This window comes from Monodelphis domestica, chromosome 2, assembly GCF_027887165.1.
Source record: "Monodelphis domestica isolate mMonDom1 chromosome 2, mMonDom1.pri, whole genome shotgun sequence".
Classification (NCBI taxonomy): Eukaryota; Metazoa; Chordata; class Mammalia; order Didelphimorphia; family Didelphidae; genus Monodelphis; species Monodelphis domestica.
In genome coordinates this window covers 243,970,273-245,123,705 of record NC_077228.1, presented here as the reverse complement: position 1 = coordinate 245,123,705, position 1,153,433 = coordinate 243,970,273, and the positions used below count along the sequence as shown (strand labels likewise).

The window sequence follows — 1,153,433 nt, the reverse complement described above, 5'->3', positions numbered from 1 at the left end:
GAATACAAAAAGAGCCTCTATATAGTGCCAAAGAAGCACAAAACTACCTGCCTAGTACCTATAGAGCACAAGGTCAAAGAGACAAATCCCAGTGGGACTGATGTAATTTTGAGCCAAGACAAGAGGACTTGAACTTGAACTTGGGATTAAAGGTTGTGGCTGTTTTGACATATGTCAGAGGCAGGACTTCCTCTGACCCCTAAGAAGGACCTCACTTTGGCTATCATTCTGGCTCCTATAATCTAGTCTCTCTTCTATCTGTTATAGTGTTGCAAACTTTCTGTTTGGGTAAGTATACAATTGCATATATCATTTTAATTGGTCCCTCATTCAAGGACCTGTTATAGATTTGTTTTTCCTTTACTTAGATTTTTTAGACATAAGATTTTGACATTTTGTATTTCATTCCACAAGTTTTTTCTCCTTTATTTGAAATTTTTTGGATATTTTGAATTTCTTTTGCAAATTGATTCATATACCTCATAACTCAGCCATGCATCCCTGAGTGATCCCTATGTTTGTTATTATCTCCCTCAGGGGGGACTATGTTATTGTTCTGAACTTTGATTTGAAATTGAGCAATTGTAGGATAAGAAATTTGATACCTCCCAGAATTTAGAAGGCACCATGAAAATGCCTGCAGAGACCACATGCTGCACCAGATGATCCAGAGCACTTTCATATATGAATTGAACTTTGGGGGGTAGAAATGCTTTTGTTTTGAATGTATGCTCTTATGTCAAAAAAAAGCCCCCAAACTGGCCTTTTGTCAACCCAGTAATCATTGGTTTTGTTCTCTTTTCCTTTTATCCACAAATTACTGCAATTTATGTTAGTTATGTTTCCATGATCCTTTTGGGGAGACTGGTCTCCTAACAGTATCACAGGGGAAAATGTTTAGTTGGAAATTCTTGAACCCCTAAAAACTACATTACCCAAAATTCCTTTCTGTGTTACCGAGGATTCTTTCCCTTTTCCTGCATCTTTAAATTTAAGTTTACTGTGACTCCTCCCTCTCTCTCTTCTCTTGTAACCCCAGCTGAGTTAAGTGTAAGTCTTATTTTAGTTATTATTAGTAAATCTTATAAACATAATAATTGAGTTATTGTATATTAACTTTTATTAATATTGTATATTAATTTAAAAACCCATACCTCTGAGCTCCTTGAGAACAGGACTGTATTTTGCCTTTCTTTGTATCTTGGGCATTTAGCATAGTACTTGGCATTTAGTAGGAACTTAATAGATACTACTTGACTTTTAATAGCATGCTAAAAAAACAAGTCTGGCCCTAAGGTTCATAAAACTGGCCCTAAAATTCCTAGAAACCTATAAACTACTTGGTACCCATGGGTTTTTTTTAAAACACTTCTCTCTAGAGGAGTTATGATGGAATATATTAGCTCCTCACATATAGGCAATAGACTCAAGGTACAGAGAGAAATACATTTTTGCATACAGTCATTTTGTGGATTTGGTATGCTGATTTGTTTCAAGAAATTTTTTATTGTTTTCTTTCTCTCATTTACTAATTGGAACAGTTTTTGGGGTAGTGTTATCCTTATTGATGGAAAAAAGAAGTCTATTGAAAGAGAGACATTTTAAGAAAACATAAGGAAATTCAGAAGACAGAGGCAAGGGAAAACAGACATACATTCAAAGTAGCATCTTGAAAGGGAATACTGTTATTACAATGTTATTGCTTTTGTTGATAACAAACACATCTGGAAATCTTTGACAGTCACTTCCAGGGCCTGTTTACCAACCATATATATTTTCCTTCCCCATTCTCTCTTATACTTCTCATAAAAGTCCAATGCAATCTTTTCTAACTTGATCCTCCACCTAATTTACAAATTTATTTATGCATAACTTTTGGGTATATCCAAAAGTTAAGTTCTTCTAATAAAGGACAGAAACTTACCAACATTGAGGATATTCCAAAGATTTTTAGGCTATTATATATAGGCTATTTTATAGTTCCACTTCAACAAATGTTTATTAAGTAACTACTGTGAGAAAGTTTAGATAGTTAGGTGGTGCCATGGATAAAGTGTTTAAATTTGGCCTCAGACATGTACTAGCTCTGTGACCCTAAGCAAGTCATTTAACTCTACTAACTTCAGTTTGTCATCTGTAAAATGGGCTGGAGAAGGAAATGGCAAACTACTCCAGTATCTTTTCCAAGAAAACCAAATGAGGTCCCAAAGAATCGGACATGACTGAAAATAACTGAAATGAGAAAGACACTGAATCAAGTAGTGGCAACACAAAAATGGCACAATCTAAGGAGTTAACAAAATGTTAAGTACAAAAATATAATTTATATTATTATGCAAAGACAACAATTAGGATATTGGTAACTCAGGTGAGAGGTGATGATAACCTGGAGCAAGATGGCTATAGTAAATGGAAAAGAAGGAGTAGATTTCAACTAATTGGATAGGGAGGAGGGAGGAGATACAAGAAAGAATAATGAAAGTTCTTCTCAAGCCTGAGGAAAAAAAGGAAAATTATCATCAACAGAAATAGAGTAGTTAAGAGAAAAAGCAAGTTTTAGAGTGAACATAATACATTCAGTTTGGGACATAGATCTATAACCAGAAAGGACCTCAGAGGTCATCTAGCCCAATCTCCTCATTTTACAGATGGATCAAGATCAAAGCTGGGTCAAGGTCACTTGGATTCTAAACATCTGGAATTAGTATCCAAGTCCTCTAACTCCAAAGAGTTGATCCTTCCTTCCTCCCTCCCTCCCTCCCTTCCTACTTTCCTTCCTTCCTTCTCTCCCTCATTCCCTCCCTTTCTTCCACCCTTCCTCCATCTCTTCTCCCCTTTTCTCCCTCCCTTCCTTCCTTCCTCCCTCCCTCCCTCCCTTCCTTCCTTCCTTCCTTCCTTCCTTCCTTCCTTCCTTCCTTCCTTCCTTCCTTCCTTCCTTCCTTCCTTCCCTCCTTCCTTCCTTCCTTCCCTCTTTCCCACTCCCTGCCATTTTCTTTCTCTTTCTTAAAAACCCTTACTTTCTCTCCTACTAATAACTATTGGCTGGAAGTACAAGGCAAATGGGGTTAAATTACTTGCCCTTGGTCACATATCTAAGAGTTGTCTGAGGTCACATTTGAACACAGATCCTCCCAACTCCAGGCCTGTCTACTGTGCTATCTACCTGCCCCAAGTGTTCTTTTACTTATACTGTACATTCTTTCTTAATTCTACTAATTCACTTTAATTTCAATCACCAAGGAGAGTTTTTAAAAATTGAAATTAGAAGGCAAGGTCACCAAGGGATAGCTTTGAGGGTTCTACCATTACCTGAAAGGAGCTTCTTTGTGGAACTGATCTTGGAATATATTCTGTTCAATAGCAAAAATGGCACATTTTTGACGGAGAGCTGTTACTTCATCTTCCTGCAGGGGAGCTACATGCTGTTTTACAATGACTGCCATCTTCTTTATGTTGCTCCATTTTTCTGGCAATTCCTGTCAGAAATACATCCATGTGATTCTCCCCCTGCCTTCTCATATAAGATCTCAGAGCAGGAAACTACCCATCTTTCTACTCTACCAGAAAGTATTACCTTACAGGGATGATAATTATAATGATGCCCTTGTCCTCAATGATTCCTCTACCTTTCTTGCCACACCTTTTTTCCCCTTTTAATTCCCCTGATACTTTCCTTTCTTGCTCCCTTTACCTCTAAGTTTTTAATGTATTTACCAATATTTTACATGTTCAACAATTTATCTACTTCTCTCCACACATCTTAATATTTGATTATAAATTTTCTACTCTTCTGATTACTTGTTTCCATTTTTATTTTTGGCATTCATTTTATCCTAGTAGTAAAAAGTTTTGTCCATTCCAGTTGAACAGCTCTCAAGTATATAGTCTTGAATTAACCCTCAAAACAGTTTCTCTTCCACACCAAATCACTTCATTATTAAATATTACAACATCTATCTTCCTAATCACATTTTTTCCTGAATTTGTCTTTCATGATTAGAAAGATTTTGTACTCACCTCTAGCTGTTTAAATACTGAATCAGGTAATTCTTGTTCATAGATCTTCAGTAAATCAATTGTGTGTTTCAGTGGCTCAAACATCTCATCAGTGCTGCTCTGTCGTTCTTTAAGAGCCATTAGAGTTCTCATAATTTCAACCAAACCAGCAAAATCACCTTTTTCTATCTTCTTGTTTAAACCACTCTCACCATTTCTTATAAAGACTTCAAGGTCTGCCAAACTAAGCAGAATAAATAGTAAGTGAGATAGTCTCTATTCATCATTTATGATATTATGCTTCAAGGAGTCTATCATATAGTTTCTATTTAATAAATGTTTGATTACCTGATTCACAATCAATGTAAATGTAACATAGATGACATGCTTCCAGTACAGCAAAATATCAGTACAAACCTTTTGTTTTACAAAGGAGGAAATCAAGGTCCAGAAAAAATAAAGAACTTGCTCAAAGTAAACAGGTAGCTACTGACATAGGTCTCCTGATTCTAGTTGAAATTTCTTTCCACTACAACAGTTAACTATCTTCAATTTAGGAATTTGAATGCTTAAATATGAACCATTTTGTTATTAATCAATAAGTATGTTACAGAGATCCTCAACTGGTAAAAAATGATTGATAGATTTAAAAACTTAGCCTCACAGATTTCTCAACTATTTGGAGAACTGAGTCAAATTTATGAGAATAGAAGTCTTTCTCTAATCTATAAATGTTCAAAGAATATGGATATGTAGTTTTTAGACAAAGAAATCATAATTATCTATATGACAGAAAAAGAAAATGATAAATGTTGGAGAAGATAAGAGAAAATTGGGACACTAATATGCTATTTGTGGGATTGAGAACTGATCTAACCATTCTCAAGAGCAATTTGGAACTATGTCCAAAGGACTCTAGCAATATCACTACCAGATCTGTATCACAAAATAGATTTTGGAAAAAGGTACAAAATTATGCATAACAACATTTTTTGTGGTGGCAAATAATTGAAAATTAAGAGGATATTCATCAGTTGGGGAATGGCTTAATAAGTTGTGGTTTATGATTTTAATGATATAAAAGAAAAGATGAACAGCTCAATTTCAGAAAAACCTAGAAACACTTATATGAACTGATGCAAAGTGAAGTTAACAGAACCAGGAGTGAAAATTGCATACAAAATAGCAATATTGTACAATGATCAACTGAATGGTTTAACTTTTCTCAAGCAATACAATGATCTAAGAGAGTTCTGATGAATTTATGATGAAAAATGTCCACTTCCAGAGAAAGAACTAATGGAGTCAGAATGATAAAAGCATACTATTTTCATTTTATTTTCTTCCTGGTTTCTTTTTATATGAATCTTCTTCCACAACATGACCAATGTGGAAATTTGTTTTGCATGATTGCACAAGTGTAACCTAGTTTAATTAACTTACCATCTTGAAGTGGGGAGCATGTGTGGAGGAGAGGAAGGGAGAGAATATGGAACTCAAAATTTTAGAAAATGGATGTTAAATTATTTTTACATAGAATTGAGAAAAACATTATTTTTTGTTTATCTTTTTAACATTAAATATTTTAAGTGATTCTATTCTAGAACTGCCTGAAAAGACATCCAAGAAGCAAAAAGAAAATAGCAAAGGGAGTCATCAGCAAAGTCAGTATAAGTGTATGTGTATGCACTTCACATTACCTGATACTTTTGTTTCCTATAAGGTTCTGCATACAGAAGTAACAAGAAGAGAGGCTTCCCTTGAGGAAGCCCTTCATTGGAGATCTGGGAATCCTGGAAGAGCTATAGCAGACAGAAACAGAGGCATTGCAATAGCACAAATCAGTATATTCTAGGTGTTGGGGCTCTAGAATGACTGGCATTAAATGTCAGAGAAGGCCTTACATATCCAGCCCTACAAAACTCAAAGGAATCCAGGAAGTTTTGGAATTTTCCCAGAAGGTAGAGGGCAGTGAAGGAATCCAGAGAACAGAGAATGAAACTAAGTTGGGTTGACCATGTCATCCAGCAGGAAGAGGAATGTAGATTTAGGAACTAATGGTATAAAGATAGATAAGTAAATCAGAGAAAATCTTGACCAGCATGAAAAATTATTGTAGAGAAATATCATTATGTATGATGATGTGGTGCTAACATTCTAATAGAAGAAGAGTAAACAGAGTGGCCTTTAAAAACCATAATGTTCTCAAAAGTTAATGAGAGATCTATTGATTTAGTTCTAAGGGTTCGAAGAGGGAAGGGATATAATGGTGTTAAAAAGGAATGAAACCTGTTATTTTTCAATTGTAGTATATGAGAAGAATACCCAGACATAAGGAAGGGATGGAGAGAGAATCTCATTACTCTCTGAAACAGTAAAATAAATGTTGAATATACACATTATAGATATGTCAAACTCAACAGGAAAATAAACTGAGATGAGAAGGGGGGAAAGAGAAGGTTAAGAAGGACTGTACTATCAGGGAGGGAAGAGACACAGGTAAAACAAATTTTTTGATCCTAAAAGGGAGATTAAAAAGTGGAAAAGCAAAAAAGCAGGTGGAGTTGTGAATTGATCCAGCCATTCTGGAGGGCAATTTGGAACTATGCCCAAAGGGTGATAAAAGACTGTCTGCCCTTTGATCCAGCTATAGCACTGCTGGGTTTGTACCCCAAAGAGATAATAAGGAAAAAGACTTGTACAAGAATATTCATAGCTGTACTCTTTGTGGTGGCCAAAAATTGGAAAACGAGGGGATGCCCATCAATTGGGGAATGGCTGAACAAATTGTGGTATATGTTGGTGATGGAATATTATTGTGCTAAAAGGAATAATAAAGAAGAGGAATTCCATGGAGACTGGAACAACCTCCAGGAAGTGATGCAGAGCGAAAGGAGCAGAACCAAAAAAACATTGTACACAGAGACTGATACATTGTGGTACAATCGAAGGTGATGGACTTCTCCATTACTATCAATGCAATTTCCCTGAACAATCTGCAGGGATCTAAAAAATACTATCCACAAGCAGAGGATAAACTGTGGGAGTAAAAACACCGATGAAAAGCAACTGCTTGACTACAGCGGTGGAGGGGATATGACTGAGGAGAGACTCTAAATGAACACTCTAATGTAAATTCCAATAACAGGGAAATGGGTTCGAGTCAAGAACACATGTGATAACCAGTGGAATCGTGCGTAGGCTATGGGAGAGGGAAAGGTGGTGGGAGGGGGCGAGGGGAGGAAAAGAAAATGATCTTTGTTTCCAGTGAATAATGTTTGGAAATGACCAAATAAAATAATGTTTAAAATTAAAAAAAATGGAAAAGCAAAAAAGCAAAGAAGTGGAAATGTAAGGGAGTTTATTAGGTTGCTTCTTGAACAACTAGAAAATGGCCAAACAATCATTGTATATGAATATAATGGGAATTGTAAGAGGTGAGATGATTTCAGAGAATAGTAGGTATGAACTGCTTTAGGATGAAGTAAACAGAATTATGAAAACAATTCAAAGACAACAACATTGCAAGGAAAACTAATTTTGGAAGATTTAAGGTTTTTGATTAGTGAAATGAGCAACAAACCCATAATCATGTCTCTGGGGTTCATGAGGCATGTTACCTACTTTCTGACAGGTAGGTCATAGACTCAAGATGTGGTCAGACTTACATCTTTAGATATGTCCACTCAGTGGGTTTGATTCACTTTAGTCTTTGTTACCAGGTATTTTTTCCTCCTGGTTCTTAAGCAGGGAAGGGTAAATGATTTGGAGAAAGGAGAAGTATTACAGAGGAAGGATTAGCCATAATGATATTAAAAAAGGTTATTGCAAGATTTTAAAAATGTGTAGAAGAGAACAGAAGTTCAGAAAGGTGTACAAACAAGGTAATTTTACAACTAATGAGTAGAATTTATCATATATGTTTTCTTTTTAAAAAAACTTTTTTTTAAAACCCTTACCTTCCATCTTGGAGTCACTACTATGTATTGACTCCAAGGCAGAAGAGTGGTAAGGGCTAGGCAATGGGGGTAAAGTGACTTGCCCAGGGTCACACAGCTGAGGTCACATTTGAACCCAGGACCTCCCATCTCTAGGCTTGACTCTCAATCCACTGAACCACCCAGCTGCCCCCTTAAAAAAACTTTTGTATTCTATTTATAATCAATATTGTGTGTTGTTTCTCAGGCAGATCAAGTGTAAGGGCTAGGAAATGAAGGTTAAATGGCTTGCCCAAGGTTACATTGATATGAAGTGTCTAAGGTCAGAAGCTCCCATCTCTAGGCCAGGCTCTCAATCCATAGAGACACCTAGCTGTCCCCCAATATACACTTTTCTTAAAGCAAGCAGTATGAAATAAAGATCTTTCAATTCATTCACATAGTTTCAGACATAATCTTTGTGTGTGTGTGTGTGTGTGTGTGTGTGTGTGTGTATGTACTGCTGACTGTATGAAAGTGTTTTGCATGTGTGTTTAATTCAGAATAAAGAAAAGTTTAAGCCATATAGGAACTCATTTGATATCTCATTTCACAGCTGGGGAAGCTAAGATATAGAGAAAACAGTAGAAATAAAACTTAAGAGCCTAATTAGCCACCCTTTGCTTTTCCAGCCTTAAAAGGTTTTCATAGTAAAGGAAGGTTGATTGCTATTAATACCTCTAAAATTACTTAATATTGCCCTGCATATCTTGGGTATCAAAGAAATCATAAAAAATGAACATGATATAGTCATAGTTATGAGTAAATTTGAAGGAGAATCCTCAGACTATTGAACCTACTTATGTTAAACAATTTTTTATCTGTTAAATAACTAAAATGGTCATGGTAAAAATCAGATTAATAAATATTATTAAATCTTATTTCAGGGCTTCAATGGATCTATGTTCTGCTGGATATCTATATTCCCTTTCCATCAGTGTAGATTAAACTATCCATTATGCCTTCTGATTCTGCATTAATTCTCATGCATATTTCTCTATAAATCTTCCACAGAGTACTGAATCATCATGCTGAGATTCTTTCTTTAGGTCCTTTTACATTACATGGATACTAAAGAAGTCCTCAGACTATCTATCTGCTAACTCATTTTCTCACCATATGACTGGCCCATCTCCTTTCATATTATATATCTACTCAATAAAAAACCTTTATATATTGGAAGGTTATCACTGGAAGGATGCTATATTCTACTTTCCTATCATGGATCATGTTTTATTTTTTTAAAATTGTGGAATTGAAAGATTCAAAACCACACGTTATTTCTGGGAGAACGTTAAATTGTGTTAAATATATTTTTTAACAACCTAACAGGTTCTACATTAAGGGATAAGAAGGCATGAAATATGTTATTCAGGAAGGTAAAAGATCCATGTTTACAATCCAGAGTCCTCTATCTCACAAAACTGAATATATTCTTCCAGAGGAAAAATTGAACAATCAATAAGATAGAAGATTTCCAAGCATTCCAAGGAATAAGCCAGACCTAAACAAAAAAATTCGAAGTCCAAGCACAAGACCCAAGGAAAGCCTAAAAAGGCAAATAAGAAAGAGAAAATTTAAAGGATTCATTAAGGTCAAATTGTTTCTTTTCTATATGGAAAAAAGATTCCTGTAATTCTCAAAAATTACTCTTAGTAGAGAAAAAAATTACTCTTAGTAGAAAAGAAGATAGAAGGAATATACTTAGAAAGAGAGTAGGGAAGTAAGCTGATTATGATGATATAATGTATATGTGTATGTATATATGAAGATATGAAATGATATGTATGATATATATGCATATATAAAAATCAATGGGTGAGAAAAGGATTGCACTCAGAAACAGGAAGAGAAGGGAAAGATAGAAAGGGATAAATTACATAACATAAAGAGGAGTGGAAAAATATTATCAAGAAAGGATTATAAGGGTGGTGATGGGCAATGCTTAAGCTATACTCTCATTGTAACTGCCTCAGAGATAAAAAAAATATACTCAGTGGGATGTATATATATTACTCTACAGAGAAGTAGAAGGGGAATAAGATAAGGAAGGGAGGCAGTAATTGGAGGAAGGGGAAGTGAGGAGTTATAAAAAGCAAAACACTGGTGAGGAGTGAAAGGGAATAGGGCAGTATCAAAAAGGGAAAATAAGATGCAGGGCAACAGTTAGTAATCATATCTCTGAATGTGAATGGGATATTCCATAAAATGGAAGCAGAGAGCAGAGTGGATTAAAACCAGAACAGTACTAAATGTTGTTTACAAGAAACACATTTGAGGCAGGGGAACACACAGATTAAAGGTAAAAGGCTGGAAAGGGATTTATTATGCATCACCCAAAGTCAAAACAGGAGTAGCAATCATGATATCAGATAAAGTCAAAGTAGAAATTGAACTGATTAAAAGAGATAAGGAAGGAAATTATATTTTGCAAAAGGGTACTGTAAACAATGACATAATATCAATACTAAACATTTATTCACCAAATGGTATAGCATCTAGATTTCTAAAGGACAAATTGAAGAAGCTCAAGGAAATAGATAGTAAGATCATACTAGTGGGGGATCTTAACCTTCCCCTTTCAGAATTAGATAAATTGAACCAAAAAATAAATAAGAAAGAAGTAAGGGATGTTAATAAAATGTTTAAAAAATAGTAAATTGACATCTGGAGAAAAATTAATAGTGATAAAAAGGAATATACCTTCTTTTCAGCAGTACAGGGTACATACACAAAGATCAACCAAGTATTAGGGCATACAATCATTGCAAACAAAATCAGAAATAATAAATGCAATTTTTTTCAGGTCAGACTACAATAAAAATAATTAATAAAGTTTCACAAAGAGGGAAATTTAAGATTGATTTGAAACTATATAATTTAATTCTTCAAAAGTGGTGAGTCAAAAACAAGTCATAGAAACAATTACTGATTTCATTAAAGAGAATGACAATGAGGAGACAGCATACCAAAATCTATGGGATACAGTCAAAGAAGTACTGAGGGGAAAATTTATATCCCTGAGTGCATATATCAACAAAATCAAGAGGGAGGAGATCAATGAATTGGACTTACAACTGAAATAGAATGCCTCTTCCACATAACATAAAAAATTAGAAAGAGAACAAATGAAAAATCCCCAGAAAAAAAACTAAATTGGAAATCCTAAAATTAAAGAAATTAATAAAATGGAAAATAAAGAACTATTAAACTAATAAATAAGACCAGAAGCTTTTACCTTGAAAAAAATAAATAAAATAGGTAAAGTATTGGTAAATCTAATTAAAAAATAGAAAGAAGAGAATCAAATTAACAGTATCAAAGATGAAAAGGGCAACCTCACCTCTAATGAAGAGGAAATTAAGATAATTATTAAGAACTACTTTACCCAACTATATCACAATAAGTATGACAATATAGATAAAATGAGTGAATATTTACAAAAATATAAACTGCCTAGACTAACAAAAGAGGAAATAGAATACTAAACAATCTCACCTCAGAAAAAGAAATTGAATAAGCTATCAAGGAACTCTCTAAGAAAAAATCACCAGGACCAGATGGATTCAAAAGTGAATTCTATCAAACATTTAAAGAACAGCTAATCCCAATATTGTACAAACTATTTGGCAAAATAAGCAAAGAAGGAATTTTATCAAATTCCTTTTATAACACAAATATGGTATTGATTCTAGAGCCAGGCAAACCAAAAGAGAGAAATAAAACTATAGACCAATTTCCTTAATGAACAAAGATACAAGAATCTTAAATGAAATACTTGCAAAGAGACTATAGCAATTTGCCACAAGAATTATTCACTATGACCAGGTGGGATTTATACCAGATATGCAAGACTGGCTTAACATTAGGAAAACCATCCACATACTTGACAATATCAATAACCAAACTAACAGAAAACACATGGTTATCTCAATGGATGCAGAAAAAGCCATCGACAAATTACAACATCCATTCCTATTAAAAACACTAGAAAGTATAGAAACAGAAAGACATTTCCTCAAAATGATAAACAGTATCTATTAAAAATTATCAACAAATATCTTCTTCAATGAGGATGCTAGAAGCCCTGCCAATAAGATTAGTAGTGAAGCATGGATGCCCATTATCACCACTATTATATAAGATTTTATTAGAAATACTAGAGATAGCAATTAGAGAAGAAAAAGAAATTGAAAGGCTTAAAGAAGGCAGTGAGGAAACTATACTATCACTCTTTGCAGATGATATGGTATACCTAGGGAATCCAAGAAAATCACCTAAAATGCTATTGGAAAGAATTAATAACTTTAGCAAAGTTGTAAGGTACAAAATAAACCCACATAAACCATCAGCATTTCTATATAATTCCAACAAAACTAAGCAGCAAGAGTTAGAAAGAGAAACTCCATTTAAAACCACTTTAGACAGCATAAACTACCTGGGAATCTATTTGGCAAGACAAATTCAGAAATTATATGAACATAATTAAAAAAACACTTTTCACTCAAATAAAACTAGGTCTAAATAAAAGGAAAAGCATTAATCGCTCAGGGATAGGACAAGATAATGTAATAGAAATGACAATCCTACCTAAACTAATTTACTTATTTAGTGCTATATCTATCAAACTACCAAAAACTTTTTTTATAGAATCAGAATGAAATATAACAACGTTCATCTGGAAAAACAAAAGACCAGGAATATTAAGGTAACTAATTAAAAAAATGTGAAGGATAGGAGCATACCAGTACCAGATCTTAAACTGTACTATAAAGCAATAATCATAAAAACAATCTTGTACTGGCTAAGAGATAGAAGGGTGGATCAATGGAACCTCAGCAAGCTAATGTTCAATAAACTTAAAAATCCTAACTTTTGGAACAAGAACCCACCATTTGACAAAACCTACTGTAAAAATTGGAAAACAGTCTTGGAAAAATTAGGTTAAGATCAACATCTCACACTCTATGCCAAGATAAAATCAAAATGGGTAAATAACTTAAATATAAAGAGAGAAATCATAAACAATTTAGGAGAACATAAAATAATATACCTGTCAGATATATGAGAAAGGAAAGAATTTAAGAACAAGGAAGAGATAGAGAACATTTAAAAAAATAAGTAAGAGATAGAGAACAGAGACTTCCGGGTAATCATGGCTGCAATCTAGACGCTGCACGCTTTCTCTCCCCAGCACCGAATGAAATAGACTACATCAAAGGAGCATAAAATCACCTTTGGAGGAACAGAAGGACTCCCCAGTACCCCACAGAGGCAAAGGTACGTGGGGCTTGAACATTTCCACACTAAAATAAGAAGGAAAAGCTTGCACAGAAAAGTGAACTGAGCCGCCCTTCCCCCACCCCACCTCCCCCACTAAACCAGAGTGAGCTACCTGAGCGCTCACCGGGACAGCGAGTGAGTGGGGAGCGTCTCTGTCTGGGGGGGCACTCCAGGGTCCTTGGGATCTGGGGACTGCCAGGAAAAAATGTCTCAGGGCGCTTTCACTTGAGAAGCCAGCGGACCTGGACTTGGGGCGGGCTGCGCTGAACAACGCGGACCAGCTCTGATTATCTGGGCGGAGCTGAATACCTGGGCTCAGAGGCTGGGAAGAACTAGTCTGAAGCAACCTAAATTCACAGAAAAACCGCTCTTATAACCCAGACCCCAGACCAAAAAGGAAAGGGAAATAAAACCACCAAAGGGATGGCTCACATGGCCCAAAATCAAGCCTCCAGGAAGAAAGGGAAAAAAGTGACTATTGAAAACTTTTATGGTGGAAGTACCCAAGGAAAAGAGGAGAATGAGGAGGAAATCCAAAAAAATTCAGAACACGCCTCCCAAAATGGAAACTATCAACAAGCTCTGGAAGATCTCAAACTGGAACTTATCCAAAAGATGGAAACCTTCTGGAAAGAAAAATGGGAGAAAGAGATCAGCTGTCTGACAGATAAGAATGCTCAATTGGAAAAAGAACTCGAAAGATCCAATAGAAGGGCAGACAAGGCTGAAAAGCAAATCCAGTCCCTAATGACCAGAATTAAGCACCTCGAAGAAAGTGAGATGATAAAACAGCAAGAATCAATAAAGCAAACCCAAACAATTAATGAATTGGAAGAAAACATAAAATATCTCACTGAGAAGGTCACGGACCTGGAGAACAGAGGAAGACGAGAAAATCTCCGTATCATCAGTCTCCCAGAAAAACCAGAGGTAAACAACAAATTGGATTTTATTCTAGAGGAGATTATAAAAGAAAATTGCCCCCACGTTCTGGAGCAAGGGGGCAAAATAGAAATAGAAAGGATTCATAGAACACCTTCTATACTAAATCCCCAAAAGACAACGCCTAGGAATGTAATTGCCAAATTCAAGAGCTTCCAAGTAAAGGAGAAAATCCTACAAGAAGCCAAGAAGAAGAGCTTCAGATATAAGGGGGCTCCCATAAGGATCACACATGACTTAGCGGCTAACACACTAAGAGACCGCAAAGCATGGAACACGATATTTAGAAAGGCAAGAGAGCTGGGTCTCCAACCAAGAATCAACTACCCAGCAAAACTGACTATATACTTCCAGGGGAAAGTATGGGCATTCAACAAAATAGAAGATTTCCAAGCATTTGCTAAGAAAAGACCAGAGCTCTGTGGAAAGTTCGATATCCAAGCACAGAAAGCAAGAGAAACATGAAAAGGTAAATATGAAAGAAAGGGAAAAGGAGATAAATCTTATCTTTCTCTTTAAGTCAAACTCTCTTCTATAAGGACTACATTTACATCTAATTATATATATTAATATGTGGGGAAAATGTTTTGTGTAACTCTCATAAATTGTATCATCATAAGAGTAGTTAGAAGAAACATGCATAGGGAAAGATTGGGGAATCAAGAAGATTTGGGGAAAGTTGGGGCAAAAAAAGGAAAAGGGAGGGGGGAACCGTGATAATACTAAGATTAACTTCAAGAAATAGGGGGGGAATCAATAGAATAAACTTTCCCATATAAAGATACACATGGGAAGGGGAGGGGAAGAACTCTCATATGAGAAGGAGAGGAAGAGAGCGTGAAGTGGAATTACTTAAACCTTACTCTCAGTGAAATCAAATCTGAGAGGGAAGAACATCTAGATCCAGTGGGATACTGAATTCTATCTTATCCATTAGGGCAAGAAAGAAAGGAAAATTAAGGAGGGGGAGGGGGGAGGGAGTACAAAAAGGGAGGGAAGGAGAGGGGGGAGGGGAAGGGAGCATAAAAAGGGAGGGGCTAGAAAGGGAAGCATCTCAAGGGAGGGGACTAGGGGGACTGACCTAAAGTAAATCACTGGTTCAAAAGGAGAAAGCTAAAGAAGAAAGGTCAGAACTAGGGGAAGACATCAAAATGCCAGCGAATCCACAAATAACAATCATAACTTTGAACATGAATGGGATGAACTCACCCATAAAACGCAGACAAATAGCAGATTGGATTAGAACACAAAACCCTACCATATGTTGTCTTCAAGAAACACATATGAGACGGGTTGACACTCACAAGGTTAGAATTAAAGGTTGGAGTAAGACCTTTTGGGCCTCAACCGATAGAAAGAAGGCAGGAGTTGCAATCATGATATCTGACAAAGCCAAAGTACAAATAGACCTGATCAAAAGGGACAGGGAAGGTAAATATATTCTGCTAAAAGGAAGTATAGACAATGAGGAAATATCACTAATCAACATGTATGCACCAAATGGTATAGCATCCAAATTTTTAATAGAGAAACTAGGAGAATTGAAGGAGGAATTAGACAGTAAAACCATATTAGTGGGAGACTTGAAACAACCACTATCAAATTTAGATAAATCAAATCAAAAAATAAATAAGAAAGAGGTAAAAGAGGTGAATGAAATCTTAGAAAAATTAGAATTAATAGACATATGGAGAAAAATAAATAGGGACAAAAAAGAATACACCTTCTTTTCAGCACCACATGGCACATTCACAAAAATAGATCATACACTAGGTCATAGAAACATGGCACTTAAATGCAGAAAAGCAGAAATATTAACTGCAGCCTTTTCAGATCACAAGGCAATTAAAATATTGATCGGCAAGGGTACATGGAGACCCAAATCAAAAATTAATTGGAAATTAAATAACATGATACTCCAAAATCGGATAGTTAGAGAAGAAATCATAGAAACAATTAACAATTTCGTTGAAGAAAATGACAACGGCGAAACATCCTTTCAAACCTTATGGGATGCAGCCAAGGCAGTACTTAGAGGAAAATTCATATCCCTGAGTGCATATATTAACAAATTAGGGAGGACAGAGACCAAGGAATTGGAAATGCAAATCAAAAAAACTTGAGAATGAACAAATTAAAAACCCCCAGAAGAAAACCATACTAGAGATCCTAAAAATTAAGGGAAAAATTAATAAAATAGAAAGTGACAGAACTATTGAGCTAATAAACAAGACTAGAAGCTGGTACTTTGAAAAAACAGACAAAATACACAAAGTACTGGTTAATTTAATTAAAAAAAGGAAAGAAGAAAGGCAAATTAATAGCATCAAGGATGAAAAGGGGGATCTCACCTCAAATGAAGAGGAAATTAAGGCAATCATTAAAAACTACTTTGCCCAACTATATGGCAATAAATATACCAACCTAGGTGATATGGATGAATATTTACAAAAATATAAATTGCCTAGACTAACAGAAGAAGAAATAGTTTTCTTAAATAATCCCATATCAGAAATTGAAATCCATCAAGCCATCAAAAAACTGCCTAAGAAAAAATCCCCAGGGCCTGATGGATTCACCAGTGAATTCTATCAAACATTCAGAGAACAGTTAACCCCAATATTATACAAACTATTCGACATAATAAGCAAAGAGGGAGTCCTACCAAACTCCTTTTATGACACAAGCATGGTACTGATTCCAAAGCCAGGCAGGCCAAAAACAGAGAAAGAAAACTATAGGCCAATCTCCCTAATGAATATAGATGCAAAAATCTTAAATAGGATACTAGCAAAAAGACTCCAGCAAGTGATTAGAAGGGTCATCCACCATGATCAAGTAGGATTCATACCAGGGATGCAGGGCTGGTTCAACATTAGGAAAACTATCCACATAATTGACCACATCAACAAGGAAACCAACAAGAACCACATGATTATCTCAATAGATGCAGAAAAAGCCTTTGATAAAATACAACACCCATTCCTACTAAAAACACTAGAAAGCATAGGAATAGAAGGGTCATTCCTAAAAATAATAAACAGTATATATCTAAAACCATCAGCTAATATCATCTGCAATGGGGATAAACTAACTCCATTCCCATTAAGATCAGGAGTGAAACTAGGATGCCCATTATCACCTCTATTATTTGACATTGTATTAGAAACACTAGCAGTAGCAATTAGAGAAGAAAAAGAAATTGAAGGCATCAAAATAGGCAAGGAGGAGACCAAATTATCACTCTTTGCAGATGACATGATGGTCTACTTAAAGAATCCTAGAGACTCAACCAAAAAGCTAATTGAAATAATCAACAACTTTAGCAAAGTTGCAGGATACAAAATAAACCCACATAAGTCATCAGCATTTCTATATAATTCCAACACAGCTCAGCAGCAAGAACTAGAAAGAGAAATCCCATTCAAAATCACTTTAGACAAAATAAAATACTTAGGAATCTATCTCCCGAAACAAACACAGGATCTATATGAACACAACTACAAAACACTTTCCACACAACTAAAACTAGACTTGAACAATTGGAAGAACATTAACTGCTCATGGGTAGGACGAGCCAATATAATAAAAATGACCATCCTACCCAAACTCATCTATCTATTTAGTGCCATACCCATGGAACTTCCAAAAATTTTTTTTACTGATTTAGAAAAAAACATAACAAAGTTCATTTGGAAGAACAAAAGATCAAGGATACCCAGGGAATTAATGAAAAAAAAAATACAAAGGAAGGGGGTCTTGCAGTCCCAGATCTCAGACTATATTACAAAGCAGCGGTCATCAAAACAATTTGGTACTGGCTAAGAGACAGAAAGGAGGATCAGTGGAATAGACTGGGGGCAAGCAACCTCAGCAAGACAGTATATGACAAACCCAAAGATCCCAGCTTTTGGGACAAAAATCCACTATTTCATAAAAACTGCTGGGAAAATTGGAGGACAGTGTGGGAAAGATTAGGCTTAGATCAACACCTCACACCCTACACCATGATAAATTCAAAATGGATGAATGACTTGAACATAAAGAAGGAAACTATAAGAAAATTAGGCGAACACAGAATAGTATACATGTCAGACCTTTGGGAAGGGAAATACTTCAAAACCAAGCAAGAATTAGAAAGAATTACAAAATGCAAAATAAATAATCTGGATTACATCAAATTAAAAAGTTTTTGTACAAACAAAACCAATGTAACCAAAATCAGAAGGGTAGCAACAAATTGGGAAGCAATCTTCATAAAAACCTCTGACAAGGGTTTAATTACTAAAATTTATAAAGAACTAAATCAATTGTACAAAAAATCAAGCCATTCTCCAATTGACAAATGGGCAAGGGACATGAACAGGCAATTCTCAGCCAAAGAAATCAAAACTATTAATAAGCACATGAAAAAGTGCTCTACATCTCTTATAATCAGAGAGATGCAAATGAAAACAACTCTGAGGTATCATCTCACACCTAGCAGATTGGCTAACATGACAGCTATGCAAAGTAATGAATGCTGGAGGGGATGTGGCAAAGTGGGGACATTAATTCATTGCTGGTGGAGTTGTGAATTGATCCAACCATTCTGGAGGGCAATTTGGAACTATGTCCAAAGGGCGATAAAAGACTGTCTGCCCTTTGATCCAGCCATAGCACTGCTGGGCTTGTACCCCAAAGAGATAATGGACAAAAAGACTTCTACAAGAATATTCATAGCTGCGCTCTTTGTGGTGGCCAAAAATTGGAAAATGAGGGGATGCCCCTCAATTGGGGAATGGCTGAACAAATTGTGGTATATGTTGGTGATGGAATACTATTGTGCTAAAAGGAATAATAAAGTGGAGGAATTCCATGGAGACTGGAACAACCTCCAGGAAGTAATGCAGAGCGAGAGGAGCAGAACCAGGAAAACATTGTACACAGAGACTGATACATTGTGGTACAATCGAAGGTGATGGACTTCTCCATTAGTATCAATGCAATCCCTGAACAATCTGCAGGGATCTAAAAAAAAATACTACCCACAAGCAGAGGATAAACTGTGGGAATAAAAACATCGCTGAAAAGCAACTGCTTGACTACAGGGTTGGAGGAGATAAGACTGAGGAGAGACTCTAAATGAACACTATAATGCAAACTCCAACAACAGGGAAATGGGTTCGAGTCAAGAACACATGTGATAACCAGTGGAATCATGCGTCGGCTATGGGAGAGGGAAAGGCGGGGGTGGGGGGGGAGGGGAGGGGAGGAAAAGAAAACGATCTTTGTTTCCAGTGAATAATGTATGAAAATGACCAAATAAAATAATATTAAAATTAAAAAAAAGAGAGATAGAGAACATTTCAAAATGTAAAATGAATAATTTTGATTACATTAAATTAAAAAGGTTTATATAAACAAAAATTAGAAGAGAAGCAACAAACGGGAAAATTTTATAACAAAATTCTCTGACAAAGGTATATTTTCTCAAAATTATGAGTAATTGATACAATTGTACAAGAAATTAAACTATTCCCCAGTTGACAAATGGTCAAGGGCCATGAATAGGCAGTTTTCAGATGAAGAAACCATGACTATTAATAATCACATGAAAAAAGTGTTCTAAATCCCTCCCGATTAGAGAAATGCAAATCAAAACAACTCTGAGATACCACCTCACACCTTGCAGATCGGCCAATATGACAGTAAAGAAAAATATAAATGTTGGAGGAGATGTGGCAAAATTGAGACACTAATGCATGGTGGAATCATGAATTAATCCCACCATTCTGCAAGTCAATTTGGAATTATATTCAAAGGACTGTAAAAGAATGCATTCCTTTTGATCAAGCAATACCAGTATTAGGTTTGTACCCCAAAGAGATAATAAAAAAAGGATTGTACAAAACTATTCATTTCACAGCCACACTCTTTGTGGTGGCAAAAAGAAAAATAGAAAATGAGAGGCCGTTCCTCAGTTGGGGAATGGATAAATGAATTTTGGTATATGATGGCAATGGAATACTAGAAGAATGATGAACTGGAAGATTTATATTTGAACTGTAAGAACCTCCATGAATTGATGCAAATTGAAATGAATAGTGTACACAGAAAGTGAAACATTAGACTTTGCTGCTAGTAGCAATGCAATGATTTAGGACAATCCCCTGGGACTTATGAGAAAGAATTCTCATATATATTATATATATAAATATGAAAAGAAAGAGAATGAATTGTAGGAGTAGAAATGCAGAAGAAATACATATGACTTCATCACTTGTACATGATTAGGGGTTCTGGTTTTAAAAGATTGCTCTATTTAAAAAATGAATAACATGGAAATAGGCATAAAGTGATAACATTTGTATACACCAGTGGAATTGTTTATTGGCTCCAGAATGGGGGAGGGAAAGAAAATGAATCTGTAAACATAAAAAAAAAATTTAAACAAATAAAAAAAATTAAAAAGATTCTTCTTAAAAAAAAAAAAAAGTTACTTCCTGTCAAGATGGTGGCTTAGAGAAAGCTAAAGTTCAGATTTCCGGAAAACCCTTCCCGACCAATCTCAAACTATAAGCTCCTAAGGTGCCGAAATTCAAAACGATCAACAGCATAGACCCTGGGAATCCTCCTCCTGGACCTGGACCTGGATCAAAAGGTACAGCCCCCGTCAAAAGCCAGAACCCGAGATCACTCGGACCTAAGGGGTAGGAGCGCAGAGTCCAAGGCTCCGGGAAGCCGCGGCCCTGCCCCGCTCAGAGAGCAGGGTAGTCTGAAACAACAGCAACCCTCAGGGCGGGCAAGACAGCCTCAGCAGCTGGATCCTGCTATCCAAGTCTCAGTGAAAGTCACTGCCCTCGGAGCTCCGGGAAGCTGCTACTCCCTACCCCGCAGAGAGCAGGGTCGTCTGAAACAACAGGAACCCTCAGGGCCGACAAAACAGCCTCAAGGCCAGCTATTCTGAAGGCAACTTCCGGAGAGCAACCTGAGCCAGTCCAGTCGAGGGGGCACCTTAGCAGCAGGGAAGCAGATAGAGCCAGGGGAGAGTGTGGCCCCCTGGTCCAACCCTTCCATTCCAGTTCTAGTAAAAGTCATTGCTGGAAGGCATACTAAGTTTAACCCAGGGAAAGCTCATAGAACTGACAATCTGCCCAGGACTAAAGCATCTGAACACCAGAAAGAGATAAGAAAAGCTAATCCTCCCCATTCAGAGATGGCAAATACCACAGAAGCACAGAAGCCCCAAAATCCCAAGAAAAATAAGAAGGGGCGACTTTGGACACATTCTATGGAACGAAAATACAAAATACAGAGGAGATAGAATACGATGCACAAGAAAATGCTCCTAAACCTTCCAAAGGAAATGGAAACTCTCCACAAACCCAGGAAGAATTTGAATCAGAAATGACCAAAAAGATGGAAGCCTTCTGGGAGGAAAAGGGGGAAATAATGCAAAAGAAATTCACGCATCTACAAAACCAGTTTGACCAAAGTGAAAAGGAAAACCAGGCTTTAAAGGCCAGAATCAGGCAGCTGGGAGACAACAATCATGTAAAAGAGCAAGAATTAATAAAGCAAAGCCAAAATACCAAGAAATTAGAAGAGAACATAAAATATCTCACCGAAAAGGTGACAGATCTGGAAAATAGAGGGAGAAGAGATAATTTAAGAATAATTGGACTTCCAGAAAAGCCAGAAATAAACACCAAACTCGACATCGTGATACAAGATATAATCAAAGAAAATTGCCCAAGAGATTCTAGAAAAAGGGGGCAATACAGCCACTGACAGAGCTCACAGAACACCTTCTACACTAAACCCCCAAAAGACAACTCCCAGGAATGTAATTGCCAAATTCCAAAGCTATCAAACAAAAGAAAAAATCCTACAGGAAGCCAGAAAAAGACAATTTAGATATAAAGGAATGCCAATCAGGGTCACACAAGACCTTGCAAGTTCTACTCTGAATGATTATAAGGCATGGAACATGATCTTCAGAAAGGCAAGAGAGCTGGGTCTTCAACCAAGAATCAGCTACCCAGCAAAACTGACTACACACTTCCAAGGGAAAGTATGGGCATTCAACAAAATAGAAGACTTCCAACTTTTTGCAAAGAAAAGACCAGAGCTCTGTGGAAAGTTTGATACGGAAAAACAAAGAGCAAGGAATACCTGAAAAGGTAAATATTAAGGAAAGGGGAAAATGTTATCTTCTTCTTTTACTCAAACTCTCTTCTATAAGGACTACATTTATATCAATCTATGTATACTAATATGTGGGGGAAATGTAATGTATAAATAGGGGGAAAAGAAAGACCAAATAGAATAATCTTTCTCACACAAAGATTCATATGGGAAGGGGAGGGGAAGAAAACTCCTATAAGAAGGAGAGGAAGAGAGGGTTTTTTACTTAAACCTTAATCTCAGGGAAATCAACTCTGAGAGGGAAAAACATCCAGATCCATTGGGATCTTGAATTCTATCTTACCCAACAAGGGTAGGGAGAAGGGAAAACCAAGGGGGGCAGGGGGAGAGGGAAAAAAAAGGGGAGGGAAAGAGAGGGGGCAGAAGGAAGGGAACAAAAAGGGAGGGACTAAAAAGGGAAACATCAAGGGAGGGGACAAGGGGGACTGATTCAAAGTAAATCACTGGACTAAAAGGTAGAGCCTAGAAGAAAAGGTTAGAATTAGGGAAGGCTATCAAAATGCCAGGGAGTCCACAAATGACAATCATAACTTTGAACGTGAATGGGATGAACTCATCCATAAAATGTAGATGAATAGCAGAATGGATTAGAATCCAAAACCCTACCATATGTTGTCTTCAAGAAACACACATGAGGCGGGTTGACACCCACAAGGTCAGAATTAAAGGATGGAGTAAGACCTTCTGGGCCTCAACTGACAGAAAGAATGCAGGAGTGGTAATCATGATATCTGATAAAGCCAAAGCAAAAATAGACCTGATCAAAAGGGATAGGGAAGGTAATTATATTTTGTTAAAAGGGACTTTAGACAATGAGGAAATATCATTAATCAACATGTATGCACCAAATAATATAGCACCCAAATTTCTAAAGGAGAAACTAGGAGAATTGAAGGAAGAAATAGACAGTAAAACCATATTAGTGGGAGACTTAAACCAACCATTATCAAATTTAGATAAATCAAATCAAAAAATAAATAAGAAAGAGTTAAAAGAAGTGAATGAAATCTTAGACAAATTAGAATTAATAGACATGTGGAGAAAAATAAATAGGGATAAAAAGGAATACACCTTCTTCTCAGCACCACATGGCACATTCACAAAAATTGACCATATATTAGGTCACAGAAACATAGCACACAAATGAAGAAAAGCAGAAATCAATCAATTGGAAATGCAAATGAAAAAACTCGAAAGCAATCAAATTAAAACCCCCCAGCAGAAAACCAAACTAGAAATCCTAAAAATTAAGGGAGAAATTAATAAAATAGAAAGTGATAGAACTATTGATTTAATAAATAAGACAAAAACTGGTAATTTAAAAAAACAAACAAAATAGACAAAGTACTGGTCAATCTAATTAAAAAAAGGAATGAAGAAAAGCAAATTAACAGCATTAAAGATGAAAAGGGGGACAGCACCTTCGATGAAGAGGAAATTAAGGCAATCATTAGAAATTGTTTTGCCCAATTATATGGCAATAAATACACCAATTTAGGAGATATGGATGAATATATACAAAAATACAAACTGCCTAGACTAACAGAAGAGGAAATAGAATTCTTAAATAATCCCATATCAGAAAATGAAATTCAACAAGCCATCAAAGAATTTCCTAAGAAAAAATCCCCAGGGCCTGATGGACTCACCAGTGAATTCTATCAAACATTCAGAGAACAGTTAATCCAAATATTATATAAACTATTTGACATAATAAGCAAAGAGGGAGTTCTACCAAACTCCTTTTACGACACAAACATGGTACTGATTCCAAAACCAGGTAGGTCAAAAACAGAGAAAGAAAACTATAGACCAATCTCCCTACTGAATATAGATGCAAAAATCTTAAATAGGATACTAGCAAAAAGACTCCAGCAAGTGATCAGAAGGATCATTCACCATGATCAAGTGGGATTTATACCAGGGATGCAGGGCTGGTTCAACATTAGGAAAACCATCCACATAATTGACCACATCAACAAGCAAACCAGCAAGAACCACATGATTATCTCAATAGATGCAGAAAAAGCATTTGATAAAATACAACACCCATTCCTATTAAAAACACTAGAAAGCATAGGAATAGAAGGGTCATTCCTAAAAATGATAAACAGTATATATCTAAAACCATCAGCTAATATCATCTGCAATGGGGATAAACTAGAGATCAGGAGTTCAACAAGGATGCCCATTATCACCTCTATTATTTGACATTGTACTAGAAACACTAGCAGTAGCAATTAGAGAAGAAAAAGAAATTGAAGGCATCAAAATAGGCAAGGAGGAGACCAAGTTATCACTCTTTGCAGATGACATGATGGTCTACTTAAAGAATCCTAGAGATTCAACCAAAAAGCTAATTGAAATAATCAACAACTTTAGCGAAGTTGCAGGATACAAAATAAATCCACATAAATCATCAGCTTTTCTATATATCTCCAACACAGCTCAGCAGCAAAAACTAGAAAGAGAAATCCCATTCGAAATCACCTTAGACAAAATAAAATATCTAGGAATCTACCTCCCGAGACAAACACAGCAACTATATGAATACAACTACAAAACACTCTCCACACAACTAAAACTAGACTTGAGCAATTGGAAAAACATTAACTGCTCATGGATAGGACGAGCCAATATAATAAAAATGACCATCCTACCCAAACTTATTTATCTAATTAGTGCCATACCCATTGAACTCCCAAAATACTTCTTCACTGATTTAGAAAAAACCATAACAAAGTTCATTTGGAAGAACCAAAGATCAAGGATATCCAGGGAAATAATGAAAAAAAAAACACATAGGATGGGGGCCTTGCAGTCCCTGACCTTAAACTATATTACAAAGCAGCAGTCATCAAAACAATTTGGTACTGGCTAAGAAACAGAAAGGAAAATCAGTGGAATAGACTGGGGGAAAGAGACCTCAGCAAGACAGTATACGATAAACCCAAAGATCCCAGCTTTTGGAACAAAAATCCACTATTCGATAAAAACTGCTGGGAAAATTTGAAGACAGTGTGGGAGAGACTAGGAATAGATCAACACCTCACACCCTACACCATGATAAATTCAAAATGCGTGAATGACTTAAACATAAAGAAGGAAACCATAAGCAAATTGGGTAAACACAGAATAGTATACATGTCAGACCTTTGGGAGGGGAAAGGCTTTAAAACCAAGCAAGACATAGAAAGAATCACAAAATGTAAAATAAATAATTTTGACTACATCAAACTAAAAAGCCTTTGTACAAACAAAACCAATGTAACTAAAATCAGAAGGGAAACAACAAATTGGGAAAAAATCTTCATAGAAACCTCTGACAAAGGTTTAATTACTCATATTTATAAAGAGCTAAATCAATTGTACAAAAAATCAAACCATTCTCCAATTGATAAATGGGCAAGGGACATGGATAGGCAGTTCTCAGATAACAAAATCAAAACTATTAATAAGCACATGAAGATGTGTTCTAAATCTCTTATAATCAGAGAGATGCAAATAAAAACAACTCTGAGGTATCACCTCACACCTAGCAGATTGGCTAACATAACAGCTATGGAAAGTAATGAATGCTGGAGGGGATGTGGCAAAGTAGGGACATTAATTCATTGCTGGTGGAGTTGTGAACTGATCCAACCATTCTGGAGGGCAATTTGGAACTATGCCCACAGGACGACAAAAGAATATCTACCCTTTGATCCACCCATAGCACTGCTGGGTCTGTACCCCAAAGAGATAATGGACACAAAGACTTGTACAAAAATATTCATAGCTGCGCTCTTTGTGGTGGCCAAAAACTGGAAAAAGAGGGGATGCCCATCAATTGGGGAATGGCTGAAGAAATTGTGGTATATGTTGTTGATGGAATACTATTGTGCTAAAAGGAATAATAAAGTGGAGGAATTCCATGGAGACTGGAACAACCTCCAGGAAGTGATGCAGAGCGAGAGGAGCAGAACCAGGAGAACATTGTACACAGAGACATAATCGAACGTAATGGACTTCTCCATTAGTGGCGGTTTAATGTCCCTGAACAATTTGCAGGGATCTAGGAGAAAAAAACACTATTCATAAGCAAAGGATAAACTATGGGAGTGGAAACACAGAGGAAAAGCAACTGCCTGAATACAGCGGTTGAGGGGACATGACAGAGGAGAGACTCTAAATGAACACTCTAATGCAAATATTATCAACATAGCAATGGGTTCAAATCAAGAAAACATGTAATGCCCAGTGGATTTACACGTCGGCTATGGGGGTGGGGGGGAGGAAAAGAAAATGATCTATGTCTTTAATGAATAATGCTTGGAAATGATCAAATAAAATATAATTAAAAAAAGTTGATTCTATATACCAAGTATCAGTTTGAGATTGTTGAAAGCATGATGTAATTTCCCAAATAGGATGCAATCTACTTTCTTCTTCATACTTAATTCTGTGCCTAACTCACTATCCTACCTGCAGGGCCATATGTCAAAGATATAACATAATGATGTACCAATTCAATTAACTGAATGTTATATCAGTCTGGATTTGGAAAAAAGAGTAGACACTATTCATTGGAACCTTCCCTTTTCCTTGCTTCTCATTATTCATAATCTTCCGCCATTATCTCTTCCTTGGTCTCAAATGAGGAAGTACTTTTTAAAATTTTAAAATTTTTTTTGCCAAGGAAAATACAATTGTCCCTCACTATATTGTGGTTCACTTATGACAGCTTCACTTTTTAGGGTTTAAAAAAAATTTAATTCTGTGTCAAGGACACTTATTGCAGCTCACTATTGGCTGATGGAATGAACAATCACAGCATCACAGCGCTGAGATATCCTGGGTGCTGATTGGCTCTGTGACTATATGTTAATAAGAGTATGGAAAAGGTTTATAAGAGAGAGGGAAGGGTTTATAAAGCCATAAAATATATATAAATAATACAATAAATATAATGTGCTTCACAGATTTTCACCTATCATGCAGGTCTCTGGAATATAACTCCCATTATAGGTGAAGAATCACTGTACCTCTATATATGTATCTTTGATACCATCCCTTCCCAATTCCTCCAATATATTGCCCACATCCTCTTTCCTATACATTATCTTATCTTCAATCCTCCATCTTCTACTGGCTTTTTTTTTTCTTGCTAATATATTTGTCTCTCTTATCCTTAGAAAAACCCTCACTTGATCCTACTATAATACCTATAGTCCTATATTGTCTCAAGCAAATTTGATAAAACTGTATTCTGTGCCTTTGCTTCCTCTTCTACTCTTCCAAATCTCTGCAATCTGACTTCTAACTTCATTATTCAACTTAATCAATTCTCTCTAAAATTATCTCTAAAATAATCTCTTAATTGCTAAATGTAACAGTCTTTTCCCACTACTTGATCCTCCTTGACCTCTTTGCAGCATATGGCACTGTCTCTTCCTGGAAATTGACTGTCCTAAGTTCTGTGATAAAGCTCTCTCAGAAATCTCCTATATGTCTACTCTTTTGCAGTCTCCTTTGCAGGTTTTTTATCCATGTCATGCCCTCAAGGCTTGTTTTAGTGAAAATATCACCTTTAAAGATTGCTATGATATTAAAACTATGGTTGCCAAGGAATTTACTTATGAAATTCCTAAAATGAAACACTCAAGTCAGAATGGAGTTTATGGTGGTTTAATCACAGTGGGAGTAAGAAAGGAGAGAGGGAGAGAAGGAGAAAGGAGAAAAGGGGAAAGGTTAACTCAACCTTCTGGCCAGAGCCAGAGGGAGAATAGGCCCTAAGGCTAAGGTAGAAAGGAAAATCAGTCCTTGACTCACGTGACTGAACTGAAGGGAAGCTATCTGCCGGCCTCCTCCCTCCTCAAGCTCCTAGCACGAACTGGCTTCTAGCCCTGTCCACAGGAAGTCAGCGAATTCCAGAGGCTGTTCCCTACCTCACTTCCTGTGCCTCACAAGTGCCAATGGTGGCTCAAGCTTGGCTTAAGACAGCCCAGGTGGGCAGTTAGTTATTTCTCATTTGACATTGACTAGCACATGTCCATGTAGTGTGGGTGTACACAATTTTTGGTGCAAGACCAAGCAAGATGGAGATTTTAAAATTCACAGGCTCTGTCCTTGATCTCCTCTTTTTATTTCACATGATATCTTATTTGGTGACCTAATTATCTCCTATTGGTTTAAATATCATAACTATGGAGGTGATTTCTGGATCTACATATCCAGACTGTAATTTTGGTAAGTTATAGTTACACATTTACAACTATCTTTTGGATGTCCTCACTTGGCTTAGATCCTGCCCTCTATAGAAGGCTCTGAGATGCTAGCACCTTCCCCTTACATCATCTATTCTATTCATATCTTGGGTATACCTAGCTATTTATATGCTGTCTCCCTCTTTAGAATATATTCTCCTTGAAGGTAAGAACTTTTATTTTGCTTTGTTATTTTGCTTTTTTTTTTTTTGGTATCATTTTAGAACTTTGCCTAGTGCCTTTCATATAGTTAGTGCTTAAAAAAATGCTTTTTGACTAACTAAAATTTTCTTGTATGTATTTTTGGCCAATCTTTTTTTGATTAGTTGGGGATCTCAGTGAGGAAGCTCTGTAATATTTTGAGGCTTGATGCATGATCACCAAATAAGATCCATAAATAAGATCATCTGGAATGACCTCATCCCTCTTCTCTGTAGACTTTGCAAAATATATCATCTGTTTCATAAAAATGGTAAACATACAACTCTAGGTTTTTTGATTCATTGAATATTAATAAGTGATTCACTGAATAATTATCATTATTGCTGCATTTATCAAGGAGTCTTATATAATCTGATTTACATGTGTGATTCTTTGCTCTATGAATCAAATGCTTTTTGAAAACAATATACAAACATAGACCTATTCTCTGTTCTTTTCAATCAGGTGTGTGACTATAAATGTGATGTATTTTAGAGAAGTCTTTCCAAATGCCTTTCTGTTTTTAAACAGCTAGGTTTCCAGGAGCCACAGACAAAGAAAAATATGGAAAAAAGGAAAAGGGAAAAAGATAAAGACAGCATTACCTGTGAGTGACATGATCAATGAGATACTGTTTAAGCATGAAGCTCCATCTCTTAATTACATTTAGTAGAGTCATCTTAAATGGACGAATATCAATTTTCATCCAGTTGTCAAAAATTCTGAAAGGCTCTAGCTGGTTCACCTCTTCATAAATCTTTTCATAGGAATCAATCTGCAATTTAAATTGCTGAAGAGTGGGAGGATTTTCAGGGATCTCATCTTCTCCATGGGCTTCTAAATCCTCTGGTGTGAGCATATGTCCATATAAAAGAAATTGTCGCATAAATTCCTTTCGGTCATCCATGTAAAGGAAAGAGTAATGGTCAAAGGAGTTCCGATAGTCACAGCAGATGGTCATCATATTCTTGACTCTCTCCATTAATATATTCCTCAGGTTTGACAGATCTTCTGTGTCCTCCATGTCAGCCTATAAAGAGATGAAATTATAAATTGAAAATTATGAATACACTTGGAATATTACTCCAAATATGGAAGGTGAAATAATAGTTTCAGTCAGTACCTGATAATGAGGGGAACTTTTCTGTGCAAGTCGTGGGACCATAGAAGATATTTTGAAAATGTCATTGATAAGTCCCTCCACAATGCTTTGAAAACCACCATTAGCAAAAGGGTCCAGAGAGGGACAAAAGATCAGTTCTGGTATAACTAGATCCAATTGTGTTTCAAAAAAGGGAGGAAGTCTGTTCTTAGAATCTGATAAAAGCAAAAGGAGCCAAGGTAAATGAATAAAAAAGGAAAAATATAATATTGTTCAAAAGCTAATAAAGTATATATTAAAGTAGTATTATAATATACCTTCAAAGAGATGATGCACAATTTCAAGGGGATTCCCTTTATTCCTCCCGTGAATGAAGAAGAACCATAAACCATATATAAACACAAAGTCTTGAACAGCATTTGCTGAACGAGAGAAAACTTATCAATAGAAAGGAATTTCTTAGTAAGAAAAGTTGTGTAGTAAAGGTGAGTTTGTAGCTAGTTAAAGTGAGTCCACAGCTGGGTAATAGCAACAATTTCCAGAATAAAGCCAGAAATTTCTTGAGTATCAATAAAGTAGTGGTGTCATGTGAGTTCCACAGTGTAACAGGGCAGATAAAGACCAAGGGAAGTGATAACATCAAAAGAGATCCTAGATCACTGTATTAGGTGGTTGTTCTTAAGAATTATGGTAATGCAGAATCAGATGTGCCACCCTCCTCCCTTTCTCCCCCTCCTGCCTTCTCCTTCCCCCTTCAGTTAGTCTCTTCAGTTGGTGACAACTGGAAGTCACTTCTGAGTAAGTTTCCTGATATATCTAATAGATAACTCACTCTTTGAATGGTTGGAACAAGGGGTTTATTTAAGGAAAACGGGGAGGAAAAGGAAATTGTATGGGAGAGAGGGGTTAGGGTTTCCCTGATCTTAAAATAATCCTAAATTGAGAATAATATCATAAAGTCTTGAATGAGGATGTGACCAACAGGGTTGAGGATCTTTGAGTCACTTTCTGATACAAAAGAGAAAGTCAGTAAGAAGAGGATCTTCTCAGTCCTTACTCCTTCTTGTCTCAGGAGAAAGAGAGACCTCCAACAGCTTGGATGTTTCCTTTTAACAGTCACATTCTTTTCCCGAATGCTCCTTGATTGACAACTTCTGCAAATCTTCATCCATTGCTTCTGTTTGCAGGTTTTCTTCAATTTACTTATCCACAGAAAAAAAGATTAAACTTTTGCTAATACTTAATAAGAGCAGTGGTGATTGTGAAGGAGTTTGGGTAGGAGAATGGCAGAGAAAGGAGGAAATGACACTCCCTGGAAAGTATGCTGAAACTATTCCCATGCTAACCAGGCTTGGATGTGAAGTGAGTTCATTTTTTTGGTCTACATGAAGGACAACAGAAAACCTCTAAGAGAGAGCTAGAAGTAGGTCACATTCAGATGTTCCCTGGGTTAGTGCTGAGTTATTATTGAATATTGTTATAAAGCCCATCAATATTGAACCTGGCCTATGTGAGCCACGAATTAGTGTGTAATATATAAACTATTTCTACCCCCTGGTAAACATAAATGTATTATTTGCTGCAACACTAATAATTGTGGGTGAGATTTTATGGACCATTTAGGTTTAATTTTAGAAGACCAAATTTATGGAAGCTTGTAATAGAGTGTAGTAGGCTGATATCAGGACACCTGAGTCCTCTTTCTAACTCTGCCATTAAGTAGCTTGGACTTGTCACTTGGACAAGTCACTACCTATCTAGACTCAATTTACTCATCTAGAAGTTGAGAGTTTAGATAAAATTATCTTAAAGAGTTTTTTCAGATTTAATATTCTATATACTGCTCAGCTAATTATTTTCTCCTGCTATTCCATGTTTACAATTCCACTAAAAACCAACTTGTGAAATGTGCTTTGAATTAAAATATGTGTAGGTCCAAAGGCAGAATCTTGTCAGGTGTGGAAAACTAACAATAACCAAAAATAGGACATAATCTGACTAGTTAGAGATGTCAAACATGAGGTAAACTCCTTAGTGAAGTATGAAGTAGATTAAAATGTAATTGGGAAATATTTAACAATTTAAATAAAAATACAATATAATACACAGCCTAAGGGGATTGCAAATGTACATTTCAGTGGTCTTTCTATTTAACCAGTTTAAATTAATATTCAATTTGTAATTATTATTTTACTTTATAAACTTAAAAAAGAAATGCCATTAAGATTTAAAGAAATATAGTCATTCAAGAATACCTTAATTCATTCACTAATAAATAATTTTTGAATGCAGAAATAAAGCTAGGCCTATAGGGGGAATACAGAGATATTTAACACACAGTCCCTCATTATGCATGAATAATTACAAGGTAAGACAGTATGATTTAAATGTCACAGTTATGTATACAAAAAAACCCTGTATGAGTTTAGAGGAAAGAGAATTCACTTCTGCCTATTATGATCAAGGAAGGATTTTCCTGAAGGAGGTAACATTTACAATAGGCCTTAAAAAATAGTTGTAATTTAAACAGATGAAGTAAAGAAAATGCTGAGAGACAGAGATAGAATGAGCAAGATCAAAGAGGCAGAAATAGACAAAATAAGGAACAATACGTAGTCATTACATTTGGCTGGGAATATATATTATTAATTCAGATTTTCCTTTTATCAGGGAGTATGTGGTTCCCTCTTCTTTTGTTTTTTTCTTCACATATATATAAAGATTCATCCCAATCACCTATGGGAATTACATAATAATTATATATAGGGAATATATTTTTAATAACATGGGGGTTATATAATATATATAATTCTGCCCATGGGCTAACTTTAGCTTAGAGGAGTGAAGGATCCCCTTCTTCAAAAAAGACAGTATCACAAGCCTAAATTTTCACTTTGGATTTAAAAAACCTTCATAATCCAGCCTTACTACTTGTTATTCCTCTTATGCAATATGCATTTCCCATGTCCATACCTTTATATGGATTCTGACATCTGGATGTTTTTACTTCCTTAGCACCACATTTTTTCATTTTTAATTAACAAATTTTTATTTAGAATATTTTCCCATGGTTACATAATGCATGATTACCCTCGCCTTATCTCTTACCTTACCTCCCCATCCTGAAGCTGACAAGCAATTCCACTGAGTTATCCAGTTATCCATATATTGTTCCAGTTCCCATGGATATACAATAGTATTCTGTCACCATCAGATACCACAATTTATTCAGCCATTCCCCAACTAATGGACACCCCCTCATCTTTCAATTTTTCCACCACAAAGAGCGCTACCACTACATTTTTTAATAACTCAAGGATTGAAACATATGTCATATCCTATGGGAACCCTTTCCTGACTCTCCTAGCTAAGTATTCCACCTCTTCAAATATAGTTTATTTTTAAGAACACATTATAATAATATGTTAGTATTATTATATATTTATTAATGATGATAATACTACTGTATTATAGTTATATAGTGGCCTTCTATGTGAAAAGATACTGTGCTAAATGTTTTATAAATGTTATCTCATTTGATTCTCACAACAACCTTGTGAGGTAGATACTATTATAATCCTTATTTTACAGATAAGGAAACTGAGGCAAAGGTTAAATGACTTGCATAGAACCACTCAGTTAATAATTGTCCAAGTCTGGATTTGAAACCTATAAAAGTAAATTAATGATGAGCTACATAAAATAAAATATTTAGATGGAAAAACTGTTCCGATATAGGTTCAAAACCATTTAACTGGCCAATCAGGTTCAAACTGTTCAGATACTTTTGATAGAGGTAATCAAAAGTATCCTCAGTAATGAAATGAAGCTCAGATGTGAACTTCCCTTCAGGGCCAGGCACAAGGATGCTAAAGAGACTCTTATTATAAAAATAAAATGTTTACTGAAATATATAAGGATAAATAAAGGATTCCTAATTCTAAGGGATTCTAAATCCACCCAAATAAACTCCCAGATTCCACAAGGAACTGCTTCTCCTGTACTTCACAGGCTACACTAATCCTCCCTGATATGACAACCCAAATTTATACTATCTAAATAAAACTACCACTAATATCTTTATAAATCAATGGCTAGCGGGTTGAGTCTCAACAAGAATCAAGTTAGAACTTAAGACTCAGAGTCCAAACCAAAGACCAGGTTTTTCTTTGGTCTTCTCAGATATAAACCAATCTATAAAACACTACAGTGTTTCCCAAGTTGGGAAAGGAAAACACTGAGCACCTTCAGATCTTTCCCTCAGACAGAGAGGCAAAGATGTTACCTCCTCCAGCCCTGAGAGAGAGTCTCTGAGTGTGTGTCTCTGCCAACTGCCAGAGAGCAACTCCCAACTGCCAGAGAGAGTAAATGACATGGAAAAAACAGTTATAACTGTCAGCAGTTGAAATTAACATGCTCTCTCAGCTCTGCTTCAAACTCCAGTTCTTTTCTCAAGCAACCACTTTACTTCTTATCTCTAAACTAATAAAACAATACTTATTTTCTAATATCATCCTTACAAACCAGATCTTCCTGATTCCAGGCTTAGCATTCTACATGCTGTGCCAGCTACCTGCTTATAAGTTGCACTTCCAGGAGAATGTAACCTTCTTGAAAACAGCATAATGAGTTGCACTTTAAAGACAGTTAAAAAATGCTAGCTGATTGAGTCAGGTCCCTAAGCTTGTAGTACTCCTGGACCAAACTTCTACCTGAGCTGGAACTCTGGAGATTAGTTTCTGTACACTGTCTGTGTTCCTTTCTGCTATGGCCATTCACTCCAGGGCATAATCTCAGGTTTTCTAGGTGGGTAATGCTCCTTATTTTTCTTGACCTAATTTGACCTCTTCTGTTTTATGGATATATCCTATCTAAATCTAAGTACTGATATGTTTCAGGTTTCATTAAAAATTCTTGTCATATAAAAGGTGAAGTCTCGCTGTGGTTTCCCATAAGTTCATTGGTTCTATCATTAAAGTTTATAACTATCTATTTATAGCTTTAGTTGCCTTCTTAATTTAACTTTCCATTTGTTTAAAAAATTTAATGTTTTTATTAAGGTTTATTTTTTAATCACATTTTCCTCCAGTATTTATCCCTTTCCTCCTCTGAGAGCCATCTTGTATGATATTTTATAAGAAAAAATGAAAAAATAATCCATTAATACATAAGTCTGAAAATATGTACAATTTACCACACTTAGAGACTGCCTATTTCTGTAAAGGATATTTCTGTAAGGGTATTTTCTCAGATCTCCTATTTAGAACAATACTTATTCATTGTAATTTCACATTAACTTTTGATTTTTTAGGGTAATAGTTTTGTGATAGTATTTACACTGTTGGGGTTGCTATTATATTTTTTTCTTGGATCAGCTTAATTCTCCCTACATCACTTCATGTATTTTCCATGCTTCTCTGTTATGTACCACATACTCAATAATGCTATATTACTTTTATATATCACAATATGTTTAGTCATTCCTAGCCAAGTGGTGCCTATCTTGTTTTCAGTCCTTTGCTATCAAAAAAAGTACAGCAGACCAAGACATTCTATATCTCATTTTCTTTTGTTTGAGTTCTCTTTCACAAGAGGACTAATGTGGAAAAGTTTTGTGCTATAATACATGTAAAATCTGTATTATATTGCGTGTTCTCTCAGGAAAGGGGAAAGCAAGAGGAGGGCAAGGAGAGAAGGATGGTGAGAACTTGGCTCAAATTTTTTTAAATGAAGGTTAAAATTGTTTTCTCATGGAATTGAGGGGAAAAGTATTAAAGAAAAAAGGATAATTATGTGTCTTTGGTTTTAGATACAATTAATTTTTCTATTACTGGAACATTTTGAATCACTGGTAAAGTTGGTTTTGATGAATAACTTCTTGAATAAAATTCTATATTCTGCTCGATAGGAGTTTGTTCAAATTTTATGAATATTCATTCAAAATAAAAAATATTAATAAAATGTATAATTCTTTAATATTCTGATAATACTTTTTATTTTGGGGTTTTGTTGTTATATCAGCGTGTTCATTTGTCATTTGATTTGATTTTCTGCCTTCTTTAAATCATATTGTCTAGCAGTGAACAAATTTTATTAATCTTTTGAAAGAATCAATTTTTAGTTTGATTTATTCTTTCTAGAGCTTTTTTGTTCTCATTTTTTTCACCTATCATTTAAAATCTTTTTTTGTGCTTATTTTAAGTTTGTCTCTGATGGGTTTGGAATTTTTTTTTACATTATTTTATTTGGTCATTTCCGAACATTATTCATTGGAGACAAAAATCATTTGCTTTTCTTCCCTCCAACCTCCCACCTACCCATATCCAATGTGTGATTCCACTGGGTATCACATGTGTTCTTGATTCGAACCAATTTCCATGTTGTGGGTATTTGCATTAGAGTGTTCATTTAGAGTCTTTCCTCAGACATGTCTCCTCAACCCATATAGTCAAGCAGTTGAATTTCTTCGGTGTTTTTACTCCCACAGTTTGTCCTCTGCTTGTGGATAGTGTTTTTTCTCCTAGATCCCTGCATATTGTTCAGGGACATTGCATTGACACTAATGGAGAAGTCCATTATGTTCGATTGTACCACAGTGTACAGTCTCTGTGTACAATGTTCTCCTGGTTCTGCTCCTTTCTCTCTTCACCACTTCCTGGAGGGCATTCCAGTCTCCATGGAATTCCTCCACTATATTATTCCTTTTAGCACAATAGTATTCCATCAAAAAAATATACCACAATTTGTTCAGCCATTCTCCAAATGAAGTGCATCCCCATATTTTTAAATTTATAGCAATCACAAAAAGAGAAGATATGAATATTCTCCTACAAGTCTTTTCCCTTATTGTCGCTTTGGGGTACAAACCCAGCAGTGCTATGGGTGGATCAAAGGGTAGATATTCTTTTGTCACCCTTTGGGCATAGTTCCAAATTGCCCTCCAGAATGGTTGGATCAGTTCACAACCCCACCAGCAGTGAATTAATGTCCCGACTTTTCCACATCCCCTCCAGCATTCATTACTTTGCTTTGCTGTCATGTTAGCCAATCTGCTAGGTGTGAGGTGACACCTCAGAGTTGTTTTGATTTGCATCTCTCTGGTTAAAAGAGATTTAAAACACTTTTTCATGTGCCTATTAATAGTTTTGATTTCTTTATCTGAAAACTGCCTATGCATGTCCCTTGCCCATTTATCAATTGGAGAATGGCTTGATTTTTTGTACAATTGATTTAGCTCTTTATAAATTTGAGTAATTAAACCTTTGTCAGTGGTTTTTTTTTTTTAAACATTATTTTATTTGGTCGTTTTCGTACATTATTCACTGGAAACAAAGATCGTTTTCTTTTCCTCCCCTCTCCTTCCCCCCCCCCCCACCCCGCCTTTCCCTCTCCCATAGCCGACGCATGATTCCACTGGTTATCACATGTGTTCTTGACTCAAACCCATTTCCCTATTGTTGGAATTTCCATTCTAGTGTTCATTTAGAGTCTCTCCTCAGTCTTATCTCCTCCAACCCTGTAGTCAAGCAGTTGCTTTTCATCGGTGTTTTTACTCCCACAGTTTATCCTCTGCTTCTGGGTAGCATTTTTTTTAGCTCCCTGCAGATTGTTCAGGGAAATTGCATTGATACTAATGGAGAAGTCCATCACTTTCAATTGTACCACAATGTATCAGTCTCTGTGTATAATGTTTTCCTGGTTCTGCTCCTTTCACTCTGCATCACTTCCTGGAGGTTGTTCCAGTCTCCATGGAATTCCTCCACTTTATTATTCTTTTTAGCACAATAGTATTCCACCACCAACATATACCACAATTTGTTCAGCCATTCCCCAATTGAAGGGCATCCCCTCGTTTTCCAGTTTTTGGCCACCACAAAGAGCGCAGCTATGAATATTCTTGTACAAGTCTTTTTGTCCATTATCTCTTTGGGGTACAAGCCCAGCAGTGCTATGGCTGGATCAAAGGGCAGACAGTCTTTTATCACCCTTTGGACATAGTTCCAAATTGCCCTCCAGAATGGTTGGATCAATTCACAACTCCACCAGCAATGAATTAATGTCCCCACTTTGCCACATCCCCTCCAGCATTCATTACTTTGCATAGCTGTCATGTTAGCCAATCTGCTAGGTGTGAGGTGATACCTCAGAGTTGTTTTGATTTGTATCTCTCTGATTATAAGAGATGTAGAGCACTTTTTCATGTGCTTATTAATAGTTTTGATTTCTTTGGCTGAGAATTGCCTGTTCATGTCCCTTGCCCATTTGTCAATTGGAGAATGGCTTGATTTTTTGTACAATTGATTTAGTTCTTTATAAATTTTAGTAATTAAACCTTTGTCAGAGGTTTTTATGAAGATTGTTTCCCAATTTGTTGCTACCCTTCTGATTTTGGTTACATTGGTTTTGTTTGTACAAAAACTTTTTAATTTGATGTAATCCAGATTATTTATTTTGCATTTTGTAACTCTTTCTAATTCTTGCTTGGTTTTGAAGTATTTCCCTTCCCAAAGGTCTGACATGTATTCTATTCTGTGTTCGCCTAATTTTCTTATAGTTTCCTTCTTTATGTTCAAGTCATTCATCCATTTTGAATTTATCATGGTGTAGGGTGTGAGGTGTTGATCTAAGCCTAATCTTTCCCACACTGTCCTCCAATTTTCCCAGCAGTTTTTATGAAATAGTGGATTTTTGTCCCAAAAGCTGGGATCTTTGGGTTTGTCATATACTGTATTGCTGAGGTTGCTTGCCCCCAGTCTATTCCACTGATCCTCCTTTCTGTCTCTTAGCCAGTACCAAATTGTTTTGATGACCGCTGCTTTGTAATATAGTCTGAGATCTGGGACTGCAAGACCCCCTTCCTTTGTATTTTTTTTTTCATTATTTCCCTGGATATCCTTGATCTTTTGTTCTTCCAAATGAACTTTGTTATGTTTTTTTCTAAATCAGTAAAAAAATTTTTTGAAAGTTCCATGGGTATGGCACTAAATAGATAGATGAGTTTGGGTAGGATGGTCATTTTTATTATATTGGCTCGTCCTACCCATGAGCAGTTAATGTTCTTCCAATTGTTCAAGTCTAGTTTTAGTTGTGTGGAAAGTGTTTTGTAGCTGTGTTCATATAGATCCTGTGTTTGTCTCGGGAGATAGATTCCTAAGTATTTTATTTTGTCTTGGGTAATTTTGAATGGGATTTCTCTTTCTAGTTCTTGCTGCTGAGCTGTGTTGGAATTATATAGAAATGCTGATGACTTATGTGGGTTTATTTTGTATCCTGCAACTTTGCTAAAGTTGTTGATTATTTCGATTAGCTTTTTGGTTGAATCTCTAGGATTCTTTAAGTAGACCATCATGTCATCTGCAAAGAGTGATAACTTGGTCTCCTCCTTGCCTATTTTGATGCCTTCAATTTCTTTTTCTTCTCTAATTGCTACTGCTAGTGTTTCTAGTACAATGTCAAATAGTAGAGGTGATAATGGGCATCCTTGTTGAACTCCTGATCTTATTGGGAATGCATCTAGTTTATCCCCATTGCAGATGATATTAGCTGATGGTTTTAGATATATATACTGTTTATCATTTTTAGGAATGACCCTTCTATTCCTATGCTTTCTAGTGTTTTTAGTAGGAATGGGTGTTGTATTTTATCAAATGCTTTTTCTGCATCTATTGAGATAATCATGTGGTTCTTGTTGGTTTCCTTGTTGATGTGGTCAATTATGTGGATAGTTTTCCTAATGTTGAACCAGCCCTGCATCCCTGGTATAAATCCTACTTGATCATGGTGGATGACCCTTCTAATCCCTTACTGGAGTCTTTTTGCTAGTATCCTATTTAAGATTTTTGCATCTATATTCAGTAGGGAGATTGGTCTATAATTTTCTTTCTCTGTATTTGGCCTGCCTGGTTTTGGAATCAGTACCATGCTTGTGTCATAAAAGGAGTTTGGTAGAACTCCCTCTTTGCTTATTATGTCAAATAGTTTGTATAGTATTGGGATTAACTGTTCTCTGAATGTTTGATAGAATTCGCTGGTGAATCCATCAGGCCCTGGGGATTTTTTCTTAGGAAGTTCTGTGATGGCCTGTTGGATTTCTTTTTCTGATATGGGATTATTTAAGAAAACTATTTCTTCTTCTGTTAGTCTAGGCAATTTATATTTTTGTAAATATTCATCCATATCACCTAGGTTGCTATATTTATTGCCATATAGTTGGGCAAAGTAGTTTTTAATGATTGCCTTAATTTCCTCTTCATTGGAGGTGAGATCCCCCTTTTCATCCTTGATGCTATTAATTTGCCTTTCTTCTTTCCTTTTTTTAATTAAATTAACCAGTACTTTGTCTATTTTGTCTGTTTTTTCAAAGTACCAGCTTCTAGTCTTGTTTATTAGCTTAATAGTTCTGTCAATTTCTATTTTATTAATTTCTCCCTTAATTTTTAGGATCTCTAGTATGGTTTTCTTCTGGGGGTTTTTAATTTGTTCATTCTCAAGTTTTTTGATTTGCATTCCAATTCCTTGGTCTCTGTCCTCCCTAATTTGTTAATATATGCACTCAGGGATATGAATTTTCCTCTAAGTACTGCCTTGGCTGCATCCCATAAGGTTTGAAAGGATGTTTCGCCGTTGTCATTTTCTTCAACGAAATTGTTAATTGTTTCTATGATTTCTTCTCTAACTATCCGATTTTGGAGTATCATGTTATTTAATTTCCAATTAATTTTTGATTTGGGTCTCCATGTACCCTTGCCGATCAATATTTTAATTGCCTTGTGATCTGAAAAGGCTGCAGTTAATATTTCTGCTTTTCTGCATTTGAGTGCCATGTTTCTATGACCTAGTGTATGATCTATTTTTGTGAATGTGCCATGTGGTGCTGAAAAGAAGGTGTATTCTTTTTTGTCCCTATTTATTTTTCTCCATATGTCTATTAACTCTAATTTTTCTAAGATTTCATTCACCTCTTTTACCTCTTTGTTGTTTATTTTTTGGTTTGATTTATCTAAATTTGATAGTGGTTGGTTCAAGTCTCCCATTAATATGATTCTACTGTCTATTTCCTCCTTCAATTCTCCTAGTTTCTCTATTAAAAATTTGGATGCTATACCATTTGGTGCATACATGTTGATTAGTGATATTTCCTCATTGTCTATACTTCCTTTTTTCTCGTCTCCCTCTGTTTTCCAGGTCTGTGACCTTCTCAGTGAGATATTTTATGTTTTCTTCCAATTCATTAATTATTTGGGTTTGCTTTATTGATTCTTGCTGTTTTATCATCTCACTTTCTTCGAGGTGCTTTATTCTGGTCATTAGGGACTGGTTTTGCTTTTCAGCCTTGTCTGCCCTTCTATTGGATGCTTCGAGTTCTTTTTCCAATTGAGCATTCTTATCTGTCAGACAGCTGATCTCTTTCTCCCATTTTTCTTTCCAGGTTTCCATCTTTTGGATAAGTTCCAGTTTGAGATCTTCCAGAGCTTGTTGATAGTTTCCATTTTGGGAGGCGTGTTCTGAATTTTTTTGGATTTCCTCCTCATTCTCCCTTTTCCTTGGGTACTTCCACCATAAAAGTTTTCAATAATCACTTTTTTCCCTTTCTTCCTGGAGGCTTGATTTTGGGCCATGTGAGCCATCCCTTTGGTGGTTTTATTCCCCTTTCCTTTTTGGTCTGAGATCTGGGTTATATGGGCGGTTTTTCTGTGAATTTAGGTTGCTTCAGACTAGTTCTTCCCAGCCTCCGAGGTTTCTTAGAGAGCTGGTTCCCTGATCACAGCCACACTGCCCAGGTTTTCAGCTCCGCCCAGATAATCAGTGCCTGATCTGCTCCTGGTGCTCAGCACCCCTGGGATGTTCCGCGCAGCCTGCCCCAAGTACAGCTCCGCCCTGGATTCTCCAGTGAAACCGCCCTGAGACGCCTTATCCTGGCAGTCCCCAGATCCCAAGGACCCTGGAGTGCCCCCCCCAGACAGAGACGCTCCCCACTCACTTGCTGTCCCGGTGAGCGCCCAGGTAGCTCACTCTGGTTTACTGGGGGAAGTGGGGTGGGGGAAGGGCGGCTCAGTTCACTTTTCTGTGCGAGCTTTTCCTTCTTATTTTAGTGTGGAAATGTTCAAGCCCCACGTACCTTTGCCTCTGTGGGGTACTGGGGAGTCCTTCTGTTCCTCCAAAGGTGACTTTATGCTCCTTTGATGTAGTCTATTTCGTTCGGTGCCGGGGAGAGGAAGCGTGTGGCGTCTAGATTGCAGCAATGATTACCCGGAAGTCTTGTCAGTGGTTTTTATGACGAATGTTTCCCAATTTGTTGCTTCCCTTCTGATTTTGGTTACATTGGTTTTGTTTGTACAAAAGTTTTTTAATTTGATGTAGTCAAAATTATTTATTTTACATTTTGTGACTCTTTGTAAGTCTTGCTTGGTTTTAAAATCTTTCCTTTCCCAAAGGTCTGACATATATACTATTCTGTTTTTCCTAATTTATTTATAGTTTCCTTCTTTATGTTCAAGTCATTTACCCATTTTGAATTTATCTTGGTGTAGGGTGTAAGGTGTTGATCTAAGCCTAATCTCTCCCACACTGTCTTCAAATTTTCCCAGCAGTTTTTATCAAATAATGGATTTTTGTCCCAAAAGCTGGGATCTCTGGGTTTATCATATACTGTCTTGCTGAGGTCACTTACCCTGATCTACTCCACTGATCCTCCTTTCTGTCTCTTAGCCAGTACCAAATTGTTTTGATGACCACTGCTGTATAGTATAGTTTGAGATCTGCGACTGCAAGGCCCCCTTCCTTTGTATTTTTTTTTCGTTATTTCCCTGGATATCTTTGTTTGTTCTTCCAAATGAACTTTGTTATGGTTTTTTTAAGTCAGTAAAAAAAAATTTTGGAAGTTCAATAGGTATGGCACTAAATAGATAAATAAGTTTGGGTAGGATGGTCATTTTTATTATATTGGCTCATCCTACCCATGAGGAGTTAATGTTTTTCAATTGCTCAAGTCTAGTTTTAGTTGTGTGGAGAGTGTTTTGTAGTTGTGTTCATATAGTTTCTGTGTTTGTCTCGGGAGATGGATTCCTAAGTATTTTATTTTGTCTTAGGTGATTTTGAATGGGATTTCCTTTCTAGTTCTTGCTGCTGAGCTGTGTTGGAAATATATAGAAATGCTGATGACTTATGCGGGTTTATTTTGTATCCTGCAAATTCGCTAAAGTTAATTATTTAGATTAGTTTTTGGTTGAATCTCTAGGATTCTTTAAGTAGACCATCATGTCATCTGCAAAGAGCAATAACTTGGTTTCCTCCTTCCTTATTTTAATGCCTTCAATTTCTTTTTCTTCTCTAATTGCTACTGCTAATGTTTCTAGTACAATGTCAAATAATAGAGGTGATCATGGGAATCCTTGTTTCACTCGTGATCTTATTGGGAATGCATCTAGTTTATCCCCATTGCAGATGATATTAGCTGATGGTTTTAGATATATACTGCTTATTCATACTGTTTATTATTTTTAGTAATGATCCTTCTATTCCTATGCTTTCTAGTGTTTTTAATAGGAATGGGTGTTTTATTTTATGAAAGGCTTTTTCTGCATCTATTGAAATAATCATGTGATTTTTGTTGGTTTGCTTGTTGTTATGGTCAATTATGTGAATGGTTTTCCTAATATTGAACCAGCCCTGCATCCCTGGTATAAATCCTACTTGATCATGGTGAATGACCCTTCTGATCACTTGCTAGAGTCTTTTTGCTAGTATCCTAGTTAAGATTTTTGCATCTATATTCATTAGGGAGATTGGCCTATAATTTTCTTTCTCATTGTCTATACTCTTTTATAACAAAATATATTTACCTTCCCTATCCCTTTTGATATGGTCTATTTTTGCTCTTTGGCTTTGTCAGATATCATGATTGCAACTCCTGCCTTCTTTCTATCAGTTGAGGTCCAGAAGGTTAATCCATCCATCCTTTAATTTGGACCTTGTGTCTACCCACCTCATGTGTGTTTCTTGAAGACATCATTTGGTAGGGTTTTGGATTCTAATCCATTCTGCTATTAATCTACATTTTATGGGTGAGTTCATCCCATTCACATTCCAAGTTATGATTGTCACTTGTGGATTCCCTGGCATTTTGATATCTTCCCCTAATTCTGACCTTTCTTCTTTAGCTATAACCTTTTAAGCCAGTGATTTACTTTAAATCAGTCCCCCTTGTCCCCTACCTTTTTTTTCCCTTCCCCTCCCCCCCTCTCCTTCTCTCCCTTTTTGTGTTTCCTCCCCGCTATCCCCCTTGGTTTTCCCTTCTTCCTTACCCTGTTGGATAAGATCAAATTCAAGATCCCAATGGATCTGGATGTTCTTCCCTCTCAGAGTTGATTTCAATGAGAGTAAGGTTCAAGTAAAAACTCTCTTCCTCCCCTTCTTATAGGAGAATTCTTCCCCTACTCTTCCCATGTGTATCTTTGTGTGAGAAAGAATATTAATTTAGTTTTTTTTTTCTATTTCTTGGAGTATATCTTAATACCATCAAACATTCCCCCCTCCCTATTTCTTTCTATCCCCCCCTTTCTTCACATCATATTGATGCCCCAGACCTTCCCTATGCATGATTCTTCTTACTACTCTAATGATGCATATAATTTTGAGAGTTATACTTTACATTTGCCTCACATATTAATATACATAATTTGATACAAATTCTTCCTCATAGAAGAGAGTTTGAATAAAAGAAAAAGATAACATTTTTCTCCTTTTTCCTTTCCTTCATGTTTCTCTTGATCTTTGTGTTTGGATACCAAACTTTCCACAGAGCTCTGGTCTTTTCTTTTTTTTTTTAATTTTATAATACTTTATTTGATCATTTCCAAGTATTATTAATTAAAGACAAAGATCATTTTCTTTTCCTCCCCCCAGCCCCCATAGCCGACGTGTGATTACACTGGGTATCACATGTGTTCTTGATTCGAACCCATTGCTATGTTGTTAATATTTGCATTAGGGTTTCCTTTAGAGTCTCTCCTCTGTCATGTCCCCTCAACCACTGTAGTCAGGCAGTTGCTTTTCCTCGGTGTTTCTACTCCCACAGTTTATCCTCTGCTTATGAATGGTGTTTTTTCTGCTGAATCACTGCAGATTGTTCAGGGACATTACACTGCCACTAATGGAGAAGTCTATTACGTTCGATTATACCACAGTGTATTAGTCTCTGTGTACAATGTTCTCCTGGTTTTGCTCCTCTCGCTCTGCATCACTTCCTGGAGGTCGTTCCAGTCTCCATGGAATTCCTCCACTTTATTATTCCTTTTAGCACAATAGTATTCCATCACCAACATATACCACAATTTGCTCAGCCATTCTCTAATTGATGGGCATCCCCTCGTTTTCCAGTTTTTGGCCACCACAAAGAGCGCAGCTATGAATATTTTTGTACTGGTCTTTTGTCCATTATCTCTTTGGGGTATAGACCTAGCAGTGCTAACGCTGGATCAAAGGGTAGATATTCTTTTATCGCCCTTTGGGCATAGTTCCAAATTGCCCTCCAGAATGGTTCACAACTCCACCAGCAATGAATTAATGTCCCTACTTTGCCACAACCCCTCCAGCATTCATTACTTTCCATAGCTGTCGTGTTAGCTAATCTGCTAGGTGTGAGGAGATACCTCAGAGTTGTTTTGATTTGCATCTCTCTGATTATAAGAGATTTACAACACATCTTCATGTGCTTATTAATAGTTTTTATTTCTTTATCTGAGAACTGCCTATGCATGTCCCTTGCCCATTTATCAATTGGAGAATGGCTTGATTTTTTGTACAATTGATTTAGCTCTTTATAAATTTGAGTAATTAAACCTTTGTCAGAGGTTTTTATGACAAATGTTTCCCAATTTGTTGTTTTCCTTCTGATTTTAGTTACATTGGTTTTGTTTGTACTAAAGCTTTTTAATTTGATGTAGTCAAAATTATTTATTTTACATTTTGTGATTCTTTCTATGTCTTGCTTGGTTTTAAAGTCTTTCCCCTCCCAAAGGTCTGAAATGTATACTATTCTGTGTTAACCCAATTTACTTATAGTTTCCTTCTTTATGTTTAAGTCATTCACCCATTTTGAATTTACTTTGGTGTAGGGTGTGAAGTGTTGATCCAAGCTTAATCTCTCCCACACTGTCTTCCAATTTTCCCAACAGTTTTTATCGAATTGTGGATTTTTGTCCCAAAAGCTGGGCTCTTTGGGTTTTTTGTATACTGTCTTGCTGAGGTTGCTTTCCCCCAGTCTATTCCACTGATCTTCCTTTCTGTCTCTTACTGCTTTGTAATATAGTTTAAGGTCTGGGACTGCAAGGCCCCCATCGTATGTGGTTTTTTTTTTCATTATTTCCCTGGATATCCTTGATCTTTTGTTCTTCCAAATGAACTTTCTTTATGGTTTTTTTCTAAATCAGTAAAGAAATATTTTGGGAGTCCAATGGGTATGGCACTAAATAGATAAATAAGTTTGGGTAGGATGGTCATTTTTATTATATTGGCTTGTCCTATCCATGAGCAGTTAATGTTTTTCCAATTGCTCAAGTCTAGTTTTAGTTGTGTGGAGAGTGTTTTGTAGTTGTGTTCATATAGTTCCTTTGTTTGTCTCGGGAGATAGATTCCTAGGTATTTTATTTTATCTAAGGTGATTTTGAATGGGATTTCTCTTTCTAGTTCTTGCTGCTGAGCTGTGTTGGAGATGTATAGAAAAGCTGATGACTTATGTGGGTTTATTTGGTATCCTGTAACTTTGCTAAAGTTGTTGATTATTTCAATTAGCTTTTTGGTTGAATATCTAGGATTCTTTAAGTAGACCATCATGTCATCTGCAAAGAGTGATAACTTGGTCTCCTCCTTGCCTATTTTGATGCCTTCAATTTCTTTTTCTTCTCTAATGTTTCTAGTACAATGTCAAATAGTAGAGGTGATAATGGGCATTCTTGTTTCACTCCTGATCTTATTGGGAATGCATCTAGTTTATCCCCATTGCAGATGATATTAGCTGATGGTTTTAGATATATATTGTTTATTATTTTTAGGAACGACCCTTCTATTCCTTTGCTTTCTAGTGTTTTTAATAGGAATGGATGTTGTATTTTATCTGGGTTGGGGGGATGGGTCCTGGGACCTTCCCTTTGCCTTCCCCTTAGATCCGAGTGATCTAGGATTCTGGCTTTTGAGGGGGGGGGCTACCTTTTGATTTGAGTCCAGAAGGAGGGTTCCCTGGCTCTGTCCGAGTGATCTCAAGCTCCGACTCTTGGGGGGGGGGCAGTTCCTTTTCATCCAGGTTCAGGAGAAGTGTTTCCGGGGGTCTATTCTGCTGTTTGTTTTGAATTTCGATGCCCTAGGAGCATTCTGTTTGAGATCAGTAAGGAAGGGTTTTTTGGAGCTCCGATCTTTAGCTTTCTCTAAGCTGCCATCTTGACCAGACGTCTCGCTCTGGTCTTTTCTTTACAAACACTTGGAAATCTTGTATTTTGTTGAATGCCCATACTTTCCCTTGGAAGTATATAGTCAGTTTTGCTGGGTAGCTGATTCTTGGTTGAAGACCCAGCTCTCTTGCTTTTCTGAATATCATGTTCCATGCCTTATGGTCTTTCAGAGTGGAATTTACTAGGTCCTGTGTGACCCTGATTGGTGTTCCTTTATATCTAAATTGTCTTTTTCTGGCTTCTTGTAAGATTTTTTCTTTTGATTGGAAGCTTTGGAATTTGGCAATTAAATTCCTGGGAGTTGTCTTTTGGGGATTTTGTGTAAAGGGTGTTCTGTGAAATCTTTCAATGCATATTTTGTCCCCTTTTTCTAGAATCTCTGGGCAGTTTTCTTTGATGATATCATGTATCATGATATCAAGATTACTGTTTATTTCTGGCTTCTTGGTAGACCAATGATTGTCAGATTGTCTCTCCTTCTGCTGTTTTCCAGGTCTGTCACCTTGTCAGTGAGATATTTTATGTTATCTTCTAATTCTTTAGTCTTTTGACTTTGCTTTATTACTTATTGCTCTTTTGCAAGATCATTGTCTTCCAGTTACCTGATTCTGACCTTTAAAGACTGGTTTTCCTTTTCAATTTGGTGTGACCTGTTTTTTGAGGCTTCAAGCTGTTTCTGCATTTGCATATTTTGGTCTCTCAGATTGCTGAGTTCCTTTTGCATTGTTTCCCATTTTTCCTGCCAGAAGGCTTCCATCTTTTTGATAATTTCCGACTTGAATTCTTCAAGAGTTTGTGGAGAATTTCCATTTCCTTTGGAAGGTTTTGGAGCATTTTTTTGTGTTTCCTCTTCTATCTCATCTATATTTTTTTAACTCTATAAAATGTGTTCAAAGTCACCCCCTTCTTCTTGCTTTTCTTGGTGTTTGGAGGCACTTCTGTACTTTTTGCCATCTCTATGGTTTTTCTTCCCCTTTCCAGTCAGAAATCTGAGTGAGGAGGACTGGCTTTTAGTGTATCTGTCTGATGGTCTGAGGCTTTAGCCCCAGGCAAATTGTCCGTTCTCCTCAGCTGCACTGTCTTCCTGGGGAAGCCCAGGGTCTGCCCTCCCCTGCCTGCTGGCGTTTCAGGTGTTACTGCTCTCAGTTCCCTCCAGTTGCTTCTCTGCTGCCTTACTTCCACGCTCCAAGCCTGGCACAGTACTGTCCTTTGCCGGTCCTGAGGTTCCTGTCTTTTCAGAGGGCCCTGCACTCTGGGGGGGGGGGGGTGTGGGGGAGGGAGGGGTCCTGGTCTCCTTGAGCTCTGAGGGCTCCTGATGGGATTAGGTTTAGTTGTGTTGGTCTGGATGTGCCCCGTGGCAAAAACCTCCAGTGAGACTCTGATGGAAGGACCCAGCCAGGGGGCTACAGGCTCCCCCCGACTCTCTCAGGCTGCTTCCCTGCTGTCTGTATTGGACCCGAGACTGGCCCAGGTTGCTTTCAAGGGAAGCCCTTCAAAGCAACACCTTTTCAGGCCCTGAGGTTCCCACTGCTGCTGCGGGCTCAGTGCTCTGGGTTGGGGGGGGGGGGAAGGGTCCTAGGACCTTCCTTCTGCCTTCCCCTTAGACCTGAGTGATCTAGGATTCTGGCTTTTGAGGGGGGGCCTACCTTTTGATTTGAGTCCAGAAGGAGGGTTCCCTGTCTCTGTCCTGTTGTTAAGTTTGAATTGCAGTCCCCTAGGAGCATTCAGTTTGTGATCGGTAAGGAAGGGTTTTCAGAGGTCTGAACTTTTGCTGCTTCTAAGCTGCCATCTTGACCAGAAGTCTCGATTTGGAATTTTTAAAATATATATTTAATCAATACTGTCCTGTTTTATTTGGTTAATTTATGTTTGTTGGGGTATGTTTTTTCCCATAAAGATTACTATAGCAACATGCAAGACATTTTGGCCTTTTGTTTAATTGTTATCAACTTCTTTCATGTAACTAATCATAAATTATTTCTATAATTTATTCTTTGACTCACTTGCTATTTAGGATTTCATTGTTAAGTCTCCATTTGGGTTTATATCATTTGTTTGTGTTCCCTAAATTGATTACTATTTTAAATTGTAGTATGGTCTATAAAGGAAATGTTTATTACTTCTGAATTTTTCCAGTTGTTTGCAATATCTGTTTTCTAATACATAGCCAGTTTTTGTAGATGTAGTACTCTAAAATACCAATATTCTTTTTTTTTACTCTTTACCTTCCCTCTTAGAATCAATACTGTATATTGGTTCTGAGGCAGAAGAGTGATAAGGCCTAGGCAATGGGAATTAAACTCTTGCCAGGATCACACAATTAGGAAATGTCTGAGGTCAAATTTGAACCCAGTACCTCCTTTCTCTAGACTTGGCTCTCAATCCATTGAGCCACCTTGTTGCCCGGAAAATACTTGTGTTTTTAGAGATAATTGTTTAAAAGATTGTCAAAGTCTTTTAGTGCTGATTACTTTAGCAATTTGATTAAAAATAATCAAATATTTTCTCTTTTGCTTATCTTTTTGTTAAACTTACCTAAAACTGAGAGACATTAAATTGTCCTGCCACTATTGTGTAATGGTATCTTCTTAAAATTTAGTTAGTTTTTCCTTAATGAACTTTGGTTACTAATGCATTTGTAGCATTTAAGTTTAATACTGATATTAGTTGTTTGAGCATATGATTTATTTTAGTATAATGCAGTTTCCTTATTTAGCCTTTTCATGCATATAAATTTTATTTCAGCATTTAATGTTTCTTCTGTTTATATCTTTTTAGAAGTATTTCTTATAAACAACATCTTCTGGAGTTTTGTTTTCTTATCTGACATTAACTGAAAAGACTGAACAGTGGGGAAATCCTAATTTAGAAAAACATATTAGAGAGAAATGGAAGTGAATAGAAACATAATTTAAATGTCAGTTATTTTAACTTAATCTACATTAAAGTTTTCTTCTCTTTATCACAAGTTAGCCTACTTCTTTTTGATATTCTTTTCCCTTGGAATGGAGTTTGATTAATTTATTTCTTTAAAGTTCTATTTACATAATAATTTCATTCTTTCCCTTTTTTCTCTGTTAAATAAATCTCTTTCCTTCCCTTCAACTTGTTTTCTTTATTTTTATTTAATTTTCCATGTTTTTAAAAAAGATTTCTTTCCCTAATTCTCTTTACTATTCATTTTCCCTTTTGTCTTTTCTATCTTTATTCTTCAATTTGTGGCTTTATACTTATTTCATTCTTTAGCTTTTGTATTCCTCATAGAATTACAGTTTCTAATGGACCTACTTTGGATTTTTCTTCAAAACATTTTCTGTGTAGATCTTGACCCTTGCATTCTTTTCCTGTTATGCTTTACTTTTAGAAATACTATTTCCTAGAGATGGTAGAAAGGATATTGCCTCCTTAAAAAAATTTTATATCTCTGCTTGATTGTACAGTTCATTATTAACCTTTGTCCTCCATATAGTCATTTTTCCCTATTTGCCTTGGAATCTCCTCCATGGGTCCTTGTAATCCTATTTTCCTCTAGAAGTTCTGTTTGCCCTTCTTCTAAGTGGTTACTCTAGGTACAAATCCTTGCAAATCATACCCATCATAAAGTCCCCATCTCCTTTTACAGAATCTTTCTTTTTCACCAAAGGAGTTGTTATCAATGATATACCTTCCCAATACTGAGTTCCTCTCTTTTCTTATCCCTCCCTTTATCTCCTCACTTATATGGAAGAAACTAGGGAACTTATTTCCGAAAGATTTGATGAGGTAGGTATAATGGAAAGGCCATATAAAGATACAGAGTATACATTCTACAACTTGTTTTGATCTGATAACCACAAGATGCATATTTTTTTGGTTGGCTATGGATAAATTATTGCTATATTCTGAAAAAGGCACAAAACAGCTGGTCCTCATTATCTTGTGGGCTCTTTCTAGACTTGTCATTGAAGAAAGAAAAAAAAAACTGCTGAGCGAGGGTGTCTTAGGTAGGCCTAAGTTCCTCTCACCTGAAGCCAGCATGAAAATGAGTATGCAGGACCTCAGTATTGTTTATTTCTGTTTTCCCATACCTTCTTGCTTTTAAGGATACTGGAGATGGTAATGATCTTGTGAGCTTCAGAAGCTCAGAAGAGCAAGCCAGTAGCAGGTCTGGGTTAATTAATATTAAACTAGCTAACTCTAAAACCTAGTATGTTCTATGTTCCCAGACACAATTCATGACTCAGTCCAAAAGTAGCTATGATAAGGCTGTCATATTTGGACATAAACTTATGTTTATGTAGAAATTTGCATCAAGTTGGAGTCCACTCACTTAAAGGACTAAGACAGTATTGAGGAGAGGTATTAAAAGCTAACTGATGTTAATTAGTTAAATATAAGTGGGGCATGAATTTGGTGCAAATAGTAGGAGGAATACACTTGAAGTCACATGGGGTAGTGAAATAGGAATACATTGAAATTAAATGATGATTCCCCTGAACTGACTATGTAACCATCCTTGCTATAAGTGGAACCTCTAGGATAAAAATCAGACCCTTTGAATTTGTGGGTACTCTTAGATAGATTCTCTATCTCTAATTAATCACTATGTCTATCTAGATTCTACATCTCTAAAAAATTGATTATTTGATAAACTAGTTTTCAGGATGCAGATTTGCTATCCTTTTCCACCTAGAGAATTTCATCAGCATTCATATTCCACAATAATCATCACACAGTCCAAAGCCATTTACCAGTATTTTCCAGGAGATAATTTAGAGAAGATTCAATAGCAATGAAGAATCCATGAAGAACCATGTTATCAAGGTAGTCAATGTATGCCTTCCACATACTGGATGCTGGATCTGCAAGGAAGAGTTTCATGTTTTCCTGGAAAGAAAGAAAGCATGGAAGCACTGGCTCATGTGTCAGGACTTAAATATACAAGTACTCATGAAAACTGACTGCTCAGGCATGAAGGAGTTGAGGTCTGTATCATTGCAGGGAATGTACATGCCAGTGAAATAAGAGGTCTTTTGAGCATTTGGAATATTTGTTGTTCAGTTGTTTTAGTTGTATCTGACTCTTCTTGGACACATTTGGAGTTTGACTGGCTCTTTGCCAATCAAAAAGAAAAGCTGTTTGCCATTTACTTTTACAGATCATTTTATAGATGAGGAAACTGAGGCAAACAGGGTTAAGTCTTTTGTTCAGGATAACGCAGCTAGTAAGTGTCTGAGGTCAGATTTAAACTCAGGAAGATGAGCCTTCTTGACTCTAGACCTGGCACTCTCTCTACTCTGACACTTAGAGGACATATCTGAAATATTATCCTCATATTGAATCTCTAGCAGAGTAGGTAGCAACAATCAAGTATAGAGTTATAAGGTCCAACAAGTGTATTATCCTTTAACAGGTTCCTTGTTAACAAGAGATTTTACTCTCTTTGAACACCAGCCTAACTTTGTTAGCCTGAAACATATGCAGAGAAGAACCCGTGGTCTGTGCCTAATGTCTTCTGGGCCTTTTTTCTACTTATAGCTGATTCTCTTAATTTTATGAATAAGATTACTTAAAAGGAATCCTCAGGCTTTGATGGTACATACTATATTGATTTCCTGCCAGTTAATGGATATTTTCTACTACTTGTGGCTCATTATAATGTTCTGCAATTTCATTTCCTTCCCATTCAAAGGCAGCTATTCCTTAGAAATCATATCCTTATCTCTTCTCTTTAGTTTGTCTAATCAGTTTTAGGTTATCAAGAGGTTTATGGAGATGGGGTAGTTTAATGTGTCTTAAAATTCTGTGGTTACTGACACTGTCATTTAATTTACTTTTCTTTGGGTTATTTCATATGTGGGTTGACCCATGTCACTAACATGAAGACTGTTTGACCATTTACTTTTGAAATGTGTTTTAGTCCTTTTTAAAAAACATATAAAGCTTTAACAATTGACTATGAAAATTATAAAATTCAGTGATGCATTTAATTTCTGAATTCCTTTACATTACTTACGTATACACACATATAAATATATATACATACACATAAATACACATACACACATGTATACATATATATGTATATATCATATATATATATATATATATATATATATATATATATATATAGAGAGAGAGAGAGAGAGAGAGAGAGAGAGAGAGAGAGAGAGAGAGAGAGATGCACATACACATGGATGGTGTAGTGGATAGAGTACGGAGCCTGGAGTCAGGAAGACATCAGTTCAATCTAACCTTAGACACTTACTAGTTGAATAAACCTAGACAAGTCACTCAATTCTTTGCTTCAGTTTTCTCATTTGTAAAATGAACTAGAGAAGGAATAGAAATCCAATATAGTATCTTTGCTAAGAAAACTCCAAATGGGGTCACAAAGAGTTGTCCATGACTGAATGACAGTAATAGACACAATCACACACTCTCAGAGAAGTTTTTGTGTGTAATGCACAGGTCTCATTCTCTAGAGTTTCTTATTTTATTTTTTTCATAAGCCCTTACCTTCCATCTTAGATTCAATATCATATATCCAAGGCAGAAGAACAATAAGGGTTAGGCAGTGGGTGTGAAGTGACTTGCACAGGGTCTCACAGCTAGGAAGTATCTGAGGCCATATTTGAAATCTGGACCTCCCGTCTCTGAGCCTGGCTCTCAATTCACTGAGCCACCTAGCTGCCCCCATCTAGAATTTCTTAACACTACTAATCTCCCCACCCCAAACCCCATCCCCCTGGCCATTTCTTTGTAGGCTATATTTGTTACCTGAACAAGGGCATGGATCTTAAGGCCACACTCTTTGATAAAAGCATAATATTTCTCCAGTTGTTCTTGATGGTCTTCTAGATAAAGAAGAGATTCTTTTTTTCCATCTTTCCTCTTAAAAATAGGAGATTCCCAAGTTTTCATGATATTCTGAATCTCATCTACATTATCTTTTGTCTTCTGAATCCTTTGCTCAAGATCATGTACACTAGTAGTGATTTTTATAATATAATCCCAAACACCTGTTCTCCCCCCCAAAAAAAGAAAGTCCATTAAAGTAACTCAGATTTATATAGATATTTAGCTATCATGAAGATAATACAAGTTAAGTGTCTGTAATATTTTTCTGACATTTTCTACAGAGGTGAACACTTTTCATTTCCAGCCACCCCAAGAAAACAACTCAAAAACCTCAAAGAATAATTAGAGGGCAATTAGGAGATGAATCTTTATTCCAAGACTCCAGACTAATTACCATTTAAAAGTTAATCAATTGGTATTTAAATAATCAAGTAAGTACCCAGTCCTACAAATGTGCAATGGGTGGGAGGGGAAAAAAAGAGAAAATAAGTCATTGATATTTTATTTTTATTTATTTTGTTAAAATTTCCCAATTATATTTTATATGGTTCAGGTTGCACTTAGGATTTTTGCTGACATGACCAGTTTAGTCAAACTTCCTCATTTAATTGTTGAGGAAAGGGAAATCTAAAGAAAGGAAGTGGCATGCCCAAAGTCACACAAGGAACATGAGGTATAACCAAATTTTGAACCCAGATTTTCTGACTCTGAATGCAGTACTCTGGCATTTACTAATCACCTTCCTACTTATTGCTTCAAAGATAAAATATAAAATCCTTAGTTTATTATTTAATGCTCTTTATTGTAAGATCCTTTGATCTTGGATCATTCTTCTTGATGCTATATTTCAGTCAAACCAGTGCCAATCATTTCAATACCTTTGTACTAGTTCTAGCCTTCGTAGAGGAAAAGATGTATACCAGGACTATGGAGACAAATAGGGTAGGTTTGGACCAAGGGAAAATCTTGAAAGAAAACATTTTGGATTTGGTCAGAACAGAGAACCACTGTAAATTCTTGAGTAAAGTATTAATGCTACTTACTGATCCTTATATACACATATATACATATGTGTGTGTGTTCTTGATTCCAAATGCTGCCTTGCAGGACCTCATCACTTCACACTCAGATTACTACAACAACCATATAACTTGCTTTTCTTTACTCTGTTCTAAAAAATACTGATGGATATCTTCCTAAAACATGGCTTTTGGGGAGGTGGAGTCAAGATGGTGGCATAGAGGCAGAGAAAGTTCAGACCTCTTAAGGCTCTTCCTTACCAATTTAAAAATCAAATGCTCATAGGGGACTGAAAACCAGACCTAACAACAGGACAGAGCCAAGAAACCCTCCTGCTGGACTCAACTTAAAAGGTATGCCCCCTCAAAAAGCCTGAATTAGAGAACACTAGGGTTAAAGGAGAAGGAAGAAGGAAGGTCCCAGGACCCCTCCCCCACTTAGAGACCTGAGCCTCCAGTGGTTCCTGGAATGTTTGCATGGGCAAGAGTGCAGGTCTGGATTTTTTTTTTTTGTATGTGCTAAATTTGATGCATTTATGGTATAGCTTAGTGGTGATGCCCTATAAAAAGTTGAAAATATTTTGCTGTAGTACAGTTGAAAAGTCAGGATTAAAGATATAGATTTGAGAGTTAAAATTAATGATGATTGATCTCTTTTGGCAAGACCTTGATTTGAAGGTTGATTCTTCAGGTAAGATTCCCATATGGAACTGATTAGTGTTTCATTTCCATCACCAAATTTTTAAACAAATTGTTCTGAAAACAGCAACACACTAAGACAGAGATTCATTTCAAATCCTAAACCAGATTACTTGGTAGAGAAAAAGGAAATAGTTAACAAGGTTCTCCTAGCCTCATTACTTTCCCTCAGACTTCCATCTGAATGAGCTGTTACCTTCTGTCTTCCACGTCAGTTTCTCCTCTGCTGTTCTTAGTTGGAGGTCAATAATCAGCAGCTGCTCTTCTACCAATGGAAACTCCACTTCTAGCATAGTTTTCAAAATCTTGTTGTACCAATTTTTCATCAGTTCTAAATTGGCAATTAGTTGCCTATAATACTCCCTTGAGGAAAAGATTTCTGCTGCTGTCTCAGGAATGTGTCTTTTCTGTCTCATTTTGAGATAATTCACTTCTCTCAACACAGAAATCAGCTGAAGAAAAGAACCAACACAAGTGAGGTCAGTTTCATCTGTAATTTTTGGGCCAGTGAAGTATTTTCTGGAGGGTTTTCTTTGTCATCATTAATATGAAGAGGTCTTGGCACTGGTTAAGTTACACAACAGACTATGACTGAAGAGTCTCAAAGTTGTTTTGATTCTGCTCCTAAATTTGGAGCCCTAATCATTTTATGATGATGTGAATTATGTAGCAACAAGTAAGAAACCCAAAAGATCATAAAATTCTTCTCCTATCTCTAAAAATCTCTTAAATTCAGCTTTATATTTAGCAAAGGCATTTAATGGTATAAGACCATTCGATTTACTTGGCAAACTGTTAATAAATTCCCACAATGTCTCAATCATTGAACTAGATTCCAAGGAAATAAAAAAAATTGTCATCTTTTCTCAATAAGCTTAAAAATTTTTTGGATAGATAAGATATGAACAAAAACAAATATAAGAAAATAAATGCAAATGAGAGTTCACATAAAGTAGTAGGAGAAATATGAGGAGGAAAGGAGCATTTCCAGCTGGTGTAAAATCAAGGAAAGCTTTAAGGAAAAGGGAAGCCCTGAGTTGGGCCTTTAAAGGAAGGATTATGAAATCCTTATGAAATGGGAATGGAAGAGCAGCTAAAATTAAAGAGAGTCAATTACAGTGTAAGCAAAAGGTATGGCAAACAGAATAATGAAGTTGGCTAGATAACAGAATATATAAAGATTATTTTGAGATAAGATGGGAAATACCCGTTGGATCCAAATATAGAAAATCTAAGTAAAAATCTATCTAGGGCCTCTCCTACTTTCATTTTCTACTTCTATGAATCATATTTGCAAAGTAGAAGGAAGAAGAGGGACAGAAAAAAACCATTAAAACAGCAATAATAGCAGAAGAAGCACTTTATCACTTGGGGCTGTGCCTTATGTTAATATTTAACATTGGCTGAGAAACAATGTAAGAAGAAGGGGATTATTTGACGGTCGGGGCTTGGATGTTTTTGAGGTGATTATTATAGCAATAGTGATGCCCCATGTATAATTCCTGGGGCTTACTCTTTCTATGTTCTAAGCTCCCATGAAAGAATGACCAACTAACAACGAATGAATTTTAAAAAGCATTTATTAAGAACTGAAATGTCAAGCAATTATCTTTTACTTTCTAAGATTTTCATGCTGCTATCTTCATTACCACAAGGAATGTGCTTAGCAAAGGCTTGGTTGGAAAAGGGGGAAAGTGAGAGATTTTGGAAAGGGAATAGGCCAATTTAGCTATATAATAGAGGATGTAGACAGAGGATGTGAAGCAATGTACCTTTTTTGGGAAGTAAAGTTGAAACTCAATTCTTTACAGGATGGCAGCTATCAGATCTGCATTAATAATGAATATGCTTGGTAGACAAGAATTTTCTCAGTGCAAGTTAATATAGCATTAACATCTCCAATATCAAGCCCTTTAGAGATTTTTCCATCTTGTGAAGTTGTGTCTTAATGTCTGTGCCATTTCTCTGGAATTTGCCAAATGGTACCTTTATTGTTAGTTACCTTCTTAAGTACGCAATCTCAATATTGTGGAAGAGAATTTACATGCATGCAATACAGAAAGCTGAGGACAGAAGATCTGTCAATCAAAATGTTCCTGGGGAAAGACAGTGGGAGCCAAGCCAGCAGCTGAATTGGGCTGAACTTACTTCTGACCTAGGCTAAGAGACTCTTTTGGCTTCTGGAGCTTGGGGAGAAACTTTTGGACTAAGTTTTAGGCTGATGGTGAAGACCCTAATGCTTTTGCTAGTCAGCAAATTGATATTTATCTGGCTGGTTAAAAGAAGAAAGAAGAAAAATATTTGTCCTCCAGACTTTCTGACTCTCCCTGCTAGTGACTGATTGCCATTTCCACAATATCCTCCTAACCCTCCTTGTATAGATTAGGGAAAACCCCCATTCCTCTTACCTCATCCTCTATCCTTGTCCTGTCTTCCCCAATAAACCTACTTACATGAGAAATTAAGAGGAAAGAGTATCTTCTCTTAAACCTCATAGTATAGGAAACCTTTCCCTCTGGGAAAGAGGGGGAAGGAGAATCAAAGGCTTCAGAAGAGGGGAGGAAACTGGGAGGCATTGAAGGGAGGAGGGTAGGCAAAAACCTTGATCCATTAGTCATCCAGTATTGATCAATAGACACCCTCAGGAATATTTCCTATTACAATTTATCCCTCTATTACAATATACACTCCTTACCTTATATAATATTACACATAGCAGGCACTTAAATGCTGGATGAATTAAATTGTCATTGTATCCCTTACTACCTGGCACATAGCAGGAATTCAATCAATTATTTTTTGAATTATTATATATTTTATATTAAAAAAAAAAACCCTAGATGTGTGATTTCATTTATGTGGGGAATTCCTGGTGAGGTAGTACTCTTTACCAACTTGCCTAGGGAATTGAGAGGTAAAATGACTTGCCAAGAATCTTAGTCACCCTGTATTAAAGAAAGGACTTGAATCAAGGTCTTCTGAACTCTGAGGCCTGCTCTCAATACACTATGACATACTGATACAGATTTTTAAATAGTCATAACTTTTTTATGATTTTTTTTCTGAACTTAAAACATTAATGAAAAGCCCATGTAAAAACATGGAAGCTCTACAAACCAATCAATTTATTAACATATTGTACTTTCTAAGGTATAAAAGGTATAATATTATATTATAAGGCCGACAGGAAACAAGGCCGACCAAAGAAAAGATTCAAGGATCAGCTAAAGTTAAACTTGAAGTGGGCTGGCATTACACCAAAGCAACTAGAACTTGCTGCCTCTGACAGAAGCAGCTGGCGAACCCACATTAACCATGCCACCACCACCTTTGAAGATGAACGATATCGACGTCTTGCTGCTGCGCGTGAACGCCGACACCAGGCCACAACCGCACCTCCCGTAACAACTGGCATCCCATGCCCCATGTGCCACAAACTTTGTGCCTCAGTCTTTGGACTCCAAAGCCACATGAGGGTACACCGTAGATGAAACTGCACAAAGACAATAGTCATTCTCGATCACCGAGAGACTACCATGACATAAAGTATAAAAACTAAGGCCTCTGCCTTCAAAGATAACATTCTTTCAGTGAAACAAAAGTTTTTTTTATAGAAGGCAAGCCAGAGAACATACTTTGCTTACTATCCCTCATTCATTCTTATTTATTTTGCCAAAGATTAAACAAGTGGCTTTAGAGTCTCACAGTGGATTCTTACCAAAATTTTCTATAGTTTGCTTACCTGTGGGTTAAAGTTGACAATGATCTGCTTAGTTTCTGGATCATGACAGAGGAGTGGCTGAGTGAGATTGTATTGTGACTTCTCTGACACTGTCTGGCACCAGCTATCATAAAGTTTTGTCTCATACCTTCAAGAGGAAAACAAATTCCTTGTTAAAACCCATAGAACTATCCCAGGACACTGGGAGTTGACAGTCAGTTTAATGTGGTATAAACAATAATAATTTCAAAATAAAATTTTCAAAAAAAAATAATTTCAAAATCCTGCCTTTTAATTTGAGTGGTAAATCCAACAAAAAGTTGTGGAACAGAATGGGTAAATAATTCTTCCAGCTTAAGACAACTTAGGAGGTTAGAAAGAAAGGGGTGGAGGCCCAAAGGCCATGTAGATAAATGGAGGAGCTGTTTTTTGGAGCCATTCAAGTCACCTTTGGGGATTTCTGACACTAAAAGAAACCCTATCATGGGTTTCTGTTTAAAACATTGCTGCTCTAATTTCTTCAAAGACTTTCATTCCATGAACTATTGAGATACTGGACTCAAAATCGGTGAGCAGGAATTAGTTTTATTTAGAAAGAGATTTAGGGCAACCTACAAACTCTCTAACCTCTACCCTTTGCCCCAATCAACAGTTAAATCAAATAAGCAGTCAGATAGCAAATTCAAACTCATTTATTTACATCTAGAGAGTAAGCCCATTGCAGACTCCACCTTGTTGCCAGTTTTCAAGAAGACATGAGGCTTGTGAGGGCCCCAAAACAGCGCATATCTGGATTAAGGTCCCACATACCTCTCCTGGTAGAGAAGACCTCCTCACTGCCCTTGAGGGCCGGCATGGCCATCAAAGGTCAAGCCTTCACTGAGTGGAGATCTCTATTTTGTCTGGGAGGGAGGAGCAAAAGAAGCCATTTTCATCAACCCTTTCCTCACTACCTTCAACCCTTATTTCTCCATCTAAGGAGTGAGTCACCCAAAATTACAGTGACTTTTCCTCCACTCCTCACTCAAGGAATGGGGTCCAGTATTAATATAAAGTTCCAAATCAAGGGCATAAAAATGAGCAAATATCAAAAGAACCTGACCATAAAAATTTGCTAAAGTAACAGAGAAGATCAAGACACAAACTCAGAAGAAGATGATGAAGTCAAAACAATTACAAACAAAGCCTCAAAGGGAAAGAAAATTGGGAATTGGGTATATGCCCAAAAAAATTCTTGGAAGAGCTAAAAATTATTTTCATAATCAAAGAATAAAAATAAGCCCATCATGAACAGTTTTCAGATGAAGAAATCAAAGCCACATATAGGTAAATGAAAAAATGCTCTATCAATATTGCTTTAAAAAATGGAAACCAAAACAATGCGGAGGTATCATCTTACATACATAAGATTGGCTAAAGTAACAAAAGGGCAAAATGACAAATGTTGGAGGGAATGTGGAAAAATAGGGATACTAATACACTGTTGGTGGAACTGTAAAATAATCCAATCATTTTGGAGAGCAATTTTAAATTATCCCCAGATAATTTCTAAAACTGTTTTTAACCTTAGACCTACCATGGTATCATTGCTGAATTTGTTTCCCATGGAAATCAGGGGTAAAGGAAAATAATCTATGTGTTCCAAAATATTTACATCAGCTCTCTTTTTGATGTCAAAGAACTGTAAATCAAGGGGATGTTCCTCAAATGGAAAATGGCTAAAAAAATTGTGGTATATAATTGTGATAGAATGGTAGAATACCACTACACCACAAGAAATAAGCATATTAGGTTGAAAAATACATGGAAGGAACTATATGAGTTAATGAAGAGTGAAATGAGTAGAACAAAGAGAACATTATATATAGCTACAGATGTCACATTTGAGGAATTCCAGAGGATGAACTAAAAAATGAAAGCATGAAGATATAATGTATGTACACACATATATATGTATATATGTTTACATATATATATTTGCTGGATGATGCCTTCTGTGGAGCAGAAGGGAGAGACTGAGATATATGGAAATAAATTCCATTAATAAAAATTAAAAAAAAACAAAAAAGAGTAAATTATGCAAGAAAATAAAATAAGAACAGAAGAAAAAAATTAGGTAAAAAATAAAAGCAAAGGAAAATATATGAGAGGACAATTAACAGCTTGGGAAAGATGAACAATAAAACTGAAGAAAATAACATTTAAAAAACCTACCTGGCTAAATGGAAAAAGAAGCAAAAACAAGTTCATTTAAAAAAAACTCTTAAAATTCTTAAAACTTAGAATCATATAAGTGGAAACTAATGACTCCATAAGACATCAAGAAATAATTAAAAAAAATCAAAACAATGAAAAAATAGGAAAAATGTGAAATATCTCATTGGACAAAACTAAACTTGAAGATAGATCATAAATAATTTTTAAAATATTGAAATAAGGAGCATCTAGGTGACTCAGTAGATTGAGAGCCAGGCCTACATAGGATAGATCCTGGTTCCAAATGCAGCCTTAGACTCTTCCTAGTTGTGAGATCCTGGTCGAGTCACTTAACCCCAGTTGCCTAGCCTTTACCACTATTTTGCTTTGGAACCAATACTTAGTATTAATGTAAGATATAAAATAAAGTTTTTAAAAAAAAATAATTATTGAACTAATTGAAAACCATGTTCAAAGAAAGAGCCTATATATCACATCTCAAGAAATTATCAAGGAAAATGCCCCAATATACTACATCCACTGATATAATGAATAAACTGATCACCTCCTGAAAGCGATCATGAAATGAAAATTCCCTGGAATATTATTATTCAAATATTATGTATCAAATTCCAGAGGTACTAGGTCAAAAAGAAAATACTTCAAGCAGATAGAAAGAAACCAATCAAATACCATGGAATAAGAGTTTGGGATCACACAAGATTTAGCAGCACCTTATGGGAGTGGAGGATTTGGAATATGATATTCTGGAAGGGAAAGGAAGAATCACTAGTCCAGCAAAACTAAGTATAATCCTTCAGAAGAAAAATTTTATATTTAATAAAATAGAGGACTTTCAAGTTTTCCTGATGAAAAGACCAGCGCAGAAGAGAATATCTGACTTTCTAATACAAGATTCTAAAAAAGCATAAAAAGGTAAACTTGGAAGAAATATCATAAGGGACTTAATCATAATAAGATTAGCATATTTACTTACCTTTCTATATGGGAAGATGATTCATGTATTTCCTAAGAATTCTTTAATTATTAGGGCAGTTAGAAGTAGGCTACATAGAAATAAAATGTGGGAGTGAGCTAATTATGTTGGGATAATGTAACAATATAGAAAAAGAAAGAGGGATACTGTGGAGATGGAGGAAGAAGAGGAAGGATGGGGGAAATTATCTCACATAGAAGAGGATACAATAAAGACCTTTTACAGTGGAGAGGAAAATAGTGTGTGGGGAGCAATGGTTGGATTTCACTCACATCTAACTAGATTCAAAGAAGGGAAAACACACATACATACATACACAAGCATATTTGTTGCCATTTAGTCATTTCTTATACCTGACTCTTTGTGACTCTATTTGGGTTTTCTTTCTTTTTTTTTAATTAAAAAAAACTCACTTTCCATATGAAAATCAATACTATATACTGGTTACAAAGTAGAAGAGTGGTAAGGGTTAGGCAATGGGGGGTTAAGTGACTTGCCCAGCTAGAAAATGTCTGAGGCCACATTTGAACCCATGCCCTCCCATCTCTGGGCATGGCTCTTAATACACAGAGTCACTTGGCTGTCCCCCATTTAGGGTTTTCTTGGCAAAAGATGTGTTAAAATCTCTAATTAAATACCAAAATAGAAATCTTAAAAAAAAATCAATGAAGAGATTAATAAAATGGGAAGTAAAAAAAATTTATCTAGAAGAATTAAAGTTCAAGAATGTCAAGAAAATCAATTAAAAATATTGAGGAAGGCAACCTAACAGTTCCATATTTTAAACTATAATATAAAGTGTTAATCATAAAAAAAAAAAACTGACACTGGCTAAGAAATAAGTGATAGATTTTAGAAACAGATTGGTAGTAGTCTCTCAGTAACCGAGAATGACAATTGTCTTTGTGCTTTTTCATCTATGCTGAGTGGGGTTAAGATAGATGAGTATGCACAAAGACACTTGTGCCTGAAAGAGATTTAAGTGGAAAAGTCAATGCACAGAGACAGTCCCACTCTCTCGGCATTGGAAGCCTGGGTCCAGTGGCACGAAAAGTCGTTACACCTGAAGACTTCATCAGCTACATTGGATGGCCGTGTTGTCTTTTGTGCTCCAACACGCCCTAAGCACTCCACAGTGCTTTGCTGCGTTGCCATCTCAGCCGTTGAACCTTCTTGGTTTCTTCCACCTGTTCAGTTGAAGCAGTCTTCACATGCTGGGTGAGCAAAGCCCTAGTTCACCAGGGGTTGATGACGACCCGCTGGCTACCCTCACAAGGTTTAGCCGGCCTGTTGAAGCCTTTGCCCGGGGTGTGGCTGCTGCCGCATGCTAGCAGCTACTGGGAGCCACAAGTGAGAGCTGGGGGTCAGGTGGGGGGTCAGAGGCTCCAGGCCCTAGGAGCCCTCCATACCAGAGATACTACCCCTCTCTGAACACCCCATACACCCCAGAAACAGATTAAATACATAATAAACAGCAGTAAATGACCATAGTACTCTAATGTTTGATAAAACCTAAGATCCATGCTTTGGGAGTAAGAACTTAAAATTTGACAAAAATTGCTTGGGAAAACTGAAAAACAATTTGGCATAAACTAAGATAAAGTCAAATGAATGAATGATTTAGGTATAAAGGACTTTTAATATCAGATAAAAGAAGTTGCATTTCATTCTAAAGAAATTCATGATATTATCTTAATGGATAAGGTAATCCAAAGCTTTTCATCTATAACTTTGGTTTCTTAGTAAAGCAGCCAAACTGAGAGATTTTCCTCCTTTCTTTATTAATTTCTGGTAGAAAGATTAGGGTCAGTCAGATAGCCTCGGAAAGGGTTTTAGATAGCATAAGGGGAACAGAAGGCTCTCCTTTTGCAGGAGACTTAGAAGCTGGGTGCAGGTAGTTCATTTATTCATTCATTTATTTATTTTTGTTTTTAAACAGTATTTTATTTGGTCATTTTCAAACATTATTAATTGGAAACAGAAATCATTTTCTTTTCCTCCCCACCTCCTCCCGCCACCCTTCCCCTAGCCAAAACACAATTCCACTGGGTATCGCATGTGTCCTTGCTCCGAACCCATTTCCATGCCAGATACCAAGAGTATCTCCATTAGGGTGCTCATTTAACGTCTCTCCTCAATCATATCCCCTCCACACCTGTAGTCAAGCAGTTGCTTTTCCTTGGTGTTTTTACTCCCACAGTTTGTCCTCTGCTTGAGGATAGAGTTTTTTTTTCTCATAGATCCCTGCAGATTGTTCAGGGACATTGCATTGCCACTAATGGAGAAGTCCATTACGTTTGATTGTACCACAGTGTATCAGTCTCTGTGTACAATGTTTTCCTGGATCTGCTTCTTTCACTCTGCATAACTTCCTGGAGGTCATTCCAGTCTCCGTGAAATTCCTCCACATTATTATTCCTTTTAGCACAATAGTATTCCATCAACAACATATACCACAATTTGTTCAGCCATTCCCCAATTGAAGGACATCCCCTCATTTTCCAATTTTTGGCCACCACAAAGAGCGCAGCTATGAATATTCTCATACAAGTCTTTTTCCTTATTATCTCTTTGGGGTAAAAACCCAGCAGGGCTATGGCGGGATCAAAGGGCAGACTTTTATCGCCCTTTGGGCATAGTTCCAAATTGCCCTCCAGAATGGTTGGATCAATTCACAACTCCACCAGCAATGAATTAATGTCACTACTTTAACACATCTCCTCCAGCATTCATTACTTTCCATAGCTGTCATGTTAGCCAATCTGCTAGGTGTGAGGTGATACCTCAGAGTTGTTTTGATTTGCATCTCTCTGATTATAAGAGATGTAGAGCACGTTTTCATGTGCTTATTAATAGTTTTGATTTCTTTGCCTGAAAACTGCCTGTTCATGTCCCTTGCCCATTTATCAAATGGAGAAGGGCTTGATTTTTTGTACAATTGAGTTAGCTCTTTGTAAGTTTGAGTAATTAAACCTTTGTCAGAGGTTTTTATGAAGATTGCTTCCCAATTTGTTGCTTTCCTTCTGATTGTAGTTATATTGGTTTTGTTTATACAAAAGCTTTTTAATTTGATGTAGTCGAAATTATTTATTTTACATTTTGTGACTCTTTCTATGTCTTGCTTGGTTTTAAAGTGTTTCCCTTCCCAAAGGTCTGACATGTATACTATTCTGTGTTTACCTAATTTACATATAGTTTCCTTCTTTATGTTCATGTCATTCACCCATTTTGAATTTATCTTGGTGTAGGGTATGAGGTGTTGATCTAATCCTAATCTCTCCCACACTGTCTTCCAGTTTCTCAGCAGTTTTTTTCAAATACTGGATTTTTGACCCAAAAGCTGGGATCTTTGGGTTTATCATATATTGTCTTGCTGAGGTCACTTGCCCCAATTCTATTTCACTGATCCTCCTTTCTGTTTCTTAGCCAGTACCAAATTGTTTTGATGACTGCTGCTTTGTAATATAGTTTGAGATCTGGGACTGCAAGGACCCCTTCCTTTGTATTTTTTTTTTCATTATTTCCCTGGATATCCTTGATCCTTTGTTATTCCAAATGGATTTTGTTATGTTTTTTTTCTGGATTTAAAGAAATTTTTTGGAAGTTCTATGGGTATGGAAATAAATAGATAGATGAATTTGGGTAGGATGGTCATTTTTACTATATTGGCTCGTCCTACCCATTAGCAGTTAATGTTTTCCCAATTGCTCAAGTCTAGTGTTAGTTGTGTGGAGAGTGTTTTGTAGTTGTGTTCATATAGTTGCTGTGTTTGTCTCAGGAGATAGATTCCTAGGTATTTTATTTTGTCTAAGGTGATTTTGAATGGGATGTCTCTTTCTAGTTTTTGCTGCTGAATTATGTTGGAGATGTATAGAAATGCTGATGACTTATGCGGGTTTATTTTGTATCCTGCAACTTTGCTAAAGTTGTTGATTATTTCAATTAGCGTTTTGGTTAAATCTCTAGGATTCTTTAAGTAGACCATCATGTCATCTGCAAAGAGCGATAGCTTACTCTCCTCCTTGCCTATTTTGATGCCTTCAATTTCTTTTTCTTCTCTAATTGCTACTGCTAGTGTTTCTAGTACAATGTCAAATAGTATAGGTGATAATGGGCATCCTTGTTGAACTCCTGATCTTATTGTGAATGCGTCTAGTTTATCCCCACTGCAGATGATATTGGCTGATGGTTTTACATATATACGGTTTATTATTTTTAGGAACGACCCTTCTATTCCTATGCTTTCTAGTGTTTTTAATAGGAATGGGTGTTATATTTTATCACAGGCTTTTTCTGCGTCTATTGAAATAATCATGTGATTTTTGTTGGTGTGCTTGTTGATATGGTCGATTATGTGGATGGTTTTCCTAATATTGAACCAGCCCTGCATCCCTGGGATAAATCCTACTTGATCATGGTGGATGACCCTTCTGATCACTTTCTGGAGTCTTTTTGCTAGTAAACTATTTAAGATTTTTGCATCTATATTCATTAGGGAGATTGGTCTATAATTTTCTTTCTCTGTTTTTGATCTGCCTGGTTTTGGAATCAGTACCATGTTTGTGTCATAAAAGGAGTTTGGTAGAATTCCCTCTTGGCTGATTATGTCAAATAGTTTGTATAATATTGGGATTAACTGTTCTCTGAATGTTTGATAGAATTCACTTGTGAATCCATCAGGCACTGGGGATTTTTTCTTAGGGAGTTCTTTGATGGCTGGTTGGATTTCATTTTCTGATATGGGATTATTTAAGAATTCTATTTCTTCTTCTGTTAGTCTAGGCAGTTTGTATTTTTGTATATATTCATCCATATCACCTAGATTGCTGTATTTATTGCCATATAATTGGGCAAAGTAATTTTTAATGATTGCGTTGATTTCCTCTTCATTTTAGGTGCTGTCCCCCTTTTCATCTTTGATGCTGTTAATTTGCACCACTTCTTTCCTTTTTTTAATTAGATATACCAGTACTTTGTCTATTTTGTCTGTTTTTTCAAAGTATCAGCTTCTAGTCTTATTTATTAAATCAATATTTCTATCACTTTCTATTTTATTAATTTCTTCCTTAATTTTTAGGATTTCTAGTTTGGTTATCTGCTGGGGGTTTTTAATTTGATTGCTTTTGAGTTTTGTTATTTGCATTTCCAATTGATTGATTTCTGCTCTCTCTAGTTTGTTAATATATGCACTCAGGGATATGAATTTACCTCTGATTACTGCTTTGGCTGCATCCCAAAAGGTTTGAAAGAATGTCTCGCCATTGTCATTCTCCTCGATGAAATTGTTAATTGTTTCTATGATTTCTTCTCTAACTAAAGGATTTTAGAGTATCATATTGTTTAATTTCCAATTAGTTTTTGATTTGGTTTTCCATGCACCATTACTGAACATTATTGCCTTGTGATCTGAAAAGGCTGCATTTATTATTTCTGCTTTTCTGCATTTGTATGCCATGTTTCTCTGACCTAGTGTATGGTCAATCTTTGTGAATGTGCCATGTGGTGCTGAGAAGAAGGTGTATTCCTTTTTGTCCCTATTTATTTTTCTCCATATGTCTATTAACTCTAATTTTTCTAAGATTTCATTCACTTCTTTTACCTCTTTCTTATTTATTTTTTGATTTGATTTATCTAAATTTGATAATGGTTGGTTTAAGTCTCCCACTAATATGGTTTTACTGTCTATTTCTTCCTTCCATTCTCCTAGTTTCTCCATTAGAAATTTGGGTGCTATGTTATTTGGTGCATACATGTTGATTAGTGATATTTCCTCATTATCTAAAGTCCCTTTTAACAAAATATAATTACCTTCCCTATCCCTTTTGATCAGGTCTATTTTTGCTTTGGCTTTATCAGATATCATGATTGCAACTCCTGCCTTCTTTCAATTAGTTGAGGCCCAGAAGGCCTTACTTCATCCTTTAATTCTAACCTTGTGGGTGTCTAGCCGCCTCATGTGTGTTTCTTGAAGACAATATATGGTAGGGTTTTGGATTCTAACCCATTCTGCGATTCTTCTATGTTTTATAGGTGAGTTCATCCCATTCATGTTCAAAGTTATGATTGTGACTTGTGAATTCTCTGGCATTTTGATATCCTTCCCTAATTCTAACCATTCTTCTTTAGCTCTAACCTTTTAATCCAGTGATTTACTTTAAATCAGTCCCCCTTGTCCAGTCCCTTGATATATTTCCCTTTCTAGCCCCTCCCTTTTTGTTCCCTCCCCCTCCCCCTCTCCTGGCCCTTTTGTTTTCCCTCCCCCCCTTCCCCACCTTGGTTTTCCCTTCTCCCTACCCTTGTTGGGTAAGATAGAATTCAAGATCCCAATGGATCTGGATGTTTTTCCCTCTCAGAGTTGATTTCCCTGAGAGTAAGGTTTAAGTAAAAAGTCTCATCCTCTCCTTCTAATAGGAGTTTTCTTCCCCTCCCCTTCCCATGTGAATCTTTGTGTGAGAAAGATTATTCTATTTGATCTTTCTTTTCCCCCTACTTACACATTACATTTTCCATACATTAATATATATATATATATATATATATATATATATATATATAGATTGATATAAATGTAGTCCTTATAGAAGTGAGTTTGAATAAATGAAAAGATAACAATTTTCTCCTTTTCCCTTTCCATCATATTTACCTTTTCAGGTATTCCATGGTCTTTGTTTTTTGTTATCGAACTTTCCACAGAGCTCTGGTCTTTTCTTTGCAAAAAGTTGGAAATCTTCTATTTTATTGCATGCCCATACTTTCCCTTGGAAGTATTGATGGACAGCAGATTCTTAGTTGAAGGCCCAGCTCTCTTGCCTTTCTGAAGATCATGTTCCATGACTTATGATCATTCAGAGTGGAACTTGCAAGGTCTTGTGTGACCCTGATTGGCTTTCCTTTATATCTAAATTGTCTTTTTCTGGCTTCTTGTAGGATTTTTTCTTTTGCTTGAAAGCTTTGGAATTTGGCAATTACATTCCTGGGGGTTGTCTTTTGGGGATTTAGGGTAGAGGGTGTTCTGTGAGCTCTTTCAGTGGCTGTATTGCCCCCTTGTTCTAGAATCTCTGGGCAATTTTTTTTGATAATATCTTGTATTACGATGTTGCGTTTTCTGTTTATTTCTGGATTTTATGGTAGTCCAATTATTCTTAAATTATTTCTTCTTCCTCTATTTTCTAAGTCTGTCACCTTGTCCGTGAGATATTTTATGTTCTCTTCTAATTTCTTGATCTTTTGGCTTTGCTTTATTGATTCTTCCTCTTTTACCTGCTCGTTGTCTTCCAGTTGCCTAATTCTGACCTTTAAAGCCTGGTTTTTCTTTTCAGTTTGGTCAAACCTGTTTTGTAGTTGCTTGAAATTCTTTTGCATTAATTGACACTTTTCCTGCCAGAAGGCTTCCATTTTTTTGATCATTTTCAATTCAAATTCTTCAAAAGTTTGTGGAGAGTTTCCATTTCCTTTGGAAGGTTTCGGCGCATTTGCTTGTGTTTCCTCTTCTATCTCCTCTGTATTTTGTATTTTTGCTCCATACAATGTGTCCAAAGTTGTCCCCTTCTTGTTTTTCTTGTTCTTTTGAGGCTTTTCTGCTTCTGTGCTGTTTGCCATCTCTATCCGAGTGAGGGGGGGGGGGGGCTGGCTCTTCTGTTATCTGTCTGGTGTTCAGTGGCTTTAGCCCCAGGCAAATTATCTGTCTTCCCCAGGAAACCCGGAGTTGCTGGTGTTTTGGTGTTTCGCTGTTACTACCCTCCTCAGTTCCCTCCCGATGCTTCTCTGTTGCCTTACTTCTATGCTCTGCGCCTGGCTTGACACTTTCAGATGTATTTCAATGCCTTTGCTGGCCAGAGGAGCCTGCACTCTGCTGGTGATAGTATTAACCTCATACTGAGTATGCCCTGAGGTAGGGCTCTTCGGTGAGACTCAGATGGAAGTCTCTGGTCAGGGGGCTACAGGCTCCCCCCATCTGTCTCTGTTTCCCTGCTGTCTGGGTGCCCCCTTGACTGGGTCAGGTTGTTTTGAGGATTCGGCCTTCAGCTCCGAGGCCCTTTTGCCAGCCCTGAGGGTTACTGTTGTTTCTGAGGACCCTGCACTCTGAGGGGGAGGGCCCATGGCTTCCAGGAGCTCTGAGGGCTGGTGATAGGATTAACCTCAGACTGAGTATGCCCTGAGGCAGGGACTTTCAGTGAGACTCAGATGGAAGGATCTGGTCAGGGGGCTACAGGCTCCTCCTGTCTCTCTCTGTTTCCCTGCTGTCTGGGTGCCCCGGCAACTGTCTCAGGTTGTTTTCAGGATGCGGCCTTCAGAATAGCGGCCTTCAGAATAGCTGCCTCCCGAGGCCCTTTTGCCTGCTCTGAGGTTCCTGCTGCTGCCTCGGATTCAGTGCTCTGGGTTGGGGGGATGGGTCCTGGGACCTTCCTTTTGCCTACCTCTTAGATCCAAGTGATCTAGGGTTCCGACTCTTGGGGGGCCGTATCTTTTGATCCAGGTCCAGGAGGAGTGTTTCCGGGGTCTATTCTGTTGTTTGTTTTGAATTTCTGTGCCCTAGGAGCATTCAGTTTGAGATTGGTAAGGAAGGGTTTCTGGAGCTCTGAACTTTAGCTTTCTCTAAGCTGCCATCTTGACCGGAAGTCCCTAGTCTTATTTATTAGTGCAATAGTTCTTTTACTTTCACTTTTATTAATTTCTCCTTTAGTTTTTTAGGATTTTTGATTTAGTTTTTATCTGGGGGGTTTTAATTCGTTCTTTTTCTAATTTTTAAGTTGCAAGGCCAATTCATTGATCTTTGGCCTCTATTTTTGGTTGATACAGGCATTAAAGGATATACATTTTTCTCCCTGAGTACTGCTTAAACTGTATCTCATAGGTTTTGATATGTTGCCTTCTCATTGTCATTCTCTTTAAGGCAGTCTGTAATTGTTTTTATGATTTCTTCTTTGACCCATCAATTTTGAAGAATTAGATTATTTAGTTTCCAAATAATTTTAAATTTGCCTTCCATGGACCCTTGGTAAGTATAGTTTTTATTGTACTAAGATCTGAAAGAGTTGCATTTATTATTTCTGCTTTCCTGTATTTGTTTCCAATAATTCTAAGGCCTAGTACATGGTCAACCTTTGTATATGTACCATGTACTGCTGAGAATAAGATGTATTGCTTTTTATCCCTATTCAGTTTTCTCAAGAAATCTATTAACTCTAAATTTTCTTCCCCCCCCCTTTTTTCCCCCAATTTAAACATTATTTATTTGGTCATTTTCAAACAATATTCCTTGGAAACATAGATCCTTTTCTTTTCCTCTCCCTCCCACCATCCCTCCCTAGCCAATACATGATTCCACTGGGTAGCACATGTGTCCTTGATTCAAACCCATTTCCATGTTGTTGGTATTTGTATTAGGGTGTTCATTTACATGTAGACATGTAAACATTTTGACCCTAATGAATCCTTAAAATTTTGTCTTTCTGGGACTTCCGGGTAAACATGGCTGCAATCTAGACACCACTCGCTTCCCCTCCCCAGCACCGAACAAAATAGACTACCTCAAAAGAGCATAAAAATCACCTTTGGACAAAAGGAGGGACTCTCCAGTACTCCACAGAAATGAAGGTACGTGGGGTTTGAACATTCCCACACTATAAGGAGGAGGAAAAGCTTGCACAAAAACATGAACTGAGCCGCCCCTCCCCCTGACCCCCACCAAACCAGAGTAAGCTATCAGAGAGCTCACTGGGACAGCGAGTGAGTGAGGAGCTTCTCTGTCTGGGGGGGGGGGGCACAACAGGGTCTTTGGGATCTAAAGATTGCAAGGAAATGGCCTCTCAGGTTGTTTTCACAGGAGAATCCTGCGCTGAGCACAAGGGGATGAGGAGCTGAACTCTGGGTGGTTGCAATTAACAGCTGGGAGGAGCTAAACACCTGGGCTGGCTGCCCTGATTGCCTGGGCAGTTGGGCTGAACAAAGGGACCCGTGCTCTAAGAACCCTCGGAGGCTGGGAAGAACTAGTCTGAGGCAACTTAAATTCAAAGAAAACCCGCCCTTATCACCCAGACCCCAGACCAAAAAAAGAAAGTGTCATAAAACCACTAAAGGGATGGCTCACATGTCCCAAAATCAAGCCTCCAAGAAGAAAGGGGGAAAAAAAGTGACTTGATACTGTAAACCTTAAAATTTCTTAGACTTGTGAATGTTGGAAATTTCACCATTGGAAGGTTTCATGCTTATAGGGAATTTCCTACTGATAGTGGGAACTCTATTGGAATGTGAACCCCATTGGCATGGGAGGTTCCTTCTCCTCCCTACTTGGGACTGCTTTAGGACAGAAACCTTTTGCTGAACAATGGAAAGGGCTTTGACCTATGCTTAAGCATAGAACAGGAAGTTCTTTGAGTCATGATTGATTTTAGAATTGATACAATAGAGATACTTGGAATGACAGAACCAGGTCTTAGAACTTCCAATCTCCACCCTACTCAGGGTAACAAGATTTAGGAAGGGCTGCAGCAAAGGATCAAGATTTAATTATTTGAGAGTATGACCTTCAACAGACATGTGCAAAGCCACAGAACTCTGGGTGGTCCTGGGTTAAGCTAGAGCCACCATTAGCACAGGGAAGACATGGACAGTGATTGGTAGATGTGAGAACTGAGGGGAGGCAACTTGGATGGTTTCATTAAAGATAACGGGGTCTGAGGACTGGGAGAGGTTGGAGAGGTTTTGCTCTGAGAGGTTGTGCTCTGTGAAGCTTGCTCTGAAGGAAGCTGGAGGTGGAGGCCCCTGAGACTGTTTCTCCATTTTGGCCAAATGAGTGATAGGGACTAATCTCTTTTCTTTGCCCCAGCTATCTAAGGGCTTGGGCCTTTGGCCCAGCCTAAGCAGAGGGGGTATTTAAGCCCTATTCCCTTCTCTCCCCTTTCTCTCTCTCTCTCTCTCTCTCTCTCTCTCTCTCTCTCTCTCTCTCTCTCTCTCTCTCTAACTCTCTCTCTCTCTAATACCTTTCTTCCTCCTGTTTCTAATTAAAAACTCCATAAAAGGTTGACTGCTAACTTGAGTTTCATTTAGTAATTACATAGCTGAATTCCTTGGCGACCTTAAGTTAATATATATCAGTCTTTTAAAGTAATTTCCTTGTCACAATACTCACAAGGTTAGAATTAAAGAATGGAGTAAGACCTTTTGGGCCTCAACTGATAGAAAGAAGGCAGGAGTTGCAATCATGATAGCTGACAAAGCTAAAGCAAAAATAGACCAGATCAAAAGGTATAGGGAAGGTAAATATATTCTGTTAAAAGGGAGTACACCTACACCAAGATAAATTCAAAATGGATGAATGACTTGAACATAAAGAAGGAAACTCTAAGAAAATTAGGCGAACACAGAATAGTATACATGTCAGACCTTTGGGAAGGGAAATACTTCAAAACCAAGCAAGAATTAGAAAGAATTACAAAATGCAAAATAAATAATCTGGATTACATCAAATTAAAAAGTTTTTGTACAAACAAAACCAATGTAACCAAAATCAGAAGGGTAGCAACAAATTGGGAAACAATCTTCATAAAAACCTCTGACAAAGGTTTAATTACTAAAATTTATAAAGAACTAAATCAATTGTACAAAAAATCAAGCCATTCTCCAATTGACAAATGGGCAAGGGACATGAACAGGCAATTCTCAGCCAAAGAAATCAAAACTATTAATAAGCACATGAAAAAGTGCTCTACATCTCTTATAATCAGAGAGATGCAAATGAAAACAACTCTGAGGTATCATCTCACACCTAGCAGATTGGCTAACATGACAGCTATGCAAAGTAATGAATGCTGGAGGGGATGTGGCAAAGTGGGGACATTAATTCATTGCTGGTGGAGTTGTGAATTGATCCAACCATTCTGGAGGGCAATTTGGAACTATGTCCAAAGGGCGATAAAAGACTGTCTTCCCTTTGATCCAGCCATAGCACTGCTGGGCTTGTACCCCAAAGAGATAATGGACAAAAAGACTTGTACAAAAATATTCATAGCTGCTCTCTTTGTGGTGGCCAAAAATTGGAAAACGAGGGGATGCCCTTCAATTGGGGAATGGCTGAACAAATTGTGGTATATGTTGGTGATGGAATACTATTGTGCTAAAAGGAATAATAAAGTGGAGGAATTCCATGGAGACTGGAACAACCTCCAGGAAGTGATGCAGAGCGAAAGGAGCAGAACCAGGAAAACATTATACACAGAGACTGATACATTGTGGTACAATCGAAGGTGATGGACTTCTCCATTAGTATCAATGCAATTTCCCTGAACAATCTGCAGGGATCTAAAAAAAAATACTACCCACAAGCAGAGGATAAACTGTGGGAGTAAAAACACCGCTGAAAAGCAATTGCTTGACTACAGGGTTGGAGGAGATAAGACTGAGGAGAGACTCTAAATGAACACTATAATGCAAACTCCAACAACAGGGAAATGGGTTCGAGTCAAGAACACATGTGATAACCAGTGGAATCATGCGTCGGCTATGGGAGAGGGAAAGGCGGGGGGGGGGGGGAGGGGAGGGGAGGAAAAGAAAACGATCTTTGTTTCCAGTGAATAATGTATGAAAACGACCAAATAAAATAATATTAAAATAAAAAAAGGGGGGGAGTATAGACAATGAGGATTATCACTAATCAACAAGTATGCACCAAATGGTATAGCACCCAAATTTCTAATGAAGAAACTAGGAGAATTGAAGGAGGAAATAGACAGTAAAACCATATTAGTGGGAGACTTGAACCAACCACTATTAAATTTAGATAAATCAAACCAAAAAATAAATAAGAGAGGTAAAAGATACGAATAAAATCTTAGAAAAATTAGAATAAATAGACATATGGAGAAAAATAAATAGGGAGAAAAAGGAATACACCTTCTTCTCAGCACCACATGGCACATTCACAAAGGTAGATCATACACTAGGTCACAGAAACATGGTACTCAAATGCAGAAAAGCAGAAATAATAAATGCAACCTTTTCAGAACATAAAGCAATAAAAATACTGATCAGAAAGGGTACATGGAGAGCCAAATAAAAAATTAATTGGAAATTAAATAATATGATACTCCAAAATCAGTTAGTTAGAGAAGAAATCATAGAAACAATTAATAATTTCATTGAGGAAAATGAAAATTGTGAGACATCCTTTCAAACCTTACGGGATGCAGCCAAAGTAGTACTCAGAGGAAAATTCATATCCTTGAGTTCATGTATTAACAAATTAGGGAGGGCAGAGATCAAGGAATTAGAAATACAAATCAAAAAACTTGAAAGCGAACAAATTAGAAACCCCAAGAAGAAAGCCAAAATAGAATATTCATTTCATTAAGGGAGAAATTAATAAAATCGAAAGTGATAGAACTATTGCACTAATAAACAAGAAAAGAAGCTGGTACTTTGAAAAAACAGACAAAATAGACAAAGTACTGGTCAATCTAATTAAAAAAAAAGGAAAGAAGAAAGGCAAATTAACAGTATCAAAGATGAGAAGAAGGACCTCACCTCCAAGAATAGGAAATTAAGGCAATCATTAAAAACTACTTTGCCCAACTATATGGCAATAAATATACCAATCTAGGTGATATGGATGAATATTTACAAAAATATGAATTGCCTAGACTAACAGAAGAAGAAATTCTTAAATAATCCCATATCAGAAAAAGAAATCCAAAAGGCCATCAAAGAATTCCCTAAGAAAAAATCCCCAGGGCCTGGTGGATTCACAAGTGAATTCTATCAAACATTCAAAGAACAGCTAATCCCAATACTATACAAACTATTTGACATAATAAGAAAAGAGTGAGTTCTACCAAATTCCTTTTATGTCACAAACATGGTACTGATACCAAAGCCAGGCAGGTCAAAAATGGAGAAAGAAAATTACAGACCAATCTCCCTAATGAATATAGATGCAAAAATCTTAAATATGATACTAGCAAAGACTCCAGCAAGTGATCAGGAGGGTCATTCACTATGATCAAGTAGGATTTACACCAGGAATGCAGAGCTGGTTCAATATTAGGAAAAACATCCACATAATTGACCATATTAACAAACAAACAGACAAAATCACATGATTATCTCAATAGATGCAAAAAAAATCCGTTGATAAAATAAAACACCCATTCCTATTAAAAACACTAGAAAGCATAGGAATAGAAGGGTCGTTCCTAAAAATAATAAACAGTATATATCTAAAACCATCAACTAACATCATCTGTAATGGGGATAAACTAGATGCATTCCCAATAAGATCAGGAGTGAAACAAGGATGCCTATTATCACATTTATTATTTGACATTGTACTAGAAACACTAGCAGTAGCAATTAGAGAAGAAAAAGAAATTGAACGTATTAAAATTGGCAATGAGGAGACCAAGTTATCACTCTTTGCAGATGACATGATGGTCTACTTAAAGAATCTTAGAGATTCAACCAAAACGCTAATTGAAATAATCAACAACTTTAGCAAAGTTACAGGATACCAAATAAACCCACATAAGTCATCAGCTTTTCTATATATCTCCAACACAGCTCAGCAGCAAGAACTAGAAAGAGAAATCCCATTCAAAATTACCTTAGACAAAATAAAATACTTAGGAATATATCTCCCGAGACAAACACAGGAACTTTATGAACACAACTACAAAATAGTCTCTCCACACAACTAAAACTAGAGTTGATCAATTGGAAAATCATTAACTGCTCATGGGTAGGAAGAGCCAATATAACAAAAATGACCATCCTAACCAAGCTTATTTATCTATTTAGTGCTATACCCATTGAACTTCCAAAAATTTTTTTTACTTAGAAAAAATCATAACAAATTTCATTTGGAAGAACAAAGGGTGAAAGATATCCAGGGAAATAATGAAAAAAAAAATACAAAGAAGGTGGCCTTGCAGTCCCAGACCGCAGACTATATTATAAAGCAGCGATCATCAAAACAATTTGGAACTGGCTAAGAGACAGAAAGTAGGATCAGTGGAATAGACTTGGGGCAAATGACCTCAGCAAGACAGTACATGATAAACCCAAAGATACCAGCTCTTGGGACGAAAATCCACTATTCGATAAAAACTGTTGTGAAAATTGGAAGACAGTGTGGGAGAGATTAGGTTTGGATCAACACCTCACACCCTACACCAAGATAAATTCAAAAATGGGTGAATGACTTGAACATAAAGAAGGAAACTATAAGTAAATTAGGCAAACACAGAATAGTATACATGTCAGACCTTTGGGAAGGGAAACACTTTAAAACCAAGCAAGACTTAGAAAGAGGCTCAAAATGTAAAATAAATAATTTTGACTACATCAAATTAAAAAGCTTTAGTACAAACAAAACCAATGTATCTAACATCAGAATGGAAGCAACAAATTGGGAAACAATCTTCATAAAAACCTCTGATAAAGGTTTAATTACTCAAATTTACAAAGAGCTACATCAATCGTATAAAAAACCAAGCCATTCTCCAGTTGATAAATGGGCAAGGGACATGAACAGTCAGTTCTCAGCCAAAGAAATCAAAACTATTAACAAGCACATGAAAATGTGTTCTACATCTCTTATAATCAGAGAGATGCAAATTAAAACAACCCTGACATATCACCTCACATCTAGCAGATTGGCTAACATGACAGCAAAGGAATGTAATGAATACTGGAGGGGATGTGAAAGTGTAGGGACATTAATTCATTGCTGGTGGATTTGCGAATTGATCCAACCATTCTGGAGGGCAATTTGAAACTATGCCCAAAAGTTGATAAGAGACTGTCTGCCCTTTGATCCAGCTATAGCACTGCTGGGTTTTTACCCCAAAGAGACAATAAGTAAAAAGACTTGAACAAGGATATTCATAGCTGCACTCTTTGTGGTGGCCAAAAATTGGAAAATGAGGGGATGCCCTTCAATTGGGGAATGGCTGAACAAATTGTGGTATATATTGTTGATGGAATACTATTGTGCTAAAAGGAATAATAAAGTGGAGGAATTCCACGGAGACTGGAATGACCTCCAACAAGTGATGCAGTGTGAAAGGAGCAGAACCAGGAAAACATTATACACAGAGACTGATACACTGTGGTACAATCAAACGTAATGGACTTCTCCATTAGGGTCAATGCAATGTCCCTGATCATTCTGCAGGGATCTAAAAAACACTATCTACAAGCAGAGGATAAACTATGGGAGTATTAGCACTGAGGAAAAGCAACTGCTTGACTACAGGGGGGAAGGGGATACAACTGAGGACAGACTCCAATTGAACACTCTAATGCAAATACCAACAACATGGAAATGGGTTCGAACCAAGAACACATGTGATACCCAGTGGAATCGTGCACCGGCTGGCAGAGGTGGGGGGAAGCGGGTGGGGGGGAGGAAAAGAACATGGTCTTTGTTTCCACTGAATAATGTTTAGAAATGACCAAATAAAATAATGTTTAAAGTGAAAAAAATTTTCTTTCTTATTTACCTTTTTGGGCTTCCTTGTGTCTCATGTTTTCACTTCAAATTTTTTGTTTAGTTTTGGTTTATTCTTCAGAAGTGCTTGGAAATCTATCTTATTGAATGACCATTCCCCCCTGAAAGAATACACTCAGTTTTGTGTTGGATAGGTGACTCTGTATTGTAAACCCAAATCTTTTGCCTTCCTTTAGATCATATTCCTTGCCTTTTGATCCTTTAATATAAAAGCTGCTAGGTCCTGTGTCATCCTGATTGTAGCTCCATGGTATTTGAGTAGTTTCTTTCTAGTTGACTGAAGGAGTTTTTCCTTGGTTTGGTGGCTTTTGAAGTTGACTATCACATTCCTGGAAGTTGTCAACTGAGGATTTCTTTCTGGAGGCAATCTGAATTCTTTCAATTTCAATTTTATTTTCTTTTTAGAGAATCAATCTTTGATAATTTCTTGTAATATGATGTCCAAGGTTTTTTCTTGATCATGGGTTTCAGGTAGTCCAATAATTCTCAGATTGTCTCTCCAAGATCTGCTTTCTAGGTCAGTTGTTTTTTTAATAAAATATTTCATGTTTTCCTCTGTTTTTTAATTTTTGTAATTCTGCTTTATTTTTTCTTAATTTCTCATGAAATCATTAGTTGCTAAATGGTCAATTCTGATGGTTGAGTCCCATTTTTCCTCTGTCAGTTTTTGTTCTCCTTTTTCAATTGACCTGTTTCATCACTTTCATTTCTCTTTCCCACTTTCCCTCTGCCTCTCTTAATTGTTTTTTGACGTCTTTCAGAATCTGTGTCCAATCCATATTTTTCTTTTGGCCTTTCTCTGTATTTCCTTTGCTTTCATTATCCCCTTCTGTGTCTGCGACTTACTCTTTGTCTCCATAAAAAACTCTATAGAATTAGATGCTTTTTTTTTGGTTTGCTCATTTTTTCTATCTAATTATAGGTAGACTGTTTTCTGGGAAGCTAAGATACCAACTTAAACTTCAGTCCTTCCTTGATGCTATTTTCACCTTATTTTTGGGTTGTTACTAGTTTACCAGATGGTCTGATGGCTGAGAGCTCTGAGAGCCCCCTCAGTTATAAGGGGTATTAACCCTTATTGATTATTGGTATTAGTATGGGTATACCTGTGACACTGGTTTGGACAGGCTCTTGAGGTTGACTTGAGTATGAGGAAAATGGCTGCTTGAGTAGCTAAACAGAAACTACTACTTAGGCCAGTTATATTAAAAAAAAACTATTTTAACTATCAATAATTATAAAAAAGGAAAGTAAGTGCTAATAAGAGATTCCCTACTAACTAATAAATCTACATAAATTTCCCACCAAACCTTTCCCTCATGGGAATGCTTTGTGACCACCAAGAGTGATCCTCCTTATAGTACTCTGCCTAATTAAATTCCCCAAATCTATCTTACTATCCTTACTGTATTTAAAAATGGAATATAAATTTTATAAAAAATGAGAAATGGTTGGATTTCTTTCTGCCACTCAGATGTAGGTTTTCAGGCTGTCAGAAGTCCTTTCACTGACACTCTCACACTGTCTTGCTCTCTATTGCCACCAACTGGTGATAACGGAGGAACTGTACCACAATCTCCTCTTCTTTTTACTTGGATGGTTTTCAAGTAGCAAAATATCACCAAATCTTTTGACTTTCAGAGAAAAACTCCTTGGACCACCTTCCTTGAACCAGGACAGCCCAAAAAGTCAGTCGTTGATCCATCAGTCTTTCCCAAGACTTCTAGGGAATATTCTCTACCTTCCAGAATTCTATTGTGGCTTAAATAAATCCACCTTTGAAATTCATTTCTCTATTTACCTATTGAAAATCTTATCAGGGGCAGCTAGGTAGCTAAGTGGATTGAGAGCCAGGCCTAGAGACGGGAGGTCCTAGGTTCAAATCTGTTCTCAGACACTTCCCAGCTGTCTGACCCTGGGCAAGTCACTTGACCCCATTGCCTTACCACTCTTCTGCCATTGACTCCAAGATGTAAGGTAAGGGTTTAACAAAAAAAAGAAAATCTTATCAAGAAATGTTGTTCATCAACCCTATTTCCTAACTCTTAATTAATGAATATCCTATTATACTTCTCCCTGTTGATTTAATTGACCCTTGAGATGATGATAGCTTAAAGACTTTCCTCAGGCTTGGGTGTAACTTCTTGATCTCAGTCTGAACTTGATCAGGACCAGGCAAGCTCAAGTTTTTGGTCTCCCTGTGTTCTTGATTCAATCAGGCACACCCCTGATTTCTCTGGCTTGGAGTTTTGGTCTTAGTTTGGGGCAAAAAGATCTGAGGGGGCGGGGGAGGTGAAATAGAATAAGTAAACTAAAGGGAACTTTTACTTGTTGAACTAGAGAGAATAAACTGAGGGGAACCTGTTTCCTCTTACAATGACTGCTGTTCTCTGGCTGGCTATGTCTAGAGAGGCCTGCTAATGGGTCCTGAGGCTGCTTATTTGTAATGGAGGTAGGAATAAGAAATGCTGAGGGATGCCACAAAGGGATACTGGCCCACAGGGATGCTGGTACACAGAGGACTGCTCTGGGGTTTACTCTGGGATTTGCCTGCTGATCCCTACCAATAGCTGATAGATCAATCTATTTCTTAACCTCCTTTCTCCCTCACTCCCTCCCTTAACCAACCCTCTCCACCCAGTTCATCTTGAAGCCTTTGGCTCCTTCCCTCCCCACTTGAGTAAACTATAAAGAGTTTCTTTTCCTTTCCTTTTTCAAGTCAAGGGATTTATTGGGATAACAGGATGGGAAACTGAGGTAAGAGGGATGAGGATTTCCCTAATCTAAATGAGGTAAAATTGAGGGTTTGAGAAGACACAAGTGTGACTCTCAGTTAGGGAGATGGAGGACAACAGCCTTTTAAGATCTTTTTTTCTTCTTCACAAGAAATCAGCAAGGTCTCTCAGCTTAACCCCAGAAAGAAAACAAAGTTCAAACTCTCTAAGTTTTCTTCTGGCCAGCTCAACTCTCAAATGCACCACCAACTCAAAAGCCAAGTTTCTTTTTCTTATTAGCTTCAACTTCCCAGAGTCAGAGAGACATAGACCAAGTCCAAAAAGCCAAGTTTCTCGTCTCCATGTGAACTTCAACTGCTCAGAGCCAGAGAAACCCCAAAAACCAAGTCTTTCAGCCAGCTTCAAACCTCCAGGGAGAGAGAGTGACTTCCAGTCAGAGACAAAGTCCCCTCCCCCCTGTCAGCTCAAACTGCCACCAACTGGGAACATTCTGTTGGAACCCTGGTTCTTGCATCTTGGTCCACAATTCCTGCAAAACCTCTCTCTCTTCATGTCTCTATCACAGAGGCCTCCCCCTGAGAACTGTGTTCTCACCCCAAACTGTGGATTATGTCTTCATCCCAAGCCCAGATTGGGATTCCTGGCCCTGGGCCCACACAGATCATCCCCCCTTCAGCCCAGATTGTCCTGGGTTGGAACTTCTCCACATTTGAAATTTCAAGGGGTGTGAGTTGTCTTGGACCACTATTTGCCCAGGAAGATTCTCAGGATCTGAATGTTAGATTGGGCTGAAGTTCAGAAACTGTAACAGCATATGTGGAGAAATGGAGAGAGGGCGGAATTGTGGTTTGCTCTTGGCTAGCTCTTCACTTGCTGCTATGCCTCCTGCTGGCTCTGCTCTCCTTTCTCCTCAGTTCTCCAGATGGTCTCTGCCTACCTTTGTTATTTTTTTAACGTTGTTTCCCTTTATCTCCTTGTTGGTTCTTTCACTCCTGTATTCATTTTGTGGCTATATTTTATTCTTGGTCAGAGAAGATTTTTGTGGTGAAAAGGAGCTCTGGCTCTAGTTACTCTTCCATCTTGACTTCACTGTCAGAAGCCTATACCTCTTCTTCCATTTGTAGCCAAACTCCTTGAAAAGGCTATCTACAATAGGTGCTTCTATGCTTTCTCTTCTCACTCTTAATTCTTTTTAATCTGGCTTTCAATTTCATCATTCTATTCAAAATGTTCTCTCCAAATTTATAAATGATTTGTTAATTGTCAAATCCATGGCTTTTTCTCAGTCCTCATTCTTCATGACCTTCGATACTTTTGAACATCCTCTTCTATTTGATACTGTCTTCTATCTTGGCTCTCCCATCTATTTAACAACTTCATTTCAATCTCCTTGGCTGGATCCTCTAGTAAGTTATACCCTCTAACCCTGGGTGTCCCACAAGATTCTGACCTGGGTTCTCTTCTTTTGCTTCTCTATACTGATTTATTTGGTGATCCCATATGTTCTTATGGATTTAATGAGCACATCTATATTGATGACTCTCAAATCTATTTATCCTGCTCCAATCTTTGTTCTGATTTCCACTCTTACATTTCCAGTATCTAAAACTGTATATTCATTAGACATCTTAAACATATGTACAAACTGAATTCATTATCTTGCCTTCTCAACAGTAACCTCCCAGCTATAATGTAGAAGATAACACCATTCTAGTCTTTCAGACTCACAATCTACTGTCATTCTTGATGCCTCACTATCTCTCATTTTGTATATCCAAATGTTTCTTAGATTTTTTGATTTCCTATTGAGGTCTCCTTTGTAACAGCTCCAAAAACTATCCCTTTCTCTCATACAATATTGTCACTATAGGCCTTCATCACCTCACATGGAATATTGTAATGGCTTGCTGTTGAGTCTTCTGCCTCAAATCTATTCTTATTTTAATTCATCATGGCTGAATGCAGCCACCAAAGTGACATTCCTAAAATACAGGTCTGACCATGTTACCTCTCTACTCCAGTATCTCCCTTTTGCTTTCATGATCAAATACAAAATGCTCTGGCATTTCAAGCCCTTCCACTTTTCCAATCTCTTTATACCTTACTCCTCAACACATACTCTTTGATCCAATGACACTGGCTTGAGTATTCCACAAACAAGACACTTCATGTTTCAGCTCTGGTCATTTTCTCTGACTGTTTTGCCTCCCTGACACTTTTCTTTTTTGTCTCCATTTATTTGCTTCCCTATCTTCTTTTAAGTATTAACTAAAAGAGCATTTTCTAACCATTGTGGAAAGCAATTTGTAACCATGCCAAAAAGACCATAAAACCCTTGACTTATCAATACACTACTAGATGTGTATGCCTAAGAGATCAAAGATAGGGGGAAAGGACCAAATTGTATTTAAAAAATAATTATAGAGGCTCTTTTTGTGGCAGCAACGAATTGGAAACTGAAGGGATGTCTATCAATTGATGAATGGCTGAACAAGTTGTGGTATAGGACTGTAATGGAATACTCTTGTGCCATAAGAAATGACAAAGATAACAATCACACCCAGACACAAAAACTGGAAAGACATATGAAGTGATACAAAATGAAATGAGCAGAACCAGAAGAATGTTGTACGCAGTAATAGCAATAACATACAATCATCAACTGTGAATGACAACTAATAGCAGCAATTTAAGGCTCCAAATGACTTATGAAGGACTTCTTATATAAGCAATGTGTGTTTTCTTTTTCAACATAATGAATATGGAAATGTGTGTTGCATGACAGTACATATATAATATATATCATATTATCTGCCCTCTTGGGGAATGAGGGGAGGGAGTGAGGAAAAGACTTGGATCACAAAATGTCAGAAAGCAATTTTTAAAAATTCTATCTGCATAAAATAAATATAAAATAAAACTTAAAAATATAATTTAAACAAAACAGAAAAATCGTCCTCTTTAGGAAGCCCTTCCCAATCTCTTTTAATTCTAGTGCCTTTGCTTTCCTATTTTTCCACTATACAGAGTATACATATTTGTTTGCTTGTTTGTTGTAAGATTTTGAATCACTTGAGGGCAGGTACTTCCTTTTGTCTCTTTCTTTTTCCTAGCATTTAGAATAACAACTGACACAGTAAATCCTTAATAAATTCTTTCTGAGAGAGAGGGAAGGCGAGAATAATGTCCATATGATTTACTTACTTTTCTAACAATGTAAACATTTCACCATACTTTTGGAACATCTCTTTACTTTCAGTGGACTCCATATAGCTAGTAACAATAAAAAACAAAAAGAAACAATATAGGATTAATGAACTTGAAATAATGTTAGTAGAGGAAATAATTGCTTTAATTATTAATGGATTTAAAAAATGTTCCAAATAAGTTAGCTCCTCATCTGTATATCCAGATGACTACTACAGAAGTTTTGTGGTTTGGTGGTGGTTCAGATTCTTCTAAGTTAACAGTTTACTCTAATTTCAGTTCCCAACAGAAAGTCTAAGGAGGGAAGCAAACCCATGTCTCAGACTAAAATATTTATTACATAGAAAATTTAGTCATGCAGACTTCAATAGACCTATCAATCAACAAATGCATAAAGGAAAATTACAAATATATAGCACTGTAAAGTTTGCTATAGCATTTCATTTAAGACAACCCATGTCAGGTAAGTGCACAAATATTATCCCCATTTTACAGATAAAGAAACTGAAGTTCATGAAAGTTAAAAGAGTTACTCATCTACGTGTCTGAACTGGGCTTTGAATCAGGTCTCTTTTCTATGTTGATGGGAAAATGGAGGGGAAAAAGTAGGGAAAGGAAGGGAAGGTAGCCAGGGGTCCCTTTCTGCTCAGTAGTCCAATAATGAAATTGACCAGGCTTTTCCTTCTGGCCTATAATTATGGTAGGGATTTAAATTAAAATTGAGTCAGACTTCATAGATCTTTAGATAGGTTTATTTTTGCTCTGAAAATAAAGGTCTGGAAAGTTAAGGAAAATTAGATCTCCCACAGGTATACAGAGACCAAAGGCAATCTAACCCAGGGCAAGGATGTTCTCTAAAAAATGCACCAAAACTCCCACTTCTCTCTTCTTTTTATATTGTCTCAGACACCTCCCACAAAGGAAGTGGGAGGTGTCTGAGGAAGCTGAGGTAGAGGGTCCTAGGAGATGTAGTCTCCCAAGGCTCAGAGTCATTTTAAAACATATATCCCCCCCCCCCCCCCGTGATTCTGATTCGTTGGGAGACTAGTCTCCTCAGTGGATCAAAACAAATAAATTTACAATCACAATAAAATATACATCAATACAAGGGGAAAATGGCAACAATTTTGACAACAAAATAAAAATAAATATTTGGCACTTTTTTACAAAGAAATCAGGGGGCAGTCCCCTTTTTCACAACTATATTATGATTTTTTTAACCAAATCAAGTGAATTTTTTAAACAAAAACAAATGAAATTTTTAAACCCCCAAAAGTTCAATATTGTGCATCCAGGATTTTTCTCAGGATCCTCTGGAGTAGTGTGCAGTTTCCATTTGGTCTATCCATATGGATTCTGGGAGGGAGCACATTTTTTTTCCTAAAATGAGTTTTCACTTGAAATAAAACACATTCTCCCCTGAGGAGGATATAAAGAAAAACATAAATCACCCAGGGAAGACATGTCTGAGGCATGAGGCATATGAATCACTGCCAATTAAATTTTTCCTCTGAATGTAAATAGTGGTTTTTCTCATAGATTTCTCCAAGTTGTTCAGGATCACTGCATTGCCACTAATGAAGCAGTCTATTACATTTCATTGTACCATAGTTTGTCAGTCTCTGTGTACAATGTTCTCCTGGTTCTGCTCCTCTCACTCTGCATCAATTCCTGTAGGTTGTTCCAGTCTCCATGGAATTCCTCCATTTCATTATTCTTTTGAGCACAATAGTATTCCCTCACCAACATATACCACAATTTGTTCAGCCATTCCCCAATTGAAGAGCATCTCCTCATTTCCAATTTTTTGCCACCACAAAGAGAGCAGCTATGAATATTCTCGTACAAATCTTTTTCCTTATTATCTCTTTGAGGTACAAACCCAGCACTGCTATGGATGAATCAAAGGGCAGACAGTCTTATAGCGCCCTTTGGGCCTAGTTCCAAATTGCCCTCCAGAATGGTGGATCAATTCACAACTCCACCAGCAATGAATTAATGTCCCAACTTTGCTAAATCCCCTCTAGCATTCATTACTTTCTGTTGCTGTCATGTTAGCCAATCTGCTAGGTGTGAGGTGATACCTCAGTGTTGTTTTGATTTCCATTTCTCTGATTTTAAGAGATTTAGAACACTTTTTTTTTCATGTGCTTATTAATAGTTTTTATTTCTTTAACTGAAAATTGCCTATTCATGTCCCTTGCCCATCTATCAATTGGAGAATGGAGTGATTTTTTTGTATAATTGGTTTAGTTCTTTATAAATTTGAGTAATTAGACCTTTGTCAGAGGTTTTTGTAATGAAGATTGTTTCCCAATTTGTTACTTTCCTTCTAATTTTGGTTGCATTGGTTTTGTTTGTACACAATTTTTTAATTCGATGTAATTTAAATTATTGATTTTGCATTTTGTGACTCTTTCTAAGTCTTGCTTGGTTTTAAAGTCTTTCCCTTCCCAAAAGTCTGACATGTATACTATTCCGTGTTCACTTAATTTGCTTATATCTTTCTTCTTTATATTCAGGTCATTCACCCATTCTGAGTTTATCTTGGTGTAGGGTGTGAGATGTTGATCCAAACCTAATCTCTCCCATAATACTGTATTACAATTTTCCCAGCAGTTTTTATCAAATAGTGGATTTTTGTTCCAAAAGCTGGGATCTTTGGGCTTATCATAGACTATCTTGCTGAGGTCATTTATCCCATCTATCCCACTGATCCTCCTTTCCGTCTCTTAGCCAGTACCAAATTGTTTTGATGGCCACTGCCTTAGAGCATAGTTTCATATCTGGGACTGCAAGTCCTCCTTCCTTTGCATTTTTTCATAATTTCCCTAGATATCTTTGATCTTTTGTTCTTCCAAATGAACTTTGTTATGTGTTTTTTTTTCTAATTCTGTAAAGAAGTTTTTTTGGCAGTTCAATGGGTATGTCACTAAATAAGTAAATTAATTTGGGTAGGATTGTCATTTTTATTATGTTAGCTCATCCTACCTATGAGTAATCAATGTTTTTCCAATTGTTTAGATCTAGTTTTAATTGTGTGGAGAGTGTTTTGTAGTTGCATTCATATAGTTCCTGTGCATGTCTCAACAGATAGATTCCTAAGTATTTTATATTGTCTCAGGTGACTTTAAATGGAATTTCTCTTTCTAATTCTTCCTGCTGAGATGGGTTGGAGATTTATAGAAATGCTGATGACTTATGCAGGTTTATTTTGTATCCTGCAACTTTACTTAAGTTGTTGATTATTTCTACTAGCTTTTTGGTTGATTCTCTAGGACTCTTAAAGTAGACCATCGTATCATTTGCAAAGAGTGATAACTTGGTCTCCTCATTGCATATTTTAATACCTTCAATTTATTTTGCTTTTCTAATCACTAATACTAGCGTGAGGTGATAATGGGCATTCCCCATTGCAGATGATGCTTGCTGATGGTTTTACATATATACTGTTTATTATAATTAGGAAAGGCCCTTCTATTCCTATACTTTCTAGTGATTTCAATTAGGAATGAGTGTTGTATTTTATCAAAGGCTTTATCTGCATCTATTGATATGATCATGTGATTTTTTTTTGTTTACTTGTTAATATGGTCGATTATGTAGATGGTTTTCCTAATATTGAACCATCCTTGAATTCCTGGTATAAATCCTACCTGGTCATGGTGAATAATCCTCATGATGACCTGAGGGAATCTTTTTGCTAGAATCCTGTTGAAGATTTTTGCATCTGTATTTCTTGAGGAAATTAGTCTGTATTTTTTTTCTCTGTTTTTGACCTGCCTGACTTTGGAATCAGAAGCATATTTGTGTCATAAAATGAATTTGGTAGAAATCCTTCTTTGTTTATTCTGTCAAATAGTTTGTATATTGTGATTACTTGTTCTTTGAATGTTTGATAGAATTCATTTGTGAATCCATCTGGACCTGGAAATTTTTCTTAGGCAGTCTTTGATGGCTTGTTCAATTTTTTTTCTGATATGATTCATCCAGATTACCTAGATTGCTCATTTGCTGCCATACAGTTGGGTATAATAGTTTTTAATGATTGCCTTAATTTACTCTTCATTAGAGGTGAGGTCTCCCTTTTCATCTTGGATAATGTCAATTTGGTTTTCTTCTTTCCTTTTAAAAATTAGATTGACCAGTACTTTGTCTATTTTATTTGTTTTTTCAAAGTACCAGCTTCTAGTCTTATTTGTTAAATGAATAGTTTTTTGACTTTCAATTTTATTAATTTCTCCTTTGATTTTTAGGATCCCTAATTTAGTCTTCATCTGAGGATTTTTATTTTGTTAACTACTTTACTGTTTTTTAATTTGCATGCCCAATTCATTGAACTCTGCCCTCTCTAGTTTCTTAATATAGGAACTCAAGGATATAAATTTCCCCGAGTATTACTTTGGGTGCATCCCATAGGTTTTGAAAGGACGTCTTATCATTGTCATTTTTTCAATGAAATTATTGTTTCTATGATTTGCTCTTTAACTAACGAGTTTTGGAAAATAATATTGTTCAATTTCCAATTAATTTTTGACTTGCATCTCCATGTACACTTACTATTATTTTCATTTCATTGTGATCTAAGGTTGCATTTATTATTTCTGCTCTTTTGCACTTGCTTGCAATGCTTTCATGCCCTAATACATGGTCAAGTTTTGTGAATGTACCATGTGCTGCTGAAAAGAAGGCATATTTCTTTTTGTCCCTATTTATTTTTCTTCACATATCTACTACTTCTAATTTTTCTGAAATTTCATTCACTTCTCTCACCTCTTTCTTATTTATTTTTTGGTTTAATTTACCTCATTCAGATAGAGGAAGGTTCAGGTCTCCCACTAGTATAGTTTTTTCTATCTATTTAATCCTTGAGCTCCACTAGTTTCTCCTTTAGAAATTTGGATGCTATGTCATTTGGTGCATACATGTCGAGTACTGATATTTTCTCATTGTCTATATACTGCCTTTTATCAGGATATAATTACCTTCCCTATCTCTTTTAACTAGATTTATTTTTACTTTGGCTTTGTCAGATATCATGATTGCGACTCCTGCCTTCTTTTTATCAGTTGTTGCCCAATAGATTTAGTTCCATCCTCTTACTTTCACCCTATGCATATCTACCTTCCTCATGTGTTTCTTGTAGACAGCATATGGTAGGGTTTTGAATTCTAATCCACTCTGCTATTCGCTTGCATTTTATGGGTGACTTTATTCCATTCACATTCAGAGTTATGATTACCAGCTGTGTATTTCCCAGCATTTTGATTTCTTCTCCTAGTGCTGCCTTTTCTCCTTTCACTATTTCCTTCTAAACCAATGTTTGTTTTTAATCAGTCCCCCTAGTTCTCACCCTTATTGTACTTCCTGTTCTATCCCCCTCCCTTGTTGTTCCCCCCTTATTTTCTTTGCAGTCTTTTTAAACTACCCCCACACTCTCCCTCTCTTATACTGCTTCCCTCCCCACCAGACCGTTTGTTATCCTTCTACTTCCCTATAGGGCACAAATATATTTCTCTGCCCCAATGGCTTGGATTGTTCTTCCCTCTTTGAGCCAATTTCAGTGCACATAAGAGTTGAGTATTTACTATTTCCAACCTCTTTACCCTTCTAGTGTATTGATGTTTCCCCTCCTCCTGCCAGGAGCTTCTTTGTGACATATAAATTTACCCCATTTTGTTTCTTTTCTCATTTCTTCAAGTATTAACCTCTCTTTTAGCTCTCTCTCTCTCTCTCTCTCTCTCTCTCTCTATATATATATATATATATATGCATTTATGCATATGTATGTCTATATACATATTTATGTCTTGTCATTTCATCCTATACAGTTTGTCACTGTTCCCTCTAAGTGTAATTCTTCTAGCTGCCCAGGTGACAATAACAATTTTTAAGAGTCACCAATAACCTCTTTTCTTATAGGGATACATATCATTTTAACTTATTGGGTCTCTTAAAAAAGTTTTTTTGTTTTGTTTTGTTTTTCTTTTTTTCCTCTTTTTAAATTACCTTTTGATGATTCTTTTGAGTTCTGTGCTTGGGCATCAAATTTTCTGTTCAGTTCTGGTCTTTCTTTACAAATGCTTGGAATTCTTCTATTGTATTGAATGACCATACTTTCCCCTATAAGAATATAGTCATTTTTGCTGGGTAGTTGATTCTTGGTTGTAGACCTAGTTCCCTTGCTTTCTGGAATATCATATTCCATGCCTTTTGGTCCTTCAGTGTAGATGTAGCCAGATCCTGTGTTATTCTCACTATGGTTCTATGGTATCTGAATGACTTCTTGGAAGCCTGTAATATTTTTTCCTTGATCTCATAGTTCTTGAATTTGGTTATAACATTCCTGAGTGTTGTCATTTGGGGATTAAGTACAGGAGGTGATCTGTGAATTCTTTCAATCTCTACTTTTTCCTCTTGTTCTAGAATGTTGGGGAAGTTTTCTTGGATAATATCCTGTATTATGGTGTCCAGACTTTTTCTTTTGTCATGGTCTTCTAGTAGACCAATATTCTTAAGTTGTCTCTCCTGGAATGATTTTCTAAATCTTCTGTTTTGTGAATGAGGTGCTTCATATTTTCCTCAGTTTTTTCATTCTTTTGGTTTTGTTTTATTGTGTCCTGCTGCCTTGTGATGTCACTTAATTCTAGTTGTTGTATTCTAGAGCTTTAAGACTGGATTTCATTCCTGGCTTTTTGGTCATCCTTATCCTTCTGGTCTGATTTTCTTTGGAGATCATCTCTTTACCTCATCTCTTATCTCCTTTGCCTCATCTTTCATCCTCTTCATCTTTCATCTCCTTTGCCTTATCTTTCATCTTCTTTGCCTTGTGTTTCATCTCCTTTGCCTCATTTTCAAGCTGGTTGATTTTGGCTTTCAAGACACTATTTTTTTTAATTTCCAGATGACTTATCTTAGTTTTTAATTTCTTTTCCATTTGTCTTCAGCCTCTCTTAATTGTGTTTTGAATTGTATTTTGAGTTCTTTCAAAGCCTGTATCCAATTCGCTAGGTTTTCTGGTTCATTGCTTGCTGTTCCCTCCTCCTCTGTTCCATTTGCTCTTTGTTCATTGCCTGTTTAGAAGCTGTCTTTTTTCTTTTTCTGTTGTTTGCTTTTATTTACCCCTTCTTTACTTCCTGCAGTTGTCTGTGCTCTTGCTCCTCTCATTTTTTTGATTTTGGTGTTTTCTTTCAGTCTCCCCTCTTGAAGCTTTTCCAGGAGATCTCTCAGTGCAGCCTGTGAGGGAGGGTTGTTGGAGTTTGAGCTTCTCTGAGCTCTGAAGACTTTTGATGGGATTAAATCCATCTGGGTTGGCCTGGATGTGCTCTGAGGCTAAAATCTCATGGACAGCAGGAGCAATATGGAAGGTCTCTGCCGCTGTGATCAGGCTGCCCGCTCTGTGCTCCCTCCCCAGCTCCTTCCCCACCAGCTGTGTTTGATGCTCTGAGCCTGGCACAGCCGTGTCCACAGTGTACTCCCTCCAGACCAGTGCCTTTGCCAACCCAGAGCTTCCCACTGATGCTGGAGGCTTAGAGCTCTAGGTGAGGGGGGGTGGGGGGGAAGAGTCCTGGGACCTTCCTTCTGCCTTCAACTTAAACCCTAGTGTTCTCTAATTCCGGCTTTTGCGGGGCTTACCTTTTGAATTGAGTCCAGCAGGAGGGTCCTTGCCTCTGTCTTGTTGTTAGGTTTGATTTTTAGACCCCTAGGAGCATTTAGTTTGTAATTGGTAAGGAAGGGTTTTTAGAGGTCTGAAATTTCGCTATCTCTACACTGCCATCATGACTCCACCTCCAGTCCAATAATATTTAAATACTAATGGTAGTTTTAGTAGTCTAAAACTTTTGGGGCAGGCAGTTATAGTTAGAAATAATGGAAATCAAAACCCTAATTTTCGACTCTTCCAGATCCATTTCTAGCCATTTTGGACAATGTGTTTTAAAATAGTCTTGAACCACCCTGCAAGAATTATTAACAAATTGATGCCAAATTTGTCTGATATCCCTTTCAGTAGAAAGGTCCAGATCCAGGTACTGACCTCCCAACTCAATAAACTGATCCATAAATTGGGAGGGGGTCTCATCATTAGATTGCATAAGGTGGTCAAATTTTGTCCAAACATCTGGTCTTGCAGGACATTCTCGCATTGCCTTGAGAATAGTTTCCCTAGCATTGTTTAATTGTAAGTATTATGCAAGAACATTATATTCCCAAAGAGGATCTTGAGGTGGCCAGTGTACTACATTGTGCCCTTCAGCTTTGTTAACCTCAGAGATGATGTTATTTCTCTCACATTCTGTTAGAAAGACCTGATGTAATTTTCAACATCCTTATAGGAAGGATCATTCTGGAAGAATATATTGGCCATCTTTTTTGTTATAGCTATTGGTTCATCTTCAAAGCTAGCCAGATCTCTTTTAAATTCTTTTATGTCCTGGGGTATGAAAAGAGAATATTGTCTTAAATTTACCACACCCACAGCTTGTTCTATTGTGGGCACTACACTTAAGGGGAAAAGTATTTCATAGGACTCAGTCTGTGTTCTCTGTTTCTTTTGATTTGTTTGACTGTTGATGAGAAGGAACTGGTATGGTCGTTGTTTGAGAGCTTACCAAGGCAGTATGAAGTTTTCTCAGGGCTGATGTTTGTCATGAGATGGGAGAAGGGACAGGGGATGATGAGGCATCAGGAGAGGAAGCAGCTGAGTTGGGAGAAGGAGTAGGGGAGGGAAAGGAGTTTTTACACCTGAAGCATCTGAGAAGAATCCGTCTCTATTTCAGGAGAAATAAGATCTTCTCTCAGTAATTTGGGAACAGGTTTGCTCAAATTTGAATTTGAATTAGACATTTCAGGCTTGCAAAAATTCGAATTAGACTTAGACAGTTCAATAGTTCTTTTCCACTGGACCATGAAAAGAATGTTTAAAATTTTCCAATTGATTTTGTACTGTTGCTTATATTTTTGGCATGCATTTTCCAATTTTCAGCCTTTTGCATCTTGACATTAAGAATTATGAACAGAGGATTTCCTAGCAGCATTGTGAAAAGGAGGTATTCGTAAACCTTAAAGTTTTCTAATTTGGCAAAAGCCAAAAGGCTTTCATATAAGGTAACAACCATGTTGTGTTTATTTATTTGTCTATTTATTTGTGATGGTATAGGAAAAAAGAAATTTTTTTTTGCTATATAGATTTTTATTAGTGCTGCCCTCCAGTGACAGAAAGGCAGACTGCAACTCAGCAGAAAGAGGAATATATATATATATATATATATATATATATATATATATATTTTAGTGCTTAGTTTTGGCCTCTAGTGGCCAGAGGAGCAAATTGCTAATGGGGGATGGGAGTTGGAAAAAGGAGTTGTCGGTAATGGCTGGAGTTGATGCACTGTGCTGGGGAACTAGAATGGAAGAAAGGGGTGGAGTTAGAGCATTCCCAGGTGCCTTGCTTTAAAGATAAATTGGGTTTGGGTTTTGGATTTTGGGGGGTTGAGAGTTGCCTGCTTAAAGCAATTTTGTTCCAGAGGGGAAAACTACAGCTTGGGGAAGTCAAGGATTATTTGAAGCAGGCTGGGGTGGGTAGAAGAGGGAGAGAGAGACTCAGAAACCCCTTCCGTTTGCTTTAATCAGATTCCCTGCTGGGTCTTAGCCTGGCAGGATTGAGGGGGACTCCCTTCTTTTTCTTTCCTCTCAGTCACCTCCCACAAACAAAGTGGGATGTATCAGAGGAAGTTAGGTTAGAGGGTCCTGGGAGATGTAGTCTCCCAGGGTTCAGAGCCATTTTAAAACACACATGACTTCTAAGCACAAGTGCTCTTGTCTGATAATTTTTGAAATATATTGTTTGATGTTAAAGCTATAAGTGACAGAATTCCAGTATGGAGTCCTAATGCCCATAAGTCATATCATAAGTTATGATAGAGAACATATACTTTACTTTTTTATTTTACATTATTTTATTTTTAAAAAATTTTCCATGTTTCCATGATTCATTTTCTTTCTCTCCCTTCTTCCCTCTTTTCCCAGAGCCAACAAGCAATTCCACTGGGTTGTACAAATATTATCACATGGTACCTATTTCTATAAGATTCATTTTTGCACTAGAGTAATCTTTTAAAGCCAAAACCCCAAACCATATATCCATATAAACAAGTGATAAGTCATATATTTTTCTTTTGCATTTCCACTCCCATAGTTCTTTCTATTAATGTGGATAGCATTCTTTCTCATAAGTCCCTCAGAAACGTCCTGGAATATAGTAGTAAAATCCATTACGTTGAATAATTCCACAATATTTCACTTTCTGTGTAAAATATTCTCTTGGTTTGGCTCATTTTACACTGCATCAGTTCATAGAGATTCATCCAAGTTCACATGCAATTACTACAGTTCATTATTCCTTTCAGCTTAATAGTATCCCATCACCAAGAGATACCACAATATGTTTAGCCATTCCCCAATCGAAACCACATTTTCCAGTTTTTTGCTACCACAAAGAGAGTGCCTATGAATATTTTTGTATATGTATTTTCCCCCAATAACCCAATAGTGGTATTGCTGGATCAAAGAGCATGCAATCTTTTAAAGCCCTTTGGGCATAATTGCAAATTGCCTTCCAAAATGGTTGGCTCAATTCACAACTCCACCAGGAATGCATTAGTGTCCCAGTTTTGCCACATCTCCTCCAATATCTATTGTTATTATCCTTTACTGTCATATTGGCCAATCTGCTAGGTGTGAGGTCATACCTCAGAGTTGTTTTGATTTTAATTTCTCTAATCAGGAGGGATTTAGAACACTTTTTCATGTAATTATTAATAGTTTTTATTTCTTCATCTGAAAACTACCTATTCATGGCCCTTGACCATTCATCAATTGGGGGATGGCTTCATTTCTTGTACAATTGACTTAGTTCTTTATAAATTTGAGAAAATAGACCTTTGTCAGAGAATTCCTACCCAGGAACAATATATGTTTTTCCAATTATTTGGATCTAGTTTTAATTGTGTGAAAAGTGTTTTGTAGTTGTGATCATATAATTCCTGTATTTTTCTTGGCAGATACACTCCTAAATATTTTATATAGTCTAGAGTGATTTTTACATGGAGTTTCTCTTTCTAACTCTTGCTGTTGAGTTAATTCTCTAGGATTCTTTAAGTAGACCATCATATCATCTGCAAAGAGTAATAGTTTAGTATACTTGTTGCCTACTTCAATCCCTTCAATTTCTTTTCTAATTGCTACTACTAGCATTTCTAGTACAATATTAAATAAAAATGGTGGTAATGGGGATCCTTGCTTCCCTCCTGATCTTACTGGGAAGGCTTCTCACTTTTCCCCATTGCAGATGATACTTGCTGATGGTTTTAAATATATACTACTTATTATTTTTAGGAATGGGACTTTTATTCTTAAACTTTCTAGTGTTTTCATTAGGAATGGGTGTTTTATTTTGTCAAAGGCTTTTTCTGCATCTATTGAGATAATTTTGATTTGTGCTGGTTTGATTATTGATATAGTTAATTATATGGATGGTTTTCCAAATATTGAACCATCCTTGAATTCCTGGTATAAATCTCACCAGATCAGATCATAGTGGATAATCCTTGTGATCACTTGCTGGAGGCTTTTTGCTAGTATTGTATTTAAGATTTTTGCATCTAAAGTCATTAAGGAGATTGGTCTGTAGGTTTCATTCTTTTTTTTTCTTTTTTCTTTTGGTCTGCCTGGCTTTGGAATCAGTACCATATTTGTGTCATGAAAAGAATTTGGTAAAACTCCTCCTTTGATTATTTTTCCAAATAATTTGTATAGTATTGGAAATAGTTGTTCTTTAAATATTTGACAGAATTCACTTGGGAATGCATCTGGCCCTGGGGATTTTTTCTTAGGAAGTTACTTGATGGCTTGCTCAGTTTCTTTTTCTGAGATGGGATTGATTAAGAATTCTATTTCCAGACTTCCGGGTACACATGGCTGCAATCTAGACACAACTCACTTCCCCTCCCCAGCACCGAACAAAATAGAATACCTCAAAAGAGCATATAAATCACCGTTGGAAGAATGGAGGGACTCTCCAGTACCCCACAGAAACAAAGGTACTTGGGGTTTGAACATTTCCACACCATAAGGAGGAGGAAAAGCTTGCACAAAAACATGAACTGAGCGGCCCCTCCCCCCACCCCTCACCAAACCAGAGTAAGCTATCAGAGTGCTCACTGGGACAGTGAGTGAGTGAGGAACATCTCTTTCTGGGGGGGTACAGCAGGGTCCTTGGGACCTAAAGACTGCAAGGAAACGACCTCTCAGGGTGGTTTCACGGGAGAATCCTGTGCTGAGCACAGGGGGCTGTGGAGATGAACTCCGGGGCGGTTGCGCTGAACACCTGGGCGGGCCTCGCTGATTGCCTGGGCAGTTGGGCTGAACACAGGGGCCTGCCCTCTAAGAAACCTCGGAGGCTGGGAAGAACTAGTCTGAGGCAACCTAAATTCACAGAAAACCCGCCCATATCACCCAGACCCCAGACCAAAAAAGAAAGTGGAATAAAACCACCAAAGGGATGGCTCACATGTCCCAAAATCAAGCCTCCAAGAAGAAAGGGGGGAAAAAGTGACTATTAAAAACTTTTATGGTAGGAGTACCCAAGGAAAAGAAGAGAATGAGGATGAAATCCAAACAAAATCAGAACATGCCTCCCAAAAGGGAAACTATCCACAAGTTCTGGAAGATCTCAAACTGGAGCTTACCCAAAAGATGGAAACCTTTTGGGGAAAAAAATGGGAGAAAGAGATCAGCAGTCTGATAGACAAGACTACACAATTGGAGAAAGAGCTGGAAGAATCTAATAGAAGGGCAGACAAAGCTGAAAAGCAAAACCAGTCCCTAACGACCAGAATTAAGCAACTGGAAGACAGTGAGATTACAAAACAGCAAGAATCAATAAAGTAAACCCCAAAAATTAATGAATTAGAAGAAAACATAAAATATCTCACTGAAAAGGTCACAGACTTGGAAAACAGAGGAAGAAGAGACAACATGAGAATTATTGGTCTACCTGAAAAACCAGAGATAAACAATAAACTCGATGTTATTCTACAGGAGATTATAAAAGAAAATTGTCCACACGTTCTGGAGGAAGGGGGGAAAATAGAAATAGAAAGGGTTCATAGAACACCCTGTATACTAAATGCTCAAAAGGCAACCCCCAGGAATGTAATTGCCAAATTCAAGAGCTTCCAAGAAAAGGAGAAAATCCTACATGAAGCCAAGAAGAGGAGCTTCAGATATAAGGGGGCTCCCATAAGGATCGCACAGGACTTAGCGGCTAACACACTAAGAGACCGCAAAGCATGGAACATTATATTTAGAAAGGCAAGAGAGCTGGATCTACAACCAAGAATCAACTACCAAGCAAAACTGACTATATACTTCCAGGGGAAAGTATGGGCATTCAACAAAATAGAAGATTTCCAAGCATTTGCTAAGAAAAGGACCAGAATTTAGTGGAAAATTTGATATCCAAGCACAGAAAGCAAGAGAAACATGAAAAGGTAAATATGAAAGAAAGGGAAAAGGAGATAAAACTTATCTTTTTCTTTAAGTCAAACTCTCTTCTATAAGGACTACATTTACATCAAATTATATATGTAAATATGTGGGGAAAATGTATTGTGTAACTCACAAATTGAATGCATCATAAGAGTAGTTAGAAGAATCATGCATAGGGAAAGATTGGGGCATCAAGAAGATTTGGTGAAAGGGGGGCAAAGAAAGAAAAAGGGAGGGGGGAATCGTCGATAATACTAACATTTACTTCTAGAAATGGGGGGGTGCTAAATAGAATAATCATTCCCATACAAAGATACACATGGGAAGGGGAGGAGAAGAACTCTCATATGAGGAGAGGAAGAGAGTGTGAAGTGGAATTACTTAAACCTTACTCTCAGTGAAATCAAATCTGATAGGGAAGAACATCTAGATCCATTGGGATCCTGAATTCTATCTTATCCAACAGGGTAAGAAAGAAAGGAAAATCAAGGAAGGGGAGGGGAACGGAGCATTAAAAAGGGAGGAAAGGAGAGGGGGGAGGGGAAGGGAGCATAAAAAGGGAGGGACTAGAAAGGGAAGCATATCAAGGGAGGGGACTAGGGGGACTGACCTAAAGCAAATCACTGGTTAAAAAGGATATAGCTAAAGAAGAAAGGTCAGAACTAGGGAAAGATATCAAAATGCCAGGGAATCCACAAATAACAATCATAACTTTGAACATGAATGGGATGAACTCACCCATAAAACATAGACAAATAGCAGATTGAATTAGAACCCCAAACTCTAACATATGTTGTCTTCAAGAAACACATATGAAGTGGGTTGATACTCACAAGGTTAGAATTAAAGGATGAAGTAAGACCTTTTGGGCCTCAACAGATAGAAAGAAGGCAGGAGTTGCAATCATGATAGCTGACAAAGCTAAAGCAAAAATAGACCAGATCAAAAGGGATAGGGAAGGAAAATATATTCTGTTAAAAGGGAGTATAGACAATGAGGAAATAGCACTAATCAACATGTATGCACCAAATGGTATAGCATCCAAATTTTTAATGGAGAAACTAGGAGAATTGAAGGAGGAAATAGACAGTAAAACCATATTAGTGGGAGACTTTAACCAACCACTATCAAATTTAGATAAATCAAACCAAAAAATAAATAAGAAAGAGGTAAAAGAGGTGAATGAAATCTTAGAAAAAATAGAGTTAATAGACATATGGAGAAAAATAAATAGGGACAAAAAGGAATACACCTTCTTTTCAGCACCACATGGCACATTCACAAAAATAGATCATACACTAGGTCACAGAAACATGGCACTCAAATGCAAAAAAGCAGAAATAATAAATGCAACCTTTTCAGATCATAAAGCAGTAAAAATACTGATCAGAAAGGGTACATGGAGAGCCAAATAAAAAATTAATTGGAAATTAAACAATATGATATTCCAAAATCATTTAGTTAAAGAAGAAATCATAGAAATAATTAGTAATTTCATTGAGGAAAATGACAATGGTGAGACATCCTTTCAAACCTTATGGGATGCAGCCAAAGAAGTACTTAGAGGAAAATTCATATCCATGAGTGCATATATTAACAAGTTAGGGAGGGCAGAGATCAAGGAATTGGAAATGTAAATAAAAAAAACTTCAGAACGAACAAATTAAAACCCCCCAGAAGAAAACCAAAATAGAGATCCTAAAAATTAAGGGAGAAATTAATAAAATCGAAAGTGATAGAACTATTGCACTAATAAACAAGAAAAGAAGCTGGTACTTTGAAAAAAACAGACAAAATAGACAAATTACTGGTCAATCTAATTAAAAAAAGGAAAGAAGAAAGGCAAATTAACAGCATCAAAGTTGAAAAGGGGGACCTCATCTCCAATGAAGAGGAAATTAATGCAACCACTAAAAACTACTTTGCCCAGCTATATGGCAATAAATATACCAACCTAGTGATATGGATGAATATTTACAAAAATATAAATTGCCTAGACCAACAGAAGAAGAAATTCTTAAATAATCCCATGTCAGAAAATGAAATCCAACAGGCCATCAAAGAACTCCCTAAGAAAAATCCCCAGGGCCTGATGGATTCACCAGTGAATTCTATCAAACATTATTTGACTTAATAAGCAAAGAGGGAATTCTACCAAATTCCTTTTATGACACAAACATGGTACTAATTCCAAAGACAGGCAGGCCAAAAACTGAGAAAGATAATTATCGATCAATCTTCCTAATGAATATAGATGCAAAAATCTTAACTAGGATACTAGCAAAAAGATCCCAGCAAGTGATCAGAAGGGTCATCCACCATGATCAAGTAGGATTTATAGCAGGGATGCAGGGCTGGTTCAATATTAAGAAAACCATCCACATAATTGACCATATCAACAAGCAACCCAACAAAAATCACATGATTATTTCAATAGATGCAGAAAAAGCCTTTCATAAAATACAACACTTTTTCCTATTAAAAACACTAGAAAGCATAGGAATAGAAGGGTCATTCCTAAAAATAATACACAGTATATATCTGAAACCATCAACTAATATCATCTGCATTGGGGATAAACTAGATGTATTCCCATTAAGATCAGGAGTGAAACAAGGATGCCCATTATCACCTCTATTATTTGACATTGTACTAGAAACACTAGCAGTAGCAATTAGAGAAGAAAAAGAAATTGAAGGCATCAAAATTGGCAAGGAGGAAACCAAGTTATCACTCTTTGCAGATGACATGTACTTAAAGAATCCTAGAGATTCAACCAAAACGCTAATTGAAATAATCAACAACTTTAGCAAAGTTGCAGGATACAAAATAAACCCACATAAGTCATCAGTATTTCTACAACACACATTTCTACAACACACATTCTCCAACACAGCTCAGCAGCAAAAACTAGAAAGAGAAATCCCATTCAAAATTACCTTAGACAAAATAAAATACTTAGGAATCTATCTCCCGAGACAAACACAAGAACTTTATGAACACAACTACAAAACACTCTCCACACAACTAAAACTAGACTTGAACAATTGGAAAAATATTAACTGCCCATGGGTAGGAAGAGCCAATATAATAAAAATGACCATTCTACTCAAACTCATCTATCTATTTAGTGCCATACCCATGGAACTTCCAAAATTTTTTTTACTGATCTAGAAAAAACCATAACAAAGTTCATTTGGAAGAACAAAGGATCAAGGATATCCAGGGAAATAATGAAAAAAATACAAAGGAATGGGGCCTTGCAATCCCAGATCTCAGTCTATATTATAAAGCAGTGGTCATCAAAACAATTTGGTACTGGCTAAGAGACAGAAAGAAGGATCAGTGGAATAGACTCAGGGTAAGTGACCTCAGCAAGACAGTATATGGCAAACCCAAAGATCCCAGCTCTTGGGACGAAAATCCACTATTTCATAAAAACTGCTGGGAAAATTGGAGGACAGCGTGGGAAAGATTAGGTTTAGATCATCACCTCACACCCTACACCAAGATAAATTCAAAAATGGGTGAATGACTTGAACATAAAAAGAAAACTATAAGTAAATTAGGCAAACACAGAATAGTATACATGTCAGACCTTTGGGAAGGGAAACACTTTAAAACCAAGCAAGACTTAGAAAGAATCACAAAATGCAAAATAAACAATCTGGAATACATCAAATTAAAAAGTTTTTGTACAAACAAAACCAATGTAACTAAAATCAGAAGGGAAGCAACAAATTGGGAAACAATCTTCATAAAAACCTCTGACAAAGGTTTAATTACTCAAATTTACAAAGAGCTACAGCAATTGTACAAAAAATCAAGCCATTCTCCAAGTGATAAATGGGCAAGGGACATGAACAGGCAGTACTTGGCCTAAGAAATCAAATAGTAGCAGATTGGCTAACATGAGAGCAAAGGAAAGTAATGAATGCTGGAGGGGATGTGGAAAAGTAGGGACATTAATTCATTGCTGGTGGAGTTGTGAATTGATCCAGCCATTCTGGAGGGCAATTTGGAACTATGCCCAAAGGGTGATAAGAGACTGTCTGCCCTTTGATCCGTTTGTACCCCAAAGAGACAATAAGTAAAAAGACTTGTACAAGAATATTCATAGCTGCACTCTTTGTGGTGGCCAAAAATTGGAAAATGAGGGGATGCCCTTCAATTGGGGAATGGTTGAACAAATTGTGGTATATGTTGGTGATGGAATACTATTGTGCTAAAAGGAATAGTGAAGTAGAGGAATTCCATGGAGACTGGAACAACCTCTAAGAAGTGATGCAGAGCGTAAGGAGCAGAACCAGGAAAACATTATACACAGAGACTTCTTCTTTAGTGTCAATGTAATGTCCCTGAACAATCTGCAGGGATCTAAAAAACATTATCCACAAGCAGAGGATAAACTATGGGAGTAAAAACACCGAGGAAAAGCAACTGCTTGGCTACAGGGGGGAGGGGATACACCTGAGGAGAGACTCTAAATGAACACTCTAATGCAAACACCAACAACATGGAAATAGGTTCGAATCAAGGACACATGTGATACCCAGTGGAATCGTGCATCGGCTATGGGAGAGGTGGTGGGAAGGAGGGGCGGGGGGTGAGGAAAAGAAAATGATCTTTGTTTCCAATGAATAATGTTTGGAAATGACCAAATTAAATAATGTTTAAAGTGAAAAAAAAAGAATTCTATTTCCTCTTTTCTTAATCTAGGCAATTTATATGTTTGTAGATATTCACCCATTTCACCTCGACTGTCATATTATATTGCCATGTAATTGAGGAAAAGAGTTTTAATAATTGCCCTAATTTCCTCTTCTTTAGACGTGTGATTTCCCCTTAATCTTGATTTTTTAAATTTTATTTTCTTCATTTTTCTTAGTTTGACAAGTACTTTATTCATTTTATTTGTTTTTTCAAAGTATTAGATCCTAAGTCTTATTTATTAATTCAATAGTTCTTTTACTTTCAATTTTGTTCATCTTTCCTTTAATTTTTAGGATGTTTAATTTAGTTTATATCTGGGGATATTAAATTTGTTCTTTTTCTAATTTTTTTAAGTTGCAAACCCAATTCCTTAATCTCTGCCCTCACTCTATTTTCTTGTGTGCCTACACTTAGCTATATAAATTTTCCCCCAGTACTTCTTTGTGTCCTCATTGTCATTCTCTTTAGTGAAGTCAGTAATTATTTCTATTATTTCTTCTTTGATCCTCCTGTTTTGAGGAAGTAGATTATTTAGTTTACAATTAATTTTAAATTTGCCTTTCCATTGACCATAAATTATAATTTTTACCGTATTGTGATCTGAAAAAGTTGTATTCATTATTTCTGCTTTTCTGCATTTGTTTGCAATATTTCTATGGCCTAGTACATGTGACCATGTAATCTTTGTATATGTTCCATGTCCTCCTGAGGACATGGTACATATACATATATTTCTTTTTATCCCTATTCAGTTTTCTCCAGATATTTATTAACTCTAATATTTCTAGCATTTCATTTACTACCCTTACTTTTTTTTTTAAATTTCTTTTTTGGTTTGCTTTATCTAGTTCTGAAAGGGGAAGGTTGAGATCCCCCACTACTCTTATTATGTATTTCCTCCTTGAACTTCTTCAATTTTTCCTTTGGAAATCTAGATGTTATACCATTTGGTGCATGAATGTTTAGTTATGCTATTACTTCATTTTTATAGTACCTTTTAGCAAAGTGTAATTTCCTTCCTTATGTCTTTTAATCAGATCAATTTCTACTTTGGCTTTGTCTGATATCATGACTGCTACTCCTGCTTTTTTTTTTTTACTTTAGAAGTTGCATAATATATTCTGTTCTATACTTTTACCTTGAATCTGCATGTGTCACCTTGCCTCATGTGCGTTTCTTGTAGACAACATATGGTAGGACTTTGGTTTTTAATCCACTCTGCTATCTGCCTCCATTTAATAGGTGAGTTCATCCCATTCTCATTAAGCATTATGATTACTGTGTGTTGTCCTCCATTGGATCCTGCTCTGTTTCCTTTTACACTATTCCACCTCACCAGTATTTTGCTTTTTTCACCATGCCAGTTCCCCTCCCTTCAATTACCCCCTGCTTCAGTTGTCTTGCTTCCCTTTTACTTCTCTGTAGGGTTATATAGAATTCTATGCCTCACTGAGTATACTCATTTTTCCCTCTCTGAACCAGTTACAAAGAGTGTAAAGTTTAAGTATTGCCTGTCACCACCCTTATTTTCCTCTCTCTCTGTCTTAATTTTTCTTTCCTCTTTATGTTATATAATTTACCCCATTCTTTATCTCTCTTCCATTTTCTCTCAGTGCAACCTTCTCTTCTAGCCCTTGATTTATTTTTTACATGTGATTTATATGCATTCATATCATACATACATACATATCATTTCATATCTCACATGAACACATACATTTCATGATCTTATGATAAATTCCTTCTACCTTTTCTAGTACTAAGTGTAATTTTTGAGAATTATTGAAATCCTCCGTGTCAAGGAAGTTCATTCCATCTCCCTCCTGGAGGAATGACCTATCCATCAAAATTCCTCACATAACACAGTTACTCCAGGTTTTGAGTCCATGTATGTGTTGTACATCAATAAAAGGAAAGGGGCAGATCTTTTCTAGGCTTTTGGCTATTGAACTAATGCAGAAACAGAGCAGGCAGTAAGTGGGAAAGAGGAAGGGACTGACAGGCTAGGCAACTCATGATCAGGTTACTTAGAGGAATGATGAGATTTATAACTATAATTGTCTACCCTTTATAATAAACTTTATAAAATATATATCTGGGTAGATATATCAATTCAATACTTACACCTCTTTCCACGTAGACATATAGATGTTTTTACGTTTATCTTTCTGGGCTTCTCTTGTGTCTCATATTTGGCCTTCAAATTTTTTGTTTAGGTTTGGCTTATTCCTCATGAATGCTTGGAAATCTTCTATATTATTGAATGAACATTTTTCCCCTGAAGGAATATATTCAGTTTTGCTGTATAGGTGACTGGTTGTAAATTCAAATCTTTTGCCCTGATGAATATCATATTCCATGCCTTTCAGTCCTTTAATGTAGAGCCTGCTGGGTCTTGAGAGATCCTGATTGTAGCTCCATGATATTTGAATGGTTTCTTTCTGGCTGCTTGAAGGATTTTTTCCTTGGCTTGTTGGTTCTTAAATTTGGCTATTATATTCCTGGATGTTGTTAAATGAGGATTTCTTTCTGGAGATGATCTCTGAAAATTCTTTCAATTTCAATTTTATTTTCTTGTTCAAGGATCTCTGAGCAGTTATCTTTGATAATTTCTTGTAATATTATATCCAAGGTTTTTTTTTTCTTCATCATGGCTTTCTGGTAATTCAATAATTCTCAGATTGTCTCTCCTAGATCTCTTAGGTCAGTTGTTTTTCCATCAAGATATTTCATGTTTTCCTCAGTTTTTTCATTCTTTTGATTCTGCTTTATTGTTTCTTGATTTCTCATGAAATTATTGGTTTCTAGATGGTGAATTCTGATTTTTGAGTCCTGGTTTTCCTCTGTCAGTTTTTGGTTCTCCTTTTTCAATTGGCCCATTTCTTCTTGCATCACTCTCATATCTTCTTGCCTCACTTTATTTTCTCTTCCCCACTTTTCCTCTCTGTCTAATAATTGGATTTTGAAGTCTTTTTTAGGACTTCCAGAATCATGTCCAATTCATATTTTTCTTTGGGACTTTGGGTCCTTTGATTTCCCTATCCCTTTCTGTGTCTACACCTTATTCTTTGTCTCCATAAAAGTCTTTAGAGTTAGGTACTTTTTTCATTGTTTGCTTATTTTTTTCTATCTAATTATAGGTAGGTTCTGTTTTCTGGGAAGTTGAGGTACCAACTTAAACTTCAGTCCTTCCTTGATGCTATTTTTCACCTTATTTTGGAGTTGTTATGAGTTTACCAGATGGTCTGAGGGGCAAGATCTCTGAAAGTCCCCTCCCCCTGTGGATTCAGTTTTCCCTTGAGATGCTGATAGCTTAAAGACTTTCCTCAGGTTTGGGTGTAAGCTTTTGATCTCACTCTGAACTTGATCAGGTCAGGAGCTGATCAGATACTAGCCAAAGGATAAGGCTCAAGTTTTTGGTCTCCAGGTGTTCTTGATTCAATCAGTCACACCCTTGATTACCCTGTCCTGAAGCTTAGTTCTGGGCAAAAAGATCCTGGGGAGGCTCCCCCTGAGTATGATGTTTCAACCCAAATGATGGATTATGTTCTTAACCCGAGGCCAGACTGGGATTCCTGGATTCACTCTAGGCCCACAGGGATTGGCCTCCTTCGGCCCAGATTGCCTTGGGCTGGGCCTCCAGCCTTCTCCACAGGTTTGCCATTTCAAGGGGTGTTAGTTGGCTTGGATCTCTTTTTGCCCAGGTAGGATCTCGGGGTATGACTTATCTTAGTCTTAAGTTTGAAACTTTGAGAGCAGATGTGTGGGGTGGTGGGTGGTGTGGTTTGCTCTTGACTTCACTCGCTACTATGCCTCCTGCTAGCTCTCTCCTCTCACCTCAATTCCCCAGATGGTCTCTGCGTACCTTTGGGTTTTTTTTTCCAAGTTTGTTTTCCTCTGTCTTTTTGTTGGTTCTTTCACTCCTGCATTAGTTTTGTGGCAATATTCTGCTATTGGTCATATTAGATTTTCATTGTGAAACAGCAAGCAGCTGCCTAAGTTATTCCTCCATCTTGGCTTCACTCCCAGAAGTGTCTTTTATAATCTTCAAAATATTATTGACATAGCTTAGTAATCACATCTAATTACTTCATAACTTGAGTATTTAGTTTATCTGGTGCTATTGACTTGAATTCACCAAAGGTTTACATAAATTCATCAAACAATTACGTAAAACAAGGATAAATCCGAGACAAAACCAAATTTGTAAAATGAGTTCCCCTATAGTGTCTATGGTTTAAAAGCCTTGAAATAATCTCCTGAATACTTTTTTAGACAACCCAGACTTAGTTTTATTTACTGATGGTTCTCCTTTCATAAGGAATGGCATACACTACACTGGAGCTGCTGTAGTCACAAAATTTGCCACAGTGTGGTCAGCTTTTTTGCCCTCAAATATAAGTGCTCAAGGTGCAGGACTGATAGCACTAAAACATACCTGTATAATTGCCAAAGATATGAAAGCAACAATTTTCACAGACTATATGCATTTGGAATGTGTTATGCAATGGGTATACTTTGACTCCAAAGGAATTTTTTAACCTCTGCTTGAGAATGCATCTCAAATGCAGAAATCATTAATGAAAGTCTGCTTTCCAACCTCCTGAAGTACTAGTCATAGTTTATTATTCTGCCATACAGGTGGAACTGACCTTGTCTCTAGAGGAAACCACTGGACATATACTGCAGCAAAGCTTACTGCATCTGAAGGACTTGAATTAATTTTAACTTTGATAGTGAATAATAAATGAGATTCATCACTTTCCTATAATGAAAAGGAAGTGGCAAAATGGAAGTTAAAATGTAAGGCTAAACAAAAAAATTGAGTATGGGTGTCCTCTGAAGAAAAACTCCTGCTCCCTAGTAGTTTTTATTACCAAATATGCCAATCCATGCATAAAAACAATCACATTGGCACCCAGGGCATTGTAGATTCGGTTAAAAGAGTATGGCTAACTCCTGGTATAACTATCATAACCCCTAAAGTATGTACAGCCTGTCCTACCTGTCAAGCCTATAACCAACATGCCTTTCATGGCAAAGCATTTAATGGGCACGCTTTGGTTTATACACATCTTCAAATTGACTTTATCACTATGCCAAAGGCTAGATATTATAAATTTTATATAGTCATAGTGGATCAGCTGACAAATGGCTGGAAGTGTTTCCTAGCACTTGAGCCACAGCAGTTTTTGTTTCCAAGGTACTCTTGAAAGAGATTATTCCTCTCTTTGGCCTGCCAGCACATATTGATTAAGGCAGGGAACTCATTTTACTAATTTGGTTATGTCTCAGATTTATACTTGTTTGGGAATCACTACCAAATTCCATGTACTGTATCATCCCTAGAACTCAGGACAAGTTGAGAGAATGAACAGAGATCTTAAGACTATGATTAGAAAATTGTGCACTGAGATTCTCTTAAAATCACCTCAAGTTCTCCCTCTAGCTCTATTTTATCATCAAAGCAGGCCCAGGGGAGATATACACATCTCACCATCTGTGATACTTTTTGGACATTCCCCTATACAAGCTAAACCTTTTTCTCCTGCATACATATCATTATTATGGGGAGGGGGGGCACTTCTGTTGCTTCCTATTATATACAGGACTTGTAGATCAAATTGGGAGAACTCCATGAATCCAGAGGTGCAGTACAAGCAGGACCTATAGACTTCTCATTGCCTGACCTAGACTGTGAACTTTAGATTTACCCCGCCCTTCTTAGTCTAACAAAACATGAATGTCAACACCCCTACTTAAGGATTAAGTATTGAGGAGGATGGTCTATGACAGACATGTGCTAGCAACCCCTGGGCTGTCCTAAGTCAAGCTTAAGCGACCATTGGTACATGTGAAATGCGGGAAAGTGAAGTAAAAATGGTCTATATATTTTGTGTCACTTCCTCTCTCCAGTCTCTTTTCACGGAGAGGTGGCTCTGGTGGCAGCATGCTGAGCGTCTTGGAATCTTGGCATGGTGGCAGCTATTGTCTGAGTTTGGCGGTGAGTTTCCATGATACAATACTGGGAGAAGCTTAGTAACCTAGTTCAGATGAGGAATCTTTACTGATCTCTCTCAGAGTTTAGGCTGATTCTTTTCTCCTTTACCTTCCAAACACCATCCTCTTAGGAAAGCCTCTAATTTTCTAAGGAGACCTCGTGGCGGAGGTCTTTAAACTCCCCCTGGCACAGGCAGATGGGAGAAATCCTATACCCTTTCCCTTTCTCTTCTCCTTAATTCTTTCCCTCTATATTAATTAAACCATCATAAAAATTCCAAACTGACTTGGGCATTTTATTTGGGATATTCTCTGGTGACCATTTTAATTTAGAGTAAGTCACAACCCTAAAATTACCCTTACAACACCCAGAAGACAAGATGTACATAAAGAACTTCCAGCACATTGAAGGAACCCAGCCGGCTGGGGAAGGTCCTTTTCAAGTACTATTAACTACTCCAAAAGCTATCAAAATTGGAGAAAAGGACTCTGGATTCATTGCTCACATATAAGCTGAGTACCTTCTATTGACAATGATTACAATGATTGACTTTATCCTGTCACATGCATTGATTATAAAAGTCCATAGACAATTTGAACACAGTTTTGGCTGACACATTGTCAGGGAATGTAAACTATGAATTTTTGATTTTTAAAAATTTTATTTTTGTTTTTCCTTTTCTTTCCAATAGAATATTTGATTGTTCCTTCCTTACTCCTTTTACTTGAAGTACATGTCATCAGTATTAATGTTTTGAATTTTTAAGGATAAGCTTACAATATCTATTAGCTCTAATATTAACACATACCCAAAAGCTTTAGACTATGGAAACCTGCCATTTTGTTGTTAAATATTGTGGGACTTTGATTAATAATTGTGTCTGATTCTAGAAGAAAGGATCATAAAAGAGCCATTGCACAGTGCCAAGAAACACAAGGTCAAGGAGACCAACAATCCTTGTAGAATTGATAAGATCTGTGTCAAGACAGAGAACTTGTTTTGAGCTTTGAGGAAGTGGCTATTTGACAACATCAGATGCTGGACTCCCTTTGTCAGATTCAGACAAGAACCTAAGTTTGGCTACCATTTTGGTTCCCCTATCCCTAAAATTGAAGATAAAATCAGAACAGGAATCACATTTCTGTTTTACTTCAAAATCTAGTCTCTTTTCTTTCTTTATACTATCGCAATTTTCTGTAGTCCTGGTTACCAATGAGTATATTGTTATAATTGTCCTACAGATCTGTGGGACAGAAATCACTTTAATTGGGTCCTGATTTAAGAACCTGTTATGGGTTTATTCTTGCTTACTCAGAAATTTTACATACATAGATTTTGATTCCCACCCCCCATTTAATTTTTTCTTCTATTTGTTTTTTTTAATGTTTTTTTTTTCTTTTGACAATTGATTCCCTATAACTCAACCATGTATCCTGAGGTGATATGGGTGTTGGTCAACACCCTCCTCAGGGAGGGATTGTATAATTTTCAAAATCCAGGATTTAAAATTTATGAGAGCAAATTTTCAGAAAAAGAAGCTCACTAACTCCTTGATTCAAGAAAGTGAACTGTTTGGAGAAAGTGCCATAAAGAAGCCTATCCTGCATCAAAGATCCATAATGAATGTTGGATATAATTAATTGAACTAAAGGAGGTTGAACACATTTATTCTGAATGTAAACCCTTATGCCAAAGGGTATTGCCCCCTAATTGGCTTTTTGTCAATGTGCCTACAAATCATTAGTTTTGCTCTCTCTCTTTTATTTCCCTCTTATCTCCAACTATTATATTTTCTTCTTAGAAAGTGCAATATTATATGCACCTCTAGCCAAAAGATCTTTAGAGATAAAATCTAGATATGTGAAATGATTCATTGGGGAGACTAGATTTTTAAATCTGGGAAATTTCAACATGCTCATTTCCCAATAGAATCACAGAGGGGATTGTGAAGATAGAATTAACTCTCCCTTTGTCTATTTTTAGTTAATCAAATCAAGAACTCAAAATACCCCTATTTAACAATTAAGTAAGATAATTCACAATTTGCTTACTAGAGAAAATTCTCACCTCCAAAGGGAACTGCCCAGGCAGTGCTAGGCAAATTGAAAGACTGCAATTGGTTTCTGTGAAGAGAGTGAGAGACAGGAAATGATATGGAAAAGGAGGTATAAAAGATGAGAACAGCACGGTCTGATATCTTCCCTTCCTTGGTTTTGGAGAGACTGGTTCCTTGGAGAGATTCTTTCCTTGGATTCTGCTTCAGTGAGTAGAGCTGAAGAGACACACTTTTTCTTGGAGTCATTCTATGTTGGTGGAACTCTGGCTGAAGATACCACCTGGACTTCTGGTGGTGGACTACCAGGAAATCCATGTGGAGATCAGGACTTGGAGAAGCCCTTGTCAGAGGCTGAATTGAATTTCACCAGAACAGCACTTAGGGCTGGCGGGCTAGACCAGGCTTTGCCTCCTTCCTATATTTCCCACTTTCACTATCTCTACCTTATTGTAAATAAAAGCTACTAATAGTCATTTTGACTTAAGGGCCAATATTTTATAAATTGCAACCACTTTTATAATTCTCATATTGAGTCAAAACATAAATTTAATTGTTACATAAAATTCATAGATGCTTTATCACCATCTCCTTATTTGGAACATCAAAACCTTTAGTTAATTTGTTCTCTATTTTTTTTTTTGTGAAAAGACCTTTGTCCTTGGCAGAGAAAAGCAAAGCAAAATAAGATTTGAGTATTTCTGATGGCTCTCATTTATCAATTATCATAGCCCTATGCATTTCAAGCAAGGTCCTTGTCATTCTTTGTTCTTTCTTTTTCTTTTCAATATTTAAAAAATAAAATCCTTTATTAATTTTAGTATTTATGACAATATTTATTTGACCATGAAAAACTCTCATATTCATCTTCTCTTGTCTGGACTCTCTTTGGTAAGTCATTACTTTTAAATATAAATATTTTTTATCTTAAAAGTTGATTTTAATTTGCATTTGACTTTCCTTTGCATATACCTAGTACTTCCAGAAAAATTCTATTTTATTTCTTGTTAGAATTGTTTTCCTTTTTTCTTTTGTATTTTAGTTAGGGGCATTTTTCATCCTCTCTAGCCTGACTTCTCTGAGTAGCATTTTAATGCTGCCTTTCTCTGAGCCCTTTGAAATCTAATTTCCCTAAATCTAGGGTACATGTCAAATTATTGCTAGATTTTCTCTTCTCTATCATAAATCCTTGGACGGAGTGGGTCCTCCCATCCCTTCCTAAAGTTACCATCATATCCACCTTAGAATACATCTTAAGAATAATCAGATCCAATACAAAATTTCCCTTTTTTTGTTACTCTCCATTTTGAAGTATGAAATTATCACTATGAAAAGTCAAGAAATTATTAGCTCCTCTGATTTTGACAGAAAGAAAGCTCCAGTAGATGTCAGGAAAAGAAACACTCTCCTTCCCACTTCAATTGCTAGTATATTATATTGTAAGGGTTAAATTGGGGGTTTGACTAAATAAGAGATTTATAAATTCAATGTTGTGGTTGTAAAATTAAAAAAAAATATTATCCTTAAGTGAGAAAAAAAAACCCTGTTAGCAGCTTTTATTTATAATGAGGAAGAGAAAGAGTTGAAGTATGAAATGTATAAGGGAAAGAGGTAAAGAGTTGCCTACCTACCCTAAGGGCTGATCCAATAAAATTCAGATTTCTCCCTGACAAAGTTTCAATCTCCATGTGTAATTCTGAGTCACTCACCAGCAAGTTGATGCAGGATTGAAGGAAAAGAATCTCTCTACAGAACTTATGCTGAAGGGAGTGTCCCACTGAAGATCCAACAAACAGAGAGGGTCTCCTCACAGAGCCACCAAGGCAGGAATCTCTCCAAGCCAGAAGTCCTGGTGTTGCCTCCTCCAAAGCCAAAGCAGGAAACTCTGTAACCAATCTCTCTAGAAGTCAGGAAAGGAATGCCCAGAACCAATCTTTCCAAACACCAGAAAGAGAATGACTTCCTCAGACCGTGTTGGTCTCTTTTTATACCCCTTTTTTCCACATCACTTCCTGTCACTCCTTCACAGAAACTAATGGCAGTCTTTCACTTTGCCTAGTATTTCCCCAGGGGGGGAGTGGCCTTTGGAGTTGTCATTTAATCTAGTAAGAGACTTATAAAATATCATACTTAATGGTAAGTAGGGGTACTTTAAGTTCTTGATTTGATTAGCTAAAAATAGGCAAGTTAATCCTATCTTCACGATATCTCTATGCTAGGTTTGCAATTTGTTTAGTCATCTATTTCTAATTTCTGCACAGGTAGTATACTCTGAAGATAGATTTGTTTCTATTTTCTTTTCAATCATTGTCACAAAAATTTCTCTCCATCATGCTCTTCCTCTCTGCTTTCTAGATTTCCTTACAAGAGTAAACCTTATTTATAGTGCAATGCTACTCCTTACTACCCCTTAAACCTATACTGAATTCTGAAGAACAAATTCATAGCCATGGTCCAGTCAGGACTTTCATTTTACCATGTGTCAGGAATGCCTATGAATTAAAATTTATTTTCTTGTTTTGGGACAATGAACTCTTATTGTTCATTGCCTAAACTTTGGGCATTTTTGTATAGATTTTTTTAGATTTTGAATAGATTAGATTTGAATATATTTAGATTTGATTAGATTTATAATAGATTTGAATAGAATTTGAATAGATATTTGAGACTATACAACAATAAGCTCCTTGTTTGGATTTTTTTCTACTGCTAATTTCTGCTATTCTTTCATATTGGTAGCCATATTCTAAAGTATCCACCTTAGGAGTGCAAAATTAAAATTAATATCCAATAACTCCAAGCATTATATTTTATAAGATTTATTAATAATCACTTGAGGTAAAGAAAAATAAAAAGCAGGTTCCCAGACCATGAAAGCAGGAGAAGAGAAAAGGAGGCATGGTTACAGAAACTTTATGTACAAAACATAAGGATGTAATGTGGCGACTAAAGAGGAATTCTGGGAAATGAAGTCCTGGGATACAAAATTCTAATTACACAGATTCACAATGGCAATTTTTCCCTTTCCTATCCTTTTTGGTTTAAATTTTAACAATAATGAAAGTCAAATTCCTTGACGGATGAGCTCAAAGATTTCATTTTCTTTCTTTTTCAGATAATTGAGATGTTTTGCTCTTCTCTATTCCCAAGGAACTTCAGTTCTTCATATCTATGAAAGTCCCCTTGTAATAGTAGTAGTTCAGTAATAAAATCCACTTTTTTTCAGTATTAATAAATTTCAGAGGTGGAGTACCTGCACAAGCCAACAGCAAGCCCACTCCTTACCCTATATCTACTGTTCCAGGTTCTAAACCTGACCTCAAGTCAACATCAAGAACCTGTGACCCTTTCCTGGGCCAGCAGCAGTGTAACCTAATGCACACCCCTTAAAGTTCCAAGCAAACCTATGGTAAGGTCTGGAATTCTAGCCCAGGACAATCGATGCTGTTCAACCTGATCTATGTGGTCCCAAAGTGAGGCCAGGAGTCCCAGCATCAGCTTATGATGAGGACCTGAATCCCAGTTTGGGGTGGTTGGTAAACCCAGAACTGGGTCCCCAATCCTTGGCAGTGGCAGCTCCCAGGATGCATGCTTTAAGAGCCTGGCTGGTCCTAGCCAAATCTTAAGGTGAAGCCCCAGGGCAGAGCAGTCTTCAGTATGTGGTGTGCCTGATCTGATCAAGCCTAGAGTGAGACCAAAAGCTTACACTCAAGGCTAAGGCTAGAATTTGAGCAATCATCAGTCTCAGGTGGTGGGTAGATCTCAGAGTTTCTAGCTGACAGGCCATCATACCATCTTGGAATAACTAAAACTTGCAGTAACCCTGAAATAAGGCTAAGGGTAGCATTACAGAAGAAGTGAGGTTTAAGAGAGTGTCCTATCCTCCCAGAAAACAGATCTACCTTTAAAATTAAAACGAAAGTCAAGAAAAAGGCTGGGGAAATTAGCAAACATTAAAAACACCATACATAATGATAGAAAAATTTTATAGAGACAAGGAGCAAGGCACAGACAAAGAAGGGGGCAGCATAAGCAAAGCAAACATTTGCAAGGTCCTAATGAAAAATATGAATTAGGCTCAGATTCTGGAAGAGCTCAAAAAGGATTTAAAAAATCAATTGAGAGACAGGGGAAAATGGGGAAGAGAAATTAAAGCAATGCAAGAATAAATGGGCCAAATGAAAAAAGGGTGCTCAAAAAGTCACAGAAGAAAATCATTCTGTAAAAATTAGAACTGGCCAACTAGAAGCTAAAGACTTCATGAGACATCAAGAAACAATCCCAACAAAATCAAAAGAATGAAAAAAAAGAAGAAAATGTTAACTATGAGAGATAATTTAAGAATTTTTGGACTACATGAAAACCCTGGATATCATAATACAAGAAATTATCAAATAAAACTTCTGAGACATTCCTGAACAATGGAGTAAAATAGAAATTGAAAGAATCCATAGATCTCTCATAGAAAAAAAAAAACCTTCAAATGACAATTCCCAGGAATATAATAGCTAAATTCAATAGTCCCCAAGACAGGGAGAAAGTACTGCAAGCAGCCAGAAAGAATTTAAATACCATGCAATTGTAGTCAGACTTATACAGGACTTAGAAGCCTCCACATTAAAGGATCAAGAAGGCATTGAATATAATATTCTTGGAAGGCAAAAGATTTAGATTCACAACCCAGAATGACTTATTCAGCCAAACTGAGTATTTCAGGGGGGAAATTGGTCATTCATTGAAATAGATTTCCAAGCATTTCTGATGGAAAGATAAGACCTAAACAGAAAATATGAAGTCTAAAAACAAGACCCAAGAGAAGTCTAAAAAGGTAAAGAAGAGAAAATTTAAGGGACTCAATAAGGTCAAACTATATATTCCTACATGGAAAGAGGATATTTAATTCTTAAAAATGTTTATTAGTAGTAAAGCAGTTAGAGGTAGTATACATAGGCAGAGGGTATTGGTGTAAGCTGATTAGGATGATATATGCAAAAAAATCAAGGTGTGAAAAATAGGATTGTACTAAGAGAAAAGAGAGAGCTGGAATGGGGTAAATTATCTAACCTAAAGAGGCATGAAAACCTGTTACATTGGAGGGGAGGATGAGAGTAGTGAAGGGCAATGCTTAATCTTTACTCTCATCATAACTGGCTCAGAGAGGGGTTAACAACCATACCATTTGGTATAGAATCCTATCTTACCTGATAAAGAAATAGGAGGGAATTAAGACAAGGGAAGGGGGTGGTAATAGGAGGGAGGTGGAAGTAGGGAGGTGATAAAAAGCAAAACACTGGTGAAGAGGGACAGTGAAAAGAAAAAGTGGGATAAAAAGAGGAAAATAAGATGGAGGGGAATATACAATTGGTAATCATAACTGTGAACATGAATGGTTTGAATTCACCCATAAAACAGAATTGGATACCGGAATGAATTAAAAACCAGAATCATATTACATGTTATTTACAGGAAACACATTTAAGGTAAGGTGACACAAACAGAAGGTAACAGGCTATAGCAGAATATATTGTGCATCATTTGAAGTAAAACAACAACCAACAGGAGTAGTGATCATGATCTCAGACAAAGCTAAAGCAAAAACAGATATTAAAAGCGAAAAGGAAGGAAATTACATCTTGCTATAAAAGTTCTATAAACAATGAAGTGATATCAATACTAAACATATGCACCAAATGGTATAGACTGTAAATTTTTAAAGTAGAAATTAAATTAACTTCAGAAGGAAATAGTAACTATACTAGTGGGGGACTTCAACTTTTCCCTATCTAGATCTGAAGATCTAGATAAAGCAAACCAAAAATTAAACCAGAAAGAAGTAAATGAAGTGAATGAAATCTTAGAAATGTTAGAAGTAATAGATCTCCGGGGAGAAATTAATGGCAATAGAAAGGAATATAACTTCTTTTCAGCATTACATGACTCCTACCCCAAAACTGATCATGTATTAAGGCATAAAGACTTCATAACCAAATGAAGAAAAACAGATATAATAAATGCATCTTTTCAGATCATAATGCAATAAAATTATAATCCATAAAACTGTGGAAAGATAAATAAAAATTAAATGGAGACTAAATAATCTATTGCTAAAAAAGGGTAGGTCAAAAAACAAATTAGAGAAACAATTTTATTAATGAGAATGATAAGGAGGAGACAACATATCAAAATTAATGGGATATGGCCAAGGCAATACATAAGGGGAAATTTATACTTCTAAAAACTTACTAAAAAAAAAAACGGAAATGCACATAAATGAATTGGACATACAACTAAAACAAATAGTAAAAGAACAAATGAAAAATCCTCATTTAAAGACTAAATTGGAAATCCTAAAAATTATAGGAGAAAGGAATAAAATTGAAAGTAAGAGTACCATTGAACGAATAAATAAGACTATAGGAGTTGGTTTTATGGAAAAACAAGTAAAATAGTGTTGGCTAATTTTATCAAAAAAAGGAAAGAAGAAACTCTAATAATCAGTATCAAAAATGAAAAGGGTTAACTCACCACCCATGAAGATAAAATTAAAGCAATCACTAGGAGCTATTTTGCTCACTTACTTGCAATAAAACTGACAATATAAGTAAAATGGTTGAATATTTATGAAAATACAAATTGCTTAGATTAGCAAAAGAGAAAATAAAATCCTTAAATAATCCCATATCAAAATAAATTGAACAAGCCATCAAAAAACTCCCTAGAAAAAATCCCCAAGACAAGAAAGATTCATAAGAGAATTCTATTAAACATGTAGAGAACAATTAATCTCAATGCTATTGAAACTATTTGGGAAAACAGGCAGAGAAGTAATCTTACCAAATTCTTTTTATGAAACAAAATTGTTCTGTTAGCCAAATCAGGAAAAACAAAAACTGAGAAATAAGATTGTAGGCCAATTTCATTAATTAAATGGTTTAATATTAGGAAAAATAACTGAATAGCCAAACTAACAGAAATCACATGATTATCTCAATAGATACAGAAAAAAAGCCTTTGACAAAATACATCACACATTAAAAAATGCTAGAAAGGATAGGAATAAATGGGTCATTCCTTAAAATGATAAGTATTATCTACCTGAAACCTTCATCAAGTGCCATTTGCAATGAGAATAAGTTAGCTTCCCAATAAGATCAGAAGTGAAGCAAGAATGCCTATTATCACCACTATTACTTAATATTGTATTTGAAATGCTAGCTTTAGCAATAAGGAAAGAAAAAGAAATTGAAGGAATTTAAGCAGGCAATGAGGAAACTAAACTATCATACTTCACAATTGATATGATGGTATACTTAGAGAATCCTAGTGAATCTAGTTGAAATAATTAATAACCAGTAAAGTTGCAGGATACAAAAGAAATCCACGTAAATCATTAACATTTCTATTAATTACCAATCAAGTCCAACATTAAGAGTTAGAAAGAGAAATTCCATTTAAAATCACTCTAAGGAATATAATATGCCCCTGGGAATCTGTTTGTGAAGTCAAACACATGAATTTTATGAATACAGTTACAAAACACTTTTAACACAAATAAAGTCAAATCTAAACAATTGGAAAATATTAATTGCCTATGGGTCCACAAAGCTAATATAATAAAAATGACAATTCTACCTACATTTGTTTATTCAGTGCCATACCAATTAAACTACCAAATAATTATTTTATAGAACTAAAAAAAATAATTAAAAAATTCATCTGGAAGACCATCAAGGAAACTAATGAAAAAAAATAATGTGAAGGAAGGAGGCCAAGCAGTACCAAATCTTAAACTGTACTATAAAGCAACAATCATTAAAATAATCTGGTACTGGTGAAAAATAATGGTAACAACAGAGTAGATTAGATGCATAGTATATAGGAGTAAATGACCTTAGCAACCCAGTGCTTGATAAACCCAAAGATCCCAGCTGTTAGAATAAGAACTATGATTATTTAGCAAAAACTGCTAGGAAAATTGGACAAACACCATGACAGAAGCTAGATATAGACTAATATCTCCCACCCAATACCAAGATAAGGTCAAAATGGATATATGATTTAGATATAAAGAGTGATACCACAATTAATTTGGAGGAACATAGAATAGTTTACCTGGAAGATTTCTGGAGAAGTGGCGAATTTATTACCAAAGAAGAGATAGAGAGTATTATGAGATGTAAAATGAATATTTTTATTATATTAAATTAAAAAAGCTTTTCTACAAATAAAACCAATATAACCAAGATTAGAAGGGAAACAACAAACTGAGAAAACTTTTTTATAATAGATGTCTCTGATAAAGGTTTAATTTCTCAAATTTATAGAGCACGAAGTCAAATTTATAAAACTATAAGCTATTTTCCAGTTCCCAAATGGTCAAAGGATATGAAAAAGCAATTTTTAGATGAAAAAGTCAAAGCCATCAATAATCACATGAAAAATATGTGAAATCATTATTGATTAGAGAAATAAAACAACTCACCTCTCTCAAATTGGGCAATATGGCAGTAAAGGCAAGTGTTAAATGTTGGAGAGGATGTGGCAAAATTGTATAACTAATGCATTATTAATGGAGTTGTGAACTGATCCAACTATTCTGGAGGACAATTTGGCATTATGCCCAAAGGGCTATAAAATGGGTATCCTATGATCCCATAACACCTCTACAGGGTTCTGTATCCCAAAGAGATAATTAATAAAGGGAAAGGAATTACATACTTGTACAAAAATATTAATAGCAGCTCTTTTTTGTAATAACAAAGAATTGGAAATTGAAGGTATGTCCATCAATTGGGGACTATCTGAACAAATTGTGGTACATGTTGGTGGTGGAATACTATTGTGCTATAAGAAATAATAACCAAGATGATTTCAGAAAATCTGGAAAAATCTGCAGGAACGGATGTAGAGTGAAATAAGCAAAACTGGGAGGACATTGTACACAATAAAGCTATATTGTATGATGTTTATCTGGGAAAACTTGTCTACACTTAGTAAATCAGTGATCTGGGACAATCCTGAATGGGGAATGCTATCTACCTCCAGAGAAATTACTGTTAGAGTCATCTTTCACATCAGTGTATTTATGGTTTTATTTTGGGATTTTGGTTATGTATGAGTTTGCTCTAAGAAGAATGACCAATATGGAAGTGATTTGCATGACAATATCTATTGATAGGGAAGAAGTAGCTTTAAAGAATCTGACAGCCCTGTCAGCAGAAGAGAACAAAGCATAGAATTAAAAATACGTTAGCCCTGGCAGTTGGGAGCAGAGATGTGGAGACAAACAGTTCAGAGACCCCAACTGAGTAACCAGTCCAATAGAAGTACAGTACTTAATGAGGGAGGAACTCAGGTTATAAGGATGCCCTTATAACAGAAGAATGGGGCTTTACCATATCAGAGCTCTGAGTTGTCTTGGGCACTTGTTTTCTAAGTATGATTCACTACTAATATACTTTACATTTATTTTTCTTCTACCCATTCTTCTTATTCTTCCCATTGATGCTGTGTGTATTTTGGGAGATAGTGTTTGAGGTTTACAGGGGGAATCAGATGCAACTACTTTTCTAGTAAATGTTTTTGCTCTGAGCTAAATGTATCTACTATCTGACTAATAAAAGTAAGTGCACTAACTGAAGCTTGTTGGCTATACTGTTAGGAATGTAGATCCAGAGAACACATTAAACATGAGAATAATCACCCCTCCCAGTCACCAAATCTCTGAGTGCTGAATTGAGGAGGTAGTTCACAGGAGGAGTTGCATTAAAATTCACAATATTGCTGTGACAGACTAACCTTCATTTTCTTCAACCTCTTCCCTAACTAAGCTGCCATATTAAAATATCATTCATAAGCAGGTATGGGACAGACAGAAATGCTTGTTATACAGAAAAAAAGCAGGGAGACTGAGAAAATCCTCAGGGCTTGGACAAAATTTAACTCATGTTCTCCTTGAAATTGACAATATTATACAGAGAAGATAGACCAGTGCTGGTTGTCTTTCTATATCATCTGGTCTCAAATTAATCTTTATACTTATTAGCATTATTATTTTGCCAAAGGTGAATACTGATGAAAGTGAAATAAGAAAGATGATTTTCATCAGCAAGTGAGTCACTGCCACAAAACGCAAACATTCACAATTTTAAAAAAAAACTTATTTGTAAAAAATGTTTTGTACTAAGGTACTCACGGGTGATTGATATGTCTTAGGTTATTGAATGAAATTTCAATTCGTTCTCTGAGTTCCTGAGCCCAGCGGAGACCCCCAGCTACTGCCGGCATGTTCTTGTGTAATTGGGAAAACCCTGGAGAAACAGAGACAAATATATAGCATAAATTAAGGATCCAGAAGCCTTGCTCTTTCACAACAATGTCTAACCTGAGAACTCAACCATATCATTTTTTTTTACTTCATTTACTTTCAATGATTCAAAATTGCCCCAGAGAAAAAAATGCAATGAGGAAAGGTTGGGATATTCTGCTAAAAAATAATTCAGCTTAAGAAAGACAGACCTGGAGCTATAAACCATTCACTCTTCCATAAATGATAGAGTGGCATCAAATTAAACAGGAACATTACAATAATGACAATGGATGTAATACTAAGCACTTCACATGTTATTTAATATAATCTTCCCTAACAATATTGTATATACTTCCATTTTACAGAAAATTAACTGTGACTCAGAGAGATTGTTACTCTCCCATGGCCAAATTTATTGTTGTTTATCTTTTGTTTTCTTAGGGGATCGATGACATCATGGGATGATGGGATAATGTCATGATTTGTGCATAAATTAGATTTAAGTGAAGCAGAATTGCACGAAGTTATCAGCCTCATTTCGCCTTCCAGAGTCATCAAAGTTCAGTGGCAAGTCAAGAGTCAGGACCCCTGATGATAGCCCAGGATGCAGTGTATGACCTTGGCAGCTTCTAAGTCTGACCAAGCTCTAAGCACTCCAGAGTCAGCTTCAGTGATCTTCAAAACCTTTGGAACAATTGTTCTCATTTGTCCATCCATTGCATGGAATCTTTATATGTTTGGGGTAGACATCTCCCAACTGACTGATGAGTTTGTTCTTATAATTTGTTCCATAGTCAAAAAAAAAAAAAGCAAATGTCAGAGGCAAGATCCTTCCTATTGCACACCCAAAGCAATTTCACCTATTCCATGCTACCAAATCCCAACATGGCTTTACAATGAAGAAGCATAAAATTGCTTGGTGTTTTTGAAGAACTAAGATTGAAGAAACAGGAGAATTAATCATTTAAAATTTTATCCTATAGTACTATAGTATACATTTTTCAGGTTCCTGTTTCTTTCTCCTGGAAGATGATTTGTTAAAAGGCTTCCAGAGCTGAAACAGTATAGAAATATTGCTATATTTCTGAAAGGCAAAGCTTTCATCTTGGGACACATCTTCAGTAGCTTTGAGAGTTTTAGAAAGTAGTATGTAATATTTATCAAAGGTTCACTGCATACCAGCATGCAGTTCAGACACATATACATATCATTTATTCATTCTAAAAAAAACCTTTAAATGCCTACTACCACAAAAAGAATGTAAATTTATGGAAGTCTTCAAAGTTCTCAAAGTACCATTCTCACAAGTTTGGTAAAGTAGCATAGTGCATGTATTTTATGTATTATTTTCAGTTGCATTTTACATATGTGGAAACTGAGGGTTAGAGAGCTAAAATTATTTTCCAAAAGCAAGTGGCAGGGCCAGAATGTGAATTAAAGTCTCCTGACTCAAGTTCTAAATGGTTTCTATTATATTATGATACCCAAGACATGGTTCATACCCTCAAGAACTAAATTAGGTAGTATAAACAAAATGGGGATGTTTATTGAAACATTAATATGCTAAAATTAAAGAAAAATAACAAGTTGTCTAAGTTGTTACTTTTTATATATACATCTAGTTTTATCAATACACTATGAAATGAGAAAAATAAAGCATAATGAAAGAATTGGGGTGAAAGGGTAGTCAGAGGCCCCCCAAAATATCAGAAGGCTTTATAAAGGGAAACTAAGTAGATCTGTCTCTCTCTGTTTCTGTTTCTCTCTCTGTCTCTGTCTCTGTCTTTTTCTCTCTCACACACATACACACACAAATAAATATCTGGGTTAGCTAGCTACAAGATAAGATGTTGGAGTTGGAGTCAGAAAGATGTAGATTCAAATCTGGATTCAGAAACTTAACAGGTGTGTGATCCTAAACAAGTCACTTAGCTTCTATTTTCCTCAGTTTCCTCAAATATAAAATAGGTAGGTATGAGGATCAAATGAGATATTACATGTGAATTTTAAAGTACTTTAAAGATACTAGATATAACTTCTAAATCATAGAAGGGAGTGTTGAAGTTTGCAGAGAGAAGTGGCATGAGACCAGCAGGAAGATTCTGGAACTTTGAAAGAGGGTTAGGCTGGGATCAAGGCTGTTATCTGGCTTTCTGGAGAATCTCTGGAGGTGTTAGCTACAAATGTCCTTGGTGGCTAAACCTGTCCTTTTCTGATTGCTGTTTTGCTTGTTGTATTTCGAGACAGTTCCTGGTGAACCTGATTCATCTACAGAGAATGTGAGATTGAGTCTGGATCCTTTTTGGATTTAAGACCTTCCCTGGCCCTAGCAAAGCCTTATAAAGACTCTTTCCTTAAATGTAACAAAGGGTGGTTTAGTTGAAAGTATTAATTAAGATCAGGGTCTAGAGATTTAGGGAATTAGGGAGGATTAGAGTAGGAAATTCACTAAGAAGAAATCCCTGTGAAGGTATATTTAGATCTGGTGGGTATAGGTAGATTAACATTAGTTTAGATTATCCCTTTTCACCTTCCCGTGCTTATTAAACACAACCAACTGTCCCTGTGTTGTATAGTGGTCTGTGTTTATTAACCCAGGGTCTGGCTCTGCCTGCCCTCAGCTTTGGTAGCCTTCTCAAACCAGATTGCTGGCTTAAATTAACCATCCCTGAAACCCAACAGTTATATCAAGAGAAATAAATAATACATGAGTGGAACAAGTTGGTGAAGAGGTAATGAGAATTTGTTAAATGAATGCTGGTAAAAGTCAAACTAAAGTTAGTACTAGTAATAATAATAATAACTAACATGTAAAAAGGAATTTAAGGCCTATTAATATACTTATGAATTAAATTATCTCATTTTATTTTTATAGAGTTAGGATGATAAAATTGTATGGGAAGCAGGTATTATTTTCCCCCTTAGGAAGTAAGTTTTCAGGTCTTTGCTTTAGCATGGTTAAAATAATTACATACAATCAAAAGCAATAATTTAGGATTCTGAGTTTTCCAATTACATATGTATTTTCATTCTTTTGCCTTATGTTTCTAAAATGTTTCTAAAATGTCTGTTTTTTGAAATGATGACAATGTTAAGTTCTGCTCAAATGAAGTAGCATCTACTTCCTAGGATTTTTGTGCATATTAAATGAGATGATATTTGCAAATCACTTAGGATAGTGCCTGGCATATAAATGTGTGCTATCTAAATGCTAGCTATTACTTTAAATTTTTTTAAAATTTATTGTTATTTCTTCACTTATTTATCTCACTCTAGCATTCTTCTACTATAAGCTTAAAGTATATCTAAGTTTTGTTAACTATATCTTCATAAGAATGGCTAGAAAGGTAGAAAAAACAATGACTTCAAAGTCATTCCAAAGGTTTCATGTTAGATAATGAAGTGGGGGTTGGGGAAGGACTTCAGAAATAAAAATTAGGAGGCATTGAAAATGCCCATTATAAACTAGAACGAGAATTCTGACAGGAAAATCTAAGGATCTGGCCAGGAATTTTAGTTAAAAAATCTGATATTTTACTCTGATTTCCTGGAATCATTAAGGAGATTGGTCTGAAGTTCTCTTTCTCTGTTTTTGGTCTGCCTGGCTTTGGAATCAGTAACATATTTGAGTCATAAAAAAGAATTTGGTAAAACTCCTCCTTTGCTTATTTTGTCAAATAATTTGTACAATATTGGGATTACTTGTTTTTTAAATGTTTGATAGAATTCACTTGGGAATCCATCTGGCTCTGGAGATTTTTTCTTAGAAAGTTCCTTGATGGCTTGCTCAATTTCTTTTTCTGAGATGGGATTGTTTAAGAATTCTAGTTCCTCTTTTGTTAATCTAGGCAATTTATATTTTTTGTAAATATTCACCCATTTCAACTAGATTGTCATATTTATTGCTATATAATTGAGTAAAGAAGTTCTTAATAATTGCCTTAATTTCCTCTTCATTCGACGTGAGATTTTCTCTTTCATCTTTGATACTGTTAATTTGATTTTCTTCCTTTTTTATTAGGTTGACTAGTACTTTATCTATTTTTTGTTTTTTTTTCAAAGTACTAGCTCCTAATCTTATTTATTAGTTCAATAGTTCTTTTACATTCAAATTGACTAATTTCTCCTATTGTTTTTAGCATTTCCAATTAAGTTTGAATCTGGGAATTGTTAATTTGTTCTTTTCCTAATGTTTTAAGTTGTAAGAGTTGATCTCTGCCCTCTCTCTATTTTTTTTTTTGATATAGGTACTCAACTATGTAAATTTTCCCCTGATTACTGCTTTGACTGTATCCCATAGATTTTGGTATGACGTTTCCTCATTGTCATTCTCTTTAAAATCTGTAATTGTTTCTATCATTTCTTCTTTGACCCATCTGTTGTGAAAAAGTAGATTACTTAGTTTCCAATTAATTTAAAATTTTCCTTTCAATGGACCTTTGTTAAGTATAGTTTTTCTTGTAGTATAATCTGAAAAAGTTGCATTTTATTATTTCTGTTTTTCCGCATTTGTTTGCAATATTTCTGTGGCCTAGTATACGGTTGATCTTTGTATATGTACCATGTACTGCAGAGAAGAAGATAAATTCCTTTTTTTATTCTTGTTCAGTTTTCTACAGATATCTATGAACTCTAATTGTTCTAACATTTTATTAACATCCCTTACTTCTTTCTTATTTATTTTTTGGTTTGAGTTATCTAGTTCTAAAAGGGGAAGACTAAGATCCCCCACTATTATGGTCTTACTATCTATTTCCTCCTTGAGCTCCTTCAATGTTTCCTTTAGAAATCTGAATGCAATATCATTTGATGCATAAATGTTTAGTAATAATATTACATTATTTTTTGTAGTACCTTTTCAATTTCTACTTTGGCTTTGTCTGGTATCATGATTGCTACTACTGCTTTTATTACTTTGGATGATGCATAATATTTTCTGCTCCAGCATTTTACCTTGAATCTGTGTATGTCACCCTGCCTCAAATGTGTTTCTTGTAAACAAAATGGTGTAGGATTCTGATTTTTAATCTACTCTGCTATCTGCTTCCATTTAATGGGTGAGTTCATCCCATTCACATTAAGTGTTATGATTACTAACTGTGTTTTGCCCTCCATTATATTATCACCTATAGATCACACTCTATTTCCTTTCTATCTATTCCTCCTCACCAGTATTTTGCTTTTTGTCACCGCCCTCCCATTCCCCCTTCCTTTAATTACTCCCTGCTTTCCTTGGCTTGTTCCCCTTCTACTTCTTTATAGGATAAGATAGAAATCTATGCCCCACTGAGTATACTCATTTTTCCCTCTCTGAGCCAGTAACAAAGAGAGTGAAGTTTAAGTATTGCCCATCACCACCCTTATCCTCCCCTCTCTTTATTGATTTTTCTCACCTCTTTATGTTATATAATTTCTCAGTCTCTTTCTCTTTCTCAGTCTCAGTCTCTTTCCCTTCCCTTTTCTTTCAGTGCAACCTTCTCTTTCAGCCTTTGATTGATTTTTTACATGTCATTCATATGCATACATATCATGTCATATATATATATAGTTCCATATCATTACATTTACATATACATCAGATCATCATATATCATCATATACATCATATTATAATAATCAACTTACTTTTCTACCCTCTGAGTAAATTCTTTCTATCTTCTCAGATAATTTTCTGTAGTATGATGTCCAGGCTTTTTCCTTTGTTGTGGTCTTCTGGTAGACCAGTGATTCTTAAGTTGTCTCTCCCGGAACAATTTTCTAAATCTTCTGTTTTGTGAATGAGATGCCTCATATTTTCCTCAGTTTTTTTCATTCTTTTGATTTTGTTTTATAGTGTCCTGCTGCCTTGTGAAGTCGCTTGTTTCTAATTGTTGTATTCTGGTTCTTAAAGACTGGATTTCGTCCCTCGCTTTTGGTCATCCTTCTCCTTCTGGTCTGATTTTCTTTGGAGGTCATCTTTCATCTCCTTTGCCTCATTTTCAAGCTGATTAATCTTGGCTTTCAAGACACTGTTTTCTGTTTCCAGATGACTTATCTTGCGTTTAAAGCTGTCTTCAGCCTCCCTTAATTGTGTTTGGAATTGTATTTTGAGTTCTTCCAAAGCCTGTATCCAATTTGCTGGGTTTTCTGTTTTTTTTTGCTTGGAGTTCCCTCATCCTGCTCTGTTCTGTATACTCTTTGTTCATTGCCTATATAGAAGCTGTCAATTGTAATTTATTTTTTCTTTTTCTGTTGTTTGCTCATATTTATCTCTTTACTCCCTGCAGTTGTCATTGCTCTTGCTTCTCTCATTTTTTTCTGGTTTTGAGCTTTTCTTTCCACCCTCACCCTTGGACTTTTGTCAGTAAATCTCCCAGTGCAGTCTGTGGGGGAGGGGTGTTGGAGCTTGAGCTTCTCTGCCCTCTGGAAGCTGTGATGGGATTTAGTCCAGCAGTCTGTGGGGGAGGGGTGTTGGAACTTGAGCTTTCCTGTCCTCTGGAGGCTTTGATAGGATTAAGTCTCACTGGGTTTCTGGATGTGCCCTGGGGCCAAAACCTTAGGAAGGAGGTGAGGAAATATGGAGTGTCTCCACTGCTGCAACTATGCCTCCCATTCTGCACTCTGTGTTTCTCCTCTATCTGTTTCCCCACTGCCTGTGTTGGATGCTCTGAGCCTGGCTCAGCTTTGTCCACGAGATACTCCCTCCAGACCAGTGTCTTGTCCATCCAGAGGTTCCCGCTGCTGCTGGAGGCTTAGAGCTCTAGGTGGATGAGGGGTCCCAGGACCTTCCTTCTTCCTTCTCCTTAAACTGGAGTGTTCTCAAATTCTGGCTTTTAAGTTGAGTCCAGCAGGGGGGTTCCTTGGCTCTGTCTTGTTGTTAGATTTGATTTCAGTCCCCTAGGAACATTTAGTTTGCAATCAGTAAGGGAGCTTTTTCAGAGGTTTGAATGTTTGCTGCCTTTTTGCCACCATCTTGACTCCACCTCCACATTCCATCTTCTCTACTACTGAGAGTACTTTTTGAGAATTATAGAAATCCTCTTTCCATGTAGACATACATTTTTACCTCAGAGAGTACCTTAAATTAAATTTTCTCTTTTGCATCGGCTATGGGAGAGGTGGGGGGGGGAGGGAGGAAAAGAAAATGATTGTTGTCTCCAATGAATAATGTTTGAAATGACCAAATAAAAAAAATCCCTTTCTTATTTACCTTTCTGGGCTTCTCTTGTGTCTCATATTTGACCTTCAAATGTTTTGTTTAGGTCTGGCATTCCTCAGGAATGACTGGAAATCTTCTGTCTTATTGAATGATCACTTTTTCCCCTGAAAGAGTATACTCAGTTTTGCTGGATAGGTGACTCTGGGTTGTAAACCCAAATCTTTTGCCTTTCTGAATATCATTATTCCATTCCTTCTAATCCTTTAATATAGAAGCTTCTAGGTCCTGAGTGATCCTGATTGTAGCTCCATGATATTTGAATGGCTTCTTTCTGACTGTTGGAAGTATTTTTTTCTCTTAGCTTGGTGCCTCTTGAATTTAAGTATTACATTCCTGGGAGTTGTCCATTGAGCATTTCTTTCTGGATGTGGTCTATGATTCTTTCAGTTTTATTTTCTTGTTCAATTTCTTGTAACATGATATCCAAAATTTTTTCTTCATTGTGGCTTTCAGGTAATCCAATAATTCTCAGATTGTCTCTCCTCGATCTGTTTTCTAGATTAGTTGTTTGGTTTTTTTAGGTAAGATATTTCATATTTTCCTCTGTTTTTTCATTTTTTTTAAAATTTTGCTTTATTGTTTCCTGATTTCTCATGAAATCATTAGTTTCCAGATTCTGATGTTTAAAGCCCATTTTACCTCTGTCAGTTTTTGGTTCTTTTTCACTTGGGCCATTTCTTCTTGCATTGCTTTTCTTTCTTCTTGCATTGCTTTCCTTTCTTCTTGTATCACTTTCATTTCTCTTCCCACTTTTCCTCTACCTCTAATATATGTTTTAAAGTTTTTTTTAAAGCTCTTCCAGAATCTGTGACCAATCCATATTTTTCTTTTGGATTTAGAGTATGTTTTTTTTGCTTTTGCTCTTCCCTTATATGTCTGCACCTTGCTCTTTGTCTCCATTAAAATTCTTTAGAGCTATGTGATTTTTTTCATTGTTGTTCATTTTTTGCTATCTAATTATAGGTAGATTCTGTTCTCTGGGAATTTGGAGTGCCCTCTTAAACTTGAGTCCTTCCTTGATGTTATTTTCATCTTATTTTCTGGGTTGTTACTAGTTTACCAGATGGTCTGAGAGCTAAGGGCTATGAGAATCCACTCCTCCTGCTATTTCAACTAACCCTTAAGATGCTGATAGCTTAAAGACTTTCCTCAGGCTTGGGTATAAGTTTTTTTTTTAATTATATTTTATTTGATCATTTCCAAGTATTATACATTAAAGACATAGATCATTTTCTTTTCCTCCCCCCACCCCCTCCACCCCCCATAGCCGACACGTAAATCCACTGGGCATTACATGTTTTCTTGGTTTGAACCCATTGCTATGTTGATAATATTTGCATTAGAGTGTTCATTTAGAGTCTCGCCTCTGTCATGTCCCCTCAACCACTGTATTCAGGCAGTTGCTTTTCCTCTGTGTTTCCACTCCCATAGTTTATCCTTTGCTTATGAATAGTGTTTTTTTCTCCTAGATCCCTGCAAATTGTTCAGGGACATTACACCGCCACTAATGGAGAAGTACATTACGTTCGATTATACCACAGTGTATTACTCTCTGTGTACAATGTTCTCCTGGTTCTGCTCCTCTTGCTCTGCATCACTTCCTGGAGGTTGTTCCAGTCTCCATGGAATTCCTCTACTTTATTATTCCTTTTAGCACAATAGTATTCCATCACCAACATATACCACAATTTGTTCAGCCATTCCCCAATTGATGGGCATCCCCTCGTTTTCCAGTTTTTGGCCACCACAAAGAGTGCAGCTATGAATATTTTTGTACAAGTCTTTTTGTCCATTATCTCTTTGGGGTACAGACCCAGCAGTGCTATGGCTGGATCAAAGGGTAGATATTCTTTTGTCGCCCTTTGGGCATAGTTCCAAATTGCCCTCCAGAATGGTTGGATCAGTTCACAACTCCACCAGCAATGAATTAATGTCCCTACTTTGCCACATCCCCTCCAGCATTCATTACTTTCCTTTGCTGTTATGTTAGCCAATCTTCTAGGTGTGAGGTGATACCTCAGAGTTGTTTTTATTTGCATCTCTCTGATTATAAGAGATTTAGAACACTTCTTCATGTGCTTATTAATAGTTTTGATTTCTTTATCTGAGAACTGCCTATCCATGTCCCTTGCCCATTTATCAATTGGAGAATGGCTTGATTTTTTGTACAATTGATTTAGCTCTTTATAAATATGAGTAATTAAACCTTTGTCAGAGGTTTCTATGAAGATTTTTTCCCAATTTGTTGTTTCCCTTCGGATTTTAGTTACATTGGTTTTGTTTGTACAAAAGCTTTTTAGTTTGATATAGTCAAAATTATTTATTTTACATTTTGTGATTCTTTCTATGTCTTGCTTGGTTTTAAAGCCTTTCCCCTCCCAAAGGTCTGACATGTATACTATTCTGTGTTTACCCAATTTACTTATGGTTTCCTTCTTTATGTTTAAGTCATTCATGCATTTTGAATTTATCTTGGTGTAGGGTGTGAGGTGTTGATCTATTCCTAATCTCTCCCACACTGTCTTCCAATTTTCCCCACAGTTTTTATCGAATAGTGGATTTTTGTCCCAAAAGCTGGGATCTTTGGGTTTATCATATACTGTCTTGCTGAGGTCGCTTTCCCCCAGTCTTTTCCACTGATCTTCCTTTCTGTTTCTTAGCCAGTACCAAATTGTTTTGATGACTTCTGCTTTGTAATATAGTTTAAGGTCAGGGACTGCAAGGCCCGCATCATATGTGTTTTTTTTTTTCATTATTTCCCTGGATATCCTTGATCTTTTGTTCTTCCAAATGAACTTTGTTATGGTTTTTTTCTAAATCAGTGAAGAAGTATTTTGGGAGTTCAATGGGTATGGCACTAAATAGATAAATAAGTTTGGGTAGGATGGTCATTTTTATTATATTGGCTCGTCCTATCCATGAGCAGTTAACGTTTTTCCAAATTCTCAAGTCTAGTTTTAGTTGTGTGGAGAGTGTTTTGTAGTTGTATTCATATAGTTCCTGTGTTTGTCTCGGGAGGTAGATTCCTAGGTATTTTATTTTGTCTAAGGTGATTTTGAATGGGATTTCTCTTTCTAGTTTTTGCTTCTGAGCTGTGTTGGAGATATATAGAAAAGCTGATGATTTATGTGGGTTTATTTTGTATCCTGCAACTTTGCTAAAGTTGTTGATTATTTCAAGTAGCTTTTTGGTTGAATCTCTACGATTCTTTAAGTAGACCATCATGTCATCTGCAAAGAGTGATAATTTGGTCTCCTCCTTGCCTATTTTGATGCCTTCAATTTCTTTTTCTTCTCTAATGTCCCTGAACAATTTGCAGGGATCTAGGAGAAAAAAAACACCATTCATAAGCAGAGGATAAACTGTGGGAGTAGAAACACCATGGAAAAGCAACCCCCTCAATACAGCAGTTGAGGGGACATGACAGAGGAGAGACTCTATATGAACACTCTAATTCAAATATTAACAACATAGCAATGGGTTCAAATCAAGAAAACATGTAATGCCCAGTGGATTTCCACGTCGGCTATGGGGGGTTAGGGGGGAGGAAAAGAAAATGATCTATGTCTTTAATGAATAATGCTTGGAAATGATCAAATAAAATATTGAAAAAAATAAGAAGGCCAAACTCTTCATGAAACAAAGTTGAAGAAGGAGGAGATAGTGGATGATGATGTAAGATAATGATGTAAGATAAGAAAAAGGGAGAAAAAGCTCTCAGCAAACTGGCTTTAACTGGCAAAATATATGGACTTACAACAATGTATAACTTATACTGTACTTCAATACTGACTACAATTCTTTTTTTTTTTTTAATGAACCATTACCTTCTGTGTTGGAATCAATACTGTATGTTGGTTCCAATGCAGAAGAGTGGTAAGGCTTAGGTAATGGGAGTTAAGTGACTTGCCCAGGGTCACACCACTGGGAAGTGTCTGAGGCCAGATTTGAACCTAGGACCTCTCATCTCTAGACCTGGTCTTCAAACCACTGAGCTACCCAGTTGCCTCCTGACTATAATTCTGCAGAGGTAATATGGAATCTAGAGGAGCCTCATTAAAAATCAGATTTAAGTAGAAACTCTGAAATGCAAACAAAGAATTAAGAGACAGATGGAAATTTAAATTCTTTGAGTATTCTTTGGAAAGGGCTAATCAATAATGGAATTCTTACATTCTACTAGTTTGGTAATCTTGACAAAAAAGTAATGAGAGTACTCTATCATGACCTGCTCATGAGGAAATCATGCTTTCTCTTTCTATCCACAATTTCCTTATCTAAAATTTTCCAAGACTTCAGTCAAGATTACTAGCCTATAGTTTTTTGATTTTGCTTTCTTCCCTTAAAAAAAAAAGATATTTGCCCTTCTCCTATCTCCATCCTTTTCTATTTTCCATCAACTTTGGCTAAGCAATCACATTTGCCAGTTCTATCAAGAACTGCATTCTTTGGGATTGTGTAATTAGAATTTTGTACCCTTGAACTACATTCCCAACATTCCTCTTTCATCCCCACATTACATCCTTACATTTTGTAGATAAAAATTTCTGTAAGTCTGCCGTCTTACTCTCTTCTCCCACTTTAAAGTTCTAGGAAACTGATCTTTGCTCAGGCTATACTTTTCCTCTACTTCAAGTGATTATTAATAAATCTTATAAAATATAATACTTGGAGTTATCATATATTAATTTTATTCTTACATTTATGGAAAGCCACAAAGGGATAGAATTCTATTTTTCTTTTAAGAAAACCTTTGAGTAATGAATAGAGAGTAGATAAATTTTGCAAAGCCACATTTCTCTCCTGCCACTTCTGCTGCCCCACTCCTGCTATTTTTTGTTTGTTTATCTTTTGGTGGCTGCCCCGTCTGCCTGCCTGCTTTCATTTGAGTGACTATCTGAGGCTCCTTGCCAAAAGGGATAAGCCAAGGTTCCTGCACAGAGGGTGAAGTATAAGTCCCCTCCCCCATCCCAACGTGGGTTTTCAAGCCTGTGGTATCCGCTTTTCAGAAAGGGAACCCATCAATCCCAACCCCAGCCTGTCTAATACAGGAGGGCTTCCATGCTGTGGGAGTGGGGACTGAGGTATCATGGGCCACTGGTTTTACCCCCTATTGGGGGAAGGGACAGAACTCTTCTCCTTGTGATGCTTTTACTTCTAGGCAGTGCATACCAAGGTAGCACTATCTACGGAATAGAAGTAGGGATTGCAAGCACGGCCCAGTTTGCTGTCTATCTCAAACAATTCTTGTTGCTGGAGAACCTTAACTAGCATATGCAGCTTACAGTTTGGGGGTATTTTTTCTTACTGCTCTTCCTGGGTGCACTTGTCCTTGCAATTACCTTGAGTAATCATGAGGTTCAGAGGGGAGATACATCTCCCTATACCTACTTGCATTTTGGCCTGCCTAGTCTCTGCAACACATCCAATATGGGGTTTTTCGACATTATGCCTAGTGCATGTATGGGGAACTCCAGAGTTATGATCAAAGGAATCTAGATGGATGATGATACTGAGGAGGGGACAGAATCTTAATGACATCTGGAGGTGAGCTTTAAGCCTTTTCAGATTCCATTATTTTAGTTTTGTTCCCCTCCAAATAGTGAATAAGTCTCTATTGGAATTGGAGAAAAGGACTTATTGTATTTGCAGAGGTTTGCTTTTAAAATTCAATTTTGTTTCTTTAAGTTTACATATTAATCTAATCTAATATCTTCTGTTACACTAAGTCATTTTAAGTTACTGTTTTTTGGCTATTAACTATATGTTCTGTTACACTGTTTTTATTTGCACTGTCCTGATACCATTGTAAAAGCTCAAAGACAACTTGCACAAACCATTTCCTGTGGCAAAACCATAGGTACTTATGGATGCTGTGTTTGTCACCAGATCCATCGGGATCACATGTTGCCTATATGGCCTTTTGTTTCTTTTTGACTTTATTAATTGCCACATAGATGATGATGGATGGACTCCATCAAACTAGTTACAACCTTTATAAAACCTTTGGAGAATTTAATGATCTAAATATCTCAATTGATCATGATATTTAGATATCTTAGAGCACCAGTACCTCTGACTGATCATTTGCCTGTTTTTGAGTTGTTTGTAACAAAAGGTAAAGTTCCATTTAGTAGTTCAAGTGAAGTTCAATAGCACTGTTGTATTTCCCACCTCCACATTTATTAAAAAGGTAATGGAGAAATATTGTTGAGAGACTTCCGGTCAAGATGGTGGCATAGAAGCAGCGAATGTTCAGACCTTGGAAACCCTTCCTTACTGATCACAAACTGAGTGCTCCTAAGACACCGAAATTCAAGCTGAACAACAGGATAGACCTGGGGAACCCTCCTCCTGGACCTGGATCAAAAGATACAGCCCCCAAAAGCCAGAACCCTAGATCACTCAGTTCTAAGGGCAGAAGGAAGGTCCCAGGACCCATCCTCCCCAACCCAGAGTGCTGAGCCCAAGGCAGCAGCGGGAACCCCAGGGCTCTGAGGACTCACCTTGAAAGCAACCTGAGCCAGTCTCCGGGGCATCCAACTCAGACATCAGGGAAACATAGAAGGGGGAAGCCTGTAGTCCCCTGGCTGGGTCCTTCAATCTGAGTCTCAAGGGAGGTCCCAGCTTTAGGGAACCAGCTGAACCCAATCCCATCAGGAGCCCTAAGAGCTACTGAAAGGACAGAAATACCAGGGCCGGCAAAGGGGTTGCTCTGAAGAGCTTATCAGACAAGGTAAAGTGGATGAAAGAAGATCTTCAAAGAAAATCAGACGAGAAGGAAAAAGACGACCAAAAAGCCAGAGATGAAATCCAATCTTTAAGAACAAGAATAAAACAACTAGAATCAAGCGACCTCACAAAGCAGCAGGACACTATAAAACAAAACAAAAAGAAAGAAAAAATTGAGTAAAATGTGAAGCATCTCATTCACAAAACAGATGATTTAGAAAATTGTTCAATAAGAGACAATTTAAGAATCATTGGACTACCAGAAGACAACGACAAAAGAAAAAGCCTGGACATAATAATAGAGGAAATTATCCAGGAAAACAGTCCCGAGGTCCTAGAACAAGAGGGGAAAGTGGAGATTGAAAGAATCCACAGATCACCCCCTGTATTTAATCCCCAACTGACAACACCAAGAAAGGTTATAGCCAAATTCAAAAACAATCAGATGAAAGAACAGATATTACAAGCTGCCAAGAAGAAGCCATTCAGATACCATGGAAACACGGTGAGGTTAACACAGGATCTGGCTGCATCCACACTGAAAGACCGAAAGGCATGGAATACGATTTTCTGGAAAGCAAGGAAACTAGGTCTACAACCAAGAATAAAATACCCATCAAAACTGACTATATTCTTACAGGGGAAGGTATGGTCATTTAACACAACAGAAGAGTTCCAAGCATTCATAAATAAAAGACCAGACCTGAACAGAAAATTTGATGTCCAACCACAGAACTGAAGAGAATCATCAAAAGGTAATTAAAAAGGAGGGGGGAAATTTTTTTAAGAGACTCAATAAGTTAAAATGATATGCATCCCTATAAGAAAAAAGGTCATTGGTAACTCTTAAAAACTGTTGCTATCACCTGAGCAGATAGAAGAATTACACTCAGAGGGAACAGTGACAAACTGTATAGGATGAAAGGACAAGACATAAATAGGTATATAGATATAGGCATGCATAAATACATATACATGTGTACATGACAAGAAACACACATGAAGAAGGTAGATACACATAGGGTGAAAGTAAGAGGATGGAGCCAAATCTATTGGGCATCAAATGATAAAAAGAAGGCAGGAGTAGCAATCATGATATTGGACAAAGCCAAAGTAAAAATAAATCTAGTTAAAAGAGATAGGGAAGGTAATTATATCCTGATAAAAGGCAGTATAGACAATGAGGAAATATCTGTACTCATATGTATGCACCAAATGGCAGAGCATCCAAATATTTAAAGGAGAAACTAGAGGAGCTCAAGGATGAAAAAGATAGAAAAACTATACTATGGGAGATCTGAACCTTCCTCTAACTGAACTAGATAAATCAAATGAAAAAAATAAATAAGAAAGAGGTGAGAAAAGCAAATGAAATTTTAGAAAAATTAGAATCAGTAGACATATGGAGAAAAATAAATAGGGACAAAAAGGAATACACCTTCTTTTCAGCAGTACATGGTACATTTACAAAAATTGACCATGTACTGGGGCACAAAATCAGTGCAAACAAGTGCAAAAAGGCAGAAATAATAAATGCAAACTTCTCAGACCACAGTGAAATAAAAATAATAATTAGTAAGGGTACATGTATAGATAAATCAAAAATTAATTGGAAATTAAACAATATGCTACTCCAAAACCAGCTAGTTAAAGAACAAATCATAGAAACAATTAATAACTTCATTGAAGAAAATAACAATGGTGAGACATCCTTTCAAAACCTATGGGATGCAGGCAAAGCAGTACTCAGGGGGAAATTTATATCCTTGAGTTCATATATAAACAAATTAAGAAGGACAGAGGTCAATGAATTGGGCATGCAAATTAAAAAACTATAAAGTGAAAAAATTAAAAACCCTCAGATGAAGACTATATTATAGATCCTAAAAATCAAAGGAGAAATCAATAAAATTGAAAGTCAAAGAACTATTTATTTAATAAATAACACTAGAAGCTCCTACTTTGAAAAAAGAAATAAAATTGACAAAGTACTAGTCAGTCTAATTAAAAAAAGAAAAGAAAAAAACCAAATTGACAGTATACAAGATGAAAAGGGAGACCTCACCTCTAATGAAGAGGAAATCAAGGCAATCATTAAAAACTACTATGACTCTTTGCAGATGACATGATGGTCTACTTAAAGAATCCTAGAGATTCAACCAAAAAGCTAATTGAAATAATCAACAACTTTAGCAAAGTTGCAGGATACAAAATAAACCCACATAAATCATCAGCTTTTCTATATATCTCCAACACAGCTCAGAAGCAAAATCTAGAAAGAGAAATCCCATTCAAAATCACTTTAGACAAAATAAAACACCTAGGAATCTATCTCCCAAGACAAACACAGCAACTATATGAACACAACTACAAAACACTCTCCACACAACTAAAACTAGACTTGAGCAATTGGAAAAAACATTAACTGCTCATGGATAGGAAGAGCCAATATAATAAAAATGACCATCCTAACCAAACTTATTTATCTATTTAATGCCATACCCATTGAACTCCCAAAATACTTCTTCACTGATTTAGAAAAAACCATAACAAAGTTCATCTGGAATAACGAAAGACCAAGGATATCCAGGGATATAATGAAAAAAACCACAAATGATGAGGGCCTTGCAGTCCCTGACCTTAAACTATATTACAAAGCAGAAGTCATCAAAACAATTTGGTACTGGCTAAGAAACAGAAAGGAAGATCAGTGGAAAAGACTGGGCGAAAGTGACTTCAGCAAGACAGTATAGGATAAACCCAAAGATCCCAGCTTTTGGGACAAAAATCCACTATTCGATAAAAACTGTGGGGAAAACTGGAAGACAGTGTGGGAGAGATTAGGTTTGAATCAACACCTCACACCCTACACCAAAATAAATTCAAAATGGATGAATGACTTAAACATAAAGAAGGAAACTATAAGTAAATTGGGTAAACACAGAATAGTATACATGTCAGACCTTTGGGAGGGGAAAGGCTTTAAAACCAAGCAAGACAGAAAGAATCACAAAATGTAAAATAAACAATTTTGACTACATCAAATTAAAGAGCTTTAGTACAAACAAAACCAATGTAACTAAAATCAGAAGGGAAACAACAAATTGGGAAAAAATCTTCATAGAAACTTCTGACAAAGGTTTAATTACTCAAATTTATAAAGAGCTAAATCAATTGTACAAAAAATCAAGCCATTCTCCAATTGATAAATGGGCAAGGGACATGGATAGGCAGTTCTCAGATAACGAAATCAAAACTATTAATAAGCACATGAAGATGTGTTCTAAATCTCTTATAATCAGAGAGATGCAAATAAAAACAACTCTGAGGTATCACCTCACCCCAAGTAGACTGGCTAATATGATAGCAGAGGAAAGTAATGAATGCTGGAGGGGATGTGGCGAAGTAGGGACATTAATTCATTGCTGGTGGAGTTGTGAACTGATCCAACCATTCTGGAGGGCAATTTGGAACTATACCCAAAGGGTGACAAAAGAATATCTACCATTTGATCCAGCCATAGAAGTGCTGGGTCTTTCATAGATGTGCTCTTTGTTTTGGCCAAAAATTGGAAAACGAGGGGATGCCCATCAATTGGGGAATGGCTGAGCAAATTGTGGTATATGTTGGTGATGGAATACTATTTTGCTAAAAGGAATAATAAAGTGGAGGAATTCCATGGAGACTGGAACGACCTCCAGGAAGTGATGCAGAGAGAGAGGAACAGAACCCGGAGAACATTGTACCCAGAGACTAATACACTGTGGTATAATCGAATGTGATGGACTTCTCCATTAGTGGCGGTGTAATGTCCCTGAACAATCTGCAGGGATCTAGGAGAAAAAACACTATTCATAAGCAGAGGATAAACTGTGGGAGTAGAAACACCGAATGAGGTTGAGGGGACATGACAGAGGAGAAACTCTAAATGAACACTCTAATGCAAATACTAACAACATGGCAATGGGTTCGAATCAAGACATATGTGATACCCAGTGGAATCACACATCGGCTACTGGGGGTGAGGGGAGGGAGGAAAAGAAAATGATCTTTGTCTTTAATGAATAATGCTTGGAAAAGATCAAATAAAATATTATAAAAGAAATAAAGAAAAAAAAGAAAAAAACTACTATGCCCAATTATATGGCAAAAAATATGGCAATCTAAGTGATATGGATAAATACTTACAAAAATATAAATTGCCTAGGCTAAAAGAAGAAGAAATAAATTACCTAAACAAATACATATCAGAAAAAGAAATTGAACAAGCCATCAAAGAACTCCCTAAGAAAAAATCCCCAGGTCCAGACGGATTCACAAATGAATTCTATCAAACATTCAAAGAACAGCTAACCCCAATACTATACAAACTATTTGACAGAATAAGCCAAGAAGGGGTTCTACCAAATTCTTTTTACTACACAAACATGGTACTGATTCCAAAGCCAGGCAGGTTAAAAACAGAGAAAGAAAACTATAGGACAATCTCCCTAATGAATATAGATGCAAAAATCTTAAATAGGATACTAGCAAAAAGACTCTAGCAATTCATCACACGGGTTATCCACTATGATCAGGTAGGATTCATACCAGGAATGCAAGGATGGTTCAATATTAGGAAAAACAGCCACATAATTGACCATTTAAACAAGCAAACCGACAAAAATCAAATGATTATCTCAATAGTTGCAGAAAAATCCTTTGACAAAATACAACACCATACCTATTGAAAACACTAGAAAGTATAGGAATAGAAGGGCCTTTCCTAAAAATAATAAACAGTATATACCTAAAACTACCAGCAAACATCATCCGCAATGGGGAAAAACTCAAAGCCTTCCCAATAAGATCAGGAGTTAAACAATGATGCCCATTATCACCTTTATTATTTAATATTGTACTAGAAACACTAGCAGTAGCAGTTAGAGAAGAAAAAGAAATTGAAGGTATTAAAATTGGCAATGAGGAGACCAAGCTGTCACTCTTTGCAGATGACATGATGATTTACTTCAAGAATTCTAGGGAATCAACCAAAAAGCTAATCGAAATAATCAACAACTTTAGCAAAGTTGCAGGATACAAAATAAACCCACATTAGTCATCAGCATTTCTCTATATCTCCAACCCAGTTCAAGAGCAACAATTAGAAAGAGAAATTACATTTAAAGTCACCGGAGACAATATAAAATACTTAGAAATCTATCTGCCGAGACAAACACAGGAACTTTATGAACACAACTACAAAACACTTTCTACACAATTAAAACTAGATCTAAACAATTGGAAAAACATTGATTGCTCATGGGTGGGAAGAGCTAACATAATAAAAATGACCATCCTACCCAAACTTATATAACTATTTAGTGCCATACCCATTGAGCTAACAAAAAAGTATTTTACTGAATTAGAGAAAACAATAACAAAGTTCATTTGGAAGAATAAGGGATCAAGGATATCCAGGGAAATAATGAAGAAAAATAAAATACAAAGGAAGGTGGCCTTGCAGTCCCATATCTCAAACTATATTACGTAGCAGCAGTCATCAAAACAATTTGGTACTGGCTAAGAGACAGAAAGGAGGATCAGTGGAATAGACTTGGGGTAAATGACCTCAGCAAAACAGTCTTTGACAAACCCAAAGACACCAGCTTTTGGGACAAAAATCCAGTATTTGATAAAAAGTCCTGGGAAAATTGGAAGAAAGTGTGGGAGAGATTAGGTTTGGATCAATCCCTCACACCCTAAACCAAGATAAACTCAGAATGGGAGAATGACTTGAGTATAAAGAAGGAAACTATAAGTTAATTAGGTGAACACAGAATAGTATACATATCAGACCTTTGGGAAGGGAAAGATTTTAAAACCAAGCAAGACTTAGAAAGAGTCACAAAATTCAAAATAAATAATTTTGACTACGTCAAATTAAAAAAGTTTTTGTACAAACAAAACCAATGTAACTAAAATTAGAAGGAAAGCAATAAATTGGAAAACTATCTTCATAACAAAAACCTCTGACAAAAGTCTAATTACTCAAATCTATAAAGAGCTAAACCAGTTGTACAAAACATCAAGCCATTTTCCAAGAGAAAAATGGGCAGTGGACATGAATAGGCAATTTTCAGTTAAAGAAATCAATACTATTAATAAGCATATGAAAAAATATATCTCTCATAATCAGAGAGATGCAAATCAAAACAACTATGAGGTATCACCTCACACCTAGCAGATTGTTCAACATGACAGCAAAGGAAAGTAACGAATGCTGGAGGAGATGTGGCAAAGTCAGGACATTAATGCATTGCTGGTGGAGTTGTGAATTGATCCAACCATTTTGGAGGGCAATCCAGCCATTAACACTGCTGGGTTTGTACCCCAAAGAGATAATAAGGAAAAAGACTTGTACAAGCATATTCATAGCAGCTCTCATTGTGGTGACCAAAAATTTGAAAATGAGGGGATGCCCCTCAATTGGGGAATGGCTGAACAAATTGTGGTATATGTTGGTGATGGAATACTATTTTGCTAAAAGGAATAATAAAGTGGAGGAATTCAATGGTTACTGGAACGACCTCCAGGAAGTGATGCAGAATGAGAGGTGCAGAACTAGGAGAACATTGTACACAGAGACTGACACATTGTGGTACAATCAAATGTAATGGACTTCTTCAGTAATGGCTTTACAATGTCCCTGAACAACCTGCAGTGATCTACGAGAAACAAAACAAAACAAAACAAAACAAAACAAAACTATCCTCAAGCAGAGGACAAACTGAGGGAGTAAAAACACCGAGGAAAAGCAACTGCCTGACTACAGAGGGTGAGGGGACATGATCAAGGAGAGACACTAAATGAGCGCCCTAATGCAAATACCAACAACAAAGAAATGGGTTCAGATCAAGGACACATGTGATATCCAGATGAATCGAGCCTCAGCCAAGGAAGGGGTGGTAGGGGTTTGGGGTGGGGGGAAGAAAAGAAAATGATCTGTTTAAAATGAACAATATATGAAAATGACCAAATAAAATAATGTTTTTTAAAAAAAGATAATGGATTAGATATCTGAAGTGATTTTCACTATTTACTCCTTGACTCCACATTGAAATGGATGGGACATATTGGAGACAGGTCTTTTATCACTGCTACAGTCTCATACCAAGGGAGGGAGTTTCCCCAGAAGAAGCTTGATAACCCTGTGATAGGTTATAATCTCATCCAGGAGGTGGGAAGGAGTTTCCTAAGGGATTAGTGGCTCCTGAATATCTTTATATTTGTAACTCTTCAGCTTACTCTACCATTCCACCAGAATGATCTAGAGTCTTGGTAACATTTTAGACTCAAAAGGTTTTCATCAGCAGTACAGAGGTTTTTTCAAGTTTCTCCTGCCAAATTTTGGAATGATGACAGTCATGCACTTTGTTAAAAATATCTCAGCCAAGGTTGAAATATTGGTTACATCTGGAGAATTTGTGACAACTATCCATGAGTTCATAGGTTTTTTAAATGTCACATAGCAAGTGGATGTATAGAGACTCAAGTGAATCCTAATGATAGTGGGTTTTTCTGCTATTGGCATTGACTGGACTATTATGATTTTGGGGATTTTGGTACTTCTTGAATGTGCATAACCTATTGTATTACTGTTTTACAAACCTGTTACTTGGTGAAAATCATTTTTACCCACTGTGAATCATGGCCAAGTTAAAAGGAAATGGATCTTATTTATGGGTGAGAAATCTTTGCATTCTACCTCTACTTGGCTGACACAGTGTTGCTGATTATTGTTGCTATGTATTGTTTATTTTAAAATATTTTATTATTGTTTTTCCTTTTATGTGCAACAGAATATTTGAATTTTCTTTTTCTCTGATTTTTTGTACTTGAAGCATGTTACCAGTATTATTGTTTTTTTGATTTTGTACTAGAATAAGTTTAAAATGTCCATTAGCCCTAATGTCAATTCATACTCAAAAGCTTTAGACTATAGAAACAATGCCATTGATTGTTAAATATTATGGGACTTTTTTTAAAGATTGTGTCTAATTCCAGGAGAAGGGATCACAAAAGAGCCTCTTCACAGTGGCAGTGAACACAAAGTTAACCTGCACAGTGTCAGTGAGCACAAGGTCAAGGAGACTAATCAGTCTAGGTGGGATTGATGAGATTCTGTGCCAAGAAAAGGGACTTGAACTTTTTTGAGGTTCAAGGTTGTGGCTGTTTGACATATGTCATATGTAGGTCTTCCCCTGCCATATTCTACCAAGTACTAAAGTTTGGCTACCATCCTGGCACCCCTGTTCCTAAGAGAAAAGGTAAAATCAGACAAGGGAATGCTATTTCTCATTTTCTGCTAAAATCTAGTCCCTTTCTTTCTTTCATAGTGTGACAAATTTTCTGTCGTCCTGGCTACTGATTCGGTAAGTGCATAATTGATACCACAGGCTTCTGAGACATAAATCAGTTTAATAGGGCCCTGATTCAAAGACTTGTTATAAGTTTATTTTTCCTTACTTATAATTTTTACACATGAGACTTTGATATTTTATATTTCATCCAAAAATTACTTTTTTCTCCTTCATTTGGATTTTTTAATGTTTTCTATTTTCTTTTGAATATCATTCATATATCTCATAACTCAGCCATTTTTCACTGAGTGATCCATGAGTTTGTCAACACCCTCCTCAGTGGGGATTGTATTATTATCCTATAATGCAAAGTTTAAATTATTTTGAGAATAATTTTAGGTTAAGAAACTTGCTACCTTCCCAAATCCAGAAAGTGAACTGTTTGGAGAAGGCTCCAATGAAGATGCCTGCAGAAACTACACACTGCATCAAAAAATCCAGAGTGAACTTTGGGGTGTGATTTGAACTGTGTGAGGATTAGAATGCATTTATTTTGAATGGACACTCTTATGCCAAAGGGGACTGCCCCCAAATTGCTTTTTTTGCTAATAATTCAATTATTGTTTTTTTCTCTTTTATCTCTCTCTTATCCTCAAATTATTGTAATTTCCCTTTAGAAACTGCAATATTGTATATTCCTTTAGTTAAAAATCTTTAGAGCTCTAAGCTGGTTATGTTTAAATGATCCATTGAGTAGACTAGTCTCCTAAAGGATCACAGGCAGGATTGTGTAATTAGAATTTTAGATGCTTGAACTAAATTTCCCAGCATTACTCTTTCATCCCCACGTTACATCTTTATGTTTTGTAGATGACAGTTTCTGTAACTCTGCCCTCTCACTCTCTTCTCCCACTTTCACAGTCCAGTAAACAGCTCTTTGCTCAGGCTATGCTTTTCCTCTACTTCAAGGGATGATTCATAAATCTTATAAAATATAATACTTGGAGTTATATATTAATTTTAATCTTATAGGGTCAAGTGACTTGAATTCATTAAAGGAAAGTTGGTGCTCTCTTACTGTTTTCTTATCTTGGGTATGAACACCTTTTAGTAATTTTGGTTGTAATTGCTAATGTAAAAATCATTCTCTTTGGCAGATAAAACATAAAAAAATGAGAATTAAGGACTAAGTTCATGAGTCAATATATTTGAGACCTACTGAGTGTTGTCTTAAGCTCTGGAGAAACAAAGAAAACAAAAAAAAGAATGTCTCCTTTAAAAGAGTTCACAGTCATTTAGGGGAGAAAACATGCAAATGGCTATGTACAAAAAGATCTATAAGTAGGATGAACTGAAGGTAGTCTCAAAGTAAAGGAATTAAAATTAAAGACAGTGAAAGCCTCTTGCAGAAGATGGGATTTTAGATGAGATTTGAAGAAAGCCACAGAAATCAAAAGATGGAGGTGAAGAAGAAGAGAGACTTGGGCAAAGGAAACAGCCAGTGAAAATACTCAGTTTGGAGCAGGAAGAAGGATAATGTCACTGGATTTCAGAGGATATAGAAGGAAGCAAAGTATAATCATGTCTCAAAAGTAGGAAGGGGCCAGATTATGAAGGGTTTTAGAGGCCAAACAGATGCAGCTATGCTTAATCTCTGTTGTGGGTTATCAAAATCCCATCCATCCTGAGCAAAGCTACTAAGCCTGTTTTGAGCTTCCTTTTTCTTTCAATATAGCTTTAAAAAATCCTTTTTTTGGGGACTTCTGTGCTAAGATGGCTGCACTTTAGAAGGAATTTCATGAATCTTCCTATTACCAATCAAAAAGCATCTTAAACGGACAAAAATCAAAATCAGATGAGGGAAGGGACTCTGATGAGGGATGTAGCCTTGGAGTTAGGAAAGGTTTGGGCATTTCCTCACTATAAGAGGGTAAAATTACACCTACCAAAGTGTGAGCTGATCAATTCTCCCCCATATTGCCTACCTCACCAGTCAGAGCAAAGGCCAGGGAAATCTCTAAATTCTTAGGAGCTGGCTGAGGGCATCACAGTATTACCCCTGAGGACAGTGCAAAGCCTTAGCAGAGAGACTTGGGACCTGCAAAGAGGAGGAGCAGAGATAGCACAGAGAAGGCCTGCTCAGAGCAGATGCAGCAGACATTCAAAAATAGCCTCAGGACAAAATGCACCGTGTAGCTCAGACTTCTGGCGAAGAAGGAAAGATAAAACTAACACAGCAATGGCCACCAACACCCAAGAACTACAATCCACAAGTATTAAAAAAAAAGTAAGATAAAACAAAGAAAGCCTCTGACATTGGATAATGTTTTTGGAGAAAAGGAGCAGAATACAGAGGCACAGAAAAGACTGTCAAAAAAGCAAACACATCCAAAATTAAAAAAAAAAAAGGAAATTGGTGACAAGCTCTTGAGCAACTCAAATTGGAGCTCAAGAACCAAGTAAGAAGGATAAAAGAAACTTAGGAAGAAAGGTAGGAAATAGAAATACAAGTAATTAAAATAAAGAAAACTATTTAAAAAGACATAATCTCCCACTTGGAAAAGGAAGCACAGAAATTTCATGAAGTAATAAACAAATTGGAGACCAGAATTGACCTGCTGAAAACCATGAAAAGCAATTTAGACCAAACCAAAAAGGAAAATCAAAAGATCATAGTTTAAAACCAGTCTTTAAAGACTGGAATTGGGCAAGTAGAAGCTAATGATCTCTGAATGTGAATGGATGAACTCACTGCCCAAAATGGAAGGAAATAGAGTGGATTAGAAACCCAAATCCTAACATATGTTGTCTACAAGAAACACATGAGGCAGGTAGATATATACACAGGTTAAAGGTAAGAGGATGGAGCAAAATCTAGTGAGTATCAACTGAGAAAAAGAAGGCAGGATTCACAATCATGATATCTGACAAAGCCTAAGTAAAAATATATCTGATTAAAAGAGATAGGAAAGGTTATTACATCTAGATAAAAGGCAGTATAGATAATGAAGAAATAGTAATGCTCAACATGTATGCACCAAATGGCATAGCATCCAGATTTTTAAAGGAGAAACTATTGGAGTTTAAGGAGGAAATAGATAGTAAAACTAGTGGGAGATCTGAACCTGCCTTTATCAGATCTAGATAAATCAAACCAAAAAATAAATAAGAAAGAAGTAAGATTGTGAATGAAATCTTAGAAAAATTAGAGTTAATAGATATATGGAGAAAGATAAATAGGGAAAAAATAGACCTTTTCAGCAGCACATGGTACATTCACAAAAATTGATCATGTACTAGGGCATAAAAACATTACAAACAAATGCAATAAAGCAGAAATAATAAATGCAACCTTTTAAGATCATAATGTAATAAAATAATAATTAGTAAGGGTACATGGAGAGGCAAATCAAGAAATAATTGGACATTAAATATGATTCTCCAAAATTGGTTGCTTAAAGAACAAATCATGAAACAATTAACAATTTCATTGAAGACAATGACATCATATCAAAATGTATAGGATGCAGCCAAAGCAGTACTCAGGGAGAAATTTATGTCCCTGAGGGCATATATCAACAGATCATAGAGGGAAGAGGTCAACGAATTTAGTATGCAAATTTAAAAAAATAAAAAGAGAACAAATTAAAAATTCCCTGATAAAAACTATATTAGAATTCCTAAAAATCAAAGAAATTAATAAAACCAAAAGTAGAAGAACTATTGAATTAATAAATAAGCTAAGAGCTGGTACTTTGAACAAACAAATAAAATCGATAAAGTACTAGTTAATGTAATAAAAAAAGGAAAGAAGAAACCAAATTAACAGTATCAAAGATGAAAAGGGAGACCTCACCTCTAATGAAGAGGAAATTAAGATAATTTTTAAGAATTATTTTTCCCAATTATATGGCAACAAATACAGCAATCTAAGTGATATGGAAGAATATTTACAAAAATATAAACTGCCTACATTAACAGAAGAGGAAATAGAATACTTAAATAATCTTATATCATAAATAGAAATTGAATAAGCCATCAAAGGACTCCCTAAGAAAAAATCCTCACAGGGGGCAACTGGGTAGTTCAGTGGATTGAGAGCTAGGCCTAGAGATGGGAGGTCCTAGGTTCAAATCTGGCCTCAGACACTTCCCAGCTGTGTGACCCTGGGCAAGTCACTTGACCCCCATTGCTTAGCCCTTACCACTCTTCTTCCTTGGAGCCAATACACAGTATTGACTCCAAGATGCAAGATAAGGGTTTAAAGGGTTTAAAAATAATCCTCACAGCCAGATGGATTCACAAGTGAATTCTATCAAACATTTAAAGATCCTAATACTATACAAAGTAGTTGACAAAATAAGCAAAGGATTGTTAAATTCCTTTTATGACTCAAATATGGTACTGATTCCAAAGCCAGACAGACCAAAAACCAAGAAAGAAAACTACAGAACAATCTCCTTAATGAATACAAAAATCTTAAATACAATACTAGCAAAAAGACTCCAGCAAGTTATCACAAGGATTATTCTCTATGATGAGATGGGATTTATATCAGGAATGCAAGGATAGTTTAATAATAAGAAAAACATCCAGATAATTGACCATAGCAATAACCAAACCAACAGAAATCACATGATTATCTCAATAGATGCAGGAAAAGCCTTTGACAAAATACAAAACTTATTCCTATTGAAAACACTAGAAAGTATAGAAATAAAAGAGCCTTTCCCCAAAACAATAAACAGTATATATTTAAAATCATCAGTAAGCATCATCTGCATTGGGGATAAATTAGAAGCCTTCCCAATCAGATCAGGAGTGAAACAAGGATGTCCATTACATCCGCTATTATTTAACAATATACTAGAAACAGTAGCAGTAGCAATTAGAGAAGAAAAAGAAATTGAAGGAATTAAAATAGGCAACGAGGAGATTAAACTATCACTCTTTGCAGATGATATGATGATCTACTTAAAGAATCCTAGAGATTCTTTAAAAAGTTAGTGGAAATAATCAACAACTTTAGTAAAAGTGCAGGGTACAAAATAAACCCACATCAATCATCAGCATTTCTATATTTCCACCAAAACTCAGCAGCAAGAGCTAGAAAGAGAAATGCCATTTAAAATCATCTTAGAAAATATACAATATTTAAGAATCTATTTGCCAAGACAGACACAGGAATTATCTGAACACAACTACAAAACACTTTCCACACAATTAAAACTAGATCTAAATAACTGGAGAAACATTAATTTCTCATGGGTAGAAAGAGCTAACATAATAAAAATAAAAATCCTACCCAAATTAATTAACTCATTCAGTGCCAAACCTATCAAACTACCAAGAAATGTTTTTACTGAATTAGAAAAAAAAATATAACAAAGTTCTTTTGGAAGAAAAAAGACCAAGAATATCAAGGGAACTAATGAAAAAAATGTGAAGGATGGGATCCTAGAAGTACATTTGGTAAACTGTGCTATAAATCAGTGGTCATCAAAACAATATGGTACTGGCTAAGGGATAGAAGGGAGGATCAATGGAATAGACTTGGGTAAATGAATCTCAGCAAGATAGTGTGCTATAAACCCAAATATCCCAGCTTTTGAAACAAGAACCCACTGTTTGACAAAAACTGCCCATAAAACTAGAAAATAGTATGGGAGAGATTAATATAGATCAACATCTATACCAAGATAAATTCTGAATGGGTAAATGCCTTAAATATAAAGAAGGAAACTATAAGTAAATTAGATGAATATGATATTGTGGGAAGGAAATCACTTTAAAAGACTGATATATATTAATTTAAGGTCGCCAAGGAATTCAGCTATGTAATTCCTAAATGAAAACTCAAGTCAGCAGTCAACCTTTTATGGAATTTAATTACAAACAGGAGGAAGAAAGGTATTAGAGATAGAGAGAGAGAGGGAGAGAGAAAGGGGAGAGAAGGGAATAGGGCTTAAATACCCCTTCTGTTTAGGCTGGGCCAAAAGGCCCAAGCCCTTAGATAGCTAAGGCAAAGAAAGGAGATCAGTCCCTATTACTCACGTGACCAAAATGGAGAAACAGTCTCAGGGGCCTCCACCTCCAGCTTCCTTCAGAGCAAGCTTCTCAGAGCACCTCTCCAACCAACCCCCCAGTGCTCAGACCCCATTATCTTTAAGGAAACCATCCAAGTTCCCTCCCCTCAGTTCTCACATCTACCAATCACTGTCCATGTCTTCCCTGTGCCAATGGTGGCTCTACCTTAACCCAGGACCGCCCAGAGGTCTGTGGCTTTGCACATGTCTGTTGAAGGTCATATTCTCAAATAATTAAATCTTGATCCTTTGCTGCAGCCCTTCCTAAATCCTGTTACCCTGAGTAGGGTGGAGATCGGAATAATTAAATTTTGATCTATGCTGCAGCCCTTCCTAAATCCTGTTACCCTGAGTAGGGTGGAGATTGGAATAATTAAATTTTGATCTATGCTGCAGCCCTTTCCATTGTTCAGCAAAAGGTTTCTGTCCTAAAGTAATCTTAAGAAGGGAGGAGGAGGAATCTCCCTTGCCAAAGGAGTTCACATTCCAATGGTGAAATTTCCAACATTCACAAGTCTATGAAATTTTAAGGTTTACAATATAGTATACCTGTCAGATCTTTGGAAAAGAAAAGAATTTAAGACCAAGTTAGAAATAGAGAATATCACAATATGTAAAATGAATAATTTTGATCACATTAAAGTTCTTATACAAACAAAACCAATGTTTCCTAAATTAAAAAGGAAGAAACAAATTGGGAAAAAATCTTTATAACAAAAACCTCTGACAAAGGTCTAATTTCTCAAATATATAAGAAACTAAGTCAATTGTACAAAAAAATCAAGCCATTCCCCAATTGACAAATGTTCAAGGGACACAAATCGGCAAAGATAAAGAAATCAAAACTATCAATAAGCACATGAAAAAGTGTTCTAAATCTCTCATACTTAGATAAATACAAATTAAAACAACTCTGAGGTACCACCTCACACCTAGCAGATTGGCTAACATGACAGGAAAGGAAAGTATTGAACACTGGAGGGAATATGGCAAAGTTGGGACCCTAACCCTGGTGGGGTTGTGAATTGGTCCAACTATTCTGGAAGGCAATTTCAAACTATGTCCCAAGGTCTTTAAATGCTTGCCTGCCCTTTGATCCAGCCATACCACTGCTGGGTTTGTACCCCAAAGAGATAATAAGGAAAAATACTTTTACAAAAATATTTATAGCCGCACTCTTTGTGATGGCCAAAAATTGAAAAATGAGGCGATGCCCTTTGATTGGGGAATGGCTGAACAAATTGTGATATCTGTTGGTGATGGAATACTATTGTGCTAAAAGGAATAATGAATTTGAGGAATTCCATATGAACTGGAATGACCTCCCGGAATTGATGCAGAAGGAAGAACCTGGAGAATGTTGTACACAGAAATTGAAACATTTTGGCACAATTGAATGTAATGGACTTCTCTATTAGCAGCAAGGGTCCAGAACAGTTCTGAGGGACTTGATGAGAAAGAACACTACCCACATTCAGAGAGAACTGTAGGAGCATAAGCACAGAAGAAAATGCATTTCCTTATCACATGGTTCCATTGGGGATATGACTGGGGATGTAGAATCTAAATGATCAGTCTATTGTAAATGTTAATAATATGGAATTAGGTCTTGATCAATGATACATGTAAAAGACAGTTGAATTGCTTGTTGGCTACAAAAGGAGGAAGAGAAAGACTATGAATCATATAACCATGGAAATATATTCTAAATTAATTAAATAAGTTAATTAATTTAAAAAATTTCTTTTCTGTTGTTTTCTTTACCTTCCCTCATCAGAGTCTGTATCCAGTCTGAGCATAGTGTTCCTATCTGTTAAATTCATTTTCTGTACTTTGGTATCACTTCAATACTCCATACATTTCTTTTTAAAACTCAAAGTTGCTTGGAGAGTTTCCTGTGCATCTTGATATGTCTTACCAGACAAACCTCATTTTTTTTCCTACTGGAATTGTTTCCTCTTAGGACAATCAGAATTTCATTCTCGAATATCTAATATTCCTCCTAGGCTAACTACTCTTGTGTTATTTAATTCCATTGTATCCTTCCTATTTTTTTCTTAGGAGTCACTCAAATTATAAATTAATTGGGGAAATAAATAATCCCTTAATGTCTGAATAAGAAAAACTTTTAAGTGACAACAATATCACAGATGTACTTCAAAAATGTGATATTTTGAAGTCTTATGTATGTAGTACACATCAAAGATCTTGGATCAGAATGGAAATGAGCACTTCCCAATATTTCTGTGTTAACACTGTATACCCAAAGTGCACAACTGGTCCTGTTAGTTAATTTCTTGATTAATTATTTTTATAATCATTTAATCATAAGGAACTTGGATGTGGAAGGAGAGGATGAGTTGAAGGGTCCTACCTGCAAAAGGATAGTCTTCTTCCTAGTCCCAACATTTTTGAAGTTCTAGGTACTGAATTAGAAAAACTTTGAGCAATTAAGGAATAGGCAAAATGGCTGTTATTTTAACACAGAAATCATAAGAATTCAGGATTTGTGGCTACTTTCTCCCACTCTTCTCATAATTTTTGCTGTCCTCAATACACCATTAAAATCTCTATTGACTAGAAACAATGGATTGTTCATTGATCAATATGCTTATCTCAGACACAGATATGGTTCTAAGATGCTTAAGAATTCAAATAGTAACTGTGATTGATTTCCCATGAGGCAAATCATAGTGATCAAGCTAGACAGTTCAGAAGTCTCAGAGGTAGCACAACATTTCTCAGAATTTATTGGCAAATAAAATCATACCAAGTTCTGACTCCTCCTGGACATGCTGACAATAGATTGTCTTAACAGCATCCAAGTCACTGCTGAACATTGTGATCAGTCTTGGGTATTTATCAAATACATCCATGGCTACTACTGGTCTTTCAAGCAGACTCCCAAATATTTCAAGCAACTGTATAAAATGTTTAAATGTAGGAAGGAAATACAAAGGGTTAAAAAAAATCAGTTCCAGGAATTCTAAGACTGAAGCTAAGGATTTGGAGAAGGGAGAATAGATTAAACCTAAGTGAAGGATTCTACCAAGGGTTGGCATAGTTCTAAGACTCAAGAAGAGTTCTGAGGTATTCTAAAGCTTTCATCCAGTGGCTAAAAATCCTCAACAGGTACCTAGACATCACCATTTCCTTCAAGGAGTTTCTGGCATCATCTGGGACAAAACTGTGACAAGTAAATGCTAACTAAAACCAGTCTCTATAAGCTATTTTCATTTAAGTCTACATGTTGGAGTGGTCATAAAAGGTCTCCCAAGGTCCTGCAGATACAGAAGAATGAGTTGGGAGATTCCTTTTCCCCTTTAACCATGGTGCACTAGAACTATTCATGTCCACCTATTGTTCAGCAATATTAGACATGTAGAGCAAATGCCTTATTTTCTAAATGAAGAAACTAAGGTTGCATTAGTAAGTGATTTGTCCAAGGTAACAAAAATGGTAAGTGCATTGCAAATGCAACAATCCTTTCATTGCACCACCTTGTCTCTTTCATTATCATATGATTGGATAGTGACAACAGCTTCATTTGGTTTTAACTTGATGGCAAACACTCTTCCTCAATGTGGGCATTGGACCTACCTAAGAGAGTTTCAGAGAAAACTTTTTTAGGCACACTAATATTTTTAGAATATTTTGATAGGTCCAAAATAGACAGAAATATACTATACTTTCAGCCCAAAGGAGTCCCAATTCTGCCTTCCCCAAGAGCTTCAGGTGATCCTAACATTGTAAGAACACAATAATCACAGAAAGCCTCACTAACAGGGTTGCTCAGGACAGCATTGGGACATGACATTAACCTTACACAATATGAATGTTTCTTAACAACATATACACACCTTAAAAGCATGCTCTAAGCCAGATACATCATTAAAAGCTTGGAGGAAGACCATCCCTAATCTTCGGTCCAAATCTTCTACTTTGTGGTTGAATTCAGCAACATAATTTTCGAATTCCTAGAGTAAAGCATTTTAAAGTTTGCAGTCATTTACATACATTATCTCATTTGATTCCCCCAACAAAGCTTAAGTAGGCCTTATTAATATCCCTACTACAAATGAAGAAGCTGAGGTGGAGATGTTATGTGACTTACCATGGAATGAAGGCCTAATGAGAAACATCTGAATCAAGACTTGAACTTAAGGCTTCCCTAACTACATTCTCAGACTTTAATTTTCTCCAAAGTACTGTATTATGTAGCATGATTTGGTCTTTCTTTTCTTATAAAGCTAAATCATTCCTTTAACATTGGACAAAACTTGAAGGTAGGTGAAATTTATCTTTGGTGTACTCCCATCTCCATTTCTGTGCCCTCTTCTGATATTTCTTTCACAAAGGTATCAGTATCCTTCCCAACCCCTGACTCTTCCACCCCCATATCTCTACACACTATGACATCCAAGTTCTACTCTACATATACTTTCTCATTTTCCAAAAATTAACTTTTGATTCTCTCTCACCAATCAAAATTGCCAATCTTTCACTGAGAATTACTTAAGTTAGACCTCAGGAGGAAACCAATGTGATTAAATTAATTCGCATTTACATGTGAATAGGCAAAAACCTCCATTAACTGTATCTTAAATAAACTTGTATTAGGAAGGATATTTTTTAGTTGAAAATGAGTTTTCTCTCTCTCTGAAAGAGAAAAGTACCTCTAAAAGGAGATAGTTTTAATGGGAAGGATCAAGAAATGAAAAAAAAAAGCAATTAGGAACCTCCCAGGGCCAGTGAAGCACAATCTTTGCAATTAAGGGAAAAAAACAAGTTTATTGAGGTTAGGGAAATGGTAGAGAAGGTCCTAAATCTACACAACTCTAACTTCTCCTGCCAATCTATGCTTCCCCTTATGGTGTTGTTCTTCTGGTCTTCTCAAGCCCTTCTTATTCAATCCCTGATCTTATCAAGACCCTAAAAAACTATCTGACTACCTATATACTACAGATTGTCTTTAAAATGCTGAGAATGCAAGATTCACAGATGTATGGAATCCTTACCCAAAGCTTGGGTTGGTTTCCTAGGTAAACCCAAAGTCCCAGGTGATGAAACCCTTGGGTTTACTTTAACCAAATTGTTTCTGATAGGTTGGAAAAGGCAGGTCTTCTCCAAGGCAGTCCTCTAATTCAGGAATTTCCTAATCTTTCCACAAGATTAGTCTGTTCCCAGGGGATGGTAGAGCAAAGATCCTCCTTATGAGCTCAGAGGAAAGCTAGATCAGGAGTGACTGTTAAACCCAGTAAATTCCCAAGGATCTCCTCTCCTTCCAGAATTTTCTCCCAGGGTTACTATCTAATTCTCTTCCTTTCTTCTCAAAGACAATCCATGCATTTTTCTCTAATCCTTATCACTTATCCATACATCTCTCTCTCTCTCTCTCTCCTTCCCATTTTCTCTATTCTATTGCTACTGCCCCAGGTGAAGCCTGCATTACCTCTCACTTAAACTAATGTGATAGCTTACTAATCGGTCTTTCTTCTTATACTACATTCTTTCTCTTCTCTCCAGTTCATTTCCACCATTGCAGCCAGATTCAATTATTTAATTCAGTAAGCATTCATTAAGTTACCTTATTATTAACCTTGGAAGGTATTGGCCTTACAAAGACCAAAATAATGAATTCCTTACTATGAAAGTGCTTACTTCTCCTAGTTCTACTGGGAGAAAAGAACATGTACTAGGATAAGTTAATACTGTTGTAAAAATTGAGACTCGAATCCAGGACTTCAATCCCCAGAAGTCCTTGCTCCACTTCCCCAGAATGCTTTGTAATATCACTGAATTCTGACCTGGGCTGAGAGAAAATTATTATTTAAAGGGTCTCTGCCTTGATTTTCCTGTTTCCACTTGAAAGCAAACGGGTCTTTTCATGATGTAGGTGAGGTTGTCTAGGCCTTCTCTGGCCTAAACATGTGCTTTTCTTACTTGTATATTCTTAAGTTCTTAATCTTAAATAAACCTCTAAAAATATAATACTCCTTGCAGAGAGAAACTAATTTGTACATGCCTCAGTTTCCCCAAATTTTAATCTTTACACTGTATTGATTTAAAATCTTGAACCCTAGAAACTATATTTCCCACAATCTCCTTTTTCTTTTCCTGTTTGTATGTCTCCTTACATAGATGAAGGTTTTGAGTTTCCATTTCTGCCCACATGGTCTCTCTGGCTTGTACCAGCATGAAGGAAAGGAGCGGTCTCTATTTTTTTCCTTTCTCTGTTGTTTTTTTTAAATTCCTCTTTGCTCTAAGCTGATTTTAATAAATAGTATTAAATTAATACTTGGAGCATTGAATATTAATTTTAATCTTTACATTTTAAAATAGTTTAATAGGCAGGGGAAGGAATGAAGAGTGAGAAAACATTAACATGTGGAGAAACTTAAGAAAGGCTCAAATTTGTAGCCTCTAGTCAAGAACTATACACATTAACTAATTAATATTAATATTATATAATAATCACATAATAATATAAGTAGAGAATGCTGAATAAAATAAATAAAAATACCATACAATCCAGATAATGTTAATTTTTAATTTTCTAGGTCAATGTGACATAGATATCTATTTTTATTTGGGTTTGATATCATTAGACTAATTGACTTTGGAGGTACTTTCTAGCATTACACTTATTATCTACAAACTCATAATTCTTAACTTAGGAACTATTAGTTCATATCCTTTTACCACCTGTTCATTATGGGATGATTCCTGGTCTTATATATTTTTGTTTAATTCCCTTAAAAATTTAAATAAAGGATACAAAGCTTTTTTCTTAATTGAGTTTTAAAACTTATCCTAAATACATTTGATTTATTTTGTGTATAAGCATTTCAATTTTGTGCTTTTGGATTTATCTTTTAGCTTTTGTGATCTCTTCTTTTGGTTAAAAATTCTTCCCTGCTTATCATAATTGAGAAATATTCTTTTCCTTTTCTTTGTTTAATGTGACCCTTTATAGTTAGAAATGAGTTTGCAGGGACTTCCGGTCAAGATGGCACCTTAGACGCGCAAAAGTTCAGACCTATGAAAACCCTTCCTTACCAATCACAAACTGAATGTTCCTAGGGCACCAAAATTCAAATTAAACAACAGGACAGACCCAGGGAACCCTCCTTCTGGACTCGGATCAAAAGGTACATCCCCGAAAATCCAGAATCCTAGATCACTCAGATCTAAGGGGAAGGCAGAAGGAAGGTCCCAGGACCCATCCCCTCCCCCAACCCAGAGCGCTGAGCCTGAGGCAGCAGTGGGAACCTCAGGGCCGACAAAAGGGGCTCAAGGCCAGCTATTTTGAAGGGCGCACCTTGAAAGCAACCTGAGCCAGTCTCAGGAGTGCCCAACACAGATGGCAGGGAAACAGAGAGACACGGGGGGAGCCTGTAAACCCCTGGCTGGTTCCATTCATCTGAGTCTCACAGGAGGTCCCTGCTTCAGGGCACATTCAGTATAACCCAGCTGAACCTAATACCATCAGGAGCCCTCAGAGCTTCTGAAAGGACAGAAACCTCAGGGCCGGCAAAGGGGTTGCTCCAAAGGGCGAAGGGCCTACCTTGAAAGTAACCTGGGCCAGTATCAGGGCATACAACACAGAGTGAAGAGGAGGTTTTTTTTTTTTTTTTTTGCTTTGGGGCTCATTCAACCCAACCCAGCTGAACTTAATCCCCTCAGGAGCCCTCAGAGCTCAGGGAGGCCAGGAGACCTCCTCCCTTAGAGTGCAGGGTCTTCTGAAAGAACAGAAACCTCAGGGCCAGCAAAGGCACTGAGATACCTTGCAGACAGTGCTGAGCCAGGCTCAGAGCGTGGAAGTAAGGCAGTGGAGAAGCAACTGGAGGGAACTGAAAGCATTAACACCTGAAACACTGGCAGACCCTGGGCTTCCTCGGGAAGACAGAGCAGCTGTGGAGAATGGACAATTTTCCTGGGGCTAAAGCCTTGGACCATCAGACAGATACACTAAGAGCCAGTCCTCCTGACTCAGATAGAGATGGCAAACAGTACAGAAGTACAAAAGCCTCCAAACACCAAGAAAAGCAAGAAGAAGGGGGTGACTTTGAACACATTTTCTGGAGGAAAAAATACAAAATACGGAGGAGATAGAAGAGGAAACAAAAGCAAATGCTCTGAAACCTTCCAAAGGAAATGGAAACTCTCCACAAACTCTTGAAGAATTTAAATTGGAAATTATCGAAAAGATGGAAGTCTTTTGGCAGGAAAAGTGGGAAATAATGCAATAGGAACTCAACAATCTGAAGCATGAAAAAACGCAACTACAAAAACAGTTTGACCAAACTAAAAAGAAAAAACAGGCTTTAAAGGTCAGAAACAGGCAACTGGAAGATAATGATCTTGCAAAAGAGCAAGAATTAATAGAGCAAAGCCAAAAGACCAAGAAATTAGAAGACAACATAAAATATCTCACTGACAAGGTGATAGACCTGGAAAATCGAGGAAGGAGAGACAACCTGAGAATAATTGGCTTACCAGAAAAGCCAGAAATAAATAGTAATCTCGGCATCATGATACAAGGTATAATAAAAGAAAACTGCCCAGAGATTCTAGAACAAGGGGGAAATACAGGCATTGAAAGAGTTCACAGAACACCCTCTACACTAAATCCCCAAAAGACAACTCCCAGGAATGTAATTGCCAAATTCCAAAGCTTTCAAGTAAAAGAAAAAAATCTTAGAAGAAGCCAGAAAAAAACAATTTAGATATAAAGGAATGCCAATCAGGGTCACACAAGACCTTGTAATTTCCACTCTGAATGACCTTAAGGCATGGAACATGATTTTCAGAAAGGCAGGAGAGGTGGGTCTCCAACCAAGAATCAGCTATCCATCAAAACTGACTATATACTTGAAGGGGAAAGTATGGGCATTCAACAAAATAGAAGATTTCCAAGTTTTTCCAAAGAAAAGACCAAAGCTCTGTGGAAAGTTCTATATCAAAAAACAAAGAGCATGGAATACCTGAAAAGGTATATATGAAGGAAAGGGAAAAGGAGGAAAATGTTATCTTTTTCTTTTATTCAAACTCTCTTCTATAAGGACTACATTTATATCAATATATATATATATATATATATATATATTAATATGTGGGGAACATGCAATGTTTAAATAGGGGGAAAAACTAAATAGACCAATCTTTCTCACACAAAATTACACCTGGGAAGGGGAAGGGAAGAAAACTCCTATAAGAAGGAGAGGAAGAGAGTTTTTACTTAAACCTTATTCTCAGTGAAATCAACTCTGAGAGGGAAGAGCATCCAAATGACCTCAACAAGACAGTATATGATAAACCCAAAGATCCCAGCTCTTTGGACGAAAATCCACTATTCGATAAAAACTGCTGTGAAAATTGGAAGACAGTGAGGGAGAGATTAGGTTTGGATCAACACCTCACACCCTATAACCAAGATAAATTCAAAATGGGTGAATGACTTGAAGATAAGGAAGGAAACTATAAGTAAATTAGGCAAACACAGAATAGTATACATGTTAGACCCTTGGGAATGGAAACACTTTAAAACCAAGCAAGACTTAGAAAGAGGCACAAAATGTAAAATAAATAATTTTGACTACATCAAATTAAAAAGCTTTAGTACAAACAAAACCAATGTAACTAACACCAGAAGGGCAGCAACAAATTGGGAAACAATCTTCATAAAAACCTCTGATAAAGTTTTAAGTACTCAAATTTACAAAGAGCTAAATCAATTGTACAAAAAATCAAGCCATTCTCCAATTGATAGGTGGGCAAGGGACATGAATAGGCAGTTTTCAGATAAAGAAATCAAAACTATTAATAAGCACATGAAAAAGTCTTCTAAATCTCTTATAATCAGAGAGATGCAAATCAAAACAACTCTGAGGTATCACCTCACACCTAGCAGATTGGCTAACATGACAGCAAAGGAAAGTAGTGAATGCTGGAGGGGATGTGGCAAAGTAGGGACATTAATTTATTGCTGGTGGGGTTGTGAATTGATCCAGCCATTCTGGAGGGCAATTTGGAACTATGTCCAAAGGGCGTTAAAAAACTTTCTGCCCTTTGATCCAGCCATAGCACTGCTGGGTTTATATCCCAAAGAGATAATAAGGAAAAAGACTTGTACAAGAATTTTCATAGCAGCCCTCTTTGTGGTGGCCAAAAATTGGAAAATGAGGGGATACCCTTCAATTGGGGAATGGCTGAACAAATTGTGGTATATGTTGGTGATGGAATACTATTGTGCTAAAAGGAATAATAAAGTGGAGGAATTCCATGGGGACTGGAACAACCTCCAGGAAGTGAGGCAGAGCGAAAGGAGCAGAACTAGGAAAACATTGTACACAGAGACTGATACACTGTGGTATAATCAAACGTAATGGAATTCTCCATTAGTGTCAGTGCAATGTCCCTGAACAATCTGCAGGGATCTAGGAGAAAAAACACTATCCACAAGCAGAGGACAAACCGTGGGAGTAAAAACACCAAGGAAAAGCAGGACATGTCTGAGGAGAGACTCTAAATGAACACTTAATGCAAATACCAACAACATTGAAATGGGTTCGAATCAAGAACACAAGTGAAACCCAGTGGAATTGCGCATCTGCTATGGGTGGGTGGGTGGGGTAGAAAATGATCTTTGTCTCCAATGAACAATGTTTTGAAATGACCAAATAAAATATTTTTTTAAAAAAAGAAATGAGTTTGCAAAACTATTTAAAATTTATTCATCTATGTTGGATAAAGTGTTTATCTAAACTTGATTTCTGCCAAATGACTTTCCAGTTTTCCCAGAAATTTCTAATAAACATTTCTTCCAGAAGTAGGTAATATTCTTTTTTCTTGAATACTGCATTGTTTTTTAAAATTCATACTTTTCTAGTCTATTTACAGATGAACTTTTCTGTTTTTTTAAAATCAGTATAAAATACTCTTAATGAGCCTTGATGCTTTGTCATATATTTTGAATTTTGGAAGTGGTATTCCCTTTTTAAAATTCTACTTATTTTCATTTTTCCTTTGAGATTTCAGACCTTTTGTTCCTTCAAATGATTTTTTTCAATTATTATGTATAGTTCTATAAAGATACCTCTTGGAATTTTGACATAGCACTACATCTGTAATTTGCTTAATGTGGTATTATCATTTTTATTCCTATAGCCTAACCACAAGCAGCAAATATTCATTTGATAATATGTCATTCTTTATTTCTTTTAAAAGTATAATTGTAGTCATATAAATATTAAATGTATCTTGACAAATTGAGTACTAGATATCCTTTTTTAATTTTGTAATCTGAATGGGATTTTGTTTTTACTTTTTCCTTCTTTTTTCCAGTTCACATTAACCTTAATACTTTGCTCCTGAGATTTTCTTCAATTTATCACGAATATATTTTTGGTTATATATACTTTTTTATATGTTGTCTCCTCCATTAGACTGTGAGCTTCTTGAAAGAATGGAGGATTTTTTTTGCCTTTTTTCAGTATCCTTAGCACTAAGCACTGTTGGAATAAGTGGAAACTGAAATATATATATTAAATAATAGGTATAAACTATGAACACTTTAGGTTAAGGGAAGGGAAGGGATTTGGGATGATCTATCTAAAACCCAAAAAACCTAGTTGTTTACACACTCTAAAATTTCCCTACCTACAAATCTACTTCCTATAACTATTAAATTAAACCCCCCCCCTTAATTAATATAAAATTGGGAAGGGCTTGAAAGTAGCAGGAACAAGGGTCAAAGGAAGTCTCCCTGACAGTTGTCCTCTTGAAGTATTGAGCAGCTTTGTTGGAAAACCCTCTCTCTAATTTTGAGAGTAATTTATGTCACAAAGGTATTAATTACTTTTATAATACTTGTTAGAATTCCTGTGTCAATTCATCTAACCAAATTTTTTTCCACAAGTAGTTCCTATAAAGTTTATTCAATTTCAATTTTTCTACTTGGGTTCTTCAAGATTTATATATTTTGTCCTTTTAACTTATTATATGTATTATAATTAATCCTCAATTTCATTTAAATTATTTAATTTTGCTAGCTTAAAATTATATAGTGTGTTTTGATAATTCTTTTTACATTTTTTAAATTTTGGCAATTTTATTTGCCTTTCCTTTAAAAAAAGATTTTTCAAAGAGTAGTCATATTGTAATAGTATTTCTAAATTATCATCTTTTAGTTTAATAATTTAACTTTTCTTATATTTTTTAATTTCCATTTTTCATTTTCATTGAGAATTGCTTCTCAAATTTTAAAGATTTTGTGCCTATTTAAAAGTAATTTTTTAGTCTATTTTATAATGACTTCATTATTTTTTTCTAATTTGTTAATATATGTAATGCTTTATTAGAAATTTTGACATACTGTCTAGTTTTATTATCTTTCATATACTTATTCATTGTTTCCATGATCTGTGCTTTGACTTATCTATTAAGCATTGCCATTATTATGTCTCCCATTTGGTTTTGTATTTTTTACTTGTATTCTCCATATTAGTAACTATTTTTATTGTGTTTAAATACTAAACAAAAAGCAACAACAAAGCAATTAGTATTTGTTAAAGTGGTTCCTATGTACTGAGTACTGTGCTAAACACTGGAGATATGGAAGTAAAGACAGTCCCTTTCTTCAGAGACACACAAAAGGGCTTGAGGATTTCCCCATTCTGATAGTTCTCTATGACTCTCTTCAGTATTTTAATGCCTTTAATAGTCCTGGAAAGTGTTTTTTTTTTCTTCCCAATTTCCTGCAGTGAAGTTTGCAAGAATGTCTTTGTTTAAACTTGGTTCATTTGGGGAACTTATCTTTATTTAATTGTTTATTCCTTCATCTATAAAAATGGAGTAAATAATAGAGTATACCTCCTAGTATTATTATAAGTAGTAAATGAAATTATATTTGTAAAATGTATTGCAAATTCCAATGTGTAACAAAAATTGCAAAAATTAAGTTACTGCTGCACATTATCACCAGGTTCAGTCACTTTGTCGTCCTATAGAATTAATATTTTTTCTTGTCTCTCAAATTATCTTTCAAATCTGTATTTTTTGTTTTAAAAATCTAGCATTTTATCTTTTAGATTCTCTACTTCTTTGGAGAGCACATCTACTTTGAAGTTCTATATTCTGTCTTTTTTTCCTCTGTTCTACAATAAAAGCTGTGATTTCTGACCTATTTTCATCTCTAATTTTTTTTGAAGTTTTATTTCCCATTTGAATCAATCTGATTTTTTTTTTTGCTATTGTTTCATGATCTCTGGAGAAACTTCAGATTTCTCTTTTTAGTTTGAGAGTTAAGGTTCATTTTCCTTCAAACTTGCTGATACTATATTGGACTTTCTTTGGTTTTTATTCATCCTTCCTTCTGACAGTGAAACTGGTTTACCTTTTCTTTCTACAGTAGAATGCAAGCTCCATGGGAATACTAAAAGCAAATAGCTTAGCTATTTGCCAATCCGCTTGGGAGATGAAATTATGAATTCCTTACTTACTGTGTGTTTAGGGTCCAGACAGTCATAGAAGCATTCTGAAAAGGCTTTGTACACATTCTGGAATTCTTCATACATGCCCTGGACTTGTTGACTCAAAGCATTCCCTCTAATTCCACTGAATTCAAGTTTCTCTAGCTTGAGAAAATCCAAGGTTGTCTTCAGAAGATTCTGTGGGTATAGTGAATAGTATAATAATAATTTTAAAAATTAATAGAAATGACTGGACTTGTATTGGCTTTGGGGAAAATTAGGAAACCAGTTGGTTGGGGAAATGATAAGTTTTAGAAAGATTTCAAGACAAATTTAGCATCAGTAATTCCTGATTATGTGTGCTAATGGAGTATCATGAGAGCCTAGAAGAGGGAAATTCACAGAAAATTTCCAAATCAGACTTTATTGGTTTGTTTTAACATCTACTAACATTTTCTATCTACATATTGAAGAAATGTAATTCAGAAGGGAACAGTGAATTTCAGAAGTTAGTAGCTGCTTAAGAAGATTCTTTCTGAAAAATAGGATTTGGATTTCTATAATGAGGCTCCAAATAAATGACAATATCCTGCCTAGTCAAGGAATGCAACTAGCAAGAGGTGGTAAAGATGTCTAAATTCTACAAAACAAAAAAATTTAGTGAAGAGAAATTGCCTACATATGAAATATATAACATAAAAAGTAAATTATAGGGAAAAGATAGCAGTTATATTGATTAATAAGATTACAGAGGGAAAACCCAGTAATAAAACTAATAATAATGCCTCTAGATTCAAATGTAAATTTACAAATGATTAGTGCTAAGTAAAATGAATTATAGTTCTTAAAACATTCAACCCTCTTTCTATTCACAGAACCACAACCTTAATTCAGGCCTTCCTCACCACATATACAAAGGATTCCAAATTGATCTTTCTGTCTCACTCCAATACATCTTCCACACAAGTGTCAAGGTGACTTCTTTAATCACACATCTAATCATGTCAGTCCATAATAAAGTTTAGAAGCTGCTTATTTCCCCTGGATAAAATATAAATTCCTCTATTTGGCTTTTTAAGTAACGATTGGCATGGGACCCTGGGTTTTCCTTTGAACACCCCAAATTCCAGAAGCTTTTCAGGTTAAACAGAGAACAGGAAAATTCCTTTTCTTCCTTGCATTCTTGTAATGCTGAGGAAACAGTGACTCTGGACATCAGAGACTCATGATAAGGAAAGATTGCTGAGAGAAATATTTTCCTTGTATGCTCCCCTAGATTTTGAGAGGGACACAGATATACATCTCCCAGTTATGTTCTCATAATAATTGGGTTGTAATCTAGGATATCTACTCATTCCCTAAACCACACCCAGCCAACCCCTGTGTCTTTGGGACACAAAATATCATTCTAGCCTCAGTCAGGTGACAAACATCCCTCCACTTCTGCCTATCCTCATACAATTGTGATCCTTGCTCTAGTCACATAGTACCTGTTGTCAAAAGGGTCCACTCAACTGACCTTTCTCTTCCTCATGCATGTCTCTGCCTTTGCACTGGTTATTCATCATATCTGAAATTCACTTCTTCCTCATCTCTGTCACATAGAATCAGCAATTGTCCATAACCACTAATTTCTCTGTGAAGCCTATCCTGATTCCCTCAACTGCTAGTACTCTCTCTCCCTACTCTTTTTGAATTTTCAGCTCTCAGAAGTTACCTTATTTTCATTGATAGACCTCAAATTGAACAGCATACACCAAAAACAATCCTCTATACTCCTCCTCTCCCCATTTTCATATACCCCCCCATTTTACAATTGTCTCCTCTCTTCCCAGCCAAATAAATGAAAAAAATTAAACACTGACTTGTAGGTAGAGTGTAGTGAGGTTCTGACCAATGTGTCAAAGGCCCATCTCTCCACCTGACATTCTCTTTCATCTCTACCTCCTTGTGAACATTAAAAGAAGCCTCTTACTAGTTTCTCTAATGTCATTGTGTTACTCTTGCTGTCCTTAGTTGTTGCATTTGTTTACCCCTCCAACATTTCTGTTTCCTGGGGTATTTGAAAAGTAAGTAAACTTTTCAGGTCTAATTTTCTTCCTAAGAGTATTTTGAATACCTCATTAGTATTGAACATTCATATTTTTTCATTTAGGGTTTCATTTATTATCAGATTTTCTGAGTAAGTCAACCTCACCTGTATCATGAGCTCCATTGCACTTTAGAATATATTATTCAATTCCCTCCTGAGTTTTCTGGCGGGTCCTAAATAGTTTTATGTTATTCAAATTTCCTTTCCTTTGTACTTGAAGGTCTTTCACCTTGTTGCTTATGGGATTTTTTAATTTGTGAAATGAATTGTTAGAATTTAACCACTGAGGCCACTCCATGGATACAGAGCTAGGCTTGGAGACAGAAGATGTGGGGTTTAATTCTGGCTTCAGCCATTTCCTAGCTATGTGACCTTAAGCAAGTTACTTAACTCCAATTACCTAGCCATTCTTTTACTTTCTAAAACAGAAGGCAAGGTTTTTTTTTTTTTAAAGTAACTACTGGGTGCCTTGGAATTAGAAGTCTAAGGTTTTTGTTTCTTGTGGGATTTTTTGGGAGGAAATCTATAGATTCTTTCAATCACTGTTTCATTTTCTGTGTTCTGATTCTGGGAAGTTTTCTTGTACTATTTCTTACATATCTGATGTTCCAATGTTTTGACTTGTCATGTTCTTCTGGAAGAAGTTGGGTTGTCTCTATGCATCCCATCTTCAATATCAATATATTTTGCTTGAGAAGACAGCATGTTTTCTTTCAGGATTATTGTTTGTTGCTTCTTTTTTAGATTGTCTTTCACTTCTATGCATTTTCATTCCCATTTGGTTGTTCTCAATTGTTTCTTTGATGAAATATCTTCACATAATCAAGTTTTTTTTACTTATGCCAGTCATTCCTGCTGTTTACTCTACAAATTCTTTGCTTATAATTCTTTTAAAATCACTCAGAAACTTTTGAAATAGAAAAGCAAACTGAAAGGAACTATTTCTCTTGAAATAGAGAGGTAAACTGAGGGGAACCTATTACTTCTAGAAATAGAGAGGTAAACTGAGATGAAACCTATTTCTTCTGCAATGACTGCCATTCTCTGGCTTATGACTAGAGAGAGCTGCTACAGGAACCTAAACCTGCTTATTTGTAATGGAGATAGGAATGAGAAATGCTGAGGGATGCTGCCACACAGGGATACTGGTACACAGCGGATACTGCTCTAGATAGGTACCGGAGGATACTCAGGGTTTTACTCTGTGGTTTTGCCTATTGATCCCTACAGATGGCTGATAGATCAATCTATTTCCTAACCTCCTTCTTCCCTCACCCTCTCCCTTAACTACCCTCTTCTGGAAGCCTTTGGCTTCCTCCCTCCCCCATCCCTAGTGGACTATAAAATACTCTAGTTTTCTTTCTCAGGTAAGGGGTTTATTGTGATAACAGTATGGGAAACTGAGGTAAAAGGGATGAGGATTTCCCTAAACTAAAGGAGGGTTTGATAAAGTAGTCTAGTCACAAACTGTGACTCTAAGACAGTTAGGGAAATGGAGAACAACAGCAGTTCAAAATCTTGTTTCTTCTTCACAAAATCAGCCTGGCTTGTCTCCTTTCTCAGCTTCAACCCCAGAGAGAAACAAAGTTCAAAGTCTCTCAGTTTCTCCTGGCCAGCTCAACTCTCAAATAGACCACCAACTGAAAAGCCAAGTTTCTCTTTCTTGTCCACTTCAACTGTCCAAAGCCAGAGAACCTCAAAAACCAAGTCAGCCCCACCAGGGTCTTTTCAGCCAGCTTCCAAGCTCCAGAGAGAGAGAGAGATTCATATCCTCCTCCTAGCCAATTCAACTCTCAAAGAGAAACCAAAGTCCCAAAGTTTCTCCCTTGATCAGCTTCCACTGCTCAGAGCCAGAGACAAAGTCCAAAGCCTTTTTTTTTTCTGCCTCTTCCCCTCAGTGTGGCCAGAAACCCCCAATGGCCATTCATGGGAACATTCTGTTGCAATCTTCTCTTGATCTAGAGCTAGGTCTCCAGCCTTGGTTCTTGCAAGTTCTCTCTCCCAATGTCTCTACTACACTGTGTGATGTAATTCCATTATTCTCCTTTAAAGCAGCCATATCTTCCGTAATAACATATGTCAAACAATTTTCCTTTTTTTTTTTTTTGCAATATTTCACCTGAATTAATTTATTAGCTATGAAAAGCATATTTCCTTCTGCTGTTAATATTTTCCTTATTGGCTTATCTGCTTATTCTTAAAGTCTTTTAATTTTTTTCTCTTGAGATCTTTGATAATTTCAGTCTTTTTCTCTTCATATACTTCCCTATTTGTCACTTCTTATGAGCCTAGATATCAAAGTATCTGAGCTGGATAATTCCTGTTGAGGAAAGTTAATAATAATTTATACCCTGACCCCTTTCTTTGCCTATGAAAAACAACTATTTTCATATTAAAGCTAAAAAAGGTTAAATTTTAGGGTTGAAGCTAGAGTTGTATCTCCCTGAGGCATGGGTAGATTTTTCTTTGAGACAAATTCTTTGTTTCATCTATAAACTAAGATTCTCTTAGATAATATAATCAGCTAGTCACCATACTGGGAAACAACTGTTCTGGGGCCATTCAAAACACTTTGCATGGGTACTTCTGGAATCTGGATACTGAGAACACAAATTGCTAGAGAAGGCAGGAAGTAGGCTTTTCCCCCTAGTATCACAAACTTAGGAGGTACATGGAATGTTTTGATTTATAGGTCAAAGACTGGTATGTGTTGGGAATGGGAGAATTGACAGGGGAGAGTGGAGTAACCGTGTGTATATATTGACTGCTTGTTGCCTAGTAAAAGTTGGCACTTCTTAACTCATCATTGGAGTGCTCTCTTTCATGAATGTGGAATAAACAACTGCCTCCATTAACTCCTATCTTCTGACTTTGATTTTGTTTATTTGAAGGAGTTAGGCACTGGTGCTTATTTTTGAGTGTCACTTGTAATTTATTTTTATCCCACACAGTAATTATTGTTGTTATAATATATCTCCCCCTTAAGGAAGTAGATGGGACATACAAAATCACTGGTGATAGTAGAAATACACATAGAGGTCATAAAACTAATAGAAATTTGGCTAATTCTTTTGCCATGCTATCCATACTATAATTTCAACAAGTAGGAGGAACATTGTTCTATATTCTATAAGAAAAAAAATAACTTTACTGTTTCATTGAAATATGTAAGTGGTTTGTTAATAGTTTTGCACTTTTTATAAGCTACTCATAATATTAATTACTCTAGGTTTCATAACCTTTACAAGGTACTAAATTACCTAAAATATGAAAGCAGTACACTCTTCATAAGGTAATAATAGAAGACTAGGCCAGAATTTCAAGGAAGGCAATATTTAATGCCTTTTTTTCTCTATCACTTCCTCCTTACATTTTATAATTTCATAAAGTGAGTTGAGAGGAGTCTATTGATTTAGAAACCACTAATCAATCTCAAGTATAGTTTTTCAATAATTTTTTTTCTTCAAAACCCATAATCCTTAGATTATCTCTTTCCTCCTCTCTTCTAGGATTGTTATGATTCTGCTAATATATATTTTTTTATTTTGATTTTCCTTCTGCCTCTCCATGTCTGTAGTCTAATTCTTTCTTTTTTAAAGAATTCACGGTATGGAGAGTCTTTAATTTAAATTCTCTACTCTTTTGTTAAACTTAATGACTTCTTCCTTAAGAGTTCTAAATTTATACTGTTATTTCTTTAATAGTTAATTTTACATTGCTTTTGGAACCTTTCTGGGGTTTCTTAGATTGGTCTAGTATCACATCAGAAAGACATGAAATCTTTTCTAATATTTTACCTTAGATTTTGACTCAAATTTTCTTGTTGTAATATTATTGTTCATTGAGATTTCTCTTTCCTTTGAATATTAGTTGATTTGTCTCAGTCACTTTATTAGTCTTTATCAGTTACTGTACTGTTTTTTCTCTATAAGGGTCTTGATGCAAACATGTTGCTTATCAATACTTTCCTAGGAGAACTATCAAACCATTGGTTTGGATGAGAGATAAGAATGATCATTTGGGACACAAAACAAGAAGATTTGATAGCTAGATTTATTCAACATTTTTCCATTCTATTCTTCTGGGCTCCAACTGATTCCAGCTCCTTCAGGTAATAAATAAGGGAAGGGAGGGATACAAAGGGAAAAGAAAGATGGTGCTGGCCATGATAGTCTACTAAATTGAAAGAGGGTTTGTCAGAACATTACTAAAAGTATATGGGAAAATTTTCAAATGGTTTCCTTATTTCTCTCTCACATTTTCATTTTGCAGCCCATTTCCTCTTTGAGAGTATTAAATGAGAGCCAGAGTGGTATAGTAGAGAATTGACCTCAGAGTCTAGAAGGCATGTTATCCAATTTCACTGCTGACACATATTGGCAGCAATCCTGAATGAATCATTGTCTCAGTGTCAAAGGAACCCCTAAAACTTTAAGGAGCATAGAAGGATCTGATCTTTACCAGCAAAAGGAGTTTTTCATGAAATTACAGTTCTAATAAAAACAAGTTAAAATCAATCTTAAGTCTTACGTACTTATAACCAGCCATACATTTCTGGCTCCTTCCCAGTACCAATAGCAGTGGGTACTACCACAATACTGCCAAGGGGTCAACTCCAAAAAAACATAAAGGGACACTGAAGTACATGGAACTTTTTGGTCTGTCACAACCACTAGAAATGGGAGTTGATAGCATTGGAAAGCAACAGCCATTAAAGCAAGAGGCTAATAACTTTGTTTTCAGTTATTTTTTCCCTTAAGAATTATCTAGTGGGGGGCAGCTGGGTAGCTCAGTGGACTGAGAACCAGACCTAGAGAAGGGAGGTCCTAGGTTCAAATCTGGCCTCAGACACTTCCTAGCTGTGTGACCCTGGGCAAGCCAATACACAGTATTGACTCCAAGACAGAAGGTAAGGGTTTAAAAAAAAAAAAAGAATTATCTAGTGATTGGTTCTTTCTGTCTTCATTTTGTTTTAATTATTGTATAATTAGAAATTTGCTCCCCAGGACTCTAAATCTCAGCATCCCATTTATGTGTTTATCTACATCTTCTCGTAGGGAGGATATATTTTGATGTAACCCTGCCCCTTTCTCACTCTTTTCCTGGGAATGTGGTTTGTGAAGGTTGGGTGACATTGCTTTTCTTAGTCTCTCATACCTTTGTTCTTTTATTTCTTCTACTTGAAGTGATAAATCTAATAAAATATAATATTTGGAGTTATTGGATATTAATTTAAATCTAACATTGTTGGCGAGTTACTAAGAGAGAGAATCCTTAATTTTTTTTTTAAGATAGCCTTTGAGTAAAGATGGGGAGTAGATTATTTTGAAAATTCTGCCTTTCTCACCTGCTGTGGCTCTTTTTGTCCTCCCTCAGGGGAACTGTCTTCAGAGTTTTCCTGGTGGTGGGGCTCCGCCCACAATGGGAGCTGGGTAGTGGAGTTTCCCAGTCCATTTTTGCTTGTAGAGCTCCTGCCCAAAACGCATAAGCCACTTCCTGCCACAGTCTGTGCCCATCCCTCCCTCGTCTTCCTCAATGCTCCGTCACTGCTGCCTCCCACTGCCAATTCCCTGTGTTCCCTATGTGGAAGGTAAGGAGCTAATTCCTTTGGGGTCTCTGTATAGTTGAGTAGCTGAGCTCCTGCCTCCTAGTGTGACTATACCCCCCCCAATCCCCCACATGGATCTCAAGTGAGCAGTAGCTGTTTGAACTTCCAGTTTGCAGCTGAGGTGGCTCTTAGATCACTATGTATTGTGTAATTGAAAATCTTGTGCTTTGTAACTACATTTCCCAGGAGCCCACTGACTTCCTGTTATATGCTGACATAGACAGGAGATAAATTGGGTGGTCTTCCTTGGCTAACCCTCTTTTCCTTCCTGGGTTGGGACATTGGTGGAGTGGGCTGTTTGAGCATGTAAATTAGCTGTGGGTATGTGGTTATATTTTGTTCCTTCTAGTGATTATGAATAAATCCTATAAAATATAATATTTGAAATTATTGTATATCAATTTTAAATTTTACAGCACACCCTGTGCTCCACCACACCTGGAGCAACCAATCCATACTATTCACCTCAACCCCAACCTGGCTAACCCAGGGGGTCTTTCATATTCCTGGCTGTGGGAGTAGGGACTGAGGTGTCACAGGGCCACTGGCTTTACCCCTGGGGAAGGGGGGAGAAGGGACATAACTATTCTCCCAAACATTTCTTGTGAGGTGTTTACTCCTAATCAGTATTACTAGGTGTAGCACCACCTATGGACAGGAAGTAGATTTGCAACCAATTTAATAATTTGATTTAAAAAGCATGGCCCACTCTATGAAAGAGCAATGCATTACCACAGCTTTAGAATGGCTTTTCTTGATTCAGTTCCTGAGGGTACCTATATCAACAGGGCACTTTGCTATTAGCTTGAATAATCTCAAAATTCAGAAGAGAGACTCATCCCTGTTATTATCTAACCATGCCCAGTCTCTGCAATACATCCAATAGGGCACCGATTCTCAACCTCTCAATTTGTAGCAATGAGAATACATAATGCATACCAGGTATTTACATTCCTAATCATAACTGTAGCAAAATTACAGTTTTGAAGTAGCCACCAAAATAATTTTTTGGTTTGGGGTCACTGCAACATGAGGAACTGTATTGGGGGGTCATGCCATCAGAAAGGTTGAGAACCACTGCAATAGGGGGTTCATCCACACTATGCTCAGTGCAGAAATTCCCCTCAGTATGGGGAATTCCAGAGGTGTGACCAAAGAAATCTAGATGGATGATGATACGTGGGAGGGGAAGGAACCTTAAAGAATTTGGAAGTGAATTTTAAGCCTTTTCAGGCTTCATTACTTATTGATAACTGTTTCAGTTTATTTGGAGGGGACTCTAAATAGTGAAGAAGTCTCTGTAACACAACTTTTGGATTTGGGGAAAAGGACTCAAATTCATTGCTCACATCTTGTCACCCTTACTTTATTTGCTGATTGTTTGCTTTAAAATTCAATTTTGTATTTTAATTTCACATATTACTCTATCACATTCCATATCACATGACATATACTGTAAAAAATAGACTCGAATACAGGACTACAATCCCCATGAGCCTTTGCTCCACTTCCCCAGAATGCCTTGTAATCTCACCTGGGCCGAGATCGAGAAGATATTTAAGCAAAGGCTTTTGAAGTCTTGGGCCCTTTTTGGACTTCCGTTTTTGGAGCAGAGGCGTCTCTTCCATGATGTGAGGTTATTTTGTCTAGGCCTCTGGCCTAGGCACATGTTTCTTACTTGTATATTCTTAATCTTTAACCTTTAATAAACCTCTAAAAATATATATATTCCTTGCAGAGAGAAACTAATTTCTACCTGCCTCAGTCTCCCCCTCTCCCCTAAATTTTAATCTTTACAATACTATGTAATTTTCAGCTACTGTGTTTTGGCCATTAGATATATGTTCTGTTACATTGTCTTTATTTGTACCCTGTACCCTTCCCCTATGACTGGACTGTAGGAAATGCCATTATAAAAGTCCATAAACACATTGGACAAACCCTTTTCCATGGCAAAGCCATAGATCCTTACGGATGCTGGGTTTGTCACCAGATTCATCAAGGGCAAAATTTGCCTAGACGCTTTTGTTAATTGTCACATAGATGATGATGGATGGACTCCAGCAAACAACCTGTTTCAGTAACCTTTGGAGAATTTGATGAGCTAAAAATCTCAATTGATTTTAATGGGTTTTCCGAAGTTATTTTCAGATACCTAGTAGCATTGATCATTTGCCTACCTTTGACTTGTATGTAGTAAGAGGTAAGAGTCCATTTAGTAGTTGAAGTGAAGTGAAATAGCACTATTAGATTCTCCACCTCCAATTTATAAAAATGTAATGGAGAAGACATCAGAAGTGATTTTACTATTATATTCTTTGCCTCCACATTGCAATGGATGGGACATAAACAGATGCCTTTTACAGTGGTTACAGTCTCATATCAGAGGAGAGAGGGTTTCCCAAGGGGGTTGGTTACCCCATGAAGGGTTTGTTTTTATATTTGTAACTCTTCAGCTTACTCATAACTCTTCAGTTTACTCTACCCTTCCACCAGAATGATCTAGATTCTTGGTGACATTTTAGACTCAAAAGATTTTCATTAGCAGAACAAAGGTTTTTCTGGGCTCTCTTGCCAAATTTTGGAATGATGCCAGTAAAAGACTTTGTTAGAAATATCTCAGCTAAAGTTGAAAGATTGGCTAGATCTGGAGAACTTGTGACAAATATCCATGATTTTCAAAGGTTTTTAAAAATATCACACAGAAAGTGGCTATAGACTCATGTAAATCCTAATGATAGTGAGTTTGCTTGCTATCGTCACTAAGTGATTTTGGGGTTTTTCTACTTTTTGAATGTGCATTAGCTGCTGTACTACTGTTTTATTTTATTTTTTCCCATTTGAATTAATTTATTTAGTCAATTTAGAACATTATAAATTGGTTACAATAATCACATTATTTCCCTCCCTCCCCTCCACCTACTCTTCCTGTAACCAACACACAATTTCATTGGGTATTACTTGTGTCCTCGAACAGAATCTATTTCCATGTTGTTGTTTACACCAGGATGTTCATTTAGAATCTACATCCCCAACCATATCCCTTTGACCCATGTAATAAAGCAGTTGTTTTTCTTCAGTGTTTTTACTCCCACTGTATTTCCTCTGGATGTGGATAATGGTTTTCCTTGTAGGTTCCTCCAAGTTGTTGAGGGTGTAAAATTTAGATTTGAACTCTGGACTCCATTCCCCAGGAGTCCTTGCTAGCTCCCAGAATGCCCTCTAATCTCACTGAATTCTCACCTGGGACAAGAGCAAAATTTTATTTAAAGGGTCATCCCCGTAGGCGGGCTCTCTTTACTTCCTGTCTCCGCTGGCAAACAGACGTGCCTCATGATGTGAGTGAAATTTTGGGTGGGCCTTATGGCCCACCTGGCATGTGCCTTTTCTCACTTGTATATTCTTAAATTCTCAACCTTTAATAAACCTCATAAAATATAATACTCCTTGCAGAGGGAAACTAATTTCTACCTGCCTCAGTCTCCCCTAAATTTTAATCTTTACAGTTGGCAATGTAATGGGAGAAAATACTCTCAATCTCCTGATTCTTTTCTGATCTTTAGTTCAGCTTTAATAGCTAGTGCCTAGAAATTTTTTTTAAGCCAAGGTGTTTTTTTACCCTTGCAAAGCTGCTGCTCGTTCCAGCCATTAGCTTCTCCCTGCCTGCCTGTTTGCTGTTTGCCTCTCACCTGGTTCCCAGCTGCTTTGTTCTGCCTGCCTGTTTTTTCCTGCAGCCCCCCATCCTGACCTCTCTACATCCTCACCTGGTGCCAGCCCTGCCCACCCCAGCGGTCTTTCTCTCGATCACCTGGCCCACCTGATTCAACCAATATTGCAATCACTTGCCTGATCTCCCGGCCCTGCCTGCCTGTTTCTGCACCCCAGACCCAAGAGCATGACCCCAGCCGGCTCATCACCCAGATCCTCAGAGCAGATGGACCAGCTGGTAACAAACAAATTGGGGTATTGAACCATGTGGGGATCATAGCAGGGGAGAGAGAAAGGGAGAGAAAAGAAATAGACTTTTCAAACATAAACTAAAAAGCAATGGGTTGTTTAAAAGGATACCTTTTGACTGTTCTGATAATTTCACTGATTTCACCTGCGTGCCAGAAAAAAGATTCAGTCCAAAGATTCAACTTTGAAGGGGCAAATGGGTGGTTCAGGGAACTGAGAACCAGGCTGAAAGACATGCGGTCTGGGTTAAAATCTGGCCTCAGATGCTTCCCAGCTATGGAGCCCTGAGCAGATCCCTTAACCCTCATTGCTTAGCCCATACCACTCTGCCTTCTGACACCTATTTAAATGGATAATTAATTTTAAAAAATACATCTAAGGGACTTTAAAGACTGGAGGTTATGATTTTAAGGCATTTCAGACTCCAATGGTTTATACAAATCTCTGTATTCTATTGCACTTTTGTTTAAGGTTTAACTTTGCAATTTTAAGTTCATATATTACTAGATTCAATATTATTCTGTTACACTGAAGGTTGCTTGAATTTATTTTGAATGTACTGAGTTTTAAATTCTATTTTTCCCTTATAACTATGCTGAACAAATATTATTGTAATTAAGTCCATATTAAAAAAAACAGCCTTTCTATTTTGACTTTGTAAATTGTCACATAGAGGATAGATGGACTTCAGGATTGATTATAATTGTATAACAACGTTTGGAAAATTTTATGTGCTAAATATCTCAACTGATTTTAAGGGTTTTTTAAATATGATTTTTGTAATTTTTTTTAACAATCTCTGGTTATTTTTGCCTGTCCCTACCATGAGGTAAGGCCCATAGCTGAAGTAAAATACAATTATAACCCCCAACCTTCCAGCATGTGAATGGAAGTTGGGGAAGTTAATCTCAGGGCATTTGTACCCCTAAAAAGCCTCCAAAAAAGAAGCACCCCTTTATTTATACTCTTCAGCTCACTACTTTACTTGAACCAGATTGATATATAGATTTCTTGATTATGTTCTTAATCCAAGATGAGTTTTACCTTGTTTAAAAATATATATATATATATATATATGTGTGTGTGTGTGTGTGTGTGTGTGTGTGTGTGTGTTTACTACCAAGGTTGAAAGATTTTCTATGTTTGTAAAAACTGTGACAAATATCCATAAATTCATAGATTTTAAAAATGTCATACAGCAACTTATGTGAAATATGATAGTGTGTTTGTTTGCTATTGTGCTTAATTGGGCTATTGAGAATTTTGGGGATATTGGTACCTACATATTTGTACTACTGTTCAATTCATTTGGCTCATACTTACAGTGGAGCATGGCCAGATATTAAGAGGAAATGGATCTCATTTTTGGTGAGAAAGCCTTGCATTTTATATTTTCTTATCTGACACAGAGTGTCAATGATTATAAGCTATATTTTTGAATTTTAAAAGCTCTTTTGTTATTATATTTTTCTTGCATGTGCAATATACTTTTTCAGTTTTTAAATTTTTTTCTCTTTTTATATTTGAATCACATGTCACCAGTATTAAGATTTTCTTTTGATTTTTCAGTACTATAAGTTTAAGATACATTTGCCAATGCATAACCCCAAAATGCTAGAGATTATGAAAATGATGCCACTAATTATTTAAATAAATTATGGGACTTTGCTTAATGATTCTGTCTGATTCCAGGACAAGATATGTACACAAGAGCCATTGCACAGAGCCAAAGAAAACCCAATCCAGAATGGATTGATGCACTTCTAGGCCAATACAAAGATCTTGAACTTAGTGTGAAGACTCGAGGTTACTGTGTTTAACATTGTTAGACATAGGCTTTCCTTGTGTCCACACTCACTCTGAAAATACTCACAGATGAGTCTCACGGAAACCTTGGCTCCTATAATCTGGTCCCCTTTTCTGCCTCTCATAGTGTGGTACCTTTCTGTAGTCCTCACTACTGACTGGGTAAATGCATCATTGCTTAGATCATTTTGATTGGGCCCTGATTGAAGGACCTGTTATAGATTTATTTTTCTTTTCACTTGGAATTTTTACACATAAGACTTTGATAGTCTATATTTTCATCCAATTTTTTCTTTTTTTTATTTGTATTTTTCTGATACCTTTTTAATATCTCTTGCCAATTGATTCATATAACTCATACCTCAGCCATGCATCCCTAAGTGATCCTATTTTTTTAATCACCTCTTAACGGGGGGAATGTAAAAAAAAAAATCATTATTTAAATTGCAAAGTTTAAATTCCTTTGAGAAGAATTTTAGGTAAAAATGATGCTACCTGTCTGAATCCAGAACTGAACTGTTGGGGAAGCCATCATGAAGAAGCCTCCAGACCACAAGCTGCACAAAAATGAACTTTGGGTGTAGTTGATTGAACATTTATTTGTATGTATACTTTCATGCCAAAGGGGACTGCCCTCTAACTGGCTTTCTGTCAATACTTCAAGCAATTATTGGTCTTGTTCTTTTTTTTTCTCTTATCCTCAAATTATTGTAATCTTTAAATTGATTATGTTTTTAAGATCCTTTGGGGAAGGACTTCTTCCCAGAGGATCAAACGGGGGGAATGTAAAATTGAGATTTTAACTCTGGACTCCATTCCCCAGGAGTCCATGCTAGCTCCCAGAATGCCCTCTAATCTCACTGAATTCTCACCTGGGACGAGAGCAAAATTTTATTTAAAAGGTCTTCCCCGTAGGCGGGCTCTCTTTACTTCCTGTCTCCCCTGGCAAACAGACGCCTCATGATGTGAGTGAAATTTTGGGTGGGCTTTATGGCCTACCTGGCACATGCCTTTTCTTACTTGTATATTCTTAAATTCTCAACCTTTAATAAACCTCATAAAATATAATACTCCTTGCAGAGAGAAACTAATTTCTACCTGCCTCAGTCTCCCCTAAATTTTAATCTTTAGAAGAGTCAGTGCATTACCACTAATGGAAAAGTCCATTACCTTCTATTGTACCACAGTGTATCATGAGTCTCTGTGTACAGTGTTTTCCTGGTTCTGGTCCTCTCACTCTGCATCAATTCCTGGAGGTTGTTCAAGTCCCCATGGAATTCCTCCACTTTATTATTCCTTTGAGCACGATAGTATTCCATCACCAACATATACCACAATTTGTTCAGACATTCCCCAGTTGAAGGGCATCCCCTCATTTTCCAATATTTTGCCACCACAAAGAGCACAACTATGAATATTTTTGTACATATCTTTTTCCTTATTATCTCTTTAGGACACAAAACCAGGAGTGCTATGGCTGGATCAAAGGGCAGACAGTCTCTTAGCATCCTTTAGAAATAGTTCCAAATTGTCCTCTAGAATGGTTGGATCAATTCACAACTCCACCAGCAATGAATTAATGTCCTAACATTGCTACATCCCCTCCAGCATTCATTACTTGCCTTCGGTGTCATGTTAGCCAATCTGCTAGGTGTGAGGGGATGCCTCAGAATTGTTATGATTTTCATTTCTCTGATTATAAGAAATTTAGAACACATTTCCATGTGCTTATTAATAGTTTCAATTTCATTAACTGAAAATTGCCTATCCATGTCCCTTGCCCATCTATCAATTGGAGAATGGCTTGATTTTTTTGTACAACTAGTTTAGCACTTTATAAATTTGAGTAATTAGACCTTTGTCAGAGGTTTTTGTAATGAAGATTATTTCCCAATTTGTTGCTTCCCTTCTAATTTTGGATGCATTAGTTTTGTTTGTACAAAATTTTTTTTTAATTTGATGTAAACAAAATTATTGATTTTACATTTTGTGGCTTTTTCTAGCTCTTGCTTGGTTTTAAAGTCTTTCCTTTCCCAAAATTCTGACAAGTATACTATTCTGTGTTCACCTAATTTGCTTATAGTTTCCATTTTTATATTCAGGTCATTCACCCATTCTGAGTTTATCTTGGTGTAGGGTGTGAGATGTTGATGCAAACCTAATCTCTTCCATACTGTCTTCCAATTTTCGCAGCAGTTTTTTTAACATTATTATATTTAGTAATTTCCAAACATTATTCATTGGAAACAAAAACCATTTTCTTTCCTCCCCGACCCCCTCACCTCTTCGATAGCCGATGCATGATTCCACTGGGTATCACATGTGTTCTTGACTTGAACCCATTTCCGTGTTGTTGGTATTTGCTCTAGAGTGTTCATTTAGAGTCTCTCCTCAGTCATATCCCCTCCACCCCTGTAGTCAGGCAGTTGCTTTTCTTAGGTGTTTTTACTCTCACAGTTTATCCTCTGCTTGTGGACAGTGTTTTTTAGATCCCTGAAGATTCTTCAGGGACATTGCATTGTCCCTAATGGAGAAGTACATTACCTTCGATTGTACCACAGTGTATTAGTCTCTGTGTATAATGATTTCCTGTTTCTGCTCCTTTCTCTCTGCATCACTTCCTGGAGGTTGTTCCAAACTCCATGGAAATTCTCCACTTTATTATTCCTTTGAGCACAATAGTATTTCATCACTAACATATACCAAAATTTGTTCAGCCATACACCAATTGAAGGGCATGCCCTCATTTTTCAATTTTTGGCCACCACAAAGAGTGCAGCTATGAATATTCTTGTACAAGTTTTTTTCCTTATTATCTCTTTGGGGTACAAATCCAGCAGGGCTATGGCTGGCTCAAAAGGCAGACAGTCTTTTATCACCCTTTGGGCATAGTTCCAGATAGCCTTCCAGAATGGTTGAATCAATTCACAACTCCAACAGCAATGAATTAGTGTCCCTACTTTGCCGCATCCCCTCCAGCATTCATTATGTTCCATGGCTGTCATGTTAGCCAATCTGCTAGGTGTGAGGTGATACCTCAGAGTTGCTTTGATTTGCATCTTTTTGATTTCCTTGGCTGAGAAGTGCCTGTTCAAGTCCCTTGCCCATTTGTCAATTGGAGAATGGCTTGATTTTTTGTACAATTGATTTAGCTCTGTGTAAATCTGAGTAATTAAACCTTTGTCAGAGGTTTTTATGAAGATTGTTTACCAATTTGTTGCTTCCCTTCTGATTTTAGTTACATTGATTTTGTTTGTACAAAAACTTTTTACTTTGATGTATTACAAATTATTTATTTTGCATTTTGTGACTCTAAGTCTTGCTTGGTTTTAAAATCTTTCCCTTCCCAAAGGTCTGATATGTATACTATTCTGTGTTCACCTAATTTTATTATAGTTTCCTTCTTTATGTTCAAGTCAATCACCCATTTTGAATTTATCTTGGTGTAGTGTGTGAGGTATTGATCTAAACCTAATCTTTCCCACACTGTCCTCCAATTTTCCCAGCAGTTTTTATGAAATAGTGGATTTTTATAGCAAAAGTTGGGTTCTCTGGGTTGGTCATATACTGTCCTGCTGAGGTCACTTACCGTGAGTCTATACCACTGATCCTCCTTTCTGTCTCTTAGCCAGTAACAAATTGTTTTGATGACCATTCCTTTATGATATAGTCTGAGATCTGAGACTGCAAGGCCCCCTTACTTTGTATTATTTTTTTATTGTTTCCCTGGATATCCTTTATCCTTTGTTCTTCCAAATGAACTTTGTTATGTTTTTTTCTAAATTAGTAAAAAAAAATTTGGAAGTTCAATGGGTATGGCATTAAATAGATAAATGAGTTGGGTTAGGATGTTCATTTTTATTATATTGGATCATCCTACCCACGAGCAGTTAATGTTCTTCCAATTGTTCAAGTCTAGTTTTAGTTGTGTGGAGAGTGTTTTGTAGTTGTGTTCATATAGTTCCTGTGTTTGTTTCAGAAGATTGATTCCTATGTACTTTATTTTGTCTAAGGTAATTTTGAATGGGATTTCTCTTTCTAGTTTTTGCAGCTGAGCTGTGTTGGAAATATATAGAAATGCTGATGCCTTACGTGGGTTTATTTTGTCTCCTGCAACTTTGCTAAAGTTGTTGATTATTTCAATTAGCTTTTTGGTTGCATCTCTATGATTCTTTAAGTAGACCATCATGTCATCCACAAAGAGTGATAACTTGGTCTCCTCCTTGCCTATTTTAATGCTTTCAATTTCTTTTTCTTCTCTAATTGCTACTGCTAGTGTTTCTAGTACAATGTCAAATAGTATAGGTGATAATGGGTATCCTTGTTGAACTCCTGATCTTATTGTGAATGCATCTAGTTTATCCCCATTGCAGATGATATTAGTTGATGGTTTTAGATATAGACTGTTTATTATTTTTAGGAATGACCATTCTATTCCTATGCTTTCTAGTGTTTATAATAGGAATGGGTGTTGTATTTTACCAAAAGCTTTTTCTGCATCTATTGAAAAAATAATGTGATTTTTGTTGGTTTGCTTGTTGATATGGTTAATTATGTGGATGGTTTTCCTAATATTGAACCAGCCCTGCATCCCTGGTATAAATCCTACTTGATCATGGTGGATGACCCTTCTGATCACTTGCTGGAGTCTTTTTTGCATCTATATTCATTAGGGAGATTGGTCTATAGTTTTCTTTCTCTGTTTTTGATCTGCCTGGTTTTGGGATCAGAACCATGTTTATGTCATAAAAGGAACTTGGTAGAGCTCCCTCTTTGCTTATTATGTCAAATATATTGTATAGTATTGGGGTTAGCTGTTCTTTGAATGTTTGATAGAATTCACTCATGAATCCATCAGACCCTGGGGATTTTTTCTTAGGAAGTTCTTTGATGGCCTGTTGGATTTCTTTTTTTGATATGGAATTATTTAAGAATTATGTTTCTTTTTCTGTTAGTCTAGGCAGTATATATTTTTGTAGATATTCATCCATATCTCCTAGGTTGGTATATTTATTGCCATATAGTTGAGCAAAGTAGTTTTTAATGATTGCCTTAATTTCCTCTTCATTGGAGGTGAGGTCCCCCTTTTCATCTTTGATGCTGTTAATTTGCCTTTCTTCTTTCCTTTTTTAAATTAGATTGACCAGTACTTTGTCTATTTTGTCTGTTTTTTCAAAGTATCAGCTTCTAGTCTTCTTTATTAGTGCAATAGTTCTATCACTTTCGATTTTATTAATTTCTCCCTTAATTTTTAGAATCTCTAGTTTGGTTTTCTTCTGGGGGTTTTAATTTGTTCGTTCTCAAGTTTTTTTGATTTGCATTTCCAATTCATTGATCTCTGCTCTCCCTAATTTGTTAATATGTGCACTCAAGGTTATGAATTTTCCTCTAAGTACTGCATTGGCTGCATCCCATAAGGCTTGAAAGGATGTCTCACCAATGTCATTTTCCTCAATGAAATTATTAATTGTTTCTATGATTTCTTCTCTAAGATATTTTGGAGTATCATATTATTTAATTTCCAATTAATTTTTGATTAGTTCTCCATGTACCCTTTCTGATCAATATTTTTATTGCTTTATGATCTGAAAAGGTTGCATTTATTATTTTGGATTTTCTGCATTTGTATGCCATGTTTCTGTGACCTAGTGTATGATCTATTTTTGTGAATGTACCATGTGGTGCTGAAAAGAAGGTGTATTCCTTTTTGTCCCTATTTATTTTTCTCCATATGTCTATTAACTCTAATTTTTCTAAGATTTCATTCACCTCTTTTATCTCTTTCTTATTTATTTTTTGGTTTAATTTATCTAAATTTGAGAGTAGTTGGTTCAAGTCTCCCACTAATATGGTTTTACTGTCTATTTCCTCCTTCTCTATTAGAAATTTGTATGCTATTCCGTTTGGTGCATACATGTTGATTAGTGATATTTCCTCATTGTCTATACTCCTTTTTAACAGAATATATTTACCTTCCCTATTGTGCTTTGGCTTTGTCAGATTTCATGATTGCAACTCCTGCCTTCTTTCTATCACTTGAGACCCTAAAGGTGTTACTCCATCCTTTAATTGTAACCTTGTGAGTATCAACCTTCCTCATATGTGTTTCTTGAAGACAACAGATGGTAGGGTTTGGGGTTATAATTCAATCTGCTATTTGTCTACGTTCTATGGGTGAGTTCATCCCATTCATGTTCAAAGTTATGATTGTCACTTGTGGATTACCTGGCATTTTGACATCTTACCCTAGTTCTGACCTTTCTTCTTTAGCTATATCCTTTTGAACCAGTGATTTAATTTAGGTCAGTCCCCCTTGTGACTTCCCTTGTTATGCTTCCCTTTCTAGCCCTTCCCTTTTTATGCTCACTTCCCCTACCCCCTCTCTTTCCCTCCATTTTTATACTCTTTCCCTTTCCCCCTCCTTAATTTCCCTTTCTTTCTTACCCTGTTGAATAAGATAGAATTCAGGATCCCACTGGATCTAGATGTTCTTCCCTCTCAGAGTTGATTTCACTGAGAGTAAGGTTTAAGTAATACCACTTCACACTCTCTTCCTCTCCTTCTCATATGAGAATTCTTCCCCTCCCCTTCCCATTTGTATCATTGTATGGGAAAGGTTATTCTATTTATTCCCCCCCCCATTTCTTGAAGTAAGTCTTAGTATTGTTGATGCTTCCCCCTCCCTTTTCCTTTCTTTGACCCCCTTTCACCAAATCTTCTTGATACCCCAATCTTTCCCTATGCATGATTCTTCTAACTCCTCTTATGGTGCATACAATTTTTGAGTTACAAATTACATTTTCCCCACATATTAATATATATAATTTGATGTAAATGTAGTCCTTATAGAAGAGAGTTTGACTTAAAGGAAAAGATAAGATTTATTTCCTTTTCCCTTTCTTTCATATTTACCTTTTTATGTTTCTCTTGCTTTCTGTGATAGGATATCAAATTTTCCACTAAGTTCTTATCTTTTCTTAGCAAATACTTGGAAATCTTCTATTTTGTTGAATGCCCATACTTTCCTCTGGAAGTAAATAGTCAGTTTTGCTGGGTAGTTGATTCTTGGTTGGAGACCCAGCTCTCTTGCCTTTCTAAATATCGTGTTCCATGCTTTGAGGTTTCTTAGTGTGTTAGTTGCTAAGTCCTGTGTGATCCTTATGGGAGCCCCCCTATATCTGAAGCTCCTCTTCTTGGTTTCTTGTAGGATTTTTTCATTTTCTTGGAAGCTCTTGAATTTGGAGATTACATTCCTGGGGGTTGACTTTTGGGAATTTAGTATAGAGGGTGTTCTATGAATCCTTTCTTTTTCTATTTTGCCCCCTTGTTCCAGAACACGTGGGCAATTTTCTTCTATAATCTCCTGTAGTATATCGTCTATGTTTTTGTTTATCTGTGGTTTTTCAAGCAGACCAATAATTCTCACGTTGTCTCTTCTTCCTCTGTTTTCCAGGTCTGTGACCTTTTCAGTGATATGTTTTGTGGTTTCTTCTAATTCATTAATTTTTTGGCTTTGCTTTATTAATTCTTGCTGTTTTTCATGCTCACTGTCTTCCAGTTGCTTAATTCTGGTCGTTAGGGACTGGTTTTGCTTTTCAGCTTTGTCTGCCCTTTTATTATATAGTTCCAGCTCTTTCTCAAATTGTGAAGTCTTGTCTATCAGACTGCTGATCTTTTTCTTTCATTTTTCTTTCCAGAAGGTTTCCATCTTTTGGGTAAGCTACAATTTGAGTTCTTCCAGAGCATGTGGATAATTTCCATTTTGTGAGGCATGTTTTGGTTTTGTTTGGGTTTCATCCTCTTTCTCTTCTTTTCCTTGGGTACTCCCGCCATAAAAGTTTTCAATAGTCACCTTTTTCCCTTTCTTCCTGGAGGTTTGATTTTGGGCCATGTGAGCCATCCCTTCGGTGGTTTTATTCCCCTTTCCTTTATGGTCTGGGTTCTGGGTGATAGGGGTGGGTTTTCTGTGAGTTTGGGTTGCCTCAGATTAGTTCTTCCCAGCCTCTGAGGTTTCTTAGAGTTCAGGTCCCTGTGCTCAGCACGGCCACCCCTTGCTCTGCGTGGCCACCCCTTTGCTCAGCATGGCCACTCCTTTGCTCAGCTCAGCCTCTCAGCATGGCCGCCCCTTTGCTCAGTGTAGGATTTTCCCATGAAACTGCCCTGAGATGTCGTTTCCTTGTAGTCTTTAGATCCCAAGACCCTGGTGTGCCCTTCCAGACAGAGATGCTCCTAACTCACTTGCTGTTCCAGTGAGAGCTCTGATACCTTACTCTGGTTTGGTGGGGGTGGAGGGTTGGGGGGAGGGGAGGCTCAGTTCACGTCTTTGTGCAAGCTTTTCCTCCTCCTTATAGTGTGGAAATGTTCAAGCCCCACATACCTTCTTTACTGTGGGGGTACTGTAGAGTCCCTCTGTTCTTCCAAAGGTGATTTTTGTGCTATTTTGAGATAGTCTATTTCGTTCGGTGCTGGGGAGAGGAAGCAATTTGCTTCTAGATTGCAGCCATGTTAACCCAGAAGTTTTTCCCAGCAGTTTTTATCAAATAGTGGTTTTTGGTCTCCAAAACTGGGATCTTTGGGTTTATGATAGACCATCTTGCTGAGGTTGTTTACCCAAAGTCTATTCCACTGATCCTCCTTTCTGTCTCTTAGCCAGTATCAAATTGTTTTGGTAACCACTGCTTTATAGCATAGTTTGAGATCTGGGACTGCAAGTCCTCCTTCCTTTGCATATTTTTTCCCATGATTTCGCTGGATATCCTTGATCTTTTATTCTTCCAAATGAACTTTATGTTTTTTTTTTCTAATTCATTAAAAAGTTTTTTGGTAGTTCAATGAGTATGGCACTAAAATAGTAAATTAATTTGGGTAGGATTGTCATTTTTATCGTGTTAGCTCATCCCATCCATGAGCAATCAATGTTTTTCCAATTGTTTAGATCTAGTTTTACTTGTCTAGAGAGTGTTTTGTAGTTATGTTCATATAGTTCTTGTGTTTGTCTCGGCAGATAGATTCCAAAGTATTTTATATTGTCTAAGGTGATTTTAAATGGAATTTCTCTTTCTAATTCTTGCTGATGAAATGGGTTGGAGATATATAGAAATGCTGATGACTTATGGGGGTATATTCTGTATCCTGCAACTTTGCTAAAATTGCTGATTCTTTTGACTAGCTTTTTGGTTGAATCTCTAGAATTCTTTAAGTAAACTATCATATAATCTGCAAAGAGTGATAGCTTGGTCTCCTCATTGCCAATTTTAATGCCTTCAATTTCTTTTTCTTCTCTAATTGCTACTGCTAGTGTTTCCAGTACAATGTTAAATAATAGAGGTGATATTGGGCATCCTTGTTTCACTCCTGATCTTATTGGGAAGTCTTCTAGTTTAGCCCCATTGCAGATGATGTTGGCTGATGGCTTTAGCTATATGCTGTTTATTATTTTTAGGAAAGGCCCTTCTATTCCTATACTTTCTACTGTTTTCAATAGAAATGGGTATTGTATTTTATTTAGCAAAGGCTTTTTATGCATCTGTTGAGATAACAATATGATTTTTGTCGGTTTGTTTGTTAATATGGTCAATTATGTGGATGGTTTCCCTAATATTGGACCATCCTTGCATTCCTGGTATGAATCCTAACTGGTCATAGTGAATAACCCTTGTGATGACTTGCTGGAGTCCTTTTGCTGGTAGCCTATGTAATATTTAAAAGGAGTATTTGCCTAAACTGTTACAGATAAAAGAGTGTTTGCCTTAAATTTTGTGACCGCAGAAATATGGTTTCAAATAAAAAATACAGTGATCCCCATGGGGAAAATTCCCAAATATTAAATATACCCAAATCAGCTGGGTTTTATGGAGATCCTAATTAATACAAATAAGGAATTAATGAAAGAGAGACAGTAAGCCTTAAGGGAGCGATCAGTCCGTCTTTTATCCACTCACCACAAGATTTGTCCCAAGCAAGATTCTAGTGTTCAGAGAGACCTACCAGTTCAGCTTCAGCAAGCTGAACTAAGTTCAGCCACGAAGCCCTTCAAGGCAGCTCTGGCAAGCTGCCTCTCTCCAATTCAGCTTTGGCAAGCTGAATCTCCCAGAGACCTCTTTTGAGCTCCTTTCAAAGAGAATTTTCTCCTATGTCACCTCCCCTAAGTTCTCACATCTACCAATCACACTAGACTTTTCCAAAGGACAGACCATTATTAATTCACACCTGAGTAGACTAAACTTTTGAGTAATTCACACCTGACTAGACTAAACTTTTCTGGAAAGACTAAAACTTCTGAGTAAGTTCATACCTCTTTGCACCTTGCAAGTTTTCAAGTTGCCTGACCTTCATGGGTACCTTCCTAAAAACCTTCCTAAAAACAGACTTAGCTTAAGCACTTGGCCTCACTATAAGTATGGGTTAAGTACTTTTCATTGTTCAGTAAAGAGTTTACAACTTTATCTTCCCCTAAAGTATGCTTAAGTATGGGTGGAGTAGAGTTCTCACATTCCTGACTAAGTCATTGTTTAAAATGGGGAATGGTCTTAACCAAATCTTATGAAGTAGGGTCTGAGAATTTTTGAGATTCACAATCCCCCCTGATGATCATTGGGAGACTTGTCTCCCCATTGATCATTTAACATATTCATCTTGTAGTCCTAAATGCACTTCTAACTACACATGCATACAATATTCAATTTCTAAGAGGAAATTAGAGTAGTGAGGGAGGAAATAGAAAAGAAAGCAAGCAAAACCAATGTTTTGCTAGGCACATTGACAGAAAGCCAATTTGGGGGCAGTCCCTTTTGGCATAAATGTGTACATTTACAATAAATGTTCAATCAAACTTCATTTCAATCAACCACACCCAAAGTTCATTCTTGATCTTCTTGATGTAGTGTGGATTTTCTGGCATCTTTCTGCAACAATTCATTCTCTGGATTTAGTAGTTGGAAAGTTTCATTCTTGAAGATCTTTCTCGAACAAAATCAAAATCTTGGATTTTTATAAAAATACAATCTCAAACAAAAAATCAAAAATCTTGGATTTTAAATTAAAATACAATCCCCCCTGAAGTAGGTGTTAAAAAAAACATCCAGTTCAGCTTAGGATGCAATGTTGAGTTATGGGGGGTGTATGAGTCAATTATCAAAAGAAGAGAAAAAACACAACCAAAAAACATAAGGAAAAAAAATTCAAAATAGACCCTTGTATAGGTCCAATTTAAAGTAATTTCTATCCCACAAGTGTGTAGGACAGAATGCAGTAATATTTCATTTACCCATTTGCAGCCAAGACTACAGGAAGTTGCCATACTATAAGTAGAAAAAGAATTAGAATTCTATTTTGATAGGGAAGTGTCATTTCCTCGTCTGATTTTTGACATTCTCAGGGATATAGGGAGCCAGCATTATAGTCAAATTTTGTACTTGTATGAGTACTTCGCAAAGAGTGTAGATACAAGGAAGTCCTATGGCTTAACATATGTCAAGTGTCGCAACCTGAGTCCACATTAGTAATTTCCTGTGTGCTCTTTTTGGCACTTTTCAGGTTAAGTCTGTGCTCCTTGTTTTTTAATCCCTTTTCCTGAAATCAGATATAAACATTAATCACAGTCCCATAATATTTTATCAACAAATGGCAGGTTCCCATAGTTTAAAGCTTTTGGTATGCATTGATATTGTAGCAAGAATATGTATATTAAACTTATATTACTGCAGAAAAATAATATTAATTGTACATACCTTTAGTACAAGAAATGAGAAAAAAATCAAATATTCTAATCAAAAATGAAAGAAAAGCAATAATAAAAATTAAGGAAAAAAAGCAAGAATTCAATGCGTTCCTGAAAAACAGCATACATTTGTCTATGGATTATTATCTCCAATTCATATGATAGGGTACACTCAATCAGTCTCAAGAGAAGATGCTTTCAAGAGTCCTTTTTCTCCAACCTTTATAGATGTTGGAGTAGTTAATAATATTTGGAATGGTCCTTCCCAGGAAGACTGAGTTGCTCCAATACACCTGAAATTCTTAATATACATTTTGTCTCCTGGGGTCAGGTCATGAAGAGAAAAGTCTAGTGGTCCAGTTTGTACTGCAGCTCCAGATTCATGAAGTTCACGCAGTTTGTGCTGTAATTCCTGTGCTGTAATTGTAATATAGGAAGCAACAGTAGTATCTCCCCCTAATGGCGATGTATATGCAGGGGGAAATGATTTAGCCTGTATAGGCAGATGTCCAAAAAGCATCTCAAATGGTGAGATGTGTAAGTCTCCTTTAGGGCTGCTTCTAAGATAAAATAGGGCCAGAGGGAGAATTTCAGGCCATTTTAAATGTGTCTCAGTGCATAATTTTCCAATCATAGTTTTAAGTTCTCTGTTCATTCTTTTCTACTATTTGGATTTGAGACAAAACTGAAAAAGGTTAATTAATATCAACAAAATCAATACAATCTAAGAAGAACCACCTTTATTATATTTGGGACATTCCTTGGGCACCCCCCTGAAGGGCACCGCCTTGAGGGTCAATAGCACCTCAACTATTTTTTGGACGAGCACCATTTCTTATATATTGTTGGGTGTTATCATTTTCTTCATTTGGAGCATCGGCATCATTTTCCCAATTCCTATTTCTATAATTTTGGTTTCTAAAGTTCTTATTTCTATATTCATTATATTTTTTCCATAGTCATTGTTATAATTTCTAAAAATTTCTAAAATTCTGGTTTCTATGACCATTATCATCATTTCCATAGTTGTTGTTTCTAAAGTTGTTATTAAACTGCGTATTCCTTCCGATCATCTTAAGAAAGGTTCCACATTCCATCATTTTGTGGCCCTTCTTCTCACAGAAGTGGCAGGTTACTGATTTATTCATAAATTCCCGCAAAGGGGCTATGGTCTCTCCGTTGTTTTTCAATTGTCTCTTTAACATTTCAATTTCTTTCTTTAAGTCTTCAACTAAGTTATTGTGTTCCTCAGGTCTTTTTACATGACCCTTATAAACATAGGTTGCTACTCTCCTCAATTCTTCGAGGTCCATAGAGTCCTAATAAGGACAGTTAGTTTTAAAGTAGTCTTTTACCACTGAACAACAATTCTCAATGAATTGCCTATGTATTTACCTAATATCCCTTTCTCTGGATAAATCAAGGTCCATATATGTATTTCCTACATCAATAAGTCTGTCCATAAACTGGGAGGGTGTTTCATCAATATCTTGTCGGGTTCTTTCAAATTTTGACCATTTTTCAGGTCTATCAGAGCATGCTCTCATGGCTGTCAATAATGCTTCTCTGGCCTGGTTTAGTTTTGTGTGATCTAGTTCAACATTGGGGTTCCAATGTGGATCTTCAGTTGGCCAATAATGTCCTTTTCTACCTTGTTTTTGATTAGCCAGAGAGATGATATTTTTTTTCTCTTTTTGTTAAAAATGTCTCTAACAAATTCTCAGTCAAACCAACCAAGTATTCCTTCTATTACTCAACAAAATGCAGAACTAAATACTAGGTTTGAGCTTATAGAGGAAAGTCAGGGAGAAATTGTAGCTTTTATGAGAAGCATTAAAAGAGAGTTAAGAACATTATCAGAATCTCTGTCCTACCCTGCTCTGGACAATAACTCTCCTAGCTAACCCACTGCTCCTCTTGGCAACTCTGCCTTAGAACCCCCTGCTCTTAACCAACTCCCCCCTCTGCCCCATCGGCCTCAGAAAACCCTACTTCTAACCAACCCACTCTAAGTTCACACCTCACCCATGCTTCTGACCCTACACAATCCACTCTAAGTTCACCCCCTACTGATTCCTCCAACCCTAACACCTCTATATTGTAAACCTTAAAATTTCCCAGACCCTACTTTATAAGACTGGATTAAGACCATTCCCCATTTGGGCAGTGAACTCTACTTAAAGCAGGAATGTGAGAATTCTACTTTACCTACTTGGGTCTGCCCTAGGGGAAGATAAAGTTGTAAACTCTTTTCTGAACAATGAAAAGTACTTAAACCCATACTTTTCTTAAGCTAAGTACCTATAAAGGTCAAGCAACTTGTGAATTTACAAGGAACAAAGAACTGGAAAACTTACTCAGAGCTTTCCTGGTGTGAATTACTAAAAAATCCACACCTTCTTAGGTGTGGACTAAGAATGGGTGATCCTTTAGAAACATCCTTTAGAAAAATACAGTTATTGGTAGATGTAAGGACTTAGGGGCGGTGATAGAGGAGATTTTGCCCTTAAAAATAAGAGCTCAGGGAAGAGCTAAGAAGTGATTCTGAAACATTCAGATTGGAGAGACTCATTCTGAGGAGACTGATTCTGAAATTTTCAGATGGAGGAGGGAGCTGGTGAAAGCAGCTGAGTTGCCGCTGGCCTGGTGTCATTAGAAATCCTTACTTAGATCTTATGGTGAGTTATAAAAAACTGACTGATTTCTCTTTTAAGATTCAGGTCTAGGCCATATTGGCTTGAGGCCCTTCATACTTATTCCTTTCTTACTCTCTCTCTCTCTCTTTGATTACTCATTGTATTGTTAATTAAAATCTCTATAAAACCCAATTGACTTGGGTATTTGAATAATTGGGAATATTTCCCTGGCGACCACCTTATATTTGATTTTAAACCCAAGACATTGTAGTGAAACATATTTCTGCGGTCAAATTTACTCACCCTCTCTTATATCTATCACAATTTATATCTTCCACTATTTTAATCACTTCAGTTTAAGACCTCAACCATTTTAAATCTCACAATATCCTTTCACACTTCTTCATTTGCCCCTCCTTCCCACCCTGCCCAATTCAATTCCCATATCCTTCATACTTCTGATCTTTCTGGCACTATGGAAATACAATAAACCCTCTCCCTCAATGTGCCCAACTCTTCTCTTTATCATACCTACCCCATTGAGAATGGAGCAAGAAGCCTAGAAATAGAAACAGGAGTGCCAAATAATTCAGATAGGTTATTTCCTTTAAGGGAAGTACCCACTTTTAATAAAAATGGAAACTTAGAATCTGTAAGACATCATACACCTTTTAGCCCTGAGGATTTAAATAAATTTAAGGAAGATATTCCATCATTTGAGGAAGAACCAATATTAATTATAAAAAAAAAATTAGAGAACATATTCAGAACTTTTGACCCCACTTGGATGGATGTTGAGAATTTTTGATCTCTCTTTGTTCTGCTCACTTGACTGATACACTGTGGTACAATGGAATGGAATGGACTACTCCATTAGTGGCAATGTAGTGATCCTGAACAACTTGAGGAATATACTAGAAAAACTACTATCTGCATTCAGAGGAAAGACTGTAGGAGTAAACACACCGAAGAAAAACAACTGCATGAATACATGGATCGAAGGGATATTGTTTGGAATGTAGACTCTAAATGAACATCCTAGTGTAAACAACAGCATGGAAATAGGTTCTGGTCAAGGACACAAGTAATAGCCAATGAAATTGTGAGTTGGCTGCAGGAAGGGTGGGTAGAGGGGAGGGAGGGAAATAATGTGGTTATTTTAACCAAGGAATAATGTTCTAAATTGACTAAACAAACTAATTTAAATGGGGGAAAAAAGACATTCATATTCATTCTTTACCTTTCTTCTCCTCCAGTATCAAAGGTCTTTTTATCCAGTCCCCAAACAGATCTCTCATCTCTAGCCTTCCTCAGATAAATCTCAGCTATACATTTATATTGTTAAATTATTTAAATAGAAATGAAAATTAATTCTAAATTCCTCATTGCCCTCTTACTGTTATAATTCTCAAACATGCTTCCAATTCACCCTCTCATTTGTTTGTTGCTTTCAAGCCCAAATTCCCAGCTATAAATTTATAGATCTAAAGATCAAAAAGCTCTGTTATGCAAGTTGATTTCAAGGACTTGGATCAGCTATAGGAAAAGTCTCATGGTTTCATACTAGTACTTTAGCTGAAATTAAATTTGTATTATATATCAGTAAGTCAAGAACACGTCATGAATAAAAACAACTTTTCTTTTGCTTATTGTATATTACCCAACTCTTAGAGCTTTCTTTTTTTCCCCTTTAAACTCTTACTTTCTATCTTAGTAACAACTCTAAGACAGAAGGACAAGAGATAGGAAAATGAGGTTAAGTGGCTTGCCCAGGGTCACACAACTAGGAAGTGTCTGAGGCCAGATTTGAAACCAAGTCCTTCCAACTTTAGGCCTGCCACTCTATCCATTGAGCCACCAGTTGCCCCTGAGCTTTCTTCTTAAGTCACTGTGTTTTTAAGGTCATAACTTTTCTGATGAAAAAAAAATCCAAATATTTATTGAGCACCTACTTACATATTTTCCCAAACAGAAGGAAATTTTTCATCAATTCCTTTTAAAAAAAAAAACTTTTTGGATATGTATCCCTTAATTATTTCACCAAGGTCCTGGCTGGTACTCACCTCTACCATCTTGAGTCTTTTGAGGAAGTTATTTAGTCGCACAAAGATCATAGAAGAATTGAAATCCCATTCCTTCACCTCCCGGACCTGTTTGAAGTAAGTCTTGAGATTGTTCCTCCTATTCTCAAACATCTCTTTGGAAAAGTTAAGAATGTCCATCACCACCTGTATTTTCCTCTGACTCTCTTCTATCTCCCCTTTCAGTAGATCTTCTGGGCTAAGATATGTACAGGCCTGGAATGACAAAAGTTAAGCACTAAAACACCAGATTGCAAGGATATGACATTTTATTACATATGTCAGTGCCAACAGTTTCTCAGGCTAAATCATTTTACATTTTATCTTCAATGCCACTGCTCACTGATGAAGTCAGGACTTAAAAGAGGAAGATGACCTAATAAAGGCAAAAGTTGTCTAAATTTTGTCTTTAGTTCTCCCCACAAATAAACCCCACAAAAGGTTCTATTTATCAGCTTAATATTTTAAAATGTCTAAATACAAGGACCCTGAAATTCAGTGTAAGTAGGTCAGTCTTTTTTTGGGGGGAGAGGGGAACTAGAGTATCCATTAGGACAGAAAAGTGGTGAGTGCCACGCCTGGTCAGGAAGATTCATCTTTCTGAATTCAAATCTGGCCTCAGCCACTAACTAGCTATGTGACCCTGGGAAAGTTAACCCCTGTTTGCCTCAGTTTCCTCTTCTGCAAAATAAGCTGGAGTAGGAAATGGAAAACCTCTCCCATATCTTTGTTAAGAAAAGCCCAAGTGGGACTTCAGGTCAAGAGGGGAGCTTAGAGAAAGCTAAAGTTCAGATCTCCTGAAACCCTTCCTTACAGATCTCAAACCGAATGCTCCTCGGACACTGAAATTCAAAACGATCAACAGCATAGACCCCAGGAGTCCTCCTCCTGGACCTGGACCTGGATCAAAAGGTACGCCCCCCCCCAAAAGCCAGAACCCAAGACCACTCAGACCTAAGGGGTAGGCAGAAGGAAAGTCCTAGGACCCATCCCCCCCAACCCAGAACACTGAGTCCGAGTCCGAGGCAGCAGAGGCAACCTCAGAGCCCCATGGCCTGCTATTCTGAAGGCCGCTTCCTGAAAACAACCTGACCCAGTCGAGGGGGCACCCAGACAGCAGGGAAACAGAGAAGGACGGGGGAGCTCATAACCCCATGGGAGGAGCCCTCGGAGCTCCAGGAAGCCACGGCCCATCCCCCTCAGAGAGCAGGGTCTTCTGAAACAACAGCAACCCTCAGGACTGGCAAAAGGGCCTTGGAAGCCTGCTATTCTGAAGGCCACATCCTGAAAACAACCTAACCCAGTCAAGGGGGCACCCAAACAGCAGGGAAACAGAGAGAAGGGGGGAGCTTGTAACCCCCTGGCTGGATCCCTCCATCCAAGTCTTAAGTCCCTGCCTCAGAGCACACTCAATTCAATCCAGGGAAAGCTAATCTTCTTATCAGGAGCCCTCGCCCTGAGCCCAGGGAAGCTGTGGCCAGTCCCCCTCAGAGAGCAGGGTCTTTGGAAACAAGAGTAGCCCGCAGGGCTGACAAAAGGACCCCAGGGCCAGCTATTCTGAAGGCCGCACCCTGAAAACAACCTGACCCAGTAGCGGGGGGACCCAGACAGCAGGGAAACAGAGAAACGGGGGGATATTGTAACCCCCTGGCTGGAACCTTCCATCTGAATCTCAGTTCAACCTAGGGAAAGCTAATCTTCTTATCAGGAGCCCTTGCCCTGAGCCCAGGGAAGCTGCGGCCCATCCCCCTCAGAGAGCAGGGTCTTCTGAAACAACAGCAACCCTCAGGACTGGCAAAAGGGCCTCGGGAGCCGGCTATTCTGAAGGCCACATCCTGAAAACAACCAAACCCAGTTGAGGGGGCACCCAGACAGCAGGGAAACAGAGAGAGAGGGGGGAGCTTGTAACCCCCTGGCTGTATCCTTCCATCGGAATCCCACAAAAAAGGCCCTGCCTCAAGGCATACTAAATTCAACCCAGGGAAAGCTAATCTCATTAGGAGCCCTTAGAGCTCTGGGAAGCCGTGTGGGGGGAACTCCCCCCACAGAGTGCAAGGGCTGGCCAGCTAAGGCACAGGAACAAGGGCCAAGCTAGGCTTAGAGTGTGGAAGTAAGGCAACGGAGAAGAATCAGGAGGGTACTGAGGAGAGGAGGGCAGTAACCGGGACACACCAGCAACTCCTGGCTTCCCGGGAAGACAGAATAAGAACTGCATAGAATGGACAATCTGCCTAGGGCTAAAACCTCTGAACACCAGACAGAGATAAGAAAAGCTAATCCCCCCCCCCCACTCAGATAAAGATGGAAAACTCCACAGAAGCACAAAAGTCCCAAAATTCAAAAAAATACAAGAAGAAGGGGGCGACTTTGGACACATTTTATGGAGCAAAAATACAAAACACAGAGGAGATAGAAGAGGAAACACAAACAAATACTCCAAAAACTTCCAAAGGAAATGGTAACTCTTCACAAACCCAAGAAGAATTTGAATCTGAAATGATCAAAAAGATGGAAGCTTTCTGGGAGGAAAAGTGGAAAATAATGCAAAATAAATTCATGCATCTACAAAACCAGTTTGACCAAACTGAAAAGGAAAACCAGCCTTTAAAGCAAGAACTAATAAAGCAAAACCAAAAGACCAAGAAATTAGAAGAGAACATAAAATATCTCACCGACAAGGTGACAGATTTGGAAAATAGAGGGAGAAGAGATAATTTAAGAATAATTGGACTTCCAGAAAAGCCAGAAATAAACAGCAAACTCGACATCGTAATACAAGAGATAATCAAAGAAAATTGCCCAGAGATTCTAGAACAAGGGGGCAATACAGCCACTGACAGAGCTCACAGAACACCCTCTACACTAAACCCCCAGAAGACAACACCCAGGAATGTAATGGCCAAATTCCAAAACTTTCAAACAAAAGAAAAAATCCTGCAAGAAGCCAGAAAAAGACAATTTAGATATAAAGGAATGCCAATCAGGGTCACACAGGACCTTGCAAGTTCCACTCTGAATGATCGTAAGGCATGGAACATGATCTTCAGAAAGGCAAGAGAGCTGGGTCTTCAACCAAGAATCAGCTACCCAGCAAAACTGACTATATACTTCCAAGGGAAAGTATGGGCATTCAACAAAATAGAAGACTTCCAACTTTTTGCAAAGAAAAGACCAGAGCTCTGTGGAAAGTTTGATATCAAAAATCAAAGAGCGAGACTTCCGGTTAAGATGGCGGCTTAGAGAAAGCTGAAGTTCAGATCTCCGGAAAACCCTTCCCGACCGATCTCAAACTAGAAGCTCCTAAGGCGCCGAAATTCAAAACGATCAACAGCACAGACCCTGGGAACCCTCCTCCTGGACCTGGACCCGGTTCAAAAGGTACGGCTCCCCTTAAAAGCCAGAACCCGAGATCCCTCGGACCTCAGGGGTAGGAGCGCAGAGTCCAAGGCTCCCGGAAGCGGCAGCCGCGCCGGGCTCAGAGAGCAGGGTCTGAGGAACAACAACCCTCAGGGTCTTCTACCCAAGTCCCAGTCCGGGTGAAAGTTACTGCCTGGGGCTTCCGCTGCAAAGAGCCGGTCGGTCAAAGAGCCTGTCGGTCCGGGTGAAAGTAACTGCCTGGGGCCTCCGCTGCAAAGAGCCGGTCGGTCCGGGTGAAAGTTACTGCCTGGGGCCTCCGCTGCAGAGAGCTGGTCAAAACAACAGCAACCCTCAAGGCGGGCAAGACAGCCTCACGGGCTGGATCCTGCTATCCAAGTCTCAGTGAAAGTCTGTGCTCTCGGAGCTTGGGGAAGCGGCAGCCCATCCCCCCCGCAGGCCGACGAAACAGCCTCACGGCCAGGGATTCTGAAGGCAACTTCCGGAAATCGAGCCAGGGGGAGAGTGTGGCCTCGTGGTCCGACCCTTCCATTCCAGTTCCAGTGAGGCATATTCAGTTTAACCCAGGGAACGCTCATAGAACCAACATCTGCCCAGGACTAAAGCCTCTGATCACCAGACAAAGACAAGAAAAGCCAATCCTTCACGTTCAGAGATGACAAACTCCACAGAAGCACAGAAGCCCCAAAATACCAAGAAAAATAAGAAGAAAGGGGCGACTCTGGACACATTCTATGGAGCCAAAATACAAAATACAGAGCAGATAGAAGAAGATATACAAGAAAATTCTCCAAAATCTTCCAAAGGAAATAGAAACTCTCCACAAACCCATGAAGAATTTGAATCAGAAAGGACCAAAAAGATGGAAGCCCTCTGGGAGGAAAAGTGGGAAATGATGCAAAAGAAATTCACGCATCTACAAAACCAGTTTGACCAAACTGTAAAAGAAAACCAGGCTTTAAAGCAAGAACTAATAAAGCAAAGCCAAAACACCAAGAAATTAGAAGAGAACATAAAATATCTCACCGACAAGGTGATAGATCTGGAAAACAGGGGGAGAAGAGAAAATTTAAGAATAATTGGACTCCCAGAAAAGCCAGAAATAAACACCAAACTGGACATGGTGATACAAGATATAATCAAAGAAAATTGCCCAGAGATTCTAGAACAAGGGGGCAATACATCCACTGACAGAGCTCACAGAACACCTTCTACACTAAACCCCCAAAAGACAACTCCCAGGAATGTAATTGCCAAATTCCAAAGCTATCAAACAAAAGAAAAAATCCTACAGGAAGCCAGAAAAAGACAATTTAGATATAAAGGAATGCCAATCAGGGTCACACAAGACCTTGCAAGTTCTACGCTGAATGATCGTAAGGCATGGAACATGATCTTCAGAAAGGCAAGAGAGCTGGGTCTCCAACCAAGAATCAGCTACCCAGCAAAACTGACTATATACTTCCAAGGGAAAGTATGGGCATTCAACAAAATAGAAGACTTCCAACTTTTTGCAAAGAAAAGACCAGAGCTCTGTGGAAAGTTTGATACCGAAAATCAAAGAGCAAGGAATACCTGAAAAGGTAAATATTAAGGAAAGGGGAAAAATGTTATCTTCTTTTACTCAAACTCTCTTCTATAAGGACTACATTTATATCAACCTATGTATACTAATATGTGGGGAAAATTTAATGTATAAATAGGGGGTAAAGAAAGACCAAATAGAATAATGGTTCTCACACAAAGATTCACAGGGGAAGGGGAGGGGAAGAAAACTCCTATAAGAAGGAGAGGAAGAGAGGGGGGGGGTTTACTTAAACCTCAATCTCAGGGAAATCAACTCTGAGAGGGAAAAACATCCAGATCCATTGGGATCTTGAATTCTATCTTACCCAACAAGGGTAAGGAGAAGGGAAAACCAAGGGGGGGAGGGGGAGAGGGAGAACAAAAAGGGAGGGAAAGAGAGGGGGGAGGGGGAGGGAACAAAAAGGGAGGGACTAAAAAGGGAAACATCAAGGGAGGGGACAAGGGGGACTGATTCAAAGTAAATCACTGGACTAAAAGGTAGAGCCAAAGAAGAAAAGGTTAGAATTAGGGAAGGCAATCAAAATGCCAGGGAGTCCACAAATGACAATCATAACTTTGAACGTGAATGGGATGAACTCACCCATAAAACGTAGACGAATAGCTGAATGGATTAGAATCCAAAACCCTACCATATGTTGTCTTCAAGAAACACACATGAGGCGGCTTGACACCCACAAGGTCAGAATTAAAGGATGGAGTAAGACCTTCTGGGCCTCAACTGATAGAAAGAAGGCAGGAGTGGTAATCATGATATCTGATAAAGCCAATGCAAAAATAGACCTGATCAAAAGGGATAGGGAAGGTAATTATATTTTGTTAAAAGGGACTCTAGACAATGAGGAAATATCATTAATCAACATGTATGCACCAAATAATATAGCACCCAAATTTCTAATGGAGAAACTAGGAGAATTGAAGGAAGAAATAGACAATAAAACCATACTAGTGGGAGACTTAAACCAACCATTATCAAATTTAGATAAATCAAATCAAAAAATAAATAAGAAAGAGGTAAAAGAAGTGAATGAAATCTTAGAAAAATTAGAATTAATAGACATATGGAGAAAAATAAATAGGGATAAAAAGGAATACACCTTCTTCTCAGCACCACATGGCACATTCACAAAAATTGACCATACATTAGGTCACAGAAACATAGCACACAAATGCAAAAAAGCAGAAATAATGAATGCAGCCTTCTCAGATCACAAGGCAATAAAAATAATGATTAGTAATGGTACATGGAAAACCAAATCTAAAACCAATTGGAAATTAAACAATATGATACTCCAAAACCGTTTAGCTAAAGAAGAAATCATAGAAACAATTAATAATTTCATCAAGGAAAATGACAATGGCGAAACATCCTTTCAAACCTTTTGGGATGCAGCCAAAGCGGTAATCAGAGGCAAATTCATATCCCTGAAAGCTCATATTAACAAACAAGGGAGAGCAGAGAGCAATCAATTGGAAATGCAATTGAAAAAACTCGAAAGCGATCAAATTAAAAACCCCCAGCAGAAAACCAAATTAGAAATCCTAAAAATTAAGGGAGAAATTAATAAAATCGAAAGTGATAGAACTATTGATTTAATAAATAAGACAAGAAGCTGGTACTTTGAAAAAACAAACAAAATAGACAAAGTACTGGTCAATCTAATTAAAAAAAGGAAGGAAGAAAAGCAAATTCACAGCATTAAAGATGAAAAGGGGGACAGCACCTCCAATGAGGAGGAAATTAAGGCAATCATTAGAAATTACTTTGCCCAATTATATGGCAATAAATACACCAATTTAGGAGAAATGGATGAATATATACAAAAATACAAACTGCCTAGACTAACAGAAGAGGAAATAGAATTCTTAAATAATCCCATATCAGAAATTGAAATCCATCAAGCCATCAAAGAACTTCCTAAGAAAAAATCCCCAGGGCCTGATGGATTCACCTGTGAATTCTATCAAACATTCAGAGAACAGTTAACCCCAATACTATACAAACTATTTGACATAATAAGCAAAGAGGGAGTTCTACCAAACTCCTTTTACGACACAAACATGGTACTGATTCCAAAACCAGGCAGGTCAAAAACAGAGAAAGAAAACTATAGACCAATCTCCCTAATGAATATAGATGCAAAAATTTTAAATAGGATACTAGCAAAAAGACTCCAGCAAGTGATCAGAAGGATCATTCACCATGATCAAGTAGGATTCATACCAGGGATGCAGGGCTGGTTCAACATTAGGAAAACTATCCACATAATTGACCACATCAACAAGCAAACTAGCAAGAACCACATGATTATCTCAATAGATGCAGAAAAAGCCTTTGATAAAATACAACACCCATTCCCATTAAAAACACTAGAAAGCATAGGAATAGAAGGGTCATTCCTAAAAATAATAAACAGTATATATCTAAAACCAACAGCTAATATCATCTGCAATGGGGATAAACTAGATGCATTCCCAATAAGATCAGGAGTGAAACAAGGATGCCCATTATCACCTCTACTATTTGACATTGTACTAGAAACACTAGCAGTAGCAATTAGAGAAGATAAAGAAATTGAAGGCATCAGAATAGGCAAGGAGGAGACCAAGTTATCACTCTTTGCGGATGACATGATGGTCTACTTAAAGAATCCTAGAGATTCAACCAAAAAGCTAATTGAAATAATCAACAACTTTAGCAAAGTTGCAGGATACAAAATAAACCCACATAAATCATCAGCTTTTCTATATATCTCCAACACAGCTCAGCAGCAAGAACTAGAAAGAGAAATCCCATTCAAAATCACTTTAGACAAAATAAAATACCTAGGAATCTATCTCCCAAGACAAACACAGGAACTATATGAACACAACTACAAAACACTCGCCACACAACTAAAACTAGACTTGAACAATTGGAAAAACATTAACTGCTCATGGATAGGACGAGCCAATATAATAAAAATGACCATCCTACCCAAACTTATTTATCTATTTAGTGCCATACCCATTGAACTACCAAAATACTTCTTCACTGATTTAGAAAAAACCATAACAAAGTTCATTTGGAAGAACAAAAGATCAAGGATATCCAGGGAAATAATGAAAAAAAACACATATGATGGGGGCCTTGCAGTCCCAGACCTCAAACTATATTACAAAGCAGCAGTCATCAAAACAATTTGGTACTGGCTAAGAAACAGAAAGGAAGATCAGTGGAATAGACTGGGGGAAAACGACCTCAGCAAGACAGTATACGATAAACCCAAAGATCCCAGCTTTTGGGACAAAAATCCACTATTCGATAAAAACTGCTGGGAAAATTGGAAGACAGTGTGGGAGAGACTAGGAATAGATCAACACCTCACACCCTACACCAAGATAAATTCAAAATGGGTGAGTGACTTAAACATAAAGAAGGAAACCATAAGTAAATTGGGTAAACACAGAATAGTATACATGTCAGACCTTTGGGAGGGGAAAGGCTTTAAAACCAAGCAAGATATAGAAAGAATCACAAAATGTAAAATAAATAATTTTGACTACATCAAACTAAAAAGCTTTTGTACAAACAAAACCAATATAACTAAAATCAGAAGGGAAACAACAAATTGGGAAAAAATCTTCATAGAAACCTCTGACAAAGGTTTAATTACTCATATTTATAATGAGCTAAATCAATTGTACAAAAAATCAAGCCATTCTCCAATTGATAAATGGGCAAGGGAAATGGATAGGCAGTTCTCAGATAAAGAAATCAAAACTATTAACAAGCACATGAAGAAGTGTTCTACATCTCTTATAATCAGAGAGATGCAAATCAAAACAACTCTGAGGTATCACCTCACACCTAGCAGATTGGCTAACATAACAGCAAAGGAAAGTAATGAATGCTGGAGGGGATGTGGCAAAGTAGGGACATTAATTCATTGCTGGTGGAGTTGTGAACTGATCCAACCATTCTGGAGGGCAATTTGGAACTATGCCCAAAGGGCGACAAAAGAATATCTACCCTTTGACCCAGCCATAGCACTGCTGGGTCTGTACCCCAAAGAGATAATGGACACAAAGACTTGTACAAAAATATTCATAGCTGCGCTCTTTGTGGTGGCCCCAAACTGGAAAACGAGGGGATGCCCATCAATTGGGGAATGGCTGAACAAACTGTGGTATATGTTGGTGATGGAATACTATTGTGCTCAAAGGAATAATAAAGTGGAGAAGTTCCATGGAGACTGGAACAACCTCCAGGAAGTGATGCAGAGCGAGAGGAGCAGAACCAGGAGAACATTGTACACAGAGACTAATACACTGTGGTATAATCGAACGTAATGGACTTCTCCATTAGGGGCGGTGTAATGTCCCTGAACAACTTTCAGGGATCCAGGAGAAAAAAAACACCATTCATAAGCAAAGGATAAACTATGGGAGTGGAAACATCGAGAAAAAGCAACTGCCTGAATACAGAGGTTGAGGGGACATGACAGAGGATAGACTTTAAATGAACACTCTAATGCAAATACTATCAACAAAGCAATGGGTTCAAATCAAGAAAACATCTAATGCCCAGTGGACTTACGCGTCGGCTATAGGGGGTGGGGGGGAGGAAAAGAAAATGATCTATGTCTTTAACGAATAATGCTTGGAAATGATCAAATAAAATATATTTAAAAAAAAAATCAAAGAGCATGGAATACCTGAAAAGGTAAATATGAAGGAAAGGGAAAAGGAGAAAAATGTTATCTTCTTCTTATACTCAAACTCTCTTCTATAAGGACTACATTTACATCAATCTATGTATACTAACAGGTGGGAAAAATGTAATGTGTAAATAGGGGGGAAAGAAAGACCAAATAGAATAATCATTATCACACAAAGATTCACATGGGAAGGAGAGGGGAAGAAAACTTCTATAAGAAGGAGAGAAAGAGAGTTTTTACTTAATACCTAGGAATCTATCTCCCGAGACAAAAGCAGGAACTATATGATCACAACTACAAAACACTCTACACACAACTAAAACTAGACTTGAACAATTGGAAAAACATTAACTGATCATGGATAGGACAAGCCAATATAATAATAATGACCATCCTACCCAAACTTATTTATCTATTTAGTGCCATACCCATTGAACTACCAAAATATTTCTTTACTGATTTAGAAAAAAAACATAACAAAATTCATTTGGATTAACAAAAGATCAAGGATATTCTGGGAAATAATGAAAAAAAAAACACATATGATGGGGGCCTTGCAGTCCCTGACCTTAAACTATATTACAAAGCAGCAGTCATCAAAACAATTTGGTACTGGCTAAGAAACAGAAAGGAAGATCAGTGGAATAGACTAGGGGAAAGCAACCTCAGCAAGACAGTATACGGTAAACCCAAAGATCCCAGCTTTTGGGACAAAAATCCACTATTTGATAACAACTGCTGGGAAAATTGGAAGACAGTATGGGAGAAATTAGGAATAGATCAACACCTTACACCCTACACCAAGATAAATTCAAAATGGGTGAGTGACTTAAACATAAAGAAGGAAACCATAAGTAAATTGGGTAAACACAGAATAGTATACATGCCAGACCTTTGGGAGGGGAAAGACTTTAAAACCAAGCAAGACATAGAAAAAATAACAAAATGTAAAATAAATACTTTTGACTACATCAAATTAAAAAGCTTTTGTACAAACAAAACCAATGTAACTAAAATCAGAAGGGAAACAACAAATTGGGAAAAAATCTTCATAGAAACCTCTGACAAAGGTTTAATTACTCAAATTTATAAAAAGCTAAGTCAACTGTACAAAAAATCAAGCCATTCTCCAATTGATAAATGGGCAAGGGACATGGACAGGCAGTTCTCAGATAAAGAAATCAAAAGTATTAATAAGCACATGAAGAAGTTTTCTAAATATCTGATAATCAGAGAGATGCAAATCAAAACAACTCTGAGGTATCACCTCACACCTAGCAGATTGGCTAACATGACAGCTATGGAAAGTAATGAATGCTGGATGGGATGTGGCAAAGTAAGGACACTAATTCATTGCTGGTGGGGTTGTGAATTGATCCAACCATTCTGGAGAGTAATTTGGAACTATGCCCAAAGGGCGACAAAAGAATGTCTACCCTTTGATCCAGCCATAGCACTGCTGGGTCTGTACCCCAAAGAGACAATGGACAAAAAGACTTGTACAAAAATATTCATAGCTGCGATCTTTGTGGTGGCCCAAAACTGGAAAACGAGGGGATGCCCATCAATTGGGGAATGGCTGAGCAAATTGTGGTATATGTTGGTGATGGAATACTATTGTGCTAAAAGGAATAATAAAGTGGAGGAATTCCATGGAGACTGGAACAACCTCCAGGAAGTGATGCAGAGCAAGAGGAGCAGAACCAGGAGAACATTGTACACAGAGACTAATACACTGTGGTATAATTGAATGTAATGGACTTCTCCATTGGTGGTGGTGTAATGGCCCAGAACAATCTGCAGGGATCTAGGAGAAAAAACACTATTCATAAGCAGACAATAAACTATGGGAGTGGAAACACCGAGGAAAAGCAACTGCCTGACTACAGCGGTTGAGGGGACATGGCAGAGAAGAGACTCTAAACGAAACTCTATTTCAAATATTGACAACATAGAAATGGGTTCGAATCAAGAACACATGTGATACTCAGTGGAATCACGCGTCGGCTATGGAGGGTGGGGGGGAGGAAAAGAAAATGATCTTTGTCTTTAATGAATAATGCTTGGAAATAATCAAATAGAATATTATTAAAAAAAACTAATAAAATTATTGATTTAAAAAAAAAAGAAAAGCCCAAGTGGGGTCAAAAAAGGATCAGATATAATAAAAAGGTGACTTGATGACAACAGGCTATCCATTTAGTGGAGACACCAATTACACATAGCCAAGCCTTAGACTTGGGTTCAGTCTCATCATTCACCATCTTTGCTACAAAAATGCTGTGGAACTAATGAAGAAAATATTGTAACTGTTCTGAGTCTACAAATTTATTTTACACACATTTGTGTACATGTATGCACACTACAAAATGCACTTAAATATCTTGGAGTCAAACTACCAAGGCTCACTCATTTATAAAATACAATTATAAAACATTACAAAATTAAATAAAAAATTACATTATACAGTCTCAACTGGGTCCTCATTGATGCTAGGTAATCACTCTGCTTTATTAACCCACCAACTCTCCACATGACTGTTCCAAACATTTTTATCCCTCCCTTAACCTCCCATTGTTTTCCCATCCCCCTACCTTTCAAAGTCTGCAATGACTTGCTTCCTATATGAGGAACAGGAGCCTCCTTAAAACCTTTCTTAAAACTATCAGTAAAATCCTGGGGTCTATACTAAATAAGCTATGCTAATTACTAATCCTCTCAGTTATATAAGTAAGTTTACTGTCTCCTTAGATTTCTTTCAACTTTAAATTAATTCCATTATTTACTCTCTTTGCCCACTGTCATTCTGGGCCTAGCTAGGCTTTTCAGCCCAAGCAGGCCACAAATGGCTTGGCCCTCTCAGCAACCATACAAAGAAAAAACAATCTCTCTCTTTCTCTTTTCTGTTGATTTACCCCACAAACTTATTCCAGAAACTCTAACCTGTTCACCTTCACCTGCTACTGGGTTTTTTAAAGTGTTTTAGGGAACAGAAAACCTCCAGGAGTCCATTAACAGTTGGAAAACCAACTGATTCAGGCTACCCAGAATTCTAATAGGCACCTTTCCCAAGATTATGTCTGGCCTTAAAGAAACCTTACCCACTATTCTTTACCCTGTCCTTAGCTGCTAAGATCCCAATTACTCCAAATAGTCCTCATTAGCCCTATGGCTTAAGTAATCCTAATAGTATGACTTTATTTGGTGATCTCATCAGTTCCCCTGTATTTAATTACCATCTCTTCTCTATTTTTTTGATTCTCAAATCTATCTCTATCCTGCCCTCATATCTCTGCTGTCTCACATCTCCAACTGCCTTTTAGAAATCTAAAAGTGGATATAAAGTAGGTATCTTAAATTTAATTTGTCCAAAACATAATCTGAATCTCTCCCTACCTCCTACATTCTCATTTACTATAGAAGGCAACATCCTTCTCCCAATCCCTCAGACTCACAATCTAGGAGTCGTCTTGGACTCCACATTCTTCTCTGAAACCACCAGACTATTGTAAAAGTAATAGACTATTGTAATAGCCTGCTAGTATATCTGCCTGCCTTAAGTCTCTCCCCACTTATCCATCTTCCTTTCAACCACTAATTTCCTAAATCATAAAGGATGACCATATCACCTGCCTCCCCCAACCCAATAAACTTCAGTGGCTTCCTTTTACCACCAGGATCAAAGAAATAATGTATATGGAATTCAAAACCCTTCATAACCTAGCACCCTCCAACCTTCTTAGTCTTCTTAAACCTTACTCCTTGAAATATACTCCTTGATTCAGTAACATAGGCTTCCATCAGTAAGATACTCCCATTTCTCAACTCTCAGAATTTCTTCTGGTTGCAATCCATGCCTAGACTGCTCACCCTCCTCAACTCTATTTATTGACCTTCCTAGTCTCTTTTTGGTCCCAACTCAAACCCATCTTTTGCAGAAAGCCATTCCCATCCCTTCCTAATTTTAATGCCTTTCCTCTGTTAACTACTTCCTATTTATCCTGTGTTTAGCTTGTTTGCATATATTTGTTTGCATGTTGTCTCCCCATTAGAGTGTGAGCTCCTTTAATGCAAGGACTGTCTTTTGCCTATTTTGATTCTAGTGCCTGGATAAATGTTTATTGATTATTGATTGATATTGCCACATTATGTCTCATGACACATCTGAATTCTTTCTTTATTCCAATTTATGGGAAATCATTAGTTTGTCAAAAAAATTTTATGGGAAATCATTAGTTTGTAAAAAAAAAACACTTTCTATGTGTGCATTTTTATATATTGAATCATTGTCAATGAACCTTTTGGGGGGCTTACTACATTAAAGGCACTATAATTTCCTTTACTCTATATATGAGTATCCCTGTATACATCCTGAAATGTAAGTTCCATAAGAGCAGAAACATTGCTTCCTATAGGAGTCACCTCTAGTAATCAAACATCTGATACTGAATTTCATCCTTAATACTGCCTAGGCCTTAATTATTATTCAGTCTGTCATCAAAACTTAATTCAAGGACAGTAAGAAGGGGTTCAAGACTTCAGAGTTTGATCATAATCTTAGAACATTTTTCTGACTAAACACTGAATCATAATGAAAAGAAGTTCCTATTCACAAGGTACAATGAGAAACAGCATCAGAATCTGTTTTCTATGTATCAGCACCATACCAATGAAATGGAAAATGCAAAGTGCACAATTTTGGACACAAGCAATTTGGTTTGCTTGAATGTGCATATCTGTTAATAAGATTTTGGTTTTATTTTATTTTTTTCAGTATGTGTGTAGCAGTAAAGTATATCAGTAACATATACATGTTATATCTTGCTGTATTTGATATCAGAAAGGGAGGAAAGCAGAGTGTAAGAAAAGCTTAAAGTTAAAGTAAAAGAATATTGATGGTGTGCCCAGTCTAGAGTTGGAAAGACTTGATTTTAAATCTGGTCTCAAACACTTCCTAGCTGTGTGACCCTGAGCAAATAATTTAACCCCAATTGCCTAGCCCCTGCCATTCTTCTGTCTTTGAATTGGTACTCGAATAGTAAGGATTAAAAAAAAAAAGAATATTGTCTTGTAAATTCACCAGACTTGGTCTAGAAGTTCAGCCTTGGCATTTATTTGTTATGTTAGTCTTGTTTAAACTGGTTCAACTTTTAAATTTGCTAATGGATAAATATTGTTCTCTCTCTCTCTCTCTCTCTCTCTCTCTCTCTCTCTCTCTCTCTCTCTCTCTCTCTCTCTTTCTCTCTCATCTTACTGTATTAGTACTTAAGTTCATAGGATCATAAATCTAGGGCTAGAAGGATCTCAATAGCCATCTAGTTTAGTCCCTTCATTTAATAAAGAAAAAAAATGATACCAGGTAGACTGAATGGCTTTTTCAACATCACAAATTATAAGTGTCAGAGCTAGAATTCAGACTCAGTTACTCTTATTCAAAATTCAGTATCCTTTTTACTCCATCATGACAGAATTATGTAATCTGAGAGAAAAATGATATCTTTATCATCATATTTTGGTATTTAATGATTACTATTAATAGTACTTAAGAGGTAATATAATCAAAATAATGACCTTGAATAATATATTCAGAAAACTCCCAACAGAGATCTGGATAAACATACATGCATTCCCAGAGGGCCAGTATGTTGTAATAACAGTCAGGCCTGAGGTGAATTGGGGTAATAACTCAGACATCAACGACAGTGAGAAATAAAGCCACAAGCTAAATACTTTACTAAATTGAGGTTTCAAATATAAAAATCACCCTTCAATTTGTAGGATGTTAAATTAAATGAAAGAAGGGCATGAATCCAGAAGCCACCATCACCAATTTCTATCACAACTCTTTCTATAGAAAGTCTGGTATTATCTAGTCATTCACCTAAAAGGACAACTCTGTAGTGCCTTAGAGGCAAAGCCCAATAAGGAAGACTGAACTGTCTTCAAATCTGCTGCTCAGAAGGTTGTAAAGAGGTAGAAAGTGATACTGAGTCATTGACTATAGAAGGAGTAAAGGGCAAGGCTGGTGAGAAGGGAAAGGGAAAGAAAAGTGAAAGGATAAAAGAGGTACAGGGGTAGGAAATAGGAGACATGATACACAGTGGGGCAACAAGTTAAACCAGGACAAGATCAGAAGCCTTTTCCCAAGGCATGATCTGAAAGGGGGAAAAATAAAAACAATTAGAAGTTGAAGAATAGATGAGGAATATAGGAGTCATAATACAAAGGGGGTAAATATTAAGTAAAATCCATAGGAAGCAGGAATGAAAATGCAAGATTGATATGGCTGACAAGCAGAAAGTATGAGATGTACATAAGAGAAGAAACAGAATAAGAGAGTAGGAATCTGGTAAGGAGTACACAGAAAGATAGCATGATTTTGTAGAGAGGAAGGGAAGTGAGGAATGTAAAAAACAAGTGGCACTACGAGTTTCAAACATTTTTACCAATATTGCCACTAGTGATAATAAATCAGTACAAAAGTTTATGGGCCATTAAGCATTTTACCTGCCTAAAAATGTACATTGCCCTCAATATCATATTTTCCTTTTGTCAAAATAGCAACTGAAAATGAAAATGTATTAAGTGCTTTAAAATATTATCCCATTTGATACTCACAACTGTAGATGGGAGGTGCTATTGTTACCCCCATTTTACAGTTGAAGAAACTGACTGATACAGAGGCTAAGTGACTTGCCCAAGGTCACACAGCTATTAAGTGTCTCAGTCTGGATTTTAACTCAGGTCTTTTCAATTCCTGGCCCATTGTACTTCCTAGCATCTTCTAGGTATTTGGAGATATTGATACCACCCACCTGCTGAATGAGAAGGTTATATATTTCCTGCAGTAGCACAATGATCCGTACTGGACAGCAGTAGTATTTAGATGTGGACCAAATCAAGAAGATTACGTGAAGCAGGGGTCCCACCAGTGGCTTCACTTCACTAAATTCCACATTCTCTATGTTTTCCACATGGCGTTGCAGGGGCTTCAGATGTACATAGATATCCTGGGCCTCTCTTAAAGCTGGAAGGAGAGTCATAGATATAGTGACATCTCCCTACAAAGGACACATGCATACTACTCTGGCAGAGGAAAACAAGGTAATACTTACCCAGGATCTAAAAAGTAGATGATTTGAGATACTTACTGAAATTAAAATACAATATAAAATTAGTTTTAAAGTCCTATTACATGATAAAAATTTTAAAAAAGGTTTAATGTACAAGTTAGATGTGTGTTTATTCTTTCTGTTTCCATTCATCTATGGATCTATTATATTTAACTTCTCTAAAATTTAATTCAGGTCTTCTGTTTTATCTTCTGATTAAATTTGTACAGGTCTAAAAGGAGTACATTGCAATATTTAACTATCATAATTTTACTGTTGTTTTCTTCCTGTAAGTGGATTAACTTTTTCATTAGAGTATTGTTTGGTATGTCTTACATGGATCTACTTGCATGTGTGTATCCACATTTAATTAAGTGCTGATATTAATTTATTTTCATTCTATTTTGTTCCATTAGTCCATTAAGTATAATGCAGTTTCCCTCTTTATTTCTTTTAATCAAGTCTATTTTTACTGTTGTCTGGCTTGAGATCACCTCTGATTTTTAAAAAATTACCTGAAATGAAGATTTTATTCTATTACCTTATTTTAATTGTGTATTTTTCTGTTTCAAGTACATTTCTTGTAACTGAAATGTTGCATTGTGCTTTCTAATAGGTTTTGCTGCCCTTCTCTCTCTTATCAGTCAGTCATCTAGTTCATATTCACAGTTATGATTAGCAATTGTGTATTTCTGTCAATCTTGTTCTCATGTAATTTTCACTCTAATTGATTTCTGTTGTTTGTTGATTCCTTTGTTGCAAAGGAAATTCCAAATGACACAATTCTAAGCACAATTCATTTATTAGGAAGGCTAACAATGACTGTTGCATCTTCTGTAACTAGGAGGCTGGAAAATAAAGCACAGAAGTAGTTTTTGCCTTTTTGCCATGAGAAGGTATACTGTCTCTATAGGCCACTTTTGTTTTAGTATTTAGGCATTCCTTGTACTAGAAATTGAGCAAATATTTCTTAAAGAGTCAGGATTTTAGAAGGATTTTGTTCAGGAATAGACTGAAATTATGTAGTTGGTTTGAGGTATCAAATTTGTGGCATTTCTAAACAAGGATTTCTTCATGAATTTGACAAAGCTTTACTATGTAATTTGTGTATCTATAAAAGCACACCTGTATATGTGTAGTTTTCTGTGTGGTTGGTTCTAGACAGCTGACCTAAGAGTGTATGGCAGTTAAAAATCCTTAAAGAGGAGCTGTAACAGAAGATGAAGGAAAGAGTTAGTGTATATTCCTTGCCATTGGAAGAGCTCTACAGGCCAAGGTGAAAGCAGCAAAATCGGTAAATATGGACATACCGTTATTATGACTGTGACTAAAAAGCATAATCTTATGGTCATTTCTATCTATATAGACAATTGCCTTAAATTTGAAATAATATCCATAATTAATCTCTTTTTAAAATTGTATATATTTTATTTTAGGAGCAAGCAAAAAATAAAAAAGGTAATTGTCACATTGTTTGGTAGGTATGGAAGCCTTGAAATAGTTATCTGAAATCCATTTTCTCTAAAATGCAGTTTAGTTTTGTGGTTCTTTCATCAAGAAGGCCAATTTTCCTTGGCAAAAAATACAAATCTGGAATAGTTTTTAGTAGGCTCATCATTATTTTCTTCTCATATTCATAACTTGGTGGCCAATCATCTGGTAATAAACTGAACCAAATTTAATTATCAAAACCAGCCATTTGACAACACACACAGCCTATCACAAGGCCTATACTTAAATCTTTTTTGGTTGTTAGGACCTTACAGTCCTAACAGAACTCACATCTCATAGGCATATAACCTTTGAGAAACCAGGATTGTTACCTCCACAAACACTAAGACAGAAACTTGATTTATGTAAGAATTATTTTTGGAGACACATTGTGATAACAGCCACAATTTCTAGGCATATCATAACATGTTTTAGATGGTTATTTTCTTTGTGTTAGTAAGAAAAGCAATAGAAAAAAATAGAGTATTCTGGAAAATGCACTTGCTTTTCAGAAATCAGGAAATCTGAGTTAGGTGGCTAACTAGCTAGGTCAGACTCATAGGATCAACTGGAAAATACCTTAAGGGTCAACTAGTCTAACTTTTTCACTTTGAAAGTAAGGAAACTGAGGTTCACAGAAAATAAATTACTTTCCTAAGTTCACAAAGGTTATAAGTGTAAGAAGTGAGATCTAAAGCAAGATTCTGACACCAAATCCAGTGAGCTTCACTGAACAATGCTTGTCACTTGAAATTGGATTTTTATATTATACTATCATGAAATTTATTGCTGAAACTCACCTGCTATTACATCTTTGAACATGGTTTTGAAGGCTGGGAAGTAGCTGCTCTGAAGTCTGTTTAAAAGTGCAGCTATGCCCCTCACTTCTATGGCTCTCAGCTGATTATAAATATATTCCAGATCTTCACACCTAAAATAACACAGCAGAGAGATTCCAAAGATGAAAACCAAAAAATTAGTGACAGATGTACTGCTTATATATATGATATAAATACAGATGATACAAAGATACCTCTGTAGAACCTTCTATCAATGCCTAAGAGAATGATTCATTTCTAGAAGCAATATCATAATTAGTTCACAGTACATTGACAATAAAATCCTGTGTAATGAACTTGATGTCCAAGAGGTAATCGTATCTCCTTAAGGTACTGCTCTGAAGATACCAAACAGGATAAAAAAAAGAAAAAGAAAGAAATGAGAAAGTTGGGGCAAGAGAAGAAATCACAACTCTCTATAATCACTCTCTCCTTGTGGATACTGCCTTCCCTTTAGTTTTCATTACATCACTCTCCTCTGATTCTTCTTCCTTACTGTCTCATAAGTCCTCCATCTCCTTTGCTGGTTCAAAATTCATATCATACCCCTTAATTATGGTTATAGCCCAAGATTCTGTCCTCTGGCCTTGTCCTCTTCTCTATGTTGTATCTCTAGGTAGCTTAATCAGTTCTCATGGATTTCACCATCATCCCCAGGCAAATGATTTACAAATCTACACTCTATAACTACTTGTCCATTGGATATTTAAAATTGGATGTTTTGGAAACATCTCAAATTCATTATATATGAAATTTAATTCATTATCTTCCCTCCTTCAGGATAGCCCTTTCAAACATCCTTATTTCTACTCATATATCACTTCTTCTAGTTTAAAAGATTCATCATCTTGGCATTACTTTTGGTTCTTCACTCTCTCGCCAATCCATTGTGAAATTTTTATTTTTCCATTTCAACATCTCTGTCATTCAAACCCTTCTTGCTACAACAGCTTCCTAAGAGCTTTTCCTACCTCAAAACTTTCACCATTTCAGTCCATCCTCAATATGGTTGCCAATGTGATTTTTTCCCTTTAAATGCAGATCTTTACATTTTTTTCTTTTAACTACTCAGTCAACTCCAGTTATTCTCAGTTGACTTGAGGATAAAATATAAATTATTTACCTTCTTAAGTTCTTTACAACCTAGGATAATCCCATCTTTCCAGACTCACTCAACATTATCTCTCTCACATTCTATAATTCATCGAAATTGATCTTATTCCTGTTTTTCACAGATCTCTCATCTCCATACCTTTGTAATAACCATCTCTCATCCTTCAAGTACATTCTCTCTTCACTTCCACCTTCCTTCCAGAACAAAATTAAGACAAGCACAACTACATAAATGCACCTGGCCTTTCTTCCCTCCAACCTTATATTTAACTTAAAAAATGTATTTGTGCTTATTCTCTTTAATTTATTCAGTATTTACATATATAGTTCTTATCTTCCTCATTAGAATGAAAGCTCCCTTTGAATAACATTGATTGTTTTATATCTGCAGGGTCTAGCATAGTGCATAGCACATAGTACATGTTTAACAAATGCTTATTGATTGATGGGTTCTTGATCATATAGAATTAATGACTTATCTGTCCTTAGTAGAAAAGAGAAAAGGAAAAGTTTAGGATTACATTTGTGTCAGTATGAAAATGTTCAAAGGAAGTGAAAATATACAAATAATGGAATGAATTTTGGAGAAATGTCACAGGACACTTCTGATGGGTGCCAAAAAAACCCCCAAAAACCAATGGTATCTTTTTGAAGAAAGAAGAGTATTCACATTTTAGTATTTCAAAGGATTTAAATCTGGGGAATAATATATATTGATAGGGGTAAATCAACAGAATTCATGCTGGAGAATGATGAAAAACATCAATATGTATTTGCTAATTCCCTCAAATGGACAATAATTCTGTCTCTTCTCCATATATAAGTTCTCTACATTTACCTTCTCTTCCAGAATTCCAGCTCCACTTTTGGGGTGGGATTTCCTCCCTGCAAGAGTGGTTCTGAAGATTCCCTCTTTAATACTATTTGAATCTGGTGGCTCCATTTGATCACTGTGGACTCAATAGCATAGACAATTGATTTATCTGTGAAATCCAAGCTGTAAATAGAAAAAAAAAAAAAAGAACCCTGCAAAACCTGGAGAACCACACATATTTGTTAACTTCAGAAGTAAAGATTTGTTTTTTAATGAGGTACCCACAAGGTACAAGGTGAGGCCTTAAGGAAGAGGAATATAAACCCACAATGTTCTTTTTCTACTCTCCTCCCAAATATGACACTACTTTCCAGGAGTTGACAATCTAGTAAAGGTAACTCTAAGTTGCATAAGGAAACACTCAGCACAGTGGTTTGCACATAAATATTACTTGTTGAAAAAGTAGAAAAAGACAAACTTATCATTGATGACAATATATACATATTAAACTTCATTAATGTGAAATACAAGAGACTAGAATGGGACTATATGGACCCTAAATATCTTTTCAACTCTGGATCTATGATCCATTCAGAATGAAAACTCCTTAATATGGTAGCTGCTTTCAGTGTTGTCTCTTATTTATCCTATGAGCTTCTTGATAGCTGAAACTCTCTTTTGACTTTCTTTGTTATTACTATTGCCTAGTATGGTACCTGGCACATAGTAACTATTAATAAATGCTTATTAAGTAATAGACTGATATGTGGTTTAAAATGTCTATTAAATTGAATGAAGTAATATCTACTGCTATCCAATTAGATATCCTGGCCTCCTCATTATGCAGAGTTTGTCAAATATTAAGAAAATAACAATCAAAATGTATTTGAACTTTGTGTTCATGACTTTTTTCCTTCAAGTCTCTCTAAAACACAGATACTCAAACACAAAAAAAGATGCAATGACATGGGGAGGCAGGAAGATGTAAGAGCTAATTTCAAATTCTTAAATGCTACATGAAAGAAAGAATTCCCTGTAGCTCTAAAGACTAGAACAAAGGTCAATGGTTATAATTTAAAAGGAAGTTATATTTCTATTTAACATTAGGTAGAATTTCCTAGCAGCCAGTGTAATAAGATGCCATAAGAGATGATGATCTTGAGACAAATGAAGACCTGCCAACCACTGCAATAGAAGAAATTCCTGAATCAGTTAGGGGTGAGAGAAGGTTGGATTTAGATGATTGCTCCTACCTTTTAATGCTAAGTTTTTATTAAAGATCTCAAAGAATATTCTGGGTAAGATCAAAGCCAGCATCTACTGCATATCAAGAGGCCAAAACTAACACATCATACTTACTCTTTTTCATTTTCATAATCCGCACATTCCATGTTTTCTGAGCCTACTGGAAGAGGCAGCAATGTTTTTCCTGTCACTTGACCCAGGAAGATAATGAGGTCACTTTGAAGGTGGTGGATGTGTCGTCTTACATCCTGATATAAAGCATTTGGCCAGTCTTGGTGATTCTTTTCATTGGTCAGGACAGGCATCACTACCTGTAACATGAACAGATCAAATGAATAGCTATATCAAGTAAGGGAAACAAAGAACATATAGCAGGATACATAATATCCAATAGCTCAGTTTTAATCCAATATATAATTTTGAATAATGTCATAACTATATCTCAAAATAAGAAAAATTAGTGAAGGATATGAAATAATGTGAAGGATAGATAAGAGAGAGAAGAGAAAGGAAGGGTATAAATTTCTTGGGAGGCTATTTCAATTGTTCAGATCAGTGATAATGAAGGCTCATACAAGTTTAATGCTATGGTAATAGAGATGTTACTCTGATAGCCAATTAGACATGAAAGGGAAAGGAGAGGGAAGACCAAAATAATACCAGTGTTGTAAACATCAATGACAAAAATTAAGTCAGAAAATGAAATATGTTCCAAACTCAGGTTTGCATATGCTAAGTTTGAGGTAGGACATCTAAACAGAGATATCCTGAAAGGGGTTGGAAATGCAGAGTTTGAGAGTAATACCTATAGAAATGATTACCATGGAAGAGAGTGTAGGCAGAAGCAAGCTGAGGGAAGAATCTTGGGGAATTTCCCACTTTAAAGGATTATAAAGAGGATAAAGGGCCAGAAAAAGAGATTTAGAAGCTGTAGGACAGGTAGGTAAAAGAGCCAGGAGAGTGTGTTGTCTAAAGCCAAGAGAGAAGATATTGTCTAGAAATTAGAGAGTGATTAAAAGTGCCATATGTTTCAGAGGACACTGAGGATTGACAAATTGCTTTGGGTATCCTTTGGGAGAAGAGTTTAAGTAGAGTGATGAAGAAGTAGAAGTTATATTGCAATAAGTTGAAAAAAGAGTGGAAAGCTAACCAAATTGGCCTCAGTCAAATACTAGTTCAAATCACACTTTCAATTTTCAACTACTCTAGTCCAATGGGATCTATTTTTTTTTTCTTTTCATTTCTATTTTCTCTCCACCATTCATTTGATATGCACCAAAAATACAGTTATTGTTATTTAACATTTCAGGTCTTTTCAAGTAGATTTCAAAATTGTAGAAGGCAGCACTCTGCCTTCTGCAGGGTAAATAAAGGTTTGTTTAGTGAATAAATAAACACAGATCTCCAAGAGTACATTTATAGAGTAAGAACTGGGGTTCAGGAATTTCTTTTCCCACCCAAAGGAAGGGTGACCTGAAATGCTTAAGGTATTGTACTAACAGGGAAGTTTTGCATCCCTCTCACTTTTGACTTCTAGTGTTGGGTTGATTTCTAGATTATTTAACTAACAAGATGAAGGACTAAACATTTTCTTTTATCTCCAGTCTCTCTGAAATAGAAATTATGTGCCAGAGATAAAGCAATTTCAACTCTCTCCTTCGTAAAGGACACCAAGAACCAAATAAAATAAAAATTCCATGAACTAATGTCTAACTCTTGTTCAATTAGTGTCCCTTCCTCCACCACCTACAACACTCCAGTAGCCTGCTAACCAAATAGCATTTGACTCAAAGGCTTGCAACAGAAAGCAACCCCACATCCTGGTGCCTCTTCTATTTTTCTAGTACCGTGGAGATCTAAACTTCAAAATTTGCAGAACCACATCAGAAGAAAAGGAGTGAGAAAGGGAACAACAGGGAGAAATATGGAAGAAAAGACTGAAATTGCCACAGATACCTGGATTTAGAAAACTCAGAGACCTTGAATATAAACAGATACACCAGCAGAAAAAATGTTACAAGCAAAGAATGAGATCAGGTTTGTATGAATAAATATTACAAAAGAAAGGAAACATCAATACCAGATAAGACTTCTGTCCTATGGATTTTGAAAAAAGCATGGAACCACATGATGTTCCTCATTAGTTTTAATGAGAAGTAAAAATTGTAATAATGGAATTTATGGCCTACATACTAGAAATAATGTGCAGAACAAAAAAACTTGAATCCATGGAGTCAAGTTTCAGTAAAGAAAAAAAAAAGAATGGGGATGCAAATACATAGGAGCGAAGGACAATCTCGAAAAAAAAGAAGCATGAAACAATTACATTAAAAAATGCTGTTCATGTAGTGTTGAATTTAAAATGGCTTCTTTATGTAACTGGGCTTTCAACCAAACCTGGGTCATTTTGCATGCTGCCCTTATGCACAAGGAGATTGCAGAGAGAATGATAAGATGATGCCACATACACATAAGGGTATAGTTGATGTAATACTGCATTGAAGAGAGATATTTTGAGTTTCTTTGTGAAATTCATATGGAGAGAAAGACTTTGGAAGCTGCAAACATATAAAGGAAACTCCTCAGGATATCACTGATCTCTAACTTGCCTCTTCAGAGATTTCAGAAAATTCCCCTTGGGTGAGATCAGGCCCTCTCTCCTAACCTGAGCCAAAATTTCATCTTACTCTGAATTGAAACACCCATTAACACCCAGCACATTTGCTGGTATATACTGATCTCTAGACAGTGTTCTATTTCTGTTTGATTAGATAAATGAGTTTACATTCCATTTGTTATTTATGACAGTCTTTTTTGTAATCAATTTTTAATGGAAATGAGTTACACTATCTGTCTTCTTAAAAACAATAAGGGAATCTTCTTTTGTTCTGAACCTATGGTGTACCAGTAATATGAATGGGAGAGGGAGGGAAAAAGGGAGGATATCCCTAGTCTGATATCCCTCTTGAAGCATCCATGGCCCTTCTTCTCAGTAAGACAGATATTGAAGTCTCCCCTGGAAAGGAATGAATTAGATTCTAGAAATATCTATCCAAAACACTTGGAAGCCACATATGTGTATGCTTAGAGAACTCACATGGATATACTTTTATATATATAGTCATGCTTGGTTTAAATCATGCTGCAACAATTTAAAGGAGATGAATGGCTTTAAACAGCATTTAGACTTATAAGACATCATATATATATATATATATATATATATAATAAAGTTAATTAACATGCCTAGTGAGAAAGAAAGGGGAGAGGCTTGTCAAAAGTATCTATAAGTTTCTAACCTATTATAAGTTTAAAGAAGAGTCAGTGAAGAAGCCAGAAATAATAATAAAACAACATATATATAAATAATAAAACAAAAAAACCAATAAAATCATGAAATTAAGTAAAAAAGTTTTGTTGGCCAAGGTCATAAAGTCATTCTATCTTCCAGATAATCCGGGGTGGGGGGGAATGAATTGTTTTTGTGGTATTAATAACACCTGTTTAATGTAAACTGGGCATTTTCCCCTTTAAGATGACAGGGAAGCCTGATGGGAATTTGGTTGGTTCCAGGGACTAGGGATTGAATTTTTGCTTTGTCTTCCTTTTCCTCTTAGACATCAAAATCCTAATTTAAGGACAATCAATACTTTTCAGATTTTAGGAAATTATTTTAGTGAATGGCCAGTTGGAAGGGAGTGGAATTTTATTTTAATTGTTAGGTCTTTTAAAATTGTATAAGTACAGAGTCTTTTAAATTGCATTTTATGATCCACTAGTATTCCCCTGCATTTTTTCCAAACCCTTATCTTCTGTCTTAGGATTGATTAATATCTATTCCAAAGCAGAGGAGTGGTAAGGGCTAGGCAAATGAGGTTAAGTGACTTTCCCTGGGTCACCCAGCTTGTAAATGTCCCATGCCAGATTTGGACCCAGGATCTCCCTGTCTCCAGGTCTGTGGCTGTGTTCACTAAAACACCCAGATGACCCTCATTCTAATTTGGATTCTAAAACTGTGGAGAAACTCAAGAGAACCAGAATAGTCTTCATGTTTAGTAAGTCACACAAAGTTGGAAGGTGGTTAGAAACTCTATGGGATGAGTAAAAATGATCAATTATTGGCAAGAAGATTCATGCCTCTTAAACTAGAATAGAAAGAGATGAGTTTAAACTAGAAGAGGGAAAAGCAGATCCCATTCATACTTCCACAAAAAACCTGAAAGGAAACCTAGAAGGGGAGGGAGCTGGAGCAGCTGGAGCTCAGTGCACCCTCTGGTGGTTTACGCCCTAAACTACTATTCCAGGACCACTTCATAAAGTGCTCTTGAGTTTGAGCAACACCCTCAGCCCCACATTTCACAGATTTCACTTTAAAGCCTAACTTTCTCTTTACAACCTCTACTCAGTGTGTCTAGATTTCTCTCTAGCATCAAAAGTTCTCTAAAGTCTACTACTTGATGAAAAGCTATAATTTACAATCCATTGGCTACTTCGGCCCAATTATAGCCATGCCTTCCACCCTCCGGGTCTAGGCCACCCAGAGGTTCCTTTCCCACACGCCATTCCTGGACTCTGTGCGAGATTTAAGTGCCCTCACCTCAGCCACCAGCGTGGCCAGATGCTCCAACGGTGCCGGGGCCAGCTCCCCGCAGAGCACTGCGCCTTTGGGACCCAAGGGTCCTGGGGGATTGGGGGAACCGCGCAGGAAGAACAGCGCTTTGGCTCGAGACAAATCGGGGTATGGCCCGGAGCTCAGCTGCAGACCCCCACCCCCAGGACGCACCACCAACATCGGCTCTTGAGGGCAGTAGCCTGTCAGGAAGGCCTGGAGCAGCTGCTCAGATTCGGCCGTGCTCACACAGCGCTTCCAGGCGCCAGCCGCTGGCCGCAAGCACCGAATCACGTAGGTGCCCAGGAGCCGTATTCTAGGATCTGGCCCTTTCTCGCTATCTCCATCCTCAGCCTCGGAGAACACCGCCGCCACTTTCACTGGCATCCTGCTGCTGGTTCTGGCTTGTTGCTGTTCTAGTTTCCATGGAGGCAAAGAAACCTCCCCTTTCTCCTTCCTTGCCTCCGCCTTCTCCTTCTCTTCCTACTCCTCCTTCCAAGTTCTCTTAGTCTACACCCCCCACCCCCACTGTCCTTCCAGTCTACTTCCCTCTGACTCCTTCTTCCAGTTCCTCCTGGTTCAGTTGGCTAAGGGAACGTTGGTAAAAAAGGGAGAAAGGGAAAGGAAGTTGAAGGCATTATGGATTTGGGTACCTTTATAGCCCTCTTACTTTTCAAGGCCCTGAAGCAAAAAAATAGAATAGAAATGCATGCACCTTCTATTCCTTGTGTAGTAACAAAACACAAATATTCACTACCTCTGAGGTAATGGCGACTAGATTGGTTTGTTTTAATGTTAAAATAGGCATCAGCATGGAAAAATCCAGTCCTTTACCAAAGAGGCCACATGGTTGGGCTATTGCTACTTTTAGGAGGCAGGACTTGGAACACCTAATGTTTTCTTAAAGTATTTTGGCATCCTGAGGATGGCTTTACCCCTCCTCAATACCTAACTTCAATATCTGTAGACAGGCAGCATAGGTACTTAAAAATGACCACAGTTAGGATGCCTGGAAATTTACACAAAAAATACTTAATGGCCCAGAGGGCTGAACAGAGCTTCTTTCCTCCACACCAGTTCATGAACTCCATTAATGTGACTAACCCCTAAGGAGGCATCTTTTCTGGGTTAAATTGAATATTTATAATCTGCTTCAAAGAAATTTGAACAGAACAAGCTCATATCAGAGGCAGCCTGGTAAGCAGGGAACCCCCTCAGGAAAACTCTTGTGGCAGGTGGTTTAATTGACCTTATAATAACTGGGACACAAAGGTTGCTCTGATGAGAAAGTCCAGATTCCAAAAAAAAAAAAAATCAGGTTACTAATTAGTGTTTTATCACTAGAACAATCTCACAATTGCATACTTTCATCTAAATGTTCGTTGTAGCAAAATAAGATGTTTATGATGGAAAGATATAATCTCATTACTGGAGTCAAAGTAAATGCATGTGATTATGCAAAAATTTCAAAACTGCATTATAACAAAAAATATAACAACTATAAAAAAGGAAAACAGTTTGGGGGAATTATTTTTTATTTTGAATTTAATTTTATTGATTAATTAAGAAAATTATCCCATGGTACTGTAGTAAATAATAATAATAAGGGACTATATTTGATTGGTAATTGGTAACTAACATTAGACAGTTATCTTCTTTCTTTTGTCTACCCACCCTTCCTCCCATTTCCTCCTGCTCTTCAGCTTCCCTTTTCCTCCCCTCCCCCCTTCCTTCTTCTTCTGATTTTCTTTAAATCAACTGGGGGCGAGTTTATGATGCTTCAAATGAAATACTCTTTCTCTTCTTTATCTTAAGTAAGGGATTTATTTGGGGAAGACAGGAAAGGATAAAGAATGGAAGTAAGAGGGTTGAAGATTTCCATAATACTATAGTGAGTCTTAGATTAGAGGATGTTGGAATATAGTTCAATTGAGAAAAATGGTTGATAGGTCTGGAAGTTCAGTCACTATCATCAGCAGAGCAAGGCAGAGAGATACCTGGACTTTCATCCTTCCTTTTTCTGCCTTCAAAGTCACCAGATCACCTCCTTTTGGTCTTCAAGGTTAAAAGACATAACCCATCAGTTTGTCTCTTCTCTTCTTCCCTCCTTCAGGGTAACCATGTTCCACCAAGCAGTTGGTTTGCCTCTAACTGTTTCTTCTGGTAACATTCCAAATTAGAATGCACTCATTTAACTGACAGGTTAAATGAGTTAAAAAACTCAGCTGTTTCCTGTCTTGCTGCATGCCTTTCCAATATCATTTTTCCATGGTTACATGATTTATGTTCTTTCCCTCCACTCCCTCCACCCTCCTCCCATAGCCAATGCTCTATTCCACTGGGTTTTACATGTGTCATTGATCAAGACCTATTTCCATATTATTTCTATTTGCAGTAGGGCCATTATGGTGAATCTATGACATGTGTCAATGCTGACACGTGAAGCTATTTTCAATGACACGTGGCTGCATGTGGGCTCAGCATGCGCGCATGCCTCAGGTCCCGCCTGGGGAGCCTCGAGCCCACAGCAGTGGCCATAGCCATGCCTTGACCCCACCTGGGGAGGGGCTTCTCCATGTGCTGGCCACAGGGGCAGGGGTGGTGGGGTGAAGATGGCGGTGGTTAGAAGTGGGTGGCCTGGGCCATGTGGCTGGGCAGGGGTGGGGCATGGTTGGGCCAGGGGCAGACTGGGTGGGGCTCCAGTCCACCTGCATTGGAGGAGTGCCTGGAACTAATTACCAGACACTTATAGCACACTGAAAAATATAGCAATGGCTTTACTCACAATTTTCCCCTTTACATAATTTTGTGAGATCTTATTCTCAGCATTAAATAATATCAAAACCAACAAAAGAAACATATTGACAGATGAAGTTAGTAGCTTGGGCTTGAAGTGCACAAAATATCAACCTTCAATTGAACATTTAGCCAGTGAAATTCAGCAACAACAAAAAAAAAATCACTAATAGGCAGGTTAAAGAATCCCCCTCCCTCTCACTTACCTTAGTTTATGGCACCCCACACAAGTTAAATAATATCAAGACCAACAAAAGAAACTGACTGACAGATAAACAAAGAAGTCACTAAGCAGGTAAGTTAAATAATTAGTTTTTGGTTTATTAAATAGTTATATTTAATAATGATACATTTTTGCTATTTAATGATACATTTTGCTATTTAAACTATAAATACCACGGAATTATGGTTTGGTTTTTTTCTTGAAGTGACATACCATCCAAGTTATGCTTGTTATTTTGGTGAATTTTGACACGCCGAGCTCAAAAGGTTGCCCATCACTGCACTAGGATGATCATTTAGAATCTATATCCCTTTCTACCCATGTGATCAAGCAGTTGTTTTTCTTCTCTGTTTCTGCTCCCACAGTTCCTTCTCTGGATGTAGATAACATTCTTTTTTATAAGTCCCTCAGAAATGTTTTGGATCATTGCATTGCTGCTAGTAGAGAAGTCTATTACATTCAATTGTGCCACAGTATATCCATCTCTGTATATAAGGTTCTCCTGGTTCTGCTCCTCTCACTCTGCATCAATTCCTAGAGCTCATTCCAGTTCACATGGAATTCAGTTCCTTATTCCTTTTAGCACAATAGTATTCCATAACCAATAGATACCACAATTTGTTTAGCCATTAGATTGGGGAAAATATGCATAAGAAATACATGAGATGAAACCTGATATTTCCAGTAGACAAGAACTGATAAAAACTTATAACATTCATTTTCTTATAAGAAAGGTCATTAATAGATAATTTATAAAGGAAAACAAAATTTAAGGAACATTTGAAAACCAGTCAATCTCAATAAAAACAAAAAAATTGATTATTAAAACAACTTTTCAGGCTCAGTAGATTGAGACCCAGGCCTATAGAAAGGAAATCTTGGGTTTGAATCTGTCCTCAGATACTTCCTAGACACTGGCCAAATCATTTAACCCCCACTGCCTAGACCTTACCACTCTTCTCCTTTGGAACCAATACACAGTATTGATTTTAAGAAGTAAAGTAAAAGTTAAAAAAAAAACAACAACTTTGCAGTATCATCTTAAAAATGACAAAACTCGTGGTAGCAGAGTAGAGAAACCCATATATTGCTGATGATTTACTACAATCTTTTTGAAGAGCCATCTGGAAACTGGAAAGCTTGCAACATGATTTTAAAAACTGACCATAGTGGGCAGCTGGGTAGCTCAGTGGATTGAGAGCCAAACCTAGAGATGGGAAGTCCTAGGTTCAAATCTGGCCTTATACACTTCCCAGCTATGTGACTCTGGGCAAGTCACTTAACCCCCATTGTCTAGCCATTACCACTCTTCTGCCTTAGAGCCAATACCCAGCATTGACTCCAAGACAGAAGGTAAGGGTTTAAAAAGAAAAAAAAAGTTCTTGTCACTTCCTGTGAGGAGGCCTGGGCAGGAGTTGACCCTGGAACTCGAGCCTGAAGGAGCTCCCTCAGACAGCTTCCTTGAGATGGTCACTTGGTGAGTGATAAGACTGATTCCCCTTTCCCTTGGCTCTCTGGGGAGGACCCCTTAGCCAAGGCCTTGAATTCCTGCCTGGCTCAGCCTGAGCTAGGGCAGTTTAAACTAACTCTTTTCCCTCCCTCTCTTTCTTAATTCCTTCCTCCTATTGTAAAGAAGTCCATAAAATTCCATTCTGATTTGAGTGCTTCATTGGGATTTAAGAAATCAAATCCCTGGTGACCAATTAAAATTATATTCAGTCTCAACCCTAAATTTACCATTTACAGAGGCTGTTCCACTTTAATGGCTCTCTCATACCTCCTTATCCACCATGAGTATTCATTCCCCTGAAATTCAGTAAATACAGAAGAGCATAATGATCATCTGCAATGCGGTGCAAGTCCTCTCTGCCCTCAAATTACAAACACTCAGTAAATTGTAATTCAGAACAGATAAGGACATTATGTAGTTACAGATGATAGGTGCTTAATAAATATTTATTGAATTGATGAGACTTCAGTATTCAACTTTTGTTGAATATTGTGCTATCATTAACATTTTTTCTGTGACATTTTCCCCCAAATGGGGCTTTTAGGGATTATGGGGCTTCAGTGCTACCTTTCAGTTCACAGAAGGACAGCATACTACTATGTTAATTAATGAACAAGAGCATTTAATTAGCAGAGTGTACTATCTTATTACAAATCAAAACTCAGGTAGAGCACTGGGTAGTGCCTCAGGCAGGCTGAACCTCCAACCTTGTCAGTTACTCTGAAGCATGTGTAGGTATATTCCTTTCCTCAGGGGCTATATTATTCCAAAAGGCTACCAAAGAATTCTGACCCTGTGAAAACCAGGGCTATTCTCCACTCTAGCCCTCCCTAACTCCCAGGAAACCAGAACAAAGATAAAGTAGTTTTGATTGATTCTGCCTTGCTGGTTTGCTGCTTGAGACAGCTTTAATACCAGTACTTTATCAAGTTCAAGATTCCATGATGGGACAAAATGTAGCAGTCATAAATCATTAAATATTTAACAGAAAGAGCTTTAGTTTGCTTGAAGACAGAAAGGACACCATCACATTTAACTTCTCTGGATATAGCCCTTTATTCATATGGAAATATTTCTGCTCATCGGGTCAAGATATGATAAAGAGCATGGTGACTTCTGTGATCTTTAGAAATGATCCTACACCAAGGCTTAGAAGCCCCAATTGCCAAGGGCTGAGAATTTTTTATTTAGATAACCAAGAATGTGTGTCAAGGAAGTCAAAGTCAATCAAGTTCAGGGACTATCTTTGTATTTTAGGGAAAGTTAATCCTTAAGGATTAGCGAAGGAGGAAGAGCTGGGGCCTCTCCATCTATTGTAGAGGTGGGGCTGAAGAAGCTACATCAGGGAAATATTGGTAAATATTAGTCTTATCATCATATCACATACACTCCTCAGTTGCATAATTCTAAGGATCTTCTAGTGGTCCTTTTGTCATTTAAATGCTTATAGATCATTTATTGGACAGTCATTCTTACATGTGTAAGTACTAATGGAGAAAAGAAGAAACAAGAAAAAATATATAGTCCTTCTATCCTCTATGAATCACTAGAGTAAAAGGAGGAAAAATAGTGAACAAGAATCAGAAACTCTAGGCTCTTCCTTTCCTATTTGGAAGGATGAGGTCTCAAGTCTTAAGATTTATCCATTTGACTATGCAGATACAGTATCTCACCTCCCAGAAACCATTTTTGTAACAGTCAAGGAAACTTGGAAAAGGAAAGGTGTCATCATCTGTATTATGAATTTCTTTTCATTATGCAATTGTCATATGTAATATGTCATAATTATGACAATGAGCAGGAGCAGTTCTACAAATATCATGGTCATAGCATAAATATTTCTTTTAAAAAATTATTACCAATTACATGTTAAAACAAATTTCCACATGATATTTGTGTGGAATTTCCTAAGTTCCCTTGATTTTCTTGACATCTTTCAGGTGAATTTTGTTGTTATTTTTAAAAAATCTATAAAATATTTTTGGTAGTTTGATATGGCACTGAATAAGTAATTTAATTTAGGTAGGGCTGTCATTTTCATTATATTAGCTCAGCCTAGCCATGAGCAATTAATGTTCGTCCAATTGTTTAGATCTAACTTCATTTGTGTGAAAAATGTTTTGTAATTGTGTTTGTATAATTCCTGTGTTTGTGTTGGCAAGTAGATGCCCAAGTGTTCCAGAGTGATTTTATTTTTATTTTATATTTTATCTTTTACTTTTTATTTTTTTGAAAATTTTATTTAATTAGTCAATTTAGAACCTTTTTCCTTGGTTACAAGAATCATATTCTTTCCCTCTCCTTCCCCAACCCCTTCTTATAGCAGACACACAATTCCACTGGGTTTTACATGTGTCCTTGATCAAAATCTATTTCTATTTTGTTGATGTTTGCAATACAGTGATGATTTAGAGTCTACATCCTCAATCATATCCCATTGTCCCATGTATTCAAGCAGTTATTTTTCTTCTGTGTTTCCACTCCCACAGTTTTCCCTCTGAATGTAGATAGTATTCTTTCTTGTAAATCCCTCTGAGTTGTTCAGGATCACTTCATTGCCACCAATAGAGAAGTACATTCCATTCCATTGTACGACAGTGTATCAGTCTCTGTATATAATGTTCTCCTGGTTCTGTTCCTATCACTCTGCATCAATCCCTGGAGGTCATTCAACATCCAAAGTGATTTAAAATGGAATTTCCCTTTCTAATTCTTGCTGCTGGATTTTTTTTTGAAACATATATAAATCCTCATAATTTATGTGGATTTATTTTGTATCCTGCAACTTTGCTAAAGGTATTAATCATTTCAACTAATTTTCTAGTTGATTCTCTAGGATTTTCTAAGCAAACCATCTGCAAAGAGTGATAGTTTAGTTTCCTCTTTGCCTACTTTAATTCCTCCAATTTCTTTTTTCTTCTCAAATTAGCATAAACTTTTCTGGTACAATTCACAAATCAAGGAAAACATTTTAGTACAAATCACACATCATGATAGTCTGTACTCACATGGCTTAAAGTCTCTTGCATTCATTAAAGGATCCTTGCTTTAAAGAATTCTAAGCTGAGACTTCCGGGTAAACGTGGCAACAGTCTAGATGCAAAATTCTTCCTCTCCTCAGCACCCACCAATATAGACTACCTCAAAAGACCAAAAAAAAAAAAACAAATTCATAAGAATGAAGGGACTCTACAGTAGGGTGCATTGAAGGTACGTGGGATTTAGGCATTTCCATACTATAAGGGGATGAAAAATCTCCCACCAAAATTGCGGGCTGATCTACTATCCTCCACCCCACCAACTAAGCCAGAGTGAGAGCCAGTGTGCACCAGAATCAGCGAGTGAGCAAGGGGCACCTCTAGAGTGAGTAAGGGGCACCTCTAGTTCCTTGGTAGCTAAGACCACCAAATCCCTGAGAGGAGCTAACCCTGAAACCCCAGCAGGCTGAAGAGCACAAACTGTAAGCACTAGTGGGAGGATAGCACAGAGAAGGGCAGCAAACAGCAGAAGCTGTGGAGATTTGAGAGCTTACCTCAGGCAAAATCTTTACTCTTTAACTCCATACACAGAGAGCCTGCCTATCTCACTCAGATTTTGGACTAAAAAGAGAAGGAAAGACCTCCACAGTGATGGCAAATAGTGCCCAGGGACAACAACCTCCCTCCAAGAAGAACAAGAAGAAGAGGTTGACCCTGGAAAACTTTCACAAAGGAAAAACCCAGGCTAAAGAGGAAAAAGAGAAGGAAATACAAATAAATGCACCAAAATTTTCCAAAAAAGTGGAAATTGTCTACAAGCTCTTGAAGAATTTAAATTGGAGCTTATAAAAAAATGGAAGCCATCTGGTAAGAAAAGTGGTAAATAGTTCAAAGAGAAAATAACAGTTTAAAGGACAAGAATTCCCAATTGGAGAAATAGCTGGAAGCCATGAAAAGCAGGATAGACCAAACTGAAAAGGAAAACCAGTTTTTAAAGATCAGAATTAGGCAATTGGAATACAATAATCTCACAAAACAACAAGAATTAATAAAGCAAAGTCAAAAGATTGACAAAATAGAAGAAAACACAAAATATCTCACTGAGAAGATGACAGATCAGGAAAAAAGAGCAAGGAGAGACAATATGAGAATCATTGGTCTACCTGAAAAGCTAGAAATAAAAGGAAATCATTGACATCATACTACAAGAAATCATCCAAGAAAACTACCCTGATGTTCTTGGAAAAGGGGGCAAAATAGACATTGAAAGGGTTCATATAATACCCTCTAAACTAAATCCTCAAAAGACAACTCCGAGGAATGTAATTGCCAAATTCAAGAGCTTTTAAGGTAAGGAGAAAATTTTACAAGAAGTGAAAAAGAGACAATTAAGATATCAAGGAGTGCCAATCAGGATCACACAAGACCTGGCAGCTCCCACACTAAAGGACTGCAAGGCTTGGAATATGATACTAAGAAAGGCAAGAGAATTGAGTCTTCAACCAAGGATTACCTATCAATCAAGACCGACTACTTCCAGAGGAAAGTATGGGCATTCAATAAAATAGAAGGTTTCCAAGTATATGTAAAGAAAAGATCAAAACTAAGTGGAAAGTTTGATATCCAAACACAAAGATCAAGAGAAATATGAAAAGATAAAAAAGAAAGAGAGGGAAAGGGGGAAAAATGTTCTATTTATTCAAACTTTCTACTTTAAGGGCTACAAGAAGATCAAACTATGTATATTAATATATGGGGAAAATGTTATTTCTAATGCTTAAAAATTATATTCACTCTTATAGTAATTAGAAGAATAATTCACAGGAAGAGATTGGGGTAATAAGTGCTATAAAATGATGTGCAAATAAAAGAAAAAGGGAGGGAGGAATTAAATATGGCACCAAAATACACTTGAAGAAATAAAATATATAGGATAATCTTTATCACACAAAGATACATACGGGAAAGGGAGGGGAAGAATACTTTTATAAGGAAAGGAAAAGAGTGCTAATAGGTAATAATTAAACTTTACTCTCAGGGAAATCAATTCTGAGAGGGAAGAGCTTCTAGATCCACTGGATTCTTGAGTTCTATCTTATCCTACAGGGAAAGTGAGAAGGGAAAACTAAGGGGGACAGAGGGAAGGAGTACAAAAGGGGAGGGAAAGAGAAGGGGAAGGTACTTAACAGATCCTAAAAAAAAGAAGGGAACAAAAGGGAAGGGGCCAAAAAAGGAAGCATATTAAGGGAGGGGATAGGGGGATTAATTAAAAGCAAACCACTGGCTTAAAAGGATAGAGCAAGGACTTCCGGTCAAGATGGTGGCTTAGAGAAAGCTAAAGTTCAGATCTCTGGAAAACCCTTCCTGACCAATCTCAAACTATAAGCTCCTAAGGCGCCAAATTCAAAACGATCAACAGCATAGACCCTGGGAATCCTCCTCCTGGACCTGGACCTGGATTAAAAGGTACAGCCCCCCTCAAAAGCCAGAATCCAAGATCACTTGAACCTAAGGGGTAGGAGCTCAGAGTCCAAGGCTCTGGGAAGCCGCAGCCCCGCCCCCCTCAGAGAGCAGGGTCGTCTGAAACAACAGCAACCCTCAGGGCGGGCAAGACAGCCTCACCAGCTGGATCCTGCTATCTAAGTCTCAGTGAAAGTCACTGCCCTCACAGCTCCAGGAAGCTGTGGCCCCTTCCCCCGCAGAGAGCAGGGTCCTCTGAAACAACAGCAACCCTCAGGGCCGACAAAACAGCCTCATGGCCAGCTATTCTGAAGGCAACTTCCAGAAAGCAACCCGACCCAGAGAGCCGGGGGAGAGTATGGTACCCTGGTCCGACTCTTAAATTCCAGTTCCAGTGAAAGTCATTGCCTTAAGGCACACTCAGTTTAACCCAGGGAAAGCTCATAGAACGGACAATATGCCCAGGACTAAAGCCTCTGAACACCAGACAGAGATAAGAAAAGCTAATCCTCCACATTCAGAGATGGCAAACTCCACAGAAGCACAGAAGCCCCAAAATCCCAAGAAAAATAAGGAGAAAGGGGTGAATTTGGACACATTCTATGGAGCCAAAATACAAAACACAGAGGTGATAGAATACGATACACAAGAAAATGCTCTGAGGGGACTTCCGGTCAAGATGGCTGCTTAGAGAAAGCTAAAGTTCAGATCTCCGGAAAACCCTTCCCGACCGATCTCAAACTATAAGCTCCTAAGGCGCCGAAATTCAAAACGATCAACAGCATAGACCCTGGGAACCCTCCTCCTGGACCTGGACCTGGATCAAAAGGTAAGGCCCCCCTCAAAAGCCAGAACCCGAGATCACTCGGACCTAAGGGGTAGGAGCACAGAGTCCAAGGCTCCAGGAAGCCGCAGCCCAGCCCCGCTCAGAGAGCAAGGCAGTCTGAAACAACAACAACCTTCAGGGCCTTCTATCTGAGTCCCAGTGAAAGTCACTGCCCTCGGAGCTCCCCCCGCAGAGAGCAGGGTCTTCTGAAACAACAGCAACCCTCAGGGCGGGCAAGACAGCCTCACAGGCTAGATCCTGCTATCCAAGTCTCAGTGAAAGTCACTGCCCTCAGAACTCTGGGAAGCCGCAACCCATCCCCGCGCAGAGAGCAGGGTCCTCTGAAACAACAACAGCAACCCTCAGGGCCAACAAAACAGCCTCACAGCCAGCTATTCTGAAGGCAACTTCTGGAAAGCAACCCGACCCAGAGGGCTGGGGGAGAGTGTGGCCTCCTGATCTGACCCTTCCATTACAGTTCCAGTGAAAGTCATTGCCAGAAGGCATACTCAATTTAACCCAGGAAAAGCTCATAGAACCGACAATCTGCCCAGGACTAAAGCCTCTGAACACCAGACAGAGGTAAGAAAAGCTAATCCTCACCATTCAGAGATGGAAAACTCCACAGAAGCACAGAAGACCCAAAATATCAAGAAAAATAAGAAGAAGGGGCGACTTTGGACAAATTCTATGGAGCCAAAATACAAAATACAGAGGAGATAGAAGATGATATGCAAGAAAATGCTCCAAAACCTTCCAAAGGAAATGGAAACTCTCCACAAACCCATCAAGAATTTGAATCAGAAATGACCAAAAAGATGGAAGCCTTCTGGGAGGAAAAGTGGGAAATAATGCAAAAGAAATTCACGCATCTACAAAACCAGTGTGATGAAACTGAAAAGGAAAACCTGGCTTTAAAGGCCAGAATCAGGCAGCTGGAAGACAACGATCGTATAAAAGAGCAAGAATTAATAAAGCAAAGCCAAAATACCAAGAAATTAGAAGAGAACATAAAATATCTCACCGACAAGTTGACAGATCTGGAAAATAGAGGGAGAAGAGATAATTTAAGAATAATTGGACTTCCAGAAAAGCCAGAAATAAACAGCAAACTCGACATCGTGATACAAGATATAATCAAAGAAAATTGCCCAGAGATTCTAGAACAAGGGGGTAATACAGCCACTGACAGAGCTCACAGAACACCTTCTACAATAAACCCCCAAAAGACAACTCCCAGGAATGTAATTGCCAAATTCCAAATCTCTCAAACAAAAGAAAAAATCCTACAGGAAGCCAGAAAAAGACAATTTAGATATAAAGGAATGCCAATCAGGGTCACACAAGACCTTGCAAGTTCTACTCTGAATGATCGTAAGGCATGGAACATGATCTTCAGAAAGGCAAGAGAGCAGGGTCTTCAACCAAAAATCAGCTACCCAGCAAAACTGACTATATATTCAACAAAATAGAAGACTTCCAACTTTTTGCAAAGAAAAGACCAGAGCTCTGTGAAAAGTTTGATACCGAAAATCAAAGAGCAATAAATACCTGAAAAGGTAAATATTAAGGAAAGGGGAAAAATGTTATCTTCTTCTTTTATTCAAACTCTCTTCTATAAGGACTACATTTATATCAATCTATGTATACTAATATGTGGGGAAAATGTAATGTATAAATAGGGGGTAAAGAAAGACCAAATAGAATAATCTATCTCACACAAAGATTCACATGGGAAGGGGAGGGGAAGAAAACTCCTATAAGAAGGAGAGGAAGAGAGGGTTTTTTTTTACTTAAACCTTAATCTCAGGGAAATCAACTCTGAGAGGGAAAAACATCCAGATCCATTGGGATCTTGAATTCTATCTTACCCAACAAGGGTAGGGAGAAGGGAAAACCAAGGGGGGGGAGGGGGAGAGGGAGAACAAAAAGGGAGGGAAAGAGAGGGGGGAGGTGGAGGGAACAAAAAGGGAGGGACTAAAAAGGGAAACATCAAGGGAGGGGACAAGGGGGACTGATTCAAAGTAAATCACTGGACGAAAAGGTAGAGCTGAAGAAGAAAAGGTTAGAATTAGGGAAGGATATCAAAATGCCAGGGAGTCCACAAATGACAATCATAACTTTGAACGTGAATGGGATGAACTCACCCATAAAACGTAGACGAATAGCAGAATGGATTAGAATCCAAAACCCTACCATATCTTGTCTTCAAGAAACAAACATGAGGCGGGTTGACACCCACAAGGTCAGAATTAAAGGATGGAGTAAGACCTTCTGGGCCTCAACTGACAGAAAGAAGGCAGGAGTGGTAATCATGGTATCTGATAAAGCCAAAGCAAAAATAGACCTGATCCAAAGGGATAGGGAAGGTAATTATATTTTGTTAAAAGGGACTCTAGACAATGAGGAAATATCACTAATCAACATGTATGCACCAAATAATATAGCACCCAAATTTCTAATGGAGAAACTAGGAGAATTGAAGTAAGAAATAGACAGTAAAACCATATTAGTGGGAGACTTAAACCAACCATTATCAAATTTAGATAAATCAAATCAAAAAATAAATAAGAAAGAGGTAAAAGAAGTGAATGAAATCTTAGAAAAATTAGAATTAATAGACATATGGAGAAAAATAAATAGGGATAAAAAGGAATACACCTTCTTCTCAGCACCACATGGCACATTCACAAAAATTGACCATACATTAGGTCACAGAAACATAGCACACAAATGCAGAAAAGCAGAAATAATGAATGCAGCCTTCTCAGATCACAAGGCAATAAAGATAATGATCAATAATGGTACATGGAAAACCAAATCTAAAACCAATTGGAAATTAAACAATATGATACTCCAAAACCGTTTAGTTAAAGAAGAAATCATAGAAACAATTAATAATTTCATCGAGGAAAATGAGAATGGCGAGACATCCTTTCAAAACTTTTGGGATGCAGCCGAAGCAGTAATCAGAGGTAAATTCATATCCCTGAATGCTTATATTAACAAACAAGGGAGAGCAGAGATCAATCAATTGTAAATGCAAATGGAAAACTCGAAAGAGATCAAATTAAAACCCCCCAGCAGAAAACCAAACTAGAAATCCTAAAAATTAAGGGAGAAATTAATAAAATCGAAAGTGATAGAACTATTGATTTAATAAATAAGTCAAAAAGCTGGTACTTTGAAAAAACAAACAAAATAGACAAAGTACTGGTCAATCTAATTAAAAAAAAGGAAGGAAGAAAAGCAAATTAACAGCATTAAATATGAAAAGGGGGACAGCACCTCCGATGAAGATGAAATTAAGGCAATCATTAGAAATTACTTTGCCCAATTATATGGAAATAAATACACCAATTTAGGAGAAATGGATGAATATATACAAAAATACAAACTGCCTAGACTAACAGAAGAGGAAATAGAATTCTTAAATAATCCCATATCAGAAAATGAAATCCAACAAGCCATCAAAGAACTTCCTAAGAAAAAATCCCCAGGGCCTGATGGATTCACCTGTGAATTCTATCAAACATTCAGAGAACAGTTAATCCCAATACTATTCAAACTATTTGACATAATAAGCAAAGAGGGAGTTCTACCAAACTCCTTTTATGACACAAACATGGTACTGATTCCAAAAACAGGCAGGTCAAAAACAGAGAAAGAAAACTATAGACCAATCTCACTAATGAATATAGATGCAAAAATCTTAAATAGGATACTAGCAAAAAGACTCCAGCAAGTGATCAGAAGGATCATTCACCATGATCAAGTAGGATTTATACCAGGGATGCAGGGCTGGTTCAATATTAGGAAAACCATCCACATAATTGACCACATCAACAAGCAAACTAGCAAGAACCACATGATTATCTCAATAGACGCAGAAAAAGCATTTGATAAAATACAACACCCATTCCTATTAAAAACACTAGAAAGCATAGGAATAGAAGGGTCATTCCTAAAAATAATAAACAGTATATATCTAAAACCATCAGGTAATATCATCTGCAATGGGGATAAACTAGATGCATTCCCAATAAGATCAGGAGTGAAACAAGGATGCCCATTATCACCTCTACTATTTGACATTGTACTAGAAACACTAGCAGTAGCAATTAGAGAAGAAAAAGAAATTGAAGGCATCAAAATAGGCAAGGAGGAGACCAAGTTATCACTCTTTGTGGATGACATGATGGTCTACTTAAAGAATCCTAGAGATTCAATCAAAAAGCTAATTGAAATAATCAACAACTTTAGCAAAGTTGCAGGATACAAAATAAACCCACATAAATCATCAGCTTTTCTATATATCTCCAACACAGCTCAGCAGCAAGAACTAGAAAGAGAAATCCCATTCAAAATCACCTTAGACAAAATAAAATACCTAGGAATCTACCTCCTGAGAGAAACACAGGAACTATATGAACACAACTACACAACACTCTCCACACAACTAAAACTAGACTTGAGCAATTGGAAAAACATTAACTGCTCATGGATAGGATGAGCCAATATAATAAAAATGACCATCCTACCCAAACTTATTTATCTATTTAGTGCCATACCCATTGAACTCCCAAAAAAATTTCTTTACTCTTTTAGAAAAAACCATAACAAAGTTCATTTGGAATAACAAAAGATCAAGGATATCCAGGGAAATAATGAAAAAAACCACATATGATGGGGGCCTTGCAGTCCCTGACCTTAAACTATATTACAAAGCAGCACTCATCAAAACAATTTGGTACTGGCTAAGAAACAGAAAGGAAGATCAGGGGAATAGACTGGGGGAATGCGACCTCAGCAAGACAGTATAGGATAAACCCAAAGATCCCAGCTTTTGGGACAAAAATCCACTATTCGATAAAAACTGCTGGGAAAATTGGAAGACAGTGTGGGAGAGACTAGGAATAGATCAACACCTCACACCCTACACCAAGGTAAATTCAAAATGGGTAGTGACTTAAACATAAAGAAGGAAACCATAAGTAAATTGGGTAAACACAGAATAGTATATATGTCAGACCTTTGGGAGGGGAAAGACTTTAAAACCAAGCAAGACATAAAATGAATCACAAAATGTAAAATAAATAATTTTAACTACATTAAATTAAAAAGCTTTTGCACAAACAAAACCAATGTAACTAAAATCAGAAGGGAAACAACAAACTGGGAAAAAATCTTCATAGAAACCTCTGACAAAGGTTTAATTACTCAAATTTATAAAGAGCTAAATCAACTGTACAAGAAATCAAGCCATTCTCCATTTGATGAATGGGCAAGGTACATGGATAGGCAGTTCTCAGATAAAGAAGTCAAAACTATTAATAAGCACATGAAGAAGTGTTCTAAATCTCTTATAATCAGAGAGATGCAAATAAAAACATCTCTGAGGTATCACCTCACACCTAGAAGATTGGCTAACATAACAGCAAAGGAAAGTATTGAGTGCTGGAGGGGATGTGGCAAAGTAGGGACGTTAATTCATTGCTGGTGGAGTTGTGAACTGATCCAACTATTCTGGCGGCAATTTGGAACTATGCGGAAGGGGCGACAAAAGAATATCTACCCTTTGATCCAGCCATAGCACTGCTGAGTCTGTACCCCAAAGAGATAATGGACAAAAATGTACAAAAATATTCATAGCTGCGCTCTTTCTGGTGGCCAAAAACTGGAAAACGAGGGGTTGCCCATCAATTGGGGAATGGCTGAGCAAATTGTGGTATATGTTGCTGATGGAATATTATTTTGCTAAAAGGAATAATAAAGTGTAGGAGTTCCATGGAGACTGGAACAACCTCCAGGAAGTGATGCAGAGGGAGAGGAGCAGAACCAGGCGAACATTGTACACAGAGACTAATACACTGTGGTATAATCGAATGTAATGGACTTCTCCATTAGTGGTGGTGTAATGTCCCTGAACAATTTGCAGGGATCTAAGAGAAAAAAACACTATTCATAAGCAAAGGATAAACTATGGGAGTAGAAACACCGAGGAAAAGCAACTGCCTGACTACAGTGGTTGAGGGGACATGATAGAGGAGAGACTCTAAACGAAACTCTAATGCAAATATTGACAACATAGCAATGGGTTCAAGTCAAGAAAACATATAATGCCCAGTGGATTTACGTGTCGGCTATGGGGGGTGGGGGGTTGGAAAAGAAAATGATCTATGTCTTTAATGAATAATGCTTGAAAATGATCAAATAAAATATTTTTAAAAAAAGGATATGGCAAAAGGAGAAAGGATAGAACTAGGAGAGGATATCAAAATGCCGGGGAATACACAATTGGCAATCATAACTTTGAATGTGAATGGAATGAACTCACCCATAAAACAAAAACAAATAGGAGAGTGGATTAGAATCCAAAATCCTACCATATGTTGTCTATAAGAAACCCACCCAAGGTGGGTAGATACTCAAAAGGTTAGAATTAAAGGTTGCAGCAAAGCCTATTGGGCCTCAACTGATAGAAAGAAGGCAGGAGTTGCAATCATGATATCTGACAAAGCCAAAGTAAAAATAGATCTGATTAAAAGGAATAGGGAAGGTAAATACATCCTGATGAAAGGGAGTATAGACAATGAGGAAATATCTGTAATTAACATGTATGCACCAAATGGTATAGCATCCAAATTTCTAAAGGGGTAACTAGTGGAATTGAAGTAGGAAATAGATAGTAAAACTATACTAGTGAGAGACCTGAACCTACCACTATCAAATTTAGATAAATCAAATAAAAAAAATAACAAAGAGGTAAAAGATGTGAATGAAATCTTAGAAAAATTAGAGTTAATAGGTATATGGAAAAAAATAAATAGGGACAAAAAGGAATACTCATTCTTTTCAGCAACACATGGTACATTCACAAAGAATGACCTTGTAGTAGGTCATAAAAACATGGCAAACAAATGCAGAAAGCAGAAATAATAAATGCAAACTTTTCAGATCATAACTCAATAAAGATAATGATCAGGGGGCCAACTGGGTGGCTCAGTGGATTGAGAGCCAGGTCTAGAGATGGGAGATTCTAGGTTCAAATCTGGCCTCAGACATGTCCCACCTATGTGACCCTGGGCAAGTCACTTGATCCCCATTGCCTAGCGCTTGCAACTCTTCTGCCTTGGAACCAATATATATATATATATATATATATATATATATATATATATATATATATATATATATATATATATATATAGTATTGATTCTAAGACAAAAGGTAAGGGTTTCTAAAAAATAATGTTAAGTAAGGGTACATGGAGAGCTAAATCAAAAATTAATTGGAAATTAAATAATATTATTCTTCAAAATCGGTTGGGGAACAAATCATAGAAATAATTATTAATTTCATTGAAGAAAATTACAATGATGAGATATCCTTTCATAATCTATGGGATGCAGCCAAAAAAATACTCAGGTGAAAATTTATATCCTTGAGTTCATTTATTAACAAATTAAGGACAATAGAGATCAATGAATTGGACATGGAAATCAAAAAACTTGAAAGCGAACACATTTAAAATCCCCAGAAGAAAACTAAATTAGAATTCCTAAAAATTAAGGGAGAAATTAATAAAATCAAAAGTGAAAGAACTATTGAACTAATATAAATGTGCTCCATTTTGTTTCTTTTCCCATTTCTCTTAGAATTAACCTCTTTTTTTTAGGTCTAGTTGTATCTATCTATCTATCTATCTATCTATCTATCTATCTATCTATCTATCTATACATATATCTATATACATATTTATGTCTTGGCATTTTGTCCTATACAGTTTGTCACTGTTCCTTCTAAGTATATAATTCTTTTAGCTACTCAGGTGATAATAACAATTTTTAAGAGTTACCATTGTCCTCTTTTCTTATAGGGATATATATCATTTTAACTTATTGGGGCTCTTAAAAAAATTGTTTTTTGTTTTTGTTTTTGTTCTGTTTTGTTTTTCTTTTTTCAGCCATTTCTTAATTACCTTTTGATGATTTTCTTGATTTCTTTGTTTGCGTATCAAATTTTCTTTTCAGGTCTTGTTTTTTCTTTACAAATGCTTGGAATTCTTTTATTTTGTTAAATTACCATACTTTCCCCTGTAAGAATTTAGTCAGTTTTGCTGGGTAGTTGATTCTTGGTTGCAGATCTAGTTCCCTTGCTTTTCTGAATATCATATTCTAGGCCTTTCAGACCTTCAGTGTATATGCATCCAGATCCTGTGTTATCCTCACTATAGTTCCTTGGTATCTGAATGACTTCTTAGCAGCTTGTAATTTTTTTTTCCCTTGGTCTTATAGTTCTTGAATTTGGCTATAACATTCCTGGGTGTTTTCAGTTGGGTATTAAGTACAGGAGGTGATCTGTGGATTCTTTCAATCTCCCTTTTCCCTCTTCTTCTAGAATATTGGGCAGTTTTCTTGGATAATTTCTTGTAGGATGATGTCCAGGCGTTTTCTTTTATCATGGTCTTCTGGTAGACCAATGATTCTTCAATTGTCTCTCCTTGAACAATTTTCTAAATCTTCTGTTTTGTGAATGTAATGCTTCATATTTTCTTCAATTTTTTCATTCTTTTGGTTTTGTTTTATAGTGTCTTGCTGCCTTGTGAGGTCACATAATTCTAGTTGTTATATTCTAGTTCTTAATGACTGAATTTCATCCCTGGCTTTTTGGTCATCTTTCTCCTTCTGTTCTGATTTTCTTTGGAGGTCATCTTTCATCTTTTTTGTCTCATTTTCATTTTCTTTGCCTCATCTTTCATCTCCTTTGCCTCATTTTCAAGCTGATTAATTTTGGCTTTTAAGACACTATTTTCTCATTTTAGTTCAAGTGCCTCTGTTTCCAGATTTTTATATTTTGTTTTTTTAAGTTCTTTTCCCAGTATTTTTTAGCCTCTATTAATTGTGTTTTGGATTGTATTTTGAGTTCTTCCAATGCCTGTGTCCAATTCACTGGAATTTCTGTGTTTTTGCTTGGTGTTCCTTAATCCTTCTTTGTTACATTTGCTCTTTGTTCATTGCCTGGATAGAAGCTGTCGATTGTAATTTTTTTTCTTTTCTGTTGTTTGCTCACATTTGTCTCTCCCCCCCCCCCCAGTTGCCTGTAGTCTTGCTCCTCTCATTATGTGTTGGATCTGTGGTTTTGGGATTTTCTGTCAGCCTTCCCCCTTGGAGTTTAGTCAGGAAATCTCTCAGTGCAGTCTGTGGGGGAGGGGTGTTGGAGTTTGAGCTTCCCTGCCCTCTGATGGCTTGATGAGATTAAGCCCAGCTGAGTAGCAGAGCTTGATGTGCCCTGAGGCCAAAACCTCAGGAAGGGAGGGCGTAATATGGAGTGTCTCTTTTGTGACTAGACTACCTGCTTTGTGCTTCTTCTCCAACTGCTTCCCCACCACCTGTGTTTGATGCTCTGAGCCTGGCATAGCTTTGCCGGCAAGGTACTCTCTCCAGACTTGCCCTTGCCCACCCAGAGCTTCCAGCTACCATTGGAGGCTCAGAGCTCTAGGTGGGGGAAGGGTCCTGGGACCTTCCTTCTTCCTTCCCTTAAACCTGAGTGATCTCAAATTCAGGCTTTTGGGGGCTGTACCTTTTAAGTTGAGTCCAGCAGGAGGGTTCCTTGGCTCTGTCCTGTTGTTAGGTTTGATTTTTAGTCACCTAGCAGCATTTAGTTTATAATTGGTAAGAAAGGGCTATCAGAGGTCTGATCTTTTGTTGCTTCTACATTGCCATCTTGACTATACGTCCCAATAAGCAATTCCATTGGGTTTTATATGCATCATTAATCAAGACCTATTTCCCTATTATTAATACCAATTCCAGTTTCTTTCTTTCTTTCTTTCTTTCTTTCTTTCTTTCTTTCTTTCTTTCTTTCTTTCTTTCTTTTCTTTCTTTCTTTCTTTCTTTCTTTCTTTCTTTCTTTCTTTCTTTCTTTCTTTCTTTCTTTCTTTCTTTCTTTCTTTCTTTCTTTCTTTCTTTCTTTCTGTCTTTCCTTTCTTTCTGTCTTTCTTTCTTTCTTTCTTTCTTTCTTTCTTTCTTTCTTTCTTTCTTTCTTTCTTTCTTTCTTTCTTTCTTTCTTTCTTTCTTTCTTTCTTTCTTTCTTTCTTTCTTTCTTTCTGTCTTTCTTTCTTTCTGTCTTTCTTTCTTTCTGTCTTTCCTTCTTTCTTTCTTTCTTTCTTTCTTTCTTTCTTTCTTTCTTTCTTTCTTTCTTTCTTTCTTTCTTTCTTTCTGTCTTTCTTTCTGTCTGTCTTTCCTTTCTTTCTTTCTTTCTTTCTTTCTTTCTTTCTTTCTTTCTTTCTTTCTTTCTTTCTTTCTTTCTTTCTTTCTTTCTTTCTTTCTGTCTTTCTGTCTTTCTTTCTTTCTGTCTTTCCTCTTCCTCCTTCCTTCCTTCCTTCCTTCCTTCCTTCCTTCCTTCCCTTCCTTCCTTCCTTCCTTCCTTCCTTCCTTCCTTCCTTCCTTCCTTCCTTCCTTCCTTCCTTCCTTCTTCCTTTCTTTTCTTTCTTTCTTTCTTTCTTTCTTTCTTTCTTTCTTTCTTTCTTTCTTTCTTTCTTTCTTTCTTTCTTTCTTTCTTTCTTTCTTTCTTTCTTTCTTTCTTTCTTTCTTTCTTTCTTTCTGTCTCTCTCTCTGTCTCTCTGTCTCTCTGTCTCTCTGTCTCTCTGTCTCTCTGTCTCTCTCTCTGTCTCTCTGTCTCTCTGTCTCTCTCTCTGTCTCTCTGTCTCTCTCTCTGTCTCTCTGTCTCTCTGTCTCTCTCTCTGTCTCTCTGTCTCTCTTTCTTTCTTTCTTTCTTTCTTTCTTTCTTTCTTTCTTTCTTTCTTTCTTTCTTTCTTTCTTTCTTTCTTTCTTCTTTCTTTCTTTCTTTCTTTCTTTCTTTCTTTCTTTCTTTCTTTCTTTCTTTCTTTCTTTCTTCTTCTTTCTTTCTTTCTTCTTTCTTTCTTTCTTTCTTTCTTTCTTTCTTTCTTTCTTTCTTTCTTTCTTTCTTTCTTTCTTTCTTCTTTCTTTCTTTCTTTCTTTCCCTACCTTCCATCTTGGAATCAATACTGTATATTGGTTCCAAGGCAGAAGAGTGGTAAGAGCTAGGCAATGTGGGTTAATTGACTTGCCAAAGTCACACAGCTGGGAACTGTCTGGGGTCAGATTTGAAACTAGGACCTCCTGTATCTAGGCCTGGCTCTCAATCCACTGAGCTACACAGCTGTCTCCACCAATTCTAGTTTTTAAAAACTTGTTTCCAGCTATGATCTTTTGATTTCCCTTTTTGCTTTGGTCTAACCTGATTTCCATGGCTTCCAGCAGGTCAATTCTGGTCTCCAATTTGCTTATTATTTTATGTGATTTCTGTGCCTCTTTTTCCAAGTGTGATATTCTGTCTTTTAATCTTTTATTTTCCTTTTGAATTACTTGCATTTCTTTTCCCCACTTTTCTTCCCATTGTTCCTCCATCTTACTGGTATTGAACTCCAATTTTAATTCCTTGTATTGAACTTCAATTTTAGTTCCTTGTGAGCTTGTGACCAATTTCCATTTTTTTTTGATGTGTTTGCTTGTTTGTCACTCTTTGCTGTCACCTCCATACACTGCTCCTTTTCTCCACAGAAGTTATCCAATTTCAGAGGCTTTCCCTGTTGTAGCTTACTTTTTATGGTTTGTAGTTCTTTGGTGTTAGTAGCCATTGCTGTGTTAGTTTTATCTTCCCTTCTCAGCCAGAAGTCTGAGTGAGGAGAGCAGGCAGCACTTGGTGTAGTAAGATACAGAGCTATTTTTGTCCTGTGGCTTTTTTTTGAATCTCCACTGTGTCTGCTGTGGGCAGCCCATCTCTGTGCTATCTCCCAAATGCCACAGGTCTCACAACTAAGGCTTTTCACTGTCCTCAGGGGTAAGACTGTGGTACTCTCAGCCAGCTCCCAAGAATTTCAAAATTACCTTAGCCTTTGCTCTGACTCTGGCATGGTAGGTATTGTGTGTGTAGGGTGATCAGCTCATACTTTGGTAGGTATATTTTACCCCTTATATTGTGGAAATGCCCAAACACTGCCTATCTTCAAGACTGCACCATACAGTAGAGCCCCTTTCCTCATCTTGTTTTTTAATTTTGTCCTTTTGAGACGCCTTGTGGTGACTGGTAGTAGGAAGAGTTGTGACGTTTCTTCCATACTGCAGTCATTCTTCCACACTCCAGCGCTGAAGTCCCTTGTTAATTCTCTTTTCAATTTCTTCCTTAGTTCTCATGTCTTCATCATTTTTTCCTCTGCCCTATCATTTCAATTATAAAATCATTTTAATTCTTTTGTAACACTCATTTCACCCCTTCAAGAAATTCTAGTTTAATTTATGCCCACACTGTATTTTTCCTTGATGCTTGACTTATAAATGTTTTGTAGCCATTCCTGCCCCCATTCCCCACCCCATAATGTTTATGTCATGAGTTTTCTTATAATAATAACATTTCATGTGGAATTATTTTCCCTCATTCTTCTATCAGGTTTTCTGATTTTGGATAACAGGGATAACTCAGGGGAATCTGTGGACTCCATAAAGATTAAAATTTAGGGGAGACTGAGGCAGGTAGAAATTAGTTTCCCTCTGTAAGTAGTATTATATTTTATGAGGTTTATTAAAGTTAAGGATTAAAGAAAATATAGGATAAGAAAAACGTACCTAGGCCAGAGAGGCCTAGACAAGTTAATCTCACATCATGGAAGAGCTGCGTCTGCTCCAAAACGGAAGTCCAAAAAGACCACAAAAGCCTTTGCAATCAGGTTAAATCCCTTCTGGATCTCGGCCCACCTGAGAATTCAGTGAGATTACAAAGCATTTTGGGGAAGTGGAGCAAGGGCTTATGGGGGTTGAAGTCCAGAGTTCGAGTTTATTTTTACAACTCTCAGTGCTCCCAAAGTGCCCTGATAAAGGGCAAAATATTATTAATACCCTTCTGAGTTTTAAATTGTACGGCTGCCTAATCTGAGGTTGAGTCTGATGAATAATCGACAGAAATTTGACTCAATCAGCTGTGGGAAGAGTTGTTGATTCAGATTATCTGAACTGTAGATTCCCTTTGGTTTTCTATTTCTGACCTGATTATTTCTCAGAGGGCTTCAAGATTGGACTAAAATATTACACTGAGACTGCATCACTCTGGAGTCACACAAATGCTGCTTGCTTGCAAACTAGCTCTTCTCTGGGAACACTGCCCAGGTTACCAACTTCTCACTATGGACTGTCACTCATCATGGCAAGTCTCTTCCTCAATTTGCCCTAGGTTCTCTACTTAAAGGAGACCTTGCTCATTGTAGAATCAAAATTCCCAGGGGAAATAAAATAGCAAAGTTTTTGTCTGCTACAGAAAACAGAAAGGCAAAATGAAAGAAATTAAGGCAATACTTATCTGTTCCAGTGATGTCTTGGGGCTCCTTCAGCTTTTTCAGAGATGTCTTCTTTGAGAATCCTTCAGATTCTAGGCTGCAGGAAAATCTTGTATAGGCTTTGGCTCCTTAGAAGTGTCTTGAGATAATAGTTATTGATTCAGTGATTCTAAATAAATTCCTTTTAACAAACTTTAGCAAACTTAAATTTAATAAGTTCTAATCACTTCACCAACACTCCAGAATTGAGATGGTAAAATGCAGGACTTCCTTAGAAAATTCCCAGGTGGGAAAATCTTTTCCCCATTAGTGGTCATGTGCCAATGATTATCTATCAGAAAAATAACGTTCACAAAATAAGTGTAAAATCGGATTAGTTCAGTCCTCTTAAAGAGGAAAAATGAAAGGAAAATCATTATAGAAAAAAATCAGAATTCACTGATCTTTTATTTATTTATTTATTTATTTATTTATTTTGTTTTCATTTATTTCTTTTTTCCATTTGAATTAGTTTATTTAGTCACTTTAGAACATCATTCCTTGGTTACAAAAATCACATTATTTCCCTCCCTCTCATTCACCCACCCATCTTGCAGCCAACAAACAATTTCACTGGGTATTAATTGTGTACTTGTATTTCCATGTTGCTGATGTTTGCACTAGGATGTTCATTTAGAGTCTATATCCCCAACCAGATTCCTTTTTTTTTTTTAAACCCTTACCTTCTGTCTTGGAGCCAATACACAATACTGGGTATTGGCTCCAAGGCAGAAAAGTGGTAAGGACTAGGCAATGGGAGGTCAAGTGACTTGCCCAGGGTCACACAGCTGGGAAGTGTCTGAGGCCAGATTTGAACCTAGGACCTCCCAGCTCTAGGCCTGGCTCTCAATCCACTGAGCTACCCAGCTGCCCCCGCCAACCATATTCCTTTAATCCATGTATTCAAGCAGTTGTTTTCCTTCGATATTTTTACTCCCACAGTGTTTTCTCTGAATGTGGATAGTGGTTTTTCTCATGGATTCCTCCAAGCTGTTCAGGGTCACTGCATTGCTACTAATGGCATTACATTCAATTGAACCACAGTGTATCAGTCTCTGTGTACAATGTTTTCCTTGTTCTGCTCCTCTTACTCTGCATCAATTCCTGGAGGTTGTTCCAGTCCCCATGGAATTCCTCTACTTTTTTATTCCTTTGAGCACAATAATATTCCATCACCAACATATACCACAATTTTTTCAGCCACTCCCCAATTGAGGGGCATCCCCTCATTTTCAAATTTTTGGCCACCACAATGAGAGCTGCTATGAATATGCTTGTACAAGTCTTTTTCCTTATTATCTCTTTGGGGTACAAACCCAGCAGTGTTAATGGCTGGATCAAAGGGCAGCCAGCCTTTTATTGCCCTTTGGGCATAGTTCCAAATTGCCCTCCAGAATGGTTGGATCAATTCACAACTCCACCAGCAATGCATTAATGTCCTGACTTTGCCACATCTCCTCCAGTATTCATTACTTTCCTTTACCAATCTGCTAGGTGTGAGGTGATACCTGAGAGTTGTTTTGATTGGCATTTCTCTGATTATAAGAAATTTAGAATGCATTTTCATGTGCTTATAAATAATTTTTATTTCTTTAATTGAAAACTGCCTATTCATGTGCCTTGCCCATTTATCAATTGAAGAATGATTTGATTTTTAGCTTTTTGAAAATTTGAGTAATTAGACCTTTGTCAGATTTTTGTAATGAAGATTTTTTCCCAATTTGTTGCTTCCCTTCTAATTTTGGATGCATTAATTTGTACAAATCTTTTTAATTTGATGTAATCAAAATTATTGATTTTACATTTTGTGATTTTTTTCTAGCTCTTGATTGGTTTTAAAGTATTTCCGTTCCTAAAGATCTGACAAGTATACTTTTCTGTATTCACCTAATTTACTTATAGTTTCCTTCTTTATATTCAGGTCATTCACCCATTCTGAGTTGATCTTGGTGTAGGGTGTGAGATGTTGATCCAAACCTAATCTCGCCCATACTGTCTTCCAATTTTTGCAGCAGTTTTTATCAAATACTGGGTATTGGTCCCAAATACTGGGTATTGGTCCCAAACACTGGGATCTTTGGGCTTATCATAGACTGTCTTCCTGAGGTTATTTACCCCAAGTCTATTCCACTGATCCTTCTTTCTGTCTCTTAGCCAGTACCAAATTGTTTTGATGACCATTGATTTATAGTATAGTTTCAGATCAGGGACTGCAGTCCTCCTTCCTTTTCATTTTTTTTTCATGATTTTCCTGGATATCCTTGATCTTTTGTTCTTCCAAATGAACGTTGTTATGTTTTTTTTTTCTAATTCAGTAACAAAGTTTTTTTTTTTTTTGTAGTGCAATGGGTATGGCACTAAATAAGTAAATTAATTTGGGTATGATTATAATTTTTATTATGTTACCTCGTCCCACCCATGAGCAATCAATTCTTTTCCAATTTTATTGGAAAATTTCCAATTTTCCAAGTTTAAATCTAGTTTTAATTGTGTCTAGAGGGTTTTTTAGTTGTGTTCATATAATTCCTGTGTTTTTCTTGGCAGATAAATTACTAAGTACTTTGTATTGTCTAGGGTGATTTTAAATGGAATTTCTCTTTCTAATTCTTGCCGTTGAAATGGGTTGGATTTATATATATATAAATTCTGATGACTTATGTGGGTTTATTTTGTGTCCTGCAACTTTGCTTAAGTGGTTTAATATTTTGACTAGCTTTTTGGTTGATTCTCTAAGATTCTTTAAGTAGACCATCATATCATCTGCAAAGAGTGATAGCTTGGTCTCCTCATTGCCAATTTTAATACCTTCCATTTCTTTTTCTTCTCTAAATGCTACTGCTAGTGTTTCTAGTACAATGTTAAATAATAGAGGTGATAATGGGCTTCCTGATCTTATTGGGAAGGCTTCTAGTTTATCCCCATTTCAGATAATGTTTGCTGATGGTTTTAGATATATACTGTTTATTATTCTAAGGAAAAGTCTTTCTTTCCTATACTTTCTAGTGTTTTCAATAGGAATGGGTGTTGTATTTTATCAAATGCTTTTTCTGCATCTATTGAGATAATCATGTGATTTTTGTCAGTTTGCTTTTTAATATGGTCAGTTATGTAGATGATTTTCCTAATATTGAACCATCCTTGCATTCCAGGTATGAATCCTACCTGGTCATAATGAATAACCCTTGTGATGACTTGCTGAAATCTTTTTGCTACTATCCTATTTAAGATTTTTGCATCAATTTTCATTAAGGGGATGGGTTTATAGTTTTCTTTCTCTATGTTTGACCTGCCTGGCTTTGGGGTCACTACCATTTTTGTTTCATAAAATGAATTTGGTAGAACTCCTTCTTTGCTTATTCTGTCAAATAGTTCATATAATATTGGGATTAGTTGTTCTTTGAATATTTGATAGAATTCATTTGTGAATCCATCAGGCCCTGGGGATTTTTTCTTAGGTAGTTCTTTGATGGCTTGTTCAATTTCATTTTCTGAAATGGGGTTGTTAAGGTAATTTATTTCTTCCTCTTTTAGTCTAGGCAATTTATATTTTGTAAGTATTCATCCATATCACCTAGATTGCCATATTTGTTGCCACATAATTGGGCATAATAGTTTTTTAATGATTGACTTTATTTCCTCTTCATTAGAGGTGTGGTCTCCCTTTTCATCTTGGATACTGTCAATTTGGTTTTCTTCTTTCCTTTTTTTAATTAGACTGACCAGTACTTTGGTAATTTTATTTGTTTTTTCAAAGTACCAGCTTTTATTCTTATTTATTAAATCAATTGTTCTTTGACTTTCAATTTTATTAATTTCACCTTTGATTTTTAGGATCTCTAATTTAGTCTTCATCTGAGGATTTTTAATTTGTTCACTTTCTAGTATTTTATTTGCATTCCCAATTCATTGACCTCTGTCTGCCCTCCCTAATTTGTTAATATATGAACTCAAGGATATAAATTTCCCCTTGAATACTGGTTTGGCTGCATCCTATAGGTTTTGAAAGGATGTTTCATCATTGTCATTTTCTTCAATTATTAATTGTTTCTTTGATTTGTTCTTTAACTAACCGGTTTTGGAGAATCATTTTGTTTAATTTCCAAATAATTTTTGATTTTCCTCTCCATGTACCCTTACTAATTATTATTTTCATTGCATTGTGATCTGAGAAGGTTGCATTTATTATTTCTGCTCTTTTGCACTTGTTTCCAATGTTTTTATGGTCTAATACATGGTCAGTTTTTGTGAATGTACCATGTACTGCTGAAAAGAAGGTGTATTCTTTTTCGTCCCTATTTATTTTTCTCCACATATCTACTAATTCTAATTTTTCTTAGATTTCATTCACTTCTCTTACCTCTTTCTTATTTATTATTTGGTTTGATTTATCTTGTTCAGATAGAGATAGGTTCAGGTCCCCCACTAGTACAGTTTTTCTTCTATCTATTTACTCCTTGAGCTACACTAGTTTCTCCTTTAGAAATATGGATGCTATGCCATTTGGTGCATACATATGGAATACTGATATTTCTTCATTGTCTATGCTGCCTTTTATCAGGATGTAATTACATTCCCTATCTCTTTTAACAAGATTTATTTTACTTTGGCTTTGTCAGATATCATGATTGAGACTCCTGCCTTCTTTTAATCAGTCGATGACCAATAGATTTGGCTCCATCCTCTTACTTTTACCCTATGTGTATCTACCTTCCTCAAGTGTTGTAAAGGATAATATTAGTGTTGTGACCTAAACTATATTAATTATTGGTCTCCATGGATATCCCAAATAACAAAAAAAAAAAAAGAACCAATTTACCCAAGTCAGTTTGGAAGTTTATGGTGATTAAATTAATGTAGTGGAAAGAAATTTAAGAAGAAGGGAGAAGGAAAAGGGTGTAGGGTTTCATGCAGTTTGTGCTGTAATTCCTGTATATTGGAAGCAAATAGTAGTATCTCCCCCTAATAGTGATATATATGCGGGGGAGAAAGGCTTAGCCTGTATAGGTAGATGTCCAAAAAGCATCTGAAATGTTGAGATGTTTAGGTCTCCTCTAGGACTGCTTCTAAGATAAAATAGGGCCAGAGGGAGAATTTCAGGCCATTTTAAATGTCTCTCAGTGCTCAATTTGCCAATCATAGTTTTAAGTTCTTTATTCATTCTTTCAAATTGGCCTGAGCTCTGGGGATGATTTGGAACATGGAATTTGGGAGTTATCCCTAAGCAAGAATATATTTGATTTAAGACAGAATCAGTAAAATGACTTCCTCTATCAGAATAAATACATGTTGGCAGGCCAAAGTAAGGAATAATTTCTTTTAAAAGCACCTTAGCAATAAAAGCTGTTGTGGCTCGGGTCACAGGAAATGCTTCTGGTCATCTGATCAGTTGATATACTATGACTAGACAAAATTTATAATGTCTGGCCTTTGGCATTGTTATGAAATCTATCTGTAGGTGCTCAAAAGGTGTGTAAGCCAGAGGATGCCCACCAAAGGCTTTGCCAAGAAAGGCATGTTAGTTATATGCTTGGCAGGTAGAGCAGACTGTACACACTTTTGAGGCTATAGTAGTTATAACAGGGGCTATCCATACTCTCTTTACAGAGTCCATGATGCCCTGGGTGCCAGAGTGACCATTTTTTATGAATAGATTGGCAAATTTGGTGATAGAAACTTCTAGGGAGCAGGGGTTTTCCATCAGATGACTTTGAATTTTTGTTTCCATTTTTCCACTTCCTTTTCATTATAGGAAAGTGATAAATTTAAGTCATCAGTGGTTGTTAATGTTAAAATTAATTCAGGCCCTTCTATGGCTGCTAGCTTTGATGTGGCATCTGCTCCATCATTTCCCCTATGGGCAGAGCAATGAACTACAGCCAGGGCATCAGGCAGCTGGAGAGAAGAAAGAAATTCATTAATAATTTCTGCATTAGCTATAGATTTTCCAGCTGAGGTTAAAAATCCTCTCTGGAGCTATAGCATCCTGACCGAGTGACAAATGCCAAAAGCATATCTAGGATTCGTATAAATTGTTGCCCTTTTATCCTTTGCAATTATACAGGCTTGTTTCAGAGCTATGAGTTCTGCACTTTGAGCGCTAATATTAGAGGGCAGTGAAGCTGACCCCTCAGTGGCAAATTCTTGACTATAACAGTTCCAGTGTAGCATATGCCATCCCTCATAAAAGAGGAACCATCAGTAAATAAGACCAGATCTGGATTGTCTAAAGGAGTGTCCAAGAGATTATCTCGAGGCTTTTCTGTCATGGACACTAGTGTTTCACAACTGTGTAATGGTTCTCCTGAAATTGGTAAATCTGGAAGCAAGGTGGCAGGGTTAAGGGTTGAACAGCATTTCAAGGTAATGTTTTCATTGTTTAACAAGGTCATTTCATACCTTGTAATTCACTGATCATAAAATGCCTGTGTTCTATGCCTTAGCAATAATGCTTCTACCTCATGTGGGAACATAATTGTTAATGGGCATCCCAATACTAGATCAACAGTTTTTGTCACTAGTAAGGCTATAGCAGCTACTCCTCTAAGGCATGGTGGTGCTCCTGATGCTACTGGGTCCAGTTGGGCAGAATAATAAGCAATTAGGCCCTGAGAAGGCCCGAAAGTCTGAGTTAAAACACCTGAAGCTATCCCTCTTCACTCATATACATACAAAGTAAATGGCTTGTTGTAATTTGCAATGCCTAGAGAGGGGGCAGACAAGATAGCCTGTTTTAGATCTGATAGAGCTGACAGGTGTTCTGGCTCCAATTTCAGGGGTTCAGGGACTGAATCCCTTGTTAGTGCTATAAGGGGTTTAGTAATTTCCCCAAAGCAAGGAATTCATTGTCTACAAAATCTTGTTGCTCCTAAAATTGCTCTCAACTGTATCTTAATGGTAGGAGTGCTTAGATTTTGCATATTTTCAATTCGTTTGGGAGAAATAGAGTGGACACCCACAGTCAGAATGAACTCCAAATATTCTACTTTTGGGAGACAGCACTGAACTTTAACCTTTGAGATCTTATATCTTCTTTTGTGGAATTTCAAAAGAAGGTGTTTACTATCTTCCTGACATGATTCTGTGTCCATTGAAGCCAAGAGTAGATCATCTACATATTTGATTAATTTGCTATTTTTAAATGTTATATTATCTGTGTCTTGGCTCAAAATTTGTGCAAATAAACCCAGCCTTTCCATGGAGTTCCATGTATATTGAGAGCCTTTCCAGGTGAAAGCAAAGATATACTTGGAGTTCTCATGCATGGGTATGGAAAAGAAGACTGAGCACAAGACTACTACTGTAAACTATGTAGCTGTGCTAGGGATAGAAGAAATAATCATATGTATGTAGCTGTGCTAGGGATAGAAGAAATAATCATATGTATGTTGGAAACTATGGAATGTCTCCTTATAACATGATTGTTCACAGATCCTATAGGAATCTATAGAGGTACGTGCCATCAGGTCTCCTTTTTGGTTTTTTAATGGGCAGGATGGGCATGTTGTATTCAGATTTACAAGGGATTATTATTCCCTGATGGATTAATGAATTTATTACTGGTGTAATACCCTCAATTGCCTCTTTTGATAGGGGATACTGAGGAATGGAAGGAGGTGGGTTAGATTTAATTTTTATTTGCACAGGAACAGCTGCCTTAAGTAAGCCTACATCAAAAGAAGATGTGGCCCAAAGAGACTCTGGTATATTACATAGGTGGGATGATGCTCTTTACCCTCCTGACTCTTTGAGAGAATTACAGGGAGTAAATTTAAAATTCCTCAGGTACTTCCAATGATAAGGAACCATCTGGGGATAACATCCCCTGCAGGGTCTTGATGACTAAGTTCAGCCAAGATTTGCAAACCATGAGAGAACCAGTCTGTTAGCTGAGCTATAGGGAAGGTGTTTTCCATATCTATTTCAGGGAAGGACATTTCCTCATTTAGAGGTTCAGAAACAGGTCTGTCATGTCCAGACATGTTTCTGGTGGATTGGATGTTTGCCAATTGATCCTGTAAGAAACATTTTAAATTGTCTATTTGGGCTTGCATGTTCTCTTGCATTTTAGCCTCAACTTTTTAAATATTTTCTTTTGTTTTATATTGCATCTTTTTTATATTTTCCTGTGTTTTATTTTCAGATTTTTACATAATTTTTTGTATTTTAGCTTCAGATTTTTGCATAATTTCTTGTATTTTAACTTCGTAATTTTGGGTATTTTTCTGAATTTCAGCTTCAAATAATCTTTTTTATGTTAACATCTCTAAACCAAAAATGACATTACCTAATAATAAAATTTGGAGGTATGCTGAATTCCTCAATGTCCCTAATTCTTCAACTGCCAGATAAATGGCAAAGAATGTAGTATTCATATATATTGTAATTATTTTTCTAGCAGACTTTACAAAACACGTGGGGAGCAGGACAAGGCCAAAACTCTATTTAGGTCCCCTTCACTCCTAATTAAAAGTAATCTAGGCAGTTGTTCCCTGAGGGAAAGGGGATTAGTAGCTAAACCACTTTCCCAGGCCTGCTGCTTTGGATTAAAAAAGAAAAAGAAAGAAAAACCAAATTTACTTACCTCTACAGCTTATCAAAATAAGCTATGAAAAGCTGAACTTAAGGATAGTCACAGTAGAGAAAAGGTTTAGGAAAGTTAAGAAGACTGAGGGTATTTCGTCACAACTGACATTGTCAGCCAAAACTATAAAGGATAATTTTAGTGTTGTGACCTAAACTATATTAATTATTGGCCGCCATGGATATCCCAAATAACAAAAAAAAAATTATCCAAGTCAGTCTGGAAATTTATGGCAATTTAATTAATATAGTGGAAAGAAATTTAAGAAGAAGGGAGAAGGAAAAGGGTGTAGGATTTCTCCCGCCTGGCTTGTGCTGGGTGGGAAGATTGGAGGCTCTAGAAGGTAAGGTTTTGGAGAGAAAAAGAGGAAAAAATCAGCCTGAACTCCAAGAGGACTCAGACAAGATGCCTGAACCTGAATTAGTTCAAGGGCAAACTCACCGCCAAATCCCAGACAAATAGCTGCCACCATGCCAAGATGTTAGACTGCCAGCCAGAGAAACCTCTCAAGGGAAAAAAGAGGCCGAAGAGAGTGAGTGACTTGCCCTATATAGACGGTTTTATGTTACTTTCCTGTGTCTCCTCTGTTCCAATGTTTGCTTAGCTTGACTTAGGACAGCCCAAGGGTCTGTCCGCTGTTTCTGCACATGTCTGTTGAAGGCCATATTCTAAAATATTTAAATCCTTGAGTATGGTGCAGACATACCTGACCTTGTAAAAGTAAGTAGGGTGGTGAAATGTAGAGTTACCAAGACTTGATTCTTTTAAACCAAGTATCTCCATTGTTACTAATCAGGAGATAACTAAATCAGATCTTCTAAAGTGTGGTCTGAGTGGGGTGGAGTAGTTTCAAAATTCACAGTGTGTTTCTTGTAGACAGCATATGGAAGGGTTCTGGATTCTAATACTATTCACTTGCATATTATGGGTGAGTTAATTCCATTCACATTCAGAGTTATGATTACTAGCTGTGTATTTCCCAAAATTATGATTTCTATTCCTGGTTCTGCCTTTTCTTCTTTCACTATTTCCTTCTACACCAATGTTTGTTTTTAATCAGTCCCCCTAGTTCCCACCCTTATTTTACTTCCCTTTCTACCCCCTCCCTTCTTATTTTTCTCCTTATTTTCCCTGCAGTCTTTCTAAAACTACCCCCCAACCCTCTCCCTCCCTTGTGCTGCTTCCCTCCCCACCAGTCAATTTGTTACACTTCTACTCCCCTATAGGGTGCAAATCTATTCTCTGCCCCAATGATTTGGATTGTTCTTCCCTCTTTGAGTCAATTTCAGTGCACATAAGAGTTGAGTATTTCCTATCTCCAACATCTTTACCCTTCCAGTGTATTGATGTTCTCCCCCCTCCCACCATGAGTTTCTTTGTGGCATATTAATTTACCCCATTTTGTTTCTTTTCCCATTTCTTTTAGTATTAACCTCTTTTTTAGCTCTAATTGTATATATATATATAGTATTTATAATTGTATATATATATATATACACACACATGTATATGCATTTATGCATTCATATATCTATATACCTATTTATGTCTTGTCATTTCATCCTATACAGTTTGTCACTGTTCCCTCTAAGTATAATTTTTCTAGCTTCCCAGGTGATATTAACAATTTTTAAGAGTTACCAATGACCTCTTTTCTTATAGGGATACATATCATTTTAACTTATTGAGTCTCTTTAAAAAAAAGGTTTGTTTGTTTGTTTGTATTGTTTTGTTTTGTTTTGTTTTGTTCAGTTTTTCTTTTTTCCCTCTTTGAAAATTACCTATGGATGATTCCTGAATTCTGTGCTTGGGCATCAAAGTTTCCATTCAGGTCTTGTCTTTTCTTTACAGATTCTTGGAATTCTTCTATTTTGTTGAATGACCATACTTTCCCTTGTAAGAATAGAGTGTGTTTTGCTGGGTAGTTGATTCTTGGTTGTAGACCTAGTTCCCTTGTTTTCCAGAATATCATATTACATGCCTTTCGGTGCTTCAGTGTAGATGCAGCCAGATCCTGTGTTATCCTCACTGTGGTTCCATGGTATCTGAATGACTTTTTCTTGGTAGCTTGCAATATTTTTTCCTTGGTCTGATAGTTCTTGAATTTGGTTATAACATCCCTGGGTGTTTTCAGTTGGGAATTAAGTACAGGACGTGATATGTGGATTCTTTCAATCTCCACTTTTACCTCTTGTTCTAGAATATAGGGTCAGTTTTCTTGAATAATTTCCTCTAGTATTATGTCCAGGCTTTTTTCTTTTGTCATGGTTTTCTGGTAGACCAATTTTTTTTTAATTTCATAATATTTTATTTGATCATTTCCAGGTATTATTCATTAATGACAAAGATAATTTTCTTTTCTTCCCCCCGACCCCCCGTAGCCGACGCGTGATTCCACTGGGTATTACATGTGTTCTTGATTCAAACACATTGCTATGTTGTTAATATTTGCATTAGGGTTTCCTTTAGAGTCTCTCCTCTGTCATGTCCCCTCAACCACTGTAGTCAGGCAGTTGCTTTTCCTCGGTGTTTCTACTCCCACAGTTTGTCCTCTGCTTTATGAATAGTGTTTTTTCTCCTAGATCCCTGCAGATTGTTCAGGGACATTACACCACCACTAATGAAGAAGTCCATTACATTCGATTATACCACAGTGTATTAGTTTCTGTGTACAATGTTCTCCTGGTTCTGCTCCTCTCTCTCTGCAACACTTCCTGGAGGTTGTTCCAGTCTCCATGGAAATCCTCCACTTTATTATTCCTTTTTGCACAACAGTATTACATCACCAATATATACCACAATTTGCACAGCCATTCCCCAATTGATGGGCATCCCCTCGTTTTCCAGTTTTTGGCAATCACAAAGAGCACAGCTATGAATATTTTTGTACAAGTCTTTTTGTCCATTATCTCTTTGGGGTACAGACGCAGCAGTGCTATGGCTGGATCAAAGGGTAGATATTCTTTTGTTTCCCTTTGTGCATAGTTCCAAATTGGCCTCCAGAATGGTTGGATCAGTTCACAACTCCACCAGCAATGCATTAATGTCCCAACTTTGCCACACCCCCTCCAGCATTCATTACTTTCCTTTGCTATCATGTTAGCCAATCTGCTTGGTGTGAGGTGATACCTCAGAGTTGTTTTGATTTACATCTCTCTGATTATAAAAGGTTTAGAACACATCTTCATGTGCTTATTAATAGTTTTGATTTCGTTATCTGAGAACTGCCAATCCATGTCCCTTGCCCATTTATCAGTTGGAGAATGGCTTGATGTTTTGTACAATTGATTTAGCTCTTTATAAATTTGAGTAATTAAACCTTTGTCAGAGGTTTCTATGAAGATTTTTTCCCAATTTGTTGTTTTCCTTCTGATTTTAGTTACATTGGTTTTGTTTCTACAAAAGCTTTTTAATTTAATGTAGTCAAAATTATTTATTTTACATTTTGTGATTCTTTCTATGTTTTGCTTGGTTTTAAAGCATTTCCCCTCCCAAAGGTCTGACATGTATACTATTCTGTGTTTACCCAATTTACTTATGGTTTCCTTCTTTATGTTTAAGTCACTCACCCATTTTGAATTTATCTTGGTGTAGAGTGTGAGATGTTGATCTATTCCTAATCTCCCCCACACTGTCTTCCAATTTTCCCAGCAGTTTTTATTGAATAGAGGATTTATGTCCCCAAACCTGGGATCTTTGGGTTTATGGTATACTGTCTTGCTGAGGTCTCTTTCCCCCAGTATATTCCACTGATCTTCCTTTCTGTCTCTTAGCCAGTACCAAATTGTTTTGATGACTGCTGCTTTGTAATATAGTTTAAGGTCTGGGATTGCAAGGCCCCCATCATATGTGTTTTTTTTCATTATTTCCCTGGATATCCTTGATCTTTTGTTATTCCAAATGAACTTTGTTATGGTTTTTTCTAAATGAGTAAAGAAATTTTTGGGGGGAGTTCAATGGGTATGGCACTAAATAGATAAATAAGTTTGGGTAGGATGGTCATTTTTATTTTATTGGCTCATCCTATCCATGAGCAGTTAATGTTTTTCCAATTGTTCAAGTCTAGTTTTAGTTGTGTGGCGAGTGTTTTGTAGTTATGTTCATATAGTTCCTGTGTTTGTCTCGGGAGATAGATTCCTAGGTATTTTATTTTGTCTAAGGTGATTTTGAATGGGATTTATCTTTCTAGTTTTTGCTGCTGAGCTGTGTTGGAGATATATAGAAAAGCTGATGACTTATGTGGGTTTATTTTGTATCCTGCAACTTTGCTAAAGTTGTTGATTATTTCAATTAGCTTTTTGGTTGAATATCTAGGGTTCTTTAAGTAGACCATCATGTCATCTGCAAAGAGCAATAATTTGGTCTCCTCCTTGCCTATTTTAATGCCTTCAATTTCTTTTTCTTCTCTAATTGCTACTGCTAGTGTTTCTAGTACAATGTCAAATAGTAGAGGTGATAATGGGCATCCTTGTTTCACTCCTGTTCTTATTGGGAATGCATCTAGTTTATCCCCATTGCAGATGATATTAGCTGATGGTTTTAGATATATACTGTTTATTATTTTTGGAAATGACCCTTCTATTCCTATGCTTTCTAGTGTTTTCAATAGGAATGGGTGTTGTATTTTATCAAAGGCTTGTTCTGCGTCTATTGAGATAATCATGTGGTTCTTGTTGGTTTGCTTGTTGATGTGGTCAATTATGTGGATGGTTTTCCTAATATTGAACCAGCCCTGCATCCCTGGTATAAATCCTACTTGATCATGGTGGATGACCCTTCTGATCACTTGCTGGAGTCTTTTTGCTAGTATCCTATTTAAGATTTTTGCATCTATATTCATTAGGGAGATTAGTCTATAGTTTTCTTTCTCTGTTTTTGACCTGCCTGGTTTTGGAATCAGTACCATGTTTGTGTCATAAAAGGAGTTTGGTAGAACTCCCTCTTTGCTGATTATGTCAAATAGTTTGTATAGTATTGGGATTAACTGTTCTCTGAATGTTTGGTAGTATTCACTGGTGAATCCATCAGGCCCTGGGGATTTTTTCTTAGGAAGTTCTTTGATGGTTTGTTGGATTTCATTTTCTGATATGGCATTATTTAAGAATTCTATTTCCTCTTCTGTTAGTCTAGGCAGTTTGTATTTTTGTATATATTCATCCATATCCCCTAAATTGGTGTATTTATTTCCATATAATTTTGCAAAGTAATTTCTAATGATTGCCTTAATTTCATCTTCATCAGAGGTGCTGTCCCACTTTTCATCTTTGATGCTGCTAATTTGCTTTTCTTCCTTCCTTTTTTAAATTAGATTGACCAGTACTTTGTCTATTTTGTTTGTTTTTTCAAAGTACCAGCTTCTTGTCTTATTTATTAAATCAATACTTCTATCACTTTCAATTTTATTAATTTCTCCCTTAATTTTTAGGATTTCTAGTTTGGTTTTCTGCAGGGGTTTTTTAATTTGGTCGCTTTCGAGTTTTTTTATTTGCATTTCCAATTGATTGATCTCTGTTCTCCCTAGTTTTTTAATATATGTACTCAGGGATATGAATTTACCTCTGATTACTGCTTTGGCTGCATCCCAAAAGGTTTGAAAGGATGACTCGCCATTGTCATTTTCTTCGATGAAATTATTAATTGTTTCTATGATTTCTGCTCTAACTAAATGATTTTGGAGTATCATATTGTTTAGTTTCCAATTAGTTTTTTATTTGGTTTTCCATGTACCATTATTGATCATTATCTTTATTGCCTTGTGATCTGAGAAGGCTGCATTCATTATTTCTGCTTTTCTGCATTTGTGGGCTATGTTTCTGTGACCTAATGTATGGTCAATTGTTGTGAATGTGCCATGTGGTGCTGAGAAGAAGGTGTATTCCTTTTTATCCATATTTATTTTTCTCCATATATCTATTAATTCTAATTTTTCTAAGATTTCATTCACTTCTTTCACCTCTTATTTATTTTTTGGTTTGATTTATCTAAATTTGATAATGGTTGGTTTAAGTCTCCCACTAATATGGTTTTACTGTCTATTTCTTACTTCAATTCTCCTAGTTTCTCCATTAGAAATTTGGGTGCTATATTATTTGGTGCATACATGTTGATTAGTGATATTTCCTCATTATCTAAAGTCCCTTTTAACAAAATATAATTACCTTCCCTATCCCTTTTGATCAGGTCTATTTTTGCTTTGGCTTTATCAGATACCATGATTACCATTCCTGCCTTCTTTCTGTCAGTTGAGGCCCAGAAGGTCTTACTCCATCCTTTAATTCTGACCTTGTGGGTGTCAACCCACCTCATGTGTGTTTCTTGAAGACAACATATGGTAGGGTTTTGGATTCTAATCCATTCTGCTATTTGTCTATGTTTTATGGGTGAGTCCATCCCATTCACTTTCAAAGTTATGACTGTCATTTGTGGACTCCCTGGCATTTTGATATCCTTCCCTGGTTCTAAACTTTTCTTCTTCAGCTCTACCTTTTAGTCCAGTGATTTACGTTAAATTGGTCCCCCTTGTCCCCTCCCTTGATATGTTTCCCTTTTTCGTCCCTCCCTTTTTGTTCCCTCCCATTCCCCCCCTCTCTTTCCCTCCCCTTTTGTTTTCCCTCTCCCCCTCCCCCCCTTGGTTTTCCCTTCTCCCTACTCTTGTTGGGTAAGATAGAATTCAAGATCCCAATGTATCTGGATGTTTTTCCCTCTCAGAGTTGATTTTCCTGAGAGTAAGGTTTAAGTAAAAACTCTCTTTCTCTCCTTCTTATAGGAGTTTTCTTCCCCTCCCCTTCCCATGTGAATCTTTGTGTGAGAATGATTATTCTATTTGGTCTTTCTTTCTCCCCTATTTACACATTACATTTTCCCCACATGTTAGTATACATAGATTGATGTAAATGTAGTCCTTATAGAAGAGAGTTTGAGTATAAGAAGAAGATAACATTTTTCTCCTTTTCCCTTTCCTTCATATTTACCTTTTCAGGTATTCCATGCTCTTTGATTTTTGATATCAAACTTTCCACAGAGCTCTGGTCTTTTCTTTGCAAAAAGTTGTAAATGTTCTATTTTGTTGAATTCCCATACTTTCCCTTGGAAGTATATAGTCAGTTTTGCTGGATAGCTGATTCTTGGTTGAAGAGCCATCTCTTTTGCCTTTCTGAAGATCATGTTCCATGCCTTACGATCATTCAGAGTGGAACTTGCAAGGTCTTGTGTGACCCTGATTGGCATTCCTTTATATCTAAATTGTCTCTTTCTGGCTTCTTGCAGGATTTTTTCTCTTGTTTGAAAGTTTTGGAATTTGGTAATTACATTCCTGGGAGTTGTCTTTTGGGGGTTTAGTGTAGAGTGTGTTCTGTGAGCTCTGTCAGTGGCTGTATTGCCCCCTTGTTCTAGAATCTCTGGGCAATTTTCTTTGATTATCTCTTGTATTATGATGTCGAGTTTGCTGTTTATTTCTGGCTTTTCTGGAAGTCCAATTATTCTTAAATTATCTCTTCTCCCTCTATTTTCCAAATCTGTCACCTTGTCGGTGAGATATTTTATGTTCTCTTCTAATTTCTTGGTCTTTTGGTTTTGCTTTATTAGTTCTTTCTTTAAAGGCTGGTTTTCGTTTTCAGTTTGGTCAAACTGGTTTTGTAGATGTGTGAATTTCTTTTGCATTATTTCCCATTTTTCCTCCCAGAACGCTTCCATCTTTTTGATCATTTCTGATTCATATTCTTCATGGGTTTCTGGAGAGTTTCCATTTCCTTTCGAAGGTTTTGGTGCATTTGCCTGTGTTTCCTCTTCTATCTCCTCTGTGTTTTGTATTTTTGCTCCATAAAATGTGTCCAAAGTCACCCCTTTCTTCTTGATTTTTTTTGGAATTTTGGGTTTTTTGTGCTTCTGTGGAGTTTGCCTTCTCTATCTGAGTGGGGAGAATTAGTTTTTCTTATCTATGTCTGGCGTTCAGAGGTTTTATCCCTAGGCAGATTGTCTGTTCTATGGCTTGGCCCTTGTTTCTGTGCCTCAGCCGGCCGGAAGTACCAGCACTCTGAGGGTTGAGGGGCCGCGGCTTCCCAGAGCTCTGAGGGCTGGTGATAGGATTAACCTCAGACTGTGTATGCCATCAGGCAAGGACCTCCAGTGAGACTCAGAAGGAAGGATCTGGTCAGGGGGCCACAGGCTCCTCCTGTCTCTCTCTGTTTCCCTGCTGTTTGGGTGCCCCCTCGACTGGTTTATGTTGTTTTCAGGATTCAGCCTTTAGCTCCAAGGCCCTTTTGCCAGCCCTGAGGGTTACTCTTGTTTCAGACGACACTGCACTCTGAGGGGGGATGTGCCGTGGCTTCCTGGAGCTCTGAGGGCTGGTGATAGGTTTAACCTCAGACTGCGTATGCCCTCAGGCAAGGACCTTCAGTGAGACTCAGATGGAAGGATCTGGTCAGCGGGCTACAGGCTCCTCCTGTCTCTTTCTGTTTCCCTGCTCTCTGGGTGCCCTCTCGACTAGGTCAGGTTGTTTTCAGGATTCAACCTTCAGCTCCAAGGCCCTTTTGCCAGCCCTGAGGGTTACTCTTGTTTCAGATGACCCTGCACTCTGTGGGGGGATGTGCCGTGGCTTCCTGGAGCTCTGAGGGCTGGTTTAACCTCAGACTGAGTATGCCCTCAGACAGCGACCTTCAGTGAGACCCAGATGGATGGTTCTGGTTAGGGGGCTACAGGTCCCCCCCTTCTCTCTCTGCCTCCCTGCTGTCTGGCTGCCCCCAGGACTGGCTCAGGTCGTTTTTAGGGGGCGGCCCTCAGAACAGCCGGCTTCTGAGGCCCCCCTGCCTGCCCTGAGGTTCCTGCTGCTGCCTCAGACTCAGCACTCTTGGTTGAGGGGATGGGTCCCGGGATCTTCCTTTTGCCTTCCCCTTAGATCTGAGTGATCTTGGGCTCCAACTCTTGGGGGGCTGTACCTTTTGATCCAGGTCCAGGAGGAGTGTTTCCGGGGTCTATTCTGCTGTTTGTTTTGAATTTCGATGCCCTAGGAGCATTCCGTTTGAGATTGGTAAGGAAGGGTTTCTGGAGCTCAGAACTTTAGCTTTCTTTAAGCTGCCATCTTGACAGGAAGTCTAGACCAATGATTCTTAAATTGTCTCTCCTTGAACAATTTTCTAAATCCTCTGTTTTGTCAATGAGATGCTTCATATTTTCCTCAATTTTTTCATTCTTTTGGTTTTGTTTTATAGTGTCATGCTGCCTTGTGAGGTCACTTAATTCTAGTTGTTGTATTCGGGTTTTTAAAGACTGGATTTCATCCATGGCTTTTTGGTTGTCCTTCTCCTTCTGGTCTGATTTTCTTTGGAGGTCATCTTTCATTCTCTTTACCTCATCTCTCATCTCCTTTGCCTCATCGTTCATCTTCTTTGCCTCATCTTTCATCTCCTTTACCTCATTTTCAAACTGGTTGATTTTGGCTTTCGAGACACTATTTTCTGTTTTCAGATGACTTATGTTAGCTTTTAAAATCTTTTCCCAATTGTCTTCAGCTCTCTTAATTTTGTTTTGAATTACATTTTGAGTTCTTCCAAAGCCTTTATCTAATTCGCTGGGATTTCTGATTCATGGTTTACTGATCCCTCCTCCTCTGTTCCATTTGCTCTTTGTTGCCTGTATAGAAGCTGTCGATTGTAATTTCTTTCTTCTTTTTCTGTTGTTTGCTCATATTTACCCCTTCATTGCTCCCCGTATTTGGGCTTTCTGTCAGTCTCCCCTCTGGGAGCTTTGTCATATCTCTCAGTGCAGTCTGTGGAGGAGGGGTGTTAGAGTTTGAACTTCCCTGTCCTCTGGAGGCTTTTGATTGGATTAAAGTCCAGCAGTCTCTGAGGGAGGGCTGTTGGAGCTAGGGATTCCCTCACCTCTGAAGACTTTTGATGGGATTAAGTTCAGCTGGGTTGGGCTGAATGTGCTCTGAGGCCAAAACCTCCTGGAAGGCTGGATCAATATTAAGGGTCTCTGCAGCTCTGACCAGGCTTCCTGCCCTGCACTCTCTCTCCAAGTCCTTCTCCTCTGCCTGTGTTCGACACTTTGAGCCTGGTACAGTCCTGTCCGCCTGGTACACCCTCCAGACCAGCTCCTTTTCCGCCCATAGGTTCCCGCTGCCATTGGAGGCTTAGCTCTCTAAGTGGGGGAGGGGGAGTCCTAGAACCTTCCTTCTGCCTTCCCCTTAATCCTGAGTGTTTTCTGATTCCTGCTTTTTTTTTGGGGGTGTACCTTTTGGATTGAGTCCAGCTGGAGGGTTCCTTTATTCTGTTTTGTTGTTAGGTTTGACTTTTAGTCCTCTAGGAGCATTCAGTTTGTGATCAGTAAAGAAGGGTTTTCAGAGGTCTGAATTTTTGCTGCTTCTATGCCACCATCTTGACTCCACCTCTCTTCTCACTGATCTTTTAAAACAGAATTTATCTATTGTTATGGTAGCACTCTGGAAAATTTACCTTAAAAACTCCAAAAATCAGGTAATGGTTCATTGCCTTTTTATTTCTCCAGAAGTAAAACCCATTAGAAATAAAAATTCCACCTACACTTCTGGTCAAGATGGTGGCTTAGAAGCAGCGAAAGTTCAGACCTCAGAAACCCTTCCTTACCGATCACAAACACAGTGCTCCTAGGCCACCGAAATTCAAGCTGAACAACAGGATAGACCTGGGGAAATCTCCTCCTGGACCTGGATCAAAAGGTACCTCACCCAAAAAGCCAGAACCCTAGATCACTAGGATCTAAGCGGTAGACAGAAAAAAGGTCCCAGGACCCATCCCCCCCAACCCAGATTGCTGAGCCCATGGCAGCAGTGGGAACCTCAGGGCTCTGAGGACTTACCTTGAAAGCAACCTGAGCCAGTCTCTGGGGCACCCAAAACAGATGGCAGGGAAACATAGAGAAAAGGGGGAAGGCTGTAGCCCCCTGGCTGGGTCCTTCCATCTGAGTCTCAATGGAGGTCCCAGCTTTAGGGTACCAGCTGAACCCAATCCCATCAGGAGCCCTCAGAGCTTCTGAAAGAACAAAAACTTCATGACCAGTGAAGGGCTGACCTTGAAAACAACCTGGGCCAGTCTCCAGGCATTCAACACAGATTGTGGAGGAGAAGGATTTTTGCATCAGGGCTCATTTGGGCCAAACCAGGTGAACCTAATCCCATCAGGAGCCCTCAGAGCCCAGGCAAGCCACAACCCCTCCCCCCTTAGAGAGCAGGATCTTCTGAAAAAACAGAAACCTAGAGGAGAAGTCAAGATGGCAGCCTAGAAGGAGCATAGACCTGGCAGCCTGGCCAGAGCTTTGGAGATCCTCCATAACTGCTCCAGCCATCCAGGAAGTTTAAAACTCAGAGTAAACCCAGCCCAACCAAGCTGAACTCAATCCAATCAAAAGCCTCCAGAAAACAGGGAAGCCCAGGCTCCCCATTTATCCTCATTGACTACTGGACTTTAAGCCAATCAAAAGCCTCCAGAGGACAGGAAAGCTCAAACCCCCAACAACCGTCCCCCAGAGATTGCACCAAGAGATCCTCTGTTAAGGCTCCAAGAGGGGAGACTGATAGAAGTCCCCAAAAAACAAAAAAAATGAGAGGAATAAGAGCACAGACAAATACGGGGAGGAAAGAAGGGGTGAATTTGAACAAACAACACAGCTACTACTCACCAAATGGAACAGAGGGGGAGAGATCAGCAAACGATAAACCAGAAATTCCAGCGAATTGGATACAGGCTGTGGAAGAACTCAAAACACAACTAAGAGAGGCTGAAGACAATTGGGAAAAGAACTTAAAAATTAAGATAAGTCATCTGGAAACAGAGGCACTTGAACTAAAACAAGAAAATAGTGTCCTGAAACCCAAAATCATCCAGCTGGAAAATGAGGCAAAGGAGATGAAAGATGAGGCAAAGGAGATGAAAGATGAGGTAAAGAAGATGAAAGACAATCTTCAAAGAAAATCAGACCAGAAGGAAAAAGATGACCAAAAAGCCAGAGATGAAATCCAATCTTTAAGAACCAGAATAAAACAACTAGAATCAAGTTACCTCACAAAGCAGCAGGACACTATTAAATAAAACAAAAAGAATGAAAAAATTGAGGAAAATGTGAAGCATCTCATTCACAAAACAGATGATTTAGAAAATCATTCAAGAAGAGATAATTTAAAAATAATTGGACTACCAGAAGACCACGACAAAAGAAAAAGCCTGGACATAATACTAGAGGAAATTATCCAGGGAAACTGTCCCGAGATCCTAGAACAAGAGGGGAAAGTGGAGATTGAAAGAATCCACAGATCACCCCCTGTATTTAATCCCCAACTGACAACACCAAGAAATGTTATAGCCAAATTCAAAACCAATCAGATGAAAGAACATATATTACAAGCTGCCAAGAAGAAGCCATTCAGATACCATGGAAACACGGTGAGGATAACACAGGATCTGTCTGCATCCACACTGAAGGACCAAAAGGCATGGAATATGATATTCTGGAAAGCAAGGGAACTAGGCCTACAGCCAAGAAAAAAATACCCATCAAAACTGACTATATTCTTACAGGGGAATGTATGGTCATTTAACACAACAGAAGAGTTCCAAGCATTCATAAATAAAAGACCAGACCTGAACAGAAAATTTGAAGTCCAACCACAGAACTCAAGAGAATCATCAAAAGGTAATTAAAAAAGAGGGGAAAAACAACAACAACAACAACAACAAAATTTTTTTAAGAGACTCAATAAGTTAAACTGATATGTATCCCTATAAGAAAAGAGGTCATTGGCAACTCTTAAAAACTGTTGCTATCACCTAAGCAGCTAGAAGAACTACACTCAAAGAGAACAGTGACAAACTGTATAGGATGAAAGGACAAGACATAAATAGGTATATAGATATATGCATGCATAAATACATATACATGTGTATGTATATATATATATATATATACATGACTAAAGCTAAAAAAGAAAAGGGGTTATGACTAAAAGAAATGGGAAAAGAAACAAATGGGGGTAAATTTATATGTCACAAAAAGCTCATGGCAGGAGGGGGGAGAACATCGATACACTGGAAGGGTAAAGAGGTTGGAGATAGGAAATACTCAACTCTTATGTATTTTGAAACTGACCCAAAGAGGGAAGAACAATCCAATCAATTGGGGAAGAGAATAGATTTGCATCCTATAGGGGAGTAGATGGGTAAAAACCAGAATGGTGGGGAGGGAAGCAGTATAAGGGAGGGAGAGGGTGCGGGGGGGGAATTTTAAAAAGACTACAGGGGAAAATAAGGGAGGGAATAAGAAGGGACGGGGATAGAAAGAGAAGTACAGGGTGGACTGATTTAAATTAAATCACTGGACTAAAAGGTAGAGCTGAAGAAGAAAGGTTAGAATTAGGGAAGGATATCAAAATGCCAGGGAGTCCACCAGTGACAGTCATAACTTTGAACATGAATGGGATGAACTCACCCATAAAACGTAGACAAATAGAAGATTGGATAAGAATCCAAAACCCTACTATATGTTGTCTCCAAGAAACACATATGAGGCGGGTAGACACCCACAAGGTCAGAATTAAAGGATGGAGTAAGACCTTCTGGGCCTCAACTGACAGAAAGAAGGCAGGAGTGGCAATCATGATATCTGATAAAGCCAAAGCAAAAATAGACCTGATCAAAAGGGATAGGGAAGGTAATTATGTTTTGTTAAAAGGGACTTTAGATAATGAGGAAATATCACTAATCAACATGTATGCACCAAATAATATAGCACCCAAATTAATAATGGGGAAACTAGGAGAATTAAGTAAGAAATAGAGAGTAAAACCATATTAGTGGGAGACTTAAACCAACCATTATCAAATTCAGATAAATCAAACCAAAAAATAAATAAGAGGTGAAAGAAGTGAATGAAATCTTAGAAAAATTAGAATTAATAGATATATGGAGAAAAATAAATATGGATAAAAAGGAATACACCTTCTTCTCAGCACCACATGGCACATTCACAACAATTGACCATACATTAGGTCACAGAAACATAGCCCACAAATGCAGAAAAGCAGAAATAATAAATGCAGCCTTCTCAGATCACAAGGCAATAAAGATAATGATCAATAATGGTACATGGAAAACCAAATAAAAAACTAATTGGAAACTAAACAATATGATACTCCAAAATCATTTAGTTAGAGCAGAAATCATAGAAACAATTAATAATTTCATCGAAGAAAATGACAATGGCGAGTCATCCTTTCAAACCTTTTGGGATGCAGCCAAAGCAGTAATCAGAGGTAAATTCATATCCCTGAGTACATATATTAAAAAACTAGGGAGAACAGAGATCAATCAATTGGAAATGCAAATAAAAAAACTCGAAAGCGACCAAATTAAAAAACCCCTGCAGAAAACCAAACTAGAAATCCTAAAAATTAAGGGAGAAATTAATAAAATTGAAAGTGATAGAAGTATTGATTTAATAAATAAGACAAGAAGCTGGTACTTTGAAAAAACAAACAAAATAGACAAAGTACTGGTCAATCTAATTTAAAAAAGGAAGCAAGAAAAGCAAATTAACAGCATCAAAGATGAAAAAGGGGACAGCACCTCTGATGAAGAGGAAATTAAGGCAATCATTAGAAATTACTTTGCCCAATTATATGGCAATATATCACCAATTTAGGTGATATGGATGAATATATACAAAAATACAAACTGCCTAGACTAACAGAAGAGGAAATAGAATTCTTAAATAACCCCATATCAGAAAATGAAATTCAACAAGCCATCAAAGAACTTCCTAAGAAAAAATCCCCAGGGCCTGATGGATTCACCAGTGAATTCTATCAAACATTCAGAGAACAGTTAATCCCAATATTATACAAACTATTTGACATAATCAGCAAAGAGGGAGTTCTACCAAACTCCTTTTAAGACACAAACATGGTACTTATTCCAAAACCAGTCAGGTCAAAAACAGAGAAAGAAAACTATAGGCCAATCTCCCTAATGAATGTAGATGCAAAAATCTTAAATAGGATACTAGCAAAAAGACTCCAGCAAGTGATCAGAAGGGTCATCCACCATGATCAAGTAGGATTTATACCAGGGATGCAGGGCTGGTTCAATATTAGGAAAACCATCCACATAATTGACCACATCAACAAGCAAACCAGCAAGAACCACATGATTATCTTAATAGACGCAGAACAAGCCTTTGATAAAATACAACACCCATTCCTATTGAAAACACTAGAAAGCATAGGAATAGAAGGGTCATTCCTAAAAATAATAAACAGTATATATCTAAAACCATCAGCTAATATCATCTGCAATGGGGATAAACTAGATGCATTCCCAATAAGATCAGGAGTGAAACAAGGATGCCCATTATCACCTCTACTATTTGACATTGTACTAGAAACACTAGCAGTAGCAATTAGAGAAGAAAAAGAAATTGAAGGCATCAAAATATGCAAGGTGGAGACCAAGTTATCACTCTTTGCAGATGACATGATGGTCTACTTAAAGAATCCTAGAGATTCAACCAAAAAGCTAATTGAAATAATCAACAACTTTAGCAAAGTTGCAGGATACAAAATAAACCCACATAAGTCATCAGCTTTTCTATATATCTCCAACACAGCTCAGCAGCAAAAACTAGAAAAAGAAATCCCATTCAAAATCTCCTTAGACAAAATAAAATACCTAGGAATCTATCTCCCGAGACAAACACAGGGATTATATGAACATAACTACAAAACACTCGCCACACAACTAAAATTAGACTTGAGCAACTGGAAAAATATTAACTGCTCATGGATAGGATGAGCCAATATAATAAAAATGACCATCCTACCTAAACTTATTTATCTATTTAGTGCCATACCCATTGAACTCCCAAAAAAATTTCTTTACTCTTTTAGAAAAAACCATAACAAAGTTCATTTGGAATAACAAATGATCAAGGATATCCAGGGAAATAATGAAAAAAAAAAACACAAATGATGGGGGCCTTGCAGTCCCAGACCTCAAAGTATATTACAAAGCAGCAGTCATCGAAACAATTTTGTACTGGCTAAGAGACAGATAGGAGGATCAATGGAATAGACTGGGGGCAAGCGACCTCAGCAAGACAGTATACGATAAACCCAAAGGTCCCAGGTTTGGGGACAAAAATCCACTATTCGATTAAAACTGTTGGGAAAATTGGAAGACAGTGTGGGAGAGATTAGGAATAGATCAACATCTCACACCCTACACCAAGTTAAATTCAAAATGGGTGAATGACTTAAACATAAAGAAGGAAACCATAAGTAAATTGGGTAAACACAGAATAGTATACATGTCAGACCTTTGGGAGGGGAAAGAATTTAAAACCAAGCAAGACATGGAAAGAATCACAAAATGTAAAATAAATAATTTCAACTACATCAAATTAAAAAGCTTTTGTACAAACAAAACCAATATAACTAAAATCAGGAGGAAAACAACAAATTGGGAAAAAATCTTCATAGAAACCTCTGACAAAGGTTTAATTACTCAAATTTATAAAGAGCTAAATCAATTGTACAAAACATCAAGCCATTCTCCAATTGATATATGGACAAGGGACATGGATTGGCAGTTTTCAGATAAAGATATCAAAACTATTAATAAGCACATGAAGAAGTGTTCTAAATCTCTTATAATCAGAGAGATGCAAATCAAAACAACTCTGAGGTATTACCTCACACCTAGCAGATTGGCTAACATAACAGCAAAGGAAAGTAATGAATGCTGGAGGGGATGTGGCAAAGTAGGGACATTAATTCATTGCTGGTGGAGTTGTGAACTGATCCATCCATTCTGGAGGGCAATTTGGAACTATGCCCAAAGTGCGATAAAAGAATGTCTACCCTTTGATCCAGCCATATCACTGCTGGGTCTGTACCCCAAAGAGATAATGGACAAAAAGTCTTGTATAAAAATATTCATAGCTGCGCTCTTTGTGGTGGCCAAAAACTGGAAAACGAGGGGATGCCCATCAATTGGGGAATGACTGAACAAATTGTTGTATATGTTGGTGATGGAATATTATTGTGCAAAAAGGAATAATAAAGTGGAGGAATTCCATGGAGACTGGAACGATCTCCAGGAAGTGATGCAGAGCGAGAGGAGCAGAACCAGGAGAACATTGTACACAGAGACAAACACACTGTGGTATAATGGAACGTAATGGACTTCTCCATTAGTGGCGGTGTAATGTCTCTGAACAATCTGCAGGGATCTAGGAGAAAAAACACTATTCATAAGCAGAGGACCAACTGTGGGAGTAGAAACACCAAGGAAAAGCAACTGCCTGACTACAGCGGTTGAGGGTACATGACAGAGGAGAGACTCTAAACGAACACTCTAATGCAAATATTAATAACATTGCAATGGGTTCGAATCAAGAACACATGTGATACTCAGTGGAATCACGCATCGGGTACGGGGTGTGGGGGAGAGGAAAAGAAAATGATCTTTGTCTTTAATGAATAATGCATGGAAATGATAAAATAAAATAGTATAAAATTAAAAAAAAAGAAATAAAAATTCCTCAGAAAAATCTAGGATTAATAAATAAAAGCTTAAAACTTTAAAAAAATCAGATTAACTATCCAATTACCATCTTTTTACTCTAATATATCTATGGCTTCAAAATTGTCTTTCTCTCAGCTGTGCCCTACACTTTTCTTTGGCATAAATAAAAAAATGGCTTCTTAAGAGGAAATTTCTTGGTCAGTTTAAAGATGCTCAAAGTTGTTTACTTTGTTTACACAAAGTCTTTTTCTCAATATTTCTTGTTCATTTAAAACAACTAATCAGGACTCATTTAACCAAATGGAAATAAATTTTCTGACTCTAGAACACATGTTAACCAGAAAAACCTTTTCTCTAGAAATAAATAACAACTTAGCAGAAATGTGAAATTATAGCACTCAAATAAAAAAAATAATACCTAGAGTAAAATCCGTCTCATTACCAACATTATTAATAATTAACTGCTATCACTATGCAATATTTCACACATTAACCATACAAAACTGGAAAGAAAAGATTAGAATTTAAAGTTATGTATTTGGAACCTCCTTTTGCCTCTTGCTGGATATTCTGATATCCAGATCGCCAGCTCCTGTCTCTTTAGCTTTTGGGAGGGATTAGCTGTTAACACAACTTTTAGATATTTTTTGCTAGCATTTAAATCACAAGCATTTAAAGTTATTAGTTAAACTTCCTTGTAAACACATCACGAATACAATATAGGCAAAACCTTATTGAGAACTGAGATGAAATTGAGAACTTAAGTTATTAAGCTTCTCTGAGAAGCTCTTTTACAAAGATTCACAACCATTTAAACTTTAAATGTGGCATTTCAATTCATTAAGAAATTTTCTCTAATCAATTTAAAACAGTTACCCAGAACTTCAGTTGAACACTTAGGCTCCAACACTCCAGCTCAGCTTCCCATTCAAAGTTTTCAGCCAACCATTCATGTATCTGAACTACACTCTCCTTGCTCTTAGCAGTAGAGGTACTGCTTCACTCACATACATATATAACACACACACACACACACACACACACACACACACACATACACACACACAAAACCTAGCCAAGTGTGGAGCTCATATTCAGGTTGAACTAGACTCCATTTTGGCCAAATTACCTTGGGGTCATATTCTGCTACTGTCAGCCATCTTATCGAAACCATGCACTAGATTCATATCTTGAAAATATATAATTTGTGGTTGTTTTTCTCAGTTCCTTGGGCTTCTAGCTTTCTACATCTTCCATAGTGTTTTAATGAAACCCTGGGTTGGGACCACAGACATGTGGCTTCCCATTTCCACAATAGCTTTAGGAACAAGTTCTTGGTTCCACAGGAACTTATATGAAGTCCTGGGTGTCCTCCCTAATGAAAAAGTGGGTCATTTTCTCAAAAACAGGAGGCTAATCCTTTTCCAAGAGCACCATTTACCTGGCCTCACTGCTAACTGGCCTCCTGACTTAAGCCCAAATGGGTACCTCATGTTTTAGAGTTCTTGTTAGCAGGGTGGCTGAGACAGATGGGGGTATACCTCAGAGGTAGAGCATTTGAGTGCAGATCAAGTGGTCCCTGGTTAAAATCCAGGTGCCCCCTTCAAAATGTTAAACTGGAAAAAACATGGAATTATTAAAATAGAAAAACCACTTTTTAATTAAGAAGGGGTACATGCATTAATAGGTCTTCCACTCAGAACTGTGCACCTCAAAGCCTCACAGAGTCCCCCAACTCTGCACTTCCTCTGGTCACAGACCCCTGGGAGTCTCACCATTTGGATGAAAAACTCCAAAGATCCATTATAGTGGGAAGATTAAATACCTTTCTAGGGGAACATAGGGACTGAGGATGAGAGGGATTGTTGATTGGCTTTACAATGGTAACAAAGGAAACCTAGAAGTCCTAGACTGGAATAACAGTGAGGGACTGATGATTTACAATGAACACAAAAGGGAAAGATCCAGCAGAAGGCTGGGATACCTTGGTAAAGGACTTTGGCCTAAGGGGAGAAACCATTGGGACAAAAGATGCTTAACCCCTGATGGGATTAGCTCTCCTCACCTAAATTACTTTAAGGTCTATTGTTAGTCTGAGACTCCTGAAGCTGTACTTTCACCTCATGGAGAGACTCCCATGTGACATCAAACTTGGGGCTTTTCACCTTTAGGCTAACTAAACTGGGGGTCATTGAATCTTACTGGACTACAAGTTTGGGGACTTCTGGATTCCATGTTGACACCTCACTTTCTGATGCAGAACTGAGTAGTGGGTGTCACAGTTACCATTTAGTACCTGTTTTCCTCAGTACCCCAGGCTGAGGATATGCTGGTATTGATGTGGGGGTGAAGAGGTGCACCCCTTGAGTTCAGGAAGGATAACTTTCTGCAAGAATGCAAGACTCTGAAACTTAGCTTAAAAATAAAAAAAAGAAATTTATTAATTTAGAAAGTAATGTTGAGAATGGTCAGGAGGAGAGTACAGGTGGAACAGCAAGATGGAAGGCTGCTCCTTGGGTGGATGGAAAAGTTGTCCCCCAGACAACATCAATTCTGGGGATTTTATACTCTTTACAACAGATACTGTGTCATGGTGAGGACATGACTCTAGAGTGGCAAACCCACAGACATGTAAGGATAATTTTAGGGTTGTGACCTAATCTAAATTAATTATTGGTCACCAGGGAATATCCCAAATAAAATATCCAAGTCAGTTTGCAAATTTATGGTGGTTTAATTAATCTAGAGGGAAGGAATTAAGGAGAAGGGAGAGGGAAAAGGTGTAGCATTTCTCCCGCCTGGCCTGTGCCAGGGGGAGTTCAAAGTCCTCTGCCACAGGGTCCTTGAAGTATGGTATCAAGGAAAACTCACCGCTAAACCTGGAAAATAGTAACCACCACCCAAGATGCCGAAATGCTCAGCATGCTCTGCCAGCCACCTTCCTGCTGCCAAAGAGAGACAGAGAGAGGAAGTGACTTGAAATATATAGATTGTTTTACCTCACGTTCCTGCATCTCACATGTACCAATGGTAGCTTAAGCTTGACTTAGGACAGCCCAGGGGTCTGTCAGTTTTTTCTGATTTGTCATTTGCTAGCACATGTCTGTCATAGGCCATCCTCCTAAATATTTAATACTTAAGTGTGGGTATAGACATTCCTTTTTTTGTTAGACTAGGTAGGGTGGAGTAATCTAAAGTTCACAGGCATTTGGTGAGAAGTTTGGTCATCTGACTGGGGTCTGGCGAGACCTTCATAAAAGATTCTTTAGTTTTAAGGAACAGACAGATGTCTAAGATACAATAGTATCAAGGTGCAACCTAGAGGTGCATCTTTCTGTCCATCTTAAATCTAAAGGAGGATCAAAGAGGGTAATCTTCTCAGGATTTTATAGGAGTTATTAGCTGTTTTGGGTTAGGAGTCATGAGGATGTAAGGAAGAAAAGGGACTTCCCTGCTAATAGTTTGCCTGAGTTTCTGGGGGTACAATGCCCATGTTGGTATAAGTCTGGGAACTATTTTTGTCCTGACATACTGCCTCTTTCTGCATCAGAGTGTTCGATGAGTAGTGTGTTTCTGGCCAGATCCCATAACCCTTGTTCACAGATCTCTACATATATATACCTTGTGCCAATCTAGGATGGAAAAACAACTCATTCAGTCTTTTTTCTTGAATTTCCCCATCAGGATTTAGTCTGGTGAATTTTCTGGATTCATTTGGAGAATGTTTTTTTCTTTTTTTTTTGAGGGAGTGAGCTTACTGTACTGCTTCCTGTTACTCTGCCTTCTTAACTACTGTGGTGAACTTAGAACTCTAGAAATCTATCAATCACTTATTCTGGCTGCCAGAATAGCCTGAAGAAAGCTCCATTCAGGCAGGTCTATATTGACAAAAGCCTCCAGAAACATGGACCTTTCAGGGTATATGGACTTAAGGGGAGAAACTGCTGGCCTACCTGTTTTATATATTCCAGAACTGTAGCCAATGCTGAACCCCTCTCAAAAGCGACAGACTAGTGAATGACTTGGTAAATGGGAAACATAAGGATACTCATATGAGAAATGTAAGTTCTCTAAAGCCTGAAGAGGGCTTCCTTCTTAGTGTGTAGGGAAATTGTAGGGAAAGCTTATTCTGAATAGTGTGGTTGAAATCCTCTGGGATTATTTTTTACCTATTTCCTAAAACTTGACTGAGTGGATTTAAACCTGGATTTTCTTATGGTCCATTTCTCACTCATTTTCCTTCATAATTGTCACCATGTGATCTAAGACCTCTGACATCTTGGTTTCATCTGACTTGGTCAATATTAGTTATTTGTGTAGTAGTATTGAAGGACCAGCTCCTGAACCTGTTTACCCCTTCCCTCTCCCCCAAGTTGCATTTTATGCCTAATAAAAGTGGGGATTGTGATAGAGATATGAAGAGAGAGAGGTTTTGCAGGACTTGTGGACCAAGATGCAAGAACCAGGATTCCAATGGAATGTTCCCAGGAGTGGCACTTGGAGGCTTTGCTGGCCACACGGAGAGGAGAAATGGGGCTTTTGGGAATTTGTCTCTGACTGGAAGTCACACTTTCTCTCCCTCAAGGTTTGAACCTGGCTGAAAGACCTTTGTGAAGCTGATTTGGTTTTTTGGGTTTCTCTGGTTCTGAGCCGTTGAAGTTGACACTGAAGAAGAGATTTTCTTGGTGAAGAAGAAAGAAGATTCAAACAGTTGTCCTCCATCTCCCTAACTGTCTTAGAGTCACAGTTTGTGACTGGGATACTCTATCAACCTCTTCTTTAGATTAGGGAAATCCTTGTCCCTCTTACCTTAGTTTCCCATCCTGTTATCCCAATAAACCCCTTGACTTGAAAAAGGAAATGAAAAGAATATCTTTATAGTTTACTCAAGTGGGGAGGGAAGGAGCCAAGTCTTCAAGAAGAACTGGATGGAGAGAGTTGGAAAAGGGAGGGAGGGAGGGAGGAAGGAGGTTAGGAAATAGATTGAAGAATCAGCCATCAGTAGGGATCAGCAGGCAAACCCCAGAGCAAACTCCAGAGTAAACCCCAGGGTATTCCCTTGTAGGCAGCTCCCCTGTGTATCAGCATCCCTGTGTGGTGGCATCCCTCAGAATTTCTCATTTCTACCTCCATTACAAATAAACAGCCTCAAGTTCCTGTAGCAGCTCTCTCTAGTCACAGCCAGCCAGAGAACAGTTTATTCTCTCTATTTCAAACAAGTAATAGTTCCCTTTCAGTTTACTTCTTCTATTTCACCTCCTCACCCCTAGAGCTCCTGAAGGCAAGTTACCACACCCTGAAATATGCCAGGAACCGATAACTACCTCAACTGCAGAAGTTCCTGTTCACTCCAGTGTATAAAAGACCTTCAAGCCCCAGAATCAGGGCTTGAGCCATTTGAGTGCCAAGTCCAAGCTGAAGTTTGTTTAATAAACTCCCTCTTGTCTTTGTTCATCCTTGGGATTGATTCACTGGGCACTTCATATGGGGGCTCATCCAGGATCCCACAAAAGAAGCAGAGTCTGACCAACAGAGGGAGGGGACCCCTGTCACTGGGGCGACTCGAGACGACAGGGTCTGGGACATGTCACATCTCAGTGGAGGACAGTAGGGTCCGGTGAATAACCTCTGGAGGTGTTGAATGAATGTATGGAGAATATTGTGTAAGAATGAGGGGTTAGGGTCTCCTGAGTCATCTACATACAGGTAAGTGGCTGACTAATGGTAACTGGCCCCGGGGGTTGTTATTGCCAAGCCAAACTCATTCAAGAGAACTGTCCACCTATTTCTGAGTGTGGACCTGGAAAGTACGCAATTTTATTTCCTGTGAGGGGATAGGTTGGAAATCCTGGGAAGTGTGTGGATGAAGACTGTAACACCCCTCTTAGCTATCTTCACCTAAGTATCCTCGGCTCCCTCTCCCTTGGATGAACTATGGGAAGGATCCGTTGGACTTGACTCCCTTAAAAGGGGTATTCTGGCCAGTCAATTTTAGTCAATTTTATCTGTGGGGTTAGAGTCCCCACTGCAAGGGTTAAAGCCCCTTGCCCAATGTTAGTGGGGTGGTTAGAGGCCCCCCAGTTGGAATTAGAGAACCCAGTGGACACACTGGAGAAAGAGGGTGAAGCCCCAGGGGAAGCCTGGCCACACTGCTCTGTTTTGGAGACCACTCACCCCTTGCCCCTTGGGGTGATTTGAGGAGCAATCCAATCCAATGTTCATATTTGTTGTATCTGTCTTGGCTGTCCAGTCCATCACATATTTCCCTGTCTGCTTTAGTGTTCACCACCTTTGTGTATAGTGTACTAACTCCTTTCATTCTACAGGACATTATGGGACAGGGAGAGTAGTCTACTCTGCCCTACCTCATGACTACCCATTTCTCTGTCTTCAAGGTGGGGCCCACAATCTTTCCATGTCCATCAAAAAGAGTAAACTTGTTACCTTCTGCTCTTTGGAGTGGCTGGAATTTGGTCTGGGATGGCCCAGGGAGGGGGTCCCTTAACTTAGAGGTTATTTCCAAAGTCTTGGCCCAAAGACCCTGGCCCACAAGGCCACCCCAATCAGATTCCTTATATTTTTACCTGGCAAGACCTAGTTCTGGACCCCCCCCCCCTTTGTGGCTCCAATCCTTTCTTCCCTCAGATCCCCATGCTCCCTCAAAGGGAGCCCCTAAGGCCTTGACCTTCTCAGAGGATGTAAGGTGCAGGCATGCTGGAACATCTTGAGTCTTGGCCTTGGCCCCACCTGTATTACCAGAGTTGGCCCCTGAACCTGCCACTGCCATCCCCACCTTATGCCCCCTTATGCCCTCACTTAGAGGCCAAGAACAAGGCAGAAGGTGGGGGACCAGCTCATGGTACTCGTAGCTGGGGCAGACAAGGCACCCCTGAACCTCAGGGGCCCAGTTCCACCACTGCTCTCACCATCAGGATCGTCAGACCCACAGTTCCGGGTGGACTCCGGGTATATCAATATTGGCCATTTTCTTCCAGTGACCTTTATAATTGGAAAACTCAGACACCTCTTTTTCTGAACAACACTCAAAATTAATCTCTTTGCTAGACTCTACTCTTTTTAACTCATAAGCTCACATGGGATGATTGCCAACAGCTCTTGCAGGTTCTCTTTACCACTGAGGAGAAGGAACAGATTTTCCTGGAAGTCAGGAAAAATGTTCCTGGAATTGATGGCAGACCCACAAATCAGACCAACCTCATTGATGATGTGTTCCCCCTGAACCACCCCAATTGGGATTTTGATCAACCTGAAGGTAGGGAGTCTCCAAGTCTATCACCAGACTCTCATGGTCAGTCTCAGTGCCGCAGCTCGTAAGTCCACCAATTTGGCCAAGGTAAATTTAGTTAGACAGGGACTAGAGGGAAGTCCTACCTCCTTTATGGAGAGACTGCAGGAAGCTTTCTGCCTGTATACTCCAATGGATCCCCAAGCAGAAATAAGCCGTGCCACTGTACTCTTGGCCTTTGTTAATCAGTCAGCTCCCAACATTTGTCAGAAGCTCCAAAAAGTTGAAGGACTAGTGGACCAGTCCCTCGGTGACCTCATAAAAATTTCTGAGTGAGTGTTTAACACTCGCTAGACCTCGGATGAACAGGCAGAGTGCCTCTAGCAGGAGGACTGGGGATATGACAGGATGGCAAAAACCAGAAAGACCTCTCCAGAATCCTGGTGGCTGGGCTAATCCAGAACCCTGAGACTCTGCCCCCTCCTTGGGAACCCTCACAAAATTGTGGAGGAAAACGCATTTCCATTGCTTTCATCTTAATGAAAGTCATTTGAAGGTCATTTGAAGAGGCAATGCCCCCAGATGACTAAAGATGACTAAAGACCATCCCTCCAACTGAGACCACTGAGACAAGTCTCGGTGGAAAGGCCCTCTAGTGTCTCCCCATTACCCCTTCATCAACCAGCGCCTGAAGGTCCTATGGGCTCAGAAGAGAGATGACTGAGGGGCATGGGACTCTAAGCCCCTCCTGGAGTCCTGGGAAACTTAAAGGTGGAGCGGAAACCAGTGAACTTTCTGGTAGACACTGGTGCCCAATTTTCAGTTCTTAAAAACTCGACTGGGTCTGTCTCTTCTGAGGCCAGCTGGGTGCAGGCATCCATGGGCACTAAGTGTTACAGTTGGACTACCAACCATTGGGTAGACCTTGGGCACCACCAAGTGACTCACTTTTTCCTTGTGATCCCTGATTGCCTGGGCCCACTTTTAGGACAGGATCTCTTGCACAAAGTGGGTGACCACATTCACTTCACCAATTCAGGAGTGTTGGTCATGGACTCCCGTGGGTCCCCCCTCTGCATCTTCACTCTGTCCCTGAGTGATGAATACCTCCTTCACTCCAACCCTGCTCCAGCAGAAGTCCCTGAGGTCTGCCCTTGGACGAACCTTTTTCAGGTGTTTGGGCAGAGCTGGCTGGTGTAGGATTGACAGTACAACAGCCTCCCTTCATGGTTACTCTGAAACCAGGAGTAACTCTGGTTCGGGTCCACCAATACCCCATGTCCCTTGAATCCAGGAGGGGGATAACCCCACATATCAACAGGCTTAAAGCAGCAAGCATCCTCATTCCCTGCCAAAGCCCTTGGAACTCTCCCCTTCTGCCTGTCCACAAACCCAGCAGCCAGGACTTCTGCCCAGTCCAGGATTTGAGAGAGGTCAACTAGAGGATTGATGACATTTATCCCACAGTCCCTAACCCATATACCCTGCTTAGCTCATTGCCACCAGACTTCCTTTGGTATACCATTCTGGATTTAAAGGACACCTTCTTCACATTGCCCCTGGCCCTATTAGCCAACCCCTATTTGCATGATGAATTGCATCATGAATGGCATGATGACCAAAACATATGACAGTGTCGTGGACATGACTGCCTCAAGGATTCAAGAATAGACCCTCAATATTCAGCAGGCTCTTGCTTCCAGTCTTTGAGAGTTCCTGGTAGAACACCCCCACATCTCCCTCCTCCAATATGTCGATGATCTATTAGCTTCCCCCACTGAGGTCATTTGCAAGGATGCCACTTTGGCCCTTTTAAGAACTTTAGAGCAGCTTGGTTACAGACTCAGCACTAGGAAGGCCATCATAGTGGTGAGAGAAGTCACATATTGGGATACGAACTTCGAGGGGAACAAGGGTGGCTAATTCATGCTATGAAGAAAATGGTCTTGGGAATCCCCACCCCAACTGGACCCCAACAAGTCAGGGAGTTTTTTGGGTCCATTGGATATTGCCACCTATGGATTCCTGGGTTTGCTGAGCCAGTCCAGTCCCTGTATTATGAGGGCTCAAGGGAAAAGACAGGGTGGACATGGTCCCCCTATATGGACACTGCCTTTCAGGCACTGAAAGATGCCATGCTAACCGCCCTGGCACTGGCTCTCCTCAACCCTGAGAAAACGTTCTGATTTTATGTGGACCAGAAGAAGGGGGTTAGATAAAGGGGTTATGACCCAGAGGTTGGGTCTGAGGGATAGACCTGTCAAATATCTTTCCAAATGACTGGACCCAGTAGCCCTGGAGTGGCCTCCTTGTCTGTGGATCCTAGTACTATTGTACTCCTAGTACGAGATGCTGATAAATTAACACTTGGGCAGGCCCTCCACGTGGCTACCTCTCATACATTCGAGAGGGTCCTTAGACAGCCTCCCAACAGGTGGCTATCCAACTGTCTCCTTGCCCACTACCAGAGTCTGCTATTCAGTGCCCCCTGAATCTCTTTCCAAGTGACTTCTTCCCTGAATCCCGCAACCCTGCTACCCAACTCATAACTGGACTGGCCCTTATATGACTGTCAAGAAATCCTAGCCACTGACATCTCCACTCATTTGGATCTCTCCAACATGCCTCTCCCGAATGCAGACCACATGTGGTTTATGGATGGCAGCAGCTTCATCATAAATGGACAATGAAAGGTCTGCGCTATGGTGGTTGATGCTTCTGGTGTCCTCATCTGGGCAGTTGTCCTTCCCAAAGGTATATCAGCTCAAAAGGCAGAACTGATTGCTCTGCAGAAAGCCCTGGAAGAGGCAGAAGGGAAAGGCCTGACAGTATACACCTACAGCAGGTATACCTTTGCCACCCTACATGTTCATGCACCTATCTACTGGGAAAGGGGGTTCTTGAGGGCCAGAGGAAAGGAGGTTAAATATTTAACTGAAATCCAGGGCCTTCTATTGGCAGTACATCTGCCAAAGAAGGTGTTGGTGGTTCACATTCCTGGACACCAGAAGGGGGAATCTTTGGAGGCTAGAGGAAACAGGGCAGCAGACCAGGAAGCACAAGAAGCAGCACTCAATGTCCCCCTTTTAACCCTTCCCATGGTGATTCCATCTCCCCTCAAAGGGGAACCCCAATGCTCTGAGACAGACCTCATCTGAATACAAAAGCAGCAGGGGAAGGAGGATGGTCTCTGGTATAAAAACCTGGTGGGCAATACACTTCTCCCTGAAACTCTGGGGCAGCTGCTGAGCAACCACCTGCACCACCTTACCCATCTTGGGGACAGAAAACTATCCCAACTCCTTGAAAAAGGACAATTGCTCTTCCTGGGGAGAAGGAAATTCCTGGTCCACCTTGTGGAGGCTTGTTGGGCCTGTCAGTTAATGCACTCGGCCAAACCCAGCAATCACATCAGCCATCGCCTACAGGGAGATTACCCCTGTCAGTCCTGGGAAGTGTTCTTTACTGAAGTAAAGCCTGGACAGTTCAGATTCAGGTATCTTCTTGTTTTTACTGACACCTTTTCAGGCTGGTCTGAAGTATTCCCAACTAAAACTGAAACAGCTCAGACAGTAGCCAAAAAGCTCCAGGAAGAAATCATCCCCCAATTTGGATTCCCCACTTCCAGTGGTTTGGATAATGGACTTGCATTTGTGAGTAAAATCATGCAGACAGTCATGGAAACCCCGGGAATAGATTGGAAATTACATTGCGAGTATAATCCCCAGAGCTCCAGACAGGTAGAGAGAGTGAATAGGACAATCAAGGAGACCTTATCTAAATTGGCCCTTGAGACTGGCATAGATTGGGTGACTCTCCTTCCTTTAGCCTTGTTCTGAACCCGGAACACCCCTGGCCCATATTCTCTTTCCCCCTATGAGATTCTTTTTGGCTCCCCCCCCCATCCTACCTAATCCTTCCACCTCCCTGACACCTGACATCCCAAGACACCTTAGGTCTATGCTGTTGGGACTGGCAGCCCTTCATCAAGATATATGTCCCCGATTAAGGGAGTTTTTTCAGGCACCACCACATACTTCCCATGACTTCCATCCTGGGGACTGGGTTTGGGTCAAAAGGAATAGGAAGGGAACTGTCAGCCTCGCTGGAAAGGACCCTATATTGTTCTCTTTGTAACCCCTTGTACTCTTAAGGTAGACAGAATTGGACCTTGGATCCATCATTCTCATGTCTGTCCTGCTTCTCCGCCCTTGCCATTTGTCAGAAAGAAATGGAAAGTAACCCAGCACCTGACTGACCCCCCTTAAGATGTGCATCACTAAGGACAATGACAAATAATGCTGCTTCATATCCTGGTTATTGTGTTAGACCTGACCCAGACTGGCCTTTCCTATCAACCCCACAGAGGATCGGTCCAGAACCATCATCAACCATGGAAATGGATGCTGTTCAGCTGGGATTCGTCATCCATCCTCTCCACCCAGACTGCATAGGGAGCCCCCTCCTAATTTCCCATGCCTGCAACCTGACATGGGGACCCCAAACACAACTGGTACACCTCAAAGGAATGTTGGGATCTTCTATTTTTGACCTGCCTCTAACCCAGGCAAATCCTATTGTACCCAACTCCTTTTTCTGTGCCTACTGTAGCTGTGTGACACTTGTCACTGGGGGAAGCAGGATCAAGGGGTGTTTCCAGTGGAACCCAGCCAGCAGTGACCCATGGCTAACTGTGAGCTGGGGACCCCCAGGATGCAAACACCACTGCTACATAGATGATCAAGGTGGGACCCCCTGTGAGTGAATGATCTTCAAACCACAACAGCCTGAGGACTACACCTGGATCCTTGGAAGAACCTGAGGTATATGGCTTTATCTAGAGGGAGTTGACTGAGGTGGAGTTGACCCAGGCAGACTGTTCCTCATTAAGAAGGAACTGATGCCCCCCCCCCATCCTACTATATGCCCCAATGCAATTCTGAACACCGCCCCTGCAAATCCTTGCCAACCCCAGCAAACCCACCCTGCCCACATAAAATCCTAGCTCCTCAGCAGAGGCATCCCCACTACTCATAGTACCCCTTGGTCCCATCCGAGAACCCCGAGAACCACACCCCTTGTGGTCCCTCTTTCAAGCTTCATATACTTCCTTAAATCAGACTGCATCAAATCTCACTAACTCATGCTGGCTCGGCCTTTACACTCAGCCCCCCTACTATTGTGAACCTTAAAAATTCTCAGACCCTACTTCAGAACACTTGGTTAATACCATTCCCATTTTAATGGGAATGAAGGGACTTAGATCAGGAATGTGAGACCTCTACTCCACCCCTACTTAAGCATACTTTAAGGGAAGATAAAGTTGTAAACTCCTTGCTGAACAGTGAAAAGTACTTAACCTATACTTATAATAAGGCAAAAAACCCTTAAGCTGGGCCTATTTTTAGATCTAATACAAAAGGGTGCTAAGTACCTATAAAGGTCAGGCAACTTGTAGACTTACAAGGGACAAAGAGGTGAGATTTTAGTCTAATCAGGTGTGAATTACTCAAAAGTTTAGCCTACTCAGGTGTGAATTAAGAATGGTTTGTCCTTTGGAAAATGTCTACTGTGATTGGTAGATGTGAGACCTTAGGGGAGGTGACAAAGGAGAAAATTCTCTTTAAAAGGAGATGATAAACTGAGAGCAGGGGACTCTCTCGGGACTCCCTCTCAGAGAACTCTCTCTGGAGATTGAGCTGGCCAAAGATGAACTGGTGTCTCTCTGAACACTAAAATCTTGCTTGGACGAATCTTGTGGTGAGTTGATAAAAGACTGACTAACTCTCTCTTAGGGTTTTCAGCTTAGGCTGGCTCATGCTGGTCTAGCCCTCTTCTCATTATTTCCTTTTTTTCTCTCTCTCCCTTTCATTAATTCCTCATTTGTATTAATTAAAATCTCTATAAAACCCAGCTGACTTGGGTATATTTAATATTTGGGAATTTTCCCCTGGCAACCACCTTATATTTGATTTAAAACAAGACACTGCCTTGAAACCATATTTTCTGCGGTCACAATTTAAGCCAACCACTCTTTTAATCATTACAGTTTATGACTCCACTATTTTAACTCTCCACTATGATGCTATCCCCTTGAATTAAAGTTTTAATACCTCCCAGCAGGAATCCCCACCCGAGTATGATTGAAATGAAAGGAAGTCGGGCCTGACCATGCAGTCTGTTTTAGGCACTGGTCACTGCGTAGGGTATATTTCCCACCCTTAGTCTCACATTTGTGCCCAACACTCTATCCCGGCTACTGGCAAATTCCTTATCCCTCCTGGCCGAGACTGGTGGTTAGGCACGACTAATGGTCTGACCCCTTGTATCGCCCTCACTACCTTACAACAGACACATGAGATGTGCCTCTATCACATCGAGGACGATGTCCGGGAACCCCAGTCAGGTTTTCTTGCTAGAACATGAAAAGAGCCAATAACTGCCATCACCCTCACCACCATTTTGGCCTTGCTCGGGTAGGGACAGGTATTGCCTCTCTCACTCTACACCATCAGAGTCTCTTGGCACTTAGAAAAGCAGTAGATGAAGACCTCGCTAGGACTGAGGCTTCTATCACCCACCTTGAAAAATCCCTAACTTCCCTGTCAGAGGTAGTACTCCAAAACAGGAGAGAGGAGTAGACCTCCTGTTTCTGCAGCAAGGTGGCCTCTGTGCAGCCTTAAAGGAGGAGTGTTGCTTTTATACTGATCATATGGGGCTAGTTAAGGAATCTATATTTAAACTCTGAGAAGGCCTTGCCAAATGCCAAAAGGAGTGGGAGTCACAAGAATCATGGTATAAACAACTCTTTCACTACTCTCCCTGACTGACAACCCTCATATGTACGTTTTTAGGCCCCCTGATCCTCCTCCTTCTCCTTTTAACCTTTGGTCCATTCTTAATCACCTTTTTTTTGTCAAGGATTGCATTAATACTGTCCAACTAATGGTCCTTTGCCAGCATTATCAAACCCTGACTCCTACCAAATCCCCTTATGATGATACGGTCCTCATGTACAGCAAGATTCCTCATGTACAGAAGAAGAAGTGGGGAATGAAGAAACAGCTACCGAACCTGTATACCCTTTCCCTGTCCCCCTCATCCCTATAGTCCCTGCAGGCAAGTTACCACACCCTAAAGTTACCACATCCTGAAATATACCTGGAATAGATAATGACCCCAACTGCAGAAGTTCCTGTTCACTCCAGTGTATAAAAGACCTTTGAGCCCCATAGTTGGGGCTTAAGCCATTTTAGAGTGCCAAGCCCAAGCTGCAGTTTTTTTTTAAATGAACTCTCTCTCTTGTGCTTTACATTGTTGGTCTTTGCTTCATCCTTGGGATCAGTTCACCAGGCACTTCAGTATAACCCTTACAATACCAATTACCTTTATAAGGGAGGACTATTTTATCTTTGCATACCATAATGTGACAGTGTGGGAGAGTTTAGGAATAGTTCATGAAGCCCTGGGGAAGGATAGTGAGGGTATATTGTACTACTCAGATGGAGACAAACTTATGTTGACTAGTCTCAGATACAGAAACAGAAGAAAAAAATATTGACGAGGTTGATAACCTTATAATGTGCTCAGGCTATAAATCTACAACACTGATTAGGTCAGAAACATCTATACAGGGATCAGAATGATGACTTTGTTTAGCTACCTACCTTAAGTCTTAAACTAGACAGAGATATGGAATAGGTCCCACATGTAGCATAATTGTGTCATTGGGTGACATGAAGGGAATGAGAATAGAAATTGCTAGCTGCTTCTTTACTTTTTTTCCAAGAGAAATTGTAATTTCTGCCAGGAGGGGAAACAGGAAGTTAGAACCAGAGTCTGGATCCTCTGCTCTCTGCATGGAAAGGGAATATCCGACTAGGATTATACCTGATTACTTAAATATTGTTAGTTTAAGATTTAAGCTAACTTCTAATCACTGTATCATTTTTGAGGGTAAGGAGGGCCCCAAGCTCCATATCCAAGACTTGACCTGCACAAATATAGCAGGTTTCTAAGAAATCTATTTATCTAAATCAATAATACAGCAATCAGAGAAGTTATACATAGAAGAATATATGTCAAGCAATACAGAGTAAAGGCACTCTTCCACTGGGAGCAAGGTAACTCAACTCAACTAAGAGAGAATCCCAGATCTCACACAAGGAGAAATTCTTTAGTTTCTAATATAGCAACCTGGGATAGTGACATGATAGAGACTTTGAGATCCATTCATATCTTTCAAGACCTTTTCTGAACTGGGAGAAGTCTTGTTCATCTTTCCTTTTGAAGCTACAACCTAAAGTGCCTTTGGTGACTCAGAAAATGTCTCCAGATAGTAAATCCCATGCCTCTCTCATTGTAGGGGCAATACAATGATCACCATAGGGATGGCATGCAATACATATGTGTTTTGGGACTAGTGTTATGCAGAAAATAATATTTTTGTAAGGGAAAACTAGTATAACAAAGTATTCTACCTTCCTTCATTTCCATCACTAGAGAAGAAATATCATTCACTCCCTTAGGTATCCAACATTGTGTGGTGTTTACATAATTCTAAGGGGTTACATTTGGCCCTCCTTCAGTAACATGCCTAGAGTTTGCTGAAAGGACCTGCCCAGATACTGAGGATCCATTATATTCTTTCCCTCCAAAGTCTGTTTTCTTCAGTCTCTTCCATTTTCCATTATCCGTATAGGACAGAAGTTTTGAAAGACTCCTAAGGTGTAGGAGGGGGTGAAAATTCAGCATCCTGATGCTAAATGTCTCTATTCAGTTTTATTAGCACTTCTTTGGTCTGATAGTAATTGTCTAGTCTTAAGAAAATGATGGAGAAAATGTCAATAATGCAGCTTAAACTTAAAAGTGTCTAAAGCAAGCTTTTTTTTTTTAATTTGAGAGCTGGTTGTTATTCATCCCAGATTGCAAGCCATTGATTGATTGGAGTAGAGAAAAAGAGAAAGACGAGAAAAGGACTTGAGCCAAATAAAAAAAAGATGGAAATTGCATAGATGGTTTGTAGTGTTTTGGATCAGTAAAGTTGGTCACAGATAGAATCTAAGGAAGAGAAATTCAAGAGAAACAGAAAAAATGGAAGGAGAACCATCTCCAGTCCTAGACACATTTATAGATTCTATTTCTGAATTGAAAGAGAAGAAGGATCAGGAATATTTGGTGAGTGCATAAAAGTATTAAGGAAGATCAAGAATGACTTACACACAAGGTCTTGAAGACGAAAACCCAAGATGATAAGACAAGGTTAAAAAAGAAAAGATTAAGTGAAACAATTAGAGTATAAACAAATTGATGAAGTGAATTGGTGGGAAGGAAAAATTGCTAAAAATAAAATAATAGTATTAAGTATGAGGTTGGTATAAGAGACAGTATAAAATGGCCACGAAGTCTTTTGGAATAAGGGTAAGTGATATTGTCAAGTTATTAAAAGATGGTAATTGACTGAAAGAGACAGCTAGGTGGCTCAGCAGGGCATTGAACTTGATCTCTAAAAAGTTCACCATCACTGACCTGTGATCTAGTGACCCCGCTATTAGATTTACATTCCAAAGAGACCAAAGAAAGAAGAGAAAGATTCATATGTAGCTTTTTTGGTTGTAGTAATAAACTAGAAATAGATATACACATTAATTGGAGAATGGTTGTCTAAATTATGGAATATGAATGTAATACAGTATTAGAGGCAGCTTCATTTCTCAGTAGATAGAACACCCCACCTAGAGTCAAGAAGGACTGCCAAGTTTCATGTTTGCCTTGTGTAATATCATATTCCTAACTATTCAGTCCTATACAATGGTGTCTGCTAAATTGTAATACTGACAGTGGCTTCTTGGTCCTTGGATTTTTTTTTCTGTATACTTAAAGAGTCTTTTTTCTTTTTTCTTTGATTTAGAAGCTCTGAATTTTGACTATAGTGTTCCTAGATCTAAAAAAGTTTTCATGTATGATTTCTTGAAATAAGATGTTCAGGTGCCTTTTAATTTTCTCTCTTGGTCATGGGTTTTTGGTAATTTAGTGATTCTTAAATGATTTTTCCATTTGTTTTCTATTTAATTTTCTTTCTATGAAATACTTTTTCTTCCTTTTTAAAAAATCAACTCTCAACTGTATTTTACTATTTTTTGTTGTCTCACTGGATCATTAACTTCCATTTGGTTGATTCTATTTTGTACCAAGCTGATAATATTATTTCCAATTTTTTTCTTATATAACTTTCATGTCTTTTTTTTTAAATCCTTACCTTATCCTCTATCTTAGAATCAATAATGGATTAATAAGTGACTTGCCACACAACTAGAACGTGTCTGGGGCTAAATTTGAGCCTAGGCCCTCCTGTCTCTAGGCTCGGTTCTCTATCCACTGAACCACCTGGCTGCCCTAGCTCTCATTTCTTTGTCATTTTTTTCCTTCTAGAACTTTTGTTAATTAAATAATTTACAAAACCCAAACAAACATTTTTGTACTCTTTTAAAAAATCTTGGATCATCCTTTTTTAGAATTCTAGTTGAATTTTTGCCAAAGCTGCATTTTTAAAGACTTTGCTTATAGATGACTAGGAATTATTTTCTTCTTCTGTGTTCATGTATTTAGTGTATCGCTATAATCCCTTTTTTGTTTGCTCATTTTTCTAGCCTGCTTCCTGACTTTGGACATTATAATACCATTGACTTCTTTTGTCCTTCTATTGCTTTCTTGGGATACTGAGTATTGTGTTATTCTAGAATCCCAGGGAAAGCTCAAACTAGGGATCTGAAAGTTTTCAGTACTCACAAAATAGTGTGATCTAGAGCATTGCCTGATCACTGTTCTTCTGTTTTGTAGAGTTCTGGTTTGAACTATTCAAGTTTCTGATCTGTGTGGATTTGTGGACTTGTCATGGGTTGGGGTTCCAATAGAAAAATGCTTGACTTAGTCACAATCAGAAATATGGAAAGCTCTGCTGTCTCAGAGTGACAAAATTTCAAACTGTTTTTGTTCTGGATTCCTGCCATGGTAGGCTTCAAATTGAGGTTGAGGTTGGAACTGAGCCCCATGTTCCATTTTATCCCCAGGGTCAATGTCACATAGCTACAGCTTGCTTTTGAGATTGTTTCTTGTTCAGAACATAGTCCAAGGCCATGATGTTGAAACTATGGCACATGGGCCAGAGTGAGATGGAGGATAATTCTCACATCACCCACTCTTCTGCCCAATAGACCAATGGGAGTACTTCCTCCCTCCCCTGTCTGGGGTAAGGCAGTTGGGCTCACATGTTGCAAGGGGGCTGAAGTTTGGGCACATGGTCTCTAAAAGTTTCATCATCACTGGTCTAGGGGCTAGGGCCACTCATTACCCTGTTCTTAGGTGCAGGTCCTCTCCTCATTCCATATGGAAAACATTTTGGTTACCAGGACAGATTAAGGCAACTTGTATAGGTTTCAGAAAAGCAACAAATGTGAGGGACCTAGATTCGACCTGGCTGGGAATTTTATGTCCAAAGATTACTAGGAAGCTATATCAGGGAAACCAGGGTTGATCAAATTTGAAGGAAAATTTTGTCTTCACCCTACTCCATGCTCCCTGTGCTTTTTGATGCTGTACTTTCCTGGCTATCTTTCAACTTGTCTGACATCTTCTAAGTCTCCTTTGCTGGATTTTCATTCTGAATAATCTATACCTGTTAAAGAAGAGCATGCTTTCAGGGATTTGTCTCCATTGGTAATTTCATTAACTCTCTTGTATTCAAATATTGTCCAACCCTAATTTCCTTTCTAATCTCTAGACTTGCGACTCCAACTGCCTGTTAGACATCTCAAGCTGCATGTCCCATAGACATCTCAAATTCACTATTTCTGAAATTAAACTCATTATTTTCCCCAAAACTTTCCCTAACTTCTTTATTACTTCTGATGGTATTATCATCACCCAGCCTCCTAAACTATCATCCTTGACTCCTTGTTCATTTTCATCTGACCTTATAACAAATCTATTGACAAACCCTATAAACTTTATTTTTGTAACCTCTTTTATCTGCTCTCTTCCTTTCATTGGCTCTTGCTTGATCTTCTCATCCTTGCACTTGTCTATTGGAGAGTGTCCCTGTCTCAAGTCTCTCTCCACTCCAGTGTATCCCTTATTCAACTATAAGGATAATTTTCTGAAAGCATAGATCTAACCATGTTAGGTCCCCATTTAACAAATCCCCTGACCAAATATAAAATCCTCTCTTTTGCATTCAAAACCCTTCACAACTTCCTCTCTCCTACATTTCCAATTTTCTTGCACCTTAGTCAGCCTACACACATATTCTGTGTTATAGTGATTCTGGCCTCCTTGGTTTTCTTTACACATGACACTCCATCTCCTGAATCTCAACTTTTCACTGGCTGTCCCTAATTCTAGAATTCTTTGTCTCCTATTTACTGGGTCTCTTTCAAGCACTATTTAAAATCATATCGTCTATAAGAAATTCTTTAATTCTAGTGCCTTCCCTCTGTTGATTTTTCTCTAATTTTTTGCATTTATATTTTATTTGTACAACTTTGTTTTCATGTTTTTCTTCCCATTAGACTGTGAGCTTTTTTGAGGGTGAGACTATATTTAAAGCTTTTTTATCTTTAGCACTTAGCAGAATGGATATAATAAATGCTTAAAAAATAGTTGTTAACTGACTGACTAAAACACTAGGAGCAGGGACACTGAAGTGCCTGTTGTTGATTGGGGCTGCATAGGAAAATTGACTCCACTCAGAGTCTGTCATGGAGTTTAAGCTGTAATGAATTCCATCTGTGACCAGAGATAGAATAAAAATTCTTTCCCTACCCCCATTCCCTCATGAGCCTTGGATATGTATATGCATGAAAGATCAGAGTGTGAAATAGTTATGAAAGGGAGAGAAAGTTAGCAATTATAATCTTGTTACAGTAAGAGGAGATAGTTTGTATTTCAATTTAATGTTATATATGTTGTAAGTTTAAATCAACTAATATTGCTGGAAAGGGAGAATGATAAATATCCAAAAAAAGGTAAGAGTCAAATAATTACAGTGATTATCATTTTAAAATATCAATATTCTAGCTCCTGGGACTCAGGAAATACAAGGATTAAGCCATCTTTGAACCAAATACAGAGGTGAGCAAAATGAGTATGATAAAGACTTACTGTTGTTCATACTAGTCTATGGTATATATTTGGTTGGAAAGTTCACTGCATTGATTCTTTTATACAAATCCTTGCACAGGATTTCTGTAAGAATAAAACAAGAGAATATTTGTAAAACAAATTTGTAAAATTTGTAAAAACAAAAGTTTACTCTTGCAAACTTTAGAGTTCTATGTAGCTTTTAGTTAACATTATTTTTATTATTTATTCTGACTACCTCATTTTACAAATGAGGAAAATTAAGATCTAAGAGGCTGTGACTTGCCTAGAGTTATATAATTGGGAGGTAGTAAATACAAGATTTGAACCCATAATACATGTATGGTAAAGATAATCTCTTGGACCCAGGTCTAATATTTAAAGAAATTTAGAAATATACAGTAGAAGCAGCTTAGATGACTCAGGTCTGGTGTCAGGATGATCTGAGTTCAAATCCATCCTCAACCTATACTAGCTATGTGACCCTGGGAAAGTCACTTAACCTCAGTTTGCTTTAATTCAATAGAGAAGGACATAGTAAATCACTCCAGCATCTTTGCTATGAAAATTCTATATAGTGTCATCAAGAGTTAGACATGACTGAACAATACCAAAAGATATACTGGAATTCAAGCTTTTCTCCATTTTAGAAGAGGTCTGCATAATGCAATGAATCATACAAAATATGTGAGTCATATTCTTGGTAGAGACAGTATATAATATAGTAGCTAGAAAGTGAACCTTGAAGACAGGTAATTTGGATGCAAGTCCTGCCTCTAAAATATACTGTCTATTTCACATTAGGCAAATAGATTCAATTGGGTGCTCCAGACAACTCTCAAGACAGTAAGTTGCAGAGAAGGTACCAATCTGTATTAATGAAAGAAGTAGTTTCTTTCTTTAGGAGTTTCCTACATTAATGAAATCATAGGTCTAGTTCCTTTCCCTTAGGAGAGGAGTAAAGTATAAAGAACATTCTCAAAAAAAGTGGCATTTACTACTTGAAAAGCTAAAGAGACAATGCTTTTGTTGAAACTGCTTTATTTTTAAATTCATAAATATTTGTTATTGACAAAAGTGGAAAAATCCTTAAGACTAAATCTTACTAAACTTATATTTGTTTACAGTACATACAGAATGTGCTTTTACAGGTAAGTAGAACAATGAGAATTATACAGAGGAAATAGTAGTGTACTGCTCATCTTGAAGCTTAATGATTAATCAAGAATCTGTGCAAAGTTACAGATATAAAGATAATTTTTCATTGGTACCACCATATAATTAACATGAAGTCCATAAACTGAGCTAATGCATAAAAATGTTCTTTAATTCTTCTTAGGAAAGTGTACCCAAATTAAAATGTTAAAGTAAGGACTGCTTTTCTTAAAGAATTTCTTACTACAAAATGTCTAGGTTAGTTATAGAACTAAGGGCATATCCACCATTAACAATGGGGTTAGAAGAGGGTAAGAGAATGGAACAATTGAGAAGTGACATTTTCTCCTTATAAATGTTGACATTAAGGAGACTCATAATGCCATTTCTATCACTAGTAGAGGAATGATGGTACATGTGAAGATTTACGTAATGGTATAGGTTATCTTGTCTCTGTTTCTGTCTTTTTGTCATCTTATAATCCTTCACTGGAGTGTCACCAGGAGGGAATAGAAAGATAAAAGGGTGGCGACAATTTCGTATCAGAACCTTGGTATCCAGAGCTGTTTTCAAGGAGACAAATTTCATTGCTGTTTAAAAAACAAACAAACAAACAAATAAACAAAAAAAACAACCAACAACTTTTATGGCACAAAAACTTGTTCTTCTCAGGAAGCTGCTTATCAAGGAAATTTGAAATGCTTCAGTGCACAAGCTCTGTGACTTTTTCTCAATATTCCCTTATATGTCCAACTGTCCCTCAGATAAGATCTTCCAAAAGCCTGGGCCACATTGCAAAAGGGAAGCAAAAGGAAACTCACAAATTCCTCAGGATGGAAGCCCTGAATAGTTTGAGTATTTCTGATATTAGTGAGTTTCTATGAAAATTAGCCTATGGAATCAAGCTTATTGAATGATAGTTAAACATGCAGCTTCAAGACCTTGACTTAGTGGGCCAAGAATATTGAGCCAACCCTATGCCTTTAGTGGCTGAGAATTTCACTGTGGGTAAGACATAATGAGACATATATAGCTCAGAACACCAGATGGGAGTCAGAAGAGTTGAAAAGGCAAAGCAGGGTCAGGATGTAAGATGAAAATCCAATGAAAGCCCAGAAAGACTTCTCTTAGCTACTAATTTTCCAGGAAGACAATACTTTGCTTATAAAAGTAGCATTTGAACATTGAAAAATATCTCATTAAAACATGAGCTTTCTTGAAATACTTTCAGGACATTTTCAGGCTTGGTAGAAGATAAATGGTTTATTAATATAGTCATGTTTATGTCAAAGGCAGATTCTTAGATAATTTCTTGTGTTCAAGTTTCACTTGTGCTTGACATGAATAATTGTAGAGTTGATGTGAGAAATAAAATGAAGAATTATCTCTTTTCCTTCCATTTTTGATATATCAATTAAGTTTTCAGTGTTTCGAGATAAAGGGTAAATATCACTTGCAAATAGAAGTGATCATATGAGATAATTCATGTAAATTGCTTTTGTAAAATATTAAGTACTACTTAAATGTGAGGTGTTATTATTATTAAGGGCAAAATATGGAGACAACATATGTGATTGAGAGATCCCTGAGGAGCTAAGAGATATGGTCAGAGCTGGGTATGACAAGAAAGAACTTGGAGCCTCAGGGACAGTCTCCATTAAAAGCAGGATTGGTGCAGGGCTGTACTGACATCAGTGACTGCTGGGTTCTAGCGACCCCTCTCCTTCTCTGAAATATAGCCAGAAAAGTTCTGGGTTCTGTATGTTAAGAAATACCTATTAGGTGTGTTGTTAGAGGAATACAAAATGAATGAAAATTAACAAGCTAAGAAAAAGCAAGTGAGATTCCTTTCTAAATTCCAATTCCATTATCTTTATCTAAATGTCTGGTTTATAGAACTAGAGGCAAGAGCAGGGTTAAGGAGAAGGGGACAATGCCAGAGGGAAAATAATAGCTGAAGAGGAGAGAAGATTGAAAGATAAGTTTTTGGAATGGATGGAGGAAAGAAGAGAATATGGCTAAGAAAGGGAAAATGGAGGAGTGAAATTAGGATGAAAGTAGAAGAAAACAGTATTTGGATAATAATAAGAGGAGACTGAAAACTGGTACTTTGGAAGTTTGTTCTATTATCTAAAAGCTTATGAACACAGAGGTCCATCAATGGAAATGTTATTTGGTTAATGACTTCTTGATAAAGCCTTTGGAACCTGTAAGGACTGGGAACCAGAGCAAAACTCAAGAGAATTCACTTTTAACAAAAATCACTTCTTCATTCTAGGTAAAGGAGGACAAAAAGAAGCAATAAAAGAAGAATAACAGGAAGTATTTTCAAAAGTCCATGTCAATACCTAACACACTGCCTTCCACATAGAAAGTCCTTAATAAATATTTGTCAAATTAAATTACATCAATTGGATTTCAGAACAACCTAGAGAGGAACAGAGACCAAAACCAGCTGGAAAATATCTCTTCAAACATCCCTGAAGGAATGCCCTCTCAAGGATTGTGGAAATTTACTAAGAGAGTATACTACTGACTGACTCATTTAAAGGAATAAGAAAAGCAGATTGGTGTATTAGTTGTTGGTTACATATGGTTGTAGAAGTGCATATAGAGAAAATAGAGAACACTTGGCAGGGAGAAAGTCCTTTCTTTCTCTTTTCCCCAATAAGTGAGTAAAGTTGGCTTAATTTCCTGGTATTGTGCTATAGGATTGCAACTAGCTTATGACAGTGGTGCCATCTCTTCTAGTGTGGCCAACCAAATAGTATATGATTCTGTAATAGTTGTATTTGGTTTCATTGAGCCCAATTCTCCCACTTGTGACTTAGAGAACAAGCTCAGATAAACCTATGGGGACCAGCCCTCAGAAGGTTTACATGCTTTGTGGGGAAAAGGGCAGAAAGAAAATCTGTTCATTTCTTAGCTCTTTGAAGCTACGTCCTCAGGTAGGGAAGCTAAGAGACAAGTGTCCCTTGCCAATTATTTGAGGAGTCACTGTTCACAATGGAATGAGACTAGCCTGAGCAGTGAATGAGGAAGGTGTGAGGGAGGAGGTCATAGGATAATAGATTTAGAGCTAGAAAGGACCTCATAAGTCACGTAGTAAAACCTCCTCATTTGACAGAGGAGGAAACTGAAGGCCAGAGTAGGCAGTGTGGCTCTATGGTATTGTAGAAATGGAGTCATTAGAGGACAGGTATTCAAACCCCAGATCTGCCACTTACTGTTTATGTGACCTTGGGCAAGCCACTTAATGTTTTACTGTTTAGTTTCCTTATCTGTAAAAATGAGCGAGTTGAATTCAATGACCTTAAAGTTTGTGGTCTGTGATCCAAATGACTTTTCTGAGGTCACACAGGTGAAAGATACAATATTTGGAGCTAGAACCAACATTTTCCCCCCCCCCACTATACATACCATACTGCTTCTGGTGGTAGTTTGCCCAAGATTCAGACAAAAATTAGAACTTTGGAATTCTTTAAATAAGCCATGTCATCTCTGAACAAGTTGGATGGAAAATTTATAAGACACTCATGGAGGAATTCTTTTGCCTCTGAAGGCAAAAAAAAAACAAAAAAAGTGGGAGATATTTTACCTCTAGGATGAGGTAAAGATATGCTACTTAAAGGTCATTTCATTTGGAACCCAATTTTTTTTTTTATGGTTACTGCCATTCCATTATGTTCCTATGCTCTACTCCAACAGGCTGATGAAAATGCTAGAGTGGCTGGAGCAGTGGAAACAATTAGGACCACTATTTGAGAGTTTTCATTCAGAATGCTCTTTTCGCAAAGGAAGCTAATAGAACTGCAGTGTCACCATAGCCCTAAATATGAGGGAGATGCCCTTCCCTACTAAAATGAAAATAACCTGGCACACCCTCATCTTAGTCAATCTCAGGCTAGTTAATTGCTTGTGCTCTCCAGAGAATGAGACTACACAGTGGCACACATGTGAGCTCCATTTAATTTCTCTGGAGGGGTCAGAGTACAGCAACAGATGATCCAGCAGCAACTCAGGGCAAAAATCTAAGGACTTGACTTGAGTAGAAGTCTGTGCCCTGTGATCAATTAAAGTGGCTGTATAACAAATTGGATTGTTGATCCCCCCAACACACACACACAAATAGCTCCCTTTTATCTCTCTGACCTAAAAAAATTGGAAAGGGTTGCAAAGTAGCCTGGAATAACCAGGTTGGGAAAGGGCCCTGCAATAAAACATTAAATAAAGTAAAACTTCATTGTTGGATATATTTATGTATATATGTATATATTTATGCATATATATGCATATATTTGGATATATGTATATATGCATATACATATAAAATTTTGTCCTGTTTTAATCCAGATCAGAGATAAGTTCTAGAAGCTGCCAGTATGTGAATTGTGACCAAGTTTGGAGCTAACAGAACAGAGAAAGGAAGGCAGACAAAGAAAATAAGTCCTAAAAAGGACAAAAAAGGTGGAGGATACTGGGGCACTGTCTCTGGCCAAAAGAGAAGAGTGGGGCTTGCAAGGGTAAGATCTAAGAGAAAGTTGTATTATGGATAGGGGCAGTGTTGTTGTCATCTAAAGATAATTTTCTGTTTGGTGCCTGAGTTGCCCTCTTAGAGGGCTAAAACACAGACTGTATCTGAAACAGTCCAGTTTGACATGTATGGGATTAAGAAAAGAGAGCCTTGAATGATGGGTATAACTCCAGATCATGGCCATCACAGTGGGTCCCCCCAGAGCCTGACAGGCATTGATAGGAGGTCAGACTGGGTTCTGGGGATAGTAAATAGGCCTGTATGGAGAGCTGTTGCTTGGGTTGAGGGCTCTGATCTTAGGGCTCCTGGAGAAGATGAAGAGACTATCTGGTTCATTGGCATGAATTCTTTTTATACTACAGGCCAAGGTCTCCTTCTTTATGGGAATTCACTTCATTTTCACTTCAGGAAGGCTCTTGAACTCTTGAGTTAGAGGATGATCAGGACTCAGGGCAGGAGCATCCTGTCCAGGTGAAGAAGGCTAGATGTCACAGAGAACAGGCCTGAAGGAAAGGGAAAACCAAGGAGTGAAGAGTATGCTGGAATCAAGGAGGTGTGTTTAAGTAAGCTTCCCTAACTCAGAGTTTTTGTTAAGGAGCAGAAGAAATAATGGAAATCTGCCTGCTCTCAGGCTTATGCGAGAGTAAGAACTGGGAGCACTCTGATGAAGGGCAGGAAAGTTATCTTTGTGCTTATGGACACAGCCTCTCCACTGCTCTCAGAGCAAGTGAGCAGGCAGTTTTTAGGCACTAGAAGATTTCGATGATGTAGTTCTAGTTAAATGAATTGCCAACCTGACCAGCCAACTGAGGACAGATCCAGGTCAACCCATCCTAAGTGGGAAGGGATATTAGTGGGGACAGGGTCTCAAATAGCTGAGCCCCTATTGAGAGAATATGTGGGAACAAGGAGGTGTTGCTGGGGAGGCTTAGGACTATCTCCTTTCCTCACAAATTCTTGAATCTACTTGAAAATGGGAGAGAAATACTATTAGATTTATAAGACAGAGTGACTCAGTGCCAGAAGGTTTGGGCTGTATTTCCAAGAGGGGGTATGGCTTTCTGTTGCAGAAGCAGCCCGTCTGGCCCCCATCTCTCCCTTGAATGTTTTCTAGAGGGTTGAATTACAAAGGCTAGATGATTCTCTATCCTGCCTAGGGCCCAAGGCCCTTTTACAGAAGACAGTTAGGCTTCTCTCCTAGCTACCTCAACCCAGCCTATCCCTGGCTCTGACCCCAGTCACACAGTTACTTCAGTCTTGCTGGCTGTATGGTAGTGGGTGTGTTGTCCAGGAATGTAATGAAGCTGTTCCACTGTGTTGTGTCTTCGAGATGCAAAGGCTTGGCGCTTAGCTGCTGTCTGACTCTGGCCTAGGGTATTGTAGGAGTTATTAGAGGCACTAGGATGGGAGTGCATCTTGGTCATGTGGTAGCGGTCCAGCACAGGTGTAGACACAAAGACATCCATGTTTGACATGGCACGGGACAGAGACTGCTCTGGGAAGGCTGTCCTCTCTGGAGACAGCAGTGGGTCCTGGGAATGAAGACGTTCAGCTGATAACAACTGCTCATTCGACAGGATCCTGTCATAGGACATGCTGAAGTCCTCTGGCATCACCCTTTCAGGAGATAAGACTCTGTCTTGGGACATGGCTCGTATTGGCCGGCGAGGCCTCTCTCGTGTTGGGGGTTTCTGCTGTGACATCTGGATGACATTAAGAGGGAGTGTGCCCCGGGCAGCCAGATCAGGGAGATGGCGCCTCCTCATGTAATACTCATCAGCTTCCTTGTCAGCTGTAAGGAAGGGACAAGAGGAACAAAAGGGGTAAGGAGGGAGAGCCTTGGACTTTCAAATCCTTCAGGGATAAAGTGCTAAATAGAGAGTACTTTATAGAACAATACTACAATATCACTTCTACCCTAATCCCTAAAATAAAGTTCTTAACTGTCAGAGCTGGAAGGGACTTTAGTTTACTTTTCACTGAAAATAAAAAAGAGCTTTGAGGCCCAGAAAAGTGATTAGCTTCCTTTTACTTAGTTACCTAGTACCAAAATTTGGGCTAAGCCTGAGATCTCTTGATTCCGAATCTGATACCGTATCCTGGTTGTGGGATCTTCCTCCTCCTCCTACTTCACAATAAGTACACAAAACTTGGCAGGAAGCTAAACTACAGAATCAATCTCATAATATTGAAATAAAACCCAACATCAATCCGACATTTTCTCAAACTATATGCCACCCTCCAAATACACACATTATTCATGTCCATGCAATTTAAGTTTTTAAAAATCATTTATTAAGTAATCATTTATTAAGAAGTACTGTATGCCAAGAATCAACAGGGAGAGACTGCCATAAAAGGTGAACTTCTGGCACAAAGAGAAGAGACCTTTTTCTCACTTTCTGGGCCTGCACATGTAATGACGAGTAACTAAAATCTTGGAAAGCGAAACCTTGGACAAAGGGAAACTACTAATAGACGAATAAAATCCCTATTTTACTATTGGTATAGAATGTGTATAGGGTATGTGTGTATTGTGTGTGTTGTTGCATGTATCAGATATTTATAAGCATATGATACATGAGCATGTAGATTTTGTATATGTACACAGCAGAAGATTTTTGTATATTGTGTTGATATGTGCATAACAGGAATTTCAATAGGGACTATATAGTTTAATCTGTTATTTGACAGATGAAGAATCTAAAGTCTACAAAAATTAAATAACTTTTGGAGTAATAGAGATAGTAAGAGAAAGAATTAGACCTAAGACCCAAATTCAACATTACTTAAATAAATGAAATAAAATAAGAAGTTATCAATTTTTCAAAAGTTCATAAATCCATGTTAAAAATAAATAAGTTACATTTGGATAACTACATTTAAAAACTGTCAACATGTATCCTGCAGATATCCTTATGTATGGGTTAGTGGCCTTGTTTCTGAGTTCAACAATTTATGCTACCTTTCCCCTCCCATCCTTATTCTTTGCCTAGTTTTGTGGGAGAAGAAATTGGGACAAGTACCCATGTCCTTGTTAAGGGAAGGAAATCTAGCTGTAATCTTAAAGTGAAGCACAACAAAAGAAAACATGACATACTTAGCCTCTTCAAAGATGAGTATTTGCTGGGGTTGGTTTTAATTGCAGATTCATAGGATGGGGGGAGTTGAGCCAAGTTCTGGAAGGATCGAGAGAAAGAAAGGTCATAGGGCTCTGTAGCTGAAGTCAGGATGTTGTTTATCCGTGGCTTTTCTGCAAAAAGGAGAGACAAAGGAACCATTAAAACATTCTTGCTACTGCTTGGGCAGGGCAAAAATACAGAGCAAGAATTTCCTTTAGGATAAGTTGCAGTTATCATTGTGCATTTCTTCTACTATTTTTGGCCACAAGGACAGGTTACCTTAGTGAAGGATTTCAATTTCCAGAATACTGGAATCTTGACTAACCTTCCCTCTAAATAGAGATCCAAAAATCAACCCATCATGAAAGGATGTCAATTCAATCCTCCTGTAATCCCAGAATCATTTTTCTCATCACAGTTTGTCAACCAAGGAGTAATTTGTAAAGCTGGCCTTTACACATCTTAAAGCCAATTTTTCCAAATACATCTTCCAAAACCACTTTTCATTTTTCTCATCCCCTTGTTGAGGGGAAGGGGAAGAGGGCAGGTGGGTGGTGAAGGTGTGAGCAGAGAACACAATTACCCAGTTGAGCTCACCAATCCAATCTCTCAGAGTACAATGCTAAGATTCTCTAGGCCTGAAAAAGACAAAGTCTTAATGTTTTCAACTCCAAACCAGAGGAGATATTTGTCCAAAGGTGGTTTGGAGTCAGTTCTAAAAATATGTTAAGAATGCAGATTAAATATAAAAGTGTGTCAGACATACCCCCCCCCCCCGCCCCGGAGAGATAGTTATTAAGCAATTATTAGCACACCTCATCCTTGTCCTTCTGAAATAAAAACATTAAAAACTGATACTTATATAACATTTTAACATTGCACTTAAAGAAGTTGTTCTTATTATGTGGCAAAAGCATCAAGAATCATCATCCATGAGATAGACACTTGGATATCGTCTTGCTATGATAATGATAAATATGTGGGGGAAGAAGAGTAAAGAGATTTCAATTGCTCATCATTTGGCCATGCCAATGTAATAAAAAGGATAAAACAATTAAATTAATTTACCTATTGAGTATTGTGCCAATTAAACATCTAGATAATTACTTTAAGGAGCAAGAGAAGCAATAATAAAATTAACTAGGGAAACAAAATGTCAAGATTCTCAAAGAAAATAATGAAAAAAGTAAGAAGGAAAGGAATGAGTGGGATGAGATCTTAAACTTTTCTATAAAGCAGCAATCATGAAAACTATTTGATATTCAAAGCAGAAAAATCAATCAATGGAACAGAATGAGTATAAAACTTACAGATGCATGTTAATATAGTAACATAATGCTGATAAATTCAAAGATTCCAATTACAAGAATAAGAACTCAGTGTTTTGAAAAAATTGCTAGGAACACTGAAAAATAGATACTATATTTAGACACTATAATTCTACAATAAGCTTCTAAGGGATGTAGAAATATAAAAGGGAATTCTTAGTTCCCTTTGTCTATTCTGAGTTTATACTTGTGAAAGGGAATGCTTTATGCCCTTTGTTTATTTTGAGTTAACACTTGGTTAACAATAACTTAAGTACTCCTACTTAGTACCTCACTAGATTGTGAAGAAAAGTTTAACTCTCCTTTGTCTACTTTTGAATTGAATCAACAAAAGCTTGAACACTAGGTGGAGGAGCTCTCCACCCTTTCAACTCAGTCAGCCAGGAAATGAGAATTCACACATCAGTCAGTCAGAAATATGTGAACTGTTTTGATGAGTATTCACCTCTCCAGAAGGTGAGAAGTGGTTCCCACAAACACTGCCCCATGAGCAGTGCTGGGAAATTTGGAACTGTGATTGGCCCTTGTAAAAGGGGAAGGGACAAGAAGCCACTATAAAAGGCCCTGAATTTCTGGGGCTAGAGATGTCTACTCCAAGAAGGAAGTCAGCTTCAAGAAGGCGTTGGACTTCAAAAAGGAAGTCAGCCTAAAGAAGATAGCTCAAGGAAGAAAGTTAGCCTTGGGAGTCACCTTCAGCTCAGGGAAGAAAGTTGGCCTTGGGAGTCACCTTCAGCTCAAGTCATCATCTTGACCTGCCTCTTGGAGGGAACTTGGGTGAGTGGATATCTGGCTTTTCCTTCCTGACTTCTGGAGAGAGTTTAATTCTGGTTGAAGGTCAACAAGTCCTGGCTGAGTCTAGCACACTAGCAATATTTAATTAGATAGTCTAATGTCTTCTCTACCCTTTTGTATTTCTCTGCTTTCACTCTTTCCACTTCTTTTGTAAATAAAAACGATTAAAGTCTTTTCAACTTTGAACAATAATACTGTGAATTGGCACCATGACTATGATTTATAATTTTCATATATTTTAGTCAAACCATTAAAATTTAATACCTACCTATATATGTATGTATGCATGTATGTACATATATGTAAGCCAATCTTATCAAATTAAAGGAAGAAAATAACTTTTAAGAATTATGATTACAAGAAGACTCTATGATGAGACAAGAGATAAAAAAATTCACAGGGGATCTCACAGACAATTCTGAATATATAAAATTCAAAAGTTTTTGCACAAATAAAATCAATACATTTATGCCAGAAGGGAAAAAGTTAAATGGGAAATTGAGGCATTAAATAGGGAGATGTATACTCAACAGAATTACTTTCCACAATAATAAAAAAAATGTTCAGTTCAGAGTACAAATTGTGGATGGTGACAAGATGCAAATGTCTCTTCAGAATTATACTGTCATCAAGAGGCACAAAGTCTCACTTTCATCTGAACTGGTCAAAAAAGAAGAGATTGACTTCCAGGTAAACATGGCAGCAATCTAGACATGAATTGCTTTCTCTCCCCAGCACCCAACAAAGGAACATAAAAATCTTTGGAAAAATGGAGGGACTCTACAGTAGGGTCCAGCGCTGAAGCTACGTGGGGTTTGAGCATTTCTACACTATAAGAAGGAGAAAAAGCTCACACCCAAATGTGATATGAACTACCCTCTGCAACCTCACCTACGGAACCAGAGTCGGGACCAGTGTGCCCACCAGAGACAGTGAGTGAGTGAGGGACGTCTATAGTGAGCGGTGGGAGGGGGGCACATCAGGGTCCTTGGGATCTGAGTAGGACTGCCAGGGATCTACTCCTGTGAGAAGTTACACAGGAGATCCATGCTCACTGAAGAGCACAGACTTCAGGTGCTCTAGCAAACTGCAGAGGCTGGGGAGACTCCAGAGCATGCCTGAGGCAAAAGCCCTGAAACATAACTCCACAGAAAACCTGCCTATCTCAATCAGATTTCTGACTAAAAAGAAAAGGGAAAACCACCAAAGGGATAGCTCATTGTGCCCAAGACCAACCCTCCAAGAAAAACAGGAAAAAATTGACTCTTGAAAACTTTTAATGAGGGAAAACCCAGGCTACAGAGGAAAAAGGGGATGAAATTCAAACAAAATCAAAACATTCCCCCCCAAATGGAAATTGTCCACAAACTCTGGAAGAATTCAAATTGGAGCTTATCCAAAAAATGGAAGCCTTCTGGCAAGAAAAATGGGAAAAAATTCAAAGAGAGAACAACAGTCTGAGAGACAAGAACTCCCAATAGGAGAAACAGCTGGAAGCCACAAAAAGCAGGGCAGACCAAACTGAAAAGAAAATTGAGTCTTTAAAGGACAGAATTAAGCAACTGGAAGATAATGATCTCGCAAAACAGTAAGAAGTTAAATAAAGCAAAGTCAAAAAAACTAATGAATTAGAGGAAAACATAAAATATCTCACTGACAAAGTGACAGTCAAAAAAAAAAAACAGAGGAAGGAGAGACAATTTGAGAATCATTGGTCTACTTGAAAATCCAGAAATAAAAAGAAATCTTGATACCATACTACAAGAAATCCTTCAAGAAAACTGCACTGAAGCCCTTGAAAAAGGGGGCAAAATAGAAATTGAAAGGGTTCATAGAACACTCTCTATACTAAATCCCCAAAATACAATTCCCAGGAATGTAATTGCCAAATTCAAGAGCTTCCAAGCTAAGGAAAAAGTCTTACAAGAAGCCAATAAGAGACAATTCAGATACCAAGGAGGGCCAACTAGGATCACACAAGAACTGGCAGCTGCCACATTGAAGGACCACAAGGCCTGGAACACAAAATTCAGAAAGGCAAGAGAACTGGGACTTCAACGAAAGATCACCTATCCATAAAAACTGACGATTGACTTTCAGGGGAAAGTATGGGCATTCAATAAAATAGAAGATTTCCAAGTATTTGTAAAGAAAAGACAAGAACTCAGTGGATAGTTTGACATCCAAACACAAAGAGCAAGAGAAACATGAAAAGGTAAATATGAATAAAAGGAGAAAAATGTTTTTTTTCTTTTATTCAAAATCTCTTCTATAAGGGTTAAAATTAGATCAAATTATATATATTAATATATGGAGGAAATGCTGGGGAATTCACAAGTGACAATCATAACTTTGAATGTGAATGGAATGAACTCACCCATAAAACTTAGATGAATAGCAGAATGGATTAGAAACCAAAACCCTACCATATGTTGTCTTCAAGAATCACAGATGAGGGGGCAACTGGGTAGCTCAGTGGATTGAGAGCCAGGCCTAGAGACAGGAGGTCCTAGGTTCAAATCTGGCCTCAGAGACTTCCTAGCTGTATGACCCTGGGCAAGTCACTTGACCCCCATTGCCTAGCCCTTACCACTTTTCTGCCTTGGAGCCAATATACAGCATCGACTCCCAGATGGAAGGTAAGGGTTTAATAAAAAAAAAAAAAGAAAGAAACACAGATGAGGTGGGTAGATACTCACAAGGTCAGAATTAAAAGTTGGAGTAATACCTATTGGGCCTCAACTGACAGAAAGAAGGCAGGAGTTGCAATCAGGATATCTGACAAAGCCAAAGCAAAAATAGACCTGATTAAAAGGAATAGGGAAGGTAAATGCATCCTGATAAAAGGGAATATAGACAAAGAGGAAATATCACTAATCAACATATATGCACCAAATGATATAGCACCAAAATTTCTAATGCAGAAATTAGTGGAATTGAAGGAGGAACTAGAAAATAAAACTATACTAGTGGGAGACCTGAACCAATCACTAGCAAATTTAGATAAATCAAATAAAAAAATAAATAACAAAGAAATAAAAGATATGAAAGAAATCTTAGAAAAATTAGAGTTAATAGATATAGGGAGAAAAATAAATAGGTAAATAAAAGGACATTGTGAGACATCCTTTCCAACCTTATGGGATGCAGCCAAAGCAGTACTCAGAGGAAAATTCATATCCTTGAGTGCATATTAACCAATTAGGGAGGGTAGAGATCAATGAATTGGACATGCAAATTAAAAAACTTGAAAGTAAACAAATTAAAACTCCCCAGAAGGAATTAGAGATACTAAAAATTAAGAGAGAAATTAATAAAATTGAAAGTGATAGAACTATTGAATGAATAAACAAGACTAGAAGCCGGTACTTTGAAAAAACAAACAAAATAGACAAAGTACTGGTCAATCTAATTAAAAAAAGGAAAGAAGAAAAGCAAATTAACAGTATCATAGATGAAAAGGGGGACCTTACCTCCAATGAAGAGGAAATTAAGGCAATCATTAAAAACTATTTTACCCAATTATACGGCAATGACTATGCCAATCTAGGGGATATAGCTGAATATCGACAAAAATATAAATTGCCTAAACTAACAGAAGAAGAAATAGAATTCTTAAATAAATCCATATCAGAAAAAAAATCGAACAGGACATCAAAGAACTCCCTAAGAAAAAATCCCAAGACTTCCGGTTAAGATGGCGGCTTAGAGAAAGCTAAAGTTCAGATCTCCGGAAAACCCTTCCCGACCGATCTCAAACTATAAGCTCCTAAGGCGCCAAAATTCAAAACGATCAACAGCACAGACCCTGGGAACCCTCCTCCTGGACCTGGACCCGGATCAAAAGGTACGGCTCCCCTCAAAAGACAGAACCCGAGATCACTCGGACCTAAGGGGTAGGAGCGCAGAGTCCAAGGCTCCGGGAAGCCGTAGCCCGGCCCGGCTCAGAGACCAGGGTCCTCGGAACAACAATCCTCAGGGCCTTCTATCCAAGTCCCAATGAAAGTCACTGCCTGGAGCTCCCCCGGCAGAGAGCAGGGTCTAAACAACAGCAACCCTCAGGGCAGGCAAGACAGCCTCATGGGCTGGATCCTGCTATCCAAGTCTCAGTGAAAGTCCCTGCCCTCGGAGCTTGGGGAAGCTGCAGCCCATCCCCCCGCAGGCCGACGAAACAGCCTCACGGCCAGCGATTCTGAAGGCAACTTTCGGAAAGCAACCCGACCCAGAGAGCCGGGGGGAGAGTGTGGCCTCGTGGTCCAACCCTTCCATTCCAGTTCTAGTGAGGCATATTCAGTTTAACCCAGGGAAAGCTCATAGAACCGAAAATCTGCCCAGGACTAAAGCCTCTGAACACCAGACAGAGATAAGAAAAGCTAATCCTCCACATTCAGAGATGGCAAACTCCACAGAAGCACAGAAGCCCCAAAATACCAAGAAAAATAAGAAGAAAGGGGCGACTTTGGACACATTCTATGGAGCCAAAATACAAAATACAGAGCAGATAGAAGAAGATATACAAGAAAATGCTCCAAAATCTTCCAAAGGAAATGGAAACTCTCCACAAACCCATGAAGAATTTGAATCAGAAATGACCAAAAAGATGGAAGCCTTCTGGGAGGAAAAGTGGGAAATAATACAAAAGAAATTCACGCATCTACAAAACCAGTTTGACCAAAATATAAAAGAAAACCAGGCTTTAAAGCAAGAACTAATAAAGCAAAGCCAAAACACCTAGAAACTAGAAGAGAACATAAAATATCTCACCGACAAGGTGATAGATCTGGAAAATAGAGGGAGAAGAGATAATTTAAGAATAATTGGACTCCCAGAAAAGCCAGAAATAAACACCAAACTGGACATGGTGATACAAGATATAATCAAAGAAAATTGCCCAGAGATTCTAGAACAAGGGGGCAACACAGCCACTGACAGAGCTCACAGAACACATTCTACAATAAACGCCCAAAAGACAACTCCCAGGAATGTAATTGCCAAATTCCAAAGCTATCAAACAAAAGAAAAAATCCTACAGGAAGCCAGAAAAAGACAATTTAGATATAAAGGAATGCCAATCAGGGTCACACAAGACCTTGCAAGTTCTACTCTGAATGATCGTAAGGCATGGAACATGATCTTCAGAAAAGCAAGAGAGCTGGGTCTCCAACCAAGAATCAGCTACACAGCAAAACTGACTATATACTTCCAAGGGAAAGTATGGGCATTCAACAAAATAGAAGACTTCCAACTTTTTGCAAAGAAAAGACCAGAGCTCTGTGGAAAGTTTGATACCGAAAATCAAAGAGCAAGGAATACCTGAAAAGGTAAATATTAAGGAAAGGGGAAAAATGTTATCTTCTTCTTTTACTCAAACTCTCTTCTATAAGGACTACATTTATATCAATCTATGTATACCAACATGAGGGGAAAATGTAATGTATAAATAGGGGGTAAAGAAAGACCAAATAGAATAATTGTTCTCACACAAAGGTTCACATGGGAAGGGGAGGGGAAGAAAACTCCTATAAGAAGGAGAGGAAGAGAGGGTTTTTTTTTACTTAAACCTTAATCTCAGGGAAATCAACTCTGAGAGGGAAAAACATCCAGATCCATTGGGATCTTGAATTCTATCTTACCCAACAAGGGTAGGGAGAAGGGAAAACCAAGGGGGGGAGGGGGAGAGGGAGAACAAAAAGGGAGGGAAAGAGAGGGGGGAGGGGGAGGGAAAAAAGGGAGGGACTAAAAAGGGAAACATCAAGGGAGGGGACAAGGGGGACTGATTCAAAGTAAATCACTGGACTAAAAGGTAGAGCCGAAGAAGAAAAGGTTAGAATTAGGGAAGGCAATCAAAATGCCAGGGAGTCCACAAATGACAATCATAACTTTGAACGTGAATGGGATGAACTCACCCATAAAACGTAGACGAATAGCAGAATGGATTAGAATCCAAAACCCTACCATATGTTGTCTTCAAGAAACACACATGAGGCGGATTGACACCCACAAGGTCAGAATTAAAGGATGGAGTAAGACCTTCTGGGCCTCAACTGACAGAAAGAAGGCAGGAGTGGTAATCATGATATCTGATAAAGCCAAAGCAAAAATAGACGTGATCAAAAGGGATAGGGAAGGTAATTATATTTTGTTAAAAGGGACTCTAGACAATGAGGAAATATCACTAATCAACATGTATGCACCAAATAATATAGCACCCAAATTTCTAATGGAGAAACTAGGAGAATTGAAGGAAGAAATAGACAGTAAAACCATACTAGTGGGAGACTTGAACCAACCATTATCAAATTTAGATAAATCAAACCAAAAAATAAATCAGAAAGAGGTGAAAGAAGTGAATGAAATCTTAGAAATATTAGAATTAATAGATATATGGAGAAAAATAAATATGGATAAAAAGGAATACACCTTCTTCTCAGCACCACATGGCACATTCACAAAAATTGACCATACATTAGGTCACAGAAACATAGCACAGAAATGCAGAAAAGCAGAAATAATGAATGCAGCCTTCTCAAATCACAAGGCAATAAAAATAATGATCAGTAAAGGTACATGGAAAACCAAATAAAAAACTAATTGGAAATTAAACAATATGATACTCCAAAATCTTTTAGTTAGAGAAGAAATCATAGAAACAATCAATAATTTTATAGAGGAAAATGACAATGGCAAGAAATCCTTTCAAACCTTTTGGGATGCAGCCAAAGCACTAATCAGAGGTAAATTCATATCCCTGAGTGCATATATCAACAAACTAGGGAGAGCAGAGATCAATCGATTGGAAATGCAAATAAAAAACTCGAAAGCTATCAAATTAAAACCCCCCAGCAGAAAACCAAACTAGAAATCCTAAAAATTAAGGGAGAAATTAATAAAATCGAAAGTGATAGAACTATTGATTTAATAAATAAGACAAGAAGCTGGTACTTTGAAAAAAACAAACAAAATAGACAAAGTACTGGTCAATCTAATTAAGAAAAGGAAGGAAGAAAAGCAAATTCACAGCATTAAAGATGAAAAGGGGGACAGCACCTCCGATGAAGATGAAATTAAGGCAATCATTAGAAATTACTTTGCCCAATTATATGGCAATAAATACACCAATTTAGGAGAAATGGATGAATATATACAAAAATACAAACTGCCTAGACTAACAGAAGAGGAAATAGAATTCTTAAATAATCCCATATCAGAAATTGAAATCCAACAAGCCATCAAAGAACTTCCTAAGAAAAAATCCCCAGGGCCTGATGGATTCACCTGTGAATTCTATCAAACATTCAGAGAACAGTTAATCCCAATACTATACAAACTATTTGACATAATAAGCAAAGAGGGAGTTCTACCAAACTCCTTTTACGACACAAACATGGAACTGATTCCAAAACCAGGCAGGTCAAAAACGGAGAATGAAAACTCTAGGCCAATCTCCCTAATGAATATAGATGCAAAAATCTTAAATAGGATACTAGCAAAAAGACTCCAGCAAGTGATCAGAAGGATCATTCACCATGATCAAGTAGGATTCATACCAGGGATGCAGGGCTGGTTCAACATTAGGAAAACCATCCACATAATTGACCACATCAACAAGCAAGAACCACATGATTATCTCAATAGATGCAGAAAAAGCCTTTGATAAAATACAACACCCATTCCTATTAAAAACACTAGAAAGCATAGGAATAGAAGGGTCATTCCTAAAAATAATAAACAGTATATATCTAAAACCAACAGCTAATATCATCTGCAATGGGGATAAACTAGATGCATCCCCAATAAGATCAGGAGTGAAACAAGAATGCCAATTATCACCTCTACTATTTGACATTGTACTAGAAACACTAGCAGTAGCAATTAGAGAAGATAAAGGAATTGAAGGCATCAAAATAGGCATGGAGGAGACCAAGTTATCACTCTTTGTGGATGACATGATGGTCTACTTAAAGAATCCTAGAGATTCAACCAAAAAGCTAATTGAAATAATCAACAACTTTAGCAAAGTTGCAGGATACAAAATAAACCCACATATATCATCATCTTTTCTATATATCTCCAACACAGCTCAGCAGCAAGAACTAGAAAGAGAAATCCCATTCAAAATCACCTTAGACAAAATAAAATACCTAGGAATCTACCTCCCAAGACAAACACAGGAACTATATGAACACAACTACAAAACACTTGCCACACAACTAAAACTAGACTTGAACAAATGGAAAAACAATAACTGCTCATGGATAGGACGAGCCAATATAATAAAAATGACCATCCTACCCAAACTTATTTATCTATTTAGTGCCATACCCATTGAACTCCCAAAATACTTCTTCACTGATTTAGAAAAAAAACATAACAAAGTTCATTTGGAATAACAAATGATCCAGGATATCCAGGGAAATAATGAAAAAAAAAACACATATGATGGGGGCCTTGCAGTCCCTGACCTTAAACTATATTACAAAGCAGCAGTCATCAAAACAATTTGGTACTGGTTAAGAAACAGAAAGGAAGATCAGTGGAATAGACTGGGGGAAAGCGACCTCAGCAAGACAGTATACGATAAACCCAAAGATCCCAGCTTTTGGGACTAAAATCCACTATTTGATAAAAACTGCTGGGAAAATTGGAAGACAGTGTGGGAGAGACTAGGAATAGATCAACACCTCACACCCTACACCAAGATAAATTCAAAATGGGTGAGTGACTTAAACATAAAGAAGGAAACCATAAGTAAATTGGGTAAACACAGAATAGTATACATGTCAGACCTTTGGGAGGGGAAAGGCTTTAAAACCAAGCAAGATATAGAAAGAATCACAAAATGTAAAATAAATATTTTTGACTACATCAAACTAAAAAGCTTTTGTACAAACAAAACCAATATAACTAAAATCAGAAGGGAAACAACAAATTGGGAAAAAATCTTCATAGAAACCTCTGACAAAGGTTTAATTACTCATATTTATAATGAGCTAAATCAATTGTACAAAAAATCAAGCCATTCTCCAATTGATAAATGGGCAAGGGAAATGGATAGGCAGTTCTCAGATAAAGAAATCAAAACTATTAACAAGCACATGAAGAAGTGTTCTAAATCTCTTATAATCAGAGAGATGCAAATCAAAACAACTCTGAGGTATCACCTCACACCTAGCAGATTGGCTAACATAACAGCAAAGGAAAGTAATGAATGCTGGAGGGGATGCGGCAAAGTAGGGACATTAATTCATTGCTGGTGGAGCTGTGAACTGATCCAACCATTCTGGAGGGCAATTTGGAACTATGCCCAAAGGGCGACAAAAGAATATCTACCCTTTGACCCAGCCATAGCACTGCTGGGTCTGTACCCCAAAGAGATAATGGACACAAATACTTGTACAAAAATATTCATAGCTGCGCTCTTTCTGGTGGCCCAAAACTGGAAAACGAGGGGATGCCCATCAATTGGGGAATGGCTGAACAAACTGTGGTATATGTTGGTGATGGAATACTATTGTGCTAAAAGGAATAATAAAGTGGAGGAGTTCCATGGAGACTGGAACAACCTCCAGGAAGTGATGCAGAGCGAGAGGAGCAGAACCAGGAGAACATTGTACACAGAGACTAATACACTGTGGTATAATTGAATGTAATGGACTTCTCCATTAGTGGCGGTGTAATGTCCTTGAACAACTTGCAGGGATCCAGGAGAAAAAAACACCATTCATAAGCAAAGCATAAACTATGGGTTTGGAAACACCGAGAAAAAGCAACTGCCTGAAATCAGAGGTTGAGGGGACATGACAGAGGATAGACTCTAAATGAACACTCTAATGCAAATACTATCAACAAAGCAATGGGTTCAAATCAAGAAAGCATCTAATGCCCATTGGACTTACGTGTCGGCTATGGGGGTTGGGGGGGAGGAAAAGAAAATGATCTATGTCTTTAACAAATAATTCTTGGAAATTATCAAATAAAATATATTAAAAAAAAAAGAAAAAATCCCCAGGCCCTGATGGATTCACAAGTGAATTCTATCAAACATTCAAAGAACAGCTAATCCCAATACTATATAAACTATTTGACATAATAAGCAAAGAGGGATTTCTACCAAATTCCTTTTATGACAGAAACATGGTACTAATTCCAAAGCCAGGCAGGTCAAAAATGGAGAAAGATCACTACAGACCAATCTCCCTAATGAACATAGATGTAAAATCTTAAACAGGATACTAGCAAAAAGACTCCAACAAGTGATCAGGAGGGTCATTCACTGTAATCAAGTAGGATTTATACCAGGAATTCAAGGATGGTTCAGTATTAGGAAAACCGTCCACATAACTTACTATATCAACAAGCAAACCAACAAAAAGATCACATGATTATCTCAATAGATGCAGAGAAAGCTTTTGATAAAATACAACACCCATTCCTATTAAAAACACCAGAAAGCATAGGAATAGAAGGATCATTCCTAAAAAATAATAAGCAGTATATATCTAAAACCATCAACTAACATCATCTGCAATGGGGATAAACTAGATGCATTCCCAATAAAATCAGGAATGAAACAAGGATGCCGATTATCATCTCTATTATTTAACATTATACTAGAAACACTAGCTATTGTGATTAGAGATGAAAAAGCAATTGAAGGTATTAAGATTGGCATTGAGGAGACCAAGCTATTGCTCTTTGTGTATGATATGATGGTCTACTTAAAGAGTCTTAGAGAATCAACCAAAAAGCTAGTCAAAATAATCAACAAATTTAGCAAAGTTGCAGGATACAAAATAAAGCCACATAAGTCATCAGCATTTCTATATATCTCCAATATATCTCAACAAGCAAGAATTAGAAAGAGAAATCCCATTCAAAATCACCTTAGACAATATAGAATACTTAGGAATCTACCTGCCAAGACAAACACAGGAAATATATGAACACAACTACAAAACATTCTCCACACAACTAAAACTAGACTTGAGCAATTGGAGAAACATTAACTGCTCATGGTTTGGACGAGATAATATAATAAAAATGACCATTCTACCCAAACTTATCTATTTATTTAATGCCATAGCTATTGAGCTTCCAAAAAAACTTTTTTTACAGAATTAGAAAAAACCATAACAAAGTTCATTTTGAAGAATAAGGGATCAAGAATAAATACAAAGGAAGGTGGCCTTGCATCCCAGATTTCAAACTATATTATAAATCAGTGGTCATCAAAACAATTTGGTACTGGCTAAGAGACAGAAAGGAGGATCATTGGAATGGACTTGGGGTAAGTGACCTCACCAAGACAGTCTATGACAAACCCAGAATCCCAACTTTTGGGACAAAAATCCACTATTTGATAAAAACTTCTGGGAAAATTGGAAGACAGTGTGGGATAGATTAGGTTTGGAATATCACCTCATACCATACACCAAGATAAACTCAGAATGGGTGAGTGACTTGAACAAAAAGATGGAAACTATAAGTAAATTATGTGAACACAGAATAGTATATATGTCAGACCTTTGTAAAGGGAAAGATTTTAAAATCAAGCAAGACTTAGAAAGAGTAACGAAATGTAAAATAAATAATTCTGACTACATCAAATTATAAAGTTTTTGTACAAACAAAACCAATGTAACTAAAATCAGAAGGGAAGCAACAAATTGGGAAATAATCTTGATAAAAAAAACCTCTGATAAAAGTTTAATTACTCAAATTTTCAAAGAGCTAAATCAATTGTACAAAATATCAAGCGATTCTCCAGTTGATAAATGGGCTAGGGACATGAATAGGCAGTTTTCAATTAAAGAAATGAAAATTATTAATAAGCACATGAAAAAGTGTTATAAATCTCTTATATTAAGAGAAATGAAAGTCAAAACAACTCTGAGGTATCACCTCACACCTAACAGATTGGCTAACATGACAGCAATGGAATGTAATGAATGCTGGAGGGGATGTGCAAATTTGGGACATTAATTCATTGCTGGTGGTGTTGTGAATTGATTGAAAAATTCTGGAGGGCAATTTGGAACTATGTCCAAAGGGCGACAAAAGACTGTTTGCCCTTTAATTCAGCCATAGCATTGCTAGGTTTGTACCCCAAAGAGATCATAAGGAAAAAGACATGTACAAGAATATTTATAGCAGCGCTCTTTGTGGTGGCAAAAAATGAAAATGAGGGGATGCCCTTCAATTGGGGAATGGTTGAACAAATTGTGGTATATGTTGGCGATGGAATACTATTGTGCTCAAAGGAATAATAAAGTGGAAGAATTCCATGGAGGCTGGAACAACATCAAGGAAGTGATGCAGAGTGAAAGGAGCAGAGCCAGGAGAACATTGTACACAGCGACTGATACCCTGTGGTATAATTCAACATAATGGACTTCTCCGTTAGTAGCAATGTAATGTCCCTGAACAATCTGCAGGAATCTAGGAGAAAAAGCAATATCCACAAGCAGAGGACAAACTGTGGGATTGAAAACACTGAGGAAAGGCAACTGCTTGACTACAGGGGTTGAGGGGATATGATTGAGGAGAGACTCTAAATGAACACCCTAATGCAAATACCAACAACATGGAAATGGGTTAGAATCAAGGACACATGTGATACCCAGTGGAATCGATCGTTGGCTATGGGAGGGTTGGCGGAGGGGGGGGGGGTAAAGAAAATGACCTTTTTTCCCTATGAATAATTTTTGAAAATGACCAAATAAAATAATGTTTAAAAGGGGAAAAAAAGAGGAGAGATTACACAGAACACAAATATACATGCAAAGATTTTGATTTTGAAATACAATAAAAAGTGAAATAGAAGGGGAAAGGAATAATGGAAAGGAGGGACTAAGATAGAAGGTATATTCAGGAATGTGGAAAGGAAATCTAAACCAAGTTCTGGACTTTTTGCCACTGAGTTGGAGCCAACCATAGGTAGAATGTTAGAGAGAGAAGATATTAACAAGACTAACAGTTGGTGAGGGAAGGGACAACTGGGAATTGCAGTTGGTCTTGTGATGAGTACTTCCTTCCAGGACCTGGAACCATAAGGAACTCTTTCCCAGTCTCTGGATAGAAATGGCTATATTCCTGATTTTCCCAACTGTGAGCTTTCCTTGGATTCCTGTGATCATGTTCATTGGATTAAAGGACTTAAGAGAAGCAGTTTGGACTGTAAGGCAGATCTTTAGGCCTTTAACCTGAATAAACAGACCCAACCAGCTCTGAAAGTCAGAACTTTTCTCCATCTTGTTATCTACTGCCAAGATTTTGAACTTAAGAAAAATAGCACAGATTAGCATAGATGGGAATAACAGAAACCCTCCACCAGCCTGTGAGGCCTGGTCTCAGCTCAAAAGCTGAGAGAGACTCAAACCTCATCTAGGGAATCCCTGTTATCTCTCCACTCCAAATTTGTTATTAAAATTTATTTTATTTTGAATATCACAGTCAGATAATAGAACTATCTTTTCAGGGGACATTGAGGGAGCTGAACCTCAGGACAGCCAGTCAACTATAAACAGTCCTTATTGGACACCTGCTAGGTGACTAAGTCTGGGGGGAGGCTTGTCCCTCAGAAGGGTCCATGCTTACCTGCTGTCGGGTATCTGCAACATGAAACTATAAAGAAGACGTGCCCTCAGGCTATCATAAGTGGCCCATTTCTTGGGAACTCCATTTTGCTAAAATAGCCTCTTGGCAGTGGTCATCTCTCTCCTTTTACCGCATCAGCAGCCATATTCTATCTCTCCCTTCAACTCCTCCTTTCCCTGCTACAAAACCTTCCATATCCCCTGTTCAATCAACCCCACCCAGCTTCCCTATAAATATTACAGGAAGTTATCAGTCATGACGGATACAAACCCTAACCTTGAATAAGTTTGTGAAGAGGTAGTTAAAATGAAAGAAAGGATAAGGACCTATATTTAAAGATAGAGTTGGATACAGGAAAAATTATGAAAGAATAGAAGGAAATATTTAAGCTATGATTAGAATTAGAACACAACATTATGTTTGCAAGAAACATTTTTTAAATATACTAGCTCATACAGAGTTGAAATAAAGATATGTAATAAAATCTGTTATGCTTTAATTGAACCAAAAAGAGCAGGGGGGTAGTAATAATGATTTCAGAGAAGGATATAGCAAAAATAGACTTAATTAAAGGAGATTAAAAAGGGAAACTATGTTTCGCTGGTAAAGCACCACAAAACACTAAATACATACCAAATGTAATAGCATCTAAGTGTTTAAAGGAAAAGTTAAATAAGTTATACAGAAATAGTAGAATTATAACTGTTATTAAGTATAACTGTTGGCAAAGATATGAAGTGGTTGGCCATTTCTTTCTCTAGCTTATTTTACAGATGAGGAACTGAGGCAAATAGGATTGAATGACTTTCCTGGGATTACAGAGATAATAAATTTCTGAGGCTGGATTTGAACTTAGGTCTTCCTGATTCTAGGCCTGTGCCACAGAGCTGCCCAGAATGAAAAGAGGGAGGAAACACTAATTTGATACTTTTGAACCTACGCAAATAAAAAAAAATATAATCAAGAAAGTAGTTAAGGGCTCAACTATAATTTTAGAAAAGCTAGCTATGATATATTTTTGGTAATTATGGAATTAGAAAATATTATGTATTTATCAGTTGCTTATGGTACATTTATAAAAAATTGACCATGTTTTATAGAGTATAATCTATAGAGATGAATATAAAGCAGCAATATTAAACACAGACTTTAATGATCATGAGTCAATGAAAATTATATTAAATTAAAATTTGTTGAAGAAGTAATTAGAATCAAATGTAGGCTAAATCTTAAAAAATGAATAAGAAAAAGAGTAAGCCATAGAAAAACATAAAATTGCATTAAAATAATAATGAGAAAAATTAAAAAAATTTAATGAATTCAACATTGTCCTTAGTGGAAAATGTATATCTGTAAACATTTTCCTCAGCAAGAAAAGAAAGAACAGATAAATAATTGAACATCCTACAAAAAAATGAAGAAAAACAACAATTTTTTAAAACTTCAATTAAAATTTAAAAAAGAAATCCAGAAAATCAAGGAAGAATTTAATAAACTAGAAAACAAAAACATTAATTAATAAGTAAAACCAGAGCTTCTTATTTTAAAAAGGTGAACCTTTATCTAAGTTGATTTTTACAAAAAGAGGAAAACCAACTAAACCTTATTAAAAGTGAAAAATAGGCAGACAAAAGCCCAAATATATGCCAACAGAACTGACAAGTTTTTAAATTTTATTTTTTTATTAATAAAATTTATTTCCTTGTATTTCAGCCCCTCCCTTCATTCCCCATACGATAGAAGGCATCATCTGGCAAACAGATACATACATATAATCTTTTTCATGTTTCCACTTTTCAGTTCATTCTCTGGATATCGTGAAAGAGAATTCTCTACTCTATTGTCTACCTTGAGTACCTCACTAGTCTGAATAAAGGATTAACTCACCCTTGTCTACTTTTTAATTGAACCAACCAAAGATTACAACCCTACTTACTACTAAGTGAGAAGCTAGCAAGGTACATAGTGATTCCCACTATTAGAAATTCAATCAGCTGAGAATCTCTGAATCTTTTTGATGAGAACTTACAGAGATGAGAAGTTGATTCCTACAGACATTACCTCCCCTGTTAGGAGGGGAAGTCACCATAAAAAGCAAGCCCCAAACTCTTTCAGGGCAGATTGTCTTTGAGAAAATAGTCTGAAAAGATTGTCTTCTGGAGATACTCTTAGATAGATTTTGAGGGAGCTCTGTTGGAGACTATGGCTTGGATTGTGGGCTCAGAGATTGGCTTCTACTTGGACTCTGACTCTTGCATTACTGCACTGCGTGAGTAAAAGGCTGACCTCTTTCCTAGCTCCTGGAGAGACTAGCTTCTATCTTGGAGGAGGCCAAGTGGTTGTTCACTACCAGCCTTCCTGGTTTAGAGCTAATTAGTCTATGCCTGGATTAAGCAGATCTGAAGCAAAACATTTAGGTTGATAGGATAGATAACTTTTCTATCCACCTCACATGCCTCTTCTTTATTGTTTCCTCTCTATTTGTAAATATTTGTAAATAAATTTCTCACTGAAGATATAATAAACACTGGCAACCACATCATTTCATATAATTGTCCAGTCATTAATTTTATCCTTTACAACATAAATATTCACAAGACATTATTCAAATATTAAGCTGCATGCAGTGTTTTTTTGGCTCTACTTGTTTCACTCTTCATTATCTCATTTGTTCTTTCCAGGTTTAAAAAAATTAATCTATTCATTATTTATTATGGCACAATCATATGCTTACATAATCAAGTACCATACCCCTATTGATGAATATCCCCTCAATTTCCATTTCTTTGCCATTACAATGAAAGCTGTTATAAATATTTTGGAAAATAAAAATACTTTTCATTTTTTCTTGATCTCCTTGGAAAATAGATCCAGTAATGGCATTACTTGGTAAAACTGACAAACTAATGAAGTACATGAAGAATAAAAGAGATCCATAACAAATAGTAAAAGAACAATTACTTTAAATATCACAAAAACTGATTGCAAACAGTATCAAAAGTGATATTAATAAATTCTTTCTGTGATATAAAAAATCTTGACACTTAAATCAGAAATAGTCAAAACAGAGAAAGAAAATTACACACCAATATACTTAATGAAAGTTGATGCAAAAATTTAAAGTGAAATATTAGCAGTCTACAGTAATATATCACAAAAATTATATACTATGACAAACTTGTATGTATGTTAGGAATATATATATGGGGTACTGGCCAATATTAGTAAAACTACAAACACAATTGACCATATTAATAATAAGAGTCACAAACATTATTTCTAGGCACAGAAAAAGTGTTGGCAAAAAAAATAACATTTGTCTATAAGCAAGACTCAGTACTATTTGTAATAGAGATAGATTAGAATCTTTTCAATCAGATCAAGGGTGAATCATGAAGGCTCACTGTCACCACTTCTTTTTAACATGGTGTTAAACATTCTAATTCTATATAGACTAGATAAAAAAATTGAGAGAATTAGCATAGGCAATAAAGAAACAAGATTTTAACTGTTTGAAGATGATATGATAGTGTACTTAGAGAATCTTTGAGTATTAAATAAAATTAATTGAAATAATCATTTCATCAAAGTTGTAGAATACAAATAAATTTAAATAAATTATTAGCATTTCTGAAAAAATAATAATAATAGGAAGAGAGAGGAGAAATTACTTTTTTTATGAAACCTTGCTTTATTTATTTATTTATTTATTTATTTTTAATTTAAAACATTATTTTATTTAGTCATTTCCAAACATTATTCACTGGAAACAAAGATCATTTTCTTTTCCTCCCCTCACCCCCTCCCACCACCTTTCCCTCTCCCATAGCCGACTCACGATTCCACTGGTTATCACATGTGTTCTTGACTCAAACCCATTTCTCTGTTGTTGGTATTTGCATTAGAGCGTTCATTTAGAGTCTCTCCTCAGTCATATCCCCTCAACCCCTGTAGTGAAGCAGTTGCTTTTCATCTGTGTTTTTACTCCCACAGTTTATCCTCTGCTTGTGGGTAGTATTTTTTTAGATCCCTGCAGATTGTTCAGGGACATTGCATTGCCACTAATGGAGAAGTCCATTATCTTCGATTGTACCACAGGGTACAGTCTCTGTGTACAATGTTTTCCTGGTTCTGCTCCTCTCACTCTGCATCAATTCCTGGAGGTTGTTCCAGTCTCCATGGAATTCCTCTACTTTATTATTCCTTTTAGCACAATAGTATTCCATCACCAACATATACCACAGTTTGTTCAGCCATTCCCCAATTGATGGGCATCCCCTCGTTTTCCAATTTTTGGCCACCACAAAGAGTGCAGCTATGAATATTCTTGTACAAGTCTTTTTCCTTATTATCTCTTTGGGGTACAAACACAGCAGTGCTATAGCTGGATCAAAGGGCAGACAGTCTTTTATCACCCTTTGGGCATAGTTCCAAATTGCCCTCCAGAATGGCTGGATCAATTCACAACTCCAACAGCAATGCATTAAAGTCCTACCTTTGCCACATCCTCTTCAGCATTCATTGCTTCCCTTTGCTGTCATGTTAGCCAATCTGCTAGGTGTGAGATGATACCTGAGTGTTATTTTGATTTGCATCTCTCTGATTATAAGAGATTTAGAACACTTCTTCATGTGCTTATTAATAGTTTCAATTTCATTAACTAAAAATTGCCTATCCATGTCCCTTGCCCATCTATCAATTGGAGAATGGCTTGATTTTTTTGTACAACTAGTTTAGCACTTTATAAATTTGAGTAATTAGACCTTTGTCAGAGGTTTTTGTGATGAAGATGGTTTCCCAATTTGTTGATTCCCTTCTAATTTTGGATGCATTAGTTTTGTTTGTACAAAAACTTTTTAATTTGATGTAATCAAAATTATTGATTTTAAATTTTGTGATTTTTTTCTACGTCTTGGTTTTAAAGTCTTTCCCTTCCCAAAGATCTGACAAGTATACTTTTCTGTGTTTGCCTAATTTGCTTATAGTTTCCTTCTTTATATTCAGGTCATTCATACATTCTGAGTTTATCTTGGTGTAGGGTGTGAGATGTTGATCTAAACCTAATTTCTCCATACTGTCTTCCAATTTTCCCAGCAATTTTATCAAATAGTGAGTTTTGGTGCCCAAAACTGGGATCTTTGGTCTTATCATAGACCGTCTTGCTGAAGTAATTTACCCCAAGTCTATTCCACTGATCCTCCTTTCTGTCTCTTAGCCAGTACCAAATTGTTTTGATGACTGCTGTTTGTAATATAATTTGAGGTCTGGGACTGCAAGTCCTCCTTCCTTGGCATTTTTTTCATGATTTCCCTGGATATCCTTGATCTTTTGTTCTTCCAAATGCACTTTGTTGTGTTTTTTTCTAATTCAGTAAAAAGTTTTTTGGTAGTTCAATGGGAATGGCACTAAATAAGTAAATTAATTTGGGTAGAATTGTCATTTTTATTGTTAGCTTGTCCTACCCATGAGCAGTCAATGCTTTTTCAATTGTTTAGATCTAGTTTTAATTGTGTGGAGAGTGTTTTGTAGTTGTGCTCATATAGTTCCTGTGTTTATCTCGGCAGATAGATTTCTATGTATTTTCTATTGTCTAGGGTGATTTTAAATGGGATTTCTCTTTCTAATTATTGCTGCTAAAATGGGGTGGAGATATATAGAGATGCTGATGATTTATGCGGGTTTATTTTGTATCCAGCAATTTTGCTAAATGGTTGGTTGTTTCAACTAGCTTTTTGGTTGATTCTTTAGGACTCTTTAAGTAGACCATCATATCATCTGCAAAGAAGTTTGGTCTCCTCATCGCCAATTTTAACACCTTCAACTTCTTTTTCTTCTCTAATTGCTACTGCTAGTGTTTCTAGTACAATGTTAAATAATAGAGGTGATAATAGGCATCCTTGCTTCCCTCGTGATCTTATTGGGAAGGCTTCTATTTTATCTCCATTGCAGATGATGTTTGCTGATGGCTTTAGATATTTCCTGTTTATTATTTTTAGGAAAGGCCCTTCTATTCCTATACATTCTAGTGTTTTCAATAGGAATGGGTGTTGTATTTTTTCAGAGGCTTTTTCTGCATCTATTTATATATATAATATATAATTATATTATATAAATCACATCAATATAATTATGTGATTTTTGTCAGTTTGTTTATTAATATGGTCAATTATGTAGATGGTTTTCCTAATATTTAACCATCCTTGCATTCTTGGTATGTATCCTATGTGGTCATAGTGAATAACTCTTGTGATAACTTGCTGGAGTCTTTTTGCTAGTATCCTATATAAGATTTTTACAACTATATTCTTTTCTTTTTTTCACTTTAACAATTATTTTATTTGGTCATTTCCAAACATTATTCATTGGAGACAAAGATCATTTTCTTAACCCCCCCCCCTTCCCACCGCCTCTCCCATAGCCGATGCCCGATTCCACTGGGTATCACATGTGTTCTTGGTTCTAACTCATTTCCATTTTGTTGGTATTTGCAGGAGAGTGTTCATTTAGAGTCTCTCCTCAGTCGTATCCCCTCCACCCCTGTAGTCAAGCAGTTGCTTTTCATCTGTGTTTATTACTCCCATAGTTTATCCTCTGCTTGTGGATAGTGTTTTTTAGATCCCTGAAGGTTGTTCAGGGACATTGCATTGCCACTAATGGAGAAGTCCATTACCTTCGATTGTACCACAGTGTATCAGTCTCTGTGTATAATGTTTTCCTGGTTCTGCTGCTTTCGCTCTGCATCACTAATTGGAGGTCGTTCCTAGAAACCTGGAAAGTCTCCATGGAATTCCTCTACTTTATTATTCCTTTGAGCATAATAGTATTCCATCACCAACATATACCACAATTTGTTCAGCCATTCCCCAATTGAAAGGCATCCCTTCATTTTCCAATTTATGGCCACCACAAAGAGTACAGCTATGAATATTCTTGTACAAGTCTTTTTACTTATTGTCTCTTTGGGGTAAAAACCTAGCAGTGCTATAGCTGGATCAAAGGGCAGACATTCTTTTATCGCCCTTTGGGCATAGTTCCAAATTGCTCTTCAGAATGGCTGGATCAGTTCACAACTCTACCAGCAATGAATTAATATCCCTACTTTGCCACATCCTCCAGCATTCACTGCTTTCCTCTGCATGTTGGTCAATCTGCTAGGTGTGAGGTGATACCTCAGAGTTGTTTTGATTTGCATCTCTCTGATTATAAGAGATTTGGAACACTTCTTCATGTGCTTATTAATAGTTTTGATTTCTTTATCTGAAAACTGCCTATCCGTGTCCCTTGCCCATTTATCAATTGGAGAATGGCTTGATTTTTTGTACAATTGATTTAGCTCTTTATAGATCTGAGTGATTAACCTTTTGTCAGAGGTTTCTATGAAGATTTTCCCCCAATTTGTTGCTTCCCTTCTGATTTTAGTTACATTGGTTTTGTTTGTACAAAAGCTTTTTAATTTGATTTATTCGAAATTATTTATTTTACATTTTGTGATTCTTTCTATGTCTTGCTTGGTTTTAAAGCTTCTCCTTTCCCAAAGGTCTGACATGTATACTCTTCTGTGTTTACCTAATTTTCTAAAAGTTTCCTTCTTTATGTTCAAGTCATTCACGCATTTTGAATTTATCTTGCTGTAGGGTGTGAGGTGTTGATCTAAACCTAATCTTTCCCACACTGTCTTCCAATTTTCCCAGCAGTTTTTATCAAATAGTGGATTTTTGTCCCCAAAGCTGGGATCTTTGGGTTTATCCTATACTGTCTTGCTGAGGTCGCTTGCACCCAGTCCATTCCACTGATCCTCCTTTCTGTCTCTTAGCCAGTACAAAATTGTTTTGATGACTGCTGCTTTGTAATATAGTTTGAGGTCTGGGACTGCAAGGCCCCCTTTCTTTGTGATATTTTTCCCCATTATTTCCCTGGATATCCTTGATCCTTTGTTATTCCAAATTAACTTTGTTATGTTTTTTTTTTCCTAAATCAGTAAAGAAGTTTTTTGGCAGTTCCATTGGTATGGCACTAAATAGATAAATAAGTTTGGCTAGGATGGTCATTTTTACTATATTGGCTTATCCTACTCATGAGCAGTTAATGTTCTTCCAATTGATCAAGTCTAGTTTTAGATGCGTAGAGATAGTTTTATAGTTGTGTTCATATAGTTCCTGTATTTGTCTCAGGAGATGGATTCCTAATTATTTTATTTTATCTAAGGTGATTTTGAATGGGATTTCTCTTTCTAGTTTTTGCTGCTGAGTTGTGTTGGAGATATATAGAAAAGCTGATGACTTATGTGGGTTTATTTTGTATCCTGCAACTTTGCTAAAGTTGTTGATTATTTCGATTAGCTTTTTGGTTGAATCTCCTGGATTCTTTAAGTAGACCATCATGTCATCTTCAAAGAGCAATAGCTTAGTCTCCGCCTTGCCTATTTTGATGCCTTCAATTTCTTTTTCTTCTCTAATTGCTACTGCTAGTGTTTCTAGTACAATGTCAAATAGTAGAGGTGATAGTGGGCATCCTTGTTTCACTCCTGATCTTATTGGGAATGCATCTAGTTTATACCCATTGCAGATGATATTAGTTGATGGATTTAGATATATACTGTTTATTATTTTTAGGAATGACCCTCCTATTCCTATGCTTTCTCATGTTTTCAATAGGAATGGATGTTGTATTTTATCAAAGAATTTTTCTGCATCTATTGCAATAATCATGTGATTTTTGTTGGTTTGCTTGATGATATGGTCAATTATGTGGATGGTTTTCCTAATATTGAACCAGCTTTGCATCCCTGGTATAAATCCTACTTGATCATGGTGGATGATCCTTCTGATCACTTGCTTGAGTCTTTTTGCTAGTATCCTATTTAAGATTTTTGCATCTATATTCATTAGAGAGATTGGTCTATAGTTTTCTTTCTCTGTTTTTGACCTGCCTGGTTTTGGAATCAGTACCATTTTTGTGCCATAAAAGGAGTTTGGTAGAACTCCCTCTTTGCTTATTATGTCAAATTGTTTGTATAATATTGGGATTAACTGTTCTCAGAATGTTTGATAGAATTCATTTGTGAATCCGGTCGGCCCTGTGGATTTTTTCTTAGGGAGTTCTTTGATGGCCTGTTGGATTTCATTTTCTGATATGGGATTATTTAATAATTCTATTTCTTGTTCCAGGTAATCATGGCTGCACTCTAGATGCCACATGCTTCCTCTCCCTGGTACCGAACGAAATAGACTACATCAAAGGAGCATAAAAATCACCTTTGGAGGAACAGAAGGACAGCTCAGTACTCCCAGTACTCCACAGAGGCAAATGTACTTGGGGCTTGAATATTTCCACACTAAAATAAGGAGGAAAAGCTTGCAGGGAAAAGTGAATTGAGCCACCCTTCCCCCACCCCACCTCCCCCACTAAACCAGAGTGAGGTACCTGAGTGCTCACCGGGACAGTGAGTGAGTGGGGAACATCTCTGTCTGGGGGCAGCATTCCAGGGTCCTTGGGATCTGGGGACTGCCAGGAAAAAATGTCTCAGGGTGGTTTCACTGGAGAATCCAGTCTTCAGAGGAGCTGTACTTGGGGCGGCTGCTCTGAACAACTCCGCGGAGCTAAACACCAGGGGAGGACCATGTGTTGATTATCTGGGAGGAGCTGAACACCTGGGCAGTGTGGCTGTGATCAGGGACCCAGCTCTCTAAGAAACATTGGAGACTGGGAAGAACTAGTCTGAAGCAACCTAAATTCACAGAAAAACCACCCATATAACCCAGATCCCAGACCAAAAAGGAAAGGGGAATAAAACCAACAAAGGGATGGCTCACATGGCCCAAAATCAAGCCTCCAGGAAGAAAGAGAAAAAAGTGACTTTTGAAAACTTTTATGGTGGAAGTACCCAAGGAAAAGAGGAGAATGAGGAGGAAATCCAAAAAAATTCAGAACACGCCTCCCAAAATGGAAACTATCAACAAGCTCTGGAAGATCTCAAACTGGAACTTATCCAAAAGATGGAAACCTGGAAAGAAAAATGGGAGAAAGAGATCAGCTGTCTGACAGATAAGAATGCTCAATTGGAAAAAGAACTCGAAGCATCCAATAGAAGGGCAGACAAGGCTGAAAAGCAAAACCAGTCCCTAACGACCAGAATAAAGCACCTCGAAGAAAGCTAGATGATAAAACAGCAAGAATCAATAAAGCAAACCCAAAAAATTAATGAATTAGAAGAAAACATAACATGTCTCACTGAGAAGGTCACAGATCTGGAAAACAGAGGGAGAAGAGAAAATCTCCGAATTATCAGTCTCCCAGAAAAACCAGAGATAAACAATAAACTCGATATTATTCTACAGGAGATTATAAAAGAAAATTGCCCTCACGTTCTGGAGCAAGGGGGCAAAATATATATAGAAAGGATTCATAGAACACCTTCTATACTAAATCCCCAAAAGACAACCCCTAGGAATGCAATTGCCAAATTCAAGAGCTTCCAAGTAAAGGAGAAAATCCTACAAGAAGCCAAGAAGAAGAGCTTCAGATATAAGGGGGCTCCCATAAGGATCACACACGACTTAGCGGCTAACACACTAAGAGACCTCAAAGCATGGAACACGATATTTAGAAAGGCAAGAGAGCTGGGTCTCCAACCAAGAATCAACTACCCAGCAAAAGTGACTATATACTTCCAGGGGAAAATATAGGCATTCAACAAAATAGAACATTTCCAAGCATTTGCTAAGAAAATACTAGAGCTCTGTGGAAAGTTCGATATCCAAGCACAGAAAGCAAGAGAAACATGAAAAGGTAAATATGAAAGAAAGGGAAAAGGAGATAAATCTTATCTTTTTCTTTAAGTCAAACTCTTTTCTATAAGGACTACATTGACATCAAATTATATATATATTAATATGTGGAGAAAATATTTTGTGTAACTCTCATAAATTGTATCATCATAAGAGTAGTTAGAAGAAACATGCATAGGGAAAGATTGGGGCATTAAGAAGATTTGGGGAAAGTGGGGACAAAGAAAGGAAAAGGGAGGGGGGAACCGCGATAATACTAAGACTAACTTCAAGAAATAGGGGGGAATCAATAGAATAATCTTTCCCATATAAAGATACACATGGGAAGGGGAGGGGAAGAACTCTCCTATGAGAAGGAGAGGAAGAGAGCCTGAAGTGGAATTACTTAAAGCCTACTCTCAGTGAAATCAAATCTGAGAGGGAAGAATATCTAGATCCAGTGGGATCCTGAATTCTATCTTATCCATTAGGGCAAGAAAGAAAGGAAAATTAAGGAGGGGGAGGGGGAGGGAGTATAAAAAGGGAGGGAAGGAGAAGGGGGAGGGGAAGGGAGCATACAAAGGGAGGGGCTAGAAAGGGAAGCATCTCAAGGGAGGGGAATAGGGGGACTGACCTAAAGTAAATCACTGGTTCAAAAAAAGAAAGCTAAAGAAGAAAGGTCAGAACTATGGAAAGATATCAAAATGTCAGCGAATCCACAAATGACAATCATAACTTTGAACGTGAATGGGAAGAACTCACCCATAAAATGTAGACAAATAGCAGATTGGATTAGAACCCAAATCCCTACCATATGTTGTCTTCAAGAAACACATATGAGACGGGTTGACACTCACAAGGTTAGAATTAAAGGTTGGAGTAAGACCTTTTGGGCCTCAACTGATAGAAAGAAGGCAGGAGTTGCAATCATGATATCTGACAAAGCCAAAGCAAAAATAGACCTGATCAAAAGGGATAGGGAAGGTAAATATATTCTGCTAAAAGGGAGTATAGACAATGAGGAAATATCACTAATCAACATGTATGCACCAAATGGTATAGCATCCAAATTTTTAATGGAGAAACTAGGAGAATTGATGGAGGAAATAGACAGTAAAACCATATTAGTGGGAGACTTGAACCAACCACTATCAAATTTAGATAAATCAAACCAAAAAATAAACAAGATGGAGGTAAAAGAGGTGAATGAAATCTTAGAAAAATTAGAGTTAATAGACATATGGAGAAAAATAAATAGAGACAAAAAAAGAATACACCTTCTTTTCAGCACCACATGGCACATTTACACAAATAGATCATACACTAGGTCATAGAAACATGGCACTCAAATGCAGAAAAGCAGAAATATTAACTTCAGCCTTTTCAGATCACAAGGCAATTAAAATATTGTTCGGCAAGGGTACATGGAGACCTAAATCAAAAATTAATTGGAAATTAAATAACATGATACTCCAAAATCGGATAGTTAGAGAAGAAATCATAGAAACAATTAAGAATTTCGTTGAAGAAAATGACAATGACAAAACATCCTTTCAGACCTTATGGGATGCAGCCAAGGCAGTACTTAGAGGAAAATTCATATCCCTGAGTGCATATATTAACAAATTAGGGAGGACAGAGATCAAGGAATTGGAAATGCAAATCAAAAAACTTGAGAATGAACAAATTAAAACCTCCCAGAAGAAAACCATACTAGAGATCCTAAAAATTAAAGGAGAAATTAATAAAATCGAAAGTGACAGAACTATTAAGCTAATAAACAAGACTAGAAGCTGGTACTTTGAAAAAACAGACAAAATAGACAAAGTACTGGTTAATTTAATTAAAAAAAGGAAAGAAGAAAGGCAAATTAACAGCATCAAGGATGAAAAGGGGGATCTCACCTCCAATGAAGAGGAAATTAAGGCAATCATTAAAAACTACTTTGCCCAACTATATGGCAATAAATATACCAACCTAGGTGATATGGATGAATATTTACAAAAATATAAATTGCCTAGACTAACAGAAGAAGACATAGTTTTCTTAAATAATCCCATATCAGAAAAAGAAATCCAACAGGCCATCACAGAACGTCCTAAGAAAAAATCCCCAGGGCCTGATGGATTCACCTGTGAATTCTATCAAACATTCAGAGAACAGTTAATCCCAATACTATACAAACTATTTGACATAATAAGCAAAGAGGGAGTTCTACCAAACTCCTTTTATGACACAAGCATGGTACTGATTCCAAAACCACGTAGGCCAAAAACAGAAAGAAAATTATAAACTAATCCTGCTAATGAATATAAATGAAAAATCTTAAATAGGATACTAGCAAAAAGACTCCAGCGAGTGATCAGAACCATGATCAAGTAGGATTTATACAAGGGATACAGGGCTGGTTCAATATTAGGAAAACTATCCACATAATTGACCACATGAACAAGCAAACCAACAAGAACCACATGATTATCTCAATAGATGCAGAAAAAGCCTTTGATAAAATACAACATCCATTCCTACTAAAAACACTAGAAAGCATAGGAAAAGAAGGGTTGTTCCTAACAATAATAAAGAGTATATATCTAAATCCATCAGCTAATATCATCTGCAATGGGAATAAACTAAATCCATTCCCATTAAGATCAGGAGTGAAACAAGGATGCCCATTATCACCTCTATTATTTGACATTGTATTAGAAACACTAGCAGTAGCAATTAGAGAAGAAAAAGAAATTGAAGGCATCAAAATAGGCAAGGAGGAGACTAAGCTATTGCTCTTTGCAGATGACATGATGGTCTACTTAAAGAATCCTAGAGATTCAACCAAAAAGCTAATCGAAATAATCAACAACTTTAGCAAAGTTGCAGGATACAAAATAAACCCACATAAGTCATCAGCATTTCTATATAATTCCAACACAGCTCAGCAGCAAGAACTAGAAAGAGAAATCCCATTCAAAATTACCCTAGACAAAATAAAATACTTAGGAATTTATCTCCCGAGACAAACACAGGATCTATATGAACACAAATACAAAACACTTTCCACACAACTAAAACTAGACTTGAACAATTGGAAGAACATTAAGTGCTCATTGGTAGGACGAGCCAATATAATAAAGATGACCATCCTACCAAAACACATCTATCTATTTAGTGCCATACCCATGGAACTCACAAAAAAATTTTTTTACTGATTTAGAAAAAACCATAGCAAAGTTCATTTGGAAGAACAAAAGATCAAGGATATCCAGGGAAATAATGAAAAAAAATACAAAGGAAGGGGGTCTTGCAGTCCCAGATCTCAGACTATATTACAAAGCAGCGGTCATCAAAACAATTTGGTACTGGTTAAGAGACAGAAAGGAGGATTAGTGGAATAGACTGGGGGCAAGCAACCTCAGCAAGACAGTATATGACAAACCCAAAGATCCCAGCTTTTGGGACAAATATCCACTATTTCATAAAAACTGCTGGGAAAACTGGAGGACAGTGTGGGAAATATTTGGCTTAAATCAACACCTCACACACTACACCAAGATAAATTCAAAATGGGTGAATGACTTGAACATAAAGAAGGAAACTATAAGAAAATTAGGCGAACACAGAATAGTATACATGTCAGACCTTTGGGAAGGGAAATACTTCAAAACCAAGCAAGAATTAGAAAGAGTTACAAAATGCAAAATAAATAATCTGGAATACATCAAATTAAGAAGTTTTTGTACAAACAAAACCAATGTAACCAAAATCAGAAGGGTAGCAACAAATTGGGAAACAATCTTCATAAAAACCTCTGACAAAGGTTTAATTACTCAAATTTATAAAGAACTAAATCAATTGTACAAAAAATCAAGCCATTCTCCAATTGACAAATGGGCAAGGGACATGAACAGGCAGTTCTCAGCCAAAGAAATCAAAACTATTAATAAGCACATGAAAAAGTGCTCTACATCTCTTATAATCAGAGAGATGCAAATCAAAACAACTCTGAGGTATCACCTCACACCTAGCAGATTGGCTAACATGACAGCTATGGAAAGTAATGAATGCTAGAGGGGATGTGGTAAAGTGGGGACATTAATTCATTGCTGGTGGAGTTGTGAATTGATCCAACCATTCTGGAGGGCAATTTGGAACTATGCCCAAAGGCTGATAAAAGAATTTCTGCCGTTAATTGGTATTTTTAATACGGATGGAAGTTGCATAGATTACGATGAATCACAAGCTATTAAGCAATTATAAAAATGTTCAACATTTTATGTATTTTTACAAAAAAACCTATGAAAACTTGTATATTAAATTGCTTTAACATGGAGCTTGTATTTTCAACTCGATGTTCATTAATTGTTATATATGTACACAGAAAGATCATATTTTTTTTCTTTTTTACACATTACCAGTCCACTATTTCCAGGTTTTAGATTGCAAACAAGTAAAGCTTTTTGACCTCTCAGCATGGATATAAGTGAATGTTTTAGAGCATTGGCATTACCCAAGGTGCTGGATTTCAAAGTTCTTTTTATGTATTCGGGATAATATTTTTAAAAAAAATCTAGATGAGAGGAAAGTGGATAGAACTTTTAAGATATTTGCTGTCAAATAATAGAAATCTAGTTTACAGTGTCCATTTTAAGGAGTTGCCATCGCCTTTCATCAATACTTTTGCCATTTGCTAATATAAAATTTTGTTTGCTTCTCAAATTGTTTACATTACCTCGCAATAACTTCCCTATTGAGTGCCTTCAACCCTTGATTTGGTATCTTTGTAACCTTATTTAGAGAATCAATGACGTCCCAGGATGGAGTTTTCATGAGGCTTGTAATGTCAAGGCTAATACGTAAAAAATGTCAAATGTTCAAAAAACATGGAACACTTCCAATACTTTATGTGATAACAAATGAAATGTCTTATTAAAACTCAGTCACCATCTAAGAAAAAAATAATAAAATTTTAAAATGTGATTATTTTCAGAGATCAAATTTAGTTTGATACTTAGAAGATGCGAATTATTTTTTGAAAAACCTCCAAAAAACCTTTAGATAAATTCGTGTTGAGTTACAAAATGTATCCAGCATTCAGAGTTGAAATGGCTACTAAAATATGGCTGGAAATGTTTTGAGTTCATACTATCCAACAGCATTACCCCTACTCAATCCTAGAGTTTGTGTAATGATGATAGATAACATCCAAAGGCCTTAAGTTTTTGTTTTCTTTTTAATTTCTTATCCAGATGGTACATTTTACTTATAGTGTTCATTCAATGATGTATAAAGTAGAATAATGTAGTAAATTACTGTGAAGTACATTCCATTCAATATCCATAAGCAAAATACTACACATTTTTATCAAAACAATTGTAGACCTTGGTCATCCTCTGTGTTTTCAAAGTACAACTACTTTGAATTTGATAGTGAGAATAAAAGTTCTTTTTTGGAATGTAGGCAAAAAACTTGTAATATATATTATTCATGTTTTAGAAAGGTTAAGGGCTCCTGTTCTTGGAGTCAATGTTCAAATCAGTTCTTCTCGATTACTTTGATAGACTCCGAGATGGGGGATTATACTCAAGAGATTAAACAGTAATTAGTGCTTTCAAGTCTTTTCTTTGAAATTTTATAGTTGTTGGGTTGAGTTTTAATCTGGTGTTCACCTACAGTATGTATTACCAGTTTTAATATGAAGTGAAATGTTCTATAACCAATGTATATTGCACCTGCATATAAAGAAAATCAAGTGCACAAAGACACTTTATTACTCTGGGAACTGGACTGGAAAGTGTATGAGAATATGTGAAATTGCACCTAAAGTTTTGTTATTAACTGATGATTATAAAAACTGAAAAGCTAAATTTATTGTACTTGAATGAATGTACTTAGTCTGGTCTTAGTTACTTTGATTTAAATGTCTAAATGATGTCTTAAAATGTGTTTGACTGTAATCCATGCTGTTGCTATTGGGGGTTCATTATTGGACTGCAGGGGTTGTTGATATGTAATTTGTGTTCATTTTATAGAATCATCTATACCAATTTTTTAATTGAAGTGTTATTTAGAGAATCCTAATAGCTGTATATTTGGCAAACTATTAAAAATTTCAGTGCTGTTTCCCCCCCTTGAAAAAAAAAAAGAATGTCTGCCCTTTGATCCAGCCATAGCACTGCTGGGTTTGTACCCCAAAGAGATAATGGACAAAAAGACTTGTACAAGAATATTCATAGCTGCGCTCTTTGTGGTGGCCAAAAATTGGAAAATGAGGGGATGCCCTTCAATTGGGGAATGGCTGAACAAATTGTGGTATATGTTGGTGATGGAATAATATTGTGCTAAAAGGAATAATAAAATGGAAGAATTCCATGGAGACTGGAACAACCTCTAGGAAGTGATGCAGAGCAAAAGGAGCAGAACCAGGAAAACATTATACACAGAGACTGACACATTGTGGTACAATCGAAGGTGATGGACTTCTCCATAACTATCAATTCAATTTCCCTGAACAATCTGCAGGGATCTAAAAAAAAATACTACCCACAAGCAGAGGATAAACTGTGGGAGTAAAAACGCTGATGAAAAGCAACTGCTTGACTACAGGGTTGGAGGAGATAAGACTGAGGAGAGACTCTAAATGAACACTATAATGCAAATTCCAACAACAGGGAAATGGGTTCGAGTCAAGAACACATGTGATAACCAGTGGAATCATGAGTCGGCTATGGGAGAGGGAAACGCGGGGTTGGGGGGGAGGGGAGGAAAAGAAAATGATCTTTGTTTCCAGTGAATAATGTATAAAAACGACCAAATAAAATAATGTTAAAAAAAGAAGAATTGTATAGTCAGGGGGAAAGTAGTAAATAAAAGAACTAATAAGTAAAACCTAAAAAAAAAAAAAGAATTCTATTTCTTCTTCTGTTAGTCTAGGCAGTTTGTATTTTTGTATATATTTGTCCATATCACCTAGATTGGTGTATTTATTGCCATATAATTGGGCAACATAATTTTTAATGATTGCCTTGATTTCCTCTTCATTGGAGGTGATGTCCCCCTTTTCATCTTTGATGCTGTTAATTTGGTTTTTTTCTTTTCTTTTTTTAATTAGATTGACCAGTACTTTGTCTATTTTGTTTGTTTTTTTCAAAATACCAGCCTCTACTCTTATTTATTAAATCAATAGTTCTATCACTTTTGATTTTATTAATTTCTCCCTTAAATTTTAGGATTTCTAGTTTGGTTTATTTTGGGTTTTTAAAATTTTTTTGCTTTTGAGTTTTTTTATTTGCATTTCCAATTCATTGATCTCGGCTCTCCCTAGTTTCTTTATGTATGCACTCAGGGATATGAATTTACCTCTGATTACTGCTTTGGCTATATCCCAAAAGGTTTGAAATGATGTCTCGCCATTGTCATTTTCCTTGATGAAATTATTAATTGTTTCTGTGATTTCTTCTTTAACTAAATGATTTTGGAGTGTCATATTGTTTAATTTCAAATTAATTTTTGATTTGGTATTCCACATGCCATTACTGATCATTATTTCTATTGCCTTGTGATCTGAAAACTTTTCATTTTATTTTTGCTTTTCTTCATTTGTATGCCATGTTTCTGTGACCTAGTGTATGGTCAATCTTTGTGAATGTGCCATGTTGTGCTGAAAAGCACATATCTATATATATATCTATCTATATATATATAGATATATAGATATATATATATTAACTCTAATTTTTCTAATATTTCATTCACTTCTTTTATATCTTTATTATTTATTTTTTGATTTGATTTATCTAAATTTGATAATGGTTGGTTCAGTTTCACACTAATATGGTTTTGCTGTCTATTTCTTCCTTCAATTCTCCTAGTTTCTCCATTAGAAATTTGGGTGCTATATTATTTGGTGCATACATGTTGATTTGTGATATTTCCTCATTATCAAAAGTCCCTTTTTTCTTCTTTTTTTATTTAAACATTATTTTATTTGGTCGTTTTCATACATTATTCATTGGAAACAAAGATCTTTTTCTTTTCCTCCCCTCCCCCAAAACCCCACCCCCCGCCTTTCCCTCTCCCATAGCTGACACATGATTCCACTGGTTATCACATGTGTTCTTGACTCGAACCCATTTCCCTGTTGTTGGAATTTGCATTATAGTGTTCATTTAAAGTCTCTCCTCAGTCTTATCTCCTCCAACCCTGTAGTCAAGCAGTTGTTTTTCATAGGTGTTTTTACTCCCACAGTTTATCCTCTGCTTGTGGGTAGTATTTTTTTTTAGATCCCTGCAGATTGTTCAGGGAAATTGAATTGATAGTTATGGAGAAGTCCATCACCTTCGATTGTACCACAATGTATCAGTCTCTGTGTATAATGTTTTCCTGGTTCTGCTCCTTTCGCTCTGCATCACTTCCTGGAGGTTGTTCCAGTCTCCATGGAATTCCTCTACTTTATTATTCCTATTAGCACAATAGTATTCCATCACCAACATATACCACAATTTGTTCAGCCATTCCCCAATTGATGAGCATCCCCTCATTTTCCAATTTTTGGCCACCACAAAGAGCGCAGCTATGAATATTCTTGTACAAGTCTTTTTGTCCATTATCTCTTTGGGGTACAAGCCCAGCAGTGCTATGGCTGGATCAAAGGGCAGACAGTCTTTTATTGCCCTTTGGACATAGTTCCAAATTGCCCTCCAGAATGGCTGGATCAATTCACAACTCCACCAGCAATGAATTAATGTCCCCACTTTGCCACATCCCCTTCAGCATTCATTACTTTCCATAGCTGTCATGTTAGCCAATCTGCTAGGTGTGAGGTGATACCTCAGAGTTCTTTTGATTTGCATCTCACTGATTATAAGAGATGTAGAGCACTTTTTCATGTGCTTATTAATAGTTTTGATTTCTTTGGCTGAGAACTGCCTGTTCATGTCCCTTGCCCATTTGTCAATTGGAGAATGGCTTGATTTTTTGTACAATTGATTTAGTTCTTTATAAATTTGAGTAATTAAACCTTTGTCAGAAGTTTTTATGAAGATTGTTTCCCAATTTGTTGCTACCCTTCTGATTTTAGTTACATTGGTTTTGTTTGTACAAAAACTTTTCAATTTGATGTAATCCAGATTATTTATTTTGCATTTTGTAACTCTTTCTAATTCTTGCTTGATTTTGAAGTATTTCCCTTCCCAAAGGTCTGACATGTATACTATTCTGTGTTCGCCTAATTTTCTTATAGTTTCCTTCTTTATGTTCAAGTCATTCACCCATTTTGAATTTATCTTGGTGTAGGGTGTGAGGTGTTGATCTAAGCCTAATCTTTCCCACACTGTCCTCCAATTTTCCCAGCAGTTTTTATGAAATAGTGGATTTTTGTCCCAAAAGCTGGGATCTCTAAAGTCCCTTTTAACAAAATATCATTACCTCCCCTACCCTTTTTAATCAGGTCTATTTTTCCTTTGGCTTTGTCAGATATCATGATTGCAACTCCTGCCTTCTCTTATATCAGTTGAGGCCCAGAAGGTCTTACTCCATCCTTTAATTCTGACCTTGTGAGTGTCTACCCGCCTCATGTGTGTTTCTTGAAGACAACATATGGTAGGGTTTTGGATTCTAACCCATTCTGCTATTCGTCTATGTTTTATGGGTGAGTTCATCCCATTCACATTCAAAGTTATTCACTCCTGATCTTAATGGGAATGCATCTAGTTTATCCCCATTGCAGATGATATTAGTTGATGGTTTTAGATATATACAGTTTATTATTTTTAGGAATAACCCTTATGTTCCTGTGCTTTCTAGTGTTTTTAATAGGAATGGGTGTTGTATTTTGTCAAAGCCTTTTTCTGCGTCTATTGAAATAATCATGTGATTTTTGTTGGTTTTCTTGTTGATGTGGCATAGTTTTCTTTTTCTGTTTTTGATATTTCTGGCTTTGGGATCAGTATCATGTTTGTGTTATAAAATGAATTTGGTAGAACTCCTTCTTTGTTTATTCTGTCAAATAGTTTGCATAATATTGGAATTAGTTGTTCTTTGAATGTTTGATAGAATTCATTTGTGAATACATCTGACCTTGAGGATTTTTTTGTTAGGGAGTTCTTTGATGGCTTGTTCATTTTTTTTTTTCTGAAAATGGGTTGTTTAGGCAATTTATTTCTTCCTCTGTTAGTCTAGGCAGTTTATATTTTTGTAAGTATTCATCCATATCACTTATATTGCTATATTTGTTGCCATATAGTTGGGCACAGTAGTTTTTATTGCTTGCCTTAATTTCCTCTTCATTAGAGGGGAGGTCTCCCTTTTTATTTTGGGTACTGTCAATTTGATTTTCTTCTTTCCTTTTTTTAATTAGACTGTCTAGTACTTTGTTTATTTTATTTGTTTTTCATTGTACCAGCTTCTAGTCTTATTTATTAAATCCTTACGTGTCTTCTAAAGTAGCTTTTCCTCTAAAAAGAAAAGCACATCTTGAGTTTTTAATTGTGATTATTGTAATCAGTTGGTTGTAGGATTTTCTTTTCTTATCCATTGCATGACTTTTGTGTTATTGAATTGCTTAATTAATTTATATTATGGAAGTCAGGTTTATATTTTCCTCAATAATATCTATCATTCCCACCCCTTGGTTAAGATTCTCCTTCCTACTTTCTTTGTAAAGACAGTATTTTGTCCTCTTTGCTATTTTTGTTTAATATACTTTAAGGCAACCATATTATCACCATTCTACTGCTCAGTCACAGCCTATTGTTCTGAGTCCATTTCTGGGTCCTTTTGTTTTGTTTTTTAAGATAATCCGTGTCCTCAATTATTCACCCATCCAGCTCTTATGGTGCCTTCTGCTCCCCACTGGTTCTGAGGCCAGGACACTGGAGTCTTTCTGCAGGAATTTTAGGGGCTCGGACAAGGCAAAGAGTATAGGAAGGAGGCAGCTAGTGGGCCCTCTTCCCCAACAAATATAGTACATTCTACACTATTTCTGCTATTCTTCAACAAGCCTTCCCCATTCTCTTTCTCTAGTTTTGAAATTTTGATTCCTTTCTCATCTTCCTTTGTCTCATCGAATAATTTTCACTTTTCTTAGCCTGTCCCAGTTAAACAATTTTTTAAAATTTAAACATTATTTTATTTGGTCATTTCCAAACATTATTCACTGGAAACAAAGATCATTTTCCTTTCCTCCCCGCCCCCCGCTCCACCTTTCCCTCTCCCATAGCCGACACATGATTCCACTGGTTATCACATGTGTTCTTGACTCGAACCCATTTCCCTGTTGTTGGTATTTGCATTAGAGTGTTCATTTAGAGTCTCTCCTCAGTCATATCCCCTCAACCCCTGTAGTCAAGTAGTTGCTTTTCATTGGAGTTTTTACTCCCACAGTTTATCCTCTGCTTGGGTATAATGTTTTTTTAAATCCCTGCAGATTGATCAGGGACATTGCATTACCACTAATGGAGAAGTCCATCACCTTCGATTGTACCACAGTGTATCATTCTCTGTGTACAATGTTTTCCTGGTTCTGCTCCTTTCACTCTGCATCACTTCCTAGAGGTTGTTCCAGTCTCCATGGAATTCCTCTACTTTATTATTCCTATTAGCACAATAGTATTCCATCACCAACATATACCACAATTTGTTCAGCCATTCCCCAATTGATGGGCATCCCCTCGTTTTCCAATTTTTGGCCACCACAAAGAGTGCAGCTATGAATATTCTTGTACAAGTCTTTTTCCTTATTATCTCATTGGGGTACAAACACAGCAGTGCTATGGCTGGATCAAAGGGCAGACAGTCTTTTATTGCCCTTTGGACATAGTTCCAAATTGCCCTCCAGAATGGCTGGATCAATTCACAACTCCAACAGCAATGCATTAAAGTCCCACCTTTGCCACATCCCCTTCAGCATTCATTGCTTCCCTTTGCTGTCATGTTAGCCAATCTGCTAGGTATGAGATGATACCTCAGAGTTATTTTGATTTGCATCTCTCTGATTATAAGAGATGTAGAGCACTTTTTCATGTGCTTATTAATAGTTTTGATTTCTTTGGCTGAGAACTGCCTGTTCGTGTCCCTTGCCCATTTATCAATTGGAGAATGGCTTGATTTTTTTGTACAATTGATTCAGTTCTTTGTAAATTTGAGTAATTAAACCTTTGTCAGAGGTTTTTATGAAGATTGTTTCCCAATTTGTTGCTACCCTTCTGATATTGGTTACATTGGTTTTGTTTGTACAAAAACTTTTTAATTTGATGTATTCCAGATTATTTATTTTGCATTTTGTAACTCTTTCTAAGTCTTGCTTGGTTTTGAAGTCTTTCCCTTCCCAAAGGTCTGATATGTATGCTATTCTGTGATCACCTAATTTTCTTATAGTTTCCTTCTTCATGTTCATTCACTCATTTTGAATTTATCTTGGTGTAGGATGTGAGATGTTGATCTAAACCTAATCTTTCCCACACTGTCCTCCAATTTTCCCAGCAGTTTTTATGAAATAGTGGATTTTTGTCCCAAAAGCTGGGATCTTTGGGTTTGTCATATACTGTCTTGCTGAGGTCGCTTGCCCCCAGTCTATTCCACTAATCCTCCTTTCTGTCTCTTAGCCAGTACCAAATTGTTTTGATGACCGCTGCTTTGTAATATAGTCTGAGATCTGGGACTGCAAGACCCCCTTCCTTTGTATTTTTTTTCATTATTTCCCTGGATATCCTTGATCTTTTGTTCTTCCAAATGAACTTTGTTATGTTTTTTTCTAAATCAGTAAAAATTTTTTTTGAAGTTCCATGGGTATGGCACTAAATAGATAGATGAATTTGGGTAGGATGGTCATTTTTATTATATTGGCTCGTCCTACCAATGAGCAGTTAATGTTCTTCCAATTGTTCAAATCTAGTTATAGTTGTGTGGAAAGTGTTTTGTAGTTGTGTTCATATTGTTCCTGTGTTGTCTCAGGAGATAGATTCCTGAGTATTTTATTTTGTCTAAGATGATTTTGAATGGAGTTTCTCTTTCTAGTTCTTGCTGCTGAGCTGTGTTGGAATTATATAGAAATGCTGATGACTTATGTGGGTTTATTTTGTATCCTGCAACTTTGCTAAAGTTGTTGATTATTTCAATTAGCTTTTTGGTTGAATCTCTAGGATTCTTTAAGTAGACCATCATGTCATCTGCAAAGAGCAATAGCTTAGTCTCCTCCTTGCCTATTTTGATGCCTTCAATTTCTTTTTCTTCTCTAATTGCTACTGCTAGTGTTTCTAATACAATGTCAAATAATAGAGGTGATAATGGGCATCCTTGTTTCACTCCTGATCTTAATGGGAATGGATTTAGGTTATCCCCATTGCAGATGATATTAGCTGATGGTTTTAGATATATACTCTTTATTATTGTTAGGAACGACCCTTCTATTCCTATGCTTTCTAGTGTTTTTAGTAGGAATGGATATTGTGTTTTATCAAAGGCTTTTTCTGCATCTATTGAGATAATCATGTGGTTCTTGTTGGTTTGCTTGTTGATGTGGTCAATTATGTGCATAGTTTTCCTAATATTGAACCAGCCCTGTATCCCTTGTATAAATCCTACTTGATCATGGTTCTGATCACTTGCTGGAGTCTTTTTGCTAGTATCCTATTTAATATTTTTCATTTATATTCATTAGAGAGATTAGTTTATAATTTTCTTTCTCTGTTTTTGGCCTGCTTGGTTTTGGAATTAGTACCATGTTTATGTCATAAAAGGAGTTTGGTAGAACTCCCTCTTTCCTTATTATGTCAAATAGTTTGTATAGTATTGGAGTTAGCTGTTCTTTGAATGTTTGATAGAATTTTTCACTGGTGAATCCATCAGGCCCTGGGAATTTTTTCTTAGGAAGTTCTTTGATGGCCTGTTGGATTTCTTTTTCTGATATGGGATTATTTAAGAAATTATTTCTTCTTCTGTTAGTCTAGGCATTTTATATTTTTGTAAATATTCATCCATATCACCTAGGTTGGTATATTTATTGCCATATAGTTGGGCAAAGTAGTTTTTAATGATTGCCTTAATTTCCTCTTCATTGGAGGTGAGATCCCCCTTTTCATCTTTGATGCTGTTAATTTGCCTTTCTTCTTTCCTTTTTTAAATTAGATTGACCAGTACTTTGTCTATTTTGTCTGTTTTTTTCAAAGTACCAGCTTCAAGTCTTGTTTATTAGCTCAATAGTTCTGTCACTTTCAATTTTATTAATTTCTCCCTTAATTTTTAGGATCTCTAGTTTTGTTATCTTCTGGGGTTTTTTTATTTGTTTGTTCTCAAGTTTTTTTATTTGCATTTCCAATTCCTTGATCTCTGTCCTCCCTAATTTGTTAATATATGCACTCAGGCATATGAATTTTCCTCTAAGTACTGCCTTAGCTGCATCCCATGGGGTTTGAAAGTATGTCTCGCTGTTGTCATTTTCCTCAATGAAATTATTAATTGTTTCTATGATTTCTTCTCTAACTAACTGATTTTGGAGTATCATGTTATTTAATTTCCAATTAATTTTTGAATTGGTTCTCCATGTACCCTTACCGATCAATATTTTATTGCCTTGTGATCTGAAAAGGTTGCATTTATTATTTCTGCTTTTCTGCATTTGAGTGCCATGTTTCTGTGACCTAGTGTATGATCTATTTTTGTGAATATGCCATGTGGTGCTGAAAAGAAGGTGTATTCCTTTTTGTCCCTATTTATTTTTCTCCATATGTCTATTAATTCTAATTTTTCTAAGATTTCATTCACTTCTTTTACCTCTTTCTTATTTATTTTTTGGTTTGATTTATCTAAATTTGATAGAGGTTGGTTCAAGTCTCCCACTAATATGGTTTTATTTTCTATTTCCTCCTTCAATTCTCCTTGTTTCTCTATTAAAAATTTGGATGCTACACCATTCGGTGCATACATGTTGATTAGTGTTATTTCCTTATTGTCTATATTCCCTTTTAACAAAATATATTTACCTTCCCTATCCCTTTTGATCAGGTCTATTTTTGCTTTGGCTTTGTCATGATTGCAATTCCTGCCTTCTTTTTATCAGTTGAGGCCCAAAAGGTCTTACTCCAACCTTTAATTCTAACCTTGTGAGTGTCAACCCTCCTCATATGTGTTTCTTGAAGACAACAGATGGTAGGGTTTGGGGTTCTAATTCAATCTGCTATTTGTCTATATTTCATTGGTGAGTTCATCCCATTCACGTTCAAAGTTATGATTGTCATTTGTGGATTAGCTGGCATTTTGATATCTTCCCCCAGTTCTGACCTTTCTTCTTTAGCTTTCTTTTTTTGAACCAGTGATTTACTTTAGGTCAGTCCCCTTAGCCCCCTCCCTTGATATGCTTCCCTTTCTAGCCCCTCCCTTTTTATACTCCCCCCTCCTCCTCCTTAATTTTCCTTTATTTCTTGCCCTAATGGATAAGATAGGATTCAGGATCCCACTGGATCTAGATGTTCTTCCCTCTCAGATTTGATTTCACTGAGAGTAAGTTTTAAGTAATTCCACTTCAGGCTCTCTTCCTCTCCTTCTCATATGAGAGTTCTTCCCCTTTCCTTCCCATGTGTATCTTTATATGGGAAAGTTTATTCTATTAAGTCCCCCTCCCCCTATTTCTTGAAGTAAATCTTATTGTTATCGAAGGTTCCCCCCCTCCCTATTCCTTTCTCTGCCCCCACTTTCCCCAAATCTTCTTAATGCCCCAATATTTCCCTATGCATGTTTCTTCTAACTACTCTTATGATGCTACAATTTTTGAGAGTTACACAAAACATTTTCCCCACAAATCCATATATAAAATTTGATGTAAATGTAGTTCTTATAGAAGAGAGTTTGACTTAAAGAAGTAGATAAGATTCATCTCTTTTTCCATTTCTTTCATATTTACCTTTTCATGTTTCTCTTGCTTTCTGTGCTTGGATATCAAATTTTCCACTAAATTCTGGTCTTTTGTTAGCAAATGCTTGAATATCTTCTATTTTGTTGAATGCCCATACTTTCCCCTGGAAGTATATAGTCAGTTTTGCTGGGTAGTTGATTCTTGGTTGGAGACCCAGGTCTCTTGCCTTTCTAAATATCGTGTTGTATGCTTGGTGGTCTCTTGGTGTGTTAGCCACTAAGTCATGTGTGATCTTTATGGGAGCTCCCCTATCTTTGAAGCTCCTCTTCTTGGCTTCTTGTAGGATTTTCTCCTTTTCTTGGAAACTCTTGAATTTGGCAATTACATTCCTATGGGTTGTCTTTTGGGGATTTAATATAGAGGGTGTTCTATGAACCCTTTCTATATCTATTTTTCCCCCTTGCTCCAGAACGTGTGGGCAATTTTCTTTCATAATCTCCTGTAGTATAACATCGAGTTCATTGTTTATCTCTGGTTTTTCTGGGAGACCGATAATTCAGAGGTTGTCTCTTCTTCCTTTGTTTTCCAAGTCTGTGACCTTTTCAGTGAGGTATTTTATGTTTTCTTCTAATTCATTAATTTTTTTGGCTTTGCTTTATTGATTCTTTTTATGTTTTTAATGTTTCATGATCTCACTTTCCTCGAGTTGCTTAATTCTGGTTGTTAGGGACTGGTTTTGCTTTTCAGCTTTGTCTGCCCTTCTATTGGATGCTTCAAGATCCTTTTCCAATTGAGCAGTCTTATCTGTCAGACTGCTGATCTCTTTCTCCCATTTTTCTTTTCAGGTTTCCATCTTTTGGGTAAATTCCAGTTTGAGATCTTCCAGAGCTTGTTGATAGTTTCCATTTTGGGAGGCATGTTTTGATTTTTTTTTGGATTTCCTCCTCATTTTCCTCTTTTCCTTGGGTACTTCCACCATAAAAGTTTTCAATAGTCACCTTTTTCCCTTTCTTCCTGGAGGCTTGATTTTGGCCCATGTGAGTCATCCCTTTGGTGGTTTTATTCCCCTTTCCTTTTTGTTCTGGGGTCTGGGTGATATGGGCGGGTTTTCTGTGAATTTAGGTTGCCTCAGACTAGTTTTTCCCAGCCTCCGAGGTTTCTTAGATTGCTGGGCCCCTGATCACAGCCAAACTGCCCAGCTGTTCAGCTCCGCCCAGATAATCAGCACGTGGTCCGTCCCTGGTGTTTAGCTCCGCCCAGATGCTCAGCTCAACTGCTCCGATTACAGCTTCCTGGTCCCCCTTTCCCAGTTAAACAATTAAGTAAAATTCTCCCTCATTTCATGTTCTTCAGCTTTTTATGAGTTTCTCCCCCTCTTTTCTGCATCTTTTCTCTAAAAATATTTTTTTTTCTTTAAAGGCTTTTTAGATTCTTTTTAAAAAGATTTTTTTCCTCGTCATCTTCATTAGTTTTATTTCTTTTTCTTTTGTATTTTCTCTCTTTGGCTCATGGCATTGATATAATTTATTCCTTCTTTATTCTCTAGTTCCCATGGAATCAATGTTTCTAAGGCATCTATTTTGAATTTCTTTTTCTAAACAGTTTCTTTGCTATTGCTTTTATATATCTGTCCCTACTCATTTTTATCTCTTATTACTCTAAGAGATAATAATTTCTCTATGAGATGTCAATTTCTCTATCAAAATCTCTGAGATTTCTCTCTAGGAGAAACAGAGGACAGAAATAATTTCTCATGGATGAAACATAATTCATTGTGCAGTTCAATATTATTTCCTTACTTTTCCATGATATTTTCCCTCATTTTCCATGAAATCTTTTCAGATTCATGCCCTCTCACTACTTACTTTCCCAGGAGGTTACTTTTCACCAAAGCTTAAATGCTGTCCATATAGGTATAGATGCTTTCTCACATATAGTGAGTGGTGTTTCTTAATCCCAAATTCCTGCATATTATAATAATTGTATATTGCCCATTTCCAATTATAGAGTATCTTTTCCATATCTCCTCTGAGGGCATTCTTCAGTTAGTTCGGGTTATCCATTTCCTTTGGTCTGTTTTCAATTCCTTTACTTTGCCAACTCTCTAATACTCCTTTAGGCCCTCTCCTTCCTGAAAGACTATAGGAGTTATATTCCCTTTTCTGTTTTCCAGTGACTGAGAGTGAACTTTCCTTGTTCTTTCTCTCCTGTGTCCATTTGTGTATCCTTCCACTCTGTAGTTAGGCTCACAAACAACATTGATTTGCCTATAGACTGGATGTTATAATGTTTAATGCACCATGTTTTAGGTCTGTTTCTCTATTTTTACTTTTTCCACCTAAATTCTTCTTTCACTCTTACCTCTTTTCATACTTTTAGAAAGAAATCATTTCATAGTCCCTCCTTTACTATTTTGTGGTTGTTGTTTTATACTCTCTTTTTTTTTCTTCTGGGGGCTGAACCTTAAAGTTGTCTAGCTTTGCCTCAAACTAATGATTTCCCTTTTTATTGACCTTCTTCCCTGCCCTAAGTGGCCTGGGAGTGGGGGTTGGAGGCAGGGAACAGAATCATCCAGAACTGTATGTATGCCACCTTTTCTTCATGCCTATGAAATCCCAGTTCATCCATCTCTTCCTAGCCAAACCTCCTCTACCTCTTACCAAGGAAAAGAATGCTTATAAATTTTTATTACTTTCCTCTCTTCTGCAAAGGAATGTGTGTCTTAAGTTCTGTTGCTTATTGCCACATAAAAGTTGGATCTAGGTAAGGTCAGAGTGGGATGCTACCAGATGGCAGTGGCAAGCAAGAGAATTACTGAATACATCCCAAAGCACAAATCCCTGCCAGAATTTAAGGGCAAGTAGGTTGGAGGTAGTGAGAGATCAAGTTGGTATTAGAAACTAATTTTCTCTTCTAATTCAACAGATTGTGAACTCATTCACTTCCTTGGTATCAACCTATGGAGACTATTGCATTTGCATAATTTTTATTTAGAAAGTTTTGAGAGTTGTGAGGTTTGGAAAAAAATCTTACTGTTCATGTGATCCATAAGTCAACCCCCTCCCCAACTATATTACTTAAGAATGTTTAATGGTTGTCTTTTATGATCAATTCCTCCATTTCTCCTCATTTCTATTTCAGCAACTAATTCTTTTTTGTTGAGCTACCATCATCCACCATAACACACCCACTCCGTAGCTGGGAAAACATTCTCTTCATATCTCTTAGGTCTCTAAGGAGAGTAGGCTCAAACTTCACTCAGTTTCTACATAGCATTGGTTCCACCAAATTCATATCTAGATGGGCTTTGACTTCCAGCTGAGTCATCTGAACTGTTGCTGAAATGGCTCCCAAAAGTCACTCCTGAAGGTCACTTTTTGCTCCTCAGGGAACTGGTGCTAGAGTGGCTATAAAACTTGGATTCTGGATCACACTTTTCTTTTATCTTTTTCAATTGTATTTAATTGATCAATTTAGAGTATTTTTCCAGGATTATAAAAATTATGTTCTTTTCCTTCCCTCCTTCCCAACTCCCTCCCATAGCCAATGCACATTTCCACTGGGTTTTACATGTGTAAATAGGTCAAGACCTATTTCCATATTATTGATATTTGCACGAGGGTGATCATTTAGGGTTTATAACCCCAATCATATCCCCATTGACCCATGTGGATCACTGCTTTTCTGACCTTTGAGAACTCATAAGAACAGAGTCTCCAGGCTTTCCTCTTTACCTAAAATATTACACAAGAAAGAAAGAAAAGATCTTTTTCTATGGGATCATGTATTGGTCTTATTGGGGAAAATGCTTCAATTTTCTCCCTTTATAGCACTGTCTCTCACTAGGTATTTCTTCTAAAGTAGTCAAACCCAGAATAGTAGTAAAATGAGCAGTAAAAAGGATCAAAGGTCTGGTTGCTGTTCCTTTTTGCATGTTTCTACTGACAGAGAACCACAAGGTTTGTTTTTTGGTTGCTATGACACACTATGGAATCACATTGAGCTTATATTTCACTAAAACACCAATGAACTTTGTCTTTTTTAAAATATAAACAGTTGTCTAGCCTTCCTTCATCCACTCTGTATTTGTGTATTATGCCGTAGGATATGTAGAATGTTCAGAGAAGATTAGTACCTCTGGTGTGAGGACTTGTTAAACCCTTTTTAGGGCTGCTTTACTCCTTTGGTGTACACCTACTACTAAGTTCTCACCTATGGCTCTAAGAAACTGCAGCATGCATAGCATACACCCTAATAAACTGTTTCATCAGGAGAGATAAACCAAGTTGAGGGTAACTGAATGGCTTCAAATCCTTTAGTGAGTTTAGAAGGGTCTCTATTCCAAACATATGAAGACCTCTCCCAGAAGAAGGAGCATATGAGAACAATTTCGTCTAAAGACCATGAAGGTGGCCAAAGCAGGTATTGTAGAGCACTAAGAGCTTGGTCAGGCACTGAAGATACCAAGGATCTACTGCATTCTGGGCTATCATCAATCTTCTTGCCTTTTGCTTTGTCACTGGACTTCAGTGACTGGAAGAAAAGATGAGTCTGACAACTTTGTAAAACTCTGCCTCACTTAAGTCCAATTTTTGTCTGAGTCAGAAGATATCAGTAGAAGGACAACTAACCAACTTATGCATTAGATTTTTAAATTCAGATGAAAGGATAAAGTCTATTCAGTACTGTTACATTTAATCTCACATGATATGACCCATTGTTCTAGCTTCTTAAAACCTCTGGATTTTGACTCTGATATTCAGCATGTTAACTAATTATCCTCACTTTATTTTGTAAACAGTTTTGATAAATAAATCATCTATGCTTTCATGCTGGTAACCAATAAAATAAATATTTGATAGAATTGTATCTTCTTGAACTGCTTTATAGGTAGATTTGTTTTAATAGACACAATCTTGTATTTTCTGATATTTTTCAGACATTTGATTTGGTTCTTAAATTTCTTTATTGTGTCATTGTTCTGTTTAGTGCAATCTAATTTTTAAGGAGGCTATTTCTTTCACAAGCTTTCCCACTTATTTTTCTAAAATGTTTATTACCAAGTCCTTTTCCCACATTTTTATTTCCCTTCCCATTCTTTCCTTTATAACTTTGGTTTCATTCATGTGACCATTTTTAAAAAAACTGTTATTTTACTTCTATCAATTCCAGGAGAATTTGTTATAAATATGGGATTGTAAAAATCTGAGATGTGATAAATCTGAGTGATATTAGTATTTTATTAGTAATTAATTAGTAATTAGTAAGACCCTTTAAGTATGCTTAGTATTTTATTCTTATTATATATATATATATATATACAAGTATATATATATATATTCTATAAGAATCTAATCTTAAATAAATTATAAATTCAGTTACTTTGCTTTGTGGAATATTATATTCCATGTCCTTTGTTCTTTTAATATTGTGGCTGCTAAGTCTTCTGTTACTCTGACCAGCTCCTGAAGCTAGTATTTATTTTTTTTTCCTTTTTGCTTGTACTATTCCCTTCTTAACTTCAGAATTATGGAACTTAGCAATGATCCTGTCCATTTTCATCCTTTTGAGGTGGTGATCAGCAGCTTCTTTCAATTTCTGTTTTACTCTCTCATCTAGAATTTCTGTGCAATTTTCCTTGGTTTCATGGAGCATGCTGTCTAAAATCCTTGTTTTATTATAACTTTCTGGGAGTCCAATTATTCTTATATGGTCTATTTTCTAGTTCAATTGTTTTTTCTGATAATATGTTTCATATTTTCTTCTTTGGTTTTTGTTTTTATTATTTCTTCTTGTCTTAGGAAGTCTCCTTGTCCAATTCTAATTCTAAATAAATTATTTTTGTCTGTGAGTTTGTGGATCTCTTTTTCCATTTGCATGATGTTTCTTGATTTTCTTTTCTTGATGTGCTTGCATTGCCCTCATTTTTTTTCCTAATTTTTCTTCAACCTCCCTAATTTCATTTTTGAGGTTTTTATTTAAAGTTGTATTGAAAGTTCTTTTTTGAGCTTGCAGACATTTATTGCATTTCTCTTCTATTTTATAGGTATTTTTGCCTCACTGTACTTTGAGTTTGATGCAGATCTTCTTTGTCTCCATAACTGATATCAACAGTTGTATTCTTTTTCCTTTGCTTGCTCATCTTAAAAAGATTTCAGTAGCAAGACCAATAGACTTAAGTATTGATTTATGTGGAGTCCTAATGTTTCTAGGGTGCTATGGGGTGATGCATAACTTTTCAGGGAGACTTCTGGGAAAGCATGGCAGCAGTCTAGATGTGGGACACTTCCCCTCTTCATACCCACCGATATAGATAACATAAAAAGACCCCCCAAAATATTCTCATAAGAATAAAGGGACTCTACAGTAAGGTCAGCATTGAAGGTATGTGGGATTTGGGCATTTCCACACTATAAGGGTGTGAAAAAGCTCCCACCCAAACATAAGCTGATCTACCCCTCTCCAGCCCAACTATGCTTGCCAGAATCAACTAGTGAGTGAGGGGCACCTCCCTGTGAAGGTAGCATAGCTGCGGAGATTCGAGAGCTTGCCTCAGGCAAAAGCATTGCTCCTTAGCTCTATACATAGAGAGCCTGCCCTCCTCACTCAGATTTATGACTGGAAATGGAAGGAAAAACAACCATAGTGATGGCAAACAGTACCCAGGAACAACTTTCCAAAACCAAGAAAAACAAGAAGGGTTTGACCTTGGATAATTTTTATGGAGGAAAAATACAGACTACAGAGGAAATAGCAGAAGAGGAAATCCAAAAAAATGCTCCAAAACCTTCCAAAAGAAATGGAAATTGTCCACAAGCTCTGGAAGAATTTAAATTGGAGCTTATCAAAAATCTGGAATCCTTCTGGCAAAATAAGTGGGAAATGGCTCAAAAAGAAAATTTAAAAAATTATAGCATAAAACCAAAAAATTATAACTGAAAATCAAAAAGGTGAAAGCGGAAAACCAGGCCTTAAGGACCAGAATTGAGCAATTAGAAACCAATGATCTTGCAAAACAGCAAGAATTGATATAACAAAGTAAAGAGACTGACAAAATAGAAGAAAATATAAAATATCTCACTGAGAAGATAACAGATCAGGAAAACAGAGCAAGGAGAGACAATTTGAGAATCATTGGTCTACCTGAAAAACCAGAAATGAACAGAAATCTTGACATCATACTACAAGAAATCATCCTAGAAAACTGCCCTGATGTTCTTGAACAAGGGGGCAAAATATTCATTGAAAGAGTTCATAGAACACCCTCTATACTAAATCCCCAAAAGACAACTCTCAGGAATGTAATTGCTAAATTCCAGAGCTTTCAAGCTAAGGAGAAAATTCTACAAGAAGCCAAAAAAGACAATTCAGATACCAAGGAACAACAATCAGAATCACACAAGACCTGGGAGCTTCCACACTAAAGGACCTCAAGGCCTGGAACATGATATTCAGAAAGGCAAGAGAATTGGATCTTCAATCAAGAATCACCTATCCATCAAAACGGACTATATACTTCCAGGGAAAAGAATGGACATTCAACAAAATAGATTTCCAAGTATTTGTAAAGAAAAGACTAAGTGGAAAGTTTGATATCCAAAAACAAAGATCAAGAGAAACATGAAAGACTAAATAAGAGAGGGAAAAGGAGAAAAATGTTTTTTCTTTGTATTCAAACTCTCTTCTTTTTTTAATTAATTAATTAATTTTTTAATTTGGTCATTTTTAAACATCATTCATTGGAAACAAAGATCGTTTTCTTTTATTCTGCCCCCCACCCCTCCCATAGCCGACACATGATTCCACTGGGTATCACATGTGTCCTTTATTCGAACCCATTTCCATGTTGTTGGTATTTGCATTAGGGTGTTCATTTAGAGTCTCTCCTCAATCATATTCCCCTCAACCTGCATAGTCAAGCAGTTGCTTTTCCTTGGTGTTTTTATTCCCATAGTTTGTCCTCTGCTTGTGGATAGTTTTTTTTTTTTCTCTTAGATCCCTGCAGATTTTTCAGGGCCATTGCATTGCCACTAATGGAGAAGTCCATTACATTTGATTGTACCACAGTGTATCAGTCTCTGTGTACAATGTTTTCCTGGTTCTGCTCCTTTCACTCTGCATCACTTCCTTGAGGTTGTTCCACTCTCCGTGGAATTCTTCTACTTATTATTCCTTTTAGCAAAATAGTATTCTATCACCAACATATACCACAATTTGTTCAGCCATTCCCCAATTGAAGGGCATACCCTCATTTTCCATTTTTTTTTTGCCACTACAAAGAGCGCAGCTATGAATATTCTTGTAGAAGTCTTTTTCCTTATTATCTCTTTGGGGTAAAAACCCAACAGTGCTATGGCTGGATCAAAGGACAAAGAGTCTTTTAGCACACTTTGGGCATAGTTCCAAATTGCCCTCCAGAATGGTTGGATCAATTCACACCACCACCAACAATGCATTAATATCCCTACTTTGCCACACCCCCTCCAGCATTCATTACTTTCCTTTGCTGTCATGTTAGCCAGTCTGCTATGTGTGAGGTGATACCTTGGAGTTGTTTTGATTTGCATATCTATGATTATGAGAGATTTAGAACACTTTTTCATCTGATTATTAATAGTTTTGTTTTCTTTATCTGAAAACTACCTATTCATGTCCCTTGCCCATTTATCAATTGGAGAATAGCTTGGTTTTTGTGCAATTGATTTAACTCTTTGTAAATTTGAGTAATTAAACCTTTGTCAGAGGTTTTTGTAATGAAGACTGTTTCCCAATTTGTTACTTCACTTCTAATTTTGGTTACATTGGTTTTGTTTGTACAAAAACTTTTTAATTTGATGTAGTCGAAATTATTCATTTTACATTTTTTGACTCTTTCTAAGTCTTGCTTGGTTTTAAAATCTTTCCCTTCCCAAAGGTCTGACATATATACTATTCTGTGTTTGCCTAATTTACTTATAGTTTCTTTCTTTATGTTCAAGTCATTCACCCATTCTGAGTTTATCTTGGTGTAGGGCAAACTCTTTTCTTTAAGGGCCAAAATTTAATCAAATTATATATATGTATATGTATATGTATATGCATATACATATATATTAATATATGGAGAAAATGTCATTTATAACTCTCAAAAACTATATTCATTATAATAGTAATTAGAAGAATCACTTAGGAAAAGATTGGGGCATTAAGGTATATAAGATGTTATGCAAAAAAAGAAAAAGGGTGAGGGTGAATTGAGGAGAGTACCAAGAGATACTTGAAGAAATAAAATAAATAGAATAATTTTTTTCACACAAAGATAAACATGGGAAGGGGAGGGGAAGAATACTCCTATAAGAAGGAGAGGAAGAGAGTGCTATTAGATAATACTTAAACTTTACTCTCAGTGAAATCAACTCTGAGAGGGAAGAGCATCTAGGTCCATTGGGATCTTGAATTCTATCTTATCCAACAGGGTAAGGGAGAAGGTAAAACTAAGGGAGGAAGAGGGGAGGGAGTACAAAAAGAGAAGAAAGGAGAGGGGGGAGGGAATTTAACAGACCCTAAAATAAAAGTAGGGAACAAAAAGGGAGGGGACAGAAAGGGAAGGATACCAAGGGAGGGGATTAGGGGGATTGATTAAAAGTCAACAACTGGTTTAAAAGGATATAACAAAAGGTCAGAACTAGGGAATTCACAAGTGACAATCATAACTTTGAACGTGAATGGGATGAGCTCACCCATAAAATGTAGACTAATAAGAGAGTGGATTAGAATCCAAAACCCTACTGTAAATATTGAAATTTCTCAGACTTGTGAATGTTAAAAATTTCCCCATCGGGGAATTCTCAATTGGAACAATTCTGTACTAGGATCATTCCCCATTTTGACTGTGATAACTCGCCAGGATCAGAAATGGGAGGACCTCTACTCCACTCGTACTTAAGACAGCTTTAGGGGAGAAAACTCCTTGCTAAACAATGAAAGTACTTGGACCCATGCTTATGATGAGGCAAGGAGTTCTTTGAGCCATGCCTGTTTTTAGAATTGATACAATGGGATGCTAGGTAACTATAAAAGGTTGGGCAACTTGTAAACTTGCCAGGAGCAAAGAGGTGAAAACTTACTTAGAGGTTTTCTCTTGAGGGGATTAGTCGACTCAGCTGTGTTTTCTCTGGTTCAGACTTACTGAGGGGATTAGTCGACCCAGCAGTGTTTTTTCTGATTCAAACTTACTAAAGGGATTAAGTTGACCCAGCAGTGTTTTTAGAATGGGTTGTCCTTTGGAAAACGTCTACAGTGATTGGTAGATGTAAGGACTTAGGGGAGGTGACATAGGAGAAAAACCCCTATATAAGAAAAAGCAGAACCTCTTGAGGAAGAATCCTTTTGGAGGAAGCTCTTATGAAGATCGCTTGGGAAGAATCTCTTGAGAGAGGCTCTGGAGAAGGGAAACTCTTGGAGGACAATCTGTAAGGAGGTCTTGCTGGAGCTCCTCTGAGAGGACTCTGTCCCTCTGGAGGCTCTGGAGAGACGCCATTTGAAATAGTCTCTGGCTGGATCTCTCTTTGAGGAGGACTCTGGCTGGAACTCTCTCTGGTGAAGTCAGCTGAGATGGAGCTGTCCTGGTTTCACTAGAATTCTTGCTTAGACAGATCTTGTGGTGAGTAATAAAAGACTGACTGACTGACTGATCTCTCTCTCTTAAAACTCAGGTCTAGGCCATGTTGGCTTAAGGCCCTTCATACTTATTCCTTTCTTACTCTTTCTCTCTTTCTTTAGTTCCTCATTGTATTATTAATTAAAAATCTCTATAAAACCCAGTTGACTTGGGTATATTCAAAATTGGGAATATATTCCCTGGTGACCACCTTATATTTGATTTAAAAACCAAGACACTGTAGTGAAACATATTTTCTTCAGTCAAATTTACTCACCCACTCTTATATCTATCACAATTTATATCTTCCACTATTTTACTCACTATAGTTTATGTCTCCAACTCTTTTAACTGCCACAGTTTACAACATCAACAATTTTAATTATAATACTACCATACGTTGTCTACAGGAAACACACATGAGGTGTGTAGATACTCACAAGGTAAGAATTAAAGGTTGGAGCAAGACCTATTGGGCCTCAACTGATAGAAAAAAGGCAGGAATTGCAATCATGATATCTGACAAAGGCAAAATAAAATAGACCTGATTAAAAGGGATAGGGAAGTTAAATAAATACTGATAAAAGGGAGTATAGACAAAGAAGAAATATCACTAATCAACATGTATGCACCAAATGCTATAGCACCCAAATTTCTAGTGGAAAATCTAGTAGAATTGAAGGAAGAAATAGATAGTAAATCTATACTAGTGGGAGACCTGAACTTACCACTACCAAATTTAGATAAATCAAATAAAAATAAATAAGAAAGAGGTAAAAGATGCGAATGAAATCTTAGAAAAATTAGAGTTAATAGGTATATGGAGAAAAATAAATAGGGACAAAAAGGAATACACCTTCTTTTCAGCACCACATGGCACATTCACAAAGATTGACCATATACTAGGTCATTAAAAACATGGCATACAACTGCAGAGAAGCAGAAATAACAAATGCAACCTTTTCAGATCATAAGGCAATAAAAATAATGATCAGTAAGGGTACATGGAGAGCCAAATAAGAAATTAATTGGACATTATGATTCTCCAAAATAGGTTTGAGAACAAATTGTAGAAACAATTAATAATTTCACTGAAGAAAATGACAATGATGAGACATCCTTTCAAAATCTATGGGATGCAGCCAAAGCAGTACTCAGGGGAAAATTCATATCCTTGAGTTCATATATTAACAAATTAGGGAGGGCAGAGATCAATGAATTGGACATGCAAATTAAAAAACTTGAAAGTGAACAAATTAAATACCCCCAGAATAAAACCAAATTAGAGATCCTAAAAATTAAGGGAGAAATTAATAAAATCAAAAGTAATAGAGCCATTGAACTAATAAATAAGACTAGAGGCTGGTATTTTGAAAAAACAAACAAAATAGACAAAGTACTGGTCAATCTAATAAAAAAGGAAAGAAAATCAAATTAACAGTATCATAGATGAAAAGGGAGAACTCACCTCCAATTAAGAGAAATTAAAGCAATCATTAAAAATATTTTGCCCAATTATATGGCAATAAATATGAATATTTACAAAAATATAAATTGCCTAGATTAGCAGAAGAAGAAATAGAATTCTTAAATAATCCCATATCAGAAAAAGAAATTGAACAGGCCATTAAAGAACTCCATAAGAAAAAATCCCCAGGGCCTGATGGATTCACAAGTGAATTCTATCAAACATCCAAAGAACAGCTAATCCCAATATCATAAACTATTCGACATAATAAGCAAAGAGGGAGTTCTACCAAATTCCTTTTATGACACAAATATGGTACTGATTCCAAAGCCAGGCAGGTAAAAAATGGAGAAAGAAACTACAGACCAATCTCTTTAATGAACATTTATTATTTAACATTGTACTAGAAACACTAGCAGTAGCAATTATAGAAGAAAAAGTAATTATAGGTATTAAAATTGGCAATGAAGAGCAGTGAGGCTTGAGGTCATGGCTTCATAGATTCTGTGGTGTCTACTCCTTCAACACCATCTAGGGCCAAGCTGGGGTCAGGCAACAAAGCTGTTCCATCTTACTCCATCTGATAACTCTTGTGATATCTTCAAGGATGGAAGCTAGGGGTTTGGAAGATAAGGTGGGTGAAGTTGCTGCTTTGGTGATTCCACACTGCTCACTCTGATCCTGCCCACAGGTTTTACAGCAGTAAGACTGAAGCTAGGGAAATCAGAAATCTTCCTCCGTAGTTGTCCTTGGCTATTTAGCTTCGCTCCTGGCTCCTGTCTGTTTTTGCTGCTTTTAGCATTGACTATGTGGAGTTATTTTTAGTTGTTTGTAGGGATAATCATCAGGGTGAGGAAACTTCATGTCCTACACTGTCATCTTCCCATCCTACAACTTTCTTAGTTGGAGTATTGCCTCTTTGATGCCTTATGGAACTTCTTTACTCAGGATTGTGTATGGATCTCTAACCCCTCTATAAATTCTTCATCATGGTTTTGTTGTCTTCGTTCTTCACTAGTCAGGATCTAAACTCAGGTCTTCATGACTCCAAGCCTGACACCTACATGCCCCAAGAAGAACCAGAGACCAAAAAGTGAGAAACCTGGCTTTACTTGAACTTCCTTTTCTTTATTTCTTAGCCAAATGTTAATATATAGTGTCTATAAAGGAACCAGGGGTGTATGGGGTGCTCAGGGAGGAGTAATATCTTTGGTATGAAGGGCTTGCCATGCCCTCCTAGGGCAGCTCTCTAGCCTCTGACCCTCACCTGACACCCAGCTCTAACTTGTGGCTCCTAGTAGCTGCTAGCATGCGGCAGCGGCCACACCCCTGTAACGGTTTCGACAGGCCGGCTAAACCTTGTGAGGGTAGCCATCGGGTCGTAGACCCCTGGTGAACTAGGGCTTTGCTCACCCAGTATGTGAAGACTGTTTCGGCAGAACAGGTGGAAGAAACCAACAAGAAGGTTCAACGGCTGAGATGGCGATACAGCAAGGCACTGTGGAGTGCTTAGGGCATGTTGGAGCACAAAGGACAACACGAACATCCATTGCAGCTGAAGAAGTATCCAGGTGTAACGATTTTTCGTGCCAATGGACCCAGGCTTCCAAAGCCGAGAGAGTGGGACTGTCTCTGTGCATTGACTTTTCCACTTAAATCTTCATGCACAAGTGTCTTTGTGCACAAAAATGCACAAAGACAATCGTCGTCCTCGGTTACCGAGAGACTACTACTACTAAAGGAACCAAGCAGCATTTATCTGTGCTTGGCTTAATTTATGAACTTTTATTGAAAAATCAAAATAATATATTTAAATCATTCTCACATCTATATATCAGCACTGTACTATGGTTCTCTATCTATCAAACATTATTAATGATAGTATTAGCAATAGTTTTTCTATTAACAAAAACATTGAGATTTAATGCTGACAAGTTCCTACCACTTTCTTTTTTTGTTTGTTTATTGTTGAATTTATTTATTAATTTCTAAATTTTGATTTTTTTGTTACAATATTCACTTTATTTCCCTCCCTCTGCTCCACCCACCCTTTCTGCAGCCGACAGACAATTTCATTGGGTATTACTTGTGTCCTTGATCAGAACCTATTTCCATGTTGTTGTTTGCACTAGGATGTTCATTTAGAGTCTACAACAACAACCATATCCCTTCAACCCATATATTCAAGCAGTTTGGTGTTTTTACTCCCACAGTGTTTCCTCTGAATGTGGATAGTGTTCTTTCTCATAGATCCCTCCAGGTTATTCAGGATCACTGCATTGCCACAAATGGAAAAGTCCATTACATTCAATTGTACCATAGTGTATCAGTTTCTGTGTACAATGTTCTCCTGGCTCTGCTCATTTCACTCAAATAACTTCCTGGAGGTTGTTACAGTTCCCAAGGAACTCCTCCACTTTATTGTTCCCTTGAGCATAATAGTATTCCATTAACAACATATATCACAATTTGCTCAGCCATTCCCCAATTGAAAGGCATCCCCTCATTTTCCAATATTTTGGCCACAACAAAGAGCACAGCTATGAATATTCTTGTACATATCTTTTTCCTTATTATCTCTTTGAGGTACAAACCCAGTAGTGCTGTGGCTGGATCAAAGGACAAAGAGTCTTTTATCACCCATTGGGCATAGTTCCAAATTGCCCTCCAGAATGGTTGGATCAATTCACAACTGCACCAGCAATGCATTAATGTCCCAACTTTGCCACACCCCCTCCAGCATTCATTACTTTCTTTTGCTGTCATGTTAGCCAATCTGCTAGGTGTGAGGTGATACCTCAGAGTTGTTTAGATTTGCATTTCTCTGATTATTAGAGATTTAGAGCACTTTTTCATGTGCTCATTAATAGTTTTGATTTCTTTAACTGAAAATTGCCTATTCATGTCCCTTGTCCATTTATCAATTGTAGAATGGCTTGATTTTTTTGTACAATTGGTTTAGTTTGTAAATTTGAGTAATTAGACTTTTGTCAGAAGTTTTTGTGATGAAGATGGTTTCCCAATTTGTTGATTCCCTTCTAATTTTGGATGCATTAGTTTTGTTTGTACAAAACCTTTTTAATTTGATGTAATCAAAATTATTGATTTTAAATTTTGTGATTTTTTTCTACGTCTTGGTTTTAAAGTCTTTCCTTTCCCAAAGATCTGACAAGTATACTATTCTGTGTTTGCCTAATTTGCTTATAGTTTCCTTCTTTATATTCAGATCATTCACCCATTATGAGTTTATCTTGTTGTAGGGTGTGAGATGTTGATCCAAACCTAATTTCTCCCATAATGTCTTCCAATTTTCCCAGCAGTTTTTATCAAATAGTGGATTTCTGGTCCCCAAAACTGGGATCTTTGGGCTTATCATAGACTGTCTTGCTGAGGTCATTTATCCCAGGTCTATTCCACTGATCCTCCTTTCTGTCTCTTAGCCAGTACCAAATTGTTTTGATGACCACTGCTTTACAGTATAGTTTGAGATCTGGGACTGCAAATCCTCCTTTCTTTGCATTTTTTTTCATGATTTCCCTGTATTTCCTTTATCTTTTGTTTTTTCAAATGAACTTTGTTATGTTTTTTTTTCTAATTCAGTAAAAAAGATTTTGGAAGTTTGATGGGTATGACACTAAATAAGTAAATTAATTTGGGTAGGATTGTCATTTTTATTATGTTATCTTGTCCTACCCATGAGCAATCAATATTTCTCCAATTGTTTAGATCTAGGTTTAATTGTGTGGAGAGTTTTTTGTACTTGTGTTCACATAGTTCCTGTGTTTGTCTTGGCAGATAGATTCCTATGTATTTTCTATTGTCTAGGGTGATTTTAAATGGAATTTCTCTTTCTAATTCTTGCTGCTGAAATGGGTTGGAGATATATATATAAATGCTGATGACTTATGTGGGTTTATTTTGTATCCTGCAACTTTGCTAAAGTTGTTGATTATTTTGACTAGATTTTTGGTTGATTCTCTAGGATTCTTTAAGTAGACCATCATATCATCTGCAAAGAGTGATAGTTTGGTCTCCTCATCGCCAATTTCAATATCTTCAATTTCTTTTTCTTCTCTAAATGCTACTGCTAGTGTTTCTAGTATAATATTAAATAATAGAGGTGATAATGGGCATCCTTATTTCACTCCTGATCTTATTGGGAAGATTTCTAGTTCATCCCCATTGCAGATGATGTTTGCTGATGGTTTTAGATAATTGCTGTTTATTATTTTTAGGAAAGCCCTTTCTATTCCTATACTTTCTAGTGTTTTCAATAGAAATGGGTGTTGTATTTTATCAAAGGCTTTTTCTGCATCTATTGAGATAATCATGTGATTTTTGTCAGTTTGCTTGTTAATATGGCCAATTATGTGAATGATTTTCCCAATATTGAACTATCCTTGTATTCCTGGTATGAATCCTACCTGGTCATAGTGAATAACCCTTGTGATGATTTGCTGGAGTTCTATTTCTTTTTTAATCTTATTCTTTTAGTCTCACATTCTATTTCCTCTGCAGGAACCATAGAGTATTTCTGATGAGAAGGAACTTAGTGCTGATGTTTTCCATGAAATATCTCTGAACAATGAAAAAATGTTAGATTTAAGGTTGTAAAGAACAACAAACTAAAGAATTATGTAGATTCAAAGGTTGTATCACAAAAAGATTGAATAATTACTGTAATAAGTTTATTAAAGTAATAAATTTCTGAAACGTCATACTCTGAGAGATAGTACAGACCTAAAATCTTTACAAATTAAGTATAGAATAATTTATTTATTTATATTTCTGATCAGATATTGTGATTTTACTGATAAAGGAAACTACTGAAGAAGAAGCTTTCTGACCAATGCAAATCATATTTTCTTTGCTCTGTGTGGTCTTAAAGAGTAGTTTGGGATCCTTGAAAGGGTAAGTGAATTAATAATATGAGTGAGAGGTGACTTTTTAACCTACTTCTCCCTGATATCTCCAGGGCATTAATGGTTCTTTCTAGTGTACATCTTAGCAAATTCCAAGATGTTTTAAAACTGTCTTGCAAGTGAAAATAAGCATGCTATTATACAATAAGAGAACATTATCAAACCAAGCATGAGCAAAAGGCAGTATGATATAATGGAAAGTGTACTGGAATTAAAATTACAAAGCCTGTGTTTGAATCCTGGTACTGATACTTCTGAATTATGTAAATCAGACTAAGCCATTTCATCAATTAAGGCTAAATTGTTTTGTAAGATGATAGATCTATAAGGCTTCTTCTTAATTAAAAATTTTAAGTAATATTTTATTCCCCCTTATTAAATGTAAAAACAAATCTTAACATTCCTTCTTTTACATTTTGAGTTTCAAATTCGTTCTTCTTCTGAACCACCCTTCCTTATACCTCCCTCAGACAACAGGTAATCTGATATGAATTTTACATGTGTAATCATGTAAATTATTTTTCATAGTCATCATTTTGTGGAAGAAATATCAAATTTTAAAAAGAGTCATGGAAGTCTTGAGGAGGGAAGAGAAGATAAGGAATAAATTAGGTAGGAATAAAAGGTTTGCCTAGCTATATAGAAGGCCCAGCTGAAGGTGAATAATATGAATGTACCTAGTTAGCAGGGTGGTGTTATTTCTCTTGACTCCTTCAGCAGCAGGAGTTGGAGCAAAGGAAGTGGGTGACAGGAGTACTTAGGATGAGATTTGGCAAGAAATGCGCATTGATTAATAATAGGATAAGGGTTCAAAAGCAGACTATGGATGAAAATTGGCTAACTGTAGGGTAGATATTGGAAAGGGAAAGAGTAAAGTTTGAGCACAGATAATGACTTAGCAAAGTCTGAAGAATAGAAGGGTTTGAGGTCACAATTAAGCAAAGAATAAATTGAGAAGTCGTTGGACATAGTGAGAGATGAAATGATAGGAAGCTATGACCAGATAGAGAAAATCGGTGTTTTGAATTAAGAATGGGGATGCCTAAGGATCTGGGGTATTGGTTGTAAAAGATTACTGCATTACAAAAATGAAAAATATGGTAATAGATATTGAGTGATAATACATTTTTAACCCAGTGGAATTGCTTGTCAGCTCTGAAGTGGGAAGGGAACAGAATAGGGAGAGAACATGAATCAAGTAACCATGGAAAAATACTTAAAAATGAATAAATAATTAAAAAAGAAATGGAATACTTGTGAGTAATAGTGAGATTCAAGGAGTGTCTATGCAAGTAATATTCTGACTGTGAGACCAGTGACTGGGGTTGGGGATGGGTGGGATTAATAAAAGTACAGATAATTACATAGGTATTATAAGGCAAAGTATTGAAAGTATCAAAGGTGTTTGATTTGTAGTGAGAAGACATGGCTTCTCAACCTGATTAAATGTATTGCATGTCTAGGATTTATATGCCCTTGTTCAAATCACTAATTATCTCTGGGCCCCAATTTTCTCACCCAATAAATCAGGGAGTAGGTCTAGATCTCTAAGCAGCGTTGTACTAGATCTAGTTTTAGCTCATGAAAACCAACTTAAATTTTCATTGTTAAGTATTTACCCCACAGAAATCAGAAAATGCTACAAATAAGGTCTTATTTTATTATTTTGTTGATTTCTCCAGATTTTAAAAAGTGATGTAGAAAATGATGATAATGAAGATTCAACTCAAAACTGTGACATGTGTAGATTTTCTGAGTCAATTATAATGGACTATATAGTTTTTATTTTCTGATAAGAGAGCCTATCAAGTTTTTTTGCAAAGACTTTTTTTGAAGCTAAGTACAAATAAGAATGAGTCATGGCATAAAGGATATTGAGTAAAATAGTAGATTATGTATTTAGCTTCAGTATTTAAAAATGGTGAATGTTTTTCAAAAGAATGATTTGGGTCAATCTTCTATAAAGGCCAGTGTTATAGCATAATTTAATACAGATATTTTCTATAGGTGCAGGGTGTGGAGAACTATAGATGGATAGGATATTTTGAGACATATCATGGAAAGTAGCTCCCATGTTATTTCTTAAAACATTGCTTGATATCTGTCAGAATTTATTCTTCAATTATTTTAGTTTGTGTCTTACTCTTCATGACTCCGTTTGGGGTTTTCTTGTCATTGATACTGGAGTGATTTGCCATTTTTTTCAGCTCATTTTTCAGATGAGAAACCTGAAGCAAACAGGACTAAGTGACTTGCCTACAGTCAAGTGACTTGCCTAAGGCCACATAACTAGTAAGTTTCTGAGACCAGAGACTTGAATTAAGGAAGATTACTCTAGGACTGGCATTCTACTGACTATGCCATCTAGCTGCCCTATCTGTCACATAGAATAGAATTCTAGAATTAGAGCAGGATGTGATCTGAGAAATTATCTGGTTCAGTCCCTTCAGTTTTTCAAGTTAAGGAAAATGAAAGTCAGATAAACGAGTTGCCTACAGTCACAAAAGTAGTTAGTAACTGTAAACCTCAAAATTCCGTGTGGCTGACCACACGGGAGTCTAAAGAATCCTCTCAATAAAACTTTTTCCTTGCCTTTTTACTATACTGTTTCACCACTTAGTCCTTTTTAAAAAAAAAAAAAAAACTTGGCTTAAAGACACAGCTGCTAGAACACGTGAGTATAAAAAACTTTTTCTCTTTTCTCCTTAAGTTAAATTGGAATCAGCAGTTTTTTCTTTTTCTTCCCTTTAATCTTAAGGGACAGCTGGGTAGCTCAGCGGACTGAGAGCCAGCCCTAGAGGCAGAAGGTCCTGGGTTCAAATCGGACCTCAGATACTTCCCAGCTGTGTGACTCTGATAGACAGAAAACAGCTGTTTTTAAATCTCAGCAACAGGACTCTAAAGTCCTGGCTGGAAGAACTGTTTCTAAATATCCTTTCCCTTAAGGAACAACTTCCTGGATTAAAAAAAAAAAAAAAACCCTGTGGAAAGTTTGTTGCTTTGCCCTGCTCCCCACGTGTTTTGTGAAATTACAAAATATACATATAAAAATGAGTACTACATTCTTTGACAATTATATGGCAGCTGAAGAAGTAGGGGCATTGAGGAATGAAGGATACCTCCAAATTTTTATATTAATAGGTACTGTCATTTTTGTACTCCTCAATACTATATTTAGAGATGAAAAAATAAAAAATATTGAGGATAAAATAAAACAAAATGAGGATAAAATAAAACAAAATGAGGATAAAATAAAACAAAATGAGGATAAAATAAAACAAAATGAGGATAAAATAGAAAATATTGAGGATAAAATAGAAAATGTTGAGGATAAAATAGAAAAAATTGAGGATACAATAGAAAAAATTGAGGATACAATAGAAAAAATTGAGGATAAAATAGGAAATATTGAGAATAAAATAGAAAAACTTGAGGATAAAATAGGAAATATTGAGAATAAAATAGGAAATATTGAGGATAAAATGGGAGATATGGAAGATAAAATAGGAAAAATTGAGGATAAAATGCAAGCCCAATTAGAAGATCTAAAATGTTTCTTACAGGATCAATGGGCAAACACCCACTCTACCAGAAACAGACCTGTTTCTGAACCTTTGAATGAGGAAATTTCCTTCCCTGAAATAGAGATGGAAAACACCTTCCCTATAGCCCAGTTAACAGACTGCTTCTCTCGTGCAGTGCAAATCTTGTCTGAATTTAATCCCCAAAACCCTTCCCCTGCAATCCCAGCTTCTCATGTTCCTTCTCCTACAGAAAACCAAATTCCAATGCAAGGGAGATCTTGTCCTCCTAGAGAAACCTGTCCTTGTCAAACTGACCCACAGGTGCAAAATCCAACTAGAGGCCTGTTTCCTCTAAGAGAAGTACCTGAAATAGGACGAAATGGGGATGTGGTGACTTTAAGACATAGGATACCGTTTACTCCCCAAGAAATAAATGAATTTACACGAAATATCCCCACATATGAACAAGATCCTTTTCTAGTAACAAAAAAGATGGGAGACATATTTTTTCAGTATAATCCGTCTTACAAGGATGTTGAGAGCTTACTACAGGCTTTTTTAAGTGAACGTGAAAAAAATAAAATAATTGCTCATGTCAACAAAACCCGGGGGCGTAATGCAGCACATTGGCCATCTCAGGATCCCGAATGGGACTATAATAATCCTGAGGACTATCTACAACTATACCGTTGTAGAGAGGCCATCCTCACGGCCATGAAGGAATGTGCGGACAGTACAGATAAGTGGATGGAACTGGAAAAAATTAAGCAAAAGGAAAACGAAACACCCTCCAGATTTATGGACAGAATTATCGAGTTTGGGGACAGATACTTAGATTGGGACTTAAATAAAGAGAATAGTTTAAGACAAGTTAGAAGAATCTTTGTAAACAATTCTTGCAAAGTAATTAAAAATTATTTTAAAACACAATGCCCAAGATGGTCAGATATGGACCTTGAAGAATTGCGAAAAACAGCTATATATGTTTTTAAGGGAAACGAAGAAAAGGAGAAAGAGAATAATGATGACATGGAGGAAATGAAGAAAAAAATGAGATGTGTAATAGATAGGATAACTAAATTAGAAAGTGGGCATGATAATGAACCAACGACAATTGCCCCTCTCCAGAAATCCAATTATCAATCCATTACTTGCCACTTCTGTGAGAAGAAGGGCCACAAAATGATGGAATGTAGAACCTTTCTTAAGATGTTTGGAAGGAATACACAGTTTAATAATGGTTTTAGAAATAACTATAGAAATTATGATAATGGTTATAGAAACCAGAATTCTAGAAATTATAATAATGACTATGGAAATAACTATAATGAATATAGAAATAAGAACTTTAGAAACCAGAATTATAGAAATAGGAATTGGGAATTTAATGACAATGCTCAAATTGAAGAAAATTTTAATGATAATACTCAACAATATATGAGAAATGGCGCTCGTCCAAAAATTACTCGAGGTACTAATGACCCTCAGAGAGGTGCCCTTCAGGGGGGTGCCCAAGGAATATCCCAAACACAATGATGGTGCCCGGGGGGGGCTGGGGCACAGGAATCAGAGGATACAACCTTTGATTTCCCAGACCCTGATGTCCTACTACCCGTTGTCCCTATCCACTGCCCTCCCCATACTAATGAACCCCATGTTACCTTAAAAGTGGGTAACACCTATTATGATTGTCTATTAGACACCGGAGCTTCCTGGTCTGTATTAAAGAGAACACCTGATTTACAATGTTATTCTATTGGCTCAGAGAATGTAATGGGAGTATCAGGAATAACCCAAAGAGTTAAAAAACTTCCTCCTAGAATGGTGTCTGTAGGACCCCTAGAGGTACAACACTCCTTCCTTTTGATGCCTGACTCCCCTTTAAATTTGCTGGGGAGGGACCTTCTATGCAAACTCAGAGCCACAATAACCTGCTCCCCAGATGGCTCATTATCATTAGAAGTACCAGAGGAATCTTTAAATTTACTCCCTGTACTTCTCTCGGAAAACCAGGAGGCAAAAGAACCTTCCATTTTTGAAATACCTAAAGATATACCGGAGTCTCTTTGGGCCACATCTTCTTCTGACGTAGGCTTACTCAAATCTGCTGTTCCTGTGCAGATAAAAACTAAATCTAGCCCACCTCCTTCTATCCCTCAGTATCCCCTCTCAAAGGAGGCAATTGAGGGTATTACACCAGTTATTAACTCATTAATAGAACAGGGAATAATAATCCCTTGCAAATCTGAATACAACACGCCCATCCTGCCAATTAAAAAACCAAAAAAAGGACCCGATGGCAAACACATCTATAGATTCGTACTGGATCTAAGGGCAGTGAATAATCACGTTATAAAGAGACACTCCGTAGTTTCTAACATACATACTATTATTTCATCTATTCCTAGCACAGCTACATACTTTACAGTAGTAGACTTGTGTTCAGCTTTCTTTTCCATACCAATACATGAAAACTCCAGGCATATTTTTGCTTTCACCTGGAAGGGCTCACAATATACCTGGTGTCGGCTGCCACAGGGTTATGTCGAAAGTCCGAGCTTATTTGAGCAAATTTTGAGCCAAGACACAGACAATATAACATTTAAAAATAGCAAATTAATCAAATATGTAGATGATCTACTCTTGGCTTCAACAGATGCAGAAACATGTCAAGAAGATAGCAAACACCTTCTTTTGGAATTGCACAAAAGAGGACATAAAATCTCTAAGGATAAAGTTCAATGGTGTCTCCAAAAAGTAGAATATTTGGGATTCATCTTGACTGCGGGTGCTCGTTATATTTCTCCAAAACGAATTGAGAACATTCAAAAATTGAGTGCTCCTACCACTAAGAAACAGCTGAGAGCAATTTTAGGAGCAACAGGGTTTTGTAGACAATGGATTCCTTGCTATGGGGAAATCACTAAACCCCTTATAGCATTAACAAAGGATTCAGTTCCTGAACCCCTCAAATTAGAGCCTGAACACTTGTCAGCTCTAACAGATCTGAAAAAGGCTATCATGTCTGCCCCTGCTCTAGGCATCCCAGATTACAACAAGCCATTTACTTTATATGTGCATGAGCGAAGAGGAGTAGCCTCTGGTGTGTTAACTCAGACTTTGGGACCTTCTCAGCGCCCAATTGCTTATTATTCTGCCCAACTAGACCCAGTAGCAGCAGGAGCACCACCATGCCTTAGAGGAGTAGCTGCTACAGCCTTACTAGTAACAAAAACCGTTGATTTAGTATTGGGATGTCCATTAACAATAATGTGCCCACATGAGATTGAAGCATTATTGGTAAAACATAGAACACAGGCATTCTCGGATCAGAGAATTACAAGGTATGAAATAACCTTATTAAATAGTGAAAATATTACCTTGAAACGCTGTTCAACTCTTAACCCTGCCACCTTGCTTCCAGATTTACCCACTTCAGGAGAACCATTACATAACTGTGAAACATTAGTGTCCATGGCAGAAAAGCCTCGAGATAATCTCTTGGACACTCCCTTAGACAATGCAGATCTGATTTTATTTACCGATGGTTCCTCTTTTATGAGAGATGGCATACGTTACACTGGAGCTGCCGTAGTCTCAGAATTTGCCACTGAATGGTCAGCTTCACTACCTTCTAACATTAGCGCTCAAGGAGCAGAACTCATAGCTCTAAAACAAGCTTGTATAATTGCCAAGGATAAAAAGGCAACAATTTATACAGATTCTAGATATGCTTTCGGCATTTGTCACTCAGTCGGGATGCTATGGCTCCAAAGAGGATTTTTAACCTCAGCTGGAAAATCCATAGCTAATGCAGAAATTATTAATGAAGTTCTTTCTGCTCTCAAACTGCCTAAAGCCCTAGCTGTAGTTCATTGCTCTGCCCATACAGGTGGCTCTGACCCTGTCTCTAGAGGAAATGACCGAGCAGATGCCGCTGCAAAACTAGCAGCCATAGAAGGACCTGGATTAATTTTAACATTAACAACCACTGATAATTTAAATTTATCACTCTCCTATAATGAAAAGGAAGTGGAAAAATGGAAACAAAAATTTAAAGCAAAACAAATTAATGGAGTATGGGTGTCATCTGAAGGAAAACCCCTGCTCCCTAGAAGTTTCTATAACCAAATTTGCCAATCTATTCATAAAAATGGTCATTTTGGCACCCAGGGCATCGTGGACTCTGTCAAGAGAGTATGGATAGCCCCTGGTATAACTACTGTAGCCTCTAAAGTATGTTCAGCCTGCCCTATTTGCCAGGCATATAACCAACATGCATATCGTGGAAAAGCCTTTGGGGGACGTCCTCTGGCTTACACACCTTTTGAACATCTACAGATAGATTTCATAACAATGCCAAAGGCTGGACGTTATAAATTTTGTCTAGTAATTGTAGATCAACTAACCAGATGGCCGGAAGCATTTCCTACGACCCGAGCCACAGCAGATTTTGTTGCAAAGATACTTTTAAAAGAAATTATTCCTCGTTTTGGCCTACCAGCACGTATTGACTCCGATAGAGGGAGTCATTTTACCGATTCTGTCTTAAATCAAATATATTCTTGCTTGGGGATAACTCCAAAATTCCATGTTCCATATCACCCCCAGAGCTCAGGCCAAGTGGAGAGGATGAATAAAGAACTTAAGACTATGATTGGCAAATTATGCACTGAGACCCATTTAAAATGGCCTGAAATTCTCCCTCTGGCCCTATTTTATCTTAGAAGCAGGCCTAGAGGAGACTTACATATTTCACCATTTGAGATGCTTTTTGGACATCCGCCTATACAGGCTAAGCCTTTCTCCCCAGCTTATACATCGCTATTAGGGGGAGATATTACTATTGCTTCCTATATACAGGAGTTACAGCACAAACTACGTGAACTTCATGAATCCGGAGCTGCAGTACAAGCTGGACCATTAGACTTTTCTCTGCATGACCTGAACCCAGGAGATAAAGTTTATATCAAGAATTTCAAGCGAACTGGAGCAACTGAACCTTCATGGGAAGGACCATTCCAAATATTATTAACTACTCCAACATCTATAAAGATTGGAGAAAGAGACTCTTGGATTCACTGCTCACATGTGAAGAAAGCATCTTCTGCTGAGACTGATTGACTCTATCCTATCATATGAATTGTGACTCTATCTTATCATAAGAATTGGAGATAATAATCCATAGACAAATGGATGCTGGTTTTTTTTCTCTCAAGAATATATTGAATTACTGATTTTTTTTCTTATTTTTTCTTATTTCTTTTCTTTTCTTTTTTATCAGAATATTTGATTTTTTTTCTCATTTTTGTACTGAAGGTACACATAATTAATATTAATATTTTTTTCCCTGCAGTAATACAAGTTAATATATATACTCTTGCTATAATATCAATATATGCCTAAAAGCTTTAAACTATGGGAACCTGCCATTTATTGATAAAATATTATAGGACTGTGATTAATGTTTGTGTCTGATTCCAGGAAAAGGGATAAAAACAAGGAGCACAGACTAAACCTGAATAGTGCCAATAGAGCACACAAGAAATATTAAAGTGAGACTCGAGGTTGCGACGCTTAACTTATGTTTAAGTCGTAGGACTTCCTTGTATCTACACTCCTTTCGAAGTACTCAAACAAGTACAAAGCTTGACTATCATGCTGGCTCCCTATATCTCTGAAGGAAAAAAAATCAGACAAGGGAATGACATTTCCCCATCAAAATAGAATTCTAATTCTTTTCTTCTTATATTATGGCAACTTCCTGTAGTCTTGGCTACAAATGGCTAAGTGAAATATTACTGCATTCTGTCCTACATACTTGTGGGATAGAAATTACTTTAAACTGGACCTATACAAGGTCTATTTTGAGTTTTTCTTATGTTTTTGATTATTTTTTCTATTCTTTTGATAATTGACACATACAACCCCATAACTGAACATTGCATTCTGAGCTAAACTTGATATTTTTTTTTAAATACTTACTTCAGGGGGGATTGTATTTTAATTTAAAATCTAAGAATTTTTGAATTTTTTTTGTTTGAGATTTTATTTTTATAAAAATCCAAGACTTTTGTTTAAGATTTTACTTTTATAAAAAATTCAAAGATTTTGATTTTGTTCAAGAAAAGATCTTCAAGAAAGAAGCTTGAAACTTTTATATCCAGAGAATGAACTGTTGCAGAAAGATGCCAAAAACCTACACTTCATCAAGAAGATTAAGAATGAACTTTCGATGTGATTGATTGGAGGACTGAACTTTTGATTGAACATTTATTGTAACATTTATGCCAAAAGGGACTGCCCCTAATTTGGCTTTCTGTCAATGCGCCTAGCAAACATTGGTTTTGCTTTCTTTTCTTTTCTATTTCCTCTCTCACTATTCTAATTTCTCCTAGAAAATTGAATATTTCTTTAGTTAGAAGTGAATTTAGAACTACAAAATGATTATATTAAATGATCAATGGGGAGACTAGTCTCCCAATGATCATCAGGGGGGATTGTAAACCTCAAAATTCCTTAGACTTATAAATGTTGGAAATTTCACCATTGGGATATTTCATACTTGGAAAATTTCTTACTGATAGTCTATTGGAATGGGAACTCCATTGGCATGGGAGGTTCCTTCTCTTCCCTTCTTAAGATTACTTTAGGACAGAAACCCTTTGCTGAACAATGGAAAGGACTTTGACCTATGCTTAAGCATAGAACAGGAATTTCTTTGAGTCTTGATTGATTTTAGAATTGATACAATGGAGATACTTGGAATAAATCTCCACCCTATTCAGTCCTAACAGGATTGAGTAAGGGCTGCAGCCTAGATCAAAATTTAATTATTCCAATCTCTACCATACTCAAGTTAACAGGATTTAGAAAGGGCTGTAGCAAAGGAGTATAGATTTAATCATTTGAAAATATGACCTTCAACAGACATGTGCAAAAGCCAGAAACCTCTGGGCGGTCCTGGGTTAAGCGAGAGCCTCCATTGACAGGGAAATTGATGAAGAGTGATTGGTAGATGTGAGGACTGAGGGGAGGCAACTTGGATGGTTTCCTTAAAGATAGGAGGGTCTGGAGACTCGAGAGAGGATTGAGTTTTTGGTCGGCGTGGTTCCTGGGCTCTGGGGAAGCTTGCTCTGAAGGAAGCTGAAGGTGGGGGCCTCTGAGACTGTTTCTCCATTTTTGGACACGTGAGTGAAAGGGACTGATCTCTTTTCTTTGCCCCAGCTATCTAAGGGCTTGGGCCTTTTGGCCCAGCCTAAACAGAAGGGGTATTTAAGCCCTATTCCCTTCTCTCCCCTTTCTCTCTCTATATATATCTCTAATTCCTTTCTTGCTCCTATTGTAATTAAACTCCAAAAAAGGCTGACGGCTGACTTGAGTTTTTCATTTAGGAATTACATAGCTGATTCCTTGGCGACCTTAAATTAATATATATCAGTCTTTTAAAGTGATTCCCTTGTAACATAACAAAACAGATTCAAATTTAGGACTTCCACTTCTAAATCCCATGTTATTGGCTGTACAACTTACTGAAAGGCAGATTGTCATCTGGCAGTTTACCTGGTGGCAATTTTTATATTCTTATTCAGGCATATATATGTATGTATCATTGAGCCAGTAGTGCATTTATTTTTAAATCAGCCCTTCAGTGAGAGATCTTGAAAGATCTCCCTTGGTCTGCATATGTTTTAATAGGCAATAATTGGTTCCTGCAATCTAAGTACTCCACTGACTTTTTCTAGGTAGTAATATTATTTCTCAGGTCTGAAATTTTAGACCCTGACATTATTATTTCTGCAAAACAAAGGAAATCAAAGGGAATTCAATCAAATGATTTATTGAAATTTAATATAATCCTCTAGGAAAAAAATCTACAGATAAGACACCAAAAACATGCAAAGTTAGGGTAACTTTCCTCCTTCCTTTTTCTCCTCTTCATGATCAGATCTTTCTTCCTTCCTTGAAAGACCTGGGTCAAGAATGGGAAAATAGAGCAACTATGGGATTGTCCTTCTTGAGAGAAAATGGGGTGAACATAGGACAGATAAATTCAGGGCATTCCTTATTCTTGCAGAAAGCTAAAAAAGTGCTCTGACAAAGGAGATATGCAATAAAGATCTTAGCCTCAGCATTCAGATCTCCTCCCTTGTAATAAGCCTGAGCCAGTGTCCTGAATTTTTCTGAGCAGTGACAAGAAGAATTTCTACTCTGGAGAAATGCACATGGACCCTTGGTCTCCTATATAGAGTCTTAGGGATTTGCTGAAGTTGGGTAGTTCATTAATTACTCAGGCCTAGAGTTCCTAATCCAGACCAAGAAAATCAGTTAGGTTTATGCTTCAGAGATGTTATTATGGTATCTTGTTATGTCAGTGATAGTATCATAATTTTTAAACAATATTTTATTTGATAATTTCCAAACATTATTCATTGGAGACAAAGATCATTTTTTTCCTCCCCCCACCTCTCCCATAGCTGACACACGATTCCACTGGGTATCACATGTGTTCTTGATTCAAACCCATTTTCATGTTGTTGGTAATTGCATGAGTGTTCATTTAGAGTCTCTCCTCAGACATGTCCCCTCAACCCCTGTAGTCAAGCAGTTACTTTTCCTCGGTGTTTTTAATCCCACAGTTTGTCCTCTGCTTGAGGATAGTGTTTTTCTCCTAGATCCCTGCAGATTGTTCAGGGACATTGCATTGCCACTAATGGAGAAGTCCATTACATTTGATTATACCACAATGTGTCAGTCTCTGTGTACAATGTTTTCCTGGTTCTACTCCTCTCACTCTGCATCACTTCCTGGAGATTGTCCCAGTCTCCATGGAATTCCTCCACTTTATTATTCCTTTTAGCACAATAGTATTCCATCACCAACATATACCACAATTTGTTCAGCCAATCTCCAATGGAAGGGCATACCCTCATTTTTCCAATTTTTGGCTACCACAAAGAGCGCAGTTATGAATATTCTTGTACAAGTCTTTTTCCTTATTATCTCTTTGGGGTACAAACCCAGGAGTGCTATGGCTGGATCAAAGGGCAGACAATCTTTTATCGCCCTTTAGGAATAGTTCCAAATTGCCCTCCAGAATGGTTGGATCAATTCACACCACCAACAACAATGCATTAATGTCCCTACTTTGCAACATCACCTCCAGCATTCATTACTTTCCTTTGCTGTCATGTTGAACAATCTGCTAGGTGTGAGGTGATACCTCAAAGTTGTTTTGATTTGCATCTCTCTGATTATAAGAGATCTAGAACACTTTTTCATGTGCTTATTAATAGTCTTGATTTCTTTAACTGAAAATTGCCTATTCATGTCCCTTGCCCATTTTTCAATTGGAGAATGGCTTGATTTTTTTGTACAACTGGTTTAGCTCTTTATAGGTTTGAGTAATTAGACCTTTGTCAGAGATTTTTGTTATGAAGATTGTTTCCCAATTGGTTGCTTTCCTTCTAATTTTAGTTATATTGATTTTGTTTGTACAAAACCTTTTTAATTTGATGTAGTCAAAATTATTTATTTTGCATTTTGTGACTCTTTCTAAGTCTTGCTTGGTTTTAAAATCTTTCCCTTCTCAAACTTCTGACATGTATACTATTCTCTGTTTACCTAATTTACTTATAGTTTCCTTCTTTATATTCAAGTCATTCACCCATTTTGAGTTTATCTTGGTGTAGGGTGTGAGGTGTTGATCCAAACCTAATCTCTCCCACACCGTCTTCCAATTTTCCCAGCAGTTTTTATAAATACTAGATTTTTGTTCCAAAAGCTGCGGTTTGGGGGTTTGTCAAAGACTGTCTTACTGAGGTCATTTACCCTAAGTCAATTCCACTGATCCTCCTTTCTGTCTCTTAGCCAGTACCAAATTGTTTTGATGACCCCTGCTTTGTAATATAGTTTGAGATCTGGGATTACAAGGCCACCTTCCTTTGTATTTTTTTTTTCATTATTTCCCTGGATATCCTTGATCCTTTATTCTTCCAAATGAACTTTGCTATGGTTTTCTCTAATTCAGTAAAATAGTTTTTTGGTAGTTCAATGGGTATGGCACTAAATAGATAGATTAAGTTTGGGTAGGATGGTCATTTTTATTATGTTAGCTCATCCCACCCATGAGCAGTTAATGTTTTTCCAATTGCTCAGATCTAGTTTTAGTTGTGTGGAAAATGTTTTGTAGTTGTGTTCATACAGTTCCTGTGTTTGTCTAGGCAGATAGATTCCTAAGTATTTTATATTGTCTAAGGTGATTTTGAATGGGATTTCTCTTTCTAATTCCTGCTGCTGAACTGGGTTGGAGATATATAGAAATGCTGATGACTTATGTGGATTTATTTTGTATCCTGCAACATTGTTAAAGTTGTTGATTATTTGATTAGCTTTTTGGTTGATTCCCTGGGATTCTTTAAGTAAATCATCATATCATCCACAAAGAGTGACAGCTTGGTCTCCTCATTGCCAATTTTAATACTTTCAATTTCTTTTCCTTCTCTAATTGCTACTGCTAGTGTTTCTAGTACAATATTAAATAATAAATGTGATAATGGGCATCCTTGTTTGACTCCTGATCTTATTGGGAAGGCTTTGAGTTTTTCCCCATTGCAGATGATGTTTGCTGATGGTTTTAGGTATATACTGTTTATTATTTTTAGGAAAGGCCATTCTATTCCTATACTTTCTAGTGTTTTCAATAGGTATGGGTGTTGTATTTTGTCAAAGGCTTTTTCTGCATCTATTGAAATAATCATGTGATTTTTGTCGGTTTGCTTGTTTATATGGTCAATTATGTGTATGGTTTTCCTAATATTGAACCATCCTTGCATTCCTGGAATGAATCCTACCTGATCCTAGTGGATAACCCTTGTGATGACTTGCTGAAGTCTTTTTGCTAGTATCCTATTTAAGATTTTTGCATCTATATTCATTAGGGAGATTGGCCTATAGTTTTCTTTCTCTGTTTTTTACCTGCCTGGCTTTGGGATCAGTACCATGTTTGTGTCATAAAAAGAATTTTGTAGAACCCCTTCTTAGCTTATTCTGTCAAATAGTTTGTATAGTATTGGGGTTAGCTGTTCTTTGAATGTTTGATAGAATTCATTTGTGAATCCGTCTGGACCTGGGGGTTTTTTCTTAGGGAGTTCTTTGATGGCTTGTTCAATTTCTTTTTCTGATATGGGGTTGTTTAGGCAATTTATTTCTTCTTCTTTTAGTCTAGGCATTTTATATTTTTGTAAGTATTCATCCATATCACTTAGATTGCCATATTTTTGCCATATAATTGGGCATAGTAGTTTTTAATGATTGCCTTGATTTCCTCTTCATTAGAGGTGATGTCTCCCTTTTCATCTTGGATACTGCCAATTTGGTTTTTCTCTTTCCTTTTTTTAATTAGACTGACTAGTACTTTGTCAATTTTATTTGTTTTTTTCAAAGTACCAGCTTCTAGTATTATTTATTAAATCAATAGTTCTTTGACTTTCAATGTTTTTAATTTCTCCTTTGATTTTTAGGATCTCTAATTTAGTCTTCATCTGAGGATTTTTAATTTGTTCACTTTCTAGTTTTTTAATTTGCATGCCCAATTCATTGACCTCTGCCCTTCTTAATTTGTTTATATATGAACTCAAGGATATAAATTTTCCCCCGAGTACTGCCTTGGCTCTATCTCATAGGTTTTGAAAAGATGTCTCACCATTGTCATTTTCTTCAATGAAGTTAATTGTTTCTACAATTTGTTCTTTAACTAGCTGGTTTTGGAGAATCATATTGTTTAATTTCCAATTAATTTTTTATCTATCTATCTATGTACCCTTACGAATTATTATTTTTATTGCACTATGGTCTGAGAAGGTTGCATTTATTATTTCTGCCCTTTTGCACTTGTTTGCAATGATTTTGTGCCCTAGTACATGGTCAATTTTTGTGAATGCATCATGTATTGCTGAAAAGAAGGTCTATTCTTTTTTTGTCCCTATTTATTTTTCTCCATATGTCTACTAACTCTAATTTTTCTAAGATTTCATTTGCTTCTCTCACCTCTTTCTTATTTAGTTTTTGATTTGATTTATCTAGTTCAGAAAGGGGAAGGTTCAGATCTCCCACTAGTATAGTTTTTCTATCTATTTAATCCTTGAGCTCCTCTAGTTTCTCCTTGCCATTTGGTGCATACATATTGAGTACAGATATTTCCTCATTGTCTATACTGCATTTTATCAGGATGTAATTACCTTCCCTATCTCTTTTAACTAGATTTATTTTTACTTTGGCTTTGTCCGATATCATGATTGCTACTCCTGCCTTCTTTTTATCATTTGATGCCCAATAGGTTTGGCTCTATCCTCTTACTTTCACCCTATGTGTATCTACCTTCCTCATGTGTCTTTCTTGCAGACAGCATATGGTAGGGTTTTGGATTCTAATCCACTCTGCTATTCACTTGCATTTTATGGGTGAGTTCATTCCATTCACATTCAGAGTTGTGATTATTAGCTGTGTATTTCCCAACATTTTGATTTCTACTCCTGGTCCTGCCTTTTCTTCTTTCACTATTTCCTTCTATACCAATGTTTGTTTATAGTCAGCCCCCCCCCCGTTCCCTCCCTTATTTTACTTCCCTTTCTACCCCTCTCCCTTCTTATTCCCTCCCTTATTTTCCCCTGTAGTCTTTTTTTTTATTCCCCCCCCACCATCTCCCTCCCTTGTACTGATTCCGTCCCCACTAGTCCATTTTTTTTACCCTTCTACTCCCCTATAGGGTGCAAATCTGTTCTCTTCCCTAATGGATTGGGTTGTTCTTCCCTCTTTGGGTCAGTTTCAAAGTACGTAAGAGTTGAGTATTTCCTGTCTCCAACCTCTTTACCCTTCCAGTGTATCGATGTTCTTCCCCCTCCCGCCATGAGCTTCTTTGTGACATATAAATTTACCCCCATTTGTTTCCTTTCCCATTTCTTTTAGTCATAACCTCTTTTCTTTTTTAGCTCTAGTAATGTATATATATATATATATATATATATATACATACACATGTATATGTCTTTAGGTATGCACATATCTATATATCTATTTATGTCTTGTCCTTTCATCCTCTACAGTTTGTCACTGTTCCCTCTGAGTGTAATTCTTCTAGCTGCTTAGGTGATAGCAACAGTTTTTAAGTTACCAATGACCCCTTTTCTTATAGGGATACATATCCTTTTAACTTATTGAGTCTCTTATAAAATTTTTGTTGTTGCTTCATTTGTTTTTTTCCCCTCTTTTTTAATTACCTTTTGATGATGCTCTTGAGTTCTGTGGTTGGACATCAAATTTTCTGTTCAGATCTGGTCTTTTATTTATTAATGCTTGGAACTCTTCTGTTGTGTTGAATTACCATAATTTCCCCTGTAAAAATATAGACAGTCTTGATGGGTATTTTATTCTTGGTTGTAGACCTAGTTCCCTTACTTTCCAGAATATTGTATTCCATGCCTTTCGGTCCTTCAGTGTGGATGCAGCCAGATCCTGTGTTAACCTCACCGTGTTTCCATGGTATCTGAATGGCTTCTTCTTGGCAGCTTGTAATATCTTTTCTTTCATCTGATTGGTTTTGAATTTGGCTATAACATTTCTGGGTGTTGTCAGTTGGGGATTAAATACAGGGGGTGATTGGTGGATTCTTTCAATCTCCACTTTCCCCTCTTGTTCTAGGATCTTGGGACAGTTTCCCTGGATAATTTCCTCTAGTATTATGTCCAGGCTTTTTCTTTTGTCGTGGTCTTCTGGTAGTCCAATTATTCTTAAATTGTCTCTTCTTGAACGATTTTCTAAATCATCTATTTTGTGAATGAGATGCTTCACATTTTCCTCAAGTTTTTCATTCTTTTTGCTTTGTTTTATAGTGTCCTGCTGCCTTGTGAGGTCAGTTAATTCTAGTTTCTGCATTCTTGTTCTTTAAGATTGGATTTCATCTCTGGCTTTTTGGTCATCTTTTTCCTTCTGGTCTGATTTTCTTTGAAGATCGTCTTTCATCCTCTTTACCTCTTCTTTCATCTCCTTTGCCTCATTTTCCAGCTGGTTGATTTTGGCTTTCAAGACACTATTTTCTTGTTTTAGTTCAAGTGCCTCTGTTTCCAGATGACTTAATTTTTAATTAATCTTAATTTTTAAGTTCTTTTCCCAATTGTCTTCAGCCTCTCTTAGTTGTGTTTTGAATTCTTCCATAGCCTGTATCCAATTTGCTGGGATTTCTGGTTTATCATTTGCTGATCTCTCCCCCTCTGTTCCATTTGCTGAGTAGTAGCTGTCTATTGTAGTTTCTTTCTTCTTTTTCTGTTGTTTGCTCAAATTCACCCCTTCTTTACTCCCCATATTTGTCTGTTCTCTTGTTCCTCTCATTTTCTTTGTTTTTTTGGGGACTTCTATCAGTCTCCCCTCTTGGAGCTTTAACAGAAGATCTCTTGGTGTAGTGTCTGGAGGAGGGTTGTAGGTGTTTGAGCTTCCCTGTCCTCTGGAGGCTTTTGATTGGCTTAAAGTCCAGCAGTCAATGAAGATGGGTGGGGAGCCTGGGCTTCCCTGCCCAGTTCTGGAGACTTTGATGTGATTAGATTGAGCTGGTTCTTTCAGAAGACTCTGCTTTCTAAGGGGGTAGGGGTCTTGGCCTCCCTGGGCTCTGAGGGCTCTTGATGGGATTAGGTTCAGCTGGTTCTTTCAGAAGACTCTGCTTTCTAAGGGGGTAGTGGTCTTGGCCTCCCTGGGCTCTGAGGGCTCCTGATGGGATTAGGTTCAGCTGGTTTGGACTGAATGAGCCCTAAAGCAAAAAACCTCCTCCTCCACAATCTGTGTTGAATGCCTGGAGACTGGCTCAGGTTGCTTTCAAGGTAAGCTCTTTGGAGCAACCCCTTTGCCGGCCCTAAGGTTTCTCTCCTTTCAGTAGCTCTGAGGGCTCCTGATGGGATTGGGTTCAACTGGTGCCCTAAAGCTGGGACCTCCCTTGAGACTCAGTTGGAAGGACCCAACCAGGGGGCTACAGGCTTCCCCCTTCTCTCTATGTTTCCGTGCCATCTGTGTTGGGTGTCCCGGAGACTGGTTCAGGTTGCTTTCAAGGTGAGTCCTTCAAAATAGCCAGCCCTGGGGCCCTTTTGCCAGCCGTGAAGTTCCCACTGCTGCCGTGGGCTCAGTACTCTGGGTTGGGGTGGGGGATAGCTCCTGGGACCTTCCTTCTGCCTGCCCCTTAGATCTGAGTGATCTAGGGTTTTGGCTTTTGGGGGTCCATACCTTTTGATCCAGGTCTGGGAGGAGAGTTCCCTGCGTCTATCCTGTTGTTCAGCTTGAATTTCGGTGTCCTAGGAGCACTCAGTTTGCGATCGATAAGGAAGGGTTTCTGAGGTCTGAACTTTCGCAGCTTCTAAGCCGCCATCTTGACCTGAAGCCTCTAAACTCGCCAAGTATTTTTAAGATGGTTAATAGCAGATGTGTAGTCAGCAATGCCTAGTGCCTGTGGATCAAAGTTTCAAGGTATAGATACAGTCCTGATTGGATTTGAAGTCCCTGTACTGTGCTCAGATCCGTCAAAGAGCAAGTCATCAAGTCAATATGCATTTATTAAGCATTTATTTTGCATGAAGTACTGTGCTACATATTGAGGAAATAAAGACAAAAACAGTCACGAACTATTATTAGTGAAAGAATTTTGCTAATTTATCCCTCTGATATACTGAGAAAAAAAGTAGATTTCGAATCTGGAGACCTGGGTTCCCCTCCATGCTCTACTTGTTACTACCTGGGCAACTCTAGCTGTCACATCATCACTCAAAAACTTTATGTTTATCTGTTAGATGCAGACATGCTACAATGATGTTGTGAGGAAAGTACTTTTGTGTAACTTAGAGTGCTTTATCTCAGATATTGCTAATATCTTATTACAATACCTTATTACTGTTTAGGGGAGAACAGGATATTTTGAGAGTAAATCTAATGGAATGGAGTTCAATCCTTACTTTTTGTCTTAAGTCTTATGTTTTCCAGGCATAAGAGGCAGTATGGTATAGTAGAATGAATACTATACTGATCACCAATAAACATCAGAACTAGTCATGTCTTTATTATTTAGGTAATTGTGTGGCTATAAGCATATTGCTTTCTTTCTCTAAGCACCAGCTAATTATCTGTAAAATGAAAAAGTTGGAACACATGATGTTCATACATTCCTTTCAGGTTTAATGTTCTTTTATTTTTTAAATTTTGTTACTAGATCTTTAGAAGATTTTCCTGTTTTTTATTGACATAAGAGCAGAGTTGTTTTTCTGACAAATCTTTCTGGGTTGTAATCAGGCCTACTATCTCCACATTATTTGTTTCAGCTTTCACTGATACCCAAACAATTTTTCATCCTGCTACCCACACTCTGGTTACTAGATTTTCTCACATAGTAAATATACCTTCTTAATGTGTAATGCTAAATGGAATAACTTTGCTGTTTCTTCCACGTGACACTTTTCAAGCATTTTAATGCAGCTATTATGACCACCCCTGACACTATCTTTTCTTCCCTCAGGTTAAACCCCAGATCCTTCAATCACTTGCTCATTTTATTTCCATGTTTTGTAAAACAGTTGAGGTCATTGCTCTTTTCTTAAACCCTGAAGGTACTTAAGATCTGTCATTTACTATGTGATCACATCTGGAGATCTCAGGATGCTATCTATAAAATTAAGGAGTTGGACATGAGAATCCCTAGTCTCCATCATTATTCTAATCAGTGAACTTATCCTAAACTGTCTTTTGAAGATGTCTGAGAGGAATTACTAATAATAGATATGTAATAGACTTTTCTACTAGCAGCAATCCAGTGATCCAGGACAATTCTGAGGGACTTATGAGAAAGAAAACTATCCACATCCAGAGAAAGAACTGTGGGGACAGAAACACAGAAGAAAAAGATATAATTGAGCACATGGTTTGATGGGGATCAGGGTTCTGATGTTAAAAGGTCACTCTATTGCAAATATGAATAGCATGCAAATAGATTTTGAACAATGATACATGTATAAGCCAGCAGAACTGCTCATCTGCTCTGGGAGGGGGTAAGAAAAAGGGGTAGGAAAAAACATGAATCATATAACGATGGAAAATATTCTAAATAAATGACATTGTTGGGAGATTTAAAAAAAGAATCTTAGTTTTAGAGGTAAAATGACAATCAGAGATAATTTTATACTCATACTCCATACTACAGCTTGGGAAACTGGGGCCTAGAAAGGATATGTGGAGGCCATAGCCACAGAGGTAAATGGCAAAACCAGATTTTAATTGTAGGTCTTCTGATTCCAGATCCAATATACTTTGATCTTCCTCTCACTTGGGATAGAATCATGGAATTGTAGGTTTTTAGGGCTAAAAGGAACCCTTAATAAACCAAATCCATCATTATATAGATAAGGAAAGTAAAGACATACCTCTCAAGAATTTACTTTCCTTATCTATATAATGATGAATTTGGTTTATTAAGTGCTAGACAGTCTAGCACTCAAAAAGTATTTTCCAAATTCATAGCAGAGTTAGGACTAGAATACAAGTGTATTCACTATGAAGTCATTACTTTTTCTACTATCACATGCTATCTTCTAGAAATATCCCATAAATGCATACCAAAATGTATTTGTTAATTAGGAACACATGTGATGGTTAAATGAATGTGTATTTCTTTGAGGAATCCTGAAATTTCCTTTAACATATAAGTCATTTTCACAGAATAAAGGGGCATGTTCCCTGAGACCTGGGAAGCAACTGAACTTTTGTAGGGTTGGGAGTAGGGAATAGAACAAGGGTGAGGGGCGGAATAGTATAGATCTAGATTCTCTAAAACTGTTTTGCTTTGGGGATATTTTCTTATCCTGAAGAAAGTTAACTTTTTGCATTTGACATTGACCTAAGCCCCCAGATTCATATCTCAAGTATTGTGAAAGAAAAACAAATTCCAGGAATGACTTAAAACTGTTTTAGAAGGTATTTGCACCTCTGTCCCAAAAAAGAATCTGCCTAAAACTAGGTGCTTCTAGGAATATTTATTACAGATATCTGGCTTAGTTCCTCACCAGTTTTGAATAAGTTCCCCTGGCAGACTTCTTTAGGATTATTAACTTATCTGCATCACAGCATTTTCCTTCACCTGAAATGGTCACACAGGGCAAGGTTCATACCTAACCTCTTAGGATTTGTTGAAGGCTCCTTCTTTTCTAAGAGTATCTATCCCCTTAACCTCATAATATTTCTGACCTAAGTATCTGAGTTTTGTTTGCTTCCAATAGGGAGGGCAGGGAAGGAAAAAGAGATAGTAAACTTCTGATCTGTTCTCACTCATTGCCCTCTTTTCTATTATTTCTGCCATTACTACCAAGCTGACTCTTGAATTCGGTTAGACGTGTATATACCTGATCTTAGTTTTGATGTTGTTTATTTCCCTCCCCTCTATCCCCCACTCTGCTTGGCACTTGTTTAGCATTTAATAACTGCTCACTGATTGATGGGTCTTGGAAGAATTCCTGTGGTCCTGGGAGGAGGGGGTGTGGTGTGGTACTCCGAAGTGATTTGCTAAGACTTCTGCTTCCCAGAACTTGTGTGGATTCACTGACACTATGCCCAGGTCAGAATCCTGGCCAAGCCAAAATCTTTAGTAATGAATTTCCTCGCCTTTTGGCCATCCACTCAGAGAAAAAGAAATAGGACAAATGGGATAGGGATGGCTTCATATTAGGTATTGAATGTCTTTCTTAGGATATTGAAAGTCTAGAAAGAACAAATGACTGATTTTAGCCAATTTTTGGTGCTTGGGACTCATATGAGGGAAATAAATCAGTTAGTAGGTACCTGTTTTCCCATCTTCAATTCACATGAAGCAAATCATGCTGCTTTTGTTTTGCTTTCTCAATTTGATGAATAAATGCCAGTATTTTTGTTTATGCATTTAAATATGTGTGTGTGTGTGTGTGTGTGTGTGTGTGTGTGTGTGTGTTTCTATATTGGGAAGAGCTTCTTCCCAGATGATAGTACCTACTTACCTATCTGAGGCAGAGTGAACAAAGAGTTCCATGGATACTGGACAGGACATTAAAAGGCCTAATCCTTTGCCTAAGATCCCAATTAATCCATATCAGGAAAAATCTCTTCTGTTTTTAAAGACTGAGAAGGAGTGAGTAATTTTTAGTTCTGTTTTATTTTATAGTGAACATTTGTACAAGATTAAATACACAAAGAGACAGACAAGAAGAAAAGCTATACATATTATCATACTTATACATACAAAGTGAATTAGTACATAGAGACTGACAGCATACATACATATAAAATACAGACAAAAACCAAATGAAAGCTATCTACATCCAGAATACATTTTACATAAAACATATGGTACACAAAGTAGACTCAGTTAATTATATAATTATTAATAAAAATTAGTTACAGAATATTTTGCTCAAGAAGTCTTAACAGGAGTTATGAGTCAATATGAATTAATAATATGATTTAGCAGCCAAACTAATACGATCATAGGCTTTGTTAAGGAGGGCATAATGTCCAATAATAAGGTGACAATCTTACTTTATCAGATTCTAGCCAGGCTATATCTGAATTGGTACATCCAATATTAGTTTTTAGGAAGAACATTGGTATGTTGGAAAGCTTCCAGAGGAAAGCAACCAAGATGTTGAATAGTCCCACGTTTGTGCCACATGAAGAACAGCTGAGAAATGGGGAGAGAATTTTAGGCTGGAGAAGAGAAGACTTAGTGACATCATGGTAACTGTTTTCCATTATTTGAAAAGCTGTCACATGAAATAAATTTGTCTTTCTTTAATCCTATGCATAGAACCAAGAAGTTGTAAAGAAGCAAATTCGTGCTGTGAGGAAAAACTTCCAGAAGTAAAATAGACTAACACAAATGAAAGGTTTCCTCTCTGGGTTTTTAAGGAAAGTCTGAATGACCATTTGACAGTTATATAACCCTCTGCCTTTCTAGATATGAAATGAGGGGAGAAGGGAGGAGGATAGGGGGGGTATATGCCCACAGAGAGCATTCTGCATGCCATCTTTGGCATCCATGCCACAGATTTGCCATCACTATCCTAAGGCAATAACAGACCAAGAATTCTCTCCACCACCCAGGACTGGCTGTCTTATCTGATTGTTTGATGTTGCCAGGCAAAGAGATTTGAATATACAAAAGCAAATGGACAGCTTTCTAATACATGGACATAGTAATTCTCCTTCAGAACCAGAGATGCTTCTGCTACAATATTACCTCTTCTGATAAGTATGTAGTTTATTAGCTAGAGTTTTTCATAAACAGTTTGCATATATAATCTCTCCTTGTCAATGGTGATTGCTAGCAAAACACAAACCTAGTAATGGAGCCCTTATACCAGGAATACCTAACAAATCATGGAACTGTAGTAAAACCTTATTATTGGTTGGCCTTGACTCTAGACTGTTCTAAGTGCCCTTATCACATCCAGACAGGGGAAGAAGCAAGAGTTACTCATACTGAATTTTATCAGCTCTTTGGATTCCCTTGTGGGCCTAGTCCTCAAACAAAACATCTCACATTTTATGAATTAAAAACATCTTCTGGCAACCTGGTGCAAAAGGGTCAGGCTTCAAGTTGCACAGAGTATGATACACACCCAGAATCTATGTTATTTGAGATGGGTAGTTATCTTGAGTCACTCATACATAACAATGACAACAGTGAACAGATCAGTCTTTATTCTAACTACTGTCCTTGTAATGAAGCCAACCATTGCTGCATCAGCAAAATGTACAACTTTCTGATGAGATATCCAGACGTCAACCTCAATGTATATTTCTCTCAGCTTTATCATGCGGAGACTAACTTCCCTGTTTCAGCATGGAACTGTGAAGCTTTACAGAGTCTGGCTAGTTTATGGCCTTAGGTCACTCTGAACCCAATTAAGTGGTGGAATCTGGCATTATCTTCTCTATCATTTTGTGAGTGATGTCTCCGGGGCAATTCTTTACCAACCACTTTGGCTTGCAAGAGCACTGGCTGACAGACACAATGCTTATGAAATCAGAGCAATCACAGGAGTGAAACCACACTTCATTGATGTACTTCCCCAGACAACAGTGAACCCAAACACAAAAGCTCAGCTGGATTTACAGAAATGCCCTTTAAGCAATGTATTCCCTCAGGAGTCTTCTCAAGTGATGAACAACCAACTACCACTCATGATGATGACTCCAGAACAGAGGACACCTATAATTTTTATGTTAGTGCCTTTTGGAGAGCAACAACCACTCAGTGTAGGTCAAAACCCATCCAAGCCAAAAAACATTGTAAGGCACTTAAACATGCCTCGGATGTTATTAAAGGAAACCAAAGACCCCAGAGGACCCCGTGCTGGAAAACTAGTGGAGACTGTGGAAATCATAGAACAATTTTCAGACACTAAAGAAGTAAGAAAGAAAAAAGAAAAAAGTAAACACACATTTTAAAAAAGATAATGCTAACAGACATTAGAAGGCTTATGAGACTGTTGGTATATGTTTGATAGCCTTCATCCCTGGACCAGATGGATCTGGACTACCTAGAAAGCAATCACACTAAAAAGAAACCCATTACATTTTTCATCATATCAACAACAAGCAGCCACAGAATTTTTTTTTAACAATGCTTGATATTTTTCTACTAAACTTGACCCCTTCAAATGGTAGCATCAAAGTGGAACTATATAGTCATTCCCCAATAGCTTCAAAGTAATATTGTTTTTCTAGTCAGCCCACATCATCATTGAGCATTTAAAAAAAAGAAAAAAAAACTTAAGTGAGCTAAAGTGAGTCCAAAAATTAGTTTCAGTACAAAGATTTATTTTGAAATTGGAAACCTGCCTGAAGTAACTGACATTAAGTGCTATTTGCAGTAGCAAACCAGTGATTTTCCATTAATCATTTATTGTCAGCAAGATAGACTTTAAGCAGCCCACTTTCTTTAAAGTGATTCAAAATAATTATGAACAAAGAGAAGCCATTCTACTAAATGATTTAATGCATCCATGGAAATAGATTGCTAAGTTCAATCACCCACTCATGATGGATGACTCTTACCTACCCAGGTTCCTCTTCATGAAATTAAGTTACTGGTTAGATACTAGGTGAATGGGGCATTCAGCCCTGTGGAATGAAGTAACTGTTAGCTAAAATACAAAATCTACATTTCTTTATTTGACTTTCAAAGTTTCTTTCCACTCGCTTGTTTCATGGTAGTATGTTTTAATTTCCCCCAATTTACTCATAAGTTTCTAAAGGATATAGACTGTATGTTGTGCCTTAAAAAAACAAAACAAAACAATTCCCTTCAAACCTAGCACAGTGCAATGCTTATGTTTGGTGGTAGCTGAATCTTGTCATAAAGCTTATGCCGGCCATTGTCTTCCCATGTCTGACTTCTGACTTGGGCCTACCATTTCCCTAAATAGAAGGATCTTGATACCTATCTCCTTCTTCTCCACCAATCTACATCCTTTACTTCTTCCAAAAAAAGTCTTAAAACATTCCACTTCTTGATTAACCTGTTCATATCTGTATTTAGACCCTTTTTTTTAATGCCATATTGATTTATTACTCACTTGTATGTTGTCTTCTAAATGACAGTAAGTCTTTTCAAGTATGTGTATTCCCAACTAGAAGTAGAGGGTAAGGATCCATTTTAAAAAAAATCTTTCTGTAGTTCTCAGAACATAATGAATATTCAGTGAATGTCAATGACTGGTTCAAGGACTGACCAGGGCTGGAAGGTTTTATTCTCTAGTAGCATAACAATGGTGATGCAGAACTCATGCATATAAAAAGAGGGAAGGTGTATATGGATATTGTTATATTGTCTCAATTAAGCACCCCTATCAATCATGAATATCCAAACATACACAGTGATTTAAAAAATCACTAAGGGGCAACTAGGTGGCTCAGGGAATTAAGAGCCAGACCTAGAGTCAGAAGGTCCTGGGTTCAAACCTGGCCTCAGACACTTCCTGGCTATGTGACCCTGGGCAAGTCACTTAACTCCCATTGCCTAGCCCTTACTATTCTTCTGCCTTAGAACCAATACACAGTATTAATTCCAAGATGGAAGGTAAGGGTTTAAAAAAAATCAACAAATAACTTGGTTAGCCCTATGACTCCAGTAGATTTGCCCAGGTCACAATCCTGGAAAGTCTCTGGGCTGCTGAAGACAGCTTCAGAACTGTAAAATTGGAGACTTGAATCCAGGACTTCAATCCCCAGAAGTCCTTGCTCCACTTCCCCAGAATGCTTTGTAATATCACTGAATTCTCACTGGGCCAAGATCGAGATGGGGTATTTAACCTGATTGGAAAGGGTTTTGGCTCTTTTCTTTCCTGCTTCTGCTTGCAAGCAGACATGTCTCATGATGTGAGTAAAATTGAATTGGGCCTCTTGGCCCACCTGGCACGTGCCTTTCTTACTGGCTGCATCTACACTGAAGGACCGAAGGCATGGAATATGATATTCTGGATAGCAAGAGAACCAGATCTATAACCAAAAATTAACTACCCAGAAAAACTGACTATATTCTTACAGGGAAAAGTATGGTCATTTAATAAAATAGAAGAATTCCAAGCATTCATAAAGACCAGACCTGAACAGAAAATTTGATCCCAAACACAGAACTCAAGAAAATCATCAAAAGGTAGTTAAGAAAGGGGGAAAAAACAAAAACAAAACAGAACAAAAACTATTTTTAAGGGACCTAATAAGTTAAAATGATATGTATCCCTGTAAGAAAAGAGGGTATTGGTAACTCTTAAAAATTGTTATTATCACCTGGGTAGCTAGAAGAATTATACTTAGCGGGAACAGCGACAAACTGTATAGGATGAAATGCCAAGACATAAATATGTATATAGATATATGTATACATAAATTTATATATGTATGTATGTGTATGACATAGGCACTGTACCCCAGAAACCCAGGCCAACTAATATCAGGGAAACTCCTTTGACCTTGAATCCTTGTGACTCTTAACCTAGAAACACCCAATGACCTCACCCAGGGTACTGAGATGTTTACCCTCTTTTGTTCTCTAGATTTAAGGTGGACAAAGAAATGAATCTTTATGCCTCCAGGCAGACCCCAGTCAGATGACCACCGCACTCCACCAAATGCCTGAGGGACTAACATTCTGGTCACATCCACACCAGGACATAGCATCTAAAGAGTATATAATCCCCAGAACTGATGTCATCTGGGGAACAGGCTCTCCATCCATGCTGTCCCCATGGAGGAACAGCCTTTCCTTTCATGCTGTCCTTCCAGGGAACTAATTCCCATCTTGCTGTTCTACCTTGCTATCCTCCTGGCCACTCTCAACATTACTTTCTAAATTAATAAATCTCTTTTTGTTTTTAAGCTAAAAAATAAAAATAAAAAATAAAAGAAAATGATAAATGTTGGAGGGGATGTGGCAAAATTGGGACACTTACACACTGCTGGAGGAGTTGTGAATTGGTCTAACCATTCTGGAGGACAATATGGAATTATGCGCAAAGGACTCTAAAAGAATGCTTGCCCTTTGATCTAATCATACTAATGCTGGGTTTGTATCCTGTAAAAAATAGACTCGAATACAGGACTACAATCCCCATGAGCCTTTGCTCCACTTCCCCAGAATGCCTTGTAATCTCACCTGGGCCGAGATCAAGAAGGTATTTAAGCTGATTCAAAGGCTTTTGAAGGGGCTTGGTTTTTTTTGGACTTCCGTTTTGGAGCAGAGGCGTCTCTTGCGTGATGTGAGGTTATTTTGTCTAGGCCTCTGGCCTAGGCACATGTTTCTTACTTGTATATTTTTTAATCTTTAACCTTTAATAAACCTCTAAAAAATATAATACTCCTTGCAGAGAGAAACTAATTTCTACCTGCCTCAGACTCCCCATATTCCTAAATTTTAATCTTTACAGTTGGCGACCTAATGGAAAAAAGAACTTTCAGTCTTCTGATTTCTTTTCTGATCTTAAATTCAGTTTTAATATCTAGTACCTAGAAAAAAAAATTTTTTTTTGAGCCATATCTCTCTGGCCAAGGTTTTCTAACCTTGCAAAGCTGCTACAGGCTCCGGACCTGCCCCGCCGCTTCCTGCCTGCAACCTGCAGCCCTGATCGTCCTCACCGGGTACCTGGTCCCGGCCTTGCCCACGCCCGCAGCCACTCCTGCTCCTGGCCTCTCACCAGCCGCTGCCTGCCTATTTCTGCGCCCCAGACCCACAAGCGTGACCCCAGCCGGCTCATCACCCAGATCCTTGGAGCAGATCGCTCAGGACTCATTGCGACCAGCTGGTAACAGTATTGGCCACATGGGTGGAGGGGAGAGACAGAGGGAAAGGAGACTGGGCAATTTTCCCTTAGGCTAAGCCCCCATGTGGCTGGGGGTATTGGCCACAGGGGTATCAGAGAGGGGAAAGAGAGAAAAGACTAGAGAGAAGAAACAGACTTTTCAAACAGAAACCTAAAAAGCAATGGGCTGTTTAAAAGGATTTTTGACTCTTCTGGCAATTTCATTGATTTTACCTGCCTGTCTGGGAGCAGACTCAGCCCAAAGATTCAACTTTGAATTTGAAAATGGGTGGCCCAGCGAATTGGAAGCCAGGCCCAGAGACGGGAAGTCTCTAGTTAAAATCTGGCCTCTGATGCTTCCCAGCTATGGGGCCCTGGACGGATCCCTTGAACCCCATAGCCTAGCCTTTACTACTCTACCTTCGGACAATAGACATTTAAATGGATAATTAAAAACAAACAAACAAACAAAAAAAAAACCCAAGGAACTTTGAAGAGACTAAAGGCTATATTCTAAGGCATTTCAAACTCCAATGGTTTATAAAAATTTCTGTATTCTATTGCATTTTTTGTTATGGTTTAACTTTGTGATTTTAAGTTCATATATTACTGGATTCAATATTATTCTGCTTGAACTGAAGGTTGATTGAATTTATTTTGAATGTACTGAGTTTTGAAATTCTGTTGTTTTTCCCCTATAACTATTGAACAAATATTATTGTGAATAAGCCCATATATGAAAAAACAGCTTTTTTCTATTTTGCTGAGGATAGATGGACTTCAGAACTGGTTATAATTGTATTAATAACCTTTGGAAAATTTAATGTGCTAAATACCTCAAATGATTTGATTTTAAGGGTTTTTTAAATATGATTTTTGGAATTTTTTTAACAATCTGGTTATTTTTGCCTGCCCCTACCACGAGGTAAGGCCAGTAGTAGCTGAAGTGAAATACATTTTATAAACCCCCAACCTTCCCACATGTGAATGGAAGTTGGGCAGTTAATCTCAGGGCATTTGTATCCCTATAAGCCTCCAAGAAAAAGGAGCACTCCTTTATTTATGCTCTTCAGCTCACTATTTTACTTCTACCAGAATGATATATAGATTTCTTGATTATGTTCTTAACCCTAGATGAGTTTTACTTTGTTTAAAAATATATATATATGTTTAAATACCAAGGTTGAAGGATTGCTATGTTTGTAAAAATTGTGACAAATGTCCATCAATTCATAGGTTTTAAAAATGTCATACAGCAACTTATGTGAAATATGAAAGTGTGTTTGTTTGCTATTGTAATTAATTGGGCTATTGAGAATTTTGGGGATTTTGATATCTACATATTTGTACTACTGTATTTTTAAAGATGAAAAAATTGTTAACCTTGTTCAATTCATTTGCCTTCTACTCACAGTGATCATGGCCAGATACAAAGAGGAAACGGATCTCATTTTTTGGTGAGAAAGCCTTGTATTTTATTTTTCTTAATTGACACAGAGTGTCAATGATTATAAGCTATATTTTTGAATTTTTTAAAGCTCTTTTATTATTATATTTTTCTTGCATGTGCAATATACTTTTTCAGTTTTTTTATTATTTTTTCTCTCCTTTTTATATTTGAAGCACATGTCACCAGCATTAAGATTTTCTTTAACCTTTTGATTTTCAGTGCTACAAGTTTAAGATACATTTGCTAATGCATGCCCTAAAAAGCTTGTGACTATAAAAATGATGCCACTAATTATTTAAATAAATTATGGGACTTTGCTTAATGATTCTGTCTGATTCCAGGACAAGAGATACACACAAGAGCCATTTCATAGGGCCAAAGAAAGGCTAATCTAGGATGGATTGATGCACTTCTAGGCCAATACAAAGGTCTTGAACCTAGTGTGAAGACTCGAGGTTACTATGTTTAACATGTGTTAAGACATAGGCTTTCCTTGTATCTACACTCACTCTGAAGATACTCACAGACGAGTATCCCCAAAACCTTGGCTCCTACTTGGCTTCTATAATCTGGTCCCTTTCTTTTCTGCCTCTCATAGTGCGGTACCTTTCTGTAGTCCTGGCACTGATTGGGTAAATGCATCATTACTTAGATCATTTTGATTGGGCCCTGATTGAAGGACCTGTTATAGATTTATTTTTCTTCTACTTGGAATTTTTACACATAAGATTTTAATAGTCTATATTTTCATCCAGAAATTTTTCTTTTGGATTTTCTGATGTCTTTTTAATGTCTCTTGCCAATTGATTCATATACCTCATACCTCAGCCATGCATCCCTAACTGATTCTGAATCTTTCAATCACCCACAACATGGGGGAATATTAAAAAAAAATCATTATTTAAATTGCAAAGTTTAAATTCCTTTTGAGAAGAAGTTTAGGTAAATAAGATGCTACCTCTCTGAATCCAGAACTGAACTGTTGGAGAAGCCACCATGAAGAAGCCTCCAGACCACAAGTTGCACAAAATTGAACTTTGGGTGTGGTTGATTGAACATTTATTTGTATGTATACTTTTATGCCAAAGGGGACTGCCCCCTAACGACTTTTTGTCAATGTTGTGTTCAACAATTATTGGTTTTATTCTTTTTTCTCTTATCCTCACACTATTGTAATCTTTTAAGTTTATTATGTTTTTATGATCCTTTTGGGGAAAAATTAATTTTTCCAAAATGATCACACGGGGGAATGTAAAAAATAGACTCGAATACAGGACTACAATCCCCATGAGCCTTTGCTCCACTTCCCCAGAATGCCTTGTAATCTCACCTGGGCCGAGATCGAGAAGGTATTTAAGTGGATTCAAAGGCTTTTGAAGGGGCTTGGTTTTTTTTGGACTTCCGTTTTGGAGCAGAGGCGTCTCTTGCGTGATGTGAGGTTATTTTGTCTAGGCCTCTGGCCTAGGCACATGTTTCTTACTTGTATATTTTTTAATCTTTAACCTTTAATAAACCTCTAAAAAATATAATACTCCTTGCAGAGAGAAACTAATTTCTACCTGCCTCAGTCTCCCCATATTCCTAAATTTTAATCTTTACAATCCCAAAGAGATAATAAGGAAAAATACTTGAACAAAAATATTTATAACTGTGATCTTTGTGATGGCAAAAAATTGGAAACTGAGGGAATGTCCATCAATTGTGGAATGGCTAAACAAATTGTGGTATCTGATAGTGATGGAATACTATTGTGCTGAAAGGAATGATGAATTGGAGGATCTCTATGTGAATTGAAAAGACCTCCAGGAATTGAAACAGAGTGAAAGGAGCAGAACCAAGAAAACATTGTACACAGAAACTGATGTATTCTGGCACAATCAAATATAATAGACTTTCCTACTAGCAGCAATGCAATGAACCAAGACAATCCACAGGAACTTATGAGAAAGAATGCTATCCACATCCAGAAAAAGAACTATGGGAGCAGAAATGCAGGAGAAAAACATATAATCAATTGATCAACATGATTCAATGGGGATATGATGTTAAAAATTGCTGTATTGCAAATATGAATAACATGTAAATAAGTTTTGAACAATGATACCTGTACAGTAGAATTGCTTGTATCTCTGGGAGGGGGAAGGAAGAGGGGTAGGAAAAATAATGAATCATGTAACCATGGAAAAAATACTAAATAAATAAAAACAAACAACAAAAAAAATCTCTTTATACCTTGATCCCTCCCTACTTTTCAACTTTTCTTATTAGCTCCTTCAAATGATCAGATACTCCATCCTCCCATTCTCATACCTTTGCACCACCTAACACCTAATGTCTAGCTCTCCCTCCTCCCTCTTATTTTCCCTTTTTCTTTCATGACTCAGATCAAATCCTTTCTTCTAGTAGGAAGTTTTTATGGGTCCCCTTTACTGTGAGTGTCTTTAGAGGTCAGCTTTTTCACTCTTTCTAAGGATCTTATATGTATCTAGTTATTCATGAATTTAGCTCCTTAAGAACTGTTTCCTCTTTTAAAAAAAATATCTCTAGGTCTCAGCACAGTGCCCAGGACATTGTAAAGACCTAATAAATGATTGTTGACCAAATGAGTGATAAGATAAGATGGTTAAATGAGAGGTGAAGTGTTGATAGGAAATGCAAGAGTAATTCAACTTTTTGCACAATTTTATCTTGAATTGACCTCATATGAAAGTATTTTTCTAAGTATTCATCCATATCAGCTATATTGCTATATTTGTTGCCACATAATTGGGCAAAATAGTTTTTAATGATTGCTTTAATTTCCTCTTCATTAGAGGTGAGATCTGCCTTTTCATCTTGGATACTGTCAATTTGATTTTCTGATTTCCTTTTGTTAATTAGACTGACCAGTACTTTGTCAATTTTATTTGTTTTTTCAAAGTACCAGCTTATAGTCTTATTTATTAAATCAATAGTTCTTTGACTTTCAATTTTATTAATTTCTCCTTTGATTTTTAGGATCTCTAATTTAGTCTTCATGTGAGGATTTTTAATTTGTTCACTTTCTAGTTTTTTTAATTTGCATGCCCAATTCATTGACCTCTGCCCTTCTTAATTTGTTAATATATGAACTCAAGAATATAAATTTTCCCCCTAAGTACTGCTTTGGCAGCCTCCCATAGATTTTGAAGGGATGTCTCATCATTGTAATTTTCTTCAACGAAGTTATTAATTGTTTCTATGAGTTGTTCTTAACTAACCGGTTTTGGAGAATCGTATTGTTTAATTTCCAATTGATTTTTGATTTACCTCTTCATGTCCCCTTACTAATGATTATTTTCAATGCATTGTGATCTTATAAGGTTGCATTTATTATTTCTGCTCTTTTGCATTTGTTTGCAATGTTTTTATGCCCTCATACATGGTCAATTTTTGTGAATGCACCATGTGCTGCTAAACAAAGGTATATTCTTTTTAGTCCCTATTTATTTTTCTACACATATCTAATAACTAATTTTTTAAGCTTTCATTCACTTATCTTACCTCTTTTGTATTTATTTTTGGGTTTGATTTATCTAGTTCAGATAGAGGAAGGTTGAGGTCTTCCACTAGTATAGTTTTTTCTATCTATTTCATCCTTGAGCTCCACTAATTTTTCCTTTAGAAATTTGGATACTATGCCATTTGGTGCATACATGTTGAGTACTGATATTTCCTCATTGTCTATGATGCCTTTTATCAGGATGTAATTACCTTCCCTATCTCTTTTAACTAGATTTATTTTTACTTTGGCTTTGTCAGATATCATGATTGCGACTCCTGCCTTCTTTTTATCAGTTGATGCCCAATAGATTTGGCTCCATCTGCTTACTTTCACCCTATGCATATCTACCTTCCTCATGCATGTTTCTTACAGACAGCTTATGGTAGGGTTTTGGATTCTAATCCACTCTGTTATTCCCTTGCATTTTATGGGTGAGTTCATTCCTTTCACATTCAGAGTTGTGATTACTAGCTGTGTATTTCCCAGCATTTTGATTTCTACTCCTGGTCCTGCCTTTTCTTCTTTCACTATTTCCTTCTATACCAATGTTTGTTTCTAATCAGTCCCCTTAGTTCCCACCCTTATTTTACTTCCCATTAGACCCCCCTCCCTTCTTGTTCTCCCCTTATTTTCCCTGTAGTCTTTCTAAAACTATGCTCCCACCCTCTCCCTCCCTTATACTGCTTCTCTCCCCACCAGTCCATTTGTTACCCTTCTCCCCTATAAGGCGCAAATCCATTCTCTGCCCCAATGGATTGGATTGTTCTTCTTTGGGTCAATTTCAATGCATGTAAGACTTGAATATTTCCTATCTCCAAACTCTTTACCCTTCCACTGTATTGATTTCCCCCCCTCCTGCCATGAGCTTCTTTGTGATATATAAATTTACCCCATTTGTTTCTTTTCCTATTTCTTTTAGTATTAACCTCTTTTTTAGCTCTAGTTTTGTACATATATATATATACACACACATATATATATATACATATGTATATGTATTTATGCATGCATATATCTATATACCTATTTCTGTCTTGTCCTTTCATCCTCTACAGTTTGTCAGTGTTCCCTCTAAGTGTAATCCTTCTAGCTGCCCATGTGATGAAAACAGTTTTTAAGAGTTATCAATGACCTCTTTTTTTTCATAGGGATATGTAACATTTTAACTTATTGAGTCTCTTAAAAATAAAGGTTTGGTTTGTTTGTTTTGCTTTGTTTTGTTTTTCTTTCCCCCCTCTTTTTAAAATTACCTTTTGATGATTCTATTGATTTCTGTGCTTGGGCATCAAATTTTCTGTTCAGGTTTGGTCTTTTCTTTACAAATTCTTGGAATTCTTCTATTATGAATGACCATATAGTCCCCTGTAAGAATAGAGTCAGTTTTTCTGGGTCATTGATTCTTGGTTGTATACCTAGTTCCCTTGCTTTCCAGAATATCATATTCCATGCCTTTCGGTTCTTCAGTGTGAATGCAGCCAAATCCTGTATTATCCTCACTGTGGTTCCATGGTATCTGATTGCCTTCTTCTTGGCAGCCTGTAATATCTTTTCTTTGGTCTGATAGTTCTTGAGTTTGGCTATAACATTTCTGGGTGTTGTCAGTTGGGGATTAAATACAGGAGGTGATCTGTGGATTCTTTCAATCTCCAATTTTCCCTCTTGTTCCAGAATATTGGGGCAGTTTTACTGAACTCATTTATCAGTTTAATCCAAAAATTTACTCATTCAACTATATATTTAACTCTACCCTTTATTCTCATGCTCCATTTTCTGACCATCTCCCTCAATTTGTCAGTCCTCAACTCTGAATCACAGTCATCATCAATCTATACCATGAAAATGACTCTTAAAATTATGCTGACTGGTTCAACTGTTATTTGGGGAAAACTACCATTCCAAATTTTCTAAATATCTTTTTCAATTCCTTTACTGCTTTACTGAAAAAAAAAAAACAGAAGCCATCTATAATGAACACTTCATCACTTCATTCATTAAAATTGCTTTACATCTTTACAGATGGTTTCCTTCTTTTCTCTAACCACCCAGGAATAGGTGGACATTTTCTTTGCTATGGCAAACCCTTCTATCTGTGGCCTTAATCTCATAACCTCCCAACAATTCTAGCAGCAAAACTTATTCTTTTCATCTGCCCTCAATAGAAATATGGAAATTGAGTGGGTATGAGACCATAAAGAAGTTGTATTATAAGTGAGTTCACTCATTCTTCTAAACTTGTAATATGGCTTCCAATCCCACTACTCAAATAAAACTCATTTCTCCAACTAATGATCTCCAAACTTTGAACCTCCTGATTTTTTCTCAAACCAAATTCTTCCTGAACCCCTTTATGATGCTGTTTTCTTTGAGTTCTTCAATCTCTCATACTTTTCCTAAGCCTCCTCTGCTGAATCATCACTCTTCTCTTAACAGCATACTATGTATAGATTTTCCTCAGGACTCTCTCATGGGTCCTCTTTTCTATTCTATCAATAAATGCTTTCTTGGAAGACTCCTTAACTTAGATGATTTACAAATATATATACCCAATTCTTAAACACGTCATAAATCCCTAATTGACTATTACATATTTCTATTTGGATATCCTGTAAGCATCTTAAATTTAGCATGCCTAAAACACAACTTCTTTTATTTTTTGAAAGTTAAAATGTGAAATTTATTATATACTTTTTAAAATAAGGTATAAATGCATTCTCTTTCTGTGTTAAATAATACTCAACTTTTTGAGATTTAAGTTTAGAACTTTAAAAATGTTCTAAGAACCAGAAAATAAATTTTAAAAAACTTTAAGGAAGTTTACAATTCCCCAGTATAATATTTTTTAAATTTTGCTTGGTCAATTTCAAACATTATTCCTTGGTTACAAAAATCATATTCTATTCCTCTCTCCCCTCCTCCTACCCTTTCTGTAGCAGATGCACAATTCCACTGGGTATTGCATGTGTCCTTGATCAGAAACTATTTCCATGCTATTGATGTTTGCACTAGGATGTTCCTTTAGGGCAGTGGTTCTCAACCTTTCTGATGCCATGATCCCACAATACAGTTCCTCATGTTGTAGTGACCCCAAACCAAAAAAAAAAATATTTTGGTGGCTACTTCAAAACTGTAATTTTGCTATAGTTATGATTTGGAATGTAAATACCTGATATGCATTATGTATTCTCATTGCTACAAATTGAGAGGTTGAGAACCGCTGCTTTAGGGTCTATATCCTCAAGCATATCCCCCTCGACCCATGTAATCAAGCAGGTATTTTCCTTTGGTGTTTTTACTACAACAGTTTTTCTTCTCAATGTGGATTTAGTTTGTAATTGGTAAGGAAGGGTTTTCAGATGTCTGAACTTTGACTTCCTCTATGTTGCCATCTTGACTCCAACTCCTGGAAAGATGCTCTGGAGCCAGACTGAAAGATTTAAATGATAAACAGGAGAATTTGTATTTTATTTTGGAGGAAATGGTCTTTTCCCTTAAAAGGGCAATAATATTTTGGATATGCAACATTTCAATCTCCAGTCCTTCAATACCTCTCTGTTCTCTCATTTATCAGTTTAATCCAAAAATTTACTCATTCAACTATATATTTAACTCTACCCTTTATTCTCATGCTCCATTTTCTGACCATCTCCCTCAATTTGTCAGTTACCTCTGAGTTGTTCATGATCATTTCATTGCCACTAATGGAAAAGTCCATTAGTACCACAGTGTATCAGTCTCTGTATACAATGTACTCCTGGTTCTGCTCCTCTCATTCTGCGTCACTTCCTGGAGGTTGTTCCAGTACACGTGGAATTCCTCCAATTTAATATTCCTTTGAGCACAATAGTATTCCATCACCAACACATACCACATTTGTTCATCCATTCCTCAATTGACAGGTGTCCTCTCATTTTCCATTTTTTTTGCCACCACAAAGAACACAGTTATGAATATTCTTGTACATGTATTTTTCCTTATTATCTCTTTGGGATACAAACCCAGCAATGCTATGACTGGGAAAAAGGCAGACAGTCTTTTAGTGCCCTTTTGGTATAGTTCCAAATTGTCATCCAGAATGGTTGGATCAATTCACAAGTCCACCAGCAATGCATTAATGTCCCAACTTTGCCACATCCCCTCCAGCATTCATTACTTTCCTTTGCTGTCATGTTAGCCAATCTGCTAGTTGTGAGGTGATACCTCGGAGTTGTTTTTATTTGCATCTCTCTGATTATGAGAGGTTTAGAACACTTTTCCATGTGCTTATTAATAGTTTTGATTTCTTTAACTGAAAATTGCCTATTCATGCCCGTTGACCATTTATCAATTGGAGAATGGCTTGATTTTTGTAAAATTTTGTTCTGAAGATTGTTTCCCAATTTCTTACTTCCCTTCAAATTTTGGTTACATTGGTTTTGTTTGTACAAAAATATTTTAATTTCATGTAATCAAAATTATTTATTTTACATTTTGTGATTTCTTCTAAGTCTTGCTTGGTTGCAAAATCTTTCCTTTCCGAAAGGTCTGATATGTATACTATTCTGTGTTTACATAATTTACTTATAGTTTCCTTCTTTATATTCAGGTCATTCACACATTCCGAGTTTATCTTGGTGTAGGGTATGAGATGTTGATCCAAACTTAATCTCTCTAGTACTGTCTTCCAATTTCCCCAGCAGTTTTTATCAAATAGTGCATTTTGGTCCCAAAAGATTGGATCTTTGGGCTTGTCATAGACTGTCTTGCTGAGGTCACTTACCCCAAGTCTATTCCACTGATCCTCCTTTCTGTCTCTTAGCCAGTACCAAATTGTTCTTATGACCACTGCTTTATACTATAGTTTGAGACCTAGAACTGCAAGTCCTTCTTCCTTTGCATTTTTTTTTCATGATTTCCCTGGATATCCTTGATCTTTTGTTCTTCCAAATGAACTTTGTTACAGTTTTTTCTAATTCAGTAAAAAAGTTTTTTGGTAGTTCAATGGGTATAGCACTAAATAATTAAATCAATTTGGGTAGGATTATGTCCAGGCTTTTTCTTTTGTCATCGTCTTTTGGTAGACTAATGATTCTTAAATTGTCTCACCTCGAATGATTTTCTAAATCCTCCATTTTGTGAATGAGATGCTTCATATTTTCCTCAATTTTTTTCATTCTTTTGGTTTTGTATTATAGTGCGCTGCTGCCTTGTGAGGTCACTTAATTCTAGTTGTTGTATTCTGGTTCTTAAAACTGGATTTCATCCTTGGCTTTTTGGTTGTCCTTCTCCTTCTGGTCTGATTTACTTTGGAGGTCATTTTTCATTCTCTTTACCTCATCTCTCATCCTTTGCCTCATCTATCATCTTCTTTGCCTCATTTTCAAGCTGATTGATTTTGACTTTCAAGACATTATTTTTTGTTTCCAGATGACTCATCTCAGTTTTTAAATTCTTTTCCCAATTCTCTTCAGTCACTCTTAATTGTGTTTTCAATTGCATTTTGAGTTCTTCCAAAGCCTGTATCCAATTGGCTGGGATTTCTCTTTTTTTTTGCTTGCCTCCTCTGTTCCATTTGCTTTTAGATCATTGCCTATACAGAAGCTGTCTATTGTAATTTCTTTCTTATTTTTCTATTATTTGCTCATATTTACCCCTTCTTTACTCCCTGTATTTTTCTGTGCTCTTGCTCTTCTCATTTTTTTTGTTTGTTTTGGAGCTTTCTGTCAGTCTCCCCTCTTGGAGCTTTGTCAGGAGATATTTCTGTGCAGTCTGTGGGGGTTGCGTGTTGGAATTTGAGCTTCTCTGTCCTCTGAGGGCTTTTTATTGGATTAAAGTCCAGCAGTCTGTGGGAGAGGGGTGTTGGAGCTTGGACTCCCCTGACCTCTTAAGACTTAATGGGATTAAGTTCAGCTGGGTTGGGCTGGGTGTGCTCTGAGGTCAAAATCTACTGGAAGGCTGGAGCTATATGAAGGGTCTCCTCAGCTCTCACCAGGCTGCCTCCTCTATGTTCCCTCTCCAGTTCCTTCCCTGCCACCTGTGTTCGATGCTCTGAGCCTGGCAGAGCCCTGCCACAAGGTACACCCTCCAGACCAGCAACTTTGCCCGCCTAGAGGTTCCAACTGCTGCTGGAATCTTAGGCCTCTAGGTTTCAACTGCTGCTGGAATCTTAGGCCTCTAGGTGAGGGGAGGGGTCCTGGGACTCCATTCCCCTTAAGCCTGAGTATTCTTGGATTCTGGCTTGGGGGGGTGGCATATCTTTTGGATTGAGTCCCGCAGGAAGGTTCCTTGGCTCTGTCTTGTTGTTAGGTTTGATTTTCAGTCCCCTAGGATCATTCAGTTTGTGATTGATAAGGAAGAGTATTCAGAGGTCTAAACTTCTGCTGCTTCTAGGCCACCATCTTGACTCCGCCTTCACTAGGGTGATTTTAAATGGAATTTTGCTTTCTAATTCTTGCTGCTGAGATGTGTTGGATATATATAGAAATGCTGATGATTTAAGTGGGTTTATTTTGTATCCTGCAACTTTGCTAAAGTTGTTGATTATTTCCACGAGCTTTTTAGTTGAATCTCTAGGATTCTTTAAGTATACCATCATATCATCTGAAAAGAGTGATAGGTTGGTCTCCTCATTGCCAATTTTTATACCTTCAATTTCTTTTTCTTCTCTAATTGCTACTGCTAGTGTTCCTAGTATAATGTTAAATAATAGCAGTGATAATGGGCATCCTTGTTTCACTCCTGATCTTATTGGGAATGCATCTAGTTTATCCCCATTGCAGATAATGTTGCCTGATGGTTTTAGATAAATGCTTTTTATTATTTTTAGGAAAGACCCTTCTATTCCTATGCTTTCTAGTGTTTTCAATAGGAATGGGCATTGTATTTTATCAAAGACTTTTTCTGCATCTATTGAGATAATCATGTGATTTTTTCAGTTTTCTTGTTAATATGGTAAATTATGTGGATGGTTTTCCTAATTTTGAACCATCCTTGCATTCCTGGTATAAATACCACCTGATCATAGTGAATAACCCTCATGATGACTTCCTGAGTTCTTTTTTCTAGTAACCCATTTAAGATTTTTGCATCTTTGTTCATTAAGGAGATTGGTCTATAGTTTTCTTTCTCCATTTTTGACCTGCCTGGCTCTGGAATCAGTACCATATTTGTGTCATAAAAGGAATTTGGTAGAACTCCCTCTTTGCTCATAAGGTTAAATAGTTTGTATCATATTGGGATTAGTTGTTCTTTGAATGTTTGATAGAATTCACTTGTGAATCCATCAGTCCCTGATGATTTTTTCTTAGGGAGTTTTTTGATGGCTTGTTCAATTTCTTTTTCTGATATGGGATTATTTAAGAATTCCATTTCTTTGTCTGTTTATTTAGGTAATTCATATTTTTGTAAATATTCATCCATATTACCTATATTGCCATATTTATTGCCATATAATTGGACAAAATAGTTTATAATGATTGCCTTAATTTCCTCTTTATTGGAGGTGAGGTCTCCCTTTTCATCTATGATACTGTTAATCTTTCCTTTTTTTAAATTAGATTGACCAGTACTTTTTCTATATTGTTTGTTTTTTTTTCAAAATGCCAGATTCTAATCTTATTCATTCATTCAATAGTCCTCCCTCCCTTTTTCTTTTTTTGCATATCATATTATAGAACTTATTACCACATCTCTTTCTGTGAATGATCCTTCTAATTACTATAATAGTGAATATAATTTTTGAGAGTTACAAATGACATTTTTCCTCTATATTAATATAAATAATGATCTAATTGTAGCCCTTAAAGAAGAACGTTTGAATAAAAAACATTTTCCCCCCTCTCCTTTCTTCTTTACATTTTCATGTTTCTCTTGATTTTTGTGTTTGGATATCAAATGTTCCATTTAGTTCTGGTCTTTTCTTTACAAATACTTGGAAATAGTTTATTCTGTTGAATGTCCATACTCTCCCGGAAGTATATATTCAGTTTTGATGGATATAGATCCCAATTCTCCTGTCTTTTCTGAATATCATGTTCCAAGCCTTGCAGTCCTTTAGTGTGGAAGCTGCTAGTTCTTGTGTGATCCTGGTTGGGGCTCCTTGGTATCTGCATTGTCTTTTGGCTTCTTGTAGAATTTTCTCCTTAGCTTGAAAGCTCTGGAATTTGGCAATTACATTACTGGGAGTTGTCTTTTGAGGATTTAGTGTAGAGAGTATTCTATGAACTCTTTTGATGTCTATTTTCCCCCCTTTTTCAAGAACATCAGGGCAGTTTTCTTGAATGATTTCTTGTAGTATGATTTCAAGATTTCTGTTTATTTCTGGCTTTTCAAGTAGACCAATGATTCTCAAATTGTCTCTCCGTGCTCTCTTTTCCTGATCTGTCATCTTCTCAGTAAGATATTTTATGTTTTCTTATATTTTTTCAGTCTTTTGGTTTTGCTTTATTAATTCTTGAAAAATTCTTTTGTAAGATCATTGTCTCCCAGTTGCCTAATTCTGGTATTTAAAGACTGGTTTTCCTTTTCAGTTTTGTCTATCCTGCTTTTTGTGGCTTCCAATTGTTTCTCCAGTTGGGAGTTCTTGTCCTTTAAAATGTTTTCTCTTTTAACTATTCCCACTTTTCTTGCCAGAAGGCTTCCATCTTTTTGATAACCTCCAATTTAAATTCTTCAAGAGCTTGTGGACATTTTCCATTTTGGGTAGTTTTGGGGTTCATTTGAATTTCCATCTCTATTTCCTCTGTAGTCTGTGTTTTTCCTCCACAAAAATGATCCAAGGTCAATCCCTTCTTCTTGTTTTTCTTGTTGTTGGGAAATTGTTCCTGCATACTGTTTGCCATCACTATGGTTGTTTTTCCTTCCTTTTCCAGTCAGAAATCTGAGTGAGGAGGGCAGGCTTTCTGTGTATGGAGCTAAGGAGCAAGGATTTTGCCTGAGGCAAGCTCTCGAATCTTGGTATCTTCTGCCCTTTGCTGCCCTTCTCTGTGCTATCTTCCTGTGGGTGCCCATGATCTGTGCTCTTCATCCTGATGGAGTTTCAGGTGGAGCTGCTCTCAGGGGTAGGTCTTTGGTGGTCTTAGTCAGCACCCAAGGACGTAGAGGTGCCACTTACTCACTCTAGAGGTGCCCCTCATTCACTCTCTGATTCTGGTGCCTGCTGGCTCTGACTCTGGTTTGGTAGGTGGGGTGGAGAAGGGTAGATCAGCTTGTATTTTGGTGGGAGCTTTTTCACCCCCTTATAATGTGGAAATGCCCAAATCCCATGTACCTTCAATGCTACATCCTCCTGTAGAGTCCTTTCATTCTTATGAATTTGTTTTTTTTTTTTTTGGTCTTTTGAGGTAGTCTCTATCGGTGGGTGCTGAGGAGAGGACAAGTCTTGCATCTAGACTGCCGCCATATTTACCCAGAAGTCCACAACTTCTTTATTGCATCATGTTCCTAATTAAATAGGTTCATCACTTTTAATTCTTTCCTTATACCAACTCATTCACCATTTCTTGTTAATTCTATTTACACAATATTTCTCAGATATCCATTATCTTTGCTAACACAGCCAGTGCCTTACCTTCTATCACCTCTTGCCTAAATTACTATAATAACTTCCTAATTTATTTCCCCTCCAGTTTCTTTGTTTTCTAATACATTCTCCTTTATAATTGCCAAAATAAACTTCCTGAATAACAGAACAGATGTCTTCAGTCACCTTCTTGCTAAAAACTTTCATTAACTATAGGTTAATATACCTCTCCTTGCATTTAAAGCTCTTGAAAATCTTTCTCTCAATTCTGCTTTATTTCATGTTATTTCTATTAATCAAATATAGTGTAGCCAAACTGGAGAAATGGTTGCTTCCTGAACTGAATATTTGGTCTCCTACCTCCATGAATTCAGTCTTCCCCATGCCTGTGATTTACCCTAACTTTTTAGATTTTTTTTGTCTTTCATATACCTTCTAGAAGGATAAAAGTTTCTTGAGGGAGAGGACGTTATTATTGCTTTTGATTTTCATTGCACTGAGCTATATTGCCTTGCTAAGAAAGAGTGTAGGAATTCAGAACAAATAGATTATAAGATTTAAAACTGGGTAAAACATTAAAAAGAGATTACCTAGTTCACCGTCATTATTTTTAAAATTAAATTTTATTTTTTCATTGACAAAAATCTAGTTTCTTTCCTTTCCATCCCCACAAAAAGGGAAAAAAATGGTAGTTAGTATTTATACAGTAGTTGAAGGTCTACAAAGCAATTTTTCAAATATCGTCTCCATAATACTCTTGAGGGTAGATGCTGTTATTATCCCCAAATTATAGATAAGAAAACTGAGGCAGATGAGGGCTAGACAGCTTGCTGGTTATCAACTGAGGCTATATTTGAAATAAAGTTTTCCTAAGCATTCTTGCTTACTCTACCACCTGGCTGCCTTGGAGGATGAAAATGAAGTTGAGGATGACACTTAAGTTGTGAACCTGGATGAATGAAAGTATATGTTTCTGACTCTAATAGGGAAGTTAGGGAATGGAAAGTGTTTTAGAGGAATGATGAAGAGGTCATTTTGAACATGTGTTTAAAATATCTATAAGACAAGGTAGACCTCATTACTGCTCTAAGTTAATATACATATACATCACATTCTTCTCTCTTTCACATATGTGTATATCTGTATACATGCACATATATCCCCTCCAATAGGGTGCTAATCCAAATCATTGAATCAATAAACATTTATTAATCACCTACTATATTCAAGATCCTGTGCCAAGTACTGGATATTCAAAGAAGGACAACAAACAGTTCCTGCTCTCAGGGAGTTGACAGACAATTCAGGGAGACAATATGCAAACAACTATGTCGAAACAAATTGCATACAGAATAAATTGCAAATAATCAACAGAGAAAAGGCACTAGAATTAAGAGAGATTGGAAAAATCTTCCTATACAAAGAAAAAATTTAGCTGAAATTTGAAGTAAGTCAGGGAAGCCAAGAGACAGAGATGATAAAAGGTAGGATCCAGGCATAGGGATGACCAGTGAAAATACCTAAGGACAGGATGCTGAGTTTCTTTTTCAGGAGATGGGAAGGAGCTCAGTCATTGGATCACCAAATTTGTGGGAGTAGAAGTGTAAGAAGACTGGAAAAGTGGATGGGCAACAAATTAAGAAGGGCTTTGAATGCCAGGATATTTTATGCTTGATCCTTGAAAAAGATTCTTCTTTTGTCATTGGAGTTTATTGAATAGGAGAGTGACATGATCTGATTTTGGTTTTAGGAAGATCACTTTTATGACTGAATAGAAGACACACTGGAGTGTGTGTGGGGGACTTATGGCACTGAGACCAACAAGCAGACTATTGAATAGTTCAAGCTTGAGTTGATGACAGCTTGTTTCAGGGTGGTGGCAGTGTCTGAGTAGAAAAGGAACATAAGTAAAAGATGTAAAAAAGATAAAATCAATAGGCCTTGGCAGGACATAGGATATTGGGGTGGAGTGGGGAGTGAGGAGTGGCAATGAAGAATGAAGAGTTAAGGATGATATCTAAATTGAAATCCTTGGTTAAATATGAATCTCTTAATATTAATAAGGAAGTTTAGAAGAGGGAAGAATTTTTTGTTCTTAATGTTATTTATACCTTTATAGTTATACCTTATACTTTTTTGAGGGGGTTGAATACATACATATATACATATATAAACAGAGACACATGCATCACGTACACACACAAAATGAATTCAGTTTGGGATATGTTGAATTTAAGTTGTGTATGGGTTGTTCAATTCAGAAGTCCAGGGTTTAAAACCATGTCTACCTAAAGCAGGCATTTATATGTTTCCTAGTGAAAGAGGTACCCAACTATAATAGAGAGCTAAATTTTAGGTAAGGAAGATTTTGTTTGCTTTTGACCCATATTAGTCACAGATCCCAGGATGTGACAAACTCTTAGTTCCCCAAGTATCTTAACAAGATAATCATTTACAGAATATTTGCCGAGCTGTGTTGGTAGAGGGAGATTCCATACAAGGAATTCCACATACCAATAGTTACAAGTTTGACTCCCTTTCCGTCTTCTCAGAGGTATTTATTCTGGACAGAATAGAGAAAAAAGTGAGTTAAGAAGACAGGTAGGGAACAACTAGGTGTCTTAGTAGAGAGAAAGGCCTGGAGATGGAAGATTCTGGGATCAAATCTGGCCTTATATACTTTCTAGCTGTGTCACATAACCACAAATGCCTAGCTGTTACCACTCTTCTACCTTGGAACCAATACTTAGTATCAATTCTAACAGAGGATTTAAAAGAAAAACAAAACAAACAAACAAAAATTAACCACTTGTGTATCTGACACCTAGTGTCAACAAAGAGGGTTTCTGTCAGAATGGGGCCCAGAAGAATCCTAGGTCCCAAAGAATTTCAGTTAGATGATCATAAAGTTTGAGCCAATCAGGAGATTAGAAGAGTGATCTGTTTTCCAGAGCAGTTTCACGAAAAAAGCAGGATGGAAAATGGACAGTAAGGCAGGGAAAGAAAAAGTCTAAGAGTTATATCTACTTTATTGTTATTTATTCCAAGATCCATGTCTTTGAATCACAATTGATACCAAGCAACAGGGCAAGAAGCCTTTACCAAGGAGCAAATAAAAAAGAGTTTTGGAGCTGCCTTAGGCCTGTGGAATGTGGAAACACTTTTTCCATTGAAAATCTTTTTCTGTGTCTTTCTTCTTTCCAGGAATTGTGTCTCTTCTAAGGACTTCCCATGGAAGAGTCCTTAGGGCAATAAGTAGTAACATTAATGACACTAAAGTACTGGTAACTGCCAAGTTTTTCTGTTCCAGGCAGGACAATGACCAAAAATAAAGACTAAACAACTGAGCATGCTCACTGATGATTTTATTTTGAATAGATATTTAATGTTCTTTACCTATAATTGTATAGTTGATAAAGACAGTGTGGTATAATGGGAAGAGTACTGAATTTGGAACCAGAAATCTTGCCTCTGTTACTTATTACCAATAGGATCTTTGACAAAGTATTTCACCTTTCTAGACCTTAGTTTCCTCATCAATTAATCATAAAGAGGTTATTAATACTTGCTATGTGCCAAGAGCTATATTAGTTGCTGAGGATACAGACATTTCAAAAATGAAATAAATAATTCTCAACCTTGAGGAACTCAGGGAAAAAACATGTTCACATATAAATAAAATGAGAGAGAAAGAATTTTAAATTCCCTTACAGCTGCAAATCCTTATTATTATCCTAAATCAATCTTCTTACATGTAATAAAAGTTTGCTGCAGGTCAACCTTAGTGTGATTTTGTATCTAACTCCTTGAATAGAAGGCACATGCCACATTATAACTCACATATATACACATTTGTGTGCTTGCAGATTCTTACATATATGTAGGTATTGGAAATCTCTCTTCTCCTATGTCACACTAAAACATTTTATCATCTGATTTATGATGAGTTGATCCTACAACTTTACCATTTGCCAGGGCACAAAGTTCTATCATTTATTCATTATATGTACTAATATACCAATTTCACTGAAACCCAGTATACTCTTGAATTCCAGGTTATCCTGGGTATAGAGAGTCCAAATATAGTCTTTATTTTCCTTTATACTTTTTATAAAAAAATATTTACAATATATTCCATAGTTACATGATTCATGATTTTTCTCCCTACTCTTGGAGCTGACAAGCAGTTCCTCTGGGTTATATATATGTATCATTGTTCAAAACCTATTTCCATATTACCCATATTTGCAATAGAGTGATCTTTTAACATTAAAAAATCCTAATCACATCTCCATCAAACCATGTGATAGATCATATATTTTTCTTCTGCATTTCTGTTCCCACAGGTCTTCCTATGGATATCAATAGCATTCTTTCTCATAATTTCCTCTGGATTGTCCTGGATCATTGCATTGCTGCTAGCAGAAAAGTCCATTATAATCGATTGGGTCATAATGTACAATATTCATTATGTTTACAATGTTCTTCTGGTTCTGATCCTTTCTCACTGCATCAATTCCTGGAGGTCTTTCCAATTCACATAGAAATACTCCAGTTCATCATTCCTTTGAGCATAATAGTATTCCATCACCACCAGATACCACAATTTGTTCAGCCATTCCCCAATCTAGGGACAATCCATCATTTTCCTTTTTTTTTTGCCACCACAAAAGTGGGACTTATGAATATATGTTAGTACAATTATTCTTCTCTATTATCTCTTTGGGTACAAATCCAGCAGTGTGGATATGACTAGATCAAAGGAAAGACATTCTTTTGAAGCACTTAGGGCATAATTCCAAATTGCCCTCCAGAAAGGTTGAACCAATTCACAACTCCACTAGCAGTGTGTTAGTGTCCCAATTTTCCACATCCTCTCCAACATTTTTCATTTTCCTTTGCTGCCATATTCGTCAGTCTGTTAGGTGTAAGGTGGTACCTCATAGTTGTTTTGATTTGCATTTCACTAATCAGGAGGGATTTAGAACATTTTTATGCACTTGTTGATAGCTTTGATTTCTTCATGTGAAAGCTGCCTATTCATGTCCCTTGACCATTTGTCAATTGAGGAACAGCTTGATTTTTTACAAATTTGACTTAGTTCCTTACATATTTGGGAAATTAAATCTTTGTCAGAGAGTTTTATTACAAAAATGTTCTCCCAGTTTGTTGCTTTCCTTCTAATTTTGGTTGTATTGGTTTGTACAAAATTTTTTTGATTTGTTATAATCAACGTCATCTTTTACATTTTGTAATGTTCTCTAACTCTTGCTTAAATTCCTTCCTTTCCCACAGATCTGACAGGCATACTATTCTATGTTCACCTAATTTATTTATGATTTCTCTCATCATCTATATCATTTATTCATTTTGAATTTATCTTGGGATAAGATGTTTAGCTAAACCAAAAATTTCCCTTATTGCTTTACAATTTCCCCAGGAGTTTGTGTCCAATAGTGAGTTCTTTTCCCAAAACCTGGGATCTTTGGTTTTATTGAACACTAGCTTGCCGAGGTCATTTACCCCTAGGCTATTCCATTGATCCATCCTTCTGTTTCTCAGCCAGTACCATATCGTGTTGATTATTATTCCTTTACAGTACAATTTAAAATCTGGTACTGCTAGGCCCCCATCCTTACTTTTTTTTTTCCATTATTTTCCTTGATAGCCTTGATTTCTTGTTCTTCCAGATTAACTTTGTTATAATTTTTTTCTAATTCAGTAAAAACGTTTCTTGGTAGTTTGATAGGTATGACACTGAATAAGCAAATTAACTTCAGTGGGGTTGTCATTTTTCTTTTCTTAGCTCATCCTACATGAGCAATTAAAGTGTTCCCAATTATTTAGATCTAGCTTATAGTCATAGTAGTAGTCTCCCGGTAACTGAGGATGACGATTGTCTTTGTGCATTTTCATCTATGGTGCATAGATGAGTGTACACAAAGACACTTGTGTGTGAAGGAAATTTAAGTGGAAAAGTCTATGCATAGAGACAGTCCTATTCTCTCGGCCTTGGAAACCTGGGTCCATTGGCACGAAAAATCATTACACCTGGAGACTTCCTCAGCTGCCTTGGATGGCCGTGTTGTCTTTTGTGCTCCAACATGCTCTAAGTACTCCACAGTGATTTGCTGCATCGCCATCTCAGCCGTTGAACCTTCTTATTGGTTTCTTCTGTCTGTTCAGCCGAAGCAGTCTTCATATGCTGGGTGAGCAAAGCCCTGGTTCACCAGGGGTCTACGACCCGATGGCTACCCTCACAAGGTTTAGCCGGCCTGTCGAAACCGTTACAGGGGTGTGGCCGCTGCCGCATGCTAGCAGCAACTAGGAGCCACAAGTGAGAGCTGGGTGTCAGGTGAGGGTCAGAGGCTGGAGAGCTGCCCTACAAGCCCTCTATACCAGAGATACTACCCCTCCAAGAGAAAGTACTAATTCAAATAATCCATAGATCACCATCAGAAAAAGAAAACAAAAGACCAAAACATAATGGTTATCCCATTGACTAACAAAATATTCTGCAAGCAAATAAGACCTACACCTATCAGAAACCAAGAATGGAATAATCTAATCTGAAAAGTAAAGATATTCAAGATGCCACCCAATTTGTACTATATTTAATGAAAAAAAATGGGCATTGGAAGTATTTCTGCCAAAAACAAACCACATGCCAACAATTGAAGCAAAATAAACACAAGAAAGATAAAAAATAGAGCAATCAAGGAAGGCATGGATAATGGGAATAAAGGACCTAAAGGGGGAAATAAAGGGAAAAATAATTAGCAAGAATAAGATGGCTCTACAGTTAAGAATATCAGCAACAAAATAAAAAATGAATCAATGAAAGATTTTTCTTAAAACACACAAGATCTGGATGAAAAAACTTAAATAAAAGAAATAGTGGAGAAATAGTTCTCAAACATCACTGATGAAATTGTAGAATATCAGAGTAGAGAGGAAGGGAATACAGAGAAATTTGTAATGTTTCTTAATCAAGTAAATATTAGATAATCAGATACAAACAAAAGCAGTTCAAAGGAAAATTAACTCTTGTAGTTGCTGGGAGCCATCAGGCCACAATGCCTTGACATGTGGTAGCTAAGGAGGCCACAGAGTGGCCCTTGGCAAGATGTGATTGCCCACTCAGTTCCCCTTGCATGACCTTTCTCATTAATATCCCTTACCAATGGAATTGACATGATTACTATTCCCCCTAGTCTCAGAAGGAATAATGCAAGAGCAAAATACCTGTACCCTAATTCCACAAAACATCACCAAAAATCAGACCTTCAATTCCAACCCCAAAAGACTATCATGGGTTAACTTTTACTTAGGAACAAAATTCTCAGTAAAACCACAGCTACTGGCTGAGCCCAGAACTTTCCCACTCAGAGAAACTTATTCTCATGAAGTCAGCACAGAAATTAATCATAAAGGCCCATACAAAATGTACAGGTACATCAAGCTTCAATATGTCTCAGTGACTCAACTTCACAAACCAGCAACTCACCAGTGGGAAACTTCCTAGTAAACCCTGAGAAATGACCAGTCTAATATTAAATCTGAATTGTGTCCCCAGTACCTCTCAGCCTCAATGATATGATTGCTGAATTGTCTTTTAAGAACTTCTGATTAATTATTCCTTTTTATTTAAAGTAATAATTAATTTTCCTTGATTGTAAGCTCAAAATTTCTCAGAGGGTGATGAAAAAATTAAGCCACCTGTGACAAAATCATTTACCTTGTATGGAACCTTTATGCTGTCAAGAATCTGCAATCACAATACAAGAATATAGAATGTTAAATCAAGTGATTTATTAAAAGTTAATATATCACTTTTCCAATAACCTCCATTTAGACATGTGTTAGGTAATGTATCTGTGTGCCAAGAAAATGGGTATAAAAATAAACATCAAGCCTGGGGATGTCGGAGCAGCTATCAGATGCAAAGAATTCCAGTGGCCTGGATACAGCTGTCTTCTGTTTGTTATTTTCTTGACTGATTGTTCGCCACCTGTCGGGAACCCCTGGAGTCGCGAGAGAGGCTGGACCTTGCCCTTGGCATATAGTATCTTAGGGTGAAGAAGGGCTGTCCAGATAAAAGAGGGATTGAAAAAGGAGGAAAACTGGGCTGCTATGTGGCTCAATTGGTAGAGTCAAGTCTGGAGATGGAGGTCTGGTATTCAAATCTGGCCTCAGATACTTCCCGTGACCTCGGGCAAGTCCCATAACCACAAACGCTTACTGCTTGCTCTTCATCTAGAAACCAACAATTTTAATACAATTTAATACAATTAGTTCTAAAACAGAAGGTATGGATTTTTAAAATCTTTCTCCTGTTCTGCATTAGTTCATGGAAGTCTTTCCATATTTCTCTAAGACAAAAGGTAAGTATTAAACTAAAAAAAGAGGGGGAAAAAAAGAGGACAATCCCGATTCAGTGGACTACTGAATAATATTCCTTTATAAGGGAGCTATATTCTGTATAGCTTAGAGATGAGGATCTTCCAATAATCATAACCTGCAAGGTTTTAATAACCTGAGAAACCATGACCTCACTACCTCTAAGAGAATATAATGCAGTCATGGACAACAACCTGCCTTGATGGAAAGGGGAATAGAAGTCCTGAGGGCAACCAGATTATAGAAGGCTGGAGGGAATGGAAGAGAAATCATCATGGAGAAGGGAAGAGGTTCATTACTAAGTGAACTGTGCAATCAGGGACACATAAATATTTCTACCTAGGGAAATAATTCTATTCTTTCTATTACCAGCAAGAAGTGATATTCCACAGACTGAGGCACAAAAGAAAAAAAGGGGAGAGAGGGCATAGAGCAGGATCTACAATGTTATTATTACAAACTATTTAGAAGAGGAACTCAAAATCCGTACCATAAAAACTTTCATTTGTATCCTTAGACTATTTATCATTTGGAGAATGGGTCTTATTCTGTTCTTTATTTATTGTGGAAGACTTGTATCAAAAATGTCCTCTTCAGACTTTCTTCCCCTCTAGTTGTTTCCCTTTTAATCTTAGTTTTATTGGTTTTACTTATGCAATTTTTTTATCATAAATAATCAAAATTATCCATTTTATCTTCCATGATCCTCTTCTCCCTTATTTGGTCATGAACTTTTCTGTAGATCTAATAGATCTCTCCCCCCATGTCATTTTGCTTTGCTTATGATATGAGTCATTGGACCTTATCTTCATATAAGGTGTGAGGGGTTGTCTTAATTTCTTCTATAATACTGTTCAGTTTTCTAGTTTTTATAAAAAAGTGAGCCCTCATATTAGTAGCTGGGGATCTTTGTGTTTATTGAATTCTAACTACAAGGTTTTTGGCAGATAATTGTATAGAAAAGATAAAAATCCCAGACTTTTGAAGGAAGACTCATGTTCCTGAGTTCAAATCTGATACTAGCTGCATCACACATACATTTCTACTGTATGTCACATACCACACCTGTCCCCTGATTAATCTATTTTTGAACCTCTACCAAATTATTTTGATAATTAACACTTTGTCAGTTATTAAACTGATGAAATACCTACCTTGTGCCAGGCGTTGTGCTAACTACTGGAGGTAGAAAAAGAGGCAAAAGATAATCCCCATCCTCAAGTTTCTCATAATCTAATTAAGATCTCAAACAAACATGTGTATAAACAAGCTATATTCTAGATAAATAAGAAATAAGGAAAAGAAAAGGAAAAAATAAGGAAAGCACAAGAATTAAGATAGGTTAGGAAAGATTTCTTGTAAATGTTGGGATTTTAGATTGCATTTAAAAGAAGCTAGAGAGCTAGGAGGAAAAGATGAAGAAGGAGAACATTCCAGGACTGGGGACCAGCAAGAGAAAATACCCATAGTGTCTTGTATATAAAACAGCAAGGGGACTTTTGTCACTAGATCAGAGATGTGGTGGGGAGTAATATATGAGAAATCTAGAAAAGTGGGAGTGGCCTAGATTATAAAATAAAGTTTAAGATCTAGTAGTGTTAGACCTTCATTCCTACTTTTTATTAAATTGGCTCACCCTACCCAGTAATTTGTTTAATTTGATATTTTCTTTTAATTTATCTTTCTTTTAGATTTGTCTAAAGCTGAAAAACATTAAAGTTTGCTTTTATTGTCTATCCTCTAGTAATAATTTATTCAATTTTTCCTTTATGAAGTAAGATATTAAGGCCTTTGGAACATATAAGCTTAATATTAACATTGGTTTGGTGCCTGTGGTTACTTTCAGCATAATGTAATTAGACTATTTATAGTCTATTTATTAGACTATTTATTACTTTTGATGTTGTGAACATATTTACTTTGACTGATAGAATAATTGTAATTATTTTTTTATTCACCTGATATATAACAAATTATTTTCTAGATCCTCATATATATATTCTGTGGATATCTTTGTTTTTAAAATATATTTCTTGTATATAACAGACTGTAAGCTGTTATCTAATCTTTTATTAAAATATTTTAATATTTTGATCAAATCAAACCTTTAACATTTTAAATTCATTTTAATTCATACATAAAGTTATTAGAGGTAGGTTTATATGTTCCTCCATTTGTCTTTAATGTAATCTTTTTCCAGAATTAGAATTTTTTAAAAATGTATCATCTTCTGTAAAGATTGTCCATTCCCCTTCCTGTCTTCCCTTCAAATTTTTTTTGTGTCTAAAGTTTATTTTTGCTATATTAAAAAAATGTTTAAAATTATTTGTTTAAAAATATTTATTTTTAAAGTTCAGTTGTTTTTAAGTTGGGTCTACCTCTTCATGACCCCATTTAGGTTTTCTTGGCAAAGATCCTATAGTGATTTACCATTTCCTTCCCAGCTTGTTTTATAGATGAGGAAATTGAGGCAAAGTAAAGTGACTTGTTCAGGGTCATGAGACAGGAAAGCCCAGCATTCTATCCACTGGGCCACCACGCAACCCCTGTATTTTTCTGAAAAGGATTTCTTTACCTTATTCTCTTTATTAATTCTCCTCTATTTCTATGTAGTCTAAACTTTTATTCATATCCTTTATTATTCCTACCAAATCCCTGATTTCTATTCCTTGTGGAAATGAAAGATCTAGCTTTAATTGTGTGGAAAGTGTTTTGTAGTTGTGTTTATATAATTCCTGTGGTTGTCTTGGTAGATAGTTTCTTAAATATTTTATACTGTATAGAGTGATTTGAAATGGAGTTTCTCTTTCTAACTCATGCTGCTGAATTTTGTTGGAAATGTATAGAAATATTAATGATTTATATGGGTTTATCTTGTACCCTGAAACTTTGTTTTCCACTTTTTCCTTTTCCAATAGCCTCTGCAAAGAGTTATAGTTTAGTTTCCTTGATGCCTACTTTAGTCCCTTTAATTTCTTTTTCTTCTCTAATTGCTATCACTAGGGTTTCCAGAACAATATTAAATAATAGTGGTGATAATGGACATCCTTGCTTCACTCCTGATCTTATTGTTCCCAATGAAGAGGATATTTGTTGATGATTCAAAATATATACCTTTTATGATTTTGAGGAATAGCCTTTCTATTTCTATACTTTCTGGTGTTTTCATTAGGAATGAGTGCTGTATTTTGTCAAAGGCAAATCTATTGAGACAATCATGTGATTTTTGTTGGTTTGATTATTGATATGGTCAATTATGTGGATGGTTTTCCTATTATGAAACCTCCCTTGCTTTCTTGGTATAAATACCACCTGGTCACAGTGGATAACCCTCGTGATAATTTGCTGGAGTCTTTTTGCTAGTATTCTATTTAAGATGTTTGTATCTATATTCTATATTTGTGGGTGAGTTCATCCCATTCACATTCAGAGTTATGTTTACCACCTGTGTATTCCCCATCATTTTGATTTTCTCTCCTTTCTTCTTTCACTATTTCTTTCTACATCAGTGTTTTTCTTTTAATCTTTCCCCCTAATTCTCACCCTTATTTTACTTCCCTTCTCACTCCCTCCCTTCTTATTCCCCTTTATTTTTTTAGTGTCTTTTAAATTCCGTTCCACCTCTATTTCACTCCCGTTTGGTACTCCTCACAACACTCCCCCCTTGGTTTTTCCCTTTCAACTTCCCTTTTATAGTTGGAAAATCTTGAACACCTAAAACTACATTAACCATAATTCCTTTCTGTATTACCTAGAATCCTTTCCCCTTTTCCTGTGTCCTCAGGTTTACATGATGGTATTTAGGTTTGCTGTGACTTTTTTACTTGTAACCATGCTGAGTTCAGGCTGATTTTTTTTTTTACTTTTGTTATTATTAATAAAACTTTATAGTGGTCAAGATGGCGGCTTAGAGAAAGCTAAAGTTTAGATCTCCTGAAACCCTTCCTTACCGATCTCAAACCGAATGCTCCTAGGGCCCCGAAATTCAAAAAGATCAATAGCATAGACCCCGGGAGTCCTCCTCCTGGACCTGGACCTGGATCAAAAGGTACGCCCCCCCCCCCAAAGCCAGAACCCAAGACCACTCTGACCTAAGGGGTAGGCAGAAGGAAGGCCCTAGGACCCATTCCCCCCCAACCCAGAGCACTGAGTCCGAGTCCAAGGCAGCAGAGGCAACCTCAGAGCCCCATGGCCTGCTATTCTGAAGGCTACTTCCTAACCCAGTGGAGGGGGCACCCAGACAGCAAGGAAAAAGAGAGGGAAGGGGGAGCTCGTAACCCCCTGGGAGGAGCCCTCAGAGCTCCAGGAAGCCTCGGCCCGTCCCCCTCAGAGAGCAGGGGCTTCTGAAACAACAACAACCTTCAGGACTGGCAAAAGGGCCTCGGGAGCCTACTATTCTGAAGGCCACATCCTGAAAACAACCTGACCCAGTTGCGGGGGCACCCAGACAGCAGGGAAACAGAGAAACGGGGGGATATTGTAACCCCCTGGCTGGAACCTTCCATCCGAATCTCAGTTCAAACCAGGGAAAGCTAATCTTCTTATCAGGAGCCCTTGCCCTGAGCCCAGGGAAGCCACGGCCCCTCCCCCTCAGAGAGCAGGGTCTTCTGAAACAACAGCAACCCTCAGGACTGGCAAAAGGGCCTCGGGAGCCGGCTATTCTGAAGTCTACATCCTGAAAACAACCTGACCCAGTCATGGGGGCACCCAGACAGCAGGGAAACAGAGAGTTGGAGGGAGCTTGTAACCCCATGGCTGGATCCCTCCATCTAAGTCTCAAGTCCCTGCCTCAGGGCACACTCAATTAAATCCAGGGAAAGCTAATCTTCTTATCAGGAGCCCTCACCCTGAGCCAAGGGAAGCCCAGGCCCCTCCCCCCACAGAGTGCAAGCACTGGCCAGCTAAGGCACAGGAACAAGGGCCAAGCTAGGCTTAGAGTGTGGAAGTAAGGCAACGGAGAAGCATCAGGAGGGTGCGGAGGAGAGGAGGGCAGTAACAGGGACACACCAGCAACTCCTGGCTTCCCGGGAACACAGAACAACAACTGCATAGAACGGACAATCTGCCTAGGGCTAAAACCTCTGAACACCAGACAGAGATAAGAAAAGCTAATCCCCCCCACCACTCAGATAGAGATGGAAAACTCCACAGAAGCACAAAAGTCCCAAAATTAAAAAATAAAAAAACAAGAAGAAGGGGGCGACTTTGGCTTCTTCTTTTACTCAAACTCTCTTCTATAAGGACTATCAATCTATGTATACTAACAGGTGTGGAAAATGTAATAGGGGGAAAAGAAAGACCAAATAGAATAATCATTCTCACACAAAGATTCACACGGGAAGGGGAGGGGAAGAAAACTCCTATAAGCAGGAGAGGAAGAGAGTTTTTACTTAAACCTTACTCTCAGGGAAATCAACTCTGAGAGGGAAAAACATCCAGATCCATTGGGATCTTGAATTTTATCCTAACCAACAAGGGTAGGGGGAAGGGAAAACCAAGGTGGGGAAGGGGAGAGGGAAAGCAAAAGGGGAGGGGAAAAGAGGGGGGAGGGAGAGGGAACAAAAGGGGAGGGACTAAAAAGGGAAGCATATCAAGGGAGGGGATAAGGGGGACTGATTCAAAGTAAGTCTCTGGACTAAAAGGTAGAGCTGAAGGAAAAAAGGTTAGAATTAGGGAAGGTTATCAAAATGCCAGGGAGTCAACAAATGACAGTCATAACCTTGAACGTGAATGGGATGAACTCACCCATAAAACGTAGACGAATAGTAGAATGGATTAGAATCCAAATCCCTACCATATGTTGTCTTCAAGAAACACACATGAGGTGGGTAGACACCCACAAGGTCAGAATTAAAGGATGGAGTAAGACCTTCTGGGCCTCAACTGACAGAAAGAAGGCAGGAGTGGCAATCATGATATCTGATAAAGCCAAAGCAAAAATAGACGTGATCAAAAGGGATAGGGAAGGTAATTATATTTTGTTAAAAGGGACTTTAGACAATGAGGAAATATCACTAATCAACATGTATGCACCAAATAATATAGCACCCAAATTTCTAATGGAGAAACTAGGAGAATTGAAGGAAGAAATAGACAGTAAAACCATATTAGTGGGAGACTTGAACCAACCATTATCAAATTTAGATAAATAAAACCAAAAAATAAATCAGAAAGAGGTGAAAGAAGTGAATGAAATCTTAGAAAAATTAGAATTAATAGATATATGGAGAAAAATAAATAGGGATAAAAAGGAATACACCTTCTTCTCAGCACCACATGGCACATTCACAAAAATTGACCATACATTAGGTCACAGAAACATAGCACACAAATGCAGAAAAGCAGAAATAATGAATGCAGCCTTCTCAAATCACAAGGCAATAAAAATAATGATCAGTAAAGGTACATGGAAAACCAAATAAAAAACGAATTGGAAATTAAACAATATGATACTCCAAAATCTTTTAGTTAGAGAAGAAATCATAGAAACAATCAATAATTTTATAGAGGAAAATGACAATGGCAAGAAATCCTTTCAAACCTTTTGGGATGCAGCCAAAGCACTAATCAGAGGTAAATTCATATCCCTGAGTGCATATATCAATAAACTAGGGAGAGCAGGAAATGCAAATAAAAAAAACTCGAAAGCTATCAAATTAAAACCCCCCAGCAGAAAACCAAACTAGAAATCCTAAAAATTAAGGGAGAAATTAATAAAATCGAAAGTGATAGAACTATTGATTTAATAAATAAGACAAGAAGCTAAAACAAACAAAATAGACAAAGTACTGGTCAATCTAATTAAAAAAAGGAAGGAAGAAAAGCAAATTAATATCATCAAAGTTGAAAAGGGGGACAGCACCTCTGATGAACAGGAAATTAAGGCAATCATTAGAAATTACTTTGCCCAATTATATGGCAATAAATACACCAATTTAGGTGATATGGATGAATATATACAAAAATACAAACTGCCTAGACTAACAGAAGAGGAAATAGAATTCTTAAATAATCCCATATCAGAAAATGAAATCCAACAAGCCATCAAAGAACTTCCTAAGAAAAAATCCCCAGGGCCTGATGGATTCACCAGTGAATTCTATCAAACATTCAGAGAACAGTTAATCCCAATACTATACAAACTATTTGACATAATAAGCAAAGAGGGAGTTCTACCAAACTCCTTTTATGACACAGACATGGTACTGATTCCAAAACCAGGCAGGTCAAAAACAGAGAAAGAAAACTATAGACCAATCTTCCTAATGAATATAGATGCAAAAATCTTAAATAGGATACTAGCAGAAAGACTCCAGCAAGTGATCAGAAGGGTCATCCACCATGATCAAGTAGGATTTATCCCAGGGATGCAGGGCTGGTTCAATATTAGGAAAACCATCCACATAATTGACCACATCAACAAGCAAACCAGCAAGAACCACATGATTATCTCAATAGACGCAGAACAAGCCTTTGATAAAATACAACACCCATTCCTATTGAAAACACTAGAAAGCATAGGAATAGAAGGGTCATTCCTAAAAATAATAAACAGTATATATCTAAAACCATCAGCTAATATCATCTGCAATGGGGATAAACTAGATGCATTCCCAAATAAGATCAGGAGTGAAACAAGGATGCCCATTATCACCTCTACTATTTGACATTGTACTAGAAATACTAGCAGTAGCAATTAGAGAAGAAAAAGAAATTGAAGGCATCAAAATAGGCAAGGAGGAGACCAAGTTATCACTCTTTGCAGATGACATGATGGTCTACTTAAAGAATCCTAGAGATTCAACCAAAAAGCTAATTGAAATAATCAACCACTTTAGCAAAGTAGTAAGATACAAAATAAACCCACATAAGTCATCAGCTTTTCTATATATCTCCAACACAGCTCAGCAGCAAGAACTAGAAAGAGAAATCCCATTCAAAATCACCTTAGACAAAATAAAATACCTAGGAATCTATCTCCCAAGACAAACACAGGAACTATATGAACCCAACTACAAAACACTCTCCACACAACTAAAACTAGACTTGAACAATTGGAAAAACATTAACTGCTCATGGATAGGAAGAGCCAATATAATAAAAATGACCATCCTACCCAAACTTATTTATCTATTTAGTGCCATACCCATTGAACTCCCAAAATATTTCTTTACTGATTTAGAAAAAAACCATAACAAAATTCATTTGGAATAACAAAAGATCAAGGATATCCAGGGAAATAATGAAAAAAAAAACACATATGAAGGGGGCCTTGCAGTCCCAGACCTTAAACTATATTACAGAGCAGCAGTCATCAAAACAATTTGGTACTGGCTAAGAAACAGAAAGGAAGATCAGTGGAATAGACTGGGGGAAAGAGACCTCAGCAAGACACTATACGATAAACCCAGAGATCCCAGCTTTTGGGACAAAAATCCACTATTCGATAAAAACTGCTGGGAAAATTGGAAGACAGTATGGGAGAGATTAGGAATAAATCAACACCTCACACCCTACACCAAGATAAATTCAAAATGGGTGAACGACTTAAACATAAAGAAGGAAACCATAAGTAAATTGGGTAAACACAGAATAGTATACATGTCAGACCTTTGGGAGGGGAAAGGCTTTAAAACCAAGCAAGACATAGAAAAAATCACAAAATGTAAAATAAATAATTTTGACTACATCAAATTAAAAAGCTTTTGTACAAACAAAACCAATGTAACTAAAATCAGAAGGGAAACAACAAATTGGCAAAAAATCTTCATAGAAACCTCTGACAAAGGTTTAATTACTCATATTTATAATGAGCTAAATCAATTGTACAAAAATCCAAACCATTCTCCAATTGATAAATGGGCAAGGGACATGGATAGGCAGTTCTCAGATAAAGAAATCAAAACTAGTAATAAGCACAAGAAAAAGTGTTCCAAATCTCTTATAATCAGAGAGATGCCAATCAAAACAGCTCTGAGGTATCCCCTCACACCTAGCAGATTGGCTAACATGATAGCAAAGGAAAGTAATGAATGCTGGAGGGGATGTGGCAAAGTAGGGACATTAATTCATTGCTGGTGGAGTTGTGAATTGATCCAACCATTTTGGAGGGCAATTTGGAACTATGCCCAAAGGGTGAAAAAAGAATGTCTACCCTTTGATCCAGCCATAGCACTGCTGGGTCTGTACCCCAAAGAGATAATGGACAAAAAGACTTGTACAAAAATATTCATAGCTGCGCTGTTTGTGGTGGCCAAAAACTGGAAAACGAGGGGATGCCCATCAATTGGGGAATGGCTGAGCAAATTGTGGTATGTGTTGGTGATGGAATACTATTGTGCTAAAAGGAATAATAAAGTGGAGGAATTCCATGGAGAATGGAACAACCTCCAGGAAGTGATACAGAGCGAGAGGAGCAGAACCAGGAGAACATTGTACACAGAGACTAATGCACTGTGGTATAATCGAATGTAATGGACTTCTCCATTGATGGTGGTGTAATGTCCCTGAACAATCTGCAGGAATCTAGGAGAAAAAAACATTATACATAAGCAAAGGATAAACTATGGGAGTGGAAACACCGAGGAAAAGCAACTGCCTGACTACAGAGGTTGAGGGGACATGACAGAGGAGAGACTCTAAATGAAACTCTAATGCAAATATTGACAACATAGAAATTGATTGGAATCAAGAACACATGTGACACCCAGTGGAATCACAGGTCGGCTATGGGGGGTGGGTGGGAGGAAAAGAAAATGATCTATGTCTTTAATGAATAATGCTTGGAAATGATCAAATAAAATATTATTTTAAAAAAACTTTATAAAACATAATACTTAGTTATTGAATATTAATTTTAAAATCCACATTATGGTGAACTGGAGGGACAGAATTCTTAAAAAAAACATTTTAAGATTTTGAGAAAAGAATACATAGCATAGATAATTTTTTCAAGCACCTACTTCTGTTACTTTTGGGTTCCCACCCCACCCTACCACCTGTTTCCTACTCCTGCTGCTGCTTCTCACATCCATCTGCTTGAACCAGTGTTCCTTACCACTACTCACCCAGGTTAAAGCCTCCTCTTGCTGAGACCAGAACTGCCACAAAAGCCTGCCATTCTGAGCCAGGTTTTATTTTGTTTGTTTTCTGGAAGGGTGAGATTCCCCAATCCTTTTGGTCACTCCACCACCCCTCACTCCACATGGGGTTTTCCAGACTGCCCTGGCCATTTTTCAGCATGGAGAAAAGAAATACCACCCCTTCTAGTTTTCAAGCAGATTTTTTTGTTGACCCTGGACTCCTAGTTTAGAAGGCTGTTACTAAAGGTTTTTCACTGGAAGGGCAGTAAATTCCAAATCAGTAGATTTAAAGTCAGTTTGGGGGAATAAGCCTGCTTTTTCCTTCTTTCTCTTGACCCAAAACACTAAGGAGAAATACTTTTTCTCTCATATGCAAATATGTTGTTTTTCCTCAAAGCTTTGCTTCTTTCTGTTTACACGGTAAAGAAACCCCATTCAGTGTCTTTCAGGAAAAATGCTACTGCAAAGCATGCTTAAAATTCTGAAAAAAAAGTGCAGTTTGGAACTGCTTAATTCTTTTCCTGGGAATTTTTATTTTCATTGGAGATTTCCCACTTTATTTCCCTCTCCTCAAGAATATGCCACAATCTTGATTAATGACACATGTAAAACCCAGTGGAATTGAGCATCAGCTATGGGAGGGGATTGGTGGTAGGTGAGGGAAAGATCATAAATCTTATAACCATGGACAAATATTTGAAATTAACTAATTAAATAAAATTGAAAAAAAAAGAATAAGCCACAACCCAGGCTATTTAAACTACAAACCTACCTGAAATATTTTGACAAATTTCTAAAAATTTTAAGTGCTCTCAACATGCAGAGTGGAAATTCTGCCCTGTGCTTCTATGAGGAAAATCAGACCTCTGACAAACAAAATCTAAATGGATAATAAATACTGGGGGAGGAGAAGGAAACTTTAAAATAGGCCTGGAAGTTTATTACTTGCTAACTATTTTGAGTTTATTCTCCTCCTATAATAGAGAGCAAGTCTATTGAATTGGTGAAAAGGATTTTGACTGCACTGCCTGCCTGTACCTTATCATTTGTTTATATTATTGTATTTACTGATTGCCTTAAGGTTTAATTTTTTAAAGTTCATCTGTTTTAATCTAATCAGACCTTTCTGTTATACTACATCATTTTAAACTACTTTGTTTTGTCAATATTAATCTTAAATATGTACCTTTACCTCTGCTGAAGAACAAAATATTGTATAAGCCCATGAACATCTTGCCCAAAAACCCTTGTCACTAAATCCATCAAAGATCACATGTTGCCTTAACTGGATGGACTTCACCAAAACTGGTTACAGCTTGTATACAACCTTTAGAGAACTTAATACACTAAGAATTTAATTTTAATTGTAATGGGTCTTCAGAAATAAACTAGTGGTTTCTGAATGGATAATATATATAAAGAATGTTGTATTAAAGGTAGAGAACCAAATAGAAGTTCCTTCCTATCAAAAGAGGTTTTATTAATAAAGCAGGAAGCAAAAAAAAAAAGCTTCTGCAAAACTCTTCAGTTTAATTTACTTCCACCAAAATAATCTAGATTTCTTGGTGATGTTATAGACCCTAAATAGGCTTTCCTCAGCAATAGAGAGGTTTGGTTTTCTCCTAGATTCGTCTGCCAAATCTTGAAACAATGGTAGTACTATACTTTGTGTAAAATATCTTTGTCAAAGTTAAAAGAATTGCTATACCTTTAAAAATTGTGACAAATGTCCATCAGTTCATAAGTTTTTTAAAAAGTCTTTCAACTCATGTGAAATATGATAGTGGCTTTGTTTGCTATTGTAATTAACTGGGCTATTGTGAATTTTGGGTATTTTGGTACTTTCTTTAAAGGTGCATTATCTACCATACTACTGTATTACTGTTCTAGTTTGAAAAATCATTTGCACTCACACAGCAATTCACCGTCAAGTTTAAAAGGAAATGGATCTCTTTTTTTTGTGAGAAATGTTTGTATTCTACCTCTCCTTGGCTGACAAAGTGTGTCACTTATTTTAAGATATATATATATACATATACATATATATATATATATATATATATTTGATTTTTAAACTGTTTTTTTTTAATTTTTTTCTTGCGTGTGCAGTATAGTATTTGAGTTTTATTCTCTCCATTTTGTATTTGAAGTATATGTTAACAGTACTGAGACTTTCTTTAATTTTTAAAAAAAATTTCTGTAATATAAGTTTAAAATACATTTGTTCTAATAACAATGCACACCCAAAAAGCTTTAGACTATAAAAATGATGCCATCAATTCTTAAAAAAATATAGGACTTTACTAAATGATTCTGTTTGATTCCAGAAGAAGGGAATACAAAAAGAGCCACCATATGTGCTAAAGAAGCACAAAGCTACCTGCATAGTGACAATAGAGCACAAGGTCAAAGAGACAAATCCCAGTGGTATTGATGTAATTTTGAGCCAAGACAAGAAGACTTGAACTTGATTGGGGTTTGAAGTTGCAACTGTTTTGACATATGTCAAAGGCTGAATTTCTTCTGAGCCACATTCTATGAAGCATCTTCTTTTTGCTGTCATTTTGGCTCCCATTTGCTGTTTAAATCTAGTACATTTTCTGTCTTTCACAGTGTGGCAAACTTTCTGTAGTCCTGGCTGCTGATTGCTTAAATCATTTTAATTGGGCCCTGATTCAAAGACCTGCTATAGATTTGTTTTTCCTTTACTTACATTTTTCTAGTAATTAAGACTCTGACATTTTGTATTTTATCCACAAATAATTTTTCTCTTTTATTTTTATTTTTTTGATATTTTGGATTTTCTTTTGCAAATTGATATACTTCATAACTCAGCCATGCATCCCTGAGTGATCCTTGTTTGTTATTATCCACCTTGGGGGGGGTCTATGTTTTTGTTTGAACTTTGATTTGAATTTGAGCAATTTTAGAATAAGAAACTTGCTACCTCCCAGAATCCAGAAGGTGCCATGAAGATATGGGACCACATGCTGCACCAGAAGATCCAGAGTGAACCTTAGGATGTGAATTGAACTATGGGGGTTTGAAATGCTTTTGTTTTGAATGTATACTTTTATGCCAAAGGAGACTGCCTCCAAATTGGCTTTTTGTGAACCTATTATTGGTTTTGTTCTTTTTCCTTTTATCCACAAAGTATTTCAATTTATAAGTTGGGTATGTTTCCATGATCCTTTTGGGGAGACTGGTCTCACAGCAGGGTCACAGGGGGAAATGTATAGTTGGTAAATCTTAACTCCCTAAAACTACATTACCCAAAATTCCTTTCTGTATTACCTAGGATCCTTTTCCCTTTTCTTGCATGCTCATGTTTACATGATGGTATTTAGGTTTGCTGTGACTACTTCCCTCCTCTTTTTTACTTGTGACTAAGCTGAGTTCTTTTCTTTTAGTTATTATTAATAAAACATTATAAAATGTAATTCTTAGTTACTGAATATTAATTTTAAAAGCTCACAACCTATAGGGTAAGAAAGAATTTTTTTTCCCAATGGATCTAGATGTTTTTCCTTCTCAGAACTGATTCCCCTGAGAGTAAAGTTTATTAGCACTTTCTTCCTTTCCTTCTTATAATAATATTCTCCCCCTCCCCTTCCCCCTCCTATGCACCTCTTTATGTGGTCTGAATTATCCTATTTTTTCTCATTCCTTCAAGTTTCTCTTGGTGCCATCTTCTATTACCCCTTTTTCTTGTTTTTATATATCATCTTAAACCACTTGGTACCCCATCTTCTACTTATGAATAATTCTTCTAAATACTATGATAGTGAATACAGTTTTTGAGAGTTACAAATATCATTTTTCCTTATAGGAATATAAACAATTTGACCTTACTGAAGCCCTTAAAATTTTCCCCCTCTTTCTTATTTACCATTTTTCTAGATTTTTGTATTTTGACATCAAATTTTTCATTAGGTCTGGTTTTGTATTTACAAATACTAGGAAATCTTCTATTTTTTTTTAAAATGCCCATACTTTCCCTGGAAGTATGTAGTAAGTTTTGACTGGTAGGTTATCCTTTGTTGTAGACCCAATTCTCTTGTCTTTCTGAATATCATATTCTAAGCCTTGTGGTCCTGTAGTGTGGAGGTTGCCAGATCCTCTGTAAATCTTTATTGGTGCTCCTTGATATCGGAATTGTCTCTTCCTGGCTTTTTGCAATATTATCTCCTTAGTTTGGAAGCTCTTGAATTTGGAAATTACATTTCTGGGGGTTGTCTTTTGAGGATTTAATGTGGAAGGAGATCTATGGACTCTTTCAATGTCTATTTTACCCTCTTATTCAAGAATATCAGGGAAATTTGCTTGGATAATTTCTTGTAGTATGATGTCAACATTTCTGTTTATTTCTAGGTTTTCAGATAGAAATATTATTCTCAAATTGTCCCTCTTGGACCTACTTTTTAGGTCTGTCATCTTCTCAATGAGATATTTCACATTTCCTTCTATTTCATCATTCTGTTGACTTTGGTTTATTAATTCTTGCTGTCTTCTGAGATCATTAGCTTCTACTTTCCAAGTTCTTGTCTTTAAAGAAAGGTTTTCATCTATGATCTTTTGATTTTCCTTTTTGGTTTGGTCTATCCTGTGTTTCATGGCTTCCAGCAGTTCAATTCTGGTCTCTAATTTGCTCATAATTTCATTTGATTTCTGTTCTTCTTTTTCCAAGTGGGAGATTCTATTTTTTAAATGTTTATTTTCTTTTTGGACTATTTCCCATTTTTCTTGACAGCACTCTCCTATCTTTCTTACTTGGTTCTCAAACTCCAATTAGATGTCGTGGAGAGCTTGTGACCAATTTCCATTTTTTTGGAAAGTTTGGATGTGTTTTCTTGTTTGTTGCTTTCTGCTGTCTCCTCTGAAAGACTGTTGCTTTTCCCCATAGAATTTATCCATGGTCAGAGTTTTTTTTTTCTCATTCTTTTTGGTGGTTGTAGACTGTAGTTCTTTGGTGTTGGTGGCCATTGCTGTGTTAGTTTTTTCCTCCCTGCCCAGTCAGAAGTCTGAGTGTGGAAGGTAGGCAGATTTCTGTGTATCCAGCTATAGAGTAGTTTTTGCCTTGAGTCTATTTTTCAGTCTTTGCCATATCTTCTGTGGGCAGACCCTCTATGCCCTATCCTTGCACCCAAGCTCCATGTTCCTCAGTCTCCTGGGGTCCCAAGTCTCACTGCTTTCAGTGGTAAGTGTGTGGTGTCCTCAGCCAGTCCCTACTAGAACCTAGAAATTGTTCTGACTCTAGAGTAGTAGGAGATCAGCTTGTGCTTTGGTAGGAGTAATTTTACCCCCTTATAGCATGGAAATGCCCAAACCCTGCCTACCTTCAAGGCTGTATCCTATAGTAGAGCCCCTTCACTCATCTGATTTTGATTTTTGTCCTTTTGAACTGCTTTATATTAGCTGGTGGTGAGGAGAAGGAGACTCTTGCTTCTACTATGTGGCCATCTTAGTCCAGATGTTCCCCTTTATACTTCTAAAGAGATAGCTTGTTCTAATGGGAACTGCCCTCAGTATCAAGTCTCACATCATTCACATACCTACTGTGTGACTCTGGACAAGTCACTTGACTGTTTAGTGTTCATAACTCTCTAAATAAATTAATTACAAGAGTTACAGAACCATTTGGCAAGGAAGATTTTCCCCTGGGCAGCTAGCTGGTGCTGGTCCTGGAATCAGCTAGACTCATCTCTGAGTTCAAGTCTAGCCTCAAACATTAAGCTGTGTGGCCCACGGCAGGTCACTTAACCTTGTTTGCCTCAGTTCCTCATCTGTAAAATGAGTTAGAGAAGGAAAATAGCAAACTATTCCAGTGTCTTTGCCGAGAAAATCCCAAATTATCCCACAAAGAATCAAATATGATTGAATTGAATTCATATTTTTCTTGCTGATATTTTCTTGAAGTGATAAAATATGTATAGGATTAAAAATAAATAAATGTGCTAGATACTGAAAATAAATAGACAAAAAATATTGTCTTCAAAGAGATTATATTTTACTATTATTCTCAAATATGTGTGGGACAATTTCTACTAGGTTTTTAAGTTCTGAACTTCAGCTTCTCCCACTAGGCTAAAGTTCAGGTGGAAACTAGTTTTTAGAACTTCCTTCTAAATTTCTTCACAATAACCCACTTTTTGCTTAAATCTTAGAATCCAGGCTGTTGCCCTAGAGAATGTCTCTTGATCATATACAGTCACAGCCCATTTACTAAATTTGGCATGTGTGGCTGGTGCGTCTGTATATTGTCTGCCCCTCAATAACCCACTTAGGACAATTAGAGCAGGCAGATATTACCCTAAATGTATGTAAGTTGTGCCCCAGGAAAGTATGGGTGCTGATGGCTAATGTGGTGGTGGTGATAAGGCAGAAAAAGCACACAAATCTACTTCTCCAAATCAGTTAAAATGGGAAACTAAAAGATAAAATTAAATTTTAAAAACAGCTTTCTAAGATATCTTATAATTCGAAAACTGCATTATTCTAGAAAAACTTTTAAGGAGCAAGGGGTGGGGGTAAAATGTTTTTGTTGCTGTTGTTTTTGTTTTCTAAATCCTTACCTTTCATCTTGGAATCAATACTGAATATTGGCTCCAAGGCAGAAGAGTGGTAAGGGCTAGGCAATGAACCTAGGACCTCTCATCTCTAAGCATGACTTTCAATCCACTGAGCTACCCAGCTGCTCCTAAAAAGTAAGTGTTGAATAGATTTGAAAGTTTAAAAAATTTAAAAGCCATATCTGACTGTGGAATATCTGTTGCCCATGAGATAGACCATGGAAAAAAGTATTAGTTCAGACTATTACCTGAATAAAGGCCTATCCAAAGCAAACTCCAAGTTCCAGTATTTATTTTTTATCTACTCTGTCTCATCTCCTTAGTCTTTCTAATGAAGATTATTACTTTTTCTTTATAATTCCAGTGTGATGTAGAAGAGGAAATATTTTAAAGCAAAACATTTTGTCTCTCTACTGAAGACTTTGAGCATTCTTTGCAAAATATTCAACTTGATTTATTGCAAATATATACCTAGAGGTTTATAGTGTAATTTAAAAGTATTACATATTTGTAAAAAATATTAAAAAGGCCTCTTACTGCATCCCCTGTGCCTACATTGCCTACTCCTAGTCTGAGCTCTGCTCAATTGAATTACCATTCCTTAAGAGATGTGGAATCCAGTAACTTTGTAAAAATAACTCTATTTTAGATATGAGATAAGAGAAAGAAATATTTTTCTGATTTGAGGTCCTAAAAAGTCTATGTATTATGACTCACTAGATAAGTATTTATCTAGGAAAAAACTCTACTTCTAAGCTCAACATCTTTTCTCTAATTTTCCTTTTCTTATGCTTGATAATGCAACTTCAATGCAGCTGTCTTACCACTGAGAAATCAAAACAGATCCTAAGAAAGTTCTGTTTAGTCAGTGTCTTATGTTGGACAGGACATCAGAGTAGCAGTGGCTCCTTTTTTATACTTATAATAATGGGTTTCTGACTGAAACTTGCAATTATCTAAAGGGCAATGGATATATAAGAGATATAAATAAGTTATAAACTACTCATAACATATTACAAAGAAGGAATTATGCAGAAGTGGAGAAGTCATCAAAGAAATGTAAGATAAAACCAGATGTATACAATCTGATATGAGCAAGGGGTAATTGGTTGAGAGCTGGAGTGTCCAGTGGCATGTTTGGTGGAGATGCAAAGTTGAAGTTATGGAATAATATGGCCAAAAACTACATGAGATAGGCAAAAATGGGTGAATGGCTTTATGATATGCTTGGGGAAAATAACTCAAATAGGGTTATTGAGGCAGCTAGGTGACATAATAGACAAAGTGCTTGGTTTGGAGTCATGAAGACTCTCCAGGGTAGTTGTGAGGTTCTAATGAGATATATTTGTGAAGTGTTTAGCATAGTGCCTAGCACTTAGTAGGTATTTCATAAATGCTTATTTCTTTCCTTCCTTCACATACATGAACTTTCCACATTACTATGTGGAAAGGGGAAAGAAAATATGGTATAATTCCATCTACAAATAAACATATGAAGTAAAAATGTTTATGTATAACATATGTAGATGTATATGTGTGTTATGTTGGAAAAGGTAGGAATAATATGTAGAAAGCTGGCTTTGAAGCTGGGAAGAAGTGGGTTCATGATCCTTTTCTTACATATACTAGCTGTGTGACTCTAATCTCATACTGTTCCCAAGCAACTCTCTGAGGCTGTCTCCTAGCCTGGAAATTTTGTTAGGATAGGATTTAGGTAAGGGAAATACAAGAGGGAAACATAAATAAATCTTCTTTATTATTTGGGAAGGGAAAGGAAGAAGGGCATAGGGGTATATCTATTTCTATTTGTATTCATAAAACTAACTAAACTATATTAACTATGTTACTTAACTAAAAACTTAACCAAATACCCCAATCCTCACAGCAGGAGTCTAAAATCAAATAGAGCCAGGATCCTTTGTTGTTAGGTGTCCAAGCAAGTCCTGATGTCCAAGTAGGACAAATACTGCCAGCAGCCAGATATAGGGAAAAACTCGTTCCACAGTTTGATCACAGGCAAACTACTCTTAAGGTCTTTAGGAGAGCAGACTTGATCAATCGAGGAGAGCAGACACCCTCAGAAGACAAACTGTCAGTCCATAGAATCTTCCCAGATCCTCAGGCTCAGGCTCCCATGTGACCCTTGGTCACATGCCACTGTCAATCATTCCTAGGTTTGCATTTCTCAATTTTTGCACAGTTTTGCAAATTGCAAACCTTTTCATCCTTTATCACATTCCCACCTATTGTACAAATCAAACATGATTTTTGAATTTGTGCACAATCTAAAATACTTACCAGTTGCCTAAACTAAGAAATCTACCCAAAATAACAAACAACCTACACTCAACTATCTTACTCTAACTTACACTAACCTATTCTAAGGAATTGTAGCAAGGAAAAAGGAAAAGGAAAATAAAATAAATAATGAACAAATACTAAAGTCAAACAGAAGCAAAATCAAAATAGCAAATAACATCAAACAAAAGAGGAATGTAACCTCTCTGCAAACTTCAAACTTAAAATAATCTTATCAGCTAAAACAGAAAACTGTACAACTATTGCAGTATATTAACATTCAACTTAGAGAAAAATTTTGAAAATTACAATAAAAGCAACATCATATAAGTTTTACAATGAACATCAAACCAAACATCAAACTCACTTATACAAATACATGTAACAAGAGATATTAATGAGCTATGTACATAATTTACATATATACACATAGAGTACATATAATATATACATGTACGCTATACACATGTACACATATACACTTATGTACACCTCATATTTATATATAGTTTACATATAAACATACACTATAATACAATTAATTTACAATCCTATTATACACCCTATTTATGTATAATTACATATTTATTTACAATTATGTTTGATATGTAATGCCATATTTTGTTTGTGTTGTATAATTTATGATGTAGTGCAGGTCAATATCTAATTTTCTTATCCTGTCTTACTTAATATTACCCAATTAATCTCTATCTTTAAAATACTTCTCCTAACTAAATTTCTATACCTAAACTAAATCTAAGGATGTAACTACATTTTGTTAGTACATAACATATCTATAGCTAATCATAACATTGTTAGTACCCTAATTATACATTGTTTCACTTATTTGAGTAGTGATTCAATGTAACTGTACCATGTTTGTTTTATCTTTATGTTTTACTATGTTGTTACTTTTGCTATGTCATGTTGTTTTGCTATTAATATGTCAGCGTTACTGTTATATAAGAGTTATGTTACTGTTGTATGCAACATACTTACCCCTACTTCCTCTTGAATATCCTTCTGCCATTCCATAGTAGTAAATATATTCGTGTTTGTATGTGAATAAATGCTATGTTATTATTTACTATAATATATTACCCAAAGTATAAAATCATTAGTCCATTTATCCTGTAATCCTCTGCATTGCAAATTTCACAGTCTTTTAAATTTATAAGTTTTCAGTCTTTTATCAATGTCCATAAATTCCCGAATTCTCTTCATCTGCATTGTCCTCTTCTATCCTCTTCCACAGGAATGGTCCTCTCTGTAGTTGAGGCAGAACCATAAGGGTTAAAGCCCTCCTCTTCCCCCTTTTCCTGATCTGAATTTTTCTCTTTTTCGCTCCTTTGGGGGCCCATCCAAAGGAAGAAAGAGGAAAAAATCATTGAACAGGTATTTGCTTTTGTCCTCTGCTGAGGATTTTTGACAGGCAAGTTCAATCTTGCAACTATCCCATTTTATTTTCTTTCTTTTTGTGAGTGTCCAATTTAAAAATACATAGAGATGAGACTTTGACAAAGACAATGATAAACAGAAACACACAACATTGTGACAAGCATGCTTTGAAAAAAAAATCAGTGTTTTAGGATCCATTCTAAAGAAAAAATATAATTTCCCTCTCACCCTTAGAGTATCTTGTATACTGACCACCGAGGGGATCTCTGTAGCATCGAAACTTTGCATGACCAGTACACAGCGTCGGGGGTTCTCCAAAGAGAACCAAAGGGGGGGGGGTTCCAATAAAAGAACCAGGGGAATGGGGTCCCTAATAGGGGACAGTTTAGAACTATTGGGGGACAGCTTAGAGCTGTCCGAGAAGTTGCAAGAAAGAAAGATTGGAACATTATCAAAGAGGGATAATGAACGTTTTCTCGAGAGATACAACCTATCCTCCCCAATCCTCCCCAGCATTAACAGGGGAGTTAACCCATTCCTAGGAGATCTTGGAACTGTTTGCCAATCTTTGTCCTTTAAAAAGACAGGAATTGGATTACCCATTACTGCTAAAAGATAAACTAAAAACAGAAAGAGAGAGACAAAGTTGGGGAACAGAGGAGGCCCGCCAATGTGGTGCTCTTATCTCTGTTCGATCCCCTGCCCACCCAAGCTGCAGAGGCCCTTAACTCTTCTTCATCCTATGACCAGCAAAGGAATCAGGGTTATGAGGCATATGTCCCTGAATCTGGACGCCATTTTTGTAAGGCTCAGCGCCAGGGTTGGTCAGCCCTGTGTGACCTCACTTGGCGTAAAGAAATGAAGAGTAACGAATGGACGCTATATGAAAATGCATAGCAACAAAGCTTTATTGGGTTCACACAAAGCATATAAAAGTTAAGACACACAGGAAGATATGATGTTACCGCCCAGCAACAGCAGGAATCAGTAATTGGGCAGATTCATAGGAATTCATGACGTTACTTGCCAGGCACAAGGAAGAACCCTGAACATGAATCTGGGCAGGTCGTACACAGTTCAACCCACGACCTTGAGTATGCAGCCCAAGTGGGGAGAAGAGGAGGCCTTTAAGTCTTATGATTCTGCCTCAACTACACCTCTCCTTACTGATCTTTTTGACTGCTGACTCAATTTGACTGATGATTCTATCTTTCTGCAATCTCTTTTTTTTCCTTCTTCTTCCATGATTTGTACATTTCCATTATTTATACCATGTGCTAATTTTATATGTGAATGATACCAAGAATCTCTACCCAAAACTTTTACTGAAGATGGAGAAACCAACACAATAGTATAAGGATCTAACCAACTTTCCTGTGTTGCTGATGTTTTAGCAAAAATTTTTACATATACCATATCTACTGGTTCATAATTATGAAGAGAATAATCCAAAGGAGTAGTTTGAATTAATACTCCCATATCATGTAATTCTTTTAGTCTTTGTTGTAAAGCACTTAAATAAGAAGAAAGTTGACAATCTCTTCCTAAGAGAGATGTATAGACTGTCTTACAAGTTTTCACTTGTCCAAAGAGCATTTCATAAGATAATATATGTAAATCTGCTCTTGGCCTCGTACATAAGTAAAACAAAGCTATGGAAAGAATCTCTGGCCATTTGAGAAGAGTTTCAGCACAGAGCTTCCCCACAATAGACTTTATTTCCTTATTCATGCACTCAACTTGCCCAGAACTTTGGAGATGATAAGGCACATAATATGTTGGTGTTATTCCTAGATTTTCATAGACTCTTTTCAGGATGTCTTGAGTGAAATGGGATCCTTTATCAGAGTCTATTGTTAATGGTACTCCAAATCTAGGCATAATTTCCTTAATCAATACTTTCACCACAAAATTAGCCATATTTGTATTTGATGGAAAAGCTTCAGGCCATTTGGTTAATCTACCAACAATTACCAAGCAAAACTTGTATCTTTCAGCTTTTGGCATGCTGATGTAATCAATCTGCAGACTCAAATGGACAATATGCCAAAGGTCTACCACCTAAACCTTTCTGTCTGAATGCTCCTTAATTGAATTTTTGGCAACAGAACAGTTTGAACAGATCTTATTTCCTATAGTACTTATTCCAGGAGCAACCCATTGTCTCTTTACAATGTCAATTACAGCTTGAGAACCAAAATGACCTTTTGTGTGAATGGCTTGACAAAAAATAGGTATACAGGTCTTTTGGTAACAGCAGCTTTCCTGTATCTGTTAACCATGTGCCATGTTCTTTTCTTGCTCCAAACTTCTCTTTCCATTTTTGTATTTCTGAGTCTATATAAGCTTTTTCTAGATCATCAGATTCTATAGTTGATAAGTTCATAATATATACTGGGGCATTTCTGGCCGCAAATTTTGCAGTTATATCAGCTCTGATTTCCTTTAGAAACTGAATCTCTTTTATTAGTATGATTTCTACAATGGATAGCTAGCTGTTTAGGCTTCTGGATAGCATCCAACAACTCAGTTATTATTCCTGCATGAGCAATTGGTTTTCCCTATGCAGTAATAAAACCTTGTTGTTTCCAGATGTTTCCTATAGCATGACAAACAGAAATAGCATGAGAGATTGTGTAAATGTTTGCACTTTTACCAGCTGCCAGAAGAAATGCTTGCTTTAAAGTGATCAACTCTGTGGTTTGAGCACTAAGGTTACTAGGTAATGATCCATACCACAGTGTCCCAAATTCTGTGACAACTGCAGCACATGTACATTTAATTCCATTACACAAATATGAAGATCCATCTGTGAATAAAACCAAATCTGGATTTTCGATCGGAGTATCTTTTCAATTCATCCTTGGCATATCCACATCTAAACATTCATGTAATGGTTCTCCGTTCTTTGGAAAATCAGGAAGTGAAGCTGGGTTTAATACACTACACCTTTTCAACATGATGTTTTCACTACCTAGAAGAATAATTTCATTCTCATATATTCATTGATCTGAATATGCTTGAGTATGAAATTTCCTCATTTGTGCTTCTATTTGATGTGAACAAAATACTGTCAATGGACATCCCAAAACTAAGTCGGATGACTTTTGAACTAACACAGCTGCAGCAGCTACTCCCCTTAAACAAGGTACTGTACCTGCAGCTATTGGATCTAGTTGATGACTATAGTATCCAATTGGATGATAACTTTGTCCTAAAGTCTGTGTCAGTATACCAGATGCAATACCTTTGGTATCATGCACAAATAATTGAAAAGGTTTAGTATAGTCTGGGATTCCAAGAGCTGGCACAGATAAAATCGCTTCCTTAAGCTTCCTTAAGGCTTGCAGATGTTCAGATTTGAGTTTCAGAGGTTCTGGTTCTATATTCCTGATTAGATCTGTTAAACACGTAGCAATTTCACTATATGCAGGTATCCATTGTCTACTAAAACCAGTTGTCCCAAGAACAGCTCTGAGTTGCTTCTTGGTCTTAGGTGCACTCAGTTTCTGTATATCAGTTATTCTTTTCTTAGTGATACTTCTGGAACCCTCTGACAACACAAAGCCAAGATATTCAGTGCAAGGCAAAACCCACTGAAACTTTGCTTTAGAGATATTATGTCCATGTTTATATAATTCAATCAAAAGAATCTTGCTATCTCTTAAACACACTTTAGCAGATGGAGATGCTAGGAGGATATCATCTACAAAATGTACTATTTTAATTTCCTTGAATGATATTGCTTTAAGGTCTCTGTTCAAAATTTGAGAGAATTGACTCAGGCTATCACAGAACCCTTGTGGAAGATGAGTGAATGTCCACTGGGCACTGTCCCAATTGAAAGCAAAGATCTTTTGAGAATCCTTGTAAATTGGAATTGAGAAAAATATTGAACATAAATCTACCATGGTGAAATATCTTGCTTGACTCGGAATGGATGATATTATAGAAGCTGGACTTGGTACTACAGGATGAGTTTTTATTACATGATCTCATGTAATAATCATGTAATCATTACATGATTACATGTAATAATCATGGAATCATGTAATCATTACATGATTACAGCTCTCAAATCCAGTATGAATCTATAGACAATTCTGCCATCTTGATCAAGTTTTTGTTTCTATATTGGCAGTATGGGAGTATTGTAATTTGAAAAACATGGTATTATGATCCCTTGTTGAATTAGGGACTGAATAATTGGTATATCCCCAGTGTCAGTACATTGAATCATTGCTTGCAATATACAAAGCAAGTCCCTCCCTAGAAGGTTCATTTCACATCTTGCCATACATAGAAATGTGTCCTCCACACTTAATGGACGTAGGATAATCATTTTAGGATGTAATTTTGCTACTCTCTCTAGTTTTCCTGGAGCTCCAATCACTTCCATAGTACCAACAGCTCTACAATCTTTAGGAAGACATTGCAAAACTGATTTACTAGCTCCAGTATCTACCAAAAGATCATATATCTGGTCCCCTATAATTACATAAACATAAGGTTTAGTGATATTTGGGGGTTGGAAAGTTTCAAGAATTCTTGCAAGCACAGTAACATCAGTACAAAGCTCAGTCATTTCCTGTCCAATCAAGTCAACATCTGCTTGAATTACATGACTTTCCCAGGATTTTGCATCATCAGTGTTTATATTACTCTCATTGGTCCTTAAATTCTCTATCTTAGTATCATTGTCATTATTATTATTTAGTTTATATTCTTCATTAATTTTTCTTATTATGCATACATTAGGATTTTCTATTAAATTTATATTACAATATTCTTTCTCTGTACAATTATTTACACAAATTATATCTTTCTTTGATTCAATTAATTCATTTGTATCACCATGTATTTTATTTTTATTACTCCCAATTTTATTTATCCTCAACTCATTTTCAATTATATCACACTCATTTCTTGATTCATTCTTATATGTTCTAAGGGGAAACCTTCATAAGGCACTATTCTTACTCCGATCACCCTTCACAACCTGGCTATATTTAAACCTAGGTCGAGATTTACCCAAGAGTGCATAGTATTTATTTTTTTTTTAATTTTTAAACATTATTTTATTTGGTCATTTCCACACTACTCACTGGAAACAAAGATCACTCTCCCTTCCTCCCCTCCCCTACCCCCACCTTTCCCTCTCCCATAGCCGACAATTGATTCCACTGGTTATCACATGTGTTCCTGATTTGAACCCATCTCTCCGCTGTTGGAATTTGCATAATAGTGTTCATTTAGAGTCTCTCCTCAGTCCTATCTCCTCCAACCCTGTAGTCAAGCAGTTGCTTCTCATCGGTGTTTTTACTCCCACGGTTTATCCTCTGCTTGTGGGTAGTATTTTTTAGATCCCTGCAGATTGTTCAGGGAAATTGCATTGATACTAATGGAGAAGTCCATCAACTTCGATTGTACCACAATGTATCAGTCTCTGTGTACAATGTTTTCCTGGTTCTTCTCCTTTCGCTCTGCATCACTTCCAGGAGGTTGTTCCAGTCTCCATGGAATTCCTCCACTTTATCATTCCTTTTGGCACAATAGTATTCCATTACCAACATATACCACAATTTGTTCAGCCATTCTCCAATTGAAGGGCATCCCCTCATTTTCCAATTTTTGGCCACCACAAAGAGCGCAGCTATGAATATTTTTGTACAAGTCTTTTTGTCCATTATCTCTTTGGAGTACAGACCCAGCAGTGCTATGGCTGGATCAAAGGGCAGACATTCTTTTGTCGCCCTTTGGGCATAGTTCCAAATTGCCCTCCATAATGGTTGGATCAATTCACAACTCCACCAGCAATGAATTAATGTCCCCCCTTTGCCACATCCCCTCCAGCATTCATTACTTTCCATAGCTGTCATGTTAGCCAATCTGCTAGGTGTGAGGTGATACCTCAGAGTTCTTTTGATTTGCATCTCTCTGATTATAAGAGATGTAGAGCACTTTTTCATGTGCTTATTAATGGTTTTGATTTCTTTGGCTGAGAACTGCCTGTTCATGTCCCTTGCCTATTTGTCAATTGGAGAATGGCTTGATTTTTTGTACAATTGATTTAGTTCTTTATAAATTTGAGTAATTAAACCTTTGTCAGAGGTTTTTATGAAGATTGTTTCCCAATTTGTTGCTACCCTTCTGATTTTGGTTACATTGGTTTTGTTTGTACAAAAACCTTTTAATTTGATGTAATCCATATTATTTATTTTGCATTTTGTAACTCTTTCTAATTCTTGCTTGGTTTTGAAGTCTTTCCCTTCCCAAAGGTCTGACATGTATACTATTCTGTGTTCGCCTAATTTTCTTATAGTTTCCTTCTTTATGTACAAGTCATTCACCCATTTTGAATTTATCTTGGTGTAGGGTGTGAGGTGTTGATCTAAGCCTAATCTTTCCCACACTGTCCTCCAATTTTCCCAGCAGTTTTTATGAAATAGTGGATTTTTGTCCCAAAAGCTGGGATCTTTGGGTTTCTCATATACTGTCCTGCTGAGGTTGCTTGCCAGTCTATTCCACTGATCCTCCTTTCTGTCTCTTAGCCAGTACCAAATTGTTTTTATGACAGCTGCTTTGTAATATAGTCTGAGATCTGGGACTGCAAGACCCCCTTCCTTTGTATTTTTTTTTCATGATTTCCCTGGATATCCTTGATCTTTTGTTCTTCCAAATGAACTTTGTTATGGTTTTTTCTAAATCAGTAAAAAAAATTTTTGGAAGTTCCATGGGTATGGCACTAAATAGATAGATGAGTTTGGGTAGGATGGTCATTTTTATTATATTAGCTCGTCCTACCTGTGAGCAGTTAATGTTCTTCCAATTGTTCAAGTCTGTTTTTAGTTGTGTGGAAAGTGTTTTGTAGTTGTGTCCATATAGATCCTGTGTTTGTCTTGGGAGATAGATTCCTAGGTATTTTATTTTGTCTAAGGTGATTTTGAATGGGATTTCTCTTTCTAGTTCTTGCTGCTGAGTTGTGTTGGAGATATATAGAAAAGCTGATGATTTATGTGGGTTTATTTTGTATCCTGCAACTTTGCTAAAGTTGTTGATTATTTCGATTAACTTTTTGGTTGAATCTCTAGGGTTCTTGAAGTAGACCATCATGTCATCTGCAAAGAGCGATAATTTGGTCTCCTCCTTGCTTATTTTGATGCCTTCAATTTCTTTTTCTTCTCTAATTGCTACTGCTAGTGTTTCTAATACAATGTCAAATAATAGAGGTGATAATGGGCATCCTTGTTTCACTCCTGATCTTAATGGAATGGATTTAGTTTATCCCCATTGCAGGTGATATTAGTTTATGGTTTTAGATATATACTGTTTATTATTTTTAGGAATGACCCTTCTATTCCTATACTTTCTAGTGTTTTTAGTAGGAATGGGTGTTGTATTTTATCAAAGGCTTTTTCTGCATCTATTGAGATAATCATGTGGTTCTTGTTGGTTTGCTTGTTGATGTGGTCAATTATGTGGATAGTTTTCCTAATGTTGAACCAGCCCTGCATCCCTGGTATAAATCCTACTTGATCATGGTGGATGACCCTTCTGATCACTTGCTGGAGTCTTTTTGCTACTATCCTATTTAAGATTTTTGCATTTATATTCATTAGGGAGATTGGTCTATAATTTTCTTTCTCTGTTTTTGGCCTGCCTGGAGTAGGAATTAGTACCATGTTTGTGTCATAAAAGGAGTTTGGTAGAACTCCCTCTTTGCTTATTATGTCAAATAGTTTGTATAGTATTGGGATTAACTGTTCTCTGAATGTTTGATAGAATTCACTGGTGAATCCATCAGGCCCTGGGGATTTTTTCTTAGGAAGTTCTTTGATGGCCTGTTGGATTTCTTTTTCTGATATGGGATTATTTAAGAAAACTATTTCTTCTTCTGTTAGTCTAGGCAATTTTTATTTTTGTAAATATTCATCCATATCACCTAGGTTGGTATATTTATTGCCATATAGATGGGCAAAGCAGTTTTTAATGATTGCCTTAATTTCCTCTTCATTGGAGGTGAGATCCCCCTTTTCATCCTTGATGCTGTTAATTTGCCTTTCTTCTTTCCTTTTTTTAATTAGATTAACCAGTACTTTGTCTATTTTGTCTATTTTTTCAAAGTACCAGCTTCTAGTCTTGTTTATTAGCTTACTAGTTCTGTCACTTTCGATTTTATTAATTTCTCCCTTAATTTTTAGGATCTCTAGTATGGTTTTCTTCTGGGGGTTTTTAATTTGTACATTCTCAAGTTTTTTGATTTGCATTTCCAATTCCTTGAACTCTGTCCTCCCTAATTTGTTAATATATGCACTCAGGGATATGAATTTTCCTCTAAGTACTGCCTTGGCTGCATCCCATAAGGTTTGAAAGGATGTTTCACCGTTGTCATTTTCTTCAATTAAATTGTTAATTTTTTCTATGATTTCTTCTCTAACTAAATGATTTTGGAGTATCATGTTATTTAATTTCCAATTAATTTTTGATTTGGGTCTCCATGTACCCTTGCCGATCAATATTTTCATTGCCTTGTGATCTGAAAAGGCTGCAGTTATTATTTCTGCTTTTCTGCATTTGAGTGCCATGTTTCTATGACCTAGTGTATGATCTATTTTTGTGAATGTGCCATGTGATGCTGAAAAGAAGGTGTATTCTTTTTTGTCCCTATTTATTTTTCTCCATATGTCTATTAATTCTAATTTTTCTAAGATTTCATTCACCTCTTTTACCTCTTTCTTGTTTATTTTTTGGTTTGATTTATCTAAATTTGATAGTAGTTGGTTCAAGTCTCTCACTAATATGGTTTTACTGTCTATTTCCTCCTTCAATTCTCCTTGTTTGTCTATTAAAAATTTGGATGCTATACCATTTGGTGCATACATGTTGATTAGTGATATTTCCTCATTGTTTATACTCCCTTTAGCAGAATATATTTACCTTCCATATCCCTTTTGATCAAGTCTATTTGTGCTTTGGCTTTGTCAGATATCATGATTGCAACTCCTGCCTTCTTTCTATCAGTTGGGGCCCAAAAGGTCTTACTCCAACCTTTAATTCTCACCTTGTGAGTGTCAACCCATCTCATATGTGTTTCTTGAAGACAACATATGGTAGGGTTTTGGGTTCTAATCCAATTTGCTATTTGTCTACGTTTTATGGGTGAGTTCATCCCATTCACGTTCAAAGTTATGATTGTCATTTGTGGATTCGCTGGCATTTTGATATCTTCCCCTTGTTCTGACCTTTATTCTTTAGCTATCTCCTTTTGAACCAGTGATTTACTTTAGGTCAGTCCCCCTAGTCCCCTCCCTTGATATGCTTCTCTTTCTAGCCCCTCCCTTTTTATGCTCCCTTCCCCTTCCTCCTCTCCTTCCCTCCCTTTTTATACTCCCTCCCCTCTCCGCCTCCTTAATTTTCCTTTCTTTCTTGCCCTAATGGATAACATAGAATTCAGGATCCCACTGGATCTAGATGTTCTTCCCTCTCAGATTTGCTTTCACTGAGAGTAAGGTTTAAGTAATTCCACTTCCCGCTCTCTTCCTCTCCTTTTCATATGAGAGTTCTTCCCCTCCCCTTCCCATGTGTATCTTTATATGGGAAAGATTATTCTATTGAGTCCCCCCTATTTCTTGAAGTTAATCTTAGTATTATCGATGGTTCCCCCCTCCCTTTTCCTTTCTTTGCCCCAACTTTCCCCAAATCTTCTTAATGCCCCAATCTTTCCCTATGCATGTTTCTTCTAACTACTCTTATGATGATACAATTTATGAGAGTTACACAAAACATTTTCCCCACATATTAATATATATAATTTGATGTAAATGTAGTCCTTATAGAAGAGAGTTTGGCTTAAAGAAAAAGATAAGATTTATCTCCTTTTCCCTTTCTTTCATATTTACCTTTTCATGTTTCTCTTGTTTTCTGTGCTTGGATATCGAACTTTCCACAGAGCTCTGTTCTTTTCTTAGCAAATGCTTGGAAATCTTCTATATTGTTGAATGCCCATACTTTCCCCTGGGAGTATATAGTCAGTTTTGCTGGGTAGTTGATTCTTGGTTGGAGACCCAGCTCTCTTGCCTTTCTAAATATCATGTTCCATGCTTTGTGGTCTCTTAGTGTGTTAGCCGCTAAGTCGTGTGTGATCCTTATGGGAGCCCCCTTATATCTGAAGCTCTTCTTCTTGGCTTTTTGTAGGATTTTCTCCTTTACTTGGAAGCTCTTGAATTTGGCAATTACATTCCTAGGCGTTGTCTTTTGGGGATTTAGTATAGAAGGTGTTCTATGAATCCTTTCTATTTCTATTTTGCCCCCTTGCTCCAGAACGTGAGGGCAATTTCCTTTTATAATCCCCTGTAGAATATTATCGAGTTTATTGTTTATCTCTGGTTTTTCTGGAAGACAGATAATTTGGAGGTTTTCTCTTCTCCCTCTATTTTCGAGATCTGTGACCTTCTCAGTGAGATATTTTATGTTTTCCTCTAATTCATTAATTTTTTTGTTTTGCTTTATTGATTCTTGCTGTTTTATCATCTAGCTTTCTTCGAGGTGCTTAATTCTGGTCGTTAGGGACTGGTTTTGCTTTTCAGCCTTGTCTGCCCTTCTATTGGATGCTTCGAGTTCTTTTTCCAATTGAGCAGTCTTATCTGTCAGACTGCTGATCTGTTTCTCCCATTTTTCTTTCCAGAAGGTTTCCATCTTTTGGATAAGTTCCAGTTTGAGATCTTCCAGAGCTTGTTGATAGTTTCCATTTTGGGAGGCATGTTCTGATTTTTTTTTTTGGATTTCCTCCTCATTCTCCTCTTTTCCTTGGGTACTTCTACCATAAAAGTTTTCAATTGTCACTTTTTTCCTTTTCTTCCTGGAGGCTTGATTTTGGGCCATGTGAGCCATCCCTTTGGTGGTTTTATTCCCCTTTCATTTTTGGTCTGGGGTCTGGGTTATATGGGCGGTTTTTCTGTGAATTTAGGTTGCTTCAGACTAGTTCTTCCCAGCCTCCGAGGTTTCTTAGAGTGCTGGGTCCCTGATCACAGCCAGGTGTTCAGCACTGCCCAGATAATCAACCTGGTTTGGTGGGGGAGGTGGGGTGGGAGAAGGGTGGCTCAGTTCACTTTTCTGCGCAAGCTTTTCCTCCTTATTGTAGTGTGGAAATGTTCAAGCCCCACGTAACTTTGCCTCTGTGCAGTACTGGGAGTACTGGGGTGTCCTTCTGTTCCTCCAAAGGTGATTTTTATGCTCCTTTGATGTAGTCTATTTTGTTCGTTGCCAGGGAGAGGAAGCGTGTGGCGTCTAGATTGCAGCCATGATTACCCGGAAGTCTCAGACTGCATAGTATTTAAATCAGTGCTTGTTTTCTCTGGCAACAGGCATTTTGACATTGATTGTTATACCTAGTTTGAGTATTGTTATTATTAGTATTCCATCTATTATTATTGTAATTATTACTACTCCAATTATTGTTTCTATTATACCCCTTATTTAATTGTCTCCTAATTTGATTTCTAAAGTAGCAATCCCTGTACACGTAGGGCCTGATCTCCTCTCATTTGGTTTATAATTATTATTAGTATACCTTGGCTGTACAAATCTCAATGCAGCCATTGCTTTTATTTATTTATTTATTTATTTCACTGGCTCTGCCCTTCATTTCAGCTTCTTGCAATTTCTGTTTAAGTCCTCAACAACAGTATCTCTCTCATCATTCTTATTCTCCAAATCAGTAATCAAATATGTGGCTTTCCTCCATAGATCCTTGAGGTCTAATTCTTCCCAGTCAGGGTAATTTGTTTAAAAAAAATTGCCTGATCTTTGGGACAGCATTTTTAACAAAGACCCTCTTAATATGTGCAATTGAGTTTTCTTCCAGTGGATCCATCTCCAATAAATTTTCAGCTACCTTGGTTATCCTTTCCAGGAAAACTGCAGGAGCTTCAGAGACTTCTGTTTGATAGCCTCAAATTTTGACCATGAATTGGGCCTTTTGGTATACCTTCCCTTTACCTCCAGGATTGCATCTCTTGCCTCAATTAATGTTTCATAAACTCCGTCATCAGATGTATCTAATTTCAAATCCTCTGGTCAAGATTGCAGTAAAGGATTGGTTCTAGTCTCCTGTATAAATTTGGTTCTTTCTTTCTTTGTCAAGACCTCCTTCATCAGTAGGGCACAATCTTTGAAGTCAGGATTATACAAATCAATTGCCCTACACATCTCCTTAATTACCCTATTAGGTTCATCATTAAAAATAGGGGTTCTCTTCTTGATAATTTCAAGGTCTTCTGGGGGAAAATCTCTTATGCATTTTTACTTTATGGACTTCATTTTGTTTTACCACTGGCATCTCTCTAAGTGGGCATAAAGAAATTATTTCTGCTGCTTCCCCTTTTTCTAGACTATTTAATGGTTTCCCATTAGTGATTAATCTGTTATTATCTTGTGTAAAACCTTGAATCATAGTCATGTTAATAAAGTGCTGAAGGGTATCAAGTTGAATCTTCATTTGCATAACCATTATCTTCATGTAATCCCTTCTGAAGGTCACCAGAATTTTTATATGCTTAACACATAGACACACAGAGGCACAGGATTTATAGACAACACAAGCACAGATTACAATCAGGGGTACATATGCCATAATGTCACATCACTTCAAATCCATTACTGGTTTAAAACAATCCATCACCAAAACAGAATGACAGTAACCAGGGAATACTACAAATAGAAAAATATGGAACATACAGAAAATAATTTAAGAACATGAACAGTAAATTGGTAAACATGTCTACAGACATGCCAGAATCCATTGTAATATTATTAGTACAATGTAACTTGTACATATACCAAAACAAATAAAAATAGGATTCAAAAAGTCAAAGCAGTTTTTTCCCTCAAGATGGCTACTCCAAGATGGCTGCTGGGATCTGTGATGCAGTTTCAGTAACCCCCTTCAGCAAGCCAATCCTTAGAATTCTATGTAACTCCCTAAGTTTTTAGCTTGCTAAATACTGTAGTAGAGGCTGGGGAGAGAGAGAGCGTGTAAATGAAGATGCAAGGCTGGAGACCTAGCTGTAGCTATCAATCAAGAGAGGATTCCAATGGAATGTTCCCAGGAGCAGCAATTGGGTTTTTTTTTGGACAAACTGGGGGGAAGAAGCAGGATCAGAAAAAGCTTTAGGACTTTGTCTCTGGCTCTGGGCAATTGAATTGACCAGAGGGAGGGATCTGGACTTAGAGTCACTCTCTCTCTCTGGAGGTTGGAAGCTGGCTGAAAAGACCCTGGTGGGGCTGACTTAGTTTTTTTGGGTTCTTTGACTTTGGAAAATTGAAGTTGACAAGAAGGAGAAACTTGGCTTTTGATTTGGTGGTCTATTTAAGAGTTGAGCTGGCCAGGAGAAACTGAAAGACTTTGAACTTTGTTTTTCTCTGGGGTTGAAGCTGAGAAAGGAGGAAAGCCAGGCTGAAGAAGAGACTTTTCTTGGTGAAGAAGAAAGAAGATTCAAACAGTTGTCCTCCATCTCCCTAACTCTCATAGTCACAGTTTGTGACTGGAATACTTCCTCAAACCTTCCTAAAATTATCCCCATAGTTTAGGGAAATCCTCATCCCTCTTACCTCAGTTTCCCTTCCTGTTATCACAATAAACCCCTTACCTGAGAAAGAAAACTAGTATCTATTATAGTTCACTCAGGGGGGAGGGAAGAATTGGGAGGAGAGTGACAGGAGAAAGAGGGTTGGTTAAAGGAGAGGGTGAGGGAGGAAGGAGGTTAGGAAATAGATTGGTCCATAAGCCATCAGTAGGGATCAATAGGCAGAACCCCAGAGTAAACCCCAGAGCAGTCCTCTGTGTGGTAGCATCCCTGTGTGGCAGCATCCTTCAGCATTTCTCATTTCTACCTCCATTACAAATAAGCAGCATCAGGTTCCTGTAGCAGCTTTCTTTCTAGTCAAAAGCCAGAGAACAGTTTACCTCTATTTCAATAAGGAAGTTTCCCTTCAGTTTACTTCTTTTATTTCAATACAAAAAAACAATCATACAAGAATCTTAATGTAGCTGGCTCAGCCAAACTGTTAGGATAGGATTTGGGTAAGTGAAATACAAGAGGGAAACATAAATAAATCTGCTTTATTAGTTGGTAAAGGAAAGGAAGAAGGGCATAGGGGTATATCTATTCTTATTCTTATTCTTAAAACTAATTAAACTATGTTAACTATGTTACTTAACTAAACCAAATACCCCAATCCTCATAACAGGAGTCCAAAATCAAATAGAGGCAGGATCCTTTGTTGTTAGATGTCCAAGCAAGTCCTGATGTGCAAGTAAGACTAATGCTACCAGCAGCCAGATACAGGGAAAAACTCCTTCCACAGTTTGATCACAGGCAAACTTCTCTTAAGACGTCTTTAGGAGAGCAAACTCCATCAATCCAGGAGAGCAGACACCCTCAGAAGACAAACTGTTGGTCCATAGAATCTTCCCAGATCCTAAGGCTCGGACTCCCATGTGACCCTTAGTCATATGCCACTGTTAATCATCCCTAGGTTTGCATTTCTCAATTTTTGCACAGTTTTGCAAATTGCAAACCTTTTCATCCTTTATCACAGTTTGAATGAAATTACAGATCCAATTTCTATCACTATCTGTATATTTTGTTGGGGAAAAAAAGGAGGTAAAAGGAATCAATTTTCCAGATAGTAAAAAAAAATCTTATCTGGGAAAATTAATTCATGTACCCAGTGGCTTTACTCTATATCATTCTAAGATGTTTGATTGGGTAGGAGGAGTTATACTTGGTTGATCTCCTCAGGCAATTAATTCTCCCTTCTGGTTGCCATCTTTTTTTCCTCTGTAACTATTGTCCCTTCCCTCAAGCTCTCTGATCTGGGTTCATAAAAACTAATTATGGGGCTATATTTTAGCTAAAAGAAAAATTAGGGATCATGTGCTTTAATTCTTCATTGGGACACAAACAGATAAAGTGATTTTCTGATAAAGTACTTTTAAAGTATTACATATTTGTGTAAAAAAAAGTTAAAGTCCCCTTATTGCATCCTTTATAACTTAGGCAAAGCTATTAGACATCAGGAGAAGGTGTCTTGCCCGACTTCCAATCTATTTCATGTGCCAAGGGTCAAAGATTTAGGTGCCCTGAATCTTCTGATCAACCAAGTTGTACTGAACAAAAAAATTGCATTGAAGTTCATAAGAAATATTACAGCTTCCTCACTTGTAAAGTTAACTGTTATCAAATCCTTTTAACTTATGTGGGCAGAAAAATAAGCATAGTTTGGTTCATCTTCTAATACTTTTATCCCACCCAATGTCTCCTCATTCTTTGTTTTCTTTTTTCCAAAAGTGACACAACAAATAACATTTCAGAGTAAAGGTGTGCCCATATGTATCCCATGTCTGATAGAGATTTTTTCACATCCATACTCATACCTGACAAAGTCATTGGAGGGAAAGTTGATGTGGGTGACAATCCAAGTCTACTGTACTTCTGTACAACCTTTAAAGCACTATTCAAATATCACCTCATTTAGAGGCAATTTGATATAATAGAAATAGCTCTGTCATTAAAGGATCTAGGTTAATATTCTGCCTCTGATGCATACTACCTTGGTGATCTTGGATAAGTTTAGTTCTGGGTGCTATGATTTTAGATTGATATTAAAAAGCTGGAGAGTGCTCTGAGGAGGAAACCAGGATGGTGAAAGATCTTGAGAAGACATCATATGATCATATGAAGATTAATTGAAACATCTGGGCATGTTCAGCTTGGAGAAGTGAAATCTCTGGGGTATGTAATCGTTCACTGTCTTCAAGTATCTGAAGGAGTGTTATGTGCAGAAGGGAGTAGACATTCTATTGATTTTGAGACAGCAGAAATAGGTATAAATGGAAATAGCAGTGAGATAAATTTAGATTTGTTGTCAGAGAAAGAAGAAAATCTTCCTAACAACGAGTTGTCCAAAAGTGGAATAGGCTGCCTAGAGAGGTTGAGGATCTCCTCCTTTGAATAGATTTAAGTAGAATATGGACAGATGCTCCTTGAGTTTGAATAAATTGGAGCTGGAGGGAGGAATGGATTTATTAAATGCTTACTATGTGCAAATAACTGTGTTAAGACTGGGGGATACAAATAAAAAAAGAAGGCAGCCATACAGTTTACATTGTGACTCTAACACATACTAATTAAAGAAGACGACATTTGTTGGAAAATTTAGCTGTAAGATGCTTCAAAAGTATTGGATATCATAAATATGTAGCTCTAGGCCACAGACTCATACACAAATATATGTTTGGGTTTTTTCCTCCCACCTTTCTTTGAGGAGAAAGTATTCAACAGTATTATATTCTGTAAGGTCAAGAAGGATGAAAAAATGAGAAAATGCCATGATTTGGCAATTAAGAGTAACTTTGGAGAAAGCAGTTTCAGCTGAATGACATGTCAGAAACAAAATTGTAGAGGATAAGATAAGAGAAAATTATGACATCAGGATTTTTTTTTTAGGAATTGGGCTAAAAAAGGGAGAAGTATAGAATGATAGGTAGGCAATATAAGGATCTTTAAAGAGTAATTTTTTGATTGAAACTACCCTACCCCATTTTGTCCTAATAATTCTAAATTTTAAATTTTAAAAGTTGAAAATCAGTCAATCAAAAGGCCTTATGCAAAGTGAGGAACAATCTTTGAAAGGCTTTTGATAAAGTAAAATATCACCGGGCAAGAATTTTATTCTAAATGGTTACTAAATTTCATTATACTCTCTGAGTCCTGTAACAAAATCACTAAATTGTCTGGACTAAGAACTTCTTAAGAAATTAGAGCAAGTTTGGGGTTTGTACCCCAAAAGAGATAATAAGAAAAATACTCATACAAAAATATTTATAGCTGTACTCTTTGTGGTGGCAAAAAATTTGAAAATGAGGGGGTGGCCATTGATTGGGGAATGGCAGGACAAATTGTGGTATCTGATAGTGATGAAATATTATTATGCTGAAAGGAATGATGAAGAAGAGGATTTCTATGTGAACTGGAAAAACCTCCAGGAATTGATGCAGTGTGAAATGAGCAGAACCAGGGGAACACTGTACACAGAAACTGAAACATCATGGTACAATTGATTGTAATAGTCTTTTCTACTAGGAACTATGCAATGATGTAGGACAACACCAAAGAACTTATGAGAAAGAATGTTATCTACATCCAGAGAAAGAACTGTGAGAGCAGAAAAGTGGAAGAAAAACTTATGATTAATCATGTGGCTCAATGGGGATATTATTGGGGCTTGGGCCTTAAAAATCACTCTATTGCAAATATTAATAACATGGAAATATATTTTGATCAAGGTATAACCCAGTGGAATTGCTTTTGGTTCTGGGCAGAGGGTGGGGGGAGGAAAGATGAGTGGAAAAAATAATTAATCATGGAACCATGGAAAAATATTCTAAATTAAAAAAAAAATTAGAGCAAGTTTGCCAGAACATTCCTTAGACAGAACTGCTTGGAAAGAAGAAAAGGCCTTTACTTTAGTGTCGGTCAGATTTTTTTCTTTCCATCTTGTACCTTGTGGGGTGCCATCAGGGGGGGGATTTTTCAAGCTTTCAAGGATCTGGAAGGTTTTGAATTTTCCTTATTCTCTTCAGTGTCCTAGAAGTGTCCTTGAATCAGCTGGTGGCAATATCTCTATCAGAAGCAAGGACACATGGTCAAAAACTTATTATGCCTAAGGAAAACTTCTTAAGTAGCCCATGAATTGGAGAAAAAAATTTCCAGCAACCAGGAGATATGTTACCCTTCCTTTAACAAATATGCGCTCTAATTATATTTGATCTTAGCCAAAAGTTCAAGAAGTGGGATATGTGCTCTAATTAAAACTCAATTTCCTCCAGACTCTATGAATTTGTGGAACAGTGTGTCTGAATTTTGGAAGTATGTTTTGTAATAATTGTTCTTACAATTTCTAAAAGTTTACGGCTGCCTCAACTAAATTTATTATTTAAAAAAAAATACTTTCTGACTTAGAATCTAAGGATTGGTTCCAGGGCAGAAAAGCAGTATGGGTAAGGCAATCAGGGTTAAGTAACTTGTCCAGGGTAACATAGTTAGGAAGTGTCTGAGGCAAGATCTGAACCCAGGTCCTCCCATCTCCAGGGTTAGCTCTCTGTGTAGTGAGTCACCTAGCTGTCTTTTGCTAAATCTACTTTTAACTGATAGTCTGGAGGGAAAGCACATTGGTGGTCCTCAAGTTTATGATATTGGAAAATCACTTCTAATCCTAGAATCTTGAATCATCAAAGCTCTGGGGACACAATTTATCTGTGAGAATGAGAATTGAGTTAAGAATGTCACAGAGTTTGCATAGGTTACATGGAGATGGGAGAAACTTGGCCATGTGTATAAGCAGCAGTGAAGGAACTGGTAGATTGGGTGAGATTGAAGATCAGACAGGGAAAGGGAGATGATGGTAGGGAAATTCTAGTGGAGAAGACAGAAGGGGATGGGATAAATGGTATAGAGGTTGGTTAGCTTTAGTAAGAAGGACCATCTCTTCCTCAGAGATTGAATCAAAATAGGGTTGTGAATAGAGAAATGGGAATACAAAGCTTAATGACTTTGAATTTCTAGATAAAATATGAGGCATGATACTCAACTAAGAGGGTGGCAACAAGGGGTGTTCTAGGATACTTGAAATGAGTATTGATCTCAGAATAGGAAGAGGCATCTGTTCAATAATTTTGGAAAGGTACTCTAAAGTCATATTGTGAAGTGATTTATTTATTACCTTTATGCCTTTTGTATTTCAATTAGTTCATTTTCTGAAGGTACATTAAGTTATTCTTTAAATATTAATTCTTTAACTGATTATAATGCTCTTTTGTTCTACTCATTTCATTTTCATTATTTCATGCAGATTTTTCCAAGATTTTTTTTAAACTAACTTGTTCATTGTTCTTACAACATAGTAGATAGTATTCATTACAATTAAATACCACAATTTGTTCAGCCATTTCCAAAGGGTCACTCCCTCAGTTTCTAGTTTTTTTCCACCACAAAGAGGGATACTATGAATATTTTGGAACATATAGGTTCTTTTCCTTGTTCCCTGATCTCCTTGGGAAATAGACCTAGCAATGGTATTTCTTGGATTAAGGATATACCCAGTTTTATTCCAATAATTCCAAATTACTCTCAAAAATGGCTGAATCAATTCACATTTTCATCAATAGTATCTTGTGAAGGGAATTAAATGATAAACTGAAGAGTTTATATTTTATCCTAGAGGGATCTGATTGAATATTTTGATCAGGATCAGGGTAGTGACTTTTTGCAGTTATATGGAAGAAGGAATATGGTAAGTGGAATGGAGAGTAATTAGGAAAGAGTAAAAATTATTTCTATGCTGTTATATGAAATGTAACAGATAAATATATATATAACATATGTAAATGTATTTATCCAGTGCCAATTGAGTCTACAAGTTCAGTTTGAGTAATATCAATTTTTAATATGCCCATTGTGTGACTGTTGTGTTCTTTCCTCCAACTCCATTCAGTAACATGTGAATAACCTTGGAGTACATGTATACATGTGTGAATAATCCAGGGTTGGGGTTTGGCAAGGCAAAGGCAGGAAAGGGAAAAAGTGATGTTCATGAAGTGGATACTTTAGAGTTTAATTAACTCACTAAGCATTGTATCCTGAACTGGGATGGTAGCCTAGGAAATTATTGAGGGACAGAGAGATTACAGATTGCATGGAGGAAAAAATGATAGATTTAAGAGTAATAAGGCATAAAAATAAATGGAATATTTGGAGATTATTATTAGAAAAATTAATCTCAGACTTCCTATCATGGAATAGGAAAACTTTTGAGTGATGAGGAATACTTCATTCCTTGTGTATACCTGAGGTATAGTAAATGCATGGGAACTGGGAAATGAGCCGTTTAAGGAACTGGGAAGTTAGATATTGCTATCTGATTCAGGGCTAAAACTTAATGCTCTTCCTTCTAGTCCAATGCTCCTTTTTATCATTCTATTCTATATCGTAGTTGGTGTCAATTACTTCTCATGTTCTCTAATGCATCTAAAACAATACTGGACATATCATAGCTTCTCAATAAATATCTACTAAATTCTTAGATAAGTAATTCTGGAGCTTATCTTGAAGCATCAGGAAAAAAAGAATGAATTATTGTGAAACTATTCAATTATACTTCCATATCAGAACATTAGTCAGTGGCAGTTGTTAAATAAGAGGAGCAATTTTATAAATATTGTTTGTTGCTTGTTAAAATTTAATAAAATATACACTACAGTGATCTATGAGGATAACCTGTCTATTTATTAGTCTTCTGTTTTCATAGGACATTTCTCACAGGTAGCAGAAGGCAAGAAGACCTCATTTAAACTGATTCCTCAATGTAGAGGCATATTTCCTTGCCACAAATTCTGGGATGCCCTTCTCAAGGACACTGCAATGTGACCCATTTTGAATGTATCCTGGTAATAATCATGAGATAGGTAAGGAGGAAAGGAAAAGCAAATGTTCTCTGTTATAAGGCTCTAGGCAAAAAAAAAAAAAGATTGGAAGTGAGTTGTATAACATAGGTAGAAGGAGATTGGTTGAGAGAAGGGGCTGGTGTTAGCCCTGGAGGAAGAATTGAACAGGAGTTTGATCATCTACTAATATCATGAATGAAAGAGATTAACCAGAAGCTATTATTCCTTTATATTTTTCCCACTACCAAACTCAGGTTTTATTTTTAGTGTCGGATTCAAGTTTAAATTTATATAATTTTTAATGTAAAAATGCTTTGGGTCCTTCTGATAACACTTCTTAAAAGTACTACTAGTATTGCTGTACTAGTGAAGTCAATGATAATTTATTAATCATCTACTATTTGCCAGGTACTATCATCAGTGCTTGAAGGACCAAAAAAGAGATCATAGTCTAAAGGGGACTAATTTAGCCTAATGTCTAAACAATTCTTTATAGACAAGATATATATATATATATATATATATATATATATATATATATATATATATAAGATAAATTAGTGATAGTATTTAAGGGAATGTTTTAGCCATAAAGATTGGGAAAGATTTCCTGCAGAAAGTGGAACTTTAGCTTGACCTGAAGAAAGTCAGAAAAATCTGGAGTGGAGAAAGTTTTAGGAAATGCCTAGGATAGTCAGTGAAAATGTTAGGAGTTGAGAGATAGTATGCTATGAGCAAAGAAAAGCAAAACAGAATAATCATTAGATTGAAGAGTACATGGAGCAGAGTACTATCAAGTGGACAGTTCACTGATAGCCTGTTCAATTACTTTTTTCTAAAATGGGATTACATAAATATTCCATTTCCTCTTTTGTTAATATAGGTAATTCATATTTTTAAAAATATTCATCCATTTCACCTAGATTATCAGGTATATTGTCATATAATTGGACAAAATAAGAATTGTTTTAGGAGGTGGAGTCAAGATGGCGGCATAGAGGCAGTGAAAGTTCAGACCTCTGAAAACCCTTCCTCACCAATTAAAAACAAAATGCTCATAAGGGACTGAAAACCAAATCTAACAATAGGACAATGCTAAGGAACCCTCCTACTTAACTCAAAAGATATGCCCTGTGAACCTTAAAAATTTCCCAGACCCTACTTCATAAGGCTGGGTTAAGACCATTCCCCATTTGGGCAGTGAAGGTACTTGATCAGGAATGTGAGAACTCTACTTCACCATACTTAAGCATGCCATATGGGAAGATAAAGTTGTAAACTCTTTGCTGAACAATGAAAAATACTTAAACCCATACTTATAGTAAGACAAAATATATATAATACAAAGGGGTGCTAAGTACCTAGGCAACTTGTGAACTTACAAGGAGCAAAGAGGTGAAAACTTACTCAGAGATTCTAGTCTACTCAGGTGTGAATTACTCAAAAGATTAGTCTTCTTAGTTGTAAACTAAGAATTGTCTGTCCTTTGAAAAATGTCTACTGTGATTGGTAGATGAGAGAATTTAGGGGAGGTGACATAGGAGAAAATTCCCTTTATGAGGAGAGAAAAAGCTGAGTCTCAGGACAGTCAGAAGAATCCCTATCTGGAAAAGGATGGCTGGCTGAACTGGTGTCTATATTCTTGCGTGGACAGATCTTGTGGTGAGTGATTAAGGACTGACTGATCTCTCTCTTAAGACTCAGGTCTAGTCCATGTTGGCTTAAGACCCTTCATACTTGTTCCTTTCTTATACTTTCTCTCCTTTTCTTTAATTCCTCATTTGTATTAATTAAAATCTCTATAAAACCCAGCTGACTTGAGTATATTTGAATAATTGGGAATGTTTCCCTGGCGACCACCTTAGATATTTATTTAAAAACAAGACACTGTAGTGAAAACATATTTTCTGCGGTCACAATTTACTCATCCACTCTTTTATCTACTACAATTTAAGTCTTCCACTATTTTAACTCTTACAGTTTATGAGGTCAACCACGTTAACTCTTACAGTTTATGGCCTTCAATTCTTTTAAATCTTACAGCCCCCAAAAAGCCTGAATTTGAGAATACTTGGGTTTAAGGGGAAGGAAGAAGGAAGGTCCCAGGACTCCTCCCCCACCTACAGTACTGAGCCTCCAGCAGTGGTTGGAATCTCTAAGCAGGCAAGGGCACTAGTCTAGAGGGAGTACCTTGAGGGGTACCTCCCCTGGAGGGAGATGAGCCAGAGGACCAAGGGGAGGCAGCTGGAGGAGAATCTCAAATAAGGCAGCCCAATCACAGCTGAGACAATACATATTTCCCCCCCCCCCTTCCTGAGGTTTTGACCTCAGGGCACGTCCAGCTCTACAAGTTCAGCTACTCTGGGCTTAATCTTATCAAGCCTTCACAGGGTAGGGGAGCTCAAAATCCAACACTCCTCCTCCACAGACTGCTTTTGCTAAGCTCCAAGGGTGAAGGTTGACAGAAAAGTCCAAACCCACAGATCCAGCACATAATGAGAAGAGCAAGACAACAGGCAACTCCAGGGGGAAAAGAAAGGGCAAATATGAGTGAACAATAGAAAAAGGAAAAAAGAAATTACAATCAACAGCTTCTGTCCGGAAATTAACAAAAAACAAACAGAACAGAGGAAGATCAAGGAACACCAAGCAAAAACACAGAAACTCCAGCAAATTGGGCACAGGCTTTGGAAGAACTCAAAATACAATTAAAAACACAATTAAGAGAGGCTGAAGACAATTGGGAAAAGAACTTAAAAAACAAGATAAGTCATTTGGAAACAGAAAATAGGGTCTTGAAAGCCACAATTAATCAGCTTGAAAATGAGGCAAAGGAGAGGAAAGATCAGAAGGAGAAGGAAGACCAAAACGGCTGGGATGAAATCCAGTATTTAAAAACCAGAATACAACAATTAGAAGCAAGTGACTTCACAAGGCAGCAGGAAACTATAAAACAAAATGAAAAGAATGAAAAAAAATTGAGGAAAATATGAAATACCTCATTCAAAAAACAGAAGATTTAGAAAATTGTTCCAGGAAATTGACCACATCAACAAGCAAACCAACAAGAATCACATGATTATGTCAATAGATGCAGAAAAAGCCTTTGATAAAATACAACACCCATTCCTACTAAAAACACTAGAAAGCATAGGAATAGAAGGGTCATTCCTAAAAATAATAAACTGTATATATCTAAAACCATCAGCTAATATCATCTGCAATGGGGATAAACTAAATTCATTCCCATTAAGATCAGGAGTGAAACAAGGATGCCCATTATCACCTCTATTATTTGACATTGTATTAGAAACACTAGCAGTAGCAATTAGAGAAGAAAAAGAAATTGAAGGCATCAAAATAGGCAAGGAGGAGACCAAATTATCACTCTTTGCAGATGACATGATGGTCTACTTAAAGAATCCTAGAGACTCAACCAAAAAGCTAATTGAAATAATCAACAACTTTAGCAAAGTTGCAGGATACAAAATAAACCCACATAAGTCATCAGCATTTCTATATAATTCCAACACAGCTCAGCAGCAAGAACTAGAAAGAGAAATCCCATTCAAAATTACCCAAGACAAAATAAAATACTTAGGAATCTATCTCCCGAGACAAACACAGGATCTATATGAACACAACTACAAAACACTTTCCACACAACTAAAACTAGACCTGAACAATTGGAAGAACATTAACTGCTCATGGGTAGGACGAGCCAATATAATAAAAATGACCATCCTACCCAAACTCATCTATCTATTTAGTGCCATACCCATGGAACTTCCAAAAATTTTTTTTACTGATTTAGAAAAAAACATAACAAAGTTCATTTGGAAGAACAAAAGATCAAGGATACCCAGGGAATTAATGAAAAAAAAATACAAAGGAAGGGGGTCTTGCAGTCCCAGATCTCAGACTATAATATAAAGCAGCGGTCATCAAAACAATTTGGTACTGGCTAAGAGACAGAAAGGAGGATCAGTGGAATAGACTGGGGGCAAGCAACCTCAGCAAGACAGTATATGACAAACCCAAAGATCCCAGCTTTTGGGACAAAAATCCACTATTTCATAAAAACTGTTGGGAAAATTGGAGGACAGTGTGGGAAAGATTAGGCTTAGATCAACACCTCACACCCTACACCAAGATAAATTCAAAATGGATGAATGACTTGAACATAAAGAAGGAAACTATAAGAAAATTAGGCGAACACAGAATAGTATACATGTCAGACCTTTGGGAAGGGAAATACTTCAAAACCAAGCAAGAATTAGAAAGAATTACAAAATGCAAAATAAATAATCTGGATTACATCAAATTAAAAAGTTTTTGTACAAACAAAACCAATGTAACCAAAATCAGAAGGGTAGCAACAAATTGGGAAACAATCTTCATAAAAACCTCTGACAAGGGTTTAATTACTAAAATTTATAAAGAACTAAATCAATTGTACAAAAAATCAAGCCATTCTCCAATTGACAAATGGGCAAGGGACATGAACAGGCAATTCTCAGCCAAAGAAATCAAAACTATTAATAAGCACATGAAAAAGTGCTCTACATCTCTTATAATCAGAGAGATGCAAATCAAAACAACTCTGAGGTATCACCTCACACCTAGCAGATTGGCTAACATGACAGCTATGGAAAGTAATGAATGCTGGAGGGGATGTGGCAAAGGGGGGACATTAATTCATTGCTGGTGGAGTTGTGAATTGATCCAACCATTATGGAGGGCAATTTGGAACTATGTCCAAAGGGCGATAAAAGACTGTCTGCCCTTTGATCCAGCCATAGCACTGCTGGGCTTGTACCCCAAAGAGATAATGGACAAAAAGACTTGTACAAAAATATTCATAGCTGCGCTCTTTGTGGTGGCCAAAAATTGGAAAATGAGGGGATGCCCCTCAATTGGGGAATGGCTGAACAAATTGTGGTATATGTTGGTGATGGAATACTATTGTGCTAAAAGGAATAATAAAGTGGAGAAGTTCCATGGAGACTGGAACAACCTCCAGGAAGTAATGCAGAGCGAGAGGAGCAGAACCAGGAAAACATTGTACACAGAGACTGATACATTGTGGTACAATCGAAGGTGATGGACTTCTCCATTAGTATCAATGCAATCCCTGAACAATCTGCAGGGATCTAAAAAAAAATACTACCCACAAGCAGAGGATAAACTGTGGGAATAAAAACATCGCTGAAAAGCAACTGCTTGACTACAGGGTTGGAGGAGATAAGACTGAGGAGAGACTCTAAATGAACACTATAATGCAAACTCCAACAACAGGGAAATGGGTTCGAGTCAAGAACACATGTGATAACCAGTGGAATCATGCGTCGGCTATGGGACAGGGAAAGGCGGGGGGGGGTCGGGGGGGGGGAAGGGGAGGGGAGGAAAAGAAAACGATCTTTGTTTCCAGTGAATAATGTATGAAAACGACCAAATAAAATAATATTAAAATTAAAAAAAAAAAAAAAGAAAATTGTTCCAGGAGAGACAACTTAAGAATCATTGGTCTACAGAAAGACCATTACAAAAGAAAAAGGCTGGACGTCATCCTACATGAAATTATCCAAGCAAACTGCCCCGACATTCTAGAAGAAGAAGGAAAAGTGGAGATTGAAAGAATCCACCGATCACCTCCTATACTTAATCCCCAACTGACAACACCTAGGAATGTTATAGCCAAATTCAAGAACTACCAGACCAAGGAAAAAATATTAAAAGATGTTAAGAAGAAGTTATTCATATTCCATGGAACTACAGTGAGGATAACACAGGATCTGGCTGCATCTACACTGAAGTACCAAAAAGCATGGAATATGAAATCCTGGAAAGCAAGGGAACTAGGTCTACAACAAAGAATCAACTACCCAGCAAAACTGACTATATTCTTATAGTGGAAAGTATGGTCATTTAATAAAATAGAAGAATTCCGTGCATTCATGAAGAAAAGACCAGACCTGAACAGAAAATGTGATGCCCAAAAACAGATCACAAAAGAATCATCAAAAGGTAATTAAGAAAGGAGGGAAGGGAAGGATGAGGGTTGAAAACAACATGAATCACATGACCTTGGAAAATTTATGTGTAAATTTGTCACTAGAAAAATTAAAGGAAAAAAATAAAAAATAAATAAAAAAGGGGGAGAGGGGAAAGAGAAACAAAACAAAAAAAAACACTTTTTTTAAAGGGACCAATAAGATAAAATTAATTGCATCCCTACAAAAAAGAGGATATTGGTAATTCTTAAAAATTGTTATTATCAGACTTCCAGTCAAGATGGCGGCTTAGAGAAAGCTAAATTACAGATCTCCTGAAAACCCTTCCCGACCGATCTCAAACTATAAGCTCCTAAGGCGCCAAAATTCAAAACGATCAACAGCATAGACCCTGGGAACCCTCCTCCTGGAACTGGACCTGGATGAAAAGGTACGGCCCCCCTCAAAAGCCAGAAACCAAGATCATTCGGACCTAAGGGGTAGGAGCGCAGAGTCCAAGGCGCCGGGAAGCCGCGGCCCCGCCCTGCTCAGAGAGCAGAGTCCTCTGAAACAACAGCAACCCTCAGGGTGGGCAAGACAGCCTCACGGGCTGGATCCTTCTATTGGAGTCTCAGTGAAAGTCACTGCCCTCGGAGCTCCGGGAAGCTGCGACTCCTTCCCCCACAGAGAGCAGGGTCCTCTGAAACAACAGCAACACTCAGGGCCAACAAAACAGCCTCACGGCCAGCTATTCTAAAGGCAACTTCCGGAAAGCAACCAAACCCAGTCCAGTCGAGGGGGCACCTTAGCAGCAGGGAAGCAGAGAGAACCAAGGGAGAGTGTGGCCCCCTGGTCCGACCCTTCCATTCCAGTTCCAGTGAAAGTCATTGCCTTAAGGCAACACAGGGAAAGCTCATAGAACCGACAATCTGCCCAGAACTAAAGCCTCTGAACACCAGACAGAGATAAGAAAAGCTAATCCTCCCCATTCAGAGATGGAAAACTCCACAGAAGCACAGAAGCCCCAAAATACCAAGAAAAATAAGAAGAAAGGGGCAACTTTGGACACATTCTATGGAACCAAAATACAAAATACAGAGGAGATAGAATACGATGCACAAGAAAATGCTCCTAAAACTTCCAAAGGAAATGGAAACTCTCCACAAACACATGAAGAATTTGAATCAGAAATGACCAAAAAGATGGAAACCTTCTGGGAGGAAAAGTGGGAAATAATGCAAAAGAAATTCACGCATCTACAAAACCGGTGTGATGAAACTGAAAAGGAAAACCAGGTTTAAAGGCCAGAATCAGGCAACTGGAAGACAACGATCGTGTAAAAGAGCAAGAATTAATAAAGTAAAGCCAAAATAGCAAGAAATTAGAAGAGAACATAAAATATCTCACCGACAAAGTGACAGATCTAGAAAATAGAGGGAGAAGAGATAATTTAAGAATAATTGGACTCCCAGAAAAGCCAGAAATAAACACCAAACTCGACATGGTGATACAAGATATAATCAAAGAAAATTGCCCAGAGATTCTAGAACAAGGGGACAATACAGCCAGTGATAGAGCTCACAGAACACCTTCTACACTAAACCCCCAAAAGACAACTCCAAGGAATGTAATTGCCAAATTCCAAAGCTATCAAACAAAAGAAAAAATCCTACAGGAAGCCAGAAAAAGACAATTTAGATATAAAGGAATGCCAATCAGGGTCACACAAGACCTTGCAAGTTCTACTCTGAATGATCATAAGGCATGGAACATGATCTTCAGAAAGGCAAGAGAGCAGGGTCTTCAACCAAGAATCAGCTACCCAGCAAAACTGACTATATACTTCCAAGGGAAAGTATGGGCATTCAACAAAATAGAAGACTTCCAACTTTTTGCAAAGAAAAGACCAGAGCTCTGTGGAAAGTTTGATACCGAAAATCAAAGAGCAATAAATACCTGAAAAGGTAAATATTAAGGAAAGGGGAAAAATGTTATCTTCTTCTTTTACTCAAACTCTCTTCAATAAGGACTACATTTATATCAATCTATGTATACTAATATGTGGAGAAAATGTAATGTATAAATAGGGGGTAAAGAAAGACCAAATCTTTCTCACACAAAGATTCACATGGGAAGGGGAGGGGAAGAAAACTCCTATAAGAAGGAGAAGAAGAGAGGGTTTTTTTTTTTTTTACTTAAACCTTAATCTCAGGTAATTCAACTCTGAGAGGGAAAAACATCCAGATCCATTGGGATCTTGAATTCTATCTTACCCAACAAGGGTAAGGAGAAGGGAAAACCAAGGGGGGTAGGGGGAGAGGGACAACAAAAAGCGAGGGAAAGAGAGGGGGGAGGGGGAGGGAACAAAAAGGGAAGGACTAAAAAGGGAAACATCAAGGGAGGGGACATTGGGGACTGATTCAAAGTAAATCACTGGACTAAAAGGTAGAGCCGAAGAAGAAAAGGTTAGAAATAGGGAAGGATATAAAAATGCCAGGGAGTCCACAAATGAAGATCATAACTTTGAACATGAATGGGATGAACTCACCCATAAAACTTAGACGAATAGCAGAATGGATTAGAATCCAAAACCCTACCATATGTTGTCTTCAAGAAACACACATGAGGCGGATTGACACCCACAAGGTCAGAATTAAAGGATGGAGTAAGACCTTCTGGGCCTCAACTGATAGAAAGAAGGGAGGAGTTGCAATTATGATATCTGATAAAGCCAAAGCAAAAATAGACCTGATTAAAAGGGATAAGGAAGGTAATTATATTCTGTTAAAAGGGACTCTAGACAATGAGCAGAACTACAAAACACACTCCACACAATTAAAACTAGATCTAAACAACTGGAAAAAACATTGATTGCTCATGGATAGCGTGAGATAACATAATAAAAATTATAATCCTACCCAAATTAATTTACTTATTTAGTTCCATACCCATTGACCTCCCAAAAAACTTTTTTACTGAATTAGAAAAAAATAACAAAATTCATTTGGAAGAACAAAAGACCAAGGATATCCAGGGAAATCATGAAAAAAAAATGCGAAGGAAGGAGGCCTTGCAGTCCCAGATCTTAAACTATATTATAATGCAGTGGTCATCAAAGCACAGACAGGAGGACCAGTGGAATAGATTTGGGGTAGGTGACCTCAGCAAGACAGTCTATGATAAGCCCAAAGATGTCAGCTTTAGGAAACAATATTCACTATTTTATAAAAACTGTTGGGAAAATTGGAAGGCAGGAAAGAAGAGATTAGGTTTGGATCAAAATCTTATACCCTACACCAAGATAAACTCAGAATGGGTGAATGACCTGAATATAAAGAAGGAAACTATAAGTAAATTGGGTGAACACAGAATAGTATACATGTCAGGTCTTTGGGAAAGGAAAGACTTTAAAACCAAGCAAGCCTTAATAATCACAAAATGTAAAATAAATAATTTCGATGACAACAAATTAAAAAGATTTAGTACTAAAAAATCCAATGCAACCAAAATTAGAAAGTATAGCAACCAATTAGGAAACAATCTTCATTACAAAAACCTCTGACAAAGGTCTAATTACTCAAATTTATAAAGAGTTAAACCAATTGTACAAAAAATCAAGCCATTCTCCAATTAAAAATGGGCAAAGGACATGAATAGGCAATTTTCAGTTAAAGAAATCAAAACTATTAATAAGCATATGAAAAAATTGTTCTAAATCCCTTATAGTCATAGAAATGCAAATCAAAAAAACTCTGAGGTATTACCTCACACCTAGCATATTGGCTAACATGACAGCAAAGGAAAGTAATGAATGATGGAGGGGATGTGGCAAATTTGGGACATTAATGCATTGCTGGTGGAGCTGTGAATCATCCTGCCATTCTGTAGGGCAATTTGGAACTATGTCCAAAGTGGGCTAAATGACTGTCTGCTCTTTCATCCAGACATAGCACTGCTGAGTTGCTACCCCAAAGAGATAATAAGGAAAAAGTCTTGTACAAGAATATTCATAGCTGCACTCTTTGTGGTGGCAAAAAAATTGGAAAAGGAGGGGATGCCCTTCAATTGGGGAATGGCTGAACAAACTGTGGTATATGTTGGTGATGGAATACTATTGTGCTCAAAGGAATAATAAAGTGGAGGAATTCCATGAGGACTGGAACATCCTCTAGGAATTGATGCAGAGTGAAAAGAGCAGACCCAGGAGAACATTATATACAGACTGATACACAGTGGTACAATCAAATGTAATGGACTTCTCCATTAGTGGCAATGCTGTGATCCTGAATAACTTGGAGCAATGTATGAGAAAAAAAACAGTATCCATATTCAGAGGAAAACTGTGGGAGGAGAAACACAGAAGAAAAAAGAACTGCTTGAATACATGGGTTGAACTGATATGTTTGGGGAAGTAGACTCTAAATGAACTTCCTAATGCAAACACCAACTATATAGAAATAGGTTTTGATCAATGACACATTTAATACACAATGAAATTGCATGTTGGCTGTGGAAGGGTGGGGGGAGAGGAGGGAGGGAAATAATATAATTCTTGTAACCAAGGATATATAGGATGAAACGCCAACACATAAATGTGTATATAGATATATGTATACATAAATATATATGTACATATATATGTATGTTTATATAAATATACAACTACAGTTTTAAAAGTTCTCTTAGTATTAAGAGAAATGGGGAAAGAAACAAAATGGGGTAAATATATATGTCAAAAAGAAGCACATGGGAGAGAGAATGTCAATACAATGGAAAGGTAAAGAGCTTAGAGATAGAAAATATTCAATTCTTACGTGCTTTGCAAAGGGCGATAAAAGAATGTCTACCCTTTGATCCAGCCATAGCACTGCTGGGTCTGTACCCCAAAGAGATAATGGACAAAAAGACTTGTACAAAAATATTCATAGCTGCACTCTTTGTGGTGGCCAAAAATTGGAAAATGAGGGGATGCCCATCAATTGGGGAATGGCTGATCAAATTGTGGTATATGTTGGTGATGGAATATTATTGTGCAAAAAGGAATAATAAAGTGGAGGAATTCCATGGAGACTGGAACGACCTCCAGGAAGTGATGCAGAGTGAGAGGAGCAGAACCAGGAGAACATTGTACACAGAAACTAATACACTGTGGTATAATCGAACGTAATGGACTTCTCCATTAGTGGCAGTGTAATGTCCCTGAACAATCTGCAGGGACCTAGGAGAAAAAACACTATCCATAAGCAGAGGACAAACTGAGGGAGTAGAAACACCGAGGAAAAGCTACTGCCTGACTACAATGGCTGAGGGGACATGACAGAGGAGAGACTCTAAATGAACACTCTAATGCAAATACTAACAACATGGCAATGGGTTCGAATGAAGAACACATGTGATACCCAGTGGAATCACGCGTCGGCTAAGGGGGGGGTGGGAGGGAGGAAAAGAAAATGATCTTTGTCTTTAATGAATAATGCGTGGAAATGATCAAATAAAATACTATTTAAAAAAAATTCTTACGTGCTTTGAAATTTACTCAAAGAGGGAAGAACAATCAACTACATTGGGGAAGAGAATTGTTTTGAGCCATAGTGTAACAAAGTGTAACAAAGGGACTGGTTGGGAGGGAAACAATACAAGAGAGGCTGAGGGTAGGGGGTTGTTTGAAAAGACTGTAAAGGAAATAAGAGGAGAATGAGAAGGGGGTGGGGGTAAGTTTGACAGAGGATGGCACTAGGAAAAAGTGCCAGACTGAAGATTATATGAAACTGATCACCACTATTGGGGGGAAGGGCCTCAGGAGTGGAATCCTGAGGAGAGAAGGCTCTGTCTGGAGGGCAGTAAGGTCTCTCCATCTTGAGATGTTGAAGAGAGTAGGTGGATAAAGACTTCCTCCTGAGGGTTACCCATTTTTCCTGCTGGTGACTAGAAATCTTCCCCCCTAATACTTCCCAATTGAAAGGACTTTCTGAAGAAAAATCTGAGCAAACTTTACCTCAGCTCCTGTTACCCAGGGGTGAGTCAACCTGACTTTCTCTCAAGGGGGTTAAGGCTTCCAAGGCCTGAGTTCCCCCCAAACTTGAGGAGGGAGGGGACAGGGTTTAGATAGAGACAGGAACCCCCTTTCCCCACTTTCCTTTTCCTATTCTTCCCTGCCTGTAATTCTTTTGTATTACCTGATTGAGTTAACATTAAAAGTTATCTGTTCCCCAACCTGAGTGTGAGTGAACCAATCAAAGGGGAGACCCTTTGGTCTCAAGTAGTGGAGAGGGCACAAGAGGGACAAGAGTGGATTAGGGAGAGCAACATTAGCTAAGGAGGGAAGGAAGAAGGGGGAAAATCTTCAAACCCCCTCTCCTTTCTCTGAACCAACCAGAAAACATCTGCTGTCTCCCCTGAACCCTGCTTTTTGGAAGGGGGTTTCTCCTCTCTTTCCCCTTCTCCATACCTCCTTTTGTGGGTACATCCCTTCCTTTCATTTCTTATTTTTTTAAAACAGTTATCACCCCAGATTAATAAGTACCTCCATTTATTTAAAAAAATAATAACCTTTAGTGACTGACTTTAGTTTCTGACTCTGCCTAGCAGTTTCCACACAGGATCAAAAACATCTTGCTTCCTTGTGGGGGGGAGAACAATTCAGTTACCAACTGCCACTCTGGTCAGTTACAAAACTGACAGAGAGAATGTATTATAAAAGGGAGGCTGTACTAGGGCTGTCATCTTATAGGATCTGGCCATCTTGGATCCTCTCTAGCTAGAAGCAAAGCTTGTGGGGACTACAAACATTTTATAACTGTTAACTCCTGGCAATTAGAGCCTAGAAAAGATCTAATTGGGAACGTGTTACAACTAATACTATGGTCAACTGTGCTAGGAATAATTGCCATTTATTGGGGCTACTGTATCATTTATAATACAATGTCAAGGATGATAGATAATGTTCTGGAGACATTAACCAATATGACTATGGGATGGACACAGTTGCCAATTAATTATCTAGATGTAAATTACTTCTGGCAAATCATACTCCAAATTTATGTTGTGTTCTTGGTAATGACTAACATCTTAAGGAATAGCAAAGCTGGTGCCAACCTGATCTTCCCAAAGAAAACTGTACATGCTCTAGTCATTGATAATAGATTAGAGACATTGCTTGGTCAGATCCCTACTTTAAATGAGATATGACAGGATTACATGCAGAGAAAACAAAGCATGGGTAAGGGAACCTAGGGGAAGACTGGGGACATGATGGGACAGACTAATAAGGATGATGTAGTTACTAATACTGGGACACCATTAGGTGCAGTATGGGGAAATAACCCTGCCAATAATATTCAGGCACCAATTAATGCATCTGCTAACAATCTTGCAAATGCATCAAAGGCTCAAAAGATTATGCCTTTGAATGATGTAGCTAAGATCACTGAGAACTCTGGCATTTTACATGCAAAGATTCATAAGTCACTCACCACCCATGACTTAGAGTCTTTATGTACATGTATGCCTAAATTGTTATTAGAGCCTCATCTCGCAATTAAAGAACTAAAGAGAGCATTTCACCTCTATCAACCAGATTTTGAAGATATAGAAATTCTTTTATCTTAACTTTTTACACCCCAGGAACATCAAAATTTTATTGAGCAAACTAGAAAAGATTCCTCACTCATGAGCTGGCCAGAATTTTTGAGGATCTGGATTTTTCTAATCCAAGATCAATGACTTATCTAAGAAAATGATGTGAGGATCTATTGCAGGGAATGAAGCAGTTGTCAGAAAGATCCAACACATGGGGAAAATTTGACAGATTATCCAAAGAAAAAAATGAACATCCAAGCACATTTATTGATCGCCTTATCGAAAAAGCTGAGGGTCTGTAAGGTTTTAGCCTAATTCAAGAGAATCAGAAGTACATGTGAGGAGGCAATTTCTCAAGGACTGTGATAAGCATATGAGGGATTTATTAAGGAATTATTGCTCTAAGTTTGACACCATCTCACTTAATGAACTAAGAGACACTGCCACCTATCTTCATGATAACCAGGTGGATCAAGAAAGACAAAGGAATGATCTAAAGAAAAAGCTCCAAGAGGTCTCTGAAATATTAAGGCAAAAAGAATTATAGGAGGTTAAAAACCTGGCTATAATTAAGACATTTAACAGACAAACCACACAGTATAGACAGACACCCCCAAGTCAACAGAGGGTGCAAAGAGATATCAGGATTTGCTTTTTGTGTTCTCATCAAGGACACATAGTAAGAAACTGTCCAATGAAACATCGTTATGAACAGGGCCAAAATAAGAGAGATGGGAAAGGTCAAAATGTATATTATCAGGGAAAAGTATATGATAAAAACTATGGGAGACAGGATGCTAATAACACACAGTGTTGCCTGCAGACTTAGAGAACAGGAGACCCTAGACCTGAAATCCATGGAAGCAGCAATAGTTTCTGGAGCAAAACACTATTATTCAGAAGTTGTAGCGAGAAATAAGCATTATACCACATGATGCCAGGCTCTAGCATTATCTAGTGAAAAACACGAATTTGGAAGGTACCCCAGGGAGGAAACATGAGGGCATAAGCGTAAAGTGCATAAAGGGAGATGGTAAAAAGAAAAATTTTAAATTTTAGTTGTGGAGAAACAGATAGTTAGGCAAGATGCCAAGGTAAGCAACTTAAGTACAAAACAGAAAGGTATAATTAAGATGGAGAGTGAAATTGCACAGATAATGGCAGGCATGGAACATGACATTTATGATTCATAATACATGGGCACACAAAACTGCATGGAGAAAAGCAAAGAACAGATTAAACCCTTTTTGGAAATTTTTTTAGCTTGCAGAATGGAACTAGACAGTGGAAAATCAAATGGGGCTAGCAAAAATTTCAAACAACTTGAGTATCCAGACCATTCTGACAAGATAGCCAAAGGACACATTGTTACAAGAGACTTTGGAGCTGATACATTTGTACATCTAAGAGGGGAGAGAAAGGAAAATGAGGGGAGAACTAACAAATCCAAAAGCCAAAGACTTTTACCCACAAAATCTCATAAAACTCAAAGGTACCAGTCCTGGGGAATGGGTTTAGTACAGATCAATATCAAACTTCCAAAGACTTTATATTCCCTCAACCAGAGACTACAAAACATTGTAAGAGAGTGGGAACAGAAGAGACTTTGATAGAGAAACATCATCCAAGCAGTTCTCAAACTGAAATTAACACAAATACAAACCTTTCCTCTGAGCAAGCTGTTAGCTCACAGATAGCAATGGTCCAAAGTGATACAGAGCTAGTTAATAATAGTGGATTCAATAAGGGAGGAATAACTAAAGAGGTTATGGTAAATTGCACTATGACATCTACAAAACCTGAAACATCTACTATTTAAACATGTGCATTATAAACCCTGGGGCAAGAAAGTAAAGATGATAATGGGAAACCTGTGCATGCAAGCAACACAATAGCTACTTTGCAATATGAGGCAGAGATACAGGAACCCTATGTATGGATCAAAGTGGGAGATCAAAATTACAAACCTCTCACTGATATAGGGGAAAGTGGATCTGTATTGAAGTCATTCCCAGAAGATACCACCATAGAAGGAATAGTTTCTATGTCAACAGATTCACAAGAGGGAGTAGATACACAAGAACCTGATTCAAAAGATATGGTAGAACCTGTGCACTCCAATAATATAATAGTAGATCTGCAGAAAGCAGTAAACCCACAAGAATCAAATTTGTCACCACGGAACTCAGAATTAGAGCATATTACTGGTCAACAGTTAGAAAAAGAATTGAGAAATACAGAAATCACTGAAATAGGGTCAGACCAAGACACAAAACCTGGGTTAACAACACCTGACACAGAATTACAACAAGTTACTGAATGAATGCTAATGAAAGACCTGGAGAGTATAGAAATCAGTGACCAAGAGTCAGACTCAAACCCAGATGATACAGTACCAAATGGTATAATAATAGTTTAACAGAAAAGTGATGAAGAACTGGAACCCTATGAGTACATTAAACTTTATGATAAAGTTCACAAAGATTTAGATGAGTGGGACAAAAATTGGTATAGTGAACACCTGAATTAAGAACCAACAAGCTTTTCTGATTCTGATTCTGATTCAGCAATTGAAAAAATAGGAAACTCTTTATCAGTAGAGGAAATACTGTATATTACAGGAGTCAGTGGTTTTGAAGAATTCTATAAGAAATATGACTTAGGGGACAGTGACACTGAATTAGAAGTAATATGATAGAGAACTTGGTACCAGGACTTGTTTAAGTTCTATAGGGTAGCAAACAACACAAAACCTTATAAGAACTCAGAATTTTACTAGGCATAAGATCTGACACATGATAGACAAAGAAACCTTATTCAAATCCAGAAAAGCCCTGAGGTCATAGCGACAATCCCTGGCTGAAAAAAAAAAAAACACCAAATGAGACAAATCCATGAACCCCAGTAAATGTAGATGAAAAATATCCAAGGTGCTATTGGAGTATCTTACCCAAAGAAAAGTTATAACAGTGAAACCTAAATAGAATAATGCCCAAGACAGATAGTATAAATTTGGGTTATTGAGATCAGGTAGGATTAGTGTAGCCTGTGAAACACAGGAGAAGTGGTTCCTTGCAGAACCTGGGAGTTTATTTGGGTGGATGTAGAATCCCTTAGAATTATTAAACCTATATATGAATTTCAATCTCAAGCCTAGACTACAATATCATTAACCTCTACCACATAGGAATAGAATAATCACCTTACAATCACACATTATGAAAGTTACCTACTTTCATTACATTAAAAAGTTACCTACTCTCATTACATTAAAAAAAATCTCACTTGCACACATGAGGTTGGCACATATATCCTGTATAAAGTTTCACCCACATGCAACAAAATATTCGCTCTTACATGCACTCACATGTTAATCTTACACACACGCATGATCCTGTAGTTCCAGATACCTGAGACCATCTTTCAAGACCATCTTTCAAGGTGAGACATAAGGCAAGTATGTATCCTGTAAAGGAGTAGGCACCCCAGAACTGTGACAAACTTCAAGCAATACCAAAGGATGGAAGATACATGGACACCTGGAAAGAACTTTGAATCAAAGACATTATGGGGAACAAACTTCAGGAAAATGGGTCATGTAAGATTAATCACCAATCATATTAACTTCATATATAGAGAAGTACATTCATATATACATTTCAATAAATTTGCATCCACCACAACATATTTAGAACACGAATACATTTCACATTGACATTAGGGGCTGTAATGTAAATAAGGACAATACATAAATTATGTGTCTATAAATAAATCTCTACTACCTGAAGATATATATGTATATATGTATTTAAATAATATGTAGCATATGTAAATGTGTAAAAAAGAAGATGTATGCATATATGTATATATACATACAGCATAAAATAATGATCTAATCCAGTAATATAGATAAAGAGGTAAGAGTTAAAATACTAACCATTAATAGACAGGGATAGAGTACTTTAAGGTGGAAAAGGGAATATTGTAACTAGAGAGGTAACATAGGGACAGAATGAATCAGATTTCATTAGATACAAGTTAATATATATATATATATATATACATATATATCTATAAATGTTATGAATTGTTAGATTGGATTATATTGCATAAGGTATAGGATAGTTCAATTTTATTTGATTTAAATTTTATGTTCATTGCTATAAGAATGACTTTTATATTAAGAAATTGTTATATTTTAAAAATTTTGTTGGTACATAATCCTAACCCTCTTCCCACAACTCAGTCTTAGCATAAGATAGGAATTTAGATTAGCAAAGAGACAGATTAGGATAAGATTTATTATTTTGGGAGGGGGGAGGTTAGATGGGAACAATAAGTAGCATAGATATATTAGAATAGACATAGAAGATAATTAACTGGCAGAGGCCAGGGTGGCACCACACGAACAATAGGAAATGGAGGATTTGTGACAGAGGCTGGCACTAGAAAAAGGTGCCAGACTGAAGAGTATATGAAATTGATCACCATGATGGGGGGAGGGGCCCCAGTAGTGGAATCCTGAGGAGAGAAGACTCTGGCTGGAGAGCAGTGACATCTCTCTGTCTTGAGATGTTGAAGAGAGAAGATGGATAAAGACTTCCTCCTGAGGGTTACCCATTTTTCCTGCTGGTGACTGGAAATCTTCCCCCCTAATACTTCCCAACTGAAGGGACTTTCTGAAGAGAAACCTGAGCAAACTTTACCTCAGCTCCTGTTGCCCAGGGGTGAGTCAACCTGACTTTCTCTCAGGGGGGCTCAGGCTGCCAAGGCCTGAGTTCCCCCCAAACTTGAGGAGGGAGGGGACAGGGTTTAGATAGAGACAGAGACTCCCTTTCCCCACTTTCCTTTTTCTTTTCTTCCCTGCCTGTTATTCTTTTTGTATTACCTGATTGAGTTAACATTAAAAGTTATCTGCTCCCTAAGTTGAGTGTGAGTGAATGAATCAAAGGGGAGACTCTATGGTCTCGAATAGTGAAGGGGGAACAAGAGGGACAAGAGTGAATTGGGGAGAGCAATGTTAGCTAAGGAGGGAAGGCAGAAGGGGGAAAATCTTCAAACTCCCTCTCCTCTCTCTGAGCCAACCTGTTATATCTGCTGCATCCCTTAAACCCAGATTTGTGGAAGTAGGGTTCCCCATTCTTTCCACTCTCCATACCAAAAGACCAAGCCTCCTTTTGGGGTCACATCCCTTCTATTGTCTTCCTTTTTAATTTTTTTAAACAGGTAGAAAGGGAAGTAAAATAAGGGTGGGAATTAGAAGGACTGATTAAAAACAAAACACTTGTGTAGAAGGAAATAGTGAAAGAAGAAAGGGCAGGACTAGGAGCGGAAATCAAAATGATGGGAAATAATAGCTGGTAATAATAATAATAATAATAATAATAATAATAATAATAATAATAATAATAATAATAAAATAATGCTGGTAATAATAGCCCTGAATTTGAATGGAACTGACCCATAAAATGCAAGTGAAAATCAGAGTGGATTAGAAACCAATGCCCTACTATATGCTGTCTACAAGAAACCCACATAAGGAAGATAGACACACATAGGGTCAATGTAAGAGGATGGAGCCAAATCTATTAGGCATCAACTGATAAAAATAAGGCAGGATTCACAATAATGATGTCTGACAAAGCCAAAGTGAAAATAGATTTAGTCAAAAAAGTCAGAGAAGGTAATTACAGCCTGATAAAAGGCAATATAGCCAATGAGGAAATAAAAATTCTCAACATGTATGCACCAAATGGAATAGCGTCCAAATTTCTAAAGGAGAAACTAGTGGAGCTCAAGGATGAAATAGATATCAAAACTATACTAGTGGGAGAACTCAACCTTCCTCTATCAGAACTAGATAAATAAAAAAAATAAATAAGAAAGAGGTAAGAGAAGAGGATGAAATCTTAGAGAAATTACAGTTAGTAGATGTGTGGAGAAAAATAAATAGGGACAAAAAGGAATACACCTTCTTTTCAGCATCACATGGTGCATTCACAAAGACTGACCATGTACTATGGCATAAAAGCATGGCAAACAAGTTCAAAAGGGCAGAAAAAATAAATGCAACCTTTTCAGGTCACAATGCAATGAAAATAATAATTAGTAAGGGCATATGGAGAGGCAAATAAAAATTAACTGGAAATTAAACAATATGATTCTTCAAAATCAGTTAAAGAACAAATCATAGAAACAATTAATATTTTTATTGAAGAAAATGACAATGATGAGACATCCTTTCAAAATCTATGGCATGGAGCCAAAGATGGGGGTAATTTATATCCTTGAATTCATATATTAGCAAATTAGGGAGGGCAGAGGTCAATGAATTGGACTTGCAAATTGAAAAAATAGAAAGTGAACAAATTGAAAATCCTCAGATGAAAACTATATTATAAAACTAAATCCTAAAAATCAAAGGAGAAATTAATAAAATTGAAAGTCAAAGAACTATTGATTTAATGAATAAGACTAGAAGCTGGTAATTTAAAAAAAACAAATAAAATAAATAAAGTACTGATCAATTTCATTAAAAAAGGGAAAGAAGAAAACCAAATTGACAGTATCCAAGATGAAAAGGGAAACCTCACATCAAAAAAAGGGGAAATCAAGGCAATCATTAAAAACTATTATGCACAATTATATGGCAATAAATATAGCAATCTAGATGATATGGATGAATATCTACAAAAATATAAATTGACTAGATTAACAGAGGAAGAAATAGAATATCTAAACAACCCCATATCAGAAAAAGAAATTGAACAAGCCATCAAAGAACTCCCTAAGAAAAAATCCCCAAGACCGGATAGATTCATAAATGAATTCTATCAAACATTCAAAGAAAAACTAATCCTAATATTATACAAACTATTTGACAGAATAAGCAAAGAAGGGGTTTTACCAAATTTATTTTACAACACAAATGTGGTACTGATTCCAAAGCCAGGCATGTCAAAAACAGAGAAATAAAACTAGAGACCAAACTCCTTAATGAATATAGATGCAAAAACCTTCAATAGGATACTAGCAAAAAGACTCCAGCAAGTGATCAGGAGGGTTATTCATTATCACCAGATAGGATTTATGCCAGGAATGAAAAGATGGTTCAATATTAGGAAAACCATCCATATAATTGACCATATTAACAAGCAAACTGACAAAAATCACATGATTATTTCAAGAGATGCAGAAAAATCCTTTGAAAAAATACAACACCCATTCCTATTGAAAACACTAGAAAGTATAGGAATAGAAGGGCCATTCCTAAAAATAATAAACAGTATATGCCTAAAACCATAAGTAAACATCATCTGCAATGGGGATAAACTAGAAACCTTCCCAATAAGATCAGGAGTGAAACAAGGATGCCCATTATCACCTCTATTATTTAACATTGTACTAAAAACACGAACTGTAGCAATTAGAGAAGTAACAGAATTTGAAAGTATTAAAATAAGCAATGAGGAGACCACTCTTTGCAGAAAATATGATGGTCTACTTAAAGAATCCTAGGGAATCAACTAAAAAGATAGTAGAAATAATCAACAACTTTAGCAAAGTTGCAAGATACAAAATAAACCCACATAAATAATCAGCATTTCTATATATGTCCAATACATTTCAGCAGCAAGAATTAAAAAGAGAAATTCCATTTAAAATCACCCTCACCAATATAAAATGCTTAGGAATCTATCTATTGAGAGAAACACAGGAAGTATATGAACACAACTATAAAATGCTCGCCACACAATTAAAAGTAGATCTAAACAGTTGGAAAAACATCGATTACTGGTGGATGAGCTAACATAATAAAAACGACAATCCTACACAAATTAATTTACTTATTTAGTGCCATACCCATTGGACTACCAAGAACCTTTTTTACTTAATTAGAAAAAAAACCATAATAAAGTTCATTTGGAAGAACAAAAGATCAAGGATATCCAAGGATATAATGAAAAAAAAATAAGAAGGAAGATGGCCTTGCAGTACCAGATTTCAAAAAGTGGTCATCAAAACAATTTGGTACTGGCTAAGAGACATAAAGGAGGACCAGTGGAATAGATTTGGGGTAAATGACCTCAGCAAGAAAGTCTATGAAAAACTAAAGGTGCCAGCTTTGGGGACCAAAATTCACTATTTGATAAAAACTCTTAGGAAAATTAGAAGACAGTATGGAAGAGATTAGGTTTGGACCAACAGCTCACACCCTACACCAAGATAAACTCAGAATGGGTGAATGACCTGAATATAAAGAAGGAAACTATAAGTAAATTAGGTGAACACAGAATAGTATATATGTCAGATCTTTGGGAAAGGAAAGATTTTAAGACCAAGAAGGAATTAGAGAAAATCACAGAATGTAAAATAAATAATTTTGATAATATTAAATTAAATAGTTTTTGTACCAACAAAACCAATGCAACCAAAATTAGAAGGGAAGTAACCAATTGGGAAACAATGTTCATAACAAAATCTTCAGACAAAGTCTAATTACTCAAATTTATAAAGAGCTAAATCTATTGTACAAAAAAATCAAGACATTGTCCAATTGATAAATGGGCAAAGGACACGAATAGGCAATTTTCAGCTAAAGAAATCAAAGCTATTAATAAGGTAATGAAAAAAGTGTTCTGAATCTCTTATAATAAGAGAGATGCAAATCAAAACAACTCTGAGGTATTACCTCACACCTAGTAGATTGGCTAACATGACAGCAAAGGAAAGTAATGAATGATGGAGGTGATGTGGCAAAGCCAGGCATTAATGCATTGCTGGTGGAGCTGTGGATTGATCCAACCATTTTGGATGGCAATTTGGAACTATGTCCAAAGGGCGATAAAAGACTGTCTGCCCTTTGATCCAGCCATAGCACTGCTGGGTTTGTACCCCAAAGAGATAATAAGGAAAATGTCTTGTACAAGAATATTCATAGCTGCACTCTTTGTGGTGGCCTAAAAATTGGAAAAGGAGGGGATGTCCTTCAATTGTGGAATGGCTGAACAAATTGTGGTATATGTTGGTGATGGAATACTATTGTGCTCAAAGGAATAATAAAGTGGAGTAATTCCATAGGAACTGAAATGACCTCCAGGAATTAATGCAGAGTGAGAGGAGCGAACCAGGAGAACATTATACACAGGGACTGATACATTGTGGTACAATTGAATGGAATGTGACTTCTCCATTAGTGACAATGCTGTGATCCTGAACAACTTTGATAGATCTACTAAAAAGAACACTATCCACATCCAGGGGAAAAGTGTGGGAGCAGTAACATTGAAGTAAAACAATTGCTGAATTACATGGGTTGAGGGTGATATGCTTGGGGATTTAGATTCTAAATGATCATCCTAGTGGAAACATCAACAACATGGAAATAGGTTTTGTTCAAGACTACATGTAAAACCTAGTGAAATTGTGCATTGGCTAAGGGAAGCGGTGGGGTGATGGGAGGGAGGGAAAAATTCCTTGTAACTAAGGAATAGTGTTCTAAATTGACTAAATAAAATAAAAAAAAAAGATTGCTTTTCTTTCGTCTTCATTAGTGGTAGAATCACTCTTTTCATATTTGATACTGATTTTCTTCTTTCTTTTTAAAAATAAATTAAGCAATATCTATTTAATTGTGGTTTTTTTTATAGAATCACCTCCAAGTTTTATTTATTAGTTCAATCCTTTATCAAATACTAGTTTGCGGAGGTCATTTACCCCTAGACTCTTCTATTGGTCCTCCCTTATATCGCTTAGCCAGTCCAATATTGTTTTGATGACCACTGCTTTATAGTACAATTTAAGATCTGTTACTACTAGATTCACCATCCTTCACATTTTTCATTATTTCCCTTGATATTCTTAATTTTTTTCTAGATGAACTTTGTTACACTTTTTTCTAATTCTATAAAAAAAAGTTTTTGGTGGTTTGATAGCTATGGCACTGAATAAGTAGATTAATTTGGGTAGGGTTTTCATTTTTATTTATGTTAGTTTGTCCTACCCATGAGTGATTACTGTTTTTCCAATTATTAGTTTAGTTAGTTAGTTTTTTTTATTGTGTGAAAAGTGTTTTGTTGTTTTGTGTACATAATTCCTGTATTTGTTTTGATAGAAAATACTAAATATTTTATATTGTCCAGAGTGATTTTAAATAAAGTTCTCTTTCTAATTCCTGCTGCTGATTTTTGTTGGAAATATAGAGAAATGCTGATAATTTATATCTTATAGTTTGTAACTTTGCTAAAGTAGTTCTGGTTTTTAATCCACTCTACTATCCACTTCCTATTTATAGATGAGTTCATCCCATTCACATTCAGTGTTATTATTAATAGCTGTGTATTGCCTTCCACCATATTATTCCTTTTAAGTTCTGCTCTGTTTCCTTTCTCTATGTTCCTCTTCACCAGTGTTTTGCTTTTTGGCATCCCCCACTTACCCCTCCTCCAATTACCTCCCTCTTCCCTTTTATTGTTCTACTTCTACTTCTCTGTCATGTAAGATAGAATTCTATACCCCACTCAGTATACTTGTTTTACCCTCCTGAATCCTTTATGATGATAGTAAAGTTTAAGCATTGCCCATGACCACCCTTATCCTCCACTCTATATAATAATTTTCATGCCTCTTTATGTCATATAATTTACTGCATTCTATCTCTCCCTTCTTTTTTCTTTTGGTGTAACCCTCTTTTTAAACCCTTGATTGATTTTTTGCATATCATTCATATGCAAACATATATCACACACACATATCATTCATATCTTCACATTTATATGTGCATTGCAACATCATATATCACCATATACATAATTTTATCAAAATCAGTTTATTTCTCTATCCTCTTTCTGTATAAATCCCTTCTGTCTTCTCAAGAATTACAGAAATTCTCTTTCCATGTAGACAAACATTTTGGTCTTCATGAGTCCCTTAAATTTTCTCTCTCTTATTTACATTTTTGGACTTCTCTTGTATTTCATGTTTGGACTTCACATTTTTTGTTTAGACCTGGCTTATTCCTCAGACATACTTGGAAATCCTCTATCTTATTGAATGTCCATTTTTCCTCAGAAAGTATAAACTTTTGTTGGCTAGGTGACTTTGGGTTATAAACCCAAATCTTTTGCCTTTCTGAATATCATATTCCTTACCTTATGATTAATATAGAAACTGCTAGATACTGTGTGATCTTTATTGTAGCTGTATGGCACTTGAATGATTTCTTTCTGGCTGTTTGAAGTATTTTTTCCTTGGCTTGGTGACTCTAGAATTTAACGATTATATTCCTGGAAGTTGTCTTTTGAGGATTTCCTTCTGCAGGTTATCTTTGAATTCTCTCAATTTCAATTATATTTTCTTGTTTTTGGATTTCTGGGCAGTTATCTTTGATAATTTCTTATAATATGACATCCAAGGTTTTATCTTCATCTTGCTTTATTGTTTCTTTATTTCTCATGAAATCATTAGTTTCTAGATGGTTACTTCTGATTTTTAAGGCTTGATTTTCCTCTGTCAGTTTTAGGTTCTGCTTTTTGGCCCATTTCTTCTTGTGTCATTTTCCTTTCTCATTGCATCACTTTCATTTCTCTTTCCCACTTTTTCTCTTCCTCTATTAATTGTTTTTTGAAGTCCTTTTTGAATTCTTTCAGAATATTTGACCAATTCATATTTTTATTTTGTATTTTGAGTGTGTTTCCTTTGCTTTACTGTCCCTTGATGTGTCCATATCTTTTTTTTTTTAATATATTTTATTTGATCATTTCCAAGCATTATTCGTTAAAGACATAGATCATTTTCTTTTCCTCCCCCCCACCCCCCATAGCCGACGCGTAAGTCCACTGGGCATTAGATGTTTTCTTGATTTGAACCCATTGCTTTGTTGATAGTATTTGCATTAGAGTGTTCATTTAAAGTCTATCCTCTGTCATGTCCCCTCAACCTCTGTATTCAGGCAGTTGCTTTTTCTCGGTGTTTCCACTCCCATAGTTTATCCTTTGCTTATGAATGGTGTTTTTTTTTTCTCCTGGATCCCTGAAAGTTGTTCAGGGACATTACACCGCCCCTAATGGAGAAGTCCATTACGTTCGATTATACCACAGTGTATTAGTCTCTGTGTACAATGTTCTCCTGGTTCTGCTCCTCTCGCTCTGCATCACTTCCTGGAGGTTGTTCCAGTCTCCATGGAATTTCTCCACTTTATTATTCCTTTGAGCACAATAGTACTCCATCACCAACATATACCACAGTTTGTTCAGCCATTCCCCAATTGATGGGCATCCCCTCGTTTTCCAGTTTTGGGCCACCACAAAGAGCGCAGCTATGAATATTTTTGTACAAGTCTTTGTGTCCATTATCTCTTTGGGGTACAGACCCAGCAGTGCTATGGCTGGGTCAAAGGGTAGATATTCTTTTGTTGCCCTATGGGCATAGTTCCAAATTGCCCTCCAGAATGGTTGGATCAGTTCACAACTCCACCAGCAATGAATTAATGTCCCTACTTTGCCACATCCCCTCCAGCATTCATTACTTTCCTTTGCTGTTATGTTAGCCAATCTGCTAGGTGTGAGGTGATACCTCAGAGTTGTTTTGATTTGCATCTCTCTGATTATAAGAGATGTAGAGCACTTCTTCATGTGCTTGTTAATAGTTTTGATTTCTTTATCTGAGAACTGCCTATCCATTTCCCTTGCCCATTTATCAATTGGAGAATGGCTTGATTTTTTGTAAAATTGATTTAGCTCATTATAAATATGAGTAATTAAACCTTTGTCAGAGGTTTCTATGAAGATTTTTTCCCAATTTGTTGTTTCCCTTCTGATTTTAGTTATATTGGTTTTGTTTGTACAAAAGCTTTTTAGTTTGATGTAGTCAAAATTATTTATTTTACATTTTGTGATTCTTTCTATATCTTGCTTGGTTTTAAAGCCTTTCCCCTCCCAAAGGTCTGACATGTATACTATTCTGTGTTTACCCAATTTACTTATGGTTTCCTTCTTTATGTTTAAGTCACTCACCCATTTTGAATTTATCTTGGTGTAGGGTGATGTGTCCATATCTTGCTATTTGTTGCCATAAAAATTCTTTAGTTTTTTTTTTCCCTCATTTTACCTATCTCATTATAGGTAGGCTTGGGGGATGGTCAATAGACCATCAGACATAAAGAGAGGTCTCTCCCCTTGCTCATTCAATTGATCCTTGTGATGCTGATAGCTTAAATACTTGCCTCAGGCTTAGGTGTAAGCTTTAGATGTTACTATGATCTTGATCAGGTCAGGGACTGATCAAATTCTAGAGTCAAGTTTTTTTTTTATCTCACTGTGTACTTGATCCAATCAGGCACACCTTTGATTTTCCTGTCTTAGAGATCCACCCTAAGCTTTAGGCAAAAAGATCAGTATTTAGTACTATTATTGACCCAAAGTATGAATTAATTCCCTGTCCCAAGCTCAGACTAGAATTCCCTGGGATGGGGCTCCAGACTTCTCCAAAAGTTTGAAATTTCAAGGGGTATGTGTTGGCTTGTACCTCTATTTGCTCAGAAAGGCTCTCAGATTCTGGATATTGGCTCAGGCATAAGTTTCTGACCCTTGGACAGCAGATGTGGAGTGGTGGTGTGTGGCTGCTGAGGATTACTCCACCATCTTGGCTCCTCCATTTATCTTCATTAAGGAGATTGTTCTGTAGTTTTCTTTCTCTGTGTTTGGTCTGCCTAGTCTGCCTAGATTTGGAGTCAGTACCATATTTGTGTCATAAAAGAAATCTGGTAAAACTCCTCCTTTGCTTATTTTGTCAAAAAGATTGTGTAGTATTGGAATAAGTTGTTCTTTAAATGTTTGATAGAATTCATTTGGGAATCCATCTGGCCCTGGGGATTTTTTCTTCAGAAGTTACTTGATGGATTGTTCAAGTTCTTTTTCTGCAATGGGGATTGTTTAAGTATTCTCCTCTTTTGTAAGTCTAGGCAATCTATATTTTTGTAAATATTCACTCATTTCACCAAGATTGTCATATTTATTCCTATATAATTGAGCAAAATAGCTCTTAATAATTACCTTAATTTCCTCTTCATTAGAGGTGAGGTTGCCCTTTTCATCTTTGATACTGTTAATTTTTTCTTCTTTCTTTTTTATCAGAATAACCAGTACTTCATCTGTTTTATGTGTTTTTTCAAAGTACCACCTCCTCGTCTTATTAATTAGTCTAAGAGTTTATTTTTATTTTCAATTGTATTAATTTCTCCTTTGATTTTTAGGATTTTCTATTTAGTTTATGTCTAGGGATTTTTAATTTGTTCTCTTTCTAGAGTTTTTTAATTTGCGTGCCCAATTTATTGACCTCTTCTCTCTCTGATTTGTTGATATATAAACTAAGGGATATAAATTTTCTCTTCAGTACTGCTTTGGCTGTATCCCACAGATTTTGAAATGTTGTATCCTCATTGTCATTCTCTTCAATGAAATCAGTAATTGTTTTTTTGATTTGTTCTCTGGTCCACCAGTTTTGAAGAATTAGATTATTTTGTTTCCCATTAATTTTAAGTTTGACTTTCCATAAACCCTTATTAATTATGATTTTTATTGCATTATGATCTGATAAAATTGCATTTATTATTTCTGTTTTCATACATTTGTTTGCAATGTTTTTAATGCCCCAGTACATGCTCAGTCTCTGTATATGTGCAATGTGCTGCTGAAAAGAAGGTATATTCCTTTTTATCCCTATTCATTTTTCTCCAGTTATCTATTAGCTCCAATTTTTCTAACATTTCATTCACTTCCCTTACTTCTTTTTTATTTATTTTTTTGATCGATTTATCTAGTTCTGATAGGGGAAGTTTGAGGTCCCCCACTAGTATGGTTTTACTATCTATTTCCTCTTTAAGCTCCTATAATTTCTCCTTTAGAAATCTGGATGCTATACCATTTGATGCATATATGTTGAGTACTGATATTTCTTCATTATTTATACTGCCTTTCATCAAGATGTAATTACCTTCCTTATCTCTTTTTTTTTAATATATTTTATTTGATCATTTCCAAGCATTATTCATTAAAGACATAGATCATTTTCTTTTCCTCCCCCCCACCCCCCATAGCCGACGCGTAAGTCCACTGGGCATTAGATGTTTTCTTGATTTGAACCCATTGCTTTGTTGATAGTATTTGCATTAGAGTGTTCATTTAAAGTCTATCCTCTGTCATGTCCCCTCAACCTCTGTATTCAGGCAGTTGCTTTTTCTCGGTGTTTCCACTCCCATAGTTTATCCTTTGCTTATGAATGGTGTTTTTTTTTTCTCCTGGATCCCTGAAAGTTGTTCAGGGACATTACACCGCCCCTAATGGAGAAGTCCATTACGTTCGATTATACCACAGTGTATTAGTCTCTGTGTACAATGTTCTCCTGGTTCTGCTCCTCTCGCTCTGCATCACTTCCTGGAGGTTGTTCCAGTCTCCATGGAATTTCTCCACTTTATTATTCCTTTGAGCACAATAGTACTCCATCACCAACATATACCACAGTTTGTTCAGCCATTCCCCAATTGATGGGCATCCCCTCGTTTTCCAGTTTTGGGCCACCACAAAGAGCGCAGCTATGAATATTTTTGTACAAGTCTTTGTGTCCATTATCTCTTTGGGGTACAGACCCAGCAGTGCTATGGCTGGGTCAAAGGGTAGATATTCTTTTGTTGCCCTATGGGCATAGTTCCAAATTGCCCTCCAGAATGGTTGGATCAGTTCACAACTCCACCAGCAATGAATTAATGTCCCTACTTTGCCACATCCCCTCCAGCATTCATTACTTTCCTTTGCTGTTATGTTAGCCAATCTGCTAGGTGTGAGGTGATACCTCAGAGTTGTTTTGATTTGCATCTCTCTGATTATAAGAGATGTAGAGCACTTCTTCATGTGCTTGTTAATAGTTTTGATTTCTTTATCTGAGAACTGCCTATCCATTTCCCTTGCCCATTTATCAATTGGAGAATGGCTTGATTTTTTGTAAAATTGATTTAGCTCATTATAAATATGAGTAATTAAACCTTTGTCAGAGGTTTCTATGAAGATTTTTTCCCAATTTGTTGTTTCCCTTCTGATTTTAGTTATATTGGTTTTGTTTGTACAAAAGCTTTTTAGTTTGATGTAGTCAAAATTATTTATTTTACATTTTGTGATTCTTTCTATATCTTGCTTGGTTTTAAAGCCTTTCCCCTCCCAAAGGTCTGACATGTATACTATTCTGTGTTTACCCAATTTACTTATGGTTTCCTTCTTTATGTTTAAGTCACTCACCCATTTTGAATTTATCTTGGTGTAGGGTGATGTGTCCATATCTTGCTATTTGTTGCCATAAAAATTCTTTAGTTTTTTTTTTCCCTCATTTTACCTATCTCATTATAGGTAGGCTTGGGGGATGGTCAATAGACCATCAGACATAAAGAGAGGTCTCTCCCCTTGCTCATTCAATTGATCCTTGTGATGCTGATAGCTTAAATACTTGCCTCAGGCTTAGGTGTAAGCTTTAGATGTTACTATGATCTTGATCAGGTCAGGGACTGATCAAATTCTAGAGTCAAGTTTTTTTTTTATCTCACTGTGTACTTGATCCAATCAGGCACACCTTTGATTTTCCTGTCTTAGAGATCCACCCTAAGCTTTAGGCAAAAAGATCAGTATTTAGTACTATTATTGACCCAAAGTATGAATTAATTCCCTGTCCCAAGCTCAGACTAGAATTCCCTGGGATGGGGCTCCAGACTTCTCCAAAAGTTTGAAATTTCAAGGGGTATGTGTTGGCTTGTACCTCTATTTGCTCAGAAAGGCTCTCAGATTCTGGATATTGGCTCAGGCATAAGTTTCTGACCCTTGGACAGCAGATGTGGAGTGGTGGTGTGTGGCTGCTGAGGATTACTCCACCATCTTGGCTCCTCCATTTATCTTCATTAAGGAGATTGTTCTGTAGTTTTCTTTCTCTGTGTTTGGTCTGCCTAGTCTGCCTAGATTTGGAGTCAGTACCATATTTGTGTCATAAAAGAAATCTGGTAAAACTCCTCCTTTGCTTATTTTGTCAAAAAGATTGTGTAGTATTGGAATAAGTTGTTCTTTAAATGTTTGATAGAATTCATTTGGGAATCCATCTGGCCCTGGGGATTTTTTCTTCAGAAGTTACTTGATGGATTGTTCAAGTTCTTTTTCTGCAATGGGGATTGTTTAAGTATTCTCCTCTTTTGTAAGTCTAGGCAATCTATATTTTTGTAAATATTCACTCATTTCACCAAGATTGTCATATTTATTCCTATATAATTGAGCAAAATAGCTCTTAATAATTACCTTAATTTCCTCTTCATTAGAGGTGAGGTTGCCCTTTTCATCTTTGATACTGTTAATTTTTTCTTCTTTCTTTTTTATCAGAATAACCAGTACTTCATCTGTTTTATGTGTTTTTTCAAAGTACCACCTCCTCGTCTTATTAATTAGTCTAAGAGTTTATTTTTATTTTCAATTGTATTAATTTCTCCTTTGATTTTTAGGATTTTCTATTTAGTTTATGTCTAGGGATTTTTAATTTGTTCTCTTTCTAGAGTTTTTTAATTTGCGTGCCCAATTTATTGACCTCTTCTCTCTCTGATTTGTTGATATATAAACTAAGGGATATAAATTTTCTCTTCAGTACTGCTTTGGCTGTATCCCACAGATTTTGAAATGTTGTATCCTCATTGTCATTCTCTTCAATGAAATCAGTAATTGTTTTTTTTGATTTGTTCTCTGGTCCACCAGTTTTGAAGAATTAGATTATTTTGTTTCCCATTAATTTTAAGTTTGACTTTCCATAAACCCTTATTAATTATGATTTTTATTGCATTATGATCTGATAAAATTGCATTTATTATTTCTGTTTTCATACATTTGTTTGCAATGTTTTTAATGCCCCAGTACATGCTCAGTCTCTGTATATGTGCAATGTGCTGCTGAAAAGAAGGTATATTCCTTTTTATCCCTATTCATTTTTCTCCAGTTATCTATTAGCTCCAATTTTTCTAACATTTCATTCACTTCCCTTACTTCTTTTTTATTTATTTTTTTGATCGATTTATCTAGTTCTGATAGGGGAAGTTTGAGGTCCCCCACTAGTATGGTTTTACTATCTATTTCCTCTTTAAGCTCCTATAATTTCTCCTTTAGAAATCTGGATGCTATACCATTTGATGCATATATGTTGAGTACTGATATTTCTTCATTATTTATACTGCCTTTCATCAAGATGTAATTACCTTCCTTATCTCTTTTTTTTTAATATATTTTATTTGATCATTTCCAAGCATTATTCATTAAAGACATAGATCATTTTCTTTTCCTCCCCCCCACCCCCCATAGCCGACGCGTAAGTCCACGGGGCATTAGATGTTTTCTTGATTTGAACCCATTGCTTTGTTGATAGTATTTGCATTAGAGTGTTCATTTAGAGTCTCTCCTCTGTCATGTCCCCTCAACCTCTGTATTCAGGCAGTTGCTTTTCCTCGGTGTTTCCACTCCCATAGTTTATCCTTTGCTTATGAATGGTGTTTTTTTTCTCCTGGATCCCTGCAAATTGTTCAGGGACATTACACCACCATTTATGGAGAAGTCCATTACGTTCGATTATACCACAGTGTATTAGTCTCTGTGTACAATGTTCTCCTGGTTCTGCTCCTCTCGCTCTGCATCAATTCCTGGAGGTTGTTCCAGTCTCCATGGAACTCCTCCACTTTATTATTCCTTTTAGCACAATAGTATTCCATCCCTTATCTCTTTTAATAAGATCTATTTTTGCTTTTGCTTTGTCTGAGATCATGATTGCCACTCCTGCTTTCTTTGTCTCAGTTGCAGTCCAGTAAATTCTTCCCCACCTTCTTACTTTTACCTTGTGTATGTCTACCTGCCTCAAGTGTGTTTCTTCTAGACAAGATATGGTAGGGTTCTGGTTTTTAATCTATTTTGCTAATTGCTTCCTTTTTATTGGTGAGTTCATCCTAGTCACATTCACAGTTATAGTTACTGACTGTGTATTCCCCTCCATTTTGTCTTCCTCTTTCAATTCTGCCTTTTCTCTTATCCCTCTTAACCTCCTTCCAATTTTTCACTTTTAGTCAGTCTTTCTATTTTCCCCTCCCTAATGTTACTCATTTCCCACCCCATCCATTCTTAGTATTCCTTTTTTACTATAGTGCCTTTTAAACAACCTCCAACCTCTTCCTGTTTTGTATTGCTCCCCTCTCCATCAGCCTGTTTATTACCCTTCTACTTCTTTATAAGGCATGATACAAATTTCTGCCCCAGTTGATCTGACTGTTCTTCCCTCTTTGAGCTGATTCCAATGGGTGTAAGATTTAAATATTACCTGTCTCCAACTTCTTCCTCATTACCATTGTATTGGTCTCCTCTAGTCACCCCTCACCCTAATCAGCTTCTTTATGAAATATATATTTACCTCATTTTACTTCTTTTCCCATTTCTCTCAGTATTATCCCCTTTTTTTACCCTTACATCTATATATATATATATATATATATATATATATATATATATATATATATATATATATATATATATATATATATATATGTCCTATGGTCCCATAGAGTTTAGCATTGTTCCCTCTTTTTCTGGCACAGCTTTTCCTGCAAGGTATTCCCTCCAGACCAGAGCCTTTGCCAGCCCAGAGGTTCCAGCTGCTGCTGGAAGCTTAGAGTTCCAGATGGGGGAGAGGTCCTGGGACCTTCCTTCTCCCTTCCCCTTAAACTGGAGTGTTCTCAATTTCTGGCTTTTGGAGGGGTGTACCTTTTAAATTGAGTACAGCAGAAGGGTTCCTTGGATCTGTCTTGTTGTTAGGTTTGATTTTCAGCCCCCTAGGGGCATTTAGTTTGTAATTGGTAAGGATATAAAAAAAAAACCTTGAAAACGTTCTCTTTTATTAAATGACTATATTTTCCCCTGTAAGAATATAATCAGTTTTGATGAGTAGATTATTTTTGGTTGTAAACTGGTTTCCCTTGCCTTCCACATAATCACATTCCAAATCTTGTGGTCCTTCAATGTGGAAGCTGCCAGATCATGTGTGATTGTGACTGGAGTTCCATGATGTTCCTTTTTGGCTACTTCCAGTAATTTCTCCTTGACTTGGGAGTTCTTGAACTTGCTTATAACATTCCTGGGATGCCTATAACATTCATTTGGAGATTTAATGCAGGAGGTGATCTGTGGATTCTTTCAATTCCTATTTTACCCTCTTGTTCAAGAATATTGGAGTAGTTTTCTTGGATATTTTCTTGTAACATGACATTTAGGCTTTCTTTTTGGTCATGACTTTCAAGAAGTTCAGTAATTCTTAAGTGATCTCTCCTGGATCCATTTTCCATATCAGTTATTTTTTAATGAGGTATTTCATATTTTTTTCTCTTTTTTCATCATTTTGATTTTGTTTTATTGTTTCTAGATGTCTCATGAAGTCATTAGCTTGCATCTGTCTAATTTTAATTTTTAAAGACTGAATTTCTTCCAGGATCCTCCTTTTTTGTTTGGTTCTTTCTACTTTTCGTGGCACTCTTTTCTTGAGTGGATTTTTCTGCCTCTTCTTCCACTTGACCAATTTTGCTTTTTAAGCTGATATTTTTTTTGCATTACTTTCATTTCTTTTCCCTATTTTAAACATCTCTTTTTTGACCTTTGAATTCCTTTTTGAATTCTTCCCCAAGATTGAGACCAGTTTCCTCATTTTTGAAGTTTTGCATGTGGCTATTTGCATCTCACCATCTCCTGTTGGTTCTTTGCTTTGCTCTTTGTATCCTTAGAAATTTTCAAATTTAAATGTTTCTTCTTCTGTTTAATCATTTGCCCAGTCTTTTTTGCCTGTGGATTGGGAATTCTGAAAGCTGCTTGCTACTTCTGTCTCTTCTACTGCTGGCTTGCAGGGTTGGGACACTATGAGCTATTTTGACCTGGGACTAAGTCTTCAACACAGCCATACAGGCTTGAAAAGGCCCAGTCTTTTGACTTCCAAGCTGGTGTGGTCTGGTGCTAGGGCCTGAGATTTCAAGGGGGTGGGTCTGGGGTGGTCTTTTGTTAGTGTAGGCCAAGTTCAGGGATCCTGAAGTTAGCTTATACCAAGTTATGGAATCTCACCTCAGTAGGTAGGGAGAGGGTCCAGTACTTCTCTGTGCTTAGTTTTGTTTCCAGTTCCCCCTTGTCCCATGAAAATCAACTCTCTCTGCCTCCCTTTCAAGTTGTGTTCAGTGGGAGAAGCCCCTCACTACATTTTGCTGTTTTTTTTTTACTCTTATTATTTTAAGGCACTTTTTAGAGATTGGTTTAGAATGATTGTCAGAGTGGTTTCAGCTTTTGCAGTTACTAAGCTGCCATCTTGGCTCTTCTCCCCTTCATTAGTTTTTATTATCAGCTTCTGCTCATTCTGTGCTTTACAGAATCTTGCTTCTTTTAAATATGTATCCTCTCCCTACCTCCTTCCCTCCCTCCCTCCCCTCCATACATTTTTGGGGGGTAAATTTAGGTTTTTTATAAAATATTTTAAAAGGTTTTTTTACTTCTTGTTACTGTTTATTCTATCGATCATATTCACTAAACCTGTTTCAAATAATCTTTTGTCCATTTGTTGAATTTTTGATTCTCATTAAAAGTCCAAGGATATTAACAATACAAAAAACACCCTACTGATGATATAATTAGCATTTAACTGATGCCTCATTAGTAGCAATTTCCATCCTGCTGACTCAGATGTGAGTTTTCTGACCTAGATGTAAGTGGCAGAAATGGGGCAGTAGAAGAGTATTTTGACAAAGAAATTAAGTCTATATGGGAAATATTAATCTTGGAAAGATAAATTTGCAACAAGTTTTTTTTCCCTTAAAAGTCTCATTTCTAACATGTAAGGAACGGATTAAAATTTTATTGGAATAGGATTTATTTCCCAATTAACAAATAGTCAAATAATATGGAACTGCCAGTTTTTAAAGGAAGAAATCCAAGCTATCAGTTGCCATATGAAAAAAGCACACAATCACAACATCAAGAGAAACATTAATTAAAGCATCTTTGAGGTTCTACCTAAACATATAAGAAAATGACTAATGTTGGAAGGGGTGCAGGGAACTAAAATTTAATGGAATATCTATTGATTGTGGAATGAACAAATTAGAGTTTAATAAGCTAACAGAATATTGTGCTATAAGAAATAAACAAAAGAATGTTTTCAGAGAAACTCAGGAAGATATGTATGAAATGAAGAGTGAAGTGAGAAGTTACAGGACGGTTTATATGGTAACAGCACCATAGAGAAAAATAGTTTGAAAATATAAGAGCTGTAGTCAACACAGTGACTTAATATGAGATTCAGGACAGCATACATTTTTGTTTTGTGAGAAATTGTTTTGCTTGGCCATGCATATTTGTTGAAAAAGAAAAAGGGTGGATTTCTTTCTTGCTTCTCATTGGAGAAAGAAAATAAATGCTTGTTAAATGTATTTTTTTTAAAATTAAAACTTTTACTTCAGTGAAGCATCATGGACTTCATACTGTAGAAACCCACCTTTCCAAAGGAAGAAGCTATAGTCAGCCAGTAGGCTGTCAGTTTCCAGCAGAGCTATCAAGTTTAAGCTATCCTGTCTCAGAGACAGCTCAGTTTCTCAGAAAATGTCTGAAGTTTCTAGAGGGTCATGGGAAAGATACAGAGGCTCTCTGCAGACAGAGTTGCTTATGCTTGCATTTACCTTTATTAGGGAGAAGCTCAGATATCTATTAGTATGACATGGTTCTAGATAGAGAGCAAGTTCTGTCATTCAGAAAACCTGCAATCCTCCAATTAACTACACATTCCTGCGTCATCCAATTCTGTTTGATAAATATTAGCAGAATTGTCTGCAGTCTCCCTAGGCAAATGCCTTCTGTGGCCTTCAGCAGTCAGTGACTGTATCATGTAGGGGTGGCTGGGGGAGATGTCAGTAATAAATCATTTTTGGTGAGAGGTCTTTGTGTCCAGATCAGCAGATTTCCCCATTAGTCTTGACAATTGAGGCCCTTTCCAGATTGGCTCAGCACAAACATATTCAAAACATGATTTCCCCAAGCTCCATAGATGCCTGCTGATTTAAGAAGTCTTGACCTTCCAGTTGATCAAACTTCTCAATTCACAAGATCTCCAACATCGCCAGGACTCTAATTGGCAAATGTAACATTTTATTGGAAGGATTTTATATCTTAGAAATAGACAAATGTTATAAATCAAGAATTGATTAATTCTTTTATTTATTATCTAAACTCAATAAGTGATGGTGAAAATGTTAATTAATGAAGATTAAATTTAAATGTGTTCCCTGCATACTTTGCTCTCACCCTGAGAATTAGTTAAACATTTATCAACTTCACTGTGTACATTTTTATTTCATATCTGGCACTCATAGGGCTAGTCACATCCCTCCCCCCTTAACTTAATATAATTTTCCCCCAATTAGGTGTAAAAAGTTTAAAACATTTAAAAAAGAATTTTGTCTCAAACTCTCATCCTTCCTGCCCCCTTGCTGAAATGCAATCTGATAGAGATTTTACTTGTGCAATCATCCCTCTTTGGAAAGAGACTCAAATAAAAAGAAAATTAGTAAAGAAAGTGAAAAAAAGTTTGCTTTGTTATGAATTCAGACTCCATCAGCTCTTTCTCTGGAAGAAGATGGTATTTTTTTTATCACTAGTCTTTTGGGATTGTTTTAGACCTGCATTGCTGAGAATAGCTAGGTTATTCACAATTTTTCATCATTCAATTTTGTTGTCACTGTGTTCTTCTAGTTTCATTTACTTCACTGATTTAATTCATGTTAGTCCTTCCAGGTTTTTCTGAGTTCCTTCTGCCAATCATTTCTTACAGCTCAAAATTGCATTCCATTACAATTACATACTATAACTTAGCCATTCCCCAATTAATGGGTATATCTTCACTTTCCAATTCTTTGCTCCCACAAAAAAATGAACTGTTTTAGATATTGTACATTTAAATCCACCCTTTTTTTATCTCTTTGAATTACAGACCTAATAATGGTATTGTGCTCTATAGTCCTTTGGGCATAGGTGCAAACTATTATCCAGAATGATCAAATTAGTTCACAACTCCCCCAACATGTCTTTAGTATCTCAATTTTCCCACTCTCCTCTAAGTTTTGTCATCTTCCTTTTCTATCATAAAAGTCAATCTGATAGGTGTGGAGTGGTGCCTCAGAGTTATTTTAATTTTCATTTCTCTAATAATTATTCAGATCATTTGCATAAGTATAGAGATTTTAAAATACTTTGTCTGAGACTTATCTGTTCCAATCTTTTGACTATTATAAATTTCAGAATAACTTGTATTCTTACACATTTGATGCATTTCTCTTTGTATTTAGAAGTGAGACCTTTATTAGAGATTAGTTGTAAAATTTTTTTTCACCAATAATTTTACTATATATTGCTCTCCATCCTATTTTCCTCATTTGTTTATAATTTTCTCTCTCCTTTTCAAAGTGTTTAGTTTCTGACCAACACATCCCCCAATTTTCCCTCTTCTATCAACCTCCCCTCCTTTATTCCATTCCTCTCCTACTTTTCTGTTTTTTTTTAAAGATTGATTTCTATATCCAATTGATTGTGCATGTTCTTCCCTCTTTGAGCCATTTCTGATGAAAGGTTCAAGTGCTACTTTCTCCACCTCCCTTATGTTCGACTCTACAGTAAAAGTTCTTTCCTTCCTATTTTATGTGAGATAATTTACCCTTCTATTTTTCTTCACCCTTCTCCGAATGAATTTCTATTTCTCACCTCTTAATTCAATTTAATTTTAGATATCATATTATCATATTCAACTCACGCCCTTGCCCTCTGCCTATGTATATTATTTATTAATGTTCTAATAAAGAACTTAGGAGTTACAAGAATTATCTTCCCATGTAGGTATGTAAACAGTTTAACCTTCCCTATTGAATATCTTTTGGTTTTTCTTTCCTATTTACCTTTTCATGCTTCTCTTGAGTCTTGTATTTGAGAGTCAAATTTTCCATTCAGCTCTGGTCTTTTCGTCAGGAATATTTAAAAGTCCTCAATTTCATTGAATCCTGTTTTTTTCTCTTTAAGTTTTGTTGTTTAATTTAGAAGCTGCCAAATTTTGTATTATCCTGACTGTGACTCCACCATATTTGGATCATTCTTTTTGGCTACTTGTAATATTTTCTCCTTGAACTGGGAGTTCTGGAATTTGGCTATAATATTCCTAGGATTTATCTGTTTTGAATCTCTTTAAGAAAGATATAGGTGGATTCATTATATTTCTTTTTTACCTTCTGGCTCTTATTGTGGCAGTTTTCCTTGATGATATCTTGAAAGATAATGTCTAAGCTCTATTATTTTATCAGTTTTCAGTTAGCCCAACAATTCCTAGATTAAATATGCTTCCTAAATTTGTTTTTAAGTCAATTGTTTTTTTCCAATTGGATATTTCACATTTTCTTCTATTTTTTTTATTCTTTTGACTTTGTATATTAGTTTCCCATTGCCAAATTCTAATTTTAAGATATTATTTCCTTCAGTGAATTTTTGAATCTCTTTTTCTATATAACCAATTCTACCCTTTAAGATGGTTCTCTTGTTAGTGAATTTTTGTATAACCATTTCTATTTGACCAATTCTGCTTTTGTGGAATGTTCTCTTCACTGTTTTTTTCTGCCTCTTTTACCAATTGGGCTATTCTGTTTTTAAGATATTATTTTCTTCAGTATTTTTTGTGCACCCAAATTGTTGACTCTTCCCCCCAATAATTTTCCTGTATCACTGATTTTTTCCAATTTTCTTCTTTTTTGTTGATTTTAAAAATCTTTTTTGAGTTCTTCCATTAATTCTTTTTGTTTAATTAAACATTATTTTATTTGTTCATTTTCAAACATTATTCATTGGAAACAATGCTCAATTTCTATTCCTCCCTCCTCCCACAACCCCTCCGATAGCCAATGCACAATTACACTGGGTATCACATGTGTCCTTGATCTGAGCCCATTTCCATGTTGTTGGTATTTGCATTAGGGTGTTCATTTAGAGTCTCTCCTCAGTCATATCCCCTCCACCCCTGTAGCCAAACAGTTGCTTTTACTAGGTGTTTTTACTCCCACAGTTTGTCCTCTGATTGTGGATAGAGTTTTTTCTCATAGATCCCTGCAGATTGTTCAGGACATTGACACTAATGGAGAAGTCCATTACGTTTGATTGTACCACAGTGTATCAGTCTCTGTTTACAATGTTCTCCTGGTTCTGCTCCTTTCACTCTGCGTCACCTCCTGGAGGTTGTTCCAGTCTCCATGGAATTCCTCTATTTTATTATTCCTTTGTGCACAGTATTATTCTATCACCAACATATACCACAATTAGTTCAGCCATTCCCCAAAGGAAGGGCAACCCCTCATTTTCCAATTTTTGGCCACCACAAAGAGCGCAGCTATGAATATTCTTGAACTAGTCTTTTTACTTATTGTCTCTTTGGGGTACAAACCCAGCAGTGCTATGGCTGGATCAAAGGGCAGACAGTCTTTTATCGCCCTTTGGGCATAGTTCCAAATTGCCCTCCAGAATAGTTGGATCAATTCACAACTCCACCACCAATGAATTAATTTACCCACTTTGCCACATCACCTCCAGCATTCATTACATTCTTTTGCTGTCATGGTAGCCAATCTGCTAGGTGTGAGGTGACACATTAGAGTTGTTTTGATTTGCATCTCTCTGATTATAAAATATTTAGAACATTTTTTCATATGTTTAATAATAGTTTTGATTACATTAACTGAAAATTGCTTATTCATGTCCCTAGCCCATTTATGAATTGGACAATGGCTTGAATTTTTGTACAATTGATTTAGCTCTTTGTAAAATTGAGTAATTAAACCTTTGTCAGAGGTTTTTGTTATGAAGATTGTTTCCCAATTTGTTGCTTCCCTTCTGATTTTAGTTACATACAAAAAAACAAAACATTTTTAATTTGATGTAGTCCAAATTATTCATTTTACATTTTGTGACTCTTTCTACATCTTGTTTGGTTTTAAAATCTTTCCCTTCCCAAAAGTCTAACATGTATACTATTCTGTATTCATCTAATTTACTTATAGTCTCCTTTATATTCAAATCATTCATCCATTCTGAGTTGATCTTGGTGTAGGGTGTGAGGTGTTGATCCAAACATAGTCTCTCCCATACTGTCTTCCAATTTTCCTAGTAGTTTTATCAAATAGTGGATTTTGGTCCCCAAAGCTGGGATCTTTATGTTTGTCATTGACTGTCTTGCTGAGGTCACTTACCCCAAGTCTATTCCACTGATCCTCCTTTCTGTCTCTTAGCCAAATTGTTTTGATGACCACTGCTTTATAATAGAGTTTGAGATCTGGGACTGCAAGACCACCTCCCTTTGTATTTTTATCCCCATTATTTCTCTGGATATCCTTGATCCTTTGTTCTTCCAAATGAACTTTCTTATGATTTTTTTTCTAATTCAGTAAAAATTTTTTTTGGAAGTTCAATGGGTATGGCAATAAATAGATAGATAAGTTTGGGTAGAATGGTCATTTTTATTATAATGGCTTATCCTACCCATAAGCAGTTAAAGTTTTTCCAATTGCTCAAGACTAGTTTTAATTCTGTGGAGAGTGTTTTGTAGTTGTGTTCATATATTTCTTGTGTTTGTCTCGGCAGATAGATTTCTAAGAATTTTATATTGTCTAAGGTGATTTTGAATGGAATTTCTCTTTCTAATTCCTGCTTCTGCGATGTGTTGGAGATATATAGAAATGCTGATGATTTATGTGGGTTTATTTTGTATCCTGCTATTGTAAACCTTAAAATTTCTTAGACTTATAAATGTTGGAAATTTCACCATTGGGAAATTTCATACTTGAAAAATTTCCTATTGATAGTGGGTCTTGGCTATTGGAATGTGAACCCCATTGGCATGAGAGTTTCCTCCTCCTCCCTTCTTAAGATTACTTTAGGACAGAAACCTTTTGCTGAACAATGGAAAGGACTTTGACCTATGCTTAAGCATAGAACAGGAATTTCTTTGAGTCATGATTGATTTTAGAATTGATACAATGGAGATACTTGGAATCAATCTCCACCCTACTCAGTCCTATCAGGATTGAGGAAGGGCTGCAGCATAGATCAAAATTTAATTATTCCAATCTCTACCCAACTCAGGTTAACAGGATTTAGGAAGGGCTGTAGCAAAGGAGTAAAGATTTAATTATTTGAAAATATGACCTTCAACAGACATGTGCAAAGCCAGAGACCTCTGGGTGGTCCTGGGTTAAGCTAGAGCCTCCATTGGCACAGGGAAATGGATGGACAGTGATTGGTAGATGTGAGAACTGAGGGGAGGGAACTTGGATGGTTTCCTGAAAGATAGAGGGCTCTGAAGACTCAGGGGTGGTGGTTGAGGAGTTTGTCTGAGTGGTTGGAGTGTGCTCTGAGAAGATTGCTCTGAAGGAAGCTGAAGGTGGGGACCTCTGAGACTGTTTCTCCATTTTGGTCACGTGAGTAATAGGGACTGATATCTTTTCTTTGCCCCAGCTATCTAAGGGCTTGGGCCTTTTGGCCCAGCCTAAACAGAAGGGGTATTTAAGCCCTATTCCCTTCTCTCCCTTTTCTCTCTCTCTATCTCTAATTCCTTTCTTCCTCCTGTTGTAATTAAACTCCATAAAAGATTGACTGCTGACTTGAGTTTTCATTTAGGAATTACATAGCTGAATTCCTTGGCGACCTTAAATTAATATATATCAGTCATTTAAAGTGATTTCCTTGTCACATTGTGGTGACCATGAAGCTAAAGTTGTTGATTATTTCCAGTAGCTTTTTAGTTGATTCTCTAGGATTCTTTAAGTAGACCATCATATTATCTGCAAAGAGTGACATCTTGGTCTCCTCATTGACAATTTTAATACATTCAATTTCTTTTTCTTCTCTAATTGCTATTGCTAGTGTTTCTAATTTCTAATACAATGCTAAATAATAGAGGTGATAATGGGCATCCTTGTTTCACTCCTGATCTTATTGGGAATGCATCTAGTTTATCCCCATTGTAGATGATGTTTACTGATGGTTTTAGATGTATACTGTTTATTATTTTTAGTAAAGACCCCTCTATTCCTATGCTTTCTAGTGTTTTTAATATGAATGGGTGTTGTATTTTATAAAAGGCTTTTTCTGCATCTATTGAGATTGTCATGTGATTTTTGTTGATTTGTTTGTTCCTATGGTCAATTATATGAATGGTTTTCCTAACATTGCACCATCCTTGCATTCCTGGTATGAATCCTACTTGATCATAGTGAATGACCGTTCTGATCACTTGCTAGAGTCTTTTTGCTAGTATCCTATTTACTATTCTTGCATCTATATTCATTAGGGAGATTGGTCTGTAGTTTTCTTTCTCTGTTTTTGGCCTGCCTGGCTTTGGAATTAGTACCATATTTGTGTCATAAAAGGAATTTGGTAGAATTCCCTCTTTGCTTATTATGTCAAATAGTTTGAATAGTATTGGGATTAGCTGTTCTTTGAATGCTTGATAGAATTCACTTGTGAATCCATCAGGCCCTGGGGATTTTTTCTTAGGGAGTTCTTTCATGGCCTGTTGGATTTCTTTTTCTCATATGGGATAATTTAAGAATTCTATTTCTTCTCTGTTAGTCTAGACAATTTATATTTTTGTAAATATTCATCCATATCACCTAGATTGGCATATTGTCATACAATTGGATAAAGTAGTTTTTAATGATTGCCTTTAATGATTTTCTCTTCATTGGAGGTAAGGTCCCCGTTTTCATCTATGATACTGTTAATTTGTTTTTCTTCTTTCCTTTATTTAAGTAGATTGACCAGTACTTTGTCTATTTTATTTGTTTTTTCAAAGTACCAGCTTCCAGTCTTATTTATTAGTTCAATATTTTGATCACTTTCAATTTTATTAATTTCTCCCTTAATTTTTAGTATCTCTAATTTGGTTTTATTCTGGGGCTTTTTAATTTGGTCTCTTTCAAGTTTTTTTTTTATTTACATGTCCTGAATTGGTTTTGATCTCTGTCCTCCCTTATTTGTTAATATGTGCACTCAAGGATATGAATGTTCCTCTGAGTACTACTTTGGCTGTATCCCATAAAGTTTGAAAGGATGTCTCACCATTGTCATTTTCTTCAATGAAATTATTAATTGTTTCTATGATTTGTTCTGTAACTAACCGATTTGGGAGTTTCATATTATTTAATTTCCCATTGATTTTTAATTTGGCTCTCCATGTACCCTTACTGATCATTATTTTTATTGCCTTATGATCTGAAAAGGTTGCATTTATTATATCTGCTTTTCTGCATTTGTATGCCATGTTTTTATGAGTGTATGGTCAATCTCTGTGAATGTGCCATGTGCTGCTGAAAAGAAGTTGTATTCCTTTTTGTCCTTATTTATTTTTCTCCATATATTGATTAACTCTAATGTTTCTATAATTTCATGCACATCTTTTACCTCTTTCTTATTTATATTTTTATTTGATTCATTGAGATTTGATAGTGGTTGGTTCAGGTCTCCCACTAAAATAGTTTTACTATCTATTTCCTCCTTCAATTCTCCTAGTTTCTCCATTAGAAATTTGGGTGCTATACCATTTAGTGCATACATGTTGTTTAGTGATATTTCCTCTTTGTCTATACTCCCTTTTATCAGGATGTATTTACCTTCCCTACCCCTTTAAATCAGGTCTGTTTTTGCTTTGATTTTGTCAGATATCATGATTGCAACTCCTGCCTTCTTTCTGTCAGTTGAGGTCCAATAGGTCTTAGTCCTACCTTTAATTCTGACCTTGTGAGTATCTACCTGCCTCATGTGTGTTACTTGAAGACAGGATATGCTAGGGTTCGGGACTCTGATCCATTCTGTTATTCATCTACGTTTTATGGGTAAGTTCATCCTATTCACGTTCAAAGTTATGATTGTCACTTGTAAATTCCCAAGCATTTTGATATCCTCCCCTAATTCTGACATTTCTTCTTTTGCTATATCCTTTTAAACCAGTGGTTTACTTTAATCCAGTCCCCCTAGTCCCCTCCCTTGCTACACTTCCCTTTTTGTCTCCTCCCATTTTGTTCCCTTATTGTTTTTTTTTTGGGGGGGGTCTGTTAATTTCCCTCTCCCCTCTCCTTCCCTCCCTTTTTGTACTCCCCCCTACCCCTCCTCTTAGTTTCCCTTCTCCCTTACTCTGTTGGATAAGATAGAATTTAAGATACCAATAGATCTAGATGCTCTTCCCTCTCAGAGTTGATTTCACTGAGAGTAAGGTTTAAGTAATATCAATTAGCATTCTCTTCCTCTAATTCTTATAAGAGAATTCTTCCCCTACCCTTCCCATGTGTATCTTTGTGTGACAAAGGTTATTCTATTTAATTTATTTCTATTTCTTCAAGTATATCTTGGTACCATTGTCGATTCCCCTCCTCCTTTTTGTTTTTTTTCTCCAAATCATCTTAATCCCCCAATCTTTCCCTATGAGTGATTCTTCTAATTACTCTATCAATGCATACAATTTTTGAGAGGTACATATAACTTTTACCCCATATATTAATATATATATAATTTGATCTAATTGTAGCCTTTATATAAGAGAACTTGAATAAAAGAAAAAAAAACATTTTTCTCCTTTCCCCTTTCTTTCATATTTACCTTTTCATGTTTCTCTTGCTCTTTGTGTTTGGATGTCAAACTCTCCACTGAGTTCTGGTCTTTTCTTTATAAATACTTGGAAATCTTCTATTTTGTTGAGTCCCCATACTTTCCCCTGGAAGTATGTAGTCAGTTTTGATGGATAGGTGATCCTTGGTTGAAGACCTAGTTCTCTTGCCTTTCTGAATATTGTATTTCACACCTTGAGGTCCTTCAGTGTGGCAGCTGCAAGGTCTTGTGTGATCCTTATTGGTGCTCCTTCATATCTGAATTGTCTACTTTTGGCTTCTTGTAGGACTTTTTCCTTAGCTTGTAAGTTCTTGAATTTGGCAATTACATTCCTGGGAGTTGTCTTTTGGGGATTTAGTATAGAAGGTGTTCTATGAATCCTTTCAATTTCTATTTTGCCTCCTTGTTGAATGGCTTCAGGGCAGTTTTCTTGAAGAATTTCTTATAGAATAGTACCAAGATTTCTGTTTATTTCTGTTTTTTCAGGTAGGTAAATGATTTTTAAATTGTCTCTCCTTCCTCTGTTTTCCTGGTCTATCACCTTGTCAGTGAGATTTTTTATGTTTTCTTCTAATTCATTAGTTTTTTGACTTTTCTTTAGTACTTCTTGCTGTTTTGCAGGATCATTGTCTTCCAATTGCTTAATTCTGGTCTTCAAAGACTGGGTTTCCTTTTCAGTTTGGTCTGCCCTGCTTTTTGTGGCTTTGTTTGAATTTCAGCCTCCTTTTCCTCTGTTGCCTGGGTTTTCACTCCATAAAAGTTATCAAGTCAATTTTTTCCTGTTTTTCTTGATGGGTTGGTCTTGGGCACAATGAGCCATCCCTTTGGTGGTTTTTCACTTTCCTTTTTAGTCAGAAATCTGAGTGCGATGGGCAGGTTTTCTCTGGAGTTATGTGTCAGGGCTTTTGCCTCAGGCAGGCTTTCGAGTCTCCACAGCTTCTGCAGTTTGTTAGAGAGCCTGCAGTCTGTGCTCTCCAGGGTGGAGGGGTCTTCTGTGTAAACACTCTCAGGGGTAGATCCCTGGCATTCCTTGTCAGTTCCCAAGGACCCTGGTTTGCCCCGCCCCCCACTCACTACAGATATGTCCCTCACTCACTCGCTGTCTCTGGTGGGCGTGCTGGTCCTGACTGTGGTTCCATAGATGAGGTGGGGGAGGGTAGTTCACATCACGTTTGAATGTAAGCTTTTTCTCCTTCTTATAGTGTGGAAATGCTGAAACCCCATGTACCTTCAGTGCTGCACTGTACTGTAGAGTCCCTCCATTCTTCCAAAGATGATTTTTATGTTCTTTTGAGGTAGTCTATTTTGCTGGGTGCTGGGGAGAGGAAGTGATTCATGTCTAGTTTTCTGCCATATTTACCCAGAAGTCTCCATTAATTCTTTTTAGAGTTTGAGATCAATTATTTTTCTTGGAGTTTTGGAGGCAGAAATATTGACTTAGTTTTTTTTTTTCCTTCTGAGTTTCTGTTTTGGTCTTTCCTGTCACCAAAATAACTTTCTATGTTGAGTTTCTGTTGTTGTTGTTGTTTGTTCATTTATTGTCTTTTTTTTCTTTTGACTTAAAAAATGTTAATTGGGTTCTATTCCTCTGGTGAAGGGAGCACTGTTCCAAGCTTTAATTTCTTAGTACAATTGCCTTTAGAGTTAGCTCTGGGAATCTATAAGGTTTTAGTTCTTCCAACATGATATTTGATCAAAGGAAAGGTGTGTTTAATACTTTCCTGGTCTGTAAGCAACCACAAGCACTGAGGTGTACTATTGCTCTTCCTTACCCTGAGAACCTGACCTAGTAGAACCAACTGTATTCTGAATATGAGTAAAACAACAAGAATCTTGCATTTAGAACCAGCAAAGGGAACTCTGTAATTTACTTCTGGACAGTTGTCCAACCCCATTTACCATCTGTGGTTAAGGGCCCTGGAAGCCTTTGCTTCTGATTCAATTGTCCCAAGGCCTGTTGCCACAGTGGTACTTGCTTTGCAGTGCTGCTATGTACTCCAATTCCAACCAAATGCAATAGATCTTTTGTGCCAGCCTTGTAGGTTGTTTTGGACTGAAAAAAATATTTTACCCCCCTTTTTTGGTGGATTATGCTACTCCAGAATTCAGGGCATTATATCATAGTTATTTGGAGAGTAATTTGGTAAACATCAAATTGTTTTTGTGTACCTTCTCTGTCATCTTGGCTCTGCCCTTTGCTGATCACATTTTAGATATTAATATCACCTATAGCTGAGCCATCTCCATGATCTCAAACTCTGAAAATCTCTTTGTACTTCCAGCTTTGTCAACCTCATATATTCTAAATTTATTCTTTGTTTGCAATAAGATTCCTAGTCCCTTCTATCCCTCCCTGATCTCCCTGTCCATAACCACTGTTCTGGCCTTTTTTTCCTCTATAGTCCTCATAACATACTTAATCAAAGTAATTATAAACTATCTTCCATCTGTGAATACTATGTCTGATTCTTCTACCATTTCTTAACCTTATATCATCTCTACCATCTGCCTTCTTTAATTGTTCTGCTGTTCCATTTTATATAGTTAAAGAAAATAATTTGATTTACAAATTCACTACATTATTCACTACAAATTCACTATAGGACAATCATTTAATTATTCTATAATAGACATTACTACATTTTTTACTCCTTCTACTCTGCCTTTGTTCCCCCATGTCATCTTCTTGAACCTCCCTCCCTCACATTCAAATGAGTTGATCATTAAATGACTGTTGGATGTTTGTGGGAATGTAATCTTCTAGTTTCATATGATGAGTTCTTGAGAAATGAATTTTGGTTAATGAGACCCATGATTAAGGCATATGAGCTTTGCATAGAACTGGAGATGTGTTATTATCACCCTCTTTTTATGTCTGATAGCTATTTCCTGTCCTCAATTCTATTTCATAAACATTTATTAAACATAAGTAAGTATATGTAAAACTGTCCTTTTTCACAAACCTCCAGTGAAAAGATTGATCCAGTGAAAAGCTATAGTGAAAGCTTTGAACATTTCTCAACTTGAGATATATTGATGATAGATTCTCAGTGGAATCTGTCTGGCTCATTTTAATCCATCTATTTAGAATATTTGGAATTTTTACAGTTAATTCAGGTCTAGGTATTTACTTGCTCATTGAGCTATCTGAACCAGGAATAGCATTGAAAGAGCAAAACACTTAATTAGGACAGAGGTGAATAGTGTTAAGGAAAGAAAAGCAATTTCAGGACCCATTTTCTCAATGATTACAATATTATCCTCTTATCTCAGAATAGCTTGGGGAATAAGCTTTTCTGGACTCATAACTCAAATTTCCTCTTTGCAAACTGGAATTAGAATCCTAGAGCCTGATTCCATTGTTTGAAAATGGTTCCTATAGGGATCTGCTGCCTGCATCACTCCCTTAGAGTATCCTGTGTTTTACATAGCATGGCTCACCTCAGACACTGCCCATGGCTTACCAGGACATCCATTAATTCTTCAACACATTGTTGCCCTCCCTCCCTCCCTAATCCAATTAATCTGCAGCTGTGGGAAATTGAGGTCTATTCTTTTCGACATTTCATGCTTTCCACAATCTCATCTCCTTTCACCATCTTTTTTCAGTTTAAGAACTTTACAATTAACTTAAGATGGATTCCTAGCTATTCCATAATTCTGAAATTACATATTATTTCTCTGTGTATTCATCAACCCTGATGAGAACTCTTTTTAACTCTTTCTCAGAATTCGTGTCTTCCTTCAAGGTTTACCCTTTCCATCATGCTTTCTCTGCTCCCTTTAATTTTGTTTCCTTTCTGTTCAAACTGCTGTGTTTCCTGCTCATCTGAACATGTTTTATTTTTCTCCCAAAGGGGCAAGTCAGTGGTACAATGCATAAAATTCTGGGCCTGAAGTCAGGAAGACTCATCTTCCTGAGTTCAAATCTGGCCTCAGACAGTTATTAGATATGTGATCTTAAGCAAGTCACTTAATACTGTTTGCTTCAGTTTATTTATCTTTAAAATGAGCTGGAGAAAGAAATGTCTAACTGCTCCAGTATCTTTGCCAAGAAAACTCCAAATGGGATCTATCATGAAGAGTCAATTGAACATCAATTGAAACATTTTTTTTCTTTTTTGCCCTAAGTATAATGTAAGCTGAACAACATCTTTGTTAAACTGAAACACTGCTTTGTTTTTAGTTTTCTGTTCCAGTAGAATAGAGTAGAAGCTTAATAAATGTTGGTTGAAAAAAATGACATGAAATTTATTCCTAATATAAAATCATGTATTTAGGGTTGAAAGAAACCTTAAATTTTATCTAAAACAACTTTTCATTTAATATTTGAAGAAACATGATGCTATTTACTAGCCCAAGGTCACACATAAAAAAAGGAAGCATTTGAACTCAGTTCCTTAAATCTAAATCAAGGACTCTTTACCCTGTACCTATAACATGTTCTTTTTGTTCTGGTCTCCTTGAAGAAAGAACATTAATTACTTTATTACTTTCCATAGTCTTGCATTTGGGATTTTCTTAGAGATAAATCAAACTGATTACTTTGTTTTTTCCTCACGGGTCCAATTTTTCTGGTCTTTAATCATATTTTTTGCTTTATTGACTTTGTAGTCATTTGTCTGAGACCTTTGTGGACAGAATCATCTCCTTCCAAATTTGTTTCTGTTCTGTAGGTATGATGAACAGTCTTACCCATCAGCAGGTTGGATATTAAACAGCTGGGGCTCTCTAATGTTATTTGAGGGACTTAAACAGAAGTCAACAAAGTAATTTCAGAGACAAGAAGCAATTGCTTTGGAACCTCTGAAGGGCTCCTTCAATGTATTTTGCTGCTGCAGTAATGGGTGGGAAAGGATTCTGAATTACACACAGAGGCTGTTTATCTTTCCTTATTATTTTGGGCTGGTGTCATTTGACTCTTTATGTAACCAAAGGCCTGACCCCATTCCTAATGAAAAATTGGACTAATCAAAGCTCTCCTCTTGGATCTGATTAACCACAGGCTCTTCCTATCATCATCTACTCCACCCACCAAATCCTGAACATAGTAACTGCAGCAGTATATAAGCACAGAATTTTTTTTTTCTTTAGGCAATGAAGTAGTCCTTCCTACATGCCACCTAATCTATCTGCTAGGCTGAATGGGAATATAGAAATAACCAGTACTCCTGACTATCCATTCTCAGGACTCAGTGTCTGTTTTGAGGGGGTCTTTCACCACTACTCACTTCCTGTACCTGATGCAAAATGACCTATCTCATGGGTTTAAATGTGAATCCCCAAATACAAACATATTAATAATATACTATCTTGCACACAGAAGGTGCTCTATTTATCAAATCAAAACAAGCAGGACTTTGTCCTAGGGCATTGTAATTCAGAAGTTGTTAGTAATATTTACCATTTTTCTTTATTCTAAAAATAGCTGAACATAACACATGATAAAGAACAATTAAAGGAAGAAGCTACCAAGTGGAAAAATTCCTTTCTTCCAGTTCACTTCCAAGCTCAGCCTACCTCATACCTACCCTATCTTCTATGTGGTCCAACTCATTAGCAATAGCTTTTAGGTAATATGGAATGGAAGACCTTGGAGTTTCTGTCTTCTTTAATTGTTTCAATTTGAAATGATATGTTTTCTGCTGTTTAACCTTGGCATATAAACATAAAATTATACTTCTGATAATTACTTAATTGAATTGAATTGAACTGAATTGAATTGACCTGTCTGGGTCACCCTCCTACTTCTTCCCTTTATTCTAAAGATCTTTTTCCTGTTTCTGGAGAAGATTATTTCTAGAATAGAAATCTCCCTGGTTCCATTAATATAAGGATAGTTAGCCTAAGAAGGTAGATCAGTAGGAGACAGGAGAAAGAATATAAGCCTAGCTGCTTATATTTCCAGTTCTGCATTTAACAATAATCATCCTCCAACAATACTGAACACTGTGGAGATAGCAGTTACCATTTTTCTTGGCCTTGAATCGGTAAATATCTATTGAATAGCCATCACATGCAAAAAAACCCTAGGTTCTAGGGTTGATATATAGCTAGTGAGAATTAATGGGAATAATGAATACTGTGGTGTGGTTGTATTATTTGAATTCATAATTGTGTATTTCCTTTGGGCTTGATCCTGTGACCATGCTTTATATCATTATAATTCCAAAAAGTGTGCATTCAAATGCATTTTACTACTTCAGGTAATTTGTTTAATTGAAATATAGCTATGCCTATGGGGATACTTATGTATAGTTTTGTGTTGTTGTTTAGTCATTTTTGTTTTTCAGTCCTGTCTGACTCTTCACAATGGAATTTTCTCAGTAAAGATAATGGAGTAGTTTTCCATTTCTTTCTTTAGCTCATTTTACTGGGGAGGAAACAGAGGCAAACAGAGTTAAGTGATTTGTCTAGTCTAATAGTGTCTAATAGTGTCTGAGGCCAGATTTGATTTCAGGAAAATGATTCTTTCTGATTTCAGGCACAGTGCTCTATCCACTGTGCTGCTATCTTCCACCACCGCCCCCCACCCAAAAAAAAAAAGCAAAGAAAGATCCTGCATGAAGCAACTTAAACTAAAGTTTTAAAGATGCAATTCTGCTAGCCTGGTCTGAAACAATTGACAGCTTCTAGAGAGACAAGGAACAAAGAGCAAACAGAACAGACAAGGAGGGAACACCAAGCAATAAAACAGAAAAAAACAGCAAATTGGATACAGCCTTTGGAAGAACTCAAAATACAATTTAAGACAAAACTAAGAGAGGCTGGAGACAATTGGAAAAGGAACTTTAAAACTAAGATAATTGATCTGGAAACAGAAAATAGTGTCTTGAAAGTCAAATCAACCAGCTTGAAAATGAGGCAAAGGAGATGAAAGATGAGGCAAAGAAGATGAAAGATGAAGCAAAGGAGATGAAAGATGAGGTAAAGAGGATGAAAGATGATCTCCAAAGAAAATCAGAACAGAAGGAGAAGGATGACCAAAAAGCCAGGGATGAAATCCAGTCTTTAAGAGCCAGAATAAAACTAGAATTAAGTGACCACACAAGGCAGCAGGGCACTATAAAACAAAACCAAAAGAATTAAAAAATTGAGGAAAATATGAAGCATCTCATTCACAAAATAGAAAATTTAGAAAATCATTCCAGGAGAGACAACTTAAGAATCATTGGTCTACAAGAAGACAAAAGAAACAGTCTGGACATCATACTACAGAAAATGATGCAAAAAAACCCTGCCCCTATATTCTAGATCAACAGGAAAAACTGGAGATTGAAAGAATCCACAGATCACCTCCTGTACTTAATCTCTAACTGACAACACCCAGGAATGCTATAGCCAAATTCAAGAACTATTAGACCAAGGAAAAAATATTACAAGCTGCCAAGAAGAAGTCATTCAGATACCATGGAACCACAGTGAGGATAACACAGGATCTGGCTGCATCTACACTGAAGGACCGAAAGGCATGGAATATGATATTCGAGAAAGCAAGGGAACTAGGTCTACAACCAAGAATCAACTACCGAGCAAAATTGACTATGTTCTTACAGGGATTCAACAAAACAGAAGAATTCCAAGAAATTGTAAAGAAAAGACCATACCTGAACAGAAAATTTGATGCCCAAACACAGAACTCAAAAAAATCATCAAAAGTTAAATAAAAAAGAGGGAAAACAAAACAAAACAAAAAACACTTTTTTAAAGAGACCCAATAAGTTAAAATGATATGTATTCCTATTAGAAGAGAGGTCATTGGTAACTTAAAAATTGTTCTTATCACATGGGCACCTAGAAAAATTGCACTAAGAGGGAATAGTGACAAACTGTATAGGATGAAATGCCAAGACATAAATATGAATATAGATATATGTATGCATAAATCCATATACATGTATATATGTATATATATGTATATATATATATATATATACACATACACTCAGAAATAGAGCTAAAAAAGAGGTTAATACTAAAAGAAATGGAAAAAGAAACAAAAGTGGATAAATTTATATGTCACAAAGAAGCTCATGTTGGGAGGGGGGAGAACATCAATACACTGGAAGGGTAAAGAGGTTGGAGACAGGAAATACTCAACTCTTATGTGCATTGAAATTGACCCAAAGAGGGAAGAACACTCCAATCAATTGGGGCAGAGAATAGGTTTGATCCCTATAGGGAAGTAGAAGCATAACAAAAGGACTGGTGGGGAGGGAAGCAGTACAAAGGAGGGAGAGGGTGGTGGCATAGTTTTAAAAGACTGCAAGGAAAATAAGGTGGTGGAAGAAGAGAGAGTTCTACAAAGAGAAGTAAAAAAGGGTGAGAACTAGGGGGACTGATTAAAAACAAACATTGGCATAGAAGAAAATAGTGAAAGAAGAAAAGGCAGAGCTAGGAATAGAAATCAAAATGCTAGGAAATACACAGCTGGTAATTATAACTGAATGTGAATGGAATAAACTCACCCATAAAAGGCAAGTGAATAGCAGAGGGAATTAGAATTAAAAACCTTACCATATGCTGTCTACAAGAAACACACAGGTAGATACTCATAGGGTGAAACTAAGAGTATGGAACAAAATTTATTGGGCATCAACTGATAAAAAGAAGGCAGGAGTCACAATCATGGTATCTGACAAAGCCAAAGTAAAAATAAATCTCGTTAAAAGAGATAGGGAAGGTTATTACACCCTGATAAAAGGCAGTATATACAATGAAGGAATATCTGCACTCAACATGTATGCACCAAATGGCATAGCATGCAAATTTCTAAAGGAAAAACTAGTGGAGCTCAAGGATGAAATAGATAGAAACACTATACTAGTGGGAGACCTGAACCTTCCTCTATCAGAACTAGATAAATCAAACCAAAAAGTAAATAAGAAAGAGGTAAGATAAGTGAATGAAAGCTTAAAAAAATTAGTTATTATATGTGTGTAGAAAAATAAATAGGGACTAAAAAGAATATACCTTTGTTTAGCAGTACATGGTGCATTCACAAAAATTGACCATGTATGAGGGCATAAAAATATTGCAAACAAGTGAAAAATTGCAGAAATAATAAATGCAACATTCTCAGATCACAATGCATTGAAAATAATAATCAGTAAGGGTACATGGAGAGGTAAATCAAAAATTAATGGGAAATTAAACAATTCGGCCCCCCCCCCCCAACCCAGTAGTCTCTCCGTGACCGAGAATGACAATTGTCTTTGTGCGTTTTCATCTACGGTGTACCCTCATATGGCTTTGAAGTCCAAAAACTGAGGCACAAAGTTTGTGGCACATGGGGCATGGAACACGAGTTGTTACAGGAGGTGCAGTTGTAGCCTGGTGTCAGTGTTCACGCACAGCGGCAAGACGTTGATGTCATTCATCTTCAAATGTGGTGGTAGCATGGTTAATGTGGGTTCACCAGCTGCTTGTGACAGAGGCAGCAAGTTGTAGTTGCTTTGGTGTAATGCCAGCCCACTTCAAGTTTGACTTTAGCTCATCCTTGTATCTTTTCTTTGGTCAGCCTTGTTTCCTGAGTCCAGCTGACAGTTCACCATAGAATACCTGACTTGGTATTTGCTGTGGGTCGAGGCAGATGATGTGTCCAGACCATTGTAGCTAGGTTTAGAGGACCATTACTTCGATGCTGGTGGAGTTGGCTCTGTCGAGGACTTCCTGGTTGGTGATTTGGTCCTGCCATCAGATCCTCATGATTGACCGGAGAGAGCGTTGGTGGAATTGTTCCAGCTGTTTCATGTGCTTTCAGTACAGTGTCCATGTCTCGCAATCGTACAGGAGCGATCTGAGGACCACTGCATTATACACTTTGAGCTTCATCATAGTGCTTATACCTCTGTGTTGGAGGACTTTTCAGCGCAGCCGCCCGAGTGCCTGGCTGGCCTTTTGGATCCTGGCATTAATCTCATGGTCTAGGGACCTGTTGTTGGAGATGGTGCTGCCCAGGTACTTGAAAGTGCTGACATTAGAAAGCTGCGTGCCTTCGATAGTTATGTACGGCTGGTTAGTTGGCCTCCCTGGTGCAGGTTGAAACAGCACCTCTGTTTTGCTGAGGCTGATAGTCAGGCCAAACAGTTTTGTTGCGGTAGAGAACCTGTCCACAATGATTTGAAGATGTTTTTCTTGGTGGGCCATGAGAGCACAGTCATCTGCAAAGAGAGCTTCCAGGATGTCTCCCTGTTGTTTTTGTTTTTGCAGTCAGGCAGTGAAGGTCAAATAGTGAGCCATCCAGTTGGTATTTGATGTAGATGCCCAGATTTAGATCCATCACAGCATGTCGTAATATTTGGGTGAAGTATAAGTTGAATGGTACTGGAGCGAGGACATAGCCTTGTTTCATGCCATTGGAGATGTTGAAGCTATTGGGAGTCTCTCCACCAGATAGGACTTCCCCTGTCATATCGACATGAAAGAGCTGGATCAGTTTGACGAATTTTGCTGGGCAACCGAGCTTGCTAAGGATCACTCACAATGCGTCCCTGTTCACTGTGTTGAACGCCTTCATCAGGTCTATGAAGACAATGTAGAGATTCAGGTTCTGTTCAATGCATTTTTCCTGCATTTGCCTCACTGTGAAGACCATGTCGATGGTGCTACAATCTGGTCGGAAGCCATATTGTGATTCAGGCAGGTTCTGCTCTGAAACAGATGACAGGAGTCTGTTGAGTATAACACGGGAGAGGATCTTTCCAGCAGTGGAGAGTAGTGAGATGCCTCTGTAGTTGTCACAGGCTGCTTGTGAGCCTTTGTTCTTGTATAGGGCTATGATGGAGGCATCTCTGAGTTCTGGAGGCATGTCTTCCTCTTCCCATAAGCTGGTCAGCACTATGTGGAATGCCTGAAGTGCCTTTCCCTTTAAGGCCTTTACATTTCGGTTGGGATCCCATCTTTACCAGGTGCCTTGCCTGTACTCATTTGTTTAATGGCTTTTTGGACTTCCTCTAATGAAGGAGGAACATCAAGTTGTTCAATGGTCCGGTTTTGGGGGATCTGGTCAAGGGAGCTTTGGTTGACTGAAGAGGGTCGCTTGAGAAGCTGACTGAAGTGTTCTTTCCACCTGTTGCTGATGCCTTTTTTTACCTTTTATGAGAGAGTCACTGTCAGAGGATATCAAGGGAGTGGTGGTGGGTTTTAATGGCCCAAAGACAGTCTTGAGGGCACTGAAAATTTGTTTGTAGTTTTTTTGTATCAGCAAAGCGCTGTATTTCTTCTGCCTTTTTTTCCCACCATCGGTCTTGCATCTTCCTGATCTCACACTGTGCCATGGCTTGGAGAGACTTGAATCTGTCCTTTTTAGGAGCAGAGTTTGGGTTATTTTGCCACTCCATAAAGGATTTTTTCTTTTTGCTCAATAGGTCTTCAAAAGCAGTGTTGTTCTCGTCGAACCAGTCCTGGTGGTTGTGTTGTTTGGGGCCTAGGACTGCCTTTGATGTTTCCTTCACTGCGTCTCTGAACTGGTTCCATTTCTTGGTTGAGCTTCCAGTGAGTGGTCCCTTGACAGACAGCTTGTCGTCCAGGCAGGACTGGAATGTTTGCAAATAAGATGGATCTCTAAGATGACTCATGTTGTAAAATGTGCGAAATGTCTGGGCACGTTTTGGATGACGAGGCACAATGGGCATTTGAAGATTTGCTCTAACCAATCGGTGGTTTGTCCAGCATTCAGCTCCTCTCATGGCTCTGGCAATCTGTACATCCTGGATGTCTCACCAGCGTACAATGATGTAGTCAATCAGATGCCACTGTTTTGATCGTGGGTGCATCCACGTTGTTTTATATTTGTTCGCCATTCTGAACACAGTGTTCATGATGGTGAGTTCAAACTCTGAGCATTTGCTGAGTAGAAGTAGGCCTTTGTTGTTCATTTTGCCCATGCCATGTTTGCTGAGCATTCCTTTCCATCTTTCATGGTCCTGGCCAACGCGGGCGTTGAAATCTCCTAGTAGTATCAGCTTGTCACTTGTGGGCACTGAGTGCAGGATGACACTAAGTTCAGAGTAGAACTGCTTGATGGTCTCCTCTGTGCTAGTCAGTGTTGGGGCATATGCGCTGATGATTGTGGCATACTGGTCTTTGCTGAGAGGCAAACGGATCTTCATGAGCCTCTCGCTGATGCCCACAGGCAAGTCTGGCAGATGTTTGAGCAAACTGGTCTTGATAGCTAGGCCAACACCGTGGATTCTGTCTTCATACCTTTTCAAAAGAAGGTGTATCCAGTGGTGGGTTCACTGAGTGATCCATCTTTTGGTAAGTGTGTTTCACTTAGTGCTGCGATGTCAATGTTATATTGTGCCAGTTTTTTACCGATTAGAGCTGTTCTTCTCTCAGGTCTTGGGGTATTCTCTCTATTAAGTAATGTTCTGATGTTCCATGCTCCTAGTAGGAATTTCTTTGTATTATGTTTTCTTTGATTTCGACCACTTAAAGGGATGACCCACCAGCAGTGGTGTGCTGACCAGGTGTTTGTAGGGCAGGCAATGTTTGGGACACCTTTTCTAGTCCCCTCCCTTGATTAGGGTGAGCAGTGCTGTCCTAGAGAAGGCTGCTCAGTCGCCCAGGATGCTGCCGAATGTCTCTGCTGCCCTACAGGGCCGAACAACCACTGGTCCATGGGCCACCTACGTGAAGGATCATGACTACAACTGCCAGTGGTCACCTCCACCTGTTGTGTTGCCACTCCCCCATCACTGCAGGTTTTGAAGAGAGTGGATGGGGTTGGGTAGATGAGTGTGCACAAAGATACTTGTGCATGAAGGAGATTTAAGTGGAAAAGTTGATGCACAGAGACAGTTCCACTCTCTTGGTGTTGGAAGACTGGGTCCATTGGCACGAAAAGTCGTTACACCTGGAGACTTCCTCATCTGCATTGGATGGCCGTGTAGTCTTTTGTGCTCCAACATGCCCTATGCACTCCACAGTGCTTTGCTGTGACACCATCTCAGCCATTGAACCTTCTTATTGGTTTCTTCCGCCTGTTCTGCTGAAACAGTCTTCACATGCTGGGTGAGAAAAGCCCTGGTTCACCAGGGGTCTATGACCCGATGGCTACCCTCACAAGGTTTAGCCGGCCTGTCAAAGCCGTTGCCCGGGGTGTGGCCACTGCCACATGCTAGCAGCTACTGGGAGCCACAAGTGAGAGCTGGGTTACGATTCTCCAAAACCAGTTAGTTAAAGAACAAACCGTAGAAACAAGTAATAACTTCATTGAAGAAAATGACAATGATGAGACATCCTTTCAAAACCTATAGGATACAGCCAAAGCAGTACTCAGGGGGAAATTTATATCCACGAGTTCATATATCAACAAACTAGAGAGGCCAGAAGTCAATGAATAGGGCATGCAAATTAAAAAACTAGAAAGTGAACAAATTAAAAATCTTCAAATGAAGACTAAATTAGAGATCCTAAAAATCAAAGGAGAATTTTATAAAATTGAAAATCAAAGAACTATTGATTTAATAAATAAGACTAGAAGCTGGTATTTTGAAAAAAGCAAATAAAATAGACACAGTACTAGTCAATCTAATTAAAAAAAAGGAAAGAAGAAAACCAAATTCACAGTATCCAAGATGAAAAGGGAGACCTTCCCTCTAATGAAGAGGAAATTAAGGCAATCATTAAAAACTACTATGCCTAATGATATAGCAACAAATATAGCAATCTATGGATGAATACTTACAAAAATATAAATTGCCTAGACTAACAGAGGAAGAAATAGATTACCTAAACAACTTCATATCAGAAGAAGAAATTGACCAAACCATCAAAGAACTACCTAAGAAAAAATCCCCAGGTCCAGATGGATTCAGAAATGAATTCTATCAAACATTTAAAGAACAATTAATCCCAATACTTTACAATGCAATATTTTACACACTAAACAAATAAGGAGTTCTGTCAAATTCATTTTATGACACAAATATGGTTCTGATTTCAAAGTCAGGCAGGTCAACAAGAGAGAAAGAAAACTATAGTCCAATCTCCTTAATGAATATAGATGCAAAAATGTTAAGTAGGGTACTAGCAAAAATAATCCAGCAAGTCATCATGAAAGTTATTCACTATGACCAGGTAGGATTCATACCAGGAATGCATGGATGGTTCAATATTAGGAAAACCATCCACATAATTGACAATATTAACAAACAAACCAACATAAATCACATGATTATCTAACTATATGGAGAAAAAGCCTTTGACAAAATACAATATCCATTCCTGTTGAAAACACTAGAAAGTATAGGAATAGAAGGGCCTTTCTTAAAAATAATAAACAGTATATATCTAAAATCATCAGCAAACATCATCTGCAATGTGGATAAAGTAGAAGCCTTCCCAATGAGATTAGGAGTGAAACACGGATGCCCATTATCACCTCTATTATTTAACATTGTACTAGAAACACTAGCAGTAGCAATTAGAGAAGAAAAAGAAAATGAAGGCATTAAAAAGGGGAATGAGGAGACCAAGCTATCATTCTTTGCAGATGATATGATGGTCTTCTTAAAGAGTCCTAGAGAATCAACTAAAAAGCTACTGGAAGTAATCAACAACTTTAGCAAAGTTGCAGTATACAAAATAAATCCACATACGTCATCAGCATTTCTATATATCTCTGACACATCTCAGCAGCAAGCATTAGAAAGAGAAATTCCATTTAAAATCATCCTCTACAATATAAAATACTTAGGAATCTATTTCCTGAGACAAACACAGGAACTCTATGAACACAACTACAAAACACTCTCCACACAATCAAAACTAGATCTAAAGAATTGGTAAAACATTGATTGCTAATTGGTAGGATAAGCTAACATAATAAAAATGGCAATCCTACCAAAATTCATTTAATTATTTAGTGCCATACCCATTGAACTACCAAGAACCTATTTTACTGAATTAGAAAATACCATAACAAAGTTCATTTGGAAGAACAAAAGATCAAGGATATCCAGAGAAATCATGAAAAAAAAATTCAAAGGAAGGAGGACTTGCAGTCCCAGATCTCAAACTATACTATAAAGCAGTGGTTATCAAAACAATTTGGTACTGGCTAAGAGACAGAAAGAAGGATCAGTGGGATAGACTTGGGGTAAGTGACCTCAGTAAGACTGTCTATTATATGCCCAAAGATTCTAGCTTTTGGGACCAAAATCCACTATTTGATCAAAACTGCTGGGAAAATTGGAAGAGAGTGTGGGAGAGATTAGGTTTGGATCAACACCTCACACCCTACACCAAGATAAATTCAGAATGGGTGAATGACTTGAACATAAAGAAGGAAACTATAAGTAAATTAGGTGAACACAGAATATACATGTCAGACCATTGGGAAAGGAAAGATTTTAAAAACCAAGCAAGACTTAGAAAGAGTCACAAAATGTAAAATAAATAACTTTGACTACATCACATTAAAAAGTTTTTGTACAAATAAAAACAATGCATCCAGAATTAGAACTGGGTAACAATCTTCATAACCAAAATCCCCTGACAAAGGTCTAATTACCCACATTTATAATGAACTAAACCAATTGTACATAAAACCAAGCCATTCTCCAATTGATAAATGGGTAAGGGATTTGAATAGGCAATTTTCAGTTAAAGAAACCAAAACTATCAATAAGCACATGAAAAAGTGTTCTATATCTCTTATTATCAGAGAAAAGAACTCTGAGGTATATCACCTCACACCTAGCAGATTGGCTAACATGACAGTAAGGGAAAGTAATGAATGCTGGAGGGGATGTTGGAATATTTGGACATTAATGCATTGCTGGTGAAGTTGTGAATTGATCTAACCATTCTGGAGGGCAATTTGTAACTATTCCCAAAGGGCACTCAAAGGCTCTCTGCCCTTCGATCCAGGCATAGCACTGCTGGGTTGCTACCCCCAAGAAATAATAAGGAAAAATATGTACAAAAGTATTCATAGCTGTGCTCTTTGTGGTGATAAAAATGATTGGAAAATGAGGGGCTGCCCTTCAATTTGCGAATGGCTGAACAAATTGTGGTATATGTTAGTGATGGAATACTATTGTGCTCAAAGGAATAATAAAGTTTAGTAATTCCATGGGGATGGGAACAACCTCCAGGAATTGATGCTGAGTGAGAGGAACCAGGAGAACATTGTACACAGAGACTGATAATCTGTGGTACAATTGATTGTAATGGACTTCTCCATTAGTGGCAATTTAGTGATCCTGTACAATTTGGAGAAATCTATGAGAAAAACCACTATCCACATTCAGAGGAAAAATTGTGGGAGTAGAAACACAGAATAAATACAACTGCTTGAATACATGGGTCGCGTGGCTATGGCTGCGGAGGCAGAGTCTGTATGAACTTCCTTATGCAAACATCAATAACATAGAAATAGGTTCTAATCAAGGACCCAAGTAATACCCAATGAAATTGTGTGTCGGCTGCTGGAAGGCCTGGTGGAGTGGAGGGAGGGAAATAAGGTTATTTTTGTAACCAAAGAATAAGGTTCTAAATTGACTAAATAAATTAATTTTTTTTTAAAATAAAAGAGTGTTGAAGAAAAATTAGGTAAAGAAATGAGAGCAATAGAAAAAAACTATGAGAGGATAATGAATAGCTTGGTAATAGAGGCACAAAAATAATATCTTATAAAACAAATTTCTGAAATGGAAAAAGAGGTACAACATTTATTGACAAAAGCATAGATTAAAAACAAATTAGAAACTATATAATATTATCCTAGGACTTCCGGTTAAGATGGCGGCTTAGAGAAAGCTAAAGTTCAGATCTCCGGAAAACCCTTCCCGACCGATCTCAAACAATAAGCTCCTAAGGCGCCGAAATTCAAAACGATCAACAGCACAGACCCTGGGAACCCTCCTCCTGGACCTGGACCCGGATCAAAAGGTACGGCTCCCCTCAAAAGCCAGAACCCGAGATCACTCGGACCTAAGGGGTAGGAGCGCAGAGTCCAAGGCTCTGGGAAGCTGCAGCCCGGCCCGGCTCAGAGAGCAGGGTCCTCTGAACAACAACCCTCAGGGCCTTCTATCCGAGTCCCAGTGAAAGTAACTGCCTGGAGCTCCCGCTGCAGAGTGTAAACCTCAAATTTCCTTAGACTTATAAATGTTGGAAATTTCACCATTGGGATATTTCATACTTGGAAAATTTCTTACTGATAGTCTATTGGAATGGGAACCCCATTGGCATGGGAGGTTCCTTCTCTTCCCTTCTTAAGATTACTTTAGGACAGAAACCCTTTGCTGAACAATGGAAAGGACTTTGACCTATGCTTAAGCATAGAACAGGAATTTCTTTGAGTCTTGATTGATTTTAGAATTGATACAATGGAGATACTTGGAATAAATCTCCACCCTATTCAGTCCTAATAGGATTTAGGAAGGGCTGCAACATAGATCAAAATTTAATTATTCCAATCTCTACCCTACTCAGGTTAACAGGATTTAGAAAGGGCTGTAGCAAAGGAGTAAAGATTTAATCATTTGAAAATATGACCTTCAACAGACATGTGCAAAAGCCAGAAACCTCTGGGCAGTCCCAGGTTAAGCTAGAGCCTCCATTGGCACAGGGAAATTGATGAACAGTGATTGGTAGATGGGAGAACTGAGGGGAGGAACTTGGATGGTTTCCTTAAAGATAGAGGGGCTGAAGACTCCAGAGAGGTGGAGAGTTGGTCGGGGTGGTTCCTGTGGGCTCTGAGAAGGCTTGCTCTGAAGGAAGCTGAAGGTGGGGGCCTCTGAGACTGTTTCTCCATTTTGGACACGTGAGTAATAGGGACTGATCTCTTTTCTTTGCCCCAGCTATCTAAGGGCTTGGGCCTTTTGGCCCAGCCTAAACAGAAGGGGTATTTAAGCCCTATTCTCTTCTCTCCCTTTTTCTCTCTCTCTATCTCTAATTCCTTTCTTGCTCCTATTGTAATTAAACTCCAAAAAAGGCTGACGGCTGACTTGAGTCTTTCATTTAGGAATTACATAGCTGAATTCCTTGGCGACCTTAAATTAATATATATCAGTCTTTTAAAATGATTCCCTTGTCACATTGTGGCTGACCACACGGGAGTCTAAAGAATCCTCTCAATAAAACTTTTGAAATTCCTTGCCTTTTTACTATACCGTCTCACCACTTAGTCCTTTTTTTTTTAACAAAAAAATTGGCTTAAAGACACAGCTGCTAGAACACGTGAGTATAAAAAACTTTTTCTCTTTTCTCCTTAAGTTAAATTGGAATCAGCAGTTTTTTCTTTTTCTTCCCTTTAATCTTAAGGGACAGCTGGGTAGCTCAGCAGATTGAGAGCCAGGCCTAGAAACAGAAGGTCCTGGGTTCAAATCGGACCTCAGATACTTCCCAGCTGTGTGACTCTGATAGACAGAAAACAGCTGTTTTAAATCTCAGCAACAGGACTCTAAATTCCTGGCTGGAAGAGCTGTTTCTAAATATCCTTTCCCTTAAGGAACAACTTCCTGCATTAAAAAAAAAAAACAAACCCTGTGGAAAGTTTGTTGCTTTGCCCTGCTCCCCACGTGTTTTGTGAAATTACAAAATATATATATAAAAATGAGTACTACATTCTTTGACAATTATATGGCAGCTGAAGAAGTAGGGGCATTGAGGAATGAAGGATACCTCCAAATTTTTATATTAATAGGTACTGTCATTTTTGTACTCCTCAATACTATATTTAGAGATGAAAAAAATAAAAATTATTGAGGATAAAATAAAACAAAATGAGAATAAAATAAAACAAAATGAGGATAAAATAAAACAAAATGAGGATACAATAAAACAAAATGAGGATAAAATAAAACAAAATGAGGATAAAATAGAAAATGTTGAGGATAAAATAGAAAATGTTGAGGATAAAATAGAAAAAAATGAGGATAAATTAAAAAATATTGAGGATAAAATAGAAAAAATTGAGGATACAATAGAAAAAATTGAGGATAAAATAGGAAATATTGAGAATAAAATAGAAAAACTTGAGGATAAAATAGGAAATATTGAGAATAAAATAGGAAATATTGAGGATAAAATGGGAAATATGGAAGATAAAATAGGAAAAATTGAGGATAAAATGCAAGCCCAATTAGAAGATCTAAAAAGTTTCTTACAGGATCAATTGGCAAACAACCACTCTACCAGAAACAGACCTGTTTCTGAACCTTTGAATGAGGAAATTTCCTTCCCTGAAATAGAGATGGAAAACACCTTCCCTATAGCCCAGTTAACAGACTGCTTCTCTCGTGTAGTGCAAATCTTGTCTGAATTTAATCCCCAAAACCCTTCCCCTGCAATCCCAGCTTCTCACGTTCCTTCTCCTACAGAAAACCAAATTCCAATGCAAGGGAGATCTTGTCCTCCTAGAGAAACCTGTCCTTGTCAAACTGACCCACAGGTGCAAAATTCAACTAGAGGCCTGTTTCCTCTAAGAGAAGTACCTGAAATAGGATGGAATGGGGATGTGGTGACTTTAAGACATAGGATACCATTTACTCCCCAAGAAATAAATGAATTTACACGAAATATCCCCACATATGAACAAGATCCTTTTCTAGTAACAAAAAAGATGGGAGAAATATTTTTTCAGTATAATCCGTCTTACAAGGACGTTGAGAGCTTACTCCAGGCTTTTTTAAGTGAACGTGAAAAAAATAAAATAATTGCTCATGTCAACAAAACCCGGGGGCATAATGCAGCACATTGGCCATCTCAGGATCCCGAATGGGACTATAATAATCCTGAGGATTATCTACAACTATACCGTTGTAGAGAGGCCATCCTCACGGCCATGAAGGAATGTGCAGACAGTACAGATAAGTGGATGGAACTGGAAAAAATTAAGCAAAAGGAAGACGAAACACCCTCCAGATTTATGGACAGAATTATCGAGTTTGGGGACAGATACTTAGATTGGGACTTAACTAAAGAGAATAGTTTAAGACAAGTTAGAAGAATCTTTGTAAACAATTCTTGCAAAGTAATTAAAAATTATTTTAAAACACAATGCCCAAGATGGTCAGATATGGACCTTGAAGAATTGCGAAGTGAGACAACAAGGGAGAGCAGAGATCAATCAATTGGAAATGCAAATGAAAAAACTCGAAAGCGATCAAATTAAAAACCCCCAGCAGAAAACCAAATTAGAAATCCTAAAAATTAAGGGAGAAATTAATAAAATTGAAAGTGATAGAACTATTGATTTAATAAATAAGACAAGAAGCTGGTACTTTGAAAAAAACAAACAAAATAGACAAAGTACTGGTCAATCTAATTAAAAAAAAGGAAGGAAGAAAAGCAAATTCACAGCATTAAAGATGAAAAGGGGGACAGCACCTCCGATGAAGAGGAAATTAAGGGAATCATTAGAAATTACTTTGCCCAACTATATGGCAATAAATATACCAATTTAGGAGAAATGGATGAATATATACAAAAATACAAACTGCCTAGACTAACAGAAGAGGAAATAGAATTCTTAAATAATCCCATATCAGAAATTGAAATCCAACAAGCCATCAAAGAACTTCCCAAGAAACAATCCCCAGGGCCTGATGGATTCACCTGTGAATTCTATCAAACATTCAGAGAACAGTTAATCCCAATACTATACAAACTATTTGACATAATAAGCAAAGAGGGAGTTCTACCAAACTCCTTTTACGATACAAACATGGTACTGATTCCAAAACCAGGCAGGTCAAAAACAGAGAAAGAAAACTATAGGCCAATCTCCCTAATGAATATAGATGCAAAAATCTTAAATAGGATACTAGCAAAAAGACTCCAGCAAGTGATCAGAAGGATCATTCACTATGATCAAGTAGGATTCATACCAGGGATGCAGGGCTGGTTCAACATTAGGAAAACCATCCACATAATTGACCACATCAACAAGCAAACTAGCAAGAACCACATGATTATCTCAATAGATGCAGAAAAAGCCTTTGATAAAATACAACACCCATTCCTATTAAAAACACTAGAAAGCATAGGAATAGAAGGGTCATTCCTAAAAATAATAAACAGTATATATCTAAAACCAACAGCTAATATCATCTGCAATGGGGAAAACCTAGATGCATTCCCAATAAGATCAGGAGTGAAACAAGGATGCCCATTATCACCTCTACTATTTGACATTGTACTAGAAACACTAGCAGTAGCAATTAGAGAAGATAAAGGAATTGAAGGCATCAAAATAGGCAAGGAGGAGACCAAGTTATCACTCTTTGCAGATGACATGATGGTCTACTTAAAGAATCCTAGAGATTCAACCAAAAAGCTAATTGAAATAATCAACAACTTTAGCAAAGTTGCAGGATACAAAATAAACCCACATAAATCATCAGCTTTTCTATATATCTCCAACACAGCTCAGCAGCAAGAACTAGAAAGAGAAATCCCATTCAAAATCACCTTAGACAAAATAAAATACCTAAGAATCTACCTCCCAAGACAAACATAGGAACTATATGAACACAACTACAAAACACTCGCCACACAACTAAAACTAGACTTGAACAAATGGAAAAACATTAACTGCTCATGGATAGGACGAGCCAATATAATAAAAATGACCACCCTACTCAAACTTATTTATCTATTTAGTGCCATACCCATTGAACTACCAAAATACTTCTTCACTGATTTAGAAAAAACCATAACAAAGTTCATTTGGAAGAACAAAAGATCAAGGATATCCAGGGAAATCATGAAAAAAAAACACATATGATGGGGGCCTTGCAGTCCCTGACCTAAAACTATATTACAAAGCAGCAGTCATCAAAACAATTTGGTACTGGCTAAGAAACAGAAAGGAAGATCAGTGGAATAGACTGGGGGAAAGCGACCTCAGCAAGACAGTATACGATAAACCCAAAGATCCCAGCTTTTGGGACAAAAATCCACTATTCGATAAAAACTGCTGGGAAAATTGGAAGACAGTGTGGGAGAGACTAGGAATAGATCAACACCTCACACCCTACACCAAGATAAATTCAAAATGGGTGAGTGACTTAAACATAAGGAAGGAAACCATAAGTAAATTGGGTAAACACAGAATAGTATACATGTCAGACCTTTGGGAGGGGAAAGGCTTTAAAACCAAGCAAGATATAGAAAGAATCACAAAATGTAAAATAAATAATTTTGACTACATCAAACTAAAAAGCTTTTGTACAAACAAAACCAATATAACTAAAATCAGAAGGGAAACAACAAATTGGGAAAAAATCTTCATAGAAACCTCTGACAAAGGTTTAATTACTCATATTTATAATGAGCTAAATCAATTGTACAAAAAATCAAGCCATTCTCCAATTGATAAATGGGCAAGGGAAATGGATAAGCAGTTCTCAGATAAAGAAATCAAAACTATTAACAAGCACATGAAGAAGTGTTCTAAATCTCTTATAATCAGAGAGATGCAAATCAAAACAACTCTGAGGTATCACCTCACACCTAGCAGATTGGCTAACATAACAGCAAAGGAAAGTAACAAATGCTGGAGGGGATGTGGCAAAGTAGGGACATTAATTCATTGCTGGTGGAGCTGTGAACTGATCCAACCAATCTGGAGGGCAATTTGGAACTATGCCCAAAGGGCGACAAAAGAATATCTACCCTTTGACCCAGCCATAGCACTGCTGGGTCTGTACCCCAAAGAGATAATGGACACAAAGACTTGTACAAAAATATTCATAGCTGCGCTCTTTGTGGTGGCCCAAAACTGGAAAACGAGGGGATGCCCATCAATTGGGGAATGGCTGAAGAAACTGTGGTATATGTTGGTGATGGAATACTATTGTGCTAAAAGGAATAATAAAGTGGAGGAGTTCCATGGAGACTGGAACAATCTCCAGGAAGTGATGCAGAGTGAGAGGAGCAGATCCAGGAGAACATTGTACACAGAGACTAATACACTGTGGTATAATCGAATGTAATGGACTTCTCCATTAGTGGCGGTGTAATGTCCCTGAACAACTTGCAGGGATCCAGGAGAAAAAAAACACCATTCATAAGCAAAGGATAAACTATGGGAGTGGAAACACCGAGAAAAAGCAACTGCCTGAATACAGAGGTTGAGGGGACATGACAGAAGATAGACTCTAAATGAACACTCTAATGCAAATACTATCAACAAAGCAATGGGTTCAAATCAAGAAAACATCTAATGCCCAGTGGACTTACGGGTCGGCTATGGGGGGTGGGAGGGAGGAAAAGAAAATGATCTATGTCTTTAACGAATAATGCTTAGAAATGATCAAATAAAATATAATTTAAAAAATAGCTAAGTGTTCAGAGTAAAGACAAAATTAAATTTCTTTCTATTAAATTTTATCATCTAAAAAAATAATATTATCCTAAAGAGTAACTGGATCAACAAATTAATCACATTAACAATCAATAATTTCATCAAGGAGAATGACATTAGACCACATGGCAAACTTTGATGTCGCCAAAGCAGTACTTAGTGGAAATTTCATATCTCTAAATGTGTATATTAATAAAAGAGAGAAAGAGGAGACCAATGAATTGAGTTTGCAACTAAAAAAAATCTAGAAAAATAATAAATTATAAACCTCTAAGTACTAAAATGGAAATCCTGGAAATAAAAAGAGAATAATAGAACTAAAATTAAAGAAAAAACATATTAAATAATAAATAATGCTAGAAATTAGTTTTCTGAGCACACCCCCCCAATAAAATACAAAAAGTATCAGCTAATTTGTTAAAAAAGGTATTAACCAAATTAGTAAAATGTAGTCAACAGATATGAATGGATAATTTTCAGGTGCATTACAACTATTTTTAGTCAAATGAAAAAATGATCCAAATAAGTATTAATTAGAGAAATACAAATTAAAACAACTCTCAGGTTATCATCTACCTTCTATCAGACTGACTGGTATGACAAAAAAGGAAAATGATAAATGTTGAAGAGGATGTAGAAAAATAGAGACCTAATGCACTGTTGTAAAAACCATTTTGGAGAGCAATTTACAATCATACCCAAAGAGCCATTAAACTGTGCATATCCTTTGTCTTAGCAGTGCCACTACTAGGTTTATATCTCAAATAGATTAAAGACAAGGTAAAAGGATCTACTTGTACAAGAATATTAAAAGTAGCCCTTTTTTGTGATCACAAAGGACTGGAAACTGAAGGAATATCTATCAATTGAGGAATAGCTGAAGAACTTGTTGTATATCATTGCAATGAAATACTATTGTGCCATAAACAATGACAAGCAAGAAGATCACAAGAGAACCTGGAAAGACTTTATGAAGTTATGTAAATTGAAATGAGCAGAAGCAGAAGAAAATTATACACAATAAAACAATAAAGCATAATAATCAACTGTAAATGACAACATTATCAGTAGTGTAAGAATCCAGGACAATTCTAAAGAACAAATGATGTAGGCCAAAGCATGTCATTCTTCAATCTGTTTCCTCCATATATTTTTCTATACTGTAAGTGATATTCATCTTCTTTAACAACTTGATCAAGAATGAAATAAATATTGTATAATACATATGGAACCTCTATCATATAGCCTGCTGTCTTGGGGAAGTGTAAGAAATGGGAATAAGGGAGAGAACATGGATTGAAAAATGTCAGAACATGATTATTGAAAACTGTACCAACATGTAATCTGGAAAAAATAAAATAAAAACATAATTAAAAATAAAAGAAAGAAGAAGAAAACTAAATTACTAGTATTAAAAATGAAAGGGGTGACTATATCACCCATTAGGATAAAATTGAAGCAATTATTAGGATTTACTTTGCCTAATATATGTCAATCTAATAATCTAAGTAAAATAGATGAATATTTATCAAACAATAAAATACCCAGAAAAACAGAAGAGGTTAAATAACCCTCTGAAAAAGAAATTGAACAAGTCCTGAATGAGCTCCCTTAAAAAAAAAATCCCTAGGACCAAATGGATTTACAAATGAATTCTACCAGATATTTAAGGAATAATTAATCCCAATAGTATATAAACCTTTTAAAAAAATAGATAAAGAATTCTTACCAAATTCTTTTTATGATACAAATATATTTCTGATACTTAAACCAGGGAGGGCAAAAACAGCGGTAAAAAGTGGTCTCTAGACCAACTTCCTTAATTATTATGGATCCAAATATTTTAAATAAAATCTAACAAGAACATTACAATAATACATCAAGAATACCATACACTGTGATCAGCTGGGATTTATACCAGGAATGCAGGGCTGATTCAATATTAGGAAAAGCATTAGCATGATGGACCATATCCATAACAGTATTAACAAAAATCATGATTATCTCAAAAGATGCAGAAAAATCTTTTGATGAAATGCAACAAACATGAGAAAGAAAAAGCTGTTTGGCAGAAACTAGGCATAGACCAACATCTGTGAATTTCAAAACTACTCAACCCTATTCAGACCGTTCTTTAGAATATAGGATTTAGCTATTTCCCAATCAATAACAATAGAGATACTTGGGATAACAGAATCAGGTTTTAGAAACTACAATCTAAACCCTACTCAGGGTAACAAGATTAGGAAGGGCTGCAGCCAAACTCAAGATTTAATTATTTGAGAATATGGCCTTCAACAGACATGTGCAAAAGGGACAGACCTCTGTGGGGTACTAGGTCAAGCTAGAGCCACTATTGGAACATGTGAGACAGAGGAAGTGAGGTAGAGGACAGCTCAGGAGTTCTTTGGACTTCCTGTGAGGAGGGAGAGAGGTTGTTGGAGCCTGGTGCTTGGAGCTGAAGGAGCCCACAGACTGTTTTCTCCATTTTGGTTATGTAAGTGATAGGGACTGATCTCTCTCTTTGCCTTGGCTATCCAGGGCCTTGGGTCAGCTTTGGCTCAGCCTAAGCAGAGTGGGTATTTAAGCCCTATTTCCTTCTCTCCCTTTTCCCTCTCTCTTTCTCTCCCTCTAATACTTTCTTCCTCCTGTTTGTAATTAAAACACCATAAAAATTGGCAGCTGACTTGAGTGTTTCATTTAGGAATTACATAGCTGAATTCCTTGGCAACCTTAAATAAATCTATATCAGTCTTTTAAGGTGATTTTCATATCACACATCTCACACTATAGATCAAGATAATGTTAAAATGGATAAATGATTTAAACATGAAGAGTGGCTGAAAAGAAGAACTACATATACTGAGTATACAAAGATTATAATACATCACAGTGACGATTTGCTTATAAAAGGAATAATTCAAAGAGATCAATTAATACCTATCAGACATAACAAGCCATAATCAGACAAGTAAAACAATCATGGAGTAAGAATGTAGATTATCTCAAGTGTAAAAATTGAACCACAGAGATGTTAAAAGATCTAGAATGTTGTGTAGCTATTCCATGAAGAATTTTTTTCTTTTTTCTTTTTTTTAAACATTATTTTATTTGGTCATTTTCATACACTATTCATTGCAAACAGAGATGATTTCCTTTTCCTCCACCCTCCCCTAGCCAATGTGTGATTCCACTGGGTATCACATGTGTCCTTGATCCAAACCCATTTCCTTGTTGTTGGTATTTGCATTAGGGTGCTCATTTAGCATCTCTCCTCAATCATATCCACTCCAACCCTGTAGCCAAACAGTTGCTTTTACTTGGTGTTTTTACTCCCACAGTTTGTCCTCTGCTTGAAGATAGGTTTTTTTTTTCCCCATAGATCCCTGCAGATTTTTCAGGGACATTATATTGCTATTAATGGAGGAGTCCATTAAGTTCGATTGAACCACAGTGTATCAGTCTCTGTGTACAATGTTCTCCTGGATCTGCTCCTTTCACTCTGCATCACTTCCTGGAGGTTGTTCCAATCTCCATGGAATTCCTCCACTTTATTGTTCCTTTAAGCACAATAGTATTCAATCACCAACATATACCACAATTTGTTCAGCCATTCCCCAATTGAACGACATCTGCTCATTTTCCAATTTTTGGCCACCACAAAGAGTGCAGCTATGAATATTCTTATACAATTCTTTTTCCTTATTATCTCTTTGGGGTACAAACCTAGCAGTGCTATGGTTGGATCAAAGGGCAGAGAGCCTTCTAGTGCCCTTTGGGCATAGTTACAAATTGCCCTCCAGAATAGTTGGATCAATTCACAACTCTACCAGCAATGAATTACTCTTCCCACTTTGCCACATCCCCTTCAGCATTCATTACTTTTCTTTGCAGTCATGTTAGAAAATCTGCTAGGTGTGAGGTGATACCTCAGAGTTGTTTTGATTTGCATCTCTCTGATTATGGGATTTAGAAAATTTTTAATGTGCTTATTAATAGTTTTGATTTATTTAACTGAAAATTGCTTATTCAAGTCCCTTGCCCATTTTTCAATTGGAGAATGGCTTGATTTTTTGTACAACAGGTTTAACTCTTTACAAATTTTAGTAATTAGACCTTTGTCACAGGTTTTTGTTATTATGATTGTTTCCCAATTTGTTGCCTCCCTTTTAATTTTAGTTACATTGGTTTTGTTTGTACAGAAACTTTTTAATTTGATGTAGTGAAAATTATTTATTTTACATTTTGTGACTCTTTCTAAGTCTTGTTGGTTTTAAAATCTTTCCCTTCCCAAATGTCTAACATGTATAGTATTCTGTGTTCACCTAATTTATTTATAGTTTCCTTCTTTATGTTCAGGTCATTCACCAATTCTGAGTTTATCTTGGTGTAGGGTGTGAGGTGTTGATCCAAACCTAATCTCTCCCACACTGTCTTCCAGTTTTCCCAGCAGTTTTTATCAAATAATGGATTTTTTTGTCCCAAAAGCTGGGGTCTTTGGGTTTGTCAAAGACTGTCTTACTGAGGTCATTTACCCCAAGTCTATTCCACTGATCCTCCTTTCTGTCTCTTAGCCAGTAACAAATTGTTTTGATGACAACTGCTATGTAATATAGTTTGAGATCTGGGACTGCAAGGCCACCTTCCTTTGTATTTTTTTTTTCATTATTTCCCTGGATATCCTTGATCCTTTCTTCTTCCAAATGAACTTTGTTATGGTTTTCTCTAATTCAGTAAAAAAGTTTTTTGGAAGTTCCATGGGTATGTCACTAAATACATAGATGAGTTTGGGTAGAATGGTCATTTATATTATATTGGCTATTCCTACCCATGAGCAGTTAATGTTCTTCCAATTGTTCAAGTCTAGTTTTAGTTGTGTGGAAAGTGTTTTGTAGTTGTGTTCATATAGTTCCTGTGTTTGTCTTGGGAGATAGATTCCTAAGTATTTTATTTTGTCTAAGGTAATTTTGAATGGGATTTCTCTTTCTAGTTCTTGCTGCTGAACTGGGTTGGAGATATATAGAAATGCTGATGACTTGTGCGGGTTTATTTTGTATCCTGCAACTTTGCTAAAGTTGTTGATTATTTTGATTAGCTTTTTGGTTTTTTCTCTGGGATTCTTTAAGTAAATCATCATATCATCCGCAAAGAGTGACAGCTTGGTCTCCTCATTACCAATTTTAATACCTACAATTTCTTTTTCTTCTCTAATTGCTACTGCTAGTGTTTCTAGGACAATATTAAATAGTAGAGGTGATAATGGGCATCCTTGTTTTACTCTTGATCTTATTGGGAAGGCTTTGAGTGTATCCCCATTGCAGATGATGTTTGCTGATGGTTTTAGATATATACTATTTATTATTATTATTATTATTATTATTATTATTATTTTAAAAACCCTTACCTTCCATCTTGGAGTCAATACTGTTTATTGGCTCCAAGGCAGAAGAGTGGTAAGGGCTAGGCAATGGGGGTTAAGTGACTTACCCAGGGTCACACAGCTAGGAAGTGGATGAGGTCAGATTTGAACCTAGGACCTCCCGTCTCTAGGTCTGGTTCTCAGTCCACTGAGCTACCCAGCTGCCCCCACTATTTATTATTTTTAGGAAAGGCCCTTCTGTTCCTATACTTTCTAGTGTTTTCAACAGGAATGAATGCTGTATTTTATAAAAGGCTTTTTCTGCATCTATTGAAATAATCATATGATTTTTGTCAGTTTGCTTGTTAATATGGTCAATTATGTGGATGGTTTTCCTAATATTGAACCATCCTTGCATTCCTTGTATGAACCCTACCTTACCATAGTGGATAACCCTTGTGATGACTTCTGGAGTCTTTTTGCTAGTATCCTATTTAAGATTTTTGCATCTATATTCATTAGGGAGATTGGTCTATAGTTTTCTTTATCTGTTTTTGACCTGTCTGGCTTTGGGCTCAGTACCATGTTTGTGTCCTAGAATGAATTTGGTAGAACTCCTTCTTGGCCTATTCAGTCAAATAGTATGTTTAATATTGGGATTAGGTGTTCTTTGAATGTTTGATAGAATTCATTTGTGAATCCATCTGGACCTGGGGATTTTTTCTTAGGGAGTTCTTTGATGCCTTGTTCAATTTCTTTTTCTGATGTGGGGTTGTTTAGGACATTTATTTCTTCCTCTTTTAGTCTAGGAAATTCATATTTTTGTAAGTATTCATCCATATCACCTAGATAGCCATATTTGTTACCATATAATTGGGCATAGTAGCTTTTAATGATTGCCTTAATTTCCTCTTCATAAGAGGTGAGGTCTCCTTTTTCATCTTGGATACTGTCAACTTGGTTTATTTCTTGCCTTTTTTTAATTAGACTGACTAGTACTTTGTCTATTTTATTTGTTTTTTCAAAGTACCAGCTTCTAGTATTATTTATTAAATCAATAGTTCTTTGACTTTCAATTTTATTAATTTCTCCTTTGAGTTTTAGGATCTCTAATTTGGTCTTCATCTGAGGATTTTTAATTTGTTCACTTTCTAACTTTTTAATTTGCATGCCCAATTCATTGACATCTGCCCTTCTTAATTTGTTTATATATGAACTCAGGGATATAAATTTCCCCCTGAACACTGCTTTGGCTGCATCCCATAGGTTTTGAAAGGATGTCTCACCATTGTCATTTTCTTCAATGAAGTTATTGTTTCTACAATTTGTTCTTTAACTAGCCTGTTTTCAAGAATGATATTGTTTAATCTCCAATCAATTTTTTATTTATCTATCCATGCATCCTTACTAATTATTATGTTTCTTGCATTGTGGTCTGAGGGTTTGCATTCATTATTTCTGCCCTTTTGAACTTGTTTGCAATGATTTTGTGCCAAATACATGGTCAATTTTTTGTGAATGTGCCATGTGCTGCTGAAAAGAAGGTGTATTCCTTTTTGTCCCTATTTATTTTTCTCCATATGTCTACTAACTTTAATTTTTCTAAGATTTCATTTGCTTCTCTCACCTATTTCCTATTTATTTTTTGGTTTGATTTATCTAGCTCAGATAGAGGAAGATTCAGATCTCCTACTATTATAGTTTTTCTATCTATTTCATCCTTGAGCTCCTCTAGATTCTTTTTTAGAAATTTGGATGCTATGCCATTTGGTGCATACATATTGAGTACAGATATTTCCTCATTGTCTATACTGCCTTTTATCAGGATGTAGTTACCTTCCCTATCTTTTAATTGGATTTATTTTTACTTTGGCTTTGTCAGATATGATTGCGACTCCTGCCTTCTTTTTATCAGTTGATGCCCAATAGATTTGGCTCCATCCTCTTACTTTCACCCTATGTGTATCTACCTTCCTGATGTGTGTTTCCTGCAGACCACATATGGTAGGGTATTGGATTCTAATCCACTCTGCTATTTGCTTGCGTTTTATGCATGAGTTCATTCCATTCATACTCAGAGTTATGATTACTAGCTGTGCATTTCCCAGCATTTTAATTTCTACTCCTGGTCGTTCCTTTTCTTCTTTCAGTATTTCCTTCTATACCAATCTTCTATACCAACTTATAATCAGTCCCTCTAATTCCCACCCTTATTTTGCTTTCCTTTCTACCCCCCTCCCTTCTTATCTCCCCCCCCCCTTATTTTCCCCTGTAGTCTTTTAAACCCCACCCCACCTTCTCCCTCCATTGTACTGCTTCTCTCCCCAGCAGTCTTTTTTTTTTTACCCTTCTACTCCCCTATATGGTGCAAATCTATTCTCTGCCCCAATGGATTGGATTGTTCTTCCCTCTTTGGGTCAGTTTCAAAGCTCATAAGAGTTGAGTATTTAATATCTCCAACCTCTTTATCCTTCCAGTGTATCGATGTTCTCCTCCCTCCCACCATAAGCTACTTTGTGACATATCAATTTACCCCCATTTGTTTCTTTTCCCATTTCTTTTAATATTAGCCTTTTTTTAGTTCTGGTTTTATATATATATAATTCCCTCTTAGTGTAATTCTGTTCCCTCTTAGTGTAATTCTTCTAGCTTCCCAGGTGATAGCAACAGTTTTTTTTCTTTAAAACATTATTTTATTTGGTCATTTTCATACATGATTCACTGGAAACAAAGATCATTTTCTTTTCTTCCCCTCCTCCCCCCCATCCCCCGCCTTTCCCTCTCCCATAGCCGACCCTGATTCCACTGGTTATCACATGTGTTCTTGACTCGAACCCATTTCCCTGTTGTTGGAATTTGCATCATAGTGTTCATTTAGAGTCTCTCCTCAGTCTTATCTCCTCCAACCCTGTAGTCAAGCAGTTGCTTTTCATAGGTGTTTTTACTCCCACATTTTATCCTCTGCTTGTGGGTAGTATTTTTTTTTTAGATCCCTGCAAATTGTTCAGGGAAATTGCATTGATACTAATGGAGAAGTCCATCACCTTCCATTGTAGCACAATGTATCAGTCTCTGTGTATAATGTTTTCCTGGTTCTGCTCCTTTCGCTCTGCATCACTTCCTGGAGGTTGTTCCAGTCTCCATGGAATTCCTCCACTTTATTATTCCTTTTAGCACAATATTATTCCATCACCAACATATACCACAATTTGTTCAGCCATTCCCCAATTGAAGGGCATCCCCTTGTTTTCCAATTTTTGGCCACCACAAAGAGCGCAGCTATGAATATTTTTGTACAAGTCTTTTTGTCCATTATCTCTTTGGGGTACAAGCCCAGCAGTGCTATGGCTGGATCAAAGGGCAGACAGTCTTTTATCGCCCTTTGGGCATAGTTCCAAATTGCCCTCCAAAATGGTTGGATCAATTCACAACTCCACCAGCAAGGAATTAATGTCTCCACTTTGCGACATCCCCTCCAGCATTCATTACTTTCCATAGCTGTCATGTTAGCCAATCTAGTAGGTGTGAGGTGAAACCTCAGAGTTGTTTTGATTTGCATCTCTCTGATTATAAGAGATGTAGAGCACTTTTTCATGTGCTTATTAATAGTTTTGATTACTTTGGCTGAGAACTGCCTGTTCATGTCCCTTGCCTATTTGTCAATTGGAGAATGGCTTGATTTTTTGTACAATTGATTTAGTTCTTTATAAATTTGAGTAATTAAACCTTTGTCAGAAGTTTTTATGAAGATTGTTTCCCAATTTGTTGCTACCCTTCTTATTTTGGTTACATTGGTTTTTTTGTACAAAAACTTTTTAATTTGATGTAATCCAGATTATTTATTTTGCATTTTGTAACTCTTTCTAATTCTTGCTTGGTTTTGAAGTATTTCCCTTCCCAAAGGTCTGACATGTATACTATTCTGTGTTCGCCTAATTTTCTTATACTTTCCTTCTTTATGTTCAGGTCATTCACCCATTCTGAGTTTATCTTGGTGTAGGGTGTGAGGTGTTGACCTAAACCTAATCTTTCCCACACTGTCCTCCAATTTTCCCAGCAGTTTTTATGAAATAGTGGATTTTTGTTCCAAAAGCTGGGATCTTTGGGTTTGTCATATACTGTCTTGCTGAGGTTGCTTGCCCCCAGTCTATGCCACTGATCCTCCTTTCTGTCTCTTAGCCAGTACCAAATTGTTTTGATGACCGTTGCTTTGTAATATAGTCTGAGATATGGGACTGCAAGACCCCCTTCCCTTGTATTTTTTTTTCATGATTTCCCTGGATATCCTTGATCTTTTGTTCTTCCATATGAACTTTGTTATGGTTTTTTCTAAATCAGTAAAAAAAATTTTTGGAAGTTCCATGGGTATGGCACTAAATAGTTAGATGAGTTTGGGTAGGATGGTCATTTTTATTATATTGGCTCATCCCACCCATGAGCAGTTAATGTTCTTCCAATTGTTCAAGTCTAGTTTTAGTTGTGTGGAAAGTGTTTTGTAGTTGTGTTCATATAGATCCTGTGTTTGTCTTGGGAGATAGATGCCTAAGTATTTTATTTTGTATAGGGTAATTTTGAATGGGATTTCTCTTTCTAGTTCTTACTGCTGAGCTGTGTTGGAATTATATAGAAATGCTGATGACTTATGTGGGTTTATTTTGTATCCTGCAACTTTGCTAAAGTTGTTGATTATTTCGATTAGCTTTTGGGTTGAATCTCTAGGATTCTTTAAGTAGACCATCATGTCATCTGCAAACAACGATAATTTGGTCTTCTTCTTGCCTATTTTAATGCCTTCAATTTCTTTTTCTTCTCTAATTGCTACTGCTAGTGTTTCTAGTACAATGTCAAATAATAGAGGTGATAACGGGCATCCTTGTTTCACTCCTGATCTTAATGGGAATGGATTTAGTTTATCCCCATTGCAGATGATATTACCTGATGGTTTTAGATATATACTGTTTATTATTTTTAGGAATGACCCTTTTATTCCTATGCTTTCTAATGTTTTTAGTAGGAATGGGTGTTGTATTTTATCAAAGGCTTTTTCTGCATCTATTGAGATAATCATGTGGTTCTTGTTGGTTTGATTGTTGATGTGGTCAATTATGTGGATAGTTTTCCTAATGTTGAACAAGCCCTGCCTCCCTGGTATAAATCCTACTTGATCATGGTGGATGACCCTTCTAATCACTTGCTGGAGTCTTTTTGCTAGTATCCTATTTAAGATTTTTGCATTTATATTCATTAGGGAGATTGGTCTATAATTTTCTTTCTCTGTTTTTGGCCTCCCTGGTTTTGGAATCAGTACCATGCTTGTGTCATAAAAGGAATTTGGTAGAATTCCCTCTTTGCTTAATATGTCAAATAGTTTGTATAGTATTGGGATTAACTGTTCTCTGAATGTTTGATAGAATTCACAGGTGAATCCATCAAGCCCTGGGGATTTTTTCTTACGAAGTTCTTTGATGGCCTGTTGGATTTCTTTTTCTGATATTGGATTATTTAAGAAAACCATTTCTTCTTCTGTTAGTCTAGGCAATTTATATTTTTGTAAATATTCATCCATATCACCTAGGTTGGTATATTTATTGCCGTATAGTTGGGAAAAGTAGTTTTTAATGATTGCCTTAATTTCCTCTTCATTAGAGGTGAGATCCCCCTTTTCATCCTTGATGCTGTTAATTTGCCTTTCTTCTTTCCTTTTTTCAATTAGATTAACCAGTACTTTGTCTATTTTGTCTGTTTTTTCAAAGTACCAGCTTCTAGTCTTGTTTATTAGCTTAATAGTTCTGTCACTTTCTATTTTATTAATTTCTCCCTTAATTTTTAGGATCTCTAGTATGGTTTTCTTCTGGGGGTTTTTAATTTGTTCATTCTCAAGTTTTTTGATTTGCATTTCCAATTCCTTGGTCTCTGTCCTCCCTAATTTGTTAATATATGCACTCAGGGATATGAATTTTCCTCTAAGTACTGCCTTGGCTGCATCCCATAAGGTTTGAAAGGATGTTTCACCGTTTTCATTTTCTTCAATGAAATTGTTAATTGTTTCTATGATTTCTTCTCTAACTATCCGATTTTGGAGTATCATGTTATTTAATTTCCAATTAATTTTTGATTTGGGTCTCCATGTACCCTTGCTGATCAATATTTTAATTGTCTTGTGATCTGAAAAGGCTGCAGTTATTATTTCTGCTTTTCTGCATTTGAGTGCCATGTTTCTATGACCTAGTGTATGATCTATTTTTGTGAATGTGCAATGTGGTGCTGAAAAGAAGGTGTATTCTTTTTTGTCCCTATTTATTTTTCTCCATATGCCTATTAACTCTAATTTTTCTAAGATTTCATTCACCTCTTTTACCTCTTTGTTGTTTATTTTTTGGTTTGATTTATCTAAATTTGATAGTGGTTGGTTCAAGTCTCCCACTAATATGGTTTTACTGTCTATTTCCTCCTACAATTCTCCTAGTTTCTCTATTAAAAATTTGGATGCTATTCCATTTGGTGCATACATGTTGATTAGTGATATTTCCTCATTGTCTATACTCCTTTTTAGCAGAATATATTTACCTTCCCTATCCCTTTTGATCAGGTCTATTTGTGCTTTGGCTTTGTCAGTTATCATGATTACAACTCCTGCCTTCTTTCTATCAGTTGAGGCCCAAAAGGTCTTACTCCAACCTTTAATTCTAACCTTGTGAGTGTCAACCCGCCTCATATGTTTTTCTTGAAGACAACATATGGTAGGGTTTTGGGTTCTAATCCAATCTGCTATTTGTCTACGTTTTATGGGTGAGTTCATCCCATTCACGTTCAAAGTTATGATTGTTATTTGTGGATTTGCTGGCATTTTGATATCTTCCCCTAGTTCTGACCTTTCTTCTTTAGCTATCTCCTTTTGAACCAGTGATTTACTTTGAATCAGTCCCCCTAGTCCCCTCCCTTGAGATGCTTCCCTTTCTAGCCCCTCCCTTTTTATGCTCCCTTCCCCTCACCCTTCTCTTTCCCTCCCTTTTTGTACTCCCTCCCCACCCCCTCCTTAATTTTCCTTTCTTTCTTGCCCTAATGGGTAAGATAGAATTCAGGATCCCACTGGATCTAGATGTTCTTCCCTCTCAGATTTGCTTTCACTGAGAGTAAGGTTTAAGTAATTCTACTTCACGCTCTCTTCCTCTCCTTCTCATATGAGAGTTCTTCCCCTCTCCTTCCCATGTGTATCTTTATATGGGAAAGATTATTCTATTGATTCCCCCCCTATTTCTTGAAGTTATTCTTAGTATTATCGACGGTTCCCCCCTCCCTTTTCCTTTTTTTGTCCCCACTTCCCCCAAATCTTCTTATTGCCCCAATCTTTCCCTATGCATATTTCTTCTAACTACTCTTATGATGATACAATTTATGAGAGTTACACAAAACATTTCCCCCACATATTAATATATATAATTTGATGTACATGTAGTCCTTATAGAAGAGAGTTTGACTTAAAGAAAAAGATAAGATATATCTCCTTTTCCCTTTCTTTCATATTTACCTTTTCATGTTTCTCTTGCTTTCTGTGCTTGGATATCGAACTTTCCACAGAACTCTGGTCTTTTCTTAGCAAATGCTTGGAAATCTTCTATATTGTTGAATGCCCATACTTTCCCCTGGGAGTATATAGTCAGTTTTGCTGGGTAGTTGATTCTTGGTTAGAGACCCAGCTCTCTTGCCTTTCTAAATATTGTGTTCCATGCTTTGCGGTCTCTTAGTGTGTTAGCTGCTAAGTCGTGTGTGATCCTTATGGGAGTCCCCTTATATCTGAAGCTCTTCTTCTTGGCTTCTTGTAGGATTTTCTCCTTTACTTGGAAGCTCTTGAATTTGGCAATTACATTCCTAGGCGTTGTCTTTTGGAGATTTAGTATAGAAGGTGTTCTATGAATCCATTCTATTTCTATTTTGCCCCCTTGCTCCAGAACGTGTGGGCAATTTTCTTTTATAATCTCCTGTAGAATAATATCGAGTTTATTGTTTATCTCTGGTTTTTCTGGAAGACCAATAATTCGGAGGTTTTCTCTTCTCCCTCTGTTTTCCAGATCTGTGATCTTCTCAGTGAGATATTTTATGTTTTCTTCTAATTCATTAATTTTTGGGGTTTGCTTTATTGATTCTTGCTGTTTTATCATCTCGCTTTCTTTGAGGTGCTTAATTCTGGTCGTTAGGGACTGGTTTTGCTTTTCAGCCTTGTCTGTTCTTCTATTGGATGTTTTGAGTTCTTTTTCCAATTGAGCAGTCTTATCTGTCAGACTGCTGATTGCTTTCTCCCATTTTTCTTTCCAGGTTTCCATCTTTTGGATAAGTTCCAGTTTGAGATCTTCCAGAGCTTGTTGATAGTTTCCATTTTGGGAGGCGTGTTCTGAATTTTTTTTGGATTTCCTCCTCATTCTCCTCTTTTCCTTGGGTACTTCCACCATAAAAGTTTTCAATAGTCACTTTTTTCCCCTTTCTTCCTGGAGGCTTGATTTTGGGCCATGTGAGCCATCCATTTGGTGGTTTTATTCCCCTTTCCTTTTTGGTCTGAGATCTGGGTTATATGGGCGGTTTTTCTGTGAATTTAGGTTGCTTCAGACTAGTTCTTCCCAGCCTCCGAGGTTTCTTAGAGCGCTGGGTCCCTGATCACAGCCACACTGCCCAAGTGTTCAGCCCCGGCCAGATAATCAACGTGTGGTCCGCCCCTGGTGTTTAGCTACGCGGAGATGTTCAGAGCAGCCCGCCCCAAGTACAGCTCTGCTGAAGAGCTGGATTCTCCAGTGAAACCACCCTGAGACGTTTTTTCCTGGCAGTTCCCAGATCCCAAGGACCCTGGAGTGCCCCCCCCCCCCAGACAGAGATGTTCCCCACTCACTCGTTGTCCCGGTGAGCGCTCAGGTAGCTCACTCTGGTTTAGTGGGGGAGGTGGGGTGGGGGAAGGGCGGCTCAGTTCACTTTTCTGTGCAAGCTTTTCCTCCTTATTATAGTGTGGAAATGTTCAAACCCCAAGTACCTCTCGCCTCAGTGGAGTACTGGGAGTACTGGGGTGTCCTTCTGTTCCTCCAAAGGTGATTTTTATGCTCCTTTGATGTAGTCTATTTCGTTCGTTGCCGGGGAGAGGAAGCGTTTGGCGTCTAGATTGCAGCCATGATTACCCGGAAGTCCAATAGCAACAGTTTTTAAGAGTTACCAATGACCTATTTTCTTATAGGGATACATATTTTAACTTATTGAGTCTCTTAATATTTTTTGTTGTTGTTTTGTTTTGTTTTTCTTTTTCCACTCTTTTATAATTACTTTTTTATGATTCTATTCAGTTCTGTGCTTGGATATCAAATTTTCTGTTCAGGTCTGGTCTGTTCCTTATGAATGCTTGGAATTCTTCTATTGTGTTGAATGACCATACTTTCCCCTGTAAGATTATAGTTTGTTTTGATGGGTATTTGAATCTTGGTTGTAGACCTAATTCCCATGCTTTCCGGAATATCATAGCCCATGCCTTTCAGTCCTTCAGGATGTTTGAAGCCAGATCCTGAGTTATCCACACTGTGTTTCCATAGTATCTGAATGACTTCTTCTTGGCAGCTTGTAATATATTTTATTTGGTCTTATAGTTTTTTAGTTTGGCTATAACATTCCTGGGTGTTGTCAGTTGGGGATTAAATGTAGGATGTTATCTGTGGATTCTTTCAATCTCCATTTTCCCCTCTTGTTCTAGGATATCTGGACAGTTTTCCTGAATAATTTCTTGTAGTATTATGTCCAGGCTTTTTCTTTTGTCATGGTCTTCTGGTAGACCTATGATTCTTAAATGGTCTCTTCTTGAATGATTTTCTAAATCGTCTGTTTTGTGAATGAGATGCTTCACATTTTCCTCAATTTTTTCATTCTTTTTGTTTTCTTTTATAGTGTCCTGCTGCCTTGTGAGGTCACTTTATTCTAGTTGTTGTATTCTGGTTTTTAAAGACTGGATTTCATTCCTGGCTTTTTGGTCATCCCTCTCATTCTGGTCTGATTTCATTTGGAGGTCATCTTTCATCCTCTTTACCTTGTCTTTCATCTCCTTCTTCTCATATTTCATCTTCTTCACCTCATCTTTCATCTCATTTGCCTCATTTTGAAGCTGATTGATTTTGGCTTTCAAGACACTCTTTTCTCATTTTAGTTCAAGTGCCTCTGTTTCCAGATTACTTATCTTAATTTTTAAGTTCTTTTCACAATTGTCTTCAGCCTCTCTTAATTGTGTTTTGAGTTCTTCCACAGCCTGTATCCAATTTGCTGGGATTTCTGATTCATCATTTGCTGATCTCTCCCCTCTGCTCCATTTGCTGAGTAGAAGCTGTCTATTGTAGTTTCTTTCTTCTTTTTCTGTTGTTTGCTCAAATTCACCCCTTCTTTAATCTCCATATTTGCCTGTACTCTTGCTCCTCTCATTTTTTTTTTTTGTTTGGGGACTTCTGTCAGTCCCCCTCTTGGAGCTTTAACAGTAGATCTCTTGGTGTAGTCTCTAGTGGAAGTTTGTTGGGGTTTGAGCTTCCCTGTCCTCTGGAGACTTTTGATTGGATTAATGTCCAGCAGTCAATTGGAATGGGTGTGGAGCCTGAGCTTCCCTGAGTTCTGGAGACTTTTGATGGGATTAAGTTCAGCTTAGTTGGGCTGGGTGTGCTCTGAGTCCAAAACTTCCTTGAAGGTTGGAGCAAATATGGAGGATCTCCACAGCTCTGGCCAGGCTTCGAGGTCTATGCTCATTCTCTAGCTACTTCCCCACTGTCTGTTTTGGACACTCTGAACTTATCACAGCCCTGGTTGCAATGTACCCCCTCCAGACCAGCACCTTTTCCCCGCCCAAAAGTTCCCGCTGCCGCTGGAGTCTGGGAGTCTCAGTGCTCTGGTTGGGATGAGGGATGGGTCCTGGGATCTTCCTTTTGTCTTCCCCTTAAACCCGAGTGTTCTCAGATTCTGGCTTTTTGGGGGGCGTGCCTTTTGAATTAAGTCTAGCAGGAGGGTTCCTTGGCTCTGTCTTGTTGTTAAGTTTGTTTTTCAGTCCTCTGGGAGCATTCAGTTTATGATCGGTTAGGAAGGGTATTCAGAAGTCTGAACTTCTGCTCCTTCTAGGCCACCATCTTGACTCCTCACTCTCCATGAAGAATTTGAACGAAGTAATGAATGAAAATCACAAAATGAATGAAATGGTATGAATGTGTTTTGATTTTCCTCTTGTTACAAAATGTTCCCAACTCCTCCACAAAACCTTGTCTTTATAATTATTGATTTGAAAGGTGACACAAATGAATATTTTACTGTTTTTATTTCATAAAATTTTATAATAATATTATTATTTCTCTAGGGAGGCAGTCTTATATAGAGAATAGATAATCAGGAAGTCAGAAAGGCCTGGTTTTAAGTCAGACTTATGATACATACAACTGTGACACTCAGCAGATTGTTTAGCCCCTTAGTACTACTGTAGAATCATTACCATGCTCCATTGCTAGAACCTTTTTCCTTCGTAGGAGTGTCCTGAACCACTGAAATCCAGAGTCCCTTCCCTCTTCCCCATAAAAACATTTTTTCTAGTAAAAGTGTAAATAGTTAAAAATTTTAAGAAATTTTATAGGGACATTTCTATAACATTCTATTCAATTATTAATTTATTTGTACTTATGTTATTAGGTTTGTAATAATAAAATACATTTTAGAAAGAAGAAACATGCTATATGACATTATACATATGCTATATGAATGCTTTTGATTAAAATTATTAAAATGACAACCAACTCAGAGCTATTATCTTTACTGAGAAATATTTAGAAGCTATACATTCAAATTATGACAAGGTGCATGCATAAGGCTTTAAAATGTAATATTTCTAGTAAATCCATCATTGAGGGCATGAATATGAATCTGACAGATTTGTGATTTAATTCTCTGGGAGAATAACAAATTCATACGTTCTTCCCAAAAAGATTTGGCTGGAAGTAGCTGGATAAACTGTTAATGAGTCTGCCATTAAGAGCTTTGCAATAACCCTAAGAAGCAAATCTAGCTATAATTCTGGATTTTTGAGGAGGTTGAAATCTACTCTAGTTGTCTTCTGTTAGATGAATAACAGGTAAGCCAAATTAGTCAATTATACAGATGATTATATAATTTGTCCAGAATTCTATAACATCTACTCATTCTTTTCTAATATCTACTGATAAATAGCAGAACAATCAGTGTTAGGTGACCTCCCACTATCAGGCTAGCTATATCCAAGATATTCAAACTTCTCAGTCAGGTGACCAAAAAGATAGAAGAGTAAACATTTTTTCCAATTCTCATGAGCTCTAAAACTTCAAAAACTACTGTGCTATGGAGATCCAAGCTACAAACCACTGAAATTTGGTGAGCCTTCAGTAGCTAGTGCAGTCTGTGCCAGCATTGGCAAAGGTTTTTGAGTTTGAGTGCCCAGAGGACAAATTCAAGTTGTCTATGAATCCCCAGAGAGAGTGGAGGCAGCAAGTGTTTGCTTTGGGCATCTGGACAAAGGGGGTGGAACATGCAAGTACTTAGTACTATTGTAGATGCCTCAAAAGGGGCATCAGGATAGCTCAGTGGATTGAGAACCAGACCTAGAGATGGGAGGGAAGTCTTAGGTTCAAATCTGGCCTCAGACACTTCCTAGCTGTGTGACTCTGGGCAAGTCACTTAACCCCCACTGCCTAGCCCTTACCAATCTTCTGCCTTGGAGCCAATATACAGTATTGACTTCAAGACAGAAGGTAAGGGTTTATATAAAAAAAGAAAGAAAGAGAGAAAGAAAGGAAGAAAGGAAGAAAGAGAGAGAGAGAGAGAGAGAGAGAGAGAGAGAGAGAGAGAGAGAGAGAAGAAAGAAAGAAAGAAAGAAAGAAAGAAAGAAAGAAAGAAAGAAAGAAAGAAAGAAAGAAAGAAAGAAAGAAAGAAAGAAAGAAAGAAAGAAAGAAAGAAAGAAAGAAAGAAAGAAAGAAAGAAAGAAAGAAAGAAAGAAAGAAAGAAAGAAAGAAACTTGACAATCTTTTAGCACTGATTGCAAGTACAGACACACCCTCAGAGAAAGGAAGTTGAAACCAATGAGACAGAAAATTGATCCCACAAGCACTGAACCCCTGCACAGTGCCAGACAAATGAAGGAACTCTGATTGGTTTGTGAGATATTATGTGGAAGAACTAGTGGGTGGAGAAAAAGGTTTATAAGATGAGACCCAGTCCAAAGTGGGACATGCTGTTTCACACTTGATCTCTGGGATTTGTACTCTAGCACTGATCACTCTTGCTGAAAGGACATTCAGATTCCCATTCGGACTCTTGAGGGACTTGGATTCAGACTTGGGAGCTGGTGACTCTTGCTGAAGGGAGATGCTTACTCTGGGGATCCTTGCTGAAGAGACTCTTACTCTGGACACTCTTGCTGAAGGGTCTTTCCCACTATTCTGACTGGAGATTGGACCCCTGCCAGGGGGCTGAACTGGATTTCATTAGATTGGCACTTATGGTGGTAGGCTAAGCAACTCTCTACCTTCTTCCTACATTTCCCTCTCTTTACTATATCTACTTTGCTGTAATAAAGCTATAATAATAAATAATAATAAAGCATAATTTTAATTGAAATTATTTCAATTTGGTGACCACCCCTTTTTAAACTATTACAATAGAAAGTAAAAAATCAGGTTTTTTTTCTTTTTTAAGGAGTTTGTTCACCTTCTGCCTTGTCACATGGGGAGACAGTATACAAACAACATTGATAAGGTAGGTATATGAATAAATACATGTGTATATATGTTCTATATAAATTGTATATCAGCAAGAGAGGGAAAGTAGTAGATCAGAAAGGCTTCTATTTTTCCATTTGTTTCCTCTAGTATAATAATTTTACTTGCAAAATAATTTTTAATTCCTTTAAATGCTTTTACCTAATTTGTTCTAGGGATTCTTTGAATTTTCATCCAACTTTTAGAATTACTCATGTTCTTTGAATTTGTGTCTTGGACATCCCTGGAAGCACATCTCTTCATCACAGGAGTCTTTTTTGATCATTTTTTACTCATTTGTCTAGCTTTACATCATAAATTAATTTCTTTATATTTAAAGACAATCTCAACACTTTTAGAGGAATGATTTGTCTTGTTCTCTTCTTATTTGCATTCTTTTATCCTCTAGCTGTCTCCCCCACCTCCCTTTCCCCTACTCCACCTTCCCAGGACTTAAGTGCTGTGCTCTTTAAAGATCTCAGGAATGACTAAAGACTTGAAATCTCTCAACATACGCTGTCCTCAAAGTCAGAATTTTAGAATGTCCTTACCTAGTTTTGTGATAGAGACATGAAGAGAGAGAGGTTTTGCAGGACTTGTGGACCAAGATGCAAGAACCAGGGTTCCCACGGAATGTTCCCATTTGGTGGCAGTTTGAGCTGACAGAGGGGGAGGGGATTTGGTCTCTGACTGGAAGTCACTCTAGCTTCCTGGAGGTTTGAAGCTGGCTGAAAGACCTTTGTGAGGCTAATTCGGTTTTTTGGGGGTTTTTCTGGCTCTGAGCAATTGAAGTTGACACTGAGAAGAGAAACTTAGCTTTTGGACTGGGTCTCTGTCTTTCTGACTGAGCAGTGGAAGCTGATCAGGGGAGAAGCTTTTGAGTTGGTGGTCTATTTGAGAGTTGAGCTGGCCAGGAGAAAATTAGAGATTTTGAACTTTGTTTCTTTCTGGGGTTAAGCTGAGAGACCTGACTGATTTGTGAAGAAGAAGAAAGAAGATTTTGAATTGCTGTTGTCCTCCATCTCCCTAACTGTCTTAGTCACAGTTTGTGACTGGAATACTTCCTCAAACCCCTCTAAAATTATCCTTGTAGTTTAGGGAAATCCTCATCCCTCTTACCTCAGTTTCCCATCTTCTTATCCCAATAAACCACCTGACTTGAAAAATAAAGAAAAGAGTTTCTTTATAGTTTACTTAAGTGGGGAGGGAAGGAGCCAAAGGCTTCAAGAAGACCTGGGTAGAGAGGGTTGGAAAAGGGAGGGAGTGAGGGAGGAAGGAAGTTAGGAAATAGATTGATCCATTAGCCATCAGTAGGGATCAACAGGCAAACCCCAGAATAAACCCCAGGGCATTCCTTTATAAGTAGTTCCCCCATGTACCAGTATCCCTGTGTGGTGGCATCCCTCAGCATTTCTCTGTTCTATCTCCATTACAAACCATTGTGGACAGGTTCTCCACTGCAACAAAACTGTTTGGCCTATCAGCCTCAGCAAAACAGAGGTGCTGTTCCAACCTGCACCAGGGAGGCCAACGAACCAGCCGTGCATTACAATCAATGGCACGCAGCTTTCTAACATCAACACTTTCAAGTACCTGGGCAGCACCATTGCCAACGACAGGTCCCTAGACCACGAGATTAATGCCAGAATCCAAAAGGCCAGCCAGGCACTTGGGCGGCTGCGCTGAAAAGTCCTCCAACACAGAGGTGTAAGCACTGCGACGAAGCTGAAAGTGTATAATGCAGTGGTCCTCAGCTCGCTCCTGTACGGTTGTGAGGCATGGACACTGTACCGGAAGCACATGAAACAGCTGGAACAATTCCACCAACGCTCCCACCGGTCAATCATGAGGATTCGATGGCAGGACCAAATCACCAACCAGGAAGTCCTCGACAGAGCCAACTCCACCAGCATCCAAGTAATGGTACTCAAAACCCAGCTAAGATGGTCTGGACACGTCATCCGCATGGACCCACAGTGAATACCAAGCCAGGTATTCTATGGTCAACTGTCAGCTGGACTCAGGAAACAAGGCTGACCAAAGAAAAGATTCAAGGATCAGTTAAAGTCAAACTTGAAGTGGGCTGGCATCACACCAAAGCAACTAGAACTTGCTGCCTCTGTCAGAAGCAGCTGGCGAACCCACATTAACCATGCTGCCACCACCTTTGAAGATGAGTGACGTTGATGTCTTGCCGCTGTGTGTGAACGCCGACACCAGGCCACAACCGCACCTCCAGTAACAACTGGAGTCCCATGCCCCATGTGCCACAAACTCTGTGCCTCAGTCTTTGGACTTCAAAGCCACATGAGGGTACATCAATAGATGATAATGCACAAAGACAATAGTTATTCTCGATCACCAAGAGACTACCACTATCTCCATTACAAATAAGCAGCCTCAGGTCCCATTAGCAGCTCTCTCTCAAGTCATAAGCCAGAGAGTAGAGCAACAGTCATTGTAAGAAGTAACAGGTTTCCAGTCAATTTATATCTCTATTTCAACAAGTAATAGTTTCCAGACACTTTATTTTCTATTTCAGTTTGTATCTAGGTAACACAATTATAAGCTTGCCTCCATTGAAGCTTTAGTAGATTTTTATTGGCCACAGCTCTCTGTCAGTTAGCTGGAAGGTTTTATAGATTTCAAATGACAAAAATATGTATACTTCCTCTTAAACTGACCTGCCTGCTCTGATTACTCAACTGCAAACCTCAGAGCTGGATGGGAGTTAAAACAAAGACATTATTTCAGTGTCATAACCACAGAAGTACTGCAAGTATATTCTTTGCCCCAAGGCAGTCATTGGTAGTCCACCTTTAAGTGAATATCCTGTCTTAGCCCACCTAATATTTGTGTTCTACCCAGTCTCGGATAATAGTAACAGACCTATCTGTTGCCCCCTATTCTTATTCTTTGCAATGCCAGACCTATCCTATTGAATCTGGAATTTCTTCTTGCCCTACTAGAGTAAAATCGCCACACTCAAAAATTTTATGTCATTCCTTCCTGGTTAGACTCAAGCCTTCTACCTACACTGACTTGAGATAGAAAAATGATTTATTGTGCTTTTCATGGTTTTCTTGATCATAATTTGGTCCAGACTCATGCCAGGTATTATTGGAATAGTTATAGAGGAATTCTATACTATTTTCTCCTTCTTCATCATCTTTGATGGCCTTCCCCAATACTGATCATGTCTACTTTGGTCTTCTTTCTGAAAGTTCATAGTTTTATTCCCTTATGTTTATGTGAGTTGTCTATGATAAGCAACCATTATATTTGGAGCCATCAGCACAAGGGGAGAAATGAAATTTTCTTTTGTAAAGAAAAAAAGATTAAATGAATTGTGATGGTTAAGAATTCTATTATTCTTGTATTTCCTTTTTGAATGTGAGCAGTTTGGTTGCAGAAAGGGGCAGAAAAAGAAAATACATGGAAAAATAGTTAAAACTGTATAAAGAAATAGTTTTCTGTAAACACTGACTGGTAGAAAGACTGAGTTGCAAACTTTAAGGAACAATTTGAGGACTGAGGTTATAGGACATTGTGTTTCCTTGGATTGTTGGTAGGTAACTTAAGAACCTGAAAGATCAAAGCTCACAAGGTAACAAACCAAATAACTTTTTGGAATCTATGAGATAAGTAAGTTGGTTTCATAACTAAAAGAAAAGTTAGACATTCTGAGATTTACCACATATTGGAAATATCAGTTGCTGAGCTCCAGGAGGCTCTATTTTTAGTCACTGAGAGTGGTAAAGAACCCTGGAGAAGTAGGACCAGGAGCTGTGAAGGCAGCAACAGGAGCTATCTGAGAAGACAAGCAAAGACATTTATTTAAGAAAAAGGATTCTGACCACTTGGAAAGTTACCAATTAACTAGAGATGAGTTGAAACTCATTGAAAAAGAGTAAATTAGTCAACATGCTTTAAACAAGAACCTACTAGTTGGAAAGTACATTGCTAAGTTCTAAAAGCAGTCTCCTTTTTAAAAAAATTATTATCTTCCATCTTAGAATTGATACAAGTAAAATATAAATTGCCTAGACTAACAGAAGAAGAAATAGAATTCTTAAATAATCCCATATCAGAAAATGAAATCCAACAAGGTCTCCAAGTTAACTGCTTCTCACACGACATGCTGCCTCTTTCTTATCCATATTTCCTAAGTGACTAGATGTTAGTGGCTTATGGCTCAGTGTATGTTCAAGCAGGCTAATATTACCTATCCTTCCAAGTTAATTGCACATTACTCCTTCCAGAAATTTACTTGAAGGCTCAGCTATGTATTCTCTCTTGTTAGAAACCTTTCATGATTCCCTTAGTTGTTAGGGCTCAGTCAGAATATTGCCTTGTATTTATTTTATATTTACTTATTTATATAAATGTTGTTGCCCTACAAATAGAATGAAGGCTCCGAGGAGTAGGAACAATGTCATCTTTATATTCCAAGGGCCTAGGATAGTCCCTGACATACTATATATATAAGAAATATTTACTGAATGAAATTGAAAAAATGAGCACTTTACCAGGCTCTACATTTGTGGCTAGTAAACAAGCAGCATCTTCCCCTAATATGTTCTTCTTAATATAAATATTTGAAGATGACTTCATCAAATTCATGATCCAAATCAAAATTATTCAATAAATTAATACATATTTAGCACCTATACATGCTATACATGCTTGTCATAAACAGCTTGAATCTGTGGTTCCCTAGAAAAGGAGGTTTACTCTTTCCCCCAATCCAGTTAGAGGTTAAAAATTCCAAATTAAGAACACAATTCTAAGTGCTTTTGCATACTGACTATACGAATTAATACTGAGAAACAAAATCCACTTACTAGGGAATGAAGATGTCAGTCACAGACCCTCAAAGTTTTATAAAAAATACTATTCTGGCTTCAGCCCCCTTAACATTTTTTTCCTCACCTCTCAGTCTTGAATTTTATGTTTAAATGTTACAAAGATGCCTTGAATGAAACAAATAAGATGGTGATAGAAAGATAATATGGCATAAAGAATGTACAAGGAGTCTTTTAAAGGAAGTTATCAGAATGGAATGTGGAACATGAATAATTTTCATGTTATAGAATTTTTCAGATGTTTCTTATATCTTTCTGAGTGTGTAGACAAATATCAGAAGTGTGAGCTCCAGGGCAAATCCAGTGTCAAATTTGTAGGCAAAGAGAATGTTACTGAGTGGCGCAATGAACTACTGTGTATATGTGTGTAAGAAGATAAATTTGTGGAGCACATGACAGAAGCAAAAGAAAGCATAAGTTAGGGTTCAAAATTCCAAGAGTAAAATTCTACTTTATAAGATATTAACCAGAGTTAAACTGTCATAAAAATAATAGACAAACTATAAAAATATTAAGGGCAATGGATTGATTATGGGTTTAAACTGATTTAGATACTCTGCTTGCTGTTCTTACAAAGTATCTTTGGTTTATTTCAGTGAAGCGAAGCTTATAAGTGAAGTTCTCTTCAGGGCCAGGCTCAAGGACACTAAGGAGACTCTTGTTATATAAAAAAATGAACTATTTATTGAAAATATAAGGATAAAAAAGGATTTCTAACTCTAATGCTATAGGATTTCTAACTCTGACAGGCTACACTGATCCTTCCTGATCTGATTAACCCATATTTTTACTATTCTAAATAAACTAACACTATTATCCTTATAATTCTTAACTTCATCTACAAGTTATACAAATAACAAAGACTAGCTGGCTGAGCCTCAGCAAGAATCAAGTTAGGACTCTGAGCCTTTATAAACTCAGAGTCCATAACAAAGACCAGGTCTTTGGTCTTCTCAGAGTTTAAACAATCTATAAAAACAGCAATAGAGAGTCACTAGTGTTTCCTAAATTGGGAAAGGAAAACACTTAGCTCCTTCATGTCTTCATGTGGTTTCTGGGATCTCAGGGTGAGGGCTCCAGCCTTGCCACCACAGCTACAGAAGGCTCAAGGCTCTGAACACAGCTGGCAGGGAGGCACCTGGAAGAGAGGGGCAGAGAGGAGGGAAGCCTGATTACAGCCTTCAGCCACCACTCCTCCATCTTTGGCCTCTGCCTTTGTAGGTTTTGGTCTTAGGTCACATTCAGCTTTGCAGATCAGCTCAGATGACTTAATCCATTCTAGCAATAGTACAAATAAGAAACTTCCAGAGGGCAGAGAAGCAAATTATATGGCAATAAATGTGACAATCTAGGTGAAATGAGTGAATATTTACAAAAAATACAAAAAATATAAATTGCCTAGATTAATAAAAGGAAATAGAATATTTAAACAGTTCCATCTCAGAAATAAAAATTGAACTATTTCAAGGAACTTCCTAAAAAAATTGCCAGGGTCAGATGGATTCACAAATCAATTCTATCAAACATTCAAAGAACAATTAATCCCAATATTATACAAAGTATTTGACAAAAGAAGCAAAGGAGGAGTCTACCAAATTCCTTTCATGACTCAAACATGGTACTGATTCCAAAGCCAGGCAGACCAAAAACAGAGAAAGAAAATGACAATCTCCTTAATGAACATAGATCTAAAAATCTTAAATATTAGAATACTAGTAAAAAGATTCCAGCAAGTCATCACAAGGATTATTTACTATGATCAGGTGGGATTTATACCAGGAATGAAAGGATGGTTTAATATTAGGAAAACTATTCACATAATTGCCCATATCAACATCCAAACCAACAGAAATCACATGATTATGTCAATAGATGCAGAAAAAATCTTTGACAAAATACAACACTCATTCCTGTTGAAAAAACAAGAAAATTTAGGAATAGATAGGTCTTTCATGACAATAATAAACAGCATATATTTAAAACCATCAACAAGTATCATCTGCAATGGGGATAAGTTAGACACTTTCCCAATAAGATCAGGAGTGAAGCAAGAATACCCATTATAATCTCTATTATTTAATATTGTTCTAGAAATGCTAGCAATTATAGTTAGAGAAGAAAAACAAATTGAAGGATTAAAGTAGACAATGAGGAAGCTAAACTATTACTCTTTGCAGATGTTATGAAGATATACTTAAATAATCCCAGAAAATCAACTAAAAGACTAGTGGAAATAATTAACAACTTTAACAAAATTACAGTGTACAAGATAAATCCACATAAATCATCAACATTTCTATATATTTCCAACAAAATTCAGCAGCAGGAGTTAGAAATAGAAATTCCATTTAAAGTCACTCTAGACAATATAAAATAGGGGTCTATCTTCCAAGACAAACACAGGAATTATTATAAACACAACTACAAAACAATTTCCACACAAATAACACTAGATTTAAACAATTGGAAAAAATATTAGTGGCTCAAGGGTAGGATGAGCTAATATAATAAAAATGACAATCCTACCTAAATTAATTTACTTATTAAGTTCCATACCTATCAAACTACCAAGAAACATTTTTAGTGAATTAGAAAAAAATTATAACAAAGTTCATTTGGAAGAACAAAAGATCTAGAATAACAAGGGAACTAATGAAAAAAATGTGAAGGGCCCTAGCAATTACAGATCTTAATCTGTACGATAAAGCAGTGATCATAAAAACAATATGTACTTGTTAAGGGACAGAAGGGAAGATCAGTGGAAAAGATTTGGGATAAATGACCTCAGCAAGATAATGTATGATAAACCCAAAGATCCCAGCTTTTGGAAAAAGAACCTAGTATTTGATAAAAACTACTGGGAAAATATAGAAAACAGAATGGAAGACATTACATTTAGATCAACATCTCCCACCTTATATGAAGATATAAAATATAACTTAAATATAAATATAAAGAAGTAATTATGAGTAATTAAGGTGAACACAGAATAGTATATCTGTCAGAGCTACGGGAAAAGAAAGAATTTAAGACCAAGAAAAAGATAGAGAACATTGCAAAATGTAAATTGAATAATTCTCTTTGCATCAAATTAAAATGTTTTTGTAGAAACAAAACCAATGCAACCAAAATTAGAACGAAGCAGCAAATTGGGAAAAAATCTTTATAACAAAAACCTCTGACAGAGGTCTAATCACTCAAATTTACAAGAAGCTAAATCAGTTGTACAAAAAAATCAAGCCATTCTCCAATTTATAAATGTGCAAGAGACATGAATAGGCAATTTTCAGTTAAAGAAATCAAAACTATTAATAAGCACATGAAAAAGTGTTATAAATCTCTTATAATCAGAGAAATGTAAATCAAAGCTCCTCTGAAGTACCACCTCACACCTAGAAGATTGGCCAACATGACAACAAAGGAAAGTAATGAATGTTGGAGGGGATGTGGCAAAGTCGGGACTTTAATACATTGCTAGTGGAGTTGTGAATTGATCCAACCATTCTAGATGGCAATTTGGAACTATGCCCAAAGGGTACAAAAAGACTGCCTTCCCATTGATCCATCCATTGCACTGCTGGGTTTGTACCCCAAAGCGATAATAAGGAAATATATTCATAGTTGCGCTCTTTGTCATGGCAAAAAATTGGAATATGAGGGGATGCCCTTCAATTGGGGAATGGCTGAACAAATTGTGGTACATGTTGGTGATGGGATACTATTATGCTCAAAGTAATAATAAACTGGAAGAATTCCATGTGAACTGGAATGACCTCCAGGAATTGATGCACAGAGAAAGGAGAAGAACCAGGAGAACATTATACACAGAGACTGGTACACTGTGGTACAATTGAAATGAAGAAAGAATTGAGATATTTAAAAGATATGATTACTAAACAGAACAGTGGGCATGATACTCAACCAATGGCACTTGCCCCTCTCCAGGAATCTAATTATTGATCAGTTACCTGCCAATTCTGTGAGAAGAAGGGCCACAGAATGGTAGAGTGTAGAACTTTACTCAAGGCACTCAGAATGAATCTGCAATTTAATAACAACTACAGAAGTGATACTAACAGCAATACAGTGATACAAGACAATTCTGAGATACCTATGAGAAAGAACACCAACCACATTCAGAGGAAAAATTGTGGGAATAGAAAAGGAGAAGAAAAACAACTGCTTGATCACATGAGTTGGTGAGGGTATGATTAGGGATATAGACTCTAAGGACTCTAAGTGATTACCCTAATGCAAATATCAATAATATGAAAATAGTTCTTGATTAATTACACATGTAAAACCCAGTACATTTGTGAGTTGGCTATAGGAGGAAGGTGGGGGTAGTGGAGGGAAAGAACAGAAATATTGTAACCATGGAAAAATATTCTAAATTAATTAATTAAATAAAATTTCCAAAAGTTAAAAAAAAAACAGAAGGGAAGCAACAAATTGGGAAAAAATCTTTATAATAAAATCTCCCCCCAAAAATTTAATTTCTCAAATTTATAAGGAGCTAAATCATTTGTACAAAAAAAAATCAAGCCATTCTCCAACAGATAAATGGGAAATGGGGCATGAATTGGAAGTTTTCAGATAAAGAAATCAAAACTATAAATAAGCACACAAAAAGTGTTCTAAATTTCTCATAATTACAGAAATGCCAATCAAAATAACTTTGAGGTATCACCTCACACCTAGCAGATTGGCCAACATGACATTAAAGGAAAGTAATAAATGTTGGAGGGGATATGGCAAAAGTGGCACACTAATGCTTCCTGGTGGAGTTGTGAATCAATACAATCATTCTGGAAGGGAATTTGGAACTATGCCCAGAAGGATTTAAAAGACTGACTGACTTTTGATCCAGTCATCCCACTTCTGGGTTTATATCCCAAAGAGATAATAGGGGAAAATATTGGTAGAAAAATATTCATAGCCCCTCTCATTGTGGTATCAAAAAACTAAAATATGAGAGGATATCCATCAATTGGGGAAAGCCTGAACAAATTGTGGTATCTGATGGTGATGGAATACTACTGTGCTGAAAAGAATAATGAACAGGAGGAATTCCATGTAAACTGGAATGACCTCCAGAAATTGATGCAGAGTGAAAGAAGCAGAACCAGGAGACTGGTACACTGTGACACAATGGAATGTAATGGTCTACTAGTCCATTACTACTACTACTAGCAGCAATGTAATGATATAGGACAATTCTGATGGACTTATGAGAAAGAAAACTATCCACACCTGGATAAAGAACTCTGGGAGTAGAAATGCAGAAGAGAATAATATGATTGATCACATGGTTCAATGATGATATGATAGAGGATGTTGACTCTAAATGATCACTCTATTGTAAATATTAATAAATATGGAAATAGGTTCTGAACAATGATACATGTAAAACCCAGTGGAATTGCTCATCCTTTTAGGAAGAGTAGAGGCAGGATGGGAGGAAAAGAACATGAATCATGTTACCATGGAAAAAATATTCAAAATGAATTAATTAAATAAAAAATAGAGCCTCAAAAGAAATACAGGAGAGAAAGAACCACCAAGGATATAGAGTGAAACAACTTTGAAGAAAAGAAAAACCCAAAAGCTAGGCAGAGAACATCTGAGGAGTGGGGGTGAGAGGGGAACACAGTCAGCAGGAGACTATAGCAAGGAATTAAGAGAAAGCCAAGAATAAGCCACCAACTCCACCCCATCTGGTGTTCCAACTTCAGGACGCTGGCCCAAGCCAACATCCAGATCCTGAGGCCCTGCCTGGGTAAATAGTGACCCAATCAACCCATACCTCTAAACCTGTGAAATTCTCAACCTGTGGGAACATCAAGGATCCTAACCCTGAGCCATCTGTGCTGAAGTGGGCTCATCTGCATGGTCCCAGAACAAGGCCAGGAGTATCAGTCTATGATTGGGGTAAGGACATTGATCTCAGTTTGTGGGAGTTGGTAGATTAAAAATGGGTCCTGTTTTTCTGAAAAGCTAAGTGCGGAGCTCTGGAGAAGGACAATTGGCCATGCCTGGTTAGATTAGTGAGAACAAAAAAATGTACACCTAAGCCTGAGGCTAGAATTTGAACAGTTCCTGACCTGACTAAGCTCAGAGTAAGACCAAAAGCTTATGTCCAAACCTGAGGTAAGTCTTTAAGCTTCAGTATCTTACAGGTTAATTGAAACCACAGTGGGATGTGGCTTTCAGACCTCTTAGTCCTCAGGGCATCATATCAAATCAGAAAACTAAAACTAGGAGAAACAGAGAAAAAAAAGCTAAGGGTAGCATCAAGGAAGGACTGAAGTTTAAGAAGGTAACCTAACCTCCTAGAAAATACCTATAAAAAGTCAGAAAAATGAGCAAACAACAAAAAAAGCACCTAAAGAATTTTTATGGAGACAAAGAGCAAGGTATGTAAAAACAAGTCAAGGGATAAAAAAGAGGATTGAACTGAAATAAAAGGGAAGGGAGAGATAGAATGGGGTAAATTATAAAGAAGCATGAAAATCATTATGGAGAGGGGAAGATAAGGGTTGTGACTGGCAGTGTTTAAACTTTACTCTCATCATAACTGGCTCAGAGAGGGTAAAACAAAGAGGGTATACTCATTGGGGTACAGAATTATATCTTACCCTACAGATAAAGGGGAAGTAACTGGAAGGAGGGGGAACAGAGGAGGGTGATAAAAAGCAAAACACTAGTGAAAAGGAACAGAGTAAAAAGGAATAGAATAGGATCAAAAAAGGAAAATAAATTGGAGGACAATACATGGTCAGTAATCATAACTCTGAATGTGAATGGGATGAACTCACCCATAAAATGGAAAAAGATGGCAGAGTGGATTAAAAACTGGAATCCTACTAAATGCTGTTCACAAGAAACACATTTGAGGCCGGGGGACACACAAAGGGTAAAGGTAAGAAGATGGAATAAAATTTAGCATGCATCATTTAAAGTAAAAAAAGCAGGAACAGCAATCATAATATCAGACAGAGCTAAAGTAAAAATTGATCAGATTAAAAGAGATAAGAAAGGAAATTATACTTTGCTAAACGGTAATATAAACAATGAATATTAATACTAAACATTTATTTGCTATATGTTTATAACATCCAGATTTCTAAAGTAGAAAATAAAAGAGCTTAAGGAGGAAATAGATAATAAAACCATACTACTGGGGAGTCTCAAACTTCCCCTATCAGAACTAGATAAATAAAAGCAAAAAATGAATGAGAAAGAAGGGAAATGAATGAAATGTTAAAAAATTTAAAGCTATTAGATATCTGGAGAAACCTGAAGAGGGATTTAAAAAATACACCTTTTTTCAGCAGTACATGGTACATATACAAATATCGAACATGTACCAGGGCAAAAAATATAATGCAAACTTATGCAGAAAAGCAGAAACAATAAATGCAACTTCTTCAGATCATAATGAGATAAATTATAATTAATAAGTGTTCATGGTGAGGCAAATTTTAGATTAATTGGAAACTAAATAATCTAATTCTTCAAAAATGGCGGGTCAAAAAAATCATAGAAACAATTATGGACATCATTAAAGAGAAAGACAATAAGGAGACAACATATAAAAATCTATGGGATACAGACAAAGCAGTACTCAGGGGAAAATTTATATCTTTAAGTGTCTATATCAACAAAATGGAGAGGAAGATCAACTTAAAAACTTAAAAAAAAATAGAAAGAGAACAAATTTAAAATTTCCAAATAAAAAATAAATGGGAAATCATAAAAATTAAAGGAGAAATTAATTAAATTGAAAGTAAAAGAGCCATTGAACTAATAAATAAGACCAGGAGTTTGTACTTTAAAAAAACAAACAAAATAGATAAAATACAGGAAAATCTTTTTAAAAAATTTATTTAGAATATTTTCCCATGATTACATCCCTCTTCCCCCATCCCTCCCAGAGCTGACAAGCAATTCCACTGGGTTGTACATGTATCATTGTTCAAAATCTATTTCCACGTTACTCATATATGTGAGCTATCTTTCGATATCAAAACCCTAATCATATCCCCATTGAACCATGTGATTGCTAATATGTTTTTCTTCTGTGTTTCTGTTCCTACAGTTCTTTCTCTGGATGTGGATAGCATTCTTTCTCACAAATTCCTCTGAATTTTCCTGGATCATTGCATTGCTGCCAGTATAAAAGTCTATTACAATATATTGGGCCACAATGTATACTCTGTGTACAATGTTCTCCTGGTTCTGCTCATTTGCTCAGCACCAATTCCTGCAGGCCTTTCCAATTCAAATAGATATCCTCCAGTTTATCATTCCTTTAACAATCAGATACCACAATTTCTCCAGCCATTCCCTAATACACTTTCTCAATTTTTATTTCTACCACAAAGAGCAAGGCTACAAATATTTTTTTGTGCAAGTATTTTTCCTTATTATCAATTTGAGATACACACCTAGCAGCTCTATGGCTGGATCAAAGGACAGGCATTCCTTAAAAGCCCTTTGCGCATAATTCCAAATTGCCCTCCATAATGGTTGGACTAATTCAAAAATCCACCAGAAGTGTATTAATGTTCCAATTTTGCCACATCCCCTCCAATATTTATTGCTTTACTGCCATATGGGTCAGTCCACTAGGTGTAAAGTGGTACTTCAGAGTTATTTTGATTTGCATTTCTCTAATCAGGAAGGATTTAGAACATTTTTTCATGTGATTTTTGATAGTTTTGATTTCTTCATCAGAGAACTGACAATTCATATTTCTTGACCATTTTTTGATAGAGAATGTTTTGGTTTGGTGTAAATTTGACATAGTTTCTTATATATTTGGGAAATTAAACCTTTGTCAGAGAGCATTGCTATGAAAATTTTTTCCCCCAGTTTCTTGCTTGTTTATAAAAAAACTTTTTTATAATCATTTATTTTACATTTTGTAATGTTCACTGTCTCTTGCTTGGTCTTAAATTCCTTCCTCACAGATCTGACAGACATACTCTTCTATGTTCACCTAATTGAACTAAGATTTTACTTTTTATACTTAAGTTATTTAGTCATTTTGAATTCATCTTGGCATAAGGTGTAAGATGTTGAACTAAACCTAATTTTTACCATACTGTTTACCAATTTTCCCAGTAGTTTTTGTAAAACAGTGAGGACCATATCATTTTAATGACCACTGCTTTATAGTACAGATTAAAATCTAGTACTTCTAGGCCCCTACCATTAACATTTTTTCATTATTTCCCTTGATATTCTTGATCTTTTACTTTCCAGTGTGTTCAATAGGAATGGGTGTTGTATTTCTTTAAAGGATTTTTCTGAGATAATGATGTGATTTTTATCACTAGCTTATTGATATGGTCAATTGTGCTATCAATTTATTTGTTAAGACAAACACAGGAGGCAGAGTCAAGATGGTGGCCTAGAAGGAGCAGAAATTCAGACCTCTGAACACCCTTCCTAACTGATCACAAACTGAATGCTCCTAGGGAACTAAAAATCAAACTTAACAACAAGACAGAGCCAAGGAACCCTCCTGCTAGACTTAATTCAAAAGGTATGCCCCCTGAAAAGCCAGAATCTGAGAACACTTGGGTTTAAGGGGAAGACAGAAGGAAGGTCCCAGGAACCATCCCCATTCCCACCCAGAGCTCTGAGACTGCAGCAGCAGGAACTTCTGGGCAGGAAAAGGTCCTGATCTGGAGGGTGTACCTTGAGGGCAAGGTAGTGCCAAGTTCAGAGCATCCAAAACAGATGGTGGGGAAGGAGCTAGAGAGGGAGCATAGACCTGGAAGTCTGCCAGAGCTGTGTAGATCCTCCATATCTCGTCCAGCTTTCTAGGATGTTTTGGACTCAGAGCACACCCAGCCCAACTAAGCTGAATGTAATCCAATCAAAAGTCTCCAGAACTCAGGGAAGCCCAAGCTCCACACCAATCCTAATTGACTGATGGACTGTAATCCAATAAAAAGCTTCCAGAGGACAGGGAAGCTCAAGATTTACTTCAAGAAATATGGGTGGACTTAATAGAATAATCTTTTCCATATAAAGATACACATGGGAAGGGGAGGGGAAGAACTTTCATATGAGAAGGAGAGGAAGAGAGCGTGAAGTGTAATTACTTAAACCTTACTCTCAGTGAAATCAAATCTGAGAGGGAAGAACATCTAGATCCAGTGGGATCCTGAATGCTATCTTATCCATTAGGGCAAGAAAGAAAGGAAAATTAAGGAGGGGGAAGGAGGAGAGAGTATAAAAAGGGAGGGAAGGAGAGGGGGAGGGGAAGGGAGCATAAAAAGGGAGGGGCTAGAAAGGGAAGCATCTCAAGGGAGAGGACTAGGGGACTGACCTAAAGTAAATCACTGGTTCAAAAGGAGATAGCTAAAGAAGAAAGGTCAGAACTAGGGGAAGATATCAAAATGCCAGCGAATCCACAAATGATAATCATAACTTTGAATGTGAATGTGATGAACTCACCCATAAAATGTAGACAAATAGCAGATTGGATTAGAACCCAAAACCCTACCATTTGTTGTCTTCAAGAAACACATATGAGGTGGGTTGACATTCACAAGGTTAGAATTAAAGGTTGGAGTAAGACCTTTTGGGCCTCAACTGATAGAAAGAAGGCAGGAGTTGCAATCATGATATCTGACAAAGCAAAAGTACAAATAGACCTGATCAAAAGGGATAAGGAAGGTAAATATATTCTGTTAAAAGGGAGTATAGACAATGAGGAAATATCACTAATCAACATGTATGCACCAAATAATATAGCACCCAAATTTCTAATGGAGAAACTAGGAGAATTGAAGGAAGAAATAGACAGTAAAACCATATTAGTGGGAGACTTGAACCAACCACTATCAAATTTAGATAAATCAAACCAAAAAAAAACAAGAAAGAGGTAAAAGAGGTGAATGAAATCTTAGAAAAATTAGAGTTAATAGACATACGGAGAAAAATAAATAGGGACAAAAAGGAATACACCTTCTCTTCAGCACCACATGGCACATTCACAAAAATAGATCATACACTAGGTCACAGAAACATGGCACTCAAATGCAGAAAAGCAGAAATAATAAATGCAGCCTTTTCAGATCACAAGGCAATAAAAATATTGATTGGTAAGGGTACATGGGGAGCCAAATCAATAATTAATTGGAAATTAAATAATATGATACTCCAAAATCAGATAGTTAGAGAAGAAATCATAGAAACAATTAATAATTTTGTTGAGGAAAATGACAACGGCGAGACATCCTTTCAAACCTTATTGGATGCAGCCAAGGCAGTACTTAGAGGAAAATTCATATCCCTGAGTGCATATATTAACAAATTAGGGAGGACAGAGATCAAGGAATTGGAAATGCAAATCAAAAAACTTGAGAATGAACATATTAAAAAACCCCAGAAGAAAACCAAACTAGAGATCCTAAAAATTAAGGGAGAAATTAATAAAATTGAAAGTGACAGAACTATTGAGCTAATAAACAAGACTAGAAGTTGGTACTTTGAAAAAACAGACAAAATAGATAAAGTAGTGGTCAATCTAATTAAAAAAGGAAAGAAGAAAGGCAAATTAACAGCATCAAAGATGAAAAGAAGGATCTCACCTCCAATTAAGAGGAAATTAAGGCAATCATTAAAAACTACTTTGCCCAACTATATGGCAATAAATATACCAACCTAGGTGATATGGATGAATATTTACAAAAATATAAATTGCCTAGACTAACAGAAGAAGAAATAGTTTTCTTAAATAATCCCATATCAGAAAAATAAATCCAACAGGCCATCAAAGAACTTCCTAAGAAAAAATCCCCAGTGCCTGACGGATTCACCAGTGAATTCTATCAAACATTCAAAAACAGCTAACTCCAATACTATACAAACTATTTGACATAATAAGCAAAGAGTGAGTTCTACCAAACTCTTTATGACACAAACATGGTACTAATTTCAAAGCTAGGCAGGCCAAAAACAGAGAAAGAACATTATAGACCAATCTCTCTAATGAATATAGATGCAAAAATCTTAAATAGGATACTAGCAAAAGGACTCCAGCAAGTGATCAGAAGGGTCATCCACCATGATCAAGTAGGATTTATACCAGGGATGTAGGGCTGGTTCAATATTAGGAAAACCATCCACAGAATTGACCATATCAACAAGCAAACCAACAAAAATCACATGATTATTTCAATAGATGCAGAAAAAGCCTTTGATAAAATACAACACCCATTCCTGCTACAAACACTAGAAAGTATAAGAATAGAAGGGTCATTCCTAAAAATAATAAACAGTATATATCTAAAACCATCCACTAATATCATCTGCAATGGGGATAAACTAAATCCATTCCCATTAAGATCAGGAGTGAAACAAGGATGTCCATTATCACCTCTATTATTTGACATTGTATTAGAAACACTAGCAGTACCAATTAGAGAAGAAAAAAGAAATTGAAGGCATTAAAATAGGCAAGGAGGACACCAAATTATCACTCTTTGCAGATGACACGATTATTTACTTAAAGAATCCTAGAGATTCAACCAAAAAGCTAGTCTAAATAATCAACAACTTTAGCAAAGTTGCAGGATACAAAATAAACCCACATAAATCATCAGCATTTCTATATAATTCCAACACAGCTCAGCAGCAAGAGCTAGAAAGAGAAATCCCATTCAAAATTACCTTAGACAAAATAAAATACTTAGGAATATATCTCCCGAGACAAACACAGGAACTATATGAACACAACTACAAAACACTCTCCACACAACTAAAACTAGACTTGAACAATTGGAAGAACATTAACTGCTCATGGGTAGGATGAGCCAATATAATAAAAATGACCATCCTATCCAAACTCATCTATCTATTTAGTGCCATACCCGTGGAACTTCCAAAATTTTTTTTTTACTGATTTAGAAAAAAACATAACAAAGTTCATTTGGAAGAACAAAAGATCAAGGATATCCAGGGAAATAATGAAAAAAAAATACAAAGGAAAGTGGCCTTGGAGTCCCAGATCTCAGACTATATTATAAAGCAGAGGTCATCAAAACAATTTGGTACTGGCTAAGAGACAGAAAGGAGGATCAGTGGAATAGACTGGGGGCAAGTGACCTCAACAAGACAGTATATGACAAACCCAAAGATCCCAGCTTTTGCGACAAAAATCCACTATTTCATAAAAACTGCTGGGAAAATTGGAGGACAGTGTGGGAAAGATTAGGTTTAGATCAACACCTCACACCCTACAGCAAGATAAATTCAAAATGGGTGAATGACTTGAACATAAAGAAGGAAACTATAAGAAAATTAGGTGAACACAGAATAGTATACATGTCAGACCTTTGGGAAGGGAAAGACTTCAAAACCAAGCAAGACTTAGAAAGAGTTACAAAATGCAAAATAAATCATCTGGAATACATCAAATTAAAAAGTGTTTGTATAAACAAAACCAATGTAACCAAAATCAGAAGGGTAGCAACAAATTGGGAAACAATCTTCATGAAAACCTCTGATAAATGTTTAATTACTCAAATTTACAAAGAACTAAATCAATTGTACAAAAAATTAAGCCATTCTCCAATTGATAAATGGGCAAGGAACATAAACAGGCAGTTCTCAGCCAAAGAAATCAAAACTATATGAAAAAGTGCTCTACATCTCTTATAATCAGAGAGATGCAAATCAAAACAACTCTGAGTTATCACCTTACACCTAGCAGATTGGCTAACATGACAGCTATGGGAAGTAATGAATGCTGGAGGGGATGTGGCAAAGTGGGGACACTAATTCATTGCTGGTGGAGTTGTGAATTGATCCAGCCATTCTGGAGGGCAATTTGGAACTATGCCCGAAGGGTGATAAAAGACTGTCTGCTCTTTGATCTAGCCATAGCACTGCTGGGTTTTTACCCCAAAGAGATAGTAAGGAAAAAGACTTGTACAAGAATATTCATAGCTGCACTCTTTGTGGTGGCCAAAAATTGGAAAATGAGAGGATGCCCTTCAATTGGGGAATGGCTGAACAAATTGTGGTATATGTTGGTGATGGAATACTATTGTGCTAGGAATAATAAAGTAGAGGAATTCCATGGAGACTGGAACATCCTCCAGGAAGTGATGCAGAGCGAAAGGAGCAGAACCAGGAAACCATTGTACACAGAGACTGATACATTGTGGTAGAATGGAAGGTGATGGACTTCTCCATTATTGTCAATGCAAAGTCTCTGAACAATCTGCAGGGATCTAAAAAAATACTATCCACAAGCAGAAGATAAACTGTGGGAGTAAAAACACCGAGGAAAAACAACTGCTTGACTACAGGTGTGGAGGGGATATGACTGAGGAGAGACAATGAACACTCTAATGCAAATACCAACAACAGGGAAATGGGTTCAAGTCAAGAACACATGTGATAACCAGTGGAATCGAGCGTCGGCTATGGGAGAGGGAAAGTTGGTGGGAGGGGGGGCGGGAAGGAAAAGAAAATGATCTTCGTCTCCAATGAATAATGTTTGGAAATGACCAAATAAAATAATATTTAAAATTTAAAAAAAAAAAGCTTAAAAAAAGAAACCCCGGTAGAACTTAATGTCAGCTGCAGGAAGGGGTGGAGGGAGAGTAGGGAAAGAATCTGAACCTTGTAACCATCAGAAAATATTCAAAATTAATTAATTAAATAAAAATTTCCAAATTAAAAAAAAATCTGCCACTCTCTGGAACCTAATCAAGAGAGAATTCCTTATTGAATGATGCTTTAAGAAGTTTTATCCCTTGAACAGATTTTTCCTTTCCCATAATTTGAACTTTCAGCTCTCAGCCTATAATTCGGTATAAATTTATTTAAGTGCAAGTATCCTCTAATTCCTCTAATTTCTACATCTTTTTCATGTCATTTTGACTTTTTTATTTTTGGTGAAACTGGGAAGCATACAGCAAAAAGCAATCTCAATGCAAAAGATCTTTTTGTTTTGGAAACAAAAATAAACCAATAAAAAATAGAAAAAAATTTATCACAAGAATAATCAGCTATACTTTTAGTATGAAAACACAATGTGATAAAAATAATTGCTAATAAAAATAATGGGATAAAAATTTTAAAAAATTCAATAATTTTGAATAGAATTTTAAAAATCTGATTGCACAATATACTTAATCATATCTTATCAGTAGCCAACACATCTTTGATCTCCCTCATATTTCATTGTGCCTTTCATTGTTGTGAAGGAGGGAGCTGGAATGACAGACCAGGATGCAGAGGATTTGAGTTCTTGTTCTGTTTCTACTAGCTATATGATTTTGGGTGAATCAAGCCATAGATTAGCAGAAATTATTAATCTATCATCTATGTAACCATCTATAGATACATTTAAGCATTTTTATGAACATGAATAGGAAAAGAATTACATCTTTATTTCAGTATATTTGGTTTCCTTTGCAGTCTTATGTATTTTATTTTCTGCATTAAAAATATTATTCTGAGAAGTGGTCTATAATCTTCCCCAGATTTCCACAGCATTGCTGACAAAAAAAACAAACTAAAAAAAAAAACAAAACCAAAACCAACCAAACAAAAAAAGTTAAGAAACCTGAATATAGAGACTTCAGAAGACTCAGTTTGGTTTCCACCTGTGTAACTTTGAAGTTGGATTAACTGTTTCAGGGATCATAATGGTATGGGGGCTGTGAGATTTAAAATGGTTGAGGTCTTAAACTATAGTGATTAAAATAGTGGAAGATATAAATTGTGATAGATATAAGAGAGGGTGAGTAAATTTGACCACAGAAAATATGTTTCACTACAGTGTCTTAATTTTAAATCAAATATAAGGTGGTTGTCAGGGAAATATTCCCAATTATTCAAATATCCAAGTCAACTGGGTTTTATAGAGATTTTTAATTAATAATATAATGAGGAATTAGAGAAAGAGTAGGAAAGGAATAATTATGAAGGGCCTCAAGCCAATATGGCCTAGACCTGAGTCTTAAGAGAGAATCAGTCAGTCCATTTTTTAACACTCACCACAAGGTCTGTCTAAACAAGGATTCTAGTGACACCAGGCCAGCTCCATCTCAGCTGACTTCACCAGAGAGAGCTCCAGCGAGACCTCCTTAGAGAATGTCCTCCAAGAGCTTCCCTTCTCCAGAGCCTCTCTCAAGAGATTCTTCCCAAGTGATCCTCATCAGAGATCCTCCAAAAGGATTTCTCAAAAAGGATATCCCTCCTCAAGAGATTCTGCTTTTTCTTATATAGGGATTTTTCTCCCATGTCACCTCCCCTAAGTCCCTACATCTACCAATCACTGTAGACGCTTTCCAAAGGACTGCCCATCTAAATTCCTGCTAAGTTGACCAATCTCCTCAAGTAAGTCTGAATCAGAAAAAATGCTGCTGTGTCGACCAATCTCCTCAGTAAATCTGAACGAGAGAAAACACAGCTGAGTCAACTAATCTCATCAAGAGAAAACTTGCCCAACCCTTTTAGGTACCTAGCATCTAATTGTATCAATTCTAAAAACAGGCCTGGCTCAAAGAACTCCTTGCTTTATTATAAGCATTGGTCCAAGTTCTTTCATTGTTTAGCAAGGAGTTTTCTCTCCTAAAGCAGTCTTAAGTACAGGTAGAGTAGGGGTCCTCCCATAGCAAGGATTTTTCTCCCCTAAAGCAGTCTTAAGTACGGTTGGAGTAGAGGTCCTCCCATTTCTGATCCTGGCGAGTTCTCACATCAAAATGGGGAATGTTTCTCAGTAGGGAATTTGTTCCAATTAAGAATTCCCTGATGGGGAAATTTTTAACATTCACAAGTCTGAGAGATTTCAAGATTTACAGGGCTGGGCAGATAGTTTGTGTTGAAGGCATTCCGTTCTTTAATTGACCTTTCAACATGAGGACTAACATTAAATACATCCTTAAAAGATCATGGATTTAGAATTGCTAGGGACATTATAAATTTATCTCATCCACCCCCTTCATTTTATAGACAAGGAATTTAACACAGATTTAAAACAGAGAAAGTAAATGACTTACCCAAAGGTATTTAAGAATATGAGCTAATGGGAGGTAGAAATGGTTTTACTCTTTGTACTTTATCCTTAGTGCCTGCATAGTACCTAGCTCATAGTAGGTGCTTAACAAATACTAGTTGATTGATAAATGATAGATCTGGGATTTGAATCTAGGCCCTCTGACTCCATATCCACTATCCTTTCTACTACATTACACTTTCTTTACAGTGTCATCCTTTCCTCTCTACTTTGGAAATATTGATTAGTTAACTGAGTTCTTCTAGGCATATTAATTTGCAACCTTCTAAGGCATGCAAATAAAACAAAACAAAACAAAACACAAAACTTCATTGTCTACTTTTAGCAGAGCAAGAGAGAAGAAGGAGTACATATATTCATATGCTTAACCTACTCACATGTGTTGTTAATTAAGAAAAAAGTGGTATTGTATATATCTGAGGTAAAGTTTGGCTTATTGAACTTAAATGATCAATCAGAATAGAAAGTACATTATATTACATCTTACTGGTGCAGCATTTGCAGGTATTTGAAGCATCGCGTGGTAGTGACTAGTGTTTCTCTTCTCTCCTTTGAGTCTTTGCTGGAGCAAATTTTTTACAAAATGATCTATGAGTTAAAGGCAGAAACCTAGACCCTTCATATTTTTTATAGATTTTGATTGACTTGATTTTATTGATAGAGATTTTTTAAAATGTTACTCATATTTCCCCATTATTTCCTGCTCCCATAGGGTCATCTCTTATAATGAAGATTTTTTCAAAGTTTTTTTTTTTTAAAGAAAAAAACAGAAAATGATTTTGAAGAATCAGGAAAATTATCAGCCCATAGTGAAAAAAACAGAACAATAAAACCTAATCTCACATGCAGTGTCCTAGGATTTCTGCAAAGCAGTAGGGGAAAAGTCTTCCCATATCTCTTATTTTTGAGTCAAAATTGTTCTTTATAATTCTGAAACATTGTTTTAATTGTTTGGTGCATCATCATCTTTATATTTATAATGTTTTATATATCATTTTTGGGGGGTCTGATTATATCACTTTTCATAGGTTCATGTCTTTCCACTCTATTTATATATAATGCTTATAGTTTCTTAACAGTACATATTGCATTATGTTCCCATATCACATTTATTTCACCACTATCCAATTGATGGCCATCTACTTTGTATTCGGTTTTCTGCTACCACAAAACATACAGATATAAATATTTTGGTCTTTGTGGAACCTTTCTGTCAATGAACTACTGTGGGGGAGGAAGAAGAGTGGTGATGATGGTAAATACCTATCAGTGGATTTTCTGAGTCAAATAATATGTACATTTTAGTCACTCTATTTATACAATGCCAAATTTGTTAAAAAATATTTGTAATAATTAATAGTTTCATCAACAATGCACAAATGTCCCTATTTTTCCATAATCCTTCAACATTTATCATTGCAGTCTTGTCATTTTTTTTGCCAATTTTTCTTAGTTTGAGATGAAATTTAAAGGTTGTATAATCAAGACATTATCTAAATTATGAATAATAAAATATATACATAAAACATAGTACATATATCCACAAACACATACACACATATGTTGTTTTTATGTTATGTATTCAATTTTTTGTGTCTAGCAAATCAAATCTTCATCAGAGCTATCCAATAAAAATATTTTCTAAGTCTTTACCTTCTTAATATAATGCATTAATTTTCTTTGTGCAAATTTTTAAATTTCATGTAATCATGTAGTCTATTTTATTTTTGTTATTGCCTTTATCTGACATTTGGTTAAGAATTTATTCCTTACTGATATCTGTGGAATGTACCTGTTTCTTTTCCATTTTTAATGATATGATCTTTAATCCTGGCACCCACACATTTTGAATTTATTGTGAAAAATAACTCATGGTGGGCAGTTAGATGGTGCAATGATAAAGTGCCAGGCCTGAAGTTAGGAGAACTCATTTTCATGACTTCAAATCTGGCCTTAGACACTTTATTAGCTCTGCACCGCTGGGCAAATCACCTACCCTGTTTGCCTTAGTTTTCTCATTTGTATCCATGAACTGGAGAAGGAAATGAAAACCAGTGCAGTCTCTGACAAGAAAACCCCAAAAGTCACAAATGTCACAAAGATTTGGGCATCGCTGAAATAAGTGAACAGCAACAAATGGTTTATGATGTTTGTCTAAGCAAAATTTATGCCAGATCTCTTTCTAATTTGCCCAGCAGCTTTTATCAAAAAGAAGATTCTTTCCTTGGTAATTTGTGTTTTCATGTTTGTCAACATTGGATCATGGAGTTTAATTACAGCTGCTTCTTACTTGTCAAGTCTTTTTTACTTCGCTGCTTTTTAATTTTTAACTATACCAAATAGTTTTGATGCATTGGAATATAAAGTCTCAAAATGCTATTTCTCTTTCATTCCTTTCATTCTTTTTAAATTATAACTTTTAAGATCCGATGTCTTTTGTTCATCAAAATGAATTTTGTAGTTATTTTACTTAGTATTAAATATGCAAATTAACATAGGTAACATTGTGATTTTTACTATATTATCATAGTTTATCCATGAACACTAAATATTCCTCCAACTATTAAAGATGTTATTTATTTCCTTAAGGGGCATTTTTGTAATCAAGATATTGTTTTAGTATTGGGAGACTGATCACAAAATATTTTGTACATTTTGTAATTACTTCAAATTAGATTTTCCTTTTATATTTCATTTAATTTTGTTATAATATGGAAACACTATTGATTTTTGTGGGATGATTTTTGTATATCATAACTTTCCAGAAACTAGATATTTCCTCCATTAGTATTTTTGTTGATACCTTAGAATTTTCTAAACAAACAAACATTAGTTAACGGCAAATAAAGAATTCTGTTAATGTTTTTAAGGATATAATTTTTCTTCTGGGAATCTCTTTAAGAGGACCCCAGAAATTTTGGCAGGTTGCTTCATTAATATCATTGTCATTTACATAATTGTTTCTATGTTTTGTCCTTTCACCTATTTTTATTTCTATTTCATTAGCAAGTTTACATTTAGATCTGTTTTGTTTTATAATAAATAATAAAGAATCATTATTTTATTACATTATTACTTGTAAAAATGTAATTTGCTTTTCTGATTTTTTGCATATATTTACAATTTCTCTTTCCCAATATATGACCAAATATGTGTATTCTTTTTTATAAACCTTTACTTTCCATCTTAGAATCAATACTATGTATTGATTTCAAGGCAGAAGAGTGATAAGGGCTTACAAACCATTTGAGCATATACAAATTGATTTTATCTCTATGCCCAAAGCTGGAAAGTATAAATTTTGTCTGGTCATAGTCAATCAGCTGACCAGGTGGCCTGAAGTCTTTCCTACTGCTTGGGCCACAGCAGCTTTTGCTGGCAAAGTTCTTCGAAAAGAGATTATTCCTCATTTGGCCTGCCAACACGCATTGATTTGGATAGAAGAACCCATTTTTACTGATTTGATCTTCTTACAAATTCATTTGTTTTGGAAGATAACTCCTACATTCCATATACTGTATCATCCCCTGAGCTCCAGTCAAGATGAAAGAATGAATAAAGAACTTAAAACTATGATTGGCAAATTTTGCATGGAGACTCATCTAAAATAACCTGGAATACTCCCTCTGGCTCTGTTTTATCTCAGAATCTGGCCCAGAGTTGATTTACAGATCTCACCATTTGAGATGTTATTCAGACATCTACCTATTCAGGTTCAACCATTTACCTCCACCTATACATCATTGTTAGGAGAGGACATAACCATTGCTACATATATCAAACAATTACAAACAAAATTGCGAGAACTCCATGACTGGAGCTGCTGCTCAGACAGGCTCCATAGACTTCTTGCTCCATGATTTAAACCCAGGTGATAGTGGGTATATAAAGAATTTCAAATGTACTGGGTTGACTGAACCTGCTTATAATGGACCATTCCAGGTCCTACTGGCTACACCAACAGTTATTCTAATTGGGGAGAAGGACTCATGGATTAATTGTAGCCATTTAAAAAGAGTACCTTCTGTTGATATTGAATAATTGACTGTATCATTATTTATGCCATCCTGTATTTGACCCCCTTATCTTTATGTGTGCCTTTATGGAAGTCCATAACAACTTGTATTGATAATTTGGAAAACTTGTATTTGTTATTTTCTTTCTAACTCACAGAAAAACTGTATTAGTCACATGCATTAATAACCTTTATTGTCTTGGATTGTATTTTGTGCCTTTTTTGTAGACATTTTTGTATTTTCTTCAATGTATTATTGGTTTTATACTTCATTTGCACTCACACTGTGGACCATGGCTAAGTTAAGAGGAAATGCATCTAATTTCTTGGGTAAGAACCTTTATATTCTACCCTTCTTTAAGTGACACTGATTGTAAGATATTTTTGATTATCACTGATCATAGGATATATATTTTTTCTTCAAATTTTAGTGCATTTTTTATAATTGCATGTGCAATTTAATTTTTCCTAAGCACATGTCATCTATCTAAATTGAAAGATTTTAGATTATTATACTAGTATAGGTTTACTATGTCTATTAGTTCTAACTGTAACTGCCTGTCCAAAAAGCCTTAGACTGCTGAAACTACCATTAGTATTTACATATTATGAGACTTAGTACATATATCTGATTTGAAGAAATAGGAACAAAAAGGAGCACAGACCTAATCTACATAGTGCCAAATTAGCACAGATATCTACACGGTACCACAGAAGTGCATATTTAACTTGAATGGTGCCAAAAGAGCACACAGGTCATAAAGAGAAATCAATCCTGCTAGGATTGCTGAGACTTGTTGAAACTTCTACGCCAATAAAAAAAGGACTTGAACCTAGTGTGAGACTCGAAGTTGTGATATTTAACATATGTTAAGATGCAGGACTCCTTGAACCACACTCTTTGTGAAATTTATATCAAGTATCTAGCAATTGGGTATTCTCCCTGAGAAGAAATGATGAAAGAAGAAATATATCAAGCCAAAGAATAAAAATATAGTCCCTTTTCTCAACTTTCTTGCTGTGGTGGTTGACTATGGTCCTGGCTGCTAAGTGAGCTGCATAATGTTGGACATAGACTCACTGTAAATTTGTTCTTTCTTATTTAGAATGTTTTCATATAAAACTTAGGATTGGATGTTTAGAAATTTCATCCAATAGTTATTTGGAGGTTTTTTTGTGCTATTTTTCTGATGATTTTAATTGGCAGTAATTCATGTGCCTTATGCCTCAGACATATTTCCCTGTGTGATTTTAATTTTTCTTTACATCCTCCTCAGGGGGGGGATGTGTTTTAATTAATATGAAAAAGTTTAAGTTATTTTAGGAAAAGAAATTTACTGCCTCCCAGAATCCAGATGGAGATGCCCCTGGAGACCACACGCTGCTCCAGAAGATCCTGAGAGAAAACCCGAATGCACAAAATTGAACTTTGGGGGATTAGAAATTTGCTTATTTTGTTAAAAAATTCATTTGTTACTTATATATTGTTGTGAAGAAGACTGTCCCTTGATTATTTTTATTAAAAAGCACCAAATATTTGTTTTCTTTTGTTGTAAAAATTGTTGCTATTTCCCCTTGTGTTGATATATATATACTCTTTATTTTGATTGAGATTGTAAACCTATTTGTGTTTGTTTTGATCCATTGAGGAGAATGGTCTCCCAAAGGATCGCTGGGGGAGGGGGAGTGATGTGCATTCCCAGGGCTTTGAACCCTGGGAAACTACATCTTCCAGGAATCTCTAACTCATTTTCCACAGACCTCCTACTTCCTTTGTGGCAGGTGTCTGAGAAGATATAAAAGAAAAGAGAATTGCAGATTTTGGCACCTTTTCTGGAGAAGCACCTTTTCCTGGGAAAAGTCCCTGCATAGCTGCTAGAGATTAAATTTTCTTTAGATTTCCCAAATCTTTATTTTCCTAACCCAATTAAACCTATCTAATTATCCCACAGAGTATGACTTGATTTAATGTAATTTCATTTAATTCCCTAGCATAATTATACTAGGAAAGAAAAGCCTGGTCAATTTCCCTACCAGGGCTAGGAGAGAACAGGCTACCTTCCTTTCCCTACCTTTCCCCTCCAATATTCCCATCTACATTCTTTTTGACAACCCAATCTATTGACTGGATTCACTAGCTAAAGTAGGATGTGTGGAACCAGACTTTTGCATGTAAAAGTAAGACTCAGATCTTTGGTTTAGTCCTGTAACTCTCAGTACCCACAAATGTCACCTTTATCCTTGATAAACTTTATTTAGTTACACAGAGACACAACAGAGAAAACATACACAGGTACATATTTTTTTCTTCTCTATAGAATTAACATTGCATAGGGAATTCTTTAAAAAAGTGCATGGAATGAAAGAAATATTGCAAATTGTCCTTTTTTTAGTCATGGAACAACAGATTTTCAATTTTAGTCAGAGGAAGACAGGAAATATTTCTACATATATGCCACATTGCTTCTACATAAGTATACAGATTGGTAGAAAAGTAATCAGATGGACTTAAACCAGATTACTCCTGTGGTGATAGAATTCTCACAATGCCATTATGTCTCTTTTAAAAGAAAAAAAGGTAAACAAGCAGGATTCCACATCTCCCTACACAGATGCTTAGCAAGTCAACATTAGTTACATCACAAACAGGCTCAGTAGAGAAGCTGTTTTAGCTTCCATCTTGTAGTTTTAGGGACAAATTGACTTCTAGATTTGTGTTTATATTGTACAGGATATACTTATCTATACACACTGAATGTTGGGCTATCCAAAGAATAAAATTCATATTGCATAATCATAATGCATATATAGGATAGAAATCGTATAGAAAATGTTAGTTTAGAATGGAAAAAAGAAAAAAAAGACGCATTTCACAAATATCACAGATTCCTTGTTCACCTATTCCCCAGCACTTCCCTAACCAAAATAAATAGTGTGCTTCTGTATTACTCATTTCATCCCAACACAGGGGTTATATTTCCTATGCCATACCCTCTGCCACCTGGGAAGCTCTACCAGAACCATTCCAAATTACCAGGAATAATCATTAATAGATTCACTCTAATCATTCATGTTTCAGAGTGACTTTTCCTAGACAATCTTTGTATTTAGTAAAAAATGGTTTCCACTGTACCCTTCGTGTGTCCTCTTCCTAATGTGACAAATCCAGATGAGATGAAGTTATGAAGATCATGGCCTCCACTTCTGTGGACATCCTTCCCATAGAGTCCTGTGGGAAAACAGTAGATAAAGGAAAGTTATTTTATATACCTAAGACACCTGCCATTTATTTCTAATCTATCTTATAGAAATCTGCTGGACAGTAAAGTTCATGAAGGCAGAAGATATATTTCACTATCTAAATCATCCTCTGGTGCATCCTTTGGTGCCATACATATAGTATTTGTTTGTTTTAAATTTATCTAGTTTATTCAATTAAATAAATTAAAATTAATCAGAACTTAATGCCAAATAAAATGGGCATTTTCACATTCATAGTACAATAAAAATAAGATTTCACAATACTTGTATATAGTAGGAGCTATTATTATCTCAATAGATGAGGAAACTGAAGTTAAAAGAGATTGAATGTCTTATTTAAGTTCAAACAGTTAGCAAGGAATCGAATTGAGGTATTTTGGACTGTATAGGTTAGGTACTCAAGTCATTATTATGAGGTATTAGAAACTTTTTTTTTTCTGTAAAGAACCAAAATGGTAACTATTTTATGTTTTTAAGGATGCTATGTATATACTTGCTATGCCAAGAGAATGAACAAATTTCCACAAATTTTTATTGATGAAATTAAAAATAATTCAGTATAATGTTTTGTAATATAGATCTAGTAATGAGAACTGAGAAATGAGTAAAAATATTTGGAAATATTTCAATTAGTTTGGGGCTCTAATTTTGTGTTCTCTAACATCAAAATTACTTCTAAATGTTCATCTAAATGATCAGATTTTATATTTCATCTTTAAAAGTATATTTTCAAAAATAGGTACTGCCAAATACTGATATCAAACCATAAGCACATTTGTCTTTTAGTCTGTTATTACACTGAAGTCTGTAAATTAAGATTAGTGGAAGATCTGGTTTCACAGTTCAATAGATTTGGAAAGATGAACATTTCTTTTTTATTTTTGCACTTGCACAGAGGTCCAAAAAGTTCCTAGGAGCATAGTTTGAACTTGGAAAATATTTCTACTGCCAATATACTTTGTGTTCTGACAGTGCAGGAAGTATATAAAGCAATTTGATATGGTTTATGTGTCAAACACCATTAGTTGTTGAAATAACTTTATTGCCATTTAAGTTTCACATAATATCATTATTTTATCTCAAAATTTTATGTTAAATAAATTTAGAAACATTATCAAGTATGCAGCAAAATCTGATTTTTAAAATATTCAAATGTAAGAAAATGATTTTTCTTATTGAGAAAAAATTTCAATCTTGGCCATGAACTCAAAAAAGTCATAATAAATTTTTTTCTCTTTTTTTCGTGTTCAAATATATGTTGATAATAAAATAAAATTTTGCATTATGGTGATGTGCTTGGTATTACAAAATGCTGTCAAGTTATCTGAAGTGATGAAAATGCCACATCAACTAGTTAACTTTGTCACTGTTATGTTGTAAATGAACAAACAACTGTCTTCCAATGAAATTTTTATTTATTGACATGGAAATCTAAATTTAATATATTATTATTTTGATTTTTTAACCATTAAAAATGTGGAAATCATTCTTTGCTTGAACTGTAAAAAAACAAGTGTGTCAGCTTTGGACTGTGGGTCTGATTTCGTCTAGAAAATGCTATTTTTAAAACATTTTATTAATTCCATTTAAAAAATTCTAATGACTTTTCCTCAACTTACTCTCATTGTCCTTTCCTCTTCATACTTCCATATCTCTTTTAAAAGAGAAATACAGTTAGGTAAAACAAATCAACACTTTGGTCATATTTGAAAATGATTCGAAAATGAAAATAACCATTAAAAGATCTGCATAATCTGGCTCTAAGGAGAGTAGTCAGAGGAAGATGAAGCCAGATAATGGAGATCTTTGACTCCCACAGTCTATGTATAGTATTTTTTTCCACAAACTCTCCATTGTGGAAATCTCATCATCTTGTTCTCCATACTATTTTTATGTCTCCACAGATATATTCCTTCTCTTGTTCCAATTTCCTACCCTTTCTTCAAAGTCCATTTCAAGGGTCACATCCTCTATGAAACTTTTCTTGACACTCTTAGCTATGTGATCCCTATTCTTCAAATTTCTCCCTATAGTTTGTCTTGAATATCAAAGTTGCCTGAAGTCCATAATACTTTCCCCACTTTTCTCTTATGTAACAGTTATTCATGAATATGTGATTCCCAGCATTCCCCTGTATATTAAAATTATTTTGAAAACAGGATCTGTGTCTTATCTTATATCTGTAGTGATTAACACATAGTAGGTGGTTAATGTTTATTAAATTTAGTTCCTAATTCTATAAATTCTTCCAAGTCTATAAATTTATACTGAACAGACATCATGATTCTGAGAAATGCATTCTCCTTTGATAGATAATAATATGAAATCAGGTAACATTGTACAAACTTTGAATTTTCTTAAAAGCTGAGCAAACTTCTGTTTCAACATGAGCATAAATAATTACTTACAAAATAATAAAATTCACTATAGATTGTATTGTTAATATACAGTAATATTCTGATGAAAACAAAATCATTTATATGACATCAGATAGTGGTTGAACTGTATTACTACTTATGGAACGAATAGTCAGTCAATACTATTGGAGTAAAAGATTTAGAATTGGAAGGAACATTAGGGATCACTTAGTCTCAAACTTTTATTTTATACATAAGTTTAAAGTGAGAATCCAAAAAGAAAAATGACATATCTAGTTTCACAAACAAAATGAATTACCTCCAAGACTAGAACTCAAGTAGTCGGGCTATTTATTTAGTGTTCTTGATCTTATCTAATTACAGGGTTAGTCAATGGTGTGCTGGTAAATGTTTAATAAATAGCTTTCTGGGAAAAAATATGCCAACATTTTAAAACAAACTACAGGTACTGGCTGAGACAGAAAGAAGGATCAGTGGAATTAGACTTGGGGTAAGTGACCTCAGCAAGACAGTCTATGACAAACCCAAAGACCCCAGCTTTTGTGACAAAAATCCATTATTTGATAAAAACTGCTGGGAAAATTGGAAGACAGTGTGGGAGTGATTAGGATTGAATCAACACCTCACACCCTACACCAAGATAAACTCAGAATGGGTGAATGACTTGAATATAAAGAAGGAAACTATAAGTAAATTAGGTGAACACAGAATAGTATACATGTCAGACCTTTGGGAAGGGAAAGATTTTAAAACCAAGCAAGACTTAGAAAGAGTCACAAAATGTAAAATAAATAATTTTGACTACATCAAATTAAAAATTTTTTGTACAAACAAAACCAATGTAACTAAAATCTGAAGAGAAGCAACAAATTGGGAAACAATCTTCATAACAAAAACCTCTGATAAAGGTTTAATTACTCAAATTTACAAAGAGCTAAATCAATTGTACAAAAAATCAAGTCATTCTCCAATTGATAAATGGGCTAGGGACATGAATGGGCAGTTTTCAGTTAAAGAAATCAAAATTAAATTAAAGAAATCAAAGCTATTATTAAACACATGAAAAAGTTTTTTTTTTCTTATAATCAGAGAGATGTAAATCAAAACAACTCTGAGATATCATTTCACACCCAGCAGATTGGCTAATATGACAGCAAAGGAAAGTAATGAATGCTGGAGGAGATGTGGCAAAATTGGGACATTAATTCATTGCTGGTGGAGTTGTGAATTGATCCAACCGTTCTGGAGGGCAATTTGGAATTATGGTCAAAGGGCACTAAAGGACTGTCTGCCCTTTGATCCATTCCCAAGAAGAACAACACTTGTGCAGGAGCAATCCTTTTATTCTCCATTGTAGTAGACCACTCCCTGATACCCCAGTCTCTGGCTACCCCCTCTTTCTTAAGTCTGATTACAAACTGATTACAAACTGTTGGAGTATATTTGATGTGCTTAATTCCCCAAATGGTATATAAGATCCCTATGTTCTATTATTCTTTGGAGAATCATCTAGCATGGTGATATATCTCAAAGATATTGTCCTCAGAGCCACAGGGTTTCAACTCCTATAGTATTTGGTGCTTGGCTCTGTGTAGTGGCAGATTATTATGGACCTATCTCATTCCTGATGAAAGATTTGGTTTTGCTGAAGCCTTTAGTGGTTCTGTATTTTTCCAGATTAACAAGATTATAATACAAAATTAAAAAAATTCTGCCAAACAGACTGTAGCATTTTATTCAAGAAATCTAATGATCAAGTAGATTTGTATTAGGTCAGCAAAGATGTCAATATTAGGGAAACAATCAACATTATTAATCATATTAAAAATAAAAATATCACAAATCACAGGATTCTTTAAAAAGAAGCATAAAACTTTACAAAAATAGAAGTAGATGGATTTTTATATCACAAATAGGTTTAAAATACAAAATTGAATTTTCAAAAAAACTTATTAGCAAGAATTAAAAGGAAAAAAGTCCATTTAAAATTACTCTAGACAACAAAAGACATTTTGGGATGTATTTACCAAGGCAAACACAGGAATTATATGAACACAATTACAAAACACTTCATACAAATAAAATTAGATTTTACAAACTGGGGAAAAAACATTATTGCTCATGGATAAGCTGACCTAATATAATAAAAATGAAAATCCTATCTAAAGTAATTTACTTGTTCAGTGCCATGCCTATCTACCAAAAATATTTTATAGAACTAGAAAAAATAATAACAAAATGTATCTGGAAGAACAAAAGGTCAAGAATACCAAGGGAACAAATGAGGTGGGGGTGGGAGGAATGGGAAGGATAGTGACCTAGCAGTATCAGATCTTACACTATACTAGAAAGCAGTAATCTTTGAAGCAATCTGGTACTGGCTAAGCAATAGAAGGGTGCATCAATGGAATAGATTAGTGGTAAATGACCTCAGCAATCTAATGTTTAATAACCCCAAGATCCCAGCATTTAGAATAAGAACTCACTATTTGACAAAAATGGCTGGGAAAATTGGAAAACATGGCAAAACTTAGGTTTAGGTCAATATCTCACACCTTATACCAAGATAAAGTAAAAATGAGTAAATGATTTAAACTTAAAGAATATTTTGAGTAAAATTAAGGGAATATAGAATAGTTTACCTATGGATAAGGGAAGCATCTATGACCAACTAAGAGATAGAGAACATTAAAAGGTGCAAAATGAATAATTTTGATTATATTAAATTAAAAAGGTTTTGAAAAAACAAAAATCAATGCAACCAAGATTAAAAGGAAAGGAATAAACTGTGAAAAAATTTACAACAATTTCTCTGATAAAGGTCTTATTTCTTACATATAAAAAGAACTAAGTTAAATTTACAAGAATCCAAGTCATTCCTCAATTGATAAATGGCCAAAGGATATTACTAGGCAGTTTTCAGATAAAGAAATCAAAGGTGTCAATAATCATCTGAAAAATGTTCTAAATCATTTCTGATAAGAGAAATACAAATTAAAAGAACTCTGAGGTCCTGCCTTATACCTAACAGATTGGCCAATCTGACAGTAAAGAAAAATAATAAATTTTGGAGGGAATGTGGCAAAATTGGGGCACTAATGCAATGCTGGTGGAGTTGTGAATTGATTTGACCATTCTGAAACTCAATTTTGAACTATGCTTAAAGGGTTATAAAATAATGCATATCTTTCAATTCAGTGATACCACTATTAGGTCTGTATCCCAAAGAGATAAAAATTGGGAAAGGACCCATTTGAACAAAAATATTTATAGCTTCTCTTTTTGTGGTAGCAAAGAATTGGAAACTAAAGAGATAACTTTCTATTAAAGAATGGCTAAAGAAAGTGTGATATATGATATTGAGGGAATACTATTGAGCTATAAGAAATGATGAACAGGATGATTTCAGAAAGAATTGGAAAGACCTATGTGAACTGGTGCAGAGTGAAATAGGCAGAACTAGGAGAACATATAGACAGTAATTGCAATACTGTGGAATGTGATAGACTTTGCTACTAACAGCAATATGATGATCCAGGAGAATTCTGAGGGATTTATGAAAAAGAATACTATCCACCTCTAGAGAAAGTATAGTTGAAGTTTAAATGCAGATGAAAATATATAATAATCAGTTCTTTATTTGAGTATATGATTTGGGGTTTTGATTTTCTAAGAGCATTCACTTATAAAAATGAATAATATGGAAATAGGTGTTTTGAGTGAAAATTACATGTACAACCCAGATTGAATTGCTTGTCAACTCCATGAGGGTGGAGGAAAGAAGGAAGGGAGACATAAATAATATGAATTTAGAAAACTTATATGTAAATTTGTTATTTAAAAAAGCTACAGCTAAAACTAAAATAAAATAAACTACAAAATCAAGAGTCCTATGTATCATGTTTTTAAATTGTTTGTTTTTTATAGGAGTGTGATGGGATACAAATGAAACTAGGGAGAAAGTTCAACCTTAATTTTATTTGCCTAAATCTGAACCAGAATTTGGGAGTATTAGGGTTCTGCTTTTCCTTCTATGAGATAACCCTGCCCTCCTTTTTCCTTTCTTCCTTCTTTGCACGACTCTTAGAGCAGGAATACATTTCACTCTTGTTTCACCCTAAAGGGGAAACCTAGGAATCCTTGTTAACTCCTTGATCATCCCTGTTGATTTCCTTATCACCTCCCATTCCTCCTGGAAAATCAACATCCTTAGGACCAAGAAAGAACCTTTTTGCTCAATGTCGAGATCTTAGACCCATATCCTTCAGGATTTCCTGTTTCCTGATCTGAGGGGTAAGCCACCAAGGGATAGAGAAATGACTTCCCTGATCCCCAACACCTGTGACTATCATCACAGCTATGAGGGATTTTTCTACTCCCTGCTCTCAGGTAGATCCATGGAGATGAAGGTACTGGTCATTTGAGTTTGGAGATCTAGGAAGCATTTCCCAGCACTAACTTCTTTTCTAGTTTCGTATTTTGAGGTCTGAGCCTCCCAGTTGCATGTTGCTTAATTCATTGTTCTCTAGATGCCCTACTGTGGCTAAGGTTTCCATTGATCATCTTGTTTGCTTACACCTCAAGTAATGGGGACACCAAGAGAGGATATGGTAGAAATTTTCCAAATAAATACAGAAACAAGATGCTTACTATTTTTGCTACTATTTAATATAGTTGTATAATTGCTATAAACTGCAAAAAGTCAATATATGGAAATTAAAGGCATAAAGATAAGTAAAGGGGAGATAAAATGATCCCTATTTTCTAACAAAATGATGGTTTCTTAGAAAAATCCTAAGCAAATCAGTAAACATATTAATTGAAATAGTAGCTTCAGCTAAGTAATAGGCTAAAAAATAAACCCACAAAAATCAACATCACTTCTGAATAACAATGAATTCAAGAAATAACAATAGAAAGGGAAATTCCATTCAAAATACTTCTAAGGTACACAAAATATTTGGAAAAATCTATCTTCAATAGCACATAAAATACTTTTGTAGATTCAATTAAGAATTTTCCCTTAAAAATAAAGAACATTTTATATAGTTCCAAAAATATTCAGTGCTTATGGCTGGGCCAGGCTTATATTTTTTTAATGGCATTACCAAGTTTAATTTATGGTTCCAATGCCATACACATCAAACTATTAGAGAGATATGCTACAGAACATGATATAATGAAAATGGAATTTATGTTGGGAAAGCAAAAGATGTAGAATATCAAAAGAAATAATGTTAAAAGGTAGGGATGAAGGGGGATAATATTTCTTTTTTAAATTTAAAATATTTTCCCATGGTTACATGATTTATGATTTTTCCCACCCCTCTTCCTTTCCCCCTGCTGGAGCTGATAAGCAATTCTACTGAGTTATACATGTATCATTGTTACATGTTATTCATATTTACAATAGAGTGCATCAAAACCCTAATCATATCCCCATCGAACCATGTTGATTGATCATATGTTTTTCTTCTGCATTTCTGTTCACATTGTTCTTTCTCTGGATGTAGATAAGTGTTTTTTTTTTCATCAGTTCCTCTGGATTGTCCTGGATTATTGTACTACTGCTAGTAGAAAAGTCCATTACATTCAATTGTGCCATAAATTATCAATCTCTGTGTACAATGTTCTCCTTGTTCTGCTTCTTTCACTCTGCATCAATTCTGGGAGGTCATTCCAATTCACCTAGAAATTCTCCAGTTCATTATTCCTTTCAGCACACTAGTGGGAATAGTATTTCTAACCCTCACACTATATTATAAAGCAAAAGTCACCAGAACTATTTGATATTGGTTAAACAATAAATAGGCAGATCATGGGGCAGACATAAAAAGGGAAAATCATATAATAGTCAAAATCAGTGTAATGATCAGAAAAGATAAATTCCTAGGAAAAAACTCCCACTTTGACAAAAACTCCTCAAAAAATTGGAAAACAGTCTGGCAGAAAGTATTTTTAGATTAACATCTTACAATATATCCCATTATAAATTCAAAATAGATCTGTGACCTTAATATTAAATATCATATCATAAAAACATCTGAAGGGAAGCAGATCATATGCCTTTCTTAGCTATGTATAGGTAGGTCTACACAGAAAGAGAGAGAATAACAAAACAATAGATAACTTTGATTATATGAAATTGAAAAACTTATGCAAATCAGTATTCATACCTCTGAGTTAAGAAAGAAAGGGCCCATATTTGGGAAGAGACTATTACATTGAATTTCTCTAATAAGAGTTTAGTATGTAAGATATATCTTATTTATCTACACATAGATACTTATCTTTAAATATGTATAGGTAAGTCCATATGTTATGTATGTAAGATACATGTAGATACTTCTGTAAATACATAGTTATTTATCAATATGTAAAGTGAGATGTAGATTTATATATGCACATATGTATATCTGTATATACATGGAAAAAACTAGCATACATATGCATGTTTGTGACCAAAAGCTATTCCTTAATAGAGAACTATTATAATATAAAGAAGTATTATAATAACTCTTAATAGAGAAGGGTTATAGATAGTTCTCAAAATGATTGTAAAAAATAATCATGTTAAAAATTATCGAATCACTATTAATTAGAGAAATGCAAATCAATATAGCTCTAAAATGCTAAAGTTTCAGGACATCACACCCTGCAAATTGGTAAAGAAAACAGAAGATAGATATAACTAATGTTGGAGAAGTTGTGGTAATATAGGCATACTAGTGCATTGTTAGAAGATCAGTAAATTCATACAACAATTTTGGAAGGTAATTGAAATCATGCAAATAAAAAAACAAACATAATTTTTATCCCCAAGATTCTACTCTTAGATACATACTTTAAGTAGGTAACTGATAAGAAGAAAGTGCCCATACACACCCAAAAACTTGTAACAGCACTTTTTGCAGTAACAAAGCACTTGAAAAAAAGTACATGCCTTTTGATTAAAAAAAGAGTTAAACAAATTGTGATATATGAATATAGTCAGAGGTTACTTATTTGAAATAAATTATTAATATAATGAACAAAGATCATCAATAAACTCATAGAGATTAAAATAAAGGAAGCCAAGAAAATAATGTACACAATGTATACAAATATATCAACACAAATGGAAGGAATAACTACCACAAAACTGTTGAAACAAAAAGAACAATCATATTTCCAAAAAAGAAATATAAGAAGACAGTCTATCCTACTATGCAAAGGCAAAAATATGAAATATTGCATATATTTTCAGACTTTTAAAACATATTGATAAATTTTGTTTATTTTTTTCTTTTAAAAATAGTTATATTTGTTTGCTCTATAGAAAGAGTAGGGGCTTGGGGATAACTGTCAGTAATATTTTAATTTACATTTTTTTATTTTGTACTTACAAAAGAAATACTTTTTTTAAAAAGAACAAAAAGGGCCACCCCTTCACTTGTGAGATGGGGTAGAGGAAAGCATCTTAGTGATATGAAATTATGATAGGAGAAAAGAGAACAAATGGCCTTTTGTGTGTGTGTGTGTGTGTGTGTGTGTGTGTGTGTGTGTGTGTTGTGTGTGAGTGAGTGAATTACAAATCCAGAGCTGAATTATACATATTATGGAATATTTGAGGAGAGATTTAGAATAGGTGCTGTGGTACTTGGAAGAATGAATTAAATAGCTTTATGTAAAATGTGAGCCCAGTTTAAATTATTTTATATAATTATGTTCTAGATATTATCAATATAGTTTCATATTCTTCCATCTGTGTTCAGCAGCATTTGAATGGGAGTAATCCAACATAGTCACTTAGCAAGGTATGATCAGGAAGAGGATAAGGGGGCATGGGCATCAAGTGTAGAAGACAGTGTAGAACTTAATTTTCATGAAGGAATAGAGGCTCAGAGATATAAGGTAAGAGAGTATACCCATGCAGGAGTAATGGTCTGGGAAAGAACTGAAAAATGGAAAGAGACAAGATCACAGTGATTAGGATTAATAAAACTGAAGGGAAGATAGAAGAATAAAATGTTATCAGATAATGGAATTTCAGAGTTAAAGATGTGGAACACATGTAGATGATGGAAAGATCAAAAGTATGATGCTGAGACAAGACGAGGGAGAAGTGCATCATTTGAATTAATTTAGATTCTCATGAAGTTAGGCTGTTTGAGGGAATTTTGAAGTTCCCTAATATGAGGGTAAGATTTGGTTTGGAAAAAAAGACTGAGTCAGATACTAGACCCCATGAGAAAAGATGCACAACAAACTGGTGTTTAAAAAAAAAATAGCTAACAATTTTATTTGGGTAACAAATTTAGATTGAGTTAATATTAAAGGAATGATGTTACTGAGTAATGATGGTATGGAATAGTTTGGAAGTGCCAATAGGAGCAAAGAGCATTCCAACTCTCCATTTTCAGGGAGTTGGGATATATGAATAAAGTCATTCTTGGAAAGGTTAGTTATGAATGCAATGACAGAGGGAGCCAAAAGATAGAAGGGAAGGGAAAGGAAAAAATCTGGGATAAAACAAAATCTGTTAACTTCACAGAACAGAGCACAATGGAAGGGGTGGGTAGATCTGGAGAGGTATTTTTCTCAGATAGAGATAAAATTGAGAGACAAAGTAAAAAAAGAGTTGAGGTTAGGGTTTGTAATTTGGAATCTGTGGGTATAAAATCAACTAGATAGAGAGAATATGATGAAAAGCTTTTATAAAGATATTTGTAATATATGTATCCATATATGTAATAAGGTATATGTCTCCCTATTATATGTTATATTTACATTTAAGGAAGTCAATTCACCTATTTAGACTAGCAAGCAAATTCAATGTAACCAGGGCTTTAAATAGGTTTGTATGATGAGACACAAATCATTGATGGAAATTGATGAGAGCATGAGAGAAGAGTCATCTTGGCCTTTTTGCTTCTGGCTTTATTTTTTTAAATTTATTTATGTATTTTTAAAAATTTTAAAATCATTACCTTCTGTCTTGGAGTCAATACTGTGTATTGACAGTATTGGCAGAAGAGTGGTAAGGGATAGGCAATGGAAGTCAAGTGACTTGCCCAGGGTCACACAGCTGGGAAGTGTCTGAGGTCAAATTTGAACCTAGGACCTCTCATCTCTAGGCCTGGCTCTCAATCCACTGAACTACCCAGCTGCCCCTTGCTTGTAGCTTTAAAAGGGAGATATTTTCAACCTTCTTTCACTCTGAAAAGAACATGTATAAGAGCCAGCAAGTTGAATAAATATATCTCTATTCCAACTCTACTATAATAGAAATTTGAGGAATTTCCCCTTTGGTGAGAGAGTTAGGACTCTCTTGGGTGAGTTCTATTATCTCACTTTCAGTGGGAGAATTCAAGCCCCTTTGTGTATTGTCTGTATATATTTTCATATTATACTTTGTTTTATTTTTCTTCGCTCTTTGAATAAATGGATTACTTGCTGTTGTCCACTGTGGAACTGGCAGTCAAACCTTGAGTATATATCTTGGGGTCCTTTTTTGTTAAGGGACAGTAATCAGCAGTAGAGCTTAAACATAAAAATTACTTCCCTTATACTAATGGTATTTAAGGAGGACAGTATAGTGGCAAGTTTCTGGTCTCAACCTTTTGTTTCCCCTCCTAAGAGGAATCAAAATCTCACTTGGAGAAGGTGGAGGAGAGTAGTATTTTTGCTTTCCTGCTAGTCACATCTAGACAGACCCTTGTGGATACAAGATAATCAACCTGGGCAAAACAGCACAACACATCCACACATATCCCTTACACAAGAGATTCCAAAAAGCATCAAATCAAATCAAAACAAAATAACAAAAAAAACTTAATAGGAAAAGAACATCACCTTTTCATCCTTAGCATGTAATATTTTTCTTTGAGCTATCACAGAGCATATTTCCAACTGTTTTGAAACAATAACCCATCAAGGCATCCATGATCATTTTTTTTATTATTTACTAGTCTGTAAAGAAACAAAAATTTTGATTGTCCCTGGCTGGCTTCTTCCTGGGGTTTCAGAACAGTAAATTATAACTTATTGTAATTAATCTCTCAGTGAACATTTATTAACCATCTACTATGTGTCAGGCATTATGTTAAATGTTGGGGATATAAAAAGAGGCAAAAGCCCATCCCTATCCTCTAGGAATTTACAATCTAATGGTCAAAGCTTACAATCAAATGGAGGAATATATAAAATCAAACGGGGTAGTGCATAATAGTTCAAAGCAAACCATCAACTCAAGTACAACTTTCCTCTGTGCCTCACTCTTCTGAAAATCTTTTCTGGTTCTGAGTAAATCTTTTCCAGTTCAGAGTAAATCTTTTCCATAGTTTTCTCTATTTCTTCTCATTTGTAATTGAAGTCTGTGCTGCTGTCACTCTGCTTCAGCTAATTTCAATCAACTCTCTGTATAAATGGAGTTTTTGAACCATAGGCTTCATTCCCCAGAAATCCTTGGTATTTCCCAGAATTCCCTGTAATCTCTCCTGAATCTCCACATTGGCAAGATCATGTTATTGGTATTTGACTGGCAGTAATGCCTCCCACTTCCTCTCTCTCCTTTTGCAATGATGCAGCAAGTATGGTGGTGAGGTGGGGATGGCTGAAATGGCTAACCAGCCATAAGCACATGGTTTTTATTTTGTACCCTCTTTAGTCCTTGATTTCTAATGATCCTTAATAAACCTCATAAAATATAATAATTTTATTATTAGAGATATAAATTTAATTTTTACATATCTTAGCTGATACTATATGAATGACTTAAAATTTGACTTTTAAGATGAATCAGTCTTATTTTTATATATAGTTAGCAAAGTCAAAATTAATTTACATATTTAAACAAAATACTTTCTTCAAATGCTCACTTAAAGAGTACTTCATAGTGTCTTTTGTGTGCTTTAATTCTGTATGTAGTGTTTTAAAATACATACTTTGTAAATTTTAAATTTAGGTGTTCTTCACAACAACCCTATGAAGTAGTTATTTCAATTATCTTCACATTTACTAGTTTTATGAGTCTAGCCAAGCCATTTATCCTCTTTCCTCATCTATACAATGGGAGAGGACTATTGTAATGATCATAGGAGATGATTGCACACTTTAAAATGCTATATAGATGTTGCTGCAATGAGTATTATTACTTAATTCAATCATTGAACAAGTACTTCTGCTAGGTATTAAAGATACAAACATAAGAACAATACAGGTGAGTGTTCTTTTTGTTTTATGGCATTGTTGCTAGATGGTACAATGGAAACAGTTCTAGACCTAGAGTCAGAAAGATCTAAGTTCAAATATGGCTTCAGCAACTTACTAGCTATATGATGTTCCTTGAATATAAAGGGAGGATAATAAATACAGCCTTTTGTAAATATTATTATTATTTTTTAAAACCCATCCATACTTTAAGGAAAGTATATAAATATTTGATTTTATGTCTCTCATAGAAAAGCTACATCAAGCAGCACCAGCCCTGGAGTCAGGAGGATATGGGCTCAAATCTGGCCTGACATTTCCTCATTGTATGACCCTGGGAAAGTCACTTAACACCTATTGCCTAGCCTTTACCATTCTTCTGTCTTAGAATTGACACTAAGACATTAGGTAAGGTTATTAAAAAAAGAAAGAAAGAAAATAATGTAACATCTTGCTTAATTTCCAAATGCTAAACTACTCCTAATAAGCATTTGGCCTAAATGTTCTCTAGATTCAGGAATCCCTTGTTTCTCAATATTAATATTCTATTGCTCTCCTACAGAAATGAGGGAGAAGGAAAAGGAACCAAAAACAAACACCAAACCCAGATGGCATTTTTTTCCCTTCCAGGGTTTGAGCCAACCCTACACTAGTTTTTTATAACCTTTCTCCTTAGGGGTAAACCTAGGTTAAGAGAGAGAGAGAGAGAGAGAGAGAGAGAGAGAGAGAGAGAGAGAGAGAGAGAGAGAGAGAGAGAGAGTCAAAGACAGATAGACAGACAGAGAGAGACAAAGACAGAAACAGAGACAGAGACAGAGAGAGAGACAGAGAGACAGAGAGACAGAGAGACAGAGACAGACAGAGAGGGGGGGGGGTGGGATTTTATTTCACTGTTAGAGAAATCACTACTCATTTTTCGTAGGAGAAAAGCCATCAGAAACTGTATCACCCACCCCAGGGGTTATCCTGTATTGTTCATTGACAGAGAATGTTGACAGGGATTGATTCCAGAAGTCAGTGAACATGTACAGACATGTCCCAAATTAACAAGAGAGAGCAGAGTATTTGCTGAAGTGCAAACAATGAAACCCTGCATACTGTCAGCCTTCTCCTTATATTGCTCTATTGAACAGCAAGGAAGTCAACAGAGGCTTGTGGAAATGAGGCCTGTTGGGTCATTCTCTCTCAGACAGAACAAACAAACACAAATGGTTCTAATGTGAGAAAAGGCCTTCTGAATTAATAGCTAATTTTGCTGCTTTACTGAAAAGGAATTAGTCATTAGCAACCTCATCTCCTTGGGTGTGAACTTTAAATAAGCAGGCACACTGAAGTGGGGAGAGAAATGTGTTTGGCTGCTTGTAAGAAGAGAATAATCAGTGCTTCTTCTAAATTAATGAGAGAGTTTTCCTCTTCTAAATGAATGCTCTGGGAACTGATTCCATACCTCATGAGAGAGAAAGAGACCAGAGACTAAATAGCTCTGGCAGAATCATTAGCTGAATACAACCTTTTTATGTTTGAACTGATTAAGCTACTATTTCTGCATTTTGCATATTAGTTTTAACTTATATGAAATGAGTGGATCATAACTTTATTATGAAGGAGAGCAAAGAGGATAGAGCCTGGCAAGAACATGGGAAAAGCTTCATCTACTATTTTAACTGTTCATGGTCATGACCTTCACTTTCCTATTTGTCAAAGATACTGGAGTAGTTTGACATTTCCTTCTCCAGCTCATTTTACAGATGAGGAACTGAGGCAAATAGGGGCAAGTATATTGCCCAAGGTCATGCATCTAGGAAGTGTCTTAGGCCAGATTTGAACTCAGTAAAAAGAGTTTTCCTCACTCTAGGCCCAGTCCTCTACCTATTGCCATAGCTTGATGCTCCAATAAGCATAAACATAGTGCTTTGTAGGGTCCCAAAAGTTCTGGGAAAGCAGAAGAAATGGATTTTAAATTGAACTTTAAAACTAGATATTTGGGATTAGGAAAGATTTAAAAACTCAAGATGCCTCATTCCTTAAAACAGCACATAGAGCCCCATCAGACAATCCAATGACTCTAACTGCCATGACAATATGCCCAACAAGTTACTTTTCCTTCTTATGTTTAGTAACCAAAAAAAGATAAGAGGAATCAGACAGTGGTATGCCATGGGGACAAAACTATGAAATGAATTTAGTTTGTCTTCAGCAACTCTAGTATTCCCTCCTTTTTTTTTCACTTTTAAAATCATTTTGATGATCTCATTCTTTTCTTCCTTCTATCTTGAAAATTTGGTCTCATGAAAGTACCTGAGGGGTAATCATCTACACTTAAATATTCTGAATTGAAGTAAAACTCACTTCTCCCCAAGTATTTGCATTTTAGGCCTTATCTATTATATTATGTTTAAAATGTAATGGTCTTGCAGTGATCTACGAGAAAAAAAAAAACACTATCCTCAAGCAGAGGACAAACTGAGGGAGTAAAAACACCGAGGAAAAGCAACTGCTTGACTACAGAGGTTGAGGGGACATGATCGAGGAGAGACGCTAAATGAGCACCCTAATGCAAATACCAACAACAAGGAAATGGGTTCAGAGCAAGGACACTGTAAACCTTAAAAGTTCTTAGAGTTATGAATGTTGGAAATTTCCCCATTGGGAAATTTCATACTTGAAAAAATCTCATACTGATAGTAAGAACTCTATCGGAATATGAAACTCCTTGGCATGGGACGATTCTTCTCCTCCCTACTTAAGATTACTTTAGGACAGAAACCTTTTGCTAAACAATGGAAAGGGCTTTGACTTATGCTTAAGCATAGAACAGGAAGTTCTTTGGGTCATGATTGATTTTAGTATTGATACAATAGAGATACTTGGAATGACAGAACCAGGTCTTGGAAACTACAATCTCTACCCTACTCAGAGTCACAAGATTTAGGAAGGGCTGCAGCAAAGATAAAGATTTAATTATTTGAGAATATGACCTTCAACAGACATGTGCAAAGGGGGCAGACCTCTGGGCAGTCCTGGGTTAAGCTAGAGCCACCCTTGGCAGAGGGGAGAGATTGACAGTGATTGGTAGATGGGAGAACTGAGGGGAGGGAACTTAGATTTTTGGCTTAAAGATAGCGGGGTCTGAGGACTGAGAGGAGGTTGATGCTCTGAAGGGGTTGATGATCTGAGAGGTGGATTCTCTGAGGAGGTCTGAGAGGAGAGGTCCTGGAGGGAGAGTTCCTGGAGAGGTCTTGAAGGAGGCTGTGGAAGGAGAACTCAGGAGGAGTCAGGAGGAGAATTCTCTGGAGACATTTCTTGAAAGGAGGCTCTCTTGAAGGTGGAGCCTGAGGTTGGCATGAGAAGCCTTACCTAGAGAGATCTTGGGTGAGTGATAAAACCAACTGACTTATTTATTTCTTAGGACTGAGGTCTAGGCCTTATTGGCTTGAGGCCCTTCATTCTTATTCCTTTCTTACTTTCTCTCTTTTTCTATTGATTAATCAGTGTATTATAAATTAAATTTCTCTATAAAAACCAGTTGGCTTGGGCATATTCATAAATTAGGAATATATTCCCTGGTGATCATCTTATATTTATATAAAACCAAGACACAGTAGAAAACATATTTCAGCGGTCATAATTGTTATATATTTCCCTTGCTCCCAAACATTTTAATTATCACATTTTATGGCTCCCACTCTCTTATCTACAACTATTTAATGCTCAAAACTATTTTAAATATAACAACACATGTGATACCCAGACGAATCGTCCGTTGGCTAGGGAAGGGGTGGCGGGGGGCAGGGGGGAGGAAAAGAAAATGATCTGTTTCCAATGAACAATGTATGAAAATGACCAAATAAAATAATGTTTTAAAAACTAAAAAAAAATGTGATGGTCTTCTGAAAAGTAACTTCCTCTTTAATTCTATTGACATCTTGATTGGGATTGTTGTACTGGGGAAAAGAATGTTTCTAGAGTAAATGAATAAACATGTTTCTAATAAGAATTAGAATCAACAGTAAGAAGTTAGCAATTACTTGTTCAACCCTTCTGAGAAACATATCCCTCTATTTTACAGAGGCCCAAAGAGACTTAAGTTCTTAAGTTTAATTTTCTCCTTTTCTGTAAACTGAAAGAGTTGGAATATATGATTTCTGGGTACTGAATTTTATGAAATCAGTGAAAAGGTGATTAGAAGGATGATAGAACCAAGTGACCTTCCCCACATACCTGAAATCAGATTGTGTACACAGGCATTCCCCTATTACATCTGCTCACAAAGTAGATTTTATCTACCATTGAAATATCATGTGACCTCAGGTGTAGAATTTTGCTCCTTAATTTCTCCATGCCTTATCTCATTTCTTGTTTATTCTGGGTATTCCTCTTCTGTTTCTAGAAAATCAATTTTTCCTTGAATCTTTGCTTGTAGTTGCTATAGAGTTACTCTTCACATTGGGAATCACAAGATCATTAGTATATTTACTAGTTGGTGTTTTATTTCATTTATTCATCTTTTCTACTTTAGTTTCTAAATTATATCCCTTGCTTGTAGGCACTTTGATGTTATTCTATTTTTATGAATTTCATTAGGTTGATATGGTCTTGTTGTTCTCCTTTATCTGGGGGCATTGCTCCTTTATTTTTCAGATACTGATATTTTTGTGGTTTGGGGGAATCATAGGGGAAACTTGAGCCAAAGAGAGGTATAAACTTCAGGTATAAACCTTAGGCCAAGAGTATCTATCGCCTAAGTGCTTTGTAGACTCCAAAACACAATTAGAATTGAGAAAGATTTGCCTGTAAATGGTGTTCCAGTAGTTGTCACTTGTCCCTGCTAATTTGTTGGAAGCTTCATTATTCTACTCTAGGAGCACTGCTTGCCCAGCATTATTCTGGACCTCAGTCCAAAGGCTTCACTCTGTGAAGGATTATGCTATCCAAACAACCTCTTAACTGACAAATTTGACTATATTTTATTAGTCCTAATCTTTCTTGAACTATATGTTGTATTTGACACAGTTGACCCAAAACTCTCTCCTCTCCAAATTTCTGTGATACTATTTCTCCTGATTCTACCTCTTTCTTCTATCTCAATCTTGGGCATTCTCTAAAGATCAGTGCTAAGCCTTCTACTCTTCTTCTGTACTTCCTTTCTTGACAACCTTATCAGCTTCCTAGGATTTAACTATCATCGCCATGCAAATGACCCATATATCTATATATCCAGAATCAATTTCCCCCCTGAATTTATTACAAATTGCCTATTGACCATTTCAAACTTGATAAAAAAAGGAGATATCTCAAACTCAATATGTCTAAAATGGAACTAATTTTTAACCCCTAGACCCTTTTCCCTCCAAGCTTTCTTCTTTCTGTCAGAGACCCTCAGTATCCCAGGTGTGCAACCTTGGCATTATCATTGATATTATACTCTTCTTTAGTCCATATATTAAGTTATTGCCAAATTACTACAATGTCTTTCACATCTGACCCAAAGTTTCCCTTAACTCACATAGCTACAGACCCTCATTATCTCTCACCCACATTATACAATATATCCCTAATAAGTTTCTCTGTCTCAAGTCCCTTCTCATTCTAGTCTACTTTATACACTGTTGTGGCTTCCTATGACATCGGTGAAAAAATATAAACTCTTGAACAGAAGTTGGGTGAATAGAAAGCCAGGTCTAGATAAAGGAGGTCCTGGTGAATGTCAAATCTGGCCTCAGACACTTCCTACTTATATCAATAGGCAAGTCACTTAACCCCCCACTTCCTAGCTCTTACTATTTTCTGCCTTGGAATACTTAGTATTGAATCTAAAATGAACAGTAAGGGTTTAAAAATAGGAAATATATAGATATAGAGATAGATATATAATATATGATATATATTTATATTATAAACTCATTAGTTTAGATTAAAAAGCTCTTTACAACCTTGTCCTGATTTTTTCCTGACCTTGTTATTTCATCTCCTGCACTCTATGATCCTGCTTACATTTCTGAAACATGTTGTACCACCACCCATATTCATGTATTTACATTTGCTTTTGCAGAGCTCAGGAATTATATTCTTCATGAAGATTTTCCTGGTGCCCTTTCTTGAAGAGCTTGCAACATTTTAAAGTTTCGTCTGAATTTTAAACATTTTTCTTCATCACTTTCTTAAGTCTAGAGCATTAGCAAAACAATAAAACAAGTTCTGATTCCTAGTGTTTATTGATTTCCTAAAAATCATAGTGAAAATTTAACAACTGGCTCCCAGGAGCTGAAACTCCTACACACCCCTTCTTCCCTCTCACACTCCCTTGAATTTAATGTTTTTCTATAAATTTGAATCTGATAACTTTATATTTAAGCTCTATATATTTTTAGGTCTCTTTTGCTTACCTTACAAGAATGTAAGCTTCTTATGAGTAAAAATTATTTTATTTTATTAAATGTATGGAACAGTTTATGGTACATAGTAATTGCTTAATACTTTTTAAAAATGAATTTTATTAATTCCTTTCCATTTAATATCACCCAATTTTACTCACTATATTTGCATGAATCCAAATGGCTTTCCAGAATACTTGTAACAATTTGTAGTTCTATCAACAATGAATTAGTGTGCCTGTCTTTTCATAATCTCTCCAAAACTGACTTTCCATTTTTGTTGTTTGTCAATTAGCTTAATGTGTGATGAACCCTTAGATTTGCATTGAGATGGAGGAGAGAGAAGGGATGTGTGATGTACTCTAATCATATGCATGGTTAACAATAAAAGGAAAATTAATTCCTGTTACCTTTTAGCAAGAAGAGTTGCTACCAGAGAATGGGGGAGATGGCAAAGGAAAGGAATGAAACACTAGGAAAGAAAAATGATGGGACCCAGTATAGTACAATATGCTGTTCTCTTCCTCTCTAGTCTTTATTCTTTGGATAACCTGATTCATTTCTGCTGCCTATTATGTTTAAAAGTAGTAAAGAGGCTGCTTATATATATATATATATATATATATATATATATATATATATATATATATATATATCAGCTACTTTGGGGCTCAGGGGGTCACTATAGTCAGAAGGGAAGTATCACGCCTATCTATCTCTTTTTATCATATGAATGGCCAAAGGTTCAGTTTGGTGCAATAGAATGCTTGGGGAAGGACAAGAACAATATTTACTAGCAGATGCTGAAGCAAAAGGGAAATTCCCGAGAGAGTTCCAGAGCAGAAGCTTGTAGGCTATTTTTTTTTAACTGACAGATCATGGATTTTGGTTAGTACTAAGGGCTTAGGCTGTTACCTTGCTTGGTTTCTTAATTTCTTGTCATGTAGAAGCAGCTATAATTAGTTTGTTAATTTTTAAAAATATAGTAGCAATTGGAGAAAATATTTAGCTCTTAATCTTGTTAGCCTGAGCTAAAAGTCCAATAAATGGATCCTCTCCACCCAATATTGAAATATCACCACAAAAGGAATACAGGGAAGGCACTGGGACTTCCGAGTAAGCATGGTGTCAGTCTAGATGCAGAACTTCCTCTCCTCAGTACACACCGATACAGACTAACTCAAAAGACCAAAAAACAAATTCATAAGAACGGAGTGACTCTACAGTAGGGCACAGCACTGATGGCATGTGAGATTTAAGCATTTCCACACTATAAGGCGGTGGAAAAACTCCCACCCAAATGTGAGCTCCCCCACTCTACCTACAGAGCCAGAGTCAGAGCCAGCATGCCAGAATCAGCAAATGAGCAAGGGGAAACTCTAGAATAAGCAAGGGGCATGTCTAGGTCCTTGGAAGCTGACTAAGGCCACCAAAAACCTACCCCTGAGACCAGATACACCTGAAACCCCGGCAGGCTGGGGAGCACATACCGTGGGCACTCTCAGGAAGGTGGTGCAGAGAAGGGCAGCAAAGAATGGAGACTGCAGAAATTCAAGAGCTTGCCTCAGGCAAAATCCTTGCTCCTTAACTCCATACACAGAGAGCCTGTCCATCTCACTCAGATTTCTGACTAAAAAGAGAAGGAAAAACCTCCACAATGATGGCAAATTGTGAACAGGATAAACAAATATCCTCCAAGAAAAACAAAAAAAAAATGGCATTGTCTCTCGAAAATATTTATGGGGGAAAAAACCAGGCTACAGAGGAAATACAGGAGGAAAGTAAAATAAACCCAAAACCTTCCAAAAAAAGGAAAATTGTCCACGAGCTCTGGAAGAATTTAAATTGGACCTTATCAAAAAGACAGAAGCCTCAGAAGTGGAGTCAAGATTGCGGCCTACAAAGAGCAGAAATTCAGACCTCTGAATACCCTTCCTTACTGATCACAAACTGAATGCTCCTAGGGTACTGAAAATCAAACTTAACAATAAGAGCAAGTAATAGAAACCTCCAGCTGGACTTAATTCAAAAGGGACACCCCCAAAAAGCTGGAATCGGAAAACACTGAGGTTTAAGAGGAAGGCAGAAGGAAGGTCCCAGGATTCATCCTCCCTCCCATCCAGAGTGCTGAGACTCCAGCAGCAGGAACTTCTGGGTGGGCAAAGGTCCTGGTCTGGAGGGTGTACCTTGAGGGCAGGGCAGTTCCAAGTTCAGAGCATCCAAAACAGATGGTGGGGAAGGAGCTAGAGAGGGAGCATAGACCTGGAAGTCTGGCCAGAGCTGTGGAGATCCTCCATATTTTCTCCAGCCTTCCAGGAGGTTTTGGACTCAGAGCACACCCAGCCCAACTAAGCTGAACTTAAACCCATCAAAAGTCTCCAGAACTATTCTGGGTAATCATGGCTGCAATCTAGACACCACACGCTTCCTCTCCCCAGCACCGAACGAAATAGACTACATCAAAGGAGCATAAAATCACCTTTGGAGGAACAGAAGGACTCCCCAGTACCCCACAGAGGCAAAGGTATGTGGAGCTTGAACATTTCCACACTAAAATAAGAAGGAAAAGCTTGCACAGAAAAGTGAACTGAGCCGCCCTTCCCCCACCCCACCTCCCCCACTAAACCAGAGTGAGCTACCTGAGCGCTCACCAGGACAGCGAGTGAGTGGAGAGCGTCTCTGTCTGGGGGGGGGGGGCACTCCAGGGTCCTTGGGATCTGGGGACTGCCAGGAAAAAAAGTCTCAGGGCGCTTTCACTGGAGAATCCAGCGGAGCTGTACTTGGGGCGGGCTGCGCGGAACACCTGGGCGGGCTGCGCTGAAAACCAGGGCGGACCAGGCGCTGATTATCTGGGTGGAGCTGAACACCTGGGCAGTGTGCTGTGATTAGGGACCAAGCGCTCTAACAAACCTTGGAGGCTGGGAAGAACTAGTCTGAAGCAACCTAAATTCACAGAAAAACCACCCATATAACCCAGATCCCAGACCAAAAAGGAAAGGGGAATAAAACCACCAAAGGGATGGCTCACATGGCCCAAAATCAAGCCTCCAGGAAGAAAGGGAAAAAAGTGACTATTGAAAACTTTTATGGTGGAAGTACCCAAGGAAAAGAGGAGAATGAGGAAGAAATCCAAAAAAATTCAGAACACGCCTCCCAAAATGGAAACTATCAACAAGCGCTGGAAGATCTCAAACTGGAACTTATCCAAAAGATGGAAACCTGGAAAGAAAAATGGGAGAAAGAGATCAGCTGTCTGACAGATAAGAATGCTCAATTGGAAAAAGAACTCGAAGCATCCAATAGAAGGGCAGACAAGGCTGAAAAGCAAAACCAGTCCCTAATGACCAGAATTAAGCACCTTGAAGAAAGTGAGATGATAAAACAGCAAGATTCAATAAAGCAAACCCAAAAAATTAATGAATTAGAAGAAAACATAAAATATCTCACTGAGAAGGTCACGGACCTGGAAAACAGGGGGAGACGAGAAAATCTCCGAATTATCGGTCTCCCAGAAAAACCAGAGGTAAACAACAAATTGGATATTATTCTACAGGAGATTATAAAAGAAAATTGCCCTCACGTTCTGGAGCAAGGGGGCAAAATAAGAAATAGAAAGGATTCATAGAACACCTTCTATACTAAATCCCCAAAAGACAACCCCTAGGAATGTAATTGCCAAATTCAAGAGCTTCCAAGTAAAGGAGAAAATCCTGCAAGAAGCCAAGAAGAAGAGCTTCAGATATAAGGGGGCTCCCATAAGGATCACACACGACTTAGCGGCTAACACACTAAGAGACCGCAAAGCATGGAACACGATATTTAGAAAGGCAAGAGAGCTGGGTCTCCAACCAAGAATCAACTACCCAGCAAAACTGACTATATACTTCCAGGGGAAAGTATGGGCATTCAAAAAAATAGAAGATTTCCAAGCATTTGCTAAGAAAAGACCAGAGCTCTGTGGAAAGTTCGATATCCAAGCACAGAAAGCAAGAGAAACATGAAAAGGTAAATATGAAAGAAAGGGAAAAGGAGATAAATCTTATCTTTTTCTTTAAGTCAAAATCTCTTCTATAAGGACTACATTTACATCAAATTATATATATCAATATGTGGGGAAGATGTTTTGTGTAACTCTCATAAATTGTATCATCATAAGAGTAGTTAGAAGAAACATGCATAGGGAAAGACTGGGGCATTAAGAAGATTTGGGGAAAGTTGGGGCAAAGAAAGGAAAAGGGAGGGGGGAACCGCGATAATACTAAGATTAACTTCAAGAAATAGGGGGGGAATCAATAGAATAAACTTTCCCATATAAAGATACACATGGGAAGGGGAGGGGAAGAACTCTCATATGAGAAGGAGAGGAAGAGAGCGTGAAGTGGAATTACTTAAAACTTACTCTCAGTAAAATCAAATCTGAGAGGGAAGAACATCTAGATCCAGTGGGATCCTGAATTCTATCTTATCCATTAGGGCAAGAAAGAAAGGAAACCCAAGGAGGGGGAGGGGGGAGGGAGTACAAAAAGGGAGGGAAGGAGAGGGGGGAGGGGAAGGGAGCATAAAAATGGAGGGGCTAGAAAGGGAAGCATATCAAGGGAGGGGACTAGGGGGACTGACCTAAAGTAAATCACTGGTTCAAAAGGAGATAGCTAAAGAAGAAAGGTCAGAACTAGGGGAAGATAACAAAATGCCAGCGAATCCACAAATAACAATCATAACTTTGAAAGTGAATGGGATGAACTCACCCATAAAACGTAGACAAATAGCAGATTGGATTAGAACCCAAAACCCTACCATATGTTGTCTTCAAGAAACACATATGAGACGGGTTGACACTCACAAGGTTAGAATTAAAGGTTGGAGTAAGACCTTTTGGGCCTCAACCGTTAGAAAGAAGGCAGGAGTTGCAATCATGATATCTGACAAAGCCAAAGTACAAATAGACCTGATAAAAAGGGACAGGGAAGGTAAATATATTCTGCTAAAAGGAAGTATAGACAATGAGGAAATATCACTAATCAACATGTATGCACCAAATGGTATAGCATCCAAATTTTTAATAGAGAAACTAGGAGAATTGAAGGAGGAAATAGACAGTAAAACCATATTAGTGGGAGACATGAACCAACCACTATCAAATTTAGATAAATCAAACCAAAAAATAAACAAGAAAGAAGTAAAAGAGGTGAATTAAATCTTAGAAAAATTAGAGTTAATAGACATATGGAGAAAAATAAATAGGGACAAAAAAGAATACACCTTCTTTTCAGCACCACATGGCATATTCACAAAAATAGATCATACACTAGGTCATAGAAACATGGCACTCAAATGCAGAAAAGCAGAAATATTAACTGCAGCCTTTTCAGACCACAAGGCAATTAAAATATTGATCGGCAAGGGTACATGGAGACCCAAATCAAAAATTAATTGGAAATTAAATAACATGATACTCCAAAATCGGATAGTTAGAGAAGAAATCATAGAAACAATTAACAATTTTGTTGAAGAAAATGACAACGGCGAAACATCCTTTCAAACCTTATGGGATGCAGCCAAGGCAGTACTTAGAGGAAAATTCATATCCCTGAGTGCATATATTAACAAATTAGGGAGGACAGAGACCAAGGAATTGGAAATGCAAATCAAAAAACTTGAGAATGAACAAATTAAAAACCCCCAGAAGAAAACCATACTAGAGATCCTAAAAATTAAGGGAGAAATTAATAAAATAGAAAGTGACAGAATTATTGAGCTAATAAACAAGACTAGAAGTTGGTACTTTGAAAAAACAGAAAAATAGACAAAGTACTGGTTAATTTAATTAAAAAAAGGAAAGAAGAAAGGCAAATTAACAGCATCAAGGATGAGAAGGGGGATCTCACCTCCTATGAAGAGGAAATTAAGGCAATCATTAAAAACTACTTTGCCCAACTATATGGCAATAAATATACCAACCTAGGTGATATGGATGAATATTTACAAAAATATAAATTGCCTAGACTAACAGAAGAAGAAATAGTTTTCTTAAATAATCCCATATCAGAAAAAGAAATCCAACAGGCCATCAAAGAACTTCCTAAGAAAAAATCCCCAGGGCCTGATGGATTCACCAGTGAATTTTATCAAACATTCAGAGAACAGTTAATCCCAATACTATACAAACTATTTGACATAATAAGCAAAGAGTGAGTTCTACCAAACTCCTTTTATGACACAAGCATGGTAATGATTCCAAAACCAGGCAGGCCAAAAACAGAGAAAGAAAATTATAGACCAATCTCCCTAATGAATATAGATGCAAAAATCTTAAATAGGATACTAGCAAAAAGACTCCAGCAAGTGATTAGAAGGGTCATCCACCATGATCAAGTAGGATTTATACCAGGGATGCAGGGCTGGTTCAACATTAGGAAAACTATCCACATAATTGACCACATCAACAAGCAAACCAACAAGAACCACATGATTATCTCAATAGGTGCAGAAAAAGCCTTTGATAAAATACAACACCCATTCCTACTAAAAACACTAGAAATCATAGGAATAGAAGGGTCATTCCTAAAAATAATAAAAAGTATATATCTAAAACATCAGCTAATATAATCTGCAATGGGGATAAACTAGATGCATTCCCAATAAGATCAGGAGTGAAACAAGGATGCCCTTTATCACCTCTATTATTTGACATTGTATTAGAAACACTAGCAGTAGCAATTAGAGAAGAAAAAGAAATTGAAGGCATCAAAATAGGCAAGGAGGAGACCAAATTATCGCTCTTTGCAGATGACATGATGGTCTACTTAAGGAATCCTAGAGATTCAACCAAAAAGCTAATCAAAATAATCAACACCTTTAGTAAAGTTGCAGGATACAAAATAAACCCACATAAGTCATCAGCCTTTCTATATAATTCCAACACAGCTCAGCAGCAAGAACTAGAAAGAGAAATCCCATTCAAAATTACCCTAGACAAAATAAAATACTTAGGAATCTATCTCCCGAGACAAACACAGGATCTATATGAACACAACTACAAAACACTTTCCACACAACTAAAACTAGACTTGAACAATTGGAAGAACATTAACTGCTCATGGGTAGGACGAGCCAATATAATAAAAATGACCATCCTACCCAAACTCATCTATCTATTTAGTGCCATACCAATGGAACTTCCAAAATTTTTTTTTACTGATTTAGAAAAAAACATAACAAAGTTCATTTGGAAGAACCAAAGATCAAGGATATCCAGGGAAATAATGAAAGAAAATACAAAGGAAGGGGGTCTTGCAGTCCCAGATCTCAGACTATATTACAAAGCAGCGGTCATCAAAACAATTTGGTACTGGCTAAGAGACAGAAAGGAGGATCAGTGGAATAGACTGGGGGCAAGCAACCTCAGCAAGACAGTATATGACAAAACCAAAGATCCCAGCTTTTGGGACAAAAATCCACTATTTCATAAAAACTGCTGGGAAAATTGGAGGACAGTGTGGGAAAGATTAGGCTTAGATCAACACCTCACACCCTACACCAAGATAAATTCAAAATGGGTGAATGACTTGAACATAAAGAAGGAAACTATAAGAAAATTAGGTGAACACAGAATAGTATACATGTCAGACCTTTGGGAAGGGAAATACTTCAAAACCAAGCAAGAATTAGAAAGAGTTATGAATTGCAAAATAAATAATCTGGATTACATCAAATTGAAAAATTTTTGTACAAACAAAACCAATGTAACTAAAATCAGAAGGGTAGCAACAAATTGGGAAACAATCTTCATAAAAACCTCTGACAAAGGTTTAATTACTCAAATTTATAAAGAACTAAATCAATTGTACAAAAAATCAAGCCATTCTCCAATTGACAAATGGGCAAGGGACATGAACAGGCAGTTCTCAGCCAAAGAAATCAAAACTATTAATAAGCACATGAAAAAGTGCTCTACATCTCTTATAATCAGAGAGATGCAAATCAAAACAACTCTGAGGTATCACCTCACACCTAGCAGATTGGCTAACATGACAGCTATGCAATGTAATGAATGCTGGAGGGGATGTGGCAAAGTGGGGACATTAATTCATTGCTTGTGGAGTTGTGAATTGATCCAACCATTCTGGAGGGCAATTTGGAACTATGTCCAAAGGGCGATAAAAGATTGTTTGCCCTTTGATCCAGCCATAGCACTGCTGGGCTTGTACCCCAAAGAGATAATGGACAAAAAGACTTGTACAAGAATATTCATAGCTGGGCTCTTTGTGGTGTCCAAAAATTGGAAAATGAGGGGATGCCCATCAATTGGGGAATGGCTGAACAAATTGTGGTATATGTTGGTGATGGAATAGTATTGTGCTCAAAGGAATAATAAAGTGGAGCAATTCCATGGAGACTGGAACAACCTCCACGAAGTGATGCAGAGCGAAAGGAGCAGAACCAGGAAAACATTGTACAGAGAGACTTATACATTGTGGTACAATCGAAGGTGATAGACTTCTCCATTAGTATCAATGCAATTTCCCTGAACAATCTGCAGGGATCTAAAAAAAAATACTACCCACAAGCAGAGGATAAACTGTGGGAGTAAAAACACCGATGAAAAACAACTGCTTGACTACAGGGTTGGAGGAGATAAGACTGAGGAGAGACTCTAAATGAACACTATAATGCAAATTCCAACAACAGGGAAATGGGTTCGAGTCAAGAACACATGTGATAACCAGTGTAATCATGCGTCGGCTATGGGAGAGGGAAAGGCGGGGGTGGGGGGGAGGAAAGGAAACAATCTTTGTTTCCAATGAACAATGTATGAAAACGACCAAATAAAATAATGTTTAAATAAAAAAAAAAGTCTCCAGAACTTAGGGCTCCTCACCCTAGCCCAGGCTCCACAGCCAACCTCATTGACTGCTGGAATTTAATTCAATCAAAAGCCTCCAGAGGGCAGGGAAGATCAAACCCCCAACAACCCTCCCCCAGAGACTACACTGAGAGATCTTCTGTTATAGCTCCAAGACGGGAGACTGACAGAAGCCCCCAAAACCAAAAAAACTGAAAGTAGCAAGAGCACAGACAAATATGGGGAGTAAAGAAGGGGTGAATATGAGCAGACAACAGAAAAAGAAGAAAGAAATTACAATTGACTGCTTCTATTCAGCAAATGGAACAAAGGGGGAGAGATCAGCAAATGATGAATCAGAAATCCCAGCTACTTGGATACAGGCTGTGAAAGAATTCAAAATACAATTAGGAGAGGCTGAAGACAATTGTGAAAAGAACTTAAAAATTAAGATAAGTCATTTGGAAATAGAGGTACTTGAACTAAAATGAGAAAATCATGTCTTGAAAGCCAAAATCAAGTAGCTGGAAAATGAGGCAAAGGAGATGAAAGATGAGGCATAGAAGATGAAAGACGAGGTAAAGAAGATGAAAGATGACTTTCAAAGAAAATAGACCAGAAGGAAAAGAATGACCAAAAAGCCAGGGATGAAAGACTGACTTTAAGAACCAGAATTCAACAACTGGAATTAAGTGACCTCACAAGGCAGCAGGATGCTATAAAACAAAATGAAAAGAATGAAAAATGTGAGGAAACTATGAAGCATCTCATTCACAAAACAGACGATTTAGAAAATCATTCGAGAAGAGACAATTTAAGAATCATTGGTTTACCAGAAGACTATGACAGAAGAAAAAGCTTGGACATAATACTACAGGAAATTATTCAGGAAAACACCCCTATTATCCTAGAGGAAGAGCGGAAAGTGGAGATTGAAAGAATCCACAGATCACCTCCTGTATTTAATCCCCAACTGACAACACCCAGGAAACTTATAGCCAACTTCAAGAACTATCAGACCAAAGAAAAGAAATTACAAGCTGCCAAGAATCAGATACCATTGAACCACAGTGAGGATAACTCAGGATCTGGCTGCATCCAACTGAAGGACCGAAAGGCATGAGATATGATATTCAGTAAAGCAAGGGAACTAGGTCTACATCCAAGAATCAACTACCCAGCAAAACTGACTATATTCTTAAAGGGGAAAGTATGGTAATTCAACACAAAAGAAGAATTCCAAGCATTCATAAAGAAAAGAAGAGACCTGAACAGAAAATAAGATGTCAAAGCACAGAACTCAAGAGAATCATCAAAAGGTAATTAAAAAAGAGGGGGAAAAGAAAAACAAAACAGAACAACAACAAAAAAATTTTAAGAGACTCAATTAATTCAAATGATATGTATCCCTATAAGAAATTCCTAAAAACTGTTGCTATCACCTGGGCAGCTAGAAGTATTACACTTAGAGGGAACAGTGACAAACTGTATAGGATGAAAGGACAAGACATATAAAGGTATATAGATATATGCATGCATAAATACATATACATGTGCATATATATATATATATATATATATACAAATAGTGCTTAAAAAGAGGCTAATATTAAAAGAAATAAGAAAAGAAACAAATGGGGGTAAATTTATATGTCACAAAGAAGCTCATGGCAGGAGGGGAGAGAACATCAATACACTGGAAGGGTAAAGAGGTTGGAGATAGGAAATAATCAACTCTTAAGTGATTTGAAAATGACCCGAAGAGGGAAGAACAATCCAACGCATTAGTGCAGAGAATAGATTTGCACCATATTGGAGAGTAGAAGGGTAACAAATGGACTGGTGGGGAGCAAAGCAGTACAATGGAGGGAGAGGGTGAAGGGGAAATTTTAGAAAGACTCCAGGGAAAATAAGCAGGGGAATAAGAAGGGATGGGAGTAGAAAGGGAAGTAAAATAAAGGTGGAAACTAGGGGGACTGATTATAAACAAACATTGGTGTAGGAGGAAATAACAAAGAAGAAAAGGCACGACCAGTAGTAGAAATCAAAATGCTAGGAAATACACAGCTAGTAATCATAACTCTGAATGTGAAAGGAATGAACTCACCCATAAAATGCAAGCAAATAGCAGAGTGGATTAGAATCCCAAACCCTACCATATGCTGTCTGTAAGAAATATGCATGAGGAAGGTAGATATGCATAGGGTGAAAGTAAGAGGATGGAGCCAAATCTACTGAGCATCAACTGATAAAAAGAAGGCAGGAGTCACAATCATAATATCTGACAAAGCCAAAGTAAAAATAAATCTAGTTAAAAGAGATAGGGAAGCTAATTACATCCTGATAAAAGGCAGTATAGACAATGAGGAAATATCTGTACTCAACATGTATGCACCAAATGGCATAGCATCCAAATTTCTAAAGGAGAAATTAGAGGAGCTCAAGGATGAAAGAGACAGAAAATTTATATTAGTGGAAGACTTGAACCTTCCTCTATCAGAACTAGATAAATCAAACCAAAAAAATAAATAAGAGGTAAAATAAGTAAATGAAAGCTTAGAAAAATTAGTTAGTAGACATATGGAAAAAATAAATAGGGATAAAAAGGAATATACCTTCTTTTCTGCAACACATGGTACATTCACAAAAATTGACCATGTATTAGGGCATAAAAACTTTGCAAACGAGTGCAAAAGGGCAGAAATAATAAATGCAACCTGCACAGATCATAATGCAATGAAAATAATAATCAGTAAGGGTACATGGAGAGGTAAATAAAAAATTAATTGGAAATTAAAGAATATGATTCTCCAAAACCAGTTAGTTAAAGAACAACTCATAGAAACAAATAATAACTTCATTGAAGAAAATGACAATGATGAGAACATCCTTCCAAAACCTATCGGATGCAGCCAAAGCAGTACTCAGGGGCAAATTTATATCCTGGAGTTCATATATTAACAAATTAACAAGGGCAGAGGTCAATGAATTGGGCATGCAAATTAAAAAAAAAAAGAACAACTCGAAACTGAACAAATTAATAATCCTCAGATGAAGACTAAATTAGCGATGCTAAAAATCAAAGGAGAAATTAAGAAAATTGAAAGTCAAAGAATTATTGAGTTTATATATAAGGTTAGAACCTGGTACTTTGCAAAAAAAAAATAAAATACAAAAAGTACTCGTCAGTCTAGTTTAAAAAAGGAAAGAAAAAAATCAAATTGACAGTATCCAAGATGAAAAGGGACACCTCACCTCTAATAAAGAGGAAATTAAGGCAATCATTAAAAACTACTATGCCCAATTATATGGCAACAAATATGATAATCTAAGTGAAATGGATGAATACTTACAAAAATAAAAATTGCCTAGACTAACAGAGGAAGAAATAAATTACCTAAACAACCCCATATCAGAAATAGAAATTGAACAAGCCATCAAAAAAATCCCTAAGAAAAAATCCCCAGGTCCAGATGGATTCACAAAAAAATTCAATCAAACATTCAAAGAAAACTAATCCCAATATATACAAACTATAAGCCAAGAAGGAGCTCTACCAAATTCATCGTACAACACAAACATGGTAGTGCTCCCAAAGCCAGGCAGGTCAAAAACAGAGAAAGGAAACTATAGACCAATCTCTCTAATGAATATAGATGCAAAAATCTTAAATAGGATACTAGCAAAAAGACTCCAGCAAGTCATCACAAGGGCTATTCACTATGACCAGGTAGGATTCATGCCAGGAATGCAAGGATCATTGAATATTAGGAAAACTATCTGCATAATTGACCATATTAAAAAAGCAAACTGACAAAAATCACATGATTATCTCAATAGATGTAGAAAAAGCCTTTGATAAAATACAACACCCAATACTATTGAAAACACTAGAAAGTATAGGAATAGAAGGGACTTTCCTAAAAATAATAAACAATATATATCAGAAACCATAAGCAAACATCATCTGCAATGGGAATAAACTAGAAGCCTTCCCTATAAGGTCAGGAGTGAAACAAGGATGCCCATTATCACCCGTATTATTTAACATTGTACTAGAAACACTGGCAGTAGCAATTAGAGAAGGAAAAGTAATTGAAGGTATTAAAATTGGCAATGAGGAGACTCAACTATCCCTCTTTGTGTATGATATGATGGTCTACTTAAAAAATCCTAGAGAATAAACTAAAAAACTAATGGAAATAATCAACAACTTTAGCAAAGTTGTAGGATACAAAATAAACTCACATAAGTCATCAGCAATTCTATATATCTCCAACACATCACAGGAGCAGGAAATAAAAAGAGAAATCCAATGCAAAATCACCTTCGACAATATTAAATACTTAGGGATCTATCTGCCGAGACAAACATGGGTACTTTATGAACACAACTGCAAAACACTCTCCACACAACTAAAAGTAGATCTGAGCAATTGGAAAAACATTAACTGCTCATGGGTGGGACTAGCTAACATAATTAAAATGTCAATCCTACCCAAATTAGTTTACTTATGTAGTGCCATACCCATTGAATTACAATAAAATTTCCTTATGGAATTAGGAAAAAAATATAACAAATTTCATTTGGAAGAAGAAAAGATCAGGGATATCCAGGGAAATCGCGAAAAAAACAAAATGAAAAGGAAGGAAGACTTGCAGTCCCAGCTCTCAACCTATACTATCAAGCAGTGGTTATCAAAACAATTTGGTACTGGCTAAAGGAGGATCAGTGGAATAGACTTGGGGTAAATGACTTGAGCAGTACAGTCTATGATAAACCAAAAGAACCCAGTTTTGGGGGCCAAAAACCACTTTTTGATAAAAAATGCTGGGAAAATGGGAAGACAGTATGGGAGAGATTAGGTTTGGATCAACATCTCATATCCTACACCAAGAAGAACTCAGAATGTGTGAATGTCCTGAGTATAAAGAAGGAAACTATAAGCAAATTAGGCAAGCACAGAGTAGTATACTTGTCATATCTTTGGGAAAGGAAAGACTTTAAAAGCAAGCAGGAGCTAGAAAAAAATCACAAAATGTAAAGTCAATAATTTTGATTACATCAAATTAAAAAGGTTTTGTACAAACAAAACTAATGCATCCCAAATTAGAAGGAAAGCAACCAATTGGGAAACAATCTTCATAACAAAAGTCTCTGACAAAGGTCTAATTACTCCAATTTATAAAGAGCTAAACAAGTTGTGCAAAAAATCAAGCAATTCTCCAATTGAAAAATGGGCAAGGGACATGAATAGGCAATTTTCAGTTAAAGAGATCAAAACTATTAATAAACACATGAAAAAGTGCTCTAAATCTCTTATAACCACAGAAATGTAAGTCAAGCAACTCTGAGGTATCACCCCACATGTAGCAGATTGGCTAACATGACAGCAAAGGAACATAATGCATGCTGGAGGGGATGTGGCAAAGTCGGGACATTAATGCATTCCTGGTGGAGTTGTGAATTGATCCAACCATTCTGGAGAGCAATCTGAAACTATGCCCAAATGGCGATAAAAGAAAGACTGCCCTTTGATTCAGCCATAGCACTGCTGGGTTTGTAACCCAAAGAGATAATAAGGAAAAATACTTGTACAAGAATATTCATAGCTGCGCTCTTTGTGGTGGCAAAAAATTGGAAAATGAGGGGATGCCCTTCAATTGGGGAATGGCTGAACAAATTGTGGTATATGTTGGTGATGGAATAGTATTGTGCTCAAAGGAATAATAAAGTGGAGGATATCCATGGGAATGGGAACAACCTCCAGGAGTTGATGCAGAGTGAGAAGAGCAGAACCAGGAAAACATTGTACACACGGACTGATACACTGTTGTACAATCGAAGGTAATGGACTTCTCCATTAGTGGCAATGCAATGACCCTGAACAACTCAGAGGAACCTACAAGAAAACCGACTATCACATCTAAAGGAAACATTGTGGGAGTAAAAACACCAAAGAAAAACAACTGCTTGAATATATGGGTTAAAGGCATATTGTTGAGGATATAGACTCTAAATGAACATCCTAGTATAAACAACAAAATGGAAATGGGTTCTGATCAAGGACACATGTAATACCCAAAAAAATTGTGTGTTGGCTGTGGGAAAAGTGGGTGGAGGGGAATGAGGGAAATAATGTGGTTATTGTAACTAAGGAATAATGTTCTAAAGTGACTAAATAAACTTATTCAAATGGAAAACATGCAAAGAAACAAACAAAAAAGATGGAAGCCTTCTGGCAAGAGAAGTGGGAAATAGTTCAAAGAGAAAAATCAAAAGATTATTGTAGAAAATCAAAAATTAAAGAAGACAATCAAAAGATTGTGACAGAAAACCAGGCCTTAAGGACCAGAGTTTGGAAACTGGTAACCAATGATCTTGCAAAACATAAAGAATTAATAAAGCAAAGTCAAAAGACTGACAAAATAGAAGAAAACATAAAATATGTCCCTGACAAGATGACAAATCAGGAAAACATATCATGACGAGACAATTTGAGAATAATTGGTCAACCTGAAAAGTCAGAAATAAACAGAAATCTTGACATCATACTACAAGAAATTATCCAAGGAAACTGCCATGATGTTCTTGAACAAGAGGGCAAAATAGACATTGAAAGAGTTCATAGAACACCCTCTACACTAAATCCTCAAAAGGCAACTCCCAGGTAAGTAATTGCCAAATCCAGAGCTTTCAAGCTAAGGAGAAAATTGTACAAGAAGCCCAAAAGAGACAATTCAGATACGAAGGAGCACCAATCAGGATCACACAAGACCTGGCAGCTTCCACATGAAAGTACCACAAGGCCTTTAACAAGATATTCAGAAATATGAGAGAACTGGGTCTTCAAACAAGAATCACCTATTCATCAAAACTGACTATATACTTCCAGGGGAGAGTATGGGCATTCAACAAAATAGAAGATTTCCAAGTATTTGTAAGGAAAAGAGTAGAACTCAGTGGAATGTTTGATATCCAAACAGAAAGATCAAGAGAAACATGAAAAGGTAAATATGAAAGAGAGGGAAAAGGAGAAAAAAAAATTATTCAAACTCTCTTATTTAAAGTTTATAATTAGATCAAATTATATATTAATATATAGGGCAAAGTTATTTGTAACTCTAAAAATTGTGTTCATTATTATAGTAATTGGGAGAATCACTCATAGGAAAAGATTGGGGCATTAAGGGCTATAAGATGATATACAAAAAAAAGAAAAAGGGGAGGATTGATGATGGTACCAAGAGATATTTGGAGAAATAAAATAAATAGAATAATCTTTTTCATATAAAGGTACACATGGGAAGGAGAGGGGAAGAATACTCTTATAAGAAGGAGAGTAAGAGAGGGCTAATAGTTAATACATAAAACTCACTCTCAGTGAAATCAACTCTGAGAGGGAAGAGCATGTAGATCCATTGGGATCTTGAATTCTATCTTATACTATAGGGTAAGGAAGAAGGGAAAACTAAGGAGGCTATGGGGGAGGGAGTAGAAAAAGGGAGGGAAGGAGAGGGGGGAGGGAACTTAACACACCCTAAATAAAACAAGAAGGGAAAAAAAGGGAGGGACCAGAAAGGGAAGTATATCAAGGGAGGGGATTAGGGGAATTGATTAAAGGTCATCCACTGGTTTAAAAGGATATAGCAAAAGAAGAAAGGACAGAACTAGGAAAGAATATCAAAATGCTAAGTAATTCTCAAGTGACAATAACTCACCCATAAAACATAGACAAATAGCAAAGTGGATTAGAATCCAGAATCCTACCATAGGTTGTCTACAAGAAACACACCTGAGGTGGGTCAGAATTAAAAGTTGGAGCAATATCTATTGGGCCTCAACTGATAGAAAGACTGCACGAGTTGCAATCATGATATCTGGCAAAGCCAAAGTAAAAATAGATCTGATTAAAAGGCATAGGGAAGGTAAATACATCCTGATAAAAGGCAGTATAGACAATGAGGATATATCAGTAATCAACATGTATGCAACAAATGGTTTAGCATCCAAATTTCCAAAGGAGAAACTGGTGAAATTGAAGGAGAAAATAGATAGTAAAACTATACTAGTGGGAGACCTGAACCTACCACTATCAAATTTAGATAAATCAAATAAAAAATGAATAAGAAAGAGGTAAAAAATGTGAATGAAATCTTAGAAAAATTGGAGTTAATGGATATTTGGAGAAAAATAAATAGGACCAAAAGGGAATACACCTTTTTTTTCACTAGCACATGGTACATTCACAAAGATTGAGCATGTACTAGGTTATAAAAACATGGCAAACAAATGCAGAAAAGCAGAAATAACAAATGCAACCTTTTCAGATTATAATGCAATAAAAATAATGATTAGTAAGTGTACATGGAGAGCCAAATCAAAAATTAATTGCAAATTAAATAATATGAATCTCCAAAATTGGTTAGTTAGAGAACAAATCATAGAAACAATTAATAATTTCATTGAAGAAAATGACAATGATGAGACATCCTTTCAAAATCTATGGGATGCAGCCAAGTTTTATTGATAATTTTCATTTTTTCTTGTGAAAATTTCTTATTCATGTACCTTGATCATTTATTGATTGGAGAATGGCTTCGTTTTTGTAAATTTTACTTAATTCCTTATATATTTGAAAAATTAACCCTTTGTCAGAGTGTTTTGTTATAAAAATGTTTTCCCAGTTTGTTGATTGCTTCTAATTTTGATCATATTAGTTTTGTTTGTCCAAAACCTTTTTAATTTGATATACTCAAAGTCATCCATATTACATTTTGTAATGTTCTCTATCGCTTGCTTCATCTTAAATTCCTTTCTTTTCCACAGATCTGACAGAATAGTGTTCTATGTTCACCTAATTTATTTATGATTTAACTCTTTATATTTAAGTCATTCAGAATATAGTTTAAGACTTTGATCTAAATGTAATTTTTGTTTTTGAATTTTCTCAGAATTTTTTTGACAAATACTGAGTCCTTGTTCCAAAAGCTAGCATCTTTGTGTTTATTGAACTTTGATGAAGTCATTTACACCAATCATATTCCATTGATTCATCCTTTTGTCTCTTAGACAGTACCATATTATTTTAATGGATACTACTTTATAATACAGTTTCAGATCTGGTACTGCTAGGCCCCCATCCTTCATATTTTTTCATTATTTCTCTTGATATTCTTGATATTTTGTACTTCCAGATGAACTTTGTTGTTATTTTATTAGGTTTTTTGATAGTTTGATAGGAATGACATTGAATAAGTAGTTTAATTTCATTAGGGTAGTTATTTTTGTTATATTGGCTTATCTAATGCATGAATAATTAATGTTTTCCCAACTATTTAGATCATGTTTTAATTGTGTAGAAAGTGTTTTGTAGTTGTGTTCATATAATTCCTGTGTTTGGAATTGACAGATAGATCCCTAAATTATTCCAACTCCTACTGCTGAGTATTGTTGGAAATATATAGAAATGCTGATGATTTATGTGGGTTTATCTTTTACCCTGCAGTTTTGCTAATTTTTAAATTATTTTCACAAGCCTTTTAGTTGATTTTCTGGGATTCATGAAGTATATCATCATATCATCTGCAAAGAATAATAGTTTAGTCTTCTCATTGACTACTTTAATCCCTTCAATTTCTTTATCTTCCATTTATATCACTAGCATTTCCAGAACAATGTTAAACAATAGAGGTTATAATGGGCATCCTTGCTCTACTCCTGATCTTATTGTGAAAGCTTCTAGCTTGTCCCATTGCAAATGATACTTGCTAATGGTATTATATATATATACTGTTTATTATTTAGAAGAATGGCCCTTCTATTCCTATCCATTCTAGTGCTTTCAATATGAATGGGTGTTTTATTTTGTCGAAGGCTTTTTCTGCGTCTATTGAGAAAATCATGTGATTTCTGTAGATTTGGTTGTTGATATGCCCAATTATATGGATGGTTTTCCTAATATTAAACAACAATCCTTGAATTCATAGTAAATATCCTTGTGATAACTTGTTGAAACATTTTTGCTAGAATTCTATTGAAGATTTTTGTATCTATATTCATTAAGGAGACTGCTCTGTAGTTTTCTTTCTAGGTTTTTGCTCTGCCTGACTTTGGAATTAGTACCATATTTGTGCAAAAAAAGTAGTTTGTTATAACACGTTCCTTGCTCCATTTGTCAAATAATTTATACAATATTGGGATTAGTTGTTCTTTAAATGTTTGATAGAATTCGCTTGTGAATCCATGTGGTCTTGGTCTTGGGGATTTTTTCTTAGGAAGTTCCTTGATGGTTTGTTCAATTTCTTTTTCTGAGATGGGATTATTTAAGTACTCTATTTCCTTTTCTCATCTAGGTAATTTATATTTTTGTAATTATTCACCCATTTCAACAATATTATTATATTTATTGCCATGTAATTGGGCAAAATAGTTCTTAATAATTACATTAATTTCCTCTTCATTAGAGGTGAGATCACCCTTTCATTTTTGATACTATTAAATTGACTCCTTTCCTTCTTTTTGTAAATTAGGTTTACCAGTACATTATTTATTTTATTTTTTTTCAAAGTACCAGCTCTTATTTATCAGTTCAATAGATCTTTTACTTTCAATTTTATTAATTTCTCTTTTAATTTTTATGATTGTCAATTTAGTTTTTTTTCCTGGAGATTTAAAATTTGTTCTTCTAATTTTTTTAAAGATGCAAGCCCAATTCATTTATCTTCTCCTTCTCTATTTGTTGGTATAGGCATTCAGTGATATAAATTTTCCCTTGAGTACTGATTTGGCTGTTTCCCATAGGTTTTGATATGTTGGTTCCTCAGTGTCATTCTCTTTAAGGAAGTTTGTAATTTTTCTATGATTTCTTCTTTGATCTATCAATTTTTAAGAATTAGATTATTTAACTTCTAATTAATTTTAAATTTGCCTTTCCATGGACCCTTGTTAATTATAATTTTTACCACATTATGATCTGAAAAAAACCAGAATCTATTATTTCTGCATTTGTTTGTAATATTTCTAGGCCCTAGTACATGGTCATTCTTTGTATATGGGTCATGTGCTGCTGAGAAGTAGGTATAATCCTTTTTATCCCTGTTCAATTTTCTCCAGAAATCTACTAACTCTAATTTTTCTAGCATTTCATTTACTTCCCTTACTTTTTTCTTATTCATTTTAGGTTCAATTTATCTAGTTCTGAAAGGGGAAGGTTGAGATCCCCCACTAGTATGGTCTTGTTAACTATTTTCTTCTAAAACTCTTTCAATTTTTCTTTTAGAAATCTATATAATTTACCATTTGGTGTAAAAATGTTTAGTAATGATATAACTTCATTGTTTATAGTATCCTTTTTCAAAATGTAATTTCCTTCCTTATCCCTTTTAATCAGATCAATTTCTACTTTGACTTTGTCTGGTATCATGACTCCTATTCCTCCTTTTTTAACTTTAGATGAAGCATAATAAATTCTGTTTCAACGATTTACCTTGAGCCTATGTATGTCACTCTTCCTCACATGTGTTTCTTATAAACAATATAAAGTAGGATTCTCATTTTTAATCCACTTTGCTATCCATTTCTGTTTTATGTGTGAGTTCATCTCATTCACAATCAATGTGATGATTTCTGTGCATTGCCCTCCATCATATTATCCCCTTTGGATCCTGCTCTATTCCCTTTTACTCTGTTTCCTCTCACCAATATTTTGATTTTTATCACCCCCTCTGTTTCCCCTCCCTTTAATTATCCTCCTCTTGTCTTCTGAAAGAGGGGGATCAAACACCCTAAAAGATGGAATATATTGATTGATGAGGGTTTTGCTTAACCTAGTCTGGAAAGGTGTTTGCCCCAGAGTCAGGGAACAAAAACGACTTCTTTCTCTCTGCCTCAGGCCAGTTGTAATCAAATCTCATGTTGATGATTTCAAGTAATAAAGTTTATTTAACATACCAATTAAGGAAAGAGTTAGGAAGGTGGGTTGAGGTTTATTCCCTATAAACTAATGAAATCTCCATTTTCCCTCAAAATCGGACCCTTTGCAGGGGACCTTCTATCCTTGGCTTACCATATCTACAACCAAACTAATAGAAATCACATGATTACCTCAATAGATATAGAAAAAACCTTTGACAAAATACAAAACCCATTCCTATTAAAATACTAGAAAGCATAGGAATAGAAGGGTCTTTCCTAAAAATAATAAACAGTATTTATTTAAAACCATTGGGAAAGATCATCTGCAATGGGGATAAGTTATATGCCTTCCCAATAAGACTAGGGGTAAAGCAGGAATGCCCATTATCACCATTACCATTTAATATTGTAGTAGAAATTCTAACAGTAGAGAAATTCTAAAGTAGAGAAGAAAAAAAAGTTGAAGGGATTAAAGTAGGCAATGAGGAAACTAAACTTTCACTCTTCACATGATGGTATACCTAAAGAATTCAAAATAAATAAACTAAAAATTAGTGGAAACAATCAATAACTAGCAAAGTTGCAAGGTACAAAATAAATCCATATGAATCATCAGCATTACTATATATTTCCAACAAAACTCAGCAGTAAGAGTTAGAAAGAGAAATGCCATTTAAAATTAAAATATAAAATACCAGCAAATTTATGTGCCATGATAAATTCAATAATTATATGAACATAACTACAAAACACTCTTCAAATAAATAAAATTAGATCTAAACAATTGGAAACATTTCAATTGCTCAAGGGCAGGATGAACTAATATAATAAAAATGTCAATCCTATTTAAATTAATTTACTTATTCATTGATATATCTATCAAACTATCAAAACACATTTTTAATGAATTTTAAAAAGGTATTACAAAGTTCATTGGCAAGAAAAAAGTCCAAAAATATCAGCAGAGGTGCAGTCAAGATGGCAGCGCAGAGGAAGCAAAATTTCAGACCTCAAAAACCCTTCCTTACCAATTACAAATTAAATGCTCCTAGGGAACGGAAAAATCAAATCTAACAATAAGACAGAGCCAAGGAACCCTCCTACTGTTTCCAATTTAAAAGTTATGCCCCCCCCAAAAAGCCAGAATTCAAGAACACATGGGTTTGAGGGTAAGGGAGAAGGAAGGTCCCAGGATTCCCCACCCCCACTTAAAGCATCAATCCTCCAGTGGCAGCTGGAAACTCTGGGCGGGCAAAGGCTCTGGTTTGGAGGAAGTACCTTGAAGGCAAAGCTGTGCCAGGCTCAGAGCATCAAACACAGGTATTGGGGAAGGAGTTAGAGAAGGAGGACAGAACAGGCAGCCTACTAGCAGCAGTGGAGATGCTCCATATTGCTCCCCACTTCCAGAAGGTTTTGGCCTCAGGGCACATCCAGCAAAACCAAGCTGGACTTAATCCCATCAACAGCCTTCTCAGTGGGCAGGGAAGCTCAATTTCCAATAAATGAATCCACAGATTGCCTTCTGTACTTAATCCCCAACTGACAACACCTAGGAATATTATAGCCAAATTCAAGAACTCTCAGCTGAAGGAAAAAATATTACATCTTGCAAAGAAGGAATCATTCAGATAACACAGGACCTGGCTGCATATACACTGAAGGACTCAAAGGCATGGAATATGGTATTCTGGAAAGCAAGGGAACTACGTTTACCACCAAGGACCAACTACCCAGCAAAACTGACTATATTCTTACAGGTGAAAGTATGGTCATTTAACAAAATAGAAGAATTCCAAGCATTTGTAAAGAGAAGACATGAAGAGAAAATTTGATGCCAAAGCACAGAATTCAAGAGAATCATCAAAAGGTAATTTTAAAAGGGAGGGAAAAGGAAAATGCAACAAAATAGAAAAAAAAATTTAAGAGACCGAATAAGTTAAAATGATATTTATCCTTATAAGAAGAGAGGTCCAAGGAGTGAAACAAGGAAGACGATTATCACCTCTATTATTTAACATTGTACTAGAAACACTAGCAGTAGCAATTAGAGAATAAAAAGAAATTGAAGGCATTAAAATAGGCAATAAGGATACCAAGTTATCACTCTTTGTGGATGATATGATGGTCTACTTAAAGAATCCTAGAGAATCAACAGAAAAGCTAATCGAAATAATCAACAACATTAGCAAAGTTGCAGGATACAAAATAAACCCACATAAGTCATCAGCATTCCTACATATTTCCACCACAGCTCAGAAGCAAGAATTGGAAAGAGAAATCCCATTCAAAATCACCTTAGATAAAATAAAATACTTAGGAATCTATCTCCTGAGACAAACACAGGAACTATATGAACACAAGTACAAAGCACTCTCCACAAAATTAAAACTAGATCTAAACAATTGGAAAAACATTAACTGCTCATGGGTAGGACGAGCCAATATAATAAAAATGAACATTCTAAATCTTAGAAAAATTAGAATTAATAGACATATGGAGAAAAATAAATATGGACAAAAAGGAATAGACCTTCTTCTCAGCACCACATGGCACATTCAAAAAGATTGACCATACACTAGATCAGAGAAACATGGCATACAAATGCAGAAAAGCAGAAATAATAAATGCATCCTTTTCAGATCACAAGGCAATAAAAATAATGATCAGTAAAGGTACATGGAAAACCAAATCAAAAACTAATTGAAAATTAAACAATAAGATACTCCAAAATCGTTTTGTTAGAGAAGAAATCATAGAAACAATAATTTCATTGAAGAAAATAACAATGGCAAGACATCCTATCAAACCTTTTGGGATGCAGACAAAGCAGTAATCAGAGGTAAATTCATATCCCTGAATGCATATATTAACAAACTAGGGAGAGCAGAGATCAATCAATTGGAAATACAAATAACAAAACTTGAAAGCAATCAAATTAAAAACCCCCAGAAGAAAACCAAACTAGAAATCTTTTTTTTTCTTTTTTTTTTAAAATATATTTTATTTGATCATTTCCAAGCATTATTCGTTAAAGACATAGATCACTTTCTTTTCCTCCCCCCCACCCCCCATAGCCGACGCCTAAGTCCACTGGGCATTAGATGTTTTCTTGATTTGAACCCATTGCTTTGTTGATAGTATTTGCATTAGAGTGTTCATTTAAAGTCTATCCTCTGTCATGTCCCCTCAACCTCTGTATTCAGGCAGTTGCTTTTTCTCGGTGTTTCCACTCCCATAGTTTATCCTTTGCTTATGAATGGTGTTTTTTTCTCCTGGATCCCTGCAAGTTGTTCAGGGACATTACACCGCCACTAATGGAGAAGTCCATTACGTTCGATTATACCACAGTGTATTAGTCTCTGTGTATAAATTCTCTCAATTTATAAAGTGCTAAATCAACTGTACAAAAAATCAAGCCATTCTCCATTTGATAAATGGGCAAGGGACATGGATAGGCAGTTCTCAGATAAAGAAATCAAAACTATTAATAAGCATATGAAGAAGTGTTCTAAATCTCTTATAATCAGAGAGATGCAAATCAAAACAACTCTGGAATACTATTGTGCTGAAAGGAATAATAAAGTGGAGGAATTCCATGGAGACTGGAACAACCTCCAGTAAGTGATGCAGAGCGAGAGGAGCAGATCCAGGAGAACATTGTACACAGAGACTAATACACTGTGGTATAATCGAACGTAATGGACTTCTCCATTAGGGGCGGTGTAATGTCCCTGAACAACTTTCAGGGATCCAGGAGAAAAAAAAAAAACACCATTCATAAGCAAAGGATAAACTATGGGAGTGGAAACACCAAACTAGAAAACTTAAAAATTAAGGGAGAAATTAATAAAATTGAAAGTGATAGAACTATTGATTTAATAAATAAGACAAGAAGCTGATACTTTGAAAAAACAGACAAAATAGACAAAGTACTGGTCAATCTAATTTAAAAAAGTAAAAAAGAAAACCAAATTAACAGCATCAAAGATGAAAAGGGGGACATCACCTCCAATGAAGAGAAAATTAAGGCAATCATTAAAAATTACTTTGTCCAATTATATGGCAATAAATACACCAATTTAGGTGATATGGATGAATATATACAAAAATACAAACTGCCTAGACTAACAGAAGAAGAAATAGATTCCTTAAATAATCCCATATAAAAAAATGAAATACAACAGGCCATCAAAGAACATCCTAAGAAATAATCACCAGGTCCTGACAGATTCACAAGTGAATTCTATCAAACATTCAGAGAACAGTTAATCCCAATACTATACAAACTATTTGACATAATAAGCAAAGAGGGAGTTCTACCAAATTCCTTTTATGACACAAACATGGTACTGATTCCAAAACCAGGCAGGTCAAAAACAGAGAAAGAAAATGATAGACCAATCTCCGTAATGAATATACATACAAATATCTTAAATAGGATATTAGGAAAAAGACTCCAGCAAGTGATCAGAAGGGTCATCCACAATGATCAAGTAGGATTTAAAACAGGGATGTAGGACTGGTTCAATATTAGGGAAACCATCCACATAATTGACCACATCAACAAGCAAACCAACAAGAAGCACATGATTATCTCAATAGACACAGAAAAAGCCTTTGATAAAATACAACATCCATTCCTATTAAGAACACTAGAAAGCATAGGAATAGAAGAATCATTCCTAAAGATAATAAACAGTATAAATCTAAAACAATCAGCTAATATCATCTGCAATGGGGATAAACTAGATGCATTCCCACTAAGATCAGGAGTGAAACAAGGATGCCCATTTTCACCTCTACTATTTGACATTGTACTAGAAACCCTACCAGTAGCAATTAGAGAAGAAAAAGAAATTGAAGGCATCAAAATAGGCAAGGAGGAGACCAAGTTATTGCTCTTTGCAGATGACATAATGGTCTACTTAACGAATCCTAGAGATTCAACGAAAAAGCTAATTGAAATAATCAAAAACTTTAGCAAAGTTGCAGGATACAAAATAAACCCGCATAAGTCATTGGCATTTCTATATATCTCCAACACAGCTCAGCAGCAAGAACTAGAAAGAGAAATCCCATTCAAAATCACCTTAGATAAAATAAAATACCTAGGAATCTATCTCCTGAAACAAACACAGGAACTATATGAACACAACTACAATACACTTGCCACACAACTAAAACTAGATTTGAACAATTAGAAAAATATTAACTGCTCATGGATAGGATGAGCCAAAATAATAAAAATGAACATCCTACCCAAACTTATTTATCTATTTAGTGCCATACCCATTGAACTCCCAAAAATTTGCTTTATTGATTTAGAAAAAAAACATAACAAAGTTCATTTGGAATAACAAAGGATCAAGGATATCCAGGGAAATAATGGGAAAAAAAACACAAATGATGGGGGCCTTGCAGTCCCAGACCTCAAACTATATTACAAAGCAGCAGTCATCAAAACAATTTGGTACTGGCTAAGAGACAGAAAGGAGGATCAATGGAATAGACTGTGGGCAAGCGACCTCAGCAAGACAGTATACGATAAACCCAAAGATCCCAGCTTTTGGGACAAAAATCCACTATTCGATAAAAACTGCTGGGGAAATTGGAAGACAGTGTGGGAGAGATTAGGAATTGATCAACACCTCACACTCTACACCAAGTTAAATTCAAAATGGGTGAATGACTTGAACATAAAGAAGGAAACCAGAAGTAAATTAGGCAAACACAGAATAGTATACATGTCAGACCTTTGGGAAGGGAAACACTTTAATACCAAGCAAGACATAGAATGAATCACAAAATGTAAAATAAATAATTTTGACTACATCAAATTAAAAAGCTTTTGTACAAAAAAAAACCAATGTAACTAAAATGAGAAATGAAACAACAAACTGGGAAAAAATCTTCATAGAAACCTCTGACAAAGGTATAATTACTCAAATTTATAAAGAGCTAAATCAATTGCACAAAACATCAAGCCATTCTCCAATTGATAAATGGCAAGGGACATGGATAGGCAGTTTTCAGATAATGAAATCAAAACTATTAATAAACACATGAAGAAGTCTTCTAAATCTCTTATAATCAGAGAGATTCAAATCAAAACAACTCTGAGGTATCGCCTCACACCTAGCAGTTTGGCCAACATGACAGCAGAGGAAAGAAGTGAATGCTGGAGGGGATGTGGCAAAGGCGGGACACTAATTCATTGCTGGTGGAGTTGTGAATTGATCCAACCATTCTGGAGGGCAATTTGGAACTATGCCCAAAGGGCGATAAAAGAATGTCTACCCTTTGATCCAGCCATAGCACTGCTGGGTTTGTACCCCAAAGAGATAATGGACAAAAAGACTTGTACAAGAATATTCATAGCTGCGCTCTTTGTGGTGACCAAAAATTGGAAAACAATGGGATGCCCATCAATTGGGGAATGGCTGAACAAATTGTGGTATATGTTGGTGATGGAATACTATTGTGCTAAAAGGAATAATAAAGTGGAGGCCTTCCACGGAGACTAGAACAACCTCCAGGAAGTGATGCAGAGCAAGAGGAGCAGAACCAGGAGAACATTGTACACAGAGACTGATACACTGTGGTACAATCGAATGTAATGGACTTCTCCATTAGTGGCGATGTAATGTCCCTGAACAATCTGCAGGGATCTAGGAGAAAAACAATATCCATAAGCAGAGGACAAACTGTGGGAGTAGAAACACCGAGGAAAAGCAACTGCCTAACTACAGAGGTTGAGGGGACATGTCAGAGGAGAGACTCTAAATGAACACTCTAATGCAAATACTAACAACATGGCAATGGGTTCGAATCAAGAAAACATGTGATACCCAGTGGAATCACATGTCGGCTATGGGGGGGGCAGAAAAGAAAATGATCTTTTTCTCTAATGAATAATGCTTGAAAATGATCAAATAAAATATTATTTAAAAACAAATAATTACTTCCGCTCTGTTTTCTCACTGCCAAGTGTAGCTTCTGCTACAGGCTCTCATTGACCTAAAATATTACAGAATCCTCCAAATGTTTCTTTCTATTTACAGTTTCTCCCCACTGCAATCTGTCCTTCAAATGGGCCAATAATCATCCATATCCATAGATAGTCATGGTCACATGACTCCATTTCTCAACACCCTGAATTGCTGGCTCCTGACTAGACTAATCTTCTCTTACTGATAGTCCTGGTGGTTTCTACCACTAATGATGATTGCCAAGGGGACCTCTGATGGCTATTCTGTAAGTTTATTACTTGTGGGTTCTCATCTTCTGCAAGAGAATAAACCTAGTGTGGTGCTGAGTGTCTAGGCTATATAGTCAATTAGTTTCCTTTTGGTTCTTTGATGCTCATTAGCTCTGAGGCCCATCAACTCACTGAGCTTCAGTTTCTTTCTTTTCAAAACAGGAGTAAGGGAGAGTAAATAAACATCTGGTAATCACCGACTATATGCTAGGTACTGTTTTAAGTGTTTTGTAAGTATTCTTATGTGATTCTTAAAATCATTCCACGCCATTATTACCTCCATTTTGAATTTGAGGAAAATGAAGCAGGCAGAGGTTAAGTGACTTGCCTAGGGTCACAGAGCTAGAAATTATCTGAGGCTAGATTTGAACGCTGTCATTCTTGACTCCAAGTAGTGTTTTATGCATTGTGTGACTTAAATGACTGAAATAATAATATTATTGGTGTTTCCTTTCTTGGATCCCAGAGTAGAAGTGAGGAAATCTTAGTGAAAAACTGAAAGCCCTATAGAAAGGGCTGTTATTCTCATGGTGAGAAGGAGGAAGTAATGAAGTGGTTTTTAAAAGGACTTAAAAACTTTTTTTCCTTTCTAGACCCAATTGGATTATATAGGCTGAGGCTCAGAAATGGTGACTTGGGCTGCTTAGAATATTTTTTAAAAAATTAATTGATAGAATACATGTATAATCCAGATCAAATTGCTTACCATCTGTGAGAAAGGGGAGGTAAGGGAGGAAGGTAGACAATCTGGGTCATATAACTACAAAAAACTCATGTGGAAATTATTACATGTAACAAGTAAAATAAAACATCTTTACCAAGAAAAAAAATGAACATCCTACCCAAACTGATCTATCTGTTTAGTACCCATTGAACTTCCAATTTTCTTTTTTACTGAATTAGAAAAAAACATAACAAAGTTCATTTGGAAGGAAAAAGGATCAAGGCTATCCCGGGAAATAATGAAAAAAATACAAAGGAAGGGGGCCTTGCAGTCCCAGATCTCAGACTATATTATAAAGCAGCAGTCATCAAAACAATTTGGTACTGGATAAAAGACAGAAAGAAGGATCAGTGGAATAGACTTGGGGCAAGTGATCCCAATAAGACTTAAGTATATGACATATACTTATGACAAACCCAAAGAGCTCAGCTTCTGGGACAAAACCCCACTATTTGACAAAAAACTGTTGGGAAAACTGGAAGAGAGTGTGGAAGAGATTAGGTCTGGATAAACACCTCACACCCTACACCAAGATAAACTCAGAATGGGAGAATGACCAGAATATAAAGAAGAAAACTATAAGTGAATTAGGTAAACACAGAATAGTATACATGTCAGAACTTTGGGAAGAGAAAGACTTTTAAACCAAGCAAGACAAAGAAAGACTCACAAAATGTAAAATAAACAATTTTGATTACATCAAATTAAAAAGTTTTTGTACAAACAAAACCAATATAACCAAAATGAGAAGGGAAGCAACAAATTGGGAAACAATCTTCATAATAAAAATGTCTAACAAAGGTCTAATTTAATTACTCAAATTTATAAAGAGTTAAAGCAATTGTACAAAAAATCAAGCCATTCTCCAATTGATAAATGGGCAAGGGACATGAACAGGCCAGAACAGGCCTGAACAGGAACATGAAGAGGCTTAGCCAAAGAAATCAAAACTATTATTAAGTACATGAAAAAGTGTTCTAAATCTCTGATAATCAGAGAGATGCAAATCAAAACAACTCTGAGGTATCACCTCACACTTAGCCGATTGGCTAACATGACAGGAAAGGAAAGTAATGAATTTTGGAGAGGATGTGGTAAAGTGGGGACATTAATTCTTTGCTGGTGGAGTTGTGAATTGATCCAGCCATTTTGGAGCGCAATTTGGAACTATGCCCAAAGGGCGATAAAAGACTGTCCTTTGATTGAGCCATGCACTGCTGGGTTTGTACCCCAAAGAGATAAGGAAAAAGTCTTGTACAAGAATATTCATAGCTGCACTCTTGTGGTGGCCAAAAATTGGAAAATGAGGGGATGCCCTTCAATTGGGGAATGGCTGAAAAAATTGTGGTATATGTTGGTGATGGAATACTATTGTGCTAAAAGGAATAATAAAGTAGAGGAATTCCATGGAGACTGGAACAACCTCCAGGGAATGATGCAGAGAGAAAGGAGCAGAACCAGGAAAACATTGTACACAGAGACTGATACACTGATGTATGTAATATAATGGACTTCTCCATTAGTGTCAGTGCAATGTCCCTGAACAATCTGCAGGGATCATGGAGAAAAAACACTATCCACAAGCAGAGGACAAACTGTGGAAGTAAAAACACTGAGGAAACACAATTGTGTAAATACAGGGCTTGAGGAGATATGATTGAGGGGAGACTCTAAATGAACACCCTAATGCAATTACCAACAACATGGAAAGGGGTTCAATTCAAGGATACATTTGATACCCAGTGGAATCGCACATCAGCAATGGGAGGGGTGGTGAGAGGGGGGGCGGAATAGAAAATGATCTTTTTTTTTTCCAACGAATAATGTTTGAAAATGACCAAATAAAATAATGTTTAACAGGGAAAAAAAAAAGAGGTCATTGCTATCTTTTTTTTTTCAATGACCTGATTATCTTTTTTTTTATATTTTATTTGATCATTTCCAAGCATTATTCATTAAAGACATAGATCATTTTCTTTTCCTCCCCGCCACACCCCATGCCTGACACGTAAATCCACTAGGCATTACATGTTTTCTTTATTTGAACCCATTGCTATGTTGATAATATTTGCATTAGAGTGTTCATTTAGAGTCTCTCCTCTGTCATGTCCCCTCAACCGCTGTAGTCAGGCAGTTGCTTTTCCTCGGTGTTTCTACTCCCATAGTTTATCCTTTGCTTATGAATAGTGTCTTTTCTCCTAGATCCCTGCAGATTGTTCAGGGACATTACACCGCCATTGTCATTTACCTCGATGAAATTATTAATTGTTTCTATGATTTCTTCTTTAACTAAACGGTTTTGGAGTATCATATTGTTTAATTTCCAATTGGTTTTAGATTTGGCTTTCCATGTACCATTACTAATCATTATTTTTATTGCCTTGTGATCTGAGAAGGCTGCATTCATTATTTCTGCTTTTCTGCATTTGTGTGCTATGTTTCTGTGACCTAATGTATGGTCAATTGTTGTGAATGTGCCATGTGGTGCTGAGAAGAAGGTGTATTCCTTTTTATCCCTATTTATTTTTCTCCATATGCCTATTAATTCTAATTTTTCTAAGATTTCATTCACTTCTTTTACCTCTTTCTTATTTATTTTTTGATTTGATTTATCTAAATTTGATAATGGTTGGTTTAAGTCTCCCACTAATATGGTTTTACTGTCTATTTCTTCCTTCAATTCTCCTAGTTTTTCCATTAGAAATTTGGGTGCTATATTATTTGGTGCATACATGTTGATTAATGATATTTCCTCATTGTCTAAAGTCCCTATTAACAAAATATAATTACCTTCCCTATCCCTTTTAATCAGGTCTATTTTTGCTTTAGCTTTATCAGATATCATGATTACCACTCCTGCCTTCTTTCTGTCAGTTGTGGCCCAGAAGGTCTTACTCCATCCTTTAATTCTGACCTTGTGGGTGTCAACCCGCCTCATGTGTGTTTCTTGAAGACTACATATGGTAGGGTTTTGGATTCTAATCCATTCTGCTATTCATCTACGTTTTATGGATGAGTTCATCCAATTCACGTTCAAAGTTATGATTGTCATTTGTGGACTCCCTGACACTTTGATATCCTTCCCTAATTCTAACCTTTTCTTCTTCTGCTCTACCTTTTTGTCCAGTGATTTTCTTTGAATCAGTCCCCCTTGTCCCCTCCCTTAATGTTTCCCTTCTTAGTCCCTCCCTTTTTGTTCCCTCCCCCTCCCCCCTCTCTTTCCCTCCCTTTTTGTTCTCCCTCTCCCCCTCCCCCCCCTTGGTTTTCCCTTCTCCCTACCCTTGTTGGGTAAGATAGAATTCAAGATCCCAATGGATCTGGATGTTTTTCCCTCTCAGAGTTGATTTCCCTGAGATTAAGGTTTAAGTAAAAAAAACCCTCTCTTCCTCTCCTTCTTTTAGGAGTTTTCTTCCCCTCCCTTTCCCATGTGAATCGTTGTGTGAGAAAGATTATTCTATTTGGTTTTTCTTTACCCCCTATTTATACATTACATTTTCCCCACATGTTAGTGTACATAGATTGATAGAAATATAGTCCTTATAGAAGAGAGTTTGAATAAAAGAAGAAGATAACATTTTTCTCCTTTCCCCTTTCCTTAATATTTACCTTTTCAGGTATTCCTTGCTCTTTGTTTTTCGGTATCAAACTTTCCACAGAGCTCTGGTCTTTTCTTTGCAAAAAGTTGGAAATCTTCTATTTTGTTGAATGCCCATACTTTCCCTTGGAAGTATATAGTCAGTTTTGCTGGGTAGCTGATTCTTGGTTGAAGACCCAGCTCTCTTGCCTTTCTGAAGATCATGTTCCATGCCTTACAATCATTCAGAGTAGAACTTGCAAGGTCTCGTGTGACCCTGATTGGCATTCCTTTATATCTAAATTGTCTTTTTCTGATTTCCTGTAGGAATTTTTCTTTTGTTTGAGAGCTTTGGAATTTGGCAATTACATTCCTGGGTGTTGTCTTTTGGGGGTTTAGTGTAGAAGGTGTTCTGTGAGCTCTGTCAGTGGCTGTATTACCCCCTTGTTCTAGAATCTCTGGGCAATTTTCTTTGATTATATCTTGTATCATGATGTTGAGTTTGGTGTTTATTTCTGGCTTTTCTGGAAGTCCAATTATTCTTAAATTATCTCTTCTCCCTCCATTTTCCAGATCTGTCACCTTGTTGGTGAGATATTTTATGTTCTCTTCTAATTTCTTGGTATTTTGGCTTTGCTATATTAATTCTTGCTCTTTTACACGATCATTTGCTTCCAGCTGCCTGATTCTGGCCTTTAAAGCCTGGTTTTCCTTTTCATTTGGTCAAACTGGTTTTGTAGACGCGTGAATTTCTTTTGCATTATTTCCCACTTTTCCTCCCAGAAGGCTTCCATCTTTTTGGTCATTTCTGATTCAAATTTTTCCTGGGTTTGTGGAGAGTTTCCATTTCCTTTGGAAGGTTTCGGGGCATTTTCTTGTGTATTGTCTTCTATCTCCTCTGTATTTTGTATTTTGGCTCCGTAGAATGTGTCCAAAGTTGCCCCTTTCTTCTTATTTTTCTTGGGATTTTGGGGCTTCTGTGCTTCTATGGAGTTTGCCATCTCTGAATGGGGAGGATTAGCTTTTCTTATCTCTGTCTGGTATTCAGAGGCTTTAGTCCTGGGCAGATTGTTGGTTCTGTGAGCTTTCCCTGGGTTAAACTGAGTATGCCTTAAGGCAATGACTTTCACTGGAACTAGAATGGAAGGGTCGGACCAGGAGGCCACACTCTCCCCCGGCTCTCTCTGTTTCCCTGCTGCTAAGGTGCTAAGGTGCCCCCTCGACTGGGTCGGGTTGCTTTCCGGAAGTTGCCTTCAGAGTAGCTGACCGTGAGGCTGTTTTGTTGGCCCTGAGGGCTGCTGTTGTTTCAGAGGACCCTGCTCTCTGCTGGGTAAGGGGCCGCGGCTTCCCCAAGCTCCGAGGGCAGTGACTTTCACTGAGACTTGGATAGCAGGATCCAGCTGGTGAGCCTGTCTTGCCCGCCCTGAGGGTTGCTGTTGTTTCATATGACCCTGCTCTCTGAGGTGGGTGGGGCTGCGGCTTCCCGGAGCCTTGGATTCTGTGCTCCTACCCCTTAGGTCCGAGTGATCTCGGGTTCTGTCTTTTGAGGGGGGCCGTACCTTTTGATCCAGGTCCAGGTCCAGGTGGAGGATTCCCAGGGTCTATGCTGTTGATCGTTTTGAATTTCGGCACCTTAGGAGCTTATAGTTTGAGATTGGTCGGGAAGGGTTTCTGGAGATCTGAACTATAGCTTTCTCTAAGCCGCCATCTTGACCGGAATTCGAGGTCATTGATATCTTAAAAATTGTTATTACCAGCCAGGCAGCTAGAAAAAGTACACTTAGATGGAACAGTGACAAACTGTATAGGATGAAATGACAAGACATAAATATGTATATAGATATATGTATGCATAAATACATATATATGTGTTTATATATGTATATGAATCTCTCTTTATATACAAAAGTAGAGCTATATAAAGAGATTAATACTAAAAGAAATGGGAAAAGAAACTGAAGGGGGTAAATTTATATGTCACAAAGAAGCACATGGTGCAAGGGAGGGTAAAGAGGCTGGAAATACTCAACTCTTACATGCATTGAAATTGACCCAAAGAGCGAAGAACAATCCAATCCATTCGGGCAGAGAAGTGATTTGCACCCTATAGAAAACTAGAAGGGTAGCAAAAGGACTGGTGGGGTGGGAAGCTGTACATGGGAGGGAGAGGGTTGGGGGTAGTTTAAAAAGACTCTAAAGAAAATAATGGGGGAATAAGATGGGAGGGGGTAGAAAAGGAAGTAATTAAGGGTGGGAATTATGGAGAATGATTAAAAATAAAACATTGGTGTAGAACAGTTGTTCTAAACCTTTCTAATGCCGTGACCCCTCATGTTGCAGTGATCTCAAACCAAAAAAATATTTTGGTGGCTACTTCAAAACTGCAATTTTGCTACAGTTATTATTCTAAATGTAAATACCTGATATGCATTATGTATTCTCATTGCTACAAATTGAGAGGTTGCGAACCGCTGGTGTAGAAGGAAATAGTGAAAGAAGAAAAGGCAGGACTAGGAGCAGAAATCAAAATGCTGGGAAATACACAGCTCGTAATCATAACTCTGAATGTGAATGGAATGAACTCACCCATAAGACACAAGTGAATAGCAGAGGGAATTAGAATCCAAAACCCTACCATATGCTGTCTACAAGAAACACACATGAGGAAGGTAGATAAGCATAGGGTCGAAGTAAGAGGATGGAGCCAAATCTATTGGGCTTCAACTGATAAAAAGAAGGCAGGAGTAACAATCATGATATCTGACAAAGCCACAGTATAAATAGATCTAGTTAAAAGAGATAGGGAAGGTAATTATATCCTGATAAAAGGCAGTATAGACAACAAGGAAATATCAGTACTCAACATGTATACACCAAATGGCATAGCATCCAAATTCTAAAGGAGAAACAAGTGAAGCTCAAGGATGAAATAGATCGAAAAACTATACTAGTGGGAGATCTGAACCTTCCTCCATCAGGACTAGATAAATTAAACCAAAAAAATAAGAAAGAGATAAGAGAAGTGAATGAATTCTTAGAAAAATTAGACTTAGTAGATATGTGGAGAAAAATATATAGGGATAAAAAGGAGTTTTTAGATTTTCCCCATCTTGCTCAGTCTAGCACCCAGGGATATACACACCCACACTACATGGGCATGTTATAGAAAATGACAAATCAGAAACAACTGACTGTCCCCGGGTTGTCGTATACCAAGCTAGAGCCACATGTGAGCACATGTGAGAAGCAGGAAGTGAGGTAGAGAATTGCCTCTGGAGTTCTCTTCACTTCCTTTGTAGGGGGATAGAAGCCATTTTGATGCTGGAGCTGGAGCTTGGAGGAGCCCCGCAGACAGCTTTCCTTCAATTGGTCATGTGAGTGAAAGGACTGACTCCCCTTTCCCTTGGCTCTCAGGGGAAGGTCACCCTTGGCCAAAGCCTTGACTCCTGGATGGCTCAGCATGAGCTGGAGCAGTTGGAGTTAACTCTTGTTCTCTGTCTCCCTCTTTCTTAATTTCTTCCTCCTGTTGTAATTAAATCACCATAAAAGTCCATTCTGACTTGAATGATTAATTTCGGATTTTACGAAATTAATAACCTTGGAGACAAAATAATTATTACATTTAGTCTCAATCCTAAATTTAACCTTTACATTGTGGCTATTCCACAAAGGCTGTGATGAGTACCCTCAAAAATTACCTGAATTTTCTTTCCTCTTACTCTACTTCTTCCTTGCTCAGTCAGTCCTTTTAACAGCTAACTCGGCTTAAAGACCCAGCTGCTAGAACAGGTGAGTATAAAACAAATTTTTTATCTTCTCTTTTCTCCTTAAGTTGAATTGAAAACAGCAGTTTTTTTTTTCTTTTTAACCTTAAGGGACAGCTGGGGAACCTGTTTATAAAGAGGGAACAAAAAATCCAATTAGTTGACCCTTGCTGATTAGCAGTGAGGAAACTCTGGGAAAAGGAGCCCTTGCTTTGATTTCTAACAACAACAACAAAAAACCCCTGGCTAGATCACCAGAATAAAGGTAGTGAGTCAGCTTAAAGCCCATTTTCCTGCTTTTCATCCTCTCTAGTTTTAAAAATTTAAGTGGGCTTTGCTCAAAGAGTCATCCTAGCAGTCTTAGCCTGAGGGCTAAGGGAAGATCACTTTTGACCTCTCCCAAAACTTACTTTTAAAAGGAGCTTCAGCCTTGGGCAAAAGGCTTTGTTTTGTCTGCCATCTCCCTTGTGACCCCTCCTAAACTTTTAAAGGGAGTCTCAGGCAGAGGGCTTCATTCTTTTATCTTCCTTTATACAGTGAAGAACTAAATAGATTCCCACCCAAAAACCTAACCAAAAAGAAAGAAAAGGGAAAATTTACAACAAAATAAGAACCTTGACATTAGAGCCATCCACTGACAAGGGGCAAAAGTTACAGGCAACTTAGTGATTGACTTTAGAAAAAATGTGGCTATAGCCCATTCATGATTTACTCCGGAATTGGCTTATCAGTTCCATGACCAAATTTATAAATGTATTATTCCTTGTCTCTCTGAAATGGCTCATCCCAGAGGACTTATGGCTATATCTGATCACTGCACTACTCCTCCTTGGGATTGTAATTGTTGGAGCTGTAATATTATATCTAATTTTCTCTAAGAGAGCCTTGGAAAATACCATGCATAAGATAGAGAAACAAATAAGATTATGTCAGTCTCCCCCGACGAACATGTTTCCCAACCAAACTAAAAGATTATCCTTCTATTGCTGAACAACTTGTGGAACAAAGTACTTGGTTTGAGCTTATGAAGGAAAGTTTGGGGGAGATCATAACTTCTAAACAAAGCATTAAAATAGGCTTAAGGACATCCCATAATAGGAGTGATTTATATCTCCATACTCCATCATTATCAGATTCCCTGTCCCACCCCGCACTCTGCAATTTGACTCCTAGTTCTCAATTAGATACTCTCAGGTTAGACAAAAAGAGGAAGAAATAAATTACCTTAACAACCCCATATCAGAAAAAGAAATTGAACAAACCATCAAAGAACTCCCTAAGAAAAAATCCCCAGGTCCAGATGGATTCACAAATGAATTCTATCAAACATTCAAAGAACAACTAATCCCAATATTAAACAAACTATTTGACAGAATAAGCCAAGAAGGAGTTCTACCAAATTTATTTTACGACACAAACATGGTACTAATCCCAAAGCCAGGCACATCAAAAATGGAGAAAGAAAACTATAGACCAATCTCCTTAATGAATATAGATGCAACAATCTTAAATAGGATACTAGCAAAAAAACTCCAGCAAGTCATCACAAGGGTCATAAGGGTCATCCACTATAACCAGGCAGGATTCATACCAGGAATGCAAGGATGGTTCAATATTAGGAAAACCATCCACATAATTGACCATATTCACAAGCAAACTGACAAAAATCACATGATTATGTCAATAGAAGCAGAAAAATCCTTTAATAAAATACAACACCCATTCCTATTGAAAATACGAGAAAGTATAGGAAGAGAAGGGTCATTCCTAAAAATAATAAACAGTATATATCTAAAACCATCAGCAAACATCATCTGCAATGGGGATAAACTAGAAGCCTTCTCAATAAGATCAGGAGTAAAACAAGGATGCCCATTATCACCTCTATTATTTAACATTGTACTAGAAACACTAGCAGTAGCAATTAGAGAAGAAAAAGAAATTGAAGGTATTAAAATTGGCAATGAGGAGACCAAGCTATCACTCTTTACAGACAATATGATGGTTTACTTAAGTAATCCTAGAGAATCAACCAAAAAGTTATTCGAAATAATCAACAACTTTAGCAAAGTTGCAGTATACAAAATTAACCCGCATAAGTCATCAGCATTTCTATATATCTCTAACCCATTTCAGCAGCAAGAATTAGAAAGAGAAATACCATTTAAAATCACAATAGACAATATAAAATACTTAGGAATCTATCTGCTGAGACAAACACAGGAACTATATGAACAGAACTATAAAACACTTTCCACACTGTTAAAACTAGATCTAAACAATTGGAAAAATATTGATTGCTCAAGGGTGGGATGAGCTAACATAATAAAAATGACAATCCTACCCAAACTAATTAACTTATTTAGTGCCATACCCATTGAACTACCAAAAAACTATTTTACTGAATTAGAGAAAACCATAACAAAGTTCATTTGGAAGAACAAAAGATCAAGGATATCCAGGGAAATCATGAAAAAAAATGCAAAGGAAGGAGGACTTGCAGTCCCAGATCTCAAACTATTATAAAGCAGTGGTTATCAAAACAATTTGGTACTGGATAAGAGACAGAAAGGAGAATCAGTGGAATAGACTTGGTGTAAATAATCTCAGCAAGACAGTTTATGACAAACCAAAAGACCCCAGCTTTTGGGACAAAAATCCATTATTTGATAAAAACTGCTGGGAAAATTGGAAGAGAGTGTGGGAGAGATTAGGTTTGGATCAACATCTCACACCCTACACCAAGATAAATTCAGAATGGGTGAATGACTTGAACATAAAGAAGGAAACTATAAGTAAATTAGGTGAACACAGAATAGTATACATGTCAGACCTTAGAGAAGGGAAAGATTTTAAAACCAAGCAAGACTTAGAAAGAGTCACAAAATGTAAAATAAATAATTTTGACTACATCAAATTAAAAAGTTTATATACAAACAAAACCAATGTAACTAAAATCAGAAGGGTAGCAACAAATTGGGAAATAATCTTCATTAGGAAAACCTCTGACAAGGGTCTAATTACTCAAACTTATAAGGAACTAAATCAATTGTACATAAAATCCAGTCATTCTCCAATTGATAAATGGGCAAGGGACATGAATAGGCAATTTTTAGTTAAAGAAATCAAAAGTATTAATAAGCACATGAAAAAGTTTTCTAAATCTATTAAAGTCAGAGAAATGCAAATCAAAACAACTCTGAGTTATTACCTCACACCTAGCAGATTGGCTAACATCACAGCAAAGGAAAATTAAGAATACTGGATGAGATTTGGCAAAGTTGGGACATTAATCCATTGCTGGTGCAGTTGTGAATTGATTCAACTCTTCTGTAGAGCAATTTGGAACTATGCCCAAAGGGTGCTAAAAGACTGTCTGCCCTTTGATCCAACCATAGCACTGCTGGGTTTGTACCCCCAAAGAGATAATAAGAAAAATACTTGTACAAAATATGCATAGCTGTGCTCTTTTTGATGGCAAAAATATTGGAAAATGAGGGTATGCCCTTCAATTGGGGAATGGCTGAACAAATTGTGGTATATGTTGTTGGTGGAATACTATTGTGATCAAAGTAATAATAAAGTGGAGGAATTCCTTGGGGATGGGAACAACCTCCAGGAATTGATGCAGTGCAAGAGGAGCAGAACCAGGAGAACATTATATACAGAGACTGATACACTGCAGTACAATAGAAGTAATGGACTTCTCCATTAGTGGCAATGCAATGACCCTGAACAACTTGGATGAATCTACAAGAAAAACCACTACCTACATTCAGAGGAAAAATTGTGGGAGTAGAAACAGAGAAGAAAAACAACTGTTTGAACACATGGGTCAAGGAGATATGGATGGGGATGTGAACTCTAAATGAACATCCTATTGCAAACACCAACAACATGGAAATAGTTTCTGGTCAAGGACACATGTAATACCCAATGAAATTGCATGTAGGCTGCGGGAAGGGTGGTTGGAGGGGAGGGAGGGAAATAATTTGAATCTTGTAACCAAGGAATAATGTTCTAAATTGACTAAATAAATTAATTCAAATTTATAAAAGGAAACTGTCTAAGCTTCAGTAAGATAAACTAGTCATTGTACTAAGATTGTAAATCATTACTAACCATTGTCCATGTAAAAAGTCTACTTAAACTCTTAGCCCACATCATGTTCTCATTAAAATACTAGGTATGATAAATAAACCTTGCTCCTGATTTCTCCCAGCATCAGTGGCCCTCCTGATGCATGTCTTCCTTCTCACCACATCTCATTATTCTCATTCCTTCAGGACCCCTTAATGTTTGTCAGTATTACCTGACAAATGTGGGGTCCCCCGAGGATATTGAGAAGTTATAGGTAAGGAAACCTTTTCACCTGAGTGATAGGGGCATTATTCATAGAGCAGGAAAGGCATATTAGGTAAGTTAGACCTCCCCTCCCCACCCTTGTGTGGCAGAGGAAGTGTACAGGGAGGAATATCAAGAGTAAATCGGGGGTAAGTCAGTGTGTCTCTGTATATGTATGTTTGGAAAGAGAGAGAGTATTGTTTTTGCAAGTAAATTCTTTTGCCCACAGTTTTTAGACAATTTTCAGTTAATTAAATCAAAACTATAAATAAGCACATGAAAAAGTGTTCTAAAATCTCTTATAATCAGAGAAATGCAAATCAAAACAACTCTGAGTGATCACCTCACACCTAGCAGATTGGCTAACATTTAAGAGAGTCTGAAGACATTTGGGAAAAGAGCTGAACAAATTGTGGTATCTGATGATGATGGAATACTATTGTGCTATAAGGAATGATGAACTGGAGGCTTTCCAAATGAACCTCAATGAACTGATACAAAATGAAATGAGCAGAACCAGAACATCATACATGGAAAAATCCAATATAATAGACCTTTTACTAGTAGAAATGCAACAAGTTAGGACACTCCTGAAAGACTTATATAAAAGAATTTTATCCACATTGAGAGAAAGAACTATGGGAGTATAAATGCAAAAGAAAAAAACATTTTATATCCCTTATCAAATGTATATATGGGTATGTGATTTGGTGAGTAGGCATTAAAAAAATTTCTCTATAGCAAAAATGAATAATATGGAAATGGGTATTAAGTGACAACATTTGTACAATCCAGGGAGATTGCTCGTGGGCTCTGAAGCAGGGAAAGAAGAATGGAGGAAAAGAAAATAAATCATATAATCATGGGAAAATATTCTAAAAGATAAATACAATTAAAAATATATTGAATATTAAAAGAATAAAATATGGGATAGACAGAAATAGAAGGGAGTCAATGAAGAGAAAGGAGAGAAATTAGATTAATTTTAAATGGCCTCAAATGCAATTTTATGTGCAGAAAAAAGAATAGAGGGAATCTAAGGAACAAAAATAATTTTAAAAGGAGCAGAGGAAGAATTTTACTCATGTGCTTGAAAGAGGAAAAAGAATTAGGTAAATAGATAAAAGTAAGAGAAAATTTGAATATAATTATAGAACTAAGCAAAGGAATGACAAATATGAAGGGGGAAATTTAAGGCTGAGGTCAAGAGAGCCAAGGGGAATGAAGTTGCCACAAGTTAAACTAAGAAAAAAAATAAGTTAAGGGAGACAGAATTATCTTCAAAGAGAAAGAGGAACAACAGCAACAAAAAAATGTTAATTCACAAGAAATTCAATATTTTTAAAAAGTGAAGGAAAATATTATTCTAGCTCTCCGTTTCAAGGCTATATTAATGAAACTAACAATTAATAGATACATTATTATGTTCCAGGCAGTGTACTCTCGAAGAGATGCTCAAAAAAAACTCATTAGCAAAACAAAAAATCTCAAATATAAGAAAAAAGTGAAAGATATATTGAAAAAAAGGTAATAGTACTACTAGACACCAAGTAATAACTTGAAGAAGTAGTCATCAAAATCATTTGGTATGAATGAAAAAATTGATGGAGATCAATAGATGAGGTGAATCAAAAGTGGTTGAACTAAATAAACTACTGTTTTATAAACCAATAAATTCAAATTACTTAGGAATGAAGTACCTGTGTGATTAAAAATAAAAAACCTACAGAGACAACTGGAAATCATTTTGGCAGAAATCAGACTTAGTCCAACACATTATATTATTTCCTATGATAAATTCAATGTAGAAGAATGAACCTTAATATTAAACATCATTCTATTAAAAACATTAGGAAAAAAGCAGATCACAGGCCTTTCAGAGCTATGAATAAGAAATGTGTTCTTAACCAAATTAAGGATAGAGGCAAATTTAAAAATAAAATAGGTAAATTTGATTACAAGAATTTGGAAAGCATATACGAAAACAAAATCATGATCTACATATAACAATAATGGAGAAGTTTTTGAATTGAAAAAAATATTTTTATTAAATTTCTCTGATTAGGTTTCAACATTTAGGATATATAAATAGCTATCAAATAGTTAACAAAACCCACTAATAAATAGTCAAAGTATATAAACAAATGGTGTTTTTTTTAAACCCTTACCTTCCATCTTGGAGTCAATACTGTGTATTGGCTCCAAGGCAGAAGAAAGTCACACAGCTGGGAAGTATCTGAGGCCAGATTTGAACCTAGGACCTCCCATCTCTAGGCCTGGCTCTCAATCCACTGAGATACCCAGTTACCCCCTAAACAAATAGTTTTTAAAGGACTCCAAATCACTGACAGGAAGAAAAGTGCAAAAAACAAGAAACAAAAAATAACCAAGAGTCAGACTCACAAACAGAAAACTATGAAAGTTACGAAAGATGAGAATAGTCAAAATTGGAAGGATTGCGAGAAGATAAGCACTCTAGTTCATTGTTGGTGAACTGTGAATCAATGCAATCATTCTGGAAAGCAATTAGAAATCATATAGTGACTAAATTTCCATACCACAAAGATTTCTGCTACTAAGTATATAATACAAGATAGTCATTGATAAGAATCATCTTAAATAACAAATTGTAATACATGAACATATATGAATATGAAAAAACCTAGAAAATTTTATATGATTTGAAGTATAGTAACTTTTCACAAGAAAAAATATATACACAGTAACTAAAACAATTTAAATAGAACAAATACAAAAATAGAAATAAAAAATTTACAAAGAAAAAGTATGGCTTGGGGACAGCTGTTTAGCTCAGTGCATTGAGAGCCAGGCCTACAAACAGGAGGTCCTAGTTTAAAATTAGGCCTCAGACACTTCCTAGCTATGTGACCCTGGGCAAATTACTTAACCCTCATTGCCTAGCTCTTACCACTCTCCTACCTTAGAGCGAATATTGATCCTAAGGTAGAATTACCTTGTCAGGGTTTTAAAAAAAGAAGTATTGCTTGAACAAAAGGATGTAAGAAGACAATTATTTCTACTCCTCTGTACAAATGAAATGTCCATAGCTGTGGAATATGCAATATATTTGCTGACTCTTTTGATATTTAATGGGTTTTGTTTATTTTTTTGTCCTGTCTCGTTTTCTTTAAAAATAGGGTTTGTTTTATATGTTGTCTCTCTGAGAGGTGAAGTATTTCCCCCTCTCAGCATAGAAGTGATTTACTAAACTATCAATGTAAATAAAGGGTATTGTCAGAGAAGATCAATGTATTGATTTTTTTTTGCTTAGTTGTACTTTGTTGACAATTCTGATGAGGAGTAAAATTTTTAAAAAGCAAAAACAAAACATTAAAATTTTAGAAGATCAATTTGAAACAATATAAACAACAACAAAAAGAAATTAGAACATAGGATTTGATTAGATAATTTGTTAGGTCACTTCTATTTTGAAGTTCTATAATGGTACTGATTAAACAAGAGATCTCTAAGAGTTTATGAAACTGTATAAAGTTGCATTTTGTTATGGGTAAAGTTAATTGTGTGTGAGTTTGCAGACTGACAGCAAAGGGCAAAGTTCTGTAATTCTGGGGAAAACAGTTGCTGTTGGGGAGACAGTTAAGCTTAGGGGTCGTGGCTTTTTCCTCTGGGTGGACCTGAGGAGAATTAGCTTTTGGAGGCGGAGTCAAGATGGCGGCATAGAAGAAGCAGAAGTTCAGACCTCTGAATGCCCTTCCTTACCGATCACAAATTGAATGCTCCTAGGGGACTGAAAATAAAACCTAACAACAAGACAGAGCCAAGGAACCCTCCTGCTGGACTCAACTCAAAAGGTATGCCTCCCCCCCCCAAAGTCAGAATCTGAGAACACTCGGGTTTAAGGGGAAGACAGAAGAGAGGTTCCAGTACCCATCCCTCCCCCCACCTAGAGCACTGGGCCTCCAGTGGCAGTGGGAACCTCTGGGCAGGCAAAGGTGCTGGTCTGGAGAGTCTACCTTGTAGGCAGGGCAGTGCCAAGCTCAGAGCATCGAGCACAGAGGGTGGGGAATGAGCTGGATAGAGAGCTGGCAGCCTGGTCAGAGCTGTGAATATCTTCTATACTGCTCCAGCCTTCCAGGAGGTTTTTGGCCTCAGAGCACACCTAGCCCAACCCAGCTGAACTTAATCCCATCAAAAGTCTTCAGAACCCAGGCTGCAACACCCCTCCCTCACTGACTGCTGGACTTTAATACCATCAAAAGCTTCCAGAGGACAGGGAAGGGCAAACTCCAACACTCCTACCCCAGAGACTGCACTGAGAGATCTGACAAAGCTCCAAGAGGGGAGACTGACAGAAAGCCCTAAAACCAAAAATATGAGAGGAGCAAGAGCACAGACAAATGTGGGGAGCAAAGTAGGGGGTAAATATGAGTAAACAACAGAAAAAGAAGAAAGAAATTACAATTGACAGCTTCTGCACAGGAAAAGAACCAAGAACAAATAATACACAGGAAGATGCAAGTAACAAAATCCCAGCGAATTGGACACAGGCTTTGGAAGAACTCAAAATGCAATTCAAAACACAATTAAGAGAGGCTGAAGACAATTGGGACAAGAATTAAAAAACTAAGATGAGTCATCTGGAAACAGAAAATAGTGTTTTGAAAGCCAAAATCAAACAGGTTGAAGATGAGGCAAAGAAGATGAAAGATGAGGCAAAGGAGATGAGATATGAGGTAAAGAAAATGAAAGATGACCTCCAAAGAAAATCAGACCAGAAGGAGATGGATGACCAAAAAGCCAGGGATGAAATTCAGTCTTTAAGAACCAGAATACAAGTAGAATCAAGTGACCTCACAAGGCAGCAGGACAGTATTAAACAAAACCAAAAGAATGAAAAAATTGAGGAAAATATGAAGCATCTCATTCACAAAACAGAGCATTTAGAAAATCATTCGAGGAGAGACAATTTAAGAATCATTGGTCTACCAGAAGACCACGACAAAAGAGGAGAATTAGCTTTTTCCCTGTGGCATTTGACTGCTTGTTCTTCACATTCTACCTACTGTTTGGATTATCCGGAACCTGTTGGCCTTTTGACACCTGCTAAGTTCATGTACTGCTCTTGTGACAACTAAGAGTTGATTGTGAGACCATCATTGGATCCTGTCAGACTTGCACTTTCCCTTAGATTATCAAAGAGGGGTTAAGTGTTAGCTTAGTTGAGTATTTTAATTTTGAGGCTTATAGAGACAGTTATAGGAATAGAGTAAGGAAACCACTTAGAATCAATCTCTGTTGAGAGATCTATAGATCTAGGAGGTGTAGATATTTATTATTAGAGTAAGGTATATCCAAATCCCTTCTAACCTGTCCTTATTATATTAAACACCTGTTATTTATGAGTGTTCTCTGTGTGTGCCTCATCTGAGGGTATGACTCTGCCTACACTGGGCTTAGGTAGCCTTCCCAAATCGAGTTTCTTTTCTGATATTGGCCTAAATTAACATCCAATCCCATCCCCCAAACCCAACATTTATTTCAATTTATATATAATGTTTACCTTAAATGAATTCTCTAAACTTGCAAGAACCTTCCCTTTTGTAGCTGAAGCTTAGTTATTCAGCTTGATGATAGGTAACTCTTTGTACAGTATCTGTTCTGCCCAAAGAAAGTATTGGGTCATGGAAAATCAGGCAGAGTTTGTATCCAACTAGTACCCTGGGAGTGATGGTCTGGTAATTTGTTTATTTATAATGAATAATCAATAAATGGATCTTTCTAAGTCTTTGCTTAGGGATCTAAACTTTATCATTATGTATATTTCTTTACAAAAGTAACCATAAGCAAAATAATTTATCTCAATTGGAGGGATGGAAGTAAATCAAATAGGAATCAGCAAAATGTAAGTAGACTGTAAATATGACTCACCTAGTCATGAAAAGGTAAACACATTGTCTTTTTTCCCTTACCAGAAGTTTATGTCTATATTTACCCTGAGAATTATAACATTTTATTATTTATAATAAACAGAAATTTATTGCTATAGAGAGCAACTAATGAAATAATTCCCTCAATAAATGCAATTAAAAGAGTCTTAGAGATTTCTCTGGGGTCACTGAAAATTTAAGTGACCTGCCCAGTATCATACATATAGCAGGTGTCCCAGTTAGGTCTTTTAAAAAATATTAATTTGGAAATTTTAATTTAATTAATTTAGAATATTTTTCCATGGTTACAAGATTCATGTTCTTTCCCTGGCCTCCCCATAACCCCTCCTGTATCTGATGTGCAATTCCACTGGGTTTTACATGTGTCATTGATCAAGAACTATTTCCATATTATTGATATTTTCACTAGGGTAATCACTTAGAGTCTAAATCCCCAATCATATCCCCATCAACCCATGTGATCAAGCAGTTGTTTTTCTTCTGTGTTTCTATTCCCACAGTTCTTCCTCTGAATGTGGATAGGGTTCTTTCTCGTAAGTCCATCAGAATTGTCCTTGATTATTGTATTGCTGCTAGTATTCGATTGTAACACAGCCTATCAGTCTCTGTGTATAATGTTTTCCTGGTTCTGCTTCTTTCACTCTGCATCAGTTCTTGGAGGTCATTCCAGTGCTCATGGAATCCCTCCAGTTCATTATTCCTTTGAGCACAATAGTTTTTCATCACCAACTTATACCACAATTTGTTCAGCTATTCCCCAATTGAAGGGCATCCCCCCATTTTCCAATTTTTTGCCACCACAAAGTGCTCAGCTATGAATATTTTTGTTCAAGTCTTTTTCCTTATTATGTCTTTGGGGTACAAACCCAGCAGTGGTATGGCTCAATCAAAGGGCAGACAGCCTTTTAGTGCCCTTTGGGCATAGTTCCAAATTGCCCTCCAGAATGGTTGGATCCATTCACAGCTCGATCAGCAATGTATTAATGCCCCAATTTTGCCACATCCCCTCAAATATTTATTTCTTTCCTTTGCTGTCATGTTAGCCAATCTGTTAAGTGTGAGGTCGTAACTCAGAGTTGTTTTGATTTGCATTTCTCTGATTAGAAGAGATTTAGAATACTTTTTCATGGTGCTTATTAATAGTTTTGATTTCTTTATGTGAAAATTGCCTATTCATGTCCCTTGCCCATTTATTGACTGGGGAATGTTTTGATTATTTTTAAATTTATTTATTTATTCATTTATATATATATATATATACATATATATATATATATATTATTTAGCCAATTTAGAACATTATTCCTTGGTTGAAAGAATCATATTCTTGGCTTCCGGTTAAGATGGCGGCTTAGAGAAAGCTGAAGTTCAGATCTCCGGAAAACCCTTCCCGACCGATCTCAAACTAGAAGCTCCTAAGGCGCCAAAATTCAAAACTATCAACAGCACAGACCCTGGGAAGCCTCCTCCTGGACTTGGACCCGGTTCAAAAGGTACGGCTCCCCTTAAAAGCCAGAACCCGAGATCCCTCGGACCTCAGGGGTAGGAGCGCAGAGTCCAAGGCTCCCGGAAGCGGCAGCCGCGCCGGGCTCAGAGAGCAGGGTCTGAGGAACAACAACCCTCAGGGTCTTCTACCCAAGTCCCAGTCCGGGTGAAAGTTACTGCCTGGGGCTTCCGCTGCAGAGAGCCGGTCGGTCCGGGTGAAAGTTACTGCCTGGGGCCTCCGCTGCAAAGAGCTGGTCGGTCTGGGTGAAAGTTACTGCCTGGGGCCTCCGCTGCAGAGAGCTGGTCAAAACAACAGCAACCCTCAGGGCGGGCAAGACAGCCTCACGGGCTGGATCCTGCTATCCAAGTCTCAGTGAAAGTCTGTGCTCTCGGAGCTTGGGGAAGCGGCAGCCCATCCCCCCGCAGGCCGACGAAACAGCCTCACGGCCAGGGATTCTGAAGGCAACTTCCGGAAATCGAGCCAGGGGGAGAGTGTGGCCTCGTGGTCCGACCCTTCCATTCCAGTTCCAGTGAGGCATATTTAGTTTAACCCAGGGAACGCTCATAGAACCAACATCTGCCCAGGACTAAAGCCTCTGATCACCAGACAAAGACAAGAAAAGCCAATCCTCCACGTTCAGAGATGACAAACTCTACAGAAGCACAGAAGCCCCAAAATACCAAGAAAAATAAGAAGAAAGGGGCGACTCTGGACACATTCTATGGAGCCAAAATACAAAATACAGAGCAGATAGAAGAAGATATACAAGAAAATTCTCCAAAATCTTCCAAAGGAAATAGAAACTCTCCACAAACACATGAAGAATTTGAATCAGAAAGGACCAAAAAGATGGAAGCCCTCTGGGAGGAAAAGTGGGAAATGATGCAAAAGAAATTCACGCATCTACAAAACCAGTTTGACCAAACTGTAAAAGAAAACCAGGCTTTAAAGCAAGAACTAATAAAGCAAAGCCAAAACACCAAGAAATTAGAAGAGAACATAAAATATCTCACCGACAAGGTGATAGATCTGGAAAACAGGGGGAGAAGAGAAAATTTAAGAATAATTGGACTCCCAGAAAAGCCAGAAATAAACACCAAACTGGACATGGTGATACAAGATATAATCAAAGAAAATTGCCCAGAGATTCTAGAACAAGGGGGCAATACATCCACTGACAGAGCTCACAGAACACCTTCTACACTAAACCCCCAAAAGACAACTCCCAGGAATGTAATTGCCAAATTCCAAAGCTATCAAACAAAAGAAAAAATCCTACAGGAAGCCAGAAAAAGACAATTTAGATATAAAGGAATGCCAATCAGGGTCACACAAGACCTTGCAAGTTCTACGCTGAATGATCGTAAGGCATGGAACATGATCTTCAGAAAGGCAAGAGAGCTGGGTCTCCAACCAAGAATCAGCTACCCAGCAAAACTGACTATATACTTCCAAGGGAAAGTATGGGCATTCAACAAAATAGAAGACTTCCAACTTTTTGCAAAGAAAAGACCAGAGCTCTGTGGAAAGTTTGATACCGAAAATCAAAGAGCAAGGAATACCTGAAAAGGTAAATATTAAGGAAAGGGGAAAAATGTTATCTTCTTTTACTCAAACTCTCTTCTATAAGGACTACATTTATATCAACCTATGTATACTAATATGTGGGGAAAATGTAATGTATAAATAGGGGGTAAAGAAAGACCAAATAGAATAATGGTTCTCACACAAAGATTCACAGGGGAAGGGGAGGGGAAGAAAACTCCTATAAGAAGGAGAGGAAGAGAGGGGGGGGGTTTACTTAAACCTCAATCTCAGGGAAATCAACTCTGAGAGGGAAAAACATCCAGATCCATTGGGATCTTGAATTCTATCTTACCCAACAAGGGTAAGGAGAAGGGAAAACCAAGGGGGGGGGGGGAGAGGGAGAACAAAAAGGGAGGGAAAGAGAGGGGGGAGGGGGAGGGAACAAAAAGGGAGGGACTAAAAAGGGAAACATCAAGGGAGGGGACAAGGGGGACTGATTCAAAGTAAATCACTGGACTAAAAGGTAGAGCCGAAGAAGAAAAGGTTAGAATTAGGGAAGGCAATCAAAATGCCAGGGAGTCCACAAATGACAATCATAACTTTGAACGTGAATGGGATGAACTCACCCATAAAACGTAGACGAATAGCTGAATGGATTAGAATCCAAAACCCTACCATATGTTGTCTTCAAGAAACACACATGAGGCGGGTTGACACCCACAAGGTCAGAATTAAAGGATGGAGTAAGACCTTCTGGGCCTCAACTGATAGAAAGAAGGCAGGAGTGGTAATCATGATATCTGATAAAGCCAATGCAAAAATAGACCTGATCAAAAAGGATAGGGAAGGTAATTATATTTTGTTAAAAGGGACTCTAGACAATGAGGAAATATCATTAATCAACATGTATGCACCAAACAATATAGCACCCAAATTTCTAATGGAGAAACTAGGAGAATTGAAGGAAGAAATAGACAATAAAACCATACTAGTGGGAGACTTAAACCAACCATTATCAAATTTAGATAAATCAAATCAAAAAATAAATAAGAAAGAAGTAAAAGAAGTGAATGAAATCTTAGAAAAATTAGAATTAATAGACATATGGAGAAAAATAAATAGGGATAAAAAGGAATACACCTTCTTCTCAGCACCACATGGCACATTCACAAAAATTGACCATACATTAGGTCACAGAAACATAGCACACAAATGCAAAAAAGCAGAAATAATGAATGCAGCCTTCTCAGATCACAAGGCAATAAAAATAATGATTAGTAATGGTACATGGAAAACCAAATCTAAAACCAATTGGAAATTAAACAATATGATACTCCAAAACCGTTTAGCTAAAGAAGAAATCATAGAAACAATTAATAATTTCATCAAGGAAAATGACAATGGCGAAACATCCTTTCAAACCTTTTGGGATGCAGCCAAAGCGGTAATCAGAGGCAAATTCATATCCCTGAAAGCTCATATTAACAAACAAGGGAGAGCAGAGATCAATCAATTGGAAATGCAATTGAAAAAACTCGAAAGCGATCAAATTAAAAACCCCCAGCAGAAAACCAAATTAGAAATCCTAAAAATTAAGGGAGAAATTAATAAAATCGAAAGTGATAGAACTATTGATTTAATAAATAAGACAAGAAGCTGGTACTTTGAAAAAACAAACAAAATAGACAAAGTACTGGTCAATCTAATTAAAAAAAGGAAGGAAGAAAAGCAAATTCACAGCATTAAAGATGAAAAGGGGGACAGCACCTCCAATGAGGAGGAAATTAAGGCAATCATTAGAAATTACTTTGCCCAATTATATGGCAATAAATACACCAATTTAGGAGAAATGGATGAATATATACAAAAATACAAACTGCCTAGACTAACAGAAGAGGAAATAGAATTCTTAAATAATCCCATATCAGAAATTGAAATCCATCAAGCCATCAAAGAACTTCCTAAGAAAAAATCCCCAGGGCCTGATGGATTCACCTGTGAATTCTATCAAACATTCAGAGAACAGTTAACCCCAATACTATACAAACTATTTGACATAATAAGCAAAGAGGGAGTTCTACCAAACTCCTTTTACGACACAAACATGGTACTGATTCCAAAACCAGGCAGGTCAAAAACAGAGAAAGAAAACTATAGACCAATCTCCCTAATGAATATAGATGCAAAAATTTTAAATAGGATACTAGCAAAAAGACTCCAGCAAGTGATCAGAAGGATCATTCACCATGATCAAGTAGGATTCATACCAGGGATGCAGGGCTGGTTCAACATTAGGAAAACCATCCACATAATCGACCACATCAACAAGCAAACTAGCAAGAACCACATGATTATCTCAATAGATGCAGAAAAAGCCTTTGATAAAATACAACACCCATTCCTATTAAAAACACTAGAAAGCATAGGAATAGAAGGGTCATTCCTAAAAATAATAAACAGTATATATCTAAAACCAACAGCTAATATCATCTGCAATGGGGATAAACTAGATGCATTCCCAATAAGATCAGGAGTGAAACAAGGATGCCCATTATCACCTCTACTATTTGACATTGTACTAGAAACACTAGCAGTAGCAATTAGAGAAGATAAAGAAATTGAAGGCATCAGAATAGGCAAGGAGGAGACCAAGTTATCACTCTTTGCGGATGACATGATGGTCTACTTAAAGAATCCTAGAGATTCAACCAAAAAGCTAATTGAAATAATCAACAACTTTAGCAAAGTTGCAGGATACAAAATAAACCCACATAAATCATCAGCTTTTCTATATATCTCCAACACAGCTCAGCAGCAAGAACTAGAAAGAGAAATCCCATTCAAAATCACCTTAGACAAAATAAAATACCTAGGAATCTATCTCCCAAGACAAACACAGGAACTATATGAACACAACTACAAAACACTCGCCACACAACTAAAACTAGACTTGAACAATTGGAAAAACATTAACTGCTCATGGATAGGACGAGCCAATATAATAAAAATGACCATCCTACCCAAACTTATTTATCTATTTAGTGCCATACCCATTGAACTACCAAAATACTTCTTCACTGATTTAGAAAAAACCATAACAAAGTTCATTTGGAAGAACAAAAGATCAAGGATATCCAGGGAAATAATGAAAAAAAAACACATATGATGGGGGCCTTGCAGTCCCAGACCTCAAACTATATTACAAAGCAGCAGTCATCAAAACAATTTGGTACTGGCTAAGAAACAGAAAGGAAGATCAGTGGAATAGACTGGGGGAAAACGACCTCAGCAAGACAGTATACGATAAACCCAAAGATCCCAGCTTTTGGGACAAAAATCCACTATTCGATAAAAACTGCTGGGAAAATTGGAAGACAGTGTGGGAGAGACTAGGAATAGATCAACACCTCACACCCTACACCAAGATAAATTCAAAATGGGTGAGTGACTTAAACATAAAGAAGGAAACCATAAGTAAATTGGGTAAACACAGAATAGTATACATGTCAGACCTTTGGGAGGGGAAAGGCTTTAAAACCAAGCAAGATATAGAAAGAATCACAAAATGTAAAATAAATAATTTTGACTACATCAAACTAAAAAGCTTTTGTACAAACAAAACCAATATAACTAAAATCAGAAGGGAAACAACAAATTGGGAAAAAATCTTCATAGAAACCTCTGACAATGGTTTAATTACTCATATTTATAATGAGCTAAATCAATTGTACAAAAAATCAAGCCATTCTCCAATTGATAAATGGGCAAGGGAAATGGATAGGCAGTTCTCAGATAAAGAAATCAAAACTATTAACAAGCACATGAAGAAGTGTTCTACATCTCTTATAATCAGAGAGATGCAAATCAAAACAACTCTGAGGTATCACCTCACACCTAGCAGATTGGCTAACATAACAGCAAAGGAAAGTAATGAATGCTGGAGGGGATGTGGCAAAGTAGGGACATTAATTCATTGCTGATGGAGTTGTGAACTGATCCAACCATTCTGGAGGGCAATTTGGATCTATGCCCAAAGGGCGACAAAAGAATATCTACCCTTTGACCCAGCCATAGCACTGCTGGGTCTGTACCCCAAAGAGATAATGGACACAAAGACTTGTACAAAAATATTCATAGCTGCGCTCTTTGTGGTGGCCCAAAACTGGAAAATGAGGGGATGCCCATCAATTGGGGAATGGCTGAACAAACTGTGGTATATGTTGGTGATGGAATACTATTGTGCTCAAAGGAATAATAAAGTGGAGAAGTTCCATGGAGACTGGAACAACCTCCAGGAAGTGATGCAGAGCGAGAGGAGCAGAACCAGGAGAACATTGTACACAGAGACTAATACACTCTGGTATCATCGAACGTAATGGACTTCTCCATTAGGGGCGGTGTAATGTCCCTGAACAACTTTCAGGGATCCAGGAGAAAAAAAACACCATTCATAAGCAAAGGATAAACTATGGGAGTGGAAACACCGAGAAAAAGCAACTGCCTGAATACAGAGGTTGAGGGGACATGACAGAGGACAGACTTTAAATGAACACTCTAATGCAAATACTATCAACAAAGCAATGGGTTCAAATCAAGAAAACATCTAATGCCCAGTGGACTTACGCGTCGGCTATGGGGGGTGGGGGGGAGGAAAAGAAAATGATCTATGTCTTTAACGAATAATGCTTGGAAATGATCAAATAAAATATATTTAAAAAAAAAAAGAAAGAATCATATTCTTTCTCTCCTTCCCCTCCACTCTCCTATCTCTTAGTCGATGTGCAATTCCACTGGGTATTACATGTGTTCTTGATCAGAACCTATTTCCATGTTGTTGACGTTTCAACTAGGATGATCATTTAGCATCTATATCCCGAATCTTATCCCCCTCAACCTATGTATTCAAGCAGTTGTTTTTCTTCTGTGTTTCTACTCCCACAGTTTTTCCTCTGAATGTGGATAGTGGTTTTTCTTGTAGATTCTTTCAAGTTGTTCAGGATCATTTCATTGCCACTAATGGAGAAGTCCATTACATTCGATTGTGCCATAGAGTATCAGTCCAAATTAGTTATTTCAATTGGGTATTTCAGTTTGCTTGTTTATATAGTCAATTATGTGGATGGTTTTCCTAATACTGAACCATCCTTGCATTCTTGGCATAAATCCCACCTGATTATAATGAATAACACTCATTATCACTCGCTGGAGTCTTTTTGCTAATATTCTATTTAAGATTTTTGCATCTATGTTTATTAAAGAGATTGTTCTGTAGTTTTCTTTCTCTCATTTTTGATCTACCTGGCTTTGGAATAAGTACCATATTTGTGTCATTAAAACAAATTTGGCAGAACTACTTCTTTACTTATTATATCAAATAGTTTGTATAATATTGGAATTAGTTGTTCTTTGAATGTTTGTTAGAATTCATTTGTAAATCCATCTGGTCCTGGGGATTTTTTCTTAGGGATTTCTTGTCCTTGATGGCTTGTTCAATTTTATTTTCTGATATGTGATTCTTTAAGCATTCAATTTCTTCTTCTCTTAATCTAGGGAATTTATATTTTTGTAAATATTTATCCATATCACCTAGATTGCTGGACTTATTGCCATATAATTGGGCAAAATAGTTTTTAATGATTGCCTTAATTTCCTCTTCATTAGAGGTGATGTCTCCCTTTTCATCTTGGATACTGTTAAATTGGTTTTCTTCTTTCCTTTTTTTTATTAGATTGACCACTACTTTGTCTATTTTATTTGTTTTTTCAAGGTACCAGCTTCTAGTCTTATTTATTAAATCAATAGTTCTTTGACTTTCAATTTTATTAATTTCTCCGTTGATTTTTAGAATATTCAATTCCATCTTCATCTGAGGATTTTTTATCTGTTCACTTTCTAGTTTTTTTTTAATTTGCATGCCAAATTCATTGATTTCTGCCCTCCCTAATTTGTTAATATATGAACTCAAATATATCAATTTCCCTCTGAGTACTGCTTTGGCTGCATCCCAATAGATTTTGAAAGGATGTCTCATAATTGTCATTTTCTTCAATGAAATTATTAATTGTTTCTATGATTTGTTCTTTAACTAAACAATTTCAGAGAATCCTATAATTTAATTTCCAATTAATTTTTTATTTCCTCTCCATGTTCTCTTACTGATTATTATTTTTATTGTATTATGATCTGAAAAGGATGCATTTATTATTTTTATTTTTTGGCACTTTTTTGCCATGTTTTTATGCTCTAGTACATGGTCACTCTTTGTGAATGTACCCTGTGTTGCTGAAAAGAAGTCGTATTCCTTTTTGTCCCTATTTATTTTTCTCCATATATTTATGAACTGTAATTTTTTCTAAGATTTCATTCATGTCTCTGACCTCTTTCTTATTTATTTTTTGGTTTGATTTATCTAGATCGGATAGAGGAAGGTTCATGTCTCCCACTTGTATAGTTTTACTATCTATTTCCTCCTTCAAATGCACTAGTTTCTCCTTTAGAAATTTGGATGCTTGGTGCATTCATGTTGAGTACTGATATTTCCTCATTGTTTATACTGTCTTTTATCAGGATGTAATTACCTTCCCTTTCTCTTTTAAATAGATCTATTTTTACTTTGGCATTGCCAGATAGCATGATTGCAACTACTACCTTCTTTTTCTCAGTTGATGCCCAATAGATTTAGCTCCATCCTCTTATTTTTACCCTGTGTGATTGTCTACCTTCCTCATGTGTGTTTCTTGTAGACAACATATAGCAGGATTTTGGTTTCTAATCCACCCTGCTATTTGCTTTCATTTTATGGGTGAGTTCATTCAGACTTTTGATTGCCACCTGTGTATTCCCCATCATTTTGATATCCCCTCCTGGTCCTCCCCTTTCTTCTTTCACTATTTCCTTCTACACCAGTGTTGCTTTAAATCATTCCCTCTATTCTCCACCCTTATTTTACTTCCTTTTCTCCTCACTCCCTTCTTATTCCACTCTTAGTTTTCTTTAGGGTGTGTTTAAACTACTCCTCACCCTTTCCCTCCATTGTATTGCTTCCCTTCTCACCAGTCAGTTTGTTACCCTTCTACTTCTTTATAGGGCAGAAATCAATTCTCTGCTCCAATGGATCTGATTGTTCTTCCACTTTGAGTCAATTTAAATGCATGTAAGAATTAAATATTTCCTGTCTCCATCCTCTTTATTTATTTACTGGTGTTCTACCTCACCCCCACCATGTGCTTCTTTATGAAATATAAATTTACCCAATTTTGTCTGTTTTCTCATTTCTCATAGTATTAACTTCTTTTTAAACTCTAGTTTTATCTGTATTTATATATAAATATATATATAAATATATATACATATATGTATTTATCTTAACATTTCATCTTATTCAGTTTGTCACTGTTCTCTCTTCTAGCTACCAGTTAATTATGACAGCTTTTAAAAGTTACCAATATTCACTTTTCTTATAGGATTACAAATCATTTGAGCTTACTGGGTCTCATGCAAAAAGTTTCCGTGTCCCCCTCCCATCCCCCTGCTTTTCTTAATTATCTTTTGGTGATTCTATTGAGTTCTGTGTTTGGGCATCACATTTTCTGTTTAAGGACTGCCTTTTCTTTATGAATGTTTGGAAGTCTTCTATTTTTTTTAAATGACCACACTTTCCCCTGCAAGAATATAGTTAATTTTGCAGAGTAGTTGATTCTTGGTCATAGACCCAGGTGCCCTGCTTTCCAGACTATCATATTCCATGCCTTTAGGTCCCTCAGTGTAGATGCAGCCAGATCTTGTGTTGTCCTAACTGTGGTGCCATGGTATCTTAATGATTTCTTCTTATCAGCTTGTAATAGTTTTTTCTTCATCTGGTAGTTCTTGAATTTGGCTATAACATTCCTGGACATTTTCAATTCAGGATGCTGTACAGGAGATGATCCTTGGATTCTTTCAATATCCACTTTTCCCTCTTATTCTAGAATATCTGGACATTTTTCCTGGATTATTTACTACAGAATGATGTCCAGGTTTTTTCTTTTGTCATGATCTTCTGGTAGTCTGATAATTCTTAAATTGTCTCTTCTGGATCTATTTTCCACATTCATTGCTTTATCAATGAGATGTTTCATATTTTCCTCATTTTTTTCATTCTTTTGATTTTGATATATAGACCTCTGCTGCCCTGTAAATTAATTTGCTTCAACTTGTTGGATTCTAATTTTTAAAAGACTAAATTTCATCCCTGGCGTTTTGGTCATCATTCTCCTTCTGTTCTGATTTTCTTTGTAGGTCATCATTCCTCTCTTTGCCTTATTTTCAAGCTGGTCAATTCTGGCTTTCATGACACTATATTCTTGTTTTAGTTCGCGTGCCTTTGTTTCCAGATGACTTATCTTGCTTTTTAAGTACTTTCCCCAATTGTCTTCAGCCTCTCTTAGTTGTTTTTTGAATTGTGTTTTGTGTTCTTCCAAAGCCTGTGTTCAATTCACTGTAGTTTCTGTTTCCTTTCTTGGTGCTTCTTGATCCTACTCTGTTCTATTGGGCCTTTGTTCATTACCTGGATAGAAGCTATTGATTGTAATTCCTTTTATCTTTTTCTTTTTTTATTAATAATTTTTTCTTCTTTCCCCCTTGTGATTGACTGTAATCTTGCTCCTCTGATTATTTGTTGGATTGGTGGGTTTGGGATACAAAACACTCTCCACACAATTAAAACTAGAACTAAACAATTGGAAAAACATTAACTGCTCATGGGTAGGATGAGCTAACATAATATAAATAACCATACTACCCAAACTTATTTACTTATTTAGTGCCATACCCATGGAACTTCCAAAATTTTTTTTTTACTGATCTAGAAAAAATCATAACAAAGTTGATTTGGAAGAACAAAGGATTAAGGATATCCAGGGAAATAATGAAAAAAAATACAAAGGAAGGTGGCCTTGCAGTCCCAGATCTCAGACTATATTATACAGCAGCGGTCATTAAAACAATTTGGTACTGGCTAAGAGACAGAAAGGAGGATCAGTGGAATAGACTTGGGGTAAATGCCCTCAGCAAGACAGTCTATGACAAACCCAAAGACCCCATATTTTCGGACAAAAATGCATTATTTGATAAAAACTGTTGGGAAAATTGGAAGGCAGTGTGGGAAAGATTAGGTTTAGATCAACACCTCAAACCCTACACCAAGATGAACTCAGAATGGGTGAATGATTTGAACATAAAGAAGGAAACTATAAGTAAATTAGGTGAACACAGAATAGTATACATGTCAGACCTTTGGGAAGGGGAAGATTTTAAAACCAAGCAAGACTTAGAAAGAGTCACAAAATGCAAAATAAATAATCTGGAATACATCAAATTAAAAAGGTTTTGTACAAACAAAACCAATGTAACTAAAATCAGAAGGGAAGCAACAAATTGGGAAACAATCTTCATAACAAAAACCTCTGACAAAAGTTTAATTACTCAAATCTATAAAGAGCTAAACTAGTTGTACAAAGAAATCAAGCCATTCTCCAATTGAAAAATGGGCAAGGGACATGAATAGGCAATTTTCAGTTAAAGAAATGAAGACTATTAATAAGCACATGAAAAAGTGTTCTAAATCTCTTATAATCAGAGAGATGCAAATCAAAACAACTCTGAGGTATCATCTCATACCTAGCAGATTGGTCAACATGACAGCAAAGAAAGTAATGACTGCTGGAGGGGATGTGGCAAAGTAGGGGCATTAATGCATTGCTGGTGGAGTTGTGAATTGATCCAACCATTCTGTAGAGCAATTTGGAACTATGCCCAAAGTCTGCCCTTTGATCCAGCCATAGCACTGCTGGGCTCGTATGCCAAAGAGATAATAAGGAAAAAGACTTGTACAAGAATATTCATGGCTGCACTCACTTTTTGTGGTGGCAAAAAAATTGGAAAATGAGGGTATGCCCTTCAATTGGGGAATGGCTGAACAAATTGTGGTATATGTTGGTGATGGAATACTATTGTGATAAAAGGAATAATAAAGTGGAGGAATTCCATGGGGACTGGACAATCTCCAGGAAGTGATGCAGAGTGAGAGGAGCAGAACCAGGAGAACATTGTACACAGAGACTGACACATTGTGGTACACGAGAGCGTAATGGACTTCTCCAGTAATGGCTTTACAATGTCCCTGAACAATCTGCAGTGATCTATGAGGGGAAAAAAAAGCTATCTTCAAGCAGAGGACAAACTGAGGGAGTAAAAACATCGAGGAAAAGCATCTGCTTGACTACAGAGGTTGAGGGGACATGATCGAGGAGAGAAGCTAAATAAGCACCCTAATACAAATACCAACAACAAGGAAATGGGTTCAGAGCAAGGACACATGTGATACCCAGACGAATCACATGTCGGCTAGGGAAGTGGGGGGGGGGAAGGGGGAGAGGAAAAGAAAATGATTTGTTTCCAATGAATAATGTATGAAAATGGCCAAATAAAATAATGTTTTAAAAACTAAAAAAATAAATAAATAACAGATAAATAAAATAAACAAAAATGCAATAAAAAAGAAAACTGAAGTCCAAGTTAGAGAATAAATATATTCTCTATATTTGTATATATTATATATATGCATGTTATATATATATATATATATATATATATATATATATATATAATAAAAATAAATAAATAAATAAATCTCTTTGATTTGCTCTCTATGTAACCTAGAGGATTGAATGTAGTGTTGTGGTTGCAGCACTAAGCCTAGATTCAAGAAAACCTTACTTACTAGCTGTATGACCCTAAGAAAGTCAACTAACTCCATATGTCTCAATTTCCTCAGACTAAAAGAAATGGAAAAGGAAATTTCAAACTCCTTAAGTACTTTTGCCAAGAAAATCCCAAATGATATAATGAAGAATCAGATATGACAGAAATGAGTAAATAGTTTTGTCTTCAGAGGCCATGTTTCAGCATCTGTAAAATCAGAAATTTAAAACAGCTAATCTTTAAGGGTCTATAAAACTGATAGAGGACTTAGAGATAGCTGACATGAAAAACTTTCCTTGGATGAAGCATAAATCTGAACATCTCTAGTAGCTTTAGCATTAAATATAAAAACCTCTCTTTTGCAGCAACTCTATAGTTCTATAATTGAGCTTGACCTTCCTGCTATTTCTGAAACACAAAATTCCTCAAGTAGTACAAATATCAGACTGCTTTTCATGCTTGTAATGCCTTTCTTTCTTGTTTCTACCCCTTAGGATTCTCAGTTTCCTTTTAACTTCAAGTCCAATGTCATATTTTATATGAGATCTTTCCTGATCATATCTGCTAGAGTCTCCATCATAACAAAATTATCTTGTATTTAATTTTGCATACATTTTTACACATATTTATTTGTGTACATGTTGCTTTTCCTGATTGAATTAAGTGAATGTTAGTTAAGAACTTTGAAATTCTTATCTTTGTTCTTTCCAGCATCAAAAGCAGTGCCTGGCATAATGGTAAGCAAGTATTAAAAAGCATGTTGCTTGAGGAATTGTCTCCCATAGTTTATGCCATAGTCCCTTTACCATACTTTACCTTTCATGCCTTAGATTTTTTTTTTCACTTTAAACATTATTTTATTTGGTCATTTCCAAACATTATTCAATGGAAACAAAGATCATTTGCTTTTCCTCCCCCCCCGCCCCCTTCCCACCACCTTTCTCTTAGCCGATGCACAATTCAACTGGGTATTACATGTGTTCTTGGTTCGAACCCATTTCCATGTTGTTGGTATTTGCATTAGAGTGTTCATTTAGAGTCTCTCCTCAGTGGTATCCCCTTCCCCACTTTAGTCAAGCAGTTGCTTTTCCTTGGTGTTTTTATTCCCATAGTTTATCCTCTGCTTGTGGATAGTGTTTTTTAGATCCCTGCAGATTGTTCAGGGACATTGCATTGACACTAATGGAGAAGTTCATTACCTTTGATTGTACCACAATGTATCAGTCTCTGTGTATAATGTTTTCCTGGTTCTGCTCCTTTCACTCTGCATCACTTCTTGGAGGTCATTCCAGTCTCCATGGAATTCCTCTACTTTATTATTCCTTTTAGCACAATAGTATTCCATCACCAACATATACCACAATTTGTTCAGCCATTCCCCAATTGAAGGGCATACCCTCATTTTCCAATTTTTGGCCACCACAAAGAGTGCAGCTATGAATATTCTTGTACAAGACTTTTTCCTTATTGCCTCTTTGGGGTACAAACACAGCAGTGCTATAGCTGGATCAAAGGGCAGACAGTCTTTTATCACCCTTTGGGCATAGTTCCAAATTGCCCTACAGAATGGTTGGATCAATTCACAACTCCACCAGCAATGAATTAGTGTCCCTACTTTGCCACATCCCCTCCAGCATTCATTACTTTCCATAGCTGTCATGTTAGCCAATCTGCTAGGTGTGAGGTGATACCTCAGGGTTGTTTTGATCTGCATCTCTCTGATTATAAGAGATGTAGAACACTTTTTCATGTGCTTATTAATAGTTTTGAGTTCTTTGGCTGAGAACTGCCTGTTCATGTCCCTTGCCCATTTATCAGTTGGAGAATGGCTTGATTTTTTTGTACAATTGATGTAGCTCTTTGTAAATTTGAGTAATTAAACCTTTGTCAGAGGTTTTTATGGAGATTGTTTCCCAATTTGTTGCTTTCCTTCTGATTTTAATTACATTGGTTTTGTTTGTACAAAACGTTTTAATTTGATGTATTCCAGATTATTTATTTTACATTTTGTGACTCTTTCTAAGTCTTCCTTGGTTTTAAAATCTTTCCCTTCCCAAAGGTCTGACATGTATACTATTCTGTGTTCACCTAAATTTCTTATAGTTTCCTTCTTTATGTTCAAGTCATTTACCCATTCTGAATTTTTCTTGGTGTAGGGTTTGAGGTGTTGATCTAAACCTAATCTTTCCCACACTGCCTTCCAATTTTCCCAACACTTTTTATCAAATAATGCATTTTTGTCCGAAAATATGGGGTCTTTGGGTTTGTCATAGACTGTCTTGATTAGGTCATTTACCCCAAGTCTATTCCACTGATCCTCCTTTCTGTCTCTTAGCCAGTACCAAATTGTTTTGATGACCACTGCTTTGTAATATAGTCTGAGATCTGGGACTGCAAGGCCACCTGCCTTTGTATTTTTTTTTTCATTATTTCCCTGGATATCCTTGATCCTTTGTTCTTCCAAATGAACTTTGTTATGGTTTTTTCTAGATCAGTAAAAATATTTTTTGGAAGTTCCATGGATATGGCACTAAATAGATAGATGAGTTTGGGTAGGATGGTCATTTTTATTATATTGGCTCATCCTACCATTGAGCAGTTAATGTTTTTCCAAATGTTCAAGTCTAGTTTTAGTTGTGTGGAGAGTGTTTTGTAGTTGTGTTCATATAGTTCCTGTGTTTGTCTCGGGAGATAGATTCCTAAGTATTTTATTTGTCTAAGGTAATTTTGAATGGGATTTCTCTTTCTAGTTCTTGCTGCTGAGTTGTGTTGGAAATATATAGAAATGATGATGACTTACGTGGGTTTATTTTGTATCCTGTAACTTTGCTAAACTTGTTGATTATTTCGATTAGCTTTTTGGTTGAATCTCTAGGGTTCTTTAAGTAGACCATCATGTCATCCGCAAAGAGTGATAACTTGGTCTCCTCCTTGCCAATTTTAATGCCTTCAATTTCTTTTTCTTCTCTAATTGCTACTGCTAGTGTTTCTAGTACAATGTCAAATAATAGAGGTGATAATGGGCATTCTTGTTTCACTCCTGATCTTAATAGGAATACATCTAGTTTATCCCCATTGCAGATGATAGTTTTAGATATATACTGTTTATTATTTTTAGGAACGACCTTCTATTCCTATGCTTTCTAGTGTTTCTAATAGGAATGGGTGTTGTATTTTATCAAAGGCTTTTTCTGCGTCTATTGAAATAATCATGTGATTTTTGTTGGTTTGCTTGTTGATGTGATCAATTATGTGGATGGTTTCCCTATTGAACCAGCCCTGCATCCCTGGTATAAATCCTACTTGATCATGGTGAATGACTCTTCTGATCACTTGCTGGAGTCTTTTTGCTAGTATCCTATTTAAGATTTTTGCATCTATATTCATTAGGGAGATTGGTCTATAATTTTCTTTCTCTGTTTTTGGCCTTCCTGGCTTTGGAATTAGTACCATGTTTGTGTCATAAAAGGAATTTGGTAGAACTCCCTCTTTGCTTATTATGTCAAATAGTTTGTATAGTATGGGGGTTAGTTGTTCTTTGAATGTTTGATAGAATTCACTGCTGAATCCATCAGGCCCTGGGGATTTTTTCTTAGGAAGTTCTTTGATGGCCTGTTGGATTTCTGTTTCTGATATGGGATTATTTAAGAAATCTATTTCTTCTTCTGTTAGTCTAGGCAATTTATATTTTTGTAAATATTCATACATATCACCTAGGTTGGTATATTTATTGCCATATACTTGGGTAAAGTAGTTTTTAATGATTGCCTTAATTTCCTCTAAATTGGAGTTGAGATCCCCCTTTTCATCTTTGATGCTGTTAATTTGCCTTTCTTCTTTCCCTTTTTTAATTAGATTGACCAGTACTTTGTCTATTTTGTTTGTTTTTTCAAAGTACCAGCTTCTAGTTTTGTTTATTAGCTAGATAGTTCTATCACTTTCGATTTTATTAATTTCTTTCTTAATTTCTAGGATCTCTAGTTTGGCTTACTTCTGGAGGTTTTTAATTTGTTCGTTCTCAAGTTTTTTGATTTGCATTTCCAATTCACTGTTCTCTGCCCTCCCTAATTTGTTAATATATGTACTCATGGATTTGAATTTTCCTCTGCTTACTGCTTTGGCTGCATTCCCATGAGGTTTGAAAAGATGTTTCACCATTGTCATTTTCCTCAATTAAATTATTAATTGTTTCCATTATTTCTTTTCTAACTAACCGATTTTGGAGTATCATATTATTTAATTTCCAATTAATTTTTGATTTGGCTCTCCACGTACCCTTTCTGATCAAATTTTTATTGCTTTATGATCTGAAAAGTTTGCATTTATTAGTTCTGCTATTCTGCATTTGAAACATAGAAACATCTGCATGTTTCTGTGACCTAGTGTATGATCTATTTTTGTGAATATGCCATGTGGCGCTGAGAAGAAGGTGTATTCCTTTTTGTCCCTACTTATTTTTTCCATATGTCTATTACCTAATTTTTCTAAGATTTCATTCACTTCTTTTACCTCTTTCTTATTTATTTTTTGGCTTGATTTATCTAAATTTGATAGTCGTTGGTTCAAGTCTCCCACTAATATGGTTTTACTGTGTATTTCCTCCTTCAATTCTTCTTGTTTCTCCATTAAAAATTTGGATGCTATACCATTTGGTGCATACATGTTGATTAGGGGTATTTCCTCATTGTCTATACTCCCTTTTAACAGAATATATTTACCTTCTCTATCCCTTTTGATCAGGTCTATTTGTGCTTTGGCTTTGTCAGATATCATGATTTCAACTCCTGCCTTCTTTCTAACAGTTGAGGCCTAAAAGATCTTACTCCATCCTTTAATTCTAACCTTGTGAGTATCAGCCCACCTCAAATATTTTTCATGAAGACAACAAATGATAGGGTTTTGGGTTCTAATCCAATCTGCTATTTGTCTACATTTTATAGATGAGTTCATCCCATTCACGTTCAAAGTTATTATTGTCACTTGTGGATTTCCTGGCATTTTGATATCTTCCCTTATTCTGACCTTTCTTCTTTAGCTATATCCTTTTGAACCAGTGATTTACTTTAGGTCAGTCCCCCTATTCCCCTCTCTTGAGATGCTTTTCTTTCTAGCCCCTCCCTTTTAATGTTCCCTTCCTCTTCCCCCTCTCCTTCCCTCCCTTTTTGTACTCCCTACCTCCTCCCCCTCCTTGATTTTCCTTTTTTTCTTACCCTGTTGGATAAATTAGAATTCAAGCTCCCACTGGATCTAGATGTTCTTCCCTCTCAGATTTGATTTCACTGAGAGTAAGGTTTAAGTAATTCTACTTCAATTTCTCTTCCTATCCTTCTCATATGCAAGTTCTTCCCTTACCCTCCCCATGTGTATCTTTGTATGGGAAAGATTATTCTATTTAGTCCCCCCCTATTTCTTGAAGTAAATGTTAGTATTATCAATGATTCCCCCTCCCTTTTTCTTTCATTGCCCCCCCTTTCACCAAATCTTCTTGATGCCCCAATCTTTCCCTATGCATGTTTCTTCTAACTACTCTTATGATGCATACAATTTTTGAGAGTTACACAAAACATTTTCCCCACATATTAATATATATAATTTGATATAAATGTAGTCTGTAGAGAAGAGAGTTTGACTTAAAGAAAAAGATAAGATTTATCTCCTTTTCCCTTTCTTTCATATTTACCTTTTCATGTTCCTCTTGCTTTCTGTGATTGGATATCGAACTTTCCACAGAGCTCTGGTCTTTTCTTAGCAAATGCTTGGAAATCTTCTATTTTGTTGAATGCCCATACTTTCCCCTGGAAATATATAGTCAGTTTTGATGGGTAGTTGATTCTTGGTTGGAGATCCAGCTCTCTTGCCTTTCTAAATATCGTGTTGTATGCTTGGTGGTCTCTTGGTGTGTTAGCCGCTAAATCCTGTGTGATCCTTATGGGAGCCCCCCTATATCTGAAGCTCCTCTTCTTGGCTTCTTGTAGGATTTTCTCCTTTTCTTGGAAGCTCTTGAATTTGGCGATTACATTCCTGGGGGTTGTCTTTTGGGGATTTAGTATAGAGGGTGTTCTATGAACCTTTTCTATTTCTATTTTGCCCCCTTGCTCTAGAACATGTGGGCAATTTTCTTCTGTAATCTCCTGTAGAATAGCATTGAAGTTTTTGTTTATCTCTGTTTTTTTGGGGAGACCAATAAATCTGAGGTTCTCCCTTCTTCCTCTGTTTTCCAAGTCTGTGACCTTTTCAGTGAGATATTTCCTGTTTTCTTCTAATTCATTAATTTTTTGGCTTTGCTTTATTGATTCTTGCTGTTTTGTAATCTCGTTGTCTTCCATTTGCTTAATTCTGGTCATTAGGGACTGGTTTTGCTTTTCAGCTTTGTCTGCCCTTCTATTAGATGCTTCCAGCTCCTTCTCCAATTGTGTAGTCTTGTCTATCAGAGTGCTGATCTCTTTCTCCCATTTTTTTTACCCCCAAAGGTTTCCATCTTTTGGGTAAGCTCCAGTTTGAGATCTTCCAGAGCTTGTGGATAGTTTCTATTTTGGGTGGCATGTTCTGATTTTGTTTGGATTTCATCCTCATTCTCTTCTTTTCCTTGGGTACTCCCTCCATAACAGTTTTCAATAGTCACTTTTCCCCCCCTTTCTTCTTGGAGGCTTGATTTTGGGACATGTGAGCCATCCCTTTGGTGGTTTTATTCCACTTTCCTTTTTTGATCTGGGGTCTGGGTGATATGGGCGGGTTTTCTGTGAATTTAGGTTGCCTCAGACTAGTTCTTCCCAGCCTCCAAGGTTTCTTAGAGCATGGGGGCCCTGTTTTCAGTCCAACCACCCAGGAAATCAGCACAGCCCTCCCCCCCCCCCCCCGACAGAGATGCTCCTCACTCACTTGCTGTCCCAGTGAGCGCTCTGATAGCTTACACTGGTTTGGTGGGGGTGGGGGGGAGGGTGGCTCAGTTCACGTTTTTGTGCAAGCTTTTCCTCCTCCTTATAGTGTGGAAATGTTCAAACCCCACATACCTTCATTTCTGTGGGATGCTGGAGAGTCCCTCTGTTCTTCCAAAGGTGATTTTTATGCTCTTTTGAGGTTGTCTATTTCGTTTGGTGCCAGGGAGGGGAAGCGAGTAGCGTCTAGATTGCAGCCATGTTTACCCCATCTTAGAACTTTTTGACAGTCCTGATGTACATGTAGGGGCTTTTGATGAGAAGTGTTATTCATGTTCCCAAATCAATACAAATACTTCTCCTTGCCAATTCCTGTACCTCCCCCCCCCAAAAGAAAACACCAAACTGTGATTAAATTAGACATGAAAAATAATATGTATTTGCAGATCACCTCTTTCAGAGTTAAAAACCTTTCTTTCCCACCCCCTACCACCTCCCTGTTGTTTTGGGACACTTTTCTAATGACAAGAATTGGCATTATTCCTTTGATTCTCACAAAGCCAATATAGGCTTGGACAGCATCTCTTATCACTGCACCTGACTGGGGGAGTAATCTCAGATGGAGCTGGACAATAAGACGGGCATTTCTGGGTCACCCAGCTGCACAATACCCTCTATGTGACCGACTACAGCAGTGTGAAGTGAAATGTAACCCAGTTTACCAGGAGTAGTTTTACAGATGTCCCATTTTGCTGAAGTCCTAGAAAAGTATTGACGTTGCCTCATTTCTAATGCTCTAGTTCTGACATAAGACACACTGCTCTCCTAGGCCTAATACCCTTCCCACTTCCCCCAAAGATTTTCATTTTCCAGAAAGATACACTTTGCAAATACTCACTAATATTTATTTTTATACAGGAGAACTACTTCCTAGAACAGCTCTATCTTTTTAAGAGAGAATTGTGAGTGTGTATTTGTGTGTGTATGTGTGTGTGTGTGTGTGTGTGTGTGTGTGTCTAGTGAGAGGGATGACAGGTATTAAGGGGAGCAGAAGAGATTATCATGTGAAAGTCAGGAGTTTGTATAGCTTATTCTTCAGTACTGAACTTTTTCACAGAGGAAAATACCTGAAATGAACTATTCTTTACTAAAGTATTTGAGACACTGACCAAACTCATTTCTGACTTAGTTGTAACACGTTATATGTAGAAAGGCAATGTGACATAATGAAAAGAATAATGAAAAAGGAATCAGGTAATCTGGATTTGAATCTCAGTTCTAGTTTTCTAACCAAGGACTAGTCATTTAAACTCTCAGTTTACTCATTTGTAAAATGGTGCTAATATGCTGCATAGGATTGTGAGTAAAGGGTTACTGTTATTAAAGTGTTATTTTTATGTTTAATATCTCCTCAGGATTCACTTACCCCACTCATACCACCACAGTCAAGTTTGGTCCTTAGGGAACTTATTACTCCAGTGCTCTGAGGCAAATTATGTGAGTGATTGTCCTCCTAAATGCTAGATCAAACTCACTACAAGCCCAAACTACTGGGACTAAAACTCAGCCCAAGCAGACTTAATTCTTCAGCAAAGGCACTTACTCAAATGACATAGCAAAAATAAATTGCAAAGTTTTTCCCCCGATACTAGGGGCACATTCAGCCACATGTACCCAAAATTGGGTGAGAGGAGGAAGAATTATATATGAAATTATAGTAATTATAGGAGAAATGGCTCCTTTTTGAGTTCATGTGGTATTATAGTGACTGAATAAATTTACCACAATGCAGAAACTATAGAGATAAAAACCTAGGTTTTACTATGCATAAGGAAAGATTCAGCTTGTAATAAAACAATCCAGACAAATGATTAGGATTGTAATGAAACTTTTTATAGGCAAAAATTACAACAGTGAGACAAAGAAATAATTTTTGACATAGAGAAATCTCATACATCCTTTTCAGCCATAAGAGTTAAATAAACTTGGTTAAACAGAATCATGATGGGTTCACTGTGAAATATGGGAGACCCCCTAGCCCTAAAAGGATACATGATAAATAAATCTGGTCCCTGACCTCAGGAATGTGATTTGGCTGGAGAACTGTTTCTGGTGCAATGTAAACACTAAGGTTTAAAAGAAAACAAAAGATAAATTGCATAACCCATACAAATGAATCCCCCACATTGATGCATACTACTCACAGGGGTATATGATAGCTTAATCTCTCATGGATATGTACCTTTTACATACACTCTAGACATCAAGGCTCCTCAAAACTCCTCTGATTCTCCCTCTCCACTTCTCTGTATACACCTTGCTTGACACGCTTGTCACATAGTCTCCTTTGTAAATTATATAAGCTCTTTTCTCTCCCCTTTTGAGGTGACCTCCATCTTGCCTTCTGGCCATTTAACCTTTTCTCCTAATAAATTTCTCCATTTACTAAGATTTATTTCACCTGTAATATTGAAGTGAGTCCACCTGCCCAAACCAGGTTGGACTTCCTCCCACAACAATAGTCTCATGCATCCTCTAAGGAAAAAAAAAAGCTAGTCAAAACAGGTTCTATAAGTAAATTAAGTCAAGTTAGAGTACAAACTACAATTAGAGGGTTCAAAATAAGCTGAATAAAAGGGAGAAACATGACTTAAAGATAACTAGAGTTAGAACCAGTTGGGATCCTTTCTCAAATGAAGCAAGTTAAATTACTTCAGAGATTCTTGAATCCTTTTTGGGATTTTTATTTGAAGAATGTTTGAAGCTCTAAATATCCCTTTGGACAGGTATCAAACAGCTCGATAACCTTCTACCTAGGAGAAATGGCCCTGATATCATCCCTACATCCAGTATCAAAATTAAAAATCAAAACATCATAATAGTACCATGGTAGTTAGATACACTTCTATAAGGGGCACACATGGCTAGACAATTTGAAGCTCTGGAAATGCAGGACTTTAAATTGTTTCTCTCTCTAGAGGGTCCCTCAGAGCTGGATTGGCTCTTTGTGTTGACCAGGATCTGTAGCTTCTGGTTTTATTTGCTGCTCAGTTCTCAGAATATAGCACCTCTGCTGGACAGTTCAATCTGCCCTTCCCTTGGGCTCACTAAATAATGGAGAACTATAATCTTTTTCGTACCTCTGTCTGCTGGCTGGGGTAGGAGCTACTGAGCTCTCAGAGTTATCATGCTCTATTTAGCTAGAGTACTTAATAAAAAGCTCTTTAAGCCAGGTAAATGATGCTTGATTTAGAATCTGTAGAATTTTCTTTCCTTTTAACTCCCTCAGATTATCAACTTAGAAAAAAAAATTGACTTCCAGTCTTCAAGGAATAGAAGTAATAAAAGGCTTAAAAATAAAGTCTTAAAGACTCAAAAGCTTATTTCTTCATTAAATTACTCAGTGTTGTCTTAGAGCAGTGATGGTGAACTTATGGCATAGATGTCAAAGATAACATGCAGAGCACTCTCTGTCGACATGGGTCCTACCGCCCACCCCCCCACCAGAGTTAATTACTAGAAAGGCAGAGGGACTAGGGCAGAGGTTCTCTACCCCACCATGCCTGATGACATTTTTTCACATCACCTGCCCCTCTGCCCAGCAGCCCAATGAGACATACCTGCCTCCTACTCTCCACTCAGGCTGAGGACATTCCTCACTTCACCTACCCCTCTTCTAATCAGTCCAATGGGAGTGCCCAGGAGGTAAAGTGAGAGGCTCATAGGTGGCAGAACTGTAGGGAAGTTGAAGACTTGGGTCATTCCCCTCCCCCTCTCTATACTTGCTGAGGACATTCCTCATTTCACCCACACCTCCACTCAGCAGCATAAATGATTTTCTTTCTCCCTCCCCTGTGTGGGGTAAGGAGGGGGGAACTGCACTCAGTCTTGTCATCACTGCCTTAGAGTGATTAGTTCAGTCATTTTGCCTCTCTCATTTTATATAGATATGTGGCTTAGGGCATAGGAAAAATGCAGTTAATGCTTTGGAGGCAACTTCAACTTCTGGCTGGCTACATCATAACCAAGTAGGGCATTCATGCCTGCCATATTATTTCTACTATGGGCATGTCTGTTTTGTATATGAAGGTCTTCCCCTTTACCTTCTAGTATCTCTGACTTTTAGCTCCAATTCTCACTTTGATAAAGTCTCACTGAGACACTACTATCAGATATAATGAGGTCATGTTATTGTAGTGTGGAGAACCTAAAAAAACCCATAGACCTGAGCTCTAGTTAAATTTAGCAAATTTATTCATTTATTTATTCATTATGTGGCCTTGTTCAGTTTCTCAAGGCTTCAGGTAAAAGTACTTGGGTATAAGGAAGGATGTTACAGCCAATATATTATGGCTTGCTCACCAACAATTTTCCACATTTTCTCCCCCAGATAGCTTGAAGAGGCAACATTATTCTAAGAACATTAATGGAAGAAATTGGTAGGGGATAAAAGTATGGAAAAATAGAAAAAATCTGCAGTGATTTAAAAAAATATAAACTATTTTTGCTATCAATTGCTTCAGCTGATCATAAGCTATAATTGTTGTGGTCGATCAGTTAATCTTACTTGGGCCCAGAGCCACAAATTACCTGAGGATGGATAATGTCATCTCTTTCCCAACCCCCAGTCTCTGGCTATTGCCATCCTTCCAAGCCTATTGGCTGTTTTTTAAAACAATTTACTCACATCTTCTTGAGATCTCCCAAATATATATAAACCCAGTTTGCCTGGTCCCTCATGAAGATCCCAGTACTTTGGCTCTCTGAGGGACCCCAGATTATGATCTTCCAGCCTTAAATAAAGACTCAACTTGTAGGTCAGCCTGGGTTAAGCAAAATCCTTGATATATGAACTTGTGTCTATTTTTGGCAGAGCTTTTCTTGCTCTTTGATTGAGGTTTTGATAAAAGATCTATGTATGACTTTAGGTCCATCCTGACCTGAGAAATAGGTATTATTATTATTATCCCTAAATTACAGATGAGAAAACTGAGTTTCAGAGAAATTAAGTCACTTGCCTAGGGATGAGAAAATGTCTAGTAGGTTGGATAAATCTAGTAAATTCCTGAGGTTGAATTCAAACTTGCTAATTTCCAAGTTCCATGTTCCATTCACTGTGCCATCTATCTGTATCTTCTGGGTGTAGAAGAGGTCCATTCTGGGGGTAAAACATTTTTAGGACACCAAAAGATCAATTTTCAAGATAGATGAAGTGGAGGATATAATGTCACCTTTTAAAATCTCAGAACTATTATGAAAAGAGTTGACCAAGAAACATTAATTATTGCTAACTCATACTCTTACTTTAACATCTACACAAGATTTATTTTTTAAGTGACATTAGGCTATGTGTCAACATGGAATCTGGAAACCCCAAATTTGTGACCTAGTACCATCCCCAGATTTTGACCTTGTCACATGAGAGCTCCTCCCTGAGGGAAAGTCCTACTTCACTGCCTCTTCGACTAACAGTAAACTTTAAGATTTAGCACAGTAGACTTGCAAGTTGAAGATCCTGAGTTCAATCCTCGGAAGGAGGGTATGATATACTGGCAGAGGCTTCTGGAGACAAGGAGAGTCACTTGACATCTTAAAGCCTGGGCTTTCCAGATCCCACTAGGCCACAAGATTGGGGTTTCTAGATACCATGTTGACATATGCATACATATGTGGGCATATATCATAAGGGCTTTAGAAAGGAACAGCGAGAGATTATCTAAACAAGATGAGATAAATGAAATAAGAAACTATATAGCCCAATTCTCTACCACAACTACTATTGTAAAGATTTAAGGAGAGGGTAGACTAAAGATGGAAGCTTGGTAGCAGTGAAAACCAAAACCACTCTAACAATCCTTCTAAACCTATCTGCAAACAGAAGGATGCTGACCACCCACCCCTCAAGCTGCCCGCCAACTACTGCACCAGGTTCCTGGGCTTAGGAGTAGGCTATCTTCAGGATCCAAGGACACAGGTCACGCCAACAAAAGAACACCTTAGACCCACACCTTGAAGTCCCAGGCTCTGGCAGCAGACCACAGTTTGACCCAGAAATGCATGGCCCTCTCAAGCCTGCAGTGCTGTGGTAAAGACCTAGCCCCAGAGGAAAATACCTTATGGTGGCAAACCCTGCAAGTCAGCAGCAGAGGAGACAGAAGCAACAAGCAGCTTTCAGAATTCCCAGTCCAGAGGCAAAAAAGACTGGGGGATTTTTGGGAATGGAGCAATGATAACAACAGAGTAATCCATAGCAGCTCTGTGCTACCATGAGGATCCTCCTCAACTAAGATAAAAATATAGCCATAAAACAAGTACTGAACTGAAAGAACCAACAAGGACATTGAGTGAAACAACTTTCAAGAAAAGAAAAACCCCAAACATAGGTAATCAACATCTGGGATACTGATGTGAGAGGAGAGAAGATCCAGCAAGAAACTAAGGAGGAAGGAGGGAGGAGCAAGACAAGAATAAGCCAGACAGTCCCACCACCTGTCATCAGTTGTTCAAGGTTTGGGAAACTATGCCTGAAACAACATCTAGACCTTGAGACCCTGCCTGAACAAATAGAGGTAGAAGCCAACCCATACATACCCTTTGCAATTCCAAACCTGTGGAAGAGTCCAGAACCCCAGCACAGAGAATTCTAATCTGTGTTTTAGATAAAGATTTAGCTCACACTGTGGGGTGGGTGATATACTAAGTATTGATCTTTTTGCCTAAAATTCAAGGCAGAACGCCAACACAAGACAATCAAGGATGTGCTGATTGAGTCAAGCAAATAGGGAGACAAAAAAATTGAGCCTAAAAATGGGGTTAGAATTTGATCAGTCCCTGAGCTAATCAAGATCAGAGTGAGACAAAAAAGTTTATACCTAAATCTGAGGCAAGTTTTTAATCTATCAGCATCTAAAGGGTCAATTGAAATCAGCAAGGAGAGGAGACTCTCAGAACTCACAACACTCAGACCATCAAATCTTCCCCCCAAGCATACATATAATTAGATAGGAAAAATTAGAAAACAACACTAAAAGCACCTAACTAAAAAATTTTATGGACCCAAAGAGCAAGGTACAGACACAGATAGGGACAGTTAAAGCAAAGAAAACACATGCAAAGTCCGAAAGAAAAAATATGAATTAGACACAGAGTTTGGAAGAGCTCAAAAAAGACTTCAAAGATCAATTTAGAGAGTCAGAGGAAAAGTGAGAAAGAGAAATGAAAGTGATGCAAAGAGAAAATAAAGTGATGTAAGAAGAAATAGACAAATTGAAAAAGGAGTTTATGGAATTTGAGTTATGGAATTGAGAAAGGAGTTTGAAAATGGGTTTAAGGGGAAGGCAGAAGGAAGACCCCAGAACCCCTCCCCCCATCTAGAGCCCTAAGGATACAGTGCCAGTGGGAATCTCTGGGAGGGCAAAGGTGCTTCTCTAAAAGTTGTATCTTGCAGGAAAGGCTGTGCCAGGTTCAGAGTGCCAAACACAGGTGGTGGATAAGGAGCTGGAGAGGGAGGGAAGAGCAGGCAGCCTGACCATAGTGGTGGAGACCCACCATATTGCTACAGCCTTCCAGGAGGTTTTGACCTCAGAGCACATCCAGTCCAACCCATCTGAACTTAATCCCATAAAAAGTCTTCAGAGGTCAGGGAAGCCTAAGCTCCAAAACCTGTCCCCCACAGACTGCTGGGCTTTAATCCAATCAAAAGCCTCCAGAGGACAGGGAATCTCAAACTCTAACAACCCTCCCCCCACAGACTGCACAGGGAGAACTTCTGTAAAGCTCCAAAGGGGAGACTTATAGAAAACCCCAAAACAAAAAAAAATGAGAGGGGCAAGAGCACAGACAACTTCAGGGAGCAAAGAAGAGATACATTTGAGCAAACAACAGAAAAAGAAAAAAGAAATTACAATCAACAGTTTCAACAGTTTCTGTAAAGGCAATGAACAAATAGCAAATGAAACAGAGAAGGAGGAGGGAACATCAAGCAATAAAACAGAAATTCCAGAGAATTAGATACAGGCTTTGGAAGAACTCAAAATTCAATTCAAAAAGCAATTAAGAGAGGATGAAGACAATTGTGAAAAGAATTTAAAAACTAAGGCAAGTCATCTGGAAACAGAAAATAGTGTCTTGAAAGCCAAAATCAACCAGCTTGAAAATGAGGCAAAGGAGATGAAAGATGAGGCAAAGAAGATGAAAGATGAGGCAAAGGAGATGAGAGATGAGGTAAAGAGAATGAAAGATGACCTCCAAAGAAAATCAGACCACAAGGAGAAGGATGACCAAAGAACCAGGGATGAAATCCAGTCTTTAAGAACCAGAATACAACAACTAGAATTAAGTGACCTCACAAGGCAGCAGGACACTATAAAACAAAACCAAAAGAATGAAAAAATGAGGAAAATATAAAGCATCTCATTCATAAAACAGAAGAGTTAGAAAATCATTCAAGGAGAGACAATTGAAAAAGCATTGGTCTACAAGAAGACCACGACAAAAGAAAAAGCCTGGACATAATACTACAGGAAATTATTCAAGAAAACTGCCCTGATATTCAAGAAAAAAGGGAAAAGAGGAGATTGAAAGAATCCACAGATCACCTCCTGTACTTAATCCCCAACTGACAACACCCAGGAATGTTATAGTCAAATTTAAGAACTATCAGACCAAAGAAAAAATATTACAAGCTACCAAGAAGAAGTCATTCAGATACCATGGAACCACAGTGAGGATAACACAGCATCTGGCTGCATCTAAATGAAGGACTGAGAGGCATGGAATATGATATTCTGGAAAGCAAAAGAACCAGGTCTACAACCAAGAATCAACTACCCAGGAAAAGTGACTATATTCTAAGAGGAGAGAGTATGGTCATTCAACAAAATAGAAGAATTACAAGCATTTGTAAAGAATAGACCAGAGCTGAACAGAAAATTTGTTGCCCAAGCACAGAACTCAAGAGAATCATCAAAAGGTAATTAAAAAAGAGGGAATACAGAAAAACGAAACAAACCAACAACAAAAATATCACTTTTTAAAAGAGACTCAATAAGTTAAAATGATATGTATCCCTATAAGAAAAAAAAGGTCATTGGTAATTCTTAAAAACTGTTGTTCTCAGCTGGGCAGCTAGAAGAATTACACTTAGAGGGAACAGTGACATACTGTATAGGATGAAATAACAAGACATACATAGGTATATAGATATAGGCATGCATAAATACATATATATGTGTTTATATATGTATGTATATATATACAACTAGAGCTAAAAATAGAGATTAATAATTAAAGAAATGGGAAAAGAAACAAAAGGGGGTACATTTATATGTCACAAAGAAGCTAATGGTGGGAGGGGGGAGAATATCAATACATTGGAAGGGTAAAGAGGTTGGAGATAGGAAATACTCAACACTTGCATGCATTGAAATTTACCCAAAAAGGGAAGAACAATCCAATCCATTGGGGCAGAGAATATATTCTCACCCTACAGGGGAGTAGAAGGGTAACAAATGGACTGGTGGGGAAGGAAGCAGTATAAAGGAGGGAGATGAGAGGTGAGTAGTATTAAAAAGACTGCAAAGAAAATAAGGGGGAATAAGAAGGGAGGGGATAGAAAGGGAAGTAAAATAAGGGTGGGAACTAAGGGGAATGATTAAAAGCAAATATTGGTGTAGAAGGAAATAGTGAAAGAAGAAAAGGCAGGACTAGGAGTAGAAATCAAAATGCTGGGAAATACATCATAACTTTGAATGTGAATGGAATATACTCACCTATAAAATGTAAGTGAATAGCAGAGTGGATTAGAATCCCAAACCCTACCATACGTGTCTTCAAGTAACACACTTGAGGAAGGTAGATACCCATAGGGTGAAATAAGAGGATGGAGCCAAAGCTATTGGGCATCAACTGATAAAAGAAAGGAAGGAGTCACAGTCATGATATCAGAAAAGGGCAAACAAAATAAATTTAGTTTAAAAAGTAGGGAAGGTAATTACATCCTGATAAAAGGCAGTATAGACAATGATTAAATATAAGTACTCAACATGTATGCAGCAAATGGCATAGCATCCAAAATTCAAAAGCATAAACTACTGGAGCTCAAAGATGAAATAGATAGAAAAATCTATTTTAGTTGGAGACCTGAATCTTCCTCTACCTGAACTAGATAAATCAAACAAAAAAATAAATAAATAAGAGGTAAGAGAAGTGAATGAAATCTTCGAAAAATTAGAGTTAGTAGATATGTGGAGAAAAATAAATAGGAACAAAAAGGAATATACCTTCTTTTCAGCAGCACATGGTACATTCACAAAAATTGACCATGTATTAGGGCATAAAAATATTGCAAACAAGTGTAAAAGAGCAAAAATAATAAATGCAACCTTCTCAGATCACAATGCAACTTCTAATGAAGAGAAAATTAAAACAATCATTAAAATGTATTATGCCCAATTATATGTTAACAAATATGGCAATCTATGTGATATGGATGAATAATTTCAAAAATATAAATTGCCTAGACTAACTGAAGAAGAAATATATTACCTTAACAACCTCATATCAGAAAAATAAATTGAACAAGCCATCAAAGAACTCCGAAAAAATTCCCAGTTCCAAATGGATTCACAAATGAATTTTATCAAACATTCAAAGAACAACTAATCCCAATATTATACAAACTATTTGACAGAATAAACAAAGAAGGAGTTCTACCAAATCCATTTCATGACACAAATGTGGTACTGATTCCAAAGCCAGGCAGGTCAAAAACAGAAAAAGAAAACTATAGATAAATCTCCCTAATGAATATAGATTCAAAAATCTTAAATAGGATACTAGCAAAAAAGATTCCAGAAAGTCATCACAAGGGTTATTCACTATGACCAGGTAGGATTCATACCAGGAATGCAAGGATGGTTCAATATTAGGAAAACCATCCACATAATTGACCATATTAACAAGCACACCATCAAAAATCACAGCATTATCTCAATAGATGCAGAAAAATCCTTTGACAAAATACAACACCCAATCCTATTGAAAACACTGGTAAGTATAGAAATAGAAGGGCCTATCCAAAAATAATAAACAGTATATATCTAACACCATCAGCAAGGACTTCTGGTAAAGCATGGCAGCAGTCTAGATGTGGTATACTTCCTCTCCCCAGCACTCACTGATATAGCCTACCTTTAAAGTCCTTAAAAATCATTTTCAGTAGAATGGAGGAACTATACAGTAGAGTGCAGCATTGAAGGTATATGGTATTTGGGCATTTTCACACTATAAGAGGTTGAAAAAGCTCACTCCCAAACCTGAACCGATACACCCTCCCCCACCCCACCAATGGAGCCAGAATCAGCAGGCACCAGAACTGGCGAGTGAGCAAGGGGAAACTCTAGAGTAAGTTAGGGTCATCTCGAGGTCCTTGGGAGGTGACTAGGACCACCAGGGACCTACCCCTGAAAGCAGCTATACCGGAAATCCAGGCAGGCAGGGGAGTGCAGACCTTGAGTGCCCTTGGGAAGTTAGTGCAGAGAAGGACTGTAGAATTTTGAGAGCTTGTATCAGGAAAATCCTTGCTCCTTAACTCCATACACAGAGAACCTGCCCAGCTCACTCAGATTTCTTACTAGAAAGGGAAGGAAAAACATCCATAGTGATGGATAATTATGTACAGGTACCTCAAAATCCTTCCCCCAAAAAAACAAAAAAAAATGACCCTCAAAAAAATTTAGACAGGGAAAACCCAGGCTATAGAGGAAATTCTGGACAAAATTCAAAGAAAGGCAAAACCTTCTAAAAAATGGAAACTGTTCACAAGCTCTGGAAGAATTGAAATTGGAGCTTATCAAAAAGATAGAAGTCTTCTTGGCAAGATAAGTGGGAAAGGGTGCAAAAGATAAATAAAAAAAAAGAAATCATAGCTGATTAGCAAAAGATTAAAGCATAAAAACAAATGATTATGACAGAAAACCAGGACTTAAGGACCAGATTTGAGAAGCTGGAAACCAAAGAGATTGCAAAACAGCAAGAATTAATAAAGCAAAGTCAAAAGACTGACAAAATAGAAGAAAAGATAAAATATTTCACTGACAAGGTGACAGATCAGGAAAACAGAGGAAGGAGAGACAATTTGAGAATCATTGGTTTACCTGAAAAGCCAGAAATAAACAAAAAACTTGACACAATATTACAAGAAATCATCCAAGAAATCTTCCCTGATATTCTTGAATAAGGGGCATAAATATACATTGAAAGAGTTCATAGAACACACTCTACACTAAATCCCCAAAAAACAACTCATAGGAATGTAATTGCCAAATTCCAGAGCTTTCAAACTAAGGAGAAAATCCTACAAGAAACCAAAGAGAGGGAATTCAGATACAAAGGAGCACTAATCAGGATCTCACAAGACCTGGCAGCTTCCACACTAAAGGACCACAAGGTCTGGAACAACTTATTCAGAAAGGCAAGAGAACTGGGTCTTCAACCAAGAATCACCTATCCATCAAAACTGACAATATACTTCCAGAGCAAAGTATGGGCATCCAAAAAAATAGAAGATTTCCAAGTATTTGTAATGAAAAGGCCAGAACTAAAAGGAAAGTTTGATATCCAAACACAAAGATCAAGAAAAACATGAAAAGGTAAATATGAAAGAGATGGAAAAGGAGATAAATGTTTTTATTTATTCAAACTCTCCTCTTTAAGGGCTCCAATTAGATAAAATTACATATATATATATATATATATATATGTATGTATATATATACATACACATACACATATATACATGTGCATATATTTATTAATGTATGGGGAAAATGGTATTTGTAACTCTCAAAAATTATATTCACTATTACAGTATTTAGAAGAATAATTCACAGGAAGAGATTGGGGTAATAAATGCTATAAGATGATATGCAAAAAAAAAGAAAAAAGAAATGGGGGAATGATAGTCACTATTATAGTAATTAGAAGAATCACTCATCAGAAAGAATTGGGGCATTAAGGGCTATAAAATGATATGCAAAAAAAAATGAAAGAAAAAGGGTGGGAGGGAATAGATGATGCTACCAATAGATACTTGAAGAAATAAAATAAATAGAATAATCTCTTTCACACAAAGATACACATGGAAAGGAGAGGGGAAGTATAGTCTTGTAAGAGGAAGAGGAAGAGAGTGCGAATAGGTAATACCTGAACATTACTCTCAGTGAAATCAATTCTGAGAGGGAAGAACATCTAGATCCATTTGGGTATTGAATTCTATCTTACCTTACAGGGAAAGTGAGAAGGGAAAACTAAGGGGGTAAGGGGGAGGGAGTACAAAAAGGAAGGGAAGGAGAGGGGGGAGGGAACTTAACAAACCCTAAAAAAAGAAGAAGGGAACAAAAAAGGAGAGACCAGAAAGGGAAGCATATCAAGGGAGGTGATTAGGGAGATGGATTAAAAGTAAACCACTGCTTTAAAAGGATATAGCAAAAAAAGAAAGGACAGAACTAGGAGAGGATATCAAAATGTTAGGGAATTCACAAGTGACAATCATAACTTTGAACGTGAATGGGATGAACTCACCCATAAAACATAGATGAATAGGAGAATGGATTAGCATCCAGAATCCTACCATATGTTGTCTACAAGAAACACACCTGAGGCAGATCGATATTCACAAGATCAGAATTAAAGGTCGGAGAAAGATCTACTGGGCCTCAAATGACAGAAAGAAGGCAGGAGTTCCAGTCATGATATCAGACAAAGTCAAAGTAAAAATAGACCTGATTAAAAGGGTAATTACATCCTGATAAAAGGGAGTATAGGCAGTGAGGAAATATCAGTACACAACATGTATGCACCAAATGGTTTAGCACCCAAATGTCTAATGGAGAAAATAGAATTGAAGGAGGAAATAGATAGCAAAACTATACTAGTGGGGGAACTGAACCTACCACTATCAAATTTAGATAAATCAAATAAAAAAATAAATAAGAAAGAGTTAAAAGAGGTGAATAAAATCTTAGAAAATTAGAGTTAATAGATATATGGAGAAATAGGGGCAAAAAGGAATATCTTTTCAACAACACATGGCACATTCACAAAGATTGACCATATACTACATCATAAAAAGATGGCATACAAATAGAGGAAATCAGAAATAATAAATGCAACCTTCTCAGATCATAAGGCAATAAAAATAATGATCAGTAAGGGTACATGGAGAGCCAAATCAAAATGTAATTGGAAATTAAATAACATGATTCTCCAAAATTGGTTAGTTATAGAACAAATCATAGAAACTATTAGTAATTTCATTGAATAAAATGGCAATGATGAGACATTCTTTCTACCTCTATGGGATGCAGCCAAAGCAGTGCTTAGAGGAAAATTAATATTGTTGAGTGCATATATTAACAAATTAGGGAGGGCAGAGGTCAGTGAATTTGACATGCAAATCAAAAAACTTGAAAGTGAAGAAATCAAAAACCCCCAGAAGAAAACCAAATTAGAGATCCTAAAAATTAAGGGAGGAATTAATAAAACAGAAAGTTATAGAACTATTGAACTAGTAAATAAAACTAGATGCTGGTATTTTGAAAAAACAAACAAAATAGACAAAGTATTGGTCAATCTAATGAAAAATAGGAAAGAAGAAAACCAAATTAACAGTATTAGGGATGGAAAGAGAGAAGTCACCTCCAATGAAGAGGAAATTAAGGCAATTATTAAAAATTATTTTGCCCAATTTTATGGCAATAATTATGCCAATCTAGGTGATATAGATGAATATCTACAAAAATCTGAATTGCCTAGACTGACAGAAGAAGAAATAGAATTCCTAAATAATCCTATATCGATAAAAGAAATTGAACAGGCCATCAAAGAACTCCCTAAGAAAAGATCCCCAGGGCCAGATGGATTCATAAGTGAATTCTATCAAACATTCAAAGAAGAGCTAATCCCAATACTATACAAACTATGTGTCATGAGAAGCAAAGAGATAGTTCTATCAAATTCCTTTTATGACACAAATATGGTACTGATTCCAAAGCCAGGCAGGTCAAAAATGGAGAAAGAAAACTATAGACCAATCTCCTTATTGAACATATATGTAAAAATCTTAAATAGGATACTAGCAAAACGACTCCAGCCAGTCATCACGAGGGTTTTTCACCACGATCAGTTGGGATTTATACCAGGAATGCAAGGAAAGTTCAATATTAGGAAAACCATCCACATAATTGACCATATCAATAAAAAACCAACACAAATGACATGATTATCCCAATAGATGCAGAAAAATACTTTGACAAAATACAACATTAATTCCTATTGAAAACAGCAGAAATTTTAGGAATGGAAGGGTCTTTCCTAAAAATAATAAACAGTATCTATCTAAAACCATCAACCAACATCATATTCAGTGGGAATAAACTAGATGCATTCACAGTACGATCATAAGGAGTGAAACAAGGATGCCCATCATCACCTCTATTATTTAATATTGTACTAGAAACACTACCAGTAGCAATTAGCGAAGAAAAAGAAATTGAAGGTATTAAAACTGGCAATGAATAGACCAAGCTATAACTCTTTGTAAATGATATGATGGTCTATATAAAGGATCCTAGAGAATGAGCTAAAAAGCTTGTGGAAATAACCAACAACTTTAGAAATGTTACAGGATTCAAAACAAACCCAAATAAGTCATCAGCATTTCTATATATCTCCAACACATCTCAGCCACAGGAATTAGAAAGAGAAGTTCAATTAAAAATTACCTTAGACAATGTAAAATACTTAGGAATCTATATGCCAATACAAACAAAGGAAGTATATGAACAGAAATACAAAACACTTTCCACACAACTAAAACTAGATCTGAGCAATTGGCAAAACATTAACTGCTCATGGGTAGGATGAGCTAACATAATAAAAATGACTATCCTACCCAAAATAATCTATCTATTTAGTGCCATACACATCCAACATCCAATATTTTTTTTGCTAAATTAGAAAAAATCATAATAAAGTTCATTTGGAAGAATAAAAGTTCAAGGATATCCAGGGAAATACTGGAAAAAAATACAAAGGGAGGTGGGCTTGCAGTACCAAGCAGTGATCATCAAAACAATTTGGCACTGGCTAAAAGACAGAAAGGAGGATCATTGGATTATACTTGGGGTAAGTGACCTCAGCAAGACAGTCTATGACAAGCCCAAGTATCCCAGCTTTTGGGACAAAAAAAAAACTGCTGGGAAAATTGGAAGACACTTTGGGATAGACTAGGTTTGGATCAACACTTCATACCCTACACCAAGATAAAATCAGAATGGGTGAATGACTTGAATGTAAAGAAGGAAACAATAGGTAAATTATGTGAACACAGAATAGTATAGATGTCAGATCTTTGGGAAGGGAAAGATTTCAAATCCAATCAAGACTTAGAAAGAGCCACAAAATGTAAAATACATAAATTTGACTACATCAAATTAAAAAAGTTTTTGTACAAACAAAACCAATGTAACCAAAATTTGAAGGGAAGTAGCAAATTGGGAAACAATCTTCATAATAAAAACCTCTGAGAAAGTTCTAATTACGCAAATTTATAAAGAGCTAAATCAATTGTACAAAAAATCAAGTCATTCTCAAATTGATAAATGGGCAAGGGACATGAATAGGAAATTTTCAGTTAAAGAAATCAAAACTCTTAATAAGCACATGAAAAAGTGTTCTACATCTCTTATAATCAGAGAGATGCAAATCAAAACAACTCTGAGGTATCACCTCACACCTAGAGATTGGCCAACATGACAGTAAAGGAAAGTAATGAATGCTGGAGGAGATGTGGCAAAGTGGGGACACTAATTCATTGCTGGTGGAGTTGTAAATTAATCCAACCATTCTGGAGGGCAATTTGGAACTATGCCCAAAGGGTGATAAAAGACTGTCTGCCCTTTGACCCAGCCATAGCACTGCTGGGTCTGTACCCCAATGAGATAATAAGAAAAAAGACTTGTATAAGAATATTCATAACTGCACTCTTTTTGGTGGTAAAAAAAATGGAAAATGAGGGTATGCCCTTCAACTGGGGAATGGCTGAAGAAATTGTGGTATATGTTGGGGATGAAATACTATTGTGCCCAAAGGAATAATGAAGTGGAGGTATTCCAAGGGAACTAGAACCCTCCAAGAACTGATGCAGAGCAAAAGGAGCAGAACCAGGAGAACATTGTACACAGATACTGATACACTGTGGTACCATCTAATGTAATGGACTTTTCCATTAGTGGCAATGAAATGTCCCTCAACAATCTGGAGGAATCTATGAGAAAAAACACTATCCACATGCAGAGGAAAACCTGTGGGATTTAAAACACTGACAAAAAACAACTGCTTGACTACAGGGATTGAGGGGATATGATTGCTGAGGTAGGCTCTAAATGAACATGCTAGTACAAATACCAACAATGTGGAAATGATTTTGAATCAAGGACACAAGTAATAACCAGTGGAATTGAGCGTCGGTTATTGGAGGGGTGCCAGGAGGGGAGGGAGGAATAGAAAATGATTTTTGTATCCAAGGAATAATATTTGCAATTGACCAAATAAAAATGTTATTCATTTAAAAAATAAAACCATCAGCAAACATCATCTGCAATGGGGATAAACTAGAAGTCTTCCCAATAAGATCAGGAGTGAAAAAGGATGGCCATTATCACCTATATTATTTAACATTGTACTAGAAAAAGAATAAGAAATTGAAGGTATTAAAATTGGCAATGAGGAGAGCAAGCTATCACTCTTTGCGGTTGATATGATGGTCTACTTAAAGAATCCTAGAGAATCAACCAAAAAGCTAGTTGAAATAATCAACAACTTTAGCAAAGTTGCAAGATACAAAATAAACCTACATAAGTCATCAGCATTTCTATATATCTCCAACCCATTTCAGCAGCAAGAATTAGAAAGAGAAATAACATTTAAAATCACCCTAGACAATGTAAAATACTTAGGAATCTATCTACCAAGACAAACATAGGAACTATATGAACCCAACTACAAAACACTCTCCACACAATTAAACCTAGATCTGAACTTAAAGAGAAACATTGATTCCTCATGGGTAGGACAGGCTATGCTATTATGACAGCAAAGGAAAGTTATAAATGTTGGAGGGGATGTGCAAAAACAAACAAACACTAATTCAGTGCTGGTGGAGTTGTGAATTAATCCCAACATTCTAGAAGCCAAATTGCAATTATTCCCAAAGGGCTTTAAATGACTGCCTGCCCTTTGATCCAGCTATACTACTTCTGGGTTTTCTCCACAAAGAGATAATAAAGAAAAATACATGTACAAAGATATTTACAGCTGTTCTCTTTCTAATGGCAAAAATTTAGAAAACAAGGGGGTATCCATTGATTGGGGAATGGCTGAACATTTTGCCAAAATGAAAAATGAAGTAGAGGAATTCCATATGAACTAGAAAGACCTCCAAGTATAACGGGAAGAGGGGATGGAGTTAACTGAGTATCTCAATATTTTAAATATTACAAATAAATAAATAGATTTTAAAATAACAAAAAAAGACTTCCAGGAATTGATGCAGAGCAAAAAGAGCAGAACCAGGAGAACCTTATACACAGAGACAGATACAATGTGGCACAATCAATTATAATAGGCTTCTCTACTAGCAGCAATGCAATGATCCAGGAAAATTCTGAGGGACTTATGAGAAAGGACACTATCTCATACAGAGAAAGAAGTGTGGGAGTAGAAACACAGAAGGAAGACATTTCTTTGATCACATGGTTCAATGGGCATATGACTGTGGATGTAGACTCTAAATGATCACTCTATTGCAAATATTAATAATTTAGAAATTGGTCTTAATCAATGATAGTTATAAAACCTGGTGGAACTAGTCATTGGCTAGGGTATGAGGGAGGGAGGGAAGGAAAATAACATGAATTATGTAACCATGGAAAATATTCTAAATTAATTAATTAAATAAAAATAAATAAAAATTTAAAAATAATAAAAATAAATAAATGTTTATTGCCTATTTGATTTAGGGCAGAAATTGAATGAATTGCCCAGCATAGATAGTGATAGAAATAACTTTAAAGTACTGTCCCCAAGAAAACTTCAATCAAATGGATTAAGTTAAAAAGTGAAAAATAGGGGAATATAAAAATTGTTACCAAATATATATATATATAAAATAAAATATTAAAATATTACCAAAAATCTCAGGAAAAAGCAGACCAAAGGGGATAATATTATTAATGGAAAGGGATATGGTTTCTAGATCATCTAAATAAATTTAGATATTCATGAAAAAATATTTAAGATATTTTAAAAAAGAAATTTTAAGATTTTTTAAAAAGGAATCAACACCTGATGAGGCAAAGGAGCCTATAGATCAGTAATGGCAAATATTTTAGATATAGAGTGCCATTACCCCCCCCCAAACCCACAGATTGAGTGCTGAGGTCACCCCTACCTTGAATCTGTGTGTTGTGCTCTTCCCCCTCACTGAGTGCTGGATTACCCTGTCCCTCTCACTCCACATGGGGGATGGAGAAAGTTCTCCCATTGGATTGTTGAGTTGTAAACCTTAAAATTTCTTAGACTTATAAATGTTGGAAATTTCACCATTGGGAAATTTCATACTTGAAAAATTTCTTACTGATAGTCTATTGGAATGTGAACCCCATTGGCATGGGAGGTTCCTTCTCCTCCCTACTTAAGATAACTTTAGGACAGAAACCTTTTGCTGAACAATGGAAAGGGCTTTGACCTATGCTTAAGCATAGAACAGGAAGTTCTTTGAGTCATGATTGATTTTAGAATTGATACAATCTCCACCCTACTCAGTCCTAACAGGATTTAGGAAGGGCTGCAGCATAGATCAAAATTTAATTATTTGAGAATATGACCTTCAACAGACATGCGCAAAGGGGCAGACCTCTGGGCGGTCCTGGGTTAAGCTAGAGCCACCATTGGCACAGGGAAGACATGGACAGTGATTGGTAGATGTGAGAACTGAGGGGAGGGAACTTGGATGGTTTCCTTAAAGATAGCGGGATCTGAGGAGGAGGTGGTTGGTTGAAGAGGTTTTGCTCTGAGAGGTTGTGCTCTGAGAAGCTTGCTCTGAAGGAAGCTGGAGGTGGAGGCCCCTGAGACTGTTTCTCCATTTTGGTCACATGAGTGATAGGGACTGATCTCTTTTCTTTGCCTCAGCTATCTAAGGGCTTGGGCCTTTTGGCCCAGCCTAAACAGAGGGGGTATTTAAGCCCTATTCCCTTCTCCCCCCCCCTCTCTCTCATACCTTTCTTCCTCCTGTTTGTAATTAAACTCCATAAAAGGTTGACTGCTGACTTGAGTTTTCATTAAGGAATTACATAGCTGAATTCCTTGGCAACCTTAAATTAATATATATCAGTCTTTAAGTGATTTCCTTGTCACAGAGTAGAGGTGTGGGTGAAGTGAGGAATGCTTTCAGTGAGTATAGAGAGCGGGAGGGGAGGGACCCAAGTTCTCTGCTCACCTCCAGCTCTGCCACCTGTGAGTCACCTACTTTAACTCTGTGCACTCCCACTGGGCTGTTGGACAGAGGTTATGGGATTATATGGAAAAATGCAATCAGGCACAGTGGAGAGGGGGAAGGGAGTAGCTTCACCCAAGTCCCTCTCACTTTCTAGTAGAAACTCTGGGGCAGGAGGTAGGGCACCTGAATTCCCACAGAGTGGGAATCTCATCACTTTTATGAATCTTAAGGATAACATGGAGTGATATCATGATGTTCCTCTATGGTTTAAAACAAATAAGAACTGTTAAAAAAAAGAAATAATGACTTTCAGTACAGAAATGATAACCAGAATAGAAAAAGAACAAACAAATTTTAACTCTATGGTGGTAAGTCTCACCCATTAAACAGTAAGCAATTGAATGGGAATGAGAATACACAAAGGCAAAGGACAATCAGGTAGAAGAAAAACAAAAAGAACATTTAAAGAAAATATGATTTCCATATAAGTAAAACACATTGATATCAAAAATAGGATGTCTAGAGACTAAATCAGGATTATAGGTTTCCCAGAAGGACCCAAACAAAAATATCCAGTCAGCAAAATGCAAGATATAATGAAACTTCTCAGAATTTCTGAAACAGTCAGTTGATGGAATCCATATATTGTCTCCAGGTTTAGAGAGGGTAAAACCTCTAATGAAAACTCTAAGACACAAAAAGCTTTAATTTAGTAAATGTACTGAAAAATATCAAATTCTACAAGACAGTTTTGGGGACAGACTTTCAAATATAAAGGAAAGAGAATTTATGTAAGACAAAACTACCCAACATCCACCAGAAATTAAAGGAGAGAATGGAATAATGTGGTTGTAGAACAAAGGAAACCAAGATGAAATACAAGGTAACATAGTAAAAACACTGGCATATCCCCATTAATGAAAACTTAATAAAATATAAATAAACTTTTGATAATAAATAAAGAGGCATTTAAAGCAATTCAACAAAGAAAATTACATCAGTGGAGACTATATCCTTTTCAAATACCTGAGGCAATAGAAATACAAGAAAGGTCAACAAATATAGCAACCAAGTTAAAAAAAAAAGCAAAATAAATTATCCTAGAAAAAGGGAAAGAATTAAGAAAAGGAAAAGGAAGATACCTGGGGGGAAATAGTAAACACTGCCACCACCACAATATAATAGCAGAGACAATTTGGAGATGTCTTCCTTAAAGTACACAAGGAGACAATAGTAAAAAGTAAAATTAAAGGGAATAACTGCCTGAAACATCAAGGACTTGTGTATAGGACTAAACTTATAAGTAAGAGGGTACATATAAGGGAAGAAAAGGGCAAGCAGAACGGGATATGCAATGTATTTGAATTTAAAAAAATGTTTTGCTTGAATCCTTTATGAGATAGAATCCAATGCCTAAATCAGTAAAAAATAAAGTACTAAATTATATTAGTTCATTCAAGAAGTCTTTCAACATGATCAATTTCAGTTTAGATGAAGGATGCAAGAATGGTACAAAAGAGGAAAAACCTTTTAAAAATTTAATCATACTTAAAACAAAAATAACCCAAATCACAAGATTATCTCAATATAGAAAATAATTTTGATAAAGTTCTCTCATTCAGGTACATTATTAAATATATTAATATATTAAAATACATTATATATTATAAAATACATTAAAGTATACCTATTTATTCCCCAAACTCCAAAAACTCAAAACACAGAGAGAACTATTTTAATATATTAAAAAGTATCTATCCAAAATAAAAAGCAAATATAGGGACACAATAGAAGATTTACCAACAAATTTAAAAGTAAATCAAGGATGCCTACTCTCAAATAGCTTTTCAAAAGAGATAAGCATATTTAGGTAGAATTTTGAAATACCCTTTAAAAATAATAATAATTTTTAAACCGAACTTACTATGTGCAAGTACTATAGTTAGTGATTTATAAATATTATCTCATTTGATCATCACAACATCCCTGATTATTATCCTTTTACAATTGAAGAAAACTAAGGCAAAACAGAAGTTAAGTGATTTGAGCTACTAAGTGTCTGAAGCTGGTTTGCAATTCAGGTCTTCCTGATTCTAGGCCTAGCTCTATTGAGTCACCTCTTGTTAGAGGCAGTAATTGATGGGGAAATTTACAGTAAATTTTATTTTAAAAATAGCGATGGTGGCAGCTATATTACTTAGTCAGGTCTAGAGATGAGAGATCCTGAGTTCAAATTTGGCCTTAGACACTGGCTAGCTGTGTGACACCGGATAAGTCACCTAACTCTCATTGCTTAGCCCTTGCTGTTCTACCTTGGGACCAATACACAGTATTGATTCTAAGATTGAAGGTAAGTGTTTGAACAAAAAGAAAAAATAGAAAGGTATCTATAAATACCACATCTCTTGTTAAAGTTACCTCTTACATATTAAAGAATAGAGAGGTGGATAAGTGGTGGATCAATAATTTTTAAATCAATATAATGAAGCATATTCCAATAAAAGCTGTTATATCTCTTCTATTTTCTTAGTTCTGCCAACTTATTTATTATTATGTCATTCTTCAAGGATGTTTTCAAACTCGGTTTTGAGTAGTTACCCACCAATTGGAGAATGTTTAAGAAAATTTTGGTTAATAAATTAATGTAATGAAATATTATTATTCTATAAAAATCAATGGATATGAACGAAAAAATAAAAAATTGTGGTAGAGGCATGGAGAGAGAGAGAGAGGACTTGTAAGCCAAGCATGCAAGAAACAAGCTGGGGACCTGACCTGCCTGTCAATCAAGAAGAAGGTTCCAAATGGAATGTTCCCAGGAGAGGCAGTTGGGGGAGCCTGACCAGAGGAGAGGAATTGTGACCTTGGGACTCACTCTCTCTCTCTGGGGGGTTATTGAACTGAGGAGGCTTGGCTTTTTTGGCTTTGACCAAAGGAGGAACTGATTCTGTCTCTGGCTCTGGGAGTTGAAGCTGGCCAGTGGGATTTGTTTCTGTCTCTCTCTCTCTCTGAGATTTGACTGACCCACAGTTGGAGGAAAGCCAGGCTGAAGGAGAGACTTTTCTTGGTGACTGGCTGAGGGGGAAGAAGCCCTGAACTAATTTTGTTAGTTCTGTCCCAGGCTGAAGGACCCTTGGGAGGGGGGACTTCTGAAATTAAGCTGAGAGACCTTGTTGGCTTTGTGAATAAGAAAGATTTTAAACAGTTGTCCTCTATCCATGTCTCTAACTGTCTCTCTGTCAGTTTGTGACTGGACTGATTTCCCAATCCCTCAAATTCTTATTATAGATTAGGGATATCCTCATCCCCTTCACCTTAATCCCCATCCTGTTTGTTCCCAATAAACTCCTTACCTGAGAAAGGAAAAAGAGTATCTTTATAGTCCACTCAGGGGGATGGGAGGAAATCAAAAGGCTTCCAGAAGTGGGTGGTTACTGGAGGGAGTGAGGGAGGAAGAGGGAGAAAGAGGGTAGGAAATAGACTGATTCGTTAGCCACACATAGGGATCAGTAGGCAAACCCCAGAGCATTCCCCTATCTCAGCATATCCCTGTGGCATCTATCTCTATCTCTCTCAGCTATCCCCATTGTAATTAGGAACTCTCAGGTATGTCACCATACCTATTAGCAGCCTCTAGTCACCAGCCTGGTGGAATGCCAACATTCCAGTTGGCAAAAGCAAGTAATAGTGTCACACAGATTTACATTTTCTAATACAGTACCCATCAATTGGAGAATGTTTAAGAAATTTTTGGTTAATAAATTAACATAATGGAATATTATTATCCCATAAAATCAATGGATATGAACAAATAAAAAAATCCTTTTATTAAGTATATGTTACGATGTAGGCAAAAACTTATGAGTATGAAGAAAGATATGAAGATTGATGTGAACTGTTAGAAAGAGAAGTGAACAGAATCAGAAAGATAATATACACAGTGTATATATAAGGATATAAATGAGGGAGAAAAAACAAGAAACTGAATATTTAAATTATGATAATGGTTCTTCACTAAAGAAGAGAAATGAGAATGCAGCTCCTTCCCATTTTTGCAAATTTGGACAGCCAGAATGTCAATGGATGTGGAACAATGCATATATTATTAGATATGTTGATTAGTTTTGCTAAGTTGCTTTTCTTCCTACTTCCACTTTCATTTTTCCACTTTAGCTATACTTTGGGAAGTGGAGGAGATTTGAAAGAAAAACATATCAATTAAATTTTAAGGAAAATTGAGTTTCTTTGAAAATTACATTCTCCCACTCTAATATGTAGAGTTTGTTTTATGTTAAACTCATCCTCAAAATACTCCCCTGTCTTCTGTTAAGAGTTCAGCCACCCTACTCATTTTCAAACATTGTAAAACTCTATAAAGGAGACATGTTCTGGGCTGCAGTCCCAGGAATAGAATTTATTGATAAGCCCACTCTTTAAACTTCTCTAACTATGAGGAGAGACTCTAAATGAACACTCTAGTGCAAATATCAACAACATGGAAATGGGTTCGAACCAAGAACACATGTGAAACCCAGTGGAATTGTGCGCCGGCTATGGGAGAAGTGGTGGGAGGGGGACGGGGGGGGGGAGGAAAAGATAACGATCATTGTTTCCAATGAATAATGTTTGTAAATAACCAAATAAAACAATGTTTAAAAAGTAAAAAAAAAAGAAAAAAAAGAAAATTTCCATTCCCCCCCCATCAAAAAAAAAAACTTCTCTAACTATGCAGGTATATCACTTTAATGGCTAGAGATCTTGGGAAAGGTATGTCTCTATTCAATCTCCTCTTCCTATCTCTCTCCTCTTCTATGGGTATGCATCCAATATGCTGGTAACATCTCAAGGGATATTTACTTTTGTCAATGGCTCCTATTAGAGAATCTTTGTTACTGCCAATATATGTTAAAATCTCATAGATTTGCTTTTTCATGTTTTATTGCTTATAGGACACCTACTCTGAAGTATTTATGAGTTGGCTTTCTTATATAAAACATCATTTTATGAATGAAAACCACTATACTATGCATCTTCATACTGTGAAATAGCAAAAAAAAATGTGAGCCATATTCCTTCATATAGTTCCCTCTGTGTATTTCCCCTTTCTGTCTCACTATGGATACTGAACCCATAATGAGGGGTCAGATGTCAGCAGGAATCCAGCAATAAATGATAATATCATAATAAATGATATTATGGAGCCAGAGACTGATCCCTGTGGCACAATTGAATGTAATGCAATGCAATGACCTAATCCAAAGGAACTTATGAGAAAGAAAGCTATCCACATCTTAAGAAAGAACTGTGGGAATAGAACCACAGAAGAAAAACATATGATTGATCACATGGTTTGACAGGGATATGGTTAGGGTTTTAATGTCAAAAGATCACCTACTGCAAATATGAATAACATGGAAGTAGGTTTTGAACAATGATACATGTATAACCCAGTGGAATTGCTTGTCTGTTATGGGGATGGGGGAGGGAAGAGGAAGTGAAAGTCATGAATCATGAAACCACGGAAAAATATTCTAAATTTAAAAAGAAAGCCATATTTCCATCAATTTTTAAATAATAAATGTTAAAGTAGGAATTCAAATTTGACCCTGGTTGTAATAGGAAGTTTATTGATTTGGAACTATTTGTGATATGAGAAAGCTATGCTTTGAGAAGATCAATTTATCAATTAATCATGTGTAGCTTTTATGAACACCCATCAAATATTGTCTCCAATATTTATGTAACTTTTCCTCCACATATGCCATGTATCTTTAACATCCTTAGGTATCCCTGGATATTGTGAGCCTTAAAAATTCCCAGACCCTACTTCATAAGATTGGATTAAGACCATTCCCCATTTGGGCAGTGAACTCTACTTAGATCAGGAATGTGAGAACTCTACTTCACCTACTTAAGTCTGCCCTAGGGGAAGATAAAGTTGTAAACTCTTTTCTGAACAATGAAAAGTACTTAAACCCATACTTATAATAAGGCAAAAAGTTCTTAAGATAAGTACCTATAAAGATCAAGCAACTTGTGAATTTACAAGGAACAAAGAGCTGAGAAACTTACTCAGAGATTCTAGTCTACTCAGGTGTGAATTACTCAAAAGATTAGTCTTCTTAGTTGTAAACTAAGAATTGTCTGTTCTTTGAAAAATGTCTACTGTGATTGGTAGATGAGAGAACTTAGGGGAGGTGACATAGGAGAAAATTCCCTTTATAAGGAGAGAAAAAGCTGAGTCTCAGGACAGTCAGAAGAATCCCTCTCTGGAGAAGGATGGCTGGCTGAACTGGTGTCTATATTCTTGCTTGGACAGATTTTGTGGTGAGTAATTAAGGACTGACTGATCTTCTCTTAATACTCAGGTCTAGGCCATGTTGGCTTAAGGCCCTTCATACTTATTCCTTTCTTACTCTTTCTCTATTTCTTTAATTCCTCATTGTAATTAATTAAATCTCTATAAAACCCAGTTTGACTTGGGTATATTGATAATTGGGAATATTTCCCTGGTGACCAACTTATATTTGATTTAAAAACAAGACACTGTAGTAAAACATTTTTCTGAGGTCAAATTTACTCACAATTTACATCCACTCTTTTTTATTTATTTTTTTTCTTTTTTATCTACAACAATTTAAGTCTTCCACAATTTTAATCACTACACTTTATGACACCCAACCATTTTAATTATTACAGTTTAAATTGTTGCTCATAGGTGGGATGAGCTAAAATAATAAAAATGACAATCCTACCCAAATTAATTTACTTATTTAGTGCCATACCCTTTGAACTACCAAAACATTTTTTTACTGAATTAGAAAAAAAACATAAAAAAATTCATTTGGAAGAACAAAAGATCAAGGAAATCCAAGGAAATCATGAAAAAAAATTCAAAGGAAGGAGGACTTGCAGTTCCAGATCTCAAACTATACAAAAAGCAGTGGTCATCAAAACAGTTTGGTACTGGCTAAGAGACAAAAAGGAGGGTAGTGGAATAAACTTTGGGTAAATGACTTCAGCAAGACAGTCTTAAGCCTAAAAATCCCAGTTTTGGGCACCAAAACCCACTATTTGATAAAAACTGCTGGGAAAATTGGAAGACAGTATGGGAGGGATTAGATTTGTATCAACATCTCACACCCTACACCAAGATAAACTCAGAATGGGTGAATGACCTGAATATAAAGAAGGAAATTATAAGCAAATTCAGCAAACAGAGAATAGTATACTTGTCAGATCTTTGGGAAAGGAAAGACTTTAAAACCAAGCAAGAGCTAGAAAATATCACAAACTGTAAAATCAATAATTTTGAGTACATCAAATTAAAAAGGTTTTTGTACAAACAAAATTAATGCATCCAAAATTAGAAGGGAACCAACAAATTGGGAAACAATCTTCATTACAGAAACCTCTGACAAAGATATAATTACTCAAATTTATAAAGTGCCAAACCAATTGTACAAAAAATCAAGCCATTCTCCAATTGATAACTGGGCAAGGGACATGAATAGGAAATTTTCAGTCAAAGAAATCAAAACTATTGTCTTTTAAGTGTGTTCTAAATTTCTTATAGTCAGAGAGATGCTTCTAAATCTCTTATAATCAGAGAGATGCAAATCAAAACCACTCTGAGGTATCACCTCACACCTAACAGGTTGGCTAACATGACAGCAAAGGAAAGTAATGAATGCTGGAGGGGATGTGGCAAATTTGGGACATTAATGCATTGCTGGTGGAGTTGTGAATTGATCCAACCATTCTGGAGGGCAATTTGGAACTATGCCCAAAGGGCGCTAAAAGACTGTTGATTGAGCCATAGCACTGCTGGGTCTGTACCCCAAACTGATAATAAGGAAAAAGGAATATACAAAATATTCATGGCTACGCTCTTTGTGGTGGCAAAAAATTGGAAAATGAGGGGATGCCCTTCAATTGGGGAATGGCTGAAAAAATTGTGGTATATGTTGATGATGGAATACTATTAAGCTCTAAGGAATAATAAAGTGGAGTCATTCCATGGGAACTGGAACAACCTCCAGGAATTGATGCAGAGTGAGAGGAGCAGAACCAGGAAAACATTATACAAAGAGACTGATATACTGTGGTACAATTGAATGTAATGGACTTCTCCATTAGTGCAATGCAATGATCCTGAACAACTAGGAGGAATCTATGAGAAAAACCACTATCCACATTCAGAGGAACCACTGAGGGAGTAAAAACCCTGAAAGAAAACAACGGCTTGAATACATGGATCGAAGGTATATGGCTGGGAAGGTAGACTAAATGAACATTCTAGTCGAAACATCAACAACATGGAAATAGGTTCTGATCAAGGACAGAAGTAATACTCAATTAAATTGTGGGTGGGCTGTGGGAAGGGCGGCTGGAGGGGAGGGAGGGAAATAATATGATTATTGTAACCAAGGAATAATGTTCTAAATTGACTAAATAAACTAATTCAAATGGAAAAAAAGAAGGAAAAGGGGCCAAAAATAATTTTTCAGACATCTCTTCTCTCCCCTCCTCGATGGTCACAAGGGAGGAAGGTTGGAAATGATAAAGACAAGAAAGGGATAATTTCATCCCATAACTACAAAATGTCAAAAGAGAACAAAGGCAAAAGAAATGTTCAACATTTTTTCTTCTCCCTTTCCTCAGGTCGGCCCACTGAGGAAGGGAAGGATTAAATATCAGAACCAAAAAAAAGGGGAGATTTGATCGCACAGTTGGATCACAATTTGATTTCTTTTAATTAGGTTTAATATTAAAATTTTATATATATATATATATATGTATATATACATATATAACTTTTAAAATTTACTAATGATTTGAATAGGTACTGATTGTCATCATTAGGTACTGGTTAAAAAGAAAATTTTATCAAAATTTTAAAATGTACAAAAGTTATAGTGAAAAAATTTATTTTAACTTGTATTTAATAGCTAGCATGATGCAAAGAGTTTTTTTCTCTTTTTTTAAAGAAGTAGGTGAGCATCAAAACTTCTGATAAGACCTATATATGAAAATGTAAAAGTGTTACTTTAAAACATGTATTATTACATAAAGCAACAGATAAAAATATAATTAAAATTAGGTATTCAAAAACTGGAAATATAAAAATGATATATGCATTAAGAATTTGGTATATTACAAATTGAAAATTTTAACTGTATTTTACTTGATTAGGATACAAAATATTCTTTAAAAGTATGTGCAGTATATAAGAAATTCGTGATCTGATGATTAATGTACAATTTGTTAAAATGTGATCATGTATTTTTTAAAATGTGAACACAGTATGTATGTAGCTATGCTGCAAAGAAAATTCATTTTTCACCTGAATTGAATAAGGATAAATATAAAAATGTGATACACAAACATGCAAAAATTAATAATGCATTTGATTAGAAAAATTTGGCCAGCTCAAAAATCATATAGGGCTTGGAATAAGATTGTTGATTATAGACAATTAAGTGTAATTACCACTCCTCTGTGCAAAATACATACAACAAATGTTATATCAGAATATAATTGATGAAATTTAATCAATTATGTAAAAATATTTTGGGGTATCCATTTGAAAGTTATGAAGTCTTAAAATAATATCTTTTGAAAGTAATTTAATAACAAAGTTAATATATGCAAATTTTACAAGTACAATAATCTAAATAGCAAAAGAGGATTAGAAGAACAAGGTTGCTAATAATAAAAATCTTTTTCCTCATTTCCCAAGCAACATACACCTACTAGGATATGAATCCAAGATAAATCACAATCAGGATAACTTTCTAGAAAATACTGCAAAAGATTTAAAAATTCCTACAAACCTATTAACCCCTTTCTCACAGTAAATTTGAAACCTACAGTGTTAATAAACAACTTCATTGAATTTTTATGTGATATAAAAGATAATAACAATAATAATCTAAACAATAACAAATATATGTGTGCATAGCAACTGAATAAACTACTTAAATACCTATATGGAAATATCAGAAATGTAAAAATATAAAAAATTTATGGGAAAAAAACGTGTATTTACACTAAATGCAAATCGTACAGTAAACATTTCCAAATTTTTAAACAAAGCAGAATCAAAAGTGTTTCAACAATGACTTTAGACCATTGAGACTCTGATTGACATGTCACAAGTACTGAATTTTTGACAAAATTTTTATATATTGAATGCTACCAAAACATGTACTTTGTGCAAATATGATTCTGAAAAAAAACTGAAAATATGTGTTTAAATGCAATCCTATGTTAAAAAAAAAGCAATCTGTTAGAATTTGATCATTTACTTGCAATGATATATGTTTTGTACTGTAACCTAAAAGTTTAAGGTAAATTCATTATAACAATGTACAAAAATATCTTATTAGGATAATGTTGATTCTCTTTAAAGTCACTAATGAACTCCTCTTACACAAGCCATCATTAATCAAGATAATGTTAATGGAAATTTAACAACCAATGAAATTATTTTTTTTAATTTTATTTAATTAGTCAATTTAGAATATTGTTCCTTGGTTACAAGAATCATATTCTTTCCCTCACCTCCCCCACCCCTTCCCAAAGTCGACAAGGAATTCCACTGTGTTTTACATATGGCCTTGATCAGAACCTATTTCCATATTGTTGATGTTTGCACTAGGATGATCATTTAGAGTCTACATCCCCATCATATGCCCCTTGACCCATGTAATCAAGCAGTTGTTTTCCTTTGGCATTTCCACTTCCACAGTTTTTCCTCTAAATGTGGATAGTATTCTTTCTCATAAATCCCTCCAAGTTGTTCAGGATCACTGTCCAGTGAAATTATTAACTCCTTTTCTGTATAAATTGGGAAGAACTGCCCAATAGTTTGAGCATTCTCAATGAGTATTGAAACTCAGAAAAAAATTGGAAAATTATTGAAAATAAAAATTGTTTATCATGACTTGTAAAACCAAAATTTGTCTTTGTATAGATAAATCTTGGGAATTTTCCAGTTACAAACTGCAATTGGTGAGATTTGCTTTGGGGATAGCAACTAATATTATTTTTGAGTTTTGGATTCACGTATAGCTGTCTTACAGATCATTGAACTATATCCACCATTCAAAAAGAAAGGAATGACTGATTAATAATCCTGACTCTTATCTGAAGTCAACAGGGTTATAATCCTTTCCCTGATTTTTTCCTTTCAAAGCAAATTGTTATAATCAAAGCAAAGTGAAATAATAATTGAAGCCCCAGAAATTTGAATGTGTATAGTAATCAAATATGTTCCACTACATACTTAAGAAACTGTACCCCACCCCAAGTTTTTGTTTTAATTAGAATCACAATGAATCTGTTGTAAGTTAATCCATTTGGATAATAATTGAACATGAATTAGAGAAACTTATCTAAAAAAAATACAAAACAACCCCAGAATTATAATATTGGGGTCAAGTATTTGTTTTTATTACACAGGAAATGAATGCCCATAGTAGAGAACCTTTCAGGAATAGCTGAATATTAAAATCCCTGATGACCACTCTGAAGACACCAGCTACCAAAGCCCATGACTTGGAAACAAATCAAAATGACAGTTCACATGGCAGAGCAATCTCTGGAGGTTTGTCAAGCCTCCCAAACACTGATCAATCTTAACTAAGCCACTTCTCAAAAAAAAAGTTTCCAATTTTATGTTAATAAGTGTCTACCTCAGCCTTTGTATTAACATCAGCCCAATTATTTCTATTGTTGTGGTTCAGCTACCTTGAAAAACATGACTTTTAATGATGTATATAGTCTTGTATTTTGATATTAGGTATAATTATTTCTGTATCAAATGTAAGTTTTCGAAATATATTTCCCTTTGTATTACCTCTGTAACTGATCACATTTGTTCCATACTCCCAAACCTTAGTACTTAGAGAACAGTTAATCTCACACTTATTCCACCAGAAATTGGCACAACAGAGTCAACCCATACTTAGTTTACATTCCAAAAGGACTTATCAGAATTGATTAGGAAAATAGATACAGCAGAACAGAATTAATTCTAGTAGCATTAGCACTTAAATTTGACTTATAAGTAAAGGAGAAGTCAATATTTGCTTGGCTTATGGAACAAAGAATTATATGCTAACAGAATCAGGCTAATAAGAGTAGCTCTCTTAGCTGTGCTAATGCCTATCATGAAGGCAAAATGGCCTTGAGTCTCGATGAAAGCCTAAGAATTGAACTAAGACTATGCAAAAGCTCAGAGGAAGAGGCCTTATTGGGATGATGATCTTATTACCCCAAGCCTTAACCTTCTAATTTAAGGCTAAGTACCCTAGGCAAGAGCTATAAATATTTTCAGCTTTCAAACTGAAACCACTGAGACTTGCAAAACAACTTTTCTTCATCTGCCTATGACAAATCATTATGGTCAGAATGAACAGCATACACTGAGATGCACTCTGAAAAAGCATTAGTAAAAAAATAAATTTCAAAAGTTCCAATTCTAAGAGAAATGAAAGTGATGCAAAAAAGAAAGGAAAGTGATGCAAGAAGAAATGGGCCAATTGTAAAAGGAGAGCCAAAAACTGATAGAGGAAAATCAGGTCCTAAAAATCAGAGTATAAATCAGGTCTTAAAAATCAGAATTGACTATCTAGAAACTAATGATTTCATAAGAAATAAAGAAATAATAACGCAGAATCAAAGGAATGAAAAATAGAGGAAAATATTAAATATCTTAATGAAAAAACAACAGACCTAGAAAATAAATCTAGGAGAGACAATTTGAGAATGATTGGCCTACTTGAATGCCATGATCAAGAAAAAATCTTGAATATCATATTACAGGAAATCATCAAAGATCAGAGATCCTTGAACAAGAAAATTAAATTGAAATTGAAAGAATTTACAGATCATTTTCAGAAAGAAATCCTCAAATGACAACTTCCAGGAATATAATAGCTAAATTCAAGAGCCACCAAGCCAGGGAAAAAAATATTTCAAAAAGGCAGAAAAAAAAACTGTTCAAATATCATGGAGCTACAATCAAAATCACACAGAACCTAGTTAGTGACCTCTACATTAAAGAATCTAAAAGCATGTAATATGATATTCAGGAAGGCAAAAGATTTGGGTTTACAAGCCAGAGTCAGATATCCAGCAAAACTGAGTATATACGTATGGGGGGAGGGGATGGTCATTCAATAAGATAGAAAATTTCCCATAATTCCTGTGGAATGAGCCAGACCTAAACAAAAGATTTTAAGTCCAAACACAAGACATAAGAGAAGCCCAAAAAGGTAAATAAGAAAGAGAAAATTTAAGGGACTCCATTGAGTTCCAAATGTTCATATGGCTACATGGAAGGAGGATTTCTGTAATTTTCAAAAATTCTTCTTAGTAGTGGAGGAGATAGTAGGAATTTACTCAGAAAGGGGGTGAAGAAGAAAGTTGATTATGATGATATGATGGATATATAAATTTGATTATATGAAACAATATGTATGTATGATATGATATGTATGCATATGAATAATATGTAAAAAATGAATCAAAGACTGAAAGAGAGGGTTACATTGAGAGAAAAAGGGAGAAATAGAATGAGGTATTATATAACATAAAGGGTCTTGAAAAATTATTATAGAGAGGGAAGGATAAAGGTAGTGATAGGCAATGCTTAAACTTTACTTTCATCCTAAAGGGCTTTTAGAGAATAAAGCAAATATATACTCTTTATGGCACAATTCTATTTTGCCCCACATAGAAATACAAAGGGAATAAGACAAGGGAAGAAGGAAGTAATTGGAGGGAGGAGGAAGTGGGGGGTGATAAAAAAGCAAAAAACTGGAGAAGAACAGAGAGAAAGAGAATACAGCAAGATTTAAAGGGGATAATAGTATGGAGGGCAATACACAGATAGGAATCATAACACTGAATGTGAATGGGATGAACTCACCCAATAAATGGAAGCAGATAGCAGAGTAGATTAAAAACCAGAATCTTACTATGTGTTGTTTAGAAAAAACATATTTCAGGCAGGATGACACACACAGAATCAATGTTAAAAACTAGAGAAAAATTCATTATGCCTCATATAAAGTTAAAAAAAAAAGCAGGTGTAGCAATCGTGATACCAAACAAAGCTAAAGTAGATAAGGAAGGAAATTAATTTGTTAAAGGGTACTATAAACAATGAAGTAATATAATTATAAAACATTTATGCAACAAATGATATAGCATCTAGATTTCTAAAGGAAAAATTAAAGGAGCTCAAGGAGGAATTAGATAACAAGACCATATTAGTGGGGGATATCAAGCTTCCCCTTACAAAACTAGATAAATTGAATTGAAAAATAAATAAAAAAGAAGTAAGGGAAGTTAATGAAATGCTAGTATATCTTTGAGTGCCTATAGTAACAAAAACAAGAGATCAGTGAATTGGGCTTTTAACTTAAAAATTTAGAAAAAGAACAAATTAAAAATCTCCAGATAAAGACTAAATTGGAAATCCTAAAATCTAAAGGAGAAATTAATAAAATCCAAAGTAAAATGACTATTGAACTAATAAATAAGAGTTAAGAGTAAGAGTAGGTACTTTGATAAAACAAACAAAATAGATAAAGTACTGGTTAATCTCAATTAAAAAAAGAAAGTAGAGAATTAAATTATTAGTATTAAAAATGAAAAAGGGGGATTTCATCTGAAATGAAGAGGAAATTAAGGCAATAATTAGGGGCTATTTTGGACAATTATATTACAATAAATGTGGAAATCTAGGTAAAATGGATGAATATTTACAAAAAATAAATTGTCTAGATTAACAAAAATGGGGAAAGAATTTTTAAATAATCTCACCTTAGAAAAAAAAATTGAACAACCCATCAATGAATTCCTCAGGAAAAAGTTCCCAGGGCCAGATGAATTCACAAATGAATTCTATTAAACATTTAAAGAAAAACTAATCGCAATAGTAAGTAAACAATTTTGTAAAATAGACTGTAAATCTTAAAAATTCTCAGACCCTACTTCAGAAGATTTGGTTAAGACCATTCCCCATTTTAAACAATGAAGGTACTTGATTAGGAATGTGAGAACTCTACTCCACCCATACTTAAGCATACTTTAGGGGAAGATAAAGTTGTAAGCTCTTTGCTGAACAATGAAAAGTACTTAACCCATACTTAAAGTAAAGCTAAAAAACCTTAAGCTAAGTCTATTTTTAGATCTAACACAAAAAGGTGATAAGTACCTATGAAGGTCAAATTAATCACTAAAGGTTCAAGCAAGCTTAGCAAGAGGTGTGAAGTTTTAGTCTACTCAGGTGTGAATTAAGAATGGTCAGTCCTGTGAAAACATCTACTGTGATTGGTAGATGTGAGAACTTAGGGGAGGTGACATAGGAGAAAATTCTCTTTAAAAGGAGAATCAGAAGGTCTCAAAAGGTAAATTCAGTCTTGGAAGCTGGAGTGGAGTGCAGGAGCTAAACTGGAGGGTCTCTCTGAACACCAGAATCTTGCTTGAGACAAATCTTGTGGTGAGCGGATTAAAGCCTGACTGATCTCTCTCTTAAGGCTTAAAAGCCTAGGCCGGCCTACGCTGGCCTACCCCTTTTCTCATTATTTCCTCTTACTCTCTCTTTCCCCATCATTAATTCCTTAATTTGTATTAATTAAAATCTCCATAAAAACCCAGCTGACTTGGATATTTCATATTTGGGAATTTTCCCATGGCGACCACTTCATATTTGATTTAACTCAAGACAATGTCTTGAAACCATATTTCCGTGGTCACAGTTTATGCCAACCACTTTTTTAACTGTAACATAGACAGAGGAGGAATCCTACCAAATTATTTTTATGAAATAAATATAGTACTGTTGGTTGTTGACCAAGCCAGGGAGAGCAAAAACAGAGAAAGAAAACTATAGGCCAATTACATTAATAAATATAGATGCAAAAAATTTAAATAAGGAACAAGGAGAATACAGCAAGTTATCACAAGGATTATTCAGTATGATCAGGAATACAAGTATGGTTTAATATTAGGTAAACCATGCACATAACTGACCATATCAATAACCCAACTAACAGAAATCCCATGATTATTTCAATAGATACAGAAAAAGCCTTTGACAAAATACAATACCCATTCCTATTTCAAACATTAGAAAATATAGGAACAAAAGGGTTTTTCCTCAAAATAATAAGTGGTGTGCAGCAAGTATAATCTGCAATGGAGATAAATTAGAAGCTTTCCCAAAAGATCAAGAGCAAAGAAAGAATTCCCATTATTGCCACTATTGTTTAATATTATACTAGAAATGTTAGTGTAGCAAGCAGAGAAGAAAAAGAAATTGAAGGAATTAAAATAGGAAATGAAGAAAGTAAACTATCAATCTTTGCAGATGATATGATGATGATATGATGATAGAGAATCCTATAAAATCAACTAAAAAACTAGTGGAAATGATCAATAACTTTAGTAAAGTTGCAGGATAAAAAATAAACCTACATTAGTCATCAGAATTTCTATATATTTCCAAAAAGATGAGCAGAAAGAATTAGAAAGAGAAACTCCATTTAAGATCACTATAGACTAAAGACACTATCACTAAAATATTTGGGAATCTATCTGCCAAGACTAACACAGGTACTATATAAACAAAACACTCTCCATACAAATAAAACTAGATTTAAACAATTGGAAAAAACATCAATTGCTCATGGATAGGATCAGCTAACATAATAAAAATGACAATCCTAACCAAATTAATTTACTGACTTAGTGCCATACCCATTGAACTACCAAAAAGCTTTTTAACTGAATTACAAAAAACCATAACAAAGTTCATTTGGAAGAAAAAAAGATCAAGAATATGCAGGAAAATCAGGATAAAAAAATGCAAAGGAAGGTGGCCTTGTATTTCCAGATCTCAAACTATCCTATAAATCAGTGGTCATCAAAACAATTTGGTACTGGCTAAGGGAAAGAAAGGAGGATCAGTGGAATAGACTTGGGAAAAGTGACCTCAGCAAGACAGTCTATGATAAACCCAAATATCCCAGCTTTTGGAACCAAAACCCACTATTTGATAAAAAAAAATTGCTGGAAAAATTTTAAGACAGTATAGGAGAGATTAGGTTTGGATCAACATCTCACACCCTACAACAAGATGAACTCAGAATGGGTGAATGGAATGACTTGAATATAATGAAAGAAACTATAAGTAAATTAGGTGAACACAGAATAGTATACTGTGAGTTTTTAAATTAATAATCAATAACTACATATTATGTTTTAAAAGTTTTATTAATAATAGCTAAAACAAAAGAACTGTCTGACTTCAGCCTGGTCACAAGTCCAAGAAAGGAAGAGGGAGGAGTTACAGCCATTTAAATACCATCACATAAAATGTGGGGACACAGGAAAATGGAATTTTGGAAAATACTAAGGGACTTCTGGGGGGATGAAGTCCAAAGGCTCAAAATGTCCATTTATACATATCACCCTATGATCCTATTGGGAAACCAGTTTCCCCAAAGGGATCTTGGAAACATAATCAACTTAAAAATTGCAATAATTTGTGGATAAAAGGAAAAGAGAACAAAACCAATGATTACTAGGTTGTCAAAAAGTCAGTTTGGGGGCAGTTCCCTTTAGCATAAGAGTAAATATTCAAAACAAAGGCATTCCAACCCCCCATGGTTCAATTCACATCCTAAAGTTCAATCTGTCTGGTCTAGCATGTGGTCTATGTAGGCATCTATCTTCATGGCTCATTCTAGATTCTGGGAGATAGCAAGTTTCTTATCCTAAAATTGCTCAAATTTAAATCAAAATTCACAACAATATCTTGTCTTTGCTCAAAATTTTCATCAATCCCATCAGGATTAGTTGGTCTCTTTGACCTTGTTCTCAATAGGCACTATGCAGGTGCTCTGTGCTTCTTTAGTACCTCTGAAATCAGACAGAATCATGAAGGAAAGTCCCATAATTCTTTTAAACAATCAATGGCATTATTTTATAGTTTAAAGCTTTTGGGGTTTGCATTAATATTGGAACAAATGTATTTAAAACTTATTAATATTACTGCAAAATTAAAAATAATTAAAGAAAAATCTTCTCAATACTTCTCAAATAAAGCACATGTTGACATGTACTTCAAATACAAAAAGGAGAGAAAAAATGAAACTCAGATATTATATTGCACATGCAAGGAAAAACAATAATAAAAAAAGTTTTAAAAATCAAAAATATATAGCTTAAAATCAGTGACACACTGTCAACCAAGTGTGAATACAAATGATTTTCAGAATAAAACAGTAACACAGTAGATAATGCACATTCAAAGAAGTACCAAAGTCCCCACAAAGGCCCAGTTAATTACAATAGCAAACAAACCCATTATCATATTTCATATAAGTTGCTGTATTACATAAGAAAACGTATGAAGTGATGTATTTTTGTCACAATCTTTATAGATGTAGCAAATCTTTCAACCTTGACAAACACTTTTAAACAAATTAAACTTATTTGGGTCTATTACATCATCAAGAAATCAAGATTGTTCTGCTGGAACAGTTTGGAAGAGTTTTGCAGAATCTCTTTTTTCGGCTTCCTGATTCATAGAAACACCTTGGTAGGAACATTTCTTTGTTTCTCTACCTTTAATACAACATTCTTTATATACATATATATGTGTATATAAATATAAATATTTTAAAATCATCCATTCAGAAACTACTAGTAACTAAAATTATTTCTGAAGACCACTTAGAATTGTCATTTAAATTCTTAGCTCATTAAATTCTCCATAGGTTGCACACGATTTAACCAGTTTTGTTGAAATCCATCCATCATCCAATGTGACAATTAACAAAGGCAACATCTGATCTCCAATGGATCTAGTGACAAGGCTTTGGGCAAGATGTTCATGGGCTTATACATTGATATTTTGTTCTTCAGCAAAGGCAAAGGTACAAATTAAAGATCAATATAGGCAAAACATAGTAGTTTAAAATGACTCAGTATAACAGAAAGGTGACTAGATTAAAACAGATAAATTTAAAAAAATTTAAACCTTAAAGCAATCAGTACATACAACAATATAAACAAATAAGAAGGTGCAGACAGGCAGTGCAGTGACAATCCTTTTCACTGATCCCAATGGACTTGGTCACTATTATAGGAGGAGAATAAACTCAAAATAGTTAGCAATAAGCTTCCAGATCTCTTTTAAAGTGTCCTTCCCTCCCCTCCATATCTATTATCCATGTAGATTTTGTTTGTTAGAGTTCTGAATTTCCTCATAGAAGCACAGGGAAGAATTTCCACTCTGCAGGTTGAGAGCAGTTATGACTCTTAGCACTTTTTTCCAAATATTTCAGGTTGGTTTGTATCATAAGCAGGCTAGCTTGTGGCATATTCTTGAGAAGGAAATAAAGTGGGAAAGCTCCAATGAAAATAAAAAGTCCCAGGAAAAGAATTAAGCAGATCCAAACTGCACATTTTTCCTCTACCAACTCAAACTGTTGTTTCAGAGTTTCAAGCATGCTTTGCAAAAGCATTTTTTTCTGAAAGAGAGAGAGACTGAATGGGGTTTGTTTAAAGAGTAAAGAGAAAGAAGCAAAACTCTGAGGGAAAACAATAGCATATTTGCATATGAGAGAAAAATACATTTCTGTGGTGTTTTGCGTCAAGAGAAAGAAGGGAAAAAAAACAGGCTTATTCCCCAAAACTGACTTTAAATCTACTGATTTGGAACTAGCTCCCCTCCATGTGAATAACATTTAGTAATGGACTAGGAGTCCATGATCATCTTTTAAAAAAAATCTGCTTGAAAATTAGAAGGTGTGGGGTTCTTTTCTCCATGCTGAAAAATGGCTATGGTAAGCTAGAAACACACACATGGAGTGTGGAAAGGAATTGGGGTGGAAAGATTTTTATACATCACCCTCTGTGGGAAAAAAAAATGACTAGGATTGGCAGGCGCTTGTGGTGGGTCTGGCTTCAGGAAGAGGAGGCTTCAAGCTGTGAATTTTAGATTTAGCCCACTCTGTGTAGTCTAGCAATCAGGAATGTATACACCCCTACTTAAGGATTAAGTGTTGAGGAGGATGGCTTATAACAGACAAGTGCTAGCAAATGACAAATAAGAAACAACTGACAGACCCCATGGGCTGTCCTAAATCAAACTACCATTGCTGCATGTGAGACACAGGAAGTGATGTAAAAAACAATCTATATATTTGCGCCACTTCCTCTTGTCGGACTCTCTCAGTGGATTCATGGCTAGTGGCAGAGTCCTGAGCATCTTGGAATCTTGCCATGCCTGCTGCTCTTGTCTGCGTTTGGCGGTGAGAGTCCTTAGTGTGGTGACTGGGAGAAGCTCAATAGCATGGGTCAGATGAGGCATCTTCCCTGAGCTCTCTCAGAGTTTAGGCTGATTTTTTTTCCTTTAACTTTCCTAAAACACTATCCTCTCTCGTAGTAGAACCTGTGGCTGGAAGCCGAGCTAGTTTTAATCTTGGAGGAAACCTCGTGGCTGAGGTCTCTGAACTTCCCTTGGTTTAGGCTAGGCTAGAGAAATCTTATACCCCTTTCTCTCTTCTTCTTCTTCTTAACACCTTCCCTCTATATAAATTAAACCACCATAAAATTCCCAAACTGACTTGAGTATTTTTATTGGGATTTGAAATAATCCCTGGTGACCATCAGTATAATATATTAGTCAAAAACCCCTAAATTTACCCTTTACAGTATGGCTAATCCATGAAGGTTGTGACCAGGACCCTCAAATTTCTGTGAAACCTTCCTTGCTTTTCTCTCTTTATTACCTCCTAAAGTCAGTCTTTTAAACATCTAACAGCATTTCAAGACACAGTTGCAAGAGCAGGTGAGTATAAAACATTTTTTTCTCTTTTCTCCTTAATTTGAATTGAACACAGCTTTTTAAAAGTTTTTTAAACCTAAAAGCAGCAGGATCTGAAGTGGTCTTAGCCAGGGAAGCTATTTGCGAATCTCCCTTCCCTTAGGTGACAAACAATCCAATTAGCCAACCCTCACTTACAATACTGCCTATATTACTCTTAACTAGAATTGTGGAAAGCCTGGGGGGAGTTTTGGCCTTGTCCTGCTTCCCAGGTGTCTCTAGTTTTGTTTTGTTTTTTAATTGAGAAGTAAAAAACCTGGTGAGGGCAGCTAAATGAAAAGTGGGTAGAGGAGGCTTGTGACCCCTCCCAAATTAAACAAAAACTCAGCCTTAGCCTCAGGCAAAAGGCTTTGTTTTCTGTCTCCTTTTGGCCTAGGGGAATTGATTGGATTAGAAGGCTCTTGAGAAAAAAGCACACTACACCCAAATCTTTTCTTTTCTCTCCCTGACTTTAACCCCTAGCCAGTAGTGACATCTACTGACTAAAACCAAAATTGTAAATAATTAAATATATAGATAGATATATAGATAGATATAGATATATAAATGAATACTACATTCTACAAAATTTGTATGATGTTTGATAAATTAGGGACATTAAAGATTCCAGAATACCTTCCATTTCTTATGTTCTTAGGTAATTTCTTTTTTATACTCCCAAATACTGTGATGAGAAATGCTACCTTGAAAAACATTTGAAGCTAAAATTCAGGAAAACATGCAAAACCAGTTGGATAATTGTAAATGCTTCTTACAGGATCAATTGGCAAATATGGACCCCACCAAAAACATGTCTGACCCTTACAAACCTGCTTCTAAACGTCTAAATGAGGAAATTCCCTCACCCAAAATGGAGATGGCAAAGACCTCTCCTATAGGTCAGCTGCCGGACTGCTTCTCTCATGGTCTGCAAATCTTGGCTGAATTTACTTCCCAAGACACTTCTGAAATCCCAATTTCTGAAATCCCATTTTCTCCTGTTCCTTCTCCTTTCCCAAAACCAATTCCAGCCACAAGGAAATCTTGTCCTTCTAAAGAAACTCTTTCTAGTCAAACTGATTCACAAGTACCAAATTCAACTTGAGGCATTTTTCCTCTAAGAGAAGTGCCTGAAAGAGGACACAGTAGGGATGTGGTGACTCTAAGACTCTATACTATTTGCTCCCTAAGAAATAAATGAATTCACATGAAATGTTCCCACATATCAACAAGATCCCTTTCTAGTAATGAAAAAGATGACAGACATTTTTTTTCAGTATAATATGTCTTATAAAGACATTGAAAACTTGCTCCAGGTTTTTTGTAACAGAATGTGAGAAAAATAAAATAATTTCTCATGTCAATAAAGCCCAGGGGTGCAATGCAGCTCACTGGTTATATCTCAGGATCCTTAATGGGACTATAACAACTCTGAGGATTATTTACAACTATACCATTGTAGGGAGGCCATCTTAATTGCCAGGAGAGAGTGTGCTGATAGCATGGATAAGTGGACAGAATTTGAAAGAATTAAGCAAATGGACAGAATAATTGATACCTAGATTTTTATATTTCTAAAGAAAATTGCATAAGACAAATTGGAAGGCACTTTGTCAATAACTCTTGCAAAGTGATCAGGAATTATTTTAGAACTCATTGCCCAAGGTGGCCTCAAAAGGATCTTGAAGAATTAAGAAAAACTACTCTATATGTTTCAAAGGGAAACAAAGAAAAAATTGAGAAACAATTGAAATATTTAACAGATAATATTGATAAACTAGAAAAGGGGCATGAAACTCAACCAATGGCAATTGCCCCTCTCCAAATCTATTGATCCATTACCTGCCAATTCTGTGAGAAGAAGGGGGGACTAGGGCACAGGAATCAGAGGATACAACCTTTGATTTTATGGTCCTTGATGTCCTACTACCCATTGTCCCTATCCACTTCCCCCCGCCCCATATTGATGAGCTCCATGTTACCTTAAAGGTGGGTAACACCTATTGTGATTGTCTTTTGGACATTGGACCTTGCAGGTATGTATTAAAGAGTACACCTGATTTACATTTCTGTTCCATTGGCTCAGAGAATGTAATGGGAGTGTCAGGGAAACCCCAAAGAGTTAAAAAGCTTTCCCCTAGGGTGGTGTCTGTAGGACTCCTAGAAGTACAACATTTTTTCTCTTGATGCCTGACTCCCCTTTAAATTTGCTGGGGAGGGACTTTCTATGCAAACTCAGAGTCACAATAACTTGCTCCCCAGATGGTTTCTTATCATTGGAAGTACCTGAGGAATCCTTAAATTTAATCCCTGTAATTCTCTCAGAGAGCCAGGAGGGGAAAGAACATCCCACCTTTGCAATACCTGCAGATATACCATAGTCTCTTTGGGCCACATCTTCCTCTGATGTAGGCTTATTTAAATCAGCTCTTCCTGTGCAGATAAAAACTAAATCTAGACCACCTCCTTCCATTCCTCAGTATCCCCTCTCAAAGGAGGCAATTGAGGGCATTACCCCAGTAATAAATGCATTAATTGACCAGGGAATAATAGTCCCTTGTAAATTTGAATACAATTTGCCCATCCTGCCTGTTAAAAAAAAATAGGGCCCGATGGCAAGCACCTGTATAGATTTGAACAGGATTTGACGTCTGTGCACAATCACTTTATAAAGTGAGACTCCATAGTTTCCAACATACATACTATCATTTGTTCTATTCCTAGCACAGCTACATACTTTACAGTAGTGGATTTGTGCTCAGCCTTTTTTTCCATACCCATTCATGAGGATTCCATATCTTTACTTTCACCTGGAAGGGCTCCAATTATATATGGGGTCATCTGCCCCAGGTTTATGTGGAAAGCCCGGGTTTATTTTCACAAATTTTGAGCCAAGACACAGATAATATAACATTTACATGCAGTAAATTAATCAAATATTTAGATGATCTATTCTTGGCTTCAACAGATGTAGAAGCATGTCAGGAAGATAATAAACACCTTCTTTTGGAATTACACCAAAAAGGGCATAAGATTTCAAAGAATAAAGTTCAGTGGTGTCTCCCCAAAGTAGAATATTTGGGGTTCATCCTGACTGTAGGTACTCGCTCTATTTCTCCCTAACAAATTGAAAATATTCAAAAGTTAAGTGCTCCTACCACTAAAAAAACAGTTGAGAGCAATTTTAGGAGCAAGAGGGTTTTGTAGACAATGGATTCCTTGCTATGGGGAAATTACCAAACTCCTTATAGCACTAACAAGGGATTCAGATCCTGAACCCCTAAAATTAGAGCCAGAACACCTGTCAGCTCTGTCAGTTCTAAAACAGGCTATTCTGTCTGCCCCCACTGTAGGCATCTCAGATTACTACAAGCTATTTACTCTGTATGTAAATGAGCAGAGAGGAGTAGCTTCAGGTGTTTTAACTGAGATTTTGGGACCTTCTCAGCACCCAATTGCTTACTATTCTGCCCAACTGGACCCAGTAGCATCAAGAGCACCATCATGTCTTAGAGGAGTAGCTGCTACAACCTCACTAGTGACAAAAACTGTTGATCTCCTATTGGGATGCCCATTAACAATTATGTGCCCACATGAGGTAGAAGCATTGTTGCTAAGTCATAGAACACAGGCATTCTCGGATCAGCAAATTACATGCTACGAAATAACCCTATTAAACATTGAAAACATTACTCTGAAATGCTGTACAAACTTTAACCCTGTCACCTTGCTTCAAGATTTACCAACTTCAGGAGAACCATTACACAGTTGTGAAACACTAGTGTCCATGGCAGAAAATCTCTTGGACACTCCCTTAGACAACGCAGATGTGGTCTTATTTACTGACGGTTCTTATTTTATGAGGGATGGCATATGCTACACTGGAGCTGTGGTAGTCACAGAATTTGTCATTGAGTGATCAGCTTCACTGTCCTCTAATATTAGCGCTCAAGGGGCAGAACTCATAGCCCTAAAACACGCCTCTGTAATTGGTTAAATTGGATAAATTGGATAAAAAGGCAATAATTTACATGGATTCTAGATATGCATTTGGCATTTGCCACTCAAACGGGATGCTATGGCTCCAGAGAGGATTTTTAACCTCAGATGGAAAATCTATAGCTAATGCAAAATTATTAATGAAGTTCTTTCTACTCTCCAGCTTCCTGAAGCCCAAGCTGTAGTTCATTGCTCTGCCCATACAGTGGCACTGACCCTGTCTCTAGGGGAAATCACCAAGCAGATACCACTGCAAATCTAGAAGACATAGAAGGGCCTGAATTAATTTTAAAATTGACAACCACTGATGACTTAAATTTATCACTTTCCTATAATGAAAAGGAAATGGAAAATGGAAGCAAAAATTTAAAGCAAAACAGATTAATGGAGTAAAGGAAAACCCCTGCTCCCTAGAAGTTTCTATCACCAAATTTGCCAATCTGTTTATTAAAATGGCCACTTTGGTACTCAGGGTATTGTGGATTCTGTTAAAAGAGTATAGATAGCCCCTGATATAACTACTATGGCCTCTAAGGTGTGTACAGCTTGCTCTACCTGCCAAAAAATAAAACCAATGTGCCTTTCATGGCAAAACCTTTGGTGGGAATCCTCTGGATCACACATCTTTTGAGCACCTAATGATATATTTCATAACAATGCCAAAGGCTGGACATTATAAATTTTGTCTAGTCATAGAAGATTAACTGACCAGATGGCCAGAAGCATTTCCTGCAGCCCGAGTCACAGCAGCTTTTGTTGCTAAGACGCTTTTAAAAGAGATTATTCCTCAATTTGGCCTGCCAGTGTGTATTGATTCAGACAGAGCCAGTTATTTTACTGATTATGTTCTAAATCAGATATATTCTTGTTTGGGGATAACTCCCAAATTTCATGTAACATATCATCCCCAGAGCTCAGACTCAGTTGAAAAAATGAACCGAGAACTTAAAACTATGATTAGCAAATTATGCACTGAGACATATTTAAAATGGCCTGAAATTCTTCCTTTAGCCATTTTTTATCTCAGAAACAGGCCCAGAGGAGATCTACACATCTCACCATTTGAGATGCTTTTTGGACATCCACCTAGGCTAAGCCTTTCTCTCCTGCATATACATCACTATTGGGGGGAGATACTAATATTGCTTCTTACATACAGTAATTACACCAGAAACTGTGCAAACTCCATGAATCCAGAGTTTTAGTACAAGCAGGGCCACTAGACTTTTCACTTCATGACCTGAACCCAGGAGACAAGGTGTATATAAAGAACTTCCAGCATACTGGAGCAACTCAGCCTTCCTGGGAAGGGTCATTCCAAATATTGCTAACTACTCCAACATCTATAAAGATTGGAGAGAAGGACTCTTGGATTCATTGCTGACATGTAAAGAGAGCATCTTCTATTGAGACTGATTGACTGTTTCCTATCACATGCACTGGAAATAATAATCCTTTAAAACAAGTGGATACTGTTTTTGGGAACATTAAATTCCTGAATATCCCCCCTTATATTTATTATTGCTTTTCTTTTATTTTGATTGGAAAACTTGATTTTTTCTTTTTTTTCATTTCTTGTACTTAAGGTACATACAATCAATATTAATAATATATATATATATATATACATATATGTGTATATATATACTTGCTATAATATTAATGCATGCCCCAAAGCTTTAAACTGTGGGAATCTGCCATTTATTGATAAAATGGTATGGGATTATGATTAATGTTTGTGTCTGATTCTAGAAAATGGGATCAAAAAGGAGCACAGAATTAACCTGAGTAGTGCCAAAGGAGCATGCAGATCCAAAAGAAAGAAATGAATCCATGTAGGATTGATGCACTTAAAAGCCATTACAAAAGGACTTAAACCTAGTGTGAGATGCAAGGTTGCAATGCTTGACATATGTTGAGATGTAGGACTTCCTTATATCCACATTCTTTGTAAAATACTCACAGACAAGTACCAAAGTTTGGCTATCATCCTGGTTCCCCATATCCCTGATAAAGGCAAAAAAATCAGACTAGGGAATGACATTTCCATATCACATACAAAAATCTAGTTCTTTTTCTTTCTTATAGTATGTCAATTTCCTGTAGTCTTGGCTGCAAATGTATAAGTGAAATATTATTGCATTCTGTTCTACAGAGTTGTGGGATAGAAATTACTTTAAATTAGACCCTAATACAAGGGCCTGTTAGAAATTTATTGGACATTAATACAAGGGTTTATTATGAATTTATTCTTCTTATTTACTAAATATTAATACACACACACACACACATATATATATATACATAGATTTTGATATTTTGATTCTGATTTTGAATTTTTTTCTTTCTCTCAAAAGTTTAACTTTCTTCCATTTTTTTTCTTTATGTTTTGGGTTTTTTTCCCCTCTTCTTTTGATAATTGACTCATATAGCCCCATAACTCAACAATGCATCATGAGTTGAACTGGGTGTTTCTCAACACTCACTTTGGGGGTGGGGGGGTATTGTGTTTTAATAAAAAAAATCCAAGATTAAAAATTTTGTTTGAGAAAGATTTTCAAAGAAAGAAGCTTGCTAACTCCTAAATCCAGAGAATGAACTGTTTGCAGAAAGATGCCTGAAAAACCTATACTACATCAAGAAGGTCCAGAATGGAGACTTCCGGTTAAGATGGCGGCTTAGAGAAAGCTGAAGTTCAGATCTCCGGAAAACCCTTCCCGACCGATCTCAAACTAGAAGCTCCTAAGGCGCCGAAATTCAAAACGATCAACAGCACTGACCCTGGGAACCCTCCTCCTGGACCTGGACCCGGTTCAAAAGGTACGGCTCCCCTTAAAAGCCAGAACCCGAGATCCCTCGGACCTCAGGGGTAGGAGCACAGAGTCCAAGGCTCCCGGAAGCGGCAGCCGTGCCGGGCTCAGAGAGCAGGGTCTGAGGAACAACAACCCTCAGGGTCTTCTACCCAAGTCCCAGTCCGGGTGAAAGTTACTGCCTGGGGCTTCCGCTGCAAAGAGCCGGTCGGTCCGGGTGAAAGTTACTGCCTGGGGCCTCCGCTGCAAAGAGCCTGTCGGTCCGGGTGAAAGTTACTGCCTGGGGACTCCGCTGCAGAGAGCTGATCAAAACAACAGCAACCCTCAGGGCGGGCAAGACAGCCTCACGGGCTGGATCCTGCTATCCAAGTCTCAGTGAAAGTCTGTGCTCTCGGAGCTTGGGGAAGCTGCAGCCCATCCCCCCGCAGGCCAACGAAACAGCCTCACGGCCAGGGATTCTGAAGGCAACTTCCGGAAATCGAGCCAGGGGGAGAGTGTGGCCTCGTGGTCCGACCCTTCCATTCCACTTCCAGTGAGGCATATTCAGTTTAACCCAGGGAAAGCTCATAGAACCATCTGCCCAGGACTGCCTCTGAACACCAGACAGAGGCAAGAAAAACTAATCCTCCACATTCAGAAATGGCAAACTCCACAGAACCACAGAAGCCCCAAAATACCAAGAAAAATAAGAAGAAAGGGGCGACTCTGGACACATTCTATGGAGCCAAAATACAAAATACAGAGCAGATAGAAGAAGATATACAAGAAAATTCTCCAAAATCTTCCAAAGGAAATAGAAACTCTCCACAAACCCATGAAGAATTTGAATCAGAAAGGACCAAAAAGATGGAAGCCCTCTGGGAGGAAAAGTGGGAAATGATGCAAAAGAAATTCACGCATCTACAAAACCAGTTTGACCAAACTGTAAAAGAAAACCAGGCTTTAAAGCAAGAACTAATAAAGCAAAGCCAAAACACCAAGAAATTAGAAGAGAACATAAAATATCTCACCGACAAGGTGATAGATCTGGAAAACAGGGGGAGAAGAGAAAATTTAAGAATAATTGGACTCCCAGAAAAGCGAGAAATAAACACCAAACTGGACATGGTGATACAAGATATAATCAAAGAAAATTGCCCAGAGATTCTAGAACAAGGGGGCAATACATCCACTGACAGAGCTCACAGAACACCTTCTACACTAAACCCCCAAAAGACAACTCCCAGGAATGTAATTGCCAAATTCCAAAGCTATCAAACAAAAGAAAAAATCCTACAGGAAGCCAGAAAAAGACAATTTAGATATAAAGGAATGCCAATCAGGGTCACACAAGACCTTGCAAGTTCTACGCTGAATGATCGTAAGGCATGGAACATGATCTTCAGAAAGGCAAGAGAGCTGGGTCTCCAACCAAGAATCAGCTACCCAGCAAAACTGACTATATACTTCCAAGGGAAAGTATGGGCATTCAACAAAATAGAAGACTTCCAACTTTTTGCAAAGAAAAGACCAGAGCTCTGTGGAAAGTTTGATACCGAAAATCAAAGAGCAAGGAATACCTGAAAAGGTAAATATTAAGGAAAGGGGAAAAATGTTATCTTCTTTTACTCAAACTCTCTTCTATAAGGACTACATTTATATCAATCTATGTATACTAATATGTGGGGAAAATGTAATGTATAAATAGGGGGTAAAGAAAGACCAAATAGAATAATGGTTCTCACACAAAGATTCACAGGGGAAGGGGAGGGGAAGAAAACTCCTATAAGAAGGAGAGGAAGAGGGGGGGGGGGTTACTTAAACCTCAATCTCAGGGAAATCAACTCTGAGAGGGAAAAACACCAGATCCATTGGGATCTTGAATTCTATCTTACCCAACAAGGGTAAGGAGAAGGGAAAACCAAGGGGGGGAGGGGGAGAGGGAGAACAATAAGGGAGGGAAAGAGAGGGGGGAGGGGGAGGGAACAAAAAGGGAGGGACTAAAAAGGGAAACATCAAGGGAGGGGACAAGGGGGACTGATTCAAAGTAAATCACTGGACTAAAAGGTAGAGCCGAAGAAGAAAAGGTTAGAATTAGGGAAGGCAATCAAAATGCCAGGGAGTCCACAAATGACAATCATAACTTTGAACGTGAATGGGATGAACTCACCCATAAAACGTAGACGAATAGCTGAATGGATTAGAATCCAAAACCCTACCATATGTTGTCTTCAAGAAACACACATGAGGCGGGTTGACACCCACAAGGTCAGAATTAAAGGATGGAGTAAGACCTTCTGGGCCTCAACTGATAGAAAGAAGGCAGGAGTGGTAAACATGATATCTGATAAAGCCAATGCAAAAATAGACCTGATCAAAAGGGATAGGGAAGGTAATTATATTTTGTTAAAAGGGACTCTAGACAATGAGGAAATATCATTAATCAACATGTATGCACCAAATAATATAGCACCCAAATTTCTAATGGAGAAACTAGGAGAATTGAAGGAAGAAATAGACAATAAAACCATACTAGTGGGAGACTTAAACCAACCATTATCAAATTTAGATAAATCAAATCAAAAAATAAATAAGAAAGAGGTAAAAGAAGTGAATGAAATCTTAGAAAAATTAGAATTAATAGACATATGGAGAAAAATAAATAGGGATAAAAAGGAATACACCTTCTTCTCAGCACCACATGGCACATTCACAAAAATTGACCATACATTAGGTCACAGAAACATAGCACACAAATGCAAAAAAGCAGAAATAATGAATGCAGCCTTCTCAGATCACAAGGCAATAAAAATAATGATTAGTAATGGTACATGGAAAACCAAATCTAAAACCAATTGGAAATTAAACAATATGATACTCCAAAACCGTTTAGCTAAAGAAGAAATCATAGAAACAATTAATAATTTCATCGAGGAAAATGACAATGGCGAAACATCCTTTCAAACCTTTTGGGATGCAGCCAAAGCGGTAATCAGAGGCAAATTCATATCCCTGAAAGCTCATATTAACAAACAAGGGAGAGCAGAGATCAATCAATTGGAAATGCAATTGAAAAAACTCGAAAGCGATCAAATTAAAAACCCCCAGCAGAAAACCAAATTAGAAATCCTAAAAATTAAGGGAGAAATTAATAAAATCGAAAGTGATAGAACTATTGATTTAATAAATAAGACAAGAAGCTGGTACTTTGAAAAAACAAACAAAATAGACAAAGTACTGGTCAATCTAATTAAAAAAAGGAAGGAAGAAAAGCAAATTCACAGCATTAAAGATGAAAAGGGGGACAGCACCTCCAATGAGGAGGAAATTAAGGCAATCATTAGAAATTACTTTGCCCAATTATATGGCAATAAATACACCAATTTAGGAGAAATGGATGAATATATACAAAAATACAAACTGCCTAGACTAACAGAAGAGGAAATAGAATTCTTAAATAATCCCATATCAGAAATTGAAATTCATCAAGCCATCAAAGAACTTCCTAAGAAAAAATCCCCAGGGCCTGATGGATTCACCTGTGAATTCTATCAAACATTCAGAGAACAGTTAACCCCAATACTATACAAACTATTTGACATAATAAGCAAAGAGGGAGTTCTACCAAACTCCTTTTACGACACAAACATGGTACTGATTCCAAAACCAGGCAGGTCAAAAACAGAGAAAGAAAACTATAGACCAATCTCCCTAATGAATATAGATGCAAAAATTTTAAATAGGATACTAGCAAAAAGACTCCAGCAAGTGATCAGAAGGATCATTCACCATGATCAAGTAGGATTCATACCAGGGATGCAGGGCTGGTTCAACATTAGGAAAACCATCCACATAATCGACCACATCAACAAGCAAACTAGCAAGAACCACATGATTATCTCAATAGATGCAGAAAAAGCCTTTGATAAAATACAACACCCATTCCTATTAAAAACACTAGAAAGCATAGGAATAGAAGGGTCATTCCTAAAAATAATAAACAGTATATATCTAAAACCAACAGCTAATATCATCTGCAATGGGGATAAACTAGATGCATTCCCAATAAGATCAGGAGTGAAACAAGGATGCCCATTATCACCTCTACTATTTGACATTGTACTAGAAACACTAGCAGTAGCAATTAGAGAAGATAAAGAAATTGAAGGCATCAGAATAGGCAAGGAGGAGACCAAGTTATCACTCTTTGCGGATGACATGATGGTCTACTTAAAGAATCCTAGAGATTCAACCAAAAAGCTAATTGAAATAATCAACAACTTTAGCAAAGTTGCAGGATACAAAATAAACCCACATAAATCATCAGCTTTTCTATATATCTCCAACACAGCTCAGCAGCAAGAACTAGAAAGAGAAATCCCATTCAAAATCACCTTAGACAAAATAAAATACCTAGGAATCTATCTCCCAAGACAAACACAGGAACTATATGAACACAACTACAAAACACTCGCCACACAACTAAAACTAGACTTGAACAATTGGAAAAACATTAACTGCTCATGGATAGGACGAGCCAATATAATAAAAATGACCATCCTACCCAAACTTATTTATCTATTTAGTGCCATACCCATTGAACTACCAAAATACTTCTTCACTGATTTAGAAAAAACCATAACAAAGTTCATTTGGAAGAACAAAAGATCAAGGATATCCAGGGAAATAATGAAAAAAAAAACACATATGATGGGGGCCTTGCAGTCCCAGACCTCAAACTATATTACAAAGCAGCAGTCATCAAAACAATTTGGTACTGGCTAAGAAACAGAAAGGAAGATCAGTGGAATAGACTGGGGGAAAACGACCTCAGCAAGACAGTATACGATAAACCCAAAGATCCCAGCTTTTGGGACAAAAATCCACTATTCGATAAAAACTGCTGGGAAAATTGGAAGACAGTGTGGGAGAGACTAGGAATAGATCAACACCTCACACCCTACACCAAGATAAATTCAAAATGGGTGAGTGACTTAAACATAAAGAAGGAAACCATAAGTAAATTGGGTAAACACAGAATAGTATACATGTCAGACCTTTGGGAGGGGAAAGGCTTTAAAACCAAGCAAGATATTGAAAGAATCACAAAATGTAAAATAAATAATTTTGACTACATCAAACTAAAAAGCTTTTATACAAACAAAACCAATATAACTAAAATCAGAAGGGAAACAACAAATTGGGAAAAAATCTTCATAGAAACCTCTGACAAAGGTTTAATTACTCATATTTATAATGAGCTAAATCAATTGTACAAAAAATCAAGCCATTCTCCAATTGATAAATGGGCAAGGGAAATGGATAGGCAGTTCTCAGATAAAGAAATCAAAACTATTAACAAGCACATGAAGAAGTGTTCTACATCTCTTATAATCAGAGAGATGCAAATCAAAACAACTCTGAGGTATCACCTCACACCTAGCAGATTGGCTAACATAACAGCAAAGGAAAGTAATGAATGCTGGAGGGGATGTGGCAAAGTAGGGACATTAATTCATTGCTGGTGGAGTTGTGAACTGATCCAACCATTCTGGAGGGCAATTTGGAACTATGCCCAAAGGGCGATAAAAGAATATCTACCCTTTGACCCAGCCATAGCACTGCTGGGTCTGTACCCCAAAGAGATAATGGACACAAAGACTTGTACAAAAATATTCATAGCTGCACTCTTTGTGGTGGCCCAAAACTGGAAAACGAAGGGATGCCCATCAATTGGGGAATGGCTGAACAAACTGTGGTATATGTTGGTGATGGAATACTATTGTGCTCAAAGGAATAATAAAGTGGAGAAGTTCCATGGAGACTGGAACAACCTCCAGGAAGTGATGCAGAGCGAGAGGAGCAGAACCAGGAGAACATTGTACACAGAGACTAATACACTGTGGTATAATCGAACGTAATGGACTTCTCCATTAGGGGCGGTGTAATGTCCCTGAACAACTTTCAGGGATCCAGGAGAAAAAAAAACACCATTCATAAGCAAAGGATAAACTATGGGAGTGGAAACACCGAGAAAAAGCAACTGCCTGAATACAGAGGTTGAGGGGACATGACAGAGGACAGACTCTAAATGAACACTCTAGTGCAAATACTATCAACAAAGCAATGGGTTCAAATCAAGAAAACATCTAATGCCCAGTGGACTTACGCGTCGGCTATAGGGGGTGGGGGGGAGGAAAAGAAAATGATCTATGTCTTTAACGAATAATGCTTGGAAATGATCAAATAAAATATATTAAAAAAATTTAAAAAAAAAAAAAGAAAAATTCTAAAAATCATATCTAAAGAACCCTTAAAATTAAAATCAAATTCTTGGCTTATTAAAAAAAAAAAAGGTCCAGAATGAACATTGGGTGGGGTTGATTGAACTGAAGGTTGATTTAACATTTAATTTGAATGTACACTCTTATGCCAAAAGAGAATTGCCCTCTAATTGGTTTTTGTCAATGAGCCAAGCAAAACATTGGTTTTGCTGTCTCTCTTCTATTCCCCTCTTATCTCTAAAGTTTCCTCTTAGAAGGTGAAATTTTATATGCACCTGCAGTTAGAAGAATTTAGAGGTGCAAGGTGATTATGTTTACTGATCAATTGGGGAGACTAGCCCCCCAATCATCATTAGGGAGGATTGTGAATTTTTAGATTTAGACCACCCTGCTTAGTCTAGCAATCAGGAATGTATACACCCCTACTTAAGGATTAAGTGTTGAGGAGGATGGCCTATAACAGAAATGTGCTAGAAAATGACAAATAAGAAACAACTGACAGATCCCCTGAGCTGTCCTAAGTCAAGTTTAAGCTACCATTGGTACATGTGAGATACAGGAAGTGATGTAAAAAATGGTCTATATATTCGCATCACTTCCTCTGGTTGGACTCTCTCTTTCTCAGCAGAGACATGGCTGGTGGCAGCATGCTGGGTGTCTTGACATGCCTGCAGGCATACCCTGCCACCAGACCCTCATGCTGGGCAGAGATGGAGCAAACTGAATATTTTTACTGTAAGGCAATCTGCTCAAAAGTTTTTGAGAATTCGTAATTGCTTTATGGTAAGCCAAAGTGTGGGTTTTAAAATTAATAATCAATTACTACATATTATATTTTAAAAGTTTTATTAATAACAACTAAAAGAAAGAACTGCCTGTCTTCAGCCTGGTCACAGGTCCAAAGGAGGTAGAGGGAGGAGTTACAGCCACTTAAATACCATCACACAAAATGCAGAAACACAGGAAAATGGAATTTTGGGAAATACAAAGGGACTTCTGGGGGATGAAGTCCAAAGGTTCAAAAATCTCCCTTTATACATATATGTTAGATCTTTAGGAAAGGTAAGACTTTAAGACCAAGCAAGAGTTAGAAAAAAAAATCACAAAATATAAAACAAATAATTATGATTACATCAAATTAAAAAGGTTTTGTATAAACAAAACCAATGCAACAAAAATTAGAAGGGAAGCAACAAATTGGGAAACAACTTTCATAACAAAAACTTCTGACAAAGGTCTAATTACTCAAATTTACTAAAAGCTAAATCAATTATACAAAAAAAATCAAGACATTCTCCAATTGATAAATGGGCAAGGGACATGAATAGGCAATTTTCAGTCAAAGAAATAAAAATTATAAGCACATGAAAAAGTATTCTAAATCTCTTATAATCAGAGAGATGCAAATAAAAACAACTCTGAGGTATCACCTCACACCTAGCAGATTGGCTAATGTGACAGAAAAGGAAAGTAGTGAATACTGGAGGGGATGTGGCAAAGTCAGGACATTAATGCATTGCTGGTGGAGTTGTGAATTGATCCAACCATTCTGGAGGGCAATTTGGAACTATGCCCAAAGGGTGATAAAAGACTGTCTGCCCTTTGATCCAGGCATAACAATGCTGGGTTAATACACCAAAGAGATAATAAAGAAAAAAGACTTGTACAAAAATATTCATAGCTGTGCTCTTTGTGGTGGCAAAAAATTGGAGAATGAGAGGATGCCCTTCAATTGGAGAATTTTTGAACAAATTGTGGTATATGTTGATGATGGAATACTGTGCTAAAAGGAATAATAAAGTGGAGGAATTCCATGGGAACTAGAGCAACCTCCAAGAAATGATGCAGAGCAAAAGAAGCAGAACCAGGAGAACTTTGTACACAGATACTGTTGCACTGTGGTACAGTCGAATGTAATGGACTTCTCCATTAGTGAAAATGTAGTGATACTGAAAACTTGGAGAGATCTATGAGAAAAAAAACAACACTATCCACATTCAGAGGAAAAACTGTGGGAGTAGAAACAGAGAAGAAAAAAGAACTGCTTGAATACATGGGTCGAGGGGATATGGTTGGGGATGTAGGCTTTAAATGAACATCCTAATGCAAACACCAACAAAATGGAAATAGTTTTTGATCAAGAATGCATGTAATACCCAGTGAAATTGCAAGTCAGAGAGGGTGGGGGTACGGGATGGAGGGAAATAATATGATTCTTGTAACCAAGGAATAATGTTCTAAATCAACTAAATAAATATTTTTTCAAAAAGATATGTGATTTGTATTAGTTTACTTATTGATATGGTTAATTATGTGGATGGTTTTCCTAATGTTAGAACCAGCCTTGCATTCCTGGTATAAATCCCACCTGGTCATAGTAAATAATCCTTCTGATAATTTGCTGTAGTCTGTTGGCCAGTATTTTATTTAAGATTTTTGCATCTATGATTTTTAAGTGTACTAGAGCATGTATTTGGTGGTAAGAGGAGAAAGGGAAAATGGAGTACTCTCAAGGAGGGTGAATCTCTTATTCTCCCCCTTCAATCCTTCCTAAGGATGGTTCCTTTCTAAGCCTGCAAGTTACTCCCTACTATTACTTGTTGCTCTACAGCAAGTTCTTCTTAGGGGGAAGCATGTCCATTCACTCCCCCCTCAGTTGTAAAATGCATTTTACTTAATATTCCAACGAGTTGTAATAGATCACAAGTTTATTCTAATGTAGTAATGAAACAGGATGGAGTTGGGAAGGGTTGATAAATTGAGGGAGAAAGGAAGAGGAAGTAGGAAACCCTAACTGTCTAAACCCTTCCCCCATCACAAAGTTGTGGGAAACTTGGGCTCATTGGCCTCAAGTCCCTGATGGGTTCAAAGTCCTGAACCCTAGTTTCAGCCCTATCCAGCAAAAGCTTTTATTCAAGTGGGGAGACTGTAGAGATTCTTTTGCAGACTTTCTTGTTTCAGTCTTTATCTATTTGTGGGGTTTTTGAGGGGATGGTGATCAAAATTTCAAGAAGAAAAGGTTTTTTGGGATCAAGAGTCACCCAGGAGGACTTCCGGTCAAGATGGCGGCTAAGAGAAAGCAAAAGTTCAGATCTCCAGAAAACCCTTCCCAACCGATCTCAAACTATAAGCTCCTAAGGCGCCGAAATTCAATACAATGAAAAGCATAGACCCTGGGAATCCTCCTCCTGGACCTGGACCTGGATCAGAAGGTACGGCCCCCCTCAAAAGCCAGAACCCAAGATCACTCGGACCTAAGGGATAGGAGCTCAGAGTCCAAGGCTTAGGGAAGCCGCAGCCCCACCCCGCTCAGAGAGCAGGGTAGTCTGAAACAACAACAACCCTCGAGGCCTTCTATCCGAGTCCCAGTGAAAGTCACTGCCCTCGGAGCTCCCCCCAAAGAGAGCAGGGTCTTCTGAAAAAACAACAGCAACCCTCAGGGCAGGCAAGACAGCCTCACGGGCTGGATCCTGCTATCCAAGTCTCAGTGAAAGTCACTGCCCTCGGAATTCCGGGAAGCTGCAGCCCATGCCCCCCGCAGGCCGACAAAACAGCCTCACGGCCAGCTATTCTGAAGGCAACATCCGGAAAGCAACCCAACCCAGAGAGCCGGGGGAGAGTGTGGCCCCCTGGTCTGACCCTTCCACTCCAGTTCCAGTGAGGCATACTCAATTTAACCCAGGGAAAGCTCATAGAACCAACAGTCTGCCCAGGACTAAAGCCTCTGAACACCAGACAGAGATAAGAAAAGCTAATCCTCCACATTCAGAGATGGCAAACTCCACAGAAGCACAGAAGCTCCAAAATACCAAGAAAAATAAGAAGAAAGGGGCGACTTTGGACACATTCTATGGAGCCAAAATACAAAATTTACAGAGGAGATAGAAGATGATGTACAAGAAAATGCTCCAAAATCTTCCAAAGGAAATGGAAACTCTCCACAAACCCATGAAGAATTTGAATCAGAAATAACCAAAAAGATGGAAGCCTTCTGGGAGGAAACGTTGGAAATAATGCAAAAGAAATTCACGCATCTACAAAACCGGTGTGATGAAACTGAAAAGGAAAACCAGGCTTTAAAGGCCAGAATCAGGCAGCTGGAAGACAACGATCGTGTAAAAGAGCAAGAATTAATAAAGCAAAGCCAAAATACCAAGAAATTAGAAGAGAACATAAAATATCTCACCAACAAGGTGACAGATCTGGAAAATAGAGGGAGAAGAGATAATTTAAGAATAATTAGACTCCCAGAAAAGCCAGAAATAAACACCAAACTCGACATGGTGATACAAGATATAATCAAAGAAAATTGCCCAGAGATTCTAGAACAAGGGGGAAATAGAGCCACTGACAGAGCTCACAGAACACCTTCTACACTAAACTCCCAAAAGACAACTCCCAGGAATGTAATTGCCAAATTCCAAAGCTCTCAAACAAAAGAAAAAATCCTACAGGAAGCCAGAAAAAGACAATTTAGATATAAAGGAATGCCAATCAGGGTCACACAAGACCTTGCAAGTTCTACTCTGAATGATCATAAGGCATGGAACATGTTCTTCAGAAAGGCAAGAGAGCTGGGTCTCCAACCAAGAATCAGCTACCCAGCAAAACTGACTATATACTTCCAAGGGAAAGTATGGGCATTCAACAAAATATAAGATTTCCAACTTTTTGCAAAGAAAAGACCAGAGCTCTGTGGAAAGTTTGATACCAAAAATCAAAGAGCAAGGAATACCTGAAAAGGTAAATGTTAAGGAAAGGGGAAAAATGTTATCTTCTTCTTTTACTCAAAATCTCTTCTATAAGGACTACATTTATATCAATCTATGTATACTAATATGTGGGGAAAATGTAATGTATAAATAGGGGGTAAAGAAAGACCAACTAGAATAATCTTTCTCACACAAAGATTCACATGGGAAGGGGAGGGGAAGAAAACTCCTATAAGAAGGAGAAGAAGAGAGGGGTTTTTTTTTACTTAAACCTTAATCTCAGGGAAATCAACTCTGAGAGGGAAAAACATCCAGATCCATTGGGATCTTGAATTCTATCTTACCCAACAAGGGTAGGGAGAAGGGAAAACCAAGGGCAGGAGGTGGAGAGGGAGAACAAAAATGGATGGAAAGAGAGGGGGGAGGGGGAGGGAACAAAAAGGGAGGGACTAAAAAGGGAAACATCAAAGGAGGGGACAAGGGGGACTGATCCAAAATAAACAACTGGACTAAAAAATAGAGCTGAAGAAGAAAAGATTAGAATTAGGGAAGGCTATCAAAATGCCAGGGAGTCCACAAATGACAATCATAACTTTGAACGTGAATGGGATGAACTCACCCATAAAATGTAGACGAATAGCAGAATGGATTAGAATTCAAAACCCTACCATATGTTGTCTTCAAGACACACACATGAGGCGGGTTGACACCCACAAGGTCAGAATTAAAGGATGGAGTAAGACCTTCTGGGCCTCAACTGACAGAAAGAAGGAATGAGTGTTAATCATGATATCTGATAAAGCCAAAGCAAAAATAGACCTGATCAAAAGGGATAGGGAAGGTAATTATATTTTGTTAAAAGGTATTTTAGACACTGAGGAAATATCATTAATCAACATTATGTACCAAATAATATAGCACCCAAATTTCTAATGGAGAAACTAGGAGAATTGAAGGAAGAAATAGACAGTAAAACCATACTAGTGGGAGACTTAAACCAACCATTATCAAATTTAGATAAATCAAATCAAAAAATAAATGAGAAAGAGGTAAAAGAAGTGAATGAAATCTTAGAAAAATTAGAATTAATAGACATATGGAGAAAAATAAATAGGGATAAAAAGGAATACACCTTCTTCTCAGCACCACATGGCACATTCACAAAAATTGACCATACATTAGGTCACAGAAACATAGCACACAAATGCAGAAAAGCAGAAATAATGAATGCAGCCTTCTCAGATCACAAGGCAATAAAAATAATGATTAGTAATGGTACATGGAAAACCAAATCTAAAACAAATTGGAAATAAAACAACATGATACTCCAAAACCATTTAGTTAAAGAAGAAATCATAGAAAGAATTAATAATTTCATCGAGGAAAATGACAATGGCGAAACATCCTTTCAAACCTTTTGGGATGCAGCGAAAGAGGTAATCAGAGGTAAATTCATATCCCTGAATGCTTATATTAACAAACAAGGGAGAGCAGAGATCAATCAATTGGAAAAACTCGAAAGAGATCAAATTAAAAACCCCCAGCAGAAAACCAAACTAGAAATCCTAAAAATTAAGGGAGAAATTAATAAAATCGAAAGTGATAGAACTATTGATTTAATAAATAAGAAAAGAAGCTGGTACTTTGAAAAAACAAACAAAATAGACAAAGTACTGGTCAATCTAATTAAAAAAAGGAAGGAAGAAAAGCAAATTAACAGCATTAAAGATGAAAAGGGGGACAGCACCTCCTATGAAGATGAAATTAAGGCAATCATTAGAAATTACTTTGTCCAATTATATGGCAATAAATACACCAATTTAGGAGAAATGGATGAATATATACAAAAATACAAACTGCCTAGACTAACAGAAGAGGAAATAGAATTCTTAAATAATCCCATATCAGAAAAATGAAATCCAACAAGCCATCAAAGATCTTCCTAAGAAAAAATCCCCAGGGCCTGATGGATTCACCAGTGAATTCTAATATCAAACATTCAGAGAACAGTTAATCCCAATACTATACAAACTATTTGACATAATAAGCAAAGAGGGAGTTCTACCAAACTCCTTTTATGACACAAACATGGTACTGATTCCAAAACCAGGCAGGTCAAAAACAGAGAAAGAAAACTATAGGCCAATCTCCCTAATGAATATAGATGCAAAAATCTTAAATAGGATACTAGCAAAAAGACTCCAGCAAGTGATCAGAAGGATCATTCACCATGATCAAGTAGGATTCATACCAGGGATGCAGGGCTGGTTCAACATTAGGAAAACCATCCACATAATTGACCACATCAACAAGCAAACTAGCAAGAACCACATGATTATCTTAATAGATGCAGAAAAAGCATTTGATAAAATACAACACCCATTCCTATTAAAAACACTAGAAAGTATAGGAATGGAAGGGTCATTCCTAAAAATAATAAACAGTATATATCTAAAACCATCAGCTAATATTATCCGCAATGGGGATAAACTAGATGCATTCCCAATAAGATCAGGAGTGAAACAAGGATGCCCATTATCACCTCTACTATTTGACATTGTACTAGAAACACTAGCAGTAGCAATTAGAGAAGATAAAGGAATAGAAGGCATCAAAATAGGCAAGGAGGCGACCAAGTTATCACTCTTTGCGGATGACATGATGGTCTACTTAAAGAATCCTAGAGATTCAACCAAAAAGCTAATTGAAATAATCAACAACTTTAGCAAAGTTGCAGGATACAAAATGAACCCACATAAATCATCAGCTTTTCTATATATCTCCAACACAGCTCAGCAGCAAGAACTAGAAAGAGAAATCCCATTCAAAATCACCTTAGACAAAATAAAATACCTAGGAATCTATCTCCCAAGACAAACACAGGAACTATATGAACACAACTACAAAACATTCGCCACACAACTAAAACTAGACTTGAGCAAATGGAAAAACATTAATTGCTCATGGATAGGACGAGCCAATATAATAAAAATGACCATCCTACCCAAACTTATTTATCTATTTAGTGCCATACCTATTGAACTACCAAAATACTTCTTCACTGATTTAGAAAAAACCATAACAAAGTTCATTTGGAAGAACAAAAGATCAAGGATATCCAGGGAAATAATGAAAAAAAACACATATGATGGGGGCCTTGCAGTCCCTGTCCTTAAACTATATTACAAAGCAGCAGTCATCAAAACAATTTGGTACTGGCTAAGAAACAGAAAGGAAGATCAGTGGAATAGACTGGGGGAAAGCGACCTTAGCAAGACAGTGTACGATAAACCCAAAGATCCCAGCTTCTGGGACAAAAATCCACTATTCGATAAAAACTGCTGGGAAAATTGGAAGACAGTGTGGGAGAGACTAGGAATAGATCAACACCTCACACCTTACACCAAGATAAATTCAAAATGGGTGAGTGACTTAAACATAAGGAAGGAAACCATAAGTAAATTGGGTAAACACAGAATGGTATACATGTCAGACCCTTTGGGAGGGGAAAGGCTTTAAAACCACGCAAGACATAGAAAGAATCACAAAATGTATTATAAATAATTTTGACTACATCAAACTAAAAAGCTTTTGTACAAACAAAACCAATGTAACTAAAATCAGAAGGGAAACAACAAATTGGGAAAAAATCTTCATAGAAACCTCTGACAAAGGTTTAATTACTCATATTTATAAGGAGCTAAATCAATTGCACAAAAAATCAAGCCATTCTGCAATTGATAAATGGACAAGGGACATGGATAGGCAGTTCTCAGATAAAGAAATCAAAACTATTAACAAGCACATGAAGAAGTGTTCTAAATCTCTTATAATCAGAGAGATGCAAATAAAAACAACTCTGAGGTATCACCTCACACCTAGCAGATTGGCTAACATAACAGCAAAGGAAAGTAATGAATGCTGTAGGGGATGTGGCAAAGTAGGGACATTCATTCATTGCTGGTGGAGTTGTGAGTTGATCCAACCATTCTGGAGGGCAATTTGGAACTATGCCCAAAGGGCGATAAAGAATGTCTGCCCTTTGATCCAGCCATAGCACTGCTGGGTTTGTACCCCAAAGAGATAATGGACAAAAAGACTTGTACAGGAATATTCATAGCTGCGCTCTTTATGTTGGCCAAAAATTGGAAAACGAAGGGATGCCCATCAATTGGGGAATGGCTGAATAAACTGTGGTATATGTTGGTGATGGAATACTATTTTGCTAAAAGGAATAATAAAGTGGAGGAGTTCCATGGAGATTGGAACAACCTCCAGGAAGTGATGCAGAGCGAGAGGAGCAGAACCAGGAGAACATTGTACACAGAGACTAATACACTGTGGTAGAATCGAATGTAATGGACGTCTCCATTAATGGCGGTGTAATGTCCCTGAACAATTTTCAGGGATCCAGGAGAAAAAAACACTATTCATAACCAAAGGATAAACTATGGGAGTGGAAACACCGAGGAAAAGCAACTGCCTGAACACAGCGATTGAGGGGACATGACAGAGGAGAGACTCTAAATGTACACTCTAATGCAAATATTATCAACAAAGCAATGGGTTCAAATCAAGAAAACATCTAATGCCCAGTGGATTTACGCGTCGGCTATGGGGGTGGTGGGGAGGAAAAGAAAATGATCTATGTCTTTAACGAATAATGCTTGGAAATGATCAAATAAAATATATTTAAAGACCAAAAAAAAAAAGTCACCCAGTCTGGATCTTTACCTCAGCTGTCTCAGAGCCAGAGCCCGAGGCCCAGTCAGTCAGACTGCCTCCTCTCTGGATTCCTTTTCTCAAGATTCCAAACCTCTTCAGCCCATCTGGAGATTTTAAATTTGTTCTTTTTCTAGTATTTTTATTTGTGTGCACTTTTCCTCTATTTCATTGATATAGGCATTGAGGGATATGCTTTTTCTTCTGAGTACTGGTTTGACTATGTCCCATCAATTTCAATGTGTTCTCCTCAATTGTTATTCTTTTTTTAAAAATCCAGTAATTGTTTCTATGATTTGTTCGTTAACCCATCAGTTTTGAAGAATTAGATTACTTAATTTCCCATTAATATTTAATTTGCTTCACCATACACCATAACTGATTATATTTTTTAACACATAATGGTCTGAAAAGGTTGTATTTATTATTTCTACTTTTCTACATTTGTTTGCATTGTTTTTATATCATAGTACATGGTCAATCTTTGTATATCTACCATGTGCTGCTGAAAAGAAGGTTTATTCCTTTTATCCGTATTCAGTTTTCTCCAGAAAGCTATTAACTAAATTTTCTTAAATTTCCTTCACTTAAATTACTTTGTTCTCATTCCTTTATTTGGTTTGACTTATCTCGTTTTGATAGGGGAGGACTGAGGTCCCACACTAGTTTAATTTTACTATCTATTTCCTCTTTAAGTTCCTTTAGTTTCTCCTTTTAAAATATGGATGCTTTACCATTTGGTGCATATATGTTGAGTACTGATATTTCTTTATTGCCTAAACTGCCTTTTATTGGATGTAATTATCTTTTTCATCTCTTTTAATCAGATCAAGTTTTGCTTTAGCTTCTGAGGTCATGATTGCTACTCCTGATTTTTTTTTGAAAATTTTAGCATAATAGCATAATAAATTCTGCTACAGCCTTTTACCTTTACTCTGTGTGGGTCACACTGCTTCAAATGTATTCCCTGTAAATAATACCTTCTGAAGATTGGATTTAGCTATCTCCTGATTGTAACAGTGAAGATACTTAGCTTTTCCTTTATTGGGAAGGTTGAATTGTAATCCAGTATATTTTTAGATTTTAAACTACAAAAAGGTGGTAACTCAGTATTTGAAGTATATGTACCCATTTTAACTACAAAAAGGTGTTAGCTAAGTACAAAATGTGAATTAACCAAAGAAGCTATAATCTAACCAAAGAAGGTGTGAACTAAAGAGTGAGCAGTCTTGGATAGGAGTGTCTGCTGTGATTGGTAGACGTGAAATTAGAGTTAGAGGAGACACTGGAAGATGGATACTCGGACTTTTCTATAGAACTGGACCCCTGTAAAAGTTCATTTAGGAGACTTCAAACTGCTTACCTTTTAGATGGTCACCATTGGTGAGTGAAAGGCTGACATAGTAACCCTGCCTTTCTTGGACAACTCCGAGAAAGGACCATCAACTTGAGATTCTTTTCCCTGATTAGGGCTTTAGAATTTCTACCTGGCTCAAAGGAAGCCAGAGAAAATTATCTTGCAAAACAGTAAGAATCAATAAAGCAAAGTTAAAAGACTGACAAAATTAAAAAAGAAAAACATAAAATATCTCACTGACAAGGTGACAGATCAAGAAAAACGAGGAAGGAGAGACAATTTGAGAAACAAAGTACTTGGTTTACCTGAAAAGCCAGAAATAAACAGAAATATTGACATCATAATACAAGAGATCATCCAAGTAAACTGCCCTGAGGCTTTTGAACAAGGGAGCAAAATAGACATTGAAAGAATTCATAGAACACCCTCTACACTAAATCCCCAAAAGACAACTCCCAGGAATGTAATTGCCAGATTCCAGAGCTTTAAAGCTAAGGAGAAAATTCTACAAGAAGCCAAAAAGAGACAATTCAGATACCAAGGAGCACCAATCAAGATCACACAAGACCTGGCAGCTTTAACAATAAAGGAACACAAGGACTGGAACACAATATTCAGAAAAGCAAAAGAACTGGTTCTTCAACCAAGAATCACCTATCCATCAAAACTGACTATACACTTCCAGGGGAAAGAATGGGCATTCAATGAAATAGAAGATTTCAAAGTACTTGTAAAGAAAGGACCAGAACTAACAGGAAAGTTTGATATTCAAACATAAAGATCAATAGAAATATGAAAAGGTAAATATGAAAGAGAGGGAAAAGGAGAAAAAATATTCGATCTCCATTTTTAAGGGCTGTAATTAAATCAAATTATACATATATATTAATATATGGGGAAATGTTATTTCTTTTTTTGGGGGGTTGAATAGTATTTTTTAATTAAGATCAGGGAAAAATATTTGTTTGTTTTAAGCAAAAGAAAAGTAATATGAGAAAGGATACCTCAAAACTTACACACAAAAAGCCCTCATTATGACAGAGAATTTCCAACACTGCTAAGAATGGACCTGAATAGTATCAATGAAATAGTGTTAATGAATCGGCTAAAACATTATTCCAGTTTACACTATATATTTACATTGGTTTAGAACCAATGATCATATTTACTACAATTGTAATTTCTATTCTTTTAATTTTATAATATTTTATTTGATCATTTCCATGAATTATTCATTAAAGACAAAGATCATTTTCTTTTCCTCCCCACCACCCCCCATAGCCAACACGTGATTCCATTGGGTATCACATGTGTTCTTGATTCGAACCCATTGCCATGTTGTTAATATTTGTATTAGAGTGTTCGTTTAGAGTCTCTCCTCTGTCGTGTCCCCTCAACCGCTATAGTCAGGCAGTTGCTTTTCCTTGGTGTTTCTACTCCCACAGTTTGCCCTCTGCTTATGAATAGTGTTTTTTCTCCTAGATCTCTGAAGATTGTTCAGGGACATTACACTGCCACTAATGGAGAAGTCCATTACGTTCGATTATAACAGAGTGTATTAGTCTCTGTGTACAATGTTCTCCTGGTTCTGCTCCACTTGCTCTGCATCACTTCCTGGAGGTTGTTCCACCCACCATGGAATTCTTCCACTTCATTATTCCTTTTTGCACAATAGTATTCCATCAACAACATATACCACAATTTGTTCAGCCATTCCCCAATTGATGGGCATCCCTTCGTTTTCCAATTTTTGGCCAACATAAAGAGTGCAGCTATGAATATTCCTGTACAAGTCTTTTTGTCCATTATCTCTTTGGGGTACAAACCCAGCAGTGCTATGGCTGGATCAAAGGGCAGACATTCTTTATCGCCCTTTGGGCATAGTTCCAAATTGCCCTCCAGAATGGTTGGATCAACTCACAACTCCACCAGCAATGAATGAATGTCCCTACTTTGCCACATCTCCTCCAGCATTCATTACTTTCCTTTGTTATCATGTTAGCCAATCTGCTAGGTGTGAGGTGATACCTCAGAGTTGTTTTTATTTGCATCTCTCTGATTATAAGAGATGTAGAGCACTTTTTCATGTGTTTATTAATAGTTTTGATTTCTTTGGCTGAGAACTTCCTGTTCATGTCCCTTGCCCATTTATCAATAGGAGAATGGCTTGGTTTTTTGTACAATTGATTTAGCTATTTATAAATTTACGTAATTAGAACTTTCTCAGAGGTTTTGATTTTGAAGATTTTTTCCCAATATGTTGTTTTCCTTCTGATTTTAGTTACATTGGTTTTGTTTGTAAAAAAGCTTTTTAATTTGATGTAGTTGAAATTATTTATTTTATATTTTGTGATTCTTTCTGTCTTGTTTGGTTTTAAAGTCTTTCCCCTCCCAAAGGTCTGACATGTATTTATTCTGTGTTTACCCAATGTACTTACGGTTTCCTCCTTTATGTTTAAGTCATTCACCCATTTTGAATTTATCTTGGTGTAGGGTGTGAGGTGTTGATCAATTCCTAATCTCTCCCACACTGTCTTCCAATTTTCCCACCAGTTTTTATCAAATAGTGGATTTTTGTCCCAAAAGCTCGGATCTTTGGGTTTATCGTATACTGTCTTCCTGAGGTCATTTACCCCAAGTCTATGCCACTGATACTCCTTTCTGTCTCTTAGCCAGTACCAAACTGTTTTGATATCTGCTGCTTTGTAATATAGTTTGAGGTCTGGGACTGCAAGGCCCCCATCATTTGTGTTTTTTTTTTCATCATTTCCCTGGATATCCTTGATCTTTTGTTATTCCAAATGAACTTCGTTATGGTTTTTTCTAAATCAGTAAAAAAAAAATTTTGGGAGTTCCATGGGTATGTCACTAAATAGATAAATAAGTTTGGGTAGGATGGTCATTTTTATTATATTGTCTCATCATATCTAGGAGCAGTTAATGTTTTTCCAATTGCTCAAGTCTAGTTTTAGTTGTGTGGCGAGTGTTTTGTAGTTGTGTTCAGTGTTTGTTTCGGGAGATAGATTCCTAGGTATTTTATTTTGTCTAAGGTGATTTTGAATGGGATTTCTCTTTCTAGTTTTTGCTGCTGAGCTGTGTTGGAGATATATAGAAATGCTGATGACTTATGTGGGTTTATTTTGTATCCTGCAACTTTGCTAATGTTGTTGATTATTTCAATTAGCTTTTTGGTTGAATCTCTAGGATTCTTTAAGTAGACCACCATGTCATCTGCAAAGAGAGATAACTTGGTCTCTTCCTTGCCTATTTTGATGCCTTCAATTTCTTTTTCTTCTCTAATTGCTACTGGTAGGGTTTCTAGTACAATGTCAAATAATAGAGGTGATAATGGGCATCCTTGTTTCACTCCTGATCTTATTGGGAATGCATCTAGTTTATCCCCAATGCAGATGATATTAGCTGATTTTTAGATATATACTGTTTATTATTTTTAGGAATGACCCTTCTATTCCTATGCTTTCTAGTGTTTTTAATAGGAATGGGTGTTGTGTTTTATCAAAGACTTTATCTGTGTCTATTGAGATAATCATGTGGTTCTTGTTGGTTTGCTTGTTGATGTGGTCAATTATGTGGAAGGTTTTCTTAATATTGAACCAGCCCTGCATCCCTCGTATAAATCCTACTTGATCATTGTGGATGACCTTCTGATCACTTGCTGGAGTCTTTTTGCTAGTATCCTATTTAAGATATTTGCATTTATATTCATTAGGGAGATTGGTCTATAGTTTTCTTTCTCTGTTTTTGACCTGCCTAGTTTTGGAATCAGTACCATGTTTGTGTCATAAAAGGAGTTTGGGAGAACTCCCTCTTTGCTTATTATGTCAAATAGTTTGTATAGTATTGGGATTAACTGTTCTCTGAATGTTTGATAGAATTCACTGGTGAATCCATCAGGCCCTGGGGATTTTTTCTTAGGAAGTTCTTTGATGGCCTGTTGGATTTCATTTTTCTGATATGGGATTATTTAAGAATTCTATTTCTTCTTCTGAAAGTCTAGGCAGTTTGTATTTTTGTATATATTCATCCATATCACCTAAATTGGTGTATTTATTGCCATATAATTGGGCAAAGCAATTTTTAATGATTGCCTTAATTTCCTCTTCATCAGAGGTGATGTCCCCCTTTTCATCTTTGATGCTGTTAATTTGCTTTTCTTCCTTCCTTTTTTTAATTAGATTGACCAGTACTTTGTCTATTTTGTTTGTTTTTTCAAAATACCAGCTTCTTGTCTTATTTATTAAATCAATAGTTCTATCACTGTCGATTTTATTAATTTCTCCCTTAATTTTTAGGATTTATAGCTTGGTTTTCTGCTGGGGGTTTTTAATTTGGTCGCTTTCGAGTTTTTTTATTTGCACTTCCAATTGATTGATCTCTCCTCTCCCTAGTTTGTTAATATATGCACTCAGGGAGATGAAATTACCTCTGATTACCGCTTTGGCTGCATCCCAAAAGGTTTGAAAGGATGTCTCGCCATTGTCATTTTCCTCATTGAAATTATTATTTGTTTCTATGATTTCTTCTCTAACTAAACGATTTTGGAGTATCATATTGTTTAATTTCCAATTAGTTTTTTATTTGATTTTCCATGTACCATTACTGATCATTATTTTTATTGCCTTGTGGTCTGAAAAGGCTGCATTTATTATTTCTGCTTCTCTGTACTTGTGTGCCATGTTTCTGTGACCTAATATATGGTCAATCTTTGTGAATGTGCCATGTGGTGCTGAGAAGAAGGTGTATTCCTTTTTATCCCTATTTATTTTTCTCCATAAGTCTATTAATTCTAATTTTTCTAAGATTTCATTCACTTCTTTTACCTCTTTCTTATTTATTTCTTGATTTATCTAAATTTGATAATGGTTGGTTCAAGTCTCCCACTAATATGGTTTTACTTTCTATTTCTTCCTTCAATTATCCTAGTTTCTCTATTAGAAATTTGGGTGCTATATTATTTGGTGCATACATGTTCATTAATGATATTGCCTCATTATCTAAAGTCCCTTTTAACAAAACATAATTACCTTCCCTATCCCTTTTGATCAGGTCTATTTTTGCTTTGGCTTTATCAGATATCATGATTGCCACTCCTGTCTTCTTTCTGTCAGTTGAGGCCCAGAAGGTCTTACTCCATCCTTTAATTCTGACCTTGTGGGTGTCTACCTGCCTCATGTGTGTTTCTTGAAGACAACATATGGTAGGGTTTGGATTCTAATCCATTCTGCTATTCGTCTACATTTTATGGGTGAGTTCATCCCATTCACGTTCAAAGTTATGACTGTCACTTGTGGAATCCCTGGCATTTTGATATACTTCCCTAATTCTAACCTTTCTTCTTCAGCTCTACCTTTTAGTCCAGTGATTTACTTTAAATCGGTCCCCCTTGTACTTCCCTTTCTACCCCCCCTCCCTTCTTATTCCCTCCCTTATTTTCCCCTGTAGTCTTTTTAATATTTCCCCCCCACCCTCTCCCTCCCTTGTACTGCTTCCCTCCCCACCAGTCTGTTTTTTATCCTTCTACTCCCCTATAGGGCGCAAATTTACTCTCTTCCCCAATGGATTGGATTGTTCTCTCTTTGGGTCAGTTTCAAAGTACGTAAGAGTTGAATATTTCCTATCTCCAACCTCTTTACCCTTCCAATGTATCGATGTTCTCCCCCCTCCCGTCATGAGCTTCTTTGTGACATATAAATTTACCCCCATTTGTTTCTTTTCCCATTTCTTTTAGTAATAACCTCTTTTCTTTTTTAGCTTTAGTCATGTATATATATATATATATATATATATATATATATATATATACCTATTTATATCTTGTCCTTTCATCCTATACAGTTTGTCACTGTTCCCTCTAATTGTAGTTCTTCTAGCTGCTCAGGTGATAGCAACAGTTTTTAAGAGTTGCCAATGACCTCTTTTCTTATAGGGATACATATCATTTTAACTTATTGAGCTTCTTTAAAAAAACCTTTTTTGTTGTTGTTTTTTCCCCTCTTTTTAAATTACCTTTTGATGACTCTTTTGAGTTCTGTGGTTGGACTTCAAATTTTCTGTTCAGGTATGGTCTTTTATTTATGAATGCTTGGAACTCTTCTGTTGTGTTAAATGACAATACTTTCCCCTGTAAGAATATAGTCAGTTTTGATGGATATTTTATTTTTGGCTGTAGGCCTAATTCCCTTGCTTTCTGGAATATCGTATTCCATGCCTTTCGGTCCTTCAGTGTGGATGCAGACAGATCCTGTGTTATCCTCACGATGTTTCCATGGTATCTGAATGGCTTCTTCTTGGTAGCTTGTAATATCTGTTCTTTCATCTGATTGTTTTTGAATTTGGCTATAACATTTCTTGGTGTTGTCAGTTGGGGATTAATTACAGGGGGTGATCTGTGGATTCTTTCAATCTCCACTTTCCCCTCTTGTTCTAGGAACTTGGGACAGTTTTCCTGCATAATTTTCTCTAGTATTATGTCCAGGCTTTTTCTTTTGTCGTGGTCTTCTGGTAGTCCAATTATTCTTAAATTGTCTCTTCTTGAACAATTTTCTAAATCGTCTGTTTTGTGAATGAGATGCTTCACATTTTCCTCAATTTTTTCATTCTTTTTGTTTTGTTTTATAGTGTCCTGCTGCCTTGTGAGGTCACTTGATTCTAGTTGTTTTACTCTGGTTCTTAAATATTGGATTTCATCTCTGGCTTTCTGGTTGTCTTTTTCCTTCTGGTCTGATTTTCTTTGAAGATCGTCTTTCATCCTCTTTACCTCATCTTTCACCTCCTTTGCCTCATCTTTCATCTCCTTTGCCTCATTTTCCAGCTGGATGATTTTGGCTTTCAGGACACTATTTTCTTGTTTTAGTTCAAGTGCCTCTGTTTCTAGATGACTTATCTTAATTTTTAAGTTCTTTTCCCAATTGTCTTCAGCCTCTCTTAGTTGAGTTTTGAGTTCTTCCACAGCCTGTATCCAGTTCTCTGAGATTTCTGGTTTATCATTTGCTGATCTCTCCCCCTCTATTCCATTTGCTGAGTAGTAACTGTCTATTGTAGTTTCTTTCTTCTTTTTCTGTTGTTTGTTCAAATTTACCCCTTCTTTACTCCCCATATTTGTCATTTGTCTGTGCTCTTGTTCCTCTCATTTTTTTTTGTTTTTTGGGGGGGACTTCTATCAGTCTCCCCTCTTGGAGCTTTAACAGAAGGTCTGTTGGTGAAATCTCTGGGGGAGGGTTGTTGAAGGTTTGAGCTTTCCTGTCCTCTGGAGGCTTTTGATTGGCTTAAAGTCCAGCAGTCAATGAGGATGGATAGGGAGCCTCGGCTTCCCTGAGTTCTGGAGACTTTTCAGGGGATTGAGTTCAGCTTAGTTGGGCTGGGTTTACTCTGAGTTTTAAACTTCCTGGACAGCTGAAGCAAATATGGAGGATCTCCAAAGCTCTGGCCAGGCTGCCATGTCTATGCTCCTTCTAGGCTGCCATCTTGACTTCGCCTCTAGTTTTCTGTTTTTTCAGAAGATCCTGCTCTCTAAGGCGGTGGGGTCATGGCTTGCCTGGGCTCTGAGGGCTCCTGATGGGATTAGGTTCACCTGGTTTGGGACGAATGAGCCCTGATGCAAAAAACCTCCTCCTCCACAATCTGTGTTGAATGCCTGGAGACTGGCCTGGGTTGTTTTCAAGGTAAGCCCTTCACCGGCACAGAGGTTTTTGTTCTTTCAGAAGCTCTGAGGGCTCCTGATGGGATTAGGTTCAGGTGGTGTGGGCCAAATGATCCCTGAGCCAAAAACGGAAGAAAAAAAAAACAACCTCCTCCTCCACAGTGTGTATTGAATGCCCGGAGACTGGCCTGTGTTACGTTCAAGGTAAGCTCTTTGGAGCAACCCCTTTTCCAGCCCTGAGTTTTCTGTCCTTTCAGTATCTCTGAGGGCTCCTCATTGGATTGGGTTCAGCTGGTGCCCTAAAGCTGGGACCTCCCTTGAGACTCAGATGGAAAGATCCAGCCAGGGGGCTACAGGCTTCCCTCTTCTCTCTATGTTTCCCTGCCTTCTATGTTGGGCGCCCCGGAGACTGGCTCAGGTTGTTTTCAAGGTGAGTCCTCAGAGCCCTGAGGATCCTGCTGCTGCCATGGGCTCAGCACTCTGGGTTGGGGGGGGATGGGTCCTGGGACCTTCCTTCTGCCTACCCCTTAGATCCAAGTGATCTAGGGTTCTGGCTTTTAAGGTTAGGTACCTTTTGATCCAGGTCCAGGAGGAGGGTTCCCCAGGTCTATCCTGTTGTTCATCTTGAATTTTGGTGTCCTAGGAGCACTCTGTTTGCGATCGGTAAGGAAGGGTTTCCAAGGTCTGAACTTTCGCTGCTTCTACGCTGCCATCTTGACCAGAAGTCTCCAGAAATGTTATTTCTAACTCTCAAAACTTGTATTCATTATTATAGTAATTAGAAGAATCACTTATAGGAAAAGATTGGAGCATTAGGGCTATAATATGATATGAAAAAAATAAGAAAAAGTGTGGGGGGGAATTGATGATGGTACCAAGAGATACTTGATGAAATAAAATAAATAGAATAATCTTTTTCACACAGAGATACACATGGGAAGGGGAGGGAAAGAATACTCTTATAAGGAGAGGAAAAGAGTGCTAATATATAATTCTTAAACCTTACTCTCAGTGAAATCAGCTCTGAGAGGGAAGAGCATCTAGATCCATTGGGGTCTTGAATTCTATCTTATCCTTCAGGGTAAGGGATAATGGTAAACTAAAGGGTATAGGGGGAAGGGAGTACAAAAAGGGAGGGAAGGAGAGGGGGAGGGAACTTAACAGACCTCCTCAAAAAAACAACAAGGGAACAAAAAGGGAGGGACTAGAAATGGAAGCATATCAAGGGAGGCGATTAGGGGGATTGATTAAAAGTAAACCACTGGTTTAAAAGGATATAGCAAAAGAAGAAATGACAGAACTAGGAGAGGATATCAAAATGCTAGGGAATTTACAAGTGACAATAATAAGTTTAAACGTGAATGGGATGAACTCACCCATAAAATGTAGACGAACAAGAGAGTGGATTAGAATCCAAAATCCTACCATATGCCGTCTACAAGAAACACACCTGTGGTGGGTAGATACTCACTAGGACAGAATTAAAGGTTGGAGCAAGACCTATTGGGCCTCAACTGACAGAAAGAAGGCAGGAGTTGTAATCATATCTGACAAAGCCAAAGTAAAACTACACATGATTAAAACATATAGGGAAGGTAAATACATCCTGATAAAAGGGAGTATAGACAATGAGGGAATGTCACTAATCAACATGTATGCACCAAATGGTATAGCACCCACATTTATAATGGAAAAACTAGCAGAATTGAAGGAGGAAATAGATAGTAAAACAATACTAGTGGGAGACCTGAACCTACCACTATCAAATGAAAAAATAAATAAGAATGAGGTAAAAGAGGTGAATGAAAACTTAGAAAAATTAAAGTTAATAGATATATGGAGAAAAATAAATAATGACAAAAAAGGAATACACCTTATTTTCATTAGCACATGGCACATTCAAAAAAATTGACCATATACTAGGTCATAAAAACATGCATGAAAAGCAGAAGAGCAGAAATAATAAATGCAACCTTCTCAGATGACAATTCAATGAAAATAATACTTAAGAGAGCAAAATAAAAATTTAATTGAAATTTGAATATGATTCACCAAAACTGGTTAGTTAGAGAACAAATCATAGAAACAATAATTTCATAGAAGAAAATGATAATGATAAGACATCCTTACAAACTCTATGGGATGCAGGCAAAGCAGCACACAGTGGAAAATTTATATCCTTCAGTTCATATATTAACAAATTAGGGGGGCAGAGATCAATGAATTGGAAATGCAAATCAAAACCTTGAAAGTGAACAAATTAAAACCCTCCAGAAGAAAACCAATTTAGAGATCCTAAAAATTTAGGGAGAAATTGATAAAATAAAGAGAGGTAGAACTATAGAACAAATAAATTAGAGTAGAAGCTGGTATTTTGAAAGAAATAAAAAAATATATACAAAGGACCAGTCAATCTAATAAAAAAGGAAAGAAGAAAAGCAAATTAACAGTATCATAGATGCAAAGGGAGAATTTACTGCCAATTAAGAGGAAATTAAGGCAATCATTAAGAACTATTTTGCCCAATTATATGGCAATAAATATGCCAATCTAGGTGATATGGATGAATATTTACAAAAATATAAATTTATTAGATCAACAAAAGTAGAAATAGAATTCTTAAATAATCCCATATCAGAAAAAGAAATTGAACAGGCCATCAAAGAACTCCCTGTTCTTTGAATAGACATAATAAGCAAAGAGGGAGTTCTACCAAATTCCTTTTATGACACAAATATGGTACTGATTCCAAAGCCAGGCAGGGTAGAAACGGAAAAAGAAAAATACAGACCAATCTCCTTAATAAACATAGATGTAAAAATCTTAATTACGACACTAGCAAAAAGACTCCAGCAAGTGATCAGGAGGGTTATTCACTGTGATTAGGTAGGATTTATACCAGGAATGAAAGGATGGTTCAATATCAGGAAAACCATCCACATAATTGACCATATCAATAAGCAAACCAAAAAAAAAAAAAATCACATGATTATCTCAATAGATCCAGAAAAAGCCTTTGAAAAAATATAACTCATTCCTATTGAAAACATTAGAAAGTACAGGAGTAGAAGGGTTTTCCTAAAAGTAATAAACAGTATCTATCTAAAACCATCAGCCAACATCATCTGCAATGGGGATAAACTAAATGCATTCCCAATAAGATCAGGAGTGAAATAAGGATGCCCATTATCACCTCTATTACTTAACCTTGGACTAGAAACACTAGCAGTAGCAATTAGAGAAGAAAAGGAAATTGAAGGTATTAAAATTGGCAATGAAGAGACTAAGATATCACTCTTTGTGGATGATATGATGGCCTACTTAAAGAATCCTAGAGAATACACAAAAACAGTGGAAATAATCAAGAACTTTAGCAAAGTTGCAGGATTCAAAATAAACCCACATAAGTCATCAGCATTTCTATATATCTCCAACACATCTCAGTAGCAGGAATTAGAAAAAGATATTTCATTCAAAATCACCTTAGACAATATAAAATACTTAGGAATCTATCTGCCGAGACAAACACAGGAATTATATGAACACAACTAAAAACACTTTCTACACAACTAAAACTAGATCTGAGCAATTAGGAAAACATTAACTGCTCATGGGTAGGACGAGCTAACATAATAAAAATGACCATCATATCCAACCTTATCTATTTATTTAGTGCCATATCCTTCAATCTTCCAAAAAAACATTTTTACTCAATTAGAAAAAAATAACAAAGTTCATTTGGTAGAACAAAAGATCAAGAATATCCAGGGAAATAATGAAAAAAAAAATACAAGGGAAGGGGGCCTTGCAGTCCCAGATCTCAAACTATATTACAAAGCAGCAGTCATAAAAACAATTTGGTACTGGCTAACAGACAGAGAAGAGGACCAGTGGAATAGACTTGGGAAAAGTGACCTCAGCCAGACAGTCTATGATAAGCCCAAAGATCTCAGCTTTTGGGACAAAAATTGACAAAAACTGCTGGGAAAATTGGAAGATTGTGTGGGAGAGATAAAGTTTGGACCAACACCTCACACCCTACACCAAGATAAATTCAGAATGGGTGAATGACTTGAATATAAATAAGGAAACTATAAGTAAATTAGGTGAACACAGAATAGTATACATGTCAGACCTTTGGGAAAGGAAATATTTTAAAACCAAGCAAGACTTAGAAAAAGTCACAAAATGTAAAATAAATAATTTTTACTACATCAAATGAAAATGTTTTTGTATAAACAAAACCAATATAACCAAAACCAGAAGGGAAATAACAAACTGAGAGAAAATCTTAATAACTAAAACCTCTGACAAAGGTCTAATTACTCAAATTCATAAAGAGCTAAATTAATTGTATAAAAAATCAAGTCTTTCTCCAATTGAAAAATGGGCAATGGACATGAATAGGCAATTTTCAGTCAATGAAATAAAAACCATTAAAAAGCACACAAAAAAGTTTTCTAAATCTCTGATAATAAGAGAGATGCCAATCAAAACAACTCTGAGGTATCTCCTCACACCTAGTAGATTGGCTAACCTGAGAGCTACGGAAAATAATGAATGCTGAGGTGATTTGTCAGTCGGGATATTAATGCATTGCTGCTGGAGTTGTGAATTGATCCAACCATTTTGGATGGCTATTTGGAACTATGCCCAAAGGGCACTAAAAGACTGTCTGCTTTTTGACCCAGCCATAGAACTGCTGGTTTTGTTCCCCAAAGAGATAATAAGGAAAAATATGTGTACAAGAATATTCATAACTGCACTCTTTGTGGTGGCAAAACATTGGAAAATGAGGGGATGCCCTTCATTTGGGGAATGGCTGAAAAAATTGGGGTATATGTTGGTGATGGAATACTATTGTGCTTAAAGGAATAATAAAGTGGAGGAATTCCATGGGAACTGAAACAACCTCCAGGAATTGATGCAGAGTGAGAGGAGCATAACCAGGAGAAAAATGTACACAGACACTGATACACTTTGGTACAATTGAATGTAATGGACTCATCCATTAGTGGTATTTCAGTAAGCCTAAACAACCTGGAGGGATATAAGAGAAAAAACACTATCCAAATTCAGAGGAAAAATTGTGGGAATAAAAACAGCAAAGAAAAACAACTGTTTAATGACATGGATCAAGGGTGATATGATTGGGGATGTAGACTCTAAATGAACATCCTAGTGCAACTATCAATAGCATGGAAATGGGTTCTGATCAAAGACTCAGGTAATACCCATTGGAATTGCACATAGGCTATGAGTGGGGTGGGGGGAGGGGTGGGAGCAATAGAAAATTATTTTTGTAACCAAGGAATTTTTGAAATTGACCAAATTTTAAAAAAATTTAAAAAAATAAAAAAGAAAGATAGAAAAAGAAAGTATTCTCAGTGATGAAGTGAAGATCAAATGTGAACTTCCCTTCAGAGCCAGGTGCAAGGATGCTAAGGAGACTCTTATTATAAAATAAAGTATTTATTGAAATATATAAAGATAAATAAAGTATTTCTAATTCTAAGCAATTCTAAATCCACCCAAATAAACTCTTAGGTTTCACAAGGAACTGCTTTTCCTGTGTTTCACAAGCTACTCTAATCCTTCCTGATCTGACTAACCCAAATTTATACTATCTCAATAAAACTACCACCAAAATCCTTATAAATCTTAACTTCACCTTCAAATTATAAAATAGCAAAGACTAGCTGGCTGAGTCTCAACAAAAATCAAGTTAGGAATCTGAGTCTTCACAGATTCAAAGTACAAATCAAAGACCAGGTTTTTCTTTGGTTTTCTCAGATATAAACCAACCTATAAAAATCACAATAGATATTCAATAGTGTTTCCCAAGTTGGGAAAGGAAAACACTGAGCTCCTTCAGATCTTTCCCTCAGACAGATAGAAAGGCAAATATGTTACCTCCTCCAGCCCTAAGAGAGAGTCTCTGAGTGTGTGTCTCTGCCAACTGCCAGAGATCAACTCCCAACTGTCAGAGAGAATAATTGACATAGAAAAATAGTTATAACTGTCACATCTGAAATCAACATGATCTCTCAGCTTTGCTTCAAACTCCAGTTCTTTTCTCAAGCCAGACACTTTAATTCTTATCTCTAAACTAATAAAACAATACTTATTTTCTAATATCATCATTGTAATTTCCCAATGAGTATGTTGTTATTCCCACTCTGAGCCAGTTAAGATGAGAATAAAGTTTAAGCATTGCCAGTCATGACCCAATCTACCCCTCTACTGTGATAATTTTTCACACCTCTTTATGTTATATAATTTCCCCATTTCATCTCTTTTTTTCCTTTTCTCTCAGTGTAATCTTTTTTCACACATATTTTTACATGTCAAGTCATATGTATACATATTATATCATATACATATAATTTCATATAATCACATTTACATGCATATCATATCATCATTCACACAATGTCATCATAATCAGCTTACTTCCCCATCCTAACTATATTTCTTTGTTCTGCTCTACTATGAAGAATAATGCTAGAGACTTCCAGATTTCCTCCTTCCATGTATAACTACAAATATTTTCACCTTATGGAGTCCTATAATTTCCATTTTCCTCTTGAGTCTCATGTGTAGACTTTGAAATTTTTTTATAGGTTTGTTTTTTTCCTCAGGAATGCTTAGAAATCTATTTTATTGAATAACCATTTTCCACTGAAAGAATATATTCATTTTTGCTGCACAGGTGACTTTGGTTTGTAAGTCTAGATCTTGTGCCTTGCTGAATATTATATTCCATAACTTTTGATCCTTAATATGGAAACCACTAAGTCCTTTGTGATCATGATTTTAGCTCCATGGTATTTGGATTGTTTATTTCTGGATATCTGCCGTATTTTCTCCTTGGCTTGGTGTCTCTTGAATTTAGATATTATATTCTGGAAGTTGTCATGTGAGGATTTCTTTCTTGAGGTGATCTGTGGATTATTTCTATTTCTATTTTATTTTCTCCTTCAAGAATATCTGGGAAAATAAACTTGACTTGTGGTAGTGAAATGAAGATGGCAGAGTAAACTAGAGTAATTCCAAGTTACCACAAGAATCCTCTAACCAATATTAAAATATCAGAACAAAATGAATAGTGAAGTGAAAGAACCAACAAGAAGATATAACGAAAAAACTTTCAAGAAAATAAAAACCCAAAAAGTAGGAAAAGAACACTTGGGGCACTGGGGTGAGAAGGGAGCAGAAGCAAAAATAAGTGAAGAGCAAGCAAAGAGCAAGCTGCACACCCAGACCCCACATCTGCAGTCTGAGGTTCAGAACCTAAGCCTAAGTCAATATTCAAATCCTGATATCTTGCCTGGGCAAATAGTAATACAAGTCAACCCACAGCTCTTGAAATTTCAAACCTGTGGAGAATTCCAGAGTCCTAATCAAGGGCAGTTGGGGATGAAGTGGGATGATCCATGTGGGCTCAGAGAGAAGCCAGAAATCTCAGTACAGAATTGAGGTGAGTACATAGTTCACAGTTTAGGGTGGTTAAGAGGTGGCCTGCATCTTTTTGCCTAAAGCTCAGGGTAGAGCTCCATGAAATAGCACTGAAGGGTGTGTCCAATTAGAACAAGTACACAGAAAAAAAATTACACCTAAATCTGAGACTATAATTTAGGTAGTTCTTGACCTGATCAAGATTAAAGTGAGACCAAAAGTTTACAACCAACCCTAAGATAACTCTTTGCAAGGTACAGACAAAGAAGAGGACAGTGAAAGCAAAGTAAACACAAGCAAAGTCCAAAAGAAATATAGATTGGACACAGATTCTAGAAGAGCTCAAGAAAGACTTCAAAAACTAATCAAGAAAGGCAGAAGAAAAGTGGGAGAGAAAAAGGAAACTGATGCCAAGAGAAAAGAAAGTGATGCAAGAAAAAAAAATGGGCCAATTGAAAAAGTATAACCAAAAACTGACAGAGAAAATCAGGACTTAAAAATTAGAATTGACCATTGAGAAACTAATGATTTTATGAGAAATCAAGAAACAATAAAAGAATGAAAGGAATAGAAAAATTTGAGAAAAAAAACATTAAATGCCTTATTAGAAAAGCAATTGATCTCAAAAATAGATCTAGGAGAAATAATTTGACAATTATTGGACTACCTGAAAGCCATGATCAAGAAAAAAAATGTTAGGCATCATATTACAAGAAATCATTAAAGACAACTGCCCAGAGATCCTTGAACAAGAAAATAAAATTGAAATTGAAAGAATTCACAGATCACCTCCAAAAAGAAATCCTCAAATGGCACCTTACAGAAATATAATAGCTAAATTAAAGAGCCACAAAACCAAAGAAAAAATTACTTCAAGCAGCAATAAAGAAAGCACTCAAATACCAGGGAACTACAATCAGGATCACACACGACCTAGTAGCTTCTACATTAAAGGATAGAAATACATGAAATATGATATTCAGGAAGGACAAATATTTGTGTTTAGAACCCAGAGTCACCTATTCACTAAAACTGAGTGTATTCTTTCAGGGGGAAAATGGTCATTCAACAAGATAGAAGATTTCCAAGCAGATTCAAACAATAAATTTGAAGTCCAAACATGAGACCCATGAGAAACCCAAAAAAGGTAAATAAGAAAGAGAAAATTCAGGAAACTCATTAAGATTAAAATGTTTATATGTTAAATAGAAAGAGAGTATGTATAATTCTCAAAAATTACTCTTAGTAGTAGAGAAGATAGAAGGAATTTACAGAGAAAGAGAATGGGGAATTAAGATGATTATGATGATATAATGTATGTGTAAATGTGATGATATGGAACAATAGGTATGCATGATGTGATATATATATATATATATGCATATGAAATTTTAAAAAATCAAGGGCTGAAAGAGTTACACTGAGAGAAAAGGGAAGAGAGAGATAGAATGGGGTAAATTATATGACATAAAGAGATATGAAAAAGCATTATAGAGAAGGGAAAATAAGAGTTGTGGGGGGCAATACTTAAACTTTACTTTCATCATAACTGGCTCAGAGAGGGAAAAACAAAAATACTCAGTGGAGTATAGAATTCTACCTTACTCTACAGAGAAGCAGAAGGGGAATAAGGTAAGGGAAGGGGGAGGTAATTAAGGGAGGGGGAAGTGATGGGGTGACAAAAAGGAAAATACTGGTGAAGAGGAACAAAAAGAAAGGGAATAGATCAGGATCTAAAGGGGACAATATGATGGAGGGCAATACACAGTAATCATAATGCAGAATGTAAATGGGGTCAACTCAAACTATAAAATAGAAGCAGAGAGCACAGTGGATCAAAACCCCAAATCTTACTATATGTTGTTTATAAGAAACACATTTGAGGCAGAGTAGCACACAAATTAAAAGTAAAAATCTGAAGCAGAACTTATTATGCAACATCTAAAGGGGGAAAAAAGGAAGAGGAACAATCATGATACCAGAAAAAGCTATAGTAAAAATTGATCTGACTAAAAGAGATAAGGAAGGAAATTACATTTTGCTAAAAGGTATTTTGAAAAAATGAAGCAATATCATTACTAAACATTAAGGAGCTCGGGAAGGAAATAGATAGAAAAACCATAGTTATTAAGGACCTCAACTTGCCCTTTTAGAATTAAATAAATAGAACAAAAAATAAGAAAGAAGTAAAGGAAATGAATGAAATATGAGAAAAATTAGAGTTAAGTGATATCTGGAGAAAATTGAATGGGAATAAAAATGAATATACCTTCTTAGCAGTAGATAGTAAATATACAAGAATCAATCATGTATCAGGGCATAAAAACATTGCACAGAAATGCAGAAGAACAGAAATGATAAATGCAATGTTTTCGTATCATAATGGGATAAAAGTTATAATTTATAAGGGTCTATGGAAAGGCAAATTTAAAATTAATTGGAAAGTAAAAAAAATCTAATTCTTCAAAACTGGTGTCAAAACAGAAATCATAGAAACAATTAAGGACTCTATTCAAGAGTATGACAATAAGGAGGCAAAATCTTAAAATCTATGGGATGTAGTCCAAAGAAGTACTCTGGAAAAATTTATATCTGTGAGTGCCTATATCAACAAAATAGAGAGGGATGCGATAAATAAATTGGACTTGCAACTTTAAAATTAGAAAAAGAAAAAGTTAAAAATTCCCAGATAAAAAGCAAATTGGAAATCCTAAAAATTAAAGGGAGAAATTAAGAATTATTTTAGTAATAAATAACACTAGGAGTAGGTACTTTGAAAAAAACAAATTAAAGTAAAGTATTGGTTAATCTAATAAAGAAAGAAGAGAGTCAAATTAACAGTATCAAAGGTGAAAAGAATAATCTTACCTCTAATAAGGAGGCAATTAAGATGATAATTATGAACTATTTTGCCCAATTATATGGTAATAAATATGACAATCTAGGTGAAATGGGTGAATATTTACAAAATAAAAAAATTCCTAGATGAACAAATAAGGAAACAGAATACTTATATAATCCCATCTCAGAAAAAGAAATTGAACAAGCTATCAAGAAATTTCCTAAGGGAAAATCTCCAGAGTCAGATGGATTCACAACTAAATTCTATCAAGCATTTAAAGAACAACTAATCCCAATACTATACAAATTATGTGACAGATTAGGAAAGAAGGAGTCTTCCCAAATTCATTTATGACACAAATATGGTATAGATTCCAAAGCCACACAGACCAACAAAAGAAAACTATAGACCAATCTCCTTAATGAACACAGATACAAAAATCTTAAATAATGCAAGATAAATTTTAGTGTTTTAACTTGAAATCTAAATAATTGGGCACCAGGGATGATTTCCAAATAATAAAATACCCAAGTCAGCTGGAAATTATGGAGATTTTAATTAATATAGAGAGAAGGAATTAAGGAGAGAGAGAGAGAGAGAGAGAGAGAGAGAGAGAGAGAGAGAGAGAGAGAGAGAGAGAGAGAGAGAGAGAGAGAGAGAGAGAGAATTAGAGAGAATTAGAGAGAATTAGAGAGAATTAATTTAAACTGCTCTGGCTCAGGCCTTCCTGAGTCTAAAGGAAAGTGAGTCTGTCTTATCACTCACCATGAGACCATCTCCAAGGAAGCTCCAGTCCTCCACTGAACACAATCTCCTGAACTGAGTTCAGAACAATTCCACTCCGAACTGAATTACCTGAAATTACTTTTTACCCCTCCTTTTAAAGAAAATTTTCTCTTATGTCACCTCTCCTAAGTTTTCACGCCTACCAATCACAGTAGACACTTTTTTCCAGGACTGCCCATTCTTAGTGCTCATCACTCTTTAGTTCTTACCTTCTCTGGTTAGATTATATCTTCTGAGTACTTCACACATCCTTGTTAAACTCATCCTTTGTGAGTTACTTGACCTTTTTGTGATTAATTTAACCTTTATAGGTACTTAACACCTTTTTGTATTAGATCTAAAATAGACTTAGCTTAAGGTTCTAGCTTCACTATAAGGTATGAGTTAGGTACCTTCATTGTTCAATCAGGAGTTTACAACTTTATCTTCCCCTAAAGTATGTCTAATTAGGGTGGAGAAATTTTAAAAGTTCTCAATACATTCCTGATTCTTGTTACACGAAGTATCTCCATTGTTATAATAAATAAAATCTTAATAAATAAATACTAAATAAATAATGAATAAAATCTTCTAAAGTATAGTCTGAGTAGTTTTTAAGATTCACAATAAGATATAAACAAAGAGACTACAGCAGGTGATCACAAGGATTATTCACTATGACCAGGCAGGATTCACTATGACCAGGAAGGCGAGGATGATTAATATTAGGAAAATCTTTCATATAATTGACCATAACAATAATCAAACCAAAAAAGGTCTCATAATTATCTCAATAGAAATAGAAAAATCCTTTGACAAATTGTAACACCCATTCCTTTTCCTATTTTTAAAAAAAACACACATTAGAAAGTATAGGCCTAGAAGGACCTTTTCTCAAAATAATAAACAATATTTATTTAAAATCAGAGGTAAGTATCATCTACAATGAAGATGAGTTAGGAGCCTTCCCAATAAGATCAGGAGTGAAGCAAGGATGCCCATTATCACCACTATTACTCAATATTATACTAGAAATATTAGCGGTAGCAATTAGAGAAGAAAAAAATAGAAGGGATTGAAGTAGGCAGTGAGGATATTAACTATCAAATTTTGCTGATGATATTATGGTGTACTTAGAAAACTCAAGAAAAATCAACTCAAAACTGGTGGAAGTAATTAATGATTTTAGCAATGTTGCATGATACTGTAAATCTTGAAATTTCTCAGACTTGTGAATGTTAAAAATTTCCCCATCGGGGAATTCTTAATTGGAACAAATTCCCTACTGAGAAACATTCCCCATTTTGATGTGAGAACTCGCCAGGATCAGAAATGGGAGGACCTCTACTCCAACCATACTTAAGACTGCTTTAGGGGAGAAAACTCCTTGCTAAACAAAGAAAGTACTTGGATCCATGCTTTTGGTGTTGGCAAAGAGTTCTTTGAGCCAGGCCTGTTTTTAGAATTTATACAATGGGATGCTAGGTACCTAAAAGGGTCGGGTAAGTTTTTCTCTTAGATGAGATTAGTTGACTCAGCTGTGTTTTCTCTCGTTCAGACTTACTGAGGTCGACACAGCAGCATTTTTTCTGATTCAGACTTACTGAGGAGATTGGTCGATTTAGCAGGAATTTAGATGGGCAGTCCTTTGGAAAGTGTCTACAGTGATTGGTAGATGTAGGGACTTAGGGGAGGCGACATGGGAGAAAAACCCCTATATAAGAAAAAGCAGAATCTCTTGAGATATCCTTTCGTAGAAATCCTTTTGAAGGATCTCTGATGAGAATCACTTTGGAAGAATCTCTTGAGAGAGGCTCTGGAGAAAGGCCCTCTGGAACACTCTCTGGCTGGAAGGCTCTCTGGTGAAGTCAACTGAGATGGAGCTGGCCTGGTGTCACTAGAATCCTTGTTTAGACAGACCTTGTGGTGAGTGTTAAAAAACTGACTGATTTCTCTCTTAAGACTCAGGTCTAGGCCATATTGGCTTGAGGCCCTTCATACTTATTCTTTTCTTACTCTCTTTCTTTGATTACTCATTGTATTGTTAATTAACATCTCTATAAAACCCAATTGACTTGGGTATTTGAATAATTGGGAATATTTCTCTGGCGACCACCTTATATTTGATTTAAAAACCAAGACACTGTAGTGAAACATATTTCTGCGGTCAAATTTACTCACCCTCTCTTATATCTATCGCAATTTATATCTTCCACTATTTTAATCACTACAGTTTAAGACATCAACCATTTTAAATCTCACAATACAAAATAAATTCACATAAATCACCAGCATTTCTATCCATTTTCAATAAAAACTCACAGCAAGAGTTAGAAAAAAAGAAATTCCATTTAAAATCTCCCTAGGTAACATAAAATATTTTGGAGTCAATCTTCCAAGACAAACTCAGGAATTTTATGAATACAACTACAAAACACTTTTCACACAAATAAAAATATATCTAAACAATTAAAAAAGATTAATTGTTCATGGGTAGGATGAGTTAATATAATAAAAATGAAAATCCTACATAAATTAATTTACTTATTCAGTGCCATGCCTATTAAAGTACCTAAATACTTTTTTATAGAACTAGAAAAAATTATCAAAAAGTTGATTTGGAAGAATAAAAGATCAAGAATATTGAGGGAACTAATGGGAGGAAAGAGGGAAGGGAAAGAAAATAAAATATGTAAACATGGAAAATATTTTTAAATTTCAAAATTAAAATAAAAGAATATCTAGGTATTTTTATTTGATAATTTCTTATATTATTATGTCTAAGATTTTTTTAAATCTTGGCTTTCAGGTCATCCAGTATTTCTTAAATTGTCCCTCCTGGATCTATTTTCCAATTTAGTTGTTTTTTTCCATAAGATATTTCATGTTTTCTGCTTTTTTATTTTCATTTTATTTTATTGTTTCTTGATTTCTCATGAAATAATTAGCTTCTAGTTGCTAAGTTCTAATGATTAAGGCCTGATTTTCCTGTCAACTACTGAACCTCCTTTTTCACTTCTTTTTGCACTGCTTTCATTCTCTTTCCCATTTTTCTTCTGCCTCTTAATTGGTTTTTCAAGTTCTTTTTTTTATCTCTTCCAGAATCTATGCCCAATTCATATTTTTTCTTTTGGATTTTGCATGTGTTTGTTTTGCTTTCACTGCCCCCTTCTTTGTCTGAACCTTGCTGTTTGTCACTATAAAAATTCTCTATAGTTAGTTCTTTTTGTTGTTGTTGTCTGCTCATTTCCCCAACCTTTTTATAGGTAAGCTCTGTTCTCTTGATGGTTGGAACTTCAGTCCTTCCTTGATGCTAGCCTTAGCTTTATTTTGGGGTTTCTGCCAGTTTCTGTTCTTCCAAAATGGTATTATGGTCTGAGGGCTAGGAGCTCTGAGAGCTACGTCTGCAAATTTCTCTCTCCATTATGTTGCTTTTTTAAGGTATCTCTCAGTGACCTGAAGCTGAAAGACCACTAAGTAACTTTAGGTATAGATAAGTCCTTAGAGAAAGGAAGTTAAGCAACCAAGGAACCAATAAGATAGGAGGCCCAGGCTAATTAAGAAACTTTGGTTGGTTCCTGAGATATGACATGTGAGAGCTAATGGGTAGAGAAAAGAGCTTATAAGTGGAGACCAGGTAGTCTTTGGGGTGTTCTGGCTGGAGTGTGGAGAGCTGAAGGAACTCTTGTCAGAGTTTAGCTACAGGCCCATTATGGCAGCCAATGCGTTAGAAAGTTAAGTATCTCTCTACAGATTTCCTACCTTTCCCTCTCTTTACTACTACTACTTTGAATTAATAAAGTTATTAACCTTCTACCAGCCTCATAATTTTCATTATTACCCCTCCTGCTGCTGATTCAATTAATCCTTGAGGCTGCTGATAGCTGAAATTCTTGGTTTCACTGTGGGTTTAATCTTGTTGGGCACATGGTAGATTACCTTGCCCTGGGGATCTACTTTGAGTTTTTGGCAGCCCTCCCTCCCTAATTTTGTATCTACCAACTACCCCAAACTAAGATCTATAACCTCACCACAGGCTCAGTACAGACTGCCTTAGTCTGGAATTCTGGACTTCCCTATAGGTTTGCTTGGGTGTGCATTGGCTTGGACCTCTACTTGTCTAGGCAGTGTCTCAGGGTCTGGATGCTGGCTTGGGCTCAGGTACAGAACCTGGCACAGCAGATTTGGGGTGGGGGTATGTGATTTTCTCCTCACTCTGTCCTATAGCTTCCTACTATCTGTGCTCCCCTCTCACCCCAGTGCCATAGATGTTCTTTGCCTACCTTGTAGTTTTTTCTTTTCTTGAAAGTTGTTTCACACTCTCTCTCCTAGTTGGTTCTTTCACTACTGTCTTCATTTTGTGTTGTTATTTTAAGATTGGTTAGAAAGGATTCTCATGGTGGTTTCAACCTTCCCTGATTCTACTTTGCCATCTTGGCTCTACTCACAGAAACCTGAATGCACACACTTTATATCAGTTTTAAATTTGCTTCTTTGTAGCTTATTTCTCTTTCATGGCCAAAAAGATCACAAGTCTAATCTCTCATATGTAAAACAGTTATCAAGTCCTCCATTAAGTTATTTTTCTGTTAGGATTTAATGTCTTTTTCTACCCTACTTTTTTTTCAGGACCCAATTGAATTTATTGATGTTCTTCCTAAAACGTGGCCCCACAATTGGACATAATTCTCCAAATGTAGCCTAAATAATTCAGTCTCAAAATGTAAGTATCTATTATGTGAGATCCTTTGTGCTACACATTAAAGTTACAATGGGAAAAAGTCCTCTGTCATAAAAGAACTTAAATTCTATTAGGATACATAGTCTATACACAAATTATACGACAAGAAAAATTCAGAAATGAGTAACATTAGGAATAGAAGGAGTGGATCAGGCCTCACAACACCTGAATAATATATTGAAGAAATATAGATTGAACATCTAGGCTAATGCATGGGAGCAGCAGGAGATTGAATCTAATTTGGCTGAAATATAGTTTGTGAAGAAGAAAAGTATAGATAGAATATTGAAAGATTGTATATACTCTCTACTCTTAGACATATTTTCTTTAGCTCTCTTGACATCTTCAGGAACCAAGCTTTAAAAAGAAGCTGGATGAATTCATTCCAAGAGAGTTGCTTGAATGGAAGGGAAATAATTCAGGTCATACTACTCCAGAATAAAATCCCAAGGTTTGTACCTGTCCAGAAAATAATTAAGAAATTATAGTAAATTTCTTTTTATTCATGCCAGAATCGAACAAAAAATCAGTCAAAAGCCCCAGATAGTATGAAAGAGGGATCTCAACAAAGCCAATACCAGCACAAGGTAGTCTTCCAGATAGATGAGGTAGAGCTTTCAAGTTCTATGTCAGAGACAACAAAAACTTATAGTTCTGATAAGAAAGGCCCAGTGTGAGCAAAACTAATGCAACCAAAATTAGAAAGGAAGCAATAAATTGGGAAAAATCTTTATAGCAAAAACCTCTGACAAGTTCTAATTACTCAAATTTATAAGGAGCTAAATCAATTGTAAAAAAAAAAAAAAGCAAACCATTCCCCAATTGATAAATAGGCAAGGGATATGAATAGGCAATTTTCAGATAAGTCAAAACTATCAATAAGCACATGAAAAAGTGTTCTAATCTATTATAATTAAAGAAATTCAAATCAAAGCAACTCTGAGGGACCACCTCATACCCAGCAGGTTGACTAACATGGCAGCAATGGAAAGTAATGAATGTTGGAGGGGATGTGGCAAAATTGGGACATTAATACATTGCTGGTGGAGTTGTGAATTTATCAAACCATTCTGGAGGACAATTTGGAACTATGCCCAAAGGGTGCTAAAAGTCTGTCTGCCCTTTGATCCAGCCATAGCAATGCTGGGTTTATACCCCAAAGAGATAATATGGAAAAAGACTTGTACAAGAATATTCATAACTGTGCTCTTTGGCCAAAACTAATTGGCTAATGGCTGAACAAATTGTGGTGTATGTTGGTGATGGAATACTATTGTTCTCAAAGGAATAATGAACTGGAGGAATTCCATGTGAACTGGAATGACCTCCAGGATTTAATGTTGAGTGAAAGGAGCAGAACGAGGAGAACATTGTACACATAGACTTTTACACTGTGGTACAATCGAATGTAATGGACTTCTCTAGTAGTAGCAATGAAATGATCCAGAACAATTCAGAGGGATTTATGAGAAAGAACTGTGGGAACAGAAACACAGAAGAAAAACAACTGTTTAATCACATGGGTCAATGGGGATATGACTGGGAATATGGACTCTAAATCAGGGGTCCCCAAACTACAGCCCATGGGTCACATGCGGCCGCTCGAGGCCATTTATCCAGCCCCCACCTCACTTCCAGAAGGGGCACCTCTTTCATTAGTGGTCAATGAGAGGACCACTATATGTGGCGGTGCAGCAAAGCTCGACATCAATCAAGTACAGTACTACTTCTGGTAATATAATCCTTTCCGTGTGGCCTTGTTCTGAGAGTAACAGAATGAGATCGAGGCACCATGCAAAGGATTATGTTGCTACACAATGGAAGACTTCAGCATGGTGATCTGGGGGAGGGGATTCCGCACTGTGTATACTGCTGCCCAGTATAGTGGTGGCAGTGATGGGCCTGTGCAATTTGTGGCAGGCCTATCACAGCCAGAGCTGCAGCCTCCACTATCCCAGACATTGGTATACAGATTTATTCATAGTTGGGCTTTTTTTTTAATAGTCTGGCCCTCCAATGGTCTGAGGGACAGTGAACTGACCCCCTGTGTAAAAAGTTTGAGGACCCCTGCTCTAAAATGATCACCTTAGTGCAAACATCAACAATATGGAAATAGGTTTTGATCAAGGACACATGTAAAATCCAGTGGAATTGTGTGTTGTCTATGGGAGGGGTTGAAGGAGGGGAGGGAAAGAACATGACTCTTTAAACCAAGGAAAGATATTCTAAATTGACCAATTAAATAAAATTTTCAAAAAGGATGTAACCATTGATTGAAAGTTCTGATATATAGAGAAGGGGCCTTTTCCAGATTTGAGAAATTAGATCATTCATAGGATTTTAGAACCAAAGGGTCTATGAAAAGCCATCTAGTACATTTCTTCATTTGTAAAGGCCTGTTACACAGGTAAAGGATCCAAACTTGACTCAGAGTCAGGAAGACTTGATTTTAAATTCAGCTTCTGACAAACACTGACTAGGTGACCCTGGACAAATCATTTAATATCTCAGGGCCCTGAAACAACTGCTGATGCTATAAGTTTCAGAGTAGATTTTGCTCTTCATTAGCGTCCCTTATTAAGACCTGATAAAATCACAGATTAGGACCAAAAAGGGCTAAACAAGTAATAAACAGGAAAGGTAAGATTTTAAAACACGCATTTTGATTTTAGAATGATTGCTTTTTCTACTGTACAGCATGGTCTCTCAGTAAATAATAGAAAAACAGAAATTGGAGAGGACTAGTGAGAAATGGATTTGTAGTAATTTGTCAAAGCCTCAATGCTATCCCAAACAATAAGCAGAAAGCCTCAACAACAATATTTTGCACAATTGCATAGGTATTTATATTTGTTAAGGACTCAAAATGTCATCTACTTGAGTTCCATCATTTTATAGATAAAGAAACTGAAGCCCAAATAAGTAAAGCCATTTACCTGAAAATACAAAGCTAATATGTAGCAGAACTTGGACTCAGACTCCTATTTTCTAGCTGCCAATCTAGTACTTCTAATATATATTATTGTCATGTAAACTAGAAACTTAATGAGACCATCAAACTTCAAGTATCACTGTACTGGGCTCCTTTAAAAAAAGTTGTATAATGTATTCTCAAATGAAACTTGAAGTAAATTATAGGAAAATAATATAAGGAACTCAGAAAAATTCACGTAAGAAGGAATGAGAATTAGTTACTTAAGTGGCTCACAGATGGATGTTATTAGCAAAGATTAGGTAGATTACAGTGATCCCACACCTATTGCAGGAGTTACATTCCAGAGATCCCCACAATAGATGAAAATTTTCAAAGTCGCAGCATTATATTTATTTAATTGTTTATACATTGTAAGGTTTTACAAACCCTTCCCACTCTCCTATAAACCTTTTCCACGCTTATTAACTTTTCCCAGGCTCTTATAAACACCAAGCCAATCAGCACAGAACATAGTGCTGTGGTTAGTTGCCTTTCATTCCATCAGCCAAAAGTGTATTGTGTATAATCTCAAATTGGCAAACTTGTGCAAGTGATAGTGGTGTACTGCATTTCCGTTGTATATAGTACAGTATTTATACATAAAATCCCAAGACATAGAAAAAACTCTGTGATATAGAATTAGATATTTTTAAAAAGCATGATACAGTGAAGCCACAATAAGTGAACTGCAATATTGCCAGGGATGACTATATTCTGTTAAGCTTCTGGTAGCAAAATATTTCTAGTTGCTGAAAGAGTGCCTGTATTAAATTTGTGCTTCAGAACAAATCTCTGCTCTAGGTATTGAAGCATTTCCTCATTTTCTCTTCACCCACTAATGTGTTACCTCTCCCCTTCTAAAAGCACCAGGTTAGTGAGAGGATAATAGTAACAAAGTACTTGCAAATATCTATTCTGAAATTTTGTTAAGGTCCATCTGATTTTTTATTAAAAATGCAAAATTCTGTTCTAAAAGAACCAAAATACTTAAAATAATTTAAAAATATTTAAAATGGCATTTGGTGAGATAGATAAAATGTACAGAAGAAAACTTTAAATTCATTAAAGTCACTAGACAGACATACCTGTTCAGAGAATAGCTTTTTCTTTTTCAAAAAGATAGTAGAAAATTAGCTGTTTGGATTGATATTTTTAATACTATGTGAAAGAACCCCCCCTCCCAGGATCACATATTGGGATACTACTGCATGCCTTATGTCAAGTCAGAGTGCTTTAGTGTGGGTCATGAGATAGTGACCTAGGCACATGACCTGGAAAGAATGAGGTTATGATCCAGGGGTAAAGAAGAAGATATAAAAGAGGGGATTCCAGGAAGTAGGCTCTCTCTATTTACTCAAGGAAGTTGTAAGAGTTTAAATTTAGGTTTTATGCTACATATGAGAATTCTAAAGTAATATTATGGTTGCCAATTTAAAAATATTATAGATTAAGTCAAAACAATTTTCAGCAGCTTTATTTACAGAGGTGGAAAGTGTGAAAGTGGAAAAATATAGATAAAGAGACAGATTCTGATAATCCTACCAACCTTCTCCTGAGAAGCTAGGCTCAGCCCCAGCAAGACTTTCCCAAGACTCTTTCTACAAGTGGATTTCCTGGTAATCCTTAGTCAGAAGTCCTGGTGGTATCTTCAGCCCGGGTTCTACCAATGCAGCTTCCTCCAAAGCCAAGGCAGGAATCCCAGTCACTCACCCAGCAAGCTGATGCAGGAACCAGGGAAAAGGTTTCCTTCAAACCAAGAAAAGAATCTCCAGAACCAATCTCTCCAAACACCAGGAAGGGAATAGATCTAGATCATGCTGGTTTCCTCTTTTATCCTCCTTTTCTCCACATCACTTCTTGTCACTTCCTGTCACTCATCCTTCTTCACAAAAAATGATGGCAGGCTTTTAATTTGCCTAACACTACTAGGGGAGGGGGGTCAATCTCCTTTGGAGTTGTCACTTACTCTAGTAAGTGACTTGTGAACTCTCATACATAATGGTATGTAGGGGAGTAGGGGTACTTTAAGTTCTAGATTTGATTAGCCCAAAATAGACAAGGGGAGAGTTAATCCTATCTTCACATAGTGATGAAAGGAAGATGGCTGAGAGAGCCATGTGGGCGAGGGCCCATGTAGTTAACTTAGAATAGACTTCTTTCTCTCTGGCTTCTCTTATTCAAGTAAATGCTAATAAACTCTACAGAAATTAAGGACCAGAATTTAATTCAGTTTTAACAAAATAATGAAGTCTTGGGAATAGATTAACTTTCAAAGAAAAGAAAAGATAAACAATGACTATCAGTTTAACTAAACTGAGGAAAATTGTCTGTTATTCAACATCTATTTACTAAGGACATTATTGGGCATTAGCCTCTTGCTAATCCCTGTGGATAAAAAGCAGAAAGAGCAAAGAGTAAGTGGGAAAAAAAATGGTATACACACTGTTGACAAAAATGTATGAAAACAATGATAGTAAAAAGGAAAATGAATACTTAATTATGATGACCAAGCATCCACAGAAGAAGATATAAAGTCAGCAAACATGTTCTAAGCACCAACTATATGTCAAACTCTATGCTAAACACTGGGAATATAAAGACTGACAGAAAAATAGTCTTTGCTCTCAGGGAGTTCTCAGTCTGCTGGAAGAGAAAATATGGCAAATGACTATTTGCACATAAGTCAGGATGAATTGGAAATAATCTAGAGGAAGGCTCTAATATTAAGGAGAAAGACATACAAAATGTAAATCATTAGCTTGAAGTAGTCCAAAAAGGAGAGAATAGTAAAATTTAAATAGATAAAACAGATAAAAAACCCTGACAGCATTTTTTAGGGTACAGACCTGGCCTCCCTCCCCCAGGAAGTTGAGCTGTTTATGCAAACAGCAGACTAGTCTCTATTTAGCTTGGGGGTGAGAGTTAGAAAGGGCAGGAAGACAAAGGAATTTCAGGACTATCAAAGAGGATGGAAGCAAGATAACATATGGTTAAATAGGGCTAGGTGACTTAATGGATGTGAAAATACACAGCCCCTAATTAACAGCCCCATATAAATCTGAGGATTGTCTCCTCATCTCTGACCCCACATTCCTGTGTCAGTGATAAGGTTTTGTTTGATTATGAACTTATATGTAAAAGGAAATAACTTTGTATCTTGTAACCCTATATAAATTGTTCCAAAATGTTAGATGAAAGCAGCCTTCCACTAGAGAAGGCTGTCCCAGCTGGTAGATTCTTTATTTGTTCTTTTATTAATAAATCACAGTTCCAATAATTGAAATTCTGGGTGTTTGAACTCACTTTGTGAAGTGCACCACTTTAAGCTAATACTTGAAAGAAGACAAGAGGTAGAAATGAGGAGGGAGAGAGGAGGAACAGCAATGAAGGTATGGGAATCAGCCAATTAAAAGGCCATATAGACTCACAAGATGTTGAGAACAGCAAGGAGGCTAGAGTTAATGGATCAGAGGTTCATGGAGTGGAGTAAATCATAAGACTGGAAAGGTGGAAGGGCCCAGGTTACAAAGACCTTCAAATGCTAAACAGTAGAGCTAATATCCTGAAGTTAATAGGGGAACACTGGAGTTTATTGAATGGAAATGTGTGCTATAATAAGACCTGCATTTTAGGAAAGTCAAACTGACAGCTGAATGGAAGATAGACTAGAATAAGTAAAGACTTAAGTCATGGATATCAACAAGAAAGCTATTGCAATAGTCTAGGCATGTGGTGATTTTCTTTTCCCAAATGTTTCCAAATTGATTTCATATTCAAGCATTTCATTATTACCTAAATTGACCTATTTGAATTTCCCATATACTATAGGCTATATCTGTCTTTGAATTGTTACCTATACTGTCCCCTATGGTATGAATGCTCTCCCAACTCAACTTTTTCTGACCTACCTACAAGACTCAGTTCAAATGTCTAAAAAGGCCTTTCTTGATTCCCCATAATTGTGTCAGGGTCAGAAAAAATACATGCAGTGGCCAAATCCTGAAAACAAAATAGTAGGATTTTTGATACCAAGCGATCCTAAAGACTTAGAGCCATGAAAAAGCTCTAAGAAGGGATGATTCCAAGATAAACATTTAGAAAGAATTTTAAAGAAATATTGTATTCATGTCTGAGAATAAAACCGGGTTTAATAGTGGTTGACAGCTATGCCTTATCAAGATCACCACTAGGATAAAATACAAACTCTGCTCTTTGTTATTTAAATCCCTTCACAATCTGTTTCCAACCTATTTTTCTAAATTGATTTCATATTTAGGTACTCCATTGTTAGCTAAATTAACCTATTTTAACATCACACACACCATATTGCATCTTCTATCTCTGAGTCCTTACCCCTATAGAGTGAATGCTCTCCTTCCTCACCTTTGCCTTTTAGAATACCTGGCCACATACCAATTTCAGTTCAAATGTTTACAAAAGGTCTTTCTTGATTCTCCATTTGTTTGCACTTACCCCAGCTTCTCCCTTCAATTGTTTTGTATTTATTTATCTTGGCACTTGCCATTTCCCACCCCCATGACCACCCCCTCATCCCCCTATTAAAATGCAAGATCCTTGAAACCTGGGACTGTTCTGTTTTTGACTTTATAACTCCAGCACTAGGCACAGTGCTTGTCACCATTTCAGTTTTTAAGTCTTTATTGTTAAAAAACTGTCAAATAATTTGGTCAAGTCGTTTATTCTCTCCAGCTCACATTTTTCTTATTTATAAATTAAAGATAATTATTTTACATATTCACAAAATAAGATCTGCTTGTAAAGATGCATGAAAAAAGTAAAGTACTATAAGATATAATTATAATATTGGACATTGTTTATATTTTTTCTTAAATGAAATACATAGTAATATGATTGGCATAGAGCTAGCTTTTTTATTTTATAAAGGGAAATGAAAAATCATTCAAAATCTCAAATTACTTAATCTATTGCTTAGGATAAGTAATCCCTCTGTTTCTTGGCAGTGGTATTCCCTAATTAGTAGTTCAGTTCACCTTTCTAATTCTGATGGATTCGCAAGTTTAACAGGTTCACAAGATACAGTTCACCATATCAAAAAATAAGCTCTTTCTAAATCTGAGTCTACAGGACTGAGGTCACACTTACAGCCACACTTAAAGGTTGGTTTTTTTGTTTGTTTGTTTTTTACTGTTCAGATATCCAGCTTCTCCCTCTCTAGGTCTACATCCTAACAGTACAACAAAGGACTCAAACATTTTTCAGCCATTCTCTCAATTCTAACTGGTTTTTGCAGGGCACTGGTGCACAAGGACACAGAGACAGAATTAAGATTTTATAATCTAACCCATAGGACAAGACACACACCTCAAGAAATAAGATATGTGTTGAATAGTCCTTACAGTCACAAGTTGAAGTATATATTTTTTCCTTTTTTTTAATATTCCTAATAGCCTAAGCAGGGTCAATATTTTAAACACATAATTGAACTTATAATTTTTTTGGAAATTGTATTTAATTAATTACTTTAGAATATTTTTCCATGGTTACATGATGCATGTTCTTTCCCTCCCCTCCCATAGTCAATAGGCAATTCCACTAGGTTTTACATGTCATTGATCAAGAACTATTTCCATATTATTGATATTTTCACTAGAGTGATCATTTAGAGTCAACATCCCCAATCAATCCCCATTGACCCATATGATCAAGCAGTTGTTTTTCTTCTGTGTTTCTATTCCCACATGAACTTATAATTTAATATATCCTCAGAGAATGACTATCATTGGCTATAATGGTTACTGGAGGTTCTTTCTTGTGACATTCTTTCTGGTTTCTTATTAACACTGTATAATCACTAAATCACATGTAAGAGCAGTATACAAAGATAAGATTGGAACAGCAAAGGATCATGGGAGAGAAGAACAGACCTGGGGAAGCTCGGAGAGGAACTCTTGGCTTTCTGATCTTAGATCTCAAGGTGGGAAGAAGCACCTTTCCTTGCTGGAGATTTGTCAAAGAGCCAACTGAGGATTTTCAAGCCCAATGATGCAGAATGGAAATGGCACCTCACCTTTCAGACAGTTGTAACAGAGCTATTCAACAGTTCCAATATGCAACTTCAAGGAAAAGGGAAACTCATCTGTGATATGCAATCACATGTGAAAACATTTGAAGTAAAATTAGGCCTCCTTATCAACTAAGTGAAGGAGGAAAATTTCTGCCATCTCCCCTTAACTCAAAATCTCTTAGTGGAAAAACCCTTGATTGCATTCCCAAAAGAATCATGCGTGGATTCACTGGAAAAGTTGTGAAAGGAGTTCCAATTCAGATTTAAAGAGCTTTATCTCCATAAACAGCTTTTCTCCATGAGCTGAACATACAGCTTTTCTGTAACCCATTTTCTATTGACTTTGAAAATGTGGATAAAATATACTAAATGGAACTGGCTGACCTGCAGAATTGTGACTCTGAAAGATGCATTCAAGTCAAGCAGCTTGTCTAATTTCTATGCATCTCTCCTCTCTGAGACATATCCTAATCTCAGGAACCATGCACTCAAAATGGCAACCATCTTTGGCAGCACTTATGTCTGTGAGCAGATTTTTTCCAGAATGAAACATCTGAAATCTTAAAACAGATTTAGACTAACTGATGCACACTTGCATCACTTGTTATGGCTAGCAGTGACAAATATGGAACTGGACATTGACCATCTCATTAGCCAAAAGCAAACCCATAGTTCCCACTGAAATACTGGTCAGTTTGTTGATTTAAATTTACTTGTTCCTTATTTTAAATATTGTTGCCATTTTTTTTTACTTTAAAAAAATATATGGGCAATGTGCATAGGGATTTGTTCTTAGTTTTTTTTAATAGTCCAACCCTCCAAAGGTCTGATGGACAGTGAACTGCCCCCCTGTGTAAAAAGTTTGGGGACCCCTAATCTAGAGTGTCTGATCTCTTCAAACCCATGCGGGTTTGGGACTCTCAGCCAGAGAACTAAACCCTCTCCCAGCCTAATGCATCGGCTCTACTTACTCCTTGACCTTTCTAGTATTAAATTTAGTGTGAGAGATAGTGGGACGGGGAGGTGAAATTCTGGTCTTTCTTTTCAGCAATCAGAACCAAGGACCTTGTGAGACTTAGGAAAATAAGGACCCCACTACCCTCAATCCAACTCCCCACTTTCCTAGTATCTAGTATCTATTAAATCTAACCAACCACAGTCAGATATCACCTAAGGGATTTATTCAAAGGAGTATTGAGGGAGCTACTCTCTGTGGTACTGATCAGCCATCATGAGTACTGGTCAGAACCCCTCCCCTGTTGGGTAAGCAGACTAGGGGGAGGCTTGTCTTCTTGGCTAGTGCCTGTATGGAAATTTGGGGATACCCTCTCCATTATCTAATAGGGGAGACTTCCATTCATCTTCCCATTACCTACTTACCACAGAGGAACCACATATTTCTGAGTTACACCCTTTGAAACATGGCCCAGGAAGAGTGAGTGAGAGCACCATAGAAATCACCTAGACTTTGCTTTTCATCACCTCACCTGCTCTCCAATAGTAGCCTCCTCTAGACCTATAAATACCATCTCTAGGATAATCATTACATTCTTTCTGGTTTCTTATTAACAGTGTATAAACACTAAATCACACTTTTACTCAATCTTATAGGATTTTATAAAGGCTATCTTATCTCTCTCATAAGGACTCTATTCTCTTCAACTCAGAAATTGATGAAAATTTCCCTAATTCTGAATCATCTCTAGGCAAAGTAATTCATCAGTCTTGCTCCATCCCGACATCTAATACCTTTGTCTTTCTAGAACATCTGTCTTATGCTATACATAACTTCAAAATCTGTCTTTTTTTTCTCTGAAAAAATTATTTGGATGCCTTTTAGTTTACAAGGTCTACTTATATGTGATACTCAAGTCCAAAGCTAACAGTATGCTTTCTAATACTGGAAAAAAATAAAAAAGCTAGTATGTCACAAGAAAATTCTAATTTTTTTAAATTTATTTTTTTATTTGGTCTATTTCAAACATTATTCCTTGGTTACAAAAATCATATTCTATTCCTCCTTCCCCTACCCCAACCCTTCCTGTAACTGACACACAATTCCACTGGTATTACATGTGACCTCGATCAGAACATATTTCCATGTTGTTGATGTTTGCACTAGGATGTTCATTTAGGGTCTATATCCTCAATCATATCACCCTTGACCCATGTAATCAAGCAGTTGTTTTTCTTTGGTGTTTCTGCTTCCACAGTTTTTCCTCTGGATGTGGATAGCATTCTTTCTCATAGATCCCTCCAGGTTGTTCAGAATCACTGCATTCCACTAATGGCATTACATTCAACTGTACCACAGTGTATCAGTCTCTCTGTACAATGTTCTCCTGGTTCTGTCCCTTTCACTCGGCATAACTTCCTGGAGGTTATTCCAGTTCACATGAAATTCCTCGACTTTATTATTCCTTTGAGCACAATAGTATTCCATCACCAACATATACCACAATTTGTTCAGCCATTTCCCAATTGAAGGGCATCCCCTCATTTTCCAATTTTTTGCCACCACAAAGAGATCAGTTATGAATATTCTTGAACCCGTATTTTCCTTATTATCTCTTTGGGGTATAAACCCAGCAGTGCTATGGCTGGATCAAAGGGCAGATGGTTTTTAGTGCCCTTTGGGCACTAAATAGCCCTCCAGCATGCTTGGATCAACTCACAACTCCACCAGCAATGCATGAAAATTCTAACTTCTAAAAAATCAGTTTCCTATAAGACAGTAAGCCTTCTTAGGAGACCAGAGAGGTCACTTGACCCAGCTTCAGAGGAAAGGTTTAAAGATGAACTTACCTGTTGTTGGTTTGGATGTACGTACTGGGGTATAGTGGTTTTTTGAGGAGGATCTGACAGGTGTGTTCTCCTTGGGAGAGGTATCAATAGCTGAAATAGTCTCTCTTTCACAGTGTGCTATTGGGATTGGTCCCTGTTGCCTTAAGATGTCAGCAAGAGCTCTGAAAAAACAGATGGATCACACAATTAGATTTAAAAAGCAGGTGCACCCACAACATTCTAGGACTTTTAGTTTACTTTTCATAGAAATGCTGATTTCTTGAATGAGACACAAACTAGACAGTTTATTTCTTAAAAGTCCTGCCTCATCCCATATAGGGATTGTTGTTCAGTCTTTTATTTTTTTTTTAGTTAGGTCCAACCCTTCATGAGTCCATGTGGGTTTTCTTGGTAGAGATAGTGGAATAGTTTGCTAATTCCTTCTCATCTCATTTTACAGATACAGAAACTGAGATCAATAGTGCTAAAAGACTTGCCCAGGGTCACATAGCTAGTAAATGTTTGAACTCTGGAAGATGAGTCTTCCAGATTCTAAGCCCAGAACTCTTTGCCACCAGTGGAATAAACATTTTGAGAGATTAGGAAGGGTAATATAAGAAGAAATTATGAGCCCCATTGAACTATCTTGGCTTTGGGGATGGAAAAGTTCCAGCAAATGGATATAGTACAAAGCACTCAAAATATTGAAACAGAGAGAAAACATAGGGAAATAAATTTTAAAAAAAAACCTCTTGATTGTCAATAAAGGGCCTGAATTGATTCCCAGGAAAATGAAACCTACTTGGAAAAATAAATTTAGGGCAATCTAAGTAATGAAGTGATACCTGATGATGAATTGGGGTTGAGTAGCTACCATTTTAAATTAAACTTTGCAATAACCTGTGACACTGAAATCATAACTGGCTTTTTTTTTTTGGCCTTAGGGTTGTCTGTCTGCATAAAGCTCTAAATGTTTAATTCAGTGTCTTGTCCTTCAGGTTGACTAGTGCCAGCTCAGGTCCCAGAGGTATGCAACACAAGTTCAGTGAAACAAATATAAAGAATAAGTGATTAAATGTGTGTGAAAATTAAGGAGTTATTTTTCTAAGTGACTTCTGAAGAGTAGAACCTTTTAAAGAAAAAATATATAGGCCAGAAGTTCAGCAATTTCATATTTTGGGCTTTACTGAGAATGAACCAAGGATCTTCCCCATGGCTGTATGAGAGAGGAAGCTGGCAAGAGATATCTCGCTTCCTTTATAAATACTTTCTTTATCATCAGCTAGATAGTGCCTGTCCAAATAAAGCACCCTGAATTTAATTTTGTACATATTTTGTATATTATTCTGTTTATTCATGTGATTTCCCTTGATATAATTAGTGTAAACTTCTTGTTGTCACCTCTGCAGAAATGGCCAATGTAATAATACTCGAAATCTCAGTGGGTGAACACAACAAATCAGATACAACTACAATGTTGGTGTGGTATAAAAGAAAATGTCCTGGGTTCTAGCTCTTTTTAAAATGAGGGAGTCATACTAGAAGATCTCTAAGATTTCTTTTAGCTCTGATGGTCTTTGGTTTTGCCATGAGCTAGACATAAAGCCACCTCTCTCTCACTACTACCCACTACATATGATATTAAATCATGGCTGTCTATAATGAGAAAGACCAGTTTAGTACACTTTTGGTGAAATTGTGAACTAGTTTCCCTTTAGACATGCATCCTGGAATTTGGAAAAGTAACTGAAATCCCTATATTCTAATCTAGAGACCATATGGACAAAAATATGAATAAAGGTCTTATGTATGCCAAAATATTCATATCAGTACCTTATATAGTAGCAAAATACTAACGTTCATCAATTGGGGGATGACTAAACATGTTTATGCTACCTGAATATAATACAATAATACTCAAAAAAACATAGTAATACTTAAATGAACTGAATTAGAGTAAAGTAAGAAGAATCAGGACATAATGACTACAAAATTTAAATGGAAAGAAATACAATGGAATTGAATACTGTGTAATTATAATGACAATATTGTCCCTAAAGATAAGTAGGGGAATTATGGATATGGAATACTATACAAAGTCATATTCAATGTGATTTTTAGTTGGCTGACATCTCTTTTGTCATATTTCTTGCTCATTTGAATATTTATGTTTGTTAGGAGTGGACTATTGGACAAAGGAGAAGGTCAAAGACATTTAGAGATGAAAGGAATATTAAAAATAAAACATACCACTAAATCTTTAAAGGTTAGAGACTTGAAGACAATATAAAAGGCCAGATCCCATTTTTTCCAGAAAGGGGGACCATGAATTACCATTCTCCAGCACTCAATCACTCTTCTTTGATACCCTCTTCAGAATATAAAATACTATATCAGGCAAGATAAATAAAATGTTAGGGAAGATATGGGGAGTATTCATTCAGCCCCGAGGAAATTTATATCCTTTTAGGAGACAAATGAAAAAACCTATATTCATGATGGACAACCTATGGAACATGGAGGCCTCTCTATGGGTATGCTCAGGTCCATGTTTGGGAGTCTCCCATGGATGGGAGACTAGCCCCACCCCAAATGCAGGGATTGGGGCATTCTAGCCTTTTTCAACTGTTGCAGGAGCTGAGCACAGCTGAGGACAGACCCTATGACCCTGGGAGCCCAGTAGTGGAGATGTCCACTCCTCTGAAGATTAGCGGCAAATTCTCCCCACCTATCACCCTGAAACAGGTACAAAGTCCTTTTAATCTTTGTAGACCTCTTACTGAGTGAATAGGATAAATATAGGGCTGAGCCCCATAAACCAAGCCCTAAGGGAAGATGCTCATCAGATCTTTCCTAATCCTTCAAAAAGGGAGAGAGAGAAAATCACACACCCAGCCCAAAGGGATCTAACCACCTAACACCTCCATAGGAGAGTCCCCATCAAGCCAACCTATCCACCCCCATCACTGTAAAATTTGAAGGACAGAATACATGGGCTCATGTCTCTCCCATTAAACTTTTTATCCCCCCCTCCCCCAAATAGGTGGTGGTCTTCTCCTGGATTTTGAATTATGTACTCCCAGCTACCTGGGCAGATAATTCCCTAATTGAATTAGCAGTAGCTAAAAGGGGTTCCTCAAAGTGCTCTAGCCCAACTTCTCTAAGGTCTACCAAATGCCTGAGGCTTCCAGGAAATTTGCATCCACTCTAGTTCTAGTGGCAGCCTTTCACTTTGATATCCCCAGGCCCACAGGAATAAGTGCTTTGATAAGAGCTGGGTCACTGACCATTTCCTTTTTATATGACTCATGCACTGTGTAGAAATTGCACTAACCCTGTCACCTCCAGGAAGGGAATGATGATGTATTCCTCTAATTGTATATATTAGTATCCTCAGTGATGGCACCCCTGCACAGTCAGGGGAGGGTGGGGGTAGGGCACACAGTTGGGGTGGGGCATGACACACAATGGGGGCAGGCACTAGTACTCATTCTGGGGGGGCAGGGGGACATGGAAGGGGGTCCCTAAAAAGTTCCCTATCACTGACTTATAGCATGAGAAAATCTAGCCAAAGTAGAGAAGTAGAGTTTTGAGGTTCATTTTATGATTGGGCAGACACATGGCATAATAAATAGTATTGAACCTAAAATCAGGAAGACTAATCTTCTGAGTTTAAATTTGGCCTCAGACATTTACTAGTTATGTGACCCTGGGCAAGACACTTGGCACTATTTGCTTCAGTTCCTCATTTGTAAAATGAGCTGGAGAAGGAAATGTCAAACCGCTCATAAAGACATAAACAATTGAACAACAGCAAAAGTAGTGGGGGAAGTAAACTGGATTTGGATCTATAGGACATGGTTTCAAACCCTGGCTCTACAACTTAGTATTTATGTGAACTGGGCCTTAGTTTCCTCACTTGTAAAGTGGTTTGACTAGGTAACCTATAAGGTCCATTTCAGTTCTAAATGTTATATACTTCATCCTGAAGTATATAACATTCAGGTTTCAGATCTTTTCCTAGTTCAACAAGCCCTACATGATCTTCCTGGTACTACAGAAAAATTAGGCCACTTCTATAAGAGATAAGTATTTTAATTATGAAACAAAACATAACTATCTATGGCATCTATATTTTTGTGGTAGTGGTGGTAGGAAAAAGGACATGTGACAGACATTATTCTGTTAAATTTTATGCAAATAGCTCGATATCCTAAGATGTTTAAATGTACTTGATAGCTGAATGATTAAAGAGGGAGTTGTATGATCTTGTGGCTATAGCTGTCTGGACTGTGATTCAGAGGCTTTTTCATTATGGTGACTTCGTGGCACTCAAGGAAAAGATACTTTGTCACTATACATATTTCTTTTTCTCCTCTCCTTTAGTAAAAGAAAATCTTTAGGTTTCTTCTATATCACGTAAACTCTAACATAAAAATATGTTAGAAGTTTTTGTCTTGCTCAGAAGTCCCTAATATCCAATCAATTGTGAGGTCAAAAACAGTTACTTAATATGATATCCTAAAGACCTATGGAGAAAAATAGCCATAGTGTCTGCCAGCATCATGACCTTCCTCTTCTCTCCTGTCCCTCTTCATTTTCATTCTCCATTCTCCAGGGCATCTAATAAATATTATGTTAATTCTAAACTGATCTTTTTTCATTTTTACCTAATTAATTTGGATATGCCAGAGGAAATGGGTTAAGGTATGAACTATTTTATACAGCAGGAATATTGGTCACTAAGAAGTAATGAAAAAATTTGTCAAATATTATGGTCAGAGGGGAATATTAGGGTTGGGGAAGTGTACAGGAGAGGAAAACCCTGAAGTGATAATGAGAGAGGCAAGGAAGGATTAGTAAGCAAAGTATGAAAGGTCAAATTTCATAAAAATATACCACATTTAAAGGAAATGGGCAAGAATAATAAGTGTCATGTCAGTTTGAGGGAAGCAGAATACATAATGTTCTAAAAGGGCCACCATTAAAACCATAGCCTGGCCTTTGCCAGGAAATAATTGAATAATCAAATTAAGATGATAACTGCCCTTTTATATTTTAAAGTCTCAAAAGGCTGTAAATGCATTATATCTGATATGAAGGACAACACAAAGCCACAGAGAAAGGAATATGTGTGAAAACAACAAAAAGACAAACTATGAGAAGGGAAGTAATGGATAACTATGGAAAGGGAGGTTGGGGCCAGATTGTAAAGGATTTTAATATCCAAATAGATGAGTTTATACCTGATCATAAAGAAAATCAAAAGCCATTGGAGTTCATTAAATAGGGAAATTACATTTTTAGATATGTGTTGGGAAAGTCACTTGAGGAGACCACTTAAGGGATATTTTATAAGTATCCAACCCTGAATTATGGTGGTGGCTATGAGTATAACAAGGAATGAGAAGCAAGAAATGTAGTGGAATTAGAAACAAATAAAAATCACCAGATAAGATATGTGAGATGGAAAACAGTGAGAAGTTGAGGTTAATGATAGGGTTGGGAACCTTGGAAAGATGGTAGTGTTCAATGTAACCAACAAGATAAGCCACTTTCTCTATTCTCTTGACCCCTGACATTTTTCCAAAATAGCAATTATTCACAAGCAATGAAGTAATTTCAGCTATTTCCATGATACAAGGCAAAAAGAAACTTAAAAGGATAACACAAAGAAATAACAACAGCAAGAGCTAATCTCTAATTCCTAACTTGCTCATTCAGCACACCCTACAACGCAGGTCACCATACTCTGCCAGGAAGAAAAAAGCCAAAAGTAGACTTTTCAACAGAATGCAACTCTATACCAATACCACTACAACTCCACCTTCCTCCATATCCATAAATAAAAATGCAATGTAGAAAAGCGAAAGTCAAAAGATTGCTTTGGCTGGGGGGAACACGGAAGTTGTGCTGCCATATTTCTCAACCAGAAAAATAAGGAACAGGGAACAGGGGAAAGTCACCAGTATGTGTATGTCTATCCCAAGTCTGAAGCAAGTATCCTTACTGAGATTCAACTATGGACAGTTCTGTCCCCCAAGAAATCATGAGGGACAGAACTGAGTCTGGTAAAGTATGAATTTTTCTGAGTAGGAAGATGGTTTTGAAAAAGACTTGAGAGGGAAAATTAAATTATCAAAGATATCAGGAAGAAAACCCAGAAATGAGTTAATGGTTAAATTCAAAGAGTAGCTTAATGGTTCAGTGTCAGTGTGACTGGAGATTTCATTGAGATATCTTAGGTCTATATTTGGTCCTATAAATTTTAACACTGTTATCAATTACTTGAATGAAAAGAATATATATATATATGTATATATATATATAATATAAAGTTTGGAGACATAACTAACATCCTAGATGAAAGAATAAGACCTTTATATACTAGACTAAAATAGTGGTATCAAACTCAAATACAAAGGATCTCTGATGGCTGCATATTGATGTAGGAAACAACAAATTTAAATATCTACCTTTTATTTTTATATTGCTAAACATTTATCAATTTCATTTTTTTGTATTTTTGGTTTTTTTAAACATTATTTTTATTTGGTCATTTTCAAACATTATTCATTGGATACAAAAATCATTTTCTTTTCCTTCCACCCCTCCTGCCACAGGGATTCCACTGGGTATTTCCTTGTTGTTGGTATTTGCATTAGGATGTCCATTTAGAGTCTATTCTCATTCATATCCCTTCAACCACTGTAGTCAAGCAGTTGCCTTTCCTCCTTTACTCCCACAATTTGTCCTCTTCTTGTGGATATTTTTTTCTCATAGATCCCTGCAGATTGTTCAGGGACATTGCATTGACACTAATGGAGAAGTCCATTACTTTAGATTGTACCACAGCGTATCAGTCTCTATGTACAATGTTCACCTGGCTCTGCTCCTTTCACTCTGCATACCTTCTTGGAGGTTGTTCCAGTCTCCATGGAATTCCTCCACTTTATTATTCCTTTGAGCACAATAGTATTCCATCACCAACATATACCACAATTTGTTCAGCCATTCCCCAATTGAAAGGCATACTCTCATTTTCCAATTTTTGGCCACCACAAAGAGCGCAGCTATGAATATTCTTGTACAAGTCTTTTTCCTTATTATCTCCTTGGGGTAAAAACTCAGCAGTGCTATGGCTGGGTAAAAAGGTAGGTAGTCTTTTATTGCCCTTTGGGCATAGTTCCAAATTGCCCACCAAAATGTTTGGGTCAATTCACAACTCCACCAGCAATGCACTAATGTCCTGACTTTGCCACATCACCTCCAACACTCATTACTTTCTGCTGCTGTCATGTAATCCAGTCTGCTAGGTGTGAGGTGATACCTCAGATTTGTTTTGATTTGCATCTCTCTGATTATCAGAGATTTATAACACTTTTTCATATGCTTATAAATCATTTTGATTTTTTTAACTGAAAACTGCCTATTCATGTCCCTTGCCCATTTTTCAATTGGAGAATGGCTTGATTTTTTGTACAATTGATTTAGCTCTTTGCAAATTTGAGTAATTAGACTCTTGTCAGAGGTTTTTGTTATGAAGATTGTTTCCCAATTTGTTGCTTCCCTTCTGATTTTAGTTATATTGGTTTTGTTTATACAAAACCTTTTTAATTTGATGTAGTAAAAATTATTTATTTTACATTTTGTGACTCTTTCTAAGTCTTGCTTGGTTTTAAAATCTTTCCTTTCCCAAAGGTCTGACATGTATACTATTCTGTGTTCACCTAATTTACTTATAGTTTCCTTATTTATATTCAAGTCATTCACCCATTCTGAATTTATCTTGGTGTAGGGTGTGAGGTGTTGATCCAAACCTAATCTCTCCCACACTGTCTTCCAATTTTCCCAGCAGTTTTTATCAAATAGTGGATTTTTGTGCCAAAAGCTGGGATCTTTGGGTTTATCATATATTGTCTTGCTGAGGTCACTTGCCCCCAGTCTATTCCACTGATCCTCCTTTCTGTCTCTTAGCCAGTACCAAATTGTTTTAATGACAACTGCTTTACAGTATAGTTTGAGATCTAGGACTGCAGAGTGACCGCCCCTTGTATTTTTTTTCTTGATTTCCCTGGATATCCTTGATCTTTTGTTCTTCCAAATGAACTTTGTTATGGTTTTTTTTCTAATTCATTAAAAAAGGTTTTTGGAAGTTCCATGGGTATGGCACTAAATAGATACATAAGTTTGGGTAGAATGGTCATTTTTATTATATTGGCTAGTCCTACCCATGAGCAGTTAATGTTTTTCCAATTGTTTAGATCTAGTTTTAGTTGTGTGGAAAGTGTTTTGTAGTTGTGTTCATATAATTCCTGTGTTTGTCTTGGCAGATAGATTCCTAAGTATTTTATATTGTCTAAGGTGATTTTGAATGGAATTTCTCTTTCTAATTCCTGCTGCTGAGATGTGTTGGAGATATATAGAAATGCTGATGACTTATATGGGTTTATTTTGTATCCTGCTACTTTGCTAAAGTTGTTGATTATTTCCACTAGCTTTTTAGTTGATTCTCTAGGATTCTTTTGGTAGACCATCTTATCATCTACAAAGAGTGATAGCTTGGTCTCCTCATTGTCAATTTCTTTTTCTTCTTTAATTGCTACAGTCAGTGTTTCTATCACAATGTTAAATAACAGAGGTGATAATGGGCATCTTTGTTTCACTCCTCATCTTATTGGGAATGCATCTAGTTTATCCACATTGCAGATGATATTAGCTGATGCTTTTAGACATATATTATTCATTATTTTTAGGAACAACCCTTCTATTCCTATGATTTCTAGTGTTTTTAATAGGAATGGGTGCTGTATTTTATCAAAGGCTTTTTCTGCGTTTATTGAGATAATCATGTGATTTTTTTCTTGATTTGCATGTTGATATGGTCAATTATGTGGATGGTTTTCAAAATATTGAACTATCCTTACATTCCTGGTATAAATCCTACCTAATTGTAGTGAATAACCCTCCTGATCACTTGCTGGAGTCTTTTTGCTAGTATCCTATTTAAGATTTTTGCATCTATGTTCATTAGGGAGTGTGAACCTTAAAAAATTCTCAGATCCTACTTCATAAGGTTAGGATTGTGAACCTTAAAAATTTCCCAGGTCCTACTTCATAAGGTTGGGTTAAGACCATTCCCCATTGGGACCATTCCCATTTGGGCAGTGAAGGTACTTGATCAGAAATGTGAGAACTCTACTTCACCATACTTAAGCATGCCTTAGGGGAAGATAAAGCTGTAAACTCTTTGCTGAACAATGAAAAGTACTTAAACCCATACTTATAATAAGACAAAAAGTTCTTTAAGCCATGCCTGTTTTAGGACTAATACAAAAGTGTGCTAAGTACCTATAAAGGTCAGGCAACTTGTGAACTTACAAGGAGCAAAGAGGAGAAAACTTACTCAGAGATTCTAGTCTACTCAGGTGTGAATTACTCAAAAGTTAGTCTACTCAGGTGTGAACTAAGAATGGTCTGTCCTTTGAAAAACGTCTACTGTGATTGGTAGATGGGAGAACTTAGGGGAGGTGACATAGGGGAAAATTCCCTTTATAAGGAGATGACAATCTCCTAAAAGGGACAGTCTGTTAGGACAGTCTCTTGAGGACAGTCAGAAGACTCTCTCTCTGGAGAAGGATGGTTGGCTGAACTGGTGTCTATATTCTTGCTTGGACAGATCTTGTGGTGAGTGATTAAAGACTGACTGATCTCTCTCTTAAGACTCAGGTCTAGACCTTTCTGCTAGGCCCTTCATACTTATTCCTTTCTTATTCTCTCTCACTTTCATTAAATCCTCATTTGTATTAATTAAAATCTCTATAAAATAATAGCTGACTTGGGTATATTAAATAATTGGGAATATTTCCCTGGTGACCACCTTAGATATTTATTTAAAAACAAGACACTGTAATGAAAACATATTTTCTGAGGTCACAATTTACTCATCTACTCTTATATCTACAACAATTTAAGTCTTCCACTATTTTATTCACTACAGTTTATGACAACCAACCATTTTAATTATTACAGGAGATTGGTCTGTAGTTTTCTGTCTCTTTTTTTTGACCTGCCTGGCTTTGGAATCAGTACCATATTTGTGTCATAAAAGGAATTTGGTAGAACTCCCTCTTTGCTTTTTTATGTCAAATAGTTTGTGTGGTATTGGGATTAGCTGTTCTTTGAAAGTTTTATAAAATTAACTTGTGAATCCATTAGGCTCTGGCGATTTTTTCTTAGGGAGTTCTTTGATGGCCTGTTCGATTTCTTTTTCTGATATGGGATTATTTAAGAATTCTATTTCTTCTTCTCTTAGTCTAGGCAATTTATATTTTTGTAAATATTCATCCATATCACCTAGATTGGCATAATCATTGCCATATAATTGGGCAAAATAGTTTTTAATGATTGCCTTAATTTCCTCTTCATTGGTGGTTAGGTCCCCCTTTTCATCTATGATACTGTTAATTTGCTTTTCTTCTTTCCTTTTTTTTAATTAGACTGACTAGTACTTTGTCTATTTGTTTTTTAAAAATACCAGTTTCTAGTCTTATTTATTAGTTCAATAGTTCTATCACTTTCAATTTTATTATTTCTCCCTTAATTTTTAGGATCTCTAATTTGGTTTTCTTCTAGGGGGTTTTAATTTGTTCGCTTTCAAGTTTTTTGATTTGCATGCCCAATTCATTGATCTCTGCCCCCCCTAATTTGTTAGTATATGAACTAAAGGATATAAATATATCAATTACATTTTAACCTTATTTGGCACATTCTTGAGAGATTTGATGGCAGTTGGAACCATCAAATTCTGGGTTGAGAGCTGAATGTAATAAAATGAAATTCAACTGGGATAAATTTAAAATTTTGAACTTGGGAATAGATTCTACAATTCTACAAAAATAATATGGTAGAAACACGAATGAATCACAGTTATTCTGAAAAGAATATGGAGGGTTTAGTGGCATTTAGTTCAAAATGAGTTAAGTGTAATAGTGCAACTAAAAATGTTAACCTAATTTGTGCTTCATTATGAGGGGCTTAGCATTAAGAAAGAGAGCAGGTCACATTCCCATTATATTCTATCACTATCTGACCTCATTTTGAATACTGTATTCAATTTCAGATATCATAATTTACTAAGAATATTGAAAAACTGGAGACCATCTGGAGAAAGAAATCAAGATGGTTATGGGTCTTCAGTTCATGATATATAAGGATCTGTTATTAGAATGAGGCATGTTTAGCTTTCTCTTCAAAGACTCAAGGGACATAATGACTGCATTCAAGTATTTAAAGTTCTGTCATATGGAGAAAGTACTAGACATGTTCTGTTTAGCCCCAAAGATCAGAACCAGGTTGCAAAGGGGTCAATTTAAACCTTGATATCAGGAGAAATTGTCATTAGATATATTCAGAAATGGAATGGGCTTTCCTGAGAAGTGATGGGTTCTCCATCCATGGAGGTGTTCAATCAGAAGTTATTAGATAAGTTATAGTGGGGATTCCTTCTAATAGGTTGGATTGGATAGATGCTGGTATGTCTTACATCTCTCAAATTCTGTGATTCTTATTTTGAGGTTCATCATATCCAAATTTATTACAAAATTCAATTCTGGAATATTCTTCTTCCTTCCTTAATAAGTTCAGTGCATGGTTCACAATTTCTTTTTTCTCCCTAACTACTGTCCTCATAGTAACAAACTTTAACATATATATATATATATATATATATATATATATATATATATATGTAATTCTCCAAATAACCAAATGCTCTAATTTTCAGGTTCTCAATCTGCTTGATTCCCATGATCCATCCACCTTAGCTACACACAAAGAAATCCATAACCTTGATCTTGCCATGACTTACACTGTTCCATTTCCATGTTCACAAACTCTGAAATTCTTTTTCTAATCCTAATTTCATCCCATCTTTTGCTATGACTTACAAATTCTTCTTCACCCACCTTCACCCATAATTTCCATTTTTTAACATTCAATTAGTTCATAAGCTATCAGTTTTGCACAGCCTATACTCACCTTCCTTCCATAGCTTGATCCCTTGGTTAACTCTACTGTTGAACTTTTTATTTATTTATCCTATCACTAGTTATACCCTAACAAACTGCAACTCCCACCATATGCCACCTTTGTTCCTATTCATATCATACTGAATGAAGCTGAAAAAAATTCATGAAACCATACTAATTGAGTCCAAAAAAAATTATTTTATCTAAATTTAGTTGAGCCCTCCCTGGAGAAAGGCAAATATTTTATTATTTCTAAAAAAATCCAAACACATATCATTCACAGCATCTGTTTAAAATTTCTTATGTATCTTCAAGCCTTCCATAGTACTGTCTACCTTTATCTTAGGCAAAGACCTCATTATTTGCCCAAAACTTCAGGATATTCATCAAGCCCTACACCTTTTTTAAACATCTTCCCCACCATCTGGTCTCAGAATTAGAGGTGACACTTCTTACCATAGCAACTCCTCTAGATGCACCCATGATCTCACCCTATTCTGACTTTTCTACAAATTGCCCTCACTATCATCTGCTCTCCTTCCTTACCTATATCCCACCCTCCCTCCCTCCCTCCCTTCCTCCCTCCCTTTCTCCTTCTCTCTCCCTCTCTCTCTCTCTCTCTGTCTCTCTGTCTCTTTGACTCTCTCTCTCTCCTGTAACATCAATTTATTTCTTCCCTGCTATCTACAAACATGTTTTTGTATCCCCACATTCCTTGAAGAAGCTCTCAATTGAAGGGCTAAACCTGAAAAAGCTATCTATATTGGATACCTCTACTTTGTGTCTTCTAACTTTCTTTTGAATGTGTAGACCCAAAAGGCACTTGGTTGATACAGAAATCAGTGATTAGTAAATTCATAAATTAGTAATTTCATAAGTCTAAGTATTTTAAAGTCTATTTTCAAGGGAAGGCATTTGTCCAAATTTGGTCATTAAGCAAATTAAATATATTTCAAATTTTTTTAAGTTTGCTTGAATTTCACTGCATTGAAATTTCATTGAGAACCTACATGGTAGATAGGGCCTTAAATCCAGAAATATCTTGGTTCAAGTATTTCCTCTGATACACACTGTCTGTGTGACCCTTTAAAAGTTACTTCCTGAAGCAAAGGCAAGGTGGCAGAGTTACAAAAGTAAGTATCACCCAGTCTCTTCAAAATACCTCACTGAACAAAGATCTAGAAACCATACTATATTATGTTCTTATCATGAAATCTAAGGCAGGGGGAATCAGTTATTGCCCTAGTCCAGATCTCAGTGGAGGTTTGCAACCCATAGAAATGAAGCACTCATACCTCAAGTAGGAATGCTATGCCTGATATGCCAATATTAGAAATGCCAATAAGCTTACAACCCAGATCTAGGTCACAGCTTAAAGAGAAGCCTTGTCTCTAGGGAGAGGTCTTCCAGGGCAAGAGGAGGTATAGGGATTTGCTTATGTGACTTAGTTGAGGAAAAAGTGAAGAAGCCAATAGCATTAGACAACTAAAAATCTTGTTGGAATAATTAATAGCTCTAGCAAATTTGTAGATGACAACAAAAAAGAAACCCACCACATAAATCATTATTTCTATATATCACCAACAAAGTTCAGTAGCAAGAGATAGAAAGAGAAATTCAATTTAAAATAACTCTAGACAATATAAAATACAATATAAAATATAAAATAAAGTACTTAACAAAACAAAACCAGTAAATGCATGAACATAATTACAAAACACTTTTTACACAAATAAAGTCATAAAACTGGGCAAATATTAATTGGCCTTGGGTAGGCTAAGGCAATATTAAAAAGTAGCAATTCTATCCAAATTAACTTATTTAATACAATGACAATCAGACCTGGGAAAATAATAACATAATTCAATTAGAAGAATAAAAGATCAAGAATATCAAAGGAATAAATGAAAAAAAAAAACTGTGAAGCAAGGTGGCTTAACTGTACCAGATCCTAAACTGCCCTATGGAGCAATAATCATCAAAACAATCTGGAACTGGCTAAGAAATAGAATGGTGGAACAACAGAATACATCAGGTACACAACATACAGTTGAAAATGACAACAGAAATCTAGTTTTTGATAAATCCAAAGATCCCTGTTAGAAGGATGAGAATTCATTATTTGAAAAAATGCTTAGATAACTGGAAAACAATGTGGCAGAAACTAGATATAGATGAATATTTCGCTCCTTATACCAAGATATGATCAAAAAAGAGTTATGTGATTTAGATATAATGAGTGATAACTTAAGCAAATTATAGGATTGTTGATTAGTAGAGCCTCACACCCATTAGATTCATTAATGACAGTAAAGGAAAATGATAAATGTTGGAGGGGGTGTGACAAAATTGTGACACAAGTACATTGTTGGTGGAATTGTAAACTGATCCAATTATTCTGAAGGGCAATTTGAACTCTGTCCAAATAACTATAAAACTGCATACCCTTTGATTACTATGTCTGTATACCAAAGAAATAAAAAAAGAGAGAAGAGGACTTGTTTGTAAGATATATTTATATCAGCTTTTTTGTGGTATAAAAGAATTGAAAATGTATGAGATATCCATCAATTTGGCAATGGCTGAACAAATTGTGGTATGTGATTGCAATAGAATACTATTGTGATATAGGAAATGATAAGCAGGGAGATGCCTTTTGGGAAGATGGTGCATGAAGCACTCTTGTCCCCCACAAACAACCAAAAACAACTCCACAGAATCAAATCAAGAGCTAATAAAAAGAATACACAGAAAGGAGTCAGGAGTGAAGCTGAACAACCTGAGAAAACCAGGAAGGAAGGTTTCTGACTTCCCTAGCCTTCATCCCACTGCAGAAAGCTGTGGGGCAGGAACAAAGAAAATGCAGTGGAATCAACAAGGTAACCCCTAGGGGCAGGTTTAGCAACCTCACCTTGTTTGCTGAGCCCTGCAGCTACATCCAGATGAATACCACTAGAATCTTCAGGCTATATTACAGCCATGGCTCTGGATACCTCCACTAGTTCACAGCTGGGACTTGGAGTGGATACCATGGAGTCTGCAGGTGCTGAGCCTTGAGTTCAGGAGCCTTATTGCTAGCAAACTAGGAACTTTGGAGTCTCGAGAAATATAGACTGTGCAACTACTCTGTCACAGATTATGGCAGTAAAAGAGGAGTATTGAGAAAGGCACATTGACCAGAGAAGTTAGTTGTGGAGGGATTGGGGACCATCAGCTGAGATCACTCTCAGGTGAGTGGAGGCCCTGATTGCTGCCACAAGGAAAGGCAGACTGGCTCTTTGCAGCAGCAGTGACAGAACTGCCCATATCCTCTGGTCTGAAAACCTAAGGTCAATCATGGATTGGGGCTTTAATTTTGATTACATCAGACCCTGGACTACAAAAACTGGAATAACTAAGTGGGACCCAGGTAAAAACAAACACAAAAAAAATCTGAAACCTAAGATAACATACCACAGTATTATAGAAACCCTGGGAGTCCTGTAAAAAGTCAATAATTAAATCTATTTGTTTGGATCACTAAAATTTAAAGAAATAAAAATGAATAAGCAAAGGAGAAAGGACTCAACTATTGAAAGTTATTATGGGAACAATAAAGGACCTCAGCTCAAACTCAGAGGACAGTGGAGTAAAAAAAAATGAACTGGAAAATAGATCAAGGAATGACCATATAAAAATAATTGGACCCCTAGAAAGTTATTATTTTAAAAAAGAGTTTAGACAAGAAATCTCCAAAGAAGACTGCCCAGAAATTCTCATATCAGAGGGTTAAACAGAAACTTAAAAAATCCACTAATCACTACCTTAAAGAGACCCAAAGGTGAAAATATACAGGAACATCTTTACTAAGTTCTGTAGCTTCCAGGTTAAAGAGAGAATACTACAAGCAACAAGAAAAAAGAAATACTGTAGAACTACAATCAGAAAAACACACAGCTTAGCAAAAAAAAAATCAAAAGAATATAGGATGTGGAATACAGCATTTTGTAGAACAAAATAATTGGATTTACAACTAAGAATAACATATTCAGAAAGATGAGCATAATTATAAAAGGTAAAAAACAGATATTTAATGAACTAAAGGAGCTTCAACTATTCTTGGGGGGAAACACCCAAAACTCAGCAGAAAATATAATCTATAAGAAACATACAAAGATAATGAAAGACTAATCACAGATAACCCAAAAGGTCTTGCTTTTATCCAAATATAGGAAAATGTCAGGTATGGCTCCTGTGAATGACATCATTGCCTAAGTATTTTGAAGGGGTATAAATGGATGGAAGACTCAGGGTGAATGTGAATGTAATGTAATAAGTAAAATGGTGGTGGAATAGAGCAAGAGGAGGCAGGGTGGAATGACTATCATATGGAGGAATGAATGGAGGAAATACCATGGAAAAGGAGAGAAGGGGCTGGAGGACTGTTAGAACTAGAACCCTATTCTCATCAGAACTGGAATAAAGAGAAAACAGCATGCACAATTAGAAGGGTAAATTTTTTCTTAATGTACAGAGAAATAGAAGAGAAAGGAAATAGAATTAGGAAGGGATTCAGGAGGGAGTTGGCAGGGGTAACATGAGGAGACTTCTAGGACAAAATAGTGGGAGGACTTTTAGAATCAAACTCATATATAGAAGTAGGAGGGCATGGCTGTGGGACTAAAAAAGGGTTTTTTTTAAAGTGGATGAAATAACAATTAAAAGCTAAAGAAGAAAAGACAAAGGAAGGACCTTTGAAAAGGTGGGCTAATTTGGAATTAGGAGGGCAAAAATAGATGATTAGGGAAGATTTGGGGGAAGTGGTATAAATTGCAGAGGCATTGGCCAAGGAAACTAGACATCTGAGAAAGTATACAGCAGAAAGAAGGGGATAAATAGTGAGGAGGAACAAAATAGATGAAAATGAACAACTAATAACTATGATATTGAGTGAAATGGGATGTTTTCAAAGATGGGAAAAAATGGATAGCAGCAAGGATAAAAAACCTGGACTTGACAATATGTTGTTTACAAGAAAAACACTGAAAATGAGAAACATATAAAGTGAGGTAAGGGACTGAAGCAGAATGTATTATGCTTCAGCTGATCCAGGGAACGCAGGGGTAGCTGTCATGATCTCTGACAGAGTTGGGGCTAAAATGGACACAATTGAAAGGAATAAACAGTTTAATTATATTGTATTGGGGGATATTATGGATAATAAAGCAGTATCAATATTAGATCTGATACACAAAATGTTATACCATCCAGATTTTTAAAGGAAAAACTGAGATACAAATGAAAACAGATAACAAAATTGGTCTTTAATTTTCCCCTCTGAAAACTAGATAAACCGGGGAAAAAATAAGGAAAACTATAAAATGAATTGAGCCTTGCATAAGTTAAATATGATAAGATATTTGGAGAGTGGACACACATTTCCATGAGGTTAACAGTAGACCTTAGCTTGAGGTTGTACATAATCCAAACATAGTTTTGGTGGGAAAACAATAGTTTAGAGAGCATAAATAATCTATAACAGTGATGACAAATCTTTTAGAGATGGAATGTGGGCCTCATCCCCACCCCACCACTCAGACTGAGTGCTATGCCTGCCCCAAGAGACCAGGTGCTGTGACCACCCCCCAAGTGCTGGGCACACCCTCCCCTCCTTACCCCTCATATTTGAGTGAGTAAGTGCTCCCATTTGGCTGCTGGGCAGAGGGGTGGATGAAATAAGGAATGTCCTCAGTGAGTGTAGAGAAGGAGAAGGGAGTGACCCAAGCATTCCACTCCCCTCCAGCTCTGCTACCTGGGAACTGCCTATCTTACCCCTGTGCACTCTCATTGGGCTGCTAAGGCATAGGGGAGGTGGAGATGTGGAAGGAGTAGATCTGTTGGAGTCTCTCTGTCTTTCTAAATTTTTGGGGTAGGGCACCCACGTGTCCACAAAGAGCACTCTGCATGCTACCTTTGGCACCCATGCCATAGGTTTGTCATCACCGATCTATTAAATTCTTATTTTAATGTCAGAGGTTGAAATCTCTGGGTATACCTTAGATAAATATCTGAAAGTCCTCCTCAGAGGACAAATTCTCACAGTCTGTCTGAGAATGGGTCCTAGTGCCCTCACCTCCACCTTCTTTTAGTTTCCCATAACAAGATTGTTGACTGTTCCAAGAACCCCGGATGATTCCTGGAACTATTATCTTGTCCCAACCATTATCCTACCAACTGCACTATCTACAGTCTTGTTACACTTTCCCATGAACCTTTCTCATGGGCAATTGTTTGTAATTGAACCCAGCATTGGGTCCCTTCTGACCCCACACTGTGATTGTGACTGTGATTCTTATCTTTTCCCTCACCCTTATCTTCAGGTGAGATTCTTCTTACTTCTATCTTTGCATTTTCTCTTACTCTTTTCCTTATTCCTTACCTGAAGAACTCTGGTCCCAGTCCTGCCCCACCTTTCTGGGGATTTAACATTCTGGTGCCCAAAGTCAGGGACCTGGGTGACCAACAATTCTCAGGGGAATGTGGACATCACAAAGGCATCACAGATAGGGAATTCCCCCTCATCAGGGGGGATGACATCAGAAGTAAAACATAGAGCAATCTCTCTCTCACAACCAGCAGTCCTTTGCTGAGATCCTCACTAATATGTTAAATGCTCAAGGAGTTAAAGTTTCTCATACTCGCATACAGAGGTTTTTACAACATATATCCTCTCTGTGCCCCTGGTTTTGCCTCAAAGTTTCTTTTGATATTGAGAATTGGGAGAGAATAGGTAGTTTGCTACAAAGACATTATACTTTTGAAGGACCTTCCTCAGTCCCTGTGGAAACCTTTACCCTATGGAGGTTAATTTGTGACTCACTTGACCTGGCGCCCTGTCATGCCAATTCGAAGCTAAATTCAGAATCTCATAAACCCAAGGAGTAAATTGAGATAAAACTCAATAAAATAGTTACTCCTCCAGAAAGGTCTTCAAATCCCACACCTGAATTATATCCTGCCCTCGCTTTGCATCAGGTTATGATTCCCTCCTTCCAGTACCAGACCAAAATGCTGGTGAATCCCCTCCCTCACAGCCTAATGTTATTCCATCTAATTCTTAGGCTCAGTCAGAAGTGAAAGCAGCTCACCAAGCCAACAAGCCTTGAGACAAATGCCTTAATTTTAAAGAGACAGTACTTTAGAAAAAGCAAGATGGAAAAAGCAAGGTGAAGTTTTTAGAATGAGATGACACAAGGAGAATTGTGTGTGTGTGTGTGTGTATTTAACATAATATTAGATTAATTATCAGGATCCTAAATTCATGTTTAATGTTTGTTTTATGTGTGTCCACATTATAAGTCTTGTCTTCATGTTTTCCTATTTGGGTGTTCACAAAATATGCTTCAAATCCTCCATGGATGGGGGTAATTAGTTCTGACCTCTAAACTTATCACAGTGTTCCATTAATCTTTTTTCTTATTTTGGACAGACCCACTAAGACAACAAAAGAGATTAGTTTGGAACACGCTATGGGAAAATGTGTCCCATAATTTGATTATTCTCTTAAATTTAATATTTAAGATTGATATATGTAACTTTGGAAAATTGCTAATGGGTCTGACAATGAATTTTGATACAATGCAGTTTTATGGTGTTTATTGTATGTCAGCTAAATTTAATTCTATACAATACCTAGTTAGAGAATTATTTATTATCACTAGGATTGGTAAGTTATAATGATTTTATTTAAGTGCTAAATTCAGTTAGCAAAGTTTATAGTGTATTCTGGAGAACTTTTTTAAGATTTAAATTTTGGATTTTTAAATTAGATGTTCTTTAATTTCAGGTACTGTTATAAATAGCTACCAGTTAGTATTGGGATTTTAGGAGTTTAAATTGGGTAATCTGTTTATTTGAAATTACACAGGTATTCAGAATTTGAATGTATTAAATATAATTTGTTATAATATAATTGAAATATGAATTTGTACTGTGTAGGAAATTAATTTTTATGCAAAGCGTGTATTAATTGGCTATGGAAATTTGACTAGTTCAGAAATAAAAAAGGACTCGGTATTAGGTAATTATATATAGGTAATTAAGAGTAGTCATGGAGGTGGAGTCAAGATGGCGGCTTAGAAGGAGCAGAAGTTCAGACCTCTGAATACCCTTCCTAACCGATCACAAACTGAATATTCCTAGGGGAATGAAAAACAAATTTAGCAACAAGACATAGCCAAGGAACCCTCCTGTTGTACCTAATTCAAAAGGTTAGCCCCCCGAAAAGCCAGAATCTGAGAACACTCAGGTTAAAGGGGAAGACAGAAGGAAGGTCCCAGGACCCATCACCCCCTCCCAACCAGAGCACTGAGATTACAGCAGCAGCGGGAACTTCTGGGCGGGCAAAGGTGCTGGTATGGAGAGTGTACCTTGTGAGCAGGGCTGTGCCAAGTTCAGAGCATCCAACACAGATGGTGGGGAAGGAGCTAGAGAGGGAGCATAGACCTGGCAGCCTGGCCAGAGCTGTAGAGATCCTCCATATTTGCTCCAGCCTTCCAGGAAGTTTTGGACTCAGAGCACAGCCAGCCCAACTAAGCTGAACTTAATCCCCTCAAAAGTCTCTAGAACTCAGGAAAGCCAAGGCTCCACACCAATCCTCATTGACTGCTGGACTTTAATCCAATCAAAAGCCTCCAGAAGACAGGGAAGCTCAAAACACAACAAACCTCCACCAGAGACTACACCAAGAGATCTCCTGTTAAAGCTCCAAGAGGGGAGACTGACAAAAGACCCCCAAAACAAAAAAATGAGTGGAGCAAGAGCACATACAAACACGGGGAGTAAAGAAGGGGTGAATTTGAGCAAACAACAGAAAAAGAAGAAAGAAACTATAATAGAAAGCTTCTACTCAGCAAGCGGAACAGAGGGGGAGAGATCAGCATATAATAAATCAGAAATTCCAGAGAATTGGATACAAGATGTGGAAGAACTCAAAACACAATTAAGAGGGGCTGAAGACAATTGGGAAAAGAACTTAAAAATTAAGATAAGTCATCTGGAAACAGAGGCACTTGAACTAAAATGAGAAAATAGTGTCTTGAAAGATAAAATCAACCAGCTGGAAAATGAGGCAAAGGAGATGAAAGATGAGGCAAAGGAGATGAAAGACGAGGTAAAGAGGATGAAAGACGACCTTCAAAGAAAATCAGACCAGAAGGAAAAGAATGACCAAAAAGCCAGGGATTAAATCCACTCTTTAAGAACCAGAATATAACAACTGGAATTAAGTGACCTCACAATGCAGCAGGACACTATAAAACAAAATGAAAAGAATAAAAAATTGAGAAAAATAGGAGGCATTTCATTCACAAAACAGATGATTTAGAAAATTGTTCGAGAAGAGACAATTTAAGAATCATTGGTCTACCAGAAGACCATGACAAAAGAAAAAGCCTGGATATAATACTACAGGAAATTATTCAGAAAAACAAGAGGGGTAAGTGGGGATTGAAAGAATCCACAGATTACCTCCTGTATTTAAGTCCCAACTAACAACACCCAGGAATATTATAGCCAAATTCAAAAACTATCAGACCAAAGAAAAGATATTACAAGCTGCCAAGAAGAAGCCATTCAGATACCAAGGAAAAAGAGTGAAGCTAAAACAGGATCTGGCTGCATCCACACTGAAGGACCAAAAGGCATGGAATATGATATTCCGGAAAGCAAGGGAACTAGATCTACAACCAAGAATCAACTACCCAGCAAAACTGACTATATTCTTACAGGGGAAAGTATGGTCATTCAACACAATAGAATAATTCCAAGCATTCATAAAGAAAAGGCCAGACCTGAACAGAAAATTTGATGTCCAAGCACAGAACTCAAGAGAATCATCAAAAGGTAAATTAAAAAGAGCGAAAAAAGAAAAACAAAACAAACAACAACAACAAAAAATTTCAAGGCACTCAATAAGTTAAAATTATTTGTATCTCTATAAGAAAAGAGGTCATTGGTAACTTAAAAACTGTTGCTATCACCTGGCCAGCTAGAAGAACTACACTCAGAGGGAACAGTGACAAACTGTATAGGATGAAAGGAAGAGACATAAATCGGTATATAGATATATGCATGCATAAATACATATACATGTGGGTGTGTGAATATATATGTATATATGTATATATATATACATATATATATATAAACAGGGCTAAAAAAGAGGTTAATACTAAAAGAAATGGAAAAATAAACAAATGGGGGTAAATTTATGTCACAAAGAAGCTCATGGCGGGAGGGGGGAGAACATCGATACATTGGAAGGGTACAGAGGTTGGAGATAGGAAATACTCAACTCTTACGTGCTTTGAAACTGACCCAAAGAGGGAAGAGTAATCCAATCCATTGGGGCAGAGAATAGATTCCCTATAAGGGAGTAGAAGGATAACAAATGGAAGGGTGGGGAGGGAAGCAGTAATAGGGAGGGAGAGGTGGGGGGCAATTTTAGAAAGGCTGCAGGGGGGCAGCTGGGTAGCTCAGTGGATTGAGAGATAGCCCTAGAGACAGGAGGTCCTAGGTTCATATCTGGCCTCAGACACTTCCCAGCTGTGTGACCCTGGGCATGTCACTTGAACCCCATTGCCTAGCCCTTACCATTCTTCTGCCTTGGAGCCAATACACAGTATTGACTCCAAGACAGAAGGTAAGTGTTTTAAATTAAAAATAAATAAATAAATAACAAGAAAGACTGCAGGGAAAATAAGGGGGGAATAAGAAGGGAGGGGTGGAGAAAGGGAGGTAAAATAAGTGTGGGAATTAAGGGAAATGGTTAAAAACAAACATTGGTGTAGGAGGAAATATCTAAAAAAGAAAAGGCAGGACCAGAAGTAGAAATCAAAATGCTGGGAAATACACAGATAGTGATCATAACTTTGAATGTGAATGGAATGAACTCACACACAAAACACAAGTGAATAGCAGAGTAGATTAGTACTGTCTGCAAGAAACACCACGAGGAAGGTAGATATGCATAGATTGAAAGTAAGGGGATGGAGCCAAATCTATTGGGAATCAAGTTATAAAAAGAAGGCAGGAGTCACAACCATATCTGACAAAGCCAAAGTAAAAATAGATCTAGTTAAAAGAGATAGGGAATTAAAGAGATAGTAATTAAATCCTAATAAAAGGCAGTATATACAGAATGAGAAAATATCAGTACTCAACATGTATGCACCAAATGGCATAGCATCCAAATTTCTAAAGGAGAAACTAGAGGAGTTCAAGGATGAAATAGATATAGAAACTAGACTAGTGGGAGATCTGAACCTTCCTCTATCCAAACTAGATAAATAAAACCAAAAAATAAATAAGAAAGAGCTGAGAGAAGTGAATGAAATTTTAGAAAATTTAGAGTTAGTAGACATATGGAGAAAAATAAATAGGGACAAAAAGGAATACACCTTATTTTCAGCAGCACATGGTACATTCACAAAAATTGACAATGTATTAGGGCACAAAAACATTACAAACAAGTGCAAAAGGGCAGAAATAATAAATACAACCTTCTCAAACCACAATGCAATGAAAATAATAATTAGTAAGGGTGCCTGGAGAGATAAATCAAAAATTAATTGGAAATTAAACAATATGATTCTCCAAAACTGGTTAAAGAACAAATAGTAGAAACAATTAACAACTTCAATGAAGAAAATGACAATGGTGAGACATCCTTTCAAAACCTATGGGATGTACCCAAAGCAGTACTCAGGTGGAAATTTATAATCTTGAGTTCATATATAAACAAATTAAGAAGGGCAGAGGTCAATGAGTTGGGCATGCAAATTAAAAAACTAGAAAGTGAACAAATTAAAAATCTTCAGCTGAAGACCAAATTAGAGATCCCAAAACTCAAAGGAGAAATTAATAAATTTGAAAGTCAAAGAACTATTGATTTAATAAATAATACTAGAAGCTGGTACTTTGAAAAAACAAATAAAATAGACAAAGTACTAGTCAGTCTAATTAAAAAAAGGCAAGAAATAAACCAAGTTGACAGTATACAAGATGAAAAAGGAGACCTCACCTCTAATGAAGAGGAAATTAAGGCAATCATTAAAAGCTACTATGCCCAATTATATGGTAACAAATATGAATATCTAGGTGATATGGATGAATACTTACAAAAATATAAATTTCCTAGACTAAAAGAGGAAGAAATAAATGTCCTAAACAACCCCACATCAGAAAAAGAAATTGAACAAACCATCAAAGAACTCCCTAAGAAAAAGTCCCCAGGTCCAGATGGATTCACAAATGAATTCTATCAAACTTTCAAAGAACACCTAATCCCAATATTATACAAACTATTTGAAAGAATAAGCCAAAAAGGGATTCTACCAAATTATTTTTATGACACAAACATGGTACTGATCCCAAAGCCAGGCAGGTTAAAAAAAGAGAAAGAAAACTATAGGCCAATCTCCCTAATGAATATAGATGCAAAAATCTTAAATAGGATACTAGCAAAAAGACTCCAGAAAGTCATTTCAAGGGTAATCCACTATGAGCAGATTGGATTCATACCAGGAATGCAAGGATGGTTCCATATTAGGAAAACCATCCACATAATTGACCATATTAACAAGCAAACAGACAAAAATCACGTGATTATCTCAATAGATGCAGAAAAAGCCTTTGATAAAATACAAGACCCATTCCTATTAAAAACAGTAGGAAGGATAGAAATAGAAGGGCATTTCCTAAAAATAATAAACAGTATATATCTAAAACCATCAGCAAACATCATCTTCAAAGGTGATAAACTTGAAGCCTTCACAATAAGATCAAGACTAAAAGAAGGATGCCCATTATCACCTTTTTTTATTTAACATTGTACTAGAAACATTAGCAGTAGCAATTAGAGAAGAATAAGAAACTGAAGGTATTAAAATTGGCAATGAGGAGACCAAGCTATCACTCTTTGCAGTTGATATGATGGTCTACTTAAAGAATCCTAGAGAATCAACCAAAAAGCTAGTTGAAAATAATCAATTTAGCAAAGTTGCAAGATACAAAGTAAAGCTACATAAGTCATCAGCATTTATATATATCTCCAATCCATTTCCGCAGAAAGAATTAGAAAGATTTAAAATTAAAATCATTTAAAATCACCCTAGACAATATATAATACTTGGAAAATCTATCTACCAAGATAAACATAGGAACTATACGAATAGAACTACAAAACACTCTCCACACAATTAAAACTAGATCTAAACAATTAGAAAAATATTGATTCCTCATGGAGGGGATAGCTAACATAATAAAAATGACCATCCTACCCAAACTTATCTATATATTTAATGCCATACCCATTGAACTTACAAAAAACTTTTTTTTTTTACTGAATTAGAGAAAACCATAACAAAGTTCATTTGAAAGAACAAAGGATCAAGGATATCCATGTAATTAATGAAAAAAAAAATACAAAGGAACATGGCCTTGCAATCTCAGATCTGAAACTATGTTACAAAGCAATGGTCATCAAGACAATTTGGTACTGGTTATGAGACAGAAAGGAGGATCAGTGTAATACACTTGGGGTAAGTGCCCTCAGAAAGACAGTCTATGACAAACCCAAAGATTCCAGCTTTTGGGACAAAAATCCGCTATTTCATGAAAACTGCTGGGAAAATTCGAAGACAGTGTGGGAGAGATTAGGTTTGGATCAACACCTCACATCCTACACCAAGATAAACTCAGAATGGGTGAATGACTTGAATATAAAGAGGGAAAGTATGAGTAAATTAGGTGAACACAGAATAGTATACATGTCAGACCTTTGGGAAGGGAACAATTTTAAAACCAAGCAAGACTTAGAGTCACAAAATGTAAAATAATTTTGTCTACATCAAATTAAAAAGTTTCTGTACAAACAAAACCAATATAGCTATAATTAGAAGGGAAGCAACAAATTGGGAAACAATCTTCATAACAGAAACCTCTGACAAAGATCTAATTACTCAAATTTATAAAGTGTTAAACCAGTTGTACAAAAAATCAAGCCATTCTCCAATTGAAAAATGGGCAATGGACATGAATAGGCAGTTTTCAGTCAAAGAAATCAAAACCATTAGTAAGCACATGAAAAAGTGTTCTAAATCTCTTATCATCAGAGAGATGCAAATCAAAACAACTATGAGGTATCATCTCACACCTAGCAGATCAACTAACAATGCAACAATGGAATGTAATGAATGCTGGAGGGGATGTGGCAAAGTAGGGACATTAATGCATTGCTGGTGGAGTTGTGAATTAATCCAACCATTCTTGAGGGCAATTTGGAATTATGCCCAAAGGGTGCTAAAAGGTTGTCTGCCCTTTGATCCATCCATAGCACTGCTGGGTTTGTACCCCAAAGAGATAATAATAAGGAAAAAGACTTGTACAAGAATATTCATAGCTGCGCTCTTTGTGGTGGCCAAAAATTGGAAAATGAGGGGATACCCTTCAATTGTGGAATGGCTGAACAAATTGTGGTATACTATTGTGCTCAAAGGAATAATAAAGTGGAGGAATTCCATGGAGACTGGAACCTCCAGGAAATGATGCAGAGCAAAAGGAGCAGAACCAGGAGAAGAATATACAGAGACTGATACACTGTGGTACAATTGAATGTAATGGACTTCTCCATTGGTGGAAATGCAGTGATCCTGAACAATTTGGAGGGATTATATGAGGAAAAAAAAAACTATCCACATTCGGAGGAAAAACTGTGGGAATAGAAACACAGAAGAAAAACAACTGCTTAAATACACAGTTCGAGGGGATATGGCTGGGTATATAGACTCTAAATGAACATCCTAGTGCAAATATCAACAAGATGCAAATAGGTTTTGATCAAGGATACATATAATTCCCAGTGAAACTCCACGTTAGGTACAGGAAGACTGAGGGGAGGGGAGGTAGGGAAATAATATGAATCTTCTAACCAAGAAATAATGTTCTAAATTGACTAAATAAATTAATTTAAATAAAAAAACAATATGACCAATATGAAAACAAAAGATATTTTGCATGACTATACATTTATAACTGAGCTCAAATTGTTTACCATCTCAGGGAGATGAGAAAGAAGAAAGATAGGGAAATAATTTGGATCTCATGACTTCATAAAATATGTTGAAATTGTTATTTACATGTTATTGGCAAATATAATATTAAAAGGAAAAACAAGCCAATAGTAACTCTGTTTCTCATAGCAAAAACAAATGACCTGAAAAACATTTTGCGTAAAAATAACTTAAGAATAATAAGACTACTTTAATACCATAACAAAAAAGAATAAAAGATTCCATAAGTCAGGAAATTTTAAAAGAGTACTTCCTTAGAAGACAAAGAAAAAAAAATTTCCCATACAACATCTGAAATTTCAATATGAAAATCTCTATCAATATTCTGGCTAAAAATCAAGTATTTCAGATAAAAAAACATATGTATATATGTAAATCTTCTTGTGAGAAGGAAAGAATTGCAGTACTATGGAATAATAGTCAAGTTCACACAAGCTTCAGAAGCTGGAAGGAAAAATACAGTTTAAAATATGACATTTCAGAAAATAAAAGGTCTACAGTGGCAAAACAATTAGTATAATCTTTCAGGGAAAAATAGATTTTTAAGAAGTAAAGGACTTGGAGAGTTCTGGGGGTAGATCCAAGATTGTGGAGTAAAGCAGAGAAATTCAGAGTCCCCACAAGAATCCTCTTTAAAATGCCTAGATTTGAAAAGATGAAATTCAATGCTTAAATAATCCTATCTCAGAAAAAGAAATTGAAGCCATCAAGAAACTCCCAAAGAAAAAATCCCCAGGGCCAGATGGATTCACAAGTGAGTTCTATCATACATTTAAAGAATAACTAATCCCAATACTACACAAACTATTTGACAAAACAAGCAAAGAAGAAATCTTATCAAATTCTTTCATGACACAAATATGATACATATCCCTAAACCAAGAAGACCAAAAACAGAAAAAGAAAACTACAGACTAATCTCCTTAATGAACATAGATGCAAAAATCTTAAATAAAATAATAGCAAAGAGTAAGCTCTTAACTCAATTTTCTCATGTGTCAAATCAAATTTCCCCATTTTAATGAATGGAAATGCAATTAATACATTCTGGTCCCCACAAAAAACCATTTTTTTATTTTATAAGTTTTTACATATGAAAATGTTCTTTATAAGTGACAAACAAAATGTATTTATAGATAATAAGAAAGAATTTTTAAAAATAAACTTGCTTATAAAATGTTATTTGCCTTCAAGACCAGCAAAGATGCCAGCAGAGAAGAATTTCATTTTGTGCGCTTAACATAACTTACTCTATGTAAAATTGAGATTTGAACTCTGGACTCCATTCTCCAGGAGTCCTTGCTAGCTCCCAGAATGCCCTCACTGAATTCTCACCTGGGATGAGAACAAAATTTTATTTAAAGGGTCTTCCCCATAGAAGGGGACTCTCTCTTTTTTAGGACTTTTGTTTTGGAGCAGAGGAGTCTCTTCCATGATGTGAGGTTATCTTGTCTAGGCCTCTGGCCTAGGCACGTGTTTTTTTCTTATCCTGTATTTTCTTTAATCCTTAATCTCTAATAAACCTCTAAAAATATAATACTCCTTGCAGAGAGAAACTAATTTCTACCTGCCTCAGTCTCCCTAAATTTTAATATTTACAGTTTGGCGTAACCACTTCAGGAAAATGAAGTATCTCAATCTTCTGATTTCTTTTCTGATCTTTAGTTCAGCTTTTAATATCTAGTGCCTAGAAATTATTTTTGAGCCACATTTCTCTGGCCGAGGATTTTTTTTACCCTTTCAAAGCTGCGGCTCATTCCAGCCATTAGCTCCCAGGCCTGCCTGCCTGCCTGCCTGCTTTGCTCTGTCAGCCTGCCTGTTGCTGCCATCTGCTTTGGACTGCCAACCCTGGCTGCTCACTCCACTCGGCCCTGCTTTTGTGAGTTCCTGCCTGCAGCCCCGATCATCCTCACCTGGTACTCTGGATCCCGGCCTTGCCCACCCTGGCAGCCCACTTGGGCTCTGGCTCCTGATCCTGGCCTCTCACCTGGTGCCCGATCTCCCAGCCCTGCCTGACCCACCCCAGCCAGCTCATCACCCAGATCCTTGGAGCAGATAGCACAGGACCAATAGTTATTGGCCACGTGGGAGGATGGTAGCAGGGGAGAGAGAAAAAAGGGAGAGGAGAAGAAACAGATTTTTCAAGCAGGAACCTAAAAAGCAATGGGCTATTTAAAAGGATATCTTTTGACTGTTCTGGTGATTTCATTGATTTCACCTGTGTGCAACTTTAACTTTGAAGGGGCAAATGGGTGGCTCAGCAAACTGAGAGCCAGACCTAAAGACATGGGGTCCTGGGTTAAAATCTGGCCTCAGATATTCCCCAGCTGTGGGGCCCTTAACCCCCACTGCTTAGCCCTTACCACTCTGCCTTCTGATAATAGACATTTAAATGGATAATTAAAAACAAACAAACAACAACAACCAAAAAAAAAACAAACCCCAAGGAACTTTGAAGAGACTAAAGGCTATATTCTAAGACATTTCAGACTCCAATGGTTTATACAAATCTCTGTACTGTATTGCATTTTTCCTGATTGTTTTAAGATATAACTTTGTGATTTTAAGTTCATATATTACTGATTTGATATTATTCTGCTATACTGTTCATTTAATGTACTGAGTTTTAAAATTCTGTTGTTTTTCCCCTATAACTATGCTGAACAAATATTATTGAATAAGCCCATATATGAAAAAACAGCTTTTTTCTATTTTGCCGAGGATAGATGGACTTCAGAAAGGGTTATAATTGCTATAACAACCTTGGAAAATTTAATATGCTAAATATCTCAATGATTTTAAGGGTTTTTTAAATGTGATTTTTGTAATTTTTTTTTAACAATCTCTGGTCATTTTTGCCTGCCCCTACCAGGAGATAAGGCCCATTACAATAGCTGAAGTGAAATTTATTTATAACCCCCAACCTTCCCACATTTCTAAATATGTGAATGGAAGTTGGGGCAGTTAATCTCAGGGCATTTGGATCCCTAAAAAGCCTCCAAAAAAGGAGCACCCCTTTATTTATAATCTTCAGCTTATTACATTACTTGCACCAACATGATATATAGATTTCTTGATTATGTTCTTAACCCAAGATGAGTTTTACTTTGTTTAAAAATATGTTTAAATACCAAGGTTGAAAGATTGCTACATTTGTAAAAATTGTGACAAATATCCATCAATTCATAGGCTCTATAATGTCATACAGCAACTTATGTGAAATATGATAGTGTGATTGTTTGCTATTGTAATTAATTGGGCTATTGAGAATTTTGGGGATATTGATATCTACATATTTGTACTACTGTTCAATTCATTTGCCTCATACTTACAGTGGAACATGGCCAGATATTAAAAGGAAATGGATCTCATTTTTTGGTGAGAAAGCCTTGTATTTTATATTTTCTTAGCTGACACAGAGTGTCAATGATTATAAGCTATATTTTTTAATTTTAAAGCTCTTTTATTATTATATTTTTCTTGTATGTGCAATATACCTTTCAGGTTTTTTATATATTTTTTCTCTCCTTTTTATATTTCAAGCACATGTCACCAGCATTTAGATTTTCTTTAACTTTTTGATGATTTTTCAGTACTATAAGTTTAAGATACATTTGCCAATGCATACCCCAAAAAGCTTGTGACTATAAAAATGATGCCACTAATTATTTAAATAAATTATGGACTTTGCTTAATGACAAGATATACACAACAGAGCCATTGCACAGAGCCAAAGAAAAGCCAATCCAGGATGGATTGATGTACTTCTAGGCCAATACAAAGGTCTTGAACCTAGTGTGAGACTTGGGGTTGTGACACTTGACTTATGTTAAGATGTAGGCCTTCCTTGTGTCCACACTCACTCTGAAGATACTCACAGATGAGTATCCCAAAAACCTTGGCTCATAATCTGGTCCCCTTTTCTGCCTTTCATAGTGTGGTACCTTTCTGTAGTCCTGGCCACTGACTGGGTAAATACATCATTGCTTCGATCATTTTAATTGGGCCTTGATTCAAGGACCTGTTATAGATTTATTTTTCTTTTACTTGGAATTTTTACACGTAAGACTTTGATAGTCTATATTTTCATCCAGAAATTTTTCTTTTCTTTTGGATTTTTCTGATGTTTTTGTTAATTTCTCTTGCCAATTGATTCATATACCTCATACCTCAACCATGCATCCCTAAGTGATCCTGTATTTGTCAATCACCCTCTTAACAGGGGGAATGTAAAAAAAAATATCATTATTTAAATTGCAAAGTTTAAATTTCTTTTGAGAAGAATTTTAGGTAAAGAAGATGCTACCTCTCTGAATCCAGAACTGAACTGTTGGAGAAGATACCATGAAGAAGCCTCCAGACCTGCACAAAAATTGAACTTTGGGTGTAGTTGATTGAACATTTATTTGTATGTATACTTTTATGCCAAAGGGGACTGCCCCCAAACTGGCTTTTTGTCAATGCTTCCAGCAATTATTGGTTTTATTCTTTTTTTTCTCTTATCTTCAAATTATTGTAATCTTTAAACTGATTATGTTTTTATGATCCTTTGGGGAAGGACTTCTTCCCAGAGGATAAAATGGGGATAATGTAAAATTGAGATTTGAACTCTGGACTCCTTTCCCCAGGAGTCCTTGCTAGCCCCCAGAATGCCCTCTAATCTCACTGAATTCTCACCTGGGATGAGAACAAAGTTTTATTTAAAGGGTCTTCCCCATAGGCGGGGGCTCTCTCTCTCTCTTTGGACTTCCGTTTTGGAGCAGAGGTATCTCTTCCATGATGTGAGGTTATCTTGTCTAGGCCTCTGGCCTAGGCACATGTTTTTTCTTATCCTGTATTTTCTTTAATCCTTAATCTCTAATAAACCTCTAAAAATATAATATTCCTTGCAGAGAGAAACTAATTTCTACCTGCCTCAGTCTCCCTAAATTTTAATATTTACATCTAGACAAATGTAATTCTACATTTAAATGCAAAATTGACCTTACACATTAATTAGGATATGTAACTTTATTACTAAACTTAGTTGCTATTTTTTTTTACTTAATTAACATCTTTCTTCATTGAATTATGACTATTTTGCCACACTTACCTCAATTTCACTTGGAGGCCATTTCAACAAAAACCTTTCCATGGAAGTTTGTTACTTCCTCTCATCAGAACATTTCTATGTGTGAAACAAGTGTCTTTACACAGCTCCAATGCACAACCTATTGCAACTTTTTATGGGTGTGAGTTTTCAATAAATTGTTTAATTTTTTCCCAAATCCTTAACATTTCCTTAATCTCACTGTTACTGATTACCTCATCCACTTCTGGCTCCACCCCACTAATTTCCTGCAAAACCTCTGTATGCAGCTGCTGCTCTAACTCCTTCAATTCCTCTGTCATCAGGACTGCATGTTAAAAGTTAAGAAATTTGTCAAAAAACACAACTGATAATAAAGACAAAAATAAAGAAGAAAGCAAAAGCAATTCAATACAGATGCTTGCAATGTCAGATAAAGACTGAACTAAATGAGACAGCCTCATGTAACTTGTGAAACCAAATATTCAGCAGGCTATCTAGTAGAGGGTGGCAGAAGCTCATGATTCAAGTATCCCCTTGTGACTTAAAGCAAAAATTCCTGATTGTGACTGCTCATATCTCAAATTGTATCTTAAAGTGCTTTTGAATCAAGGTACCATTGTACAGAAAGTCATCACAATGAGTATTCACTATGAATAGGTGGGATTTATACCAGGAATGCAAGGCTGGCTTAACATTAGGAAAATCATCCATATAATATATCATCAATAATCAAACTAACAAAAATCACATGATTACCTCAAAGATACAGAAAAAGCCTTTGCCAAATATAACACCCATTCTTATTAAAAAAATAACATTAGAAAATATAGGAATAGGAAGACATTTCTTCATAATAATAAAAAAGTATTTATTTAAAACCATCAGTAAGGGGGGCAGCTGGGTAGCTTAGTGGATTGAGAGCCAGGCCTAGAGATGGGAGGTCCTAGGTTCAAATCTGGTCTCAGACACTTCCCAGCTCTGTGACCCTGGGCAAGTCACTTGACCCCCATTACCTAGCCCTTACCATTCTTCTGCCTTGGAGCCAGTACACAGTATTGACTCCAAGATGAAAGGTAAGGGTTTAAAAAAAGACAAAAAAAAATCAGTAAGTATCATTTGTCATGGAGATAAGTTAGAAGCCTTCCCAATAAGATCAGCAGTCAAGCAAGGACACCCATTATATCACTATTATTTAATATTGTATTAGAAATGCTAGCAGCAGCAATTAGAGAAGAAAAAGAAATTGAAGGGATTAAAAAAAAACAATGAGGAAAGGAAACTGTCACTCTTTGCAGATGACATGATGGTATATTTAGAGAATCATAGATAACCAACTAAAAAGCTGATGGAAATAATTAATAATTTTAGCAAAGTTGCAGGATACAAAATAAACCCACATAAATTATCAACTTTTCTATAAATTTCCAACAAAACTCAGTAGCAAGAGTTAGAAAGAGAAATTCCATTTAAAATCACTCTACGCCCATGATGGAGAACCTATGACATGTGTGTCAACACTGATACATGCAGCTATTTTCTATGACATGCAGCCATTACATGCCTGCAGCTGTGGCAGTAGCCATGCCCCAGCATGACCTGGGGGGAGGGCTGCTCCATACTCTGATCTTGTGGGGGAGGGTTGAGTGAAGGATGGCCTCTGCCAGGACCCTGGGATGTGTGAGAGGAGGTGGGGAGGAGTGCGCATGGAGGGAAGGAGCACATGCAAGCAGGCAGGCTGGTGGGATGCAGCCACTAGTCTTGTGCTCCTTCCCCCCCAGCCAGCTGGGAAGGGGTAGGGTGACTTGGGGTGAGACCAGGCCAGGCTGGCAGAAGACTGGGCAGGGCTCTGGGCAACATGCAATGGAGGAGTGCCTGAAACTGATTACCGGACACTTAGCACCCTGAAAAATATATCAATGGCTTTACTCACAATTTTTCCTGCTACTTTCTTTTGTGAGACTATTCTCAGCATTAAATAATATCAAAACCAACAAAGAAACAGATTGACAGATGAAGTTAGTAGCATTTGCTTGGGCTTAAAGTATACAAAATATCAACCTTCAATTGAAGATTTAGTCAATGTAATTCAGCAACCAAAAAGTCACAAATATGCAGGTTCGTTAAAGGATTCCTCCTCTTCCTCACTTATCTTAGTTCACAGCACCCCAAACAAGTTAAATAATATCAAGACCAACAAAAGAAACTAACTGAAAGATGAACAAAGAAGTCACTAAACAGGGAAGTTAAATAATTAGTTTTTGTTTTATTAAATACAGTTACATGTTACAATTATACATTTTTGTTATTTAAAATGTAAATATCACAAAATTATGGGGTTTTTTCCTCTAAGTGACACACTACCCTAGTTATGCTCATTTTTTTGGCAAATTTTGACACACCAAGATCAAAAGTTGCCCATCACTGCTCTAAATATCAAATATCAAATATTTGGTAATATTTCTGCCAAGGCAAAATCAGGAATTATATGAACACATCTACAAAACAATTTTCACACAAATAAAACCAGATCTAAAGAATTAGGAAAACCATTAATTTCTCATAGGTAGGATGATAATAAAGTATGACAACAAAAAATAATAAAAATGACAATCCTACTTAAATTACTTTAATTAATCTGTGCTACTAAAAACTTATTTTATAGAATGAGAAAACATTATAATAAAGTTCATCTGGAAGAACAAAAGGTCAAGAATATCAAGGGAAATAATGAAAAAAAAAATGTGAAGTATGGGGGCCTAGCAATACCAGATATTAAACTGTACTACAAAACAGTCATCAACAAAATGATATGGTATTGGTTAAGAGATGCAATATTGGTTAAGATTGGTTAAGAAGGATGGGTCAATGGAATAGACTTGAAGTAAATTACCTCAGCAAGCTAGTGTCCTATAAACCCAAAGATCCCTGCTTTTGGAACAAGAACTAATTTTTTTACAAAATCCACTGGGAAAATTGGAAAACAACATGGGGGAAATGAGGTTTAGATCAACATCTCACACCCTGTTCCAAGATAAATTCAAAAATATGCAAATGACTTAAATGTGAAGAGCTAAATCATAAATAAATTGATGAACATAGAAGAGTATACCTATCAGATGTATGGGAAAGGAAGGAATGTAAGACCAAGCAAGAGATAGAGAATATTACAAAATATAAAATGAATACTTTTGATTATATTAAATTAAAAAAGGTTTTAAAAACAGAACCCTTGCAACCAAAATTAGAAGGGAAGCAAGAAAATGAGGGAAAAAATGTTATAACAAAATTCTCTGTAGTAGTAGTCTCTCCGTAACTGAGGATGACGATTGTCTTTGTGCGCTTTCATCTGTGATGTAGATGAGTGTGCACAAAAACACTTGTGTGTGAAGGAGATTTAAGTGGAAAAGTCGATGCACAGAGACAGTCCCACTCTCTCGGCGTTAGAAGCCTGGGTCCAGTGGCACGAAAAGTCGTTACACCGGAGACTTCCTCAGCTGCATTGGATGGTCGTGTTGTCTTTCGTGCTCCAACACGCCCTAAGCACTCCACAGTGCTTTGCTGCGTCGCCATCTCAGCCGTTGAACCTTCTTGTTGGTTTCTTCCGCCTGTTCAGCCTAAGCAGTCTTCACATGCTGGGTGAGCAAAGCCCTGGTTCGCCAGAGGTTGACAACCCGATGGCTACCCTCACAAGGTTTAGCCAGCCTGTCGAAGCCTTTGCCTGGAGTGTGGCTGCTGCCACATGCTAGCAGCTACTGGGAGCCACAAGTGAGAGCTGGGTGTCAGGTGGGGGTCAGAGGCTGGAGAGCTGCCCTAGGAGGGCACGACAAGCCCTCCATACCAGAGATACTACCCCTCCCTGAGCACCCCATACACCCCAAAATTCTCTGACAAAGGTCTAATTTCCAATATATATTCAAAATATTTTGGAAATTAGACTTTTGTCAGAGAATTTTGTCTCTAAGTTAAAGGTACAAGAACTCAAACCATTCCCCAGCTGACAAAAGGTCAAAGATATGAGTACACAGTTTTCAAATGAAGAAATCAAAACTCAATCTCATGAAAAAGTGTTCTAAATCCCTCCTGATTAAAGAAATGCAAATCAAAACAATGCTAAGGTACCACCTCACACCTATCAGTTTGGCTAATATGACAGTAAAGAAAAACAATAACTATTGGAAGTGTTGTGGCAAAATTGGGAAACCAATACACTGCTGGTGCAGTTGTGAATTGACCACACCTTTATGGAAAACAATTTGGAATTAAGCCCAAAGGGCTTTAAAAGAATATGTATTCTTGGATCCAGAAATACCACTACTAGCTTTGTATCCCAAAGTGATAATAATGAAAAATGTTCATACAAAAATATTTATAGCTATGCTCTTGTAGTGGCAAAACATTGGAAAATGAGGATGTATCCATTTATTGGGGGATGGCTGAACAAACTGTGGTATATGATGGTGATGGAATACTATTGTGCTGTAAGGAATGATGAACTGGAGGATTTCTATATGAACTGTAAAAACTTCCATGAACTGATGCAGAATGACATTAGCAGAACCAAGAGAGCATTACATACAAAAAGTGAAACATTGTGGAACAATTGAATGTAATGGACTTTGCTACTAGTAGCAATATAATGATCCAGGACAATCCCAAGGGACTTATGAGAAAGAATGCTATCCATATGGAGAGAATGAATTGTTGGAGCAGAAATGCAAAAGAAAAACATATGACTTATCACTTGTTTATATGGATACATGATTTGGGGTTTGGGTTTCAAAATATTACTCTATAGCAAAAATGAATAATATGGAATTAGGTATCAAGTGATAATATTTGTGTAACCCAGTGGAATTGCTTGTTGGCTTTGGAGAGGGGAGGGAGAGAAAATGAATCATGTAACCAGAGAAAAATATTTTAAAAAATAAAAATAAGAAGTAAAGGACTCCAAGAATTCATGATGAAAAGACCAAAGCTGAGCAGAAAATTTGAAATATGACGAAGTCAGAAGAAGATAAAAATCATAAGGGACTAAACAGGGGAAGAGAATAAGCAATTAAGTGACTACTATGGATAAGACACTGTGCTGTGTCTTTAAAATGCTATCTCACTTGATAGTAACAACCTGTGAGGTAGGTTCTGTTATCCTCATTTGACATTAAGGTTACATAGAGGTGGAGGTTAAATGACTTGCCAAGAATCTCACAGTAACCAACATTGATTTTGGACTCAGTTTTTTTCTGATTTGAGATCCAGCATTGTATTCACTGAGCCAACCACCTAGCTACTAAGGAAAATTGCTTACATTTTAATATGAGAAGTTAATAAATGTATTCCCTCATAACTCTATGATCATCAGGGTTCACGAGGTACTCTAATTAGACAGGAACCTACAGATTTTGATAATCTTAAAAAAATGGATGGGCGGTGGGAAAGTAAAAATAAGATTGTAGAAAATCTCACATAATTGGGGTATTCAAGTGAAAATACATATATACAAGGAAGAAGGGGTAGGGGTTACTGGGTGACTCCTGAATTTCCCATACAGCACACACACACACACACACACACACACACACACATACACCATACACACATATACACACAGAGGCACATAAGTGCACACACATGTACACATGCATCTTTAGTTACAGAAATGTATTTCATCCAATAGGGAAACAGGAGGGAAAGAGGAAAAGAGAAAGGCAGTGTGTGAAAAAAAAAAAGGGATTCAGGTTAAAGAAGGAATTAGTCTTAAACAAATTCTTAAAGAGAAGCCAGGGGGAAAAAAGAGAAAGAAAAATATGATCATAGAATATGATGGGGAATATCAGTAATCACAAGTCGAAATGTAAGGTGGATGAACTTACCCTTAAAATGGAAGAGAAGAGCAGGATAAATTAGAAAGCAAAATCCATAAATATATTGTTTCAGAGAAATACACTTGAAATAAAATATATGCAGAGAGTTAAAATAATGAACTAGCGCAAAATTCATTATGCTTCAGCTAAATTTAAAAAGATAAAAACATTAGAAAAAACCAACAGACAAAAAATCTAGTTAAAGGATATAAATGACACAATTAATATCAATATGAAAATTACATGCACCAAATAGCATTTAAAGTTTTCCGAAAAGTTAAATGAATTATGAGTAGAATTGAACATTAAAACTATAATAATGGGGTGTCATAATGACTTTCTCAGACCTATATGAATATAACAAAAAAGAAAATAAGAACCTTTGAATTGAATTTTAGAAAAGTTAGATATTATAGCTCTCTAGATATAATTGAACTGGAATAGAAGGAAGTATTCCTCTTTCTCTGCTATACACAGCACCTTTAAAAAATTGACCTTGTATTAGGAAAAAAAAATCCTTGAATAAATGCAGAAAAGCAGTAAACTAAATGTGTATTTTACAGAAAATAAGGCAATGAAATTGTATTCAATAAAGAGCTTTGGGAAAAATGATTAAAATTAGTTGGAGACTAACAACACTAAAAATGGATGGGTCAAAGAACAAATTAGAGAAGCAATAAATAATTTCATTAGAGATAATTACAACAGTGAGAAAACAAAACAAAATTATTTCATAGGGAGAAAGTGATTTCTCTAAATAACTTTTAAAATAGAAAAGAGAGTAAGCAAATAAACAAATTGGGTATAAAATGAAAAAACCAGATTGAAAAATCCCCAATTAAACACCAAAAGAGAAATCATGAAACTCAAAGTAGAGAGTAACAAAATTGAAAATAAAAACAAAAACAACACTGAATTAATGAAGAAAACTAGAAAATCCTTAGTATCAATAGACAACTCATTATCTAGTTTGACTTTTTGAAAAAGAAGAAAAACCAAATTTCCAGTGTCAAAAATGAAAAAAAGTAAATTTGCTACCAATGAGAAGAAATAAAAGTAATTATTAGATACTGATTTTCCTAGTTATAGATCCATAAAATTGACCAAATAAATAAAATTGATAAATTTTCACCCAAAATATAAAATGTTCAGATGAACAGAATAAGAGATAGAAGAATTAATTAATGTAATATTAGTATTAATATTAATATTATTAATAAACCAAAATTAATTCCCAACTTATCTTCCTAAAGTATAGACCTGAGCAGATAATTTCCCATTCAGTAAAATCCAGTGTCTCCCTGAATGAAATATTAAATTCTCTATTTAATATTCAAAGCTCTTCATAACCTGATTCCCTCCTAGTTTTCCATTCTTCTTACACCTTACTCCCCCCTAAGTAATCTGAGATACAGTGACACTGGCTTCCTTGCTGTTCCTTTTATATGACTCTATCTTCCAGTTCTAAGCATTTTTATTGGCTATTCCTCCTACCAAGAATGCTGTTCTTCCTCATCTCCATCTCATTATCTCCCTGTCACCCTTCAAGTGCAAAATAAAATCCACCCTTCTTCAGGAAGTGCTTTCCTATCCTTCTTAAGGTCTGTTCTTTGCCTCCTTGGATATTCTTCAATTTATCTTGTAAAATGAAGTAGGGTAATTTTAAGCGATTTACTCAGTGTCAAACAGCTAGAAAGGTTAGATTTGAACACAGGTCTTTCTGACTCTAGAACCATCTTTCTATCCACTGTACCATCCACTTGGCCTCTAGGGATATTCTCTTTCACTAAAGCACAGGGCTTAAGACCCAGACCTTTGCTTTCCTCAGTGAAGGCAGGAAATATTGCCCATGAAAATGTGGCTGCCAGATGTGGTCAGTGACTTATAGACAAAAGAAGAATTTTCCTATCACTGAGGCATGAGGTCCTAACTCAGTCTTTGTTCTTTGGTGAAAACAGGTGGTTCCTATGAAAGTATGGCTACCAAAAGTCTGAGCATGAGTCCTGGTCTAAAATTCATTGATCTAGAAGGAAATGGGGTGAAGCATGAGGCTTACTAACCTGGCCCTTGCCTCTCCAGAGGGAACCAAAGGTAACAGTATAGCTGTCTGTCTTATCTTGTCCACTGTGGTACAACTACCAGGAAACTTAGTCTCAATTTTGGCTAGCAATTTATGACTCAAAGAAAAGTACCAATGGTAGGTTCTGCCTATTATCCATCTATATGATCCTGTTGAATTCTTACAGAAAAGGATTATTCCAAAAGTCATACATATTAATGATTCATTGACTAATAGACACTAGTGTTAGATATGAATAAGATCCAGAGACCAATGACACAAGCAGCAAAACCTTAAGAAAGAAATAGGATAGGAGAAAGAGGGAAAATATCCTATAAAAGGAGAGGTCCCTCTCAGAATTAGGAAATACCTGAGAGATGAAGGAGCTGATCACTGGCCCTAAGATGAAGGTAGGAGACAGCCAAGCAGTTAAGGAACTTAAGTGGTGACAAGTGCTCTATTAAGTAAGGTTTTGAGTGTGATTTTTATAGAGTTTAATGTGTTCCTACTAACTAATTAGATGTTTGTGGACCTTATTTCCAGATGTAATATAGATCCAGCACAGCCCAATGTTATAATCTTGGATCATTTTGAAATTGATAGATGTATGCCAAAAACAGAGTAAGAAAGTTTTGCTTATCAGTGCACACAGTAATGGAAATCCAGTTGTGTCACAAATCAAAGCTGCAAAATGGATCCTCAGTTACAAAATGGAGTCTAAGAAACATCAAGTGATCACACAGTGCTAAAAATTTTGCTACAGCATCAATGCCTTAAGGATCTATAATTTCAATAATATAAGAATTCCAAGCAGGACAGATCATGACACATCTATATTTTCTTATCTGATATGTCTTAATGAGGGAACTATCTCATGAACATAACAAATACTAGGTGTCCAGAATTAGATCTGAACCAAATTCTTTATAACTCGAAGCCCAATATTTTATCTACTATAAATATTGCCTACTTTTCATGCATTCAGAAATATTCATACAATTCACTTAAGAATGTAATCATATATTTTTGAGTGAATTTTTCCACCTGCAGATAAAAAAAATGTTGACAATGTTTTATGAGCTTAGATGTATCAACAAACATTCTTCATCTTATTTTTTCCCCATTATAGTGGGTATATATTAGTAACTTATATGAACAAAAACATTTCACTAAACATATGCATGAAAAAGATTATGTGCAAATTTTCAAACTCCACATTGCTTAAAACTTGTTAAAAATATGTCAATTTTATATGTATGCTAATATAAACATCCTTTGCTTTTGACTTCCCTTTGGATTTGTTTTACATGGATGCTTTTTCTCTTGATTCTGTCAAAATATAATCATGCTATGTATTATTCTTATTCTCTTTTCTTCTCTTTTTAACTCTTCATATATTTCCCTCATTTTCTATATATTTCCAATATTTGTCATTTCAATAACATAATACAATCTATTAAGTTCAAATATCACAATTTGTTAGGCCATTTCTCTCATTCATTGCATTTGTGTCATTTCTATTTTATTTTGTCATAACAAAGTTTCCACGAATATTTTCATACATACATAGCTTTTTACTCTCTCACTAATGCCTTTAGGACCTAACCCTATTAATGGGATCTTTAGGTCCATGAGCATGAATAGTTTTACAGATCTTAATGTTTATTTCAATTTTGTTTTCTTAAAAGTCTAAATATTCTTTTTTATATTTTAAAATATTTATTAGTATAAATTTTGGAAGCATAACAATTATCTTTAATTACACATAATGTTTCTCTGTATATGTTTAATGTAATATTTATTCATACATTTTATTTTAAATCAGAAAAAATTTTAAGATTACCTTAGAAAAAATAATTCATGCACATAATAAAATAATTCATAGCACATGACTGAAATCCTGTGACTTTTAAGTAGAAACCTTTTGGAAAAGTGCTTCACCTTATAAAATCATGAATCAGGAAGTTCTCTGGTGCTAAATTATTGCAAAGTCTTGTAACTCATTCAATAATACACATTCCAAAATTATGGTAGTTCTTCATGGACATTCTTCCTCTTCTTTTTGGAAAAGCAACCCTTATTCACATCTCCCTCCTTATTATCAAGAAATACTGGCTTTTATGTGCTTGATACCAGGATAATCCCCACTTACATGAAAAGTCTAAATATTCTGAGACTTCTGGGTAAACATGGTGACAGTCTAGACACAAGATTCATTCTCTTCTCAGCACTTACTGATATAGATTACCTGAAAAGACCAAAAAATCCGAATTCATACAAACGAAGGGACTCTATACTAGGGTGCAGATTTAAGGCACGTGGGATTTGGGCATTGCCACACTATAAGGGGATGAAAAAGCTCCCACCAAAACACGAGCTTATCCACCCTCTGCCACCCCACCTGTGGAGCCAGAGTCGGAGCCAGCTTGTGCCAAAATCAGGGAATGAGTGAGGGGCACCTCTTGAGTAAGTGAGGGGAACCTCTGGGTCCTTAGCAGCTGACTATGGCCACCAAAGACCTACCCATGAGAGCAGCTACACCTGAAACACCAGCAGGCTAAAGAGCTCAGACCGTGGGTGCTCACTGGAAGACAGCACAGAGAAGGGCAGCAAATAGCAGAAGCTGAAGAGATTCAATAGCTTGCCTCAGGCAAAATTCTTGCTCCTTAACTCCATACACAGAGAGTCTGCCCATCTCACTCAGATTTCTGACTAAAAAGGGAAGGAAAAACCTCCACAGTGATGGCAAATTGTGCCCAGAATCAACAACTTCCCTCCAAGAAAAACAAGAAGGGGTTGACCCTGGGAAATTTTTACAGAGGAAAAACCCAGGCTACAGAGGAAATAGAGGATGAAATACAAATAAATGCACCAAAATTTTCCAAAAAAGTGGAAATTGTCTACAAGCTCTTGAAGAATTTAAATTGGAGCTTATAAAAAAGATGGAAGCCATCTGGTAAGAAAAGTGGTAAATAGTTCAAAGAGAAAATAACAGTTTAAAGGACAAGAATTCCCAATTAGAGAAATGGCTAGAAGCCACGAAAAGCAGAATAGACCAAACCAAAAAGGAAAACCAGTCTTTAAATACCAGAATTTAGGCAACTGGAAGCCAATTATCTTGCAAAACAACAAGAATTAATAAAGCAAAGTCAAAAGATTGACAAAAATAGAAGAAAACATAAAATATCTCACTGAAAAGATGACATATCAGGAAAACAGATCACGACGAGACAATGTGAAAATCATTGGTCTACCTTAAAAGTCAGAAATATACAGAAATCTTGACATTATACTAAAAGAAATCATACAAGAAAACTGCCCTGATGTTCTTGAACAAGGGGGCAAAATAGACATTGAAAGAGCTCATAGAACACCCTCTACACTAAATCCTCAAAAGACAACTCCCAGGAATATAATTGCCAAATTCCAAAGCTTTCAAGCAAAAGGAAAAATCCTACAAGAAGCCAAAAAGAGACAATTTAGATATAAAAGAGTGCCAATCAGGATCACACAAGACCTTGCAGCTTCCTCACTGAATGACCATAATGCCTAGAACATAATATTCAGAAAGGCAAGAGAACTAGGTCTTCAACCAAGAATCACCTACCCATCAAATCTGACTATATACTTTCAGGGGAAAGTATGGGCACTCAACAAAATAGAATATTATAAAGTATTTGTAAAGAAAAGACCAGAATTAACTGGAAAGTTTGATATCCAACACAAAAATCAAGAGAAATATGCAAAGGTAAATTAGAGAGGGAAAAGGGGAATTTTTTTTATTCAAACTCTCTTCTATAAGGGCTACAATTAGATAAAATTATATATATTAACATATGAGGAAAATGTTATTTGTGAACCTCAAAAATTTTATACATTATTATAGTAATTAGAAGAATCATTCACAGGAAGAGACTGAAGTAATAAGTGCTAAAGGGTGATATGCAAAAAAAAAGGGAGAGGGGAATCAAAGATGGCACCAAGAGATACTTGAAGAAATGAAATAAATAGGATAATCTTTATCACACAAATATACACATGGGAAGGGGAGATGAAGAATACTCTTTTAAAAAGGAGAGGAAGAGAGTGCTAATAGGTAATACTTAAACCTTACTCTCAGTGAAAACAACTGTGAGAGAGAAGAGCATCTAGATCCACTGGGGTCTTGAATTCCATATTATCCTACGAAAGTGAGAAGGGAAAACTAAGGGGGATAGGGGAGAGAGAGTACAAAGAGGGAGGGAAAGAGAGGGGGAAGGGAACTTAACAGACCCTAAAAAAACAAGAAGGGAACAAAAGGGAAGGGCCAGAAAGGAAAACATATTAAGGGAGCAGATTAGGGGGATTGATTAAAAGTAAACCATTAGTTCAAAAGGATATAGCAAATGAAGAAAGGACAGAACTAGGAGAAAATATTAAAATCCTGGGTAATACACAAATGACAATCATAACTTTGCATGTGAATGGGATGAACTCACCCATAAAATGAAAACTAATAGGAAAATGGATTAGAATCCAAAATCCTACTCTATGTTGTCTATGAGAAACACCTGAGGTGGATAGATACTCACAAGATTATTATTAAAGGTTGGAGCAAAACCTATTTGGCCTCAACTGACAGAAAGAAGGCAGGAGTTGAAATCGTGATATCTGACAAAGCCAAAGTAAAAATAGATCTGATTAAAACATATAGGGGGACTTCCAGTCAAGAAGGAAAAGAAAATGGACAATTTATCTGGGGCTAAAGCCTCAGACCATCAGACAGATACTAAGAGCCAGTCCTCCTCACTTAGATAGAGATTGCAAACAGTACATAAGTGCAAAAGCCTCCAAACACCAAGAAAAGCAAGAAGAAGGGGGTGACTTTGGACACATTTTATGGAGCAAAAATACAAAATACAGAGGAGATAGAAGAGGAAACACAAACAAAAGCTCCAAAACCGTCCAAAGGAAATGGCAATTCTCCATAAACTCTTGAAGAATTTAAATCAGAAATGATAAAAGAGATGGAAGCCTTCTGGCAGGAAAAATGGGAAACAATGCAAAAGGAACTCAGCAATCTGAGAGACCAAAATATGCAAATGCAGAAACAGCTCAAAGCCTCAAAAAACAGGTCAGACCAAACTGAAAAGGAAAACCAGTCATTAAAGGTCAAAATCAGGCAACTGGAAGACAATAATCTTGCAAAAGAGCAAGGATTAATAAAGCAAAGTCAGATGATTAAAGAATTAGAAGAAAACATAAAATATTTCACTGACAAGGTGACAGACCTGGAAAACAGAGGAAGGAGAGCCAATCTGGGAATCATTGGTCTACCAGAAAAGTCAGAAATAAACAGTAATCTGGATATCATAATACATAATATCAACAAAGAAAACTGCCTCTGGGCAGTTTCTAGAACAAGGGGGCAATACAGGCATTGAAATAGTTCACAGAACACCCTCTACACTAAATCCCCAAAAGAAAACTCCCAGGAATGTAATTGCCAAATTCCAAAGCTTCAAAGCAAAAGAAAAAATCGTACAAGAAGCCAGAAAAAGACAATTTAGATATAAAGGAATGGCAATCGGGGTCACACAGGACCTAGCAAATTCCACTCTGAATGACCGTAAGGCATGGAACATGATATTCAGAAAAGCAAGAGAGCTGGGTCCTCAACCAAGAATCAGCTATCCATCAAAACTGACTATATACTTCCAGGGGAAAGTGTGGACATTCAACAAAATTCAAGATTTCCAAGGGTTTGTAAAGAAAAGACCAGAGCTGTGTGGAAAGTATGACATCCAAACACAAAGAGCAAGAGAAACATGAAAAGGTAAATATAAAGGAAAGGGAAAAGGAGAAAAATGATATCTTTTCCTTCTATTCAAACTGTCTTCTATAAGAACTACATTTATAACTATCTATCTATCTATCTATCTATCTATCTATCTATCTATCTATCTATTTATCTATCTCTATCTCTATCTCTATATATATTAATATGTGGGGGAAATGTCATGTGTAACTATCAAACCTTGTATGCATCATTAGAGTAGTAAGAAGAATCATGTATAGGGAAAGTATGGGGCATCAAGGAGAAAGGGGGGATAGAAAGAAAAAGGGAGGGGGGAATCATTGATGGTACTAAGATATACTCCAAGAAATAGAAAAAAAAACTAAATAGAATAATCTTCTTTACACAAAGATACACATGGGAAGGGGAGGAGAAGAATTCTCCTATAAGAAGGGGAGGAAGAGAGTTTATACTTAAACCTTACTCTCAGTGAAATCAACTCTGAGAGGGAAGAAAATCCAGATCAATTGGAATCTTGAATTTTATCTTACCCAACAGAGTAAGGGAGAAGGGAAAACCAAGTGGGGTAGGAGGGGAGGGAACACAAAAAAGGAGGGAAAAGAGTGGGGAGGGGAAGGGAACAAAAAGGGAGGGTATAGAAAGGGAAACATATCAAGGGACGGGACTAGGGGGACTGATTTAAAGTAAATCACTGTCTTAAAAAAATTATAGATAAAGAAGAAAGGTCAGAATTAGCAAAGGATATCAAAATGCCAGGGAGTCCACAAGTGACAATCATAACTTTGAATGTGAATGGGATAAACTCACCCATAAAATGTAGACGAATACCAGAATGAATTAGAATCCAAAACCCTACCATATGTTGTCTTCAAGAAACACACATGTGGTGGGTAGACACTCACAAGGTCAGAATTAAAGAATGGAGTAAGACCTTCTGGGCCTCAAATGATAGAAAGAAGGCAGGAGTTGCAATCATAATATCTGACAAAGCCAAAGCAAAAATAGACCTGATTAAAAGGGATAGGGAAGGTAAATATATTTTTGTTAAAAGGGACTTTAGATAATGAGGAAATATCACTAATTCACATGTATGCACCAAATGGTATAGCACCCAAATTTCTAATGGAGAAACTAGGAAAATTGAAGGAGGAAATACACAGTAGAACCATATTAGTGGGAGATTTGAACCAATCACTATCAAATTTAGATAAATAAAAAAAAATAAGAAAGAGGAAAAAGATGTGATAGAGTTAAAAGACATATGGAGAAAAATAAATAGGGAAAAAAGGAATACACCTTCATCTCAGCATCACATGGCACATTCACAAAGATTGACCATACATTAGGTCACAGAAACATGGCATACAAATACAGAAAAACAGAAATAATAAATTCAGCCTTTTCAGATCATGAGGCAATAAAAATAATGATCAGTAAGGATACATGGAAAACCAAATCAAAAATTAATTGGAAATTAAATAATATGATACTCCAAAATTGGTTAGAGAACAAATCATAGAAACAATTAATAATTTCATCGAGAAAAATGACAATAGTGAGACATCCTTTCAAACCTTATGGGATGCAGCCAAAGCGGTAATCAGAGGAAAACACATATCCCTGAGTGCATATATTAACAAACTAGGGAGAGCAGAAATCAATCAATTGGATATGCAAATAAAAAACCTTGAAAACAAACAAATTAAAACCCCCCAGAAGAAAACCAAAGTAGAAATCCTAAAAATTAAGGAAAAATGAATAAAATCGAAAGTGATAGAACTATTGAACTAGTAAATAAGACTAGAAGCTGGTACTTTGAAAAAACAAACAACATAGACAAAGTACTGGTCAATCTAATGAAAAAAAGGAAAGAAGAAAAGCAAATTAACAGCATCAAAGATGAAAAGGGGGACATCACCTCCACTGAAGAGGAAATTAAGGCAATCATTAAAAATTACTTTGCCCCATCATGTGGCAATAAATACACGCATCTAGGTAATATGGATGAACATTTACAAAAAATATAAATTGCCTAGACTAAGAGAAGACGAAGTAAAATTCTTAAATAATCCCATATCAAAAAATGAAATCAAATAGGCCATCAAAGGACTCCCTAAGAAAAAATCCCCGAGGCCTGATGGATTCACAAGTGAATTCTATCAAACATTCAAAGAACAGCTAATCCCAACACAATACAAACTATTTGACATAATAAGCAAAGAGGGAATTCTACCAAATTCCTTTTATGACACAAATATGGTACTGATTCCAAAGCCAGGCAGGTCAAAGACACAAAGAAAATTATAGACCAATCTCCCTAATGAATATAGATGCAAAAATCTTAAATAGGATAGTAGCAAAAAGACTCTAGCAAATGATAAGAAGGGTCATTCACCATAATCAAGTATGACTTATACCAGGAATGCAGGGCTGGTTCAATATTAGGAAAACCACCCACATAATTGACCATATCAACAAGCAAACCAACAAGAACCACATGATTATCTCAATAGACGCAGAAAAAGCATTTAAAAAAATACAACACCCATTCCTATTAAAAACACTAGAAATCATAAGGAAGAAAAGGGTCGTTCCTAAAAATAATAAATAATATATGTATAAAAGCATCAGGTAACATCATCTACAATGGGGATAAACTAGATGCATTCCCAATAAGATCAGGAGTGAAACAAGGATGCCCACTATCACCTATATTTATTTAACCTTGTACTAGAAACACTAGCAAAAAAATTTTTCCCAACACAAACATGGAAACAGAGAAAGAAAAAGATAGGCCAATCACCCTAATGAATATAGATGTAAAAATCTTAAATAGGATACTAGCAAAAAGACCCCAGCAAGTAATCAGAAGGGTCATGATCAAGTAGGATTTATACCAGGGATGCAGGGCTGGTTCAATATTACGAAAACTATCCACATCATTGACCATATCAACAAACAAACCAAAAAAAAAATCACATGATTATCTCAATAGATGCAGAAAAAGCCTTTGATAAAATATAACACCCATTCCTATTAAAAACACTAGAAAGCATAGTAACAGAAGGATAGTTCCTAAAAATAATAAAGAGGATATATCTAAAACCATCAGCTAATATCATCTACAATGGGGATAAACAAGATGCATTCTCAATAAGATCAGGAGTGAAACAAAGATGCCCATTATCACATCTATTATTTGACATTGTCCTAGAAACATTAGCAGTAGCAATTAGAGAAGAAAAAAAAATTGAAGGCATTATAATAGGCAAGGAGGAGACCAAGTTATCACTCTTTGAGGATGACATGATGGTCTACTTAAAGAATCCTAAAGATTCAACCAAAAAGCTAGTCGAAATAATCAACAACTTTAGCAAAGTTGCAGGATACAAAATAAACCTGCATAAGTCATCAGAATTTCTATATATTTCCAACACAGCTCAGCAGCAAGAACTAGAAAGAGAAATCCCATTCAAAATCACCTTAGACAAAATAAAATACTTAGGAATCTATCTCCCGAGACAAACACAGGAACTATGTGAACACAACTACAAAACACTCTCCACACAACTAAAACTAGACTTGAGCAATTGGAAAAACATTAACTGCTAATTGATAGGATGAGCCAATATAATAAAAACGAACATCCTACCCAAACTTATTTACCTATTTAGTGCCATACCCATTTAACTTCCAAAAAACTTCTTTACTAATTTAGAAAAAAACATGACAAAGTTCATTTGGAAGAACAAAAGATCAAGGATATACAGGGAAATAATGAAAAAAAAAATACAAAGGAAAGGTGCCTTGCAGTCCCAGATCTCAAACTATATTATAAAGCAGCGGTCATCAAAACAATTTGGTACTGGCTAAGAGACAGAAAGGAGGATCACTGGAATAGACTTGGGGCATGTGACCTCAGCAAGACAGTATATGACAAACCCAAAGACCCCAGCTTTTGGGACAAAAATCCACTATTCGATAAAAACTGCTAGAAAATTTGGAAGGCAGTTTTGGAGAGATTAGGTTTGGAACAACACCTCACACCCTACACCAAGATAAACTCAGAATGGGTGAATGACTTGAACATAAAAAAGGAAACTATAAGTAAATTAGGCAAAAACAGAATAGTATACATGTCAGACCTTTCGAAAGGGAAATACCTTAAAACCAAGCAAGACATAGAAAGAGTCACAAAATGTAAAATGAATAATTTTGACTATATTAAATTAAAAACCTTTTGTACAAAGAAAACCAATGTAACCAAAATCAGAAGGGAAGCAACAAATTGGGAAACAATCTTTATAAAAGCCTCTGACAAAGGCCTAATTACTCAAATTTACAAAGAGCTAAATCAATTGTTCAAAAAATCAAGCCATTCTCCAATTCATAAATGGGCAAGGGACATGAGTAGAGAATTTTCAGTCTAAGAAATCAAAACTATTAATAAGCACATGAAAAATGTTCTAAATCTCTTTTAATCAGAGAGATGCAAATCAAAGCAACTCTGAGGTATCACCTCACACCAAGCAGATTGGCTAACATGACAGCAAAGGAAATTAATGAATGCTGGAGGGGATGTGGCAAAGTAGGGACATTAATTCATTGCTGATGGGGTTTGAATTGATCCAACCATTCTGGAGGGCAATTTGGAACTATACCCTAAGGGCGATAAAAGACTGTCTGCCCTTTCATCCAGCCATAGCACTGCTGGGTTTGTACCCCAAAGAGATAATAAGGAAAAAGACTTGTACAAGAATATTCATAGCTGCACTCTTTGTGGTGGCCAAAAATTGGAAAATGAGGGGATGCCCTTCAATTGGAGAATGGCTGAACAAATTGTGGTATACGTTGGTGATGGAATACTATTGTGCTAAAAGGAATAATGAAGTGGAGGAATACCATGGAGACTGGAACAACCTCCAGGAAGTGATGCAGAGTGAAAGGAGCAAAACCAGTAAAACATTGTACACAGAGAGTGATACACTGTGGTACAATCGAACGCAATGGAATTCTCCATTAGTGTCTATGCAATGTCCCTAAACAATCTTCAGGGATCTTTGAGAAAAAAACATTATCTACAAGCAGAGGATAAACTGTGGGAGTAAAAACACTGATGAAAAGCAACTGCTTGACTACAGGGGTTGAGGGGATATGTCTGAGGAGAGACTCTAAATGAACACTCTAATGCAAATACCAACAACATGGAAATGGGTTTGAATCAATAACACATGTGATACCCAGTGGAATTGCACGTCGGCTATGGGAGAGGTGAGGGAGAAAAATAAAATGATCTTTGTCTCCAATGAATAATGTTTGGAAATAAACAAATAAAATAATTTTTAAAAAAAAACATATATGGAAGGTAAATACATCCTGATAAAAGGGAGTATAGACAAGGAGGAAATATCAGTAATCAACATGTATGCAGCAAATAGCATAGCATCTAAATTTCTTTTTTTTTATTATTTGAATTAATTTCTTTATTTAATTTAGAACATTATTCCTTGGTTACAATAATTGCATTATTTCCTTCCCTCCCTCCACACAACCTTCCTGCAGCCAACATACAATTTCATTGAGTTTTACTTGTATTCTTGATCAGAACCTATTTCCATGTTTTTCATGTTTGCAATGGGATGTTCATTTAGATTCTAGATTTCAGCTATATTCCCTCAACCCATGTATTCATGAAGTTGTTTTAATTCTGTGATTCTACTCCCACAATTTTTCCTCTGACTGTATAGTACTGATAGTAGTTTTTCTTGTAGATTACTCCAGGTTGTTCAGGATCATTGTATTGAAACGAATGGAGAATTCCATTACATTCGATTGTACCACAGTATATCAATCTCTGTGTATAATGTTCTCCTACTTCTGCTCATCTCACTCTTCAATTCCTGGATGTTGTTCCAATAGCCATGAAATTCTTCCACTTCATTATTCCTTTGAGCACAATAGTATTCCATGACCAACATATACCACAATTTGTTCAGCCATTCCCCAATTGAAGGGTATCCCCTCATTTTCTAATTTTTGGCCACCACAAAGAGTGCAGCTATGAATATTCTTGTACAAATCTTTTTCCTTATTATCACTTTGGGGTACAAACCCAGCAGTGCTATGCCTGGATTAAAGGGCAGAAAACCTTTTAGTGCCCTATGGGCATAGTTCCAAATTGCCTTCAAGAATGATAGGATCAATTCACAACTCCACCAGCAATGTAGTAATATCCTGACTTTGCCACATCCACTCCAGCATTCATTAATTTCCTTCGCTGTCATGCTAGCCAATCTGCTTGGTGTGAGGTGATACCTCAGAGGTGCTTTGATTTGCATCTCTCTGATTATAAGAGATTTAGAACACTTTTTCATGTGCTTATTAATAGTTTTGATTTCATAAACTGATAATTGCCTATTCATGTCCTTTGCCCATTTATGAATTGTAGAATGGCTTGATTTTTTTGTACAATTGGTTTAGTTCTTTTAAATTTGAGTAATTAAACCTTTGTCAGAGGTTTTTGTTATGAAGATTATTTCCCACTTCATTGCTTCCCTTCTAATTTTGGATGCATTCATTTTGTTTGTAAAAAATAAAAACTTTTTAATTTAATGTATCCAAAATTATTGATTATATATTTTTGATTTTTTTCTAGCTCTAGCTTGATTTAAAAGTCTTTACTTTCCCAAAGATCTGACATGTATATTATTCTGTGTTCACCTAATTTTCTTATACTTTCCTTCTTTATATTCAGGTCATTCACCCATTCTGAGTTTATCTTGGTATAGGGTGTGAGGCATTGATCCAAACCTAATCTCTCCCAAACTGTCTTCCAATTTTCCCAGCAGTTTTTTTTTTATCAAATAGTGGGTTTTGGTAGCAAAAGCTGGGATCTTTGGGCCTATCATAGACTGTCTTGCTGAGGTCACTTATCCCAAGTCTATTCCACTGATCCTCCTTTCTGTCTCTTAGCCAGTACCAAATTGTTTTGATGACCACTGGTTTGTAGTATAGTTTGAGGTCTGGTACTGTAAGGCCTTCATTCACAATTTTTTCATGATTTCCCTGGATATCCTTGATCTTTTGTTCTACAAATAAACTTTGTTATGTTTTTTATAATTCAGTAAAAATGGATTTTGGTAGTTCAATGGGTATGGCCCTAAATAGGTAAATTAATTTGGGTAGGATGGTCATTTTTATTATGTTAGCTCATCCTACCCATGAGCAGTTAATGTTTTTCCAATTGGTCAGTTTTAATTGTGTGGAACGTGTTTTGTAGTCGTGTATATATAGTTCCTGTGTTAGTCTCAGCAAATATATTCAAAAGTATTTTGTATTGTCTAGGGTGATTTTAAATGTAATTTCCCTTTCTAATTTTAGCTGCTGAGGTTGGAGATATACAAAAATGCTGAAGACTTATGTGGATTTATTTTGTATCCTGCAACTTTGATAAAGTTGTTGATTATTTAGACTAACTTTTTGGTTGATTCTCTAGGACTCTTTAAGTAGAGCATCATATCATCTGCAAAGAGTAATAGCTTTGTATACTTATTGCCTATTTTAATACCTTCAATTTATTTTTCTTCTCTAATTGCTACAGCTAGTATTTCTTGTACAATGTTAAATAATAGAGGTGATAATGGGCATCCTTGTTTCACTTCTGGTCTTATTGTGAAGGCTTCTAGTGTATCCTCATTGTAGATTATATTGGCTGATGGTTTTAGATAGATACTGTTTATTATTTTCAGGAAAGTTCCTTATATTCCTATACTTTCTATTGTTTTCAAAGGTAATGGGTGTTGTAATTTGTCAAAGGCTTTTTCTGCATCTATTGAAATAATCATGTGATTTTTGTCAGTTTGTTTGTTAAAACAGTCAATTATGTGGATATTTTCCCCAATATCCAACCATCCTTGCATTCCTGGTATGAATCCTACCTGGTCATAGTGAATAATCCTTGTGATGGCTAGCTGGAGTCTTTTTGCTAGTATCCTATTTAAGATTTTTGCATCTAAATTAATTAAAGTGATTGGTCTATAGTTTTCTTTCTCTGTTTTTGACCTGCCTGGCTTTGGAATCAGTACCATAGTTGTGCCAAAAAAGGAATTTGGTAGAACTCCTTCTTATCTTATTCTGTCAAATACTTTGTACAATATTGGGATTAGTTGTTCTTTGAATATTTGATAGAATTCATTAATGAATCCATCTATCCATCTGGACCTGGGATTTTTTCATAGGGAGTTCTTTGATGGCTTGTTCAATATCTTTTTCTGGTATGAGTTTGTTTAGGTAATCCATCTCTTCCTCTGTTAGTCTAGGCAATTTATATTTTTGTAAGTATTCATCCATATTACCTCGATTGCCATATTTGTTGCCATATAATTGGGCATAATAGTTTCTAATGATTGCTTTAATTTCCTCTTCATTAGAAGTGATGACTCCTTTTTCATCTTGGATACTGTCTATTTGGTTTTCTCCTTTCCTTTTTTAATTAGGCTGACCTGTACTTTGTTTATTTTATTTGTTTTATCAAAGTACCAGCTTCTAGTCTCATTTATTAAATCAATACTTCTTTAATATTCAATTTTATTAATTTCTCCTTTGACTTTTAGGATCTCTAATTTAGTCTTCATCTAAGGATTTTTAGTTTGTTTGCTTTCTAGTTTTTTTTAATTTGTATGCACAATTCATTGTCCTCTACCCTCTTTAGTTTGTTAATATATGAACTCAAGGATATAAATCTTCCCCAGTGTACTGCTTTGGCTTCATCCCATAGGTTTTGAAAGGACGTCTCATCATTGTCTTTTTTCTTAATGAAATTATTAATTGTTTCTATGATTTGTTCTTTAACTAACCAGTTCTAGAGAATTGTATAGTTTCATTTCAAATTAATTTTTGATTCACCTCTCTATGTACCCTTAGTAAGTATTATTTTCATTAAATTGTATCTGAGAAGGTTGTCTTTATAATTTCTGCTCTTTTGCACCTGTTTTCAATGTTTTTATGCCCTGATATATGGTCAATTTTTGTGAATGTACCATGTACTACTGAAAAGAAGGTGTACTCTTTTTTCTCTCTATTCGTTTTTTTCCACATGTCTACTAACTCTAATTTTTCTAGGATTTCATTCAATTCTCTTACCTTTCTTATATATTTATTGGTTTGATTTATCTAGTTCAGAGAGAGGAAAGTTCAGATCTCCCACTAGTACAGTTTTTCTATCTATTTCATCCTTGAGCTCCACTAGTTTCTCCTTTAGAAATTTGGATGCTATGCCATTTGGTGCATACATGTTGAGTACTGATATTTACTCATAGTCTATACTTCCTTTTATCAGGATGTAATTGCCTTCCTAATTTATTTTTACTTTGCCCTTGTCAGATATCATGGTTGTGACTCCTGCCTTCTTTTTATCAGTTGATGCCCAATAGATTAGGCTACATCCTCTTACTTTCACCCAATGCATTTCTACCTTCCTCATGTGTGTTTCTTTTAGACAGCATATGGTAGGATTTGGGATTCTAATATACTCTCATATTAATTTGTGTTTTATAGGTGAGTTCATTCCATTCACATTCAGAGATATGATTAGAAGCTCTGTATTTCCCAGCATTTTGATTTCTACTCCTTGTTCTGCCTTTTCTTCTTTCACTATTTCCTTTTACACCAATATTTGTTTTTAATCAGACTCCCTAGTTCCCTATCTTATTTTACTTCCCTTTCTACCCCCCCCCACTTCAAAGTTGTAAAAATGGAGATTTGAACCCTGGACTTCAAACCCCAGAAGTCCTTCCTCTGGTTCCCAAGATGCCCTCTAATCTCACTGAGATCCCCACCTGGGTGAGATAAAAATTTCTATTTAAACTGGCTATAAAGCCTACTGAGCTTTCTTCCTTTACTCAGAGATTGCAAGGATGCAGTAAGTGAAATATAGTGGCCCTCATAGGCACATGCTTTGTTATTTTGTATTTTCTTTATTTTTTAATCTTTAATGAACCTCATAAAAATATAATTCTTTTAGCAGAGAAACCAATTTTAATTGTTACAAAGTACTGGCCAATCTAATTTAAAAAGTACTGGTCAATATACTTTAAAAAGGAAAGAAGAAAAGCAAATCAACAGTATCCTAGATGGAAAGGGAGAACACACCTCCAATGAAGAGGAAATTAAGGCAATCATTAAAAACCATTTTGCCCAATTATATGGCAATAAATATGCCAATTGAGGTGATATGGATGAATATTTACAAAAAATATGTAAATTACCTAGACTAAAAGAGGAAGAAATAAACTACATAAACAACCCCATATCAGAAAAAGAAATTAAAGAAGCCATCAAAGAACTCCCTAAGAAAAAATCCCTAGGGCCAGATGGATTTACAAGTAAATTCTATCAAACATTCAAAGAAAAACTTATCCCAATACTACACAAACTATTTGACAGAATAAGATAAGAAGGAGTTCTACCAAATTCCTTTTATGACACAAATATGGTACTGATTCCAAAGCCAGGCAGGTCAAAAACACAAAGAAAAATACAGGCTAATCTCCTTAATGAACATAGATGAAAAAAATCTTAAATAGGATACTAGCAAAAAGACTCCAGCAAGTTAGCAGGAGGGTTATTCAATATGATCAGGTGGGATTTATACCAGGAATGCACGGATGGTACAATATTAGAAAAACCATCAACATAATTGACCATATCAACAAGCAAACCAACAAAAATCACATGATTAATTCAGTAGATTCAGAAAAAGCCTTTGACAAAATACAACACTCATTCCTACTGGAAACACTAGAAATCATAGGAATAGAAGGGTCTTTCCTAAAAATAGCAAACAGTATATATATATATATATATATATATATATATATATATATATATATATATATATAAACCATAAGCAAACATTATCCGTAATGGGGATAAACTAGATGCATTCCCAATAAGATCAGGAGTGAAACAAGGATGCCCATTAATTATTTAACATTGTACTAGAAACACTAGCAGTAGCAATTACAGAAGAAAAAGAAATTGAAGGTATTAAAATAGGCAATGAGTATACAAAGCTATCACTCTTTGCAGATGATATGATGCTTTACTTAAAGAGTCCTAGAGAATCAACCAAAAAGCTATTGGAAATAATCAACAACTTTATCAAAGTTGCAGGATACAAGATAAATCCACATAAGTCATTTGCATTTCTGTATATCTCCAACACATCACAGCAGCAGGAATCAGAAAGAGAAATTCCATTTAAAATCACCTTAGACAATATAAAATAATTTGGAATCTATCTTCTGAGAGAAACACTGGAACTATATGAACACAACTACAAAACACTTTCCACACAATTAAAACTAGATCTGAGCAATTGGAAAAATATTAACTCCTCATGGGTAGGATGAGCTAACATAATTAAAATGACCATCCTACCCAAACTTATCTATTTATTTAGTGCCTTACCTTTTGAACTACCAAAAAACTTTTTTACTGAATTAGGAAAACTATAACAATGTTCATTTGGAAGAACAAAAGAGCAAGGATATCCAGGGAAATCATGAAAAAAAAATGTAAAGAAAGTTGCCTTGCAGTACCAGATTTCAAACTATAATATAAAGTAGTGGTCATTACAACAATTTGGTACTGGCTAAGAGACAGAAAGGAGGATCAGTGGAATAGATTTGGGGTAAGTGACCTCAGTAAGACAGTCTATGACAAGCCCAAGGATCCCAACTTTTGGGACAAAAATCCACTATTCAATAAAAACTGCTGGGAAAATTGGAAGACAGTGTGGGAGAGATTAGGTTTGGATCAACACCTCACACCCTACACCAAGATAAATTCAAAATGGGTGAATGACTTGAATATAAAGAAGGAAACTATAAGTAAATTAGGTGAACACAGAATACACAGAATAGTTTACATGTCAGACCTTTGGGAAGGGAAAGATTTTAAAACCAAGCAAGACTTAGAAAGAGTCACAAAATGTAAAATAAATTATTTTGACTACATCAAATTGAAACATTTTCGTAAAAACAAAACCAATGTAACCACAATTAGAAGGGAAATAAAAACCTGGGAAACAATCTTCATAACAAAAAAACTCTGACAAAGGTCTAATTACTTTTTACAGTTTACAAAGAGCTAAATCAATTGTACAAAAAATCAAGTCATTCTCCAATTGATAAATGGGCAAGGGACATGAATAGGCAATTATCAGTTTATGAAATCAAAACCATTAATAAGCACATGAAAAAAGTGTTCTAAATCTCTTATAATCAGAGAGATGCAAATCAAAGCAACTCTGAGTTATCACCTCACACCTAGAAGATTGGCTAACATGGCAGCAAAGGAAAGTAATGAATGCTGGAGGGGATGTGGCAAAGTGGGGACATTAATTTATTGCTGGTGGAGCTGTGAATTGATCCAACCATTGTGGAGGGCAATTTGGAACTATGCCCAAAGGGTGCTAAAAGGCTGTCTGCCTTTTGACACTGTAACCCAAGCAGACAGTAAGGAAAAATACATGTACAAGAATATTTATAGGTGCTCTCTTTGTGGTGGCAAAAAAATTGGAAAATGAGAGGATGCCCTTCAATTGAGGAATGACTGAACAAATTGTGGTATGTGTTGGTGATGGAATACTATTGTGCTCAAAGGAATAATAGAGTCGAGGAATTCCATGGAGACTGTAACCTCCAGGAAATGATGCAGAACATAAGGAGCAGAACCAGGAGAAAAATATACATAGAAACTGATACACTGTGGTACAATAGAATGTAATGGACTTAACCATTAGTGGCAATGTAATGATCCTGAACAAATTGGAGGAATCTATGAGAAAGAATACTGTCTACATTCAGAGGAAAAATTGTGGGAGTAAAAACACCAAAGAAAAACAACTGCTTGATTACATCGGTCGAGGGGTATATGATTGGGGATCTAGACACTAAATGAACATCCTAATGAAAATATCAACAGCATGGAAATAGGTTCTGATCAAGGACACATGTAATACCTAGTGGAATTGCATGTCACCTTAGCGAAGGGTGGGCGAATTGGAGTGAGGAATAGAATATGATTTTTGAAACCAAGAATAATGTTTGAAATTGACCAAATTAAAAAAAAATACTTTAAAAAAAGAAGTCTAAATATTCTTTTTAACAGGTATAACATCCTGCAATTTGTATGATTAGTAAAATTAAAGCATCTAGAGGACCTTGCCCTTTCTATCTGTAAAGATTCCTTTTTTTATTTGAAATATGTATTGAACATCCTTCATGGCAGAGGCAAATATCTTTAGTTGCCATACTGCCCTGTTTCATTTCTTAAATAATATTAATAATTGATCTTCCAAAACATCCCTGTTGTTACATCATTCAAGATAATCTATACAGTTTTGAAAGAATGAGAAATATCTTATTGAAGGATAGGTTTGTTCATTAAGTTAATATGTGCATCTTGTATTTTATTCTCCAAAGATAATGAGCTGAGCCCAGAACTGAGAAGGGAGACAGTAGACTCCTTTGGGAAATGACATATAAATTGTAAAGATTAAAATTTAGGGGGATACTGACAGAGGTAGAAATTAGTTTCTCTCTGCAAGGAGTATTATTTTTATGAGGTTTATTAAAGGTCAAGGGTTAAAGAAAATACAAGCAAGAGAAGCACATGCTAGGTGAGCCATGAGGCCCACCCAAATTTCACTCACATAATGAGATGTGTCTGTTTGCCAGTGGAGCCAGGAAGAGAGCGCCTGCCATGGGCAGAGACCCTGTAAATAAATTATTTTGCTCTCATCCCAGGTGAAAATTCAGTGAGATTACAAAGCATTCTGGGGAAGTGGAGCAAGGACTTCTGGGGATTGAAGTCCTGGATTCAAGTCTATTTTTACAAGAAACATATTTATTGGGTCATCCTGGGTAGACTACTTAACTTCAAACTATTCCAAACAACTTTCAAAGACTAGAAACAGTAGAAATGTTCCTTCCCGTTATGTACTGATAGCATTAATTTCCTCATTAGGAATTCCTACACCAATGAAATTAGAGGTCCAAATAATAATCAGTTTGGTAAATAAATAAATATTTTATTTCAGATGCATTGTTTAGTTACTTTTAGTGACTCCTAATCTTCTCTCCTAGAGACAAGACCACAACTTTTTAATAATATTCTTTCAAAGACCCAAAGGATATCAAAATTTCTAAAGAGTTCAAAGTAAAGAACATACAAAGAACAAAAGAAAGGTACAAGATGAGCACAAGTATGCTATAATACATTACCAAAGAGCAACTCTGTAAGGTAAGGGTTATTACACTGTAGTATATGAATTTTTAAAAAATATTCTGATAATTATGATTTCAATAGAATTTATTTCCTTTGTAAATCTATGTGTTTTCTCCCATGAATTAAAAAAATCATTATGAGAATGGGTTCATACTTTACCAATGTTGTTTATGACATAAAAATATTAAGGAGTATTGGGGTACAATATAATAGAGTTAAACAATTCTTAACCATTTAGAACTCTGATTAATGCAATGTAAATTATGAGACCAAAAAAATGAGAATGAAACTTGCTATTCACCACCTATTAATACAATAAGAGATATATTTGAACATTGCCAATTAAAGGAATTTGTTTTCCTAGACTATGTAGGTATTTATTGAGAATTTTATTATTATTTTTAAAAATTCTTCCAATGAGCAGAGAAAAAGAGATTGATTTTCTTAACCCTTACCTTATGTCTAAGTATCGCTTCTAAGACAGTACAGTGCCAAGGACTAAGCAATTGGGGTTAAATGATTTGCCTGGGTTCACACAGATAGAAAGTAGGTGAGGCCAAATATAAACTCAAGTCCTACTACCCCCCAGGTCTTTTTCATTATCTACTGTGCCTTGTAGCTGCCCCCACATTTATTTTTAAAACAAAATATTTGTGATACAATATACCATATTTAAAAATAACTTGAAAACTGACTGTCTAAGATAAAAATTATTTTAGGAATCAAAGAATCATGATTACAGGCTAAATGACATCAAGGATATCATCAAAGAGATATAATCTTTAGAAAAAGTGAGAAAATTATGTGGTAAGAAAAATGGGTGGAGGCAGAGTCAAGATGGTGGCTTGAAGCAGCAAAAGCTGAATCCTCTGTGACTTTCCTTCCACATCAAGAGCAGAAATAAGTGCTTCAAAGTAGACAGAAAGCCAGACTCAACAAGACAGAGCCACAGGTCTCTCCTACTCAATTTAATTTGAAAGCTACACAGATGAAGTTGAATTCTCAGGTATAAGGGAAATATCCTACACCCCTCCCCAACCTATTGCACTGAGATCTGCAGTAGGGTTTGGGCTAACTGGGATTCCAGGACAAAAGCTGCAACACAGCAACACAGTTCCCACATCATGGGAACCTCTGGGCTCAAGCTTCAGGAAGGCAACTGGAAAGGAGGAGCAGAGGGAAGGGCTGATAGCAACTACTGTTAGCCTCCACACCTTCACCTTCACCTCCAGTCTCTGCTGGCAGTTGGGGAATATTTGGCCTCAGAGTACATTAATACAATAGGTCAGCTCAATCAACTTAATCCAGTTTACCATCAGAGCAGAGAAGAAACTCCTTCAGGGCAGAAAAGCTCAAATTCACAGGTCCAGCAAAGAAACAGAGCAAGAATATAGCCCATAAGGAGGGGGAAAGAAGGTAAAATTATGAGTAAACCACAGAAAAAGAAAAAAGAAATTACAATTGACAGTTTCTCTTCAGGAAATGAACAAAGAACAAATGGAACAGAGGAGGACTGAGGAACAACAATCAAAAAGTCAGAAACTCCAGAGAAATGGACTTATGCTCTGGAAAAAACTAAAAAAAAAATGATTAAAAAACAATTTAAAAAGGTTGAAGAAAATTGGGAAAAGAATTTAAAAGTCAAAATAGGTCAGCTAGAAACAGAAGAACATAAACTAAAACAAGAAAATAGTGTCCTAAAAGCCAGAATTAACCACCTCAAGAATGAGATAAAGAAAGGAAAAGAACTGTATGAGTAGAAACAGAAAAAAAAAACATATGATTGATCACAGGCTTCAATGGGTATATGAATTGGGATTTGGGTTCTAAATTATCACTCTATTGAAAATATTAATAATGTGAAAATAGGTTTTGAACAATGAGACATGTATAACCCATTTCTCATAAGCTCCAGGAGGGAAAGAAAAAAGGGGAGGGGAAGAACATTAATCATGTAATGATGGAGAAATATTCTAAACAAATAAATATTTTTTTAAATAATAAAAAATTAAAAAACAATCTGTCAATAAAACAAAAAAGGGGGTAAATTGTCTGAATATTCCAATGGTCTCCACCCAATACCACCAGAAAGACAGTTTGCTTCTAACATATTAATTTAATGAATAAGTGGTATAAAAGATAGAGCACTGGACCTGAAATCAGGAGGATCTGAGTTCAAATCCATCTTTAGACATTTACTTAGCTGTGTAACCCTGTACACATCATTTAATCTTATTTCCCTCACTAAAATGAGACTAATATTACCTACATGAGGATAAAGTGAGGTTGTATTTGGAAAGCACTTTGAAAAACCATAAGTATTGAGGATGTGGACAAGATTTGTGCAATATGTTGTAAGGAAAGTAGTGGGATAGTTATGTCAGATAATATTTCAAACAGATAACTATTTCAAACATAAGATCCTATGGATAAACTATAATTTACAGACAGATGAAAAATATGAAAAAACTTGGAACTTATATAGACATTTTATTCTTGGTGGTTTTTTGCAACTAGAATTGGATATCTGGATTCATAGGTGAAATGGAATACTGGGCCAAGCCAGACACAAATACTTCAGTGGTTCTGGATATAGATCTTAATTTGGGGTATATAAGAAATGTCTCCATGAAAATAACAGATATGAAGGAGACCTTTTAGTGGCTAGTTTTAATGTTGAACTATGTTGGTCATACCTGAGAATTCCTATGCAGTTGTGACCACAGCCATAAGGAGATATGCAATCAAGTTATTGTCCTCCAATGTTGGCTAGAATGTATGAGCAGGAATGTTTACAAAGAATTGTGCTCATAATGGCACTATGATGTGAGAAAGTGTTTTGCCCATAGAAACTAGTAAATGTTGAAACGGGCTAAAATCTAGATGTCTTGATTTCAAATTCCAGACTCTTACTACAACATTAAGCTATTGTTTTGGAAAAAATCTTAGGGATTATCTAGTATAACTATCTTATTTAAAAAAAAAAAAAGGAAAAGAAGTCCAAGGAAGATTTAAACTTGCCAAAGTTACAGGTTGAGAAAGGAGCAAAACTACAACACATATCTCCTCAATCCCCCTCTATTAATTTATGTTGTAAAATTCATGGAAAACTTTGCTTTGGAATTAAAGGCTCCTAGGTAAACTGCTATGAAGAATTACTTTTTTTTTCCATTTTACTAGCCTCTCAGAGTCCTGGACAAAGATGAATGATGTGTTGCATCTATACAAATAAGGAATAAAAATTTAAAAATATGTCTACCATGTCCCCGAGCCTACATGACTGAAACACTTAGACTTGAGATGGGATCAGAACTGGCCAGCAATCTTTTGAGAAGGGGAATCAAAGGCATGGTAACAACTTGTTGAGGCAACCAACATTCTTCAAAAGTAAAATTCTCCAAACTTTCAAATGAGTTTGGAGAAAATAAGCATTTGGATCATATTTTAGACCAATGTTTTAAGGAAATAAAAGAGCAAGGTACATAAAAATAATTCAACTTTTTCTCTTCTACATGTCATGAAACAAAGTTATTTGGTGATCTGACTTAGACTACAGAAATAGTCTGGACAAAAATGCCTGGAGAAATATTATTTCTGATAATAACTATCATTGGAAAGAATGAAAATGCAAGGGAAAAGTATAAAGAAAGACTATAAATAAGGATCTCTAGGATACATGAATGTCAGGGCACATCCATAAAGCACTCAGGAGGCCAAGAGACTATGTGTGGAGAGGTGATTCATGCTTCTAATGCTGCAGTTATTAATGTTATCTGATGATATCATAGCACTGCTCCCTCAACCCTGCTTCCTACTGTACTCATGAGAGATAGTCTTTGCTAGGTTTGTGGTGTATTCTTAATGTATGGCCATGGCATATAATCACTACTGGGCATGTAAGAAATGAATACAAACTTGCAATCATTGCTCCCCCCTGCTATCACATGTCCATGATTTGGCATTGCTACACTAGTTCTGTGCTGGCTGCTGTGTTCTACAAGGCATAGCTCTGCTGGACATGATACTGTGGCACTTCTTTCTGCCTCCAGTTTTGGGATTGACCTAGAACTCTAACACCAAGTCTTTGGAAAGAGTGGGAAAATCTTCAGGTTCTTTTTTCTGGCAAGGTGATTTGTCCTTTTTTCTTTTTCTTTTTGTTTCAGTTTTCATTTTTTATTTAAATAATTAATTTTGAATATTGTTCCATGGTTACATGATTCATGTTCTTTCCCTCTCCTCCTCCATTCCCCCTCCCATAGCCAACAAGCAATTCCACTGTGTTTTACATGTATCATTGTTCAAAACCTGTTTCCATATTATTATTTGCAAAACAGTGATCATTTAAATTCAACTTCCCCAATCATATTCCCACCAAACCAAGTGATCAATCATATGTTTTTCTTCTGTGTTTCTACTCCCACAGTTCTTTCTCTGGATGTGGATAACATTCAAAATAGTACTGGATCATTGCCATTACATTCGATTATGTCACAGTGTAATAGCCTTTGTGTATAATGTTCTCCTGGGTCTGCTCCTTTCCCTCTGCATCAATTCCTGAAGGTCTCTCTAGTTCACATGGAATTGAACCAGTTTATTATTCTTTTCAACACAATAGTATTCATTCCAGTCCAGTCCAGTCATTCCCCAATAAATGGACACTCCCTCATTTTCCAATTTTTTTTGCCACCACAAAGAAGGCAGCTATGAATATTTTTGTACATGTATTTTTTCCCTATTATCTCTTTGGGTCACAAACCTAGCAGTGGTATGGCTGGATTAAGGGGAAGGCAGTCTTTTAAAGCTATTTGGACATAGTTCCAAATTAGCTTCCAGAATGTTTGGATCAATTCACAGCTCCACCAGCAATGCATTAGTGTCCCATTTTTGCCACATCCCCTCCAATATTATTAATTTTCTTTGTTGTTATATTGACTAATCTGCTAGGTGGGCATTTGTACTTCAGAGTTGTTTTGATTTGCAATTCTCTAATTATGAGAGATTTAGAACACTTTTTCACAGGTTTATACTTTGGATTTCTTCATCTAAGAACTGCCTATTCATTCCCCTTTATCAACTGGAGAATGGTTTAATATTTTGTAAAATTGACTTAGCTCCTTATAAATTTGGAAAATTAGAACCTTGTCAGGCTTTTTTCACCAATTTCTTTCTTCCCTTCTAATTTGGGTTGCATTGTTTTTTTTTTACAAAACATTTTAATTTAATGTAATTAAAAGTATTCATTTTACATTCTATAATATTCTCTATCTCTTGTTTTTTCTTAAATTCTTTCCTTTCCCATCAATCTGACAGGTATTGTGGAAAGGAAAACTGTGACTCAAGTTTTTGCATTTCTTCTCACTGAGGTGGAGCAGACAGCAATTGAAATGTGATGGGAGGCAAAGTGACAGTTGGAGTGAGAGAAGAGGATTGTGGTGAAAACTGCTAACTGAAAAGGTCTTTGCCCTCTGAAGTCTGCTGAGTGTGAATCAAAGACCAGGAGCTCTATATCCAAGCCTATGGAATACCTTGCCTCCATTCCCTTACCCTGGAGAAGAAGATTCCTATATGTGTGAAAGCATATATTAGAGGAAGAACAAGAGAAAAGTAAGCTGTTGAAAGGGGTTGATCCCTTAACTTCAGGGAGTCACCCTGAAGATCTTTTCCATGACTTGACCTTCCCAAGAAGAACACTTGTCTTTTGTTTAGTAAGATAGAGATAGTGACTAGCTAAGAAGTGTAAACCTCAAAATTCCTTAGACTTATAAATGTTGGAAATTTCACCATTGGGATATTTCATACTTGGAAAATTTCTTACTGATAGTCTATTGGAATGGGAACCCCATTGGCATGGGAGGTTCCTTCTCTTCCCTTCTTAAGATTACTTTAGGACAGAAACCTTTTGCTGAACAATGGAAAGGACTTTGACCTATGCTTAAGCATAGAACAGGAATTTCTTTGAGTCATGATTGATTTTAGAATTGATACAATGGAGATACTTGGAATCAATCTCCACCCTATTCAGTCCTAACAGGATTGAGTAAGGGCTGCAGCCTAGATCAAAATTTAATTATTCCAATCTCTACCCTACTCAGGTTAACAGGATTTAGAAAGGGCTGTAGCAAAGGAGCAAAAATTTAATCATTTGAAAATATGACCTTCAACAGACATGTGCAAAGCCTCTGGGCGGTCCTGGGTTAAGCTAGAGCCTCCATTGGCACAGGGAAATTGATGGACAGTGATTGGTAGATGAGGGGAGGCAACTTGGATGGTTTTCCTTAAAGATCAGGGGGGTCTGGAGACTCGGGGTGGTGGAGGAGTTGGTCGGAGTGGTGGCAGTGTACTCTGAGAAGCTTGCTCTGAAGGAAGCTGAAGGTGGGGGCCTCTGAGACTGTTTCTCCATTTTGGTCACGTGAGTAATAGGGACTGATCTCTTTTCTTTGCCCCAGCTATCTAAGGGCTTGGGCCTTTTGGCCCAGCCTAAACAGAAGGGGTATTTAAGCCCTATTCCCTTCTCTCCCTTTTTCTCTCTCTCTATCTCTAATTCCTTTCTTCCTCCTATTGAAATTAAACTCCATAAAAAGTTGACGGCTGACTTGAGTTTTCATTAAGGAATTACATAGCTGAATTCCTTGGCGACCTTAAATTAATATATATCAGTCTTTTAAAGTGATTCCCTTGTCACAGAAGTAAATAGATAAGCTGAAGCTGAGTAAGCTTGACTCAACTGAAGAAGAAGCAAGGGTCTCCTATTTCCACATACCTATAGCTTTTCTTGATTTATTATAATTATTAAAGTACTTGAAAAATAGAAGATCACAATCAGATTCATATTGAATGGAGAACAAAGAAAGAAAGGCTGGTGGCTAAGCTAGTCATCAGCCTAGGCTAAAAATGAAAGTCAACAGTGACAGTCTGCCTGACAGACAAGGGGGACTTCTGGGGTTCAACTACCAGTCAATCCTTAAAGAGTAAACTCCACTATTTCCCAGAAGTCACTAAAAACACTGATGCTGTCATCCTTAACCTAATCTTACCCAGGGATACCTTTCTTGTGTGTTGAGTGAGAGGAAATTACAAAGACAGTCTCTCAGCAGAGGAGTACCTCTCTCCTTTTACCTCACCAGTCTCCATATTCCCTCTGTCCCTTCAACTCCTCCATTCCCTGTTATAAAGCCTTCCAGTATCCCCTGTACCTCTTCAATCCTATTTAAGCACCTTCATTTATTAAACTAATCTATGCTCACTTAATTTACTTACAGTTTCCTTCTTTATATTTAAGTCAATGACCCATTCAGAATTTATCTTGAGATACTGATCTAAAGATCTGGTACTACTAGGCCTCCATCCTTTACATTTCTTTTCATTAGTTCCCTTGATATTCTTGATGTTTGTTCTTACAAATGAACTTTGTTATAACTTTTTCTAATTCAATAAAAAATGTTTCTTGGTAGTTTGATAGGTATGGCACTGAATAATTTAATTTCGGTAGGACTCTCATTTTTATTACATAAGTTTGTCTTACCCATGAACAATTAATATTTTTTCAATTATTTAGATGTAGTTTTCATTGTGTGAAAAGTGTTTCGTAACTCTGTTCATATAATTCCTGTATTTGTCTTGGCAAACAGATTCCTAAATATTTTACATTTTCTAGAGTGATTTTAAATGGAATTTCCCTTTCTAACTCGCTTCTGAGTTGCGTGTAAAATACATAGAATCTTGTACCCTGCAATTTTCTAAAGTTGTTAATTTTACACTAGCCATTTTATTTGATTCTCTGCAAAGAGTAACAATTTAGTTATCTCATTGCCTACTTTAATCCCTTTGCTACTGCTAGTGTTTCTACTACAATGTTAAATAATACAGGAGATTATGGGCATCTTTGCTTACTCCTGATTTTACTGGGAAAGCTTCTAACTTATTCTCATTGCAGATGATACTTTCTGATGGTTTTAAATATATATTGTTTATTATTTTTAAGAAAGGCCCATCTATTTCTATATGTTCTAGAGTTTTCAATAGGAATGAGTGTTGTATTTTGTCAAAGGCTTTTTCTGCATCTATTGAGATAATCATGTGATTTCTGTTGGTTTGGTTGTTAATATTGTCAATTATGTGGATGGTTTTCCTAATATTGAACCATCCATGCATTCCTGGTATAAATCCCACCCGATCATTGTGAATAATCTTTGTGATAACTTGCTTTAGTCTTTTTACTAGTATTTTATTTAATATTTTTGCATCTATGTTCATTAAGGAGATTGGTCTATAGTTGTCTTTCTCTCTTTTTGGTCTGCCTGGCTTTGGAATCAGTATCATACTTGTGTCATGAAAGGGATTTTGTAAAACTACTTCTTAGCTTATTTTGTCAAATAGTTTCTATAGTATTGGGATTAGTTGTTCTTTAAATAGTTGATAGAATTTACTTGTGAATCCATCTGACCCTGAGTACTTTTTCTTATGGAGTTCCTTGATGGCTTGTTCAATTTCTTTTGCTGATATGGGATTACTTAAGTTTTATATTTCCTCTTTTGTTAATCTAAGCAAATTGTATTTTTGTAGTTATTCAGCCATTTCACCTAGATTGTCATATATATTGCCATATAATTGGGCAAAATAGTTTTTAATAATTACCTTAATTTCTTCTTCATAAGAGGTGAGACTGCTCTTTTTGTCATTGATACTGTTAATTTTATTTTATTCTTTTTTATTAGATTAACTAGTACTTTACCTATTTTATTTGTTTTTATCAAAGTACCAGGTCCTAGTCTTATTTATTAACTCAATAGATATTTTACTTTCAATGTTATTAATTTCTTCTTTGATTTCTATGATTTTCAGTTTATTTTTTATCTGGGGATTTTTTATTTGTTCTCTTTCTAGTTTTTTATGTTGTATGCCCAATTCATTGACCTCTTCCCTCTATGATTTGTTGATATATACATTCAGTGATATATATATATATATATGCATATATATATGTATATATATATATATATATTTCCCCAAGTATTGTTTTGACTGCATCTTATAGATTCTCTTCAATGAAATCTGTAAATATTTCTTTGATTTTTTCTTTGACCCACTAGTTTTTAAGAATTAGATTATTTAGCTTCTAATTAAATTTAATTCTGCCCTTTCCACAAAACCTTATTGATTTTGATTTTTATTGCATTATGGCCTGAAAATTGCATTTATTATTTCTGTTTCCTACATTTGTTTGCAATGTTATTTTTTTTTGTCCTAGTATGTGGCCAATCTTTGTGTATGTGTCATCTGCTGCTGAAAGGAAGGCATATTCCTTCATATCTCTATTTATTTTTCTCCAGATATCGATTAGCTCTAATTTTTCTAACATGTCATTCACTTCCCTTATTTTTTTCTTATTTATTTTTTGATTCAACTTATCTAATTCTGATAGAGGAAGGTTAAGGTCCCCCATTAGTATGGTTTTACTATCTATTTCCTTCTTAAGCTCCTTTAGTTTCTCCTTTAGAAATCTTAACACTGTTATGATTAGTGTCTATGTATTCCCCTCCATTTCCCTCATCCCTCTTGCCCTCCCTTCCAACTTTTCACTTTTAGTCAATTGTCCCCTTTCCCCTCCCCAATGTTACTCCACTTCCCAGTATCTCCCTTCTTATTGATTCTCCTCTTACTATAATACCTTTTAAATGACCCCCCCATCCCATCCATTCCTTGAATAGCTCCCCTCCCCACCTGCTCACATTCTTCTACGTCTTTATAGGGCATGATACAATTCTCTACCCAAATGGATCTGATTATTCTTTCCTCTCTGAGTCAAATTCAATGAGCATAAGATTTAAGTATTACCTGTCTCCAACCTCTTTCACCCTTCTGTTGTATTGGTCTTCCCCACCCTCCCCCCATTAAGTTCTTTATGAAATATAAATTTACCTCATTGTATCTCTTTTTCTATTTCTCATAGTATTATCCTCTTTTTTACCCCTAGTTTATACATATATGTATATATATATATATATATATATATATATATACATAAATGTGTATATATACACATAACCTCATCTTAGTCACTCATCTACATGGAAAAATGGAAGAGTTTTGGAGTTAGAAAATTGAGAAACCTCATTTACCAAACTGTTTGGTAATGTTAAAATAAGTAGTTCATAAATAAATAATGACTAGAGGTATTCTAGGTTCCAGGGATTAAAATGCAAAGGCATGAGGGATTCTTACCATAAACTATGGTCAATTCTCAAGCAGAGAAATTTAAGTTCCTTGTCTAGTGAGTTTAATTTAAATAAAAAACCAGACAAGACAAAGGGCACTAATTATTTAGTTAGAAATTGTATGGTGATAGCCAGAGTCTGGGAACAAGACCTATATGTTCCTGAAGAAAATTGTTTATGTAAATCCATCAGCTCTGTGAAAAGAGTTTATTGGATTATGAAATTCCTAAACTATGAAATTGGGTTACTGAGAATTTATGACTTTGCTTATAATATAAAAGTAATTTCTAATTATTGATCTTTACATCAGAATGAGTATAAACTTGAGGAAGTAGAGGCGGAAGAGGAAAAATAAGAAATGTGAAAATTAAGTGAAATCTCTCCTGTGTGTGTGAGATCATAATGGTAAATTTTTATTACTTATTGCAATACCATGCCTGTGTCCAGCTGTGATTACTGAAACTTAATAATATGAGGGAAAAGACCCTTGGTACTGTAATTGATATTTGTTTTGAATCTTGAACATAGTTGTTTGATTGACAAAAACAACACAAGATACTCATAGAGAGTGTAATTCTGAACTGGAAGTCTGTATCTGAGAAAATGCCAGTGTAATGACCTTGGCATGACTGGAGGTAGGATCCTCTTGAATCCATTTCCCTATTGTGCTACCTACTTGTGAATAGGAATACTTTCCATCTGAGCCTGGCTATGAAGTGATTATTTTTCATGATTAATTGTCAACAGTGATGTTTACCTTAGTTCAAATAGAACTAAGGATGCCTTATCCTGGCGTACATATTTTGAGTCATTTTGTGCTCTTATTGTTAGGCCTGAAGGACCAGTTTTGATGCTATTATGTCTCTGCATTTTTCTTTTAAATAGACTATTATAATCAGAGCAAATGGTCAGTAGAAAATATGACTTCATAAGATCTTTTTGTTTTCCATCTAAATGTGTAGTCATCCCATATCCCAAACAACTAAATAAATTAGTCCTTGAGTAAACACATACATAATTCAATGATTAAATCCCTGAAAAACATCATTCTTTCATACTATTGGAACAGTTGGACAAAGTTAAAAAGAAAAAAAGCTGTGTCGATGTGCTGATATGTGAATTTAAAGTCAGAAAATCTTCTGTTTTGTTTTAAAGAATAAATACAGCTAACAAATGAAAATGTTTAATTCCCTGTTTACAGTATGAATTTAATTACTTAAATGTATCCACACATCCCATCATGTGTCTTTTGCTAGAATTTGAATAAAGTCAGTCTTTTATAAGTAAATTCATTTGTGTAACCATTGAACCTAGGGGTGGATGGCCTCACCTGCAAAAAGTATGGTTATCTATATTTTCATATATAGGATTAGAACCTTAATAGCATCTGATCCTCCAAAAGGAATTGGAATTAATTGGAGTGGAAAATTTTGAGAAATCAGCAAGTTCAAATAATCTTTTATGTCAAATATAAATTATTCTAGTGGGGCATGTAAAAACCTGAATTTTCTGAAGTTTCAGATGAACTTTGGATTCCTAATATGATGTTCCACTTATAGCTATATTATATTATATTATATTATACAAGATCAGAACCACAAAGTTTGAGCTAATTTTCACCATATGATCTTGGAGAAGCAAAGTTTGAGAGATTTTAGCAGAAACATCTTGAGTTTCTAAAAGTTACTTGGAACAGAAAAAGCAAACCTTACTCAAGCGGATATTTAATCCCAGACTGTCCAAGAAGACAGCTACATGGGACATATGAGATCCAAGATAGAAGGTGTTGAATAAATTGATACAAGAGGGTAAATTGCTAAAATACAAAAAGATATGTATGTTAATTTTGATTATTATTTTACTATTTTGGCTTTTTGTTTCACTCTATCTAGTTTTTAGTTGATCTGCTAGGATTCTCTATGTATACCATCATATCACCTGCAAAGAGAGAGAGTTTAGTTTTCTCATTACCTTCTTTAATTTCTTTTTTCCCTTATTGCTAAAACTAGCATTTTATTAAAATATAAAATAATAGTAGTGATAATAGGCATTCTTTCTTGACTCCTGATCTTATTGGTTCTGAGGCAGAAAAGAAGCAAGGGCTAGGCAATGGGGGTTAAGTGACTGCCCAGGGTCAAATAGCTAGGAAGTGTCTGAGGCCAGATTTGAACCTAGGACATCCCATCTCTATGACTGGCTCTTAATCTACTGAGCCATCCAGCTGCCCCCTCTAATAAGAATTTTTAAGAATTACAAATATTCCCTTTCCATGTAATAATACATACATTTGAAGTCATTGAATCCCTTAAATTTTCTCATTCTTACTTACCTTTTTAGGCTTCTTTTGAATGTTGTGTTTGGACTTCACATTTTTCTCTTTAGCTATGGCATTTTCATCAGGAATGCTTGGAAATCTTCTATATTATAAAATTACCATTTCCCCCCTGAGAGAATGTACTCAGTTTTGCTGGATAGGTGATTCTGGGTCATAAACCCAGATCTTTCACCTTCTGGAATATTTATACTCCATGCCTTCTGATTGTTTCATGTGGAGGCTGCTAAATCCTGTGTGATCCTGAATGTAACTACATAGTATTTAAATTATTTCTTTCTGGCTGATTGGAGTATTTTCTCCTTGACTTGGTGGCTTTTGAATTTAGTTATAATATTCTTGAGAATTATCATTTGGGGATTTCTTTCTGGAAGTGATCTGTGGATTCTTTACATTTCTATTTTACTCTCTTGTTTCAGAATATGTGGACAGTATTCTTTGGTAATTTCTTGTATTATTAGGCTTTTCTTTTTTTAATCATGCCTTTCAGACAGTCTTATAATTCTTAAATCCCAGATCTATTTTCCAGGACAGTTTTTTTTAATGAGATATTTTTTTTTGCTTTTTTTCATTCTTTTAATTTTTTAAATAATTTTCTTTGTTGTATAATGAAATCATTAGTTTCTAGTTGCCCACTTCTAATTCTTAAGGAACTATCAGCTTTTAAGACTCCTTTCTTTATTTGACTCATTTTTTCTTCCATTGATTTTTGAAATCCTTTTTGAGTTCTTATGGAATCTGAGTCCAATTAATATTTTTCTTTGAGGCTTTGTGTTGTTTGCTATGCTTTCACTGTCCCCTTCTGTGTCTGTGCCTTGTTCTTTGTTTCTATAACAATTTTATATGATTAGGTGGGTTTTTTTAATGTTTGCTCATTTTTCCAGCCTTTCTTTTGACTTTCAATTTTAAAGATGGGTTCTATTCTCTGGAAGGATGAAATAGTCTCTTTAATTTCAGTTTTTCTTTGACGCCTTCCTTCTGGCCTTATTTCTGGGTTTCTGCAAGTTTCAGTTCTTTCAAGATATTATCATTGCCTTTAGGCTGGAAGTGCTGAGAGTCACTTCCCACTACTGATTCAATATTCCCCCAAGAATGCTTAAGGATCAAATTCTAGCCTCAGGCTTGGGTGTAAGCTTTTGGTCTCACTCTGGGCTTGATCAGGTAAGGCACACTACACACATTGTAGACTTCCCTACCCTTGGGGTTCACCTTGAGCTTTGGCAAGGGCCAGGTAAGATCCTACAAGCCCAACACTCTGAGAATTGCCTCTGCCAGGGATTAGGAGCCTAACTCTGGGTCTACCAATTACCTTAAATTAGGACTCAGATCCTCATTACAAGCCTGCACTTCAACTCCTGATCTCACTTGACCCTTCACACATCAGGCTTCATAGCACAAACGGTCTTGGGCTGGAATTCTGGACCTCATTGCAAGTTTGCTTAGAAATTTAAGGTGTGAAAAATGAATACAGGAGTGAAAGAACCAACAAGGAGACAGAGTAAAACAACTTTTGAGAAAAGTCACACCCATATACTTTACATCTGCTGTCTAAGGTTCAGGAACCTCTGCCCAAGCCAACATCCAGACTCAGAGATCCTGCCTGAGCAAATAAAGGTACAAGCCAACACTTACTCCTTGAAATTTTAACCATGGGATAAGTATGGAACCACAGGCCAGGGAATTCTTGTCCAGGCTTGGGATGGGGATTTAATTCACACCTTAGTGTGAATGATAGTACTAACTGCTAAATAATAAGTACGATCTTTTTCTCTAAGCTCAGAGCAGTGCTCCAAGACAGGATAATCAAGGGTGTCCCTGATTGGATTAAGTACACAATGAGACCAAAAACTTGAGACTAAGCCTGAGGCGAGAATTTGATCAGACCCTTACCAGATCAAAATCAGAGTGAGATCAAAATCTTCCACCTAAACCTGAAGCAAGGCTTTAAGCTATCAGCATCACAAGGGCCAACTGAATCAGCAGTGGGAGGGGGCTTTCAGAGCTCTCAGCCCTCAGACCATCACATACCCCCCCCAAGTTTACCTATAATTAGATGTGAAAAATAAGCAAACAAAAAAAGCACCTGACTCTAAAGAATTTTTATAAAAACAAAGAGCAAGGTACAGGCACAGAATTGGAGACCTAAAGCAAAGGAAACACACACAAAATCTAAAAGAAAAATATGGATTGGACACAGAGTCTGGAAGAACTCAAAAAATTTCAAAAACTAATTAAGAGAGGCAGAGGAAAAGTGGGAAAGGGAAATAAAGTGATGAAAAGAAAAACGAAAATGATGCAAAGAGAAAGGAAAGTAATACAAGAAGAAATGGACCAATTGAAAAAGGAGAACCAAAAATGTACAGAGGAAAATCAGCTCTTAAAAATCAGAATTGACCATCTAGAAACTCATGATTTCATGAAAAATCAAGAAACAATAAAGCAGGATGAAAGGAATGAAAAATAGAGGAAAACATGAAATATCTTAATGGAAAAAAAAGACCTAGAAAATACATCTAGGAGAGACAATTTTAGAATTACAGGACTACCCAATAGCCATGATCATGAAAAAACCTTGGATATCATATTACAATAAATTATCAAAAATAAAATTGAAATTGGAAGAATTCACAGATCACCTCAAGAAAGAAGCCCTCAAGTGACAAATTCCAGGAATAGCTAAATTCAAGAGCCACCAAGCCAAGGAAAAAATACTTCAAACAGCCAAAGAGGAACCATTTAAACACCATGGAGCTACAATCAGGAAACTAAACTATCACTCTTTGCAGATGATATGATGGTGTACTTAAAGAATCCTAGAGAGTCAACTAAAAGACTAGTGGAAACAATTAAAAACTATTGCAAAATTGCAGGGTACAAGATAATCCCACATAAATCACCAGCATTTCTATATATTTTCAACAAAATTCAGCAGCAGGAGTTAGAAAAAGAAACTCCATTTAAAATCACTCTAGACAATGTAAAATATTTAGGAATTTATCTACCAAGACAAACTCAGGGATTTTAAGAAGACAACTACAAAACAAAACATTTTTTTCACAGAATTAAACCTAGATCTAAATAACTGTAACAACATTAATTGCTCATTGCTGCTGCGAGCTAACATAATAAAACTGAGAGTGTTATCCAAATTAATCTACTTTTTCAGTTCCATATCTATCAAACTACTAAAATACTTTTTAATACAATTAGAAAAAAAATTAAACAAAGTTCATCTGCAAGAAAAAAGACCAAGAAAATCAAGGGAAAAAATGGAAAATGAAATGTGAAGTACTTTGCAGTACCAGATTTTAAAGCAGTGGTTATCAAAACAATAGTAGTGGCTAAGAAACAGAAGTGTGGATTAATGGAATATACTTGGAGTAGATGACCTCGGAAAGGTATTGTCTAATAAATACAAAGATTCCAGCTTTTGGGACAAGAACTTGCTATTTGACAAAAACTGCTGGGAAAATTGGAAACAGTATGGGGAAAATTAGTTTGAGATTAACACCTCACACTCTATATCAAGATAAATTCAAAATGAATATCTGACTTAAATATGAGTGAAATCATAGGTGAACATAGAATAATATTCCTGTCAGATCTGTGGGAAAGCAAAAGACAAAGAACTTATAAAATATAAAATGAATAACTTTAATGATATCAGATGATATCAAATTAAAAAGTTATTGTAGAAACAAAACCAATGAAACAAAAATTAGAAGAATAGTAACAAACTGGGAGCACATTTTTATAACAAAACTTTCTGAGGGCAAATGTTGCAGCTGCCACAGAATACCTTGATAACAGAACAGGAAATTCAGCTCCCTTCAGACTCGACACCTTCACCTATACCCTTCTGTTTCTGCTGCCAGCTGGGGAAGATCTGGTTGCAGGGTTCCTTATAGCTTCATCAGTCTAAAACCAGTCAATCAGCAGAGCAGAGAAGATGCCCCTTCAGGACAGAACAGCTCAAACACAGAGATCCAGCAAATAAACAGAGGAACAAGACTACAGCCAATGGCAGAGGGGAAGAGAAGGGAAAAAAGTATGAGTTAACAACAAAAAAATGAAAAAGAAATTATAATCAACAGCTTCTATCCAGGTAATGAAAAAAGAGCAAATGGAACAGAGGACTAAGGAATACCAAGCAAAAACTCAGAAACTCTAGTGAATTATACCCAGGCTTTGGAAGAATTCAAAACACAGTTCAAAAAACAATTAATATAGGCTGAAGACAATTGGAAAAAGAACTTAAAAAGTAAAATAGGTTTTCTGGAAACAAAGATATATGAGCTAAAACAAGAAATTAGTGTCTTGAAAGCCAGAATTGATGAGCTTGAAAATGAGGCAAAGAAAGCAAAAGATCACATACAAAGAAAAACAGACCAGAAGGAGAAGGATGACCAAAAAGCCAGGGATGAAATTCAGTCTTTAAAAATTAGAATCCAACAACTAGAAGCAAATGACTTCACAAGGCATCAAGATTCTATAAAACAAAATCAAAAGAATGAAAAAAATTGAGGAAAGTATGAAACACCTCATTGATAAAACTACAGACCTGAAAATAGATCTAGGAGAGACAATTTAAGAATTATTAGACTACCAAAAAATAATGATGAAAGAAAAAGCCTGGATATCATTCTAGAAGAAATTATCCAAGAAAAATGCCCCAACATTTTTTAACAAGAAGGAAATGTGAAGATTGAAAGAATCCACAGATTTACATTTAATCCTACTTTTAATCCCCAATTGAAAATGCTCAGGAATGTTATAGCCAAATTCAAGTATTTCCAGGTGTGGATGAGAAAAATTGAAAAAAAAATCCTGTAGCAGATCCAGAAAAAAAATCTGCAGAACTGTCAATCAAGGAAAGTATTGTGAATGGAATGGTGACCGGGAAATATGGTTGAAGCAAAGAACTTCAAAACTTAGAATTGTTCTTTTGCTCTTGGGACAAGAAGGAGTAAAGACTAAAAGTTCCTGCTTTCACTGATTTCTCCCTTCAAGACTCAAGTGACTAAAATCCTTAAACTTGTTAGCCATCTTCCCAATTCAAAGACTCTATTTCAGTATCCTTCAACTTAAAAGTATTGTTTGATTAGGGAAACCCAAACCCTCTCTCCCATCAACTTCCTTACCTTTCCCCTTCTACTGAATAAAACCCTTGTTAAATTTATGAGTTATCTGTCTGACATAACAAGATACTCACTCAGAGCTGATTTCCAATGATACCAACTGAAGAACCAACTGATGGAGGATGGGAGGAGGGAGGAAGGAAAGGGAGGGGAAAAGGAAAGGTAGGAGGTTGGCTTATCTGGTCTTTCCATCAACATAACCCTCAAGTTAATTCCCTAATACAACTTGGCACCCTGAAAAGACTGTGCCCTACTGTATAGTGAGGAAGCCAAGAGAAAAGAAAACATGTTCATGCAAGTACTGTGTGGCATGATGGTGTTAGCCATAATAGCCTGTTACTGGGTATATAATATCTTATACAGCATTATGACCAATATAGTTCCAGAAGTGATGGGGTACATATAAAATACCACTACATTTCTGATATACATACCATTCCAAAACAATACCATCTTATGGCAAGTGATTACTCGGGCTTACATCTTTACCATGGTAGCCATATAGACATTTACTTACATGAAGAATATCTATAAGTTTATTTTTACCAAGGACAGCAGCAAAACTTATGGTAGTAGACACAAACTTAGAAGATCTCTTAAAGAATATGTGTGAAGAATTTTTAAAGAAAGGGGGTTTAGATCAGATCAAAGTGGGAAATGGACAGGCAGACAATGTAACTAAATATAAAGAAGGCCAAGAAGAATAAGTCAGGTGCACAGGGTAATGACAAGGAAAAGGACACTAGTACAAACAAGGATGCTGAGAAAATTTTTTCCTTTGAAGGACATCACAACGATATCCGACAGAGTAGGAGAGTTACACTCCAAAGTCCACAAACAATTCACTACACAGGAATTGGATTGCATTAGGAAAATATTCCCAAAATTTATCTCAGAGTTCCATAGATCATACAAGGAACTAAAAAGGGCAGTTTGGAAATTTGAGCCCAGTTTTGATGATACAGAATTCCTTCTGTGGGAGTTGTATAGCCCCCATGAACACAGTCAGTTAATTGAAAAAATAAGATCTGACAGCACCCTGACTAGCTGGCCAACAGAGGAGCAAAGAGAAGATTTTGACTTCTTTAACCCACTGTGCATGACATACCTCAGGAAATGCAGGGATGATTTGCTGGAGGGAATCAAAATGTTTTGTTCCAAGCCAAATGCAGAATAAATCTGATAAATTGGTCTAAGAAAAAACAGAACACCGTGCCACATTCATTGACCAACTGTCTGAAACTGCAGAGTCTATAATGGGAATAGAAAAGACTCAGAGGAATCAGCAGCACATATCAGAAAGCAATTTCTTAGGAGTTACACATCATACCTAAGAATTTTTTTCAAGAACTATTTCCCTAGATATTATATGGTGACTCTATCTGAACTTCAAGATTCTGCATCATATTTTTATGACAGTCATACAGATCAGAATAGGCAGGTGTCAGAATTAAAACAAAAATGACAGGATACAGAACAGAATTTGAAGAAAAAAGAGATCCAAGAATTAAACATTTAAATACAGTCAAAACATACACAAAACCTTTTTACCAGCAAAGGAAAGTACAAAGGGAAACCAGACAATGCTTCTTTTGTCATAAAACTGGACACCTCATAAAAGATTGCTTTCTCAAAAAGAAATATGAAGTAAATAAGAACACACAAGGAAATCAATACAAAAAGCAGAGAAATAGTTGCTGAAATCATTGTAGTTTGAAATCAAATCAGGAAGTATCAAATTTTGAATAAATGCATGGAACTATTAATGCAGGGACTAAACCCAAATATTCAGATGTTGTAAGAAGGGATTTATGAAGCATAATTTATTTAGTTTGATGCATGGAGATAAAAAGAGAATAGTGAATGAGGAGCAAAATAGTGAAAGACATGCTGGTACAAAGCAAGAGAAAGAGCAGAAAAGAGACAATGCAAAGGTGATCCAGAAAACCAAATATATTAAGTCTGTGAGTAACAATGAGAGCAAACCACACAAAATATCAAATGAAAGGCAGAGACATGTGAAGGAACTAAATGAAGAAATTAAAAATATTATTATGCAGATACAAACAGAAATAAGAGACCCACATAGGAGAAACATAGTACCAAGTCATGAAAAATGCAGAACACAAATAAAAATATACTTAGAAAAATTTTCAGTGCAGATTGAGCACAGGGATTGAATTTTGTACAAATAAAAGACATAAAGACTCACATAATGTAAACAGGAGCTGGTGAAAGACACAGTGAAGCAAAATTTCAATTCCTTGCAACAAAAGGACTGTAGCAGGTCAAAGCAAAAGTTTACTGTTGCAAATAATGATAATGGACCTGTAAAACACTTACAAAATCTCAGAGAGAGATAGCTTTATGGTACAGACTTCCTTAGTAAAAACATCTAGTTTGAACCCAGAAGTGAAATTTTTCATCCTACAGTAAATAATATAGAAATTGCAAATTTAAATGAAAATGAAAATTAAATTACATTTGAAAATAATAATCATATTCAAGGTAATGGAAGTGAAATAACAGTTAAATTTGAAAATATAATGCAGAACTTAGATACTGTTAGGATACTCAAGTACAGCCATGATTCCAAGATTCTAAATGGTTGGGGGAGGTCAGACCAAAACGGAATATATCAGATTAAACATAGCTATGGTTTAAATTCATTTTCCAATGAAATAGAAGACATAATATAATCCAACTTAGATGAAGATCACATAGGAAATGATTTAATCCAAGAAGATTTAACTAGTTCAACCATACAAATGACAGGAGATAGCAGAGAAGTGCAGAATGAGTCACTAACAATAAATTCTATATCTACACAAAAGCCAGAAATATAGTATGGAGTACCACCGGGGAAAATGAACGCACACATTGCAGTGAGACAGGAGAAATTCAGCTTACTAAACTCATTCCCAGAAAATAATATCATAGAGGGCAAGGTTTCTACCTCCACACAGTCAAAAGAGAGATTAGATGAACAAAACCTTGAGGCTGATGAAAGTTTAGAGCCTGTGAATTTTAGTAACAGAATTGCATATCTGCAAGAAGTAGTTAACCCCATGACATCATGTATATCACCACAAAACACAAATCTGAAACAACTAGAAACAGATTTGGGAAAGATAAAAGCTGATGATATAGGGTTAGATCAACACAGAAAATCTCACTTAACAACATCTGACACCACTTAGCATGGTACTGAATAAAATCCAATGAAAAAAATAAGTATTACAGAATTCAGTGATCAAGAATCAGATTAAGAACAAGATAATTCAATACCAGATGGTGTAATAATAATCAACCAAAACAGTGATCAAGAAAAAGAACCAGGTTGATAGAATGAATTCTGTCAAACAGTCAAAGAACAACTAATCCCAATATTATACAAACTATTTGACAGAATAAGCAAAGAAGGAGTTCTACCAAATTCCTTTTTTGACACAACTATGGTACTGATTCCAAAGCCAGGCAGGTCAAAAACAGAGAAAGAAAACTATAGACCAATCACTTTAATTAATTTGAATGCAAAAATCTTAAATAGGATACTAGCAAAAAGACTCCAGAAAGTCATTACAAGGGTTATTCACTATGACCAAGGAGGATTCATACCAGGAATGCAAGGCTGGTTGGATATTACGAAAAGCATCTACATAATTGGCCATATAAACAAGCAAACTGAAAAAAATCACATGGTTATCTCAATAGATGCAGAAAAAGCCTTTGACAAATTCCAACACCCATTAATTTTGAAAACAATAGAAATTATAGGAATAGAAGGGCCTTTCTTAAAAATAATAAATAGGATCTATCTAGAACCATCAGCCAATATCATCTGCAATGGGGATAAACTAGATGCATTCCCAATAAGATCAGGAGTGAAATAAGGCTACCCATTATCACCTCTATTATTTAACATTGTACTAGAAACACTAGCAGTAGCAATTATAGAAGAAAAAGAAATTGAAGGTATTAAAATTGGCAATGAAGATACAAAGCTATCACTCTTTGCAGATGATATAATATATATTATATAGCATATATATAATCATATATATGCTATATAATGATATATAATATATTAAAGAATCCTAGAGAATCCACTAAAAAGCTAGTCAAAATAATCAGCAACTTTAGCAAAGTTGCAGGATACAAAATAAAGGCACATAAGTCATCAGCATTTCTATATATCTCCAACACAACTCAGCAGCAGGAATTAGAAAGAGAAATTCCATTCAAAATCACCCTAGACAATATAAAATACTTAGGAATCTATCTGCCGAGACAAACACAGGAACTCTCTGAACACTACGACAAAACACTTTTCACACAACTAAAACTAGATCTGACCAATTGGCAAAACATTAACTGCTCATGGGTAGGATGAGCTAACATAATAAAAATGATCATCCTACCCAAATTTATCTATTTATTTAGTGCCATACCAATAGAACTACCAAAAATTTTTTTTACTGAATTAGAAAAAACCATAACAAAGTTCATTTGCATGAACAAAAGATCAAGGATATCCAGAGAAATAATGAAAAAATACAAAGGAAGGTGGCCTTGCAGTACCAGATCTCAACCTAATCTATAAAGCAGCGGTCATTATAACAATTTGGTACTGGCTAAGAGACAGAAAGGAGGATCAGTGGAATAGACTTGGGGTAAGTGACCTCAGCAAGACAGTCTATGACAAGCCCAAGGATCCCAACATTTGGGGCAAAAATCCACTATTTTATAAAAACTGCTGGGAAAAATTGGAAGACAGTGTGGGAGAGATTAGGCTTGGATCAACACCTCACACCCTATTACAAGATAAACTCAGAATGGGTGAATGACCTCAACATAAAGAAGGAAACTATAAGTAAATTATGTGAACATAGAATAGTATACATGTCAGACCTTTGAAAAGGGAAAGATTTCAAAACCAATCAAGACTTAGAGTCACAAAATGTAAAATAAATCATTTTGACTACATCAAATTAAAAAGGTTTTGTACAAACAAAACCAATGTAACTAAAATTACAAGGGAAATAACAAACTGGAAAACAATCTTCATAACAAAAACCTCTGACAAGAGTCTAATTACTCAAATTTACAAAGAGCTTAATCAAATGTAAAAAAAGTCAAGCCATTCCCCAATTGATAAACGGGCAAGGGACTTGAGTAGGCAATTTTCAGTCAAAGAAATCAAAACCATTAATAAGCACATGAAAAAGTGTTCTAAATCTCTTATAATCAGAGACATGCAAATCAAAACAACTCTGAGTTATCACCTCACACCTAGCAGATTGGCTAACATGGCACCAAAGGAAAGTAATGAATGCTGGAGTTGGATGTGGCAAAGAGGGGACATTAATTCATTGTTGGTGGATCTGTGAATTGATCCAACCATTCTGGAGGGCAATTTGGACCGATGCCCAAAGGGATCTAAAAGACTGTCTGCCTTTTGACACAGCTATAGCACCTCTGGGTTTTTACCCCAAAGAAAAATAAGGAAAAATATATGTACAAAAATATTCATAGCTGCGCTCCTTGTGGTGGCAAAAAATTGGAAAATGAGGGGATGCCCTTCAATTGGGGAATGGCTGAACAAATTGTGGTATATGTTGGTGATGGAATACTATTGTGCTCAAAGGAATAACAAACTGGAGGAATTCCATGGGAATTGGAACAACTTCCAGAATGTTATGCAGAGCAAAAGGAACAGAACCAGGAGAACAATGTACACAGAGACTGATACACTGTGGTACAATCGAATGTAATGGACTTCTCCATTAGTTGCAATGCAATGATCCTGAGCAACTTGGAGGAATCTATGAGAAAGAACACTATCCACATTCAAAGGAAAAACTGTGGGAATAAAAACACCAAAGAAAAACAACTGCTTGATTACATGGGTTAAGGGAGTTACAACAATCAGGAGTTGTAGATGCTAAATGAACATCCTAATGCAAACACCAACAACATGGAAATAGGTTCTGATCAAGGACACATGTAATACCCAGTGGAATTGTGTGTCGGTTATGGGAGGGGTAGTGGAAGGGGTGGGAGGAATAGAAAATAATTTTTATAAGCAAGGAATAATGTTTGAAATTTACCAAATAAAAAAATAATATTAAAAAAAGAAAATGAAGTGATGCCCTTTGAATAGGGAATGGCTGAACAAATTGTGGCATTTGTTGGTGATGAAATACTATTATGCTAAAAGGAATAAAGAACTGGAGGAGTTCCGTGTGAACTGGAACAATTTCAGCAACTGATGCAGAGTGAAATAAACAGAAACAGCAGAACATTTTACACAGAGATGGCACAATTGAATGTAATAGACTTCTGTACTAGCAGCAATGCTATGATCCAGGAGATATCTGAGGGATTTTTAAGAAAGAATGCTATCCATATCCAGAGAAATAACTTTGGGGGTAGAAACAAAGAAGAAAAATAAGATCTTGATCTCATGGTTCCATGGAGATATGATTGAGGATGTAGACTTTAAATGATCACCCTAGTGCAAATTTAAAAAAATATGGAAATAGGTCTTGATCAATGGCACATGTAAAATACAGTGAAAGTGCTTATTGGCTCTGCAAGGGGGTGGGAGGAGTGGATGAAAAGAACATGAATGATGCAACAATGGAAAAATATTCTCAATTAATTAAATAAACTTTGAAAAAGAAAAAAAATATTATCATCAGGTTATCTAGAAGTACACTTAGAGGGAATAGTGATATATTGTATAGGATGAAATGTCTATATAAATGTCTATACATATATATAACTAGGAGAACAAAAGAGGATAATACCACAAGAAATGGGAAAAGAGACACAATGGGGTAAATTCATATTTCATAAAGAAGTGCATGGCGGGAGGGGGAGAAGGCTAAAATAATGGATGGGTGAAAGAGGTTGGAGACAGGTAATTCTTAAATCTTATGCTCATTGAAATTGACTCAGAGAGGGAAAGGACAATCAGATCCATTGGGACAGAGAATTATATCATGCCCTATTGAGTAAATGGGTAATAAATGGGTTGGTGGAGAGGAGAGCAATACAAGGGAGGGAGAGATTGGGAGGGTCATTTAAAAGTCACTATTGTAAGAGAGAAATAAATAGGAGTAGAGGGGTAGGAAGGGGAGTAATATTGGGGAGGAGAAATAGGGGGAGACTGACTAAAAGTGAAAAGTTGGAGGGGAAGGCAAGAGGGATAAGAGAAAAGGCTGAATCAAAGGAGGAAGTCAAAATGGAGGGGAAACTGGGAATATGAATGTGATGAACTCATCAATAAATGGAAGCAGATAGGAGAATAGATTAAAAACCAGAATTCTACTATATCTTGTCTACAAGAAACATAGTTGAGGCAGGTTGACATACAAAGTATAAAGGTTAGAGGGTGCAGCAGAATTTACCGGGCTCTAACTGAGACAAAAGAAGGTAGAAATAGCAATAATGATCTGACAAAAGCTAAAGCAAAAATATATCTCATTAAAAGAGATAAGGAAAGTAATTAAATCTTGATGAAAGGCAGTATAAATAAAGAAGAAATAGCAAAATATATGCACCAAATTGTACAGAATTCAGATTTCTAAAGGAGAAACTAAAGGAACTTAAGTAGGAAATAGATACTAAAACCCATACTAGTGGGAGTCCTTAACCTTCCTCTATCAGAACTAGATAAATCAAACAAAAAAATAAATAAGAAAGAAGTAAGGGAAATGAATGAAATCTTTAAAAAAAATAAGAGCTAATAGATATCTAGAGAAAAATAAATTGGGATAAATGGAATATTGTGACAGAGGCAGGAACATAAGAAAGAAGTGCCAGGCTGAAGAGTGTGTGGAGCTGATTACCTCAATGAGGGAGGGGCCCCCAGGAGGTTTGGAAACTGAGGAAGAGAAGATTCTGGCAGTAGAAGCAGTTGGTCTCTCAATCGGGAGAAGCCAAAGAGAGAAGGTTGAAAAAGACTTTCTCCTGAGGGTTACTCACTTTTTCCTGTCTGTGACTGGAAATCATTCCCTCCAACATTTCCCAATTGAGAAGACTATTCAAGAGGAAACATGAGAAAGACATTTTAAATCTCTGTCCGACTTTACTTCAGCTCCTGTTGTCCTGAATCTGAACTGTGGCCAAGGCGCCAAACTCAAGGTGAGTCAACCTGACATTCTCTCAGGTGGCTCAGGCTGCCAAGGCCTGAATTACCCCACAAACTCAAGGAGGGAGGGGAAAGGGTTTAGGTAGAGACAAGAATCCCCTTTTCCCTACTTTCCTCTCCCATTCTTTCCTTGCTAGTTATTCCTTTGTATTATGCTGATTGATTTGACATTAAAATAGTTGTCTTTTCCCCAAGCTGTGAAGCAAGTGTGAGTGAACAGATCAAGGAGAGGCCTCAAGTAGTGGAGGGGGGATAAGAGGGACAGAAGAATCTGGGAGCCTTAGCTAAGGAGGGAAGGCAGAAGGGCAAAAATCTTCAAACCCCCTCTTCTCTCTCTGAGCTAACCTTAAACATCCACTGTCTCCCCTGAACCCCACTTTGAGAAGGGAGGTCTCCACTCTTATATATATATATATATATATATATATATATATATATATATATATATATATATATATATATATATATATATATATATATACTGAAATACTAAACCCCCTGGTTACAATTAAACAATCCTTCTAATACAATATGCCTTCTTTTCAGCAGCACATGGTACATATACAAAGATTGACTTATGTACTGTAGCATAAAAAAATTGCAAGCAAACATAGGAAAGCCAAAATAATAAAGAAAATTTTTTTTCAAACCAAAATACAATAAAGATCATAATCGATGAGGGAATTGTGAAAAGGCAGATTTCAAAATAATTGGTAACTAAATAATCAAATTCTTCAAAACTGATTGGTCAAAGAACAAATCAAAGAAACAATTACTGATTTCATTGAAGACAATGACAATGAAGAAACAGCTTATCAAAAATCTATGGGATGTAGCCAAAGTGGTACTCAGGGGAAAATTTTTATCCCTGAAGGCATATATCAACAAATCAGAGAGGGAAGAAGTTAATGAATTGAGCATGCAACTTAAGAAACTACAAAGAGAATAAATTAAAAATCCCTAAATAAAAACTCAGTTGGAAATCATAAAAATCAAAGGAGAAATTAATAAAATTGAAAGCAAAAGAACTAATGAACTAATAAATAAGAAGAGGAGCTAGTACTTTGAAAAAAACATAAAGTAGATAAAGTACTTGTTAATCTAATACAAAAATGAAAATCAAATTAATAGCATCAAAGGTAAAAGGGCAACCTCACCTCAAATGAAGAAGAAATTAAGGTAATTATTAAGAATTATTTTGCCTGAGTATATGGCAATAAGTATGACAACCTAGGTGAAATGGGTGAATATTGACAAAAATATAAATTTTATAGAACAAAAGAGGAAATAAGACTTAAATAATCCAATCTCAGAAAAAGAAATCTAACAAGCCATCAAGAAACTCCCTAAGATAAAATCTCCAGGGCTAGATGGATTCACAAGTTAATTCTATGAAACATTTAAAGAACAACTAATCCCAATACCATATATTTGACAAAATAAGCAAAGGGATTTTACCAAATTCTTTTTATGACACAAGTATGGTACTGATTCCAAAGCCGGGCAGACAAAAAACAGAGAAAGAAAACCATGGACCAATTTCCTTAATGAATATAGATGCAAAAATCTTCAATAGAATTCAATAGAAAAAAGACTCCAGCAAGTTATCATGAGAATTACTCATTATCATCATGTAGGATTTATCCCAGGAATAGAAGGATGACTTAATATTAAGAAAAAGATGGTTTAATATTAGGAAAATTATCCATGTCATTGACCATATCAACAACCAAATGAAATCACATCATTATCTCAATAGATGCAGAAAAAGCCATTGAGAAAATACAACACTCATTCCTATTGAAAACACTAGAAACTAGAGGAATAGAAAGGCCTTTCCTAAAAATGATAAACAATATATAATATGTATTTAAAACCATCAGTAAGCATCATCTGCAATGAGGATAAATTAGAAGCTTTCTGAAAAAGATCAGGAGTGAAGCATGGGTGCCCATTATCACCTCTATTATTTAACATTCTACTAGAAATGCTCACAGTAGCAATTAGACAAGAAAAGGAAATTGAACGGATTAAAGTAGATAATGAAGACACTAAACTTTGCAGATGAAATGATTGTATATTTAGAGAATTCTAGAGAATCAACTAAAAAGCTAGTGGAAATAATCAGCAACTTTAGCAAAGATTCAGGATACGAAATAAACTCACACAAATCATCAGCATTTCTATATATTTACAACACAACTCAGCAGCAAACGTTAGAAAGAAATCAATTTAGAATCAATATCGATAAATATAAAAGAAAATATAAAATATTTAGGAATCTATTTACCAAGAAAAACACAGGAATCATATGAACACAACTACAAAACATTTTCCACACATTTAAAACTAAATGTTAATAATTGGAAAAACATTAATTATTCATGGGTAGGATGAGCTAACATAATAAAAATGACAATCCTACCCAAATTAATTCATTTATTCAGTTTCATGCCTATCAAACTACCATGACACTTTTTTATTGAATTAGAAAAAATAATAACAAAGTTCATTTGGAAGAACAAAAGATCAAGAATATCAGGGGAACTAATGAAAAAAAAATGTAAAGGATGGGGCCTTGAAGTACCAGATCCTAAACTGTACTATAAAGCAGTGGTCATCAAAACAATATGGTAGTGGTCAAGAGACAGAAGGTTGGATCAATGAAATAGACTTGGAGTAAATGTCTTCAGCAAGATAGCATACAATAAACCCAAAGATTCCAACTTTTGGGACAGAAACCCAGTATTTTACAAAAACTGCTAGGAATATTCTAAAACAGTATGGGAGAGATTAGGCTTAGATCAACATCTCACACCTTACACCAAGATAAATTCAGAATGGATAAATGACTTAAATATGAAGAAGAAAACTATAAGTAAATTAGGTGAACATAGAATAGTATACCTGTCAGATCGATGGTAAAGGAAAGAATTTAATTCCACTGCTGGTGGAATTGTGAATTGATCCAAGTATTCTGGAGGGCACCAAGGGGTTTAAAAGACTGCCCACCCTTTGACACTGCTCAGCTTGTACTAAAAGACATAATAAGGAAAAACACTTGTACAAAAATATTCATAGCCATCCTCTTTGTGATGGCAAAAATTATAAAATAAGTGGGTGTCCATCAATTTGGGAATGGCTGAACACACTGTGGTATCTGATGGTGATAGAATACTACTGTGCTGAAAGAAATAAAGAAATGGAGGAATTCTGTGTGAATTGGAAAGACCTCCAAGAATTGATGCAGAGTGAAAGGAGCAAAACCAGGAGAATATTGTACACAGAGACTGATGGCACAACTGAATGGAATGAATTTCTCTACTAGCAGCAATGCAATGATTCAGGACAATTCTAAGGAACTTATGAGAAAGTATGCTATCCACATCCAGAGAAAGAACCATGGGAGTAGAAATACAAAAGAAAAGCATGATTGATCATGTGGTTTGATAGGGATATGATTAGGATTTTAATGTTAAAAAAAATCACTGTACTGCAAATATGAATCACATGGAACTAGGTTTTGAACAATGATACACATATAACCTAGTGGAATTGCTTGTCAGCTCCAGAAGTGGGGAGGGGGAATGTGAGGATCATGAATCATGTAACCATGTAAAATTATTTTAAATTTAAAAAAGAATTTTAATATGTGTGCATTGGATTGGACTGATATTGGCCCAGGTAGTATCTCCAGTTCTGGATATTGGCTTGGGCCTTGGTTCAGAACTTGGAAAATTACATGGAGAATGGGTGTTGCACTTGCTGTTGCTATCCTCCTTACTCCATGCTGTAGCTTACTTCTGGCTGTCCTTCACTTTCACCCCAGTGCTCTACCTCTCTGCCAACCTTTCAAGTTTTTCTCTTCATGAAATTTGCTTCACTTTGTCTTCTTGCTACTTTTTTCAATCATGTATTCATTTTGTGACATTATTTTAAGATTAGTTAGGGAGGATTCTTATGGTGATTTCATGCTTCCCTGCTTCTACAATGCCATATTGGCAATGTATCTCCTCTACTTTTTTCATGAGGAAGAAAAAGCAGCATAAGCACAGACTTGAGTTCAAACTTGAAACAAAACAAAACAAAATTCCACTATAAGAAGTACTTGGGAGTATGCATCCTAATGTTTGGTGCTGCTACTTACAAAAGAGAGTGTTGGAAACTTTGTGGATAGTTGAGAAGCAACCAGCAGAGTCCAAAATGGAGCAAGCCAGAAGTAACATCAGGGCATTTCTAGAAGCTATCTATAGCCCACCATTTCTGGGGGTAAAAGTTGCCACTCCACATGTAGACTGAGCATATATGTTCCCTATGTGCATCTTGTTATATGAATTTCCTGTTTGCCATTTCCTCTTCCTTCAATCAACTTCACAGGAGAGGGCATACTAATTCAATTCAACTGAATTTTTCCCAGGGTTCAGAATTCCAAATTCCAGCTCTGTCCATAATACAATGGGATACACTTATACTTACTAATGGTTACAACAACAATTCTTAGTTCTCTGAGCACTTCAAGAAGGTCAGAGACCCTGCAGGCTCTGTGATGTGAAATAGGTATTTTTTTATTTAAATTCTATCTCCACAGGGCAATCCAGACCCTGAAAAGTTAAGCAATTTGCTTAAAGTCACACAGATCTTTTTAATAGTAGCCATAGACTCCCTATGTATTATATGTGTTCCTTATATATGTCCCCTCTTGCTATTTATAGTATATATCAGGATGCTGGAGTTTGATAACAAACAGAGAGTAACTGGCATGAGAACTTTCCCCAGGGTAGTAACCCCCAAAATAGACACATTTGCTTATTTGACAGAAAGGGGCCTTCTTAGGAATATATAAAGACTTCTGCATCCCCTTCCCAGTATTTGGGAACTTCTTAGACCTGATAGAAGTTGATATAGCATTCTATAATTATAGAAATTCCAGAATTCAGGCCACATTCTCCTAGGGCTAATGATTATCCCTGTATAGATAATGAAAGTCAAAGGAGAGTCTAGTTTAATGTATATTTTTGGATTTGTATAGATTTTGATTCAAAAATCATAGCTTTCAGTATTCCATTTGCCCATGATTAGAATGAATTAAGAGTTTTATTGATTTATTCTTTATTATGCTTTCATTAATAATTAAATTACAAGTTATATATGTTAGAGGGGCTCATCATTTGTAGTTTCAGTGGATGTAGGCACTTCATCTCTGGGAAATTTGTATTACAAGTAAGGTGCTGTATTGTGATTCTAGAACTCCTCCTCTTCTCATATTCTTTCTATCTTCTTGGCACTTTCTCCAATATTACTATTCTTTTTATGACACATTTTAACTATAGGACAGGTCCAAACTTCTACCATCAGAAAGCAAAACCCTTTCTCTTCGTTTAAAGTTCACCCCTATCTGATTCAGATCTCAGTTACTAATATCTATGAACTTTCCTTCGTCATCCTCAATAATGATGTTGTCTGGTCCACAGTCCTGTTCTCTTACCCAGTTCTAGCCCTTTTGGAATACTTAGACTTCCTAGTTCTTCAACTTCTTCAGCACCCACTACCTCTGCCTCCAGTCTATTTTAATGTCATATTTTATACTGCCCGTCCCTTATCTCAGTTCAGCTAATTTACCCTACACTCCAGAATGCCTAATTAAAGTTTTGCCCACAATGAGATTTATTCTAACAACATCAATAATTCTTAGATTTTTGTACAGTTCAAGAAGGCCTGAAATCAGGCTTTTATAAAATTGGCACTTTTTTTCAAAGGACAATCCAGGCACTGAAACATTAAACAATTTACATAAAGTCACACAGACTCATAACTGGAAAAGGGGGTTGAATTTCTAGAGGCAGAGCCAAGATGGCAGAGTAGAGCAGAGAAACTCAGAGTTACCAAGAGAATCCTCTCTAACCAATATTAAAATAATGCCACAAAACAAATACAGGAGTGAAAGAACCAATAAAGAGACAGGGTGAAACAACTTTTAAGAAAAGGAAAAAAAACCACAAGGTAAGAAGAGAACATCTAGGGCACTGGGCTGAGAGAGGAGAACATCGCCCAGGAGGCTATAGCAAGGAGTGAAGAACAAGCCACGAGCAAGCCACATACCCCTACCTGGAATCTGCTGTTCCAGGTACAGAACCTAATCCCAAGCCAACATTCAGATACAGAGACCCTGCCTGGACAAAATAGATGTTCACCCAACACACATCTCTTGAAATTCTAAACCTGTGAGTCCAGGTCAGTCTGGCTGAAGTGGGCTGATCTGTGTGGGGCCAGAATGAAACGAAGAGTCCTGGCCTAGGCCTGTGGCAAGGACATAGATCCCATTTTAAGGTAATTGGTAGACTCAAAAGGGATCTGTATCTTTTCACCAAAAGCTCAGGGCAGAGTTCTGGACAAGGCAATAAAGTGTGTGCTGGAATAGATCACATATCCAGTAAGAAAAAAAACTTATACCTAAATATGAGGCTAGAATTTGAGCAGTTCCTGACCTAATTAAGCACAGAGTAAGACCAAAAGCTTATGGTCAAGCCTGAGGCAAGTCTTTAAGCTTTCAGCATCTCAAGGGTTAATCTAATCAACAGTCAGATGTGGCTCTCAGAACTCTCAGCCCTCAGGTCAACATACACACTTGGAAGAACTGAAACTGGCAGAAACCAGAAAAAAAAAGCTAAGGGTAGCATCAAGATAAAACAGAAGTTTAAGAGGGTACCTAACCTCCAAGAAAAAAGAGCTTAGTTTATAAAAAGTTAGGGGAAATGAGCAGACAAGAAAAAGAGCATCTAACTTTAAAGAATGTTTATGAAGACAAAGAGCAAGGTACAGACAAGCAGGGAACCAGGAAAGCAAAGACATGCAAAGTCTAAAGGAAAAAATATGGATTGGACACAGATTTTTGGAAAAGCTCCAGAAAATACTTTGAAAAAACAATTAAGAGAGGCAGAAAAAATGGGTGAAATGAAAAAGAAGACCCAAAATCTGAAAGAGAAAAATCAGGTCTTAAAAACCTGAATTAAGCAACTAGAAACTAATGACTTCATGAGAAATCAAGAAACAATAAAACAAAATAAAAAGAATTTTAAAAACAGAAGAAAACATAAAATATCTTATTGAAAAAATCAACTGATATGGAAAACAAATGCAGGAAAGACAATATAGAATTATTAGAACTGAAAACATTAATTTAAAAAATCCTGGACATCATAATACAAGAAATTATCAAAGAAAACTGCTAAGAGATCCTCTAACAAGAAAATAAAATTGAAATTGAAAGATTTCATAGATCACCTCCAGAAAGAAATCATCAAATGACAACTTTCAGGAAATATAATAGCTAAATTCAAAAGACACCAAGTCAAGGAAAAATACTTCAAGCAGCCAGAAAGAAAAAAAAAAAACCTCAAATACAATGGAGCTACAACCAGTATCACACAGGACCTAGCAGCTTCTATATTAAAGGATTGAAGGGCATATTCAGGAAGGCAAAAGATCTAGGGATACAATCCAGGGTCCACTCTCCAACAAAACTAAGCATATTCTTTCAGGGAAAAAAATAAACATTCAATAAGATAGGTTTCCAAGCATTCCTGAGGAATAAGCCAGACCTAGACAAAAAATTTGAAGTGTAAACATGAGCCTCACAGGAAGTTTAAAAACATAAATAAGAAAGAGAAAATTCAGGGAACTCATTGAGGTCAAAATGTTTATTTCTACATGGAAGGAGGTTATCTGTAATTCTCAAAATTACTCTTATAAGTAGAGCAGAAAGAGGATAGGAAAGTAAGCTGATTATGATAATTATATACATATGATGACATGATGATATGATGTATATGTAAATGTGATGATATGAAATATGTCTATATTATATAATATGGATGTATATAACTTGATAAGCAAAAAATCAAGGGGGAAAAGAGTATTGCACTGGTAGAAAAGGGAATGGAGAGATGGAATGGGGAAATTCTATAACATAAAGAGGGGTGAAAATTATCATAATGGAGGGGAGGATAAAAGTATTTAATGGGAAATTCTTTAACTTTACTCTCATCATAATTGCCTCAGAGAGGAAATAATAACCATACTCATTGGTGAATAGAAATATATCTTAACCTACAGAGAAGGAGAATAATAAAAGGGAAGAGGGAGGTAATTGTAGAGGAAAGTGTGGGGGGGGGGATGATCAAAAGCAAAATATTGGTGAGGAGGAACAAAGAAAGGGAATAGAGCAGGATCAAAGGGGAAAATAATATGGAGGGCAATAAGCAATTAGTAATCATAACTCTGATTGTGAATGGGATGAACTCACCCATAAAATGGAAGACAATACCAGAGTGGCTTAAAAAACATAATCCTACCATATGTTGTTTACAAGAATCATATTTGAGGCAGGGAAACACTTACTGATTAAAGGTAAAAGGCTGGAGCAGACTTTATAATGTATCATCTAAATTTAAAAAAAGCAGGAATAGCGATCATGATTTCAGACAAAGCTAAAGTAAACATTGACCTCAATAAAATAGATAAGGAAGGAAATTACATCTTTCTAAAGGTACTATAAACAATGAAGTAATATCAATACTACTTCAGTTATGTACCAAATGTTATAGCATCCAGATTTCTAAAAGAGAAACCAGAAGACCTTAAGGAGGAAATAGATAATAAAACCATAATAGTGGAGGAACTCAACCTTCCTCTATCAGAAATGGATAAATTGAATCAAGAAATAAATAAGACAGAAGTAAGGGAAGTGAATGAAATGTTAGAAAAATAAGAATTAATAGGTATCTGGAGAAAACTGAATAGGGATAAAAAAGAATATACCTTCTTTTCAGCAGCACATGGTACATTATATATAAATTATGTACTAGGGCATAAAAACATTGCAAACAAATGCAATAAAGCAGAAATAATAAATGAAAATTTTCAGATGATAATGTGATAAAAATTATAATTAATAAGGGTTCAAGGAGAGTCTAATTTAAAATTCACTGGAAACTAAATAATCTAGTTCTTCAGAACTCATGGGTAAAAAAAGAAATCATAAAACAATTACTGATTTTGTTGAAGAAAATGACAATTTATCAAAAATTTGAGTGATACAGTCAAAACAGTACTAAGGGGAAAATGTATGTCCCTGAGTGCCTATATCAACAAAACAGGGAGGAAAAAGATTAACAAATTGGGCTTGCAACTAAAGAAATTTGAAAGAGAACAAATTGAAAACCCACAAATAAAAACTAAATTGGAAATCTCCCCCCAAAAATGGAGAAATGAATAAAATTGGAAATAAAAGAACTATTGAACTAATAAATATGACTAGGAGCTGGTACATTAAAAAAACAGATAAATAAAGTACTGGTAAATTTAATAAAAAAAGAAAAGAAGAAAATGAACAATATTAAAAACAAAAAGGGTGGTCTTACCTCTAATGAAGTGGAAATTAAGAGATACTTTGCCCAATAACTATGACAATTTAAGTGAAAAGGAAAATATTTGCAAAAATATAAAATGCCTAGATTAACAAAAGAGGAAATAGAATACTTATATAATCCCATCAGAAATTGAACAAGCCATCAAGGAACTCCCTAAGGAAAAATCTTCAGGACCAGATGGATTCACAAGTGAATTCTACAAAACCAACAACTAACCCCAATACTAGGCAAACTATTTGACAAAATAAGCAAAGGAGTCTTACCAAGTTCTTTTTATGACAAAAATATGATACTAATTCTCAAGCCAGGAAGACCAAAAACAGTGAAAGAAATGTACAGACCAATCTCCTTAATGAACATTGATGGAAAAAATATGAAATAAAATACTAGCTTAGATACTACAGCAAGCCATCACAAGGATTACTCACTATGACCAGGTGGGACTAGGAAGGCAAGGATTATTTAACATAAGGAAAACCATAAACATAATTGACCATATCAATAATCAAATTAACAGAAATCACATGACTATCTCAATAGATGCAGAAAATACATTTGACAAAACACAACACCCATTCCTTTTAAAAACATTAAAAAATATAGAAATAGAAGGGCCTTTCCTAAAAATAATAAATAGCATTTATTTAAAACTCTCAGCAAATATCATCTGCAATGGGGGTGTTAGAAGCCTTCCCAATAAGATCAGGAGTGAATCAAGAATGTCCATCATCACCACTATTACTTAATGTTGTTTTAGAAATGCTAGTGGTAGCAATTAGAGAAGAAAAATAAATTGAAGGGATTAAAGTAGGCAATGAGGAAACTAAACTCTATGCAGATGATAAGATGGTATACTGAGCAAATTCTAGAAAATCAACTAAAATTTGGTAGAAATGATTAATCATTTTAGCAAAGTTTCAGGATTAAAAAAATCCCACATAAATAATCAGTATTTCTATATATTACCAACAAAAATCAGCAGTAAGAGTTATAAAGAGAAACTCCTTTTAAAATCACTCTCTATAATATAAAATATTTGGGAATCTTTCTGCCAAGATAAACACAGGAGTTTTATGAACACAACTACAAAACACTTTTCATACAAATAAAACTAGATATTAGGAAAAACATTAATTGTTCATGGATAGGATGAGCTAATAAAATAAAAATGACAATCCTACCTAAAATATTTTATTATTAAGTGTAATACCTATCATGCTAAAAACTTTTTTATAGAATTAGAAAATATTATAACAAAGTTCATCTGGAAGATCAAAAGGTCAAGAATATCAAGGGGAATAATGAAAAAAAAATTGAAGGATGGGGGCCTAGCAGTACCAGATCTTAAACTATACTACAAAGCAGTCATCATCAAAACAATATGGTATTGGCTAAGACACAGAAGGGTGGGTCAATGGAATAGACTTGGAGTAAATGACCTCAGCTAGCTAGTGTACTATAAACCCAAAGATCCCTGCTTTTGGAACAATAACTCATTTTTTTTTTTTTACAAAATATACTGGGAAGATTGGAAAACAATATGGGGAAAATGAGGTTTAAATCAACATCTCACAGTCTATCCCAAGATAAATTCAAAATGAGTAAATAGCTTAAATATAAAGAGCAAAATCACAAATAAATTGATGAACATAGAATAGTATATCTATTAGTTGTATGAGAAAGGAAGGAATGTACGACCAAGCAAGAAACAGAAAACTTTACAAAATGCAAAATGAAAAATTTTGATTACATTAAATTAAAAAGGGTTTGTACAAATAGAATCTGTCAGATAATTTTAGGGTTGTGACTTTAAATCTAGATTTAAGTGGTCGCCAAATAAAATTCCCAAGGAGGTAGCTAAATCAAATCTCCTAAAGTACAGTCTGTGTAGGGTGGAGTAGTTTTTAAAGTTCACAAACCTATGCAACCAAATAAGAGAAGCAACAAACTGGGTAAAAAAAACTTATCATGAAATTTTCTCACAAAGATCTAATTTCTCAAATATATAAGAAAATAAGAAACTAAGTCAAATTTATAATAAATCAATCCATTACCCAATTGACAAATGGCCAAAGAATATGAATAGGCAGTTTTCAGATGAAGAAATAAAAACTATCAATAATCACATGAAAAAGTGTTCCAAATCCCTCCTGATTAGAGAAATGCAAATCAAAAGAATGTTGAAGTACCACCTCACTCCCATCAGATTGGCCTATATGACGTTAAAGGAAAATAATAAATGTTGGAAGGGAGGTGGCAAAATTGGGAAACTAATACACTGCTGATGGAGTTGTGAATTGATCCATCCATTCTGGAAGGCAATTTGGAATTCCTGCCCTTGGATCCAGCCATACCATTACTGGGTTGCTGGAAGCCAGCAGACCCTGACTGGCTGACAAGGTCATGGTCTGGGGAAAGGGGGTCTGCAAAGCAGAGCCCCAGATGAAAGCCCCCCTCAAACTCCCTTTCTGTGTCCCTTCTCCTCAACTTCCCTAACTAATGGACTTGCTATGATTACTAATATGAGAGCAAATACTTATAGGATCAATAAATATATACCGCACTTCAGTCCCCCTAGATTAGTACCCCAAAAGGACTGTAATTAAAAAATCAAAGCCCAAAGATTAATGCACATAACCCCTCCTTTCTCAATCACAAGACATGCTTCAAGACCTTACAATAAACACTGGCCAAATGCTTGGACACCATAATAAATCTTTCCCTACAGTTATCACACTCCAATGAATTTGTTGATAAACAGAAACCAAGTAGCATTGCTAGGTACTTCAAAGACCTTCGTGAACTGTTGCAGAGAAAAATGGGCAGAACCAGGAAAATATTGTACAAAAAACTGAACCTGTGGGGTGATCATATGTAATCAACTTTGCTACTAATAGCAATGCAATGACCAAGGACAATCTTGAGGGTCTTATGAGAAAGAATACTATCCATATAGAGAGAAAGAACTGTAGGAATAGAAATATAGAAGAAAAATGTATGATTCATAACATTTATGTGGGTATAGGATGTAGGGTTTGGGATTTTTTTTTACATTTTTAAAAAATTTATGTCCTTTATTGGCAATCTCTTAATATTCAGGCAAAATTTAAATGAATAGCATATCATAGGTACAAAGTTCCCCACAGATTTTTAAAATATATATATATATATATATGTATATATATATATCACACAAAAGTTTCCCAAGTCACAATGATTGCAGAGTAGAAATTTTGTATAAATAAAAATAAATAAAAAATGTATCAATAAATCATCAAAATGCACCAACATGGAGACAGTCAAGTTTCACTCTTCTTCCCTCTCTCTGCCTTGATCTTTCTCTGTAGCATCCTTTTCTTGCTGCTCTTTCTTCCAACATTTGGCCATTGCCAGCAATTTGAGGTTGGGCTGGTCAGCAGCATCCTCTGGAAAGATGTAATGGCAGTGCTCTTCCCAGCCAGCATCAGACCCATTTTATGCCTGAATTTTTCTCCTTTTCTTCACTTGCTCTGGCATTAGTTTGTCTACTCTCTCCTTTTGAGATTCTGTCCCAAATTCATATTCAAAGTTTCTCCAGGATTTTAATAACAGGAGCCTTTCTTCATTCTCTTCACAGTTTCTCATCCTTTGGTTGGCTTCTTCATATATTTGTCTGCATTGAGTTAAGCTTTCTTCAGTTCCTGCACACAGCTCAAACTGGGCAAAACTGATCCATACCTTAACATGCTGTGTTCTTTGCAGCAATCTGCGGTAAACACTTCTGTTTTTTTCAGTTTCTTCTTGTTGAATTTCAATGTCAATGTATGATTTCCAAAGCACCTCTGGCATATCTAAGCATGGCTGGCTAATGGCTAACTCATATATTGCCCAAGCTCTCTCCATATCTCCAAGAATTGTCTCTCACTCAGCAAATTTGATCCATGAAGTGCAATTTTCTGGCCCAAATTCCAGGAACTTTTCATAAAATTTCCAGCACCGATCAAATTCTCGAAGCTGCAGTTCCAATTCGATATAGACTTTAAACAGTTTGTTTTGGGGACACTTGCCAATAGAAGTCCCCAAAGTTCTTCTGGCTAATGGGAGATTTTTCTGTCTTATTTCAAATTGTGCATAGAGTAGCCACATTTTGGCAAATGTAAACTTTTGCGTGGAATCAATTTTAAACAGGCTTGATATACCTGTCTGGTCCTCTCTGGATCCTTTGCCTCCAACTCCTCATAAAGTACATAGTTGATCCAGAGGTATATATATAGCGCTTCCAGTATCTCTTCTCTGGGATGGGTGGCACACTGGCAATGGCTCTTTCATACACCTATCTCACTTTTCACCAGGTGCAAATAATTGAACCAGGTATCATAATTGTATGGATTGGCCCTTACTTGCTCTTCATATTGGAATCTCCTTTTGCTCACGATAATGTCTTCAATAGCTCACCTGTCCCCAAATTTTTTCTCAAAGGTTGTATAATGTTTCAAGAGTTCTTGGGCTTCTTGCTGTGAAAGCCTGTCAAGGGCATGTTTGTAGATGACTCAGATCCATTCAAATTCTTTCTGCTTTTCCTCAAACTTTTCAAAGGCCACATAGAGATGTTGATCCATTTATTCATCTCCAAAGAATTCCACAGCTCTTTCATATACTCTTCTTGCACAAGCCAAGTAGCCATGTTTTTCTTCAAAGCGAGCATACTTGATCCAGTTCTTCACATGAGGATGCACAAGGACAAATCTATCATGAATTCAAGGTGCCCAATCTATTTCTTGATATCTCAGTTCAAAGTTGATATGAGTGCCAGGCTTGTTCCTCAGGCTGCCACTCCATCCAGCGTTCAAATATTTGCCAGCTTCCAGCAACATTTCCCAACATTTCCTCCATATAAGTATATTTGGACCAGAACTGGTTGACCCCAGGAAGAGTTCTGATGGCCCAATCCCAGATATTCTGGACATGATTGACTTGGCAATTCTTCATTTCCATTTCTACATATTTTAGCCAGAGAGTGATATTGCGATAGTCTATATCTAAGGCATGCTCATATATAGAACTGACCCTTTGAACTTCTTTTACTCTCTCTTCCCATTGTGAATATTTGATCCAGTTACTCATCACATTTCTGTTCTTCCTTATATTGTCCTCAAAAGTCTTTCTCTTCCTTAGTTTATAATCATTCAATTCTTCTTCATCTGTGATCTTCTGTTGAGGAGGGGGTGGAAGAAGCTCAAGCTCTCTTTCTTTAGCTTCCCTTAAAAGCTGTTCTGCTGTGATCTTCACTTCAGCAGGGGCTTTGTTTTTTACCTTAGCCACTTTGGGGATCCATTGCTTTCTGGTCAAAGCAGAGGCTGCCATGTTTTCCAAGATGGGATTATAACTCCTTCAGAGCTGGCCCCGATCTGTGGTTCTGTGCCCTAAATCCAGGGAAACTGCTTCCAGTAGTCTCTGGTTAGCTCAGAAACACCAGACAACTCTAAACTGAAATTGCCACATGCCTCTTTTTATACTGGATCCTGGAGGTAGTAAGAGACCACTGGAGTTCACAAGTGGGAGGGAGTTCACAAGTGGTCACCTGTGAACATTGGGATAGTCACTTTGAACACCAGGTAGTAAGTTCTTTATAACTCCTGTAAACTGAAAGAAAGATGGGTTGTGAATTTTTACCCTTCTTTGTTTTTTTTAACTCCAAAACATAAGTCAATAGGGAGGTGTCATTCTCATTTAAACAGTAGCAGCTATGGTGTAAAGCCAATGACTTCTTGTAAGGTAGCTAATTGTGTACTAATAATGTCCCAGGTAAACTATACTAAGGATTCTTTGTTCTGACTTGACCTTATTCCTGAACTATACTACTGATAATGTCACCCAAAAGCCCAAGATTATATTAGCCATGTTATGTTGAATCTGACTTCAACAACCACCAAGATCTTTTTCTAATTGCCATTTAGCCAGATCTCCCCATCATGCTTTCTACTTTTTTTACAATTAATTCAATTTCCTTTAGAAAGAAAATAAAGTTGCACACATAAAAATGTGAAAAAATAACCTGACCACTTCAAGGCATGGTCAGCAGTGTGCCATTATTCATATTATACTCAGTAATGTAGTCTGAAACTTAGTACCAAAATCACTTTTACCCAAGCCCAAATTTCTAGCCTCTTCAGAACAGCCAGGTAACTCCAGGAGCCCAGAGTACCCTTGAATCATGGAGAGTGGTTACTTGCCAAGAAGCAAGTTAAAATCCTTCATCAACCATCTGTTCTATAGTTCAGATTGCTACAAACAATGGAGGCAGGGAAAACTGGGACACTGAAACAAAGTTCTTACTTTCTACTGGTATACTATATGGTAGAATCCCAAACACAAACATTTACTGCATCGCTGACTTAAAACCCTAAACACCCAGTATGGCAGGGAATCACTGGTGCATCTAAACGTTCCTCTGAGCTCGTGGAAAATGTAATTTTTTTTCTTTCTTTTTTTTAAACAATATTTTATTTGGTCATTTCAAAACATTACTCATTGGAGACAAAGATAATTTTATTTTCCTCCCTCCCCCATAGCCAATGCAAGATTCTACTGGGTTTCATATGTGTTCTTGATTTGAACCCATTTCCATGTTGTTGGTATTTGTACTAGAGTGTTCATTTAGAGTCTCTCCTCAGACATGTCCCCTTAACCACAGTAGTGAAGCAATTGCTTTTCCTCAGTGTTTTTACTCCCACAGTTTGTCCTCTGCTTGTGGATAGTGTTTTTTTCTCCTAGATTCCTGCAGATTGTTTAGGGACATTGCATAGACACTAATGGAGAAGTCCATTGCGTTCAATTGTACCACAGTGTATCAGTCTCTGTGTACAATGTTTTCCTGGTTCTGCACCTCTAATTCTGAATCTCTTCCTGGAGGTTGTTCCAGTCTCCATGGAATTCATCCACTTTATAATTCTTTTGAGGACAATAGTATTCCATCACCAACATATACCACAATTTGTTCAGCCATTCCCCAATTGAAGGGCATCCCCTCATTTTCCAATTTTTGGCCACCACAAAGAGTGCAGCTATGAATATTCTTGAACGAGACTTTTTCCTTATTACTGCATTGGGATACAAACTCAGCAGTGATATGACTGGATCAAAGGGCAGACAGTTTTTTATCACCCTTTGGGCATAGTTCGAAATGGCCCTCCAGAATGGTTGGATCAATTCACAACTCCACCAGCAATGAATTAGTGTCCCTACTTTACCACATCCCCTCCAGCATTCACTACTTTCCTTTGCTGTCATGTTAGCCAATCTGCTAGGTGTGAGGTGATACCTCAGAATTGTTTTGATTTGTATCTCCCTGATTATAAGAGATGTAGAGCACTTTTTCATGTGCTTATTAATAGTTTTGATTTCCTTGGCTGAGAACTGCCTGTTCATGTCCCTTGCCCATTTATCAATTGGAGAATGGCTTGATTTTTTGTACAATTGATTTAGCTCTTTGTAAATTTGAGTAATTAAACCTTTGTCAGAGGTTTTTATGAAGATTGCTTCCCAATTTGTTGCTTTCCTTCTGATTTTAGTTATATTGTATTTCTTTGTACAAAAGCTTTTTAGTTTGATGTAGTCAAAATTATTTATTTTACATTTTGTGACTCTTTCTATGTCTTGCTTGGTTTTAAAGTCTTTCCCTTCCCAAAGGTCTGACATGTATACTATTCTCTGTTTACCTAATTTACTTATAGTTTCCTTCTTTATGTCCATATCAGTCACCCATTTTGAATTTATCTTGGTGTAGGATGTGAGGTGTTGATCTAATCCTAATCTTTCCCACACTGTTTTCCAGTTTTCCCAGCTGTTTTAATGGAATACTGGATTTTTGACCCAAAAGCTGGGATCTTTGGGTTTATCATATATTGTCTGGCTGAGATCACTTGCCCCAAGTCTATTCCACTGATCCTCCTTTCTGTCTCTTAGCCAGTACCAAATTGTTTTGATGACTGCTGATTTGTAATATAGTTTGAGATCTGGGACTGCAAGGCCCCCTTCCTTTGTATATTTTTCATGATTTCCCTGGGTATCCTTGATCCTTTGTTCTTCCAAATGAACTTTGTTATGGTTTTTTATAAATCAGTGAAGAAATTTTTTGAGAGTTCAATGGGTATGGCAAAAAGATAAATAAGTTTGGATAGGATGTTCATTTTTATTATATTGGCTCGTCCTACCCATGAGCAGTTAATGTTTTGTCAATTGACCAGATCTACTTATAGTTGTGTGGAGAGTGTTTTGTAGTTGTGTTCATATAGTTCCTGTGTTTGTCTCGGGAGATATAGATTCCTAGGTATTTTATTGCATCTAAGGTGATTTTGAATGAGATTTCTCTTTCTAGTTTTTGCTGCTGAGCTGTGTTGGAGATATATAGAAAAGCTGATGACTTATGCGGTTTTATTTTGTATCCTGCAACTTTGCTAAAGTTGTTCATTATTTCGATTAGCTTTTTGGTTGAATCTCTAGGATTCTTTAAGTAGACCATCATGTCATCTGCAAAGAGTGATAACTTGGTCTCCTCCTTATCCTATTTTAATGCCTTCAATTTCTTTTTCTTCTCTAATCGCTACTGCTAGTGTTTCTAGTACAATGTCAAATAATAGAGGTGATAGTGGGCATCCTTGTTTCACTCCTGATCTTATTGAGAATGCATCTAGTTTATCCCCATTGCAGATGATATTAGCTGACCTTTTTAGATATATACTGTTTATTATTTTTAGGAACGACCCTTCTATTCCTATGCTTTCTAGTGTTTTTAATAGGAATGGGTGTTGTATTTTATCAAAAGCTTTTTCTGAGTCTATTGAAATACCATGTGACTTTTGTTGGTTTGCTTGTTGATATGGTCAATTATGTGGGTGGTTTTCCTAATATTGAACCAGCCCTGCATCCCTGGTATAAATCCTACTTGATCATGGTGGATGACCCTTCTCATCACTTGCTGGAGTCTTTTTGCTAGTATCCTATTTAAGATTTTTGCATCTATATTCATTAGGGAGATTGGTCTATAATTTTCTTTCTCTGTTTTTGACCTGCCTGGTTTTGGAATCAGTACCATGTTTGTGTCATAAAAAGTGTTTGGTAGAACTCCCTCTTTGCTTTTTATGTCAAATTGTTTGTATAGTATTGGGATTAACTCTTCTTTGAATGTTTGATAGAATTCACTTGTGAATCCATCAGGCCCTGGGGATTTTTTCTTAGGAAGTTCTTTGATGGCCTGTTGGATTTCATTTTCTGATATGGGATTATTTAAGAATTCTATTTCTTCTTCTGTTAGTCTAGGCAGTTTATATTTTTGTAAATATATTCATCCATATCACCAAGATTGGCATACTTATTGCCATATAATTGGGCAAAGTAATTTTTAATGATTACCTTAATTTCCTCTTCATTGGAGGTCATGTCCCCCTTTTCATCTTTGATGCTGTTAATTTGCTTTTCTTCTTTCCTTTTTTTAAAATTAGATTGACCAGTACTTTGTCTATTTTTTTTGTTTTTTCAAAGTACCAGCTTCTTGTCTTATTTATTAAATCAATAGTTCTATCACTTTTGATTTTATTCATTTCTCTCTTAATTTTTAGGATTTCTATTTTGGTTTTCTTCTGGGGATTTTTAATTTGATCGCTTTCAAGTTTTTTTTATTTGCATTTCCAATTGATTGATCTCTGCACTCCCTAGTTTGTTAATATATGCACTCAGGGATATGAATTTTCCTCTGATTACTGCTTTGGCTGCATCCCAAAAGCTTTGAAAGGATGTCTCACCTTTGTCATTTTCCTCGATGAAATTATTAATTGTTTCTATGATTTCTTCTCTAACTAAATGATTTTGGAGTATCATATTGTTTAATTTCCAATTAGTTTTTGATTTGGTTTTACACATATCATTACTGATCATTATTTTTATTGCCTTGTGATCTGAAAATGCTGCATTTATTATTTCTGCTTTTCTGCATTTGTATGCCATGTTTCTGTGACCTATTGTATGGTCAATCTTTGTGAATGTGCCATGTGGTGCGGAGAAGAAGGTGTATTCTTTTTTGTCCCTATTTATTTTTCTCCATATGTCTATTAATTCTAATTTTTCTAAGATTTCATTCACTTCTTTTACCTCTTTCTTATTTATTTTTTGATTTGATTTATCTAAATTTGAGAGTGATTTTTTCAAATCTCCAACTAATATCGTTTTACTGTCTATTTCTTCCTTCAATTCTCCTAGTTTCTCCATTAGAAATTTGGGTGCTATATTATTTGGTGCATACATGTTGGTTAGTGATATTTCCTCATTATCTAAAGTCCCTTTTAACAAAATATATTTACCTTCCCTATCCCTTTTAATCAGGTCTATTTTTGCTTTGGCTTTATCAGATATCATGATTGCAACTCCTGCCTTCTTTCTATCAGTTGATGCCCAGAAGGTCTTACTCCGTCCTTTAATTCTGACCTTGTAAGTGTCTTCCTGCCTCATGTGTGTTTCTTGAAGACAACATATGGTAGGGTTTTGGATTCTAATCCATTCTGCTATTCTTCTATGTTTTATGGGTGAGTTCATCCCATTCACGTTCAAAGTTATGATTGTCACTTGTGAACTCCCTGGCATTTTGATATCGTCCCCTAATTCTGACCTTTCTTCTTTATCTATAACCTTTTAAGACAGTGATTTACTTTAAATCAGTCCCCCTCGTCCCCTCCCTTGATATGTTTCCCTTTTTAGTCCCTCCCTTTTTGTTCCCTCCCCCTTTCCCTCTTCTTCCCTCCCTTTTTGTGTTTCTTCCCCCCCACCCCTCTTGGTTTTCCCTTCTCCCTTACCCTGTTCGATAAGATAGAATTCAAGATCCCAATGGATCTGAATGATCTTCCTTCTCAGAGTTGATTTCCATTGAGAGTAAGGTTTAAGTAAAAACTCTCTTCCTCTCCTTCTTATAGGAGTTTTCTTCCCCTCCCCTTTCCATGTATATCTTTGTGTAAGAAAAAAATATTCTATTTCGTCCCCCCCCATTTCTTAGAGTATATCTTAGTACCATCAATGATTCCCCCCTCCCTTTTTTTTCTACCCCCCTTTCTCCATATCATCTTGATGCCCCAAATGTACCCTATGCGTGATTCTTCTTACTACTCTAATGATGCATATAATTTTTGAGAGTTACATATTACATTTTCTCCACATATTAATATATATATATATATATAAATTTATATAAATGTAGTCCTTATAGAAGAGAGTTTGAATTAACGAAAAAGATAACATTTTTCTCCTTTTCCCTTTCCTTTATATTTACCTTTTCAGTTATTCCATGCTCTTTGTGTTTGGATGTCGAATTTTCCACAGAGGTCTGGTCTTTTCTTTGCAAAAACTTGGAAATCTTCTATTTTGTTGAATGCCCATACTTTCCCCTGGAAGTATATAGTCAGTTATGATGGATAGCTGATTCTTGGTTGAAGACCCAGCTCTCTTACCTTTCTGAAAATCATGTTCCATGCGTTATAGTCATTCAGAGTTGAAATTGCAAGGTCTTGTGTGACCCTGATCGGCATTCCTTTATTTCTAAATTGTCTTTTTTTGGCTTCTTGTAAGATTTTTTCATTTGCTTGAAAGCTTTGGAATTTGGCAATTACATTCCTGGGAGTTTTCTTTTGGGGATTTAGTGTAGAGGGTGTTCTGTGAACTCTTTCAATGCCTGTATTGCCCTCTTGTTCTAGAATCTCTGGGCAGTTTTCTTTGATGATATCTTGTATTATGAGGTCGAGATTATTATTTATTTCTAGCTTTTCTGGTAGGCCAATTATTCTCAAATTGTCTCTCCTTCCTCTATTTTCGAGGTCTATTACCTTGTCAGTGAGATATTTTATGTTCTCTTCTAATTTCTTGGTCTTTTGGCTTTGCTTTATTAATTCTTGCTCTTTTGCAAGATCATTGTCTTCCAGTTGCCTGATTGTGACCTTTAAAGCATGGTTTTCCTCTTGAGTTTGGTCACACTGTTTCTGTAGTTGTTTTTTTTTCGTGTTTTAAATTGTTGATTTCCTTTTGCATTATTTTCCACTTTTCCTGCCGGAAGGCTTCCATCTTTTTGATCATTTCAGATTTAAATTCTTCAAGAGTTTGTGGAGAGTTTTCATTTCCTTTGGAGGATTTTGGAGCATTTGCTTGTGTTTCCTCTTCTATCTCCTCTGTATTTTGTATTTTTGCTCCATAAAATGTGTCCAAAGTCACCCCCTTCTTCTTGCTTTTCTTGGTGTTGGGAGGCTTTTGTACTTCTGTACTGTTTGCCATATCTATTTGACTGAGGAGGACTGGCTCTTTGTGTATCTGTCTGATGGTCTGAGGCTTTAGCCCCAGGCATATTGTCCTTTCTCCTCAGCTGTTCTGTCTTCCCAAGGAAGCCCAGAGTCTGCCCTCCCCTGCCTACCAGCATTTCGGGTGTTACTGCTCTCAGTTCCCTCCAGTTGCTTCTCCGCTGCCTTACTTCCACACTCTGAGCCTGGCACAGCACTGTCCGCAAGGTACCTCAATGCCTTTGCTGGCCCTGAGGTTTCTGTTCTTTCAGAAGACTGTGCACTCTAAGGGGGGGTTTGGTTTTTAAAAGATTACTTTACTACAAAAATGAATAATATGGAAATATATATGGAGTGATAATACATATATAACCTAGTGGAATTGTTTATTGGCTCTGGGATGAGGAGAGAAAGGGGAGGGAAGAACATGAATCATGGAACAATGGAAATATACTTAAATTTAAAAAAATCCTCAAAAAGGGGAGAAAATGACCCAACAATTTACAGGTAAATCCTTCATCTGATTAAAGTAAAATTTATTTCCAGAGGAGATAAAATGTAGATTTGAAAGTATAGGGAATCACCATTTACAACATAGGGATTTTTGGAGGAATATATTACATATACTTTAAAATTTTTATCTAAATGTCAATCACTTGGTAGTGAGCAAGAAGAGGCCAATGTATTTTTCCTAGCAGGAGTCAGAATCAGTAAATGTGGCAAAGTGTCCTCAATATAGACAATGCTTCCTCTAGATAGTGATTTATTACCCAGTTTTTTTTTTAAACCTGGTTTTATGAAAAATTACAGGAAAGAGAAATAATGGGTCAGAAGGGAAGTGAGATGGGGTGCTGTGTTCTCCCAGACATACTTACTTTAAGTTTAGCTAGAGTCTTTACCTAGATGTTCAAAAACTACATTTATTCTGTAATGTCTCATGCCCAATAGATCCTCTGATAGTGTAAAAAAGAAATCTTTATCCGAAGTTTGTGAATTGAAAAAAGCTTTTGAAACTGTATTTCAATATAGTTGCCTTCCTTGCCAATCCTTTATAATTTATTTTATGCATTTTAAAAATATTTTTCTGGGAAAGAAGTACATAAAAGTCACTGGATTTCCAAAGGGGTCTGTGGCACATAAAAGATTAAGAAATCCTGAAATCCTAAGAAATCCTAAGAAATGCTTAACTACATTACAGATGAACATTATGTGATTCTTTAAAGGGCATTCTAGGATAAATAAAATGGAACAATTCATCCTGGAATCACAAAACAGGCAAAGTTGCTGGATTGTGAAAGGCTAGAAGAAAGGAAATAAGGAGAGAGGAGAAAAAATAGCAGGTGCCCCTAGAGGGAAACGTAATTGATAGCATAAGTAGAGTCAAGCCTCACTAATTCAACCTACCTGGGGGGGTTGGGAAAAGAACAATGCAACTTAATCTCTATCATTGAAAAGTCTGAATGACAAAATACTTTTAACAGAATGCATTTTTATTATTTTAGGGACCAAATCGCAACTCAAATTAAGCTAAAGGGATCCTTTGAGACCTACTTTAATGAAAAGATAGGAATCATTTAGGATATATCAATTTTGTGAAAATTTATGTTTAAAATATTTTGGTTTCATATATACCTTTAGAAATCATTTACAAACTATCTATTTATGTGTGTATATATGTAGCAGAATCAAGATATGATTGAATCAGTTTTGAAACTAGGAAAACCTAAGTTCAAGTACTCTCTCTGATACCAAACCAATCTCCTTCATGAAGATGCAAGAATCTTAAATAGAATACTAGCCAAAAGAGTCCAGCAAGTGACCACAAGGGTTATTCATTATGATCAGATAGAATTTAGACGAGGAATGTTAGGATGGTTCAATATTAGGAAAACCATTTACATAATCAACCTTATCAATAGGCAAACCAACAAAAATCACATGATTATCTCAATAGATGCAGAAAAAGCCTTTGACAAAATACAACACTCATTCCTATTGAAAACACTAGAAAGCATAGGAATAGATGGGCCTTTCCTAAAAATAATAAACAATATATATTTAAAACCATCAGCAAACATCATCTGCAATGGGGATAAACTAGAAGCCTTTGCAATAAGATCAGGAGTGAAACAAGAATGACCATTATCACCTCTATTATTTAACATTGTACTAGAAACACCAGCAGTAGCAATTAGAGAAGAAAAAAAGGTATTGAAGGTATTAAAATAGGCAATGAGGGGACAAAGCTATGGTTCTTTGCAGATGATATGATGGTCTACTTAAAGAATCCAAGAGACTCCACTAAAAAGCTAGTGGAAATAATCAACAACTTTAGTAAAGTTGCAGGATACAAAATAAACCCACATAAATCATCAGCATTTTTATACATTTAAAACACACCTCAGCAGCAAGAGTTAGAGAAATTCCATTAAAAATCACCCTAGCCAATATAAAATACTTAAGAATATATCTGCCAAGACAAACACAGGAACTATTTGAACACAACTATAAAAAACTATTAACACAATTAAAACTAGATCTAAATAATTGGAAAAACATTAATTGCTCATGGGTAGGATGAGCAAACATAATAAAAATGGCAATGCTACCCAAATTAATTTACTTATTTAGTGCCATACCCATTGAACTACAAAGAAACACTTTACAGAATTAGAAAAAAAAACTATAACAAAGTTCATTTGGAAAAACAAAAAATCAAAAATATCAAAGGAAATATTGAAAAAAAAAAGGTGAAGGATGGTGGTCTAGTAGGACCAGACTTCAAACTACACAGCAGCAGTCATCAAAACAATGTGGTACTGGCTAAGAGACAGAAGGGAGGATCAGTGGAATAGACTTGGGGTAAGTGACCGCAGCAAGACAGACTATGATAAACCAAAATATCCTAGCTCTTGGGATAAAAATCCACTATTTAACAGAAACTGCTGGGAAAATTGGAAAACAGTATGGAAGAGATTAGGTTTAGATCAACATCTAACACCTTCCATCAAGAATGGTTGAATGATTTGAATATAAAGAAGGAAACTAAAAGTAAATTATTTGAACAAAGAATAATACACTTGTAAGATCTCTGGGAAAGGAAAGGTTTTAGGACCAAGCAAGAGTTAAAAAAATTACAAAATACAAAATAAATAATTTTGATTACATGACATTTAAAAGGTTTCATACAAACAAAACCAATGCAACTAAAACTAGAAGGGAAGCAACAAATTGGAAAAAATTCTTCATAACAAAAAGCTCTGACAAACATCGAATTACTCAGATTCATAAAGACCTAAATCAATTGTACAAAAAAATCAAGACATTCTCAAATTAATAAATGTGCAAGGGGGGAGGCGGAATCAAGATGGCGGCTTAGCAAACAGCAAAAGTTCAGACCTCATGGAAGACCCTTCCTTAACCGATACAGACTGAATGCTCCTAGGGCACCGAAATTCAAGCAGAACAAGAGGACAGAAGTGGGTAACCCTCCTTCTGGACTCAAATCAAAAGGTACACCCCCCCCCCAAAGCCAGAATCTGAAAATACTCAGGGCGAAGGGGAAGGCAGAGTGAAAGTCCCAGGACCCCTCCCCCACAACCCAGAGGGCTGAGCCCCCAGCAGCAGCAGCAGAGGTTCACTCTGAGCGGGCAAAAGTGCTGGTTTGGAGGGTCTACCTTGTGAGCAGCAGGGCACTGGGCTCGGAGCATCCAGCTTGGACAGCGTGGAGGAAGCCAGGGAGAGAAGGGGCCATGGCTGGGTCCCTTCATCGGGCTCCTGTCTCACCATTTCCTCGGGACACATCCAGACCAATCCAGTTGAACCTAATTCCATCAGAACTCCTCAGAGTTTAGGAAGGTGGGCAAAGGCACTTGGGGACAGTGGAGAAGCAGCTGGAGAAAACTGGAGAGAGCCTAGGCAGCCCAGCCTTCCAGGAGTCTTCAGAGCCTCAGAGCTTCATACCACATACAGCCCAACCCAGTTGAACTCAATCCAATCAAAAGCCTCCAGAGGACAGGGAAGATAACATTCCTCCCCTAGAGACTGTATCAAGATATCTCATAAAGCTCCAAGAGGGGAGACTGACAGACCCAAAACCAAAACAAAATGAGAGGAGCAAGAGAACAGCCAAAGACAGGGAGCAAAGAAGGGGTAAACTGGAGCAAACAACAGAAAAAGAAGAAATAAATTACAATAGACAGCTTCTGCACAGGTAATGAGCAAAGAGCAAATGAAACAGAGGGGGAGGGATCAGCAAAGGAAAAATCAGAAATCCCAGCAAATTGGATACAGGCTTTGGAAGAACTCAAAATGCAATTCAAAACACAATTAAGAGAGGCTGAAGACAATTGGGAAAAGAACTAAAAAACTAAGATAAGTCATCTGGAAACAGAAAATAGTGTCTTGAAAGCCAAAATCAACCAGCTGGAAAATGAGGCAAAGGAGATGAAAGATGAGGCAAAACAGATGAAAGATGAGGTGAAGAAGATGAAAGATGACCTCCAAAGAAAATCCAACCAAAAGGAAAAGGACAACCAAAACACTAAGGATGAAATCCAGTCTTTAAGAACCAGAATACAACAACTAGAATCAAGTAACCTCACAAGGCAGCAGGGCACTATAAAACAAAACCAAAAGATGAAAAAATTGAGGAAAATATGAAGCATCTCATTCACAAAACAGAGGATTTAGAAAATCGTTCAAGGAGAGACAATTTAAGAATTATTGGCCTACCAGAAGACCATGACAAAAGAAAAACCTGGACATCATATTACAGGAAATTATTAAAGAAAACTGCCCCGAAATCCTTGAACAAGAGGGAAAAGTGAAGATTGATAGAATCTACAGATCACCTCCTGTACTTAATCCCCAACTGACAACACCCAGGAATGTTATAGCCAAATTCAAGAACTATCAGAGCAAAGAAAAGATATTACAAGCTGCCAAGAAGAAGTCATTCAGATACCATGGAACCACAGTGAAGATAACTCAGGATCTGGCTGCATCCACACTGAAAAAAAGAAAGTCATGGAATACGATATTCCAAAAAGCAAGGGAACTAGGTCTACAACCAAGAATCAACTACCCAGCAAAACTGACTATATTCTTTCAGGGGAAAGTATGGTTATTCAACAAAACAGAAGAATTTCAAGAATTCATGAAGAAAAGACCAGACCTGAACAGAAAATTTGATGTACAAGCACAGAACTCAAGAGAATCATCAAAAGGTAATTAAAAAAGAGGGGAAAAAAGAAAAACAAAAAAAATTTTAAGAGACTCAATAAGTTAAAATGTTATGTATCCCTATAAGAAAAGAGGTCATTGGTAACTCTTAAAAACTGTTGTTATTACCTGGGCAGCAAAAAGAAGTACACTTAGCGAGAACAGTGACAAACTGTATAGGATGAAAGGACAAGACATAAATAGGTATATAGATATATGAATGCAAAAATACATACACAAGAGTATGCATATATATGTATATATGTATATATATATAACTAGAGCTTAAAAATAGGTTGATATTAAAAGAAATGGGAAAAGAAACAAATGGGGGTAAATTTATATGTCATAAAGAAGGTCATGGTGGAAGGGGGGAGAACATCAACACACTGGAAGGGTAAAGAGGTCAGAGACAGGAAATACTCAACTTTTACATGCTTTGAAAGTGACTCAAAGAGGGAAAAACAATCCAATCCATTGGGGGAAGAGAATGAATTTGCACCCTATAGGAGAGTAGAATGGTAACAAACGGTCTGATGGGGAGGGAAGCAGTACAAGACAGGGAGAGAGCAGGGGGTTAATTTTAGAAAGACTACAGGGAAAATAAGGGGGGTTATAGGGAGGGGTGTAGAAAGGGAAGTAAAATAAGGGTGGGAGCAAGGGGGACTGTTCAAAAGCAAAATTAGTGTAGAAGGAAATAGGGAAAGAAGAAAAGGCAGGTAAAGGAGCAGAAATCAAAATGCTGGGAAATACACAGCTAGTAATAATAACTCTGAATGTGAATGGAATGAACTCACCCAAAAAAGCAAGCGAATAGCAGAGTGGATTAGAGTCCAAAACCCTACCATATGCTGTCTACAAGAAACACATATGAGAAAGGTAGATACACATAGGGTGAAAGTAAGAGGGTGAAGCCAAATCTATTGGGCATCAACTGACAAAAAGAAGGCAGGAGTTGCAATCATGATATCCGACAAAGCCAAAGTAAAAATAAATCTAATTAAAAGAGATAGGGAAGGTAATAACATCCTGATAAAAGGCAGTATAGACAGTGATGAAATATCTGTACTCAACATGTATGCACCAAATGGCATAGCATCCAAATTTCTAAAGGAGAAACTAGAGGAACTCAAGGATGAAATAGATAGAAAAACTATACTAGTGGGAGACCTAAACCTTCCTCTATATGAACTAGATAAATCAAACCAAAAAATAAATAGGAAAGAGGTAAGATAAGTGAATGAAATCTTAGAAAAAATACAGTTAGTAGACATGTGGAGAAAAATAAATAGGGACAAAAAGGAATATACTTTCTTTTCTGAAGCACATAGTACATTCACAAAAATTGACCATGTATTAGGGCATAAAAACATTGCAAATAAGTGCAAAAGAGCAGAAATAATGAATGCAACTTTCTCAGATCACAATGCAATGAAAATAATAATTAGTAAGGGAACATGGAGAGGTAAATCTAAAATTAATTGGAAATTAAACAAATGATTCTCCAAAACCAGTTAGTTAAAGAATAAAACATAGAAACAATTAATAACTTCATTGAAGAAAATGACAATGATGAGACATCCTTTCAAAACCTATGGGATGCAGCCAAAGCAGTACTCAGGGGGAAATTTATATCCTATAGTTCATATATTACCAAATTAAAAAGGGCAGAGGTCAATGAATTGGACATGCAAATTAAAAAATTAGAAAGTGAACAAATTAAAAATCCTCAGATGAAGACTAAATTAGAGATCCTAAAACTCAAAGGAGAAATTAATAAAATTGAAAGTCAAAGAACTATTGATTTAATAAATAAGACTAGAAGCTGGTAATTTGAAAAAACAAATAAAATAGACAAAGTAGTAGTCAGTTTAATTAAAAAAAGGAAAGAAATAAACCAAATTGACAGTATCCAAGATGAAAAAGGAGAACTCACCTCTAATGAAAAGGAAATTAAGTCAATCATTAAAAATCACTATGCCCAATTATGTGGCAACAAATATGGCAATCTAGGTGATATGGATGAATACTTACCAAAATATAAATTGCCTAGACTAAAAGAGGAAGAAATAAATTACCTTAACAACCCTATTTCAGAAAGAGAAATTGAACAAGCCATCTAAGTACTCCCTAAGAAAAAAATCCCCAGATCCAGATGGATTCAGAAATGAATTCTATCAAACATTCAAAGAACAACTAATCCCAATATTAAACAAACTATTTGACAGAATAGGCAAAGAAGGAGTCCTACGAAATTCATTCTATGACACAAACAGGGTACTGATCCCAAAACCAGGCAGGTCAAAAACAGAGAAAGAAAACTATAGACCAATCTCCCTAATGAATATAGACGCAAAAATCTTAAATAGGATACTAGCAAAAAGGCTCCAGCAAGACATCACAAGCGTCATCCACTATGACCAGGCAGGATTCATACTAGGAATGCAAGGATGATTCAATATTAGGAAAACCATCCACATAATTGACCATATTGACAAGCAAACTGACAAAAATCACATGATTATGTCAATAGACTCAGAAAACTCCTTTGATAAAATACAACACCCATTCCTATTAAAAACACTAGAATGTATAGGGATAGAAGGGCATTTCCTAAAAATAATAAACAGTATATATCTAAAACTATCAGCAAACATCATCTGAAATGGGGATAAACTAGAAGCCTTTCCAATAAGATCAGGAGTAAAACAAGGATGCCCATTATCACCTCTATTATTTAACACTGTACTAGAAACACTAGCAGTAACAATTAGAGAAGAAACAGAAATTGAAGGTATTAAAATTGGCAATAAGGAGACCAAGCTATCACTCTTTGCAGACAGGAATCCTAGAGAATTAACCAAAAAGTTACTCGAAATAATCAACAACTTTAGCAAAGTTGCAGGATACAAAATAAACCAGCATAAGTCATCAGCAGTTCTATATATCTCTAATCCACAGTACTCTGTGGGAGTAGAAACAGAAAAGAAAAACAATTGCTTGATCACATGAGTCAATGAGAATATGATTGGGGATTTTGATTCTAAATGATCACCCTAGTGCAAATATTAAAAATATGGAAATAGGTCTTGACCAATGATATATGTAAAACCTAGTGGAATTTTGAATTGGCTATGGTAGGGGGTTGTGGGGAAGGGAAGGGAAAAACATGATTTTTGTAATCCTGTTAAAATTCTCTAAATTAATCAATTAAATACATTTTAAAGAGTTTAGGCATCTAGGATTATATACTGCAAAAGAAAGGAAAATGATTGAACAACCAAAGATGAAGAGGACTTTTGTTGATTCCAAAGAGAACCTGAAATTATAGAATGTTATTCCTAAATGTTTTAAAAGAAATAAGATTGTAAAAGCAGAAGTATTGTAAGAGCCTGCAGAGCAGAAATAACTGGAGAGATAAATTATTTTTAATCCATTGTGGTAAGTCCAAACAAAGAAACCAAAGAAAAGATAACTAATTTGAAATGTGAATACAGAGATCTGCAGGACAATATTAAAAAAAAAGAAGCAAAAATCAACACTTTCCACAGCATGTTTTCCCTACAAACAAAGCATAATGATCTCAAAGATGGAATATATAGAGATAACTTAAAGATCCTAGAAAAATACAAGTAAAAAAATTTGAATCCTATAATGTAAGAAATAATAAAAGGTGGAACCAAGATGGTGGAATCAGGCAAGAACTTCCTGAGCTTTCCCAAATTAAACTCTAACTATTAAAATACCTCAAAATAAACTCCAGAGTACCAGAACCAAAAAAAGAATAGAGAAAAATAAAATAATTTTCTAGGCCAAAGATGACTTAGAGGCCTGACAGAAAAGGTTTATCTCACTGAGGTAAGAATGAAACAGTCCAGTGCAGATGATACCTGGAAGAGCGAAAAGCAGGATACATGCTAATAAGCCAGCCAGACAAGTACATCTACATAAGTCCACCAGTCAGATACACAGCCTCCCAGCACAAATAGTGTTCCTTCTACCCTAGGAACATAACCCAACTGTAACATAAGATTAAGTCAGGAAATAGGCTTGAAAATGAGCAAAAAAACAAACAAAAGAAGTTAATCATAGGAAGTCACTATGGTGACAGAGAAGATCAAAAAACTCAGATAAAGACAACAAGGTCAAAGAGGTTAAAAGTTAACATAAAGAAAAATGTGTCAAACCCGCAAAGAACTCGAGGGGTAGTTGAAAAAAAAGATTAAAAAAAATCAAATAAAAGAGGTATAAAAAAAGGTAAGAAAAGAAATGAGAGATCAATGAGAATCATGGAAAGAAGAGTGAACAACTTGGTAAAAGAAACACAAAATATAAAGAAAGGAGTACAAAAGTTTCCTGCAGACACAAACTCCTGAAAAAGTAAAATTGGCCATATGGATAAAGAGGTACAAATGCTAACTGAAGAAAATAATTTCATTTTTTTTTTTTAGGTTATCTTGCATGTATTTTTTGTGCAATTCTTTTTTTAATAATATTTTATTTGATCATTTCCAAGCATTATTCATTAGAGACAAAGATCATTTTCTTTTCCTCCCCCCGCCCCCATAGCCTATGTGTGATTCCACTTGGTATCACATATATTCTTGATTCGAACCCATTGCCATGTTGTTAGTATTTGTATTAGAGTGTTCATTTAGAGTCTCTCCTCTGACATGACCCCTCAACCTCTGTAGTCAGGCAGTTGCTTTTCCTCGGGGTTTCTACTCCCACAGTTTGTCCTCTGATTATGGATAGTGTTTTTCTCCTAGATCCCTGCAGATTGTTAAGGGACATTACACTGCCACTAATGGAGAAGTCTATTATGTTCGATTATACCACAGTGTATTAGTCTCTGTGTACAATGTTCTCCTGGTTCTGCACCTCTCTCTCTGCATCACTTCAAGGAGGTTATTCCAGTCTCCATGGAATTCATCCACTTTATTATTCCTTTTTGCCCAATAGTATTCCATCACCAACATATACGACAATTTGTTAAGCCATTCCCCAATTGATGGGCATCCCCTCATTTTCTAATTTTTGGCCACCACAAAGAGCGCAGCTATGAATATTCTTGTACACGTCTTTTTCCCCATTATCTCTTTGGGGTACAAACCCAGCAGTGCTATGGCTGGATCAAAGGACAGACAGTTTTTTATCGCCCTTTGGGCATACTTCCAAATTGCCCTCCAGAATGGTTGGATCAGTTCACCACTCCATCAGCAATGAATTAATGTCCCTACTTTGCCACATCCCCTCCAGCATTCACTGCTTTCCTCTGCTGTCATGTTGGCCAATCTGCTAGGTGTTAGGTGATACCTCAGAGTTGATTTGATTTGCATCTCTCTGATTATAAGAGATTTAGAACACTTCTTCATGTGCTTATTGCTAGTTTTGATTTCTTTACCTGAAAACTGCCAATCCATGTCCCTTGCCCATTTATCAATTGGAGAATGCCTTGATTTTTTGTACAATTGACTTAGCTCTTTATAAATTTGAGTAATTAACCCTTTGTCAGAGGTTTCTATGAAGATTTTTTCCCAATTTGTTGCTACCCTTCTGATTTTAGTTACATTGGTTTTGTTTGTACAAAAGCTTTTTAATTTGATTTAGTTAAAATTATCTATTTTACATTTTGTGACTCTTTCTATGTCTTGCTTGGTTTTAAAGTCTTTCCCCTCCCAAAGGTCTGACATGTATTCTATTCTGTGTTTACCCAATTTATTTATGGTTTCCTTCTTTCTATTTAAGTCATTCACCCATTTTGAATTTATCTTGGTGTAGGATGTGAGGTGTTGATCAATTCCTAATCTCTCCCACACTGTCTTCCAATTTTCCCAGCAGTTTTTATTGAATAGTGGATTTTTGTCCCAAAAGCTGGTATCTTTGGGTTTATCGTATACTGTCTTTCTGAGGTCACTTGTCCCCAGTCTATTCCACTGATCCTCCTTTCTGTTTCTTAGCAAGTATCAAATTGTTTTGATGACTGCTGCTTTGTAATATAGTTTGAGTTCTGGGACTGCAAGGTCCCCATCATTTGTGGTTTTTTTTTCATTATTTCCCTGGATATCCTTGATCTTTTGTTCTTCCAAATGAACTTTGTTATGGTTTTTTCTAAATCAGTAAAGAACTTTTTTGGGAGTTCAATGGATATGGCACTAAATAGATGAATAAGTTTGGGTAGGATGTTCATTTTTATTATATTGGCTTGTCCTATCCATGAGCAGTTAATGTTTTTCAAATTGCTCAAGTCTTGTTTTAGTTCTGTTCATAGAGTTCCTGTATTTGTCTCGGGAGATATAGATTCCTGGGTATTTTATTGTGTCTAAGGTGATTTTGAATGGGATTTCTCTTTCTAGTTTTTGCTGCTGAGCTGTGTTGGAGATATATAGAAAAGCTGATGACTTATGTGGTTTTATTTTGTATCCTGCAACTTTGCTAAAGTTGTTGATTATTTCGATTAGCTTTTTGGTTGAATCTCTAGGATTCTTTAAGTAGACCATCATGTCATCTGCAAAGAGTGATAACTTGGTCTCCTCCTTGCCTATTTTGATGCCTTCAATTTCTTTTTCTTCTCTAATTGCTACTGCTAGTGTTTCTACTACAATGTCAAATAGTAGAGGTGATAATGGGAATCCTTGTTTCACTCCTGATCTTATTGGGAATGCATCTAGTTTATCCCCATTGCAGATGATATTAGCTGATTTTTTTTAGACATATACTGTTTATTATTTTTAGGAACGACCCTTCTATTCCTATGCTTTCGAGTGTTTTTAATAGGAATGTATGTTGTATTTTATTGAAGGCTTTTTCTGAGTCTATTGAAATAATCATGTGATTTTTGTTGGATTGCTTGTTGATGTGGTCAATTATGTGGATGGTTTTCCTAATATTGAACCAGCCCTGCATCCCTGGTATAAATCCTACTTGATCATGGTGGATGACCCTTCTCATCACTTGCTGGAGTCTTTTTGCTAGTATCCCATTTAAGATTTTTGCATCTATATCCATTAGGGTGATTGGTCTATAATTTTCTTTCTCTGTTTTTGACCTGCCTCGTTTTGGGATCAGTACCATGTTTGTGTCATAAAAGGAGTTTGGTAGAACTCCGTCTTTGCATATTATGTCAAATCATTTGTATAGTATTGGGATTAACTGTTCACTGAATGTTTGATAGAATTCACTTGTGAATCCGTTGGGCCCTGGGGATTTTTTCTTAGGGAGTCCTTTGATGGCCTGTTGGATTTCATTTTCTGATGTGGGATTATTTAAGAATTCTATTTCTTCTTCTGTTAGTCTAGGCAGTTTGTATTTTGTATATATACATCCATATCACCTAAATTGGAGTATTTATTGCCATATAATTGGGCAAAGTAATTTTTAATTACTGCCTTAATTTCCTCTTCATCTGAGGTGATATCCCCCTTTTCAGCTTTGATGCTATTAATTTGCTTTTCTTCTTTCCTTTTTTTAATTAGATTGAATAGTACTTTGTCTATTTTGTTTGTTTTTTCAAAGTACCAGCTTCTAGTCTTACTTATTAGTTCAATAGTTCTATCACTTTTTATTTTATGAATTTCTCCTTTAATTTTTAGGATTTCTAGTTTGGTTTTCTGCAGGGGATTTTTTATTTGATCTCTTTCAAGTCATTATTTGCTTTTCCAATTGATTGATCTCTGCTCTCCCTAGTTTGTTAATATATGCACTCAGGGATATGAATTTTCCTCTGATTACTGCTCTGGCTGCATCCCAAAAGCTTTGAAAGGATGTCTTGCCTTTGTCATTTTCCTCGATGAAATTATTAATTGTTTCTATGATTTCTGCTCTAACTAAATGATTTTGGAGTGTCATATTGTATAATTTCCAAATAGTTTTTTATTTGGTTTTCCATGTACCCTTACTGATCATTATTTTTATTGCCTTGTGATCTGGAAAGGCTGCATTTATTATTTCTGCTTTTCTGCATTTGTATGTTAAGTTTCTGTGACCTAGTGTATGGTCAATCTTTGTGAATGTGCCATGTGGTGCTGAGTAGAAGGTGTATTCCTTTTTATCCCTATTTATTTTTCTCCATATGTCTATTAATTCTAATTTTTCTAAGATTTCATTCACTTCTTTTACCTCTTTCTTATTTATTTTTTGATTTGATTTATCTAAATTTGAGAGTGGTTGTTTCAAATCTCCAACTAATATGGTTTTACTGTCTATTTCTTCCTTCAATTCTCCTAGTTTCTCCATTAGAAATTTGGGTGCTATATTATTTGGTGCGTATATGTTTATTAGTGATATTTCCTCATTATCTAAAGTCCCTTTTAACAGAATATAATTACCTTCCTTATCCCTTTTAATCAGGTCTATTTTTGCTTTGGCTTTATCAGATATCATAATTGCAACTCCTCCCTTCTTTCTGTCAGTTGAGGCCCAGAATGTCTTACTCCATCCTTTAATTCTGACCTATTGGGTGTCTACCCGCCTCATGTGTGTTTCTTGAAGACAACATATGGTATGGTTTTGGATTATAATCCATTCTGCTATTTGTCTACATTTCATGGGTGAGTTCATCCCATTCATGTTCAAAGTTATGATTGCCACTTGTGGACTCCCTGGCATTTTGATATCCTTCCCTATTTCTAACCTTTCTACTTCAGCTCTAACTTTTTAATCCAGTGATTTCCTTTATATCAGTCCCCCTAGTCCCCTCCCTTGATATATTTCCCTTTCTAGCCCCTCCCTTTTTGTTCCCTTCCCCACCCCCCTCTTCTTCTCTCCCTTTTTTATGTTCCTCCTTCCCTACCCGCCCTTGATTTTCCCTTCTCCCTACCCTTGTTGGGTAAGATAGAATTCAAGATCCCAATGGATCTGGATGTTCTTCCCTCTCAGAGTTGATTTCCCTGAGAGTAAGGTTTAAATTAAAACTCTCTTCCTCTCCTTCTTATTGAAGTTTTCTTCCCCTCTCCTTCTCATGTTAATCTTTGTGTGAGAAAGATTATTCTATTTGGTCTTTCTTTTCCCCCTATTTACACATTACATTTTCCCCACATATTAATATACATAGACTGATATAAATGTAGTCCTTATAGAAGAGAGTTTGAGTAAAAGAAAAATATAACATTTTTCTCCTTTTCCCTTTCCTTCATATTTACCTTTTCAGGTATTCCATGCTCTTTGTTTTTTGATATCGAAATTTCCACAGAGCTCTGGTCTTTTCTTTGCAAAAAGTTGGAAATCTTCTATTTTGTTGAATTCCCATACTTTCCCTTGGAAGTATATAGTCAGTTTTGATGGGTAGCTAATTCTTGGTTGAAGGCCCAACTCTCTTGCCTTTCTGAAAATCATGTTCCATGCCTTATGGTCATTCATAGTAGAACTTTCAAGGTCTTGTGTGACCCTGATTGACATTCCTTTATATCTAAATTGTCTTTTTATGCCTTCTTGTAAGATTTTTTTCTTTTGCTTGAAAGCTTTGGAATTTGGCAATTACATTCCTGGGAGTTGTTTTTTTGGAGATTAGTGTGGAGCATGTTCTGTGAACTCTTTCTGTGCCTGTATTTCCCCCTTGTTCTAGAATCTCTGGGCAATTTTCTTTGATTATATCTTGTATTATGATGTCGAGTTTGCTCTTTATTTCTGGCTTTTCTGGTAGTCCAGTTATTCTTAAATTGTCTCTTCTTCCTCTATTTCCCAAGTCTGTCACATTGTCAGTGAGATATTTTATGTTCTCTTCTAATTTCTTGGTCTTTTGGCTTTGCTTTATTAATTCTTGCTCTTTTACATGCTCGTTGTCTTCCAGTTGGGTAATTCTGACCTTTAAAGCCTGGTTTTCCTTTTCAGTTTGGTCAAACTGGTTTTGTAGATGCGTGAATTTCTTTTGCATTATTTCCCACTTTTCCTCCCAGAAGTCTTCCATTCTTTTGATCATTTCCGATTCAAATTCTTCATGGGTTTGTGGAGAGTTTCTGTTTCCTTGGAAGATTTAGGAGCATTTGCTTGTGTTTCCTCTTCTATCTCCTCTCTATTTTGTATTTTTGCTCCATAAAATGTGTCCAAAGTCATCCCCTTCTTCTTGTTTTTCTTGGAGATTTGGGGATTTTCTGTGCTGTTTGCCCTCTTTGAGTGGGAAGGCCTAGCTTTTCTTATCTCTGTCTGGTGTTCAGAGGCTTTAGCCTCAGGCAAATTGTCCGTTCACAGGTGTTACTACTCTCTGTTCCCTCCAGATGCTTCTTCCTTGCCTTAATTCCACGCTCTGAACCTGGTTTGGCACAATCTGCAAGGTATCTCAGAGCATTTGTGGGCCAGAAGGGCTTGCACTCTGAGAGGGGAGGGGCCATGGCTTCCCAGAACTCTGAGGACTCCTGATAGGATTAACTTCAACTGGGTTGGACTCAGATGGAATGATCCAGCCAGGGAGCTACAGGTTCCCCTCTGTCTCTCTCTGTTTCCCTGCTGTCTGTGTTACCCCCACGACTGGCTCAGGTTGTTTTCAGGATGTGGCCTCTGAATAGCCGGCCCTGAGGCCCTTTTTTCGGCCCTGAGGGTTACTATTGTTTTAGAATACCCTGCACTCTGAGAGGGGAGGGGCTATGGCTTCCCAGAGCTCTGAGGGCTCCTGATAGGATTAACTTCAGCTGGGTTGGACTCAGATGGAAGGATCCAGACAGGGGGCTACAGGCTCCTTTCTGTCTCTCTCTGTTTCCCTGCTGTCTGTGTTACCCCCGCAACTGGCTCAGGTTGTTTTCAGGATTCGGCCTTCAGAATAGCCGCCCTGAGGTCCTTTTGCTGGCTCTTAGGTTCCTGCTACTGCTTTGGACTCCGATCTCTGAGTTGGGGGGTATGGGTCCTGGGACCTTCCTTCTTCTACCCCTTAAATCCGAGTGATCTCGGGTTCTGGCTTTTGGGGGGCCATACCTTTTGATCCAGGTCCAGGAGGAGGGTTCCTGGGATCTATCCTGTTGTTTCTTTTGAATTTTGATGCCGTAGGAGCATATAGCCTGAGATCGGTAAGGAAGGGTATCCAGAGACCTGAATTTCAGCTCTCTCTAAGCTGCCATCTTGACCGGAAGTCGAAAATAATTTCTTAAAATGAGCATTGGACAAGTGAAAGATAATGACTCCATGAAGAATCAGCAAATGACAAAAACAAAATCAAAGGAATGAAAAATATAGAAGAAAATGTGAAACACCTCACTGGAGAAACAACTGACCTTGAAAATAGATTTAGGAGAGATAATTTAAGAATTATTGGACTACCTCAAACCTGTAAACCAAAAAAAGAGCCTGGAAGTCATATTGCAAGAAATTTTCAAGTAAATCTGCTTTGGTATTTTTGAATAAGAGGGTAAAATTAAATTTGAAAGAATCCACCAATCACCCCCTTAAAGAGATCTTAAAACACCAACACTAAAGAATATTATAGCCAAATTTCAGAGCTCTTAGGCCAAGGAGAAAATACTACAAGTAGACAGAAAGAAATAATTTAAATGTTGTAGAGCCATAGTCAGAATTACACAATATTTAGTGGCTTTTACATTAAAGGATAAGAAAGCATTTCCCAGCCTATTTCATGATATTCCAGATGGAAAAGGTCATTGGATTATAACTGAGAATAAATTACACAGTGAAACTGAGTACAATCCTTCAGGGGAAAATGCATATTTAATGAAATAGAGGACTTTCAAGTATTCCTGATGGAAATATCAGGGCTGAACAGAAAATCTGATTTTCAAATACAAGTGTCAAGAGAAATTTAAACGAGAGGAAAGGGGAAACATAATAGATTCAATGAGGTAAAAGTATATTCAAAGATGAGAAAATTATACTTGTAACTCTTAAGAACATCACCATTATTAGGACAGTTAGAAGGAGTATATATAGACAGAAGGAAGAGTAAGTTGGATATGATGGGATGACACCTAGAATAAATTAAGGAGTGAGAAATAGGATTATACTGGGAGAAGAGGGAAGGGAGATTTAGAATAGGGCATCTCACATGGAGAGGCATGAAAGAATTATTTCAGTGGAGGGAAAATTGATGGAGTGTAGAAGTCAATGCTTCAACCTTATTCTCAATGGAATTGGCTCAAAGAGGCAATGAGATCCACATTTCATTGGATATAGAAATATATATATAATAGAATCTGCTTCAGCTAAAGTAAAAAAGATAGGTGTAACAATCTCAGAAAAAGTAAAAGCAAAAATAGATCTAATTAAGTAATAAGGAATGAAACTACATCTTGTTAAAAAATAGTTCCACAGAAAATGAATATCAGCATTAAACATATACATACCAAATGGTAGGGCATCCAAATTTTAAAGGAAATGTTAAATAAAAGAAATGGGCAGTAAAATTTTACTAATAGGGTACCTAAAATTTTCCCTCTAAGAACTCGATAAATCTAACTAAAAAAATAATAAAGTTAAGGAAATGGGCAAAATTTCAGAAAAGTTAGATACTTTAGGCATTTGGAGAAAATTTAATGGAAACAGAAAGGAATGTACATTTTCTTGGTGGTGTATTGCACCTACAGAGAAATTTAGAATGTATTAGCATATTAAAATCTCATGATTATATGTAGAAAATCAGAAATATAATGCAATTAAAACAAAAAAAGATTAAAATTAATTAAAAATTAATCTAATCCTGAAAATTGAGCAGGTTAAAGAACAAATCATAGAAACAGTAATTTTATTAAGGAGAATGTCAACAATTAGACAATATAACAAAATTTATGAGATGCAAGCAAAACTTACTTTAGGAAAATTTAGTATCTATAAATACATAAGATTAAATAGTGAAAGTGCAGATCAATGAATGGGGCATGCAAATAAAAATGGAGCAAAAGAACAAATGAAAAATCTTCAGTTAAATACCAAATTACAAATCCTGAAAATCTAAGAAGAGATTAAGGAAATTTAAAGTAAAAATAATTGAACTAATAAATAAAACTTGGATCTCTATTTATGGGGGAGAAATACAAAATAGATAAACCATCAATTGATTTTATTTTTAAGAAAGTAAATAATAAAAACAAAGTGTCAAAAATAAATAGTATGAATAGTATGAAATAAAAAGTATGAATTTACCACCAACAAAGGAAAAATTAAAACAATTATTAAAGCTATTTTGTTCATTTGTGTGCCAATAAGTAAAACAATCTAAGTTTTTTAATAAATATTTACAAAAACATAAATTGCCTGACTAACAGAAGAGGAAATAGAAATAGAATACTTAAATAACCACAGGAAAGAAAAAGAAATTGAACAAGATTTCAGTGAACTCCTTTATTAAAAAAATCCCCCAGGGCCAGATGGATTCACAAGGGAATTCTACCAAACATTACAAGAACAATTAACTCCAATACTGTATGAGTCATGTAGAAAAATAGTCAAAGGAGTCCTACCATATTCCTTTTATGATTTACATATGGTATTGATATCTAAATCAGAAAGTGCAAAAGCAAAGAAAGAAAACCATAGACCAAGTTCGCTAATAAATATTGATGCAAAAATTTAATTTAGCAAGGAGAGTACAGTAATATATCACAAGGATTATACTATTCAGGGCTGGTTCAAAATTAGAAAAAAACTACCTGCAGAAATGACCATGCCAATAACAAACCAATAGAAACTATATGATTATTTCAATAGATGCAGAAAAAGAAACTGAGAAACAGCAATTCTACAAGCATTCAAGAAAAAAGATCTTTAAATATAAAGAAAAGGAAATTCAATAGCAAAAGACTATTCTATACCACCAAAAATTGCAGGAGAGAATGGGAATAATGTGTCACAAAGGGGGGAGGGGTGGTGGTGTCAAAATGCAGCCCAATATAACCTATCCTGCAAATCTGAGCTTAATTTAAAATAAAAAGTTGGATGTTCAATAAACAAGCATTCAAAACATTCCTAGAAAGAAAACTAACCCTTCTCAAACATTCCAGTCAAAAAATACAAAAAGGAGAAGCAAATATAGCAATCAATGATATTAACAAAATAATGATAGTGACTATGAGACCTCTGACATGGAGATGAAGTAAAAACAAAAGTCAAATGGTGGAATAGCAGGTCTAAGTTATCAACTAATCTTCAGAACACCATGAATACAGATGAGTCAATATCAAGTTAAAGGCAAACAATGACAAGAAAAATAATCCTGTTTGGGTTTTTTTGTTTTTGTTTTTTTCAGCCCTGAGAGAAGGGGAGCCTACAGAAGAATGGATGAAAAAGGAAATGAAGGGACTGAAAAGGAGGGAAATAAAAGGGGGGAACTTCTCAGTAGTGGGCAAATGACTCTCCTCAGGGTGAAGTGATATTCTAAAACTAAAGAGAGGCTCTTATGAGTATTAACTGCAGGGATCTGGTGCTTACAGAGATTATTTATCCTGCCTCAAAAGAAGTTAAATCAGAGCTCCCTGGGGGAATAGATTTTAAGAAGAGTGAGGATGCATAGACACATTAAAGAGTTGAGGCAAATAGGGAAAAACTGATCAAGAACAGAACTAAAGTCAGTAATAAACTGTACAATTAGGGACATATGAAGATTCCTACGATGGGTCAGAAATATCAGAAACTGATATTTTTCTGAATGAAATTAAAAGAAGGGACACAGGAACAAGTTCTACAAGGAAATATAAAAAATTGCTTATAAGAAAGAACCAAAGTAAGTACATAAAAAGTTTTGATTTCACAAACAACACAGGGAGAATAAAAAAAGGACTAAATAATTATAAGGGCCATAATCAAAAGAACAAAGGTCTAGAATAGATAGAAAAAGAAAACAATGCAGAGCAAGGGAAAGAAATCCTTATAAGGAAAAAGATAAGTAATAAAAAATAAATTGAAGTGGAGGAAAGTAAGGGAGATCCTAGTTGTCTATTTAGTAGTGTAGTAAGGAGATTAGAATATTGATTAAGGTATTGATTAAAATAAGATATTTGATAAAGAGATCTTTACAGGTACAAGCAAGGTAGTCAGCAGTTCATGAGACCAGAATTTGTAAGGAAGAACACAGGAAAAGTTTCTGCCCCTTGGTGAGGTCCTCTGACTGACTTAGTCACATTGTGACTGGGTCACTCACTCAATGGACTTCTGTTAGTGAGTGCGCTTTCACTCTGCTATTGGAGACAGACATCAGAGAGTTTACTCTTGACTGGTGAAAGGGAAGAGAGAACTCTGAAAACTATCTGAAAAAGGTTTCTACTTTCCTGATCAAGAGGAGTCCTATATAAGAAGAAGCTGGTAGATCTGCTTTGCTGGATAACAGGTTTAGAGAAAGAGAAAGATTGAAGCCATTTGTCTGGTCTCTGGGCAAACCAGGGTTTGAATTATCAGTTAGCAGTTGCCATCTTGGCTGACTGAATTTATATGTACTTAGAGAATCTCTTTATCAAGTTAAGTTAATTGAATAAGGATTTTAGGTAGATTTATAATCAGATAATGTTTGGGGATTTTTAGTGTCAGTGTAGTTTTAGTGTAGTGGGAAGAAAAGAAGATTCCACCGTGAGGTAGACATAGCAGGTGGGTAGAGATAGTACCCGGTTAGTGTTAAGGTTTCCTTGTTATTGATCCTTATTTTCATATTATTAAACACAAATAAATAGCCTTTAATATATATAGTGTGTCTCCAAGAACCTTCCATATTAACCTAAGGAAGGGAAGCTATTCCTGGCTTTCCTTCATAGAGGAGAGTTAAAAGATATCTTTGTGGACACTAAACCAAGTATCTTATCACATCCTCCTCACAACTCAAATTTATCAACATTATGTCTTCAGTAGGGGGGAAAGGGAGAAAAAAGAAGAAATAAGAGAGGTAAGAAAAAGGAACTAAGAAGAAAAACTCCAAACCAGGGAAAGGGATACAAAAAAAAAAAAAAAACAGGAAGAGGGATTTGAAAGTTAAAGAAAGAAAAAACTAAAAAACTGAAGAGAATATTCTATTTATAGTAGAAAAGGGAAAAAAATCACAGTTTGGAAAAATATTACAAACAAATTGAGGAAAATTTAAACTTTGAATACATGAAATAATCCAATAAAATGTAAAACTGAAAAACTAGATGAAACAAAACTCCACAATGAAGAAACACATTTTTAAAAATTAATATGTAGATGGAACAAAAGTGGGGAACTGAAAGTTTTTATAATCAGATTTATCCAAAAAACAATCAGACTTGTAATCAAGCTATCTAACAAAGCAAAAATAAATAATCAAAACATAAAACATAATTAACAAGGAAACTATCTTATTCGGAAATGAAACATAGACAAAAAATCAATATTAATATTAAACTTATATGCTCCAAATGCCTTAGCATCTAAATTTATAAAAAAAACATTAGCTGAGTAACAATAGAGTACTTATACAATAACCTAATATTGATATATTTCAAAGTCCTTTTCTCAACTTTGAAAGAGTCTAACAGAATGATGAAAGTGAAAATATGAAACTGAACAAATTGCTAGAGAAATTAGAGCTCAAAACTTATGGTGTCTTCTAAACAGAATTACAAAATAACATATGAATTTTAGGTGAAAGTAAGAGGGTGGAGCCAAATCTATTGGACATCAACTGATAAAAAGAAGGCAGGAGTTGCAATCATGATATCGGACAAAACCAAAGGAAAAATAGATCTAGTTAAAAGAGATAGGGAATTAAAGAGATAGTAATTAAATCCTGATAAAAGGCAGTATAGACAATGAGGAAATATCAGTACACAATAGCATCCATATTTCTAAAGGAGAAACTAGAGGAGCTCAAGGATGAAATAGATAAAAAAACTATTCTAGTCGGAGACCTGAATCTTCCTCTATATGAACTAGATAAATCAAACCAAAAAATAAATAAGAAAGAAGTAATAGAAGTAAATGGATATCTTAGAAAAATTACAGTTAGTAGATATGTGGAGAAAAATAAATAGGGACAAAAAGGAATATACCTTCTTTTCAGTAGCACGTGGTACATTCACAAAGATTGACCATGTATTAGGGCAAAAAAACATTGCAAACAAGTGCAAAAGAGCAGAAGTAATAAATGCAACCTTCTCAGATCACAATGCAATGAAAATAATCATTAATGAGGGCACATGGAGAGGTAAATCAAAAATTGATTGGAAATTAAACAGTACAATTGTCCAAAACCAGTTAGTCAAAGAACAAATAATAGAAACAATTAATAATTTCACTGAAGGAATTGACATTGATGCGACATCATTTCAATACCTATGGGATGCAGCCAAAGCAGTACTCAGGGGGAACTTTATATCCTTGAGTTCATATATTAACAAATTAGTGAGAGCACAGGCCAATGAATTGGGCATGCAAATTTAAAAAAATAGAAAGTGAATAAATTAAAAATCCTCAGATGAAGACTGAATTAGAGATCCTAAAAATCAAAGGAGAAATCAATAAAGTTGAAAGACAAAAAACTATTGATTTAATAATAAGACTAGAAGGTGGTTCTTTGAAAAAACAAATAAAATAGACAAAGTACTGGTCAGTCTAATTTAAAAAAGGAAAGAAGAAAACCAAGTTGACAGTATCCAAGATGAAAAGGGAAACCTTACAGTCCCAGGTCTCAAACTATACTATAAAGCAGTGGTCATCAAAATAATTTGGTACTGGCTAAGAGACAGAAAGGAGGACCAATGGAATAGACTATGGGTAAATGACCTTAACAAGAAAGTCTATGATAAGCCCAAAGATCCCAGTTTGGGGACCAAAACCCACTTTTTGGTAAAAATTTCTGGGAAAATTTGAAGACAATATGGGAGAGATTAGGTCTGGATCAACATCTCACACTGTACACCAAGATAAACTCAGAATAGGTGAATGACTGGAATATAAAGAAGAAAACTATAAGCAAATTAGGTGAACACAGAATAATATACTTGTCAGATCTTTGGGAAAGGAAAGACTAAAACCAAGTAAGAGTTTTAGATTGTGTGTGATTAGAAAAAATCACAAAATGTAAAATTGTTAATTTTGATTACATCAAATTAAAACATTTTTGTACAAACAAAACTAATGAATCCAAAATTAGAAAGGAAGCAACAAACTGGGAAACAATCTTCATTACAAAAACCTCTGACAAAGGTCTAATTACTCAAATGTGTAAAGAACTAAACCAATTGTAAAAAAAGTCAAGCTATTCTCCAATTGATAAATGGGCAAGGGACGTGAATAGGCAATTATCTGTTAAAGAAATGAAAACTCTTAATGAGCACATGAAAAATTGCTCTAAATCTATAATAATCAGAGAAATGCAAATCAAAACACCTCTGAGGTATCACCTCACACCTAGGAGATTGGCTAACATGACAGCAAAGGAAAGTAATGAATGCTAGAGGGGGTGTGCCAAAGTTGGGACATTAATTCACTGCTGGTGGAGTTGTGAATTGATCCAACCATTCTGGAGGGCAATTTGGAACTATGCCCAAAGGGTGCTAAAGGACTGTATGCCCTTTGATCCAGCCATAGCACTGCTGGGTTTGTACCCCAAAGAGATAATAAGTTAAAAGACATGTACAAAAATATTCATACCTGCGCTCTTTGTGGTGGCCAAAGATTGGAAAATGAGGGGATACCGTTCAATTGCAGAATGGCTGAACTAATTGTGGTATATGTTGGTGATGGAATACTACTGTGCTCAAAGGAATAATAAAGTGGAGGAATTCCATGGGAACTGGAAGAACCTTCAAAAATTGATGCAGAATGAGAGGAACAGAACCAGGAGAACATTGTACACAGAGACTAATAGATGTGATACAGACTGGCACTAGAAAAAAAGTGCCAGACAAAAATATATGAAATTGATCACCTTGACAGGGGAGGGCCCCAGGAGTGGAATCCAGAGGAAAGAAGACTCTGGCTATTGGAGCCATGAGGGTCTCTCCGTCTTAAGACTTCAAGAGAGCCCCTTAGGGGGCTCAGGCTGCCAAAGCCTTGAGTTCCCACCAAACTCAAGAAGGGAGGGGAAAGGGTTTCGATAGAGATAGGACCCCCCTTTTCCCACTTTCCTTTTCCCATTAACCCCTGCCCATTATTCCTTGAGTGTTATCGGATTGAGTTAACATTAAAAGTTTTCTGTTCCCCAAGCTGAGTGTGAGTGAATGGATCTAGGTGAGACCTTTGGGTTTTAAGTAGTGGAAGGGGGACAAGAGGGACAAGAGTGAATTGGGGAGAGCAGATGTAGCTTAGGAGAGAAGGTAGAAGGGGGGATATCTTCAAACCTGCTCTCTTCTCTCTGAGCCAACTCATTATATCTGCTATCCCCCCTGAACCCCACTTTGTGAAGAAAGGAGTTCTCTTCTCGTCTCTTTCTCTCTCTCTTATTTTTTTTTAAACATAGATACACTGTGGTGCAATCGAATGTAATGGACTTCTCTATTAGTGGCAATGCACCTTGAACAACTTGGAGGGATCTAAGAGAAAAACCACTATACACATTCAGAGGAAACACTGTGGGAGTAAAAACACTGAAGAAAAACAACTGCTTGAATACATGGATTGAAGGGATATGGTTGGAGATGTAGATTCTAAATGAACATCCTAGTGCAATCAACAACATGGAAATAGATTCTGATCAAAGACATAAGTAATACCCAATGAAATTGTGCGTCAGCTGTGGGAAGGGTAGGTGGAGGGGAGGGAGTGAAATAAAGTGAGTATTGTAACCAAAAAAAATAAAATAAAATAAATTGATTACCCCAAATAGTTCACACTGAACCTTGAAAAAATAAGTGGCTCCAGAGCTTTAGTTTTTATATTCACATACACAAACACATGTAAAACATTTTATTCCAGCTAAAACAAAAATAAACTTTTATTCATATCAGGAACAAGATGTCACAAATTTCAAATTAGTGAATTCTGAATTAATACAGAAGGAAGAGCTCAAGAAAAACTCCAAGAATAGAGAAAAAAAAGGGTCAAAAGAAACTCACAAAAATAAATCTGAATCAAAGCAAAGGCAGAGTAAAGAATAAAGAGAGATGCTAGAGAAAAAAGGGGAAAATCAACAGGAAGAAAATAAAACAGAATTTTAAAGGAGAAATGGCAAACCCTTTGTTTAAGCTATGATTCTCATAAAAATGACTGACTTGTGGGGATGGGCTGAGGTCATGATAGTGACCTGGACACAGCATCTAAACCATCACTAATTCTTAATTAACTGATAAAATAAAAGTTACTTTCTTCTTAGTGGGTAAATTATTATCTCCAAAATACTGAAAAGTTATTATTAGGGATAAATAAATGGTAAGTTCAGGCAAATTGATTCAGGAATGTAAAGTGGGTTCCATTTGAAGTCACAGCAGAAAGCTATAAATGGAGATTCTAGCCCTTGATTAGTGATGTGGTATCTATCTTTCAGACATTCCTTTTTCTCTTAAAAAGATAACCCAGTGGAATGGATAGATCCTACTTCAATTTCATTATCTCTATGACAATGATCTCTAATTACTTTTGACTACAATTCTTACTGCAAGGAAGATGACATCTCTCATTGTATGTTAATGGGAAAGATATAAGCAGTTATAACCTGAAGATGTTCTCTTCACCATTAATATCAAGGAAGAGATTCAGGCCTTTCCCAAAAAAGAAATCTAGTTTGAAAAAAACCAAATAAATTATAGAATATTGAGTATAGTTTCATTTTAATAAGGTATAAAACTTTTTGCAATTTAACAGATCAAGTCATTTTTCAGATGTGTCTGATTCTTTCAACCTCCATTTGGGATTTTCTTGGCAAAAGATATTGGAGTGGCTTACCATTTCCTTCTCCAACTCATTTTACAAATATAGAAATTAAGACCAACAGAGTTAAGTAACTTCCCCAAGGTCATACAGTTAATAAAGGTTTGAGACTAGATTTGAACTCAAAAGGATGAGTCTTCCTAATTCCAGACTGATGTATCACCTACCTACCCATCAATTCAACAAACAAAAGTCACTATAAGAGATTAGAATGATTTTATTATTAAATAGTTATGAATGACAAAATTATATTTAATATTTTAGGAAATAACTGAACTGGGGAGAAATCTGTATAATAAATACCTCTGATAATAGTTTGATATTCAATACCTATAAGGAATCAATATTGATTTGTTGATTTATAAGAGTAAAACCAATTCTCTAACAGGTAAATGATCAACAGTTATGAATGCACAGTTAAATCAAACACCTACCAGTTTGGAAAATTATTGTAGATCCAGATATCTTCTCTAATAAATAGGTAAATCTATAACATTTTTAAACAGAGACTTAATGGTTTAAAAAAAATGGACCTCTAACAAGTACTACATAAATAATTAGAAATTAAGCAAGGGATTTTTTAAATGAACTAAAATTCTAGAGGAATGAATTGAGATGAAAATAAATAGATTAGAAGAAACCAGAATGTCTGAAAATGAGAATAAGTCAAAAAGAAATCACTGACTCCATGAAAGCTGTATAAAATATTAGAACAAAATCAAAATATTAAATACAAAACATCTGTCAAGCAGGTCAGTGAGGTTATTTTTAAAAAGACTAGACTCATCAAAAACCATTAATTTTCTTCCCAGAACTATAAGAACCATCAGGCAAAGTAAAGAAAAAGAGAATTCAGCAATTCATTCCTAAAAAAAAAAATCCCAATTTTTTTTCCCAGAACTATAAGAACCATCAGGCAAAGTAAAGAAAAAGAGAATTCAGCAATTCATTCCTAAAAAAAAAAATCCAAAATCAAAAGCCCCAGAAAAATCATGAATAGAGCTGCAAAGCTTCCTATCAAAAGAAAAAATACTACAAGCAGAACAGAACAAGACCTGGCAGCTTCTACTTTAAATGAAAGATCTTGAAATATAAAATTCTGAAAGACAAAGGAAAGAGACTTAAGAATAACTTACTCTGCAAAGCTAAGTATGGGGGGGGGGTGAGAAATGGATCTTTAATTAAACAGAGGTTTTATAAGCATTTTTTGATGAAACTCAATACATGAACATTTATTAAATTGCCTACTCTGTGCCAGGCACATGTTAAGCACTGGGCATATGAAAAGAGGCAAAGGTCTATTTTGTCATTCAAAGAGCTTACAATTAAATTTGGAAGACAACTGCACACCAATATCCAAAGCAATCTATAGACAGGATTAAATAGGAGATAATTAACAGGAAACAACACTGCAGTGATTCTTCTTTTTAAGGAACTCTTCAATTATATATTCCTCAACACAAACCATGTTTGTTTATATACTAAATGAGCATATGCAAGAAATGCCCAAATGACAGCTCCTTTGGTACTATACCTTGCAATGAAGCTATGTATATGAAAGACTAGTTATTCTTCCATGTCTATCTCTGTTAGAAGAAAAAAAATCTCTGTCTATGTGTAATTGTGGGGTTTTGTTTTTGATAGTTTTTGTTTTTCATTTGGGAGTATAAGTTAAGACTGATATTCTGAAATGATCCGCACTTGTGAAAGCACATAGCTTATTCTCCAAGTGAAAATGAAATCAGATGTTGAGTTCCATGTTGAATTTTGAAACACACTTTGATTTTGTATCTTTTTTCTCCTTAGAATTTTGTTTTCATTATGGATTATATCTATTTCTATCTATATTAAATTGATACCAAGTCACCTATTTTCAGTCAAAAAGAATCACTTGAAATTTGTATGTTTCCTTTTTCACCCTGTTTAATGATGCTATGGATTAATAAAAAGTTGGCTGTCATAAAAAAAGTTGGAGAAAAAAGGCACTAAAATTAAGAGTTTAGGGAAGACTTCCTATGGAAGGGGGGATTTTTTAGTTGGGACTGAAAGGAAGTCATAGAAGTCAGTAGTTGAGACAGAGGAGGGAGAGTATGAAAGGTATGGAAGAGTCAGAGAAAAATACCCAGAATCAAGATGTTTGTTTATGAAACAGCCAGAAAGTCAGTATTACTGGGTCAAAGATTTTGAGATAGAGAATAAGATATAAGAAGGTTAGGAGGGTCCCATATTATTAAGGACTTTGAATGCCAAACAAAGCAATGGGAAGCCACCAGAGTTTATTGAATTAAGGAGATGACATAATTGGATCTGCACTTTAGGAAAATCACTTAGTGGTTAACTGGAGGATGGACCACTGGAGAGGGATTTGAACTAGGCACAACCAATAGGAGGCTGTTACAATACTCTAGACATGTGGTGATGAGAACTAACACGAATGCTTTGGAAGTGTCAAAAGAAATGAAGGAATATATATGAGAAATGTTTCAAAGGCAAAAATAAATAAGCCTTGGAAACAGATTTGATGGAGATGGGGATGAGAGATAATGAGAAATACAGGATGACTCCTAGGTTTCAAGCCTAAGGGACTGGGATGATGATGTCCTCTATAGTAATGGTAAAGGTGGTTGAGGAGAGGGTTTAAGGTAGAGAATGAGTTCAACTTTGGACATCTTGTGTTTAAGATGTCTATTGGACTTGCAATTGGAGATGTCTGAAAGGAAGATTGAGATGCCATTTTAGAGGTCATAAAAGATTGAGAAAGGAAAGGTAGATTTAAGAATCATCAGAATAAAGATGGTAATTAAATTCAGGAGAGCTGATGAAATCATCAGATGAGGTAGTAGAAATCTGAGGGACATTTACAGAGTATATGATTTGGAAAAGAATCTAGCAAAAGCGACAGAGAAAGAATGGTCTGAAATGAACAGAGCTTAATAGAAAACTTGAAATGCAAAGACAAGCATACAGAGAAAACCAAAAAAGTGAATTTATTTGAGCAATTGGAAGGAAGCTAGATAAAAAAGTGTTAATCTTCTTGTAGAAGCAGAACAAACAAGTATTCTTTCAGAATCTTAATACCTTCAGAGTATATTGTTGGAGTTTAAGTACAACCAAGGTCATGAGGTTGGAAAACCTTTGATTTAAAGGATTGAAGAAAAGAAAGAGAAGGAGAATAAAAGGAATATAGAAAGGAGGGAGGGGAAATGTTTAGCAAAAGGGATGCTCCCTGCCTCACCCCAATCCAAAAAAAAGAGAGAACCATTGTAAGATTTTTTTTTATTTAAATAGATAAGAACAAAGGGAATTTCAGATGGAAGCTTAAACAGGATAATTCTAAATTAATATTTATAATATTATAAATACACATATGTGGATACATTCAAATATATAAATTGTATTTTATAGATATATAATATGTGTGTGTGTGTGTATATATATATAGACACATATACAAATAATATAAAATGGAGCTCCATAGAGCTCTTTTAGTGCTTTGATTTCCAAATGGGAATTATTCTTGGTGTTTAATAACATAGTAAAAATAAAATTAAATAAAACAAAATCATGTAACTACCTCTAAATTTAGATATTAAATAAATATTAAAATTTCTTAGCAAAGCATGATACATTTATAAAAAGTGGTAGAATATCAATAAATGAAGACTAAATACAAAAGGAACAAAATAGTAAACACAAACTTTATAAATTATTATGTAATAAAAATGGTAATTAATGCAGAGAACATGAGCAAACCATTAATATTCAAGTGATGATGATGATGGTAATTATAACATAAATTATGAATATATAAAAATCATATGCTCAATAATCACCTTAAAGAGAATGAAAAAAATCAAAATTTATGATATGCAGCTAAATTAGTCTATAAATAAAAATATGTTTCTTAAAACAAATATTAATCAAATTGAAAAATAGATGAATATTCATTTTTTTAAAACTAGAAAATAAACAAATTAAGAAACCCGAAGTAATAAAAAATTAGTTTGAAAATTAGAGTAAATTTTAATAAAGTTAAAACATTTCAAATTCTATAACTGTAAACTAGAGCTGTTATTAAAAAATAACCCCCAAAATCAATATATCATTATCCAGTAACCTTTTAAAGAGGACAGTCAAATTATAAAAGCAAAAAGGAGGAAAATAGAGTAAATAAATATCAGAGAATTATCAGAACACAAATACATGTCAGCAAAAAACATGACATTTTAAAAGAAATGGATAATTTTCTACAAAATATCTAAATTAATAAAACAAGAAAAGATAAATATTATAGTATGGCATGGTGCAGTAAGATATGGTATGGTAAAGTTCAGTACAGTAAAGTAAGGCATGGTATGGTATGGTACAGTACAGTATGGTATGGTATGGTATGGTTTTTGTCTATACCAGAAGACTAAAATGATACCATGATGTGGAGGGCAATGTACAATGTGTCTGACTGTGGTTATTCAAAATATCAATAAAATCATTTTCTAGAACTAGATAAAATATATTCAGAGTAAGTAAAACATTATTCAGCAAAAGAAAATATCTAGAATTTCAAGGAAAAAATGAAAAAAAATATGAAAAAGGGATGCTAGTTTTACAAGATCTTAACTCATAGTAACTGATAAAGCGCAATCATTGAAACTCTTTGGTGGATACACACACACAGATAAATATATATATATATATATATATATATATATGAAACAGACTAGATTAACAAAGCTGGAAACAAGTAATTTCAACAACCTAACTCTAAAATAAATGTAAGAATATTAATTAATGAAAGAAGATTTCCCTCTTTGACAACCTCTAAGAAAACTGGAAAACATTTTGTCTGTAAACCATTTTGGACCAACATCTTGCAACACATATCACAATAAGAACCAAGAAGGAAGGCATTCTAAATTAAAAGTTCACATCATTTAAAAAAATATGAGAATAGAAAAGATGGTACCTTTCATTCATAAGGGTAAGGAGAGAATTCATAATTAAATAAGGAATAGATAAAATTGGGGGGAAATGACATTTTCAAATTACAAAGTTTTTTTGAAATGACAAATTTTAGTGAAACCCCAATAAGGAGAGAAACTATTGAGTAGAGGGAAAGTCTTTCTATAAAAATTTTTTTAGAAAAGTTTAATATTCCAGAGATAATTAAGATGACAGGTGAAAGCCAGAAAAAGAGAGAGATAATAGATATAAACAAGTGGTCAAAGGATGCTAATAGTTTTTAAATGAAAGCATTGTCAGAAACCATTTGGAAGTGTTCTAATACAATAGTATGATAAATTCATGTGAAAATAAATCTGAGGTTTCAATTTTCACCCATTAAATTGGTCAAGATAATAAAGAATAGAAGAAACCATTATTGTGCGGAAGTAAAGCAGAAGTAAAGTTGGTAGAGCTCAACAATTGGCTCAATTGGCTCAACAGTTCCAGAAAAAAATAATGGGAAAATTATCACTAAACAGACACTCTCTCACCCAATAATGACACATATAGTGGGAATGGCAAATACAGGGGGAAAAAAACCTCATATTCACCAACTTATTTGTTTCAAAACTTTTATGGTAGTAGAAAAACTGAAAATAAAAGTGGAAATGACTGGAGATCATCTCAAGGTAGATGTCACATAAATATGAAACTTTATCATACCAAAAATTGAACTCTTAACAGGAACCCTGTTCCTGACTCTAATTACTATCAAGTGCACCATCATCCTCCCAATCACCTAGATTATAAACTAGATGTCATCTTTGACACCTCAATCTTTCTCAATCCCAATATTCAGTCAGTGGTCAAGTTCTGTTTTTTCTCCTCCTGTAACATTTCTCAATTACAGTCCCTTCTCTTTTCTGGCACTAAAACCACTCTAGTGCAGATATTCATCACTTCATGCCTGGCTTATTACAGTAGACTTCTGGTTGGTCTCTCCATTCTCCCTCCTCCTCCTCTCTGCCTCCTAGCTTCCCTGACTTCATTGAAGACTTAAAGTTTCACCTTTTACAAGGATTATTTTTCCAGTTCTCCTTAATGTTTGGGTCTTCCTTCTGAGATTACTCCCAATTTGTTCAATGTAATAAACATATATGTGGTATATATAAATAACATTTTTGTATGTTGTCTCCCCCTTTAGGCTTTGAGCTCCTTTGAGAGAAGGGATTATTTTTACCTTTCTTTGAAGCCCCATCAATTAGCATATTTGACTGGCACTAGGAGATTAATTAATGTTAGATGATTGGCTGATTGACTCAACCATTATTGGACTACCAAAAATGATAAATATAAGGAATATAGAAAAAGCAGTTGGAAGACTTGTATGTTATAACAGGACTAGAACAAAGCATATGTGTAAGGAAGAAAGCAGAACTAAAAGAACAATGCCCACAGTGAACTATAGTAATACAAATATGAAAATGCTAAAAAAGGAATCTGACTTCATTACATGGAATAGTTGACCTTAGTTTCCGGAGGAAAATGATGAAATATTTTCATCCTATATGTAGAAAGATAGTGGACTATGTGTCTAATGTTGCATACCCCGTTTTACTTTGCTGTTTTTTTTTCTATCAGGGAATTCTTATGAGATAGGAGGCATATACTGAGAAATGATAATGCTGTTAAAAAAAATCAAAGCTATCAATAATGATAAATATTTAAATTTAGATGAAATATTTAATTATCTCTAAGAAACAACAATATAGGGACTATAAAGAAATATAGAAAAATATGAAGTTACATAGAATGAAGCAAATTTAATTTAAAAATCATATATAGCATGAAACTGACTTATAGCTACATAAAAAGATCAACAGTAAGTTGAAAATCTAGAAAATATACAGATAAAGTTGATAAGGAGCCATTTAATAAACAGGACAAGTTGGATATTAGTTGGTTATTTTCCTTTTCTGTTAACCAAATTATAAAAGTTTATGACTTTATGCAAAAATATTTGGTTATTAAGTATTTGAAGATATACGTTGTTGAGAGTGGTCAAATTTATAATAAATCCACTGAAAGAAAATTCAGAAATGTACCTGCTAGGAAGTAGGAAACTAGAAAAGTTGTGAACTCTGATTCTGGCACTGTGGTCAAGATTTTATTATTCTCCCTCTGTATCCAGATTGTTTGTATATGTTGTAATGGGAGCATGCTCAAGAAAAGCATGATTCTATGAAGTTCAATAAATAAGATTTCCCTCAAGTCTGAAGAAAGGCAGAAAAATGTTAGAAATAAACTGATTAAAAAGTTAAACTAACTTATAGCTTTAAAAACTTTTATCACTCTGGTTTTGTGATGTCTCCAGAATATTTTCAACTTTTTCATGTAATATTTAAAAATTAAATGAATTAATTTAAACTGATTGTAATGTTAAAAATAAATACATATTTATGTAGTACTTAGAATTTTTAAATTCAGTGTGGGAGATGTGAGTGCATGCATGGAAACAAAGTAAAAAAATGTGTTACAATTCTGCAAAGGCTGGGAATCATCATTGAAATCTATATAATCCATTTACAAATAAATAGAAAGAGAAAGTTGAGGTCTGAATAAAACTAGACATAACGCAGTAGAAATTGGACTGTGGGGTGGGGAAAATGTAATGTTTCCTGTCTTCACTTCACCCTCCTATCCCCACCTGAATATTTGAATGATTCTTCTCTATACCTGTTAGTGCTGCTTTTGATTAATTAATATTTTTGTTATTTTTTCAGGGTGTTTCAACTACCAATTCCTGCACAATTAATTTGTGTTACCCATGCAATTTTATGCAGCCATTAAAATAGTTGAAAGAAATAAGAATATCTTTCCAACCTCAATCTTCTCAGCAGCTCCCCAGATGTATATGAAATAGATTGTGTTTGAAAGAGTGAAAGGGAGATTGAGTGATAGGTGTTTTTAATCTCTAGGCCTGGCATGGCTTACTCTAGACCAGTGATGGAATGGCACGGGTGCCAAAAATGGCATGCAGAGCATTTTCTGTGGGCACCCAGCCCCTTCGCCCCCCAGAGTTCATTACTAGAAAGTCACAGGAATTCTGAGGGAGCTGCTCCCTCCCCCTGAAGGGAGATGATATACCTGATGATACTTTTTCTGCTCCTCTGCCCAGTAGCCCAATGGGAGTGAAGATTTCCCTCCTCCACTATACCTGGGCACCCAGCTACTCTCCCTATCCCTGCAGAGTTCATTACTAGAAAAGCAGAGGGCCTAGGGTGGACTTGCTCCCCTTCCATTGGGATCTTGAATTCTATCTTATCCAACAGGGTAAGTGAGAAGGGAAAACCAAGGGGAGTAGAGGGGGGGACAAAAAAGGGAGGGGCTAGAAAGGGAAACCTATCAAGGGAGGGGACTAGGGGGACTGATTTAAAGGAAATCATTGGCTTAAAAAATTATAGCTAGAGAAGAAAGGTCAGAATTAGGGGAGGATATCAAAATGCCAGGGAATCCACAAGTGAAAATCATAACATTGAATGTGAATGGGATGAACTCACCCATAAAATGTAGAAGAATAGCAGAATGGATTAGAATCCAAAACCCTACCATATGTTGCCTTCAAGGAACACACATGAGGTGGGTAGACACTCACAAGGTCAGAATTAAAGGATGGAGTAAGACCTTCTGGCCTTCTGGGCCTCAACTGATATAAAGAAGGCAGGAGTTGCAATCATGATATCTGACAAAGCCAAAGCAAATATAGGCCTGATCAAAAGGGATAGGGAAGGTAAATATATTTTGTTAAAAGGGACATTTATGTCCCTTTTATGAGGAATGAGGAAATTTCACTAATCAACATGTATGCACCAAATAGTATAGCACCCAAATTTCTAATGGAGAAACTAGGAGAGCTAAAGGAAGAAATAAAAAGTAAAACCATATTATTGGGAGTTTTGAAACAATCACTATCAAATTTAGATAAATCAAATAAAAAAATAAATAAGAAAGAGGTAAAAGAAGTGAATGAAATCTTAGAAAAATTAGAGTTAATAGACACATGGAGAAAAATAAATAGGGACAAAAAGGAATACACCTTCTTCTCAGCACCACATGGCACATTCACAAAGATTGACCATACAATAGGTCACAGAAACATGGCATACAAATGCAGAAAACCAGAAATAATGAATGCAACCTTTTCAGATCACAAGGCAATAAAAATAATGATCAGTAAGGGTACATGAAAAACAAAATAAAAATTAATTGGAAATTAAATAATATGATACTCCAAAATCAGTTAGTTAGAGAACAAATCATAGATTAATAATTTCATCGAGGAAAATGACAATGGTGAGACATCCTTTCAAACCTTATGGGATGCAGCCAAAGCAATAAACAGAGGGAAATTCATATCCCTGAGTGCATATATTAACAAACTAGGGAGGACAGAGATCAATGAATTGGAAATGCAAATAAAAAAACTTGAAAGTGAACAAATTAAAAACCCCCAGAAGAAAACCAAACTAGAGATCCGAAAAATTAAGGGGGAAATGAATAAAATCAAAAGTGATAGAACTATTGAACTAATAAATAAGACTAGAAGCTGGTACTTTGAAAAAACAAACAAAAGAGACAAAGTACTATTCAATCTAATTAAAAAAAGGAAAGAAGAAAAGCAAATTAACGGAATCAAAGATGAAAAGGAGGATATGACCTCCAATGAAGAGGAAATTAAGGCAATCATTAAAAATTACTTTGCCCAATTATATGGCAATAAATACACCAATTTAGGTGATATGGACGAATATATAAAAAAATATAAACTGCCTTGACTAACAGAAGAAGAAATAGAATTGTTAAATAATCCCATATCAGAAAATGAAATCCAACAGGCCATCAAAGAACTCCCTAAGAAAAAATCCCCAGGGCCTCATGTATTCACAAGTGAATTCTATCAATCATTCAAAGAACAGTTAATCCCAATACTATACAAATGATTTGACATAATAAGCAAAGAGGGAGTTCTACCAAACTCCTTTTATGACACAAACATGGTACTGATTCCAAAACCAGGCAGATCAAAAACAGAGAAAGAAAATTATAGACCAATCTCCCTAATGAGCATAGATGCAAAAATCTTAAATAGGATAGTAGCAAAAAGACTCCAGCAAGTGATCAGAATGGTCATCCACCATGATCAAGTAGGATTTATAACAGGGATGCAGGGCTGGTTCAATATTAGGAAAACCATCCACATAATTGACTATATCAACAAGCAAACCTACAAAAATCACATGATTATTTCAATAGACGCAGAAAAAGCCTTTGATAAAATACAACACCCATTCCTATTAAAAACACTAGAAAGCATAGGAATAGAAGGTCGTTCCTAAAAATAATAAACAGTATATATCTAAAACCATCAGGAAATATCATCTGCAATGGGGATAAACTAGATGCATTCTCAATAAGATCAGGAGTGAAACAAGGATGCCCATTATCACCTCTATTATTTAACATTGTACTAGAAACACTAGCAGTAGCAATTAGAGAAGAAAAAGAAATTGAAGGCATCAAAATAGACAAGGAGGAGACCAAGTTATTGCTCTTTGCGGATTACATGATGGTCTACTTAAAGAATCCTAGAGATTCAACCAAAAAGCAAATCGAAATAATCCACAACTTTAGCAAAGTTGCAGGATACAAAATAAACCCACATAAGTCATCAGCTTTTCTATATATCTCCAACACAGCTCAGCAGCAAAAACTAGAAAGAGAAATCCCATTCAAAATCACCTTAGACACAATAAAATACTTAGGAATCTATCTCCAGAGACAAACACAGGAACTATATGAACACAACTACAAAACACTCTCCACACAACTAAAACAAGACTTGAGCAATTAGAAAAACATTAACTGCTTATGTGTAGGATGAGCCAATATAATAAAAATGAACATCTTACCCAAACTTATTTATCTATTTAGTGCCATACCCATTGAACTTCCTAAAAAATTTCTTTACTGATTTAGAAAAAAACCATAACAAAGTTCATTTAGAAGAATAAAGGATCAAGGATATCCAGGGAAATCATGAAAAAAATTCAAAGGAAGGGGGTGTTGCAGTCCCAGATCTGAAACTATATTAAAAAGCAGCAGTCATCAAAACAATTTGGTACTTGCTAAGAAACAGAAAGGAGGATCAGTGGAATAGACTGGGGGCAAGTGACCTCAGCAAGAGAGTATATGATAAACCCAAAGATCCCAGCTTTTGGGACAAAAATCCACTATTCAATAAAAACTGCTGGGAAAATTGGAAGACAGTGTGGGAGAGATTAGGAATTGATCAACACCTCACACCCTATACCAAGATAAATTCAAAATGGGTGAATGACTTAAATAGAAAGAAGGAAACCATAAATAAATTGGGTAAACACAGAATAGAATACATGTCAGACCTTTGGGAGGGGAAAGACTTTAAAACCAAGCAAGACATAGAAAGAGTCACAAAATGTAAAATAAATAATTTCAACTAAATCAAATTAAAAAGCTTTTGTACAAACAAAACCAATGTAACTAAAATCAGAAAGGAAGCAACAAATTTGGAAACAATCTTCATAAAAACCTCTGACAAAGGTTTAATTACTCAAATTTACAAAGAGCTAAATCAATTGTACAAAAAATGAAGCCATTCTCCATTTGATAAATGGGCAAGGGACATGAATAGGCAGTTTTCAGATAAAGAAATCAAAACTATTAATAAACACATGAAAAAGTGTTCTAAATCTCTTATAATCAGAGAGATGCAAGTCAAAACAACTCTGAGGTATCACCTCACGCCTAGCAGGCTAACATGACAGCAAAGGAATGTAGTGAATGCTGGAGGGGATATGGCAAAATAGGGACATTAATTCATTGCTGATGGGGTTTGAATTGATCCAACCATTCTGGAGGGCAATTTGGAACTATACCCTAAGGGCGATAAAAGACTGTCTTCCCTTTGATCCAGCCATAGCACTGCTGGGTTTGCACCCCAAAGAGATAATAAGGAAAAAGACTTGTACAAGAATATTCATAGCTACACTCTTTGTCGTGGCCAAAAATTGGAAAATGAGGGGATGCCCTTCAATTGGAGAATGGCTGAACAAATTGTGGTATATGTTGGTGATGGAATACTATTGTGCTCAAAGGAATAATAAAGTGGAGGAATTCCATGGAGACTGGAACAACCTCCAGGAAATAATGCAGAGGGAGAGGTGCAGAACCAGGAAGCATTGTACACAGAGACTGATACACTGTGGTACAATTGAACGTAATGGACTTCTCCATTTAGTGTCAGTGCAATGTCCCTGAACAATCTGCAGGGATCTTGGAGAAAAAACACTATCCACAAGCAGAGGACAAACTGTGGGAGTAAAAACACCTAGGAAAGACAACTTCTTGACTACAGGGGTTAAGGGGACATGTCTGAGGAGAGACTCTAAATGAACACTGTAATGCAAATACCAACAACATGGAAATAATTTCGAGTCAAGAACACAAGTGAAAACCAGTGGAATCACGGGTTAGCTATGGGAGAGGTGGGGGCGCGGGGGAGGAAAAGAAAATGATCTTTGTCTCCAATGAATAATATTTTGAAATGGCCAAATAAAATATTGTTTAAAAAAGAAAGTGAATTCTCTTTTTATCTGCTGCATCCTTTCCTGTTCCCTATAAACATATCCAGATATCTTCCATCAAACAAATAAACCAACCCCTTCACTAGTACATATTATCCTGTCCACTTTTTCAGACTTCATTCTTTTCTCATCTCCTTTCAATCTAGCTTCTATTACTACTACTCAAATGAATCTGTTCTTTCCTGGTATCACCAATCTCCATACTGCTAAATCAGATTGTTCATCCTTCATCCTTCTTGATCTTAGTAATGGGTATTTGAATCATGCCTATATCTTCTAATATGGTGTCACTTGTGTGGGAGATATAGAAGACCTACTTCTGAAAGAAAGGAGAAGTGGTGTTGGACATTTAGCTGTTGACCTGCCAACATGACTGGAAGCATTTTTTCTCCATTGCCTAGTGTATATTTAAACCTGCCTGAATGTCTATAACCTACTCCTCTTCCCCACACCTCTGCAATTTGTGTCTAAAGGTGAAGGAGTGCTTTACTCATAGCAGATAATACCTTGCAAGAAAGACAAGGGCTTGAGGACCACCTCCCTTCCCCCACTCCCATTTAGGCCATGTGGCACTAGGAAGCAGGCTTGGAGTTTAGGTTCTGTTTCATTCATCCTTTTAATTTCTAAGGGCATGGAATTTAGTTCCTGGCTGAGCATCTTAAGGCATAGACCCAATCATCCATACTAGGCATTTAGGCAACCCAGTAATAAGGTATTGTCAGACTTTGGACTTGAACTTAGTGGAAATAATGATATGAAGTAGTGAGCTAAACTAAGACTAATCCCTCTCATTCAACAGAGACTAAGGTGATATGTATTTGGGGTCTATGTCCACAAGTGTAAAAGTTTTATATGTATGTTCTTACTATACATCAACTGCACTACTATTCTTCCAGTCTGCCAGATTTACAACTTTGGAATAATTCTCAACTTTATTCTCACTTTTTTTATATCTTACCAGTTGCCAAGTCTTGTCGATTCTTCTTGGCATCTCTTCAAGTCACATGGACACCAGATTAATTCAGTCCTTCATCACCTCCTATAATGACTGTTTCAAAAGCCTCCTAATCTTTTTTCCTGCATTCAGACTTTCCTTTTCCCAATCCATCATCCCTGCAGCAGTCAAAATGATATTTTGAAAGCACATATGAGACCATGGAATTCCCCTGCTAAAGAAGACTCAGTGGCTTCCTAGTTCATCTAAAATCAAATAAAAATTCCTTCATATTTAACTTAACACCCTTCACAAATGAATTCCTTCACAATTCTTTTTTGTTGTTGTCTTTTTCCTTTTTTTCATATTGACCACACAGTTCTTTCCTTCACATAGCCTATATTCCACCAAAATTGGATTATAAACACTCCATCTACCACCTTATAACTTTAAGAAAACTGACCCTCATTGCTCTTCTTTTAAACCTTTACTTCCTAGAATCTCTTAGCTTCCTTCAAAGCACAGATCAAAAACTACCTATTATGGAAGCCCTTTCCTAATCCCTCTAGTAGTCAGTTGCTGCCCCCTCCAAATTTCTTTGTATGTGTTGTATATGCATTTATATGTGTTCTTTTGCCACAATAGAATATATAAGCCCCTTGAGGGAAGAGAGTGTTTCATTTTTGTTCATATATACATAGTACCCAGCACAGTACGTGGCACAGAGTAGGCATTTGATAAATGTTTATTGAATTTAAAATTGGCCTCTAATGTAGCTGGGCTGCTGCCATTGTGTGCTTTGTAAAGAGAAAACATAGATCTCCTAGCTTGCAATTAAATTCTGGATGGTAAAAGAAGCTTTCCTTTGATTTTCTATAGTAGTGCCCTTGTGCATGGAGAGGGGAAAGGAGAATTTAACTTATAAATCTTTTTTTCCTAATAAAAAAAGAACTACACTCTGTCTTCCCCTCCCACAGTCTCTGGGCTCTGTGTTCCTTCACCCCCTCCTTGTGATTGGGAGTGGGAAGGCACAGGGCAGTCTCTCTCTGTGCTCTGACTTCACCAACTGTGTCTAGAGAATCTTAATAGCTCCCTGACCCATCTGTTAATTAGCCATAGGAAAAAGGAAGAAAAAAGAACCATACAGTTCTTTCTTCTGAGTGATTCTTGTCTCTAAGACACTAATGAATCAACTCATGGTGAAAGAAAAAAACAGGTTTGGAAAGGAGACAACTGGTACAAAATTTAATGTCAGACTGAAACTAGGGTCTCTGCTGCAGTTTCCTACAAACATCCTTGAGCCCTGTTATTTCCTCCCTCTCCCAACCACTTCAGGGATGATTTTTCTGTCCCTGGGCCTGATTTTATGAGGGGACACATCAACTACTCATAAAAATTCTAATAAATTGCTATTGGTAGACAAGAAATCAGCATGTTAACCTGAACCTTTGGAAACCCCAAAGAAAAAGATTAAAGAGATGGTGTAGAAGAATCAGAAAGCAGATTAGCCTTCAAGAATTATTCCTTCTCTTTCAGAAAATTCTAATAGCAAGGATGAAGAGATTCTGGTTTTATTTTGTGTTAGTGTTATATGACCAGTGGATAGATTCTGATTATCCTTCTAGGGGACCTGCCTTCTTTTCTTTCTCCCTCAGAGTCAGATACCTGAATTTGAATTTATACTCATTGGTTAGAGCATGGAGAGCTGACAATTTTCTTCTGACACAAGTTTTTACCTTCTCAGAAATAAAGTTACCTAGTCTAGTCTGTACAATAGATGATTTAGGGGAAATAGCCTATTCTCTGCAAGGTATGAATGGCTTCATGACCTGATTCAAAAGACCTGTGTTGGGGAGTTCTGATAGTTAATAAACCTAGCAATATCCACATGAAAATTGCTCTCCTATCTGGGAACAATCCTTTTACCCTCACCTCTGCCAGTATCCAGAACTCAGAGCCACTTGACTGACTAGGCCTAAGGGGTTGCATTCTATTTTCCTTCAAAAAATGTCCTCTATAAGATGTGAATCCACTCTTCTGTCTGACCTTCCTTGGAGAAACCACACTGCCCATTACTTGCAGCATTCCAGTTTAAGAATCTGAGAATCACTTGCAAAAATTAGTAAAATTCATTGCCTGTCTATCCTTTCAGTTTTATCTCATTTCTCCACTCCATCTAGTCTGTACACCATTTCCTGTTATCTTCCTGTCCTTTCACCACTTTATTCCTTGCTCATACTATCCCCCATACCTGGATCATATTCCCTCTACATCCATCTCTTTCTAGTAAAGTCCTTTCCTTCCTTCAAGGCTTAACCCAGGTAGCTCCTTTTCCCAAACTCCCCCTGCTGAAAGTGATATATGAATAATCCGATATTGAATCCGGTCAATTCAATCTAATGGGTAACCCTCATTTTGCAGATAGTCAGTGAGGTCCAGAGAGGTCATATAGCTAGTAAGTATTAAATGTAAACTTAGTACCAATTCTAACTCCATTACATCACAGCAACCTCACCTTTCCCTTCTTAAACATCTCTCAAAAACTAGACCTCTCCTATGCACTAAACATATTTCTTCTATCAATTATCTTTGTCTCTACTTATTAGGTTATGAGCTCCCTGACATAAGGGTTTGTGTCAAATTTTCTTTCATATTTCCCAAACCTAGCAGAGTGCCTTACATATAGTCAGCATTTGAATATTTGTTGAACTATTATTCTGGCAAATGACTATTATGACCATAGTTATTCAGTTATGGAATAATAATATCACAGAATGTAAGAAAAAGAAAGAACTTCAGAGAGTGACTAGTTTAACTTCCTCAAAAAACAGGTGAGGAAACTGAGGCCAAGAGAAGAGAAATAATTTTCCCAAACTGCACTATTAGTTGAGATAACACACACACACACACAAAAAAAAAAAAAAAAACCCTGTTCTTTCCACTTCATTTTTCTGGAGGGAATCGAAAAAAGAGAATGGTGATTCCAAAATTGTGGTCAACTTACTCAGGGAAAGGAATCAGACTTTGGAACACAAGTCAAAATAAGGACATAGTTGAAATGAAGGGCTCTTCCCTTCTCTCTCATCTCTGAGTCAAAAGTAAGCTTGCTTTATGGTTGAAAGGAAAATTGAATAAGCTGATCTAAGAAGAGACCCTTTACATAGAGCAGGGAATTTAAAATCCTTTGCAGAAACTCTGAGAAAGGAACCTTAGGCCCAGGTGTCTATTTCATCTGCTCTTTCCCTCCCCCATCTTCACTCTTTTATTTAGCCTGGACTACACATTTCTGATCAATATTAACAGAGTGTACAGTAGTAGACACATTGCAGGTGATATTCAGGAAGATAGGGGTGGGAAATGGCTGCTTCCTAGGCAGAGAGTCATTTTTTCTAAGAACATCCATTTATAATATTGGGGTCTTTCTCAGAACTGAAGCTCCTATATTGTATATCCTAAATTAGATAAAAGAGAATAAGGCAAGAGCCCAAGACAAGGCTGACCAAGTGACCCAAAGAAACAAGTTATGGGGTATGCATGGTTTTTAGGACAGTGTTCACACAATGTGTGAGAAATCATGCAATTTCCTAAGGGTTGTATGTATGTATGGATAGATAGATAGATAGATAGATAGATAGGTAAAGATGCCCTTAAAGCATTCAAGTGAGTATTGTCCAACACCGCAATTGAAAGGGAACTGGAAAAAGACCTAACTTCATCCAGGGGCTTCAGCTTTGACTTTTCAAAAGATATTGTTGGAAGTTACTTGGTTTGAATGTGAGAAGCTCACCAGGAGGAGGCAGTTTCTCTACTCCCACAATCTTACAGGATATGTTGGCTTAGGGAGCTGTTAGGTTTTTTTTTTTTTTTTAAATGAAATACATATAACCTGCCTTATAAAATGGAATGAGGAGAGGGGTCCATTTCTTGTCAAAATGGATTTGATACAAAATTTTCCCAACATCACCTTCTTTTCAAGCTTCCAGTAAGTCACCAATTTGCAATATAAAAATAGTCCATTGATTTAACACCCAAAAGTCAAAAGCCATTAAAAGAAATCATGTTTACATACATTGAAAGGAGAACCCAATCCAGATCAATCCAGGATTATTTGGAAAATTCCTAGACTCTTTATTCCTAACCAGAGAAGCTGTCCAAAATTAGATTGGTGGCTGTTTAGAGCCAAGGAAAGGAGTTGAAGGATCAGAGAAAGGGGTAAGGGTAGGCGGGTAGAGGAAACCTTTACTAACTACTCTTAGTCTTTGGTTTATTTTTAAGCAGAAAAATTATGGAAAGATCAGACACTAGTCAAGCATAATGGGTGACACTGAGAAAGAGAAATGATAGCAAAAAAGCATCTAAAAGAGTAGAAAGAAAGAACTAACTTATCAAAATAAGAATAGGAGGCATCATTGAAGAAGGATCTGGGGAAAGATGAGACTTCCCCTCTCTTCAAAACCCCTCTCACCTGTGGATGTTCATCTCCCTCGGGGGACGGTGGGCCTTGTCATAAGAGACTTTGGCAAAGACTACAACTACGATGACGAAGGCTATTACTCCGCAGGTGATGTAGACAGTGAAGTTGGTCTTGTCCTTCTCCGGGTCGTACTTGTTCTGGAGATCCTGAGGAATCACCTGAGTGCTGGGAGTCTGGATCCACCCTGGGCTCACATAGTTTTTACACTGGTGCTGATCCAGTTTTTCTCCCCGCTTGTTGCAGCAGAATCGATAGAAGCAAGTACCACAGCAGTACAGGAAGCCGCTTTCGCTATTATTGCACTCAAACTCCTTGTCATACTGGCCACTGACATCGTAGTAGCCCCAGCACGTCTCATGGGTGACCGCGACACTGGGAGAAGGCCGGTCCCGCCGCCCCACCTCAGGAACCGCCAGCTGGCGGGACGTCCCATTCAGTTCCCTGTTGCCCCTGAGCATTGTCCCTCCAGCCCGCAGGCCCCCGACGGCTCCAGGGCCAGTGCTATTATTCCGGTTCCCGCGGCTCCGGGGCCCCGCCTCAGCCATAGGCACCAGTAAGTGCAGGGACTCGAGGAAGAACAGCAGCGGCAGCAGCAGCAATAGGAAGCGCCGCAGCGCCATGGCAGGCGGCTGGGCTAGCAGGCTAGCTGCTGGGCAGACCAGACAGAGCACTCAGCACAGAGGTTGGCAAAGGGGAGCCCTGCCCGGGCTATGCGAGCAGCTCTGGGTGTTGGAACCCACAGAGTCTGGCGAAGATGCTCAGGAGCTCAGGGTTACAATACCATCGAGGCTCTGGAGGCAGCTGAAAGGCAAAGGTCCTGGCTGACCAGCGCGGGGCTCAGTAGGTGGTCGCGTTTCTACACCTCCCAGCTGGGTTTGGTTTGGCTTCTGTGCATCCCCATTCCCTGAAGAAGACGGCGAAGCGGTTCCTTGCTTCAAACGGGACGACGAGAGCTAATCCAGGAAGCTACAGTGGCGGCGTCCAGTCCGGGCCGGTCCTGCGGAACAAGACAAGGGGAGGGGGAGAGAGGGGACTAATAATAGAGGTAGGTGGGGGACTGAACGAGGGAGAAAATAGGGGACTGAGAAAGAATCTTGGGGGTGGGGGTGAAGGCACGCTAGCTTGAGGAAGAGGCAAGGGTGAGTAACCATCGGGGAGCTGTCTAGGGGAAGCTCCCTGTCCGCTCCGGGTAGGGGTGCACAGTCAGAAGGCCAATGGCGGCCCCACCCCCGCCTGATGTCCCCAGTAAACCGAACCTCTGTTCAGCTTCCTCCTGCCGTTCTGCAGCCCTAATCCCTCCACCTCTCACTCCTCCCACCCCACCCAAGGGTCAATGAGCCCCCAGCTAAGAGTATGGGAGATATGAGAGAAGAGGAGGGAGGTTGTGCAAGACCAAAGCTGTGTATACCCCTCCTCTCGGCCCCACAACCGGCTCCCGCCATAGGATCTCCAGAAGACACCCCCTTACTTCCTCCGGGAACCCCGGGTGCCTCTGTGAGGGGTAGTTGGGAGAGACACCAAGGGAAGGTAACCACGACTCACCATCCTCGGTCTGTGACTGCAGAGGCGTCAGGAAGCCTGAGCAGCAAAGGCTGGAGAGAGGGAAGGGCAGCCTGCTTGACTGTCTGCCTACAGCCAGAGTAGGAGAGAGGGAGACACGCGCACGCACACATACATACACGCACACACACGCGCACTCTTACACACATAGACTCATACACACACACAAGGACTGGGAGGGGAGGAAAACGATTCTCTACTGCCGGTGTTCACTGTGCAGGGAGGGGGAAGAGGGTATTTCTTCCCCCTACCCCTTCAACTGAAGGGTCCTCGCTTCCACTAGAACCCTAGACACTAGTTAATCAAAGCACCAAAGTAAGCGAAGGGGGGAAAAACGGTGCAATCTCCCACAGATCCTGTATATATTATGTTAGTTCATAGTTATATCCATGTTGTTTCCCCATTAGACTGCTCTCTTAGAGAGCAGGGGACTTGAGGGTATTTTTGCTTGCTTGTTTGTTTTTTCCCCCTTAGTTCAAAGCCTGACACATAGTAGGTGCTTAATAAAATAAAATTGGAAGCCTCCCAGTTCCAAAAGTGGGCTGCTGCAGAAATTCTCCCTGCCCATGGACCCCCAACTTCCCAAAAAAGGCTGCTTTCTTTTCCTCAGGTTGTTCAAGAATTGATAACGCCTGGATGTAAGTTGGGTGCACAAGCACTTTTTTTTTCAATTGGAAGCATTTCTCCCCAGCAATTACACTCACTACCTTTGAGTAAATCAAACCCATCTCTTCAGGATAACAATCAAATAAGATGACTTTCTTGAGACTGCTAGGTAGGACCAAGGTTAATTTTCCCTAACACTCTATTTTCCTTTCACTGTATACACATCAGCTATAACTCCTCTTGGATAGGAGCACTATTTCAATTAGAGAACCTGTTATTTTTTGTCACTTGCTCCAAGTTTGGGGAAGGAGGGAGCTGGAAATTCTGGGTCTAGAAGATAGCATTACAATTTTACCTTAAAATTTTGGTGCTAAGCCTCCTGCCCAAGTTTGTTGCTAATACTATTTTAATAGCCCCTGACACTGTTCTTATTCTTTCTAAGCCTATCACCAACTGATGCAAGAAAATGAAGGGTTTTTCAGTGGGTAAAGAATATATTAGTTCCTCTTGTTTCCAAGAGGGAAAATTGGGTGGGAGTTGTAAAGTCAAGTTTTGGCTTGATGTGAGGATAGAAAATTATTTAAAATTATGGTTATTCAAAAGTAGAATGGGCTGTCTCTAAAAAAGACTAGATTTTGTTATCTATGTCAGCTATATTGTAAGGGAATATTCTTGTTCAGAAATATGCTGGACAAAATGGCTTCCGTGGTCCCCATAACTGTGTAAAAATTAAAATTTGGTTTGACTAATATAAGGGTTAGAAAATATAAGATTGTGGGCATAGTATATAAAAATTAAAAATTAAACTATGTGTATGTTAGTAGTTTTATTTCAGCAGGGTAGAGATAGTAAAGAGGGAAAAAGTCACTGGTCTGTTAGCTGCTTTTAATTTAGTTTAATAGAGAGAAATGTAGGAAGGAAGTAGAAAGTATTTCCTAGCTAGATACTCTATAAATTCTGTCCAAAGAAGTTCAGCTCACCATCCCAGCAAAGGCTCCCTCAGGTCTGAATCTCCACAGAGAGTCATGGTAGTCTCTTAAGCCAGGAGTTGTCTTCTGCAAGAGTTCCATCATTCCTTCAGGTATAGTCAGTCACCCAGCAAGCCTCCAGCACAGAATCCTGCAGAACCCTCCTCTAGGAGAGTCTCCTCCCCAAAGAGCCAAAGAATGACTCAATCTTCTTTTGGGTCTAATCTTTTATAACCCTTTTTCCATCACTACCTGTCACTCCCCCACTTCAAGGAAACCAATCATAGCTTCCCAATTTGCCTAGCACTGGGTGGGTGGGGCAAGTGCTTGTGGCCTTTGGAGGTGTGAATTTTTTCTTGTAAGTGACTTGTGAACTCTCTTATTTAGTGTTAAGTAGGAGTACTTTAAGTTCTTCATGGATTACCTCAAAATAGTCAAAGGAAATAAAGAATTCCCTTTCACAGTTGTGAAATGTTGTAAATTTAAAACTTTATTTATTTTACATCCTGAGATAAATTCATATCCGTGAGTTCAAGAGAGGAGGAGAGAAGCATCTTCCTCAGTTCAGTTCTCTTATTCCTTTTATTACTCTTCTTCCAGCATGATGGTAGGGATTTATGAAATGGAATAATAAAATTGTGACTTAGCTCAACCCTGGAAGCACAGCCAATTGGCTTTTAGGTATTTGTCCTGCTTTGATAAAGTAGCCACACGCTGATTGAAATCAATCTCTTTAATTTTTCAGTCTGTATTATTTAAAAAGAAATTCTGTTGTACTTTTGCTATCATCCACATTTCCTAATATATTTCTCCTCCTCTCCTCCTAAAAACTTTTTAAGGAAGAAAACAAAGTTTAACAAAACTAACCATCATCTTGAAAAAATCTGATATCATATGCATAATCTACACTCACAAGCAAATGCAAAAAAAAATCTATCTCTTCTTAGGATCATTTTTTTAAATGAAAGCATTAAGCATTCTTTCCATTGTTTTGTTGTTAATCTTTCCATTTGTACTGCTATAGTTATTCTAAATGTTACTTTCCTGATTTTGTTTACTTCATTTTGCAACACTTCATATGTCTTTCAATTCTTCTCCTAATATTCCATTACTTTCACTTAATACAGTGTATAAGTTGAATCATTCCCACTTAGTAAGCATCTACTTAATTTCTAGTTCATTATCCTACAAAATATTGTGCTATAAATATTTGGATTAATATGGAACCTATCTTTTTGTCATCAACCTCATCAAGTTATATGCTTAGAAGTGAAATCTCTGGGTGTGGACATTTTAGTCACCTTCTTTCTTTGTATAATTGTTTTCCAAAACTCTCACAATTCAATGGCATGCCTGTTTTTCTATGACCCCTTCAACTATTACTCTTTTGTTTGTTGTCAGCATTTCTAATTTGCTGATTTTGAGGTTAAAAAATTGAGAATGTTTTAATTTACATTTCTCTTATTAGTTTTCTTGGAGTGTTCCTTAATATGGCTGTTGATAGTTTGTGATTCCCATTAGTAAACTTTTTCTTTGTGTATCTGAAACTAATGGCTCCAAATTCTAAAAATCAAAGAAATGGAGATTTTGGGAGGGAACTGAAAAATGTAAAAAAGGGAATAGGATGAAAAGAAAAGGAGAAAGAATGCATTTTTGAGTCCAGAGGAAGATAAATTTTTGCTCAGAAATCTATTTCCGAGGATTTAGGCCTAGTAGTGTTACCTGCGACAAATAATTTCAATTCCTTAAGCCTCAATTTTTTACCTTGCCTATAAAATGAGGTAGTTGGACTTGATAGCCTTTAAGAGTCCTTTTAGCTCTAAATCTATCATCCTTAATTTACAAATAAGGAAACAATCCCAGGGAGGTAAGATGGCTTGCCCAAGATCATAAGTAGCAGATTTTTTTAAATTAATTTAATTTTAATTTAATTTAATTAATTTAAAATTAATTTTTTATTAAAAAAATCTTTTTTTTAATGATACCTAGAACTGTTACTGACTACCAACCTTCTATCATTCTATCAATTCTTTTTCATTATACTTTTTCAAGGACTTTACTTATTTATTGATGGGGTTTTCTTTGCTTCTTAACTGAAACTTGTTCTCTGACCTGATCATTCAAACAAAACTACTTCTTTTAAACTTACTGATGGTCTCTAATTTTATTCCTTTTGTAAGTACTGATCCTTCTTGATCCCTATGTAGCTTTTGACCTTGTCAGTTACCCTCTTCTCACTGATACTTCCTTCATTTTAGGTTTCTTTGACAATATTTTCTCCTGGTTCTCCTATTTAGCTGACCACTCCTCAAGTTTACTTTACCAATTCTTCATTTTGGTCTCATCTGCTTACCCTTCATGTTCAACAGGGTTCTCTACCTGGACCTCTTTTTCTTCACCCTCCTATTTCACTTAATGATTTTGTCAATTCCCTTGGATTCAATTGTCATCTCTTTGCTGATGATTCTGAAATCTACTTATTCCGCCATAATCTTTCTGCTGACCTGAAGATTTAAGTTTCTAACTGCCAATTAGACATCTCAAATTAGGTGTCCTATAGACTCGTAAACTCAGCATACCCCAAACTGAATATTTTCTCCCAGCATTTCTCTAACAACTTAGTTCCCTAAGCTTGTGACCTCACCCTAAGTTTTTTCACTTTCTCCCTCCACACTTATCAAACCTGTTGCTAAGTCCTGTCAATTGTATCTTTATAGCATTTCTCATATTCCCCGCCCCCCTTCTTTCCCCTGTCATTGCCACCACTTTGGTGTGGACCTTCATCATCTCACCATTTGATTGGTATCCCTGACACAAATCTCTCTCTTCTCTAGTCTATACTCCACTGAGAATTGAAATGATCTTCTGAAAAGTGCAGGTCTGACCTTGTTACAGGCAATTGAAACACACACACACTTGACAAATTCTACTGATTCCCAATTGCCTCCAGGATGAAATGTAAAATCTTCCATTTAGCACTCAAAACTATCTATAATCTATCCTCTCTACTTTTCCATGATTTTAACATCTTGCCTCTCCCTTGTACCCTGGGATATAGTGAAGCAGATATCCTTTCTGCTCCTAACACAAGACAGTCTACCTTCTGACACCAGGCATTATCACAGGCTGTCCTTCATGACTGGAATGCTCTCTTTCCTTATTTGTGATTCCTGAATTTCTTGACTTTCTTCAAGATCAAGATAAAACTTTACCTTATACAGCAAGTCTTTCCTGATACTCCTTAATTCTAGTGCTGTCCTTCTATTGATTATTTTCAATTTATCCTGTATATCACTTGTTTGTACATTGTTGTTTGCATATTGTCACTCCCATTGGGCTTTAAACTTAAAAGGAAAGGGAAAGAAGAAAACCGTTTATGTCCATGAAACTAGACACTAGAGAGAATGGCTATATTATAGGAAGACTAACTGTAGAAAACAAAAAATTCATAGGACACAAAATCCAAGAATAAAATAAGTAAAAAAGTAGAATCTCATTTGTCTACACACAAATGAAGAAAACAAAATAACAAGCAAGGTAAACTAGAAATCCCATAGAAAGAAAACAAATTTAAACTATGTATTGACATGTTGTGGGATGTAAGAGATGAATATGGAACTCAAAGAGTACACTTAATTTGAAATGAAGAAAACTGGTTAAAAAAAAAATATGGGCAGTAATACTGTGATATGGTAGTTAGACACGGAAAATCAGGAGGATTTGAACAACATGTTAGAGAACACTTTATAGTAAGTGCAAGAAGAAACAGGAGAGATATTGCCAGAGAAGCATTATATTACAGACTAAATGGCTTATGGAAATAAGTTGACCTGAAGGTATGATCTAGTTGCAATTAAGAACTTCAGTAATATGCATATTAGCTACAGCTCTCTAAGGCAAAAGTAAAAAGGACATCATAGTCTGACTTGTTCTAATTATTACTTAATCCTTTTACAAATGTGGAGATGAGAATAGATATTCTGCCACTGATTCAGAAAGAGAGACAGAGACAGAGACAGAGACAGAGACAGAGACAGAGACAGAGACAGAGACAGAGACAGAGACAGAGAGAGAACTGCCTTATTGGGGTTGAAAGGGCAATTTGGAGAAAATTCATTATTCCATCTTAGAACTTGTAATCAAAAAGGAAAAAAAAAATCAATAGATGGGATAGGTACAATCATATGGATTAAAGTGAAGATCAACCCAGGAATGATAAGAAGTTCCCAAGAATGACATCCTGGAGACATCAAGCAAAGTAACTCCAGCAGACAGGAAAAGGATCCCTTTGAAGGACAAGATTAGATTCAAATTTTTGAAAGTCATCTAAAGAAGCTAGAAGCAGAGACATTTAATGGAGAAGGAATACAGAAATATTTCATAGTTCTGTGAGAATATAAGCTGGATATGAACTGGGATTGATGGGGAATTTTAAGAACATCCAAAAGATCTGCACTGGAAAAAGTAGTTGGAAAAGAAGTTTGATCATAGTGCATGGGCATGGAAGAGACAATAATTAATGAGCCATGGAGGTAAGGTAGAATTTTTCCACTCTTATGTTGCTTCTGGTTTGTTTTGATTTCTCTCAAAGGGAATGAACCTTGGACTGGAAAGGACAGAACAGAAAGAAATGCCTCATGGGAGGTCAAAGTCTCCAAAAGTAGAGAGGTAGTATGAATACTACTGGTACTAAGTTCAAGTCATATGATCTGGATAAACTATATTCCAGGGTACTGAAAAAAAATAGTGGTGCTTCTTTTTATGATCTTTAAAAGAGCAGTACAAATGGTCATGATACTCAACGATTAGAAGAAGGAAAATGTTCCAATTTTTAAAAACAATATGTGGAAATTTCAAACTCTTTAGGGACCTTAAGTTCAGTTCCTGGAAAAATTCTAGGTGGTACAATTAATGGATATCTATGAAAATAGCAATGATCAGGGAATTACTGCATGATAATCAAAAACATGTCATATCAGAAAATATTATTTCCTTTTTTATAGATTATAGACTGATAAATCATGAAAATATGGGAGATGAAGTTGCCTCTATTTTAACAAAACCTTTAGTAAAATATTTTGTTAGCCTTGTAGTTCATGACCCAGAACATCCAAGTACTGGGTTCATACAGATCAAGTTCAATTTTAGCTACCATAAAGATATCAATCAGGCCCTTGTAAGTGACTCATGTCCAGGGAAATCTTGAAGGCCAAGATGGTGGAGTAGAAGCAAGGAAAGCTCAAATCTTTCTGAAAACTCTTTACAATGAAGCTTCAAAATGAATACTGGAGTGACAGAACCAATAAAGGAATGAAGGGAAGCTACTTTCCTGCAGAAAATAACTTGAAAGATAGGTAAAGAAAGTCTTTTTCACTACAGTGAGAGAGGAGAGCAGTTTTCAGCAAGGCTACACCAAGAAGCACCTACACAACATAACAGTAAACACCTACTCCACCCTGACTACTTGAGGTTCTGAACCTAGGCCCAAGCCAACATAAAGACACTAAGACCCTGCCTAAGCCACCAGCAGAGTATGCCCATGCTCATTCCTCGAAATTCCAAACCCTGACACAAGGCTTCAGTGAGGCCCCATGCCCCATGCCCTAGCAAAAGCTAACCAAAGTGTTCTTGCCAGCATAAACCCAGAGTGAAGCCCAGAGTCCCTGTCCAAGCCTAAGGTGATTACATGACCACTAGCACAAGGTAGCTCACAGTACTATGGAGCCTACAAGTCATCACCAGGCCCTGAGAAAGAAAAATATTAGCAATACAACATGACTTTCAGAGCTCAGTCCCACAGACCATCATACCACCTTGAAAGTACTGAAAGTTGCAGAAACCTAGAACTAAAAATGATGATAGCAGTCAATAAAAAAATTAAAGCTTAAGAGAGTGACCCTTTTATACTGATAGCAGAGCATACTTTTAAATAAAAATCAAGAAAGGGTCTAGGAAAATAAGGAAACATTAAAGAAAAATCTACCCAACCATAGAGAATTATTTTGGAGACAAAGAAGATCAAGGCATAAACTCAAAAGAGAATAATGCAATCAAAGCAGCTACATACAAACTTTTTTAAAAATAAGAATTGTTTTTAGGCTCTGAAAGAGCACAAAAAGGATTTAAAAAATCAAATAAAAGATGCTGAATACAAACTTGAAAAAGAAATGGAAGTGATGCAAGAAGAAAATAATACCTTTAAGAGCAGAATTGGCCAAGTGGGAAAAGCTAATTGAAGACAATAACACCTTAAAAATTTGAAACAATGGACAAGTGGTAGCTAGTGATTACATGAGACATCAGAAAATAATAAGACAAAATCAAAAGAATGAAAAAATAGATGAAAACATGAAATATCTCATTGGTAAAACAACTAACCTGGAAAATAGATCCAAGAGGGACAATTTAAGAATTATTGGACTACCTGAAAGACATGATTAAGAAAAAAGGCAAGACATCATAGTATAAGATATTATCAAAGAAAACTACCCTGATATTCTTGAACAAGATGGTAAAATAGAAATATAAAGAATTCACCAATCACCTCCTGAAATAAATCCCCAAATGATAATTCCCAGGAATGTTATAGCCAAATACAAAAGGTCCCAAACCAAGAAGAAAACACTGCAAGACTCCAAAAGAAACAATTCAAATATCATGGACAAAGTCAGAATTACACAGGATTTTCAACTTATACATGAAAGGAACTGAAAGCTTGGAATTTGATATTCTGGAAAGCAAAGGAAGTAGTTTTACAACCCAGAATCACCTACCCTGCAAAATTGAGCATATTCTGTCAGAGTGAACAAATGATCATTTAATAAAATAGATTTCCAAGCATTGTTGATGAAGAGGCAAGACCTAGATAGAAAATTTGTTGTTCAAATACAAGATTTAAGAGAATAGTAAAAAAGGTAAACAAGAAAGAGAAAATTTAAGGTTTTCAGTAAGTTCCAACTATTCACATTCCTATTTGGAAAGTTGTTATTTTTAACTCTTAAAATTTGTATCATTGTTAGGGCAATTAGAAAGTATATACAAAGACAGATTCCCTCTGGTGAAGTAGTATGAGAGTGGTGATGAGCAAAGCTTCAGCCTCACCCTTATTGGAATTAGGTCAGAGAAGAAATGTCATCCATACTCATTTGGGTTTAGAAACATACCTTATAGAGAGCTAGGAGAGAAATAAGAAAAGGAGATGGTGTTAATTGAAGGGATGGTGAAGTGGAGTGGAGGACACAATGGTTAAAAGCAAAACACTTATGAGGAGGGGCAGAGTGAAAGGAAAAAGAACAGGATTAAAAGAGAAAAATAAGATAAAAGAGAATGCATAGCTGGCAATCAAAACAGTGAAGGAGAATGGGATGAAGTACCCATAAAACATAATTTGGATAGCAGAGTGGATTAAAAGGCAGAATCCTACATTATGCTTTTTTAATAAGAAAAGCACATAAGACAGGGAGACACAGAGTACAGATAACAAGTTGGAGTAGAAATCATTATGCTTCAATTGCAGTTAAAAAAGGCAGGGGTAATAAACTTCATCTTAGGCAAAGGTAAAGTAAAAATAGAAATAAATAACAGAGATAAAGAAATAACATCTTGATTAATAGTACCATAGACAATGAAATATCAATACTAAACATATTTTCATCAAATGTAATAGCCTCTAACTATTTAAAGGAGTAATTAAATTAGCTACAGGAGGATATAGTAAAACTTTACTAGTAAGGGATCTCAACTTTCCCCTCCAAGAGCTAGATAAATTCAACCAAAAAAAATAAGCAAGAAAGAAGTTAACGAGATGAATGGAATTTTTTTTAAAAAGTTTGATTTAATAGATCTCTGGTGAAAATTGCATGGGAATAAAAAGGAATATACCTTTTTTCCAATAGTACATGGCATCTAGACAAAAATTGACTATGTATTACAGGATAAAACCTTTATAGTCAAATGTAGAAAGGCAGACATAATCAATGCAACCTTTTCAGATTAAAATGCAATAAAATTATAATCAATAAGTGTGCATGAAAGACACAAATATAAATTAATTTGGAATTGAATCTGATTCTAAAAAATAAGTGAGTCAAAAAACAAATTATAGAACAATCAATAATTTCAGTAAAGAGAATGACAATGAAGAAACAACATTTCAAAATTTACAGGATATAGCCAAAGCAGTACTTATGGGAAAAATCTATATCTGTAGACACTTATATCAATGAAATAGAGAAAAAGCAGATCAATGAATCAAACATTCAATTAAAAAATTGAAAAATAACATTTTTTTAAATGAACAAATTAAAAAGAAAATTTTAAAAGAATTTAAAAGAATCTTTAAATGGGAAATCCTAAAAATCAAAGTAGAAATTCCTAAATTGAAAGAGAATCATTAAAATAATTAATAAGATGGGGAATTGGTTAATAAAAATATGATATAACAGTTAATTTTATTTTAAAAAAGGAGAGAAGAAAACAAAATTCAAGGATGAAAAATGAAAAAGATAAATTCACCACTTTGAAGAGGAAATTAAAGCAATTGCTAGGTATTATTTTGCTCAATTAAATGCCAACAGATCTGACAATCTAAGTGAAATGAATGAATATTTACAAAATATGAATTGACTAGATTAAAAAGGCAGAAATAGAATATTTAAATAACCCCATCTCACAAAAAGAAATTGAATGAGTCATCAATGGACCCCCTAAGCAAAAATTTCCAATGTCAGATAAACTCTAGTGAATTCTATCAAACGTTTAAGGAACAAATAATCCCTATACTTTAAAAAACAATTTGGGGAAAAAGGAAATGAGTTCTACCAAATTCCTTTTATGACACAAATATGGTGCTGATACCCAAACTAGAAAGAGCAAAAAGAGAGGAAAAAATTATGGGCCAATTTCCTTAACAAATATAGAAGCAGAATTTTAAAAATAAAATACTAGTAGGGAGGCTAAACAATGTATCACAAAGATCATTCTCTATGATTAGGTGAGATTTATGATAGCAATGTAGGGATTTTTAATATTAGGAAAACTATCAACCAAATTGGCCATAACAAAAACCAAACTAACAAAAATGATTTCCTCAATACATACAGAAAAGGCCTTCAACAAAATACAACGTTCATTCCTATTAAAACACTAGCAAGTATAGGGGGAAAGAGCCGTTCCTTAAAGTGATAAGTGATATTTGTATGAAACCCTCAGCAAGTATCATCTCTAATGAGGATAAGAAGCCTTCCCATCAATTCCAGGGATGAAATAGGAATGACCATTATCAACACTATTATATAATATTGTTCTAGAAATACTAGCTTTAGTAATAATAAAAGAAAAATAATTTGAATTAATTAAAGTAAGCAATGAGGAAACTAAATTCTTTGAAGATTATATGATAGTATACTTACAGAATTGTAGAGAATAAAAAACTGGTTGAAATAATAACTTCAGCAATATTGCAGGGTATAAAATAAATTCATATAAATAATCAGTATTTCTACATATTGCCAACAGAATTCATTTTAAAAACTCTAGACAGTGTAAAATACCTTGGAATCTTCTTGCCAAGAAAAATGCAGTAATTACATGGACATAATTACTTTTCACAAAGATAGTCAGATATAAACAATTGGGAAAATATTAATTGCGCATGGGTAGGCTTAACTAATATAAAAATGCCAATCTTACCTAAATTACTTTACTTATTCAATATTATGCCAATAAAACTACCAAAATTATTTTATAGAGCTAGAAAAAATAATAAAATTCATCTGGAAGAACAAAAAGTCAAGAATATCAAGGGAATTAACGGGGGGAAAATATGAAGTAAGGTGCCCTAACAGTACCAGATCACAAATTGTATCATAAAACAGTAATAATAAAAACAGCTTGATAATGGATAAGAAATAGAATGTTGGATAAGTGGAAGAGATTAGGTACTCAATATACAGTTGAAAATTATCATAGCAACTTAGTATTTGATAAATCCCAAATTCTATCTTTTTTAAATGAGACCTGTTTAACAGAAACTGCTGGGAAAACTAAAAAACAATATGGCATAATCTATGTTTAGACCAATTTCTCACATAGTATAACCAAAATTGGAAGGAAAATATATACTAGGGGAAAATTGCAAAAAGTTTTTTCTGATAAAGGTCTTATTTCTGAAATATATAAACTGAATCAAATTTGTAAGAATGCAAGTCATTCCCCAAATGAAAAATGTTCAAAGGATATGATCAAATAGTTTTCAGATGAAGAAATCAAAGCTATCAATACATATAAGAAAAAAATGGCCTAAATCGGTCTTGATAGGAAAGATACAAATGAAAACATCTCTGAAGTAACACCTTACCCCTATCAGATTACCTAATATGACAGGAAAGGAAAATGATAATTGTTGAAGAGAATGAAGAAAAATTAGGGCACTAATGCATTGGTGGTGGAGTTTTGAATTGTTCCAACCATTCTGAAAGGTACTTTGGAATTGTACTCAAAGGACTATAAAACTTTGGTCCTGTCATACCACTGCTAGATTTGTATTTCAAAGAGCTTTTTTTAAAAGTTGTGTGGGTGGGTGGGGGGAGGTACCTCTGTACTTACTTACACAAAAATATCTATAGTTGCTCTTTATTCATTAGCAAAGAATCAGAAATTATGGGGATATCTATTAATTGGGGAATTGCTTAACAAATTGTAGCATATGGAATGGAATACTATTTGCTATAAAAATGATGAGCAGGATCATTTTAGGAAAAGGTGGAAGGACTACATGAATTAATGGAGAATCAGAAGAACATTGTGCACTGTGACAATAATAATGCAAGAAGATCAACTTGTGAAAGACGTAAACTACTCTCAGCAATATTGTGATCCAGGACAATTCTGAAAAACATGACAAAGAATGCTATCTACCTCTATAGAAAGAGCTGTTGGAATCAGAACACAAAACAAAGTCTATCATTTTTCACTTCAGTTTATTTACAGGGTTTATTTAGGAGGTTTGGAATTTATGAATAATCTTATTGGATCTTATAATTTCAGAAAATATATGTTAATAGTTGTTATTACATGTCATTGGGAAAATAAAATATTTTCAAAAAAGAAATATTGAAATATATCTGTTTTTTCCTCACATAGACCCCTTATTCTTCTTATAGCTTCATTGACTCATATTATTCTCTTTCTCCAAAATGAACAATTTTCCTTCTAGATAACCATATCTCTTAATTCACCTATCTGGGCTTAAAGAAGAGGTTTTTGCAATAATTAGGAATACTATTATCCATATTTCCATATTTGAGTTAAAATTGGTAGATGCTATATGCTTCTCCAGGGCATTTTACCATTGTCCTTACTAGTGCCATTTATTGGATAGGGAAAGTCTAATATCAGGACTCTAGGCTTTGATCTATACTCAGAAAGGAGGGGAAAAAAGAATTGTATAGACTAGGGTTGAATTTTCATAATCACCACTCTGAGACATACTAGGCTTTCCAGTGATTCATTCCATATATAATATCTGTACATTGCAGAATTGTCTTATCAGGATCACATAAAGGCCTAAAAGTATTATACATCTCTATTTGGATGTTTCTTAACATATAAAAAGTGATTGACAGATGGATTGACAAGGAGCCATTCTCCATTTTTAGCACAAGGATTTTACAATCAAAATAAAATATCAGTACATAGTGAAGACAGGAGGGGATGAAGGACTCAACCCCGACATTTCATTTTGTTATATCCAAAGGTTTACTAAGAGTCTCATGATGTACTGTCTGGTTTCTGGGGACATTTTATATCGTAGTCATCTTTTCAGTCCATCTGGAAAGATAATGGTCCTTACAGGGTTTCCTCCAGACGTGTGCTTTTCCATTCCAGGTCACTGTCAAAATTTAAGATTGATATTTTCATTACCTAACAAAATTGTCTCATACCAAGTAAATCTTTGAAATGCCTGTTTTCTATTTTCAAGCAGTAATGACGATCTCTTAGGGGCAGAGGACAATTAAAAGAGAAATATTCCAAGTAAAAGCCCACTAAAGATTCATCCCTTGAGGACTTGGAATTGATTAAAAGGAGATCTCCTAAAAGAGCAATAGATCTGTTTGAACCTTACTATAATGATTTTGTGTTGCTAATGAGGGGATTATTAATTAAAAGGGAATATAAAAAGTTTATAGAGGGACAAGATCAGACCCTCTATTGGTATCCTGCCTGGAACAATATGATATGGATATGAATAACAAAGACATATATGATGAAATGAAGGAATGTAGGGAAGCTATAATTGAGGTTATGAGTTGGTATTACTAAAAGACCAAATGCATGGTCAAAACTTGAGGCAATTAAGCAAAAAATCACAGAAACACCTACAGCCTTTCTCAAAAGAATTACTGAGGTGGTCGAAACATTCCTTAGCATGGATATACTTGAGTAAGGGACCATTGCTCACATTAAAAGGATTTTTGTCAAAAATTCAGTTCCCAAAATCAAACTTTTCTTTAAAAATAATTACCCTGACTGAGAAGAAATGAATTTGGGACCTTAAGTGTAAAGTTACTTATTTAACCACTGACACTGAGGATAGATATGAGGAGAAAGATACTATAGGGTAAGACCTAAAAAGAAAACTTAGGGAAGCAGATTTAAAAGCTAAGGACAGTGAGATAAAAGAGGTCAAGGCAGTGGCTTCTTTGAGATCTATGCAGCCTAGAAATAACTATAGGCCTAGGTACAACAGATGAGGTCCCAAAAGTTGTTGCCTTTGTAATCAGGTTGGTCTTTTTTGTCAGAGAATGTAGGTATAGAGGCCAATTTAATAGAACAATTAACAGTAATGGTGGATTTAATAGGCAATATAATAATAACTGGAGCAATAATCATTACAATAATTGGAATAATAATAACCAGTTAAATAATAATAATAACAATAATCAAATGAGAAATGTAAATCAATATCAAAATATCTGCTGTAAGGAACAACAAGTACCTGATTTGACCAAAATGCAGGATTGGGTAAAGTATGGACCTAGGCCAAAGTATAGCCAGGTGATGAAGGGTGACCAGAGCAAGAGTGCCTGTTTATTATGAAAGTTTACTCAGGGTACATCAGTAATTGAATCAAGAAATGAGTGGTCTATAAATGAAAATAAGTATAATAGTAATGAGGTTGATGATGATATAAGAGAATTAAATAAATCAAAGAATAATATAATTAGGATTAATAATTATAAGTAAAAAGAACATTGTAATATGAATTTAATAGAAAATGTTAATGAATGTAAAATAAAGAAAATTAATGAGGGAGTCAAAATGGTGGCCTAGAAGGAGCAAAAGTTCAGACCTCTGAATACCCTTCCTTACCGATCACAAACCGAATGCTCCTAGGGAACTGAAAATCAAACTTAAGAACAAGACAGAACCAAGGAACCCTCCTGCTGGACTTAATATAAAAGGTACACCCCCCCCCGAAAAGTCAGAATCTAAGAACACTTGGGTTTAAGGGTAAGACAGAAGGAAGGTCCCAGGACCCATCCCTCCTCCCACCCAGAGCGCTGAGACTATAGCGGCAGCTGGAACTTCTGGGTGGGCAAAGGTGGTGGTCTGGAGAGCGTACCATGCAAGCAGGTCTGTGCCAAGTTCAGAGCATCCAACACAGATGGTGGGGAAGGAGCTAGAGAGGGAGTATAGACCTGGCAGCCTGGCCAGAGCTGTGGAGATCCTCCATATTTGCTCCAGCCTTCCAGGATATTTTGGACTCAGAGAACACCAGGCCCAACTAAGCTGAACTTAATCCCATCAAAAGTCTCCAAAACTCAGGGAAGCCCAGGCTCCACACCCATCCTCATTGACTTTAATCCAATCAAAATCCTCCTGAGGACAGGGAAGCTCAAACCCCCAACATCACTCCCCCAGAGACTACACCAAGAGATCTTCTTTTAAAGCTCCAAGAGGGGAGACTGACAGAAGCCACCAAAACCAAAAAAATGAGAGGAGCAAAAGCATAGACATATATGGGGAGTAAAGAAGGGGTGAATTTGAGCAAACAACAGAAAAAGAAGAAAGAAACTACAATAGGCAGCTTCTATTCAGCAAACGAAATAGAGGGGGAGAAATCAGCAAACAATAAATCAGCAATCCCACTGAATTGGATACAGGCTGTGGAAGAACTCAAAACACAATTAAGAGAGACTGAAGACAATTGGGAAAAGAACTTAAAAAATAAGATAAGTCATCTGGAAACAGAGGCAATTGAACTAAAATGAAAAAATAGTGTCTTGAAAGCCAATATCAACCAGCTGGAAAATGAGGCAAAGGAAAGGAAAAATGAGGCAAAGAAGATGAAAAATGAGACAAAGAAGATGAAAGACAAGGTAAAGAGGATGAAAGAGGATTCAAAGAAAATCAGACAAGAATGAAAGGGATGACCAAAAAGCCAGGGATGAAATTCAGTCTTTAAGAACTAGAGTTCAACAACTGGAATTAAGTGACCTCACCAAAAGAATGGAAAAAATGAGGAAAATATGAAGCATCTCATTCACAAAACAGAAGATTTAGAAAATCATTCGAGAAGAGACAATTTAAGAATCATTAGTCTACCAGAAGACCATGACAAAAAAAAAAGCCTGGACAAAAGGAAATTATTCAGGAAAACTGCCTTGATATCCTAGGACAAGAGGGAAAAGTGGAGATTTAAAGAATCCACAGATCACCTCCTGAATTTAATCCCCCAACTGACAACATCCAGGAATGTTATAGCCAAATTTAAAAACTATCAGACCAAAGAAAAGATATTACAAGCTGCCAATAAGTCATTCAGATACCATGGAACCACAGTGAGGATAACACAGGATCTGGTGGCATCTTCACTGAAGGACCGAAAGGCATGGAATATGATATTCTGGAAAGCAAGAGAACTAGGTCTACAACCAAGGATCAAATATCCATCAAAACTGACTATTGGTACAGGGGAAAGTATGGTCATTCAACACAATAAAAGAATTCCAAGCATTTGTAAAGAAAAGACCAGACCTGAAAAGAAAATTTGACATCCAAGCACAGAACTCAAGAGAATCATCACAAGGTAATTTTAAAAGAGTGGAAAAAGAAAAACAAAACAAACCAACAACAACAAGAAATTTTAAGAGACTCAATAAGTTAAAATGATGTATATATCCCTATAAGAAAAGAGGTCATTGGTAACTCTTAAAAACTGTTGCTATCACCTGGGCAACTAGAAGAATTACACTTAGAGGGAACAGTGACAAACTGTATAGGATGAAAGGACAAGACACAAATAGGTATATAAATGTGTGCATGCATAAATACATGTACATGTATGTGTGTGTTTTTACAAGTAGAGCTAAAAAAAAGGTTAATACTAAAAGAAATGGGAAAAGAAAGAAATGGGGGTAAATTAATACATCACAAAGAAGCTCATGGCGGGAGGGGGGAGAACATCAATACACTGGAAGGGTAAAGAGGTTGGATATAGGAAATACTGTACTCTTGCACGATTTGAAACTGACCCAAAGTGGGAAGAACAATCCAATCCATTGGGGCATAGAATAGATTTGCACCCTATAGGGGAGTAGAAGGGTAACAAATGGACTGGTGCAGAGGGAAGCAGTACAAGGGAGGGAAAGGTCGGGGGCAATTTTAGAAAGACTACAGGGAAAATAAGGGGGGTAATGAGAAGGGAGTGGGTAGAAACGGATGTAAAATTAGGGTGAGAAATAGGGGGACTGATTATAAAAAAATATTAGTGTAGAAGGAAATAGTGAAAGAAGAAAAGGCAGGACCAGGAGTAGAAATCAAAATGCTGGGAAATACACAGCTAGTAATTATAACTCTGAATATGAATGGAATGAACTCACCCATAAAATGCAAGCGAATAGCAGAGTGGATTAGAATTCAAAACTGTACCATATGGTGTTTATAAGAAACTCACATGAGGATGAGAGATATGCATAGGGTGAAATTAAGAGGATGGATTCAAATCTACTGGGCATCAACTGGTAAAAAAGAAGGCAGGAGTCGCAATCATGATATGTGACAAAGCCAAAGTAAAAATAAATCTAGTTAAAAGAAATAGGGAAAATAATTGCATCTTGATAAAAGGCAGTATATACCATGAGGAAATATCTATACTCAGCATGCATGCACCAAATGGCATAGCATCCAAATTTCTAAAGGAAAAATTAGTGGAGCTCAAGGATGAAATAGATAGAAAAACTATGCTAGTGGGAGACCAGAACCTTCCTCTAACCAAACTAGATAAATCAAACCAAAAAATAAATAAGAAAAAGGTAAGAGAAGTGAATGAAATCTTAGAAAAATTAGAGTGAGTAGACATATGGAGAAAAATAAATAGGGATAAAAAGGAATATACCTTATTTTCAGCAGCACATGGTACATTCACAAAAATTGACCATGTATTAGGGCATAAAAACATTGCAAACAAGTGCAAAATATCAGAAATAATAAATGCAACCTGCACAGATCATAATGCAATGAAAATAGTAATTAGTAAGGGTACATGCAGAGGGAAATCAAAAATTAATTGGAAATTAAACAATACGGTTCTCCAAAACTGGTTAAAGAACAAATCATAGAAACAATTAATAACTTCATTGAAGAAAATGACAATGATGAGACATCCTTTTAAAACGTATGGGATGTAGCCAAAGCAGTACTCAGGGGGAAATTTATATCCTTGAGTTCATGTATTAACAAATTAAGAAGGGCAAAGGTCAATGAATTGGGCATGCAAATCAAAAAACTAGAAAGCGAACACATTAAAAATCCTCAGATGAAGACTAAATTAGAGATCCTAAAAAATCAAAGGAGAAATTAATAAAATTGAAAGTCAAAGAACTATTGACTCAATAAATAAGAGTAGAAGCTTGTACTTTGACAAAGCAAATAAAACAGACAAAGTACTGGTCAATATAATCTAAAAAAGGAAAGATAAAAACCAAGTTGACAGTATCCAAGATGAAAAGGGAGACCTCACCTCTAATGAAGAGGAAATTAAGGCAATTATTAAAAACTACTATGTCCAATTATATGGCAACAAATATAGCGATATAGATGATATGGATGAATTCTTACAAAAATATAAATTGCCTAGACTAACAGAGGAAGAAATAAATTACCTAAACAACCCCATATCAGAAAAAGAATTTGAACAAGCCATCAAAGAACTCCCTAAGAAAAAATCCCATGTCCAATTGGATTCACAAATGAATTCTATCAAACATTCAAAGAACAACTAATCCCAATATTATACAAACTATTTGATAGAATAAGTAAAGAAGGAGTTCTAACAAATTCATTTTACAACACAAACATGGTACTGATCCCAAAGCCAGGCAGGTCAAAAACAGAGAAAGAAAACTATAGACCAATCTCCCTAATGAATATAGATGCAAAAATCTTAAATAGGATATTAGCAAAAAGAAAACAGCAAGTCATCACAAGGGTTATTCACTATGACTAGGTAGGATTCATACCAGGAATGCAAGGATGGTTGAATATTAGGAAAACCATCCACATAATTGACCATATCAACAATCAAACCAACAAAAATCACATTATTATCTCAATAAATGCAGAAAAAGCCTTTGATAAAATACAACACCTATTCCTATTAAAAACACTAGAAAGCATAGAAATAGAAGGGTCTTTTCTAAAAATAAAAAGCAGTATATATCTAAAACCATTAGCCAACATCATCTGCAAAGGGGATAAACTAGATGCATTCCCAATAAGATCAGGAGTGAAACAAGGATGTCCATTATCATCTCTATTATTTAACATTGTACTAGAAACACTAGCAGTAGCAATTAGAGAAGAAAAAGACATTGAAGGTATTAAAATTAGCAATGAGGAGACCAAGCTATCACTCTTTGCGGATGATATGTTGGTCTACTTAAAGATTCTTAGAGAATCAGCTAAAAAGCTAGTCGAAATAATCAACAACTTTAGCAAAGTAGGAGGATACAAAATAAACCCACATAAGTCATTTGCATTTCTATATATCTCTAATACATTGAAACAGCAGGAATTAGAAAGAGAAATCCTATTGAAAATCACCTCAGACAATATAAAATACTTAGGAATCTATCTGCTGAGACAAACACAGGAACTATATAAACACAACTACAAAATACTCTCCACACAATTAAAATTAGATCTAAATAATTGGTAAAACATGGATTGCTCATGGGTGGGATGAGCTAACATAATAAAAATGATAATCCTACCCAAATTAATTGACTTATTTAGTGCCATACCCATTGAACTACTAAAAAAACTTCTTTACAGAATTAGAAAAAAAAAAACATAGCAAAGTTCATTTGGAAGAACAAAAGATCAAGGATAGCCAGGGGAAATCATGAAAAAAAAATGAAAAGAAAGGAGGACTTGCAGTCCCAGATCTCAAACTATATAATAAAGCAATTGTTATCAAAACAATTTGGTACTGGCTAAGAGACATAAAGGAGGATCAGTGGAATAGCCTTGGGGTAAATGACTTCAGCAAGACAGTCTATGATAAACCCAAAGATCCCAGTTTTGCAAACCAAAACCCACTTTTTGATGAAAACTGCTGGGAAAATTGGAAGACAGTATGGGAGAGATTAGGTTTGGATCAACATCTCCTACCCTACACCAAGATAAACTTAGAATGGGTGAATGACCCGAATATAAAGAAGGAAACTATAAGCAAATTAGGTGAACACAGAATAGTATACTTGTCGGATATTTGGGAAAGGAAAAACTTTAAAACCAAGCAAGCACTTGAAAAAAATCACAAAATGATTTTTGATTTTGATTACATCAAATTAAAAAGGTTTTGTAAAATCAAAATTAATGCATCCAAAATTATTAAGGAAGCAACAAATTGGGAAACAATCTTCATTACATTACTCAAATTTATAAAGAACTAAACCAGTTGTACAGAAAATCAAGCCATTTTCCAATTGAAAATTGGGCAAGGGACATGAATAGGCAATTTTCAGTTAAAGAAATCAAGACTATTAATAATCACATGAAAAAGTTTTCTAAATCTCTTATAATCAGAGAAATGCAAATCAAAACACCTCTGAGGTATCACCTCACACCTATTGGCTATCATGACAGCAAAGAAAGTAATGAATGTTGGAGGGGATGTGGCAAAGTTGGGACATTAATGCAATGCTGGTGGAGTTGTGAATTGATCCAACCATTCTGGAGGGCAATTTTGAAGTATTCCCAAAGGACACTCAAAGACTGCCAATCCTTTGATCCAGTCACAATACTGCTGTACCCCAAAGAGATGATAAGGAAAAAGACCTGTATAGGAATAGTCATAGCTGCACTATTCACGGTGGCAAAAAAAATGGAAAATGAGGGGATGCCCTTCAATTGGGGAATGGCTGAACAAATTGTGGTATATGTTGGTGATGGAATACTATTGTGCTCAAAGTAATAATAAAATGGAGGTATTCCATGGGTCCTGGAACAACCTCCAGTAATTGATGCAGAGTGAGAGGAGCAGAAACAGGAAAACATTGTACACAGAGACTGATACTCTGTGTTACAATGGAAAGTAATGGACTTCTCCATTAGTGGCAATGCAATGATCCTGAACAACTTGAAGAATATACTGGATCTGGTAAAATATGATGTGTCTTTACCATGTGATCATTTATAGCTCTCAGATCCTGGATAAATCTGTAGACACCTTTGCCATTCTGACCTAATTTTGGCTTTTTTTATTAGAATAAGTGTATTGTATTTCAAGAAGCAAGGTATTATTATCCCTTGTTGGATTAGGTACTGAACATTAGGTCTGATACCTTCTATTGCTTCTTTAGTTAAGGAACATTGAGGTACACAAAAAAGGTCCTTCCTTTGTACTCACCATTCCAGGAGTAGCTGATTTTAATATAACTTCATCTGTGGAAGACTTTGACCATAAATATTCAGGGATATCCTCAGAAATAGGATCAATGGAATCCAACTCATCCTATGTACTGATTGAATCTAAGAACAGCAATGGAACAGTTTTCAGAGATTCTTGTGGTAGATGTTATGATATATCACTAGTAGCAGTACATTGTATTGTTGCTCATAATTTACACAATAAATCCCTACTAAGAAGACTTATGAGGCAGTCTGGCATACAAAGAAATGCATGCTCCACAGATAAAGGACCTAAAATAATCTTTTATGTTGTAATTTTGCTACTCTTCCTGGTTTTCCAGTTGCTCCTATTACTTCCATTGTACCAACAGTTCTACAATCTTTGGAATGACTTTGCAAAACTGATTTACTGGCTCCAGTATCAACCAGAAGGTCATATATCTGAACCCCTATTTTAATAGATACATATGGCTTTGTGATGTTTGGAGGCTAATATGTTTCTAATACTGCTGCTGGCACAGTAACATCTGTGAGTAACAAAGCTCGGTCATTTCCTGTCCATCCATGTTTATAGCTTATTGCATTTCATGATATTCCCAGCATTTTACATCATCAACTTTTACACTACTCTCACTGGTCCTTAAAATCTCCACCTTGGTATCATTGTTCTCATTTACAATTTCATTATTTTTATTCAGTTTATATTCTTAATTAATTTTCCTTTTTTTCCATTTGAATAAGTTTATTTAGTCAATTTAGAATATTATTCCTTGATCACAATAATCACATTATTTCCCTCCTTCTCTTCCACCCACTTTTTCCACAGTCAACATGCAATTTCATTGGGTATTACATGTGTCCTTGATCAGAACCCATTTTCTTGTTGTTGTTTATACTAGGATGTTCATTTAGAGTCTACATCCCCAACAATATGCCTTTAACCCATGTATTCAAGCAGTTGTTTTTCTTTGGTATTTTTATTCCTACAGTGTTTCCTCTGGATGTGGATAGTGGTTTTTCTCATAGGTTCCTCTGAGTTGTTCAGGGTCACTTAATATCCAGCAGCTATAATCTCTTTCATTCCAAGTCAGGTAAGATATTTCACTGTGGTAGATTTATGCTCAGTGTTTTTCTCAATAATGATTCATGAGGATTCTCAAAAGATCTTTGCTTTTATCTAGGAGAAAATATACTGGACCTGGACTCATCTTCCACAGGGATTCACCAATTCCCCTAATCTGTTCTCACAAATTTTAGAGACCTGAAAACCATAACATTAAAGGAAAGTAAAATAGTACATTTTGTTGATGATATCCTTCTAGCATCACCATCTGCTAAAGTGTGTCTAAGAGATAGCAAGATTCTTTTGATTGAATTTGATTGAAAAAATGTGGGCATAAAATCTCCCAGGCAAGATTACAGTGAGTTTTCCCTTGAGTAGAATATCTTGCATTGGTGTTGTCAGAGGGTTCCAGAAGTATCACAGAGAAAAGAAGAGCAGATATCCAGAAACTGAGTGTCCTTAAGACCAAGAAGCAATTCAGAGCTGTTCTTTGAACAACTGGTTTCTGTAGGCAATGGATACCTGGATATAGTGAAATTACTAAATGTTTTACAGATCTAACCAGCAATACAGAATCAGAACATCTGAAACTAAAACCTGAACATCTGCAAGCCTTAAGTAATCTTAAGGAAGAGATTTTATCTGCCCTATAAATTATTACTAAAAATTTTAGTTTCTCTGCTAAAAGTATTATATTTTTATGAGGTTTTATTAATTATGAGATTAAGAAATTAAGAAAATATGAATATAGAAAGTACATGGCTAGGAGGGCCAAAAGGCCCAAACAATTTCACTCACTACATCTTGGGAGACGTGTGTCCCTAGAAGAGGAAGCTGAGAGAGAGAGCCTGAAGTTGGAGTCCATTTAAAAGCCTCTCTATCCTCATGGTCCAGGTGATGACCTCACCTGAGATTATGGGGAACTCTGGGAGCTACCAAGGACTCCTGGGAATTGAAGTCCGGGGTTCAAATCTCCATTTTTACATTATTCCATTTGATCCTATTGGGGAAACAATTTTCCCCAAAAGGATCATGAAAACATAATCAACTAACCAATAATTGCTAGACGCATTGACAAAAACCAGTTGGGGGCAGTCCCCTTTGGTATGAAAGTATACATACAAATAAATGTTCAATCACCCACACCCAAAGTCATTCTTGATCTTCTCATGCAGCTTGTGGTCTGGAGGCATCTTCATGATGTCTTCTCCAAATAGTTCAGTTTCTGGATTCAGAGAGGTATCATGTTTCTTGACCTAAAATTCTTCTCAAAAGGAATTTAAACGTTGCAATTTAAAATAATATTTTTACATTTCCTGTGAAGAGGGTGATTGAAAAGCACAGGATCACTTAGTGATGCATGGCTGAGTTATGAGGTATATGAATCAATTGGCAAGAGAAATTAAAAAGACATCAGAAAAATCCAAATAAAAAAGAAATTTTTTGGATGAAAATATAGACTATCAAAGTCTTATGTGTAAAAATTCTAAGTAAAGGAAAAATAAATCTATAACAGGTCCTTGAATCAGGGCCCAATTCAAATGATCTAAGTGATGACACATTTACCCAGTCAGTAGCCAGGGCAACAGAAAGTTTGCCACACAATGAAAAGACAGAAAAGGGACTAGATTATAGGAGCCAGGTTTGGAGCCAAGTTTGGGATACTCGTCTGTAAGCATTTTCAGAGAGAGTGTAGATACAAGTGTGGGGTTTTCCCTTAATGGACTTCCCTGACCAGCAGGGTCCCACAAGGGAAGGGGCTCACCTTTGTGATGGGACCCGAGGAGAGGTAGGAACCAAGAACCAGGGTGGAAATGAAAGACATGGACAAGTCAGTGTTTGAATAGGGCAGGCAATCCCTATGATACTCCCTTTGATAGGAAAGTATGAGTACAAAGGAACACGAGGTAGAGGAGGAGATTAAGATAGGGAATGCAGGCCGAGATGGTTACAGCCTCGGGGAAGGAGAAGATCAAGAGGAGAGAGAGATATAGTCATCAAGGAGTCGAGTGGAGCTCCATGGAAGGGGAGAGAAAAGCCAAGAAGAAGTTCATGGGTTTGCCTCTGAATTTATTCCTGTCCTGTTTGGGCGGTACTCCCAAGCAGGTAGTAACCACATCACAAAGTATAGACAATTAAGATTGGGTGGCAAGGTAGAGGGAACACCTTTGGGCGTGTAGATGGCAAACTGCGCTTTCCCGGGGAATTGAGTCTGAGCATGTTAATGAGTTTGTCTTAGCCAAGGGCCACATGGCCAGTTCAAGGTTACATTCACAAGCCTCATTGGTATAACCTTATGCTTGGAGACACAGTAATCATACAGTCATTTATATTTCATAGATGTGAATATGCTTGGGATGCTACAACAAGGAAGGCCTACGACTTAACAAATGTCAAACATCACAACCTTGAGTCCACCTTAATATATCCTGTGTGCTCTTTTGTGTGGCACTACTCAGGCTTAGCTTTGTGCTTCATTGGCCCTGTGAAATGGCTCTTTTGTGTATATCTTGTCCTGGAATCAGACAGAATCATTAAACAACATCCCATAATTTTTATTTAAACTATTAGTGGCATCATTTTTATAATCTCAAGCTTTGGGGGCATGCATTAGCAAATGTATTTTAAACTTTTATTACTGCAAAATCAAAATTTAAAGAAAATCTTAATGTTGGTGATATGTGCTTGAAATATAAAAAGGAGAGGAAAAAATACTAAAATAGTATATTGCACATGCAAGAAAAATATAATAACAGAGTTTTAAAAATTCAAAAATGTAGCTTATAATCATTGATACACTGTGTCAGCTAAGGAAATATAGAATAAAAAGGCGTTCTCACCAAAAATGAGATCCATTTCCTCTTCATACCTGGCCATGATCCACTGTGAGTACAAGCAAATGAATTGAACAGTAGTACAAATATGTAGTTATCAATATCCCCAGAATTCTCAAAAGCCCAGTTAATTACAATAGCAAAAAACACACTATCATTTTTACACATGAGTTGCTGTATGGCATTTTAAAAAGTCTATGAATTTATGGATATTTGTCACAATTTTTACAAACATAGTAAATCTTTCAACCTTGGTAAACATAATTTTAAACAAAGTAAAACTTATTTTGGGTGTAGAACATTATCAAGAAATCTAATATCATTCTGGTAGAAGTAAAATGAGCAGAAGAGTATAAATCAGAGATGCTCCCTTTTTTTTTCTTTGGGAGGACATGCCCTGGGATCAACTGCCCAGCTTCCATTCACATTTTTAGAAATGCGGGAGGTTGGGGGTTATAATTGTATTTCATTTCAGCTACTAGAATGGGCCTTACCTCATGGTAGGGGCAGGCAAAATGACCAGAGATTGTTAAGAAAAATTCTAAAAATCATGTCTAAAGAACCCTTAAAATCAATTTGAGATATTTAGCTCATTAAATTTTCCAGAGGTTGGTATAGCAATTTTCTGATGGAGTCCATCTATCCTCTATGTGACAATTTACAAAGTCAAAAATAGAAAAGCTGTTTTTTTTAAATGGGCTTACTCAGTAATGTTTGGTCAGTATAGTTATAGGGGAAAAGCATCAGAATTTAACAGCAGTTAAATCCCAGTACATTAAAATGATCCAGTGTAACAGAATAATATTGAATGCAGTAATATATGAACTTAAAATCACAAAATTGAACCTTAAACAAAACAATAAGTAAAATTCAATAGAATACAGAGATTTTTATAAAACATTGGAGTCTGAAATGCCTTAAAAATATAATCTCCAGTCTCTTTAAAGTTCCTTGTTTTTTTTTTTTTATTATCCATTTAGATGCCTATTGTCAGAAAGCAGAAGATTGGTAATGGGTAGGCAATGGGGGTTAAATGACCTGCCCAGGGCCACACTACCAGGAAGTGTCTGAGGCCAGATTTTAACCAAGGACCTCCAGTCTCCAGGCTTGACTCTCAAGCCACTGAGCCACTGAACTCCCCCCGCCCAAGAAGAGTGGATTTTAGGAATCCCAAATTTGGCTAAAGAGTTACAGGGAGCTCAATTTTTCCCCTGGCACTCAGGTGAAATAAATGAAAGAATCAATAGAGTAAAAAGATATCCTTTTAAAGTAGCCATGCTTGTAAGTTCCTGTTTGGAAAAGTCTCTTCCTTCTTTCTTTCTTTCTCCCCCACTGTGGTCCCCTGTCCTCTGCCCCCTGCTATGTGGAGGCTAATGAAAGAACACCCCCATTTTTACCAGCTGGTTTTTGATCCTGAAGAAATTGGGTCTTGTTATCAGCAGCCTGGGGCAATGAGCGGTCTGCTCTGAGGCTAGAGTTTACTGGGGCCAGCGGGCGGTTCACCAGGTGATTGAGATCTGTGTTGGAGGCCAGAGGTGCAGGAATCAGGTGGGCCAGGTGAGCGAGAGAAAGCCTGGGAGCAGCAGCAATTTGAATCAAACAGGTCCAGATCAAGAGGCTTTTCTGAAAATTCTTGGAGGAACTTGGCTTTAAAAAAAATCACTATCTAGGCTATCTTTTTTTTTTTAATTGAGACTCCCATTAGGTCGCCAACTGTTATGATTAAAATTTTTAGCTTCTCTGCTAAAAGTATTATATTTTTATGAGGTTTTATTAAAGATTAAGAAATTAAGAAAATATGAATATAGAAAGCACGTGGCTAGGAAGGCCAAAAGGCCCATTGAATTTCACTCACTACATCTTCGGAGACGCATGTCCCTAGAAGCAGAAGCCAAGAGAGGGAGCCTGAGGTTGGAGTCTGTTTAAAAACCCCTCTCTCCTTGTGGCCCAGGTGATGACCTCACATGGGATTATGGGGAACTCTGGGAGCTACCAAAGACCCCTGGGTATTGAAGTCTGGGGTTGCAATCTCCATTTTTACACATACTTGGGGATCCCAGACTATACAAAACTGTTTCAACTGTTTGTAAATGAGACAAAAGGTATTGTTTCTGGTGTATTGACACAGACGTTAGGACAAAGTTATCATCCAATTGTATATTGTAGTTGTCAGCTTGATCCAATAGTTTTGGTATGTCCATTCACTGTATATTGTTCCCCTCAAATAGAAGCACTAATGAGGAAATTTCATACTCAAGCATATTCAGACTAATGAATATCTAAGTATGAAATTATACTTCTAGGGAGTGAAAACATCAAGTTAATAAGGTGTAGTGTATTAAATCCAGCTGCACTTCTTCCTGGTGAATGTGTATAAGTAGTAGATATGATGGATATGCCTAGGATGGATTTAAAAGACACTTCAATTGAAAATGCACTTTGTCTTATTCACTGATGGTTCTTCATATTTGTGAATTAGATATACCAGTGCTGCAGTTGTCACAGAATATGAGACCATTGGTATAGATCATTACCTAGTAACCTTAGTGCTCAAGGTGCACAGTTGGTCACTTTAAAGCAAGCATGTCTTCTGGCTGATGTTAAAAGTGCAAATATTTATACAGACTCCTGATATGCTTTTTCAGTTTGTCATGCTACAGGACAGATCTGGAAACAATGAGGTTTTATTACTGCATCGGGAAAACCATTTGCTCATTCAGAAATAACACCTGAGTTGTTGGATGCTATCCAGAAACCCAAAGAGTTAGTAGCAATCCATTGTAGAAGTCATACTTATGGTGGAGATTTAGTCTCTAAAGGAAATAATAGAGCTTATGTAACTGCAAAATTGCTGCCAAGAATGCTCCAGTGTATGTAATGAATTTGTCAAAGAATCTGATGATCTAGAAAAAGCTTATATAGACTTAGAAATTCATAAATGGAAGGAGAAGTTTGGAGCAAGAAAAGAACATGGAATATAGGTTGCAGATACTGGAAAACCAATGTCATCAAAAGACTTGTATACCTATTTGTGTCAAGCCATCCACACAAATGGCCATTTTGGTACTCAAGCTATAATTGTCTCTGTAAAGAGGCAATGGCTAGCTCCTGGAATAAGTACTGTAGCAAATAAGATCTGTATAAGCTGTTCTGTTTGCCAAAAATTCAATCAAGGGACATTCAGGCAGAAAGGTTTAGGTGGTAGACATTTAGCATATTGTCCATTTGAGAGTCCACAAATTAATTACATCAGCATGCCAAAAAAGCTGGAAGATACAAGTTTTGTCTGGTGATAGTAGACAGTTTGACTAAGTGACCTGAAGCATTTCCATCAAATACAAATATAGCTAGCTTTGTGGTAAAAGTGTTGATTAAGGAAATTATACCTAGATTTGAAGTACCACTTACCATAGACTCTGATAAGGAATTTCATTTCACCCAAGATATCCTAAAAAGAGTCTATGAGAATCTAGGAATAATACCCAAATGTCATGTTCCTTAACACCCATAAAGTTCAGGTCAGGTGGAGTGTGAAAGATTTGTGCTGAAAATCAGCTCAAATGGCCAGATATTCTTCCCATAGTTTTGTTTTACCTATGTACAAGACCAAGAGCAGATTTGCATATATCATCCTATGAAATGCTATTTGGACATGCTCCACTACAGGCAAAAACTTGTAAGACAGTCTATACACCACTCTTAGGAGGAGACTGTCAACTTGCTTCTTACTTAAGTGCTTTACAACAAAGACTCAAAGAATTACATGACATGGGAATATTAATTCAATCTGGTACATTGGATTATTCTCTCCATGTTTTCAAACCTGGACATATGGCATATGTCAAAAAATTTGGTAAGACGTCAGCAACACAAGAGAGTTGGGTAGGTCCTTACACCATTGTGTTAATTTCTCCATATTCAGTTAAAGTTTTGGGTAGAGATTCATGGTATTTCACATATGATATAAATAGTGAAAATGTACAAATCATTGAAGAAGAAAATGAAGATGAGATCATAGAAAGTTAGAATCATCAGGCAAATTGAGTCACAGTCAAAAAGTTCAGTAAGGAGAGGACCATTCCAGTGGAAGACGATAGAAGAGGACAATGCAGATCAAGAGGAGAATTCAAGAAATTAATGGACATTGTTAAAAGACTGAAAACTTACAACTTTAAAGACTTTGAAAATTTGCAATGAAGAGAATCATAGGATTAATGGAATAATTTATTAAACTTTGGTGTAATGTATTATAACATAAAATAACATAACACATATTCACACAAACAATTGCAATGGAAGTAATGCATAAGCATGATTGTCAAGTCCTCAAGACAGAATCTTCACAGCTGACGGGGGAAGATTCCAATGCTGTTGGAGAGACAATTTGTCCCAGCTGGAGTTGGAGCTGATAGGGAAACCTTATAGTGGAAAATCTTATCTCTCTTCTGGACTTCATTGGACCTTGGACAAGCAGACCTTCAATCAAGAGTAAGAAGTTTACCAATATCCTTAGGTGGGCTAAAGGGAAGATTGAGGAAAACTACTGCCATTATCTGGACCTTGGCAAACCTCTATCTGGACATCAACAACTGCCTGTCAAGGACTCTATTTTGTAAGATGTCTATTGGACTGGTCTTTAGGATTTTAGTGTAGGAAGATAGGATTATTAGGAATTTATATTAAGGGTTTAAGGGTTGAGATTTCCCTCCCGCTCTCCCTCCTTTCCCTAACCTCCCCTCTCTATTACATAAAACCAAATATTCATATGTTAATCCTTCTGTGTTGCTTCCCTATAAAACCCTCCTAATTAATACTGGTACTTCAATAGTCATGAAAAGAGAGTTTATTCTGCTTCTATTTGTTCTCAGAAGGCAATGAAATAAACAAATCAATTAGTTTAATCAATTTAATAAGAATTTAATAAATGTCTGCTATACGTTAGGCTAGATGCTGGGGATAAAAGACAAAAATAAAAAAGTCCCTTGTCTCAAAGATTTTTAATGATATTAGCTGAGAAAAAAGATCACATGTGTTATATACAGAATCAATACAAGTTAGGAATAAAATATAAATATCAGATTGGAATGAAAGACACTATCATTTGGTGAGATTAAAAAAAGACTTTATATAATAGGTGATACTTGAGATAAATTTTGAAGGTATTAAAGTATTCTTACAGGGAGAATGAGGAATAAGTGTATCCCAGGCATAAATTATTGCCAATGCAAAGATGAAATGTGGTATATGAGTAACTGCAAAAAGTTTATTTTGGCTGGAACATGTGTATGAAGGAGAATCATTTATGATATGGCTGGAAAAAGGTCTAGAAAGGATTTTTAAAGACAAATGACAAATGACTAGAGCCATTCAGCAGCATGTGATTAGAAACAAAAGAGGTGGATAGTGGGAGTAGTCCAGAGTCAGATCTTGGCAAGGCATAAGTATGCAATAAAACAAGGGGTCAATGGATTCAAAAGTAGAGGAAAATGTGGTGTTGCACTTGATTAATTCTAAGATTGGGTTTTGGAAGGAATGAAAGTGAGTCAGAGTAAGAGCAATGCCCTCAGAAAGTACTGAAGAGTAGAAAGTTGGGTAATAATAGGCTCAAGAAAGGTAAAGAATAGAGACAAAAATCTCAAGAATTTATGACCTCATAGAATAATGCCAGACTTTAATTCTAAAAGTAAAATATTTATAATTGGCAATGAAATCTATGATGTGAATATTCTTGTGTTTGATGAGGAAAGTGGGGAATGGGAATCCCTATGAACTAACAACTGACTTTCCCCGTGAATCTTTAGGGTTCAAGCTGTCTGCCTGACCCTCCTTTGGTCAGTTGTTGGGGTTGTCCTTCCTCCTAATCTAATTTAGCTGTGAAATGAAGTCCAAAGATATTTTTTGGTTAGAGAGAAATCTTCTTTAGTATGTGGCTTTCTGCAAAGTCCCAATCTACTTTTATTGTCTTTGGCTGGAACAGAGGGATTTGGGGTTCACTGGAATGTAGTCAATGTTCAGAGAGACCCTCTATCTCAGAGGGCCCCCCTCAGACCATCCACTCTAGCAGAGCTCCCAAGAAGAAGTGAATTGACTATTTTTTAATCCTCCCAGCTCATCTGTTCCTTTCTGGAATCTTGGGTCTTCTTTGCCTTTCCCCAACTTGGGTTGTTCCTTTTGCCATGCTGGATCTGATTTTCTCTCTTACAGATTCATCATGGATTTCAGGGAAACTGATTTAGGTTTGATGCTAGGAAAGACTTTCCAGTAGTAGAGCTTCCCTGACATGGAATGAAATTCTTTGGAGATAATAGATTTCCCATTACTAGATTGGATTTTGGAAGAGGTTTTTAAGCAAAAATTCCACTACTATCTGTCTTGGAGATTTTTGGTTCTTCTATTATTTGGATTAGAGACCTCTAAAATTCCATTTACTCTCAAATTCTGAATGTTGAGCAATGTGTGCTCAGGATGTTCACAGGTCATTGGGAATGATTGCCAGGGAACAGGATGGAAAGAAAAACCATGATATAGCTTTGAAAGTTAGCAGGAAGTTAGAACTGGTTGTAGGATGTGAATGGAGGGAATTTGACAGTCATATTTCATAAGGTTCCAAATGGATAAGTTAACAATAAGAAAGTACATTTTTATGGAATTTTAAGATTTATAAAATGCTTTCCTTACAAAATTTTGAGCCAGGTAGCATGACTATCATTCTTATAATTCAGATAAGAAAATTGAAGACTTGAGAGAGTAAGTGGCTTGCCCATGATCACATATCCATTGAGTACCTGTGGTGTAATTCAAATCCAAATTTCCTAACTTTAAGACCAGAATTTTATTCACTCCCCTATTCTGCTTTTCAACAATTTTTAGGATGGTAGGAAAAGAATGGTTTGTAAAGCAAGCAGTGGGGAGGACTTAAATAAAAGGAAAGTCTTTCACCTGAAGAAGAAGGATTCTCTTACTGCTTACTTTTATGCATTGTAAGGGCCAGGAAATGACTGTGACTCTTTCACAACTAGGGAAAATTTAAAGCAGCCTGAGTTATTTCTCCTGGGGAAAGCTATTATAATGAAGAGCATGCTTAATAAATGCCAAGAATAATCATGCTACAGTTAACTTCCAGATATTCATGTGCAGATTGTGTTCATCACAGTTATATTTTATGTTGTTGCCTAGAACTTACTGAGTTTCCAAAGCATTTATGAACCAAACTATAAGAATAATTCTCCTTACAAAAGAGACCAATCTTGTGATTATCATAAATAGATTTGATTTTTTTTAAAAAAGCATTAGATGTAACCAACCTTCTGTCTCAGGGTAGTCTCTCTGCTTTCTGTTTTTATGTCTCCTTTTATCAAGACATTTAGTATTCTGTTCCTGGCCTTCTATAATTAGCCTATACAATTCATATCTTTTTTTTTTTGGTATTTTAAGACTATAGTCATTAGCTGAAAAAATAATAATAATAAGTTAATGACAACTTTTTCAAATCAACTATTTTCTAGCTGTCTATGTGTTTGTGTTGGTAAGGATATTAGAGACCCCTAATTATTAGAGTTTCCCCATTCACTTAATGAAATCACAGCATATATGGAGCACACTCTTATATCTCCTACAAAACAAAAGAAGTTACTCAAAGCAGAAGAGAGATAAAAGCCCATACTTTATTATCTCTTCATACCCACTAAATGAATCACAAAATGTAAACATTTCCTAATGGCTCCTTAAGGCTGGTGATACAATGATAAAATTAGAAGAGTGCATAAACTCAAGGACTTCATGTACAAATTAGAGTGAAAAATAAATCCAGGATTGCACATAGAGAATAGGTCAAGTTTGTCAGGGTATTACAGAATACCCTGATGTAAACATTATCATTGATTCTTCTCCTCAAGATTCTCCCTTCCCCTTTCCCTTCTTTTTCCCTTTTCTCTTAGGGAAGTGTAATGTATATTCTGAAATCTATCAACACACCTAGACCAAGCACAGAAGTTCCAAGTGCATAAATAAAAAGCAATGTGATAAATAAATAGAAGGTAATTTGTGGCAGAAAAGAGCAGTAACAACTGCAAGCATCAAAAATAGTTTCAAGTGTTGCCTTAAACTGTGACCACGTAGATATGGTTTCAAGACAGTGTCTTGAGTTAAATCAAAAATAAAGTGGTCACCATGGGAAAAATTCCCAAATATGAAATACCCAAGTCAGAGATTTTAATTAATACAAATAATACAAATGAAGGAATTAAGACAAAAGGAGAGAGAGAGAGAGTAACAGGAAATAATGAGAAAAGTACTGGACCAGCCTAGGCTTAAGCCTTAAGAGAGAGATCAGTCAGTCTTTTATCAACTCACCACAAGATCTTGTTCCAAGCAAGCTCTACTGTCCTGAGCTGACCTCCAATTCAGCTTTGGCAAGCTGAACTCAGTTCAGAGGCCTTCTGACCTCCTTTTAAAAGAGAATTTTCTCCTATGTCACCTCCCCTAAGTTTTCACATCCACCAATCACAGTAGACGTTTTCACAGGACTTCACATCTTCTTTAGTTCTCAACTTCTCTGGGTAGACTAAAACTTCACACCTCTTTTGTTAAGCTTGTCCCTTGCAAGTTTGCAAGTTGTCTGACCTTTTAGTGATTAATTTGAACTTTATAGGTACTTAGCACCCTTTTGTACCTTTCCATTGTTCAGTAAGGAGTTCACAACTTTATCTTCCCCTAAAGTATGCTTAAGTATGGGTGGAGTAATGTTAGAAGTCCCCACATTCCTGATCAAGTACCTTCATTGTTTAAAATGGGGAATGGTCTTAACCAAATGTTCTAAAGTAGAGTCTGAGAATTTTTTGGATTCACAAGTCTGAGAAATTTTAAGATTCACACAAGGAGGGGGCACAATGACTTTGTCATAAAGGAAGATAAGAATTATGAGAAAGGTACATAATTGGAAGACAAAGAGAGTCAAATAGCAGCACACTTTACTACATTTTCTGATATGTTTTAATCAGATTTAAAACTGTCCAATTAGGACATTGTTTCCAATAAAACAGGTACTTTGGCATAGAATTCATTTTATTCAGTAAGAAGAGAAAGAAATTCTGGGAAGAAAAGGAAAAAAAGAGACTCTAAGTTACTCTGGGCTGGCTATTTGAAGGAAAAAAAGGCAATTTATGACATCTTGTAATTTCTGAGGTGCTGAGTAAAGAGATTTCAACCTAAAAAAATAGCAAACTACCTATTGGGAAGTCAGCAGAGCTATGGTGAATGCCATAACTGTAAGTTGGTTAGTGATGACTGAGACTTATAAGTGACAGAGCTCACAGTTACCAAGATGTTGACTTATTTACTTAGTTTTTTCTGGCAGCAATCAAGTTAAAAGGGAGCTCCCTTGCCACACAATGTTGAAGAACATAAGTTATAACAATGCACTTTAAAAAAAACTAAATTTTATTTTGTTTTTGAATAATCTGTTTCTTTCTTCCTCAACCCTTACTCCAAATGAGAACACTTTTCATATGGTTAACAGATTAGGTTTCTTCACTTCAGACAATCTAGTTTTTATCCTTTGGCCATTAAAGTATTAGGTAATGGCTCTTATCATTACATATTGGAATAAGTTGTCTATATATATTTGATAAATCTTTATTTGAGAACCTTGCCACAGATCTTTCCATGAGTTTGTATGGAAGTCTTTCAATTTTATGCAATCAAAAGTATTCATTTAATTTTTATGATCCTTTTTATTCCTTGTTTGGTCAGAAATTCTTCTGCTACTATAGTGGGCTAAACCTATATTTGGTCTAATCTAGTAGGTTGAAAGATATTGTTTAAAATGTAACAGGCTTCACATGAACAGAAAGATTAAGACTAGATATTTTCACCAATCCACATGATTTCTTAAATACCTCCAAAATAGGAATTATGCAAAAGATGTGAAACAATTTCACCTAAAGTCCAAAACACTAAAATTCCTAATGAGGTTGCAACCTGTTGAATTAATAACAGAGAAGTCAGCAAAAATGAGCAGTTATTCAGTAAGTGAATTCTTCAATATGGAAGAAAGTGGAAAAAATTGAGGTTAGCCATTAAAGGACTGAAAAGTGTGTTATAGGAAGGAAGAGGTTAAGACTGAATTTACCAGAGATTTCAGGTAGAAGACATCTCAATTAAAGACCCTGAATGCAAATGGATAAACCAAATACGAAGATAATAACTGGAGAGAATATGACTTCCAGACTCTTAAAATTAGTCCAAACTAATTTTGTCACCTAAGTCATCTAAGAAATATTGCAAGACAAATGGGAAATGGATCAACAATTGAATATCAAAAGGATCTTGTAGGTTTTTTTGAAAGAAAATGAGAATACAAGAATTTTTAGCCTTAATAGCAGAAAAAAACTGTAAGAATAGAAAATTTTGAATAAATAGTGGTAAATTTTAACAAAGAAAGGATTAGAACAATTAATAGAGAATTCAAATACACAGAAATACATACTTGTAGACAAGATAAAAGAGCAGAATGATAGGAAGAAACATAATTAAAAATTTAAATTTAAATTAAATTGCTAAATATTTAAATAAAAACGAAAGAAAAGCTTTGACATAAGTGGAAATCAGAAGTAATTTTTGTGCTCTAAAAGTCTTGCAGTACCAGCTAGCAAATGAAGGAATGAAAGGAACAGGATGGAACTGAAATGCACTTCTTGGCTGGCAGGTTTTCCTTTTATCTCCAAGAGGGTAACACCTTTTAATTGATAAACAAAACAAATAAAGATGTGATAGTTTTTGCTGCCAGCTTTTACCATGTTGATACCTTAACTCAACTAAGAAAAACAAAATCCTTTTCTAATTTTGGAATATTGAAAACTAGAAAAAAGCTAGATTAATAAAATGAAATGGAAGGGCCTATCCAACTGATAATGCCTGAATTTATCAGAAAGCCATTTGGATGAATGTATAATTAAATGAATATAGCTTCATTAATTCAACACTTAGATGAAAAAAATGATCATGTACACATGAAGAAAAGCAAAAATATGATGTTCTTAGCAATATGACATTAAACAGTTACAGTCAGACTTCTTCACTCCAAATTTATTTTATCAGCAATATGCCAACTCTGATTCTTGCTTTAACTAGACACCTTATTCCTTATTCTTATCCCAATTCTGGAAGAAAGGCTAGAACAAAGAGAAATTCTAGAATTAACTGAATTGTTTTTCACTTCTGCACAAAATGATATGAAAGGACAAATTTACCTTTACATTTCTATTACTTGTAAGTTATCAATATTAAACTTTTAAATATTCATCATCAGAAAATTGTATTCTTGCCCTAGGAAAAAGGAAATGAAAGAAAAAATAGAGATATTTCTCAACTTAAAACAACCAATTTTTACTTGGACTTCTAAATAAATTTTAGTGTATATATTGATTAGATTAACTCTATGTAAATATGCTCATCTGATGCCACAGGGCTAATTGAAGTCTCTTTTTCCCAGAACACCCAACTCTTTCTTTTTATTTTTATTTAAACATTATTTTATTTGCTCGTTTTCATACATTATTCACTGGAAACAAAGATCGTTTTCTTTTCCTTCCCTCCCCTCCCCCCGCCTTTCCCTCTCCCATAGCCTACGCATGATTCCACTGGTTATCACATGTGTTCTTGACTCAAACCCATTTCCCTGTTGTTGGAATTTGCATTATAGTGTTCATTTAGAGTCTCTCCTCAGTCTTATCTCCTCCAACCCTGTAGTCAAGCAGTTGGTTTTCATCGGTGTTTTTACTCCCACAGTTTATCCTCTGCTTGTGGGTACTATTTTTTTTTTAGATCCCTGCAGATTGTTCAGGGAAATTGCATTGATACTAATGGAGAAGTCCATCACCTTCGATTGTACCACAATGTATCAGTCTCTGTGTACAATGTTTTCCTGGTTCTGCTCCTTTCCCTCTGCATCACTTCCTGGAGGTTGTTCCAGTCTCCATGGAATTCCTCCACTTTATTATTCCTTTTAGCACAATAGTATTCCATCACCAACATATACCACAATTTGTTCAGCCATTCTCCAATTGAAGGGCATCCCCTCATTTTCCAATTTTTGGCCACCACAAAGAGCGCAGCTATGAATATTCTTGTACAAGTCTTTTTGTCCATTATCTCTTTGGGGTACAAGCCCAGCAGTGCTATGGCTGGATCAAAGGGCAGACAATCTTTTATCACCCTTTGGGCATAGTTCCAAATTGCCCTCCAGAATGGTTGGATCAATTCACAACTCCACCAGCAATGAATTAGTGTCCCCATTTTGCCACATCCCCTCCAGCATTCATTACTTTCCATAGCTGTCATGTTAGCCAATCTGCTAGGTGTGAGGTGATACCTCAGAGTTGTTTTGATTTGCATCTCTCTGATTATAAGAGATGTAGAGCACTTTTTCATGTGCTTATTAATAGTTTTGATTTCTTTGGCTGAGAACTGCCTGTTCATGTCCCTTGCCCATTTGTCAATTGGAGAATGGCTTGATTTTTTGTACAATTGATTTAGTTCTTTATAAATTTGAGTAATTAAACCTTTGTCAGAGGTTTTTATGAAGATTATTTCCCAATTTGTTGCTACTTTTCTGATTTTGGTTACATTGGTTTTGTTTGTACAGAAACTTTTTAATTTGATGTAATCCAGATTATTTATTTTGCATTTTGTAACTCTTTCTAATTCTTGCTTGGTTTTGAAGTATTTCCCTTCCCAAAGGTCTGACATGTATACTATTCTGTGTTCGCCGAATTTTCTTATAGTTTCCTTCTTTATGTTCAAGTCATTCACCCATTTTGAATTTATCTTGGTGTAGGGTGTGAGGTGTTGATCTAAGCCTAATCTTTCCCACACTGTCCTCCAATTTTCCCAGCAGTTTTTATGAAATAGTGGATTTTTGTCCCAAAAGCTGGGATCTTTCGGTTTGTCATATACTGTCTTGCTGAGGTTGCTTGTCCCCAGTCTATTCCACTGATCCTCCTTTCTGTCTCTTAGCCAGTACCAAATTGTTTTGATGACCGCTGCTTTGTAATATAGTCTGAGATCTGGGACTGCAAGACCCCCTTCCTTTGTATTTTTTTCATTATTTCCCTGGATATCCTTGATCTTTTGTTCTTCCAAATGAACTTTGTTATGGTTTTTTCTAAATCAGTAAAAAACAATTTTTGGAAGTTCCATGGGTATGGCACTAAATAGATAGATGAGTTTGGGTAGGATGGTCATTTTTATTATACTGGCTCATCCTACCCATGAGCAGTTAATGTTCTTCCAATTGTTCAAGCCTAGTTTTAGTTGTGTGGAAAGTGTTTTGTAGTTGTGTTCATATAGATCCTGTGTTTGTCTCGGGAGATAGATTCCTAAGTATTTTATTTTGTCTAGGGTAATTTTGAATGGGATTTCTCTTTCTAGTTCTTGCTGCTGAGCTATGTTGGAATTATATAGAAATGCTGATGACTTATGTGGGTTTATTTTGTATCCTGCAACTTTGCTAAAGTTGTTGATTATTTTGATTACCTTTTTGGTTGAATCTCTAGGATTCTTTAAGTAGACCATCATGTCATCTGCAAACAGCGATAATTTGGTCTCCTCCTTGCCTATTTTAATGCCTTCAATTTCCTTTTCTTCTCTAATTGCTACTGCTAGTGTTTCTAATACAATGTCAAATAATAGAGGTGATAATGGGCATCCTTGTTTCACTCCTGATCTTAATGGGAATGGATTTAGTTTATCCCCATTGCAGATGATATTAGCTGATGGTTTTAGATATATACTGTTTATTATTTTTAGGAATGACCCTTCTATTCCTATGCTTTCTGGTATTTTTAGTAGGAATGGGTGTTGTATTTTATCAAAGGCTTTTTCTGCATCTATTGAGATAATCATGTGGTTCTTGTTGGTTTGCTTGTTGATGTGGTCAATTATGTGGATAGTTTTCCTAATGTTGAACCAGCCCTGCATCCCTGGTATAAATCCTACTTGATCATGGTGGATGACCCTTCTAATCACTTGCTGGAGTCTTTTTGCTAGTATCCTATTTAAGATTTTTGCATCTATATTCATTAGGGAGATTGGTCTATAATTTTCTTTCTCTGTTTTTGGCCTGCCTGGTTTTGGAATCAATACCATGCTTGTGTCATAAAAGGAGTTTGGTAGAACTCCCTCTTTGCTTATTATGTCAAATAGTTTGTATAGTATTGGGATTAACTGTTCTCTGAATGTTTGATACAATTCGCTGGTGAATCCATCAGGCCCTGGGGATTTTTTCTTAGGAAGTTCTTTGATGGCCTTTTGGATTTCGTTTTCAGTTAAGGGATTATTTATGAAAACTATTTCTTCTTCTGTTAGTCTAGGCAATTTATATTTTTTAAATATTCATCCATATCACCTAGGTTGGTATATTCATTGCCATATAATTGGGCAAAGTAGTTTTTAATGATTGCCTTAATTTCCTCTTCATTGGAGGTGAGATCCCCCTTCTCATCCTTGATGCTGTTAATTTGCCTTTCTTCTTTCCTTTTTTAAATTAAATTAACCAGTATTTTGTCTATTTTGTCTGTTTTTTCAAAGTACCAGCTTCTAGTCTTGTTTATTAGCTTAATAGTTCTGTCACTTTCAATTTTATTAATTTCTCCCTTAATTTTTAGGATCTCTACTTTGGTTTTCTTCTCGGGGTTTTTAATTTGTTCATTCTCAAGTTTTTTGATTTGCATTTCCAATTCCTTGGTCTCTGTCCTCCCTAATTTGTTAATATATGCACTCAGGGATATGAATTTTCCTCTAAGTACTGCCTTGGCTGCATCCCATAAGGTTTGAAAGGATGTTTCACCGTTGTCATTTTCTTCAACGAAATTGTTAATTGTTTCTATGATTTCTTCTCTAACTATCCGATTTTGGAGTATCATGTTATTTAATTTCCAATTAATTTTTGATTTGGGTCTCCATGTACCCTTGCCGATCAATATTTTAATTGCCTTGTGATCTGAAAAGGATGCAGTTAATATTTCTGCTTTTCTGCATTTGAGTGCCATGTTTCTATGACCTAGTGTATGATCTATTTTTGTGAATGTGCCATTTGGTGGGGAGAAGAAGGTGTATTCTTTTTTGTCCCTATTTATTTTTCTCCATATGTCTATTAACTCTAATTTTTCTAAGATTTCATTCACCTCTTTTACCTCTTTCTTGTTTATTTTTTTGGTTTGATTTATCTAAATTTGATAGTGGTTGGTTCAAGTCTCCCACTAATATGGTTTTACTGTCTATTTCCTCCTTCAATTCTCCTAGTTTCTCTATTAAAAATTTGGATGCTATACCATTTGGTGCATACATGTTGATTAGTGATATTTCCTCATTGTGTATACTCCCTTTTAGCAGAATATATTTACATTCCCTATCCCTTTTGATCAGGTCTATTTGTGCTTTGGCTTTGTCAGATATCATTATTGCAACTCCTGCCTTCTTTCTATCAGTTGAGGCCCAAAAGGTCTTACTCCAACCTTTAATTCTAACCTTGTGAGTGTTAACCCGTCTCATATGTGTTTCTTGAAGACAACATATGATAGGGTTTTGGGTTCTAATCCAATCTGCTATTTGTCTACGTTTTATGGGTGAGTTCATCCCATTCACGTTTAAAGTTATAACTGTTATTTGTGGATTCGCTGGCATTTTGATATCTTCCCCTAGTTCTGACCTTTCTTCTTTAGCTTTCTCCTTTTGAACCAGTGATTTACTTTAGGTCAGTCCCCCTAGTCCCCTCCCTTGAGATGCTTCCCTTTCTAGCCCCTCCCTTTTTATGCTCCCTTCCCCTCCCCCCTCTCCTTCCCTCCCTTTTTGTACTCCTTTCCCCCTCCCCCTCCTTGATTTTCCTTTCTTTCTTGCCCTAATGGATAAGATAGAATTCAGGATCCCACTGGATCTAGATGTTCTTCCCTCTCAGATTTGATTTCACTGAGAGTAAGGTTCTTCACACTTCACATTCTCTTCCTCTCCTTCTCATATGAGAGTTCTTCCCCTCCCCTTCCCATGTGTATCTTTATATGGGAAAGATTATTCTATTGAGTCCCCCCCTATTTCTTGAAGTTAATCTTAGTATTATTGATGGTTCCCCCCTCCCTTTTCCTTTCTTTGCCCCAACTTTCCCCAAATCTTCTTAATGCCCCAATCTTTCCCTATGCATGTTTCTTCTAACTACTCTTATGATGATACAATTTTTGAGACTTACACAAAACATTTTCCCCACATATTAATATATATAATTTGATGTAAATGTAGTCCTTATAGAAGAGAGTTTGACTTAAAGAAAAAGATAAGATTTATCTCCTTTTCCCTTTCTTTCATATTTACCTTTTCATGTTTCTCTTGCTTTCTGTGCTTGGATATCGAACTTTCCACAGAGCTCTGGTCTTTTCTTAGCAAATGCTTGGAAATCTTCTATTTTGTTGAATGCCCATACTTTCCCCTGGAAGTATATAGTCAGTTTTGCTGGGTAGTTGATTCTTGGTTGGAGACCCAGCTCTCTTGCCTTTCTAAATATCGTGTTCCATGCTTTGTGGTCTCTTAGTGTGTTAGCCGCTAAGTTGTGTGTGATCCTTATGGGACCCCCCTTATATCTGAAGCTCTTCTTCTTGGCTTCTTGTAGGATTTTCTCCTTTACTTGGAAGCTCTTGAATTTGGCAATTACATTCCTAGGCATTGTCTTTTGGGGATTTAGTATAGAAGGTGTTCTATGAATCCTTTCTATTTCTATTTTGCCACCTTGCTCCAGAACGCGAGGGCAATTTTCTTTTATAATCTCCTGTAGAATAATAACGAGTTCATTGTTTACCTCTGGTTTTTCTGGGAGATCGATAATTCGGAGATTTTCTCTTCTCCCTCTGTTTTCCAGATCTATGACGTTCTCAGTGAGATATTTTATGTTTTCTTCTAATTCATTAATTTTTGGGGTTTGCTTTATTGATTCTTGCTGTTTTATCATCTCGCTTTCTTCGAGGTGCTTAATTCTTGTCGTTAGGGACTGGTTTTGCTTTTTAGCCTTGTCTGCCCTCCTATTGGGTGCTTCGAGTTCTTTTTCCAATTGAGCATTCTTATCTGTCAGACAGCTGATCTCTTTCTCCCATTTTTCTTTCCAGGTTTCCATCTTTTGGATAAGTTCCAGTTTGAGATCTTCCAGAGCTTGTTGATAGTTTCCATTTTGGGAGGCATGTTCTGAATTTTTTTGGATTTCCTCCTCATTCTCCTCTTTTCCTTGGGTACTTCCACCATAAATGTTTTCAATAATCACTTTTTTCCCTTTCTTCCTGGAGGCTTGATTTTGGGCCATGTGAGCCATCCCTTTGGTGGTTTTATTCCCCTTTCCTTTTTGGTCTGGGATCTGGGTTATATGGGTGGTTTTTCTGTGAATTTAGGTTGCTTCAGACTAGTTCTTCCCAGACTCCGAGGTTTCTTAGAGCCCTAGGTCCCTGATCACAGCCACACTGCCCATGTGTTCAGCTCTGCCCAGATAATCAGCTTGTGAACTGCCCCTGGTGCTCAGCTCTGCCGAGATGTTCAGCGCAGCCCGCCCCAAGTACAACTCCGCTGTCCCTTGATTCTCCAGTAAAACAGCCCTGAGATGCCTTATCCTGGCAGTCCCCAGATCCCAAGGACCCTGGAGTGCCCCCCCATACAGAGATGCTCCCCACTCACTCGCTGTCCCGGTGAGCGCTCAGGTAGCTCACTCTGGTTTAGTGGGGGAGGTGGGGTGGGGGAAGGGCGGCTCAGTTCACTTTTCTGTGCAAGCTTTTCCTTCTTATTTTAGTGTGGAAATGGTCAAGCCCCATGTACCTTTGCCTCTGTGGGGTACTGGGGAGTCCTTCTGTTTCTCCAAAGGTGATTTTATGCTCCTTTCATGTAATCTATTTCGTTCGGTGCCAGGGAGAGGAAGCATTTGGCGTCTAGATTGCAGCCATGATTACCCGGAAGTATCCAGAACACCCAACTCTAAAATAAAAGGGTTCAACCCTGGCACAAAGTGCTGCTTCCAGGAACTAAGAATGAAAAGGTCAGTAAACAGAAGACATTGATCACTATGAAAAAAATATTGTAAATCTAAAGATGGTAAAAATATACAACATAGAAGAAAGTACTGGCATATCAAGTAAAGACTCAAAGAAAAAAAATGGATTTTCCACTAGGATTGCATGAGTACCTAGGGGAAAAAATAGTAAGAGATTTGCTTTGTTTTGTTTTTTAAAGAAGAAACAATTCAAATAATCTAATTAGTAAATCTTTCTCAAGTAATAGACTACTTGAAACTACAATTGAAGACAGACACAATGTGAAGACACAGAAATTGATGACTCCATGAGAGCAAAAAAAAGAAATACTAAAATAAATTAAAGATTTATCAAATATCAAAAGGTAAATATACTGAAAATGACCAACCTTAAAATAGGTCAATGGAAAAGATAACACAAAAAAATTAAATTTCTTAAAAAATAGATTTGAAAAAATAATCACTATATTTCAGGAAACTATAAAGAGTACAAGTAGAGTAGAACCAGAGGGAGGAAAATGAAGAGAGAATCCTGCAATCATCTCCTGAATAAGTGGATGTCAATATCAAGGAGGGATTAGTCACAAATAAAACAAACTACTTGATTATGAAGAAAGAATAAAAAGGAAATAAAAGCAAAGAATTAGATTCCAAGCAGATTCTTCCAAATTGGAGAATGGCTTAAAAATTGTATCAATATATTATAAGAAATTATGAAAGAAAAAAATGCTTAGAGGTGGAGCATGGAAATCCTAACCACTTTGAAAATTGTAAAAATGAAGGTTCCAGGGGGCAGCTGGGTGCCTCAGTGGATTGAGAGTCAGGCCTAGAGATGGGAGGTCCTAGGTTCAAATCTGGCATCAGACACTTCCCAGCTGTGTGACCCTGGGCAAGTCACTTGACCCCCATTGCCTAGCCCTTACCACTCTTCTGCCTTGGAGTCAATACACAGTATTGACTCCAAGACAGAAGGTAAGGGTTTAAAAAAAATGAAGGCTCCTTAGGTAAAAATAAAGATTCTCTCCACTGATTGTGAAGGTTTATCAGTGGAGTTTAGAGAGAGTTTATGGAGCAGGATCAGTATATGAGAGAGAGAGCCAAAGGTGAACTGGAACTAGCTTCTGTCTTCCTCTTGTGAGTTTTGGAATCTCCATCTTGCTTGGTATAGCACCCAAAAATTGTGTACACCCACACTGCACGGGCATGTGCTAGTCTATGACAAATCAGAGATGACTAACTGCCTACCTGGGCTGTCCTAAGCCAAGCTCGAGCCACCATTGGCACTTGTGAGGCAGAGGAAGTGATGTAGAAAGCAGCCTCTGGAATTCGCTCACTTCCTGTGGACAGAGCTGGGCTACAGTTCGTGCTAGGAGCCTGAGCAGGGAGGAGGCCCGTAGACAGCTTCCTTCAGATTGGTCACGTGAGTCAAGGACTGATTCTCCTTTCTACCTTGGCTTTCCAGGCCTAAACTCCCTCTGGCTCTGCCAGAAGGTTGAGTTAACCTCTTTCCCTTTCCTCTTCTCTCCTTCTCTCCCTCTCCCTTTTCTTACTCCCATTGTGATTAAACCACCATAAACTCCATTCTGACTTGAGTGTTTCATTTAGGGAATTACATAGCTGAATTTCTTGGTGACCATAAATTAATATATATCAGTCTTTTAAAGTGATTTTGATATCACACTCTCTCCTCCCTGAGGGAGGCAGTTGTCAGTTGCAGCATTGAGTTCCCTTTGGAAATGGTTGATGGGGAATTAAAGACAGGTTTCCCCTATCAACTAAACCTAAGGATGTCCTCAGTTCTTCTCCCACAGAGAGGATCTAGAAGCAAACCCCAGCAGGGTCTTTGCCTCAGAGGGGATTGACTAAGATGACTCTCTATTGTTCTTGAATCATATACCCTTTCAAGACTATCAAGAGACTTATCAAATATGACTGCTTTATAAGGTTTTAATGAAGGCTCTTTAGGTAAACTGGGTGAAGGAAAGTGGGGATTGGTCACCCTAATGTTTCCTATTTGGCCCTTGGCCTGAATAGCATGATATTGCACATTCAGGATTCTCCAACTCATATCCCCAACTAAACAATCCCACTATTAATTTATGTATCTGTCTACCCTAAAGAAACTACAAGGAGACAGGTGCTAGGAGATTGGAAGGGCAAGGAAGCTAGGCTCTCTCTCCCCTGAGAGTCCACAGCACCCCTTTTGCGGTTTGACATTTCTTCTCAGTTAAGAGGAGGTTAGAGAAATCAGATTGAAAAAAGATCTCTAGGAAGCTTTAATGTAGAAACAAGATGCTCTCAGGTGGCTTTCAGTGAAATCCTCAGCCTCAGAACAGATCTTGTCAGGTCAAGGATTCAGCTCAGAAGCTCCCAGAATTCCATCCAGATGTTCCTCAGATCACTTTCCTTCTCAGAATCTTTTGCTCTCCAACTGATGCTTTCTCTCTCTCAGCCCTGATGTTAGAATTCTAAAAATCCTCCCTTACAAAATGTACCCACCAATCAGCCTTAAAATAACAATTCAAAATGAACACTGGTGTGGCAGAACCAGAAGTGGTAAAGCAATATTCATGCTAAAAACAACTTGGAAAGCAGGAAAGATCTGTTTCACTCAGGCGAGAGGGGAGTATAACCTACAGTGATGCCCAGCAAGGAGTCCCAATGCAAATAAATAGGAAGGCATACTATTCATTCCTACACAAAGTTCTGGACAGTGCCCAAGCCATCAGTGAGGGCCTGAGCCCCTGTTTAAGCTAATACCAAAGCACCATACAAGCAACCCCAGATGTTCTGAGTCACAGTGCAACCTTGCAATGAAGCTCTGAGATCTAGCACAAGGTAGTCCACAAACCACAGTAGGCCAGGTTGGTATAAGTCATCAGCAGGCCTTAGGAGAAGCTAATTCATTGGCAGGAGACTGCTTCCAGAGCTCTCAGATCACATGTAGTAAAAGGGTTCAAGAACCTATCATAAAGAGATTACTAGTGACACTTTCCTTGCACTGAAAACGTTTCTCATAGAAAGTTCTGGGTTGCAATGCCAGGGAAAGAGGGATGATTAGTAGAAGCAAGGTCCCAGGCCATAGTTGCAAGGTGAAAAAGAATGATTTTTTGTCAATTTGACAAATTTAAGGATAAAAACCAGGAGAGCATTGACTACATCTTTAATATAAAAATGGGAATTGGCCTTAGGTCTTGGAAGAGCTCAAAAAGGATTTTAAAAATCAAATAAGAGAGGCTGAGGAAAAGTGGGGGAGAGAAGTAGAAAAGATGGAGTCACAAAAAATAACTAAGGAAAATAATACTGTAAAAAGTCAGAATAGGTCAAATGGTAAAAGAGACTGCAAACTTAAAAATTAATATACAATAACTCCAAATATTATATTTTATAAGATTTAATAATAATAACTAAAATAAAAAAGCTAGAGTAAAAAGGGAACTAACCACAGTCACAAGTGAAGAGAGCAAGCAGGTGGATTTAAAGGAACTTATATACGAAAAACATATGCAGACAACTTGGTTATGTAAAGAAAAGGGATGCTGAGTAATAAAAAAATAATTCTGGAAGAAGTCCAAGAGTTCAGGATTTCTAATTATATATTTCTCCCTGTGATCCAGTATCCAAGGGATCATTTAAAACATAATCATTTTAAAACTCTAAAGATTTTAACTAAAGGTATATGCAATATTGCAGTTTCTAAAAGGAAATTACAATGATTTGGGGATAAAGGGAAATAAAAGAGAAAAAAGAACAAAACCAATAATTCCTACATTGACAAAAAGCCAATTGGAGCAGTCCCCTTTGGTATAAGAGTGTACATTTAAAATAAATGCATTCAACCCCCCAAAGCACAAATCACCACATCCCAATGTTCACTTTGGAACTTTTGGTGCAGCAGGTGGTCTCTGTAGGTATCTTCATGGCACCTTCTCCAAGTAGTTCACTTTCTTGATTTGGGGATGTAGCAAGTTTCTTATTCCAAATTCAGCTCAAAGTCAAATCAAAGTTCACAACAATAACACAGTCCTCCCCCGAGGAGGATAATCACAAGCACTGGGATCACTCAGGGAGGCATGACTGAGGTATATGAGGTATATGAAGTATATGAATCAATTGGCAAAAGAAATCAAAACATAAAAATTCCAAATAAAAGAAAAAATAATTTATGGATGAAATATAGAATATCAAAGTCTTATGTGTAAAAATTCTAAGTAAAAGAAAAATAAACCTATAGCAGGTCCTTGAATCAGGGCCCAATTAAAGTGATTTAAGCAATTGTGCACTTTCCTAATCAGTAGCAAGGACTATAGAAAGTTTGCCAATCTATAAAAGGCAGAGAAGGGACTAGATTTCAGTAGTAAATTAGGAAATACCATTCCTTGGTCTGATTTTATCTTTCCTCTCAGGTATACTAAAGCCAGGATGGCAGCCAAAGTGAGGAGCTTGGTAAAATGTGGTTCAGTGAAGACCTGCCTTTGACATATGTCAGAACAGCCACAATCTCAAACCCTGCTGGTGGCCATCATCCCCTCACTGGCTGACAAGGTCACTGTATGGAGAAATGGGGTCTGCAAGGCAGCCCACAGAGAATGAGGCCCCCACTGATCCCCCTCTGTGACTTCTCTCTCTTTAACTTCCCTCAATAATGGATGATTATTATTCTCTCCCCAATACAGGAAAAATAATATGAGAGCAAATACTTATAGGATCAATACATATATATCCCACTTTAATCACCCTATGTTATTACCCTGAAAGATTAAATTCACAGAACTAAAACCTAGAAATCACTACCCATTGCCCACCTCATTTCCTTCTCCACAGAATTTACATTCACTCCCATTACAAACCAGGCAAGCCAAGAACATCAATCATGTTCAAGACATACTCCACTGAATTCTGTTTATGGACAGGAACCAGGCAACATTGCCAGGTTCTTTAAAGTAACACAAGAAAAATAGAACTTGTAAATTGAGAAAACCCCAAATGTGGTCTGTCATTAAATTGCCCTCGAACCTTGTACCTAGGTACAAAATGTTTTGTTACCCATCTCCTAAGTAACTGTGATTGATTGTGAAAGCTGACCAAAAGTAACAATGATTCACCTAGGTCAGGGAGAACTAATCTCTAGATCACTCTGTTTATGTCATTCATCTATAGCAAAAATGTTTTCTTGACTATCTCCTTAGGCTATGCATCTTGTTAAATTTCACGGAAACATATATATATATAGAAAATTTATTGTGTGCCAAAGAAGTATGTACTTGAAACCCTATATAATAAATGAACCTCTATGCTATGGTAGAACCCTGTGTGATGCCAAAGTATGTGGACCTGAGTACACAGTGCTTCTCATCTCCATTACTCTAACAGATAATCACATCTAGACAGAGGGAACCCTCACCCTCAGGGAGACCGCTGAGTGGCTCCTAAAGAAACCTCAAACAAGTTCAAGTCCTCTTGATTTGGCTCAAAATTTTACTCAATCCCATTGGGATTGCTTGGTCTCTTTGACCTTGTGCTTGATAAGCACTATGCAGGTTAGCTCCGTGCTTCTTTGGCACTGTGCAGTAGCACTTTTTGTATTCTCTTCTCTTTGAATCAGACAGAATCATTAATCAAAGTCCCATAATAATTATTTTTAATCAGTGGCATAATTTGTATAGTCTAATGCTTTTTGGGTATGCATTGACATTAGGGTTAATGGACATTTTTAAACTAGTGCTAAATAAAAAAAAACTTAATAATATTTGTAATGTGCTTTGAGTTCAAAAAAGGAGAGAAAAAAATAAAACTCAAATACTGTATTGCACATACCAGGAAGAAAAATAATAAAAAATATATAGCTTACGGACTTCCGGTCAAGATGGCGGCTTAGAGAAAGCTAAAGTTCAGATCTCCGGAAACCCTCCCCAACTGATCTCAAACTATAAGCTCCTAAGGCGCCGACATTCAAAACGATCAACAGCATAGACCCTGGGAATCCTCCTCCTGGACCTGGACCTGGATCAAAAGGTAAGGCCCCCCTCAAAAGCCAGAACCCGAGATCACTCGGACCTAAGGGGTAGGAGTGCAGAGTCCAAGGCTCTGGGAAGCCTCAGCCCCACCCCCCTCAGAGAGCAGGGTCGTCTGAAACAACAGCAAACCTCAGGGCCGACAAAACAGCCTCACGACCAGCTACTCTGAAGGCAACTTCCAGAAAGCAACCCAACCCAGTCCAGTTGAGGGGGCACCTTAGCAGCAGGGAAACAGAGAGAGCCAGGGGAGAGTGTGGCCCCCTGGTCCGACCCTTCCATTCCAGTTCCAGTCAAAGTCATTGCCTTAAGGCATACTCAATTTAACCCAGGGAAAGCTCATAGAACCGACAATCTGCCCAGGACTAAAGCCTCTGAACACCAGACAGAGATAACAAAAGTTAATCCTCCCCATTCAGAGATGGCAAACTCCACAGAAGCACAGAAGCCCCAAAATCCCAAGAAAAATAAGAAGAAAGGGACAACTTTGGACACATTCTATGGAGCCAAAATAAAAAATACAGAGGAGATAGAAGACGATACACAAGAAAATGCTCTGAAACCTTCCAAAGGAAATGGAAACTCTCCACAAACCCATGAAGAATTTGAATCAGAAATGACCAAAAAGATGGAAGCCTTCTGGGAGGAAAAGTGGGAAATAATGCAAAAGAAATTCATGCATCTACAAAATCGGTGTGACCAAACTGAAAAGGAAAAACAGGCTTTAAAGGCCAGAATCGGGCAACTGGAAGACAACAATCATGTAAAAGAGCAAGAATTAATAAAGCAAAGCCAAAATACCAAGAAATTAGAAGAGAACATAAAATATCTCACCAACAAGGTGACAGATCTGGAAAATAGAGAAGAGATAATTTAAGAAAAATTGGACTTCCAGAAAAGCCAGAAATAAACACCACATTCGACATGGTGATACAAGATATAATTAAAGAAAATTGCCCAGAGATTCTAGAACAAGGGGGTAATACACACAGAACGCCTTCTACACTAAACCCCCAAAAGACAACTCCCAGGAATGTAATTGCCAAATTCCAAAGCTCTCAAACAAAAGAAAAAATCCTACAGGAAGCCAGAAAAAGACAATTTAGATATAAAGGAATGCCAATCAGGGTCACACAAGACCTTGCAAGTTCTACTCTGAATGATCATAAGACATGGAACATGATCTTCAGAAAGACAAGAGAGCTGGGTCTCCAACCAAGAATCAGCTACCCAGCAAAACTGACTATATACTTCCAAGGGAAAGTATGGGCATTCAACAAAATAGAAGATTTCCAACTTTTTACAAAGAAAAGACCAGAGCTCTGTGGAAAGTTCGATACCAAAAAACAAAGAGCATGGAATACCAGAAAAGGTAAATATGAAGGAAAGGGGAAAGGAGAAAATGTTATCTTCTTTTACTCAAACTCTCTTCTAAAAGGACTACATTTACATCAATCTATGTATACTAACATGTGGGGAAAATGTAATGTATAAATAGGGGGTAAAGAAAGACCAAATAGAATAATCTTTCTCACACAAAGATTCACATGGGAAGGGGAGGGGAAGAAAACTCCTATAAGAAGGAGAGGAAGAGAGGGTTTTTTACTTAAACCTTAATCTCAGGGAAATCAACTCTGAGAGGGAAAAACATCCAGATCCATTGGGATCTTGAATTCTGTCTTACCCAACAAGGGTAGGGAGAAGGGAAAACCAAGGGGGGAGGGGGAGAGGGAAAACAAAAAGGGAGGGAAAGAGAGGGGGGAGGGGGAGGGAACAAAAAGGGAGGGACTAAAAAGGGAAACATCAAGGGAGGGGACAAGGGAGACTGATTCAAAGTAAATCACTGGACTAAAAGGTAGAGCCAAAGAAGAAAAGGTTAGAATTAGGGAAGGATATCGAAATGCCAGGGAGTCCACAAATGACAATCATAACTTTGAATGTGAATGGGATGAACTCACCCATAAAACGTAGACGAATAGCAGAATGGATTAGAATCCAAAACCCTACCATATGTTGTCTTCAAGAAACACACATGAGGCGGGTTGACACCCACAAGGTCAGAATTAAAGGATGGAGTAAGACCTTTTGGTCCTTAACTGACAGAAAGAAGGCAGGAGTGGTAATCATGATATCTGATGAAGCCAAAGCAAATATAGACCTGATCAAAAGGGATAGGGATTATTTTGTTAAAAGGGACTTTAGACAATGAGGAAATATCATTAATCAACATGTATGCACCAAATAATATAGCACCCAAATTTCTAATGGAGAAACTAGGAGAATTGAAGGAAGAAATAGACAGTAAAACCATATTAGTGGGAGACTTAAACCAACCATTATCAAATTTAGATAAATCAAACCAAAAAATAAATAAGAAAAAGGTGAAAGAAGTGAATGAAATCTTAGAAAAAATAGAATTAATAGACATATGGAGAAAAATAAATAGGGATAAAAAGGAATACACCTTCTTCTCAGCACCACATGGCACATTCACAAAAACTGACCATACATTAGGTCACAGAAACATAGCACACAAATGCAGAAAAGCAGAAATAATGAATGCATCCTTCTCAGATCACAAGGCAATAAAAATAATGATTAGTAATGGTACATGGAAAACCAAATCTAAAACCAATTGGAAATTAAACAATATGATACTCCAAAATCGTTTAGTTAGAGAAGAAATCATAGAAACAATTAATAATTTCATCGAGGAAAATGACAATGGCGAGACATCCTTTCAAACCTTTTGGGATACAGCCAAAGCGGTAATCAGAGGTAAATTCATATCCCTGAGTGCATATATTAACAAACTAGGGAGAGCAGAGATCAAACAATTGGAAATGCAAATAAAAAAACTAGAAAGTGACCAAATCAAAAACCCCCAGCAGAAAACCAAACTAGAAATCCTAAAAATTAAGGGAGAAATTAATAAAATCGAAAGTGATAGAACTATTGATTTAATGAATAAGACAAGAAGCTGGTACTTTGAAAAAACAAACAAAATAGACAAAGTACTGGTCAATCTAATTAAAAAAAGGAAGGAAGAAAAGCAAATTAACAGCATCGAAGATGAAAAGGGGGACAGCACCTCCAATGAAGAGGAAATTAAGGCAGTCATTAAAAATTACTTTGCCCAATTATATGGCAATAAATACACCAATTTAGGTGTATGGATGAATATATACAAAAAATACAAACTGCCTAGACCAACAGAAGAAGAAATGGAATTCTTAAATAATCCCATATCAGAAAATGAAATCCAACAAGCCTTCAAAGAACTTCCTAAGAAAAAATCACCAGTCCCGATGGATTCACAAGTGAATTCTATCAAACATTCAGAGAACAGTCAATCCCAATAGTATACAAACGATTTGACATAATAAGCAAAGAGGGAGTTCTCCCAGACTCCTTTTATGACACAAACATGGTACTGATTCCAAAACCAGCAGGTCAAAAACAGAGAAAGAAAACTATAGTCAAATCTCCCTAATGAATATAGATGTAAAAATCTTAAATAGGATACTAGGAAAAAGACTCCAACAAGTGATCAGAAGGGTCATCCACCATGATCAAGTAGGATTTATCCCAAAGATGCAGGGCTGGTTCAATATTAGATGACCACATCAACAAGCAAACCAACAAGAACCACATGATTATCTCAATAGATGCAGAAAAAGCCTTTGATAAAATACAACACCCGTTCCTACTAAAAACACTAGAAAGCATAGGAATAGAAGGATCTTTCTTAAAAAAAAATAAACAGTATATATCTAAAACCATCATCTAATATCATCTGCAATGGGGATAAACTAGATGCATTCCCAATAAGATCAGGAGTGAAACAAGGATCCCCATTATCACCTCTACTATTTGACATTGTACTAGAAACACAAGCAGTAGCAAATAGAGAAGAAAAAAAAATTGAATGCATCAAAATAGGCAAGGAGGAGACCAAGTTATCACTCTTTACAGATGACATGATGGTCTACTTAAAGAATACCAGAGATTCAACCAAAAAGCTAATCGAAATAATCAACAACTTTAGCAAAGTTTTAGGATACAAAATAAACCCACATAAGTCATCAGGTTTTCTATATAATTCCAACACAGCTCAGCAGCAAAAACTAGAAAGAGAAATCCCATTCAAAATCACCTTAGACACAATAAAATACCTAAGAATCTATCTCCTGAGACAAACACAGGAACTATATGAACACAACTACAAAACACTTTCCACAAAACTAAAACTAGACTTGAGCAATTGGAAAAACATTAACTGCTCATGGATAGGACAAGCCAATATAATAAAAATGAACATCCTACTCAAACTTATTTATCTATTTAGTGCCTTACCCTTTGAACTCCCAAAACACTTCTTTACTAATTTAGAAAAAACCATAACAAAGTTCATTTGGAATAACAAAAGATCAAGGATATCCAGGGAAATAATAATAATAATAATAAAACACAAATAAAGGGGGCCTTGCAGTCCCAGACCTCAAACTATATTAGAAAGCAGCAGTCATCAAAACAATTTGGTACTGGCTAAGAGACAGAAAGGAGGATCAGTGGAATAGACTGGGGGCAAGCAACCTCAGCAAGACAGTATAAGATAAAAACAATGATCCCAGCTTTTGGGACAAAAATCCACTTTTCGATAAAAACTGCTGGGAAAATTGGAAGACAGTGTGGGAGAGATTAGGAATTGGTCAACACCTCACACCCTACACCAAGATCATCTCAGAATGGGTGAATGACCTGAATATAAAGAAGGAAACTATAAGTAAATTGGGTAAACACAGAATAATATACATGTCAGACCTTTGGGAGGGGAAAGACTTTAAAACCAAGCAAGACATAGAAAGAATCATAAAATGTAAAATAAATAATTTTGATTACATCAAATTAAAAAGCTTTTGTACAAACAAAACCAATGTAACTAAAATCAGAATGGAAATAACAAATGGGGGGAAAATCTTCATAAAAACCTCTGACAAAGGTTTAATTACTCAAATTTATAAAGAGCTAAATCAATTGTACAAAAAATCAAGCCATTCTCCATTTGATAAATGGGCAAGGGGCATGTATAGGCAGTTTTCAGATAATGAAATCAATACTATTAATAAGCACTTGAAGAAGTGTTCTAAATCTTTTATAATCAGAGAGATGCAAATCAAAACAACTCTGAGGTATCGCCTCACACCTAGCAGATTGGCTAACATGATAGCAAAGAAAAGTAATGAATGCTGGAGGGGATGTGGCAAAGTAGGGACATTAATTCATTGCTGGTGGAGTTGTGAACTGATCCAAACATTCTGTAGGGCAATATGGCAAAAGGGCATTAAAAGAATGTCTACCCTTTGCTCCAGCCGTAGCACCCTGGGTCTGTACCCCAAAGAGATAATGGGGAAAAAGACTTGTACAAGAATATTCATAGCTGCGCTCTTTGTGGTGGCCAAAAATTGGAAAAATAAGAGATGCCCATCAATTGGGGAATGGCTGAACAAATTGTGGTATATGTTGGTGATGGAATACTACTGTGCAAAAAGGAATAATAAAGTGGAGGAATTCCATGGAGATTGGAACAACCTCCAAGAAGTGATGCAGAGCGAAAGGAGCAGAACCAGGAGAACATTGTACACAGAGACTAATACACTGTGGTACAATCGAATGTTATGGACTTCTCCATTAGTGGTTGTGTTATGTCCCTGAACAATCTGCAGGGATCTAGGAGAAAAAACACTATCCATAAGCACAGGACAAACTGTGGGAGTAGAAACACCGAGGAAAAGCAACTGCCTGACTACAGCGGTTGAGGGGACATCACAGAGGAGAGACTCTAAATGAACACTCTAATGCAAATACTAACAACATAGCAATTGGTTCAAATCAAGAAAACATGTAATACCCAGTGGAATCACGTGTGCTATGGGTGGTGGGGGGGGAGGAAAAGAAAATGATCTTTGTCTTTAATGAATAATGCTTGGAAATGATCAAATAAAATATTATAAAATTAAAAAATTAAGAAGCAGAACCAGGAAAACATTGTACACAGAGACTGAAACACTGTGGCCTAATCGAACATAATGCAATTCTCTATTAGTGTCAATACAATGTCTCTAAACATTCTGCAGGGATCTAGGGGAAAAAAAAACTTTCCACAAGCAGAGGACAAATTTTGGGAGTAAAAACACCAATGAAAAGCAACTACTTGACTACAGGGGTTGAGGGGATATGATTGAAGAGAGACTCTAAATGAATACCCTAGTTCAAATACCAACAATATGGAAATTAGTTCAAATCAAGGACACATGTTATACCCAGTGGAATTGAGCATTGGCTATGAGAGGGGTGCTCGGGAGGGCAGGAGGAAAAGAAAATGACCTTTGTTTCTTATTAATAATGTTTGAAAATGACCAAATAAAATAATGTTTTAAAAAATTAAAAAAAAAGAGAGAGGGTGAATTTAACTAAGATAAGTCACCTGGAAACAGAAAATAGTGTCTTGAAAGCCAAAATCAACCAGCTGGAAAATGAGGCAAAAGTGATGAAAGATGAGACAAAGAGGATGAAAGATGAGGCAATGGAGAAGAGAGATGAGGTAAAGAGAATGAAAGATGATTTCCAAAGAAAATCAGATCAGAAGGAGAAGGTTGACCAAAAAGGCAGTAATGAAACCCAGGCTTTAAGAACCAGAATACAACAACTAGAATTAAGTGACCTCACAAGGCAGCAGGACACTATAAAACAAAACTAAAAGAATGAAAAAATTGAGTAAAATATGAAGCATCTCATTCACAAAATAGACGATTTAGAAAATCATTTGAAGGGACAATTTAAGGATCATTGGTCTACCAGAAGACCATGACAAGAGAAATAGCCTGGCCATAAAACTACCGGAAATTATGCAAGAAAACTGCCCCGATATTCTAGAACAAGAAGGAAAAACCGAGATTGAAAGAATCCACAGATCACCTCTTGTACTGAATCCCCAACTGACAACACCCAGGAATGTTATAGCCAAATACAAGAGATACCAGACCAAAGAAAAGATATTATAAGCTGCCAAGAAGCCATTTGGATACAATGGAAACAGTATGAGGACAACAGAGGATCTAGCTGCATCCACACTGAAGGACCGAAAGGGATGGAATATGATATTATGAAAAGGAAGGGAAAGAATTCTACAACCAAGAATAAACTACCTAGCAAAACTGACTATATTCTTATAGAGAAAAGTATGGTAATTCAACAAAATAGAAGAATTCCAAGAATTTGTAAAGGAAAGACCAGACCTGAACAGAAAATTTAATGCCCAAGCACAGAACACAAGAGAATCATCAAAAGGTAATTAAAAAAGAGGGGAAAAAGAAAAGCAAAACAAAGCAACTTTTTTAAAAGAGACTCAATAAGTTAAAATGTTATGTATGCCTATAAAAAAAGTGGTCACTGCTAACTCTTAAAAAATTGTTATTATCATCTGGGCAGTTAGAAGAATTATACTTAGAGGGAACAGTGACAAACTGTATAGGATGAAATGACAAGACATAAATAGATATATAGATATATGTATTTATGAATGCATATACATGTGTATATATATATATATATATATATATATATATAACTAGAGCTAAAAAAGAGTTGAATACTAACAGAAATGGGAAAAGAAACAAAAGGGGGTAAATTTATATGTCACAAAGAAGCTCATGGCGGGAGGGGGGAGAACATCAATACACTGGAAGAGTAAAGAGGTTGGATATAAGAAATACTCAATTCTTATGTGCATTGAAATTGACCCAAAGAGGTAAGAACAATCCAATCCATTGGGGCAGAGAATAGATTTGCACCCTATAGGGGAGTAGAAGGGTAGCAAATGGACTGATGGGGAGGGAAGCAGTACAAGGGAAGGAGAGGGTGGGGGTAGTTTTAGAAAAACTGCAGGGAAAATAAAGGGGGCAATAAGAAGTGTAAAAATGGAAACATGAATCCAGGACTTCAATCCCAAAAAGTCCTTGCTCCACTTCTCCAGAATGCCTTGTAACCTCACCTGGGCCGAGAGCGAGTTGGGGTATTTAACCTGGTTGTTAAAATGCTCTGCCCTTTTTTCCTACTTATGCTTGGGAGCAAGATGTGAGTGGTTGTGAATAGACTCTTTTATGCCTAGATACGTGCCTCTCTTACTTGTATTTTCTTTATATTTTTATCTTCAATAAACCTCTAAAAATATAATACTCCTTGCAGAGAGAAACTAATTTCTACCTCTATCAGTTTCCCCTCTAAATTTTAATCTTTACAGAAGGGAGGGGGGTAGAAAGGGAAGTAAAATCAATGTGGGAATTAGTAGAAATTATTAGAAATGATTAAAAACAAACATTGGTGCAGGAGGAAATACCAAAAGAAGAAAAGGCAGGACGAGGAGTAGAAATCAAAATGCTGGGCAAAACACAGCTAGTAATCATAACTCTGAATGTGTATGGAATGAACTCAACCATAAAATGCAAGTGAATAGGAAAGTGGATTAGAATCCAAAACCCTACCATAGGCTGTGTACAAGCCTGTGTACCTCTGTGTACAAGAAGCACACATGAGGAAGGTAAATATGCATAGGCAGGAGTTGCAATAATAATATCTGACAAAGCCAAAGTAAAAACAAATCTAGTTAAAAGAGATAGGGAAGGTAATTACATCCTGATAAAAGGCAGTATAAACAATGAGGAAATATCAGTACTCAACATGTATACACCAAATGGCAGAGCATCCAAATTTCTAAAGGAGAAACTAGTAGAGCTCAAGGATGAAATAGATAGAAAAACTATACTAGTCAGAGACCTGAACCTTCATCTATTTGAACTCGATAAATCAAACCAAAAAATAAATAAGAAAGAGGTAAGAGAAGTGAATGAAATCTTAGAAAAATTAGAGTTAGTAAATTTATGGAGAAAAATATATAGGGACAAAAAAGGAATGCACCTTCTTTTCGGCAGCACATGGTACATTCACAAATATTGACAATCTATTGGGGCATAAAAACATTGCATCAAGTGCAAAAGATCAGAAATAATAAATACAACCTTCTCAGAACACAATGCAATGAAAATAATAATCAGTAAGTGTACATAGAGAGGCAAAACAAAAATTAATTGGAAATTAAACAATACAATTCCCCAAAACTGGTTAGATCAAGAACAAATTATAGAAAAAAATAATAATTTCATTGAAGAAAATGACAATGATGAGACATCATTTCAAAACCTATGGAATGCAGCCAAAGCAGTACTCAGGGGAAAATTTATATCCTTGTGTTCATATATTAACAAATTAAGGATGGCAGAGATCAATGAATTGGGCTTGCAAACTAAAAAACTAGAAACTGAACAAAATAAAATCCCTCAGATGAAGACTAAATTAGAGATTCAGGAAATAAAAAGAGAAATTAATAAAATTGAAAGTCAAAAAATTTATTGATATAATAAATAAGACTAGAAGCTGCTACTTTGACAAAAGAAATAAAATAGTCAAAGTACTTGTCAGTCTAATTAAAAAAAGGAAAGAAGAAAATCAAATTGACAGTATCCAAGATGAAAAGGGAGACCTCACCTCTAATGAAGAGGAAATTAAGGAAATCATTAAAATCTATTATTCCCAATTATAAGGTAACAAATATGGCAATCGATGTGACATGGATGAATACTTACAAAAATATGAACTGAGTAGACTAACAGAGGAAGAAATTAATCATGTTAAAAACCCCATATCAGAAAAAGAAATTAAACAAGCCATCAAAGAACTCCCAAAGAAAAAATCCCCAGGTCCAGATGGATTCACAAATGAATTCTATCAATTATTCAAAGAATGAGTAATCGTAATGTTATACAAACTATTTGACAGAATAAGCAAAGAAGGAGTTCTACCAAGTTCATTTTATGACACAAATATGGTACTCATCCCAAAGCCAGGCAGGTCAAAAATGGAGAAAGAAAACTACAGATCAATCTCCTTAATGAATATAGATGCAAAAATCTTAAATAGGATACTAGCAAACAGACTCCAGCAAGTCATCACAAGGGTTATTCACTATGACTAGGTAGGATTCATACCAGGAATGCAAGGTTGGTTCAATATTAGGAAAGCCATCCACATAATTGACTATATTAACAAGGAAACTAACAAAAATAACATGATTATCTCAATAGATGCAGAAAAAGCCTTTGATAAAATGCAATATCCATTCCTACTGAAAACACTAGAAAATATAGGAATAGAAGGGCCTTTTCTAAAAATAATAAACAATATATATCTAAAACCATCAGCAATCATCCACAATGGGTATAAACTAGAAGCCTTTCCAATAAGATTAGGAGTGAAACAAGGATTCTGGTTATCTCCTCTATTATTTAACATTGTACTTAGAAACACTAGCAGTAGCAATTAGAAAAGAAAAAGAAATTGAAGGTATTAAAATTGGCAGTGATGAGACCAAGCTGTCACTCTTTGCAGATGACATGATGGTCTACTTATAGAATCCTAGAGAATCAATCAAAAAGCTTGTGGAAATAATCAACAACATTAGCAAAGTTGCAGGATACAAAATAAACCCACATAAGTCATCAGTGTTTCTAAATATCTCCAACCCATTTCAGCAGCCAGAATTAGAAAGAGAAATTCTACTTAAAATCACCCTAGACAATATAAAATACTTAGGAATCTATCTGCTGTGACAAACACAGGAACTATATGAACACAACTACAAAACACTCTCCAAACAATTAAAACTAGATATAAACAATTGGAAAAACATTGATTGCTCATGGGTGGGACGAGGTAACATAAAAATTACAATCCTGCCCAAATTTATTTACTTATTTAGTGCTATACCTATTGAACTAACAAAAAACTTTTTTTTTTCTAAAATAAAAAACAAAACCATAACTAAGTTCATTTGCAATAACAAAAGATTAAGGATATCCAGGGAAATCATGAAAAAAAATGCAAAGGAAGTAGGATTTGCAGTCTCAGATCTCAAACTATAGTATAAAGCATTGGTCATCAAAACAATTCGGTACTGACTAAGAGACAGAAAAGATGATCAGTGGAATACACTTGGGGTAAAAGACCTCAGCAAGACAGTCTATGATAAGCCCAAAGATCCCATTTTTGGGGACCAAAATCCAATATTTGTTAATAACTGCTGGAAAAAATGGAATACAGTATGGGAGAGATTAGGTTTGGATCAACATCTCACACCCTACACCAAGATCAACTCAGAATGGGTGAATGACCTGAATATAAAGAAGGAAACTATAAGCAAATTAGGAGATCAGAGAATAGTATACTTGTCAGATCTTTGGGAAAGGAAAGACTTTAAAACCAAGCAAGAGCTAGAAAAAAATCACAAAATGTAAAATCAATAATTTTTATTACATCAAATTAAAAAAGTTTTTGTACAAACAAAACTAATGCATCCAAAATTAGAAGGGAAGTAACAAATTGGGAAACAATATTCATAACAAAAATCTCTGACAAAGGTCTAATTACTCAAATTCATGAAGAGCTAAACCAATTGTACAAAAAATCAAGCCATTCTCCAATTAATAAATGGGCAATGGACATGAATAGGCAATTTTTAGTTAAAGAAATGAAAACTATAAATAAGTACATGAAAAAGTGTCCTAAATCTCTTATAATCAGAGAGAAGCAAATCAAAACAACTCTGAGGTATCACCTCACACCTAGCAGATTGGCTAACATGACAGCCAAGGAAAGTAATGAATGATGGAGGGGATGTGGCAAAGTTGGACATTAATGCATTGCTGGTGGAGTTGTGAATTGATCCAACCATTCTGGCGGGCAATTTGGAACTATGCCCAAAGGGCAATAAAAGACTGTCTGCCCTTTGATCCAGCCATAGCACTGCTTTGTACCCCAAATCGATAATAAGGAAAAAGACATGTACAAAAATATTCATAACTGCTTTCTTGGTGGTGGCAAAATTTGGAAAATGAGAGGCTGCTCTTCAATTGGGGAGTGTCTGAACATATAATTGTATATGTTGGTGATGGAATACTATTAAGCTCAAAGAAATAATAAAGTGGAGGAATTCCATGGAAACTGGAACATCCTCCAGAAATTGATGCAGTGAAAGGAGCATACTCTGTGATACAATCAAATGTAATGGACTAATCCATTAGTGGCAATGTAGTGACCCTGAACAACTTGGAGGAATCTATGAGAAAAACCACTATCCACATTATTGTAATGAAGGAATAATGTTCTAAATTTCCTAAATAAACTAATTCAAATGGGAAAAATAGTTACTTTTTCCCCATGAAGTACAGTCCTTGACCTGCATTATTTTTTATGAATGTATGGTCAAATCTTTCTTTTAACACGCTGAGTTGGTATCTTTAAGAAAAATAAAAACATTTCTCTGTTAGCAAATGTTAAAATAAAGTTAATTTAATCTGTTTTAAAAAATGCTTGGTATACCATGCCTCATCATGCTTCAGTGACTTGATTTATGAATCAAAACCATCCCTGAAAAACTCCCCAAAGAAATCCTGAAGAATAATTAGTACTGCCCTTTGATCCCTCCATTTGGTTGTTGATTTTTCTCTAGAATTTCTGATTGTTCATCAATTTTTATTAAAGGTAAAAAGTGATTTTCCTTGATTGTCTGTCAGCCCAAGCTCCTCACAGGTTAATGAGAAAATTAAGACAACTGTGATGAAATCATTCATCTCGTGCAAAATCTTTGTGTATCCTGTCAGAATCAATAGTTACAATACAAGTGTGTAGAATGATCTCAGAATATTAATCAAATGATTTGTTAAAAGTTATTATATCACTTATCCAATTGTCTTTATTCAAACATGTATGTTGATTAGTGTTTTTGTGTGCCAAGAAAATGGGTATAAAAATAAAGGCTAATCCTGGACATGGTGAAGCAGCCACTTCATGCTGAGCTTTGCCCCAGACAGATACATACACACAGCTGCCTTCCATCATTCTTTCCTGCCTTGCTGTCACACCTGGCTGAGAACCCCAAAGCTGTGAGCTAGGCAGGTCCTGAACTCACAGCATAGGGCAGTTAGAAGAAGTATATATAGAGGTGGAGCCAAGATGGTGGAATAGTAGAAGGAAACTCCTAAAGCTGCTCTGAGTTTCCTTTCAGACTGACCATTAAAAAGCATCTCAAAAGGTCAGAAGTCAAAGCTGTACAAGCAAAGGAGCTCTTCCCTGGACATAGTGTAAAAGGTAGGAAATGAGAGAGGATTTCCACATTATAAGAGGGCAAACCTGCACAAGGAAAAATACAGGCATTAGAGGAAGAACCAAGACCAGGGCAATGTCTAAAATCTATAAGGCTGGCTATACTAAGGCAAAATCATGTCAGATTTACTCCTGAAGTCTGCAGGCCCTGGTACTGAGATTAGAAGCTTAATAGCACTGATTCACTCAGTGGCAATGGAGGCAGCAGCTTAGCAAGTAGGGCATGGAAGATAGCCTCAGGGCAAAACATGACTTTTTACAAGTTACCAATATCATCATTTCTTAAAGGAATACAAATCATTTTAACTTTATGGGTTCCTTAAAGAAAATTTTGTTTTGTTTTCCTTTTTAATTATCTTTTGGTGATTCTCTTGAGTTCTATGGATTGGCATCAAATATTCTGTTTAAGTTTGGTCTTTTCTTTATGAATACTTGGAAATATTCTATTTTTTAAGTGACTATACTTTTGCCTGCAAGAATTCATTCAGTTTTGCTGTGTATTTGATTGTTGGTTGAAGACTCATTTTGCCTTGCTTTCCAGAATATCATACTTCATGGCTTTCAGTCCTTCAGTGTAGATGCAGCTAGATCCTGTGTTATCCTAACTGTGTTCCCATGATATCTGAATGACTTCTAAGCAGCTTGTAATATTTTTTCCTTGTTCTGGTAATTCTTGAATTTAGCTATAATATTTCCTGGGCATTGTCAGTTTTGGATTAAATGCAGAAGGTCATCTATGGATTCTTTCAACCTTCACTTTTCCCTCTTGCTCGAGAATTTCAGCGCAGTTTTTTTGGATAATTTCCTTTAGAATGATGTCCAGGCTTTTCCTTTGTCATGATCTTCTGGTAATCCAATAATTCTTAGATCGTCTCTCCTAGACCTGTTTTCAAGGTCTGTAGTTTTGTCAGTGAGGTGTTTCATACTTTCCTCAATTTTTTCATTCTTTTCATTTGTTTTACAGATTCTTGCTGCCTTGTAAAGTCATTTACTTCTAGTTGTCAGATTCTAATTTTTAAAAACTGAATTTCATCCCTGGCATTTTGGTCATCTTTTTCCTTCTGGTCTGATTATCTCTGTAGGTCATCTTTCACCTTCTTTCTTTGCCTTGCTTTCAAGCTGGTCAAGTCAGGCTTTCAATACACTATTTTCTGTTTCCAGATGACTTTTAATGCTTTTTAAGTTCTTTTCTGAATTGACTTTAGCCTCTGAGTTCTTCAAAGACTGTGTCCAATTTGCTAGTTTCTGTGGTTTTGCTTGGTGTTCCTTGGTCCTCCTCGGTTCCATTTTCTATTTGTACATTATCTGGATAGAAGCTAAGAAATGTAATTTCTTTTTTTCTTTTTCTGTTGTTTACTCATATTTGTCCCCCCCCCCCAACCTCGTAATTAGCTGTAATCTTGCTCCTCTGATTATTTGCTGGATCTGTGGGTTTGGGCTATTCTGTTTTGAAGGGGGTTCTTCCCTGCTCTGCTGATTGACTGGTGGTGTTAATAAGCCCTGAGATAAGATCTTCCCCAGCTGGAAGCAGAACCTGAAGGTGTATATGAAGGTGTGGAGGCTAAAGGAAGCTGCACTTCCCACCCTGTTATCTGGGTATTCTCTAGTGGTTGCAGCCTTTGACTTCAGAGCTTAGTCAGAAAGGCTGACTAAATCAGTGGAGTCAGTGGGGGAGGGGTATTGTAGATTGAGTTTCCCTGACATTTTCAGGCTTCTTATTTGCCCTATTGATAAGATTGATAAGATTAAGCCAGGGCAGAGTTGATATGAGGCGCTTCCCTGAGGCCAAAATCTTGAGGAAAAAGGAGGGGGCAAGATGAGGCATTTTGGCTACAACTAGGCTGCCCTCTCTGTCCTTCTCCTCCAGCTACCTCACTGCTGTCTGTGTTCAATACCCTGAGCCTGGCACAGCTGTGCCAGGAAGGCACTCCCTCTATACTAGAGCCCATGTCCACCCAGAGATTCCAGGGACCACTGGAGACTCAACACAGTAGGTGGAGTGGGGTGCTGGGACCTTCCTTCTTCCTTTCCCTTGGACCCAAGAGGTGAAGAATTTAGACTTTTTTTCGGAGTACCTTTTAAGTTTAATCCAGCAAAAGGGTCCCCCAAGATCTTTCCTATTGCTAGATTTAGTTTTCTGTCCCTTTGAATCACTTTGTTTTTGACTGATGGGGAAGGGTTTTCAGAGAAGTCTGTACTTTTGCTGTGTCTAAGCAGCCATTTTCCCAGAATTCTTTCATTGGTAACTTTTTAATATGAAGTAGTTTCCCTGCTTACCTTTTTAATCAAATTTATTTTATCTTTACTTTTGAAATCATGATTGGGACTCCTACTTTTTTTTAACATCAGCTGAAACAAATTCTTTTCAAGAACTTTATTTTTACTCTGTGTCTTTCATTTTTCAATGTGCTTCTTTTCACAACATATTGTCAGGTTCTGCTTTTAATCCATTCTTTTTCCAATTCTGCCTCATGATCTCGAGTTCATTTCATTAACAATCATTTTTTCATCAATTTTTTAATCACTGTGTATCCTTCTCTCTGTTTCTGCCTGTCAGTTTTTCTCTCTCCCTCCCTTTCATTCTTATCTTTTTACCTTTTCCCTCCTAAGAAGTTTGATTTACTTTTAACTACTCCCTTCCTAATTCACATGTCCTTCTGTGAGTCCCTAATTTATCTTGTCCTCTTACTCTCCTAATTTCTCTGTAAGTGAAGAAGACTTTTATATCCTACCATATATACAGTGGATTCTTTCCATTTCTATTTTATTCTCTGGTTTCACAGTATTAGCACAGTTTCCCTTGATAATATCTTGATATACAATGTCTATCTTGTGATCGTGTCTTTCAGCTAGTCCCATATTGTTGAATCTATGGTATACATGCCAGAAGGGACCACTTCCTTCCCCTCTCCACACACATCTGAGGACACTTATCACATCACCCACCCCTCTGCACAGTAGTCCAATAGGTTTACTTCCTCCCTCCACTCTCTTAGGGTAAGGTGGAGGTATGAATATGGTTTGAGAATTGCAGTTTATGCATTCAGTCTCTAAAAGGTTCACCATCACTAAGCTAGTCCAATAATTCTTAAATCATCTCTCCTTGACACGTTTTCCAGTTCAATTTTTTTCTAACAAGCTATTTCACATTTTCTTTTCTTTTAATTTTGTTTGATGCTTCATTGACCCTTCTTCTGCCTGAATCTGATGTTTAAGTACTGATTCTTATTCATGATTTTTTTCACCTACTTTGTTATTAAACTAATTTTACTCTTTCAGGAGTCTTCTTTTCAGTGAATTTTTTACCACTTTTTCCATTTGGCCAATACTACTTTTTAGTGAGTTCTCTTTAGTGGATTTTTGTGCCTCCTTTTCCATTTGGTAAATTATTTTTTTTAATATATTATTTTCTTCAGTATTTTTGTGCATCCTTTTTAAAAGTTGTCTTTTTTAAAAACAAAAAACTCTTATTTCCTCCTTAGAATCAATACTAAATATTGGTTCAAAAGCAGAAGAGTGAAAGGGGCTACAAGATGGAGATTAAGTGAATTGCCCAGGATCACATATCTAAGAAGTGTCTGAGGCCAGATTTGAACCTAGGACGTCCTATCTCTAGGCCTGGATTTCAATATACAGAGCTACCTAGGTGCCTTTGAGTCTTTTTTAATGTATCACTATCATTTCTTTTCTCAAATTTTCCTCTACTTCTCTCATTTTATTTTTTAAAATCCCTTTTAAACTCTTCCAGAGCATGAAGCCAATTCATATTTTTCTTGCTTTCTTTTGAGTTTCTGTTTGGATCTTCTCTATCACCACATTAACTTTTTATTTTGAGGTTGTTTTTTGTTCCTTATTCATTTTTTTCCAGCCTATTTCTTTTTTTTAAAAAATCCTTACCTTTTGTCTTAATCAATACTGTGTATTGGTCCCAAGGCAGAGGAATGGTAAGGGCTAGGTTTAATGCCCAGGGACAGATAGGCAGAAAATATCTGGGGCTAGATTTAAACCCAGGACTTCCTAGTCCTCAATCCACTGAGCCACCTAGGTATCTCCACAAGCCTACTTCTTGACTTTTTGTTCTCTTTCCAGAGTGTAGGGGGAACTTCCCCAAGCTTCATATTTTCTTTGCTGCTGTTTTCAGAGCTAATTCTGAGGGACTCTACATTTTAATTTCTTCTATGGTCGTATAATCTAAGAAAAGGTGTTATCACTTCTTTTCTGAAGTGTGAACTGGTTCTTTAGTTACCACAAGCAATCTTTCCCTTCTCCTACTAGTGTTCCCCCTCTCCCTGGGTCTGTGAGCAGAAACCACTGCAACAGAATTCTCCTTCAAGTAATAGTAAGGAGACCCCTGTGATCTCTTTCTGACCAAATGTCCATACCCTCTTACTTTCTGTGGGCTGCGAGCTTGAAAAGTCTCTGTTGTGGTTAATTCAGTGAACTTCATGATCTGCTCTTGACCTGCCAGGCACAAATTGGATTGTGCTTCACTCTCACAAGGTGAGTCATACTTTTCTTGCTGATCTTCTAAATTATCTGGGGTTTGAAAGCTATAACATTACATTTTTTTATATTTTTTACCAATTCAAAATTCATTTTGAAGTGTTATTTTAATATTGTCTATAATGAAATTTGGGAGAGCTCAGGTGAGTCCCTGCCTTTACTTTGTAATCTTTGGACTATAAGGATGATTTAGGGTTGTGACCTAATCTAAATTTGATTTTTGGTCACCAGGGGATATCCCAAATAAAATACCCAAGTCAGTTTGGAAAGATATGGTAGTTTAATCAATATAGGGAAGAAATCAAGGAAAAGAGAGAGGGGAAAAGGTATAGGATTTCTCCTGCCCGGCCTGTGCCAGGTGAGTTCAAGGTGCTCCACCACGAGGTCCTTGTAGTTTAGAGGCTTTCTCTAAGAGGATAGTGTTTGGAAGATAAAGGAGAAAAAAATCAGCCTAAACTCCAAAAGATCTCAGAGAAAAGCCTCACCAAATTAGGTTACAAGGCTTCCTCCAGTTAGGTATGAAGGAAAACTCACCATTAAACACAGACAATAGCAGCTGCCATGCCAAGATGCCAACACGCTCAGCAAGCTGCCACCAGCCATCTCTCCATTATCAGAGTGCCAGAGAGAGGAAGTGACGAAATATATAGATGATTTTACATCACTTTTCTGCATCTCACATGTTTCAATGATATCTTGGGCTTGACTTAGGACAGCCTAGGGGTCTGTCAGTTGTTTCTGATTTGTTATTTGCTAGCACATGTCTGTCATAGGCCATCCTCCTAAATACTTAACCCTTAAGTATGGGTGTAGATATTCCTGATTTTGTAGATAAAGTAGGGTGGAGTAATCTAAAGTTCACAGCTCCAACTTCTCTGATTTTCTAAAATCACTATTTTGATCTTTTAAAAAGTCTCTTTATTTAACTATTCTAGGAATTTTTGTTGAACTTGAATCAGGCTTTGCTTAGAAATGTTTCCAAAAATATTATTGTGCAAAAAGGAATAATAAAGTGGAGGAGTTCCATGGAGACTGGAACGACCTCCAGGAAGTGATGCAGAGCGAGAGGAGCAGAACCAGGAGAACATTGGACATAGAGACAAACACACTGTGGTATAATCGAACGTAATGGACTTCTCCATTAGTGGCAGTGTAATGCCCCTGCACAATCTGCAGGGATCAAGGAGAAAAAAACACTATCCATAAGCAGAGGACAAACTGAGGGAGTAGAAACACTAAGGAAAAGCAACTGCCTGACTACAATGGCTGAGGGGACATGACAGAGGAAAGACTCTGAGCGAACACTCTGATGCAAATCCTAACAACATGGCAATGGGTTCGAGTCAAGAACACATATGATACCAGTGGAATCACGTGTCGGCCACGGGGGGTGGGAGGGAGGAAAAGAAAATGATCTTTGTCTTTAATGAAAAATGCATGGAAATGATCAAATAAAATACTATAAAATTAAAAAAAAAGAAAAAAAAAGAAATGTTTCCAAATAATTTTCTTTTTTGTGTTTGTTTCTTGAGTGTACCTGTTGCTGTAGTAGCTCTTTAAGGTGGGATTATTTTTGGTTTGCTTGCTTATTCATTTCTCTGGTTTATTCCTATTCTTAGGACTTTATGTTAGGGTTGGATTCTGCTCATTTATGGAGGGGTTTGGAGTTATCTTTCCTGGATCTCTAATGTGTTTCTGCTGTTTTTATGGTTCAGTCTGGATCCTGTTAGTTTTTGGTGCTTCCAAACGGTTTTGACCCAGGACAAATCTGTTCCCTGCCCCTATGGTTTGCACTTTATAATTTTCGAACCCAGTTTTTGGGGTTGTGAGGCATTGAATTTCTGTCAACTGCTTCTAGACTCAGTCACTTCCAGAATGTCTTTCAGGTTGTGAAGATTGGATTTAGCTATCTCCTGATTGCAACAATGAAGATACTTAGTCTAACAAAATCAGGAATGTCTTGTGAACTTTACATTACTCCACCCTACTTAGATCTTACTTTATGGAGAAGATGAAATTGTAATCTCCTGATTGAACAATGAAGGTACTTAGTTCTTATTTACAACTATTTTAAGATCTTAATAGAAAAAGATGTTAAGTAACTATAAAGGTTAAATTAATCACAAAAAGGTTAAGTAACTCGCAAAAGGTGAACTTAAAAAAGAAGTGTTAAGTAACTCTAAAGATATAATCTAATCAAAGAAGATGAGAACTAAAGAATGGGCATTTAGAGGAGGAGATACAAGAGTAAAAGAGGGCTATATATTTGGTTCACTGGCTCTCTCCAGAGAACCTTTTGGCTCTTTCCCAGAGAGGTGGCTCTGGCTGGTCACTTCCTGTGAGCAGGCCTGGACACCAGTTGGATCCTGGAACTTGAGCCTGGAGGAGCTCCTTCAGACAGCTTCCTTGAGACAGTCACATGGTGAGTGATAAGACTGACTCCCTTTTCCCTTGGCTCTCAGGGGAGGCCCCCTTGGCCAAGGCCTTGAACTCCTGCGTGGCTCAGTCTGAGCCAGAGCAGTTTAAATTAACTCTCTCTCTCTCTCTCTCTCTCTCTCTCTCTCTCTCTCTCTCTCTCTCTCTCTCTCTCTCTCTCTCTCTCTCTCTCTTCTTAATTTCTGTCCTCTATATCAATTTAAATCACCATAAATTAACAACTGACTTGGGTATTTTATTTGGGAAATCCCCTGGCAACCAATAACCAATTTAGTTTAGGTCACAATCCTAAAATTATCCTTACAACGTTCAGAGTAACTGAACTGCTGACTCCTAATTTAGTAAAATGTAGATTTATGTGTGGGGTCAAGGCTCTTTGACTCAGAGCCACATATTTAAGTTTCTAGAACTTAGTCCTTCCTCCTCATACAAGTAGGGACCCTGCTTCCCTGCAACTACTTTTTACCCTGGACCTGGGACCAGGTGATGGGTGAGAAAGCAGCCAGATGACACCTGTTCCTGCTCTTGGTGTATCCTCTTGGATCTCTTTCTACACAAATCTTTCCTTCTTTCATGTTCAGTCCCATTTCCCTGCCGGGACACACAAAAACTCCCTTTGCTGTTAAAGCCACTGGAACTGCTACTTATACTCCTTTGCTATAATTCCATACTCCTTTCTAATCTCCATCTCAGTGTACACAGACCTCTTATCTTTCTTCTCAAGCTTCCCAATGGCTTGTTGTGCCTTTTTCTTAGCTTTCTTGGTCAAACTCAAGTCTGGAATACTTTTTTTGTTTTTGTGTAGGATATGGAGGGACTAAAACAAAAGTACTATTTCTTATTCTTGTATCTTGATTCTGCTAATCAGTGAAATTCATTTTTGTTCTCTTCTTGTTGATTTATTGAGAGTCTTTTGGTGTTCTGTGGAAGACATTCCATTTTAGTTAAATTTAAGCTTATGTTCAATATTTCTTTTCCTTCTGGAAATCTGTCTCTTCTCAGACATTGAATTCTGTCAACTAAAGAAGTGTAAGGGGTTCATTTTCTCTTCGATTCTTACTGACAGTTCACCATTCATTCATTGAATTTTAGTTTTTTATTTATTGAATTATTGAAATTTATATTGAAATATAAAATTTATTGAATTTTATAAGCATTATTAGTTCTATGTGTGGAGGATATGAAGACAGAAATGAATATTCCTTGATCTCCAAGTACTTACATCCTATTGAAGAAATAAGAGATTCATAGAAGATTAAATACAAAATCTATGCAATATAATAATCCCACTAAGAGGATATTAGCAATTGGGTATTAGTACAGGATTCCTATAAAAGCAGCTATGAGAATCAAGTTCTGAAGGAAGCTAAATATTCTTCGATTCAGAGAAGAGAAAGTTTTTCATAGGCAAGGGATTTACCTTATCTGAAGTTACAGAGATGGACTATTTTCTATGGGAAATAGCAAACATGCCAACTTGATGAGAATGCAGTGTACCAAGGAGAATACGTTGTGGTAAACCTGAGGCCAGAATGTGAAGAACTTTGAAAAACAAACAGAGGGGTTTATGTTTGATCATTAATGTAAGAAAATCAGTGGGAAGATAGAACAGGGATATTTCATGCTTAGAACTGTGTTATAGAAATTTTAATTTGGGATATTGCATAAATTATAAATTGGAGAGAGAAAAGACTAGAGTTTGGAAGACAAGTCAAATGCTATTTAGGTAGCTCAGGTGAGAAGTGATGAAGGTCTGAACTAGGATGATGGCTATGTGAGTGAAGAAAGGAGATGAATTTGATATATGTTGTTCAGTCAGAATTCACTAAATTTACCAACTATTTAGATGAGTGGATATAAAAAAGGAAGCATGAAGATAAATAGACTGCATGCCTTGGTGAATGGAGTGGAAAGTAGTGTCCTCAATAGAAATAGGGAAATTAGAGGGAGTAAAGGTTTGGGGAAATGATAGTGAATGCTATATTTCCAGATTGCATTCTAATACAATATTTTTTTTCTGATATTTTGTAATTTATGTAATCTATGTTCTCTCACTCTTACTACCAAAGAAGGCAGGTAATATAATGTAGGTTGTACACATATTATCCTATAATATATATTTCTCTGTCATGTTCTAAAAGAAAATAGATTGCTTATAATCAGGAAAAATTGCAGAATAAAGTAGGAAATGTTATGTTTCAATTTGCATTCAGACTATTCATTCTATGACAGTGGATATCCTTTTTTTTTTAATCAGTCTCTGAGAGTTGTCCTGAATGCCTTGTTGATAATAGTTAAGTTTTAGATTATTGTCAGTACTATATACATTATTCTTGTTCTGCTCACCTCATTTTGTATCACTTCATACGTCTTTCTAGGGTGTTTTTTTTTTTTGTAGTCATCTTGTTTGTCATTTTTTATGGCACAGTAGTATTCCATTACAAGCACACAGCTTATTTAGTCAATCCCCAGTTGATGGACTCCCCTTCAGTTTCCAGTTATTTGCCACCACAAAAAGAGCTACTATACATATTTTTGAACATGTAAATTCCTTCCTCCTATCATTAATCTCTTTTGGCTACAAAACAATTAGTATTACCAAAGGTATGCACAGTTTGATGGCCCTTTGGGCCTGGTTCCAGATTGCTCTCTAGAATGGTTGTCATTAGTTCACTACTCCAACAGCAGTGTATTAGTATTCCTATTTTTCTATACCCCCTCCAACATTTAGTGTTTTCTTTTTTTGGTCACATTAGCCAGTCTGATGTATATTAGATGGCACCTCAGAGTTGTTTAAATTGATTTCTCTAAATAATGATGATTTGAAGCATTTTTTTCCATACCACTAAAGAAAGTTTTAATTTCTTCATCTGAGAACTGCCTGTTCATATCCTTTAAGTATTTGTCAATTGTGAAATTCTTTGCATTTCTACAAATTTGATTCCATCCTCTATGTCTTTGAGAAATGAAACTTTTGCCAGAGATACTTAACACAAAGATTTTTCCCAGTTTTTTTTGCCTTTTAATCTTGATTGCATTGTTTTTGTCTCTTGTAAAGGTTAAATTTAATAGTTGGATTCAGTTTATTTACCAAAATAGAGGAGAAACAGTAAAGTAGAGAAATGTGAAAGAGGTTAGAGAAAGTTCCTATACTAATCCTCAGCCAGGAGGGCTGGTAGCAATCACATGGCTTCCTCCAAGATGGAAGCTGGTTTCTTAGGAATCTGACCCAACCAAATAGTCCAGGAGTCAGAGTCTAAGTTCAAGTCAGGATCCACACTGCAGTCTCCAGAGCAGTTCCCTCAAAGACTGTCTCCAGGAGACACTCTACAGGAAACTCAATTTCACCAGCCTCCAAGCCGAAGGATTTTTGTGACTTTTATGGTGATTTCCTATCCCCACCCCTCTTCTCAGGGGCCAACAACTGTTTCCAAAATTGTTACACCTCTGAGTTCTCACCTTTGAATTCACACATTTCTGAGTGTCTAACCTCTTAAAAGAATTCAAAAGTTTATGGCTATTTGAGTTAGAAAAAGTGTGGAGCCCTTCCAAGTATTTTGCTGGCTTTTTACCTCTAAAGATGTTAACTCTCCTCCTAGGAGAAAGAGGGAAAAAAAGAAAAATGAAAATGAAACCAAAAAACAAAAAACAAAAAACTTTTTCTTTTAAGAGACTCAATAACTTAAAACGATATGTATCCCTGTAAGAAAAGAGGACATTGGTAACTCTTAAAAATTGTTATTACCATGTCAGCTAGAAGAATTACACTTAGAGGGAACAGTGATAAACTGTATAGGATGAAATGCCAAGACATAAATATGTATATAGATATATGTATGCATAAAGAAATATATATGTGTGTGTGTGTATATATACACACAACTTGAGCTAAAAAAGAGGTCAATACTAAAAGAAATGGGAACAGAAACAAAAGGGGGTTAATTTATATGCCACAAAGAAGCTCATGGTGGAAGGGGAAAGAATATCAATACACTCGAAGGGTAAAGAGGTTGGAGATAGGAAATACACAACTCTTACTTGCATTGAAATTGACTCAAAGAGGGAAGATCAATCAAATACATTGAAATAGAGAACTGATTTGCACCCGATAGGGAAGTAGAAGGGTAACAAATGAATTGTTGGGGAGGGAAGCAGTATAAGGGAGGGCGAGGGTGGGAGGTACTTTAAAAAGACTGTAAGGAAATAAGAGGGGAATAAGAAGGGAGGGAGGATAGAAAGGGGAGTAAAATTAAGGGTGGGAATTAGGGGAACTGATTAAAAACAAAACATTGGTGTAGAAATAAATAGTAGTAATAGTCTCTCGGTAACAAAGGATGAAGATTGTCTTTGTGCCCTTTCATCTGTGATGTAGATGAGTGTGCACAAAGACACTTGTGCATGGAAGGAGATTTAAGTGGAAAAGTCGATGCACAGAGACAGTCCCACTCTCTCGGTGTTGGAAGCCTGGGTCCAGTGGCACGAAAAGTCATTACACCTGGAGACTTCCTCAGCTGCATTGGATGGCTGTGTTGTCTTTTGTGCTCCAACACGCCATAAGCACTCCACAGTGCTTTGCTGCATCTGCATCTCAGCTGTTGAACCTTCTTATTGGTTTCTTCAGACGAAGCAGTCTTCACATGCTGGGTGAGCAAGGCCCTGGTTCACCAGGGGTCTACAACCCGATGGCTACCCTCACAAGGTTTAGTCAGCCTGTTGAAGCCGTTGCCCGGGGTGTGGCCACTGCCGCATGCTAGCAGCTACTGGGAGCCACAAGTGAGAGCTTGGTGTCAGGTGAGGGTCAGAGGTTGGAGAGCTGCCCTAGGAGGGCATGAAAAGCCCACCATACCAGAGATACTACTCCTCCCTGAGCACCCCACACACCCCAGAAATAAATAGTGAAAGAAGAAAAGAAGTAGAAATCTACTTCTTCTAGGAGTAGAAATCAAAATGCTGAGAAAGACATAGCTGGTAATCATAACTCTGAATATGAATGGAATGAACTCAACCATAAAATACAAGCAAATATCAGAATGGATTAGAAACCCAAACCCTACCAAAAGCTGTCTACAAGAAACACACATGAAGAAGGTAAATATGCATAGGTAGGGGTTGCAATCATGATATCTAATGAAGGCAAAGTAAAAATAGATCTAGTTAAAAGAGATAGGGAAGGTAATTACATCCTGATAAAAGGCAATATAGACAAAGAGGAAATATCAGTACTCAACATGTATGCACCAAATGGCATAGCATCCAAATTTCTAAAGGAGAAACTAGTGGAGATAAGGATAAAATAGATAGAAAAACTAGACTAGTGGGAGACCTGAACCTTCCTCTATCTGAACTAGATAAATCAAACCCAAAAAATAAATAAGAAAGAGGTAATAGAAGTGAATGAAATCTTAGAAAAATAGAGTAAGTAGATATGTGGAGAAAAATAAATAGGGATAAAAAGGAATACACCTTCTTTTCAGCAGCACATGGTACATTCACAAAAACTGACAATGTATTAGGGCATAGAAACATTGCATCAAGTGCAAAAGATCAGAAATAATAAATGCAACCTTCTCAGACCACAATGCAATGAAAATAATAATTAGTAAGGATACATGGAGGGGTAAATTAAAAATTAATTGGAAATTAAACAATACGATTCTCCAAAACCAGTTATTTAAAGAATAAATTGTAGAAACAATTAATAACTTCATTGAAGAAAATGACAATGATGAAATATCATTTCAAAACCTATGGGATGCAGCCAAAGCAATACTCAGGGAGAAATTTATATCCTTGAGTTCATATATAAACAAATTAAGAAGGGCAGAGGTCAATGAATTGGGCATGCAAATTAAAAAACTAGAAAGTAAACAAATTAAAAATCCTCAGATGAAAACTAAATTAGAGATTCTAAAAATGAAAGGAGAAATTAATAAAATTGAAAGTCAAAGAACTATTGATTTAATAAATAAGACTAGAAGCTGGTACTTAAAAAAACAAATAAAATAGACAAAGTACTGGCCAATGAAATTTAAAAAAAGGAAAGAAGGAAACCAAATTGACAGTATCCAAGATGAAAAGGGAGACCTCACCTCTAACAAAGAGGAAATTAAGGCAATCATTAAAAAAATATTATTGCCCAATTATATGGCAACAAATATGGCAATCTAGGTGATATGGATGAATATTTACAAAAATACAAAGTGCCTAGTCTAACAGAGGATGAAATGGACAATTAAACCCCCATATCAGAAAAAGAAATTGTACAAGCCATCAAAGAACTCCCCAAGAAAAATTTCCCAAGTCCAGATGGATTCACAAATGAATTCTATCAAACATTCAAAGAACAACTAATCCCAATATTATACAAACTATTTGATAGAATAAGCAAAGAAGGAGTTCTACCAAATTCCTTTTATGACACAAATATGGTACTGATTCCAAAGCCAGGCAGGTCAAAAACAGAAAAAGAAAACTATAGACCAATCTCCTTGATGAATATAGATGCAAAAAATCTTAAATAGGATACTAGTAAAAAGACTCCAGCAAGTGATCACGAGGGTTATTCACTATGACCAGGTAGGATTCATACCAGGAATGCAAGGATGGTTCAATATTAGGAAAACCATCCACATAACTGATCATATTAACAAGCAAACCAACAAAAATCACATGATTATCTCAACAGATGCAGAAAAAGCCTTTGACAAAATGCAACACTCATTCCTATTGAAAACACTACAAAGCATAGGAATTGAAGGGCCTTTGGTCTACTTAAAGAATCCCAGAAAATGTGATAGATAATCTTGGAGGGTATATTTGATGGATACTAGATAAGGAATGGATCAGATAGTTATCTTCGGTTGCCTACCCTTTCTCCCTCTATATCTCCATTCCTTCCTCTTCCAGCCTCTTCTTCAGCCTCTCTGCCTCCCCTCCCCCTTTCTTCTGAATCCCTCAGGGTGAGCTATGATGTTTCAGAGGAAATACTTTTTTCTCTTCTTTATCTCAATTGTGGGAAAACAGGAAAGATAGAGGATAGAGGTAAGAGGGTTGGGGATTTTCCTATTATCTACAGTGAGTCTTAGGTTGGAGGATATTGAGAGAAATGGCAATTCAGTCAATGGCATGAAACAGAGCAAGTCAGAGAGAGAAATATGGACTATTGTCCTTCTGTCTTCAACTCAGCCAGGCCACCTCCAATTTGATCATCCCAAGTCCCAGAGTTGAACCTAGCTTCTTCCTTCAAAGTCACCACCATCATCCCAAAAGCCGAGAAAAAACAGTCAGCAGTTGGTGCTTGTCTTCCCCTGTTTCCTGGTAAAATTCCAATGGAATTTTCCTTTGTTTGACAGCTGATCAATCTTCAGCTTCTTGTCTTGCTGCATGCCTCGTAATTTCTCTCTTCTCCACATTTCTCCCTTTTAGTCTTAAAAAAAAATGCAACCAGAAATATTTAATGATACTTACCTTTTAGATATATTTTGTTATATTTCTAACTATCTAATTCTTAACCCTGTAGTATATTAAATATTCCTTTATCCTCCCAAAATAACAAATCCTAATCTTATCTTAGCTATTCTGTCTATGTAGTTCTATGCTAAGTTTTCGGTATAGGAAAATGGTTTAGGTAATAAGGATTTTACATGAACATGGTTTTGACATAATAACTCATGTAACAATTTTAAACAATTCCAAAAATTTTAATAGCATTTTGAATATGTAACTGTCTTATCTTCTACTGTCTATAAATTCAACTAAGTAAAATTTTCTATTACCAACAATTGCTAAGCTACAATTATAATGTAATCTAACTTCTATACTTAAGTAGTTTTATGTATGTCCCTACTTCCCTAAGACTTTGAACAAGTTCTCTAAGCTGTCCCTATAGTTAGTCGTTAGAACATTAATAAATTATACTACTTTAGTTAGTTAGTACATTAGAATTTACTTATGTACATAGGTTGTATTTATACAGATTTACATATGTACATCCAAAATACATTGTTCTAGATTTCTGTGCAAACCCATGCAGATAAGAAATTTCTTTGTTTGTTTGAATTTTCCTCAGAAATTTCTATATCAGTGTGCATTGTTTTTTTAAATTATGCATATGTTGTATACTTACCCATTCCATGAGATTTTTCCTATATTGTATTTTAGTGTAGCATGTGTGTGTGTTAATATCACATTATATGTGATATTAACATGTATGTCACATTCTTACATAACCTCATGATCACAAGTCCAAACTTTCAATGTCCTTCCATGTCCTTTGATGTTGATTGTAGAAACTCTGTGTGACTAAGTCTCTCATAATCTGGTCAGCATACTATTCTTGTATGTGGTTACTCTTGATTGTAGTCCTGTGTTCTTCAATTCAGGAACAAACTGCAACAATCAGGAACATACTGGAACAATCAGGAACATGCATGTGGTAAGGTTTTACATGTGCATGTATGTAAGATTGAAATTTTCATTGTGCATGGAAGTAAGTTATGAATTCTTCATGAGTGCTCCTCAGAATTCATTAGTAATTCTTCATGTGTAGAAGTAAGCATTACATGTGTTTATCTTTATGAGTGGAAGTAAGCTTTATTTATGTTAATCTTCAAGAGGGTGTGTAAGCATAATAGTATAAGTTCATAGAATTTTGTTAAGAATATGAATTTGAAGTTTTTTCTTACCTTTTTGATTGAATTTTTCACAAGGAGTTTTATTGTATGTTGTCTTTAGTTATGTCTTGGAGATAGAATTTAGATATAATGTAATTAATTTGGTCATAGAGTTATGTTTTCATTTGAAATAACATTGTTTCTTTTCTGTTACTATTATAGACAGAGAGTTTGTATAGACTATGTAGAGGCTTTTCTTTGGAGTTAAATTTTAAATGCATGTTTTCCTTTTGTCTGTCTTACTGGCTGTATTTCTTTCTGGAACTGTTCTATTTGCTTCAGGGGTGCTTTCCTGTTATCATTTTAACATGCGAAATATTCTCTTGTCTGTAATTTCTGTTGATACCATAGTTTTGTGTGTGCTTTCCTTTGTTTTCCATAGGGACTATTATTTATTGTTGATTATTTTCCTAGGGATACTCAACATTATAGGTGTTATGCAATTTTATATGTGAAACATGGAACCATATGGATATCATTGATCAAGCCTTATAGATTTTGGAGTTGTCATTTTGACCAATGTTGGTCTGATCCATCTTGGTTCTGTAGGAGATTCTCTATTAAAGTTCTTGACATATACCTTATCTCCTGGTTTTATCTTATGCAATGAAAAATCTAGTGGTATTCTTTGCACAGGCAAGCCCAGTTTCCTTAGTTCCTCTATTCTACGTTGTATCTGTTTTAAATATTCATGAAGTACACATTCCCCTTTTAACACGGACAATCATGGTGGCTTTACTGTCCTACCATGCCAAAGTGGCTGACCATATAGCATTTCAAATGGTGATATATGCAAGTCAGTCCTAGGTCTAGTTCTTATGTTGAACAAAGCAAGAGGCATAACATCTATCCATTTTAAGTGTGTTTCTGAACAGAGTTTACCTGTCTGTGTCTTCAATTCTTTGTTCATACGCTCGAACTGACCAGAACTTTGGGGCCCATAAATTGAATGATAGTTGCATTTAATCCCCAAGTTCTTGTAGATTTCTTGTAGAACTTGGGAAGTGAAATGGGACCCCTTGTCGGAATCTATGGTATCAGGAATGCCATGTCTAGGTATTATCTCTTTTAATAGAAATCTCACTACTGTTGCTGTGTCATTTTTCTTGGATGGACATGCTTCAACCCATCTAGTCAGTCTATCCACAATCACCAATGCATATTTGTATCCCTTGTCTTTAGACATGTTGATATGATCAATTTGAATACATTGGAAAGGCATATAGCTGAGTGGTCTGCCTCCCAATGCTATGTTCTGTAATAATTAAAACTAATAATATTTCTACCCAGATATATATTTTATAAAGTTTATTAGGAAGGGTAGACTATTATTCTTAAGTAACCTGGCTGTGTGGGGCCTAGGCTGCATGTATCTTCCTCATTCCTCCCTCACCTGCCTGCTCTCTCTCTCCTCCTCATGGTTCTCTCCTCATTGTTTTGTCCACCTCCCCCAATTCTGCCCTACACCTTAACTTTTATTGATGTACAGAACATACACCAATGCAACCCTAGTGTGGTATGTCAGAAATGTTTGATAGAAAGGTAAAGTTACTCAAGAAGGGAGAGGGGATGAGCTTCCATGACACAGTTCTTAAAATGTCCTTGATTATACCTTCTGCATGTTTCACATGCCTGACAAGTTCTAATGGCATTTTTTGTTATTCCTGGTGCTGCCCAAAACCTCTGTATGGTATCCAGAATCCCTTGAACTCTGTAATGTCCCTTTGCATGAATTACGATGCATAGATGTTGATACAACGTTTTAGGGAGAATAGGTTTACCCCCTTTAGCAATCCAGATGCCTTTGATTAGTTTAGCACCAAGCTGCTCTTTCCATGACTGTATTTCTTCTCTGTTGTAGGCTTCAGTGAGATTATGCCTTTCAATCATAAAGAAATTCAGCACACGGTCGGGTCCTAACCTTGAAGAGTATTTTGATGTTATGTCTGCTCCATCATTCCCTAAGGATATTCGTTCCTTTCCATGAGTATGTGCCTTACAATGGATTATGGCCACCTTTTTAGGAAAGTCTAAAGCACTTATAATATGGTCTATTAGTTTGCCATATGCAATTGGTTTCCCAGCTGAAGTTTTATACTCCGTTTTTCCGTATGTAGGACAACCAATGTACAGTGGAGAAACTATTGTATGAGTCCAGAAAAATATTAGCTCTTTTCCCTCCAACTAATTCTAAGGTCATAAGCAGAGCCTTGAGCTCAGCTCCTTGGGTGCTAACATGACTTGGCAATAATGCATGCCAAAGTGTTCTGTCATTGTCAACTACAGCTGCCCCTGTGAATTTTCTCCCAATGTGAATATAAGAGGACCCATCTGTGTATAACTCTATTTCTGGATTGACAAGAGGTGTGTCTTTAAGGCATTCATTTGGTTTGTGCATGAATTCTACTATTTGACCACAATCATGTAATTCTTCTCCACCCATTGGCAAATCAGGAATCAGAGTCACTGGGTTCAATGGTGCACATCTATGAATTGTGAAGTTATCATTGCCTAATAGAATGACTTCATTCTGGTATATTCTTGCATTGGTGAATGAATGCATATTCTGTAACTGTAACAGTTTTTCAATTTGGTGTGCAGAATACACATGCAATTTACATCCCAGTACTATATTATATGATTTCTTGACCATTAGAGTTGTAGCTGCTATGCTCCTGAGGCAATGCACCATTCTTTGTGGAACCAGGTTGAGGATAGAACTGTAAAGCACAATGGCCCTTAGACTTAACCCAAAATACTGTGCTAGCATTCCAGAAGTGATGCCTTTTGCTTCATGGACATACAAGTGGAATTCTTTCTTATAATCTGGCATTCCCAAAGCTGGAGCTGATAGAATAGCTCCTTTCAACTATGACAAAGCATGTAAATGTTCCTTGTTCAATTGTAATGGTTCTTTAATGTCATACTTTGTCAAATTAGTTAAACATTTGGAAATATGAGAATAACTTACTATGTATTGTCTTGAGAAACCAGCAACCCCTAGAAAAGCTCTAAGTGCTTTCTTAGTTCTAGGGATGTCTGTATGTCTGCTATTCTTTTATTAGAGATTTTCCGGGTGCCCCCCTCCAGGACAAATCCTAAATACTCTACTGTTGGAAGAACCCACTGGATCTTCTTTTTTGAAACTTTATGTCCTCTCTTATGAAGCTCTATCAATAACTTCTTTGAATCCTCGAAACATGTTTTGGGGTCAGGTGATGCTAGAAGCAAATCATCCATATAGTTTATTAATCTGCTACATTTGAAAGTTATGGTGGCTTGATCTCTCTGTAAAAGTTGACAAAATATTGAAGCAGACTCACAACATACTTTCACTAATCTAGTATAGCACAGCTGAGTTTGTCCCCATTGGAAAGCAAAAATATTTTGAGAATCAGGGTGCAATGGTATGGTAAAGTAAGTGTTGCTTAAGTCCAATACTGTGTACCACCTAGCTTCTGCAGGTATTTAGGTTATTCTATCATTCAGTGACAATGTGACAGTGTGTCCTTTCCTTATAAAATTATTCACAGGTCTCAGATCCATGACAAATCTCCAAGCGGGAGTGCCATCTTCATTGAGTTTGTTCTTTTTAATTGCTAGAATTGGACTATTGTATTCAGATACCATAGGTCTTAATATGCCTTGTCTAGCAAACTATTTATGATAGGTGTTATTCCTTCTTTTTCTTCTTTACTCAATTTGTATTGCAGTATCTTAGGTGGTATTCCTTCCCTGACCTCAATTCTGACTGGTGCAATCGACTTGATACTACCCACATCATTTTGATGTTTTGCAAATACCCCTTGTGGTATATCTTTTGGTATGTCATACATAGATGTTACCATTTGAATTTTCTCCGTTTCTTCTTCTAGTTGTTCTAAGTATAACAATGGGTAGTGTTTCAGTGAATTCTTGGGTAAATGCAAATAAATTTTCCCAGATTTTTCACATTGCAAACTCTCTTGCATCTTACACACAAAAAAGCCGGTCCTAAAAGGTTATCTGGACATGAGGGAATTAATAAGAAGGTATGATCTATGGAGAGAAGACCCAATTTGACCATGTTGCTTTTAAGCTCAGGGACCTGTTGTATTTTTCCCGTCGCTCCAGCTACAGAAACCATACCCCCTATGTTGGTATCCCCTGGACATGTCTTTAGGACAGATTTTGAAGCACCAGTATCTAAGAGACCTTTGTAGTTTTTTTTTTTTCCCACTTTAATCCATACATATGGTTCTGGCTTCTGTGTAGCTAAGATTGCTATTGAGTCACTGTACATTTCTTTGCTACCCTCTGCCAGCTGTATGTTTGGATCAGTTAACTCTTTTTGATCTAACTCATTTCCTACGAAGTCTTCATATGAGACTGATTGTACTATATTCTCATATAAGTTTATCTGGCCAAACTCCTCTTTACCACTTAGAATGTTGGCTTCAAGTCTGCTATTTGAATCCTTGGTTGTTCTTTCAGTTACTAAGACTTATATTCCATTCCTCTTTTCAAATTCAATTGTCATGTCACTTACATTACTTTGAATAGGATTATAATTTTCAAATGTGTCAGTTTCATTTTCAGCAAATTTTGTAATATTTAAATCAGTCATTGCAGGATAGAAAGTTTCAGCTTCATGATTCAAATTAGATGTTTCTTTTTTTTCCCTAAGGGTATCTGTGCCAAATAGCTATTTAAAGAATTACCTGAGTTCATTGGGATGTCATCATACAAATCTGTGAAGGGTTTTAAAGTATTTACTTCTTTAGTAACAGTAACCTGTAGGGAATTGAAGTTTTGTTTCTCTGTGTCTTTCACTAACTCCTGCTTGAGTTTTTGTGACTTTGTCTGTCTTTTCCATTTATACAATTCAATCCTGTGCCCACTCTGCACTGAAAAAAAGTTCTCCAAGATTGTTTTGATTTGATTTGCACTTTTTTCTGTGTGGTTACCATACATCCTTGCTCTAAGTCTCTTATCTCTGTTGCTATTTGAGACATGATGTCTTTAACTTCTGCATCTAGCTGTTTTACTTTTCTCTGCCTGTCTCTTGATTTATTGCATTTGCTATCACTCACAGATTCACTTTATTGTATTGCATTTTCACCATTTCTTTTAACATGAGCCTCTCTTTATACCATTTCTTCTATCTCCATGTAACAAACTACAAACATTATAGGCCTGGCTTCAAAATTCTTTCCTAACAATGTCTGAATATTTTGATTTGGCTCCTGATTTAATAGCCTGTTGCATTTCCTGTAAATAAGTTGCCTGTTGTGTGGATATTAGATTACAATGAAAACAGCAAGTGGAATTTTCCTTTCTGTATCTAGCCTGTGTGATTTTGATATTATTTACTTTGTATTTCTTTATCAGAAAACAGTCTTTGATCAGGTGTCCTTTCTTATGGAAGAAGAAACACTGTCTGGTTTTTCTCTGCATGGTTTTTGGTTTCTAAGTAGATTTTGTGTATGTCCTAACAGTATTTAGCTTCTTGATTTCCTCAATCTCCTTGTCTCTTAAATTTTTCTCTGTTACCTCTAATTTTTCCTTTAAATCTTGCATTTGTTGATGTTGTTCGGAATAATTTTCATGAAGGTAAGTTTCATGTAATTCGATCAGACTCACATTATCATACTTTGGGAATTAATGTTTAAAAAAAATTTCAAGTGAGGTGTGCACCCTTTCAAAAACTGTCTTTTCATGTGGTTTGTAGATTCCTCAGTATTTGCCTCTAAACCCATAATTGATTCGGCCATTTCAGAGAGATGATCTATAAATGAAGCTGGATTGTATTTTATACCTTGTATTTCACATGAGTTTATAAAATCTTGCCCATTGTAAAATTGAGATTTGAACTCTGGACTCCATTCCCCAGGAGTCCATGCTAGCTCCCAGAATGCCCTCTAATCTCACTGAATTCTCACCTGGGATGAGAACAAAATTTTATTTAAAGGGTCTTCCCCGTAGGCAGGGTCTCTCTCTTTTGGGACTTCCTTTTTGGAGCAGACGCGGCTCTTTCCATAATGTAGGTGAGGTCTTGTCTAGGCCTCTGTGGCCTAGGCACCACGTGTTTCTTATCCTGTATTTTCTTTAATCCTTAACTTTTAATAAGCCTCTAAAAATATAATACTCCTTGCAGAGAGAAACTAATTTCTACCTGCCTTGGTCTCCCCTAAATTTTAATCTTTACAGTTGGCATAACCACTTCGGGAAAATGAAAAATTCTCAATCTTCTGATTTCTTTTCTGATCTTTAGTTCAGCTTTTAATTTGAGCCACATTTCTCTGGCCAAGTTTTTTTTTTTACCTTTGCAAAGCTGCTGCTCAGTTCCAGCCATTAGATAGCTCACAGGCTCGTTCTGGACCTGTTGCTTTTGCCACCCACCCCACCTAGCTAAGCCACTTTTGCCTGTAGGCCAAGATTGCAATCACCTGGTGCCCAATCTCCCAGCCCTGCCTGCCTGCAGCCCCGGATCCTGACCTCTCTCCATCCTCACCTGGTCCCGGCTCTGGCTCCTGCTCCTGGCTTCTCACCTGGTGCCTGATCTCCCTGCCCTGCCTGCCTGTTTCTGCAGCCTCAGACCCGCGAGAGTGACCCCAGCCAGCTCATCACCCAGATCCTTGGAGCAGATCACTCAGGACTCATTGAGACCAGCTAGTAACAGTATTGGCCATGTGGGCAGAGGGGAGAGACGAGAGGGAAAGGAGAACAGGTAATTTTCCCTTAGGCTAAGCCTCCATGTGGATAGGGGTATTGACCACATGGGCCGATCATATCAGGGGAGAGAGAAAAGGGAGAGGAGAAGAAACAGACTTTTCAAACAGACTTTTAAGCAATGGGCTGTTTAAAATGATACCTTTTGACTGTTCTGGTAATTTCATTGGTTTCACCTGTGTGCCAGAAGAAAGATTCAGCCCAAAGATTCAACTTTGGAAGGGCAAATGGGTGGCTCAACGAACTGAGAGCCAGACCTAAAGACATGTGGTCCTGGGTTAAAATCTGGCCTCAGATACTTCCCAGCTGTGTGGCCCCGAGCAGATCGCTCAGACCCCATTGCTTAGCCCTTACCACTCTGCCTTTGGACAATAGACATTTAAATGGATAAGAACCCAAGGAACATAAAAACTGGAGGTTCTAAGGCATTTCAGACTTCAATGGTTTATAAAAAAAATCTATGTATTCTATTGCATTTTGATATTTGCTTGGTTTAAGATTTAACTCTGTGATGTTAAATTCATATATTACTGGATTCAATATTATTCGCTTACACTGAAGGTTGATTGGATTTATTTTGAATGTACCGAGTTTTGAAATTCTGTTGTTTTTTCCCTATAACTGTGCTGAAAAAATATTAGTGATTAAGCCCAATATGAAAAAAAAAAACAGTTTTTCTATTTTGCCTTTGTAAAATTGTCACATAGATGGACTTCAGAACTGGTTATAATTGTATAACAACCTTTGGAAAATTTAATGTGCTAAATATCTCAAAAGATTTTAAGGGTTTTTTAAATATGATTTTTAGAATTTTTTTAACAATCTCTGGTCATTTTTTCCTGTCCCTACCACGAGATAAGGCCCATTCTAGTAGCTGAAGTGAAACACATTTTATAACCCCCAACCTTCCCGCATTTCTAAATATGTGAATGGCAGTTGGGGCAGTTAATCTCAGGGCATTTGTATCCCTATGAGCCTCCAAAAAAAAGGAGCACCCCTTTATTTATATTCTTCAGCTCATTACTTTACTTGCATCAGAATGATATATAGATTTCTTGATTATGTTCTTAACCCAAGATGAGTTTTACTTTGTTTTAAAAAAATATGTTTATTACCAAGGTTGAAAGATTGTTACGTTCATAAGAACTTGTGACAAATGTCCATCAATTCATAGGTTTTAAAAATGTCATACAGAACTTATGTGAAATAACAAAGTGTGTCTGTTTGCTATTGTAATTAATTGGGCTATTGAGAATTTTGGGGATATTGATAACTACATATTTGTACTACTGTATTTTTAAAAAATGAAAAGTTGTTACCTTGTTCAATTCACTTGCCTTCTACTCACAGTGGAGCATGGCTAGACATGAAGAGGACATGAATCTCATTTTGGTGAGAAAGCCTTGCATTTTACATTGTCTTCGCTGACACAGAGTGTCAATGATTATAAGCTATATTTTTGAATTTTTAAAGCTCTTTTTCATTATATTTTCCTTGCATGTGCAATATACTATTTGTTTTTTGTTTATTTTTTTTCTCTCCTTTTTATATTCAAAGCACATGTCACCAGCATTAAGATTTTCTTTAACTTTTTGATTTTTCAGTACTACAAGTGTAAGATACATTTGCTAATGCATGCCCTAAAAAGCTTGTGACTATAAAAACAATGCCACTAATTATTTAAATAAATTATGGGACTTTGCTTAATAATTCTGTCTGATTCCAGGACAAGATATATACACAAGAGCCATTTCACAGAGCCAAAGAAAAGCCAATCCAGGATGGATTGATGCACTTCTAGGCCAATACAAAGGTCTTGAATTAGTGTGAAGACTCGAGGTTACTGTGTTTATCATTGCTAGACATAGGCTTTCCTTGTGTCCACACTCACTCTGAAAATACTCACAGACAAGTATCCCCGAAACTTTGGCTCATATAATCTGGTCCCTTTTTCTGCCTTTCATAGTTTCACAGAAAAGTATACTTTTCTGTGGTCCTGGCTATTGACTGGGTAAATGCATCATTGCTTAGATCATTTTAATTGGGCCCTGACTCAAGGAATTGTTATAGATTTATTTTTCTTTTTACTTAGAATTTTTTCACATAAGACTTTGCTAGTCAATGTTTTCATCCAGAGTTTTTTCTTTTTTTATTTGGATTTTCCTTATATCCTTTTAATATCTCTTGCCAATTGATTCATATACTTCATACCTCAGTCATGCATCCCTAAGTGATCCTGTATTTGTCAATAACCCTCTTAATGGGGGAATATAAAAAATATCATTTAAATTGCAAAGTTTAAATTCCTTTTGAGAGGAATTTTAGGTAAAGAAGATGCTACCTCTCTGAATCCAGAACTGAACTGTTGGAGAAGCCACCATGAAGAAGCCTTCAGACCATAAGCTGCACAAAATTGAATTTTGGGTGTATTTGATTGAACATTTATTTGTATGTATACTTTCATGCCAAAGGGGACTGCCCCCTAACTGGCTTTTTGTCAATGCGTCCAGTAATTATTGGTTTTGTTCTTTTTTTTCTCTTATCCTCAAATTATTATAATCTTTAAATTGATTATGTTTTTATGATCCTTTGGGGAAGGCTTCTTCCCAGAGGATCAAATGGGGGGATGTAAAATTGAAATTTGAACTCTGGACTCCATTCCCCAGGAGTCCTTACTAGCTCCCAGAATGCCCTCTAATCTCACTGTATTCTCACCTGGGATGAGAACAAAATTTTATTTAAAGGGTCTCTCTCTTTTGGGACTTCCTTTTTGGAGCAGACGTGGCTCTTTCCATAATGTAGGTGAGGTCTTGTCTAGGCCTCTGTGGCCTAGGCACCACTTGTTTCTTATCCTGTATTTTCTTTAATCCTTAACTTTTAATAAACCTCTAAAAATATAATACTCCTTGCAGAGTAGAAACTAATTTCTACCTGCTTCGGTCTCTCCTAAATTTTAATCTTTACACCATGCATTGGGTTTTGAACAACAGAGCTTAATAGCTTGAAGCAAATCTTCCCTACATTTCCTTAAGTAAGTCATGCTTGTGTGATCTGCAAAATCAAGATCTTCCCTTTGCTCCTCTGTGGGCCAACTAATCAGGTTGCTTTCTGACCTAGTCTTTTCAATGAATTGGCGATGCTCATGGGGATTAAAGAGTTCAGAAAAGAGAAATTCTACATCTTGGAAATCTGGGTCAAAGATATGGAAAGCATGTTTGAGTTCTCTCTGAGTCTTATAGGGCTGATCGATAAATTATGGAACCCATTTCTTCAGGGAATCAAGCTCATGGGTTATAAACTGTCTATGCACTTTTGAATGTAACACAGCAGCTGTACTTGATAATTTAGTGACATCCTTTAGTAGAAATTTTTTTTCAGGTTCACTATCAGACTTATTTGTTGGGATGTCCTTGTCACTGCCATTTCCCTGTGCATTAGCCTTTGATTTCTTTGCCTTTCTATCTTTCTCTTTGGGTTCACTATCAGTCTGGGCATTGTTCTTGTCCTTAATCTGGTCTAGCCCTTTTGCCTTGATAAATTCCTGAAACTTGTTCTTAATAACATTTTCCAAGTTAGTATCTACCAACAGTATCTTTGGTGTCTTTTTGAGGATCAGAAATCTATAGATGTTCTTCATATACATCAGTATCTGTATGGCAGCCATGAAAATGATATAAACTTGAGTCATAATGTGCCAAAGGACAGTTTATTTTTGGAATGGCCATTGTAGTATGAGCATTGTGGTATTGCCCACATTTTCCACTGAATCTACAATCATGGTGGTCATTTTACTATATATAATGTTATAAATCTGGTAAGCCATAATGACAACCAGCACAACTAACCCACAGAGCACTTGTTTGAACATCTTGCTTTTATTCCACAAGAATCAACCAAAAAGCTATTCAAAATAAACTTTAGCAAAGTTGCAGGATACAAAATAAACCCACATAAGTCATCAGCACTTCTATATATTTCCAACACATCTCAGCAGTAAGAATTAGAAAGATAAATTCCATTTAAAATCACCCTAGACAATATAAAATACTTAGAAATATATCTGCTGAGACAAATGCAGAAACTATATGAAGACAACTACAAAACACTTTCCACACAACTAAACAACTGGAAAAACATCGATTGCTCATGGGAAGGATGAGCTAACATAATAAAAGTGACAATCCTATCCAAATTAACCTACTTATTTAGTGCCATACCCATCAAACCACCAAAAAACTTTTTTACTGAATTAGAAAAAACCATAACAAAGTTCATTTGGAAGAATAAAAGATCAAGGCTATCTAGGAAAATCAAGAAAAAAAATGCGAAGGAAGGAGGCCTTGCAGTCCCAGATCTCAAACTATACTATAAAGCAGTGGTCATCAAAACAATTTCGTACTGACTAAGAGACAGAAAGGAGTATCAGTGGAATAGACTTGGTGTAAATGACCTCAGCAAGACAGTCTATGATAAGCCCAAAGATCCTAGCTTTTGGGACCAAAAATCCACTATTTGATAATAACTGCTGGGAAAAATTGGAAGACGGTGTGGGAGAGATTAGGTTTGGATCAATTTCTCACACCCTACACCAAGACAAACTCAGAATGCGTGAATGACTTGAACATAAAAAAAGGAAACTATAAGTAAATTAGGTGAACACAGAATAGTATACATGCCAGATCTTTGGGAATGAAAAGATTTTAAAACCAAGGAAGAGTTGGAAAAAAATCACAAAATGTAAAATCAATAATTTTGATTACATCAAATTAAAAGTTTTTGTACAAACAAAACCAATGCAACCAAAATTAGAAGGGAAGTACCAACTGGGAAACAATCTTCATAACAAAGACCTCCAACAAAGGTCTAATTACTCAAATTTATAAAGAGCTAAATCAATTGTACAAAAAATCAAGCCATTCTCCCATTGATAAATGGGCAAAGGACATGAATAGGCAGTTTTCAGATAAAGAAATAAAAGCTATTAATAGGCACATGAAAAAGTGTTCTAAATCTCTTATAATCAGAGATGCAAATCAAAACAACTCTGAGGTATCACCTTACACCTAACAGATTTGCTAACAGGACAGCAACAGAAAGTAATGAATGCTGGAAAGGATGTGGCAAAGTTGAGACATTAATGCATTGCTGGTGGAGTTGTGAATTGATCCAGCCATTCTGGATGGCAATTCGGAACTATGCTCAAAGGGTGCTAAAAGACTGTCTCCCCTTTGATCCAGCCATAGCACTGCTGGTTTTGTACCCCATAGAGATAATAAGGAAAAATACATGTACAAAAATATTCATAGATATGCTCTTTTTGGTGGCAAAAAATTGGAAAATGAGGGGTTGCCCTCCAATTGGAGAATAGCTGAATAAATTGTGGTATATGTTGGTGATGGAATACTATTGTACTCAAAGAAATAATAAACTGTAGAAATTCCATGGGAACTGGAACAACCCCTAGGAAGTGATACAGAGTAAAAGGAACAGAACCCAGAGAACATTGTACACAGAGACTGATACACTGTGGTACAATCAAATGTAATGGACTTCTCCATTAATGGCAATGCAGTGATCCTGAATAACCCAGAGGGACCTATGAGAAAGAATACTATCCACATTCAGTGGAAAAACTGTTGGAGCAGAAACACAGAAGAAAAACAAGTGCTTGATTACATGGGTCGAGGGGATATGATTGAGGATATAGACTCTAAATGATCATCTTAGTGCAAACACCAACAACATGGCTGCAGTCTAGAAGCAGGACTCTTCCTCTCCTCACCCCCTACTGAAGAAGGTCAGAACAACCTCCCTCTGAGGGCCGGGGTAAATTCCTGCCCAAGTCAGTCTAACTGCTGGCCAGATACTCCCTGTATTGTGAAAACCCACAGCCCCTTAGCCAGCTACAACTGCCAAACTGAAATATCCTGTTATTCACATCCTGATCCTCTGCTATGTTTGTGCTATATAAGATGTTCCCCCATCCCAGCCAGCATGGCTCCTTCTTTGGGGCAGCCCTAATGCATTAGATTTATTAAAGGTGAATCTTTGCCTACTTGCATTGTTTCCATGTCTCTATTCCTGGGGGGTTTTCTTGGACCCTACATTCGGTGCATTGGCCAGGAATCCTCCATGAGTGGACCACCAGAACACGGACACCAGGTTAGTGTGACTGTTGGTGGTAGTGCTGTGTGACTGACTTATGGGGATCATGGGATTACTACATATTACTAAATGGCCCAGCCAGTCCCACCAGCTTTGGGGTTTATACGAAGAGGGCCTATTGTCAAGTCCAATTCCGCTAAGTGATCCAGTTTCACCTGTGTGTGAGTGTGGACTGGCTTAGTACACAGTTCCTGTGTCCCACAAGGGGATGAATGTTTGAGTTTGTATTACTGCCAGGAAAGGCTGGGAAGCAATTGTGTGATGAATGTTTTTGAGTTTGTATTACATCCAGGAATTTTTGTGGCACCAAGAATTTATGCCCAGAATATGGGGGGGGGCAGGAATTCTTGTTTGGAACTTTTGCCCAGAACACCGGGGGTTAGAGTCCCTCTGCCTAGTTTGGAACTAGGGCATTGAGGTTAGACCTCAGTTACAGGGGTTGGAGTCCCTTGGGCTTAGAGCTCATCTATAAGGGGTTGGAGTCCCCTGGGGCTTGGAGGCCAGCTTCGAGATTTGCAAACGTGCATGAACTAGATTTCTGGGTTAACCCAGACTGGCAAACTGGGTCTCATCAGTCAAACCAATACAATTGACTATCAGAAAAATAAGAGATCCTCATACTATTTATTCTCTTTCTGTTTCTCCAGAGAACTTGCTGTCCATTTCTTTGTCTGTCTCGTTCTTTTTGTTATCTGTGTCTTTGTAGCCCTAAAAATGGGCCAGGTTCCCTCTATTCCCCTGTAACTAGTTTTAGCTCATTGGCCCGACTTTAAAGTCAGGGCTCACAATCTCTCTGTGGAGATCAAAAGGGCTAAATTCCAAACGTTTTGTGAGTCAGAATGGCCTCCCTCAGTGTCAGATGGCCCAGGGGAGGGACCTGGAATAAGGAAGTTGTTAGTGCTGTCCGCATCTGGGTGCTGGATCCCAGTCCTAATGGCCACCCTGATCAAATGCCCTATATCCTGATCTGGCAGGATCTGGTCTTGGACCCTCCTCCTTGGGTCCATCCCCTGGTATTGACTGCCAATCCCTTCACCATTCTAGTGGCCAGGACACCAACCCCAATTCCTCCTGTGTTACCCCCTTCAGGATCACTGCCCCCGGACCCTCCATTACCCTCTCCCCCTTATGTGCCTGGGTTTCCCCCTTCCCTTCCTCCTGATGCCAATGAGGCCTTGGCTGTGCAGCCGGAGGTGCCTCCACCACCTCCACCACCTACTCTCTCTCCTGCACATCAGAAAAGGGGATGAGGCAGGCCCATTTCTCCTAACCCAGAGAACAACCCCCCTTCTTCCACAAAGGCCCTCCCTGTCTGAACAGTCGGGCTGATGGTTCCAGGGTTTTTGGCCTGTTTGTTTTATCTGTTTTCTTTCATGTTAAATAGCTGAGCACCATCAGGAAAAAAAATGAGGTAATTGGCTTTTTGATACCCTAAATTCTCACTCCAGGTTGCAATTGGACATACTTTACAAGAAAAGGGGCATAATATGGATAAAAGCCCCTTACTCTTTGCTTAGATTTTAAGGCAAGGGCCTGCCAAGAAATCCAGGCAAAGATGATAAGAAAAACAGGCAACCTGGAAGCTATCAGTTAACTGATCAGATCTGTCTCCCTCCTCTGGTGCAGAGAGCAAGAGGGTTGATTCTGAACAGAAAGACAACTAGTGAGACCTCAGTCTCATCTCTTACTCCACAGTTAGAGGCACTTTTCACTTAAGACTAATTCTAAGGGTTGATACATATAACTTGGGAGGATTGCTAATGATTCTGATATGGTTCAAATGTAATTTCATGTATTGTGGTAACTGTTTGTCAGTTAAATGTGAAATGTTAGCCAGATTTTATTGAGCACAACAAAACTTGTGGTTAGAAGTTTGTTTTTTAGATCTTGCAATGCATGGTGGTTTCAGTGAATTTGAGAATTGTATAAATGTGATTGATAGCCAGTCTGACACAGAGGGAATGTTTTATTCTATAAAGATAGAAATTGTACTGGGTACTTTATAGATGTAAGTCATCCAGAAAAAGTTGTTATGTTGTTGAAAAGAACTTATTCTAGAATTTAAACTTGGGATTTTTCAAATCAGATGTTATTTTAATGTATGTGCTGTCAGAACTAGCAACAAGAAATCACATGTTGCACAAGAAGTTTTTAAGTGGTTAATCTGTGAATGGGATTTAATAATACAAGTACTAAGAATTTGGTATTTTGCAAAAGAGGGAATTTCTAAACGGTGTTGTCTTTGACTACGGTTATATGAATAGTTTAAAAAATGTACTCAATGTATAGGAAGGAATTTGTGATCTAGAGATGAAAGTATATTAAGATAGTAAAACAACCTATTATTTGGGGGCAAACAGGGCTATTCCTATAAGAAGACTGGACAAATATATTTTCCCTGTCTGCTAGCCAGAAGTAAGTAATGCTTAAATTCCTCTATTAGAGTTCTTTATTGGGATTTTATTTCAAAATTGTGATCATGTATATATGTGGGTTTAGAAAAAAAAAATCCTAATTTTAATTTTGTCAGACAGTAAAATTTCAGTCTGTATAGAAAAGCCACAAATCAGTTTTGTAAAAACAGATTTTTTAGCAGTATAGCCTCAAGAAGACTGTATTCCATACTTATCTATCCTTCCATCATAAGAGGTTTAAAGGAAAAATGGGTTTAAGTTTTTAAACCTAAGGCCAAGATATGATCTAGCCCAGTTTTGTATTTACTGTAGAGTTAATGAATTCAACATTCAGCCTGTTCAGGTTTTTTGACTAAATTGTGATAAATTAATTATTGCCAAAATATGTAAGAATAACTGCTATAATGTAGACTCATAGGCTTTAAGGAATCCTAAGAGAGGGCAAATGATCAGAAAAGCTTGTTTGAGGGTATGGAAATGTGTTTCTGGCCTGCTGGTTAGCAGAATTTCTCTGAGCTGTAATGGGTGAGACTTGTCTTTTAAGGAAAAAGAAGGCTTCTGGGATCTAATGGTAATAAAGTACACAGAGGACTGGGCTCACTTGGGAATGGACTTTTCTGAGCATCTAGGCTGTTAGTCCTTGAGTGATACAATGATGACATGAGCCAGTGATAGATTTGGCCTGTATGTGAAGCCCTCACTATGTGTCCCTTGGGACATGAGGAGATATTTTCCCTATCTGCCTTTTCCTTTGTGACAAATTCCCATAATCAGCACATAATGCCAATTGTGAAATTAAAGTTTCCATTTCCTCAAAGAACCCTAATAATTGAAAATTCTTAAATTGTTAAGGAACATACTTTGAGATGTAAGTGAAGTTTATTAATAGATGGCTTATATTTGTAGTCTTAATTTACCACAGTTGAAGTTTGGATCTTCTGCTTGAATATATAGCTAAAAGCTTTCTTGAATTTCCCCCAGAATCTGGGGTAAAGACATTTATCTGTAAAATGTTGTTACTCAAGTATTTATAGATTTTTATAGTTAATGTGTAAAGTGTAAAGCAAAAGGATATTCTTTGTCAGAAACATCACATACCAACTCTGCAGACAACTCAGGAATCCGATTTCCTAAAAGGAATCAGAAGATGATTTCTGAAGATGGAGTCTATTGGCTTCTCTGTTTCTATCTGGTGTTTTAGTTTTTGCTCCAGTCCTGGTTTCTACACTTCTATCTTAAGGGCTGACTCTCCACCTTGTGACATGTCTGCCAAATGGGGGAAGCAGTTGCTGGACATCCTTCAGATCTCCAAGCAGTTCCCCACCTACAGAGGGCCCAGGCATTCACTGAGGACATGCCCCTAAAGACCTTTTAGTCCACCGACCTTTAAAGTCCACAACCTTTCACTCCCTGTTCAAGTTTTGGCTAGTCCTCAGTGGGATATGTGGACTTTGCATTTGTAACCTTTTTTACTTCTCTAGTTGCTTTTAGGGTAAAAACACTCATGGGAGTCATCCAGATGCCCTGAAACCTTGGCAAGTATTCCAGCCCGCAGCCCTACACATTGCCTACAGTCAATACCTCTCTCCTGACAATAGGCAAGGACAGTGCTACAACCATTCTCAGCTCTGAAGAAGCTACAGAATACTGAGACCATCGACCTCTTTCCCTTAGATATTTGGAGAGGGGGGAGATGACATGGGCATTTTACCCCCCAGAAACTCAGGCAGACTATTGTCAGGAAATTCGTCTGCTCCCTTGCATGCTTGTGAATCCTAGCCTAAGGATTCTTTTTTTTTATGCTGATCATCCGGGGCTAGTTCCATGCATTCTTAATCACCTAGTAGCCTAGTAGCCTTTGTCAAGGATCACATTAATACTGTCCAACTATGGTCCTTCACCAGCAATATCAAACTGTGACTCCCACTGAATCCCCTTATGAGGATATGGTCACATGAGGAAGATTCCTCATGTACAGTAGAAGAAGTGGGGAATGAAGGAGGGCAGAACAACCTCCCTCTGGGGGCCAGGGGTAAATTCCTGCCCAAGTCAGCCTAACCGCTGGCCAGACACTCCCTGCATTGTGAAAACCCACAGTTCCTTAGCCAGCTACAACTGCCAAACTGAAATATCCTGTTATTCACATCCTGATCCTCCTATGCTTGTGCTATAAAAGATGTTCCCCAGCTGAGCCATCATGGCTCCTTCTTTGGGGTAGCCCTAATGCATTAGATTTATTAAAGGTGATCCTTTGCCTACTTGCATTGTCTCCTTGTCTCCATTCCTGGGGGATTTTCTCAGACCTTACACTACCAGTACAGACTACCTAAAAAACCAAATCCCTAAACCAAAAAACCAAAACCTAAAAATCCCAAATTCATTTGAACGAAGGGACTCTACAGTAGGGTGAAGCATTGAAGGTATGTGGGTATGTCCACCCTCCCGCACCTTACCTACAGAGTCAGAGTCAGAGCCAGCATGTGTTAGAATCAGTGAGGGAGGGAGGGGCACCTCTGGAGTGAGTGAGGGGCATCTCTGGGTCCTTGGGAGCTGACTGAGACCACTGAGGACCTACCCCTGAGAGCAGCTAGACCTGAGGCCCCAGCAGGCTGAGGAGGGCAGACCATGGTCACAGGCAGGGTGATAGCACAGAGACAGTCAGCAAACAGTGGAAGCTGCAGAGACTTGAGAGCTGGCCTCAGCCAAAATCCTTGGTCCTTAGCTCCATACACAGAGAGCCTGTACATCTCACTCAGATTTCTAACTGGAAACAGAAGGGAAAACCACCACAATGGCAAACAGTGCCCCCTAACAACAAATTCCCAACACCAAGAAAAACAAGAAGGGGTTGATCCTGGTTAATTTTTATGGAGGAAAAACCCAGGCTACAGAGGAAATAGAAGAGGAAACACAAATAAATGCATCAAGACCTTCCAAAAAATGGAAATTGTCCACAAACTCTTGAAGAATTTAAATTGGAGCTTATCAAAACGATGGATACCTTCTGGTAAGAAAAGTGGGAAATAGTTCGAAAAGACAATAACAGTTTAAAGGACAAGATCTCCCAATTGGAGAAACAGCTGGAAGGCACAAAAAGCAGGATAGACCAAACCAGAAAGGAAATTCAAAAGATTATAGCAAAAAATCAAAAGATTATAACATAAAACCAGGTCTTACAGCCCAGAATTGGATAGAATATGATTCTTGTAACCAAGGAATAATGTTCTAAATGGACTAAATAAAAAAATAAAATAAAAACACTAGCAAAGGGGGCAGCTGGTTTTCTCAGTGAATTGAGAGCCAGAATTAGAGACTGGAGGTCCTATATTCAAATCTGTCCTCAGACACTTCCCAGCTGTATGACCTGGGCAAGTCACTTACCTGCATTGCCTAACCCTTACCACTCTTCTGCCTTGGAACCAATACACAGTATTGGTTCCAAGGCTGAAGGTAGGGGTTTAAAAAAAACAGCACTAGAAAGCATAGGAATAAATGTTCTTTTCCTTAAAATCATAAGTAGTATCTACCTAAAACCATTAGGAAATATCACCTGAAATGCAAATTAGTTAAAAGCCTTTCAAAGAAGATAAGAATTTAAACAAGGCTATCTATTATCAACAGTATTATTTAATATTGAACTAGGAATGCTAGATTTAGCAGTAAGAAAAGAAAAAAAGAAATTAAAGAATATGCATAAGAAATTATTTTGTTTAATTCTGACAAATAAGATAATTTAATAAACAATGGACAATGAGTAAAAATGTATTCATTGTGATAATGAATAAAATAGAGTGAACTTTGCAATAAATTTTTTGAGATATTATAGTTAAAGGAAAGAAGCTATTAAAAGAATGCTTGCCTTTGATCCAGTCATACCACTGCTCTGTTTGTACCCCAAATTGATAATAAGGAAAAATACTTGTACAAAAATATTTATAGCCATGCTCTTTGTGCTGGCAAAAAAAAATGGAAGATGAGGGAGTATCCATCAATTGGGGAATGGCTGAACAAATTGTGGTGTCTGATAGTTATGGAATACTATTGTACTGAAAGGAATGAAGAACTGGAGGATTTCTATGTGAACTGGAAAGATCTCTAAGAATTAATCCAGAGTGATCATTTTACTCCTCATTAGTGAGCCAGGAGAACATTGTACATAGAAACTAAAACATTGTGGCACAATCAAATGCAATAGACTTCTCTACTAGCAGCAATGCAATGACCCAGGACAATTCAAAATGACATATGAGAAAGAACACTATTCTCATTCAGAGAAAGAACTGTAGGAACAGAAACACAGAAGAAAAACATATGCTGGATCACATGGTTCAACGGGGATATGATTAGGGTTTTGATGTTAAAAGATTACTCTATTTCAAACATGAATAATATGGAAATATGTTTTGAACAATGAGATATGTGAAATCCAGTGGAATTGTTTCTCAGCTTTAGGAGGGGGGAAGGAAGAGGACTAGGAAAAATAATAAATCATGTAACCATGGAAAAATATTCTAAATAAAATGATTCCCAGGGGAAAAAAAAAAGAAAGAATCCACAAAATGTTGTTTACATGTATAATAAATGTTTATTATATTTATTGTCTTTAAATGGAGAGGACTGACTAAAATTCATCATGCTTTAGCTTAATCAAGAAAAGCAGTAGAATCAATTATATTATATTACATATATGCAGTTTAATAATACAATAACATATAGTTTAATTTAAATCAGAAAACATTATGATAAATGGTCAAGGACAAGGTCTGTTTTAATGCTGAAATTCTGGAATTTTGTGTTTTGGGAAGTGGAAGTGTGATGATCTAGTGTAAAGAATTATAAACTCCCATCAGTAGAAGAATGGTGACCATGAAAGCCATTGTTCTATTCCATGCTCTCTAGTTGAAGGCCCAGAACTGTTGGAGACTGTATTATTATGGAATTTTCAGACAAAAGGTCTGCTATGACATCTGTCATACTTCTAGATGGGGAAATGGAGTTAGGGAACATGGACTAGTAACAAAAGGAGAGAGTTCTAAAAATTAAGCAGGAAGGCCTACTGTACATTGGTTTGTTGGCTGAAAATTCTCAGGATCAAGTTCTAAGTAGAATTAAGCCCAATAAAAATCTTAAGTGTAACTGAATTGTGTAGCAGGAAGTTGGACTAGGAGAGTGGGACTATATATTCCTCTTGGCTATTACTATTCACAAAGGAAAAGAGAAAAGTATTGTTAAAGTTGAGAACATGGGAAAATGCCATGCCAAGAGAGAGCCTGGTTTTGAAGAAGAAATTTCCTTAAAGTTTTCTTTGGGGTATAACTAACTAAGCAGGAAATTGTCATGACAGCATGGTATTTTGGAGAATATTATAGGTTGGTTGCTTAGTGACCTAGTTTCTAGTCCCAGCTCTTTCTCTAGCTAGCTGTATTATTTGGGCAAAAAAAGTATCTTTGGGTCTCAGCATTTTCCTCTGGTAAATAAGAACATTCAAATAAATTATATCTAATGTACCTCATAGATTTAAAATTCTATGATTTTCTGAGGTGTTCCAGGAAGAAATACAAGTTAACCAGCAACACTACAATCCCTTGAGTTCCCCTGAGATTGAAGAGGGCAGCAGAAGCCTATCTAAATGGTTGATTAAATGAGGCAAACAAATAATGGTATTGAAAAGGAAAAAGCACTGACACTGGAGTCAGAACACCTGGGTTAATAATCTACATCTGTAGTTGTGCCTATATCTGCCTATATGTGCCAATATCTGCTAATCACTTATTCTTCCCTGGCAATTGATTTCTTTATTTGTAAACTGAGGTGTTTGGATTACTTGGTTTTTTGAGAGATCTTCCATTCCCTAGATCTATGATCTAGAAACATGTATCAGAAAGTTTATATGAAACTTAACAAATTAATACATTGTTAAAGCTGGACAGTAACTGAGAGATCATTCCAACGGAATAATTTTAAAAAGGGGAAAACAATATTTAGTCTTTATGAGATTAGATGACTTTCCAATGATGAAACAGCAAGGTAGCAAGAAAGCTCAATCTAAACACCCATTTTGTGATGCCTGATCTAGTGATTAGGGAAAGGGATTGAATCATCAGTCTAATAATGAGGAGAAAAATACAGTTGTTAAATACATACATAAGTCAAGAAATGAAAAACTGAATCAGATGATTGGGCTGAGCATCAAAAGAACAAAAACAGAGCAATATAAGGATGATCAAGAACCAATAACTAAGGTCAGAGTCAATGCAGAATATATTAATACACTGAAAACATTCACTGACTATTTGTGCTGGAAGGTACCAGAGAAGGTGGTGTCCCATAGGTTGTCCTGGATCCTCTTTTCATCTCCCATTTCATTTGCTGATCTCATTAGTTCTGATTCTCAAAGTCATTTATACAAACCACTTAAACCTCTGCTAACCTCCAGCTACATATCAATATGTCCACATCTTGAATTGGATATTAAAAAATATATAGGAGGAGACCCACAAGATGTGGGTAGTAGTAGATCCACTCAAAGATACCCCTGAATACCCAGCCAGGTATTCTAACCTCCAGTTAGTGAGAGTGAAAGTGAATCACTTTCTCTCACTGGGCCAGTTGTGTTGCCTTGGAAACAATTGATATAAAAACAAATAGTATCCCTTTTATTTTTTTTTGTTTTTTTTAATTTAAACATTATTTTATTTGGTCGTTTTCATACATTGTTCATTGGAAACAAAGATTGTTTTCTTTTCCTCCCTTCCCCCCCTCCCCCTCCCCGCCTTTCCCTCTCCCATAGCCGACGCATGATTCCACTGGTTATCACATGTGTTCTTGACTCGAACCCATTTCCCTGTTGTTGGAATTTGCATTATAGTGTTCATTTAGAGTCTCTCCTCAGTCTTATCTCCTCCAACCCTCTAGTCAAGCACTTGTTTTTCATCAGTGTTTTTACTCCCACAGTTTATCCTCTGTTTGTGGGTAGTATTTTTTTTTAGATCCCTGCAGATTGTTCAGGGAAATTGCATTGATACTAATGGAGAAGTCTATCACCTTCGATTGTACCACAATGTATCAGTCTCTGTGTACAATGTTTTCCTGGTTCTGCTCCTTTCACTCTGCATCACTTCGTGGAGGTTGTTCCAGTCTCCATGGAATTGCTCCACTTTATTATTCCTTTGAGCACAATAGTATTCCATCACCAACATATACCACAATTTGTTCAGCCATTCCCCAATTGATGGGCATCCCCTCATTTTCCAATTTTTGGCCACCACAAAGAGCGCAGCTATGAATATTCTTGTACAAGTCTTTTTGTCCATTATCTCTTTGGGGTACAAGCCCAGCAGTGCTATGGCTGGATCAAAGGGCAAACAATCTTTTATCGCCCTTTGGACATAGTTCCAAATTGCCCTCCAGAATGGTTGGATCAATTCACAACTCCACCAGCAATGAATTAATGTCCCCACTTTGCCACAACCCCTCCAGCATTCATTACTTTGCATAGCTGTCATGTTAGCCAATCTGCTAGGTGTGAGGTGATACCTCAGAGTTGTTTTGATTTGCATCTCTCTGATTATAAGAGATGTAGAGCACTTTTTCATGTGCTTATTAATAGTTTTGATTTCTTTGGCTGAGAACTGCCTGTTCATGTCCCTTGCCCATTTGTCAATTGGAGAATGGCTTGATTTTTTGTACAATTGATTTAGTTCTTTATAAATTTGAGTAATTAACCTTTCTCAGAGGTTTTTATGAAGATTGTTTCTCAATTTGTTGCTACCCTTCTGATTTTAGTTACATTGGTTTTGTTTGTACAAAAACTTTTCAATTTGATGTAATCCAGATTATTTATTTTGCATTTTGTAACTCTTTCTAATTCTTGCTTGGTTTTGAAGTATTTCCCTTCCCAAAGGTCTGACATGTATACTATTCTGTGTTCGCCTAATTTTCTTATAGTTTCCTTCTTTATCTTCAAGTCATTCACCCATTTTGAATTTATCTTGGTGTAGGGTGTGAGGTGTTGATCTAAGCCTAATCTTTCCCACACTGTCCTCCAATTTTCCCAGCAGTTTTTATTAAATAGTGGATTTTTGTCCCAAAAGCTGGGATCTTTGGGTTTGTCATATACTGTCTTGCTGAGGTTGCTTGCCCCAAGTCTATTCCACTGATCCTCCTTTCTGTCTCTTAGCCAGTACCAAATTGTTTTGATGACCGCTGCTTTGTAATATAGTCTGAGATCTGGGACTGCAAGACCCCCTTCCTTTGTATTTTTTTCATTATTTCCCTGGATATCCTTGATCTTTTGTTCTTCCAAATGAACTTTGTTATGGTTTTTTCTAAATCAGTAAAAAACAATTTTTGGAAATTCCATTGGTATGGCACTAAATAGATAGATGAGTTTGGGTAGGATGGTCATTTTTATTATACTGGCTCATCCTACCCATGAGCAGTTAATGTTCTTCCAACTGTTCAAGTCTAGTTTTAGTTGTGTGGAAAGTGTTTTGTAGTTGTGTTCATATAGATCCTGTGTTTGTCTCGGGAGATAGATTCCTAAGTATTTTATTTTGTCTAGGGTAATTTTGAATGGGATTTCTCTTTCTAGTTCTTGCTGCTGAGCTGTGTTGGAATTATATAGAAAGGCTGATGACTTATGTGGGTTTATTTTGTATCCTGCAACTTTACTAAAGTTGTTGATTATTTCGATTACCTTTTTGGTTGAATCTCTAGGATTCTTTAAGTAGACCATCATGTCATCTGCAAACAGCGATAATTTGGTCTCCTCCTTGCCTATTTTGATGCCTTCAATTTCTTTTTCTTCTCTAATTGCTACTGCTAGTGTTTCTAATACAATGTCAAATAATAGAGGTGATAATGGGCATCCTTGTTTCACTCCTGATCTTAATGGGAATGGATTTAGTTTATCCCCACTGAAGATGATATTAGCTGATGGTTTTAGATATATACTATTTATTATTTTTAGGAATGACCCTTCTATTCCTATGCTTTCTAGTATTTTTAGTAGGAATGGGTGTTGTATTTTATCAAAGGCTTTTTCTGCATCTATTGAGATAATCATGTGGTTCTTGTTGGTTTGCTTGTTGATGTGGTCAATTATGTGGATAGTTTTCCTAATGTTGAACCAGCCCTGCATCCCTGGTATAAATCCTACTTGATCATGGTGGATGACCCTTCTAATCACTTGCTGGAGTCTTTTTGCTAGTATCCTATTTAAGATTTTTGCATCTATATTCATTAGGGAGATTGGTCTATAATTTTCTTTCTCTGTTTTTGGCCTGCCTGGTTTTGGAATCAATACCATGCTTGTGTCATAAAAGGAGTTTGGTAGAACTCCCTCTTTGCTTATTATGTCAAATAGTTTGTATAGTATTGGGATTAACTGTTCTCTGAATGTTTGATAGAATTTGCTGGTGAATCCATCAGGCCCTGGGGATTTTTTCTTAGGAAGTTCTTTGATGGCCTGTTGGATTTCTTTTTTCTGATATGGGATTATTTAAGAAAACTATTTCTTCTTCTGTTAGTCTAGGCAATTTATATTTTTGTAAATATTCATCCATATCACCTAGGTTGGTATATTTATTGCCATATAGTTGGGCAAAGTAGTTTTTAATGATTGCCTTAATTTCCTCTTCATTGGAGGTGAGATCCCCCTTTTCATCCTTGATGCTGTTAATTTGCCTTTCTTCTTTCCTTTTTTTAGTTAAATTAACCAGTGCTTTGTCTATTTTGTCTGTTTTTTCAAAGTACCAGCTTCTAGTCTTGTTTATTAGCTTAATAGTTCTGTCACTTTCTATTTTATTAATTTCTCCCTTAATTTTTAGGATCTCTAGTTTGGTTTTCTTCTGGGGGTTTTTAATTTGTTCATTCTCAAGTTTTTTGATTTGCATTTCCAATTCCTTGGTCTCTGTCCTCCCTAATTTGTTAATATATGCACTCAGGGATATGAATTTTCCTCTAAGTACTGCCTTGGCTACATCCCATAAGGTTTGAAAGGATGTTTCACCATTGTCATTTTCTTCAACGAAATTGTTAATTGTTTCTATGATTTCTTTTCTAAGTAACCGATTTTGGAGTATCATGTTATTTAATTTCCAATTAATTTTTGATTTGGGTCTCCATGTACCCTTGCCGATCAATATTTTAATTGCCTTGTGATCTGAAAAGGATGCAGTTAATATTTCCGCTTTTCTGCATTTGAGTGCCATGTTTCTATGACCTAGTGTATGATCTATTTTTGTGAATGTGCCATGTGGTGCTGAGAAGAAGGTGTATTCTTTTTTGTCCCTATTTATTTTTCTCCATATGTCTATTAACTCTAATTTTTCTAAGATTTCATTCACCTCTTTTACCTCTTTCTTGTTTATTTTTTGGTTTGATTTATCTAAATTTGATAGTGGTTGGTTCAAGTCTCCCACTAATATGGTTTTACTGTCTATTTCCTCCTTCAATTCTCCTAGTTTCTCTATTAAAAATTTGGATGCTATACCATTTGGTGCATACATGTTGATTAGTGATATTTCCTCATTGTCTATACTTCCTTTTAGCAGAATATATTTACCTTCCCTATCCCTTTTGATCAGGTCTATTTGTACTTTGGCTTTGTCAGATATCATGATTGCAACTCCTGCCTTCTTTCTATCCGTTGAGGCTCAAAAGGTCTTACTCCAACCTTTAATTCTAACCTTGTGAGTGTCAACACGTCTCATATGTGTTTCTTGAAGACAACATATGGTAGGGTTTTGGGTTCTAATCCAATCTGCTATTTCTCTACGTTTTATCGGTGAGTTCATCCCATTCACGTTCAAAGTTATGATTGTTATTTGTGGATTCGCTGGCATTTTGATATCTTCCCTTAGTTCTGACCTTTCTTCTTTAGCTTTCTCCTTTTGAACCAGTGATTTACTTTAGGTCAGTCCCCCTAGTCCCCTCCCTTGAGATGCTTCCCTTTCTAGCCCCTCCCTTTTTATGCTCCCTTCCCCTCCCGCCTCTCCTTCCCTCCCTTTTTGTACTCCCTCCCCCCTCCCCCTCCTTGGGTTTCCTTTCTTTCTTGCCCTAATGGATAAGATAGAATTCAGGATCCCACTGGATCTAGATGTTCTTCCCTCTCAGCAAGCTTTTCCTTCTTATTTTAGTGTGGAAATGTTCAAGCCCCACGTACCTTTGCCTCTATGGGGTACTGGGGAGTCCTTCTGTTCCTCCAAAGGTGATTTTATGCTCCTTTGATGTAGTCTATTTCGTTCGGTGCTGGGGAGAGGAAGCTTGTGGCATCTAGATTGCAGCCATGATTACCCGGAAGTCGTATCCCTTTTATTTTAAGAGGGAAAACAAACAGGATCAGAATAAGGGGTCCCTAACTCTAAGGGATCTAGCTAATTTCCCTCAGTCCTCTACATCCCTTGCAAATGGGAGCCGTCTGGTCCTCTGGCTAACTTAACACCTCCTGTTTCTATCTAGGTATCCCCAAAACTGACTAAGCTAACTATCCTCAGTAGTTGGTTAGACTTATTCCTCAAAACTGTCTCCAAAAACTTTTATGAATGAACTCCAATGATTAAGTCCCTCCCAGGGGATATGTGACCCTTGAGGTAAAACTTCAAAGCTGATCTGACAGAATTTTTTAGATAAAACCTTCTGAAAAGCTCAAATAGAATACCTCAAAAGATGAATTAGAGGCATACCCTTTGCCACAGACAGGTTGAAGTAGATGAGCTACGATGAGTTACAATAAGCCTGCCTTGCTCCACCAGACAGGAAGCTCCTAACCTTCAACAGGAAGTCACTACTCTCTAGCAGTTGTCACTTCCAAACTCTTCCTCCTCTGCGAAAATCCTTTCTCTTGAGCTCCTAATATGTGCCTTAAAGACAGCCTCCACCATTTCTCTTGAACCTTATCCTATCTCTAACCTTTTCCCATTACAATATCATATAGACATCTTAAACTCAACATGGTCAAAACAGAACTTTCTTTCTACAATCTTCTCGCTTCCTAACTTCCTTATTATTGTTGAAGGTACCACCATCCTCCCAGGCATCTCAATTCATAATCTAAGTGTGATCACCAATTTCTTTATATTATTTATGTTCAATATGCAATCTATTTTTTCAAACATTATTTTATTTGGTCATTTTCATACATCATTCATTGGATACAGAGATCATTTTCTTTTCCTACCCCCCTGCCCCTAATACAACTCCCCTAGCCGACATGCGATTCCACTAGGTATCACATCTGTCCTCAATCAGAACTCATTTCCATGCTATTGGTTTTTGCATTAGGGTGTTCATTTAGAGTCTCTCCTCAATCAAATCCCCTCCACACCTGTAGTCAAGCAGTTGCCTTTCCTCAGTGTTTTTATTCTCACAGTTTGTCCTCTACTTGAGGATGTGTTTTTTCTCATAGATCCCTGCAGATTGTTCAGGGACATTGCACTGACACTAATGGAAAAGTCCATTACATTCGATTATACCACAGTGTCTCAGTCTCTCTGTACAATGTTCTCCTTGTTCTGATCCTTTCACTCTGCATCACTTCCTGGAGGTTGCTCCAGTCTCCATGGAATTCCTCCACTTTATTATTTCTTTTTCTTTTTTTCCCTTTTTTTAGTTTTTAAAACATTATTTTATTTGGTCATTTTCATACATTGTTCATTGGAAACAGATCATTTTCTTTTCCTCCCACCCAAACCCTCCAACACCCCTTCCCTAGCCGATGCGTGATTCATCTGGGTATCACATGTGTCCTTGCTCTGAACCCATTTCCTTGTTGTTGGTATTTGCATTAGGGTGCTTATTTAGCGTCTCTCCTTGATCATGAACCCTCAACCTCTGTAGTCAAGCAGTTGCTTTTCCCCGGTGTTTTTACTCCCTCAGTTTATCCTCTGCTTAAGGATAGTTGTTTTTTTTTCCCTCATAGATCACTGCAGGTTGTTCAGGGACATTGTAAAGCCATAACTGGAGAAGTCCATTATGTTCTCTTGTACCACAATGTGTCAGTCTCTGTGTATAATATTCTCCTGGTTCTGCTCCTCTCATTCTGCATCAATTCCTGGAGGTCATTCCAGTCCCCATGGAATTCCTCCACTTTATTATTCCTTTTATCACAATAGTATTCCATCACCAACATATACCACAATTTCTTCAGCCATTCTCCAATTGAAGGGTATTCCCTCATTTTCCAATTTTTGGCCACCACAAAGAGCGCAGCTATGAATATTCTTGTACAAGTCTTTTTCCTTATTATCTCTTTGGGGTACAAACCCAACAGTCCTATGACTGGATCAAAGGGAAGATAGTCTTTTATCACCCTTTGGGCATAGTTCCGAATTGCCCTCCAGAATGGTTGGATCAATTCACAACTCCACCAGCAATCAATTAGTGTCCCTACTTTGCCACATCCCCTCCAGCATTCATTACTTTCCTTTGCTGTCATCTTGAACAATCTGCTAGGTGTGAGGTGATACCTCAGAGTTGTTTTTATTTGCATCTCTCTGATTATAAGAGATCTAGAACACTTTCTCATGTGCTTATTAATAGTCTTGATTTCTTTAACTGAAAATTGTCTATTTATGTCCTTTGCCCATTTATCAATTGGAGAATGGCTTGAATTTTTGTACAACTGGTTTAGCTCTTTATAGATCTGAGTAATTAGACCTTTGTCAGAGGTTTTTGTTATGCAGATTGTTTCCCAATTTGTTGCTTTCCTTCTAATTTTAGTTACATTGGTTTTGTTTGTACAAAAACTTTTTAATTTGATGTAGTCAAAATTATTTATTTTGTATTTTGTGACTCTTTCTAAGTCTTGCTTGGTTTTAAAATCTTTCCCTTTCCAAAGGTCTGACATGTATACTATTCTGTGTTCACCTAATTTACTTATAGTTTCCTTCTTTATATTCAAGTCATTCGCCCATTCTGAGTTTATCTTGGTGTAGGGTGTGAGGTGTTGATCTAAGCCTAATCTTTCCCACACTGTCCTCCAATTTTCCCAGCAGTTTTTATGAAATAGTGGATTTTTGTCCCAAAAGCTGGGATCTTTGGGTTTGTCATATACTGTCTTGCTGAGGTTGCTTGCCCCAAGTCTATTCCACTGATCCTCCTTTCTGTCTCTTAGCCAGTACCAAATTGTTTTGATGACCGCTGCTTTGTAATATAGTCTGAGATCTGGGACTGCAAGACCCCCTTCCTTTGTATTTTTTTTCATTATTTCCCTGGATATCCTTTTTTTTTTTTTTTTTTTTAAATATATTTTATTTGGTCATTTCCAAGCATTATTCGTTAAAGACATAGATCATTTTCTTTTCCTCCCCCCCCCAACCCCCCATAGCCGACGCGTAAGTCCACTGGGCATTAGATGTTTTCTTGATTTGAACCCATTGCTTTGTTGATAGTATTTGCATTAGAGTGTTCATTTAGAGTCTATCCTCTGTCATGTCCCCTCAATCTTTGTATTCAGGCAGTTGCTTTTTCTCGGTGTTTCCACTCCCATAGTTTATCCTTTGCTTATGAATGGTGTTTTTTTCTCCTGGGTCCCTGCAAGTTGTTCAGGGACATTACACCACCACTAATGGAGAAGTCCATTACGTTCGATGATACCACAGTGTGTTTGTCTCTGTGTACAATGTTCTCCTGGTTCTGCTCCTCTCGCTCTGCATCACTTCCTGGAGGTTGTTCCAGTCTCCATGGAACTTCTCCACTTTATTATTCCTTTTAGCGCAATAGTACTCCATCACCAACATATACCACAGTTTGTTCAGCCATTCCCCAATTGATGGGCATCCCCTCATTTTCCAGTTTTGGGCCACCACAAAGAGCGCAGCTATGAATATTTTTGTACAAGTCTTTGTGTCCATTATCTCTTTGGGGTACAGACCCAGCAGTGCTATGGCTGGGTCAAAGGGTAGATATTCTTTTGTCGCCCTTTGGGCATAGTTCCAAATTGCCCTCCAGAATGGTTGGATCAGTTCACAGCTCCACCAGCAATGAATTAATGTCCCTACTTTGCCACATCCCCTCCAGCATTCATTACTTTCCTTTGCTGTTATGTTAGCCAATCTGCTAGGTGTGAGGTGATACCTCAGAGTTGTTTTGATTTGCATCTCTCTGATTATAAGAGATGTAGAACACTTCTTCATGTGCTTGTTAATAGTTTTGATTTCTTTATCTGAGAACTGCCTATCCATTTCCCTTGCCCATTTATCAATTGGAGAATGGCTTGATTTTGTGTACAATTGATTTAGCTCTTTATAAATATGAGTAATTAAACCTTTGTCAGAGGTTTCTATGAAGATTTTTTCCCAATTTGTTGTTTCCCTTCTGATTTTAGTTATATTGGTTTTGTTTGTACAAAAGCTTTTTAGTTTGATGTAGTCAAAATTATTTATTTTACATTTTGTGATTCTTTCTATATCTTGCTTGGTTTTAAAGCCTTTCCCCTCCCAAAGGTCTGACATGTATACTATTCTGTGTTTACCCAATTTACTTATGGTTTCCTTCTTTATGTTTAAGTCACTCACCCATTTTGAATTTATCTTGGTGTAGGGTGTGAGGTGTTGATCTATTCCTAGTCTCTCCCACACTGTCTTCCAATTTTCCCAGCAGTTTTTATGAAATAGTGGATTTTTGTCCCAAAAGCTGGGATCTTTGGGTTTATCGTATACTGTCTTGCTGAGGTCGCTTTCCCCCAGTCTATTCCACTGATCTTCCTTTCTATTTCTTAGCCAGTACCAAATTGTTTTGATGACTGCTGCTTTGTAATATAGTTTTAGGTCAGGGACTGCAAGGCCCCCATCATATGTGTTTTTTTTCATTATTTCCCTGGATATCCTTGATCTTTTGTTCTTCCAAATGAACTTTGTTATGGTTTTTTCTAAATCAGTGAAGAAGTATTTTGGTAGTTCAATGGGTATGGCACTAAATAGATAAATAAGTTTGGGTAGGATGGTCATTTTTATTATATTGGCTCGTCCTATCCATGAGCAGTTAATGTTTTTCCATTTGTTCAAGTCTAGTTTTAGTTGTGTGGCGAGTGTTTTGTAGTTGTGTTCATATAGTTCCTGTGTTTGTCTTGGGAGGTAGATTCCTAGGTATTTTATTTTGTCTAAGGTGATTTTGAATGGGATTTCTCTTTCTAGTTCTTGCTGCTGAGCTGTGTTGGAGATATATAGAAAAGCTGATGATTTATGTGGGTTTATTTTGTATCCTGCAACTTTGCTAAAGTTGTTGATTATTTCAATTAGCTTTTTGGTTGAATCTCTAGGATTCTTTAAGTAGACCATCATGTCATCCGCAAAGAGTGATAACTTGGTCTCCTCCTTGCCTATTTTGATGCCTTCAATTCCTTTATCTTCTCTAATTGCTACTGCTAGTGTTTCTAGTACAATGTCAAATAGTAGAGGTGATAATGGGCATCCTTGTTTCACTCCTGATCTTATTGGGAATGCATCTAGTTTATCCCCATTGCAGATGATATTAGCTGTTGGTTTTAGATATATACTGTTTATTATTTTTAGGAATGACCCTTCTATTCCTATGCTTTCTAGAGTTTTTAGTAGGAATGGGTGTTGTATTTTATCAAAGGCTTTTTCTGCATCTATTGAAATAATCATGTGATTCTTGCTAGTTTGCTTGTTGATGTGGTCAATTATGTGGATGGTTTTCCTAATGTTGAACCAGCCCTGCATCCCTGGTATGAATCCTACTTGATCATGGTGAATGATCCTTCTGATCACTTGCTGGAGTCTTTTTGCTAGTATCCTATTTAAGATTTTTGCATCTATATTCATTAGGGAGATTGGCCTATAGTTTTCTTTCTCTGTTTTTGACCTGCCTGGTTTTGGAATCAGTACCATGTTTGTGTCGTAAAAGGAGTTTGGTAGAACTCCCTCTTTGCTTATTATGTCAAATAGTTTGTAAAGTATTGGGATTAACTGTTCTCTGAATGTTTGATAGAATTCACAGGTGAATCCATCAGGCCCTGGGGACTTTTTCTTTGGAAGTTCTTTGATGGCTTGTTGGATTTCAATTTCTGATATGGGATTATTTAGGAATTCTATTTCCTCTTCTGTTAGTCTAGGCAGTTTGTATTTTTGTATATATTCATCCATTTCTCCTAAATTGGTGTATTTATTGCCATATAATTGGGCAAAGTAATTTCTAATGATTGCCTTAATTTCCTCCTCATTGGAGGTGCTGTCCCCCTTTTCATCTTTAATGCTGTGAATTTGCTTTTCTTCCTTCCTTTTTTTAACTAGATTGACCAGTACCTTGTCTATTTTGTTTGTTTTTTCAAAGTACCAGCTTCTTGTCTCATTTATTAAATCAATAGTTCTATCACTTTCGATTTTATTAATTTCTCCCTTAATTTTTAGGATTTCTAATTTGGTTTTCTGCTGGGGGTTTTTAATTTGATCGCTTTCCAGTTTTTTCATTTGCATTTCCAATTGATTGATCTCTGCTCTCCCTTGTTTGTTAATATAAGCATTCAGGGATATGAATTTACCTCTGATTACCGCTTTGGCTGCATCCCAAAAGGTTTGGAAGGATGTTTCGCCATTGTCATTTTCCTCGATGAGATTATTAATTGTTTCTATGATTTCTTCTTTAACTAAACGGTTTTGGAGTATCATATTGTTTAATTTCCAATTGGTTTTAGATTTGGTTTTCCATGTACCATTACTAATCATTATTTTTATTGCCTTGTGATCTGAGAAGGCTGCATTCATTATTTCTGCTTTTCTGCATTTGTGTGCTATGTTTCTGTGACCTAATGTATGGTCAATTTTTGTGAATGTGCCATGTGGTGCTGAGAAGAAGGTGTATTCCTTTTTATCCCTATTTATTTTTCTCCATATGTCTATTAATTCTAATTTTTCTAAGATTTCATTCACTTCTTTTACCTCTTTCTTATTTATTTTTTGATTTGATTTATCTAAATTTGATAATGGTTGGTTTAAGTCTCCCACTAGTATGGTTTTATTGTCTATTTCTTCCTTCAATTCTCCTAGTTTCTCCATTAGAAATTTGGGTGCTATATTATTTGGTGCATACATATTGATTAATGATATTTCCTCATTGTCTATAGTCCCTTTTAACAAAATATAATTACCTTCCCTATCCCTTTTGATCAGGTCTATTTTTGCATTGGCTTTATCAGATATCATGATTACCACTCCTGCCTTCTTTCTATCAGTTGAAGCCCAGAAGGTCTTACTCCATCCTTTAATTCTGACCTTGTGGGTGTCAACCCGCCTCATGTGTGTTTCTTGAAGACAACATATGGTAGGGTTTTGGATTCTAATCCATTCTGCTATTCGTCTACGTTTTATGGGTGAGTTCATCCCATTCACGTTCAAAGTTATGATTGTCATTTGTGGACTCCCTGGCATTTTGATTGCCTTCCCTAATTCTAACCTTTTCTTCTTCGGCTCTACCTTTTAGTCCAGTGATTTACTTTGAAACAGTCCCCCTTGTCCCCTCCCTTGATGTTTCCCTTTTTAGTCCCTCCCTTTTTGTTCCCTCCCCCTCCCCCCTCTCTTACCCTCCCTTTTTGTTCTCCCTCCCCCCCTCCCCCCCTTGGTTTTCCCTTCTCCTTACCCTTGTTGGGTAAGATAGAATTCAAGATCCCAATGGATCTGGAGGTTTTTCCCTCTCAGAGCTGATTTCCCTGAGATTGAGGTTTAAGTAACCCCCCCCCCCTCTCTTCCTCTCCTTCTTATAGGAGTTTTCTTCCCCTCCCCTTCCCATGTGAATCTTTGTGTGAGAATGATTATTCTATTTGGTCTTTCTTTACCCCCTATTTATACATTACATTTTCCCCACATGTTAGTATATATAGGTTGATATAAATGTAGTCCTTATAGAAGAGAGTTTGAGTAAAAGAAGAAGATAACATTTTCCCCTTTCCTTAATATTTACCTTTTCAGGTATTCCTTGCTCTTTGATTTTCGGTATCAAACTTTCCACAGAGCTCTGGTCTTTTCTTTGCAAAAAGTTGGAAGTCTTCTATTTTGTTGAATGCCCATACTTTCCCTTGGAAGTATATAGTCAGTTTTGCTGGGTAGCTGATTCTTGGTTGGAGACCCAGCTCTCTTGCCTTTCTGAAGATCATGTTCCATGCCTTACGATCATTCAGAGTAGAACTTGCAAGGTCTTGGGTGACCCTGATTGGCATTCCTTTATATCTAAATTGTCTTTTTCTGGCTTCCTGTAGGATTTTTTCTTTTGTTTGATAGCTTTGGAATTTGGCAATTACATTCCTGGGAGTTGTCTTTTGGGGGTTTAGTGTAGAAGGTGTTCTGTGAGCTCTGTCAGTGGCTGTATTGCCCCCTTGTTCTAGAATCTCTGGGCAATTTTCTTTGATTATATCTTGTATCACCATGTCCAGTTTGGTGTTTATTTCTGGCTTATCTGGGAGTCCAATTATTCTTAAATTATCCCTTCTCCCCCTATTTTCCAGATCTATCACCTTGTCGGTGAGATATTTTATGTTCTCTTCTAATTTCTTGGTATTTTGGCTTTGCTTTATTGATTCTTGCTCTTTTACACGATCGTTGTCTTCCAGCTGCCTGATTCTGGCCTTTAAAGCCTGGTTTTCTTTTACAGTTTGGTCAAACTGGTTTTGTAGATGCGTGAATTTCTTTTGCATTATTTCCAACTTTTCCTCCCAGAAGGCTTCCATCTTTTTGGTCATTTCTGATTCAAATTCTTCATAGGTTTGTGGAGAGTTTCCATTTCCTTTGGAAGGTTTTGGAGCATTTTCTTTTATATTATCTTCTGTCTGCTCTGTATTTTGTATTTTGGCTCCATAGAATGTGTCCAAAGTCGCCCCTTTCTTCTTATTTTTCTTGGTATTTTGGGGCTTCTGTGGTTCTGTGGAGTTTGTCATCTCTGAATGTGGAGGATTAGTTTTTCTTGTCTCTTTCTGGTGTTCAGAGGCAGTCCTGGGCAGATAGTTCTATGGGCTTTCCCTGGGTTAAACTGAATATGCCTCACTGGAACTGGAATGGAAGGGTCGGACCACGAGGCCACACTCTCCCCCCGGCTCGCTTTCCGGAAGTTGCCTTCAGAATCGCTGGCCGTGAGGCTGTTTCGTCGGCCTGCGGGGGGATGGGCTGCCGCTTCCCCAAGCTCCGAGAGCACAGACTTTCACTGAGACTTGGATAGCAGGATCCAGCCCGTGAGGCTGTCTTGCCCGCCCTGAGGGTTGCTGTTGTTTTGACCAGCTCTCTGCAGCGGAAGCCCCAGGCAGTAACTTTCACCGGGACTGTAGAAGGCCCTGAGGGTTGTTGTTTCCGAGGACCCTGCTCTCTGAGCCGGCCGGGCTGCGGCTTCCGGGAGCCTTGGACTCTGCGCTCCTACCCCTGAGGTCCGAGTGATCTCGGGTTCTGGCTTTTAAGGGGAGCCGTACCTTTTGAACCGGGTCCAGGTCCAGGAGGAGGGTTCCCAGGGTCTGTGCTGTTGATCGTTTTGAATTTCAGCGCCTTAGGAGCTTATCGTTTGAGATTGGTCGGGAAGGGTTTTCCGGAGATCTGAGCTTTAGCTTTCTCTAAGCCGCCATCTTAACCGGAAGTCTTCCCTGGATATCCTTGATCTTTTGTTCTTCCAAATGAACTTTGTTATGGTTTTTTTCTAAATCAGTAAAAAAAATTTTTGGAAGTTCCATTGGTATGGCACTAAATAGATAGATGAGTTTGGGTAGGATGGTCATTTTTATTATATTGGCTCATCCTACCCATGAGCAGTTAATGTTCTTCCAATTGTTCAAGTCTAGTTTTAGTTGTGTGGAAAGTGTTTTGTAGTTGTGTTCATATAGATCCTGTGTTTGTCTCGGGAGATAGATTCCTAAGTATTTTATTTTGTCTAGGGTAATTTTGAATGGGATTTCTCTTTCTAGTTCTTGCTGCTGAGCTGTGTTGGAATTATATAGAAAGGCTGATGACTTATGTGGGTTTATTTTGTATCCTGCAACTTTACTAAAGTTGTTGATTATTTCGATTAGCTTTTTGGTTGATTCCCTAGGATTCTTTAAGTAAATCATCATATCATCCGCAAAGAGTGACAGCTTGGTCTCATCATTGCCAATTTTAATACCTTCAATTTCTTTTTCTTCTCTAATTTCTACTGCTAGGGTTTGTTCTTTAACTAGCTGGTTTTGGAAAATCATATTGTTTAATTTCCAATTAACTTTTGATTTATCTATCCATGTACCCTTACTAATTATTACTTTTATTGCATTGTGGTCTGAGAAGGTTGCATTTATTATTTCTGCCCTTTTGCACTTGTTTGCAATGATTTTGTGCCCTAGTGCATGGTCAATTTTTGTGAATGTACCATATAGTGCTGAAAAGAAGGTATATTCCTTTCTGTCCCTATTTATTTTTCACCATATGTCTACTAACTCTAATTTTTCTAAGATTTCATTTGCTTCTCTCACCTCTTTCCTATTTAGTTTTTGATTTGATTTATCTAGTTCGGATAGAGGAAGGTTCAGATCTCCCACTAGTATAGTTTTTCTATCTATTTCATTCTTGAGCTCCTCTAGTTTCTTTTTTTATATATTTTATTTGATCATTTTCAAGCATTATTCATTAAAGACATAGATCATTTTCTTTTCCTCCCCCTTACCCCCCATAGCCGACGCGTAAATCCACTGGGCATTACATGTTTTCTTGATTTGAATCCATTGCTATGTTGATAATATTTGCATTAGTGTTCATTTAGAGTCTCTCCTCTGTCATGTCCCCTCAACCACTGTATTCAGGCAGTTGCTTTTCCTAGGTGTTTCTACTCCCATAGTTTATCCTTTGCTTATGAATAGTGTTTTTTTCTCCTAGATCCCTGCAAACTGTTCAGGGACATATTACTGCCACTAATAGAGAAGTCCATTACATTCGATTATACCACAATGTATTAGTCTCTGTGTACAATGTTCTCCTGGTTCTGCTCCTCTCGCTCTGCATCACTTCCTGGAGGTTGTTCCAGTCTCCATGGAACTCCTCCACTTTATTATTCCTTTTAGCACAATAGTATTCCATCAGCAACATATACCACAATTTGCTCAGCCATTCCCCAGTTGATGGGCATCCCCTCGTTTTCCAGTTTTTGGCCACCACAAAGAGTGCAGCTATGAATATTTTTGTACAAATCTTTTTGTCCATTATCTCTTTGGGGTACAGACCCAGCAGTGCTATGGCTGGATCAAAGGGTAGATATTCTTTTGTCGCCCTTTGGGCATAGTTCCAAATTGCCCTCCAGAATGGTTGGATCAGTTCACAACTCCACCAGCAATGAATTAATGTCCCTACTTTGCCACATCCCCTCCAGCATTCATTACTTTCCTTTGCTCTTATGTTAGCCAATCTGCTAGGTGTGAGGTGATACCTCAGAGTTGTTTTGATTTGCATCTCTCTGATTACAAGAGATTTAGAACACTTCTTCATGTGCTTATTAGTAGTTTTGATTTCTTTATCTGAGAACTGCCTATCCATTTCCCTTGCCCATTTATCAATTGGAGAATGGCTTGATTTTTTGTACAGTTGATTTAGCTCTTTATAAATTTGAGTAATTAAACTTTTGTCACTCTGCGCTCCTACCCCTTAGGTTCGAATGATCTCGGGTTCTGGCTTTTGAGGGGGGCCGTACCTTTTGATCCAGGTCCAGGTCCAGGAGGAGGATTCCCAGGGTCTGTGCTGTTGATCTTTTTGAATTTCGGCGCCTTAGGAACTTATAGTTTGAGGTCAGTAGGGAATGGTTTTCCGGAGATCTGAACTTTAGCTTTCTCTAAGCCGCCATCTTGACCGGAAGTCCTCTATTTCTTCTTTAAAAATTTGTATGCTCTGCCATTTGGTGCATACATATTGAGTACCGATATTTCCTCATTGTCTATACTGCCTTTTATCAGGATGTAATTACCTTCCCTATCTTTTTTAACTAGATTTATTTTTACTTTGGCTTCATCCGATATCATGATTGCTACTCCTGCCTTTTTTTATCATTTGATGCCCAATAGACTTGACTTCATCCTCTTACTTTCACCCTATGCATATCTATGTTCCTCATGTGTGTTTCTTGCAGACAGCATATGGTAAGGTTTTGGATTCTAATCCACTCTGCTATTCGCTTGTGTTTTATGGGTGAGTTCATTCCATTCACATTCAGAGTTGTGATTACTAGCTGTATATTTCCCAGCATTTTGATTTCTATTCCTGGTCCTGCCTTTTCTTCTTTCACTGTTTCCTTCTATACCAATTTTGTTTATAGTAAGTCCCCCTCCCCCCCTTATTTTACTTCCCTTTCTACCCCCCTCCCTTCTTATTCCTTCCCTTATTTTCCCCTGAAGTCTTTTTAAAATCCCCCCACTCTCTCCCTCCCTTGTACTGCTTCCCTTCCCACCAGTCTGTTTTTTACTTTTCTACTCCCCTATAGGGTTCAAATATATTCTCTGCCCCAATGGATTGGATTGTTCTTCCCTCTTTGGGTCAGTTTCAAAGCATATAAGAGTTGAGTATTTCCTATCTGTAACCTCTTTACCCTTCCAATGTATTGATGTTCTCCCCCCTCCCACCATGAGCTTCTTTGTGACATATAAATTTAACCCCATTTGTTTCTTTTCCCATTTCTTTTAGTATTAACCTCTTTTTTTTAGCTCTGGTTGTATATATATACACATGTATGTGTATTTATGCTTGCATATATCTATATACTTATTTATGTCTTGTCCTTCCATCCTATACAGTTTGTCACTTTTCCCTCTAAGTGTAATTCTTCCATCTGCCCAGGTGATAGCAACAGTTTTTTAAAGTTACCAATGACCTCTTTTCTTATAGGGATACATATCATTTAAATGTATTCAGTCTCCTAAAAATTTTTTTGTTGTTGTTTTGTTTTGTTTTTCTTTTCCCCTCTTTTTTAAATTACCTTTTGATGATTCTCTTGAGTTCTGTGCTTAGACATCAAATTTTCTGTTCAGGTCTGGTCTTTTCTTTACAAATTCTTGGAAATCTTTTTTTGTGAATTACCATACTTTTCTCTATAAGAATATAGTCAGTTTTGATGGTTATTTGATTCTTGATTGTAGACCTAGTTCCCTTGCTTTCTGGAATACATATTCCATGACTTTCGCTCCTTCAGTGTGAATGCAGCCAAATCCTGTATTATCCTTACTGTGTTTCCATGGTATCTGAATGTCTTCTTCTTGGCAGCTTATAATATCTTTTCTTTGGTTTGATAGTTTTTTAATTTGGCTATAAATTTCCTGGGTGTTGTCAGTTTTGGCTTAAATACAGGAGGTGATCTGTGGATTCTTTCAATCTCCAGTTTCCCCTCTTGTTCTCGGATCTCGGGACAGTTTTCCTGGATAATTTCCTCTAGTATTATGTCCAAGATTTTTCTTTTGTCATGGTCTTCTGGTAGACCAATGATTCTTAAATTGTCTCTTCCTGAACATTTTTCTAAATCATCTGTTTTGTGAATGAGATACTTCATATTTTCCTCAACTTTTTCATTCTTTTTTTTTTGTTTTATAGTGTCCTGCTGCCTTGTGAGGTCACTTAATCCCAGTTGTTGTATTCTGGTTCTTAAAGACTGGATTTCATCCCTGGTTTTTTGGTCATCCTTTTCCTTCTGGTCTAATTTTCTTTGAAGGTTATCTTTCATCTCCTTTGCATCATCTTTCATCTCCTTTGACTCATTTTCCAGCTGGTTGATTTTGGCTTTCAAGTCACTATTTTCTCATTTTAGTTCACGTGCCTCTGTTTCCAGATGATTTATCTTAATTTTTAAGTTCTTTTCCCAATTTTCTTCAGCCTCTCTTAATTGTGTTATGAGTTCTTCCACAGCCTGTGTCCAATTCGCTGGGATTTCTGATTTATTTTTTGCTGATTTCTCCCCCTCTGTTCCGTTTGCTGAGTAGAAGCTGTCTATTGAAGTTTCTTTCTTCTTTTTCTGCTTTTTGCTCAAATTCACCCCTTCTTTACTCCCCATATTTGTCTGTGCTCTTTCTCCTCTCCTTTTTTGTTTTGGGGGTCTTCTCTCAGTCTCCCCTCTTGGAGCTTTAACAGGAGATCTCTTGGTGTGGTCTCTGGTGGACATTTGTTGAGTTTTGAGCTTCCCTGTCCTCTGGAGGTTTTTGATTGGATTAAAGTCCAGCAGTCAATGAGGATGGGTGTGGAGCCTGGGCATCCCTGAGTTCTGGAAACTTTTGATGGGATTAATTTCAACTTAGTTGGGCCAGGTGTGCTTTAAGTCCAAAACTTCCTGGAAGGCTGGAGCAAATATGGAGGATCTCCACAGCTCTGGCCAGGCTGCCAGATCTATGCTCCCTCTCTAGCTCCTTCCCCACCATCTGTGTTGGATACTCTGAACTTGGCACAGACCTGCTTGCAAGGTAAGCTCTCCAGACTAGCACATTTTCCTGCCCAGAAGTTTCCACTGCCACTGTAGTCTCAGCATTCTGGATGGGAGGTGGGATGGGTCCTGGGACCTTTCTTCTGTCTTCCCCTTAAACCCTAGTATTCTCAGATTCTGGCTTTTTAGGGACATACCTTTTGAATTAAGTCCAGGAGGAGGGTTCGTTGACTCTGCCTTGTTGTAAAGTTTTTTTTTTTCAGTCCTCTAGGAGCATTCAGTTTGTGATTGGTTAGTAAGGGTTTTCAGAGGTCTTAACTTCCGCTCCTTCTAGGCTGCCATCTTGACTCCGCCTCCCCAATATGTAATCTATTGCCAAGTCCTAGTTATTTTACTTTATTTTATTTGAAATATCTCTTGCATATGACCCCTTCTCTACTCTTCATAGTACAGTTCTTCATTTCCTCTATCCTAGACTACTGCAATAACCTGCTGGTTCTTCTGCCTGACACCCATCTCTCCCTATTGGAGTCCATCCTCTACTCTGCTGTCAAAATGATCTCTTTAAAATGCAGGTCCGATAATATCCTTACTCAATATATTCTGGTGGCTGTCTATCCCCTCTAAGATCAAATATGAAATCCTATGCTTCACATTCAAAATCTTGCATAGCCAGCCTCACCCTTTTTTCCTGTCCTTTTATATCTTTCAATTCCCTTCTTCATGAACTCTAAGATCTAATGATAATAGCCTCTATACTATTCCTTTAACAAAACTCTAAGCATTGTCACTGGTTTTCCCTCATGCCTGAAATGTTCTCCCTCCTTCTCTCTGCCTGTTGACTTCCCTATTCTCCCAATTAAATTCCATCTGCTGTAGGAGGCAATTCTAAATCCTCCTTATTTCAAGTGCCTATATATAGCTTGCTTATATATAGTTTAAAAAATGATGTCTCCCACTTCCGGGTAATCATGGCTGCAATCTAGACGCCACACGCTTCCTCTCCCCGGCACCGAACGAAATAGACTACATGAAAGGAGCATAAAATCACCTTTGGAGGAACAGAAGGACTCCCCAGTACCCCACAGAGGCAAAGGTACGTGGGGCTTGACCATTTCCACACTAAAATAAGAAGGAAAAGCTTGCACAGAAAAGTGAACTGAGCCGCCCTTCCCCCACCTCACCTCCCCCACTAAACCAGAGTGAGCTACCTGAGCGCTCACCGGGACAGCGAGTGAGTGGGGAGCGTCTCTGTCTGGGGGGGGCACTCCAGGGTCCTTGGGATCTGGGGACTGCCAGGATAAGGCATCTCAGGGCGGTTCTACTGGAGAATCCAGGGACAGCGGAGTTGTACTTGGGGCGGGCTGCGCTGAACATCTCGGCAGAGCTGAGCACCAGGGGCAGTTCACAAGCTGATTATCTGGGCGGAGCTGAACACCTGGGCAGTGTGGCTGTGATCAGGGACCCAGCGCTCTAAGAAACCTTGGAGGCTGGGAAGAAGTAGTCTGAAGCAACCTAAATTCACAGAAAAACCACCCATATAACCCAGATCCCAGACCAAAAAGGAAAGGGGAATAAAACCACCAAAGGGATGGGTCACATGGCCCAAAATCAAGCCTCCAGGAAGAAAGGGAAAAAAGTGACTATTGAAAACTTTTATGGTGGAAGTACCCAAGGAAAAGAGGAGAATGAGGAGGAAATCCAAAAAAATTCAGAACACGCCTCCAAAAATGGAAACTATCAACAAGCTCTGGAAGATCTCAAACTGGAACTTATCCAAAAGATGGAAACCTGGAAAGAAAAATGGGAGAAAGAGATCAGCTGTCTGACAGATAAGAATGCTCAATTGGAAAAAGTACTCGAAGCATCTAATAGAAGGGCAGACAAGGCTGAAAAGCAAAATCAGTCCCTAACGACCAGAATTAAGCACCTCGAAGAAAGCAAGATGATAAAACAGCAAGAATCAATAAAGCAAACCCAAAAAATTAATGAATTAGAAGAAAACATAAAATATCTCACTGAGAAGGTCACAGACCTGGAAAACAGAGCGAGACGAGAAAATCTCCGAATTATCGGTCACCCAGAAAAACCAGAGGTAAACAACAAACTTGATATTATTCTACAGGAGATTATAAAAGAAAATTGCCCTCACGTTCTGGAGCAGGGGGGCAAAATAGAAATAGAAAGGATTCATAGAACACCTTCTATACTAAATCACCAAAAGACAACCCCTAGGAATGTAATTGCCAAATTCAAGAGCTTCCAAGTAAAGGAGAAAATCCTACAAGAAGCCAAGAAGAAGAGCTTCAGATATAAGGGAGGCTCCCATAAGTATCACACACGACTTAGCGGCTAACACACTAAGAGACCGCAAAGCATGGAACACGATATTTAGAAAGGCAAGAGAGCTGGGTCTCCAACCAAGAATCAACTACCCAGCAAAACTGACTATATACTTCCAGGGGAAAGTATGGGCATTCAACAAAATAGAAGATTTCCAAGCATTTGCTAAGAAAAGACCAGAGCTCTGTGGAAAGTTCGATATCCAAGCACAGAAAGCAAGAGAAACATGAAAAGGTAAATATGAAAGAAAGGGAAAAGGAGATGAATCTTATCTTTTTCTTTAAGTCAAACTCTCTTCTAAAGAACTACATTTACATCAAATTATATATATTAATATGTGGGGAAAATGTTTTGTGTAACTCTCATAAATTGTATCATCATAAGAGTAGTTAGAAGAAACATGCATAGGGAAAGATTGGGGCATTAAGAAGATTTGGGGAAAGTTGGGGCAAAGAAAGGAAAAGGGAGGGGGGAACCATCAATAATACTAAGATTAACTTCAAGAAATAGGGGGGGAAACAATAGAATAATCTTTCCCATATAAAGATACACATGGGAAGGGGAGGGGAAGAACTCTCATATTAGAAGGAGAGGAAGAGAGCGTGAAGTGGAAATACTTAAACCTTACTCTCAGTGAAATCAAATCTGAGAGGGAAGAACATCTAGATCCAGTGGGATCCTGAATTCTATCTTACCCATTAGGGCAAGAAAGAAAGGAAAATTAAGGAGGGGGGGAGGGAGTATTAAAAGGGAGGGAAAGAAAGGGAAGCATCTCAAGGGAGGGGACTAGGGGGACTGACCTAAAGTAAATCACTGGTTCAAAAAGAGAAAGCTAAAGAAGAAAGGTCAGAACTAGGGGAAGATATCAAAATGCCAGCGAATCCACAAATAACAATCATAACTTTGAACGTGAATGGGATGAACTCACCGATAAAACGTAGAGAAATAGCAGATTGGATTAGAACCCAAAACCCTACCATATGTTGTCTTCAAGAAACACATATGAGACGTGTTGACACTCACAAGGTTAGAATTAAAGGTTGGAGTAAGACCTTTTGAGCCTCAACGGATAGAAAGAAGGCAGGAGTTGCAATCATGATATCTGACAAAGCCAAAGTACAAATAGACCTGATCAAAAGGGATAGGGAAGGTAAATATATTCTGCTAAAAGGAAGTATAGACAATGAGGAAATATCACTAATCAACATGTATGCACCAAATGGTATAGCATCCAAATTTTTAATAGAGAAACTAGGAGAATTGAAGGAGGAAATAGACAGTAAAACCATATTAGTGGGAGACTTGAACCAACCACTATCAAATTTAGATAAATCAAACCAAAAAATAAACAAGAAAGAGGTAAAAGAGGTGAATGAAATCTTAGAAAAATTAGAGTTAATAGACATATGGAGAAAAATAAATAGGGACAAAAAAGAATACACCTTCTTCTCAGCACCACATGGCACATTCACAAAAATAGATCATACACTAGGTCATAGAAACATGGCACTCAAATGCAGAAAAGCGGAAATATTAACTGCATCCTTTTCAGATCACAAGGCAATTAAAATATTGATCGGCAAGGGTACATGGAGACCCAAATCAAAAATTAATTGGAAATTAAATAACATGATACTCCAAAATCGGTTACTTAGAAAAGAAATCATAGAAACAATTAACAATTTCGTTGAAGAAAATGACAATGGTGAAACATCCTTTCAAACCTTATGGGATGTAGCCAAGGCAGTACTTAGAGGAAAATTCATATCCCTGAGTGCATATATTAACAAATTAGGGAGGACAGAGACCAAGGAATTGGAAATGCAAATCAAAAAACTTGAGAATGAACAAATTAAAAACCCCCAGAAGAAAACCAAACTAGAGATCCTAAAAATTAAGGGAGAAATTAATAAAATAGAAAGTGACAGAACTATTAAGCTAATAAACAAGACTAGAAGCTGGTACTTTGAAAAAACAGACAAAATAGACAAAGCACTGGTTAATTTAACTAAAAAAAGGAAAGAAGAAAGGCAAATTAACAGCAGCAAGGATGAAAAGGGGGATCTCACCTCCAATGAAGAGGAAATTAAGGCAATCATTAAAAACTACTTTGCCCAACTATATGGCAATAAATATACCAACCTAGGTGATATGGATGAATATTTACAAAAATATAAATTGCCTAGACTAACAGAAGAAGAAATAGTTTTCTTAAATAATCCCATATCAGAAAAAGAAATCCAACAGGCCATCAAAGAACTTCCTAAGAAAAAATCCCCAGGGCCTGATGGATTCACCAGCAAATTCTATCAAACATTCAGAGAACAGTTAATCCCAATACTATACAAACTATTTGACATAATAAGCAAAGAGGGAGTTCTACCAAACTCCTTTTATGACACAAGCATGGTATTGATTCCAAAACCAGGCAGGCCAAAAACAGAGAAAGAAAATTATAGACCAATCTCCCTAATGAATATAGATGCAAAAATCTTAAATAGGATACTAGCAAAAAGACTCCAGCAAGTGATTAGAAGGGTCATCCACCATGATCAAGTAGGATTTATACCAGGGATGCAGGGCTGGTTCAACATTAGGAAAACTATCCACATAATTGACCACATCAACAAGCAAACCAACAAGAACCACATGATTATCTCAATAGATGCAGAAAAAGTCTTTGATAAAATACAACACCCATTCCTACTAAAAATACTAGAAAGCATAGGAATAGAAGGGTCATTCCTAAAAATAATAAACAGTATATATCTAAAACCATCAGCTAATATCATCTGCAATGGGGATAAACTAAATCCATTCCCATTAAGATCAGGAGTGAAACAAGGATGCCCATTATCACCTCTATTATTTGACATTGTATTAGAAACCCTAGCAGTAGCAATTAGAGAAGAAAAAGAAATTGAAGGCATTAAAATAGGCAAGGAGGAGACCAAATTATCACTGTTTGCAGATGACATGATGGTCTACTTAAAGAATCCTAGAGATTCAACCAAAAAGGTAATCAAAATAATCAACAACTTTAGCAAAGTTGCAGGATACAAAATAAACCCACATAAGTCATCAGCATTTCTATATAATTCCAACATAGCTCAGCAGCAAGAACTAGAAAGAGAAATCCCATTCAAAATTACCCTAGACAAAATAAAATACTTAGGAATCTATCTCCCGAGACAAACACAGGATCTATATGAACACAACTACAAAACACTTTCCACACAACTAAAACTAGGCTTGAACAATTGGAAGAACATTAACTGCTCATGGGTAGGATGAGCCAGTATAATAAAAATGACCATCCTACCCAAACTCATCTATCTATTTAGTGCCATACCCATGGAACTTCCAAAAATTGTTTTTACTGATTTAGAAAAAACCATAACAAAGTTCATTTGGAAGAACAAAAGATCAAGGATATCCAGGGAAATAATGAAATAAATACAAAGGAAGGGGGTCTTGCAGTCCCAGATCTCAGACTATATTACAAAGCAGCGGTCATCAAAACAATTTGGTACTGGCTAAGAGACAGAAAGGAGGATCAGTGGAATAGACTGGCAGCAAGCAACCTCAGCAAGACAGTATATGACAAACCCAAAGATCCCAGCTTTTGGGACAAAAATCCACTATTTCATAAAAACTGCTGGGAAAATTGGAGGACAGTGTGGGAAAGATTAGGCTTAGATCAACACCTCACACCCTACACTAAGATAAATTCAAAATGGGTGAATGACTTGAACATAAAGAAGGAAACTATAAGAAAATTCGGCGAACACAGAATAGTATACATGTCAGACCTTTGGGAAGGGAAATACTTCAAAACCAAGCAAGAATTAGAAAGAGTTACAAAATGCAAAATAAATAATCTGGATTACATCAAATTAAAAAGTTTTTGTACAAACAAAACCAATGTAACCAAAATCAGAAGGGTAGCAACAAATTGGGAAACAATCTTCATAAAAACCTCTGACAAAGGTTTAATTACTCAAATTTATAAAGAACTAAATCAATTGTACAAAAAATCAAGCCATTCTCCAATTGACAAATGGGCAAGGGACATGAACAGGCAGTTCTCAGCCAAAGAAATCAAAACTATTAATAAGCACACAAAAAAGTGCTCTACATCTCTTATAATCAGAGAGATGCAAATCAAAACAACTCTGAGGTATCACCTCACAACTAGCAGATTGGCTAACATGACAGCTATGCAAAGTAATGAATGCTGGAGGGGTTGTGGCAAAGTGGGGACATTAATTCATTGCTGGTGGAGTTGTGAATTGATCCAACCATTCTGGAGGGCAATTTGGAACTATGTCCAAAGGGCGATAAAAGACTGTCTGCCCTTTGATCCAGCCATAGCACTGCTGGGCTTGTACCCCAAAGAGATAATGGACAAAAAGACTTGTACAAGAATATTCATAGCTGCGCTCTTTGTGGTGGCCAAAAATTGGAAAATGAGGGGATGCCCTTCAATTGGAGAATGGCTGAACAAATTGTGGTATATGTTGGTGATGGAATACTGTTGTCCTAAAAGGAATAATAAAATAGAAGAATTCCATGGAGACTGGAACAACCTCCAGGAAGTGATGCAGAGTGAAAGGAGCAGAACCAGGAAAACATTATATACAGAGACTGATACATTGTGGTACAATCGAAGGTGATGGACTTCTCCATTAGTATCAATGCAATTTCCCTGAACAATCTGCAGGGATCTAAAAAAAAATACTACCCACAAGCAGAGGATAAACTGTGGGAGTAAAAACACCGATGAAAAGCAACTGCTCGACTACAGGGTTGGAGGAGATAAGACTGAGGAGAGACTCTAAATGAACACTATAATGCAAATTCCAACAACAGGGAAATAGGTTCGAGTCAAGAACACATGTGATAACCAGTGGAATCATGCGTCGGCTATGGGAGAGGGAAAGGCGGGGGGAGTGGAGGGGAGGAAAAGAAAACGATCTTTGTTTCCAGTGAATAATGTATGAAAACAACCAAATAAAATAATGTTTAAATAAAAAAAATGATGTCTCCCCTATAAAACTGTGAACTGTGAGAATGAGAACTCTTCTACTGGCCTTCTTTGTATTTCTAGTTCTTAGCACAGTGCCTGGAACAAAATAGACAATAAAAATCAATATGTCCAACGTCCTCATTTTACAGATGAGGTAATTTAATTTCAGTTATATTAAAGGATTCAACCAAGATGACACAGAGCAAGAATTCAAAGACAGAATCTTTATTTCAAAATGTAATACTTCTACACTTTGATTAATCACCTAGTTGACTCAGAGCAATACTAACATAACCCCTGCTCTTTGTAATCTTACATCATTTGACACATTCAAAGCATCTTTTCATGATGGTGTCTATATTTTGGTTGGAAGAAATTGTTCCTGTGGAAAGGCTAGATGCAAACTCACAATGAGTCTTTAGATAATTATTTTCAACTTAGTAAAACTAAGCAAGTTTATTTTCCAATGTTTTATTTCAGCAGCGTAGTTTTCTGGTTAAGCAATAAATAGGGGCTTGTAGAGGTAAGAGTGACAAGCTTACAATTATGCTGCTGACCATGGTCGCGATGGGCTTGCAGAAAATAACTCCATTTAGTGGAAATTCAGAATAATAGAACAAGAAAGCTTGGCAAAATTCAAGTAAATGATCAGGTCTGAATTTGGGGGTGGACGGAAATTAGGAAAGTAGTTATGTGAACATTTTAAATTATTTTCTCCTATCTCTTAGTGAGAACAAGAGTTCTACTCCTTAGACAAGATTTCTACTCCTTAAGATATTTATTTGAAATCTATCCCATTTTCCTCTCCCCCTTTAAACTAATATGTTCTTTCCTTCTTCTTTTCCATATTTCTTCCTGTCCCAAGACTATTCTGCCCCCCTATTCTTATCTGAAATGAACAAGTAACTCATTGTAATCTTTTCTGGATTTTTAAATGAGATTTTGTTCTGGTGGATTTTCTAGTCTGTTTGAGAGAGTTTTAGTAGGGATAGCTTCCTGCTACTCTGCCATCTTAGTTCTACCTCCCTCATATTAAACTTTTAGCCCTAGCTGTGAATAAGTAAAGTTCATTCTTGATTGATTGGTTCAATAGTGAGAAGAAATTTAAGGATATGAAAACAACATGGAGGAGTCAGATAGGGGAGGCAAAAGAGAAATACAATGAAGAGGAGGGTGGGTCTCTCTAATGTGAGGCAAAAGAGAAATACAATGAAGAGGAGGGTGGGTCTCTCTAATGCATCAGAGACTATCTCCAAGACCTTCTAAAATAGTTTTAACTCTTTATTACATAGCATTCTATCATTTTTGGCTTTTGTTGGTATGTCATTTAGAGAGGTTTGGAAAAGGGAAAAGTGTCTGGGGTTATTTTTGTTGTTGTTTAAATGGGAATGGGGGAAGGAAGGATGCACTAAATGTGTCCATCACAATTTATTTTGAACTCCTTCAGTGCTCACCAAACCAGATTTCAGAATTCAAATTCTAAGAACTCCACAATATTCTGTTTTGATTGTGTTATGCAGAGAGCATTGGGACTGAGAGCTGGAAAATGTGAGCTCTTAGCTTTATTATCCCACTAATTATCTGTATGATCTTGGGTGAGTAGTTTGGGCTTGATTCTTTGTTGCCTCATCAGTAAAATAATTATAATAATAATTTGTGCTCATATGAAAATTACCATTGAGAAACCACAAAATAAGAGGAATTGTTCTAGCTGGTCTCTAAGTTTCCTTCTAGTTTGTGAATTGAATGGTTTTAAGTGATAGGGAAAGACAGATGCAACTTGGAGTACTCAGTGTTGGACCTGGGATATCTGAAACTTTAATCGAAATGAATGAGTACCCAGTAGAAGTACAGAACCAACAAAAATCAAGGAAAATAAGACAGAAAGAAATTACTAAGAAAGGGCCAACACTGCAGTGCATATGCTTGCAAATAATTCACACACAGTTGGAGGCTCTCAGCTGGAAACCAGAATTTCATTTGCAGTTTCATTTGCAGCAGAAAATTTGTTATTTGCTATAATGTTAGCAAATTCAGCAGTTCCTGGTGAGAGCCATCACCCTACAACCAATTTTTCCTTTGTAAGTCTGAATGATCTCTTTTGCCTTTTGAGAGATTGGTGAAGGTAGTGGAGAGGTGTGTCTGCTTTATAGGAGAAGTTTGAATCTTTGAGTTTATAGCAACCTTTGGATCCTTACTTCAACATAAAAGCTTATCTGGGAGCTTTTAGCATAGTACATGTGAAGCTTTCTGTGTTCCTGGGAATTCTCCTGAGGTATATTTCTCCCTGCTTTCATCCCACTAACACTTTATTTTTCATCATTTAAAACATTAAAAATTTAGAAGATGTAGAGAGAAAGAAATAGGAAGAGAGGAAGGAAAATTAACAGAAGAGAAAGGAAAAGGGGAAATATGGAAAAAAGGAAGAATAATAATAGAAAATGGTAAGGTTGTAGAAGGAGTAGAAAAAAGAGGAGATTAGTGGAAAAGAGGGAGAGAGAAGAAGGAAAAGGGGAAGGAGCAGAGTTTAGTGCAAAAGGAGGAAAAGGACATTATTAAAACAACATTTTAAAGTTCATGTTTTCCTAATGATTTCCTAAATGATTTATTACTAGAGTAGCAAAAACTATATATACTCTTTAAAAGAGAATTAAAATCTAATAGGAATCACTGCTGAAAAAGAATTAAAGAATATTACATTCAAAGCTGCTAATTATAGTCTCCTCAAGATGTCACTCCAAGCAATTCCTTCTCATGTGACTTTTATGATCTCATATCAAGATTCTTATAGGAGAATTTGAAATGATTCCTGTATGACTAGAAGATTTTGACTTTAAAAAGAAATCACAATAAATTGAAAATTTGGTTCCAAAATAATATCAGGTGGCAAGTTAATAGTGACTGAAAACAGTAGAAGAAAAGTAGCAATCTCTGCATAAATTTTATAATTCTTGGGTGAGGAAAACAATGTAAACCATAAAGTATTACATAAACATGAGTTGCCTTGTTAATTCAAATAAAAAATATTGCAATAAGAAAATGCCCATAAAATACTTCAGAACCTATATATTAAGTATTATGTAAATGAATACCATTATTGTCATTGTTATTCCTCTTTTTCTTTACATCTTTTTAAAATTGTTTTAGCTAGAAAGAATTCTGTTACAAGTTACTATCCAATTATTATTTCTTTGTGTTAACATTTTACAGACTATTATGTAGTTGGATGAAATTCCAGAGATAAAATATACCCTCATAATTTTGCTTCTTATATTTGGCTCTATAGTTTGAAAGATTTTCATCTTGAGAAAACATGAGGCTTAACATTTAATGTAGCAACACCTATTAAAAATGCTGTTCTTAGGGGGCAGCTGGGTGGCTCAGTGGATTGAGAGCCAGGCCTAGAAATGGGAGGTCCTAGGTTCAAATCTGGCCTCAGACACTTCCCAGCTATGTGACCCTGGGCAAGTCACTTGACCCCCATTGCCTAGCCCTTACCACTCTTCTGCCTTGGAGCCAATACACAGTATTGATTCCAAGATGGAAGGTAAGGGTTTAAAAAAAATAAAAATGCTGTTCTTAAAGTTGTATTCATCAATATTATGTCCAGATGATTATTAGTCAGTTAGCATCATTTAGCTTCCTACACAATTTCCTTCACAATTTCTTCACAGTTTCTTAGTACCATTCATTTGCCACTTTGGTGAGAGGAAAGACCACTATTTTATCACAAAGCATTTCTCCATTCTAACCTCCACATCCTAATGGAAGAGGAGAAGCACCAGACTTCTCCATTGTAGGAAAAAGGAGAAATGTCATTTCATCACCTCCAGGCTTATCTTCTGCTTGAGAGAAGGAGTGTAAGATCATTTCTTCAGTTCCAAGTACTTTCCCCCTCTCCTAAAATGACCTGAATAAACTTCTCTTTGAGACCTAAGCGTTATGGACTTTGAAAATCTCTCTAAAACCTTTAGTGATTTACAACTTCCATCATCTCATCCTCCATGAAAAAAAAAATTAAGAATCATTTGCTATCAAAACCATGACCAAAAAATATCAAAACATTGTACTTGAGAAATCTCAAAAGTGCCCATTTTTCTTAGGCCTAGAGGGCAAAGTAGAAATAGAAAAAAAAATCTACTAGTCACTTCCTAAAAGAAAGTCCAAAATGAAAATGCCTAGGAGCTTGTAGGTCAAAGTAAAAATATTGCACACAGTGAAAAAGAAAGAATTCAAGTACTAAGGAGTCAGTGAAAATCATACACTATTTAACAGCCACACAAAAATATAAAGGAGGGGAAAATTGGAATATGATTTTACAGAAGACAAAAATAACCTTACAAGTCTTGTTTTATAATCAATAATTTCTCAGTAAAACTGATTATGATGTAAAAAAACTGAACCTTTAGTGAAATAGAAAATTTCTGTTATATTTATAAAAGCATTTAACAGTGTTTGACAGTAGTAAGTTCTATACTGATAATTATTCTCTTCTCCATTCCATTACTGATTAAAAGCATTATGGACATTGAAAATATATCTAAAACCTTTCATAATTAACAAACTCATCACTAGTTAAACCCTGTTCATTCTAGTGAACTTCCATTGGTTATGATTCACATTCTGTTTATCATTTTTCACTGTCCAGTACCTTATTCCCTTTCCCCTCAACTCACCATACTCTGTCCTTATCCCATGCCAAAGCTACCAACCCCTTTCATTGTGCTATTGGTATGTAATGTCTGCTCTATATGCTACAGACTTGCTTTCATCTTAATTTTTTTTCCTTTTCCCACTCCTGTCTTCAGGTTTTCATTGAGATCTAGCTGCCTGCTGATGACACAGTATTCCTGGCTGCCTTTTCCTACACTTGCTATACTTTCACTCAGTTCTCACAAATTACTGGTTAAAATAGAAGAGTTGGAATACTTCTTAATCCCCATTTCCATTTCCATGTTCTCCCACTACCATCACCACAGTAATTTCTTTGAGATTCACTCCATCTACATCTACCACCCAAACACAATTCTAGTGTCTACTAAAATCTAGACACTCCTCCACTTTCCTCAATTCCTCATAATCTTCCTCTCTTCTCCTACTAGCAGACTTATACTAAGGGATTTCAACATTCATTTTGATGTAGTCACTCAAATAAAATAATTTCACACTTTCTCAATTAATCATATTCAATATCAATATATTCAATAATTATAATCAATATCATAGTCCATCTCAGTCACACTCAAAGCTGGACTTATCTTTGATTTTGCTATTACCCACGAATGTGCTATTTTTATGTTCAAAAAAATCTAAAATTTTCTTTTCTCATTATAATCCATTGTCATTTCAGGAACAAAATACTTCCCCAATCTGGTCATTTTCTCTGGCTGTCCACCATGCCTTGGATGTTCTCTCTCCTCTTCTTCATCTTCTGACTTCCCCAGATTGCTTCAAGTTCCAGTTAAAATCCCACTATCTGCAGGAAATATTTCTAACCCTATCTTAATTCTAATGACTTCCTTTTAATTAATTACTATTTTTATTGTAAATAACTTATTTGTGCATATCTGTTTGCTTGTTGTCTTCTTCATTATATTGGGAATGTCTTGAAAGGAAGAGATGGTAATTTTCAAATTTAGCACTTAGCAGATTGCCTGGCACATAAGAGGAACTAAATAAATATTCATTGACTGACACAGGGGAAAGGAGAAATAGAAGGATATCCAGAAGGAATCAAAGTAAGATTATATATACATATATATGTATGTGCATACATAATATACTAATAGATAGATAAATGGACATCAATGATGGAGATACTACATAAGGAGAGATTAAAGATAAGAGAGTAGGAATGATAGAAGCAATTATATGATAGAAAAGCTGGAAAAAATGGGATTAGTAGTCTTGTAGGCCTATTGTCTTTATCAAAAAGAAGGGCCAATTCTTTATATGAGATTAAAGTAAAAGATGATATAGTGAGAAAAGAGATTTAAATGATGTGAAATGAGGAGAGGGAAAGGTAAATTTTTTGGGAAACAGTCACATTTTTTTTTCATTTCAGTATGAGGTGAGGTCTTTGACTGAAAGAATTAGAAACAGGTGGTTTATGAAACACTTAAAGTGAGATTAGAATTTCTGAAATATCACCCTAAAGAGTGAGAAGTCAAAATTTTTAGAGATGAAAAAGAATGTGGAAAAATTAGAACACTAATACACTGTTGGTGGAGCAGTGAAATGATAAAACATTCTGGAGAGAATCTGGAACCATGCCCCAAAGAGTCAGAAAACTTGGCATACCCCCACTAAGTCTATATACCAAAGAGATCTGTTACAGACAAAAGAGTGGTTGCCATAAACTGTGACCATGAAAATGTGGGTTTCAAGACTGTGAATTGCCAAAAGCTGCAAAGATAATTTTTAGTGTCTTGATTTTATATCAAAAATAAGTGGTCGCCATGGGAAAAATTCCCAAATATGAAATACCCAAGTCAGCTGGGTTTTATGGAGATTTTAATTAATATAAATGAAAGAATTAAGGAACGAGAGAGAGAGACAGAGACAGAGACAGAGACAGAGACAGAGAAGAAATATAGGAAAGGGGGCCTAGGCTAATGGCCTAAGCCTTTCTCTTTAAGAGAGAAACTAAGTCAGTCTTTAATCACTCACCACAAGATCTTTCCAAGCAAAACTCTAGTGTTCAGAGAGACCCTCCAGTTCAGTTCCTGAGCTCAACTAAGTTCAGCCACTGAGAGACTCCAATTCAGCTTCCTAAGCTGAACTACATCCAGAGGCCTCTGATCTCCTTTTAAAGAGAATTTTCTCCTATGTCACCTCTCCTAAATTTTCACATCTACCAATCACAGTAGACATTTTCCAAAGGACTGACCATTCTTAATTCACATCTTCTTATCACCTTCTCTAGGTAGACTAAAACTTCTGATTATTTCACACCTCTTTGCTAAGGTTGTCCCTTGCAAGTTGCCTGACATTTTAATGATTAATTTGACCTTCATAGGTACTTCACACCCTTTTGTATTAGATCTAAAAATAGACCTAGCTTAAGGGCTTGACCTCACTATAATTATGGGTTGGGGACTTTTTCATTGTTCAGGAAGAAGTTTTACAACTTTATTTTCCCCTTAAGGTATGCCTAAATATTGGTGGAGTAATTTTAAAGTTCCCAATACATTCCTGATCAAGTACCTCCATTGTTTAAATGGGAATAGCCTTAGCCAAATGTTAATATAATGTTCCAAGGTAGAGTCTGAAAAATTTTGGGGTTCACAGAACAAAGATAGGAAAGAAGAATCCACTTGTACAAAAATATTTATAGTAGCTCTATCTTCTGAGGCAAAGAATTGGAAATTAAAGGAATATCCACCAATTGGAGAATAGCTGAATAAGTTGCAATAAAATTACAACTATTGTGCCATAAGAAATGACAAACAAGATGATCACAAAAGTAAATGAGTCTCTCCTCAGTCATATCCCCTCAAACCCTGTAGTCAGGCAGATGCTTTTCATTGGTGTTTTTACTCCCACAGTTTATCCTCTGCTTGTGGATAGTATTTTTAGATCCCTGCAGATTGTTCAGGGACATTGCATTGCCACTAATGGAAAAGTCCATCACCTTCGATTGTACCACAATGTATCAGTCCCCGTGTACAATGCTTTCCTGGTACTGCTCCTTTCGCTCTGCATCACTTCCTCGAGGTTGTTCCAATCTCCATGGAATTCCTCTACTTTATTATTCCTTTTAGCACAATAGTATTCCATCACCAACATATACCACAATTTGTTCAGCCATTCCCCAATTGATGGGCATCCCCTCATTTTCCAATTTTTGGCCACCACAAAAAGTGCAGCTATGAATATTCGTGTACAAGTCTTTTTCCTCATTATCTCTTTAGGGTACAAACCCAGCAGTCCGATGATGGAATCAAAGGGCAGACAGTCTTTTATCGCCCTTTGGACATAGTTCCAAATTGCCCTCCAGAATGGCTGGATCAAATCCCACTTTGCGACATCCCCTCCAGCATTCATTACTTCCCATAGCTGTCATGTTAGCCAATCTGCTAGGTGTGAGGTGATACCTCAGAGTTGTTTTGATTTGCATCTCTCTGATTATAAGAGATGTAGAGCATTTTTTCATGTGCTTATTAATAGTTTTGATTTCTTTGGCTGAGAACTGCCTGTTCATTTCCCTTGCCCATTTATCAATTGGAGAATGGCTTGATTTTTTGTACAATTGATTTAGTTCTTTGTAAATTTGAGTAACTAAACCTTTGTCAGAGGTTTTTATGAAGATTGTTTCCCAATTTGTTGCTACCCTTCTGATTTTGGTTACATTGATTTTGTTTGTACAAAAACTTTTTAATTTGATGTATTCCATATTATTTATTTTGTATTTTGTAACTTTTACTAATTCTTGATTGGTTTTGAAGTCTTTCCCTTCCCAAATGTCTGACATGCATGCTATTCTGTGTTCGCCTAATTTTCTTATAGTTTCCTTCTTTATGTTCAAGTCATTCACCCATTTTGAATTTATCTTGGTGTAGGGTGTGAGGTGTTGATCTAAACCTAATCTTTCCAACACTGTCCTCCAATTTTCCCAGCAGTTTTTATGAAATAGTGGATTTTTGTCCCAAAAGCTGGAATCTTTGGGTTTGTCATATACTGTCTTGCTGAGGTCACTTGCCCCAAGTCTATTCCACTGATCCTCTTTTCTGTCTCGTAGCCAGTACCAAATTGTTTTGATGACCGTTGCTTTATAATATAGTCTGAGATCTGGGACTGCAAGACCTCCTTCCTTTGTGTTGTTTTTTTCATTATTTCCCTGGATATCCTTGAACTTTTGTACTTCCAAATGAACTTTGTTATGGTTTTTTCTAAATCAGTAAAAAAATTTTTTTGAAAGTTCCATGGGTATGGCACTAAATAGATAGATGAGTTTGGGTAGGATGGTCATTTATATTATATTGACTCGTCGTACCCATGAGCAGTTAATATTCTTCCAATTGTTCAAGACTAGTTTTAGTTGTGTGGAAAGTGTTTTGTAGTTGTGTTCATATAGTTCCTGTGTTTGTCTCGGGAGATAGATTCCTAGGCATTTTATTTTGTCTAAGGTAATTTTGAATGAGATTTCTCTTTCTAGTTCTTGCTGCTGAGCTGTATTGCAATTATATAGAAATGATGATGACTTATGTGGGTTTATTTTGTATCCTGCAACTTTGCTAAAGTTGTTGATTATTTCAATTAGCTTTTTGGTTGAATCTCTAGGATTCTATAAGTAGACCATCATGTCATCTTCATAGAGTGATAGCTTGGTCTCCTCCTTACCTATTTTAATGCTTTCAATTTCTTTTTCTTCTCTAATTGCTACTGCTAGTGTTTCTAATACAATGTCAAATAATAGAGGTGATAATGGGCATCCTTGTTTTACTCCTGATCTTAATGGGAATGGATTTAGTTTATCCCCATTGAAGATGATATTAGCTGATGGTTTTATATATATACTGTTTATTATTTTTAGGAACGACCCTTCTATTTCTATGCTTTCTAGTGTTTTTAGTAGGAATGGGTGTTGTATTTTATCAAAGGCTTTTTCTGCATCTATTGAGATAATCATGTGGTTCTTGTTGGTTTGCTTATCAATTATGTGGATAGTTTTCCTAATATTGAACCAGCCCTGCATCCCTGGTATAAATCCTACTTGATCATGGGGGATGACCCTTCTGATCACTTGCTGGAGTCTTTTTGCTAGTATCCTATTTTAAGATTTTTGCATCTATATTCATTAGGGAGATAATTTTCTTTCTCTGTTTTTGGCCTCCTTGGCTTTGGAATTAGTACCATGTTTGTCATAAAAGGAGACTGGTAGAACTCCCTCTTTGCTTATTATGTCAAATTGTTTGTATAATATTGGAGTTAGCTGTTCTTTGAATGTTTGATAGAACTCACTGTTGAATCCGTCAGGCCCTGGGGATTTTTTCTTAGGAAGTTCTCTGATGGCCTGATGGATTTCTTTTTCTGATATGGGATTATTTAAGAAATCTATTTCTTCTTCTGTTAGTCTAGGCAATTTATATTTTTGTAAATATTCATCCATATCACCTAGGTTGGTATATTCATTGCCATATAGTTGGGCAAAGTAGTTTTTAATGTTTGCCTTAATTTCCTCTTCATTGGAGGTGAGATCCCCTTTTCATCCTTGATGCTGTTAATTTGCCTTTCTTCTTTCCTTTTTTAAATTAGATTGACCAGTACTTTATCTATTTTGTCTGTTTTTTTCAAAGTACCAGCTTCTAGTCTTGTTTATTAGCTCAATAGTTCTGTCACTTTCTATTTTATTAATTTCTCCCTTAATTTTTAGGATCTCTACTTTGGTTTTCTTCTCGGGGTTTTTAATTCGTTCATTCTCAAGTTTTTTGATTTGCATTTCTAATTCCTTGATCTCTGTCCTCCCTAATGTGTTAATATATGCTCTCAGGGATATGAATTTTCCTCTAAGTACTGCCTTGGCTGCATCCCATAAGGTTTGAAAGGATTTCTTGCCATTGTCATTTTCTTCAACGAAATTTTTAATTGTTTCTATGATTTCTTCTCTAACTATCTGATTTTGGAGTGTCATATTATTTAATTTCCAATTAATTTTTGATTTGGGTCTCCATGTACCCTTACTGATCAATATTTTTATTGCCTTGTAATCTGAAAAGGCTGCATTTATTATTTCTTCTTTTCTGCATTTGAGTGCCATGTTTCTGTGACTTAGTGTATGATCTATTTTTGTGAATGTCCCATGTGGTGGGGAGAAGAAGGTGTATTCCTTTTTGTCCCTATTTATTTTTCTCCATATGTCTATTAACTCTAATTTTTCTAAGATTTCATTCACCTCTTTTACCTCTTTCTTGTTTATTTTTTGGTTTGATTTATCTAAATTTCATAGTGGTTTGTTCAAGTCTCCTACTAATATGGTTTTACTGTCTATTTTCTCCTTCAATTCTCCTAGTTTCTCTATTAAAAATTTGGATGCTATACCATTTGGTTCATACATGTTGATTAGTGATATTTCCTCATTGTCTATACTCCCTTTTAACAGAATATATTTACCTTCCCTATCCCTTTTGATCAGGTATATTTTTGCTTTGGCTTTGTCAGATATCATTATTGCAACTCCTGCCTTCTTTCTATCAGTTGAGGCCCAAAAGGTCTTACTCCAACCTTTAATTCTAACCTTGTGAGTGTCAACCCGCCTCATATGTTTTTCTTGAAGACAACATATGGTAGGGTTTGGGGTTCTAATCCAATCTGCTATTTGTCTACGTTTTATGGGTGAGTTCATCCCATTCACGTTCAAAGTTATGATTGTCATTTGTGGATTCGCTGGCATTTTGATATCTTCCCCTAGTTCTGACTTTTCTTCTTTAGCTATCTCCTTTTGAACCAGTGATTTACTTTAGGTCAGTCCCCCTAGTCCCCTCCCTTGATATGCTTCCCTTTCTAGCCCCTCCATTTTTATGCTCCCTTCCCCTCCTCCCTTTCTTTCCCTTCCTTTTAATACTCCCTCCCCCCCTCCTTAATTTTCCTTTCTTCCTTGTCCTAATGGATAAGATAGAATTCAGGATCCCACTGGATCTAGATGTTCTTCCCTCTCAGGTTTGATTTCACTGAGAGTAAGGTTTTAGTAATTCCACTTCACGCTCTCTTCCTCTCCTTCTCATATGTGAATTCTTCCCCTCCCCTTCCCATGTGTATCTTTGTATGGGAAAGATTATTCTATTAAGTCCCCCCCTATTTCTTGAAGTAAATCTTAATGTTATCAATGGTTCCCCCCTCCCTTTTCCTTTCTTTGCCCCCACTTTCCCCAAATCTTCTTAATGCCCCAATCTTTCCCTATGCATGTTTCTTCTAACTACTCTTATAATGATACAATTTATGAGAGTTACACAAAACATTTTCCCCACATATATTAATATAATTTGATGTGAATGTAGTCTTTATAGAAGAGAGTTTTACTTAAAGAAAAAGATAAGATTTATCTCCTTTTCCCTTTCTTTCATATTTACCTTTTCATGTTTCTCTTGCTTTCTGTGCTTGGATATCAAATTTTCCACTAAGTTCTGGTCTTTTCTTAGCAAATGCTCAGAAATCTTCTATTTTGTTGAATGCCTATACTTTCCCCTGGAAATATATAGTCAGTTTTGCTGGGTAGTTGATTCTTGGTTGGAGACCCAGCTCTCTTGCCTTTCTAAATATTGTGTTCCATGCTTTGCGGTCTCTTAGTGTGTTAGCTGCTAGGTCATTTGTGGTCCTTATGGGAGCCCCCTTATATCTGAAGCTCCTCTCCTTGGCTTCTTGTAGGATTTTCTCCTTTTCTTGGAAGCTCTTGAATTTGACGATTACATTCCTAGGGGTTGTCTTTTGTGGATTTAGTATAGAGGGTGTTCTATGAACCCTTTCTATTTCTATTTTGCCCCCTTGCTCCAGAACGTGGGGGCAATTTTCTTTTATAATTTCCTGTAGAATAATATCGAGTTCATTGTTTATCTCTGGTTTTTCTGGGAGACCAATAATTCAGAGGTTGTCTCTTCTCCTTCTGTTTTCTAATTCTGTGACCGTCTCAGTGAGATATTTTATGTTTTCTTCTAATTCATTAATTTTTGGGGTTTGCTTTATTGATTCTTGCTGTTTTATGATCTCACTTTCTTCGAGTTGCTTAATTCTGGTCATTAGGGACTGGTTTTGCTTTTCAGCCTTGTCTGCCCTTCTATTGGATGCTTCGAGCTCTCTTTCCAATTGAGCAGTCTTGTCTGTCAGACTGCTGATCTCTTTCTTCCATTTTTCTTTCCAGGTTTCCATCTTTTGGATAAGTTCCAGTTTGAGATCTTCCAGAGCTTGTTGATTGTTTCCATTTTGGGAGGCATGTTCTGATTTTTTTTTTGGATTTCCCCCTCAATCTGTTCTTTCCCTTGGGTACTTCCACCATAAAAGTTTTCAAAAGTCACCTTTTTCTCTTTCTTTCTGGAGGCTTGAATTTGGTTTTATCCCCTTTCCTTTTTGGTCTGGGGTCTGAGTGATATGGGTGGGTTTTCTGTGAATTTAGGTTGCCTCAGACTAGTTCTTCCCAGCCTCCAAGGTTTCTTAGAGAGCTGGCACCCTGATCACATCCAAAATGCCCAGGTGTTCAGCTCCACCCAGATAATCAGCATGTGGTCTGCCCCTGGTGTTTAGCTTCGCCCAGATGCTCAGCGCAACCGCCCAGAGTAAGGCTCCGCAGCCCGTGCTCAGTGCCGGGTTCTCCCGTGAAACTGCTTTGAGAAGTTGTTTTTTGGCAGTCCCCAGATCCCAAGGACCCTGGAGTGCCCCCCCCCGAGACAGAGACATTCCCCACTCACTTGGTGTCCCAGTGAGAGCTCCGGTAGCTCGCTCTGGTTTGGTGGGGGATGTGGGGGGGGGGAAGGGTGGCTCAGTTCACTTTACTGTGCAAGCTTTTCTTCCTTCTTATTATAGTGTGGAAATGTTCAAATCCCACATACCTTCGCCTCTGTGGGGTACTAGGGAGTCCTGCTCCACCAAAGGTGATTTTTATGCTCCTTTGATGTAGTCTATTTTGTTTGGTGCCGGGGAGAGGAAGCGTGTGGTGTCTAGATTGCATCCATGATTACCTGGAAGTCCCATACCATTCTTTACTGTATTTTCTCCATGAATTTTTCTCTAGTGTAAGCAATATGTGTCTTATTTCACAACATGACAAATATGGAAATGTATCTACCAGTCACCCAACTTTCACCTGTCACTCCAAGAAGCTGTAGCATGCACAGTAGACATATGCCAGTAAAACAATCTTTGCAAGAAGGCTAAACCAGTTTGAAGGTAACTGACAGATCTCAAACCTGTCTCTCAGCCAGGTGAGGTGGAGTATGTGTCCTACCCAAGGAATATGAAATCTTCGCCAAGAATAAGGGGCAGATAAGAATTTTCCCAACATTCATGAAGGTACTAGAAGTGGGCATTATAGAATACTTGGAACTTGTCTATTCATCAAAGAAATTGTGGTCATCCGATCCATTCCAAGTCATCACCCGTTGTCTTGACTTCATTGGTCCTTTCTGAAAACAAAGGATTAACAAGAACAACAAAGTAGATTAAGCAGGAAGTAAAAGAAAGATGGAAGAGTAAATCAAGGAATCCCTAAATTTTCCCAAATTCCCCTCCAGACCAAAATAAAAGAATGCCTTAAAAATGAATTTTGGAATGGCAGAGAGTTAGGATGATGTGATTTTTCAATTTTCTAATACAAAACAAATAAGAATGCTGACAAGAAAGGACTGTTTCATTGAAGTAGAGAGGAACACAGCCCAGTGAGTGCCATACTCAGCAAGTCCACTGCAAGGCATCCATACACATTCCTTTCAAGATCCCAAGCCCAGGCCCAAGCCAGCAGTGAGGCCAAAAACTGAGAACCATTCAAGAAAAGCAGCATGTTCAAAATATGAAGTACCCAAAGCAACAAAAGACCAAACAGAAAACTTGATAAATCAATGTTAGAAAAAAAAGAAAACTGTTGTAAGTAAAATAGAAAAGATAAAAACTTTCGGTCCCCGTGAATTCATAAGAGAATTCCATCAAACTTTTTTAAAATTAGTTCCAAATGCTCATATAATTTATCCTCAAAAATCAAGAATTAAAATATTGCCGTGGTCAGGGTCCAGCCTCACTCACAACTCCAGTTTTCCCGACAGGTGGCAAATGATCAATCAAAATAAATAAATTGCTTTGCATCTCAGCTGCTCTGACATTCCCAGGCCTGGGATTTATTTTTATACCCATTTTCTTGGGATGCAGGTATACAAAATCAAAGAGAGATAATTGGAAAGGTGATACATTAACTTTTAACAAATCACTTGATTAACATTCTATATTTTTGTATTGTGATTACAGACAGAATACAAGATAAATGATTTCATCACAGGTGGCTTACTAGGGAGTTTGAGTTACTGATTTTTGTAATTGAGTCTCTGAGGCATATTGAAACTCAGTGTACCTGTACTGTACCTGTTCATATTGTATGGGCCTCTATAATTGATTTGTGTGCTGGCTTCATGAGAAAGTTTGGGATTTGGCCTGTAGTTGTGGTTTTTCTGGGAATTATGAACCTAAGTAGAAGTTAACCCATGATAGTCTTTTGGGATTGGGTTTTATGGTCTGATCTTTTGGTGATGTTTTGGGAAATAAGGGTAAATATGTTTTGCTCTTGCATTATTTCTTTTGAGACTAGGGGGAATAATAATCATGCCAATTCATAGGTAAGGGGAATTGATGAAAGAAGTGTTGCAAGGGAGATAGAGTGGGCAGTCACATCTCGCCAAGGACCACTCTGTGGTCTCCCCAGCTATCACACATGACTCTGTCAAGGCATTGTGGACTGATGGCCCCAGCAAAATATCTTATCAGACTCATTCATAAGATAATTGTAATGCTAATACCTAAACCAGGGAAGAATAAAACAAAGAAGAACCTTATAGAGCAAAGACTGCTCTTTTTGTTTCTTTCATGGGTTATTGAGCATTGTATAATTGTAGGATCTTGGGGACATGCTGGATATTTGCAAAATTTCAGGGCTCCCAAAATATTTTGATCTGATGCAAAAAAAAAAAATTGCTACCTTCATTTATTAGAATTCTGCAAGTTCCTGACCTGAATTTTGGTCTGACTCTTGTAGAATTTGTCCCCTATTAGCCAGCTACAAAGCTCTATTGAAGAGTAACAAAATTGTAGGCTCCCTTTTTGTTTAGGATTCCTGACCTTGGTATTCCTTTGTTAATTCTACTAAATACTGGAATTAATATCCTATTATGTTCCCATGGTCCGAGCCACATCATGTTACTTCCAGTTTCTGAACTTCCTCCTTTCTTGCTAAATCCCCCAAGAACCTTCCTACCTGAGAACTGTAGGCACAAGTTCCCCTCTTGTTTGCCTTGGATTTTTGACTCAGAAGTGTTAAGTTTATTACAAAACTACGATTTGGTTCCTGATCCTGTTATTATTCAAGTTATTGGTTAAGGTGGATGCTGCTATAGTTTTTCTGTGTCTTATGTTTCCTTGGCTTAAGCATTAGAACATTATTTCTTTCATAAAACATATCAGGTATAATGCATGTGTGTATATATATATATATATTTAAATAATTTGCAAAACATTAGTACTATTGTTTTTATAAGTTTTATAGAATTATTTTAAAATTAGTTTGGACCAGTAGTTTCATATGTTCCTGTGCTAGACCTTTTAGAGATAGTTCTATTAATTTTTCTTCCCTTATTTGTGATGTTTTTAATGCTATAATATAGAACTATCTTTATTTCTAAGGACATGCATGCCTGAGAAAATATGTATGCTCCTTTCTGTTTCCATTCAGAAATCTTCAGAGATCTGTCAAATCTAATGTATATGACTGTATGAAGATCTATACATTATTTATTCATCTTTTGTTAAATTTGTCTAGTTTGAAAAAGATATATTTAGGGAGACCACTATTTTAGTTTTACTATTGCTCCATGAAATTAACTTACTTTTTCCTTTAACTCAATAGTTAGTCTCAATAGATTCTTTTCCATTTTGTGTATTATTTTCTGATGATTTATTTTCTATAGAACCTTTAAACACATTATAGTTTTCCTCTTTATATATTTTAATTGTTTCTCTTTTCTTGTATGAAACTCATTTGCTACCTCCTTTTTAAAAATTTACCAGAAACACAATGGAATTTACTCTAGTCCTTTAAAAAAAACTATGTGAAGTTAGCTTTGTTTCAAAAAATGTTTCTCTTAAACAATATAATGGTGGATTATATTTTCTAACCATTATATTATTCTCTTCAGGTTTATAGATTTAATAATATTTGTGTTTGCAACTCTTGACCAGAACACCAAAGTGCCCTATCATAACTGCTTGTGATACAGGAATTATAAAAAGATACACAAAACCACGATAGTCACTTCAAACTTTACTAAAGCAGACCACAATGACAGAACCTTGGATAGCAAGTAGTTAGGTATAGGTCCAAGCAGGGGATTTGTTTTCTTCTGTGTGTGTGAAGACAAAGATTTTTTTTTAATTCAGTTCCTTTCTCCTCTTCCCACACCAAGGAAGACATCATCTGGAAAAAGATATAGGTTATACCTTTCATGTTTCCACTTCTCAGTTCATTCTCTGGAGGTGAACAAGTTATTCTTCTAATACTAAATCTGTAGCTGTATATAATGTTCTTTGGTTCTACTTGTTTCACTCTTCATTAGCTCATGTCTCATTTTTCATTATCTCATATCTTTCCAAGATTTTTTAAAATTCATCTCCTCATCGTTTCTTACATTGTAGTAGTTTAGCTATTCCCCAACTGATAGATACCTTCAAGATTTCTAGGTTATTGCCACTATAGAAAGACCTGCTATAAATATTTTGGTACATATAGGTTCTTTTCCTTTTTTCCTGATCTCCTTGGGAAATGACCCAGCAATGGTATTTATTACTGGGTCTAAGAAGATATACAGTTTTATAGCTCTCTAGCTGTAACTCCAAAATGGTTGCATCAGTTTACAGTTCTGCCAGCAGTGTCTTCGTGTGTCTTTTCCACCTCCCCTCCAATATTTATCACTTCAGGCTATCTGATGGGTGTGAAATTATACCACAGAATTGTTTTAGTTTGCATTTCCCTAATCACTAGTGATTTAGAACATTTTTATGTACCTATATATGACTTTCATTTCTTCATACAAAAACTGTCCATTGGTTTGTTTGTTTTTTCATTTATCAGTTGGGGGATGATCTCATTTCCATGACTTTGACAAAACTTTCTCTCTGTTTTTTTATATTAGACCTTTCTCTGAGAGACTATATATAAAAATTCCACCCACCCCCAATTTTATGCTTTCCTTATAATTTTGACATTTGTTTTATTTGCATAAAACCTTTTCAATTTAATGTACTCAAAATTATTCATTTTACATCTTTCATTTTATCACATCACTCTTGACCTATCTAGAATATTTTATGGGGCTTTTTTGCTCCTAAACCATGATGTGTTTAACTCACAATGTTCCTAACTGCAACTACACTCCATTTAATTCACAATATTTATAATTATAACAGTGTATATTTTCTTTTGTTTTCCTCATACATTTTCTTCTCTTTTCTTCATAAGGAAGTAGTGAAAGAGAGGTAAGTTTAACTCTAACAATCTTTGCTTTGTGCTTTATGCTTCAATGCTCCCACCTTCTCTTTTCATTACCACATTTGATCTATAAAATATCTATGAGATGGGTGATACATGTATTAGCTCTATTACAAATGAGGAAACTGAGTTGTAGAGAGATCATTACAAGATCATAGATTTTGAACTTGAAAGGATCTTAAAGGTTATCTTATCTAAATATCTAGCCTTATTTAACATATAGGTAATAGGACAAGAAAATGTTATTTCTAAGGCCATGTAGCAGCAGAGCTCAACTTGTTTTCCAGCCTATAAATTTAAATCTAATGATCTTTCTATGGTTTGACAGGCTTTCAAAGTTGAAGTTAGATAAGCTACAAATGCATCCAATGTCTTCCAATTCTTAAGGTAATATATTGCTCACTAAATTACAGTTAGATCTAAGTAGACTATGGGCTCCATAAAAGTCATCAATTAACTTTCAGAAAATCTCATTACATATTCTACTATAGATTAGGAAGCAGTTATAAAATCTTATTCAGATAATTTAACAACTCCAAGTTTAAAGTAAATAAAGAAAGCATATCAATCAGATAATTTCTCCTATATTTCTTTTTTATTAAATTTTATTTAGTCAATTTAGAACATTATTCCTTGTTTACAAGAATCATATTCTATCCCTCCCTCCCCTAACCCCACCCTTCCTGAAACCCATGTGCAATTCCACTGGGTATTACATGTGTCCTTGATCAGAACCTATTTCCATGTTGTTGATGTTTGCTCTAGGATGTTTATTTAGAGTCTATATTCCCAATCATATCCCCCTCAATCCATGTATTCAAGCAGTTGTTTTTCTTCAGTGTTTCTAATCCAAAAGTTTTTCTTTGAATGGGGATACTGTTCTTTCTCATAGATCCCTCTGTATTATTCAGGATCACTGCATTGAACCAAATGGAGAATTCCATTACATTTGATTGTACCACAGTGTGTCAGTCTCTGTGTACAGTGTTCTGATTCTGCTCCTTTCACTTTGCATCAATTTGTGGAGGTCATTCCAGTTCACAAAAAATTCAATGTCATGACAATGTCAATGACAAAAAATGTCAAAGAGCAGACAGTCTTTTATTGCCCATTGGGCATAGTTCCAAATTGCCCTCCAGAATGGCTGGATCAATTCACAATTCGACCAGTAATGCTTTAATGTACCAACTTTGCCACATCCCCTCCAACATTCATTGCTTTCCATTGCTGTCTTGTTAGCCAATGTGCTAGGTGTGAGATGATACCTTAGAGTTATTTTGATTTGCATCTCTCTGATTATAAGATATTTAGAACACTTTTTCATGTGCTTATTAGTAGTTTTAATTTCTTTAACTGAAAATTGTCTATTCAAGTTCCTTGACCAATTATCAATTGGAGAATGGCTTGATTTTTTGTACAATTGATTTAGCTCTTTATAAATTTGAGTAATTAGACATTTGTCAGAGGGTTTTGTTATGAAGATTGTTTCCCAATTTGTTACTTCCCTTCTAATTTTGGTTGCATTGGTTTTGTTTGTACAAAAACTTTTTAATATGATGTAATCAAAATTATTGATTTTACATTTGGTGATTTTTCCCAACTCTTCCTTAGTTTTAAAATCTTTCCATTCCCAAAGATCTGGCATGTATACTATTCTGTGTTCACCTAATTTACTTATAGTTTCCTTTTTTTATGTTCAAGTCATTCATGCATTCTGAGTTTGTCTTGGTGTAGGGTATGAGAAATTGATCCAAACCTAATCTCTCCCACACTGTCTTCCAATTTTTCCCAGCAGTTTTTTTTTATCAAAAAGTGGATTTTTGTCCCAAAAGTTGGGGTCTTTGGATTTATCACAGACTGTCTTGCTGAGGTCACTTACCCCAAGTCTATTCCACTGATCCTCCTTTCTATCTCTTAGCCAGTACCATACTGTTTTGATGACCACTGATTTATAGTATAGTTTGACATCTGGGACTGCAAGACCACCTTCCTTTGCATTTTTTTTCATAATTTCCCTGTATATCCTTGATCTTTTGTTCTTCCAAATGAACTTTGTTATGGTTTTTTTCTAATTCAGTAAAAGTGATTTTTTGTAGTTAGATGGGTATGGCTCTAAATAAGTAAATTAATTTGGGTAGGATGGTCATTTTTATTACATTAGCTCATCCTACCCTTGAGGTAATAATGTTTTTCCAATTTTTTAGATCTAGTTTTAATTGTGTGGAAAGTGTTTTGTAGTTGTGTTAATATACTTCCTGTGTTTGTCTTGGCAGATAGATTCCCAAGTATTTTATATTATCTAAGGTGATTTTAAGTGGAATTTCTCTTTCTAATTCTTGCTGATGAGATGTGTTTGAAATATATAGAAATGCTGAAGATTTATGTGGTTTTATTTTGTACTCCACAGTTTTGCTAAAGTTGTTGATTATTTCCTTTAGCTTTTTAGTTGATTCTCTTGGATTCTTTAAGTACACCATCATATCATCTGCAAAGAGTGATAGCTTTGTCTCTTCATTGACAATTTTAATACCTTCAATTTATTGTTCTTCTCTAATTGTTAGTGCTAGTGTTTCTAGAGTACAATGTTAAATAATAGAGGTGATACTGGGCATCCTTGTTTCACTCCTGATCTTTTTGCATATAGTTTATCCCCTTTGCAGATGATGTTTGCTGATGGTTTTAGATAAATACTGTTTATTATTTTTAGGAAAGGACCTTCTATTCCTATACGTTCTAGTATTTTCAATAATATTTAAAGTTGTATTTTGTCAAGGGCTTTTTATGGGTCTAATCATGTGATTTTTGTTGTTTTTCTTGTTAATATGATCAATTATTTGGATGGTTTTCCTAATATTGAACTATCCTTGCATTCCTAGTATAAATCCTACTTGATCATACTGAAGAACCCTCGTGGTCACTTGCCGGAGTCTTTTTGCTAGTGTTCTTTTTAAGATTTTTGCATCTTTGTTCATTAAGGAGATTGATCTATAGTTTTCTTTCTCTGTTTTTGACCTCTCTGCATTGGAATCAGTACCATATTTGGGCCATAAAAGGAATTTGCTAAAACTCCCTCTTTGCTTATTATGTCAAATAGTTTGTATAATATTGGGATTAGTTGTTCTTTGAATGTTTGATATTATTTACTTGTGAATCCATTTAGTCCTGGGGATTTTTTCCTAGGGAGTTCTTTGATGGCTTGTTCAATTTCTTTTTCTGATATGGGATTATTTAAGAATTCTATTTCTTCTTCTGTTAATCTCGGCAATTTATATTTTTGTAAATATTTTTCCATATCACCTATATAGCCATATTTGTTGCCATATACTTGGGCAAAATAGTTTTCAATGTTTGCCTTAATTTTCTCTTCATTGGAGGTGAGGTCTCCCTTTTCATCTGTGATACTGTTAATTTGGTTTTCTTCTTTCCTTTTTTATTATATTGGCCAGTACTTTGTCTATTTTGTTTGTTTTTTTCAAAATACCAACTTCTAGTCTTATTTATTAGTTCAATTGTTCTTTTACTTTTGATTTTATTAATTTCTCCCTTAATTTTTTGGATCCTTAATTTAGTTTTCATCTGGGTATATTTGCTGTGTTTGCTTTCAAGTTTTTTGATTTGCATGTCCAATTCATTGACCTCTGCCCTCCCTAATTTGTTAACATATGAACTCAATGATATAAATTTCCCCCTGAGTACTGTTTTGGCTGCATCCCATAGATTTTAAAAGGATGTCTCATTATTGTCATTTTCCTCAATGAAATTATTCTTTCTATGTTTTGTTCCCGCACTAATTCATTTTGGAGAATCATAATATTTAATTTCTAATTAATTTTTGATTTGGCTCTCCAGGTACACTTACTGATTATTATTTTTGTTGCATTATAATCTGAAAAGGTTGAATTTATTATTTCTGATTTTCTGCATCTGTTTGCCATGTTTTTATGCTCTAGTACATGGTCAATCCTTGTGAATGTACCATGTGCTTCTGAAAAGAAGGTGTATTTCTTTTTGTCTCTATTTATTTTTCTCCATATAGCTATTAACTCTAACTTTTCTAAGTTTTCATTCACATTTCTTACCTCTTTCTAGTTTATTTTTTTATTTGATTTATCTAAATTTGAAAATGGTAAGTTCAGACCTCCCACTAGTATAGTTTTACTATCTATTTCTTTCTTCAACTCCACTAGTTTGTCCTTTAGAAATTTGGATGCTATACCATTTGGTGTATACTGATATTTCCTTATTGTCTATACTGCCTTTTATCAGGATGTAGTTATCCTTTCCTATCCCTTTTAATCAGATCTATTTTTATATTTTTACTTTGGCTTTGTCAGACATCATGATTGCAACTCCTGCCTTCTTTCTATCAGTTGAGGCCCAATAGGTGTTCCTCCAATCTTTAATTCTAACCTTGTGAGTGTCTACCCAACTCAAGTGTGTTTCTTGCAGACATTTGGTAGGATTTTGATTTCTAATTCATTCTTCTATTTGTTTTCGTTTTATGGGTGAGTTCATCCCATTCACATTCAATGTTATGACTGCCAATTGTGTATTCCCCAGCATTTTGATATCCTCTCCTCATTCTGTCCTTTCTTCTTTTGCTATATTCTTTTAAATTAGTGGTATGAACTTCTGGTCAAGATGGTGGCTTAGAGAAAGCTAAAGTTCAGATCTCTGGAAAACCCTTCCCGACCGATCTCAAACTATAAGCTCCTAAGGTGCCGAAATTCAAGACAATCAACAGCAAAGACCCTGGGAATCCTCCTCCTGGACCTGGACCTGGATCAGAAGGTACAGCCCCCCTCAAAAGCCAGAACCCGAGATCACTCGGACCTAAGGGGTAGGAGCACAGAGTCCAAGGCTCCAGGAAGCCGCAGCCACGCCCTGCTCAGAGAGCAGGGTCATCTGAAACAACAACAACCCTCAGGGCCTTCTATCCGAGTCCCAGTGAAAGTCACTGCCCTTGGAGCTCCCCCTGCAGAGAGCAGGCTTGTCTGAAACAACAGCAACCCTCAGGGCGGGCAAGACAGCCTCACAGGCAGGATCCTGCTATCCAAGTCTCAGTGAAAGTCACTGCCCTCAGAGCTCCGGGAAGCTGCAGCCCATCCCCCTCAGGCCGACTAAACAGCCTCACGGCCAGCTATTCTGAAGGCAATTTCCGGAAAGCAACCTGACCCAGAGAGCCGGGGGAGAGTGTGGCCCCCTGGTCCGACCCTTCCACTCCAGTTCCAGTGAGGCATACTCAATTTAACCCAGGGAAACCTTATAGAACCGACAATCTGCCCAGGACTAAAGAAGATGATATACAAGAAAATGCTCCAAAATCTTCCAAAGGAAATGGAAACTCTCCACAAATCCATGAAGAATTTGAATCAGAAATGACCAAAAAGATGGAAGCTTTCTGGGAGGAAAAGTGGGAAATAATGCAAAAGAAATTCACGCATCTACAAAACCGGTGTGATGAAACTGAAAAGGAAAACCAGGTTTAAAGGCCAGAATCAGGCAGCTGAAAGACAACGATCGTGTAAAAGAGCAAGAATTAATAAAGCAAAACCAAAATACCAAGAAATTAGAAGAGAACATAAAATATCTCACTGACAAGGTGACAGATCTGGAAAATAGAGGGAGAAGAGATAATTTAAGAATAATTGGACTTCCAGAAAAGCCAGAAATAAACACCAAACTCGACATGGTAATACAAGATATAATCAAAGAAAATTGCCCAGAGAATCTAGAACAAGGGGGCAATACAGCCACTGACAGAGCTCACAGAACACCTTCTACACTAAACCCCCAAAAGACAACTCCCAGGAATGTAATTGCCAAATTCCAAAGCTCTCAAACAAAAGAAAATAAATAGGGGGTAAAGAAAGACCAAATAGAATAATCTTTCTCACACAAAGATTCACATGGGAAGGGGAGGGGAAGAAAACTCCTATAAGAAGGAGAGGAAGAGAGGGTTTTTTTTTTTACTTAAACCTTAATCTCAGGGAAATCAACTCTGAGAGGGAAAAACATCCAGGTCCATTGGGATCTTGAATTCTATCTTACCCAACAAGGGTAGGGAAAAGGGAAAACCAAGGGGGGAAGGGGGAGAGGGAGAACAAAAAGGGAGTGAAAGAGAGGGGGTAGGGGGAGGGAACAAAAAGGGAGGGACTAAAAAGGGAAACATCAAGGGAGGGGACAAGGGGGACAGATTCAAAGTAAATCACTGGACTAAAAGGTAGAGCTGAAGAAGAAAAGGTTAGAATTAGGGAAGGCTATCAAAATGCCAGGGAGTCCACAAATGACAATCATAACTTTGAAAGCTTTGAATGCTTGGAAATGATCAAATAAAATATATTTAAAAAAATAAATAAATAAATTTGTGGTTTGCTTTTAATCAGTCTCCCTAATCCCTGCCCTTAATAAGTTTCCTTTTCTGCCTTTTTGTTTCCTTCTTTTTTCTTGCAGGGTCTTTTAAGTTCTCTCCTTCCCTCTCTTCCTCTCCCTTTTTGTACTCCCAGCCCCCCTACCCCTCTTAGTTTTCCCTTCTTACTTTCCCTGTAGGGTAAGATAGAATTCAACACCCTAATGGATCTAGATGCTCTTCCCTCTCAGAATTGATTTCACTAAGAGTAAGGTTTAAGTATTACCTATTAACACTCTCTTCCTCTCCTCATAAGAGTATTCTTTCCCTACCCTTCCCTTGTGTATCTTTGTGTGATAAAGATTATCCTATTTTTTTATTTCTTCAAGTATCTCTTGGTGACATTGAATTGAAGAATTCTCCCCTCCATTTTTTCTTTTTTTGCATATGTTCTTATAGCACTTATTACCTCAATCTCTTCCTGTGAGTGATTCCTCTAATTACTATGATAGTAATTATGATTTTCTACATCCTGATTAGTTTTAAAAATCCTAACAAACAGGAATGTCTACACCCCTACTTAAGGATTAAATGTTGAGGAGGATGGTCTATGACCAACATGTGCTAGCAAGTGACAAATAAGAAACAACTGACAGATCTCCTGGGCTGTCCTAAGTCAAGCTTAAACTACCATTGGCAAATGTGAGATGCCAGAAATTATGTAAAAAAAAAAACTCTATATATTCATGTCACTTCCTCTCTACATCCTCTTTTGGAGAGGCATGGCTCTAGCACTTTTGCATAGACGTGGCTCTCGCTCTCTCACAAAGACGTGGCTCTCACTCTGTCTCTTGCTTGTAGAGTTGTTGGTCTCTGTCGGCAATGTGGGGAGTGCTGGGTGGCATTTGGCATCTTGGGTCCTGGCGTCTTGGAGGCTTGGTGTGATCGTGCTAAGTTTAGGCTAATTCCTTTTTACTTTATTGCCTAGAAGCACTATCCTCTTAGGAGGTCCCTCATCTTGGAGTTGACTTTGTGGCTGGAAGCCGAGCTAGTTTTAATCGTCTAAGGAGGTCTCGTGGCTGAGTTATCTGAACTTTCCTTGTCTTAGGATAGGCTGGAGAAATCTTATACTCTTTCTCTCTCTTCTTCTTCTTAATTCCTTCCATTTTTATTAATTAAACCACCACAAAATTCCCAAACTGACGTGAGTATTTTTATTGGGATTTGAATTAATCCCTGGTGACCACTGGTATAATATATTCAGTCAAAAACCCCTAAATTTACCCCGTAGAGTAGGCTTTTGATTTCTAATCAGCTCTCCTATTTGTTTTTGTTTTATGGGTGAGTTCATCCCATTCACATTGAAATTTATGATTGCCACTTGTGTATTCCCTAGCATTTTGATATCCTGTCCTACTTCTGTCCTTTCTTTTTTTGCTATATCCTTTTAAACCAGTGGTTTGCTTATAATCAGTTCCCCTAATTCCCACCCTTAATATGCTTCCCTTTCTACTCCCTCCCTTTTTGTTTCCTTCTAATATTTTTAGTCTGTTAAGTTCCTTCCCCTCTCTCTTTCCCTCCCTTTTTGTACTCCCCATCCCCCTACCCCAGTTAGTTTTCCCTTCTCAATTCCCTATAGGGAAAGATAGAATTCAAGACCCCAATGGATCTAGATGCTCTTCTTTCTGAACTGATTTCACTAAGAGTAAGGTTTAAGTATTACCCATTAACACTCTCTTCCTCTCCTTCTCATAAGAGTATTCTTTCCCTACCCTTCCCTTGTGTATCTTTGTGTGATGAAGATTATCCTATTTATTTTATTACTTTAAGTATTTCTTGGTGGCATCTTCAATTCTCCCCTCCATTTTTTTTGCATATGTTCTTTTTTTTAAATTATTATATTTTATTTGATCATTTCCAAGCATTATTCATTAAAGACATAGATCATTTTCTTTTCCTCCCCCCACCCCCATAGCCAATGTGTAAATCCACTGGGCATTACATGTTTTCTTGATTTGAACCCATTGCTATGTTGATAATATTTGCATTAGAGTATTCATTTAGAGTCTCTCCTCTGTCATGTCCCCTCAACTGCTGTATTCAGGCAGTTGCTTTTCCTCAGTGTTTCCACTCCCATAGTTTATCCTTTGCTTATGAATAGTGTTTTTTTTTTTCTCCTAGATCCCTGAAAAGTGTTCAGGGACATTACACCGCCACTAATGGAGAAGTCCATTACGTTCGATTTTACCACAGTGTATTAGTCTCTGTGTACAATGTTCTCCTGGTTCTGTTCCTCTGGCTCTGCATCACTTCCTGGAGGTTGTTCCAGTCTCCATGGAATTCCTCCACTTTATTATTCCTTTTAGCACAATAGTATTCCATCACCAACATATACCAGAATTCGCTCAGCCATTCCCCAATTGATGGGCATCCCCTCGTTTTCCAGTTTTTGGCCACCACAAAGAGTGCAGCTATGAATATTTTTGTACAAGTCTTTTTGTCCATTATCTCGTTGGGGTACAGACCCAGCAGTGCTATGGCTGGATCAAAGGGTAGATATTCTTTTGTTGCCCTTTGGGCATAGTTCCAAATTGCCCTTCAGAATGGTTGGATCAGTTTAAACTCCACCAGCAATGAATTAATGTCCCTACTTTGCCACATCCCCTCCAGCATTCATTACTTTCCTTTGCTGTTATGTTAGCCAATCTGCTAGGTGTGAGGTGATACCTCAGAGTTGTTTTGATTTGCATCTCTCTGATTATAAGAGATTTAAAACACTTCTTCATGTGCTTATTAATAGTTTTGATGTCTTTATCTGAGAACGGCCTATCCATGTCCCTTGCCCATTTATCAATTGGAGAATGGCTTGATATTTTGTACAATTGATTTCGCTCTTTATAAATATGAGTAATTAAACCTTTGTCAGAGGTTTCTATGAAGATTTTTTCCCAATTTGTTGTTTCCCTTCTGATTTTAGTTACATTGGTTTTGTTTGTGCAAAAGCTTTTTAGTTTGATGTAGTCAAAATTATTTATTTTACATTTTGTGATTCTTTCTATGTCTTGCTTGGTTTTAAAGCCTTTCCCCTCCCAAAGGTCTAACATGTATACTATTCTGTGTTTACCCAATTTACTTATGGTTTCCTTCTTTATGTTTAAGTCACTCACCCATTTTGAATTTATCTTGGTGTAGGGTGTGAGGGTTGATCTATTCCTAGTCTCTCCCACACTGTCTTCCAATTTTCCCAGCAGTTTTTATCGAATAGGGGATTTTTGTCCCCAAAGCTGGGATCTTTGGGTTTATCGTATACTGTCTTGCTGAGGTTGCTTTCCCCCAGTCTATTCCACTGATCTTCCTTTCTGTTTCTTAGCCAGTACCAAATTGTTTTGATGACTGCTGCTTTGTAATATAGTTTAAGGTCAGGGACTGCAAGGCCCCCCTCATATGTGGTTTTTTTTTTCATTATTTCCCTGGATATCCTTGATCTTTTGTTATTCCAAATGAACTTTGTTATGGTTTTTTTCTAAATCAGTGAAGAAGTATTTTGGTAGTTCAATGGGTATGGCACTAAATAGATAAATAAGTTTGAGTAGGATGTTCATTTTTATTATATTGGCTCGTCCTATCCGTGAACAGTTAATGTTTTTCCAATTGCTCAAGTCTAGTTTTAGTTGTGTGGCGAGTGTTTTGTAGTTGTGTTCATATAGTTCCTGTGTTTGTCTCGGGAGGTAGATTCCTAGGTATTTCATTTTTTCTAAGGTGATTTTGAATGGGATTTCCCTTTCTAGTTCTTGCTGCTGAGCTGTGTTGGAGATATATAGAAATGCTGATGACTTATGTGGGTTTATTTGGTATCCTGCAACTTTGCTAAAGTTGTTGATTATTTCAATTAGCTTTTTGGTTGAATCTCTAGGATTCTTTAAGTAGACCATCATGTCATCTGCAAAGAGTGATAACTTGGTCTCCTCCTTGCCTATTTTGATGCCTTCAATTTCTTTTTCTTCTCTAATTGCTACTGCTAGTGTTTCTAATACAATGTCAAATAATAGAGGTGATAATGGGCATCCTTGTTTCAATCCTGATCTTAATGGGAATGGATTTAGTTTATCCCCATTGCAGATGATATTAGCTGATGGTTTTAGATATATACTGTTTATTATTTTTAGGAATGACCCTTCTATTCCTATGCTTTCTAGTGTTTTTAATAGGAATGGGTGTTGTATTTTATCAAAGGCTTTTTCTGCATCTATTGAGATAATCATGTGGTTCTTGTTGGTTTGCTTGATGATGTGGTCAATTATGTGGATAGTTTTCCTAATGTTGAACCAGCCCTGCATCCCTGGTATGAATCCTACTTGATCATGGTGAATGATCCTTCTGATCACTTGCTGGAGTCTTTTTGCTAGTATCCTATTTAAGATTTTTTCATCTATATTCATTAGGGAGATTTGACTATAGTTTTCTTTCTCTGTTTTTGACCTGCTGGTTTTGGAATCAGTACCATGTTTGTGTCATAAAAGGAGTTTGGTAGAACTCCCTCTTTGCTTATTATGTCAAATAGTTTGTATAGTATTGGGATTAACTGTTCTCTGAATGTTTGATAGAATTCACTGGTGAATCCATCAGGCCCTGGGGATTTTTTCTTATGACGTTCTTTGATGGCTTCTTGGATTTCATTTTCTGATATGGGATTATTTAAGAATTCTATTTAAGGTTTAAGTAAAAAACCCTCTCTTCCTCTCCTTCTTATAGGAGTTTTCTTCCCCTCCCCTTCCCATGTGAATCTTTGTGTGAGAAAGATTATTCTATTTGGTTTTTCTTTACCCCCTATTTATACATTACATTTTCCCCACATGTTAGTATACATAGATTGATATAAATGTAGTGCTTATAGAAGAGAGTTTGAGTAAAAGAAGAAGATAATATTTCCTCCCTTTCCTTAATATTTACCTTTTCAGGTATTCCTTGCTCTTTGTTTTTTGGTATCAAACTTTTCACAGAGCTCTAGTCTTTTCTTTGCAAAAAGTTGGAAGTCTTCTATTTTGTTGAATGCCCATACTTTCCCTTGGAAGTATATAGTCAGTTTTGCTGGGTAGCTGATTCTTGGTTGAAGACCCAGCTCTATTGCCTTTCTGAAGATCATGTTCCATGCCTTACAATCATTCAGAGTAGAACTTGCAAGGTCTTGTGTGACCCTGATTGGCATTCCTTTACATCTAAATTGTCTTTTTCTGGCTTCCTGTAGGATTTTTTCTTTTGTTTGATAGCTTTGGAATTTGGCAATTACATTCCTGGGAGTTGTCTTTTGGGGGTTTAGTGTAGAAGGTGTTCTGTGAGCTCTGTCAGTGGCTGTATTGCCCCCTTGTTCTAGAATCTCTGGGCAATTTTCTTTGATTACATCTTGTATCACGATGTCGAGTTTGGTGTTTATTTCTGGCTTTTCTGGAAGTCCAATTATTCTTAAATTATCTCTTCTCCCTCTATTTTCCAGATCTGTCACCTTGTCAGTGAGATATTTTATGTTCTCTTCTAATTTCTTGGTATTTTGGCTTTGCTTTATTAATTCTTGCTCTTTTACACGATCATTGTCTTCCAGCTGCCTGATTCTGGCCTTTAAAGCCTGGTTTTCCTTTTCAGTTTCATCACACCAGTTTTGTAGATGCATGAATTTCTTTTGCATTATTTCCCACTTTTCCTCCCAGAAGGCTTCCATCTTTTTAGTCATTTCTGATTCAAATTCGTCATGGGTTTGTGGAGAGTTTCCATTTCCTTTGGAAGATTTTGGAGCATTTTATTGTATATCATCTTCTATCTCCTCTGTATTTTGTATTTTGGCCCCATAGAATGTGTCCAAAGTCTCCCCTTTCTTCTTATTTTTCTTGGGATTTTGGGGCTTCTGTGCTTCTGTGGAGTTTGCCATCTCTGCATGGGGAGGATTAGCTTTTCTTATCTCTGTCTGGTGTTCAGAGGCTTTAGTCCTGGGCAGATTTTCGGTTCTATGATCTTTCCCTGGGTTAAATTGAGTATGCCTTCAGGCAATGACTTTGACTGGAACTGGAATGGAAGGGTCGGACCAGGGGGCCACACTCTCCCCCGGTTCTCTCTCTTTCCCTGCTGCTAAGGTGCTAAGGTGCCCCCTCGACTGGGTCGGGTTGCTTTCCGGAAGTTGCCTTCAGAATAGCTGGCCGTGAGGCTGTTTTGTCGGCCCTGAGGGTTGCTGTTGTTTCAGAGGGCCCTGCTCTCTGAGGGGGGCGGGGTTGCGGCTTCCCGGAGCCTTGGACTCTGCACTCCTACCCCTTAGGTCCGAGTGATCTCGGGTTCTGGCTTTTGAGGGGGGCTGTACCTTTTGATCTAGGTCCAGGTCCAGGAGAAGGATTCCCAGGGTCTATGCTGTTGATCGTTTTGAATTTCGGTGCCTTAGGAGCTTGTAGTTTGAGATTGGTCGGGAAGGGTTTTCCAGAGATCTGAACTTTAGCTTTCTCTAAGCCGCCATCTTGACTGGAAGTCTGCATATGTTCTTATAGCACTTATTATCTCAATCTCTTCCTGTGAATGATTCCTTTAATTACTATGATAGCAATTATGATTTTTGAGAGTTACAGATAACATTTTCTCCATATACTAATATAAATAATTTGATCTTATTGAAGTCCTTAAAGAAGAAAGTTTGAATGAAAAAAAAATATTTCCCCCCTTTCCCTCCCTTTCTTATTTACCCTTTCATGTTTCTCTTGGTCTTTGTGTTTGTGATCCTTTAGTGTGGAAGCTACCAAATCATGTGTAATCCTGATTGGTTCTCCTTGATACCTGAATTGTCCCTTTTTGGCTTCTTGTGAAATTTTCTCCTAAGCTTGAAAGCTCTTGAATTTGGCAATTACATTCCTGGGAATTATCTTTAGCATATTTATGTAGAGGGATTAGGGTAATGGAACTTATGAAAACTCACTATGTTGCTTTTGTTCAAATTACCTTCCCATTGTTGATTCTGTGACTTCACTATTTTAAGGTTTGTTTAAATGGATTCTCAAAGTGGTTCCACTTTTGGTACTAAACCATCATCTTAGCTGTTCTCCTTTATTCTTTTACTTTTTCAAAAAAATTTCCCCATAGTTATATGATACATGTTATCTCCCTCTGCTTTATTCTCTGCCTCCCAGAGTTGGTAAGTGTTTATAAAACACTAGGTTACTAAGGTCATTTATCCTAAGTCTATTCCATTGATCAAGCCTTCTATCTGTTAGTCAGTTCCATATTGTTTTGATGATCACTGATTTATAGTACTGTTTAAGATCTGGTACTGTTAGGCCATCATCCTTCACATCTTTTTTTTTGTTAAATTCCCTTGATATTCTTGATTATCTATTCTTCTAGATGAATTTTATTTTTTCTAGTTGTGTAAAATAATTTTTGATAGTTTGATAGGAATGACACTCAAAAAGTAAATTAAGATAAGATTGTCATTTTTATTATATTAGCTCATCCTATTCATGAGCAACAAATGTTTTTCTAATTGATTAAATATAGGAGGTAATGTCAAGATGGTGGCTTAGAAGCAGCAAAAATCTAGACATCTGGAGACCCTTCCACACCAATCAAAAACACAAGCTTCGAGGGAACATAAAACCAAATCTAACAACAGGACAGAGTTAGGGATCCTTCCTGCCGAACTCAATGTAAAAGGTAAGCCCACCCTCCCCCAGCCTGAATTCTAGAACATGCGGGTTTAAGGAGAAGGAAGACAGAAGGTCCTAGGACCCCTCCCCTACCTACAGTGCTGAACCTCCAGTGGTGGCTGTAATTGCTAGGTGGGCAAGGGCAGGCACTAGTCCAGAGGGAGCATCTTGAGGGCCCAACTCCACCCTGGCTTAATCTTATCAATAGAGCAAATAAGAAGTCTTCAGAGGGGAGGTCTGACACCCCTCCCCCATTGACAACTCTGAGAGCCTTCCTGACTAAACTTTCAAGGGCAAAGGCTACAATCACTATAGGTTACAACCTTGATAATAGAGTGGTAAGCCGCTCAGTTCCTTTTTAGCTGCTGCTGACAGCTGGGGAAGATCTGACATCAGGGCTCATAAATAGCATCAGCCTAACCTGATCAATCAACAGAGCAGAGAAGAAGCCACTTCATAATAGAATAGCCCAAACCCACAGATCCAGCACATAATCAAGGGAGCAAGATTACAGGCAATTACAGAGGAAAAGAAGGAAAAAATATAAGCAAATAATAGAAAATTGACAGCTTCTATTCAGGTAATGAACAAAGAGCAAATGGAACAGAGGAAGACCAAGGAACACTGAGAAAAAACACAGAAACTCCAGCGAATTGAACACAGACTTTGGAAGAACTGACAATACAATAAAAAAAACAATTAAGAGAGGTTGAAGACAACTGGGGAAAGAACTTAAAAGGCAAAATAAGTCATCTGGAAACAGAGTCAGTCACATGACCTAAAAGAAGAAAATGATGTCCTGAAAGCCAAAATTAACCTGCTAGGAAATGAGGCACAGAATATGAAATATGAGGCAAAGAAAATGAAATATGAGTAAAAGAAGATGAAAGGTGACCTACAAATAAAATCAGACCAGAAGGAGAAAAATGACCAAAAAGTCAGGGATGAAATTCAGTCTTTAAAAACTAGAATCCAACAATTAGAAGCAAACAACTTTACAAAGCAGCAGGAAACCATAAAATAAAATCAAAAGAATGAAAAAATTGAGGAAAATATGAAACACCTCATTCACAAAACAGAAGATTTAGAAAACAGGTCCAGGAGAGACAACTTAAGAATCACTGGTCTACCTGAAGACCATAACAAAAGAAAACGTCTGGACATCATCCTACAGGAAATTATCCAAGAAAACTGCTCCAACATTCTAGAAAAAGAGGGAAAAGTGGTGATTGAAAGAATCCACAGATTACCTCCTGTACTTAATCCTCAACTGACAACACCCAGGAATATTATAGCCAAATTCAAGAACTACCAGACCAAGGAAAATATATTACAAGCTGCTAAGAAGAAGTCATTCAGATACCATGGAACGATAGTTAGGATAACAGAGGATCTGGCTGCATCGACACTGAAGGACCAAAAGGCATGGAATATGATATTCTGGAAAACAAGGGAACTAAGTCTATAACCAAGAATCAACTACCCAGAACAACTGACTATATTCTTACAGGGGGAGTATGGTCATTTAATAAAATAGAAGACTTCCAAGCATTCATTTTATTTTCTTTTTTAAAATCCCTTATCTTATGTCTTAGAATCAATACTGTGTATTGGTTCCAAGGCAGGAGTGGTAAAGGCTAGGCAATGGTGTTAAGTGACATGCCCAGGGTCACAAAGCTGGAAAGTATCTGAGATCAGATTTGAACGTAGGATATCCCATCTCTAGGCCTGGCTCTCAATTCACTAAGCTACCCAGCTGCCCCCCTGCCCCCAAGCATGCATAAAGAAAAGTTTGGACTTAAACAGAAAATTTGATACCCAAACATTGAACTCAAGAAAATCACCAAAAGGTAATTAAGGGGGAAAAAAACAAAAAACAAACCTGCCCTTTTTTAAGGGACCCAATAAGTTAAAAATATTTGTATTACTATAAGAAAGATGATAATGGTAACTTAAAAATTGTTATTATCATCTGGGTAGCTAGAAGAATTATACTTAGAGGGAATAGTGACAAACTGTATGGGATGAAATGTCAAGATATATATGCATAAATATATATAGAATTAGAGGTAATTAGGTAATTTAGGTAAAAAAATAGAGGTAAAAAAAGAGGTTAATATTAAGAGAAATGAGAAGAGACAAAATGGGATGAATTTATATTTCATAAAGAAGCACATGAAGGGAGTGGGGGAGAACACCAATACACTGGAAGGGTAAAGAGGTTGGAGACAGGAAATACTTAATTCTTACCTGCATTGAAATTGACTCAAAGAGGGAAGAACAATCAGATCCACTGGGGGAAAAAAATTAATTCTAATTGTTTAGGTCTAGTTGTATTTGTGTGAAAAGTGTTCTATAGTTGTGCTTATATAATTCCTATGTTTGTCTGAGCAGAAAGATTTTGAAATATTTTATATTGTCTAAAGTCATTTTAAATGGAATTTCTCTTTCTAAGTCTTGCTGATTTTTGAAATATATAAAACTGTTGATGATTTATGTGGGTTTGGTTTGTATCCTGCAACCTTGCTAAGGTTATCAATTATTTCCACTAGCTTTTTAGTTTGTTTTCTTGGATTCTTTATGTATACCATCATATTATCTGCAAAGAAAGATGTTTCATTTCATTATTGCTTACTTTAATTCCTTCGATTTCTTTTTCTTCTCTAACTGGTATAGCTAGTATTTCTAGTACAGTATTAAATGATAGTGGTGATAATGGACTTCCTTGCTTTGCTTTTTTCAGCCATTTATTTAGGAGTTTGAAAAAAGTTTAAAATTACATGAATGGATTCTGACAAGAAAATAAGAGAGATTAAATAAGTTCTTTTGATTCTCTTAACATCACTATCCTTGGAGCAAGAGCCAAGATGATGGGGTAGAGGTACAAATTCAAACACTCTGAAAATCCAACCTAAAATAACACTTCAAAAAGAATACTGAAGTGACAGAGAAAACAAGGGGACAGATTGAAACTATTTCCTGCAGAAACAACTTGCAAAGTAGACAAAGAGGGTCTGTTTTACTAGGGTGCTAGGGGAGCACAGACAACAGCAAGGCCATGTTGCCTATGGCATAGAGTACTGGTCCAAGTCAATAGAAAGTGTCTCTACCCCACATTTATTGTTTCAAGTACTGTACCTGGCCAAAGCCAATTTCAAGACTTTGAGACCCTAACTAACTAACCAACAGTGAAGCATCTCACATTCACCACTTGAAGTTCTTAGCCCTAGTCCTCAAATCCTAGCTCAAAGTAGTTTATGGTTCACCTGCCTGATGAAGGCCCAGAGTGAGGTAAAGATGGAGTTGAGTCAAGTAGAGAGAGAGGGGATGGATTATCTTCCCTCTCAGATCTCCTTGACAAACCCCAATATGGTTGCCTTTCAAGACCTTAACTTCTGTTCCCTCAGAGACCTTGGCTAAACAAGCTTGATACAGTTAGTTTCTTTCTCCCGGAGTAAAGGAATACCACTTCCCTCCCCCCAAATTCAAGTCTCTCTCTAGATGTGATGGAGTCAGGCAATTGTTCTTATTAAACTGTTTTATTCTAAGGGAACAAGGCAAGGGATAGGGCAGATGAATTTAGGAATGAGGCAGAAGGGAAGAGGGAGCAGGGGGACCCTAGAATAATTGAAACCCCTTATCCCCAAAGTCTGGCAAATCAGGCTTTGTTGATCTGAACCCCTGGGGTCAGTTAGTAAAGAAACTCTGGCTCTCAACTGCCTTGGCAACTGTAACCAGTCCAAGACTTTAGGGGATCTGGAGAAAATCTTTCTTCTAGTGAATAGCTTCCAGTTGATGTCCTATTCACTTTATTGTCTTCTTGGGGTATTGTATCAAACTTTCACAGGAGGAGATGAGTTCTGTTTCAGAGATCCACCCAGTCCACCTTTCTGGTAGCTTCTCGGAGAAAAAAAAGAATCTTTCCAACATTCCAGATCAGCTCAATTCTCTCCTTTCCTCAGAATTCTCTCTCCTTCCTGTCCTTCCTCCATTTGTGCAGAATTCTCCAGCTTGCCAGATCTTCTTCTCTCTTCAAATCTTACAAATCTCTTACACTACCAAAAATTATTTTGTAGAACTAGAAAAAAATAATAAAATTTATCTGAAAGAACAAAAAGTCAAGAATATCAAGAGAATTAATAGAAAAAATGTGAAGGAAGGGTGAATCTTAAAAATTCCCAGACCCTACTTCATAAGGTTGGGTTAAGACCATTCCCCACTTTAAACAATGAAGTAATTTAGATCAGGAATGTGAGAACTCTACTTAGATCAGGAATGTGAGAATTGTACTTCACCATACTTAAGCATGCCTTAGGGAAGATAAAGATGTAAACTCTTTGCTGAACAATGAAAAGTACTTAAACCCATACTTATAGTAAAACAAAAAGTTCTTAAGCTATGCCTATTTTTGGATATAATACAAAAGGGTGCTAAGTACCTATAAAGGTCAGGCAACTTGTGAACTTACAAGGGGCAAAGAGGTGAGAACTTACTCAGAGATTCTAGTCTACTCAGGTGTGAATTACTCAAAAGATTAGTCTTCGTAGGTGTGAACTAAGAATGGTCTGTCCTTTGAAAAACATCTACTGTGATTGGTAGATGGGAGAACTTAGGGGAGGTGACATAGGAGAAAATTCCCTTTATAAGGAGATGACAGTCTCCTAAAGGGACAGTCTCTTGAGACAGTCTCTTGAGGACAAGTCTCTTGGAACAATCTCTTGAAGACAGTCTGAGGGAAGCTGACTCTGGCTGGAATTCCCTCTGAGGAGACTCTGTCCCTCTGAATCCTTGCTTGGACAGATCTTGTGGTGAGTAATAAAATACTGACTGATCCCTCTCTTAATAGGCTGGCTCATGCTGGCCTAGGCTGGTATAGCCCTTTTCTCATTATTTCCTTTTCCTCTCTCTCTCTCTCTCTCTCTTTAATTCCTCATTGTATGAATTAAAATCTATATAAAACCCAGTTGACTTGGGTATATTCATAATTGGGAATATTTCCCTGGCAACCACATTATATATTGATTTTAAAGCAAGACACTGTCTTGAAACTATATTTTCTGTGGTCACAGTTTACACATCCACTCTTTTATCTACTACAATTTATATCTTCCACTATTTTAACCCCCCTTGGCCTCAACTATTTAACTCTTACAGAAGGTAGTCTAGCAGGTCTGAACTTCAAATCATAATATAAAGCAATAATCATCAAAACAGTGTGGTACTTACTAAGAAATAAAAGTGGATCAGGAAAATAGAATAGATACATAATATATAGGAGTAAATGATCTTAGAAATCTGGTATCCATTGATTGCTCATGGGTGGGATGACCTAACATAATAAAAATGACAATCCTACCCAAATTAATTTACTTATTTAGTGCCATACCCATTGAACTACCAAAAAACTTCTTTACCGAATTAGAAAAAAAAAATAACTAAGTTCATTTGGAAGAACAAAAGATCAAAGATATCCAGGGAAATCATGAAAAAAGAATGCAAAGGAAGGAGGACTTGCAGTCCCAGATCTCAAACCATACTATAAAGCAGTGGTTCTCAAAACAATTTGGTACTGGCTAAGAGACAGAAAGGAGGATCAGTGGAATAGACTTGGCGTAAATGATCTCAGTAAGACAGTTTATGACAAACCCAAAGACCCCAGCTTTTGGGACATAAATCCATTATTTGATAACAACTGCTGGGAAAATTGGAAGACAGTGTGGGAGAGATTAGGTTTGGATTCAAAATGGGTGAATGACTTGAACAAAGAGAAGGAAACTATAAGTAAATTAGGTGAACACAGAATAGTATACATGTCAGACTTTTGGGAAGGGAAAGATTTTAAAACCAAGCAAGACTTAGCAAGAGTCACAAAATGTAAAATAAATAATTTTGACTACATCAAATTAAAAAGTTTTTGTACAAACAAAACCAATGTAACTAAAATCAGAAGGGAAGCAAAAATTGGGAAATAATTTCCATAAAAACCTCTGACAATGGTTTAATTACTCAAATTTACAGAGAGCTAAATCAATTGTACAAAAAAATCAAACCATTCTCCAATTGATAAATGGGCAAAGGACATGAACAGGCAGTTCTCAGCCAAAGAAATCAAAATTATTAATAAGCACATGAAAAAGTGTTCTACATCTCTTATAATCAGAGAGATGCAAATCACAACAACTCTGAGGTGTCACCTCACACCTAGCAGATTAGCTAACATGACAGCTATGGAAAGTAATGAATGCTGGAGGGCATGTGGCAAAGTTGGGACATTAATGCATTGCTGGTGGAGTTGTGAATTGATCCAACCATTCTGGAGGGCAATTTGGAACTATGCCCAAAGGGCAAGAAAAGACTGTCTGCCTTTTGATCCAGCCATAGCACTACTGGGTTTGTACCCCAAAGAGATAATAAGGAAAAAGACTTGTACAAAAATATTCATACCTGCACTCTTTGTGGTGGCCAAAAATTGGAAAATGAAGGGATGCCCTTCAATTGGGGAATGGCTGAACAGATTGTGGCATATGTTGGTGATGGAATACTATTGTGCTAAAAGGAATAATAAAGTGGAGGAATTCCATGGAGACTGGAACAACCTCCAGGAAGTGATGCAGAGCGAAAGGAGCAGAACCAGGAGAATATAGTACACAGAGAATGATACACTGTGGTACAATTGAATGTAATGGACTTCTCCATTAGGGACAATGCAATGTCCCTGAACAATCTGCAGGGATCTAAAAGACACTCTCCACAAGCAGAGGATAAACTGTGGGAGTAAAAACACCAATGAAGAGCAACTGCTTGACTACAGGGGTTGAGGGGATATGACTGAGGAGAGACTAAATGAACACTCTAATGCAAATACCAACAACATGGAAATGGGTTCGAATCAAGGAAACATGTGATACCTGGTGGAATCGCGTGTCAGCTATGGGAGAGGTGGTGGGAGGGGGGAAGGGAGGAAAAGAAAATGATCTTTGTTTCCAATGAATAATGTTTGAAAAAGACCAAATAAAATAAAGTTAAAAAAAAACACTGAGGATACAGACAGGAATGAAACAGTAAATAGTTCCTCAATTTCCTCATTTCCTATGACTTACTCTTCAATCAATCCTCCCTCAGCTAATTACAGAAATGATCATATGCTTGATCTTGTATCACCCACAAATGTTCTCTAACTATGTTAATGATTTCTGAAATTCCTTTCTCTGACCACAATCTGATGTCATTCCAGCTGAGCAAGGAAATTTTGTTGCAAAGCTGGGGCAACTTTGGGTTACCTTTGTCCCAGATGGATTAATTGATATGGGACCCCATTGTGGGTACTTTGGATAAGAGAAGTATAAATGGAAGGATTATGGATTTGGGGCTTTTATCTGTTTTTTATCTTCTGGAAATGTTTGTTTGTTTTTTTTTTTAACTTCCATGGGAATTGTATTTATCTGAATGTATTTAAATATATTTTTAGCAAAAAAAAATGAAAGAAATCTGGTATCTTAAAAACCCAAAGACTCAAACTTTTGGAATAAATTCTATTTAAGAAAAGCTACTGGAAAAACTGGAAAACAGAATGCCAGAAACCAGATGTAGACTAATATGTCACACAACCAACCAAGATAAGGTCAAAATGGGTATATGATTTAGCAATAAAAAGTGATACCATAATTAAATTACGGGAACACAGAACAGTTTACCTAACAGATCTATGGAGAAGGTAAAAATTTATGACCAAACAAGAGATTGAATAGACCTTCAAAATAGGTTTATTTTTTATAAGAACCAGGAGCAAAAAAAGGAAATTAATCACAATGTATGTTTTAAGTATAGTTTGACTGGTGTATGAAATGCATTTATTTTTATATATGAAATATATGTATACATATAAATATCTTGCTGAAAAATAATTTGAAACTATTTTCCTAAGGTGTGCTAAGTGGGGCCATGAGCAAACTGCTGGGTCTGGAATCAGAAAGAATTCTAATCCCCTCTAAGACTTCTACTACATGGGTGACCCTGGGCAAATCATTTAACTCTGCTTGCTTCAGTTTCCTCACTTGTAAAAAGAGCTGGAGAAGGAAATAACGAATAATTTCAGTGTCTCTGCAAAGAAAACAATAAAGCAAGTTATGAAGAGTAAAACACAACTGAAATGTATTCTCCTAAGTAAATAACACTTTTTTGGTGAAGAATGAATATATTTTTATTTTTAGGGAAGACAAAAAGGATTGTCCTGCATAAAAATGTAGCATAAACTTCACTGGAAGATATGCGCAGGAACAGTTCAAATGCAAAAAAAAAAAGTAGAAGCAGATGGCACTGCTTATTTCACTTAGCTTCAAGTTCTTGCTGATAAACTAATTTGCATACCCACACAAGAAGCAGAGTCAATTTTCAGTAGCTCCATTACCCTAATCCCTGCATGGTTTATATGGGATTTTATTGAGGAGGTCATCAAAAAGAATCTTAGATACAAATAATGAAAAAAGCCAAAGAAAGTTGACAGTTGTGAAAGGGACTTTTCTAAATCAAACTTACATGGCCATCTTGGACCAATGATCTCATGTCTATACCAGGAGTAAGTTAATCAAATGAATGGAAAATTTTCACTGACTCTGGTTATATGACTCAGAGTTCAGAAACCTCAGATATATTTTTTTAAAAGGCTGTTACTCTAATAGATAATAGCCCTAAAAAGACTTAAAGAGCAGTAGATGGTAGCATAGAGTATCATAGACCATGAGACCAGTGAAGCTACTCAGTGGACAACAAAGACAATATGACCAGTGTTGCCCCAATGCCTGAACTTAAACCAATAAAAGAAAGCAGTTGGGTGTGATCCAAAATGACAGTTTAGTAGCAGTTATAGCTGGAACTGCTCAGAGAATCCTCTCAAACCAACCTTAGATTAGAACTTCAGAATTACTCTAAGTCATAGAAACTACAAGGACGTCTCCTTGATGTAGAGATTGAGATGACTCTCCTGTGGAAATCTAGGCAAAATCTATTTTCATGAGATAAAAGGGAACTGGAAGTAAAACTGCATACAGCAGAGTGTAGACCACCCACATGCTGAACCTTGGCACAAGACAACTTTGAGACCCTGGGATCATTGCCTAAACCAACAGCTGAGCACTGATAAACTCAGCTAAGCAACAGGAAACAAACAAACCCCAGGTAGGCAACAAGCCAGGGAAAAATGGTTTCCATGGTTAACAGTTGCTAACAACATCCAATCCCCTAATGCTACAAGATCTCATGATTTACCCCCCTCCCCCCAGTATGGAATTCCATGGCCTGAGCTGCTGCCATTGGGCTTCTCCTTGTTGCTTCTTCCTCCATCTCCCCACCATCTTTCCACCATTACAGTTTGGCTATATTACCTTACTCTGGATTCATTGACTCTTGCGTCAAACCCCCATCAGTCAGACTGACACAATGGTGCCAAAATCAAGGAACTGGTCAGGTGCAATTCAGCCACCCACCTACAGGTCAGCTGGGCCCCCCAGGTTCTTCAAACCCAATTCAACTTTGAAACTTTCTGAGACTCTCTCTCTCTCTCTCTCTCTCTCTCTCTCTCTCTCTCTCTCTCTCTCTCTCTCTCTCTCTCTCTCTCTCTCTCCCCTTCCTTGACTCTTTCACCTTATCTTTCTCTTCTTCCCTCTGATCATATTCTCTGACTTTCCATGAAATTCCATTGCCCTCAGCCAAAAGTCTGACTGTTCAGCCAGAACCACTCTTGTCATCTCTTGGTCTCACATTGTCTCACCTTCAGGCTAATCCTCTCTGTCCCAAGAGAAGAATGCTTCTCTTGATGCAGAGGGGACCAGGGAGAAGGATTCTTGGACTCAACTCTCCTGTGTCTCCCCATTTGTCTCATAACCCTACAATTTTCTCCAGCGATCAGTAAATGGTCAGAGATTCCCTGTGTTCAAGTCTTCTGGATATTCCATAGCAAGAAATATGAAATTGAGATTTACTCCACCCTACTTATTCTTTAGAATTTTAGCCATTAGGAATGTATACACCCCCACTTAAGGATTAAGTGGGGGGGGGGAGGAAGGTCTATGACCCACATGTGCTAGCAAGTGACAAATCAGAAACAACTGACTTTCCCCCTGGGCAATCCAAAGCCAAGTTTAAGCCACCATTGTACATATAAGACACAGGAAGTGATGCAAAGAACTGCCTTTATATTTTGCAGTCATTTCCTGTGAGGAGGTCTTCACCTTGGAACTTGACCATGGAGGAGCTTGGGCTTGAGATCTCACACTGCTTCCCCTTGGACTGCCACATGGTGAGTGAACAGGCTGACTCCCTTTCCTTGGCTTTTCTGGAGGCACCTACCTCTGGAGAGGCCCACCATCTTGGAGGAGGCCCTGTGGCTGAAAGCCATGTTTCATTTAATCCTCTTCCTCCCCCCCTCCTGCCTGGTTTACTGGTTTAGACCAGGCCAGAGCAACTCTCTCTCTTTCTCTCTCTCTCTCTCTCTCTCTCTCTCTCTCTCTCTCTCTCTCTCTCTCTCTAATTCATGATGTTTGGGACTAGTACCCTCAATTTCCCTAAATTTTCTTTCCTCTCTACCTCCTCAAGTCAATCTTTTAAATAACTAAGTTTGCAGTTCAAAAAAAAAAAGCTGCTAGATCAGGTGAGTTCAAACATTTCTTTTCTTTTTCTTAAAATAAATAGAACACAGCCATTTTAATCTTAGTGGCAGGGCCCTAAGGTCTTATCTGGGGAAGTTGTGTCCAAATCTCCCTTGCCTTAGGGAACAAACAACCCAATTAGCTAACACTCAATTTTTCACCTGGGGGGATGGTGGGGCTTCTAGCTTTCAGCCACTTCACCAGAAGTACTAGCTGACTAGTTTGTTTTTAATTAGCTGTGAGGAAAACCATAGGGAAAAGCTTAGAGGGGAAAGATGCCCTGACATACCCTGCCAGTATTCTATCTCTCAACCAAAAAACAAAATCTCTCTCAACGAAAATGGCTAAACCACTGGAGTAAAGGTACTGAATCAGCTCAGTGAGTTTTTTTTTTTTCATTAGAGAAAGTAATTGTATTAAAGTTTTAGCCTTGTTATGCTCCTGGAAGTCTACTTTCCTTTTTTCCAAAACCCATGTGTCTCTAGTTTTTAAAATTTAAGTGAGAAGTAAATAAACCTGGTGAGGCCAGCTTGGAAAGACAGGGACTTTGCCCAAAGAAGGAAGCACATGGTTCTGGCGGTTTTAGCCTGAGGGGGAAGGAGAGAACAAAAAACTTTTTAACAACCTCTGTATGGAACTACAAGCTGCATAAACTGGGGCCTATTGTGGCCTCTCCTAAACTTAGCCTCTCTAAAAACTCAGCCTCATGCAAAAGGCTTTGTTTTTCTGCCTTTCACCCAGAAGAGTTAATTGGATTAAGGCTTTGAGAACAACCACACCCAAACACCTAGTCAAAAGAAAGAAATAAATAAAAACAAAATAAGATCCCAGTCAATAACATCATCTACTGACTAAAAGAAAAATTATAGGCAACTCAATAATTGAATTTAAGAAAATGTGGTTAGAGCCAATACACAGCCTACTCTACAACTGGCTTTTCAAAATCATAACCAAATTTGCACAAGCATTGTTCTTTTCCTCTTTGAATTGGCTTATCCAAGAGATCATATGGCAATGGTTATACTCAGCACTGTTCCTGAGTGTGATTGTAATTGCTGGCTGTGGCATGTTGCATCTTTTTCTCTCTAGGAATGACCTGGAAAATACCATAAGTATGCTACAGAATTAAATGAGAGATTCATGTCAGTCTCCCCCTTCTAAAGCACATTTCTTGTTCAAACCTACCAATTGTTCCTTATACCACACAACAAAATGAAGAACTAAGAGCTTAGCTTGAATATAACTCAAGTCAACTGGAAAATATGGAGATGAGTTTTGGGGAGATCATGGCTTTTATAAAAAGCATCAAAAAGAACTTAAAACACCCCAGAGAAGGATAGATTTATCTCTCCATACTTCCTCATTATCAGAATCTATGTCCCACCCTCCCCTACAAAATTCTGCTCCTAGTTCTCAAACCATTCCCCCCTTACCCAACTTGCCCCTCTCCCTGTCCTTGCCTCCTGCCCCATCCCCTCTGCCCTATCCCCTCCCATGCTGAGTTCCCTTCCCCCTCTATCCTAACTCCTCCCTCCTGTCTATGACTCCTGCCTCACCCCCTTTACCATAAACTCTCCCCCTGCCCATGCCTCCTGCCATTCTCCCTCTATGCCAGCTCCCCTACCTACTCAACCCACCCCTCCCCTCAACCATGCTGCCTCCTCCCCAAGCCCCTGCCCCTTCTTCCTTTGCCACAGTCTCTTCCCACCCTGCCCAATTCATTTCCCATACTGCTCCTGCCTCTCGTTCTTTTGACAATCCAGGCCCACAACCCCTCCCCCTCAGCTTGCCCACATCTTCCTACCCCTTTGGAAACAGATCAAGGAGCCTGGAGACAGGAACACAAGATAAATATCTATAAGACACCATGTACCATTCAATCCCAAAGATTTCAATAAAGTCAAAGAAGATATCCATTCTTTCAAGGAAGAGCTGATATTAGTAATTAAAAAAATTAGAGAACATATTAAAAACTTTTGACCCCACTTGGATAGATGTTAAAAATTTATTGGTAAAATTTCTGACAAACAGAGAGAAAAATAAAATCATCTCCCTTGCTAATCAGTAGTGAGATCAGGGAGTAAATGATTGTTCAGGATTAGTAGACTTCCAGGTTAACATGGCTGCAATCTAGACACAAATTGCTTCCTCACCCCAGCACCGAACGAAATAGACTACCTCAAAAGAGCATAAAAATCACCTTTGGAAGAACAGAGGGACTCTTCAGTACCCCACAGAAACAAAGGTATGTGGGGCTTGAACATTTCCACACTATAAGGAGGAGAAAAAGCTTGCACAAAAACATGAACTGAGCTGCCCCTCCCCCCAAGCCCCCCTACCAAACCAGAGTAAGGTATCAGAGCACTCACTGGGACAGCGAGTGAGTGAGAAGTGTCTCTGTCTGGGGGGGCACACCAGGGTCCTTGGGATCTAAAGACTGCAAGGAAACGACCTCTCAGGGTGGTTTCATGGGAAAATCCTGCGCTGAGCAAAGGGTTGGCCACGCTGAGAGGCTGCACTGAGCAAAGGGGTGGCCATGCTGAGCAAAGGGGTGGCCGAGCCTGAGCTCTAAGAAACCTTGGAGGCTGGGAAGAACTAGTCTGAGGCAACCTAAACTCACAAAAAACCCACCCATATAACCCAGACACCAGATCAAAAAGGAAAGGGGAATAAAACCACCAAAGGGATGGCTCACATGGCCCAAAATCAAGCCTCCAGAAAGAAAGGGAAAAAGGTGACTATTGAAAATTTTATGGCAGGAGTACCTAAGGAAAAGAAGAGAAAGAGGATGAAACCCAAACAAAATCAAAACATGCCTCACAAAATGGAAATTATCCAAAAGCTCTGGAAGAACTCAAATTGGAGCTTACCCAAAAGATGGAAACCTTCTGGAAAGAAAAATGGGAGAAAGAGATCAGCAGTCTGATAGACAAGACTTCACAATTGGGGAAAGAGCTGGAAGCATCTAATAGAAGGGCAGACAAAGCTGAAAAGCAAAACCAGTCCCTAACGACCAGAATTAAACAACTGGAAGACAGCAAGCATGAAAAACAGCAAAAATCAATAAAGCAAACCCCAAAAATTTATGAATTAGAAGAAAACAAAAATATCTCACTGAGAAGGTCACAGACCTGGAAAACAGAGGAAGAAGAGACAACCTCTGAATTATTGGTCTCCCAGAAAAACCAGAGATAAACAAAAAACACAATGCTATACTACAGGAGATTATAGAAGAAAAATGCCCACATGTTCTGGAGCAGGGGGGGCAAAATAGAAATAGAAAGGGTTCATAGAACACCCTCTATACTAAATCCACAAAAGACAACCCCTAGGAATGTAATCGTCAAATTCAAGAGCTTCCAAGAAAAGGAGAAAATCCTACAAGAAACCAAGAAGAAGAGCTTCAGATATAGGGGGGCTCCCATAGGGATCATACATGACTTAGCGGCTAACACACTAAGAGACCGCAAAGCATGGAACACAATATTTAGAAAGGCAAGAGAGCTGGGTCTCCAACAAAGAATCAACTACCCAGCAAAACTAACTATATACTTCCAGGGGAAAGTATGGGCATTCAACAAAATAGAAGATTTCCAAGCATTTGCTTAGAAAAGACCAGAACTTAGTGGAAAATTTGATATCCAAGCACAGAAAGCAAGAGAAACATAAAAAAAGGGAAAAGGAGATAAATCTTATCTTTTTCCTTAAGTCAAACTCTCTTCTATAAAGACTACATTTACATTAAATTATATATATTAATATGTGGGGAAAATGTTTTGTGTAACTCTCATAAATAGTAGCATCATAAGAGTAGTTAGAAGAATCATGCATAGGGAAAGATTGGGGCATCAAGAAGATTTAGTAAAAGGGGGGGGCAAAGAAAGAAAAAGGGAGGGGGGAAGCATCGACAATACTAAGACTTACTTCAAAACATGGGGCGGGGAACTAAATAGAATAACCTTTCCATTACAAAGATACACATGGGAAGGGGAGGGGAATATCTTTCATATGAGAAGGAGAGGAAGAGAGCGTGAAGTGGTATTACTTAAACCTTACTCTCAGTGAAATCAACTCTGAGAGGGAAGAACATCTAGATCCAGTGGGATCCTGAATTCTATCTTATCCAACAGGGTAAGAAAGAAAGGGAAATTAAGGAGGGGAAGGGGAGAGGGAGTTTAAAAAGGGAGGGAAGGAGAGAGGGGAGGGGAAGGGAGCATAAAAAGGGAAGGGCTAGAAAGAGAAGCATATCAAAGGAGGGGACTAGGGGGACTGACCTAAAGTAAATCACTGGTTCAAAAGGATATAGCTAAAGAAGAAAGGTCAGAACTAGGGGAAGATATCAAAATGCCAGAGAATCCAAAAGTGACAATCATAACTTTGAACGTGAATGGGATGAACTCACCCATAAAAAGTAGACAAATAGCAGATTGGATTAGAACCCCAAACCCTACCATATGTTGTCTTCAAGAAACACATATGAGGCGGGTTGATACTCACAAGGTTAGAATTAAAGGATAGAGTAAGACCTTTTGGGCCTCAACTAATAGAAAGAAGGCAGGAGGTGCAATCATGATATCTGACAAAGCCAAAGCAAAAATAGACCTGATCAAAATGGATAGGGAAGGTAATTATATTCTGTTACAAGGGAATATAGACAATGAGGAAATATCACTAATCAACATGTATGCACCAAACAGAATAGCATCCAAATTTCTAATGGAGAAACTAGGAGAATTGAAGGAGGAAATAGACAGTAAAACCATATTAGTGGGAGACTTGAACCAACCACTATCAAATTTAGATAAATCAAATCAAAAAATAAATAAGAAAGAGGTAAAAGAGGTGAATGAAATCTTAGAAAAATTAGAGTTAATAGACATATGGAGAAAAATAAATAGGGACAAAAAGGAATACACCTTCTTCTCCCCACCACATGGCACATTCACAAAAATAGATCATACACTAAGTCACAGAAACATGGCACTCAAATGCAGAAAAGAAGAAATAATAAATGCAACCTTTTTAGATCATAAAGCAAAAAAATATTGATCAGTAAGGGTACATGGAGAGCCAAATCAAAAATTAATTGGAAATTAAATAACATGATACTCCAAAATCGGTTACATAGAAAAGAAATCATAGAAACAATAATTTCATTGAGGAAAATGACAATGGTGAGACATCCTTTCAAACCTTATGGGATGCAGCCAAGGCAGTACTTAGAGGAAAATTCATGTCCCTGAGTGCATATATTAACAAATTAGGGAGGGCAGAGATCAATGAATTGGAAATGCAAATCAAAAATCTTGAAAGCAAACAAATTAAAAACCCCCAGAAGAAAACCAACTAGAGATCCTAAAATTTAAGGGAGAAATTAATAAAATCTAAACTGATAGAACTATTGAGCTAATAAACAAGACTAGAAGCTGGTACTTTGAAAAAACAGACAAAATAGACAAAGTACTGGTCAATCTGATTTAAAAAAAAAGGAAAGAAGAAAGGTGAATTAATACCATCAAGAATATATATATTAATTTAAGGTCGCCAAGGAATTCAGCTATGTAATTCCTAAATGAAAACTCAAGTCAGCTGTCAACCTTTTATGGAGTTTAATTTCAATAGGAGGAAGAAAGGAATTAGAGATAGAGAGAGAAAAAAAGGGAGAGAAGGGAATAGGGCTTAAATACCCCTTCTGTTTAGGCTGGGCCAAAAGGCCCAAGCCCTTAGATAGCTGGGGCAAAGAAAAGAGATCAGTCCCTATTACTCACGTGACCAAAATGGAGAAACAGTCTCAGAGGCCCCCACCTTCAGCTTCCTTCAGAGCAAGCTTCTCAGAGTACACTGCCACCACTCCGACCAACTCCTCCACCACCCCGAGTCTTCAGACCCCCCTGATATTTAAGGAAACCATCCAAGTTGCCTCCCCTCAGTTCTCACATCTACCAATCACTGTCCATCAATTTCCCTGTGCCAATGGAGGCTCTAGCTTAACCCAGGACCGCCCAGAGGCTTTGCACATGTCTGTTGAAGGTCATATTTTCAAATGATTAAATCTTTGCTCCTTTGCTACAGCCCTTTCTAAATCCTGTTAACCTGAGTAGGGTAGAGATTGGAATAATTAAATTTTGATCTAGGCTGCAGCCCTTACTCAATCCTGTTAGGACTGAATAGGGTGGAGATTGATTCCAAGTATCTCCATTGTATCAATTCTAAAATCAATCATGACTCAAAGAAATTCCTGTTCTATGCTTAAGCATAGGTCAAAGTCCTTTCCATTGTTCAGCAAAAGGTTTCTGTCCTAAAGTAATCTTAAGAAGGGAAGAGAAGGAACCTCCCATGCCAATGGGGTTCCCATTCCAATAGACTATCAGTAAGAAATTTTCCAGGTATGAAATATCGCAATGGTGAAAATTCCAACATTTATAAGTCTAAGGAATTTTAAGGTTTACACTGAGCCAGTTGCGGGGGCATCCAGACAGCAGGGAAACAGAGAGAGTCAGGAGGAGCATGTAGCCCCCTGACCAGACCCTTCCATCTGAGTCTCACCAAAGGTCCCTGCCTCAGGGCATACTCAGTCTGAGGTTAATACTATCACCAGCCCTCAGAGCTCCTGGAAGCCACAGCACCTCCCCCTCAGAGTGCAGGCTCCTCTGGCCAGGAAAGGCATTGAAATAGATCTGAGAGTGTCAAGCTAGGTGCAGAGCATAGAAGTAAGGCAACAGAGAAGCATCGGGAGGGAACTAAGGAGGGTAGTAACAACAAAACACCAAAACACCAGCAATTCCGGGCTTCCTGGGGAAGACAGACAATTTGCCTGGGGCTAAAGCCACTGAACACCAGACAGATAACAAAAGAGCCAGCCCCCCTCACACAGATAGAGATGGCAAACAGCACAGAAGCAAAAAAGCTTCAAAACACCAGGAAAAACAAGAAGGGGGCAACTTTGGACACATTTTATGGAGCAAATATACAAAATACAGAGGTGATAGAAGAGGAAACACAAGCAAATGTGCCGAAACCTTCCAAAGGAAATGGAAACTCTCCACAAACCCATGAAGAAGTTGAATAGGAAAGGATCAAAAAGATGGAGGCCTTCTGGCAGGAAAAGTGGGAATTAATGCAAAAGAATTTCACGCAAATACAAAACCAGTTTGACCAAACTGAAAAGGAAAACCGGGCTTTAAAGATCAGTATTAGGCACATGGAAGACAACTAGCAGGTAAAAGAGCAAGAATCAAGAAATTAGAAGAGAACACAAAATATCTCACTGACAAGGTGACAGACTTCGAAAATAGAGGAAAAAGAGATAATTTAAGAATAATTGGAATACCAGAAAATCCAGAAATAAACAGCAAACTTGACATTGTAATACAAGATATAATCAAAGAAAATTGCCCAGAGATTCTAGAACAAATGTATTTATCTATTTAGTGCCATACCCATTGAACTACCAAAATACTTCTTCACTGATTTAGAAAAAAACATAACAAAGTTCATTTGGAAGAACAAAGGATCAAGGATATCCAGGGAAATAATGAAAAAAAAATACCAAGGAAGGGGGCCTTGTAGTCCCAGATCTCAAACTATATTACAAAGCTGCAGTCATCAAAACAATTTGGTACTGGCTAAGAGACAGAAAGGAGGATCAGTGGAATAGACTGGGGGCAAGCAACCTCAGCAAGACAGTATATGACAAACCCAAAGATCCCAGCTTTTGGGATATACATCCACTATTTCATAAAAACTGCTGTGAAAATTGGAGGATAGTGTGGGAAAGATTAGGTTTAGATCAACACCTCACACCCTACACCAAGATAAATTCAAAATGGGTGATTGACTTCCACATAAAGAAGGAAACTATGAGAAAATTAGGCGAATACAGAATAGTATACATGTCAGGCTTTTGGGAAGGGAAAGATTTTACAACCAAGCAACACTTACAAAGAGTCACAAAATGCAAAATAAATAATTTCAACTACATCAAATTAAAAAGTTTTTGTACAAACAAAACCAATGTAACTAAAATCAGAAGGAAAGCAACAAATTGGGAAGCAGTCTTCATAAAAACCTCTGACATAGGTTTAATTACTCAAATTTACAAAGAGCTACACCAATTGTACAAAAAATCAAGCCATTCTCCAATTGATACTTGGGCAAGGGACATGAACAGGAAGTTCTCAGCCAAAGAAATCAAAACTATTTATAAGCACATGAAAAAGTGCTCTACATCTCTTATAATCAGAGAAATGCAAATCAAAGCAACTCTGAGGTATCACCTCACACCTAGCAGATTGGCTAACATGACAGCTATGGAAAGTAATGAATGCTGGAGGGGATGCGGCAAAATAGGGACATTAATTCATTGCTGGTGGAGTTTTTAATTCATCCAGCCATTCTGGAGGGCAATTTGGAACTATGGCCAAAGGGCAATAAAAGACTGTCTGCCCTTTGATCCAGCTATAGCACTGCTGGGTTTGTACCCCAATGAGACAATAAGTAAAATGACTTGTACAAAAATATTCATAGCTTCACTCTTTGTGGTGGCCAAAAATTGGAAAATGAATTGATGCCCTTCAATTGGGGAATGGCTGAACAAATTGTGGTATATGTTGGTGATGGAATACTATTGTGCTAAAAGGAATAATAAAGTGGAGGAGTTCCATGGAGTCTGGAACAACCTCCAGGAAGTTATGCAGAGCAAAAGGAGCAGAACCAGGAAATCATTATACACAGAGACTGATACACTGTGGTACCATTGAAGATAATGGACTTCTCCATTAGGGACAATGCAATGTCCCTGAACAATTTGCAGGGATCTAAAATACACTATCCACAAGCAGAGGATAAACTGTGAGAGTAAAAACACCGAAGAAAAGCAATTGCTTTACTACAGGGGTTGAAGGGATATGACTGAGGAGAGACTTTAAATGAACCCTCTAGAGCAAATGCCAACAACACAGAAATGGGTTCAAACCAAGAACATATGTGATACCCAGTGGAATCATGCGCCGGCTATGGGAGAGCTGGTGGGGGGGGGGGGGGGGAGGAAAAGGAAATGATTTTCGTTTCCCATGAATAACGTTTGAAAATGAAAAAAAAAAAAGAATTGTTCAGTGGTAAAAGACTACTTTAAAACTAGCTGCCTGAATTGGGACTCTATGGACCTCGTGGAACTGAGGAGATTAACAGTCTATGTTTATAAGGGCCATGCAAAAAGATGTGAGGAAAACAATAAGTCAATAGAGAATTTAAAGAAGGAAATTGAAATGTTAAAAGGAAAACTGAAAAATCAGGGAGAGACCATAGCCCCTTTGCAGGAATCCACAAATAAATCATTAACATCTCTTTACTGTGGAAAAAGAGGCCATATAATGATGGACCTGGCTACAGGAAAAAAGAAATAATAACAACTTTAGAAATAATAACTATAGAAATTGTAATGCCAATCAGCATATTGACAGTGCTCAAAATGAGACATGATAATATGCAACAAAATACCAAACAACAATATATAAAAATTGGGGTTTGTCCATGCTATACCTAGAATGGAAGTCTCCATTAGTGTGAGGGATCCTAGAAAACTTTCCAAGCATTTTTATGAAGGTGTGATGGGGGCAGGGGGTAAGGGCCTTGGAATCAAAGTGTGAAACTTTGATTTTCCAGACCCTGATATTTTAATGCCAATTATCCCTATACATCCCGCACCCCCCAGTAAGGAACCTCAAGTCACCTTAAAGGTGGGAACTGCATACTATGCTTGCCTTTTGAACACTGGAGCATCTGAGTCAGTCTTGGTAAGCAAACCAGATGAGAAATGTAATACTATTGGCTCACTAAATGTAATAGATGTGTCAGGAACACCTCTAAAGTTCCCAAAACTTTTTCCTCACATGGTATGTGTGGGACCCTTAACCATTGAAAATTTTTTTCTTTTAATGCTGGGATCCCCCCCAAAAAATTTTTTCTGGGAAGGGATCACTATGCAAATTAAAGGCCACAATATCTTGTGCTCCAGATGGCTCTATGTCATTGGAAGTATATGAGGAATCTTTACATTTATTTCCTGTGCTTCTCTCAGAGAGTCAAGAAGTGAAAGAGCCAGCCACCTTTGAAATACCCACTGATATACCAGAGTCTCTTTGGGCCACATCTTCTTCTGATGTAAGCTTACTTAAATCAGCTGCTCCTGTGCAGATTAAAACTAAATCTAGCCCACCTCCTTCCGTTCCTCAGTTTCTGGGAGCCATCAGGCCACAATGTCTTGACAATGTCACTTGTGAATGTCCAGAAGGCACAGAGTGACTCTCTTTGGCAGGATGGAATTGCCCACTCAGCCCCATCTGCATGACTTTTCTCAACAACATCCCTTACTAATGAAATTGACATGATCATTACCCTCTCCCTATTCTCAGAAAAAGTAACATAACAGCAAGATGCTTGCATACTATTTCCCCAAAATATCACCAAAAGATTAGGCTCAAAAACCCAAATCCAAAATACTATTATGAGTTAACTTTTGCTTAGGTACATAATTCTCAGCAAAAGCTTTACCCACAAGCCAAACCCAGAATATCCCCTACTCCACCTGTACAGAAACTCATTCTCCTAAAGCCAGTACATAAATCATTCATAAGGAAAGACTTATACAGGTACACCATACTCCACTATGCCTTAGTGACTTGATTCTTCCCCCTTGAGAAACTCACCAGTAAACCCTGAAAAATGATCAGTCTAATATTAAATCTGAATTGTGTTCTCAGTACCTATCTGATCTCTCTACCTCACTGCTATGATTGTTGAATTGTTTCTAGGACTTCTGATTATCTATTTCTGTTAAAAGTAATAAGTGGTTTTCCTTGTCTGTAAGCTCATAGGTTAATGAGAAAATTAAACTTCCTGTGAAAAAATCATTTATCTTATGTATAATATTTGTCTTTCCTGTCAAATAAATAGTTACCATACAAATGTATAGAATGATCTTAGAATGTTAATCAAATAATTTGTTAAAAGTTAATGTATCACTTATCCAATTATCTTTACTTGAACATGTATGTTGAATAATGTATCTGTGTGCCCAAAAAAGGGTATAAAATAAAGAACAAACCTGGGCATGGCAGAGCAGTCAACAGATGCAAAGCTTTCTCCTGGCTGACACCTATGCACAGCTGTCTTCCATTTTTTATTTTCACCTGCCTGTTCCACCTGCCAAGAACCCCTGGAACCACGAGTGGGGATGGACCTCGGCCTGTGGCACTCAGTACCTTCTCACAAAGGAGGCAAACAAGGGCATTACCCCTGTAATAAACTCATTAATCAACAAGGGCCTTATAATTCCCTGTAAACCTGAATACAATACACCCATACTTCCCATTAAAAAAACAAAATTTGGGCCCAATTTGTACAAGATTTGAGAGCTGTGAACAATCACTTTATAAAGAGACACTACTTGGTTTCCAACATGAATACTATTATTTCTTCTATTCCTAGTACAGCTACATACTTTACAGTAGTGGACTTGTGCTCAGCTTTCTTTTCTATACCTATACATGAGGATTCCAAGCATATCTTTTCTTTAACATGGAAGGGCTCCCAGTGAACCTGGGATGATTTATCCCTGGGGTACTTGGAAAGCCCCAGTTTATTTGCACAAATTTTGAGCCAAGACACAGATAACAAAATTTATTTTTTAATTGTATTTAATTAGATGATTTAGAATATTTTTCCATGGTTACAAGAAACAAGTTGTTTCCCTCCCCTCCTCCATCCCTGTCCCATATATGACACATAATCCACTGGGTTTAACATGTGTCATATTTCCATATTATTAATATTTTCACTAGGGTGATCTTTTATAGTCTACTTCCCCAGTCATATCCTCATTGACCCATGTGATCAAGCAGTTGTTTTTCTTCTGTGTTGCTTTTCCCACACTCCTTTCTCTGGATGTGGATTTGGATTGTGTTGTTTCTCATAGGTTCCAAATAGTTTTGGATCATTGTTACTAGTAGATAAGTCCATTACATTTTATTTTACCTCAATGTATCAGTCTCTGTATACAATTTTCTCCAGGTTCTGCTCCTTTCACTCTGCATCAATTCCTGGAGGTCATTCCAGTTCACATAGAATTCCTCCAGTTTGTTATTCCTTTGAGCACAATAGTATTACATCACCAACATATACCATAATTTGTTCAGCCATTCCCCAATTGAAGGGCATCCCTTCATTTTCCAATTTTTTGCCACCACAAACAGCATGGCTATGAATATTGTTGTATAAGTCTTTTTTCCTTATTATCTCTTTTGGGGTACAAACACAGCAGTCCTATGGCTGGATCAAAGGACAGGCAGTCTTTTAAAACCCTTTGGACATAGTTCCAAATTGTCTTCCAGAATGGTTGGATCAATTCACAACTCCACCAGCAAGGCATTAATGCCCCAAATTTTGCCACATATCCTCCAACATTTAATACTTTCTGTTGCTATCATGTTAGCCAATCTCCTAGGTGTGAGGTGATATGTCAGAGTTAACATAAAATTTAAAAACAGCAAATTAATCAATTAAGTAGATGGTTTGCTCTTGGTATCAATAAAGACCACAGCATGTCAAGAAAATAGTAAAACTTTTTGGAACTGCATAAAAGAGGGCATAAGATCTCAAAGGAAAAGGATCAGTGGTGTCTCCACAAAGTGTAATATTTTGGAGTTGTTTTGATTGCTGGTGCCCATTCTATTTCTCCCAAGCACATTGAAAATATTCAAAAATTGAGTGTTCTTACCACTAAGAAACAGTTAAGAGCAATTTTAGGAGTAACACGGTTTTGTAGACAATAGATCCCTTTCTATGGGGAAATTACTAAGCCCCTTATAGCACTAACAAAACATTCAGACCCTGAACCACTTAAATTAGAGCCAGAACACATCAGCTCTCTCAAGTCTAAAATAGGTTACCTATCTGTCCCTGCTCTATACATCCGAGATTACAACAAGACATTTACTTTGTATGTACATGAGCTGAGAGGGGTAGCTTCAGGTGTTTTAACTCAAACTTTGGGAATTTCTCAGTGCCCAGTTGTTTATTATTCAGTGGAGCTGAAACCAGTAGCTTCAGGAGCACCACCATGTCATAGAGGTGTAGCTGCCACAGCTTTATTAATAACAAAAACTGTTGATCTAGTATAGGGATGCTCATTAACAATTATGTGCCCCCATTAGGTAGAAGCATTGTTGCTAAACCATAGAACACAGGTATTTTCTGATCAGTGAATTACAAGGTATGAAATAACCTTGTTAAGCAATGAAAATATCACTTTAAGATGCTGAACAACTCTTAACCCTGCCACCTTGCTTCCAGATTTTCCAATTTCAGGAGAATTATTACACAGTAGTGAAACACTAGTGTCCATGGCTTAAAAGCCTCAAGATAATCTCTTAGACACTCCCTTAGACAAACCAGATTTAGTCTTATTTAATGATGGTTCTTCCTTTATGAGGGATGGCATACACTACACTGGAGCTGTGGTACTCACTGAATTTGCCATTGAGTGGTCAGCTTCACTGCCCTCAAATATAAGTGCTCAAGGTGCAGAACTTATAGCCCTGAAATATGCCTGTATAATTGCCAAAGATAAAAAGGCAATAATTTATACAGATTCTAGATATGTGTTTGGCATTTGTCATTCAGTGGGTATGCTATGGCTCCAAAGAGGATGTGTAACCTCAGCCGGGAAATCTATAGCTAATGCAGGAATTATTAATGAAGTTCTTTCCACTCTCCAGCTGCCCAAAACCCAAGGTGTAGACCATACACTCTGGCCATACAAATGACACTGACTCTGTCTCTAGGGGAAAATGACCAGACAGATACTGCTGTAAGACTAGCACCCATAGAAGGGCCTGAATTAATTTTAACATTAAAAACTACTGATGATTTAAATTTATGACTTTCCTATAATGAAAAGGAAGTGGGAAATGGAAGCAAAAATTTAAAGCAAAATAGATTAATGGAATATGGGTGTCATCAGAAGGAAATCCCCTGCTCACTAGAAGTTTCTAAAACCAAATTTACCAATGTGTTCATAAAAATGGTCACTCTGGGACCCAGGGAATAGTAGATGCTATTAAAAGAGTATGGATAGCCTCTGGTATAACTACTATAGTCTCTAGAGTGTGTACAGCCTATTCTACCTGCCAAGAATATAACCAACACACCTTTTTTTGGCAAAGCATTTGTTGGGTGTCCTCTGGCTTACACATCCTTTGAGCACTTGCAGATAGATTTCATAACAATGCCAAAGGCTGTACATTATGCATTTTGTCAAGTCATAGTAGATCAACTGACCAGAAATGGCCAGAAATGTTTCCTACAGCCTGAGCCACAGTGGCTTTTGTTGCCAAGGTTCTATAAAAAGAGATTACTCCTTGCTTTGGCCTGCTAGCATGTATTGATTTAAACAGAGGAAGTCATTTTACTGATTCTGTTTTATCTCTGATATATCCTTGTTTGGGGATAATTCCCAAATTTCATGTACCATATCATCCTCAAAGATCAAGTTTAGAAGATGGCAGCATAGAGGCAGCAAAAGTTCAGACCTCTGAAAATCCTTCCTTACCAATTATAAACTAAATGCTCCTAGGGGACTGAAAATAAAACCTAACAACAAAACAGAGCCAAGGAACCCTCCTGCTGGACTCAATTCAAAAGGTACATCCCCAAAAGCCAGAATTCAAGAATTTTGAGAAAACTCAGGTTTAAAGGGAAGGAAGAAGGAAGGTGCCAGGACCCCTCCCCCACCTAGAGCACTAAGCCTCCATCACCAGTGCAAACCCCTGGGAGCACAAAGGCACTGGTCTGCAAGGATTACCTTGTGGGCAGGACTGTGCGAGGCTCAGTGCATTGAACACAGGCAGTGGGGAAGGACCTGGAGAGGGAGCACAGAGCAGGAAGCCTGGTCACAGTGGCAAAGACCCTCCATGTTGCTCCAGCCTTCCAGGAAGTTTTGACCTCAGGGCACATCCAGCCCAACCCAGCTGGATCCCATCAAAAGTCCTCAGAGGTCAGGGAAGCTCAAGCCCCAACACCCCTCCCCCACAGACTGCAGGACTTTAATCCAATCAAAGCCTGCAGAGGATAGGGAAACTCAAACTCCAACACCCCTCCCCCACAGACTGGACTAAGATATATCCTGACAGAAAACCCCAAAACCAACAAAAAAAAAAGAGGAGCAAGAGCACAGATAACTGCAAGGAGTAAAGAAGGAATAAATATGAACAAACAACAGAAAAAGAAAAAAGAAATTACAATCAACAGCTCCTATGCAGGCAATGAAGAAAGAGAAAACAGAATAGAGAAGGAACGAACATCAAGCAATAAAACAGAAAATCCAGCAAATTGGATACAGGCTTTGGAAGAACTCAAAATACAATTCAAAACACAATTAAGAGAGGCTGAAGAAAATTGGGAAAAGAATTTAAAAACTATGATAAGTCATCTGGAAACAGAAAATAGTGTCTTGAAGGACAAAGTCAACCAGCTTGAAAATGAGGCAAAGGAGATGAAAGATTAGGTAAAGAGGATGAAAGATGAGGAAAAGGAGATGAGAGACGAGGAAAAGAGAATGAAAGATGACATCCAGAGAAAATTATACCAGAAGGTGAAGGATGACCAAAAACCAGGGATGAAATCTGGTCCTTAAGAACCAGAATACAACAACTAGAAGCAAGTGACATCACAAGACAGCAGAACACTATAAAAGAAAATCAAAAGAATGAAAAAATTGAGGAAAATATGAAGCATCTCATTCACAAAATGGAAGATTTAGAAAATTGTTCCAGGAGAGACAACTTAAGAAACATTGGTCTAACAGAAGACATGACAAAAGAAAAAGCCTGGATGACATACTACAGGAAATTATCTGAGAAAACTGCCCCAATATTCCAGGACAAGAGGGAAAAGTATAGATTGGTAGAATCCACACATCACCTCCTGTACTTAATCCCCAACTGATAATACCCAGGAATGTATAACCAAATTCAAGTACTATCAGACCAGGGAAAAAATATTACAAGCTGCCCAAAAGAAATCATTCAGATATCATGGAACCACAGTGAGGATAACACAGGATCTGGCTGCATCTACACTGAAGGACCAAAAGGCATGGAATATGATATTGCGTAAGCAAGGGAACTAAGTCAACAACCAAGAATCAGCTACCCAGGAAAACTGACTATATTCTTACAGGGGAAAGTGTAGTCATTCAGCAAAATAGAAGAATTCCAAGCATTTGTAAAGGAAAAAAAAAGACCTGAATAGAAAATTTGATGCCCAAGTACAGAATTCAAGAGAATCATCAAAAAGTAATTAAAAAAGAGGGAAAAACAAAAACAAAACAAAACAAAACAATTTTTTAAGAGACTCAATAAGTTAAAATGATATGTATACCTATAAGAAAAGAGGTCATTGGTAACTCTTAAAAACTGTTGCTATAACCTGGGCAGATGGAAGAATTACACTTTGAGGGAACAGTGATGATCTGTATAAGTTGAAATGACAAGACATAAATATGTATATAGATATATGTATGTATAAATACATATACATGTATATACACAACCAAAGCTAAAAAGAAGAGTTTAATACTAAAAAGAAATGGGAAAAGAAACAAAAGGGGGTAAATTTATGTCACAAAGAAGCTCATGGCAGGAGGGGGAAGAACATCAATACACTGGAAGGGTAAAGAGTTTGGAGATAGAAAATACTCAACTCTTACGTGCATTGAAATTGACCCAAAGAGGGAAGAACAATCCAATCCATTAGGGAAGAGAATAGATCTATACCCTATAGGGAAGTAGAAGGGTAACAAACAGACTGGTGGGGAGGGAAGCCGTAGAAGGAAGGAAGAAGATGGGGCGGTAGTTTTAAAAAGACTGTAAAGAAAATAAGGGGGGGATTAGAAGGGAGAGGGTAGAAAGGGAAGTAAAATAAGTGTGGGAACTAGGGGTACTGATTAAAAACCAACATTGGTGTAGAAGGAAATATTGAAAGAAGAAAAGGCAGGTCTAGGAGTAGAAATCAAAATGCTGGGAAATACACAGCTGGTAATCATAACTCTGAATGTGAATGGAATGAACTCACCCATAAAACTCAAGCTAATAACAGAGTAGATTAGAATCCAAAACCCTACCATATGCTGTCTACAAGAATCAACCATGAGGAAGATAGCTATGCATAGGGTGAAAGTAAGAGGATGGAGCCAAATCTATTGGGCATCAACTGATTAAAAGAAGGCAGGAGTCGCAATCATGATATCTGACAAAGCCAAAGTAAAATTAAATTTAGTTAAAAGAGATAAGAAAGGTAATTACATCCTGAGAAAAGGAAGTATAGACTATGAGTAAATATCAGTACTCAAGATGTATGCACCAAATGGCATAGCATCCAAATTTCTAAAGGAGAAAGTAGTGGAGCTCAAGGATGAAATAAACAAAAAAACTATACCAGTGGAAGACCTGAACCTTCCTCTATCTGAACTAGATAAATCAAACAAAAAATAAATAAGAAAGAGGTAAGAGAAGTGAATGAAATCTTAGAAAAATTAGTTAGTAGATATGTGGAGAAAAATAAATAGGGATAAAAAGGAATACACCTTTTCAGCATCACATGGTACATTCACAAAAATTGACCATGTATTAAGGCATAAAAACATTGCAAACAAATGCAAAAGAGGAGAAATAATAAATGCACCCTCCTCAGATCACAATGCAATGAAAATAATAATTAGTAAGGGTTCATGGAGACATAAATCAAAAATTAATTGGAAATTAAACAATATGATTCTCCAAAACTGGTTAAAGAAGAAATCATAGAAACAATAATTTCATTGAAGAAAATGACAATGATGAGACATCTTTTCAAAACATATGGGATGCAACCAAAGCAGGATTCAAGGGGAAATTAATATCCTTGAGTTCATATGTTAACAAACTAGAGAGGGCATAGGTCAATGAATTGGGCATGCAAATTTAAAAACTGTAAAGTGAACAAATTAAAAATCCTCAAATGAAATCTAAATAAGAGATCCTAAAAATCAAAGGAGAAATCAATAAAATTGAAAGTCAAAGAAGTATTGATTTAATAAATAAGACTAGAAGCTGGTACTCTGAAAAAAAATAGACAATGTACTGGTCAATCTAATTTAAAAAAGGAAAGAAGAAAACCAAATTGACAGTATCCAAGATAAAAAGGGAGACCTCACCTCTAATGAAAAGGAAATTCATGCAATCATTAAAAACTATTATGTACAATTTTATGTCAACAAATATGGCAATCTAGGTGATATGGATGAGTATTTACAAAAATATAAATTGCCTAGATTAACAGAGGAAGAAATAACCCCATATCAGAAAAAGAAAATGAACAAGCCATCAAAGAATTCCCTAAGAAAAAATCCCCAGGTCCAGATAGATTCACAAATGAATTCTATCAAATATTCAAAGAACAACTAATCCCAATATTATACAAACTATTTGACAGAATAAGCAAAGAAGGAGTTCTACCAGATTCATATTACAACACAAACATGGTATTGATGCCAAAGCCAAGCAGGTCAAAAACAGAAAGAAAACTATAGACCAATCTCCTTAATGAATATAGATACAAAAATCTTAAATAGTATACTAGTAAAGAGTTCTAGATAATCAACCAAAAAGGTAGTCTAAATAATCAACAACTTTAGGAAAGTTTCAGCATATAAAATAAACCCACATAAGTCAACAGCATTTCTATATATCTCCAACACATCTCAGCAGCAAGAATTAGAAAGAGAAATTCCATTTAAAATCATCCTAGACAATATAAAATACTTAGGCATCTACCTGTCGAAACAATCACATGGGAGTTAAGTGGTCTGAGACCAGATCTGAACCTAGGACTATAAAGATTAAAATTTAGGGGAGATGGGGAGACTGAGACAGGTAGAAATTAGTTTCTCTCTGCAAGGAATATTATATTTTTAGAGGTTTATTAAAGGTTAAAGATTAAAGAATATACAAGTAAGAAACATGTGCCTAGGACAGAGGCCTAGACAAAATAACCTCACATCACACAAGAGACTGCCTGCTCCAAAATGGAAGTCCAAAAAGCGCCGAGAGAGAGAGAGAGAGAGAGAGAGAGAGAGAGAGAGAGAGAGAGAGAGAGAGAGAGAGACAGAGAGAGACAGAGAGACAGAGAGAGACAGAGAGAGAGAGAGAGAGCCTCAAAAGCCTTTGAATCAGCTTAAATACCTTCTTGATCTCGGCCCAGGTGAGATTACAAGGCATTCTGGGGAAGTGGAGCAAAGGCTCGTGGGGATTGTAGTCCTGTATTCGAGTCTATTTTTTACATTTCCCCGTGTGATCATTTTTGGAAAAATTAATTTTTCCCCAAAAGGATCATAAAAACATAATAAACTTAAAAGATTACAATAGTGTGAGGATAAGAGAAAAAAGAATAAAACCAATAATTTCTGAACACATTGACAAAAAGCCGTCAGGGGGCAGTCCCATTTGGCATAAAAGTATACATACAAATAAATGTTCAATCAACCACACCCAAAGTTCAGTTTTGTACAACTTGTGGTCTGGAGGCTTCTTCATGGTGGCTTCTCCAACAGTTCAGTTCTGGATTCAGAGAGGTAGCATCTTCTTTACCTAAAATTCTTCTCAAAAGGAATTTAAACTTTGCAATTTAAATAATGATTTTTTTAACATTCCCCCGTGTTGTCGGTGATTGAAAGATTCAGAATCAGTTAGGGATGCATGGCTGAGGTATGAGGTATATGAATCAATTGGCAAGAGATATTAAAAAGACATCAGAAAATCCAAAAGAAAAATTTCTGGATGAAAATATAGACTATCAAAGTCTTATGTGTAAAAATCCCAAGTAGAAGAAAAATAAATCTATAACAGGTCCTTCAATCAGGGCCCAATCAAAATGATCTAAGTAATGATGCATTTACCCAGTCAGTGCCAGGACTACAGAAAGGTACCACACTATGAGAGGCAGAAAAGGGGACCAGATTATAGGAGCCAACATTTCGGGGATACTCGTCTGTGAGTATCTTCAGAATGAGTATGGATACAAGGAAAGCCTATGTCTTAACACATGTTAAACATAGTAACCTCGAGTCTTCATACTAGGTTCAAGACCTTTGTATTGGCCTAGAAGTGCATCAATCCATCCTAGATTGGCCTTTCTTTGGCCCTATGAAATGGCTCTTGTGTGTATCTCTTGTCCTGGAATCAGACAGAATCATTAAGCAAAGTCCCATAATTTATTTAAATAATTAGTGGCATCATTTTTATAGTCACAAGCCTTTTAGGGCATGTATTAGCAAATGTATCTTAAACTTAAAAATCAAAAGGTTAAAGAAAATCTTAATACTGGTGACATGTGCTTCAAACATAAAAAGAAGAGAAAACATAATAAAAAAACTGAAAAAGTATATTGCACATGCAAGAAAAATATAATAATAAAAGCTTTAAAAAATTCAAAAATATAGCTTATAACCATTGACACTCTGTGTCAGTTAAGAAAATATAAAATACAAGGCTTTCTCACCAAAAAATGTGATCCATTTCCTCTTTGTATCTGGCCGTGATCACTGTGAGTAGAAGGCAAATGAATTGAACAAGGTTAACAATTTTTTTCATCTTTAAAAATACAGTAGTACAAATATGTAGATATCAAAATCCCCAAAATTCTCAATAGCCCAATTAATTACAATAGCAAACAAACACACTTTCATATTTCACATAAGTTGCTGTATGACATTTTTTAAACCTATGAATTGATGGACATTTGTCACAATTTTTACAAACATAGCAATCCTTCAACCTTGGTATTTAAACATATTTTTTAAAACAAAGTAAAACTCATCTTGGATTAAGAACATAATCAAGAAATCTATATATCATTCTGGTAGAAGTAAAATAGTGAGCTGAAGAGCATAAATAAAGGGGTGCTCCTTTTTCTTGGAGGCTTATAGGGATACAAATGCCCTGAAATTAACTGCCCAACTTCCATTCACATGTGGGAAGGTTGGGGGTTTATAAAATGTATTTCACTTCAGCTAATGGGCCTTACCTCGTGGTAGAGGCAGGCAAAAATAACCAGATTGTTAAAAAAAATTCCAAAAATCATATTTAAAAAACCCTTAAAATCAAATCATTTGAGGTATTTAGCACATTAAAATTCCAAAGGTTGTTAATACAATTATAACCAGTCCTGAAGTCCATCTATCCTCAGCAAAATAGAAAAAAACTGTTTTTTCATATATGGGCTTATTCAAAATAATATTTGTTCAACACAGTTATAGGGGAAAAACAACAGAATTTTAAAACTCAGTACATTCAAAATAAATTCAATCAACCTTCAGTTCACAGAATAATATTCAATCCAGTAATATATGAACTTAAAATCACAAAGTTATATCTTAAACAAAACAATGCAATAGAATACAGAGATTTTTTTTATAAACCATTGGAGTCTGAAATGCCTTAGAATATAGCCTTTAGTCTCTTCAAAGTTCCTTGGGTTTGTTGTTGTTTTTTTTTTGTTTGTTTGTTTTTAATTATCCATTTAAATGTCTATTGTCCGAAGTTAGAGTAGTAAAGGCTAGGCTATAGGCTTCAAGGGATCCGTCCAGGGCCCCATAGCTGGGAAGCATCGGAGGCCAGATTTTAACTAGAGACCTCCTGTCTCTGGGCCTCACTTCCAGTTTGCTGGGCCACCCATTTTACTCCCCAAAGTTAAAGTTGAATCTTTGGGCTGAGTCTGCTCCTAGACAGGCAGGTAAAATCAATGAAATTGCCAGAAGAGTCAAAAATCCTTTTAAACCCATTGCTTTTTAGGTTTCTGTTTGAAAAGATCTGTTTCTTCTCTCTAGTCTTTTCTCTCTTTCCCCTCTCTGATACCCCTGTGGCCAATACCCCCATCCACATGGAGGCTTAGCCTAAGGGAAAATTACCCAGTCTCCTTTCCCTCTCATCTCTCTCCTTCTCCCACGTGGCCAATACTGTTACCAGCTGGTTGCAATGAGTCCTGAGCGATCTGCTCCAAGGATCTGGGTGATGAGCCTACTGGGGTTGTGCTTGAGGGTCTGGGGCGCAGAAATAGGCAGGCAGTGGGCCAGTGAGAGACCAGGAGCAGGAGTGGCTGCGGGGGTGGGCAAGGCCCGGACCAGGTACCAGGTGAGGATGATCAGGGCTGCAGGCTGCAGGCAGGAAGCGCGGGGCCGAGCCAGGTGGGGTGGGCAGCAGGTCCAGAGCCTGTAGCAGCTTTGCGAGGGTAGAAAACCTTGGCCAGAGAGATATGGCTCAAAAAAATTTTTTTTTTCTAGGTACTAGCTATTAAAAGTTGAACTAAAGATCAGAAAAGAATTCAGAAGATTGAGTTTTTTTTTTGTCCCTTCGTGGTCGCCAAACTGTAAAGATTAAAATTTAGGGGAGATGGGGAGACTGAGGCAGGTAGAAATTAGTTTCTCTCTGCAAGGAGTATTATATTTTTAGAGGTTTATTAAAGGTTAAAGATTAAAGAATATACAAGTAAGAAACATGTGCCTAGGACAGAGGCCTAGACAAAATAACCTCACATCACGCAAGAGACAGCCTGCTCCAAAATGGAAGTCCAAAAAGTGCCGAGAGAGAGAGAGAGAGAGAGAGAGAGAGAGAGAGAGAGAGAGAGAGAGAGAGAGAGAGAGACAGAGAGAGAGAGAGAGAGCCTCAAAAGCCTTTGAATCAGCTTAAATACCTTCTTGATCTCGGCCCAGGTGAGATTACAAGGCATTCTGGGGAAGTGGAGCAAAGGCTCATGGGGATTGTAGTCCTGTATTCAAGTCTATTTTTTACAGGACCTCCCATCTCTAGGCCTGGCTCTCAATCCACTCAGCTTCCCAACTATCCCCTGATTAAATTAAATTTAAAATTTTTTATACAAATAAAACAAATAAAGTCAAAATTAGAAGAAAAACAGAAAATTGGGGAGTGGGTATAGTAGGGATGAGGATTTTAAAGTCAATTATTCAGATAAGCTCTCATATTTGGGAAGATGGGAGAGTAATAAAGCAACTCCACAAAATCAGTGCTAGAAATATCAGAAACAGACAGGAGATGGGAGTGAAGCTGAGTGGCCAGGGAAAACCAGTTTGGAATATCTCTGACCCACCTCAGACCCACCAGGTAGTATAGATACCCCAGGACAAACAAAATAGTAGCAACAAACTGCAGGCCTTGGGGGGCAAGACAAGAGCAAAAAACATAGAAATGGCAAACAGCAACTAGGGATAGGTCCAGCAGTCCCACCTTATCTGCTGAACCTAGAAGCTTGCCTCCCAGAGGATACACCACAGAGGACCCTGGGAGCAACTGTGTCTGTAGCAGTCTGTGCTCCAGAAAACTCCCCTTATGATGAAGTAGACACCACAGAGTCTGCATGTGCTGGGCCCTAAGGGCTGAACCTTCAACCATAATACTGACAGTGAAGGACTTCACAGGGCCCAAGGAATGCATACTAAATACCTTCTCTGTCCTGAGCTATGGCATTAGAAGAGGGGAAGTGAAGAGGATATATACAACAGTGGGTATAGTTGCTGAGGAACTGTGATTCTTCCTGTTTGCTGCACCTGGGAGCTTATATTCCAAGGGCAGACACTTGAGGAATCAATAGACAGCAAAGTCCTGGAATTGCTGTGTGGAATGAAATTCAGAAAGAAAACCAGGGAAGGACTTCAGCATCCAAGCCCTTGGGTGAGACATCTGTTCTATCCCAGCAGGATGGGAAAAATGAAGGAGAACACACTGTTGCATTTGGTTGCTGAAGGATTCTGTTGGCTGTGGTCATCCCCAAGAGAGTGAAGTCCCTGGCTACTAGAAGGAGGGGAGGGATGTGAGGAATGAGTTGTCTGCTTGCTTTCAATGGCAGAGGTGCCTAGAGGCTCTGGTTGGCTGCACCTAAGGCCAATCAGATATTGACACTTGAGCATGAAACCAGAGATTACATTTAACCCTGAATTGGAGGTTGAAAGAAATAGAGACCAAGAAACAACAAATACAAAAATCTGAAATCTGAAACACTATTCCTGAACACCATAGGAACCCTATGCCTCCAACATAAAGTTAACAATGAACTCTATTGGTCTACTAATTTTTTTTTTAATGAGCAAGTAAAGGAGATAGGCATTTTGGGGTCAAAGAAGACTTCGATTCAAGCTTAGAGGACAGTGAAGTAAAAACACCTACTTCAAATACATCAAAGAAAAACAATAGTCACACACTTGAAAAATTGCTTTTGGAAGAGTTTTTAAAAGACCTTATAAAACAAATGAGAGGTTCAGGAAAAACTAGAAAAACATAAAAGCAATGCAAGAAAATTTGAAACATCACCTAAATGGAAAAAAGAGAGCCAGAAACTCAAAGAAGAAAATAATTCATTAAGAAACTAGAATTGGGCAAGGGGAAGTGAATGACTCCCTTGTACAAGAAATAATAAAGCAAAATCAAAAGACTGAAATGATAGAAGAAAATATAAAATTTTATATAAAAACAACTCACCTGGAAAATAGACCGAGAGATATGAGAATAGGCAGACTCCTGGAAAGTTACAATCAAAAAAAAGACTTTGGACAGCTATTCCAAAAAAATGAAGAAAAACTGCCCAGAAATTTTAGAACCAGAGAGTAAAATAGAAATGGAAAGAATCCACAGATTATCACTGCAGAGACCTCAAGATGAAAATGAACAGGAACATCATTGCTAAATTTGGTAGCTCTCAGATTAAGGAGAAAATACTACAATTAAGAAGAAAAAAGAAATTTAAATAGTGTGGAGTTGCAGTCAGAATAACATAAGACTTAATAGCCTCAACATTAAAAGATCAAAGGGCATGATATGTCAAAGAGAAAAAGAACTTGGTTTACAACCAAGAATAACCTACCCAGCAAAGCCCAACATAATTTAAAAAGGTCAAAATGGATATGTAACAAACTAGAGGTGTTTCAATTATTCTTGGGGAAAAACCCAGAACTCAGCATAAAATTTGATTTATAGAAAACATACAACAGTAATTATGAAAGACCAATCATAAGTGACCTCAGAAGATTAAATTGTTTAATTCTTATGTGGAAAAATGTCATCTGTAATCCCTTAGAATAACATTATTTCCAGTGTACTTTGAAAGAACATATATAGATAAAAGATGTGAGGTTGAGATGAATACAATGGAATGAACTAAAATAATACTAAAATAGACCAGTAAGAGTCAAAATGAAATAATTATCTTATATAAAAGAGGAATGAGTGAAAGAACTACCACAGAGAAGAGAAGATGGTGAAGGACTGGTAGTACTAAAACCCTATTCTCCTTAGATGTAAAGAGAGAACAATATATACATCTAGCAGAGTAAATGTCTTTTTAACTTACAGAGAAACAGGAGGGAAAAGGAAAAATATAAGAGAGGGATTGAGTACGTTTAAGGGACTGAGAGACTAGGAGAATTAGAAAAAGTAAGGAAAGGGAATAAGAAAAGAAATACCTAGAAGAGAGTACATATTAAGAGTAAGGTGAGGGGTAAGGGAGGGATTTTTAGGATATGATGAGGAAGGGATTTTTCTTAATTGAAAACTTTTATTTAATTAATTAATTTAGAATATTTTCCCCTGGTTACATGATTCATGTTCTTTCCCTCCTCACCTTCCTCCCCACCTGTAGCTGATGCACAATTCCACTGGGTTTTAATTGTGTCATTGATCAAGACCTATTTCCATATTATTGATAATTGTACTAGAGTGATCATTTAGAATTTCCATCTGCAGTCATATCCTCATCAACCCATGTGACCAAGCAGTTGCTTTTCTCCTTCGTTTCTATTCCCACAGTTCTTCCTCTGAATGTGGATAGCATTCTTTCTCCTAAGTCCCTCTGAATTGGAGGGAGGGATTTTTAGAATCAAATTCATATCACAAAATAGAAGGGCAAAGTTGGAGGGATAAGGCAGGGGCTTTTGGGTGGGGCAATCTGGAACTAGAAGGGAAAAAGGGAGAGAATAAGGGAACGTTTCTAAGGAGGGGTGTGAATTGAGAAGGTAATGGTCAGAAGAAACTGGACATCTAAGGAAGGATATGAACTCAAAAATCTAAGTTGTCAGAGAAAGAACCTAACTCTTTGAGAAAAATTGCTGGGAAAACTAGAAAGCAGTATGGCAGAGATTAGACATGGACCAACATCTCACACCATATACTGGGAAAAAGTCAAAGTAGGTACTTGATTTAGAGATGAAGGATAACACCAAAAAAAAAATTAAGAGAAATAGAAAAGTTTACCTATCAGACTTATGGATAAGAAAAGAATTTATGACCAAACAAAAATAGAGGACATTATGAAAAATAAATTAAAAGAACTCTGAAATATTACCTTATATCTATTAGATTGGCTAACATGACCAACAAGGAAAAATGATAAATGATGGAGGGGATGTGGGAAATTTGACTCACTTAATATACTCTTGATGGAATTGTGAATGGATACAGTAATTCTGCAGAGCAATATGGAATAAGACTTAAAGAGTCATGAAACTATGCCCAGCAATGCCACTACTAGGTCAATATCCCCAAAAGATCAGAGATAAGAGGAAAAGACCTACCTGTACCTATAGCAGTTCTTTTTGTAGTGACAAAGAATTAGAAGTTGAGAGATTTCCTATCATTTGGAGAATTGATAAACAAATTATGGCATATGATTGAAATTGAATACTATTGTATCATAAGGAATGATGAATAGGATGAATTCAGAAAAATCTGGACTTACATGAACTGATACAAAGTAAAATGATCATAACCAAGAGAACAATAGAAATATTATACAATGATCAGTGGTGAAGAACTAATCCATTATCAGGAAAGTAGTTCTCCAAGACTCATGATGAAGATGCTATCCACCGCCAAAGAAGGAATTGTTGGAATCTGAGTGCAGATCAAAGCATGCCATCTTCCACTATATATTGTAGGATTTAAATTAGTGTCCAATACTTCAAGTATTATATTTTATAAAGTTTATCATCTAACAAAATAGAAACACATGACCACAGGTTTTTCTACCTGCTCAAAAAGCCCACTCCACCAAAACTGTGACAGGAAGACAAGAGAGTGAGAGACAGAACTCCACAGAATTTATATTCTATCTATGTCAAAATGTAATGACAGAAAGAAAGTGGGGTGCTAGGAATCATAGTTTTTTTAGGGTAAGAGATTCTAATTACACAGTATCCTTCTTGAGATTTCCATGATATGTGTGATATGTATCTTCTATCATGTCATGAGTAACATGGAAATATGTATTACATGAGGTCTCAGGATGTCTGGTGGGAGAATGGGGAGGAGAAAAATCTGAATTTTAAAATGTTAAAAAGCAATTATCAAAAACTTTTTACATGTAACTGAAAAATGTAAATAATCATAATAATATATAGCAAATAATGATCAGGTTAGTTTTAGAAAAATATGGAAATACTTTCATGAAATAATGCTGAGGAAAATGAGCAGTACCAAAAGAACATTGTATCTAGTAAGAGCCATATTTTTTGAAGAGTACCTTTGAATGACTAGGTTATTCTGAGTAATATAAATATTCAAATCAACCAAGAAGGATTTATTAAGGAAAATGTTATCCACCTCCAGAGAAATAATGTATTATATGTTTACACAAACACACACATAGAAATATATATATATACATATATATATATACACATGTGATATGAAACAAATTTTAAGGTTTACAATATATATATCACATGTTGGTCTTCTCTAATATAAGATTGGGAGAGTGGGAGGGAGAAAACCTCAACTCAAAAACGTAATAAAAAATAAGTGAAGAAACAATAACATGAATAAGTCAAATAGGAACTAAAAAAATACTAAAAATATGGTAGGAAATTATTTAGAAGCCTCACTGTTCACTACTCTGACTAAACTTATTCCAAAATGCCTATATTCCAAAATAGCTTTCATTCCTTCCACCTATGCTCACAAACCTGTGGTTGCCAAAGAGGAAAAAATATAGCATTTCCCATCTCAATTCCTCTCAGTTCCATCTCTCTCATGATCTACTCCAGATCTTCTATTCCATTGTACCTTGTATAATATACATATATATATATATGTCATACCTTGTATAATATACATATATATATATGCATATACATATATATATGTATATTATACAAGGTATAGCAATATCCTCTCATGTTAGAATACTTCTGCTTTTTCTTCAACCATCTTCTGATATCCCTGAGAACTCTTTCCACTTTTGGGCTATATTTTTTAGCCATTTTTGTTTACACCCTCATGACTACTCATTGTGAAGGAATCATAATGATCTTTTCTCCCTATTGCATTCTTCTGATTCTTTCTCTATTAATATAATTTAGCAACATCTCCTTTGGGGTTCATTAAATTAAAATTTATAACCAAAATCCATATTCTGGAAGCTGTTATTTACCCTGTCTTAGGGAATTCTCATTTCTTCTTCAATGTATTTAATGGTTTTCTCACAATCTTTTCTCTCCACCCAACTTCCAATTTCATTCTAAGTAACCTTATCATATATGTTTATATTTGCTCAATTATCATATATTTCTAGTTCTTCATTCTGTTCATATCAGATGTCCTACTTCTCCATTCCATCTTAGTTATACCTAGGTATGGTCATACTCTTGATCTTACAATTAACCACAAGTGTTCCATTTTCATGCAATCTGAATTTCATTATTGCTTACATTTTTTTATTATTCCATTTCTACATTTGTATTACTTTTCTTAAATCTACTTTTCAAAATTATTTCTAATATTTCCTTCACTCAATTCTAACCCCAACTATTGCCTTGTTCCTGCAACTCTATCTTCCCTTCCAGTTCTTAAACCCTTCTTGAACAAATTTAACTTCACATTATCCACTACTCTCTAATCCATTTTTCTTATCCTATTAACAATAATGCTTTGCTAAACTCCAAAACTGGATCATTCCCACCACATATTTCCTATTCACATATTGTTGCATAGTAATAGGAAAAAAATCACCAAACTTTGATGACAATCTGCTGCAAAGTTATGCTACTGTTAAGAAAGTTAAGAAGTTAAGCTAAAGGGTTAAGAAACTCATTTCAGCTACTTATTCCTTACTAATTGATTCCCTCTCCCACTATAAACCTTTCCATTTTACCTCAAAGCTCCTACACCATTTACTCATTCCTATTCTTTCTGCTAAGGACTTCATCAAAAAAATATGGTCATTCATCTAGAGCTCCCTTTTCTCCCTTTCTTCTCATCGAACATCTTTGTTTCATTATCCTCCCAATATCACCTACTTTGCTTCAGCATCTATTGATGTGGTTGATCTTCTGTTTACTAAAGTCAATCTCATTGTATATTTCTTGGAATCCATTCCCTCTCATCTTATAGAACATAGAACTCATTGTCATTGCAGTTTTCTCTGTAATCTTTGTTCTTTCTCTTTCTTCCTTCCCTTCTTTCTGCAAATACAATCTTCACCCTTTGTAGATCCTACATGCCTACATGAGACACACAATTTTATAACTCTCCTCTTTCTCAGCTAAACTCCTTGAAGAAAAAAAACCCACCTATAATTTATGACTAAATTATTTTCCTTTTTTACTCCTTTCTAAACTTTCTTCATTCTGACTTTTGACCTCATTTAACTGAAAATAATCTAAAAATTATCAATTACATTTTAATTGACAAATCTAATTGCCTCATTATTTTTTAACTTTCTATAGTATTTTGATACTTTGACCATCTCTTCTTTCTGGATATCCTTTCATATCTGAGGCTATGTTACTCTGTACTCCTAAAAATTTTATCAGTCTTCCTCAATCTCTTTTCATGATTATGTATTCTATGTTAAACACATTCATATCCTGAATCCTTTTTTCTTTTCAATTTCCATGCTTTCACTTGAGTATCTCATTACTTTGCATGGGTTCACTTGTGATCTCTATGTATATGAGTCACAGATACATTTCTCTAACTCTACTGTCTTTCTATCCTACAGATCCACATCACAAACGAGCTTTGCAAGATTTTGAGCTGTATATTCCATGGGCATATCAATATCAGCATATCCAAACAGAATTCACTTATTTTCTTCCTAAGGATCTATTTCTTTTTTTTCCCCCAATATAATTTATCTTTATTTTTTTTTAATTTTTAAACATTATTTTATTTGGTCGTTTTCATACATTATTCATTGGAAACAAAGATCGTTTTCTTTTCTCCCCTCACCGCCCCCCCCCCCCCACCGTCTTTCCCTCTCCCATAGCCGACGCATGATTCCACTGGTTATCACATGTGTTCTTGACTCAAACCCATTTCCCTGTTGTTGGAATTTGCATTATACTGTTCATTTAGAGTCTCTCCTCAGTCTTATCTCCTCCAACCCTGTAGTCAAGCAGTTGCTTTTCATCGGTGTTTTTACTCCCACAGTTTATCCTCTGTTTGTGGGTAGTATTTTTTAGATCCCTGCAGATTGTTCAGTGACATTGCATTGATACTAATGGAGAAGTCCATCACCTTCGATTGTACCACAATGTATCAGTCTCTGTGTACAATGTTTTCCTGTTCTGCTCCTTTCGCTCTGCATCACTTCCTGGAGGTTGTTTCAGTCTCCATGGAATTCTTCTATTTTATTATTCCTTTTAGGACAACAGTATTCCATCACCAACATATACCACAATTTGTTCAGCCATTCTCCAATTGAAGGGCATCCCCTCATTTTCCAATTTTTGGCCACCACAAAGAGTGCAGCTATGAATATTTTTGTACAAGTCTTTTTGTCCATTATCTCTTTGGGGTACAGACCCAGCAGTGCTAAGGCTGGATCAAAGGGCAGACATTCTTTTATCGCCCTTTGGGCATAGTTCCAAATTGCCCTCCAGAATGGTTGGATCAATTCACAACTCCACCAGGAATGAATTAATGTCCCCACTTTGCCACATCCTCTCCAGCATTCATTACTTTCCTTTGCTGTCATATTAGCCAATCTGCTAGGTGTGAGGTGATACCTCAGAGGTGTTTTGATTTGCATCTCTCTGATTATAAGAGATGTAGAGCACTTTTTCATGTGCTTATTAATAGTTTTGATTTCTTTGGCTGCGAACTGCCTGTTCATGTCCCTTGCCCATTTGTCAATTGGAGAATGGCTTGATTTTTTGTACAATTGATTTAGTTCTTTATAAATTTGAGTAATTAAACCTTTGTCAGAGGTTTTTATGAAGATTGTTTCCCAATTTGTTGCTACCCTTCTGATTTTGGTTACATTGGTTTTGTTTGTACAAAAACTTTTTAATTTGATGTAATCCAGATTATTTATTTTGCATTTTGTAACTCTTTCTAATTCTTGCTTGGTTTTGAAGTCTTTCCCTTCCCAAAGGTCTGACATGTATACTATTCTGTGTTCGCCTAATTTTCTTATAGTTTCCTTCTTTATGTTCAAGTCATTCACCCATTTTGAATTTATCTTGGTGTAGGGTATGAGGTGTTGATCTAAGCCTAATCTTTCCCACACTGTCCTCCAATTTTCCCAGCAGTTTTTATGAAATAGTGGATTTTTGTCCCAAAAGCTGGGATCTTTGGGTTTGTCATATACTGTCTTGCTGAGGTTGCTTGCTGCCAGTCTATTCCACTGATCCTCCTTTCTGTCTCTTAGCCAGTACCAAATTGTTTTGATGACCGCTGCTTTGTAATATAGTCTGAGATCTGGGACTGCAAGACCCCCTTCCTTTGTATTATTTTTCATCATTTCCCTGGATATCCTTGATCTTTTGTTCTTCCAAATGAACTTTGTTATAGTTTTTTCTAAATCAGTAAAAAAAAATTTTTGGCAGTTCCATGGGTATGGCACTAAATAGATAGATGAGTTTGGGTAGGATGGTCATTTTTATTATATTGGCTCGTCCTACCCATGAGCAGTTAATGTTCTTCCAATTGTTCAAGTCTAGTTTTAGTTGTGTGGAAAGTGTTTTGTAGTTGTGTTCATATAGATCCTGTGTTTGTCTCTGGAGATAGATTCCTAAGTATTTTATTTTGTCTAGGGTAATTTTGAATGGGATTTCTCTTTCTAGTTCTTGCTGCTGAGCTGTGTTGGAGATATATAGAAATGCTGATGACTTATGTGGGTTTATTTTGTATCCTGCAACTTTGCTAAAGTTGTTGATTATTTCGATTAGCTTTTTGGTTGAATCTCTAGGATTCTTTAAGTAGACCATCATGTCATCTGCAAACAGCGATAATTTGGTCTCCTCCTTGCCTATTTTAATGCCTTCAATTTCCTTTTCTTCTCTAATTGCTACTGCTAGTGTTTCTAGTACAATGTCAAATAATAGAGGTGATAATGGGCATCCTTATTTCACTCCTGATCTCAATGGGAATGCATCTAGTTTATCCCCATTGCAGATGATATTAGCTGATGGTTTTAGATATATACTGTTTATTATTTTTAGGAATGACCCTCCTATTCCTATGCTTTCTAGTGTTTTTAGTAGGAATGGGTGTTGTATTTTATCAAAGGCTTTTTCTGCATCTATTGAGATAATCATGTGGTTCTTGTTGGTTTGCTTGTTGATGTGGTCAATTATGTGGATAATTTTCCTAATGTTGAACCAGCCCTGCATCCCTGGTATAAATGCTACTTGACCATGGTGGATGACCCTTCTCATCACTTGCTGGAGTCTTTTTGCTAGTATCCTATTTAAGATTTTTGCATCTATATTCATTAGGGAGATTGGTCTATAATTTTCTTTCTCTGTTTTTGGCCTGCCTGGCTTTGGAATTAGTACCATGTTTGTGTCATAAAACGAGTTTGGTAGAACTCCCTCTTTGCTTATTATGTCAAATAGTCTGTATAGTATTGGGAATAACTGTTCTCTGAATGTTTGATAGAATTCACTGGTGAATCCATCAGGCCCTGGGGATTTTTTCTTAGGAAGTTCTTTGATGGCCTGTTGGATTTCTTTTTCTGATATGGGATTATTTAAGAAAACTATTTCTTCTTCTGTTAGTCTAGACAATTTATATTTTTGTAAATATTCATCCATATCACCTAGGTTGGTATAGCCAAATTGACCTCCCGGAGAAAGAGGCAAAAATAAAAAATAAAAATAAAGAAAAGACTTCCATGAAAAGTAGAATGGATGAAATGGAAAAGGAGGATCAAAAGGTCATCAAAGAAAATCAGTCTTTAAAAATAAGAATTGGGCAAATGGGAGATAATGATGTTATGAGACATTACAAGATGATAAAACAAAATCCAAAGAATAAAAAAGAAGAAAATATGAAATATCTCATTGAAAAAACAACTGACCTTGAAAATAGTTCCAGGAGAGACAACCTAAGAATTATTGTATTACCTGGAAGTCATGAAGAAAAAAAAATAGTCTAGACATCATATTATAAGAAATTATCAAAGAAAGCTGCCCTGATATTCTTGAGGAGGATAAAATAAAAATTAAAACAATCAACACATCACCTCCTGCAATAAATCCCCATATAAAGAATATGTAGTAGGGCATAGAGATGAAGATGGCCATAGAGTAGAAGGAACTTTACGAACCTCCCTCCTATCAATCACTACAGTGTCTCAAAAGATCAAAAATCAAAACCATGTGAGTAAAGGGGCTCTGAAACAGGGCACAGCCTTAAGGTAGGCAGTTTGGGGGCATTTCTACACTCTAGGGGGGTAAAGCTACACCTAACAAAGCATTAGCTAATAATCACCTTTCCCCTATACCACCTACCATACCAGAGTCAGAGCTAGGGCCAGAGAAATCCCTTGTTTTCCAGGAATGACTGAGGATACCACATACTCACCCCTAAAGACAGTGCAAGGCCTTGGTAGGGAGAATTGAAACCTGAAGCTGAAGAATGTGGAGCCTGGGCATCAAAGTACAGAGATTGGCTAGAAGTGGGCTGCCATACCAGAGGATGCAGGAACTGGAAAAATAGCCTCAGGGCTCAGATTATCTCAATAGATGCAGAAAAAATCTTTGACAAAAAAACACTCATTCCTATTGAAAACTCTAGAATGTATAGAAATAGATGAACCTTCGCTCAAGTAATAAGCAGAGTAATAAGCAGTATGTATTTAAACCCATCAGCAAGCATCATCTGCAACTGGGATAAATTAGAATCCTTCCCAGTAAGATCAGGAGTGAAGCAAGGATGCTAATTATTTCCTCTATTATTTAACATTATACTAGAAATACTAGCAGTATCAATTAGAAGAGAAAAATAAATTGAAGGGATTAAAATAGGCAATGGAAACCAAACTGTCACTCTTTCCAGATGATATAATGGTCTACTTAAAGAATCCTAGAGAATCAACTAAAAAGTTAATTGAAATAATCAATAACTTAAGTAAAGTAGCAAGGTATAAATAAAACCTACATAAACCATCAGAATATATTTCCAATACAACTCAGCAGCAAGAGTTAGACAGAGAAATTCCATTTAAAATCACCCCAGACAATATAAAATATTTAGGAATCTATTTGCCAAGACAAACACAGGAATTAAATGAACACAACTACAAAACACTTTCCGCACAATGAAAACTAGATCTAAATAGTTGGAAAAAATTAATTACTCATGGGTAGGATGAGCTAATATAATAAAAATGACAATTCTACCCAAATTAATTTACTTATTCAGTGCCATACCTATAAAACAACCAAGAAACTTTTTTATTGGATTAGAAAAAAAGATAATGAAATTCATCTGGAAGAACAGTCAAGAATATCAAGGGAAATAATGAAAAAGAAATGTGAAGGAAGGTGGCCTAGCAGTACCAGATCTTAAACTATAGTATACAGTAGTTTTCATCAAAACAATATTGTACTGGCTAATCAAAAGAAGGGAGGATCAGTGGAACACACTTGGGGTAAATGTCCTTGGCAAGATAGTATACAATAAACCCAAAGAATCAGCTTTTGAAACAAAATCCCACTGTTTGACAAAAAGTGCTGGGAAAATTGGAAAAAAGTATGGAAGAGATAAGGTTATAGATCAACATCTCACACCATGTACCAAGATAAATTCAGAATGGGTCAATGACATATATAAAGAAGGAAACTATAAGTAAATTAGGTGAACATAGAATAGTATGCTTGTTAGAACTATGGGAAAGGAAAGAATTTAAGAACAAGCAAGAGATAAAAAATATTACTGTAAAATGAATCATTTTGATTACATTAAATTAAAAAGGTTTTGTTCAAACAAAACCAATGCAACCAAAATTAGAAGGGAAGCAACAAATTGGGGAAAAAATCTTTATTAAAAAAACTGAGACAAAGGTCTAATTTCTCAAATTTATGAGGAGCTAAATCAATTATACCAAAAATCAAGCCATTCCCCAAATTGATAAATGGGCAAGGGACATTTAATTATTATTAACTATTAATTATTAAATTAATTATTATTAGATTATTCATTATTAAAATTACTAAATTATTGAGAGGAATTATTAAAAAAGAGAAAAATAGATAAATTGGAAGCTTTTTCTTCTTTTTTCTTCTTCCGTTCCTTTCTTACCCTCCCTCTAATCTCCCTTTCTCTTTTCCTCCCTTCCTTCCTTTTCCTTCCTCCATTCCCTCCATTCTCTCTTCCTCCCTTTCCTTATTTCTTGCCTCTTTTCATCTTTCCCTCCTTCTTTCCATCATTTCTCCTTCCTCCCTTGCTTCCTCTCTTCCTTTCTTCTATTTTCTTCTCTCCTTCTTTCTTGCTTTTTCCTTGCTTTCTTGCTTCCTTCCTTCCTTCTTTTTCTGTGTAGGCTTGAATTAGGACTAGATATGTTTTTAAGCAGCACACTAGAATTTGAAGGATTAAGAAGGAGAGAGGTGGGGTAGTTTATTTAAAAAGCAAACTTCCAGATAGGAGTGGTTGCAGATAGGAGAGAATCAGAGAATCAGAACAAAAGCACAAGTTCTAGTATTTGCCTTGGCAAATGACATGACCTGTTAATCAGAGATAGGCACAAATGGATATTTTCCAGAAGTGCTGAGGTTGGAGACAAGGGTGAAAAGTACTAGTTCATTAAGGGTGGTATCTATTTTATTTACTGCTAAGAGGAAGTCCTTGGTGGTATGCTAGAAGAAGGGATTTGGGAAATACAGGGGACAGACTAAAGGGTCAGGAGGTTTTTGACTAGCAAAAGATTGTCCCCAGAAGATGAGAAAGGATCACAGAAAGGGAACTCTAGGTATGCCAAAAACCTTTACATTCATAATGTTGTTCAGAATGTACAGGGATAGTTTCCTTCTTCAAAGGTAATTTTCTTGAATATTGAGCAAATGTTTGACTCATGCAACCTTTCAGTTTTATTTGTTGAAACATGGGGGTTTATACTTATAATTCAGAATCAGATCTTGTTAGCAGAAATTAAGGAAATAAGAATTGTTCCTTATGGAGTCTGAATTTAGTAATCAATTCAAGGAAATGTCAAATATTATATAACATACCCATTGTAAGCCATAGATATTTAGCACCTAATGAGTGTTAAATAACTTTTAAGTGCCGAATAACTATGAAGAAGTGCTAAATAACTAAATAAGTTCATGTCTAATAAGATATGACCTGATGGGCAGAATTATACATTTAAAACTCTCTTTCCTGAAGTGGCAAGTAGTAAATTCCTGTGATATAATTACAGTCTTCAAAATATCCTTGAAAATTCAACAATTAACTCTCTTGGATCTAGGACCCACAAACTCTCCCAGCTTTGCACCATTGCCAAAATCATCCGCATTATTCCATAAAAACTAACAAGCATTTCAATAGCTATTGCCTTACCAAATGCTTATAATCTCTAAGCTACATGAGTGAAAAGGTTTCAAAATATAGAATCCTAGAAGAGTAAACCAGAATCATGTGAAAATAAGTTGAAGAATAAAACATCATTTTTAGCCTTTACATTACTGGAGTTAGATTAAAGGTATTTTTAGTAAGTTTACAAAAGAGAAGCTTATAACTTGATACTTTTATTCATATATCAAAAGCAGTTATATCAACCTAAGCAATAGTCTGCAATATATTAAATACAGCCTTTAAATGGATATTATAGTATTTTATCCCAGGTCTCTTTCTATTTGAATGTCAATAAAAAAGTGAGAATAATCATTTTTACTCTAACAACAACAAAGTGATATGCATGCAATGTTTTAATTTTTGAAAAGCACTTTCTTATTTTATCCTAAGCCTAGAATGATGGGTTAAGTTCTGCCTTGACTTTCCAGTTTTTTATCATAATAGTTGAAATTATTCTGAGGGAATAATAGGTATAGAAAATGACTACACTCTCTAAAACAGTGTAGTTACCAATGATTATATAAATTGTAATTAATTACTGTTATTCTAACCATCACTCATCTGTTTATTCTGATGTTCTAGTAATCTCCTTATCACCTGACTTTAAATACATGTAATCATTTTTAATCAGAAGAAGACTTACCTCCTTTCAAAACTAAAATGAAACATTTGGGGGATAATGGTAAAGGTTGAAAATTAATTATATCTTCTTCTTTCCCTCACCCCACTCCTAGGGTTTCGCCTCAAGTTTTCAGCTTTCACTGAAACCTGATTTTTAACATAAAATCAATATCTATATACTATTTTTCTGACATTAAAACATATTCATTTATAAAAATAATTTATAAAGTAACTCTCTAGGAAGCTCTCTTACCTTTCTTCATTTCCAAATCTTTCTTTATTTTAAGGGTTTCCTCTTTAAGTAGCATTCCGATTTACATTATTAATAGGCTATATAACCTGTTTTGCTTCAATGATAAAGTCTAAAAGTACTTTCTCCAAAATATTTTCTCCTTGACACCATATAGGATGTTGGATTATATTCTCAAAAGAGAAAAGAAGTATTAGACTCAAAGAAAAAAATGGGTATTAAATTAATTCATGAAGTAGAATATACATATATACTTATTGAAGCATACACTTAATATATATTTCCTAATCTCATTATTTGAAATTAAATCAGGACATAATAGTCCATACACAAGTGGATACTGTTTTGGGGAACACATTGAATTCCTGAATTTTTATTTTTATTTTTCTCCTTTTCTAATTTCTTTTACTTAAAGTACAACCAATATTGGGTTTTTTTATTCGAGAGTAATATAAGTCAAAATATACATTTGCTATAACATTAATGCATACTCAAAAGCTTTAGACTATGGAAATCTGTCATTTATTGATAAATGTTATGGGACTATGATTAATGATTATGTCTGATTCTAGGAGAAGGGAACAAAAGAGCCATTTTACAGTGCCAAGGAGTACAAGGTCAAAAAGGACCAAACCAATCCAGGTAGAACTGATGACTTCTAAATCAATATGAAAGGACTAGTAACTAGTGTGGGAGACTTGAGGTGCTCTTGACATATGTTAAGATATAGGACACCTTGTACCACACTCTTTGTGAAATTCTCAGAGTCAAGTACCAAAGTTTAATTTTCATCCTGGCTCCCCCTATTCCTGAGAGTGAAGTTAAAATCAGACCAGGGAATGACACTTCCCTATCACACAAAAATCTAGTCCTTTTTCTCTCTTATAGAATGGCAACTTCCTATAGTTTTGGCTGAAAATGGGTACATGAAATATTACTGTATTTTGTCTTATATACGTGTGGGATAGAAATTATTTTAATTGGGCCCTGATACAAGGGCCTGTTATGAATTTATTCTTGGTTACTCAAAATTTTATATACAGAGATTTTTGATGTTTTATTCTCATTTTGAATTTTTCTTTCTCCCAGAAGTTTAATTTTTCTTCCATTTGTTTTTCTTTTATGTTTTTGGACTTTTTCTGTTGATAATCCACACATACACCTCATAACTCAACCATGCATCCTGAGCTGAACTGGGTGGTTTTCAACACCCTCTTCAGGGGAAATTGTATTTTCATAAAAATCCAAGATTTTAAGTTTTGTTAAAAAAATTTTTTAAGGAAAGAAGCTTGCTAACTCCTAAAATCCAGAAAATGAACTGTTTGAAGAAAGATGCCTGCAAAACCTACACTACATCAAGAAGATCCAGAATGAACTTTGGAGTATAGTTGATTGAACTGAAGGTTGAATTCATATATATTTTGAATGTATACTCTTATGCCAAAGGGATAAGAGTATACATTTGTCAACACATCCAGCAAAACATTGGTTTTGCTCTCTTTCTTTTCTATTTCCCTCATCTCTAACTATCGTAGTTTTCCTCTTAGAAGGTGAAATTTTGAATGTACCTGTAGTTAGAAGATTTTAGAGATACAAGATGATTATGTTAAGTGATCAATTGGGGAGACTAGTCTCACCAATCATCATTGGGGGGGTTGTGAAATTCAGATTTATTCCACCCTACTTATTCTTGAGAATTTTAGACACTAGGAATGTATACTCCCTACTTAAAGATTACTTAATCCTTAAGTAAGTGGGAGAGGAATGTCTATGACCCACATGTGCTAGCAAGTGAAAAATCAGAAACAAATGATTGCTCCCCTGGGCAGTCCAAAGCCAAGTTTAAACCACCATTGGTATATGTTAAGACACAGGAAGTGACACAAGGAACTGCCTTTATATTTTGCAGTCACTTCCTCTGGGAGGAACTTGACTGTGGAGGAACTTTGGTGTGAGACCTCAGACTGCTTCCCTTGGACTGGCACATGATGAGTGAACAGGCTGACTCCCTTTTCCTTGGGTTTTCTGTAGGCACCAGCCTCTGGACAGACCTCTCATTTTGGAGGAGGCCTCGTGGCTGGAATAAGCATTAGATTTAATCCTCTGACCCTCCCCTCCCCCCCTTGGCTGGGGCCTCTGAATTCCTGCCTGGTTCAGACCAGGCCAGAGCAGCTATCTCTCTCTCTCTCTCTCTTTCTCTCTCTCATTCTCCTTAATTTATTCCCTCTATTATAAATAAATTACCATAAAATCCATTTCTAATGAGTAATTCTTTGGGATTTAGTAATTAAATCCCTGTTGACCAACCCAAAATATATTCAGTCCAACTATAAATTTTGCCCATAACAATTTACCAATAACTTGGTACACCAGACATTGCAGTAAGGATACAGAGAGAAACACAACAGTCAAATTTGACCACAAAGAGTTTATAAGATTCTACTGGAAGAAAATATGTACATATATAAGTATGTAGAAATTATGGGGGAAATGTAAGTAAAAAGTAATATATGGGGAAAGATGAGAGAGCTAACAACTCTGGTTGTTGGATAAGGGAAGGTTTATTTGGTTGGTAATTTCTGTAATTAACTGTATAGAACTTTTTGTAAGAGAGAAAAAGTCAGATCCAGCATGGAAAAGAGCAAGGAAGGAACATAGAAGAGCTGAGGAGAAACTGCCAGATCAAGTCACTTCTCTTTGGGAGTTCTCCTGGAGTGGTTGGTCTGAGACAGAAGACCTGTCTGAGAATGATCACCTCTCAGTGAACCCAAACCCCCTTGAATCCAGCTGAAGATAAAGGAATGGATGGGAATTTATTAGAAAGCAATTCGCTCAAAGAAGAATTCTCTCTATTCCCTAAAATTTGTCCCTTGAAATTCAAGCCACAATTAGGTTAGATAGAAGGAAGGACAAATCTCACAACTGACCACAGAGAGTCAGGTAAATAGCCTGAAGCCTCAGGATTTGGGGAAGGGGTGAGTTGTTAGCTCATAGGGATTTCCCATTTTCTACTTTCCTTACCCAACAATCCCACTCTCCTGTCTTGTGTGTCTTTTAGAATAAAAGAGTTATTTCTCTTAGATCAAGTCTGTCTGTCTCATAACATCAAGGAGGGGAAGTGAAGCTTGGGTGGAGAAGTATAACTTTCTCCTCAAGGGGGGAGAGCCAGCTCCAGTCTTTAACCTCTATACACAATTCAGTCTCAAAAGGAACACATTCTGTCCTTTCAGAAGACAATTTGTGCTGTCTTTCCCTAAGGGGAAAGGAGAGGACCAATCTCTCCCCTCTCTCCATCTCTTTGACTATTTCATATGATTCTCTAGTCTCCAAAGTAAATGTAGGTGACCCTGTTCTGGTTATCTATTATAGTTGGCACCCCAGTAGCTTTATAAGAACAAGAATCCATCACCAACAGTAATATCTGGCAGTTGAAAGAGACTGGGGATGGGGCAGCCATCTTGAGCACAGAATCCTGAGTAAGCATATACAGTGATTCAAACTGACATATTTATTCCTGTATAGAGAAGCTTGTACAGATAACTAAATAAGGGCACAGAAAGAACAAAGATGTACCAGAAGATAATGTGGACTACCCTGGTGTTAGCCATATTGACACACTGTTATTACTCCATATTTGGAACAATTACCACTATGTTTAATGATGTTATAGGGGCAGCTGCACATATCATGAAGTATTGGGATCATATCACAATTGAAATATCAACATTTTGGCCAACCTTCCCTGCTGTATATGGTACTGTCATGATAATCTGGCAATTTTATACCACTATCATGAAGGAACTGAAAATAATCTTAGGCAGAGACATCAACACCTTAGACAATAGACTTGACAAGATGTTTTCACAAATGGCAGCCATTACTGACATGCACCAGGACATCACAGCCAAAATGGAGAAACTGGGAAAGGGGAAGGAGCTTGTGACAGGGACTACTACTACAATTGACAATGACAATGACAAAGACAAAGACAAGGACACTGAGGCAGCAACAACAACAATAGCTTTGACAGTAGGGATTTGCACTGAAAAAATAATAGCAGACAAACAAACACAGAACCAGTGCAACCTGAGGGAGCAGCAAAGGCACAGAAAAATCACGCCTCTTAGGGACTATGCAAAATCTTGAACCCTAGAGACTACATTTCCCACAATCCCCTTTTTTCCTTTTCCTGTCATGCATCATTGGCTTGTTGGCTAGGTTTCTCTGATCTTTTTAATTTCTCTTTGCTTTAAGTTGATTTTAATGAATAGTATTAAAATAATACTTGGTGTATCAAATATTAATTTTAATCTTTACAATTGGCTGACTACTTAGGGACACAAATTCTGATTGCACTCTTACTCAAACTGCTGCTAGCTATTCCCGGTCTCCCTGCCAAAAGCTTCCCACCCTCTGCCCCTGGACCAGTGGCCAGACTGCAGGCAGCCAAGGCACCCATAGCCCACCCCCATACTGCTACTGGTTTGCAGACAAAGCTGCTTCCCACTGGCAGTCCCACCCCAGCTAAGCAGCCAGGATGCGGGCTCACCCCTCCTTCACCGTGGTTCCCCCCTTTCCCCTGCCATTTCAAGTCTAGTCACGCCTGGTTTGGCCTCTCCCTACCCCCTTGTTTTCTGCTGCTTCTGTCAACCTGCTCCTGTTTCAGCTGGTAAGAATAAGCTCCCTCCCCAGTTCTAGCCAGCGTGGAAGGGAAGCCCCTTTCCCCACTGGACAGCTGATTGCCTACTAGAATCCAGCAGGCTCTTTGCCTTGGCTGGGAGGGTCCTGGCCCTTTTTTAACCACCCCATCCTACCCCTCCCTGCTTTACCAACCTGCCTTAAATCCATCTTTCTCAGACCCCAACTGATTTTGTAGTCATATCCTCCATTTTGCTTTCTGGAAGTCCCTAACCATACCCCTTATCCCCAAACATACCCCCTAACCACACCCTTAATCCCCCCCTGTTGTATACTGTCTTTTTGGATACTAGAAGTCAATATTGAACAATATTTCTAAATTTTCTTTTATTTTAACTATTTCTCTTTTTTTCCTTTTCTTTTCTTTACCCTTTCCTGCTTATCTCCAGTGGCTCTTTTCTGCCACTAGAGAGCAGCAACAAATATATATTTAAATAATTTCTTCCTTTGTTTTAAAACTAAAAATCCAACAAAATCATAAAAAGTAAAATAACATAAGCTAAATACTCTTCACTTACCCTACCCCCACCACTTATAATAACAATAATTTAAAAATATATATACATTATTTTTTATCAAAATGCTAAGCAGCATCAATGCTACTATGCATGAAAGTCTTCTCCTTTTGTCCAATTTGAGGCATTTAAGATTCTTAATTCCTTTTCCTTATACTCCTAGGAAATGTTATTTTTCTGATCTTCAGTATTTTTTAAATTTATTTTTAAATTTTTATTTAATTAATTTAGAGCATTTTCCTAGAATTACAAAAAAAATGTTCTTCCCTGCACACACCCCCACCCCCTCCTATATTTGACACACATTCCACTGGGTTTTACATGTGTCTTTGGTCAAGACCTATTTTCATATTACTGATATTTGCACTAGGGTGATAATTCAGGGTTTATAAACCCAATGATATCCCCATTGACACATGTTGATCTTCAATATTAAGACAAAAAATGCTACTATATGAGAAAATAAAGCAGAAATGCAGGCTGACAGGCAAATTCAATCAGAAAATTTCAAACAGTACTAATGTGATCTAATGAAAAACACTGATCCCATCCAAAACAATTCTGAATTTTGTGAGCCTGTTCCTATACTACAAATATAGGACAATCCTATTTCTCCTGAAATGGAAATGAGACACCTCTCTCATATACATTAGGTACAGATCCTTCTCTCTTGTACTCTGCAACAACTCTCTCATGCTCCGCAACTCCTGGCTGATCTTACCTTCCCTGATCCTGCTTCTAATCCCCCATCTACTCCTGTCCTTATCCCACCCCATGACGAACCCCAGGCCCTAAGAAATCTTGTCCTGCTACTCTACCTATTCCTACCCATGTTGCCTTGGTATCCCCACAGTCAACTTCTAAGGAATCACAGCCATCGAATGACTCCTATGAATGTCTTTTCCCCTTAAGAGAAGTGCCTGAAATAGGACACAATGGGGATGTGGTAACCCTACGACACCATATACCTTTCACTCCTCAAAAAATTAGAGAATTGAAATATAATTTACCTCAGTTTGAATGTGAGCCTATCATGGTTACCAAGAATATAGCTGATATTTTTTATCAATATCCTATAAGGATGTTGAGAATTTGCTCAATGCTTTTCTGTGAGAAAAATAAGTTCATCTCTCATGTTAACAAGGTCTGGGGGCATGGTACAGCATACTGGTCAGCTCAGGATCCTGAATGGTATTATAGCAGACTCAAGGACAGGTTGCAATTAAATTGTTGTAGAGAAGCCATTATAACAGAAGTGTGAGAATGCTCTGAAGATATGGAAATATGGACCAAATTTGAAAGCATTAGACAATCTGATAATGAGACACCCTCACTATTCATGGATAAGCTCACTGAGCTTGGGGTTCAATACCTAGACCTTGATATTTCTAAAGATACTGATGAGCCCCATGACACATTAAAAGTTGGTAACACCTATTATGATTGTCTTTTGGACACTGGAGCTTCCTGATCTGTACTGAAGAGTACACCTGATCCAGATTGCAGTTCCATTGGCTCAATTAATATTATGGGGGTATCATGGACACCCCTAAAGGTTTCCAAACTTTCCCCTAGAATAGTATCCATAGGACCCCTTAGTGTGGAACACTCTTTCCTTTTAATGCCTGGCTCCCCCATAAATTTCCTGGGTAGAGTCCTTTTATGCAAGTTTAGGGCCATGATAACTTATTCTCCAGATGCCTCTATATCACTGGAATTGCTTGTGGAGTCCTTAACTTTACTCCCTATACTTCTTCCAGAGACTCATGAAATGGAGACTCCTGTTTTTGAGATCCCAACTGGTATACCTGATTCTTCTGGGCCACATCATCTTCTGATGTTGGTTTACTTAAATTGGCTGTCCCTGTCCAAATTCAAACAAAATCTAGCCCACCTCCTTACATTCCTCAATACCCTCTTTTGAAGGAGGCAATTGATCACATTACATGTGTAATAAATTCACTGATTGATGAAGACATCATAATTCTTTGCAAATATGAATACAATATGCCCATCCTGCTGGTTAAAAAGACAAAACTGGGGCCCAATGGCAAGAATCTCTATTGATTTGTCCAGGATTTGAGAGCTATGAACAATCACATTATAAAGAGACACACAGCTACATACTTTACAGTAGTAGAATTGTGCTCAGCTTTCTTTTCTATTCCTATACATGAGAACTCCAGGCACATCTTTACTTTCACCTGGAATGTCTCCCATTGTATATGGGCTCATTTGCCCCAAGAGTTTGTGGACAACCCCACCCCATTCACACAATTCTTTTTTTTTTTTATATTAAATATATTTTATTTGATCATTTCCAAGCATTATTCGTTAAAGACATAGATCATTTTCTTTTCCTCCCCCCCACCCCCCATAGCCGACGCGTAAGTCCACTGGGCATTAGATGTTTTCTTGATTTGAACCCATTGCTTTGTTGATAGTCTTTGCATTAGAGTGTTCATTTAAAGTCTATCCTCTGTCATGTCCCCTCAACCTCTGTATTCAGGCAGTTGCTTTTTCTCGGTGTTTCCACTCCCATAGTTTATCCTTTGCTTATGAATGGTGTTTTTTTTCTCCTGGATCCCTGAAAGTTGTTCAGGGACATTACACCACCACCAATGGAGAAGTCCATTACGTTCGATGATACCACAGTGTATTAGTCTCTGTGTACAATGTTCTCCTGGTTCTGCTCCTCTCGCTCTGCATCACTTCCTGGAGGTTGTTCCAGTCTCCATGGAACTTCTCCACTTTATTATTCCTTTGAGCACAATAGTATTCCATCACCAACATATACCACAGTTTGTTCAGCCATTCCCCAATTGATGGGCATCCCCTCGTTTTCCAGTTTTGGGCCACCACAAAGAGCGCAGCTATGGATATTTTTGTACAAGTCTTTGTGTCCATTATCTCTTTGGGGTACAGACCCAGCAGTGCTATGGCTGGGTCAAAGGGTAGATATTCTTTTGTCGCCCTTTGGGCATACTTCCAAATTGCCCTCCAGAATGGTTGGATCAGTTCACAACTCCACCAGCAATGAATTAATGTCCCTACTTTGCCACATCCCCTCCAGCATTCATTACTTTCCTTTGCTGTTATGTTAGCCAATCTGCTAGGTGTGAGGTGATACCTCAGAGTTGTTTTGATTTGCATCTCTCTGATTATAAGAGATGTAGAACACTTCTTCATGTGCTTGTTAATAGTTTTGATTTCTTTATCTGAGAACTGCCTATCCATGTCCCTTGCCCATTTATCAATTGGAGAATGGCTTGATTTTTTGTACAATTGATTTAGCTCATTATAAATATGAGTAATTAAACCTTTGTCAGAGGTTTCTATGAAGATTTTTTCCCAATTTGTTGTTTCCCTTCTGATTTTAGTTATATTGGTTTTGTTTGTACAAAAGCTTTTTAGTTTGATGTAGTCAAAATTATTTATTTTACATTTTGTGATTCTTTCTATATCTTGCTTGGTTTTAAAGCCTTTCCCCTCCCAAAGGTCTGACATGTATACTATTCTGTGTTTACCCAATTTACTTATGGTTTCCTTCTTTATGTTTAAGTCACTCACCCATTTTGAATTTATCTTGGTGTAGGGTGTGAGGTGTTGATCTATTCCTAGTCTCTCCCACACTGTCTTCCAATTTTCCCAGCAGTTTTTATCGAATAGTGGATTTTTGTCCCAAAAGCTGGGATCTTTGGGTTTATCGTATACTGTCTTGCTGAGGTCGTTTTCCCCCAGTCTATTCCACTGATCTTCCTTTCTGTTTCTTAGCCAGTACCAAATTGTTTTGATGACTGCTGCTTTGTAATATAGTTTGAGGTCTGGGACTGCAAGGCCCCCATCATATGTGTTTTTTTTCATTATTTCCCTGGATATCCTTGATCTTTTGTTCTTCCAAATGAACTTTGTTATGGTTTTTTCTAAATCAGTGAAGAAGTATTTTGGTAGTTCAATGGGTATGGCACTAAATAGATAAATAAGTTTGGGTAGGATGGTCATTTTTATTATATTGGCTCGTCCTATCCATGAGCAGTTAATGTTTTTCCAATTGTTCAAGTCTAGTTTTAGTTGTGTGGCGAGTGTTTTGTAGTTGTGTTCATATAGTTCCTGTGTTTGTCTTGGGAGATAGATTCCTAGGTATTTTATTTTGTCTAAGGTGATTTTGAATGGGATTTCTCTTTCTAGTTCTTGCTGCTGAGCTCTGTTGGAGATATATAGAAAAGCTGATGATTTATGTGGGTTTATTTTGTATCCTGCAACTTTGCTAAAGTTGTTGATTATTTCAATTAGCTTATTGGTTGAATCTCTAGGATTCTTTAAGTAGACCATCATGTCATCCGCAAAGAGTGATAACTTGGTCTCCTCCTTGCCTATTCTGATGCCTTCAATTTCTTTATCTTCTCTAATTGCTACTGCTAGTGTTTCTAGTACAATGTCAAATAGTAGAGGTGATAATGGGCATCCTTGTTTCACTCCTGATCTTATTGGGAATGCATCTAGTTTATCCCCATTGCAGATGATATTAGCTGTTGGTTTTAGATATATACTGTTTATTATTTTTAGGAATGACCCTTCTATTCCTATGCTTTCTAGTGTTTTTAATAGGAATGGGTGTTGTATTTTATCAAAGGCTTTTTCTGCATCTATTGAGATAATCATGTGGTTCTTGCTAGTTTGCTTGTTGATGTGGTCAATTATGTGGATGGTTTTCCTAATGTTGAACCAGCCCTGCATCCCTGGTATGAATCCTACTTGATCATGGTGAATGATCCTTCTGATCACTTGCTGGAGTCTTTTTGCTAGTATCCTATTTAAAATTTTTGCATCTATATTCATTAGGGAGATTGGTCTATAGTTTTCTTTCTCTGTTTTTGACCTGCCTGGTTTTGGAATCAGTACCATGTTTGTGTCGTAAAAGGAGTTTGGTAGAACTCCCTCTTTGCTTATTATGTCAAATAGTTTGTATAGTATTGGGGTTAACTGTTCTCTGAATGTTTGATAGAATTCACAGGTGAATCCATCAGGCCCTGGGGATTTTTTCTTAGGAAGTTCTTTGATGGCTTGATGGATTTCAATTTCTGATATGGGATTATTTAAGAATTCTATTTCCTCTTCTGTTAGTCTAGGCAGTTTGTATTTTTGTATATATTCATCCATTTCTCCTAAATTGGTGTATTTATTGCCATATAATTGGGCAAAGTAGTTTCTAATGATTGCCTTAATTTCCTCCTCATTGGAGGTGCTGTCCCCCTTTTCATCTTTAATGCTGTGAATTTGCTTTTCTTCCTTCCTTTTTTTAATTAGATTGACCAGTACTTTGTCTATTTTGTTTGTTTTTTCAAAGTACCAGCTTCTTGTCTTATTTATTAAATCAATAGTTCTATCACTTTCGATTTTATTAATTTCTCCCTTAATTTTTAGGATTTCTAATTTGGTTTTCTGCTGGGGGTTTTTAATTTGATCGCTTTCGAGTTTTTTCAATTGCATTTCCAATTGATTGATCTCTGCTCTCCCTTGTTTGTTAATATGAGCTTTCAGGGATATGAATTTGCCTCTGATTACCGCTTTGGCTGCATCCCAAAAGGTTTGAAAGGATGTTTCGCCATTGTCATTTTCCTTGATGAAATTATTAATTGTTTCTATGATTTCTTCTTTAGCTAAACGGTTTTGGAGTATCATATTGTTTAATTTCCAATTGGTTTTAGATTTGGTTTTCCATGTACCATTACTAATCATTATTTTTATTGCCTTGTGATCTGAGAAGGCTGCATTCATTATTTCTGCTTTTTTGCATTTGTGTGCTATGTTTCTGTGACCTAATGTATGGTCAATTTTTGTGAATGTGCCATGTGGTGCTGAGAAGAAGGTGTATTCCTTTTTATCCCTATTTATTTTTCTCCATATGTCTATTAATTCTAATTTTTCTAAGATTTCATTCACTTCTTTTACCTCTTTCTTATTTATTTTTTGATTTGATTTATCTAAATTTGATAATGGTTGGTTTAAGTCTCCCACTAGTATGGTTTTATTGTCTATTTCTTCCTTCAATTCTCCTAGTTTCTCCATTAGAAATTTGGGTGCTATATTATTTGGTGCATACATGTTGATTAATGATATTTCCTCATTGTCTATAGTCCCTTTTAACAAAATATAATTACCTTCCCTATCCCTTTTGATCAGGTCTATTTTTGCATTGGCTTTATCAGATATCATGATTACCACTCCTGCCTTCTTTCTATCTGTTGAGGCCCAGAAGGTCTTACTCCATCCTTTAATTCTGACCTTGTGGGTGTCAACCCGCCTCATGTGTGTTTCTTGAAGACAACATATGGTAGGGTTTTGGATTCTAATCCATTCAGCTATTCGTCTACGTTTTATGGGTGAGTTCATCCCATTCACGTTCAAAGTTATGATTGTCATTTGTGGACTCCCTGGCATTTTGATTGCCTTCCCTAATTCTAACCTTTTCTTCTTCGGCTCTACCTTTTAGTCCAGTGATTTACTTTGAATCAGTCCCCCTTGTCCCCTCCCTTGATGTTTCCCTTTTTAGTCCCTCCCTTTTTGTTCCCTCCCCCTCCCCCCTCTCTTTCCCTCCCTTTTTGTTCTCCCTCTCCCCCTCCCCCCCTTGGTTTTCCCTTCTCCTTACCCTTGTTGGGTAAGATAGAATTCAAGATCCCAATGGATCTGGATGTTTTTCCCTCTCAGAGTTGATTTCCCTGAGATTGAGGTTTAAGTAAACCCCCCCCCTCTCTTCCTCTCCTTCTTATAGGAGTTTTCTTCCCTTCCCCTTCCCCTGTGAATCTTTGTGTGAGAACCATTATTCTATTTGGTCTTTCTTTACCCCCTATTTATACATTACATTTTCCCCACATATTAGTATACATAGGTTGATATAAATGTAGTCCTTATAGAAGAGAGTTTGAGTAAAAGAAGATAACATTTTTCCCCTTTCCTTAATATTTACCTTTTCAGGTATTCCTTGCTCTTTGATTTTCGGTATCAAACTTTCCACAGAGCTCTGGTCTTTTCTTTGCAAAAAGTTGGAAGTCTTCTATTTTGTTGAATGCCCATACTTTCCCTTGGAAGTATATAGTCAGTTTTGCTGGGTAGCTGATTCTTGGTTGGAGACCCAGCTCTCTTGCCTTTCTGAAGATCATGTTCCATGCCTTACGATCATTCAGCGTAGAACTTGCAAGGTCTTGTGTGACCCTGATTGGCATTCCTTTATATCTAAATTGTCTTTTTCTGGCTTCCTGTAGGATTTTTTCTTTTGTTTGATAGCTTTGGAATTTGGCAATTACATTCCTGAGAGTTGTCTTTTGGGGGTTTAGTGTAGAAGGTGTTCTGTGAGCTCTGTCAGTGGCTGTATTGCCCCCTTGTTCTAGAATCTCTGGGCAATTTTCTTTGATTATATCTTGTATCACCATGTCCAGTTTGGTGTTTATTTCTGGCTTTTCTGGGAGTCCAATTATTCTTAAATTTTCTCTTCTCCCCCTGTTTTCCAGATCTATCACCTTGTCGGTGAGATATTTTATGTTCTCTTCTAATTTCTTGGTGTTTTGGCTTTGCTTTATTAGTTCTTGCTTTAAAGCCTGGTTTTCTTTTACAGTTTGGTCAAACTGGTTTTGTAGATGCGTGAATTTCTTTTGCATCATTTCCCACTTTTCCTCCCAGAGGGCTTCCATCTTTTTGGTCCTTTCTGATTCAAATTCTTCATGGGTTTGTGGAGAGTTTCTATTTCCTTTGGAAGATTTTGGAGAATTTTCTTGTATATCTTCTTCTATCTGCTCTGTATTTTGTATTTTTTCTCCATAGAATGTGTCCAGAGTCGCCCCTTTCTTCTTATTTTTCTTGGTATTTTGGGGCTTCTGTGCTTCTGTGGAGTTTGTCATCTCTGAACGTGGAGGATTGGCTTTTCTTGTCTTTGTCTGGTGATCAGAGGCTTTAGTCCTGGGCAGATGTTGGTTCTATGAGCGTTCCCTGGGTTAAACTGAATATGCCTCACTGGAACTGGAATGGAAGGGTCGGACCACGAGGCCACACTCTCCCCCTGGCTCGATTTCCGGAAGTTGCCTTCAGAATCCCTGGCCGTGAGGCTGTTTCGTCGGCCTGCGGGGGGATGGGCTGCCGCTTCCCAAGCTCCGAGAGCACAGACTTTCACTGAGACTTGGATAGCAGGATCCAACCCATGAGGCTGTCTTGCCCGCCCTGAGGGTTGCTGTTGTTTTGACCAGCTCTTTGCAGCGGAGGCCCCAGGCAGTAACTTTCACCCGGACTGGGACTTGGGTAGAAGACCCTGAGGGTTGTTGTTCCTCAGACCCTGCTCTCTGAGCCTGGTGCGGCTGCCGCTTCCGGGAGCCTTGGACTCTGCGCTCCTACCCCTGAGGTCCGAGGGATCTCGGGTTCTGGCTTTTAAGGGGAGCCGTACCTTTTGAACCGGGTCCAGGTCCAGGAGGAGGGTTCCCAGGGTCTGTGCTGTTGATCGTTTTGAATTTCGGCGCCTTAGGAGCTTCTAGTTTGAGATCGGTCGGGAAGGGTTTTCCGGAGATCTGAACTTCAGCTTTCTCTAAGCCGCCATCTTAACCGGAAGTCCATTCACACAATTCTTAACTGCTGATACAAATGCCATAAATTTAAATACAGCCATTTAATTCAGTATATGGATGATTAGTTCTGGGCCTCACCAAATTGTGAAGCATGCCAGGAGGATAGCAAGCACCTTTTTTTAGAGCTACATAAGAGAGGCCATGAGGTCTCCAATGACAAAGTTCAGTGGTTTCTCCCCAAGGTACAATATTTAGGCTTCATTTGAACTGCTGGGTCCTGTTAAATTTCTCCTAAGCATATTGAAAATATCCAAAAGTTAAGCACTCCTACCACTAAAAAGGAATTTAGGGTGATTCTTGGAGCAACAGAATTTTGTTGGCTGTGGATCCCTTTCTATGGGGAAATGACTAACCCCCTTGTAAGCACTCATGAAAAACTTGGTCCCTGAACCACTTAAACTGGAAGCAGAACACCTAAAAGCTCTATCAAATTTAAAATAAGCTATCCTGTCTGTCCCTGCTCTAGGCATCCCAAATTATGCTAAACCATTTACCTTATATATACATGAACAGAAAGGGGTACCTTCAGGTGCTCTAACTCAACTTTTGGGACCTGTTCAATGCCAGGTAGCCTATTACTCAGCTCAGCTGAACCCAGCAGTTACCTGAGCACCACCATGCCTTAGAGGAGTAGCTGCCACAGCTTTATTGTCAACCAAATCTGATGATCTGGTATTGGGATGCCTTCTGACCATAATGTGCCCACACAAGGTCAAGGCATGTTATTAAGACATAGGACACATGCATTTACTGACCAAAGGATTACTATGTATGAGGTAACCCTATTGAATAATGAACATATCACACTAAATCACTCTAGAGTCCTTAATCCTGAAACCTTGCTCCCTGATTTACCAATTTCCAGAGAACCTTCACACGATTTTACATCTTTAGTGTCCACTGTTGATAAAACTTGTAATGATTTACTGGAAACCCTTTTGGATAATTCAGATTTAATAATATTTACATTTATGAGAGATGGTGTGCTCTATACAGGAACTATGGTAGTTACTGAATTTGATACTCTGTGGTCAGCTTCCTTGCCTTCAAATGTAATCACACAGGGTGCAGAACTCACAGATTTGAAACAGGTCTGTATCACTACAAAGGATAAAAGAGTCACAATTTACACAGACCCCCACTATGCCTTTGGCATATGTCACACAGTTGGCATGCTATGGCTTCAGAGGGGATTCTTAACATCAGCTGAAAAAATGTATTACCAATGCAAACCTTATTACTGAACTTCTTTCTGTCATCCAGTTCCCCGAAGTTATCACTGTCATTCACTTCTCTGCACACACAGGTGTCACTGACCTTGTCTCCAGGGGAAACAGCCAAGCAAATATGGCAGCAAAACTAGCAGCCTTAGAAAGCCTTGAATTAATTATGTCACTAACAATTACTGATAATTTTGGATCTATCCCTTTCTCATAATGGCAAGGAAGTGGGAAAATGGAAGCAGAAATTTAAAGCAAGACAGATAAATGGAGTATGGGTATCATCATATGGCATATGGAGTATGGGTATCATCTAGGGAACTCCTGTTCCCTAGAGCTTTACATAACCTCATTTGTCACTCTCCATTCATAAACATGGTCATTTTGGCACCTAAGACATTGTAGATTCTACTAAAAGCATATGAATAGCACCTGGGATAACTACAATTGCCTCCAAAGTATGTACAGCTTGTCCTACCTGCCAGGCCTTTAAACAACATGCATTTCATGGCCAAGTCCTTGGTGGATGTCCTCTCATTTACACACCATCTGAGCTTCTACAAATTGACTTTATTTCCCTGCCAGAAGCTGGACAGTATAAATTTTGTCTGGTCATAGTCGATCAGCTGACCACGTGAGCTGAAACATTTCCTACTGCTCATACCACAGTGGCTTTTGTTGCCAAAGTCTTTCGAAAGAAATTATCCCTTATTTTGTCCTGCCCACATGTATATATTTGGATAAAGGAACTTATTTTACTGATTCAGTCGTATCTCAAATTTATTCATGTTTGGAGATAACTCCTAAATTTCATACACCATATAATCCCAGAGCTCTGGCCAAGTTGAACAAATTAATAAAGAATTTAAGACCATGGTTGGCAAATTGTACATGGAGACTCATTTAAAGTGGCCTGAAATTCTACCTCTGGCCCCATTTTATCTCAGAAGCAGACTGAGAGGTGATTTACACAAACATCATTTGAAATGCTATTTGGACATCCAACTTTTCAAGCACAACCATTTACCCCTACCTATACCTCACTGTTAGGAAGGGATATAACCATTGCTACATATATCAGACAATTATAAACAAAATTGCAAGAACTCCATGACTCTGGAGGTGCTATTCAAGCAGGCCCCATTGATTTCTCGCTTTATGATTTAAATACAGGTGAAAGTGTGTACATAAAGAATTTCAAACATACTGGGTCAACTGAACCTGCTTATGATGGACCATTCCACCAATAGCCATAAACATTGGAGAGAGGGACTCGTGGATTCATTGTAGCCATGTAAAATGAGTACCTTCTGTTGATGATGAATAATTGCTTGAACTGATTTTATTTGGCTATTAATTGTGATTAGATTTCTTTATTGCTGAATTTTTACTTTTTTGTTGCACTTTATTTGATTTATCCTTGTATTTGCATGAATTGCCTTGTAGGGCAAAGAAGAAAATATGTGTAAATGACCTATTTTGACCTGATGTACCTTTTATAACATTTTGTGTCTTTTCTGTTTTTTTTTGTATTTTCCTGGATGTATTATTGTTTTATCTACTTCATTTGCACTCACATTGTTTTGTTTACCTTATTTGCACTCACACTATGAATCATGTTAAGTCTAAGAGGAAATGAATCTTGTTTTTTGAAAACTAGCCTCTATACTTTACCTCTGTAATTGTGAAATATAAACAATTTTAATATTTTTTTCTTCCTACATGTGTCATACAGTATTTTGTTTTTTCCTTCTTTTCTCATTTTTTGCCTTTGAAACATGTCACTAGTATTGAAAAGGTTTTTTTAAACTATTTTTACTTTTTGCAATAGCATAACTTAAGATGTCTATTTACTGAACATATAAAAAGTATAACCAAAAAGCTTTGGACTATGGCAACCTGCCACTAGTTATTTAAATATTCTGAGACTTTTGCTTGATGATTATGTCTACTCCAAAGACAAATGGACCACAAAGGATTACAGAACTTGACCTGCAAAGTGCCAAATGAGCACATAAAGGTAAAAGAAACCAAGCCAGTCCTAGGGGGGTTGATGACATTATGCACAAAAAAATCACAATTACTTAATCATATGTACTAAATTCAGGACTTCCTTGTAACACACCCTCTACCAAGCATGTAACATCTATTGTTCTGGCTCCATTAGCCCAAAAAAGCCAAAAAAAAAGTGTTGAATCAGGGAATTCTATTTCCCATTTGTCTGAAGATCTAGTCTCTTTTTTTATTTTCTCTCATGTGATGTGACATCTAACTGTAGTTCAGACTGCTAAATTGGGTTAGTGACTGATTGCTGTTGTATGCTCGGACATGGGATTGGATTGCTACAAGAACCTATTGTGAGAAACAATGTGGCAAAGGTATTAACACACAAGAAGACATACCTAACAATAACAATGTAGTTCAGCAAGAAAATACAGATGGGGCTAAAGGTGGAATACCAATATTGCCACTAAGAGATCAAACAAGCCTACAACCAGATAGCGGCATAATTCATATTAAAACACATAAACCATTTATAATAGCTGACCTTGAAAGTCTGAAAAGACAGATGCCTTCCTGGTTTTCAGAACCGATGAGATGTTTAAAAGAATTTAAAAGAGCAATTAGGCTTTATGATCCAGATTTCCAGGACACTGAAATTCTTCTCTCAGAATTATTTTCAAAAAGGGAAAAACAACAATTCCTTGATGAAACTAGAAACAATCCAAATTTAACATCATGGCCAGAGGAAGGAACAGACTTAGAGTTATCTAATAATGAAAATATACGTTACCTAAGAAAGGCCAGAGAAGACTTATTAGAGGCAATGAAAAGTTTTTCAAAAAGACCAGATACTTGGGGAAAATTTGAGAAATTGAGACAGGAAAGTGGGAAACATCCATCAAAGTTCATCAATAGAGGGATTGAAGTAGCAGAGGATGTGCTTGGATTTGAAAATTTAACTGAACAAAATCTCCAACACATAAGGAGACAATTTGTGAAAGGCAGTAACACACCTATTTTAAGATCATATTTTAAACTTCAATGCCCAGATTGGGAAACACTAAGTCTCAAAGATATAAGAAAAACTGCAACTTACATATTTTCAGGTCATAAAGAAATGCTAAAGGAAAGGGATGAAATAATAAAAGAGCTTAAAGCCAAGCTCAAGGAGGCAAATAGCTCAAGTAAATATAAAAAAATTGAAGAAATAAAAAATCTAGCCACTTTGCAATCATACAAACCCACAAGAAATTACACACAAAGCAATCAAAGGAGAAATGTACCCAGATGTTTCCTCTGTGGAAAAATGGGTCACATGGTTAAAGACTATTATTTAAAGGCACAATTATTCCAAGCTAATAACAAACAGAGTTCTTGGAAAAGCAATGTAAAGTATAGTAGCAATAATACACAAATACAAAATGTTGTGATTGTAATTGCAAGAAATCATTGCAAGCACCAAATTTAGAAACAATGGAGAGATACATCCAACAAGGAGTGAAACCACATTATTCACAAGTAGTCTCAGGTGCTGCCAAACAAAGTTATGAAGCCAGGTACATGGTATAACATTAAAAAGGAAAAATGGGAAAGGAAAAGGGAAAAATGAAAAGAAAGGAGACTGCATGCAGATAGAATTTGGGGTTCCAAAAGCACAAAATAAAACTAAAGAACAGATAGAAGAAGAAATCCAATTAGATAATGATGTAACAGAGATTAAAGAGAAGATTTTTGGAACAGTAGAACAAGCTATAAAGAAAGAGGAAGAAACAGAACTGGCAACAGTCTGTAATACACAAACTGTAAATGAATTAATTGAAGCATATGAGCAAATAACAGAAGGGTCCAATGAGAAGGAAAATGCAATAACAGAGAACATTCAAATTAGCAGACCTGCTGAAGACAATGACATGGAAAGCAGGGATGATATTACAAGAGAAAATACCAATGACATAATAGAAAAGTCAACCTTAAATCCTTATGCAGAAGAATTCCAACCAATAGTAACTGCACAAGAAAAAGCAAACACAAACATTATTATGCCATCCTTAAGTCTCCATGATAATGCAAATCCCTTGCAAACTGATAATGGATTGCAAAATGAATGTTCAGAGAAACAAGAAAAGTCTGTAGCAGAAGAACAAAACTGGGATTTGAACAAAATAGAAATAGAGGCACCAATGGTCCAAGTGTGCCAACAAAATGAGAACACAGAACCAAGGGTTGTGATAAAAGTGGGTAATGAGATCTACCCAGCTCTAATTGATACAGGAGCAACTAAATCTGTTTTAAAAACATCTCCCAAAAATAGCCAAATCACAAGTTACATCCAAGTTAAAGAGCTTGCAAAAGACTTGGGGAATATAGAAATCACCAAGCAAGAGTCAATGCAAGACACAAATCACACAGAATCACTATATTCAATAATGTTTGATTCAGAAAATGAAGAAGGCCAAGAACCTTATGAATATATCAAACCTTACAATCAAGATCACAAAGCTTTACAAGAGGAGGAGACACATGATTTCATTAACAACTCAAATCAAGAACAAACGATCCAGTCAGAAGAGTTAGTTAAGGAAATAAACTACACAATCACATTAGAAGAAATGCTGGCAGCATTGGGAGTCAAGAATTACCAAGAACTTTGTGAAAAGTATGTGGAAGTGGATAAAGTAGATAAAAACACTGAATTTGCAGTACAAGAAAATCATATAACTGATCCAAAATAAAAGGAAGAAGAAGCAAACAATGTAATGCTCCTATCACATCTTCCTTTCTCTGACATAGAACTTCTCACATGAAATGGGCTTGATACAATAAACAGTACCCCTGGGTTACAATTTGCACAATATCAAACCAGGAGATATGGTATACTTAAAAAATTTCAATAGAAAATTGGTTATAGACATAAAATGGACTGGACCACATGAAGTATTGCTTCCTACTCCAACAGCTATAAAAGTTGCAGGGAAAGACTCAGGGTTCCACTGTTCCCACATGAAATCAGAAAAAGTTCAACATCACTGTAACAGACATAGAAGATAATTAGACATTAGGCTGAGAAATGAAAACAAAAACTGATTAACATAAAAAGTACACCACAAAGAAATAATAGTGACACATAATGTTTGAGATAACTTTCCAGCCCAGAGGAAAAGCAACCCAGAGGAAAAGCATCCCAGAGGAAAAGATTTTAATCCAGCCCAGAGGAAAAGCATCAAGAAAAGATGCTAGAGACAAGAAACAAAGAGGAAAACCTGAAATGGACAGCTAAGACTTTGAACTTTGTAAATTTGTTTATATAAGAAGAGGACAGATTGAAAATGAGACCTATGTGTAAGACTTAGTGTGTTGAAATAATAAAACAAAAGTAATTTCACATATTAGGGAAATAGCATGCATCACTACATAACATGGAAGAAAGAAGAGATCCATCAGTCAACATGAGAAGTGGAAATCTGAAGAAACTTGATAAGTATTAATTCAACACAACACTATTAAACACAAAACACAAAATCACAAACTGACATATTGAGAGAGACCTTGTTTATATAAACAAGTGTCTGAAATTGTATTTATACAAAATGTAAATATGTATATAGTTAGTTCCATAAGGTCTTAGGCAAATAGAAAGATCAATAGATATTTCTATTTAACTGACATCATGATGTGGAACAATGTATATTGTTTTATTATATGTAAATAATTTCTATACATAATGTATTAGTTTTAGTTAACATAGAGTAAGTAGTATTAGCATTAAGATTCAAATTGTTTGTAATAGTTTTGTTCAACATTTATTGTACTGAATTTATTGTAAAACCCCCAAACTATCCTTGCCCAAACTTTCCTGCTAAGTTTTCCTTATAGTAGATTTAGTAAATTGGTAACTATAATATAAATATGTGACCTTGGGAAGGTCACAACAAAAAAAGGGGGACGATTGTGGAAAGGAAATTAGACTGACAGTTTATGGGGGAAGGGGCCAACTGGGAGTGGCAGTTGGGTCTTGTGACTAGCACTTCCTTCCTACTGGGAGTGACAGTTGGGTTGAGTGACTAGCCCTTCCTTCCTACCATGGGGGACTGGCTTCCTGGTGGTGGAGGAGGTAGAAGCCTATTCAGCCCTTTCTGGAGTGGCATGCTCTTCTTGGTTCAGCCAGAAGACACAGGCTTCTGAAGGTTAGACCAGCTCTTGTTTGCTTTCTGTCTACTGCTAATATTCTGAATTATACAAAACTGAACTGATATAGAGTAGACTGGAGTGGGACAAACCCTCCACCAGCCTCTGGGGCCTGGCCTCAGGTCTGAAGCTGAGAAAAAAACTCCAATTCCAACTGGTTATTAAACTTTATATTATTTGAATTCGCAGTCAGATAAGTGGACTATCTTTTCTTGTCATAGAGGGAGCTGAATTTCAATTCAGTCATTTCAGGACAAACAGTCCTTATCAGACCCCTGCTGCTTCCTCTCAGCAGGGGACATCTCTCCCCTTTGCCTCACCAAGCAATATTCCTTCTCTTCCTTCAACTCCTCCATTCCCTGATACAGACCTCCCATTATCCCCATTTTTCCAACCCCATTTCCTTTCTCAATAAATATTACAGCTGTGATATTTTTTCCTTTTTTTATTTTTTCCTTCTCAGAATTTATTTCAAGTTTTCTTCTTATATTTTATATGTGACTCAGAGGGTTTTTAAATTTAATTTCTTTGACTTCTTTGATATTTTTGATACTTGATTCATATGCCTTATGAATCGACCATGCATCCCTGTGTAATTCCTATGTGTATCCCTGTATCCTCCCCTGGGGGGGACTATGTTATTATTGTGAACTTTGACTTGAAATTGAGCCTAATTTAGAACAAGAGACTAACTCCCAGAATCTAGAAGGTGCTGCAAAGATCACTGAAGAGACCACATGCTGCACTAGAAGATTCAGATTGAACTTTGAGATATGGCAAATTTGAACTTTGGGAAGGTTCAAAGCTTTTGTTTTGAATGTACAGTCTTATGCCAAAGGGGTGTAGAGATAATTTTAGGGTTGTGACTTAAAATTTAAATTAATTGGTCACCAGGGAAATAATCCCAAATAAAATACCCAAGTCAGTCTGGAAATTTATGATAATTTTAATTAATATAGAGGGAAGGATTTAAGGAGAAAGAGGGAAGAGGGTATAGGATTTCTCCCACCTGGCCTGTGCCGGGGGAGTTCAAGATCTCCACCTCTAGGTCTCTGAAGGAGATTAGAGGCTTTTAAGATAATAAAGTTTGGAAAGTAAAGGAGGAAAGACTCAGCCAGAAACTCACCAACGAACTGGACAATAGCTGTAGCCATGCCAAGCTGATGAAAGGCCCAGCATGCTGCAACCAGCCAACTCTCTACCGCCAAAGGTAACAGAGAGAGGAAGTGACATGAAATATTTAGACCTTTTACTCTTGTGTCCCCTCCTCTCAATTTTCACATCTAGGACTGTCCATTCTTTAGTTCTCATCTTCTTTGATTAGATTATATCTTTTGATTTACTTAACACTTCTTTTTTAAGTTCACCTTTTGTTAGTTACTTAACTGTTTTGTGAATAATTTAAGCTTTATAGTTACTTAACACCTTTTTGTATTAAGATATTAAAATGGACTTAGTTTCACTATAAAGTAAGAACTAAGTACCTTCATTGTTCAATCAGGAGATTACAATTTCATCTTCTCCATAAAGTAAGATCTAAATAGGGTGGAGTAATCTAAATTTCACAGGGGACTGCCCCCTAATTGGCTTTTTGTCAATGCACCTATTATTGGTTTTGTTTCTTTTCTTTTTTATTTTTCTCTTATCCCCAAATTATTGTAATTTCCCTTTAAAAACTGTGATATTTGTATAAACATCTAGTTCAAATTATGTTAATTATGTTTTCATGATCCATTGGGGAGACTGGTCTCTCAAAGGATCACAGGGGGTTTAGTATTGGTTTAGAATCTTGTACCGTAGAGACTACATTTCCCAATATCCCCTTTTCCTTTTCCTGTTGTGCATCATTGGTTAATTTGGTATTCAGTGTCAACTTCCTCCACACTGGTGATCTCTCCTGGAAGTTCCCTTTCTGCCTGGACTGTTGTGGAGGAAGGGAGTTTCTGGCTAGGTTTCTCTGTTTTTTTTTTTTAATTTCTCTTTGATCTAACTTGATTTTAATAAATAGTATTAAAATAATACTTGGGAGTATTGATTATTAACTTTAATTTTTACATACTTAAGTCCAGATTTTCAGGAGAGATAATCTTGAAATATATCTTGCTTTCCATTCCCTCCTACATTTTCTGGTGAGTGCAGAATATTCTTGTGATATTCAGATTTCTTTTCTTTTGTATTTGAATGTTTTTCCCTATCATTTGCAGAATTATTTTTTGTTTCTCAATGCAATTGTTTAATTTAGCAATTATGTGTCTTAGAGTTTACTGCCTTGAGGTTTATTTTTTTTCCTTCCTGGAGACTATAGATTTTTAAAATTATTACTTTTTTGGTTTTTATTTATTTATTTTGCATTCAGAAGTTCTGAAGAGTTTTCTTGTATTATTTCTTGTATAATTGTATTCAGGTTTTTTGACTTGTATTCCTCTGAGTAACCTAAAATTCTTAAATTATCTCTGTAAACCTGTCTTCAAATTCTATATGTTTTGTTTGTATTGAGACGATACTTTTATTTAAATGCTATTTCTTTCTGCCTCTCTTCTTCCAGATTGCCCTTCACTTTCATGTATTTACATGGAAACCATTAAGCTGTCTGATCTTTTGTTTCTTTGAAGGGACTTGCCACAGAAAAAACAATTTTTTTCTGTCCTGCCAATAATTTTTGCCAGGCAGGACATAAATTTCATGATTCTCATTTCTCTTTGAATGTGGTTAAAATATAAAAAAGTTAGATTAACAGTACATTATAGCATAATATATTCCAAATGGCTATATATGATCTAAAATAGAAAGTCCATGTATAAAAAAGCAAGGAAAAATAGAACGTTCTCTCTTTCAAAGCTATGGCCAAGGGAAATATTTGAAAAGAGATATCAAGTAAAAAATATTACAATACTAAAAACTGGTAATACAAAATACAGAAAATTAAAGGGATTTGACAGAAGTAAAGCCAAGAAAAGGCAGAATGGAAAAAAAATCTTTGCATTAAACAAAAGTCTGACAACCAAAATCTATAAAGGAATCTAAGAAATTAAGTAATTTTCTAACAGTCAAGTGGTGACAGGACAAGGATAAATTCTTTTTTTAGGAAAAAAAACCTAAATTTAAAAAATACACTTGCAAAAATTTCAAAAATATGAATAACCATAGAAATTCAAATGAAAACAATTAGAATCATCTCACTTCCATCAAATGGACAAGATGGACAGGGTACACTAGTAAAAGTAATTGGGTTGAACCATTCTAGAAACCAATTTAAAATTTGAATGAAAAGTTACTAAATTATTAATATATTTGGAACTTTCTCAAAAATATTTTATTCTGAATTTAACAAATATAAAATAAAATAAATTATTACCATATAAAAAGTTGAACAACAAAAGAGTTTATATATAATTTCTCATCTCAATTATGTATATTTTGCTTTTATTTTAATAAAATAATAAATCTAGTATGTAGCTATCTGTGACTGTCTTTCCTTCTGTTCTTTTCAGTGTACTAAAATATACTTGAATGACTTTACTGCTTTAGTAGCAGGAAAATAGGAAAGATGAAAGAAATAGCATAGAAGGATATAGTGGTGAGGATCTTTCTCAAAACTGATACCCATATGGAGGGAATATACTTTCTTTCTTTTTTTTTTTTGTAGTTGTAAAAGACACAAAGGAGTGTTTATTGATTGGACACTTATTTTCTGCTAGACTCTGTGCTAGATCCTAGATTCTTTTCCTAAACAAAACATGAAAATAGTCCCTGCCCTCAAGGAGCTTCCAATCTATCTGAAAAGACAACTTGTACATTAATAGTATGTGCAATATAAGTGAATCAATACAGGATTACCTCAGAGAAGAGTTAAGAATCCTTCATAATGACATTCATTTGGAATGTTTTCCCATGCATTTCAGAAACGTTGCTGAAGTATGCTACATCTTTACCTTCATGGTGCTTTTTCTCACTTAGAAATTTATTTCTTTTTAATTTTATAGTATTTTATTTGATCATTTCCATGCATTATTCATTAAAGACAAAGATCATTTTCTTTTCCTCCCCCCACCCCCCATAGCCGGCGCGTGATTCCACTGGGTATCACATGTGTTCTTGATTCGAACCCATTGCCATGTTGTTAATATTTGCATTAGAGTGTTTGTTTAGAGTCTCTCCTCTGTCATGTCCCCTCAACCGCAGTAGTCAGGCAGTTGCTTTTCCTCGATGTTTCTACTCCCACAGTTTGTCCTCTGCTTATGGATAGTGTTTTTTCTCCTAGATCCCTGCAGATTGTTCAGGGACATTACACTGCCACTAATGGAGAAGTCCATTACGTTCGATTATACCACAGTGTTTTGTCTCTGTGTACAATGTTCTCCTGGTTCTGCTCCTCTCGCTCTGCATCACTTCCTGGAGGTTGTTCCAGTCTCCATGGAACTCCTCCACTTTATTATTCCTTTTTGCACAATAATATTTCATCACCAACATATACCACAATTTGCTCAGCCATTCCCCAATTGATGGGCATCCCCTCGTTTTCCAATTTTTGGCCACCACAAAGAGCGCAGCTTTGAATATTTTTGTACAAGTCTTTTTGTCCATTATCTCTTTGGGTACAGACCCAGCAGTGCTATGGCTGGATCAAAGGGTAGACATTCTTTTATCACCCTTTGTGCATAGTTCCAAATTGCCCTCCAGAATTGTTGGATCAATTCAAACCCCATCAGCAATGAATTAATGTCCCTACTTTGCCACATCCCCTCCAGCATTCATTATTTTACTTTGCTGTCATGTTAGCCAATCTGCTAGGTGTGAGGTGATACCTCAGAGTTGTTTTGATTTGCATCTCTCTGATTATAAGAGATTTAGAACACTTCTTCATGTGCTAATTAATACTTTTGATTTCTTTATCTGAAAACTGCCTATCCATGTCCCTTGCCCATATATCAATTGGGGAATGGCTTGATTTTTTATACAATTGATTTAGCTCTTTATAAATTTGAGTAATTAAACCTTTGTCAGAGGTTTTTATGAAGATTTTTCCCCAATTTGTTGTTTTCCTTCTGATTTTAGTTACGTTGGTTTTGTTTGTACAAAAGCCTTTTAATTTGATGTAGTCTAAATTATTTATTTTACATTTTGTGATTCTTTCTATGTCTTGCTTGGTTTTAAAGTCTTTCCCCTCCCAAAGGTCTGACATGTATACTATTCTGTGTTTACCCAATTTACTTATGGTTTCCTTCTTTATGTTTAAGTCACTCACCCATTTTGAATTTATCTTGGTGTAGGGTGTAAGGTGTTGATCAATTCCTAATCTCTCCCACACTGTCTTCCAATCTTCCCAGCAGTTTTTATCGAATAGTGGATTTTTGTCCCCAAAGCTGGGATCTTTGGGTTTATCATATACTGTCTGGCTGAGGTCGCTTTCCCCCAGTCCATTCCACTGATCCTCCTTTCTGTCTCTTAGCCAGTACCAAATTGTTTTGATGACTGCTGCTTTGTAATATAGTTTGAGGTCTGGGACTGCAAGCCCCCCCCTTCATTTGTGTTTTTTTTTTCATTATTTCCCTGGATATCCTTGATGTTTTGTTTTCCAAATGAACTTTGTTATGTTTTTTTTTCCAAATCAGTAAAGATAATTTTTTGGGAGTTCCATGGGTATGGCACTAAATAGATAAATAAGTTTGGGTAGGATGGTCATTTTGATTATATTGGCTCGTCCTACCCATGAGTGGTTAATGTTTTTCCAATTGCTCAAGTCTAGTTTTAGTTGTGTGGTGAGTGTTTTGTAGTTATGTTCATATAGTTCCTGTGTTTGTCTCGGGAGGTAGATTCCTAGGTATTTCATTTTGTCTAAGGTGATTTTGAATGGGATTTCTCTTTCTAGTTCTTGCTGCTGAGCTGTGTTGGAGATATATAGAAAAGCTGATGATTTATGTGGGTTTATTTTGTATCCTGCAAATTTGCTAAAGTTGTTGATTATTTCGATTAGCTTTTTGGTTGAATCTCTAGGATTCTTTAAGTAGACGATCATGTCATCTGCAAAGAGTGATAACTTGGTTTCCTCCTTGCCTATTTTGATGCCTTCAATTTCTTTTTCTTCTCTAATTGCTACTGCTAGTGTTTCTAGTACAATGTCAAATAGTAGAGGTGATAATGGGCATCCTTGTTTCACTCCTGATTTATTGGGAATGCATGTAGTTTATCCCCATTGCAGATGATATTAGCTGATGGTTTTAGATATGTACTGTTTATTATTTTTAGGAACGACCCTTCTATTCCTCTGCTTTCTAGTGTTTTTAATATGAATGGGTGTTGTATTTTATCAAAGGCTTTTTCTGTGTCTATTCAGATAATCATGTGGTTCTTGTTGGTTTGCTTGTTGATGTGGACAATTATGTGGATGGTTTTCCTAATATTGAACCAGCCCTGCATCCCTGGTATAAATCCTACTTGATCATGGTGGATGAACCTTCTGATCACTTGCTGGAGTCTTTTTGCTAGTATCCTATTTAAGATTTTTGCATCTATATTCATTAGGGAGATTGGTCTATAGTTTTCTTTCTCTGTTTTTGACCTGCCTGGTTTTGGAATCAGTAACATGTTTGTGTCGTAAAAGGAGTTTGGTAGAACTCCCTCTTTGCTTATTATGTCAAATAGTTTGTATAGTATTGGGATTAACTGTTCTCTGAATGTTTGATAGAATTCACTGGTGAATCCATCAGGCCCTGGGGATTTTTTCTTAGGAAGTTCTTTGATGGCTTGTTGGATTTCATTTTCTGATATGGGATTATTTAAGAATTCTATTTCTTCTTCTGTTAGTCTAGGCAGTTTGTATTTTTGTATATATTCATCCATACACCTAAATTGGTGTATTTATTGCCATATAATTGGGCAAAGTAATTTTTAATGACTGCCTTAATTTCCTCTTCATTGGAGGTGCTGTCCCCCTTTTCATCTTCGATGCTGTTAATTTGCTTTTCTTCCTTCCTTTTTTTAATTAGATTGACCAGTACTTTGTCTATTTTGTTTGTTTTTTCAAAGTACCAGCTTCTTGTCTTATTCATTAAATCAATAGTTCTATCACTTTCGATTTTATTAATTTCTCCCTTAATTTTTAGGATTTCTAGTTTGGTTTTCTGCTGGGGGTTTTTGATTTGGTCACTTTCTAGTTGTTTTATTTGCATTTCCAATTGATTGATCTTTGCTCTCCCTAGTTTGTTAATATATGCACTCAGGGATATGAATTTACCTCTGATTACCGCTTTGGCTGTATCCCAAAAGGTTTGAAAGGATGTCTCACCATTGTCATTTTCCTCGATGAAATTATTAATTGTTTCTATGATTTCTTCTGTAACTAAACGATTTTGGAGTATCATATTGTTTAGTTTCCAATTAGTTTTTGATTTGGTTTTCCATGTACCATTACTGATCGTTATTTTTATTTCCTTGTGGTCTGAAAAGGCTGCATTTATTATTTCTGCTTTTCTGCATTTGTGTGCCATGTTTCTGTGACCTAATATATGGTCAATCTTCGTAAATGTGCCATGTGGTGCTGAGTAGAAGGTGTATTCCTTTTTATCCCTATTTATTTTTCTCCATATGTCCATTAATTCTAATTTTTTGAAGATTTCATTCACTTCTTTTACCTCTTTCTTATTTATTTTTTGATTTGATTTATCTAAATTTGATAATGGTTGGTTCAAGTCTCCCACTAATATGGTTTTACTGTCTATTTCTTCCTTCAATTCTCCTAGTTTCTCCATTAGAAATTTGGGTGCTATATTATTTGGTGCATACATGTTGATTACTGATACTTCCTCATTATCTTAAGTACCTTTTAACAAAATATAATTACCTTCCCTATCCCTTTTGATCAGGTCTATTTGTACTTTGGCTTTATCAGATATCATGATTACCACTCCTGCCTTCTTTCTGTCAGTTGAGGCCCAGAAGATCTTACTACATCCTTTAATTCTGACCTTGTGGGTGTCTACCCACCTCATGTGTGTTTCTTGGAGACAACATATGGTAGGGTTTTCGATTCTAATCCATTCTTCCATTTGTCTATGTTTTATGGGTGAGTTCATCCCATTCACATTCAATGTTATGACTCTCACTTGTGGACTACCTGGCATTTTGATATCCTTCCCTAATTCTAACCTTTCTTCTTCAGCTCTACCTTTTAGTCCAGTGATTTACTTTAAATCAGTCCCCCTTGTATTTCCCTTTCTACCCCCTCCCTTGTATTTCCCTCCCTTATTTTCCCCTGTAGTCTTTTTAAAATTCCCCCCCACCCTCTCCCTCCCTTGTACTGCTTCCCTCCCCACCAGTCTGTTTTTTAACCTTCTACTCCCCTATAGGGCGCAAATCTATTCTCTTCCCCAATGGATTGGATTGTTCTTCCCTATTTGGGTTAGTTTCAAAGTACGTAAGAGTTGAGTATTTCCTATCTCCAACCTCTTTACCCTTCCAGTGTATCGATGTTCTCCCCCCTCTCGCCATGAGCTTCTTTGTGACATATAAATTTACCCTCGTTTTTTTTCTTTTCCCATTTCTTTTAGTCATAATCTCTTTTCTTTTTTAGCTTTAGTCATGTATATATATATATATATACATACACATGTATATGTATTTATGCATGCATATATCTATATACCTATTTATGTTTTGTCCTTTCATCCTATACAGTTTGTCACTGTTCCCTCTGAGTGTAGTTATTCTAGCTGCTTAGGTTTTTAAGAGTTGCCAATGACCTCTTTTCTTATAGGGATACATATCATTTTAACTTATTGAGTCTCTTAAAAAGAACCTTTTTTGTTGTTGTTGTTGTTGTTTTTCCCCTCTTTTTTAATTACCTTTTGATGATTCTCTTGAGTCCTTTGGTTGGACTTCAAATTTTCTGTTCAGGTCTGGTCTTTTATTTATGAATGCTTGGAACTCTTCTGTTGTGTTAAATGACCATACTTTCCCCTGTAAGAATATAGTCAGTTTTGATGGGTATTTTATTCTTGGCTGTAGGCCTAATTCCCTTGCTTTCTGGAATATCGTAATCCATGCCTTTTGGTCCTTCAGTGTGGATGCAGACAGATCCTGTGTTATCCTCACGATGTTTCCATGGTATCTGAATGGTTTCTTCTTGGCAGCTTGTAATTCCTGTTCTTTCATCTGACTGTTTTTGAATTTGGCTATAAGATTTCTTGGTGTTGTCCATTGGGAATTAAATACAGGGGATGATCTGTGGATTCTTTCAATCTCCAGTTTCCCCTCTTGTTCTAGGATTTCGGGACAGTTTTCCTGGATAATTTCCTCTAGTATTATGTCCAGGCTTTTTCTTTTGTCGTGGTCTTCTGGTAGTCCAATTATTCTTAAATTGTCTCTTCTTGAACGATTTTCTAAATCGTCTGTTTTGTGAATGAGATGCTTCACATTTCCCTCAAGTTTTTCATTCTTTTTGATTTGTTTTATAGTGTCCTGCTGCCTTGTGAGGTCACTTGATTCTAGTTGTTTTACTCTGGTTCTTAAAGATTGGTTTTCATCTTTGGCTTTTTGGTCGTCTTTTTCCTTCTGGTCTGAGTTTCTTTGAAGATTGTCTTTCATCCTCTTTATCTTGTCTTTCATCTCCTTTGCCTCATCTTTCATCTCCTTTGCCTCATTTTCCAGCTGGATGATTTTGGCTTTCAGGACACTATTTTCTTGTTTTAGTTCAAGTGCCTCTGTTTCCAGATGACTTATCTTAATTTTTAAGTTCTTTTCCCAATTGTCTTCATCCTCTCTTAGTTGTGTTTTGAGTTCTTCCACAGCCTGTATCCAATTTGCTGGGATTTCTGGTTTATCATTTGCTGATCTCTCCCCCTCTGTTCCATTTGGTGAGTAGTAGATGTCTATTGTAGTTTCTTTCTTCTTTTTCTGTTGTTTGTTCAAATTCACCCCTTCTTTCCTCCCCATATTTGTCTGTGCTCTTGTTCCTCTCATTTTTTTGTTTTTTTGGGGACTTCTATCAGTCTCCCCTCTTGGAGCTTTAACAGAGGATCTCTTGGTGTAGTCTCTGAGGGAGGGTTGTTGGGGGTTTGAGCTTTCCTGTCCTCTGGAGGCTTTTGATTGGCTTAAAGTCCAGCAGTCAAGGAGGATGGATGGGGGGTCTGGGCTTCCCTGTGTTCAGGAGACTTTTGATGGGATTGAGTTCACCTTAGTTGGGCTGCGTTTACTCTGAGTTTTAAACTTCCTGGACAGCTGGAGCAGATATGGAGGATCTCTAAAGCTCTGGCCACACTGCCAGGTCTATGCTCCTTCTAGGCTGCCATCTTGACTTTGCCTCTAGGTTTCTGTTTTTTTTAGAAGACCCTGCTCTCTAAGGGGGGAGGAGTCGTGGCTTGCCTGGACTCTGAGGGCTCCTGATGGGATTAGGTTCAGGTGGTGTGGGCTGAATGATCCCTGAGCCAAAAAAAGGAAGAAAAAAAACAGCAGTAACCTCCTCTTCCACAGTCTGTGTTGAATGCCCAGAAACTGGCCAGGGTTACTTTCAAGGTAAGCTCTTTGGAGCAACACCTTTGCCAGCCCCGAGTTTTCTGTCCTTTCAGTAGTTCTGAGGGCTCCTGATGAGATTGGGTTCAGCTGGTGCCCTAAAGCTGGGACCTCCCTTGAGACTCAGATGGAAGGACCCAGCCAGGGGGCTACAGGCTTCCCCCTTCTCTCTATGTTTCCTTGCTGTCTGTGTTGGGCGCCCCGGAGACTGGCTCAGGTTCCTTTCAAGGTGAGTCCTCAGAGCCCTGAGGTTCTTGCTGCTGCTGTGGGCTCAGCACTCTGGGTTGGGGGGATGGGTCCTGGGACCTTCTTTCTGTCTATCCCTTAGATCGGAGTAATCTAGGGTTCTGGATTTTGGGGTGTGGTACCTTTTGATCCAGGTCCAGGAGGAGGTTTTCCCAGGTCTATCCTGTTGTTCAGCTTGAATTTTGGTGGCCTAGGAGCACTCTGTTTGCGATCAGTAAGGAAGGGTTTCTGAGGTCTGAACTTTTGCTGCTTCTACACCGCCATCTTGACCGGAAGTTGGGAATATACTTTCTAAAGATTTCAGAGCTTGCTATGGAAATATCCTCTGTGTCTCTGCCTAAAAAATGGTACATATTAATGTTTGTGCCTGATTGCACAGTCCATTTTCAGAAATGTATTAGGCAGAGAATTCCTTCAACTTCCTACTTTTCCTACATGTAAGAAGTTCTCTAGAGAATAAAGAGAGGGCTGTAAGATTCATCTAATAAGATGCTTGCTGGAATGCTTTCCACATATATTTAAACTAGAGTCTCTCAAGTGCAATATCTTATACTCAGTTGATTGGTCTTAATTGTTATCTTTGTACAGTGATTCAACTGTGTCCCATTAGCCAGTTATCTTTAGAAATTATTTTGCCTAAACACATAATTTCTCAGATACTGTTTGCCTAATGACAACTCAGAAAATCACTTTGACACTCTGAGATTTATTCAGAAAATAGCATCTAAGATATCCCTTGAATGAAAGGAATTTCAAAAAAGCATCCCATGTGTGACACAGGCTGGAATTAAGAAAAAGTCCCTGGCTAAAAAAAAAAAACAACAATCTGACACAAGTCCATGAACCCCAGTAAATGTAGACGAACAACATCCAAGATGCTTTTGGATCATCTTACACAAACAAAATTATTGTATGAAACCAAAACAGAATAATGCCCAAGACAGATAGTATAAATTTGGGTTAGTTAGATTGGACTACTGGCTCTTTTCCCTCTTGTCCCCCCTCTACTACTCGAAACCAAAAGGTCTCCCCTTGATCTGATCACTCACACTCAGCTTGGGGAACAGATAACTTTTAATGTCAACTCAATCAGGTAATTTAAAAGGAATAACAGGCAGGGAAGAATAGGAAAAGGAAAGTGGGAAAAATGGGTCCCTGTCTCTATCTATTTCCTCCCTCCTCAAGTTTATGGGGAGATCTCAGGCCTTGGCAGTCTGAGCCCCCCTGAGAGAAAGTCAGGTTGACTCACCCCTGGGCAACAGGAGCTGAGGTAAAGTCTGCTCAGGTTTCTCTTCAGGAAGTCCCTTCAATTGGAAAGTGTTGGGGGGAAAGATATCCAGTCACCAGCAGGAAAAGTGGGTAACCCTCTCTTTTCCAACTTCTCTCTTTGGTTCCTCAAGACCCTCACTCTTCTCCCTGCCAGAGACTTATCCCCCTCCCCTCCACTCCTGAGGCCCCTCCATCATCGAGGTGATCAATTTCACATACTCTTCAGCCTACTACTTTTTCCTAGAGCTAGCCTCTGTCACAAATGTATGTGACAGTGTGAACTAGTGTTAAAAGCACTGTCCCTAAAGTCATTGGATCTGTAATCAGATCCTATCCCTGACACTTACTATCTATGTAAGGTCTAAGTGAAGTTGGCAAAGTAGATCCTATTATCATAACTTAGTTCTGCATTCATTACTTTATTATAAAACTCTCCCTAGTCATCTAACAATTAGAGATATCAATATTATTTGGGCTTTTTTTCCCATTAACACAAAAAAATAAGAAAAACTCTCAGAAATATTTCCTTGACTGGTTTTTCATGAACAGGATTTTCTTTATTATCTTTATTTCAATTGGTAAACAAATCAAAGAAACAATAATGGTTATTATAATCATATAGCATTTAAGGTTTGAAAATATTTTACATATATTGTTTTATTTTGTACTCTAATAACCTGGAAAGGTAAGTGTTTTTATTATTCCCATTTTTCAGATGACAAAAATGAGGAAGAAAGAGATTAAGTGATTTACCCAGGTAAATATATAAATAGCTAAGTATCTGAGGTATGATTTGAACTAAAGTCTTCCCAACTCCAAGACCACTGTCAATTACTGAACCACTTAGCTACCTTCTATGAGGAGAAATAAGGAAAGTTCTACATTTTTATGTACAAAGGTTTTACATTTAAATATTTCAAAAACTTAATACTGACAACTATATTTATATATAGGTAGATAGATGTATATATGTACATGGAGAGATATAGACAGATATATCTACATGTAGACAGATATAGGCATATATACTGGTATATTTCTCTAAAGTTTTATAAATTAAACCACAGTCAAGATCACATAATACTTGACAGGTTCTACTCAAAAAGGAACTTTAAAATAGTATATTGTATAACCAAGAATAACATTAAAAGCTGACTATAATCCTATATTGGGAAAAATAGAACTTTAATAGAATACAAAATTATCAGAAATTTTTTCAGGATCCCTCATTTTATTCATTTTTTATTATTTAAATTTATTTAGTAAATTTAGAATATTATTTCTTGGTCACAAGAATCATAGTATTTCCCCCCGTCCCCTGCCCTCCCCTCACACATCCCATAGCTGATGAGCAATTTCACTGGGTATTGCATGTGTCCATGATCAGAATCTATTACCATGTTGTTGGTGTTTGCATTAGGATGTTCATTTACAGTCTACATCCCGAGCCATATCCCCTCAACCCATGTATTCAAGCAGTTGTGTTCCTTCTGTGTTTCTACTCCCACAGATTTTCTTCTGAATATGGATAGAGTTTTTTCTCTTAGATGTCTCCAAGTTGTTCAGGATCACTGCATTGCCATTAATGGAAAAGTCCATTAAATTCAACTGAACCACAGTTTATCAGTCTCTGTGGATAATGTTCTCCTGGTCCTGCTCCTTTTAGTCTGCATCAATTCCTGGAGGTCATTCCAGTTCCCATGAAATTCCTCCACTTTTATTCCTTTGAGCATAATAGTATTCCATCCCTAACAGATACCACAATTTGTTCAGCCATTGCCCAATTGAAAGGCATCACTTCATTTTCCAATTTTTTTTGCCACCACAAAGAGCGCAACTATGAATAATCTTGTACAAGACTATTTCCTTATCATCTACTTGGGGTACAAACCCAGCAGTGCTATGGCTGGATCAAAGGGCAGACAGTCTTTTATCGCCCTTTGGGCCTAGTTCGAAATTGCCCTCCAGAATGGTTGGATTAATTCACAACTTCACCAGCAATGCATTAATGTCCCAACTTTGCCACATCCACTCCAGTATTCATTACTTTCCATTGCTGTCATTTAGCCAATCTGCTTGGTGTGAGGTGATATCTCAGAGTTGTTTTTATTTACATTTATCTGATTATAAGAGATTTAGAACACTTTTTCATGTGCTTATTAATAGTTTTTATTTCTTTAACTGAAAATTGCCTATTCATGTCCCTTGCCCATTTATTGGTTTAGCTCTTTATAAATTTGAGTAATTAGACCTGTGTCAGAGGTTTTTGTTATGCTTATTTCCCAATTTGATGCTTCCCTTCTAATTTTGGTTGCATTGGTTTTGTTTGTACAAAACTTTATAATTTGATGTAATCAAAATTATTGATTTTACATTTTGTAATTTTTCTAGCTCTTGCTTGGCTTTAGTCTTTCCTTTCCCAAAGATCTGACATATATACTATTCTGTGTTCACCTAATTTGCTTATAGTTTCCTTCTTTATATTCAAGTCATTCACCCATTCTGAGTTTATCTTGGTGTAGGGTGTAAGAGGTTGATCCAAGTTTTCCCAGCAGTTTTATCAAATAGTGGATTTTGGTCCCAAAAGCTGGGATCTTTAGGCTTATCATAGACTGTCTTGCTGAATTCACTTACCTCTCATCTATTCCACTGAGTCTCCTTTCTATCTCTTAGCCAGTAACAAATTGTTTTGGTGACCACCTTTTTATAGTCAACGCCTCCTTCCTTCCCATTTTTTTCATGACTTCCCTGAATATCCTCGATCTTAGGATCTTGCAAATAAATTTTGTTACAGTTTTTTTTTTCAAAACAAAAGTTTTTGGTAGTTAAATGGATGTGGCACTAAATAAGTAAATTAATTTGGGTAGGTTTGTAATTTTTTTTTTATGTTAACTCATCCTACCCATGAGCAATCAATGTTTTTCCAATTGTTTAGATCTAGTTTTAATTATGTCGAGAGTGTTTGGTAGTTGTGTTCATATAGTTCCTATGTTTGTCTCTGTAGATAGAATATTAAGTATTTTATAGTGCCTAGGGTGATTATTAATGGAATTTCTCTTTCTAATTCTTACTGCTGAGATATGTTGGAGATATATAGAAATACTGATGACTTATGTGGGTTTATTTTGTATCCTGCAACTTTGCTAAAGTTGTTGATTATTTCAACTAGCATTTTGGTTGATTGTCTAGGATTCTTTAAGTAGACCATTTGCAAAGAGTGATAGCTTGGTCTTCTTATTGTCTATTTTAATACTTTCAATTTTTTTCTTCTCTAACTGCTACTGGTAATGTTTCTAGTACATATTAAATAATAGAGGTTATAATGGGTATCCTTGTTTCACTCCTGATCTTATTGCAAAGGCTTCTAGTTTGG

At 36.5% G+C, this 1,153,433-nt stretch overlaps 3 protein-coding genes and 1 pseudogene across 12 annotated transcripts in view; 1 reads left to right on the top strand and 3 right to left on the bottom strand.

Moving 5' to 3' along the window:
* Positions 1–221,031, bottom strand: part of DNAH9 (dynein axonemal heavy chain 9) — a 755,194-nt gene extending 534,163 nt beyond the window's left edge. For 4 of the 8 annotated variants that reach the window (XM_056817453.1, XM_056817454.1, XM_016430769.2 and 1 more), the window contains exons 1-19: positions 220,522–221,031; positions 216,039–216,235; positions 214,704–214,862; positions 212,714–212,844; positions 210,126–210,337; positions 193,634–193,867; positions 163,783–163,950; positions 154,141–154,257; positions 153,051–153,201; positions 121,809–121,923; positions 85,296–85,364; positions 59,681–59,807; positions 56,135–56,390; positions 54,140–54,381; positions 52,111–52,246; positions 29,958–30,151; positions 29,440–29,864; positions 4,018–4,240; positions 3,310–3,476 (exon numbers count right to left, since the gene is read on the bottom strand). In XM_056817453.1, the coding sequence (XP_056673431.1) occupies positions 3,310–3,476; positions 4,018–4,240; positions 29,440–29,864; positions 29,958–30,151; positions 52,111–52,246; positions 54,140–54,381; positions 56,135–56,390; positions 59,681–59,807; positions 85,296–85,364; positions 121,809–121,923; positions 153,051–153,201; positions 154,141–154,257; positions 163,783–163,950; positions 193,634–193,867; positions 210,126–210,337; positions 212,714–212,844; positions 214,704–214,862; positions 216,039–216,235; positions 220,522–220,920 (3,722 nt within the window). In that variant the 5' untranslated portion in view covers positions 220,921–221,031. Of the gene's footprint in view, positions 1–3,309; positions 3,477–4,017; positions 4,241–29,439; positions 29,865–29,957; positions 30,152–52,110; positions 52,247–54,139; positions 54,382–56,134; positions 56,391–59,680; positions 59,808–85,295; positions 85,365–91,307; positions 94,165–121,808; positions 121,924–153,050; positions 153,202–154,140; positions 154,258–163,782; positions 163,951–193,633; positions 193,868–205,904; positions 206,516–210,125; positions 210,338–212,713; positions 212,845–214,703; positions 214,863–216,038; positions 216,236–220,521 lie in introns of those variants that run through there. The other 4 variants (XM_016430771.2, XM_016430774.2, XM_016430772.2 and 1 more) reach the window with 4 other exon arrangements.
* A 71,223-nt stretch (positions 221,032–292,254) lies between these two features.
* On the bottom strand, positions 292,255–911,580 carry SHISA6 (shisa family member 6). 3 transcript variants are annotated; one of them, XM_056817451.1, is made up of 7 exons: positions 909,784–909,983; positions 908,233–909,238; positions 756,491–756,651; positions 568,837–568,932; positions 300,020–300,172; positions 298,170–298,711; positions 292,255–297,422 (listed from the first exon to the last, which is right to left on the bottom strand). In XM_056817451.1, exons 2-7 carry the CDS (start codon positions 908,859–908,861, stop codon positions 297,408–297,410), a joined length of 1,596 nt encoding a protein of 531 aa, XP_056673429.1. In that variant the 5' UTR covers positions 908,862–909,238; positions 909,784–909,983; the 3' UTR covers positions 292,255–297,407. The 3 variants fall into 3 exon arrangements, with proteins under 3 accessions (XP_056673429.1, XP_056673430.1, XP_007483062.1); XM_056817452.1 differs by lacking the exon at positions 909,784–909,983 and adding an exon at positions 911,388–911,580 and having other exon boundaries at positions 292,255–298,711; XM_007483000.3 differs by having other exon boundaries at positions 292,255–298,711.
* On the top strand, positions 383,276–384,394 carry LOC107651391 (putative C->U-editing enzyme APOBEC-4; the record flags this gene model as incomplete). The annotated part of the gene is given in 2 exon segments (XM_016430766.2): positions 383,276–383,871; positions 383,873–384,394. Coding segments are annotated over 2 exon segments (1,086 nt in total), but the record flags the coding sequence as incomplete, so codon positions are not given.
* On the bottom strand, positions 855,249–857,308 carry LOC103105388 (crooked neck-like protein 1; annotated as a pseudogene).
* Positions 911,581–1,153,433: the final 241,853 nt, after the last annotated feature.

What these genes read in the sequence shown, in the direction of transcription:
- SHISA6 (XM_056817451.1), bottom strand. Translation starts at nt 908,861, where the DNA reads ATGGCGCTGCGGCGCTTCCTATTGCTGCTGCTGCCGCTGCTGTTCTTC. An exon ending in AGGAAGAGGACACACGAAGG is followed by an intron (nt 300,173 to 568,836) that starts GTACAGTGGAAA and finishes TCCTTTTTGCAG; the next exon opens with AAAAGCCACGGATAAACAAC. An exon ending in CTCATCTTTGAAGAGGCTAA is followed by an intron (nt 298,712 to 300,019) that starts GTATGTCATGTT and finishes CCTTCCTTACAG; the next exon opens with CTGACAAGGAAGCTGATGAG.